At 48.5% G+C, this 1,153,433-nt stretch overlaps 1 protein-coding gene across 1 annotated transcript; it reads left to right on the top strand.

Annotated features, from left to right (window-relative positions):
• The first annotated feature begins 85,614 nt into the window (after window positions 1-85,614).
• ASXL1 (ASXL transcriptional regulator 1) lies at window positions 85,615-944,141 on the top strand. The gene is made up of 10 exons (XM_069651016.1): window positions 85,615-85,996; window positions 256,852-256,975; window positions 257,268-257,365; window positions 361,377-361,470; window positions 455,366-455,500; window positions 681,479-681,642; window positions 681,721-681,817; window positions 771,952-772,057; window positions 875,291-875,891; window positions 940,240-944,141. The coding sequence occupies exons 1-10, from the start codon at window positions 85,943-85,945 to the stop codon at window positions 943,006-943,008; spliced, it is 4,242 nt and encodes a 1,413-aa protein (XP_069507117.1). The 5' UTR covers window positions 85,615-85,942; the 3' UTR covers window positions 943,009-944,141.
• Window positions 944,142-1,153,433: the final 209,292 nt, after the last annotated feature.

Consider the following 1,153,433-nt stretch of genomic DNA (forward strand, 5'->3'; position numbering starts at 1 on the left):
TTGCGTCCTAGTAGGACGGGAGGAGGAAGGTTTGAGGATGGTTTCTGATAGATAGGACGGGGCGGGGAGAGAGAGGCATTTGTGAGTGAGGGTGAGGATTTTGATAGTGATCTGTTCTTTGACCGGGAGCCATTGGGCTGAGTGCCTGGCCTGTGTGATATGCTCTCTTCTTGGGATACTAAGAGCGGCCCGAAGAGCATTGTTCTGCGTGACTTGTAGTCTGTTTATGTTTTTGGCAGATGTGCCGGCTAGGAGTGCATTGCAGTAGTCCAATTTGGCTCCAATGGTTGCTCTAGCTACAGAGAGGCAATTAGGTTTGGAGAGGTAGGGCTTGATGGCATTTATGAGCTTGATGGTGTGTGCGGAAGCAGAAGTGATTGCGCTGACTTGTCTGGTCATGGATAGAGAGGAGTCAAGGTATACTCCCAAGGTCTTTACGGCTGTGGATACGGGGATGATGGAGTTGTCAATGGAGAAGTTGGCGTATAGTTTGTCAAGTTTGTCTAGGGTGTTCTGTTGACCTAGTATCATGATTTCAGTCTTGTCACCATTGAGGCAGAGGCCATTGATTGCCATCCATGCCTTTATAACGGAGTAGATTGTGTGGAGTGCCTTTGCGTCTTCGTTGTATGATCCTGAGAGGGGTAGAAGTACTTGTGTGTCGTCCGCGTAGTTCGTGTATGTAATGCCGTATGAGTCAAGTTTGTCAAAGAGGGGCTTGGTGAACAAGTTATAGAGTGTGGGTGCAGTGCAGGATCCTTGAGGGACCCCACAGTGTATTGTCGTGGGAGTGGCGTTGGCGATGCCTGAGAAGACTTTCATGGCTCTTCCTTCTAGGAAGGAAGAGATCCAGAGGGCTGCTTCTTTGGAGAAGTTGGCTGAGTGTGTGAGGTGTGAGGTGAGGGTCTTGTGATCAACCGGATCGAAAGCGGCTGAGAGATCTAAAAGGAGCAGAAGAGCAGGCTTGCCTTTGTCCATGATTTGGGTGATCTGATTCTTCAGATCTACCACGGCTGTTTCTGTGCCATGTCCTTTCCGGAAGCCTGATTGCCTAGTCCCGAGGATGGAGTGGGTTTCCAGAAAGTGTTGGATTTGGCAGTGTGCCGCTTTGTCCAGTAATTGAAGCAAAAAAGGCACTGTGATTATTGGTCTGTAGTTGTTAGGTTGTAGGGGGTCGAGAGTAGGTTTTTTTAGGAGAGGCCGGACCCATGCCTCTTTGAGGTTAGCTGGGATGATGCCTGTTTTAAAGGACGCATTGATGAATGCCGTGAAGAGCGGCGCAAAGCAGCCTGCGCAGTCCTTGACTAGTTTGGGTGGGCAGATGTCACCTTTACAGGGGGAGGGTTTGAGGTTTTTTAGTAGGTTAATAACTTCTGATTCAGTGATGTCTCTGAAGGAGAAATCAGGTATGGTGCGCTTGGAAGAGGTGGGTGGGGTGTTGCTAGGTTTAGATCCTGTCTGTTGAGGAAGTGCTTTGCAGTGGTCTTTGATTTTTTTTTGGAGAAGGTCAATTTTGTGTAGCATGGCAGCTTGAATGCTGGTACACCAAGCTTCATTTTTGATTATTTCGTCCGGTGTATTAGGGGGGGAGATGAGCTCATTAAAAATGGCAAAGATCTCTTTGGAGTGTGATTTGGCATTGGAGATTCGTGTGTTGAAAGCTTTGGCTTTTGCATCAGTGATAGCTGTCTTGTATTGGCGGGAGATTAAATTGAATTTGTTTTTGGTATTGGTGCAGGGGTCAGATTGCCAGTTTTTTAGTGCTGCTCTTTTGTGGGACCGCATAAAATGCAGCTCTTCTGTAAACCATGAGTTGGTGTGTAGGGATTTCTTCTCTTTTTTCCATTCAAGTGGTGCTATTTCATTGATAGCTTTGGTGAGGACATCTTTGTAGATGTCTGCTAGGATGTTGGGGTCATTAGCGAAAGGAGGAGCTAACTCAGGGGTATTGAGGTATGGGCGCAGGTTCTCCTCTATGAATTTTTTAGAGCTTCTGACTTGTGCAACATTAGCAGGGGTCACAGTTTTGTGGTTTTTGGTGATAGGAATAGAGAACTCGATGCAGTTGTGGTCCGTCCAAGGCAGTGAGAAGTTGGAGGTGATAGTGGAGAGGCAGTTAAGGTCTGCAATCCAGTCAAGGATGCGGCCTTTGATGTGAGTAGGACTTTCTATTTTTTGGGTGAAACCCAGGTCAATGAGTTCCTTGGTGAGGGAGGCTGCCGATTTGTCCTTGGAGTCGTTGAGACCGAGATTGAAGTCACCTAGTAGAAGGGTTTTGGTGGAGCTTTTGATATTGTTGCTGATGATGTGAATGATGTTGTCCTGGGAGTCTAGGATGTTGCCTGGGGGGTGGTATAGTAGGTGAATGTTGATGGTGCTGTTGGGTGACAGTGTGAGTTTGGCCGATAAGAGGTCAGAGTTATTGGTCGGGGGGTGACTGACAGGTCGGAGCTGGAGGTTCTCTTTGTAGATGAGTGCTACTCCGCCTCCTGTTCGATCTGGCCTATCCTGTCTGAGTATGGAGAAGCCAGGTGGTAGTGCAAGTGTAACGGCTGGGCCTGATGCTTCATGTAACCATGTTTCAGTGATGGCTAATAGTTCAATGTTATTGTTGGTTATGAGGTCATGAATATCAGATGCATGAGCTGGGAGTGATCGGACATTGAGGAGTGCACATTTGATGTGGGGTGTGTGTGGCTTGTTTGTGGAAGTGCGAGTGGTGGTCGTATCTGATATGTTATGTGAGGTGGAATTGCGGGGTGTGGCAAGGTTAGTGGGTGGTGGACTGTGAGAGAGTGGGTATCCTGTGTGGGGGCGACGTGTTGAGGTGGTGCGGTAGCTCAGTCTGTAGTTTCTGAGTTCTGTGGGAAGGGGTAGTGTGCTACGTTCTGTGGTCCGTGTGCGGGCTCTAAGTCTTTCTAGTCTATGCATACTTACGACACAAGGTGTACGATTTGGCATGGTTAGTGTGGAGTCCGTGGTAGCGAGATGCTTGTGGTAGGGGAGTGGGCTAGGTGATGTGGGGAAGAGAGGATGGATAGGAATAAAGAGTTTGAGAGCAGTGAGAGTAGCGATGAGAGTGAGCAGCGTGGTGGTGGCAGCGGTGAGCTTGCAGGACGCTATGGGCATGATTGTATGGAGGGCGGGGCTGTGTGTTGGGGAGGATACAGTCAGATAGGGTGGATCTAGCCTAAGGTAGGCAGGAGTGGATAGGTTCAGAGTGGGCTGAAAAGCATCCTAGGTACTAGGAGGTATCAATGTGGCCTGGTCGGATCGCTGGTGTGTTTGGGCGACCATAAGGCACAACACAATTGAGAAGGGGTCTGTAGGCGACCATAAGGCACAACACAATTAAAAAGGGTCTGTAGGTGACCATAAGGCACAACACAATTTAAATGGGGTCTGCAGGCGACCATAAGGCACAACACAATTTAAATGGGGTCTGTAGGCGACCATAAGGCACAACACAATTTAAATGGGGTCTGTAGGCGACCATAAGGCACAACACAATTAAAAAGGGGTCTGTAGGCGACCATAAGGCACAACACAATTTAAATGGGGTCTGTAGGCGACCATAAGGCACAACACAATTTAAATGGGGTCTGTAGGCGACCATAAGGCAGAACACAATTTAAATGGGGTCTATGGGCGACCATGAGGCACTAGATTCAATATAGCACCGGCTTGCAGAATAGCACCTGGCTCAAGATATGGACAATGTGGTAACTGGCTGATGGGCGGCATGCGTGGAGTGCATGTATAGTACTAGGACGTGCAAGCCAAGTGGCAGTATAGTAAGGCAGTGTGTGGGCAGTACAGGTAATGCAGTAGGCAGTTTCAGACGTCGGTAATCACTGGCTGTTGGATGGGGCTGGGTATAATGCAGAAAAGCTGCAGACACTAACCGAGCAGAGAATGAGTAGGGGCTAAGATGTTACAGGGTATCAAATACTGTGCGCACTTGGGTCATGACGGTGAAATGTAGCGAAGGGTACTACCGATGCACTTGGTGGCAGCACGCTTACCTAGGCAATGATGGTGGAGCGGATGTTGGTGTAGAGGGAGAAAGGGGCTCCTGCTCATCTACACACGACTGTAGACGTAGAATGTTAAGGTGAAGGTATGCGGAGCAAAGTCCAGCGCCGTGCCGCAGGTGCGGACAGGTGCAGACAGGCATGTGCCTTGGAGTAGGTGTGCCTTAGAGGAGGTGGGCCGGCTTCCGCCTCCGGCTTGCCTCCGGGCCTATGGGCACACGTGTAATCAGGTTGCCTAGCAACCAAAGTAAACAAAAAGGTGCGCTTACAGTGCGGCGGCCATTTTAGAGGCACATAACGTTGCGCCTTCGGCAGCGGTCGCTCGTGGGTCTGTGGGGCAACTGCCCTGGGGAAGAAGCCACGAGGCAGTGCGGCAAAAGTATGCCAAATGCAGGATGCTTACTTGATGAGGTGCGCAGGCACGGTAGCTGGTGCAGCGGGGCTCCAGCCCAGCTGGTGGTTGGGAGTAGGCTGAGGGGCAGACAGGCAGGTGCCTTGGAGATGGTCGGAGAGGGAGCTAGACCTTCACATTAATTGGCTGGAATTGTTGGCGCGTGTGAAAGACCAGTGGGGGGGTCTGTACTTGAGCTCTCTATTTGGTAGAGGAGAGGCACAGAGGACCCCTGCCAAGATTCTCAATAAGGTAGCAATGGACAAGCAATCAAGGCCTAGCTTCTCAGGAGGTGATGCGGGCTGGTTCTTACGTGCAGTGTAGTCCCCAAGCACCTACAAAGGAATGTCTGCACACTGTATCGGTTAAAACACAGTCTTTATATAATGAATAGTCACGGTTATATACAATATCACGATAACACACTTTGTACTCGGTTATCTATAATGGCAAATATACAGTTCTACGTGGTACCACAATTACTATTAGATCTCTTTAAAGTGCATCAACTGTACGGTTAAACGGCACACAAATCAGTTCGTAAAGGAAACCAGCAATAGAGGTAAGAGGAAAGCAGTTGGTAAGGACAATTGGCAGAAATACTGGTCACTACCGTTAAACACAGTTCTGTGTGGAGATCCCCCCACCTGGGCAACCTGAAGATACAAGCCCTGTCCATATATTGTTCACAAGAGACTTCCCAATAGTTCTGCAACCCCAAAGTACCTGGCGTTGTAGCGGTCCTCGTCGGGGAATCGACGGCCCTTCTTGAGTGCCCTCCCTTTAAGGCAGGAGTCACAGGTCATTGAACATCCGACAGAGAACAGGGTGAGCTACGACAGTGAAGTGGCAGCTTTGTTCCTAGCGGTGCTCGTTGATGGGGAAGCGTAAACGTCCTGCAAGGAAGAGGCATGCGGGGCACCTCGATGTCGATGGTTCTGGACCGCAAAGATTTTGAAGAACTGTGGCCCAGCAAGGGCGTCGAGTTGTCGGCATCTTTGTGGTCTTTGGGTGGCGGGAAACCCACCGGTGGATACACCTCAGCGCATCGACGGTCAGGCCTTCTCCAGCGGGATAAAGCGGTGACAATGCAGACGAGAGCGTCCTTGGATTCGAAAGTTCTTAGGCAAACGCGAGCACGGCGGCTCCAGTCGGCGACGGCCATCATCAACAGTGGTGGACAACAGTCCGGGCGCTTATCCTTGGGATTCCACGGCAGTCCCCATTTCGGGTCGGCAGCCTGGCGAAGGTCTATCTACCAGGGAGCTTTGGCAAATATCAGCTGGTGCACGATGGTCCCTCGTAGCTCGGTAAGAGGGCACCTTACCAGGTCCTCTCTGGGTCAGTCCTTGGTGACACGGCAGCTTTCAGATTGTGAAGGAGAGCAACAGCAATTCTTCTCGTCCAGCAGGGCTTCAAGGTTAAGCTTCAGGTTTACTCCAGTTACTCGTCGTAGTGGACTTCAGCTTCTGAACACAATTCCGAGCAGTGAGAGGTCCCCAGATATACTGTTGATCTCCCATTCATTCCACTGGGTCATACTCAAGCATCCAATCACGGCGAAGGGCATTCATGCAGGCAGGCAGCCAATCAGGCACGCGGTGCATTCAGGCCATTCACTTCTCTCCAGACACTCACAACAAGTTATGTGTATTGGGACAAGTACCCAGCCATTCAACACTCCACACTGCATTCATAACAGTTTTGGGCAGGGCTGTCTCAGTCATTGTGTCAAACACCAGATACTAGACACCCTCGACACAGAATGCGTATTCGTCACACACTCCTTTCACCCAGGTCCCACCCACAGGCGTACCCACAACATACGGTCATTGGGAAGGCTCCAGCCAGTCTGGCCAGCACTTCCCCACACTACCATATATGGAACTTCCACCCAACAACCAGTCAGGGAGAAGGTACAGAGTCAGGGCTTCCCGGGACTTGGGGAAGATCAAGGTAACAGGCGATGGAAGGCAAGAGGCCACGGGGCCATCTTGTCTCCGCCAGGAATCTACCGATTCCAATGACAGGGCCTGGGCATCCCAAAAGGGAGGACGTTCAGGGCACCAGTCAATTCATCACAGAGCTGCCACCAGCCCGTACCCTGCTCTGTGGGCCACACACAGGTGCCCAAAAAAACATACACTAGGGGCAAGGGTTGTACCCCTACCCATGGGTGCCATAAGGGTATCCCATGGGTCTGTTCACCAAAACCAAAAGAGAGCTGCACCGCCAGGAGTCCCACATGAACTCCTGTGCGGAAAACACGTCAGAACACATGATAAAAGGCAGTAAAGGACAAGGATACGGTGGCCCTGTCCCTCCAATGCATTTCCAGCATCACAGCGGGGTACTTTGCAGTGAAATGCTGGACTCAGGAGAGAGCACAATGCTGCGTGTTGCTAAAGATGGACAACGTATCTGCAGTAAGATATATCAATCAACTGGGTGGGACGAAGTCCTGGATGCTAGCAGAGCTAGCAAAAGCGTGTTGGCACTTATGTCTACAGAACAATGTCAGTGGAACAGCAGAACACCTCCCAGCACTGCAGAATCAGATAGACTGTAATTTGAGGTATCCGAGAGACGTGAGCGACTCGCAATTAGATAAGACAATGTTTCACACATTGATGACGCATCAGGGTCCATGCAGGACAGACTTGTTTGCATCGAGACTGAACAGGCAGCTGTCATGCTTCTTCAGCTAGAGACTGGATGCAGAAGCGGCAGCAACTGACATTTTCCTGCAGATATGAGGTCTAGAAAGCAAATATGCATTCCCACAATTGGCCATGATCCTGAGGACTCTAGCACAGGTGCTGGGACAGAGGTTGGCGCTAGTACTGGTGATGTCAGACTGGAAGAGCCAAGCCTGGCTCCCAGACTTACTGGAGATGTCATACGAAAAGCCGATACTACTCCTTCAGCACCAGGCGATACTGTCATGTTGTACAGACCCTGGTCACTCTGGCCGTCATGGAAACTCCACCTGTGTCTTGCGTGCACCATTTTTCCTCCAAATATGGCAGAGCGCTCTACTGTGTAGCTGCTTTCAGACCACTCTAGTATTTTTTTTCAGGTCCGAGCTTTGCTTCCGCTTGCCACACAATAACACAGGACGCTAGATTTTTTCACGTCTCAACGCTCAGTATGTGGTTTTGCCCTATCTTGCTCAGCGCTTTGAATTCTCTGTGTTCATCCTTCTTTGTGTCCTTGCCCTTCCGTGTTTCTACCCGACCCTTTTTCCCCAGCATTCTGTCATTCCTGGCATGTCCTTTCGCGTTGTTCTCCTGATCTTTTCTTTCCTGGCTCTTTGCTGAACCTATTCCTTAATTGGACCGGTTTTCCTTTTGGGGTTTGTTACCAGCTCTGGTCCGCTTCTTCTGGAATTGTTATTTTGCCAGTCGGTCTCCTGGTCAACAGCAGATCAAAAACAGCAGATCAAAAACCCTACAGAAAACCTTGCTGCACTGTTTTTTTCTTCTTATTGGAAGGTTTTTTCTCCTGCTTTGGCTTTCTGCTCCGAACCCTACCTCTCCTGGTTATACCACCATCGGGCAATGTGGCGTCTGAAGAGGCTCGTTCCCATAGACACGACACCCGCACCAGACAGAAGATACATCAGGGATCGCCTGCACTCAAGACAACACACATGCCGAATGGGGGAGTTTAACCCATTGGTGCGAGAGGTGTACTTGAGGTTAATGGCATGGGCGATTACCAGAGAGCCTGGTGCATGCAAGAGCTTTTGGGAGAGGCTGAATGAATCGTGGAGGAAAAATGGGCCCCAGGAACCAGGAAAGCATACAAGGACGCTTGGACAAAGTGGCATAGCTGGTGTCTGGTGAGGGACGTTCATCCCACGGGAGCAGATGCAACCCACGTGATAAATTTCCCAGCGGCTTTAGCAGCTCAAGGGAAAGCATACAGAACGATTAATACTTGTCGGTCTGCAATATCAGCAGGCCATCCTAATGTGGAAGCCCGCCCGATAGGCGAACATCTTTTAGTTTGTAGACTCCTCAGAGGAATATGAATTCAACATCCACCAGCGCCCAAATATAATCGCATGTAGGATGTGAACTAGGTTTTGAGATTATTTCAAAGTTGGCCAGATAATGAGTAGAGGAAAGCAAAATCAACCAAGCTAACATTGCTGCTCCGTTTCATCTCTTGCAAAAGAGTATCAGACGTCTTGGTGTTGGAGGTTGATCAGAAATCTTTTTCCCCCGTCAGGGGTCACGGTTTACATCAGTAGGACGATCAAGACAGGAATCAAATCAGTAACTTATAGAGCGTTTCCAGAACAACCAAAATTGGGTCCAGTGAGATGTCTGGCAGCATATGAAGCCATGACAGACCAAATTAGACAAGCGGGGGTATCCCAACTACTTTTAGCGCTGCAGAGACCCTTTGGAGCAGTAGCGCCATCAACCTTAGCCAGGTGGGTAAGATGAGGCATGCAGGCATTAATATCGGAGCATACGGAGCTCATTCTGTCAGGAGTGCGATGGCATCTAAAGCATATATCGTCGGGGCTCGACTGGAGGATATCCTGAAGGCAGCAGACTGGTCAAATGAGTCAACGTTTTAAATGTTTATATTAGACCACGTATCTTCGTTGGTGGAAAGCTTTAAACAAGCATAATCCGAGCATACGGTCTTGACATAGAATACTAGCATTCTAGAAAGTCATGATTCTATTATCGGCATTGAGGCGAAGGATTATCCTACCCTTAAAATCGCTATTTTAAGAGAGGGTGCACTTGGAGACTGAAGTTATATGAATTATATAATATGTTTAAAGTTAAAAATGCGATTCCCCTCACTATCAATGGTTAGTCTCAGTGTTGGTCTTTCCGTGTTCCAGTAGGTACAGAAACCAAACCAGCAAGATATTGGGAAGATCTGAGAAGGGGATATTCAAGTTTCAGTGTTGACCGGTTGGGGCGCATAAGATACAGTTAAACAAGCACAGCAAAAGAAAAGGAGGAAATGAAGAAAGCAAAGGATGTTAGACTGTCAAGGGAATGCTTGTTCTGGATGTCACGTGAGAAAGTGTGCATCTTGTCAAACTACAAAAGACTGAAATTTCCAGGAAATGTTTTTTGCTTAAGTTTGTATCATTATAAATGTTGAAGATTCTGCTTGAGAAGTAAAGGAAAGAGTAAAGAATAATCCTTCGCCTGTATCTTTAATGGAATCATGACTTTCTATAAAGCTTCTATGGAAAATCTGTATTATAAACAAAATTAGCAATATTTAGTTAAATTGCTGTTTTTTTCCCGTTTTCTCTGACGTTAAAAATGTGTTGTCTAATTCAGATTTTCAATACTAAAGTTACAGAAATTATAATTCTATTAAAGACACGGAGGCAAAGGATTATGCATTTCTCTTCTTTACTTTCTCGAGCAGAAAAATATTTCAACAATAATCAATATAACAAAACAAACTACAATCCCCAACTTAGTTTGAGTCTTCGGTAGTATATAATATTATTGGTCCTTTTAAATACAAGTGACTTTTCTGACCAATCAGTCCCATAAACACCATCTTGACCCATCCTCTTTCTTTCGATGGTCTTCTCTAGAACTTTTTTATGTCCCAATGGGTAAACGCGACTGGAATTTAAACCTTCTAGCCAAGCGACTTTTCATGACCCTGTCGGCTTGCTATCTGCATTGGAGCCTACAAGATAGTCATATTTCATAAATCTGGTCTATACGGGTGGGAAATCATCACACAGCATCATTTACATACCACTAAATCATAAACATCATCAGTACATCTGAACATTATCATTCACGATTGTTAGGGTGGGATAATCCTTTGCATCTTTAATAGAACTTTCTGTAATTTTTTTTTAAACATTTTGTTGGTTTTTACAACAAACAAAGCATAACCAACACACCCGACATTCCAGGTTTCAAGCTCCTTGGCTTACTTTTACACAACATTCGTTGTTGTCTCCCCCCCCCCCACTTTTAACTCGAGCTTCCCCTTCAACACTTAGGACTTCTTGTCTCATGGGGTTATACCCTTCTATCTGCCTCTGGCGTGTCGTCTTCGCTGGAATCGTCACGGGAGGTTCCCGACAATGTGGTTACCATTTGTCTCCATTCTATCAGGGGCCCCACCTCGTTGTCCTCCCCTCTGTTGGCTGCCTCATACAATACTACCCTCTCGGCATTCGCCTATTTCAGGAGGTCGTTCCACCATGCCTCTAATCTGGTTCTACGGGCTGCTTTCCAGCTCATGGCGATTCTCCTTTTGGCCAGGATATAGGCCAGGTCCTTAGGTTTGCATATGTGTTTAGCTTTGCGTGGTCTGGCAAATCCCCCCAGCATTCATGCCCACATGGATTCCACATCTAGCTTAGTTCCCTTATCGGCTAGTCGTAACTTGACTTCCTCCCAGAATTTTGCCACTTCCGGGCACGCCCAAAACATGTGGGTCATCCCTGCATCCACCTCCCTGCACTTGGGGCATTTTGTTACTGCTGTGTTCCCAAATCTGGCTATCGTTCGGGGGGTCAAGTACGCCCTATGGGTGACATACAACTGGATCTGCTGCAGTCTCACGTTCCTGGACATCTTTTATGGTATCTCAGGGCTCTTTCCCACTGCCCATCTTGCATGGGTGTTCCCGCTTCTTCCTCCCAATCCCATCTCAGTTGGGGCGGCTCCTTACTTACTCCAGAAATCAGCAGTACGTAAATCCGAGATATTTCGTGCCCTCCCTCAGAGATGTCATACATTGATTCTATGGCCGTATCAGGTTGTTCTGCTATTGCTATTTCAGACCATATTTCCTTCACCCGTTTAGTTATCCTATTGTATGTAATATATTGTCCTGTATGTATCCCAGTTTCATCCACTATCGTTTGAAATTCCAATGCCTCCCCATCTTGCCATATATCCCCCAAGGTTGCTAGGCCTACCGGCTCCCAGTGTTTACGGATCCCTTTTCTTAATTGCTCATCCACCCCGTTCAGCGCTACAAGAGGCGCCTGCGGGGAGTATGGGGCCTGGTTTCTCAATGCGAGGCACGCCTTGCGCCATATCTTCCAGCCCAGTTCCAGCATTTTTGGTCGCCCTAGCATCTCCGATTTGGGTAGCCATATCAATTCTTTTAGGAAGTAGGGGTCGCATTCGCTCCTCAGCAATCTAGATCCGCTGTCTCGTCTTCCGACAACCACCTAGCCACATATTGCAGCTGCCCTGCCAAGTAGTACATCTCGAAGTTTGGTAGGTTTATGCCCCCTTTGTCATACATGTTTTTTAACTTCCATAGGGCCACTCTGTTTCTGGAGTTATGCCACAGGATGCCTCTGCATATACTCTGGAGACTAATAAAAAGTGCTTGGGCAACATGTGCGGGATGTTTACAAACAAATATAGTAACCTAGGCAGGACCACCATCTTGAGCATGGCTGCCCTCCCTACCATTGCCAGGGGGAGCTTCGCCCAAAACCCCATGCTGTTCTTAATTCCTTCTACCGCCCTTTCTGTGTTATGTTTGTGCTCGTCTATGGTCGTGTGGCAAATGTTAATTCCCAGGTATCTGAATGTTTTAGTCTGCCAGGCTATCTGCAGGATAGGTAAGTTCTCCCATGGGATTCCTCTATACCTTCCCAGGAGGAACATGCACAATTTTCTGGGGTTCACTGCTATACCTGAAAGAATTGCATAGCGCTCCATCACCTCCAAAATATACTGCAAATTCTCCTCTGGGTACCGTAAATATAGCAACATATCGTCCGAATTGTAAGGGAGAATTCTCTGTTTAGGCTGAATTTCCTAACCTAGTGAGTCCCCCAGCAGCTTTGCTGGATTTCTGGAGTTTGTTTTTTTCTCCTGTCAAGAGTGAGACTCTTTTTCTCCCACTCTTGGACATGATGTGTGGTGTTCCTTTGAATGTTAATGTGTTTCATGGGCTATGGGGTCTTTTACTCCATAGGGTGTCATATGTTTTTTTCTATGTGTGTTACACCGCACCCTCCGTGCAGTAACACCGGGGTGTCATAGTGACCCCCCACCATAGACTCCATACCCTGGGACTGACTACTGTCTCCTAGGGCATGTAAAGTCACCATTGGCTTTACTAGTCCCAAATTACTAACAGAACCAGTACAAACGATCATATTGTGGACGTACTGGTAGGGGCAATTCGATTGCCCCTGGGTCTGTTGTTTGTGGGGGTACTGTCCCGTCCCCCCTCGTCGAGTTTTGGCTGGTGGCAGTGGATACTACTTTTTATATTCAACCGCAAATATATCTCTATGGGATTTTCCCATTGTTCGAGGCTAATACTTTTTTAACATAGCCTCTAACATACCGCCGGTTTATTTATTTAATATTAATTCACCGGTTGGTATTTTCTGCCAGAACTTGGTTTTAAAATGGCGTTTGTGTTCGCCTCTGTAACTCCAAACCAAAGGTCGAGCCCTTTGTTCCACGTTTGGCAGGCTTCTACACAGAAGCCCTCCAAAGTGGTGCCACTCTGTCTGGGTACCACAGGGGGTGTGGGAGGGGGTTTAGGCACCCTGGACTGAGTTGCCTTGGCAACTCAAGTCACACTCTTGTGTGATTGGCCCAAGTGGTGAGCCGGCTGGCTCACCACTTTGCATGTTTGATTGACAGCTAGGCTGAATGAATGGGGGTTTCTTGCATAAAAGCAGGGCTTTTGGGACTGGAACTTCAGAAGTCGCCACAGGACCTGAAAATCCGACGAGGGAAAGCTGAGCCGACCTGCTACGATGACACCACTGGTGGAGCTCTGCTGAACCGACTCACCACTTCCCGACGACAGAGGAGATCTCCCGGCTGGAGAGTCTTCTTCCCTTGACTGGTGGGCACAACCAGTTTACCTTCTTTGCTCACATCCCAGGACGTCTTGTGGTCGAATTGCCCGTGCCAAGCACCTCGGCAACCGGATAGCCACTTACCACTGGACCGCGAATAAAAGGACCGCTCCTTTTAATTGAGAACTCCGCGGCTGGTTTCTTCCCTGGCAGTGCAACGGACTCCTGTTTTCCTCCACGACGAGATCCTCTCTTCCCGCGGACGAAGCACCGACTTGCACCCGCTGCCAGGAACAACTGCCCCGCTGGAGCGTTCTCACCATTTTTAAGGTACCGTGTCCGCCAGGCCTCCCTTTCTAAAGATTGCTACAAGGTAACAATAATCCCTTAACCTTCTGGACTGGGCTGGCCGCCTTGACATCTAACTGGTCCCTTTCTATTGGTCCAACTCTTTCTGAAACCCTTGCGAGACGTTTGGGCACTTTCAACTGTGTGACCTTGGACACATTTCGTCCGGAGCCTCTTAAAGTGGGTCCGGCCTTGTTAACTTTGACTTTATGGTTTTAATCTGCCTTCTTCTCCTACTGTGTTCTTCTGAAAGTGTTGGGATCTGTTTCTATCTTTGCTCTGCCTTTCTCTCCCTTTTTAACCGATTGATTAGAGTGCCATCTTCGTTAAGCGCTCACCGTTGTCTGAAAATAAGTGATGCTTTACTTAAGACTTGTCTATAATCGTTGAAGGGGGTGTATATCTTTTAGTGACCGTGTTTTTGAACTGCATAAAATTGATGCCAGTGTGTTTAACTAGATGTGTTTTTTAAATAAATAATTATATTTCTTTTACACCAAGCTCTGGTCAGTGTTTGCTTGTTCTACGGTGTTCTTTTGACCTATTGTGAATACTCTGTATACTGCCTAACTCTTCTTGAGAGATGTCTGACTGTTCAGCCACAGCTACCAGGTAAATATGGGTGGTACAGACTGCTACCAATTGGGTTTACTGCCGACCACCTGTAGTCTTAAATCTTTTGCAGTGGTCCCAGAGGGAACTGCACATGTTTCTGCCCAACACTGGTGTACAGCAGTGGGATTTGTACTGAGTATACACTTTAGTGTGCTTTTTGAATATTTTAGGACAACTTACCACAAAACTTAGCACTAAAAAAGCTGATTTTCTAACTATGTCTGCTATGGAGAGTTATACCCTAGAATCATTGTCTGCCAACACTGCTGATTGCTTAAAAGTGTTGTGTAGACATAAGAATCTCTCTGAGAAGGGCAGGAAAATGGAACTTGTAGAAAGATTGTTAGAAAACCAAAGTCTGGGTGGTACAGAGGAATCTACCCCCCCCAGCAAATGTAGAAAAAAGTGATGGTATTGATCTGAATCAAAGCCTTGATAATGAGTCAGAAGAGTAAAGTGAACCTAATGAAGTTAGCCACTCTGAGCCTCTGTCTGCCTTACCTACTGTACCTACTGGGCCTATACCAGGTCCTACATGTAATCCTGCTTATTTTGAACTTGAAAAAATGAAGCTTGAATTAGAGTAAAAACTTTTATTGCTCAATCTGAATGAAACCAAGAGGTAGAGTTCAGAAGAATGAATGCCCAGGCTGAGCAGAAGCAAGCTGAGTTGCGACTCAGATAAATAGAGCTTAATCATGAACTAGAAATGAAAAAGTTGTCTGTGGAAAATGCTTCTCTCCCCTCTGGTTCCTCTAGGAGTTCCACTCCCAAAAGACCCCGGATGCCTAAGAAATTAGTGGGTATGTATGAACCTAAGTTGGATGTGTTGGATTGGTTAAAAATGTTTGAGTATAATGATGGGCTCCAGGACATCACAGGGAATGAGTTACTTCCCTGGTTGTTCTCTAGGCTTCCCCCTGTTGCAACTGATGTGGTAATGGAGTTGGGGGAGGTGGATAACAAGGATTATGAATGTGTGAAACTAGCTTTAATAGCTAGATTTGGGAAGACCCCTTCCCAGTACCTTAAGAGGTTTAGGACCCTCAAAAAGCATGATGGTACCCCTTGGGCTACCTGGGTGAGTGAACGTTTGAAAAACTTAGAGGGATGGATTAAGGGTTACAGGGTTAACACTTATGAAGGAATGAAGAATCTTGTAATGTTGGAGTCAATTTATGATGCCTGCTCTCCTGAGCTCAGGCAGCACTTGGCTGATTCAAAGGAATTGGATTCCAGGAAGTTAGCTAAGGCTGCTGACTTGTGGGTTGCCAACAGGGCCACTCACAAGGATTCCGGGGCTACTCAGAAAAAGGATGAGGGAAAACAGCCAAAAAAGGACTCCAAAGAGAATTCTAATAATTCCAATTCCAAAGAGGGCCCCAAACAAAACCATAAGGGTAAGCCACAAGGGAAACCGAATCAGGCTAGTGTACCTTCTGGTGCCAAACCAGAAGGAGGTCAGAACAAGCCACCATTCCAGAAAGCATTTGGTAAATGCTTTGTTTGTGGCTCTACTGACCATGTGAAAGGAGATCCCAGATGTAAGGGTAAACCTTCAGGGGTCTTTAGACCTTAGCCTTTGCTCCAGAGAAGGGAGTACAAATGGCAAGTGGAAACGTTCTATTACTGGCTGATGAACCCATTGGAGTCTCAGCCAGTGTTTCTTTAGTGTCTCTGGGTTTGTGGGAACAACAGAACTTAGATGTCTATAATTCTAGCCCAGATAATACTAAAGAGTATTATAAGGACAGTGTCCAGGTGAATGGTCAGGAGACTCCTGCCATTAGGGACACTGGGGCCAGCATAACTGTGGTGGACAAATCATTTTTTCAGGCTGAGGATGTTGCTAAGGCACCCAAACGCCTCACCAGGTTAGCTGGAGGGCCTGTGCAGATGCTTCCCCAACTACCAGTTCTCATCCAGTGTAATGACATGACTGTGAAAATACCTGTCGGCATACAAAGTGAGGTGCCAGGAAGGGTTCTGCTGGGTAATGACTTGACAACTCTTGGAGTAGTGTCACATACCCCCAGACCTCCTAGTAAAAGGTTACAGGAGCTCACCAGACCTGCAAGGGAGAGAACCATGAGAGGTGCTCCCAAGGAGATGATGAAGAAAGAGATCACTCCTGCTCCACTGGAGATGTCAGCTGCTGTATCTAAGAAACTAGAAGAAAAAGGGAAACCTAAAACTTCTAAAAAGAACCCCACAGCCAGCACTCCAGTGCAGCCAACAAGGACTTCCCCTCGGTTGTCCAAAGTTACACCAGTAACTCCCCCTCAAGCTGAGGCTGAGAGGGAGGTACAACCCTGTGTGGTTGAACTAGACTCTGAGGAAGAGCTAGTGGAAGGCCAGGAACTCATTGGAGACCTGGATCCTGTTGACCATCCTGAGCTTCAGTCTTTACTGGCAGAAGGTGGACCCAACAGGGCAGACTTCAGTGAGGGACAGAGAGAATGTCCAACTCTGGAAGGTCTTCGCCACCAGGCAGATGCTCAGGCTGAAGGGCAAGAGCCTGGGAAATATAGCTTACACTGGGAAGATGGCCTCTTCTACAGTGAACCAAAGGAGTCTGCACCTGGGGACAACAAACGACTTGTAGTACCCCAAGAGAACAGACCACAGTTCTTGCAGTTAGCCCATGAGATTCCTTTGGCTGGTCACCTGAGTTTCAAGAAGACTAAGGAAAGGCTCTCACTCTACTTTAATTGGCCAAAGATGGGGGCTGAAGTAGATAAGTACTGCAGGAGCTGCCACACCTGCCAGACTTATGGTAAGGTTGGCTCCAAGAATGTGGCACCTTTAGTGCCTCTCCCAGTTGTGGGAGTCCCATTTGAGAGAGTAGGGATTGACATAGTTGGTCCCCTTGATCCTCCAACCTCCTCAGGCAACAGGTTTATACTTGTTGTAGTAGACCATGCTACTAGGTACCCTGAGGCAATTCCTATGAGGACTGTTACAGCACCGGCTGTGGCTAAGGCCCTCCTTGGTATTTTTACCAGGGTTGGGTTTCCTAAGGAAGTAATCTCTGACATGGGGTCGAATTTTATGTCCCACTACATGAAAGCCATGTGGAAAACCTGCAGAGTTACTTACAAGTTCTCAACAGCATACCACCCTCAGACAAATGGATTGGTTGAAAGGTTCAACAGAACCATGAAGAGCATGATAGGTGCTTTAGAAGACCCCCTTAAAAGAAAGTGGGACCTTCTACTGCCATGCCTTCTCTTTGCTTATAGAGAAGTCCCTCAGGAGGGAGTAGGTTATTCTCCCTTTGAACTTCTGTATGGTCATCCGGTCAGAGGCCCCTTGGCCCTGATCAAGGAGGGGTTGGAGAGTGCTCCTTCCCCCAAGCCAGTCAGAGTGACTGACTATGTGATAGGTCTCCGAAGGAGAATGTCGCACATGATGGCAGAAGCAAGTGACAACTTGAAAGCTGGACAAGCATTGGTCAAGCACTGGCATGATCAAAAGGCTAACATGGTTGAGTTTACTCAAGACCAGCTAGTTCTCGTTATGATTCCAACAAGGCAGAGGGCCTTGCAAGACAAATGGATGGGACCCTTCAAAGTTGTGGGTAAACTTGGAGAGGTCAACTATCTGGTGGACTTGGGCAATCCCAAGGAGGCTCCAACAGTTTTCCACACCAACAGACTAAAAGCGTATGTCTCCAGACCTGATGTAGGAGCTTTGCTTCTAGCATCATCAGAGGAAGAAGAAGAAGAGTGAAGCTCTTCCGATCTCCTCAGAGGCTTACCTTTAGACGAAAAGATTGAAGGAGTAAATCTCTCTTCAAATCTGACACCTGAGCAACAGGAAGAGTGCAAATCTATGTTAAATCAGTTTGCCTCTCTGTTCTCACTTTCACCAGGCTTGGCCCCTTGGGGACAGCATGACATACTCACTGGTGACTGTCTGCCAGTCAAAAGTAGAGGATATCGAATGTCAGAGAATGTAAGAACCCACATCAAAGGTGAGGTCAGCAAGATGCTTGATCTCGGGGTAATAGATCCCTCTACTAGTCCATGGTCTAGCCCAGTTGTGTTAGTACCAAAAGGCAGGATCGAAAGAACTTGGATTCTGTGTGGATTACAGAGCTCTTAATGCAGTCACGAAGACTGATGCCCACCCTTTGCCAAGGACAGATGAGTTGGTGGATAGACTTGGTGCAGCCAAGTTCCTCAGCACATTTGACTTGACGTCAGGCTATTGGCAAATAGCCCTGACAGACCATGCCAAGGAGAAAACTGCATTTTCTACCCCAGTTGGCTTATACCAGTTTAAGGTTATGCCTTTTGGATTGAAAAACGCACCTGCTACATTTCAAAGGATGGTAAACCAGGTTCTGAATTGGATGGAGGACTTCTGCATGGCATACTTGGATGACATAGCAGTGTTCAGCAATTCCTGGGAAGAACATGTGGACCACTTGAGATATGTTTTGCAGGCTCTTGCAAAGGCCAATCTGACCATAAAGGCGAGTAAATGCCAGATTGGGCAGAGTAAAGTGGTCTACCTTGGACATGAGGTAGGAGGTGGAGAAATAAGGCCTTTGCCCAGTAAGATTGAAGCTGTGCACAATTGGACAACACCTACTACTCAGACCCAGGTGAGAGCCTTCTTAGGCCTCACTGGGTACTACAGGAATTTCATAGAGAACTATGGAACCATAGCTTCTCCACTGAATGTCATCTCCTCTCCTAAATTCCCAAAAGAGGTTAGAGGGAATGAGGAATGCAATCAGGCCTTTGAAACCCTGAAAAAGGCTCTTTGCCAAGCCCCAGTACTCAGAGCTCCTGACTACCACCAAACTTTCATTGTGCAGACAGATACTTAAAATGTAGGAATAGGTGCAGTCCTCAGTCAACTGGATGGGAAAGGTAGGGAGCACCCCATTTGTTTCATCAGTAGAAAACTGAAGGATCCTGAAACAAGGTGGGCAACCATTGAACGAGAGTGTTTTGCTATTGTGTGGGCTCTGAAGAAGTGTAGGCCATACTTGTATGGTTCTACTTTTGTCATTCAGACTGACCACCAACCCTTGAGATGGTTAATGCAAATGAAAGGGGAAAACCCAAAACTATTGAGATGGTCAATCTGCCTGCAAGGGTTTGATTTCACCATTGAGCACAGGTCAGTGTGTCGCCACCAAAATGCTGATGGTCTCTCTAGGATGTATGTCATCGACTAGAGGTATGAGATTCATCCAGGAGTGGATTAAATCCTCGTGTCCCTTAGTCTGGGGTGGGGGGGCGAGTGTTAGGGAGAATTCTCTGTTTAGGCTGAATTTCCTAACCTAGTGAGTCCCCCAGCAGCTTTGCTGGATTTCTGGAGTTTGTTTTTGTCTCCTGCCAAGAGTGAGACTCTTTTTCTCCCACTCTTGGACATGATGTGTGGTGTTCCTTTGAATGTTAATGTGTTTCATGGGCTATGGGGTCTTTTACTCCATAGGGTCTCATATGTTTTTTTCTATGGGCCTCATCACGACTTGGGTGGTAACGGTAACGCTATTAGCGCGGGCGGTATTAGCCCTACCGCCAAACTCCCCGGCGCTAATAGCGCCGGATCACGAGTTTGGCGGTAATGCAAGTCCCCATTCCCTACTGAGCCCATTCGGGAATGCCCCATTCCCCATTGGGCTCAATGGGGAATCTTCGCGCTAATACCGCCGGCGGATTTACCGCTGGCGGTAATAGCGCAAATTTCCCCCGAGCTCAGAGCTGGGGCAAAATCCGCCGAAGCCCTGATCCGGCGGACCCTTCAATCCGGCGGTAATAGCGCTACCACCGGATTTAAGGGTTACCGCCGAAGTCGTGATGAGGTCCTATGTGTGTTACACCGCACCCTCCGTGCAGTAACACTGGGGTGTCATAGTGACCGGCCACCATAGACTCCATACCCTGGGACTGACTACTGTCTCCCAGGACATGTAAAGTCACCATTGGCTTAACTAGTCCCAAATTACTAGCAGAACCAGTACAAACCACAATATTGTGGACGTACTGGCAGGGGCAATTCGATTGCGCCTGGGTCTGTTGTTCGAGGGGGTACTGTCCCGTCCCCCCCGTCGAGTTTTGGCTGGTGGCAGTGGATACTACTTTTTATATTCAACCGCAAATATATCTATGGGATTTTCCCATTGTTCGAGGCTAATACTTTTTTAACATAGCCTCTAACATACCGCCGGTTTATTTATTTAATATTAATTCACCTGTTGGTATTTTCTGCCAGAACTTGGTTTTAAAATGGCGTTTGTGTTCGCCTCTGTAACTCCAAACCAAAGGCCGAGCCCTTTGTTCCACTTTTGACAGGCTTCTACACAGAAGCCCTCCAAAGTGGTGCCACTCTGTCTGGGTACCACAGGGGGTGTGGGGGGGGGGGGGGTTAGGCACCCTGGACTTAGTTGCCTTGGCAACTCAAGTCACACTCTTGTGTGATTGGCCCAAGTGGTGAGCCAGCCGGCTCACCACTTAGCATGTTTGATTGACAGCTAGGCTGAATGAATGGGGGTTTCTTGCAGAAAAGCAGGGCTTTTGGGACTGGAACTTCCGAAGTCGCCACAGGACCTGAAAATCCGACGAGGGAGAAGTTGAGCCGACCTGCTACGACGACACCACCGGTGGAGCCCTGCTGGACCGACTCACCACTTCCCGACGACAATTGGGTTTACTGCCGACCACCTGTAGTCTTAAATCTTTTGCAGTGGTCCCAGAGGGAACTGCACAGGTTTATGCCTAACACGCATACAATGATATTAAGTGAGGACCTTCCCTGGTGTAGACCCCTATTTCTTCATGCTGCTGTCTCAGGCAGATCGCTAGTGGTTTGAGTGCTAGGATGTACAGTATCGGGGACCAGGGGCAACCCTTCCTTGTTCCCCTGCTGAGATGCCATTTGTCTGAAATTATTGCTCCCGTTTTAACCCCGTCTATTGGGGAGCTATACACCCTTCTCACCCACCTCAGGTACCCCGGCCCCATTCCGTATTCCTTCAAGGCCGCCATCATCCAAGGCCACTTCACAGAATCGAAGGCTTTAACTGCGTCTAGCGAGACTATTGCTATTTCACTTAGGTCAACCTCTGCCTGTTCTATGGCGTGGTGGAGTCTCCTATGATTATCGGATATGCTTCTGCCAGGGACATATTCGGTTTGGTCGGGATGTACGAGTTTATTTATTACCTGTTTGAGTCCATTTGCCAGCACAGACGCGAGGATCTTTCTGTCTTGGTTTAGCATGGATAGAGGTCTATATGACGCGCAGTCTGTGCTTGGCTTGTCAGGTTTGAGGAGTGGGACAATAATTGCCTCTCTCAAGGATTCCGGCAGCCTCCCTTTCTCATAGGCCTCGTTTAGCATTGCCAGGAGCGGGGGGGAGCACTTCTTGCCTGTACGTTTTATAAAATTTGCTGGGGAGCCCGTCTGGCCCGGGGGCTTTGTTTGTAGGCAAGTGTATAACCACTATCTCCAATTCCTCTATTGTGATTGGGGCGTCCAGGCTTTCCCTGTCTTCCTCGCTCAGTTTAGGTAATCCTATGTCTTGCAGTGTCTCATGCTCAGCTATCTCTCCATCATCTTCATAGAGGTGTTTGTAGAATCTAAGGAAACCCTCATTCACTCCCTCCTGAGTATTCCAAACTTGGCCCGCTTCTCGTACTAACTCTCTGATTGCCGATCTGGGTGTTTCATTTTTGTATAGCCATGCGAGCAGCCTTCCTGGTTTGTCTCCCCCAGCATGTTGTCTTTCAATGTATTTTTATAATTCAGATTGCATAGCCTCTCCCATAGCCCATCGCATGCCAGTTGTAATTGGCTCGCCCGTTCAGCGCCCTCCTGTGAGGTGCCCCCCTTGTTCATAAGAGCCTCCAGTTTCTTTTCAGTCTCCTGTAACTATAGCTCTATTCCCCGTTGGAGCCCTCTGGATTTAGATATGGCCGCCCCCCTCACTACCACCTTAAAGGCCTCCCAGATGGTGCCCTCTGACCCCACACTTCCAGTGTTGTTTTCGAAGTACCCATTTATCTCCTCGCTTATATCTTCCCGGAATGCTGTGTACTTCAGTGCCTCAGCTCTAAGCCTCCATGTCCGTATCCTGGCCCTGGGGAGCTGATGTCGCCATGTCAGGACCTGGGGGGAGTGGTCCGATAATATTCTTGCCTTATATAGTATAAGGATGGAACCGGTGAACTGATGTAGAACGGGTGAAGTGGGTGGAACAGGTGAAATGGTAGCACGGATGAAGTAGGTGAATGAACAGGTGATGTGCTTGGAACCGGCGAAGTGGGCGGAACTAGTGAAGTGGATGAAACGAGTGAAATGGGTGGAATCAGTTAAGTGAATGGAACGTGTGAAGATGACCTATGTGGATGGATGATGCATGGAGTAAGGATAACGTGGGTAGAACGAATGAAAGGAACAGTGTGAAGATGACGTATGTGTATGGATGATGCACGGAGTAAGGATAACGTGGCTAGTACGAATGAAAGGAGTAGTGCATAAAATGGTGGAGTGCATAAAATGGTTGAAGTACATGGAACGGATGGTAGCGCATGGAAGGGATGGGAGCGCATGGAACGGATGGGAGCGCACAGAATGGCGCGATGTACATGGAATGGTTTGGAGGGCAAGGAACGTCTGAAAGAGCATTGAAAGGAACGGTCTGAGTGCTTGAAACGGTCGTAATGCACAGAACAGTCAGAGTACATGGAACGGATGAAGTTCATGGAACTATTGGAGTGGACGCGATCTCAAGCACCTAAAGTAAACCACCATATTCACATCTGCACGCTTACTCTCTTCTTTACACCACCACTCAAATAGAACACAGCAATACTATGACACCATTCAGTATCGCTGTTTTCAATCCAACATCTGCCTCATACTCCCCATCACTAACTAAACACTGCTGGTTACACACTCCCCAGCCAGGCGTTCTCCTCAGGCCTAACACAGCCACAATCGATCTGGATAAATCCTGCCAGAACGAACACATGCTCTTGACCTCTCATCCACCACACCTACCGCTAAGAAGCAGCTATTACACGAATGCCACACCAGCTGCACACATATCCAGTGCTCACACGCACCTTTGACTCTCTCTACTGACTTGAACTTCGGTTCCCAAGGGCGTTCAACCTACCAGCGCCTTCAGACCATACCAATGGTACATAAGGCGCTATATAAATGCAAAGTAACATAACATAACATAACATATAATCTGAGCCCGTTATCTCTCCTGCAAGTTCTGGGGTGACGAACATGTAGTCCAGTCTTGTGAATAGGTTATGTGGGGTGCCATAATGCGAGTAGTTCCTATCATTCGGATGTTGCTGTCTCCATATGTCTACGAGCCCAAAGTCTCTCAGCAGGGCTTGTAGCGCTTTTGCAGCAGGGGTGGGCTCATCTAGTTTCACGTCTGATCTGTCCAGTTTGGGGTCCAGCGTGCAGTTGAAGTCCCCTCCCCAGATGGCCGCACCCCCCCATGTGGGGACTTATTTTGCTATATAATGTCTTGAAGTAGGCAACCATGTCTTGGTTAGGGGGCATATGTGTTTATGATGCTCAATTCTCTATTCTCTAGCAGCCCCCAGATCATTGCCATCCTCCCGTCCGACTCCACCGCAACCTGCAGCATCTGGAAGGGTACATGTGGTGCCACCCAGATAATTACTCCCCTGGCGTATGCAGAGTACGTAGCTGCTATAGTGGTCCCTTTCCACTTTTTTTAAAACTAGCTCTTGCTTCTCTTTAGTGAGGTGGGTTTCTTGTAGTAAAGCTATATCTACTTTCTGCCTTCTCAGGTACATCAATACCTTATTCCTTTTCAGGTAGCTATTGAGTCCCCTGACGTTCCAGGTTATTATTTTAAGGTCTCCCATTGTCTTCCATTACCCGTCTCTTCTCCATCTTTCTTCGTCCATTACCCCAGGTGTATTTAACTCGGATCAAGCACAAAGACGCTTGGGTGCAAGCTCGTTCCCTAACAACTATCACAACAATATGTCCTGTCTCAGGAGGTTTACGTCTGTTTGTACTGCATCTATTTTGAAATCCAGCGTCTCTTTGAGTGCAGTCAAAGCGGCCTCCAATTCGTTTCCCACGCCACTTTGAGGTCGGCGATGGCTTCCAGCATCTGCCGGTCACCCCGCCCTGGGGAGGCATCGCTTTGGGCATTTCTTCCTTTCCTCCTGGCTCCCTCCGATGGTTGCAGAGTTTTCGTGAAATCCTCCATCGTAGACGGTTTCCCCTTCGTCTTGGTCTGTTTGGAGGCCATTCCGGTGTGTTCCAGGGTAGCAGTAATGGTAGAATGTGGCCACGCGTCTAGTTATGACTGTGCGCTTCTGATCGGCGCCGGGTCAGTGCGGGGGAGCTGTCCCCTGTGTTGCGTCCGTGGGGGGAGTAAGGTTCACGGGGGGCCTTTTTAAGTCTGTTGGATCTCACTTGGGTGTTGCCTTGGCTTCTCTGTCCCTCTTCAACAGTGTTAGGCGCGTCTCAGGCTCTTCCTTTTGAGGATGGTGTTCAATTCTGCTTCCTATGGGTCGTGCGGGCTTCCGTCTCGGTTACTGGTCCTCCGCATTTTGGTACCCATCAACTTCCAGCCCTTCAGTTTGGGCACCCTCCATGCCGTTTCCAGGTGTTTTGGCTGCTTTGTTCTCCCCCTTGGGTGGTGGGCCCCTTTGATCGCTGTCTGAGTAGCGCTGCCGGGGTCCGGCTGACCTGTCTGTGGCTTGCACTATGGGTGGCCTTGGCCAGTATCGCGCGTACCTGCGCCTCCTCTTTGGCCAGTTTCTTCTCAGGCGCAGCTCTGATGGGGGTGCCTCACTGTGGGACAGTAGTGTGTGTCCCTCCTGAGTGGGTGGCAATGCGCTCGCTAGGGTGTGCTGCGTCTTGGCTGGCCATCCTCCTTACGTGCCCTCCAGGGTGTGTTTATGACCAATGGTCCCCCTTGTCTGACTGTTGGAGCTGCGGCCCCGCTGTCGCCCGGCGTAGCTTCACTCACGGCCCAGCGCATATGTCGTTTGTATTCCTGGGATCTGACTGGCCCCGGCGATGAATGGCCCTTATGTGTCACTGCCCAGTGCCCCCTTGTTTCTGTGCCCTGTAGGTAGTGTGCCCTTATTCACGGGTCTTTGTCCTCTGTGGTAGCATACATTTATGAGTTGTCAGCTTGCTGTAGTAGAGTGTTGGGGTTTGCCTTCTCAGGGTGCCTCTGCAAGCTTTGTAAATGCACCCGGTTCATGTATCAAGGGACGTCAACATTGCAGTCCATGCTTCCATTCCGGCTGCCTTCTGGTTACAATGTGGCCGTGTGCCTCGTGCCTCGTGCCGGCGGACCACACTGGGTCGAGTATGGGCCATCGGGGGGGGGGGGCTTTATGATTCAGGATGTGCTGTACAGCCCGGGGCTGTACTGTGGAGGCGTCCTGTTACACAGTGCCTCCGTGCAAGCGGCCCTCAGCGGTCCGCCCGGCCCCTCCTTGCCAAGGAGTGCCTTCCGTTTTCTGCCCCCTCCGGAGCCTCCTATCTCCGTGCCGTCCGTCCAGATGATGCTGGCCGCACGCCTCAGGCGCCCCCCCACCTCTCGGTTCTGGCCACTACCCGCGCCAAAACCCGGGGGCCCCGCTCAGCCCTCTGGTGTCGTCCAGCCCCCAGATGCGTGTCAGCCCTAATGTGTCGCTCCTACGGCAGCACCACGCCGATCCTCATACATGTGCACGGCTGTGTCGCACTGACCCGCAAGGTGTGCTTTTTCCTCCTGTGCGCTTCCAGTCCCGCCAACGAGCTCTCCCTAGAGCCTGTTCTGCTGGCTTACGCTGCAGGACCCCTCTTCCTCACTATCGCAGCATACTGTCCCCAAGTCCTTTGTTCTGTGGGAAGGCGGCCATTTTGGTGAAAGTCCTCCGGGGCGCCACTTTCCTTTCGTTCCGTGTAACTTCTTCAAAGTAGATCGGATTCTGCTCCGGTTTGCAGGTTACCCGCCGTGTGTGTTCCCATGCCGATGCTTGTGTTTTTGGGTTAGGATGGTGCAGTTTATGGAGCTGATTTCCTCCAGATCGTTGTCGGATTTCCGGGAGCTCCAGATCAACCCGGCCTTCTACATGGCTGGTTAGCCACACACCCCCCCCCAGGAACTTTCTGTAACATTAGTATTGAAAATCTGAATTCTATGTCAAGACACAGAGGCTCGGAGTATGCTTGTTCAAATCTTACCCATCACCAACGTTGCAAACCTCTCAAATAATTTCAAATAAAATGGGCCTCATTACGAGTCCAGTGGTAACTGAGCTGGAAAAACCGGCAGGTTACCGCCGGACTGTTATTATCATTCCGCCTCCGTGATTCCCGGAATTACCGGGGCATTACAACCCCGGTGACCCGGGAATTCCGGAGGCAGAATTCTGTAAGTCCCCATTCCCATGGAGTCCCATAGGACTCCATGGTGATGGGGACAATGGAAAAACTGTCTATGACAGAGCCGGTGTTTCCATGTCCACCTGCAGGCGGGTGGTGTTAAACCCACCAGGTCAGACCTGGCGGGAGTGGCACCTCCCACCTGCAGGACTCTTAATCAGCCGGTCCGGAAAGAATGGTGGTGGCGGTTTTACCACCACCATTCTTTCCGGGCCGGCTGACTTGTAATGAGGCCCAATGTCTTAAAAGTAAACTAATTTCACTAATCCGTCACCTTCATAATATCCTTCAATCGAGCCCCTACGTTGTATGCTTTGGAGGCCATTGCCCCTCTTACTGAATGTGTGCAATAGCTTTCAATATCGATGCATGCCTGCCTGCTGTAGCAATCATCTCACCATGGGTTACCATCCTATAGGGTTTTCGTAACACTATGAGCAATTGTGGAACTACTGTGGGTCGCAGCTCTTTTGTCACGTTTTCGTACGTTGTTAAGCATCAAACTGGACATAGTTTAGGTTGATTCGGAATGAGTCTTGAGATACTGTCCTCAAACCCATCTTTGTTCTCTTTATGATAAAGAACATCACTCCTGTTGGAGATACAGATTTCCTGGTAACTTCCAATTCTCTCACATCAGATACTCTCTTGCACGATATGAGACGTAGAAACATTGTCACTTTGTCAGTGCCTTTCTGGATAAATCCATGTTGTCAGGCCACTCTGAAAATAACCTTAACACCCTATTGACGTCTCCCATTTGTGGGTACTTTGCCATAGGTGGCTTGGGCATTTTTATGCCACTCAACAATCGGCCGCTGCAATCTCAGCGGGTGGGCCGCTGAGATTGCAGAGCACGCTGTATTAATGGTCCTGTACGCCCTCCCTTACACCGCCATTTGTGCTAGGTAATTTGTTACATGCACCACATCTGTTACAGAGAAATGTATGTTCGTCTCCATACACCAACTATGCCACTTTACCCAAGCTGATCCATAGGCTTTCCTAGTCCCTGGAGCCCAGGATTCTTCGATATTGTGTTCAGCCTCGCCTGATAATCCGGCCTAGCCCAGGATCCCCTGAGATGCCGAATCTTCCACCTCTGCAGAGCCTGCACAGCCCTTTAATGGAGTGGCCCAAGGAATATCACCTGAATAGATGATGCCAAGTGCCCCACCAGTCTGGCTATTTCCCGTAATTACATACTCTCTCGCGTTAGCGTTCCTGATCTCTTTTTTGATGCTCAAAAGATAAGCTTTGGGTGCCATGGTTCATGTCTACTACGAATCCCAGAAACTCCATGTCTGCTCCTGCTGCAGTTGGGATCTCTCCCAATTCACTTAACAGCCTAGTTATTGCAGTAGATCTATCGTGACTTTCACCTGATCTCTGATCAAATTCCTGTCCTCACACATTATGCATATGTCGTCCAGGTATATGATCAAGCGGATAACTTGTTCTCTCAGATGGCTCACCACAGGCTTCATCAACTTGGTAAAGCACCATGGGTCTGATGTTAGCTTGAACTGTACAAATGTGAACTCCCATATCCGGTCCCTCCATCGGAACCATAGAACTCTCTGGTGTCCTGACGCAAGGGCAACCATTAGGTAGGCGTCCCCGAGATCTATTCTGGTCAACCAGTCCCCTTGCTATAAAATGTCTCTCAGGAGGTGAATACCCTCCATTTTGAAGTGTCTGTATACTATGAAGCTGTTCAAACATCTTAGATTGATAACTGGCATTGGCTTGTGTTTCACTTTTACCAGAAACATATTGCTTATAAAGCAGTCTGCTTCGTCTGCTACTTGAACAATGGCTGCTTTCTGCTCCCATATCTCTGTGTCTAGTAACTGGTGGTCTTCTTCGCTTGGTTCTAAAGGTCTCAGTAACCTTGCTTGCACTGGTAGGGTATAAAAATCTAGGTGAAACCCTTGGACCGTGTATAGCACCCACGTATCTCTGGATATGAGACTCCAGTTTGTGCTAGCCTACTGCCTGCTGTGGGTATGCCTTCACTCATTTTTCGCGCTTGCTGCTTTCAGTTTGCGCTATGCTGTTGTCACTCTGCGTGCCGCCAGCCCCTTCCTTTGCCTCTTCCCCTCAAGGGGAAGAACGCGCTCAGCTTACAGTGATCCTGTTCCTTCAAGTGGCTCCTGTCGCTGTTGGACCTGCCATATGCATACCGGCTGGCAGAGCGACCCCTGCCAGCCTGCCTGAAAACCTGCTTGCCAAAGACTCTCTTCAGCAAGCAAGTGCCTTATCTAATGCAGCATAAGTATTAGCAAACTTATTTAGTCCCTCAATGAACGAGGTCCCGAAAGGTTTGCCTTTGGCTGCAGCCTCTGAAGTGGCCGGTTCGCTTAGCTTCAGGTCAATCTTAACTAGGAGTGAACTCTGCCTTTCAGCAGTGAACGCACTGTTGGCATTCGCCAACAGGTAGATGGTGCTCTGAGACCACCCCGTCAACAGCACAGGATCAATGTTTTCATTCTTCTCCTTCGCTTCTTTTGCCATCAGCAGGATTTTCGTAATCTGACCCACAACATCCAGCATTTTATCCTGGCATGAGCGTCACACATTCTGTCACGCACTCTCACCCCACACATACCCCCGTTAGTGTACCCACAGCACAATTATCTTTGTTGCACTTTAGTCAGATGGGATAAGACTCACTTGTACAGGTTGGCCCTCAGGGTCGAGCGCAGCATGCCACGTATAACATGCATACCCGTTACATCCTTTTCTGCATTGGCAGTTGCCTTGGCGCCTGCGTGCCAGAGTGATCAGACCGACACTTCCGTGTCGCGTGACCGCTCTCCTCCACTCATGTGACTTGTTACCTCACTCACGTGATGTGGATGCGCGTCCCGTGATCCGGAAGAGGCCGGTACTAAAAGGCTGATTTGCGGAGTACTCGTCGCTTCACAGCTGTTTTCCGGACACTGTTTGGCGGTTTGTACCTGCTATCGACATCGGAATTCTTATCTCGGATATTGCTTCCTGGACTCCCTTGGATTACCCTATTGAATTGTTGCTTGGAACCGTTTATTCATTAACAATCTCAGACTGCTTCTCGGACTGCATTGGACATCCCATTCTGGTACTTTGTTGTCGGTTCTTGTTAAGCAACTCAAGCCTTCCTGAAACAACTCTACGTGACCCGGACTTCAGCACAGGTGGTCTTCCTTGCCTGCAAATGCTCGCAGAGCGGGTACTTGCAAACGTGGGACTGCACGTGAGTCTCGGAACCCTTCCCCCACCTTCTAGGTTACCCGTTGTACATCAATAGGTAAGACTCTCCAGATTCTCTGTATATCAAGTTACTGTCATTGCCTGGTACTTAATATTGTTTCCTTTTCAGCGGCTTCGGGTCTCCAGCGTTCCGTGGGTCCAGGCTTCAACACCTTCCACCTGTGGCCTCAAGGGTTGCACAGAGAGTGGCTTTTGGGTTCCCTCTGTGCGGCAATTGGGGACGGAGGTATCTCCGGTCTACACGACACTCAAGTCACAACACTATCTAGACCTTTCTTTACGTCTTTAACCTCTCTGCCCATATAGATGACCATTCGCTCATCGATCTCTGGGTTTTCAGCAATCCCATATGGCAGATGTGGTCTGGGACACACTGCCCTAAGCTTATTTCTAGCCTCCTTTGATAGACGTGTCCTGTGCTGCTTCTTCAGATATGCTGCAATTTTTTCGGGCGGCTCCCACTCAGATGACCGTGGATGAATAAGGGAATCCGGATAAAAGTCATCACTGTACCCTTCTCATTATCTGTGTTTTTTCTTTTCTTGGGAGCTTTCCTGTGACCTCCCTCACTGGAAGATGATATTGTCTCCACCTCATCCTCGATGGATTGGTACTGGCAGTCCTCGTCCTCCTGCTCATCCTGGCTGCTCAAGGATAAATCGTGCCACATGCTTTCCTTAACCCTCGGCCTCACTGCCTTTCTTTTGCCACCTTTCACCTTCCATGATGTGCCTGGGGGGTCTGGGCCTCTTGCCCTACCGACTTTTTTTCCTTCCCCTTTCACTATCCCAGGCTCACCTGCTCCCTGGAGCTCCTCCATACCTCGAGAGAATTTCAGCCAGTCCTCCATAAGGGATAATGGACGAGACCCCTGTCCCAGACTGGCCCCCATTGCCTTAATAATAAAGTATTAGATGTAGGCAGTAATTTATGAGATTGGGTCAGGCTATTGCTGAACTCTCAGCAGTCAGGTTTTACTGGGGACTGAGCCTGTCACAGTGCTTGAGGCACTGTGCACTTACTGCCAGCAGGAGCCGCGCAATGCTTCTGGTAGTCTTTTTCAGTTGAATTAATGATCCTCTCACGAAGCGCGTGTGATCACTGGTGCAAACCGATATTATCTTTTGCCCACATTCGCCGTAACTCTCCTCTGGATTCTGGCCATGCACAGCAATGGTAACGGATGTGTGATCACAAGTGCCAGAACTGCGAAGCCTTGTCACGCTGTGATCACCTTCCGTGATCGTTGTGCCCCCTGTCCGCCAGCCTGTGATAGTGTGGTTGATTGCGTGATAGCCCCGTCGCGACCGCACTAACTACCTGCCGATATGCTCTGTCTTACTCTAACAGCCCACAGCGCTGGCACTGCTAATGACTGCCTAAAGTGAGCGCGGCACATTTAAATCATAAAAAACAATGCGATGTATGTTTTGTTTGTTTTTGTTTTGTTTATTTGATAATGTGCACCAAACCCACAGGTAGCCGGGCGCAACGGTACAAGAATATTTAAGCTTAGTTGCAGTACATGATTATTACAGAGGACACAAATGGCAGTAAAACATCTCTGATAAAAGCATATGTACAAGGTAGAGAGGATGCAGAACATATATACATGGGTGCAAGGGTACATAAAAAATAGTGGAGGGTGGTCATCTAAAATACAGTTTCCTGAAGATCAGGCTAATTAGAACAGAAGTCAGGGATTCATTGGGGATGCAGTTACTCTGAATCTTTAGTTCGGAGCCAAGATATCACGTTACCTCTGAATCTAGCGTAAGGCTGGTCCTCTCTTTAGGCAGTAGGTAGGGCGTTCCAAGCGTGTGCAGCTCTGACTGGGAAACTGGCACTACCTGCTGTAGATAATCTAAATCTGGGGATTTCTAGTGCGAGATGGTTAGAGGCTTTGGTGTGGTGAATGGTGGTTCTTCTAGTCAGTCTGGCAGAGATATATGGGGGTGCGGTATTGTCGAGTCCTTTGTATGTAAGGGATACCGTTTTGAGGAGTATTCTGGCGCTGATTTTTAACCAGTGGTGGGCTCTCCTGATATTAGATATATGCTCTCTGCGGGGGATGTTCAGGGCAGCTCGGAGGGCGTTATTTTGCAATATTTGCATTTTGTTTATGATGTTTTTGTTGGCGCCTGCATAAAGGGCATTATAATAGTCAAGCTTAGACATTATTAGTGCATTGGCTAGTGTGGTACAGTTGGTTTTGGAAAGGTAAGGTCTGCAGGCCCTGATCAGTTTACAAATGTAGGCTGTAGAGCAAACCATGGAGTGGACTTGTTTTTTGAGGGATAGTGTAGAATCAAGGTAGAAACCAAGTGTTTTGACCTCAGTAAATACTTTAATTATATTGCCATCTATTTTGAAGCCAGAATAGCTGGGACTAAGTTTTTTGAGGTTGGAGTCGTACCCCGAATCAGGATCTCTGTTTTTTCGTCATTCAGGTAGAGGCCGCGAGAGGCCATCCATGCCTGAATGATGAGGTACATCTTATTTACCATGGCCGTGTATTCGACAAAGTTGCCAGAAAGGGGCATAAGGATTTGGGTGTCGTCCGCATAGTTTGTATACGTGACCCCCAGTCTGTCAAGTTTGTCAAATAGAGGCTTCGTAAAGATATTGTACATTGTGGGGGAGACACATGAGCCTTGTTGGACGCCACAAGTAATTTGAATTGAATCCGCTGAAGCTAAGGGGGAGAACACTCTCATCGTACAGTTTGCTAGGAAGGATTGTACCCAGGCTATAGCTTTGCTTGAGAAATGGGCGGCTGACGCTAGATGTTTGCATAACACTGCATGGACCACCAGGTCAAAGGCTGCCGATAGGTCAAGGAGGAGGAGCATAGCTGTTTTACCTTTATCCTTCAACTCGTCGATTTGTGTCTTGAGGTCAATTAGAGCCGTTTCAGTACCATGTTGTGGTCTGAATCCAGATTGGCGTGATCCTAATAGTTGGTTCTCTTCGGATAGTGTTGGATCTGGAGGTAGGCTACTCTTTCGATGATTTTGAGGAGGAAAGGGACCGTAGTACTGGGCCTGTAATTAGTGGGTATAGTTGGGTCGAGAGTCTGTTTCTTGAGGAGTGGTAGTACCCAGGACTCTTCAAGGTTAGTCGGGACGATGTGTCAGGTTTCAGGAGCTGTGGTTGACTGTGGGGAAGTACATGTGTGTTTAATATGCTAAATGGTTTGGGCCTTAACCTTGAAGTACAGAATGTGGAGAAATTCCCAAGCCAAGATGGTGATTTCAAGCAACATTCCCGATTGGTCAGCAGTTCAGAAAAGGCATTGTCAGAACATTCTAAACTGCCTTTCATTGTCAGCAGCCCAGCAGGAAGGACCTATGTATGAAGAGCTGGTACATTTTGAGACTAATTATTGGGCCTTACTAAGAAAAAGAATCATCTGGACTTTGGAGTTTGGTTGGAGAGTATTGGAATCAATCCCAAGATCATCTTAAGAAAACAGAAGCAAGCTAAGTGACTTTATTTTTTACATCAGTTCATTTCTCTGAAAAGCTTATAAACTCCTGTATTTCAGTTTATGGTTATTATTCAATATCTATTTTTAGAGGAGTACAAGTGTTTTTGAGAGCGTTCACCTTTTAGATAATCTTTCCTTTATTAATTGCATTGCATGAAGTACTTGTGCCGTTAATACGTGCTAGCGTTCATTTCTTTTACTGCTTATGGGGTTTTCGTTAACGTCACGCGAGCGCTTGTGTTAGTTTAACATATTTTGGATAGTTTTGAGCGCAGTGTTTATTAGTGCTCCTTCCTGTTCGGTTTAGTAGTGTTACGCTGTCTGCGCAAGTGACAGTGTGTTAGGTATCATTGGAGTCTCATCCGGAAAACATTTTGTTCGTTACGTTTTACTAACATCTAACTTACGCGTGTGTTCTTCTCTAAAGAGGAAGCCTCTGCTGCAGTCGGAGTTCAGTATTTTTATACACGCCCGTGTGATTTATCTAAAAACACTTCCCTCAAGGGTACGGACTCACGCACGTTCAATCACTAAAGGAAAGGTTTATTTGCTGAAGAAAACAATATTCTATCGCGCATGCGCATTAATCCACTACGTTTTCTCAGCAAGACTATTTTTACGCAGGCGCAATACAAAAGTAAACATCTTAATACTTGAAACAGTGTTCTGTCGCGCATGCTCATTAATTCCACGACGTTTCCTGGCAAGACTATTATACACGCTCCGCTAAGACTAAAGGAAACCTAGTAATACAGAAAAACAGTATTCAGCCACGCATGCGCATTAAATTAAAGAGGTTTCCCGGCAAAGTCTATTGATTCCACATGTGCATACTTCTTATAAGGAAGAAACTAGTAATTGTACATGCGCTGAAGAGAGTTTTTTGTCGGATATAATTTTTGAGTAAAAGAAAAGCATTTAGCTTTCTTTTTTTATTTATAACAAGTTTGAAGAACATTTTTAAAGTATTTTAAGAAAGTATCAATCTGAACTTTTCTTCTTTTGGAATTGAACTGCATATAATTGTTTACTCAGAAGGAGTTTATATTTGATTTGACTACTTCAGGAATATTGTTCAGCAGTCTTCCAGTAACAAGATTTAAAACAGGAGACACACTTTTGTGACATTCTGAAAATTCCACAGTAAGAAATATAATCCTCTAGTATTGAGAAGAGGATATCAGGTATGGTGGAGTGTTTCTTCTTTTAATCTGAGATATAATTTTGGAGGGGAAGTAGAGTTTGGGACAACTAAAGGTTAGTAAACAAAATGTTATGTTATTTTGTTTTTCCCTAAATAGGTTGAGTGGCTACCAGAAGCAGAACGAGACCTGGAGTTTGTTATTTTGTCCCATTTCCCCCCTTTCCCTCGGGAATGCTAACAGCTAAACTGTTTATAATCAGTAGAGAGGTCAGCATTCATAGGGGACTGTGGGGGTTCAGCAGCTTCCGTGGACAAAAAATAAGTATTTGAAAAAAGCCTGACACGATGCTAGAGTTAAAGAAGGCGTTGATTAGCTTAGAGGGTGCTAGGTCTCTAGCTGTGTCCTTGATGACTTGAGGCGGGCAACTATCACTCTGGCAATTAGAAGGTTTCAGGGATAATAGAACCTTTTCTGTTTCCAGTATGGAGATATTAGTGAACCTGAAGGGTTTGTCAATGCTCGGCGGGTCTTCCAAAGGGGAGGAGTGAGTTCCTGAAGAATGCAGGGATGCTTTTTTGTTTGCTATTTTAGTTTGCAAGGTTATTATTTTGTTTGCTAAGGCGTTTTGGATGCTGGTGCACCACTGTTTATCTTTCGGGGCGTTATCGGTGGGAGCAATAGGATTTTCCATTTCCCGGAGAATAGTGAAGAGCTCTTTGGAATTGGAGTTGGCCTTGCTGATTCTATCGTTAAATGTGTTCTTTTTAGTTTGGAATATTTCTTTCTTGTATTTATTAGCAAAATTGGCGAGTAGTGTTTTGTTCTCAGCCGTTGGTGAGTGTCTCCAGAGAGCTTGGAGTTTTCTTTTTTTTTGATCCGTAGTTCTTTGACATGGGGAGTGAACCATGAATTGAGGTGGAACTTTTGTTTGCCTTTATGTAATTTGATTGGGGCAATGGCGTCCAGAGCCTTGGACATGGTGTTATTGAAAATCTCAACTAGTGTATTAGGGTCAGAATTATTAGAGCTAACAGAGAGAGCTGGTAGGAGGAGTGGGAGTAGTTTTTCCGCAGTCATTTCTTTTTTACTTATGGTTAGGAATGGTGGTGCTTTTTCACAGATAACCGCCTCTAGGGGTTCTATAGAGGATGAGAAGCCAATAAGGTGGTGGTCAGACCAGGCTTGTGGAGTAATATTGGTAATGGTGATGGAGCAGTTCAGGTTAGCTATCCAGTCTAGAGTACGTCCTTTTATGTGCGTGGGAGCTCGGACTGTTTGGGACAGGCCATGTTCAGCTAATATGGTTTCAATAGATTGGGCCGGTTTGTTTTTGGGATCATTAAAGCCCAGGTTGAAGTCACCTAATAGTAAGAGCTGAGTAGAGTTCTTTATGTTGTTAGTGAGGAGACAAGATAGGTCTTCCTCGAAGGTACCTAGCGGTCCCGGTGGTCTGTACACTAGAAGAATGGTTAGTGTACTATTATTGGAGATGGGAAGTTTAGCTGAAAGTAGTTCACACAATGTGATTTCAGGGGGTGAGGTAAGTCTGAGTGCTAATTTGTAAAACCACAATGAATAAACATATTAAATGGCTGTACTTAACTGGCTGGCTGAGCGGCAAAAACGAGGATGGGTCAGGATGGTGTTCAGTGCTTATGGGACCGATTGGTCAGAAAGGTCACGTTTTTTTAAAAGGAACAATAATACAAACTACCAAAGACTCAAACTAAGTTGGAGATTGTACTTTATGCTTTTTTGTTATTTTAATTATTGTTGAAATATTTTGCTGCTCGAGAAAGGTGTGAGGAACCCGAGGGCATCCTCCCAGCTACTCCCATCGAGTCTTCCTCTCAGGGGGCAGGGAAGGGACATCACTCTTGGATCCCGACCCTGGAGGTGGAGATGCGAGGGAGGGTCACCTGGGTGGAAGGTCCTTGGGGAGTGGAGGAAAGGTGCCTTTAGGTGAGTCATGGTATACCCTTTTCCCCTTATCAGACTACATCCTACCCTCCCTCTACCTGTGTAGGTTTTCATCAGTCTTCCCCATTGTCATACACTTCAAATGCCTCATATGCATATCCATTTAAGACTGGGACGAAGAAGAGGCCACTAGGAGTGATGCACACTACCCTCTGTGCACACCATTTTGGTACTGGGACAAAGAATAGTACCGTAGAACACCACTATGATAGTCAGGCATGTCCCAAACACAGAAGTACAGGACTTGCACCTGCAGCAAATTAGTGGTTCACAGTTGCATATAAAGAGAGGCCAGAGAGAAGCATAGCGATAAAGCAGGGCATGAGAGTGCAGCAATCTGAGGTGGAGCCGGCAGAAGATGGGTCAGTGAAAAGGGTGCCGAGTACTGCAGGGAGGGAAGCAAGAAAGACGCAGAGGCCAGAGCGGGCCGCAAGAGGGTCAAGAGATCTGTGTAGCTCTGTGCTCCCCATTGCGAGTGGGGAACATAGAAGTCTCCCATGCGCGACTGATAGCTGCAGGAAGCGAACGCTGCTCGCTGGAGCTCCCAGAGAAAAGTGGAGCGAGCCAGAACCAGAGAGGAAAACCAAAGCACCCAGAGGTGCGGCCGCACACGAAAACTCAGAAAGATCACTCAGGTCAGGGCGTTCCAGGGGCATGGGGTGTGTAACGGAAGATGCCAGTGAAGTAAAAGTATGTGCAAGGTGGTTCTGGAGACCAAATGTGAAATATTGAAACATGAACGACAATGTTTTTACTGAGCTATTGAATCCTGAACTAATGAAAGAAATGTACAATGTATATGAAATACTGCATGAGTGAAAGGAAAGTTATGAAAAGTTCCGAACACATTGAAAAGAAAAAAAGCAGTTTTAAATTGAGTGAAAGTGCAAATCAACTTTAAGCTATTAATGAAAGCCTGAGAGGTGACTGTACAGCATTTGAGAAATACTTTTTAACATCTATCTTGCTCCACTTGCACACCTAATTTCCAGTTTCTCCCTTTACTTCGAGTGTTTTGCAGGTAACACACAACTCTTCTTCAAACTTTCTTCTGATCCTCTCCTTACTTGCTCTATCATTCCTGACTGTCCACCTGCCATGCAGTCCTGGTGTGCTTCCAATGATCTCTGCCTCAACGCCAGCAAGACCGAGATCCTTCCTGTTGGGACTCCTGCTCCCTCTTTCTTCCCTTCACTCTGGCCACCCTCTGTGGGCTCTCCCCCTGCTCCTTCATCTGAAGCCAGAAACCTTGGACTCATCTTCGACTCCTCTCTTTCCTTCCTCCCTCACATCCAGGGCCTTGCTGAGAAGGCCTCTTTTCAACTCCACCTTCCCAAAGAAATCCTTCCTTTCCTCACTCCCCCTCCCCAGAAGCTCAATGTCTCTAGATCTCTGGTACTCTCTAGGCTGGACTATTGCAATAGCCTCTCCCTTAATCTACCCTCTTTCTCTACATCCCCTCCAGCTTATCCAGAATAGGACTGCAAGATTAATCCTTGGCCTCAAGCCCAGGGACCGCATCTCTCCAGCTATAAATCTCTCCACTGGCTCCTAGTTGCTGCAAGGATTAAATTCAAATCCCTCTGCATCATCCTTAAGGCTGTCTGGGGCCGGAGACCACGCTATCTACAGCTGGCTCTCACCAAATACTTTCCCTCCAGATCTTTATGCTCCTCCGGTGCCAACTCTCTGTGTGTCAACGTGTCAAGTGCTTCACTAAACAGCGAGCTGGTGGCCGAGCTCTTTCCTTTGATGGCTCCCTCCTCTAGAACAGCCTCCCCCTTCCTCTCCGTCTTGAGCTTGATCTTCTCAAATTCCAGAAGCTCCTCAAGACTGTCCTTCCCCCTCTGCCTCCCTTGCTACACCCCACAGTCACTGAGATTGGTGATCAGGGCCCTTATGGGTTCTGCCCCCCTCCCCCGCTCCAACCGCCTTCAGCATCCACCCACTCTCAGAACTTGCCTTTGGGTGCCTACTGGCCTGTGCCGTCTCACAGGCCTGCACTTATTGTATTGGCAGTTGACCAATCTTACCAAGTGACCTTTGCCACGTACTTAACAGCTGCTGGCCACTTACTCCCTGGCACTTCCCTCAGTGGAGCTCTGAGCACTTACTCCCTCCCTCATCCCTTCTCTACCTCTGCACTTGCACGTTCTGAATGCTCACAGGGCCTAGTAGGACTGCCTCTTTCTTTCTCTCCATTGTTATTATATCTGCCTTTTGTTCCCATGTTCCCTCCCTGTTGCCCTGTGGACACTGAAACACAATTTACTTAATGTATAATTGCCTTACAAATGCACAAAGAAATAAAATAAATATGGAATAGTGGGAAAGGAAGGTGGTGACGGGGAGAAACAAGTCACATGTTGGCAGAGTCAAACTGTAATACAAAGGTGTATATGGACTAATGACACAGGTCTAAAGAAGGGCTACTGGAGGATCAACCCTATTCTGCCCAGGAGGGCTCAGTTTATAAAATACAAATGAATGGGTCGAGAAAAACAATGGAGAGCTTCACCCCTTACTGTTCATTCAACCTTTCGCACATTCGAGTGCAAAAAAACTACACCTTAATTTCGAAAAAACGTATTTTTATATAGTTTTTAGGTATCTACTTTCTTCGTGGTTTAGGTATGGTACTGAACATCATTAATTACAAAATACAAGCAATCACAGTTTGCACAATAAAAACGAAAGCAAGTGTCATGCGCACGGGCGCATGGAAGAAGTGGCAGCGGTTTCGATGGAGCGGCCATTAGAATTCCAGCACGCTTCTTTACTATTGCACGGGTGACGGTCTAGTCTTTTTACGTTTTCTACTTTGCGGCCGTGGATAGCGGGGATGTATTTACTTCCGGTCTTCCCAGCTACCTGCGCGTTGCAAGGTCTAAGCTATCGCTTTCGCTTACCTGGTTGTCACAACGCTGTTATTCTCTTTCTTCCTGTGCTGTTTCTTTCTTCTCTCTCCTCCGCTCCGAGTTCCTGCTTCTTCTTCCCTTCCGCCCGCAACGTGGTTTTCGGTCCACCTTCCCGGCTCCCGTTGGTCTCTCTCCGCTCTGTTGCCGATTCCTCCAGTCTTTCCCTGAGTTTTCCAGTTGAATCATTCTTCCCTTCCCTTTTTCCTTTTACCCATCTCCTTCTGTTTCTCTGCCTACCGGATCAGCCATTTCCATCGCTGCAGCTTCCAGCTCCTCCTGGAATTCGTAGGGAGGCTACCTTGTGACTGACTCCACGAATGTTCCATCAATCAGATCTCAATCTGAAAAGAGGTTTTTTTTACGCCAGCAGCTTTTTCCCCTCTTTGCCTGTCTTTGGTGACGGGGCCGCAGTGGCCACAGCTTACAGGTGGTCGCTGTGGCTTCACACCGAGGAGGGACTACTGCATCTACCACTTGCCAATACCGGGAGACCCCAAGATACGCCACAGATTCCAGTTCTACAGGTGAGGAGTCGGAGGAGGGAAGTGGGTCGGACGGAACAGACACGTATTGTGACAGTTTGCAACGCGCTCCATCCATGGCTACACCGGAACAAATACAAGAGTTAGTAAGGGCAATACAGAAACTTAAGAAGTTCAAACATTGAAGGTTGAAAATCAGACTCTCCAACAGATTTCCCAAGAAGTCCAGACCCTGAAGGCAGAAAACGTTGTTCTCAAACAACTCATGACCACGAGGGAAAATCCACCTAATCCGGAGTTGCCACCTATGCTTTTATCTTCCGGTAAGTTTGATGGATCCTCCAGGAAGGTGAAGGAATTACAGGATGCTTGTAAACTATACTTCATGTATAGACCAATCCTATTTGCCACCAGCAAGGCAAGGGCAGGTTTCATGGTCTCTAATATGATGGGCAATGCTTTGCCATGGCTCTCTCCTCTAGTGACAGGAGAAGATCCAACTCTTCAAGTCTATGACAGGTTCTGTACTCTAATCAAACAGACCATTGAACGTCCGGAACCACTTTTTCGGCATGCGAAGATCTATTGGATGCCCATCGGGCTCCAAGCTTCAAGGCATTAGCGGTTCAGGCAGGCTGGCCTGAGCAAGCGCAATACGCAATCTTTCGAAGAGGTCTGAAAGAAGATATCAAGGATGAGCTTGTCCGGATGCCAAGGCCTCCCTCTTTTTCGGATCTACTCTGCTCAGTTCTTCAAATTGAACACCGTCTGACTGAAAGAAAGAATGAGCGTCGTAGGTTCAGAAACCGATAATTTTTTGGTGGTTCTTCCCAGGCGGCCCCTACCTCTCCCTCCTCCCTCCAAAAAGAAGAACCTATGCAGATAGGAATAACGTGTGGCCCACTCACAATGGAAGAGCGACGACGACACAGAGAAAAGGGATTGTGTGCCTATTGTGCATCAGAAAAACATTCCATCAACAATTGTGAAGAGCTTTCATCACGTCGTCCGGAAAGGGTCTTCCTCTGAGTTAAAAGGGATGAACTGCCGAGGAACCCTATTCCCTTCCAGTCCCTATGTTTCTTTATCGGTCTCTTCTTCTTCACAAGCTAACACTGAAGATTCCCGACTAATGGTGATCATTGTCCTGCTTAAAATCAAAGGCGAATGGATTGAGTCCTTGGCTTTACTAGACTGCGGTGCAGCAGGAAATTTTGTTGATACTCACTGGGCAGCCAAGATGGGTATCAACCGGATCGAGAAACTTGAAGATCAGAAGGTGGAAGGCGTAGATGGTACACCTTTGTCTTCGGGGCCGATCACGCATTTGACTGAAAAACACCAACTCAAGATTTTCAAACACTCAGAGACGATATCCTTCGACATCATAAGAGCTGCTCATTTCCCTATCATCCTTGGGATTTTTTGGCTCCGTCGGCATAATCCCTGCGTAAACTGGACTCAAAATCAGTTGGCCTTCGAATCTGAATACTGCAAAAAACACTAATCTGCTGACGTGCTCAGTGCAGATCCAGGCTATCAACCCTACATCAAGTCTTTCCATCAGTATCCATTCATTACTGGCAGAGTATGTCCAATTCAAACAGGTCTTCACCGACCAGGCTACATTGGAACTACCCCCTCACAGACCTGAGGATTGTGCCATAGAGCTGACTCCAGGGGCTTTGGTGCCGTTCGGGCGCATGTTCTCCCTATCACAGGCCGAGAAGCGAGCTCTCCGGTGCTATTTGGATAGTAACTTACAAAACGGCCTGGTGCAACCTTCTAAGTCCCCCGCAGGGGCTCCCTCTTCTTTATTCCTAAGAGGGATTCGACTGAGCTGAGACCTTGTATTGATTTCTGGGGGTTAAACAAGGTCACCATCAGAGACAGGTATCCGATGCCACTCGTATCGGACATCTTGGAAGCAGTGCAAGGGGCCAGAATATTCACGAAGCTAGACCTGCGTAGTGCTTATCATCTCCTTCGCATTTGAAAAGGGGATGAATGGAAGATGGCTTTTCTTACCCCTTTTGGTCTCTGTGAATACAGGGTTATGCCCTTTGGATTGGTGAATGCTCCAGCAGTATTCCAAAGATGTATGGACCGCCTGTTTTCCGATCTGATGTTTATCACCGTCATCATATATTTAGATGACATACTGATTTTTTCCAAAGATCCAAGGCAACATATTCACCATGTCTCTGAAGTACTAAACCGTCTCCAAGAAAATCATCTCCTCGTCAAACTTGAAAAATGTATTTTTGGGGTAACCTCAATATCCTATTTAGGGTTCATTCTATCCCAAGTAGGCGTATCTATGGATGAACGGAAGTTCGCTGCTATTTTGGACTGGCCTTCTCCCAAATCACTGAAGGAGGTCCAAAGATTCCTGGGTCTAGCGAATTACTATCGTAGGGTCATTCACAATTTTTCGAATGAGGTTCCTCCCATCACTTCACTCTTAAAGAAGAGTTTGCTTCCATTTCAATGGACCAGCGAGGCCGAAAGGAGCTTTCAGCACCTAAAGTCTCTTTTGCTCTGCCCAGATACTCTGGCATCCTGATCAATCTCTGCCCTTTACCATCGAGACTGATGCCCCTGCAGCAGCTGTTGGGGCAGTACTGCTCCAGACGTTTGATGGGATAGAACATCCCATTGCTTATCTCTCTAAGACTTTATCATCCAGTCAAAAGAATTATTCAGTTTTGGAGAAAGAATTATTGGCAATGAAACAGGCATGCGAGACCTGGAGACATTTACTCCAAGGAGGGGCTCAACCTTTTACGATTTGCACAGATCACCTTTGCCCAGTATGACTTTCACATTACTTACCACCCTGGAAATCAAAATGTACTGGCAGATGCTCTGTCCAGGAAGAGTTTCAGAGATGATACTTCCTCCTGCCCAGAACGAATGTTCCCAATAACCTCCACATTGCAGTGGTAATTACATTCCTACAGCAAGTCAAACAAGCTACGGAACAAATACAACCACTCACGTCTACTGGTCTCACCGAAAGGGACGGACTCTGGTTTAGGGATCAGCAGCTCTACCTTCCCACAGAAGAACTCAGAATGAAGGTGATCTGATTATGTCGCGACAATCTCACTGCCGGCCATCGGGGAGTAACTGGAACTATGGATCTCGTCCAGCGTTCATATTTTTGGTCCCAGATGCGCAAGGATGTGACCAAATACGTTCGGAATTGTTCGGTATGTGCTAAAGCCAAATATCATTCTGGCAAACCCATAGGTCTACTAGAGCAGTCTGCCCTTCCCACTCGTCCATGGGGTACCGCTACCACGGATTTCATTGTTAATTTGCCACCTTCAGGCACTTGCACTTGTATTATGGTAACGATAGACACTTTCACCAAGATGGCTCACTTCTTCCCGTTACCGAAGATACCATCAGCCGAGGAAATGTCCCAGGTCTTTCTTCGCAACATCTTCCGCCTGCATGGGATGCCTGATATGATCATCTCTGATCAAGGGACAATACACGTCGACATTCAGGAAGGCAATGTGTCGGCATATAGGCATTGAAAGGGCATTCTCTTCCGGATTTCATCCCCAGACCAATGGTCAGACAGAGAGTGAATGCCACCTTAGAACAATACCTCTGCTGCTACTGTAATCAGCAACAGGACAATTGGGTGGCACTTCTTCCCACAGCAAAATTTGCTTATAATAATGTCAGGCACTCTGCCATCAACATGTCCCCGTTCTACTGCACTTACGGACTACACCCAAAGAGTATCCATCCAGTGTCAGTGGGTCAATCCCAAATACCAGCCATTGAAACCAGTCTTAATGCAATTAAAGAGGCTCAATTGAACGCTTCTTCCAGTCTCAAGGATACAGCCGGTACAACAAAAGGCAGGCGGATTCACACCGTCAGCAAGGACATGATTGGAATATAGGGTCGAAGGTATGGTTATCCACCAAATACCTTCCCCGGTGGGCTCATCCGTCCAAACTATCTCCCCGTTACCTAGGCCCTTTTTCTATCCTTGCTAAGATCAACCCTGTATCTTGTAAACTTCGTCTTCCTCCGAATCTTAAACGCATTTATCCGGTGTTTCATGCTTCTTTACTCAAACCATTTTCTCGGTCTCATGGTTGCTGCAATTCGAACTATGCACATCTTAGGGCTGACACTGAGGAAGAAGAGTACGAGGTGTCCCACATTTACGATTCCAGATACCACAAGGGCCGACAAGAGTATCTGATTGGATGGAAGGGGTATCCCAGATCGGAGGACTCATGGGAACCCCTGGCTCACATCCATGGCCCTAGGTTACTCAGAAGGTTCCATAAATTCCATCCTGGTAAACCAGGGGGGGGGGGCCTCAGACGGGGGCATACTGTCATGCGCACGGGCGCATGGAAGAAGTGGTAGCAGTTTTGATGGAGCGCCATTAGAGTTCCAGCACGCTTCTTTACTATTGCACAAGTGACGGTCTAGTCTTTTTACATTTTGTACGTTGCGGCCGCGGATAACGGGGAAGTATTTACTTCCGGTCTTAGCCACAACGCTGTTATTTCCTTTCTTCCGGTGCTGTTTCTTTCCTCTCTCTCCTCCGCTCCGAGTTCTCGCTTCTTCTTCCCTTCCGCCCGCAACGTGGGTTTTGGTCTACCTTCCCGGCTCCTGTTGGTCTCTCTCTCCGCTCTGTTGCTGATTCCTCCGGTCTTTTCCTGAGTTTTCCGGTTGAATCATACTTCCCTTCCCTTTTTCCTTTTACCCTTCTCCTTCCGTTTCTCTGCCTACCGGATCAGCCATTCCCATTGCTGTGGCTTCCAGCGCCTCCTGGAATTCGTACGGAGGCTACCTTGTGTCTCTGACTCCACGGACGTTCCACCATTCAGATCTCAATCTGAAAAGAGGGGTTTTTTATGCCAGCGGCTTTTTCCCGTTTGCCTGTCTTCGGTGACGGGGCCGCAGTGGCCATAGTTTACAGGTGGCCGCTGTGGCTTCACACCGAGGAGGGACTATTGCATCTGCCACTTGCCAATACCGGGAGACCCCAAGATACGCCACAGATTCCAGTTCTACAGGTGAGGAGTCGGAGGAGGGAAGTGGGTCGGACGGAACAGACACGTATTGTGACAGCAAGTTAGTTTTCTTGCACATAGCTCTATACAATGGACACGATACCTCAAAGGAACGACCGGGGTCAAAATCCGATAAACAAGTGAAAAAACAAGTATACAATACATATAAGTGTACATGCACTCAGTTGTCATAAAATCAGAGAGATGAGACTATTCAAGAGCATAATTCTCCTGGGTAGGACAATACTCATTTTGATCCAGTGTTTATCCTGAAATACTTCAATCATCATTCATGTACTGTGACTGAGACCAAAAATTTGGGAAAAAAGTTTTTAATCATTTTGTACTCATTTATGTTTAGCTAAACCGAATGTGTAAGAGACAACCGATGGGCTAACCCTTTCTTGGACACACACCACGACCTGCCCCAATGATGTCACATGGTATACAATTCAGGCAACAGGGGTACATATGCCCCGACATCATCTAAGCACCATATCTGAGTTCTGGACACATCAAAGTGTTTTCACACACGAGATGTGGTCTTTTATGCCGTTTTGCTCCCATGGCAAACGTTCCTAGTACATGTGCACCAGTACTCAAAACATTAAACTAGCCTCTATACTAACATATCTCTAACGTTCATTGACCCATCCAAAATGGCTGCTGCCACTTGCAACAGCTACACATGGCTACGGTGTCCCGATTGCTGTACAACTGTATGTGCCAGTATTCCACCGCAGATTATGACCATTTAAAGTATATTTAGAGAGGCGTTTTGCCCCCCCCCCCCCATTTTGCTCTGTTACCATGGCAACCGGTGTAAACATGTGGCCCAAATTGCACTACAATTAAATAACCCATAGTAGTTCTCCCAACAATTCTTTAACATCTGTATAATCAAACTGCAGACTCTGTTTTTGACAAAAGGATCCAACCAGAAGCCGCCGACACCATTCTAAAATGGCTGCTGCTATATGTAACAGTGGTGCCTAGCAACGGCGTCCTCATTGCTGGGTTACTGTGCTAGTTAGCGGAGCTGTCGACAATTCGCCTCCCGTGTCCGCACCAGATCGCTGTGGCACACTCTCGTCGATCTGCTCAGCTGTAGGGGCGCACATATGATTGCCACAATAAGGTATGTGACCAGTGCCCACACTTTCACATACAAGCTTTTTTCGCTTATACGAGCCGATGCCCACGCACTTAACAACATGGAGCCTGACTTGTGCCTTTGTGTGCTTTTTTACCCAGGGCATGTCTTCGAATTATTGCTGAAGCCCATGATTAATTTCTGCTGAAGCTTATGATTAATTCCATCTCACGGCTACCACAGTATAGGTAAGCCCACACTTTTTAAGTTGTGTAATGGTATTTTTTCCCGATCCGGACAAAGTGATAGATTCAGTACTCCTAGTTGATCAGTGCATACACCGACATTAGCTTTTCTTTCACACAAACTAATGCCCGAAACATAACAGCATACATCCTGACGCCGTTTTGTTTTTTATGCTCTTTACCTAGGGTACATCTATGAAAATTACGGTGAAGCATACGATTAAGTCTACTTCGCAGCTACCTTAGTATAGGTAAGTCTGCACCTTTTGTGTTGCACAATATGTACCAATTGCTATGCTCCACCCTGGACTAAGTTGACTAATACACTTAGCATCCCTCCCCTTTTTTTGAATTAGGTGTCCACTGTGACAACTACCCAAGAGCACTACCGGCCTCAGGACCACTGTCTATCTTTGCGCCTTTGGTTTTACTCACTTTTCCACCGGTAAGTGATGTCCACCAACTACATGAAAGACATAAAGTGATTTAATCTTTGTTCTCGCTACTATGCCTGGAGCTTCCCCTCACTATGCTTCATTCATTTTACAGCACCATCTGAACATCCAGGCCACATAGTCCTCCTCTGTCCTGACGAAGGCCCTAGGAAGAAACTGGCTCACACAGCCCTGACATAGGGCCGAAACACCGGGTGTAGACTAATTTTCACTCCAAACACAGTGTCATCAATGTTTACTGTCTCACATCAATATATGTATTGTGTACTTGTTTATTGGATTTTGAACCCTTTTATTCCTTTGAGGTATCGACAGTAGAAACTGTATCATGTCCACTGTATAGAGCTATGTGCAAGAGAACTAACTTGCTTTTGTTTTATTGTGCAAACTGCGGTTGCTTGTCTTTTGTAATTAATGATGTTCAGTACTATACCTAAACCACGAAGAAAGTAGATACCTAAAAACTATATAAAAATACATTTTTGGGAAATGTAGGTGTGGTTTTTTTGCACTCCAATGCGCGAATGGTTGAATGAACAGTAAGGGGTGAAGCTCTCCACAGTTGCAGAAGGGAAATCTGTGTTGGCAAGGAAAGTCGTTGAACATTACAAAGTGCGTGGTTGCGTGACCTTTGATGGGTGGACAGTGTGGTCTGACAACTGCGCCTACAACAAATAACCCCTACTTGGAGTGAACCAAGGAAAGCCAAGAGGTTGAAGCGGTTATGCCTAATAAATGATCTAGAGACTAAAAGGAAGGTGAATAAAGAGAACTGATGAAAAGCCTGAAAGGTTATCAAGTACATTTGCTAAGAAAGTTGAATTGAAAAATCAAGAGAACTGTGTAATCCTTGACAAAAGGGAACCCCAAGGATATTTTGCGGAATTGTGCTGAACTTGGGGAAGGGGATCCCGAGGACATTTTGTGGAACTGTTTTGAACCCGAGAAAGGGGAAGCTGAAAGCAAGCTGGAAGAAGCGCAGAACACTATTTTGAACACAGTTTCTTTGGTTGCTGGCATTCCTATACGTTGTTTATCTTTAGTTGTGAGGGCAAGTATAGAACTTACTAACACAGACTATCCTTAGTCCTTACAACATCCTGACATTTAAGAAATAAACCTATGCTTTTAGAAAAAGTGAATCTGTTCTGTTGTCTGTGTCCTTCTTCATGATGCCTTCACAAAGTAAAGAGAACAGCATAATCAGAGCCTCTGGGTCTTGACATATAATTAATATACATGCACACAAATAAACACACCGTTTTTTTACCCTCGGATGAAGCAATGGTAGAATTTAAAATAGTTCTGAGAGGTGATACGTGCCCACTTCGAACACCAGACATCTCAGGGTTTGGGATTTTCAAACGTAGGCATGTCTTTGCGGGTGGGTGGAGGCACTGTGAAAAGTTGTCACTAATGACCAAATGGAGTGGGCCATTTCAGCACGGTAGCGACTAGTTCCCATCCGAGAAAAGGACCATAGCAACGGCCCGCCCACTCTTCCTCACGTGGTCTCTGATGTCATCACTGTGATTTCCGCCGGAGCAATGAAGCGGTTCCAGCTTCCGGTGCACTGTCAGTGCTCGACATGCAGCGGGATTCGGAAGCGGGAAGGCTGCGGCTGCCGGTGCAAGTGCGCTGAATGCCTTTGGCTTGTAGTGGTTGGGGTGGGCATTTTATTTTTAATACCGGGAACGTTTCTTCGAGATCCTGAAGGTCAAACTTCGTCTTGTTTGGGAGAGGCTCTGGCTGCCAGGCTGCAGGAGCAGCTGCAATCAGTGTGCTCTTGGCTGGCTGCAAATACAATTAGCATTTTCTTCCGAGATACCTTGAACGTTCCTGCAAACCACCAGATTTCCATAGGGAAGCGGGAAATTACATTTATTTTAAAAATCACGTACAGCTATTCGTCATGAAAGGTATGGAGGGCTAAGAAAAGGAACAGGCAGACTGTGGATGGTGGTGTTTAACTGATCAAAGGGGGCTAATAGAGTAATTTCATCTTTCATGAGGGTGTGTTTAGGATGGGTGGTTTTATAGGGGGTTGGCTGGGGCTATCTGCGTGTGTTTCAGGATCGGCACATGGGCATCTGTTGCAAGGGAAAGGGGCACCTTGCTATGTGTGGGGAGGATGGGGCATTATGGTATTGGTATAGAGCAGGGGTGCACAACTGATTTTGACAGAGGGCCGAAAGTACCCTACATGATGGCTATAGTGGGCCGAAAAGTAAATGTGGGTGGGGCGGTTGCTGTGGCGGGAGGCTTTTTCAACCCCTAATTTTTATTAAACACTATGCCCCATGGCCCCCACCCCTCATGCAAACACTATGCGCCAAGACACCCACCCCTCAAGCCATCACTGTGCCCCATAGCCTCCACTCCCCAACCAAACACTATACCCCATGACACCCACCCCTCATGCAAACACTATGCCCCAAGACACCCACCCCTCATGCAAACACTATGCCCCAAGACACCCACCCCTCATGAAAACACTATGCCCCAAGACACCCACCCCTCATGCAAACACTATGCCCCAAGACACCCACCTCTCATGCAAACACTATGCCCCAAGACACCCACCCCTCGTGCAAACACTATGCCCCAAGACACCCATCCCTCAAGCAAACACTATGCCCCAAAGCCCCCACTCCCCGACCAAACACTATGCCCCAAGACACCCACCCCTCATGCAAACACTATGCCCCAAGACACCCACCCCTCATGCAAACACTATGCCCCAAGACACCCACCCCTCATGCAAACACTATGCCCCAAGACACCCACCCCTCATGCAAACACTATGCCCCATGACACCCACCCCTCATGCAAACACTATGCCCCAAGACACCCACCCCTCATGCAAACACTATGCCCCAAGACACTCACTCCCCTACCAAACACTATGCCCCAAGACACCCACCCCTCAAGCAAACACTATGCCCCATAGCCCCCACTCCCTGACCAAACACTATGCCCCATGACACCCACCCCTCATGCAAACACTATGCCCCATAGCCCCCACTCCCCGACCAAACACTATGCCCCAAGACACCCACCCCTCATGCAAACACTATGCCCCAAGACACCCACCCCTCATGCAAACACTATGCCCCAAGACACCCACCCCTCATGCAAACACTATGCCCCAAGACACCCACCCCTCATGCAAACACTATGCCCCATGACACCCACCCCTCATGCAAACACTATGCCCCAAGACACCCACCCCTCATGCAAACACTATGCCCCAAGGCACCCACTGCCCGACCAAACACTATGCCCCATGACACCCACCCCTCATGCAAACACTATGCCCAAGACACCCACCCCTCATGCAAACACTATGCCCCAAGACACCCACTCCCCGACCAAACACTATGCCCCATGACACCCACCCCTCATGCAAACACTATGCCCAAGACACCCACCCCTCATGCAAACACTATGCCCCAAGACACTCACTCCCCGACCAAACACTATGCCCCAAGACACCCACCCCTCGTGCAAACACTATGCCCCATAGCCCCCACTCCCTGACCAAACACTATGCCCCAAGACACCCACCCCTCAAGCAAACACTATGCCCCATAGCCCCCACTCCCTGACCAAACACTATACCCCATGGCCCCCACCCCTCATGCAAACACTATGTCCCATGGCCCCCACTCCCCAACCAAACACTATGCCCCATGACACCCACCCCTCATGCAAACACTATGCGCCAAGACACCCACCCCTCAAGCAAACACTGTGCCCCATAGCCTCCACTCCCCAACCAAACACTATACCCCATGACACCCACCCCTCATGCAAACACTATGCCCCATAGCCCCCACTCCCTGACCAAACACTATGCCCAATGACACCCACCCCTCATGCAAACACTATGCCCCAAGACACCCACCCCTCATGCAAACACTATGCCCCAAGACACCCACCCCTCATGCAAACACTATGCCCCAAGACACCCACCCCTCATGCAACCACTGCCCCAAGACACCCACCTCTCATGCAAACACTATGCCCCAAGACACCCACCCCTCGTGCAAACACTATGCCCCAAGACACCCATCCCTCAAGCAAACACTATGCCCCATAGCCCCCACTCCCCGACCAAACACTATGCCCCAAGACACCCACCCCTCATGCAAACACTATGCCCCAAGACACCCACCCCTCATGCAAACACTATGCCCCAAGACACCCACCCCTCATGCAAACACTATGCCCCAAGACACCCACCCCTCATGCAAACACTATGCCCCATGACACCCACCCCTCATGCAAACACTGTGCCCCAAGACACCCACCCCTCATGCAAACACTATGCCCCAAGACACTCACTCCCCGACCAAACACTATGCCCCAAGACACCCACCCCTCGTGCAAACACTATGCCCCATAGCCCCCACTCCCTGACCAAACACTATGCCCCAAGACACCCACCCCTCAAGCAAACACTATGCCCCATAGCCCCCACTCCCTGACCAAACACTATGCCCCATGACACCCACCCCTCATGCAAACACTATGCCCCATAGCCCCCACTCCCTGACCAAACACTATGCCCAATGACACCCACCCCTCATGCAAACACTATGCCCCAAGACACCCACCCCTCATGCAAGCACTATGCCCCAAGACACCCACCGCTCATGCAAACACTATGCCCCAAGACACCCACCCCTCATGCAAATACTATGCCCCATGACACCCACCCCTCATGCAAAAACTATGCCCCAAGACACCCACCCCTCATGCAAACACTATGCCCCAAGACACTCACTCCCCGACCAAACACTATGCCCCAAGACACCCACCCCTCGTGCAAACACTATGCCCCATAGCCCCCACTCCCTGACCAAACACTATGCCCCAAGACACCCACCCCTCAAGCAAACACTATGCCCCATAGCCCCCACTCCCTGACCAAACACTGCCCCATGACACCCACCCCTCATGCAAACACTATGCCCCATAGCCCCCACTCCCCGACCAAACACTATGCCCCAAGACACCCACCCCTCATGCAAACACTATGCCCCAAGACACCCACCCCTCATGCAAACACTATGCCCCATGACACCCACCCCTCATGCAAACACTATGCCCCAAGACACCCACCCCTCATGCAAACACTATGCCCCAAGACACCCACCCCTCATGCAAACACTATGCCCCAAGACACCCACTCCCCGACCAAACACTATGCCCCATGACACCCACCCCTCATGCAAACACTATGCCCCAAGACACCCACCCCTCATGCAAACACTATGCCCCAAGACACTCACTCCCCGACCAAACACTATGCCCCAAGACACCCACCCCTCGTGCAAACACTATGCCCCATAGCCCCCACTCCCTGACCAAACACTATGCCCCAAGACACCCACCCCTCAAGCAAACACTATGCCCCATGCCACCAAGCATGCACCATGCATACATACTCCTAAATAACCCAACCCCCCACCCCTGCATACAAACTAACAAGCATACACCATGCACCCATACAGACCCCAACCCCCAACTCATCACACAAACCCACAAGCGTACACCATGCACCCATACAGACCCGAACCCCCCACCCCCAACTTAGCACACAAACCCACAAGCATACACCATGCACCCATACAGACCCGAACCCCCCACCCCCAACTCGGCACACAAACCCACAAGCATACACCATGCACCCATAAAGACCCGAACCCCCCACCCCCAACTCAGCACACAAACCCACAAGCCTACACCATGCACCCATACAGACTCGAACCCCCCACCCCCAACTGACCAAACAAACTCACAAGCATGCACGCATACAGACCCGGACCCCCCACCCCGACATTTCAACATACACTGAACGTGCACACAACAACAACAAACATTCAGGCAGACCCGACCCCTCCAACCTCCCCTTCCCCCCAGCATCTCAACATACACTTCACTTGCACACAAACACATTCAGGCAGACCCGACACACCCCCCACCCCCGCATCTCAACACACACTGCACTTGCACACCAACACATTCAAGCAGACCCGACACACCCCTCCACGCCCGCATCTCAACATACATACAGAAACAAAAAACACAGGACGGACCCGAGACAGACACACACACACAAACATACAGCCCCCCCCCCCAACCATGTACTTACCCAGACGTCTTGGAATGCTGGCGAGGTCTCTGTTACTACGGCTGGCGTGGCAAGCAAGGGTGAAATGCCTTCCGGCATCAAGCCTAACTCGCCACGCCAGCCGTAGTGCTGGGACTCCATTGGTGCAGCACACACGCACTACGTGGCTCGTAGGAGCTGCGTGTTTCGTGTGCACTGAACCAATGAGGGCCAGTGTTTTGTCCGGCCCGTAAGACAACAAAGACTTTCCTAATGGAGGGCGGCCGATGCTGCTTGCGGGCCGCCCTCCATTAGGAAAGTCTTTGTGCCTTGTGGGCCGGACAAGACGGCATGGCGGGCCGCAACTGGCCCGCGGGCCATATGTTGTGCACCCATGGTATAGAGGGAGGGATGGGGCATCTTGGGGTCTGAATGGATGGATAGGGGCACGCTGGTGTGGGTCTGGCGGAAGTGGCACATTGGTGTCGGTCTGGAGGGAGGGATGGGAACATGGTGTGGGTCTGAGCGGAGGGATAGGGACAGTAGTGGGTTTGGGGTTCGTTGGTGTGGGTCTGTGGGAGGGATGGGGACATGGGTGTGGGTCTGGAGGGAGAAATGGGGCTCAGTGTGTCTGGAGGATGTCATGGGTCATATAGGTTTGGGTTGGGGGGTGGGATGGGGCATCCTGGTGTGGCTCTGGAGGGAGTTGGTGGGGGCACATTCGTGTGGGTTTGATGGGAGGGCTGGGACACATGGGCGTGTTTCCGGAGGGAGAGATGGGCACAGTGGGTCTGGAGGGTGGAATGGGTCATCTAGGTGTGGGTTGGGAGGGTAGGATGGGGCATATTGATGTGGCTCTGGAGGGAGTTGGTGGGGGCACATTCGTGTGGGTTTGATGGGAGGGCTGGGACACATGGGCGTGTTTCCGGAGGGAGAGATGGGCACAGTGGGTCTGGAGGGTGGAATGGGTCATCTAGGTGAGGGTTGGGAGGGTGGGATGGGGCATCTTGGTGTGGCTCTGGAGAGAGGGGGTGAGGGCACATTGGTGTGGGTTTAGGGGGCGGGATGGGGCATGTGGGCGTGTTTCCGGAGGGAGAGATGGGGCACAGTGATTCTGGAGGGTGGCATGGGTCATCTAGGTGTGGGTTGGGAGGGTTGGTTGGGGCATCTTGTTGTGGCTCTGGAGGGAGGGGGTGGGACCACATTGGTGTGGGTTTAGGGGGAGGGATGTGCCACACGGGTGTGTTTCCGGAGGGAGATATGGGGCACAGTGAGTCTGGAGGGTGGCATGGGTCACCTTGGGGTGGGACGGGGCATCTTGGTGTGGCTTTGGAGGGAGGTGATGGGGGCACATTGTGGGACTGGGGGAGGGATGGTTCATCTAGGTGTGGGTCTGGAGGGCGGAATGGGGGCATCTTGAGGGATGGTGGCATCTTGGTGGGGTCTGCAATGCATAGAGGCACGTTGGTGTTGGTCTGGGGGCACATTGGTGTGGTTTGATATGGGGTGGGGCACATTGGTGTGGGTTTGATGGGAGGGATGAGGCACATTGGTGTGGGTCTGGGGGAGGGATGTGGCACATGGGTGTATTTCCTGAGGGAGAGATGGGGCACAGTGGGTCTGGAGGGTGGCCATGTGTAATCTAGGTGTGGATTGGGAGGGTGGGATGGGGCATCTTGATGTGGCTCTGGAAGGAGGAGATGGAGCACATTGATGTGTCTGGGGGAGGGAATGGGGCACATTGTGGGACTGCGGGAGGGGTGGTTCATCTAGGTGTGGGCCTGTAGGGCAGGATGGAGGCATCTTTCTGTGTGGATGAAGGGATGGTGGCATCTTGGGGTCTGCAATGGATAGGGGCACATTGGTGTCGGTCTGGGGGCACTTTGGTGTGAGTTTGATGTGGGGGTGGGGCACATTGGTGTGGGTTAGGGAGGGACAGGGACATTGGTCTTGGGAGGGATGGCTGCATATTGGTGTGGGTCTGGAAGGAGGGGATGTGGCACATTGATGTCTGTCTGGGGGGATGGGGCATACTAGGATGTGTGGTTTTAGAGGGGGTTGGCTGGCTATCTGCGTGTGATTCAGGATCAGCACATGGGTATCTGTTGCAAGGGGAAGGGGCATCTTGCTATGTGAAAGGAGGATGGGGCATTGTATTGGTCTAGGGAGAGGGATGGGGCATCTTGGTGGGGTCTGAATGGATGGATAGGGGCACGCTGGTGTGGGTATGGCGGGATGGGGCACATTGGTGTGGGTGGGGGAGGGATGGGGACACAGTGGTGCGGGTCTGGTGGGAGGGATAGGGACATGGTGTGTATCTGGAGGGAGGGATGGGGCATATGGGTGTGGGTCGTGAGGAATGAGGACCTTGTTGTGGGTGTGACGGGCGGCATAGGACACATTGGTGTGGGTCTAGAGGGAGGGATGGGTGCTCATTGATCAGGGGAGGGATGGGGCATCTTGCTGTTAGGAGGGAGGTTGAGGCATCATTGTATGGGTCTTGAAGGGATTCAGTATCTTGGAGTCTGGATCGGAAGGGGGCATTGTTGATCTGGAATGGCGGGACAGGGCATAGGATGGGGGCATGTCAGGGAATGATGGAGCATTTGGGTCTGAGTGAGGTCTGGAGCACTCTGTTGGGAAGGAAGGGGGCATCTGGGTTTGAATGGAGGGATGTGGTATGTATGTCTAGATTGAAGGTTGTTGGCTTATGGGAGGGGTGGCAGCATGTATATGTTGAAGGGATGGGGTAATCGGGTGTGGGTATAGAGAGAGGGTGGATGGTGCCATCTGAGTGTGAGTCTGGAGGTAGAGGGTGAAGCATATGGGTGTGGCTCTGAGAGGTGGAGCTTCTTGGTGTAGGTATGGAGGGACGGATGTTGGTGTCTTTGTGTGGGTTCGTAGGGAGGGATGGTGGCATGTGGGTAAGGAGAGAGGTGGCATTTAAATCTTAAAAATTGTTTGGAAGGGGAAATGGGGCATTTGAGTGTGAATTGGGACATGTAGGGCTGGGGTATCTGCTTGTGAGTGGGGGCATGAAGGAACATGAACAGCGGAGCAGCCGGAGCGAGAGCCGCGTCCCCACCTCGGTTGCATCCCAGACGTGCACTCACACAGCCCGGGGCACCTCTCGCAGAGAGGTCCGGGGTGCGTGGGCCTACCAGGCGCCGGCGAGCGGGGATTCCGTTCCACCATTGGGGGGACCGCAACCCAGCAGATGGATGGGGACACCTGGCAGGGTTGGGTTAACCTGCTGGGGATGTCCCCAACCATGCACCGGAAAGGAAGCTGTGTGCGGCCCCCTCTCGTCACCAAGCAGGCCGCTGCGCTGGCCGGGGCCATGTGCTCCACTTTCTGACCCGCCAGTGGGTGGGCATTGGTGGGTGCACCCCGGTCAGCAGGGAAGCCCCGAATGGGGGCAGCCGGGAGCCGAGGGAAACCTGACTTCTCTCGAAGGGCGCTTCCCCAGGCAGACAGGGGCCCAGCATGCCAGGCGTGAGCCCTGGGCCATGGCGCAGCAGGTTTACACAACAGGCATCGAGGTTAAACCACAATGGTCTCGGCTGAGCTGGACAGGGCGTTGGGCTGTCTTGCCACAGACTGCCTCTCCTGCACCAGTCCATGCTGTGTGTGGCTGTCTTTGGTGTCCAGCGACTACCGGCGCAGGATGGCCATGGAGCACGGGCCTTGCGACCATGTGGGCTTCGGCCGCAGTTCGGGACAGCGCACACTCTCCTGCGCCAGAGGCACAGGGCTGGGGAACACCCCCCCCCCCCCGTACAGGCCTGAGGCCAGCTGCCCTGAGCTTTGTGCTCCCCGAGACTATGGCCTCAGATCAGATGTGGTGACCCGCTGAATTTATTACTAAGTGGAGGAAAAGAAACTAACCAGGATTCCCTCAGTAATGGCCAGTGAAAAGGGAAGACCCCAGCGCCGAATCCCCGTTCAACGGCAGTTGTGGGAAATGTGGCGTACAGAAGATCGACTCCCCGGCATCGCTCAGGGGACTCGAGTCCTTCTGATCGAGTCTCACCCCGCGGACGGTGTTAGGCCGGTAGCTGACTTTGGCACGCCGGGATCAGGTCTTTTTGGAGTCAGGTTGCTTGGAAATGCATCGCAAAGCCTGTGGTAAACTCCATCTAAGGCTAAACGCATGCGCGAGACAGATGGTTAACAAGTACCGCAAGGGAAAATTGATAAGAACTTTGAAGAGAGAGTTCAAGAGGGCGTGAAACCGTAGAGGGGTAAACTGGTGGGGTCTGTGCAGTCCACCCACAGGATTCAACATGGCAGGCAGGTCGGTCGCCTGAAACGGCGGATGCCATTGCGGGACTGTGGCCCGGGCAGACCCGGCCCCTGCAGAGCGCATTTCCTCTGTGGCAGTGCACTGCGGCGGGCTGGGAAGGCCCCAGGGGGCAGGTGGCTCTCTGCTCCGGCAGAGAGTGTTACAGCCCCCTGACAGCAGTTTTGCTGTGTCTGCTGGGCCGAGGGAGATTGACTGCTGCCATGCCCTTCTCTGGCAACCGTCCTGGCCCCTCTTGGGGGTCGCTGGTGCGGCGACGGGAAACAGGGCTCCCGATGTGACTGTGGTGGTCTGTCCTCAGTGCGCCCCGACCACGTTGTGCCGCTGAGTCAGTAGCGCCACAAAGGGTGCCAGGGGTCTGAGGAGTCTTAACATGTGCACAAGTTGGAGGGCCGAATGAAACCCTGCAGTGCAAATAAGGTGATGGCCAGCACGTGCCGATTGCAGTGGGATCCTGTCGCGGTGGGCGCACCACTGACCCGTCTCGCCTGCTCTCAGGGAGTTGGAACATGACTGTCTGTGATAGGACCCGAAAGATGGTGATCTAGGCCTGGTGGAGGTCCGTGGCGGTCCTGATGTGTAAGTCGGTCATCTGAACTGGGTATAGGGGCAAAAGACTAATCGAACTATCTAGTAGCTGGTTCCCTCTGGAGTTTCCCATTAGGATAGCTGGCACACGGAAACCACCGTTTTATCTGGTAAAGGGAATGATTAGAGCTCTTGGGGCAAAAATAATTTCAACCTAATGTGTATGAAGCCCGTATCGCTGGCGTGGAGCCAGGCATTGAATGCAAGTGCCCAGTAGGCAACTTTGTTAAGCAGAACTGGTGCTGCAGGTTGAACCGAATGCCGAGTTAAGGCGCCCAATGCCGATGCTCATCAGACCCCAGTAAAGGTGTTGTTTGATATATGGAAGTCGGAATCCGTTAAGGAGGTGTGATAAAAATGGGATACATTGTACAAAAAGGATACCAGCTGGCTCAGGCTCTGTCAATACCAGGAAGAAAGACCATATGAAGGGTTAATTATTCTGTCAGACGGAAAAGAGTAATTGACAAGTCATTGAACTGATCAGAGAATAGCTTTTATGGAAATGAACGTCTGTGTCAACAAATGATGGTCTTGTTTGTTTTTACTGTGTTGCCAGGAGACAGAAGAGGATTTGAAGTGTGACAGTTATGAGTGGGCTTATTGAACGTACTCCAGGGGAAAAAAGCCTTTCCGGACTTTGAAAGAAGTAATGTTATGCCGTTGCACTAAGTTAAGTGCTAGCTTATAAGTTATTACGAGCGATCGTTTTAAATCGTTACACAGTTCGTTGTTTGATGTTGAGAAGCCTGAAGGGAGCGAGTCCTATTACGAAATGAAGTCAAGACTCGAGTAACGGTATCCGAGGGAGAAGTCTTTGAGCGCTCCGACCGTGAAGAAAGGGTCGTATCAGAGTATACAGACGCCCAAATCGTCTTTGGAAGGTAACGCAATGCAGGCGTAGGAGTTCAACGCTCAGAAGCCGCGTTGAAGCGAGCAGCTGATCGTGGCAGGAGAGCGTCGAGGGGCGGAGTTTGTGCCGATCAGAGCTGCGACGCGTCGCTGTGAAATAAATGTGAGGAGCCACGTTGGGGCGAACAGCTGATCAGAGCTGCGGAGCGCCGAAGCCGTTCAAAGCCGAGCGCTGATTAGAATAACGCCTGAAAAGAAAACAAAGGTACGTGTTTGTGAGAGAAAGTGAAGAGAAAGTGAAAGAAGGGACATAAGAGACCGCATAAGGGCTAACCTACGAATACTATAAAACAGAGAGAAGATTAATTGAGGAAGTTTTGTGGGCACTGTTTGTGTGAATGAGAAAGAAAGAAAGGCTGTAAAGACATGTCCTAAGGAGAAGTGAGGAGAGATATGTTAAAATAGCCTACAAAGAAAGAGACTCACTTAGAGAAAGAATGGGCAACATAAAAAAACCCTAAATACTATCTGAAACCGTTTAAGAGAGACAAAGACTTCCTATTCTATTGTTAAGAGGAAACAAGAACAAAGTATAAAGAGTGTTAGGTTGCGGTTTCAAGAAGAGAAGAATTTAATAACAATAAAAGTATAGAACTTGAATGGAACAGTTTCCATCAGTAAAGACTAAACAGAAATAAAAGCTATAAAGAAAGGAAGAACCGGAGTTGAATAAAGACTTACCTGAAGAGATCTTCTCAGACTCACTCGAAGATTTCCCTCACACCAAGAATCTTTTTCAAGAGTCTCCACGTATCCTTTTTTTTCTGAAAGAAACCGAAAGAAAAGAAAGTTAGAATGTTAATAAAAGTTGCTTCGGAAGCAAGTTAACACCAACTTACAGTCTCACTGTGTTTATTTACGATCCCAGCGAGAGAATATCACAGGCGGGTTCTCTTTTCTTTGTGAAGGGCAGGGCACCCTGGAATGGGTACGCCCTGAGAGGGGGGCCCTGAGCCTTGGAAAGCATTGCGGTTCCGGCGGCATGCGGTGGGCTCTCGCTGGTCCTTGAAAATCCGGGGGAGATGTTGTAAATCTTGTGCTGGGCCGTACCCATATCCGCAGCAGGTCTCCATGGTGAACAGCCCCTGGCATGTTGGAGCAATGTAGGTAAGGGAATTCGGCAAGTCAGATCTGTAACTTCGGGATAAGGATTGGCTCTGAGGGCTGGGTCGGTCGGGCTGGGTCAGTCGGGCTGGGTAGCGGGGCAGGCCGTACGCCACGGCTGGAGGAGGCGTCTCATTCCCCTCTGCCCTGCTGGCGGTGCCGACTCTGGTTGCGAGCCAGGCCCTGCCTGTGCATCGCCACAGCTGCAGTGGTCGCCTCTCCGTACCCCTCCCAGGGTCTGGGCCTGACGTTCTGCCTAGGCTGATGCCTAGCAGCTGACTTAGAACTGGTGTGGAGCAGGAGAATCCGACTGTTTATTTAAAATGAAGCATTGCGAAGGCCTGAGGTGGGTTTTGATGCAATGTGATGTCTGCCCAGTGCTCTGAATGTCAAAGTGAAGAAATTCAATGAAGCGCAGGTAAAGGCGAGAGTAACTATGACTCTCTTAAGGTAGCCAAATGCCTTGTCATCTAATAAGTGACGCGCATGAATGGATGAACTAGATTCCCACTGTCCCTACCTAGAAACCACAGCCATGGGTCAAGTCCCAAGACGGGGTGCCTTTAGCAGGTCCCTTTCCTCCATGTTGGGGTAAATGCACTCACAATTGCTGGCCTTGAGTTCCAAAGTGTGTGTGGGATAGTCCCAGAGGGAAAGGCTCTAATGGGGTGGGAGAAGCTCCAAGGGGGGGCCTGGCCAGAGCTCCGGGAGAGTGCTGCCCCCCCGGACTTGGGCGCCTGTTCCACGTGTGGGTCACCGGAGGGATAAACTCCAAGGCGGGCGAGAAACCTCTTATGTGGGGGGCTCTAAGGTGTCCTGGCCAGGCCTCGAGGATGACCATTGGTGCTGGCCCATGCCCTTGGGGACCTGCCGATCCTTTGTCAGGCGGGGGGCCAAAGGCCCTTCCCATCCAGGCCCATTGGAATACATTGCCCTACCAGATGGCTGCTCTCCTAGCCCGGCCATCTGGTCATTGGCAATAGAAATGACTGCAAGGATAAGATGGCGGGCTGCTCTGGAAGTCCTGATGGAGGTCAATTTAAAAATGTTCTCCAGTTGGGTCTATAAAGAGCCCGGATGCTTTTGCCGAGAGGTCCCACTCTGTGACTCTGGGTACACAGATTACAAGAAAGCGTAGTCACCTTACTCCGGATTACGAATAGACTGGGTCAGGGGGACCTGTCTGTGCTCCTCTTCGTTCTCGCTGCCCGACCCAGGGTCTGTGGCAAAACTACTGCACCTCCAGCAGAATCTGTCCTACTGGGGACACTCTTCTGAGCACTCCATTGGATCGATTTTGTGCACTTGGTCCGTCTAGGGTTGGACTGCTTGGCCAGCCTCGGCTGTTTCAAGCAATTCGCTTCCACCTGCCTTAGAACCATGGCAATGGTATGCCCCCCTCGGGGAGGGCCCCATCGTGTGGGCAGCTCTCCCCACTGAGCAAAGCAGCTCAGCAGCTCAGCAGCTCCCCAGTGGTCAGAGCAGCCTGGCATCTCCCAAGTGGTCAAATCAGAGTGGATGGGGTCCCCCTGCAAGCCACGACGCGGCCCCTCCTCCAAGCATGTTTCTCCAGCAGTTCGGAATGCACCTTCTGTGGGGTGCTGACCCCTCGCTGAGCCCCCTACCGCTTCAAGTTGTGCCTGAGCCTGGCCTCGCCGTCCCACCTACCACGTCGCAGAGCAGGCCGTGCCGCCGGCACCCATGTGACTGACCTGTCCACCCGACCCGCACGTGTTGTGGGTCGCTCTTTGACGCTCTGGTCCTGCATATAGACCCAGAGGGTGCAAAGGTCGGCTCTGAGGCGGGCGTGCGCGCCCCCCCCCCCATTGCCACTCTCCAGCAGGTGCAGCTACCTGGTTGATCCTGCCAGTAGCATATGCTTGTCTCAAAGATTAAGCCATGCACGTGTAAGTACGCACGGCCGGTACAGTGAAACTGCGAATGGCTCATTAAATCAGTTATGGTTCCTTTGATCGCCCCATCTGTTACTTGGATAACTGTGGTAATTCTAAAGCTAATAAATGCAGACGAGCGCAGACCTTCCAGGATGCGTGCATTTATCAGACCGGCTTGCCAGCCCCTTTGGTGACGGTAGATAACCTTGGGCTGATCGCACGTCCCCATGACGACGACGATGCATTTGGATGTGTGCCCTGTCAACTTTCGATGGTAATTCTGTGCCTACCATGGTGACCACGGGTAATGGAGAATCAGTGTTCGATACTGGAGAGGGAGCCTGAGAAACGGAAGGCAGCAGGCGCGCAAATTACCCACACTCGACTCCGGGAGGTAGTGACGAAAAATAACAATACAGGACTCTTTCAAGGCACTGTAATTGGAATGAGTACACTTTAAATCCTTTAACGAGTACCCATTGGAGGGCAAGTCTGATGCCAGTGCCACGATAATTCCAGCTCCAATAGCGTATATTAAAGTTGCTGCAGTTAAAAAACTCATAGTTGAATCTTGGGATCCAGCTGGCGGTCCGCTGCGAAGTGAGCTACCGCCTGTCCCAGCCCCTGCCCCTTGGTGCCCCCATGAAGCTCTTGCCTGAGTGTCCTGGGGATTCCGAAGCATTTACTTAGAAATAATGTGAGTGTTCAAAGCAGGCTGGCCGCCTGAATACTTGAGACGGCCAGGGGCACTCGTATTGTGCCACTACAGGTGAAATTCTTGGACCGGCGCAAGACGAACCAAAGCGAAATCATTAGCCAAGAATATTTTAATTAATCAAGAACGAAAGTCTGAGGTTCGAAGATCCATTGTAGCTCCGACCATAAACTATGCAGACTAGCAATCTGGCTGCATTTTTCCTATGACCTGCTGAGCAGCTTCTTTGGGTTCCGGGAGAGTATGGTTGCAAAGCTGAAATTTAAAGGAATTGATGAAAGGGCACCACCAGGAAACCTCACCCGGACCGGACACGGAAAGGATTGACAGATTGATAGTTCTTTCTCGATTCTGTGGGTGGTGGTGCATGGCCGTTCTAAGCTGGTGGAGCGATTTGTCTGGTTAATTCTGATAACGAACGAGACTCCTCCATGCTAACTAGTTATGCGATCCCCCACCTCTCCCCCCCAGCAGTCAGCGTTCAACTTCTTAGAGGGAGTAGTGGCATTTCACACTAGATTGATCAATAACAGGTCTGTGATGCCCTTAGATGTCCGGGGCTGCACGCGCGCTACACTGAACAGATCATCGTTGGGATTGGGATTGAAATGATTTCCCATGAACAAGGAATTTCCAGTAAGTGCGGGTCATAAACTTGCGTTAAGTCCCTGCCCTTTGTACACACTGCCCGTCGCTACTACCGATTGGATGGTTTAGTGAGGTCCTTGGATCGGCACGCCGGGGTTGGCAACAGCCCTGGTGCAGTGGCGAGAAGACTATCAAATTAGACTATCTAGAGGAAGTAAAAGCCGTATGGGTTGGGTTAGCCTCCCGGGGACGTCCCCCCACCGGAGAGAGGCAGTCCTTAGCGGCTCCTCACCGAGCTGGACCCTGAGCCGCAGTGCCAGGCAGGGGCACACTCCTCCATCTGCGCGTTGGTGAGCGCATCCCGGTCGGCAGCGAAGTCACAATTGGGAGCAGCCGGGAGCAGAGGGATGCCCGGCCGCCCTCACGGGACGCCACCCCAGGTGGACAGGGGCCCGGCACGCCCGGCGAGCCCTGAGCCATGGTGCATGTGGGCTTTGAGGTTCCGGCCCCCCCATGTCCGTGGGCGAGCAATGGCCAGGCCTGCCGGCACAGCGGGTGACCTTCCCTGTTGCCCAGGTACCTGGAGATCAGCCCCATGCGGCCGGGCTGGGGTTTGAAGACTATAGCGATTACCCCACTCCCCTGCATGTGATGTCTCTGGCCCGCCTCTCCGTCCGGCCCCTGAAAGGGGAGCAGAGGAGGGGGGCGGGGAAGGATGAGCGGGATCGGGCCGGGTGGGCCGGCGGCCTGCTTCTGTCCCCATGGGAAGCCGTGCTGCTGCAGGCGGCGGGCAGGCTTCCTAGGCTGAGATCTTGGATTTTTATTTTTTTTTTAAAAACCCTGATGGTCTCGGCTGACTCCCAAGTGGAAAAGCTAGACGGGGCGCTGAGCTGTCTCGCCGCGGACAGGACAGGTGGCACTGCCTCCTCCCTGGCCTCTTGTCCTAGCAAATTTTCATCCCATTTTGCTTCTTCAATTTCATATGAAGTTTTTTTTTACATTATTTGTATTGCCATTTCAAAGTTTTTAACATTAACAATCCCCTTCCCGACGACCTCCCCTGTCCCCATCCCCCCTTTCCCTCTAGATCACTGTGCTGCATATCTTCTGAGGTGAATGTACAGGGAATAACGGGCCGTAGTCTATAGTATATCTAATAGTCTTACTCTCTGAGGACACCATTGTTCACGGTAGTCTTTGTGCAGGAAGTTCAGGACAGTGTCCCACTCGTTCTTGAATTTACCGTAATCCCCCTTTCTAGTGTACGTTACCCATTCCAGTGAAGTGGAATGTCACATTTTTGTTATCGATTCCTGTTCGCTGGGGATCGTGGTTTGTTTCCACTTTTGCACAATTAGGGAGAGGGCTACCAGCTAGGACCATATGCTTTCCTCTGTGGTTTAGTCAGGAGTGTGTTCAGCACGTCACTCGGGCTCAGCATAGCTTCTCCATGTTCTCTCCATATTTGGGGACCAAAATGTCTTTGTTGACCACTTCCCAGAACAGTTTAAGGATGGGGCAGGACCACCAGACATGGAGCCACATGCCTACTTCTTTGCAGCCATGCCAACACATCTGTGATACTGAGGGGTATATTTTATGTAGCTTCTTCGGTATTAGGTGCCACTGCACCAGTATCCTGGTCTACATTTCACTGATCTGCATCCCTCTCATCAATTTGGGAATTCGCTGCCACACTTCCCACCACTGTTCTTCATAGGGGCAGCGTGTCTGCCCATTGTTTCATATAGGGCAACTGGACCTGTGCCTCTGGCATTGTGAATAATTTATACATTTTACTAATTATTTGTCTATCACCAAAATGTGTTAGCATGTACCTTTCTAGGAGAGTGAATTCTCTGGTAGTGGATTGTTTCCTATCTCGAGAAGAGAGCCAGTGCCGCAGTTGAGCATAGCAGTCCCTATTCTCCCGCAAACACATGGTTTGTTTACAGAGCTGGAATGACTTAACCTCCTGTCCCTCCATTATGTCCCTTGCACGAATGCTGCCTGCTTTTTCCCACCTGGCTTATGCTCCTTTTTCTAGCCCTGCTGTAAACTGTGGGTTGCGGAATAGGAGAGTGAACGTAGATGGGTAGGACATGATCTTTGCTTTTTTAACCATCACATCCTATGTATCCCAACCAGGGCTGTAATTCGGCTTCTGTACATGTTGGGGGGGCCTGTCCGCTCTTGGGCACCATAGGACCTCATCTATGGGCCTTTCCCACCAGTGCCCTATCATCCGTCGCCAGATGCTGTCGGGATTCCCATTGAACCAGTTTCGGATGACCCTCAATTGAGCAGCTCGTTGGTAGTCCATTTGAAATTTCGGAACTCCCATTTCCCATGCCCCCGTGGGAGTGACCATGACCCTCAAGGCCACCCTCTGTCTTTTCTCTTGCCAGATGTAGTTGCGTACTAGTTTATTCAGGGTTTTGAAGATTTTTTTGGGGGGGACCGCCAGGGTGGAGAGCCTGAAAGTAATATAGCGCTCTAGGGAAAATTATCATTTTAATGACATGCGGCCCATACATGATATGTTAAGGAGCCTCCTCTCTCCCAGCCAGGTCTTGATAGTTTGCTTGCTACATATCCTCTAGGGTACTGGTTATTGTCACCCCCAGGTATCGAAGGGATCCCTCTGCTTGTGCAAATTGCCCTGTATCTGATGTTTCTGATGGCATGTCCCTTCTTGTAGCACCATTAGTTCAGATTTTTGGTTGTTGGTCTTCAGGTCTGCCACTCTGCCAAATACCCCTAGGAGTGCCGTTAACCTCCAGAGGGAAGTGTCCATGTCTGTTAGCACGACCAGGAGGTTGTCGGCAAAGGCCATTGCCTTATGTTCTTCCCACCGAACGTAATCCCTTTTATTCCCTCTCCTGTCTAATTCTAGCTAGGAAGGGTTTGAGAATGTTTGCGTACAGGAATGGTGACATGGGCAGCCCTGCTTAGTACCCCTAAGATTCTTGAATTTCTTCCTGGGGTGCCCCCGGGCTCCCACCGCTCCTGAGCCTCTAAGTACGCTCTTGCCCCCTTGGAGGTTCCTTCTTGGTTAATATTGCATGGCAGGGCTAGTTTTCATAAGGCTGGGCGGTGGAGTGAAGCAGCGCTCTGCTGCAGTCAAATGCTGGGGGTTGGGAGCATGCGCCTCCCACCCCTCCCCCGGGTTGCTTCCCTGCCCGTTAGCGGGGGGTGCTGCAGGAGACTTAGTGCTGTCACCCTTCTATTACTGCAGTTTGCCTCTGATGTTGCTGAATGGTATGGGCTTGGGCCTTTGCCTCGATCCGGGTATGCTGAGGGTCTCATGCCGTAGTGGGTCCCCTTCCAAGTGTAGGTTATGGTACGCTGGGGCAGATGCTTACATAAACCTCCATGTCCGTTGTTTGGGAGGGGGTTGTCTTGCGTGTGCCTGCTTCATGGCTGCCAACTCCCTCAATTATGCCTGCTTACCCTCCGACAGCTGGGGCGCATCACAGCTCATGGGGGCCCTGTGCCGCGTGGCTTGTGGAGGCCCTGTGCCGCGTGGAGCCGGGCTTGCTGTATGGGGCAGAGGCAGGCACAGGATTTCAGGGGAATACTAACCACTCCCTCGCATTTGTAGCTGGGTGTCCATGCCACGCTGTCTCTGCTGGATTTCCGCACTGCAGTGCTTGCGCCATTGCGTCCCGGCGGGCGTGCTGGTCCGGCAGCTTTGTCTCCCCCAGGTCGGCCGCTGGGGATCCGCGGTGGTCCGCTCACACTCCCAGACTCACCTATGTTGCTGTGACTGAATGGGCACCCTGCGTCTTCTGCACCACCCACGTGGGTTCTCTCTGATCTCCTCTGGCTCGACTGCCAGTCCCCACACAGGCATCGCTGCTGGCGGCCTCAGGTCTGCCCACTCTGCCACCAAACGCTCCAGTTGGAGTTTTCTTGGGGACCACTCGGTTCGCGGGTCGTCCCTTTTGCTTTTGCTGCCCTGGGGTCTTGTTTTTAACGCTGATTATTGCTCCTTTTTCGGGTGGCCGGGGAGGAGCGCGCTCCTCATGGTGAAGTGGTCACGGGGGGCCATCTTGGAATCTTATGAAGCTTTTTGAAGCCTTCGTCTGCCCTTTCTTGAGTAATCTTTCTTCTTCCTCACTTCTCAATCAATTTTTCATCCTGGACATGGCACAGAGGGGGTGCTGGTCTCCAACGTTGACAATGTGGCTTGGTTGCACAACGTGGGCAGCGTCAGTGCTTATTACTTGACTTATCTGCCGTCTTTGATACTGTTGACCATGGTCATCTGGGCAAGCCTTTCTGGTGCTGTTATTTCCTGGTTTTCTTTGTTTCTCTATAACCGAATGGTCGATTTCCATCCCCCCTTTTCACTCTGTGCAGTCTGCCTTGAGATGTGGAGTCCCTCAGGTTTCCTCCTTCTTCCAGGTTTTGTTTAACATGTACATGAAACCTCTTACCAAGCTTATCTGCTCTCACGGCTTCCAATGTTAGTCTTAACAGATGACACAGATCCTGGTCCATTTAGATCTCTCTTGTCGAGACATCAACCAGGTCTAGGGCATGTCTCGAGGCTGTGGGTGCATGGATGTGTAATAGCTGGTTCAGGGGAAACAGTTGAGGTGTTGATGTTGGGCCCTCCTTCCTATGCCTTTTGGACATCCTCTTTTTGGCCATCTTTAGGGGTAAATATATTGTCTTTTCTGTCTGTGGTATCTCTGATAAGTCCAGTATGTCAAAGGGGATATCTTCAACTGAAAACCCCATAGTAAGGTTCTTTGTTTACTCCTTTCTCAGTTATGTGCCCTCTGTGGTGTCCTTATTTGTTATGTCCTCCATGGACCAATGCAACACCCTATTTCTGGCACAAACCCTCTACTTCTTATGGCACCTTCCGGTCCTGCAGAACTCTGCAGCCAGAGTAGCCACTTGCACACCTAGTTGTGCTCACATTACTCCATTTATGCACCATCTTCATTGGCTACCAATGGCTAAGCCCATTTCGGGCAAGGCCTAATGTCTAGTTCATCATGCCTTTTATGGAACGGGGGCAGAATATCTACAGGCCAAATTCTGTTTGTACATTCCTGCTCGGCCACACCGCTTGGTAAATGCCTGATGTTAAATACTGACAAAACTGCCTTGTACATATAAATCCATTATACATCCATATAAAAGTGTTGTGTGCAAAATGCATCATAAAGTCAAAGCAGAACCATATTACTTCAAGGCAAATCGTAACTATTGGAAATGCCAGACTAAAGTGCAAAGAGTATAACATTCAAAAATTGCCAGGTGTGCTTGAGAAAAGTGTCAAGTGTTTCTGAGTTCATTCCAGTCTAATCTCATTTTTAATTTTAGGCAGTTGCTTTTCATGTTATTTTAACTCACTGTCCTAAAATCCATATTTTTTGTGACATTGTTAGCTTGGAAATGTTCTTTCTGAGATCTTTAGTTATCTAGAGTTTGCCTGTACTTGTTCACGCTACAGCACCATTATGAAAAGCAAATAATGTTATAGATCGATAATTGCGTCACAAACCTCCGGCACTGGCATGCCCCTGCTGAAGGTGTGAAGTCGTGATATCTGTTGAGCCCTTACAGGAAATATTGTGACAAAAGATTGTGAACATTTACAATAATAAAGTTTACTTTTTCTGTTGTCCAATTCTTGCATGTGCAGTTATGAGAACTGTTTTTCCAAAAATGTTTCACTGTTCGGCTTCTTTTTCTTCCAATCCCCCCGGTAAAGCAGGTTCACTCCATATGGCTCCACCAATTTGATCTTTGGTTTACACGTGTATATGTATTATTTGTTGCTTTAACAGTGTAAGCACTTGGAATAATAAAAACACTCCAATTACCCAATTGTCTATTTATTTCTTTAAGCTAATGTGTTTTGTTTTTAACCCCTTAACTGCCAATGCCCCTCCCCATGCCAAGCCCTTTTTTGGTGGTTTCAGTATGTCGCCATTCAATTCCTTGTAAATTTTTATTTTATGTGATATCTCACCCACATTTGGCCCCCTTTCTTCCCACATGTAGGTGGTCGTAACGCCACCTAGGAATCCTAGTTTGCTGTAATGGGGTGAGAGAAAATAACCAAAAAGGGAGCAAATTTTGTGTTTTTTCAGAAAATCCCAATAAAATGATGTACAAAGAAGCCTGTGGTTGTTCCCTTGTAAGAGCTAGGAAGAAATGGTTTGCCGTGCTGAATTTGCCATTTTCCAGGCTTTCAGTAGCAGATTGAGTGGAAACCAAAGAAAAACAAACAATTTTTATAAAGTTACCATCTGAGAGCTATGCAAGTTTACCCCATTTTTCCCCCCAATAGTCCATGTGTGGATGGAATGGAAGAGGAGGGTAGGAAAGCTGAAAGGGAAGACCAAGGCATACATTTCTGAAAAGAAGACCAAATTCCAAGTTTAGGAAAGGGTGATTTGTGCAGGTCAGGCTACATCTATGTAGGGAAAATGCCCATAGTTTGGGGAAAGATTTAAAAACTAACAGTTAAAAAAAGGTATGTGCTGGACATTGTTGGACCTGTAAGGTAATGGCTTCTGTGAATATTGAGGAAAGCAATGCCCTGCTACATTCCCCTGACTTTTCCAGTTAGGAAATTGCATGTTTTTTGTATTGTTTCACAAAACATCAATACTACAAGCCACAAACTGAGCCATAGTACACTGGACGTTTATGCTGACGGCCTAAACAGACATACCTAGCATGTGTAAATACGGAAAATAAATGTGAGGAAAGTCAAGCATACAATTTTTGATAGAGCACAGGCAGACCTTATGAAGGGTAGGTGACTTGAGCAGGTTACAAAAGCATACAGTGCCTAAATCAGCAAATACATGTCGTTAACATTTGGGAAATGAAAGGGTTGTTTAACAAAGTGCATTAACAAATGTATGAAAATGTTATGAAAACCAAGAGAAAACAACAAATGTTCTAGATCCCCACATGTGTCCCGGTGAAAACTGTACCTAATGTGTGGGTGCACCTACCTGGGTGCAAATGGAAAAGGCTAAACCACTGGTAACCCAAGTGTTTCTGGAGAGCAGACTCCCGTAGGAACTCACAGAGGTCTGAATTGCGCAAATTACCCTAGAGTTTATTACCCAAAAGCCTGGCAAAGTCTGAAATTCAGGGGGGAAAAAACACAATTTTCAGAGTTTCCAACCTGGAAACTACTGAAACATACCGCCAACAACACATGTCCTACCTTCCCACAGGTGTCTGGATGAAAACAGTACCTCATGTGTGGGTGTACTTACCTGGGTGAAAAAGAAAGTGTTGACCGTACCCAAGTCCAACGGCAGTATCAAGGAGCACCAGCAGGGTCTCCATCTGTTCCCTGAGGGGGAATTATGTAATGCTGCCTAGCCAGAGCTCCAGGATGGTCGGGGGTGATTGGCCTTGGACGACTCTACCAGGTGGGTCCACCATCTCCAAGCGCAGCTGCACTCCCAGGGAGCCGCGGTAGGGTCTCCGACCTTTCCTGGAGGGAGAAGCTGTAACAGGCCAGCCAGAGCTCCTGGATAGTTGGGGGGTAATGTTCTTGGCCTTGGGCAGCTGTCTCCCATATGGAGTGACCATCTCCAAAGTGCAGCGGCTGTCCCAGGGAACCCTGACAGGGTCCCCTTCCCTAAGGGAGTGGGACTCTTCCTGGAACCGCTGCTGAACTGCGGGTCGTTCAACCCACATGGGAGACAGCTGCCCAAGGCCGGTTACATCACCTCCAACAATCTTGGAGCTCTGGCTGACCTCTGTTACGGCTTTCCCCCACCAGAGAGCCCTGGCAGTGTGCGAATATCTCCATGAAAGGAAAAGCTGTAATGCAGCTCAGTCAAAACTTCAGGACGGCTGGAGGTGATGTCCCCGGCCTTCGGCATCTGTCTCGCATGTGAGTCCACCATCCCCAAGTGCAGTGGCAGCCGAAGGGGGCCCGGCAGGGTGCCCTTCACAGAGAGAAATTGTATAATGCAGGTCATACCATAGCTCCAGGATGGTCAGGGGTGCTGTCCCGGGCTTTGGGTGGCTGTCCCTCGTGTGGTTTGACTGTCCACTAACTCAGCAGGGGTTCCAGGGAGCCTCGGCAGGGTCCATGTCCTTCCCAGAGGGTGAAGCTGTAACGAAACCCAGCCAGAGCTCCAGCACGGTTGGGGGTGCTGTCCCTGGCCTTAGGCATTCGTTTCCCATGTGGGTCTACCGTACTCGAGCACAGCGGCTGTCCCAGGGATCCCTGGCAGGGTCCCTTTCCTTTCCCGGAGGGAGAAGTTGTAATGCAGGTCAGCTAGAGCTCCAGGAAGGTGGGGGTGATGCCCCTGGCCTTGGGTGGCTGTCTCCCATGTGGGTTGACTGTCCCCAATTCCAGCTGTAGTTCTGGGGAGCCCTGGCAGGGTCTCCATTCCTCCCCGGAGGCGAAATCTGTAACGCAGCACAGCCAGAGGTGCAGCCTGGGCTTGCAGACAGTTAACCCACATGGGAGACAGCCGCTCCCAGGGAAACACCAATGTTTTGCTGGCATGGGGGGAATTTGTGGCCTGACCCTGCATTTGTGTCCCAGCCCACCGAAATACCTCCCAGACTGCCCAATCACGTAGAATAAAAAAAACTACTCGCATAACGTTGGAGCTCCTTACGTAAAGAAACCTGCAAACAAAACAAAAAACATTAATTACCTATGTTCAGCCCAGCAAAAACAAATCATAACTATCACGCTCTGATCACCGCCCCCTTTCAAGCCATCCCTGGTGGTCTAGTGACCCTCACACCCCAGTAAAAACACATTTGCCCCTTCCTAGGGGCCGATTTTTATTAAGACTATTAGTGACCATAACACAATTTAACTGTATAATTATAGGTTTATGGATTTTGGTCGACTGTCCCCCACGCCGCCTCCCAACTGGTTGAAAATCCCCTGCCCTTTCCCCTCATTTTCTTTACATTTTTTAAACCACCGAAGGTAGATGGTGGGTTGGGGTCAGGCCATATTGGATTGTGTAAAATGGTGGCGGGGCGACCTACCCCAAAATCTGACATTAAAAAAACTTTGGTACAAAACATTTGGAAAAAATTCAACTATTTCAGGTTCAATTTGAACACATAGATCCATAATTATGCCAACGGCTATGATCACTTTGGTCCAATTAAATGGCTATAATGGTATTAATTCGTTAATAATGGTATCAGTTCATGGTATTAAACCATGAACTGATAGCTCTAGTAATATAATAAATGAAAATAAGGCCTACTTTAACAATATAAATACTTTCATGGAATATACATGAAAATATGAAACTGTCAAAATAATTACATATTGAGTACAACAATGAGCTGAGTGACGGCATAAAAAAAAGGAGAGAACTTTGACCATGTTTCTAGGTGGACACATAGGAATGGAGCTACGAGACCGTGGGGGGAGCTGTACCTTCAGAAAGATAATAGCCAGCATATAAGGTATTCCCAAGGCGTCTACCCTATCCACTTTATCCTTTGCCAGGTACCAGTCTGTAATTCAAGACCTGGTAGAGTTTTGAAGAATGAACAACTCTGCATTAGAAGGCCAAAAGATCTGAGGGTATTGTCTTTGATACCAATAAAAGTACATTTGAATACACAGTCTGCACGATGGACTGTGGAAAAGACCTACTTGAGCTTGGGTGTGCAATGAAGTTGGCAGATGAGGTTCAAGGTTGGCACAGTTATTGTGCAGCTGCCTGCAGGAGGCACCATGGTGGGGGTCATGCAGCTACCATGGCAGCGCTGCTTGACTTCAAGTTGGCAGCTGACAATTTATAACTGATACAAATCGCTAGATCTGAACATGGTGAGTTACTCATAAGAGCCAATCACTTTGTCACGTACAAACAAGGACTTGGGCACATTCATTAACACCCTTCCTTTTCCAGTATCAAAAGGGGCAGGACTATACAGGAAGGCTTTGGTAGAAGGCCTAGTATGGGAGTTTGCAAACAAGTGTTGCAGTAAAGAGAGGAGTAAAAGAGGAAGAAGGAAGGCGAAGGGGGTGGAAGGAGAGTAAGACTTGGGGTGGATGGGAGAGGATGGTGAAGATGTGTCAAAAGAAGGGAAAGGGGAGAGCAGTGTGAAGAGGGGAAAACTAGCAAGGGGGAAAAGGAGAGATGGAAGGTGAGACACAAGAGAAAGGAGGAAACTACTTGGAGAACAGTTTAAAAGGTACAGACAAAATCGGTGTAGTAAGATGAGGGCCACTGATGGCAGGGTCGGACTTGGACATGAAATAGGCCCGGACACCCCAAAAAAACTGGCCCACCCCTCGCTTCAAAAAAGTGGCCCTCAAACCATCATCTGTGATTCATGTCAATTCACGACTTTACAGAAAATGCTACGTATGGAGGGTTCATGTGTCTGTTGCAAATTATGTTTTGTGTAAACGCTTGAGAAAGTGATAACGTTCCTTTTTGTTTTTATTGAAAAACAACAGCATCACATAGCTGAATATTTATTTTGCAGAACCAGACTCAAGGGATGTCTACTCGTTGCTACCAGTAATGAAAATAGAGTTGCATTTAATAAGCAGTACAGCCAAATGATGACCCCGGAAAGTAACTTGCCAGTTGTATTTATGCTCAAATATTACATTGCAACACAACTCATAAAATAACATAACTTTGCATACTATAGTTCTGTGACAGGGTCCACAGCTCCGAGGCGCAGGAGTGGCATGAACCAACCTCCCCCACCGTAGTTATGGGACCTGCTGCAAGTCGATGCTTATACAGGGCTCCGCAACCCCGGCAGGGAAAGAGGGTTAGGGTGACGATGGGTGGATAGGAAGGGGGGGGAAGTAGGGAAACCGGAATGAGGTACAGGGAGAGGTTATGGATAGGTTGGGGATGTTAGGGTAAGTTCCTGACCACTGCACACGCTTCCAGCGAGCTGTTACACTCATAGAGCCCATGCATAACCAATACAGGCTATTACTTCTATGTATGCAAGTATGTTTGTAGGTAGTAACAAAATGACATGCTATTCCCATCTGTGTATGTTCCAATTTAACTGTAAAGTATGTATCCTTCTACGTGGCTTCTGGCTTGAATGATGATGCTCTTTCACCCAATCATGTAACAGTAAGCATGCAACACCCTTCCCACACAGCTCAGTACTCACTGCCCCTGTGCAGTGTCCTCCATGGCAGAACCAAAAACACAAAATGCTGGTGTGGGCCAGTTTATTTGGTCAAAGTGGGACACTTCTTGGCCAGTGTGGGTCAGTTTGCTAAGCTACTTCACTATGGGGTTAGTAGTTTTCACCGGTGTTGCTGAATAAATATTCTTTAAAATGCGCAATTTGCATGACACTTTATCAACCCCCCCTTGGTTACTATTCAAACAGTGTCACAAAAGGAATGAATATCCATTTGCAACTGTGAGCCACTTTTGTATGGTGTGTGTCATGGCGCTTTCACCAGATTAACCTCATCACCGCCAGACGAGAGGACCATTTTGCCTTTCAAGGTCGGAGGGCCGTTTCTCTAATGGGAAATAGCTGATTCAGTGCGAGTGGGCTAGTTCCCATTAGACGAGAGAACCTTTCTGCCTTTCCAGGTCAGAGGGCCGTTTCTCTAATGGGAAATAGCTGCTTCAGTGTGTATGGGCTAGTTCCCATTAGACGAGAAGACCTTTCTGCCTCTGCAAGTCGGAGGGCCGCTTCTCTAATGGGAAATAGCTGCTTCAGTGTGAATGGGCTAGTTCCCATTAGACGAGAGGACCTTTTTGCCTTTCCAGGTCGGAGGGCCATTTCTCTAATGGGAAATAGCTGCTTCAGTGTGAATGGGCTAGTTCCCATTAGACGAGAGGACCTTTCTGTCTCTGCAGGTCGGGGGCTGCTTCTCTAATGGGAAAGAGCTGCTTCAGTGTGAATGGGCTAGTTCCCATTAGATGAGAGGACCTTTTTGCCTTTGCAGGTCGGAGGGCCATTTCTCTAATGGGAAATAGCTGTTTCAGTGTGAGTGGGCTAGTTCCCATTAGACGAGAGGACCTTTCTGCCTTTCCAGGTCAGAGGGCCATTTCTCTAATGGGAAATAGCTGCTTCAGTGTGAATGGGCTAGATCCCATTAGAAGAGAGGACTATTTTGCCTTTCCAGGTCGGAGGGTCGTTTCTCTAATGGAAAATAGCTTCTTCAGTGTGAATGGGCTAGTTCCCATTAGTCGAGAGGACCTTTCTGCCTCTGCATGTTGGAGGGCCGCTTCTCTAATGGGAAATAGCTGCTTCAGTGTGAATGAGCTAGTTCCAATTAGACGAGAGGACCTTTTTGCCTTTCCAGGTCGGAGGGCCGTTTCTCTAATGGGAAATAGCTGTTTCAGTGTGAGTGGGCTAGTTCCCATTAGACGAGAGGACCTTTCTGCCTTTCCAGATCAGAGGGCCGTTTCTCTAATGGGAAATAGCTGCTTCAGTGTGAATGGGCTAGATCCCATTAGAAGAGAGGACCATTTTGCCTTTCCAGGTCGGAGGGTCGTTTCTCTAATGGAAAATAGCTTCTTCAGTGTGAATGGGCTAGTTCCCATTAGTCGAGAGGACCTTTCTGCCTCTGCATGTTGGAGGGTCGCTTCTCTAATGGGAAATAGCTGCTTCAGTGTGAATGAGCTAGTTCCAATTAGACGAGAGGACCTTTTTGCCTTTCCAGGTCGGAGGGCCGTTTCTCTAATGGGAAATAGCTGCTTCAGTGTGAGTGGGCTAGTTCCCATTAGACGAGAGGACCTTTCTGCCTTTCCAGGTCAGAGGGCCATTTCTCTAATGGGAAATAGCTGCTTGGGCTAGTTCCCATTAGACAAGAGGACCTTTTTGCCTTTCCAGGTCGGAGGGCCGTTTCTCTAATGGGAAATAGCTGCTTCAGTGTGAATGGGCTCGTTCCCATTAGACGAGAGGACCTTTCTGCCTCTGCAGGTCGGAGGGCCGCTTCTCTAATGGGAAATAGCTGCTTCAGTGTGAGTGGGCTCGTTCTCATTAGACGAGAGGACCTTTCTGCCTTTCCAGGTCAGAGGGCCGTTTCTCTAATGGGAAATAGCTGCTTCACTGTGAATGGACTAGTTCTCATTAGACGAGAGGACCTTTTTGCCTTTCCAGGTCGGAGGGCCGTTTCTCTAATGGGAAATAGCTGCTTCAGTGTGAGTGGGCTAGTTCCCATTAGACGAGAGGACCTTTCTGCCTTTCCAGGTCAGAGGGCCGTTTCTCTAATGGGAAATAGCTGCTTGGGCTAGTTCCCATTAGACAAGAGGACCTTTTTGCCTTTCCAGGTCGGAGGGCCCTTTCTCTAATGGGAAATAGCTGCTTCAGTGTGAATGAGCTAGTTCCCATTAGACGAGAGGAACTTTTTGTCTTTCCAGGTCGGAGGGCCGCTTCTCTAATGGGAAATAGCTGCTTCAGTGTGAATGGGCTCGTTCCCATTAGACGAGAGGACCTTTCTGCCTCTGCAGGTCGGAGGGCCGCTTCTCTAATGGGAAATAGCTGCTTCAGTGTGAGTGGGCTAGTTCTCATTAGACGAGAGGACCTTTCTGCCTTTCCAGGTCGGAGGGCCGTTTCTCTAATGGGAAGTAGCTGCTTCAGTGTGAATGGACTAGTTCTCATTAGACGAGAGGACCTTTTTGCCTTTCCTGGTCGGAGGGCCGTTTCTCTAATGGGAAATAGCTGCTTCAGTGTGAGTGGGCTAGTTCCCATTAGACGAGAGGACCTTTCTGCCTTTCCAGGTCGGAGGGCCGTTTCTCTAATGGGAAATAGCTGCTTCAGTGTGAATGAGCTAGTTCCCATTAGACGAGAGGAACTTTTTGTCTTTCCAGGTCGGAGGGCCGCTTCTCTAATGGGAAATAGCTGCTTCAGTGTGAATGGGCTCGTTCCCATTAGACGAGAGGACCTTTCTGCCTCTGCAGGTCGGAGGGCCGCTTCTCTAATGGGAAATAGCTGCTTCAGTGTGAATGGGCTAGTTCCCATTAGACGAGAAGACCTTTTTGCCTTTCCAGGTCGGAGGGCCGTTTCTCTAATGGGAAATAGCTGCTTCAGTGTGAATGGGCTAGTTCCCATTAGATGAGAGGACCGTTCTGCCTTTCCAGGTCGGAGGGCCGTTTCTCTAATGGGAAATAGCTGCTTCAGTGTGAATGAGCTAGTTCCCATTAGACGAGAGGAACTTTTTGTCTTTCCAGGTCGGAGGGCCGCTTCTCTAATGGGAAATAGCTGCTTCAGTGTGAATGGGCTTGTTCACATTAGACGAGAGGACCTTTCTGCCTCTGCAGGTCGGAGGGCCGCTTCTCTAATGGGAAATAGCTGCTTCAGTGTGAGTGGGCTAGTTCCCATTTGACAAGAGGACCTTTCTGCCTCTGCAGGTCGGGGGGCGCTTCTCTAATAGGAAATAGCTGCTTCAGTGTGAATGGGCTAGTTCCCATTTGACAAGAGGACCTTTCTGCCTCTGCAGGTCGGGGGGCGCTTCTCTAATAGGAAATAGCTGCTTCAGTGTGAATGGGCTAGTTCCCATTAGACGAGAGGACCTTCTTGCCTTTCCAGGCCGGAGGGCCGTTTCTCTAATGGGAAATAGCTGCTTCAGTGTAAATGGGCTAGTTCCCATTAGACGAGAGGACCTTTTTGCCTTTCCAGGTCGCAGGGTCGTTTGTCTAATGGGAAATAGCTGCTTCAGTGTGAATGGGCTAGTTCCCATTAGACAAGAGGACCTTTTTGCCTTTCCAGGTCGGAGGGCCGTTTCTCTAATGGGAAATAGCTGCTTCAGTGTGAATGAGCTAGTTCCCATTAGACGAGAGGAACTTTTTGTCTTTCCAGGTCGGAGGGCCGCTTCTCTAATGGGAAATAGCTGCTTCAGTGTGAATGGGCTCGTTCCCATTAGACGAGAGGACCTTTCTGCCTCTGCAGGTCGGAGGGCCGCTTCTCTAATGGGAAATAGCTGCTTCAGTGTGAGTGGGCTAGTTCTCATTAGACGAGAGGACCTTTCTGCCTTTCCAGGTCAGAGGGCCGTTTCTCTAATGGGAAATAGCTGCTTCAGTGTGAATGGACTAGTTCTCATTAGACGAGAGGACCTTTTTGCCTTTCCAGGTCGGAGGGCCGTTTCTCTAATGGGAAATAGCTGCTTCAGTGTGAGTGGGCTAGTTCCCATTAGACGAGAGGACCTTTCTGCCTTTCCAGGTCAGAGGGCCGTTTCTCTAATGGGAAATAGCTGCTTGGGCTAGTTCCCATTAGACAAGAGGACCTTTTTGCCTTTCCAGGTCGGAGGGCCCTTTCTCTAATGGGAAATAGCTGCTTTAGTGTGAATGAGCTAGTTCCCATTAGACGAGAGGAACTTTTTGTCTTTCCAGGTCGGAGGGCCGCTTCTCTAATGGGAAATAGCTGCTTCAGTGTGAATGGGCTCGTTCCCATTAGACGAGAGGACCTTTCTGCCTCTGCAGGTCGGAGGGCCGCTTCTCTAATGGGAAATAGCTGCTTCAGTGTGAGTGGGCTAGTTCTCATTAGACGAGAGGACCTTTCTGCCTTTCCAGGTCGGAGGGCCGTTTCTCTAATGGGAAGTAGCTGCTTCAGTGTGAATGGACTAGTTCTCATTAGACGAGAGGACCTTTTTGCCTTTCCTGGTCGGAGGGCCGTTTCTCTAATGGGAAATAGCTGCTTCAGTGTGAGTGGGCTAGTTCCCATTAGACGAGAGGACCTTTCTGCCTTTCCAGGTCGGAGGGCCGTTTCTCTAATGGGAAATAGCTGCTTCAGTGTGAATGAGCTAGTTCCCATTAGACGAGAGGACCTTTTTGCCTTTCCAGGTCGGAGGGCCGTTTCTCTAATGGGAAATAGCTGCTTCAGTGTGAATGGGCTAGTTCCCATTAGACGAGAGGACCGTTCTGCCTTTCCAGGTCGGAGGGCCGTTTCTCTAATGGGAAATAGCTGCTTCAGTGTGAATGAGCTAGTTCCCATTAGACGAGAGGAACTTTTTGTCTTTCCAGGTCGGAGGGCCGCTTCTCTAATGGGAAATAGCTGCTTCAGTGTGAATGGGCTTGTTCACATTAGACGAGAGGACCTTTCTGCCTCTGCAGGTCGGAGGGCCGCTTCTCTAATGGGAAATAGCTGCTTCAGTGTGAGTGGGCTAGTTCCCATTTGACAAGAGGACCTTTCTGCCTCTGCAGGTCGGGGGGCGCTTCTCTAATAGGAAATAGCTGCTTCAGTGTGAATGGGCTAGTTCCCATTTGACAAGAGGACCTTTCTGCCTCTGCAGGTCGGGGGGGCGCTTCTCTAATAGGAAATAGCTGCTTCAGTGTGAATGGGCTAGTTCCCATTAGACGAGAGGACCTTCTTGCCTTTCCAGGCCGGAGGGCCGTTTCTCTAATGGGAAATAGCTGCTTCAGTGTGAATGGGCTAGTTCCCATTAAACGAGAGGACCTTTTTGCCTTTCCAGGTCGCAGGGTCGTTTCTCTAATGGGAAATAGCTGCTTCAGTGTGAATGGGCTAGTTCCCATTAGACAAGAGGACCTTTTTGCCTTTCCAGGTCGGAGGGCCGTTTCTCTAATGGGAAATAGCTGCTTCAGTGTGAATGGGCTAGTTCCCATTAGACGAGAGGACCTTTCTGCCTCTGCATGTTGGAGGGCCGCTTCTCTAATGGGAAATAGCTGCTTCAGTGTGAATGGGCTAGTTCCCATTAGACGAGAGGACCTTCTTGCCTTTCCAGGCCGGAGGGCCGTTTCTCTAATGGGAAATAGCTGCTTCAGTGTGAATGGGCTAGTGCCCATTAGACGAGAGGACCTTTTTGCCTTTCCAGGTCGGAGGGCCGTTTCTCTAATGGGAAATAGCTGCTTCAGTGTGAATGGGCTAGTTCCCATTAGACAAGAGGACCTTTTTGCCTTTCCAGGTCGGAGGGCCGTTTCTCTAATGGGAAATAGCTGCTTCAGTGTGAATGGGCTAGTTCCCATTAGACGAGAGGACCTTTCTGCCTCTGCATGTTGGAGGGCCGCTTCTCTAATGGGAAATAGCTGCTTCAGTGTGAATGGGCTAGTTCCCATTAGACGAGAAGACCTTTTTTCCTTTCCAGGTCGGAGGGCCGTTTCTCTAATGGGAAATAGCTGTTTCAGTGTGAGTGGGCTAGTTCCCATTAGACGAGAGGACCTTTCTGCCTTTCCAGATCAGAGGGCCGTTTCTCTAATGGGAAATAGCTGCTTCAGTGTGAATGGGCTAGATCCCATTAGAAGAGAGGACTATTTTGCCTTTCCAGGTCGGAGGGTCGTTTCTCTAATGGAAAATAGCTTCTTCAGTGTGAATGGGCTAGTTCCCATTAGTCGAGAGGACCTTTCTGCCTCTGCATGTTGGAGGGCCGCTTCTCTAATGGGAAATAGCTGCTTCAGTGTGAATGAGCTAGTTCCAATTAGACGAGAGGACCTTTTTGCCTTTCCAGGTCGGAGGGCCGTTTCTCTAATGGGAAATAGCTGCTTCAGTGTGAGTGGGCTAGTTCCCATTAGACGAGAGGACCTTTCTGCCTTTCCAGGTCAGAGGGCCATTTCTCTAATGGGAAATAGCTGCTTGGGCTAGTTCCCATTAGACAAGAGGACCTTTTTGCCTTTCCAGGTCGGAGGGCCGTTTCTCTAATGGGAAATAGCTGCTTCAGTGTGAATGGGCTAGTTCTCATTAGACGAGAGGACCTTTCTGCCTTTCCAGGTCAGAGGGCCGTTTCTCTAATGGGAAATAGCTGCTTCAGTGTGAATGAACTAGTTCTCATTAGACGAGAGGACCTTTTTGCCTTTCCAAGTCGGAGGGCCGTTTCTCTAATGGGAAATAGCTCCTTCAGTGTGAATGGACTAGTTCCCATTAGACGAGAGGACCTTTTTGCCTTTCCAGGTCGGAGGGCCGTTTCTCTAATGGGAAATAGCTGCTTCAGTGTGAGTGGGCTAGTTCCCATTAGCCGAGAGGACCTTTCTGCCTTTCCAGGTCGGAGGGCCGCTTCTCTAATGGGAAATAGCTGCTTCAGTCTGAGTGGGCTAGTTCCCATTAGCCGAGAGGACCTTTCTGCCTCTGCAGGTCGGAGGGCCGCTTCTCTAATGGGAAATAGCTGCTTCAGTGTGAGTGGCCTAGTTCCCATTAGACGAGAGGACCTTTCTGCCTCTGCAGGTCGGAGGGCCGCTTCTCTAATGGGAAATAGCTGCTTCAGTGTGAGTGGGCTAGTTCCCATTAGCCGAGAGGACCTTTTTGCCTTTCCAGGTCGGAGGGCCCTTTCTCTAATGGGAAATAGCTGCTTCAGTGTGAGTGGGCTAGTTCCCATTAGCCGAGAGGACCTTTCTGCCTTTCCAGGTCGGAGGGCCGTTTCTCTAATGGGAAATAGCTGCTTCAGTGTGAGTGGGCTAGTTCCCATTAGCCGAGAGGACCTTTCTGCCTTTCCAGGTCGGAGGGCCGTTTCTCTAATGGGAAATAGCTGCTTCAGTGTGAGTGGGCTAGTTCCCATTAGCCGAGAGGCCCTTTCTGCCTTTCCAGGTCGGAGGGCCGTTTCTCTAATGGGAAATAGCTGCTTCAGTGTGAGTGGGCTAGTTCCCATTAGCCGAGAGGACCTTTCTGCCTTTCCAGGTCGGAGGGCCGTTTCTCTAATGGGAAATAGCTGCTTCAGTGTGAGTGGGCTAGTTCCCATTAGACGAGAGGACCTTTCTGCCTTTCCAGGTCGGAGGGCCGTTTCTCTAATGGGAAATAGCTGCTTCAGTCTGAGTGGGCTAGTTCCCATTAGCCGAGAGGACCTTTCTGCCTTTCCAGGTCGGAGGGCCGTTTCTCTAATGGGAAATAGCTGCTTCAGTCTGAGTGGGCTAGTTCCCATTAGCCGAGAGGACCTTTCTGCCTTTCCAGGTCGGAGGGCCCTTTCTCTAATGGGAAATAGCTGCTTCAGTCTGAGTGGGCTAGTTCCCATTAGACGAGAGGACCTTTCTGCCTCTGCAGGTCGGAGGGACGCTTCTCTAATGGGAAATAGCTGCTTCAGTGTGCGTGGCCTAGTTCCCATTAGACGAGAGGACCTTTCTGCCTCTGCAGGTCGGAGGGCCGCTTCTCTAATGGGAAATAGCTGCTTCAGTGTGAGTGGGCTAGTTCCCATTAGCCGAGAGGACCTTTTTGCCTTTCCAGGTCGGAGGGCCCTTTCTCTAATGGGAAATAGCTGCTTCAGTGTGAGTGGGCTAGTTCCCATTAGCCGAGAGGACCTTTCTGCCTTTCCAGGTCGGAGGGCCGTTTCTCTAATGGGAAATAGCTGCTTCAGTGTGAGTGGGCTAGTTCCCATTAGCCGAGAGGACCTTTCTGCCTTTCCAGGTCGGAGGGCCGTTTCTCTAATGGGAAATAGCTGCTTCAGTGTGAGTGGGCTAGTTCCCATTAGACGAGAGGACCTTTCTGCCTTTCCAGGTCGGAGGGCCGTTTCTCTAATGGGAAATAGCTGCTTCAGTCTGAGTGGGCTAGTTCCCATTAGCCGAGAGGACCTTTCTGCCTTTCCAGGTCGGAGGGCCGTTTCTCTAATGGGAAATAGCTGCTTCAGTCTGAGTGGGCTAGTTCCCATTAGCCGAGAGGACCTTTCTGCCTTTCCAGGTCGGAGGGCCCTTTCTCTAATGGGAAATAGCTGCTTCAGTCTGAGTGGGCTAGTTCCCATTAGACGAGAGGACCTTTCTGCCTCTGCAGGTCGGAGGGCCGCTTCTCTAATGGGAAATAGCTGCTTCAGTGTGAGTGGGCTAGTTCCCATTAGCCGAGAGGACCTTTCTGCCTTTCCAGGTCGGAGGGCCGTTTCTCTAATGGGAAATAGCTGCTTCAGTGTGAGTGGGCTAGTTCCCATTAGACGAGAGGACCTTTTTGCCTTTCCAGGTCGGAGGGCCGTTTCTCTAATGGGAAATAGCTGCTTCAGTGTGAGTGGGCTAGTTCCCATTAGACGAGAGGACCTTTTTGCCTTTCCAGGTCGGAGGGCCGTTTCTCTAATGGGAAATAGCTGCTTCAGTGTGAATGGGCTAGTTCCCATTAGACGAGAGGACCTTTTTGCCTTTCCAGGTCGGAGGGCCCTTTCTCTAATGGGAAATAGCTGCTTCAGTCTGAGTGGGCTAGTTCCCATTAGACGAGAGGACCTTTCTGCCTCTGCAGGTCGGAGGGCCGCTTCTCTAATGGGAAATAGCTGCTTCAGTGTGAGTGGGCTAGTTCCCATTAGACGAGAGGACCTTTTTGCCTTTCCAGGTCGGAGGGCCCTTTCTCTAATGGGAAATAGCTGCTTCAGTCTGAGTGGGCTAGTTCCCATTAGACGAGAGGACCTTTCTGCCTCTGCAGGTCGGAGGGCCGCTTCTGTAATGGGGAAATAGCTGCTTCAGTGTGAATGGGCTAGTTCCCATTAGACGAGAGGACCTTTTTGCCTTTCCAGGTCGGAGGGCCCTTTCTCTAATGGGAAATAGCTGCTTCAGTCTGAGTGGGCTAGTTCCCATTAGACGAGAGGACCTTTCTGCCTCTGCAGGTCGGAGGGCCGCTTCTCTAATGGGAAATAGCTGCTTCAGTGTGAGTGGGCTAGTTCCCATTAGCCGAGAGGACCTTTCTGCCTTTCCAGGTCGGAGGGCCCTTTCTCTAATGGGAAATAGCTGCTTCAGTCTGAGTGGGCTAGTTACCATTAGCCGAGAGGACCTTTCTGCCTCTGCAGGTCGGAGGGCCGCTTCTCTAATGGGAAATAGCTGCTTCAGTGTGAGTGGCCTAGTTCCCATTAGACGAGAGGACCTTTCTGCCTCTGCAGGTCGGAGGGCCGCTTCTCTAATGGGAAATAGCTGCTTCAGTGTGAGTGGGCTAGTTCCCATTAGCCGAGAGGACCTTTTTGCCTTTCCAGGTCGGAGGGCCCTTTCTCTAATGGGAAATAGCTGCTTCAGTGTGAGTGGGCTTGTTCCCATTAGACGAGAGGACCTTTCTGCCTTTCCAGGTCGGAGGGCCGTTTCTCTAATGGGAAATAGCTGCTTCAGTGTGAGTGGGCTAGTTCCCATTAGCCGAGAGGACCTTTCTGCCTTTCCAGGTCAGAGGGCCGTTTCTCTAATGGGAAATAGCTGCTTCAGTCTGAGTGGGCTAGTTCCCATTAGACGAGAGGACCTTTCTGCCTCTGCAGGTCGGAGGGCCGCTTCTCTAATGGGAAATAGCTGCTTCAGTGTGAATGGGCTAGTTCCCATTAGCCAAGAGGACCTTTCTGCCTTTCCAGGTCGGAGGGCCGTTTCTCTAATGGGAAATAGCTGCTTCAGTGTGAGTGGGCTAGTTCCCATTAGCCGAGAGGACCTTTCTGCCTTTCCAGGTCGGAGGGCCCTTTCTCTAATGGGAAATAGCTGCTTCAGTGTGAGTGGGCTAGTTCCCATTAGACGAGAGGACCTTTCTGCCTTTCCAGGTCGGAGGGCACTTTCTCTAATGGGAAATAGCTGCTTCAGTGTGAGTGGGCTAGTTCCCACTATTATGCAGGACTTGGCCAATAGGGGCAAAAAGGGCCATTTTTCTAATGGGAACTAGCCTTCTCAGTGTGAGTAGGCTAGTTCCCATTATTATGCAGGACTTGGCCACTAGGGCCAAAAAAGGGCCACTTCTCTAATGGGAAATAGCAGGACTTGGCCACTAGGGGCAAAAAGGGCCATTTCTCTAATGGGAACTAGCCTTCTCTGTGTGAGTGGGCTAGTTCCCATTATTATGCAGGACTTGGCCACTAGGGGAGCAAAAAGGGCCATTTGTCTAATGGGAACTAGCCTTCTCTGTGTGAGTGGGCTAGTTCCCATTATTATGCAGAACTTGGCCACTAGGGGCAAAAAGGGCCATTTCTCTAATGGGAACTAGCCTTCTCAGTGTGAGTAGGCTAGTTCGCATTAGTATGCAGGACTTGGCCACTAGGGGAGCAAAAAGGGCCATTTGTCTAATGGGAACTAGCCTTCTCTGTGTGAGTGGGCTAGTTCCCATTATTATGCAGGACTTAGCCACTAGGGGGCAAAAAAGGGCCATTTCTCTAATGGGAACTAGCTCACTCACACTGAAGCAGCTATTTCCCATCTGAGAAATGGCCCTAACAACCGATGGTCCGTTTCTCGGATGGGAACTAGTATCAACCATTTCAGCACATTGGTAACCATCACGAGACTGATATTATCAATGAAGAAAAATTGGGTCCATATTTTGTTCCCCTCGTTCCATTTTACTGGTCAAGTGCAAAATGGCCACCGAAATTACACGTCTCCATAGCGGTCGAAGACTACACTGGTCAGTATTTTCCCCAGTTAGGACTTGCTTTTTAATATATTGTACTACCCTGAATCAAGAGTCGTACCACAGCCTGAAGACATCTGAAACACAGTCACAACAGTCAGAGTTCATAACAAGCAAACGTCACACGTTTGAACGTTCTCGCCTACCCAATGCCTGCACCGTAAAAAGTAGCATAGATTGCCTGATACTAACATGGCAGCCAAAGTGACGATGCGGATTTATCCGCAAGTAATGAGACACCAGGAGCTGTTTATGGTCTTTTCTTTCTTGGAATGGTGAAGCGCGCCTTCGCTGCTGACACGAGCTTGGATGGCTCCAATACTTTCTGCTCTGAACTGGGTGGGCGTGGATTTTATGCCCGACTTAAAAATGGCCGAAATGGAGGCACGGACCCGCCCACGTTTGCAGCATGTTTATTGACAGTCTAGAGCGACGAACTACAATACCCACAAACCTTGCATTTTGTTTTCGTTCAAAAAAAAAAAATCCCGGTTGGAAAGTAGCAACGGCGGCGGAAGGAAAGCAGCAATACAACAGAGACCCGTCGTCATTAACGCAGATATTGTAACGAGCGGAGCGTTTGTGGCTGACCTTTGAACCCGCCGTGGTCCTCGAGTGCGCGGTGCTGCTGGTGGTTCACGGTCTTGCGCCCTCTACCGAGATTTTCTCGTGCTGACTCCACCACCATTTACCACGGCCGTTGCGTCTCACGCTACCCCGTCACCGTCCCCAGTGGCGGGCGAAGAGATCTTTTCGACCTCCCAGCCCCTCACCCGCCTACGCTCTCAGAACATGAAGGACAAGAGGAAACGGCGGGAGCGCACGTGGAGCGAAGTGACCAAGATGGTAAGGACCCCCCCCCGTGTCAAGGCAAGGAGAGCGCGGGGTGGTTTATAGGATATAAATGGAATGCGGGGTCTGTGACGAGTTCGAGGGGAGGGGCGTTATCGGACACAGCTGTGGGTTGTCTGACAGCTCACCGTGGCACCTAACGTTTTCAAGTTGTAATGATGATTTCTTCTAACGAAACGCGTAAACATTTCGTTGATCTGCATTGGCGTCGATCTTTCATTTTTTTTAGTAATCTCTGCAGGGGGGAGTTGCAATAGATGGAGGGGATACCTAGAGGGAAGTGTGCGGGCTGTGTGTTGAATGAGGATGTGTTATACACAAGTGGATATTAAAAGGTAGGCGGGCCATGTAGGAAGGGGAATTGTGGCTCTGGTGTGACGGTGTACTGTGATATGTTAGGTGTTGTTTAAGAAGTTGTCACCAAAGCCAGGCTTAGTGGCCGCGGCGCCCTGGCCGGCACAACAAAAACACCCCCCCCCCCCCTCATGTAGATGACTGGGGAGGAGGCGTCAAAGTTTTCAATAGGTGCTGATCAGATACGTATTATTAAAGGCGCTCCGCTATCTGAGAGCGCATTTAATTTCAACAGGGCGCCTGCCACACCTTCTCCAACCATGCCAGCTCAGGGGAGACTATGGAAGCCGCGGGGGGGGGGGGGGGGGGGAGTGTGGAAGGGGGCTAATGGCAGGTTGCCCCGGGCAGCCCGCCCCTAAGGCCTGCTCTGGTTGTCACGTACGTGCGACGAGAAATTGTGCCTACAGAATGGTGAGAGTATGGATTATACACGTGTGCACACGCAAATGAATAGTGTATCTGGGGTCTACGCGCATGTTTTAGTCTGTCCACCTCCTTTTAGAAAACCATTTGATTTGTTTTCAGTGCAGCATCCGACTTGTTTCACTGATCAGGATCAGAATCTTGTTCTTGAGATTTTTCAACATGACGCACATTTTATCTCAGTTCTAGGCTCACCTCTTCTGTCCTAAGACTGGACACCTTATCAGCAGCAGAATCAATTGCCAGGCAGAACCTGAAATGATCTCTTCAAGTAGATGTACCAGCAACTCGTTAAATGTCAACAACACAACCCTCTGGTTTTCATACGAATACCAAATAGTACGTTTAGAAAGCTTGTGAGCTCAACGTTTTGCCAACAAATGTCTGCGTGTGCTGAAACCGTTTCCCGGTAGCAGTACATATCACAGGACTAAAGCTATGAACCAGATTTTCTTGAGTTGCTTTCCAAAACATTGGTGTTCAGGTTGACGGGGGTCACTTCGTTAAATTCATTTTTGCATTTCATTCTATTCCAATAAAGAACCATGACGCTTAATTTTCATGGGAAAACATTTTTTGCCTGCAGCTCGATTTTAAATAGTACGCTAACAGTCGGTCAGTACTTTATTCATATATACTTATCCATAAAAGTAACAATTACAAAATATTAAACACAAATGGCTTCAAATCAGACATGTGAAAACATGTCCGAACCCCCTCAAAGTGGGGCCATAAAATAGAACTAACTCCCGGCAACACATTAGTTCATTACTAACAGGCATCTTTTTCCTATAATATCCTCTGATGCATTTTCAAAGCCCTACCTCAGTTGACAGGGCCCTTCCGCCTTCAACCGAAAGAGAAGCGAGGCATCTTTTTCCTATAATATCCTCTGATGCATTTTCAAAGCCCTACCTCAGCTGACAGTGCCCAGGCTGTCTGGGGCGCTTCTGCCTTCAACCGAAAGAGAAGCGTTGGGCCATGCTGAGTGAAACTTTGCTCTAAAAACAGGGACCACCTCCTTAGCATAACTTGGGTAAAACAGCAGAAAGTGTGCCAGGTCCTCAAAAACTTGCCCCACAAACGGGACAACCAGCTTGTATATTCAGCCTGTTTTGCTATTCTTTACCCCACTGTTAAGCAATTAAAACATGCTTTTGTAATATGACATCTATGGGGTGTTTTATGGGACCAGTCCAAATCCTCCTTAATTTCATTTGTTGCCAATAACATGAGTCATCTATTTGAAGGTTTTGCAATCTCTAGGGTTTCCCTTTCATCAAAATTTCAAGCTGTCGCTCTTTCCGAACACGGCTCATCGCCCTGCCCAATAAGCTTGGCTCATCAAATGCTTACCCAGATGTATGTTCTGTAACATTTTGTTTTATATAAGAAAGCCATTGATGTGCTTCCCGTCATACCTTTTTTATAATGTTTCTTATTAAATGCTGAGATAAGGAAGCATTAGGATTTGCCCAAACCCTGATCCATATTAAAATCAGTTCTCTCGCTATCTCATCTGCAAAATAAGTCAGACTAACCTCGTTATGGGCAGCAAAGTTCAAGGCCGATGATGGTAGTGCCACCAGCTTTTTCAATATTGAATAACCTTTTGGTTCTCATAGCCCCAAATAGAGCACCATATTTTACTATTCCTCTAGTGCTAGCCAGATAGATCGTTATTATCTTTAATGGCTGCTGCCCCATGAAGTGAAAAATCCTCCCTACATTCTGCTTTACAACATAGAGGGTTCAAAAACGATTAGCTGACTGGGATTATTTAACTAACCCTGTGAGGCTATGTTATTGGCATATGCTGTCCTTACTTGTTTTGCTGCCTAAGCAGCAAGGCGATGTTTACCACCAGTCACTTTTGACAGAACAAATGTGACCTAATGTTGGACAGGTGGTCCTTGTGTGCAGCACGTTAGCCTTGTACCTTCAACAGGAACGACCCCATGGCATTCAGTTTCAAAATCTACCACGCTCTTCTATAGAATCCCACAATTGATCAATTCATTTTCCCCCGAATTTGGCTACTTTCTTGTTGTAAAGGGCCATCAGTCAGTGAAACCTGGGGATTACTTTGGGAAGGCCAATCTGTCTTTATATCGTCAATCATGATTCTGACCACAGATGACCCCCCTGCTCCATGTCTTAATCTCTAATCCTATGGTGAACTAAAGTTTTATGGCGCTGTCAAGCCAAATTTACCAAGTAATCTGATATATTTTGTATGACTGCCCTTGCGTGGTATCAGTGCGCATTATAAATCAACATAGCATAGCCTAGGCTTTTCATACAATCTTTATTAATACGTGTCAAATTATCCCAAATATATCCATAATTTATTTGCTGTGAGCGCATAATGGGCTAGTGGCATGCAGTTGGTACATTGGTTAAATGCCACTAGTCCATTATGCCTTCAAGTTTCTTGTAGCTGTTGGTATCCCATCTCTCATTACCTGCTACAATTGCGGCGACCCCTTAAGAAACAAGCTGCCAAATGATGATGGGCTGAGGCCACCACTTGCCAATGTTAACTTCGTTACTGCATAGAATTAACACCTGCTGATAGGGAACATCCTTGCTGAACCAGTATTGGTAGATTCCATTTTAGGAGATTTCATCAAATTCGATTCCATTGTTTTTTGACGCAGATGTTTGGGGGGGATATGGGAGGGTGGCGGGGTGGGGGGGGGGGGTTTCCCCCGCAAATATTTGCAGCAAAATCTATAAAAAAAAATCTTTCGTTGGGATCAAAGGAAATGGATATCCTGGGACTTTGCACACGTCTTCAATGTACCCCAGTCAAACCCAACATCCTTAGCCTGTCTGGTGAGTTGTGGAACTTCTAATCTCACTCAGTCCTTTTTTGTCGTGTTCTGCACCAGGCATACATCTACACCATCGCTTTTAGTATTTACAAATAATTACATGGCCAACCAAGCAGTCTCACAATGCAGAGACAGATGTTTTTAAACAATAGGAGTTCACTCTTTAGTTTACTTCTTTTGGAGTATGCTGTCTCTAAGCTTAGTAGAAAAAATATAAGACTGACACCGAAGTCGAGTTGAAAGATACTTGTTTTATTAGGCAAGGATGGACAAAAGGCAATACGCTGAACCAGCAGCTCACTCTTGTGTTTTTTTTTTTTTTTATTTGGGTTTTTTATATAGCATGAACCTAGCTAGGAAGTGAAGGAGCGCTATGTGTATTTTGTAGAGGGTAACCTATGAGGTAAAGATATTTGGGGGATTAGATGTGCCATGGGATGTTCCAGCTGTGGGATGGGATGTGGAAATGTAAGGAATCTAGGTGGCACCTACGCATTAACTGAACTGTACTCTCTTGCTGTCCTTCCTGAACTGCAAGAGCATTGGCGCAGTCTGGACTGCTGCTGCTGTTTTGCCCTAAGCCATGGCCTGACTCCTGGAGGAGTGCTTCCAACCCAAGCCACAAAACATTGCAGGCAGGTAAGCAGGTGTACGAGCAGCGATTGTTGCAAAGACTTGCAAGAGTGGGAGGCAAGGAGGACTGAGTTAATCACATCCGATACTTTCCTTAAGATGCATGTTGGCTGTGTAGCCCAGCCCCTGTGCTTTTATCTGTATTTTGGTAGCACAACTGAGCTATGTTACTTTGCCGAGCTGTTGGCTGCTGTTTGGCGGTTGAAGTTGCTGACTTTCCAACACTGTTCCAGGACTAATTGAGGCCTGTTTGACGGCACATTCAAGCTTAATCGCTCAGATTCTGCAGAGAAATGAAGCCCAGTGTGGGTGGCAGCAGAAATATGCATAGTAGTTTGCGGAACAGGATGGTTCCCTCTCATAAGAAAGAGCATGTTTTAAAGGGAGAAGCATAACTTGAACAGCGATTGTGGAGAGAAAAGGGTGTAAAAGGACCTGGTGAGGAGACTTAAAGGGGAAGTTCGCTCAAAAACGGTTTTGTCCCGATTGGGCATGTATTTTTGAGTATACTGTAATCTATCTTTAAAAAATTTCCTGTGCATCTTACCTTCGTTTTTACTCACTTTCACACATGTGAAAACAATGGGTTGGTCACCGCCCTCTTGTGCTAATCTTGTCTGTTGATGCATCGTCCCTTGTTCAAGTGCACTCACAGCAAGAATACAGAAAGCCCACCCCTCAAACTGACATGGCTAGTCCAAACAATATGCTCCATCTATTTTCATGACGTTCGTGGCCACCGTAGCAAAATGTGCCCGGTCATCACCCACGCTATAGCTTTACTGAACGCAGAACCAGGAAGATAAACGCACACATCCTCTCACAGCGTGTAACTTCTTTCTGGTCCCAAAAAGGAGATCAAAACATTTATTTTTAAGAAAACATCAATAGTCTGCAATGGAACAATTGCTTTTATTTTGCAAAGAACGCTCACAATAGAAGTCCACAGAATGAACAATATCTTTTTGCAGTACAAGTTACAGCTAGCAAACATCTCAATGCTTTGAATGTTGTTTATAACTTCCTCATAGTAACCCGATTGCGATCAATGATCGATCAATCCCTGTACTCCAATTCATCATAAATGCTGACCGGTTGCTCCTTATTGCTGGTACCCCCAAAGGGCAGATTGGTCCCCGTCGGCCGTCCCACATAAGTTATCAAATAAGCACCGTTGATGATTATCCGCCAATGTTGATTGAAGAATCCATCCGACGGTAGCTGGAAAATATGGCATGCACAGAACGGTACAATATAGCTGTGTAGATAAGAGAATAAAAGAATACATTTTAGTAGCTGTTCTATAATCGAATATAACCAGTTACCATATAATTCAGAACCAGATGAAACCTAATCATGAACACAAATCACACAGTGAACATAGAAATGACAACATGGGGGAGTAGTTTAGACCACGACGTACATGATAGGATATGATGATTTATTTATATCGCACTCGTACACAGGTGTTTCAGAGCGCGACCAGGCAAAGGGAGGGGAACAGGGGAGAAAACAAAAACGACGATCTTACTAGACCCAGTGAAATTGAGAATGCACAGGTGCATGGGGTGGGAAAGGGAGCAAAGTGCATGGGAGGTGGAGAAGGAAAGCGCAGAGCATAAGAGAGGACAAGATGAATAATAAGTAAATAAATACAGTGATTCAAAACAGTGGAAGTGCAGCCTGTGGGTGGCCAAGTGCAAGGTTAGTCATATAGGGAGTATCTGATAAGTCGAGAAAAAGAGTGGGGGGGGCTGTATGGGGATAGATACAGGACCCAGTGCGAGGGGTGGCCAGGAATCGGTGCAGGAGGGTGGCTGGGTGAACAGGTACCTGGGCCCGAAGGGCAGAAGGTGGCCAGATGCAGCATTGCTGAGCGAGAAAGCAGATCAGCAGGGGAGAAGAGGGGCAAAGGCAGAGGCGAAGAGGAAGGTCTTGAGGAGTTTAGGGAACCGTAGATGGTTCTCCTCAAGTTTCAAGGTGGCAGGTAGGCAGTTCCAGTGGGAGGCCCCCGCAGAAGATAAGGATCTACCACAAGCTTGTTTCTTTGAAAAAAGGCTGACCCTGAGAGAGTTTGAGGTCGAGGAACGAAGGGCTCTCGAGTGGAGGTATTTACGGAGGGATAGTTGAAGGTAGCTAGGACCCAGGCCCCAGAAAGCCTTGTGGACAATGCAAAGGGTTTTAAATGTAATCCTTGCAACCACAGGGAGCCAATGAAGGGATTCCAGAGCTGGGGAGATACGATCCCAGGGCTTGAGGCCCAGGACAAGTCTCGCAGTCCTGTTCTGGATTAGTTGTAAAGGGCGTAGTGTGAAGGAAGGTAGATTTAGAAAGAGACTGTTGCAGTAGTCCAACCTAGAGAGAATCGGAGCTTGGGAGACCAGGAGCTTCTGTGGGAAGGAGAGGAAAGGAAGCGGGCCTTTAAGGAGGTGCAGTAAGAAGTTTGACTTTTTGGAGACACCAGAGATGTGTGCAGAGAAGGTAAGTGTGGAGTCAAATATGACCCTGAGGTCCTTAGCTTCGCCGGTAGCAACCGGAGGAGAGCCAAGGGAGGCCGGCCAGAGAGTGAGGGGAAAGGATTGAGTGGGTGTACCAATGAGGATCTCAGTCGTGTTGGCGTTTAAACAAAGATCATTTGCGGCACACCAAATTTGAATGGTGATTAGGCAGTCGGAGATGAGGGAAGGAGAGGAGGTGGCTGAGGGAAGCCTGAAAATGAGTTGGGTGTCGTCAGCATAGCACTGGAAATTTGAGCAAAAAATGGAAATTCAGTAGGCGAGATTTGCCAGGTATTGATTGAATAGCCATGAAAGGTTAGTGCTGTGACGTAGGTGTAGCTCCTAATGGGGTGCAGAATCGAATACTCCCGCATAAGGACAGAGCTAGTAAGGTTTTCTGTTGAGCCATAGACAGATGGCATTATAATGCGAGTGGTAAGATTAGTGATCGAAAAGAGAACCACGTGCCCATGGAAAAGGTTCAGCCCTGCCCCCCAAGCCCTACTTTATGATGCAACAGTGACAGCACACCAGGATATCCCACAGGACAAAGCAGTGTAGATATCATTAGCCTGCATACAGGTTGTAGTTGCGCATCTTTGAGGAATAATCCTCACAATATGGTCCATCTATCGACCCATAACTCTGCACGGAATATATTGGTGTGCAAGGCCAGTAAGCAATACGTCCAAAAAAGTAATACACAAATCACAATCCTTACTAGACAAATACAAACCGTGAGTTACACACTATTTTTTTTTTTTTTATAGTGCACAGTATAAATATCATTCAACATAACGTACTGTCAATTCTTTTGGTCAAATCGCACTCACATTAGTCATTATGTATACAGCACACATGCCGTTGTTAATCACACAAATATTATGTAGGGTTGAGTTTACATAATTTCAGGAAGTTCATTCTCTCGCTGTCACAGTGAGTAACCTCTCCAAACAGATCACAGAAATGGAAACATTTTTGTATGTCCACTTTCAATATAGTAAATGTTATAATTTATTTTGTGGGTATTCAACACATTGTGTCCTTCGAACAGTTGCTGACTTTCACTCAAGGCCAAATAACAATAGCCTGTTTTCAGTGATTGAAGCCAGAGACGGGTAGGTTTCGATTTTGGAAAAGAATGCCACAAAAATAAACTACACAAGACGCTGCTTCGGGCAAGTGGTTCAGGAAACCAAGGACGGGTACAAACAACTATGCAAAATGTTTCGCGACAGGAACGCAAGAACAATCCCGAAAATGATGTGATGCTGTTACCTCCGGATATATCATCTCTGTAAGAAAATTAAATCGAACCCCCCCCCCCCACCTCTCCCAGCACTGCTTCCTTGCACAAAGCATTCCCCTGCTCCTGGTGTGCTATATACCAACCGCCCATCATTACTATGACCCTGTTACTATGACACGGCTCTTAATATAATTCATGCATGTCTGTTCATGCTCCTTTGCGCACATGAAGCAGCCCTCTCGACTATCGTGCGAGATAGGGCGTCATTGCATGCTCATACTAAATACGTCTCCAATGTGTTCATTACCATGTCAAGTTGCCACATGATGCACAAGGTGAATATTTGTACAGCGCATTCTACAACAAAATTCTATTTCGAAGCGCCACAAGCCGAAATGGGAACGCAGGTTGGTGAAAAATCATTCTGAAACGGTAAGTTACATTCATGCGCCGACTAGGCCTTGTGCCAGTCGCCCATGCTAGTGCATAGGGGATGGAAGAAGGAGATTATGGGTGTAGAAGTGCTGGAGGAGGGTGATGAGATGGATTTCTAAATTCTGACCTGATGGGCAGAAGTTTAGGAGGCCCCCCCCCCCCCTCGGTTTAGTGAAACAGGAACTTTCTGGACAAACCAGACAAATCTAGGTAGCTTGGCAGGTGGTCAAAATTAACTGTCAGGAGGGGTCGGAGTGATTGCAAGCCCACAATGAGCACACAAAGCAATGAACCACAAATTACTCTTAGAAAAGTGTATATGAAAGCTATCTATACATTTATTGTCGACCGGACAAATGGACACAAGTAAACTTTAGTTATGTGAAAACAGTTACCACACACAGTACTATACTACACAGCATCTATACAATATCTTTCCTAATATCGCAAATGAGGAAAACACAGCCACAATCTGTGAAGAGAAGCGTTGCTTAACACACTAGGAGTATTATTCTTCAGAGTTGTTCCCTAACTTTCTAGTCAAGCCCTAAGAAGTGGGGAGCCTTGCGCTTCAACAGTAGTTGTGCGTAAAAGCGCACAATCGTGCAGGTGAAGCAAAAAGTGGGTCTTCTTGGGAACGCTGTAGCAAGTCGGGAAGGGGCTTGAGGTGATGAAGAATTGGTTCCCACTATTCGAGTAGGATCTGCCCTCGGCAGCAGAACAGTTTTTTTCATAAGGTGAGAATAGCTAGGTAGCGCAGGGTAACCCAGTCAAGATTGAATACCTTTAGGGGATATTTGTGCGTAAAAAGGGATTGGTTGTGTCCGGTGGAAACCAGTAAGTGATGCAAGTATTCACTGACCCTCGGCACAGTGACTCAGCGGATGGGCCAGGGAATCTGTAGTAATCCTGAGGATCAGACCAGCGGTAACTGCAGCAGTTGGGTCATTTCCAGTGAAGGGGAAAGCGGTGTAGACGGGTACCATTTTTACCAGTTTGCGGAACTGTAAAGGGACCTGCAGAAGTCTAACCGGGGCATGGATCCTGTTGGGAAGACAAGCACCTGCGAAAGAGAGACCTGCCACCCACTCTCAGATTGGAGAAGTATTTGACTTTTATGGGGTTGGAATTAGAGGAGCGTACGGCTGTATGGTGATACTATTTAGGAAAGGAAAGTAGGAGCTTGCGTGGTCTCGGGCCCCAGACCGGTTTGTGATTGTTGCTGATGTTCTTGAATTTGATCCATGTAGCCAGCAGGTGCCATAGGATAGATTTCATGTCTGCAATGACATCCTTTTTACCCCTTTGCATTGCCCTTTCAGCAAACTTGTGTCAACAGGACACACCTCCGCTTCGTCCATATTACAATTGTTTATTTGTGAAGCGCTTTTACACAAGTGAAGTGCTTCAAAGCGGTGAGGGAATAAGGGATTACAGTTGTCCTTCTTAGGCCTTGAAGATTCAGAATGATGTAACAACAATAACTAGCGTACTATGCTAGAGGCATATCTACTAGTGTAGTGCGTGGCAAAGAGTGAGGGGAGAAGAGGGAAATGGGGTGGAGAGGGAAATGAACATGCAGTACAATGAACTAGGCTTGGTGGTTGGTAATGCAATGCGCCTATGCATGAGTATTTCAAGCGTAACCAAGCTAGGGAGAGGAGACAAAGGGAGGACCGGATAGGTAGACTTGCTAGCCCTAGTACATACAAGGTCGTGCTAGAGCGCAAAGACAGGACGTGCGAGGGAGGAGGAGGGGCCAGGGTTAAGTGTTGAGTGGTTACCCCTCTCATGCTGCATATTGCAGTAGTGCCAAGCGGTGCTTTAAGTGGGCCGGGGCCTGCCGGGACTGGGCCCCAGCAGTCTCCAGAAAGTGGTGCTGAGCCGGAGCCCCCGTCCTACACATTGGTGGGACGCATCATCCCGTCGCGGACGTAGCCGCGACGGGAGATGCGCCCGCCATTATGTCAGGCAAGCTGAGAGAAGTGCCAGCCAGCCACAGCGACACTGAGGCTGGAGGCACTTCTGTCAGTCAGTGTAACTTCCTTTGATGACCCCTCATCAGGGTCATCAGAGGAATTTGCTGTCCCTTTGTTTGCCCTCCCCAGGTCACTGACCCTCGCGAACCCACGGGCTCTGTGATCTAATATGCAGATTAGATCAGGGATCCCACGGGTTCGTAGAGGGTGAAGGACGCCTCGGGCTCAGTGATCTCTGCTCAGAGCCGATAGATTACAGAGCCCTGAGGCATCTATCTCCGTCGACAAAGCTTTATAAAAGATGCTTTGAATTGTGTACATTTCAAGCCATCTTTTATAAACGTAGAAATATTTCTATGTTTATAAAAGACGGCTTGAAACGTGCACAATTCAAGGCATCTTTTATAAAGCTTTGTCGACGGACAAAGCCACCTTGGGTTTTGTCTGTCATCAACGCTTTATAAAAGATGCCTTGAATTGTTTGCGTGTCAAGCCATCTTTTAGAAACATGTTGCAAATGTCTGTTTTATAAAAGGTGGCTTGAAAAGTACACAAACCATAGTAAGGTAAGCACACAAGTGTGCGTAACTTACTATGGTTTGTGCACTTTTCAAGCCACCTTTTATAAACATAGAAATATGTAACATTGCTACGTTTATAAAAGATGGCTTGAAAAGTATACAAACATATAAATGATCACATACATTTATATATTTGCGCACCTTACTATAATTTGTGCACTTTTAGGCCACGCCCACAATGGAAGCCACACCACCAAATGAGGGCCCTCCTCAACTTCTTACCCCACTTAAAGCACTGGTGCCAAACAAAGTGCAGAAGCCCGGAGGCAAGTGCAGGACTGGCGAAGGAGCCTGAGACCTGTAGGGCTCTGGATGTGCACCAGTCGGTGAGCTGAGCGGGTTGGGGAAGAGAAAGGAGAGAGGAGGTTAGCCGGGGAGAGAGGAAATGAAAATAAAGGCCTTAAGGAGTTTCCAGAACTTAAGAAGGTCCGGCTCAAGACGGAGATATAAATAAAATCCCTTATTGGAATGATCTATTGTGTCTGCTAAGGGGAGGCCATCAGCGGAAGTGCCATGGATTGCATGGGGTTTGGGTCTAGCAAAGGGTTTGACAGACACCAAGCTTCAGTGTGCCTGTCACAGAGGGGAAATATCCATTTGCATATCGGTCTTGCAGTCCAGCACCAAAATGCTGGACGAAAGACGCATGTCTTCTAGACAGAGGCTAAGCAATATAAATGAAGGAAAGGTAAAGGAAATACATTGATGCATCAGAAACCCGATATAAAATCGGTGTAAATACATTCTTTTGAATACATTAACATTGAAATTGCAAACGTAATACCATTAAATTGTACTGAAACAATGTCCAAATATTGGGGAACATATCGAAAATGTTATTGTGAGCAGATTTTGAAGACCGCTACAAATCATTTAAATCTGGAAGTCAACCTTTCAACAAGTTCCCATTTTGGAGGACAAGGCTCGTTTGCAGTGTTCTGTGGCATTGTATGTGACAATCGGGAGCCATTCCACGAGTATGCATGTCCAACACAGTCAATGTCGGTTCTTTCACAAATTCAAAATCCATTTCCTGGTATATTGGCTTGGACACCATGAGGTAACGAAGCATCCCGAAAGGTCCTGCAGTTTTCCCACTCAACGTTCTTGTGCGCAAGTACAGCCAGTCTTGTTCTGGCCTCCATACCGTCTATACCGAAATGCAACCTTTTTTGGCCTGTTCTTTAGGCCCATATTATGGAACACCTCCAAATCTCCAGTATGGCAGAATTCAGTGAGTCCCTTTTAAGTCTCTTGAATGTATTTTATCGTACATGATCTTCTCAAGTGCTGTGTGTGGAGGAGAACATGGCACCAACCGCTTCTTGCGTTTCTGCTCCTTTGATAAAAGTCCATGTGCACATTCGTGGAAGTTTTTGTACATGAGTGTTTGTTGGAACAATGATGCATCAATGAATGCTGTTTTTTTAAGTAGAATGTCTACAGACCCATCACAAGTTTTGGAGCTCCACTAAAGTTGGTTGCTGATACACTGAGACCACTTTAAAAGTTTTCTCGAACCCTTTTTGTTTTTTAACCAGCATCTGAAATGTTTTTATTGATTGAGTTTGGCAATGTGCCATAGATCCAATTGATGCTGAATGTGTGGAAACTTCTCTCGCATGACCTCAGCCACTAACCGGCACGTAGGAATGGCAATCGGGTCTATTTTCATTCCCCTGGATTCCAGCTGTTCGATGAATTTAATGAAACCATGTTTCTCCATGGCCACAGACGATGCACGATGAACAACTGAAATATTTTTTTTACTTTCTATGTCTTGAAAGTGGTAAGTACAGTACTTTGTGGAAAACCCTGGACTGTCGCACTGTACGTCGCCAGCTAGCCTAACACTTTTGTCAGAGAATGTACTGTCCATTGACATCTGTTCGAGTTTTCTGGCCTGACTAATAGCGAGGAATAAGAATTCCCTCTGATATTTGTAGTACTGTGTTTTAGCAAATAAATCGTCCCACAAATTGACAGAACCTGGAAATCTTACTGAAAGTCAATCCACTGAACAGTAAAGCTGCTGAACAAAGTACATTTCCAGCAGGCACTTTGCTGAGCATCGTTTGAGCAGACCATGCAAATTTGTTTTGGAGGTGGACACAGCTGGCCTGGATTTTCAGGTTGGTGCCTTGTAAAACACAAGAGAAATTCACCAATGGCTCCCCGCATATACTCCCACTTAATTTAATCATTTGTACAATCTCTAGCAGGCAGCAGTCGAATGCAATGTTTTTTTTGCTCTTTTAATAGCCAATCGTTCTGCAGTACTGTGTTTTGCGACTTGACGATTCCCCCAGAAGTCGCGATCTTGAGCAAATTCGTCAATCAATTGCGTTGATGCCTCAGCCTCTGTTAGTTCAGGCTGTGATATTTCTGTATGAATTGGAGAAACGGGTGACATTGAATGTTGGGTGGATCATTTTTAGAGGGTGTAGACTGTGCCAAAGGGTCTGCAAGCAATTGTAATGCATTTTCATTGTCTTTGGTTTCATCTGGCCGATGTAGTAATTTTTTTTTTCTTTCTACGAGGTAGCAATGGTCCATGGTAACTTTGTATGGTTCGCAGGTGAGATTCCATTAGTTTTCCGACCACTGGACATGTGCATCACTAGTCTGAATATTGACTGGACCACGCTGTGCCTCAAATAGTAGTTGCTCCATTGTGAAATCCGTTTGGCAAACAATATCTTTGGTTTCATTTGTTGTCTGATTCTTTATACTCCTCTTCCTTCCTGGCCTCTAACAGATTTATAGAAAAACATGCTCATATGTAGCAGGATTTTTCCAACGCGGGAAGAGGTGTGTTTGTGCTTCCTATTAGACCTCTGAGGCCCTTATTAGTTGTTTCACCAGCATTTTCCAGCCCCTGGGCCCGCAGCACTCCACAGCTGCTCCCTCTCCTTATTCCGTGTTTCCTCCCGCTAGCCTGGATTGGCTGCCTGCCCCACAACACGGGCTCTGATTGAGGGGCCCCCCCATAAACACAGCTGGGCCTACTGATCCGCTGAGTTCGCTCTCCGCATTTCCAACGCAGGAAGAGTTTCATGTGTTTCCTATTGGCCCTCTGAGGTCCTGATTAGTTGTTTTTCACTGGCATTTTGCAGCCCCTGGGCCTGCAGCACTCCACAGCTGCTCCTTCCGTGCTCCCTCCCGCCTCCGGCTAGCCCGGATTGGGTGCCTGCCCCACAACACAGGCTATGATCAACACAGCTGGGCCTACTGACCCCACCTACCATCCCTGGTTGGACCGCCAGACGGCCATTGGTGGGCCTTCGGGGCAGCCCTCTGACCGGCAGCCCCTACGGCTGGGGGCCCCGAGGCAAGGGGCAGCTCTAGCAGAGGCGGCTCAGGAGTGTTGTTGTGTCTGCAGGGGGAGGGTGGGTGGTGGTGGCGGCCAGCTGTCAACCAGCAGCGACAAGGACCAGTAAGGTGGGAGTGGCCTAGATGGGGAGTGTAGCAGTAGCTCTACCCTCGAAGCCTAACCACTTATCAAATCTATCTAAAATACTGTTTACTGTTTTCTGTATCCCTTCAGTCCCCCTACCAGCACTTACGTCTGCACTTCCTTGCACTGGCCACTAGCTGGCTGTTTTTTGTGTCTTCTTATTCTACTTCCCATGTACTGCACTTTTCTTCCTTTCTCCCCCTTCCCTTGCACTTGCGCGATCTGAATGACACCTGGCCTAGTAGGATCATTGCCTGTCCTCCCTTCGTCTACCCCCCCTTGCCTCGTCGCGCCTTGAAACACTTGTGTATAGGTGCGTTATACCATATCATTTGATATATCATCCTTAATAATCATTCCCTCGGCTGCCTTCCTCAACTTCACACTAAAACATAATTGTGTTTATGTTGGGCGTGGGCCTCTCTCCCACTGTGCAGGTCTCTCGGGTCTAGCTGTGTTTGGGATTGTGATCTTTTGATCTGTTAGGCATAGGCCTCTCTCCCACTATACAGGACTCTCAAATCTAGCTGTGTTTATTTATAGTAATTCTGTGGTCAATTGTGTCTCAAACCTAACTGTATTTCGCACTGCACCCATTTGACCTGTCGGACGTGGGCCTCTCTCCCACGGTGCAGGACTCTTGGGTCTGGCTGTGTTTAGGATTGTAATCTTTTGGTCACCTGTGTCTCAAACATAGCTGTGTTTAGTACTGTAATCCCTAGTTCACTTGTTTCTCAAACCTAACTGTGTTTAGCACTGCACCCATTTGATCTGTCAGGCATAGGCATCTCTCCCAATATATGGGACGCCCAAATCTAGCGTGCCCTATTTCAAATTGCATTGCTGATTTCAGGCATCTCTCCCACTATACAGGGCGCTCATATGTGACTGACCAACTTGCATCTAGAGAGCGTCGCTGTGGAGGGAGACAGATCATTGGCTGATTTATTGTGGAGTGATACTGTGATTAGGGCTCAAGCCTCATAAGATGACGCAGTCATTGTTTGTTACGCCCATTAGGACAATTCTGTAGTTACTAACTATCCTTCCTAACCCCACATAGTTGACTCACTGCAGTGAACCTCATCCAGAGACACACATATTAAGGACAGCCAACGTTAATCCAACAATATAACTCTAGCAAACCGCTGACCAAACCACTTACAGACAGTGCCCAATCTTGTAGCGGACAATTCCCTACACCCAGTACTACACCACAAGACATCTGGACCAAAGCAAAAAAAAAAAAAAAAAATCAACTCGCCATCAACAAACAAAATAAAGACCAAAAAGGCTCGCAACCTCAAAATGCCGCGCTAACAACCTATACCGAGGGAAAGAAAAAGAGCAGAAACCACAAACAAATCGGAACAGCAACAAAGACTCACAACTGCAGAACACACTCCCACAGACAGGAATGACAACCTTACTAACGCTGACAGAAGAGACAAATAACTCTACTTAACTCCATACCTTGCAAACAACCGGTCACCAGAACTAACCAACCCAACGCTAGAATCGGCAACAGCAGACAACCAAACACAACCACGCAGAAGAATGGACAGCGCTAGAAATAACACAAACATAATGGACGCAATAACACTTGCATCACCAAAACAAGAGTAACTTCCACTCGACAAAACCCAAGACTGAACCGAGAAGAACTTTTTGACGGCACAGGCGCACCTGTATCAACACCTCAACTAGAGATCGACCTGAAAGGAAACCTCAACATCGATCAGAAGATGACCCTAACAATAAAGCCCAAACCAAACAATGCCTCTAAACTCCACTGCAATCTAATAAATGCCAGATCCATGTCAAAACAATCAACGGAGATCTTTGATCTTCTCTATGACAACAGCATTGACATCCTATAAACATGGCTGGACGACAACTACAAAATCAAACTCCAAAGCTGCCTCCCAACCAACTTCAAATGCCTTCAAGTAAACGGGAAAAATAAAAAAAGGAGGCCTCGCTATAGCATTCAAAGGAACACCTGAAAATAAAAACCGACAAATCTCTCAACATTATCAATTGCGAAACCATGGTCGTACACTTATCAGTGAACCCAAAAACCAACATCACGGTCATCCTGGTATACAGACCACGCACATACGATGCAACCTTCTTCAATAACTTCATAGAAGCCATCACCAACATGGCCATCAAGCATGAACATCTAATTATCCTGGGGGACTTAAACATCTGGTTTGAAGCAAGTCACGCCTACTCCCAAAACTCACTGATTGGACAGCTTGCAACCATGAAACTATGACAGCTGGTCAAAGGGGCAACCCACTCGGCAGGACACACCCTTGACGCAATCTTCGCCAAGGAAAAACATATCACCATAGCACCACCGATACAAATACTGTCGAGCGACCATCTCCTCATCCCATCCGTGATCGGACAACCAACTCAACTCATCCAAATCCCCAAACTCGCAACCACCACAGAAAAACCTGGATATCCGTCAAAGCAAGCAAACAGTTCGAAAAACTGGAGAGGACCAAACCCTCAATTACAGAACTAGAGCTGGCGGGCCTAGACGGGAAAGCGGAGCTACTTATGGATCGCTGATACAATTTGAAAAGAAGGACAATGGCAAAATGGTTCACCCCACTAAGCCAATTTACCAACATCAGGGTAAGTTCAAAGACAAAAGGAAAGATGAGTACTTTCCCTAACCGTTAAAATAAGTAAAGTTTTAACACAAAAGCAGCGGTTCATCAGGAGAAACATTATACAGTCACAGTACGCGTACCAATCGTAAATAGACACTAGGGTGAACAAACGGTGCACTTGCTGCCCCTAACGGAAGAACAACCTGTCCCTGACAAGCGTGCCTGGCCCTAGGTGGCGTGTGTTGGACCACCTCTCTATTAGGGATAGTTTAAGGAATCTGTCCCTCAACGCTACCAATTGGGACATACAAGTATGTTTCGAGGAACACACATAACACTAAAAAGTGGACACCCCATAGACTTTGTTTTAGTTCACACTCGCATGGAGCTCTTTAGCAGATGGACTTTACAAGCCCATTTTTTTTAAATTTAAAGATCGATTGAGTGGACCACAGTGATCGTACCTAGGGATCATAAAACCTATGGGTGGATTAAAATATACAATCTACTAGGTGACAAGTAGCTGTTACAGCATTAGATCTACTGTCGTCTGGCAGATTCTAATATCCACTTCTGCGAGAACATTAACAGTTGATCATTAGTGGCCCTGTCCTGTTTGAATGTTGTGTGTTCCTTGAAACATACTTGTATGTCACAATTGGTAGCGTTGAGGGACAGATTCCTTAAACTATCCCTGTTAGATAGGCGGTCCAACACACGCCACATAGGGCCAGACACGCTCACCCAACTAAGCACCATGAAAAAGGACAACAAGAAGATGGAGCCGGAATGGGGGAAAGAATATAATCCAGAAACAAATGCGCGCATACAAGAAGAAATGCAAAAGGCAACGAGAAGGCGTTGCGATGACAGAATTACAAATGTGACCAACACGCAAAAGGAAATGTTCAACATCATTAAAGAAATGAGAAACCCACCAGGCTGCGATTAACTCCCCAACCCCCTCAGAGAAACTTGCAACGACCTGGTAGACCATTTCAAGAACAAAATCAACGACATCTGAAAAATCATACAAAATAGACCAACCAGAACATTCAACCAACCGGACCTAACGAGCCACAGCACAAACGCCAAAACTTTCCCGAAATTTCAGCAGAGGCTTTCGTCTTGCTGGTAAAACGCAGCAAGAAAGCAGGGTCACCCATGGACCCCTGCCCTCCGGACATCTACAAATCAATCCACGCACAAGGAACGCCTTCAAAATATTACAGAAACCTCGTAAATGTCTCACTAGCAACAGGAACTGTACCAAGAACCTTCAAATCTGCATATATCAAACCACTTTTAAAAAACACAAGTGGCTCCCTAGAAGCCCTTACCAACTACAGGCCAATCTCTCTCAAACATTCCCTACCCAGCAAAACTCCTGGAAACCTACGTATACAAATTAACCCAAGAACACGTAGAAAAACACCACCTGCTAGACCAAGCACAAATCGGTTTCAGGCCCACAAGAGGAACAGAAACCACACTACTATCCATCTGGGACGACCTAAAAATGAACGCGGACTCCGACACAACCTCGTACCAGATCTTGCTCGACCTCTCTGGAGCCTTCGAAACAGGCATGACACCCTAACCAAAAGACATAGTCATAACGGACATGGCACTATTCTGGATTAAATCATTCCTAGCAGACAGAACAGAAACCGTATGGATAAAACCCTTCAAATCCACCCCACAAGTTTAAGACTGTGGAGTACCATATGGATCCTCACTTAAATCAAATCTACAAAATCGGAGACATTCAAGCCGATCACTGAACCCTATTCGAGTGTCTAAAAAGTCTTTAACTGGATAAACGCCAACAACTTGAAAATCAACGCAGGAAAGACAAATCATGATTATATCCAAAAATCAAGGGAACACCTATATTCCATGGCCAACAGAAATGGGAAACGCACCAACACCATCTAAGGTAGTAAAAAAAATCTGGGAGTCTTGATGTAAAAACACCCTAACCTTAGAACCACAAATAAATGCAATAATCAAGAAATGCTTCTTCCTACTTCACACAGCAAGAAGAATCTTACTTTTCCTCTCTTTCACCCCCAAAACACTCTCAATCGAATTTACTATGCAAACAGACTCTATCTCGGGATACCAGAATACCTCCTGAAGAAACTACAATGGATTCAAAATACAGCAGCAAGACTGCTCCTCAAACTATCCAGAAGAGATCACATCACACCAGCCCTAAACACTGCATTGGCTCCCAGTCAAACATCGCACCACCTTCCAAACAATGTGCATAACACACAGGGCAATCAGCAGACAAGGAGCTGACTTTCTACAAAAGAAAATAACAATCTACAAGCCAACGAAACTCCTCAGATCAAGCAATGAAATCCGCCTGGAAAAAAACCATACCTTAGGAAAAAAGGGGGGGGGGGGCTCCTCCTTCTCCCACTTAGCCGCAAAAACCTGGAACAACATTCCGAAAGAAATAAGAAACACAGAAGATCACCTACAATTCAGAAAATTACTAAAAACCTGGCTCTTCAACATCACAGATTAAAACTGGAAAAAGCGAACACCGAACGGGAAACACGAAGAACATGATGACAAATTTGGGATGACCCTGACAACATCTGGAACTGACGAGAGACGATGCTAAGTCGAGTATGACACAAGCGACACCCATGAGGACAGAATTCGGCATCCCTAGCCAATTGCTTAAAGGGGTAGTCCAGCTAAAAATTTGATTTAAAAAAATAGATGGGCAACATTAAAAAAAAAAAAAAAAAAAAAACTAGCACTTTTTTTTTCTTTTTTTTTGTTAAACTTCCTAATGTAAAATTTTGAGCTATTGAAGCTTGAAATTCGCAAAAGCAAGCACATGGGCGCATCCATTTTGTGAAATGGATGCCCGCTTTTGCGGCACTAATGAAGGAAAAGCCAGCCAGCTGTAGTAAACAAAAGCTACCGCTGGGTGGCTTTTCCTTCATTGGTGCTGTACGCGGAAGACGGGGACCGGAGACCAGAGCTGGAAAGCTGCAGCTGAATCTCGGTAAGTGCTATTTATTTTTTTTTTTTAAATGAGCACTAGCTGTGGGTTTTTTTTCTACGTTTTCCGGGCTGGAGGAGCCCGGAAAACTTAGAAATAAAACCGCAGCTTTAAAAACGTTGTATTTATGTTTGTGGTCGCTTTTGAAGCTACCGCACACATAAATACAACGTTATTGTGTTTGAAACCGCTGCGGTTTTTCTTTCCAAGTTTCTCAGGCTCCTCCAATTCGGACCTGCCGAGCCGAGCACATCACTACTCTATTGCACTTTTCCAGCTTATTCCCACTAATGCACCCCCCCCCCCCACACCCCTTATTTTCCCTTTTTCAGAGCCGCCAGGGACCACTCCAGTGGTGATAGTGCACAGTACACATATCCTGTAACATAACACATACAGAAGATATGATTTTCCCAACAAAAAACATAATGACTAAAATATCTGCTTAAAAAACGTCTCGAACAGTTTGTTCTTTACCCTTGCTTTAATTTGCTTCAAAACCGTGACTTTGCTTTTGCGACCGCAATATCAAACTGAAAAAATTGCATTTTGTATATGGTTTAAATCAAGCAAATTTATTTTCGACATATGTACATATCTACCAACTTGACGGACTTCAAAACATTACAACATTATAAAAATGTAATCCCAATCCAATGTGATGCTAAATTATATTTCATATTAGGTTATGTATACCTCTGGTCCATGTCCCTCTTCCAATTCAACATTTTCAGTACATTTCTTGGAGAGAAGAACCATTAATAAAAGTTAAAACTTAAATGTAAAATCTTTCATTGCACAGAGGACTTCCTCACAAAGTAGTTTAAAATTATTGCAAACCTAATACTATAAGGTTTGCTGTTGCAACACAAATGGGAACATTCGCATGAACATACCCTCAAACTGGTTTGGTCATAATATACATTTCAGATTTCACCTGATAACCTTCCGAGATGACACATGGACTTGATCTGAGATCAGTCTGCAAAACCGTGATTATAATGTTGCCTTCAAAAGTAGTTTGCTTTGTTATGTTTCCTTTTGGATCTATTTTGCATTAGGGAGGAAGTGTAATGTTAGAACCAAAATCAGAAAAGGTTGATGCGGTGCAAGGTTACATCCATTTCCGTCTCAAAGTATATACTTTGTAGGATTTACTTTCATTGAAGCAAGGAAACTGTAAGTATGCATACCTTCTAGACTGGACCTGTTGCAAACGAGGAAGTGATTGTAGCATCCCCCTATAACATAGTACTTGTTTTTAACATAGTACCTGTTTTTAATATGGATGTAAAAGCAAAATTAAACTGAAAACATGAGATGCAGACGATGGTACATATCGAGAGACACCCATGCATGCCACTTTGTATAAATCACCAATACTATACATAATAATTTTCAATATGTTTAAATTCCAAGCATAACGGTGCATGTATTGTTCATTCGCATATAAAGTACTATTGCAATATAATTACTTGATAAGCAATTGAGGTTGCTGTTGACGCTGGAAAAGTAATTGATGAAGAATCTTGCTCCTACATTTTCAGTACCTTGTCAGAAAAGAGTGCAATGGAAAAGGTACATTAGTATTAGAAATGTGGCCACATCCAACGCTCTAAAATATCACTTTGTGCATGTTGGTTGGGCTCACCTTTGGGATACTAGAGGTGTCAGTGGTTTTGTCACTGGTGAGGGTCTGTGTTTCGGGTCTGTGCTTCCATCAGTGAGCGCTACGTAAAGGACAGGTCAACTACATATTTCGAAAACATTAGGCGACTTTTAAAGGGCACTAAGTAAAAACTTCCAAAGGGTCACCTTTCACTGATTTATTGGTGACCTGAAAGCGCGGATGGAGGAAGTAGTCTAAAGTGAAAGTTGGGTAATTCTGGTAACTAGGGAAACCTTGAGTAATACAACATTGATGGAAATAAACACCAAAAACTATAAACCTTTCATGAAGTTACCTTTTCAATACACTATTTTAAATTAATCGAGAGATCATTGAGAAGACATATTTATACAGACCACTGTCCTACATATCAACAAACACAACAAATTCATCGTCCGCTACTTACCTGAGCCAGCGTGTGCAGAAATTGAGCCAGAATTGAAGCAATTTACGAAGAATTCTGGTTCAATGCTTTTTTGTGTACTTTGATTGTTGATACATCTCGTCGGTGAAGTGCAGATGCGGAATCGATTGGGCCTCACGTCTCCCAACTTTTAACCTCATCCACTAGAAATCGCAATTTGTAATCCATCTTCTTATTAAATCGATATCCTTTAGAAATATATGCAGGTCTGTGCCCAGAGTTTTGACATGGCTCACAGGCCAACCGAAAACGATACATGAAGGCATTCTTGAAAAGTCTATAAGATCTGTAGAATAAATATGATGAACTGTTACAATTTATGAATGTGTATAAAGCCACTTTTACACAGCTTTATTTTTTTTGTTTTTTTAAATAAAGAAAACCTAGTTTTAACACAGCAATCACTTTTGCCAGAACCGATTGTTATACTGGAAATTGTAAGGTATTACTGGTCCATTGAATGAACTTTCAAGCACCAAAATGGACCAGGAAACATTCCATTCTGTTACAATGCACAGTGATGCAATGTGCTATTCACCGAGAACAAAATACATCAGACCATCGATAATGGTAAAGTCTTTGAGATGAATAAAATTTAGAATACTGTGTACATTAGGTGGGAATCAATTGAAACTTTCAGAGCAGCTATCGATGAACATAGGGAACTAAATGGGCAACCTACCCTTACTTGGACAAACAAATGAGCTGATTCAGCAAGCTTGGGATTAAGTAGCTGTGGAACGGAACAGGTAGCCCTATGACAATATACCTTGTCAATTTCAGGGATGTTCTCCTGGTAAATGTCAAGGTTTTTAAAAAGCCTCAGTGAGTGTGAATGTGTGTGTTCATTGACGCCCACGCATCCTTGATGCCAATGTTTCACATCTGCCATACCCACCCACCTAGCCCCCTTTGTCAGCACACAGGCATAGGCCTGCTCGTACTGCCTTTAGCGCAATAGAGCCACGGCTGAACCACAAAGCCAAAATGCTTGGGTGGGCCATTTTTAAAAATGTTTTTTTTTAATCAAAGTGGCCCACTATTTCGGCCAATGTGTGGCAGTTTGGCATTGCTTCAATATGCAGCTAGTAGTAAACACTTGCTGAATAAATATTTTTTTAAATGCACAATTTGCATCACCATTTATTCAAACAGTGTTTGAAAAGGACTGAAGAGCGACTTCCAACTGTGGGCTGTGTTTTCTTTGGTTTCCCATGACAATCCTGTGGCCCAGTTCAACCCTGTTCATATGTGCCAACTGCCATTGTACTGGAGGGGGGGATGGACGGGCATGAGGCAAGCACAAATGGCCGGAACAATGTTCAAGGGACACCAACCTATGTTGATTGCAGGGACGGGGTCTTGGAGAGGGGAGTCTGGAGACACTGGGTCTGGGGTGGACAATGGTCACCGTGCAGAAGATCCCTTTGAAGTGTACATGGTGTTTTGGCACCTTGAGCGTTTCCATCCTCCCAGCCCCCTTGTGAGCGCACGGCCACAGGTGCGAACTGCCATTGATAATGGAGGGGCAAGGCGCGAATGGAAATGAAGCGAGTGCAAAAGGGCACCAACCATTCTTTCATGTCCTTCATGTAGTATTGGGCGTGTTCTTGAATCACTGAAAAATTAACTATTCGTTTTTGCTCATTTGTATTTTTTTAGTTTGGTGATGTTGATGGCACAAACAAGTTAAAATTGTACACATGATTTTGCGGCACAGTGTTTAGAAATCACCTGTACTGTTTGCTGTCACTGGGAAATTGGGCGCAAATGGCTCAAACGTCACAGGCGGGTATTACTCGTCGAACGTGGAATTGAAGCCTTTCATGCATCCACCATTTAAACGAAACCATAGGCCACCAGCCTGTACCACCTGTGAAAGAGAAACAGAAATATTTTAATTGAATGAACCAGTTAAGTGTACCACTTTACTTGAAAATGCATCCTACATTTTATGGCATAGTTGCCCCTAGAAAAGCAGCTTTCTGAAAAATGTACACCCACTCAAGCCCGAATGGCTTGGGCCATAGAGGAACAATATTTTTTTAGTCTAAAGTGAAAGACATGTAAACTGATTTGTAATAAGGGTGAGAAATGTATTCAATGTACAGACTAAATTAATTCGTCAGTGATCAAAGTTACGAAAACGTAGAAGACCAACATGAAATATTAGTCTTCTAAGTGGTCAAAATCACATCACATCTAGAGTATACTTACTCGGATTTCGAGGGCGAACTGTTAGACGAAGTTTGTGCATAAGCACCATCATAATCCGGACCTTGTGAGGCAGGCTGCCCTGAAGTCATACAGCTCAGTAACTCATTGCGGGTGTGTGTGTGTGCCTGCCTCCTTCGGCAATGTAGGCCAAGCATCCAGAGTTTTCTTGGCAGCAGCAGTGCTCCACCTCGGTTGGCATGACCTCGCAATGATTGCAGGTACACCAGTTTGAAACGTCTTCCATGCAACTATGCTCAGGCTCCGGTGATTCATCTTCCCAACTATCTTCCGATTCCCCAGAGTTTCCGCTTTTTTTTTTCTTCTTCAATCAGTTCCTCTTCAGAATATTCAGGCTCATACTAGTAGGGCTGTATTCTTGCCATAGTTCCTGAAAATTGAATACGTACAAAAGCCAGTTTTTGTTTTTTTTGTTTTTTTTTTTGTATTTAGCAACTCCTGGTAAAGGAGAAGAAAATGCATTGCAATGTTAAAAATACCCATAGAGCAAATAAAAGCACAATCGAAACAAACTATGACAGTATCTGAATTAAATAAGGTTTGGTGAACACATTGGTACATTATATGACAAATATTTAAATAAAACACAAGTACTGAGTTAAATCAGTTCTGCTAGTGTAAGTACCTGGGCATAGAATGGGGCTCTGGGTAGAACACTATGGCTGGAGTTCTGGTTTGTTGGAGGAAGGAAGGAAGCTAGCTTGCTGTGGGCTGATGTAGATGGTGTACCTCCTGTGTAGAGTGTTCTAGCCAGGTTATGCTGGGGTGCAGAACTATGAATGCATCTATTTTTCTGACATGCATGTGTCTGGGCTTATGTATGTTAAAGGTTTGGGAGATTTGTTTCATGGCACATTAGTTTATAACCCTGCCTCTGGTTGTAGAAGCCTACTGTGTATCTGTGTGCTGGCTCTATAATGTCGTTCAGCATTCTATTGTGGATAATTACTCTTGATCCTCTCATGGCATTTGTATCTGTACCTCTACTTGTGCAATAGGTGCCGCTTCTTCTATTTTCTTTTTTTTCCCATTAAAAATGGTTGTCAATTATGATCCATTTTCGCATCTGTCATTCCATGGTTTATATGTTAATATCAACTAAATACATTTTTAAGTCAGTTATAAGCAATATTGTGTTTAAGAAATTATCATAGGTTAGCATTAGCCAATTTCTTAAACTTTTTTGTTCTCCATAATGCTTAGTCCACTCTACCAGATCTATCACAGACATCCATGGTGAATGGGCTCTCCTGCAGTTGTGTGTTTGTTAAATTGCGTGACGTGTTGCATATAGGAGTAAGCGCTCAATAGTGACGTGGGGAATACTGTTACAGGCAATTTTTTTTTTTTTTTTTTTTTTTACTACGATCTAATTAGAGGAGTTGAAACTTGAAAGAAGCCTAAAAACTATATACTAATTTGCTGCATTTGCCAAAATATTTATTCACCAAAGATACCTATGATTCTAAAACATTTGGGCATGTGAGGAGAGTGTAGCCCAAGAGGTATTGGGCCCATGCTACTAAGAAAAGTAACCTGTGAGGGAAGTCACTAGATATGTAATTGATTCCCATGTCCTCCGATCTCATAGTTGCTAAATCAGAGCGGTAGGATGGCGGGCCAGTCGATTTCCATCTGGAAGCAATGATCTTGAGGTGCTACCGATTCAAGAATCTCTATTCTCCAGTCATGAAAGGCCATGACCTGTAACTTGTCTCTTCTGGGGCCCAATACGAGGATTACTGGGTCATTTGGGATTGGACATCCCAGTATATTCTTAATGATGCCTAGCACCTCTTTCCAATACCCGTTTAACTTGGGGCATGACAGATGTGTAAGGAAACTCCCTTCGGGCCACAGCCCTTCCAACAGTTATCCAACATTACAGGATACATTTTGTGGAACTTAGTACAACAGAAGCCGGATATTTGTAAATGGCCTCCGGGTTCGAAATTGCTGGGAGCGATTTGTCTCCTGATTCTACCCAAGTTTAGCTTAAAACCATTTGTTACCAGGAGCTACGCTTGGCTCGCCAGGCAACCCAGTGCTGCACAAACATGCATGTGTGACATTAACTTTTTAAGGATTTAAGAATATATATATTAAGACCGATCTAGGGCGCACTTAAATATAATGGATCATGCATCGTGGACAAAATGTTAGATTTGCAGTGTGCTGTGTACTTGCCCTTAGTTCCTCCGCAGTAGCTCATGCCTACTGGGTGGTGCCTGAAGCTGGTTTTGGCTCCTGCACATCTTTTTGAACCCTGCGTCCCTGTGATGGGTAGAGCAACAAAAACATTGTTGATCTTTCCAAAGTTCTGTCCAAGTCTCAATTGGAATGGCCACCTTTAATCTCGTCTTCCTCCCTATAGATCTTATTTTAGATTGGATATCTTTAAGTATTTTGAGGGGTCAGTAATGCAAGGCGCACAACTACTTTTGTTTTTATCCAAATTAAACATTGTCAAAAGTGCAAATTAATCTTCAGTAAACCTATTGAACCTGTAGGCCCTTTAAGACGAGCTAACAATATTCGAGATAGATGGGGATACAGATCTTACTCGTACATCAATAATCAGACCAACTCAGGAAGTTGGCAAAACGTAATTGTTTTAATTGCAATTGTCTAAAACTGGGAGTACAATGGACATCTATGGAAGCCGCACAGTGGTCTCAATCAAGAGTCTCCAAACATTTCATAAACCTTTATACAGTGCAAATTTGTCATCACTGACGTCATACTATGTGGCAAAATAATAAAACCTACTTGGGGATGTGCTAGGCTTAAAAGGAACATCTAAGTATACTTTCTATGGGGGACTGGACTGGGATTGGGTCTCTAGGGTCAGGTGGACAACTATGCCCACCCCTAGTGCAAGTCATCTTCCGCGTCATAAAAATACATGTCTTATTGACTCTCAAACTATAGGGCTCTCTGCTACGTGGCCCTCTACAATTGGTTGGCACGCTTTTACCCTTCTGGAATATTCCACTCGCTAGCGGCACGCAAGCTGGTACCCCAGGTGCTGGAGGTGTTGGCTTGACCAAGCCTCCCCACCCAGTTAGCCCAACGTTCATTATCATTCCTGCTGTCTGCCATTCAATTAGTCCTTTGAACTCGGCCTTGCAAGTATCACTGCGCCTGAGAATAAAAGGGAGTGCAAGCATGGCCTTATCTTCTGGTCTTGGTGCTGCTGGCCCCAAGTCTCATATTGACCGTGTGACAGGAGACTTGTGTTTTTGAGCTCCTTTGTTGTATTTTATGCTATGCTATAAAGCCCGGTCCTTCTAGGCTTTTTCCATTGCACCTCAACAGGGGCACGTCTTGCTTCTCACGTTCTTGTATCTTCTCGAACATTGGGCCAGACAAGCCTTCTCAAATGTTCCTTCGCCGTCAGCCATTTATTCAACTGCGCCACACTTTCAGCCTTTCTGTTCACAGGGTCCAAGTTTGCTGAAATGCGTCGTGGAGCATCCAGATTCTATACACTCATTGGCGGCACCGCCTACAGTCTGTTCACTACATATAGCCATCCTTATGATAACTTCATCTACTTTCGTCACTGCATCTTTACAATTATAAAACGACTTTGCATTTTCTTCAGTGCTTCCCGCACATGCAATCTTAATTCTGCTCACAAATGTTGCTCAATTCTTTACTTTGCCATCAGGTTCTATACAGTCTATGCACCTTCTTTATTGGCATCTCTTCTAGGTGCATCATTTTTGCTTCATGTGACTTCAGTCTCTTTCATACATCTTCACACTTCTTCTGGAACTTCCTTCAGAAGACTGTGATTTCTAAGCGGATACATCATATAGGGTTTTCTCAATGGATACCTTGTTTCAAGGACTTTTCGCTGTTTAGGTAAACTCACTGGTATTGTGCATGTCGCAATCTCCGGTTCCCATCATATATGCAACATGGGACGGGACTTCCAGTAGAGGCACTTGGCTCCTCTAATACCGATCCCCCAACCCCCCCCCCCCCCCCCCCCACCACCCCCTGGTTGATTCATCGACCACTCTCCCATCAATCTTCACATTTAGACATCCTCATCTGAAAGTGCTTCTTTGGAGTCCATATGTTTATTATTCCTTTCAGGGATCCTGCCGATTTCACATGTTCATCAACACTCCAGGACATAAGACTGCATTGTCTATTCGGGCTGCAGTAGATCCATCCTCCTCCATATCTCTTTTGGTTTCTTGGATGCAGGAACTTCGTTCCCTCAGGTGCATGAATACTGGCCTTTATATTTCTTCATCTGTCAGCTCTTTGGGTCAAACCCAGACTCGACATCAATCATGATCTTCATCCCTGTTGCTTTCTTTGCTGTCTTCTTGCACTGTGTGATTATTATTTTGACCACACAGAATCCAAACATGATCCTCTCCAACAAGGCTCCAAGGAACTTGAAGATATTCGCCATCCATTGTGGAACCCATGAGAAGATCGGCGCAAACCAGGTGTCATCTGCAATATCGTCCACTTCATCTTCTGTCTATACATGCAAGTTCGTCTCCAATTTTGGCACAAACGCCTCCATATGTGACTGTAATCCTATCCAAGACATATCTGTTCTGGAGAGTCATCAATCTTCTGGCTGTCAGCTCTTCTTTGATAGCATTCAATCACTTTATGGTAGTGTTGATCTTCAGCAAGGAACTCCCATCTGGTTATCTGTAACCATTTGGAATTTGCCATCGTCTGGATGCTTGGTATGAAGATTGTCGCGAATACTGCTGAAGTCTGACTGAACAACCAGTGTTCATACGGAATAGAGTTAAAGGCTTCTATCGATTTTAGCTGAGAAATAGTTCTCCCTCTTTGTTCGATTGAGGAACACAACTGATCTCTTTTTCAAGTGAACATCTGCTTTTGGAAACTCAACAATGTTCAGGTCACTCTTCGGAATCACCATTGCTGGAGCATGAACAAGTACTATAGAACCGAGTCCTCGCCAATCTTTTGTCTGCTTCATGTATGCTCTGGATCCCATCCTTTATTCCTGGAACATCAAGGATTCGACCGATTTGCTGATTTTCGCCCACATTTCTTGTGCCATTGTTTCTGAAGCACAGCTCTGCACTAGGGGTGTCGCGGTATTGGTTTTATGTCGGTATGATAACCTTCTTGCCAAATGACTGTATATCATGGTTCATCGCGGTATAGCAGGTGGAGTTAACTAATCTTAACAAATATATTTTCTTAAAGGTCATAAATGTCAGCATTTTGAAACTTGTCTCTGCACATTTTTAGCTGATCCTCCAGGAATCTAAGGCAGCTGCAGATTTGGTCTTTCATGGCGCTCATTCGTTGATCGCCTTGAATGAAAGAGTGACTAGTGGAAGTGTTACAATGCACATTTTGAGCAGTGAGTTTGCTGCTCAGTCACAGGTCATCGCTTTGAAAATCGGCCTCGATCTGCATTATTTTGGAACTGCATGGGCATCATGACCCCTTGCTGTGATCAGTCAAATGTTTGTTTTGATAACGCTATATCCCATTAAAGGGAGAAAAGTCACTCATGTGAGGTCTGAAAGCCCATGTCATTGTGTTTTTGTCAAAATCTCATAGCCAACACACACTCACCGAAAGGTTGCATGTTGATCAAATCACTATAGCTTGTTTACCATCTGCCTGGTGTATTATAAAGGTCTGATGTTGGAGTCACCACTGACCATGTCATCCTAACAGGACAGTGTTCAGTGTTGATTTCCTTCTTGATTCTTGCAATACATGTTCATTTACCTTTAAAGATAGTGGCACAAAAAAGTTTTGAAAATGACAAAGTTAAAATACATATCAGCACAAATATGGCCTAGACCACCACATCACCACAGCCCATCATTACCATTTTCCCCAGTTCTGTACGCATTAGGACTCTTGTCATGTGAGTTGAAACGGAGGAATGCTTTCATGGATGGTGTCACAAATCGAGGATAAACCTAAATATCTCACCCCCATTGCTGGATACTTCAAATTGAATGTATAATCTGTCCTGCCTGCTTGAGTCCAGTGCCATATGCAGAAGGTAGGTGAAGGATAAAGTGAAGCAACAACTCTAGTGCCAATGTGTAAATCTACATGGAGAAAAGTGTGGGGGGGGTAGTTTTATATACTAGCACTGATAGGCCCAGTGTTCACACAGTCTACAGAGCTAACATTTTTTGTGGACGTGCATCAGAAGGGCATCCATTTCATCCCCCCCCCTTTTTAGAATTCTGGAATGTGTAGTTCCCCCATCTTTCAAATTGGTGGGAAAACTACAAATCTGCTGATCTTTAACCCAACTCTACTGATTACAGAGAAAGAGCGGTCACAGCATCAAAGCTGCATTTACTAATGTGGCCTCACTTTCCCTGTGCTCTTGTCTGCCAAACGCCACATCCCCCATTGCAAGATCAAGAATGCACAGTGCTTGTTTACTGCAGCCTTTCCAAATCAGATTGAAAAGATCACTTAATAGCTGCGGGCCCTAAAAAAGATATACCGGTATAAACAACGTGATGGTTATTCTAGTTCAATTAAGCTGTTCACAGTAGCTCTAACGTTATACCGTTAGTGCCCCTGGCTAGTGCAGAGTAGGGTGTATCTGCAACAGGCCGCCTTTGTCTTCAACCCATGTCAGCAATTTTGCAAGCTTCGGCCAGTGAGGTTTGCATCTTTTTTCCACACAATCTATAACTGGTTTGTGATGTCCTGTTACTGCCACTGCTCTGCATACAACTATGCCTTCTTTCCATTCATCCGGAGAAAGTACTGTGCCCCAGATTTGCATCTGGCCTCTCTCCTCTTCATAGTTCCTCATCAGTGTTTCCTTGGCAGTCGCGCTTCTTGTTTATTTCCCCATCTGATTCCTGCTCCCTTCATTCCAGGCTGTTCGTATCTTATCACATGATCTCTGGTATGTGGTCTCTCTCTTGTCTTTAAATCTTGGACGTAATCATCGTCATCATCTTCTGGAGCTGACCATTCTGTCTCCCATACCAAGGATGCTGTTTGACCCTGGCACTGACCTCTTGTATGACAGGGTGCAAGATGAGTCAAGCAATGAGCTGTCTGAACTGCTATTCATAGCTTGGATTTCCCCAAAGCCTAAGGTAGGGGAGCACAAACAAAGCAACTCTCCTCAGAGGTTCTTTTTCCCACCTCTTTTATGTGCTGATACCACATGTCCACCCAAATGTGCTGTACTGTCTAGATATTATTCAATTCATAATCCTTTCCTTGAGTTTCTCTTGGGTCTCTTTCTTGCTAAATGAGTTTGTACATAATGATCATGAAGTATATCAAAATCGGTCGTTCCTACAGGGGGAATCAAAGGAACACTTGTCAGAGAAATGGGTGACCGTACTTGCGTTACGGGTGTAGGGATAATCACATATGGCCTTGGTCTCTTTGCAAGAGAGAATTCTGTATTAAGTCACTGGATTAGGAAGTATCAAAGGGACCCCTACCTTTTTGGGACCAATGAAGTAGGCAGTATGGATTAGCAAAATCAGAAAAACAATAGTAAATGCTGAGCACTGATATATTATGCACCAATACATAAGACCCAACCATTGGCGTTTCTCCACACTTCGAGTTTGCTCCTTTTCTGAAACTGCATTATTCTCAACTGTCCACATTGTGCCTGTGTTCTACTTTAAGGAAGGAAACTACCTTTTAAATCGGGCAGCCTCGTTAAATGCTCAAGTAGCAGCCGGATCTGCTCAATTATCTCCATAAGTAACCTTCTAATTGCAGGACGATTCTTAGGATCTTGCAGAAACCCACAAATATTAGTGTTAGGCCAAACAAGATAAAGATGATAAAGATGAACTTGAAGTAGGTATACAAAGATAGCGATAAGTAGCTGATGGGTATCGACATTTGATAGAGCCATGAGTCTAAACCAAAGAGAAATTCAGTGAGGAACGATCAGGGAACTGCTCCCTTTTCCAATTGTTAAATTCACAATCGAGATCTGGTATTTCTAGTACATTGACACTTTCTAAAGTTCAGTTCAAAGATTCCTGCGGCTCAAGAACTTTTTCTGAAGCACTCCTGCTAAAATATCTATAAAGAGTGTCCGGGGTGAGCCACAGTCCAAATGCACACCTGCATTTATTTAATCGGCAATCTTAGTATCCTCCTTCCTTGTCTATCGAGTCTGCACGTGCTGTACTACTTGTCTTGCTTATAAATCTGTGGGGGGGTGCATCGGTCTCATCAGCATATGGTTTCATGTCGCCCAGGTGGATCCAGGCACGCCTTTCTTGGACTTTTACTGCTGAGGGGATAATGTTCTCAACAATAAACGATCCGCTAAAACGGGGCTCATGCCACTTCCTTGTGAAGTTGCGCACTAGGACGTCATCTCCCCAAACAATTTTGGTACTGATAAAGGATCTCGGTCTTGGGTTGCTGAATGGTCTTCATCTGTGTCCTGAGACAGACAACCCTTGCGCTTCAGTTGATCTGAAATGAGATACTAGCAGTCATATACATGTCAAATATGCATGTAACTAATTTCCTAACAATTCTGCAATCGTCTGGGCATCACTTTTACTCCTTAATGGAGGAGACCAGGGCAATTTTAACTTGTTGAGTCTCTTACATATCCCATTCGCTTGAGGGTGATGAGCAGAAGAATATGTATGTTTTATACTAAGCAATAGACTAATCTGTTCAATACTTCATTAACAAAATGGGGCCCATTGTCGGATCTCAGCACCTCACGTACTTCCCATCTGGGAAATACTTCCCGGACTAAAAACTTTGCAGCGCAAGTGGCATCAGGGTGTGTACATGGACCTGCTTCCATCCATCTTGAAAAGGGGCACACCACCACTATCGTAGACCTGTATATCGTTCCATTTCTTTTCTATCTTGTTCGTCTTGCTGTTCCTTTTGCCTGACTTCCTCAATACTTTTCCCATCGAGTTTAACCAACATCTGGCCACCCATCCATTCGTTCTGTATGAGCGTTACCTTGTCAGCTTTATCCTTTTCTCCATTCCATCTCTTAATCTCTCGTCTACTGATAGTCGGTTGTTCACTTCTTTCCTCTCTCCTGTAAGAACTTAAAGATCATGTCCTTTCCTTTAGACTTTTCTGGGCTATCGTCGCTACTATAAGCAGGCGGTTCATTTATCGGATAACTATATCCTGTCGCGCTTTTAGTTCCCTTAACTGGGACAATGCTTTATCTTTTGTACTATCGCCATTTACTTCGGGCAAGCTAAGGGAAGCGGAAAGCTCCTCACCTTCCTCACTGCACTGATTAAGCATTCAGTCCTCGGGAGGCGTGTCTTCCCGTACCTCCTGCTACATCTTCCAGAACTCTAAAATAGCTAACCTCTTTTCCAATTTTTTCCCTGTGTATGCAGCGTGCAAGTATGTAGTCATGTGTTGCAAAACCGCTTTTGACAGTGATTTCTAATCCCCTCCCACCGCCCATGTGGCCATGGCATGAACATCTTGACTGCTGTGCTCGTGACCCATTCCACACTATACTGTTTAACCTTGGGTGCGTGTTCTGGCAGTGTCTTGCACAGGTGTATCAGTGGAGTAACATCTCTCAGCAAGTCTCAATTGACTGCCAATACTCTACCCATTGGTCACACACATACATTTCAGAAAAATAACAAATATGACCGCAATCCAACACTCGCCGCTCAACACCTCTACTTCTCTATTTCAATCTACCTATTCAGTCGCGCCGACAATGACTAAAAAATTGATAACTTTGATCTCTTCTTTAACCTCCGTTTTCTCTTGTCGCTTTTCGACACCTCCTTTCAACTTCAAAATACACGAACCGACAAACTAGTCGACTTTACATATCTCATCATGATACTCACTTTCTCTTAGCCCCTACAATACTCTGATTGGAGTTTTCCCCATCATAAACCTTGTTTATGTGCCGCCCAATTACCCACTTGTGTTTTGAAATGACTCCTTCTAAAGCTCCTTGAACTAGCAAACCGGGTTCTGCAGAATGCTCCTCGTTCAAACACTTATATATTAAACACCCCCCCCTTACTTTCCTACATTACCACAATCCCCATTCCCTTATTTTGCCAGTCCCCTCAATCTACTCGCCATTCGCTTTTCATCTCAAGATCCTTGCTGTCGACCCCTCCATCGGACACTGTCCCCTTCAGTCTGCTCAGCACCTGTGGAAACCAGGAGGGATTTTCTGAAAGAGGGACCTGTCCCACCTGTATCGTTTTTCTTGCAAGAATTCTCATCGGCCGCTCTCCACAGGAAACCTTGCGATCCTCCTGCTGGATGGCAGAGGGTGTCCGATTGTCTGAAAATAAAGTCCCACTAACCGACGGGTCTGAACCATCCTCTTTCTGCTACCAAGTGAACCCTTAGGCCCTTTAAGACGAGGTAACAGTATTCAAGATGGATGGGGATGCAGATCTTACGCATACATCAATCAGACCAACTCAGGAAGTTGACAAAACGTATTTGTTTTAATTGCAATTGTGAAACGGGTAGTACAATTGGCATTTACGGAGGCCGCGCAGTAGTCTCAATGAAGAGTCTCCAATCATTTCATAAACATTTATATAGCAACAATTCGTCATCACTGACTTACGTGGCAAAACCTACTTGGGGATGTGATGGGCTTAAAAAAGGAACATCCAAGTAAACTTTCTATGGGGGACTGAATTGTCATTAGGTCTCTACGTCGGGTGGACAACTATGCCCACCCCTAGTGCAGGTCATCTTCTGTGTCCTCAAAATACACAATGTCTTATTGGCTTTCAAACTATAGGGCTCTCTGCTAAGTGGCCCTCTACAATTGGTTATACCAAACGGATGGGTGTCCCCTTCATAATGGACTGGGGGGGGGGGGGGGGGGGAAGCAAATTGAACAATAAACCAGGGTGTCTCGCGGAACAACTAGAAATACAATTTATAAACAGACTCCCACTAGTAAAGAGAGTAAGCTTGGTCAGGAAGTATCATAATCAATACATACTCAAATTGTATTCATATAATTCACACAACCATAAAACTTGACCAAATATTCATTCTATTACTTATACAAACATCTGGTATTTCTAAAAACATTCCTGTTTGACATAAAACCGGTAAAAACTATCGTCTCTAAAAATAATATTTTGTTATTTTTGTGCAAAAAGCTATCTCTATAATAGATACTATATGTCGGAGGCAAATGCTTTCCCATGTTTGTCTTGTTTTTCATATGGGGCATGGATGTAGTCCTCTAACTCTAATGTATCTTATAAAGTGCTAGAAGTTAAAGTGCTGAGGGTCAACTACAGGTATCTTAGACAAATGGATATTGATCATACCACCAAAAATCCTGTTATCGTAGTTTCGACAATTATTACATCTAGTTATGCAATCATAAACTGATATTCGTTTTCCTCAGGACAAAACACAAAGGGCATATATCACCAGTATACATTCAAAAACGTATGTTATGCTGAGAAGGTATCCAGACTTGTTCTTGTTCATCAATATTATTGTAACACTGCCCTCAGATGAATTTAACCAATATTTTCTGCAAAAATAATTTAAAAAACTAAATTAAAACCTGACTACTCAATTTTACCAGAAAGAGTTCCATGTTTTTAAATAAGAACAATAGGTACCCTTTTTTTCCAATATAAGGGCAAAGGGCAATTACTTCATACTTCAGCCCAATAAAATATTAGGTGACAAATAATTTATCTGTGGCGACACAAACAACAAAACAGAACTGGGATTAGAACAATCCCTAGTTCAAATACCTACAATATTCTACAATTGGTTGGCACGCTTGTACCCTTGTAGAATATTCCACTCGTTAGCAGCATGCAAGCTGCTACCCCAGGTGCTCGAGGGGTTGGCTTGACCAAGCCTCTCCACCCAATTAGCCCAACATCCATCATCACTCCTGCTGTCTGCCAATCAATTAGTCCTCTGAACTCAGCCTTGCAAGTATCACTACGACTACGCCTGAGAATAAAAGGGGGTATGAGCACGGCCTTATCTTATGGTCTCTATGCTGCTCACCCCAAGTCTATTCTCATCTTGAGCATGTGACAGGAGACCGTGTTTTGAGGTCCTTCGTTGTATTTTATACTGAATAAAACCTGGCACTTCTAAGGTTTTTCCATTACACCTCAACCAGAGCACGTCTTGCTTCTCACGTTCATTTTATTTTCTCGAGTAGAGGTTCTAGTTGGGCCCAACTCTTGACACTGGGCCAGACAAGCCTTCTCGAATCTTCCTTCACCGTCAGCCGTTTATTCAACTGCTCCACACTTTCAGCCTTTCTGTTCACGAGGACAAGTTTTCTGAAATGCGTCATGGAATATCCAGATTCTATACACACTTATTGGCGCCACCGCCTGCAGTCTCTTCACTACGTATAGCCAGCCTTATGATTATTTCATCTACTTGTGTTACTGCATCTGTACAATTATAAAACACATTTTCTTCAGTGCTTTCCGCACATGCAATCTTCACGAATGTTGCTCAATTCTTCACTTTGCCATCAGATTCTATACGGTCTATTCACCTTCTTTATTGGCATCTCTTCTGGGTTCGTCATTTCTGTTTCATGTGACGTCACCAGTCTTCTTTTTCATTCGTCTTTACACTTCTTCCGGAACTTCCTTTAGAAGACCGTCATTTCTTTTCAGGTACATCATATAGGGTTTTCTCAATGGATACCTTGTTTCAAGGACTTTTCGCGGTATAGGTACCTTCACTGGTATTGCGCATGTCACAATTTCCGGTTACCAACTAATAGGCAACATGGGCGCAGGACTTCCGGTAGAGGCAGTTGGCTACTCCTCTACACTACTCTAATGAGGAGTTCTCTACCTAGTCTAAGGGGGGTTACAACTAGCATCCACAAAACTGGCCCTTAAGCTAAACAACAAAACAGTCGAAGTAAAACATAAACCATATAAATAAGAAAATAACCAACAACCAGTTATTTGGATGACCTTCACCTGTCCCGGGTAGCTTCCTTCCCCCCGGGATTGCTCAAAGTCAATTTCTCCCAAATGTTCAAAAAGTAAAGACTTGAATTAGTTTTTGTAAGTTCCAAATGTGGTCACAATTCTTTAGCTTTCTGTTGAAAAGTTCCCCTTCCAACTCCAGGCAAGAAAACGGCACCAATGGTAATTCTGGATAATTTCCTACCAGGATTGTTTTGCCACAACATTAGCGTCAACAACTCCCTTTGTATTTCTGACCTCTTCAGTGTCTTTAGCATAATTGTCAGGATGCCTTTTTCTTAGTGTTGCTTTCCTCTTGACAACCCCCTTCTACTGTTACTGTGTGCCACTTCTTCAACCAGCTTTGGGGTGAGCTGCATTTACCGTATTATATACAACCACAGTTCTGGTAGTTCTACTTTAACTTGAATTGTTAGCGATTTAAAGACAAGGTAGGCAAGGCACAGTTCTTTTCTAGGCTATAAGGGGCAGCATCTTTGCCTCTTCTGTCTCTTATTGCCACCAATATAACCTGCCTCTGCCTCCACGCTGCTCCTCTTTAAATGTCAAAAATCTCAGTATTACAGATTGACTTCATCCTCTTAAAAGCACCCAGCTCCCTTCCCCAGCTTTATTCGCACCTTCGTGGTTACAGTAGCGACCCTGCAGCTGTATTGCCACACTTACAACTTTTGTCACTTGTATCAGAGGACACTGGACCTCAACAACTTTAACAACCTCAGAATGTGGGTGAATAGATCCCAACATGGCTGGTTTAACCATAGAAAGGATTCACCCACTGGCTTGGGCATTGCTTGTTCTCATCAGTTCAACTTCCTCACTTATAGAAGACTAGTTCTGGATGTTGGAAGGAACAATCTTAAAAATAGAAACCGTTTTAGGTACACGCGACCACTCTTTTAGGAGGAGCCTTTAACTTTAAGGACCCATTAAGAATTGTATCCACCCTTTATATCACTTCAGGAGTTGGCATGGGTGAAACACGTCTCTACCCTTTATGGACCATTGGATAACACAACGGCTCCCAGTGTAGACAAAGGTAGATGGGTCCTAAATATTACTCTCGACTTGGTAAAGGAAGCTATAAAGAACTCCTCGTGATCTAGGGCTTCTGGGCCAAATGGGCTCACAAATCAGATCTTTAAATCGGATATCATCTTCTGGTCCAATATCTTATATAATCTCTTCCAGGAGATAATCGGCTCATGGATCTTGCCAGAATCGTGAAGGGAAGCTGTTGTGATACCCTAACTCTAAGAAGGGGGACCGGCCAAATCCGATGAATGACCGCCCGATCTCCCTTCTTGATGCCGACAGCAAAATATTTGCAGGGTTGGTTCTGAAAGACCTGGAATGCTGGGTAAAAAAAGTATGGAATCCTCCTGAAGAATCAAATGGGGTTCCGTAAGGAGGACCATGTCTGTTTGGCTGAGGTCGAGGCCTTCGACACAGCTAATAGAGCAAGACTCTGGCAGAAACTGAGTCAGTAGGGATTCCCTGAACCACATCTAGCTATAATAATTGAACTCCACAGGCGGTCCTTTCTGAGGATAATGCTGGATGGAAGAGGCAATCTATCACGTTTGGACACAAGTGGGTGAGAAAGGGGTACATAGTTGCCCCCTGTCCCCTAAATCTGAATATGGCTGATCTTGCCAAAAGTGTGCGGGTGTGTGGCCTCTTGAGCCCTATAGTGGGCTTGGAGAGGCTGAGTTGGTTAGCATACACAGATGACATTGTGATGCAATACTATACCGCCGTAGGGCTGCATCGTTTATTGGAAGCTTTGGGTGAGTATGCTTTGATTAACAACCTCAGTATAAATTCTGTAAAATCCAATAGTTGCCTTTTTAACGCCCCTTGAAAAAAGAACCCAGTTTTACCTGGATGCTGTCCAACCAAGTTGTACCAATTGGCAAGGAGTTCCTATACTTGGGATTTAATGTTCGTCCCTTTCCTTCAAAGGGTACCTAGAGGGTATCAAACCCTTTATTGCAACCCAGATGGATCTTTAAAGTCACAAAAATTACAACATGACATAACAGATCGTTTTTCTGTTCAAAAGGAACAGTACCATTTAAAATGTGTTAAAACGTTAAAATGTAAAAAGGCCCTATTAAGGGTCCAATACCAAAGGATCTTTCACTGGTAAAGCTAAAAATGCAGATTTCTTTTTCCAAGCTCGCAACAAGAAGGTCCCAGTACAATAATGTGATAGTTCACTTTCTCCCACCAGGCAAAGACACAAAGCCACTTTAACCGTTCTCACATACAATTGTTTAAAAACTGGTATCAACCAGTTTCTCCTGATGTTGGCATAGGCTGAACAGAACAGGCCAAAGTGAACAGTGCTCTCTTTTTCCTTGGGACAGAAGGAACAAACTGCTGGATTACTTGTGTTCCAGATTTACTCTAGACTAGCCAAGGATAGATAATATACCAATACGCAATGTCTATGTATTGGGCCTTCATCAACTTCCCCTGCATACTATCCTGATAATTTTCAAAGCCAGGGGCAATTTTCCTGGATAGATGGGGGGGGGGGGTCACACTTGCTGAGTATATCAGTTTCGCGCAGGACTCGCCCTCTCCCATCTAACTACATTTACCTTTTTGAATAACACTTTGAAATTAGTTGGAATCAGTTGGGGCTGCATCCAGTAGCCCTCCATCGCCATTGCAACCAGCTCCTTTCTCATGGCTCGAACCCAGGGTACTTCACGCCCTCCCGGCTGAGTCAAAACCTCGCTAATAGCCCTTCTGTACGGATCCAGATTACCATTTCACCATACTCTGGCCCATAGGTATACTGGCCTGATTGACGGACAAAGACAATGCCTTGTAAGCCCAATTACCACAAAACCGGGATAGTGGGTGCATTGGCCGACTGCCCTAATATGGACTTAAAAAATGTCAATCCCGCCACTCGGAGCATGCCTAGATTGCACATGTCCCAGACCTCGGCCTGATCAAGGGCTGCCTGCCATACCTGTCTCATATAAATGTGTAAAATGACACTAACTGGACCTGCCCAATTGGCCTGGGTAAATCTGAGTACAGCTGCACCACACTTAGTCAATGTTAGCCCTGCCCACCATACCTGGTTACTCCAGGCACAGTTGGCCATTACTCTGACCCCCAGATAGTCATAGCTCATTACCTGCTCGATAATGCCACCTTACAGGCAGACTTTTAGCCCAGGATTTTCCTGGTTCTCTATTTGCTGAACACTATTGACACTGTTTTCTGCATGTTTATTGCAAGCCCATTTTCCTCGCAAAAACTTTCAAAGGTTGCCAGTTGTCTTTGACGACCCTTAGGAGTCGCTGAGACGAGAACCGCATCCTGCTCAAATGGGAGGATGGGTATTTGCTTGCTTGCATGCATGCAATGGGGCATCATTCTGCTCGCCCACCAGTTGATCGATAACCGTTAATAAAGAGGCAAAACAGGATGGGTGCAGGGCACAGCCCCCTGCCTGACGCCCACCTATTTTTTGATTTTTAAAAACATTTTTTATAACGCTATTCATTAACAAATGCATATTGACTTTAAACAACCAACAGGGTCACATGTCATGGGTCCTAAATACAGCATTTCAAACCATGAAGCATTTCCGAACTAGCCTGAGGGCATCACGGGGAGGTCCTGGGGGACTTGAGTCGGAGTCTGGGTCGGTTAGTACATCAAGGAACCTCATAGGCCACCGGGGCTTTCAGTTGCAAGGAATCCCTAAGTGCCCTCCCACTTCCCCCAGACCTTCTGAAACTTCCTGGGGCACGATCTAGCTTTGTAGATACGTCTTTCGAGGGATGCGCATCTGTCTACTTTGTTGGACCTTCTGTACATACTCCAGTTTGTCAGCCGAGCCCCAGGTTGCAGCAGTTTGCCTCTTCCCCGCTCCCAATGCAACCGGCAAGAATGTCTTCTCATATTTAGTGAAGTCCGTCTCACCCCCATATACCCAGCAGTATCAGTTTCGGGTCTTGTGGAAACGGGGACCCCCAAAATGACAGATCTTGCTAACACATTTCCTCCAGATGTTTTGCAGTATCAGAGCCCCGCGACATATGGAAGAAGGTGCCCTCCGCTTTTTTGCATCTCAGACACTCCCCACTATCTGCCACCCCCATCGTGCCATCGCAGTTCAGGAATAATATGATTGGTATAGTATTTTCAGTTGAATCCGTCTGAGTTTAGCATCAATACCAATATCCCTTGGAAACGCCAGTGCCTCCACCCATTCCTCTGCTTCCAGTGGGCCCAGGTCCCTTTCCCACTTTCCATTTGTCCTTCAGCCTAGCCAGTTCTTGTGTTCCGAAGGAGTTGAGGACCTGATATAGCGTGGTGGTGACCTTGGTCGGAATTCATTCTGAGAAGACTTTAGTCTTGAGGGGAGGGGGGGGCATTTGGGGATCTCTCCCAGGTTGGGGAATTGGGTGTTAATAGCATGCGTTAGTTTCATGTGCCTATAGTAATTGCTGGGTTGGGTCCTGAATTTCCTTTGCAGAGCCTCGAAGACTATGAGGTGTCCCTCTTGCACTACGTCTGCGAGTATGCGTATCCCTGCCCCTCTCAGGTCATAAATTGCCCCATTTTCTGGATTTTGGGGAGGTGTTTCTTATGCCACAAGGGTTGCTTGAGTGATGGTCTCACCTTCCACCTAATATGTTGGTGAGCCTCTCCCAAAATCTGGCGAATGTGTAGTGTAATCCTTGACATTCCCACCACTCTTATCTTCAGCGTACAATATCTGAAGGAGGTGATTGTGCCTGTTTTTCCTATCTCAGCCCCGATGTGTGGAAGCTCATTAGTGTTTGGGGGGGGGCTGCCAGTAGGACACATGTACAGATTCACAGCCGATCACAGGCTGTAAGTTGGAGAAAGTCCTCCAAAGCTGGACCAATGTGCATGCAAAGATAGGTGAAGCCTAGGATCGAGACCGCGTATGGGCAGTGTTCGGGGATTGCAGCGTCTCACCGAATTACCCCCCCACCCCCCTCGACCCCCCGGAGTGGGAAAAAGATTTGTGTTTTGCTTGTTCACTTGAAGCCCCCCGAATATTTGATATTCCGAAAGACACCACCAGACCAGAGATCACTTGGTTGCTAAGATGTATGAGGAGGTCGTCTGCTCTTAGAGTATTATTGCTAGCGGTTCAATATCAAGGAGAAACAATAAAGGGGGTGGGGGGAGGAGGACAGCCCTGTCTGGTCCCACGGCCCAGTGCCAATGCTCTAGAGGACCTGCCATTCACCCTCAGGAACGCTTACGGGGAGTCATAGAGCAATTTCACTAAGGACATGAAACCTTGTCCGAATCCCACCTGTCGCATAATATCCCACCCCTCAGAATCCAAAGCTTTCTCGTCCACAGCCAAGATTGCTAGCGGGTCAGAGATTGCTGTGCCTGTTAAGTAGCAAGTTGTACCCTGCGCAGGGCCATCCGGGTAGAACTACCGGGCATGAACCCACACTAGTCCGGGTGGACTAGGATCCTAGCAGCCAGGATCTGTGCAAGAATCCTGGCTTCTCCATTTATCAATGATATGGGCCTGTAGGACGCACAAGATCCTGGGGGCTTTCAGGATTTGGGAATCACTACTATGCATGTGCTCCTGAGGTCTAACGGAAGTGGCCTCTTTTCCCTACTTTGTATGAACATGCGATGCATGTGTCCTATCACTACGCCCCCGAGTCGCTTCCAGGTTTCTACCGGGAAGCCATTTTGGAGTTGCGACAGTGCAGTCTCGACTTCTTCCTCAGTGATCTCGGAATCAAGTTCTCCAGCCTGTTGCTCCGAGAGACGGGGGAGTTCAATCGAGTCTAGGAAGTTTGGGCAGTCTGTCTCAACCGCCCTCTCTGGATGGGGGCTGGGGCGTTTCATAGAAAGTGGCGAATGCCTCACCTATGTCGGGGTCTGCAGTTAATAGTTCCCCCTCCTTCCGCTAATATAACCGGTACCTGCCTTTTGCTGCTTGTCTCTGGAGAAATTTAGATCAAGATCAGAGACGGGTCTCTGTGTGAGCATGCCCAGCCCCCCAATACAGAAACCTCTTTAGGGAAAGATATCTGCAGACAGTAAAGCATACCGTACAAGAGATGCCCAATAAACCATGCACAAAAGGGATACACAGACAACTGGATTGTACTTCTTACAAAATTTAGCCTGACAAGTAATAAGATGATGAAGCTTTTTAAACAAAACCGGCTTCTAATGCATGGTAAAGGGTCCACATTTCTTCAGCCACTAGGGTGATTTCTGAAAAGAAGAGCAGGCCCATGCTTTAACAGAGCTGACATCGGCATCTTATTAGTGCTGGCCTGTGGCTAATGAAAATCCTGGTGTGGTAGTTGTGATGAATCCAATGGAGCCATCGTGGATTCCCTGGCTGTGAACTCCTCCCATCCCATCACCCTGGTACTGAGACGAGGAGGATGAAGGAGTTTGTACAAGATATCAAGAGCTCAAAGTACAACATGCAACCTAGTTGTTTTTCCGAATTACCTGTGCGCGGGATATTTAAAGATGGCAAACGCATTATAAAGTGCAAGAGAAGAAGTCTGATCCAATGAGAAGGCTTTAGAGTGCTGGAGACCCGTACCAGTGTGGTGAAGCTGAAGCATCCGCAGAAGGAGAAATGCAGCGCGAGAGAAGGAAGTGCCATGGAGACTCTGCAAGAGTTGCTGGGCGCTAGGCAGCTAGAAGAAGCAGTGTTCTCTAGACCAGGATCTGAAGGGAAGCCGGTGTGTGACTGGAGCCGCAAGGGCTGCCAGAAGGGCGTCTTCAGCACTCTATAAATAAAACAGCAAAATGTGCAAGGAAATGTCTTGATATTGTCAAGTGTTCGCAACTAAACAAATGGCTCCAAATGGTCTCCAAGGTGGAAGACCTTGGATCCAGAGCGTGTTTCCTTTCCCCTAGATTCTTATTTGTATTTATTTGTTTATATAGCGCTTTACGCCAAAGCACTGCACAATTGAACGACTTGGTACAAAAAACAAACAATATAACGGTAGAAGCAAATTACAGTATTAATCAATCGACAAACAGTAAGAAGAGCAATTAAACTGGAGGGAATAGGGAGAGAAAAGCAGTGGGATTGTGAGGGAGAGGAGAGGAGGTGAGAAGGAGGATAGAGGGGGGGAAGGTGAGAGTGAGGTAGTAGGGAGTGGAGGTAATCAAGGGAAGGAGAAAGAAAGGAGGGGAAGCAAGAAGGGGAGGGAGTTTCAAGGCGGGGGGTGGAGAAGGAGAGATTTAAGGGACGTACGAAATGAGGAGAAAGTAGGAATAGAACGAATTGAGAGAGGTAGGGAGTTCCAATGCAGGGGAGCTAGGAGCGGGAAGGAGCAGAAACGGGAGGGGGCACAAGGGGACGGAGGCACAGTCAGAAGGAAGTGATCAGCTGAGCAAAGGGAGTGTAGAAAGAGAGGAGGGAGGAGAGGTGGGGGGGGAGCGAGTCCATGGAGAGATTTGAAGAAAAGGCAGAGAAAGTGTAATTTAAGTTGAGAGTGAAATGGAAGCCATCCAAGGGAGGAGAGGGAAGCGGAGACAGTCGCGGGAGTTAAGGAGACAGAGGGTACGCATAGCAGAGTGGTAGATAGACTTTAGGGGATCGAGATGAGAAGTAGGTAGGCCAAAGAGTAAGGAGGAGCAGTAGAAGAGGCGAGAGAAGATAAGAGGAGATTAGAAGTTTAGTGGCATGAAAGGTGAGAGAAAGGCGGATTTTGCAAATATTGAAGAGGCGGTAGTGACGGGCACAAGAAGTGAGAGAGATGTGGTGGGAGAAAGAGAGGAGTCGAAGTGAACGCGTAAGTTACGAGCATGCAGAGAGATAGGCAGATTAGTGGGAGGGAAGTGAATTAAAGGTGGAGGGGAATAAGAGTTGGAGGGGAAAAAGACAACTTCAGTCTTGTCGGTGTTGAGGGAGAGAAAGCGGGAAGACATCCAGTTCTTTATGGCAGTAAGGCAGGAAGAGAGTTTCAGGTGGAGGTCGGATGAGAAGGAAGAGAAAGAAAGGAAGAGTTGAGTGTCGTCGGCATAGAAATGGTGGGAAATGCCAAACGATCAGATAACTGGGGCAAGGAGGGAGGTGTAGAGTGAGAAAAGGAAAGGACCAAGCACTGAACCCTGAGGTACACTGTACTCAAGAGGTTGGGATGTAGAGGACCGCCCCCCCCCAGGAAACAGTGAAAGAGCGGGAGGAGAGGTACGAGGATAGCCAGTTAAGGACAGAGCCTGTGAATCCAAAGGAGGAGGCAACTTTCTCTTTTACTAACCGGTCCTTTTTGTCTCCTTGATTCACAAGGTGCCTGTTTAGGCAACAAGTTCTGTAATAGTCTATCTTTAACACAAGTTTCTTTTGTGACTGACTTTCTTGCTTAAATGCAAGTTTCTCCTCTGTTTAGAAAAAAATGTTCTTTACTATTTCTGGCTTTGCAAATCACCTGGTATACTCCCCTGCCAGGAATCTTTATTAAATTCCAACTGCCTGGTATACTCCCCTGCGCTGACTTCTTATGTGTTTCAGGTGCCTGGTATCCCTCTGTTGCCGGGACTACTTGTACAAGGCCTGAGGATAGCTATCATTCCCACCTATAGTGTCTCTTCTCTATAATAATGGTTTCCACTGGTGTGGGTCTTGTGGGCTATAATTCAAGGTCGTGTAAATTACAATAGGACCCCATATGCTCCTATACTTGATTAACGAGTCAGTGTGGTGGTAACCTTCTCCATGGCACAAATATACCAGATTCTGACCCACCAAATATTAAGGGAGGGAGCCCCTATCTTTCTCCAATATTGGTCCATAGTTGGCTTAGCTGCTGTGAGTGTATATTACTGAATGAATGGGGGGAGGCAATGGTGAAGACTTCTTGATCATCCACGTCTTCTGACGGGACCATAGAGGACGCTGAACACCCACAATTTGTTGGATTACGGTGATGACCGCTGCCCAGGAGGGTTTGATAATGGGGCAATGCCAACAGACATGAGCCATGGATCCAGCCTCCACACACCCTCTAAAGCAATGAGGGGGGAAACAAGTGGCTACATAACATGTAAGCTATCGGGTGTGAGATAACAATGATGGAGAACCTTACAAGTATTTTCTAATATGGTGGTACACCTAGATGCCCTCCTCCAAATAGTTTCCCATGATGTAGAAATCGTGCGACCCAAATATTTCTCCCAGCTTATCATAGATGCCTCTGTCTCCTCCCCTGCATTCTCGACCAGAAGCTTGTGTGTATATATAGGAGACCTTATGTTAGGTTACTTTGCACTTATATAGCGTCTTCTATACCATTGGTATGGTCTGAAGGCACTGGAAGTTTGAACACCCTCGGGAGCTGAAGTTCAGGTCAACAGAGAGTAGAGAGATTCATGGTGCATGTGAGCACCGGATATGTGTGCAGCTGGTGTGGTATTAGGGTAATAGCTGCTTCTTAGCGGTAGGTGTGGTGGTTGAGAGGTCAGGAGTATGTGTTCATTCTGGCAGGATTTATCCAGATCGAATGTGGCTGCGTTAGGCCTGAAGAGAACGCCTGGCTGGGGGTGGGTAACCAGCAGTGTTTATTTAGAGTGATGGGCAGTATGAGGTAGAATGTTGGTATGAGAAGTTATACCGAATGGTGTCATAGTATCTCTGTGTTCTAATTGAGTGATGGTGTAAGGAGAGAGTAAGCGTGGTGGTGTGTTATGATGTGATATAAGCTTTTTGAACATTCTCTGCATTTCAGACCATACTATATATGTCACGCATTTCTATCACCTTCATGCACCCCAGATGGTTCCATACACTCTGCTCGCTCGAGCAACGTTTAACATTTGTTCTATCCATATAGACTCCATCTATATTCTTCTTTCATTCTGTCTGCGTTATTTATTCAGCATCTCTACGCACTCAACCCCTCCTCTCCCATGCACCCCTACTCTCCCCGCACTCATCTGCTTTATGCACGCTTGATTTCACTCATTCAACAGCAATAAGGTGATTCGCTGATATGCAGTAATCCTGTTCTATATATTCATCTGCTCTCTACCCTCACCTGCCCCATACCCTCACCCGCCCATGACAGGAGAGATTAAGAGACCAACTTCTCAAAAGGCATTTGGTCCCTACCTCCCCATTCCCTAGTCTCAGGATGGGACACAGAATGTCTGAGCTGAGCATAATGGAATCGCTCAGAATCTGGTAAAGTAAAAGCCGCCTTAGACAGCTCGAAGGTGGGGGTGGGGGAATCCACCCTCGTATAGTTGACCCAGGTCCTGTAATACACCCTTCCTGCCGTTTAAGGAAATCTCTGCTGATCAAATTCTGGGTGAACAGAGGATTATGAAAGACCGGTGTCAGTGAAGGATGGGTGGTGAATCGATATTTATGATTTGCCGTGTCCAATTAGGTTAACGTGGTCCGTGTGGAGGATGGAAAGTAGTGTCGAGGGGGTGGGGGTGGCACTTGGATGAGAGCCAGGGCAGAGAGGCTAAAGGAACGCCAGGAAATGCCTGCTCACATTCCACCCTGCGCTTAGTTAGCTGAGCATCGCAAAAGCCAAGTATAACGGATATTTGGGCCACCAATAGTTACTGATGTATGCATCTCGGGGAAACTTCCACCGCACCAGGTCTTGGTACAGCTCACAGATGTGAAAAACCTGAGGGTGTTTCACAACCTAGTCCCCAAGGATTCCGTACTCTGGTGGCCAGGGAAAGGCCATTGCTTTTGGATCCCGCCCCTGGGGGTGAACAAGCGAAGGAAGGATCACCTGGCTAGGGGGTCCTCTGGGAGAGGGGAAGAAGCACCTGATGGTGAGACATGGTATTCCCCTTTTTCCACAACCCATCTAACCCTTATCCCTGCTTATTTTATGGGAAACTACAGCTCTCATAATGCCTCCCCACTTCACATTGACGGCACTACTGAGCCGAGGAAGATGAGGAATGAGGCCAGGAAGAATAGCTCTACTGACTTCAATGGCTCTGTCCCTTTCATGAGACCCGGCAGAGGCAGGCAAGTAATCCTAACTATAAACACCTGCCGCTTGTTAACATTCCCTGTCAGGGTGGCGCGCACAGGCACACTCTTGAGTGAGCCTGGGTATGAGAAGAAGCAGCTCTTTTGGGGCTGATTCGAACCAGGCTATGGAAGTTGGAAGGCCAAGGGGCTGATCAGCAGAGGCGAAGAACGAGAGAAAGCCAGGTCAGAATGCCACACTTTTGGTAAAACGTAAGCATTCAAAGACTGAAATCGAGTGAGCGGAAAGGAGAAACCTTCAAGATGCTTCAAAGGGGCCCGCTACTCTCCCTGGTCAACGACCGAGTTGGGGGCGGTGAGAGGAGGCATTGGTAACAACCTTGACTGTTACATGAAAGGCGGTGAAGAAAGGAGCCCAATTAAAACAACCAGTGAGTTATCGAAGGCAACAAAAGTTTGGTTTGTGTTAAAAGCAAGAGTAACTGTAACCAAAAGTTGCGGGTGTGCCGGTGAAACGCGTAATGGGAACAATTGTTGGATTGTGAAGAAAGTATACAAAGTAACAGTCGTCCTGCGAGGCGGAATCGCACATTCGAAAGTCTCTGTGAAATGTTCTGAGTTGAAGTGTATTCAAACAGGAACCAATGGCAAGAAAGTAACCATGATCCCGAACGAAAGTTGAATAAGTAAAGCAACGTATGTGAACTCTGGATCTGCTAAGAGGGCAAAGTTAAGAGAATAGGAAATTACAAGTACCAAGAGGCATTGCTGTTGGAGATGAGGAAGATTGATTGTTGAATTGTTTAGAGGTCGAAGTGGTCATGGAGAGGGCTACCTAAAATTCTAGCAGTTTCAAAAGCCTTCGACAGTAAAAATATTTTGTTAATCTGCTTAGAATCACATGCTGTGCATAGGTCCGACATCCAGTGGTCACTGCAGAGTATTGCATTTTGTTTTTCGTAGTGGAAAAGAGACGTCGACAAGGCGTGTCTGAAATACTATCCCTATAGTGACGTGCGTTGTACCCACAATCCCTCACGCGTCGAGGTCCCTCAGATTGTTTTTTTTCCGCCCAGCTACTGGTCGCCTTTACCCGGAGCTCCTCGAGACATTGCAGTTTCCATCTCCTCGACCTTTGGTCGTTTTCATATTTAATATATAACATATCGATCCCTCCCTCGACGCAGTTGTGAAGCTGTCTCCGCCGAGCAAGATCTTCGACGGAGGGGACGAGCGGAGGAGATCCTTCGGCGTTGCCGAACATGTGGCCTGGCCTCGCAGGCCAAATACAGTAGGGAGAGTGGGGTCGTGGGACATCTCTGGTTCTTTTCTAAGAATGCCTTTCCTTTTCCCCTTCCTTTCCCTTGGGGTCGTTATCACGATTTATTGCCTCGGCTATGGAGAGGACACCCTTTAGGTTTTGCCCACTTTGCAAGGGCAAGATTACTTGGAAGGACAAGCATTCACGGTGTAACCGCTGCTTGCCCCTCGATCACAAAGAGGAGGGTTGCACGGCTTGTCGGCTTCTTAAGCCAAAGACTCTAAAAGACCGTAGGGTCAAGAGGTGGGCGGCCTACGCTATGTCGAAGGCCGATTCTTCACCCGCCGCTGCTACCATCGACAGTGACGAGGAACGTGATAACACTACCTCCGCTACGAAAGTCGTACACCTCTCTAAAGAGCGCTCGCGCTCTTTGTCGTCTGTCCCCGGCCCCGACGGGCTCGGCTCACGCCCTGCTTATGGGGATGAACACCCCGGCGCCACTGACGCACACGATACCACACATAAGCACACAACACCACACATAAGCACACAACACCACACATAAGCACACAACCCATGGCTCTTCTTCGTCGAAGACGAAGAAAGCATCAGCGACCAAGGAGACACAGATTTCACCGGCGGCCTCCTCGGACCGTTCAGGTTCGAAGCCGCGACCAGCGACTGGGCTTTCGGCAAATAAGGGCGCCGCCCCCAAACCATTGGCCGGCGCGCACCAACAGAGAGCGCACGCCGCCGTAGAACGATCGACACCCGTAACGTCGAAACCACAGCCCTCCGCTGACAAACGAGTCGCAGAGAGCTTGTCGAGGATCGTTGTAGCCGACGCCTAGAAGCATACGCCGAAAGATACGTCGAGCGCTACGCAGAGGTCGAAAGACACGCCGAAAAAGCCCGAAGAAAGACAGGGACTACCCCCTTCAGTCGGAGGGACCCCCAGCACACCGGAAGGCTTTTCGGAAGGCGACGGGACACTTTCCTCGACGTTATGGGAGAGGTCGAGCCGTTTTCACCTACATGACACTAATTTACCCCCGCTAGACCACACAGGGGTACCCCATGAAACCATGGAAAGGCTCCATCTCTGCATGGAGAGGTTTATGAAGACCCAGAACACTCCCACTCCCAAGAGAACAAGAGAAGGGCCTCAGGAGGACCCCAGGGCCAAATATCCGAGACTAGTCAATCCACAGCAGGACACAGCCTAGACGTCCATAATGTGTATGACCTCACTGGTGAGGAACAATACTTGGAGGAGGAGGATGATTTTGTGGACGATGAAGAGGGACAGAACCAGGAGGAAGGTCTGGAAGACAGCCCAGACATGGTAGGAGAAGGCTTCGGAGAAAATCCAGAAGAAGGACCTTCTCATCCCTGGCAATCCCCATCAGTATATTCGGACACTGATGTCCTGAACCTAAATCCTCCTGACAATTCACCTGTTAGAAACACGTCTCCCATTGACGATCAGCCCACATTCAATGCCCTGTTGCGCAGAGCAGCAGCACATTTCGAACTGGACACTGGGGAGATCTCTCCTGAAATAGACTTTGTGGAAAGAGTAATTAAGGAGAAACCCCCAGTCAGCCAGACCATTCCCCTCCTCGCTTCAGTGAAGAGAAGAATCATCCCTTCGCTGTCCACACCCGCACTAATCAGAGGAGTTAATCCAAGAATTGAAAAACTTTTCACTCCTTCACCCTCAGACCCGCTGTACATCAGGGGAAATTCCATTCCGGATTCCCTTGTAGTAACTAATACAAGGAAGAGGGCAGGGGTGCCGCTGTCCACCAGCGAGGCACCACCTGACAAGGAGGGCAAGAGGTTATATGCCCTTGCAAAGAGAGTCACATCCTCGGCTGCCTTTTCGGCAAGAATTGCGAACAACAATTCTTTGCTAGCTAGCTACGCGGACGCGCAGTGGGCCAAACTGCGCAAAGACGCCAAAGAGCGCCGGAACCACTACGTACACGCCTGCTATCAACTATTGGCGAAGGAACCCAGGTCAACCAGAGTATTGTAAAGAACTCTCTGGATGCTGCAGAGACAGCGGGACGTTCCCTGGTTCAGGGAATACTCCTAAAACGCCATGTATGGCTGCGCAACTCGGGGTTCAAACCGGAGACACAGGCGTCTTTAATAAATAAACCTGTTGAAGACTCAAACCTCTTCGGGAAAGCGCTGGATGAGGCTCTGGAGATGGCTAAAAAAGAGTTCGATACTATCAAAACTCTTGACCAGATCTCTAAGCCCACTACCAGACACGGCTATGGCAACAAACGCTTTTTTCGTGGCCAACGCCAACAGCAGAATCAGCAGCAACAGTACCCTGCCACCAATTACCAGACCAATAGTGGGCAGTACAGCCAAAGAGGCCAGCGCCGGGGCAAAGGGAGAGGTCGAGGGTCCACCCCCAGAGGCTCCCAAGCCCCCAACAACACCAAGTGACGCGAAGATTCGCGTCCCCTCCCATGCAACACCGGTCGGGGGCCGGGTAACATCCTTTCTTCCAGCATGGGAGGGAATAACGTCAGACCGATGGGTACTTTCCACCGTAGCCCACGGATACTGCATCAAATTCAACAGTTCCCCAACATACAGACCCCCGAGGGGACGACGCATGACACCGGAACACCTTGCCATCCTTCTCCAAGAAGTACAACAACTGTTGGAAAAAGGAGCCATAGAGGTCGTGCCTCTATCTCAGGTAACGGAAGGTATTTATTCAGTGTACTTCCTTGTACCCAAAAAGGATCTAACCATGCGCCCTGTATTAGATCTGCGCCCAGTGAACAAGTTTATCAAACCCCAGAAGTTTCGTATGGTGACCTTACAGCAAGTGATCCCACTGCTATTACAGGGAGATTACATGACAACATTGGACATGAAAGATGCATACTTTCATATTTTAATGTTGCCAGCGCACAGAAGATACCTCAGGTTCATGATAGAGGGCAAACACTACCAGTTCAGAGTGCTACCCTTCGGCAGAGCATCAGCACCAAGGGTATTCACGAAGGCAGTGGCAGCGGCCCACCTGCGCAGGTTGTCCATCCCAGTTTACCCTTACCTCGACGACTGGCTCATAACAGGGGATTCTTACGAAACATGCTTCCCCAATACCCAAAAGACTGTGGACCTTTTGTTCCAGTTGGGCTTCTCCATCAACGAAAAGAAGTCCAGCCTAGACGCCAGCCAAATCAAACAATTCCTAGGGGCTCTAATTCAAACAAAGGACGGCCTCGTCTTCCCCTCCAACGAGAGGGTCCAAAACATGCTGTTTCAGATCCCTCAATATGTGACCGGTCGAGAGGTGACGGTACGCAAAGCAATGCGTGATGGCGTTGTGTATTTATTTGGTACCTCACGCGCGCCTGCGCATGCGCCCTATGCAAGAGTGGCTCAACAGCCAGTGGTGTCAGGCCAGCGGACTATGGGACGATCTAGTGGTGGTCTTGCAGGCCTTGGTTCTCTCGCTACGGTGGTGGACAAAGGAAAACCTGGAAAGAGGGAAACCCTTTGCCACACCCGCGGCGGAAGCCAATCTAACCACAGACGCATCCCTCACAGGATGGGGGGGCTCACCTATCCCATCAGACTGCTCACGGAGTGTGGACTCCGAACGTAGCATCCAAACACATAAATCTACTGGAGCTACTAGCTGTATTCAAGGCGCTAAAAGCCTTCCAGGAACACCTACAAGGCAAGACTGTGTTGGTCCTTACAGACAGCACCACAGCCAGGTACTACATCAACAAGCAGGGGGGCACCCACTCTCCAGGACTGTCCAAACTGGCCCAAAATATATGGAAGTGGGCTCTCAAACAAAACATGTTCCTACTGTCACAACATGTACCAGGGGAACTCAATCTGCTGGCAGACAAACTCAGCAGAGATTTCCCCCTGCCCGAAGAGTGCGAATGGCGACTGCACGAAGACATAGTCTTCGACGTCTTTACACAATGGGGATTCCCAGAAATAGACCTATTCGCAACCCTGGAGAACTCACAATGCCTAAGTTACGCCTCCAGGTACCCCCAGAACCAATCCAAGGGGAACGGAAATGGTCAGGAAAATTTGTTTACGCTTTTCCCCCCCGACTGCCCTTCTCAACAAGGTGGTGCACAAGATGCACCAGGAACAAGTGACCATGATACTGGTGGCCCCAATGTGGGCCCGACAGCCATTGTTCGCTCACTTAATGGAGATGTCTCTATCTCCCCCAGTGAAACTCCCCTGCCCGTAAAACATGCTGTCACAAGACAAGGGCAGGACTCTGCATCCATGCCCCCAGAACATGAATTTAGCAGCTTGGCTCCTGAGATCATAAAATTCGGACATCTACAGCTCCCGCAGAGATGCATGGACATCCTCAGGGAAGCCAGAAAACCTAACACTCGCCACTGCTATTCTAGCAAGTGGAAGAGATTTGTCATCTGGTGCAGAGGGAAAAGCATCAACCCGATTGACTGCTCTCCCACACATATTGTTCTATACCTGACCCACTTATTGGATTCAGGTCTAGTGTTCAATTCCATTAAAGTCCACCTAGCGGCACTTTCTGCATACACCACTTCCCAACTCAAGGTGTCGTGGTGGAAGATCCCTGTTATAAAGGCCTTCATGGAGGGAGTAAAGAGAATACACCCCCCCGATAACTGACCCAGCTCCCGGATGGGACCTTAACGTGGTACTTACCAGACTCATGGGCTCACCATTCGAACCCATGCACAAAGCATCTCTTAAAGACCTCACTCTTGAGACTGCTTTTTTAATAGCTATCACCTCCATCAGGAGAGTAAGTGAACTACAGGCTCTTTCTGTTCTAGACCCCTTCGTTACAGTTCAGAGATAAGGTGGTTCTACGCATGCACCCAAGGTTTGCTCCGAAATTCATCTCGAAATTCCACGTAAACCAGTCTATAGAACTGCCAACGTTCTTTCAAAATCCTTCCAACTTGGGAGAAAAAACTCTGCACACACTAGATGTGCGCAGAGCGGTCATGTTCTACATGGAAAGAACCAGACAACTGAGGAAGACTAATCAGTTCTTCGTCTTGGTGGCAGCAGGAAGAGAAGGGGATGCAGTTTCAAAGTCCACTATTTCTAGATGGATTGTTCAATGCATCACTCTCTGCTATACTCTTGCTAAGAGAGAACTGCCCTTTAAGCCAAGAGCACACACTACTCGAGGCACGGGGGCGTCCATAGCATTCATTGCAAATGTTCCCCTTGAGTCCATCTGCAAAGCGGCTACCTGGAGTTCTGTGCACACCTTTACAAAACACTACTGTCTAGATGCACACTCTAGATCCGACTCCCAGGTGGGACAGGCAGTATTAAGACATCTTTTCTCTACTGTTCCTTCTCATAACCCACCGCCAACTCCGGGTACTGCTCGCTAGTCTATGCACAGCATGTGATTCTAAGCAGATTAACACACATCAGAAGACAATGCATTACTTACCGTAAAAGCATTTCTGATGGTTGTATCTGCTTAGATTCACATGCGCCCACCCTTCCTCCCCGCTCGGATGGAAGGAACATAGACTTCCTTTTATATCTCTCTTTTCTGTACTCACTCACGTCTAGAAGGCTCCCTCAGGGCAGAAAAATACAAACAGAGGGACCTCGACGCGTGAGGGATTGTGGGTACAACGCACGTCACTATAGGGATAGTATTTCAGACACACCTTGTCGACGTCCCTTTTCGACTACGAAAAACAAAATGCAATACTCTGCAGTGACCACTGGATGTCGGACCTATGCACAGCATGTGAATCTAAGCAGATACAACCATCAGAAATGCTTTTACGGTAAGGAATGCATTGTCATAAAGACAAAACATGGGGAAGGGAACCCTTACAAGGAGAAAGATAGGCTGGAGCCCGCACGCAGGGAAGCCTGTGCTGAACAGTGATAAAGTGAAAAGGTGAATGTGGAAAGAGGGACATGCTGGATCCCAACGAAGGAAAGCCTGTGTTGAATTGTGGCAAAGTAATAGTCTAGAGTAGAACTGTGTATTTGTGACAAGTCGGACGAAGCCTAAGGAATTGATTACTTTATCTTCCTGCCTCTACTCTCCGTCCTCTACAACTTATCCAGAATAGGACTGCAAGACTTCTCCTTGGCTTCAAGCGCAGGGATCGTATTTCTCCAGCACTGTAATCTTTTCATTGGCTCCCAGTGGCGGCAAGGATAAAGTTCTAGAACCTCTTGATCGTCCAGAAGGCTTTCTGGTGCCTGAGACCGCACTAACTCAACTCACTTCCTAAACAACCCCCTTCACGAGCCCTGCACTCATCCACCTCCAACTCTGAGGGTCAGTCCCTTTTCCAAGCAGAGAGTTGGGGGCAGATCTCGATTTTGGCTGGGGCCTCCCTCTGGATCAGCCTCCCTGCCTCTCTCAAACTTGAGTAGATCCACCTCCGGTTCCGGAAGCAACTCGAGACCTTCCTCTTCGCTTCCACTTTCTCTATCCCTCTCCCCTGCTGATGTCCCGTATACCCCACACACTGGTCACCTGGCCACCCTCTCAACCTGCACCCAGGTCCCTGCATGTCCAGCTGCAACCTGCACTGTCTTTTTGCTCCCCCAGCAATTGTGGGCTGTATCTGTAACCCTACAGTACCTCTCCGCACTTATGAGCCACCCGTTGGCTGCACCTTCTGATTTACCTGCACTGAGCCACCCTCTGGCTGTACTTTTGAGTTACCTGCACATCTTATTCAACCCCCCCCTCCCCACCCCCTGGCCCCCACTGCCACTCAGCACTTCTCCCCTTTCACTTCCCTGCACTTGCACAATCTGGATGACGCAAGGCCTCGTAAGATCGTTGTGGTGGTTTGTCCTCGCTCTGTTCACCCCTCCTTACCTTGTCGCGCCTAGAAACTCTGTGTACAGGCGCGTTATAAATGCCTTATCGTATATCATTGATACTGCTAAAAGCTTGAAGCCTGAACTGTTGAATTGTACCAGTAAGCCGAAGTGTGAAAAACTGATACAAACTCTCGACACCCTGTGCTGCTGAAAGTAGAGAAGGGAGTTGTTACATAAGCCATTCTGACATTTCTTTTGGGACCCTGTTTTTTTTGTTTTCTTTTGTGTTCCCTTAACACGTTTGTCATTTGAGAAGGAGGGCAATGTTAGGTTTTATTAGTATGGGCCTTTTTATTTTGATTAGACTGACTTGGACTTGTTTTGTTAATTGTTTAATGGTCAAGACTTCTCCCCATTATATAGTTGGGGCCAGTTAGGAATTCTACCAACCCAACCAAAATAGCAAAATAAAGGTTTTCGAAAATTGCATTTATTGTGTTTGTGTCTATTGATACCATGCCTTCCTTACACGGATGAGAGCCAGACAATTGTGATTTTAAAAAAAAAGGGTATCATGAGAACGGGTAAGGTAAACTCCCAAGTAGTTAAGTTCATCTTCCTTCCATCTGAACGGATAGGCACTTTGTAAGGGAAGGAGATCTGCTCGGGGCATGGAAATATTAAGAGCGTACGATTTTTGTATAGTATGGCATATCCGGAGACCACTCGAAAAATCATCCAGTTCTGCGGTACACTGGGTTAGTCCTCATGAAGATGATATCTGCGTAAAGAACTCATTTATGTGTTGTCCCCTCAGTATCTAACCAGCAATTAACAGATTACTTTGCAAATTTTTAGCCAAGGGTTTGAGCGCCAAGGCAAAAAGAAGTGGAGACGGTGGGCAACCCTGGCATGTTGCTCAATGAATCGGGACAGGGAGTCTATAATTCATTTTTGATTGACACAGATGGACAAGCACAATTTGCCAGGATCAATTTAACGAAATTGGAGTCAAAACAAAAAGCCTTTAAACCTATGGCTAGGTTGGACCAGCTAATGCTATTGAAAGCCTTAATCGCGTCCAGCGACAGGACAGCCATTGGAATCTTCTTCTTAGTACACCAATCCACGGCATTAATTAGTTGGCGGTCCAGGACAAAGCCTTATTGGTTCTGGCCCACCAGCTTGGGTTCCCAAGGGGCAAGGCGGCAAGGTAAAAATTTAGAATAAATGCGTGCATCGTAGTTCGGAACAGCTATGAGGCGGTACGCCAAATAGTCTTGCGGATCCTTTCCAGGCTTAAGCAACAGTGAGATGAGATCCCGCCATAGGAGAGGACACAGATACAGGCACCAGCAATTGTTGAATAGCCATGTGAGCGGTGGCACCAACTGAGCTGCAAATTACTTATAAAAAGCTATAGAGAACCCATCCGTACCCAATGATTTATCCAAAGGGAGGGCCCGGATAGCCAGCCCTCAATCGTGCACCCAACCTGTTGCTTGTTTTCCTCTGTAAGAACTGGGAGACACAAACATTGTAAATATTGCTGTTGTTGTTTGGCAATTAGCAATTAGTCCCGACTTGAAAAAGGGTAGTATAATAGTTGGTTAGGATATTCAACTTGGTACCCTCCTCGGAGCGCGCCTTGATCTGATATGTCTAGTTTGGAGACAGCGCAGTTTCCACGCTAACACTCTATTGGCCTTATTACTCGTTGAGTAATCAAATTGTTTAGTGTGCAAAATGGACTTGGTTGCTTTCCCCTGTAAACCAAGTGTGCAACTCACCTCTAGTGTTCCTCAGCTGAGTTTGTGCACCTGTCTGCTTATGTTGTTGCTCCAAAGCCTGAACCCGTGTCTCAAGAGCAGAAATCTGTGTGTAATGACTTAAGATGTGCTGCAGATAAACCGATAAATTCGCCCCTAATTACGGTTTTGCATGCTTCCCACACCAATCCCAGGGAAACCTCCCATATATAATTCAGCTGAAAATACTGAATAATATGGTCTCACCTTCTCAATAAGAGGATCTCGCAACAGAACATTGTATTCGTTTATTTGCAGAGCGCATTAACAATGTGCCAGAACGGGGATGGGAGGGGGGGGGCTGTTGAACCTGTTCCACCAAGACTGTAAGTGTAAGTAAAGCATGGTCTGAGTGACTTTTGCTCCCAATGGGAGCCTCGAGGACAGTGTCTAGTATGGAGATGGGCGGTAGGGGGGGGAGAAACATGCCAATCCTTGAATGGCAATTATGTATGTGGGAATACATGTATAGCCACTGTTGCCTTGATGTAAATGGAATCCTCCAAACTCCAATCTTGAACCGCCTGGGAAAGAGAAGCCACCAAATGGATGCACTCAGAGGATGCTGGTGAGATGCGAGTCCCTCACCGGGTCCATTGCAGCATTGAAATCTCCCCCAAGAAATGATGCACCATCCGCAAACTGGGCTATGGTGTGAAAAAGGCCGTTAAAAAAAAAAAAGGAACACTGGGGCCATAGAATGAAAAAAGGGTGAATGGGGTTCCTGACCACCCCACATATCGCCCTTCCTTATCAGCAAGCACCCACCTCGTAGAAATTATGTTTTTGCATTAAGCAATATTGCAACGCCCCTCTGTTTAGTGCCCCAGTAGCAAAGCATTGGCTGGGAAACCTGCGGTAGGCTAAACGCTTCATCCACCTTCTTCAAATGGGTCTCCTTTAAGATGACCACCATTGGGATCACAGTGAGCAAGGTGATGAAGGAGCGCTTTCCTCTTAAAAGGAGAATTAAGCCCCTGCGTACTCAAGGGAACAGTTGTCACATGGTGCCAGGGGGATTTGTAAGTAATTACCTCTAAACAACATATTGAACAGCATAGCTACCCCATACAATAAGCATTCCCCAGCCCCAATGTTGCATGTTAACATCTTTTCCTCTTCCAAACGGAACATGAACTGTTGAAATAGTAGGACTGAAAAAGAGAAAAACCATGGTGAACCCATGGAAAAAGCCAACCCGGCTAATGCGGCCCCAGAAGGGACCAAAACACTTTGGTGAACAAAAACCAAAGTGAAAAATTTAGCTTATGTGGGTCAAGGGGGTGCGGGGGGTGTAGCTCCTGGAGTAAAAAAGGGGGAGGACCTGGCATTCAGCAAATGGCAGATCATTTGCAAATGGGAGGGTATTACCCATCAAAGATAAAATGGCAAACCATACCGGGGCCCCTCCAATGTCCTAGCACAGATAATGAAAGCCACAATTGAGGCACAGCTACAGCTGGATGTGCCAACAAAAGGGAGGCGCCGCAGGGCATCTAGGATGAACTCTCTGCCCAGCGTCGCTTAAGGGATTTGTTGCCTTTTGTCTTTCTGGGCCTGTAGGCTTGCATGTCCATAGAGGGTGATCTGTTGAAAATACCCCCCCCCCCCCCGGCCCCCCGCTTGGTCCGGGCCATTCTCCTAAGTTGAGGCGGTACCAAGTAGAGTTGAAGCATCTTCCAGGGACAAGACTTGACATGGAGCATTTTGGTAGTCCAAGAGGAGTTTAAAGGGAAACCTGCATCTTTATGTGATAATGATCACGCAACCAAGCGTTGATGGGTTGCAACTCTCGCCTCTTCTGCAAAGTGAGTTAAGCGAAGTCCTGGAAAATGTGAATCTTGACGCCCCAAAAGAGGTATTCCGGGGAAACTCTAGCTTTCTTAATATCTTCCTTCACGTTAAAGTGAACTCTGGTGAGGACATCTGGAAGGTATCCCTTGCTTTTCTGGAATGAGAAGACCCGGTGAGTACTATCAAGGATCACGTCTGTGTCAGCTGAAGGACCCAAAATCTCCTGGGGATATATTGCTGAATCCACTGCAGCTGTATGTTATTTCACCTTGACCTGTTCTCCCCATCCTCCGCAACATGAACACTTGTTGCTCCTCAAGGAGGATAAGATGCTGCTCCATGCCCGATTGGTCTTTTAAAGTGGTCCATGACCGAGCTTTCCATGTCTGTCAGCCTAGCCCCCATCGACTCCACGCTTTTGCAGACATCCGATATGGCTTGAATCAAATCTGCGTTGCATTCTAAGATGTCCTGTGTCTAACATATCGCTCTTCAGAGCCTAAAGTAGGGAAGCAATATCTGCCTTTGTGGCCGGAGCTAGGGTTCCCTCCTCGTCTGCCACATCCTGGGAGCCCCTCGAAGAGACCCGTTGTGTCTGCTTGTGTTGGCACAGAGTGGTCAGGAAATCTTTAATGGCAGGGGACTTGGGCTTCTTGGACTTACTAGAGAACATGATGAAGCCGGGAGAAGGGGCGGGGCAGGGAGAAGAGGGGAGGAGACCAGCCCCCCAACCCTGGGTAGTATTGGGCCAATTGATCAGGCAGCTCTGCATTTAGATGATGCTGGAGGGGATTATCCGCCACATAAAGAATGCCTCCACAGAGAGCAGCACCCCAGAGGCATAGGGAGACACAATTCCAGCAAGTCGAAGATGTAAAAGCGGGGACCACCATTATAGAATGGGTGCAGAATGATTGCTCCAATTAATGTCAAAGAAGACCACCAGCGCACTCGGCAGGGTCACGTGTAGTCCACTGAGGAGGCACAAAACATCCAATAGGTGGGGCAATGCTAACTGCCTATTTGATACTCGTGTTTTTAAACGAGAAGCCGCAGGGGTTTCAACTAAGCAGCAACACTGGGGTGAGGGCAAACCCTGCTATAGAGATTCATGACTGTAGAGGCAGTTGCTATTGAAATCTTAAATGTTTAGGCCAGCAGCTCCTGCCACATCATGGGCAATCATCGCCCAGCTTCACCCAAACTGGTGCTCCAGAATGTGCAGATGAGTTGCAGCAAAAAAACCAACAATGGGGGCCCGCTCCTCCAGCGAAACGAGCTTCAATAAAACATGAGCGGGTGCTCCCCCGTGGTGCGTTGCAGCGGTAGCAGTCTCGGCGCTCTGGTTCCCCCGCTCACTACTGACTGTGCTCCCAAGCCATGGAAAAGGAGCGGACTGTGGGCGGGGTGGGAACCGCTGAGCTGCTCCTCCCTCCTGCGTTCACTACCGCTCTGATGGCTTTGGCCCGTCAGCGGCACCCTGGTCAGCTCTGGGGCAGTGAGGCATCCATCACAAGCCTTAACAGCCCCGCCACCTTACTACTCTGCCCGGCACAACAATCCGCTGTGTGCTCCAGGTGGCGCCATCTTCCAGCAGGCAACAAAAGCGGAATCCATGTCGGTGGGGGAACAACACGCCCTCGAAAGCGCCATCCAGCACCAGATTCACACACATGGCACAATGGGGTCCCCCATCCAGCAGCATAAACCCCCTTGTACTTTCTGTATCAGTACTTTCAAATTGTCGTTGGCACGGTCACCTGAACGCCCCAGGGTACCCATTTCCTCGGGCTAACTCACTGGTTCTCATCAGCGTCTCCAATCCTGCTCATGTTTCTGTGGTGTGGCTCTGACGCTAGTTTCCCACTATTCAGTGCTGCAGACGTTCTTGCTGCTTTTCTCGATTCCGCTGTCACACGCCTGCTTCCCTTCAGTTCCCGGTCTGGAGAATGCTGCTTCTTCGAGCTGCAAGCGCTGAGGAACTCTCTCGTGGCTCCTGGCTTTGCCACAGCACTTTATGCTCTCACTGAGTTTTTTCCTTCTGCTTCTGGGGATGCCTCTGCTCCGCCACACCGGTACATGTCTCCCGCACTCGAAAGCCTTCTCATTGGAGCCAAAATCTTCTCCTGCACTGTCACACTCAATAATGCGGTTGCTATCTTTAAATATCCTGCGCACAGGTAATTTGGATAAAACTAGACTGCATGTTGTACTACAAGCTCTTTATACCTTGTACAAACTCCTTCATCCTCCTCGTCTTATTCCCCGGGTGATTCTGGGAGTGGAGTCCATGGGTGCTATTGTACACATGGCGTTTCTTCTTAGTGATTTTAGATACGGTTACCTAGAAGCAAAAACTGTTTTGATCTTTGTGTGTAGGTCATAGATGGGGGCTTGACCATAAAAGGATGAAGTAGTTTCTTTACCTCTTCTAAATGGGGGAGCCAATACCCGGAAATATGCCATTAAGGCTTTGGGCATTAGAGGGTCATCCTTGTGGGAAAGGGTAGATACTTTGTCGCGTCCAATTAAGGCATGACATCTCCAGTTGTCTCCTCCCCAAGTGATCCTCCCTCATATACGCACCCTCTGAGTCAGGATCAGGTAGTGGCTGCCGTCCCCTGGCCACATGGGAGTAGGCCACTATTGAGGAATCCGTAATGACTCCACTGGATTCATCACAGTCTGGATAGGAAGTTTTGAACACAAGGACGGCTTTTCAGTTATTGACCTCCTGGCACAAAGATGCTTCGTTTTGTTTAGGTAGGGAAACCCATCTTTGGGGTGGGTCAGAGGCATTTTCTCAACCCATTTTCATTTAATCAAACTCTCATTGCAGACTCATCACACAGTGTAGGAGCAGCGTTTTGCCTAGTGGATGTACACTTTGTGGCATCTTCTTTGATTGCTTTGTGTTTAAGTGTAGGCACAGTATGACACACTAGTCAGAGCCACATACACAAAACATTCCAGTGTGCGATTATGTGTCCATTGGACACATCTGACAAAAGCAGGCATGTGTCATGTTACATAGAGCATCAAATAGACGCCCTTAACCAACAGGGTGAAGACTTGTGCAGCGCACAAATCATTGCTGTACACCCATCACTGCATTGATTTGCCATGGACTACTCTGCATGGTGACACGCAGCCCTACAGATAAGGGCTGTATCGGCTACTTTTACTCCTTTAAAAATAGGCAAATACTCCCCAAAAATAAAAATGGTGAGTAACAATACTCCCGAACAGAAACGGGAAAAAGACACGTAGAACCTTGTGCCCTGCTCTCATCCACACAGCTCCAAGAATATGTTTGGACCAGTAGTGCACATAGTACCACAGAAAGTAATTGCTATTATGAATGCCTTATTGTAAGAAGTAAACCTGCATCTTTTAATGTGCATGGTTAACTAGGTACAATGAAATCAATATTACAAAAAAATCTGTTTTCCACTTGCAACATAATTTTACTTGCTTATAAAATACTCCCGTTGGGAATTGGACTTACTTTTTAACTCACTAAAAATAATTTTACTCAAAACTTGAAAACATAGGGAGTACAATACTCCCACTTCCAAATCTTATCTGGAACACTGGTGACACACAATGAATCCGGGTGCCAAGTCACATTGAGGTGCCATCTAGTGTGCGCTAGGCAGTGGTTGGCTTGTTAAGAAAATGAAGACCTTTGATGCTCAGCAGATGCATTTAGTCCATGTCCCAAAGCAGCTACTAGAATACGTAAGCAAGAAAACAACAATTAACCTTCCCAGACATGTCACATATATAACCAAAAATATACCAAAAACATTTGGGTGTGTAAAATAAAGGCATGAAAATAAAGAACATAACTTAAAACTTTTCCTGTGTGGCACGTTCATTCTCTTGGAAGCATGGATAGATTTGGTCAGCTAACTGCTGCTTTGTGCTGGCCTTAAGAATAGAAATGCCCCATGTTCCGTTCTTAACACTGAAATGTTAAGCACATACTGTTTAAAAACCATGGCTTGTTAAATGAGCCATCACATATAAATTGCCCCCACTTGAAAGGCTGTCAACAGAGTGAGGGGCACAGGGTGGGTCTCTCCAGAGCATCGCAGAGGCTGGTTCGGAATATGCATTCCTATGTTTTTAACAAAAAAATGCTTAACATTTTCTCCTGCGAGCTCCGACGGCTGTCTGGGTAGGCTGCTTCTTGCGCCCCCACCCAGAGCTATTTGGCTCTACTACCTGGGTAGTCAACTGGTTTGCATGCCCCAAGAAACTGGTCTGTTGTGCGTTTTGTGATCTGCAGACTGCACGTGTGAATCCAAGCAAGGCTAGCACAACCCTTCATCCTTCTGAGAGCTTTATAAATGAATACCAACTTTTGTTAGTGTTGTATGTAAAAATGTTCTATGTACTGCTCTTTGGCAAAAGTGCTAAATAACAGATCATACGAATTCCCCCGGGCTGTGACGATTGTTGTTTTTACAAATGCTGTCGTTTTCTTCCTGTCCACCTTGCAACCCCAACCCGTTACTGATAAATTGGTGCCATTGTGTTCCTTGGTCTATTATTTGGGCACATGTATTAATTTTCTGGCTGATTTGCCTGTACCATGTAACTGTGCATTGGATGGAGGAGGGCTTTGTGCTGGCAGGCAAATGGACCAGTGGTTTCTAGTCTTTTCCCGTGTTATGTTGGCTCTGAAATTGCGGGCTGCTTGTATTTATTTTTGGTAACATTTCAGAATCGTTTGAGAGTTCAGACGTACTCTGGAGTCGGGGTTACTTATATTCTGTATGAGTTTTATTTATTTTACTTTTTCTTTAGGCTCTGTATTGCCCATCCCTGTGTCACCTGCAGTGCCTTATAGTGTAGAGTTGGGAAGTTTGCTCATTCACAAAGGCTTAGTAACACATGCATGTTTTGGCTGTTGAAATAGCCATGTATCCCAACTTTTTCCCTCCAATCCTGGAATGTTGGGAGCTTTTCTAAGGAGTACAGATCTCCAATTGTTACTATACCTTTGTCCTCACAGTTCATTCTACTTTGTGCTAAATGTTCTCCAGTATCTCTGTATGTGGCTGCCAGACGGATCTGGGGGCAGTAGGGTTCTTTGAGTTTTAGTACCGCCTTGGTTCTGGACCATAGCCGCTTACCCAACTGCAGGAGACCTAGGGGGTCCTTAATCCTCATGTTTCTGAGCCACAACACCTCTTTTAGGAAGAGCGGGTCTATACCTGGGCTCATCAAGGTGTGATCGCCTGTTTCTGAGTCTGCTAGCCATCCTGCTACATGGCTGTCCTGCTAGGTAGTAGAGTTCAAAGTGCGGGTGACACAGCCCTCCCTCTACATATTCCCTACGCAAGACGTTCAGAGCTACCCTTATGTCACATCCCCATATGAAGCTGCCTATCATCGAGGTTGGGTCCTTAAGAGGTATGGAATATTAACAAAGTTGTACAGCAGGCGGGGGGGCGGGAGGGCACCATCTTTAAGAGTGCTATTCTGCCGATCACTGAGTGGGTCAGCCTTCCCCAATATTTGATAGTGGCTTCTAACCCAGACTTCACCTTCAGTGTATTATGTTGATGTGTGTGTCTTGTGTCATGGTAAATATCAATTCCTAGGTACCTGAAGGTCTGCACCTTCCATTGTAGCACCAGGCATGGGAGTCATTCCTCATCCATCCCACTAGTGGAAATAGGCATGATTTTGTCTTGCTAATCGAGATCTCGAGCACCTCTAGATAAGACCACAGGTTGTCCTCTGGGTGTTTTATGTATAGTAACAGATCTGTATATAGGGATATCACATGATAATTGACTGTTTTCCTCATGAATATTGCTAGGGGTTCAAGCGCCAGAATATACAGCAAGGTGGATAAGGGACAACCCTATCTCGTCCCTCTTAGGCACTGTTCTGATGTGTATCTGCCAGTGCGTACTTTCGCAGTCTGGCTTGAGTAGAGCATTTGGACCCACTTCAAGAAGTTGTCTCCCAATGCAGAAGTTTCCTAGGGATGCGAACAGCCATTCCCATCTGACTGAGTCAAACGCTTTGATGGCATCTAGTGCCACTACTAAGCAGCCCTCTGGCCATTTCCGTGTTCTTTCTATTACAGCATCGAACCTTCTTAGATTTTCTGTTGTTGCTCTGCCCGGGACATAACCCGTTTTGTCCGGGTGTATTGGTGTTGTAATCACTCTTTTCAATCGCTCGGCTAACACTGCTGTGAGGATTTTGGTGTCTTGATTAGTGATGACAGACGGTAGGCTTCACAAAATTTGCCATCCTTGCCAGGCTTCAAAATCGGGAGTATTGCGTATTCTTCCCTACTATTGGGTAGTTTCCTTGTCTCATGTGCCCCTTGAAGGTTCAGGAGTAATTTTGGGGCCACTACGTCTCCAAATTCCCTTCCCCCCTCCCCCCCTCTCACCCAACCCCCAGAGTTTTGCCTGTTGGGAGCATGGCTATCACCTCCTTTAGCTTTTCTGCTGTGAGTGGTGCGTTCAGCATTTACCTCTGCTCTGCATTCAGTGTGGGCAGGCCAATATCTGTCATGGTCTCTGCTATTTCCCTTGCTTTGGTGTCTCACGAATCCTCAGGTAAAAGGTCAAAGTTCACATTTGTTTCTTTTTGTGACCTCCAACTTTCCCCGTATTAATCTGTTAACATGACAATCCCTTCTTGAGCTCCTGTGTCTCTAGTTGACCAAGCCAGCAACCAACATTGCATATCCCCTTGCTTGTGCAATTTTCAGAATACTTGGCGTAGCTGTATCTCCCCAACCTTTTCCAGTACTCAAGGCATTCCTGTCTTGAGTTCAATAAGTCCTCCTTTTGATTCCACCGTCTTGAGCTTGGATCCCTGCATCCTCTTAATCTTAGCCTGTGTCTGCCAGTTGTTTGAGTTTTTTCTGCTTATCCTCGCCCTCCCCTCTGTGTCCTCAGGACTCTTGCCTTCAAATCGTTAACTGTTTCTTGCAATTCCTTTGTGGAGACTGAGACGTCCTCCAGTTTCTTTTCCATTTGATCCACTCTGCCGGCTAGGTTGCCGACGTCTTGACGCAGGAGGTTCACATCGCTTTTCACTTCTCCTATGTGGGTCTCCGTGGACTCTTGTAGAGCCTCAATCGCCTCAAGGATTCTGTTGTCCGTGTTGAGGTTCCTGGTCTTTTCCCTGCAAACGTTCACCCGAGGCTTTGGAGTCCAGTGTCTGGTCGTTTTTTTTTTTGTTTGCAAATAATTCCATCGTGGTTTGTTTCGGCTATGCAGCCATCTTCCTTTTTTTTTTTTTTTTTTTCCTCTCCTTCCTTCTGGCATCGGACTCACTTGTGTTTTTTCAGTGCGTCTGTGATCAATTCGGATGGAGGTATTTCTCCCCTAAGTACCTGGGCAATCTTGCCACTTAGACCAGCTTCCTCCTGGCTCTGCTGTCTGCTCTGTACATGGTGTGCTGATACAATGGTTCCAGGTGGAATCTTCATTGAGTCCGTGCCCTTATTAAATGTTGTAATAGGCCCCCCTCGGTTGTGGTGTTGAGGCAGCTTCTGTGTGTCTTGGAACAGCTCACTGTTACACTCAATGGTGCCTGCATGAATTTAGCTGTGCTCTTGCTGTCCCGCTGCTTTTCCTTTTTCTCTGACGTGTCTGACCCCATCTACTGATTATTGGGGCTTTATTTGAAAATGTTTCTCTAAGGGGTGTCTTGCACTGGAGGACCGTAACATGCATTACAGCTCTTGCTGGTTCACTGTTCTCCCTGTTCCCAGGGTGCTCTGGGGAGGCAGCTCTAAACCGCTGCTGCTCTCTGTGGTCCGGTCCCTGGAGTGCTGCTGGTGTCTGAGAAGAGCAAGTCTCTGGCGGCTCATCCTGCTCTGGGCTGCTCTCTGCAAGCAGATCACTCGATAGATGTTAGTGCCTGGGCACGGGGTGTTCGCTGTTTGTGGTCTCTCACCTCCACTGCACTCTCGTTCTCACTTTTCGCCTCGCAGTCCAGGGCCTGGGCTTCCCTTTCGCATCGGTGTCACTGGCGATTTCTGTTGTCCCCGATCCGTCCTGCTTCGCTCTGGGAGGCTTCCTGCGGGGTGCAGTTCTCTTTTGAAGGGCTTTTTTACAGCTCTCTCCTCCTACAGGGTCACTCCTGCCATTTTGGTGGTGGCCTTCCACGACCTGACTGCTGATTTCTTCTCTCCTGGGCGGCTATTTCCTCCAGACATTGATGCAGAGTGCTGCTGCAGTTGCGCAATCTAGCTGTACAATTTAGGGGTTCTGCATTCTATTTGGAGCACAGAAGTATCTGGATTAGCAGAATCAGGTGGGGTGCTCACACAGAAGAAGTCTCGATCACATTGCGGCTAGCCACGCCCCATTGGCTGTTTCTGAGATTGACGTTGTGGAGACGGATCACTGGTCACCATTGCTTGCTTTCATTGTAAAGGAACAGATGCATCTTTGGTGTTGATTTCGGTTATGGGCTTTCTCTCGCATTACAGCTGTGCTCCACAACTAGTTTTCCACTAGTACGACGCCCCAATGTTTGGTGCTCCACCACCACCACCGCTGTGCTTCGAATCCAGGGGTTTCTATGGAGAATCTACTAAAAACTCACCCTTCCGCATACACCTCTCAAACTCTGAACTAAAGAAACTGCACACACTACACTAACGAAACAAACCATATATAGCCTCCTCGCCCAACAGCACATGGTGGCTACCAACTGAAAAACACACCTCGCCCGGTGAACACTGTCAGTTGAACTGAAGCTGCAAACAGCACATCATAGCTCTTACTCTTTTCTCCCAGTCAGTCCTCCTAACTTGCATCCCCCCACCCTCCTGGCTTTATAGAGCCACCAGAGAGCCAAGCAACCATGCAGGTGGCAACAGTGTGCGGTATAAGAACCATTAACATATCGCCATACAGCCATTCCGGGTAAATCTGTCAAGATTTGTTTCGGCTCTCCATGCTCCATGGGTCCAAAATAACTTCAGCTATCCCTCTGCAAATACCTCCCCTCTCGAGCTCTTTGCTCCTCTACCTCTAACTCCCTCAGGGTGTCATGATCTCTGCTTCCAAAAGGTCAGGGTTTTCCCAACTCCCTTGGAAGCAGATCCATAACCCAGGTTCTGAGTGCCAACCAGTCCCAATTGGGACCTTTTGGACCCAGTCCTGGCGCCAGTGGCACCAGGCTCATAAATATGCCCAGTCCCAGCGCTGGAAGCGCCGGGCTCATAATGCTTGGGTGGACTTACCTGCAGCAAACCATGCTGCTTACTTGCCTGCCAGTTGAGCCTCTGATCCTCTTCTGTTTGGAACTACTTTTCCTATTGGGTGGGGCAGGAGCCACTCCCTAGATTCAGAACACTGGAACTCTTCTGGAAAGCAGGAACTCTTTTCTTACCTAGGCGTGGCTGTGGAAGGAGACACCTAAGCACTACAGGAGGCTATTTAAACCACACCCGATGGATGAATCTTGCTTTGCGTTATTCTGCATCCTCTGCAGCAGGAACGCTCATCGTGTCTTCTGCATCTGATCCTGGGCCTAAGGAAAAAGGCTTACCATCCTGAATCCAGTCTTCAGCAACACCTATAAAGACAAGAAAGAACAGGTTAGCATTACGGTCTTCAGTGACAGCTCTTCACTTACCTGGTCCATCGGCTGTCACCAACGCCTCGCGCTGCATTCCGGCATCTGAAAGACAAAGGCTTACCTACTCTTCGTGCGCTCCGGAGGCCTTCGGCGCTGCATCCCGCATCTGAAAGACAAAACAAGGTGCGTTTAAAGACATTGGGGAACTTTAATACTCACGTGCCATTACTCCTTTCCACATCTAACCCAGTGGGTATTCCGGCACCCTGCAGCCGCTCCGAACTTGTACCTGCAAAATAAAAAGACAGTTAGAGCGCATCGTGAAGCAGGCAACAAGCGCTTACTTACGTGCTTCCAGGCGCTTCTATTCATCACACGGGCTCCATCTTCAACTCACTTCAGCCCGTCATCCGCCATCGCCGGAACCCTGCAAAACAAACCTCATTACTAAAGACTTTAAAGACATTAGAATTACTCGAAACTTACTGTTCGTGCAGTAAACGACGGACAGCAGTCCTCTGAAGTCAAGAGGCCTGCTCCCCTTATCCAGTGAAGAAACTGGTTACAGCACCCTGCCCCGAGGCAGATGGAGAGCACAGCGTTCACTTACCTAAGGTGAGAGCGTTAACCTTTGGGGTTCTACAGGAGAAGAGAAAGGGAAGAAGAGAGAGACATTCAATAACCCAGTTCCTTAATCCCATATTTTCTATCTGCAGACATCTTACCCTTCGAGTCAGACATACAGTGCACAGAGGTCCAGCCCAAAGAGCCAGCCGTGTGTTACACATCACCTTTGAAGATACGGTATACGCCCAGTCAAGACCGGCGCCTCTACGGGAATCAGGTGAGCGTTACACAGGGTCAGTCTTTTTAAAAAAGAAACGAGCTGGGGCTAGATCTGTCTTCGTCTGGGGCCTCCCTCTGGAACAGCCTCCCTGCCACTCTAAAATGTGACGAGAACCATTCTGGTTCCGGAACCACCTCAAGACCTTCCTCTTTGCTTCTGCCGTCGCTCCCCCCCCCCCCCCCCAGACCTGTTCTCTTGGCACCGTGCACCTGGCCACCCTCTGTCCTCCGGGCCCATGTACCTGCTCACCCTGCCACCTTCCCGCACTGTCTTCGGGCCACCTATTGCACTGGGGGTCTGTATCTGTAACCATACAGCCCTCCCACCCCCGTTTTTCTTCCTGCTCTTATCAGACCTACCCTGTCTGCTGCCTTAAACCCAGCACTAGCTAATTGCTGGCTGCACTACCACTGTTTGTTGCCTTTATTATTTATCTGTTTCTCTTTTGCTCCACACTTTCCACTTCTCCAGCCTTCCATGCACCCCCACCCCCCCCCCCCCACCCTCCCATGCACTTGCGCATTCTCATTGTCACTGGGCCTAGTAAGATCGTTGTTTTTGTTCTTCCCTGTTCCCCTCCCTTGCATTGTCGCGCTCTGAAACACTTGTCTACGAGCGCGATAGAAATAAAATATCAATATCAATGCTGCAAGTCTGCAAAGCAGTTTACCAGATGAGATCAACATTATGGACACCAAAGGAAGAGATCTCCCCCACCGCCCCCTTTTCTGTAAAAGAAATACAGAATGGCAGCATTGTTTTACTTTTCTTTTTATATGTAGTATGTATAATCTGAAAACGCGGAGCCTTACATAGAATACGCTAACTATTTGCGGTTTTGCCATTTCTAAAACAATGTATAGAGGAGTCCTGTCACTACTGAAGCTGGCAGCACCATAACTGCAGAGCTTCCATTACCTCTGCACCAATTACTAAAGATCAAAATACCTGAGATTTACATTTTCCACCATCGCCGCCGAGCTGCAGACACTATCAGGGTCTCCGGGTACTTCCCAATGGACCAAGAGGAGAAAAGGGTATTCTATTCCAAGGTGGAAGACTGGAGGATAAGATTTACTCTTTTATGCCCAAGGTGTCTGACTAAATTAAGTGCGTTGAAGATGACACCAGCAGTGGGGGTTTGCGTTGATTAATTATTTTGCTGAATTGGATGAGTCTTCATTACCCTCCTCTTGAACAAGTTAAAAGAATTTTCTAGGAGAGGTAGTGTACTCCAGTGGCCTAAGAAAGGTAACCTGGTGGAATTTTTCCAGAGGATCCTTCCAATAATAATTTGTGGGTTCCTCATAGAGGAGAGAGCGTCATGTGGATCCTGATCCTTAATCTGGAACATGGCGTTTTCGACCTACAAACCCCCACTGAGGGACCATGCCAATCGGGCAGGTGCACCAATCTGTAAAGCTAGTTGGCAACCACCAGAAACCTACCAGGTTTGTGCACAGTGGAAAAATCACACCGCTGCAGGGTGAGGAACCATCGCAGGACCGGATGGTTCGAGTCCTGAAGTGCTAGCTACTGAAGAGGAGCATGGTCAGTAAACCTTGTAAAATGTTGGCCCAACAGGTAATACCGCAGTCTGTATTGCCAAAATTCCTTCTCTATAGTCTAATATGGCAACTCGTGTGGTGACCTTTTTTCAACTGATAAAGGCCATGGGTCTAAGGTCATCCTCCACACCCTGGGATAAGACCGCCCCCAAGCCGCAACCTGAAGCCTCTGTCTGCATAAAGAAAGACCTGGAAAAGTTGGCGCTGTGTAGGACAGGGTGGCAAGAGATGGCATCGACCAGTTTTCTGAAGGCCGGCACAGTCCTTCCCTAGAGTCCCATGGTGGCTGTTTCAGAGAGCATCTGTTTGCTGAGGTAATTGTAGAGAAATCTGGAATAAATCGGCGATGGTAACCCATGAAGCAAAGGAATGCTCTTATTTCCTTTTTCGTTCTAGGAACCTGCAATTCCTGGATGGCCTGAATCTCATCGGATTGAGGTGATATTGCCATGACCCACTGTATAACCTATATATTAAGTCCTGTCGGCGGCCAGTTTCGACTTCAGATTTGTGTAGGCCATCGTCTTTCAGGGCTGTGACCACCTGCAGAAGATGACTGAGGTGGTCTTCCCAGGATTTTCTGTAGACTACAATGTCATCAATGTGGGCAGCTGCATAGGCCCGATGTGGGGGGTGGGGTTTAGGATCTTGCCCATTAGCAATTGAAATGTAACGGGTGCCCTGTGTAATCAGAAAGAGAGGACAGTGAATTGGAATGGCCCATTAGGGGTGGCAAATGCCATCTTTTCTTGGTTTTCGGGTTTTGGGGGAAATCTGCCAATATTCCTCTGTTAGTGCTATTGTACTAAGGAATAGGGCAGAACCTTGTTTTTTTTTTTCTCCAAGATTTCGACACTTGGCATGGGGAAGGCTTTGTAGCTGCATATGACATTCAGCTGGCTAAAGTCCACAAAGAACCTAGTCGTGCCATCAGGTTAAGGAACCAATACGACTAGGGAACACCAGGCACTTTTACAAGGTACTGTAATGCCCAATTCAAGCATCTCGTCGATTTCCTTGGACATCTCGGCCCTCTTAGCCTCAGGAATATGCTATGGTCTGATGATCTTACTAGGTTCTGTTTTTAATGGCATGTTCCACTTGATTGGTTCTGCTGGGCAAGTTGGAAAATGTGGACGATGCCTGTTCCAGGACCCGTAACACTGCGTCCTGGTCTGTAGTGGACAGTTGTTGCACCCATTGTACGTCCTTGATGCCAGTGGTTCTCTTAGAAATTAACTGCTCGGGCAGAGATGGGTCTGAATCGGTGATAATCGCCACAGGGTCTCTTCCTTCTAGTACTCCTACTTCAGCAAGTTAACGAGATGGCTTTGTGGTCTCTTTTTCCGATCCGGTTGTTCGACCTCATAATACACTGGCCCTAACAACTTGGTTACTACGTATGCCCTCTCCATTAGGCTAACATCTTGTTCTCACTTGTCAGGAGAAGGATTAACACCTTGTCAACACTGAAGGTACGCATATGGGTGCCCTTGTTATATTGTTCCTCTTGTTATAGTTGTGCCCGACCCAGGTTCTCTCAGGCAAATTCCCCCAGGTGACCCAGATGGTCCCAGAGATTGCATACATAGTCCGTCAAATTGGTTTCTTTTTGTGCTTCCCAGGCTTCTTTTACAGTGTCCTGGATCGTTCTGGGGTGTCTCCCAAACAGTATCTCAAAGGGTGAGAACCCTGTTGACGTTTGAGGGTGATCTCCAAGAACCATCAGAACCCAGGTTCGATCTGCAACATCCGGTGGGTCCGTCGCCCTTTCAAGCATTTGTTTTATAGTCTGAGGGTGGTAAATGGCAGTCTTTAGATGATGTATCTTCAGGGTGCTGCTTACCTGTTTCATTGTGGTCGACATGAAATTACTACCCTGGTCTGTGACTTCCCTTGGTATGCCTACTCTTGCAAAATGGGGCATTGGTACATCAGAGACTTGTCTAGCAGATGTGCCCTTAAGGGGAAATGCCTCGATGTATCTAGTGGCGTTGTTGATCACGACTAGGAGGTATCGATATTCGTGGCTGCTGGGCTCAAGAGGCTTTACGATATCCATACCGATTCTCTGAAAGGGCTCCCTTAGGGGCATCTTTTGTAAGGGTACTTTCGAGGGTAGATGCTGGCTGGTCTTTTGACATGTCGGGCAGTTCTGGCAATACCAGGTCACTTCAGCGTAGATGCCCAGCTAGAAGAATCCTTGCAACAGTCTTTTCGAATGGATTGTGTCCTCCAACGTATTCCTCATCTTAGATGTATTCTTCCAGCCTTAGCTGCTTCAGACATTTTTCTCAGCAGAGGGCGCCGTGCATCGATGGTGATGTCATTGGGTATATAAGTAGCCTGCATGGCGCCCGTTGGCCTCAGTTCTGTTTTTCCCCAGTACGTGTTGCTTCGGAGACTCGGCGCGCCTCGATAGTTCTTTGACCGTTATTGTGAAGAAGATATTCGAGATGTCCTCATCGTTGACCCAGACTACCCTGCTTTCAGGGTTAAAAAAAATGTAAAACCTGCGGTTCCAAAATGTCGATCACAGATCCGCACCGAGAATGTCTGGTGCCTCAGTGAAAACTACGACATGGAGGCCAGTACGAAGTGTCAGGCAATGCCGGGCAAGGCCATGCGAGAGAGGAAGGGAAAGCTACAGGTAGGTCGAAAAACCCAAAAAGCATCAAGTGTCGAATCGAGATCCCATGAGGAGAAATCTCCTCGATGCGAAAGGCGAAAACATAGGTCTAGGTCCCGTGGTTCCCACCACTTCATCTTTGACGAAAGTCTAAAAAGAGACGTCACCGGACCCCTTCCACCTCGTTTTCTGACGAATCCCCCACGAAAATGAAATGCCCCACAAAACATTCTTCCTCCGAAGAATGGGAAGCATTTCGAGGTAAAATGATAGAGGTTTTTGAAAAGGCTAAGCCTTGGTCCGCACCTTCCTAGGAAGCCGGCCGAGAGCGTTAACGTTCCGACACTTGCGCGCCCTCGAAGGAGGAAAGATCTGGAACCTTCCAGGACCCCGAGTGATATGTTCACCAGTGTCATGGTCATGAGCCAGCTGTATGAGCCCCTTTATGTAGGAGCTGGGTATCAAAAGATGTTCCCTTTTGATGTTGTTGGACACCTTGGTTATTCTATAATATAACTCCTTCCGCTCCTTGAAACATGGAAGGTTATGATTGCCTGTCGTTGTGGTACTTGCTTGTTCCCTAGCTCTTTTAAGGGTTTCGTCTGTCAAGCTTTGTCTTGATGGAGAGTAGGTGCTCATCAAGTTTCAAATCGGTTGGAATGACAGTCCGATAAGTTGTCTTCCAATACTCTTTTGAGCGGTCTCCTGGCACAGCAGGTTTTTCGGGCCTTGGTCTTGGGGATACTAATTTTGATCTCATAGAAGGGGGGCGGTCATAAACCAGTCCTGAATCGTCAGGAGGTCTGAGAACTGAGGTACGTCTGTAACCATCAAAACCAGAGCAGGAGTCTAGGTATAGTAGCAGCCCTTACTAGGGATTTAGGGAGTCCCAAAAACGGGAAGGATAGGTTTTAATATCCATGTGAACACATTTAATAGGTATGGTAACATAGGGGTTTTCCTTTCACTTACTTGTGGGGGACGAGGGGGAACGGTACAGCGGTTTGTCGGCTGCCACTATCCACCATGTCTTGTGTAGGTCTTCCATCCACTGTAACTTCGATTGCGTAGGGAAGTCGCTTTCGTCGGTATTTGAGTATATAGGGCACCGACTTCCATTGGTTCAGGCTTGTTTCTCTTTGTACACAAAAAACTGGCGATGTGCCCCCGTTCGTTGCATTCAAAACATTGCGGTTGTCTCCTAGTGATACCGCTCGGAACTCCTGGGGTCCAACTTAGGTCTAAGTTCCGGCTGTGTCCAGTGAGGGGGCGGGGGTCCTGTCTTAACTGGATGAGGTTCATGGAGGGTTTTGCCCTGTATCCTAGAGATGGGGTGTGGATAGGCTGTCCTTCTGGTATGCTGTGGCAAAGTCCATCGCTTCCTGTATCTAATGCAGATGGTGTTGTCGGACCCATCGTTGTATTGGTGCAGGGAGATCTTCTACAAATTGTCCAAGTAGGATCTTGGCTCTTATTTGTGGGATGGTGGCGGTATAGGCCTAAAGATTTTCTGCCAAGGTTTCACCTGGTTTTAGCCAAGTCTCGTGATACTGTAGCCGATGGGACTCATCTGTGCCCAGTCTTTCAGTATGGTTTTATTAAAATCCGCGTATGGGGCATCTCCTGCTGGGTTGACGGCCTGGTACTCTCCCTGCATTGCCCCAGTAAGATGGGGTGCAAGGTAAAAACCCCAACGGTATGCCGGCCATTGAGCAGCCCTAGCGATCCGTTCAAAATTGCCAAAGAAACTTGGGTCGTTGCCTGCTTGGACCTTCCGTAAAATCGCTGGCAGTAAAACCAGGTGGGTTTCGGTCCCAGCTACTGCTTCCTCCAACTGCCGTAGGGCTTCCCTGTTCTGGTCTTGTGCTGCTCCTTGCACCTGAAGGGTGTGTTGCAGTGCTTGCCAGACTGGTTGTGCTTGATGTCCTTGCACTTGCAACAGTTGCTGGAGCTCAGCCAGCGTCTTGAGATTCTCCATACCAGGCATTCCTCGATAATCTCACTGCTGCCACCACTGTAAGAACCTAGAGTCGGACACTTGTATGCTTAAAGTAAACAGTCCTTTATTCAGGAGAAGGCAAAAAAGAAATAACAAAAGTTTGCAAGGGATCACTCTTCCCTCCTGGTCGTGCTTTTTCGGTAAGGGTGTCTCCTTACGCTTTGGCTGTCGAGGCGTCTAACGGGCCCAATAGTAACTGCTACTTTCTTGCTCAGCACCGTCACGTTCCTTGTAAAACGAGAACACAACAATGTATAGGCCCTGTTGCTTAAAAAAACGCTTCCTTTCCTTGAGAGCCAATTGGGTACAATGCTACATGCTGTTGAACGTGGAGTCGACCATCTGACCAGGTCACCACCCCCAGGGGTGTGTCCTCCCGTGAGCCGAAAGGACCTGCATGGATAGTGCTCTGGTTCTGAGTGGTGCCTGTCAGTGTCGTTGAAAGAAATGAATCTGTGTTAATGTAGGGTGAGTGCATGTTATCCCGTATTTGTCTTGAACCAGGAGGGGTATGCAGTCCTTTTTGTCCACCTCGATCGGACAACTTCTGCCCCCTGTCTTTTATGAGGCATCTTGTATCCAGGTGCATCGGGAGGGTGGTTCACAATAGAGGAGAGGGTGTCACGTGGATCCTGATCCTTCATAAGTAACATGGCTTTGTTGATCTCCCTACAGTCATTCTGAAGCTACTATGCCAAGAGGTTTACGAGGCAAGTTTCTAGCTCTTTATCAGTGGTGTAGATCAAAATGAAAATTAGTAGTTTGCCTTGCAACTGTGAACCAATGTGATTTTGCCACCATATTTAATATTTTGAAAGCATTGCACCAGGATGACAAAGCGGAAAGATACTTTGGCAATAGAAATTAAAATTACAGACGTGCAATATCACTTCGTCTGGTTGTGGAGGGTTGGGAGTATCCCCCGTTGCAGTGATGTTGCATTAAAGCCAAATGAGTGACTAAAGCACCCTTTCCAGTTGCATTATAATCAAAGAAAATAATTGCATCTGAGTACGTGCAAGGGCAATGACTAAAGTAGCATTTCGGTTTTCTCCTGTGCTTGTTTGGACCAAAGCTTCAGATACGATTTGGAAGCTATTTTACGCTATAATTTGAAGATGCGAGAACAAATCTAATTCAGATTCCCTTTGGGTATATTTTCAGGCAAGTAAGAAATATAACATTTTTTTAAAATCAATACTTTCATTTGGTAATTACTACAAATGAAAATAGCACTTTTTAACCTTTTTAGTTCCTCTTGAAATCGGGCAGTAATGTTGAAGATCCTACCTGTTGCACTGTTCTGCTAGCACCACTGAGGAACATATTCGTGCAGCTGTGTAGAAGCATAGTGCATGAGCCTATATTACAATTTATCCTTGTTTTGTTGGAATTATTTTGGGGTTTTAAAGTGGCTGGTAGACTGCCTATCTGTATGGCTGGTTTGGACCCTTGAGGGGTCGAAAATTAAGATTCCATAAGCAGGAGCTATAACTAGCTTCTGGGTGTCGGGCGCATCACCCAGTGGGCAGGAGCTACTGCTGGGGAACCAGGAGCGAATACACAGCTCACTGCAAAACACCCTTCCACGTGAGATGTACACGTTTTGCCCGTTATGTATGTTCCATTAATTTTAAATGTGTACTAGTTGTGTCCGAATTATTCTTTATCTTCTCAAGCATTCTAAGTTAATGTCACATATGCATGTTTGTAAGGCACCAGTTGGCCTGTGAATCCAAAAGTAGCCCCTGGTAGCTGTTCTTTTCAACCTAACCAGGCTCTTGTAGAGTACAAGCAAGAGCTAAATAGCTTACAGCAATTTCGAACCCTGCCCTTAATATATTTGATCTGCGCAATACGTTATTGTAATGCTGGCTCGATAATTGTTTGAAAGTGACCAGCTGACTCGGCGACCTTACAGAAAAAGCATATCGTAGTGGGGCATTTGTATACATTTAGCATTAAGGAAAAGGCGCTATGATGCAGGAGCAAGTTGAATTTGAGCAGGGACTGAAGGGGAAAGCTGCAGGAGAGACGTGTCCCCCTTTGTATGCAAAGCTTTGTATGAAAAAAGATTTAAATCGAAATGGTGTGCTTTAAAGGCAGCATGATTTTGGGTTAAGGGGCTCGTCGCAAGCAGACTGGACTATTGGACTATTGTCATGTTAATGTGATCGATTTTGAAGATTGACAAGGCGGTCTGCTGTTTTTTGTTTATTACTAAGATTATGGTTTAGAAAAAGGGAATAGATTTGCACACTATCACTTTTATGTGAGGAACACTTTACGATCTTGCATACAGGCCCATACTGTTACGAGCTTATTAGGCGCTACTTGGAGAAGTTCTTTTAGCAAGAGTTAAAAGCATAACTTAAGTGTGTTTTAATAGTAGGTTAAGAAATGTTTGAAGTGCAGAGGTTATGATAACTGAGGGCCAAACCATTATAATTACTATTGTTTATAGGCAGATGGATGCCATTGAAGATGTCCATTTTACAGATTGATGTTTATTTTGTGAAGCATGTTTATAGGAATTGTTTTTCTATTTATGAAAACAATATAAAACCAACCTGTTCTATGCTTCATAACTTTTAATACCATTATGTGCTAGATGTTAGGCAAGATCTTCTTTTTGCTGCTTTCCTCCCATAAACCTCTATGGGACACCTTTTTCATTTTGCTTGTTTTGAACCTTGACCTGACTTTTTGAAGGCAAGTAAAGCTTTCTGCTTTACTTCCCTTGCCCACTTGCTTATGTTATGGGGAAAACTGATAGTAATGTTACAATTGACACATCACCTTAGAGTGAAGTGCAATTGGGATACTTATTCTTTTCTTTGTATGTAATGGCTTTTTGGTTACTTTTACACTGTGCCTAAGACTAGCTGGTGGCAGCAGTGATCTTTTTGCGCGTTTTGAACCCTTTTACTCATGCACTATGGCCTTTACCGCAAATTGGTACTAACGGTGGCTGTGCCTTGAGAATTTTTGTTCTTTGGCCTCCTTCCTGCCTTTTCGGGTCAGTAAATGTCTTATTCGGAATGCCATTTGGCCACGAAAGCCAATGCTTTCCCCAGTTAAGTGTGAGTGTGTCTGTGTGTCCATGTCCAGAGGAGGGGGCTTGGACTCTTGTCCCAATACATACCCCTCGTGCCTAGCTGTCTTTTGCTGGGAAGATGTTGGGGCCAGTGGCTATCCAGTATTGGATAACCACTGCCTGTACATATCCTTACCATTGGTGGAGTTGGGCTTGCTCCCAGCCAAATCTTGGATACAAGTAGTTCTCCTGCAACTATTCAACAGATCGTTTGAGCCAAGACCTCTACGCAGCAGTCCAATCTGCTGACACCCCAAGGATGACTTCTGAAGCTGACCACCATTGACGGCAGTGCTGTCCCAGTGAAGACCTGACACTCTGTCCTGACCTCAAGAACGTTCTTGCCGGTTCTTTGACCCATGGATCGGTGGGCACTACCAGTCTCGACCCCTGCTCAAGGATCTTGAACATTCAGAAGTGTCCCTGGACCAAACGGTGGACTGACCAGCTCTCTCCTGGGCTATTTTGTAGCAGTAGATGCAGTTAAGAGTACATTCATGGAACTTGAAGGATCTTCAACATGTGTAGCAAGATGCAAGCTCCAGCTTTTTCGGTGGCCTTACCTGAATGGAACCCATGTTGGGCCTGCTCCTTTGTTAGTCTATTGAAAATTGCCTGTTGCCGCTTGACTGTAGTGGCTCCCATTGCAACACTCCTTCAATCCCTGGAGGTGGTATTCATCTTTCCCCTGTTTGTGGCTGACTAAAATCTTATCCCACTTTCCGAGTGACCTCTGCACCTGCAGTGGTCTCTGGGGGAAATTGAGTCGTGGGGGTTTGTAAGTTACCTATCTGCTGCTCTGCCCCAATCTCTCCCACCCCCAGCCCGTCCTCCATAGGTTTACATAGGCATAAAGTCATGTCCCAAAACTGGTCAACGGCCCCTTCCTTGGACTACCCTAAGGACCGGGATTGAGTAATTTCTTTTATTTTTTTAAAACCTAATGTGATGAATCCTGTGGAGTCTTCACTGATTACGCCCCCAGCCAAAGACCTCCCATGTGGCCAGGGGATGGCGGCCACTACCGGATCCTGGGGGGGGGCTGGTATTATGTGGGACGATCACATGGGAGGAGACTGCTGTCTGGTAACGGTAGTGGCCTCATCAGGAGAGATGCCATATACTTCTTCATAATGAAGAAGACTTCATCATTCCTGAATTCAAGATGGCTTGTCACTTTACCAATTCCTCTAATTATAAAACCCCCTTCCTGCAAAACAATCTGAGCAGAAAAGCATTCATACCTCGTATACACATTTAACATCAACTGTCTCTCCTTTTTGTTAACAAAAATCCAAAACAATACAAATTTAAAGGGTCTAAAAATCATATGGACTCAACTCCCATAAAGCCTCAAGTACTGAGAAGGAAGGAGGAGTTAATGTGGATTAAAGGAAACCCCAAGCTAAACGTGCAAACTAGTTGTAATGTAGATCAGCTGCGTGGGACACTTAAACATGGTGGACACCTTCAATTGGAGAGTGAAGTAGGAGAAGAGGGATGCAGAGTGGTCGAAGCGGGAAGCAGAACCCAAGGAAGAAGCAGATGCACAGGAGTGGACCGTGCTTATCGTAGAGGTGCGAGACTGAGAGAAGTACAGTGGATGCCGTAGGAGGACCTCCGAGAGGCCGACAAGCAGCAGCGAAGCTGTCGGAGACGTTCTCACAGCAGCAGTTCTACCGGCAAGTGAACGCAGAGCCATCGGGAGAACTGAAAGGTCTGCAGAGCGAGGGGACGCCTTACCAACATGCCACGGGTCATAAACATTATCAAACACTGGTGAGTTTGCACAAAGATATTTGGGACCCCGGGGGCATGCCTACAGGCATATGAACAATTGAAAACCTATTTTGAATACCAACCAAGTAAGAGACAGAACTTACACAAACCCTTGTATAAAGGGAGATCAATATGGGGAAGGTTTAGTAAATGTTATCACAAGCAGATAACCTTAATGAAGAAGATGAAAGGGCACGATCTCTACAAGTCTCCATATGAGATATATGGGGGACAATTGAAACTACTATTGCCACAAGTAAATCAATAATAATGAAGTTACCAGACAGAACCTGAACAAGAGTAATTAATCAAGAGGACTAAAATAGACTTGCCTTGCTGACTGTAATCCAGAATCATCCTGCAAGGAAACCACTTTGCAATCCGTTTTTGGCGTACAACGGCTTTTCATCAATGTAAAACTACTCACTGAGAACCAACTAGCCCCTGTTTCAGGTGCTTTTGTGGAGGGATTTGTGTGGTTTTGCAACTGTTTGCTGCCTCATTTGTTTTCTGTGGGGTTTATCTTGTGGTTTTTTTTTATTTTTTATTCTAATTTATTTTGTGGACTCCTACCCCGTTTTCTGGTCTGCATCTAGGTTGTGCAGTCTGTGGTCTGGCGCTTTGTTTCTGGCTTTCTTACTGCCCCCAGCCCCACTCCTTTGCACTAGGCTGAAACCAGTGTGGTGTCTCTCTGCCTGTTTGAATCTCATTGGTCCGTGCCACAGCTGTATTTCAAAGCCCTGCCAGGGCAGCCCTTGGCTAAGGGACACAAGTCAAAGGGCAGCTCCTACAGAAGCACCTCCAAATAGTGTCGGCCCGGGAAGCCTGCAGCCGTCAACCTGCTTTGACTGACAGTGTGGTGTGGACAGGGGGGCAGCAATCACTGCACTCCACCAAACTGACCCACCTCTATTGGTACTCTCATCTCTTACTTCACTACCCACAAGCCTACAATAAAATGCATGCACCCACAACAATCATGACAACCACAATCATGACAACCACAATCATGACAACCACACTTCTCATACAGACCATATGTGTTCGTTTCGCACACCTAGGCGATTTTTACGGTTTATTAATTTCTCACACCATAGTTAAGTCTGTTGCTTAGAATACTCTCAAATCTACGTGAATTGTATTGCTTAGCAACTTCTCACATCTAGGTGAATGGCCTCACCTAGACTATTCTCACATCTAGATGAACTGTGTTGCTTGAACTGCTCTCACATCTAGTCAAATTGTTTGGTAAACCATTTTACAAATCATGGTGAACGGTCGGGGGCCGGATTTGGGATTTGTTGATTAGTAGCAAAATGCAGCTCCTGTTTTTCAGGCATAACCCATGAAGCAGGAGATACGCCGGGGGCACCAGGAGCTAGTACTTGGTGCACAGAAAATGTAACTTTTGTATAAGATGCTAACTACTATCCAACATGCTTAAAATATCCCTTCAGTGTTCTCTTATACACACAACCTACATAGTGGATATAGCTATGTTTGTATGGCATCAATTGCCTGCACAGTCGGAGTAGCTCCGGGTAGCTCTTGGTCCCAAGGTAACCATGCTCTCCTTAGCTATAACCAGGAACTAAATCGCTCCCAGCAATTTCGAACTATGTTGCTTAAACCCGTCCCACTCGACCTACGCTCACAGCTAGGCATATTGTTTGCTCAGCAGTTTCTCCCCAATCCACCCCAAAAACCAAGAAGACAGAGCCCTCCATATAAAGGCTAGCAGACAACTACTCCAACAAAAGAATCGGCCCTCCTCGCCCCATCCAGCCTAACTACCCATCTGCCCTCCCCCCGCCCCTGCCAGTAAACCATCGGGCCCGGCTTACCTAAACCCCAACAAACAATCAGACTACAACCAACCAACCACCGGACTAAGACTCCTGATACACCACAGCTCGACCACTAAAAGAAACCATGCAAGGAAACAACCACTCAAAGGAACCTAACTCCAAGCCATAGAGTAGAACAATCGCAGAGCAGACAAACACAAAACAACAACTCAGGAGGGCAATCACTCCTGCAACCCTTGCAAACACCAACCATGGGAAGCGATTTGCTACCGTGAGGCAAACCACCACTACCCGCTGAAAGCCATTTGCAGCTGTGAGGCAAACCAACATTGAATCGCAAGAAGCCATTCACAACCATGAGACAATCTGATAACCTGAAGAGCAGACAATGCCACGTCAAAGAACCAGCAGACTCCAGAGAAAGAAAAACAACCGCAAGGGAACCACGCCACAGACCTCCACGCCGCTGAACTACAGAACACCAACAGAACGCACACACTGCACTAGAATAAGAACAGCCCCCTAAAAAAAGACAAGAATCACTCTACCTTACACCCTACCTCGCAACAGATGGTCTACCAGAACAAACAACCATACACGACTAGAAGATTGGTGATGTACGGGGTGAGGGTGTACTCCCCCCCCCCCCCCCCCCCCCCAAACATCAAAGGGACCGACGCCAACACCGTCCTGAATCGGAGGAAGAACCAGAGCAGGCCATAACCCAATAAGAACACTAACCAATCTGTTGAACGACGAAACTAGAACAATTGAGCTCGCTCAAAAACCCACACACGGCAGGGAGAACCATCAACAAAACCACCCCAAGACACAAGCCATAACAAAACAACCTTAAAGAGGAAACTACACTGCAACCACATTGATGTCCAAACACGCAACCGAGATCTACAACCTACTCTGCACTGGGGCAATTGACATCCTATTCATCACAGAAACCTGGCTAGTGTGGTTCTTCACAGCTGCCTACCCAACAACTTCAAATGCAAACAAGCAAACAGGAAAGGGAAAAGAGAAAAAGGAAAACAGAGGAGGACTTGCAGTAGCCTACAAAGAACACCTAATTATAAAAGTCAACTCTTTTTTTTAAAAAAAATCCCTAACTGCGAGTCCCTCCGTCAACTTACCACAGACCCATAATCAAACCTCACATTCATTCTAATATACAGGCCTCCAACCTACAAGTTGACCAACGCAGACCACTTCATAGAAGCAGTTACAAATCTAGCCATACAGCATGAACATCTGGTTATTCACAGAGATTTAAACATATACAATGTATATGGCTGGAACTTCCCCTTGGGTTTTTGGGGCCCTTCATAGCAAGAGGGTGCAGGCCTTTGTCCTTACTTTCTTAGGATTTACTCTTTTCAACCCCCTTTTCTTATTTGAATGCGGTAACCGCAGCCTTTTTCTGGACACGAGTAGACTCAAACCAATTCGCCGCCTTTGCAAGCTCCCTGGGTCTGTGATACTTTTGTCCACTAAATGCTTTTGCAACTACATCTCACTTTGTTTTAGGATGCTCTCACGTGAGATCAGATTAAATCCTGCTGGCGATTTCATGCTCCAATTCAGCCAGGATAGGATGGTCCGCCTACTCTACCGTGGCGCCAACACTGTGGAACTCACGGTCTCCCTACATTTGACGCAACCAAGACTACGTGGCCTTCCATAAAGCACTGAAAACCTGGCTTTTTCCCTAAACCATGTAAGGGACTGCCTATACTCTGTCTCTGGCGGGAAACTACAAACGCACTTAGCGCTTGCAAGGGACAATGATGCAGTGTGAGTTCACTATTTAAGCCATTAACTAGGACAGGAATATCCTAACCCCCGCTGTACACAACACCCAGGACCCAGAAAATGGGCCAGTTGACACCTAGCGTTAGAGCTACAGACATGCTCAGAAAACAGTACTGAGCTGGCACTTGACTGAGAGACTCTAGGAGCACCAAGCACACATCTGCTATAATGAGGAGCAAAGTTAATTCGGCGGGGACAGGAAGGTAATCGTGGACAGGGACCTCTTTCAACGGCACAGATACTTGCACATGCCTACCAATATGCAAACTCTCATTTCATCAACAGCAGTACAATGCGGCTATACTCCACAATCAAATTGGCCTAGCTGCACACATTTGCACACCACGACGCACAACTCAAATGTTTAGGACTCAGCCATCAACCACAAAATAATCAGCATAGCTACACACATAATTGCAAGCACAACCTACGCTAGAATGCAGCTACCCACACTTCGGTCTAGCTGCACACACACTATTTACCTTCTTACACTATCTACTGACCTGGACTATGGTCCCAGAGGGCGTTCAACCCACATTTGTTTGTGATGATACCAATGGTAAAAGGTGCTATACACATGCCCAGTTAAATTACATGAAATAACTTCTGGAGCTTGTGGATCTGCTTTGATCACATGCTCTGCATAGTCCGACATATACTGGTAGTCGCGCAGTATTACAAGATCCGTTTTTGAAACTCAAACAGACTTTGACGGTGCGTGTTAGTAATACTATCCCTAGTGTGACGTGCACTGTACCCATGGTCCTTCACGTGTCAAGGTCCCCCGTGGTTTTTTTTTTTTTTCCCCCATCCAATTTGGTCGCAAATGTGAACTTCACTTCCAGGCTGAAACCTTTTTAATTAGTTGAAAGTCTTATTGTTCGCTTTTGCCGCACGGCCAACAGACTGCTCGACAGCTTTCGATGGACTACCTCATCGTTGACTGCTTGGCTGATCGACTAGACGCGGCCTACACAAGCCTCTACGGGCTCCAGCCCTTACACTAGGAAGAGACCTCTTTAGAGAATGCATATTCTGCCATCCCCTTTCCCTTTTTCTCGCCAGTCTTCCTTTGTAATAAATAATAATCCTTTTTAAATTTTGCTCTACCTGCCACTGAAAATTCCTGCTCGAAGGATACGCACTGAGTGTGCAATTACTGTCTCCCGAGGGATCACCCCGAAAAAGTTTGAAAACCTTTTCGACCGAAAAATCAAAAGGATTGGTGCAACAAACGCTGGGCCGCTCACGCAATTCAGGCCTCGGCCTCCATCGACGTGACAGAAGACTCCAGTGAGGGCAGTGTCTGGGTCCTTAGTGACGGCAAAGGCGAGCAGGGCTAGTCAGAACCCCATGTGCGGGCCCCCGACTCCAATAAGCAGGCCGTCTGCTCTGTGATGTAGAAGACACCCGGCTGCCAGAGCGCACAAGCCCAAGAACACTAGACCCATACTGAACAGCTGACTTTCGACAACACAGTTGAGCGTCTAAGCCCACGCTGTATCCTCAGAGAAAGACTGGTTCTTCCCTGTCCTCTGGTCCATCTCGTACGTTTTCGCCTCCCGAAACCGTACCCCAAGGTCTGTTTGGACATTGCACACAAAGGCCCCCCTTTCGCGTGCTGAAATATAGCGAAAGGCGCTTCGGCATTCCCCCCCAAGCAAACACTGAAGATACAAGAGCTAATAATTCGCTGCTACCGTACTTAAAGCTAGGTCACCGAAAAAAATTTGCCTTTTGACCGCCAAAAGCAAACCGTCTGTATATTCTCACTCTCCTCACCCCCTTTCCCCATAGACGCTCTCTCAGGGACTATGCACCCAAAAAAACAAACTCCTCCCAGGCCACCCCTATCATGTCTGGTTTCCCAACTTCATGTGATTATACTCCTGAAGAGCTTAACATTTTAAGGAGGATTCCAAGTTTTGTGGACTTTATGGACGGACACCCAGATCAACTATCCTCCCTTAGAGATGCTTCACAGCCAGGGGCCTCAGCACACCAGCCCCCTGCCAAAAAGCATAGTCTTGAGCCACAGCCTAGCACCCAGGCCTTGACCCAAGGTGACCTTTGTAATCTAGACCAATTCTATGACGATATCTACGTAATCCAGTTGCCATACCACCAGGACCAGCCGGTATAGCAGATAAACCTGTTGATAACCCACTACACTACACTACAATGAACTGCTACTAAAGGCTGCACAACACTTTAACATGGACACTCAGGACGCACATGTCAACAAAGACTTTGTGGAAGACATTCTGGGAGACAAAAGGTCTGCCACCCAGTTGATTCTGCTCTTGCCGTCTGTACAAAGACTCATCCAGCCCTCCCTACTTGCGCCTAGTCTCACAAGGGCAGTCAACTCAGAATAGAAAAATTATTCAGACCAGCGCCCACTGAGACTCTGTATATTTTATTTTTCAACATGAACTTTTTATTGTGCTTTATAACAGTTATAACATAAGAGCATTTCAGAGCAAAGCCTAGGGAGGCAAACAAATGTGCAGAAATGAGGACACACATGACACAGTACACTTTAGACCAAGGGGAAGCATGTGCCAATAGTTTGACTGGCAGGCTTTGTCAACAAAGCGATAGTTAGCGTGCCTCCTAGTGACCCGAAAACCACCTGAGTGTTGGTGGCTTGCCTACCATTCCTGGGAATCGGCTGGTGCAATCAAAGAAGGGAGACCAGGTACGCTGAATTTCCCCCACGTTCCCAGCCGGGAAGCAGTAAACTCCCAGCCCTTCGTCCACCATAGTGAGATCGCCGGGCCGCCCAGAGATTTCCAAAGGCGGGCCAGAGATATCTTGGCTGCCGTGAGGAGATTTTGTGTTTTATGTTATGTTACTTTGCATTTATATAGCGGCGTATGTACCATTGGTATGATCTCAAGGCTCTGATAGGTTGAACGCCCTCGGGATCCGTAGTTCAAGTCAGTAGAGGGAGAGAGTCAAAAGGTGCGTGTGAGCACTGGATATGTGTGCAGCAGGTGTGGTATTCGTATGATAACTGCTTCTTAGCGGTAGGTGTGGTGGTTTTGCGATCATGAGTATGTTTGTTCTGGCACAGTGTTATCCAGACCGATTCTGGCTGCGTTAGGCCTGAGGAGAAAGCCTAGGCTGGCCGGTGTGTAGTCAGCTGTGTTTAATTGGGATGATGGAGAGTATGAGGCAGGTTTTGGTATGGGAACAGCTATACCAAATGTGTCATAGTATCGCTGTGTTCTATTTGAGTGGTGGTGTATAGAAGAGTAAGCGTGGAGATGTGATATGGTGGTTTACATTAGGTGCTTGTGATCGAGTGCACTCCAACCGTTCCATGCGCTCCAGCCGTTCATGCACTCCAATAATTTTTGTACAGTGTCCATTCCATGCTCTCAATCTGCTCTATGCTTTCTATCCGTTGCACGTACTCCATCAGTTCTATGCATTCTTATCTGTTCAATCAGTTCCATGTATTCCTTTTCATGTACTTCATCCGATCTGTGCATGTCACGCCCTCATCATCCGGTCCACCCACTTAGTCCGTTTGACCCATTTCATCCATTCTAACCACCTTATTTGGTCTATAAGCATCATCTGTTTCGCCCACTTTGTCCGCACCCTCTTCGTTCGCGCCCACGCACCTATCCGCCCCATTCAATTCATCCTTTCAACCCACATCATTCGTCGCACGCTCCGTTCCATACACTGTCATCCTTAACATGTATTCATCTTTTCCATCCTTTCGTCCACTTTGTTCCATTTTTTCTACTTTACTCGTTCTATTCAGTTTCTGTTTTAATTTACATTAGTAGTTATTAGTTTTCGATTTCTTGTTCGGATCTTGATGCTAGATTGTTATTTAGGATATAGCAGTTTTGGGTTAAGGTCATTGAATTGCTGTTATCCGATTTGAGTTAAGAGTCGATTTTAGGGGAAGAGCCATGTTTTGAGTAATTTGCGGAAAGACATGAGGTCCTCTGTGAGTCGGTTGTGGGTGGGAGTGCATTCCACAGAGTGGGGGCCAGGGCCGGGAAAGATGATCCACCTAACCTGACTGAGTTTGTTTTTGGTATGACTAGGAGGCCAGCAGAGCTTGATCTTAGAGTATCTGCAGGATGATGGGCGTTTGAGGTCCGTTTTTTTGCTCTGTGAGATGCATAAGGTTTTGAAGGTCACCCTTTGGGCAACCAGAAGCCAGTGTAGAGTTTTGAGGGCTGGGGAGATATGATCTCTTGGGCCAAGCGCTAGTAGCAGTTGGGTTCGCAGCGTTTTGTGCTCTTTGTATTTTAGTCAGTTGGTACGCGTGGACTCCGAGGTAGAGGGGGTTAGCATAGTCCAGTCTTGACATAACAATTTATTGGACCGCGGAGAGTCTGTTGGGAAAGGAGAGGTATGGAAAAATGTGCCTCAGTTTTAAGGTGATAGTGGCAGGACTTTGAGACGTTGTTGACTTGCCGTGAGAGGGTTAGGTCTGATTCTAAGGTGCATCCAAGGTTTTTTTACTGAATTAGAGGGCGTTGGTGAGTTGCCCATTGCAGATGGCCAGGGTAGTGGGTGAGGAAGAAGTTCGGTGTTGCCGCATACCATGATTTCAGTTTTGGAGGGGTTTAGCAAAAGGTGGTTTGTAGTCATCCATCGATATGTCGAGGAGGTCGGGTTGGCAGTTGGGATTTGGATTCGGGAGTTTTAGAATTAGTTGAGTGTCAACAGCGTAATTGTAGCACAGGATAGTGTGTGAACGGATTATTTGTGGGACGGTAGCCATATAAAGGTTAAATGGGAGGGCTTACTGGCATGCTCCTTGTGGAACTCGTGTTGACTGGTCGGGCTTATGATATGATGGGTTATTTATAACGCGCTTAATACCCAGAGGTTTCTAAGCGCGGACCCGGGGATCGAACCTGTGTTGCTCCGTGACGTCTTGCTTCCAAGGCGAGCACGTTGCCCCTAAGCTATCCTCCCGGGCTTGGGAATAATAGGCAGAAAGTATGGTTATTTGGTTCCTATTATTGAGGAAGGATGCTATCCATTTGAGAGCGTTTCCAGGGATTCCCAGGGAATAGAGGCTGTCAAGGAGGATTGAGTGGTTGATGGTGTCAAAGGTGGCTAATAGGTCAAGAAGGATTAGTGCGGCGCATCCCGCAGAGTCTGCAGTGTTTATGGTCATCCCAAATTGAGGTTAGGGTGGCTTTGGTTCTGTGTCGGGCTCTGAAGCTTGATTGAGCGGGGTCCAGGAGGTTGTTGGCTTCAACAAAGGCATTTAGTTGGGAGTAGGCAGTGCGGTCAATGAGTTTGGCAAGGAACCTGGTGTTTGAGATGGGGCGGTAGTTTTTGGGCTCGAGAGGATTGAGTGAAGGTTTTTTTTAGAAGAGGTTTGACATGAACCGTTTTGAATGCGTCGGGTTAAATTCCTGAGGCAAGGGAGTAGTTTATTATGGTTCTTGCATGTTCTCCTGTGCAGGTAGATGTGAACATTTCTTTGAGAGTTGTGGAAGGGCAAGGGTCCAGCAGGGAGCCGGATGGTTTGCGGGCAGAGAGAAGCTTGAGAAATTGGTCGGTTGGACTGAAGGAGTCGAACGTCTGTTGGGTAGTGGTCGCAGGCGGTGGGATGGCCTGTATGGTGGGTGGGTTGCCAGGTGGGTGTAGGAGAGCTAGTTTGTTGGTTAGAGCATTTGTTCTTTCGAGAGCTGTGGTATAAAAATGGAGAGTGAGTCAGTCGCACAGTGATTGTGAGGGGGGTCGGAAGGGTGGTGGTACAGGATGGTTTGGTGAATTCAGCGATGATTTTGTGAAGTTCTTTGCTGGGATCTTTACAGTTTAGGATTCAAGATTTGTAATAGGCTTTTTTTGCTTTCTGGATTTCAGCCTTGTACAGGTGATGGTGCCGGGCCAAGGTGGATCTGCTCATGGGTGTTTTGTGCAAGGTCAGTTGTATGTCCGGTTAGGGGGGAATGTCCCCTTGCCATTGTCCCCCAATAGAACTATTCCTGGGTCCCAAGGGATTGTCAAGCCTGTGATCTGTTTAAGTTGAAGCAAAATCTCCCACCAAAACCTAGCTGATGGAGCACATGACCACTACGTATGGAAAAATGATCCCAGAGCACATGACCACCACATATGGAAGAATGATCTCAGACTCGCAGCCCCGACAGCAGTGTGGTGAGCTGGTTGGATCACTTTCGTTTCACTCTTCTGGGGTGAGGTACCATCGGTAGCAAACCTTGATTGCTCCCTTCCTATTCGTAATGCATCTATAGCTACTGTGTGTGGATCCAGATGCGGTACCAATCCTCTACGTCTATCTCTGCCGAGGTCTCTTTCCCACTTGAGCATGTATTTCTCCTTCCCTGAGGGGTCCGACCTGTGAAGGAGCTAGTAGAGGAGCACCACCCTGCCTTTGAGAACTGCTGAGGTTAGCCTCCATTCTAATGCATGGAGTTCTCTGCCCCCTCGCGCTTTGGTTGCAGGTTGGGGCATCCAGTGCCTCAGCTGCGCATACATAAACCTCTCCCCTTCATCAATGTGGAATTTTGCTTTGCATTCTTGGACGGTTAGGGGGATACTGTTGTTGAAGTGTTTTATCCAACCTCTTACTCTTACGTCCCGTCCCCTTTCCTCCATACTGTATGGGCGTCCCTTCCTAGGGACGTGAGAGAGAACCTTTATCACCAGAAACCTTCCCCTTTAATTTTAGAGGGGTGTGGCCCTGGGAGCATGCACTACCCTGACTCCGCCCACCAGCGCCACTCCTAGGCCCCTTTTCCGCGTTGAAGGGAACGGGCCGGTTTCACCAGCGCTCCTGGGTTTGGCCTTGCCATGTAATTCCACGCACTCTTCCCCAGCTTTTTTGTTTGTCATCTAGGTATTGCGCGCTCCTCCTCGACACAGGTTGACTTCAGTGGGTTTCAGCAGGTGTCCAGCCTGCGAGGGACTCTTTCCCACATCTGACCCCCACGCTCTTTGCCTCTGCTGCCTTGGCCCTGACCACGGCTGGGAGGGTTGCACCGCGTGTGACTCGGACTCCACGCGCACTGAAGAACCGGCCAGCCAGGTGGAGAGAACTCTACGAAGCGTCGCCTCCAGAGGACTTGAAGATGTTTGTCCAGCATAGATCGAGGCCCAAGGGAGGGCCGTTATTTTCCATCGCACCCTGCAAGGGAGACTCCTTACCAAGGAAACGCCCGAACAGGAGGAACCGCTCGGGTTTTTACCAGCACACGCACCAAGGCTAACCCAGCTACCGGCCTTTCGGCCGAGGGGTCTCCAGACCCTACTGGTATCAGTGCTGAGGGACCGCAAGGTTCTTCTACTGTGGCTACACCCTAGAACCGGCTCCATGTCAGAGGGGGCATCTGCATGCAGCACTACCGGTGACAATGCTGAGGGTGATACGCCTTTCAGGCCTAGACCTGCGGTACGGGACAGGCCTGATGCTCCAAAACCAAGAGTCTTGGGCGAGGCTATGTCCGGAGGGCCATGCACCCACGCCTCTGGCACACAGCCCGACAAAATGGCCGCCGCCCCAGACAACATGACCGCTCCTCCGATGCCACTCCTAGGAACAGAGCAAGCGGGTGAACGATTGTCAAGGGTGGGACTGGTGTCAACCAGGTATGTGGCCTACAGTCTATCCATCTGTAGCGCAGCGCAGGGCAGGGCAGGTTCCCCCTGCAGCCCAGAGTGGGTGTGCTCCGGCCCCAGCAGCCCCCAGCCACTCCGTCAGTATCCCCTGCCTCCTCTTCTGCTTCTGAGGACAGGTTTTTGGGGCTGATGTGAACCCTCCCAGATGGGGGCCATCGTAAGGGATGCAGTCGGGGACTTGTTCCTCCGGTCACTCCACCGGTGCCCATAGTCATTCCTCCCATGGCTCTGGCACCACAGGCCCCAGCGCAGCCCCCGCTGCCGGCTCCTTCAAATCCGCCCCCAATGCAGCCTGTTCCGAACCAACCTCCGGCTCCGGTCCCCACACTGCAACCCACGGCACCCAACACCCCTCCTCCCGCGGCGGACCAGTCTGACACCTAGGTAGATACAGTGGAGGACCCTGACACGCCGTCTTCAGCGAAGGCCTTTCACGACAGACTTGCAGGTTTGGCAGAATATCTGGGCCTTCCTCATCCGGAGGTAGAGCAATCCGAGGAGGGGGTCTTGGCAGAGGTCCTCTCCGAGACCACCTACCCAAACGGGTGTCCCGATGCAGAAGGACATTAGTGCTGTGGCCAAGAAGGGTTGGCTCAAGCCACACTCAGCCCAACCTGTCAATCGGCACATCGATGCCAAGTTTAGACAGATGGAGGGCGGATACACTCTTGCTCTCAACGCGCTCCCAGCTGCACTCATTGGTGATCGCTGCAGCGTCACTCTACTTTAATCCTCAGTCTTCCTCGGCTACCTCATCCTCTGCACTGCTAGGCAAGGAGAAGATCTGGAGGTGTACGGAAAAAAGCTGTACTCCAACACCTCTCTGCACCTGCGTCAAGCCAACACTGATGCCATGCAGTGGCTAACCGGAGGTTGTAGCAGGAAATATTGGACTTCCTTCTGGAACTCCCGGTGCAGAGCTAGGCACGCTTTAAGGCAGGTCTAAGAGAAGCCGAGCTGGTAGCGCAGGACATCCTGGAGTCCGCAGTGGCCCGCTGTCACGATGCCCGCTCCCGGGGAGCCGGCACAGGCCCTGCGTCCCCGAAAGCGGACAGCAAGTCCCCGGGTAAGGTCCCAGCAACCCCTTATAGGGGGCCCTTTGGACAGCGTCCTGGCGCCTATGGCGCCAGGCTCATAGAAAAGGTCAGTCCTGGTGGCATAGGCGCCAGGCTCATTATGAAAGTGTTTGGGTGCACTTACCTGATGCAGACCATGCTGCAGAACCCCGACCTCCTTGAGGCCTGAAAGGAACTACTTTACCTGTGGGACTCATTTACCACCCGGGCGTGGTTGGGGAAGGATACATACCTGATTGGAGGAAGGACACATTCTAGGAACTTCTTCCAAGGCTATTTAAACCACACCCGATCAGCCACACGTGCTTTGCGTTGTTCTGCATCTAGCAGCTGGACGCTCACCGTGTCTGCTCCTGCATCTTGACGTCTGCCACTCCTGCCAGCATCCTGAATCACCTGCAAAGGAAGGGAACAAGAGAACAGAAGGAGGAAAAGGCCTCACCTGCTAAATCTGCATCCCAGAGACATTTCGCCGACAATCCTGAAAAGGAAGAAATTTATTTTTAAAAGCACATTGCATCGATCGCTGCAGCGCCGCATTCTACTCACCTTTACAGGGCGCCTCCATGTTCAGCAGCGACCATCCGGATTCGCAGTCGCGCCCCCGCGCCTAGGGAGAAAAAGACCAGAACAAAGGTGAGAGAAAGAAGGGAAAAGGGAAGCTAAAACTCCATGTCAAGACTTACCTGTTGGGTCATTCCCTTTTCATTTCGGGTCCGCGCCGCATCCAGGCATTTTCGGACCCCGGCCCCCTAAGGGGAAAAAGACATCAGCGTTAATGAGTGAATGAAAAGACATTACCAAAACACTCATTAAAGACTTACCTGATTTCCACAAGGATTTCACTGCTCACCTCGGGTCGGTGCCTGTTCCCTGGCATTCCGTACCCCGGCCCCTATGGGGAAAAAGACACTAGCATTAGAACATTAATGCATGGACACAAGGGGAACCACTTATAGAAAAACTTATCTGGAAGCCAAGCAAGTTTGGTTCTCACCCATCCGAAAATCCAGTGACGTAACTGGATACCAACGCGCCCCTCCATCAGAAGCAGGATGGAGAGTTCGTCCTTCCAGACCCTAAGGTGAGACGCTACGGGGAAGCACAGAAGGGTTTTGAGGAGGGTGAGAGGGGTAAGTGGGAGGCCGATTGCATTACCCCGCAGACAGTTAACCCCCTATTCTCACCTACAGAAGGATACTTCTGCGAGTCAGACCAGCCAGATCTGGGGCCCGGTCCAGTCCGTCTTCCGAACCCTGCGCATCACCTTAGATGAGGTCACAGCAGCGCGAACCAGGCCAGCGCCCCCGTGGGAGTCAGGTGAGCGTTACACCTACATAGACACCTTGCCGTGCTATCTGCATCGCCGCGGACATGAGAAGGACGGCCTGGCTCCAGGCTTCAAAGTTCAACCCGACGTCAAGGATAGCATATTGAACCTTCCTTTCCAGGGAAGGGACCGCTTCTGCTTTACCACACAAGGAATTTGATAAGAACAGCCCGCAAACCGCAACGTCTTTATTTATTCTTATGACAGCCACGGCCAAGGAGTACACCCAGTTGCATCAACCCTCCCAAAAGGGGCAGTCAATTGGCAGGTTCCAGGGATTCCAGAAACGAAGGTCGAGACAACCTGCCGCTCGCCAAGTCCGCACCGGCGCAAGCAACAAAAAAAAGGGTGGTGGGAGCAAGGGCTTCTTCCAGTCCCCCCTCAGCAGCAGCCTCGGAGAACAAAAAGGCATGACGCTTCCCTCCGGGCCCACGTGTCTCCAGTGGAGGGCAGGCTAGCCTCTCGCGTGCATTTTTTCCTCTCCGTAGTATCCACGGGTTACCACCTACCTATACCTCGCTCTCCTCCTTCCTCCCCTCCTACAGATTGTGACAGCAGCTCTGTTGGCAGAGATCCAGTCGCTCGTCGAGAGCCAGCCAGTCGAAGAGGTACCAGCCTCCTAGAGAGGATTAGGCTTCTATTCCAGGATTTTCACCATACAAAAAAGAACCAGGCTGGCCTGAGAGTTATTGGACCTCTCCATCCTCAACCTCTCCCTCCGGCTTCAAAAATGCAAGATGGTTATGCCATCACTCATTGCAGAGACATTAGAGAAGGGAGATTGGATGTGCTCCCTGGATCTGAAGGACGCTTACCTACACGTCCCGATTTGGCAGCCGTATCGCTCCTTCCTGCGCTTCAGGATCATGGGTTGTCATTTCCAGTACAAGGTGCTAGCCTTTGGCCTCAATTCAGCCCCCAGGGTATTTACCAGACTCATGAATGCAGTGGCAGCCCTCCTCAGGGCCCAGGGACACCATGTCTACCCATACCTGGACGACTGGCTCGTCAGGGCGAGATCCCCGGAGTGGGTGGTCAACATCTCCTCCGCGCTTATGAGTACATGCCACGACCTGGGGTTTACCATCAACGTCAAGAAGTCTCAGCTGCAGCCCACGCAGAGCCTCATCTGTGATACGAGCTCCGAGAAGGTATTTCCCTCGGAGGACAAGATTACGGCCATCAAGAGGGCCACTACGTACTTCCTTACCAGCCCAGTGACTTCGGCTTAGTGGTACCAGCACCTACTGGGTATCATGGCAGCGGTCCTCCTGGCCGTGCCACACACGAGGCTCCGTATGAGGAGAGTGCAGCTGCACTTCGTAGCCTCATGGAATCAGAAGGGCTCCCAAGCGGAGCTGGTCAGCATACCGCCTTCTCTCCACGCGGACCTCACGTGGTGGTCCAAGGACTGCAATCTGCAGACTTGAAGGCCCTTCCGGCAGCCGACTCTCAGGTCACCATGACTACGACTCCTCCGTACAGGGCTGGGAAGTGACTCTGGACAGCCACAGCGTCCATGGAGTCTGGACCCGACAGGAGCAGGAGTCTCATATCAATTGGCTAGAGCTCAGGGCCATTTGGCTAGCCCTCAGGGCCTTCCTTCTGCTCATCATGGGCAGGACCATCCTGATCCAGACCGACAACTCCACCAGCATGTACTATGTCAACAAGCGGGGGGGATGTGGGTACCGGGTCCCCTCCATTGTGCAACCTAGCGGTCCGCATGTGGGAAGGGGCCTTGGAAAATATCTACCTCAGGGCTGTCCACCTCCCGGGGCCAACTTGGAAGCGGACAGACTCGGCAGGCTGGGAGTGGACAATTAAACAAGCGGCAATTGAACGACCAGGTGCTCTTCAACACATGGGCCATCCTCAGGTGGATCTATTTGCCTCTTCGAGGAACTGCAAGTGCCATCAGTTTACGTCTTTGGTGGGACTAGGCCCTGGCTCCCTTGGCGACGCCATGCAGATTTGATGGGAGGGCATGACCGCCTATGCGCTTCCGCCTACTCCCCTGATCCCCAGGGTACTCTGCAAGATAAATGATGCTGAGGTGACGAGCCTCCTAGTGATGGTGCCTTGGTAGCTGGCGAGACTGTGGTTCTCTGCCCCAGCCAAGCAAAAAGCCAGATGCTGGCTTACAGAACAGTATTCGTAAATCCTCCACCCGCCAATCCTCACTGCCTGTACTTATCTTCCCACTCTACTTCCCTCACCTGGCCTCGCCAGGCCAAGCTGTTTTCGGCTCTACACATTTAATTTCTCCTGTAATTTTTCTAATTATGTAAATATTGAAATGTATACTGATCTATGGCTGCATGTCGCCATGTTTCTGTAACCTTGTTTCTGAGGCTTGTGGAATCTGCTTAGATTACATACTGTGCATAGGCCGACATCTAGTGGAAGCTGCGGAGTATTAGTTTGTTTTTCGAAACTTGAAAAGGGGTGTCGAACTAAGGCGTGCCAGTAATACTATCCCTAGTGTGACGTCCGCTGTACCCATGATCCCTCACGCGTGTAGAACCCTCAGATTGTTTTTTTCCGCCATACCAGTCTGACACATATTGTGGAGTTCCCTTGGCGTTAGCCAATTATACTAATGTTGTTAAAATTCCCCGTTCTTTCCACCCTAGGCCGAAGATCGTAGCCGGTGAAGATCGAGGACACCAGCCGTCGAAACTCCACGACGGACTTTGGGCCTCGGAAGGCCTCTGGCCTCGGCCCTGTACAAGTAGGGAGAGTGGGTGGTGGTCATACAGGCTCCCACATTTATTCCTACATATACTCTCCTGCTGCCAAATTAATACATCATGAGAGTACTCCGGGCAGAATTTGAAAGAAGTGTAACAGGAAGTTCCCCTGGGTAGATGAGCACAATACGTGCAATTTGTGTCTTCCACAAGACCATCCCGAGGCTACCTGTCGTGCTTGTAAGCTCTTCAAGCCGAAAACACTGCTCCACTAAATGCTGGGCCCACTACACCAGGCAACGAGAGGCCATGGATGCCGAGGGGGCCTTTAGCGATGGCAGCAACGCTGACGTATCAGACGGCGAGGCAAGAAGGGTGACTTCAGACACCCACGCTCAAGCCCCTGACCTCGGAGGGCTGGCCAGCGGTCCAGTTATGGGGACAACACCCGGCGGCAAAAGCGCAACCCACACCACTCCCACTAAGCACATCAGCCCCAGCCGTGCCTCTACACACGTGTCGAGCGATCAGCAACAGATGGCATCAAGAGCGGTCTAACGATTGTGTCCTCTGGGTGTTCCCCGTTCACGATTTCCACATGGCAAAGACCAACCGTCCGCGGTTGGAAAAGGTGCTGCACTACCAATAGTTGTAGAGGCTCTGTCATCAGACGATTCCAACCTCTATGCTCTCAAGTCTAAGCGTCTACTCCCGAGATTCGACACCCCCTCTATCACCTCCGAATCTCGACGCAAAGCGTCGAAACTCTCGGATACCCCTAAAACCTCCGGAAAACTTTCCTCTACTCACGGGAAGGGGGATAAACCGCACAAGAGACCTTCAGAACACTGTAAAGATAAACCGAAGGCCCCTAAAGTGATAGAAAAGTCCAAGGTCCCTGACACTACTCCTAAGGGGTAAAATTGTCCCTCCCCACTCCTAATGATATGGGCATGGATGAGGTACCAGAGTAGGAAAGGTTTATTCCCAGTTCCAGGGAATGGAACTCGGCCGATATTGATAGGGTAATGAGAAGGATGTCTTTTTTTTTTTTTTTTTTTTGTAGACTTCTATGAGAAAGACCCGAATTATTTCCAGAGTTATGCCAACACACCAGCTACCTCTGCCCCTTCGCAATCCAAGGACTCTCAACCCCTTACTAAGAGGCTCCGGCGCAGGGATTGGTTTCAGACCCTTTGCTAATTTAACCTTACCATCCAGAATCATATGCTGAAGACAAGACAGGGGTTGCTTATTATGGGGATGATGAGGACCAGGAAGAGGAAGATGAGGCAGAAGCCTACAATCTTGACTCCCCTAGTCCTAAGGACCCCCCGGTGCATGACTCACTGATAATCAGCCACTCTTCAATGAGGTACTGGCTAAAGCAGCAGCTCATTTTCAAATAGATACACAGGGTGTCCAAGAAGATAGGGATTTCGCGGAAGAAATAGGGGACAAGAGAGCCATTACCCAAGCCATCCCAATATTAAAATCAATCCAGCGTAGAATTGATCCCTCGTTGGTAACCACAAATCTTACTCGTTCAGTTAATCCACGAGTGGAAAAATTATCCCGGGCTGCACTCTCCGATCCCATGTACATAAGGGGTCAATTAAAACCCGACTGACTGGTAGTAACAACCACCAGAAAGAGGACAGGAACACCACTAGCTTCTTCAGAAGCACCTACCGATAAGGAGTGCAAGAGGAGATATGCTCTGGGTAGGAAAGTTGCATCCACGTCAGCCTATCGGGCACGTCTTGCTAACAGTGACACTCTTTTAGCAAGCTATAATTGCCACCAGTGGAAACAAGTAGCTGCTCTAGTAGCCTCTGCAACTAAACCACTAAAAGGCCAGTTGGCCCAAATTGCAGCAGACGGAAGGTCTGTGTTTGGATGCATCCTTGAATGCAGGACGATTAATAGCCGAAGGCACAATAATAAAGCACCACGCTTGGCTAAGGCAGTCAGGGTTTAAACCCGAGACCCAAGCCACGCTTATAATGGACATTCCGGTAGAGCCGAACCTTCTATTCAGCAAGGCAGTGGAAGCGGCACTAAAGACAGCTAAAGATGAGTACGAGGCCCTAAAATCTCTCGGCCAACTCCCAAATTGACCCCAGGTCAAAGGGGAAATAAGTTTTTGTCGCTTTCGCAGCCAAAGCTCCCAGAGGGGTTCCAACTACTACCAAAATCAAGGAACCTCATGGGGCAACAATCGGTTCCAAACATCACAGGGATTCACCAGAGGCCAGTGCAGGGGCCGCACTAGGGGTAGAGGCAGTCCCGCCAGAGGTGGCACGCCATCTAGTAAACAGTGACTTTCCGCATAGGGCCCCCTCCCATGCATCCCCAGTAGGGGGGCGCATTTCCACCTTCACCCACGCATGGGAGGGGATCACTTCGGACAGATGGGTGCTGTCCAGTGTCCACAGGATACTGTATAGAACTATTAGCGCGCCCCCACGACCATCCTCCAAGACAGAAGGTACACTCGTTGGAGCAGCAGAATTTCCTTCTCAAGGAAATCGCCACTCTACTTGCAAAGGACGCCATAGAACTCGTCCCGGGCAAACAGGTAAACGGGTATGTATTCAACCTGCTTCCTTGTGCCAAAGAAAGATCTAACCATGCGCCCAGTATTAGATTTGCTCCCTGCAAACAAGTATGTCAAGCCACAAAAATTCTGCATGACTACACTGCAAGACGTAATCCCCCTACTAAAAAAGGGTATTACATGGCAACATTGGGTATGAAAGATGCCTATTTTCATATTTCAATGTTCCCAGCGCACAGAATATTCTTGCGTTTCAAAATAGACAACCAGCACTACCAGTTCAAGGTGCTGCCCTTTGGTATAGCCTCGGCTCCAAGGGTATTCACCAAGGTACTGGCGGTGGTGGCGGCCCACGTACGCAGGGAGGCAATCCCAGTGTACCCTTACCTGGACGATTGGCTCATCCCAGGGGAAAAACCCCTATAATTTGCAGATTAAACATTCAAAGAACAATCGACCTCTTCAAATTTGGGCTTCTCAATCAACGAGAAAAAAAATCAAGCCTAGTGCCAAGCACCTCAAAACAGTTCCTAGGAGCTGTCCTAAACACCCAAGAGGGGCTGGCCTTTTCATCAGAGGAAAGAATTCGAAATCTGTTGCTGCAAATACCTCAATATCAGTCCGGTCGCCAAATAAAGGTGCGCAAAGCGATGTTTGCTAAGCATGGTGGCATCTTGCATTTTGCCACGCGCGCTTGCGACCCATGCAGCAATGGTTGGCGAAACAGTGGCCTCAAGCAAGTGGTCAGTGGGACAATCTAGTGGTAGTTTCGCCAATACTAGTGCAAAGTCTTCGCTGGTGGACAAGAGAGAATCGTACGAAGGGGAAACCCTGCTATGATCCAGAGATACAGGCCGTCGTCGCAACAGACGCCTCCCTGGCAGGGTGGGGAGCTCACTACCTTCACCACACAGTTCAGGGTCTCTGTTCTCATGCAGTGGCTCAGACCCACCTCATTCTGCTAGAACTTCTGGCAGTCTTCAGAGCGCTTTGGGCATTCAAACCCCTCCTATCCAACCTGTCATTGCAGATCCTAACAGACAGTCCGTCAGCGATGTTTTACTTAAACAAACAAGGGGGCACTCGTTCGCCAAATCTGTCCAAGCTTGCCCAGAGAATTCGGAAATGGGCACTCAAAACGGAATATTTACCTGTCATCCCAACATGTTCCAGGGGATCTCAACTCGCTAGCAGATGCTTTGAGCAGGGAGCCCCTTCCAGAAGAACACAAGTGCACACTGCACGAAGATGTCGTAGGAGACCTCTTTTCTCAGTGGGGTTTCCCCACTATAGACCTATTCACCACAAGCGAAAAGAGGCAATGCCCAGACTTCAAATCCAGGTTGCCCCAGCCAGGCTCCAAGGGGAACGCCCTATGGATGAAATGGTCAGGGATGTTTGCCTATGCTTTTCCACCAACCCCTCTGAGAAAGGTGGTGACCAAGATCCACAGGGAACCGATGACGCTCATCCTAGTTGCTCCTTTGTGGGCCAGACAACCATGGTATCCACACCTACGCAAACTGGCGGTGTGTGACCCCATCAAACTCCCGAGCTGGTACAACCTACTCTCCCAGCACGAGGGGCTAACCGTGCATCCTCTGCCCAACTCGAACTTGGCAGCATGGCTCCGGAAGTCATAGTTCAGACATCTCAATTTACCCCAGAGATGTATGGATATCTTGAAGGAGTCAAGAAATCCTAACACAAGGCACTGTTACTATGATAAATGGAAACAGTTTGTTATTTGGTGCCAGATTAAACAGATCAACCCAGTTGATTGTACTCCTTCTAATGTTCTCACCAAATGCTCCACCTATTGGCTGCAGGGTTAGTGTTTAACTCCCTTAAAGTGCACCTGGCAGCTTTATCAGCCTACACCACTTCCTATAACAAGGTGTCGTGGTGGAAAGTGCAGGTTGTCGAAGCATTTATGGAAGGGTTAAAGAGACTCCACCCTCCAATGTCTAACCCACTACCAGGTTGGGACCTTAATGTGGTACTTGCTAAGCTCATGGGGACCCCCCTTTTGAGCCCATGCTCAAATCTAGTCTCAAACACTTGACTTATAAAACTGCCTTCTTAGTAGTCATCACATCCATAAGAACGGTCAGTGAAATTCAAGCTCTTTCAGTGCAATCACATCCATAAGAAGGGTCACTGAAATTCAAGCTTTCAGTGCAGGATCCTTTCTTACTGTTCATAAGGATAAACTGGTTTTACGCGCTCACCCTAGGTTCTCACCGAAGTTCATTTCCAAATTCCATGTTAACCAGTCTATTGAGCTACCGTCCTTCTTCCAGGAACCCAAAAGCTCTGCTGAGGTGAAACTCTACAGTAGATGTGAGGAGGGCGGTCCTCTACTATGTAGACAAAACCAAGCCGCTTAGAAAGACAGATCAACTGTTTGTCTCCATAGCTCCTGGCAGAGAGGGAGATTGCGTCTTTAAGAATGACATCTCTAGGTGGATGGTCTGATGTATCATACTGTGCTATTCCTTTTCAGATAACACTGCCTTTTACGTAGAGGGCCCCACTCTACAAGAGGTACTGGAGCCACTCTGGCTTTCATTGCAAATGTACCCCTTGATACCATTTGCAAAGCGGCTTCATGGAGCTCTAATCACACCTTTACTCAGCACTAGTGCATTGACCGCCCATTCCAAGACAGATACTCAAGTGGGACAAGCGGTTCTAAGACTTTAATTTGCTCATGACCCATCTCAGGTCCCTCCTCCTCTTCCTCCTCCTCCTGCTCCTCCTCCTCCTCCTAACACTGCTCTCTAATCTATGCACAGCATGTGATCTAAGCAGATTCCACAAGCCTCAGAAGAGATACATTACTCACCGTAATTGTATTTCTGATGCTTGTATCTGCTTAGATTCCCATGCGCCGCCCTTCCTCCCCTCTGAGAGAAGGCGCATGGATGCTTGTAGTCTTATCTATCTTATCTGCTTGGATACTCTGTACTTGCGCTGCTCCTCATGTCAGAAAAAATACAATCTGAGGGCCCTACATGCGTGAGGGATCATGGGTTCAGTGGACGTCACAATAGGGGTTGTATTACTGGCACGCCCTAGTTCGAAGCCCCTTTTTCGAGTTTCGAAAATTGAATACTCTGTAGCTTCCACTGGATGTCGGCCTATGTACAGCATGTGAATCTAAGCAGATACAAGTATCAGAAATACGATTATGGTGAGTAATGTATCCAATATTTTTCCTTGTTCTCTGTAGGTATATATAGATAACCCTGTATATTACTCCTGGTTTCCTGTACAATATGTTTCTGTACATATATAAATATTTAAACAAAATCCAAATACCCATTCACCTTCCGCTGGGCCCAGCACCTTTTCTGTCCCAGCAGGGTTCTCCATCCCGCTCCTCGTAAGCTAGCCCTCGCAGCGTGGTTCCTGAGCAGATCACGCTCAAGCACCTGAACCTATTGGGCTAACCTGGAGATAATACAGGGTGCTAGGAGCAAGGCCAATAGGATCCAATACAGGAGTAAATGGAGCAGGTTCTGTTACTTGGTAGATTCTAAGGAAATAACTCCCTGACGTGCACACCTGACGATGTGCTCTTTCTCGACACACCTTGCCCACTCTGGCTTACAGGTGGACACATGTCGCACTTATCTCGCAGCCATAGGGGCTTACAGAAATTCAGAGGAGGAGGAGGTATTTTCTTCTTCCAACCCAATAGTCTGGAAACATCTGGCGGGCTTGTCCAGGCTTTACCTACCCATCAAAATGTGGTGTTGGGCGCCTTGGTGCACAAACCCTTTGAGCCAATGGCGTCCGCGGACATCAGGCTGTTCCCCATCAAGACAGTTCAGTAAGCTCTGCTCAGTCAGCGAGATCCAGGCTCTGGTGGCTTCAGAACCCTATACCACTTTCCACAGGTAATAAGGTGGTCCTGCGGACTCGCCTGGAGTTACTACCTAAGGTACCCTGCATGTTCCTTCTAAACCAGGAAATTGTCCTACCTACATTCTTCGCTGGCCCCACGAGGCTGAGTCTTGCACTGTCTGGATGTCGGATGCACTCTGAAATTCTATCTGGATAGGACCAAGGACTTCTGCAAGTCGGACGCACTTTGTCACCTTTGGGGGCTCCAAACCTGGCTATGAGGCACCCAAGGCCTCCATAGCAAGGTGGATGGCTGCGGCCATCAGAGGCCTAGGAGTGGGCAGCGCAAGCGGCTGCCAGCCAACATGCACTCCCATGCCGTCAGGGCAATGGCCACGGCCATCGCATTCCAGCGGCAGGTTCCATGGCAGGTCATAAGCAGGGCCACCCTTTCAGCTTTCTGTAAGCATTAGTGTTTAGTCGCCAGCTCTAAGTCAGACGCAGGCTTCAGACAGGCGGTTCTAAGTAAATTGTTTGCTTAAAGAGGGTCTCCTCTACACCCTGGGGCTACATTTTTTGTAATCCCCAATACAGTATGGAGGAAAGGGGACAGGACATAAGAGTAATTTAGTTAGTCACCGTAGTGACTAATGTACTCTTAGTGCTTAGTCCCCTTTCCTCCATACGTCCCCCACCATCCTTCCCTGCCTAATACTGGTGTCATTAGGCAATAATTGTTGACGCGTCGATGGGGACTGAGGAGCGGCGCCGGTGGGTGGAGTCAGGGTAGCACATGCTCCCAGGGCCGCACCCCTGCGCGCCTCTAAATTTAAAGGGAAAGGTTTTTCTGGTGAAAAATGTTCCGTCCCTAGGAAGGGACACCTATACAGCATGGAGGAAAGGGTACTAAGGCCTAACTTTGGTGAGTAACTTGTAATTTCCAACTAGCAAACCTCAGTGGGTTCAGGCCTGGAGAGAAGTCCGGGTTAGTCCATACTGGGGGGAGGGGGCCCAGTGGTCCACTGACCACCCCCACCCACGCAGCGATGAAGTGACCTTCTACAGCTGTAAATGGTGTTCTTGGTGGAAAATAGTTGGCCCCCAGCCCCACCCCCGAAAGTCCTACTCTAAGTGTGGTAGGGTGGCAAGAGGGACCAGGCACCACACCTCCTCAGTCTGTTTTCAACGTGTGGCTCCACCCCCCTCCTGCAATGTGAATGCATGAGATAGCGGTGCTGCCAAGTAGTATATAAAGATATCTGTGACACGGAGGCCCCCTGTTTGTGTGCTTCTCAGCATGACCCTCCTGGCGACCCGGGGCTTTTTCCTCCCCCAGGCGAATTTTAGCATACCCCTTTGTGGATTCTCTAGGTCCCTGCCGGGAATCTCTACCGGTAACGATAGGCCGAAGTTAAGGAACCTGCTGATTAAGTTCATTTTAAGGGCTGTAGCCCTCCCCAATCGGGATATTTCCTGCTTATGCCAACTGGCCATGTCTTCCTCTAGCTCCCTCAATAACTGGGGAAAGTTGTCTGTATATATTTTATTGATGGGAGGGGATGCAAACTCCTCCCACGGAACCGGCCCTTCCTTGGTGAGGGAAATTCTGTGCCTGTCCGAGATGTTCATCTCCATGGCTGTGGATTTAGAGTTATTGACTGTGAACCCAGAGAACTTGCTGAATTTTGCAACTGCCACCCATAGCTCCTTCAAGGATGTGCTCGGTCGGGTAAGGGAGAGAAGGACATTGTCCACATACAAGGAGTTTGTAGCTTTCCGCCCCCACTCACAGCCCCCTTTAAAGCTGGGTTGGAGCGCAGCTTGATGGCGTAGGGTTCCATGCCAGGGCGAATATTAGCAGTGAAAGATGCCAGTCTTGGCGGGTGCCCCTCGATATCATTAGCTTCTGGGAGCGATGCCCATTAATCCATAGAAAAGTGTGTGGGCATTGGTAGTTGACTAGAACCCATTTAACATAGTGGGGGCCATAGCCGAAGGCCATTGGCATTTTGGGAATATAATTTTTCAGGTGGTCAAACGCTTTGTGAGCACCTAAAGAAACAATCGCTGGCACAACCCCTGTTCTCGAGGCGCATTCGACTAGGTTAAGGATACGCCGCACGTTGTCATGAACCCAGTTTGGTCCAGCTTTGGTATTACTTTTGCCAGTCTGGGTGCCAATAGTTTTAAGATTTTCCCATCATTATTTATTAGGGCACTAGGTCTGTAGGAGCAGCAGAGCTTGGGTCTTTTTCTGGTTTCGGAATCAGTTCCTCCTCCATTGAGGGGGTGACCCGGCATGTGGTTAAGAATGAGTTGTATAGTGGGGCTAGGATGTGGGTATGTGGGTATGGGCTTTATAGAAATGAGCTGGGAAGCCGCTTCAGCCCAGCGCTGAGTCTATAGTCTCTGCGATCTCCTCTGTGGAGATGGGGGGAGGGCCCTCTAGGGGAGCCAACCGGTCCTGAGCCACGTCAGTTGAGAGGATTGAGGACAGGTAATCATCCTGCAGTGCCTCCGCAATATAGGTCCTGGTAACGACCTCTTTATGGTGGGCTGACATTGCCTGAATTTTATCGCTCTCTGAGAGAAATAGCACCCCGTTATCATCTCTTAATCGGATATTATTGCGTGTGTGCACTTTCCTCAACTTGAAGATCAGGAGCTTATTTGCTTTGTTGCTGTTCGTGTAATAGAATTGTTTGGTGAACGTAAGAGCTTTGGCCGAGTTGTCGACCAGGTGCTTCTAGAGTTGTGGTTTCGCTTTTTTTTTTGGTTATTTTTTTTTTTTTAGGTTATCCAAGCCTTTCCCGGGTGGGAGGACTTGTGTATGTTCTCTAGGTCCCCACATATTCCCCCAGCTTTATTTGTTGTGAGGAGCTCAGCATTCGGCGCTTTCACCATTCGCTCCCCTCTTAACCGCCTTCGAGTCCCAGATGGGGGGGGGGGGTCTCTTTTTAAAGGCGTTTTCTCTGAAATTGGCTTGCCGGGTCTGTGCAATGTCGCCTCCAATTACTGCGTCCAGTAGAAGAGTTGTAGCTTTCAGGTCCCAGGGGATCAAGCCGGGAAGCCGGAAGTCCGGATACGAGCGAGGTCTGAGATGACCCTAGGCAATATCGTGACCACTTGCAGGCATGAGTAGAGCTCACCTGAGGGGGGTGGGAGGGGAGTAGGTCCATTCCCAGTAGACCCTTATGAGCATGTGAATAAAATTAATAGTCCTTGGTGCCTGGGTTATGTAGCCATCAGGAGTCCACTACACCAAATTCCATGAGAAACCATGCGAAATCCACTGCCTTTTGCATCGTCTTCCCTGGTTGGCTGTAGGGATTTGTTGTTGTCTGGGTCCGGCACTAGGTTAAAGTCATCCCCAACTATGAGCTTCCCCTCTGCAAAGGATGTGATCTTTGGGTCAGTAGAGTGGAGAAATTGAACTTGTGAGGAGTTTGGGGCATAGATGGAAATAAGGGTGAGCGCCCTTTTACTATAATATAGCGGCCCAGTGGGTCGCGAAGCGCCTTGATCTCAGTGAGCAGTATCTCCTTGCTAAGCAAGATTGCCACCCCCTTTTCTTTTCCCCTGCCGTGGCGAAGAAACCTTTTTTTGAATCGGGGGCATCTTACCCTACGTTAGTCAGCAGGTAATAGATGTCTCTGCTTCCAGTTCCGACAGCCTTCGAGCCACGGATTTGCGTTTGCCTGGGAAATTAAGGCCCTGTAAGTTCCAGGTGACTAACGCTAGTTCCCCTTCAGCCTCGTGTGTCATGTATAATTTTTGGGGTAGTGGGGGCAGGGGAGAAAAGGCTTGATCCCATGCCCTCTCACCTTTTATTTGGCCAGTGCTCATATCTAGCGTCACCCTCCTCCTCTTGGGGCCATTTTGTGTGTTGATGGTGCCCTGTATGGTCTGGGAACTGCTCCCTCCATACTGAACCCTCTGCCTCTCCACCTTGGCCGAGTTAAAATGCTCTTGAGCCTTTGTTCCCCTTCCCAGCCTCCCTCCCCACCGCCCCCCATTCAACTGAAACAAACTTGTGAGCAAACCTCATGGCAAATGGCGCTTCCACACCCTTCGCCCTGCGACAGACCTCTGCTATCCTATGTCCACCTATACCCCAAGTCAAGAGTCAGTGTCACCTGTTCCGTTCTCGTGGGTTGAGATCTCTTGTGCTGCTGGGCCAGGCTTCTTCGAAGAAACGTGTTGATTTTCTGTGTCAGGCCAAGCTGATCTAGATCGTCTTTTAGGCATATAGTCTCCGAATCCCTGGAGGGGAAGCAGTCCGAACAAGACGGTGAAGGCATACGTTTCGGGTGGCTTCCTCTCAGTTGCTCTTCTGTGCTGGAGCATTGGGTCTTCTCTTCCTGCTAACTGTGTGCTATGTTCCCCAGGGTCTTTTGGACATCTGGTGGTCAGCGGGGTGTCGTCCTCTTGATTGGCGCCCGCTGGGCTGAAGAGCTTCTCTGCTTTCATTTTTCGGATCCTCCACTGCTTCCCTTCTACTGTGAATTGTAGTGCTGTTGGGAAATTCCATTGGTATGCTATATTCATTTCCTGAAGCCACTTCGTCATTTCCGGAGACTGAGCGGAAGAGGTCCCTTGCGAACTCAGGACCGAGGATGGGACTCCCTGTATGCGGATGTTGCGGCGAGATCGGTTTTCACTATCTTTTGTTTTATGTTCAGGGCTTTGCATCTTGCCTCAAGTGCCGTTAGCCTGTCGGACCGCTCGCCCACCTCGAAGTTTTGCTTTCCAAGGGTTGCCTGCATATTCGCTATTCTGTTTGTGTGTGTGTGTGTGTGTGTGTGTCTGAGTCTCATCAGTGATTTAGTGCCCCTCTGACATTCCCTGGTCATGGCAGCGAGCAGCTCCTTTAAGTCGGACTTGATCACTGATTGTGTTTGGGAGTCTCCCCTTGAATTCAGATCCGCCGCATGGATCATGACTTCAATATGGTCGCCTCTTAGCTTTGTCTGCTGTCCCCACGGCCAGCAGGGTGGAGATAATTTTACTGGATTTGGCCATACTGTGTTCTTCCCGCTGCTTCATGCCCTTTAGATGCAAAGGTATGACCGCTGCCCATCCACAGGGGTGGCACTGGTGGTTATTGGTGTTGGATTGCGCCTTTGCGGGGCTGTAGGCTATGCAGGTTGCATGAGGGGGAAGAGGAGGGGGCTTGGCTGCGATTGCTTGTGTGCTGAAATGCTGGGTGGGACGATCCTCACTGAGTGCTGTGCCTGGGTAATTGGCGTGTCCCCAGGCCCCCCCCCTCCCAAAAAAGGTGGTCTAGCGACCTTGTAGCAATCAGATGGGTAGAGGTGCGGGAGTTGCAGTAACTCCTCACCTCTTAGCAGCTGTCGTCCCTGCGAGGCGTCCCGTTCTCTCATGGACCCTCTCCAGCTTGCTGAACTGTCCTGGCGTCGTCCCCTTGTAGGACTAGCAGCCCCTTTTTCACAATGATCCGGGACGCTCCAGCAAGCACCCGGGCTGACAGGCTATGAAGGCTGACTGTCATGACTTCAAGGGGAGCTCTGGTCCCCAGCCAAGCCTCCCAACTCCTTCGCTAAGGCGGGGCAGGCGCGCAGAGCCTCAGGACTAGGTAGATCGGTTCATCAGCCCCCTCAACTTCAGGTCTCGCAAGGGGCATGCAGTCGGGCGGTCTCCTTCTACCGCCCTCACGAGCGGCCGGATCCGGCCCGCGCCACCATTTTGAGCCCACGGCTCACTGCCATGGTCCTGCCAGCTATCTCAGCGTGCGATGAACCGGGCGCTCCCCATTGCTCCCGTCAGTGCACGGAGCGTTCCGGCATACGCTCCCCAAGAATGGGACAGAAATGGCATGTGTAGGCACCCTGTATGTGTCTGCCACCGGGCTAGGGCCGGGAGCCTTCAATGAGCCATGTTACGCGCTCCAGCTCCAGGCCACACCGTGACCCTCTGTATAGCTTAAACCTGATTCATTAGTGGTCACCACTACCAGGAAGAGGTCAGGCAATCCCCTGGCGTCAGCCGAGGCCCCGCCAGACTAAGACAAATCTATACTTTCAGCAGAAAGGTTGCCTCCTCGGTGGCATACCAAACCCGAATCGGCAGCAACGTTACACTTCTAGCTAGTTACGGCTGCCACAAAAGGATAACCTGGAACGCCAAGTCAAAGCTGTCCCGGAACCCCTCAAGTCTCAATTGTTTAAATACTATTGCAGAGGGCAAGCTGATAGCAAACTGCATCCTGAAAAATAACCTTGATGCAGCAGATAATGCCGGACACATCATAGCTGGTACTCTAATTGAGCGCCACGCGTGGCTCAGACAATTAAGGTTTAAGTTAGAAACTCAAGCCACCCTCCTAAACATGCCGGTGGAGCCTGATGTACTGTACGGGAAGGCCGTTGAAGACCACCTTAAGCGTGTTTAGGAGGAATATGACGCTGTCAAATCCCTTGGCCAGTTAACAAACCAGCCCTATGTTCAACGGGTTCCTCAAACAAGACGGTTTCGGGGTCAAGGTGCTCAACGTTCCTCATGCTATACTCTGGGCAAACAATCCTCATCGTGGGGCCCATCCCAAGGACAAACTTCCTCTTCTAGTTTTCAAAGAGGAAATAAAAGGGCTAGAGAAAGAGGCAGAACCTCACCTGCGAGGGTCTCCACCCTTCCCAAACAATGACTCACCGCTACAGGTCCCCTCCCATGCCAATCCAGTAGGAGGCAGAATTTTCACACTTCAACCATGCATGGTAGGGGATAACGTCAGACAAGTGGGTGTTGTCCACCGTGGCAGGCGGGTATTGTATCGAGCTGTTAAAAATAAAACCCCCTACCGAGATGAAGTAAAGGTACTGCTGGAAAAGGACGCCATATAGATCGTCCCAGCAAATCTGGTAAACAAGGGTATTTTTCAACATACTACTTTGTGCCAATGAAAAACCTTTCCATATGCCCAGTACTAGATCTGCACGCTGCAAACAAATATGTCAAACCCAAAATGTTTTGCATAACCACGTTCCAAGAAGTAATCCCACTCCTAAAACTGGGGGGACTACATGGCCCTGAAAATATCTGCGTTTCAAGATAGCAGGAGTTAACTAACCGTTCAAGGTACTCCCCTTAGTCATCAAGAGTATTCACAAAAGTACTCGCAGTTGTGGCAGCACACCTGCGCCGAAGGTCCATCCCAGTATACGCTTATCTGGATGACTGGCTAATTACCGGGGGAATTTCCTCAAATTTGTAAACAAAATACTCAAGACAGTAGACCTTCTTTTCAATGTGGGCTTCTGCATCAACGAAAAGAAATCAAGCCTAGTCCCCAGCCAAATCAATTTCTAGGGGCTATTCTAGAAACAGAGGAGGAGCTGGCTTTCACCTCCAAAAAATGCTATTGGTAGTACCTCACTACAAGATTGACCGCCAGATAACTGTGCGCAAAGCAATGCGCTTGTTCGGGATGACGGCCTCATGCATTCACCTGGTTCCACATGTGCGCATGCGTCGATGCAGGAATGGTTAGCAAAACAATGGTCTCAGGCAAGCGGTCAGTGGGACGATCTAGTGGTTGTTTCGCTAACCCTGGTACAGGCTCTTAGCAGGTGGTCCAGGGACAATCTGCCAAGAGGAAAACCCTTCTGCGTTCCACAAGCATAGGCGATCCAAACTCCAGACTTCTCACTCGCCGGGGGGGGGGGGGGGGTGGTTGCTCACTTCCTTCACCACACAGCCCACGGCCAGTGGACACATGCTACTGCCCAAAGACATAAACTTCCTAGAATTCTTGGCAGTCCTCAAGGCTCTTCAGGACTTTCAGCAACATCTTACAGGTCAAACAGTGTAGTTCCTCACAAGACAGCACCACGGCCATGTTCTACCTGAACAAGCAAGCAGGCACCACACACCCTGTCTGTTCATGCTATCCGAAAGAATTTGGAAGTGGGCATGCAAGCGGAATATGTTCCTAACCTCTCAACATGTTCCAAGGGAACTCCATTCTCTGTCAGACACTCTAAGCAGATACCTTCTACCAGAAGAACACGAGTGGCAACTCGACAGATATCCCAGACAGAATATTCTCACAGTGGGATCATCCTCCATTAGACTTGTTCTCGTGAAGCCTAAACACACAATGCCCAGACTGTGCCCAGGTTTCTCCAACCATGGTCCAAGGGGAATGCCCTGTGGATGAACTGGTTTGGGAAATTTTCTTGCGCCCCCCCCCCAATTGCCCCCCAACACCACTCCTGTGCACAAGATGCTCCAGGGACAAGTAACTCTAATTCTGGTGCTCCTATGTGGGTGGGACAACCTTGGTTTCCACGCCTGCTCAAACTGGCGATGTGTGACCCAATCAAGCTCCCGTGCCCACACAACATGCCAACACCACAGGGGAACTATGAACTTCGCAGCATGGCTCCTGAAGTCATAGGATTTTGCCAGTTGAATCTTCCACAAAGGTGTATGGATATCTTAAAAGGGGCACTAAAACCCAACACCAGACACTGCTATTTGAATAAGTGGAAGAGATGTGTGATCTGGTGCACGTCACAAACACTAAACCCAACAGTATGTTCCCCAGCTGACATTCTACATTACATGCTTTACCCACTAGACTCCAGCCTAGTATTCAACTCCATAAAAGTGCATCTGGCGGCCTTACGACCTTACACCACTTCACAAAACAAGGTGTCCTGGTGGACAGTTCCTGTAAGTAAAGCATTCATGGAAGGGGTAAAGAGGCTATACCCCTCGATTTGTTGTGCTCTCCAAGCTCAGGAGTCCACCCTCTGAGCCTATGCACAAGGCCAGCCTAAAACATCGGACTTAAAAACTGCGTTCTTAGTAGCTATCGCCTCTATAAAACGAGTCAGTGAGCTATAGGCTTTGGACGTACAAGACCCTTTCTTCATAATAAACAAGGTCAAGCTTGTCTCAGAACTCATCATAGGTTCTCACCTAAATTAATTTCAAAGTTCCATGTTACTCAATCCATAGAACTTCCTACCTTCTTTCAAAGTCCATGCAACGCTGCAGAAAGTAGCCTCCGTACACTTGATGTATGGAGGGCGGTCTTGTAATATGTGAACAAAACTAAACCTTTAAGGAAAATAGACCAACTCTTTGTTTCCATAGCACCTGAAAGGGAAGGCGATCACATATGAAAGAAAGCCATCTCTTGAAAGCCAGGGGAAGGGAACCTCTTTGTTGTAAAGTGAACTATTTGAATCATGGGGGAACTATTTTTATCATGGGGGAACTATTTTTATCATGGGGGAACTATTTGAATCATGGGGGAACTATTTGAATCATGGGGAAGGGAAAACGCTTTTCCACTTAAGAGCTGGAGGAAGCACGAAACTATTATTTGGAACACTTATCATTTGGCAGCCGACCTCCCTACACATAGGGCCTCATTACAAGCCGGTCCGGAGGCCACGGTGGCGATAAATCCACCACCACCGTTGTTTCCGGACCAGCTGATTCCAAGTCCTGTAGGCGGGAGGTCTGACCTGGCGGAAGTAACACTACCCGCCTGCAGGCGGACATGGAAACACTGGCTCTATCATAGACGGAACCAGTGTTTCCATGGTCCCCATCCCCATTAAGTCCTATGGGACCCAATGGGAATGGGAATGGGATTTACTGAATTCTCCCTCCAGAATTACTGGGTCACTGGGGTTGTAATGCCCCGGTGATTCCGGCAATCACAGAGGCAGAATGGTATTACTGGTCCCGCGGCAGCATGCCTGTTTTTCCGGCATGGCTACCGCCGGACTCGTAATGAGGCCCATTGTATTCAGTTAGATGTGAGGGCAAGTATAGAGTTTGGACACAGAACGATATTTGCTTTGAATTTCCTGACGCAGACTATCCTTTCATTTAGGCAGGGAAATCCCACCTTGGCTTAGGGCAAGTTGAGCATTTTCCCAACCCTCCTTTTTTAGTTAATACATTCACAATGCCTTCACATCATAATGAATCATGGTTTGAAAAATATTCCTTTTACCTTCCTTAAAGGGTTGTGTGAATGAGACAATAGTTTGATACACCACTTCCTTAAGGGTGTCAACATTTTTTTTTTTCCCAAAGACATTTCTGCTGTTAAGGAACTATTGTTTGAAATGGACAATTTTGCTATCCTACCTGCGATGGTCCAGGGGAAGCGAACCACCACCCCTGGATCCAAGGATTATTTTGTTGGATTTTATGTATTTGGTTTTGCAAACTTCTAACTGATTCAAAAGTAACATTTATCTTACACATTTGGTTGTTTGTGCTTAGTGGCTTAGTGTGAGGGTCCGATATGTTTTGGACACAAGGACAGGTTGCATAATTTTGACGACGAGATACTGACCTTTAGTATTAGTTGCCTAGGGATGGGAACACAAAAGCCTTTATCCAACCCTATAATTTTAGTAAAGATGGGTAATGTTGAAAACATTACAACTTTGTGTCCACCTCTCTTCCGACACCTCAATACCTGAACTTTATCTAACCTTTTTGACTTATAATCCTAGTACTTGTGGAGTGGATATACTTTGGAATTGGTGACCTTTATTTTGGAATTGATAAGAGCTAGGGAAGCTTGTCTATGCTTTTTTTTTTTTTTTTTTTTAAACCGTTTTTATTGCATTTTCAACAAACAAAACCAATACAAACCAAATGCACAGTGCAGATATCAATAGTACAATTTTGTCATTGTTCATTACTCAGTTTTAGTCACTGCTCCCCTTAACCCACCCCCCCCTTACAAGCCTGTTAATTCTATTCACTCTGTATCCGCACCGCGTGGTGGGTTTTGATTTTCAGTGGATTCTGTCAGATCTGTTATCGTTCCAAACAGTTCCGCTATCAACAACTTCCATGCCATCAGGGTTCCCACCTCTTCCTCTCCCCGTGTGTTAACTGCACACCATAGTCTCCGCCTCCGCCCACTTCTGCAACTCATTCCACCACATCTCCACACGTGGCCTGTGACAAGCCTTCCATCCCATGGCTATCCTCCTTTTTGCAAGCACACTTGCTAAATCCTTCAGTTTGTTGACATGCTTCAGTTTCTGCGACCTGGGGAACCCTCCAAGCAAGCAGGCCCAGGCTGAGTCTATGACAATGGTGACCCCCTTTTCCGCTAGTTTCCCCGCTACTTCGCTCCAAAAGCGCTCAATCACCAGGCAGGACCAGAACATATCAGCCTTTTCCTCATCACATTTGGGGCATACTTGTCTACCTGCATTTTCAAACCTCGATATTCTCAGGGGTGTCATATAAGCCTTGTGCGTAATATATAATTGTATCTGTTTCAATCTAGAATTTCTTGACACCTTTTTATGATACCCCAGGGCACGCTCCCACATCCTGTCCTCCATTGGGGCTCCCACCTCCCATTTCCCAATCTAGCCTCAATTGCGTTAGTTCTTTCCCAACCTTGGACATCATCATTTCGTACAATCTAGAAATTCATGCCCTCCCTCTGCTATATCATATATCATGTCTACGGTTACATCTGGCTCTTCCTCTTGTACTGTCTCAGGCCAAATTTTCTTGATTTCCTGCACCAGTGTATGGTATGTTATATACTGACCTACGTGCAACCCCACTTCCTCGCCAAGCTCTTCGAAATTTACGATGGTCCCCTCCTGCCAGACATCTCCCATTGTTACCAACCCCACCGGTTCCCAGTGGTGCCTTATTATCATTCGTAGCTGCTCTTCCCCTCCAGCCAGCGCCACCAGCGGTATCTGCTGGGAGCACGGGACTGGGTTTTCCATCATCCGGCATGCTCGGCGCCAGATCCTCCACCCGAGCACCATCATCCCAGGACGTGCTATCATTTCTGACTTGGGCAGCCAAATCATCTCTTAAGTAAAATGGGGCACAGTCTGCTCCAAACAACCTGGATTCAGTGGTTTCCTCGTCTGAGAGCCATTTAGCGATGTATTGCAGTTGCCCCGCTAGATAATAGACCTCATAGTTGGGAAGCCTTATTCCTCCTTTTTCGTAAAAGTTCTGCATCTTCCATAGTGCCACCCTATTCCTGGTACCCTGCCACAGAAAATCCCTGCACATACCGTTCAGCATGGTGAAAAACCTCCTAGGTATGAGGTATGGGATGTTCCCAAAATAATGTAAAAGCCTGGGCAAGACCACCATCTTGAGCATTGCACTTTGCCCCAATTTCATACTCTTTTCAATTTTCGCTATGGCTACCTCAGTATTATTCCTATGTTCTTTTTCCACCGTGTGGTACACATCTATCCCTAGGTACCGAAAGGTACCCACAGCCCAAGGAGCTTGCAACACCGGCAACTGCCCGATAGGGGTCCCCTTATAGCTGCCCAGTGGGAAAATAATAGACTTCTGAGGATTCACCGCTATGCCAGACAGCCCTGCATACCTTTCCATAACCTCCAGGATGTACTGGAGATTCTCCTCCGGGTACTTCAGGTACAACAGCAAATCATCCGCTTACAAGGAGATCAGATGTCGCTTTCCTCCCACCTCAATGCCTATAGTATCATACCGTAGTCTAAGGTATATAGCCAAAGGCTCTAGAGCTAATATGTACAACATAGGGGACCATGGGCACCCTTGTCTGGTACCTCTACCTAGTTGCCATCTCTCAGAAATCACGGCTCCCGTTTTAACTCTGGCCAACGGTTCACTATATAGCATCTTTACCCATTTTATGTATCTAGGCCCCATCCCAGAGCCCGCCAGGGCCGCCAGCAGCCATTTGACCGAATCGAAGGCCTTCACCGCATCTAGGGACACTATCGCCATTTCACCCTCGTTTTTGCTCGCCCATTCGACAACCCGATGGAGTCGCCTGTGATTATGAGTTATGTTCCTATTCGGAACATAGCCTGTCTGATCGGGGTGTATTAGTTTGCCAATGACTCTTCGCAGCCTGCTTGCCAAGACAGCTGTCAGTATCTTGCTGTCCTGATTTGGCATTGATAGTGGTCTGTAGGAGCTACAGCTATGTCCAGGCTTGTTAGGCTTAGGAAGCGGTATTATGATTGCCTCTCTAAGCGACTCTGGCAGCCGTCCCATCTCAAACGCTTCGTTTAGCATATCTAACATCGGGGGGAGCACTTCCGCTTTATACACTTTATAAAACTCACTTGGAAAGTCGTCTGCTCCTGGGGTCTTACTAGTAGGTAGCTGTCTCACTACTTCTAACTCCTCTAAGGTAATCGGTGCATCCCGCTCCTCTTTCTTCAGCACTTATTGTGGGCAGACATATGTCTTCTAGTGTTTCTTTTATTTCCTCATAACTGCTTCTCCAAATCCCCGCAGAGTTCTCTATAGTAATTTGCAAACTCCTGATTAACTCCCTCCTGGGTGTCAGCTACACTGCCATCTTCTCTTGTTATTGTCCTAATGGTGGGTCTAGGGGTTTCGCTCTTGCATAACCATGCCAGAAGCCTTCCTGGGTTATCTCCTCATGCATGCTGTCTCTCTATATATTTCTTATAATTAAGGTTACACAGCCTATCCCATTGCTCCGCACATTTCTGTTGCAATTTAAGTATCGGCTCCGTGTCTATTCCAGTATCATCATTCCCTCTTTGTGCTTTTTCCAGCTCCCTTTCTGCTTCATGTAAATCGATCAGGATTCCTCCCTGCAGGCTCTTAGATTTTGCTATAGCTACGCCCCGCAACACCACCTTAAAAGCTTCCCATAGCGTGCTTGCTGAGTCCACGCTACCCGTGTTCACCTCAGAGTAGTTTATGATCTCATCCCTTATATCTTCCCTAAAAAGGGGATCTTTAAGCGCCTCTGCCCGGAGCCGCCATGTTGGGATCCTCGCCCTTGGGGGGGGGGGGGGTATTGCCAACCAACAACTAGAGGCGAGTGGTCTGACAAGACCCTCGCTTTATATTCTACCTGCACCGTTTCCATCATTATTTCTGACGTGGCAAAGACATAGTCCAGCCTTGTGTACAACTGTTGTGGGGCAGAATAATGCGAGTACTGTCTTTCCTGGGGTGCTTCATTCTCCACACGTCTGCTAGACCAAAGTCGTCTAGCAGTGTCTGCAACGCTCTTGCTGCTGGGGCAGGTCTATCCAATTTCCGATCTGATCTGTCTACCCTGGGGATTAGTACACAGTTAAAATCCCCACCCCAGATCACCGCACTTCCCATACAAATGCTAAGATTGGTGCTCAAGGTTCTAAAGTATGTAGCCGTATTCTGATTGTGTGCGTATGTGTTCACTATACTTATCTCCCTGTTCTCCACCAATCCCCTTAGTATGACCATTCTCCCATCCGCTTCCGCAGTTACCTGCAACAAGTGAAAAGGGACCTGCGGTTGCACCCAGATAAGCACTCCTCTAGCTTAGGCAGAGTATGTCGAGCCCGCCACGACCCCTTTCCATTTTTTAATAACCGTTCCCAGCTTTTCCTGTGTCAGATGAGTCTCTTGTAGCAGCGCAATATCTATCTTTTGTCTATGCAGGTATAACATAACCTTGTTTCTTTTTAAATAGCTGTTGAAGCCCCTGACATTCCATGTGATTATCTTAAGGTCTCCCATGGCTTGTTATAGTCCCTCCCCCCCCCCCTCAGTGCAGTCCAGTTCTTGTTTCTGTTCCCATCTATATAGGTTCGTACCCCGATTCAAACTTCCCTTATCTACAAACACCTCAAACACCCCTCCCTCCCACCACCCTTCCCTTCCCCAACTTGCCCAACTCCCCATTCTCCTCCCCCATCCCCAACATCACCCCCATTAACTGTTGCCCAGCTCCATCCCTGGATCTCAGGCACCCTCGCATCTAGCTCTTTCTGGCTCCCGTCTGTACTCGAAGCTTTGCAGGGTGAGGTTGCCCTAGTGGCTAACCTGCTACTATTCTACTATTACTCGGGGGGGGGGGGGGGGGGGGGTGGGTAGGGTGCTTGTGTCCTGCCGCTCCTATTTAGTATAGTTCAAACGCATTTTGCTGTACACTTTGCGCATATATACTCGTTTCTATAATCAAGTCTTTTGAGATCGATACAGTCAATGGTGTCCCCGCTAAATATCAACTTTACCCGGTTGCATCCCATACTCATAATCACGATCATTATTTCTGCTGAGGTATCCGCTTTGCGTCACATCAATATACCTGCAATGTCCCCATCACTTATCGTGCTCCTCTCGAGCTTGCTCCGCATCTGGTTCTGGACAGCCCTGAAGGTTTAGCCATGTCATCGCTTCTTCGGGGGTGTGAAAAAAAAAATCTTGCTTTTGTACAGCACTTTCAATTTCGCAGGATACAGAAGCATGTATTTTATTCCCGCCATGCGTAACCTCCTTTTGATTGACACATAATTATACCGCTGTCTCTGGACCAACAATGTTTAGTCCGGATACGCTGTGATGGTGCATGAAGCCCTTTCAATCGTTCCTCCTTTATCCTCTTGCGATCCTTGTAGTTCAGTATTTTAGCGATTGCTCAGGGGGCAGGGGGGCAGGCCTCGGCTTCCTCATAAGGGCTCAGTGTGCACGCTCCACTGCAAAACCTTTTTCGGCCCCTATTTCTTGTAAAAGTAGGTTTTCAACATAGTTTGTAGGGTCTTGGCCTTCCTCCCCCTCCGGCAGGCCAACCACGCGGATGTTATTCCTCCTTGCTCTTCCTTCCGCTTCCTCCGCACGATTCTCCAGGTTAGCTACCTGCTGCTTCAGTACATGAACCTCTTTTGCATTGTTGGCGCTGGTATCCGAGTTGGTCTTCACTGCACTCTCCAAGCTGCTTGTTCTCTCTGCCAGCGCTCTAACATCTTGTCGTAGCAGGGCTACATCAATTCCTACTGCGTCTATCTTGGCCTCCAGGGAGGTGCGCAGGTCCGCCATCGCTGCCCCCCATGAGTCTCTCAGCTCCGTGATAGCAGCCAGAATCTGATGGTTTTCCGTTGCTACGGTGTTCTCTGTCCGTGCTGTCGCGTCCTTAGTCGCCGTGGTCACTGGAGATAGTTGCGTCTTGGCAAATGATTCCATTGTAGATTGCTTGTTCTTGTTCCTACTTATGGCCCCTCGCCCTTGCAGCCGCAGTTTGTGCCGGAGGTTATTTGGTCTCAGATGTATCGATCTTGCTCCCCTGATTTGATGTGGCCCCAATGCAGTATTTCGGGCCTGGGTCAATTTTTCAGGAAAGCCTCTATTTACGCTTGTTTGCTGGGTTAGTTCTCGAGTGGGTTGTGACCTCCCACGTTTGTCTGTTTTATTGCGTCACGGAAAGCACTCCTTTTTTTTTTTTTTTTTGTTCATTTTTTTTTTTTTCCTTTCCGTCCTGTTCACCTGGCTCTTTGTTGTGCACAGCTGCCTGTATCCTTAGTAGTCTTCTTCCCTTCAATTGTTTTAGCTTTTAGTATGCCTACTGTGCAGGAATAATACCCAGCAATCTGTGCAGCTCCTTTGTTCTGTTCGAATTAACACCCAATAAATTGCTTGGCTCAGCGGGCCACAATACTGCAGTTATGCCCGCACAGGTGTCCCCATGTATTACTGGAGTGCCTGACGCTCCTGTTCGGAACCGGCGTTACTCCCGGGAGCTCTTCTGGCCATCCGCCGCACCTCCGCTGTTATTATGCAGCCCCAGCGCATTCAACCTGTCTTTACACACGGGCGGCAGGGAGCCGCTCGCACAATGATTTCTTGTGACTGAGGGGGCCGCGCACGCTCCAGACGCCGGTCCCCCACCTTTGTCAACGTGCGGCTCCTGCACCCAAAACCTGGGTCCGCCCGTTGCTTGTGCTTGACATGGTAGCGCGCGATCTTGCTACCAGTCGCCGCTCACCATTCTGAGAGCAAAGGTCCACACGACCTATAGGATACAATGTCTCCGCATTCACCTCACGCTCGGGTCTCATTCAGCTGATCTAGCCATTGCGGTCGTCCGTCCTTTGTTCACCGCCATCTTGGATACTTTGTTTCCCTGATGCCGACAGCTTCGGTGTCAATTTTACCTCTCCTGCTCACCCGATCAGCTCAGTTTTTCTAGTGGTGGCGAAGCATCTGTTTACACGCTCGTGTTTTCATTTTTGGAATAGGCTGTTCATTTGAAATGCATGTTCTTGCGGATCGATGTCAGATCGCTGGAGCAGCTCTTCCAAGCACGTCCTTATACATGGCTGGTTAGCCACGCCCGCCAAGCTTGTCTATGCTTATCCTAAAATGTTTTCTATTTCGAATGCATCAGAGTATTTACCTGTGTTTCACTGGTTAGTGAATCAAATTCTATTATAATTCTCCTAATGGCGATTTTAATATCTGTTTTATTAGTGTTGATGTGAAAATATTTGACTTGAGGTTTTTCTTGCTTGGTGTGGATTTTAAAAGCCTAATAATAACCTTTTTATATTTGTATACTTGTGTAACTAGAATGATTGGTGTTGCTCTGTGTAGACTCATTGAAGCGCTTGAGACTAAGCCTTGCCGCTCTGCTACCTTACTGTGATTGGGTTTTGCTAAACTCTCTGTCTTCTGTGATGAATCGCGAGTATTCGCCCCTTCTCCCAAAGGGAGGAGCCACCCCCTTTGAGGATAGGGAGGTGACGCAGCTACACGAGAACATCCCTAGGGGTCTGGGCAAGTGGGACCTCACTATGAGAGATTCCCTCTTAGGGCACGACGACTCCCATTCCCACAAAGAACTCACTATGCAGGACATTTTATCTGCATATGTGGGACTGCCCTCCCTCAAAAACACTCTTTGGCATTAGGCAATGTTGAATCCAGCACACCATCTGAAGGAAAAGGAATACCCCTTTAAAAAGAAACTCTTATGAAAGTGGGACCAGTATACCAGAAGGGAAGGGAAGGGGTTGGGGGAGGGACGGTGTGCAGGGGAAACCCCCTGACATCAGAACACTATGAAGAGGCAGAATGGAACCGAACCGCAGAACTGCGAGAAGCTGAGAACGCCAAGTGCAGTCGCTGGAGGCCCGGCGAAGCAGTAATCCGACTGAGGTCCAGAAATCGTCCAGCATGGTGGCATGACCATGGAAGCATTGTGGAGGCCCAGGCACCTGTCTAACAACACAGAAACATGGAAGACCGGGAGTGTTGGCAGCTCCCATCTGCCCCTGAGCGCAGCCAGATGCAGACACGCCAAGACCAGTATGCATGTGAAGCCCAAACAGAAAAAGCGAGGGAGCAAAACAACGTACCCGATCGCATGCTGAGCATCGCAAGTCACCCAGGCAAACAAAGGTACAGAGGTGAACGGCAGAAGCGGTAGGCTGCCCTGGAAAGACTTAAGAAAGAGATGGGACTATGATTGCGATGAGGGCAATAATGGAATATTGAAATAGTATCATTTGTTATCTGACTAACTATTTGAAAACCTGAAGCATAACCATGATTGTGAATCACTAAGAAGGTGGAATCAAATATATTGGGCAAGACTGATAATTCCACAAGAGCTAATTCCACAAGAGATAATTAATGAGTGAGGTGACCACTTAATGAGAAACTGTCAAACATGTTATGAGTTGTGAGAAACCTGAGGGGTATTCTTCCAAGTCTATCCCGGGAATCCCTTCTTCTGGTGGCCAGAGAGGAACTGGCCCTCTTATCCTAATCCTAGGAGTAGACTAGTGGGGGAAGGACCACCTGTGTAGGGGAACCCGGGTTTGTGCCCAGGGGAATACTACAGGTTGGACGCTGTATTATACCGATGGAGAGGACGAGATCCCGGAGACCTTTGTAGGTTGTACTACATCTGCCTCCCTTCCTCCTAATGAAGCTCCCTTACTAGAATCCCACCACTCCTACAGAGTTTACCAGAGGGTAAAAAAAATAAAAGCCCAAACCCCTTTACAGTAGGAAACGACCTCTCTCAGAATCCTTGTTTTCATGTTGTCCTCCAAAATACTCCCGGTCATTCTTTTTCATGTCCCCTCCTGATCGCACTCCCAATCTGCTCAGACAAAACACTACCGTTCCCACAATTCCCTTCATCATTTTATGATAATAATCCCGGTCATTCCCGTTTGTTTCACAAACCCTACTAATCTCACCCGTCTGGATTTACCAAACCCCCTAGGAGGATGATTCGTTCCTCATGTCACCCCGCACCTGTTCTGTCACCAAGAACCACACACCTGATGGACCGAAGGGGTGACAGGAGAGAAGCGAATTTGCCCTTTTCTGGCCCAGACCCGCAAAGCCTCCATGCAAGGAATCTTAAGACCGTGAACCATAGCCAGAGTGTGTTGCAGCAGATGTCAACGGTACACACAGCATGCCTACGCTGAGAAGCAGGCCAGAGAAAAATGCCTGCTTCCGTGGTACCGTCATTGACTCCAGATATGAGGAAAGCCAAGCGGCTCATCACAGCCGATGAGTCGAGGGGAGAACTGATAAGAACCCAAACTGTGTTGAATGAAAGTCGCATATTAAGGAAAGTTCAATGAACTGTTAAGGGGAAAACCAGCTCCAAAGGGGTCCGGCACCATGTGGGTGCTCATTCAAGAGGCTCGGGTTGATCCCACGTTTGTTGAAACTACTGGTGCCAGAAGGCCCTAGGAGAGCCATAAAGAAAAGGTCAAAGTGGTCATACACGGGTCTGATCTTGTCTGAATGCCAGCAAGACAGAGCTCCTCCTCATCTACACACCTTCACCATCCTGTCCCCTCACTTTCTGGCCGGCCTCTCTTGGCCCTCCTCCTACCCCCACCTGCGAGGCTAAGTACCTCGGGGTAATCTTTGAGTCCACATTTTCCTTCTCCGCCCACAACTCTGATGTCTCTGACTTTAGTCAAACTTCCTACTGCACCTCCTCAGAGGTACTCTGCCTCTCCTTCCCCAGAAGCTCGCTGTCTCCCAAACTCGGGTTCTCTCTAGGTTGGACTATTGTAACAGCCTCTTTCTAATGGATTTTGTCCTCCAACGTATTCCTCCTTTTTGATATTCGCATTCAGCTTCAGCTGCTTTGAGAAAAAAAATTCTCGCCAGAGTGTGCGGTGCGTCGATGGTGTTGAGTCATCCCTCGAAGGCCTCCGTCGAAGTTGACGTCATCGGGTGTACAAGTGGCACGCGCAGCGCCTGTTGGCCTCAGTTCAGTTTTTCCACAGAACGGGTTTCTTCTGTGACTCGGCGCGCCTCATTAGTATTTCTACTACGTAGTTCGTTCTTCGACGGAAAATCATCGAAGAGGTCTTAATCCTCAACCCTGACTACCCCTCGCTCAGGTTTCAAGAAGTGCAAGGAATGCACTTCAAAAATTTCGATAACGGACCCACATCGATCGTGCCTGTGGTGTTTGGGAGAAGGCCACGACATGGAGGCCTGCTCGAAGTGCCAGGCGATGACGGGTAAAGCCCTGCGAGAGAGGAAAGGGATTACAGGTGGGTTGTAAAACCAAAACTGACCGAACCTTGATCGTCTGAGTTTATTTTCCTCGGCGCAAAAGTGAGGAAAAGAGGTTGAGATCCCGATCTGGCTCCCGTCACTCATAGTCTTTGTCAAAGCGATCGAAGAAGCGACGCCCCTGGTTGCCTTATTCATCATCAGACGAATCCCCCAGGAAATTAAGTGTCCCACCAAGCATTCTTCTGCAGAGTGGGAGGCATTTCGCCTAAAAATGCTTGAAGTGTTTGAGAAGGCCAAGTCTCTGTCCTCGCCTTCTATGGAAGCCGGCCGAAAGCGTTCTCGTTCTGACACTTGCACGCCCTCGAGCCTGGGTGATCGAAGAAAAACCCATCAAGATCCTTCGAGGTCTCTGATCGAGTCGTGAATAGCGCTCGAGGTCTTCAACGCTGTCCAAAGCTTGTCATACTCCGAAGGTGAAATCTTCGAAGGTAGTTGTCGAAGTCTATACGCCCTTGTCGACATTGCAGAAGATTTCTAATGTTTCAGTTCAGCCCTCTGAGCATGTTGCAGCAAAAGAAAGAGCTGCTAAACCAAAGCCTTCCACAAAACTGCCACCTCCTGAAAAAACGTACTCCTTTACCCAGGAAGGAATATTTTAAATCTTAGTTAGTCTTCAATATTTGAAGAGGAGGTTCCTTTTGGTCTAGGGTCTGGTATTCCCAATGTGCCAGAGTGTTTACTCTCTGAAGAAAGTAGAATGAGAAGACCTTATTGACACACTGCACAATGCCAGTGGTGTGGATATATCGCCAGAGACTGAATTTGGCAAACCAGAGCCAGGCGAACACGCGGACCCTTCTTATCGACACCTAATGTCAAGAGTATTTTAGGCAGGGCCAAACCACCAGCTCAGTTTATTCAGGATGATCTTAGACATTCTAGACCAAGGTCCACCTACAGACGCAATTTTACCCTTCCATGTGGCCTTACAAAATAGGGTGGCCAAGAATTGGGAGTCCCCGGATTCTATCCCTGCTATGGATAAATCCCTCACTAGAAAATACCACCCTTTCATTAGCGACCATGGCTATCTGTCCAAACACCCCACTCCTGAGAGTCTGGTGGTCCAAGCAGCCAAGGCTGCATCTAACAAGGCGGCGTACCCTACAATCCCTCCGGATAGGGACGACAAGCGTGTAGATGGATGGGCATGCAAGGTATTTTCAGATGGCAGTATGGCCTTAAAGTCGGCCAACTCCAGTTGTGCTTTAGCCAAGTTTTCATACACTCTGTGGGAGTGCATCTCCATGGCGGCAGGGTTCATACCAGAAGGGGACGAAAGGGAGGGTTTCCTAGCTATTGTTAGAGATGGAAAGGAGGCCATGCAAGAATCCCTTTAGTATGGATTGGACACTGCAGATAACGGCAGCAGGTCCATGGCTACTAGCACGGTTATGCACAGGTTAGCGTGGTTGCGGAAGTCTGGTCTCGCACCAGATGTGTAGTCCTGTCTTCTGAACATACCATCTGACTGGTCTCATCTTTTTGGCAACAACAAGGCTGATGCAAGTCTTGAGAGGTTGCAGACTTCGAAAGCGACTGCCTAATTTTTAGGGGCCACTGTTAGGCAACATCAGCCTTTTTGTTCATCAGGACAATCTTGGAGGGGCGATCCTATCGTTCCTACTCTTCGTATGGAAAGGCTAGAGGAATGGCCAGTCAGAGGCCAAAGGAGAAACCCTTGTGGTGGGCGAGGAAAAAGTGTAAAGCCAGCTCCAGCTTCTTTGCCATTAGCAGCTGCAGCAACCACCTCAAAACAGCTTTTAGAGCTTGCGTCACAAAACACCAGTGGGGGGCAGACTATCTCAATCTCTGCAAGAATGGCGAGACATCAGATGCCTGGGCTCTGGAAACAATAAATAGCCCAGGGTTACTGCCTTCCATTCTTCACGCAGCCTCACAACAATCCACCGGGGAAAACACTCTTTGAGGATTCCAGATCCGCTCCTTGTGTAGGAAATATTAACCCTGCTAGAGAAAGGTGCTATAGAACCGGTACCTGTAGCGGTGAGGAACAAGGGTTGGTATTCCCCATATTTTTTGATTCCCCATGAAGGACTGAGACCCATCTTAGACTTGAGATACGTGAACAAGCTCCTCGGGAAGGACACATTGAAGATGGTTACTCTTTTTCAGATTCTCCAGGCAATCCAACTTCAGGATTTGTTGGTGTCATTTGACCTTCAGGATGCTTATTTTCATGTGCCGATCCATCTCGAGCACAGAAAATACCTGAGGTTTGCCGTTGGCGGCTTGCACTATTATTTTCGAGTCCTGCCATTTGGATTGACATGTGCCCGAGGATCTTCACCAAACTGATGGTTGTGGTGGCAGCATATCTGGATCATCTCAAGGTCACCTGCCACTCCCTTCACAGTCTGGGCTTCTCCCTCTATTTAAAGAAGTCACAGACCTTCGCAACGGCTCTAATACATCAGAGCTGTATTGGACACATCCTTGGGAAAGAGCTCGCCACCCAAGACAAGGGCTCCAGAAATTCTTCAGATGGTTTCCAAATTTCAAAGTGCCCAAAATCTCCTGGCTTACGATTTCTTCAGGTTGCTCGGCCTCATGGCATCCTGCATTTTTCTGGTGCCAGAAGCCCGCCCGAGAATGAGATCCCTTCAATGGGCTCTGAGAACTCCATGGTCACAATTCTCAGGAAGGGTGACGGACCTGCTCCAAGTTCCAAGCAGGGTTGCTCAGGATCTCCTGTGGTGGGCCTGCAAGGACAATATTCTGAAAGGTTAACTTTTTTGTCAACCGTGGCTGGAGATTACAGTAGTGACGGATGACTCACTCATGGGGTGGGGAGCCCACGCCAACAATCTGACAGTCCACGGTTGTTGGAGTCCAAACTACACATCAACCTTTTGGAGCTGAGGGCAATCCGACTAGCGCTGAAAGCCTTCCTTCCATATGTACGGGGAAAGAATGTCCTGATAATGACGGACAACACAGTGGGCATGCATTATCTCAACAAAAGAGGTGGTGTAGGGTCACTACCACTGTGCAGAGAGGCAATGCAGCTCTGGTTCAGGAAGGAATCTCCTGATCGGTAGTTAACCTGGCTGGAGAGGAGAACACGACAGCGGACACTCTGAACAGGTAGGGTGCAGTGTCCCATGAGTGGGAACTAGCTCAGGAAGTCCTTCAAGAGATCTTCACCCTTTGGGGAACGCCTCAAGTAGACCCGTTTGTGACCGGAAGTGCGAAGGGTACTGCTCAAGGGAATTTCCTCGGAGAGGAGCTCTAGGAGATGCGTTCGTGGTGGATTGGGACTTCCCACTACTATATGCTTTCCCTCCGATCCCCGTCATTCATCAAATAATCAGGAGATTGAGACAGTTTGGAAACTGCATGATCCTAATTGCCCCGGATTGGGCCAAGTGAACGTGGTACCCGGATCTTCTCTCACAAAGGGGGGGGGACAGGTTCTCCATCTAGAGGTCACCACTCTCCACCTTCACGCTTGGTTTCTGAAAGGCTGAGATTCAAGGATTGGGTCCTCCCGGATGACGTCATGTAGGTGTTCTTTCGGCAAGAAGGCCAGCAACAAAGTCTCTGTACCGTTGCTGTTGGAACAAGTTTTGCGTCTGGTGCAGGGAAAGGAATGTTGATCCTTTTCTATGTGTTATTCCAGAGGTGTTATCTTTCCTCTTATTGGCATATAAAGGTCTCAATGTTGGGACCATTAAAGGTTACCTGGCAGCGCTTTCCATCTTCAAGCGCTGTTTGGTAGAGTGCTCCTATTTTAAAATTCCCTTGGTGATTCAATTCTTAAAAGGGCTCACAAAAGTGTACCCACCTTCTTTTCAAGTCCCAGTTTGGGACCTTAATGTGGTTCTAAAGTTTTTAAATGTGTGCCCCATTCGAACACTTGCACACATGCCCATTGAGGTTGCTAACATTTATAACCATATTATTGGTTGCATTAACATCTGCACGTAGAGTGAGCGAGTTGCAGGCACTTTCTTCCAGGCCATGTTTCATAAGGACAAGGTTGTGTTGTGGGTAAGACCATCCCTTCCCTAACGTTGTATCTGATTTCCATCTGAATCAGAAAATTGTTCTGCTGGCGTTCTACCCCCCCCGCCGCATCCCGGTAAAGAAGAGGAAAGGCTCCACAGGTTGGACCCTAAAAGAGCTTTACGTTTTTATATTTCTAGGTTCTCCAGACTCAGAGTGGATGACCTACTGTTTATTGGGTATTCAGGAAGAAAATTGGGTCAGGCTGTTTCAAAACAGACCTTATCAAGGTGGATTATACTTGGCATCTTGGAATGTTACAAATTGGCGGGCAAGGACCCTCCAGAAAGCTTGAGGGCTCATTCCACCAGAGGTATAGCCTCTTCGGCAGCCCTTCAAAGGGGTGTTCCTATCAAATCAATCTGTGATGCAGCAACTTGGTCTTCACTGCATACATTTACAAAGTATTACTGTCTAGATGCTTCCCACTCTCAGGATTTTGCCTTTGGTAAGGCAGTACTTTATTCGGCCATATAAATACTGACAACTTCAAATTCTACTCCCTCCTCCAAATTCTGCAATAGTGCTTTGTGAGTCTATCAAAGATGAGGAAAACGTTGGAGGACACAATCCATTCGAAGAACAAGTTACTTACCAACTGGTAACGTTCTTTTCGATTGGATGTTCCTCCAACTTATTCCTCATCGCCCTCCCATCCTACCCCTCTGTAGAATTTCCTATGCTGTTAAAACTTCAGCTCTCGCAGGGCTGTCTGTCTGCCTACACTGATAATCGACACGAACGAGAGGGAAAAACAGAACTGAGGCCAATGAGCGCCGCACGTGCTACTTGTACACCCGATGACGTCACCCACAATGGAGCCCTTTGAGGGACATCGACTCGACGCACAGCACCCTCTACCGAGAATTTTTGCTGAAGTTGGACGTGAATATCAAAAATGAGGAATACGTTGGAGGAACATCCAATCGAAAGAATGTTACCAGTTGGAACTTGTTCTTCTAAATCTACCTGTCTCTACGCCCTCTGCAACTAATCCAGAACTGCGACACTTGTCCTTGGCCTCAAGCCCTGGGATCGTATCTCTCCAGCGCTGAAATTTCTCCATTGGCTCCCACTGGATGCAAGGATTAAATTCAAAACTCTCTGCATTGTCCACAAGGTTTTCTGGGGCCTGGGTCCAAAATACCTTCTGCTAGCCCTGGCAAATACCTCCTTCCTTGCGCTCTTTGCTCCTCTACCTCCAACTCCCTCCGGGTCGGTCGTTTTTCAAAGAAGCGAACTGGGGGTAGATCTGTCTTCGGCTTGGGCCTCCCTCTGGAACAGCCTCCCTGCCACTCAAACTTGAGGAGAACCATCTCCGGTTCCGGAAGCACCTCAAGACCTTCCTCTTTACTTCTGCCTTCGCTCCCCCTGTTGATCTGTTCTCTCTTGGCACTGTTCACCTGGCCACCCTCTGTCCTCCGGGCCCAGGTACCCGCTCACAATCCTGCACTGCCTCCGGGCCATCCCTTGCACTGGGTTCTGTATCTGTACCCATACAGTTCACCCCCCACCCACCTTTTTCTTCCTGCACTTATCAGACCTACCCTGTCTGCTGCCTTAAACCCAGCTCTTGCCACTTGCTGGCTGGATGCACTACCACTGTTGTCTTTATTATTTATTAATCTGTTTTTCCTTTGCTCCGCACTTTCCACTTCTCTTCTCCCCCTGCATGCACTTTTTCCCTCCCCCGCGCACTTGCGCGTTCTCGGTGTCACTGGGCCTAGTAAGATCGTTGTTTTGTTATCCCCTGTTCTCCTCCCTTGCCATGTCGCGCTCTGAAACACTTGTGTACGAGCACAAAATAAATAAAATATCAATTCTATAGCAAAATCATCCCTGTAGAGTCTAAAGTCTTTGACCGACAAACCATTGAAAATGCAAAGAAAGTGATTCCTACATTGAGAGAGAGTAAAAGGAATCGCAAACTTGCAAGTGTGAAACCGATGGAGAAATGACAATAAAGAGGGACAAAGTCTAAAGTCACAAAAGTGAACCCGACAGGGGCATGTCCAGTGAACAGTTTAAAAAGACATTAAGATTTGTGAATGCCAAGGTGAAAATATCTTTGCAAAAGTCAGTGAACCTGACGGAGTGAGGCAGAGGTTTGAAAAGGGACTAAGCCCTTTAGGAGGATCCCGAGGTGAGAAGCCATCACCCCAATGACAAGTGAATGCAATCGAGAAATCATTTTCAATAGAAGCCACAGTGAACCCGATGGGAGGGAGGCTGATATTCGGGAGGATCTGAGCTCGTAAGAGAACGACCCAGGGGTGAGGAATCATCACCTCCAGTGCAATCCGAAAGTAACTTTTTGTTTTGTTGTTTTTGAATTTATCGGGCCATCAGAAGCAAGAAATCTAACCTCAACGGTCCTGATATCACCAAGAACTGTTTGGGGATCTGAAGAGGTGGCACCAGGGGTGAAAAGTAATCATCCAACGTGTAGACGGACAGGAACATTGTTTTTCTGATCACATCGGGCCCTCGGGGGCAAGAGACTTTTGTAGAAAAGAGACTTAACCACCGAAGGTCCTGATAGCTGAAGCTGGAACTTTCGTCTCGTGTTGAGAAAGCTTGAGCATGTGCTGTGCTCAAGAGTCGCACCTTGTCCTGTGCTTAAAACGTCGGGAAGGGAGACCCTGCGGCTACCACATTCTGACTTAACATTTGTGAACACTTCTTTCTCCAGCATTGGATCTTTTATGGATTCACATGTTGTGAATATTCCCTGTCGTCAGGCTGGGAACCTCGGTCATTTTCACTCCGTGTTTTCCTATGGAAAACTTTGACACTTTAGTGTCCTATCAACGTCCTTTTTGGGTGCTTTAGGCCCCCCCAATAGGACGTAGGGTATAAATAGCCCCGCCCCCGCGGCTTCCCTTCAGATTTCAACCGTTTCCAAAGTGTTGGGATCACCTCGTGTTTGTTTTTTGCACATGTTTGTACTACGGTGGTTGGTGATCTTTTCTGGTCCGAGTCTCTGTTCCAGCCCTGTGCGACTTGTGGGCTGAAGAAAGTGTATGAGGGGGACGGGCATATGGACTGCATTTATTGCCTCTACTCTCATCACTGTTGACTCTTGCGAGATTTGTAGAGGATTTTCGCAGAAGACCGTTAAGGACAGCAACCAGTGGTTGATTTGTTGGCGTAATGATGGTACCTACGCTGCTTCCGAGGTGAGTTTGGTGAGGAACTTGTCATCTGAGCGGCCTGTACAGATGGTGGATCATTGCCGGGCGGTGTCGGCTGAGCCTCCGGCAAAGAAATCTCGGCCGGCTCCTTGGTTGGAGGCCGGAAAGAGTGGTGGGGCCTCTGAGTAAGCACCTGTCGAAGGGGTCTGCTTCGTCCAAACATGGTCAGTCGGACCATTCCCGGGGATCTGGAGGTAGGCCTGAGAAATCGAGCACCAGTAAAGGGGCGGCTCAGGAGACGGCAAAGAAAGACATGTCGAAGTGCTCCTCTTTGGGGGACCAGCAGAGGTTTTCCCCTAGCCGAGACTGCTCGAAGCACCGGTCCAGCGTGCCTAAGCACACTGGTTTGCCTGGGAAATCTGTACCGCAGGTGGCGGTTCCGACGACGGCCTCGTTGACGGGAGTTTCGTCGACGGTACCTCTCATCTACAGTACCGTCGTCGACGGTTGTGTCATGGGCTCCCGCGATGGCCAGGGTTTGCTAAAGGGCCGATGCTGTTCTCATCGTCGAGGGAGGATATTGAGGATTTGGCACTGACAAGTGGCGCGTAGCAGGCTTCCGCCTTTGACTCGCTGATGCCGGACACCATTTTACATCCAGAGGCGGCTACTTTTTCGGTGTCCTCGGAGGTGGACGACAATCGGGAGCAGGTCTTGAGGCTGCAGTGTGTTGGACCTTCGACGTCGGGGGCCGTGGGGGCTGGCCCTGCTAATTACCCGCTGGTGAACCAGCAGGCTATGTTGTTGCTCCAGGTTCTGTCCACATTGCAATCCTTGTTGGGCCAGCTGGATTCGAGGTTACCCCATCTGCCTGTGGTTCCGGTGGGGCCCGTCATCGACGAGGCTGGTGTTCCGCCACGTTTGTCGGCTACGGCAGGGTTGTGGGGGGGCCCTCTGCTGGTGAGTGAAGATTGTCCTCGTTCCTAACCTGAGGAGGGTGAGCTGCTGGAGTCGGCCAGTGTGCCTCGTGAGTCCATGTCTACTGGCTCTTCGTCACCGACGAAGGACGCAATGTGGGATTCAGACAGGGAGGTGGAACAGCCTTGTAGTCCCGCACAACCTTTCCCTCCCGATGTGGGGGTGTTCCACACCATGATGGCTAAGGCATGTGTGGAAGTTGGTTGGGCTCCTGAGGAAGAGCGTAAGGAGTGCTTCCAGTTCGACCACATGGGCAAGAGACGGAAAGCTGTATTCTCTGTGCCTTTCCTGGACCACGTGTGGCAGGAGGGCCTGCGCACGATACGACATCCCTTCTCAGAACTGGCTGTTAAAGGGAGGCTGTAGAAGTTTAAGGCCCTAGACTCCACTCTGAAGTGCGTAGTCTCAACCCACTCCTGAGTCGGTGGTTTCGGCGGCATCCAGTCTTAAAGCCCGGAGTCAGCACAAGTGTGTTACCCCTCCGGACAGTGACACCAGGAGACAGGATGCCTTCGGGAAGGTGGTTTTGACTGTTGGGCCGATGACGATGAAAGCGGCCAACTCCCTGGCGATCATGGCACGCTATGATCGTGAGATGTGGCATCGGGTGGCACCTATTTTGGAACATCTGCCGGAGGAGCATCGCAAGGCCGCCATGCTTTTAGTGTTTGAGGGGGAGCAAGCTTCCAATCACAGTATTAATATAGCCGTGGACGTAGCAGAGTCCGGCTTTAAGCAGATTAACAACGGCGTTGTGCTGCGTCGCCAAGCCTGGCTTAAGTGCACAGACTTTCGCCCTGAGGTGCATTATAAGGTCCTGGACATGCCTTGTGAAGAAGCAGTTGTCTGGAGACAAAATTGATGAGGCCTTCAAAGGTATGAAGGAAGACACTGAAACTGCTAAATCGTTGGGAGCTTTGCAGAGTGGGCGCTCCTTTCGTCCGTTCCGAGGGGCTTTGGGACATTCCCGGTTTACTTTCAAGAGGGACCAAGGTCACAGTCGATATGGGTATTCCTCCCAGGGGTATAGGAGGTCAGAGCAGAAGAGTCGGGACTTTCAGACCTTGAGGAAAAGAGTGGCACAGTCCTTCTCTAAAGGGAGACAGGCTAAGCCACACCAATGACTGTCTTCAGGGAAACCTGCTTGGGGGGGGAGGGTAGGGTGGCGCTGCACATGGAGAATGGTGCAAGATTATGTCGGACCGTTGGGTGTTGGACACAGTGCGTCTGGGTCACTCACTGGGTTTGAAGTGTTCCCCGGTGTTAGGCAGAAGCCTGTGCAGTTCCCTCTGGGACCACTACAAAAGATTTAAGACTACAGGCGTTTGGCAGTAAACCCACTTGGTAGCAGTCTGTACCACACAGATTCTCTTGGTAGCTGTGGCTGAGCAGTCAGACTTCCCTCAAGAAGAGTTGGGCAGTATACAGAGTATTCACAATCGGTCAAAAGAACACAGTAGAACAAGTAAACACTGACCAGAGCTTGGTGTAAAAGAGATATAATTATTTATTTAAAACCACATCTAGTAAAACACAGGCACTAATGTTAAGCAGTTCAAAAACACGGTCACTAAAAGATATACACTCCCTTAAAAGAATATTAGACAATTCTTAAGTAAAGCCCCACTTATTTTCAGACAGCGGTGAGCGCTTAACGCAGATGGCACTCTAATAATTCGTTTTAAAAAGGGAGAGAAAAGCAGAGTATAATTTGAAACCGATCCCAACACTTTCACAAGAACACAACAAGAGAGGAAGGCAAAGTAAAACCGTTAAGTTAGAGTTCAGAAGGCCGGATCCGCTTTAAGAGGATCAGAACGAAATGTGTCCAAGGTCACACGGTTGAAGTGCACAAAAGTCTTGCGAAGGTTCAGAAAGAGTTGGACCAAAGAAAGGGACCAGTTAGATAGTCAAGGCGGCCAGCCCAGTCCAGAAGGTTAAGGGATTATTATTACCGTGTAGCAATCTTTAGAAAGGGAGGCCTGGCGGACACGGTACCTTAAAGTGGTGAGAATACTCCAGCGGGGGCAGTTGTTCCTGGCAGCGGATGCAAGTCGGTGCTTCATCCGGGGGAAGAGAGAATCTTGTCGGGGAGAAAGACAGGAGTCCGTTGCACTGCCAGGGAAGAAACCAGCCGCAGAGTTCTCAGGTAAAAGGAGCGGTCCTTTTATTCGCGGTCCAGTGGTAAGTGGCTATCTGGTTGCCGGGGTGCTTGGCACGGGCAATTCGACCACAAGACGTCCTGGGGATGCGAGGAAAAGAAGGTGAACTGGTTGTGCCCACAAGTCAGGGGAAGAAGCATCTCCAGCAGGGAGATCTTCTCTGTTGTCGGGAAGTGGTGAGTCGGTTCCGCAGGCCTCCACCGGTGGTGTCGTGGTAGGTCGGCTCAGCTTCTCCCTCGTCGGATTCTCAGGTCCTGTGGCGACTTCTGAAGTTCCAGTCCCCAAAGCCCTGCTTTTATGCAGCACACCCCCATTCACTCAGCCTAGCTGTCAATCAAACTTGCTAAGTGGTGAGCCGGCCGGCTCACCACTTGAGCCAATCACACAAGAGTGCGACTTGAGTTGCTAAGGTAACTCATTCCAGGGTGCCTAAACCCCCTCCCACACCGTCTGTGGTACCCAGACAGAGTGGCACCACTTTTGCAGGCTTCTGTGGAGAAGCCTGCCAAAAAGTGGAATAAAAGGCTCGACTTGGGTTGGAGTCACAGAAGAGGACACAAACGCCATTTTAGAATCGAGTCCTGGCAAAAAATACCAACCGGCGAATTAATATTAAATAAATAAACCGGCAGTATGTTCGAGGCTATGAGAATTAAATAATTAAAGTTGGTAGTCTCGAACAATGGGAAAATCCCATAGGGGATATATTCGTGCTCGAATATAAATAGTATCCACTGCCACCAGCCAAAACTCGATCAGGGGGGACGGAGACGTGCCCCCGCGATTAACAGACCCCAGGGCAATCGAATTGCCCCGACTAGTACGTGCACAATATGATGGTTTGTACTGGTTTCTGTTCATAATTTGGGACTAGTAAAGCCAATGGTGACTTTACATACCCTGGGAGACCGTAGTCAGTCCCAGGGTATGGAGTCTATGGTGGGGTGTCACTATGACACCCCGGTGTCACTGCACGGAGGGTGCTGTGTAACACGCATAGTAAAAACATATGAGGCCCTATGGGGTACAGGACCCCATAGCCCATAAAACACATTAGCTGTCAAAGGAACACCATAAATCATGTCCAAGAGTGGGAGAAAGAGTCTCACTCTTGGCAGGAGAAAAAAAACAAACTCCAGAAATCCAGCAAAGCTGCTGGGGGTCTCACTAGGTTAGGAAATTCAGCCTAAAGAGAGAATTCTCCCTAACACCCAGTTTCCATTCCTCCAGTGGATACCGTGCAGCCTCATCTTCACATCCTACTGCAGGAGGTTATACTTATGCTGCAGAAAAGGGCTATAGAATGGGTTCCGGTGGCCAAGAAAGGTCAAGGGGTTTATTGCCGTTACTTTGTCGTGAAGAAACCCAACGGCAAGTGGCGGCCCATTCTCAATCTTCGGGCGTTGAACAAGACCCTGCAACGCCTGAAGTTCAAGATGCTCACTCTTCAGGAAGTCATTCGGTCAGTGCAGCCGGACGAGTTTCTGCCGTTGTTGGACCTACAGGACACATACTTACACATCCCCATGTGTTGACGGCACCGCAAGTTCCTGTGGTTTGTCGTAGGAGAAGATCATTACCAGTTTCGGGTACTCCCGTTTGGTTTACAGTTGTCTCCCCGGACGTTTACAAAATGTTTGGCGGCGTGGCTCCGCCGGGAGAGGCATCACGTATACCCGTACCTGGACGACTGGCTGGTGCGGGGTTCGTCGCCAGTGGAAGCGCAGGAAAGTCTCGGAGCTACCATGCAGCTGTTGCAACGGCAGGGCTTCGCCGTAAACTTTGAGAAGTCTCTTCTGTCGCCTTCCAGGGACTTGGTGTTTCTGGGGTCAGAGTTTCAGACATGTCTGGGTCTTGTGAAGCCTTCGGGCGAGAGAGTGTTGAAGCTCTGGCAGCGGAGTGGAAGATTGTTTCAAGGGTGTTGGTCCAGACCTGCATGTTGCTGTTGGGGGCCATGGCGTTGTGCATTCCACTAGTGCCGAACTGTCGTCTCTACATGCGGCCAGTGCAGGAGTTCCTTGTGGACTGGTGGGCTCAGTCGAGGCTCATGGTCAGACAAGGTGGTGATCGACAGTCTGGTGGACGCTCTTCGCTGGTGGCAGTGCTCAGAAAAGCTGGTTCGGGGCATGCTGTTGATGGAACCGGAGTGCCAATTCACGACTGTGGCGGATGCCTCTCAGACAGGATGGGGGGGGGCACATCTCAGCGGCTCACAGTTGCAAGCCCTGTGGTCTCGATTCCACATAAATGTGCTTGAGTTGTGAGCGGTACATTGGGCCCTGAAATAGTTTCTGCCCTGCATACACAACTCGGTGGTGAGGGTGTTGACAGACAATAGCACACAATGTTTTATCTCAGAAAGCAGGGGGGTACGCATTCCAGGATGCTGTCGAAAAAAGCGCAGGATCTTTGGCATTGGGCTCTGTTGCACGACATTGACATTGTGGCGTTTCATCTGCCGGGAGTGCTGAATGTGCAGGCGGACGCGCTCAGCAGGGATGTCTGTCCGCTCCACCAATGGCAACTGTAGGAGCAACAGGTGTCCATGACCTTCTGGAAATGGGGCCATCCTCCATTGGATCTGTTCGCTACGAGGGAAAACAAACAGTGCAGGGAGTGGCAGGCTTACCCTGAGTCTCTAGGGGATGCGTTCTTGTGGACAGGCCGGTTCGCTTATGCCTTTCCTCTGTTTCCGCTCATTCGACGGACCCTCCAGTGGATTTGGAGATACCCAGGCCGTGTGATTCTGGTGGCTGCGTTCTGGGCCAGGCAGCCGTGGTTCTCGGATCTCCTTCATCTGTCTGTAGCAGAGCTGATTCGGTTGGAAGCAATGCTGGACCTTCCGTCTCAGGACGAGGGTGCTGTGTGGCACCACAATCCTGGATCTCTCAGCCTGACGGCTTGGCTCCTGACTTCTCAGAGTTTGGCCTGCTAAGGCTGTCCAGTGACTGTCGACGAGTTTTTGGAGGCAGCAAGAGCACGGTCCACGAATGTCTCCTATTCATGTAAATGTGGAAAAGGTTTTGTGTGTGGTGTAAGGACCAGCCGGGGGTGTACCCTTTGAACATTTCACCTGAGCAAGTTCTTCCCTACCTGTTTATGTTGGCGAAAAGGAGCCTGGCGCTCTCATCCATAAAAGTTCACTTGGCAGCGATTTCGAGATTTACTCGGAGGAGACATGCGCTCCTCTGTTTAGTGATCGTCTGGTCAAACATTTCTTGAAGGGGTTGTTCGTACTTTTCCCCAGTGAAGAAATTTCTTCCAGTGTGGAGCCTTAATGTGGTTCTGTCCGGTTTGATGAGACCACCGTTTGAACTGATGTTGACGACTCCTTTGCAGTTTTTGTCCTGGAAGGAGGCTTTTCTGGTGGCTATTTCTTCGGCTAGAAGGATGTCTGAGTTGCAGGCGTTGGTTGTGGACCCTCCATACATGCGGTTCTTGGACAAGGTGGTGTAGGCTAGTAATCCGCACTTTATCCCAAATGTGCCGACGGCTTTTCATAAACTCTCTTCTATTGTGTTGCCTTAGTTTTTTGCTTCAGCCTCCACGCCTGCAGAACGGGCTTTGCATTTGCTGGATGTGAGGAGAGCGTTGAAGTTTTATTTGAATTATACTTGCGATTTCAGACAATCTAGGCAGCTGTTTGTGGCGGAAGGCCCATCTCCAAACAAGGACTTTCTCGTTTGGCGTCCTCTGCTATTTCGTTCTGTCACATTAAAGCTGGAAAGCCTTTGGAAAGGACTCTAAGGGCACATTCAACGAGGTCTACGGCTTCGTCGGTGGCATTATCGTTAGGGATTCTGCTGGCGGACATTTGCCAGGCGGCATCCTGGGCAGTGTCACATACCATTACCGGGCATTACTGTCTGGAGCGGCAGCATGGTGAGGATGTGCAGGTGGGACGGGCGGTCCTACGCCTGCTTCAGTAAGGTAAGCCCCGCCATGCATGATTGGTACTGCTATGTAATCTATTTGCAGCATGTGAAGCCATAAAAGAGCCAATGCTGGGTAAGGGAGTAGTTTCTTACCTGTAACTCTATTTCTCCACCGTTGGTATCTTTCATGGATTCACATGCGCCCACTGGCCGCCCCTGCAGGCAAACCTGGTTCGGGTTTCCTCTACTTTGGAGGTTAAAATCTGAAGGGAAGACACGGGGGCGGGGCTATTTATACCCTATGTCCTATTGGTGGGGCCTAAAGCACCCAAAAAGGATGTTGATAGGACACTAAAGTGTTACCGTTTTCCATAGCTAAGTTAAAATGACTGAGGTTCCCAGCCTGACGACTGGGAATATCCACAGCATGTGAATCCATGAAAGATGCCAACGCTGGAGAAATGGAGTTACGGGTAAGAAACTACTCCCTTCTTGTGAATCCTATCCCACACACTTATGTATTTAGTTGTAAGGACTGGCAATAGGTTTTTCTTAGTATATTTGACAAGATGCCACTAGGATTGTCTTAATAATATTTGATGGTTGTAGCTTGCTCCCATCTCAGTTTTAGGTTTAGATTAGGTGTTTTTCCAACCCTCATATACAGTTGAATAAACAGCCTTGGATACCATGCCTTCCTTACAGAACTAAAAGCACTGAGTGAACCAAACTAGGAGGGGGAGTCGATTTAAGACACTAACAGTGGGGGCACTCTCAACTACCATAAAACAAGGGGATAAAATAAAAATATAAGGAAGGTATCTAAGAGAATATCTGAGAACAATTCTAAAGGTCATATTGTTAAGAAGACAATATTTTGCAACAGTTGGGAAGAGTTACAAGAGTTTGTGAATAAAGCGTGAGGAATGTTAGAAGAAATTATTCGAATGGATTGTGCCCTCCCACATATTACTCATCTATATCGTGGCAAATTCTTCCAGCAGGGGGAGCTGCGTGTTGATGCCTGCGGACTCGATGTCCCTCGAGGGCCTCCTTCTCGATGTCATCTCTGGTATATAGCTTGCACAGCAACCGTTGGCTTCAGTTATGTTTTTCCGCGATAGCCATCGCTTTGGAAGATCGCCACGCTTCGGTTCCTTCAAGAAACCTATCGAATTTAGTTAAATGGCATCGTCGTTCGCATCGTTAACTCTGAGCTCAGGGGTCAAAAAATGCCACGACTGCAGGGCAAATATTTCCCTTATGGACCCCTATCGGGTGTGTCTATGGTGCTTGGCATCCACTCTTATGACATTGGAATGTGGGTCCTGCCTATCGATGACGCAGTAAGAGCGTAGAGGGGAGGTTAGCTGCAGCTATGTTGCATAAATTCCCTTCGACAACTGTCGGGAGTCGAGAGGCGACTCTCCTTGTCGGAAGAAAGCTAAAAGGTCCCGATCCTGGAGTGGTTATCACCACTTGTCATTGTCTTTGCGGCGTTCAAAGTAAAGGCATTGAAGATTGCTGACTTTGTTTTCGAGTTCCTCCCGGAATGGGTCACTTGCCTGACCAATTTGGCCTCATCGGCTGAACATGAAGAGATTGAGACTGAAAATGCTCAAAGTATTCGAGAATGCGGCTTCAACCCCTCAAAGAAAAGTAAGAGCCATGCCGATGTCGACAAACCCGACGGAGAAGGGAAAGGACAAAACTGTGCGCCCTTGTGCCCAGATGTCCAGGGAATTCCTCTGGAGCCTTCCAAGGTTCCTTCGAGTAGAGAAAAAAACTCCTTCGAATAAGTCTTCGCTGAAAGATTCAACATCGCGGTCTAAGAAACCTTTCGGCACCTCAACCTTCGAAGCCCTCAACGTCGACAGCAGCGAAGACTTTGATGCCGTTGTTGACGCACACCTGAATCCTTGAACGAGGTTGAAAAAACATAAACCCCATTACCAAGGAAAAACTTTAAGTCACTTTCCTCCAATTTATGAAAATGAGCCATTTTCGGGTGAATCGCTTCCTTTTGGGTTCCAGTGTGGGACACAAGGTGTTCCAGAGGCCTTAACACCAGAATACTCCAGGATAAAAATCTACATGAGATTCTGCCAACTGCAGGTGGGAATAGACCCTTCTCCCGAAATTTAGTTTGGAAGGCCAGCTCTCTGACCATGCTGATGGGTCGTACAGACAACTGATGTCTAGGGTCATTGAATATGTGGGATGGAATAGACCTGCACCACTTTTTGAGCAGAATGAGCTCCCAGATATTTTAGATAAAGGACCTTAGGAGGACCCTATTCTTCCTTTTCATGTAGCCCTACAAAGGAGAGTTAATGCTAACTGGGAAACAGAATTAGTTCCAGCAGTAAATAATTGACAAGCCGGTACAGAGCGTGAAGCAGTGACCCCGTTATTGAACAAAGAATCCTACTCCAGAAAGTTTGGTGGTTCAGACCTCCACATCCAAACAGAATACCCAGCAATTCCCCCTGACCGAGATGACTAACGCTATGATGCTTTGACAAAGAAAGGAATATGGCCCTTAAGTTGGCAAATGCCATGTGTGCACTGGCTAAATTCACTTTCACCCTAATGGGATTGCATATCGATTGGGGCTGGACATCTCCCCGAAGGGGAAGGAAGAGACTTGTTTTAAAAAATATATATATTTTTAAAGATGGGAAGGATGCAATTTTTCTCAGCTCTGTAATTTGGGGGGGGGGAACGAGAACCGACTAAGCCCGGTAAGCAGAAACCAGCATCCTTTGGAAGTGGTCTCTGACGGCACCGAGGGGCCCTGCCTCAAAGCGGCAAAGGTCTACAAACGCCAGCGAGTTCCCGTGTCCCACTGAGGACTTCAGAACCTTGGAAGATGATCCACTTTTAGTTGGTCTTTCATACAAGTCAATCTTCCTCTTTGCCTATTTTCTCATAAAATGTTTTTCTCAATACCAGATCACGCCAAGGGTCCGCTTTGCTTTCCCTCCTTTCCTTGAATCAAAAAGGGACAAAACCCTTAAATCCCCTTCAAAAGGGACTCTAACGGAACCAAACCATGCGAGAGGAAACTGAATAAGAGGCATTCAAATCAAAGTCTAACGCACAATCTAGGAGAAAGGGAGGCATTCTACTGACCATAGATATTTCGAGGCTTTCTACTGACCATAGATATTTCGAGGCATTCTCCTGGGATGTAGTTGTGTTGATTTTGGATTTTTGTGTTCAGTAGTAGGGGTAGTTTATATGTTTGGACCAGGATACTTAATTTCTATTTGGACATCACAGCCTTCCTGACAGACCAGTGTTAGTTTTGTTGAGGTAGGGAAAACAACCTCTAGAGATTGGAAAAGATAGGATTTTGAAATACCCAATAAAGGTTTACAAATGAAACTTAAGATCCTGGTCCGACTTCTCGTTCTATGTCACCACAGAGGCCCGAGAAGTCTACCTTGTGGTGCGTAAGGTCGTGGAGGTAAATCTACCCTCGCAGCCTCTGCCTCTTTGCCATCCGCTGCAGCACCAAAACCGCTTTAAGTCCTTGGTCCACAAGACAGTGGTGGGAGCCAGATTAACCTAGCATCTCGAAGAATGGCAGAGACTTAATTCAGATGCTCGGGCACTACAAACAGTAGCCCATAGTTACTGTCTACCATTCATAAAAAGGCATCTGGCTTGCCACCCAAACAGTCAATCTTTCCGGGAACCAGATCTGCTCCTTCTGCAGGAGATTCCCTGCTGGAGAAGGGTGCGATAGAAAGGGTACTTTAGGGGAGAGGAACCAGGGGTGGTGGTGCTCTTTATTTTCTAATTCCCAAGAAAGACTCAGGACTGCAACCCATCTTGGACCCGAGATTCTTGAACAAGTTCCCCAGGAAGGACAGATTCGAGATGGTCACTCTTTCTCAGATCCTCCCGTCCCTTCATCTCCAGCATTGGTTGGTGTCACTCGATCGCCATTGCAGTTCTAATTTTCTGTTTCAGGTACTGCGTTTCTTGCTCATCTCAAACTGGAGTGTCTTTTCCAAGCTGAAAGCAGTAGTGGCCGCGAATCTGAGTAGAGGATGCGATGGGATGGGATGGGATGGGATTGGATGGGAGCGGAGGGGAGGGATCCACATCTTTCCCTACCTAGATGATTGGCTGATCAGAGCTCGTTCCTCTGAACATGCTCTGGATCATCTCTTCAGCACCTGCCACTCTCTCCACAAGCTGGGCTTCTCCCTCACTTTCAAGTCCCACATAACCCCTTGTAAAAAAGCTTCCGTTTATTGGAGCAGCCCCTCAAGATCAGGGTTCAGTATATTGTGCAGACGATGAAAACGTTTCAGAATTCCCAACATCTACCGGCCTTCGATTTTCTGAGGTTGCCTGGCCTCATGCTCATGGCTGGTGCCATAGGTTAATCTGAGAATAAGGTACCTCTAGCGAGCTCCGAGATCCCAATGTTCACAATTCTCCAGCAGGATGACGGAGCTTGTTCAGGTTCCGAGTAAGGTTGCACAGGATCTCCTGTGGTGGGCCTGCAAGGAGAGTTTAGAAGGGGAACCTTTTTACGCTGGAGACCATAGTCACAGACTCCTCTCTCACAAGATGGCAAGCTCACTTGAACAATCTAATGATCAACGGTAGTTGGTCTCCAGCGCAGTGCAAACGACTCATAAACCAGCAGACTACCGCTGATGGCCTTTTTGCTGTCCGTGCAGGGGAAGACTGTCCTGATAATGACAACACAGTGGCCATGAATTAACTCCACAAAAGAGGTGTTGTAGGGTCACTATCACTGTGCAGGGAGGGAATGCAGCTCTGGTTTTGGGCTCTTAAACATGGAATTTCTCGATTGGCTGTTCATCTAACTGTAGAGGAGAACACAACGGCAGACACTCTGAGCAGGCAGAACAGTCTCCCATGAGTGGGAGATATCTCAGGAAGTCCTTCTAGAGATCATCCCCTCTGGGGAACCCCTTAAGTGGATCTGTTTGTGTCCAGTATGAACAGGAAATGCAACCTTTTCTGCACCAGGGAATTTCCTCAGAGAAGCTTTGCGGGACGTGTTTGTGGTGGGCTGGGAATTTCCACTCCTGTACGCGTGTCCACCATTCCCTGTAATTTCTCCTGTCATCAGAAGGTTGGGAAAGTTTGGGAAATCCATGATCCTGATCGCTCTGGATTGGGCCAGGGCGACATGGTACATGGAACTTCTGGATATGTCCATCTGCCCTCCAATTAGTCTTCCCCAGAGAGCGGATCTGCTCTCCCAAGAGGGAGGACGTTTCTATATTCAGAAATCAGGACTCTGAATCTTCATGCATGATTTCTGAAAAGTTTACATACAAGGACTGGGAATATCCGGAAGACGTCCTGAAGGCAGTGCTTTTGGCTAGGAGGCCAGCAACAAAAGCTCTTTACCTCTGTCGTTGGAACACATTTTGCAGCTGGTGAAGAGCTAAAGATATTGATTGTTTTAATTGTGACACTCCCACTGTATTGTCCTTTCGGTTAGACCTGGCCCACCAGAGGCTTCATATGTCTACTGCTAAAGGTTACCTGGCTGCGCTGTCTATATTCAAGCACATGCCTGAGCAGGGGTCTTATTTTATGGTCCCTATTGTTATTCAGTTCCTGAAGGGGCTTACGAATCTCTTCCCTCAGGTTCCATACATTGTTCTGGGTTTGGGACGTTAATTTGGTTTTGAATTTCCTGATGGAAGATCCTTTAGCCCCTCTCCATTCTTGTCCACTTAGCCACCAGAAAAATGGTAAAGACAAAAAAGTCTACCACTTCTTGCAGAGTGAGCGAGCGAGCTCCAGGCTTTGTCATGTAAATCGCCCTTCACCTTATTTAATGAGAAGGTAATTCTGAGGGTTCACCCCCTCCTTCATTCCCTCCCAAAGTGGTGTCAATGTTTCACCTGGTGCAAATGATAGGTCTGCCTACTCCTTTACCCGCCACCTCGAAGGATGAGGAGAGGTTACACTGATTAGATCCAAAAAGGGCATTCAACTTCTATATTATCAGAATGGCTAATATCAGACAGGACGACAAATTTTTCATTGGCTATACTTGCATAGATTAAGGCAGGCTGTTAATAAACAGACCTTCTCATAGGATCATTCTGTGTATTTCTGAATGTTACACTTACCTGGCAACGATGTGTACCTGAAAATCCTAAGGGCACATTCCACAAGAGGGGGTGGATACCACTTAAGCCCTGCAAAGAGGTGTACCAGTACAGGATGTATGTAATGCCGCAACCTGGTCTTCGTTGCACGCCTTCACTAAGCATTACTGCCTGGATTCCTTGTGAACAAGAAGCTAGATTTGAAAAAGCTGTCCTTCACAGCATTAATGAATGACAACATTCTGTAGTCCCACATCCATTACATACTGCCATGGGAGTCTATCAAAGATGAGAAATCCCTGGGAGGACAAATTATCCCTGGTTATGTTCCTTCATCGCGCCTCTAGGCTGCCCCTCTAACTAGGGTGAATTTGTGTTGATTTTAAACCTTCCTCTGTTTTAACTTCTAAGTGGTTATTTGATCCTCACGGAGACAACGGGCGCAGTGCTTGCTGTTTATACCAACTTCGATATCGCAGCCGAGAGCAGGATGGAAGCCGCTGAGAGACCTCGAGTGGATGGGGTATGGTGCCCTCTTCTGTCAAAGTTTCCTAAGCTTGCAAGGAGGATTTAGAGTACATCAAAGATGAGGAATCTGTGGGAGGAACAACCATCAGAAAGACCATTACCAGGGGAAAGTCATTTGGTAATCTAGGGTCTTATTTCAAAAGAAGCTTTAACTAACTTTGTACAATTCTGGTGTGGCAAATGCTAAAGCTGCATTAACCAATTCACGCAGCAATGAAATTCTAATGTGGTGCGACCTACACTGCAGCAATCATCGGCTGTGATTCAACCGAAGCTGTGGCAAAAGGCAAATTTGGTGTAAGCCCAACAGTATCAAAATTCTAGAATGGGGACACCCAGCAGCAAAATTCAAAATGTGGTGCACTACATTTGGGTAACTCTGGGAGGCAAAATGCAAGTGTGGGAAACCTAGACGGTGATGAGGTTTAAAGCAGAAATAGAATGGGAAACCTAGTGCAGCGTATTTGCAAGTTTGGCAAAAATCAACAGACAGCGAGATTTAATGTGCAGTCCCCAAGTTGGAACACCTTGGTAACCACTATGAAGGTGTGGCAGAATACAGTAGTTGTAAGATTCAGTGAAGATGTCCCTTACATGGATGTAGCTGTAGATGGGGAGCGTGGTGCCCTGCAGGGCTGGGGCGCCAGGCAAACCGTGATGGGTGTCACCTTAAGGAGGTGCCCTTAGCCTGTACCCTTCACTGACTTCCCAGGCAAGGCTGCCTTGGGAGTAGTGCTTAAGAAATGGAGTGGGAGGCGAGAGTTAAATGGACAGAAAGAAAGGATTAGGGCACAGAGGCAGTGCCCTCTAAAGGCAATCCAGCACAAAAACTGATTGGAAATCGTACTAAAAACACAGATGGATCACTCAAAAAAGACACTAAATCGGTTGTATTCTCCTTACCAAGTGCTATAAATTACTTTTCAGCCTTCCTTGAATGTAGAACACACTTGAGATGAATCTTTTTTCCAAAAGAATCAACCAACTTGTCCTCTTTGGAAAGACATGACGCTGCTGATGACACAGAAGAGGATGTTCCGCAGACGGCTTGGAATAGAGGTGTGCCGCTGCTACCAGTGTGGAATGTGGTTGTGGACGTGATGACAAAACCATTCTCTCACCTTCCATCTGTCTGAACCTGGCATCTAGTCGTTTGTTGATAGATTGGGTAGAGTGTGGATTGAGCCATTATATTTTGGTCACCTCTAAAATATCATTTGGAAAGGAATGTCAGAGTGGTTTGACACTCTGAAGGCTAATGCCTCTGCCAACATTTGCTGAGGTACTGGAACACCTAGGAAATCTGCCAATCCTTCAGGTCGATCATGAAATGCACAAGCCGAATATATTCATTTGCACGCCTGCCCACACACGTGTACAGCAACTTGAATCTGACAGCACGCTCGGCAGAGGTAAGCCTCCGTCTCGTCTGCTCACACATAATGCCGATACGTACGCATTGCGTTGCTAGCTGATCCCGATTCTCGATTTCTCGTAGATGCGCCCCACCACTAGTTTCATGTCATTCTGATTGGCACGCAGAATAGCGCTGGACATTGACGCACAGAATAGCTCTGAACATTAGAGGAAACTGACAACTAACTTTGCTACAGGTACTTTACCATTGCACCGCCTCACTAGTTTCCCCAGATGCTCTATACTACAACCTAATGACGCATCACTCTGACTTGGTATTTCAGCCTCGAGTAGCTCTACTCATCTTTACAACAGAGAGCTCCTTAAATAACCTGAACTTTTGGCTTGCATATACCCTGCCTACAGATTGATTTAACAAAGTCCTCTCGACTATACTTGGCCTCTAACATGCGGTAGTTCATAATGTCAGATATGTCATGGGCTTGCAACATCTGCTATCAATAGTTTCAAATAATCACAAAACATGTTTTGGTTCTTTCCCCTGTTCTCATGTATCCCTTACAGATTAGGGACCCACAAGGATTGGAGTCTGGGGTATCGTGTTCCCACTCTCTTCTACCCCTTTGAGGCCAGCCTGCTTTTAAGTCCTGATGCTGGGTAAGCTTTTATAGCTCTCCAAGAGGTGAAATTATTATAGCTAATCTGTATAGTATGCTTGTCACTAAAATGACAAATGTCTTTAAATTGCAGGGTTCTGTACTCATCCCTAATGAAGGCGGATAGCTAACTTTACATCTGCCGAAATGTGGAAAGTTTGGTTATTCCTCATAATTTTCAAGGTCTACTAATGCACGATCATGACTCCATGCCACGTCCACATGCAAAAGACCAGCATCTATGTAATGTCGGGAATCCACAGACCAGCATATATTTCCTGTGTAGACACAGTACCAAATGTTTAGAAGGATTCTTCAACCTCTAGACACCATTTGTTGAGCAGGATTTATTTGCTTCTGGAAAACGCTCCACTGACTGAGTTTGTATTTGTTACATATTTGTTATATTTTGGAAAATGGGAACAACATGAATTAATGTGTTGCTCATCAATTTGAAACCTTAGAATGCGTGTCTTGTGAATCAATGTATTTTCTTGGGATCAATTCATTTCAGATGAAACCATTGTCAGAATTGATTCCTTGACAACTTGAGTGGTAATTTACCAGTATTTTGGTAACCTTTCTTTTGCTTTACAAATCAAAGATTGTAATAAATACTTGCTAACTTTTTTAGGGTTTTCCATTCGCTTAGGGTTTTCTTAACCCTTGAGGGTATTCTTCTTTTTTCCTGTTATCAATTTTCTCATGCTTTATAAGCTGAATTTGTTAGTAATCTTTTACATTTTTAAATTGCTATATTAAACTTGATTGTTTTAAAAACCAAACTGTGGTCAATTTGCACTACTTGTCCTCCTCGTACTATACAGGTTGTCACAGGGTTACTCGAACCACAAGCCCCATTGGCCAATGCACATGACTCGGAGTGCGTACTATGTTTCTTGTGGAATCTTTTTGTTGTTTTTCTAGTATTCTCCATGAATCTACAGCCCCCTACAGAGAAGTCTACCTTTCAATAATTTTGAAATGGCCCTTTATGTGCTGTCTGATTTGACCCAGCTCTGCTAAGGTCGATCAGCAAGTTCAGATCTCTGCCACTATCCATTCTCATTCTCCAAACTCTTGTACAACCTTCAAAACATCCTTAATAACATTATCCTGCCCTTAATTCAGTGCATAGAGAAATCAGTGTAGGCGTCTGCCCACTGAGTGACACCTCAACCATCAGATACCTACCCCTGGGATCTCTTAACTGTGATTACCATTGGAGTCCTTCCGGAGAAGAATAGCCACACTTGCTCTTTTTACCTCTGTATCCACATGAAGTTATGAGTGTCTAGTCCCTGCACTGTATCTTCCAACAGCCAATCTCTTTAGATGGGGACTCCTGGCAACAAACCAATTCTGGTGCATGCTGTCCGTTCCTGCAGAATCCCCATTCTTTTAGTTGGCAAGGTCAACCCCCAGATGTTCCATACCTATACAATTGTCTTCATGCCAAACCTCCAGCAGAAGGAAAATATTTGCCCTTTGCGTCTGTTATGCCCCAATCGTCAAGCGCAACCTGCAAAGTTGAACCACCATTATCTATTACTCCTAGTGCTCTCACACCATCTTCAGGAGAATTTCTCGGGCTCCAGAACGTGACTCCTTAACCCTTAGAGTAACAACCTCGACCCCATCACTTATTCCACACCCTCAAGTCACCCCCCCCCGGACACCTCTCACAAACACTGCATTCCAGCTCCTCCACAGTGACTAGACCAACATACGAATAACCCCAACAAACTAGTCTTTGCCTTTCTCCCATCATTCTGATTCATTGAGGTGACATCCATTTCTTAATCCATACTCCTTCTTTTTACTGTTCCATTGCTGCTTGTCGTTGCAACAACAACCCTGGCACCTTCCAGAGAGTTGCGTCAGATCTTTTGGAATCCAGGTTCAAGCCTAGTGATCTGTTACCATCATCCACTATTGAAATTGTGTTCTCATTATTATTGATACTTACATGTTACTTCATTGGGAACCACCATCTGTACTGCACCTTTGTCTGGACTGCCTCCTCAGTAATTGGTTTCAACAGTCTTCCTTTCGCAAAGGTAGAAGGGTGCCATGTCATGGAATAAATGCACGTTTCATTGTTTGAAGCTACTTTTCCCTAGTCTCCCAGACGATTGCGTGAATTTCCATCTTGATCTTTAAATTGTGTATTTTAACCAGAATGTCACACAAGTCTTGCTCAAAGTTAATCACTTGGGTTTCCAACTCCGCACTAGTTATTTTAAGTTGCCTACCTTCTATGGCCTGTATGTTGTGAAGGCATCATGAAGCAAGATGCAGACGATGGATTCAAAGTTCAAACTGAATTGCTTTATTAACTCGGATGTCAGGATGGATGAAGGCCAATTTGCCCTATACTAAGGTGGTATTTCCCTACCTTAACGAAATTAAGGAAAGTCTAAGTCATAAAGTTCAAGTTAAGTCCTTGCAAAAACATTTAAAAACGTGGCTCTTCACCCAAGATCTCATCTAAATTGAGACTCCCAGGCTCATAGGCAGCCAACTGTTGTTCCCGATGCATGCCTGTCTGTACCTTCCGCAATCTAGAAGTTATTCTTCCCTAATCAAACGGTGTCTGGAACCAATTACTGCTCAAAATGTCCAGTTAACAAGCATTCTCCAGCATGGGGTCTGGCATGGATTCACATGCTCATGAATATGCCCCGTCGTCAGGCTGGGAATCCTCGGTAAAGAAAAAAAATCAGTATCGGTTTCGTTTCTGATCTGTCTTTCTTAATAGTAACCAATCACTGGTCTCTGGGTCATACTGCCCCCAGCCAATGACTGCCCTCTCCCTAAGCCCCGCCCCTGGCAGCCATCCTCAGATTTTTACCGCATGCTCAAGTGTTGGGAGTCCTCGTGCTATAGCTCTTGAACCTTTACTGCGTTTTGCGCTTTTTCAAAGAGATTTCTCATTTTTCGGTTTAATCGAGCCTCAAGCTCCACAGTTTCTACTTCCGATCAACGGGGACCCGTTTCGGATTTATCTACGCCCCTCAAGGGTGAAGTTGTCCACGAGTTACGCTTCTTTGAAGATTCCAGAAGTTTCTGAGGCCTACCTCGTAAACGAGAAGAACATGGCCCAGGAGAAGGGAAGCTCGACTCCCGGCAAACTGTTCAGGATCTGCACTGGATACAACCTACAAAATGTGTTCAAGGAGGACGAGCATTTGAAATGCCTTTACTGCGTCCACGAGGACAAAATGCACGTGGAGAAGGACTGTGCATTTTGCTTTAACATGTTGGATCGGACGATGAGGGATCGCCGGACCCGTCTCCAACTGGCTGGAAGGCAAGAGCCCAGCAGGTGAGAAGAAGTCTGAGCAGTCTTCGAAGTCCTGTGAGGGCGCCCCGGCGACAGGGGCCCAACAGAAGGCAAAGCACTGCGAGTCCGCGGGCACCGGCAGCGCCGAACAGTCTGGCTCCTCAGCTACCACGCAGGGTGCGCCTTCACCGACGCCATTAAACGTGAGCTAACGCTCTGGCTCGGGGAAGAGGAAATCCGAGAACCCGGCTAAGCTTCTGGAGAGGCCCCGGTCGATCTCAGGAAACGGCCGAGGGGGGAGCGAGGCGGTGACCCTCACCCTAAGATGAAGGCCTCAAGAGCGCCCAAGGTGGTGAAGGCCTTGATTCACCCGGCTAAGGCCTTTATCGAGGGAGTTGCTGCGGCCCTGGCGAAGCCTGTGGAGGCTATCCCAGTGGAGGCGACCTCGGGGCCCAGAGTTTCCCCTGCCTCCGCGGAGGGAATCCTTTTTTAAGCCCATCGAGAAGACCCCCGCGAAGACCCCAGTGGAAAAGGGTGGGGCGGTGGCCGTTACAGACACTGACACAACCTCCGAGGAGGAACTGACTGAGAATTTGGAAGAGGCCCTGCCCCATGGGAGGAATCCTGAGGAGGGGGACGACGAGAGCGAGGGTGGCAATGACAACGAGGTTCCCGTGGGGGACCAACCATTGCTCCCGGCACGCCCGTCGCAACCCGAGCCTCAGGACAACTCGGCGGCCATTTTGACAGCAATCCAAGCCTTATGCACGGAGATAAGGATGAGACTGCACCTACCCCCGACGGACGACCCAGCTGTACCGGGTCAGTCGAGAAGCCCTCCGAACAGGAGGAGAAGAATTCATCCAGTGCCCCTTCAGCCCTCATGGCCTTCTCAGCCTTTGTCGCATTCCCTGATCCCGAGGGACGACACGGGAACGGACACGACGGGGACGGATGACGATGGCGGTGACGACGGGACTGGCCTCCCGTCTCCGATTCCTCGGGCGTCTCCGCCCAACGAGATTGGCTCCTTCCACGCCATGATTTCCAGGGCATCCGAGCTTTTTCAACTCTGCCCTGAGGAGGAGAAGGAAGGCTTCCTCTACCAACGGCGCGAGGCCAAAAGGAAGACGGTCCTCGCGGTGCCGTTGCTGGATGACATCTGGGACGAGGGACTTGCCCTCCTCAAGAACCCGTCCACGACACCTGCCAAGAGGGACCGGTACGAGAAGTAGTACTGGGTCCCCGACGCCGCCCTGTTGTGCCTCAGGATGCAGCCGACCTCGGATTCTGTCGTCTCAGCGGTGGCCAAGAAGAAAGCGGGGGGTGGCAGGGCGCATCGGCTTCATCCTCTACTTCCCCACCGGACAGCGAGGGAAAGAAGCTGGACGCCATGGGACGACGAGTAATCTCATCGGCAACGACGATTAAGGCGGCCAACGCCCTAGCGATGGTGGCCCGCTACGACAGGGAATTGTTGTACAAGATTGCCCCCCTGTTGGACTTCCTCCCGGACGAACGAGGGCAGAGGCCCTGGCTATCCTACAGGAGGGTGAGGTGGCATCGGACCACGCCATAACTAAGGCCGCGGATATTGGCGACAGTGGCTTCCGCCAGTTGGGCAACAGCGCTTGCCTTCGACGGGGGTGTCTCAAGGCGATGGATTTCCGCCAGGACGTGCAAGCCAAGGTTTTGGACATGCCCTTCGACGGGAACAATCTGTTTTGAAAGACTGGATGAGTCGCTGCAGGCCATCAAGAACGAGACAGAGACGGCTCAGGCCTTGGCAGTTCTGCATCAACGGCGGCCACCCTTTTGGAACTCCGGAGGCAAGCAAGGTGCCTCCAAAGAATTCGGCGGCGGCTCCTCGACCTACCGTCAAGCGGCCCGCTCCTCGTCGCAAGAAGCCTACAGGGGACGAGGTAAGTCTGGTGGATCTCGCCGTTGTCGCCAGGGAGGCCAGGGCGGCAAGGCCGCTTCCAAGCAAGCTGAACCGGCCGTCGCGTCTGGCCCCCACCGAAGCACCCCAGTGGGAGGCCGGCTGACGAGGTTCATCAGCGTGTGGAAGTCCATCTCCACCGACCGTTGGGTGCTGGATGCCCTGGCCCACGGGCACACTCTGGAATTTCTAAAGAAGTGCCCCTGAATTCCGCCCGTGGCCAGGAAGGAAAACCACGTCCCTCAACTGCTGTCAAAGGCAAGGGCGATGCTCAAAGGAGCCATCAAGCTCATCCCAAAGAGGCTCTGGGGCTCCGGAGTATACTCAAGATACTTCCTCGTCAGAAAGAAGACAGGAGGTTGGCGTCCCATCCTGGACTTGCGTCGGCTAAACAAATACATCAAGGCACAGAAGTTCTGGATGGTCACCCTCCAGCACGTGCTGGGCCAGCTTGAGGAAGGCAACTTCCTATCCTCGTTGGATCTGGAGGATGCGTACTTTTACATCCCCATCCTAAAAGGACACCGAATGTTTCTCTGGTTCGTAATCCAAGCGCGGCGCTACCAGTTCAAGGCCCTCCCATTCGGATGGTCGGTGCCCAGGGTGTTCACCAAGTGCCTAGCACCAGTGGCGGCGCGGCTGCGCCTGCAGGGGATCCACGTCTACCCCTACCTGGACGACTGGCTCATCCGAGCAGGGACAAGGGAACTGGCCGTCGAACACACAGCAAAGACCGTCCGGCTGCTCACGGACCTGGGATTCATCCCATCAAGTTCCCCAAATCCCACCTGGTTCTGTCGCAGGTCGCGCTGTTTCTGGGAGCCAAGCTCGATACAGTAGCGCAGTTGGCCTTTCCGTCGGAGGAAAGCATGCAGGCCATCCTGGGCAAGGTACAGCGTCTGCTGGCCACGGATGTGGCCAGACTGAGGTCCATCAAGTACCTTCTCGGGATGATGTCATCTAGCATTTATCTGGTGCGCCTGTGCAGGCTTCGGATGCGTCCTCTGCAGGAGTTCCTCGACGCCTGTTGGACGCAAGCGACGGGCAGCTCCGAGGACAAGATCGCGCTCAACGAAGTATTCTGCCAAGCAATTCGATGGTGGGGTACCTACGCGCATCTCGCCACGGGCACGGACTTTCAGACCCTAGCATACTAGGTGACGGTGACGACGGATGCCTCCCTGGAGGGGTGGGGAGCGCACACCCGAGATCTTCATGCGAGAGGCCTGTGGCTCCCGGAGGAGAGGCCGCTCCACATCAACATACTGCAGCTCTGAGCAGTGTTCTGGGCCCTCAAATCATTCCTCCCGTCCCTCAAGGACAAGGTGGTGAGGATCTTGACCGACAACACCACCATGTTCTACATCCGGAAGCAGGGAGGAACCAGATCCCCAGCTCTGTCCAAGGAAGCCCAGTATCTGTGGCACTGGGCCGTTGCCCAGGGGATGTTTCTGGTGCCTTTTTCATCTAGCAGGGATAAAAAACAACATTGCCGACTCACTCAGCAGGGATATGCGCTCGTGCCACGAGTGGGAACTGCGCCAGGATCAAGTGGATCAACTCTTCCTGCGATGGGGCAAGTCCCAAATCGACCTGTTCGCGACAGCGATGAATTCCAAATGCCAGAGGTTCGCCAGCAGGTTCCCCCCAGCCGAGGAGCATGGGCGATGCTTTCTCGTTCCCCTGGGACAGCCTGTGCCTGTATGCGTTCCCGCCGTTGCTGCTCAGGCTCATCAACCAACTCAAGAGGTCCCGGTGCAGGATGATCCTCGTCGCACTGGGGTGGCCGAGACAGATATGCTTCCCGGACCTTCTGGACTTGTCAGCGTCCCCACCAGTCAAACTGTCGACGGACGCAGATCTTTTCTCCAGTTTTTGGCCGTTTACAAGCTACGTGAGGACACCACTTTCGAATCGAGTTTAGTCGCACAGTTGGTTTGATCATAAGTTAGGTGACAGTTTCGGTCGTGGTAGTGCGCTCAGGCAGACAGACAACAAAAGTTGAAATGTCAGCCTTTGCGTTTGCTTTTTTTAGGGCCACTGACAGAAATTTGGCCCTCGTCCTGGACCATCTGACGGCTTCGCCTGCTATCCGACGGGACCAACAAGTTTCTTCGTCTAGTGTCGTTGCCTGCGAAGTAAGTGGTGTCATGTATGCTTGCTTTTCGTGTGATAATGCTGGGCAGGACATGAGCAGATGGCGCACAGATTCTACTTCATCTGGAACTCCACACAGACGGCAGTCTGGAACTGGAGAAAGAGCTCTAGTATTCAAAATTTCCCTGGTCGGAAGGAGATTTAGTCGAGCACGCATAAATGTTTTCCTTAGTTCTTTTGCAGGAAATTTCTCACAATATTTGAGAGGGACCTTCAGCTGGTTGTATGATGGTGGGAGGTACTTTAAAGATTTGTAAAGCTGAATTTTTTCGTTTGTTAATCCTATCTTGTTGCTCGAGTTTGGTCTTTACTCGTCTTGGGTTTGAAATCAGGGTTTCTTCATTGCATGCTACTTCTTCGAGTTTGGCTTGGATTTTGGTAACCCAATCAGTTAAAGGTTTGCAAGATCCCGTGTTGATTTCAGAGGCTACCACCTGGAAAATTGGAAGTGAGCTGGGCATCAAGATTTTTCTGTAGAGCTGTGTGGCGCTTTGCGTCACCACCTGGCTAAAGATGGCAAGCCCAGATCTCTGCGGATCGCTGGCATAGGGGCTGACTTGGGCAGGCCCAGCACTGATTTCCAAAGGAATCCCTCTAACTGGGTCCAATACTCCGCTGGGAGGGTTGGGTTGGCCGCCATTCCGTAGGTTATAGCCGGAACTACTTTTGATTTGTTGAACTGGAGAGCGGGAAACCACGAGAACTTCCCGAACCTTTTATCCACTGCACGTGTTTGTGCAGTTAGATTTCTCATTTTTCCCCAGAGTGAGTTTTGAAGAGAGTTTTCTTAGAGTATTGTCAATCTGAATTCCCAAATATTTGTATTCGCTGACCTGTTCGATTTTGGTCTTTTCGAGATGCCAGGAGCTGTTTGCCTGTTGTTTCTTTGATGTTTTTGAGAATATCAGAATTAAGGTTTTGGATTTGTTGATCTTTAGGTTATTGCTTTCCATGTATGCCGCTAGGTTTGTAAGTTGCCTTTGTAGGCCTATTGCAGTCTGATCCATGAGAATCAGGTCGTCGGTGTACCACAATCTTGACATCATATAGGTGCCAACTTTGGGTGGAAAAGATCACACTTTTTTTTCTGATTCTTGAAAATCACTGATGAAAGCTGTGAACAGCGCAGGGGCCAGTGGACAGCCCTGTTTGACCCCTCGTTCTGTGTTGTTCTGGTCTGAGAGGGTACCTTGACGACTGAGGCACACCCGTAGAGATGTTGATGTAGGGCCATTATTGGCTCTAGCACAGGACCCGGGCAATTCCAAGCTGTTAACTTTGCCCATAGTTTGTTTCAATCCACCATTTCGAAGGCTTGAGATAGATCTACCATCGCCATGTAGACCTTGGGCGCCCCTCTCTTTACTTTCGCTTCGATGTTGAGAATTAGCAGATTTATTGTTGTGCCAGCGCCCTTTTGGAAGCCAGTTTGAAAAATGTCAGCTGAGGGTGAGTTTTAGACGGCAATTGTTCTGGAGATGGCTTTCACATTGTCCAATTTGATCCATGGGTCCGTGGTCGTGGGAGGGATCGTTTTAGCTGAGGTTTGAGGAGAATGGTAAAGATCTGTGAAGTGTGCGATCCAGTTTTGTTCAGGTACGGAGTTTGAGATCAGTGGAGCGGTCTGGCCGTTTACGCTCTTAAGGTGCGTCCAGAAGTCTGATGTTTCTGGATACCCAGGTACGTAGCATGGCTTCCGCCTCATTCTGGTACATGGTCTGCCGTTGTTGCTTTAGCCAAGTTTTGTAGGACCTGACTGACATGTAGGATGTAGTCCAAGCGTCTCTGGTTTCTGTTTTCACTGCTAGTTTTTTTAACTTTCTCACCTCTAATCGCTTTCCAGCGACCTCATTGTTGAACGTGTGGATGTGGGTAGGATGGTTTCGTGTTTTGCCAGTAAAACTGACTTTGTGGGCAGCTAATAGAGACGTGTACTCGGGTCTCGCTTCTTCTGAGCTGTTTTGACCAGGTTTCTTGCTTCGGTTGGCCTGGAAGGATCTTATGTTTTCCGATGTTAGTCGGAGTTGATTTTGTTGCTTGTTTGATTCTATGTCTGGTGAGTACTGAGGTCTTTTCAGATTCTATGTCGGGTGAGTACTGAGGTCTTTTCAGTAACGCTCCATCCCAAGACATCTGCAGGAGATTGTAGTCACTTTCGATTGTTTTTATGACTGTGCAGTCCACAAAGTATGGGATCAGGCCTTCTGTGATGAAGATGTAATCTAGGGTAGCAACGGATTCTGCCCTTTCCCAGGTTGGTACTTGGGTACCACTGTCTCGTATAGCTGCTGCGTTGTGGAATTTTCTTGATTTCATTAAATTAGACCATGCGCAGCCTCCTTTGTCGGCCAGCGATTGTGGCTTGTGTGCTTTGCCCTTCCTAGTATCTGCCTCACAATTGGCGTTCAGGTCTCCGCATATTATGATGTTTGGAACCTTCCAGTCGATTGTAATTTCGTCGATAATATTTGCTGTCGAGTTGCAGAAATCTTTCGTGGTTGTTCTCGCCGGGTTCCAGTATGTTGATTATGGCTAAATCGGTGTTTACCCAGGAGTCTCGGCCATGGTCGTGTTGAAGCCATGTGGATAGTAGAGCAAGCATGCCGTAGCCCTCTGCGATTTTACCCTTTGGGGCGATCCCTGAACCCACACGGATGGCAGTCAGCAGGCCCGCTGATGGTCGGCCCGCCATGGAACTTGTAGCTGGTGAGACTTCAATTTCAAACCCATCCAAGGCAGGTTTGTCCAGGAGCCAAGTTTCTTGCAAACAGATCAAGTCGAATGCGCCCAGACTTATGTCACTTGGTCTGGTTAGGTGGCGGTATCCTCTGGTGTTCCATGATGCCATTGTGAGGGCACTTTCTTTGAGCTGGGTCGTTCAGTTCTCAGACAGCCTATTGGTATCAGTGGAACACAACAGTCGCTGCTATTTCCTTTGATTTCGTGAGAAAGTGTCAGCAATCCACTTCCATGGATTTGAGGCAGATGTCTCTATCGACTCCCTCTTCAGCGGGGTCACCTTTGCTTCTGTCCGATGTGTCTCCTGGGTGCTCTCAGCCAGTCTGTGAGAGGAGGTGGATGATGCATAATTTTCATGATTCCACTTTTTTAAGCGATCGTCATGGAGTTTGACCCCCTCCTCTTCCTGTCTTTCTGGCGTCTGTCCGTCTGTAGTCTCCTGATGGGGGGGGGGGGGAGGCGATGCGATTATCACGGCGATGGCTTGAGGGCCCCCTCCTTGCCCTGTCGCTGCCCATCTGGACTGTTTTGGGCTTCTGCAGTTGTATTTTTAGACCTATGCAGTGAAGGTCTTTCGTTACTTTGGAGGTGATTTCACTTAACGCCTTGTTTCTTATGTGGAGCTATGCTTTTGCTTTGTGCTCCCGATGATGAGGCTTGATAAGTATGAAGTCGTCAGAAGTTATGTGTTTGAGCTTGTCGATTTTTCCTAGTATTCTTAATACTGTTCTTCGATTTAGTACCAGGTAGCTGTCTTTAGCTGAGGTTTGTTCCAATTTGAAAAGCGACGAGTCAGCCAGTTTGGAGTTTATTTTGACTTCCGCCTCACTAGTTCTCATGTACTTCTTGAAAGAGTGGACTCAGATACAATCGTGTCAATGGTTTTGTCCTAATCTCGTTTCGAGTTTCCGATCAGGTCTGTGATTATTGGTTTTCTTTAGGTTTTTGAGGGCTTCTAAAGCAGTGCTTAGAAAGTTTGAGCGCGGCCTTTGAGTGCGAGCCACCGACTTTTCGACTGTTCGTTTTTCTTCGTCCCGAGGGGTAGGTGCCACTTGTTCCTTGCCAAGATCAGGGAGTGTCTTAGTTACTATCACTGGATTTGTCGATGGAGCAGGAGTAGATTCTTCGGCATCTAGGTGCTGGGTTGTTTCCACCAGGTCCAAGGAAAGGTCATGGTCATCGTTTGTTATCAGGACGACCGCGGGGCCTACCTTGATTTGGGATTTTGCTGTTTTGGGACTGTTATTCCCCCTTTGATTATGAGGCGTGTAGACTTTAGGGTTGGGGCCCTGCGGCGGCTTTTCTTCTGTCGACTTAACTTGTGTGCATAGAGTGTTTGAAAGGTTCCTCTCCTTTATTTGATTTGCGCTTCTTGCTGACTGGACTGCGGGGTCCGCTGGTGATATTAGTGAAGAGTGCTTTGTCGAGATTTTTGTAAAAATCGGGGCCAGTTCCTTGAACTTCTCGCTGTCTAAAGTCTGGGTAGATTTTGATTGACATGGTTTGGGGGTTTGCCCCAAGATTCTGTTCTTACACAGTTCCTCGCCCAGTTTGTCTATTTTTTTGCCCAAGATTTTTTCCGTACTGTTAGAGTTTCGCCTATGAAGGACAGTTTGTCTTTCATGGTGCTTGTCATTGCAGTGTTATCTGTGAGGGCCTCGTGGATTGATTCATAGAGCTTGCCAAATGGATTTAGGGCCATCGTGAATGCCGACATGATGGATAGAAGATCTATTTTTTTTTATGGTGTCTCCTTGTCTGCCGTAAGTGGAATTTCACTTGAGCTACGTGGTTTTGTTGGAGTTTTTAGGCCTCTGTCTGTAGAAGGCTGGGACAATCATTCCGAGGATCTTTTTTCTGCTGGTGTTTCTCCTTGGATGATGAGGAATTCTCCCGAGAGTCTGCTAGGGTTTCCCTGAATGTGTGGCCGAGTCCATGCGTAGTGGTCCACGGTCTGGCGAGTTCTAGGATCTGGAATACACCGGTCTCTTGTCGGGGTATCTGGAGTGTGATTCTTCAACTTCCGGCGCTTTCAGTGTGATGGTTCAGTGTTTTGAGATCCAATGTCTGTTCTGTTTTGGCCGCTCTCGGTTTTTTTATGTTTTCTGTTTGTGGCGCTAAGCTATCAGTCACCACGATCCTGTCCGTAGTTGGGCCACGTTGTGGTTGAGGTTTAAGCTTAACCGCGAGTCCGGCGGGGTCAGATCCGTTTTTCGTGCTTTGGATCTTTGGGGCGAGTCTTGGATAGCCTCCAGGATTTCTGCATTGGACAACTCAGGGTCTTGGTCTAGTTTTCTTTTGTGTTGTGTTATGAAGTATTCTTTTAGAGATGCAGATATCAGGGGAGCTGGTAGACATTTTGAGCCCCCCCTGAGTTTTGGGACTAGTTTCCGATGTTTCTTGGTGAATATTTTTTCGGACGTAGATCTTGTTTTTGTGGTCACTTTTGTGAACAAAGTCTTTGAGGCCTGGTTTGGGTGTCCTGGCGCTCTAGTTTGGGGGCCCAGAAGCGTCGACTGAGTCTCACCTAAGGCTGGAGGGAGATCCACAGCCAAGGCGGAGTTTGGGCTTTGTGTAGAGGTGGCGTGCGGTGGGCACACACCGGACTTTGGGACTTTCCCAGGCGAATTTTGGCCTGTCGGCTCATTTGCTTCAGCGGCCGCCATCTGATGGAAGGAGGATGACCCGTGAGATACTTCGAACACTGAGCCGTTTGGCGAATGGGTTTGCTCCTCGTTTTCCGTATCTCATGAGTCGTTGGAAATGTTTCTCTTAGGGGTAGCTTGTGGATTTAACTGCTTGCTTTGGCCGCTTTTGCTGCTTTCCAGGTGTGAATTTACTTTGGTGAATTTGGGCTGTAGTCACTTTCCCTTCGGCTGGCAGGGCTGGCGGCTGAGTGCTTGCGCTTACGTTACTTGAAATGTTCTCCCGGGTTACTGCATGGAAGCGCAGTGCTGCTAAGGGAGGCCTGAGAGGCGTAGCATCAGCGGTGGGTCGAGTCGTGCGCGCCGCACCCAGCCGTTCAGAGCCCAGCCGCGACTGTCCTCCGACAGTCTCCGGCAAGGACTCACTCTTCAAGATGGTGGGACTGCCGGGTGCTTTGCGCGAAGGTGATCCTAATGGACTTAAAGATACAACTGCTAGGGTGAGCTTCTTTCTAACGGCCTCTTGCAAGTTTTCTACCCCCGCCGCCTCAGACCCAGGCAACGCTGGAGGGGGCTCGATGGTGGTTAAGTTCTTCCACTCGAATACCACAATGGCCTCAACGTCCGCTTGCGGATGTGAGTTTAAGGGCTGGGAGAACTCTTTCAGAAGTTGCGGCAACTTTGTGAGAGCAGAGGGGATGGGGTTTTTGATGTTTTCAGTTGGGGTCGACGTTGACGGCACAGAGGAACCTTTTCCTGTTTTGCGACTTTTTCCCTCCCTCGGTTTCCTAGGATTCTAGATGTCTTGTGGTTCTATCTGTTCTTGGGATGATTTGCTGCTCAGCAGACGGCATGTGTCGTCTCTGGTTGGTGAAAGAGGCGCCATGAGGAAAGGCTTGACTGTGACTTGACTGTAAGTGGAATTGCCGTAAGAGTCAGAGTGGATTCTTGAGGTTGAACGCACGGCCCTTGCCGCGAAGGGCTGCTTACCTCGTGACCGGACACACTGCTTCGCACACCGCTCCACGCCCGCGCTGTGTTTAAGTAGGAAGTCCTTTCTGGTTCTGTAGAAATCAGTAGGGATCGAAAGAGGACTGCAGAGTGAATCGTGTTTTCAGCAGCGGTCTGTCCTCACGACTCGCACCAGACACACTGCTTCGCACACCGCCATTCTTCATCACGACACGTAGTCGCATAACTTGCAGGCCTGGCTCCTGCAGCACTAGAGTTTGGAGGGTACGATATCGCAGCTGACTGCAGAGAGGTTCTTGCAAAAGCCAGGGCGTCCTCAACTCTCAAGTGCTACAGACAAAAGTGGAAGAGGTTCTCTGTCTGGTGCCGTGCACAGAAGATTAACCCTAAACCGATTACAGCCCCTCAAGTGCTACCGTACTTACTGTCGCTGGCCAAAGCTGGACTAGCTCACGTTTCCATCACGATACATCTGGCAGCGATTTCCCGATACACCAGAACTGCAGGACGGTCGTCCCTGTGGTCTCATCGCCTGATGAAGGAGTTTATGAAAGGACTGTTCCGATCGTTCCGCCGGTGAAGGCTCCGGCCCCGGCCCCGGCGTGGGAGCTCAACGTGGTGCTGACCAGGCTCATGGGCCCGCCATTTGAGCCTTTGCATTTGGCTCCGTTGAAGTTCCTGTCGTGGAAGACAGCGTTCCTTGTGGCCATCACCTCACCCCTCCTTCATGTCCAAGGTGCCGTCGGACTTCCATCTCAGCGAGCCCTTGGTGTCTTTTTCGCCGGCCGAGAGGACTTTTCACTCGCTGGATGTCGCTAGAGCGCTGAAGTTCTAAGTGGACCGAACGAAAAGTTTTCGGAAGACATCACAGCTGTTTGTGAACTTTGGACCTGTGAACCAAGGGAAGGCTCTCTCGGAGGCTTCCATTTCCAGATGGCTCTCCGGCTGCATCATGCACTGTCATCGGTTGGCAAACCGACTGTTGCCCGGCCGTCCGAGAGCCCAATCGACCAGAGCGATTGCTACTACCACGGCTTTCTTGTCTGGTGTGCCCCTGCTGGACATCTGCAGGGCTGCTACGTGGAGGTCGACGCACACCTTCACGAGATTCTACTGAGATTCTACTGCATCGACCGGGATTCCAGGGACGAGTCCGGAGTCGGCCAGGCAGTGCCGCGCAACCTGTTCGCTTAAGGTGAGCCTGGTGAGAGGTAAGAGTTGCTTAATGTTGTTTTATGTAATGCTTAATGTTGAGCCTTGCCACCTCCCGTGGTTGTGCATGTGTGTACTGCTATGTATTCTTACATTCATGAGCATGTGAATCCATGCCAGACCCCATGCTGGAGAAGGAACAAGTTTCTTACCTGTAACTGTTCTCCAGCATGGGTCTGGTATGGATTCACATGCAAACCCTCTCTCCTACCCCTCTGCGGCTCTTCACTTGGTCATACTGCCACTTTACGTGCTACCAAATCTGAGGATGGCTGCCAGGGGCGGGGTTTAGGGAGAGGCCAGTCATTGGCTGGGGGCAGTATGATCCAGAGACCAGTGATTGGTTACTACTAAGAAAGACGGATCAGAAACGAAACTGATACTGATTTTTTTATTTACCGAGGATTCCCAGCTTGGCGGGGAATATTCATGAGCATGTGAATCCATGCTGGAGAACAACAGTTACAGGTAAGTAACTTGTTCCTAACTCTGTACTCTGACACCCTGTGATCTTCCCATGTAATGATTGTAACATACTGCCTTAAGTTTCTAATGTAACCTAATTCTTAAGTTAAAAGTGCCTAGATGCCTATGGGCTATGTGCGCTATTAAATAAAGTATGTTTTTTTCCAAAGCCTATCCTTGCCCTCAAAAGGAAAGCTAAACATTGTGTAGGCATGTCGGCAATAAAAGAAATGGTGATTTTAATAAAGTTTGGAGCTGCTTCTAGCTCCTACCTTACTTTTCAGCTCCCCTTTGCCAAGTTCAAGAAAGTTCCACAAATGTCTTGCGATTAATCTTCCCAAGTTCAAAACAGTTCTACAAATCCTCTGGGTTCCCTTCCCAAGTTCAAGGCAACGTGGTTCCAAAAAAAGGGTCTGAGGTTCCAGTCCTCAAGACAGCACCAAAGTTCATCAAGTCTGTGGTTTCCCTTCCCCAAGACTTCAACTTGCCAATTTATACTTGGTCTCAGTCTCTCAATGTTCAAAACCACTCCTTCTGGATTAAATTAACAGTTCAATCGGATTACGCCTTCTCAGTTCACTTCAACAGTGTCTTTGGCTTTCATAATTGAGGTCTCCTGGTCTAGTTGTAGTTGTCGGACCACGCGGTCCACCCATTACATGTTGCGCAACCGTGAACCTTAGGCTTTCTAGCCCACACAAGTTGTTCTGTATCTGCCCCTTTGTGCATGTTCAGTCACTTGACTTCTCCTTGTCAGCCTCTTGGCTTTGCCACATATCCTTTGCCAGTCTTTTGCCTTGCCACACTGTATTAATGCGCAAAGTTCACTGTGTGGGATTTTTATTCCTTCACCGCCTTGCTTGTCATGCTTCTCGCAATCGTCCACACTTGCTCTCTTGCCTCATGCTTTGCTTTTAAATAAGCAATATCTGAATTCCACATTAATTTGTCATCAGGTTGTAGCTTTGTTTATTCAGTTTGGTATTAAGTTTTGGCGATTGTTTACTTTGCTGCTTACATATTACATGGTCCTTAATCGTCTCCCAACCCGTGGCTTTGGGTTTGTTTCATTCTCCAGCATGGGGTCTGGCATGGATTCACATGCCCATGAATATTCCCCTTCAGGCTGGGAATCCTCTGTAAAGAAAAAGGTAAAGAAAAAATCAGTATCAGTATCAGTTTCGTTTCTGATCTGTCTTTCTTAGTAGTAACCAATCGCTGATATCTGGGTCATACTGCCCCCAGCCAATGACTGCCCTCTCCCTAAGCCCCGCCTCCGGCAGCCATCCTCAGATTTTTACCGCACGTTCAAGTGTTGGGAGTCCTCGTGCTTCGCTCTCGAGTTTTTTTGCTGCTTTTTCGCGCTTTTTCAGGAGCTTTTCTCATTTTTCGGTTTAATCGAGCCTCAAGCTCCACCATTTCTACTTCCGATAACGGGGACCCGTTTCGGAATTCTTCTACGCCCCTCAAGGGTGAAGTTTTCGTTGAGTTTACGCTTCTTGGAGGATTCCGGAAGATCTGCGGCCTACCTCAACGGACATGGCCCAGGACAAGGGAAGCTCGACTGCCGGATCCAAGCTGTTCAGGTGCTGCTCTGGATGTGGACTACAAAATGTTTCCAAGGAGGACGAGCATTCGCCATGTCTATACTGCCTTCATGAGGACAAGACGCACGTGGAGAAGGACTGTGCGTTCTGCAAGAACCTTTCGGAATGGACCAAACAAGATCGTCGTTCCCACCTCGCCGCCTGGCTGGAGAAGGGCACAGCAGGTGAGAAGGCGAAGAAAAAGTCTGAGCAGGCTTCTAAGTCCTCTGAGGGCGACCCGGCGACTGGGGCCCAACAGAACGCCAAGCACCGCGAGTCTGCGGGCACCAGGAGCGCCGAAAGGTCGGGCTCTTTGGCTGCCAGGCAGGGCACGACTTCCCCGGCACGTTCAACCACGAGCCAGCGCTCTGGTTCGGGGAAGAGTAAGTCCGAGAACCCGGGTAAGCTGCTGGAGCGGCCCCGGTCGCTCTCAAAGGCTCCCGAGGGGGAGCGAGGCGCTGACCCCCCAACCCCCCCCCCCCAAGGCGAAGGCCCAGGACGCAGCTAAGGTGGTGAGGGCTTTGATCCATCCGACAAAGGCCTCTATCGAAGTGGTCGCTGCGACCCTGGCGAAGCCGGCTGAGACTACGCCAGTGGAAACGGCCTCTGGGCCCAGAGTATCCCTGCCACCGCGGAGGGAATCCTCTTTCCAGCCCATCGTTAAGACCCCTGTGAAGACCCTGGTGGAAAAAGAGGGGGGGGGGCGGTGGCCATTACAGACTCGGAATCAGCCTCGGAGGAGGATCTGATGGAAACCGGGAAGGGCCTCAACAAGAGGTTCATAGGCCTCAACGAGAAGTTCGAGAAGGTTCGATCCCAGGGGACGGTTCCCGCTGATGTGATCGAAGATAGCAACGAAGAGGGCCCAGTGGGACAGCCATCCCGTCCGTCGCAGCCATTACCCGAGCCCCAGGATAGCTTGGCGACCATTTTGTTGGCGATTCAGTCCTTATGTACTGAGATAAGGACGAGGTTACCACAGACCCCGACGGAGGATCCAGAACCAGGCCCGTCGGGAAGCCCTCTGAACAAGCGGAGGAGAGTCACCCCGCTCCTCCCTTCGTGCCCGCGAGGCCTGTGGACCCCTCATCCCCCTCGCCGGACCGTATAGAGGATACGGCGACGGATACAGCGACAGGGACGGACGACGATGGCGGCGATGACACAACAGACATCCCGTCTTCACCCCCCCTCCCCCCCCATGTCTTTGTAACCACCCACCGGCCTCTGTGCTTGCCCCCCCCTCTTCCACCTCCCACTCCCCCCCCCCCCCCCACACCCCACACACCCGGTTGTTCCTGGTCTCCTAGCGCTTTCAAAAACAATACTGTGAAGAAAATAATACAGGGCTCATCATTCCCGTTCATCAGACGTACCCATATCTCCCCCCTCTCCCAGGCTAGCACAGTTTCCAGCAGAACTCGCGACACTCGATCGCATAACTGACAAAGCTTCACACTCTATCAATAAGTGCTTTGCAGTTTCCAGCTCCCGATTTCCACACAGGCGACAAGTTCTTTTGCCATGTGGGATGTTGGTCCATGCGGGATGTTGGTCCATGCCCCAGTGATTTCTACTGTGTGAACTGCGTTTGTTTTTAGTTTGAGGTAGTTCCAGGGCAGCTGGTTTCTCCCAAACTGCTCGATGTAAGCTGGAGCCCCTGTTCTATTAGCAATATATTGTACAAAGTGAAGGCTATGACTCATAGTTCGGAGTTTGCTTTTAAGGAGCTCTTGGTGAAATCTTAGATTTCATTTCCTGCTTATTGCGTATATATGTCGGGGGATTCACCGGGTATCTGGGATAGTGAATGATTGCAGCCGTACTCCTGCTGAGAACAGCGGCAGCAGTCGTCGCACATCTCCGACATGGACGCCTGCTTCAATTCCGCTCACTCTGACGTGGAGTGGGATTTTCCGGGACGCTCTCCGGGTAAGCAATGTAAGACGCTGGTGCACAAGTGGTAGGCAAGCACCAGGTGGTAGGGAATCGTACAAAAATTTCGACCTTCGAATTGAGACGGGTGAAAATGCCGACTTTTTTTTAACCCCCCTTACACCACATGTGTGGGGGTTTAGAGTATAATATTAATATGGGGGTGGGGCTGTGGGGGTCGCCCCTTGCATATATATGTGGTGTAAAGGGTTAAAAAAAACTCGGCATTTTCAGCTGTCGCAATAATCACATAGATCCAGTGGTAGGGGAAAAAGGGAACGGGAAAAGCAAGGGCTGCAATATAATGGATGGTGGGGGCTCGTAGATGGTCACTAGCACAGGTCCATGCAAATAAATGAAGCAGCAGTGCAATACAGGCCGGCAGCACAGAACTTACTTTGTGCTGGTAAGCTAGACTATAGTAACAGGCAGTCAGTGTTCACAGACCGTCACAAGCAGTCTGGCAGTGAAATCTCTGTAACTGCACATATCTTGTCGGGGTCCTGATTTTATACTGGGCACGCCTCCAAGTTTAAAACGGCAGTGAAAACTGCAATGGACTCTGTCCAGGACTCCAGGCTCTTCTCAGGCTCTATGAAACTGCACACAGCCACAGCAAACATTTGGCATCCACTGTTTCAGCATACAGGGGCAGCAACATTAGCTTGGATGGGGGGGGGGGGGCTGGTCACACGAAAAACGAAACCGAGTGGGGAGTGGAGTTCTGAATGCTACAAATAAAGCCTGATACACTGAATGCTACAAATAAAGCTTAGAGTGGACCCTATCTTATCTAGCATATTTTCTTTGAGGTGCGCCTGAATTATAGTGCACTCCTTTGTCACGAACGCGAAGATGGCTGGAGGACACCCAACAAAACTACAGCCACGTTTTACGGGAGCATGGGGTTAAATTGTATTTGACTTGGAGGAATAACGTTGGGTGATCCGGAGCTTTTTCATAAAGATGGGTTATTTTTATCAGAAAGGGGCATAGTTATTTGCCACAAACATTCTCAATGCCATAGCAGGCAGGGGATGCATCTAAAGGTACTTTTAGGGTGGGGGCCCTCAGCAGCCGTGTACCCACATGAGCGTGGTGGCGTGCCGGGCAGAAGGCTGCCCGCAACCGGCGGCGCCACTTAGGATGACGGGTCTATCTTTCACGGACCTGGGAATAGGACGGGTCTCATGAGCAAGGCCCTGGGGGGAAAAGACAAGGACAGTTCCCAAATCACTAGTCCCATCGACCCAAGAGCAATATTGGTTTCCTTTGTATAGATCTGGCGATGACGGGCATCCTTATTTTCTGACCCTGAGGTGCCCAAAAGAGTCTTTGGACACATTTTATATGTTGTAAAATAATAAAGCCTGCAGCCTATAATTTGCCACAAATCTTTGGTAGCTTTGTACATTGTTTTGTGATTTGTGTATTGCCATAGGCTCCTCCACATCTTATGCCTGGTGCTGCTGAATGACACTAGACCTGGGGTTGGGGTGGCGGGGGCTGGGGGGGGGGTTGTCCCGGTATTAAGATAAAAGCAGCACAGCGTAGGGGGGAGGCTGGAAAAAAGATGGCGACTACCAGGTGCTAACCCCACAGTGAAAGGACAAGAAAAAAACAAGGTGCAAATGTCAACTTGTTTTATGAAGAAAAGATGCACGTGCCTCTCCCTTCAAAGGGAAGAGGGTGCGGAAATCGGGCCAGCCAACTGGTCTGGGCGGTCAAAACCGGTCACTTTGATCGGGCCGACTGCTGCCAGGGAGGGCTCATGGCCTTAGGACAACTCTGCCCCATAAATTCGAGGGGGTGGGGGACACAGGAACATTCTTCCTGCATCGCGCTCGTCACGCTTGCGAAGCCTGTGAAGAATAAATGTTTTGCCACCCAGCCCACTCTAGTTATGTTGTGAAGGGGGAATAAACGGAGGGCAGTGGTCCTTTACAAGGTTTCAAAGCGGAAAAAATTCTTGATGACCAAGAAATATTGTGAACGCCTTGGGTGAAAAGCGGGGGCAGGTGTCGGGTGGAAGGCTGCCTGCAACCGCAAAGGGTGCCACCAGTTACAAGGATGACCAGTCCAACTTTCACGGACCTGGGAATATAATAATGTAAGGTCCCATGCACAGAGACCTGGGGGAAAAGAGGAGTACGACTGACTGGTCCCACGTCACACAGACTTGAGAGCAGTATTGGTTTTCCTTTGTTATTTTGGCGATGAAGGGCATCCTTCTTTTCTGGCCCTGAGGTGCCGAAAAGGACCCCCGGAGTCTTTGGACAAATACTATGTTTTAAAATTAATTAGCCTCCAGCCTATAATTTGCCACAAATCATTGGTCTTGTGCATTGTTTAATGTCTCCTACAGCGTCCTGTCTTTCTCCCAACTGCAGGCGGTCCAAAATAAGTGGACGGTTGGCGTGGGCACCACGCCAGAATTTTACTCCCTGCACCTGTGAGTTCACCTTCCTTCAGGGCCAGGTTGCTCTGTAGGAATGCCACCCACCTCCTCCCTCCTATCCATCACTGGATAGAGGCCCCCTCAAGTCTCCCACGTTGCTGCCAGAAGCGCTCATTTTCTGCCCATACTAGCACCCTAAAAGATTTGTCTGCCCCTACTCGCTCTCCAGAACCTGGACACACAGATGGACAGATAACTGCCCTCTTCGACCAGTTTGTTGCTTCTCCCCCAGCTGTGAAGGCAAGGCCCTACTCTCACCGCCAGGTCTGGGGCAATACGCAACCCTGTCACCAACACCTGAAGTGTCAATCTGTGGAGCACCCAACAGCATCTTTCAGTCAACCTGTGGGCCACACTAGTCCTTCCTGCCCGGCAACTCTGCTCCATGGTATCTGGCTCCTCCGTTTCCCTCTGTTGATTAACGTGCTGGCAAAAGGCCCTGTCTCAGTCATGTGCTGCCGCTATTTCAGACACTTGGGGGGGGGGGCAGGGGACACTTGTTACTCTACCGGGATAGGAGAGGAGCTTCTCGGGTGGCACTCATAGACTTGGAAAGAAATGCTGGGAGCAGGGATGTCGCATCTGCTCCGAGAGAAATCTCTGCCACACACCCAAATTGAATCTTGTTTTGTGTGCATGGTAGCAAAGGATATTCAAGAGGGAGATGGGACATTGTCAAACCTCTACACATTTAACTAAAAATAGTCTGCCTCTCATTGTTGCCATGTTTCTTTTACCCACTTTGATGGAAACCATTCTATTGATCTAGCAATGAATTCCAGGTTACAAGTAGATTTTTGCTGTTTAGCTCACTGAATTATTCAGGTCATGTTAGAGCTCATCACTGAGATCGTCTTTGTTCAGCTTGAATTAATTTGGAATTGGGAGAAAGAACTGTAAGTGCTGTAGCATCTTATCCTTTTATGGATTTCCTGTATGTAGTCCCTAGATGGTGAGGGAGATGTGCTATGGTGCTGCACCTGTACAGGGGAGGAGACTGTTGGCAATTATGTTTTATATCGGAAACCACAAGGTTTATGTCTGACGTGCCTTCACTTTAAGATTTACGTAACTCCCCAAGCATTCCTTTTGCAAGAGAGTGACTTTAATTGGCACTCACACAATGTTTATCTTCAAAACCTTTTCTTATTACTTATTTTAATTGTTTTACAACCATTAACAAGTTGAAGAATTACTCGCCACTATATACACACTTTTTTTTTAAACAAGCCCAGGACCTCTGGATACCTCTCACACACCCTTAAGTAGCTCAGATTACTCTTGTGTTATGTCCAAAGGAAGACGCTGAGACAGGTAACCAGCTCAGGAACTTTATTCACAAATATAATCAAGAGGCCGCCGTGCAACGTCAATCCAGACAACTGAGACTGGTTCCTTGATGGATCTTTTATACTCTGATAGAACCTTGATCAGACATGCCATAACCACAGCAACCCCAACCAACATTCTAGGCTGCCTGGGCAACCTGATATAGCCTTCTGCAAGGAAATCAAAATACGCCTGTTTATCTGAACACTCCAACACTTACTCAATCCTACGACTTTACCCTTACTATTGTTGAACATCTATGTACCCTGTATCCTCATGTAATTGCCCACAACATTGAATTGATATTTTATTTCTATCACGGTCGTACACCAGTGTTTCAGAGCGCAACAAGGCAAGGGTGCGGAACAGGGGAGAACAAAACAATCTAGCCCAGTGACATTGAGAACACGCACGTGCATGGGAGAGGGGGAGGGGAAAAGTGCATGGAAGGGGGAGAAGTGGAAAGTGCAGAGCTAAGCACTTTATTTCGTGTAGATGCATTTTCAAGTTAGTTTTCTTTTTCTTTATCTTTCCACCACAGAAAGATACTGTACAGTGGTCTCAAAGCATTTCTTTACTGGAGAAGGAGGAACAGAATGATTCGGCAGATGGGGAAAGCTCTGAATCCAATGATGCCAGCACTCTTAGTGGTGCTGATATTGATGGTGAGTATACATTGTCCTTGGTGCACTGGATCTGAGTTTTTATTGAGCACAGTAGGCCTTTAATTGCCAGAATGGTAATGACTTCAATGAGCATGGAATCTTGTGTACCTTTACCATAACATTTAGGGATTTGATTCACTCTCTTGGGAGGTATTGTAAAGCTGCATTGTTAGGTGTGCATTTCGGCACATTTAGCAAACACCAGATTGCACCTTACATTTTCCTTCACTTTGTGGTATGCACTATATAAAAAGACTTTGCCTTGGAGCCTAACATTTTGTTTATTTTGCAGGCTCTCCTGAGGAAACCTCTTCAAATGCCTCCTACTCAAATGAGTCTCAAAACAAACTGGTACCTGTTTCTAGAGAGAGCTGCAGGATTTCCCTGGAGGTAAAGCCTAGGGTGGGAATTGATGGCGGGGGGCTGGATGAATTTCACCTGACCTCCCACTTCCTTGAAACACTTTTGGGGAATTTGATGCAGGTCTGGATATCGGAAGGGAAGGTCACTCCCCTGTAACAGTTCTTGCATGAGGGTGCCTTCTCTGAATGCATCAGCATTTGAATATGCCCCACAGTAAGGCTTTACCACTTAACACTGTTTTCTCCTTCATTTGAAGAAATAAAGGAGACTGGCACTTTTCCTTACAGCAGCAAATGGACTAACCACTTGAAATGTAAAAGCAATTGGCCTTGGCCTCTGAGAGTCTTCAAAACAGAGCCCAGTTATTTGGATCAATGTAACTGCTCTTCTAGTTTCCTTTTCCAGCAGAGCGCTGGAGGGTCGCTTGTGGATCTGCAGAACTATTGTTAATAGTAAAGTAACTTATTTTCTCATAAACTGAGTAGATTATCACCATGTACTCAGTGGGAGGAGTGTTATATTTTTAGTTTGAAGGTTGCCTTCATCTATTTCTTAAGGTGTTCTCCTAACTATTGTATGTATATACAGACTCTAATGCCTAAAGAAAAAATATAGGGCTGGATCCTTTTTGCTACCTTCCACATATCTGCCAAAAGAACATTCCTCTATAAAGTTGTGGTTGTAATTTTGCCCTGGGTCGATTTGTACGAAGGGCTTCCTGGCACTTCTCGGTTGGTTTTCTGATAGCATGCTGGGAGTGTATTCTGTACCAGACGATCACTAGCTTGCCCAAATATTGGGGGCATAGAAAACCAAACCCGTTCTGTCCCGGTGTTAGGAGAATTCTCAGAAATGTGCAAATTCACTTGTACCTTAGAGACCCCCAGCTCTTTTGCTTGACTTTAGGACTTTTTTTGTCTAACCTGGAGAGGGTGAGAACGTTTTTCCCACTCTCGTATTTTTCTGTGATTTGGACTCTGTTTCTTTTGACTTTATAGTCTGACAAACTCCATAGGCATCATCTTTACATTGTGACACAAAGCACCTTCAGTGCAGTGACACAGGGAAGTCTTAGATTTCCCAAAAGCATGAATACCTTGGTGAAATTACTGTTTCCAAGAGCAGTGAAGTGAAATTGACTTTACTTACATTTTGTAACTTTCTAGATGCAGCACACACTCATCTTACCATAGGGTGCTGGGGGGTTACTTGGTATCCCCTAGTTTCTCAAGTAGCATTTTTATGTTACCCTTTCTACAAATAATGGCTGGTGGCAGTGGTTTACTTTTTACAACCATTGTGTGTGTTTTTACCGCAGGCTGCTTTCACAGCTGCAGTAAAGCACCCATGGGCGCCCATTTTGTCAAAATGGCCCTGGTCTTGTTTTTTTTGCCATTTCTTGCTGGAAAGGTCCTTCTTGAGATTTGCTCTGCATGCCAAACAAGATCTGGTCCCTTTGTTTGTTTTGTCTTTGGCAGGATTCACAAGTGAAGCCCGCCTCTGGCTCTAGTATGTCTGGCAGGGGCAGGAAGGGAGGCAGGTGCCCAAAACTCCCTGTGATTAATCCCCTTGAGTACAGGAATGCACCCTAAGGTGATTGGCCGGCTGAATGTCCGGCAAGGACAGCCACCCTGCTGGGTGACTGACAGCTAGGCTGGATTGAATGGAAGAAACTGCATAAAAGGCTAGACTTTTTGGCTTGGAAGGCAGAGTTGACCACTGGACGAAGGAATCTGAATAACCTGGAAGGGATGCCTCCTGTAACTCCTGGACTGTTGTTTTTGTCCGGTGAATCCCTGCTTCTGTGCTGAAGCTCGGCATTCGTTTCGACTAGAGGAGCCCTGCAAGGACGACTTCTCCCTTTGGGTTGGTGGGACCAATCAACCCCAAAATGAACTTGTTTGAACATCCTCTTGGAGCTGGCTGTACTTGTGCTGGAACCAATGTGCCAGGGTGAGGAATACCAAATCGAGTGGATCGCTTTTAATTCGGACGCGAGCACCAGGAAGATCCTCCGGACTTCCCTGAAGCAGGACTGACCAAGCCTGAGCCACCTCAACAGAGTGCTGGACCCCAAATGCGAGGAAAGTCTGAAGTGCTATTCGAGAACTGCAGTGTTGCTATTTGCTGTCAGATGTGAGGAGCTGAAACTGCGAAGTGCCACTGAATTGAAGTTTGCCCATTGCTTCTGCCACCCTTCCCATTGTGTTGCAGGAGTCCCCAGTAGTCCTCCCTCTTGTCCCCACTACTGAGGCACAGGAACAACAGGATCTGCAGAGCCACACAGGAACAGAAGCCAGCTGGAACCATTTCTTCTTACCAAAGGTACTGCAACCGTAAGAGGATTTGCCTCTTGTTGTGTAGCCTTACTTGTTCAGTTGAGACTTGTCTTGGTTGCCCTTGCAGAGTTGCTTACCAGTCTGACTATTTGTTAACATTTGTTGTATTCCCCGATCTAAACCTTTGCACCCAAACTCAGTATTGCTCTAAATGTACCAGTGATAAATCAATGTCCACAGTGTTCTAGCTATTTAAGTCACCGGAGGGTGTAGGAAGTCTGTGTGCCATCCCCAATGGGTGTCATCTGTTTTAGAGAAATTTAATGTTTTTGAAGTGTATTCTAATTGTTAAATATATTGCTCCCTTCTGATGAAGGCATATAAAACTGACTGTTAAATAATTTAATAATTGTTTAGAGTAAGTGTTAATTTGAATAATTGGCACTGTGAAACTGTTACAACCCTACTGCTCACATTGACCCCTCTTGAGATGAGCCTGGCTGCTCAGCCACACTAACAACTTGTGTAGTACAGACTTGTACCAAAGGTTGGGTTCCCAATTGTTAGGAGGTCAAGGTTGCTGTAGTCTTCCAAAGGATACTGCACCCAATCCAACATTGGTGGCAGGCGATGAGGATCTATTGTAGAGTTGTTACATTGAGTGTTTGCTTTACTTTTGTTCAACTAAAAACCTTCACAAGACTAAGCTTCACTAGAAATGGCAATTGTAACATGCCTAGTTTGGATAACTTCAAGCAGGAAGCCCTGCTCATTCCAACAGTAGAACTGAAGGACATGTGTAAAGTCAGGAATCTCCCTGTTAAAGGAAAGACAAATTGATTACAAGGTTGTTAGATCACTAAAGGGTGGTTAGTAGGCCTGTCACTCCTACTATCCAGAACATGTGGAAATTGATAATGAGGATAATTCAGAGTCTAACTCTGTCTTAGAGTCAGAGGAGGGAGAGGAGTCCCAGGATAGGAATCCTCGTTGCCTCAGCAGGCCCTTTGCCTCAACCTTTATCCACTGGGACCCCACAAGGTCCATCACTGAGTCTAGAATCTGTCTCTTGAGAAAATTAGACTTGAATTGGAATTTAAAAATTTGCAAGATGAAGCCAAACATCAGTACGTAAAACTCAGGGAATTGGAAATGCAACATGCTCTTGAAATGAAAAGATTCTCTTGAAAATATTTCCCTCCGAGTCCTCTAGGTCTTCCAGTCCCAAGAGGCCTCGCCTGCCCAAAGAAGCAGTGAGTATGTATGATGTGAAGCTTCATATTTTGGATTGGTTGGGTGCTTTTGAATAGAATCATGGGATTCAGGGTCTCGCAGGGAATCAGTTTTTCTAGGATGTTCCAGGTTGCAACTGATGCTGTAATGGAGGTTGGGGAACTTGAAAGATTAGAGTATGAGAATGTGAAGCTGGATTTGATAGCCAGATTTGGGAAAACTCCTTCCCAGTACCTTAGGAGGTTTGAAAAACTTAGATGGTTGGGTTAAGGGTTACAGAGTGAACTCCTTTTGATGGAATGAGAAATCTGTTTTTGTTGGAATCTGTTTGATGCCTGCTCTCCTGAGCTGAGACAGCACTTTGCTGACTCCAAAGAAAGTGATCCCAAGAAGCTAGCAAAGGCTGCTTACTAGTGGGTTGCCAACAGGGCCACTCACTAGGATTCTGGGGCCACTCACAAAAGGATAAGGGGAAGCAGCACAAGAAAGAAGACAGATAATTCTAAATCCAACCACCCAAAAAAAGGTCCACAAACATAAGAAGGGTACGCTATTTGGGAAACCAGGTCCATCTAGTGAAACCTCTGGCTCTAAACCAGAGGGAGGTCAGCAGAAGCCCCATTCCATAAAACATTTGGTAAATGTTATGTTTGTGGGTCGACCATGTGAAAGGGGATCCCAGATGCAAGGGTAAACCTTTAGGGGTCTACACTGCCTCCTTAATCTTCATCCCTGAGGGAGAAGTTCATATGGCAAGTTGACACTTTAGTCTATTGGCTGAAGACCCCATTGGAGACTCAACCAGTGTTTCTTAAGTGTCCCTGGGTCTGGGAACAGCAGAATGTAGATATGTATAACTCTATTCCAGATAACACAAAAAAATATTACGAGGACTGTGTACTTGTGAATGGTCAGACCCCTGCCATTAGAGACACTGGGACAAGCATAACAGTGGTGGCTGAAACCTTTTTGAAACCGGAGGATGTTGCTAAGGCACCCAAAGGCCTGACTAACCTTGCTGGAGGCCCTCGCCAGATGGTTCCAATACTACCAGCTCTCATCCAGTGAAACAATATGACTGTAAGAATACCTGTCAGTGTACAAAATGAGGTGCCTGGGAGAGTCCTGTTGGGGAAGGATTTAAAAGCACTTGTGGTTGTATCAAGCACCCCCGGGCCTCCCAGTAAAAAGGAGCAGACTAGACTGGCCAGAGAAGCAACTTTAGATGACTCAGTGGGTAGTTCCAGAAGTACCTATACCTCCCAGTCCACAGGAAGGGCACCCTTCTAATGCTGAGACAAAGGGGAAACCCAAGGTCTCAGAAAAGAAGAAAGGTATTGCCCCTGTACATAGGACAAGGACATCCCTGAGAGGGCAGCACAAGGTGACACCCGTGACCCCTCCACCAGCTGAGGCTGAGTGGGAGGACCAACCAGAGGATGGTGAACCAGCTACTGATGAAACGGAGCTGGAAGAAGCCCTGCCCCCTGTTGGAGATCTGTATATTAAAGACCATCCTGAGCTGCAGACTTTGCTTGCAGTAGGTGGCCCCTGTAGGGCAGACTTCAGCAGAGGTCAAAGAGTGTCCTACTCTTGAAGGACGTTGCCAACAGGCATCTTCCCAGCTGGATGGGCATGAGCAGGGGAAGCACAGGCTGTACTGGGAGGATGGCCTCCTTTGCAGTGATCCTATAAAATCTTCCCCTGGGGACTACAGAAGAAGACCAAAGAAAGGATTTCTCTATTTCTACTGGCCTAAGATGAGGTCTAATGTAGATAAATTCTGTAGAAGCGATCACATTTGTCAGACTTCTGGTAAGAGTGGAGCCAAGAATGTGGCACCTTTTTGGTGCCTCTCCCAGTGGTGGGAGTTACTTTTGAGAGGGTAAGGATTGACCTTTTTGGTCCCCTAGACCCTCCCACATCTTCAGGCAACCGATTTTTATATTGGTTGTGGTAGACCCTGCTACCAGGTATCCCGAAGCTACACCTATGAGAACTTTTACTGCTCAGGCAGTGGCTAAGGACCTCCTTGGTATTTTTACTACAGTTGGTTTTCCTAAGGAGGTTATCTCAGACAGGGCGGCCAATTTTGAGGTCTCACTACATGCAAGCCATGTGGAAAAATTGTGGTGACCTACAAGTTCTTAACAGCCTACCCTCCCCCAAACCAATGGATTGGTGGAGAGGTTTAATAGAACTATGAAGAGCATGATAGGTGCTTTAGAAGAAAATGGGAACTTGCTTAGAGAAGTCCCTCCAGAAGGGGTTGGCTTCAGTCGCTTTGAACTCCTCTATGGTCATCCGGTTAGAGGTCCATTGACCCTAATCAAAGACGGGTTGGATAGTGCTACTTTCCACAAGCCAGTAAGAGTCACTGACTGTTAGGTCTCTGAAGGAGAATGACACACCTGATGACAGAAGCTTCTGATAACTTGAAAGCCGGTCAGGTTCTGGTTAAACATTGGCATGAGCAGAAGGCCAACATGGTTGAGTTTACTCAAGGCCAGCTAGTTCTAGTTATGGTACCTACAAGGCAGAGGGCCTTACAGGACAAATGCATTGGATCCTTCAAGATTGTGGGCAAAATTGGAGAGGTCAATTATTTGGTGGACTTGGGCAATCCCAAGGAGGCCCCCAGGGTCTTTCAAACCAACCGCCTAAAGGCACATGTATCCAGACCAGACATAGGAGCTTTGCTCTTCGCATCTGATCAGGAGGAGGAGGAGGAGGAGGAGGAGGAGGAGGAGGAGGAGGAACCTCTACCTGACCTTCTCAGGGGACAGCCTTTAGAGGGGGAAAATAGGAGTTAATTTCTCTTCTGATCTGACTCTGAACCAACAGGAGGAGTGCAAAGTTCTGTTAAATCAGTTTGCCTCCCTGTTTTCACTGACACCAGACTTGACCCCTTGGGGCCAGCATGATATTCTCACTGCGGACTGTCTACAAGTCAAAAGCAGGGGTTACAGAATGTCAGACAATGTAAGAACCCACATAAAGGAAGAGGTCAAGAAGATGCTTGATCTTGGGATAATAGATAATAAACAGAGCCATCTACAAGTCCATGGGCAAGTCCAGTTGTACTAGTACCAAAGGCAGGATCCAAGGAGTTGAGTCTGTGTGGACTATAGAGCTCTTAATGCAGTCACCACGACTGATGCCCATCCTTTACCTAGGACAGATGAACTGTTGGATAAACTTGGTTTAGCCAAGTACCTCAGTACATTTCATGTAACCTCAGGCTATTGGCAAATGGCTCTGACAGACCATGCCAAGGAGAAAACTGTATTTTCCACCCAGGGGGCTTCTAATAGTTTAAGGTAATGCCTTTTGGACTGAAGAATGCACCTGCTACATTCCAAAGCATGGTAAATCATGTTCTGAATGAGAGGACTTCTGTATGGAATACTTGGATGGCATTGAAGTGTTCAGCCCAACTTGGGAAGAGCATATTGACCACCTAGGATATGTATTGCAGGCCCATCTGACCATAAAGGCAAGTAACTGTCAAATTGATCATGATATGGGTGGAGGTGAAATAAGGCCATTGCTTAGCAAGGTACAAGCTGTACAAGACTGGGCCACCTCGAACCCAGGTGAGAGCCTTTTTAGGTCTCGCTGGTTACTATATGATCTTCATGGAGAACTATGGGTCTATAGCTTCTCCCGTGAATGTGATCTCCTCACCCAAATTCCTCAAGAAGGTCAGGTGGAATGAGGAGTGCACTAAGGCATTTGAAGGATTAAAAGCCCTTTGTCAAGCTCCAGTCTTAAGAGCTCCTTATTACAACCAATCCTTTATGTACAAACTGATGCCTCATATACAGGAATAGGTGCAGTTCTGAGTCAATTGAATGAGAACGGCAGGGATAACCCTATTTGCTTCATCAGTAGGAAACTGAAGGACAGAGGAAAAAAGGTGGGCAACCACAGAATGTGAATGTTCTGCCATTGTGTGGTCTTTAAAGAAGGTTAGACCATGCTTGTATGGATCTACTTTTGCAATTCAAACAGACCACCAACCCTTGAGATGGTTAATGCAGGTGAAGGGGGGGGGGATCCTAAATTGTTAAGCTGGTCATTCAGCCTTCAGGGGTTTGATTTCACCATAGAACACAGGTCAGGGTGTAAATCACCAAAATGCTGATGGTCTCTCAGAATGAGTTACCGACTGGAGTAAGGAGATTCATCCAGGCGTGGATTAAAACCTCCAACCCCTTCATCTCGGGTGGAAGAATGTTAGGGCGAATTCTCAGAAATGTGCTAATTCCCTTCTACCTTAGAGACCCCTAGCTCTTTTGCTGGACTTGAGTACTTTTTATTTCTAACCCGGAGACAGTGAGCCCTTTTTTTCTCACACACTCGTTTTTTTAGTGTGATTTGGACCCTGTGTTTCTTTTAACTTTGGAGTCTTGACAACGACTGGTCTTTCCACCGATGACTCTAGGGGTGACTCTTCCCTGTTGGAGGGAGTCCAGGGGATTCCAGTCCCAGAGTGGTTCTCGCCACTCGTCCTCGTCGAGGCACTCCCGGAAGCGGCGTCGCCTTCCCTGTCCTCATTGGATGATGGCACTGCAAGGAAAGTGGCTTGCCCCACTAAATTCTCTACTCCAGAGGAATGGGAGGCATTCAGGGAGAAAATGCTGGAGATTTTTCAATCTCGGGGCACTGTTCCGTCCACGCCTTCAGTTGAAGCCGGCAGGGAACGGTCTCGGTCCGACGCCTGCGTGCCTTCGGTCCCGGGCAGTCGGTGCGATAAACATCTGGAGCTGTCGAGGTCCCGTTCGGTCAAGGCTCTGGTAGATCGCCAGGGACGATCCAGATCCAGGTTGCGGTCTTCGTCCCTGACGAAACAGTCAATCTGGGAAGGTGACGAAGGCATCGACTGTTCATAGAGTGCGGCTGTTGAGGGGGGGATGAGGGGGTCTTGTCCTCGGTCAGGCCCTCAGAGCCCTTGACATCGACAGCCGAAGCCGTCGGCGCCCTCCACGCCATCCGGGCCTACAGGCCAACATTTGCCAGTGGAGGCCCCTGGGGCTGTGGATCCTCTGAGAAAGGCTCTGTCTAAGACTGTGGGGCCTATTGACTCCAGGTCTGCTCCTGTTCCTAGGAAGGAGTTATTTCGTTCTCTACAGAACATATGAGGATGAAGAGATGTCTAATGTGGAGTTGGAGCCTTTTGATCGATCTTCTTGGTGAAGCTCCTGACATGCTCCTTTTTTTTTTTTTTTTTTTAGGACATACAGATGGAGGATCTGCGTCAGTCTTTACATGATGGCAGTGGCCTGGACACATCTCCTGAAATGGAGTTTGGTAGGCCAGAGCCTGGGGCTCGTGCTGAATTCTCCTATAGGAGGTGATGACCTGACCTGACATTTTATATCAGGGTCCGTCCACTAATCCAATGTTGCCTTTTCACGTGGCATTACAGAAAAGGGTGGCTGCTAACACCCCGGAGTCTCTTCCGGCAGTCAACAAGTTGTTGACTAACAAATACCACCCATCCAGTAGCGACCCCAGCTATCTATCCACACACCCCACTCCTGAGAGCTTGGTGGTTTAGGCGGCCATTGCCACCTCGAGGCAGGCGGCGTACCCTACCACCCCTCGAGATGGGTCAACGAGTGCTTCGATGGATGGGCACGCAAGGTATTTTCGGCTGGGAGTATGGCACTGAAATCGGCCAACGCCACGTGTGCCTTAACAAAATTTTCGCACACTGTGGAAATTCTCTCTGGTGGCTGAGCATGTTCCCGCAGGGGAAGAAAGGGATGGGTTTCTTGCTATTGTGCAGGATGGCAAGGCTGGCATATGTGAATCCCTTTTAATCTGGGTTGGGCATGGCTGATAGTGTCGCTGGTCCATGGCTGCGAGCACCGTGAAATGCAGGTTTGCGTGGTTGCAGAAGTCAGTGTTTGCACCGGATGTGCAGGCCCTTCTTCTCAACATGCCTTTGATGGTTCTCATTTGTTTGGCAGGAAGACTGATGAGAGCCTTGAGTGGTTGTAGACCTCCAAAGCAGCTGCTAAATATTTGGGCGCGGTTGTGCGTCAACTCTGCCTTTTCATCCTAGGGGACAGCAGTGGAGGGGTGCTTCCTTTCGTTACTACTCCTCTTTTGGTAGAGTGAGGGGAGCGGCCAGTCAAAGGGGCCACTGTACAGTTCCTCGTGGTGGACGGGGAAGAGGCCTAAAGCCGCTCAAGCAGCTGCCTCTTTGCCTTCAGGCGCTGCCGCAGCTGCTTCAAGACAGCTATGAAGCCAGGTCTCATTGTTCGCCGTTTGGGGGCAGACTGTCTCAGCATCTCGAAGAGTGGCGAGCCATTACTTCAGATGCATGGGTTCTGGAAACAATAGCCCACGGCTACTGCCTACCATTCCTAAATCGGCCTCGCAACAATCCACTGGGGAAACTCTTTGAAGATTCCGGATCCGCTCCTTGTGCAGGAAATCTTGACCCTCCTGGAGAAAGGTGCTATGGAACTAGTGCGTGCGGCAAAGAGGAACAAGGGCTGGTATTCCCCATATTTTTTGATTCCCAATAAAGACTGAGGATTGAGACCCATCTTGGACTTGGGTTGCTTGAACAAGTTCCTCAGTTAGGACAAGTTCAAGATGGTCCCTCTTTCTCAGGTCCTTCAGGCTCTTCGACTTCAGGATTGGTTGGTGTCATTGGTCCTACAGGATGCTTATTTTCATGTGCCGATCCATCCAAAGCACAGAAAATACCGGAGTTTCGCGGTTGGTAGCTCTTGCTTTCAGGTTTGGGTCCTGCCATTCGGGTTGACCTCCGTCCGAGGGTGTTCACCAAGCTCATGATGGTGGTGGCAGCGTATCTCAGGAGAGGGGAGGGGGGGTCATTTCTACCCCTACCTGGAGACATCTGCCTGATCGGAGAGTGTTCTCCCAAACAAGCTTTGGATCATCTCGCCCTCACTTGCCACTCCTTTCACAAGCTGGGCTTCTCCCTCAATTTCAGGGAGTCGCGTATGATACCTTAGCAATAGCTCCAGTACATCAGGGCTGTGTTGAACACATCCTTGGATGTGCTCGCCACCCAAGGTGAGGGCTCTTCACATTGTCCGGGTGGTCAACAAATTTCAACATGCCCAGAGTCTCCCGGCTTTCGAATTCTTAAGGTTGATCGGCCTCCTGGCATCCTGCATTTTTCTGATGCCAGACTGAGGATGAGATCCCTTCAATGGGCTCTCAGGACGCAGTGGTCGTCATTCTCGGGCAAAATGTCAGATTCCACGCACGGTCTGACAGGATCTTCTGTGGTGAGCCAGCAAGGGGAATCTGATGATGGGAGAGCCTTTTTGGCAGCCATGGCTGGAGGTGATGGTAGTGACTGATGCTTCCCTCACAGGATGGGGTGCTCACGCCAGCGAGCTGACCACCAGCGGTCGTTGCTCTGTCAGTCCAAACTCCACATAAATCGTTTGGAGCTGAAGGCCATCGGGCTAGCCATGAAGGCTTTTCTGACGTTTGTGCGCAGGAAGAGTGTCCTGATCATGACGGACAACACAGTGACCATGCATTTCCTCAACAAAAAGGGGGGTGTAGGGTCACTCGGGCTGTGCAGGGAGGCGATGCAGCTCTGGTTCTGGGCGATACCACAAGGAATCTCACTCTCGGCAGTTCATCTGGCCGGAGAGGAGAATGCGGCGGCGGATGCTCTGAGCAGGCAGAGCATGGTCTCCCACGAGTGGGAGTTGGCTCAGGAAGTCCTTCAGGAGATCATCGCCCTTTGGGGAATCCCTCAAGTGGATCTGTTCGTGACTGATGCCAACCAGAGGTGCAAGACATATTGCTCAAGGGAATTTCCTCTGAGGAGCTTTAGGGGACGGGTTTCTCGTGGATTGGTCATTCCCACTTCTGTTCCCGATTCCTCCGGTCTCTGTCATTCCTCAGGTTCTAAGGAGGCTGCGCAGGTTCGGGTCCCACATGATCCTTATTGCTGCGGATTGGGCCAGGAGACTGGTACACGGACCTTCTAGAAATGTCCATCTGTCCTCCACGCCGTCTTCCCCACAGAGAGGATTCTGTCTCTCTCTGTCTCTCTGTCTCTCCGGGGGAACAGCACGGCGCGTGTGGGGAGTTGGGTTCTCCATCCAGAGGTCAAGACTCTCAACCTTCACGCTTGGTTTCTGAAAGGTTGAGAGAAGGATTGGTTTCTTTGGCCCACAAGGGTCTTCAAGTGCGTACCATCATTAAGGGGATACCTGGCGGCGCTGTCTATTTTCAAGCACTCGTCTGAAGAATGTTCTTATTTTAAAATTCCTTTGATTGGGCAGTTTCTAAAAGAGCTCTCAAATGTGTTCCCACCATCCCCTTTTCAGGTGCCGGTTTGGGACCTGACTTTAGACTTGAAATTCTTGATGGATGCTCCGTTTGAGACTTTGCACTCTTGTCTTTTGAGACTGACCTTCAAGACTGTTTTCTTGATTGCAGTTACATCTGCTCGCAGTGTGGGTGAGTTGCAGGCACTCTCATCTAAGCCACCCTTTACTTTGTTCCACAAGGATAGGGTTGTACTGAGGGTACGTCCATCCTTCCTATCTAAGGTAGTGTCTGATTTTCATTTGAGCCAGAAGGTGGTACTTCTCCAGCATTGGATCTTTCATGGATTCACATGCTTAGAATATTCTCCGTCGTCAGGCTGGGAATCCTCGGTAAATTATATAGACCTCTTCCATAGGAAAATGTTGACACTTTTGTGTCCTATCTACGTTGTTTTGGGCCGTGCACGCCTGCGCCACTAGGACGTAGAGGTATAAGTAGCCCCGCCCCCGCGGCTCCCTCAGATTTCAACCGTCTTCCAAAGTAGTTGGATTACCTTGAGTATCTACTATTTTATTAGGTTGTGCGTTCTTCTTCGACTGTTTTTTTTTTTTCTTCAAAGAATGTATGGAAAGGCGTTATTTTGTCCGTGTGCTACATGCGGTCTTAAGAAAGTATATGAAAGAGACGGGTATATGGACTGTATTTACCGCCTTCATCCTCATCATACGGCGGACATGTGTGAGATCTGTGAAGGCTTCTCGCAAAAGACCCTAAAAGGCCGCAACAGACGCTTGGTTACTTGGCTCAATGACAGAGCGGGTACGTACCCGGCATCGGAGGTAGGCTCTACAGCCTCGAGATCTAAGTCTCCTGTCTCTCCCCCCCCCCCCCCTCGTCGATCAGGGTCGGCGGAGCCTCCGGCGAAGAAATCGCACTCATCTGAAAAACGCCCCTCGGAGAAACATCCTGTGAAGTCCTCCTCTTCACATATGGCTTCGTCTTCCTCCTCATCTAAAAAGGAGAGAAAAGACTCCCTCCTCAGGAGACCGTCATAAGTCTACCTCGAGTCGAGAGTCCTCGTCCCACAAGACGAGGTCAAAAACGGCGGGAACGCCTCAAGGCCCTGCTCCACAGACTTCGACAACAATCCGGTCGTCGACGCCTGTTTTGTCTTCGGCGACGGCTCTTCCAACTGCTATTTCGTCAGGTCAAACGGCGCCTATGGAAAAGATGTCATCGTCGACGGTGGCCCCGTCGGTGGGATGGCAACCAGAGGTTTTTGACCCAATCCCGCCTGAGGCCTTGCTGCAACCAGAAGCGGCTTTCTCCATCTCGTCGGCGGAGGATGACCATGATCCGGTCGCACATCCAACCGATCTGGGATTACAACCAACTGGTTCGGGGTCGCTCTTTAGTGGAAGTGCCATTCCAGTTACCTCTTCCTTACTGAATCCCCAGGCGGTTCTGTCCCTGGAGGTGTTGAACACATTACAGAAGCTGTTGGAGCGGTTGGACACTCGGTTACCTCAGCTTGCCCCGACAGTGTTACAGGCCTCGCCAGTCGTCGACGAGCCAGGCCCGGCTCCTCGCCCTCCATCCAGAATTCCTACTGCGTACCCGGTTGAGGAAGATCGTTCTCGTCCACAGACAGAAGAACTGTCAGGGTCGGAACGTGAAGGGTCGGGTTCAGACATCTCGTTATCCCCCTGAAGGGACCCTACATGGGACTCTGAAGCGGAGATGGAAACTCCGAAGAGTCCAGCGCAGCCATCACCACCTGATGATGTGGGTGCTTTCCATGCCATGATGGGTAAGGCACGTGCAGAGTTTGGCCTAGTCCCAGAAGAAGAGAAAAAAGATTTTCTGTTCGATCATATGGGCAAGAGAAGAAAGGCGATATTTTCTATCCCCATTTGAGACCATGTCTGGCAGGAGGGACTAAAAACCATGCGTCATCCTTTTTCAGAACCGGCAGTAAAAGGTCGATTGGAAAAGAAATTCAAGGCTCCGGAATCGACTCCCAAGTGCTTGACGTCTCAACCTTCGCCGGAATCGGTGGTATCCACCGCGGCGGCCAGAAAGGCAAGGTCGCAACACAAATGCACGACCCCGCCAGATAAAGAAGTCAGGAGACAAGATGCTTTTGGGAAGAAAGTGCTATCGGTTGGAGCGACTACAGTTAAAGCAGCAAACTCCCTGGCTATTATGGCCAGGTATGATAGGGAGATGTGGCATCGACTAGCTCCTATCTTGGACCATCTGCCCGAGGAACACAGGAAGTCTGCTATGCTGCTCGTACGTGAGGGAGAAGAGGCCTCCAATCGTTCCATTAACATTGCTGTCGAACTGGCGGAATCAGGCTTTAAGCAAATCAACAATGGTGTAGTGTTACGAAGGCAAGCCTGGCTTAAGTGCACGACATTCAGACCAGAGTTACAATATAAGGTAATGGATATGCCGTGCGAAGGAGAACAGCTGTTTGGGAAGAAAGTGGATGAAGCCTTGAATGGCATGAAAGAAGATTCTGACACGGCTTGTTCCCTTGGAGCCCTCCAGAGTGGTAGGAATTTTCGTTCCTTTCGTCCCTTCAGAGGAGCATCGGGTAACTCGCGGTTTGGATCATCTAGAGACCGAGGTTTCAGCAGGCCCTCCTACTCTTCCCAAGGCTACAGGCACGCAGCCCAAGCTACTCGAAAAGGCAGAGATTACCAAACCTCCAGACGACGAGGCACCTACTCCTCGTCGATGAAGGATAAACGGGCCAAAAGCCAGCAATGACAACTTACAGAGCTTCCTGGGGGGCAGAGTGTCTTGTCACGTCGACGAGTGGGCGCGCATAACAGACCAATGGGTTGTGGACACGATACATCTGGGCCATTCTCTACAGTTCAAGGGCAAGCCACCACGCATTCCACCGCTGTTCTCCACGCAGCCCCACCTTCAAATACTAATGCAAGAGGTGACGCTTATGCTGCAGAAAGGGGCTATAGAACTGGTCCCGGTTGCAGAAAGAGGACAGGGAGTGTACTCCCGTTACTTTGTCGTCAAGAAACCCAATGGAAAATGGTGTCCCATTCTAGATCTACGAGCTCTCAACAAACTGCTCAAGAATCTAAAATTCAAGATGCTTACACTCCAAGAAGTGATCCGTTCGATACAACCGGGAGATTATTTGTCGTCGCTAGACCTTCAGGACGCATACTTCCATATCCCGATGCGTCGACGACACAAAAGATTTCTACGGTTCGTCGTCGGACGAACCCACTATCAGTTCAAGGTCCTCCCATTCGGACTAAAATTGTCTCCCAGGACGTTCACGAAATGTCTGGCTCCAGTAGCAGCCTGGTTAAGGAAAGGTGGTCATCATGTGTACCCTTATCTGGACGATTGGCTAGTGAGGGGATTGTCTCCGGAAAGGGCACAGGAAAGTCTGAATGCCACCATGTGCCTCCTACAAAGTTTGGCCTTCACAATAAACTTCGAAAAGTCCTCCTTATTGCCATCAAGGACCTTGGTCTTTCTGGGGGCGGAGTTCCAGACGCAGTCAGGACTGGTAAAGCCATCCGTCGAAAGTGTTCGGAAACTGCAGCAAAAAGCATCGGATTGGAACACCAGAGTGTCAGTGCGAAGGTACATGTCACTACTGGGGACCATGTCGTCCTGCATACCCTTAATCAACAATTGTCGTCTCTTCATGAGACCGATTCAGGAATTCTTGGCAGATCGATGGGCACAGAGTCAAGGGCGTTGGTCGGACAAATTGACCATCAACAGCAAACTCGTGCAGGCGCTTCAATGGTGGAGAGTTTCCATAAATATGACAAAGGGAATGCCCTTGCTGGAACCGGTGTTCCAGATGACATTGGTGATGGATGCTTCCCTAACTGGATGGGGAGCTCATCTGGATTCCCTACAGGTTCAGGGGCGTTGGTCATCGGAGGAGTCCGGCCTTCATATCAATGTGCTGGAATTAAGGGCGGTGCGTTGGGCCCTGAAATCCTTTCTTCCACGGATAAAGGGATCAGTTGTATGGATTATGACGGACAACACAACGTTTTATCTAAGGAAACCGGGAGGAACTCGCTCCAGAACTCTGTCGACCGAAGCCCAGGGGATCTGGCATTGGGCCCTTCAGCAGAAGATATATCTATTGGTGTTCCATTTGCCAGGTGTCAACGTGCAAGCAGACTCTCTCAGCAGGGAGATGAATCGACTACACGAATGGGAACTGAACGACCAACAACTACACCGTATCTTCTAGAAATGGGGTCGTCCGGCCCTCGATCTCTTTGCAACGAGAGACAACAAGAAATGCCCACAATACGCGAGCAGGTGGCCAGAGCAAGGCTCACTAGGGGAAGCGTTCTCTTACCCGTGGACGGACAAGTTTCTGTATGCCTTTCCCCCCGTTTCCGCTCATACGTTGGACGCTGCAATGGATCCACAGATATCCATGTCGGGTGATCCTGGTGGCCCCGTACTGGGCCAGACAAGTGTGGTTCTCCGATCTACTCCATCTTTCAGCGGCAGAACCAATGAGGTTCCAGAAAATCCCGAACCTTCTGTCTCAGGAGAAAGGGGTTGTTTGGCATCACGACCCCGACAGCCTCAGTCTGACAGCCTGGCTCCTGATTTCTCTGAGTTTGGTACGTTAGAGATTCCAGCGGACTGTCGCATTTTGCAAGCGGCGAGGGCGCTGTCCACGAACGCTTCATATTCATACAAATGGAAGAGATTCTGCATATGGTGCGCAGGTTAACCAGGTCTGGTCCCGCTTGATATCACACCGGAACAGCTTCTACCATACTTGCTACTCCTAGCTCAAAAAGGCTTGTCTGTTTCATCCATAAAAGTGCATCTGGCTGCCATTTCGAGATTTACTCGGAAGAGACATTCAACTCCGTTATTTAGTGACCGGCTGATTAAACATTTCCTTAAAGGATTGTTCCAAACCTTTCATCCCGTGAAAAAGTTTCCTCCAAGCTGGAGTCTTAACCTGGTTCTGGCAGCGCTGATGAAGCCCCCTTTTGAGCCGATGTCATCGTCGTCATTGAATTTTTGTCGTGGAAATTGGCTTTTCTGGTGGCTATTACTTCGGCTCGACGACTGTCAGAAATACAAGCTTTAATGATCGATCCACCGTACTTGAGATTTTTCAGTAATAAAGTTGTGTTGGCTACTAATCCTCATTTCATTCCTAAAGTTCCTACCATGTTCCATAAGCACTCTTCTATAGTGCTACCGACGTTTTTTCCAACACCTTCGTCGGTTGCGGAGAAGACTCTCCATACATTGGACGTGAAAAGAGCTTTAAAATTTTACCTCCATCGCACTCAAAGCTTCAGAGACACAAGACAGCTATTTGTGGCTTATGGCCCTTCGGCTAAAGGTAAACCGATCTCGAAACAAGGACTAGCCCGATGGGTGTCGTCTACTATTTCCTTTTGTCACTCAAAAGCGGGAAAACCGCTGGAGAAGCGTCCAAGGGCCCATTCGACGAGATCCACTTGTTCGTCGACGGCATTGTGGTCCGGAATTCCGCTGGGAGACATCTGTCAGGCGGCTTCCTGGTCGGTACCACACACGTTTACCTGGCATTATTGCCTCAAACAGCAACATGCTGAGGATACACAGATGGGTCGTGCAGTCTTACGGCACCTGTTTCAATAAGGTAAGCCCCAATTAAGGGGTCACATCCTTCAGCTAATGTACTTTGAAGTGAGGTTTTCACTGTTAACATACTATAAGGTGATGTTTTGCCACGATCAATATGCATTATGGTTGGGGTGATATTGGTTTGCATACACACCTCCATCTATGGGGGATACTGCTGTACAATGTATTCTAAGCATGCGAATCCATGAAAGATCCAATGCTGGAGAAGGGAATAGTTTCTTACCTGTAACACCATTTCTCCAGCATTGGTATCTTTCATGGATTCACATGCGCCCGCCGGCCTACCCTGGCATGCAAACCCGATGTCCCCCATACTACTTTGGGGGTCGAAATCTGAGGGAGCCGCGGGGGCGGGGCTACTTATACCTCTACGTACTAGTGGCGCAGGCGTGCGCGGCTCAAAACGATGTAGATAGGACACAAGTGTCAATTTCCCCATGGAGTATGTCTATATAATTTACCGAGGATTCCCAGCCTGACGACTGGATATTCTAAGCATGTGAATCCATGAAAGATACCAATGCTGGAGAAATGGAGTTACAGGTAAGAAACTATTCCCTTCCTGCTTTCTATCCTCCTCCTCATCCTGGTAAGGCAGAGGAGAGACTCCATAGGTTGGACCCTATGAGAGCTTTGGGCTTTTATATTGCTACGATGTCCAGGGTCAGAGCGGACAACCCACTTTTTGTGGGGTACACCGGACACCGATTGGGCCAGGCTGTTACCAAACAGACCTTGTCCAGGTGGATTATCTTCCTCATTAGTGAATGTTAGATTGGCTGGCAAGGACCCTCCTGAGGGTTTGCGAGCTCACTTCACTAGGGGCGTAGCTGCATCCACAGTCCTCCCAAATATTCCTGTTAGGAATATTTGGGAGGCTGCAACATGGTCTTCCATCCACACCTTTGTCAAGCGTTACTCCCTGGATACTTTCCATGGTCAAGATATGGCCTTTGGTAAAGCAGTGCTTTATTCTGCCATCTAATTGGCTATATCTAAATTTTTCTCCCACCTGCAATCATTGATACTGCTTTGGGAGTCTGTTAAAGATGTGGAATACGTTGGAGGACACAATCCATTCGAAGAACAATTTACTTACCAAATGGCAACGTTCTTTCGACTAGATGTTCCTCCAACGTATTCCTCATCAAGGGATTGTGTGGCGTTTTCACGCATGAATTGTATTAACGATTGGAGGGTGTGCACTTATATACGGATAACTGCTGTTTTGTACGCCCTCTGCTTTCTCAAACAGCCCTAATACAAAGGTTGTTTTCGTCTTGACCTCTCCTTGCTATACTCTGCCCAGTTTTCCAGCGACTTAAGCTTCCTGGATACCGACTCTTAATTATTTTACCTTCATAGCACACTCGGTCAGTGCTCCAGATAGTATTTTGAGGTGGTAGTATTTTACGCACAACAAAGGTTATGCCTCTTGACTTACTCCTTGCTGCTTGTTAAATATATCTTCACATGAACTCCTCCAGTATTAAAGACTTGTCTGTACCTTCCCCCATCTTCTACTTCCATCCGAGGTGAGCCGTCTTGATTGACCGATAGTCAAGGATCTGCATCTCTGGCATATCTAGGAGGAAACCTAACACCCATCTCCGTCAATTCAGCCTGTGATCGCGAATCACATCAGGGGGATGCAAGCAGTGGTGGAAGTGGAAAAAAGGAACTAGTGGTACTCTGGCTGCATCCTAAAAGGAGTGAGTGGGATGGCCGGACAGATTCGGAGGGTAGGAGAGGGGGCAGAGGCGAGTGCAGGGACAGGGGACCATGATCACAAACCTTGGCTGAATGGTAAAGTAGGGATTTTAATCTACTCTGCAAATTTAACCACATACCTTCCAAGCTTTACTCGGTACAAATAGTTTGGATTTCAAGGCCTACAGTAATAATTAATATTTTGTTTCGTGCTCGTATGCAAGTGTTAATTATGTCTCATAGAGTTTACTTACAAAAAACACAAATTGCATAATAATGCCACATGGCAACATATATAAATCCTTACATTAACATGTTATATCAAAAGAATATTGTGGCTTTAATTTTCACTTCTCCAGCATGGGGTCTGGCATGGATTCACATACTCATGAATATTCCCCGTCAGACTGGGTATCCTCAGTAAAGAAAAAATCTGTTTCAGTTTCACTTCTGAACCGTATTTCTCCTAACAACCATCACTGGTCCCTCTATTCACCAACAGCATACCTGCCGGATGGCTGCACTAGCCATGAATTCCAACTAGACCCGACCTTGATTTACTTGCCATACGGCTTCAATTGAACAACTTCTGTGGCAACAAACCCCTCGATCACACGTTTGTATGCAGTACCTTTTGGCACCACTACACACAACTAGGACTACAGGTGTAAGAAAAAACAACCTTTGGTATACGTCTGTGCTACAGTTTTGTGGTAGCATTGCTGAGCAGCCAGGCTCATCTCAAGAGGGCATGTGAGCTGTACGGATGTTACACAGAGGTCTATATTTACATGTATTCAAATACTCTTATACCCAAGGTTTCTTGGTAAAACACTTAATTTATTTCACTGTCAGTTATAGAACATTCACTAGAAAGAGGCAATCTATCTCACACAAAAATATACTTCAGTACTTCACTATCAGGTTCTGAGGCATTTAGACTACTTTGAAGGAGGAGCAAAATGGCATTCAGAGCATTTGAAGTAGGAGCAAAAAGGCATAAGTTAATAAAACGAATATTAGTCACTCTTAAACAGTGCAAATTGTTTGCGTTCCCCAGAGGAGTTGATTCAATGCAATAGGTTAGGCCAAAGTCAATGGACTAGTCTTGTATAGGATAAAGCATTTCTGGAAGTTAAAAAGTCTTTGCCAAAGTTCTCAGAAGTAGTTAGTAAAGGAAAGATTCATATGTTGGGTCACAAACTGACTAGGCCTGCAGGTTGCCAATGTTTCAAGCACTTTCCCAGCGAGAGGTACGTTCTCTCGATCGGGTATTCATAGTACCTTACAATGAAGAAAAAGATGCAGCTGAAGATGTCTGTTCCTGGCAGTTCATGCAGATCTCGCTGTTCCTGAGCCTCAGTCGGAGGCACAACAGGGAGGACGTCTGGGGACTCCAAAAAGCTGGCAAAGGCAAATCTTCAATTCCGGTAGCTGTAGCCAAGCATACAAACTGGTGTCCTTCTCCCTGGCTATTCGGTTTCCTGCAGCACTCTGAGGAAAATACAACCAGCTCCGAGAATGGTATCCAGGTGGCTTACGAGTTACGAGTTGATTGGTCCCACCAGTCCTGGAGCCTGCCAAAGGCGTAGGAAGAAAGGGACCAAACCTGGTTTGGCGCCCAGAGACAAACTCTAGAAGGACCTTTCCAAAAAGAAATGGCAAAAGACCGGGTAATGAAGGAGGCTCAGACGACATCTTGAAAAACATGGCTCCCGCGTTCTGACACTACCGGTGTTCGCGGTCGGGGAAAAATCATGGTAGTTCGTTGTAAAACCACCCCCACCAGCCATTTCGAGAGGAAAGGGTAGCATTTGACTGCTACATGAGTTTCTAGACACAAGGGGATACTAGATAACCCCTCCAGCACTCTATAGTAATATGGTGTGTGCTGGGTCTAGGAATTTGGAAAGCCTGGTAAAGTCAATTTCACTTTACTTTCTCTGGGAAACAGTAGTTTATCCCAGAGAAGGTATTTAAACATTGGGAACGCCTAAAAGGCTTCCCTGTGTCACTACACTGAGGGTGCTGTGTGACACACATGAAAAGATGATGCCCATGGATTTGTCTAAAACTCCACAACCAAAGAAAACACGAGTAAAACGCACAGAATTAAAAAGTTCAAAATCTCAAAGCTTAGCAAAAGAGCTGGAGGGCTCGAAGGTGGGAAGAATTGGCACATTTGAGTTCTTCCTAACAATCACCATTATTTAACTTGCCTTGAGAGGGACCCTCCGGGCTCGAAACACGTGTCTGTTGACCACTCTTTAGACCAGGTGTCTACTACACTACGGAGGATAAAGAAACACACCTTGAAACACTGCACCAAGCGTGATAATCTTTTTAATTATAAGATTCACCAAATACCTTCTTTTGCAAGGTAACCAGGAATCTCCACAAATTAAATAGGTAGGACACTGTGGGCATTGATTTATCACTTGTACATTTAGAGCAATACTCTGTTTGGTGTAAAAGATGGAGAGGAATACAACAAAGGTTAACAAATAATTCACAATCAGGAAAGTACTTTAATAAAAACTTGCAATGGCAAATAAGTTTAACCCTTTCCTGAGGAAAAGATAAAGCACAGAGTCAGAGGTGAAAAGGGTGTCTCAGGTCGCCAGGACAGCCAATATTAATTGCACAATGTCAAGGGGAGCTGAAGATCTACTTTGCAGGTAAGTAAAGTCTTGCATAATGTTTTTAGAAATATTTGTAGAAAATAGAACACTTGATGGGCCACAAACTGGGAGGCTTATGAGGGGCAAAGCTATAGCAACTCTGCAAGGTAACCAAGACGGCTCTTAACTGAGAGCAAGTAAGGCTACACAACAAGAGGTAAGTTCTTAGTCTTTACAGTACTTCTGATTAGAAGAAATGGTTCCTACTGTCTTCTGTTCCTCTACAGCTCTGCAGATCCTGTCGTTCCTGAGCCTCAGTCCTGGGGACAAGAGGGAGGATGTCTGGGGACTCTTGCTCTGCAATGGGAGCAAGCTCCTCTCGTCTGACAGCAAATAGCAACACCACGGTTCTCGGGATACCACTTTGGACTTTCCTCACATCTGGGGTCCATCACTCTGAAGTGGCTGAGGGTTGGTCAGTCCTGCTTCAGGGAAGTCTGGAGGATCTTCCTGGCGATCGGGTCCGACTTAATAGCAACACACAATCTGGTGTTCCTCTCCCTGGCACTTCGGTTCCAGCAGCAGCAGTGGAAGTACATCCATGTCTGACAGGATGTCCAGATGGGCTTACTTTGGAGTTGATTGGTGCCACCAACGCAAAGGGAGAAGTCGTCCTTGCAGCGCTTCTCCAGTCAAGGCGACTTCAGATCTTCAGCACAGCAGCCGGGATTCATCGGGCAAACCAACGGTCCAGGAGTTGCAGCAGGCGTCTCTTCCAAGTTCTTCAGATTCCTTTGTCCTTCATCCAGTGGTCGACTCTGCCTTCCAAGCCAAAAAGCTTCACCTTTCATGCAGGTTTCTCCCATTTAATTCCAGCCTAGCTGTCAATCGCACAGCAGGGTGGCTGTCCTTACCGGACAGCCAGCCGGCATATCACCTTTGGGTGCATTCCTTTAACCAAGGGGATTAAGCACAGGGAGTTTCGGGAACCGCTCTCACTTCCTGCCCCTGTCAGACATACTGGAACCAGGAGGCGGGCTTCATGTGTGAATCCTGCCAAAGACAAAACGAACAAAGGGACCAGATCTGGTTTGGTGCGCAGAGTGAATCTCAAGAAGGAGCTTTCCAGCCAGAAATGGCGAAAAACGAATACCGGGCCATTTTGACAAAATGGGCACCCAGGGGTGCCTTACTCTGGCTGCGAACGCAGCCCAGGGTAAAAACACACAATGGTAGTAAACCACCAGCCATTAATTGTAGAAGGGGTAACCTAAAAATGTTACATGAGAAACTAGTCCGAGGGGATACTAAGTAACCCCTTCAGCACCCTATTGTAATAGTTTGTGCTGGGTCTAGGAAGTTACAAAATGTAAGTGAAGTCAGTTTCACTTTACTGCTCTTGGAAACAGTAGTTTCACCAAGAGAAGGTATTTAAACCTTTGGAAATCTAAGACTTCCCTGTGCCACTGCACTGAAGGTGCTGTGTGTCACAATGTAAAAGATTAATCCTATTGAGTTTGTCAGACCCCAAAGTTAAAAAACACAGGGGCCAAATCACATTAAAAATACAGGAGACTGAGAGAAATAAGGGCTCACGCTCCCCAGGTTAGAAATAGTCCTGAAGTACTGCAAAAGAGCTGGGGTTCTCTAAGGTAGAAGGGAATTGGCGCATGTTTGAGAATTCTCCCTGATACTCGGGAGTAGGAAAGTGTTCAAACGGAGCAGCAAAAGTGCAGGATGCTCAACTGGCTGGTGTCTCTTGGCGTCGACGCCACTGTGGCGTTTGGCCTCCTGTCACCGCTGTGAGCCCAGGGCTACTCTTCCTCAGAGTATGCAGCAGTACTGTTGCGTGAAGGACAGTGGACACGTGCGCAGGAAACTTCTCGCGGAGGTGGCGATGGTGATCCCTAGATACAAGTCTCTGAGAGAGACTTGGAAGGTAAGGGGCGGGCGGGGCAGCGCAATGCACTTTTTATGCCACATGCTGCACGTGCATCAGCTCTGCAGGAAGGCCTGAGGCGTGTAGACAGTTCATAACTTGACACAGCATTATTGGTAATGAGCGTGGTTTCACCTTGTACTTAAGGTCATTAATTGTGCGAGGTGTAAAGTCGGGCGTCTCACGGATGGGTGTTTGTCTCTTTGGCTTCCCTTCCCTGTGGTTGTCCAGACTGCTATTCACTGTTCACACTGCTATTTAATGTTTGCCTCCACGTCCCTTACTAACTCTGGCCATTTGAATCAATAAAGGCCTCCTCCAGCCCTCGACCAAGCTAAGACATTACTGACCCATAAATGCCCTCCCCACAGTCGATTACTACTCTTATAGAATTGGTCAATCCTTTGTTTCTGTTTTTCTAGGTTTCACTCCTCTCATGCACAGCTCCCAGCCCCCATGGGTATCTTCCCAGAAGGCCGGGAAGGCAGCTAAACAGTCCCTGGAGACATTCCCTGGAGGATGCCTATGGTCTGCATTTCATTCTATAGGGGCCTGCGTTCCATAAATTCCAAGACACAACACAGTGCACCAACATTTTCAAGGATCTGGCCAACCTTGCTGCAGTCTCTACCTCCCTGTCACCCCCAGGCCCTTTGCACGGCCCTGGCCTCTCATTTCATCTAAAAAACCCAGGACATCTTGTCCACCCTCTCGTCATCACCCCCCACATCCTTCTCTCTGATACCTCTAGCCCCTCTGCAGCTGCCTCTCTTCCATCCTTCGCATCATTTCCTCTATTCTCCCTGATGAGATTTCCAGACCAGTCCGATCTATGGAAGTCTTGTCAAAACAGCTTCTTCCCTGTTCGTCCAAAACCAACAAGGACCACTTTGACACGCTTGCTCTGGTCGACCTTCTGTTACCATTCCTTCTCCTCTGGAGCACTCCCTTGTGCACCCTCTTCTCAAAAAAACCCACAGCCGAGATTTCTATCACTTCTTTCCTGGGCAAACTCTTGGAAAAGTTGGCCATCTTGCAGCTTAATCTGCACACCGACTCCAACTGTTGGTTGTCTCCATGACCATTAGTCTGGCTTCAGAGCTGCCAAATGCACGGAACCTGCTCTCCTGAACATCAGTGAAGTCCTGCTCTCCAACTTTGACTCTAACATCCCTTCTATCTTCATCCTACTCAACCTCTCTTCTGAATTTGACACGGTCAACCATGCCATCCTGATCAACTCTCTCCGTGATAACCTGGGTATGACCGATCAGGCCCGGGCTTGGCTGACCTCTTTTCTCTCTGATCGACCCTCCCAGGTCCAACTTGGGTCCTTCCTTTCCTCCATCTCACTCTCTCTACGTGTGGTGTTTCCCAGGGGTTCTAACCTCTCTCTAGCTGTTCAACCAATACCTGGCACCCCTTGCCCGCTGCATTGCCGCTCTCTGCTCCAACTTTTAGTGCTATGCGGATGACACTTGGCTCATTTTCAGGCTTCCCTCAGCCACCTCTTCTCACTCCCTCATCTCTGTCCATCTGCCAGGAGTGGTGTGCCACAAATAATCTTTGCCTTAATGCCAGTAAGAAAAACGAAACTGAAACTGAAAAACGAAACTGATTTTTTATTTTTTATTTTTATTTTGTTTCCCCTTTACCGAGGATTCCCAGCCTGACTGGGAATATTCATGAGCATGTGAATTCATGCTAGACCCATGCTGGAGAACAGTTGCAGGCAAGTAACTTGTTCCTTCCCCTCCTTCCCCCAGAAGCTTACTGTCTCTAGAGCTCTGGTTTTCTCTTGGCTAGACTACTGCAACAGCCTCTTTCTAAATCTGCTTGCTTCTACTCTCCTCCCTCTGCAACTCCTCCAGAACAGGACTGCGTGACTTGTCCTTGGCCTCAAGCCCTGGGATTGTAGCTCTCAGCCCTGAAATCTCTTCATTGGCTGCAAGGGTTAAATTGAAGACCCTCTGTATTGTTCACAAGGCTTTCTGGGGCCTGGGACCAAAATACCTTCAGCTCTCCTTCCATAAATACCTTCCCTCTCGAGCGCTTCGCTCCTCTACCTCCAACTCTCTCGGGCTCATTCGCTTCTCCAAGCAACTAGTTGGGGGTAGATATCTTTCCTCGGCCAGGGCCTCCCCCTGGAGCAGCCTCCCTGCCACTCTGAAACTTGAGGAGAACGATCTCCGGTTCCTGAAGTACCTCAAGATATTCCTCTTTGCTTCTGCCTTCGCTCTGCCTCTCCCTTGTTGACCTGTCTGCTTCTGCTTCGGCTCCGTGCACCTGGCTACCTTCTGATTTTGGGCCCATGTCCCTGCCCACCCAGCCACACACCTGCACTGCCTCCTGGCAACCCTTGCACTTGGGTCTGTATCTGTAACCCTACAGTCCACTCACCTGCACTTCAGGCACCCCTTGTCTGCGCTTTAAACCTTGCACTTGCCACCTTGCTCGCTGCCCTTTCAGGTGTTATTTTTATCCCTTGCTCAGCACTTTCCACCTCTTCCCCTCTGCCTTGCACTTTCCCCCCTTGCCTCTCCCCTGCACTTGCACGTTCTCAATGTCACTGGGCCTAGTAAAATCATTGTTTGTCCTCCTTTGCCTCGTTGCGCTCTGAAACACATGTATGAGTGCGATACAAATAAAATATCAATAACATTTCACTGGTGCAGATCCAAGACTCCTTTTGCAATGTATTGCCATCTAGTGCAGGAATGTGTGCTTTTTAACAAAAATGGAGCATAAACAGTACTCATAAAATGAAATGCTCCGTAATAGCTATAATTACATGTGTAAAAAGGCAAAATATACACCTTATCTGGAGGGCTGTCCTCTGTATCCGATATTCATTTTTCACCCACCCCACCTAATCGAGGGTAACTTGGGAGTCTTGATGCAAAAAGACTTCTGAGGACAACCCATCAATCTTCTCCACTGAAGATCAATACTCTGCAATTTCCCCCATAATGTGCCTAAGCGAGATTGGAAGGATACTGGTTAGTGGCCCTGACAATAAGGGATGCTCTGTGTAGAAGGCTGCAAAGATGGAAGACCATTTACTGCAAACTGGTCTATTTTACTCTGTTGTGACGATTTCTAGCCTTTGTCATTTTGCAGGAGAGAGCCCTCACAGTGAAGGCGATTCCATCACCCTGTGTCGTCCCATAGCAGAACGTCACTGGAGCCCCTGTTAGGCAGAATCCTGTGCAGTTCCCTTGGGGAGCACTACAGAAGATTAGGACTACAGGTGAGAGCATTAAATCCCCTTTGGTATTGGTCTGTACCACAAAGATTTAGTTGGTAGTTGTGGCTGAGCAGTCAGATTTATCTCAAGAGGGAGATGAGCAGTATTCAGGGTTTACACAATAGGCCTTCAGTACTATGGAACAAGGAAACACTGACCAAATGTCGTGAATCAACCCTATTTAAAGTCACAAAGACTTGCGATTGCCCCTCCAATCACTTGGAAGATTCCTTGGCGCTTGGCTCAACGCCAAAAACATGGCAGTTCTGTGTGGACTGCAGCATCCAGCATTCCGTGTTAGTACTCGAGTCAGGCGCTACGGTCACGTGATACGCACAGACCATCATTCACTTCTGTATGCGAGTACTACTTATTCTTGCTGCGCACACAGAAAGGTGCTCCTTAACTCAGTTCTACAGCCAGTTTTGTAGTGTGTTTTCTGCAATCTTGTTTCTTGAACCTGTTTTGACTCCTTGGCCTGTTATTACGGATTGCCCATTTTGAACTGCCCCTGATTTCTGGTATTCGGCTCCTTCGGATTGATTCCTGTTACCCCTGACACGGCATACGTTACCTGGATTCCCACTGCCTACCGTTTTGTTGCGTCGTGACCCCGGAACTCTGCAACTCGGCGTTATCGCTTCTGAAACCTGGTCAAGAACCTCCCGCTCCCGCTTTGACCCGCTGCTTTCCTGTATTTTCCTATTTCATTTCCTTTCCTTTACTCATTCTATCCTTGTTTATGCTCCCTCCTCCATACAAGGACTCATTTACCTGCACCCTGGGACGCTCTGCTGAACCACGAGGATTCTTTCATTTCGGCACAAGAGTGACTGTTGTGGACGCTCTCCCATTTTCTTCTTTGGTCACACTTTTCACTAAATACCGCTCTGCAGTACGACACAAACGGTTGTCAATCCTTTTCTGTTGGGATTACGGGGCTTCTCCTGGACCTTCTTTATCTGGTTCTTCATTCCATTTCCTCCGTTGTGGCCAAGTAGGTTTCGGGTCATGTTCTTCACGGAGCAGGTAAGAGTGGGAAATAGGGGGTTGTCTGGTTTTGACAGATTAAGGAGCCTCTATTATCCTGTGAAATGTATCTGGGGCCAGATCCAGTACAGGCGCTCATGCAAGCCTTGTCAGCCTTGCGTGCAGATATGGCATCGGCCCATACGACTTTAAACCAATATATGGACGTGTTACAGAGCTTTGTACAACCGTTACCTCCCGATGAGGAATTTGGTGAGGCTGCAGCAGTTGCAGGCCCCCCCTCCCCCCGACAACCCCAGTTGTCCCTCCTGCTCCGACTCCAGTGGTATAGCCCGGGCCTTTTCCTCTTGCTCCACCAGAACGTTTTATGGGAGACCCTAAAACGTATCGCACTTTCGTAAACCAGTGCCGTTTGCATTTTCTCTGCTGACCCCTGGCGTTTCCAGATGCCACAACGAAAGCTGTCTTTGTTCTGTCCCATTTGGGTGGGACGGCAGCTGCCTGGGCTAACCCTCTTTTAGAGGGGGATGACCCGGTGTTGTATAACTTTGACAGTCTCATCCAAGCTATGGATGCAGTGTTTGACATGAGACACAAGGCGCAAGCCTCTGATCTTGAATTTCTGGCCATCACTCAGGGAAGAACGGACCTTGTGACCTATCTTGCTCGCTTTAACCAGCTAGCGGTTGAAACCTCGTTGCCAGAACAAAAAATAAGCCGCTGTCTTTTATAAGGGCCTTTCCGACGAACGTAAAGATGCCCTAGCAGTAGTACTAGCAGTAGTACTAGCAGTACCGTCTGTTTTTTCAGAACTGGTTGACCTAGTCTTACAAGTTGATGCCAGACAGCGGCAGAGACTGGGAGAACAGACACCTGGCAAACCAGACACGGGTACTGCCAGCACTTCAAGTGAAGCCGAGCCCATGCAAATAGGGGCTATCAGAGGGCCTTTGTCCAAGACGGAACGGGAAAGACGCGTGCTTCACAACCTTTGTTTTTGTTGTGGCCAGGCACATTCGTGTCTGTCCCAAAAGACCAGCTAAGTTGGCGGGAAACGCCAAGACTCGTCCTTAACTCGAGCCTGCAGGATGAGTCGGCAGATACAAGGCTCGGGGGCAGTTGTTCTCCCTGTCACATATACCTTCATATGTCCTTTTCTGCTCCTGGTTTGGTGGCATTTTCCATCCTTGTCATGATCGATTCCGGCGCAAGTGGGAATTACATGGACGTCCAGCTGGCTAATCGCCATTGATTATCCATTATAATCAAAGAGATCCCCGGAAAAAGTACATGCCGTTGATGGTTACTGTCTGATATCAGGTTAGATAACGGAACAGATGTGGCCTCTTCGGATGTCAACTGCTGAAGGTCACTCGGAGTACATTATGTTTGACCTTATTTCATCTCCACAATTCGGGATTATTCTCGGCCTTTCTTGGTTGCAAACACATAATCCTGTTATTGATTGGTTTGGGCAAACAGTGCAATTCTCTTCCGAACATTGCCGCAAGCAATTTCTGGACTCTCCGGTTATTCCAGAGCTCTCGCCTTGCTTGGCGATGGTCACAAATGTGTCCTTGGTTCATGCCACGACGCAAACACCTACCCCGGAGTTACCTGTGATATACAGGCAGCATGTCGATGTCTTTGACAAGAAGTTATCTGAAAAGCTTCCTCCACACCGAAGTTATGATTGCCCAATTGATTTGGTCCCTCGGGCAGTGATGCAACATGGCAGGGTTTACTCCCTGACACAAAAGGAGGAGGACCATCTACAAGAATACGTAGACAATGCCCTACGGCTGGGGCATATCAGGCCATCTCGCTCTCCTGCAGCGTCCACCATCTTTTTTTGTGCCCAGAAAAGAGGGGGATTTACGTCCTTGCGTGGACTATAAAGCTCTAAACAAAATCACTGTAAAAAATCAGTATCCACTGCCTTTGATATCCGAACTGCTCGACAAGATGACCTCCTCCACCATTTTTCCCAAGTTGGATTTAAGAGGGGCTTACAATTTGGTCAGGATGCGAAAGGGGGACGAGTGGAAGACCGCGTTTAAAACCAAGTTCGGTCTATATGAATACTGTGTGATGCCCTTCGGCCTTTGTAACGCCCCAGCCACCTTCCAGCATTTTGTCAACGATATTTTCAGGGACATGCTGGATTGTTAAGTAGTGGTATACCTGGACGATATCTTGATTTTATCTGATAATTTGTCTCAACACGTTCAGCATGTTTGCTCTGTTTTGCAACATTTACAAGAAAACTCCTTATACGCAAAAGTGCGTTTTCATGCATCCTCAGTTGAATTTTTAGGGTTCCAAATATCAGCAGAAGGAGTCCATATGTGTGCTTCCAAAGTCCAGGTAGTGCTCAAGTGGCCTGTCCCTACTTCTGTAAAAGCCTTACAATCCTTCTTGGGCTTTGCGAACTTGAAGATTCATGGTTTCCTTTTCAGAAATCGTAGCTCCCCTTACACGCCTTACCAGCCCTACCATTACTTTTGTATGGAACTCTGATGCACAGTTTGCCTTTCAACCTTTGAAAGAGGCCTTTACAACAGCGCCTGTTCTACAACATCCAAACCCATCTCTCCCGTTTATTGTAGAAGCTGATGCCTCTGCTGTTGCTTTAGGAGCTAGCCTTTCGCAAATCTGCCCTTCTACGCAACAGCTTCACCCTGTGGCATTTTTCTCCCTGAAGTTGTCCCCTGCTGAACGCAATTATACAATAATGGACAAAGTTTTTGGCCATACGGGCTGCGTTTAAGGAATGGAGGCATCATCTCTTGGGTGCCCGACATCCGGTAACCGTTTATACCGATCATAGGAACTTGCAAGCTCTGTCACAGGCCAAGTGTACCAATGCTCGACAAATACGCTGGCACCTTTTCTTCACAATGTTCGATTTCACTGTGACATATCGTCCTGGCCCCCTACATGGGAAGGCAGACGATTTGTCCCGGATTGGCACCGATTGTACTCCCAACAAACCGGTAACACGGATGTTGCCAACTGGATCAGTAGTCTGTGTTTGTGCAGCCTCTCCATCGCTGTTGGATCTGGTCCGGCGATGGGCCAAGGATCATGTCTCCTCTCTTGAAGAATTGGGGGCTACACTGGTGTCGGGTCTTCCTTATGTTCATGGCCTCTTATATTTGCAAGACAAGGAGAATGGCTCTTGAATGGTCCCACGATTCCAAACTGGTAGCACATCCAGGCCGGACCAAAACTCATGAGTTATTAAGCCGATGGTGTTGGTGGCCCAGGATGAAAAAAGAAGTCGATCTATATGTTGCCACGTGTGCCGTCTGTACCCAATGCAAGCGCCAACCAGGTAAACCAGTTGGTCTTCTGATGAATGTGCCATTGCCTCTGCACCCATGGTACATGGTTACGCTTGATTTTGTAGTGAATCTTCCTATGGTTCAGCAATCCTAGTAGTGGTGGACAAGTTTACCAAGATGGCTCGATTTATTCCGTGTCCAGGTATCCCATCTGCCTCCCTTTTGGCCTCTGTTCTTCGACAATATAGTCCGCTTTTTTGGACTTCCCACAGTGGTGATATCCGATAGGGGATCGCAATTTATGTCACGATTCTGGCGTGCATTAACCACTGCTCTGGGCATCGATGCTCGTCTGTCTTCAGCATATCATCCACAGACAGACGGTCAAATGGAGAGTATTAATGCTACCATGGAACAGTACCTTCGCTGTCTGTCTACAACATCAGTCAGATTGGTTGTCTGTGTTGGGGATCGCTGAATTCGCCTACAATTATTCCCGACATTCATCGGTGGGGTGTTCTCCGTTTTCCGCCTTGTATGGCCTGCACCCGAGGACTCTTCCTGCCGTCCTTCCTTCTTTAGACCGGGTTCCTTGTGCTAAGAAAATGAGGAATTCACTGCTCTCTATACGTACCTCTGTTCTTTGCCACCTCCAAGCCGCCCAGCATCGCACTAAGGAACAAGCGGATAAACATCGCTCTCCAGCCCCTGTTTCCACTCCAGGTGACCGGGTATGGTTATCAACCAAACACCTTACTCTTCGGGGCAAGAAGAAGCTTCTGCCATGCTATCTAGGCCCCTATGAGGTTTCGCATTGCATCAATCCAGCTGCCGTGCGTCTACGAATCCCTTCCACTTGGCGTGTACACCCTGTGTTTCATTCTTCCTTACTCCTTCCATATGTTTCTGGCACTCTTCTCCCTGTATCCCCAGCTCCACTGAAAGTGCAGGGTGAAGAAGAATGAGGTTAATGCAATTTTGGACACCCGAGTGAGGAATGGGGTGCGCTCATATTTGATCGATTGGACAGGCTATGGTCCGGAAGAAAGGACTTGGGAACCGGCTTCCAATCTACATGCTCCTCGACTTTTGCGCTCCTTTTGGCAAACACGCCTGCGAGATTCCAGGGAGTGCTGCCCTTTGCGGGGGGTACTCTCGTGAATCGACCCTATTTAAAGTCACGAAGACTTGCGATTGTCCCGCCAATCACTTGGAAGATTCTGTGGCGTTTGGCTCAACGCCGAAAACACAGCGGTTCTGTGTGGACTGCAGCATCCAGCATTCCGTGTTAGTACTCGAGTCAGGCGCTACGGTCACGTGATACGCACGGACCATCATTCACGTCTGTATGGGAGTACTACTTATTCTTGCTGCGCACTCGGAGCAGTGCTCCTTAACTGAGTTCTACAGCCAGTTTTGTAGTGTCCGTTTTCTGCAATCTTGTTTCTTGAACCTGTTTTGACTCCATGGCATGTTATTACGGATTGCCCATTCTGATTTACCTTGATTTCTGGTATTCGGATCCTTCGGATTGATTCCTGTTACCCCTGACATGGCATACGTTACCTGGATTCTCACTGCCTTCCGTTTTGTTACGTCGTGACCCTGGAACTCTGCAACTCAGCGTTATCGCTTCTGAAACCTGGTCAAGTACCTCCCGCTTGGACCTGCTGCTTACCTGTATTTTCCTCTTTTATTTCCATTCCCCATTCCTTTACTCCTTCTATCCTTGTTTATTTTGCTTCCTCCTCCATACACGGACTCATTTACCTGCACCCTGGGACGCTCTGCTGAACCACGAGGATTGTTTCATTTGGACACGAGTGACTGTTGTGGACGCTCTCCTGTTTTCTTCTTTGGTCACTCTTTTCACTAAATACCAGGATGCTCTGCAGTACGACACGAACTGTTGTCAATCCTATTCTGTTGGGATTACAGGGCTTCTCCTGGACCTTCTTTATCTGGTTCTTCATTCCATTTTCTCCGTTGTGGCCAAGTAGGTTTCGGGTTTTGTTCTTCATGGAGCAGGTAAGAGTGGGAAATGGGGGTGGTGTCGGATACGGTTGGTACTTTTGATCAAAGTAGTAAACAGCTGTTATTGTTTCCTCTAGCTCTGTTGCTGCTGCTCCTGCCTTTTCACTCAAGCCCCTAGTCTGTTAGGTGCTTTCTCATACTCCTACAGACTGTGCTCTTGTGAGGAAAGTTTGGCTGCAAATTGGCTTCAGGCAAAGAGGGGGATGTGATAAAGATTGTCTTGTTTTGACACCAAAGCTTTGTAGTAAAAGAATGTATATTTTTATACACTTCTAGAAAAACACATCTATCACAGTTCTTAAAGTAAGTTTAAATTTGGTCAAAGAAAGTATACACAACTCCGTAGTTAAATTGTAGCCAAGTTTGAGCAAGATTGAAAACTGAGCAAAACGGCACAGTGCAACCCAAACACAAATGGCACTCTAGGAATTTCACACAAGGCAGGGAAAGCACAAGTTGTACAGAAATTCTTTCTTACACACCCTAGCAACACTTCCCATAAGTTTGTGAACCAGTTTAAGCAAGACAGTGCATCAGTAAAAACAAAATACTTAAATGAAAACTGAGCAAAATGGCATTTCACAAGATTTAAAAGGGGGAAGGAAAGGCTGGTTATAAGAAGTAGGTGCACCAACACATTTCTAGTTGAGAAGCAATCTAGAGAAGGTAGTTCTAACAAGTTTATCCAGAGTCAGTAGGCCTGTGCCAGAGTCAGTGGTACAGGGCAAGGGCCCAGGAGCAAAATGTTCTTGTAGCTGCAGTCAAGTCTTTGGTTAACGATTCGAAAATGTGGATGCAGAAGGTGAAAATAAATGTTCAGAGGGGCGGCCAACCCAACAGGTAGGTAAAGGATTTAAAACGCCTTTAGCACTACCACGCAGAAAGGGCGGCCTGGCAGAACAATGTACCTTATAAATGAAGAAGTGGCTCCTGCGGTGGCGGTTGTTCCTGGTAGTTCCTGCAGTTCGGGGGATCCAACAGAGGAAGAGAGGCTCTCGTCGTGGAGGAAGGTTAGAGTTACTGCACTACCCAGGGGTGGAACCAGCCGCACTGCTGCCCGACGAATAAAAGGTACGCTCCTTTAAATCGCGGTCCGGGTGGACTGGTGCCTAGCTATCCAGTCTCCTTGTACGGGGTACTGGCGATTCGACCAAGGCAGGTCCGGGAAGGCGATTGGCAAACTGGTTGGCCCCAACAGCTCAAGGGAAGAAGGCTCTTGCAGATGAAGATCTTCTCTCGTTGTGTGGAGAAAAGTGGTGAGACACTGCAGCAGGGCTTCACCGGTGGTTCAGTCGTTGCAGGTGTCTTTGGCTTCTCTCCTCTTCGGCTTCTTAGTTCCAGTGGCGACGTCTTGCTTTTCCAGTCCTCAGGACCCTGCTTTTATGCAAAAAGATCCCCATTCATACAGCCTAGCTGTCACTCACATAGTGGAGTGGTCATCTTGGCGGGATTCCCTCCAGCCTATCAGGATAGAGTGCGACATGGGTTGCTGAGGCAACCCTGTCCAGGGGGCCTACTCCCCCCTCCCACACAATGGACCCAGCCCAGACTCCGTGGCGCCGAACGGAGAGCTTCTCGGCAGAAGCCCACCAAAAGGACGATCAAAGGATCCCCGACCTGGGTTAGGATTTCAGAGAAAGACACGAGAAAGAAGTTAAAGTTCTGGCAAATAAAACCTACCAGAGTAAAGTTAATATTAAAATACACCGGCGGTATGTTACAGGCTGTCAGAAAATGTGGTAGCCTCGAACAATGGGAAAATCCCATAGGAAAATATTTGCGGTTGAATATTTACAGTAGTAACCACTGCCACCAGCCAGAATCTTTTGAGAGAGTGACTGTACGGTACCCTCTCGTAAATGAACATAAGTGAAAAACTATTAACCCTTCCCAGTACTTCCATAGTAAGATGGGTCGTTTTGGTTTAGTTCACAAAAATTGACTAGTAAAGTCAATGGGGACTTTACATGCCCTAGGAGACAGTCGGTCCCAGGGTATGGAGTCTGTTTGGGGGTCGCTACGACACCCCTGTGTCACTGCACAGAGGGTGCTGTGTAACACATGTGAATAAAGATGGTTCCTATGCAGGTGAGAGAAACCCCATAGACATTAAACACAAAAATAGCCTAGAACACACATAGCAAAAATGCCTAAGAGGGGGGAAAAGTCTCACTCTTAGCAGGAGAAAAAAACAAACCCTTCAAATCCAGCATAACTGCTGGGGGACTCTATATGTAATGGAAATTAGCCATAAGATGAGAATTCTCCCGAACAGCCCCTCAGTACTGGTGTGGCTCTAGCACTCCGCTCTCTGCGGCCCAAGCAGGCTGCATTGGAACGCACCTCATAGGCACTGCACACTCTGCCCCTTCCAGACTTTAGGATGCAAGTAGCAATCTCAATCCCCTTATAAATTGAAGAAATTGTACCTATAGAGAACCAACTCTGGCAGAAGGGTCTGAATTTCTGATGCCTGTAAAGGACTCTGAATGATGGCTCGGAAATGCACATTGTGCTCCGATATAAGTTGTTGAGAAACCTAGCCAAATAAATCCTTAAAAAGACATCTGGTGAAAACCTTAAAGTAAATATTGTCAGGCTGATGTAAAATGGGACCAGGAATCCTGCAGATCCTGAAACCAGGGAGAACTCTTCATGGATGTTGTGAAAGCAAGACGACTGAAGAGTCCAGTCTGGAGGTAACTGGAAAATGTTTCCTGAGAACATTTCTGTTTAGCTGTTCTAGATTGAGATCTGCTGGACATTTGAAAGTAGGATTTGTGAACTCTTCAGTTGGCTTTCCTTCAAACTTTATTAGAGGCTAGGAGGGTGGCCAGGAGGGATGAGTAGTGACTAAAGCGTCTCCTCAGCCCTACACTATTAACTACTAAACCAGCAGTGATCTCCCTCATAAAGGTGAAACAGCCCAACGGTTCTACCACCTTTGCGTCTTTTAGCAATGTAGGCAGAGGAAAGGCTATACTCTTAAGTGTTTTGTGAGCTGGCACAGATGTAATGCAAACAAAAGTACGAAAGGATAAAATGAATGAATGTCCAATCGGGGTCCTATAAAATATGATGGTAAGTTAACACAAATGAGAAGAGCACTGAGGACTGCACACAATGAATAAATCAACTAGCTCAATAAAAAAATTGTTGAATTTTGTTTAAGAAAATCTTAAATCCAGGTGCAATGTTGGAATGGGTCGGCCCTTGGACCCTAATACAAACTACAAATCTGTTCAGGCACATTTTCTTTTATTTTTGGCCAGAAGCCAACTTGATTAAAACAGTTTGTATTTACATTTTTAAATCCAACCAAGTGTAGTCACAGGTCATACATAACAATATTATTGATCGCATAGATCAATAATATTATTTCAGATGGTTGTGAATCTGCTTAGAATTACGTGCTGTGCATATATTCCAACATCTAGTGGAAATCGTGGAGTGTTGCATCTTTTTTTCGAAGATTGGAAGGGATGTCGACCTAGGCATGACTGAAGCACTATCCCTAATATAACCTGACGTGTAGTGTACCCAAAATCCTTAGCGCAGCGAGGTCCCTTAGATTGTTTTTTCCACCAACCTAGCTTGTCGCCTATGCAGAGCTTGCAAGAGTAAATATTGGTAACTTTGTCCCCACGGTCGCCAGTCTCCCGACTAATCTTCTTGACAACTGCCTCATGGGCTTCCTGCTGCCAAAGACATCCACAACTCCCAGCCCTTCGAGTAGAGCGAGTGAGGCCCTTGGTTTATTCCTCTCGAAGAGTGTTTTTCCTTTTCCCCTGTTTCTCTTCTTGGTCTGGCTGCCATTACCCTCTGCTATGGAGACGACACCTTTTAAATGTTGCATGTCGTGTAACGGCAAGTTTCATTGGAATAACACCCATCGCCTTTGCAATCGGTGTCTTCCTAGAGACCATGACAAACTAGTAATGTCCTGTAAGCTCTTTTGGCCGAAAATGTTGACAGGCAGACTAAACGGTGGGTGGCCTACGCTATGCAGGCCGAACGCTTTTCCCCCGTTGGCGCCATTGCTTCCGTCGAGGAATCTATGGGCAGCCATGGCTCCGAATTGGAAGCCATCGACCTTACGGCGGAGCCTTCAGGCTCCCAAATGCCTGTCCCCGACATACAGGCCACTTGCTCTGTTATGGGGAGTTCACACCCCTAAGGCCTCTTTCACACCCTGGCGACAAGGGCACCCACGCACCAGAAATACAAAATCACACAACCCATAAGGCCTCTGTCATGATGCCTACCCCCGGACATCCAGACCAAGTCCATCAACCCCGGAAGCAGGCATTATGTTACCTGGAGCAAACCCAGCAACCCCTGTTAGAGGCTATCTGGGTACAGTCCTGGCGCCTATGGCACCAGGCTCATATGGGACATCAGTCCTAGCGCCATAGGCGCCAGACTCATATGTTAAAACTTACCTGATGCAGACCATGCTGCAAGGGATCCAAGCCCATGTGAGGCTTGAAGGGACTATTTTATCTTAGGAACTATTTTGTTACTCGGGTGTTGCTGTGGAGGAATACTTACCTGGGACTATTTTAAAGGCTATTTAAACCATGCCCGAAGAGCAGCACATGCTTCGCGTTATTCTGCATCCAGCAGCGTAACGCTCACCGTGTCTGCAGTCCGCATCCTGCCACGCCCGCCTCGAGTCCAGAGCGCCTAGAAACAAGGGAAAGAAGAAAAAAGGTTAGAACAAGAACTTTACTGGATTTCTTACCTGATTTCGGCTTCGGCGCATCTTCGAACCAGAAACAACTTCATTTTAAACGCATCGCCAACAGCAGCACCGCGGCATACTCGCCGTTCCTCGCAGCATCTCTACGATCCGGTTCTGTCTCTATCACCTGGTTGCCGCATTCCAGCACCTAAGGGGGACAAGAAAACCACACTGTGAGCCAAGGGAACAAACGAGGACAATCTCTTGCCACCATATGCTTACCTGATTATCCACCAGGACGCCAAATCTTCCTACGCTGCACCTGCAAGAAAAGAGAAAGCAGCGAGTTAAACCTTGGCATCAATTACCGGACAGTGTTACAAAACAGTCTCTTATCTGAACCCTTTCAGCTGCCACAAGACGATCATCTTTTGGGTCTAAGCTGCAAAAGAAACAAGGAATTGGACAAGAGTGATTAATCGGACATTTTGAACTCATTAGAACTATATACTTACGGCCTTTCGCCCGGAGGTTTGGAGCCAAGATTTGTCCAGAACTCTTCCAATATCCTCAAGCCAGTGAAGTAACTGGCCATCAACGCGCCCCTGCATTCTTCAAAGGATGGAGAGCTCTTCATACAAAACTATAAGGAGACTACTTCTACGGGTCAAGCAGACGAAGCTAGGTGGGCCAGTCCAGTCAGTCATCTCTGCACTACGCATCACGTTGGTGGAGACCGTGGCTGTCCAGTTCCGCTCGACACCCCTGTGGGATCCAGGTGAGCGTAACAGCCTCTTCGACAGAGTCGTCGAAGCACACTACGCCAACAGGGCCGCCGAAAACATTTGGCACCCTCCAAGCAACCGCCTTTGTGGCATGCGACTGGGCATCCCTCTGGAAAGGGCATTCACCCTAAAACATAGTCGTCGACACACCGTCGAAGGGTGCACAAGCACCTAAGGCCTCGGTGGAGTCACCGGCTGCGACGGCATCGAGACCTTCGATTCAACCGCTGAAAGTCCGCGAAAGCCTTGTGGCTATCATTACAGCAGCCACAGAGCACAAGGGCACACCTCATCGAGAGGAGTATTCCAAAGCCTTCCCAGCCTCTCTCTGAGGCCTTATTAGGAAAGTCTCTCCCTTCTGGGCAACCTTTTCCACCTCCAGACCTTAATCTTCCTTATAGACTAGGGAGAGATTTGAACAGTATATGGATATAACTGGCCAATTTAGTGACTTGCTCCCAAAAGACCCAGGGAAGAGGACTCCTGCCCCATTACTTATGAACTGCAGAAATTCCCCATCTCTGCACAGGGACACCAGGAGGATATCTTGGTTGGCCCAGAGGACCCAAAACAGGAGCAGACCTATGAGGAGATTTATCCCTTTGCACAGGCACAGCTGATCAAGACTGGGATCAAGATCAGTCAGTGATCAGGGCCCTTGGCTATCACAAACACATACCCCTGACCCGGACCTCGTTTGTCTAGATCCCCTTTCTTTGCCTTCACAGAGGGATTTGTCAACTGTGGATGTCCAGATGTTGTTCAATGCTGTATTAAAAAGAGCATCTGATCATTTCCAGATTGCACCATACGAGGCAGCTACAGACACAGACTTGGTTGAGGATATCCTCAAGGAGAAGCCGCCGACAAGTCAAGCCATCCCCTTACTCGACTCTATAAAAAGGCACCTAGCCCTTTCCTTACTGTCACCGTCTCTCACACGGGCGGTCAACCCATATTATTCCACCCATCACCTTCTGTTAATGTTAAAGGACATTTGTACCGCGCACTATCGCCACCGTAGTGGTCCCTTGGCGCTCTGGCGGCTCTGAAAAGGGAGAGGGGGGGGTTGAGTTAGTGGGAGGAAGCAGGAAAAATGCAAGAGAGCAGTGATGTGCTGTTGGCAGCCTCATCCCGGTGGGTCCGTTGGCTGGGCCTGGGGTGTTTGCGGCCGGTAGTCGTGGTGTACTGTTGTGCAAGGCTATGTGTGTTTTGTTTTGTTGTTGCAATGTAGTGAAGTTTGTGCGGTTTGTTGTGCTGTAGGTTTTGGTTGTTTGGTTTTGAGTTTGAGAGGTGTATGCAGAAAGGGAAAATTCTGTCCCAATTTTCATAAGGGGTCCTGCTACACCGGACTCCATGGTGGTTACTACCACTCGGAAAAAGGTGGGGGTTCCACTGTCCAAGGCAGAATCCCCTCCGGATAAAGAATGTAAAAGGCTTTATGCTCTGGGTAAACTGCTCACTGCCTCTGCGGCCTACTCTACTAGGATCACAAACAATACCACTCTCTTGGCAAGCTACAGCGATGTCCAATGGGGCGTAGTCAAGGATGGCCTTCAAGATGTCCAAACCCACCCTATCACGGCTGCTGGCGGTCGTGGCTGAAGGCAGACAGGTTACTCACATCATATTGAAGAACACTCTGGACTCTGCTGAGAACGCTGGACGCACCCTAGCCCAGGAGACTTTACTTAAAAGGAGAAATAATGGGTGAGTCCAGAATTTTTTGTTTTAGATGGATTGAACGGTATAGGGACCACTTATACAGTATATAGAACAGAACAAACTGCTCAATTACCCCTCTCCTAGTCTACCCTTAAGGATGGTCAGGGGAAAATATGGGTTAGGATAAATTATCTTTCATGTATCCAAAGTTACGTATGAACCTCAATATTTATGCCAGTAAAGTAAACAAAGTAAAAACACATTTTAATCAAAATATTCAATACATAACCATGTAATTGGTGCTTTCCGCAAGGCACTGTATACATACAAATTAATATTTAAAATTTGGAAGAAAAAAAAGTGGTGGCCCTATACACCAGCATTCCTCAACTGGAATGCCTACATGTCCTGGAACAATACCTGAACCAACCCAATATCAACACCAAAACTGTCCCTACCATTTTCATCCTGGAATGCGCAAGACTGGCATTAATGGAAAAATATTTTCTCTGCAAAGACGTTTTTTTTACAACCAAAGACACGGGACCGGTATGGGCGCGACCTTCGCCCCGGATATTGCCAATTTGTATATGGACTATGTAGAAAACCATCTACCACAACAACAATCCCTATAAAACAAACATTCGAGCCTGACATAGGTATATTTTTTGGTCTGGAGAGGCACAATCGCCCAACTCAGCGAATTTCATCAGTGGTTGAATCAATGCAACATCAATATTAACTTCACAATGTCTCACCACCGAAACCATCCCTTTTTTTAGCCCTGCCGCCAGCGTGAAGGCTCTAACTCACGCTGGTCCTTTCATGGGCAATCTTTTTCCCGCTGTCCGCATGGAAAATACAGCTCGGTGTATTCCTGGCTCTCTGGCCAAGACTCTTCTAGAAAGAACCAATATCAACAAAGATGCCTTCGTAGAGGCAAGGGCAGAGGCAGAAACTACTCCTAGAGGCTCCCGGCATCCACCTCAAAGTGACTTGCCGTTTCGGCTCCCCTCCCAAGCTTCCCAGATCGGGGGTCGCTTGTCATTCATTCTCCAGCATGGGGTCTGGCATGGATTCACATGCTCATGAATATTCCCCGTCGTCAGGCTGGGAATCCTCGGTAAAGAAAAAACCAGTATCAGTTTCGTTTCTGATCTGTCTTTCGTAGTAACAACCAATCACTGGTCTCTGCGTCATACTGACCACAGCCAATGACTGCCCTCTACCTAAGCACCGCCTCTGGCAGCCATCTTCAGATTTTTACCGCACGTTCATGTGTTGGGATCCTCGTGCTATTGCTCTCGAGCGTTAGTGCTATTTTTCGCGCTTTTTCACAAAAAACTTCGATTCTTTCGGTCAAAAGAGCCTCAAGCTCCACCGATCCTACATCCGATCAACGGGGACCCGTGTCGGATTCATCTGTGCCCCTCAAGGGTGAAGATTTCGTCGAGCTACGCTTCGGAGGACTCCAGAAGCTTCTCAGGCCCGGTCTCGGAGATGGCCCAGGAGAAGGGAAGCTCGACGCCCGGAAAGCTGTTCAGGGTCTGCCCTGGATGCCAGCTGCAGAACGTCTTCAAGGAGGACGAACACTCTTTATGCCTTTACTGCCTTTATGAGGACAAGACGCACGTGGAGAAGGACTGTGCGTTTTGCGGCAACATGTCGGAACGGACCATGAAGGACCGCCATCAACGTCTCGCCAACTGGTTGGAGGGTAAGAGCCCGTCTGGCGAGAAGAAGAAGAAATCCGAGCGGTCTTCTAAGACCTTTGAGGGTGCCCCGGCGACGGGGGCCCAACATAAGGCCAAGCACCGCGAGTCCGCTGGCACCGGGAGCGCCGAACGGTCGGGCTCTACGGGCGCCAGGCAGGGCGCACCCTCCCCGGCACCATCAACCACGAGCCAACGCTCTGGGTCGGGTAAGAGGAAGGCCGAGCACCCGGCGAAGCTCCTGGAGAGGCCCCGGTCGAGCTCTAAGGCAGAGGAGGAGCGTGGCAGTGCCCCCTCCCTCAAGGATAAGGCGGTGAGCGCACCTAAGGTGGTGAAGGCCTTGATCCATCCGACCAAGCCCTCTATCGAAACGGTCGCGGCGGCCCTGGCTCAGCCTGTGGTGGCTACACCAGTGGTGGCGACCTCAGGGCCCAGAATCTCCCTGCCTCCGCGGAGGGAGTCTTCCTTTGTGCCCATCGATAGGACCCCCGTGAAACCCTCCGTGGGGAAGAAGGGGGGGGCAGGGCGTCGTCGTAGATTCGGCCTCAACCTCAGAAGAGGAGCTGATCGAGGTCTTAAGCCACGGCCTAGGCGTGGAAGAAGGCCAGCCCGTCGGAATGGACCCCGACGCAGGTGACGACGACGACATCGTCGAGGATACCGACGGGGCCCCTGCTCGCCCGTCGGATTCCCCTCTGCCAGCGCCGCAAGACAACTCGGCGGCCATTTTGTTGGCCATACAGTCCTTATGCTCCGAGATAAGGACGAGGCTACCGTTACCGACGGAGGAACCTCTCCCGTCGGGGGATCCAGAACCAGGACCTTCTGGTGTTCCCCCCCACCAAGAAAAGAAGGATCCATCCACCACCTCCTTTTCAACCGTCGCGCCCCGTCCAGCCCTCCTCCCCGTCCACCCGAGGGGATGATACGGGGACTGACACGGCAGCGACGGGTACGGACGACGAGGCATACGACGAGGATTTTCCGTCGTCGCCCCCCACCAGGGCTTCTCCGCCCGACGAGATCGGATCTTTCCACTCCATGATCTCCAGGGCTTCCGAGCTTTTCCAACTCTGCCCTGAGGAGAAGAAAAAGGAAGGCTTCCTTTATCAGCGGCGCGAGGCCAAGAGGAAGACGGTCCTCGCAGTGCCTCTGTTGGACGACATTTGGGATGAGGGCCTTTCCCTCCTCAAGAACCCTTCCACGACGCCAGCTAGAAGAGACCGGTACGAGAAAAAGTACCGGGTCCCGGACACGGCCCCCCTATGCCTCCGGGCGCAGCCTACCCCGGACTCCGTCGTCTCCGCGGCAGCCAGGAAGAAAGCGGGGGGGGGTGCGGCCTCCACATCAACCTCCCCGCCGGACGGCGAGGGAAAGAAATTGGATGCTATGGGACGTAGAGTCATCTCGTCGGCAGCGACGACGATTAAAGCGGCCAACGCCTTGGCTATCGTGGCCCGCTACGACAGGGAGCTCTGGTACAAGATAGCTCCCCTGCTGGATTTTCTGCCGGACGACAAGAGGGCGGAGGCCCTTGAGATCCTGCAGGAAGGTGAGGTGGCGTCGGACCACGCCATCACCGTGGCGACGGACATCGCCGACGCTGGGTTCCGCCAGCTGGGCAACGGCGTTTGCCTTCGACGTCGTGGATGGCTCAAAGCTACAGACTTTCGGCAGGACGTCCAGACCAGAGTCCTGGACATGCCCTTCGACGGGAACAACCTGTTTGGGAAGACAGTGGACGATTCCCTTCAGGCCATCAAGGCGGATACTGAGACGGCCAGGGCCCTTGGAGTCCTGCAGCAACGACGAACGCCCTTTCGGAGCGGCGGAGGCAAGGGCGCCTCCAAAGGTTCCGGCGGCGGTTTCGCTTCCTACCGTCAAGCGGCCCGCTCGTCGTCGCAAGAGGCCTACAGAGGACGAGGCAAGTCTAGCGGACCCCGCCGTCGTCGCCAAGGAGGTCAAGGCGGCAAGGCCGCGTCCAAGCAGGATTGAACCGGCCGTGGGGTCGGGCCCCCACCGAAGCACCCCGGTGGGAGGCCGGCTGGCGGGCTTCGTCAGCGTGTGGGAGTCCATCTCCACCGACCGTTGGGTGCTGGACGCCCTGGCCCGGGGCCACGCGCTCGAGTTTCAAAGAAGGTGCCCGCGTGTCCCCCCCGTGGCCAGGAAAGAACTTCATGTCCCTCAACTTCTCCTGGAGGTAAAGGCGATGCTCAGAAAGGGCGCCATCGAACTCGTCCCAAAGAGGCTTCGGGGCTCCGGAGTCTACTCGCGATATTTCCTCGTGAAGAAGAAGACGGGAGGATGGCGCCCCATCCTAGACCTGCGACGTCTGAACAAGTTCATCAAGGCGCAGAAGTTCCGGATGGTCACCCTCCAGCACGTCCTGGGTCAGCTGGAGGAAGGAGACTTCCTATCGTCGTTGGATTTGGAGGATGCCTACTTCCACATTCCCATCCTAGAGGGGCACCGAAAATTCCTCAGATTCGTGGTCCAAGGGCGTCATTACCAGTTCAAAGCCCTCCCCTTCGGACTACGGTCGGCACCCAGGGTATTCACCAAGTGCCTCGCACCGGTGGCGGCGCAGCTGCGCCGCGAGGGGATTCACGTCTACCCCTACCTGGACGACTGGCTCATCCGCGCCAAGACGAGGGAGCTCGCCGTGGTCCACACGGCAAGGACCGTCCAACTCCTCACGGACCTGGGATTCTCCGTGAACTACGCCAAATCCCACCTGGTGCCCGCGCAAGTCGCACTGTTTCTGGGAGCGAGGCTCGACACAGTGTCCCTTCTGGCCTCCCCGTCGGAGGAGAGGACCAGGACCATCTTGGGCAAGGTGCAACGGATGTTGGTGGCCGACGCGGCCAAGGTGAGGTCCATCAAGTCCCTCCTCGGGATGATGTCTTCTTGCATCTACCTCATTCCCATGTGCAGGCTCCGGATGCGCCCGTTGCAAGAATTCCTGGATGCGCGCTGGATCCAGACGACGGGCAGCTTCGAGGAAAGGATCAAGCTCGACGAGAGTTTCCGACGAGCGATACGGTGGTGGGGCACCCGCGCGCATCTGACGGCGGGCATGGACTTCCAGACCCCAGCCCACCAGGAGACTGTGACCACGGATGCCTCCCTGGAAGGGTGGGGAGCGCACACCGAAAATCTGCACGCAAGGGGACTCTGGCTCCCGACGGAGAAGTCCCTGCATATCAACGTCCTGGAGCTACGTGCAGTGTTTTGGGCCCTCAGGTCCTTCCTTCCGTCCCTCAAGGGCAAGGTGGTGAGGATCTTCACCGACAACACCACCACCATGTTTTACATCAGGAAACAGGGCGGAACCAGGTCCCCAGCGCTGTCCAAGGAGGCGCAGGACCTGTGGCATTGGGCCGTCGCCCAAGGGATTTTTCTGGTACCGTTTCATCTGGCAGGGATAAAAAACACCATCGCCGACTCACTCAGCAGGGAGCTGCGCTCGTGCCACGAGTGGGAACTACGGCAGGATCTGGTGGATCGCCTCTTCCGACGGTGGGGCACACCCCAGATCGACCTGTTCGCGACGGCAACGAACACCAAGTGCCGGAGGTTCGCCAGCAGGTTTCCCCAGACGAGGAGCATGGGCGATGCTTTCTCGTTCCCCTGGGAGGGCCTGTTCCTCTACGCGTTCCCTCCCTTGCCTCTGCTAATCCGGCTCGTCAACCAGCTCAAGAGGTCACGGTGCAGGATGATCTTCGTCGCACCTGCGTGGCCGAGGCAGATATGGTTCCCGGACCTTCTGGACTTGTCAGCGTCCCCGCCGATCAAGCTGCCGGCGGACGCGGATCTACTCTCCAGGGAAGGAGGCGCCATCCTCCACCACGACCCGAAGTCGCTGAACTTGCAGGCCTGGCTCCTGCAGCGCTAGAGTTTGGAGGATACGACATACCGGCCGATTGCAGAGAGGTTCTTGCAAAGGCCAGGGCGTCCTCGACTCTTAAATGCTACGGACACAAATGGAAGAGGTTCTCTGTCTGGTGCCACGCACAGAAGATTAACCCTCTACGGATTACGGCTCCCCAAGTACTGCCGTACCTGCTGACGCTGGCCAAAGCTGGTCTGGCACACGCGTCCATCAAGATTCATCTTGCTGCGATCTCCCGATACACCAGAGCCACGGGGCGGACGTCCTTGTGGTCTCATCGTCTGGTGAAAGAGTTCATGAAGGGACTGTTCAGATCGTTCCCGCCGGTGAAGGCTCCGGCCCCGGCGTGGGAGCTCAACGTGGTGCTGACCAAGCTCATGGGACCTCCGTTCGAGCCTCTGCACTCGGCCCCGTTGAAGTTTCTATCGTGGAAAACAGCTTTTCTTGTGGCCATCACCTCCGCACGACGAGTGGGAGGGATCCAGGCCCTTTCCTGCAAGGCCCCGTACTTGACTTTCCACGACACGAGGGTAGTGCTCAGGACGCACCCCTCCTTCATGCCCAAGGTGCCGTCGGACTTCCATCTCAACGAACCCTTGGTGTTGCCTGTGTTCTTCCCGTCGCCTTCGTCGCCGGCTGAGAGGACTTTGCACTCGCTGGATGTGGCTAGAGCGCTGAAGTTCTACGTAGACCGCACGAAGTGTTTTCGGAAGACGTCACAACTCTTTGTGAACTTTGGACCTGTCAATCAGGGGAAGGCTCTCTCGAAGGCTTCCATTTCCAGATGGCTCTCCGGCTGTATCATGTACTGTCATCGGTTGGCAAACCGACCGCTGCCTGGCCGTCCGAGAGCCCATTCCACCAGAGCGATCGCAGCTACCACGGCGTTCCTATCTGGTGTGCCCCTGCTGGACATATGCAGGGCTGCTACGTGGAGGTCGACGCACACCTTCACGAAATTCTACTGCGTCGACCGGGATTCCAGGGAGGAGTCCAGGGTCGGCCAAGCAGTGCTGCGCAACCTTTTCGCCTGAGGTGAGCCTGGTGAGGAGGTAAGATGCTTAATGTTGAGTTTATGTGATGCTTAATGTTGAGCCTTTGCCACCTCCCGTGGTTGTGCATGTGTGTACTGCTATGTATTCTTTATTCATGAGCATGTGAATCCATGCCAGACCCCATGCTGGAGAAGGAACAAGTTACTTACCTGTAACTGTTGTTCTCCAGCATGGGTCTGGCATGGATTCACATGCGAACCCTCCCGCCTACCCCTCTGCGGCTCTTCACTTGGTCATACTGCCACTTCACATGCTTCCAAATCTGAAGATGGCTGCCAGAGGCGGTGCTTAGGTAGAGGGCAGTCATTGGCTGTGGTCAGTATGACGCAGAGACCAGTGATTGGTTGTTACTACGAAAGACAGATCAGAAACGAAACTGATACTGGTTTTTTCTTTACCGAGGATTCCCAGCCTGACGACGGGGAATATTCATGAGCATGTGAATCCATGCCAGACCCATGCTGGAGAACAACAGTTACAGGTAAGTAACTTGTTCCTTCATTCACGCCTGGGGATGGGGGGACAAAATCTGACCAGTGGGTGTTGAAGACCGTTACCCACGGCTACTGCATCGAGTTTCACCGGCCACCTTGATGCAATCCACCGAAGAGCAGACGTCTGTCGCCAGAACACCTGCGCATCCTGCTGGTAGAGATTCAGGTCCTTCTGGAAAAGGCGTCATGGAAGTCGTCCCCATTCACCAGGTAAACCAGGGTATATATACAGTATACTTCCTTGTACCCAAAAAGGATCTCACCATGCGCCCTGTGTTTAGACCTGTGCCCAGCAAACAAGTATATCAAACCTCAGAAATTCAGGATGACAACACTGCAGGAAGTAACCCACTGATGCAGCAGGGGCATTACATGACCACATTGGACATGAAAGATGCATACTTTTATTTCAATGTTGCCAGCGCACAGAAAGTACCTCAGGTTCTTGATGGAGGACACCCACTATCAGTTCAAGGTTCTCCCCTTCGGCATTGCCTCAGCGCCAGGGGTATTCGCAAAGGTACTGGCGATAGTAGCTGCTCACCTGTGCAGGCAGTCCATCCTTACCTCGACAACTGGCTCATAACAGGGGATTTGTACGGAACATGCCAAACAAATACCCAGAAGACGGTAGACCTTCTCTTCAACCTAGGTTTCTCTATCAATCACAAAAAATCCAGTCTAAACCCCAATCAAGTCGAAGTTTCTGGGGGCTCTAATTTGGACCAAAAATGCCCTAGTCTTTCCCTCAGAGGGTTCAAAACCTGCTGTTCCAGATCCCTCACTAAGTAGCCAGTCACCAGGTGACTGTAAACAAGGCAATGCGACTGTTGGGGATGATGGCTTCCTCTGTTTAACTAGTTCCTCACGCTCGTCTGCAAATGCACCCCATGCTAGAGTGACTCTCGAGCCAATGATGTCAGGCCACAGCCAGTGGCACGATCTAGTGGTTGTCTCGGCAGCCGTTGTTCAGTCTCTAAAGTGGTGGTCAAGGCAAAACCTTCACCACCCCCGCAGTAGAAGCCACTCACCACAGACCCATCTGACGGGGTGGTGGACCCTCACCTCCTTAAGCAGACTGCGCACATCATGTGGTCCCCAGCAGTAGCATTGCATTGCATCAACCTGTTGGAACTGCTAGCAGTGTCCAAGGCCTTGAAGCCTTCCAAACACACCCTCTGGGGAAGACAGTTCTAGTCCTCATGGACAGTATTAAGGCCATGTATTACTTAAACAAGGGGGCACTCAATCTCTAGGGCTGTCCAAACTATCCCAGAACATATGGAAGTGAGCTCTCGAACACAAAATGTTCCTTCTTACATGTTCCAGGGAAACCCGGGTATCTTCTGGCGGACGTACTCCGCAGAGACGCCCCCCCCCGTAGAGCTCAAGTGGCGGCTACAGGAGGACATTGTATTCAATGTCTTCGCAGAAAGGGGCTTCCCAGATGACGACTTGCTTTCCACTCTGGAGAATGCCCAGTGCCCAGATTACGTCTCCAGGTACCCTCAGAACTGCTCCAAGGAGAACAGTCTTTGGATAACATGGGGGGGGGGGCGGGGAAGTGGGAGAACACTACATCCATGCCCTAAAACTCAACTTCTCAATTTAGCAGCCTGGCTCCTGAGGTCCTAGAGTTCGATCTCCTCCAGCTCCCTCGAAGATGCATGGACATACTCGGAGAACCATGGAAACCCACCACCAGGCATTGCTACTCCTGCAAATGGAGGCACTTTGTCATCTGGTGTAACTGCAAGGGCATCAATCCTATTGAATGCTCACCTAAAGCGATCGTCCTGTACCTAACCCACCTGTTCGAGTCAGGCCTGGTTTTCAATTCCCTTAAGGTCCACCTTGCCACGCTTTCGGCGTACAACACATCCCAGAGCAAGATTTCAATGTGGAAAATTCCTATAATTAAAGCCTTTATGGAAGGGGTAAAGAGACTTCATCCCCCTATTTCCAACCCAGCTCCTGGATGGCACCTAAATTTTGTTCTTACCAGACTAATGGGGCCTCCCTTTGAACCAATGCACAAGGCTAGCGTTAAAGCACTCGCCTACAAGACTGCCTTCCTGGTGGCGATCACCTCAATAATGAGAGTTGGTGAACTGCAGGCCCTTTCAGTTCAGGACCCATTCGTCACGATTCACAAAGACAAGGTGGTTTTGCACACACATCCTCGCTTTGCGCCTAAATATAATCTCAAAGTTCCATGTAAACCAGTCCTTAGAACTACCCACCTTTTTACAGCACCCCACTAACGTGGTGGAAGCCTCCCCACACCGGATGTAAGGAGAGAAGTGATCTACTATCTGGAAAAGACAAAGCCCCTAAGAAAAACCAACCAGTTCTTCGTTTCAGTGGCAGCTTGTATAAAAGGGGACCCTGTCTCCAACTGGATTGTAAACTGCATCAGTGTTTCTCTCTTGCCAAGAGATCTACCCTTCACGCCTAGAGCAAAGTCTACTCTGGGCACAGGGGCTACCATAGCATTCATTGCAAATGTTCCTCTTAAGTCCATTTGCAAAGCAGCAACCTGGAGTTCTGTACACACCTCTACACAAAACTATTGCCTAGATAAACACTGTAGATCTGATTCTCAGGTGGGACAAGCAGTGCTAAGACATCTTTGCTACTGTTCCTTTACATATCCCACCATCATCTCTGGGAACTGCTTGCTAGTCTATGCACAACATGTGAGTCTAAGCAGATTCACAATCAGAAGACGTGCATTACTCCCCGTAATGGCATTTCTGATGATTGTATCTGCTTAAATTCATATGCGCCAACCCTTCCTCCCCTCGTGGAGTAGAAGGAACATAGACCTCTTACACCTTCTCTCTACTGTATTTGCTCACGCCGAGTATAATGCTCCCCACGGCAAAAAAAACACAACCAGATGGACCTCGACGCGTGAGGGATTTTGGGTACACAACATGTCAAAGATGCAATACTCTGCAATTTCCACTAGATGTCGGACTATATGCACAGCATGTGAATCTAAGCAAATACAATCAACAGAAATGCTATTACGGTGAGTATTACATGTCTTTCTGTCTGAACAACTGACCAACCACAGTACTAAAGCACATTTTACCTCAAAAGAAAATAACAACATTAATACCAACATAAGAATTAAACACTGGAAGGATGCTCACGCTCAATACACCCCTGTACTTAGTAAAAATGCAGTAGTATCAACAGGTATCACTGTAAAGATCAAAATTAATTTATTCTTCAAGTTGCCGACACGTGTTTCGACCCCCTGGTCTTAATGATACTGTAACAAGTCCCTTCTAAGGCCAAGAGACCGGAATTGCTGGTACTTTCTGTTGGCCTTGAGAGCGACCAGGGGGTCGAAACACGTGTTGGCTGTCGGCAACTTGAATAAATTCATTTTGATCTTTACAGTGATACCTGTTGATACTAGTGCATTTTTACTAACTACAGGGCTGTATTGAGTGCAAGCATACTTCCTGTGTTTAATTCCTTTAATTTATCTCAAACTTTGTGGGACGTTGACACTCACTGCCACCTTGAACATATTCTACTCTTTCCTTTTAACAGAAATTTGATAGCTTTGAAAAATGTTTTGCTTACAAGTCGACAGTGGTAACTAGCGCACACACTAAGATCGATCCCACATTAGCAATTGGTTTCATTAATACCAACATAGTTCACAAATAGTTGCAACCCTATATATAGGGCATGGAAAAAGAAGACCCTACTAATGAGGGCCAAAGTAACTGTTTTGTGACATAATTCCCTTCTTCAGGGGTAAATCCTTGAAGTATGCGTACAAAATAAATTAGATGGTATACAATAAAATCAATGTTTAAACATTCTGTATCTTAGAAACATATTAACCCCCCCCCCCCCCCCCCCCTCATTGAATCCAGCCTCAACTATTACTAAGCGGATGCATTCAGGCTGTCACAAATTGGATACATTTTGCATTCTGATCAGTCAGCGTTACTAATAGCAGAGTTTTTAATATACAAAAAGCAGCTTATTTATTGTGCATTTATTGGGCGCTTATACAACATGTAAATTGTGTTTCAAAGCGCCCACCAGGCAACAGGGAGGAAACCTGGGATTGAAAAATAATATTTACACTGGAGGATAAAGACAAACTTACTATGCCTTGAGTGTTCAGAACGTGGAAGTGCAGGGAGAAGATGGAATGGGGGTAGGGGCTGGAGTGTCTGTGCTTGCGGGTGAGCAGCAGATGTGAGTGTTGGGGAGCTTTGAGCTGCAATAAGTGGGTAAATGGCAGTCTACAAGAGGCAAGTGCTGTTTGTAAGCAGAGGCTGAGGCGATTGGGCATGGGTGGCCAGGCCCCCGAAGACACAAGGGCCCTGGTCACCAATCACAGTGAATGTGAGGTTAGCAATGGAGGGGAGAAGGGAAGTAGGAAATGAAAAGGAAAGTATTGAGGAGATTTTGGAATTTAAAGAGGTCCGCCTCAAGATGAAGAGGAAAGAGCCACAAGAGAGCCAACAGAAGCAAGAGATCGGCCTCCAGAGGTGTAGTCGGAGAGCGGTTGGACCAAGAGTTGTGACCATAGACTGGGAGGAAGGGGGGGAGATGGGTCCGAATGTTCAGAGTGTGTTCATCCGAGAAGTGCAAAGGTAAAGGAAGAGAGTGCATGCTGTAACGGGGAGTCCAGTCTAATTTTATGCTGAAATCGGCCAAAGGAGGAGAATGGGGGTGGTTGAGAAGAGAGAGGAACAGAAATCAACCCATTCAGAGAGGAACAGGGTGGTGGTGCTGGGGGGCATGTTTGATGGTGGCAGTGGTCCGAGAGGAGGAGGTAGAAATGACCAACTTGCAGACCAGGCTCTCGGAGGAGGAGTAGAGCTGGGTGGGTATGTTGGAGGAAGGAACCCACTCATGGGAGATTAAAACAACCCCACGGCCAGCACAGTGAGTTAGTGGCTTGGAGATGATCTTGAAGCCATCTGGGGAGGAGGGAGTCAAAAGCAGTGACTGAGCTGGCATTGAACCATGTCTTGGTAAGGGTGAGAAGGTTGAGGTCAGTGTCTTCAAGAAGGAGGCAGATGTCGGCAGAGTGTTTGTTGGCTGAGCGAGCATTAAGAGTAGCCAGGTGAAGGAGCTCTCCAGTGTGGGGTGTGGTTTGTTTGTTTATTGTTTATTCATTTGTTATGCGCACCAGACTAGTAAGTAAAAGGGCGCAGCAGTATGGAAATGCATTGCTTACAAGTTGTGAAATGTGGACGGGATACAATATTTACATAATTACAAAATATACAAATGTACCAAAATAGGGCAGAGACTAAAAATGGCCTATATGCTTGATAAACAATAAACACTGTACATATATAATTTCTGAGGCTTGTGGAATCTGCTTAGATCACATGCTGTGCATAGGCCGATATCTAGTGGAAGCTGCGGAGTATTAGTTTGTTTTTTGAAACTCGGGTGTCGACACAGGGCGTGCCAGTAATACTATCCCTAGTGTGACGTCCACTGTACCCATGATCCCTCACGCATCTAGGACCCTCAGGTTGTTTTTTTTCCACCATACTGGTCAGAAGCATCCCGCGGAGTTCCCTGGCTTTACCCATAATTTTGCTAAAAAATCTATTTCCCCATTTTCTTCATTAACCACGTCGCGTCATCGGAATCAGAAGCTCGACGCCGGACTGGAGAAGAAAATGACTGTCGAGCTACACGACAGACTTTGGGCCTTGGAAGGTCTCTGCCTCGGCCCTGTACAAGTAGGGAGAGTGGGGGGGTGGTATATACTCTTCACTCACATATATTTTCATATATATATTCCTACACACTAGCCCTCTGCCGCAGGGTGTGTATGGAAGGTACCCCTTTCCAAATTTTCCCCAAGTGCAACCGCAAGTACCCTTAGGTTGACAGACACGCCACTTGTAACCTCTGCTTGCCGAGGGACCACCCCGAGGCGAATTGCCGAGCGTGTAGCCGGTTCAAGGCTAAGACTCTAAAGGACTGTTCGATCAAACGTTGGCCCCCCCACACCAGGCAGCGAGAGGCCATGGAAGCGGAGAGCGCCTTCAGTGATGGCAGCGACGCCATACTTTTGGACGGCGAGGGCAACGTGGCGTCGAAAGACAGCCAAGCGCAAGTCCCCGACCTCGGAAGGTTGTCCGGCAGGGCAGCTATGGGCAAAACACCCAGCGACACGAGCGCTACCCACACCACTTCCATTAAACACTCAGCCCAACCGAGACTCGACGCGCACGTCGAATTCTCGGAAAGAGGCACGCAGAGAACGGTCCACCGAATCGGTGTCCTCTGGGCATTCTCGATCGCCGCATGACTCCTGGCAGACATCCACTGTTGCCAAGAGTGTCTCGCTCCCTAAGGTAACGGAGGTTCGATCGTTGGAAGACAAAGCCGACCTATCCCCAGGCCGCCCTCCAGGAGTCAGCGTCAGCAGACCGCTTACCAGCTGTTCCCGAGTCCCAACCTCCACACTCTAGAGATAGGGACACTACCCCTGAACCTCGACGCCAGACGTCGAAAGGCTCCGAAGGGGCGAATAAACAGGGAAAACACTCTTCCACCCACGGGCAGGGGGGAAAACAACAAAAGAAGCATTCTCTACCTTCTTCCACACCTCAGAAGCAGTCAGACAGGCAAAAACAGATGGACAAGTCTGTCTTCTGTCATTTTAAAGACCCCTGCACTAACACAGAGGTCCCGTCAGGACAAGACAGGGAAAAACTCCCAGGAAAGAGTCATTCCCAGCTCAAAGGAATGGTCTAGTGACGACATAGACAGAGTTATGTCTTGGATGTCGTCTTTGGCAGACTTCTATGCCAAGAATCCTGAACACTTCCTCTCATATACCCCTGATGGGGCTTCACCCTCAGGTTCTAGGGACCCAATACCCCCAAGTAAGAAGTCCCGGGTTGAAGCACCAACACGGTCTTTGGACCCTTTCTGTATACACCCCTACTCTCAGTATAATGAGGATCCACACTTTGAGGATCCTGATTTGGGCATGTTGGGAGAACAATCTGGGATAGACTACTATGGGGATGATGAGGACCAAGAGGAGGAAGTGAACGACCCAGAAACCTACAGGGTAGATTCCCCAGTAGACCAAGATCCCCCGGTTACCGACTCCCCGGTCGACAACCAACCTCTCCTGAATGAAGTTCTGTCCAGAGCGGCAGAACACTTCCATATTGACACCCAGGGAGCACAGGAAGAGAGGGACTTTGCCGAGGAATTAGTGGGAGAAAGGAGACCTGTTGCCCAGGCCATCCCTATCCTTAAATTGATACAAAGGAGGATAGACCCTTCCCTTGTAAAGCCCAACCTCACCAGGGCGGTAAACCCCAGGATAGAGAAACTTTTCAGGGCAGCCCAATCAGACCTGCTGTACATAAGGGGGCAACTGAAGCCGGACTCCCTGGTAGTTAGGAACACACGAAAGAGGGCGGGAACACCCCTTTCATCGTCCGAAGCTCCTCCCGACAAGGAGGGCAAAAAGATTTATGGCTTGGGTAGGAAAGTAGCCTCCACTTCCGCCTACCAGGCAAGGATCGCCAACTCCACCACCCTACTGGCGAGTTACAACTGCCACCAGTGGGAGGAAGTCGCGGCACTCATAGACTCCGCCCCAGAACCCTTAAAAGGCCAATTGGCACGGGTTGCGTCAGAGGGAAGAGCCATGTCCGGTTGCATCTTAAAAGCAACCTTTGATGCCGCGGATAACGCTGGCAGATTGATAGCAGAAAGCACTGTTATCAAAAGACATGCTTGGTTACGCCAGTCTGGGTTGAAACCCGAAAAACAACCATCATTAATAGACAAACCGGTGGAATCAGATCTACTGTTTGGGAAGGCGGTAGAGGACGCCCTGAAAAAAGCCAAGGATGAGTACGAGACTCTCAAATCCCTAGGCCAATTAACCAACAAACCCCCGAATCAAAGAGGGAATGGCAATTTTCGTCGCCCACACGGACAAAATTCTCAGAGAGGAACAAACTATTCCCAGGGGCAGGGTACACCATGGAACAACAACCAGCAGTCTACCCAGAGTTATGGCAGGTGTAATAAGAGAGGACGTGGTAAGGGTAGAGGCAGCCCCAGTAGGGGCGGCGGCACGCCTCCACCAAAACAGTGACGTTCCGTTCAGGGGAACGCTCTGTGGATGAACTGGTCAGGGATGTTTGCGTACGCTTTTCCACCAACGCCTCTCATCAGGAAGGTGGCCAACAAGATGAATAGAGAATCGATGACGCTCGTCCTGGTTGCTCCCATGTGGGCGAGACAACCGTGGTTCCCACACTTATGCAGACTAGCGGTGTGCGAACCCATCAAACTCCCGGGCTGGTACAACCTACTGTCCCAGCACCAGGGTCAGAAAGTGCATCCTCAACCCAACTCCATGAACCTGGCAGCATGGCTCCTGAGGTCATAGAGTTTGGACATCTCAATTTGCCGCAGAGATGTATGGACATCCTAAGAGTCTAGGAAGCCAAACACGAGGCACTGCTACTTTGACAAATGTAGAAGATTCGTTATCTGGTGCCTGAATAAGCAAATCAACCCTGTTGATTGCACTCCTTCCACAATTGTCATAATGCTCCACCTGCTGGACGCAGGGTTGATTTTTAACTCGCTAAAGGTACACCTGGCAGCTGTCGGCATACACCACCTCCCATAACAAGGTGTCGTGGTGGAAAGTACCAGTGGTTAAAGCCTTCATGGAAGGAGTAAAGAGACTTCACCCTCCAATTTCTAACCCACCACCAGGATGGGACCTTAAAGTGGTGCTAGCTAAACTCACGGGCCCCCCATTCGAACCCATGCATAAAAGCAGTCTCAAACACCGGACTTGTAAGACAGCCTTCTTAGTATCAATTACATCGATAAGAAGGGTCAGTGAAATTCAGGCTCTGTGAGTGCAGGATCATAAAGATAAAATGGTTTTACGTACACAAAATTCCACGTGAACCAGTCCATCGAGCTTCCGGCTTTCTTCCAAGACCCACAAAGCTCGGCTGAGGTGAAACTACACACTCTAGATGTGCGAGGGCGGTCCTATACTATGTAAACAAAACCAGACCGCTAAGGAAAACAGACCAACTGTTTGTCTCCGTAGCTACAGGCAAAGAGGGAGATCGTGTCTCTAAAGGTGCCATCTCTAAGTGGATTGTTAACTGTATCCCACTGTGTTACTCCCTTTCTGAAAAAACTTTGCCTTTCACGCCAAGAGCCCACTCTACAAGAGGCATTTGGGCCGCTGTGGCTTTCATTGCAAATGTACCCCTTAACACCATTTGCAAAGCAGCTACTTGGAGCTCTATTCACACCTTTACTCAGCACTACTGCATTGACACCCATTTCAAGACAGATACTCAAGTGGGACAAGCGGTTCTAAGACATTTATTTGCTCATGATCCTTCTCACATCCCACCTCCTTCTTCTAAAACTGCTCGCTAATCTATGCACAGCATGTGAGCTGAGCAGATTCCACAAGCCTCAGAAGGGATACATTACTCACCGTAATCGTATTTCTGATGCTTGTATCTGCTTAGATTCACATGCGCCCGTCCCCCCACCCCCTTCCTCCCCTCTGAGAGAAGGTGCATGGATGCTTGTAGTCTTATCTATCTGCTTGGATTATCTGTACTCGCGCTGCTCCTCATGCGACCTCATGTCAGAAAAAATACAATCTGAGGGTCCTAGATGCGTGAGTGATCATGGGTACAGTGGACGTCGCACTAGGGATAGTATTACTGGCACACCCTGCGTCGACGCCCATTTTTGAGTTTTGAAAAACAAACTGTAGTACTCCGCAGCTTCCACTAGATGTCGGCCTATGCACAGCATGTGAATCCAAGCAGATACAAGCATCAGAAATAAGATTACAGGGAGGGGGAGGGTGGGGGGGGGGGGGGGGGGGTGGTGGTGGTGGTGGTGGTGGTGGTGGTGGGTGTGTGTGTGTGTGTGTGTCGGTGTGTGTGTGTGTGTCGGTGTGTCGGTGTGTCTGTGTGTGTGTGTCGGTGTGTGTGTGTGTGTGTGTGTGTGTGTCGGTGTGTGTGTGTGTGTGTGTCGGTGTGTGTGTGTGTGTGTGTGTGTGTGTGTCGTAAAACACCTAGGCCCACCAATGGACTAGATTCCACAGGGTCTGCAAGTGTTGGCGCACTATCGCTCTCTTAATACAGGTGAGAGTCTAAGGAAAGGTCTCTTCAGATGTGGGCAGGACCACAACGGGTACTGGGAAACTAGGCGTCAGTAGCGATAATGTATTGTATTACATTTTTTCTGAAATGTAGGTAAGGTTGGTCTGCTCTCAGATCTTGGGGCAGTGAGTTCCAGAATTTAGCTGGCTTTACAGTAAAGCTATTACCAGCAATAGTGGTGAGCTTATATTGAGGTATGGTCAGACAGTTAGCATACCCTGTTCTGGTGGGTCTGAAAGAAGTTTTTCTCTGGAGTTTATCTATAAGGTAGCTAGGGGCTGTGTTATTGAGTGCTTTGTAGGTCAAGAAGAGTGTTTTTAGTTGCATTTTATTCGATGTGGATAACCATTTAGCTATTGTCTTAAGGAGGAAATGTGAGTTTTTTTTATTTATGCCTAAAGCTGCTCTTAGGGCATTATTCTGGAGAGTTTGGAGCTTTTGAATGGTAGACTTATTAGCACTACATAGGCCGTTGCAGTAGTCAATTCTGGAGAGTATTAAGGCTCTGGCCAAGATCAGGCAGCTCTGGTCAGAAAGGAACGGTTTACCAGCTCGGAGTAACTTACAAGCGTAAGCTGTGGAGAAGGTAAGGGATCTGACCTGTTTATCAAAGGACAATGTGGCGTCAAGGTAGAAGCCAAGGGTTTTTACCTCCTTGGAGACCTTGATGGTGTTCCCGTCAATGTTGAATGATGTAAATTCTTGGCCTAGTTTTTTAATGTTGGCCTGTGAGCCTAGAATTATTGACTCGGTCTTATCGTTCAAGCACAAGCCATGAGTGGCCATCCATGCTTGTATGATAAGGTATACCTTGTTCACTAATCCAGTGTCTGCTCTATAATCCCCAGAAAGTGGAAGGAGAATCTGAGTATCATCTGCGTAGTTAGTGTAGGTGATACCCAGATGGTCCAGATCGTCAAACAGTGGTTTAGTGAAGATATTATCAAGGGTTGGCGAGACGCATGAGCCTTGGGGAACACCGCATAGGATAGTTGTTTGGTCGGCGGCTGCCAAGGGGGAGAAGGCTCTCGTAGTTCTCTCACTCAGGAAGGACTCAATCCATTTGATGGCTCCTGTGGAGAAGTGGGCCGTAGAATCAAGGTGTTGGCATAGGACCTTGTGATTAACCAGATCAAATGCGGCAGAGAGATCAAGTAGGAGCAGGAGTACTGTCCTGCCCTTATCTCTCTGCTCGTCTATTTGGGACTTTGTCAATTAAGGCTGTCTCTGTTCCGTGTAGTGGTTGGAAACCAGATTGTCTATTACCTAGGAGTTTGTGTAGTTCAAGGTGTTTTTGAATTTGGCTATAGGCACTTTTATGGGGATAATTCTCTGGCAGCATCTTTTCTTGTGCTGGGCAAATCTCACCTTTACAGTTTGAAGGCTTCAGTGACGGGATAATTTTTTCTACCTCCAGGATAGACATTTTAGAGAAATGGAAAGTAGTATTGTGTGCCAGTGGAGAGACATTAGGCACAGGGGTTTTAGGGGAGTGCTGTAGGTTCAGTACTTTTTTTGTTGAATTTTGTTTTGGAGCGTGTTAATTTTGTTAGCTAGGCATGTTGGATATCTGTACCCCAGGATTTGTCCTTAGTACAGACATCGGGTATAGCAATTGGGGACTCTAGTTCTTTGAGTATGATAAGAGTTCTTTCATACTGGAATTAGAGTTAGCAATACGCTCATCATAGGAATTACATTTTGCACGGCAGATTTCCTTCTTATAGTGTGGGGAAAGTGCAGTTAATTTAACTTTGTTCTCACTGGAAGGGCAAAGTCTCCAATTGGTTAGATAGTAGCCGAGCAGTTAAAAGTCCACAATCAAGCCCAGTATCCTCCCTTTTAGGTGGGTAGGTACTTTGACTTTTTGTGAGAGGGCTAGTGCGTTGATTATGCTGACTATAGCTGCTGCATTTTTGTCCATTTGGTCATTGAAACCTAAGTTAGTCTCCTAGTAAGAGTAGTTGCCAATGTAGGTTTAAGGTTATTCATGATTGTTATGCAGATCATCCTCAAAGGTACCAAGAGGACCAGGCGGTCTATATATTAAGTGAATAGTGAGTGATTGTGAGTGGTTTATCTGAACTTTGGCCGTAAGAACTTCACATGATTATGACATGTGGGTTAGGGGCTAGTCTAAAGTCGAGCCCAATTTGGTACTCCAGTCAGAGGGAGGGGGATGGGGGGGAGAGTGAGCGGTAGGGGGAGGCAGGTGAAGGACAGAAGTTAATGAGGGACAGCAGACGCCTGTCAAAGATGAGGAGGTTGGGTTGAGGACCTTCAACCAAGATAGTGCCTGTGTGGTAGGCATGACACCCACTGGGACGAGGAGGTGGTGCAGAACCATGAAGAATGCTGCAAGAACCATAGGTGAGCATTCTAGTGGTTCAGAGGTCAAGTGGAGAAAGTGAAATAAAAACCAACTAGGGAATAACGAGATTAAGCCAGCCCTTGAGCAGCAGCAGGCATGGAAACTGCAAGGTGTAGGAGCAGAGAGACTGAGAGCAGAAGAAGCTGTCGAGTTGCAGAACGCCGTTCTCCTGGACCTGACGTTGGTCGGTCCTTTGACTGTGAGGCCAGTCAAAGTTAAACGCTCTGTAAGAAGGTGGACTGCAGGGTCCCAGAGCCATCCTTACACTGCCGGCAGCCGCAGGTCACAGAAGCAGACTTCAGAAGCCGGCGACCACAGAGTAGGAATGGAAGGCCAACTTCAGTCCCCAGAAGAGCCACTGCTGTGCACAGGAGTCCCTGGAGGTAACTGGTGCAACGGACAGACCGCTGGGATGGAGAGAGTTGTCCACCCCCACCCCCACCACTCCCCTAGAGCTTATGTGTTTAGTGAAGTGTCTTTAGAGGAGGGAGACATCCTACTGATATTGAGCCAGGAGAAGGGAGGCAGTCTCTCTGGCAATTGGGACTCTATCTTGAGATACAAATGGTTAGAAGACTGGAAGTCTTCGAGTCCGGGGAAGGGAGACATTCCCCCTGACTCCAAGTAAAGATTTTTGCAGGACTTTGTTGCAGGAAACTGCAACCAGGGGAAGGGAGTCATTCCTTCTGGAATAATTAATGTGAACTGTAGTGTTGCACTGTATCCACAGAGCCAGGAGAAAGGAGCCATTCTCCTGGACAAAGAACATTTGTCTTTAGTTTTAGTGTAAGGTTGAGCGCTACGATTATGACACTGGACTTCCTTATTTTGACGGGCATTCCGACACCCAATTAAGATCTTTATTTGAGACATAGAAACCCCTCTTAGAAGTGTGTGTATATATATGTATGTATATATATATATATATATATATATATATATATATATATATATATATATATATATAGTTTTCTTTCTTTGTTTCTCACACAATAAAACCCTACAGCAACCAGTATGCCACATGTCTGTTTTCTCCTTCTGCATCCTTAGAATATGCTTTCCGAATCTGAAACTGCTTTATAAAGGAAAAAAAGAAACGTGGGGCGAATCAGAGTCCCCACATTGTAAGACACCCGCGCGGTGCCAACATGTCCAAGGTAAGAGGTTACCCTGCTTGTAGAGGAACATAACATGTCTTCCTGTATTATCATAATCTCGAACACTAAAAGCTGAACCAGAAAACCACTATAGACACTGTGACGAATCCCAGGGTATTGTCACTGCTCCCATGGGGGGAGCCCCTTCCCATGAGGGTAGGGAGGTGAGGCCGCTACCCAATAGTTCCCCTGGAGGTGGTACCCGGCTGGTGGATTTTATGGGGAGGAAAACCCTACATGGGACCAGGGATGTTAGCCGAGGCACAGCGGGGTATTCCCCCCCCCCCTCCTGTCCTCCCCGTTATTGTCCTTTCACCCCACTCAGTCCTCTTGGATTCCTCACACCTCTGTGTATTTCAGTAGAGTAGAGGCATTCATTAATAATACTGGGATGACTAAGAGCAAGGCGTACTAGAGTAGAATACAAATAGTCACTGACACGAAGATTGGGCCAGGAGGCGAAAGCCCACTGTGGAACCAAGATACGTGGTACAGCTTACTAGAAAAAGCCTCCATGGTCCTGTAGCGTGTTGTCCAACAAAGGATGCCCGAAGATCGGGGGAGCCGTGGCGTGGCGTCAGGGGGCCTATTCGACCCACTTGTATCAATTTGAGCAACCATCCCTGACTTATCTACTTTCCACACCATGTATATCACGCCGGCAATGGACTGCTGGGCTCCTATCCTTCTTACTTCTCCTTTACCTTCACAAAGCTTTCTGGTGTTCACCCACCCTAAGCGAAAAATATTGAATGGGAAAAGGAAAATGCTGGTGCCCCACCCTCTTCGGTGCTGAACGATAGCCCTGATATGCTCTCATGTAATGCCCATCAGCTGATAAGTGATTAACCATTTCCTGAGGCGCACTTCAGACATTGTGGGCCGTATGGCCACTGACACGCATGAAGAGGACAATTTGTACTATCACGAAGGCTCTGGCTTGTGGAGGAGGCCCTGAATCCTGTAAGGTTATTCTAGGGGGGGGCACAAGCCATCTACTCTTAGCCCTACAGCCATAGCATTCAAGCCTGACATTGCCATAGAACCAGACACCGCTGTAGCTCGAAACCCTTGAATTTGGGGATGAAAGGGTGGCCAATGGAATACTGAGAATGGCCATGAGACGATGCCCGTCACGACGCAGCTTGATTGCCATCTCTGCCTTCCATCCCAAACAAATGTTCTTCTACAGGGTCTATGCCCCTTTGCTTTCTTGAGAAAACGTAGTCCCATTGGGGAAGAATCTTTGGGGGCTAACAATGAGAGGGGTGATAACCCATATGGCCAATGGATTGGCTTGCTTTGAAGAAATGTGTCGCTGATTTAAGATCATGCCTGGGGTTCATCCTTATTTAACCACATTGCTTTTTTGCAGCAGGGAAGCGGGATGACCGCTCCATTTATTGCTAATGTTTTGAGTAATGCATTTTGTGTTTGTTGTACTTTGATGGCCTCAACGGTTGAATGAAGTTGATCGAAAAGCAAGAAAGGACTGCATGCATCGTCAAGCCAGCCCTGGAGGAGCGAGAAACCAGACGCCGGTTCTGTTCGAGGAACCCGAAGATAAGCTGAGACGCTGTCAAGAAGCGGCAAGTCTCTCTACGAGGTCCATGCAACTGGGACCTGGCCAGTGGTGGAGAAAAGAAGCAAAGCAAGAAGAATGTGTGCAGCTGAAGACGCAAGTGGGAGCCTAATGCTGCAGAGTCCTGCTCTCTGCCCAGGACAGTAGGTAAAGAGTTGGGCCGGCTACTGGGGCACAAAGGGAGCTAAGTGAATTACAAAGGCACAGTAATACATCCCGAGAAGTGAAAAGGGATAATGGAAGAGTTATGCAGTTTAAGACTAACTTTGTCAATAAACCTATGTGGAGCAGTACCCTGCAGGAGAGTACGCCAGATCTGTTAAATTGAACATTAGGCGCTACAGGGACAGAAATCCCATAGAAGCAGAACACCAGGGTCTGGGACCCATATGAAAACTGGGAAGCCCTGCCAGTGCATATCGGGGTCTGGGACCCATACGGAAGCAGGCACAGCCTGCAAGACAAGTCTATGGGGTGAAGAACCCACACAAGCATGAGGAAGTACATAACCAATGGGCTGGGGCCCAGTCTACGTTGGGGAGACGGCGAGAGCATGGAGTGGTCTGGAACCCAGAGGAAGGAGAAACAAGCTACAGAACAAATCAGGGAGACCCCAAAACAAACAACCCAGAGGGATCTGGGGCCAAAGAAACTAAGGATGGGTGGTGCAAGAAACCAGAACAAGGCGCCTGGGACCCTTTGCCAAAGACACACATTTTGAAACTCTTAAATATAAAATAAAGTCTGGGAGGATAGTGCACAAGATTTGACACGACATTGGTGGCCTCGAGATATTTTGTAAATTGTTTGCTGAATAAAGTCTACATTCAGGTCGGGCAGGATAGTGAATCAGATCTGACACTAAGTTGATGAATTGAAGAAAAGACCGGGGAAGATGCTCCCACTAGATGTGCGAGAACCTGTTTTGTATACATTTGAAGGAGCATTTAATCCCTTAAGTGCCAATGACGAGGTATCTCATCCTTGACATTACCTTTGCAGTGCCAAGCACGAGATATCTCGCCCTTTAGTGCACTTCACTTTGTGCGCGATCGCTGCAAAGCAGCGATCGCACAAAAGTGTAATCCAACCCCCGGGCTATGTGAGAAGGAGGTTCCTCCTCACGGCCCGGGGGTTGGATTTCCTTCAGTTTCACGTCAGCGTGCGTAATGCACGCTGACATGAAAACAAAGTAAATATCACGGCAGCAGCCATTTTCGGCTGCAGCAGTGAAAAGAGGCGAGTTCCCTTCTCCCTCGATCTCTGGCATTATTGTGCCGTAGAGATCAAGGGAGGTGTGTCATTGGAAAGGGGAGACTTTCGCCTTACCAACGCCACTTTCTTTGAATCCTTGCTGGGCGCGGATCACTCGATCCGCACCCAGCAATGCCACTAGACAACCAGGGATCTGTTTTTTGAAGTGGCTGTGTGAGGCAGTTGCTTACTATGTAAAGGCTGTAACACAGCCCAGCCAGAGCTCCAGGATGGTCAGGGATGATGTTCCTGGCCTTGGGCACGCTCTCCCATGTGGGTCGACCATCCCCAAGCCCAGCCTGGAGCGCTGGGTGTGCTGCATTACAGAATTTCCCTTGGGGGAGGGAAAAGACCCTGCCGGGGCCCCCTAGAGCTGCTGCTATGCTTTGGACGGTACACCCACATGGAAAACAGATGCCCAAGGCTGGGGATGTCACCTCCAACCGTCCTAGAGTTCTGGCTGGGCTGCATAACCGCTTTTCCCTTCAGGGAGGTATTGGTACTCTGCCGGGACTCCCTGATGGGGGGGAAAAGCTGTAACACAGACCAGCCAAAACTGCAGGATGGTTGGAGGTGATGTCCCCGGCCTTGGACATCCGTTTACCATGTGGGTGTACTGTCCCCAAGCACAGCGGCAGCTCCAGGGAACCGCGGCAGGTTCCCCTCCCCTCCCCTGAGGGGAATTCTGTAACACAGCCCAGCCAGTGCTCCAGGATAGTCGGTGGTATACGGGGCGTAATATGCCTGGCCTTGGGTAGCTGTCCCTCATGTGGGTTGACCAGCCACAATCCCAGCAGCGGCTACCAGGGAGCCTCGGCAAGGTCCTGGTCCTTTCCCGGAGGGAGAAGCTGTAATGCAACCCAGCCAGAGCTCCAGGGTGATAGGGGGGTCATATCCCTGGCCTTGGGTGGTTGACTCCCATGTGGGTTGAACATCCCCAAGCCCAGCTGTGGTTCCATGGAGGCCCTGGATATTCCCCGTCCTTTCCCGGAGGTCAATTCTGTAATGCAGTCCAGCCAGACCCCCAGGATGGTCGGGGTGATGTCCCTGGCCTTGGGCACCCGTCTGCCATGTGGGTCGACCATCCCCAAGCCCAGCCTGGAGCTCCATTGTTCCCTCCAGGGAAGAATGGGGACCCTGCCGGAACTGCCATTGGACTTCGGGACGGGCGACCCACATGGGAGACAACCACTTAAGCCAGGGACATCACCCCAGACAAATCCTGGAGCTCTGGCTCGGCTGCGTTACAGAAGTTCCCTCGGGGAAGGTATGGGGACACTGCTGGGGCCTTTTCCTCACTCATGTTTTGACATGGTTTGGATTCTGTGTCCAGTGTTTTTGGGGTCTGACAAACTCAATGGGCACTAATTTTTGTATGGTGACGCACACCACCTTCAGTGCAGTGTCACAGAGAAATCCTTTTTATTTCTCATAAGGTTTAAATACCTTTTCTTGGGTGAACTACAGTTCCCAAGAATAGTAAAGTGAAATTGAGTTTACCTTTTCTCCTTGTAGGTCCAGCACACCCAATCTTATGTGGAGTGCTGGTGAGTTGCCTGGTAGCCCCTTAACCTACATTCTCATGTAAAAAAATGTTATGTTGCCCTCACGACTTTAAAATAGCTGGTGGGAAACGAGGCATGGCACTCCCACACTTCTGGAAATACTACGAGGCTGCCCAACTGTGGGTCTTGAAAGAATGGATCCCCCAACACATCAGAGAAGATATGGGCGGCACAAGACGGGGCGGTGGCAAGGAAAAGCCTCCAACATCTCCTGTGGACCAGCCCCGAACCTAGGCACCCAAAACTCAGGATCGGCGAGATCACGAGTGCAGTCCTGAATCTGGAACAGGGCGACCAAACAAACGCTGACAATTAATTCGGCTCCCTTCATGCCGATGTGTTAGAACCCAGAATTCAAACCGGGCACAGAGAAAGAGAAGTTAAAAAAAATGGCTAGATTCCGAATGCACAAAAGTGGGGCACATGTATGAAGGCCAACAGATTAGAACATTCACGGAATGCTGCACACTCCTCGGCCTCACAGAAAGACAGATTCCAATACGAACAAATTCATCACTGGATCTCCACTCCAAGTATTATGCAGGTGGCAACAAGAGATCCAACCCCATTAGAGTCATAAATCATGTCACATACAAGAGACAAAAAATGTGTTTCAACATTGTACAAATTCATAGATGTCCAAGCGGAAGACACAAAATGGCAATATATGAAGGGATGGGAAAAATCACTGGGGAGAGAGATCACGAGAGACCAATGGGAATACGTCTGGCAAATCATCCCCAAATGGACACAGGCGTTCCAGCAAAGAGAAGTTTGGACAAAGATAATGATCCAGTGGCATTACACCCCAGAAAGACTAGACCGAATGTACAACACGAAACAAAACACATACTGGCGAGGCTGCGAAGAGGAGGGCACATGGAGACATATCTGGTGGGGCTGCCCGAAACTGCAAGGCTTCTGGTCGGAGATAAAAACCCAAATGCAAGAGATGTTTAAAGGGCCAGAATCCATAAAAGAAGGTGTGGATGGGTGGCTTTTGGGACCCCCTAGACAGGACGATGACTAAGAAGAAAAACGTTATGGGCCTCCTGATTGCCGCCTGGCTAACAATAGCCCAAAGATGGAGACAGAAATCACTGCCATCTATGATAGAATGGCTGGAGAGAGTCTGGCAACTCACAGCAATTACGTATAACATGCAAGGGCCGTCAAAACTTACAAACAGACTGGGGGCCGATGCTAGAATACCTTCAAAGTGACTGTATGCTGCAATGGTTACCAACACAACATCAGAATCCTGGACATGTTCATATGAGGGAACAATCACAAAGGACCTACCAAGAATAGGATAAACAGCCGGTGGGGGGGGAGGGGTGGTTGAGGGGAAGGATGTAGGGGAGAGGGACAATGTTAAAGTCCCACAGTTTGTCCTCATGTGTTACTTTTCATAAAATGCAATAAAAACCTGTTTTTAAAAAAAATAGCTGGTGACAGTGGTTTTAATTTTCCTACCATTGTGCTTTTCTACCGCAGGCTGAATCCTCTGCTGCAATATAGCACCAATAGGTGACCATTTCATCAAAATGGCCCTGCTCGTCTTTTTTTTTTCTCGCAATTTTCTGTTTGTGAGGTCTTTCTTGGGTTTTACTCTGTGCGTTTAGCCAGGTTTGAGCCCTTTGTTCATTTTACCTTTGCCGGGCTTCAGCCCTGAAGCCCGCCTCTGGCTTCAGTATGACAGGCAGGATGTGAGGGTGGTTCCCGAAACTCCCCTGTCCTTTGTCTCTAGGAGTGCCTGAATGCAGCCACCCTGCTTTGTGATTGACAGTCTAGGCTGTGCATGAAGGGGAGAAACCTGCTTAAAAGACTAGGGTTTTGGGACTAGAGGCAGAGTCGACCACTGGGAGAAACAACCGAGGAAGAAACCATGAACGAAGCTTGCTGCATCCTCCTGGACCTTTGAATTGCCTGGTGTATCCCTGCTGCTGTGTTGAAACTCCTTTTTAAATTCAACAGAGAAGCTCCGTAAGGGGCGACTTCTTCCCTTGGGTTGGTGGGACCAATTAACCCTGAGACCAAACTCCACTGGACCACCTTGCCTGACTGGCTGCACTTCTTCGCTGCTCCAAGAACCGAGTGCAGGGGTCAAGAAATCGTGGTCGAGTGCAACGTCTGAAATCCGGCCTGAAGCTCCAGGAGTCTCCTAAGGATCCTCCAGAAGGACGACCACAGCTCCAGTCCCTTGACCAGAATGCAGGACCCAAGGAGTGAAGGAAGCCCAACCGAGATCCGTGACGGTGCAGTTTACTAAGCGCTGAAACCGTGAATTGCCGCTGAACCGAAAAGAGCCCGTAGCTGCTGATGACCTCCAAAGTGCCGCCGCAGGAGCCCCCCTTTTGTCCCCACGACTGAGGCTCAGGAACCCAGGGTCTGCATCGCTGCAACAGGACAGAATCCAGCTGGACCACTGTTCTTACCAGCGGTACTGTTTAGATTTGGGGTACTTACCCACTGTCTTTCTTTTAGCTGTGCTTTTCTCAGATGGGAATTGCATTGGCTTACCTTTTCGAGGCAATTCCAACTCTTTGCATAGGCTAAACAGCTTGTGACCCTACAGGTGATTTCTACAAACTCTCAAACTTTGCAAGACTTTTTATCTAAGAAGTACCTGCACCCCATAGACTGTTTCCAATTGACTTTCGCCGTCCTGGCTACCTGCAGGCTCTTCTAGCGTGTTGACTTTGATATTGTTTTCCCTCATAGGTGGTAATTTGTTTTAGACTGTTATTGCTGGGAAAGGCTTTTCTGGATTTAATTTGAAGATGCAAGTGCCCTCACATACACTGAGAACCTGTTTAACCTTTTTCTTTCTCTAAAACCATTCCTTTCTGCAACCTCCAGAATCTGCCAAGTATAACCAGTGTGATACATGCATTCCATTACTGTCCTTGAAGTCACCTCCAGATGTAGGAATTGTGTATGAAGCATATGCAAAGATTATTGTTCTGATTCTGAAAAGTATTTTTAAAGTATATTTACATTGTTACACGAATTGCCTTTTTAACTCTAAGTGCCATGGGATTTTCCCCACAGTGCCAAGGCTTTTTTTGGTGATTTTGGTATGTTGCCATTCAATGCCTTGTAACCTTTTTGTTACATGAGATATCTTGTCCCAATTCGACCCCTTTTTTCCCCACATGTAGGCGGTTATAACGCCACCCAGGAATCTTAGGTTGCTGTAGGGGGGTGAGAGAAAATAACCAAAAAGGGTGAAAGGTTTGTGTTTTTTCAAAAAAATGTCAATAAAATGATGTACAAAGAAGCCTGTGGTTTGTTCCTTGCAAGAGCTAGGAACAAATGGTTTGTTGTGCTGAATTCCCCAATTTCCTGGCTTTGAAGAACTGATTGAGTGGAAACGAAAAAAAATATTTTGATGTGGTTATCAGCCGTTTTGTGAGAGGTAGGCGATTTTGGCCATTTTTGCCAATTGGACATGAGTCGACGGAATGGAAGAAAGGGTTAGGAAAGCCGAATTGGAGGACAGAAAGGCATACACTTCTGAAAAGTAGACACAATTTCCAGTTTAGGAAGGGTTGATTTGCGTGGGTCGGACAACTAGATGGGTGGGGGGGGAAATGCCATAGTTTGGGGAAAAATACAGAAAAAAAGGTTTGTTGTGGACAGGGTTGGCTTGGTACGGCAATGACTTCTATGAATTTCGAGAAACTATGCACCGCTGCATTCCCCCCGACTCTTGCAGTTAGGAAATCACACATTTTTTGTAGTGTTTCATAAAACGAGCAACACCTCAAGCCAAACACTGAGCCACGGTACACAGGATTTTTATGCTTACGGCCTGAACGGATGTACTTGGCATGTGTAAATCGGGGAAAACCAATGTGGTGAGGAACGGCAAGCATACATTTTTTGAAAGAGCACAGCAGACCTTTTCAAGGGTAGGTGACTTGTGCAGGTTACAAAAGTGTATGGTGCCTAAAGCAGCGACTAAATGTAGGGCACATTTGGGAAATGAAAGGGTTGTGTGACAAAGGGCACCAGCAAATGGGTCGAAACATTATGAAAACCACGAAAACGCAACAAATGTCATACCTTCCCACGTTCCCACACGTGTCCTGATGAAAACGGTACCTCACATGTGTGGGTGTACCTACCTGGGCGCCAAGGGGAAAGCTGAAAACACCCATATACCAAAGTCTTTTCCGACAACCGAATTTCATGATTTTTCCAGACGGGCACACCATACAGATATGGGCTTCGGGTGTCCAAGCCACCAACGAAAACAGAGAATCCCATGCATTTCTGAAAAGAGGACACCCGTGGGAATCCGCAGAGGTCTGACTTGTGCAAATCGGCCCAGAATGTATTACCCAGAAACCCTGGCAAAGTCCGAAATGTGGCGCAAAAAACCCAATTTTCCGCACATTTCACTCAGCTCACCCACCGAAACATGTCGCAACAACTCATGGCCTACCGTCCTGCGTTCCCACAGGTGTCCCGATGAAAACGGTACCTCACATGTGTGGGTGCACCTACCTGGGCTCCAAGGGGAAAGCCTAAAACACTGGTAACCCCAACTCTTTTTGCACAGCGGGGTTGCAGGATTCTGACTGGGCCTAGGGTGTCCAAGCCACCAAGGAAAACTCAGAACCCCATGCATTTCTGAAAAGAAGATACCCGTGGAAATCCAAAGATGTCTGACTTGCGCAAATCTCCCCAGAATGTATTACCCACATGCCCCGCCAAAGATATGTTTTATTTATTTCTTTGCCCCAGGGGCCTCCATACATGTGGCCTAGTAAGCAGCTCCTCCCCCTGCTCCCCACTTTCAAAAGACATCCCTGCGCCCGATCCGAGAGCAGCAATGCTTACACAAATGGCGTTGTTGGAAAGGGGCTAATCTCTCCTTTCCAACGACACCATCCCAAAAAAATAATCCCTGGTGTCTGGCTACTCAGTCACACTACCAACTTTTGTAGTTCAGACGTATACCAAAAGGTGGGTTACCTAATACTAAGCAGATCAGTTTTGTGTCGTCTCACACCGTGCGACAGCATCACTGCTTACCCAACACCCTTCACAGCTCTGAAGATTTGTAGAGGGCACTTGCCGGGGTTCTGTCGCCTCCAGCGGCACAATCCTGGATACCAGTGACTCATTTGCAGTAGTAGGCGTTCTCACAGCAGTTTCTCCCAAAATGTGCCCTTGGGGTTCATAAGTAGAAGAGGTTTCCTCTTTCTTGGAACTTTGTCTTCACATCTTTGGCAATGGATATTGGAATGGACTATTCTCAACATTGTTCTAGGGGGATACTTTTCTTGATGTCCAAGAATGACCCCCACCCACTTCTTAGGCAACATGCTACAGTGGATTGGTCCAGAGCATTCCTGTTGTAAAGGGTCCAATCCAAGCTGCTGTAATAAGTGTCCTTTGCCTGATGTCATACCCAGAGTGCCTTGTCTGCAAGAAATGGGGAGGAGGCAGGACTTTTGGAGATCCCAAGTAAAATCCACGATGGTGGAACCCAATCCCTCTTGGAACTAAACATCTTGTTTTGGCTACTCCTAACTACAACAATGTATTACCATGCCTGCCTACTTTAAAAAGGACTCTAGTAATCAGTCCTGACAGCAGGAAAAAGCCCCCCCGCCCCCTCACACTAAAGTGCTGTCTTTGAAGCACCAGTTGCTAGGGGACTTTGGGACAGCAGTTCGATCTCGTGGAGGAAGGTTACAACTCTTGGAGAGAATTCTCATAAATGTGCTAATTCCATTCACCTTAGAGACCCTGAGCAACTTTGCTGGATTGTGAGGACTTCATTTTTTTATTTGGAAAGAGTGTGAGCCTTTTTTCCCACTCATGTATTTTGATGTGTGTTTTATTCTTGTGTTCTTTGATTATGGAGTTTTTGATAACTCCATAGGCATCATCTTTTCATGTGTGTTACACAGCACCCTCAGTGCGTGACACAGGGATATCTTTTTAGACTTCCAAAAGGTTTAAATACCTTCTCTGGGATGAACTACTATGTTTCCCAGAGAATGTAAGGTGAAATTGACTTTATTAGTCTTTTTAAATTCCTAGACCCAGCACACACTATCTTCCTATAGAGGCTTCGAGGGGTTACCTAGTATCCCCTTTGTCTAGAAACTCATGTAGCAGTCAAATGCTACCCTTTACTATCGAAATGGCGGGTGGCAGTGGTTTTACAACAAACTACCATGATTTTTCCTGACCGCGAACACCAGTAGCTAAAAATCGCATGAGCCGTGTTTTTCAAGATGGCGCCTTAAGCCCCTTTGTTTAAACAGGTCCCGGTCTGCTTTTTTTTGCCATTTCTTTTTTAAAAGGTCCTTCTAGAGTTTGTCTCTGCGCGCCAAACCATGTTTGGTCCCTTTGTTCTTATGCCTTTGGTGGGCTTCAGGATTGAAGACTGCCTCTGGCGCGTGAGTGTCTGGGGTGGGCAGGAAGTGACGGAGGTGCCCGAAATTCCCTGTGCTTAGTCTCCTAGGAGACCCAAATGCACTCTGGCGTGATTGGTTGGCTGACTGCCCGGCAAGGACAACCACCCTGCTGGGTGAGTGACAGCTAGGCTGGAATGAAAGGGAGAAAACAGTTTAAAAGGTGAGTCTTGGCTTGCAAGGCAGAGTCGACCACTGGAACGAAAGAACCAAATGCGAGCTGGAAGAGGGTGGCTGCTGCTACTCCTGGACCGTTGGTTTGCCCGGTGAAGTCCTGTTGCTTCCTTTGGCGATTTCCTCAGCGATCATGTGGTATATTTCGAGGCTCTCTGGGTGTTGGATTTTTCGGAAGAGTTGGATGGTACTCTGGGCCACAACTGCCTCTAGGGAAAGTAAACCTAATCCCTGTCTTATTGCTGCGGAGGCTGTAGATTTATGGGGTCCTAATACTGCTCTCCAAATAAAACCTTCCAATTTAGTCCACAGCGTGGACGGAATTGCGGGTGTTGCGTCCATGCCGTAGATTAATGACTGGATTACTTTTGTTTTAAAGAACTGAATGGCCGGTAGTAGGCTATATTTGCCATATTTCCTGTCAACTGCACGTAGTTAGGAGGTTAGGTTTTTGGTTAGGCTAATTTTCAATCTCAGAGACACAGCCTAAATGACTGTTTGGTCCGGCGCCCTATTCATCCAGTCGGTGGAAGGATCTCCCTGAATTTGTTGTCCCGATATGCCATATCAGATGTCTGGGTCCTCTATGGCAAAATGGGTATATCAACCACCTGGTGCCCCATGTGTGACACTATTACCTTTTACTTTTTAGAACCACAAAACCCAGAAAACCTTGCAGTAAGGATGAAACGCCTGACCCACAAGAGCGGAATCCAGGAATGCAGAGTCAGCAGAATATTGCACATTACCGACCATCAGCAAAAACGCTCTCAGACAAAAATAACTGTGAGAACCACAATGATAACACTGAGCAGACATCACAAACCATCTGAGGACAGTGTTGAGAACGTGGGCAGGGATGGAGAGGCATTTTGTAACCTCAAACCTGAGTAACCTGGCCCCGTCCGGATTCGAATTTGTGGGGAGCTGGGAGCTATTTAGCTCCTGCTTGTTGCCTAGAAGAGTCTGGTTAGTGTGATGCCAACAGCTACCTGGAGCTACTTTTGGCTCCATAGGCAAACTGATGGTCAAACAAACACACCTATGTGAATAGAACTCTGCATTTGGGTCAATCTGTAAAGGAACATTCAGACAAATCTATACATTTGCAGCATAAAGGGTCATATATAATAAGCAAAATGATGTTTGCATTTTATAAGGAAGTTTGATTTGAGGAACACTATGTAGTAGCTCCTTGTTCCCCATTGGTAGCGCCTGTTCACTGGCTAACACTGGATACTGTGAGAAACCTGAAGGTCTCCCTGGCTAGTCCACAGGGATCTGTCATCCAGGTGTCAAGGACACCGCCATCAGTGTTCGATTCAGTTCCTGGGGTTGGACCAGTGAGGGAGGATCACCTGGTGGGGTGTCCTCAGAGAGTGGAAATGGGACACTGATGGGTGACACGCAGTATACCCCTTCTTCTAAAACCTTTTCGGCATTCTGTTATATAGGGTACTCAAAATCTACCCAGGACCCTCTTTTGCAATACAAACCCTTTCACACACTGAGAGACGGCGACCAAACACCAATGCCGTTTACCTGACATGTTCCAACACAAGGGTTAGGCAATTGACTAAGATCACACACACACCTGAGGGCCCTTTCCCTTCCCCACAGGGATGAAAGGTGTAGTACGAGAGCACAATACAAGGAAGGCAGACCGCACGAGATAGCTATCCAAGCACAGCAGTAAAAGTGTAGGAGAAAGGTGGTGAGAAGCGAAAGACTGACAAGTAGAGAAGCAACCTTGCCCTTTCTTACCCAGACCCGCAAGACCCCTATAGAAGGAATCGTAAAACTGCGAACAATAGCTCAAGTGTTGTGCAGTAAGATGTCAACGGTACACAGAGCATACATACGCTGATAGCAGGCTTCTCCCTCGGTCCTGCGTACTGTGGTGCTGGCCTTGACTCCAGATATACTGAAAAGCCAACGGGTTCATCACAGCCAGTGAGTCGAGTGGGAACCGATAAAGAAACCGAACTGTGTTGAATGAATGAAAGTTGCAAAAAGGCAAATAAGGAAAAGTTAAGAGCTATAAACATTAGGGGAAAATCAGCTGCAGAGGGCTCCACCACCACGTCGGTGCTCATTTGAGAGACTCTGTTAATCCCACGTTTTGTAGAAACTACTGATACCAGAAGGCCATAGGAGAAGCGCGTAGAGAGGTCAAAGTGGTCATCCAGGGTCTTGCAAAATCCTCTGTACAATCGAAAGGAGGAAGGCTGATATTCGTGAAGGCTCTGAGCCTGGAAGAGGGGGACCCAGGGGTGAACTCCTCAACCACTGTACATTTGAAAGGAACTTCTTGATTGTTCTTTTTGGAGCCTATCCGGTCCTCGTAGGCAAGAGTTTCTGTATAAAAGAGACTTATCCACAGATGGCCCTGATACCTAAAGCAGAACAAGCAGAACTGTCTTGTGCTGGGAAAGCTTGAGCGTGTGCTGTGCTCAGGAGTTCCACCTTGTCCCATGCTCAAAATGTGGGGAAGGGAGACCCCTGGCTACCACATCCTGACTTATTTGTGAAAATGTCTTTGTTTCCCACTATTTTTGGTTTTTAGTTGTAAGGATTGGCAAAAGGTAGTATAGGCCCTTTTATTTTGACAAGTCGCCACTAGGACTGCCTTATGATGTGATGGTCGTAGCTTGCTCCCATCTTGGATTTAGGTTTGGATTAGATGTTTCCCAATTTAACTATACAGTTTAATAAACACCCTTGAACTGTGATCACTTATGTCGGTCTATTTTTTGATACCATGACTTCCTTACAATACCCAGGAGCTACTTTTAGCTCCTGCTTATCCAATTGGAATCCCTGTTCTTTGAGAAAGTCTGCTAAAGACTGGCATGGGGAATCAGGTGAGCATGGCCGCCAAAGGAAGGGGGAGAAAAAGCCACACAAAAGGCAGCCTGTAAAGGAATGATTGAACTGGCAATTGTGATTTGCTCAGGATAGATAGAGGAGACAGGCCAAGATTACAGGCAGAGGAAAAAGTGATAAGTCGGAATCGGGACTCTGACAGCTAGGCTTTGTTTTATTTTTGTCAAGTTCACCTGATCATTCCCTAAATCTAGAAGCTGCTGTCCTAAACGGGGCTTGTTCATCTCACTTGTCCACCTCACTTCAGAAATTATGCAGGCAATGCAGACAACCTGCTATCTATTGCTGAGCAACACTCCTCATTCGACTGGTGGTCCTAAAGGTTTCTGGGCTTTTGTGTGCAATCCGTATCGCATGCCTGTCAAAATGAGGGAAGTTCAAATCTATTTTGTAAGCTTATTTATGCAAGCGGCCCATCCTCAATCTAGATTACTGCACCAGAACACCCACCCCAACACTCCTGCTTACACAGGACTTTAAGGGTTGGGTGGGAGTGGTAATAAGTGTGGAGGCAAAAAGCCCACAAACTACAAGTGTTCCTTTTTTGGTGTACTGTCACCAGAATCTGCTGCTGGAGTGGGGATCCACCTTTGTGCACCTCATGTCAGGGTAAATGTAATGGACACAATTTAATATCTTGAACCTATACCCAAAGTGTTCAGCTACCTTACTGTATTAATTTGTCTCCCTCCCCCTGCCTAAATAGAAACAATGTGGTATAGTGGGGCTTGAGCAAGAGAAAACAATGGATTGCTGCGCTGATCTGGTGTTCTTGATATGGTTACTTCACGCTGCCTGATTGACGGTTCCCCATAGGCGTTGCTCAAGGCGCCCTATGTATGAAACGATTTGAAAATGGGGGTATTGGGAACTGTCTGTCCTGGCGCTAGATTAAGATGAGATTCATTAGGCTGTCATGTGCGGCGTATTCAATTGATAAGTTTTGCCAGCAATATCTATATTGCAGTGGTATTTTTTTATTATTTCATACATCTGGAAACGCTAGTTTTGAAGGGAATGTGTCCTCCGACGTATTCCTTATCTTTGATAATTCGTCTCCAGCTTGCTGGCCTTGGAAATTTATTTCAGCAGAGGGCGCTGCGCATCGACGTCTTTCGAGTTGGTGTCCCTCGACAGCCACCGTATCGGCACCGACGTCGCCATGCCCATAAATAGCCACGCGTAGCGTCCGTTGCTCAGTTCTGTTTTTCAGCGCTTCGTGGGGCCTCGGAATATCGTTGCTCAGTTCTTCAGTCAAATATACTTCATTATTCCTCGTGAATACCGACTCGTACTCAATGACTTCCTCATCCGAACCGACGATTCCACGGTCTGCCTTCAAAAAATGTCGAGACTGTGGAAAGAAAATGTCGTTGGCGGATCCTCACAGGATCTGTTTGTGAGGCATGGGAGTCGAGCACCATTGTTCGGAGTGCAAGGACTGCATGTCCATGACGGCGAAAGCCTTGAAGGAGCGTAAGGGGAAGCTCGAGAGAGATAAGGCAGTTAAAACTTCTTCAAAAGTTTCCTCGGCGGAGTCGAGACATTCGTCTCCTCGCATCACAAAAGACATTCTCGTTCTAGATCTCGAAGCAGTTCCCATCACTCTTCGAGATCTAAGCATTCAAAAAAGAGATGTCGAAGATCCCCTTCCTCGTCTTCCGTTTCCCCGAAAAGGGTCTCCTGCCCCACAAAACATAGCTCTCAGGCTGAGTGGGAGGAATTCAGGAAAAAGATGCTTGGCGTCTTCGAGAAAGCGGCCTCGACCCCCTCGAAGACTGCTGAGGGTGATACCCTGGGTGAAAGACCCGAAAGATCAAAACGGCGCGAGTCGCAGCACCCGGCGAAAGAAGCTATTCGAGAGCGTCATGAACCCTCGAGTAAAGGCAAGGTCGCATCTTCGGCACTGTCGTCGAAGATCCCTTCGACGCATAGATCTGCGTCTTTGATGCCATTATCGAAGGGTTCTTCGATGCACAGGTCAGTCGATTCGACGCCGTCTTCGATGCCGAGAAAGGACAAACCCACGGCCACCTCACAGCCAGTGGCCATACCCAGAGCCTCGATCACGAGAATGTCGTCGACGACCTCGAGTAGAATTCTGATACTCTTGAGTTCCTCGAGGCCTCTACCAACTTTCTCGACTCCTTTTTCAATGGCTTCGAAGCCTTTAACGTCCGCGTCCACGACGTCGACATTTTCTCAGCCAATTATGACGAATTTGACCCCTTCTGCTCTGGAAATGAGATTTATACCATTTCCAAGATCTGATCATTCCAGAGCCTTAGCGTCTATGAGGAAGGGGAGAATTCGGATCAGGAGAGGCCTTTTGAGTTGCAGGGATCTGCAACTCCTGTACCAGAGGAATTTACCTCTGAGGAAGGTAGGTTTAAGGACCTCCAAGAATCCTTACATGAAGCAAGTGGGTTGGAAACTTCCTCAGAAGTGGAATTTGCCAAACCAGACCCAGGCGAACATGCTGAAACCCCTTATAGAACCTTGATGGCAAGGATAATAGAGTTTATGGGGTGGTCTACACCTTCACCTGCTTTTCAGCAAGACAACATCAGACATTTTGGTTAAAGGTCCACAGGAGGATCCTGTGGTGCCATTTCATGCGGCATTACAAAGGAAAAAATTGGCAAACTGGGAAACCCCTGAGGTTATCCCGGCGGTTAACAAAAAATTATCAGCCAAGTATAGGGTGTCTACTGCTGACCCTGAATATTTATCCAAACACCCAACTCCGAAGAGTCTGGTTGTTCAGGCAGCAACTTCATCAGGTAGTAAATCGGCTTACCCTACTGTTCCACAGGACAGGGATGACAAGAGAGATGTTTCTATGGCCAAAAAAGTCTTTTCTGCATGTAGCATGGCGTTGAATTCCATCAATGCTACTTGTACGCTCGCAAGGTTCAGCCACACACTTTGGGAGTGTGCTTCATCAGTGGCTGACGGCCTCCCAAGGGAGAAGAAAGGGAAGCGTTTCTCAACATCAAGGATGGTAAGGATGCAATGTGCGAATCCCTTTAGACTGGCATTGATTCTGCTGACCGCATCAGCAGGGCCATGGCGGCAAGTACAACACCCCAGAGATTTGCTTGGTTGCGGAAGTCTGGTTTTGCTCCAGATGTGCAAAGCAGACTCTTGAATATGCCCTTTGACAGCTCGGATGACAGTTTAGAAAAGCTTCAAACATCAAAGGCAGCAGCAAAATCCCTGGGAGCTGCAATCCGTCAGACACCATATCGCCCCTCAGGGACCTCTTGAAGAGGTAAGTCCTTTCGCTTCTATTCTGCATTCGGAAGAGGCACAGGACAGCCGGTTCAAAGGGGTCCGAAAAAATTCACCCGAGGTGGCCCGGTTAAAAATACAAAAGCCGCAGCAGCAGGTACCTCTTTACCCTCGGCATCTGAATCAGCCGTCTCCAAACCGCTCTGAGGACTCTCCTCACAAGACAGCAGTAGGGGGCAGGTTAACTCCACATCTGACGGAATGGCAGGCTATTACGTCAGATGCTTGGGCATTGGAGACAGTTGCCCAAGGTTACTGCCTGCCTTTTCTACGCATCCCTCAGTCATCCACCGGGGAACAGCTCTCTGAAAGTTACAGATCCGCTCCTCTTGCAGGAAATTGTAGACCTGCTAGAGAAAGGTGCCATAGAACCGGTACCTGTAGCGGAGAGGAACAAGGGCTGGTACCCCCCCCTACTTTCTCATCCCGAATAAAGACCGAGGACTGAGACCTATCTTGGACTTACGAAAATTGAACAAGTTCCTCAGGAAGAACAAGTTCAAGATGGTAACTCTCTCTCAGATCCTTCAGGCCCTCCAGCTCCAGGACTGGCTGGTATCTCTGGACCTCCGGGATGCTTATTTCCATGTGCCAATCCATCTCAAACACAGGAAATACCTGAGGTTCGCAATTGGCGGCTCTCATTATCAATTTCGAATTCTGCCATTTGGGCTGACCTCCGCCCGAGGGTCTTCACCAAGCTAATGTCAGTAGTGGCGGCAAGTCTAAGGAAGGGAGGGATTCACGTCTACCTCTACCTGGACAATTGGCTGATCAGGGCTGTATCTTCGGAACAAGATCAGATCCAGCTAGATTATGTCTGCCACTTCCTTCACAAACTGGGCTTCTCCCTCAATTTATAGAAGTCACAGATAATACCATCACAGAGGCTCCAGTTCATCGGTGTGGTCCTGGACACTTCTCTTGGAAAAGCCTTGCCACCAGAGGTGAGGGCTCAAGATATTCTGCAGATGGTCACCAAGTTTCAAAATGCCCAACATCTCCCAGCCTTCGACTTTTTGAGGTTGCTAGGCCTCATGGCATCCTGCATCTTCCTTGTGCCAGAGGCTCGCCTGAGAATGAGATCTCTCCAGTGGGCACTAAGAACCCAGTGGTCGCAGTTCTCAGGAAAAATGACAGATCTCCTTCGGATTCCGGACAAGGTAGCCCAAGACCTTCAATGGTGGGCTTATTGAGAGAACATTTTGAAAGGAGAACTGTTTTGGCAACCATGGCCGGAAATAACAGTAGTCACTGACGCCTCACTCACGGGGTGGGGAGCCCATGCCAACGACTTGACCATCAGCGGTCGTTGGTCTCCATCGGAGTCCAGACTACACATCAACCCTACAGCAGAAAAACAGTACTATGGACACACAGAATTCCCAGCTTGTACCATCAAAGATGCTTTAAACAAAAATAACTCTAGCAGTTCAATTTGAGTACTGTTATTGCCATAATGCGCATTGCTTCACTTTAAATAGGACACTAAATACATTTATGTGATGCAACTGTGAATTGCCTACACGTTTTAAATGCACTCTGTGGCAATGAGTGTTTCGAATGGATTGTGTCCTCCCACATAGTCCTCATCTTTAGATATCTTCCCTTCTTGCGTCTCCAGCTTCAGAAAACAAAATTTGTCAAAGTGCTGTGTCGTCGTGGCCTACTCCATGTCCCTCGAGGGCCTCCATCCCTAGGTTCACGTCATCGAAGGTATAAATGGCACACACTCTCCCTGTTATTCAGTTCTGTTTTTCTGCGATAGCTTGCTCTTCTGATGTGGCACGCTTTTGGTTTCTCATGAAACCGCGATATAACAGAGAATGGCTTCATCTGCTTCATCAACCCTGAAGACCGGATTTAAGAAGTGTATCGATTGCGGCGCCAAGATGTCGATAGACCCGATGTGGATCATTTGTTTGTGGTGTCTTGGCGTTGGCCACAGAACGGTAGACTGTGGATCATGCCAGTCCATGACTGCTTAGTCGGAGAAGGAACGCAGCGGGTAGGCCGCCTATGAAATTCCCGTCCACAACTCTGTTGAAAAGGTTTTCTTCGGATGAGTCGAGAGGCGACTCTCCACAGAGGAAGTGGTCGAAACGCTCATTCACAAAGTGGTTTGCACCACTCCTCATCTTCGGCTAAAAAATGATGAAAAAGACGCCATAGATCACTTTGCTCATCTTCTCACTCCTTGCTTGAACGCAAAATAGCCTGCCCAAGTAAGTGGCGACTCCTGCCAAATTGGAGGGTTTTAAGCAGGAGATGCTAAGTCTTCCAGAAGAAGGCCCGGCCCCCTTGTGGGAAAAGACTAAAAGCCATGTCCCTGTTGCACCTCCTAAAGCCGACAAGGAAAAGAAAAAGGTGAAATCCTGCACGCCTTCGTGCCTAGGAGAGAAGCCTCTGACCCCTCGAACCTTCGAGGTCTCGAGTTGACGTCAGTCCCTGTCCTCGTCCATCAAACTCCATTGAGTCACGGGTCTAGTCCTTCGATAACGCCATTGACGCCAGTAGCGTCGAAGTCTGATGCCGAAAGCATTGAAACCTTTGATGCCAGTAGCAACAAAACCCCAGATTACGTCAAGGGAAATTGAAAAAACATTTAAGCCACTCCCTAAAAACGATTTCTTTAAGTCCTTTTCTTTCCTAAGAGCCTGAGCCATCGGATCAAGATATTCTGCCCTTTGGGCTTGAATATGCCACCCCTAATGTTCCTGAGGCCCTCTTATCAGAGTAATCTTGAATGATGGACCCGTATGAAAACCTGCAAGTGGCATTGCTACTTCACCAGAATTGGAGTTTGGGAAGCCAGATCCAGCAGAACATGCTGATGCATCCTGTAGACAGTTAATGTCTAAGGTAACAGAAGGGATGGGGTATGGCATCTCCACCTTTTGTGCAAGATAATCTCACTAACATCTTGGATAACAGCCCACAAAAGGACCCTGTTGCCATTCCATATAGCCCTTCAGAAGATGGTAAAGGCAAATAGGGACGTGCCGGAAACCAGCCCGGCTGTTGTAAAAAACTTACTAAAAAATACAGGCCTTCCAGTAGTGACCTCGAGTATCTATCCAGACACCAGTCACCGGAAAATTTGGTGGTCCAGGCTGTAACTTCCATGTCAAAGCAAGCGGCGTACCCCACAATACCGCTGCATGTGGATGACAAGCGTTTCAACATAATGGCATAAAAGGTATTCTCAGCCGGGAGTATGGCTTTGAAATCAGTCAGTGCCACCTTTGAACTTGAAAAGCTTTCCTTGTCATTGTGGGATTGTATTTCCATGGCGGCTGAACATATTCCGGAAGGAGAGGCGAGAGATGGCTTTCTGAACATTGTGAGAGATGGAAAGGAAGCAATGTGTGAGTCTCTCCATTCAGGGTTGGACTCTGCAGACTGCATTAGCAGAGCCATGGCAGCAAGCGTGGTCCTACGCAGGTTTGTGTGGTTGAGGAAGTCGGGGTTTGTCCCGGAGGTGCAGTCCAGACTTCTCAACATGCCCTTGACGACTCGTGAGAAGCTGTAGACCTCAAAATTGGCAGCCAAATCATTCAGCAATGCCATCAGACAACCACAATCTTCCATCCCCAGTGCACCAGCTTAGAGGTGAAGGGCCTTTGAATACTACTCATGTTGAAGAGCGTGAGGACTGGCCGGTCAAAGAAAGTTCCCTTGTGGTGGACGACATAGAGGTGACAAGCCCGCCCAAGCAGCAGCTTCTTTACCTTAAACCGCTGCTTCAGCCACCTCACAACCTCTCCAATGCCTTAACCCATACAACCCTGGTGGAAGGCAGACTAATTCAGCATCTGCAAAAATGGCAGGGCATTGCATCAGATGCTTGGGCATTGCAAACAGTAGCCCAGGGTTACCGTCTCCCCCTTTTTTAAGAAGGCCTTGGGATCATCCACTGGGGAGCTACTCGTTCAAAGTTCCGGATACGTTCCTTTTGCAGGAAATGTTGAGCCTGCTAGAGAGGTGCTATACAAACCAGTACCTGTGATGGAGAGATACAAAGGGTGGTACTCTCCCCATTTCCTGATCCCCCAAGAAGTATTGAGACCAATTTTGGACTTAAGATGCTTGAACAAGTTCCTCAGGTAGGTCAAGTTTCAGATGGTTACCCTTTCTCAGATCTTTCAGACCCCACAGCTTCAGAATTGGATGGTGTCATTGGACTTTCAGGATGCATACTTTCATGTGCCTATCCATCCCAAGCACAGAAAGTACCTGAGGTACTCCTACGTCCCGTCCCCTTTCCTCCATACTTATGGGACATTCCTTCCTCCTGTGGGACGGGACCGGAGCACTTTGTAACAAGCATAACGTTTTTCAAAAATGTGTCCTTCCTCTCTTTTTACGCGAGGTACCGCACACGGCCATAAAACCGCCCTTCTTAGCTCTGCCCAGCGCATCGCCCATCAGTCCTTTTCTCCGCTTGCTTGGGACTGGACGCACTTGCATCTTCCGAAGATTTTTTTCCTTCCAGTTCCTCCTCTTGCTCTGGCTTAGCGGTCGCGTGGTAGTTAGTCTGTCGTTTCAGCTAGACTTTCCTAATTGTTCTTGTCAGCGATGCTTCGCTAGGGCGGAACCCCATCCTCTGTGCTTAGTGTTAGGGTCCGGACCACCGGTGGGACTCATGCTTTTATTGCGACTCCCTTTCGGTCCAGGCGCTTCAATGTCGTTTGGAGCAGTGGGAGGAGGTGTTTCATCGTACTCCCCGGCGCACTTTCAAACTTTCGACAGAAAAAAAGAAACGCCCGGTGAGTTCTTTACTTTTTAGGGCACCCCGGCTGGGGGACTCCTTCCCGGGGTCTTCCCGGTCCGGGAGGAGCATCAAAATCTCCATTACCAGGGCTAGCCCTGAGGTGCCTTCCAGGCCTAAGAATTCTACCAGTTTTCTCCGAGGGCATCCGTAAGGGGCCTATTGATACCGGATTACATTCAGAGGCCCCTCCTGTGGGGGCTGTTTGTGGGCCTAGTTTGACTGAGGCATCGGGTACCGGAGCTTGCTTCGAGGTCTGCTTACTTGGAGCTTCCTGTAAAATCACCAGGGTACGCCCTGAGACCTCAGTTGAGGTTGTTGACACTGAACAAAAGTTTGAGGTCCGTCATTTAGAGGCTAAGGTGACCAACAGTTCGGAGAGACCGGTTAAGCCAAGGTCTTGCAGGTGAGGTGTGTTACTCCTCGTTCCTGCTCTTGCAGAGACCCCAGTTCTGTTGAGGGGGCACGGAGTGAGGTCTTAGACCGTAATCCCTCCGTTACCAGCAGTGCCGAGGTCCTTCCTTTGAAGGCTAGTTTGGATGTAACTAGGTCACAGAAACATTCTCGGCCACACAGTACCGGCTCGGCCGAGGTTCCTTCTGTTAAGGCTAAAATGAAGACCCCTGACCCACCTTTGGGGACCCCTGCTTCACTTCCACACATGTCGCAGTTCTCCTCAGGTGCCGACAAAATGGCAACCTTTCCTGCTAAGACCACAGGGGCCATTTTGGATACAACCCTTACAACTACGCCATCGGCCCTAGGTGTAGGGGGTACTTTTTCAGGTGAACATCGGTTTCCTTGTGCACATCCGTTTTTGTCCAGTTTATGACTGGAACGCTCCTGCCGGCGGAATCAGCACCCTTGATTTATGTAGACAACAGTGGGGAAGGGCCCACTTGGCAACCCTCTCCCTTACGCCCCTGGAATTACTTCCCTCATGAGAGGCCGCCTCCTGTCGCGCCCAAGTCCTCGGCGGAGGATGCCTTTTTCAGCAAGTTTAAAAAACTGATGCGTTCCGACCCCATGAAGGAGTACTTTCGAGGCTTGTTCAGGGAGCTATGCCCGCCTGCACCGACGGTCCCGGCTGCGGTTCCTGTGTCTCCGCTGGCGCCGACCGTCTGGGCCTCCCCCTACTCTTCCACCCCCGCCTTCGTTGTCCCCAGTGGACAAGGCTGTTGTGGAGCCTGATGTGACTCAACCTGATCCGGACCTGTCAGACGATCTACTGGGAGATCAGGACTGCGAAGACCAGCTCCGCTCTGTTGGAGCTTTTCATGACTTGGTGCTGGACATGTGTCTGTTAGATGTTCCAGTACCTGAGGCACCCGCTGCGCAGGAGGTCGTGCTTTCGGGGGCATTCACCTTATCTCCTTCGGAGCGTACCGGCTTGTTCTTGCAGAAGGACGTTTTGGCCGAGGTCCGTAAAGTTTGGGAGAAGCCACACTCTGGACTCTTTGTCAACAAGAAGATTGACACGCGCTACAGGCTCCATTCTTCAGAAGTGGCCTTGGTGGTGTGTCTCCCCCCCCCCCCCTCGTCCACGGTATTGGCGGTAGCCACTTTGCAATCCAGACCTGCGTCATCCTCTTCGACAGCTACACAGGTTCTGGCCAAGCAAGATAAGCTCCTTGATTCCCTTGGGAGGAAGATTTTCGCTAACTCAGCTCTGCAGCTGCGTCAAGCCAATGCAGAACTGGTTTTAGCGGGGGCGAATCTGAAAATGTGTAAAGGTCTGTCAGAGTTTGAGGAGTTTATTCCTGCTGAAAAGTTGGAAGATTTCAAAGCGGGGCCGTCAGATGCCAGAGTCTTGGCGCAGGATCTCCTGGAGGCTGCGGCGCACCATATCGACACCTCAGCCCGAGGCCTAATGCTTGGTGTGGATACCTCTCGTCAAGCTTGGTTGCATGCCACCAAGTTCTCGAAGGAGGTGCAGGATAAGGTTTTGGACCTGCCTTTCGATGGGAAGGAGCTCTTTCACTCTTCAACAGATGTGGAGCTGACCAAAACTAAGGACAGCACTCAGACCGCCAAGTCCTTGTCTGTCCTGGTTAAACCTCCTTTCAGGACACCAAGGTCGTTGTCAAACCCTTGGCCTTCCTCTGGTTTCAGGGGTTTTTTAGATCGGAAATCCCGCAGGGTTGACGCTCCTTCAGGAAATTCTCGCCAGAGGCAGCAGCAGAGTCGGTTTTCTTCCCGCTCCTCAGCCTCCTTCTCAGGTTCAGGTGGTGCTGCCACCGACAAACAAGCAAAATTAGGGTGTTCTGCGCTCGCACGAGACCCCTGTGGGAGAACGCATTGCGTGTCATTGGGAGGCGTGGCAAACCATCACAGAGGACCGGTGGGTCTTGTCAGTCGCTCAGGCGTGCTTCCGCATACCCCTTCCAGCTACCCCACCTTTCAATCCTCCCTTCCAGAAGTCGGGATCACCCTCCCTCAGAGCCGAGATTCAGAAGTTGCTGGATCGCAGGGCGGTGGAACCCGTTCCTCTAGGGGAGCAAGGGGAGGGCTTCTATTCCCAACAGTTTACAGTGCCCATACCCAACCAGGCTGGCCTGCGCACCATCCTAGACCTTTCCCAGTTCAATCTCTCTCTACCCCAAGAGAAAAAAAGATGATCACGCCTGGTCAGATAAAGTACTGTTTACAGAAGGGCGACTGGCTCAGTGTGGTGGACCTCCAGGATGCGTATATGCATATCCTGATCTGGAATCCGCATCGGAGATATCTACGGTTTTCTGTGGGGGCGGAGCACTTCCAGTTCAGAGTGCTCCCTTTTGGCCTCCGCTCGGCACCGTGTGTCTTTACGAAGATGACGGTTATCGCAGCTTATCTTCGGATACATAGTATGCATGTGTGTCCGTATTCCTTGTCCGCTGAAAGCCTTGAGCAATCTTCAGTCTCTCCTCTAGCTCCTGTTTCGCCTTGGGCTGTCTGTGAACTGGCGGAAATCTTCCATGATGGTCTCTCAGGATCTGACTTTCCTGGGTTTTCGTTGGAACACGATCGACTGCAGAGTTAACCTGACTGGGGACAGAATGGCGGATCTGTTGGCCACGTGTCAGATGTTTGCGCAGTCGCAGAGCATGTCGGCCTGGTGGTTCCAGAGGATTCTGGGCCTCATAGCCTCGTGTGTTTCTTTGTTTCTTTATTTGTAATGCGCTCCATACCCAAAGGCAGCAGGGCGCAGCAGGAAAGAAAATGCGAAGCTTACAATGTTACAGAATTATACACTTATGCATAAAAATGCATGTACAAAAATTACAGAAGTATACAATATGCAGTATCCTGTACAGTATAGCAGTTGATACGGGAGCAAAGTGCAATGAGATATACAGCAAGGATCTATGTGTTTCAATAAGAGCAGAGATGTGTGTTAATATGAATAACTTGGATATCAAGTACAAAGTTGTTAATTAATCTTTACATACATTTAATGCTAAGGGTTGTTGGCATTCAAGTGTTTGATGAGGTTCCTTCTAAAGTGTAAAAAGGGTTGGCCAGCTCTTAAGTTATGTGGTAAGGAATTCCAGAGGGTGGCAGCTTTCACAGGGAAGCTATTGCCTCCTATAGTAGAGAGTTTAAATCTTGGGATTACCAGACAATTGGAATTCACGGTTCTGGTCTGTCTGATGGCTGGTTTCCTCTTGAGTTTGTCCATTAGGTTGCTGGGTGCAGCATTATTAAGGGCTTTGTATGTTAGTGAGGCCATTTTTAGTTGGATTTTATTCTCAGTGGAGAGCCATTTATGTTGGCGTCTGGTGGCAGTGATATGTTCTTTTATTTATGCCGAGCGCAGCTCTGAGGGCATTGTTCTGTAGGATCTGCAATCTTTGGGTAATGGCTTTATTGGCGCCGCTATAAAGAGCATTGCAGTAATCGAGTCTGGAGAGTATGACGGCTCTCGCCAGGATCAGACAACTATCTTTGGAGAGGAATGGTGTACGCGGTGGTGGATGCTAATGAGTTGACCTGTTTATTGAATGACATAGTACGATCCAGATAGAATCCGAGAGTTGTGTATTGGCTCTTCCCCCTTGCTCGACTCAAGATGAGGCGGACGCAGATGGCTCTTCGGAGTTATTGGCGTCAGGCTGTGGCTCCGGACTCCAAGATAATATTGATTCCGCCTTTCATGAGAGCGGACCTGGTGTGGTGATTGTCTCTTAGCAACCTATCGGTGAGGGCGGGTTTCCAGGACCCCGCTCCGATGGTGACTATCACGACGGACTCCTCCCTTTTGGGGTGGGGTGTGATGTTGGATCTTCAAGTCTCCAACCTCTGGTCGCCACAAGACAAGTTCCTTCATATAAATCTGGAGCTTCTGGCGATTTTTCTGTCACTCGAGGCCTTCAGGCCAGTCATTGCCAACAAAGTGGTTTGTGTCCGCACGGACAATGTGGTGTCCATGTTTTACATCAACAAGCAGGGGGCACCAAGTCTCCTCCTCTTGTGGATCTGGCCATTCAAGTTTGGGAATGGGCGGTTCAGCATGGTGTCTGGCTGGTGGCAGTGCACATCCCGGGCCAGCTGAACGTCATGGCAGATGCCCTCAGCTGTCAAACAATAGTCAGCTACGAGTGGGAATTGAAAGCACAGGTCCTCTTGCAGATATTCCTGTGTTGGGGCACTCCGCAAGTGGACCTCTTCGTGACATCGGCAAACAAACTTCCTCCGTATGCCTCCAGAAACGGGCTGGGAGCTTCCTCTCTGGGGATGCTCCCGAGATGCCATGGCACAACATGAGTGCCTATGCTTTCCCGCCTCTGCCTCTGATTCATCGGACGATTTGCAAGTTGAAGAACACAGTGAATTGTTCTCTTCTGCTCATAGCTCCCTGGTGGCCGGCCAGGTTCTGGTTTTCAGAGCTTCAACATCTGTCGGTGTGTGCACCAATCAGGCTTCTGCTAGTTCCCGATCTGCTTCACCAGAGATCGACAGCTGTGGCACCCCTCCCCACAATCGTTCAGCTTGGCAGTATGGTGCCTGAGTTGAGATCTCTAGGACATCTCAACCTGTCTGCTGACAACATGCGCATAATCCAGACAGCCAGGAAGCCTTCGACGTCACAGTATAAGAGCAAATGGCTTCGGTTCTGTCACTGGTGCTTAGCCAAACAGCTGGACCCCAGGGTGGCTACGATCTACACGGTGTTGTCCTTCGTCTCTCATCTTGCAGAGTCGGGCATTCATGTTCTGTCATGCAGGACTTATCTTTTGGCTGTGGCCGCCTACCTATCCATGGGCCAGTGCTCTTTCTCACTGTCAAACCCAGTGATTAAATGGCACTTTGCGGGTCTTGTGCATCTTTTTTCCTCCTGGTCACAAACCATATCCGACGTGAGATCTGAACATGGTTCTTGCGCCCTTGTGCCATAAGCCTTTTGAACCAATGGCTACGGTAGATCTTAAGTACCTTTCACGAAAGGTGGCTTTCTAGGTCGTCGTGACCTCGGCAAGGCGAGTGAGTGATCTCCAGTCGGTGGAGCATCCCTTCTTGGTTTTCCACAAGGATAAGGTTGTCCTTAGGACGAATCCTTTCTTGCCAAAGGTGGTTTCTGATTTCCATCTAAATCAATCTCGCTGCCTGTCTTCTTTCCAAACCCGGCTTCGGAAGCGGAGAGGGTTTTGAATTGCCTGGATGTTAGAAGAGCTCTTAAGTTCTATCTAGACAGAACTTCTGAACTTAGGAGTTCCTCTCAACTTTTGGTAACCTTTGGTAACCCGCAGGTTAAGCAGGCCACCAAGCTACTATCTCAAGATGGATTGCTGCCTGTATTACGGAGTCTTACACTGTCCACGGTCTACAGGCTCCTAAAGGGATTCATGCTCATCTGGTACGGGGCAAGGTAGCTGCTGTTGCCTGTCAAAAGTATGTCCCCTGGGAGACCATTGCGAAAGCGGCTACTTGGGCCTCCCCATCGGCTTTTTGTAAACATTACTGCTTGGACTTGAGCTCCAGATCTGATGCTCAGTTTGGGCAGGCTGTGCTGAAAAACCTTTTTTCAGTAAGGGGGTTTCCATCCACCCGTAGTTCCTGTGAGGAGTGCTTGGGAATCTCGCATAAGTATGGAGGAAAGGGGACGGGACGTAGGAGTATTACCAGGTTACTCACTGTAGTGACCACCTTACTCCTAGTCAATAGTCCCCTTTCCTCCATATGCTCGCCCGCCGTCCCCTCTAATAAGGTTCCTCTATTATTGCTTAAAGGTCTCTGACCTGGCGATAGAAAAGGACTGATGGGCGATGCGCTGGGCGGAGCTAAGAAGGGCGGGGTTACCGCCACGTGCAGTACCCCGCGTAAAGAGGAAGGACACATTTTTGAAAAATGTGATGCTTTTTACATAGTGATGCGGTCCCGTCCCACAGGACGGAGGAATGTCCCATAAGTATTGAAAGGGGACTATGGACTAGGAGTAAGGTGGTCACTACGGTGAGTAACATGGTAGTCCACCATTGGTGGTTTCCATGGTCTGGTTTGGGTTCTGCCGTTAGGTCTGACCTCCGCCTCAAGGGTTTTCACCAAATTGATGGCAGTGGTGTCAGCGAGTCTCAGGAGAGGGGGTGAGATTCACATATACTGTGAGGAATCTGAGGGCGTCCGCCCTACTTTCCCCAATATATCCTCCCAGGTGGCCAAGGAAAGGCTCTTTTGGATCAAGGGAGTGGATATGCGAGGAAGGATCACCTGAGTGGAGGAGACTTGGCGGAGTGGGGGGGTGAGGCATCCTTGGGTGCGACACATTATCCCCCATTTCCATTTTGTAAGCAAGGCCACCCAGGCTTCTATAGGGTGTTAGCAATCTCTTCTCTATTGCTCTAGAAAACTCTCACAATGCCCATCACTCTGGTCCTGGGACGAGGAAGAGACAATCCGGAGTCAGACATCCTCCTTTATTAACACAGACATACACAAACCCGACTTTAGTACTGGGACGAGGAAGAAGAATGCAGAGTGCCAAGACCCTTACTTAGTAAAGGAACATTGTCAGCACGGGAGACAGTATAAGTAGAGTATAAATGGTGAGGCTAAATTGATTGCCTGGGAGATCGTCGGAGAGATTGCCTGTGGAACGCTGGCAGGAGAAGCCAGAGGTGAGACCAGGGACACACATGCTCGAATTGCCCAGGAGCTGCAGAGTTGTTGCCGCGGAAGCAGATTATGGTAGGAGCCTTCGGAAAGTCTCAGAGCAGAGCTGGTCTGCAGACATCCTGGAGTGGGAGGGACTCCTCTGTACAACTGAGGCAGCTGAGATCCTGGAACAGAGGTGTGCGATCGGGGGATCAGTGACGGCCACAGAGAGCCTGCTGACGCGTAGTGCAGCACCCAGAGACAGCGTTCCCGGTGAGTCAAAGGAGTCTGACTCTGGGACGCTGTGGTAGTGACTCTGGGACATGTAGTTTCTGCAGGTCGGACTGCTCGTGGGTGAGCGAAAGACTGGTTAGGCAGTGTCAAGCCCGGACCAGTTTGAATTAAAGATTTTTAAAAGTACGATCAGCGAAAGGCTGAGCAAACTGAATGAATTTATTTGTTGTGGGTGTGAATAAGACAAAATTGAAAAGGCCAAGAGAGGGCCATGGAAAACAGAAGTTTGGAACTTGTGAAAACGTCCATGAGCAGGGTGCAAATTCCCAGCATGAGAGTGAACTGGGAATTTGATGATGTATTTAAAGTGACTGAAATGAATGAAATTAAACCTGATGTTTTGAAAACCGAAAGACCGCAAGTGCTATTGAATACCAATTGGATTGCAAGCAGTTTGTGATATTCCCTGATACAAAGGAACTGTGAATTGTGTACACTGATGGAAAACGAGCATTGGCAAGTGCCATACTTGTATAAAGAACTGTGTGTGAAAGAATAAGCAGTGGCAAAAGCTTTGAGAACATTTGAAAGTGTAACAAGTGAATGATGGCAAACCAAGTATTGAGGCTGCTCCAAGAGGATAAATCCATTACCACTGGGAAGATGAAACAGTGGCAGCGGAACTGTTAAGAAGCAGCAAATAAGGTGTTGGTTGCGTGACTTGTAATAGGTGGACCGTGTGGTCCAACAACTGCACCGATTATTTGTAAATGTATAGCAGCACGCATCCCCCAAGGGCATGTAGGCGCTAGTTACATTGTAATAGTAGTGCTGCAATAGTAAAAAAATAGGGTGCGGGCGGGGGGGAAAAACGTTGGTTGGATAGAGAAGTCTTGAGATGCGTTTTAAGAGGGATTGTCTTTCAGATGGGGATGGGAGAGGTAACTTGTTCCATAGTGTCGGTGAATGGACCGGGAAGCTAGAGCCCCCTGCTCTGGACCACTTGAACCTAGGCATAATTAGGCAATGTTTGTAGGAGGATCTTGTATGCCTGGCTGGGGTGTGTTTTTTGGGTTTATCCTCTAGGTAGAGTGGTGCATCACTCGAAAGACATTGGTGGGTGAGGGACAGAATCTTACATTCGATTCTGTCCTTGACTGGGAGCCAGTGGGCAGCTTTTCAAGCCTCTGAGATGTTGAGTGCCATCCTGAGGGGGTTGTTTGTAGTTTGCGCAGGTTCTTTTCCGAGGTGCTGCAAAGCAAGGAGTTACAGTAGTATAGGTTCTGATGTTTGTTAATCGGCTTTGAATCACATGCTGTGCATATAGTCCGACATCCAGTGGTAACCGCGGAGTATTGCATCTTGTCTTTCGGGGACCGAAAGGGGACGTCTGCATAGGCGTGTCTGTAACACTGTTCCGCGGGACACCCCATCTACTACATTGTCGTAGCTGACGAGAGGGACGCAGAGGTGGAGCAGCCCTGTAGTCCGGCTCAACCATCGCCTCCGGATGATATTGGGGCGTTCCACGCCATGATGTCGAAAGCAGGTCTGGAGTTTGGGCTGGCACCTGAAGAGGAAAGTAAGGACTGCTTGCCGTTCGACCCTATGGGCAAACGGAGGAAGGTGGTCGTTTCAGTGCCGATTCTCAACCACTTGTGGCAGGAGGGCCTGCGTACGATGTGCCACCCATTTTCAGAACCGGCTGTGAAGGGTCGCCTTGAAAAGAAATTCAAGGCTCCGGAGTCTACCCCTAAATGCCTGATGTCGCAGCCCACGTCTGAGGCGGTGGTGTCGGCGGCTGCCAGCTGTAAGACCAGGAGCCAACATAAATGTGTTACACCTCCGGACAGTGAGGCCACAAAGCAGGACGCTTTTGGAAAGAATGGTTGACTGTAGGGGCTACGACTGTGAATGCTGCAAATTCCTTGGCAATCCTGGCCAGATATGATCGTGAAATGTGGCATCGGCTGGCCCCGATTCTTGAATATCTGCCGTAGCAACACCGAAAGGAAGCAATGCTGTTGGTGCCTGAGCGGGAGGAGTCCTCCAACCACAGCATAAATATTGCTGTGGACCTGGCGCAGTCAGGTTTTAAACAGATTAACAATGGAGAAGTGCTCCAGTGGCAGGCCTGTTTGAAGTGCACTCACTCTCGCTCGGAGGTCCAATATAAGGTGATCGACATGCCCTGTGAGGATGAACACTTGTTCGGCAAGAAAATTGATGAGGCCCTGAAAGGGATGAAAGAGGATATGGAAACTGCTAAATCCTTGGGTTCCTTGCAGAGTCGGTGCTCTTTTTGCTTCTTTCGAGCTTTCCGTGGAGCCTCTGGAAATGCCTGGTTTGCTTCCACCAGAGATCGGGGTTACGGGCGCTCCAGCTACTCATGTCGGGGGTATCAGTGATCTCTGCAGTCGGCGCAGAAAGGCCGGAACTTCCAGGCTCAGCGAAAGAAGAGTTTGCAGTCCTCGGCGGCTAAGGGGCGGCAAGCTAAAACTCAACCATGACTGCCATATGGACAATATGCTGGATGGCAGGGTGCCATCCACGTCGACAAGTGGCGAAAATAAACATTAGATCGCTGGGCGCTAGACACGGTGCGTCTTGGCCACTTGTGGAGTTCCGGCATCCTTTGGTCCCTATTCCGCCGGTGCATGTACTGCAGCCGCCTCTTACAATCCTGCGGCAGGAGGTGGTTCTCACGCTAGAAAATTGGGCGATAGAACCAGTTCCGGTTGCGGAATGGGGCCACAGGGTTTACTCCCGGTACTTCGTCCTGAAAAAGTGAGTTGAACAAGAATCTGCAGCGCCTGAAGTTAAAGATGCTCACCCTTCAAGATGTCATCCATTCAGTGCAGCCAGGCGAGTACTTGGTGTCGTTGAATCTGCAGGATGCCTATTTTCACCACAGGTTCCTGTGTTTTGTGGTCAAATTGGAACTCTCAGTTTTGGGTCCTCCCGTTTGGCTTGAAGTAGTCACCCCGCGTCCCCCCAATACCCCCCCGGACGTTCACAAAGTGTCTGGCGCCGGTGGCGGCCTTCCTCTGGAGGGAGAGTCATCAGATGTACCCCTACCTGGACGATTGGTTGGTGAGGTGTTCGTTGCAGGGAAGGATTGTGGTCAGACAAGTTGGTGGTCGGCAAAAGCCTGGTGGACGCCCTTTTACTGGTGGACATGCGCGACCAATCATGTAAGGGGGATGCCCTTTCTGGAGCCAGAGTTCCAGTTTACGATTGTGGCGGACGCCTCCCAGGTAGGGTCGGGGGGGGGGGGCGGCACACCTCGACGGCTCACAGGTGCAGGGCCTGTGGTCTCGGGTGGAGACTGTTACACATCAATGTGCTCGAGTTGAGGGCGGTGCACTGAGGTCCTAAAGTAGTTTCTTCAGCGGATCGGTGGTGAGGGTGTTAATGGACATTACCGCCGCAATGTTTGATTTAAGGAAACTGGGAGCACACATTCCAGAGTCCTGTCGAAGGAGGCGCAGGACGTTTGGCATTGGGCTCTAGCTCAAGGGATCAGCATTGTCACTTTTCTTCTGCCAAGAGTTCTGAATGTTCAAGCAGACGTGCTCCGCAGGGATGCCAGTCAGCTGCACGACTGGAGGCTGAAGGAGCAGCGGTTGTCCAGGATCTTCTGGCGATGGGGGCATCCTCTATTGGATCTTTTTGCAACGAGGGAAAACAAGCAGAGTCTGGAGTACGCCAGCAATATGCTCATCCCGAGTCATTGGGGTACGCGTTTTCGTTCCCGTGGTCGGGTCTCTTCTCGTATGCTTTTGCTCCCATTCGGAGGACCATCCAGTGGATTCGGAAGTACCAGTGCCGAGCGATTCTGGTGGCCCCATTCTGGCCCAGGCAGATGTGGTTCTCAGATCTCCTTCATCTTGCGGTGGAAGAGCTGATTCGGTTGGGAGTGGATCTGGATCTCCTGTCTCTGGACTGCAGGGTGTGGCATGACGATCCCGTGTCTCTCAGCCTGGTGGCTTGGCTCCTGACCACGAGTTTGGTCATTTAGGAATATCCGGAGAGTCAGTGAATTTTGGAGGCAGCGAGGGCACCTTCCACGAATGTCTCGTATGGTCATAAATGGACGAGATTCTTGACTGGTGTAAGGGTCATCAGCGTTTAACCTTTGACCGTTTCTCCAGCGCAGGTTCTCCGGTACCTGTTACACTTGGCGCAAAGGGGCCTGGCTTTGTCATCCATTAAGGTGCATTTGGCGGCGATTTCTAGGTTCATGAAAGCACCATGCTGCTCCTCTGTTTGCTGAAACTTGTTTCGGACATTTCCTCCGGTTAAGAATTTTGCCCGGTGTGGAGCGTTATTGAGGTCCTATTCGGCTTTGATGAAATATCCTTTTGAACCCATGTCGACGGCTCACTTGAAGTTCCTCTCATGGAAGGTGGCTTTTCTAGTGGTGATTACCTCGGCCAGGCGGGTGTCTGAATTCCAAGCACTGGTCATTGACCCGCCTTACCTAAGATTTATGAAGGACAAGGTTCTCCTGGCCGCTAACCTGCACTTATCCCTAAAGTGCCATCAGCATTTCACAAACTTGCCTCTATTGCTTTACCCTCGTTTTTTGCCAATGCATCCACGCCAGCAGAAAGGGACCTGCATTCTCTGGATGTTAAGAGGGCCCTAAAGTTTTATCTAAATCGCACACAGGACTTCAGGAAGTCACGGCAGCTGTTGTGGCGTATGGGCTGTCCACCAAGGGGCAGGCCATCTCCAAGCAAGGACTTACCGGCTGGGTTTCATCTACAATTTTGTTTTGTCATACAAGCTGGCAAGCCTTTCAGGGGTGCTCCGAAGGCTCATTCTACGCGGTCCACAGCGTCGTCGTCGGCATTGTGGTCTGGGATACCGCTGGTGGACATTTGTCAGGCAGCCTCCTGGACGGTGCGCATACAGTCACCAGGCATTACTGTCTGGGGCAGGAACATGTGGAAGACGTGCAGGTGGGGCGTGCGGTACTCTAACGCCTATTTCAATAAGGTAGGGCCCACAGCTTCAGGGTTTTTGTATGTGCTTTATCACTTGAGGGATTGTTTGTCTCATGTATGTGTTACTGCGGTTTCCCGGCCTGACTGGGAAATGTTCACAGCATGTGAATCCATGAAAGATAACAGCACTGGAGAAATGGAGTTGCAGGTAAGAAACGACTCCCTTATTGTCTTATTTATTTGTTATCCTATGTACTGCACTGCCCCCTCCCCTGCACTTGCGCGATCTGAATGTCACCTCGTCTAGTAAGATCGTTGACCGCCTTCCCTCTGTTCCCCCTCCCTTACCTCGTCACGCCCTGAAACACTTGTGTATAGGCGCGATATAAATGCCATATCATGTCAAGTATGAATTGGAATCCACATTTTACAGAACCAGCCGTGTCGCATGTCTACAATATTTTGGAAATATTAAATAAGGGTGAGTTTTCTCTTGGAGTGACAATTTGTTAAGCAAACCAATAGGACTTTTTAACAAATCTGAAATGTCAAATGAGGTTCTATGGGAAAATGTAGAGCGTTTAAGTTCAAACCCACTGAAAATGTTTTTTTTATGATGTGTTAAGGTATGTGCACTTTTATGACTTGCTTTTTGAAATAAAGCTTACAAAGTACAAGAAAATGGAGAGCTCTGGTAATTAAGAATGTCTGCAGATGGGGGGGGGGGGTGGGGTCATTCTGCCTGAATACTTGACTGCTAGAATGGGATAATTCATTGAGATGGGAGGGACTCACCATGGGCCTTGTCCAAGAGGAAGCCTGAAACAGGCTATCTACGGTAGACCTGCTTCCCTGATTGTAGCAGAAACCAGTGGGCCTAGCCGACTGGTGAACGTACCTGGCAGCTGTGAGGGCCCCTGCTGATTCTGTGCTCTCAAAGAAAAATCCAGTAGGGAGTTTAAAAGCCCAAATTCAAACTTTGCCCATGAGCAATCTGTGGCCGGTCAGCAAATGATGGTTCAAATCCCCAACGAAGGTTACTCACGATGATGGATGTTCTACAAGGGGTTCAGTAGGTCACGGGGGTATAGAGGTGATGCTATGGAGATTTATTTGTGTTCAGACCCCAGGCCCTATCATCGTTTGCAAATTCATAGCCGTGAGAGGACTTGCCTAGCACTTCAATGAACAACCTCCAGCAAGCATCACTGGAATAGTCTTGGTTGGTATGGTGTTATATCGGCATGTGTTTTTTCGAAGTCATTTTTGACAAAAACATTGCTTTGAAAACACTCCTATATATTGGAGGTGGGGGTAAGGGATTAAAAGGGGTAGGAGTTGGTGTAGGGAAAATAATAAAGGGAAGGTGGGGGGACTTGGCAAGGGGGTCCTCCCAAATATGAAAAGAAATATTTTTGAAAAAAGTTATTTCTTCAATGAAACCGTTGTCGATGTAGAGACATAGCATTGTCTTGGTTACTCTTGCCAATCGGCAGACTTTGTCCAACTACAAAAATCCAGAGCAGGTCTTAGGGGAAAGCTTTCCCACAGTGCAGTCAACCAGAAGAGCAGCATGCAATTCTAACTTCGGTCAAGGCACAACAGATAGCCCCTTGGAGTGGAGTATGAGTAGCACTCTGTACTAGGAGATTCAGGTCAGCCACAGCAAGCTGTAGAGTTTGCACTACTCTGCAGGAAGCTGTGCTGGCAATTACATGTCCTAATAGGCAGGCAATCATTTGCAAACCTTACTAGTCCTCTCTACTTCATCAGTATCAAGTCCAGTGGTCAACCAAAAAATATCTTCAAATACCCCACCAGATCTACAAATCTGCAGGGCTGGGGGTTAACTCTGTGCTCCAATCACTGGCCTTGCAACACTCAAAGAATTGGAAGCCATACAATCCTGGATGTCCTGCCACCTTCCTCTCATTACATTGCATGCACTGTAATGTGGATTAGGTGATCCAGAAGACCCCCTCTCCCTGTCCAACCTAAATTGGTTTCCATATTAGAGACAGATCCGGACAGCCCCAGCTGATATACATAAACTACACAGGGGTTGATTCCCTCATATTGTACTGTCATTTCATGCATAAAGTCTATGTGAATTTTTTTGTTGCATTGTAACCATCAGTCAAATGTTTTTTTTTTTTAAATGTGGTTTGTTAATTTAGCATGCATTTGTGTGTTCTGCAGAGCTACCAAAAGACAATGACAGTATGTGGGCATTTCTGACTACAAACTTCAGAAGACTAACAAAGCTAGTGGTCTGAGTTGCAGGGTTTACAATCAAGGCATTCATTTTGGCTAATGCGCAGCTCAAATGTTAACTTGTTGTAAAAATGAATGGTAATCAGAGTTTCCATGTAAAAAAAAAAAAATCTCTAGCCTCTGCCAACACACTCCCTTGGTGTGTGGACTTGCACACATGTAGAAAAGTTGGGTTCAAGAGCACACCTTGTCCTAGTAGCCATAGGGACTGCCAGTTTTCCTATTGAGAAAATGAGTTGGTGGTAAGTGAGGTTTAAAGCAAGAGCCTCATTTACTCAAGTCAGAACCACTAAACTAGAAAATAAGAATGGGGTCTCGAATATTGAAGATAAAATAGAAAATCATCCTCAACACTGTTAATCTACTGATAACATCTGTAACTCCCTTTGCGAATAGAAGTTTTGTCACTTGAAATGGTTATACATGAGTATGAAGGAGCACAATAAGGTCCCCGGTAGGAGCCGTCCTGATAATTGGCGGATATATAATTTCTCCAGCATGAGTTCTGGCATGGATTCACATGCTCATGAATATTCCCCATCAGGCTGTGAATCCTCAGTAAAGATAAAATCAGTTTCAGTTTAGTTTCTGAACTGTCTTTCGCCTATTAACCAATCACTTGTCTCTGGGTCATCCTGCCCCCAACCAATAACTGCCCTCTAACTAAGCCCCTCTGGCAGCCATCTTCAGATTTTTACCGCATGTTCAAGTGTTGGGAGTCCTCGTGCTATAGCTCTCGAGCTTTTACTGTGTATTGAGTTGTTTCAAGAGTTTACTCTATTTTTCTCGGTCATTTGAGCCTCAAGCTCCGCTGATTGATCTGATTAACGGGGACCCGTTTTCGGAAGCTGATTTTCGTCAAACTTCACTTCTTGGAGGATTCCAGAAGATTCATGAGGTCTACCCCGTGTGGACATGGCCGAAGACAAGGGAGACTCGACGTCTCTGTTCAGGATCTGCCTGGGATGTGGACTACGGAACATTTTCCTGGAGGATGGGCACTCCTGGTGCCTTTACTGCCTATACTCCGACAAGTCGCATGTGGAAGAGGTCTGTGCATTCTGCAAGGACAGGTTCTCCCGCAGCATGAAGGACAGTCGCAAGCGGCTTGCTGAGTGGCTGAAGACTAAGATTGTGACGGCAGGTGAGCCTAGCAGCATACTTCTCCCAAGAGGAAATCTGAGTGGTCTAAGACCTTTGAGGGCGCTCCAGCGACTGGGGCCCAACAGACGGCAAAGAACCGCGAGTCCGCAGGCACCGGGAGTGCCGTTGGTACGGGCTCCAGCAGCCAGGCTGGGCGCAGCATCGCCAACGCGCCGGCTCGGCGAAGAAAAGGAAGTCGGAACACCCGGGTAATCTTCTGGAGAAGGCCCGATCGACTCCGACGGAGAAAGCCAATGGGGAGCGAGGCGCTTACCCTTCCACCCCCCATGGTGAAGGCCTCAGATGCGCCCAAGGTCGTGAAGGCTCAGGTTCACTAGGCGAAGGCGTCTATTGAGGGAGTGGTGGCGTCCCTAGCGAAGGCCGTGGATGTGGGTTCCCATGAGACATCCCCCAAGACGAGAGGTTCCCTGCCTGCCCGGAAGGAATCGTCCTTTCTGCCCATTGATGAGACTCCTGTGAGGATGATGCCGACCATGTCCCCGAGACCGTTGCCCCTGGCTTAGAAGGGGAGGGGGGGTGCGCAGTGGTCGACTTGGACTCGGTCTCTTCCGAGGAGAAGCTTTCAAACCTGACAAGTGTCTGAGAAGAAGGGCGTCGAGGCCAGGTCCTACGGGAAGGACCCCCGATGAGGCAGACGTGGAGAGCGACGAGGGAACAGACTAGGAATGGCAGGGCGGTAGGAACCGGACACCACGCCACTTCAAATGCTACCGTCGTAACCGCCTCCACCACCGACAAACAGGTCGGCGGACATCCTACAAGCTCTGCACACCCTGTGCACTGAGATACAGACAAGGTTGCCCACGCCTCCCACGGGCGATCCGGCACCTGGACTTTCAGAGGATCCCCCAGCTAAGAGGAGACTAGTCCATCCTCTTCCACCGTACCGCCACTCCCCTCCATCTCCTCCGCCGAGGGATGCGAGGGAGCCGGATACAGCGACGACGGGTACGGACAATGACGGAGCATATCTCCCGTCACTGCTACTCAGGGCTTCTCCCCCCGATGAGATCGGCTCCTTTCACACCATGATCTCCGCGGCCTCTGAGCCTTTTCAGCTCAAGGCCACCAACTTCTGTCAGACGTCCAGACGAGGGTATTGGACTTGCCTTTCGACAGGGACAACTTGTTCGACAAGACAGTGGACGAATCGCTACAGGCAATCAAGGCAGATACCGAGACGGGCCGCAGTGACGGCCGTCCTTTTGAGCTTCCGGAAGGAAGTCAAAGGGTGCCTCCAAAGGATTCGGTGGCAGCTTTTCTTCCTTCCGTCAAGCAGCCCGTTCGTCCTCCCAGCAAGCCTACAGGGGCTGCAGCAATGCCAGAGGAAATAGTTGTCGTCGCCAAGGGGCCCAAGGTGGTACAGCCTCGGCGAAATGGGACTGAATCGGCCTTGATGTCAGGCCCACACACGAGCACCCCGGTGGAAGGCCGGCTGCCGAACTTAGTCGGTGTGTGGAAGTCCATATCCACTGACCGTTGCGTGCTGGACGCCCTTGCCCATGGACACACCATGGAGTTGCAAAGGAAGTGTCAGTTTTCCACCTGTGACCTTCTAGAGGTACGAGCGATGCTGAAAAAGGGCACAATGAGGCTCCGGGGTATACTCGCGGTACTTCCTCATCCAAAAGAAGACCGGCGGTTGGCGACCCATTCTGGATCTCCACCGCCTCAACAAATACATCAATTCCCAGAAATCCTGGATGGTCACCCTTCAGCACGTGCTGGGACAGCTGTAGGAAGATTTCTGGTCTTCGCTGGACTTGGAGGATGATTATTTCCACATCCCCATATCCCAATCCACAAGGGCCATAGAAAGTGTCTGCGTTTCGTGGTCCAAGGACGGCACTATCAATTCAAGGCCCTTCCCTTCGGTTTGAAGTGGGCTCCAAGGGTCTTCAAGTGCCTGGCACCGGTGGCAGCGCAGCTGCGCCTGCAAGGGGTCCACGTCTACCCCTATCTGAACAATTTGCTCATCCGAGCGAAGTCAAGGGAACACCATCGTACACACAGCGAGGACCGTCCGCCTGCTCACGGAACTGGGTTTCTCGGTAAACTATGCAAAGTCCTGCTTGGCGCCATCGCAGAACGCTCTGTTCCTGGATTCCAGGCTCATCACGGTGGCCCGCCTGGCCACACTGTCAGAGGACAGGATAAAGGCCATCCTGGGCAAGGTACAACGGCTGTTGACCATGGAAGTTGCCAGGGTGAGGTCCATCAAGTCGCTGTTCGGCCTGATGTCATCGTGTATCTACCTCGTTCGACTGTGCAGGCTGCGGATGCGGCCACATTCCGTCGAGCGACTCAGTGGTGGGGCGTCCGCGCGCATCTAGCGGCAGGCACGGACATTCAGACCCCAGCACATTAGGAGACGGTGATGATGGACGCCTCCCTGGAGGGATGGGGCGCGCGCACCGGAGATCTCCATGTAAGAGGCCTTTGGCTACCGGAGAAGTCGTTGTACATCAACGTTCTGGAACTCTGGGGTGTGTTTTGGGCTCTCAGATCATTCCTCCCGTCCCTCAAGGGCAAGGTGGTATGGGTGGGTATTCACCGACAACACCACCATGATGTTCTACATTCGGAAGCAAGGGGGCACCAGATCTCCGGCTCTCTCCAAGGAAGCGCAGGATCTGTGGCACTGGGCCGTCGCCCAGGGGATGTTCCTGGTACCTTTTCATCTGGCAGGAGTGAAGAACACCGACTCGCTCAGCAGGGAGCTGCGCTCTTGACATGAGTGGGAGCTTCGGCAGGGTCAAGTGGATCTTCTCTTTGGACTATGGGGCAATCCCCAGATCGGTCGGTGTGCAATGGCGACGAACACCAAGTGCCAGAGGTTCGCTAGCAGGTTTCCCCAGCCGCGAAGCATGGGGGGGATGCATTCTCCTTCCCCTGGGATGGCCTGTTTCTCTATGCCTTCCCACCATTGCTTCTGCGACTCATCAGTCAACTCAGACTGTCCCAGTGCAGAATGATACTCGTCGCACCAGCGTGGCTGAGGCAGATATGGTTCCCAGGCCTTTTTGACATGTCAGCTTCCCATCCAGTCAAGCTTCTGGCAGATGCAGATCTTCTCGCCAGGGAAGGAGGTGCAATTCTGCACCACAATCCAGGGTCGCTGAACCTGCAGGCCTGGCTCCTGCAGCACTAGCGTTCGGAGGGTACGAGGTCCCGGCAGACTGCAAAGAGGTAATTGCCAAGGCCAGGGCTTCTTCGACTCTTGAGTGCTACGGACATAAATGGAAGAGGTTCACCGTCTGGTGCCGTGCACAGAAGATAAACCCTCTACGGATTACGGCCCCTCAAGTGCTTCTGTACTTGCTGTCGCTGGTGGGGCTGGCGCACGCCTCCATCAAAATTCATCTGGCGGCTATCTCCCGCTATATCAGAACTCCGGGGCGGTCGTCGCTGTGGTCTCATCACCTGGTTAAGGAGTTCATGAAAGGAGTTTTCCGCTCGTTCCTGCCGGTGAAGGCTCCGGCCCCGGCGTGGGAAATCAATGTGGGGCTGACTAGGCTCATGAGTTCCCCGTTCGAGCCTCTGCACTCTGCACCTCTGAAATTCCTATTGTGGAAGACAGCGTTTCTTGTGGCCATCACCTCCGCACGACGAATGGGAGAGATCCAGGCCCTCTCCTGTAAGCCGCCGTACTTGATATTCCACGAAACGAGGGCCGTGTTGAGTACGCACCCCTCCTTCATGCCCAAGGTGCCGTCGGATTTCCATCTCAACAAGCTCTTGGTGTGTGTTCCCGTTGCCAGCTGAGAGGACTTTGCACTCTCTGGATGTGGGTAGAGCGCTGAAGTTCTACGTGGACCGCACAAAGAGTTTTCGGAAGTTATCACAGCTGTTTGTGAACTTTGGCCCTGTGAACCAAGCGAAGGCCCTCTCCAAGGCTTCCATTTCTAGGTGGTTCTCCGGCTACATCACTCATCTTCGGTTGACAAACCTACCGTTGCCCGGCCGTCCGAGACCCCATTCAACCGGAGCGATCGCTGCAACTATGGTGTTCATGTCTGGTGTGCCCCTGCTGGACATCTACAGGGCTGCAACTTGGAGGTCGACGCACACCTTCACGAGATTCTACTGCGTCGACTGGGATTCCAGGGAGGAGTCCAGAGTCGACCAAGCAGTGCTGCGTAACTTGTTCGCTTGAAGGTGAGCCTGGTGAGGAGGTAAGAGATGCTTAATGTAGAGATGTTGAAATGCTTAATGTTGAGCCTTGCCACTTCCTGTGGTTGTGCGTGTGTACTGTCATGTATTCTTTATTCATGAGTATGTGATTCCATGCCAGACCCCAAGCTGGAGAAGGAACAAGTTACTTACCTGTAACTGTTGTTCTCCAGCATGGGTCTGTCATGGATTCACATGCGAACTCTCCCGCCTACCCCTCTGCGGCTCTTCTCTTGGTCCTACTGCCACTTTACGTGCTACCAAATCTGAAGATGGCTGCCAGAGGAAGGGGCTTAGATAGAGGGCAGTCATTGGCTGGGGGCAATATGACCCAGAGACCAGTGATTGGTTATTAGGCGAAAAACTGTTCAGAAACGAAACTGAAACTGATTTTTTTCTTTACTGAGGATTCCCAGCCTGACGACTGAATATTCATGAACATGTGAATCCATGCCAGACCCATGCTGGAGAACAGTTGCAGGTAAGTAACTTGTTCCTTCCAATACTTCCATGAATTTTCTGATTACTGGCACTTTGCTCCACAATGTAACTAATGTGAGCTGAAAAGTGTCATTGTTGGCAAGTAACAATGGCCTAGATTTCAGGGTTCTTCTCTAGCCCACTGCCATGGTGTTGCTGTACTGCGAGTAATTCTTAATTATAGTAGGCCTATATTTTGTTAACATTTAGTACACCTGCTCTAGATTTGGTTGTTGACACAGGTTATTTGCATGAAAGGGATTTGTACATGGCAAATACTGATCTGTCTGCCCTTTTCAGTTACTGCAGTTAAGCATGTTCACTGTTTCGTAGTATGTTGAGCATTTTTTGAGTGCTGCTTCATTAAAACTCTTGACTCCTGTAAAGTATGGTTTGCTTTTATTTTAGGAAGCTAAACACAAGAAAAGAGCAGGTGTGCTACTTCCTCGAGTTGTATTGACACCTCTTAAAGTGAATGGCGCACACCTGGAGTCGGCATCTGGTGAGTGTTTCACCTTTCTTGCACTGCCCATGATGCAAGACACTCCTCTAGCCCCAACACGTGTACGTTTAGTAGCATTTGGCACACTTAACCATCACTCTCTTGCTTGTTTTCTCGCACCTGTCTCCAAGACACTGCAGTTGCTTTGATTGCTTCCTCCTCGGACAGTTCATTCTCCCTCTTTTGCAGTACAACCTTCTTGGATTCCTTTAAGCTCCAGCTTTTCCTACCACCTATTCGCTGGTGATAACCCGATCATTTTCTCTTTTCCCATCTTTGCCATTGACCGCTGTTCTAGCTCAAATTGTCTTTTGGCCCTCTAGCACCTGAGGGCACTTTGTCTTATTCAAAACTGCTCTGACCAAAGTTCTAACCGTCCCGGCACACCATAACACCATGCTCCAAATCTCTATTTAACCCACCTCTCACCATCACCCAAGGCTTCCAAACCGGTTTACTCTTCAGCAGAAATCTCAAAATCACTCAATTTTTCAACTACTGTTAGAACACTCAACAGCTGGGAAATGGGCCCCTCCTCCCTTGCCACTCCATTACCGTTTTCCACTCCATACTTTTACTTGGTCTAATAGGCCTTCCACTATCCTTTTTACATGCTTAACAAATGTGTACATTTTCTGTGCATCATCCCCGTCCTTTTCTGATGACTGCCTCTGTCAGTTGACTTGTTATGAATCGTGGATCCTGCTTTGAATACCTTCTACTAAAAATCATGGCTTTAATTAGCTGTATTTTAGGGGGGGGGGGAGTGGTAGCCACTCCCAACCTTTATAACATTTGGTTTCAGCACCCTGCTCAATCTGTTCACTGCCCGCATGTACTGCTTCTCACATCTGTTCTTTCTCTCCTTGCCCTGCTCCACAGGACCATACTTCCCCGATATCTGGAAACCTTATTAGGACAGTTTAGATGAGATTTAAGTGGGAGTGTTTTACTGCCTATTTTGAAGTTGGGGTAAAATGATTTTTAGGCAGTAAAAGGGATTCCCCATTCCGAATGAGGACTTTCAGAGGAAAGTTAAAAAAACAATATTTAAGTTATCTATTTTTCATTGCAGGGAATCCATGTAAATTAAATGATGCATGGCTCCCTTAAACTTTGTCTAGTGAAGTGGGACATCTATAACTAGAGTTCTGCTGGTAACAGTGATCTAAACCCATCTGTGGATCTTTGCGGGTGTAATGTGGCTCCTGTGTCCATTTCATTTTTTGTGCGAGTTCTTGGGAGAAAAAAGTGTCTGGTAAACCACTTATCTATGGGGAAGGTCACCAGCTGCCTTCATATTTGCTCTTATCCTCCATCACCTCTCCCTGGAAGGGCACCCATCCCTAACATGGTAATTGCCACCATTTTCCCTCACCAACCCTCCCTTGTACACACTGTTTATCCAGCTATCTTGCTTTGTATTAACTATCTGTATATATTCTACATAAATTATGTTGTCAGTCTGTGTGCTCACTAGAATCTTCCATACACCACCGCCTGGATCAGTTAAGTGATTTTTAATGCTGACATTACATCTACGTGCAACTGCCATCTAGTGGACCTTTTAATAATTAGAATACTGGTTTTGTGGTTTTTAAATGTCTTTTGACTAGCCTTTCACTTTTACCATATTACTTTATACCTACTTTTTCCTTACTAATACCCTTTACGGGGGGCTCCCCTTGAAACTGTGTCCACTTGCACCTGTCTTTCGTGTCCACTTATACCGGTCTTTCCTTTTTCATCCTGGCACTGTTTCTTACCCTCCTTTTTTGTCATGTATTTCCACCCCTTCATTTATTGTCTCTATTTTTCCCTGCAATGTAATCGCTGATTACCCCTGGATCATTAACTGCTCAGCTGTTACTTTGACCTTTTTCTAGAGCGCTCAGCATAGGGGTTGTTGTACAGTTTTTGTCGTTAATTTGTGATTAAGAAGCTTACTTCCTTCAGTAATGTTGAGTTGTTTGAACGCCCCGTCTGCTTATGTGTGGGGGAGGAGGGGTTTACCATTAGGTACTGTGTTGGTCTGGACGCTACACCATGTGCCTCCCAGGGCTGAAAGAGTGGGATCCTGTAGCGTCGCCACCCCAACCAATTAATTGTATTGCATCCTCAAGAATGTTGAACTCCCAGTCACAGGCACGCAGACACCTTTTTTCAAGGATTACTATAAATCCTCCTTTTCTAAACCCTTGCCTGCATTCTTTTATGGCAAAAGTGTCTCTCTAAAGGCTTCCCCAAGTTCCCCAGCGAGAACTTGCTGCGCCACTCTGTCTCAAGGCACTGTCAGCCCGGCACTGTATCAATGCAAATGCCCCAAGTCTGAGGTTGTTGAAGAAAGAAGTTCTCCAACCCCACCGTACAAGTGAGTGGAGGAACCTCGAATCCTGCAGTTGTAAAGTGACTCCATATACTACTTCATCCCTTTCCAACAGTTATAAAATGCCACGAACGGATGACCACTCGCAGAAAGACTTTAAGGTGACGGCAACATCCTGAACCACGTATAAAGAAGCAGAACGCACAGATGAGGAATCGCATAATTTCCCAATGGGGTGAAACTTATTTAGGCAAATTTTAAAATCTTCTTAGTCCCAATGAGGAAGCCAATCCAAAATCCTCAGACAAGCAGTGGCCCCAGCCAATCTCATGAACCAGCATAATTCTCAAAACCCGGAGCGAGTATAAGAGAAGGCGTATGAACCGTTAGAGGGCAGAAGAGTGCCAGGAAGCAGATTTACTTTCCGATGTGCCAGAGGGAAACTACATCGGACGAGGTAGTTCACATTTTAGCAGCAGCAGTACAGAAGTTACTCTGGAAAATGGTAGTCCAGAGACCAAATCCACAAGCGGGTATGCTGAATGGACGGCCTAGGGATGTTTCCCACAGCCAATCTGTGAAACCAGAAAGAGGCCTGAAGGGTAAGGGACTTACTGAAACCTCTAAAACTAATCAGTGTTGGCAGTAGGATAAATACAGTCTGTCTGAAAAGGACCCTGAATGAGGCATGGGAGAAATATCCATTGTTGACAAAGTGAATGCTGAGAAACCCATTATCTGGGAGAGACCTTGTGACTGCAAATTCTGGTAAGGAGTATTGCAGGCAAACCAAGTGCATATGAAGTACCAAAGACACTGGTGATGCACAAAAAGAGAATCTCCAATCCTGGCAGGTGTATTAAGAGTTATGTTGAAAGCAGACTGAAGAAGTGTCCAAACTGTGGGCAATTCCTGGAAGAGCCTTCCCAGGAGAAGCTTTTGTTATGTTGTACTAGACTATGGCTCGACTCTTAAAAGTTGGATTTGTGAACCTTTTGTTGGCCGCGTCTTGGAACATTTTGTGTTGTAGCTTAGGGTAGACCAGACCACAAAGATGTGGCCAGCAGAAAGTTCAAACCTTAGATGTTCTCAGCTTCCTGTTATGAATTACGGAGGGACCAGGACTTATTAGAATACGGAGGTTATCATGTATGATTTGGACATGTTCCACAGGCGATAGGGGGGGTGTTGGAAAGACGATACTTTCCGTTGGACCTTTCCTGACACGGTTTACATTTAGATATCCCTGTTTAGTTGTAGAGATTTCGCTAGCATATATAGGCATTTGATCCAACCCCTACATTGAAAATCATGTCAATAAACAAGTTGTCCGAAGCGTAAGAGTTCCTGAATCCTCTTCCCACCCCATTTCCACAGGGTACCTCAACCCTGCCCCGCTACCTCTTTCTGTACCTGTAGTCACCAACTGCCCTAAAACCCTTTTAAATTTGATATTTAACGGCAAAGGAGTATGCTTTTGCTTAATGGTGATTCACCATTCTCCATGGAGAGTGGACAGACTTATCCCGCCCACTGAAAGTCCATTCTACCACTATCTTGGCTCACACGAAGAGGGGAGCAGCCTACGCCTCGCAGGCACAGTGCATTGGGAATTGCCAAGTCTGGGGTAAAGTACTCTTCTCATCCTGCACTGTACAGAGAATTTGTTGGCAAGATGGAGTATTGCAAAATTATAATTTGTGGCCGTGAAGATGTAAGCAATATTCTGCTTAAAACGTTTTAGCACTGCTTAGGTTTTTATTCTTTTAATGTATTTTTTAGTTTTTCACCAACAATTACTGGCCACCTTTGCAGAGGCATGTATGAGTCTTACCAAAGACCCTGGCTAAAATACTTTCTTACATAAGGCATACAGCAAATTTTACATAATCTATATTATACAAGGGTCACTGTTGACAACTTTAATGTTTCAGGCTGGAGAGTTGAGGGTAAATTCTGTGTTCTAGGCTGAGACTCAGTAGATTAACATGAGTAGTGTGCTGTAAGTTTGTTTGCTGCTGTTTACAAACAAAATATCAGTGCAATATCTGGCACGGTCTCTAAATTGTTTTAAGGACTTGCAGGTGATAATAGAAATATAGCCTTCTTGCATGGTATTCGTTCCTGAAGACCGAAATAAGAATTCTCCTGCATGGGGTCTGGCATGGATTCAGATGCTCATGAATATTCCCCGTCGTCAAGCTGGGAATCCTCTGTAAATAAAAAAAAAAAAAAAAAAATCAGATTAACTTCTGAACGGTCTTTCTCCTAACAACCAATCGCTGGTCTCGGGGTCATACATCCCCAGCCAATGACTGCCCTCTACCTAAGCCCCTCCTCTAGCAACCATCTTCAGATTTTTACCACACGTTCAAGGGTTGGGAGTCCTCGTGCTATAGCTCTCGAGCTTTTACTGCGTTTGCGATTGTTTTCTTAGTGTGTTCCAATTTTTTCGGTCAGTCGAGCCTCGCGCTCCATCGATTCATCACCCGAATAACGGGGACCTGTTTTTCGGAAGTTTCTACGCCCCTCAACGCCCCTCAAGGGCTTTTTTTTATTTATTTTTTTTTTCTCCATTGAGTTCCCTTCTTGGAGGATTCCAGAAGAATCTTGGAGGCCTACGCCGCTTGGACACGGCTGAAGATAGAGGAGACTTGGCACCTCTGTTCAGGATTTGCCCGGGATGCAGACTATGGAACATTTTCCTGGACGATGGGCACGCCCTGTGCCTCTACTGCCTGCATACCGACCAGACTCACGTGGAGGAGGCCTGTGCGTTCTGCAGAGATATGGTGCCCCGCACCATGAAAGACCGTTGCGAGCGGTTTAACAAGTGGCTCCAGTCGGGTGAGCCCCGGTCACCCAGCCGAAAGAAGAAATCCGAGCAGTCTTTTAAGACCTTTGAGAGCGCCCCGAAGCCGGGAGCCCAAAAGAAGGCAAAGCACCGTGAGTCCGCAGGCACCGGGAGCGCCGTTGGGATGGGCTCCTCGGCGGCCATGGCGAGCGCAGCATTTCCGGCACCTTTGACCACAAGCCAATGGTCCGGCTCGGCGAAGAGTAGTCGGAGCACCCGGGTAAACTTCTGGGGAAGTCCCAGTCGGCTCTGACAGTGAAGGCATGGATATCTCTGAGGAAGAGCTTGCTGTTCTTAAGACCGGTTTGGATGAAAGGTCAGTCGAGGCCAGGTCCTACGGGAGGGATCCCGACGAGGCAGATGTGGAGAGTGGCGAAGATACCGAGGAAGAGTGGGCGGCCAGGAGCCGGAGGATGCTACGCCACTGTCCCCGTCCCCTCCGTTGCAGAAGCCACCTCCTCCGGCAGACATTTCGGTGGACATCCTTCAGGCTTTGCACAGCTTGTGCTCAGATTCGGACAAGGATGCCCCTGTCGCCGGCAGGAGACCTCACGGCACCTGGGCCATCAGATGAACCACCACACAAGAAGATGGTTCACCCTCCACCTCCTTACCTCCCTCCCACCGAGGGACGAGACGGAACCGGACACGGCAATGACAGGTACGGGTATGGACTATGACGGCGTTGTGGATCTCCCGTCCTCGCTGCCCGATGAGATTGGCTTGTTTCACGCCATGATCTCGAGGGCCTCGGAGTTGTTCCAACTGGCTCCCGAGGAGGAGGGCGGCTTCCTGTACCAGCGCAGAGAAGCCAAGAGGAAGACTGTGCTGTCTAACCCGCTGTTGGACGACATTTTTGATAAGGGTCTGTCCTTCATGAAGAACCCGTCCTCGGACAAGAGGGAGCGCTACGAGAAAAATTACAGGGTGCCGGACTCTGCACCCGAGTGCTTGAGATCACAGCTGCCCCCGGATTTGGTGGTCTCAGCGGCGGCTAGGAAGATGTCCGCGGGTTCGTCTGCGTCTATGTACTCTACACATCCCTCCCACCTCGTCCACCCCACACGGACAGCGAGGTAAAGAAGCTGGACTCCATTGGACAACCGTCAAGGAAGGCGAGGTGGTATCAGACCATGCCATCACGGTGGCCACAGACCTAGCCGGCACAGGGTTCTGCCAGATGGGCAACAGCGTTTGCCTTCGTCAGCGGGGTTGGTTGAAGGCCACCAACTTCTGCCAGTATTTTGTAGTCGAGGTTGTCGGACATGCCCTTCGACAGGGATAACTTGTTTGGCAAGACTGTGGATGTCTCTTCAGGCCATCAAGGTGGATACCGTGAGGGCGCGCGCTTTGGGCACACTTCAGCAGTGACGGCCGTCCTTGTGGTCCTCTGGAGGAAAAACCCAGGGTTCCTCCAAAAGCTTCGGTGGATTCGTGTCATCCTACCGTCCTGCTCTTCGACCCAGGCGGCAAGCCCGGAGGTCGTCGCAAGGTCCGCAAGGCGGTTCCTCCACGTCGAAGCAGGACTGAACCGGCCGGGACGTCGGGCCCATGCACCCCAGTGGGAGGCAGGCTGGCAAACTTCGTCTGCGTGTGGAAGACTATCTCCACCGACCGTTTGGTGCTGGACATGCTGGCCCACAGGCACACTCGAATTCCGGCGGAAGTGTCCTTGTATACCACCCGTGGCCAGACAGGAAAACCACATCCCTCCGCTTCTGCTAGAGGTGTGGGCCATGCTGAGGAAGGGTGCAATAGACCTTGTCCCGAAGAGGCTCCGGGGCTCACTCGGTACTTCCTCGTCAAGAAGAAGACTGGCTGTTGGAGACCCATCCTGGGCCTCCGCCGCATGAAAAAGTACATCAGATCCCAGAAGTTCCAGATGGTCACCCTTCAGCGCGTGCTAGGACAGCTGGAAGAATGGGATTTCCTGTCGTCGTTGGACTTGGAGGATGCTTACTTGCCACATCCCCAAGGGACACCGCAAGTGCCTCCGCTTTGTGGTTCAAGGGCAGCACTATCAGTTCAAGGCCCTTCCCTTCGGACTAAAGTCAGCGCCAAGGGTCTTCACCAAGTGTCCGGTGGTGGCGCAACTGCACCTACGAGGGATCCATGCTTAGCCCTACCTGGTCGACTGGCTCATCCGAGCGAAATAAAGGGATATCGCTGTCGCTCACACAACGGAAACCGTCCAACTGCTGACGGAGCTAGGGTTCTCGGTGAACTATGCAAAGTCTTGCTTGGTATCATCGCAAGAAGCCCTGTTTCTGGGGTCTTGACTCAAGTGTTGTGCCTAGCGTCTCCGTCGGAAAGGATAGCGGCCATCCTGGGCAAGGTGTAACAGTTGTTGACCTTGAAGATCGCAAGGGTGTGGTACATAAAATCGCTTCTCGGCATGATGTTGTCATGACGTATACCTCGTTCGTCTGTGCAGGCTGCGGATGCACCCACTGCTAGAGTACCTCGACGCCCGCTGGATCCAGCTATCTCGAAGCTTTGAGGACAAGATCTCTCTCGACGAGATGTTCCGTCGAGCAATACGGGTGGGGGAGGGGTTCAGGCGCATCTGTCGGCGGGCATGGACTTCCAGACCCCACCTCATCAGACGGTCACGACGGACGCCTCCCTGGAAGGATGGGGCACGCGCACACCGGAGGTCTCCACGCAAGAGGCCTGTGGCTGCCAGAGAAGTCATTGCATATCAACATTCTGGAGCTACTGGCAGTATTTTGGACCCTCAACTCCTTCATTCCGTCCCTCAAGGGCAAGGTGGTTTGGGTCTTCACGGACAACACCACCGCGATGTTCTACATCCAGAAGCAGGGGGGGGGCACCAGATCCCCAGCACTCTACAGAGAGGCACAGGACCTATGGCAGTGGGCCAATTCCCAGGGGATATTCCTCGTCCTGTTTCATCTGGCGGGAGTGAAGAACATCATCGCTGAATCCCTCTGCAGGGAGCTGCTCTCGTGCCATGAGTGGGACCTTTGGCAGGATCAAGTGGATCTTCTGTTCTGACGATGGGGAAATCCCCACATCGAGCTATTTGCTTTGCTGGATTTTAAGGGTTTATTTTTTTCTCCTGCTAAGAGTGACACTCTTTTTCCCACTCTTAGACATGTTGCTGATGTGTGTTTTAGGCTATCTTGTGTGCTTATGGTCTATAGGGTGTTTCTCACCCTCATAGGTATCATCTTTTTACATGTGTAACACAGCACCCCCAGTGCGGTGACACAGGGGTGTCATAGTGACCCCCAAACCTAGACTCCATACCCTGGGACTGACTACTGTCTCCCAGGGCATGTAAAGTCCCCATTGACTTTACTAGTCAATTATGAACAAAACCAGTACAATCCATCTTACTATGGAAGTGCTGGAAAAGGTTAATAGTTTTTCCCTGGTGTTCATTTTCGAGAGGGCACCGTCCAGTCCCTCTCTCCAAAGTTTCTGGCTGGTGGCAGTGGTTACTACTGTAAATATTCGACTGCGAATATTTTCCTATGGGATTTTCCCGTTGTTCGAGGCTACCACTTTTACTGACAGCCTCTAACATACCGCCGGTATATTTTAATATTAACTTCACTCCGGTAGGTTTTTATTGCCAGATCTTTGATAATATTTCTTGTGTCTTTCTCTGAAATCCTAACCCAGGTCGGGGATCCTTTGTTTGTCCTTTTGGCAGGCTTCTGCACAGAAGCCCTCCTTTCGGTGCCACGGAGTCTGGGGTAGACAAGATGTGTTGGAGGGATGGGGGGGAGGGGGTAGGCACCCTGGAAAGGGTTACCTAGGCAACTCAAGTCGCACTCTGTACTGATAGGCTGGGGGGGGGTTATCCCGCCAGGATAGCCACCCCACTGTGTGAGTGACAGCTAGGCTGTATGATTGGGGGTTTTTCTGCATAAAAGCAGGGCTCTGACGACTGGAGGACAAGACGTCGCCACTGGAACTAAGCAACCCGAAGAGGGGAGAAGCTGAAGACCTCTGCAACGACTGAACCACTGGTGAAGCCCTGCCGCAGATCCTCGCCACTTTTCTCCAACGACTCGAGTATCTTCACCTGTAAGTCTTCTTCCCTTGAGCTGGTGGGGCCAACCAGTTTGCCAATCGCCTTCCAGGACCTGCCTTGGTCAAATCACCAGTGCCCAGCACTACGAGACCGGATAGCCAGGCACCCGTCCACCATGACCGCGATTTAAAGGAGCGTAGCTTTTTTATTTTCATTTTGGCATCACCGCGGCTGGCTTCATCCCTGGGCAGTGCAGTAACTCGAACCTTACTCCACGACGAGCATCTCTCTTCCGCTGCAGGAACTGCCAGGAACTAGCGCCACCGCAGGAGCCTCTTCCACTTTCAAGGTACATTGTTCCGGCAGGCCTCCCGTTTCTTTGGGTACTGCTAAAAGTGTCTTAAATCCTTTACTTACCTTCTTTCTTGGCCCCCCTTTTCGTCTAACATTATCTTTTTATATCTGCAACCATCTTTTCAACTTGTTAAACAAAGACTTGATTGCAGCTACTAGAACAGTTTGATCTTGGGCACTTGCCTTGTACTACTGACTCTGGCACAGGCCTCTTGACTCTGGCTAAATCTGTTACAACTGCCTTCTCTAGATTGCTTTTCACTAAGAAATGTGTTGGTGCACCTAAACTCTTATAACCACCTTTCTTTCCCTTTTCTATATTGCTTAAGTGCCATTTTGCTTGTTTTTTATCAAAGTATTGCTTATACTAAAGTATTGTCTTGCCTAACTTCACAATCTAATTGGGAAGTGTTGCTGGTGTATTTAAGAGTCTAACCCTGTATGACTTGTCCTTTTCCCTCCCTCTGAATAAATTGTTAGTGCCATTTCTGCTTAGTTTACACTGTGCCGTTTTGCTCATTTTTCACTCTTGCTCAAACTTGTCTACAATTTTAAATAGGGAGTGTGTATACTTTTCTTGACTGTTTAACTTTAAGGATAATGATTTGTGTGTGAAATTAAGAGTGCGTAAAATAAATATATATATTCTTTTTGATACAAAGCTTTGGTCAGTGTTTCCTTGTTCCATAGTACTGAGGCCCTAATGTGTAAACCCTGAATACTGCTCATCGCCCTCTTGAGATAAGTCTGACTGCTTAGCCACAGCTACCAACTAAATCTTTGTGGTACAGACTGATACCAAAGGGGATTTATTGCATATGCCTGTAGTCTTAATCTTCTGTAGTGCTCCCTTAGGGAACTGCATAGGATTCTGCTTAACACAGCACTAGAGTTTGGAGGATTCGAGATCCCAACGGACTGCAAGGAGGTACTCTCCAAGGCCAAAGCGTTCTCTACACTGAAGTGTTAGTCATAAATGAAAGCGGTTCACCGTCTGGTGCCGTGCAGGGCTGAGGACTGGAGGACAAGACGTCACAACTGGAACTAAGCAATCCGGATTACGGCCCCTCGTGTGCTGCCGTACTTGTTGTCGCTGGCCAAAGCGGGGCTGGCGCACGCTTCCATCGAGATTCATCTGGCGGCTATCTCCCGCTATACCAGAACTCTGTGGTGGTCGTCGCACCGCCTGGTGAAGGGGTTCATGAAAGGACTTTTCCGTTTGTTCCAGCCAGTGAAGGCTCTGGCCCTGGCGTGGTAGCTCAAAGTGGTGCTGACCAGGCTCGTGGGTCTTCCGTTCGAGCCTATGCATTCGGCGCCACTGAAATTCTTATAGTTTAAGACAGCTTTTCTTGTGGCCATCACCTCCGCACGACGAGTGTGAGATCCAGGCCCTATCCTGCAAACCTCTGTACTTCACTTTTCACGAAACGAGGGTGGTGCTACGGACACACCCCTCCATGTCCAAGGTGCCGTCAGACTCATCTAAACAAGCCCTTGGTGCTACCTGTTTTCTTCCCGACGTCTTCATCGCTGACTGAGAGGACTTTTCATTCGCTGGATGTGGCTAGAGCGCTGAAGTTCTACGTGGACTGCACTATTGGAAGACGCCACAGATGTTTGTGAACTTTGGCCCTGTGAATCAAGGGGAGGCCCTCTCCATGGTTTCCATTTCCAGGTGGCTCTCTGCCTGCTTCACCCATTGTCACCGGTTGGCAAACCGACCGTTGCCTGGCCGTCAGAGCCCTTTCGACCACAGCAAACGCTGCAACTATGGCGTTCCTGTCTGGTGTGCCCCTGCTGGACATCTGCAGGGCTGCTACATGTAGGTCGACGCACACATTCACGAGATTCTACTGCGGAGTCCAGAGTCGGCCAAGCAGTGCTGCGCGACCTGTTCACTTGAAGGTGAGCCTGGTGAGGAGTTAAGAAGTGCTTGATATCGAGATGCTTAATGTTGAGCTTTGCCACCTCCCCTGGTTGTGCATGTGTGTACTGCTATGTATTCTTTATTCATGAGCATGTGAATCCATGCCAGACCCCATGCTGGAGAAGGAACAAGTTACTTAACTGTAACTGTTGTTCTCCAGCATGGGTCTGGCATGGATTCACATGCGAACCCTCCCGCCTACCCCTCTGCGGCTCTTCTCTTGGTCCTACTGCCACTTTACGTGCTACCAAATCTGAAGATGGCTGCTAGAGCAGGGGCTTAAGTAGAGGGCAGTCATTGGCTGGGGTCAGTATGACCCAGAGACCAGTGATTGGTTGTTAGGAGAAAGACAGTTCAGAAGTGAAACTGATTTTTTTCTTTTTCGAGGATTCCCAGCTGATGGCAGGGAATATTCATGAACATGTGAATCCATGCTGGAGAACAGTTACAGGTAAGTAAAGTGTTCCTTCAATAATTCAAAATGGAGAGCGGCCAGATGAAGTCAAAGTTCCTTAGAAAGATAGAACACTTTGAATGAGCTGATCCTTGAGGCAAACATAAGTAGACCATTGAGTTGAGAAGGTGTGTTTGGATGTTTAATGTAGAATTAATAGATATACTAGCATCTAAGTTATTAAGAATGTAAGTATGTGCAGTCCACACTGACACCCTAGTACTGTCTGCGCCCTATTCCGCTTCAGATGTTTGGACTACAAATCCCATAATCCCTCACTATTGACTATTCTGGCTACGACTGGAAACGGTAGTAGTCCAAAAGATCTGGAGAGCCAAAGGTGGCAGTCCTTTGTTCTATGTGATTAGATGAGAAGCACTTTCAGTCTATGCTTATGTCATCAGGTGGTCGATATGTTGAATATCTTCTGCTAGGTGGTTGCATAGTTCACCAGCCAGGCCTTGATCATGGCTGTAACGTGTTTGAATCTTTAGTTCGTAATCATATTTCTGGCACTTGTGAATCTACCTGGATTCCCCTGCTTTTCATAATTCACCATCTAGTGGTTGGCGCAGGGTATGACTTTTTTTTTTTTTAAATCGAAAAATAGGGCATTGATGGTATGTCACTGTCACTCTATCCCTATCCTACATATGTAGGTACCCATCATCCGTCACTCTTTGTCCGGAAAGTCAGACAAAAGAATGTCTTGATTCAACACTACCTCAACTTAATGAGGTGTACAGTAGGGAGAGTGGGGAGGATAACCGATTCATGCTTTTGTCCACTTTTACAGACCCACAGAATGTCTTTGCCCTTTTTTCATTACTTTCACATGGCAACATCTATTCCCCCTAGTCTCACATGGAAAATGCACCATTTAAATTCTGCCCAAGGTCTAATTTAAATTTCCCTGGAGATCCATAAAATATGTCCAGTAGTTGTCTCCCAAGGGACCAAGCGAAGACCGATGCCGGGTGTGCCTAAAATTTAAGCCGAAGACACCTCGGGTATGCAGTCAAAAGAACTGGGCCTCATATGCCATGAACATGGAATCTGAAGCGAGTCTGATATCCAGACGCCTGAACACCAGGTCTGGGTATCAGAAGCAGGGGTTGGGGACTTACCTCCTAGCAGCCTAACATTGAGGTGCCTTTGAGAAAACCTTTCTGCAGATCCCCAGCTTTGACATCTGAACCTCTGGGTGGGTTATGGAGAAGTTCCCTGGTGACCGAGAAGCTGCTAAAATACTTAAACTTGGACCTCAACACGAGGGTGGTCGAGATGAACGAGGGTTTGACCTGAATGCAGAAAGCAAGATCCCCTGCCCCCGGCATTGAGCGCAGGCTCTGCTGACAAAGGGACAGAGGAGTGGGGACACACTCTGGCCAAACATACACAGAAGTTCTTTTTTATTTTATTGTGTTTCTTTAAATCCTGTCACATTTCACACTAATGGCCATCGATTTGACGCCAAACGAGAGAACGCTCACTTCAGCCATGAAAAGGAAGGGGACGATATGGCAGATGACTAGGTTGCCAACATTTTAGTTGCAACAACAACAAGCAGACGACTGATGCAATAATCCCCTACATCACCAAAGCAAGAAGAGCTTCCAATTAACCACAACTCCTGGAAGACGAACCCGAGGAAAAAACAAAAAACCCAAGACAAAACCTAGAAGAACTCTTCGAAGACGCTGACACCCCGAATCCCACAGCCCAACAAGTGACCGACCAGGAAGGCAACCTCAACACCGAGCAGAAGTCGACCTCGACAAAGCCCAAACCAAACATCTCCAAACTTCACAGCAATCTAATAAACTCAAGATCCATGTCAAAACACTCAACCGAGATCTTCGAACTACTCGACGACGACGGCATTGACATCCTGTTCATCACAGAAACATGGCTGGACGACAACTACAAAATCACACTCCAAAACTGCCTTCCGACCGACTTCAAATGCCTACAAATAAACAGGAAAAAACAGAAAAGGAGGAGGCATCGCTATAGCATTCAAAGAACGCCTGAAAATAAAAACTGACGAACCACTCAACATCCTCAACTGCAAAACCATGGTAATACACCTAACCGCAAGCCCAAAAACCAACATCACATTCTTCCTGGTATACAGACCGCCCACATACGATGCAACATTCGTCGATAACTTCATAGAAGCCATCACCAACTTGGCCATCAACCACGAACACCTAATCATCCTGGGGGACTTCGACATCTGGTTTGAAGACCGCCACGCCAACTCCCAAAACTCAATAATTGAACAACTCTGCACCATGAAACTACGACAACTAGTCAAAGGAGCAACGCACTTGGCAGGACACACCCTAGACGTAATATTCGCCAAAGAAAAACTCATCACCACGGCACCTCCGATACAAATACTGAGGAGCGACCATCTCATCATTCATTCGTGATCACTCTGCCTACCCAAGCCTAAATCCAACATCCGAAAATCACAACCACCACCAAAAGAAACTGAATAGGTTGCTTTCTCTGACATGTTTCCAAACAGGAATTAACTAAACCCTCAACGACGGAACTGGAGCAAGCTGACCTTGACGGGAAAGCCGAGATACTGCACAAATGGATCGCAGATACAATAGACAAGATCGCCCCAGAAAAACTGTTCACCCCATCAAAAAAGACCAATGGCAAAATGGTTCACCCCACTATTAAACGACATGAAAAAGGAAAACAAAAAGATGGAATTGGACTGGAGGAAAGAATACAACCCAGGGAAAAAACACTGTACCAGAAACAAATCCACGCATACAAGAAGGAAATTCAAAAGGCAAAGCAAAGTCATTACGATGACAGAATCAATAATGCCACCAACACACAAAAAATGTTTAGCATCATAGAAGAAATGAGAAACCCACCAGGCTGCGATAACACCCCAACCCCCTCAACGACCTGGCAGACCACTTAAAAAAAAAAAAAAATCGTCATCCGACAAACAATACAAAAGCGACCAACCAACCACAACATACAACCCAACGAACCTAACACGGACCCACAGCACAAACTCAAAAGCTTTCCTGAAATATCAGCAGAGGCATTCGCAGTGCTGGTAAAACGAAGCAAGAAAGCGGGATCACCCATGGACCCCTGTCCCCCAGACATCTACAAATCAATCCTCGCGCAAGGATCGCCAGCAGAACACTACAGAAACCTTCTAAATCTATCACTATCAACAGGGACTGTACCGAAGATCTTCAAATCAGCATACATCAAGCCACTCTTGAAAAACACAAGTGGTGATGTAGATGACCTTTCCAACTACAGGCCGATCTCTTAACATCCCCTACGCAGCAAAAATTCTAGAAACCTACGTATGTAAACTAACCCAAGAACACGTAGAAAAACACCACCTGCTGGACCAAGCTCAAATCGGTTTCAGACCAGCGAGAGGAACGGAAACGGCACTACTATCCATCTGGGACAACCTCAAAACTAACGCAGACTCAAACACTACCTCAGCCCTTGTTCTGCTTGACCTCTCCGCAGCCTTTGACACAGTTAGCCACGACACCCTGACCAAAAGACTAGAAGACATGGACATAACAGACGCAGCACTACGCTGGACCAAATCATTCCTAGCAGGCAGAACAGAAACCGTATGGATAAAACCTTTCAAATCCACTCCACGAATTAACGACTGTGGAGTGCCACAAGGATCCTCACTATCTCCACTATATTTCAGCATCTATCAGACTCCGGTCATCAGAATCTTCCAAAAATACAACATATGTTACAACTACGCAGATGACACTCAGATCTACAAAATCAAAGACAACCATGCCGACCATTCAACCCTAACCGACTGTCTAAAAGAAGTCTTCAACTGGATGGATGCCAACAACCTGAAAATCAACCAAGGAAAGACCGAAATCATGATCGTATCCAAAGACCAAGAGAACGAAACCACCATCCCATGGCCTACGGAAATGGGGAAACGCACCAACACCATCAAAGGTAGTAAAAAATCTGGGAGTCCTAATGGACAACTCCCTAACCCTGGAACCACAGATAAATGCAACGGTGAAGAAATGCTTTTTCCTCCTCCACGCGGCATGAATTCTACCTTTCCTCTCTTCATACACAAAACACTCACCATCGTCGCCCTAATCATGTCAAAAATCGACTATGCAAACAGCCTCTACCTCGGAATACCACCTGAAGAAACTGCAATGGATCCAAAATGCAGCAGCAAGACTACTCCTCAAACTATCCAGAAGAGACCACATCACTCCGGCCCTAAAAATACTACACTGGCTCCCAGTAAAACATCACATCACCTTCAAAACAATGTGCATAACACACAGGGCAATCGGCGGACAAGGAGCAGGATTCCTATAAAAGAATATTAGTCTACAAACCAACGAGACCCCTCTGATCAAGCACCGAAATCCGCCTGGAACTCAAACCATACCGTAAGAAATAACTTGGAGGCACCTCCTTCTACCACTTAGCTGCGAAAACCTGGAACAACATCCCAAAAGAAATAAGAAACACTGAAGATCACCTAAAATTCAGGAAATCACTAAAAACCTGGCTCTTCAACACCACAGACTAAATCTGGAAACCAAAACTGGAAAAAGGAGGACTAAACCGGAAAGGACACGGACATCCCCGACCCGAGAGGGTAACTCACACAGCTCCTCGACAGATGACAACGGATAGACTGGAACACAGGCGGCGCGCACGTAGACTGAGTCAACTACCCCAGACAATCCCACCAACACTTCCGCCCACCCCTTAGTTACCGCCAGGTATCACAGTGATGTGGAATTGTCGAGATATTGGCAATCACCACACTACCTGAGAGGTTGACACTGGCAGATGCACTGGCCACAGGAGTATGAAGGGAGGATAAGGGGAGCTATAAGAGAACATGTTAGAGCTGGGGGCCAGAGGAGTAAGGAACCTGTATGCCAGTCGGACCCAGATCAGGACAGAGCCACATCAGGGGAGACTACGCAAGCCGAGCGCCTCAATTCAGGATAGAGACGCAAACTAACCAACCCTACTAACAATTTCCCTTTCTGCTTATACCTCTGAAACTCGAAACCAAACACAACCAAAACCTACAGCACAACAAACAGCACAAACTTCACAAAATTGCAACAACAAAACAAAAAACACACATGGTCTTGAACAACAGGTATCGGGTATTAATATCGCCACATATATGGTCGCCGTAAATAATATCACCGGGAAAATGTCGTGGCGATATGATTTGGGTGACCATATATGTGGCGATGGGGGCAAAAAAAAATTATTTAATAAAAAAAAAATGCGGGGGCTGCGGGGTTGTCCCCCGCATGTTCCATGCAATAATGTCGCCAAAAAAACGACCATTTTTCAGCGATATTTTTGCATGGCGATATTTTTGTGGCGACATTATTACATGGAACCGCAAAACAGTACACGACGACTACCGGCCGCAAACGCCCCAGGCCCAGCCAACGGACCCATTGGGCTGAGGCCGCCAACAGCACTCTTGCACTTTTCCTGCTTCCTCCCACTAACTCAACCTCCCCTCTTTCAGAGCCGCCAGAGCGCCAGGGGACCACTCCGATGGTGATAGTGCGCGGTACAAATGTCCTTTAACATTAACCCTGATCCATAGTTTGATCACCTCAGAGTCCACACCTTGATGCCCAAGTGCGGTCGATTCAGGAAAATATAGTAACCATGTCAATACTGGTCTTTCACGGAAAAACACGAGGAGCCTTCCAAAAGAAAGAAGCTCCACAGCTAGTGAGCCCCGTAAAATGATTGGGTCTCATGCAGATAGTCATGCACTCCTACCCATTCTCTGACCATATGGAAGTCACAAGTGCATGAAACCCAAGTGTTCTCTTCTAATGGATTGTGTCCTCCAACATATTCCACATCTTTGACATTACATGTCAAAGATGTGGAATACATTGGAGGAACATCCAGTCGAAAGAACGTTACCAATTGGTAAGCAAAATGTTCTTCTCTGCTGCCCAGGCCCTGAGGTGTGTCGATTCCGATTATTATTGCGCACAAATAAACTCCCGGTAAGAATGATTCGGGGCGGGTAATGGAGGAGTCAAAGAGATTGTAGATTTTGTTGAATCTTCAAGATATCGCGTGTATGGGAACGGCCAGACACATGTTAACCAAATAGGCCACATATACATGACTGTCGTGGGTAATTTAACGCATGACTACAACTCTATAAAAACCTGTAGAGTTTTGGACATACTGTTTGAATACAGAATGCGAAGCGATTCATATTGCCTTATATAACGTTTGGTATCTAGTAGAGCGTCAATTAAGTGAAACTCGGTGAAGGCTCTCCTTTTAACAATAGGGCATGACCCTATTCTCGGGGCAGTAACAGAGTGTTCTATTTTTTAACCCTATTATGGCGTTTATGATGTTAGATGGTTTTGAAATATTAAGTTGGGGAGAATTGAATTAAAATTGAACCAGTGATGCTAGTTTTATAAATATTCACCTGTATATCAACTGTCACAGGGTGATTTGAGATCTTGGCAGGTTAGCATGAAATGTGAATACTGTATACTTATAGGTGTTTTATGATTTTATTGTGATGAATGTTTGTTTGAATGCAGTGTTTTTCTATGAAGTGTGAATTTATTGATTTTGTAAAAGTTCTTTTGAACTAAATACAAATATATAAATATGGAATTTGAGGACATTGGTGATGGATTCACATCCAGGATTACCAGGTCATTGACCCAGATGACTATAATAATGCCTGCTCTAGATGAGGTTGACCCCGGTCTCCATCCCCAATGAAAGATCATTTCTAATACTCAGACCTTCTATAGAGGGCAGTTGAATGCTTTGGTATCTTTATCCTAATTTTTTTCCCCTTTAAACATTTTGTAGATGACATCTTGGAGGAGAAAAAACTGGTATCCTACTGCTTTAACCCTGAGAGGATAACCCTGTCATTCGCTAAACCCATTAAGTCAACGGTGGATAAAAAAATATAAACCCCCAAATTCAGACTCCATGTACATCAGAGGGCAACTTGCCTTAGACTCATTTAACACCACGGCCAGAAAGAGGGCAAACACACTCATCTCTGCCACAGAGTATGCCCCGACGAGGATAGCAGATGATGTGCACTTTTGCACACAAAGCTGCAACTTGTGCGCAATGTAGCATGAGGTTTGCTAATGCTGCATTTCTAATGTTCAGGTACAATCGAGCACAGTGGGACGACATGGAGGAGCTAGAGAAGGATATCCCAATGGAATTCCAGGCATCATTCTGTTAAATCATGTTGGGGGGGGGGGAGATTACTGATTCCATAATCAAGAATAGGCTACACATGGAAGAACGAGCGGTACAGCAAGTCAGTGGCGACTGTTGTACAACATCATGCATGGCTAAGGGGTTAATACTCCCAACCAGCAGCTCAGTTCCAACAGGCTCAGGGCAGTAGCTGATATATGGGCAATTGGCAACAACACACCTAGTAATGCCCCGCTCCCCTCCCCCCCCTTGCAGCTTAGGGGAAAGCCCAGGGAAAGAGGATAAACCTCTCAGAGAAGCGTCCTCTCTGAACGGACTCAAACATTCAGGTCCCCTCCAAAGTCACCGCTGTGGTGGTGATCACATAACCCCATTCACCCATGCATGGTGGGGATTACTTCAGACCACTGGATGTTAGGCAGTTACAACAGGATATTGTGTAGTTATTGGGAGTTATTGGGAGCCTACCACACCTAATGGAACCCTGCTTCAGTACCACCAGGAGCTCCGCAAATAGTTTGAGGCTGTACTACAAAGGGTACAGAAGGGTGCCTTTTTAGCAAGGCCTTCCAATCAAGGTAAACTGGGGACATTTACTCCGCTTCTCCAACATTGGATCTTTCCTAGGTTCACATGCTGAGAATATTCCCAGTTGTCGGGCTGGAGATCCTGTAACATAGAGCAGTTTAAACATCAATTGTAAAATTTGTCACTCTTTTCCTCTAGTACAGTAATTTTGGTTCATACTACCCACAGCCAATAGGAACACCTCCCTTAACTCCTCCCCTGTCAGCCATCTTCAGAATGTTTACTGTACGTTGGTGTAAGTAGTCTTTAAATGTTCTCTTCAATTTAATCTTCAAGTTCTTTAAACATAATTTTGAGGAAAGATTCATCTTTTTTAACGTCTTCTCAATGACTGGTGTTGGTGGCGGAGGTGCTAGATCCGTGGACTGTTCTCCCCGCCGGTAATCTTCGAAGCTTCGTCTAACTAGTTGGGCGTTTCTCATGGCCGAATCCATGAGGAAGAGCTTGTTGAAGCCCTGTGCCCTCAGCGGATTGAAAAATGTCTACGTGGAAGATCAGCACGACTGCTTTCATCCTCATCTCACGTCCTCAAGGTTTGCGAAAACTGCCAGTTGTTTTCCAACAAGATGGTGAGGGATCATCGCCTCGTTGCATGGCTTGAGGATGCCGGCGGGGCCTCTGAGACTGCGTCTGTACAGAGCCATGCCTCTCTACGACAGGGCAGTACAGCCTAGCGAACCACCTCTAGTAAGAGGTCTAGGTCACATGAGGTCCACGCCACCAGCAAGAGGAAGCCTAAAGAAACCTGTGAACATGATCCCACATCCTCGTACAAGGACCAGTCTTCACCAAAGGTCAGTACCCAGGGGTTGTCTGCAGGGAAGGAGATCCAAGGCTTTTTCCATTGCCCGAAAGAAGCGATTCCATCTGATTCCCTCGTCGACAGGAAAACGTGGATTTTCCCATAGAATTGTTACCACTGCCATCGTGACGAACCTGACACCCAGACCAGCACAGTGTCTGCATTGACGGCTCGTCCATGGGCATCGTCCCTGAACCTTGGGGTGGTCGTCCTACCAGGGGGTACTATCGTACCGGAGCCTAGTCTTTCCATGTCGCAGGGTGTAAAGGAACCTGAGGAAGAGGCCATTATGTCACAGCCGTCTTCGTCATCACCCAGGACATCGCTTCCCATAAGGCAATCTAGTTCCCGCGGGGTGAGGCAAGCCTGATCAGACTGCGACGTTTACCTCCTCTGCACAGGACAATTTGCCTTTAATCCAGCCCGCTCCTTTGCTGCCTCCTCAAAGGGACAGGTCACTAGACATTTGATTTTCTTTCACCACAGTGGTAGAAATCTTGCAACAAAGGCTGCCTGCACTAGCCCTGGTTCCGGTACCTCCTAGATGGCCTTGGGTAGATGCCGCTGGTCCCTCCAGGGAAGAGGGTGACATCCCACCCCCCGCCCCTGAAGGGGTGAACACTTGTCAAGGCCACAGCAGATGTCCGACACAGATCCTGACCAGCTGGAGGATGTGATTTCCACACATTCGTCCCACACTGACAAATTTGAGGATTTTGTTGCAGATGACGGGGAACCGGATGATATTCCTATCAGGGACTCTTCCCCTTGATGAGGTAGGGACCTTCCACATGCTTATGTCCAGGGCAGCCAAGATTTCCGGCCTTACGCCATAGGAGCAGCGAAAGGACAGTGTGCTGTACCACCGCAGAGAGCAGCACAGGAAATCTGTTGTCCATCCCGCTGTCGGAATACGCCTGGGAGGATGGCCTGGTCACTTTGGTGCATCCCGCTACTGCTCCAGCAAAAAAGGACCGGTTTGACAAAGTACAGGGCCCCGGAGAGTGCTTCCGCCAGCCTCCGCACTCAACCGACGCCAGCCTCTGTTGTCTCTGCTGCTACCAGATAAAGTTTGGCTAATCCATTGTCCTCTTGCTCTGTCCCTCCAGACAAGGAGGGCACATTTCTTGACACCTTCGGGAAGAAGGTTATCACCACAACTATCAAGGTGGCAAATGCAATGGCCATAATCGCATGTTATGATCGTTGTGGTAAAAGATGGGTCCCTTGCTAGAGGTTCTGCCGGATGTCAAGAAACGGGAGGCCATGGACATCTTCCATGAAGGCGAATTGGCATCGAACCATGCCATCACGGTCTCAGTGGACATCGCTGATACTAATTTTCGCCAGCTTGGAAATGGAGTGTTTTTGCGCAGGCAAGGTTGGCTCAACGCCATCTATGTTCAACCCGATGTCCAGTCCATGGTCGTTGATATGCCCTTTGACGAACTGACCTATTTGGGCTGAAAGTGGATGATTTAAAGTCCATCAAAACGGACACAGAAACCACTCGCTCTCTGCAGCAAAGGCACCAGTCCTTTTGCTCTGAAAAAGGGTGTTGTGGCAGGACTTAGCTGGATAACCACTCCACATACCAGTCTTCCTCTTATAAGACCCCATACTCATCGGGGGACCAGTCTAGAAAGCAGTCCCACTCCTACAGGGGCATGCAGTGCTGTCGTTGCTCCTCCCATCCTAGGGGCCAGTCCAGCAAACCACCCTTACCAGCCTAGGACCTGGTCCTCCCTCTTCAGCATCCTGGTGGGAGACCAACTGTCAAAGTTTGTCAAAGAATGGGGGAACATCACAACCGACGAATGGGTGCTATCCTTCCTCCACCAGGGCCTCCCGCTGGAGTTTGTAGACTTGTCCAGCATTGGATCTTTGATGGATTCACATGCTGTGAATATGCTGTGAATATTCCCCATTGTCAGGCTGGGAATCCTCCAAGAATTTTTCTGATTTCCCTTGCCCTATGCAAGAAGTACTTGCATTTTGTAGCCTAACAACCTTGTTATGGGTGTTTTTGTTCCCAACCAATGAAACATTGAGTTGCCCTAGACTAGACTCCTCTTCCTATTCCCCTCAGATTCTAACTGCATGTTCAGCTGAGGGATTCCTCTGGTTTTCCTGTCAGAATTTTAGGTGAAACTCTTCAAAAACAATTCAAGAAAACTTTCTCTACCATATCTGGTGGTTTTCTTAAGGTGAGGTTGTTTCAGGAGCTGGAGGGCAGAAGGAGACCCCTTTTTTAAGCCCTGTACCACTTGTGGCATCAATGTGTATGAAGGAGATCAGCACTCCGATTGCATATACTGCCTTTACCCTCACTATCTGTCGAGGTCCGAGCTCCAAGACTCTCAAAGATGGAAATGGAAGGCTTGCCTGCTGGCTCAATGAGGGGAATTAACCCGAATATCCCTCCAACGTCAAATCGACCAAAGGCATGGCTGCTCCCTCTGGAAAAAGACTGCAGTCGAGGGAGTGGGGCAGATCGGAGGAATGGCCAATAAGGAAGACCAAGCATAGGATTGCCCATGGCTATGAGCCGTCGTTGTCCGAAAAGCCGGAGGAGTTTGCAGGCTGCTGTCACCCGCAAACTCGCCGCTGGGGCGAATGTCAGCAGCAGAGGGTGGCAAATTAACAGAATGATGAAAGATGGTGAGGCCCCTTCCATGTCACGGAGCCTGGAAGGGGGGGCCACAATGATCACCCAGGACGCACAAGGACTGGAGGCATAAGTAACTCATTGTCCGATGCATGGGGCAACGAAAGCCATCGAGGTGCGGGAGGCACACAAGCACCCCCCCCCCCGACCATGGAGAAGGAGCGGCAGAAGTCCCAAAGTCAGTCTGAAGACACCAACGGTGATGAAGCACCAGTGCCTGACCTTTCCACAGCGCTGCATAAAGATACTTTGTCATCGACACCATGTCCAGTTTGTCCATGAAGCCCAGCTGGTCGACGGCACAAACCACCTCATCAACATCTGACAAAACCGCTTCATCCACGAAGTTCAGATCGTTGATGGCGCTACACAAAAATAGCTTGTCTACATTGCACGGACTAGTCAACAAAAAAATCCATGGACAACAGTCCCTACAGCCCCAACAGCGGGGAAAGGGACACCCCCCAGGCTCCAAGAAGCCAATGAAAGAGGGCCTATCGACGGCAGCCCCGTCGAAGGAAAGTCAGGAACCTCCACAGGAGGTATATCCTCTTCAACTAGCCGAGCCCACACAAGTCGTCCAGGTATCGCCTATCCAATACTTGACGGAATGCTGAAGGAGATATTGCATTTCGAGGTGGATACTGATGTCAATGCATTAACAGTCTGACTCGGAACAGTCAGTGATTTTTATCGATGAGACTCCAGGTAGACCAACACCAGGGAGTCCTATCCGGGAAGGGAGCCTAACGGGTGGACAGCCACAAGAGAAGGCAGGCCCCACACTTCGACAGCCGCAAGGGGTAGGCCCAGCTCTGCCTACTGCTCCAACACGCCTACAAATACAACATAGTGAATTAAAGGCACTGTTATCCAACCCACAGACCCTACTATCCATGCAGGTGCTCTCATCCTTGCAGAGAGTCATCACTCAACTTGATGCAGCTCTAATGAGACTGGTGATGCTGACCTTCCCACCACCTCAACCGGTGGTACCACACCAGGTCCCAGTCAGGTCCAGGTGCACTTCACGGGGTAGATCGGTGCGCTCCACCCCTTCTCGACCCAGGTCTACTTTGTGCGGTAGATCAACAAGTTCCTCCTGGGGGATGCTTGCAATCCTGGTCAATTTCTTCCCCTCACTCGACCACCCTCTACCCCCCAGTAGCCCCTGCTCTTCGACCAAAACGCAGGGGCAGGGGCAAGTCGCCAACAGTAAGCTCCATGTAAGAAGACCCCTACCATTTCACCACAAGCACGGTCCGTAGCAGATACAGAGGCAGACAAACACTGCAATACCACTTCCTTTAGGTTTTCCCTGTTTTCCTTGCTGGCTTTGACACCCTAGGTCCAAATCTGTAGGTTGCCCACACGAACAAAATGTGCTGTGCCGAAAGGCTTGCGGTTACCAGTGGGTGTTACCCTTTTCCTTTTGCGCCCCGGTAGGTGCACCCACACATGTGAGGTACCGTTTTCGTCGGGACACCTGTGGGAACGTGGGAAGGTATGAAATCTGTTGGTCACGTGTTTCGGTGAGTGGACAGAGAGCAATGTCTCTGAATATGTCTGGATCTTAAGACAATTCTCAGACATTTCGCTCTGGCCACCCACCGAAACACACTGCCAACAAAACATGACCTACCTTCCTGCATCTCCACATGTGTATTGATGAAAACGGTACTGCACATGTGTGGGTGCACCTACCTGGGGAGCAAAAGGAAAAGGGTAACCCACAGGTAACCCCAAGCCTTTCGGCACAGCACATTTTGTTCATGTGGGCAACCTATAGATTTGGGCCTAAGGTGTCGAAGACAGCAAGGAAAATGGGGGAACCCCATGCATTTCCGAAAGAGGACACCCGTGGGAATTCACAACCAGTCAACCTGTTCTTGAAAGCCAGGAAATCAGGGGGGGAATTCAGCACGGCAAACCATTTGTTCCTTGCTCCTCTTACAAGGAAAAAACCACAGGCTTCTTTGTACATCATTTTATTGCAATTTAAAAAAAAAAACATTTTCGCCCCTTTTTTTATTTTCTCACCCCCCTACAGCAACCTCGGATTCCTGGGTGGTGTTACGACTGCCTACATGTGTGGGAAAAAAGGGGCCAAATTTGGCCGAGATATTTCATGTAACAAAAAAATTACAAGGCATTGAATGGCGACATACCGAAATCACCAAAAAGCCTTGGCACTGGGGGTATGGGGGGGGAGAACCCATGACACTTAAAGGGTTAAATGATGAGCCACCTGTGAACCATAGTGTTTATTAGTAATATGGACTCCTGCATGTCTGCAGCTGAAGACCATAGGAATTTGGTGGTTTGTCTCAGTCCCTTCCCTCTGCAACAGGCACATGGATTCTCCCTTGCAGCTCATCTTAAGGAAGACCAAGGAGAGATTATCCATGTACTTCTACTTGTCCAAGCTTGGTGTCCATTTAGAAAACCACACGGAGTCCAGTACACCAAGATGGAGAACTAGTCACAGCCCTATGAAGGAAACCGACTACAATAGGCCGCCACAACGCTGCTACCATCACACAAACTGACACCCTGTCAACAAAGGTCACATTAGAACACCATGACCTAATACTCAAGGAACAAAACAATGTACCCAAATAACACAACACCTTCCAAATAGGGCTCCCATTCCATACTGGCACAGCCACTCCAGAGCTGCTGCCACCACCAGAGAATATTGGATTCATAATGGAATGGGAACACGAAACAAATCTACAAGACAATGTAAACACTGCCACTGAAAAACCTTGTTGGTTAGGTTCTTTGGCCAGATATGTTGGACTAACAACCTCACTTTTCACAGAACTCACTCACCATATGCTTACTAAATTGCTGAGACAATCTGCTGAAACAAAACCCTCAGCCGACCACAACATAGGCACAACTCTATACCTCTCTAATCAACTGCTTAATCCATGCACAGGACAAAACGTGCAGATCATTGCCAGGTCGCCCATTTCTGCCATCAGGAAAAACCTATACCTCTGGTTGAAATATCACAATCCACGTAGAGAACCCAGCCACACATACGCTAGTTGCTCATGGTTCTATGTGTGTCAACAATTGTACATAATTTCTTGTCTCTTCTCGCTACTCCCTAACCACCCCCCACTTTAATTTCAGATTCACGTGAGTGCCGGATACCTTACAAATAGCTGCCGTAACGGAACAAATCCCTACTGCATAACCTAACAAGAGAGAAGAAAATTTTAAAGCGCAGAATGGTTCCAAGGTAGAACATTTCTGCGTATGTTTTGGGACCCCAGCAACAATCAGTACAGTTAGTTCAGCCCCCCCCTCCCCAATCATCAAACCGCGTCGCACCAACATTCCTTTTATGTTCAATATAGCCCTGTGTGTGATTCACAGGTCTCCTCACCTTTTAGCAATAGGTAAGCCAAGAACCAGGCTGGCGCATAGAAAGAATATTTCTCCAGCATGGGGTCTGGCATGGATTCACATGCTCATGAATATTCTCCGTCGTCAGGCCGGGAATCCTCGGTATAGAGAAAAAAATCAGTATCAGTTTTGTTTCTGATCTGTCTTTCTTAGTAGTAACCAATCACTGGTCTCTGCGTCATACTGCCCCCAGCCAATGACTGCCGTCTCCCTAAGCCCCGCCTCCGGCAGCCATCCTCAGATTTTTACCGCACGTTCAAGTGTTGGGAGTCCTCGTGCTGTAGCTCTCGAGCTTTTGCTGAGTTTTCGCACTTTTTCAGGAGATTTTTCTCATTTTTCGGTTAAATAGAGCCTCAAGCTCCACCGTTTCTACATCCGATCAACAGGGATCCGTTTCGGAGTTTTCTACGCCCCTCAAGGGTGAAGATTTCGTCGAGTTAAGCTTTTGGAGGATTCCAGAAGTTCCGAGGCCTACCCCGGACATGGCCCAGGAGAAAGGAAGATCGATGTCCGGGAAGCTGTAAAGGACCTGCCCTGGATGCCAGCTTCAGAATGTTTTCAAGGAGGACGAGCATTCGTCATGCCTCTACTGTCTCCATGAGGACAAGACGCACAAGGAGGAGGACTGTGCGTTTTGTGGGAAAATGTCGGAGCGGACCATGAAGGATCGCCACCTCCGTCTAGCCAACTGGCTGGAAGGGAAGAGCCCTTCAGGCGAGAAGAAGAAAAAGAAGTCAGAGCGGTCTTCTAAGTCCTGTGAGGGTGCCCCGGTGACGGGGGCTCAACAAAAGGCTAAGCACCGCGAGTCCGCGGGCACCGGGAGCGCGAAACGGTCGGGCTACTTGGCTGCCAGGAAGGGCACATCCTCCCCGGTGCCATCAACCACGAGCCAACACTCTGGCTCGGGTAAGAGGAAGTCCGAGAACCCGGCGAAGCTTCTGGAGAGGCCCCGGTCGATCTCGAAGATTCCGGCAGAGGGGGAGCGAGGCTCGGACCCTCCCCCCAAGGTGAAGGCCCCAGGCGTCCAGAAGGTGACGATGGCCTTAATTCACCCTGTCAAGACCTCGATTGAGGATGTCGCCGCAGCCCTGGCTCAGCCTGTGGAGGCTACACCAGTGGAGGCGCCCTCAGGACCCAGAGTCTCCCTGCCAACGCGGAGGGAGGAGTCTTTCAGGCCCATTGAGAAGACCCCTACGAAGTCCACGTTGGAAAAGGTGGGGGAGGGGCTGGTGGCCATCGTGGATACGGACACGACCTCTGAAGAAAAGCTCATCGAAGTCGTGGAAGAGGCCCAGCCCATCGGGAGGGATCCCGACGAGGGTGACAACGAGAGCGACAGTGTCGCCGACAAGGCTCCTCAAGAGCCCTCGTGCCTGTCGTTTCTGGCGCCGCAGGACACCTCGGCTGCCATTTTGTCAGCGATTCAGTCCTTATGCTCGGAGTTAAGGACAAGGTTGCCCCTTTCCCCGACGGAGGTACCTGAGCCAGACCCGACGGGGGAACCAGAGCCAGGACCTTCGGAGAGTCCACCGCATAGGAGGAGGAGGACGCATCCTACGCCACCTGTCCCACCTCTGCGGCCTGCTCTGCCTTCCCCCGGTCTATTACCCACGGGGATGATACAGGCACGGACACGGCTACGACAGGTGCAGATGACGACGGTGGCGACTACGGGACGTGTCCCCCGTCGCCCCCTGCTCGGGTGTCACCGCCCGACGAAATTGGATCCTTTCATGCCATGATTTCCAGGGCATCTGAGCTTTTCCAGCTCTGCCCAGAATAAAAGAAGAAAGAAGGGTTCCTTTACCAACGGCGCGAGGCTAAAAGGAACACGGTCCTCGCCGTATCGCTTCTTGATGACATTTGGGATGAGGGGCTCGCCCTCCTCAAGAACCCTGCCACTGCGCCGGCATAGAGGGTCCGGTATGAGAAAGTACCGGGTCCCCACCGCTGCCCCCTTGTGCCTTCGGGCACAACTTGCCCCGGATTCGGTCGTCTCGGCGGCGGCAATGAAGAAAGCTGGGGGGGGGGGGGGCATCGGCCTCGACATCAACTTCCCCGCCGGACGGCGAGGGCAGGAAGTTGGACACGATGGGACGACGGATCATCTCATCCACAGCGAGGACTATCAAGGCGGCCAACGCCCTGGCTATCGTAGCCCGCTACGACAGGGAGTTGTGGTTCAAAATCGCCCCTCTGTTAGACTTCCTTCCGGACGCCAAAAGGGCTGAGGCCTTTGAAATCCTACAGGAGGGGGAGATTGCTTCGGACCACGCCATCACGGTGGCAACTGACATCGCCGACAACGGTTTCCGTCAGTTGGGCAACGGCGTTTGCTTGAGACGACGAGGATGGCTCAAGGCCACGGATTTCCGCCAGGACGTACAAACCAAGGTTTTGGACATGCCCTTCGACGGGAACAACCTGTTTGGGAAGGCGGTTGATGAGTCCTTTCAGGCCATCAAGACAGACACAGAGACTGCCCGGGCACTGGGAGTGCTCCAACAACGACGGCCGTCCTTTCGGAGCTCCGGAGGCAGACAAGGTGCCTCCAAGGGATCCGGTAGTGGCTCCTCCACTTACCGCCAAGCGGCAAGATCTTCGTCCCAGGAAGCCTACAATGGACGCGGCAAGTCAGGTGGTGCCCGTCGTTGTCGACCAGGAGGTCAAGGAGGCAAGGCGGCCTCCAAACAAGATTGAACTGACCGTGGGGTCGGGCCCCTGCCGAAGCACCCCGGTGGGAGGCCGGCTGGCGAGGTTCATCAGCGTGTGGGAGTCCATCTCCACCGACCGTTGGGTGCTGGACGCCCTGGCCCAAGGGCACGCCCTCGAGTTTCAGAAGTGCCCTCGCGTTCCACCCATGGCCAGGAAGGAAAATCACGTTCCTCAACTACTGTTGGAAGTAAGGGCGATGCTCAAGAAGGGTGCCATCGAGCTCGTCCCTAAGAGGCTTCGGGCCTCCGGAGTTTACTCAAGGTACTTCCTCGTAAAAAAGAAGACGGGAGGATGGCGCCCCATCCTGGACCTACGACGACTGAATGAGTACATCAAGGCACAGAAGTTCCGTATGGTCACCCTCCAGCATGTGCTGGGACAGCTGGAGGAGGGCGATTTCCTGTCGTCGTTGGACTTGGAGGATGCGTACTTCCACATCCCCATTCTAAAAAGACACCGAAAGTTCCTCAGGTTCGTGATCCAAGGGCGGTACTACCAGTTCAAGGCCCTCTCCTTTGGATTGAAGTCGGCACCCAGGGTGTTCACCAATTGCCTCGCACCGGTGGCGCGAGGCTGCGCCTACAGGGGATCCACGTCTACCCCTACCTGGACGACTGGCTCATCCGGGCAAGGACAAGGGAGCTTGCCGTGGAGCACACTGCGAAGGCCGTCCAGCTGCTCACAGACCTGGGATTCTCCATCAACTTTCCAAAATCCCACCTGGTTCCGTCGCAAGTCGCCCTGTTTCTGGGAGCCAAGCTCGACATAGTGGTGCGGCTGGCCTCGCCGTCGGAGGAAAGGACCAGGACCATTCTGGGCAAGGTGCAGCGTCTGCTGGCCACGGACATGGTCGAGGTAAGATTCATCATGTCCCTCCTCGGGATGATGTCCTCCTGCATTTTTCTGGTGCGCATTTGCAGGCTTCGGATGAGACCCTTATAGGAGTTCCTCGACACCCGCTGGATCCAGTCGACGGGCAGCTTCGAGGACAGGATCCCTCAACGAGACGTTCCGTCAGGCGGTGGTGGAGTACCCGCTCCCATCTGTCGGCGGGCACGACTTTCAGACCCCAGCTCACCAGGTGACGGTGACGACAAACGCCTCCCTGGAAGGTTGGGGAGCACACTCTGGAGATCTTCACGCGAGAGGCCTTTGGCTCCCGGAGGAGAAGTCTCTCCACATCAACATCTTGGAGCTCCGCGCGGTGTTGTGGGCCCTCAGGTCCTTTCTTCCGTCCCTCAAGGGCAAGGTGTTGAGGATCTTCACCGACAACACCACCACGATGTTCTACATCCGGAAGCAGTGCGGAACCAGGTCCCCGGCCCTATCCAAGGAAGCCCAGGATCTGTGGCATTGGGCCGTCGCCCAAGGGATGTTTCTGGTGCCTCTTCATCTAGCAGGAATAAAAAAACATGATCGCCGACTCACTCAGCAGGGAGCTGCGCTGGTCCCACGAGTGGGAACTATGCCAGGATCAAGTGGATTGACTCTTCCGACGATGTGGCGAACCCCAAATCAATCTCTTCGCGACGGCGACGAATTCCAAGTGCCGGAGGTTCGCTAGCAGGTTCCCCCAGCCGAGGAGCATGGGCGATACTTTCTCGTTCCCCTGGGACAGCCTATTTCTTTATGCGTTCCCTCCGCTGCCGTTGCTGCTCCGGCTCATCAACCAGCTCAAGAGGTCCCGGTGCAGGATGAGCGTCGTCGCACCGGCGTGGCCGAGGAGGATCTGGTTGCCAGACCTTCTGGACTTGTCAACGTCCCCACCAGTCAAGCTGCCGACGGACACAGACCTTCTCTCCAGAGAAGGAGATGCCATTCTTCACCACAACACGGAGTCGCTGAACTTGCAGGCCTGGCTCCTGCAGCACTAGAGTTTGGAGGGTACCACATCCCGGCCGACTGCAGAGAGGTTCTTGCAAAGGCCAGGGCGTCCTCAACTCTCAAGTGCTACGGACATAAATGGAAGAGGTTCTCTGTCTGGTGCTGTGCACAGAAGATTAACCCTCCTGCGGATTACGGCCCCTCAAGTACTGCCGTACCTACTGTCGCTGGCCAAAGCTGGACTGGCTCACGCCTCCATCAAAATACATCTGGCTGCAATCTCCCGATATACCAGGACGACGGGACGGGGCGTCCCTGTGGTCTCATCGCCTGGTGAAAGTATTCATGAAGGGACTATTCCGATCATTCCCGCCGGCGAAGGCTCCTGCCTTGGCGTGGGAGCTTAATGTGGTGCTGACCAAGCTCATGGGGGCCCCATTCGACCCTATGCATTCGGCGCCTTTTGAAGTTCCTGTCGTGGAAGACCGCTTTCCTTGTGGCCATCACCTCCGCACGGCGAGTGGGAGAGATCCAGGCCCCATCTTGCAAGTCTCCATACTTGACTTTTCATGACACGAGGGTGGTGCTGAGGACACACCCATCCTTTATGCCCAAGGTGCCGTCAGACTTCCACCTCAACGAGCCCTTGGTGTTGCCAGTTTTCTTCCCGTCGCCTTCGCCGCCGGCTGAGAGGACTTTGCACTCGCTGGATGTAGCTAGAGCGCTGAAGTTCTACGTGGACCGCACGAAGAGTTTTCGGAAGACGTCACAGCTGTTTGTTAACTTTGGGACTGTGAATCAAGGAAAGGCTCTCTCGAAGGCTTCCATTTCCAGATGGCTCTCTGGCTGCATCATGCACTGTCACCGGTTGGCAAACCGGCAGCTGCCCGGCCGTCCGAGGGCCCATTCGACCAGAGCGATCGCTGCTACCACGGCGTTCCTTTCTGGTGTGCCCCTGCTGGACATCTGCAGGGCTGCAACGTGGATGTCGACGCACACCTTCACAAGATTCTACTGCGTCGATCGGGACTCCAGGGAGGAGTCCAGGGTCGGCCAAGCAGTGCTGCGCAACCTGTTCGCCTAAGGTGAGCCTGGTGAGGAGGTAAGAGTTGCTTAATGTTGAGTTGTTGTATTGCTTAATGTTGAGCCTGTTGCCACCTCCCGTGGTTGTGCATGTGTGTACTGCTATGTATTCTCTTATTCATGAGCATGTGAATCCATGCCAGACCCCATGCTGGAGATGGAACAAGTTACTTACCTGTAACTGTTCTCCAGCATGGGTCTGGCATGGATTTACATGCAAACCCTCCCGCCTACCCCTCTGCGGCTCTTCACTTGGTCATACTGCCACTTTACGTGCTACCAAATCTGAGGATGGCTGCCAGAGGTGGGGCTTAGGGAGAGGGCAGTCATTGGGTGCGGGGAAGTATGACCCAGAGACCAGTGATTGGTTACTACTAAAAGACAGATTAGAAACGAAACTGATACTGATTTTTTTTTTCTCTATACCGAGGATTCCCGGCCTGACGACGGGGAATATTCATGAGCATGTGAATCCATGCCAGACCCATGTTGGAGAACAACAGTTACAGGTAAGTAACTTGTTCCATACATCACGCTACCTCACTCAGTGTTCCAAATGCTTTTATTTCCTAACGATTTTCTTTTTACGCAAATTGAAAACATGAGTTGTTTCAGGATAACGAGGATGACTCTTTAACCCCACAATATGTACAGTCAAAACCCTTTGCATGCGCTTCACTTTTAATAACATTAGCACCTTGAGACATGACTGCATCATACACTTGGCAATACTCTTTACGTGAAGTTTAATTTAAATAACATGCAATACTTTCCTATTGGCAAAAAAAAAAAAGTCACACATGCAGCGCTTTGTATTTATCTCTTTGCACACTTGGAAATGCTAGCAGTGTTGGAGAACGACAGACTTTTAAAAACAAAACACTTTTTATATATTATGAGTAGCCAGAAATGAGACGTGTACACACAACTGGTTTTGGTTATTCACTTTAATTCAAAATAATTATTGGTCGGAAAATGCCACACTATCCCTAAACTAGGAGGTATATTCCATGCCCTAACTCAGAACTAAGGCGTTTGTTCTTTGTCAGGATGTCTAGAGTAAAAATATGTCCTGTGTCAGAAATCCGACTTGGCCCTCACACTCTAAAAACTAACTCTAAAGTGCAAAGGATATGGTCTCTGGATCTCAAGGTGCACAAACCTGAAGATGGAACTCCAACCAAAAAGTTCCAAGTGGAGTTGTCTGAAGAGGTGTCTGCTTTCCTGCTTACCTGAAGTCTGTTTTTTCATGTTGGTTACTCTGGAGGAGGAGCAACTGCAACAAACTCCCTTGCCTGACTCGGAACGTCCACGGAGTTGTCTGAGGTGTCTGCCTTCCGTTTGCCTTTGGATGCGAAAGATCGAAGGACTGTAATTGCCAGTTAAATATACTCGGGTACACTTCTAACTGGGAGCGCTGCAGCTTTTACACGAGCTCGAAGACCTTTTTGGTGCTGTGCCAACCGGTGAGGAGCTGCTTCTCACGCCTCCCGAGCGGCACATGTGAACAAAAGCAGCTTGTCTAATTTGTGCAGGCGACTGCGGGAAGATGGCTTCTCTCTTTGAGCCGCGCACCATTTGAATCTTCTTTTCAATCATTTAACTGGAGTCCGCTTTATGGGCGGATAAACATTTTATGGAATTCCAGACCTACCGACCCTCTACACGTTGCCTTACTGGAACTACGGGGGGCTCATCCCCTTAGAGTATTGACATCTTTGAATGCTTGGTTTGAATTTACGGTTTATCGTGCCAGTGACTGTGGTTGGTTTAGTATTCCCTTTAGCCGTGCATGGTTAATTGGTCCTAGCAGACCTCTAAACCTGCTTTTAGCATTGAGTTTGGTCTGTGCTGGTGACTGCGGGAAGTTACTGTGTTTTTGCTCCCTTTGAACCGCACAGAGTATATACACTCTGTTATTCATTTAGTGGCTTGAGACTCTGCCAGTTGAAGGTTCTGATTGCTGTGCTCCATAATTCTGTTGAGCATTTTCTTTGAATTCTGCAGTGCAGTAAATACAATGTCTCTTTTTACAGGTTTGCGCAGTCAACCTCAACCAGTTACTATACTCGAGACTCTGCAGAAATTGATCCCTGTGTGATTCAAAATACGAGTGGTTCAGCTGGAAATTATGTGGCTCATGATGGTGACCTGCGATGTAACAATGAAGCAGACCTTGTAGCACTATTGAGTCACAATTTAGGTTTCCCCAAATTCTCTTGCCTGCTTAAATGTAACACAAACAGCTTGTGTCGAAGCCCAAGCAGAAGAGTCTTATTAAGCATTGCCCAAAATCCACCTCTGCGGGCTATGTTGTCACACCCCCAGCAAGGCCTCCTATTGCGGGTCAATGTATAATGGATTACTTACAGAAACGAACTCTAAGAAAGGTGAGCACGCCGGTGCTATAGAGAAGCACCCGGCTTAATGCTTGCTCAAGATCCATAGATACGATCACCACCCTACACCCCTGTTTGTTCTACGAGCTCCTCGTCTGCTTCTAAAATGGCTGCCTATCCGTTTCCATTGCGACTTTGCTTTTTTACAGCGCATATCTGCTGGCAGGTGTAAGCCTGCCCATTCTGATAAGGCCCGATAGGACAAGGCCCTGTTTGCGCTTGTTCGTGCTTCGAAGCACTTGGCTCTGGCCTATCCTTCTGTCCGGCGCACACAAGTTAGGACCCTGTGGTCACCCTGTTTCTTGATTATTATCCTCATTTTGTCTGTTTGGCATAGCACTTCTGCCACTGAGCGGCGCAGTATCACAACCACACCCATCTCCCACTAGAATTCCGGTCATCAAAGGAACTTAACCGCTTCATTGCTCCCAGACACAAAGCAACACTCAACAAATGAGCGCCCCCCCCCCCCTCTGTCACTTTTGACCATCTACTTGCACCGTGCACCACATATCGGCGCTGACTCATACACCCTCCTATCCAATGGCGTCCTAATCCATGAACTACAGTCTGCCCCATGCTGAACTCTCTTTAGCAACTCCCATCGCTCCAGGCACATAACTGTGCCACAGTTAACTTACCTATGCGCCCAGCCTGGGTCTATCTGACTGGACAGCATACCCATCCGGCTGTGCTTTGCAACAACCTATTGCAACTTTGTGTACCCATGGACCCCATCCTCCTGCAAAATGATGCCATATAGCTGTTGCTGCTTGCGCCACCTATTCTGACCAGCCCACGGCAGAACATTGTAGCCTACTACATCTAGCCAATTGAACATTAGCGGTGCCCGCTGCCTATTGCCTGCTGTATATCACTATTGCAGACTGCCTGCTGCAATCACTGTTGTATATTGCCTGCTGCCTAACACTATTGGATATTGCCTGCTGCAATCATTGTTGGTCGGATATTGATTGCTGCCTAACACTATTGGATATTGCCTGCTGCCTAACACTATTGGATATTGCCTGCTGCAATCCTTGTTGGATGGATATTACCTGCTGCCCAACACCATCGGATATTGCTTGCTGCAACCATAGTTGGATATTGCCTGATGCATAACACTTTTGATTGCACCTATCTGCTGCACTTAGCCTGCTCTCATAGAACTCTATTTGACCCACGTCGCAACAGAGTTGTCTGCCATAACTAGCTTCAGCACTCGCTGCAGAGCTACCCGACTGTGGCCTCGCCACCATTACCCAGTGAATCCCATCTGCTCTCCAGCAATCGCAGCATCCAAGCCATGAATAGCACACCCAACAACTTGCAGCACCTCACCACACTTATTTTTTACTTTATTTTTTATTGGCATTTATGCGTTATACATTACATACTATTCAACCATGATAGTCTTTGCAATGCCATCATATAATAGAATTTCAGCAGAAAAAAGAAAAAAAAATACTAACAAACAGTAACTGTCTTCTTTTACTATCAGAGCTATTTGTTTATGCTGACGTTACGGGGGTGCAATTCCAGTCAATCTTTGATATGTTTGAGGGTGAGAACTTAGTCGGGCTAGTGTCCCATTCATGTCTTTGTGATAGCTAGTGTATGCCTTATTTACATCTGGGTCTTCAGGGGGGCACATCATCTGATGGAAGGAACATGTCCCTGATCAGGACTTTCCATGCTTCTAATGCAACAGCAATGTCTTCAGTGTTAACAAAAATCCCCGCATCCCAAGCCTCTGTTTCCGCTGCGGCCCGTCTTTCCATCTCTCTTCCACCTAGCATATTGCGGGCCTGCCTTCGATTTCCACGCCATTGCTATTGCCCTCTTTGCTAATATGCACGTCATAACCATATGTTGCCTTGGCCCAGACCACGGTTGGCAAGCTTGTACAGCGTGTGGCTTGCTGTCATCAAAATCGCTGAAGAACAGACTAGCCGGTGGAGGGAGCTCTTCCAGAGGACCTCAAGAACTTCGTGAAACACTGATTCTGACCCAAGGTAGGACCACTATTTTCCATTGCAACCCCGCAAAGGAGACTCCTTCCCAAGGACTCTCCCTCACGGCAGGGACCGTTATGGTCCTTGTTAGGGAGAATTCTCTGTTTAGGCTGAATTTCCCAACCTAGTGAGTCCCCCAGCAGCTTTGCTGGATTTTTGGGGTTTATTTTTTTCTCCTGCCAAGAGTGAGACTCTTTTACCCTCACTCTTGGACATGACTTGAGTGTTTCTGTGACTTGCTATGTGCTTATGGGCTATGGGGTATTTTTCCCCATAGGCTATCAGTGGTTTTTGAATGTGTTACACAGCACCCTCAGTGCAGTAACACAGGGGTGTCATAGAGACCCCCAAACATAGACTCCACACCCTGGGACTGACTACTGTCTCCCTGGGTCTGTAAAGTCACCATTGACTTTACTAGTCTTAACTTAGGAACTTAACCAGTACAAACCATCATACTGTGGAAGTATGGTAGGGGCAATTAGATTGCCCCTGGGTCTGTTGTCGAGGGGGTACTGTCCCGTCCCCCCTCGCCGAGTTTCTGGCTGGTGGCAGTGGATACCATGGAAATATTCCACCGGAATATTTCCCAATGGGATTTCCCGTTGATTTTAATGCACCACTTTTTGGTGCAATGTTAAAGATACCGCCGGTTTATTTATTTAATATAAATTCACCGGTTGGGATTTTTTGCCAGAACTCGCTGCCAAAATGGCGTCTAGGTTCACTTCAGTAACCCTGAACCCGAGTCGAGCCTTTGTTCCACTTTTGGCGGGCTTCTGCACAGAAGCCCTCCAAAGTGGTGCCATTCTGTCTGGGTACCACAGGGGGTGTGGGAGGGGGTTTAGGCACCCTGGACTGAGTTGCCTTGCCAACTCATGTCGCACTCTGGTGTGATTGGCCCAAGTGGTGAGCCACCCCGCTCACCACTTAGCATGTTTGAGTGACAGCTAGGCTGTATGAATGGGGGTTTGCTGCATAAAAGCAGGGTTTTTGGGACTGGTTCTTCAGAAGTCGCCACAGGACCTAAGAAGCCGAAGAGGGAGAAGCCGAGCCGACCTGCCAAGACGCCACCACCGGTGGAGCCCTGCGGAACCGTCTCACCACTTTTCCCAACAACAGAGATCATCTCCCGCCTGGAGAGTCTCCTTCCCTTGACTGGTGGGGACAACCAGTTTCTGCCTTCTTTTCGCCGCCCTGAAGCATCTTGTGGCCGCCTTGCCTGTGCCAAGCACCCTGGCAACCGGGATACCACTTTTTACCTCACCGCGAAAGAGGGGTAACATCCTTTTTACCGGAAAAACTCCACGGCTGGTTTCTTCCCTGGTAGTGCAACGACCTCCAGCTTTCCTCCACGACGAGATCTTCTCCTCCTCTGGACGACGCCGCAACTTGCACCCACTACCAGGAACAACTGCCACCGCTGGAGGATCCTTTCCATTTTAAAGGTACCGTGTTCCGCCCGGCTTCCCTTGCCACCGATTGTACGGGGTAGATTTAGCCCTCGGCTCTCGACCCTGGGTAAGCCTGGGACACCCTAACTAAACTTTTCTAAACTTGGTAAAACCTTTTCTACTCACCTGTAAAGACTTGTGACATTGTGTGATCTTGGGCATCTTTTCGCCTGGCTTTCCCTAGAGTGGGCCTGGCAACCGAACTTCCTTGCTCCTCAATAGACTGCCTTTCTAAACTCACTGTGAATCTCTGAAAAGTGTTTTGCCTCGCTAATTTCATTACTTTTGCCTTTTCCCTCCCTTTTTAACTAACTTGTTGGAGTGCCATCTAACGTTAAGCGCTCACATCTGTTTGGAAATAAGTGGTGTTAACTTAGACTTGTCCAACAAATAACTAGGGATGTACATATAAGTAATAGTGACTGTGTTTTGACTTACTTTCCTTTTCTGTGCTAGTGTAATTTATGAGTGTGTCTTTTAAATAAATAATTATATACTTTTACACCTAGTTCTGGTCAGTGTTTGCTTGTACTACTGTGCCTCTGTACCTATTATGTATGCTCTGTATATTGCCTAACTCTTCTTGAGGGAAGTCTGACTGCTCAGCCACAGCTACCAGGTAAATCTGGGTGGTACAGACTGCTACCAAGTGGGTTTACTGCCAAACACCTGTAGTCTTAACTCTTTTGCAGTGGTCCCAGAGGGAACTGCACAGGTTTCTGCCTAACAGTCCTTGTACCAGCACATGCACCGAGGCTGCTGCAGCTACCGTCCTTGGGGCAGAGGGATCCTTGGAGCCTCCTGGTGGCGGTGTTGACGGACCGGAAGGTTCTTGTAGCGGATTGTTATCCGAGGGGCTCAGCCCTTGTACAAGCAATATGGCTGATGGGCTACGCCCTAGTACCGGAAATACATCCAAGGGGGCGCCTAAACGCAGCTCTACCGACCTCCGGTTTGAGGGTGTCACACCTACCGGGTCTAGGCCTGAGGGGCAGGGTAGGCCACACGCAAGAGTCTTGGAGGAGGCTGGGGCCAGCGAGCTGAGAAACATATGGCGCAGCCGCTGCCTCTGGCTCTCCAGCCGATTCCTCAGGCGAGTCCGTACCAGCCTCTGCCTCCTCCTCAGCCTCCGGCCGCGGTTACTGTACCTCAGCCTCCGGCTCCAGCTACTCCTCCACCTACACAGGATCCTCCTGATCCACAGGATACAGATGTGGAGGAGGATCCGGACACACCATCCTCAGCTAGGGCCTTCCACAAACATCTTGCAGGGCTGGCGGAGTACCTAGGCCTACCCCAAACTGAGGTTGCACAGTTGGCCGAGGGGTTACTGGCTGTAGTCCTCACGCTACGCCCCTCTGCCAAAACGGGGAATCCACGGCAAACCGACGTAGTCTCCCTGGTCAAGAAGTGTTGGCTCAAGCCCCATTCGGCCAAGCCGATTAATCGAAGCCTGGATGCCAAGTACAGGCAGATGGCAGGGGATGCACACTAGCTATCAGCCCATCCTCGGCAACACGCCTCTGTGATCGTTGCGGCATCACTATACTCCAAGCCTCAGTCATCATCAACCTCCACAGCAGCAACGCTACTAGGCAAGAAGAAGATCTTGGAGGCGTACGGGAAGAAGCTGGATTCCAACGCGTTCTTGCATCTTCGTCAGGCCATCGCCGATGCCATGCTGGCTGCCGCTAACCAAAGGTTATGGCAGGAAATTGCAGACTTCCTCCCGTAACTCCCTACACAGAGCCAATCACGTTTTAATGTGGGACTGGCCAAGGCCAAGCTGGTGGCGCAGTACCTCATGGAATCCACCATGGCCCGTATTGACACCTCTGGCCGTGCCATGCGTATCGCCACGGACATGAGGACAGCCTGGCTCCGGGCAACGAAATTGAACCCGGACGTCCAGGAATGCATATTATTTCTCACAATCGCCAGGGCAATAATTGGCTCCAGATTGGACTATTGCAATACCCTTCTAATGGGGACGTCGGGTCAAAACCTTGCTAAACTTCAATTAGTCCAAAACAATGCCCTTGGGGCCGCCACTGGACTATCACGTAGGGACCACATCTCTGACCTTAGGCATCAGGTCCACTGGCTACCGGTTGTTGAAAGAATCATCTTCAAAACTCTTGCCCTCACGCACAAATGTCTCCACGATCAGGCCCCCCAGTATCTCGTCCAGAGATTCTCTAAACCCTGTGCATCTAGGCCACAGCGCCTCAATGCCCGCCGGCTGCAGTGCGCTTTACAAATGTAAAAAATAAGTCCATATCTGCCGTTCGAGGGGGGGGGGCCTCTTCCACTCCTCCACTCCTCCACTGACGAGGAGCTGGACAAGAAGAAAACAGTTCACAAATGACAAACGGCCAAGTCTTTATCCATTTTCACAAAGACTTATGCCCAAGTCGTACACCCAGTCACAGCAGTGCTCCAACAGGGGATGTATGTACGGAGGGTTCCACGGCTTCCAGGAATGGAGATCCAGGCAGCCTGACCGCTGCCATCTCGGAACCGGCACAAGCTACAAAAAAAGGGGGTGGGGGTGAGTAAGGGCTTTTTCCAGTCCCCCTCCGCAACAGCCTCCGAGGGAAAGAACGCTTGACACGTCCCTCCCAGTCTACGTGTCTCCAGTTGGGGGCAGGCTTGCTCTCCATGCACATTTCTGGCGCCAGAATTTCACGGACCCCTGGATCCTCTCCGTAGATCTCATCCCAGCCTCTCCTCCCCTCCCTCAAGTTGGGACAGCAACTCTTCTGGCAGAGATCCTCTCGCTCGTTGAGAGTCAGGCAGTGGAGGAAGTCCCAGCCTCCCAGCAAGGCTTGGGGTTTTACTCCAGGATTTTCACTATTCAGAAGAAAAACCAAGCGGGCCTGAGAGTTGTGCTGGACCTTTCCACCCTCAACCTCTCCTTACCCCTGCAGAAATTCAAGATGGTTACGCCATCTTTTATAGCTCAGACATTGTGGAAGGGAGACTGGATGTGCTCCCTGGATCTAAAGGATGTGTATCTACACGTCCCGATTTGGCAGTCCCTTAGTTCTTTCCTTCGGTTCTGTATCATGGGCTACCATTTTCAATACAAGGTCCTTCCTTTTGGCCTCAAACCAGCCCCTAGAGTCTTTACCAGGCTCATGAATACCGTGGCTGCCCTCCTCAGAGCGCAGGGCCTCCACATCTACCATACCTCGATGACTGGCTCGCCAGGGCTAAATCTCCAGAAGCGATTCACCACTCTTCCCATGCCCTTATGAACACGCTGCACGATCTTGAGATTGAGTGAGAAACCCAGAAGTTGCAGCTGCAGCCCAAGCAGACTGACATTCTTGGGCCTCATCTGGGACACATGCTCCGAGGAGGTATTTCCGTCGGTGAACAAGATCTTGGCCATCAAGCGGGCCTCCGCCCACTTCCTCAGCAGAGAGGTGGCCTCGGCTTGGAGGTACCAGCATCTCCTGGGTCTCCTGGTGGCGGTCCTATTAGCCGTCCCACACACGAGACTGAGGATTCAGCTGCACTTCGTGGCCTCATGGAACCAGGAGCGGGGCTCTCAATCCGAGAGCATCAAAGTTCCTCCATCTCTCCACCTGGACCGAACATGATGGTCCAGGGACTGCAACCTACGGATGGGCAAGCCCTTTCGGGCTACCACTCTGCAGGCCACCATCACCGCAGACTTCCCCACTCGAGGGCTGGGGAGCCACCCTGAACAATCTCTCGGTCCACGGCACCTGGACTCGACAGGAGCAGGAATACCACATCAGTTGGTTAGAGCTGAACACCATCTGGCTAGCGCTCGGAGCATTCCTACCACTTATCAGGGGCAAGATTGTCCTCATCCATACAGACAACTCGACCAGCATGTACCACGTCAAAAAGCAGGGAGGCACCAGACCCCACCCCGCCCTCCCCCCTTCTGTGCAGACTGGTAATCTGCATGTGGGAGTGGGCCCTGGAAAACATCTACCTCACAGCAGTCCACCTCCTTAGGGAAGCCAACCTGGAGGTGGACATGCTAAGCAAGTTGGGAGCAGACAATTAGGAGTGGCAGCTAAACAACCTCATTATTCAGGAGATCTTCAACAGGTGGGGTCATCCCCAGGTGGATCTTTGCCACCTGGCACTACAAGATGTGCCCTCAGTCGCCTCCTGGCAGGGACTCTTCCTGGGCTATTCATTGCGGCTTCAGTGGAACGGCATGAAGGTTTGCGCTTTCATGCCCACTCTGCTGATTTATAGTGTGATTTGCAAGATCAAGGAGTCTCTCCAACTCAACATCATTCTAAAAGCACAATGGTGGCCTGCCAGGCCACGGTTTTCGGAGCTGCTCTCCCTCTTTGAGGTGCTTCCGATTCACCTCCCGACGGGCCCTGCACTTCTGGCACAGCAGGGGGGCAGGGTCATACACCCCGTGCCACAGAAACTAGCCCTTGCAGCTTGGTACCTAAGCAGGGAACGCTGGGGCACCTCAGCCTCTCATGTTAATTTGGAAATCATACAGGACGCAAGGAGCAAGGCTACCAGGGCCCCAGTATAAGAGTAAATGGACCAGATTCTGCCACTAGGCTGACTCCAAGGAAATCGACCGCCAACTACCCCCCCCCCCCCTTCGGAATGTTGTTTGGGGATCTTCTCCTCTAATCCTATCGTCAAGAGGCATTTCACAGGGCTTGCAAGGGTCTACCCTCAAGAGGATGCACCCATTGTGGGACCTCAACATAGTCTTGGGCGCCCTGGCGCACAAACCATTTGAACCAATGGCGTCCGCGGACGTCAGGCTGGTCACCATCAAGACGGGCTTGCTAGTCGGCCTCACCTCGGCTCTTAGAGTCATCAAAATACAGACGCTGGTTGCCTTGGAACCTTATACTAACTTTCACAGGGACAAAGTAGTCCTGCGGACACACCCGGCATTTCTGCCCAAGGTGCCGTCTGCTTGCCACTTGAGCGATTAAATAGTCCTTCCTACATTCTTTGCCGATCCCAAGGGCTAAGCACAGAGGGTGCTGCACTGCCTGGTCGTCGGGTGTGCCCTGAAAATTTACTTGGACAGGACCAATGGCCTCAGCAAAGTTCGGAGATCCCGTTTGTCACTTTCGGAGGCACAGCACCAAGGTATTGGGCCTCCAAGGCCTGCATATCCCTCTGGATGGTCTCAGCCACCAAGGAAGTGTACAAAGGCTAGCACAAGCCGCTTCCGGCCAACATGCACGCCCACGCAGTCGGGCCCAAGGCAACAGCCATCGCATTCCAGTGCCATGTCCCTTGGCAGGTCATACTGTTTGGATGCCAGCTCTTAATCTGATGCGGCTTTCGGACAGGCTGTTCCCAGGACCCATTTGCTTAAGGAGATTCTCCTCTCCACCCTGTGGCTACATTCAGTTGTAATCGCCCATGCAGTATGGAGGAAAGGGGACTGGACGTAAGAGTAATTCTAATTCGAGGGGATTGGCTCCTCTGACGTATTCCATATCTGACATGTAATCACCACAGCTGTGCTGCTTCGGAACATTTTCGGCACCTGCGTCCTGTGTCGATGACATCGATACGCTGTCTTCGAGGGCCTCCGTTGAGCCAATGTCACCGGATGTTATAAGTAGGACGCACAACGCCCGTAGCCTCAGTTCCGTTTTTTCTGCGAACGTGTTCACTTAAGAGATCTCGGCGCACCTCGGTTCTTCCGAGTTCTATTCTTTCAGTTCTTCGAACCTGTTTGTTTGCGAAGATTTCCATGATGTCTTTGTCTTCTACCCCGCGTCTGGGTTTCAAGAAGTGTCAGGACTGCGGTTCCAAGATGTCGCTGACGGACCCGCACAACGCCTGCCTCTGGTGCCTCAGTGAGGACCACGCCACGGACGATTGTGACGAGTGCCAGTTGTTAACATCGAAGGCCTTGCGGGAGCCTAAGAAGCTTTCTGTCGGTAAGGTGTCCAAGCCCTGTAAGTCGGAATCCACTGGGCTTTCGACTGACGATTCGAGGGGCGACTCTCAGCATCGTTGGCGTAAGTCCAGGTGGTCTAGGTCCCGGAGTGGGTCCCGCCATTCCTCTGCCTCTTCGAGGCACTCACGGAAGCACCGTCACCGGTCGCCTTCCCCGTCCTCGTCCGAGGACTCCGCTCGTCGGCGGGTTGCTTGTCCCAACAAGCATTTCACTCCTGCGGAATGGGATTCATTTCGTAAGGAGGTGATGGCGATTTTTCAGTTGCAGGGCCCCGTTCCATCTTTGCCGTCAAAAGATGCCGGCAGGGAACGTGCTAAAGACACCGTTCGCACGCCTTCGGGCTCGAGCAGTCGTCGCGATCACTGGGCACCTTTTGTGGTCCCGTTCGGACAAGGTGGTTCGCTCTAGCCATGCCCGCTCCAGGTCCCGGTCCTCGGCGCCCTTGAGACCGTCGGATGCCTCTGAGGTCTTCGAAGAAGACATAGACGTCGTCAGCGCCGCTTCTGTCGACGCCTTTCGAGGAAGCTTTATCGGAGGTGCCCCGGAAACCGGTGGAAACTCCGAGAAAGGCTCTGCAGAAGTCAGTGAGGCCTGTATTTGAGCCTTTTTCTGTGCCCTCATCCAGGGATTTATTCCAGCCTCTGGATTACATCTCTGAGGTGGATGAAGGGTCTGATGAAGGTATGGTTCCTGAAGAGGTTCCTGATGAACTCCTGTCTGGGCATAGCCAGCTAGAAGACCTGTGTCAGTCCTTGCACGACACCAGTGGTCTGAGTTCGGTAGGCCTGAGCCTGGCACGCACGCCGAGTCCCCGTACCGGCGCCTTATTTCAAGGGTGACGGAATACTTGGGGTGGTCTGCACCACCAGTGGATTTTCTGCAGGATGACCTGACGGTTATCCTTGACCAAGGTCCACCAACTGACCCGGTACTGCCATTCCATATGGCCTTGCAAAGAAGGGTGGCAGCAGCTTGGACTGCTCCGGAGAGTCTCCCGGCAGTGAGCAAGTCTTTGCCGAAGAAATACCATCCAGCCAGTAGCGTCCCCAGCTACTTGACTACTCACCCCACTCGGGAGAGTTTGGAGGTGCAGGCGGCTATGGCCCCAGCAAAACGGGTGTCGTACCCTACCATCCCTCCTGATGGGGACGACAAACGTTTTAATGGCTGGGTGAAGAAAGTGTTTTCTTCAGGGGGTATGGCTTTACAGGCAGCCAACTCCGTGTGTGTTTCACTCATACTCTGTGGAATTGTTTCTCTTTGGCGGCTGAACATATTCCCGAAGGGGAGGAACGGGATGGCTTTCTTGCTCTTGTTCAGGATGGCAAGGATGCCATGTGTGAATCCGTTCAGTTGGGTCTGGACATGGCAGATTGTGTCAGCTGGTCCATGGCGGCGAGCACCGTAATGCCCAGATTTGCGTGGTTAGGGAAGTCGGGGTTTGTGTCATGATGCCTACCCCCGGGCATCCGGATCGAGTCCATCAGCCCCGGGAGCAGGCATCCAGATACTCATTAAAACCCCAACAGCCCAGGCTGGGGGCTGTTTGGATTCAGTCCTGGCAACATAGGCGCCAGGCTCATAGACTTTACTTGCCTTATGCAGACCATGCTGCAAATGAGTCCAAGCCAACGTGAGGCCTGGATGGGACCATTTTATTACAGGGACTATTTTTTTTACTCTGGTGTGGTTCTGGGGAACTTCTTACCTGCGACTACTTTGCAGGCGATTTAAACCACGCCCGAACAGCAGCTCATGCTTCGTGTTATTCTGCATCCAGCAGCGTAACGCTCAGTGTCTGCAAGTTAGCATCCAGTCTTCTGTCACTCCCGCCTCGAATCCGGAGCGCCTAGACAAAAGGAAAAGAAAGGAGAATAGGTTAGATCACGGACATTATTTGATTCCTTACCTGATTCTGGACCCAGCACATCTCCGAGCCTGGGAAGGACATTATTTCAGCACGCGTCGCTTCGCCAGCAGCAGCGCCGCCTTATACTCACCAGTCCACCGCATCTTTCAACTCGGCGCTGCCTCCATCATTTTCTTCGTCGAAACCCAGCACCTGTGGGGGAAAACAAAAGGAATAACAAGGTGAGCCAATAAAACCGACAAAGACAATCTCTTTGCCACCGTAGTCTTACCTGCTTTACCACCGGAGGTATTATTCTTTAATTCGCTGCATCTTTCTATGCCGCACCTATAAAGGGAGAGAAAACAGCAAGTTAAACTCGTGCAACTTTTACCGGACAGTGTTTGGTAATACAGACTCTTACCTGAACGCCATCAGCTGCCTCCAGGCAATATTCTTTTGGTCCCAGCTGCAACCTAACGAGGGAATGGAACAAGAGTTAACATCGGACATATTAAACTCTTTGAACTTTATAGACACTGGAGTCAATATTCCTCCGGAACTCCTCCAGTACCTTCAAACCAGTGAAGTAACTGGTATCTACGCGCCCCTGCATGCCATGCAGGATGGAGAGCTCATTTAAAAACATAAGGTGAGGGGATATCGGAGGTGATTGGTGGGGAGAACGAGAACAGTTGGGGGTTGGGTGGGTATCACTAAAGTCCACGGATGGCTAAATCCCTTTCTCCACTTGCAGGAGAATACTTCTACGAGTCCAGCAGACAAGATTAGGCGGGCCAGTCCAGACTGTCATCTCTTCACTACGCATCACGTTGGTCCGATCGACGCCCCTGTGGGAACCAGGTGAGCGTAACAGTTTGCTCCTGATGTACAAGCCCGGCTTCTCAACATGCCTTCTGATGGTGAACATCTTTTGACAGCTGACGAGAGCCTTGAGCGGTTGCAGACCTCCAAAGCTGCAGCGAAGTCGTTGAGCGCTGCAGTTCGCCAACCTCTGCCTTTTCGTCCTAGGGGACAGCAATGGAGGGGGGGGGTTCCTTTCGATATTACTCATCCTTTGGTAGATCGAGAGGAGCTGCAAGTCAAAGGGGCCACCCAGGAGTACCACAGGTGGAAAACAAGGTACTCGAGGTGCCAAGGCCACTCGGGCAGTTGTCTCTTTACCCTCAGGCACTGCCGCAGCCGCCTCAGCTCAGTCATGAGGCCATGTCCCAAGGTTCGCCGGTTGGGGAAAGGCTGGCGCAGCATCTTGTAGAATGACGTGCCATTACTTCAGATGTGTGGATTCTGGAGATCATAGCCCATTGCTACTGTCTTCCTTTCTGGCAGAGGCGTCATGACAATCCACAAGGGAATCTCTCTTTGAAGAGTCCGGATCTGCTCCTTGCACAGGAAATCAAATCCCTGCTGGGAAAAAGGCGCCATAGAACGGGTGCCTGTAGCGGAGAGGGAACAAGGGATGGTAGTCCCCTTATTTTTTGATTTCGAAGAAAGACTCAGGATTGAGACCCATCATGGACTTGCATGGTTTGGACAAGCTCCTCAGGAACGACAAGTTCAAGATGGTTACTCTCTCTCAAGTCCTCCAGGCCCTTCAACTTCAGGACTGTTTGGTGTCTCGACCTCAAGGACACTTACTTTCATGTGGCGATCCATCCCAAGCACAAGAAGTACCTGAGGTTCGCGGTTGGCGACTCGCACTTTGTTTTAGGTTGACCTCCGCCCGAGGGTTTTCACCAAGCTCATGGTGGTGGTGGCAGCGTATCTCAGGAAAGGGGGGGGGGATTCACGTCTACCCCTACCTGGACGATTGGTTGATCAGGGCGTGCTCTGCCGAGGAAGTCCTGGCTCATCTGTCAGTCACCTGCCACTCCCTTCACAAGCTGGGCTTCTCCCTCAACTTGAAGTCCCATTTGACGCCAACGCAGCGGCTCCAATACATCGGAGCAGTGCTCGACACGTCCCTGGGGCAGTGTTTCCTCCCCAGGCGAGGGCTTATCACATTCAGCAGATGGTGCACAAGTTTCAACATGCCCAGAGTCTCCCGGCGTTCGAGTTCTTGAGGTTGCTCGGCCTCATGGCATTCTGCATTCTTCTGGTGCCAGAGGCCAGGTTGCGGATGAGATCTCTGCAATGGGCTCTCAAGATGCAGCAGTCAGTCCTCCGGCAGGATGTCGGACCCCGTTCAGGTGCCGCTCTCGGTCGCCCAGGATCTTCTGTGGTGGGCCGTCGAAGGTAATCTGATGAGGGGGGGGGTCTACATTTTGGCTACCCTGGCCAGAGGTGACTATTGTTACGGACGCATCCCTCACGGGATGGGGAGCTCATGCCAACGAGTTGACAGTCAGCGATCGTTGGTCTCCGTCGGAGTCCATACTCCATATCAATCTGTTGGAGCTGAGGGCCGTCGGGCTTGCCCTGAAGGCTTTTCTGCCGACTGTGCGAGGAAAGAATGTCCTGATTATGACGGACAGTGGCCATGCACTACCTCAACAAAAGGGGGGGGGCAGGGTCACTTCCTCTGTGCAGGGAGGCGAAGCAGCTCTGGTTCTGGGCCATCCAGCAGGAAATTTTGATCTCGGTAGTTCATCTGGCTGGAGAAGAAAACGAGATGGCAGACGCTCTGAGCAGGCAGAGCGCGATCTCTCACGAGTGGGAGCTAGCTCAGGAGATTCTCCTGGAGATCTTCGCCCTTTGGGGGACTCCACAAGTGGATTTCTTCGCCTCCACTGTCACCCGGAAGTGCGAAAGGTTCTGCTTGTGGGAATTTCCTCCAGGAGGAGCCTTAGGAGACGCGTTCGTGGTGGAGTGGTCCTTCCCACTGCTGGACGCGTTTCCTCCAGTCCCCGTCATTCCGCAAGTGCTACGGAGGTTACGGAGGTTCGGTTCCCGGATGATCCTCATTGCTCCGGCATGGGCCCGGAGAGCGTGGTACCTGGACCTTTTCGACTTGTCCATCTGCCCTCCACGCTGTCCTCCCTACCGAGACAATCTGCTCTCATGGGAGGAGGGGTCAGGTTCTCCATCCAGAGGTCAGATACCTCAACCTTCACGCTTGTCTTCTGAAAGGTTGAGGTTCAAGGGTTAGGACCTCCCTGAAAACGTGATGGAGGTGTTGCTTTTCGGCCAGACGGCCGGCAACTAAGTCCCTGTACCGTTGCTGTTGGAGAAAGTTCTGCGACTGGTGCAGGGTTAAGAATGTGGATCCTTTTTCATGTGACATTCCTGTGGTTCTGTCTTTTTTGCTTTCGTTAGCCCACAAGGGCCTGCAAGTGGCTACCATTTAAGGTTACCTGGCGGCGCTATCCATATTTAAGCGCTCGTCTGAGGAGTGTTCTTATTTTAAAATTCCTTTTAATTTCTCCGTTTCTGAAAGGGCTCACTAATGTGTTTCCACCGTCACCTTTCTAGGTGCCCGGTTGGGATTTGAACTTGGTTCTAAAATTCCTAATGGGTGCTCCATTTGAGCCTTTACATTCTTGTCCTTTGAGACTGTTACCCCTTAAAACTGTATTTTTAGTTGCGGATACTTCCGCTCGCGCAGTGAGTGTGTTGCAGGCACTTTCTGTTAATCCACCCTTCACAGTGTTTCATAAGGACAGGGTTGTCCTTAGGGTTCGTTCTTCCGAAAGTGGTGTCGGAATTTCATTTAAGCCAGAAGGTCATTCTTCTGGCATTTTATCCTCCTCTGCATCCTGGTAAGGAAGAGGAGAGGCTCCATAGGTTGGATCCTAGGAGAGCTTTAAGTTTCTACATTTCACGCATGTCCCAGGTCAGAGTGGACGATCAGCTCTTTATAGGTTACGCTGGAAGGCGATTGGGACAAGCTGTTAGTAAGCAGACTTAGTCTAGATGGATTATCTAGGCAATTTCTGAATGTTACAGCTTGGCAGGTAATGACCATCCGGTAGGCTTACGGGCCCATTCTACTAGGGGTATGGCTGCCTCTACTGCCCTGCAGAGGGGTGTTCCTATTCGTAACATCTGTGAAGCAGCCACATGGACTTTAGTCCATACTTTTGTAAGACACTACTCCCTAGATTCTATCCATGGGCAGGATCTGGCCTTTGGCAAGGCGGTCCTTTACTCAATTTGATTGGCCATTCTAAATTTCTATATTCTAAATTCTTTTCCCTCCTCCATACGTTGGTTCTGCTTTGGGAGTCTGCCATAGATATGGAATACGTCAGAGGACCCAATCCCCTCTGACGACGTATTCCATGTCGCTCCCTCCGTACCTGCCCTGCTACAGAATTTTTTATGCGATTGCAGCTTACGTTTCCGCAAGGCTTTCTGTGGTCATACTGGCAGTAGATTGGTGCCACGCGTTCTGGGGGAAAAAACTACAACTGAGGCTACGGGCGTCGTACGTCCTACTTATAAACATCCAGTGATGCCGGCTCGACGGAGGCCCTTGAGGACCGCGTAACGACATCGACGCAGGACGCAGAGGCAGAAAAAGTTCTGAAGCAGCACAGCTGTGGTGATTACCTGTCATAGATATGGAATACGTCGTCGGACCATCCTATCGAAAGAACGTTACCAGGTAAGAGCGTGACTTGTTCGTTACTCACCGTAGTGACTAACCTATTCTTAATCCTTAGTCCCCTTTCCTCCATACGTCCCACCATCCTCCCCCCACCCTCCCTAATAATACTGGTGTCATTAGGCAATGTTACATCTATTGTCGACGCGTCAGTGAGGACTGAGGTGTGGTGCCAGAGGGCGGAGTACCTCTAAATTTAAAGGGGAAGAAGGTTTTTTTCTGGTGAAAAAGGTTCTGTCTCCCGTCCCTTTGAAGGGACGCACATGCAGTATGGAGGAAAGGAAAGGGGACTAGTACATTAGTCACTACGGTGAGTAATTTATAATTTATCTTTCTGCATCAAATGAGTATGTAAAACCAATAAAATGCATTTATTTCCAAACCTTTTGGCGTGCACAAGATTTTCAAAATGTGGTGTGCACAAGATCAATCTCACTTAGTGCTAAAACATGGGAATCTGTAATATAAGCACACACATCCATACACTTGCAGTTTGGGAAACGAACACTATTTTTATTTTTTTATTTTTTATTACTTGTCCTTTAACCATTTAAAAGGTTTTTGCAAGTGGTCTTTTTGTAGTTTTGTTTTTTTCTTAATAAGTGACGGGGTTCAAAGGTCATTAATTGCTTTTACTTCCTTCCCCGCTGGCAACAGGTAGGACTCTGAAAGTTAATTAAAAGTTTGGTGTTCTTGCAGCAACCATGCTGTAATACCACACACTTCACCCCCTGCCACTGCTAGGTCATAGCCTGGGGCTATTTTGCCTGGAGAGGACCTTAGGCCTTACTCCATACTCCCCAAATTGCATGCATTGGCTATAACAAGTAGTCCACCTGCTCCCTAAGTGGACACTTTGCAACTCCCTCCTAAACCACCCAAAGGGGCCACTCTGCCCCAGGTACAGTGGCGTGGGGGCCCTACGCCGCAAATTCCAATGCTGTTAATGCTCTAGACATTGCAAAGCCCTAGGAAGCAGCTATTGGGCTACCTTCTGAGCTCAAAGTGGATGCGGTTTGCGGACCCTTCTAATTGGTACGTGGGTCCCTACAGCCAAACAGAATTTGTTTGGGACATGTTATACCCCATGGGAACAAGCTAGCTCTCCATTGAGTCGGGATGGCAACTCCCTCAGATGATGTTCGACTGGTCACCAACCAGATTGGTGCTTTCAGAGTCATGCTGGTTTTCTTTTCAGAGTCACCATAAGGGGAATTGTAGACTCATGTGACCAATGGGGTGACCAAAGTGATATATTCTGCAAAAGAATAATAAACTAACAGCCTGATTCATGGAATTATTTGCGTGAAAAATGCAGATTTGCGTGCCTTTCTGCCTGGAAATCCCTGTTTGAAGTATGGGGATTTTCAGGCAGAAAGGCGCGCAAATCTGCAGTTTTCACGCAAATAATTCCATGAATCGGGCAGTAAGTCTCAGCTCAAGTCTATTATAAACGGTTGTTAGATAGAATTTCCTTTTTGGGTGTAATTTTCCCCACTTTAGAGTCCCCCAGCACTTTTTGCTGCACTCATGGATTTTGTTTTATACCAGTTCTCCTGAATGAGTGGTAACTTTTTTTTCACACTCATTCAGTCTTTTACTCTACCTTTGGGAACCTTTTCAACCCTTTTGGTTGCCTCTTTTTTTGTAGTCCTGTTTTTCCTCCTACTTTCAATGCATCTGCAATTTATCATTGTAGGACATAGCACTTTCTCTGCAGTGTTGCTGGGGGCTCCTTGAGATGCCCTTTTTATTTTCCTTGTGATGATAAACATTAGGAAGGACGGGGGGATACTTTTTATCCTACTTGACTTGTGTATTGCGGAATCAGTACACCCCACCTTATCTGGAGTGCTGAGGGGACACAATGTATCACTTTTTCTACTTCTCCTGTAACTGTCTAGTTACAGTGACAAGTCTGAGTGGCTTGTGGCAGTGGATGATTTTCTGAAACTTGCATCACATGCTGTATTCTGAGCTGCAGTAAGGGACACATGGGGCACCCTTGTTCCAAAATGGTGCCCATCTTCCTTTTTCATCAACTCACCAACTTCTCCTTTCTTGAGCTTTCTTCTGCCGACCTAGGTGGGGGAAGTCGCACTCATTCCTTGGTATTCGCCAGGCTCCCGTTGGGAAGCCTGCCCAAAGGTGCCTTTGTGTTTGGGAGGACATGAAACTGGGAGCTCATCCAAACTCCCCAGGTCTTTGTGTTCTGGTGTATCTGCTTGGATCAGTTCTGACTGGGTGCCTGGCTGTCCCCTAGGGCAGCCATCACCCAAAGCTTCAATTTAGCATGCATACTGATTGGCTGGGTTCCTGCATAAAAGGTGAGTGTCTTGGTGCAGAAGCCAGAGTTGGCCACTGGATGCCTATAGCCACCTCCAGCGACCGCCAAAGCAGACTGAGTGGTGCTGTAGCGCCAGCCCTTTCTTTTGTGTAACGGGGAAGAACCAGACTGGACCACTTTCTCCCTTGGACTGGTAGGCCTAACTAGTCTCGAGACCAGCTACAGTTTGAACCATCCCATGACTAGCTGCAACCTTCTAGGCTTGCAATATCCAAATACCCTGGGACCTCTGGCACTGGTGCGGTGCATCGTCGTGTGGAGTGCAGTTCTGGCTGCAAACTTGTGGGCATCTGTCTTGTTCTATGGAGACTCCAGCCCGATCATAGAAGTCCCCTCTGCGAAGTCGTGGACCAAGAGAAGGAACAAAGTCTGTCGGGTGACCACTGTCGCTGCTACAAAGCCTGTGTTGAGGCTCCACAACCAAGTGTTGCAAAGCTAGTCTGCTGGGCGCTATTTGCTAACCTAAAGCTACTCTTTGATATTTGCCTGTTTCTCATCTTAAGGTCTGCTATTGAACAGAGTATTGCTGCAGAATATGTCCTACTGCATATATGTGTGAAACTTTACTTACCCGAATTGTATTTTGAGTTTAACATTGCCCCAGTGTATATAATAAATCCTATTTTCTCCAGCATGGGGTCTGGCATGGATTCACATGCTCATGAATATTCCCCGTCGTCAGGCTGGGAATCCTCGGTAAAGAAAAAACCAGTATCAGTTTCTGATCTGTCTTTCGTAGTAATAACCAATCACTGGTCTCTGCGTCATACTGACCACAGCCAATGACTGCCCTCTACCTAAGCACCGCCTCTGGCAGCCATCTTCAGATTTTTACCGCACGTTCATGTGTTGGGATCCTCGTGCTATTGCTCTCGAGCGTTAGTGCTTTTTTTTGCGCTTTTTCACAAAAAACTTCAATTCTTTCGGTCAAAAGAGCCTCAAGCTCCACTGATCCTACATCCGATCAACGGGGACCCGTGTCGGATTCATCTGTGCCCCTCAAGGGTGAAGATTTCGTCGAGCTACACTTCGGAGGACTCCAGAAGCTTCTCAGGCCCGGTCTCGGAGATGGCCCAGGAGAAGGGAAGCTCGACGCCCGGAAAGCTGTTCAGGGTCTGCCCTGGATGCCAGCTGCAGAACGTCTTTAAGGAAGACGAACACTCTTTCTGCCTTTACTGCCTTCATGAGGACAAAACGCATGTGGAGAAGGACTGTGCGTTTTGCGGCAACATGTCGGAACGGACCATGAAGGACCGTCATCAACGTCTCGCCAACTGGCTGGAGGGTAAGAGCCCGTCTGGCGAGAAGAAGAAGAAATCCGAGCGGTCTTCTAAGACCTTTGAGGGCGCCCCGGCGACGGGGGCCCAACATAAGGCCAAGCACCGCGAGTCCGCTGGCACCGGGAGCGCCGAACGGTCGGGCTCTACGGGCGCCAGGCAGGGCGCACCCTCCCCGGCACCATCAACCACGAGCCAACGCTCTGGGTCGGGTAAGAGGAAGGCCGAGCACCCGGCGAAGCTCCTGGAGAGGCCCCGGTCGAGCTATAAGGCAGAGGAGGAGCGTGGCAGTGCCCCCTCCCTCAAGGATAAGGCGGTGAGCGCACCTAAGGTGGTGAAGGCCTTGATCCATCCGACCAAGCCCTCTATCGAAACGGTCGCGGCGGCCCTGGCTCAGCCTGTGGAGGCTGCGCCAGTGGTGGCGACCTCAGGGCCCAGAATCTCCCTGCCTCCTCGGAGGGAGTCTTCTTTTGTGCCCATCGATAGGACCCCCGTGAAACCCTCCGTGGGGAAGAAGGGGGGGCAGGGCGTCGTCGTAGATTCGGCCTCAACCTCAGAAGAGGAGCTGATCGAGGTCTTAAGCCACGGCCTAGGCGTGGAACAAGGCCAGCCCGTCGGAATGGACCCCGACGCGGGTGACGACGACGACATCGTCGAGGATACCGACGGGGGCCCCTGCTCGCCCGTCGGATTCCCCTCTGCCAGCGCCGCGAGACAACTCGGCGGCCATTTTGTTGGCCATACAGTCCTTATGCACCGAGATAAGGACGAGGCTACCGTTACCGACGGAGGAACCTCTCCCGTCGGGGGATCCAGAACCGGGACCTTCTGGTGTTCCCCCTACCAAGAAAAGAAGGATCCATCCACCACCTCCTTTTCAACCGTCGCGCCCCGTCCAGCCCTCCTCCCCGTCCACCCGAGGGGATGATACGGGGACTGACACGGCAGCGACGGGTACGGACGACGAGGCATACGACGAGGATTTTCCGTCGTCGCCCCCCACCAGGGCTTCTCCGCCCGACGAGATCGGATCTTTCCACTCCATGATCTCCAGGGCTTCCGAGCTTTTCCAACTCTGCCCTGAGGAGAAGAAAAAGGAAGGCTTCCTTTATCAGCGGCGCGAGGCCAAGAGGAAGACGGTCCTCGCAGTGCCTCTGTTGGACGACATTTGGGATGAGGGCCTTTCCCTCCTCAAGAACCCTTCCACTACGCCAGCTAGAAGAGACCGGTACGAGAAAAAGTACCGGGTCCCGGACACGGCCCCCCTATGCCTCCGGGCGCAGCCTACCCCGGACTCCGTCGTCTCCGCGGCAGCCAGGAAGAAAGCGGGGGGGGGGTGCGGCCTCCACATCGACTTCCCCGCCGGACGGCGAGGGAAAGAAATTGGATGCTATGGGACGTAGAGTCATCTCGTCGGCAGCGACGACGATTAAAGCGGCCAACGCCTTGGCTATCGTGGCCCGCTACGACAGGGAGCTCTGGTACAAGATAGCTCCCCTGCTGGATTTTCTGCCGGACGACAAGAGGGCGGAGGCCCTGGAGATCCTCCAGGAAGGTGAAGTGGCTTCGGACCACGCCATCACCGTGGCGACGGACATCGCCGACACTGGGTTCCGCCAGCTGGGCAACGGCGTTTGCCTTCGACGTCGTGGATGGCTCAAAGCTACGGACTTTCGGCAGGACGTCCAGACCAGAGTCCTGGACATGCCCTTCGACGGGAACAACCTGTTTGGGAAGACAGTGGACGATTCCCTTCAGGCCATCAAGGCGGATACTGAGACGGCCCGGGCCCTTGGAGTCCTGCAGCAACGACGGACGCCCTTTCGGAGCGGCGGAGGCAAGGGCGCCTCCAAAGGTTCCGGCGGCGGTTTCGCTTCCTACCGTCAAGCGGCCCGCTCGTCGTCGCAAGAGGCCTACAGAGGACGAGGCAAGTCTAGCGGACCCCGCCGTCGTCGCCAAGGAGGTCAAGGCGGCAAGGCCGCGTCCAAGCAGGATTGAACCGGCCGTGGGGTCGGGCCCCCACCGAAGCACCCCGGTGGGAGGCCGGCTGGCGGGCTTCGTCAGCGTGTGGGAGTCCATCTCCACCGACCGTTGGGTGCTGGACGCCCTGGCCCGGGGCCACGCGCTCGAGTTTCAAAGAAGGTGCCCGCGCGTCCCCCCCGTGGTCAGGAAAGAACTTCACGTCCCTCAACTTCTCCTGGAGGTAAAGGCGATGCTCAGAAAGGGCGCCATCGAACTCGTCCCAAAGAGGCTTTGGGGCTCCGGAGTCTACTCGCGATACTTCCTCGTGAAGAAGAAGACGGGAGGATGGCGCCCCATCCTGGACCTGCGACGGCTGAACAAATTCATCAAGGCGCAGAAGTTCCGGATGGTCACCCTCCAGCACGTCCTGGGTCAACTGGAGGAAGGAGACTTCCTATCGTCGTTGGATTTGGAGGATGCCTACTTCCACATTCCCATCCTAAAGGGGCACCGAAAATTCCTCAGGTTCGTGGTCCAAGGGCGTCATTACCAGTTCAAAGCCCTTCCCTTCGGACTACGGTCGGCACCCAGGGTATTCACCAAGTGCCTCGCACCGGTGGCGGCGCAGCTGCGCCGCGAGGGGATTCACGTCTACCCCTACCTGGACGACTGGCTCATCCGCGCCAAGACGAAGGAGCTCGCCGTGGTCCACACGGCAAGGACCGTCCAACTCCTCACGGACCTGGGATTCTCCGTGAACTACGCCAAATCCCACCTGGTGCCCGCGCAAGTCGCACTGTTTCTGGGAGCGAGGCTCGACACAGTGTCCCTTCTGGCCTCCCCGTCGGAGGAGAGGACCAGGACCATCTTGGGCAAGGTGCAACGGATGTTGGTGGCCGACGCGGCCAAAGTGAGATCCATCAAGTCCCTCCTCGGGATGATGTCTTCCTGCATCTACCTCATTCCCATGTGCAGGCTCCGGATGCGCCCGTTGCAAGAATTCCTGGATGCGCGCTGGATCCAGACGACGGGCAGCTTCGAGGAAAGGATCAAGCTCGACGAGAATTTCCGACGAGCGATACGGTGGTGGGGCACCCGCGCGCATCTGACGGCGGGCATGGACTTCCAGACCCCAGCCCACCAGGAGACTGTGACCACGGATGCCTCCCTGGAAGGGTGGGGAGCGCACACCGAAAATCTGCACGCAAGGGGACTCTGGCTCCCGACGGAGAAGTCCCTGCATATCAACGTCCTGGAGCTCCGTGCAGTGTTTTGGGCCCTCAGGTCCTTCCTTCCGTCCCTCAAGGGCAAGGTGGTGAGGATCTTCACCGACAACACCACCACCATGTTTTACATCAGGAAACAGGGCGGAACCAGGTCCCCAGCGCTGTCCAAGGAGGCGCAGGACCTGTGGCATTGGGCCGTCGCCCAAGGGATTTTTCTGGTGCCGTTTCATCTGGCAGGGATAAAAAACACCATCGCCGACTCACTCAGCAGGGAGCTGCGCTCGTGCCACGAGTGGGAACTACGGCAGGATCTGGTGGATCGCCTCTTCCGACGGTGGGGCACATCCCAGATCGACCTGTTCGCGACGGCGACGAACACCAAGTGCCGGAGGTTCGCCAGCAGGTTTCCCCAGACGAGGAGCATGGGCGATGCTTTCTCGTTCCCCTGGGAGGGCCTGTTCCTCTACGCGTTCCCTCCCTTGCCTCTGCTAATCCGGCTCGTCAACCAGCTCAAGAGGTCACGGTGCAGGATGATCCTCGTCGCACCTGCGTGGCCGAGGCAGATATGGTTCCCGGACCTTCTGGACTTGTCAGCGTCCCCGCCGATCAAGCTGCCGGCGGACGCGGATCTACTCTCCAGGGAAGGAGGCGCCATCCTCCACCACGACCCGAAGTCGCTGACCTTGCAGGCCTGGCTCCTGCAGCGCTAGAGTTTGGAGGATACGACATACCGGCCGATTGCAGAGAGGTTCTTGCAAAGGCCAGGGCGTCCTCGACTCTTAAATGCTACGGACACAAATGGAAGAGGTTCTCTGTCTGGTGCCACGCACAGAAGATTAACCCTCTACGGATTACGGCTCCCCAAGTACTGCCGTACCTGCTGACGCTGGCCAAGGCTGGTTTGGCACACGCGTCCATCAAGATTCATCTTGCTGCGATCTCCCGATACACCAGAACCACGGGGCGGACGTCCTTGTGGTCTCATCGTCTGGTGAAAGAGTTCATGAAGGGACTGTTCAGATCGTTCCCGCCGGTGAAGGCTCCGGCCCCGGCGTGGGAGCTCAACGTGGTGCTGACCAAGCTCATGGGACCTCCGTTCGAGCCTCTGCACTCGGCCCCGTTGAAGTTTCTATCGTGGAAAACAGCTTTTCTTGTGGCCATCACCTCCGCACAACGAGTGGGAGAGATCCAGGCCCTTTCCTGCAAGGCCCCGTACTTGACTTTCCACGACACGAGGGTAGTGCTCAGGACGCACCCCTCCTTCATGCCCAAGGTACCGTCGGACTTCCATCTCAACGAACCCTTGGTGTTGCCTGTGTTCTTCCCGTCGCCTTCGTCGCCGGCTGAGAGGACTTTGCACTCGCTGGATGTAGCTAGAGCGCTGAAGTTCTACGTGGACCGCACGAAGGGTTTTCGGAAGACGTCACAACTCTTTGTGAACTTTGGACCTGTCAATCAGGGGAAGGCTATCTCGAAGGCTTCCATCTCCAGATGGCTCTCCGGCTGTATCATGTACTGTCACCGGTTGGCAAACCGACCGCTGCCTGGCCGTCCGAGAGCCCATTCCACCAGAGCGATCGCAGCTACCACGGCGTTCCTATCTGGTGTGCCCCTGCTGGACATATGCAGGGCTGCTACGTGGAGGTCGACGCACACCTTCACGAAATTCTACTGCGTCGACCGGGATTCCAGGGAGGAGTCCAGGGTCGGCCAAGCAGTGCTGCGCAACCTGTTCGCCTGAGGTGAGCCTGGTGAGGAGGTAAGATGCTTAATGTTGAGTTGATGTGATGCTTAATGTTGAGCCTTTGCCACCTCCCGTGGTTGTGCATGTGTACTGCTATGTATTCTTTATTCATGAGCATGCGAATCCATGCCAGACCCCATGCTGGAGAAGGAACAAGTTACTTACCTGTAACTGTTGTTCTCCAGCATGGGTCTGGCATGGATTCACATGCGAACCCTCCCGCCTACCCCTCTGCGGCTCTTCACTTGGTCATACTGCCACTTCACGTGCTTCCAAATCTGAAGATGGCTGCCAGAGGCGGTGCTTAGGTAGAGGGCAGTCATTGGCTGTGGTCAGTATGACGCAGAGACCAGTGATTGGTTATTACTACGAAAGACAGATCAGAAACGAAACTGATACTGGTTTTTTCTTTACCGAGGATTCCCAGCCTGACGACGGGGAATATTCATGAGCATGTGAATCCATGCCAGACCCATGCTGGAGAACAACAGTTACAGGTAAGTAACTTGTTCCTTATGTATCTACAATGTGTGCTTCCTTAACTATTCGTGTACTCCAAAGTCTTTGTACTCACCTTCAGCTCTCCCCCCTCCTAGACTAAGCCTAGCTGCTCGACAATAGCTACCAAACCTTTTGGGTAGTTCAGACCAGACCCAAGAGTTGGAGCCCTGTACATCTAAGAGCGACTCTACTACATTCCTACCACAAGTGGCTTTTAGTAAAACTCTACAACAATGGTTGACAGTCTGCATTGCCATTGGTGGGTTTTATTATTGAACGGTGGTAAAACACATCAGTGTACAACCTGTATAACATTTCAGGAGGCAATACATATATGTACACGGTTTATTGGATCCGATTAGTTTTGGATTTTTCTCCTTCGCCTCTGCATCTCCTCCATCTCACCTAATAGTGTGAATTTAGGTCAACTACTGGCCCCTGGGAGACCCATGCCTTTAGTAGCCCTGCCTAACCCCTGTATCTCCCCCTAACAGAACACTGCTTGTGGCCACTTCTAGGTGTGCAAAGCAATTTTAATTGGAATGGATTGTGTCCTCCCACATATTCCTCATCTTAGATATATCCTTACCAGCAGCAATGCTGAAGGTAAGGATATATCTAAGATGAAGAATACGTGGGAGGAACATCCAATCGAAAGAACGTAACAGTTGGTAAGTAACTTGTTCTTCTCACTAGTACGCATCACCCTGGAATCCCAAAGTTTTCAGTCACCCACCACTCCTCAACCATCAACCCTGAGGACAGGCCTGGATGTGTGCTCTGGTATAATTATATTCATATGTGTATTCCCTTCCTTTTAAGGACATGAAAGCTAGAGCAAAGAATCCCAGATGTATATGGGGCAACTCAGTCAAACGTAAAAACACCTGTGACCCAATGGCTTGCAGCCACCACTTACCACTACTTCTTGCACACACTTTCCAGTCAGACATGTAAGTAGCGGAAAACCAGCTTTCCCTTCTCTGTGCAGGGTGTATGCAGGGTGTATGCACCCCACCACTGTGACTCTATACTCCTTACACAGAAACGGTTAATGAAGCTTGCGAAGTCAGCAGGTCTGTTTTCATAATTAGTTTGTCAATTCCTCTCCTGGGTCCCTCACTCATGCCTGAATTCTCCTGGGTGCCTCACTCATAGCCTCTCTCCAGGGACCTTAGTGACTAGCCATTGACCCACATAATGCTAGTTTTCCTTTGATTGTAATTGGAGTCTACCACTCGCCAATGGAGGTGGGGGGATTCTTAGGGGATCCTAACTGGTAGCCTTATGACATAGGCTGTATATTACGACACTGAACAGAAAAAAAGTCTACCTCTCTCAGCCAAATCGCTAACTGACCACAGAAAGCTCCAACTTCCCTATCCATTTACAAGTCCCAAGTCATTGGCTGCAGTTTGTCACCCAGTTTCTAAGTAATAGCTACTCCCAGTCTCCTAGGGGACACCAGACTGCCCTCTGCAGACCAACACCCCTCGCCACAGTTCAGGACAAGTCAACCAATAAGCAGTCAGCTGGACCTCACACCAGGAACTATGAAGTTGAGAGTTGAAAAGACAATTGTAAACGTCGCTGTTGGTCGCTCCAACTACTGATAATGGAACATGCATTGGCGTACAAACTGAATCTTCTCCCACATTCCACTGTCTTAACAAGCCTGTTAAGATGAAGGGGATGATTTTGGGAGGGCCCCTATTATGATGAACAGGGAAGACCGAGTTTAACCAATCCCAATCAATCAAGGTAAGGTAGCAGAACGGCAGACTTGGTCTCAGGAAGGGTGTGCGAGTGGTCTAAGGCTACAGTGAGTCCACACTGAGCAATACTCAGTTCAGACACGCAAGTATAAACATCTACAGTAGTTTTAGGCCTTTAAAATACAAACTAAGCAAGCAAAATCTCGAACACCAAGAAAACAGATATATTCTTGTTAGGGGAGCTTTCCTAAAGTCCTACTTGTAGTAAGACTTTAGTAAGCTATCCCAGTGGTTTGTAGATCTCCAACTCTTTAGTATCAGTCTACTAACGGAGGACCTTGGTAGAGTGGCAGAGCAGTCAGGCCTATTTTAAGAGGAAGATGTGAGCTGTAGATAAGTACACAGAACCTTAGCTAGACATGCCCATCAAAAAAACTCTTACACTTATAATGTATATAAAATTATAGATTTATTATATATACACACACCAGAATCACTTTAAATACTTTAGACGTTTACACTAGAACACCTCGGAATACTTGATGATACACTTCGGACACTTTCACTTTTGTGTTTGTTTGCGGTAACATTTGTAGCAACGTTAGAAAGTGAAAAGACAATGTTATTGTATTATCGCTTATTACACGCACCTGCAGTTTTTAACAGTTCATATGGTAATACATTTACTGTGCAAACACATATAGTAAAGTCACTTTAAGGGAGGAAAATGGTTAGTGTGACATTAGCTTGGTTCCAGGTTCTAGAGAGGGTTGTTTTGCACAGCAAGAAACCCAACCCTGCTAAAGGCAGTACGGAAAGGGCTCAGTCTTAACAAGCAGCGGAATATGAAGAGTTCTAGAGGATTTCTTCCAGTCTGTAGTGTTACAGAAGCAGCAAGTTAAAAACAAATGAGGGAGACCTGTAAAAGGACTTGACGAAGGGACACTAGCAGCGGCTTGAGTCTGAGGTAAGTTGCGGTGCCCCTGGACACCACTAGGTGCACTCAACACTCTGGAGCGACTTCTTGTATCAGGTAAGCAATACCTTTTTCCCCACAGTACCTTAGGTTTGAAGTAAATGTTTGTGCTGGATATTCCAGCTCTGGACCCGACCTACGGATTCCTTATTCTGATGACTGAAGGCAGGACAATGGACGGAATCTCTCAGAAGCAGTGTCGAGGGAGGACCTGTGGCACGACTGTCGGCAACTTCTTGGTTCACTCTGCGGTTTTGGCACCTTTTCTGCAGCACCAACAGAGGACACAGATCGTCAGGTCAATCTTCCTGCAGTCTTGCACTCTGGTGAAGGGGTCTGGGCGAGTTGGATCGGATCTCTGGAGTTTCCTTATGGGTTCAGCAAAGATTTGGATGGATTTGGCCTTTCCACGACGATGCACTTGAAATGGGCAGCAGGTCTCCTGGTATTGGGGCTCCACAGCTCTGGAAACTCCTAGGACCTTGGGAGATGGCTCAATTCAAAGTTCGTCTTGGAACTGGTTGTTGCCTTCACACAAAGAATAATGTTCTTGTTGTAATTGAAGCACTTTTAAAAGTGTTTTCAAAACCCGACGCTTGTAGAGCGAGCATCAGAATTTTCAGGCGGGATTGAGCCCAAGACTAAAAGTGCTTCATTTACAACAAGAACATTATTCTTTGTGTGAACCATAATGACACATTAAAGGCACGGATTTGAAAAAGGCGCAGGTTGTACGCCGAAACACGTGTCATCCAAGAGGGGCTGAAAATTCTAAATAAAAAACTTTATAAAATACAACAGAACTTTTGGATTTGTCATTCATAGCAAAAGAAATACACCAGTAATTTATCTTGGCGCAAATAAGTACAGGCACAGTTGGAACTTTTCCTACTGTTTACAAACGGAGTAGAAGAACTCAGTGTCTCCGTAGTGACCTACACTCATGCGACAAAGAACCAACCACAAAAGACAAAAACCCTAAAAAGGCTAATAATCACCAAGTAACGCCGATTTGGTTGCGAAGGTACAGGCCTATATCTCAAAGTTCCTCAATGTTAGAAAACTGTTTCATAAATGAACTTTAAAGACTTTTATCTCAACAGCAAGACTTGGTAAAAATGTTTCTTTTAAGAATTCACTGACACCTTGGGGACAAAGATGGGAGAATATGGCGGATTACAGGAACAGCCTCCATGTTGCAAATGCAAATTCTTGTACATGCATCCCTGATGATCATCCACATCCATGTATTAAGTTATTGAATTGTGAGTAATATGAATCCCATTGAAAAGCGTGAAAAACTGGTAGGCCGAAACAAGGTCTAATGTACTGGAGGATCGGACTGCAATGTGCTGCACAAAATATGTAATCTGTGTATATAATTTGCTAAGATTGCAATTGTATAAATGTATGTTGGTGGCAAAATCGGATTTTGACTAAAATAACTGTGGGAGATTTTTGGACATTGTTAAACTCGCACCATAAATCTGACATAATTTTTCTGAAATCCAACCGAGAGCGAGGCGGGAACTATCACCCTTGTCCAATCTTGTTGTTAGAGGCAGGTTTAGTTAAGCCTGCCCCAGTCATATACTGTGATGTCATTAGGCATTATAAATAAGAGTCCCTGACAAGACTCTAGCGACAGGCACAGACAGACCCTCTTCCTGATTTTCCTGCGCCGGCCTCCTGTTCCATCCATCCAGACTCCAGATCCCAACTGCAAGGCCAAAACATTGCTAATCCTGCTTCAGCAAGCCCTAAATTCTGAAAACCACTAAAATTCCCAAATAACCAAGGGGAAAGCTGTGGTGTTTTTGGGAAGCATCCTGATGTCACAACTCGAGATCCATGTAGACTAAGAATACCTCCGTCCCCAAGCACCGGTCAGAGAGATATTGTATACTCCCTGATCAGTTAATAGGGCCACAGATGACGGAACAGGAAGCACCAGAATTCCACGTGGCTGCAAGGAAAAAGGCAGGTGAATGAATATATATATATATATTTCTGAGGCTTGTGGAATCTGCTTAGATCACATGCTGTGCATAGGCCGACATCTAGTGGAAGCTGCAGAGTATTACAGTTTGTTTTTCGAAACTCGAAAATGGAAAATGGGCGTCGACACAGGCATGCCAGTAATACTATCCCTAGTGTGACGTCCACTGTACCCAAGATCCCTCACGCGTCTGGATCCTCAGATTGTTTTTTTCCGCCATACTGGTCGGAAGCATCTTGCGGAGTCCCCTGGCCTTAGCCATACTTTTGCTTATTATTGAAGTTTAAAATTATTTATTAACATCCTTCCCCACCCCAACGTCGACACTCGACGACGGCTGGAGAAGACATCGACCGTCGGCTGCTGCACAACGGATCTGGGCCTCGGAAGGCCGCTGGCCTCGGCCCGGGCCTAGTAGGCCGCTGGCCTCGGCCCTGCAAGTAGGGAGAGTGGGGGGTGGTACATACTCTTCACTCTTGGTATATAGGTACACCGTATAGGTACACCTTATATATTTCCTACACTTACCAGCCCGCTGCCTCAAGGTGCGTATGGAGGGTACCCCTTTCCAATTCTGCCCCAAGTGCAACCGCAAATACCCTTGGGTCGATAGGCACGCCACGTGCAATCTCTGCTTGCCGAGGGACCACCCCGAAGCGAACTGCAGAGCGTGTAGTAGGTTTAAGACTAAGACACTTAAGGACCGTTCGACAAAGCGTTGGGCCCACCACGCCAGGCAGGCGGCCATGGCAGCGGAGGGCGCCTTCAGTGATGGCAGCGACGCCGTACTTTCGGACGGCGAGGGCATTACGGCGTCGAAAGACTGCCGAGCGCAGGTCCCCGACCTCGGAAGGTTGTCCGGCAGGGCGGCTATGGGGGAAGACCCCCGGCGACGCAAGCGCTACACACCCTACACACACTAAGCACACTAAGTCAGACCGAATCTCGACGACGTCGACTTCTCGGAAAGAGGCACAGATAGAACGGTCCGACTCGGTGTTCTCTGGGCGCTCTCGATCGAGATCGCCTCATGACGCAAGGCAATCATCAACTCTTGCCAAGAGTGCCTCGCTCCCTAGATTAACGGAAGTTCGATCGTCGGGAGACGAAGACGACTTCCACCCCCAGGCCGCGCTCCAGGAGACCGAGGCCGCAGTTAACACCAGCAAGGCCCCACGCTTGAAACACACAGATACCTCCCCAGACCCTCGACGACAGCCGTCGAAAGTCTCTGGGGCCTCCAAGGGGCAGGGAAAACCTTTTTCCACGCATGGGGAGGGGGGGAAACAGCGGAAAGCACAGCCTTCCACTCCTGTAAGACCATCCTTCCACCCTAAGCAGACAGACAAACACAAATCTACTGGGACATCAACATCCAGCAAGGGTACCCCTAAGTTGCCTACTAAAGTCACTACTAAAGTCATACCCTGTTCCAAAGAATGGTCCAGTGAAGACATAGACAGGGTCATGTCAAGGATGTCTTCCTTAGCTGATTTTTATGAAAAAAACCCAGAACATTTCCTTTCGTATGACCCTCAAGGGGCCACACCCTCAGGCTCCCCTGATCCTATTCCCCTAAGTAAAAAGGCCCGGTTCGAAAGACCTGAACCCTTCGAGGTGCAGCCTTACTCTACTCCATACTCTACTCCACACCAGGAGTTTGAAATTATGGAGGAACAAACCGGGACTGAATACTATGCGGATGATGAGGACCTGGAGGAGATAGAAGATGAGCAGGAAATTTACAGAGTAGATTCCCCGGTAGAGAGCGAAGCCCCAGTTACCGACTCGCCAGTTGATAACCAGCCCCTCCTTAATGAAGTTCTCGCTCGCGCAGCAGAACATTTTCACATCGACAACCACGGTGTACAGGAGGAAAGGGACTTCGCAGAAGAGTTGGTGGGAGAGAGGAGGCCGGTCGCTCAGACCATCCCTATCCTTAAATCCATCCAACGTAGAATAGATCCATCCCTGGTGAATCCTAACCTCACCAGAGCCGTCAACCCCAGAGTCGAAAAACTTTTTCGGGCAGCCCAGTCTGACCCTCTTTATATAAGAGGACATCTCAAACCAGACTCCCTAGTGGTTACCAACACTCGGAAGAGGGCTGGGACACCCTTATCGTCGTCAGAAGCTCCTCCCGACAAGGAGAGCAAAAAACTGTACGGGTTTGGCAGGAAGGTAGCCTCAACGTCCGCCTACCAAGCAAGGATTGCAAACTCCACCACCCTGTTGGCAAGTTACAACTGCCATCAATGGGAAGAGGTGGCGGCGCTCATAGCCTCTGCTCCGGAACCGTTAAAGGGCCAGTTGGCTCGGATCTCGGCAGAAGGGAGAGCCGTGTCTGGTTGCATATTAAAAGCAACTTTCAACGCCGCGGACAACGCAGGAAGATTGATAGCAGAAGGTACTGTTATCAAGAGACATGCGTGGTTACGGCAGTCGGGGTTCAAAACAGAAACCCAGGCTTCATTAATAGACAAGCCGGTGGAACCCGATCTATTGTTTGGGAAAGCGGTCGAAGACGCACTTAAGAATGCCAAGGACGAATACGAGACTCTCAAATCCCTTGGCCAGCTTACCAACAAACCCCCTAACCAGAGGGGGAACAGTAATTTTCGTCGCCCAAGCGGCCAAAATTCACAAAGAGGCAACTATGCCCAAGGACAGGGTACACAATGGAACAACAACCAGCAGTCTACCCAAAGTTACGGCAGGGGTAACAAGAGAGGTCGTGGAAGAGGCAGAGGCAGCCCCAACAAGGGAGGTGGCACGCCTCCACCAAAGCAGTGACGCTCAGTTCAGGGTCCCTTCTCACGCAACCCCAGTAGGGGGACGCATTTCCAACTTCACCCAGGCTTGGGAAGGGATCACCTCAGACAGATGGGTGCTGTCAACAGTGTCCACAGGATATTGTATAGAATTACTGCAGCGTCCCCGGAACCCCGGAACCACCAGGACACCAGGTAAACAAGGGTATCTATTCAACTTACTTCCTTGTGCCAAAGAAAGATTTGACAATGCGCCCAGTATTGGACTTGCGGCCTGCCAACAAGTATGTCAAGCCCCAAAAATTCCGTATGACCACGCTACAAGAGGTAATCCCCCTCCTAAAAAAGGGGGATTACATGGCAACCTTGGATATGAAAGATGCTTATTTTCATATTTCCATGCTCCCAGCGCACAGAAAATACTTGCGCTTCAAGGTGGACAGTCTCCACTACCAATTCAAGGTACTGCCCTTCGGGATAGCTTCAGCACCAAGGGTATTCACCAAGGTACTGGCGGTGGCAGCTGCACACCTACGCAGGGAGGCAATCCCAGTGTACCCTTATCTGGACGACTGGCTCATAACGGGGGAAACCCCAGGAATTTGCAGATCAAACATTCAGAGGACTATCAACCTCCTCCACGAATTAGGCTTCTCTATCAACGAGAAGAAGTCAAGTCTGGTGCCAAGCACCTCAAAACAGTTCCTAGGAGCAATCCTAGATACTCAGAAAGGGTTGACCTTCCCTTCGGAAGAGAGAATTCGGAATATACTACTGCAAATTCCACATTATCAGTCCGGTCAACAAATAACGGTACGCAAAGCAATGCGGTTACTGGGCATGATGGCGTCATGCATTTACCTGGTCCCCCATGCGCGTCTGCGCATGCGTCCCATGCAGGAATGGTTGGCGAAACAGTGGTCTCAGGCAAGTGGTCAGTGGGACGATCTAGTGGTCGTTTCGCCAACACTCGTACAGAGCTTACACTGGTGGACAAGAGAGAATCTCGCAAGGGGAAAACCCTTTTACGATCCAGAAGTGCAGGCAGTGGTGACTACAGATGCATGCCTGACTGGGTGGGGAGCTCACCATCTCCACCACACAGCTCCGGGTCTCTGGTCTCACTCAGTAGCCAAGAACCACATCAATCTGCTAGAGCTTCTGGCAGTATTCCGAGTGCTTCGGGCATTCGAGCCCCATCTGCTAAACTTGTCGGTGCAGATCCGGACGGACAGCACGACAGCCATGTTCTATTCACACTTTTACTCAGCATTACTGCATTGACACTCATTCCAAGACAGATACACAAGTGGGACAAGCGGTTCTAAGACACCTGTTTGCTCATGACCCTTCTCACATCCCACCTCCTTCTGGTACTGCTCGCTAATCTATGCACAGCATGTGATCTAAGCAGATTCCACAAGCCTCAGAAGGGATACATTACTCACCGTAATCGTATTTCTGATGCTTGTATCTGCTTAGATTCACATGCGACCCACCCTTCCTCCCCTCCGAGAGAAGGCGCATGATTGCTTGTAGTCTTACCTTTCTGTCTATCTGCTTGGATTATCTGTACTCGCGCTACTCCTCATGCTTCCTCATGTCAGAAAAAATACAATCTGAGGATCCTAGACGCGTGAGGGATCTTGGGTACAGTGGACGTCCCACTAGGGATAGTATTACTGGCACGCCTGTGTCGACGCCCATTTTCGAGTTTCGAAAAACAAACTGTAATACTCCGCAGCTTCCACTAGATGTCGGCCTATGCACAGCATGTGAATCTAAGCAGATACAAGCATCAGAAATACGATTACGGTGAGTAATGTATCCCATATATCTCTATATATATATATATATATATATATATATCTCTCTCAAAAAACTCAGTGTACAAGCAAGGAATATAGAGATGGCAATACAGCACCTACCCGTGGGTTGACTGGTACATGTATACCTGAAGGGTGATGTATTGTTAGATATCCCTCTTACTTGGTGCTGGCATGTCCCCCTTAGGATGGTGTAGCAGTGTGCGGAAGGACACAAGTTTGGCAGGAGGCTAAAGGCACTGCAGGCGGGGGTCACCCATAGGCAAAGTCCTATACTTTGTTTGGTCGTATAGGATTGACCTCGAGTCCTCCCTTGAAGCAGGTAATCACTCAGAACATGAAGCGGACACTATGAGCAATTGTTCATAGCTGAGAGAGAGCAAGGTAACCAAATGGGTAGGTAGAAGTCTGTTATGGAAGTGCCGAGGTCTGTATCCGTGCGAGCAAGACAGCGAGGTGTAGAAATCCAACAAGGGTAATCCAAAAAGAAGTCCGAAGTCCGTAAGAAAAGTTCCTGATAATCCCGGGAACCAAACCAGAAGAAACACAGCACGCTGGAAACAGCTGAGAAGCGTTGAATGTGGCACAAGGGCGTTGTTTATACTGTTGCCATGGAAGCACGTTGACGCAGTTGAATCAGTGCTGACGTCCTATGCGAGCGTAGCTGTGTCGTGGAGGAGCGCTCTGATTCTCAAAGGTAAACGCCAAAGCGGACCCAGTCGCCATGACCACCGCTTGTGAACGGATCGCGGAGTACACAAGTCCTGGTGTGCCTGTCCACCAACTTGTTTGTCCTTGTTGGTGTGCCTAAGCTTAAAGTGAGGATTGGGTGAGTGTATGGACGTGTTCCTGATCTCGGTGCGCTGTGTGAATATGGCTCAGGCCAGTAGGCTGAAAATGCGTGACAGAGCCCCCCCTCTGCTCCCCCAAAGGCCCACGACCCCATGGGCAAAGAGGATAAGCCCGATGAAAATGGGATACCAGGATCGGGGCATGCACATTAGAAGCTGGCTCCCAGGACCTCTCCTCAGGACCAAAGCCCATCCAGTCAATCAGATAATGCAAACGCCCCCTGATGAAACGAGACCCGAGGATCTCATTGACTTAGTATTCATCAGGGGAACTACTCACAATGGGAGCAGGCGGCAAAACGATCCGGGTGGAGGTATGAAACACGGGATGGATATGCCAAGAACTTGGTAAGGACAAGCGATGGGTAACGGCATTGATCACTCTGGACACCCTATAAGGACTCACAAAACGGGGCAACAACTTCCTACAACCAGGGATACAGAGGTGTCGGGTGGAGAGGCAAACCCTATCCCCGAAAGCATGAGGGGGTGCTGTAGCGCGTTTCCTGTCAGCAGCCAGGCGCATAGCTGTCTGGGCTTCACAGAGGTGAGTGATAGTTTGCCCATGGATCTGGCGTAAATCCCTAAAACAGGAATTGGTTGCAGGTGTAGATGATGCAGGTAAAGCAGGGAAGGGCAGGACCCGGGGATGTTGACCATAGAGGACATAGAATGGGAAAACCCAGTCGAGGCATGGGGAGCGTTGGAAGAAAATTCCACAAGATGAAGGAACTTAACCCAGGAGTGTTGGTGTTGGAGCGGTAGACATAGATTGTACCGCTCGAGAGTCTGGTTCACACGCTCGATCTGACTATCTGTTTCAGGGTGGTATGCAGAGGAGAACCGAGCGTCAGTCCCTAAAAGAGTTGTGAGGGAACGCCAGAACTTAGAGGTGAATTGAGAACCCCAGTCCAAAATGTGAACAGTGGGGAGGCCAAAAAGACAGAGAACAGCACGGAATAACAGGGATGCCAAAGCAGAGGAAGAAGGTATACCGAAGCACGGTATGAAACGGGCCATTTTGGAGAAAGAGTCCACCACCACCCATATGGTGTCGAATCCCTGGATCCATGGTAACCGTGTGCCAGGGTCTGGGAGGAATGTGTAGGAGCTGGAGTAAACCTAAAGGACAGCCTTTGTGGGTCTTGCATTGAGCACAAATTGACCAATTACTAACATAATTGAAAACATCTCTGCGCATGGAAGGCCACCAACACCACCTTTGGAGCAACAATGAGGTTCTCTGTTGGCCTGGGTGGCCATGGATAGGGGCAGCATGTGACCATTCCATAGCACGCGCCTGGATGTCATTTGTGGGCAGGTATAGTTTGTCCTGAACAAAGTTCAGACCATCATGGAAGACCGGGTCCCAATCACATACTTGTTCCTGATGTAAAGATGCCCATTCTCCTATTTCGGTCAACATACACGTAGGGGGAGTGCATGAACATAGCACGTGATTCCTCCCGAGTATGATTATGGGAAGAGATCCCCCCCCCCCCAGGAATATGAGAAAGGGCATCAGGTTTACCATGGGTCTTCTCTGGACAATGCTGAATGACAGTCATACGAGGAGAAGAAAAGATGCCAACAAACCTGTCTACTATTTGCGCATTTCAAAGAGGCCAGATCTGGAGGTTACGATGATCTGAGAACACCGTAACCTGGTGTTTTGCCCCCAATAAGTGGTGCCTCCAGGTCTGGAACACATCCTTGACTGCAAGCAATTCTTTTTCTGTGACAGTGTAGTGAGCCTCTGTGGGGGTGAACTTGCGAGAGTGGTATGCTATGCTACGGGATAAAGGAGACCAGTGGTAGGACATACTTGGGACAGTACAGCACACAGTCCGAATGAGGCGGCATCTGCATGAACTATGAATGGTTGCTTCTTATCTGGATGCTGGAGGACTGGGGCAGACGTAAATGCTGTCTTTAGAGCCTCAAATGCTTCTTCTTCAGAAGACCAAAGAAAAGTGAAATGAGGGCTGGTAAGTTTAGTCAATGGTGTGACAACGGCAGAGAAACCAGGAATGAACCTCCGATAAAAAATTAGTGAATCCAAGAAATGACTGTAGGGCTTTCAAGGACATAGGAACGGGCCATTCCAGTGTAGAACGGACCTTGCTTTCATGCATGGAAAGCTCCCCCCAGAGGTGATATGGAAACCTAAGAAAACGGCACAGACATGGAACAGGCATTTTCCAGGCTTGAAGAGTTACTTTTCAAACGAGACAATACCTGTCTGACATGGGTAATATGTGACTGTAAATCTGGTGATAAGATTAGCATATCATGAAGCTATACAACCAGGTAAACATCTATGATGTCATGAAAAAGGTCGTTCATGTATCTCTGAAAAGTGGCAGGGGCGTTGCATAGACCAAATGGCATTACAGTATAATTGTATAAACCGTGACAAGCGCAAAAAGCCGTTTTCTATTCGTCGCCCCTACTGACACGGACTGATTATAAGCCCAGCGCAGGTCCAATTTAGTAAAGATAACTGCGTGGGCTAGACCATCCAATAATGGATTGATGAGAGGTATTGGATACTTGTTCTTTATAGTGATTTGGTTAAGCCGTTTGTAATCTACACAGGGGCGTAGATCACCCTCCTTCCTGGGGACAAAAAAGATGGGGCTGGCTGCTGGAGACTCTGAAGGACGGATGTGATCTAATTTAAGTGAGGTCTGTAAATATTCCTTCAACACAAGATCTTCTGCAGGTGATGGAGCGTAAACATGACCATTGGTTATCTCTACTCCAGGAACTGAATCTATGGGGCAGTCATAGGGCCGATGTGGTGGGAGATGGTCAGCACACCCCTTAATGAATACTTCAGCAAAGTCATGGTATTCCTCGGGGATACTAGTAGAGACCGCCCCAATGACATGTCCTGTGGAATCAAGATCCATGCACTGTGGTTCATCAATAGACGTGTGCAAGGGAACCTAGAATTTGTGAGGGTGAACTACCGCCCCCCCGGGGGAGGGGCCAGGCAGTGATTTTGGCAATAAAAGGATTCGAATAACACACTGCCTCGAGCCCAGTCTATAACAGGATTGTGTGACCTGAGCCAGGGTATCCCAAGAATGAGGCCACATTGTGGTGTAGTAATTGGATCAAAAGAAAACTTTTTTGTGTGGGCGTCTAACATGGTAAAGGTCAGGGGTGTAGTCTGCTGCCTTATAGGTCCAGACAGTAATGAAGAGCCGTCAACGGCCTGTACGGGTTCAGGGTGTAATTTGTTGTGTAGAGGTAAATCGAGGGTGGCAGCTAAAAAGATATCAATATAGTTGCCCGTAGCCCCAGAGTCTATCACTAATTGGACATTATGTTTCACCCTGTCTGAAAAACTCAGAGGCCTTGACTTCCATAGGTCTAGTAAGACTTGTGAGCAATGTAGGGGAGGCTGTGTTTACGCTCGTCCGTGCCGCCTGTTCTATGGACGAGCCTTCTGAAAACCCGTAGATTTGAACTTGGGGCGTCAGGTGCATTATTTTACTTAGTGACCATTTAACCCACAATAGAAACGGGCGTTCAACACCCTCCTTCGTTCTTTCAGTAGGTGTGATTGGGGTACGTACCCCTCCGATTTGCATGGGTTCCCCCGGTGCATCTGGAAAAGGGGTGCCAAAGAACCCAGAGTATCTGGGATTTTTTCCTGTGTCAAATTTACATTCTGAGCTTTGGGCATCCACTTGAAGAGCTAGGTCGATCAACTCAGGGTATTGGGTGGGCAAAGCAGGGACCACTGCTAGTGCATCTTTCAAAAACACCCCTGTAGAAAACTGCCTTCTTGTTATCGGGCCATGCTGTCTCTTCTGCCAGTTGATTGAAATGGGCGATGTAGTCAACTAGAGAGTTTGTACCCTGTGTTAAATCTAGTAGTTCAAGATCTCGAGTTTGGGCCTTATGCCAAGTGTCAAAAACCCTGGTCGTTTCTGCCACCTGATCGAAGTCGTAGAGTACAGGGCTATCGCCCTCTAAGAGCGGATTGGCCCAGACGGCGGCAATGCTGCTTAAGTGGGATCGGATGAAGGCTGCCTCGGTGGTAGAATCGGGGAAAGCTTGAGGGCGACACAAAGTGTAGTTTACACTGATTCAGGAAAGTCCTAAATTTCCGGGGTTCACCTTGAAATTTCTCCGGGGCTGCCAACGGGAAAGGAGTAGGGACGTAAACCGGGTTGGGGGTATTGCCGAGGGGTTTGGTGGAGGTTGGGGGGGGGTCCCCGAATTCAGGATCTGCCGGTAGTGCATGACGCTCGCTCTGGATTGTGTCCAGGTTGTGTGGCAGTCGTAGCAGCGGCCATGTTGGTTCTCAATACCGTTATGGCTTGTACTAAAGCAGCCACGGGATCACATGCGGAGGCATCCATAGTCCAGTGGAGGGTGGTCCTCAGTAAGTCACGACTCGAGATCCACGTAGACTAAGAATACCTCCGTCCCCAAGCACCGGTCAGAGAGATATTGTATTCTTGCTGACCAGTTATTAGGGCCAAAGGTGACCGGAACAGGAAGCACCAGAATTCCATGTGGCTGCATGGAAAAAGGCAGGTGATGTTATTTATATGCAGTGGCAAAAAACGTACAAGCAAGGAATATAGAGATAGCAATACAGCACCTACCCGTGGGTTGACTGGTACTTGTATACCTGAGGGGTGATGTATTGTTAGATATCCCTCTTACTTGGTGCTGGTCTGTCCCCCTTAGGATGGTGTAGCAGTGCGTGTAAGAACACAAGTTTGGCAGGAGGGTGAAAGGCACTGCAAGCGGGGTCACACGTAGGGAAAGTCCTATACATTGATGTTTGGTCGTACAGGGTAGACCTTGAGTCCTCCCTTGAAGCAGGTAATCAATCAGAACATGAAGCAGACGCTATGAGCAATTGTTCGTAGCTGAGAGAGAGCAAGGTTAGCAAATGGGTAGGCAGAAGAAGTCTGTTATGGAAGTGCCGAGGTCCGTATCCGTGTGAGCAAGCCAGCAAGGCGTGGAAATCCAACAAGGGTAATCCAAAAAGAAGTCTGAAGTCCGTAAGCAAAGTTCCTGATGATCCCGGGAATCAAACAAGAAGAAACCCCACTCGCTGCAAACAGCTGAGAAGCGTTGAATGCGTTGTGAGAGCGTTGTTTATACTGTTGCCATGGAAGCACGTTGACGCGGATGCGTCAGTGCCGACGTCCTATGCGAGCGGAGCCGCATCATGGAGGAGCGTTCCGATTCTCCAAGGTGAACGCCAAAGCGGACCCAGTCGCCATGACAACCGATTGCGAACGGATCGCAGAGTACACAAGTCCTGGTGTGCCTGTCCACCAACTTGTTTGTCCTTGTTGGTGTGCCTAAGCTTAAAGTGAGGATTGGGTGAATGTGTATGGACGTGTTCCTGATCTCGGTGCCCTGTGTGAATATGGCTGAGGCCAGTAGGCTGCGAATGTGTGACTCCTGATCCCACTGACTGCATCCAGAGGTGCCTCTGCCATCCAGCTGACCTGTAGTATCGCGTGACCAGAATTGCCAGTCCAGAAGTGCTACCCGGTAACCAGAACTGCCCAGCTGTTTGCCAGGCGCCCTGGCCTGCTGTGTAGTGACCAGAACCCTTGACGGTCCAAAATCGAAACTAAAAGTGGACTGTAAGTATCATCCTTCTCCAGCATGGGGTCTGGCACGGATTCACATGCTCATGAATATTCCCCGTCAGGCTGGGAATCCTCTGTAAAGAGAAAATCAGTATCCGTTTCGTTTCTGATCTGTCTTTCATAGTAGTAACCAATCACTGATCTCTGCGTCATACTGACCACAGCCAATGACTGCCCTCTACCTAAGCCCCGCCTCTGGCAGCCATCTTCAGATTTTTACTGCACGTTCAAGTGTTGGGATCCTTGTGCTATTGCTCTTGAGCGTTAGTGCTTTTTTTCACGTTTTTTCTCAGGAAAATGTCTTTTTTTTTTGGTGAAAAGAGCCTCAAGCTCCACCGTTTCTTCATCTGATTAACGGGGACCCGTGTCGGATTCGTCTACGCCCCTCAAGGATGAAGATTTCATCGAGCCACGCGTTTGGAGGACTCAAGAAGTTTCTCAGGCCCATCTCGGACATGGCCCAGGAGAAGGGAAGCTCGACGCCCGGAAAGCTGTTCAGGGTCTGCCCTGGATGCCAGCTTCAGAATGTCTTTAAGGAGGACGAACACTTCCTTTGCCTTTACTGCCTACATGAGGACAAGACGCACGTGGAGAAGGACTGTGCGTTTTGCGGCAATATGTCGGAGCGGACCATGAAGGACCGCCATCAACGTCTCGCCAACTGGCTGGAAGGAAAGAGTCCGTCAGGTGAGAAGAAGAAGTCCGAGCGGTCTTCGAAGACCTTTGAGGGTGCCCCGGCGACGGGGGTCCAACAGAAGGCCAAGCACCGCGAGTCCGCTGGCACCAGGAGCGCCGAACGGTCGGGCTCTACGGGCGCCAGCAGGGCGCATCCTCCCCGGCGCCATCAACCACGAGCCAACTCTCTGGCTCGGGTAAGAGGAAGGCCGAGCACCCGGCGAAGCTCCTGGAGAGACCCCGGTCGAGCTCGAAGGCCCCATCGGAGGGGGGGCGAGGCGGTGACCCCCCCCCCCAAGGAGAAGGCGGTGAGCGCACCTAAGGTGGTGAAAGCCTTAATCTACCCGGCCAAGGCCTCTATCGAGACAGTCGCGGCGGCCCTGGCTCAGCCTGTGGAGGCTACACCAGTGGTGGTGACCTCGGGGCCCAGAGTCTCCCTGCCACCGCGGAGGGAGTCCTCTTTCATGCCCATCGACGGGACCCCCGTGAAACCTCCGACAGATCGCCAGGGCATCCAAGCTTTTCCAGCTCTGCCCGAAAGAGAAGAAGGAAGGTTTCCTTTATCAACGGCGCGAGACCAAGAGGAAGGCGGTCCTCGCTGTACCTCTACTAGACGATATTTGGGATGAGGGCCTCGCCCTCCTCAAGAACCCATCCACGACGCCGGCTAGAAGAGATCGGTACGAGAAGAAGTAGCGGGTCCCGGACGCGGTCCCCTTGTGCCTTCGGGCACAGCCGACCCCGGACTCGGTCGTCTCTGCGGCAGCCAGGAAGAAAGCAGGGGGGGGCGCGGCCTCTACGTCGACCTCCCCGCCGGACGGCGAGGGAAAGAAATTAGACACGATGGGACGCAGAGTCATCTCGTCGGCAGCGACGACGATTTAGGCGGCCAACGCCTTGGCTATCGTAGCCCGCTACGACAGGGAGTTGTGGTACAAACTGGCCCCCCTGCTGGACTTCCTACCAGACAAGAGGGCGGAAGCCCTAGAGATCTTGCAGGAAGGAGAGGTGGCGTCGGACCACGCCATTACGATTGCGACGGACATCGCTGACACTGGATTTCGCCAGTTGGGCAACGGCGTGTGCCTTAGGCGGCGTGGACGGCTGAAGGCTACTGACTTCCGTCAGGACGTGCAGACCAGAGTCTTGGACATGCCGTTCGACGGAAACAACCTGTTTGGGAAAACAGTGGACGATTCCCTTCAAGCCATCAAGGCGGAGACGGCCTGGGCTCTTGGGGTTCTCCAGCAACGGCGGCCGCCCTTTCGGAGCCTCCAAAGGTTCCAGCGGCGGATTTTCCACCTACCGTCAAGCGGCCCGTTCGTCGTCACAGGAAGCTTACAGGGGCTGAGGCAAGTCAGGCGGACCCCGCCGTAGTCGCCAAGGAGGACAAGGCGGCAAAGCCTCGTCGAAACAGGATTGAACCGGCCGTGGGGTCGGGCCCCCACCGAAGCACCCCGGTGGGAGGCCGGCTGGCGAGCTTAGTCAGCGTGTGGGAGTCCATCTCCACCGACCGTTGGGTGCTGGACGCCCTAGCTCAGGGTCACGCGCTCGAGTTTCTAAAGAGGTGCCTGCGCGTCCCCCCTGTGGCAAGGAAAGAACATCACATCCCTCAACTTCTCTTGGAGGTAAGGGCGATGCTCAGGAAGGGCGCCATCGAGCTCGTCCCAAAGAGGCTTCGGGGCTCCGGAGTTTACTCAAGATACTTCCTCGTGAAGAAGACGGGAGGATGGCGTCCCATCCTGGACCTACGACTGAACAAATTCATCAAGGCACAGAAGTTCCAGATGGTCACCCTCCAACACGTCCTGGGTCAACTGGAGGAGGGCGATTTCCTGTCGTCGTTGGATTTGGAGGATGCCTACTTCCATATTCCCATCCTAAAGGGACACCAAAAGTTTCTCAGGTTTGTGGTCCAAGGGCGTCACTACCAGTTCAAAGCCCTTCCCTTCGGATTGAGGTCGGCACCCAGGGTGTTCACCAAGTGCCTCGCACCGGTGGCGGCGCAGCTGTGCCGAGAGGGGATCCACGTCTACCCCTACCTGGACGACTGGCTCATCCGAGCAAAGACGAAGGAGCTCGCCGTGAAGCACACGGCAAGGACCGTCCAACTACTCACGAACCTGGGATTCTCCATAAACTACGCCAAGTCGCACCTGGTGCCCGCGCAAGACGCACTGTTTCTGGGAGCGAAGCTCGACACAGTGTCGCTTCTGGCCTCTCCGTCGGAAAGGACGAGGGCCATCTTGGGCAAGGTGCAGCGGATAATGGCTGCGGAGGCGGCCAGGGTGAGGTCCATCAAGTCCCTCCTCGGAATTATGTCTTCTTGCATTTATCTCATCCCCCTGTGCAGGCTCTGGATGCGCCCGTTGCAGGAGTTCCTGGACGCGCGTTGGATCCAGACGACGGGCAGCTTCGAGGAGAGGATCACACTCGACGAGAGATTCCGACGAGCGATCCGGTGGTGGGGCACCCGCGCGCATCTGATGGCGGGCATGGACTTCCAGACCCCTGGCCACCAGGAGACAGTGACCACGGATGCCTCCCTGGAAGGGTGGGGAGCGCACACCGAAAATCTGCACGCGAGAGGCCTTTGGCTTCTGACGGAGAAGTCCCTCCATATCAACGTCCTGGAGCTCTGTGCAGTATTTTGGGCCCTCAGGCCCTTTCTTCCGTCCCTCAGGGGCAAGGTGGTGAGGATCTTCACCGACAACACCACCACCATGTTCTACATCAGGAAGCAGGGCGGTACCAGATCCCCAGCCCTGTCCAAGGAGGCGCAGGATCTGTGGCATTGGGCCGTCGCCCAAGGGATGTTTCTGGTGCCGTTTCATCTGGCAGGGATAAAAAACACCATCGCCGACTCGCTCAGCAGAGAGCTGCGCTCGTGCCATGAGTGGGAACTACGACAGGATCTAGTGGACCGCCTCTTCCGACGGTGGGGCACACCCCAGATCAATCTGTTTGCGACGGCGACGAACTCCAAGTGCCGGAGGTTCGCCAGCAGGTTTCCCCAGCCGAGGAGCATGGGCGATGCTTTCTCGTTCCCCTGGGAGGGCCTGTTTCTATACGCGTTCCCTCCATTGCCATTGCTGATCCAGCTCATCAACCAGCTCAAGAGGTCACGGTGCAGGATGATCCTCGTCGCACCTGCGTGGCCGAGGCAGATATGGTTCCCGGACCTTCTGGACTTGTCAGCGTCCCCGTCAATCAAGCTGCCAGTGGACGCGGATCTTCTCTCCAGGGAAGGAGGCGCCATCCTCCATCACGACCCGAAGTTGCTGAACTTGCAGGTCTGGCTCCTGCAGCGTTCGAGTTTGGAGGATACGACATACCGGCCGACTGCAGAGAGGTTCTTGCAAAGGCCAGGGCGTCCTCAACTCTTAAATGCTATGGACACAAATGGAAGAGGTTCTCTGTCTGGTGCCACGCACAGAAGATTAACCCTCTACGGATTACTCCTCCTCCACAGGATCCCCCAGATCCTCAGGATACGGATGATGATGATGATGATGATGATGAGGAGGAGGAGGATCTGGACACGCCATCTTCAGCCAGGGCTTTCTACGAATGTCTTGCTGGGCTTGCAGTGTATCTGGGCCTACCCCAACCTGAGGTCGAGCAGCCGGCAGAGGTGGTTCTGGCGAAAGTCCTCACACGACGCCCCTCTGCCAAATCGTGGATTCCTATGTAGACCAATGTAGTCTCCCTGGCCAGGAAGGTCTGGCTCAAACCACACACAGCCCAGCCAGTCAATCGACACCTGGACGCCAAGTAAAGGCAGACTGAGGGGGATACACTCTTGCTCTTGGGCCATCCGCAGCCACACTCCTCAGTGATCGCTGCAGCATCACTATACTCCAAGCCTCGGCAGCCTCCTCTGCGGTGCTGGTAGGCAAGGAGGAGAAGATCTTGGAGGCGTGTGGCAATAAACTCTTTTCCTTACATCTTCGTCAGGCCAACGCAGATGCAGTGCTAGCTGCCGTGAATCAAAGATTATGGCGGGAAATTGCGGACTTCCTCCCTCAACTCCCCACCCAGAGCCAATCACGCTTTAGATGGGGCTAGCCGAGGCCAAGCTGGTGGCGCATGAGCTCAAGGAATCCACTGCGGACCATATTGACACCTCTGGCCGTGGCAATACAGATGGCACGGCCAGGACATGAGCCTGGCTCCGGGCAACAAATTTCAACCTGGATGTCCAGGAACGTATATTAGATCTACCGCTCGAAGGGGGATGGGGGAGGTCTTTTGCACTCCTCCACAGACAAAGAACTGGACAAGAAGAAAAACGGCTCACAACGGCCAGGTCTTTATCCATCCTTACAAAGACCACGCCCAAATCGTACACCCAATCTCAGCAGCGCTCTGAGAGGGGTCGTACGTACGGAGAGTTCCGAGGCTTCCAGGAGCATAGATCCAGGCAGTGCGACAGCTTGCCATCTCAGCTGGCGCGAGCAACAAAAAAGGGGGAGGGGAGAGTAGGGGCTTTTTCCAGTCCCCTCCTCTGCGACAGCCTTAGAGGGAGGAAAGCAGGCTTGACACGCCCCTTCGGGTCCACGTGTCTCCGGTGGGGGGACAGGCTTGCTCTCCATGCACATTTCTGGCACCAGAATTTCACGGACCCCTGGATCCTCTCTGTAGTATCCACGGGGTACTGCCTCCCTATCGCGGCCTCTCCTCGACTCCCACAGGTTGGGACAGCAACTCTTTTGGTGGAGATCCAGTCGCTCGTAGCGAGCCAGGCAGTGGAGGAAGTCCCAGCAAGGCTTTGCCTTTTACTCCAGGATTTTCGCTATTCAGATGAACACCCAGGCGGGCCTGAGAGTTGTGCTGGACCTTTTCACCCTCAACCTGCCCATACCCCTGCAAAAATTCAAGATGGTTACGCCAGCTTTTATAGCAGAGACATTGGACAAGGGAGACTGGATGTGCTCCCTGGACCTGAAGGATGCGTACCTTCATGTCCCTATTTGGTAGCCCCATCGTTCTTTCCTTCGGTTCAGGATCATGGGCTACCATTTTCCGTACAAGGTCTTTCCGTTTGGCCTCAACTCGGACCACAGGGTCTTCACCAGGCTCATGAATGCAGTGGCGGCCCTCCACAGAGCGCAGGGCCTCCACATCTACCCATACCTCAACGACTGGCTTGTCAGGGCTACATCTCCGGAAGCGATTCACCACTCTTCCCATGCCCTTATGAACACTTTGCACGATCTGAGCTTTTCACTCAATCTCAAGATGTAGCAGCTGCAGCCCACGCAGACTGACATTTTTGGGCCTCATCTGGGACACGTGCTCCCAGAAGGTATTTCCTTCCGAGGACAAACTCTCGGCTATCAAGAGGGCCACCACCCACTTCCTCAACAGAGAAGTCACCTCGGCATGGTGGTACCAACATCTGCTGGGTCTAATGGCAGCGGTCCTATTAGCTGTCCCGCACACGAGACTAAGGATGAGGAGGATTCAGCTGCACTTCGCGGCCTCATGGATCCAGGAGGGGGGCTCTCAATCCGAGATGATCAATGTTCCTCCATCTCTCCAACCGGACCTAACTTGGCGGTCCAGAGACTGCAACCTACGGATGGGCAAGCACTTCCGACCGCCCACTCCGCAGGCCACCGTCACCACGGATTCCTCTTCCGAGGGTTGGGGAGCCACCCTGGATGATCTCTCGGTCCACGGCACCTGAACTCGACAGGAGCAGGAATACCACTTCAATTGACTAGCGCTCACGGCAGTCCACCTCCCGGGGGAATCCAACCTGGAAGCGGACAGGCTTAGCAGGCCGGGAGCGGTCAATTACAAGTAGCAGCTAAACAAGCTCTTTATTAAGGAGATCTTCAACAGGTGGGGTCACCCCCAGGTGGATATCTTTGCCACCTGGCACAACAAGAAGTGTCCCCAGTTTGCATCCTGGCACGGTCAGAGCACCCGGCTCGCTGGTCGCCGCATTTCACCTCCAGTGGACTGGCATGAAAGCCTACGTCTTTCCGCCCAGGCCCCAGATTCCCAGAGTAATTTGCAAAATCAAGGAGTCTCGCCAACTCCTCATCATTCTAATAGCTCCATGGTGGCCGGCCAGGCCATGGTTTTCGGAGCTGCTCAGTCTCTCGGAAGTGCCCCCGATTCACCTCCGACGGGCCCAGCACATCTTCTGGCACAGCAGGGGGGCAGAGTCATCCACCCTGCGCCAGGGAAAGTAGCCCTCACAGCTTGGCACCTGAGCATGTAATGCTGTGGCATCTTAGCCTCTCACAGGCAATCTGGAAATCATACAGGGTACCAGGAGCAAGGCCACCAGGGCACAGTACAAAAGCGAATGGACCAGATTCTGCCACTGGGCAGACTCCAAGGGAATCGACCCCCCCCCCCCCCTCCCTGGCATGCACCTTGGACGACGTGCTCTCCTTCTCGGCGCACCTCGCCCACTCAGGCGTGCAGGTGGACACCTGCCGCACATACCTTGCAGCATTGGGGCTTACAGGAACTCTGAGGAAGGTATCTTCTTCTCTTCCAATCCTATCGTCCAGAAACATCTCACAGGACTCGGAAGGCTCTACCCGCCCGTCAAGAGACCGCACCCAGTGTGGGACCTTAACATGGTCTTGTTAAGGTCGGGCCAATGGCGTCCGTGGACATCGGGCTGGTCACCATCAAGACGGCCTTACTAGTCGGCCTCACAGTCGGCTCGTAGAGTCGGCAAAATCCAGGCACTGGTCGCTTCAGAACCATATACTACCTTTCACAAGGACAAGATAGTCCTGCGGACACACCTGGTATTTCTGCCCAAGGTTCCGTCTGCTTTCCACTTGAACGGGGAAATAGTCCTTCGTTTTTTACCGATCTCCACTGCCTGGATGTCGGCAAGCCCTGAAATTCTACTCGGACAGGAACAAGGGCTTCCGCAAATCTGACGCCCGGTTTGTCACTTTCGGAGGCTCAAGACCACGCCATCAGGCCTCTAAGGCTTCCACATCCTACTGGATTGTCTCTGCCATCAAAGAAGCGTATGAGGGCCAGCACCATGCAGTCGGGGCTAAGGTAACGGCCATCTCATTCCAGCGCTATGTCTCTTGGCGAATCATAAGTAGGGCGGCCACTTGGGCCTCTCCCTCGGCTTTCTGCAAGCATTACTGTTTGGAAGCCAGCTCTAAATCTGATGTGGCTTTTGGACAGGCGGTTCTCATGAACCTATTTGCTTAAGGAGGGTCTCCTCTCCACCCTGGGCCTACAATCTGTTGTAATCGCCCAGGCAGTATGGAGGAAAGGGGACAGGACGTAAGAATAATTGTAAGTTCTCCAGCATGGGGTCTGGCATGGATTCACATGCTCATGAATATTCCCCGTCGTCAGGCTGGGAATCCTCGGTAAAGAAAAAACCAGTATCAGTTTCGTTTCTGATCTGTCTTTCGTAGTAATAACCAATCACTGGTCTCTGCGTCATACTGACCACAGCCAATGACTGCCCTCTACCTAAGCACCGCCTCTGGCAGCCATCTTCAGATTTTTACCGCACGTTCGTGTGTTGGGATCCTCGTGCTATTGCTCTCGAGCGTTAGTGCTATTTTTCGCGCTTTTTCACAAAAAACTTCGATTCTTTCGGTCAAGAGAGCCTCAAGCTCCACCGATCCTACATCCGATCAACGGGGACCCGTGTCGGATTCATCTGTGCCCCTCAAGGGTGAAGATTTCGTCGAGCTACACTTCGGAGGACTCCAGAAGCTTCTCAGGCCCGGTCTCGGAGATGGCCCAGGAGAAGGGAAGCTCGACGCCCGGAAAGCTGTTCAGGGTCTGCCCTGGATGCCAGCTGCAGAACGTCTTTAAGGAGGACGAACACTCTTTCTGCCTTTACTGCCTTCATGAGGACAAGACGCACGTGGAGAAGGCATGTCATCAACGTCTCGCCAACTGGCTGGAGGGTAAGAGCCCGTCTGGCGAGAAGAAGAAGAAATCCGAGCGGTCTTCTAAGACCTTTGAGGGCGCCCCGGCGACGGGGGCCCAACATAAGGCCAAGCACCGCGAGTCCGCTGGCACCGGGAGCGCCGAACGGTCCGGCTCTACGGGCGCCAGGCAGGGCGCACCCTCCCCGGCACCATCAACCACGAGCCAACGCTCTGGGTCGGGTAGGAGGAAGGCCGAGCACCCGGCGAAGCTCCTGGAGAGGCCCCGGTCGAGTTCTAAGGCAGAGGAGGAGCGTGGCAGTGCCCCCTCCCTCAAGGATAAGGCGGTGAGCGCACCTAAGGTGGTGAAGGCCTTGATCCATCCGACCAAGCCCTCTATCGAAACGGTCGCGGCGGCCCTGGCTCAGCCTGTGGTGGCTGCACCAGTGGTGGCGACCTCAGGGCCCAGAATCTCCCTGCCTCCTCGGAGGGAGTCTTCTTTTGTGCCCATCGATAGGACCCCCGTGAAACCCTCCGTGGGGAAGAAGGGGGGGGCAGGGCGTCGTCGTAGATTCGGCCTCAACCTCAGAAGAGGAGCTGATCGAGGTCTTAAGCCACGGCCTAGGCGTGGAAGAAGGCCAGCCCGTCGGAATGGACCCCGACGCAGGTGACGACGACATCGTCGAGGATACCGACGGGGCCCCTGCTCGCCCGTCGGACTCCCCTCTGCCAGCGCCGCAAGACAACTCGGCGGCCATTTTGTTGGCCATACAGTCCTTATGCTCCGAGATAAGGACGAGGCTACCGTTACCGACGGAGGAACCTCTCCCGTCGGGGGATCCAGAACCGGGACCTTCTGGTGTTCCCCCTACCAAGAAAAGAAGGATCCATCCACCACCTCCTTTTCAACCGTCGCGCCCCGTCCAGCCCTCCACCCCGTCCACCCGAGGGGATGATACGGGGACTGACACGGCAGCGACGGGTACGGACGACGAGGCATACGACGAGGATTTTCCGTCGTCGCCTCCCACCAGGGCTTCTCCGCCCGACGAGATCGGATCTTTCCACTCCATGATCTCCAGGGCTTCCGAGCTTTTCCAACTCTGCCCTGAGGAGAAGAAAAAGGAAGGCTTCCTTTATCAGCGGCGCGAGGCCAAGAGGAAGACGGTCCTCGCAGTGCCTCTGTTGGACGACATTTGGGATGAGGGCCTTTCCCTCCTCAAGAACCCTTCCACGACGCCAGCTAGAAGAGACCGGTACGAGAAGAAGTACCGGGTCCCGGACACGGCCCCCCTATGCCTCCGGGCGCAACCTACCCCGATTCCGTCGTCTCCGCGGCAGCCAGGAAGAAAGCGGGGGGGGCCTCCACATCGACTTCCCCGCCGGACGGCGAGGGAAAGAAATTGGATGCTATGGGACGTAGAGTCATCTCGTCGGCAGCGACGACGATTAAAGCGGCCAACGCCTTGGCTATCGTGGCCCGCTACGACAGGGAGCTCTGGTACAAGATAGCTCCCCTGCTGGATTTTCTGCTGGACGACAAGAGGGCGGAGGCCCTGGAGATCCTGCAGGAAGGTGAGGTGGCCTCGGACCACGCCATCACCGTGGCGACGGACATCGCCGACACTGGGTTCCGCCAGCTGGGCAACGGCGTTTGCCTTCGACGTCGTGGATGGCTCAAAGCTACGGACTTCCGGCAGGACGTCCAGACCAGAGTCCTGGACATGCCCTTCGACGGAAACAACCTGTTTGGGAAGACAGTGGACGATTCCCTTCAGGCCATCAAGGCGGATACTGAGACGGCCCGGGCCCTTGGAGTCCTGCAGCAACGACGGATGCCCTTTCGGAGCGGCGGAGGCAAGGGCGCCTCCAAAGGTTCCGGCGGTGGTTTCGCTTCCTACCGTCAAGCGGCCCGCTCGTCGTCGCAAGAGGCCTACAGAGGACGAGGCAAGTCTAGCGGACCCCGCCGTCGTCGCCAAGGAGGTCAAGGCGGCAAGGCCGCGTCCAAGCAGGATTGAACCGGCCGTGGGGTCGGGCCCCCACCGAAGCACCCCGGTGGGAGGCCGGCTGGCGGGCTTCGTCAGCGTGTGGGAGTCCATCTCCACCGACCGTTGGGTGCTGGACGCCCTGGCCCGGGGCCACGCGCTCGAGTTTCAAAGAAGGTGCCCGCGCGTCCCCCCCGTGGCCAGGAAAGAACTTCACGTCCCTCAACTTCTCCTGGAGGTAAAGGCGATGCTCAGAAAGGGCGCCATCGAACTCGTCCCAAAGAGGCTTCGGGGCTCCGGAGTCTACTCGAGATACTTCCTCGTGAAGAAGAAGACTGGAGGATGGCGCCCCATCCTAGACCTGCGGCGTCTGAACAAGTTCATCAAGGCGCAGAAGTTCCGGATGGTCACCCTCCAGCACGTCCTGGGTCAGCTGGAGGAAGGAGACTTCCTATCGTCGTTGGATTTGGAGGATGCCTACTTCCACATTCCCATCCTAAAGGGGCACCGAAAATTCCTCAGGTTCGTGGTCCAAGGGCGTCATTACCAGTTCAAAGCCCTTCCCTTCGGACTACGGTCGGCACCCAGGGTATTCACCAAGTGCCTCGCACCGGTGGCGGCGCAGCTGCGCCGCGAGGGGATTCACGTCTACCCCTACCTGGACGACTGGCTCATCCGCGCCAAGACGAGGGAGCTCGCCGTGGTCCACACGGCAAGGACCGTCCAACTCCTCACGGACCTGGGATTCGCCGTGAACTACGCCAAATCCCACCTGGTGCCCGCGCAAGTCGCACTGTTTCTGGGAGCGAGGCTCGACACAGTGTCCCTTCTGGCCTCCCCGTCGGAGGAGAGGACCAGGACCATCTTGGGCAAGGTGCAACGGATGTTGGTGGCCGACGCGGCCAAAGTGAGGTCCATCAAGTCCCTCCTCGGGATGATGTCTTCCTGCATCTACCTCATTCCCATGTGCAGGCTCCGGATGCGCCCGTTGCAAGAATTCCTGGATGCGCGCTGGATCCAGACGACGGGCAGCTTCGAGGAAAGGATCAAGCTCGACGAGAGCTTCCGACGAGCGATACGGTGGTGGGGCACCCGCGCGCATCTGACGGCGGGCATGGACTTCCAGACCCCAGCCCACCAGGAGACTGTGACCACGGATGCCTCCCTGGAAGGGTGGGGAGCGCACACCGAAAATCTGCACGCAAGGGGACTCTGGCTCCCGACGGAGAAGTCCCTGCATATCAACGTCCTGGAGCTCCGTGCAGTGTTTTGGGCCCTCAGGTCCTTCCTTCCGTCCCTCAAGGGCAAGGTGGTGAGGATCTTCACCGACAACACCACCACCATGTTTTACATCAGGAAACAGGGCGGAACCAGGTCCCCAGCGCTGTCCAAGGAGGCGCAGGACCTGTGGCATTGGGCCGTCGCCCAAGGGATTTTTCTGGTGCCGTTTCATCTGGCAGGGATAAAAAACACCATCGCCGACTCACTCAGCAGGGAGCTGCGCTCGTGCCACGAGTGGGAACTACGGCAGGATCTGGTGGATCGCCTCTTCCGACGGTGGGGCACACCCCAGATCGACCTGTTCGCGACGGCGACGAACACCAAGTGCCGGAGGTTCGCCAGCAGGTTTCCCCAGATGAGGAGCATGGGCGATGCTTTCTCGTTCCCCTGGGAGGGCCTGTTCCTCTACGCGTTCCCTCCCTTGCCTCTGCTAATCCGGCTCGTCAACCAGCTCAAGAGGTCACTGTGCAGGATGATCCTCGTCGCACCTGCGTGGCCGAGGCAGATATGGTTCCCGGACTTGCTGGACTTGTCCGCGTCCCCGCCGATCAAGCTGCCGGCGGACGCGGATCTACTCTCCAGGGAAGGAGGCGCCATCCTCCACCACGACCCGAAGTCGCTGAACTTGCAGGCCTGGCTCCTGCAGCGCTAGAGTTTGGAGGATACGACATACCGGCCGATTGCAGAGAGGTTCTTGCAAAGGCCAGGGCGTCCTCGACTCTTAAATGCTACGGACACAAATGGAAGAGGTTCTCTGTCTGGTGCCACGCACAGAAGATTAACCCTCTACGGATTACGGCTCCCCAAGTACTGCCGTACCTGCTGACGCTGGCCAAAGCTGGTCTGGCACACGCGTCCATCAAGATTCATCTTGCTGCGATCTCCCGATACACCAGAACCACGGGGCGGACGTCCTTGTGGTCTCATCGTCTGGTGAAGGAGTTCATGAAGGGACTGTTCAGATCGTTCCCGCCGGTGAAGGCTCCGGCCCCGGCGTGGGAGCTCAACGTGGTGCTGACCAAGCTCATGGGACCTCCGTTCGAGCCTCTGCACTCGGCCCCGTTGAAGTTTCTATCGTGGAAAACAGCTTTTCTTGTGGCCATCACCTCCGCACGACGAGTGGGAGAGATCCAGGCCCTTTCCTGCAAGGCCCCGTACTTGACTTTCCACGACACGAGGGTAGTGCTCAGGACGCACCCCTCCTTCATGCCCAAGGTACCGTCGGACTTCCATCTCAACGAACCCTTGGTGTTACCTGTGTTCTTCCCGTCGCCTTCGTCGCCGGCTGAGAGGACTTTGCACTCGCTGGATGTAGCTATAGCGCTGAAGTTCTACGTGGACCGCACGAAGGGTTTTCGGAAGACGTCACAACTCTTTGTGAACTTTGGACCTGTCAATCAGGGGAAGGCTCTCTCGAAGGCTTCCATCTCCAGATGGCTCTCCGGCTGTATCATGTGCTGTCACCGGTTGGTAAACCGACCGCTGCCTGGCCGTCCGAGAGCCCATTCCACCAGAGCGATCGCAGCTACCACGGCGTTCCTATCTGGTGTGCCCCTGCTGGACATATGCAGGGCTGCTACGTGGAGGTCGACGCACACCTTCACGAAATTCTACTGCGTCGACCGGGATTCCAGGGAGGAGTCCAGGGTCGGCCAAGCAGTGCTGCGCAACCTGTTCGCCTGAGGTGAGCCTGGTGAGGAGGTAAGATGCTTAATGTTGAGTTGATGTGATGCTTAATGTTGAGCCTTTGCCACCTCCCGTGGTTGTGCATGTGTGTACTGCTATGTATTCTTTATTCATGAGCATGTGAATCCATGCCAGACCCCATGCTGGAGAAGGAACAAGTTACTTACCTGTAACTGTTGTTCTCCAGCATGGGTCTGGCATGGATTCACATGCGAACCCTCCCGCCTACCCCTCTGCGGCTCTTCACTTGGTCATACTGCCACTTCACGTGCTTCCAAATCTGAAGATGGCTGCCAGAGGCGGTGCTTAGGTAGAGGGCAGTCATTGGCTGTGGTCAGTATGACGCAGAGACCAGTGATTGGTTATTACTACGAAAGACAGATCAGAAACGAAACTGATACTGGTTTTTTCTTTACCGAGGATTCCCAGCCTGACGACGGGGAATATTCATGAGCATGTGAATCCATGCCAGACCCATGCTGGAGAACAACAGTTACAGGTAAGTAACTTGTTCCTTACTCACCGTAGTGACTGACATACTCTTAGTCCATAGCCCCCTTTCCCCCATAAATCCCACCAACCTCCCCCCTAATAATACTGGTGTCATTAGGAAATGTTAAATCTATTGTCGGCGCGTCAATGGGGACTGAGGGGTGTAGCTGGAGGGCTGAGTCAGAGCAGCACATGCTCCATGGGCCGCACCCCTTCGCGCCTCTAAATTTAAAGGAGAAGGTTTTTTCTGGTGAAAAAAGTTCAGTGTTCCGTCCCTTGGAAGGGGCGCCCATACAGTATGGAGGAAAGGGGACTATGGACGAAGAGTACGTTAGTCACTAGAGTGAGTAACTTATAATTTCAGGCACCAGTGATGTGGACTGGGACCAGTAGGTCCCAGCCCCTCCTCTGGCCACACACACACCATTCTAAGCCACAGCTTTTCACACGAAAGTGCATTCAATAGAAGACCGTTCCTGACCAGAGAAGGCAGGAATAAGGCCAAAGAACAAGCGAAAAACCCTGTGGCATGCCCATTTTAGGGTGCTAACCACCTTTATTCTACATTTTACTTGTGCACTTTTGCATTCATCACAAATGGTTCAAAAATGGTAAAAATCACTGCTGCCACCACCTCGTCTTAGGCGCATTGTAAAAGTAACCGAAAAGTCATTGGTTAAAAAGCTGCAAAGTATTCAACTGCACTTCACTGTAAGGATATGTGTCCAATTGTAACAATACAAAGAAATTCAGAGACATACGCTCATTACTTATAATCGTAGGGACTAATCAGTTTCCCCATAAGAATGAGCAAACCGGCAAAGGAAGTAAGCAGACGGCTTTACCTCCAAAATGTCAGAACATGGTCTAAAACAAGCAAAATGAAAAGGTGTCCCATAGAAGTCTATGGGAGGAAAGCAGCAAAAAGAAAATCTTTCCTAACCAAGCACATCTGTAAAACCTTTCTCTGCTGTTATTTCAGATCAAGCTTTGTATCTTTTTAGATCTTTTGGACAGTGTTGGGAAAGATTTTTCATTTTGCTCCATTCCCTCTATAGATTCCTCTTGTACCCTCATTCTCTGTGCTTGTTTTTAACCGGATCCTGCTCTTTTGGAGGCTAGTAAAGCCTTGTTGTACTTCACTTGCCTGTTTTGCTCATTCTTATGGGGAATCAGACTAGTCCCCAAGACTCGATACTGAGAGACTGTCTCTTTATGAATGCTTGTATTTTTAGTTTGAGCGATTAGGTGGTGCTTTAGCAACACCTATATGCCAAATTGATTGCATTAGAGTACAGATGGGGAGACATGGCATAAGAGGAGGGACACGAAGGTTGTAGGTGTTTGGCTATTTGCCCAGCTATTGACTACCCATTGCCTTGCTAATTCCTCTCACCATTCCCACCCAGTTCCTGCCCCTCCCAAAACACCATCTCATGGAAACTCTGAGGTCAGTTTACTCGAGCCTTACCAGCAAACTTTGCACGCAATGTGCTTGCCAGCGTTTTTCATAGCAGTCTTTTGAGGGTGAATTGGTGTTGTCCATGCACTACTGGTGTAATAAAAATGTCTTTATCAGGTCTGGCTTCATCCACTCTTTTTAAAAGTACTATGCTAAGTCCTGTTAAAAAAGAGCATTGGCAAAGCCAAGAGTTTTAGGCATTTTCCAGGCACTATTAGATGCCCATGTATTTGCACCATTGTGCACCTGCTACCATTTATAGCCAGTTAATACCACTATGCCAGTTGCCCGGCAAGTGATATTCCTATGCCTACACAAAAGCCCAAACTGTTGGCATGATTGTTATAATTGGACACATCAATTTAAAGTGAAGTGTAGTTAGGGTACTTCGTATCCATATACATTTTTATATAATGGATTTTTGAGTACTTTGACAATGTACCCAAGATAAGTTGGTGGCAGCTGTGTGATTTTTACCATTTTGTGATAATTTACTTTATGCACTTCTACGTTTTTTGCAGGTGACCAAGGTGGCCATGCCACAAGATTCTTTTGTTTTATGGCCATGTTATTTTCCGCCTTGCTGCCGTTGTCACTCTGAGCAGAGCCTTAGAATTTTCCATATCTTCAGCTAGACCCAAGTCGCCTGCACCTGCATTTTCAACTGTCTCCAAGGTAGTTTGTGCTGAGGCTGCTCCTGTATTCGCCGCTGTATTATTGCACCCGTCTCTGCCTGACCATGGTGATTTTTGTTAGATCTTTTATTAGTGTCCTCGGGGGATTTCTGTGTCCATCTCTTCTGCAGATGTCATACTTTCTTTGGGTCTTCAACTGGAAGCTATCCGGAGCAGATTCCTGTGCACTGCTACCGACCAAAACTAAATCCCAAGAAACAAAAGTATCCTTTTGTCTAGATGACCCTTGTGGTGGGAACAAGAACCGAACAAAGAGCCTAGAACAAAGTCTTACACAAGTGGAATCTGCAATATCCCAAGCCAGGGGAATAAGTCTATTTACTTGTTGCTTTCTCCCCGTCTCTCTGATAGAGTGCCCTGAGAGTAATGTCCTACCTCTCTGATCTGACCTTTGGTGGTGGAACCTGGGTGAAGGATCATTCCCGAGGCATATCCAAGTGTTTTGGATTGAGTATAGGACCCTATCTGAACTTTACTGAAACGTTACCTAACCTTTGAACACTTTTGAAGTACCACTATTGACCCCACTGCAGTCTTTTGAAAACGTACCTGAACTGGTGACATTTGGACACAAGGCACCATATCATCCTAGGGGTGGACTTAATAGGATTGAGGGATTTTGTCCGTTGGCTTTTTAAAGAATTCTGTATATTTTCGTACAATTGACTGCTCACCTGTATTCGTTTGGTAATTCATATGCAATTTCTATTCTCCTACTTTGCAATGTTTATATATGTTTATAAGGTTGTGTGACAATACTTACCTGTGATTTCTATAGTGTGTAACTGAAGGCCTAATAAATATTTGATATGCTTTGTCTTACTGGAATTATTGTTGGTTTGTATGGACTCATTGTAGCCATAGACGACTTGACTGCTCGGCTCCCTTACCTTGACTAGGTTTTGGCTAACTTCTTTCCATGTTTACCACAAAAAAGTAGCCTCCCAAAATCCTACCATCAAGGCTGATTGGTAAATCCATCGCAACAAACATGAAGAGGGATGAAGTAATTGGTCCATTTGCTTCCTCCTATGGAAGAAATCTGAAGGCACAAGATTATAATTGTAGTAAGACTACAGTGTATAAGCACAGATCGTATGCATGTCCATTATCAAAAGTATAGTGCTAAACCCACGAGTGTGACTTGATGTGTTCCTTAGATCTAAAATATGCAGAATGCCACCCTCCCCCAACCCCCATACACAGGATATTGCTTCTACCTGAGCTCTTTTGTTGAAGACAATTTTCAGTTTTGCAGATCTGCCTTCTGTCCAAGATCAGGGTCTCAAGTTTTCATCAACTTTTTTGCTCCAATGTGCACCAGTCCAACATAGCATACATTAGGGGGCAGAATGAATTTCAAGTTACTAGCCAACCGTGAAGTCAACCCTGCTGTACGTCTACTCCTACTGGAAGAACTGGTCATACAAGCATCCTGTCAGCATAAAGATAATCATTCATGCAATATGCCTTTAACGTTTAGGGTAGCTGGATTTGATGATGAAATTTCAAAAATGGACGTTCCATTCCAATAACCTAGCTAAGGGCACAGTGTGACTCTGGCTACAACTTTCTATAATTGGAGTAGAGTCCAATCACTCTGTTCCATGTCCCTTAACTCTGTGGACAGAGTTCTACCATTGTCAACAGGTCTATTGGACTGCAGGTTCTGATGTCTGAATGAATCTTGATGATTTTATTATGCAGATTAGGAAAGGGACACCTAAAAGAGCTTCAATTCAAGTGGTTGCAAGTGGCATGAAAATGGAAATATATTGTGTAAAGACAGAACAGGTGAACAGCGCTCTCCTAGTTTGCACTACAGAATGTGTATCCTACTCCAGAAATTACTGTGGTTACTGATGCCTCACTGGTTTGGGATGGGGTGGTTGGGGGCGGGGGGCTTTAAGGAGTGCCAGCCATACTACTAACTCATGTAGCCAGACCAGCTATGTTGCATTATCCTGCTGCCGTTGAGTGTGAAAGTGGAGTGGGGTGGTACCTACATGTATACTCTTTATTAGCAAATTAACCTAAGCTTTCCCCTTGCCTGCCGTGTACTGAGGCTGCTGTCCACAACATGCAGCACTTTACAAAGAGTTCTAAAATAGAGGTTTGCTGCTTCCAATTTGTTAGTTTCTTCTGTGGATCTGTTTTTTAAATGTACTTCAGTAATTCTCTGCAGCTGCAGCCTCTGATTACTGCACAGTCTTCCAATGTGTCTACTCCTCCTTGGCTGATTTGTACCATTTCAGAGGCTGCATGATTCAGTTTCCTATGCAAAATGTTATACTTGTGTGTATTAGTGTTTTTGTTTTTCTTTCTGCTTTTCATAACATTTATCTGTCTGAATAATTTCCATTCAGGTTTCACAGGCCGGTTTGACGGTGAAACGAGCAGTTCCTCGAGCAGCTGCTCTTTAACCCTCTCTGGTTCAAGCAAGATGGAACCCAGCAGAAATTCAGAACAACGCTTGGAGAGCATAAGGAAATTTGTTCCAGGTGCGTTTCTGAGTTTGGAAAAACCAAACACACTCTTTGCATCCCCTCAAGTAAAATGTTTAGTATTTACCATAAGAACATGTTTGTTCAGTTTTTGCATTGTTAGCCTGAGAAGAGGACAACATTGGACAGCATTTCATTGCATGGGCGCATGCTTAGCGGAATTATCCTATGAGGGGATGCCATAACTTCTGCAACCCAAGGGTTGCTGTCCAAAGCTGCAACATTGAACTGAAGCAAACGAGACGCATGTCTACTCACCTGTCTCCCGCTCTTCCCTAAACCGGTTAGGTTTAGATTTTAACACCCCTCTCCCCAGCCCCTCTTCCAAACTTCCTTGAGCTTTACAAGCCTTGAGCCAAGCTACAGTCTTTGTGGCTTACATGTTAAGTAGGACCAAATTCTTAAATTTCAATTTCTGCTTTTTTCCCTTTTTGTCTTTTCTTAGTTCATATTTTCTTCAATGAGTACCTTCCAAAGTGAGGCTGCCCTATGGCATAACTGAAAAGGCTCAAGGATTAAGAAGGAAATTAATTGAGTAGCTTTCCCTTTACTTGACATAAATTCAACTCTGTTTTACTTAATGCTTAGCTTGTTCATATTTAGAGCTGACAAATATGTACGTCTGGAGATTTGGAGGACATCTGTTCCATAAGTCCCCCTGCACTTAGGAAGGAGAAGTCCATCACAGTATTCCGCAAGGCACTGAAAATGCAACTTTCACTAGCCCTGCCACCCCCTCCTCCTGCAACTGCCTGAACCCTGCACCGCCTCCATGCACCATTGCATGATATGACTGCCTTACCACTGTGTCACAATATGATATGTTTGCCACACCCTCGATGCAATTTTCGCCAAGGTAAAACTCATCACCAAAGCACCACCGATACAAATACTGTGGAGCGACCATCTCATCTTCCCATTCGTGATCACTCTACCTACTCAAGTCTGCATACAACCTCCTAAACTCACAACCACCACAAAAAGAAACGGGAAACGCATCAAAGAAAGCAACCTATTCTAACAACTGGAATTAATCAAACCCTCAACTACAGAATTAGAGCTAGCTGACACAGATGGGAAAGCAGAGCTACTACACAAATGGATTACAGATACAATTGGCAAGAACGCCCCAGAAAAAACATTCACCCCATCAAAAAAGAGCAATGGCAAAACGGTTCACCCCACTATTAACCGCTATGAAAAAGGAAAACTAAAAGATGGAGCTGGAATGGAGGAAAGAATACAACCCAGTCAAAAAAAACAGTTCCAGAAACATCAGTGCATACAAGAAGGAAATTCAAAAGGCGAAGAGAAGGCATTATGATGACAGAATCACTAATGCCACCAACACACACAAAAATGTTTATCATTAAAGAGATGAGAAACCCACCAGGCTTTGACAACACCCCAAACTCCTCGGATAAACTATGCAACGACCTGGCAGACCAAGAAAAAAAAAATCCATGCCATCCGACAAACCATACAAAACAGGCCAACCAACCACAACATACAACCAAACTAACCTAACACAGAACCACAGCACAAACCCAAACTTTACTGAAAAATCAGCAGAGGCATTCGCCTTGCTGGTAAAACACAGCAAGGAAGCAGGATCGCCTATGGATCCTTGTCCCCCGGACATCTGCAAATCAATCCTCGTGCAAGGATCGCCAGCAGAATTACAGAAACCTTCTGAATCTATCACTAGCAACAGGAACTGTAGTGAGGACCTTCAAATCAGCATATAATCAAACCACTTCTGAAAAACACAAGTGGGGACGTAGAAGACCTTCAACCACAAGCCGATTTCAAACATCGCCTACCCGGCAAAACTCCTGGAACCCTACGTATATAAACTAACCCAAGAACACGTAGAAAAACACCACCTGCTAGACCAACCTCAAGTCGGGCTCAGACCTGCAAGAGGAACGGAAACCGCACTACTATCCATCTGGGAAGACCTAAAAATTAACACAGACTCAAACACAACCTCGGCCCTTATTCTGCTAGACCTCTCCGCAGCCTTCGACAAAGTTAGCCATGACACCCTAACCAAAAGACTGGAAGACATAGGCACAACAGACACAGGACTACTCTGGACTAAATCTTTCCTAGCAGACAGAATAGAAACCGTATGGATTAAACCCTTCAAATCCACTCCATGAGTTAACGACTGGAGTAACGCAAGGATCCTCACTGTCACCACTGTACTTCAACAGATCACCTAAAATTCAAGAAATAACTAAAAACCTGGCACTTCAACACCACAGACCCAAACTGGAAACCGAAACAACAGAAAGGAAAAAGGATGACTAAACTTAAGAGGACACTGACAAATCCCACAACAGACAAAAACTCCCACAACACCTAGACAGGTGACGCCAACGAAAATAGAACACAAGCGACACCCATAAAGACAAAATCAACAACCCCAGCCAATCCCGCCCAACTTCCTCACTCGCCACAATGTTATAGAATTGTCAAATATTAGCAATCACCACACTGAGTTGTGGACATTAGCAGGTACACTGGCCATATGAGTGGGAAAGGGAGGCAGGTAAGGTTAAGAAGGAAGTTGATGGAAGGGGAGGTCTGATGTGAAAGGGACTGTGAATACCTTACAAGCCCAGATCAGGACAGAGGCGCAGAAATGCTCCCACACCCCATCTGGGGAGATCACACAAACCCAGCACCTCAATCCAAAATAGAAATACCAACTAATCAATTCCACTAACAGTTGCCCCTTTGCATACACCTCTCAAACTCCAAACCAAACACAAACACAAACCAACAGCACAAGAAACTTCACTACATTGCAACAACAACAAAACACACAGATTCCCACAACAGTACACGACGACTACCGGCCGAAAACACCCCAGGCCCAGCCGACGGAACCACTGGGCTGAGGCCACCAACAGCACATCACGGCTTTCTTGCACTTTTTCCGGCTTCCCCTCACTAACTCACCCTCCCCTCCTCTTTCAGAGACGCTAGAACGCCAGGGGACCACTCCGGTGGTGATAGTGCGCGGTACAAATATCCATTAACATTACTGTATCACAATATGATTGCCTAACTGTTGTATATGATTGCCTCACCACTGCATGTAAACTGTTGTACACCTAAGAAGTATTCTGTAACAGCGCCACGATGCCCCAGGGCCGATGAGCGCTTTATAAATTCAAATAAATAAAAATAAATAAGTCAGGTACAGTAATAGGTATTGAAAGTTAAGTCTGTATGTTGGTGCTAGTGCTTAAACCATGGCTTACAGAGAAGACCAGAAACTAAAGAACCATGCAAATACCATCCATGAACGTATGGGACAGCTAATGCAATTAAAAAATGTGTATATGTTCAGTAATTTGAGATGAAACTCGCACTTTTGCATATAGCAGATGTCCTAATGTGGAAAGATGAGGCATGTATTGTGTTTTGTATTGTGTTCTGGGAAAGGTGCTCAGTCCCTTCTTTGCCTACTCTAGGAAGGAGGGGTTCTCTTAGGGTGTTAGTTGTGGGTTATCTTCTGGCACCAAAGGATGGTTTTGTGATACTGCACCGAGATGTGCATTCCCGTTTGTATGGGCCTCCTCAGTATGGCAATCAGATTTACATTTAGAGTACATATCCAACTTCATTGCATGGGATCACTTGTAGTAGAGTTGCAATTGTAAGCATAAAATGACGAGGCTTTAACATTATATTTCTTCTGGCTCTTGGATGGTGATCATTGTGCAATCATGTTACTATCTGCCCACCAGGAAGCTAGCAGTACTTGTGTTCACTTAATCCTCACTATATTTGGTCATGTGTTCCTTCCCCCTTAAGCAATCATACCAGGCTGTCTACACACCCAGGCATCCATGGTAAAGGGAAGTAGAACAGTACAGTCCCTTAGACAGACCTGAGGCAGTCCAGTTCGATAGTTTCACTCACACCAGTCCCCAGGATAGGAGATACGGGTGACGTATCCATGAGGAAAAGTATTGATTTGGTTTTGAATGAGTTGGCCTGGCATGAACGTGAGTCCTACAGCCACAGTAGACCAGAACATGCCTTCAAGAATGAGGTGGGGGTTGCCAAAAGAACATTCTAATTTACGGAAGAATACGTTGTTCCAGTAAGGAGCCTGTAAAGCAGAGCCTTTTGAACATTGGTGATGTAGTTGGGAGCCAGATGGTCAAATTCAGCAGTTAGAGCCCGACTCTGGGGTACTGCCCCCAAAAGCTCAGTTGAAGTCAGACTGACCACTTAAAGGGCAGGTGAAGAAATGGCAACTCAGCGACTGGAGAATCGAACAATCGTGACCGGAGTCACAGGTTGCAGTTTGGAAAAAGTGCAGTAGGAAAAGACACTGGTGTGGGGGGTGGGGGCTGGGATGCTACTATATCTGGGTCCCACTCCAGTTATGGTTACTCATGTTGCCCTCCATATGTTCTGGACTTAAACACCCATGATACTTATCCAGTGTAGTCAATTGTGAAGTCTCACAAGAGTTGTTGCCCATAACATCTGGAGGGCCACATAATGAGTAACCATGCATTACACTAATGAATTGTGAAGTTACTGTCCAGGAGGCAACATCCATGCTAAGATTAACGTGATGCGGTACTCGAGTTAAAGCAGCAGAGGTGAGTCCCACGACTTGGAATCATAAAAATGCCTCTTGATTAAAAGGATATAGCCATCTCTGCTGAATCTGAGGAAATGTGAACCAGACAGTTCTTGCTGATAAGCGGAGAAACAGGACTTCACAGACTGTTAGTCACCAAAACATGATGGTACAGAAATTCCGTTGTCAACCTCTGGTCAGTCTTCCCTGGAAACGTCACAGTCAAATCCTAGAAGTTGACCAGTTTCCTGGTGCAAGTGTTAGCTTCTATGTCAAACCAGAGGATAAAGGGAAACCTTAATCACCAGTCATGCAGAAAAATGCATTATTTGAACATTTGGTAGGAAGCACTCGCCACTACTTGTACATTTTCATGCATTCCCCTGGCAAACTCCAGATTCCAGAGTAATTTGAAACCTATAACTCCTGAAATGTCTCCCAGGTAACCCCACATATTTTTCCGTGAGCACACCCCATAAAAAAGCATAAATGGGCATTTCTGGTCTCCATCCAATCACACACCAGGGCAACGAAATACAGCTGCTGTTAGGTAGAATTCTCAAAAATGTGCTAACTCCCTATACCTTAGAGACCCCCAGCAACTTTGTTGGATTTTGAGGACTTGATTTTTTTCAACCTGGAAAGAGTGTGAGCCTTTTTCCCCACTCTCCTATTTTTGTGTGAATTTTACTTGTGTGTCTTTTTGGTTAGGGAGTAACAAACGCCATAAGCATAATCCTTTTCAGTTGTGTTACACAGCACCTTCAGTGCAGTGACACAGGGAAGTCTTCGGTTTCCCAAGGTTTAAATACGTTCTCTGGGATCAACTACTGTTTCCCAGAGCGGTAGAGTGAAATTGACTCTACTTGGCATTGTACTTGCTAGACCCAGCACACCCCACCTTACAATAGAGTGCTGGAGGGGTTACTTGGTATCCTGTGTCTAGATGCTCATGTAACATCTTTTGTTACCCTTTCCTCAATTGACTGGCTGGTGGCAGTGGTTTCGTTTTGAACTACCAAGGTTTGCATTTACCTCGACTGTTTGCGGACCCGGTGACGTTAACCGCGGGGGCCATCTTTTTAAAAATGGCATCCAGCCATCCTTGTTAAAGTGGAGCCCGGTCTTCTTTTTTTGTGGAAAGGTCCTTCTAGAGTTTTTCTGTGTCTCAAACCATGTTGGGTCTTTGTTCATTCACCTTTGGTGGGCTTTAGGAGTGAAACCAGCATCTGGCTCTAGAGTGTCTAGGGTAGGCAGGAAGTGAGGGAGGTGCCCGAAACTCCCTGTGTTAATTCTCCTAGGAGACCCAAATGCACTCTGTGGTGATTGGCTGGCTGTCTTCTCCCTTTTAGTTGGTGCGACCAATCAATTCCCAAGTAAGCCACCTGGACACCCATCTCGGAGCTGGTTGAATTTCCTCAGTTGCTGCAGGAAACCGTAGAGCCAGGGAGAGGGACACCAGATTGTGTGTTGCTTGTAAGCTGGCCTAAACCTTTTGGAAGATCCTCCGGACTCCCATAAAGCAGGACTGACCAAGCCTGACCCCCTTCAGTTGAGCGCGGGACCTCAGATGTGAGTAAAGTCCACCTTGACAGCCAGGAACCGAGCTTATTGAGATTAGCTGTACTGCAAGGAGCTGAAACTCAAAATAGCCACTGATAGTAAAGTTTGCCAGTTGTCAGCTTTGATGGTGCCAATACAGTGCAGGAGTCCCCCGACGTCCTCACTCTTGTGCCCTGGACTGAGGCCCAGGAAGTTATCAGCTGCATCTTTTTCTTCTTTACTAAGGTACTGTAAAACTAGTCTAAGAGAACGTACCTCTTACTGTGAAAGTGCTTGTAACTTCTGAAACTCACAAGTGTAATCAGCTTGTGGCCTTATATTTTGCTCTTCTTTTTTATCAAAGACTCCTAAGAACTTGTGCAAAGACTTTTCCATTTACTTACCTGAAGTGCTGCATAATATACAAAGACTTTTTCCCATTGACTTTGGTTTAGCCTATTGAATTGAATGACTCTTCTCTTACTATCTAGTACTTGCCCTGCTTAAGAATATTTGTATTTCTTCTGTTCTAATAGCCTTTGCCTTTTACAAACTATTGAGAGTATTCTGTATACTAACAGTAAGGTATTAATGTCCCCAGCACTCTTGTTACTGAAGTCACCTGTGGGTGTAGGTTGTGTCTGTGGGCCATCCCAAAAGGGCCTTGTCTGATCCAGAAACTCAGTGTACAGTATGGAAGTATATTTGTGTGTTACTATTCTATTGCTCCCTTCTGAAGAAGGCTTTATAACTGACTGATAAATGAATAATTGTTTATGCAAGAAACCTTGAGTGTAAGAGTTATTTGAATACCTGTAACTGTGAATCTTTGTGTAACTCCACTATAGCTCGCATTTGCCCTCTTGAGATAAGCCTGGCTGCTCAACACGCTACCAAAACGGTGTAGTACAAGCTTGTACAAAAGGTTGGGTTGCCTATACCTGTAGTCATAGTTGTTTGTAGTGTTCCCAGAGGGTACTGCATACAAACTTTGCCTAACAGCTGCCTAGTTACTGAATTTCACAATCTGGGGCTCCATTTTAGAAGCCTTCAGGAACAGTCTTCCTGCAAGCCAAAGTTGCTACAACTTGTGCATCCACTATATTAGAGTACATGGTCGCCAACCAGAACCCGTACCAATGTCTCAGCGAGGATGTTGTCCCAGGGAGATGAAGGGGAAGTTTGGCGACAGCCCCATACCTTTGTGATTAAATGGATCTACAAAGGGCCACGGAAACTACTCTCATCCCCGGTGTCATCTGGATGGGACTTGTGGTGAGGGAGAGTCAGGGCACCATAAAAGATTAGCAAAAGAGAAAGGCATTCCTAAAGTGAGCAAAAGAAGACTTTGTCCCTTTATAAGCACTCTTTGGCCTTAATACACAGAACATCAGTAACTAGTCATTGAACTCGGGCACATCCAATGCAGCACACACAACCTGACTTTGTAGAAACTGTCAAACGCCTACTGCCATATCCATCTGGTAGCATCACACAGTAGCTACCTCTGCTGAAGACTCTGCAGCTTACCTACTCGCAGTAAGATGTTTGACTTTTAACTGGTAGTTGTGGGCATCATCATACGATCTGCATTGCAAAATGGACAAATGTCACTTGTATAGCTGTCTTATGAAACAAAAAGCCCCTACCAAGTAAATGCTTACTGTTGATTCCAGCACAACTCATTTGACTGATGGTGATTCTTTGTCAAACATCTGCATGAATGGACTAACCAAAAGAGACTGCAAGAACAAACAAAAAATACTTTGTTTTTTAAAATAAATGTTCGGCCATGAATGTAATAAATCTAGGCAATGAATCACCAAAACGACCTCCTATAAACTTTCAAATGTATGGTTTCAAACAAAAACCTGCTCTGTTCTTGATCCTGTCCTGACTTTCTGAAGGGAAGTAACACCTTCAGCTTCACCACGTCTTTTGCTCATTTGGTATGGGAAAATTGACTAGTCCTTCGGACTATCAGTACTGGCGAACTTTGTTTCCCTTTTGAATTCTTGTATTTTTATTTTGCACACAGTACCTTATGGTGTAGTGCAATGGAGATACTTTTGTATCATCCTAGCTTTTTACACATGGGATTTTTGGTTGCTTTAATGTGCCTGAAAACAAGCTGGTGGCAGTTACATGTTTTCATTATTTTTATTTTGCACATTCACATTTAACGCCTATGGCTGCTAAATGTGGCTAGTGCCCTTTCGCTTGTTCTTTAGCCAGTATTGTAGTATGGCCTTCTTCCTTTTTTTTACGGTCAGGAAAGTCCTTATAAGGTTATGCACTTGGCTGGGGAAAGCTGCCGCTTTTGCGGACTAGTGATGTTTTTATGTGGCCTGGGACTGGCTAGTACCAGTCAATATCACTGGTGCCAGAAACTCTGCTACTTGTGTGAAACCAGTAGTTGTCCCTGATTCTAAAACTACTGGCTGTTTGGTGCAGATCCTTACCATTGGTGGGCTTGGACTTGCTTCAGATCTAAGTTGCAGCCAAGAATCATTTGATGAAGAGCAGCCTGTTGAAGACCCGAAGACGACTTCTGCAGTGGGCCAGCAACCTCTCCAGTGACAGGCCCTGGGAAGCCCTGCTCCTCTGCCTGATCTCCAAAGATCCTTCTCAGTGCTTCAGCCCTTGGACTAGTGGGACCAACTAGTCTTGATGCCTTCCAGAAGATCCAGCCCCTCTGAGTTTTCAGGAGTGTCCCTGGACTGCCTGGCAGATTACCCAGCTTTCTCGTGGGCCACCCCGCCAAAACCATCGCCGTTCCGAGTTCAAGCCCGGGAATTTTGGTGGTCACCAGCTTCAAGGGCACCTGTCTTGGAGCATCTTATGTGACCACGACTGGAAGGATGCCTGTCGCCTGCAAATGGTGATAAGTCCATGAAAACTCTTCTTCCTCTGAAGTGCCCTGAAGTGGTCTGCCTCTTTGGAATCTGCATTTCATCATCAACAGGGATTGAATTTTGCAGTTGCCCCCACCTGAAGGAATCCTTGAACCTGCAACCCCTGGGTACCTCTCTGGAACAAAGGTCAGAAGGCCGCGCTCCTAGCGATTCATCTGCCCGTCCCCTTATGGAACCCATCATGATCCCTAGCAACAACTGAATCGAGTCAGGGGTATAAGTAAGTATACCTGAACTAACTTCCTTCATACTTGCTGTTGCCATAGCTCTACTGGATTACAAGGTTGTAGAAAAACAGCATATTTAGGGGGCCTCTTTTACCTCTAACAGGAAACAACCACATACATGTTATTCGATCTTTAAAGATTATGAATACTCCTGGCCCTAATGCAAGCAGAGCTCACCTCTTTGATCTCTCCCATTGGTCAGATCTTGACTTGCTGTAGATGGCGAATAGTTTGAAACACCACCCTAAAACACCAACTACTTCTATATTAACAGCTCTTCATTTGGTAGTAGAATCACGTGCTAAACATTTTGAAGAACTAAAGAGGCAAGTGAAACAGGAGACTGTTAACACAATGTGTACTCCGTTACCTCATGGGCTGGACATTGGCGCTAATAATAAATGAGTTATCCTGTTCATGATATCAGGAATAATTTGATGTTAGTCGGATCCCTAGCGTGATCACCTTTCTACTAGCCCAATAACATATTTTGGGGTCATTAGTTTCATAGTTTTGTCGGCTCCACATGAGGCAAGTGTGCCTAGCTATTCTGCTGAAATACTGACTAATCGGCGACAAAAGAAACTAAGACCAATAGGGAACAAATACAAAGAGGAAAATTAGCAAATTAAAAGAAGGGGTAAAAGCTGAAAAAGGCAACAATATAGTGCATCTATGACATTGCGACAGGAGCAAAGTAACTGTCTTGAAATAACGTCAGCACATTACTTTGATAGCTTCATTCCAGAAGAGCTGCTTACAAGTATTGCTAAACCAAAGCAGAAAAATACAACCAAGAAAACGGGCATAGCACAGACTGTGATTTAAGGATTATCTGGGCTCTTTGAAGGCATTATGAATGAGACACAGACAATGAGATGGAAGTTTAACGTATACACTTTTATTAACTAAAAAGGAGGGTTGGGGAAAATGCCTAACTTGCCCTAAGATAAGGTGGGATTTCCCTACCTAAATGAAACTGATAGTCTGTGCCGGGAAGTCCAAAGCAAATCAAATGTCTGTGTCCAAAACCTATACTTGCCCTCAAATGTGTAAGGATGTCTGCGTCCAATAGAAAGTGTTCCAAATAATAATTCAGAGCTTTCTTCCAGCTTTTAATTGGAAAAGGGTTTTCCCTTCCTCACGATTCATATAGTTCACTTTACAATAAAGGTATTCCCTTCCCCTGGCTTTCAAGTCTTTCAATGTCTCAAAACAACACAATTACTTGGGATAGTTAATGTTCCAACATAACACAGTTCCTTGGGATACTTCCCCAGCTCTTCGAGTTTGGTTACTTGTCAACAAAAAAGTTCAGCTGATCAATCTCAGTTCACATAGGCTTCTTTTATTCAATCAGTGTGGCTTTTCCTTAGGTGGGTGTTTTTCGGTCTAGGCACAGTTGTCTGACCATACGGTCCACCCATTACAGCTCACATACCCGCCACACCTTACTTGGTTCTCTTTCATAGGTTGCTTGCCACATTTTCAGCTTCACAATGAGGTTTGACTTAATTTCCTTTCAACTGCCTTTGAAGCTTTGTTATCACAGATTTTGTTACCATTCACTTTTCCAGTATTTTTCACTTGCAAAACCAACAGGAGCTTCCCAGTACTCTCTCGTGCTAAGAATCTTATTCTCCTGCAAGCGGCTTTTTTACTATTTTAGTTCTCTTGCTTAATTATTCTTGGTTGTTGGCAATGCTAGATTATTGAACTCTTAACAATGTTAGCTTAGTTGACTCTTAGTAAGGCTGGCATATTTGACTCTCGGCAATGCTCGCTTTTCACTCAGTTTCTCCTTTTATTCCATTCAAGTATTCAAAACCAACTGTCTCTGGCCTCAAAGCCGTCCATCCACCCTGCCCATGCACCCTTCTCACCCATGCAGACTCACCTACTTAATTACGGTCAAATTTCTCCTTTTGGCAGCTTTTTGGGGACTTTTCTCCGTTCACGGTCTGCTTGCACTGGTTCCCTCTGGTGTTCGGTGTCCTCCGCGGCTTCCTCGCTTCCCAGCTGCTTACTGTGTCGCTCGGTCAGCTGCAGTCAGCGGTCCTGCGCCGGTGAGCATCCAGGAGCCTCCAACGCTCCTGGTACCTTTGCTCAGTGCCGCACTGCTTTCTCCACTTTGCCCCGAACTGCCAACAAGCCCCTCTCGCTCGTTGGACGGGATCGTGCTCCATAAACGTCCCAGCTTCTCAGGAAGGTGCATGCTCGCCGCCACAGCTTCTGCCCTGGAATTCTCCTTCACGCTTGCTGTGCTTCTCCTGAAAACTTTCAGCTGACTCTGTTTTAAAATTCCCTGCTCCATGGTAATGAGCCCAACAAGTAGACCACTCCTGTTTCTTCTTCCAGTCTTTGCTCTGGTTCAATGGTGACCTCCTCATCACAGTACCGAAGTGGTGTGTGTTGTGAGAAGGTTGTCTGGGAAAATAGGGAAGGGATTGATAATCTCCTACCAAGACCTGGGTAGTAATAGACTCCTACTCCCACCTGGGGGAGGATATATTGGGGAAAGAAGTGAGAAAGCCCTCATATTCCTCACAGGTCTCCAATTTAAAGAGCCTGCGCTAAAAGCTAGAGAGACATCAGTTGTAACTTTTAGATGCTGTAATAAGAACACCACACGTAGAAGAAACAGATAATCTAGTACCTTCAGCCTTGGAGATGGATCGAAGCCTGAAAAATATGCCAACAAAAGCATTCAGGACGACGCAACTTGACAATGCAAGTTCAATGACCAGAGATTTTAACAAATGTGAACAGACCAACACTGTCACTGGAGGAGAACTGTGTAAAAGGTATCACCTTGCAATTGTATATGGTGCATATTTTCCAGGAGACATCCCTACAGCTGAACACCTGTAGAATATTGGACATTTTTAAATCTATTACAATGTTGCGTTTTGATTTGAACAGTCCTTGCGCAGGTGGAGTATCATCATGATCTTCACTTGGTTATGATCTATTTTTACCTCAGGCCTTGTTACTGGGACGTTGATAGAAAACCTTGTAAGCCTGCACTCCATGGATTTGATCTTGCCTCATCCAAACAACGTAAAGAATCAAGAGGTTTAAGAACCTCCCATAATGATACAAAATGTGCAAATCACCTGCTCCACTCACAGCAAAGGGGGAACATATCAGTGAAGTCTACATTGGTGCTCCCTTTATAAACATTAAGGCTACATTTGATTGGAGCTGGATACCAGAAGCTTTAGTTCGTTAGTCAGAAATCTCTTGCTGATGGCTGGAAAAACTGCTGTTTCTGACATGGAATTTGCAAGGTCACTCACTTGTTGACAAACATCTGTTAACAATTAATATCTCATGACATTTTTTTAAGAGTCATGGCTTGGCTATCATATGGTGTGATGGCTATCCTGTTTTCTGTAATCGACTGAAAGGTGGTTTGCAAATTGGAGAAAACAATTTAAAATCAGCTGTCTATATAGAAAACACATGGGATAAAAATATACCTATTTATACAATGCTTTAATACCAAAGATACACTGGAATATAGGTCTCCTCATAAATGCGTGTGTTCCATCTAGTTTAATAGACGAAAGGGTCTAAATGAAAACATTGGATAAGATCATTGAAGCCTGGGCACGGAGGTAGTCGCGCCCGCTAATTGTGTGGTGGTCAAGACTTGCTGATTCTTTGGGGATTTCAATGTTGTTTGTACTGGAAATTTTTCCTATGACTGCTCTGTTGTGGGAGTTCCAGATTCTGTTATGCTGCAGATAGAGGGGAATCGATTAGGAAACAATGGTTGTCTCCGACCCCCACACAAACTGGCATATTTTATTCAATGACCACGCGCTTCTATCGCCGACCATGGGAGTGTACATTGACTTAAAGGATAACTGTTTTGGGTGGGTTAATCTGAAATGCACAGTGTAATATTTCTCAATGCTTGTGAATCTGCTTAGAATCGCATGCTGTGCATATAGTCCAACATCTAGTGGTAATCGCAGAGTATTGCATCTTGCCTTTCGAGGATCAAAAGGGGACGTTGACATGGGCTTGCCTGTAACACTATCCCTAACGTGACGTGTAGTGTATCCAAAAACCCTCATGCGTTAAGGTCCCTCAGATTGTTTTTTTCCACCCAGCTAGCTGGTCGCCTTATGCGAAGCTCGTAAAACTTGCTAATTAATATCTTTGTCCACGACCTCTGGTTGTTTATATATACGTCCCTTCGACGACTACTTATCCACCACCGCCGAAGACCACTGAAGGCAACTCAAGACTCTGACAACTGGTGCTCCGGTCGACGCTGTCTACTGCGTGGCCTTGGCCCTCTGGTCGGGCCTGTAGGGAGAGTGGGGTCCGGGTCTCCATTTCTTTACAAGAATGTATTTCCTTCTCCCCTCTTTTCCCTTCTGGTTTTGCTGTCGCTATAAACCTGAGCTATGGACAGGGCACCTTTTAAAAATGCTGCCTTTGTTGTAAAGGCAAGCATCCCTGGAAGGACACGCACCAGAGGTACAATAAGTGTCTACCTCGATCACCACGAGGAGTCCTGTTAGTCTTGCTAGCTCTTTCGTCCTAAGGCTAAAGAACAGTGAGTTAAACGGTGGGCGGCCTATGCCATGATGCAGGCCGAGGGTAGCTCCCCTGCTGCCACAGGCGCCAAGAGTGACTAGGAATTGAGCAACAGCCGAGGCTATGACACAGATGCCATCGACCTATCTTCGGAGCGGCCACGCTCCAAGTCGTCTGGCCCCAGCAGGCAGGCCACTGGTTCTGTTATGTGGAGTGCATACCCCGGCGACAGGGATGCACACGCTACTTACAAAGGTAAACACACAACCCCCTGAACTGACTCGACGGACTTGTTTGGACGGTCAAATAAGCCAACGGGTACGTCTATTTCTTCAACGGAACCCACCGATCCACAATTTCGGCCACCCTCCCTGCAACCGCCTATGCGGCATACATCCGGGGCATTGTACTGACAAGGGCGTTGGCACCAAGATTCATAAGCGCATCGAGAAGCCTCTTAAAAGCGCGCCGACGCAGAAGGTTCCGGCAACGTCAAACTAAGGCGAAGCAGCTAGAAAAGTCAAAATCTCTCCCGGATACAACGAACCTCTGCGAGAGCCTCATAAATATCGTTTCAGCGGCTAATAGTCCTAAAGAAAGGTCGAGGGACACGTCCACATGCCGAAAAAGGCAGACTATTCTGAAGGTCTGCCTCCACTGGCTAAGACTTTTTCAGATAAATCTCAACGTACTAAGCACTCAGACCCCCAATAAGAGCCCTTGACCCTTCTGGCTCATCTTTATGGACCAGAGACGGGTTTGAGGGGTGTATGAATAAACTTGCAAGGACTTTTCAGAAAAGTTTACCACACCAGAGGAGGACCTATGCCCTACTGTATCTAAATTTCAAAGGACCGCCTGCCCTCTTCATGTGGTGGTCTTTGACCTGACTGGACCATAGAAGGTTCCTCAGGACCCGTAAGTTCAGGAAGAGGATCCCTTTGAGCACCCTATTGACCAGGCCCCAGATTTGGGGGAGATGAGCAGCCAGTGGATAATGCACCATGGCTGTCACTGACCAATACACCTGATCTAGACACATTGTGCATGGATCCTCCCCAATCTCCTCCTATAAGACCTGCATCTCCCATAGATGACCAGATGGCATACAATGCAATTCTGAAAAAAGCTGCAGAACATTTTCAGATTGCCACGTAAGAAGCAGTGCAAGACACCGACTTCATGGAAGATATTTGAAGGATAAACCACCTGTAAGCCAGATTATACCCTTACTGAACTCCATTAAACAGTGTATCGCTCCTTCTTTGTTGAAGCCATCGCAAACAAGAGCTGTCAACCCATGGGTCGAGAAGCTTTTTCGCCCCTCACCTACAGAACCTCTCTACATTCGGGGACATGCCAAACCAGATTCCCTAGTGGTGACTACAACTAGGAAAAGAGCAGGAGTACCCTTATCCACAGGCGAAGCAGCACCGGACAAGGACTGCAAGAAGTTGTATGCCCCGGGGAAGCGTGTTACAACTGCAGGATTCTATTGCAACAGAATTGCCAACAATTCTACGTTGTTGACCAGCTACAGCGACGTTCAGTGAAATCTGCTCCAAGAATGTCTGCAAGAGGTGGCTGAACCAACACGGTCACGCCTGCTGGCAATTTGTGTCAGAAGGGAGGCAGGTGAATCGTAATATTCTTAAGAATGCCCTAGATGCTTCAGAGACGGCAGGGAGAACACTGGCTAAAGGTACCCCATTGAAGAGGCACGCATGGTTGAAAAATGTGGGTGTCAAACTAGAAACACAGGCGTGTCCCTCATTAACAAACCAGTGGAGGAATCTAAACTGTTTGGGAAGGTGGAGGATGAGGCTCTAGAGATTTCGAAAAAAGGAACATGAGACCATGAAGTCATTAAATCCGATAACTTGGTGACCTTACCAGCAGCGAGGGGTTAATTCTCGCTGCTCCTTTCACTGACAATCTTTCCCAGGTTATCCACACAATCCGTATGGAATGGGAAATGCATGGTCCTCAGGACAGGGGGCAGCTGCCTCTAACCAATATCAACAAAGAGGACAGCGCTGTGGCAAAGGAAGCGGTAGAAGCACCACCGCTAGAGGCTCCCTGGCCTCTAATAAAAAACGACTTACCAATCAGGGCCCCCTCCCATGCTTCCCTGGTCGGGGGACGGATAACATAATTCTTCCATGCATGGGAGGTAATTACTGCAGACCAGTGGGTGCTCAAGACCGTCACCCATGGTTATTGTATCGAGTTCAGCCGACCACCTCGATACTGGCCACCAACGTCCAGGTGAATGAAGCCAGCACATCTGAAGATACTACTACAAGATTTCAAAAAAGGTAGCAGGCTTTTTGCTCACTGTACCTTTCACAGATTGGAAATATCCATTTGCATATGTCTTTGTCCCGCCCACATGGGCAGTCCAGTACCAAAATGCTATTGCAATTCCTCTCTGAACAAGAGTACCAACAGCAATCACATACACGTGTTTTAGCCTTGTTGGGCCTCATCAGTGAGCTGAAGCTGTGCCTCTCTGAGCACAGTGAGCAGGGAGTCCACGTGTGCTGCAAACTCTCATCTCAGAACAGGGTATCATGCCATGTTCTTTCTGGAGAGGAGCGCCTGCTACCTTTTTTGAAATATTTGTACTACTGCAAGAAAAGGGCACAATCGAAGTCGTCCCCGTTCTACAGGTAAACAATGGTATTTATTCAGTGGACTTCCTTGTATCCAAAAAGGATCGCACCATGCGCCCTGTGCCAGGCTTGCACCCAGCGAACAAATTTGGCAAACCACAAAGGTTTCGTATGACAATACTGCAAGAGGTAATCCCTCTACTAAAACAGGGGCATTACATAGCAATATTGAACATGAAAGATGCATGCTTTCATATTTCAATGCTGCCAGCGCACAGAAAATACCTAGAGTTCATGATAGAGGACAAACGCTCTTAGTTCAAGGTCCTTCCCTTCGGCATTGCCTCAACCCCAAGGGTATTTACAATGGTACTGGCGGTAGTAGCGCCTCACCTGCCTAGGTAGTCCATTCCAGTCTATCCTTTCCTCGACGACTGGCTAATAACTGGGGATTTGCATGGAACATGCCTATCAAACACCCAAAAGATAGTAGATTTACTCTTCAGTCTGGGATGCTCAATAAACTAGAATAAATCCAGCCTAGACCCAAGTAAAGTCAAACAATTTCTGGGAGCTCCAATTTCAGACAGAAGACGGCCTCGTCTTCCCCTCCAAGAGGGTTCAAAACATGCTGCTCCAGATCCCTCACTATGTAGCAGGTCGCGAGGTGACTGTACGCAAGGCCATACGACTGTTAGGGATGATGGCTTCCTGCATTTACATAGTCCCACATGCACGTTTGCACATGTGCCCCATGCAAGAGTGGCTCTACAGCCAGTGGTGTCAGGCCAGCGGACAATCGGATGATCTAGTGGTTGTCTCGGCAGCCCTCGTTCTCTCGCCAGTGGTGGTTGAGGGAAAACCCCTTGGAGGGGAAGACCTTCACCACCCCTGCAGTAGAAGCCACTCTCACTACGGACGCATCTGACTGGGTGGGGGTGCTCGCCTCCATCGCACGGCGCACAGCGTTTGGTCCCAGCACTAGTGTCCAACCACATAAACCTGTTATTATTGGGGGTGTTCAAAGCCCTAAAAGCTTTTCAGACGCAACTTCAGGGGAAGACGGTACTGGTCCTCACGGACAGCACCACAGCCATGTATTGCCTGAACAAACAGTGGGCAAACTCTCCGGGGCTATCCAAACTGTCCCAGAACATTTGGAAGTGGGCTCTCAAACACTGGCTGTTCCTCCTGTCTCAACACGTTCCAGGGGAACTCCTTCTTCTGGCAGACGTGCTCAGCAGAGACTTCCCTCTACCCAGAGTACGAATGGCAGCTATACAAAGACATCATCTCCAACATCTTTGCAGAATGGGGCTTCCAGAGATCGATTTGTTCGCAACTCTGGAGAACTCTGAATGCCAAGATTACGCCTCCAGGTACCCCCAGAACCGCTCCAAGGTGTCATGATTCCTGCCCCTTCTGTCCCCAGCCCTCCAAGATTTCAGGCTGGAGCCAGGCCACGATCACCTACACGGCCCTCAAGGGCCTCTCCATCCCTCCAAAGACCCACTTGGAGTCAGACTTGGCGCTTGTGGCATCAGACTCACTCAGTCCCATAGGATAACATTGGGGATTGGACTTCTAGTACATTGATGGGGACATGATGGATGCCCCCACATTACCCAGATCCTCATACCGCTTACCGGAGAGTATGACCAGGACATGACACTAGTAAATAAAATTTACCTAATCATCCAGGCTTGGATGGCCACACACGGCATATGCTTGAATGATGATAAAACTGAGCACTTGGTGCTTGGTACCACAGCCAACCTTAAACTTAGTATTAAATACAACGCCTTCAACATCGATGAGAACAAAATAACATCTCAAAGCTTGGTTATTCAACCAATACTAATATAAGGAGCCATACTCTTATGCCCCATCCACTTTCCTCCATACTGCATGGGCGTGCCTTCCAAGGGACGGGAGACTGAACCTTTTTTACCAGAAAAACCTTTTCCCTTTTAAATTTAGAGGCATGCGGGGGCGCTGCCCAGGGAGCATGCGCTGCCCTGACTCCGCTCTCCGGCGCCACACCTCAGTCCCCTTTTCTGCGTCTACGGGAACGGGCCAAATTCACCAGCGCTCCTGGGTTTGGCTTCAGCCATGTAATTCCACGCACGTATACTACTTTGTCTTTTTTGTCTTTTCTATCATTCAGGTACTCGGTCCTCAGGCGTCGCGCTCCTCCCCGGTGCTTGTCGACTGCTACAGGGTTCAGCAGGTGTCCATTCTGCAACGGGCACTTCCCAACTTCAGACCCCCACGCCCTCTGCCTACGTTCCCTTGGCCCAGACCACAGTTGGCAATCGTGTTCGGCGTGTGACTCGCTGTCCTAAAAGGCGCTGAAGAACAGACTAGCTAGGTGGAGGGAGCTCTTCCAGAAGTCGCCTCCTAGAGGATATCAAGAACTTTGTGAAGCATCGTACCAGGTCCAAGGTAGGGCCGATATTTTCCAGCGCACTCCGCAAGGGACACTGCTTCCTAGGGACTTTCCCGCATGGGAGGGGCCGGCCAGGTCCTTCCACCGGCATGTGCACTGAGGCTGCTACAGCTACCGGTCCTCAGGTCAAGGGATCCTCTGATCCTCCCGGACGCAGTGTCGGGGGACCGAAGGGTTCTTGTCATGGGCCTACAACCAAAGGGCTCTGCCCTTTTACCGTCACAATGGCTGAGGGGCTACGCCCTAACACCAGCAATGCATCCGAGAGGCTACACCCCAATACCAGCAATACGTCCAAGGGGGTGCCTAAACATAGCTCTACAGACCATCGGGCCAAGGGTGTCATACCTACCGGGACGAGACCCGAGGAGCAGGGTAGGCCCAGTGATCCACATGCAAGAGTCTTGGACGAGGCCGGACCCAGCGGGCTGGGCAACATGTTGCAGGCACGTGGCAGGCAGCTCGACAAAATGTCCGCCGTGCCAGACAGGAACACCAACGCCATTCCATGAATTTGGCGAAGAACGAGTGTCAACGTGGGACTGGTCGCAACCAGGTACGTGGCCTACAGTCTACCCTTCATATGCGCAGGGCAACTTTCCCATGCGTCCATATGGACTGGGTACGCAGCGGCTCCAGCAGTCCCCCTGCTCCACCGTTGTACCCCCTAACACCTCTTCGGCCAGCGAGGAGGTGCTCTTTGACAAATTCCTCGGCCTCATGAGGTCTCCCCAGGTGGGGGCTATCATCAAGGATGCAGTCAGGGAAGTCCTCCCCGCCATGCTAACGGCACTACAGACTCCTCCATCGGGCTCGCTGACCCCGGTGCCGCTGCCTCCTCCGGCTCCACAACCAACTCCGCTGTCACCTCTTCAGCCTCCAGCTGTGGTTTCTGTACCCCGGCCTCCGGCGTCATCTACCCCTCCTCCTTCGCATGATCCTCCAGATACGCAGGACATGGACGAGGAGGAGCACCCGGACACACCATCCTCAGCTAGGGCCTTGCATGAACGTCTTGCTGGCCCAGCGAAGTACCTGGACCTCCCTCAAACAGAGGTCGAACAGCCGGCAGAGGGGGTTATGGCTGAAGTCCTCACTAGACGCCCCTCTGCCAACACGGGGATTCCACTGCAAACCGATGTAGTCTCCCTGGCCAAGAAGGGTTGGCTCAAGCCCCACTCTATCCAGCCGGTCAACCGACGCCTGGATGCCAAGTACAGGCAGATGGAGGACACACTCTTGCTCTTGACCCATCCTCAGCCACACTCCTCGGTGATTGCTGCGGCATCACTTTCCTCCAAGCCTCAGTCGTCCTCTGCCGCCTCCTCTGCGGCGCTGTTCGGCAAGGAGAATATCTTGGAGGCTTACGGGAAGAAGATCTACTCCAACGCCTTCTTGCACTTGAGTCAGGCCAACGCAGATGCCATGCTGGCTGCCGCCAAGCAACGGTTATGGCAGGAAATTGCGGACCTCCTCCCGGAACTCCCCTCCCAATGCCAATTGCGCTTTAAGGCGGGGCTAGCAGAGGCCAGTCTCGTGGCGTATGACCTTATTGACTTCAGTGGCGCATATCGATACCTCAGGCCATGCCATCTGCATTGCCACAAACATGAGGCGCACGGCCTGGCTCCGGGCGTCGAAGTTCAATCCGGACGTCCAGGAGCGCATTCTAGATCTGCCGTTCGAAGTGGTGGGGGGGGGGCACCTCTTCCACTCCTCAACGGATGAAGAGCTGGACAAAAAGAACAGCTCACAAACGGCAACGTCTTTATCCATCCTTACAAAGACCACACCCAAATCTTACACCCAATCTCAGCAGCGTTCGGAGAAGGGTCGTATATATGGATGGTTCTGTGGCTTCCTGGAACGCAGATCCAGGCAGCCGGACCGCTCGCCATCTCAGTACCGGCACAAACAAAAGGGGGGGGGGTAAGGGCTTTATCCAGTCCCCCCTCCTCAGCCTCTGAGGGAAAGACTGCATGACACGCCCCTTCCTCTTTGCCTCCGCCTTCTCTCCCCCTCTCCCCTGCTAAACTTACTGAAACTGCACTGAATCTGCAACTGGGCCACTCACCGCTCTCGGTCCTTGGCCCAGCCACTCTCCCCTGCACTGCCTCCCTGGCAACCCCCTGCACTGCGGGACTGTCTGTATCCCTACAGCCCCCCTACCCAGCACTTTTCTGCACTTATCTCGCACTTGCCACTATCTGGCCCTTGTTATTTATCCTGTATGCTCTTAACCCTGTATTGCACTCTCCCCTCTCCACCTCCCTTTTGCACTTTCCCTTCCCCTCTACCCTTGCACTTGTGCGATCTGAATGACACCTGGCCTAGTATGATCGTTGTCTGTCTCCCCTTGTCCCCCCCCCCCGCCTCGTCGCACCTTGAAACACTTGTGTATAGGTGCGTTACAAATGCCATATCATATCATCATATCATAGATCATATCATATCACGTGTCTCCTGAGGGGTGCAGGCTTGCCTTCCATGCACATTTCTGGCGCCAGAATTTTGTGGACCCCTGCATCCTCTCAGTAGTATCCACAGGGTACCGCCTACCCATCCCAGCCTCTCCTCCCCTCCACTCCCACAGTTTGGGACAGCAATTCCTTTGGCAGAGATCCGGTCGCTCGTAGAGAACCAGGCAGTGGAGGGAGTGCCAACCTCCCAGCGAGGCTTTGGCTTCTACTCCAGGATTTTCGCCATTCAGAACAACAACCAGGTGGGCCTGAGAGTTGTGCTGGACCTTTCCACCCTCAACCTCTCCTTACCCCTGCAAAAATTCAAAATGGCTATGCCAGCTTTTATAGCGTAGCAGAGATTTTGGACAAGGGAGACTGGATGTGCTCCCTAGACCTGGAGGACTCGTACCTACACATCCCGATTTGGCACCCCCATCGTTCTTTCCTACGGTTCAGGATCATGGGCTACCATTTCCAATACAAGGTCCTTCCGTTTGGCCTCAACTCGGCCCCCAGGGTCTTTACCAGACTCATGAACGCGGTAGCGGCCCTCCTCAGAGAGAAGGGCCTCCACATCTACCCATACCTCGACGACTGGCTCATCAGTGCTACATCTCCGGAGGCGGGTCACCACTCCTGCCCTTATGAACACACTGCACGACCTGGGCTTCTCGTGCAACCTCAAGAAGTCACAGCTGCTCCCTACGCAGACTGACTTTCCTGAGACTCGTTTGGGACACGTGCTCCGAGAAGGTCTTCCCGTCGGAAGACAAGCCATCAAGAGGGCCACAGTCCACTTCCTCAGCAGAGAGGTGACCTCGGCTTGGTGGTATCAACATCTCCTGGGTCTACTAACGGCAGTTTTGCTAGCCGTCCCGCACACAAGACTAAGGATGAGAAGGATTCAGCTGTACTTCGCAGCCTCATGGAGTCAGGAGCGTGGCTCCCAATCCGAAAGGATCCGGACCTAACTCGATGGTCCAGGGACTGCAAACTACGAATGCGCAAGCCCTTCCGGCCACCATCTCCGCAGGCCACCATCACCACAGACTCCTTGCTCGAGGGCTGGGGAGCCACCCTGGACAATCTCTCGGTCCATGGCACCTGGACTCGACAGGAGCAGGAATACCACGTCAATTGGTTGGCGCTGAACGCCATCTGGTTAGCGCTCAGAGCATTCCTGCCCCTTCTTAAGGGCGATTTTGTTCTCATCTAGACGGACAACTCGACCAGCATGTACGACGTCAACAAGCAGGGAGGCACCAGATCCCCTCCTCTGTGCAGGCTGGCTATCAGCATGTGGGAATGGGCATTCGGAAACGAAATTTTCCTCTCGGCAGTCCACCTCCCGTGGGAATCCAACCTGGAGGCTGACAGGCTCAGCATCCTGGGAGCAGACAATTACGAGTGGCAACTAAACCTCGTTATTCAGGAGATCTTCAACAAGTGGGATCTCCCCTAAGTGGATTTCTTTGCCACCTGGCACAAAAAGAAGCACCCCCAATTTGCATCCTGGCAGGGTCTGGGCCACAGCTCTCTGGGCAACGCATTTCACCTCCAGTGGACCGGCATGAAGGCCTACGCCTTTCCGCCCACTCCCCTGATCCACAGGGTAATTTGCAAGATCAAGGAGTCGCACCGACTCCGCATCATTCTGATTGCTCCATGGTGGCCAGCCAGACCATGGTTTTCGGAGCTGCTCAGCCTCTCGGACGTGCCTCTGATACACCTCCCGACGGGTCCAGCACATCTTCTGGCACAGCAGGGGGGCAGGATCATCCACCCGCGCCAAGGAAACTAGCCCTCACAGCATGGTACCTGAGCAGGTAACGCTCCTGGCACCTGAGCCTTTCGCAGGCCAATCTGGTAATCATACAGGGTGCCAGGAGTAAAGCCACCAGGGCTCAGTACAAGAGCAAATGGACCAGGTTCTACCACTGGGCAGACTCCAAGGGAATTGACCCCTTGGCCTGCAATTTGGACGACATGCTCTCCTTTTCGGCACACCTTGCTCATTCGGGTGTACAGGTCGACACCTGCCGTACATACCTCGCAGCCAATGGGGCTTACAGGAACTCGGAGGAGGGCATCATTTCCTCCTCCAATCCTATCAAGAAACTCCTGACTGGTCTCGCTAGGCTCTACCCGCCCGTCAAGAGACCGCACCCGCTGTGGGATCTTAATATAGTCTTGGGCGCCTTGGCGCACAAGCCATTCTAGGCAATGGCGTCCGTGGACATTAGGCCGGTCACCAAGACAGCCTTGCTATTTTGGCCTTACCTCGGCTTGCAGAATCAGCGAGATTCAGGCGCTGGTCCCCTCTGAACCATATACCACCTTTCACAAGGACAAGGTGGTCATGCGGACGCACCCGGCATTTCTGCCCAAGGTTCCATCTGCATTTCACTTGAACGAGGAAATAGTCCTTCCGACATTTTTTTTCCCGATCCCAAGGACAAAGCACAGAGTGTGCTACACTGCCTGGATGTCAGGCATGCCCTAAAATTCTACTTGGACAGGACCAAGGGCTTCAAGTCGGACGTCCTGTTTGTCTCTTTTGGCGGCTCGAGGCCAGGCTAACCGGCCTCTAAGGCTTCCATATCCCGCTGGGTGGTCTATGCCATCAAAGAAGTGTATCGGGGCCAGCACAAGCCGCTCCTGGCCAACATGCATGCCCACACAGTCGGGGCCAAGGCAACGGCCATCGCATTTCAGTGCCATTTCTCTTGGCAAGTCATAAGCTGGGCGGCCACTTGGGCCGCTCCCTTGGCCTTCTGCAAGCATACTGTTTGGATGCCAGCTCTAGATCTGATACGGCTCTCGGACAGGCGGTTCTCAGGAACCCTTTTGCTTAAGGAGGGTCTCCTCTCCAGCCTGGGGCTACATTCGGTTGTAATCACCCATGCAGTATGGAAGAAAGGGGACGGGACATAAGAGTAATTATAAGTTACTCACCGTAGTGACTAACGTACTCTTAGTCCACAGTCCCCTTTCCTCCATACATCCCAAAAACCCCCACCCCTAATAATACTGGTGTTATTAGGCAATGTTAAATCTATTGTCGACACGTCAATGGGGACAAAGGTGTGGTGCCGGAGGGCAGAGTCAGGGCAGCGCATGCTCCCTGGGCCGCACCCCGTGCGCCTCTAAATTTAAAGGGGAAGAAGGTTTTTTTGGAGAAAAAGGTTCTGTCTCTTGTCCCTTGGAATGGACGCCCATGCAGTATGGAGGAAAGGGGACTATGGACTAAGAGAACGTTGGTCACTACGGTGAGTAACTTATAATATATTTTACCTGCCAGATCTACCTCACTGTGAATCTTGTACATAATCAATGTATATGCTGTATAATGTGTAATATCCTGTTAATTATTTCTATGTACTGCAACCTTGTATGACTTTTTCCCAAAACTGTCTATAACCTCACCATGATACCCAAGGGTCTGGGCATGTAGCAAATAAAATGAAAGTGTTAAAAAAAGTAAAAACCTTTGTTTTTTTACCTCAGTTCAGCCCTTACACGAACTAAGCAAGTCAATTCCATGGCTTCCTCTACAGCATACACTTGTAAATTGATCAGACCCTGCAAACCCAAAGTTGTACAATCCTAGCTAGAGCCTCATCTTCTCTAAGATGGATTATTGCAATGCATTGTACCTGGACGTGAGCAAGTACATTGTTAACAAAATCAAAATTCTTCAAAACCGTACGCTCCGAACAGCCCTTGGCATACCAAGGAGAGAGCATATTTCGGAGCTGAGGAGACCGAACAAATGGGTTTCCACCAAGGACAAAATTATGTTGAAAACTGTACATTAACACATAAATGTCTTAATCAAACGGCCCTCCTCTATCTATGACAGAATCATCAAAAAATCCACCTCACGACCTACAAGGACAGTCCATTCATTCTGTCTCGTTCCTAGATTCAAACAAAAAAAAAAGCATGGGGGAGCAGTTTCCCTGTTATGGCAGCGCATGCCAGGAATGCACTCCCTCCCTCCCTCCATCTCTCCTTGAGAGGTGACCAACCCTTTCATAGCTTTGGGCGAAACACCATTAATTGGCTTGTAGCTAATGACCACTGACACAACTGTATAGTACAAGCTTTGCTTATGGGTGGTCATTTGACTCCCCTGGCATTGTAACCACTGCCATTGACGGCCAATGTTTTTTCTTCTGCACCTGTACTTCATGTATATACTGGTTTATTGAGCATAATCAATTGTAAATATTGTAACTTATTGTACATATTGTAACTCATGCCGAAAGTATGCTTGTAATACTATGCAAAAGCACCCAGATACCTTCGGGTTTGGTGCGCCATATAAATCAATAAACCTATCAAACTAACAAACTACTGCCTAGATACTCACTCTAGGACTGATTCTCAGGTGGGACAAGCGGTACTAAGACTTCTTTTTACTATTGTTCATTCTCGCACCCCACCTCCAACATTGGTACTGCTCTCTAGTCTATGAACAGCATTTGACTCTAAGAAGATTCACAAGCATCAGAAGACATGCATTACTCACTGTAATAGTATTTCTGATGATTGTATCTGCTTAGATTCACATGTGCCCACCCTTCCTCCCTAAAAGGAACTTAGACTTCTCACTACTTCTCTCTCTATCTGTATTCACTCAAGTTGGTCATAAGGCTCCCTCATGGCAGAAAAAATACAATAGGAGGGACCTAGACGCGTGAAGGATTTTGGGTACACTACACGTCACGTTGGGGATAGTGTTACAAGCACGCCCATGCCGACGCCTTCTTTCGATCCTCGAAAGACAAGATGCAATACTCCGTGATTACCACTACATGTCGGACTATATGCAGAGCATGTGAATCTAAGCAGATACAATCTTCAGAAATGCTATTACGGTGAGTAATGCATGTTATATATAGTTTAATTTTAACCAAATTAAACCTAATAAAAAGCAAAAATAAGCAGGCCAACCTATTATGGTGAACAGGAAAGGCACTAATGTCTAGCAGCCAAACCCAGACTAGGTAGTGTAGGAGAGAAATAAAGCTTCGACTCGGGTGGGGGGGGCCAAGGGGTGGTGTGGGGGTGGATGTTTGTATAGGCTAGGGCTACAATGTGACGACACACAGCACCCAAATAATTCATGTTAGACCGAAAAAAGAGTGCAAAAATATAGGTATTCATTATATCCTTAAAGTACTCTAAGAAATGTATATATTTTCACTATTGTGGGTTCTACTAATAGAACACCAACGCTTTTCTTTAGAAACAGTTATGTAATAGCCGAGTTAGAAATTGCACTGTGAATAACTTTGTGGGAAGTAAAGTGAAAATCATAAAAACAATAAATGTAAAACTAGTAATGACCGGCAAGTAAACAAAAAAGTGAAGAACACCTTTTAGGTCAATTTAGGACAAGCTCTCTATCATTTAATAAGTCCAGCCCAAAGTCACCAGTTCTGCAAGTTGCACTGTACATGTGGGTTTACTATTGGGATAAGAGTATAGCTACCCCAATAAGCACAGGCTGCAGGTAAGTGTTCCAAAGTCGAGTAAAGTTCTGAAAGTTTTCTCTCGCACTCTCGTGAAGGCCCAGGGGGGGGGAATCCTTTACCAAACCACCACTGATCTTAGTCCGGCAAGGGAGAGATGTTGAGGACTTGAAGCCCATTCAACTCTATGGCAGGGGGTGGGGGCAAGAATTCTTACTCAAGATTTTCCAGGGCTCCACGTTTGGGGCTTGTGGCTGTGCTGGGCCCACTTACTACTTTGCTGTGTCCGCTCTAGGGAGGTCCCGAGGATGTGGGTGCAGAGGTCCCTTTCGGCATCTGGATTCAGTCTGGCTAGTATGCGATTCAGACTCGGCTGATAGGGTTTTTAAGACTGAAGGTCTACTGGATACCCTTTGCACGATAGGCTGCAGACCCCTACAGAACCGGAGACCTCCAGGACACAGACGTGAGTCTCCACGCTCGGGCGGCGACAGGTTATCGTCGTATGACGATCAAAAAAACAGGCCCTGCCCAGCTACTCTTGGGTCTGGGAGACTGAAACTGCAGGAGCAGGTGCCTTGTTACACAAACTGAAATATATGAAATTCCAAAGATGCACTTGAAACGGCGACTGCTGCTGTGATGCGGCACAAGCGAGAGCATTTCAGTCCCACTGAGTGAACCAGAGACACTTAAAGGTTCAGCAGGCGCAGACCCTTGAACAGGGATTAGGACATGTGTTGGGAAAGATGTTTGTTTTGCTGCTTTCCTCCCTTAGACTTCTATGGGACACCCGTTGTTTTAACTTATTTTTTAACCCTCTCCTGACTTTTTGGAGTAAACCCTTTTGCTTTATTCTCACATCTGGCCGCACACACAGCCCACCTCTTTGCCCAGGAAATGACTTTTCATATGACCAATTTGGACCCAACAGGGCAGGAAGAATGCAAAAATAAAAAAGCCCAAGAGGCGAGAATCTTGTGTGGCAGCTATTTTGGAGTATATTTTACTCCTTATGGAATTATGCAGTAACATGCAAATGTGCACCATTTAAAAGTCAAACATGGTTGAAAAATATCTGCTGCCATGAGCCCACCCTGGACATATTGTCATTGTAACTACAAAGTATATACAAGGATATGACATGTCCCACTTTGCCCCCCCCTGTGAGAGAACGGATCTCAACGACCGGTGGGGGGTGTCTGTACTTCCGCTCCCTATATGGTGGAGGGGAGGCACAGGAGACCCCAGCCAAGATTCTCTATTCGGTAGCAATGGTCGAGCAATCAAGGCCTAGCTTCTCAGGAGGTGATGCAGGCTGGTTCTTAAGTACAGTGTATCCCCAAACCCCCACAAAGGAATATCCACACTCTGTATTGGTTAGAACACAGTCTTTATGTAATCAAAAGTTAAGGTTATGTACATTTATCATGATAACTCACTTTGTACTCTGGCAAAATCTACAATGACAAATATTTACAATTCTAAAGTGGTACCACCCTAGATCTCATTGAAGTGCATGAACAATACTGTACAATATCACACAGACCAATAGAGTGAAACCAGCAATAGAGAGAGGAGAGAAAACAAGATGGTTGAGCAATAGGCAGAATACTGACCCCTACCACTAGGCACAGTTCTGTGTGGAGATCCCCCCCCCACCTGGGCAACCTGTAAAGAAAGATATAGCACAAGCCCAGTCCATATATTGCTCTGCAAGTCTTATTTTCCCCTATAATGTTTTTACCCCCCCAATGTACCTGGTGGTGTCGAGTTCCTCGAAAAGGCGTCGACAAACGTCGAGGGACTCGCTGTTCGGCGACGGGGAATCGACGGCCCTTCTTGAATGCCTTCCCTTTCAAGCGGGAGGCACGGGGCGTCGAACGTCCGTCGACAAACGAGGTAGAACGATGTCGAAGAGGCGGCAGCTTCGTCCGAGCGGTGCTCGTCGGCGTCGGCGTCCTGCAAGGCGGAGGTGTGCGGGGCACCTCGATGACAATAGTTCTGGGCCGCAAAGATTGTAGAGACGGGAGCCCAGCAAGGGCGTCGAGTCGTCCGAGTCTTTGAGGTCGTCGGGTGGCGGGAAACCCACCGGCAGGTTTCTCCTCGGCGCGTTGGTCGTCCTCGACTTTCTCCGGCAGGATAAGAGGTCGACGAAGCGGTCGAGAGAGTCCTTCGATTGAATGTTCTTAGGCAAAGGAGCGGACGGCTCCGGTCGTCGGCGGCACGGCGTCAAGTGGTTCCCACGGCTGGGCAACACAACTTCGACGGGCCTCCAGCGGTTCCACAAACCTGCGAACCCTGGTCGACGGCAATGGACTTCGACGGCGTCGATGTCCGGGTGCTTCACTTCGATCTCCTCGGCGGTCCTGTCTCGGGTCGACAGCCTTTCGAGGATCTGTCTTCCAGGGCGCTTCGGCGAAGATGGAGCGGTGCTCGATGGTCCCTCGGAGCACAGGAAGAGGGCGCCTTACCAGGTCCTCTCTCGGGTCAGCCCTCGACGATCTCGTCAGCCTTCGGATCGGTCGAAGCAAATGCCACAGCAAGTCTTCTTCTTTCAGCTGGACGTCGAGGATCAGCAGTTCCAGTTACTCGTAGAGTGGAGACTCAGCTCCCTGGCTGCTTTAGGAGCACAATGGTCGCTTCTCAACCAAAGGTCCCTTCTGAACTCTTTTCCAGTGGTGAGAGGTCCCCAGATATACTATCCTCTCTCTCATCCACGCTGCTGGCACACACTCAGCAGCCAATCATACTGCAGGCCATTCATGCAGTCAGTCAGCCAATCAGGCACACAGTGCATTCAGGCCACACTCCTCCCTTCCAGACACTCACAACAAGGAATGTGGATTGGGACAAGTACCCAGCCATTCAACACTACACACTGCATTCAGGCCAGTTTCGGGCAGGGCTGTCTCAGTCTTTGTCTCACATGCCAGAAACCAGACAACCACAACAAGGAGTGCATATTGGTCACCCACTCCATTCACCCAGGTCCCACCCACAGGAGGTACCCACAACATAGTCAATGGGAAGGCTCCAGTCAGTCTAGCTGGGCCTTCACAACAACACCATATATGGAACTTCCACCCAACAGCCAGTCAGGGGGAAGGGACAGAGTCAGGGCTTCCCAGGACTTTGGGAAAAACAAGACAACAGGCAATAGAAAGCAAGAGGCCACAGGGGCCATCTTGTTTCTATCAGGAATCAACTGATCCCAATGGCAGGGCCTGGGTGTCCCAAAATGGAGGACACTCAGAGCACCTGGCAGATTCAGCATGGAGCTGCCACCAGCCCATACCCTGCTCTGTGGGCCACCCACAGGTGCCCAAAAACATACACTAGGGGCACAGGGTTGTACCCCTACCCATGGGTGCCATAAGGGTATCCCATGGGTCTGTTCACCAAACCAAAAGAGAGAGCTGCACTGCCAGGAGTCCCACATGGACTCCTGGGCAGAAAACATGACAGAACACACGGTAGAAACAGAAAAAGGACAAGGATTCAGAGGCCCTGTCCCTCAGATGCATTTCCAGCATCACACCCCCCCCCCAGCCCTCTCCATGAGGGTGAAAAACCTTTACATCAGTATACATCAAATTAGGACAGTCAATCTTGATGTGCTATGTTACGTTGAAAATGTTGTTCCTTGTCACTGATGGAGCTTGCTTCGAGTTGCTCTGTAGTGTCCCAATCTTGGCTTGACCTCTTTCCAGGAGTGGTCCCAGATAGTGTAATGGCCCCATTTGGATTATAGTTGCTGACGTACCTCTACTCAAACGCATTTAGCGGTTGATGCTGGCCATTTAACTTGTTTTGCATTTAATGTATCTCTCCCCTTCTCCTCTTCCTCTGTCCCCTTCGCTCCCTTTTTTCATGTTCAGCACTTGTGCGTTCAAAATCCTCCCATGACCTAGTCGGAACACTTTTCTTCCCTTCCACTCACTTCCTGCACTTCCCCTCCTCAGCTCTTCTCTCATGCTATAGCACTTGCACGTTCCGAATGTTTCAAGACCTTTTAAGAATGTTTTTGTTTTATACCCTCTTCCTCCTCCCTATACCCCCCCCTTGTCTTGATGCACCTTGAAACAAAATTGAGCTCTATAGTGCGCATTACAAATAACCAATGAAAATAAAAAAGATACAAATGATAACCACACTTAACTTTAAGGTAATGTATTCAGCTTTAAAAATACAAGAAATCCGCTATGGGGGAATAGGGGAGTGGGGGCATAGACTCCCTGTACTGATATTATGGACTGATAAATTTCCCCATAAGCGTGAGCAAAAAGTAGGGACTTCCCTTCAAGGTCAGCAAGCGAACACTAGCAAAAAGATCAGGTGGCTCCTAGGAGTCTGGAAGGAAAGCAGCAAAAACTATCTTTCGAAGGGATTGTCCTCCGACGTATTCCTTATCTTAGATATCTCTTTCCAGCTTTGCTGGCCTCGGAAAATTTTTTCTCTAGAGGGCGCTACGCGTCGACGTCCGCCGAGTCGATGTCCCTCGACAGCCGTCGTGTCGACGTCATCCTTCCTATAAAGGCCGCGCGCAGCGTCCGTTGCTCAGTTCCGTTTTTCCGCGCTTACTCAGTGCCTCGGAATATTGTTGCTCAGTTTTCGTAGAGAATTAATCCAATTCCCTCGAGATATTCGATCCATACTCGATGGCTTCCTCGTCGGAACCGACGACCCCTCGGTCCGGCTTTAAAAAATGCCGAGACTGTGGGAAAAAGATGTCGCTGACTGAACCTCACAGAGTTTGTGGTGTTTGGGAGCTGAACACCATTGTTCGGAGTGCGAGGACTGTATGTCCATGACAGCTAAGGCCCTGAAGGAGCGTAGGGGGAAGCTGGAAAAAGGTAAGACTTCTAATGCTTCTTCTTCCTCGACGAAGTCGAGACATTCGTCTCCTCGTCACCATTCGCGCTCCAGGTCTCGAAGCGGGTCCCATCACTCCTCGAGATCGAAGCACTCGAAGAGGAGACATCGAAGATCCCCTTCTTCGTCGTCCTCTTCCTCTGTTTCACCTAAGAGAATCCCTTGCCCCACGAAACATAGTTCCCGGGCTGGATGCGAGGAATTCCGCAAAAATATGATGAGCGTCTTCGAGAAAGTGGCCTCGACCCCCTCGAAGACTGCCGAGAGCGATGCTCTGGTCGAAAGACCCGAAGGTCCAAAACACCGCGAATCGCAGTACCCGGCGAAGGAAGCTTCTCGAGCGCGTCATGAACCCTGGAGTAAAGCTATGACCTTGAATCCTTCTTCGAAGGTTCCGTCGACGCCGAGGTCGGTGTCTTCGACGCCGTTGTCGAAGGGACCTTCGACACACTGGTCTGTCGACTCGACACCATCTTCGACACCGGCGTCGACGCCAAGGAAAGTCACGGTTGCGGCGCACCCAGTGGCTATCCCCAGGTCTTCGATGACGATGTCGTCGAGATTGTCGACATCCTCAAGCGGAATCCCAATTCTATCGAGGACCTCGAGGCCCCCGCCTTTGTTTCCGACGCCACGTTCGAAGCCTTCGGCGTCGGCGTGGACGACATCGACGTTTTCGAGGCCGATTACAACAAGTTTGGCACCCTCTGCCTTGGAGATGGGTTTCACACCCTTTGTGACTTCAGACCAATTGAGAACTATGTCCTCAATTATGGAAGAGGGAGAACTATCTGATCAAGAAGAGACATTTGAGTTGCAGTTCAAGAGGAGTTATCCTCAGAGGAACGCAGATTAAAGGAACTGGTTTAGACACTTCCCCTGAGGTGGAGTTCGCTAGGCCAGACAAGGGGGAGCATGCTAAAACCCCCTATAGAGCCTTAATGGCCAGGATCACAGAATTTATGGGGTGGTCAACACCTTCACAGGCTTTTCAACAAGATGACCTCACGGATATTCTTGACAAAGGTCCACAGGAGGATCCTGTAGTGCCTTTTCATAAAGCTCTTCAAAGGAAAATCATGACGAACTGGGAAACCCCAGATGTCGTCCCGGCAGGTAATAAACTGTAATAAATACAGGGTATCTTCTGCAGACCCGGAGTTTGTCCAAACACCCATCCCCAGAAATTCTGGTGGTACAGGCAGCATCTTCTACTGACATCAAGACTGCTTACCCTACCGTCCTACAGGACAGGGACGATACAAAATATGATGCTATGGCTAAGAAAGTTTTTTCGGCATGTAGCATGGCGTTAAAATCTATTAATGCTACTTGCACCCTTGCTAGATTCAGCCATACACTTTGGGAGTCTGCTTCTACAGCGGCTGACTGTATCCCGGAGGGAGAAGAAAGGGAGGCGTTCCTAAATATCATACAGGACGGTAAAGACGCTATGTGCGAATCCCTCCAGACTGACATTGATTCGGCTGACAGTATCAGCAGAGCAATGGCAGCAAGTACAACAACCAGGAGATTCGCTTGGTTGAGAAAGTCTGGTTTTGCCCCAGATGTGCAAGCCAGGCTCTTGAACATGCCATTCGATGGCTCTTCTTTGTTTGGGGAAAAAGGCGGATGACAGTTTAGAAAAACTGCAAACATCAAAGGCAGCAGCAAAATCCCTATGCGCTGCAATCCGTCAGACACCTTTTCGTTCCACAGGATCCTCTGCGAGAGGCAAGTCCTTTCGCTTCTACTCCGCATTCGGAAGAGGTAGAGGACGACCGGCTCAAAGGGGACAAAGAACTACCCGAGGTGGACTGGGTAGATATTCAAAAGCCGCAGCAACAGCAGGTGCCCCTTTACCATCGGCATCTGCATCAGCCGCCCCAAAACCACTCTGAGGACTTCCCTCACAAGACACGTAGGAGGCAGGTTAACTCAACATCTGGTGGAATGGCAGGCTATCACGTCAGATGCTTGGGCATTGGAGACAGTTGCACAAGGTTACTGCCTGCCTCTTCTACGCATACCTCAGTCATCCACCGGGGATCAGCTCTCAAAAAGCTCCAGATCCGCTCCTCTTGCAGGAAATTTTAGACCTGCTAGAGAAAGGTGCCATAGTACCGGTACCTGTAGCGGAGAGGAACATGGGCTGGTACTCCCCTTACTTTCTCATTCCAAGGAAAGACTGAGGACTGAGACCCATCTTGGACTTGCGAGAATTGAACAAATTCCTCAGGAAAGACAAATTCAAGATGGTAACTCTTTCTCAGATCCTTCAGGCCCTTCAGTTCCAGGACTGGTTGGTATCTCTGGACCTTCAGGGCGCTTATTTCCATGTGCCAATCCATCTCAAACACAGGAAATACCTGAGGTTCGCAATTGGCAACTCTCATTATCAATTTCGAGTGCTGCCATTTGGGCTGACCTCCGCCCCGAGGGTCTTCACCACGTTAATGTCGGTAGTGGCTGCAAGTCTAAGGAGGGAAGGGATTCACGTCTACCCCTACCTGGACGATTGGTTGATCAGGGCTGTATCTTCGGAACATGCTCAGATCCAGCTAAATCATGTTTGCCAGGTTTCTCCCTCAATTTAAAGAAGTCACAAATGATACCATTGCAGAGACTCCAGTTCATCGGAGCGATCCTGGACACTTCCCTGGGAAAAGCCTCGCCACCAGAGGTGAGGGCTCAAGATATTCTACAGATGGTTACCAAGTTCCAAAATGCCCAACGTCTCCCAGCCTTCGACTTTTTGAGGTTGCTAGGCCTCATGGCATCCTGCATTTTCCTAGTGCCAGAGGATCGCCTGAGAATGAGATCCCTCCAGTGGGCACTGAGAACTCAGTGGTCACAATTCTCAGGGAGAATGTCAGATCTTCTTCAGGTTCCCGACAGGGTGGCTTGAGACCTTCAGTGGTGGGCCTGTCAGGAGAACATTCTGAAAGAACAGTTTTGGCAACCCTGGCCGGAGATAACAGTAGTCACGGATGCCTCACTCACGGGGTGGGGAGCCCACGCCAACGACTTGACCATCAGCGGTCGTTGGTCTCCATCGGAGTCCAGACTACTTATCAACCTGTTAGAGCTGAGGGCCATCAGACTTGCGCTGAAGGCTTTTCTGCAATCTGTACAAGGAAAGAATGTCCTAATAATGACAAACAACACAGTGGCCATTCATTACCTCAACAAAAGAGGAGGCGTAGGATCACTACCTCTGTGCAGAGAGGCGATGCAGCTCTGGTTTTGGGCAATCCAAGAAGGAATCTCTCTATCGGCATTTCACCTAGTCGGAGAGAAGAACTTGACAGCGGACGCTCTGAGCAGGCAGAGCAGTCTCCCACAAGTGGGAACTAGCTCAGGCAGTCCTTCAAGAAATCTTCCCCCTTTGGGGAACCCCTCACGTGGATCTGTTCGCCACCAGTGTCAACAGGAAGTGCGATCTGTTCTGTTCAAGGGAATTTCCCCCGAGAGGAGCTCTGGGAGACGCATTCATAGTGGACTGGGAGTTTCCGCTTCTGTACGCGTTTCCACCGGTCCCTGTCATTCCTCAAATGATCAGGAGGTTAAGAAGATTCCGGAAAACCATGAGCCTAATTGCCCCGGATTGGGCCAGGAGAACGTGGTACCCGGACCTTCTAGACTTGTCCATCTGCCCTCCAATTCGACTTCCACTCAGAGAGAATCTGCTCTCACAGAAGGGAAGTCAGGTTCTCTATCCAGACATCAAAACCCTCAACCTTCACGCTTGGCTTCTGAAAGGCTGAGGTACAAGGATTGAGACCTCCCTGATGATGTTATGGAGGTGTTGCTTTCGGCAAGGAGGCCAGCAACAAAATCTTTATACCGCTGCCGTTGGAACAGATTTTGCAGCTGGTGTAGAGAAAAGAATATCGACCCCTTTTCATGTGGTACACCAATGGTTTTGTCCTTCCTACTCTATTTAGCAAATTCAGGTCTTCAAGTTGGCACCATCAAGGGCTATCTCGCAGGGCTATCCATCTTTAAGCGCACTGCAGAAGAACCATCCTATTTCAAGTTACCCTTGGTAATACAGTTTCTAAAGGGGTTAACTAACGTTTATCCCCCAAGACCATTCCAGGTTCCCCTATGGGATTTAAACTTAGTCCTAACTTTCCTGATGGGCACACCTTTCGAACCACTCCACTCTTGTTCGTTAAGATTTCTTACCCTTAAGACTGTTTTATTAATAGCACTTACATCTGCTAGAAGGGTGAGCGAGTTACAAGCTCTTTCTTGTAAACCCCCTCATATAATCTTTCACAAAGACAAAGTTGTTCGGCAAGTGAAGCCTAATTTCCTCCCGAAGGTGGTTTCTGAATTTCATATCACTCAGAAGATTACCCTTCCATCTTTCTATCCTACTCCTCATCCGGGAAAGAGGAAGAGAGGTTACACAGGCTGGACCCAAGAAGGGCTTTAAGTTTTTACATCAGTAGACTGGCTAGGATAAGACAAGCAGACCAGCTGTTTGTAGGCTACGCAGGTCACAAGCTGGGGTTACCGATAACTAAGCAGACCATTTCCAGATGGATCATTCTAGCCATTTTGGAATGTTATAAACTGGCAGGAAAAGAGCCCCCTCAAAATCTTAGGGCTCATTCGACCAGAGGTATTGCAGCTTCATCGGCCCTCAAAAGAGGAGTGCCAGTTAGAGACATATGTGCGGCTGCCACATGGTCGTCCGTCCATACCTTTACACTGTTTTACAACTTGGATTCCTCTTCCAGTCAAGAGACTAGGTTTGGAAGGGCAGTATTGCACTCTATTCATCAATAAGAGGAAGCATGAAGTCAGTACTCCCACCTCCAATAACAGAATACTGCTATGGGAGCTTATCTAAGATAAGGAATACGTCGGAGGACACAATCCCTTTGAAGAACAAGTTACTTCTTACCTTGTAACGTTCTTTCGATGGGATGTTCCTCCGACGTATTCCTTATCGACCCTCCCATCTATCCCCGCAGTACTACTTCCCTTGTTGTTGCAGTTTACGCTCCTTTAGGGTGATTAGTCTAGTCCAGAAAGAATTATTGTGGGCTACAAAACGGAACTGAGCAACGGACGCTGCGTGCAGCCTTTATAGGCAGGATGACATCGACTCGGCGGAGGTCGACGCGCAGCGCCCTCTAGAGAAAATTTTTTTCGAGGCCAACAAAGCTGGAAAGAGATATCTAAGATAAGAAATACGTCGGAGAAACATCCCATCGAAAGAACGTTACAAGGTAAGAAGTAACTTGTTCTTCCTGACAGGTACCCTGATCTGATATCCTCTTCAGGAGGGGACACTGGTCCTGGGAGAGACGTGCCCTTCATGGGGACTAAGCTGGATACTGGCGGAAGCTCAGAGGTTCCTCGCTAAGGAGCTAATGATACCCAGTTTGTCCCTGATGATCCACGTACTAGGGACAAAGTGAGAACCAGCATGGCAGAGGATCCCTAATCAGGGTCTAAAAGTACCAGAAAGCCCTTATCGGTTTCCAGCCTATGGGCTATGCTGAATATCAGCAGCTCTGCGTTTCCCTCAGTGGTTCTGAATGCTCCATGCCCCCACCCCTGCCAGCTTATCATGGAGGGGCTAAACACTAGAACAGCATGACGGATGTTCCCGCAAAAAGGGTTCAATTTAAGGACGCTAAATCCAAAACAGCAGCAAATATGTTTGGCATGGCAAAATCAACTGGTGAAACCCCCAGGTCTACCTTCGGTCAGGGGACCATGTGCTGTAGCTGAGGCCTGTTGTGACGCAGGCTAAATGACCACTTCACAAAATGGAAGCCTTGTGTGAAGTTACTGAGGAAAACATTGTGGAATCGTCAGGAATTTCCTTTGACAGAGCCACAACCCAGATGAACCCTTGGCACATTGTTGTACAAGGACCTCTCTGCACCTTGGGTAGAATGTTGTACAAGGACCTCTCTGCACCTTGGGTAGAATGTTGTACAAGGACCTCTCTGCACCTTGGGTAGAATGGTCGGCCTCGAAAAAAAGTTGCCCCTCATCTTCTCTCGCATCCACCTTGTTCCTTCGATACTGTCTGGCCCCCTCGATGGAGAGGCGGATGTGGTAGCCAACTTCTGTGGATTTCTGGGCCAGGCCTGTGCCATTGCAGAGACCTGTTCCTTAGCTGTAAGGTTGGACCACTGAAGCAGCTGAAGGTTCTTCTTTGTGATAATTTTAGATGCTAATGCACTCTGAGCCTATGAAAGTCTGCTTCAGAGACTTGTTTCAGGAGTTGCTTCACCAATCAGGAGCCAGTGAAGGCTCCCGAATTGCCAGCAGCTCCACACCTGTGGAACCTCCCTCCCATAGACTCACAGCTGGCTCCATCAGACCCTAATCCTCAAAACGCACTCTTAATATCCCTTGGGGGACTCTCTAATTTTGATGCCGCACAATGCAGGAAGTGGGATGAGAAAATCGTTTCTTGGGCACAGGGTTATGACAATATATTGGATCTCCTGGGATTTCTGGAAATACCCTTTCCCAAACCTCCACGTCCGAGGCAGGTGCGTTGGCTGGAGCTTTTTCCCTCAAAGCATCGGAAAACTCAGGCTGGTGTCTCCAAAAAGATGTGCTGGACAAGCAACAAAAGGAAATATTTTTACTACAGACTTCAACAGACGTCTCCCTGTAATCTTGCCCACAACATCCTCTTTCATTATGATGCTGCTTTGACAATGTGCTCTTAACCTTCTTCCTAGTAGTCCTCCACATCAGAATTGCTCAATAATGAAAAATAGGGTTTCTTTTCCCGTTCAGTTGACAAGACCTGTAAGTGGTGGCCTGGTGCAGTACCACACCCACAGCACTCTTTATGGGGGGGGGGGGCAGCGGCTTTCTTCACATAGAGGGTTGGAGAACCATCACTTCATACACATGGGTTTTTTCAGAGGAATGCAGATGCTTTCGGTAGCCTCTGCCTCTCCCCTTTCCCATCCTCCCTTGCTGCAGATTGCCTCCTCCCTACAGAACAAAATCACAAAACTCTTAAAAATCGGAGCTGTAGAGGAAGTTCCATTGGCAGAGAGCAAATGGTTATTACTCTAGTCTATTTCTGGTGCCAGAAGTTTGCCCCATTTAAATTTGGCAAACTTCAATCTACCATCACCAATAGAAAGATTCCAGATCATCATTTGGCACATATCTGGTCTGTTCAACACAGATACTGGATCTATGTTTTGGATCTCAAGAATGCATACCTGCACATTCCACTTTGGGCAATCCTCAGAAAAGTATTGCTTTTCTGTTGGGGACTCCCACTTTCAGTACTGATTCCTTATATTCGGCATGAATGTACAAAGGTGATTGTAGCATTTACAGCTTTTCTCCGCCTCCATGGTATCCACCTATACCCTTACTTGGATGACTGGCTGGTGAGGGTTCATTCCACCTGTATGACTTAGACCTGTTGATGATCTAGGTGAAGTCTGCCTTAATGGGTTGTTAATCCCTCCACTTTTTTCCCTGTTGTGTTTTTTGGTTCCATGATCTTTTTTTTTTGTTGGCCAAACTGACTTCTCCCGGGGGCCCCCTGCCATTTCATCCATTTACCCTCTATAATGTATTTGGTTTCCCCAAAGGGGTCCAGTACCAGGGGTGCCTCTTGGGTGCTCCATTCTTGCCCTAGGGTGATTTTATCACCTTACAGATTTTAGGGAGTAGGCTGATGACGACTATACTTTAGTTTTGGCTTCACATGGGTTGCAAGCTATTTTACTGCATTGGTAGCCCAATGTACCTTTTTAAATCTTGTGCTCCTATCATGTGTTTTAGGGTTTTTCTATTGTCTAGGTGACCATGAATGGCCTCAACACAGCAGTTCAGCCCACGTGGGCTCTTTGTTAGCCTGTTGGGAAAGATTTCTGTTTTGCAACTTTCCTCCCATAGATTTGGATGGGATACCCTTTCTTTTTGTTTTGGAGGAAAGTAAGGCCTTAGGTTTTACTTCCCTTGCCTGTTTTTCCCATTCATATGGGGAACTGACTGGCCCAGAATACAGTCAGTACTGACACTGACTCTTTATGAATGCCTATATTGTTACAATTGCACACATCACCTTACAGTGAATTCCAGTTAGGATAGTTTGCATCCATATGTCTTTTTATATAATGGCATTTTGGTTACTTTTACAATGTGCCGAAGAAAAGCTGGTCGAAGCTGTGATATTCCTACCATTTTTGTTTTATGTACACTTTTGCATTTACCGCAAATAGCTACAAATGTGGCTAGCACTAAGATAGATCACCGGCACACATTACCCAGGGAGGGAGGGAGGGACCAACTGACCCATAAACAGAACACTCAGCACAGCCTTCTCTCACTCATACATCAACATTCCACTTGGTACTTGCATGACATCACAGTACCAAGTGGCTAGCTCAGCTGGCTCAGGCAGTGCCTGAAGAGTGTGACATAACACATCTCCCTCCTTACCGAAACGTCTACACAAACAATAAGCACTTTACATGTAGGCAAGTCAAATCACCATCCACCATACAGCTTCACAAGAAATCCCACAGCTATGCAAACTTCACCTACATATCCAGGCCACCCTCAATACCAACACAAATCACCTTCTGTCTATCCCTGCCACTGATAAACTCTAGACTCTCACCCTAGACACATACCAGCCTATACACCAGGCTAAAGCTACCCTACAAACCAAACACTCCCTAACATAACATATATCCTTCTGCCCGCCCCTGCCACAGGCGAGCCTCCAGGCTGCCACCCTGAAGCATGGCTTGTGATCCTGGCGCAATACTAGACATCCAGGAAAACAACAGAATCACCATACCTATTGAGAGAATTCATAAAACCGCGAAACACTGCTGAAATATCACCATTATGCCTACATCACGAATATACAAACAAATACAACAAAAGGACTAGGCCAGAAGAGCCCAACTCAACCACACCAAGATAAACAGATCCTACAACAACTCGAAGATACTGGCCAGGCATCTCCAAGACCACCAACAAAACAGTGGGTTGGACTAAAAGCTCAACTCAATGGCAGCACTGACGAGTCCCATAATCTTGACCTTGGGGTACCTTGGCCTGGATTTACATATAAAACAAAAAGAAAACTACAAGGCAACTCTTCATCTTGGACAACGTATTTCCGTTTAGCCAATGTTACCACCAGAGGGCGTCCCCAACCAGTACAACAGCTAATTCTAAGATAAACACTACCACATCTTCATCCAACAAAACCACCTGTCCATTTCAGAAAAGAGTTGACTTCTTCTAACGGTGCACTACTACCTTTCCTAAAAGCTTCCTAAAATCACCCGACCACAACTTCCACTCGCCTTAGTGCACTTCTCCACTTACTCACTCCTGCACCTGAAAGAGCGCTACCCCCAGGATTTACCTCACACGTCCCCATAACCAAAAGAGGACTTTACTCACCATGCTTAAGTAAACAAAGGCGCTACCTCCGTATACAATGTACCAAAATCCACAACTACCATGGATCCTACCTCCCAGCAACACTTAGTCATCTTAAAACAAGTGTCCCTTGCCAACCAATTGACACCTAAATGAGGCGCTACCTCAATACCGTCAATTTAAATAAAAGCACTTCCTCCATTTCATGGGGCGCTACCTAATACACACATTTAAGCAAAAGCGCTACCCCATCTCAACACAGATGGACGGTAATCCTAACTGTCCTAACTTCTAACCTACCAAACAGATTAATGACCCAAAGTCATTTGAACATGAACCAAGCTCACATCATTCATAACCAGATACATATCCATCAGGTTTACTTATTCACAGTTAACCTTATGTACAATGTATGAACCACAAACGACATTTCTTTAGGCTTGGTGATTTAACATAAACATTTCCTACATAGTTCTTTTGCTTATCCATGTTTTTCATCAATCCTAAATGCACAATATTTCCTACATAGTTCTTTTGCTCGTCCATGTCCTGCATTAATTCTAAATGCCTAAAAGTCCAAAAGTCTATAAAACTTTTTGAACCTAAAAATCCTCAATAAGTTACACTAGCTCATTCACACACAAAGAGCTCCACACGGTATCACATTGCATTTAATTATGCACCTTTCAGTAAACTGTGTAAAAAGTCCATAAACCTGCAAATCTTAAAGAAATGGTTAAATTCTAACTGCACTGACTTAACCCATTCCACCAGACCAGCATTTCTCATACAACAGTTTTCACCAAAGCTCACACTAATACTCAGTACAACAACAACCAACATTGCATTAATTAAGTTCTTAACTTAAATCCTAAATGCAAAACGAAATGAACTCCATCTCAACATGCATTTAAGCATTATACAGTCTCATACAAGTAGCATTGTACAACAATTTTACCAACATGTTGGCTGCTGCATAGCGCCTCAGTAGTGAGGCGGAGCAGCGTTACCTGCACCTGACCTCATGAGCAAAGGATGCCTTACACAGTACTTCGCCACGTCGCCCGCTACATCGTACCCCTCACGGGCGGAGGTTGTTTGCTGCATACCGAGCAGTACAGCGTTCCTCCCCACACAGTAAAATTAGAGCGCGTTCCCGAAACGCAAGATCGCTTCTCCCTTCCTAATCTCCGTTCCATCCAAATCCAATTTAAACTTCTGTGCTCCTCCTGTGCTCTCTAGTAGACCAACGGTCCGCTGAGCTCCTGAGCTTTCTGCTCTACGCGCTGTTTCTTCACGCACCACTGAAAAGAGATCCGCTCAAACTCCCCAAGCACTGATCATCCGTGCACTGAACAGTCTCAGGAAACATACTTGGCACATATATATTACGTCCATTGTCCTTCCGTTATGAAGCACATAAAGAAGCAATTATCCTTCCTTTACTTCATTTCTGTTTATGGGACCCTTCACTGCGTGCACACAAAGGAAAGGCTTCACTTCAAATTAAAAGGGACCCTTCCATTTTATTGGCGAGCCTTTCATCACTTCTGCAGTCCCTTTAAGTTCTTTATGGCTCTAGACACAGCACTCCCTTGGATAGCAGGCTGCTGGTCCGTCCAAATTAGTCCAGGAGCACTTTTACTAAAGCGGATCAACAAATCTTCTTATTCTAACTCCCCGAGCACTGATCATGCGTGCACTAAACAATCCCAGGAACCATACTTCATGCATATATATCACGTCCATTTAAGTCCAATATGAAGGGTATAAAACGTTTATCCTTTCTTTACTTCAGCCTTCCATCATATTGAGGAGCCTTTCACCACTCCTGCAGTCCCATTATGTTCCTTATGGCTACAGACACTTCACTCCTGTAGAAAACAGGCTGCTGGTCTGTTCATATAAGTCCAGAGGCACTTTTCTTAAATGGACCACCTCTTCTTTTGTCCCACAATCGACCATTCTAGGGCCACCCTTGTTGCATGGACCCCTTAGACTTCTCATGCCCCGGGACCCTTCACTCCCAAGGCAATGGGCTGAAGGACCAGCACTCCCAATGCAACGGGCTGCTGATCCAATCTGCTATGGTCCTCCTCCTCCCTCTCCTCCCTTGTCCGCCCTGGGTGATGAGTATGCTTACTTGGGGGCGGTGATGTCTTCTTCTTTCCTTGGTCCTGTTGATTCCTGCACCCCCCACAGCAGGTCTCTGCAGTCACCTTCCTTTCCAGCTTTCCTTTCACCAAGGTTCTTCTTCCAGAGATCCCATCCTCGTCGCCATTGTAGTAGAGCAATGTCCATACTTGAGTTAGGTTGCTTATAAGTAGGTTTACTTCCAGTTCTTCAGCTACATGTTACAGGACATAAAGACATAAGGTATAAGACATAAGATAGATGGATACTAAGATAGATCACCGGCACCCATCACCCAGGGAGGGAGGGACCAACTGACACATAACCAGAACACTCAGCACAGCCTTCTCTCACTCATACATCAACATTCCACTTGGTACTTGCATGACATCACAGTACCAAGTGGCTAGCTCAGCTGGCTCAGGCAGTGCCTGAAGAGTGTGACAAAACAGGACCACTACACAGAATTAATACTACAAGTGGAAATACAAGTTCACCTTTGGTACAAGCCTGTACTACACAGTTAAAGTGGTAGCAGTAGCGGAGGAGCCAGACTTATCTCAAGAGCAAATGAGCAGTAGTAGAGATTACACAAAGGACCACAATTACTGTGACTCGAGCAAACACTGACTCAAGGTTTTTGGTTGAAAAGTAAAAGTACATTTCTGATGTTTGTTAATCTGCTTAGAATCACATGCTGTGCATGGGTCCGACATCCAGTGGTCACTGCGGAGTATTGCATTTTGTTTTTCGTAGTCGAAAAGGGGACGTCGACAAGGCGTGTCTGTAACACTATCCCTATAATGACGTGTGTTGTACCCACAATCCCTCACGCGTCGAGGTCCCTCAGATTGTTTTTTTCCGCCCAGCTACTGGTCGCCTTTACGCGGAGCTCCTCGAGAGACATTGCAGATTTCATCTCCTCGACCTTTGGTCGTTTTCCTATATTAATATAGAACATATCGATCCCCCCTCGACGCTGTTGTGAAGCTGTCTCCGCCAAGCAAGATCTTCGACGGAGGGGACGAGCGGAGGAGATCCTTCGGCGTTGCCGAACACGTGGCCTGGCCTCGCAGTCCAAATACAGTAGGGAGAGTGGGGGTCGTGGGACATCTCTAATTCTTTTCTGAGAATGCCTTTCCTTTTCCCCTTGGGGTGGTTATCACGTTTTATTGCCTCGGCTATGGAGAGGACACCCTTTAGGTTTTGCCCGCTTTGCAAGGGCAAGTTTACTTGGAAGGACAAGCATTCACGGTGTAACCGCTGCTTGCCCCTCGATCACAAGGAGGAAGGTTGCACGGCTTGTCGGCTTCTTAAGCCGAAGACTCTAAAAGACCGTAGGGTCAAAAGGTGGGCGGCCTACGCTATGTCGAAGGCCGATGCTCCACCCACCGTCGCTACCTCCGACAGTAACGAGGAACGTGATACCACGACCTCCGCTACGGAAGTCGTAAACCCGCCTAGAGAGCAAGAGAGCATCAGCGCCCAAGAAGACGCAGGTTTCACCGGCGGCCTCCTCGGACCGTTCGGGTTCGAAGCCCCTCTCGCAGCCGCGACCAGCGACTGGGCTTTCGGCAAATAAGGGCGCCGCCCCCAAATCATCGGCCGCAGCGCATCAGCAGAAAGCGCATGCCGCCGTAGAGCGTTCGACACCCATAACGTCGAAACCACAGCTCTCCGCTGACAAACAAGTCGCTGAGAGCTTGGCGAGGATCGTGGTAGCCGACGCCCACAAGCGTACGCCGAAAGACACGTCGAGCGCTACGCAAAGGTCGAAAGACACGCCGAAAACACAGGGACGATCTCCTTCAGTCGAAGGGATTCCCAGCACACCTGAAGGCTTTTCGGAAGGCGACGGGACACTTTCCTCGACGTTATGGGAGAGGTCGAGCCGTTCTCCAGCATGGGGTCTGGCATGGATTCACATGCTCATGAATATTCCCCGTCGTCAGGCTGGGAATCCTCGGTAAAGAAAAAACCAGTATCAGTTTCGTTTCTGATCTGTCTTTCGTAGCAATAACCAATCACTGGTCTCTGCGTCATACTGACCACAGCCAATGACTGCCCTCTACCTAAGCACCGCCTCTGGCAGCCATCTTCAGATTTTTACCGCACGTTCATGTGTTGGGATCCTCGTGCTATTGCTCTCGAGCGTTAGTGCTATTTTTTCGCGCTTTTTTCACAAAAACTTCGATTCTTCGGTCAAAGAGCCTCAAGCTCCACCGATACTACATCCGATCTACGGGGACCCGTGTCGGATTCATCTGTGCCCCTCAAGGGTGAAGATTTCGTCGAGCTACGCTTCGGAGGACTCCAGAAGCTTCTCAGGCCCGGTCTCGGAGATGGCCCAGGAGAAGGGAAGCTCGACGCCCGGAAAGCTGTTCAGGGTCTGCCCTGGATGCCAGCTGCAGAACGTCTTTAAGGAGGACGAACACTCTTTCTGCCTTTACTGCCTTCATGAGGACAAAACGCACGTGGAGAAGGACTGTGCGTTTTGCGGCGACATGTCGGAACGGACCATGAAGGACCGTCATCAACGTCTCGCCAACTGGCTGCAGGGTAAGAGCCCGTCTGGCGAGAAGAAGAAGAAATCCGAGCGGTCTTCTAAGACCTTTGAGGGCGCCCCGGCGACGGGGGCCCAACATAAGGCCAAGCACCGCGAGTCCGCTGGCACCGGGAGCGCCGAACGGTCGGGCTCTACGGGCGCCAGGCAGGGCGCACCCTCCCCGGCACCATCAACCACGAGCCAACGCTCTGGGTCGGGTAAGAGGAAGGCCGAGCACCCGGCGAAGCTCCTGGAGAGGCCCCGGTCGAGCTCGAAGGCAGAGGAGGAGCGTGGCAGTGCCCCCTCCCTCAAGGACAAGGCGGTGAGCGCACCTAGGGTGGTGAAGGCCTTGATCCATCCGACCAAGCCCTCTATCGAAACGGTCGCGGCGGCCCTGGCCCAGCCTGTGGAGGCTACTCCAGTGGTGGCGACCTCAGGGCCCAGAATCTCCCTGCCTCCTCGGAGGGAGTCTTCTTTTATGCCCATCGATAGGACCCCCGTGAAAACCTCCGTGGAGAAGAAGGGGGGGCAGGGCGTCGTCGTAGATTCGGCCTCAACCTCAGAAGAAGAGCTGGTCGAGGTCTTAAGCCACGGCCTAGGCGTGGAACAAGACCAGCCCGTCGGAATGGGTGCCGACGCAGGCGACGACGACGACATCGTCGAGGATGCCGACGGGGCCCCTGCTCGCCCGTCGGATTCCCCTCTGCCAGCGCCGCGAGACAACTCGGCGGCCATTTTGTTGGCCATACAGTCCTTATGCACTGAGATAAGGACGAGGCTACCGTTACCGACGGAGGAACCTCTCCCGTCGGGGGATCCAGAACCGGGACCTTCTGGTGTTCCCCCTGCCAAGAAAAGAAGGATCCATCCTCCACCTCCTTTTCAACCGTCGCGCCCCGTCCAGCCCTCCTCCCCGTCCACCCGAGGGGATGATACGGGGACTGACACGGCAGCGACGGGTACGGACGACGAGGCATACGACGAGGATTTTCCGTCGTCGCCCCCCACCAGGGCTTCTCCGCCCGACGAGATCGGATCCTTCCATTCCATGATCTCCAGGGCTTCCGAGCTTTTTCAACTCTGCCCCGAGGAGAAGAAAAAGGAAGGCTTCCTTTATCAGCGGCGCGAGGCCAAGAGGAAGACGGTCCTCGCAGTGCCTCTGTTGGACGACATTTGGGATGAGGGTCTTTCCCTCCTCAAGAACCCTTCCACGACGCCAGCTAGAAGAGACCGGTACGAGAAGAAGTACCGGGTCCCGGACACGGCCCCCCTATGCCTCCGGGCGCAGCCTACCCCGGACTCCGTCGTCTCCGCGGCGGCCAGGAAGAAAGCGGGGGGGGGTGCGGCCTCCACATCGACTTCCCCGCCGGACGGCGAGGGAAAGAAATTGGATGCTATGGGACGTAGAGTCATCTCGTCGGCAGCGACGACGATTAAAGCGGCCAACGCCTTGGCTATCGTGGCCCGCTACGACAGGGAGCTCTGGTACAAGATGGCTCCCCTGCTGGATTTTCTGCCGGACGACAAGAGGGCTGAGGCCCTTGAGATCCTCCAGGAAGGTGAAGTGGCTTCGGACCACGCCATCACCGTGGCGACGGACATCGCCGACGCGGGGTTCCGCCAGCTAGGCAACGGCGTTTGCCTTCGACGTCGTGGATGGCTCAAAGCTACGGATTTTCGGCAGGACGTCCAGACCAGAGTCCTGGACATGCCCTTCGACGGGAACAACCTGTTTGGGAAGACGGTGGACGATTCCCTCCAGGCCATCAAGGCGGATACTGAGACGGCCCGGGCCCTGGGAGTCCTGCAGCAACGACGGACGCCCTTTCGGAGCGGCGGAGGCAAGGGCGCCTCCAAAGGCTCCGGTGGCGGTTTCGCTTCCTACCGTCAAGCGGCCCGCTCGTCGTCGCAAGAGGCCTACAGAGGACGAGGCAAGTCTAGCGGACCCCGCCGTCGTCGCCAAGGAGGTCAAGGCGGCAAGGCCGCGTCCAAGCAGGATTGAACCGGCCGTGGGGTCGGGCCCCCACCGAAGCACCCCGGTGGGAGGCCGGCTGGCGGGCTTCGTCAGCGTGTGGGAGTCCATCTCCACCGACCGTTGGGTGCTGGATGCCCTGGCCCGGGGCCACGCGCTCGAGTTTCAAAGAAGGTGCCCGCGCGTCCCCCCCGTGGCCAGGAGAGAACTTCACGTCCCTCAACTTCTCCTGGAGGTAAAGGCGATGCTCAGAAAGGGCGCCATCGAACTCGTCCCAAAGAGGCTTCGGGGCTCCGGAGTCTACTCGCGATACTTCCTCGTGAAGAAGAAGACGGGAGGATGGCGCCCCATCCTAGACCTGCGACGGCTGAACAAGTTCATCAAGGCGCAGAAGTTCAGGATGGTCACCTTACAGCACGTCCTGGGTCAACTGGAGGAAGGAGACTTCCTGTCGTCGTTGGATTTGGAGGATGCCTACTTCCACATTCCAATCCTAAAGGGGCACCGAAAATTCCTCAGGTTCGTGGTCCAAGGGCGGCATTACCAGTTCAAAGCCCTTCCCTTCGGACTGCGGTCGGCACCCAGGGTATTCACCAAGTGCCTCGCACCGGTGGCGGCGCAGCTGCGCCGCGAGGGGATTCACGTCTACCCCTACCTGGACGACTGGCTCATCCGCGCCAAGACGAAGGAGCTCGCCGTGGTCCACACGGCAAGGACCGTCCAACTCCTCACGGACCTGGGATTCTCCGTGAACTACACCAAATCCCACCTGGTGCCCGCGCAAGTCGCACTGTTTCTGGGAGCGAGGCTCGACACAGTGTCCCTTCTGGCCTCCCCGTCGGAGGAGAGGACCAGGACCATCTTGGGCAAGGTGCAACGGATGCTGGTGGCCGACGCGGCCAAAGTGAGATCCATCAAGTCCCTCCTCGGGATGATGTCTTCCTGCATCTACCTCATTCCCATGTGCAGGCTCCGGATGCGCCCGTTGCAAGAATTCCTGGATGCGCGCTGGATCCAGACGACGGGCAGCTTCGAGGAAAGGATCAAGCTCGACGAGAGTTTCCGGCGAGCGATACGGTGGTGGGGCACCCGCGCGCATCTGACGGCGGGCATGGACTTCCAGACCCCAGCCCACCAGGAGACTGTGACCACGGATGCCTCCCTGGAAGGGTGGGGAGCGCACACCGAAAATCTGCACGCGAGGGGACTCTGGCTCCCGACGGAGAAGTCCCTGCATATCAACGTCCTGGAGCTCCGTGCAGTGTTTTGGGCCCTCAGGTCCTTCCTTCCGTCCCTGAAGGGCAAGGTGGTGAGGATCTTCACCGACAACACCACCACCATGTTTTACATCAGGAAACATGGCGGAACCAGGTCCCCAGCGCTGTCCAAGGAGGCGCAGGACCTGTGGCATTGGGCCGTCGCCCAAGGGATTTTTCTGGTGCCGTTTCATCTGGCAGGGATAAAAAACACCATCGCCGACTCACTCAGCAGGGAGCTGCGCTCGTGCCACGAGTGGGAACTACGGCAGGATCTAGTGGATCGCCTCTTCCGACGGTGGGGCACACCCCAGATCGACCTGTTCGCGACGGCGACGAACACCAAGTGCCGGAGGTTCGCCAGCAGGTTTCCCCAGACGAGGAGCATGGGCGATGCTTTCTCGTTCCCCTGGGAGGGCCTGTTCCTCTACGCGTTCCCTCCCTTGCCTCTGCTAATCCGGCTCGTCAACCAGCTCAAGAGGTCACGGTGCAGGATGATCCTCGTCGCACCTGCGTGGCCGAGGCAGATATGGTTCCCGGACCTTCTGGACTTGTCAGCGTCCCCGCCGATCAAGCTGCCGGCGGACGCAGACCTACTCTCCAGGGAAGGAGGCGCCATCCTCCACCACGACCCGAAGTCGCTGAACTTGCAGGCCTGGCTCCTGCAGCGCTAGAGTTTGGAGGATACGACATACCGGCCGATTGCAGAGAGGTTCTTGCAAAGGCCAGGGCGTCCTCGACTCTTAAATGCTACGGACACAAATGGAAGAGGTTCTCTGTCTGGTGCCACGCACAGAAGATTAACCCTCTACGGATTACGGCTCCCCAAGTACTGCCGTACCTGCTGACGCTGGCCAAAGCTGGACTGGCACACGCGTCCATCAAGATTCATCTTGCTGCGATCTCCCGATACACCAGAACCACGGGGCGGACGTCCTTGTGGTCTCATCGTCTGGTGAAAGAGTTCATGAAGGGACTATTCAGATCGTTCCCGCCGGTGAAGGCTCCGGCCCCGGCGTGGGAGCTCAACGTGGTGCTGACCAAGCTCATGGGACCTCCGTTCGAGCCTCTGCACTCGGCCCCGTTGAAGTTTCTATCGTGGAAGACAGCTTTTCTCGTGGCCATCACCTCCGCACGACGAGTGGGTGAGATCCAGGCCCTTTCCTGCAAGGCCCCGTACTTGACTTTCCACGACACGAGGGTAGTGCTCAGGACGCACCCCTCCTTCATGCCCAAGGTACCGTCGGACTTCCATCTCAACGAACCCTTGGTGTTACCTGTGTTCTTCCCGTCGCCTTCGTCGCCGGCTGAGAGGACTTTGCACTCGCTGGATGTAGCTAGAGCGCTGAAGTTCTACGTGGATCGCACGAAGGGTTTTCGGAAGACGTCACAACTCTTTGTGAACTTTGGACCTGTCAATCAGGGGAAGGCTCTCTCGAAGGCTTCCATCTCCAGATGGCTCTCCGGCTGTATCATGTACTGTCACCGGTTGGCAAACCGACCGCTGCCTGGCCGTCCGAGAGCCCATTCCACCAGAGCGATCGCAGCTACCACGGCGTTCCTATCTGGTGTGCCCCTGCTGGACATATGCAGGGCTGCTACGTGGAGGTCGACGCACACCTTCACGAAATTCTACTGCGTCGACCGGGATTCCAGGGAGGAGTCCAGGGTCGGCCAAGCAGTGCTGCGCAACCTGTTCGCCTGAGGTGAGCCTGGTGAGGAGGTAAGATGCTTAATGTTGAGTTGATGTGATGCTTAATGTTGAGCCTTTGCCACCTCCCGTGGTTGTGCATGTGTGTACTGCTATGTATTCCTTATTCATGAGCATGTGAATCCATGCCAGACCCCATGCTGGAGAAGGAACAAGTTACTTACCTGTAACTGTTGTTCTCCAGCATGGGTCTGGCATGGATTCACATGCGAACCCTCCCGCCTACCCCTCTGCGGCTCTTCACTTGGTCATACTGCCACTTCACGTGCTTCCAAATCTGAAGATGGCTGCCAGAGGCGGTGCTTAGGTAGAGGGCAGTCATTGGCTGTGGTCAGTATGACGCAGAGACCAGTGATTGGTTATTGCTACGAAAGACAGATCAGAAACGAAACTGATACTGGTTTTTTCTTTACCGAGGATTCCCAGCCTGACGACGGGGAATATTCATGAGCATGTGAATCCATGCCAGACCCATGCTGGAGAACAACAGTTACAGGTAAGTAACTTGTTCCTTTTCAGCTACAAGACACCAATTTTCCCCCGCTAGACCGCTCAGGGGTACCCCATGAAACCATGGAAAGGCTCCATCTCTGCATGGAAAGAATGGAGAGGTTTATGAATGCCCAAAACCCTCCCACTCCAAAGAAAATAAGAGAAGGGCCTCAGGAGGACCCCAGGGCCAAAATTCCAAGATTAGTCAATCCCCACCAGGACAGAGCCTCAGACTTCCACAGTGTGTATGACCTCACTGGGGAAGAACATTATTTTGAGGAAGAGGATGATTTTATGGACGAGGAAGACGGACGGAACCAGGAGGAAGGTCTGGAAGACAGCCCAGACTTGGTAGGAGAAGGCTTCGGAGAAAATCCAGAAGAAGGACCTTCTCACCCCTGGCAATCACCATCAATATATTCCGACACTGATGTCCTGAACCTAAATCCTCCTGACATTTCACCTGTTAGAAACACGTCTCCCATTGACGATCAACCCACATTTAATGCCCTGTTGCGCAGAGCAGCAGCACACTTCGAACTGGACACTGGGGAGCTCTCCCCTGAATTAGACTTTGTAGAAAGGGTAATTAAGGAGAAACCCCCGGTCAGTCAGACAATTCCCCTCCTCGCTACAGTGAAGAGAAGAATCATCCCTTCGCTGTCCACACCCGCACTAATCAGAGGGGTCAATCCTAGAATTGAAAAACTTTTCACTCCTTCACCCTCAGACCCGCTGTACATCAGGGGACATTCCATTCCGGATTCCTTGGTAGTAACCAACACAAGAAAGAGGGCAGGGGTACCACTTTCCACCAGTGAGGCACCACCTGACAAGGAGGGCAAGCGGTTATATGCCCTTGCAAAAAGAATTACATCCTCGGCCGCCTTTTCGGCAAGAATTGCCAACAACAATTCTTTGCTCGCTAGCTATGCGGACGCGCAGTGGGCCAAACTGCGCAAAGACGCCGAAGAAGCGCCGGAACCATTACGTACACGCCTGCTTTCAACTATTGGCGAAGGAACCCAGGTCAACCAGAGTATTGTAAAGAGCTCTCTGGATGCGGCAGAAACTGCGGGACGTTCCCTAGTTCAGGGAATAGTCCTAAAACGACACGTATGGCTGCGCAACTCAGGGTTCAAACCGGAGACACAGGCGTCTTTAATAAATTAACCTGTTGAAGACTCAAACCTCTTCGGGAAAGCAGTGGATGAGGCTCTGGAGATGGCTAAAAAAGAGTTCGATACGATCAAAACTCTTGATCAAATCTCTAAGCCCGCTACCAGGCGCGGCTATGGCAATAAACGCTTTTTTCGTGGCCAACGCCAACAACAAAACCAGCAGCAACAGTACCCTGCCACCAATTTCCAGACCAATAGTGGCCAGTACAGCCAAAGAGGACAGCGCCGGGGCAAAGGAAGAGGGCGAGGGTCCACCCCCAGAGGTTCCCAAGCCCCTAACAACACCAAGTGACGCGAAGATTCGCATCCCCTCACATGCAACACCGGTCGGGGGCCGGATAACATCCTTTCTTCCAGCATGGGAGGGTAGAACGTCAGACCGCTGGGTACTTTCCACCGTAGCCCACGGATACTGCATCGAATTCAACAGTTCCCCAACATACAAACCCCCGAGGGGACGACGCATGTCACCGGAACATCTTGCCATCCTTCTACAAGAAGTACAGCAACTGCTGGAAAAAGGAGCCATAGAGGTCGTGCCTCTATCTCAGGTAACGGAAGGTATTTATTCAGTGTACTTCCTTGTACCCAAAAAGGATCTAACCATGCGCCCTGTATTAGATCTGTGCCCAGCGAACAAGTTTATCAAACCCCAGAAGTTTCGTATGGTGACCTTACAGCAAGTGATCCCACTGCTATCACAGGGAGATTACATGACAACATTGGACATGAAAGATGCATACTTTCATATTTTAATGTTGCCAGAGCACAGAAAATATCTCCGGTTCATGATAGAGGGCAAACACTACCAGTTCAGAGTGCTACCCTTCGGCATAGCATCAGCACCAAGAGTATTCACGAAGGTACTGGCAGTGGCAGCGGGCCACCTGCGCAGGTTGTCCATCCCAGTTTACCCTTACCTCGACGACTGGCTCATAACAGGGGATTCTTACGAAACATGCTCCTCCAATACCCAAAAGACTGTAGACCTTTTGTTCCAGTTGGGCTTCTCCATCAACGAAAAGAAGTCCAGCCTAGACCCCAGCCAAATCAAACAATTCCTAGGGGCTCTAATTCAAACAAAGGACGGCCTCGTCTTCCCCTCCAAAGAGAGGGTCCAAAACATGTTTCAGATCCCTCAATATGTGTCCTGTCGAGAGGTGACGGTACGCAAAGCAATGCGCTTGCTAGGCATGATGGCGTCGTGTATTTATTTGGTACCTCACGCGCGCCTGCGCAAGTGCCCAATACAGGAGTGGCTCAACAGCCAGTGGTGTCAGGCCAGCGGACTATGGGACGACCTAGTGGTGGTCTCGCAGGCCTTAGTTCTCTCGCTACGGTGGTGGACAAAAGAAAACCTAGAAAAAGGGAAACCCTTTGCCACACCCGCGGCGGAAGCCACTCTAACCACAGACGCATCCCTCACAGGATGGGGGGCTCACCTATCCCATCAAACTGCTCACTGAGAGTGGACTCCGAACGTAGCATCCAAACACATCAATCTTCTGGAGCTGCTAGCGGTGTTCAAGGCGCTAAAAGCCTTCAAGGAACACCTACAAGGCAGGACAGTGATGGTCCTTACAGACAGCACCACAGCCATGTATTACATCAACAAACAGGGGGAACCCACTCTCCAGGACTGTCCAAACTGGCCCAAAACATATGGAAGTGGGCTCTCAAACAGAATATGTTCCTTCTGTCACAACATGTACCAGGGGAACTCAATCTGCTGGCAGACAAACTCAGCAGAGATTTCCCCCTGCCCGAAGAGTACGAATGGCGACTGCACGAAGACATCGTCTTCGACGTCTTCACGCAATGGGGGTTCCCAGAAATAGACCTGTTCGCAACCCTGGAGAACTCACAATGCCAAAGTTACGCCTCCAGGTACCCCCAGAACCAATCCAAGGGGAACGGTCTGTCGATTCAATGGTCAGGGAGATTTGTTTACGCTTTTCCCCCCCGACTCCCCTTCTCAACAAGGTAGTGCACAAGATGCACCAGGAACAAGTAACCATGATACTGGTGGCTCCAATGTGGGCCCGACAGCCATGGTTCGCTCACTTGATGGAGATGTCTCTATCTCCCCCAGTGAAACTCCCCTGCCCGCACAACATGCTGTCACAAGACAAGGGCAGGACTCTGCATCCATGCCCCCAGAACATGAACTTAGCAGCCTAGCTCCTGAGATCATAGAATTTGGACATCTACAGCTCCCACAGAGATGCATGGACATCCTCAGGGAAGCCAGAAAACCTAACACTCGCCACTGCTATTCTAGCAAATGGAAGAGATTTGTCATTTGGTGCAGAGGAAAGAGCATCAACCCAATTGACTGCTCTCCCACACATATTATTCTATACCTAACCCATTTATTGGATTCAGGTCTAGTGTTCAATTCCATTAAAGTCCACCTAGCGGCACTTTCTGCATACACCACTTCCCAACTCAAGGTGTCGTGGTGGAAGATCCCTGTTATAAAGGCCTTCATGGAGGGAGTAAAGAGAATACACCCCCCGATAGCTGACCCAGCTCCCGGATGGGACCTTAACGTGGTACTTACCAAACTCATGGGCTCACCATTTGAACCCATGCACAAAGCAACTCTTAGAGACCTCACTCTTAAGACTGCTTTTCTAATAGCTATCACCTCCATCAGGAGAGTAAGTGAACTACAGGCTCTTTCTGTTCTAGACCCCTTTGTTACAGTTCACAAAGATAAAGTGGTTCTACGCACTCACCCAAGGTTTGTTCCAAAATTCATCTCAAAATTCCATGTAAACCAGTCTATAGAACTACCAGCGTTCTTTCAAAATCCTTCCAACTTGGGAGAAAGGACTCTGCACACACTAGATGTGCGCAGAGCGGTCATGTTCTACATGGAAAGAACCAGACCACTGAGGAAGACTAATCAGTTCTTCGTCTCGGTGGCAGCAGGAAGAGAAGGGGATGCAGTTTCAAAGTCCACTATTTCTAGATGGATTGTTCAATGCATCACTCTCTGCTATACTCTTGCTAAGAGAGAACTGCCCTTTAGGCCAAGAGCACATTCTACTCGAGGCACGGGGGCGTCCATAGCATTCATTGCAAATGTTCCCCTTGAGTCCATCTGCAAAGCGGCTACCTGGAGTTCTGTGCACACCTTTACAAAACACTACTGTCTAGATGCACACTCTAGATCTGACTCCCAGGTGGGACAGGCAGTATTAAGACATCTTTTCTCTACTGTTCCTTCTCATAACCCACAGCCAACTCCGGGTACTGCTCGCTAGTCTATGCACAGCATGTGATTCTAAGCAGATTAACAAACATCAGACAATGCATTACTTACCGTAAAAGCATTTCTGATGGTTGTATCTGCTTAGAGTCACATGCGCCCACCCTTCCTCCCCGCTTGGATGGAAGGAACATAGACATCTTTCTATATTTCTCTCTTTTCTGTACTCACTCACGTCTAGAAGGCTCCCTCAGGGCAGAAAAATACAAACAGAGGGACCTCGACGCGTGAGGGATTGTGGGTACAACACACGTCACTATAGGGATAGTGTTACAGACACGCCTTGTCGACGTCCCCTTTTCGACTACGAAAAACAAAATGCAATACTCCGCAGTGACCACTGGATGTCGGACCTATGCACAGAATGTGAATCTAAGTAGATACAACCATCAGAAATGCTTTTACGGTAAGTAATGCATTGTCTTATTTCTAGACCATCTGTTTGCAAAACACTTCACTTCTATTAAAGTAAAACCACACGTAAAATACACTACACACAACCAATTCTCTTTGTGCAGAACAACTCAAGGAAAGTACCCTATGATTTGACAGACCGGTGTCATGAAACGAAAGGTGTTACCGGGAACACATATGCGATCACTTTTTGACAGTAATGACAGTTTGGTCTTACTAAAGATACGCGTATCCGTGGGAAGAAATGTTACCGGCGTTAAAACACACTTAGCACCTGAGTTAACAAAAGAGTTGGGGACAAAAATCATAGGCAATACTTTTGTCAAGGCAGACAGAATCAGAGAACACTTTCTGACAAGAAGATAAGTCAATAGGCCTGCACCAGTGTCAAGTGGTACCGGGTTCCTTTTGTCGAGGATCACAGTCGGATAGTTCATGATTTGAGATTGCCAGGAGTACTTGGATATTGTCAACAGAGGAAGCAAAAGTTATAAGAGGGAAGGAAGACGAGAGCAAGCCTTGGTTGAGGAGTAAAGGGTTCACCCTAGTTCCTCGAAGTTGAACACAGTACGTTTATTCTTTGAAGAAGCTGGTGCTATGGCAGTTGTTCCTGGTAGTTTCCTGCAGACTCATGGTTCCTGGAGCTTCAGTCCTGGAGACAAGGACGACGGCTGGAGTGATCTGCACTACCCAGGGATGAGGCCAGCAGCAGCGACGGTGAATAAAAGGTGCGCTCCTTAAAAACAGGAAAAGCTCTACAGATGGCTATCCGGACCACTACAGCAGTCTGCAGCGATTTCAACCATGAAGAGGATCCTCTGGCTGTGAAAGATGGGTTGGTTGATCCCACCTGGCTCAAGGGAAGAGGACTCCGGACTGGATCTTCTCTTGCCATTTAAGGATAGATAGTTCAGTACTGCAGCAGGGCTTCACTGGGACTCGGTAGTTGCAGCAGCCGTCGTCTTCTCCGCTTCTCTTCGGTTCCTTGCAGTTCCAGTGGCAACTCTGACTTCTAGCCCAAGAGTCCTGCCTTTTTATGCGAAAATCCCCCATTCACACAGCCTGGCCGTCAATCATACAGCAGGGGGGCTGTCCGGCCCGGACAGCCACCTTAGCCAATCATGCCAAAATGCGACTTGGGTTTCCAAGGATACCCTGTGCAGGGGGTGACTATACCCCTCCCTCACAAATAGCCCACCTAGACACCCAGGCGCCAAGAGGAGGGCTTCTTGGAAGAAGCCCGCCAAAAGGTGGTGAACAAAGGAGGCAAACCTGGTTTGCCGCGCAAAGTAAAACACAAGAAGGACTTTAACAAAAAGAAATGGCGAATAAACCCGACCGGAGCCAAAAGAAAGAGCATTTGGTCAAGCAGGTTTATGTTCGAAGCTACTAGGATAGCCTGGAACAGTACCACGTTTATATAATATAATCGCGGTATGAAAGTTAGGGTAGATGCCACTGCCACCAGCCAAGTCTGAATGTTAAGAGCAAAATAAGGCTCAGAGAGGCACAGACAAAAAGGGATACGAGTTAACCCTTTCCAGTACTCCATGTAAGATGGGGTGTACTGGGTCTGTAGTTTTAAATGACTACGTAAAGTAAATGGCAACTTTACCTGTTTTCTGGGGGACAGTAGTCGGCCCCAGAAAAATGGAGTCAGGGGGAAGTCTCAAAGACAACCCGGTGTTCTCCAGCATGGGGTCTGGCATGGATTCACATGCTCATGAATATTCCCCGTCGTCAGGCTGGGAATCCTCGGTAAAGAAAAAACCAGTATCAGTTTCGTTTCTGATCTGTCTTTCGTAGCAATAACCAATCACTGGTCTCTGCGTCATACTGACCACAGCCAATGACTGCCCTCTACCTAAGCACCGCCTCTGGCAGCCATCTTCAGATTTTTACCGCACGTTCATGTGTTGGGATCCTCGTGCTATTGCTCTCGAGCGTTAGTGCTATTTTTTCGCGCTTTGTTCACAAAAACTTCGATTCTTCGGTCAAAGAGCCTCAAGCTCCACCGATACTACATCCGATCTACGGGGACCCGTGTCGGATTCATCTGTGCCCCTCAAGGGTGAAGATTTCGTCGAGCTACGCTTCGGAGGACTCCAGAAGCTTCTCAGGCCCGGTCTCGGAGATGGCCCAGGAGAAGGGAAGCTCGACGCCCGGAAAGCTGTTCAGGGTCTGCCCTGGATGCCAGCTGCAGAACGTCTTTAAGGAGGACGAACACTCTTTCTGCCTTTACTGCCTTCATGAGGACAAAACGCACGTGGAGAAGGACTGTGCGTTTTGCGGCGACATGTCGGAACGGACCATGAAGGACCGTCATCAACGTCTCGCCAACTGGCTGCAGGGTAAGAGCCCGTCTGGCGAGAAGAAGAAGAAATCCGAGCGGTCTTCTAAGACCTTTGAGGGCGCCCCGGCGACGGGGGCCCGACATAAGGCCAAGCACCGCGAGTCCGCTGGCACCGGGAGCGCCGAACGGTCGGGCTCTACGGGCGCCAGGCAGGGCGCACCCTCCCCGGTACCATCAACCACGAGCCAACGCTCTGGGTCGGGTAAGAGGAAGGCCGAGCACCCGGCGAAGCTCCTGGAGAGGCCCCGGTCGAGCTCGAAGGCAGAGGAGGAGCGTGGCAGTGCCCCCTCCCTCAAGGACAAGGCGGTGAGCGCACCTAGGGTGGTGAAGGCCTTGATCCATCCGACCAAGCCCTCTATCGAAACGGTCGCGGCGGCCCTGGCCCAGCCTGTGGAGGCTACTCCAGTGGTGGCGACCTCAGGGCCCAGAATCTCCCTGCCTCCTCGGAGGGAGTCTTCTTTTATGCCCATCGATAGGACCCCCGTGAAAACCTCCGTGGAGAAGAAGGGGGGGCAGGGCGTCGTCGTAGATTCGGCCTCAACCTCAGAAGAAGAGCTGGTCGAGGTCTTAAGCCACGGCCTAGGCGTGGAACAAGACCAGCCCGTCGGAATGGGTGCCGACGCAGGCGACGACGACGACATCGTCGAGGATGCCGACGGGGCCCCTGCTCGCCCGTCGGATTCCCCTCTGCCAGCGCCGCGAGACAACTCGGCGGCCATTTTGTTGGCCATACAGTCCTTATGCACTGAGATAAGGACGAGGCTACCGTTACCGACGGAGGAACCTCTCCCGTCGGGGGATCCAGAACCGGGACCTTCTGGTGTTCCCCCTGCCAAGAAAAGAAGGATCCATCCTCCACCTCCTTTTCAACCGTCGCGCCCCGTCCAGCCCTCCTCCCCGTCCACCCGAGGGGATGATACGGGGACTGACACGGCAGCGACGGGTACGGACGACGAGGCATACGACGAGGATTTTCCGTCGTCGCCCCCCACCAGGGCTTCTCCGCCCGACGAGATCGGATCCTTCCATTCCATGATCTCCAGGGCTTCCGAGCTTTTTCAACTCTGCCCCGAGGAGAAGAAAAAGGAAGGCTTCCTTTATCAGCAGCGCGAGGCCAAGAGGAAGACGGTCCTCGCAGTGCCTCTGTTGGACGACATTTGGGATGAGGGTCTTTCCCTCCTCAAGAACCCTTCCACGACGCCAGCTAGAAGAGACCGGTACGAGAAGAAGTACCGGGTCCCGGACACGGCCCCCCTATGCCTCCGGGCGCAGCCTACCCCGGACTCCGTCGTCTCCGCGGCGGCCAGGAAGAAAGCGGGGGGGGGTGCGGCCTCCACATCGACTTCCCCGCCGGACGGCGAGGGAAAGAAATTGGATGCTATGGGACGTAGAGTCATCTCGTCGGCAGCGACGACGATTAAAGCGGCCAACGCCTTGGCTATCGTGGCCCGCTACGACAGGGAGCTCTGGTACAAGATGGCTCCCCTGCTGGATTTTCTGCCGGACGACAAGAGGGCTGAGGCCCTTGAGATCCTCCAGGAAGGTGAAGTGGCTTCGGACCACGCCATCACCGTGGCGACGGACATCGCCGACGCGGGGTTCCGCCAGCTAGGCAACGGCGTTTGCCTTCGACGTCGTGGATGGCTCAAAGCTACGGATTTTCGGCAGGACGTCCAGACCAGAGTCCTGGACATGCCCTTCGACGGGAACAACTTGTTTGGGAAGACGGTGGACGATTCCCTCCAGGCCATCAAGGCGGATACTGAGACGGCCCGGGCCCTGGGAGTCCTGCAGCAACGACGGACGCCCTTTCGGAGCGGCGGAGGCAAGGGCGCCTCCAAAGGTTCCGGTGGCGGTTTCGCTTCCTACCGTCAAGCGGCCCGCTCGTCGTCGCAAGAGGCCTACAGAGGACGAGGCAAGTCTAGCGGACCCCGCCGTCGTCGCCAAGGAGGTCAAGGCGGCAAGGCCGCGTCCAAGCAGGATTGAACCGGCCGTGGGGTCGGGCCCCCACCGAAGCACCCCGGTGGGAGGCCGGCTGGCGGGCTTCGTCAGCGTGTGGGAGTCCATCTCCACCGACCGTTGGGTGCTGGATGCCCTGGCCCGGGGCCACGCGCTCGAGTTTCAAAGAAGGTGCCCGCGCGTCCCCCCCGTGGCCAGGAGAGAACTTCACGTCCCTCAACTTCTCCTGGAGGTAAAGGCGATGCTCAGAAAGGGCGCCATCGAACTCGTCCCAAAGAGGCTTCGGGGCTCCGGAGTCTACTCGCGATACTTCCTCGTGAAGAAGAAGACGGGAGGATGGCGCCCCATCCTAGACCTGCGACGGCTGAACAAGTTCATCAAGGCGCAGAAGTTCAGGATGGTCACCTTACAGCACGTCCTGGGTCAACTGGAGGAAGGAGACTTCCTGTCGTCGTTGGATTTGGAGGATGCCTACTTCCACATTCCAATCCTAAAGGGGCACCGAAAATTCCTCAGGTTCGTGGTCCAAGGGCGGCATTACCAGTTCAAAGCCCTTCCCTTCGGACTGCGGTCGGCACCCAGGGTATTCACCAAGTGCCTCGCACCGGTGGCGGCGCAGCTGCGCCGCGAGGGGATTCACGTCTACCCCTACCTGGACGACTGGCTCATCCGCGCCAAGACGAAGGAGCTCGCCACGGTCCACACGGCAAGGACCGTCCAACTCCTCACGGACCTGGGATTCTCCGTGAACTACACCAAATCCCACCTGGTGCCCGCGCAAGTCGCACTGTTTCTGGGAGCGAGGCTCGACACAGTGTCCCTTCTGGCCTCCCCGTCGGAGGAGAGGACCAGGACCATCTTGGGCAAGGTGCAACGGATGCTGGTGGCCGACGCGGCCAAAGTGAGATCCATCAAGTCCCTCCTCGGGATGATGTCTTCCTGCATCTACCTCATTCCCATGTGCAGGCTCCGGATGCGCCCGTTGCAAGAATTCCTGGATGCGCGCTGGATCCAGACGACGGGCAGCTTCGAGGAAAGGATCAAGCTCGACGAGAGTTTCCGGCGAGCGATACGGTGGTGGGGCACCCGCGCGCATCTGACGGCGGGCATGGACTTCCAGACCCCAGCCCACCAGGAGACTGTGACCACGGATGCCTCCCTGGAAGGGTGGGGAGCGCACACCGAAAATCTGCACGCGAGGGGACTCTGGCTCCCGACGGAGAAGTCCCTGCATATCAACGTCCTGGAGCTCCGTGCAGTGTTTTGGGCCCTCAGGTCCTTCCTTCCGTCCCTGAAGGGCAAGGTGGTGAGGATCTTCACCGACAACACCACCACCATGTTTTACATCAGGAAACAGGGCGGAACCAGGTCCCCAGCGCTGTCCAAGGAGGCGCAGGACCTGTGGCATTGGGCCGTCGCCCAAGGGATTTTTCTGGTGCCGTTTCATCTGGCAGGGATAAAAAACACCATTGCCGACTCACTCAGCAGGGAGCTGCGCTCGTGCCACGAGTGGGAACTACGGCAGGATCTAGTGGATCGCCTCTTCCGACGGTGGGGCACACCCCAGATCGACCTGTTCGCGACGGCGACGAACACCAAGTGCCGGAGGTTCGCCAGCAGGTTTCCCCAGACGAGGAGCATGGGCGATGCTTTCTCGTTCCCCTGGGAGGGCCTGTTCCTCTACGCGTTCCCTCCCTTGCCTCTGCTAATCCGGCTCGTCAACCAGCTCAAGAGGTCACGGTGCAGGATGATCCTCGTCGCACCTGCGTGGCCGAGGCAGATATGGTTCCCGGACCTTCTGGACTTGTCAGCGTCCCCGCCGATCAAGCTGCCGGCGGACGCAGACCTACTCTCCAGGGAAGGAGGCGCCATCCTCCACCACGACCCGAAGTCGCTGAACTTGCAGGCCTGGCTCCTGCAGCGCTAGAGTTTGGAGGATACGACATACCGGCCGATTGCAGAGAGGTTCTTGCAAAGGCCAGGGCGTCCTCGACTCTTAAATGCTACGGACACAAATGGAAGAGGTTCTCTGTCTGGTGCCACGCACAGAAGATTAACCCTCTACGGATTACGGCTCCCCAAGTACTGCCGTACCTGCTGACGCTGGCCAAAGCTGGACTGGCACACGCGTCCATCAAGATTCATCTTGCTGCGATCTCCCGATACACCAGAACCACGGGGCGGACGTCCTTGTGGTCTCATCGTCTGGTGAAAGAGTTCATGAAGGGACTATTCAGATCGTTCCCGCCGGTGAAGGCTCCGGCCCCGGCGTGGGAGCTCAACGTGGTGCTGACCAAGCTCATGGGACCTCCGTTCGAGCCTCTGCACTCGGCCCCGTTGAAGTTTCTATCGTGGAAGACAGCTTTTCTCGTGGCCATCACCTCCGCACGACGAGTGGGTGAGATCCAGGCCCTTTCCTGCAAGGCCCCGTACTTGACTTTCCACGACACGAGGGTAGTGCTCAGGACGCACCCCTCCTTCATGCCCAAGGTACCGTCGGACTTCCATCTCAACGAACCCTTGGTGTTACCTGTGTTCTTCCCGTCGCCTTCGTCGCCGGCTGAGAGGACTTTGCACTCGCTGGATGTAGCTAGAGCGCTGAAGTTCTACGTGGATCGCACGAAGGGTTTTCGGAAGACGTCACAACTCTTTGTGAACTTTGGACCTGTCAATCAGGGGAAGGCTCTCTCGAAGGCTTCCATCTCCAGATGGCTCTCCGGCTGTATCATGTACTGTCACCGGTTGGCAAACCGACCGCTGCCTGGCCGTCCGAGAGCCCATTCCACCAGAGCGATCGCAGCTACCACGGCGTTCCTATCTGGTGTGCCCCTGCTGGACATATGCAGGGCTGCTACGTGGAGGTCGACGCACACCTTCACGAAATTCTACTGCGTCGACCGGGATTCCAGGGAGGAGTCCAGGGTCGGCCAAGCAGTGCTGCGCAACCTGTTCGCCTGAGGTGAGCCTGGTGAGGAGGTAAGATGCTTAATGTTGAGTTGATGTGATGCTTAATGTTGAGCCTTTGCCACCTCCCGTGGTTGTGCATGTGTGTACTGCTATGTATTCTTTATTCATGAGCATGTGAATCCATGCCAGACCCCATGCTGGAGAAGGAACAAGTTACTTACCTGTAACTGTTGTTCTCCAGCATGGGTCTGGCATGGATTCACATGCGAACCCTCCCGCCTACCCCTCTGCGGCTCTTCACTTGGTCATACTGCCACTTCACGTGCTTCCAAATCTGAAGATGGCTGCCAGAGGCGGTGCTTAGGTAGAGGGCAGTCATTGGCTGTGGTCAGTATGACGCAGAGACCAGTGATTGGTTATTGCTACGAAAGACAGATCAGAAACGAAACTGATACTGGTTTTTTCTTTACCGAGGATTCCCAGCCTGACGACGGGGAATATTCATGAGCATGTGAATCCATGCCAGACCCATGCTGGAGAACAACAGTTACAGGTAAGTAACTTGTTCCTTACTGCACGGAAGATGCTATGTGTAACACACATGAAAAGTGGGGTTCATGGAATGGTGTCCTCCAGAGCCCACGATTACACAAACAGTAAAAAATACACAAGGCAAAACACATGTAAGAGTGGGAAAAAGAATCACACTCTTACCAAGTGGAAAAATAAACTCCAGAAATCCAGCAAAGCTGCTGGGGGACTCAGTAGGTGAGGGAAACTAGCCATAGAATTGGAATTCTCCCTAACAGGCTGACATCTCTCCTGGGCTGCCTAGTTGCTGCTGCCGTCACTGTTGCGATTAGAGCCTTGGAACTTTGCTGTTCTTAAGCTTTTGCCAAAAGACGCCTGCACGTGCTTTTTCTTGTTAGCTGCTGTAAGATTGCCTGTTGCTGCATGACTGGTGACACTCATTGCAACACTTTCAATCCTGTGAGATGCCCTGAGATGGTCTGCTCTGTAAAAGTCTTCATCTTTTCTCATTTGGGTCTTCTACTGGAAGCTGTCTGCAACAGATTCCTGTGCACCGCGACCGACAAACTAAATACAGACGCAGAAAGCGCCCGCTGTCCATCCTCCATAGGGTATAATGGGCGTAATGCCTGGCCCTAGCTCACTTTTAGATGACTTTTGGTGGAGGAACCTGGGTTAAGGATCCATTCCCGAGGCCTATCCCAGTGATTTTGGAACTCTTGATTAATCAGAACTGGCACTGCAAAGGTCTATTAAAGCATACCTGATGAAGTATGGAAGTATATGCTTTGGAACCGTTGACGTTTGGGCACAAGGCCACAAACTCTCTTGGAGTGAACTTCATAAGAAGTAGGGGAGCTGTTTTGTGTCGAGTTCTTTTTATCCTTATGCATCTGATCTACTTACCTGTGTTATAAGGGTATTGTGCTGCAATATTTGCCTAGTGTTTTATTTCTTTTTAGTGTGTAAACTAAAAGCCTAAGAAATCATTGCATTTTCATGTACGTCCCCAACTGAAATTACTGGTGTTCCTCTGTGTGGCCTCAGTGTAGCCCTTGACCACTTTCATAACCTTCCTGAGACTATAATCTTTGCTGCTATGCTACGTTACCTTGATTGGGTTTGGCTAACCTCTGTGTCTTCCGTGATCACCGTAATAAGGTGGCCGCCCAAAATCCTCCACCGGGGCTGATTTTTTTATAATCGATCTTAACATAGCCTATCATGGCAGCCTTCATATTAGCCCTAATTGGTGTAGGCCATTATAAGTCCCTGGACTATCCCTCTCACTTCCTGTGGGGGTAGGCAAGGCTAAGGTGCAGTTCCACTGACATACTAATATGGTAGATGCCCTGGGAAGAGCCTTTTATTCCCCTTAATCGCTGGGTTCTTTGTTAGGTTTGGGTGCAAGTCCGAGTGAACCGATTCCTGATAATCGCACCTGTGTGATGAAGAGCTGCTGACTCACCGGGTTGTTTCTCGTTGCTGGAGCAGTTTTTCCACCAAAGCCACCAATATGAGTACTTAGCTTAGTGTACTGGCATGGCTAATTATTCGTGATACTCTCCCTCCGATGTCCCCCCCCTGGTCTGTGGTAGAGATCTCTTGGTGGCATGTCTTTACCTAAATTATTGCAGGTCCACATATGTAGGGAAGATCAGACTTACCATTAATTCCAGGGGCTCTGAGAACTTACCTCGAGCGCTCCTAAAATTGACTTTGAGGTACTTGACTGCTCCTGGACATTTTTGTTGTATCTGCTAGGGGTTCTGTGAGCTATGGACCAAGTTTCATATTTTAAGTATCCTACCCCAAAAGGGGCGATTGTACTTTAAACACAAACTATTTCAGGGAACAATGAGATTGTTTTTTTGTTTACTTTTCTTTTGTTTTTCCCCTGAAACGTTTAAAGAAGGTAACTTACTAAAAGGTTTTATTGCTTTTTATTGCTTCTTGGAAGCCTTTGTCTATGGTTTACAACAGGTTCATTTTCATGTGGCTACATTATTTAACTCTGCATAAGTACCCCTATAATACCCTTGGTGTCCAAGTGATTGTGGATTAATGTTATATGCTTTAGGGATTTTTTTTACATATTTTTCCCTTTTCCCCTGCCCCATCATGTGTTGGGTGCTGACCATCGGGTCTAGAGTCTTCCACATATACTAGGGCTTGGCTGCCTTTATGAAACTCTGCATTAGTGTGCAACATGCTTGCTCGGTTTATGGTTCCCTTGTTCTCCCCAAACCTTCTTTGTTTTATGTTTGGTCACCTCTGGTGAGGGGGGTGGGGCACATATAGACACTAGAGTTCGGAGAGTCCTTTTAGAGAATTTACTGGGTGGGGGGCGGGGTCAGTGTGTGGTTTAAACTAATATTCTTGGTGTATATCAAGTATTATTACCTGAGTAATTACTTGACGTGAGTTTTTTGTGTTTACTTAAAGTATATATTTTTCAGTACATTAGTGTGGATTATTTTCTATGGAACCGTGTGTGAACTTATTATACTTATTTTTATTTTTTTATTTTTTCAGCCTTCTATCCCTACTTCAGTCAAGTCTTGTCGTTCTGACCAAATTTACACTGGGGATTTGTGTGGAGCCAATACCAGAGGGAAACCCTCTATGCCTTAGTATAGAAAGCAATATTCTGCCGAATATTTAGATTAAGTCAGTGCACATACGTGCACACCATTTTGCCTCAATTTTATATAAGCAAAAAGGGCAGAATGAAATTAAAATAAATTCACAACAGAGGGCGATGTGCTCAATGTTGCGCCGTCTGTCCCTCGAGGGTTGCCGTCTGATGTCGACGTCATCAGCAGTACATATAGCTAGAGCCGCGTCCGTCAGTTCTGTTTTTCTGAAAGCTTTGCTTCGAGTGTTGAACAGCATGCTTCAGTCTTGTCAAGAAATGCGCTTCAGTCTCGTCAAGAAATGTCATCTTCCAACCCTTCGACCCAAGGTCTGGTTTTAAAAAATGCCATGACTTCAGGGCACTGTGTCTGCCTGTGGTGCCTGGGTTCCGAACCGATGACTGGGGGGTCCTGTGAGGCCATGACAGGAAAAGCTCTCGGGGAGCACTGAGGTAAACTGGCGGCGGGGAGGGCAGCTTTGAAGTAATCTTCGAAGAGTGATAAAAAGTCTGGGGAGTCTAGGGACTCATCCCGGCACAAAAAGTCAAAGAAGTCTCAGTCGGGGAGTTGGTCGGGAAGTCGGTCGAGGAGACAGTCGAGACATTCTTCGCCGAAGAAGAGACGCCATAGGTCTTCGTCTGATTCCTCTACCGAGGTTATCAGGTGCCCAACCAAAAATGATTCCCCTAGAAAATGGGATGCTTTCAAGAGTGAAATGTTGCATATATTCGAGAATGCAGCCTCAACCCCCTCGAAGGAATCGTGCAAAGGCCATGCCCCGGTCACTCCTTCGGGTTACTTGGGGGGGTCAAAGACTACCCTACCCAACTGGTGCCTTCCTGGTTGCCACTCTTTTCCCTACTTGGGGAGCCCTCCAGCCTCTCTTCCTTTGCTGATGAGAAGCAGGTGCAAGTGGATCTAGGTCACCTGGCCTAAGCACCACCCACCTTTTTAGCCCTGCCTCTTCCTTCCTGCTCTTAACTCTTAGATCAAGGGCGTCCGAAGCAAAGGGCAGACGAAGAAAAGGGCAATTCCTGTTCGTACAAGGAGGACCCAGGGCCCGGCCCCCTGCTCAGACAGCAGGTAAGCATTCACCAACATGTGTTTACTCCCTCTGTCCCCACATGCCATCCCGACCCCCTCTGGTCCTATGTGATGTTCTGTGTGCCCCAACCCCCTTTGAGCAGACAGGTGTTGCCTGTTTTGCTTGATTCATCTACCCTGCACCCCCCCCCGACCCCCACTCTTGCTACCTTCTGCAGGAGTTTGTCCTGATACATTCTGGTTTCACCATCACCGTATTGTGGCCAATGCTCGAGTTGACTTTTATGGACTTCATTGATGCACAGCGTGTCACCCTTTCTCAACTCGCATGCTGGACTTCCTTTGCATCTTTTACTCATGGTTGCCCTGAATCATGCTGCTCCCATCTTCATTTTTTATCCTGGCTTGCAACATTGTGTTACTACTGACTTCTGCAATTGTATTCGCTCTCCCCCTCTTGCTTCTCCACTCCTTTAGACTGCTTACTCTGTTCTCTCCTCCTCCCTTTTCCGATCTCCTTCCTCCTCCCCTTACTTTCTTCTATGCACTTACTCTATCCGAATTGTCCCTGTACCTAGTATGATAGCAACCTAGTCTGTCTCTTCCCCTCTCCCCTTACTTGTTCCCCCCACACACCCTCCAGCATTATCTGAAATGTCATCAGGCCTAGTATGATACACACTTGTTTTATTCCTCCCCTCCCTTTCTGCACCCCTCTCCCTCACCTTCTGTTTTCTCCAGCTCTACCAGAAATGTCGTCAGGCCTAGTACGGTAGTCACCTGTCTGTTTCCATTTCCTTCCCACTCTCCCTCTCACTTCCTTATCTATGTTTTAGCTCTTTCACTATCTGAAATGACGTCAGGCCGAGTAAGATAGTTAATTTCGAATGGATTGTGTCCTCAAACTTATTCCACATCTTTGGCATGTAATGTCCACAGCTGTGCAATTCGGAAACTTTTTCAGCAGAGGTTGTCCTGTGTCAATGGCGTCGGGTCGCTGTCCCTTGAAGGCCTCCGTCGAGGGCAACGTTACCAGATGTTATAAATGGGACGCACAGCGCCCGCAGCCTAAGGTCCATTTAACTTGGCACGCTGTAACGCTCACCTGGTATCCACGGGGACGTCACTCAGCCTGTTCTGACCTCTTACGACCTTGAACCCTTTCCTGGAGGCTATTCGACTGGAGACAGGGCCTGAAACACAGGATTGGTAGAGTTTAACTCCCTATTGTCTGTGTGCTTGAACCCCTTCCTCCCCGGGGTCCAACCCTTCCCTTTGATCCAGAGCTCACCTTGTTTTCTTGGATAGTGTGCTCTCCGTCCTGCTTTCAGCGCAGGGGCGTGTTGATTGATGCAGGCTCGTTGCTGCCTAGTAACTTCACTGGCAAGAGTCCGACAGGTAGGGAAAATGAGTCTTTTGAACGTTCTCTAACTTCGTTCCTTTCCTTCCTTAGTTGATGGCCAGGGTCCAGGGATGGTGGCGTGCTGCTCAGATGAGTAGCGCTGAAGGTGAGTGAGAGCGCGATGCACCCCTTTCGTATTTGCATTGAACAGAGTTCTTTTTCTGTTTTCTAGGTGGGCGCAACGTTTTCAGCGTGGATGCCGGTTATGAAGAACAAATGCGGTGGGTAAGCGTGGTATGCAGCGCCTCTAGATGTTTCCACGCTAACCTGGAGTGTCTCTTCCCTCTTGCAGATGGATGAGAAGTTCTGGAGACAGTTCCCCTAGAGCGGCTGGGATTCAGGTAAGCGTTTGAAGCTCGTACAGTATTTAAAAATAAGCAAAGATTTGCTGAACGCTTACTAATGCCTTTTTTCTGTTCTTTTCTCTTTTTCGTAGGAAGCGGCGTGCCGGGATGGGAATGACACAGCCGAAGATGCCTGCAGAACAGAAGGAGCGATGAATGATGGGCAGAAGCGCCGCAGGTCAGGCTGTTCCTAACGGTGTTCTTGTTCTTGCAGGAGCTGAGCGCAGAAGAAAGATGCAGGCCTACTGGAGACCGATCCGAACACGGTGAGTGTCATGCTGCAGGTGCAGAAAACGCAAAGCATGTTTCTCAGCCTGGGTGTGGCTTAAATAGTCTCTGGGTATCCCAGGTGTCACTGGGCTGAACCACACCCAAAAGACTAGACCGCACATGCAGTTCTGGGAACTGAAATATGCGGGGGCATCCATCTTGTCCCCATCAATGCACTAGAAGTCCAATCCCCAATGTTATCCTATGGGAGTGAGTGAGTCTGGTGCCACAAGCGCCAAGTCTGACTCCAAGTGGGTCTTTGGAGGGATAGAGAGGCCCCTGAGGGCCATGTAGGTGATCGTGGCCTGGCTCCAGCCTGACATCTTGGAGGGCTGGGGACATGAGGGGCAGGAATCATGACGCACGCCTCGTATGTTCATCGTTGAGATGTCTTTTTTTCTTGGACCCCTCCGACTCTGCGGTCTGGCTCCAAGACTTGCCGGGACTGCAAGTCGAAAATGTCTATTACCGACCTGCATCGCATTTGTTTGTGGTGCTTGGATGAGTCGCACGACACTGACGACTGTTCGAAATGCCAGTTGCTGACTGCCAAGGCCTTGTGGGAGTGGAAGGGGACGTTCCAGGTAGGTAGGGGTTCTAAGCCCAGTAAGTCCTGAAAATCCAAGTCAAAGTCCAAAGGGGTGCCCACCGACGACTCGGGGGTTCTCAGTCCCGGAGTGGTTCTGGCCATTCCACGACGTCAGCGGTCGCCTTCCCCGTCCCCCTCGAAGGAGGGAGCCGTGAGGAAAGTGGTTTGCCCGACAAAGTCCTCGACTCCGGGGGAATGGGCTGCCTTTAAGGTGCAAATGTTAGCAATCTTTATCACAGGGCACGGGTCCAGTCGCGCCTTCTAACAAAGCCAGCCTGGATCGGTCTCGTACTGTGGCTCGCACACCTTTTGGGCTCGGGTCCGCGTCTCGCATAGGGAACCTTCGAGGTCCCGTTCAGACTAGGCTTCGAAAAGTCAAGAGACCTGCTTCTAGGTCTCGGTCCTCGTCCCCAGCCAGACCAATGCAACCTACTAATGGCTCAATGTCGACTTGGTCGGTGCCGTGTCCGTCCGACTCGGCCGTCAACGCTTTGCCATCTTATCAGCCCACGGCGCCGTCAGCACCAGTGTGGACGCCGAAGCCTTTGCCGCTCACAACGTCGAGGTTGTTGAGGCTTTTGGTGCCTTTGGGATTTTTGCCCAAAATTTGCCATTGGACTACCCCGATGTGGTGGATCCTCCTAGGAAGGCCACGGCGAAGTCTGTGTGGGCAGTTTTGGACTCCAGGCCCTCTTCTGTCACCAGGCCCGGGTTTCAACTCCCTCTGAATGATATATATGAAGAGGAAGAAAGGTCTTATTTTGAGGCCCCTGGTGAACTTGATGTGGCTCCAATTGTTTCTGGAGACAGAGGAGTTGAGGCAGACCCTTCATGATGTTAGTGGGTTGGACATTTCTCATGAAATGGAATCTGGTAGGCCTGAGCCTGGGGCTCATGCAGAGTCTTCATACAGGAGGCTCATGGCAAGGGTCTCGGAGTATCTGAGCAGGTCCAGTCCTCCTGAAGACTTTGTGCAGGATGATCTAACGGACATCTTAGATCAAGGTCCGTCCTCTGACCCGGGTTTTACCATTTCATCTCACCTTACAGAAAAGGGTGGCAGCTGCTTGGCAGTCACCGGAATCTCTTCTGGCTGTTAATAAATCTTTGACAAAAAAGTAGCGCCCTTCTGTTAGCGACCCCAGCTATTTATGCACTCGCCCCACTCCCGAGAGTTTGGTGGTTCAGGTGGCCCCGGCCACCTTGAAGCAGGCGGTGTACCCTACCATCCCTTCTGATGGGGACGACAAACGCTTCGACGGTTGGGCTTGGAAGGTATTTTATGCGTGGAGCATGGCATTGAAATTGGCCAACTCCCCTTGTGCCTTAACAAGGTTCTCTCACACTCTGTGGAAATGTGTTTCTTTAGCGGCTGAGCACATTCCCGAGGGGTAAGAAAGGGATGGCTTCCTGGCCCTCATGCAAGACAGCAAGGATGCCATGTGCGAATCTCTTCGGTCTGGTTTGGATACGGCCGACAGTGTTAGTTGATCCATGGCTGCGAGCACTGTTATACGCAGATTTGCGTGGTTGCTGAGGTCTGGTTTTGCTCCGGATGTGCAGGCCCGTCTTTTGAACATGCCCTTTGATGGCACACATTTGTTTGGCAGCAAGGTTGACGAGGGCCTTCAGAGGTTGCAGACCTTGAAACCTGCTGCTAAATCTTTAAGCGCAGCTCTGCTTCAACCTCCGCCTTTTCGTCCTAGGGGACAGCAATGGAGGGGAGGTTCTTTTCGTTACTACTCCTCCTTTGGTAGAACAAGAGGGGCCGCCAGTAAAGGGGGACAGCGAAAAAGTACCTGTGGTGGTCGGGGAAATTGTGGTGCCAAAGACGCTCTGGCAGCTGCCTTTTTGCCTTCAGGCACTGCTGCAGCCGCTTCCAAACAGTCATGAGGCCATGTCCCATGGTTCGCCGGTTAGGGTAGACTGTTTCAGCATCTCGAAGAGTGGCGAGCCATTACTTCAGATGCGTGGGTTCTGGATACCATAGCCCACGGCTACTGCCTTCCCTTCCTTCAGCGGCCTCACGACAATCCACTGGGGAAACTTTGAAGCTTCCGGATCCGCTCCTTGCGCTGGAAATCCTTACCCTGCTGGAGAAAGGCGCTGTAGAACTGATGCCTGTAGCGGAGAAGAACAAGGGATGGTATCCCCCTTATTTTTTGATCCCAAAGAAAGACTGGGAATTAGACCCATCATGGACTTGCGTTGGTTGAACAAACTTCTCAGGAAGGACAAGTTCAAGATGGTTACTTGTTCTCAAGTCCTCCAGGCCCTTCAACTTCAGGATTAGTTGGTGTCTCTGGACCTACATGATGCTTACTTTCATGTGCCGATGCATCCCAAGCACAGAAAGTACTTGAGGTTTGCTGCTGGCGCCTCGCACTTTGAGATTTCGGGTTACGCCATTCGGATTGACCTCCGCCCGAGGGTCTTCACCAAACGAATGGTAGTGGTGGCAGCGTATCTCAGGCGAGGGGGTGGAGGGGGATTCACGTGTACCCCTACCTGGACTGGCTGATGCGGGCACGCTCTTCCGAGCAAGCGTTGGATCACCTCGGTCTCACCTGCCGCACCCTCCACGGGCTGGGCTTCTTCCTGAATTTCAAGAAGTCTCATCGGGGCTGTGTTAGATACGTCGCTGGGGAAGTGCTCTCCTCCCAAGGTGAGGGCTCATCACATTGTGCGGATGGTGGACTAGTTTCAACATGCCCAAGTCTCCCGGCTTTTGAATTCGGAAGGTTGCCCGGCCTCCTGGCATCCTGCATTTTTCTGGTGCCATAAGCCAGGCTGCGGATGAAATCCCTGCAATAGGTCCTCAAGACGCAGTGGTCACAGTTCTCAGACAAGATGTTGAATCCCGTTCAGATTCCACTGTCTCCCAGGATCTTTTGTGGTGGGCCAACGTAGGGAACCTGATGAGGGGGGAACCGTTTTGGCAACCGTGGCCAGTGGTGACTGTAGTGACGGATGCTTCCCTCACCAGATGGGGCGCTCATGCCAACGACTTGACCACCAGCGGTCGTTCATCTTTGTCGAGTCCAAACTCCACACCAATCTGTTAGAGCTGAGGGCCAACAGGCTAGCACTGAAGGCTTTTCTGATGTCTGTATGTACGGGGGAAGAGTGTCCTGATCACGATGGACAACAGTGGCCACGCATTACCGGAACAAAAAAGGGGGGGGGGTAGGGTCATGCCAGTTGTGCAAACAGGCAATTTAGCTCTGGTTCTGGGCCATCCAGCAGGGAATTTCGATCTCAGCAGTTCTTCTGGCTGGAGATGAAAATGCGGCGGACGCTCTGAGCAGGCAGTGCACAATCTCTCACGAGTGGGAGGTGGCTCAGGAAGTCCTTCAGGAGATCTTTGCCCTTTGGGGAACCCCGCGAGTGGACCTCTTCGCTACCAGTGTCAACCGGACGTGCGAGAGAGTCTGCTCAAGGGAATTTCCTCCAAGAGGAGCCTTAGGAGACACGTTCGTGGTGGATTGGTCATTCCCGCTTCTGTACGCGTTTCCTCCGGTCCCTGTCATTACTAAAGTGTTGCAGAGGTTACAGAGGTTCGGTTCCCACATGATCCTCATTGCTCCGGATTGGGCCAGGAGAGCGTGGTACCCGGACCTTCTAGAAATGTCCATCTGCCCTCCACAACGTCTTCCCTACCTCCATCCAGAGGTCAAGACTCTCAACCTTCACCCTTGGTATCTGAAAGGTTGAGGTATAAGGATTGGGACCTCCCGGATGACGTGATGGAGGTGTTGCTTTCGGCCAGGCGGCCTGCAACCAAATCCCTGCACCGTTGGCGCAAGTTCTGCGACTGATGCAGGGGGTCACAATGTTGATCCTTTTCATTGCTCTGTTCCTATGGTGTTGTCTTGCTTACTTTCTTTGACCCACAGGGGCCTTCAAGTGGGTGCCATTAAGGGTTACCTGACGGTGTTGTCTTATCTTTAAGCGCTCGTCTGAAGAATGTTCTTACTTTAAGATTCCTTTGATTTCTTAAAGGACTGACTAATGTGTTCCCACCGTCCCCTTTCCAGGTACCGGCCTGGGATTTGAATTTGGTTTAGAAATTTCTCATGGTTGCTCAGTTTGAACCTTTGCACTCTTGTCCTTTGAGATTACTGTCCTTCAAGTCTGTTCTTCGTTGCGGTTACTTCCGCTCGCAGAGTGAGTGAATTGCAGGCAGTTTCATCTAAGCCACCCTTTACTGTGTTTCACAAGGACACGGTTGTACTGCAGGTACGTCCCTCCTTTCTACCTAAGGTAGTATCTGAATATCATTTGAGTCAGAAGGTGGTTCTTCCATCTTTCTACCCTCCTCATTCTGGTAAGAAAGAGGAGCAACGCCATTGGTTGTATCCTAGGAGAGCTCTGAGCGTTTACATTTCTAGGATGCCCATGGTCAGCGTGGACGATCAACTCTTTGTAGGATTTGCTGGACACGGATTGGGCCAGGCTGTTACTAAACAGACCTTGTCCAGGTAGATTATCCTCACCATTACGGAGTGTTACTGATTGGCGGGTAAGGACCCTCCTGAAGGGTTGCAAGCTCATTCCAATAGGGGCTTGGCTACTTCCACTGCCCTCCAGTGGGGGGGGTTCCTATTAGGAATATTTGTGATGGAGCCACATGGGCTTCAATCCACACCTTTTGTTAAACATTACTCCCTGGATACAATCCATGGTCAGGATATGTCCTTTGGAAAGGCGGTTCTTTATTCTGCAATCTGATTGGGTACTCTAAATGATTTTCCCTCCTCCATTTACTGGTACTGCTTTGGGAGTCTGCCAAAGATGTGGAATACGTTGGAGGACATAATCCATTCGAAGAACAAGTTCTCCAGCATGGGGTCTGCCATAGATGCACATGCTCATGAATATTCCCCGTCGTCAGGCTGGGAATACTCAGTAAAGAAAAAACAGTTTCAGTTTAGTTACTGAACTGTCTTTCTCCTAATAACCAATCACTGGTCTCTGGGTCATACTGCCCCAGCCAATGACTGCCCTCTACCTAAGCCCCTCCTCTGGCAGCCATCTTCAGATTTTTACCGCACGTTCAAGTGTTGGGAGTCTTTGTGCTTAGCTCTCGTGCTTTCACTGCGTATGGCGTTTTTTCAAAGAGTTCACTCTTTTTGCGGTTAAATTGAGCCTCAAGCTCCACTGATTCATCCTCCGATTAACGGGGACCCGTTTTGGAACTCTCTACGCCACTCCAGGGCGAATTTTCATCAAATTCCACTTCTTGGAGGATTCCAGAAGATCTTTGAGGCCTACCCCTCGTGGTCATGGCCGAAGACCGAGGAGACTCAGCGCCTCTGTTTAGGATCTGCCCAGGATGTGTACTACAGAAAATTTTCAAGGAGGATGGGCACTCCCGGTGCCTCTACTGCCTGCATTCAGACAAATCGCACGTGGAGGAGGCCTGTGCGTTCTGCAGGGACATGTCCTCCCATACCATGAAGGACTGTCGCAAGCGACTCGCTGACTGGCTGGAGACGAAGAGCCCGGCGGCAGGTGAGCTACTGCAACGTACTTCTCCCAAGAGAAAATCTGAGCGGTCTTCTAAGACCTTTTGAGGGCGCTATGGCAACGGGGGCCCAACATAAGGCAAAGTACCGTGAGTCTGCGGGCACAGCGAGCACCGTTAGTACGGGCTCCACGGCTGCCAGGCCGGGCACAGAATCGCTGATGCAGTCAACCACAGCCAATACTCTAGCTCGACAAAAAGGAAGTCTGACAACCCGGGTAAGCTTCTGGAGAAGTCCCAGTCTGTTCCGATGGAGAAAGCCAAGGGGGAGAGAGCCGTTGACCCTCCTGTGATGGTGAAGGTCTCAGATGCGCCTAAGGCTGTGAAGGCCCAGATTCACCCAGTTAAGGCTTCGATTGAGGGAGTGGTAACATCTCTGGCAAAAAGCACAGAGGCGGCACCAGTGGAGATGTCCCCCAAGCCAAGAGTTTCCCTGCCCACCCGGAGGGAATCCTCTTTCCTGCCTATCGATAAGACGCCTGTGAAGACCCAAGCTGAGAAGAGGGGGGCGCACGATAGTCCTACTGGACTCTATCGCCTCTGAGGACGAGCTTTCGGGCCATTCTTGACAAAAGGTTTGTCGAGGTCGGGTCCGACAGGAAGGACCCCGACAAGGCGGACGTGTAGAGCAAAGAGGGTGCTGATGAGGAACCGGAGGACACCACGCCGCTGTTGATGCTCCCGTCGCATCCACTACCACCGACGGACAGGTCAGAGGACAACTGACTATCACTGCCCACCCTGTGTTTAGAAATGAGGACAAGGATACCCTTACCTAAGACGGACGATCCAGCGGCACCAGGACCATCGGGGAGCCCTGCATCCAAGCAGAGGCGAGTCCACCCACCCTCCCATCCTTCACCTCCTTCTCTGCCGAGGTACGAGACGGAGATGTCGACAACTGGGACGGACGACCACGGCGACGGTACAGATCTCCCGTAGCCTCCACCCCGGGCTTCAGCTCCCGACGACATTGGCTTGTTTCATGCCATGATCACTAGCGCCTCAGAGCTTTGTCAGCTGCGCCCCGAAGAGCAGGAGGGATTGCTTTATCAGCAACGAGAGGCCAAGAGGAAGACCGTGCTCTTGGTCCCGCTGTTGGATGACATCTGGGACGATGGGCTGTCCCTCCTGAAGAATCCATCCTCGGCCCCGGCGAAGAGGGACCGGTACGAGAAGAAGTAACAGGTCCCAGCACCGATGTGCCTCAGAGCTCAGCCAGCCCCAGACTCTTTCCTGCGGCGGCAAAGAAGAAATCGGCAGGGGCAACGGCATAGACTTCCACTTCCCCGCTGGACAACGAGGGGAAGAAGCTGGACGTCGGGGTCATCTCGGCGGCGACGACCATTAAGGTGGCCAACACTCTCGCTATCGTGGCCCGCTACGATATGGAGCTGTGGTTTAAAATCACCCCCCCTCCTGGACGACAAGAGGGTGGAGGCCCTTGAAATACTGCAAGAAGGCGAGGTGGCTTCGGACCACGCCATCATGCTGGCCACGGACATCGCCGACACCGGCTTCCGCCAGATGGGCAATGGTTTTTGCCTTCGCTGACGTGGCTGGCTCACGGCCACCGACTTCCGTCAAGACGTACAGGCGAGGGTACTGGACATGCCCTTCAATGGGGACAACCTTTTCGGCAAGGCAGTGAAGAGTCACTGCAGGCCATCAAGGCAGACACTGAGACGGCCCGTGCTTTAGGCACGCTCCAACGACGCCAGCCGTCTTTTCGGTCCTCCGGAGGCTAGCAGGGTGCCTCCAAAGGATTCCGTGGCAGTTCTTCATACTGTCAAGTGGCCCGTTCCTCGTCCAAGGAGGCCTACAGAGGCCGCAGCAAGGCCGGAGGACATAGTCGTCGCCATGGCGGCCAGTCCCAGGTGAAGCAGGACTGAACCGGCCGTGACGTCGGGGGGAGGGGTGACCCCACCCAAGCACCCCGGTGGGAAGCCGGCTAGCGAACTCCGGCGTGTGGAAGTCCATCTCCACCGACTGTTGGGTGCTGGATGCCCTGGTCCACGGACACACCCTGGAGTTCCAAAGGAAGTGTCCCAGTTTTCCGCTGGTGGCCAGAAAAGAAAACCACATTCCACAACTACTTCTGGGGGTACGAGCAATGCTGAAAAAGGGCGTGATGGAACTAGTCCCGAAGAGGCTCCGAAGTATACTCACAGTACTTCCTCGTCTGAAAGAAGACCGGCGGCTGGCGGCCCATTCTAGATCTCCGCCGCCTCAACAAATACATAAAATCCCAGAAATTCCAGATGGTCACCCTTCGGCACGTGCTGGGACAGCTGGAAGAAGAGGACTTCCTGTCGTCACTGGTCCTGGAGGATGCCTACTTCCACATCCCCATACACAAGGGGCATCGAAGGTTTCTGCGCTTCATGGTCCTAGGGCCTACCAATTCAAGGCCCTTCCCTTTCGGTTTGAAGTCTGCCCCAAGGGTCTTCACCAAGTGCCTGGCACTGGTGGCAGTGGCTGCGCCTGCAGGGGGATCCGCGTCTACCCCTACCTGGACGATAGGCTCAGTCGAGCGAAGTCCAGGGAACTTGCTGTCGAACACACAGCGAGGACCGTCCACCTGCTCACGGAACTGGGGTTCTTGATGAACTATGTAAAGTCCTGCTTGGTGCCATCGCAGGGTACTCTGTTCCTGGGAGCCAGGCTCAACACAGTGCCGCGACTGGCTTCACTGTCAGAGGAGAAGATCAAAGCCTTCCTGGGCAAGCTACAACGGCTGTTGACCATGGAAGTTGCCAAGGTGAGGTCCATGAAGTCCCTGCTCGGCATGATGTTGTCATGCATCTACCTCGTTCGACTGTGCAGGTTGCGAATGCGAACGCTGCAGGAGTTCCTCAACGCCCGTTGGATACAAGTGGCGGGGAGCTTCGAAGACCAGATCGACCTCAACGAGACATTCTGTCGAGCGATCCGGTGGTGGGGCACCCGCGCGCATCTCGCGGCGGGCATGGACTTTCAGAGCCCAGCTCATCTGGAGACGGGGATGGCGCGCACGCACACTGGAGATCTCCACGCAAGAGGCCTCTGGCTCCTGGAGGTGAAGTCGCTGCACAACAACGTCCTGGAGCTTCGGGCTGTATTTTGGGCCCTCAGGTCGGTCCTTCCGTTCCTCAAGGGCAAGGTGGTGCAGGTCTTCACTGACAACACCACCACGATATTCTACATTTGGAAGCAGGGGGGGCACCAGATCCCCGGCTCTCTCCAAGGAAGCGCAGGATCTGTAGCACTAGGCCGTCACCCAAGGGATGTTCCTGGTACCCTTTCACCTGGCAGGAGTGAAGAACACCGTCGCTGACTCACTCAGCAGGGAGCTGCGCTCTGGCCACGAGTGGGAGCTTCGGTGGGATCAAGTGGATCTTTTATTCAGACAATGGGGCAATCTCCAGATCGATCTGTTTGCGACAGCGACGAACACCAAGTGCCTGAGGTTCGCAAGCAGGTTTCCCAGCCGGGGAGCATGGGGAATGCATTTTCCTTCCCCTGGGACGGCCTGTTCCTTTATGCATTCCCACAGTTGCCGTTGCTCCTATGACTCTTCAGTCAACTCGGACGGTCCCGGTGGAGGCTTATCCTCGTCGCACCAGCGTGGCTGAAGCAGATATGGTACCTGGACCTTCTGGACATGTCGGCGTCCCCTCCAGTCAAGCTTCCGGTGAAAGCAGATCTTCTCGCCAGTGAAGGAGGCGGGATCCTGCACCACGACCCAGGGTCGCTGAACCTGCAGCACTAGAGTTCAGAGGCTATGAGATACCGGTGGACTGCAAGGAGATACTTGCCAAGGCCAGGGTTTCCTCGACTCTTAAGTGCTATGGACATAAATGGAAGAGGTTCACCGTCTGGTGCTGCGCACAGAAGATAAACCCTCTACGAATTGCGGCCCCTCAGGTGCTGCTGTACGTGCTGGTGCACACCTCCATTAAAATTCATCTGGCGGCTATCTCCCGCTATACCGGAAGTCCGGGGCGGTCGTCGCTATGGTCTCATCGCCTGGTGAAGGATTTTATGAAAAGACTGTTCCGTTCGTTTCTGCCGGTGAGGTCTCCGGCCCATGCGTGGGAGCACAATGTGGTGCTGACTAGGCTCATGGGTCCACCATTTGAGCCTCTGCATTCGGCACCCCTAAAATTCCTGTCGTGGAAGGCAGCATTTATTGTGGCCATCACCTCCGCACGACGAGTGGGAGAGATGAAGGCCATCTCCTGTAAGCTTCCGTACCTGACATTCCACGAGACGAGGGTCGTGCTGAGGACGCACCCCTCCTTCATGCCCAAGGTGCCGTCGGACTTCCATCTCAACGAGCCCTTGATTTTACCTGTTTTCTTCCTGTCGCCTACGTCCCCGGCTGAGAGGACTTTGCACTCGCTGGATGTGGCTAGAGCGCTGAAGTTCTATGTGAACCGAACGAAGGATTTTGGAAGACATCACAGCAGTTTGTGAACTTTGGCCCTGTGAACCAAGGGAGGGCCCTCTCAAAGGCTTCCATTTCCAGGTGGCTCTCGGCTGCATCACCCATTGCCACCGGTTGGCAAACCTACCGTTGCCTGGCCGTCCGCGAGCCCACTCGATCAGAGCGATTGCTGCAACTACGGCGTTCCTGTCTGGTGTGTCACTGCTGGACATCTGCAGGGCTGCTATGTGGAGGTCGACACACCTTCACGAGATTCTACTGCGTCGACCGGGATTCCAGGGAGGAGTCCAGAGTAGGACAAGCAGTGCTGCACAACCGGTTCTCTTGAAGGTGAGCCTGGTGAGGAGGTAAAAGAAGCTAAATGTTGAGTTGTTGAATTGCTTAATGTTGAGCCTTGCCACCTCCCATGGTTGTGCAAGTGTGTACTGCTATGTATTCCTGTATTCATGAGCATGTGAATCCATGCCAGACCCCATGCCTGAGAAGGAACAAGTTACTTACTTGCAACTGTTCTCCAGAATGGGTCTGGCATTGATTTGCATGCAAACCCTCCCGCCTACCCCTCTGCGGGTCTTCTCTTGGTCCTGCTGCCACTTTACGTGCTACCAAATCTGAAGATGGCTGCCGGAGGAGGGGCTTAGATGGAGGACAGTCATTGGCTGGGCAGTATGACCCAGAGACCAGTGATTGGTTTTTAGGATAAAGACTGTTCAGAAACAAAACTGATTTTTTTTCTTTACCGACGATTCCCAGCCTGACGGGTAATGTTCATGAGCATGTGAATCCATGCCAGACCCATGCTAGAGAACAGTTACAGGTAAGTAACTTGTTCCTTACTTACCAACTGTAACGTTCTTTCGACTGGATGTTCCTCCAACGTATTCCACATCGCCTTCCTAGCCTACCCCTCTGGAGAATTTCCTATGCAATTGCAGCTTACGTTTCCGCAAGGCTATGTGCAGTCAAGCAGGCATGAGATTGGTGCCACGTTTTCTGAGGGAAAAAATTTAAACTGAGGCTGCGGGCGCCGTGCGTCCTAGTCATAACATCAGTTGACATCGCCCTCGACTGAGGCCTTCGAGGGACATCGACTCGACGCAGGACGCCCTCTGCTGAAAAAGTTTCCAAAGTGCACAGCTGTGGACATTACATGTCAAAGATGTGTAATATGTTGGAGGAACATCTAGTCGAAAGGACGATACCAGTTGTTGAGTAACTTGTTCTTCACATCCTTACTATTCATGACCTGTAAGAATGTCATTGTATTTTCCCCTGTTCCCTCCCTTGCCTTGAAGTGTTATGAAAAACATTGTGTATAGGCGCTTTATAAATAAACTATCATATCATTGCAAAGTCGAGTGTCAAACCGGCGAGTCGCTCTAAGTCTGATGAGAAAAATCGTCGAGGGTATCATCTCGAACATAGTCCTTCTCTGAAACCTCAGGAGCAAATCGTCGAGAGTCAAGCCTGTCGACACATAAGTCGAAGACTACGCCGCGTAAAACGCAGTTATTGGCGAAACCTTTGTTGACACGGTTGTCGAAGGTTTCATCAACTCCATTGTCAATCAACGCCATTGTCTAAGTCAATGTCGATGCCATTAGCATCATCGACCCCATTGTCGAAACCTGTGTCAGAACCTTTGACTGTCACTTCCACCATTTCGAGGCTTCTGCCCAGTCCGGAGAAGATTTATAAACTTACACTGAAGAAAGACTTTCAAGTCTATGGCCTCAATTTATGAGGACGTGCAAGCCTCTGAAGAGAACTCTCCCCCCTTTTGGTTTGCGTTATGGCACGCAGAATTCCCCTGAGGAGCTTATTAATCAGGATTCCAAGATAACTGATCTTTACGATTTCCTCCAGTCGGCTAGTAGTGTAGACACTTCACCAGAGCTGGAATTACACCTGATCCGGCTGAACATGACGATTCTGCATACAGTTCCCTCATGAATAGGGTAATTGAGTACATGGCCTGGAGCAGGAATTCTCCTGCCTATGAGCAAGACGATATGACGGATATCCTGAATCAAGGCCCCCCGAAGGACCCAGTATTGCCTTTTCATGCAGCCCTTGAGAGGAAGGTCATGGCAAACTGGGAAACTCCACAATCTGGACTTGCTGTAAACAGGAACTTTGCCAGAAAATATAGGCCTTCTAGTATTTAACCGGACTATTTGACAAAGCACCCTACACCTGAAAGCTTGGTGGTTCAGACAGCCACATCGACCAGGCAGTCTGCTTATCCCTCTATTCACCCGGATAGACGACTAGAGGGTTCATGCCTAGGCTCGTAAGATTTTCACATCGGGCAGTATGGCCTTGAAGTTTGCTCATGTTGCTTGTACCCTTTCAAGATTTACCTACACCCTGTGGGACTGTATTAGTATGGTGGCTAAGCACATTCTGGAAGGCGAGGAAAGAGACGGCTTCCTGGCTATAGTGAATGGAAAGGAGGCAATGTGGGAGGGTCTCCAGTCAGGACTGGACACTGCTGACAGTATCAGCAGGTCCATGCCTTCTAGCACCGTACTGCGCAGGTTTGCGTGGTTGGGAAAGTCGAGCTTTGCACCGGATGTGCAGACCAATCTACTCAATATGCCCTTTGACGGTTTGAGGCGGTTCGGCTGCAAGGCGAATGAGTCTGGGGAAGCTGCAGACCTCCAAGGCGGCGGTTAAATCACTTGGCGCCTCCATACGACAGCCTCAACAACAACCCTATTCAGTCTCATCTTCCTGGAGGGGTCATCCTTTTCGTTTCTATTCCTCATTTGGAAAGGGAAGTGGACAGGCTAAAAAAGGGGACGGAAAAGATTCCCTCATGGTGAAATGGGTGTTAAATCATCCCCATCATCTGCATCTTTACCCTCAGCCGCTGCTGCAGCCACCTCTAAGCCACTCTGAGGCCTTGACCCACAAGACCCCAGTGGGAGGTAGAATCTCTCCGCATCTGAACGAATGGCAGGGCATTACTTCAGATGCTTGGGCACTGGAAACAGTAGCCCAAGGTTAAGGCCTTCCTTTTCAAAAAAGGCCTAGAGATCAGCCACAGGGATACAACTCTGTCAAAATTCTGGATCCGCTCCTTGTGCAGGAAATTTTAACCCTGCTAGAGAAAGGTGCAATAGAACATGTACCTGTAGCAGAGAGGAACAAGGGTTGGTATTTCCCCAACTTTCTCATTCCCAAGAACGATGGAGGATTGAGACCCATCTTGGACTTAAGAAATTTGAACAAATTCCTCAGGAAGGACAAGTTCAAGATGGCAACCCTTTCTCAGATCCTTCAGGCTCTCCAGCTCCAAGAATGGTTGGTATCATTGGACCTTCAGGATGCTTACTTTCATGTGCCAATCCATCTCAAGCACAAAGTACCTGAGGTTTGCGGTTGGCAGTTCTCATTATCGGGTTTTATGTTCTCCCATTCGAGCTAACCTCTGCCCCGAAGGTAACTGATGGCGATTGTGGAAGTGAGTCTCAGTAGGGGGATTCACATCTATCCCCTACCTGGACGATTGGTTGATGAGGGCTCGTTCACGCGAACCGGCCCAGGAACATATTAGAATCACCTGCCACTCCCTACACAGACTGGGCTTCTCCCGCAATTACAAGAAGTCCCATATGATACCTTGCCAAAGACTCCCAATTCATCGGAGCTGTCCTGGATACGTCCTCTGGGAAAGCCTTGACTCCCGAGGTGAGAGCTCAACACATTCTGGAGATGGTAACAAAGTTCCAAATTGCCCAGCATCTGCCGGATTTTCTGAGGTTGATCGACCTCATGGCATCCTGCATTTTTCTTGTGCCAGAAGCCCGATTCGAGAATGAGATCCCTGTTAATTGGCCCTCAGGACTCGGTGGTCCAGATTTTCAGGGAATACGTCAGATCCTACTACAAGTTCCGAGCAGAGTTGCTCAGGACCTTCTATGCTGGGTTTGCAGGGACATTATTCTCAAGGGAGAATCTTTTAGGTAACCATGGCCATAGATGATGGTAGCGACAGACTCCTCACTCACTGGGTGGGGAGCCCACACACAACGAACTGACAATCAGTGGTTGTTGGTCTCCATCGGAGTCCAAACTACACATCAACCTTTGGAGCTGAGGGCAATCAGACTAGCGATGAAGGCCTTTCTGCCCTTTGTATGGGGAAATAATGTCTGATAATGACAGACAACACATTGGCCATGTACTACCCCAACAAGAGGTGGTGTAGGGTCACTACCACTGTGCAGAGAGGCAATGCAGCGCTGGTTCTGGGCAATTCAAGAAGGAATCTCTCTATCGGTTGTTCACCTATCCGGAGAGCAGAACACGGTGGCGGACACTCTGAGCAGACAGAGCACAGTCTCCCAGGAGTGGGGAACTAGCTCAGGAAGTCCTTCAATAGAGCCTTCACCCTCTGGGGAACCCCTCAAGTGAATCTGTTCACGACCAAGGTCAATTGGAAGTGTGAACAGTATTGCTCAAGGGAATTTCCTCCAAGAAGAGCTTTAAGGGACGCGTTGGTAATGGACTGCGAGTTTACGCTTCTGTATGAATTTCCTCCAGTCCCGGTCATTCCTTACGTGATCAGGAGGTTGAGAAAGTTTGGGAAATCCATGATCCTAATTGCTCTGGATTGGGCCAGGAGGACGTGGTACGCCGACCTGCTGGACATGTCCATCTGCCCTCCACATTTTTAAAGCGCACAAATCGGCCCTCAGGCATTGTGGCACTGTTAAAGTAGGCTTACATAGTTTCAAGAGGAATACAGCATATGGATAATGACAAACAATCATGGTTAAAAACTACAGTGAAAGTTACAATTACATGGTGGGGTTAGCCATCTGTTCCTTGGTTACAATGGAACCAGTTCGTAATGGCTTATGAAGTGGGGAAGACTTCAATGAAAGGGGAGAAACTGAGAAAACCAAAGACATTTGAATTAGTGACAGTAGTACAATGTCTGGCATAAAGGTTCTGTGGTTACAGGGGAACCAAGTCATCCACACAGGCAATTAAAGATATATGCAAAACTACATTTCAGGTGGATTGCTGATGGGTCTGGTGATGGACTAGCGCGAAAGTGTTTATTTGTATAGCGCTCCAAACCCAGAGGTAGAAGGGCGCATAAAGAGGATGGTTACAAAGTGTGACAAAAGCAAATTCAATATACAGCAGTTAGAGTATACCAACATAGTTAAGCAATGAGGGTACTACACTTTCAAAGTAAAACAGTTTATAGAGTTCACAGACATAATTGCGCAGAGGGAGGTGTGCCCACCTATCTGTAGTGCTATTCTTTGTTTAGGAGCCAACCTATAACGTGCTTCCTGAAGATCTGCAAGGATTCAATGCTTTTAATGTTGAGAGGTAGGGTGTTCCAGAGTTGGGAGGCAAGTACTGTGAAGCTCGTCGCTCCCACTCTTTTAGAGAAAATCTGGGCACTGTCCGGCATAAGGTGTTGGAGGATCTTGTGGTTCTGGTGGCAGGTTTCATGGTAAACTTATTGGTGAGATATGGTGGGGCTAAGTGGTTTAATGCCTTATATGTGAGGCAAAAGGGTTTCGGGTCAGTTTTTTTGTCGTATGGAGAGCCATTTGCACGATTTCCTTGCAGTGGAGATGTGCTCTCGCCTGGGGATGTTAAGCGCTGTGCGTAGTGTGTTATTTTGAAGTACCTGTAGTTTGTTAATTATAGATTGGTTAGCACCTAGGTACAGGCTATTGCAGTGGTCCAGTTTGGATTGAATGAGGGCTCTAGCAAGAGTGAGGCAGCTATTAAAATATAGGAAGGGTCTACTGGCCCTAATAAGCTTGCCGGTGTAGGCAGAGGCTGAGGCGATCATGTTAGTTTGTTTGGTGAGGTTAGAGTTGGCACCAAGGTAAAAACCAAGTTTTTTCACGCTTTTGGCAATAGGGATGGTGCGACCATCGATAATGTTGTTATAGTTAGGATTAAGTTTAGCTAGGTTGCTGGGGGAGCCAAAAAGGAGGAGCTCTGTCTTCTCATCATTCAGGCAGAGGCCGTGAGAGGCCATCCATGCCTGAATGATGGAGAATATTTCGTTAATCCGGGTGACGTCTGCGTGGTAGTTGCCTGTGATGGTGAGGAGTATCTGGGTGTCGTCTGCGTAATTCATGTAGATGACACCCAGACAGTCCAGTTGGTCAAATAGTGGCTTTGTAAATATGTTTTACAAAGTGGGGGGAGACGCAGGAGCCTTGAGAGACCCCGCATGAGGTGGGAATGGGGTCTGCTGCAGCTGTTGTAGAGAAAACCCGCATGGTTCTGTTTGCCAGAAAGGATTGCATCCATGTGACGGCCGAGGGGGAGAAGTGAGCTGCGGTGGCTAAGTGGCTACAGAGGATATTATGGTCGACCAGGTCGAAGGCTGCTGAGAGGTCTAAAAGGAGTAGGATTGCGGCATTGCCTGTCTTTGATTTCATCAATCTGACTTTTGAGATCAACAAGGGCAGTTCCTGTTCCATGTTGAGGTCTGAAGCCAGATTGACATATTCCTAGCAGTTGTTTGGATTCCAGATATTCCTGAATTTGGAGGTAGGCGACTTTACCCAGGATTTTTAACAGAAATGCGACAGTGGTGATGGGTCTGTAATTAGTGGGTATGGCTGGATCTAGTGATTGTTTTTTCAGGAGTGGGAGAACCCATGATTGTTTTAGGTTGCTGGGCACTGAGTTATTGGTGAATGATAGGTTAATAAGTTTAGTGATGAATGGGGATAGGTCTCTAGCTGAGTCTTTTATGATCTGGGCAGGACGGCTGTCCCCTTTGCAGTTCGAGGGTTTTAGGGAGGTGATAGTTTTTTGAACTTCTGCCGTAGATACTTTTTTTGAATGTGAAGCCCGATTTAGTAGGGAGGGGCGTTGGTGAGCTAGGGTAGGTGGGCTTGTTGTTGGAAAGTTGTTGGCATTTGTCTTCAATTTTAGATTGGAGACCTGTGATTTTGTTGTTGAGGGCGTTTTGGATGCTGGTGCACCAAGGGTTGTCTTTTAGGCAGGTGTCTGTAGGTGGGCTGGGATTTTCGAGTTCTTTTAGAATTTTAAATAATTCTTTAGTGGAGGACCCTGCCTGATCAATCCTGACGACGTATGCATCTTTTTTGGTGCGAATTAGCTCACTTTTTATAAAGGGAGGATATAATCGTAAGATTTGATTTATTTTCCACTGAGGGATTGGTTTTCCATGTGAGTTGTGCCTTAGCTTTCTTTTTCCTAAGTAACTTGAGTTCAGGGGTGTACCACGAGTTCAGATGAGCTCTTGGTTTATCTTTACACAATTTCAGAGGGGCAATGGTATCCATCGCCTTGGCCATGGAGTCATTGAAGGTGTCAATCATTAGGTTAAGATCAGCATTGGCTGGAAGTGCGTTGATGGTAGGTAGGACCAGGGGTAGTAGGGCCTCAGCAGTGATGTTGTATTTGTTTCTGGTAGGGCAGGTTGGTGCCATGGGGCACTTTTTGGGTGCTACATGATTAGTGTTAATCTCCAGAAGGATAAGGTAGTGATCCGTCCATGCCAGAGGTTGGGGGTCCTTGCAGATTGTGTTGCAGTAGTAGGTCGTCACCCATTCGATAATTCTGCCCTTCTGGTGGGTGGGGAGGATATTGAGTTGTGCAAAACCATGTTCTGTTAGGCCATTAGCTAGGGATGCAGCAGGTGCGTCATCGGGGTCGCGGTAACCATGGTTAAGTTCTCAGAGGATACATTTTTGTGCTGATGGCTTGAGGTTTTCGGCAATGAGAGATGTGATGTCTTCTTCAAAGACCCCAGTGGGGCCTGGTGGTCTATTTATGAGGTGAAAGGTGATCGTACTTGTGGGGGAGGTTTGCAACTTGATAGTAAGTAGCTCGCAGGATGTGAATGACGCTGATGGGACTGATCTGAAGCCTAGGGAAGATTTAGAGATGATAGACCCAACGCCAGGGGAGGAGGTGTAGCTATCAGCTCTGAGGATAGGGTATTTGTCAGGGATGGCTAGCGATAAGTAGGGCCCGGACGCTTCATGGAGCCAGGTTTCTGTTAAGGCTAGGAAGTCTAGATCATTGGTGAGAATGATGTCGGCGATTTCTGTGGGGTGGGCAGCGAGGGATCTGACATTAAGTAAGGCTCCTTTTAATGGGAGAGGTTTGGCCTTGAGGGGTGCCTTGTGTTTCTTGATTGTTTTAGTGTTGGAATTTGCAGTGGGCTTGTTAGTTGTGACTGGGAGCCTGGTGCCTAGTCTAATGTTGCGGGTTGGGAGTGATAGAGGGGGGGTCGGTCGAGGAATCTTGGGTGGGGCAGGAGGCTTAGTGTTTAGTATGGTGGGGGTTGGGTTTGGTAGGGGGTGGGGTGCTACCTAGATCACTTGGTCTGAGGTGGCTGTGGGTTATATCAACGTTGGCTGGGAGGTCAGTGTTTATAGGGGAGGTAGAGGGCGAGTGGTGAGTGGGTGGGAAGGGGGGCAGCGGTGGTAGGAAGGGAGTGGGGCAGGGTATGGGGTAGTGTCTAGGACATCCAAATTTGGCTAGGCCATCCTTGTAGATCATGTAACTATTGCCACTACAAGGGACGTCGTCCAGTGTGATACAGAAGGGGAACATGAGAAGAGCGAGCCAGGTGATCATGGTCTGGCTATGAGGGTGTGCAGTGCTGGTGGTCTGGATAGAGGGGCTGGTTGGATGAGCATTATAGGCTGTGGCTTACCGGTAACTAGTTTGATCTGGGTGGAGGCAGGCCTAAGGGCAGCACCTAGAAACAGATGATCTACTTAGGCTAGAATGCAGTGGGGCAACACCTAGATTCAGAATAGTACAATTGGGCAAAGGGCAATGGGGCATTTAAATGTACATTTCAGCGTGGCAGATCACAGGTAAAGCATGTGACATATAAGCAGTATTAAAGTTTGCTATGAGGAGTAAGCGTCGGCGCTAGTGTGCTGCAGATAGTGTCTGAGCTGTAGCTGGTGTCAAGGTTTAGTGTTAAGGTAAGAGCATGGAGTACAATGGGAGTTGGAGGAAGGTTTAGAACCCCGGCTACAAAGGAGGGCTGTATGAGAGTTAAGAGCAGCGCGCTTACCCTTCTTAGTGAAAGGACGTCCTGTGAGAGACAGGGTTTGTGGCCCTAGGCTCGACGGACAGGCTAGAGACAGGCACAGTGCCTTTGTATGTCCCTTGGTAGTGGGCTGGCTCCAAGCCTGCCAGCTTGTGGTTGGCTCACAAGTAGGGGAGAGAAGCCAATCGCAATGCTCGCAGTGCTGTGGCGCCAAGTAAGTTGATGAGGTGACGGTTGGCCATCTTGGAATGGTGGAGACCTTGTGGGTCCGGATGGTGGCTGAATGCACTCCGAGTGCAAAATAGGGCAAATCCTGCAGAAAATGGGGCCACTGGGCAATGCCAGGTGCGGTGCGGATATTAATAAATAATCCGCCGTGGCTGCCTAGAAAAGCATGTTTGCGCTGCCGTTTTCCAAAATGCAGCTTGTTAGGCAAAATCCTATGCAGTTCCCTTGGGGACCACTGCAAGAAGATTAAGACTACAGGAGTAAGCAGTAAACCCAATTGGTAGCAGAGTGTACCACCCAGATTTACCTGGTAGCTGTGGCTGAGCAGTCAGACCTCTTTCAAGAAGAGTAGGGCAGTATACAGAGGATACACAATAGGGCTAAAAACACATTTAGAGAAAGCAAACACTGACCAGAGCTTGGTATCAAAAGTATATAATTATTTATTTAACACACACTTAAGGCAATACACTAGCACTATAAATCAAAGCAAGTTCAAACACAATCACAAAAGTATACACACCTCCCTTAAGAATTATTAGGCAAGTCTAAGTCAAAACACCACAATTGGTAAAAACAGATGCGTGCACGTTACTTATATGGCACTCCAATATTTAAATAAAAGGGAGGGGAAAAAGGCAGGTCATGAAAATAAAACAATTCCCAACACTTTTCTAAGACCAAAACAAGTTGGTGAAGGCAGAGTCTACTGTAGAGCCAAAGTTCATAGGCCAGGCCCACTTTAAATGGGGCAAGGTGAAATGTGCCCAAGATCACACAGTTTAGAAATGCATTCATGTCTTTGTAAAAATGTTCAAAAGAGGTTGGGTTGATTCCAAAGGTAAAGTTAGGTCTAGGGGTCAACCCAGTTGGAAAGCCAAGGATTTAAGGGTCACCTTTAGCAAACCGTAGAAGGGGAGGCCAGATGGAACACAGAACTTTAAAGTTGAGGAAGCTCCAGCGGTGGCAGTTGTTCCTGGCAGCGGGTGCAGTTCATAGTTTCGACCAGGGGAAGAGAAGATCCTATCGAGGAGGAAACTTGGAGTCGTTGCACTGCCCAGGGAAGAGACCAGCCGCAGAGTTTGTCCGTTAAAAGGTGCATTCCTGTTATTTGCAGTCACAGTGGTGAAGCTTGGCTATCCGGCCGCCGGGGTGCTTGGCACGGGCGATTCGACCAAGAGACGTCCTGGAAGGCGAGATGGCGAACTGGTTGATCCCACCAGCTCAAGAGGAAGAAGACTCTTTCAGCAGAAGATCTTCTCTTGTCGTCGGGAAAGTGGTGAGGTCGTTGCAGCAGGGCTCCACCGGTAGTGTCGTCGTTGCAGATGGCTCAGCTTCTCCCCTCTTCGGATTTCTTAGGTCCTGTGGCGACTTCTGAAGTTCCAGTCCCAAAAGCCTTGCTTTTATGCAGAAAAACCCCCATTCAACAGCCTAGCTGTCACTCATACGTGCTAAGTGGTGAGCCAGGCGGCTCACCACTGGGCCAATCAGAACAGAGTGCGACTTGAGTTGCTAAGGCAACGCAGTCCATGGTGCCAATTCCCCCACCCACACATCCTGTGGAACCCAGACAGAGTGCCACCAGTTGAAGGGCTTCTGTGGAGAGGCCCGCCAAAAAGTGGAACAAAGGGCCCGACCTTGGTTGGAGTTACAGAGACGGACAAGAAATCCATTTTAGAAAAAAGTTCTGGCGAAAAGACCCAACCGGTGAGTTTATATTAAATAAATAAACCAGCGGCATCTTTAACATTGCACCAAAAAGTGGTGCGTTTAAAATCAATGGGAAAATCCCATAGGAAATATTCTGGTGGAATATTTTCCGTGGTAACCACTGCCACCAGCCAGAAACTCGACAAGGGGGAACTGGACAGTGCCCCCTTGGAAACAGACCTAGGGGCAATCTAATTAACCCCTTCCAGTACTTACACAATATGATGGTTTGTACTGGTTCTGTTCACAATTTTGCACTAGTAAAGTCAATGGTGACTTTACATGCCCCGGGAGACAGTAGTCGGTCCCAGGGTATGGAGTCTATGTTTGGGGGTCACTATGACACCCCTGTGTTACTGCACTGAGGCTGCTGTGTAACACATACACTAAAACAGATGATTCCCTATGGAGTAAAAGACCCCATAGCCCATAAGCACACAAAGTCAAAGACATACCTCAAATCATGCCTAAGAGTGGGAGGAAAAGAGTCTCCCTCTTAGCAGGAGAAAAAACAAACCCCAAAAATCCAGCAAAGCTGCTATGAGACTCACTAGGTTTGGGAAATTAGCCTTGTAAGAGAATTCTCCCTAGCACATCTGAGGGAGGCTCATGGCCTACCGTGAGTCAGGCAGAGCTTGGGGGCATCGGTGATGGGCTGGCTACTGCTCCAGCAGTAGATGGAGGGAGCTCCTGCTCCTCCAGGCTTAGCAGAGATTCAGAGTTGAATAGTATGGTCTTGAGAGCTTTACGGAATACTGTGTATGAGGCTTCATTTCTGAGTGATGTAGGCAGGCCATTCCAATTTTTTGGTGCTGGATGTTGGAAGCTGGTGCCTTCCGCTTTAACTCGTTTGAATGTGGGGACGTAGATCTGGTTGGAGTGGTGAGCTCGAATGGACCTGGAGGAGATGAAGGAAATAATTTTTTCCGATAAGTAGGGGGAAGTGGGGGGGGGGGTCAGTGCGCGAGAGGCACTTATGTGTGATGGCCAAGGTTTTAAACATAATGCGTTCTTTAACTGGCAACCAGTGCACATCTCTTCTAGCCTGCGAGAGATGTTCCCTTTTTGGAATGCTCAGCGCACTTCTGAGGGCGTTATTTTGAGTAGCTTGTAACCTGTTGAGGTTTTTGACGGATGAGCCCATGAAGAGGACGTTACACTAGTCCAGTTTGGCTCCAATGGTAGCCCTAGCCATTGGGGGGCAGTTTTTTTGTTGACGGGTATGGTTTCACCACATTAATGATTTTGGTGGCGAGTGCTGCAGAGGAAGCAATAGCACTGACTTGGCGCATCATGGATTCAGAGGAGTCACTGAAGACCCCTAGCGTTTTGACTGCTGGTGACAGTGATAACCGTATTAATGTTAAAGGTCCTGTATAGAGGGTCAAGCTTGTTGAGTGTCTTTTCTGCCTACCAGGAGGATCTCCGTTTTTTCTCTGAGACATGGACCATTAGCTGTCATCCATGCCTGTTTGGCTGCGTATATGTTGGTCAGTGTAGCTGCGTCCTGTTCATAGGAGCCTGTGATGTGGAGTAAGACTTGGGAGTGTCGTCGCCATAGTTTGTGTAAGCTATGCTGCTATCATCCAAGTCATTGAAGAGAGGTAGGGTAAAGATGTAGAGTGGATGCAGTGTAAAATCCTTGAGGGACACCACAGTGGATGGTGGTGGGTGCTGCGCATGCTTGGTCCGAGAAGACTCTCAGAAGTCTCCCCTTCAGGAAGGAGGAGATCCATGATGTGGCATCTGGTTGAATGAGGCATTAATGAAAGCTGTCAAAGGGGCTAAGATATCTGCACACTGATTAATAAGGTTGGCTGGGCAGACATCGCGCTTACAGTAGGGCGGTTTGATTAGCCGCATGATATCAAGTACTTCGGTCTAAGTTACTTGCCTGACAGAGAAAAGTGTTTTCTCTTTGGTTTCTGTGCTGATCATATTGAACACAGGCATGTTGTCTTTGGATAGGGCCTGGTGGTGGGAGTTTATAATCTTCTGTAGGAGATCATTTTTTTAATCCTGGCTGTTTTTTTTGGGAGGTTGGAGTTGTAGAGCTCAGCCAGCTCCGAAGGGTCTGGAGAGAATTGGGGGTTTGAGAGCTGGAGTCTCTAAGAAAGGAAGAATCCTGTCTTTCGTTAGGTTTCGTGCGCATCTCGCTGAAGCGGGTGGGACAGACATGAATGATTTTGCAATATAGCTACTAGCAGTTATGTAGACATGAATAAGGCGATGGTCGGTCCATGGGGATGGAGTATTGGAGCTGATGTCCTCACCACAGTTCTTACAAGAGGAAGGTCTGGTTCTCCATCCAGAAGTCGAGACACTCCGCCTTCACGCATGGTTTCTGATGGGCTGAGGTATAAGGGTTGGGATATCCCGGACGACGCGATGGAGATTTTGCTTTCGACCAGAAGGCTAGCAACCAATTCTTTTTACTGGTGTCGTTGGAATAAGTTCAGTAATTGGTGCAAGGATAAGAATGTGGATCCTTTCCTATGTGGCACACCCATGGTGCTTTCTTTCCTGTTGCATTTCGCCAATCCGGGGTTCCAGATTGGAACAATAAAAGGATACCTAGCTGCGCTTTCCATTTTTAAGCGCTCCTCTGAAGAGGTCTCGTATTTCCAGATACCCTTGATTGTGCATTTTTTAAAGGGTCTCACTAAAGTGTATCCTCCAGTTCCATTTCATGTGCCTGTTTGGGATTTAAATTTGGTATTGAAATTTCTCACATGCATTCCATTTGATCCATTACAATCATGTTCTCTAAGGCTCCTTACATTAAAAACAGTCCTACTAGTGGCTTTAACATCAGCCCGCAGGGTGAGGGAGTTACAGGCTTTCTTCTAAGCCTCCTTACACCGTTTTCCACTCAGTCAAACCATCATTCCTGCCTAAGGTAGTCTGACTTCCATTTGTCGCAGAAGAGAACACTACCAACCTTTTATCCTCCCCCTCATGCAGGTAAGGAGGAAGAAAGGCTTCACAGGCTAGACCCAAAAAGGGCTCTAAGCGTTTATATTTCAAGACTTGCTAAATTTCGACAAGCTGATCAACTCTTCATTCGGTGTACTGGCCATAAATTGGGCCTGGCAGTAACCAAACGGACTATATCCAGATGGATAATTTTAGCAATTGGAGAATGTTAGACTATCACGTATAGAACCACTGGATGGGCTATGGGCTCATTCCGCTAGGGGCATGGCAACTTCTGCGGCTCTGCAAAGGGGTGTCCCGGTAAATATCTGTGCAGCGGCCACCTAGTCGTCTATGCATACATTCGTAAAGCACTACTGTTTAGACTCGACCTCGTCTCGAGGTCTTTTTCCAAAGGCCGTTCTTCATACGGTCCATGACTAAATTAATTTGGACTCCCTCCAAATTGTCACTGCTTTGTGAGTCTCTCAAAGATGAGGAATACATGGGCGGACACAAGCCATTCGAAAAACAAGTGACTTGGCCCTGGTAAAGTTCTTTCGACTGGGTTTTCCGCCCATGTATCCCTCATTGCCCCTCCCAGCCTACCCCGTTGTACAATTTACGTGTTTTAACTCTGCGCTTTGAGAGCTTGCGGTCTTGGGTTATGGCTGGTCAATTTCTCGATTGATGGGAACAAAAAAAGAGAACTGAAGCAAACGGGCGCAGATCGTGCTATTTGTACTGCTGATGACATCGACACTGACTTCAACCCTCGAGGGGCATAGATGCCACGACATCGAGCACAGTGCCCTCTGGTGTGAATTTTTTTCCAAAGCAGCAAAGCTGACGATACGAATATAAAAGATGAGGAATACGTGGGAGGAACATCCAGTTGAAAGAACGTTACCAGGGGGTAAGCAACTTGTTCATCTCACTTAGTATCAATGTCCCAAGTGTTTTCAGTTTATGTGGGGACTGATAATGATGTAGTGGGAACTTTAAGTCTGCGTGGTGTTGCTGCTGACTATGACCCGCAGGACCAATGGTGTTCTCTTGTCACTGGGAGAGGCCTACAAAAGAAGAAAATCTTACCTGGAGATGAGCCGTGTCTGTGTGTGAGCCAGCCCGAGCAATGCTGTGCACAGCTGGAGCCTAGGCTGCAGCGCGGAGCCCAGAAAGCCTGGAGGAGAGAAACACATTGCATATGTGGTGGGTAGAGACCCCGCCGAACGCCACCAAGCCCAGGAGGTCTGAGTCGCAAGCTCAGAGGTGTCTGGTGGAGACAGAACAGTCACTGATGTGGTACCTGGGCTCAACCGGAGAAGGAGCAGCAACAAAACACTGACATATGAAGGGTGATTCTGGCCCAAACCAAGCAGCCACCAGCCTGAACACTGCAAAGGCACGCAGTTCACGCCAAGGAGAGTGAGAAGGGCGACCGAGCTTTGAGGCATTCCAAAAGGAGATAATGACACAATGTTGAGGAAAAAAACAAAAGGCCCTGAAGAGGATAGCAGCTAACTGAGAAAAATGTTCCCAAACGGGACAAGCAAGATTGTAATGCCCTATAAGAGTTTAAGAAACAAACAGAACCTAAAGGGATTACCCAATAAAAACAAGCACCATACTCTAGAAGTGGCAACAGGACACCTGAAGAGAAATGAAACGCCCACAGAGGGTGAGTGGGAAAAGAACACCACAAGAGGGGTTATTAGAAAATAGAAGGCAACTTAAAAACACTGTGAGGGTTCAGAACGAAGGAGAAATACTGCTGAGAGCCAAGGGCCCCAGCAGGGCAGCACAACAAAGCCATTCAGAGAGGGTGACCCACAAGAGCAAAGGAGACCCCCAAATAAAGTCTGCTGCTCCATACTGGACCCCGAAAACAGATCACCTGCAGGAATTTGGAGATACCCTGGAGTGGTGGTTAAGAGACATGTGGCCTCTTGAAAAGCATGCAACTCTAAGCTGATCCAATGATGGTGTTTTTGAACTGTTGCAGTTATCCATATTTCGTGGATTCATTCTTTTTGTTTATATTGAAAACTAAGGAACTTATTATTTGAGTTATAAGAGCAGGCCAAAGCTGGAACCCTTGAACATTTAAAGACAAATTGTGGGAGGTGGGGGGAGTTCGGGGGCGAGGTGGGTGTCATGCGCTCAACCAAAGACTGGGGATTTGAGAAACATCTAAGTTAAGTTTTGTGTTTTCGTCTTTGGTAGTGCAAGTTAGTACCATAGGATATGTCTGAACAAAGGACCAGGTTTTGATTTGTATAAGACATTGACTGGGACCTTTTTCTGTTATTTTTCTAAAATGTTGAAGGCATTTTAGCAATAGGGCTAAGAGAAGCTTTTTCTTTACATTAAAGTGAAACCGTTTGAACCGTGTCCAGTTGTCCGTCTTCTGTCTGACCTACTGCATTCGCCTTAACATTTGGGGCTCTACACTCCCCTCTGAGTGCTAAAGCTTCTTTTCTCACTTTTAAAGACCTGACCCTGGGACTCAACGGCCGGGACAGCCTTTTCGCCTACCCCTTCTGCTTTTTTGAAGACACTGTCTAGATGTGGGCTTGAGGGCTGACACTCAGTTCGACAAGCTGCCCCTTTAAACTCTTCAGCGAAGCATGAAATCGGACCAACCTCTCCATGCAGGTCTGTACTTGGTAATCTCCCAGACGTATGAAGGAATGGGAGGTGGGGTGTAGGAGTAAGAAAGATACTTACTATAGTGACTAATCTACTAGCTCAGAATCCCCTTTACTGCGTATCCCTGTCCACCTTCCCTTCTGGAAAAAGAGTTGCTTAGCCAACCGTCATGGACTGACCTTCGGTTTTAAAAGTACAGAAGGGCAAAGCCAAGGTTGGACCACACATGCACCCAGCTTCGCATAAAAATAGACATCTTTTGGTGCTGCAGAATGTCCCAGCAGTATGAAGGCAAGGGGACTCTGGGCTAGGAGTAAAGTAGTCAAAATGGTATGACTTTCTTTTCCATTTTTGAGACATCAAAAGCAGGCAATGCAACAGCAGTTTTTTCTGCAGCGAACCAGAGACTATGGAAGGATCTGGTGAAATTTGAGTACATACTTCAGAGCATTTGGAAAGGTGGGGGGGTGGGGACCTGGCTGATGCCGGAATGAACGCTCAGGATCTTCTGAGGCAGCTGCCCATCATGTTGACACTTCAACATGGGGTCCTATCGGAGTGTATACATGCAGCCAGGCATGGCTTCACATCACCAAGTTTACGAAGGAGGTCCAGCATAAGGTGTTGGACCTCCCATTTGATGCCAAAGATCTTTTCCATAGCTCGACAGATGAGGAGCTGGCCAAGAAGGCGGCGAGCATGCTTACAGCTAAAACATTGTCTGACTTACCCGAGCCATCAACTGCTAATGGAGTGTAATCTCGGTCCATATCTTTCTGGAGTTTCTGAGGCTTACCAGAGCGCAAAGCAAGGCAGCAGGACAGGTCGCCCAGCACTCAACAGAAGATACAGCAGATCTTGTGCAGGTTTTTTTTCCACCCTCCGTGCCTCGTCAACTGGCACTTTCTCTGTCTAAGTCGTTGCCAGTCCCACATAACTCTGCTGGGGGCAGAATCTCCCTTCACTGGAGTGCCTGAACCTCGGACTCTTGAGCTGTTGGTAACCAGCAGGGAATACAGACTTATTTTACCTCTCTTCCCTCCTGTTAACCAGGTTGGGTCTTCCAGTCCAAGGTGAGAAATCATGAACTCTTGCAGATGAAAGCGATAGAGGAGGTGTCAAAGTCAGAATCCGGCCAGGGTTTTTACTCTTGCCTGTTTACGGTGCCAAAGTTGAACCAGGCAGGGCCTGAGCACCATCCTGGATTTGGTGGATTTCAATCTTTGCCTTCCAATTTCACAAATTCATGATGATCATGCCGGCTCAGATTGGGTCTGCTGCACAGCAGGGAGAGTGGATCTATGCAGTGCATCTGAAGGATGCGTACTTGCACATCCCTATCTGGCCCCCTCATCAGAGGTTTCTCAGGTTTTTGGTGCATCGGTTCCACAACCAGTACCAGGTTGTCCCCATCGGCTTTAACGCTGCACCTAGAGTCTTTACGAAAATGATTACATCTGTCGCCTTCTTTCTCCACCTTCAAGGCATCCATGTTTATCCATACTTGGATGACTGGCTGGTAAGGGCTTGCTTCCCAGAGACTTTAGAGGCGTAACTCTATCTACTGGACTTGCCTTTTGACCTTGGCCTGTCTGTGAACTGGAAGAAGTCTCATTCAACAGCATCTCAGTGCCTGACCTTCATAGGCTTCCTGTGGGACACCCAGCTGGCCAAGGTTTTTCTGACATCGGAGAGAGTGATAGATATTCAAAACACCTGCTTGCTGTTCATTACCACAAACCTTATCAGTGCTTGGTATCATGTGTTCAGGTGGTTCCTCTCGACATATTGAAGATGTGTAGAGCTCAGTGTACGCTCCAAAGTTCATGGTCTCAAGCGTGGGACCAGCATTCATGCCTTATACCGAACCCTCAAGAATTGATTCAGGTTTTGATGTGGTGGTCTGATCCTTAATCTGTTGCATGGAGTTCCCTTTCCGAGACCCCACTCCACAGGCGATTATTGCCACAGATTCTTCCCTGCTGGGGTGGTGGGGCTGCAATGAACCATCTTCAGATTTTTAACCGGTGGTTGGGGGAAGACCGAGCTCAGCATATCAACTATCTGGAGGTGAAAGCCATCTGCCTAGCATTCCAAGCTTTTCTCCCCAATATCCAGGGCAAGATAGTGTCCATCAGAATAGACCATTCCATCAATGTTTTACATTAATAGGAGTGGACCAAATCCCCTCCACTGGTACTTTTGACCCTGCAGATGTTAAAGGGATGTGGCTTTAAACCCTTCACCTGCCGGGAGTTGCGAATGTGGAAGCGAGTCAGCTGAACTGTCTGGCAGAGGCCAACCATGAGTACAAGCTTCACCCATAGTTGGTCAAGAACCTTTTCTCACAGTGGGGGATTCCCCATGTGGACTTTTGTCATCAATCTCAACAAACACTGTCCCATGTATGCATCCACAGGGGGACGGGGAGTGGATTCCCTCAGGGATGCACTGGAAATTCTGTGGGATTGCATGACATTGTATGCTTTGCCCCTGTTACTTTTACTGCATTGGGCTCTCTGCATGTTTCAGGAAGCACCATTCTGTTCTGGTCATCATTGCGCCATGGAAACCAGCCAGATTCTGGTACTCTGAGCTGGTGACCCTTGCCAAGAGGATTGGTTTGTCCAGACCTGCTGTCTCTGCAGGAGGGGAGGATCCTCCTCCCTTCCCCACAGTCGTTGAGCTTGGCAGCTTGGTTTCTGAGGTCACGGCCCTAGGTCATCTGGGCCTCTCTGAAGAGAAAGCAGCCTGGAAAGACTACAAGGCTGAAGTACAAAGGTAAGTGGATCAGATGTTGCCACTGGTGTCTTGACGGGCAAAATAATCCATTGTCTGCATTTTTGGATGATGTCCTTTCGTTTATTTCTGTCCTTGCGGCTTTTTTAATGATTTGCACATTACAGGAAGAAAACTACCTATACCAGATCCCTCAACCTCTGCCCCCCTCACCGGGGAGGGGGGGGGGCGCAGAGGCTGTTCTACATCATTAACTTTGGTACAAATTTGTTCAAATTTGTTCATAACATGTCCAGTATCCTGATCCTATGTGGGCAGCATATAGTCACTTTGCAAATACAAAAGTACCGAACCCCAGTCTTGTTTAAAGATATTCTGATTCCCCTGGATCTTATGTTACACATTCCAATGAAACACAACTTCAAACTTTCTATAGCCAATGCTGGGTTGTGGGTATCTGTTGCTGCTTCCAGTGCTGTGCTATTACCAGCCATGCATCTATTAAAAGGGTCATAAATTCTTTGTTTCTGATGTTTGTGAATCTGCTTAGAATCACATGCTGTGCATATAGTCCGACATCTAGTGGTAACCGCAGAGTATTGCATCTTGTCTTTAGAGGATCGAAAGGGGACGTTGACATGGGCGTGCCTGTAACACTATCCCTAACGTGATGTGTAGTGTACCCAAAATCCCTCACGCGTCGCGGTCCCTCAGATTGTTTTTTTCTGCCCAGCTAGCTGGTTGCCTTATGCAGAGCTCTTACTTATTGCAAACTCGTTATACTTCCGAACTCCGGTCGTTTGTTGTTCGTCCCCTCTTCGGTTACTTCCTAACCACCGCCGAAGACAGCGAAAGAACAGACTTTGACGGCTAGTACTTCGGTAGGATCTGCCGACTGCGTGGCCGAGCCTTCTGGCTGGCCTATACAGTAGGGAGAGTGGAGCCTGGGGGTTTCTATTCTTTACAAGAATGTCTTTTCGTCTCTCCTCTTTGCCCTTTTGGTTTTGCCATTGCTGTCGCACACCCGAGCTATGGACAGGAAATGTTGCCACTCCTGTAAGGGAAAATACCCCTGGAAAGACCAGTACCGGCAGTGCAATAAGTGTCTCTCTCTCCCCCACCCCCCTTAATCACGACGAGGCATCCTGTCGATACTGCCAAATCCTACGTCCTAAGCCGATCAAGGAGCGTCGAGTGAAGAAGTGGGCGGCCTACGCCATGTCACAGGCAGAGGGTAGTGCCCCCGCAGCCGCCAAAGTGACGAGGATCTAAGCGACGACCATGGCTCCGATCTGGCTGCTGTTGAAGTCACATCAGAGCGCTCACGCTCCACGTCTGTCCCCGACCCCACCAGGAACTACGATAGTCCTGCTATGAAGAATGCACACGATACCCATAGACACAAGCATACAACCCCCGGTACTGCCTCGGCGGATCGAAGCGGGCCAAGATGCCAACGGGTACCTAGAGTTCTCCAGCATGGGGTCTGGCATGGATTCACATGCTCATGAATATTCCCCGTCGTCAGGCTGGGAATCCTCGGTAAAGAAAAAACCAGTATCAGTTTCGTTTCTGATCTGTCTTTCGTAGTAATAACCAATCACTGGTCTCTGCGTCATACTGACCACAGCCAATGACTGCCCTCTACCTAAGCACCGCCTCTGGCAGCAATCTTCAGATTTTTACCGCACGTTCATGTGTTGGGATCCTCGTGCTATTGCTCTCGAGCGTTAGTGCTATTTTTTCGCGCTTTTTACAAAAACTTCGATTCTTTCGGTCAAAAGAGCCTCAAGCTCCACCGATCCTACATCCGATCAACGGGGACCCGTGTCGGATTCATCTGTGCCCCTCAAGGGTGAAGATTTCGTCGAGCTACACTTCGGAGGACTCCAGAAGCTTCTCAGGCCCTGTCTCGGAGATGGCCCAGGAGAAGGGAAGCTCGACTCCCGGAAAGCTGTTCAGGGTCTGCCCTGGATGCCAGCTGCAGAACGTCTTCAAGGAGGACGAACACTCTTTCTGCCTTTACTGCCTTCATGAGGACAAGACGCACGTGGAGAAGGACTGTGCGTTTTGCGGCAACATGTCGGAACGGACCATGAAGGACCGCCATCAACGTCTCGCCAACTGGCTGGAGGGTAAGAGCCCGTCTGGCGAGAAGAAGAAATCCGAGCGGTCTTCTAAGACCTTTGAGGGCGCCCCGGCGACGGGGGCCCAACATAAGGCCAAGCACCGCGAGTCCGCTGGCACCGGGAGCGCCGAACGGTCGGGCTCTACGGGCGCCAGGCAGGGCGCACCCTCCCCGGCACCATCAACCACGAGCCAACGCTCTGGGTCGGGTAAGAGGAAGGCCGAGCACCCGGCGAAGCTCCTGGAGAGGCCCCGGTCGAGCTCTAAGGCAGAGGAGGAGCGTGGCAGTGCCCCCTCCCTCAAGGATAAGGCGGTGAGCGCACCTAAGGTGGTGAAGGCCTTGATCCATCCGACCAAGCCCTCTATCGAAACGGTCGCGGCGGCCCTGGCTCAGCCTGTGGTGGCTGCACCAGTGGTGGCGGCCTCAGGGCCCAGAATCTCCCTGCCTCCTCGGAGGGAGTCTTCCTTTGTGCCCATCGATAGGACCCCCGTGAAACCCTCCGTGGGGAAGAAGAAGGGGGGGCAGGGCGTTGTCGTAGAGTCGGCCTCAACCTCAGAAGAAGAACTGATCGAGGTCTTAAGCCACGGCCTAGGCGTGGAAGAAGGCCAGCCCGTCGGAATGGACCCCGACGCAGGTGACGACGACGACATCGTCGAGGATACCGACGGGGCCCCTGCTCGCCCGTCGGATTCCCCTCTGCCAGCGCCGCAAGACAACTCGGCGGCCATTTTGTTGGCCATACAGTCCTTATGCTCCGAGATAAGGACGAGGCTACCGTTACCGACGGAGGAACCTCTCCCGTCGGGGGATCCAGAACCGGGACCTTCTGGTGTTCCCCCTACCAAGAAAAGAAGGATCCATCCACCACCTCCTTTTCAACCGTCGCGCCCCTTCCAGCCCTCCTCCCCGTCCACCCGAGGGGATGATACGGGGACTGACACGGCAGCGACGGGTACGGACGACGAGGCATACGACGAGGATTTTCCGTCGTCGCCTCCCACCAGGGCCTCTCCGCCCGACGAGATCGGATCTTTCCACTCCATGATCTCCAGGGCTTCCGAGCTTTTCCAACTCTGCCCTGAGGAGAAGAAAAAGGAAGGCTTCCTTTATCAGCGGCGCGAGGCCAAGAGGAAGACGGTCCTCGCAGTGCCTCTGTTGGACGACATTTGGGATGAGGGCCTTTCCCTCCTCAAGAACCCTTCCACGACGCCAGCTAGAAGAGACCGGTACGAGAAAAAGTACCGGGTCCCGGACACGGCCCCCCTATGCCTCCGGGCGCAGCCTACCCCGGACTCCGTCGTCTCCGCGGCAGCCAGGAAGAAAGCGGGGGGGGGGGGGTGCGGCCTCCACATCGACTTCCCCGCCGGACGGCGAGGGAAAGAAATTGGATACTATGGGGCGTAGAGTCATCTCGTCGGCAGCGACGACGATTAAAGCGGCCAACGCCTTGGCTATCGTGGCCCGCTACGACAGGGAGCTCTGGTACAAGATGGCTCCTCTGCTGGATTTTCTGCCGGACGACAAGAGGGCGGAGGCCCTTGAGATCCTGCAGGAAGGTGAGGTGGCCTCGGACCACGCCATCACCGTGGCGACGGACATCGCCGACACTGGATTCCGCCAGCTGGGCAACGGTGTTTGCCTTCGACGTCGTGGATGGCTCAAAGCTACGGACTTCCGGCAGGACGTCCAGACCAGAGTCCTGGACATGCCCTTCGACGGGAACAACCTGTTTGGGAAGACAGTGGACGATTCCCTTCAGGCCATCAAGGCGGATACTGAGACGGCCCGGGCCCTTGGAGTCCTGCAACGACGGACGCCCTTTCGGAGCGGCGGAGGCAAGGGCGCCTCCAAAGGTTCCGGCGGCGGTTTCGCTTCCTACCGTCAAGCGGCCCGCTCGTCGTCGCAAGAGGCCTACAGAGGACGAGGCAAGTCTAGCGGACCCCGCCGTCGTCGCCAAGGAGGTCAAGGCGGCAAGGCCGCGTCCAAGCAGGATTGAACCGGCCTTGGGGTTGGGCCCCCACCGAAGCACCCCGGTGGGAGGCCGGCTGGCGGGCTTCGTCAGCGTGTGGGAGCCCATCTCCACCGACCGTTGGGTGCTGGACGCCCTGGCCCGGGGCCACGCGCTCGAGTTTCAAAGAAGGTGCCCGCGCGTCCCCCCCGTGGCCAGAAAAGAACTTCACGTCCCTCAACTTCTCCTGGAGGTAAAGGCGATGCTCAGAAAGGGCGCCATCGAACTCGTCCCAAAGAGGCTTCGGGGCTCCGGAGTCTACTCGAGATACTTCCTCGTGAAGAAGAAGACGGGAGGATGGCGCCCCATCCTGGACCTGCGACGTCTGAACAAGTTCATCAAGGCGCAGAAGTTCCGGATGGTCACCCTCCAGCACGTCCTGGGTCAGCTGGAGGAAGGAGACTTCCTATCGTCATTGGATTTGGAGGATGCCTACTTCCACATTCCCATCCTAAAGGGGCACCGAAAATTCCTCAGATTCGTGGTCCAAGGGCGTCATTACCAGTTCAAAGCCCTTCCCTTCGGACTACGGTCGGCACCCAGGGTATTCACCAAGTGCCTCGCACCGGTGGCGGCGCAGCTGCGCCGCGAGGGGATTCACGTCTACCCCTACCTGGACGACTGGCTCATCCGCGCCAAGACGAGGGAGCTCGCCGTGGTCCACACGGAAGGACCGTCCAACTCCTCACGGACCTGGGATTCTCCGTGAACTACGCCAAATCCCACCTAGTGCCCGCGCAAGTCGCACTGTTTCTGGGAGCGAGGCTCGACACAGTGTCTCTTCTGGCCTCCCCGTCGGAGGAGAGGACCAGGACCATCTTGGGCAAGGTGCAACGGATGTTGGTGGCCGACGCGGCCAAAGTGAGGTCCATCAAGTCCCTCCTCGGGATGATGTCTTCCTGCATCTACCTCATTCCCATGTGCAGGCTCCGGATGCGCCCGTTGCAAGAATTCCTGGATGCGCGCTGGATCCAGACGACGGGCAGCTTCGAGGAAAGGATCAAGCTCGACGAGAGTTTCCGACGAGCGATACGGTGGTGGGGCACCCGCGCGCATCTGACGGCGGGCATGGACTTCCAGACCCCAGCCCACCAGGAGACTGTGACCACGGATGCCTCCCTGGAAGGGTGGGGAGCGCACACCGAAAATTTGCACGCAAGGGGACTATGGCTCCCGACGGAGAAGTCCCTGCATATCAACGTCCTGGAGCTCCGTGCAGTGTTTTGGGCCCTCAGGTCCTTCCTTCCGTCCCTCAAGGGCAAGGTGGTGAGGATCTTCACCGACAACACCACCACCATGTTTTACATCAGGAAACAGGGCGGAACCAGGTCCCCAGTGCTGTCCAAGGAGGCTCAGGACCTGTGGCATTGGGCCGTCGCCCAAGGGATTTTTCTGGTGCCGTTTCATCTGGCAGGGAAAAAAAACACCATCGCCGACTCACTCAGCAGGGAGCTACGCTCGTGCCACGAGTGGGAACTACGGCAGGATCTGGTGGATCGCCTCTTCCGACGGTGGGGCACACCCCAGATCGACCTGTTCGCGACGGCGACGAACACCAAGTGCCGGAGGTTCGCCAGCAGGTTTCCCCAGACGAGGAGCATGGGCGATGCTTTCTCGTTCCCCTGGGAGGGCCTGTTCCTCTACGCGTTCCCTCCATTGCCTCTGCTAATCCGGCTCGTCAACCAGCTCAAGAGGTCACGGTGCAGGATGATCCTCGTCGCACCTGCGTGGCCGAGGCAGATATGGTTCCCGGACCTTCTGGACTTGTCAGCGTCCCCGCCGATCAAGCTGCCGGCGGACGCGGATCTACTCTCCAGGGTAGGAGGCGCCATCCTCCACCACGACCCGAAGTCGCTGAACTTGCAGGCCTGGCTCCTGCAGCGCTAGAGTTTGGAGGATACGACATACCGGCCGATTGCAGAGAGGTTCTTGCAAAGGCCAGGGCGTCCTCGACTCTTAAATGCTACGGACACAAATGGAAGAGGTTCTCTGTCTGGTGCCACGCACAGAAGATTAACCCTCTACGGATTACGGCTCCCCAAGTACTGCCGTACCTGCTGACGCTGGCCAAGGCTGGTCTGGCACACGCGTCCATCAAGATTCATCTTGCTGCGATCTCCCGATACACCAGAACCACGGGGCGGACGTCCTTGTGGTCTCATCGTCTGGTGAAAGAGTTCATGAAGGGACTGTTCAGATCGTTCCCGCCGGTGAAGGCTCCGGCCCCGGCGTGGGAGCTCAACGTGGTGCTGACCAAGCTCATGGGACCTCCGTTCGAGCCTCTGCACTCGGCCCCGTTGAAGTTTCTATCGTGGAAAACAGCTTTTCTTGTGGCCATCACCTCCGCACGACGAGTGGGAGAGATCCAGGCCCTTTCCTGCAAGGCCCCGTACTTGACTTTCCACGACACGAGGGTAGTGCTCAGGACGCACCCCTCCTTCATGCCCAAGGTACCGTCGGACTTCCATCTCAACGAACCCTTGGTGTTACCTGTGTTCTTCCCGTCGCCTTCGTCGCCGGCTGAGAGGACTTTGCACTCGCTGGATGTAGCTAGAGCGCTGAAGTTCTACGTGGACCGCACGAAGGGTTTTCGGAAGACGTCACACCTCTTTGTGAACTTTGGACCTGTCAATCAGGGGAAGGCTCTCTCGAAGGCTTCCATCTCCAGATGGCTCTCCGGCTGTATCATGTACTGTCACCGGTTGGCAAACCGACCGCTGCCTGGCCGTCCGAGAGCCCATTCCACCAGAGCGATCGCAGCTACCACGGCGTTCCTATCTGGTGTGCCCCTGCTGGACATATGCAGGGCTGCTACGTGGAGGTCGACGCACACCTTCACGAAATTCTACTGCGTCGACCGGGATTCCAGGGAGGAGTCCAGGGTCGGCCAAGCAGTGCTGCGCAACCTGTTCGCCTGAGGTGAGCCTGGTGAGGAGGTAAGATGCTTAATGTTGAGTTGATGTGATGCTTAATGTTGAGCCTTTGCCACCTCCCGTGGTTGTGCATGTGTGTACTGCTATGTATTCTTTATTCATGAGCATGTGAATCCATGCCAGACCCCATGCTGGAGAAGGAACAAGTTACTTACCTGTAACTGTTGTTCTCCAGCATGGGTCTGGCATGGATTCACATGCGAACCCTCCCGCCTACCCCTCTGCGGCTCTTCACTTGGTCATACTGCCACTTCACGTGCTTCCAAATCTGAAGATGGCTGCCAGAGGCGGTGCTTAGGTAGAGGGCAGTCATTGGCTGTGGTCAGTATGACGCAGAGACCAGTGATTGGTTATTACTACGAAAGACAGATCAGAAACGAAACTGATACTGGTTTTTTCTTTACCGAGGATTCCCAGCCTGACGACGGGGAATATTCATGAGCATGTGAATCCATGCCAGACCCATGCTGGAGAACAACAGTTACAGGTAAGTAACTTGTTCCTTACTTGACGGTACCCGCTGATTCACGTGATCGGCAGCCCTCCCCGCAACTGCATCAGCAGCATGGGTCCGGGCATTCTACAAGTAAGGGCGCCAGCACCAAAACTCACAAGGCAGTTGAGACGCCTTCTAAGAGCACGCTGATGCATAAAGCTCCAGTTGCGTCAAAGTCTAAGGCGCAACCGCCTACTGGTGACGCCGAACATCAGCGAGAGTCTCGATAAGATTGTTTCAGCGGACAGCAAACAAAGGGACAAGTCTAAGGATGTGTCGAAAGACACGTCTAAACGCCCAGAAGAGCGGGAGGGTTATTCTGAAAGTTCCCTGGTCCTTATCTATGACCCTCCTTGACAAATCTCGGTGTCCTATGCAGGAAAGTCCCCAGGAGGAGCCCTTCACCCCCCCCCCCCCCCCTCTGGTTCATCGCCATGGACCAGAGAAAAATGTGAAGGCTGTATGGACAGGCTGGCTAAATTTGTGGACTTTTCTGAGAGATTCACTCCTAAAATGCCTAGTGAAGACTACCTTTATCCTGCAGTGGCCAAATTCCAGAAAACATCTTGCCCACTTCATGAGGAGGTCTTTGACCTTACAGATCAAGAAGAGCCTCCAGGTTGATAACCCGCCTTGGCTGTCCCCTACCCATACCCCACACCCTGATACCATATGTTGGACCCTCCTCCACACCTCTGCGTCAGGCTTCGCCTGTAGATGACCAGATGGTGTTTAACGCCATTCTGAAAAAGGCAGCCAAACTTTTCCAAATAGCCACGCAAGAGGCAGTGCTAGATTCAGATTTTGTGAAGGACATTTTAAAGAAGAAGCCTCCTGCCAGCAAGGCTATCCCTTTACTTAATTCCATCAAAAGGCGCATCGCCCCTTCCTTATTAACACCTTCTCAAACCAGGGCTCTTTACCCACTGGTGGAAAAACATTTTTGCCCCTCACCTTCTGACCCCCCCTATATTAGGGTTCCTGCCACCCCAGATTCTCGAGTGGGCTTGACGACAAAGAAAAGGGCAGGGGTCCCCTTGTCCACAGGCGAGGCACAACCGTACAAAGAATGTAAAAAAATGGTATGCTCTTGGGAAGAGAATCACTACTGAGGCAGCATATTCCACCCAGATAGCCAACAAAACCATGCTGTTGGCTAGTTATTCTGATGTCCAATGGAACCAGCTGCAGGAGGGCCTACAGGATGTCCCTGAGCCAGTTCATTCTCGCCTGCTTACAATTGTATCAGAGGCTAAGCAAGTTAACCATAACATCCTCAAACACCTTGGATGCTGCTGAGACAGCAGGGAGGACTTTAGCCCAGGGTACCCTTTTGAAACGTCACGCCTGGTTAAAGAACTCTGGGTTCAGCCAGAAACATAATCGTCGCTAATCAACAACACGGTGGAAGACTCTAACCTGTTTGGCAAGGCCGTTGCTGAAGCGCTGGAGATGGCCAAGAAGGAACAGGAGACTTTGAATCAAATCGCTGAAAGACCCTTTCAACTGAGAGGGGCAAGTGTCTTGCCACTCCTTTCGTGTGCAGTCCTATTCTCGTTCCCCACACAACCAATATGGCTCTGGTAACAATTGGTACAATCGGCCTCCTCAAACCCATATCCACCCAGAGGACAATGCTGTGGGGAAGGGAGGTCGCAATGCCACCCCAAGAGGCTTCCCAGCCTTCAATCAGAAATAACTCTTAAATCTGGGTCCCCTCTCATGCCTCCCCGGTCAGGGGGACGTATAACATCATTCCTGCATGCACGGGAGGGTATTGCCAAAGACCAGTGGGTGCTTGAGTCCGTCACCCACGGTTATGCATGGAGTACAGTCGGCCGCTTCCATTCAGACTTCCAAAGTCTAGGCGCCTCACACCAGAACACCTGTAGATCCTGCTACAAGAGGTCGAAATCCTGCAGGAAAAAGGTACAATCAAAGTCGTCATCGTTCTACAGGTAAACAAGGGTATTTATTCAGTGTACTTCCTTGTACCCAAAAAGGATCTCACCATGCGCCCTGTGGTAGACTTGCGCCCAGCGAACAAATTTGTCAAACCCCTAAAGTTTCGCATGTTAACGCTGCAAGAGGTAATTCCTCTACGGACGCTGGGGGATTACATGGCAACATTGGACATGAAAGATGCATACTTTCATATTTCAATGTTGCCGGCATACAGGAAATACCGAAGGTTCATGATAGAGGACAAACCCTATCAGTTCAAGGTCCTTCCCTTTGGCATTGCCTCAACCCCAAGGGGGTACAAAGGTACTGGCAGTTCCAACAGCACTCCTGCGCAGGCAATCCATCCCAGTTTATCCTTACCTCGACGACTGGCTCATAACAGGGGACTCCTACGGAACATGCATGTCGAACACTCAAAAGACGACAGACCTCTTCTTCAGTCTGGGATTCTCCATAAACGAGAAGAAATCCAGCTTAGACCTCAGCCAAGTCAAGCAATTTCTGGGGGCTCTAATTCGGACAGAAGACTGCCTTGTCTTCCCCTCCAAAGAGAGGGTTCAAAACATGCTCTTCGAGATCTCTCAGTATGTAGCCAGTCGAGAGGTGACAGTATGCAAGGCCGTGCGACTGTTGGGGATGATGGCATCCTGCATTTACTTGGTTCCTCACGCACGTTTGCGCCGCATGCAAGAGTGGCTCAACAGCCAGTGGTGTCAGACCAGTGGACAATGGGACGAGTTAGTGGTTGTCTCGGCAGCCCTCATTCTCTCTCTGCAGTGGTGGTTGAGGGAAAACCTCTTGAAGGGGGAAGACCTTCACCACCCCCGCAGTAGAAGCCACTCTCACGATGGATGCATCCCTCTAGGTGGCGGGCTCACCTCCTTCAACAGACTGCGTACAGCGTTTGGTCCCCAACAGTAGCATCCAACCACATAAACCTGTTGGAGCTGTTAGCGGTATTCAAAGCACTGAAGGCCTTTCAGACACAGTTGCAGGGAAAGACAGTACTGATCCTCACAGACGGCACCATGGCCATGTACTACCTGAACAAGCAAGTGGGCACTCACTCTCCAGGGCTGTCCAAACTGTCACAGGATGTTTCTATTGTCTCAACACGTTTCAGGGGGATGCAATCTTCTGGCAGACGTGCTCAGTAGAGACTTCCCACTGCCCTTAGAGTACGAATAGCGACTACATGAAGACATCGTCTCCAACGTTTTTGCAGAATGTGGCTTCCCAGAGATCGATTTGTTCGCAACACTGGAGAACTCACAATGCCCAGATTACACCTCCAGGTACCCTCAGAACCGATCCAAGGGGAACGTTCTCTCGATAACATGGTCAGAGAAATTTGGTTACTCAGCCCCCACCCCCCCCCCAACTCCCCTACTCAACAAGATTGTGCACAAGATGCACGAGGAACCATTGACCATGATATTGGTGGGCACGCCAACCCTGGTTCTCCCATCTGATGGAGATGTCTGTCTCTCTCCTCCGATGAAACTACCTTGCCCATACAACATGCTATTTTAGGACAAGGGGGAAACACTTCATGCATTCCCACAGACTCTCAACCTAGCGGCCTGTCTCCTGAGATCATAGAGTTCAGACATCTCCAACTTCCTCACAGATGCATGGATATACTTGGAGAAGCAAGAAAGCCCAACACCAGACATTGCTACTCCAGTAAATGGAAACGCTTCGTCATCTGGTGAAATTCCAAGAGCATCAATCCCATTGACTGCTCTCCTACACATATTGTGTCATACCTGACACACTTACTAGACTTAGGCCTGGTTTTTAATGCCATGAAGGTTCACGTAGCTGCACTCTCAGCCTATACCACTTCCCAACGTAAAGTGTTGTGGTAGAAGCTCCCAGTTATTAAAGCTTTCATGGAAGGGGTTAATAGAATTCACCCCCCCATTTCTAACCCGGTTCCCGGATGGGACCTATATGTGGTATTAACCAGACTTATGGGGTCTCCCTTTGAACCCATGCATAAGACAAGTCTCAAAGCTCTTTCTTACAAGACCGCCTTCCTAGTGACAGTCACTTCGAGAAGGAGATGTTAGGGAGAATTCTCTGTTTAGGCTGAATTTCCTAACCTAGTGAGTCCCCCAGCAGCTTTGCTGGATTTTTGGGGTTTATTTTTTTCTCCTGCCAAGAGTGAGACTCTTTTACCTTGGGCATGATTTGAGTGTGTTTCTTTGAATCTAGATGTGTTTAATGGGCTATGGGCTCTTTTACCCCATAGGGCTTCATGTGTTTTTGTGATGTGTGTTACACAGCACCCTCAGTGCAGTGACACAGGGGTGTCATAGTGACCCCCCAGTATAGACTCCATACCCTGGGACTGACTACTGTCTCCCAGGGCATGTAAAGTCACCATTGACTTTACTAGTCTTAAATTCTGAACAGAACCAGTACAAACCATCATATTGTGGACGTACTGGCTGGGGCAATTCAATTGCCCCTAGGTCTGTTAGTCGAGGGGGCACGTCTCCGTCCCCCCTGATGATCGAGTTTTGGCTGGTGGCAGTGGATACTACTTTTTATATTCTACCGCAAATATTTTCCTATGGGATTTCCCATTGTTTTAGGCTACTACTTTTATTTAATTATTTGAGGTAGCCTCGAACATACCGCCGGGTTATTTAATTAATGTTAATTCTCCGGTTGGTATTTTTTGCCAAAACTTGATTCTAAAATGGCGTTTGTGTTCTCTTCTGTGACTCCAACCCAAGTCGAGCCCTTTGTTCCACTTTTTGGCGGGCTTCTCCACAGAAGCCCTCCAAAGTGGTGCCACTCTGTCTGGGGTACTTAGGAGGGGTGGAGGGAAATTTAGGCACCCTGGACTGAGTTGCCTAGGCAACTCAAGTCGCACTCCATCCTGATTGGCCCAAGTGGTGAGCCAGCCGGCTCACCACTTAGCATGTTTGAGTGACAGCTAGGCTGAGTGAATGGGGGTTTGCTGCATAAAAGCAGGGCTTTGGGGACTGGAACTTCAGAAGTCGCCACAGGACCTAAGGATCCGACGAGGGAGAAGCTGAGCCGACCTGCCACGACACCAGCACCGGTGGAGCCCTGCTGGACTGCTTCACCACTTTTCCCAACGACAGAGATCTCCCGCCGGAGAGTCTTCTTCCTTTGACTGGTGGGGATAACCAGTTTCACCGTCTTTTCGCCTTCCCGACGTACCTCGTGGCCGCCTTGCCTGTGCCAAGCACCTCGGCAACCGGGATACCATGTTTTACCACGACTGCGAAACAAAGGTACCACCTTTTAACCGGAAGACTCCTTCCCTGGTAGTCCAACGACCTTCATCTTTCCTCTAAGTCGAGATCGTCTCTTCCCCTGGACGACGACGTAACTTGCACCCACTACCAGGAACAACTGCCACCGCTGGAGGATCCTTCCCACTTAAGGTACCGTGTCCCATCTGGCTTCCCTTGCTACCGACTGTATGGGGTAGATTTAGCCCCCGGCTTTCGAACCTGGGTTAGTCTGGGACACCCTGGCTAAACTTTCTTCAAGCCTCTCTAAACTCATTTTGAACCCTCTGCAAGACTTTCTAAGCCTAGTGTAACTGTGTGATCTTGGGCGCATTTGTGCTCTGCTCTCTCTAAGAGTGGGCCCAGCCTTTGGACTTTGGCTCACCAGTGACTTTTGCTCTTCTGCCTTGCTAAGTGTTCCTGAATCTTAGAGTGGTGTACCTTTCCATATTCTGTCTTTCCCCCCCCCCTTTCTCACAAACTTATCAGAGTGCAATCTAGTTAAGCGCTCACCTCTGTATGAAAATAAGTGCTGTCTTACTGTGATTTATCTGATAGGAAACAAAGGGGTGTGTATATTACAATAGTAACTGTGTTTAGAATATTTTACAATAAGAGTGCTGGAGTGTTTCAAACTGTGCGTTTTTAAATAAATAATTATATACTTTGATACCAAAGCTCTGGTCAGTGTTTGCTTGTATTGTTGTATCTGAGTACCTATTGTGTATACTTTGCATACTGCCTAACTCTTCTTGAGGGAAGTCTGACTGCTCAGCCACAGCTACCAGGTAAATCTGGGTGGTACAGACTGCTACCAAGCGGGTTTACTGCCAACACCTATAGTCTTAAATCTTTTGCAGTGGTCCCTAAGGGAACTGCACAGGTTTCTGCCTAACAGGAGAGTCCGTGAACTACAGGCCCTTTCACTTCTAGACCCCTTTGTTACAATTCAGAGATGGTGGTTCTGCACACTCGCCCTCGATTTGCCCCTGAATTTATTTCTAAGAACCAATCAATGGAACTACCTACTTTCTTCCAGAACACCACTAACACGGCAGAAAGAAGCCTATACACACACTGGATGTGTGCAGGGCAATGATGTTTTACCTGGAAAGAACTAAACCACTAAGGAAGACAAACCAGTTTTACGTTTCAGTGGCAGCTGGTAGAGAAGGGGATCCGGTCTCTAAATCGGCCATCTCTAGGTGGATTGTCAATTGCATCACACTCTGCTACACTCTTGCCAAGAGAGATCTGCTCTTCAAGCCTAGCGCACACTCTACGCGAGGCACTGGGGCTTCCATAGCATTAATTGCAAATGTTCCTCTCGAGTCCATTTGCAAAGTGGCAACCTGGAGTTCTGTACACACCTTTACAAAACACTATTGTCCAGACACTCACTTTAGGTCTGATTCTCAGGTGGGACAAGCAGTACTAAGACATCTTTTCACTACTGTTCCTTCTCACATCCCACCTCCAACTCTGGGTACTGCTTGCTAGTCTATGCACAGCATGTGATTGTAAGCAGATTCACAAGCATCAGAAGACATGCATTACTTACCGTAATAGCATTTCTGATTGTAGCTGCTTAGATTCACATGCGCCCACCCTTCCTCCCCGCTCGTATGGACGGAACATAGACCTCTTAGTACTTCTCTCTTTCTGTACTCGCTCACGATAGTCATAAGGCTCCCATCTAAGCAGAAAAAATACAATCGGAGGGACCTCGACGCATGAGGGATTTTGGGTAGACGCCACGTCACGTTGGGGATAGTGTTACAGGCACGCCCATGTCGACGTTGCCTTTCGATCCTCGAAAGACAAGATGCAATGCGCTGCGGTCACCACTAGATGACTAGATGTCAAAGGTGTCCAGTCATAATTTCGAAAACATAATTTCGAAAGTCAAAAAAGTCGAAAAAAAAAATGTCGGAAATAAAAAATGTCGAATTGTTTTTTTTTTTGATATTTTTTTTGGGCTCTAGTTTCTGTGAAAAAAATAGGTAAAAATAAAATAAAGGGGGGGGGGGGTTGGGGAGGGAACCCCCCCATTTCGAAAAAAAAAGTAATTTAAAAAAATTCGACTTCGACTTTTTTTTGACTTTTTGACTTTCGAATATTTTGTATTCGAAATTATGTCTATGAACCGATGTCGGACTATATGCACATCATGTGAATCTAAGCAGATACAATCAGAAATGCTATTACAGTAAGTAATGTGCGTTGTACGCTCTTGACTCTGGGTCCCACATACCACACATACAGAGCATCTTTCCCAACTGCTCTACCCCCTGGAACATGTTTTGTATCTGCAGTTTCAAGTGGTTAAAACACCAGGCAGTCCCACCAGATTTGTGTCCAATACCAAACCAGCGTACATCCCCTCGAAGATTGATTGATCTGATATCGAGGGATACATTGTATGCAGTCTTTCGTGCGTGTAGTGCCATTGTAGCAGCACTTGGAACCACATCTCCCTCACTTGAATGGAACGTGTTAATTTCGGGATAGATCCCCACAGGATCCCAAAATGTTTCCCTGGAATGGCCTCCCCAACTGTTCTTTCCCATTCTTTCATGCATCTCCATTGTACTGAATCTTCATGGTCATTGAGATACCCATAAAGATTCGACACCAATTTCCTTGAGCCCATGTGGGTCAAAATATACCCCTCAAATGGGGTTAGCTGTCTTGTAGCTGTTGCTTTAAAAGTTGGGTCGGTTAGCTAATATTTCAGCTGATTGTACTTAAACCTATCCCTCTCAGTTAGCCCTATATTCCTAATGCAACCCTCAAAGGTCCTAAGGGTCTGTCCCTGGTACATATCCGGAATGCCCTCCTTAATTTGTTATTCAGGTTTTTAGATGGTTCCCCTTTTACGTCTCTCAGCTTCCCTTCTAACTCTTCCTCCCACTGCTGCCGCTGTTAAACCCTCCCTGCCTTGATTGCTATCGGGTCTCCCCTCAGTACCTCCTTAAATACAACCCAGACCAAATCCGGGGATGCATCCAATGTTTCATTTTCTTCAAGTACTGCTTTATCGTAACTCTGATTAACCCGGCTTGTACCCCATCATGTAGAAGTTTTGTGGGAAACTTCCAGAGCCTCCAACCTCTGTGTGTTAGCCAATTTGACGTTCATCGAAAGTGGGTTGTGATCTGACAGTTAAACCCCACTTCTATATCCTTTACCTTCCCCACTAATCCTGAGGAGGCCCGAGAGGAGTAAGTAAATCCCTGCTCTGGCCCTTTTACCTTTGTTTGACTCCCTAGCTAGAATTAGATCCCCTTCAGCAAAGTCTTACAGCCTCAACAGCACCCCCTCAAGAACCCATCTTGTCCTGTATTTGGGGCATATACTGTGGCCAATGTCACCTTATACCAAGAGTGCACAACATACGGGCCAGACACGGCCCTTCATATCATGATTTATGGCCCTCCAGGCCAGAGGAGTTAAAGTATAATGCGCACACTTTTCCTGTAATTTCCTCTCTAAAAGTTAGAGCGCAAACACAGCAACACAGAAATGTGAGCCTCTGACAACTTCATCCTCGTTTATTTAAATACATACAAGTCAAAGCAAAATCAAGCCACTTTCATTCAGTGTTTAACCTCTAAGCACACAACCAAACACATGAAAAGAGGTACAATTAATCACATTTTCCAGCGAGAATACTAATTGGCATCGAAAAAAAACGCAAAGCATTCGTCTTAAAAAAAGACATTTGCATTTCATTAAAGTGAATAGCAGGATAAATACAGTACTACTCAACGTTCCATAAAAGTTAAATTAAATATGTCACAAATGTACTAAAGCCATAAAGGTATGTAAGGAGATAAATCTTAACTGCCTTGTGCTGAAAAGGCAAGGGGGCGATACTGGTATTTTATGGGAAAGTAACAATCTAAAGTGCACATGTCATGTACATCACCACTTGCCGGACCTTTGAGACCCGGCCAACTCCAATTCTTTTTCTTACCAGCCATGCTCTGTGTAAATAACATGCGGTTGCAAAAAGTACATGTAGTGCCAAAGAGTATATAGGAACGCTCATTTCCTCATGTGCATTGCGCACCCCATTAGTCCTAACAATTGGTCTTAGATGGAATCATCTCAATTTAATGGTCATGGCACATATACAAAAAGTGAATCACCGTTTTCGCTTTCAGCCCCACAGAAGGTACAATTTGCCTTCCACAAAGTTCTCCCAAGGGGAAAGGAAGGTACGGGCAAGATCCTAGCCTAAAGTGAACAAACATTCACCTTGCGAATGGTAGTACGATAATGACGAGATGTTTTTTGAAACCACAACTCATTTAATAAAAAATTTATGCTGGGCCTACTTTCAACCTAGATGGCTTTTTTTCCAATAGGTTGTTTGATCGAATACTTACCTTTTTGTTTTAACTCATTAAGAGCCTGGCCATCTAAGTTTATTGGATCAGCCCATTGTCCACCTTCGTTGAGAGCAATGACCACTTCGTTGAGTGTGTTCTTCTCATGTGCCACTTATCTAAGGCTTTTGCCTCCCTCCAGGGTCAACAGGTGTGACAGAGCCTTGTGATATTTTCCCAGACCCTCTCTGCGCCATGATCTAATGCATTAATAAACTGGCTTCATGGCCACTAGATCTCCTACAGGGAGCATGCCAAGCTCAAAGTTAACTAAAGTGCTTGGTGAACTCTGAGGGAGAATTATCAAGTTTTTTCAAAACTTAAATGGCAAGGACACTTGTGCTATCGCTGCCCTGGATTTCTGCACCATAAATTGATGGTGGGAAAGCCTGCTTTCTGTATAGGTCAAATGCTGGGGCGATGGCACGACTTCCGTGTTTGTGAAAAAATGACTTGGTAGACCCACTATATTTTCCCAGTGTAATGCTCGCCTTTGTGATCTGGGCAGATGAGCACCCATTCTCCTGAATTGTAACCCCCATATAATCAAATGATTTCAGTCTGCACTGAATGTTCTGAGGTTGCCTAGATCTACCTTTGGACCATTTCTGACTTGGGCCTCTATTTTCTGGCTTCTCTGCAAGCACCATCATACCAGCAGCCTTTTTGTAATATCCTTGTCTTTATTTTGCCCGTGTCAGTTGATCTAAATGGGACCAGATTCTGGTTCAGGCATTCAAACCCTTGCATGGTATCCAGGCTGGTGGTCCCCTCGGGGGTGCCTTCCCCATAAATTGCACCAAAATTGTCCTCAATTGCACCATAAATAGCTGGTTTGGCTGCATTTTCAATTATTTTAGCCCATTTAAGAGTCTTGCTGGCATGTCCCGAGAGCGAGATTATTTGTAAATTCACCAAACAAAGTGAAGGAAAAATATGTAGGCATTGCTTAATTTGTACCGTGAAAAAGAAATGAGGTCCTGCATTTTGGACAAAAAGTGAATGGCAAAAGGCTGCAAGCTTGATTTATGTAAATTGCCAACTTAAACGTCTGTGCTTTTGAATATTTTAAACATGTTTATGAAAAAGCCACTAACATTTTTTTTAAGTGGACAGCATCTGAAACTCAAGTGTTTTTTCTTCAGATAATAGTATTTCATTTTTGATATTGTAGTTGTGATACAGCACAGCAGTTGACATGGAACTTGGTATTGGCATAAGTGAAGCTGTCATTTTTTCTTCAAAAGTCCTACTAAAAGAAAACACAATCACAGTTGGGCAAACAGTACAACTCCGGCTTCGGGTTATATTGTCAGCATCCTTGACAGGGGCAACACGTTTGTCTTGGAAGCAAGACAATGCATAGCAACACAGGTTTGAATACAGGGCTCGTGCTTAGAAACTGGCCCCTGGTATTAAGTGCATTATAAAAAGAACAATTCTAATTATAACCCACAGGTATTTTCCTCTAACAAACATTGTTTCATAATGTTCCATTGTAATATTAGTGTTTTCCCAGAAAATTAAGAAATGGGAGAATAATAAGGTCAATAAGTGAATTTCAGAATGCACCTATTCTCTTTGAATTTTGAAATTTTTCTGGCACGAGGGCTGCACCACCACCCCTTTTAGACGGTCCAGCCCACCACAGAAGACTTGTACATTACATCCAGCCCTCCAGCAAAGCCAGTTGTGCACCACTGCCTTATACCCTCCCAGGGTAACATTTTATCGCTACCTGATCTGACTGGGTCTCAACACCCGCATTCCCACCCTATTGTGGAGTGCTATCAATACAACCGCCTGTCCCTCTTAAAATCCCAGAGATGATTTGTCAGAAATGCTATACGCCACTAATGAATTCCTATTCACCCAGCCCTAACCCTGTACCCCATGGGTCATAAGCTTCATTAAAACGTGTATGTAGCTTACCCCTCTTTGGGGTTCCATGTTCATCCGCTTCCACTCTTTCCCACCCCCTTTATAGGGATTGTCCAACATACTAGTTCCGCCGTTCAGCCTAATGTTTGTTTATTAAGTTGATAATGCGCACCAAGCCCTTGGGCAGCTGGGTGCAGCAGTACAAGAATTCTCAAAGCTTAGTTACATTGCCTGTCAGGCTTGTGCATACATGTGGATACAATGTGTAGTACAGTAAGTGAAATAGTACAGGCATTTGTCATACGTGAATACAGATGATTGCAATATGATAGTCGATGAAGTAGTATAAACATTTCCATTCGTGGAACATGGAAAGATATAGCTAGTTAGATACAGGACACTCTCTCCCACTTGTTCTTTCCTTGGAATAGTCCTCCATTCCCAAGGTTTCCTGCGCCCTCTTTCTCCTCTTGGTTGACCTGATCGACCCTCCAGCTTCAGAATCGGTTTCCCTTCATTGCAAGATGTGATCCTATGTTACCATCCTTCCCATGAACATAGAAGGCCAAATGGGAATGTCCACTTATACCTGATCTGTTTCTGCGCTAGAAATTTCACCACTGGGCCCATCGTCCTCCTTTTTGTAGAGTGGATTGGTCCAAGCCTTGGTACATCTGCACTTCGTGGATTCTCATCCAGCCCGAAGACCATGCCATCCTCAATCTGTCCTTTCTGGCTATACAATGTCAGTGCCACCAAAATCCCTTGGTCACGATCCCGGTTCCATGGCCCTCCGCGGGCCACCCTGTGTATGTGGTCAATCTGAACTCCCTCTTCTGCACCACTTGACAATATGTCTGCAAACAGCTGCTGGGCTGTATCTTTCAAGTCTTTGTCCGCCACTGTTTCCAAAAGATTCTTGTTCCTAATGTTGGATCTCCATGACCGGTTTTCCAGGTCCTCGCACTAGAGTTCCAAATGATGATAGATGTGGGATAGGTGTTCCAGAGTTTCGTCGCTATTCTGCGTACCATCCTCCATGTTCTGGGCCACCCTTTCCAAAGTGTGTTCTTTCCTCCAGTTTTGCCACATCCAATTTTATTTCCTGCACGATTTCTTCATTTAGCTTCTCAAATTCAGTTTGGAAGGATGCCATGAACTGATCTTGAAACTCTTTAAACCAGCACTGCATATATTCTTTACACAAAGCCATAGTCACTTCTTCCTGGAATCCTTGCTTCTGCTCTTCCCAACTATGTGACTTTTCTTGTTTTGGGGTGGCGGGGGACAGTCTCTGAGCCCCACAAGTGCTTAATATTAACTTCTTAGTGGGCCTGGGGGGGTTTTCTGTTCTGCTGGCGCCACTTTCCCTTTGTTTTTGGACATATGGGCGGTGCAGGGTGGGCCCTCCTGCTGCGCTAACGCAGATTACAGGGTCTCCCTTGTTCCAGTGCACCCCTGGCCCTATGTGTTAGTTGCTGGGCCCCCTCGCTGTCCATTATGCTGTGGGGCCCAGCAACTAAATGGGGCTGTGTGTGGGGGGGGCTCCTTGCGAGTCTAACCACCCTGTCCTGGGTGGAGGGGCCGTCTTATTCTTCTTGTGTGACCCAAGCTCGCTATCTTCCCCCACTGCTTCCTTCTTCACCTGGTGCCCCTTAACGTAGCTCCACCCTGATTTCCTTGTTGCTCCTCCATTGCTGGTCACGGGCACTACCACACCCTGGCTCCATTTCTCAAGGCACCACTTCTTCCGCCGCCTCGGTCCCTGCAACCTTGGCAGTCCGCTCCGTCTCCCTGGCTTACTTTGCTGTCACTGGCTTACCCTCGGTTCTCACTGCTGAATTACAGAGATCGGAGAGCTTGCCTGCCCGATCTCGGCGGCATGCTCCTCCCGGTTCTCAGATGTCTTCAAAACTATACCCGTCCGGGGGTGTCTTGTTGTTCCTCCATACTTTGTTCGAAGTTGTGGATCTCCAATGCTCTGATCCTCAACCATGTTGCTTCATTGATTGCTTTGTGTGCGGCCCAGTGGGGAAGCAGACGTTTACACACTTCCTCCACTGGCTGCCATCTTGGAACCCCTATCAAGCGACATTTTGATGGTCTGTCATCTGTTCCCCCTTTCAATCCTCCATAATCCCAAATTCGAAGGGATTGTGTTCTCCGACGTATTCCTTATCTTTGATCGATCATCTCCCAGCTTGCTGGCCTCGGAAAAAAACGTTCAGTAGAGGACGCTGCGCGTCAACGTCCCTCGAGCCGATGTCTCTCGACGGCCTCCGTATCGGCGCCGACGTCACCACGTGTATAAGTAGCGCAGCGTCCTTTGCTCAGTTCCGTTTTTCCGCGCTTCGCGGGGCCTCAGAATATCGTTGCTCAGTTCTTCAGTCAAATATATCAATATTTCTGATGTTTGTTAATCTGCTAAGAATCACATGCTGTGCATAGTCTGACATCCAGTGGTCACCGCGGAGTATTGCATTTTGTTTTTCGTAGTCAAAGGGGACGTCGACAAGGCGTGTTTGCAACACTATCCCTATAGTGACGTGCGTTGTACCCACAATCCCTCACGCGTCGAGGTCACTCAGATTGTTTTTTTCCGCCCAGTTATTGGTCGCCTCTATGCGGAGCTCCTCAAGAGACATTGCGAAATCATTTCTTCGACCCTTGGTAGTTTATTATTATTATTAATATCTAACATATAGATCCCTCCCTCGACAAAGCTGCAAGCTGTTTCTCCGCCGAGCAAGATCTTCGACGGAAGGACGAGCGGAGGAGATCCTTCGGCGTCGCCGAACACGTGGCCTGGCCTCGCTGGCCTTACACAGTAGGGAGAGTGGGGTTGTGTGGTCTTTTCTTTTCTCTCTGAGAATGCCTTTCTCTTTCCCCTCCCTCTCTTTAGAGGTCGTAATCACACTTCTTGCCCTCAGCTATGGATAGGACGCCCTTTAGGTTTTGCCCACTTTGCAAAGGCAAATATACCTGGAAGGACAAGCACAAACGGTGCAACCATTGCTTGCCCCTCGATCACAAGGAGGACGGCTGTGCGGCCTGTAAGTTACTTAAGCCCAAAACGATAAAGGACCGTAGGGTTAAAAGGTGGGCGGCTTACGCCATGTCTAGGTCAGATTCCTCACCCGCTGACGCAGAATGTGACGAGGACATTGATTACACGGCCTCTGTAACGGAGGTTGTAGACCTCTCGAGGGAGCGTTCGCGCTCCTCTTCGTCCGTCCCCGGCCCGACAAGCCCGGCTCGCGCCCATCTTATGGGGATGAACACCCCGGCGACAAGGACGCACACAAGAAATCTCAAAAACACAAACCCCACGGCACGCATTCGTCGAAGACGAAGGCAGCCAGAGCGCCAACGGAGGCGCCGGGCCCACCGGCGTCTTCCGCCGACCGCAAGGGTCGACAGCCCTCCCTGCGACAGGCGACCGGGCACTCTGGAAATAAGGGTGCTAACTCCAAACCCTCAGGCGGCGACAAGCCTCGTAAGAGTGGACATGTTGCCAGTAAAAACTCGACGGTACCTAGCACGCACGTTGCCAGTAAAGACTCGACGGTACCTAGCGCGACGGCGAGCGATCCCTCGGCAGACAGAATGATCGCCGAAAGCCTCGCGTGTATATCTTCTAAGGACGGCCAGAGACGGACGTCAAGTGACACGCCAAAAACCGCACACAAGGCCAAAGTAACGCCGAAGGCGCCGGAAAGTAGGCAGGGACAGCTCCCGCCGTCGACGGAAAGCCCTAGCCTGCCAGAACACTTCTCAGAAGACAAAGGCACCTTATCTTCGACGCTATGGGACAGATCTAGAATAATACAAGGAGAAGACTCTTTTTTCACTCCCAGACGGCTCTGGCCTACCTCAGTGGACCTTAGAGAAGTTCCAGTCCTGTATGGACAAGTTACACAGATTCATGGCCATTCCAGAAAATAGGACACCTAAAAGACCTAGGGAGGTACTCCTAGAAAGTCCAAGGGCTAAATACCCGAAGTTGTTCTATAACCCCTTTCAGGAGGATATGAACTCTTACGACCTCACCGAAGAGGACACTCACTTCCAGGAGGAGGTCATTAATGTTGAAAACCAACAAGAGGCAGAAGGCTTCCATGAGGACTCTAACATAAGTGAGGAAGGGTACGAAGAAGACCCAGGTGAGGGTGACCCAAATCCCTGCCAGTCACCATCAGGGTCTACAGAGCCAGACATTATAGACATCAGGTCTCCACAAACCACACCAGTCAGGAACCCTTCGCCTGTTGACGACCAGCCCACCTTTAATGTGCTGCTGAGGAAAGCAGCAGCACATTTTGAGGTCGAAACTGGGGAGGTCACCCCAGACACTGACTTCGTGGAAAGGATTATCAAAGAAAACCCCCCCTCCCACCAGCCAAACAATTCCAATACTCGCCTCTGTTAAGAGACGAATCAACCCTTCACTGGCCACCCCTGCACTAGTAAGAGGGGTTAATCCAAGAATCGAAAAATTGTTCTCACCCTCTCAATCAGACCCACTATATATTAAGGGTCACTCAATCCCGGACTCCTTAGTGGTGACTAACACTAGGAAAAGGGCTGGGGTTCCACTGTCTACCAGCGAGGCACCCCCGGATAAAGAGGGGAAAAAACTTTATGCCCTAGCCAAAAGAATTACCACCTCGGCAGCGTTCTCAACTAGAATTGCCAATAATAACACATTGCTGGCAAGCTATGCTGATGCGCAATGGGGAAAGCTTAAGCAAGACATCGAGGAAGTTCCTGAACCCCTAAAAACTAGATTGCTGGCTACAGTTAATGAAGGGTCTCTGGTCAACCAATGCATCGTTAAGAATACCCTCGATGCAGCGGAAACAGCTAGCCGCTCTTTGGTACAGGGAATTCTGCTGAAGCGCCACATCTGGCTTCGCAATTCCGGGTTTAAGGCGGAAACACAAGCGGCACTCATTAACAAGCCTATTGAAGAGTCTAACCTCTTTGGAAAGGCAGTGGACGACGCACTGGAAAATGCGAAAAAAGAATTTGATACCATAAAGACCTTGGACCAAATCTCAAATCCCCCTAACGGGTGGGGATTTGGCAACAAGCGTTCTTTTCGTGGCCAACGCCATCAACAGAATCAACAACTCCAATATTCTGCTAACAACTACCAAAGTAATAGTGGCCAGTACAATCAGAGAGGTCAACGCCGTGGCAAGGGGAGAGGCCGGGGTTCCACCCCTAGAGGCTCCCAAGCCACCAACACCAAGTGACGCGAAGATTCGGGTCCCCTCCCATGCATCGCCGGTCGGGGGCCGGTTGACATCCTTTCTTCCAGCATGGGAGGGAAGAACATCAGACCGCTGGGTACTATCCACCGTAGCCCGCGGCTACTGTATAGAGTTCAACAGTTCCCCAACATACAGACCCCCAAGGGGACGACGCATGACACCAGAGCACCTCGCCATCCTTCTCCAAGAAGTGGACCAGCTACTAGAAAAAGGAGCTATAGAGGTCGTGCCTCTATCTCAGGTAACGGAAGGTATTTATTCAGCGTACTTCCTTGTACCCAAAAAGGATCTAACCATGCGCCCTGTATTAGATCTGCGCCCAGCGAACAAGTTTGCGAAACCCCAAAAGTTTTGTATGGTGACCTTACAGGAAGTAATCCCACTGCTATCACAGGGAGATTACATGACAACACTGGACATGAAAGATGCATACTTTCATATTTTAATGTTGCCAGCGCACAGAAAATACCTCAGGTTCATGATAGAGGGCAAACACTACCAGTTCAGAGTGCTACCTTTCGGCAAAGCATCTGCACCAAGGGTATTCACGAAAGTACTGGCAGTGGCAGCGGCCCACCTGCGCAGGTTATCCATCCCAGTATACCCTTACCTCGACGACTGGCTCATAACAGGGGATTCTTACGAGACATGCTTCTCAAACACCCAAAAGACTGTAGACCTTTTGTTCCAACTGGGCTTCTCCATCAACGAGAAGAAGTCCAGCTTAGACCCCAGCCAAGTCAAACAATTCCTAGGGGGTCTAATTCGAACAAAGGACGGCCTCGTCTTCCCCTCTGAGAGGGTCCAAAACATGCTGTTTCAGATCCCCCAATATGTGGCAGGTCGGGAGGTGATGGTGCGCAAAGCGATGCGCTTGCTAGGAATGATGGCGTCATGTATTTATTTGGTACATCGCGCGCCTGCGCCCAATGCAAGAGTGGCTCAACAGCCAGTGGTGTCAGACCAGCGGACAATGGGACGATCTAGTGGTGGTCTTGCAGGCCTTGGTTCTCTCGCTACGGTGGTGGACAAGGGAAAACCTGGTAAGAGGGAAACCCTTTGCCACACCCGCAGTGGAAGCCACTCTAACCACAGACGCATCCCTCCCAGGATGGGGGGGCTCACCTATCCCATCAGACTGCTCACGGAGTGTGGACTCCGAGCATAGCATCCAAGCACATAAACCTACTGGAGCTACTGGCCGTGTTCAAGGTACTATAAGCCTTCCAGGAACACCTACAAGGGAAGACAGTGATGGTCCTTACGGACAGCACCACAGCCATGTACTACCTCAACAAGCAAGGGGGCACCCACTCTCCAGGACTGTCCAAGCTGGCCCAGAATATATGGAAGTGGACTCTCAAACACATGTTCCTACTGTCGCAACATATACCAGGGGAACTCAATCTGCTAGCATACAAACTCAGCAGAGACTTCTCTCTGCCCTCAGAGTACGAATGGCAGTTGCACGAAGACATCGTCTTCGACGTCTTCACACAATGGGGATTCCCAGAAATAGACCTGTTCGCAACTCTGGAGGACTCACAATGCCAAGATTACGCCTCCAGGTACCCCCAGAACCAATCCAAGGGGAACGGTCTATCGATTCCATGGTCAGGGAAATTTGCTTACGCCTTCCCCCCCGACTCCCCTTCTCAACAAGATTGTGCACAAGATGCACCAGGAACAAGTTACCATGATACTAGTGGCCCCTATGTGAGCCCGGCAGCCGTGGTTCGCTCACCTGATGGAGATGTCCCTATCTCCCCCAGTGAAACTTCCCTGCCCACACAACATGCTGTCACAGGACAAAGACAGGACACTGCATCCATGCCCTCAGACCATGAACTTAGCAGCCTGGCTCCTGAGATCATAGAATTTGGACACTTGCAACTCCTGCAGAGATGCATGGACATCCTCAGGGAGGATAGAGAGCCTAACACTCGTCACTGTTATTCTAGCAAATGGAAGAGATTTGTCATCTGGTGTAGAGGAAGAAGCATCGGCCCAGTTGACTGCTCCCCCACGCGCATTGTCCTGTACCTGACCCATTTACTGGACTCGGGTCTAGTGTTCAATTCCATTAAAGTCCACCTAGCGGCACTTTCTGCATACACCACTTCCCAGCTTAAAGTGTCGTGGTGGAAAGTCCCAGTTATCAAAGCCTTCATGGAGGGAGTTAAGAGAATACACCCTCCGATAGCAAACCCAGCTCCCGGCTGGGATCTGAATGTGGTACTTATCAGACTCATGGGCTCACCCTTTGAACCCATGCACAAAGCAACTCTTAAATACCTTACCCTTAAGACCGCTTTCCTAATAGCTATCACCTCCATTAGGAGAGTAAGTGAACTACAGGCTCTTTCTGTTTTAGACCCCTTTGTAGCAGTTCACAAAGATAAAGTGGTTCTACGCACGCACCCAAGGTTTGCACCGAAATTCATCTCAAAATTCCATGTAAACCAGTCAATAGAAATACCAACGTTCTTTCAAAACCCTTCCAATTCGGGAGAAAAAAGTCTGCATACACTTGATGTGCGCAGAGCTGTCATGTTCTACATGGAAAGAACCAGACCACTGAGAAAGACTAATCCGTTCTTTTTCTCGGTGGCAGCAGGAAGAGAAGGAGATGCACTATCAAAGTCCACTATATCTAGATGGATTGTTCAATGCATCACTCTGTTTCTCTCTTGCTAAGAGAGAACTACCCTTCAAGCCAAGAGCACATTCTACTCGAAGGCACTGGGGCATCCATAGCATTCATTGCAAATGTTCCCCTTGAGTCCATCTGCAAAGCGGCAACCTGGAGTTCTGTGCCAGCAACAAAGTCTTTATACCGCTGCCGTTTGAACCAGTTTTGCAGCTGGTGTAGAGAAGAGAATATGGACCCCTTTTCATGTGGTACACCAATGGTGTTATCCTTTCTAGCCTACTTGGCAAATTCAGGCCTTCAAGTTGGAACTATCAAGGGCTATCTCGCAGCGCTATCAATCTTCAAGCGCACTGCGGAGGAGCCTTCGTATTTCAAATTACCCTTAGTAATACAATTTCTAAAGGGATTAATTAATGTCTACCCTCAAGACCTTTCTAGGTTCCTTTATGGGACTTAAATTTAGTCTTAAATTTCCTGATGGGTACTCCTTTCGAACCACTCCACTCTTGTTCGCTAAGATTTCTCACCCTTAAAACTGTCTTATTAGTGGCACTAACAAGGATGAGCGAATTACAAGCTCGTTCTTGTAAACCCCCTCATACAATCTTTCATAAAGACAAGGTTGTCCTACAGGTGAAGCCTAACTTCCTCCCAAAGGTGGTTTCTGAATTCCACATCACTCAAAATTACTTTACCTTCATTCTATCCGCCTCCCCATCCGGGGAAAGAGGAAGAATGGCTACATAGGCTGGACCCAAGGCAGGGGCTTTAAGCTTTTACATTAGCAGACTTGCTAGGATTAGGCAAGCAGACCAACTGTTCGTGGGTTACTCAGGGCACAAGTTGGGACTACCGAAAACAAACCATTTCCAGATGGATTATTTTGCCCATCCTGGAATGGTACAAACTGGCAGGGAAAGAGCCTCCTCAAAATCTTAGGGCTCATTCAACCAGGGGTTTCGCAGCCTCCTCGGCCCTCCAAAAAGGGGTTCCGGTTCGAGACATATGTGCAGATGCCACATGGTCATCCGCACATACCTTCACAAGATTTTACAACCTGGATTCCTCCTCTAGTCAAGAGACTAGGTTTGGCAAAGCCGTATTACATTCGGTTGATTCCTGAAAGGAAACATGGCGTTTTACTCCCACCTCCAATTTCACACCACTGCTATGGGAGTCTATCAAAAATAAGGAATACGTCGGAGGACACAATCCCTTCGAAGACCAAGTTACTTCTTACCTTGTAACGTTCTTTTGATGGGATGTTCCTCCGACGTATTCCTTATCGACCCCCCATCCATCCCCGCAGTAATACTTCCCTTGTGGTTGCAGCTTACGCTCCTTCAAGGTCAATAACCAATTCATGTAAAACAACTTAACGTCAAAACGGAACTGAGCAACGGACGCTGCGCGAGTCTATACGCGTGGTGACGTCGGCGCCGATACGGAGGCCGTCGAGGGACATCGGCTCGAGGGACGTCGACGCGCAGCGCCCTCTACTGAAAGAAAAATTCCGAAGCCAGCAAGCTGGGAAATGATCTATCAAAGATGAGGAATACGTCGGAGGAACGTCCCATCGAAAGAACATTACAAGGTAAGAAGTAACTTGTTCTTTGATCTGAATGTTGTTCTTGCAGGCTTGTAACCTAAACCATTTGAGCCGATGGCTATGGCGGTTATAAAAATGGTTACTTGGACACTGCGTTTCTGGTTGTGGTCACGTCGGCCAGATGAATAGGCTAGACACATGCTGTTGCCACTGAAGAGACGTTTGCCATTTTCCACTGAGATGGAGTGGTTCTGCGCACTCATCCAGGGTCTTGAGTTCCACATCAACCAAGAGATATCACTTTGTGTACTTTACAAACCTTGACTATGAACCGGACGGAGTCCTTCATGCCTTGGACGTCAGGAGGGCTACAATCTCCAGATGAGTAGTGGTAGCTATCTTGGAAAGCTACTCTACAAATTTGTCCCAACCTAAGGGGGGCTTCATCCTCATCTAGTCGGAGGCAAAGCAGCTTCAGTGGCCATCCAAAGGCACGTCCCTTGGGACACCATCGCCAAAGCAGCGACTTGGCCACCCCCTAACGCCTCCCCCATTCACCACCCCATATCTTTGCAAGCCCTGCTGTCTTGACATGTGTTTGAAGGCAGACGCTCAATTTGGACAGGCAGTACTCGAGAACCTTGTTAACTACATTGGGAATAGGACCTTACACCCATTGGGAGAGAAGGGCTTGTTAATCTCCCACAAGTATGAAGAAAAAGGGTTGGCACATAGGAGTAAAGAAAGGTTACTCACCATAGTCACTAATGTACTCCTAGTCCATGTTCACCTTTCCTCCTTCTCCCTAAAATGCCCTAGTTTCAGTAAGTAGCCGACCTAGATGGGTTGAAAAGTATTGAGGCTCGGAGGCGGGGCTTGGAGGCAGAGCCTGTGTCTGCACATACAACAGGCCTGCATAAAACTGGAAATGACTGACTTTTTTTGTATGGTGCTACAAAAGCTCTGGTCTTGTCCTGTGGGGTAGAATGTCCCACAAGTATGGAGGAAAGGAGACTATAGACTAGGAGTACAGTAGTCACTAGGGTGAGTAACTTTTCTTTTCCCTCCTGCCATCCTTAAATATACAAGTATGAGGCTAATCCTAATCATGCCAACATGCATGCGATAGGTGAAGTAGCCCCCCAATGCATTCTTAAACAGAGCACTTGCTGGCCCATTTTAATCCTCAAACTCAACGTGGCAGTTTGGCTTCTGAGTTTGGACCCTTAAATCCGAAATTTCAAGGTGCATGGATATACTCTGGAAGGCACACAATTCAAACACTCCCACATATTACTTTAACACATGGAAAAGGTTTGATCAATCCTGTGCATTACGCACCTAGACCTACTGTTACATACTTGCTTTACTTTCTAAAATATAGGTTGATTTTCAATTCTCTAAAAGTTCATATAGCAGCCTTTGCAGCATACATTACATCTCAACATAGTTTCATGGTGCAAAGTACCAGTGTTGGATCCTTCATGGAAGTAATTGATTGTTTACACCAGCCAGTTGTTCAACTGGTTCCCAGCCGGGATTTAAACACTCTTGTACAGACTAATGCTCCCTCCATTTTAACCTATCAATAAGTGTTTCCAGTAGCACACATACAAGGTCGCTTTTCTGGTTGCTGTCACATTCATATCAAGAGTAAGTAAATTGCAAGCAGCTTAGTGGATGAGCCGTTCGTCGTTTTACAGATGTAATGCAAGTTTTGTATAGCGCCCGTCTGCCACTATTGGTGACCTCGCTGTGGGAAACGCAGATGTGAAACCTGTTGTCTTGATGGGTGCCAATCTGCTTTCTATGGGTTTGGCAGAGAAACCTGGGAGTATGTTATCGATGGAGAAAAACCCAAGATCTAATGGACTACATCGCTTTGGGTCTGGTTAGCTGCTGATGAGGGAGAGTGCGACCGGGCTAAAGAGAAGAGCTTAGTTATGGCTGGGTTAGTGGCTTAGTCCACTTACTGACCCAGCCACACTGCTTTCTTCCAAAGACCGTTGTCTTGTGCAGAAACATCCTTATGTGTGTTGGATATTCCTAGAGTTGTGAAGTTGAACAAGCCAGAACAAAATAAATACTTCAGACTAGTAAGCTCGTAGTTGTCCAGGTCGAGAGGGTAGCCTAGTAAATACATCCAGCATTACTAGATGGATGGTACATTGTTTTCAGGAGTGGTATAAACTGGCACAAATTAAACTCCCAGTAAACCCTGCACGCTTAATCCACCAAGAATGCAGGATCCACACTTGTATTCCTGGCTGGTGTTCCACACAACAGTATCTGCAAGATGGCAACATGGAGATTGGTGTACATTTTTACACAACAGATCTGCAAAATGGAGACGATCCGCAGTTGATTCAAGTGGTACTTTGTAACTTTTCTGCCATGGCTTCTGCTTCCACAACTCGCCACACATGCACACACTGTTAGTCTATTCACAGCATGAGTCTAAACAGAGTCACAAGCCCCAGAACACAGATGTTACTTAACCAGTAATAGTATTACTCTCCCGTTCCCCTTTACTCCATACTTTTGGGACATAGTTGTATGGGACGGGACCGCAGCATATTTGTTTTTTTTTTGAAGCATCAAAAATATTATTGTCCGGCTTTTATTACATGTGGCTGTAGCTCCGCCTTCCTGAGCCCTGCCCAGCGGATTACCCTTCAGTCCTTTCCTCTGCACGGTCGCACTTGCATCGTTGGGATTTTAGTTTTTTTCCATCTTGTCCTTCAAACTTCCTACTCCAGTTCTGCGGTCATCTTTGAATGCCGGAGCGACAAGTTTTCATGTCCTGTTCTTCTTGCGAGGGCGATGCTGGGAGGGGCCTTAACGGCTCTAGCCTTACCAGGGTTAGCCCTTGGATAAATCTGAATGGGATCTAAGCTGGATACCCGAGTAGCTTCTGAGGTTTCCCTGCATGGGGCTAAGTGTACCATGGTCACCCCAGAGGTTCCCCGTTCCGGGGCTAATTCTACCTGGATAACTCCCGAGGATCCCCAGTCAGGGACTAAACGTTACAGGATTTTTCTTGAGCTTCCCCGAAAAGGGGCTCCCTAGAATCCACAAATAGGTGCTAAAAGGAAACCCGCAGTACTGAGGGTCCCCATTCTGGGGATCTCTACATCGGGTGTCAGCCTGAGTTTCCCCACAAAGGGGCTAAATGCTATACCTTCTGAAACACTTGTGTATAGGCTTATTATAAATGCCATATTCGAGGGGATTGGGTCCTCCGACGTATTCCATATCTATGACATGTAATCACCACAGCTGTGCTGCTTCGGAAACTTTTTTCGGCGTCTGCGTCCTGCGTCGATGCGCCGTCGTCGAGGGCCTCCTCCGACGTCATCCGATGTGATAAGTAGGACGCACGACGCCCGTAGCCTCAGTTCCGTTTTTTCCGCGAACGTGTTGCTTCGTGATTCTCGGTTCACGCCTCGACTCTTTGGAGTTCGGTTCTTCGAACCTGTTCGTTTTGTGCAAATCCTTTGTGTGAAGATGTCTTCTACTTTGTCTTCGACCCCGCGTCCGGGTTTCAAGAAGTGCGGGGAGTGTGGGTCCAAGATGTCGGTGACGGACTCGCACGGCGCCTGCCTCTGGTGCCTCAGGGAGGCCCACGACACGGATGACTGTATCGACTGCCAGTCGCTCACGTCCAAAGCCTTACGCAAACGTAAGAGGAAGTTGTCGGTAGGTCGGGTGTCCAAGCCCAGGAAGTCGAAGTCTGCGGGGTTTTCGACGGATGATTCGAGGGGTGACTCTCCGCGTCATCATCGGAAGTCTCGTGGGTCTCCTAGGAGTCGGTCTCGCCACTCCTCAGCCTCTTCGAGGCGTTCTCGGAAGCGCCGACACCGGTCGTCTTCCAGGTCCTCCTCGGAGAACTCTGCCCGGCACGTCGCTTACCCCACCAGCCGTGCGACGCCGGAGGAATGGGCTTCCTTCGGGAAGAAAATGCTGGCGATTCTTGAGTCGCAGGGTACTAAGCCGTCCGCGCCCCCGAGTGGGGTCGGTCGTGTGAGGTCGAGAGACACCGCTCGCATGAGTGGTCGGCACGAGTCACGGGAGAGGTCCCGTTCGGACATGGAGACTCGTTCTCGCCGTACCCGTTCCAGGTCCCGGTCCTCGACGCGTTCGAGACCGTGTGCACCTGTGAAGTCTTCGAGGAAGACATCGACGTCTGAGGCGTCGAGGGCGTCGACAGGCTTTCTCGAGGCTCCGGCTTCGAGGAAGTCGTCGAGGCCGTCGACGCTCGGGTCGTCGAGGGACGCGCTAGGGGCTCCGGCCTCGAGGGCTGTGTCGACGCCGCCGATGCTGGAGGCGCTGCGTCTGACATCGACGCCGATTTCCTCGGCGCCGATGCCGGTTCTCTCGACGCTGGCGCCCATTCGCTCGACGCCATTGACGCCTTTCGTGTTGGAGGTACCCCGTGGCACGGGAGAACCCCCTAGGAAGGCTCTGGTTAAGAGCAAACACTCTCGGGTGCCTTCTGTTCGCCACCTGGACTATATTTCAGAGGTGGATGAGGATTCTGATGGCCTGGTTCCTAGTCCAATTCCAGATGAAATTGTCTCGGGCCATAGTCAGTTTGACGAATTGAGACAGTCACTGCATGATGCCAGTGGACTGGACACCTCTCCGGAGGTGGAGTTTTGTAGGCCTGAGCCTGGCTCTCATGCCGATTCCTCGTACCGGCGCCTTATGGCTAGGGTTTCTGAGTACTTGGGCTGGTCTGCTCCCCCAGGGGAGTTTGTGCAGGATGATCTGACGGACATCCTTGATGTTGGTCCCCCAACTGACCCGGTACTGCCGTTCCATATGGCTTTACAGAGAAGGGTGGCGGCGGCTTGGACTGCTCCTGAGAGTCTCCCGGCGGCGGGCAGATCCTTGTCGCGAAAATACCGTCCAGCCAGTAGCGACCCCTGCTACTTGACCAGGCACCCCACTCCGGAGAGTTTGGTGGTGCAGGCGTCCACGGCCCCGGCAAAGCAGGCGTCGTACCCTACCATCCCTCCTGATAGGGACGACAAAAGTTTTGATGGCTGGGCGAAGAAAGTGTTTTCTTCTGGTGGTATGGCGCTTCAGGCGGCCAACTCCATTTGTGCCTTGTCTCGTTTCTCACACACTCTGTGGAACTGTGCTGCGTTGGCGGCTGAATATATTCCCGAAGGGGACGAATGGGATGGATTCCTTGCTATGGTCCAGGATGGTAAGGATGCCATGTGTGAATCCGTTCAGTCGGGTTTGGATTTAGCTGAATGCGTCAGTAGGTCCATGGTGGCGAGCACTGTGATACGCAGGTTTGCGTGGTTGCGGAAGTCGGGTTTTGCTCCTGATGTGCAGTCCCGGCTCCTCAACATGCCCTTTGACGGTGAACACCTTTGTGGCAGCAAGGCTGACGAGAGCCTTGAGAGGTTGCAGACCTCAAAAGCTGCAGCAAAGTCGTTGGGCGCTGCAGTTCGCCAACCTCCGCCTTTTCGTCCTAGGGGACAGCAGTGGAGGGGTGGTTCCTTTCGCTATTACTCATCCTTCAGTAAAGCGAGAGGAGTTAAAGAGGCCACCGCAGGGGCACCAGAGGTGGACGACAGGGTACCCGTGGTGCCAAGGCCGCTCGGGCAGTTGCCTCTTTGCCCTCAGGTAACGCCGCAGCCGCTCCCACTCAGTCGTGAGGCCATGCCCCATGGTTCGCTGGTTGGGGGAAGGCTGGCGCAGCATCTTGTAGAGTGGCAAGCCATTACTTCAGATGTGTGGGTTCTGGAGATCATAACCCACGGCTACTGTCTTCCTTTTCGGCACAGGCCTCGCGACAATCCACCGGGGAACCTCTCTTTGCAGAGTCCGGATCCGCTCCTTGCGCAGGAAATTCAAGCCCTGCTGGAGAAAGGCGCCATAGAACTGGTGCCTGTAGCGGAGAGGAACAAGGGATGGTATTCCCCTTATTTTTTGATTTCGAAGAAAGACGGGGGATTGAGACCCATTATGGACTTGCGCGGTTTGAACAAACTCCTCAGGAAGGACAAGTTCAAGATGGTTACTCTCTCTCAAGTCCTCCAGGCCCTTCAGCTTCGGGACTGGTTGGTGTCACTCGACCTCAAGGATGCTTACTTCCATGTGCCGATCCATCCCAAGCACAAGAAGTACCTGAGGTTCGCGGTTGGCGACTCGCACTTTCTGTTTCGAGTCCTGCCGTTCGGATTGACCTCCGCCCCGAGGGTTTTCACCAAGCTCATGGTGGTGGTGGCAGCGCATCTCAGGCAAGGGGGGATTCACGTCTACCCCTACCTGGACGATTGGTTGATCAGGGGGAGCTCTCCCGAGCAAGTCCTGGATCATCTGTCCGTCACCTGCCGCTCCCTTCACAGGCTGGGCTTCTCCCTCAATTTAAAGAAGTCCCATTTGACGCCAACACAGCGGCTCCAGTACATCGGAGCAGTGCTCGACACTTCCCTGGGGCAGTGTTTTCCTCCCCAGGTGAGGGCTCTTCACATTCAGCAGATGGTGCACAAGTTTCAGCATGCCCAGACGCTCCCTGCGTTCGAGTTCTTGAGGTTGCTTGGCCTCATGGCATCCTGCATTCTTCTGGTGCCAGAGGCTCGTCTGCGGATGAGATCTTTGCAGTGGGCACTCAAGATGCAATGGTCGCAGTCCTCCGGCAGGATGTCGGACCCGGTTCAGGTGCCGCCCTCGGTCGCCCGGGATCTTCTGTGGTGGGCCGTCGAAGGCAACTTGATGAGGGGGCTCCATTTTGGCTTCCCTGGCCGGAGGTGACGATCGTGACGGATGCATCCCTCACGGGATGGGGAGCTCATGCCAACGGGCTGACAGTCAGCGGTCGTTGGTCTCCGTCGGAGTCCAGACTCCATATCAATCTTTTGGAGCTGAGGGCCATCAGGCTAGCCCTGAAGGCTTTTCTGCCGACTGTGCGAGGAAAGAGTGTCCTGATCCTGACGGACAATACAGTGGCCATGCACTACCTCAACAAAAAAGGGGGGGCAGGGTCACTTCCTCTGTGCAGGGAGGCGATGCAGCTCGAGTTCTGGGCCATCTAGCAGGAAGTTTCGATCTCGGCAGTTCATCTGGCCGGAGTCTAGAACATGACGGCGGACGCTCTGAGCAGGCAGTGCGCAATCTCTCATGAGTGGGAGGTGGCTCAGGAGATTCTCCAGATTCTCCTGGAGATCTTCGCCCTTTGGGGGACCCCTCAAGTGGATCTCTTTGCCTCCAGTATCAACCGGAAGTGCGAAAGGTTTTGCTCGCGTGAATTTCCTCCAAAAGGAGCCTTAGGAGACGCGTTCGTGGTGGAGTGGTCATTCCCGCTGCTGTACGCGTTTCCTCCAGTCCCCGTCATCCCGCAAGTGCTGCGGAGGTTACGGAAGTTCGGTTCCCGGATGATCCTCATTGCCCCGGCGTGGGCTCGGAGGACGTGGTACCCGAACCTTCTCGACTTATCCATCTGCCCTCCACGTCGTCTTCCCTACCGAGACGATCTGCTCTCACGGGAGGGGGGGGTCAGGTTCTCCATCCAGAGGTCAGATCCCTCAACCTTCACGCTTGGCTTTTGAAAGGTTGAGGTATAAGGATTGGGACCTCCCTGAGGACGTGATGGAGGTGTTGCTTTCGGCCTGAAGGCCAGCAACCAAGTCTCTGTACCGTTGGCGTAAGTTCTGCGACTGGTGCAGAGTTCAGAATGTGGATCCTTTTGCATGTGACATCCCCATTGTTCTGTCCTTTTTACTTTCTTTGGCCCACAGGGGCTTGCAAGTGGGTACCGTTAAAGGTTATCTGGCGGCGCTGTCCAACTTTAAGCGCTCGTCTGAAGAGTGTTCTTACTTTAAAATCCCTTTGATTTCACAGTTTCTGAAAGGGCTCACTAATGTGTTCCCTCCGTCACCTTTCCTGGTGCCCGGTTGGGATTTAACCCTTGTTCTTAAGTTTCTTATGGGTGCTCCGTTTGAGCCTTTACATTCTTGCCCTTTGAGGCTGTTGACTCTGAAAACTGTGTTTTTAGTTGCGGTTACTTCCGCTCGCAGTGTGAGTGAGTTACAGGCACTTTCCGTTAAGCCTCCCTTCACTGTATTTCACAAGGACAGGTTTGTCCTTAGAGTTCGTCCTTCTTTTCTTCCGAAGGTAGTGACGGAATTTCATTTGGCCCAGAAGGTTGTTCTTCCGGCATTCTTTCCTCCTCCGCATCCTGGTAAGGAAGAGGAGAGGCTCCATAGGCTTGATCCTAGGAGAGCTTTAAGCTTTTATGTTTCACGCATGTCCCGGGTCAGAGTGGACGATCAACTCTTTATTGGTTACGCTGGAAAGCGTTTGGGGCAAGCTGTGACGAAACAGACTTTGTCTCGCTGGATTATTTTGGCCATCTCGGAGTGCTACCGCTTGGCGGGTAAGGACCCACCGGCTGGCTTGCGGGCCCATTCTACCAGGGGTATGGCTGCGTCTACTGCCCTGCAGAGGGGTGTTCCTATTCGCAACATCTGTGATGCAGCCACCTGGGCTTCAGTACATACATTTGTACGTCACTATTCCCTCGATTCCATCCGAGCACAGGATCTGACCTTTGGCAAGGCGGTCCTTTGCTCTGCTATTTGATTGGCTATTCTAAATCTTGATTGTAAATTCTTTCCCTCCTCCTTGCTCTGGTACTGCTTTGGGAGTCTGTCATAGATATGGAATACGTCGGAGGACCCAATCCCCTCGAGAACAAGTTACTTTCTTACCTGGTAACGTTCTTTCGATGGAATGGTCTGACGACGTATTCCATATTGCTCCCGCCCTGCCTTCCCCGCTGCAGAATTTCTTTTGCGATTGCAGCTTACGTTCCGCAAGGCTTTGTGTCTGACTGGCAGTTGACTAGTGTCACACGTTCTGGGGGAAAAAAACTACAACTGAGGCTACGGGCGTCGTGCGTCCTACTTATCACATCGGATGACGTCGGACGTCGGAGGAGGCCCTCGACGACGGCGCATCGACGTCATCGACGCAGGACGCAGACGCCGAAAAAAGTTTCCGAAGCAGCACAGCTGTGGTGATTACATGTCATAGATATGGAATACGTCGTCGGACCATCCCATCGAAAGAACATTACCAGGTAAGAAAGTAACTTGTTCTCCTATCATACCGGTCCAGCTGAGGGAGCAAAAAAGGTGGGCCAAAGTTCAGTCTTCCAGTACTGGCTCTGCTGAGGTTTCCTTACAGAGGGCTAAAATTGATTCCAAAGCTCCTATAAATCCTGTGGTGACCATGGCTTCACATAGGCCTGTGACGCAGATGTCTTCAGAGTGACAAAATGATGTCTCAACATATACGGTCAGAGGCGTTCATTTTGTCGGGTCCCTCCAAATCAACAGTTTCAATGACCTTGTCAGGCGGACCCGGGATATGGGCTGAGACACTCTTTTCATTGGCCAGTCTGGATAAGCGAAATCAATTTCAGCCAGCAATCGACTGGAGTTCGTTCTGCAAACAGTTACGCTCCCGCCAACGTCTGCTTCTCTGCATTATGTTGGTCCAGTCAGGGGCCGACCATTGTGGCAGCCTATCTAAAGGAAGTTGTGGGGATACGGTCTGTTAGATCAGCCATTACCCACTCTTCAACTTAGGCCTTCCCTGGAGGAAGTCTTTCTTTGGCAAGTTCCAGGTCCTCATGCACTCGGACCCGAAGAAGGAGTTATTTAGGGATCTCTTCAAAGATATGTACCAATAGTCTCTTGTACCTCCGCCGGCTCCTCCACTGCCACAGCAGACATCGGAATTGTCTCTTCCGCTTCCAGCAGGGCCTCCTCCTCCAGTGCCTCCTTTGCCTCCATTGCTTCCACTTTCTCCGGTGCGGCCAACTCTGGTTGTGCAGACCCCCGAGCTAAAGGGGCCTGATGTAATGAAGACACGCCCCCCTGTATCAGAGCGTATCATGATAGGGTGTTGGATCTGATGGCGTTGCTAGAAATTCCAACTTGGTGTCCCCCTACCCTGCAGGAGGGAGCTCTCTCAGGTGCCCTCACCTTAAATTCACATGAGCGCTCAGGTTTTTTTTCTTCAAAAAAGATGTGCTCGCAGAAGACTGCAAAATTACCGGGCATCACATTAACAAAAAAAAGTACTCTTCTTAGAGGTTCCGCTCATTAGAAGACCTCCTTTAGCTTCCTGTGCGCTTTTTTCCTCTACAGTAGTGACAGCGGCTACCCTTCAATCTAAGCCGCCTTCCTCCTCCTCCTCCACTGCCACGTCACATGTATTGTCTAAATAAGACGAGGTCCATGACGGTATTGGGAAGAATGTTTTTGCTAATGCAGGGCTTCAGTCACATGGGGCAAACATGCAGGTCCTATTTGCGGCAGCTAACCTCAAGTCATGGATGGAATTATCAATTTCAGGACTGTATTCCTCTAGACCAGTTGGAGGACTTCAAAGAAGGCCTGTCTGAGGCCAGAGTGCTGGCTCAAGATCTGCTCAAGGCAGCGGCCCATCATGTGAAAACTTCAGCCCGAGGCCTTATGATCAGGGTCGATGTTTTCCGCCAGGGGTGGCTCCATGCTACTAAGTTTTCAAGGGAGGTCCAAGAAAAGGTGCTTGACCTGCCCTTTGAGGGGAAAAGAACTTTTCCACTATGCTGACGAGGAACTAAATAAAACAAGTGTGTATGCTAAAAATCAAGTCCTTTTCTATTTTACCAAAACCTGCTCATTCTAAACTGTCCTATACTCACAAATCAGAATCCCGATCAAGATCTTTTTCGGGTTTGAGGTTTTCAGGCCCAAAGAGCATGCCAGGCAGATCGTTCCTCCAGTGGGCCTCGGCACAAACCGAGACTAGGCGACCGGTTTTTCTCCTGGTCCTCCGCCTCTTCGTCTGCTGCAGGTGCCCTTGCCTCTGATAAATCTGCAAAATAGTTTTTCATCGGTCCCGTGGCTCTCTGGTGGGAGGAAGGATCTCTTCCCATCTGGAGGCGTGGAGGACCATTACTGACGACCCGTGGTTTTTGTCCGTTGCCCGATCAGGTTTTCAGCTATCCCTCTCAGACACACCACCTTCTCATCCTCCCTTACAACAGACAGGGTCTCCCTCTCTCTGGGCTAAGGTACAGAAGCTGCTAGACCTCAGAGCAGTGCCGCGTGTCCCCCTATCTCAACAGGGGGAGGGATTTTTATTCCAGTCTATTCAGTGCCCAAACCCAACAGGCTGGCCTGTGCGCTATCCTAGATCTGTCCTACTTCAACCTTTCCCTTCCCCAAGAGAAATTAAAGATGATCACGCCCAATCCGATCCTTTCTTCTGAAAGACGATTGGCTCAGCGTGGTAGATCTCCACTAAGCCTTCGGGCTGTTGCGCGCTCTACAAATATGAATGAATAAAATAAATATTATAATATGGCCTCAACACTGCAAATTCCTTTGCTTCTCGGTAGGGACAGAACATTTCCAATATAGTCCTCCCCACTGGTCTCAGTTAAACATCATGGGTCTTTACGAAAATGATGGTGGTCATTGCAGCGTTCCTCAGGCTCCAATGAATCCATGTCTATCTACATTGTGACGACTGGCTACTTGCAGCAAACAATCTTCAGTTCCTTCTCCAACTACTGTTCCGACTTGGACTGTCAGTAAACTGGCAAAAGTCGTCTGACGGTTTCTCAGGACCTGATTTTCTTGGGTTATAGCTGTGATACTGTCAAAGCAAGATCTTTCTAACCTAGAACAGATTGCAGACTTGTCAGTCACTTGTCTGTTTCTCAATTCGTCCCACTGGTCAGCCTGGTGGTTTCCAAGGCTTCTGGGCCTCGTGTGTTCTGGGTCGTCTGGCGAGGCTGAAGATGAGGAGCACCCAACTAGCGATGCAGAGCAATTGGTCTCAAGATTCAGGCCCAGACTCCCAAACGATAACTATCCCGTCATCTTTGGTGGTGGATCTCCAGTGTTGGTCGACTTCCACCAACCTCTCAGTGGGAGACTCCTTTCTGGAGCCTTCACATCAAGTAACAATAACAGACTCCTCCTTTCTGGACCGGGAGCTACGTTGAATCATGTGGAGGTTTTTGACCTATGGACACCCGAGGACAGAATGTCTCATCCATTACCTCTTGGCAGAGTTTCTGGCATGGAAAGCCTTTCGGCCTTCCATTTTACGCATAGACAATTAATTGGCTATGTTCTATGTGAAAAAACAGGGAGGTACCAGGGCTCTGCCACTTGTGGACCTGCCCATCCAGGTTTGGGAATGGGCAGTGCAGAACAATATCCGTCTACAGGCAGTGCACATTCCAGGGCAGAACAATATTGTAGAATTTCTCCCAGCTGTCAGTCTGTGTTGAACCACGCGTTGGAGAGCAACGAGAATTTTTTTTTTCACCTTTTCTTGCAGTGGGGCACTCCAATAATGGACCTGATCGCGACATCAGCTTGGCTTACCATAACTGGTGTATTTCTGGGGTTTTTCGGTATTACTTGTAACCATAATATGGATAGGTTGTTATTAGTGCAAAGTAAGTATAGTGGTCCTTTCATGTACTTGTTGCACTGAATTTGTTAGGGCAACTGAACCATAACGTCCCTGTAACAACGTTGTTTGTCAGTGAAAGGGATAGGTGTTTAGTAGGGCACTGTAACCATAACTGTCCTTTAGCATCGTTTTTTCAGTAAAGGGGCTAGGTTTTTAGTAGCACAACTTAACCATAACGTCTCTTTAACAAGGTTAAGTTGCTCACACATAGGAAGAGCACTTTTTCGGCGGCTTATAACTTCGCTCCCCTTGGACGTATCCTCACCAAACTTTGCAGAAAAAGTATATGGATGGCTCTGAATTTTTTCACCAAGTTGGGCGAGGCTTCGTGAACGTTTTTTTCCCATAGACTGAATGGGGAAAAACTTTGCGCATGGCTCAGGTCAAACGGCTGGACGGATTTTCACCAAGTATGCGCCAGGAGCGGGGGCTCGGTCCAGAAAGCGTGCTTTTTGTGTTCGGTGGAAATCCGGACTTGTGCATTTGTAACACAACACTGAAATGTACGTCCCAAAAAATGTGATATCGGGGTCTGCGCTGTGGACCCATTTCCCTGTTCGCTATGGGGACAGAAGTGTCATTGGATCGCGGTACGGTGTCATGTCAGAAGTTTGGACACGGCTGGTGGTTACCTGGAGGGGAACGTGCTGTGCGTCAACATTTTTTGGGAAAGCCGCCATGGTGCATTGGAGGACAGTGCGGCGGTGGCAGGGTCTGGAAAATGTACCTTACGCATTGTCGGCGGCCATAAAGAAATTAATGGCTGGGGGAGTGAAGTGGTTCATGTGACGTACGTAGGCTAGTATTTTATGTGGTGATTGACGCAACTGCCGTAATGGTCCCTTAGTTTCTGCCGCAACCTGTTTGCAGCTAACTCTTTTCGTGGCGAGTGATTGCAGGTCATTTGCAGATGGGGAGTGAACTGCACATGAGAAGTTGGGTGGGAGCGCAGGTGGTTGTGCGCTGCGGATGGAATGCAGTAGTTGACCACATAACGGCATGCACGGGTGAATGAAGGTGCAGTGGGTCTGTGGAAGGATTACTCTATTGGGTGCATGGCCGAAACTGTAGGCTGTAGGGCATGCACTGAGGAGCGTAGGGCTGCAACATACACACCACAGGAAGGCATGTTTCAGTCTGCATCTGGTACAGGGTGGTGCTTGCAAAGCGTGGTGTGTGCCAATTGGTTTCAGTAGCGTTAATGCTGCAAACTGAATGTGGGTAGGTTGGCAGTGCCACAGTACTTTGTGAATGGGAGTGGGTATGCCTATAGTATGTCAATGAAAGTGTATAGGGGTGCAGAGAAAGAGTGTTTTCTTTCCACATTGTGTTACCTATTGCAATATGTTGCTGCATATCAACGTGGTGGTGCGCAGGTTGGGTAGGGGTGCTGGTGGCAGTGATGTGTAAATCGATGGCCGTAGTTGGTGAAATGCATGGCGGCATTACGTTGCTGTAGGTGTGTTCAAGGCCTATGCTGAGTGCAGAATTGCGGAAGTATGCCGATTGTTGTGGTTAGTGACACAATACTTTGTGAATGGCTGTTGTTGGAGGTGGTGGAGGATGTGGTATGTTTGTGCATTCTGGTAAGTGTGACCTGTGTTTGTGATTGGGTGTTTTATGTTTTGGGGGAGTTGGAGTGAAGTGCTATTACCTACGTGTGGCACTTTTGTGCAAAATGGTAGCTGCCCACCTGGCCATCATGTTAACTGTTGGCATTTGCTGCTGCGTAGCGCCATGGCGGTGTACAGGTTGGGTAGAAGTGTTGGTGGCAGTGGTGTCTATGTGGATTGTCTCAGAAGCTGACATGGAGACAAGCATGGTGGCATTATGTTGCCATGAGTGTGTGCAAGGCCTAGACTATTGGATGCATGGCCATAGGCCATGCCTTCAAGAGCCTAAGCATTGAGGACATGTAGGCCAGTAATGCATTTTTCAATGTGCATGAGTTAGAGGCTGGAGACATGTAAGGAATGGGTGTGTAGCCCATTTCAGGCGTTACATGCCACTGTTGCAAATAGATTGTGGGTAGGTTGGCAGTGGCACAATACTTGGTGAATGGTAGTGGCTACGCACATAGTATGTGATTAGTGCACAGGGATGCAGGAGAGTGTATTGTTTGTACATTGTGGAAACTGTTGCAATTTGTTACTGCATACCTCCATGGCGGTGCTCTGTGTTTGGAGTTGCTGCAGAGAAAAGGCACGCTGTGTGGGCACTGTGTGCAATACTTGTATACTGTCAGTATGTTACAGGCTATGGTTGAAGGGCAGCTTATACGTGCTTGGCTAGTGTGCTGTGTGCACAATGCATGCACTATGGGCAATGTTCTAAACATGTGTTTTATGTTGCCAGTGAAACCATCCATTCTGAGTGGAAGTGGGTAAGAGAATAGTATGTGAATGAAAGGGCGTAGGGGTGACGTAGACAGTGTAATGTTCATACATTATGGTAAAAGTTATACGTAATGTGTATGTCCATTGCGGTGTCGAGGTTGGTTAGGAGTGCTGGTGCTTGTGGTGCATTTGTCCGTAGTGGTAGTTGGCGATATGCTGACATGTATTGTTCAATTACGGTGGGGGGAATGTGTGCAAGGAGCAGACCCACTGGAGCAATGCAGGTTTGGCAGTGTATGCGGCACAGGGTGGTGATCTTTGGGGAATGCGTGTCGAGCACATTGTCGGCGTGCTACAGCAGGACAAATAAGTTGCAAAGCGTGAACTGTGCATTCTATAGTTGTGGTGATAGATGGAATATGGCACAGTATTTGGTGTACGGCAGGAGATGGTGCAGTGAGAAGTTGGGTAGTGTGGCCACAAGGTGCAGTGCGTACGTAATGCGAGTATGAAAGTGGGTATGGTTGAAGGGCAGCTTATGTGGTTGGTTACTGTGCTGTGTGCACATTTATTGAAGTAGGCCCAATGTTGTGAAGGTGGTGTGCATAGGTTGGCAGTGATACAATAGCGTGTGAATGGTAGTGCATAGGGGTGGTGCTGGCTGCGCTATGGTTGTGGCTTCTGCTAAGTGCGACACGTTTTCGTGAATGGGTGTTTTATGGTTTGGGGGAGATGGGTAGAACTGGCGCTGCATATTTAACGTTTGTGCATAATGTTAGGTGCCCACATGGTCGCTTGCTTGGATGTGTAGTGTTGCAGTGGGTGTGGAAAGGGTTGCCTTGTTGTGTGCAATACCTAAAGGTGTGCTGGGGGCGTGTTAGGATCTTTGTGGATCCTGCAATAGTGCCTTCTTTAGCAGAATTTCTGGTGGAGGGGATTTGCAAACAAACGGAACGTGTACTGAGAGTGTTTAACTGTAAAAAAGGAGTGGTGTATAGAAGTGTGCAATGCAGAGGTTTTGTATGCGATTGGTGAATGCGTGTTTTGAAATGTGACAGCACCAAATTTGGGGAGTGCTGCAAAAAGTGACCGTCCAAAGAGAAGAAGTATTGTCATAGCTGTATTGGGCTATGGGCCTCACTGTAGATGGGAAAGTGCACATGCACATCCTCCCATTGTTAGCAGGGGGAAATGGAATTGTGGGAAATTGACAATTAGGAGTTTAGGGCATGGTTCATGGGAAGGGGCGTTGCCATTTCGTCACAATATTGTGTCGTGAGGGTGGTCGACATGGAGAGACGCACCGTGCTTATAGTCGGTGATATCTTTGTGTGCCATCTGCACAGGTGTTGTGTGCAAAGAGGCGTTGCTGGTAATTTCGGGTTGGAAGGAGTGGACGCTTTCTGGGACTGTCGGGGTGAATACAGTTTCGGCAGGATGGTTCGCCTTTGCAGATACGTGGCATCCGTCACGAACATGGACTGTCGTGGTGCACTATGGAAGTGCACATTTGGGTTACATGTCGTGTAGACAATCCGTCTACTGATGAGGTTGCTGACCGCAGTGATGCATAGTTCCGCTACTGCCAAGATCGTTTTCTCATGCATAACACCAAGAGCAGTGTGGGTCCATGACGGTGTAATTTGTCCCCAGCCAGTGGTCGGAAGGTGTGTTATAAACTGATTTATGCGTCGGTTTATGCAGACTTGCTGCCATGTTCTCCACCAACCATGAGATCATGAGGTCGCAAAATATACAGTGGTTCCGTAGAAATGGCATTTATTTGAGCGCCATTGGCAATGCCGTTTTCTTTCATACTGTGCAAGAAGCATTGACCGGAATGCTGTAAAAATGTGAGGACAGGCAAACAAACGCATACAAAGAGAAAATAAAAAATAATTTGCATGCACGGAAAAAATAAAAAAATAAAACCTTCATACATATATGGTGGAAGACTGAATCCCCTGCCTAGTTTCATATTATTTACCACCCCTACCCCTCCAACCACCTTCACTATCATAAAAAGGTAGTGGATTACGCTGTAATTTCAGGATGGCACGTGCCGCATCCTGGGTGGCCATGTGGCTGTATGCGGATGGAGAAATCGTGCACACTTTCATTGAACTTTGTAGTGGACATGCTTCGAAATGGCACGACATTTGTACTGTGAATGTGTAACGGTACATTTCAAGTGTTGCACAGCAGTGACAGTGTTCGATGATGGCAGCTTTAATGCGATTGGTGGATGCTGTGTGCCTATTTACCAGTAACCTAATGAAGTAGAGCTGCAGAGAAGATAGTGCAAAGGAAGGGAAGCACAGTTCCAGTTTTACAGAGGTGCAGCCCATGTGCTACTTTGGGAGGCGCACGTCGCAAAATCTGCCCTTTACACCACCTTTCCCAATTGCCATGGTAGTATGGGGATTAGCCAATCGGGTAGTGTGGGTGTGGTTAACAGGAAAGGGAGGTTAAACGTTTACACATTATACTCTGCGTACTGAGGGTGGCTGACATGGTGAAACGTATTGTTTTGCCTGTAGGTGCTCCCTTTGTAATAGATGTGCACAACTGTGCTCTGCAAAGAAACGTTGACGGCAATTTTGGTTAGGAAGGAGTGGACACATTGTTGAACGCTGTGAATGAGTGCTTTTTCGTCGATATGCATGCACTTTGCAAAGACCCTGCCACGTTTCCAGTAGTAGACGTTATCGTAATTTATTATGGCGGCATGCATATAGGTTACCTGCCTTGCTTACATTTGTCCTGTAGACTGGGGAGGTTGCTGGGCGTCGTGAGGACGCTTTTTCCAGCCTCCAAGTTGCTTCTCTCATCTACAATACTGCGAAGAGTATGGCCTACTGCTCATGGATGATGTTCTGAGCCAGACGAAGAAAGGTGTCATCAACAGAAGCATGTACACTTTTTTGTCCGCTCGTGGAATGTTCTTCTGCAACAATGACATTACTTGTGGACATGCAGAGTGTTTCCAAGAAAATGGCATTTTGTTGTCCTCCATTGGCAAAGTAGTTTTGTTTGCTAGTTTACCGGATGCAGTGAAGAGTTTACTGAACTAATGTGCGTAGAAGAAAACACAAAAGCTACTAAAAACAGACAAGTGTTTTTGTAGCAGGATCTACACCAAAAAAAAACTTTTTAGAGTCGCCCCTTACTACGAACTCCCCCTGCTTGCAAGTTATTCCTGCACACAAGACGAAGATCACATGCAGGGATTTTGCGGGTGGCGGCCATGAAAATGGAACTGTGGGGGATTGGCCAATGAGTTGCTAAGGATGGGCGGCAATCGGATGAGGGACTCCTGCTGCACTGGGGACCTGCCCTCAACTTACTTGGGGACCCGCATGTGCCACATTCAACGCTCCTCACCATGCTGTCCTATGGAAATGGTACTGTAGCGATTGCCCTATCATGTGCTGCTCAGGGTGTGCGTCAGAGGAAAGCACGCCAATAGCAAGAAGGCCTCCTCTGGCTTTACTGGGGCGCGGCCCTGGTGGTACTTGGAGAAAGGCACGTGCCACATTCTGCGTTTGTGAGCGTGCTGGCCAATAGAAATGGGACTATGCCTTTTGGCCAATGAGGTGGTCAGGGTGTACGTTACAGAAAAGAGCACCAATCGGAGAAAGGATTCCTGCTTCACCGGCACGCCTCCCTCAAAGTGATTGGGGAAAGGCACATGCCACATTTTGCCCTTCTCACCATGTTGGCCAATGGAAATGGGACTATGGCCTTTGGCCAATCAGGTGTTCTGGGTGTGCGTCGCAGGAAAGGGAGGCATTCACTTTTCCAGAACTTTGTGTACTGCGGCTGGCAAACATGGCAAGGCGCACAGTTTTTGTCATGGGTGATTACTTTGTGGAATATCTGTGCTTGTATGCCCTCCAAGAAGACTTGTCTAGCAATTTAGGTTTGGAAGGAGTGGACATTTTGTTGGAGTAGTATGGAATTGTGTTGTGTCGGCGGATTGCTTCTAGAATGTCGAAGCGTGGGCTCTTTGGCAACTGTACATGTTGTGATCGTGCACTTTGGAGGCTTATTTTTGGGTTTCATGCCTTGTTACTGTGTGTTCAGTCAACTGAAGATGTTGATGAAAGCAGTTGCATTTTTCCTATTGCCAAGATGCTTTTCTCATGTATACTGCCGAGAATTGCGTGGCATTATTCCAATGATTCCTGTTGCCAGCCAGAGGTCAGAAGGGGTCTCATCAATAGAAGCATGTGACTTCTTGGGTGCTGCTGGGATGTTCTCCTGTGAGAATGAAAACATTGGTTCCCGATGCATACAACATTTCAAGGGAAAATGGCATGTCTTTGTCGGCCAGTGGCAATGAAATGTTCGTGGACAATCTACAGACTGCACTGAAGACCCTACTGTAACATTGTGAGCTGCAGTTCAAAATACACATTCACGTATGAAAACCGCAAAGAAAGTGTTTTTTAGGGAAGCACCTTTATAAAAAAAAAAAAAAGTTTTTTAAAGAGCCACCACAACAAACGACGTGCGCTTCCCTGGTACAAAGTTATTCCCACACTCCCGTGCACGTGCAGCATGAAAAGTCAGCAAATATTGCGATAGTTGCAGGGTGGCACGTGGTACATATGCCCCTTTTGCAGATCACGCCCATAGAAATGGGCCTGCACAGGCTACGGGATTGGGGAATGAAGTGTGGGTGTGGTGTGTACGGACCGACAGAGCTGCACTCTGTAATTCTTCACAGAAATGCAAAGGGTGCTGTTATGGGTGTGTGTTTTACGAGGCAGAGCGTGCGGATTTTAGGCTATGCCGAAATACATTCAATGAAAGTGAATGCAAAACACTGCACTCGCTACTCATTTACCAAGGCATAAATTGGTTTTCAAAAGTTAATTAGCAGAATTTGCTAATTAAAAGATTTTTGATTAGCAATTTTGTACTCCTATTTTAAATGTCACCAGAAGTTAGTTTTACCCCAAGACATACAATTGGCAAGAATACAGCATTTCTATGTACCTCTGAAGTAATACATTAGTGCAGTGAGTGTAAAATGTAAAGGTTTACTGCATGAATGGACTACATCAATAGATATGATTAAAAAAAAGCTATGAAAACATTTTTCATTTCAAGACTCTGTGCAGCTGGGTCATGCAGCAGTCAGTACTGCATAGTACAGTGTCCATCTCAACAAGCCATCCATAATGCAATTGTGCATGTGACCTTTTCATTTTATTATCAAGTTTCATTTAACTAGTGTTTGGCATAAAACAGTCACAAGCAACTTCCCAAGATGAAGACAGCAGCTACAATGAGTTTGACAAATTGGGGACATAAGTTATCTTATTCTGCAGAACCAAATGGCTAGATGCCAGTCTTTTGGTCTGCCCAGGTCATTGCGGCCCTGATGCAGCACCTACCAGTTACTAGGGCCATAAAGTTTCATCTGCGAGACAAATCGGCCCAGCACATTAACATGTAATCACCCATTTGTGGTCTGGCTTATTGCAAGACGGCAAAAACTGACATGATTTAAAAGATCAAAATAAATGATCTAAAGAGGGAGTGTCCAAGACACCTAAAAGCCACAGAAAAATCATCAGGGTGCCCAAGAGGTCGGAAATCTCTTATCTAAACCTATGGCGCACAGGCACCACACTTTGTGACTCCACAGCATTGTTTGAAGTAATGAGTGGCAAGTTAGCAGCAAATTGTGTAATGTAATGCCCATCAGGCCACCAACAATGCCTAAGGATAAATAATGCACATTTCTGTTCTTACCAGCCCACTGGTGTGGCTGGGTTGGGTCAAATGATTTGGCCAGGATCACCGTTTGGTTAAGCAGTGAAGCCAGAATTTGCCAGTAACTTGCCACATACCTTCCAAGCTCTAATTAGTACACATTTGTTTTGTGTTTCAAGAACCACAAAATGGTTGTTTATTTGCAAAGAACACAAATCAATTGAAGCAACCACCTTTGGGGAAGTATTTGCACCACCCTGAATATAAGACTACAAGTGGCAGCCCCATAACACAACCTGCTTGCAAAATGCCTTTTAAATATTGTTCCATTCTTGTAAGGCGCTGCCTATGGCACTAACAAAAAAGATGTGTTTTTAGTATAAAAAGATGGGCTACGCTTTTCTTACCTCTCTGGTGACTCTTCGTTTGTTGTCAAAGTCAGTGTGAAGGCTTACTCTTTCCTGTTAACGTCCTCTGGAGACACATTCCAATGTCTACAAAACAGACAAAGAGCAACGGATTACCCACAGCAATGTGCTCAAGTGGCTGGAAATATTTGTCCCATCGGAACAGGGAGGAGAAATATTGCTGCCAGCCACTTGCTAACAATGAGCCCTGCAATCAGGGACAGCATCCGGGCCTTTCAACCTTTTCAGTTAAGGACCATGGGATGTCCACAGCAACTACCCCATGCTGCCAGTTTGCAGTGTTGTATAATAACACAGCAATTTCTTTATCTGTATTTGCTTTTGTTCTGGGGCTTAATGCCGTAGCTGCATTTGCGGGAGCCTTTTCCGGCCGTCACTTCCCTTGGGGTATACAGAAGTGTTATCACCTCGTTTCCTTTTCTCACAGGTTCCTCCTCATCAGGCATTTGCTGACATAGGCTTTATAGCTTTTCAGTGGGTATTATTGTTTCAACTTCCTGCTGCCTGGCAGTTTAGTGATAATCGGCGGCTGTTAACCCCCAGATTATTTCTGTCATTTCTTTGGGTAAAATTGATGTGACATCTACTGTGATGTCGTCATATGCTACTTACTATTTTTGAAACGGGTCCGAGAATGTTGGCATTTCAGCTTTCTATCAGATTATCTAGATGGATAGCAGTGTGCTTTAAAACTGCAGTTATCTAACATACAAAGACGTTCCAAAATGGATCAGGTTTCACTGGAACCCTGGCTTTCAGTCTTGTGATTAAATGCTCGTGGCACCTTAATCACGAGACTGAAGGAATATTTAAAGGCCTTCTGCAGCACTGTGCTGTTAGTGCAGGCCTGGGTGCTTAAAAAGTGGCAATTATTTCCACCCACTTTTTAAGCACCAAGGCCCTGCAATTACAACAGCATGGTGCTGCAGAGGGCCTTTAGATATTCGTTCAGTCTCGTGATTAAGGTGCCACAAGCATTTAACCACAAGCACTTTAATCACGAGACTGAAAGACAGGGTTCCAGTGCACCCTGATCCATAATGGAACGTGTCTGTAATATCCATCAGGCCACCATAGGGTGACCAAATTAAAAAAGTAAAACACTGGGACATGGCAACTAACATAAAAGTAGGACTAACTCTTGAAAGTGGCTGTCAAGGCACTACACTTCAGTAGCGTTTGGAGGAGAAGGGGGGTTTTAAGAGTTGCTGTTCAAAGAAACACATATTATAATACATTTATTACAAACTAGCACTATCTTCATTGTAAAATAAAGCATTTCTTCTGTGCAAGATTGTGCATTCATGGCTGCAAGCTATAAAGACCTACTTCAAAAAACCGAGACCGCTGCAGTTTCCAATGGGAACATAATCTTGAGAAAGGGGACAGAGCACCAAATATGGGGACAGTCCAGGCAAAACAGGGAAGTCTGGTCACCCAGCCCAACAACATAGCCTGCTTGCAGAGGGCATTTTAAATATTCTTTCAGTCTCGTGATTGAAAGCGCTTGTGGCACCTTTAAGCACTAGACTGAAAGAAAATGCATAGTGCCTTCTGTAGCAGGCTATGTTATTAGTGTGGGCCTGGGTGCTTAGAAAGTGGCAGAAATATTTCTCCCGTCCGTTCTGGCGGGAGAAATATTATTTCCAGCCGCTTTCAAAGCACCCAGGCCTGCAGTAATAACATAGCTTGCTTGCAGAGGGCATTTCAAATATTCCTTCCTAATCGCAAGAAGGAAAGAATATTTGAAAGGCCATCTGTCAGCATGCCATTTTACTGTGGGGCTGGGTACTAGCTAGTGGCTGAAATTAAGATTTCTCCCACCCAAACGGGCAGGCAAAATATTTTTTCCTAGCCGCAGCCATTTGCTAACACCCAGCCCCGCAGACAAGGGGCTTGTAGAAGGCCCGCACTCTCCTCCCCCACCCTCCCTAAGCACCCAGAGAGTCTGGGGTGCTTCTGCTGCAGTCTTCTTCACGTGACTTTGACGACGCCCCCGGGCTGAGCTCATACATTGATGCAATGTATTTAGCCCAGCCCGGGAGCTTCGGCCTGCTGCCTGCACACTGTCAGTGCAGCAAGCGCAGAGTTTAAATAAAAAGGCACAGTAATCTGTGCCTTAAGCTCTGCGCCTGGTGCCATAAATCATATGCATACCGCTTATTTTATGCCTTGTTTACCAATATATGAAGTACATGTGTAGTGCTATGGACAAGGTACAATGAAGTGCCCGATTTTGGTTTGTGTTTGTGATACGCAATCATGATGACATTGTTGTTCATTGTGCAGGGAACATTTCACAGCATGTTACACGAGTTTCTGTGCCGTTTGCGATGTAGGAGTTCATGCTTTTCTTTCCGATCTCTTGCACAACTTTGATGTCATGGGTGTTAGTCCTTGCAGTGTACAGTGGTAGCGTGAGTTATGGTTGTGTACCTTACCATAACCGGCGAATTTCTGGGGTTTTTAGGTTTTACCTGTAACCATAACGTCCCTGTAGCAAGGATTTTCCATTCAATTTCATAGGTTGTTTTAGTAGTGAAACTTCACCATAACGTCAGAGTATTAGTTTGTTTTTCGAAACTCGAAAAGGGGTGTCGAACTAGGTCGTGCCAGTAATACTATCCCTAGTGTGACGTCCACCGTACCCATGATCCCGCACGCGTGTAGGACCCTCAGATTGTTTTTTTCCGCCATACTTGTCGGAAGCATAATCGCGGTGTTCCCTGGCTTTTAGCCATTTATCATATAATTAACAAAAATCCCTGTTCTCCAACCCTACGTCGAAGATCGCCGAAGATTGACGGCGGTACTCGAGACCGAGGAAGAACAGCCGTCGGGACTACACGACGGACTTTGGGCCTTGGAAGGCCTCTGGCCTTGGAAGGCCTCTGGCCTTGGCCGTGTGCAAGTAGGAAGAGTGGGGGGTGGATATACACACACACACACACACTCGTTTCCTACATACACCCGCCCGCTGCCCAATATTGACATGTGGAGAGTACTCCCTTTAAATTATGTCCGAAGTGCAACCGTAAGTTTCCCTGGGTAGACCAACATAATACATGTAACCTGTGTCTTCCAAGGGACCACCCCAAGGCAAATTGTAGAGCTTGTAAGCTCTTCAAAGCCAAGACACGACACTCAAGGACCGCTCAACCAAGCATTGGGCCCACTACGCCAGGCAACTCGAGGCCATGGACGCAGTGGGTTCCTTCAGCTATGGCGGCAACGCTGCCGTATCGGACGGCGAGGGCACAGGGGTGTCGTCGGGCACCAACGCGCATGCCCCTGACCTCGGTGGACTGACCGGCGGTTCAGTTATGGGGACAACACCCGGCGGCAAGAGCGCTACCCTCACCTCTTCCACCAAACACACTAACCCCGCCCGAGATTCGACACGTGTGTCGAGTGATCGGCATAAGGCACAAAGAGCGGTTCGATGATTCAGTGTCCTCTGGGCGTTCCAGGTCAAGGTCGCCTCATGATACACAGCAACCGTCCGCGATTGCTAAAAGTGCCACATTACCTTAAGTCACTGAGGTATTGTCGTCAGAAGACGAATCCGACCTCTACCCCCCAGGCAGCACGTTGGACGGCTACTCCTGTAGTTTGTTCGACGTCTGCTTCCGAGATTCAACACCCCTCTTCCAAGACTCCTGAATCTCGTGATCCCTCCTCCGATTCTCAACGCCAAGCGTCAAAGGATTCAGGAAATGCCAAAGGGTCCGGAAAGCATTCCTGTACACATGGGAAAGGGGAAAAACAACATAAGAAGGCCTCTGAACACCAGGTTCAGAAGAGAAAAACTGTTTGAAGCCGCTCCCTCTGACCCACTGTACATAAGGGGTCAGCTAAAACCTGACTCATTAGTGGTTCCAACCACCAGAAAGAGGGTGGGAACACCACTAGCATCTTTAGATGCACCCCCAGACAAGGAGAGCAAGAGAATATATGCTCTAGGGAGGAAAGTGGCATCCACGTCGGCATACCAAGCATGTATTGCCAATACCACCACACTGCTAGCAAACTACAATTGTCATCAATGGGAACAGGCAGCTGCCCTCTTTGCTTCCACACCAAAACCTCTAAAGAGCCAGTTGGCCCAAATTGCATCGGACAGTAGATCAGTGTCCGGATATATTCTCAAAGCTAACTTCGATGCAGCAGACAATGCAGGAAGGCTGATGGCAGAAGGCACAGTGATTAAACGACACGCTTGGCTAAGGCAGTCGGGGTTTAAACCCGAGACCCAAGCCATCCTCATAGACATGCCGGTAGAACCAAATGTCCTGTTTCGGAAAGCAGTGAAGGAAGTGCTGAAGACGGCTAAAGACGAATATGACACCTTAAAGTCCCTTGGCCAACTAACAAATAAGCCCCAAAACCAGCAAGGAAATAATCATTTTCGTCGCTTTCGCGGCCAAAATTCCGAGAGAGGGTCCAATTACTAGCAGAACCAAGAAACCTCGTAGGGTGGCAACCAACAGGCTACCCAAGGTTTCTCCAGAGGTCAAAAGAGGGGCTGTGGTAAGGGGAGAAGCAGCTCAGGTAGAGGCGCTACGCCTCCCAATAAACAGCAGTGACGTTCCGCTCTGGGTCCCTTCCCATGCGTCCCTAGTAGGGGGGGCGCATTTCCATTTTCACCCACACATGGGGAGGGATCACTTCGGACAGATCGGTGCTGTGTCCGCGGGATACTGTATAGAGCTACTGGAACGCCCCCCGCAACCATCCTCCGAGACAGAAGATGCACTCCTTGGAGCACCAAAGAATCCTCCTCGAAGATATCGTCATTCTTCTTGCAAAGGACGCAATAGAACTCGTCCCGGGCAACCAAGTCAAAAAGGGCATCTATTCAACTTACTTCCTTGTGCCAAAAAAAGATCTAACAATGCGCCCAGTATTAGACTTGCGCCCTGCAAACAAGTATGTCCAGCCACAATAATTCTGCATGACTACACCAAGAGGTAATCCCCCTACTAAAAAAGGGGGATTACATGGCAACATTGGATATGAAAGATGATCATTTTCATATTTCCATGTTCCCAGCGCACAGAATATTCTTGCGTTTCAAGGTAGACAGCCAGCACTACCAGTTCAAGGTGCTGCCCTTCGGTATAGCCTCGGCTTCAAGGGTATTCAGCAAGGTACTGGCGGTGGTGGCGGCGGCGCACCTACGCAGGAAGGCAATCCCAGTATACCCTTACCTGGACGACTGGCTCATCACAAGGGAAACCCCCGCAATTTGCAGATCCAACATTCAAAGAACAATCGACCACCTCTTCCAATTGGGCTTCTCAATCAACGAGAAAAAAATCAAGCCTGGTGCCAAGCACCTCCAAACAGTTCCTAGGAGCTATCCTAGACACCCAAGAGGGGTGACCATTCGATCAGACGAAAGAATTCGGAATCTGTTGCTGCAAATTCCTCTATCAGTCCGGTCACCAGATAAGGTTGTGCAAAGCGATAGGTTTGCTAGGCATGATGGCATCATGCATTTGCCTGGTTCCCCACGCGTGCCTGCGCATGCGACCCATGCAGGAATGGTTGGCGAAACAGTGGTCTCAGGCAAGTGGTCAGTGGGACGATCTAGTGGTCGTTTCGCCAACACTAGTACAGAGTTTTCGCTGGTGGACCAGAGAGAATCTTTCAAAGGGGAAACCCTTCTATGATCCAGAAATACAGGCCGTTTCACAACAGGTGCCTCCCTGGCAGGGTGGGGAGCTCACTACCTTCACCACACAGCTCAGGGTCTCTCGTCTCAGACAGTGGCTCAGAATCGCATCAATCTGCTGGAACTTCTGGCAGCCTTCAGAGTGCTTTGGGCATTCAAACCCCTCCTATCCAACCTGTCAGTGCAAATCCTAACAGACAGCACAATGGCGATGTTTTACTTAAACAAACAAGGGGGCACTCGTTCGCCAAATCTGTCCAAGCTTGCCCAGAAAATTTGGAAATGGGCACTCAGACTGAAGATTTACCTGTCATCCCAACATGTTCCAGGGGATCTTAATTCACTAGCAGACGCACTGAGCAGGGAGCCCCTTCCAGAAGAACACGAGTGCACACTCCACGAAGTCGTAGGAGACCTCTTTTCTCAGTGGGGTTGCCCCACTATAGACCTATTCGCCACAAGCGAAAAGAGGCAATGCCCAGACTTCACATCCAGGTTCCCCCAGCCAGGCTCCAAGGGGAACGCCCTATGGATGAATTGGTCAGGGATGTTTGCATATGCTTTTCCATCAACCCCTCTGATGAGGAAGATGGTCAACAAAATACACAGGGAATCGCTGACACTCATACTAGTTGCTCCTATTTGGGCGAGACAACCATGGTTTCCACACCTACGCAAACAGGTGGTGCGTGACCCCATCAGACTCCCGTGCTGGTACAACCTACTCTCCCAGCAAGAAGGACAGACCGTGCCTCCTCAACCCAACTCGTTGAACTTGGCAGCATGGCTCCTGAAGTCACAGAGTTCGGCCATCTCAATTTACCCCAGAGATGTATGGCTATCTTTAAAAGAAACAAGGGGGCACTCCTTCCAATGTTGTCACCTACATGCTCCACTTACTGGATGCAGGGTTGGTATTTAATTCACTCAAGGTACACCTGGCGGCGCTGTCAGCCTACACCACCTCCCATAACAAGGTGTCATGGTGGAAGGTGCCAGTCAAAGCCTTTATGGAAGGGGTGAAGAGACTCCACCCTCCAATTTCTAACCCACCACCAGGGTGGGACCTTAATGTGGTGCTTGCTAAACTCATGGAACTCCCCCCGCTCCCCTCCTTTTTAAACCCATGCATAAAGCTAGTCTCAAACAACTGACTTATAAAACTGCCTTCTTATTAGCCATTACATCCATAAGGGTCAGTGAAATTGAAGCTCTGTCAGTGCAGGATCCTTTCTTTACTGTGCATAAGGATAAACTGGTTTTACGCACTCCTCCTAGGTCCTCACCTAAGTTCATTTCATAATTCCATATTAACCAGCCCATTGAGCTACCGGCCTTTTTCCAAGAACCCAAAAGCTCTGCTGAGGTGAAACTCCACACACTAGATGTGTGGAGAGCGGTCCTCTACTACATAGACAAGACCAGACCGCTAAGAAAAACAGATGAACTGTTCGTCTCCGTAGCTATAGGCAGGTAAGGAGATCGCGTCTCTAGAGGTGCCATCTCTAAATGGATAGTCAAATGTATCCAGCTGTGTTACTCCCTTTCAGAAAAGACACTGCCGTTTACGCCAAGGGCCCACTCTACAAGAGGTACTGGGGCCACTCTGGCTTTCATTGCAAATGTACCCCTTGACACCATTTGCAAAGCAGCTACATGGAGCTCTATTCACACCTTTACTCAGCACTAATGAATTGACACTCCTTCCAAGACAGATACTGAAGTGGGACAAGCGGTTCTAAGACATTTGTTTGCTCATGGCCCTTCTCACAACCCACCTCGTTCTTCTAACACTGCTCGCTAATCTATGCACAGCATGTGATCTAAGCAGATTCCACAAGCCTCAGAAGGGATACATTACTCACCGTAATCGTATTTCGAGGGGATTGGGTCCTCCGACGTATTCCATATCTATGACAGGTAATCACCACAGCTGTGCTGCTTCGGAAACTTTTCCGGCGTCTGCGTCCTGCGTCGATGACGTCGATGCGCCGACGTCGAGGACCTCCTCCGACGTCATCCGATGTGATAAGTAGGACGCACGACGCCTGTAGCCTCAGTTCCGTGTTTTCCGCGAACGTGTTGCTTCGTGTTTCTCGGTTCTAAGCCTCGACTCTTTGGAGTTCTGTTCTTTCTGGTTCTTCGAACCTGTTCGTTTGTGTATTTCTTCGACGGTGTCTTCCACTGCGTCGTAAACCCCGCGTCCGGGCTTTAAGAAGTGCGGGGAGTGCGGGTCCAAGATGTCGGTGACTGACTCGCACGACGCCTGCCTCTGGTGCCTCGGGGAGGCCCACGACACGGATGACTGTATCGACTGAAGAAATTGTCGGTAGGTCGGGTGTCCAAGCCCCGGAAGTTGAAGTCGGCGGGGCTTTCGACGGATGATTCGAGGGGTGACTCTCCGCGTCATCGTCGGAAGTCTCGTCGGTCTTCTTCTAGGAGTCGGTCTCGCCACTCCTCCGCCTCTTGGAGGCATTCTCGGAAGCGCCGACACCGGTCGCCTTCCAGGTCCTCTTCGGAAGACTCTGCCCGGCCCGTCGGGTACCCCTCTAGCCGTGCGACGCCGGAGGAATGGGCTTCCTTCGGGAAGAAGATGTTGGCGATTCTTGAGTCGCAGGGTACTCAACCGTCCGCGCCCCCGAGTGGGGTCGGCCGTGTGAGGTCGAGAGCCACCGCTCGCAAGAGTGGTCGGCGCGAGTCACGGGAGAGGTCCCGTTCGGACAAGGAGGCTCGTTCTCGCCGTACCCGTTCCAGGTCCCGGTCCTCGACGCGATCGAGACCGTGTGCACCTGTGATGTCTTCGAGGAAGACATCGACGCCTGTGGCGTCGAGGGCGTCGACAGGCTTTCTCGAGGCTCCGGCTCCGAGGAAGTAGTCGAAGCCGTCGACGTTCAGGTCGTCGATGGACACGCTCGGGGCTCCGGCTTCGAGGGCTGTGTCGACGCCACCGATACTGGAGGCGCTGCATCTGACGTCGACGCCGATTTCCTCGACGTCGACGCCGATCCTCTCGGCGCCGTTGCCGGTTTTCTCGACGGCGGCGCCGATTCGCTCGACGCCATCGACGCCTTTTGTGTCGGAGGTGCCCCGTGTCTCGGGTGTACCCCCTAGGAAGGCTCTGGCTAAGAGCAAGCACTCTCGGGTGCCTTCTTTTCGCCACCTGGAATATATTTCAGAGGCGGATGAGGATTCTGATGGCCTGGTTCCTCGTCAGGTGCCAGATGACATTGTCTCGGGCCATAGTCAGTTTGACGATTTGAGGGCAGTCTCTGCATGATGCCAGTGGACTGGACACCTCTCCGGAGGTGGAATTTTGTCGGCCTGAGCCTGGCTCCCATGCCGATTCCTCTTACCGGCGCCTTATGGCTAGGGTTTCTGAGTATCTGGGATGGTCTGCTCCCCCAGGGGAGTTTGTGCAGGATGACCTGACGGACATCCTTGATGTTGGTCCCCCAACTGACCCGGTACTGCCGTTCCATATGGCTTTACAGAGAAGGGTGGCGGCGGCTTGGACTGCTCCGGAGAGTCTCCCGGCGGTGGGCAAGTCCTTGTCGCGTAAATACCGTCCAGCAAGTAGCGACCCCTGCTACTTGACCAGGCACCCCACTCCTGAAAGTTTGGTGGTGCAGGCGGCCACGGCCCCGGCAAAACAGGCGTCGTACCCTACCATCCCTCCTGATGGGGACGACAAGCGTTTTGATGGCTGGGCGAAGAAAGTGTTTTCTTCTGGTGGTATGGCGCTTCAGGCGGCCAACTCCATTTGTGCCTTGTCACGTTTCGCGCACACTCTGTGGAACTGTGTTGCGTTGGCGGCTGAACATATTCCCGAAGGGGTTGAACGGGATGGTTTCCTTGCTATGGTCCAGGATGGTAAGGATGCCATGTGTGAGTCCGTTCAGTCGGGTCTGGACTTGGCTGATTGCGTCAGTAGGTCCATGGCGGCGAGCACCGTGATACGCAGGTTTGCGTGGTTGCGGAAGTCGGGGTTTGCTCCTGATGTGCAATCCCGGCTCCTCAACATGCCCTTTGACGGTGAACACCTTTTTGGCAGTAAGGCTGACGAGAGCCTTGAGAGGTTGCAGACCTCAAAAGCTGCAGCGAAGTCGTTGGGCGCTGCAGTTCGCCAACCTCCGCCTTTTCGTCCTAGGGGACAGCAGTGGAGGGGTGGTTCCTTTCGCTATTACTCGTCCTTCAGTAAAGCGAGAGGGGCTGGCAGTCAAAGAGGCCAGCGCAGGGGTACCAGAGGTGGACGACAGGGTACCCGTGGTGCCAAGGCCGCTCGGGCAGTTGCCTCTTTGCCCTCCGGTAACGCCGCAGCCGCTCCTACTCAGTCATGAGGCCATGTCCCATGGTTCGCCGGTTGGGGGAAGGCTGGCGCAGCATCTTGTAGAGTGGCAAGCCATTACTTCAGATGTGTGGGTTCTGGAGATCATAGCCCACGGCTACTGTCTTACCTTTCAGCACAGGCCTCGCGACAATCCACCAGGGAACCTCTTTGAAGTGTCCGGATCCGCTCCTTGCGCAGGAAATTCAAGCCCTGCTGGTGAAAGGTGCTATAGAACTGGTGCCTGTAGCGGAAAGGAACAAGGGATGGTATTCCCCTAATTTTTTGATTTCCAAGAAAGACGGGGGATTGAGACCCATCATGGACTTGCGCGGTTTGAACAAACTCCTCAGGAAGGACAAGTTCAAGATGGTTACTCTCTCTCAAGTCCTCCAGGCCCTTCAGCTTCAGGACTGGTTGGTGTCACTCGACCTCAAGGATGCTTACTTCCATGTGCCGATCCATCCCAAGCACAAGAAGTACCTGAGGTTCGCGGTTGGCGACTTGCACTTTCAGTTTCGGGTCCTGCCGTTCGGATTGACCTCCGCCCCGAGGGTCTTCACCAAGCTCATGGTGGTGGTGGCAGCGCATCTCAGGCAAGGGGGGATTCACGTCTACCCCTACCTGGACGATTGGTTGATCAGGGGGAGCTCTCCCGAGCAAGTCCTGGATCATCTGTCCGTCACCTGCCACTCCCTTCACAGGCTGGGCTTCTCCCTCAATTTAAAGAAGTCCCATTTGACGCCAACGCAGAGGCTCCAGTACATCGGAGCTTTGCTCGACACTTCCCTGGGGCAGTGTTTTCCTCCCCAGGTGAGGGCTCTTCACATTCAGCAGATGGTGCACAAGTTTCAGCATGCCCAGACGCTCCCAGTGTTCGAGTTCTTGAGGTTGCTCGGCCTCATGGCATCCTGCATTCTTCTGGTGCCAGAGGCTCGCCTGCGCATGAGATCTTTGCAGTGGGCACTCAAGATGCAATGGTCGCAGTCCTCCGGCAGGATGTCGGACCCTATTCAGGTGCCACCCTCGGTCGCCCAGGACCTTCTGTGGTGGGCCGTCAAAGGCAACTTGATGAAGGGGGCTCCGTTTTGGCTTCCCTGGCCGGAGGTGACGATCGTGACGGATGCATCCCTCACGGGATGGGGAGCTTATGCCAGCGGGCTGACAGTCAGCGGTCGTTGGTCTCCGTCGGAGTCCAGACTCCATATCAATCTGTTGGAGCTGAGGGCCGTCAGGCTAGCCCTGAAGGCTTTTCTGCCGACTGTGCGAGGGAGGAATGTCCTGATCCTGACGGACAACACGGTGGCCATGCACTACCTCAACAAAAAAGGGGGGGCAGGGTCACTTCCTCTGTGCAGGGAGGCGATGCAGCTCGAGTTCTGGGCCATCCAGCAGGAAGTTTCGGTCTCGGCAGTTCATCTGGCCGGAGTCGAAAACGTGACGGCGGACGCTCTGAGCAGGCAGAGCGCGATCTCTCACGAGTGGGAGTTGGCTCAGGAGATTCTCCTGGAGATCTTCGCCCTTTGGGGGACCCCTCAAGTGGATCTCTTCGCCTCCAGTGTCAACCGGAAGTGCGAGAGGTTCTGCTCGCGGGAATTTCCTCCAAAAGGAGCCTTAGGAGACGCGTTCGTGGTGGATTGGTCGTTCCCGCTGCTGTACGCATTTCCTCCAGTCCCCGTCATCCCGCAAGTGCTGCGGAGGTTACGGAAGTTCGGTTCCCGGATGATCCTCATTGCTCCGGCGTGGGCTCGGAGGACGTGGTACCCGGACCTTCTCGACTTGTCCATCTGCCCTCCACGTCGTCTTCCCTACCGAGACGATCTGCTCTCACGGGAGGGGGGTCTGGTTCTCCATCCAGAGGTCAGATCCCTCAACCTTCACGCTTGGCTTCTGAAAGGTTGAGGTATAGGGATTGGGACCTCCCTGAAGACGTGATGGAGGTGTTGCTTTCGGCCCGAAGGCCAGCAACTAAGTCTCTGTACCGTTGCCGTTGGCGTAAGTTCTGCGACTGGTGCAGAGTTCGGAATGTGGATCCTTTTGCATGTGACATCCCCATGGTTCTGTCCTTTTTGCTTTCTTTGGCCCACAGGGGCTTGCAAGTGGGTACCATTAAAGGTTACCTGGCAGCGCTGTCCATCTTTAAGCGCTCGTCTGATGAGTGTTCTTACTTTAAGATCCCTTTAATTTCACAGTTTCTGAAAGGGCTCACTAATGTGTTCCCTCCGTCACCTTTCCTGGTGCCTGGTTGGGATTTAAACCTTGTTCTTAGGTTTCTTATGGGTGCTCCGTTTGAGCCTTTACATTCTTGCCCTTTGAGGCCGTTAACTCTGAAAACTGTGTTTTTAGTTGCGGTTACTTCCGCTCGCAGAGTGAGTGAGTTACAGGCACTTTCAGTTAAGCCACCCTTCACTGTTTTCCACAAGGACAGGGTTGTCCTTCGTGTTCGTCCTTCTTTTCTTCCGAAGGTAGTGACGGAATTTCATTTGGCCCAGAAGGTTGTTCTTCCGGCATTCTATCCTCCTCCGCATCCTGGTAAGGAAGAGGAGAGGCTCCATAGGCTTGATCCTAGGAGAGCTTTAAGCTTTTGTGTTTCACGCATGTCCCGGGTCAGAGTGGACGATCAACTCTTTATTGGTTACGCTGGTAAGCGTTTGGGGCAAGCTGTGACGCAACAGACTTTGTCCCGCTGGATTATTTTGGCCATCTCGGAGTGTTACCGCTTGGCGGGTAAGGACCCACTGGCTGGCTTGCGTGCCCATTCTACCAGGGGTATGGCTGCGTCTACTGCCCTGCAGAGGGGTGTTCCTATTCACAACATCTGTGATGCAGCCACCTGCGCTTCAGTACATACATTTGTACGGCATTATTCCCTCGATTCCATCAGTGGGCAGGATCTGGCCTTTGGCAAGGCGGTCCTTTGCTCTGCTATTTGATTGGCTATTATAAATTTTGTTTATAAATTCTTTCCCTCCTCCTTGCTCTGGTACTGCTTTGGGAGTCTGTCATAGATATGGAATACGTCGGAGGACCCAATCCCCTCGAAGAACAAGTTACTTTCTTACCTGGTAACGTTCTTTCGATGGGATGGTCCGACGACGTATTCCATATCGCTCCCGCCCTGCCTTCCCCGCTGCAGAATTTCTTTTGTGATTGCAACTTACGTTCCGCAAGGCTTTGTGTCTGACTGGCAGTTGACTTATGTCACACGTTCTGGGGGAAAAAACTACAACTGAGGCTACAGGCGTCGTGCGTCGTCCTTATCACATCGGATGACGTCGGACGTCGGAGGAGGTCCTCGACGTCGGCGCATCGACGCAGGACTCAGACGCCGGAAAAGTTTCCGAAGCAGCACAGCTGTGGTGATTACCTGTCATAGATATGGAATACGTCGTCGGACCATCCCATCGAAAGAACGTTACCAGGTAAGAAAGTAACTTGTTCTTCTGATGCTTGTATCTGCTTAGATTCAAATGCGCCCGCCCTTCCTCCCCTCTGAGACAAGGCACATGGATGGTTGTAGTCTTATCTATCTTATCTGCTTGGATACTCTGTACTCGCGCTACTCCTCATGCTACCTCATGTCAGAAAAAAATACTATCTAAGGGTCCTATGCGTTAGAGGGATCATGGGTACAGTGGACGTCACACTAGGGATAGTATCACTGGGACGCTCTAGTTCGACGCCCCTTTTCGAGTTTCGAAAAACAAACTGTAATACTCCGCAGAGTCCACTAGATGTCAGCCTATGCACAGCATGTGAATCTAAGCAGATACAAGCATCAGAAATATGATTACGGTGAGTAATGTATTATAAAATTCCTCCCCCATGGGTGAAAAATATCATACAATATGCTTTATTTTTTTATTTTTTTCAACTAACAAATTTACCAGAGCCGCTAAGTGAGATCAATGAACATATAGAGATACTGTAGGGTCTCCGGTTTCATTCAAGGAAGATAAGCTTCTTAACAATTCAGTGCCCCAATGATTACTCATATGGTACAGGAGATATTACCATATAGATGGGCACCAAAAGCAATAAAATAACTAGGTATTGATCTGACCATTAAGGGTCGCTCCTTTTATGGGGCAAACTTCCCCGTCCTTATGCTATAGATTAAACAAGATCTTTAACACTCATGGCTAAGAGTATAGCAGTGATCAAAATAAGCATCCAAACTCTTCTTTATCCAGGCCCTTCTAGTCATAGTACCCCAGAGAGAGCTTAAGGATGTACAAAACCTATTTAGTTTCATCTGGAGAGGAACGATACCTATAGTAAATATGAAATTCGAATGGTTTGTGTCCTCCCACGGATTCCTCATCTTATAAATATATCTCTACAGCTTTGCTGCCTCAAGTTCTTTTTTTTGACAGAGGGCGCTGTATTCAGTGTCGAGTCGATGTCCATCGAGGGCCTCCGTTCGACGTCATCAGTATAAATGGCTCATGCAGCACCCTTTGGCTTCAGTTCCGTTTTTCCGATCTAAAGCTTCGAGTGAATTACAGCGCGCTTCAGTGATACATTTTCGTGAGAATATTTCTACTTCAACTCCATCGACATACAAGTCAGGTTTAAAAAAATGCCAGGACTGCAGGTCGAAAATTTTGATTACCGACCCTCACCATGTCATCCTGTGGTGTCCGGGCTCCGGACACCATACCACCGACTGTGGATCCTGTCAGGCGATGACCGAGAAGGCTCTTGGGGAGCTTAGAGGTAAACTGGCGGTGGGGAGGTTAGCGCTGAAGTCACTGTGGAAGAGGGAGAAAAAGACTCATGAGTCGAGGGATGCTTCTCAATGCAAAAAATCAAAGGTCCTGATCGAGGAGTTCATGGCGCCACTCTTCGTCTTCCTCTAAGAAGGCAAATAGACGCCATAGGTCACCTTCGACCTCTAGTGAGTCCTCCATGGAGGTATTCAGCATTTCGTAGTGAGATGAAGCGTATCTTTGAGAATGCAGCCTCCACCCCCTTGAATGAAAAGCAAGAGAGCCATGCCCCAGTCGCTCTGAGTAAGAACGACGGGGGTAAGTCAAAGACTAAATCTTTGAAGCCGAGCTTAAAGTCGGTATCACATCGTGAAAGTTCTCGATCTGAGAACCGAGTCCAAATATGTTTCCATCGAAGAAGCACAAAGGGTCGAAGGCTTACACGTCTGCCGACCCCGTCGGAGTCTGAGCCATAGACACTGAAATGGAAGTCGATGCCGACTAAACTGGTACCATTTTCGAAGCCGTCTTCGATAGCTACTTCGACATAATCGAAGCCGTTGACAGTACAGGACACGGTTTATGAGCTTTTAAAAAGACTGTTTTAAGTCTCTCTCAGCGATATGAGGAAGACCAATCCTCTGACAATTCACCACGTTTTGGTCTACAGTTTGGCATCCCAATGTGATATGATATGGCATTTATAACGCGCCTATACACAAGTGTTTCAAGGCGCGACGAGGCAAGGGAGGGGGAAACCGGGGAAGGACAAGGATCCTTCTAGGCCAGGTGTCATTCAGATTGTGCAAGGGAGGGGAAGGAGAAGTGCGGGGGGAAATGGAAGAGGAAAGTGCAGTACATGGGATAGTGAACAAAAAGAAAAAATAACAATAAGTAAACAAAAATGAAGTGCTGCCAGCAGGTGGCAAGTGAAAGAGGTAAGTGCAGACGTCAATGTCAAGTGCAGGTAGTGGGACCGTAGGGATACAGAAAACAGTCACCAAGTGCAGGGATTGTCAGGAACCGACTAGCGGGGGAGGGATCAGGCCCGAGAATTGTAGGTGGCCAGGTAACCAGTGCAGTTCCCGTGATGGCCAGGGAATCAGCAGGGGGGAGAAGAGGAGAAAAAGCGGACGAGAAGAGAAACGGTTTGAGGTGCTTGCGGAACCAAAGATGATTCTCCTCAAGTTTCAGGGAGGCTGCTCCAGAGGGAGGCACCAGCCGAAGAGAGAGATCTACCAACAGCTCGTTGCTTGGAGAAGCAACTGACCCTGAGGGAATTGGAGGCAGATGAGCGAAGAGCTCGAGTAGGAAGAGATAGTTGAAGGTATTGAGGCCCCAGGCCCCAGAAGGCCTTGTGGACGATGCAGAGGGTTTTGAACTGTATCCTCGCAGCCACTGGGAACCAGTGCAGAGATTTCAGTCCCGGAGAGATACGATCCCTGGGCTTGAGGCCAAGGACAAGTCTTGCAGTTCTGTTTTGGATAAGTTGCAAAGGGTGTAGAGTAGAAGCGGGCAGATTTAGAAAGAGGCTGTTACAATAGTCCAGCATGGAAACAACCAGAGCTCTGGAGACAGTGCGCTTCTGGGGGAAGGGAAGGAAAGGAAAGGCAGAATACCTCTGAGGAGGTGTAGCTTGTAGTGCGACTTCTTAGAGATGTCAGAGATATGAGGAGAGAAGGAGAGTGTAGAGTTGAAGATGACTCCGTGATTTTTAGCCTTGCAGATGGGAGCAGGAAGGGGGCCAAGAGAGGCTGGCCAGAGAGATACAGGAAAGGAGGGAGTGGGTGTGCAGATGAGAATCTCAGTCTTACTGGCATTCAAGCAGAGGTCATTGGCGGCGCACCACTCGTGGATAGCAGACGGTCTGAGATGAGGGAAGTAGAGGAGGAGGCCAAGGGTAGCCTGAAAATGAGCTTTGTGTCATCTGCGTAGCACTGAAAGTTGGGGCAGAGAGCAGCTATGCGGTGGGCCAGGAGTGCCAGGTATTGGTTGAAAAGCCAGGGAGAGAGGTTAGACCCCTGGGGGACACCACAAGTAGAGAAAAAGATAGCAGAGAGGAAAGACCCAAGTGGAACCTGGGCCGGTCGGTTGGAGAGGAAGAGGTCAGCCACGCCAGAGCCTGAACGGTGATGCCCAGGTTATCACAGAGACGGTTGAGCAGGATGTGCCAGAGGAACTCATTTCTGACGAGTCCAGACTAAGATTTGTGTGATAATCTCCAGTTAGCTAGCTGTTTAGATACCTCGCCAGAGCTAGTTTGGCAGGCCTGACCCCTCTGAGCATGCTCATCGTACTGAAAACAGATGGGGATGGTTCTTGGATTTATGGGATGTAGTAGGCCTACTCCATTGCTCGAACAAGATGATATGACTGACATACTGGACCAGGGTTCTCAGAAAGACACAATTTTACCTTTCAACAAGGCACTACAGAAAAAAGTCTCTGCTAATTGGGAGACCCCGGAAACTGCAGCTGCAGTTAATAAAAACTTTGCAAGGAGGTACAGACCTTCCAGCGGTGACCCGGAATATCTTACCAAGCATCCCACTCATGAAAGCTTGGTGTTTCCGGTGGCTATGTCTACCAGGCAATCAGCTTATCCATCCAACCCCCCTGACGGGGATTGACAAGAGGGTGGATTCCTGGGCACAAAATGTTTTCACTGCGGGTAGTATGGCTTTGAAATCTACTGATGTGACTTGCACATTGTCTAGATTTACATTTACCCTTTGGGACTGTTGCTATGGCGGCTGAAGACATTCCGGAAGGCGAAGAAAGAGACGGCTTCCTGGCGATCATTATAGATGGTAAGGAGGCAATGAGTGAATCTCTCCAGTCAGGTTTGGATACTTCAGACTGCATCAGCAGATCCATGGCTGCTAGCACGGTACTACGCAGATTTGCGTGGTTGAGGTAGTCTGAGTTTGCACCTGATGTGCAGGCAAGACTACTTAACATGCCCTTTGACGGCTCGAGGTTGTTCGAAGCTGCAGACCTCAATGGCGGCGGCTAAATCCCTTAGCGCTGCCATTAGACAACCTCAACAACCCTATTCAGGCTAAATTATTTTTGGAGGGGTAAGTCCTTTCGATTCTACTCCTCAATTGGAAGAGGACAAGCTGGTCAAAGGGGGTCCGAAAAGATTCCCTCGTGGTGGACGAGGGAGAGGTGTTACATCAGCCCTCGCAGTGGCAACTCTACCCTCAGCCGCTGCTTCAGCCGCCTCTAAACCACTCTGGGACCTTAACCCACAAGACCCCGGTGGGAGGCAGACTTTCCCAGTATCTGAACGTCTGAACGAATGGCGGGTTTACTTCAGATGCTTGGGCATTGGAAACAGTGGCCCATGGTTGCTGCCTTCCTTTTGAAAAAAGGCCTCCGAATCATCCACCAGGATACAACTGTCAAAATTCCAGATCCGCGCCTTGTGCAGGAAATCTTGAACCTTCTAGAGAAAGGTGCACTAGAACATGTACCTGTAGCAGAGAGAGACAAGGGTTTGTACTACCCGTATTTTCGAATCCTGAATAATGACGGAGGATTGAGACCCATCTTGAACTTAAGAAACTTGAACAAGTTTCTCAGGAAGGACAAGTTCATGATGGTTACCCTTTTTTAGATCCTTAAGGCTCTCCAACTCCAAGACTGGTTGTTATCATTGGACCTCTGGGATGCTTACTTTCATGTGCCAATACATCTCAAGCACAGAGTACCTGAGGTCTGTGGTTCTCATTATCCATTTTGAGTTCAGCCTTTCGGGCTGACCCCTGTCCCGAAGGGTTTTCACCAAGTTTATGGCAATGAGTCTCAGGAGAGGAGGGATTTACGTCTACCCCTGCCTGGACGATTGGCTGAACAGGGCTCATTCAACCGTGCAAGACCGGGAACACCTCAGCGTAACCTGCCACTCGCTCCACAGACTGGGCTTTCCAACAATTACAAGAAGTCCCACATGATACAATCCCAAAGACTCCAATTTATTGGAGCAGTCCTAGATACTTACTCGGGGAAAGCCTCACCATCTGAGGTGAGAGCTCAGCACATTCTGCAGATGGTTACCAAATTCCAGAGCTCTCGTCATCTTCCGGCCTTCCATTTTCTGAGGTTGCTCGGTCTCGTGGCATTCTGCATTTTCCAGGTGTCGGAGGCTCGCTTGAGAATGAGATCCCTTCAATGGGCTCTCAGGACTCAGTGGTCCCAGTTCTCAGGCAAGATTTATTTCGGACCACCCGAGTTGCTCAGGACCTTCTGTGGTGGGCTTGCAAAGATAACATTCTCCAGGGAGAATCTTTTTGGCAACCATGGCCGGAGATAACTGTAGTGACGGATGCCTCACTCGCGGGGTGGGGCGCCCACACAAACGATCTGGCAATCTCCATCGGAGTTCAAACTACACATCAACCTCTTGGAGCTGTGCGTGATCAGACAAGCGCTGAAGGCCTTCCTGCCCTCTGTACGGGGAAAGAATGTCCTGATAATGACGGACAACACAGTGGCCGTGTACTATCTCAACAAGAGAGGTGGTGTAGGGTCACTACCACTGTGCAGAGAGGCAATGCAGCTCTGGTTCTGGGTAATACAAGAAGGAATCTATGTCAGCAGTTCACCTAGCCGAAGAGCAGGACACGGCGGCAGATGCTCTGAGCAGGCAGAGCAGAGTCTCCCACTAGTGCGAACTAGCTCAGGAAGTCCTTCAAGAGATCTTCACCCTTTGGGGAACCCCTCTGGTGGATCTGTTTGCGACCAGTGTCAACCGGAAGTGCGACCATTACTGCTCTGGGGAATTTTCACCAAGAGGCTCTCTAGGAGACGCGCTCATAGAGGACTGGGAATTTCCACTCTTGTATGCTTTTCCTCGTCATTCCTCCTGTGATCAGGAGATTGAGAAAGTTCGAGAAATGCGTGATCCTGATTGCCTCGGATTGGGCCAGGCGGACATGGCACCTGGACCTTCTTGACATGTCAATCTGCCCTCCAATACATCTTCCACGAGAGGATCTTCTCGCAAAAAGGTTGGGTTCTCCACCCAGAGGTCAAGACACTCAGGCTTCCCGCATGGTTTATGAAAGGTTGAGATGCAAGGATTGTGACCTTTCGGATGACGAAATGGAGATTTTGCTTTCGGCCAGAAGGCCAACAACTAAATCTTTGTGCCGTTGGAATAGGTTCAGCAGCTGGTGCAGGGATAAAAATGTGGATCTATTGCTATATGACACACCTACGATGCTCTTCTTTCTGTAACATTTAGCTAATCTAGGGCTCCATATTGGAACCATTAAAGGTTACCTAGTAGCGCGCTCCATTTTCAAGCGCTTCTCGGAAGAGGATTCATATGTTACGATCCCTCAGATTGTCCAATTCTTGAAGGGCCTTACTAATGTATGCCCACCAGTTCCATTCATTGTACTTGTATGGGACCTCAATCTTGTGTTAACGTTTTTAACATGTATTCTCTTTGAGCCCCTACACTCATGTCCTTTGCCTCTTGACATTAAAAACCATTTTGCTTATTGCTAGAACATCAGCCCGCAGGGTAAGCGGGTTGCAGGCTCTTTCTTGCAAACCTCCTCATACGGTAATCCATAAAGACAAGGTCACTCTCGGGGTAAAACATTCTTTTTTACCGAAGGTAGTCAGACTTCCACTTGTTACAAGAAATTACCGTAGCAACATTCTATCCACCTCATCGACGAAAGGAGGAGGCGGAGAGACTAATGGACTGGACCCAAAAAGGGGTTTCAGTTTTTATATATCCAGAATGGCTAAATTTCGCCAAGTTGATGAACTTTTTATTGGATATACTGGTCCCAAATTGAGCCTTGCGGTTACCAAACAAACACTATTCAGATTGATTATCCTGACTATTGGCAAATGCCAGATGCTACAGACTAGCAGGCAAGGACCCACGGGAACGCCTAAGCTCATTCCACAAGGGGCATGGCAACCTCTGCGGCTATTCAAAGTGTTGTCCCAATGAATGAAATGTGTTCATCGGCCACTTGGTTGTGTCGTGATACATTTGTAAAACATTACTGTCTGGATTCTTCCTGCAGTCAGGGAGGACTTTTTGTAAAAGCAGTCCTCCATTCGATCCATGATTAGATCTAAATTTAATTGGTCCTCCCACCTCCAAATTATTACTGCTTTAGGAGTCTATCATAGGATGAGGAATATGTGGGGGGGACACAGTCCATTCGAAGAACAAGTTACTTACCCCTGATAACGTTCTTTCAATTGGATGTTCCGCCAAGTATTCCTCATCGCCCCTCCCAGCCCACCCTGCTGCGCAATTTACATGTTATTACAACTCTACGCTTTTTGTGAGCCTGGTAATTCCTCTTCATCCAGGGGTTTGGGGGAAACAGAAGTGAAGCCAATGGACGCTGCATGCACTATTTATGCTGATGATGTCGAACGCAGGCCCTCGAGGGACATCGACTCGACGAACCTGCATACAGCGACCCTCTGTCGAAAAGAATTTCTGAAGCAGCGAAGCTGGAGTTATTTATCATAAGATGCGGAATACATGGGAGGAACATCCAATAGAAATAACGTTACCTGGGGTAAGGAACTAAGGAAATGGGTATGAGACGGCTGGACATTTGGGAAGAGGGGAAAGTCAAGAGACTACTTGAAGAATGAACTGTGGAGGCAGATAAACTACTTAAAAGGACTATTTACGTATAGGACCATGAGAAGGTGGGAAGGGAAAAATCTTTTAGAATTCATAATATGCCTTCCTGTTCATGAGGTTTATTATTTGCAGTCCTATGTGATGATTCAGTTGATCAAATGGTATGTTTATTTTTGTAAGCAATGATTGACATTGAACTACATTGTTTTTTTTTTTTTAACAATTTTTATTATTTTAAACAAACACTCCAAACATTACAACCTTTTAGGACGTACGGGATCAGTCATTACATTATTTAATGTTCTCTTCCGTCCTCCCCCCTCTCTCCCCAATAACCTGAGCCGTTGTATCCGTGCCATCTACCTGAGCATCTTCAGGTGTCTCAATTATCGTCAACTCATCCCGGTCTTCCGTTTCATGATTGATCTGGTGGGGGTTTGCCATCGAGGTCACCAGTTGTCTCCAGGCTATCAGGGGGCCTACCTCTTCCTCCCCCCCTCTACTGACTGCTTCATACCAGGCCCCAGTTTCTGCTTCCGCCCCTTTCAGGAGGTCTGCCCACCACATCTCCACTCTAGGCGGTGGGCCGCTTTCCAGCACATTGCAATTCTGCGCTTGGCCAAGATATAGGCCAGGGCTTTCATCTTGCTAATAGGTTTTAGATTACGTGGCCAAGGGAAACTCCCATGCATGCATGCCCAGGCAGACCCCACGTCAAGCACCACCCCCAACTGGCCATTTTCATCTTCAGTTCTACCCAGAATCTCTTCACCTCTGGGCAAGCCCAGAACATATGCAACAGTCCAGCCTCCTCCTCCCCGCACCTGGGGCATTTCTGTATAGCCGAGCCACCAAACCTGGCTATTCTGCCGTGGGTCAAGTAAGCTCTGGGTGACGTATAGCTGGATCTGCTGGAGTCTTGCATTCCGGACACCTTCTTATGGTACCTTTTGGGCTCTACCCCATTGTCCCTCTGTCATGGGTTCACCCACCTCCCCCTCCCAGTCAAGCCTCAGTTGGAGCAGCTCCTTCCCCGCCTTTGCACTCAAGAGCTCATATATCCGAGATATTTTGTGCCCGCCCTCCGAGACATCGTACATCATTTCTAAGGTGGCATCGGGTTCTTCTGCAAGTACTGTTTCAGGCCATAATCCTGGTGTAAGTGATATATTGGCCCTTATGCACCCCTGTCTCCTCCCGCAACCTCTGATATTCCAATGCCTTCCCCTCCTGCCATGTCTCCAAGGGTGGCCAGGCCCACCGGTTCCCAGTATCTGCGGACCCCTTTGATCAGTTGGGAGTCTTCCCCCATATAACACCACCAGCGGGACCTTCTGAGAGAGCGGGTCTGGGTCCCCTACAGTTCTCCATGCCCTGCGCCAGTCCTCCCAGCCCAGCACCAACAGTCTCCCCATCTCCGCCACTTTTGTTTTATGCAGCCACACTGTCTCTTTTAGGTATGGGGAAGAGTCACGCTTTAAAAGCCTGGCTTCTGCAGAGTCCTCTGCGGACAACCACCTGGCTACATATAATAGCTGTCCCGCCAAGTAATACAATTCAAAATTCGGCAGATTTATGCCCCCCTTATCACACGAGTTTTGTAGTTTCCACAGGGCCACCCTGTTCCTAGAATTGTGCCACATGAAGCCCGTGCAAAGGCGATGCAGTCCAACAAAGGAGCGTCGGGGGATCAAGAACGGGACATTTACAAAAAAGTGCAACAGTCTGGGTAAAACCACCATTTTGAGCAGCGCTGCTCTTCCCATCATGGCAAGGGGTACACTTGCCATGATGGGCAAGTGTACACTTACCTCCTGTATAGATATTGACCTTTTATGTATGAAGATCTGTATACATTTCCATACCTGCTATTCCTATAATCCTGAATATTTTTTCTCAGGAGTACCCGCCTCTAACAGCCCTGTACATATTTGTATATTTGTATATTTACCCCTGCATAGATATTGACTTTGTATGTATGAAGACTTGTACATTTCTTATTCTGTAATTATGATTTTCTCTTTCACTACCTCAAAGTGTATTTTCTGCAACATTGTAAGCTTCGAATTATCTTCTGCCTGCGCCCTGTTGCCCCTGGGTAAGGTGCGCCATACAAATAAATAAACAAACAAACAAAACAAACAAGGGGTAATCTGGACCAAAACACCATGCTATTTTTTTATACCTTCAACAGCTTTCTCCGTGTTGTGTTTGTGCTCTACCTCTTTCTTGTGGTATATGTTTATGCCGAGATATCTAAACGTCTCGGTCTGCCAGGGTATCTGCAGAATGGGCAGTTATTCCAGTGGAATATCTTTGTATCTTCCCCAAGGGGAACACGCTGGACTTCCCAGGGTTTACCGATATGCCCGAGAGGACGGCATAGCGGTTCATCACTTCCAGCACATGTTGCAGATTCTCTTCCGGGAAGCGCAGATGGAGAAGTATGTCATCTGCGTACAGTGATATCAAGTGCGTATTTCCTGTTGTTCGTATCCCCACCTCTCCGTATTGCTGCCTAAGGCAAATTGGCAACGGCTCCAACGCAAGAATGTATAACATGGGCGACCAGGGGCATCACTGTTTAGTCCCCCTACTGAGTTGCCACTTGTCTGAAATTATAGTGCCTGTTTTGACCCTCGCAATCGGGGAGCTGTATAGCATCTTGACCTATCTAATATACTCCGGCCCTATCCCATACTCTTTCACGGTCGCCATCAACCATGGCCACCTCACTGAGTCGAAGGCTTTGACCGTGTCCTGCGAAACAATGGCCAGCTCACCCGGGTCTTTCTCAGTTTGATCAATAATATGGTGTAGCCTCCTATGGTTGTCTGTAATGTTTCTGCCGGGTACATAGCCCGTTTGGTCCAGGTGTATCAATTTGCCAATTACTCGCTTAAGCCTATTGGCAAGCACCACCGTGAGTATTTTGCTATCTTGATTGAGCATCAATAAGTGCCTATAGGACCCACAGTCCACATTCGGCCTACCCGGTTTCAGGAGCGGATTGATCATTGCCTCACGGAGGGATTCCGGCAGCTCTCCTTGTTCGTAGGCCTCATTGAACATGGCTAGCAGTGGCTGTAGTAGCTCCTGCTTCTACGCTTTATAGAATTCGCTGGGTAACCTATCCGACCCGGGTGCTTTACACGTGGGCAGGTGTTGGATCACTGCCTCCAGTTCGTCTGAGGTGATTGGGGCCTCCAGATCCGCTCGTTCTAAGTTGTCTAAGGTGGGCAGCCCCATATCTTCTATTGTAACCCGAATTTCTTGACCCACATCTCCGCCTGCGTCCTCATACAAGCATTTATAATATGTGAGGAACTCCTCGTTTACTCCTTCCTGGTTGTTACGGATCTGGCCTTCCGCATCCCTGACTTCTCTGATCACTGGCTGGGGTGTCTCATTTTTGTATAACCAGACCAGTAGTCTGCCCGGCTTGTCTCCCCCCGCATGTTGCCTCTCTGTGTATTTCTTATAATTTAGCTTGCATAGTCTGTCCCAGAGTTCGCTGCTGGCCCTTTGTAAATCTCTTATTTTAGCGCTGACCTCACGGGTGGTCCCCCCCTTCGCATCACGTCCTCTAACTGTTTCCTGCAATTCTCGTTCTATGCCCCCTTGGATTTTGATATGGCCACCCCACGCACCACCACCTCTGAATACCTCCCATACTGTTCCCATGGATCGTACGCTGCCAGTATTAATGTCAAAATATTCTTCGATGGCCTCCCTCATTGAACTACATTGGTGTTACAACAGTGAGTCAGATAAATAAACATTGGGGGAAAAACAGGGGACAGGGTCCCCTTTTTCTTATAACATCTAGGTATGGCAAGTATGTGGCCAAGAAATTAATTGCCGTTTAAATCGGGCGGAAAGAACACCACTTGCCAAAAAGAGTCAGGAAACCCCAAAAGAGAGAGCAGATATGCTGAGGGTGTTTGAGAAGCAGGGTAAAAAGCTGCAAAAAGGAAACACTTACTGTTGGGTAGGAATTGATGCAGCCACACTGTGTGAGACTACACAACACTGATCTGCTTGGTATTAGGTAACCCACCTTTTGGTATAGGTCTGTACTACACAAGTTGGTAGTGTGACTGATCAGCCAGGCCTATCTCAAGAGGGGTACATGTGAGCTGTAGAGTTGTACCAATGAAATCCACAAATACAAGTAGCCACGTAATGCCCTCAAGGTTTCAGTTTTAAATAGTTATTTATTTAATTATCACATTATATATACGCGTTCTTTAAAAAGGCAATTCATGTAACAATGTAAATATATTTTAAAATTACTTTTCAGAATCAGAACAAATTGGTGGATAATCTTTGGATATGTTTCCTACACACTTCCTACACCCTGAGGTGACTTCAATCACAAGGACAGTAATGGCTTTTATATATCACACTAGTGCTACTTTGCAGATTGAGGTTGCAGAAAGGGAAGTTTTAGGGAAGGAAAAGGTGAAACAGGTTATCAGTAAATGTGAGGACAACTAAATCTTACAATGAAATCAAGACAAGTCTTTCCCAGCAGTAACAGTCTACAACAAGTTACCACCTGTGAGGTACAAACCATATCCAAGTCAATGGACAAGAAGAGTCTTCGGGGAGCCAGGACCGCCAATGTCAATTGGAACACAGTCTATGAAGCTGAGGCACTTCTTTGATCAGAAAAAGTATTGTACAAAGTTAGTTTGTAGACAATCACTTGTAGGGTCACAAGCTGTTAAGTCTGTGAGAAAAAGAGTTGGACTCAAGTAACCTAATGCAAATCCCAACTGAGAAAAGCACAGCTAAAAAGGCGATGAGCTAAGTACCCAAGACTAAAACAGTACCTCTGGTTTGAAGACGAGTGGGCCAGCTGGATTCTTTCTTGCTACAGTGGTGCAGACCCTTGTTCCTGAGCCTCAGTCGTCTGGACAAGAGGGAGGACGTCTGGAGGGCTCCTGCGGCGGTACTTGGGAGGTCGTCAGCAGCTACGGGCTCTTTGCGAAGTGCAGCTGAACTGAATTTTCAGCGTTTAGCAAACCGCACCATCTTGGATCTCTGATACCGGTTGGGCTTCCATCACTCCTTGGGTCCTGCACTCTGATAAGGAGGCTCGGGATTTGGTCGACCTGCTTCTGGAAGGTCCTTGGGAGACTCCTGGAGCTTCTAGCTGGATTTGTTTCTGCGTCAGCTGTTTCACTAGTCTATGGATTACTGGACCCCTGGCATTTGGTTCCTGGTAGGAAAATTTAAACCACTGCCACCAGCCGTTTTACATAGTGAGGGTAACATAAAAATGTTACATGAGAATGTAGGATAAGGGGCTACTAGGTAACCCCCCATCACTCCATATATGATGGTATGTGCTGGACCTGCAAAGAGAAAAGGTAAGTCAAGTCAATTTCACTTTACTATTCTTGGGAACTGTAGTTCATGCAAGAAAAGGTATTTAAACCTTGTGAGAAATCTAAAGGGATTTCTCTGTGACACTGCACTGATGGTGCTGTGTGTCACCAAACAAAAAGTAGATGCCTGTGGAGTTTCAGACTCCAAAAACAGTAGAAACACATAATCCAAATCGGGTAAAAACGCATGAGAGAGTGAGAAAAAGGTCTCGCTCCAGGGTTAAAATTAAAAAGGCCCAAGTCCAGCAAAAGAGCTGGGGGTCTCTACAGTTGAGGGGGATTAGCACAGAAATGAGAATTCTCCATAACACTTACCCAACACTGCTCTTCAAATACCTGGCATGAAAAATCTTTAATTGAACAAGCCCCCCCCCCTGTCTATTTTCATTGCCGTACCCCTTCCCCTGTTGTCCTTTTCACGGTAGGTTAGGAAAGTCCATTCATTGTGCTCTGTTTTTGATCCTGTCATAACTTTTTGAAGGGAAGTAAGCCTTTGGCCTCATTTCCCTTGCCTTTTGCTCACATTTTTTGGGGATACTGATCAGTCCTACAGACTATCGGCATTCTTGTATTTGCTTATGTAGTTATGTTTAAGTTGCTAAACCCATAGGAAGACCACTTTTTCGGCGGCTTATAACTCCCCTCACCACCCCCCCCCCCCCCCTGCCGCTCTTTGGAGGAATCGTCACCAAACATTGCAAAAAAGTATACGGCCCGCTCTGAATTGTTTCAAGTTTGGTGAGGTTTCGTGCATGGCATCAAAGTCATGGGGGGGGAAATCTTTGTGCACTGCCACAGCCCGAACGGATGGATGGATTTTAACCAAATTTGCGGCAGGAGTGGGGGCTTGGTTCCGAAAGCGTACTTTTGTGTGTTTGGTGGAAATCCGACCACTACTTTTGTTGCAAAGAACTGAAATGTACGTCTCACAAAAACCATGGACCCGTTTCCTTGTTCGCTCCGCGGACAAAGGTCTCATTGGCTTGAAGTATGCTGTGATATCCGCTAACATTGGATGCAGCCGGTGGTTGGCTGGAGGGAAGCGTGCTGTGTCAAATGTTTTTGGGAAACGCTGCCATGCTGTATCCGAGGACAGTGTGGCGCCAAAAGGGACTGACAAACAATGTATGGCATGTGGTGGTGGGAAGAAGAGTTGGAAAGGGTGGGGGAGAGAAGTGGTTCATCTGAAATGTGATTATTAGGTGGATGAAGACAGTGGTGTGCCTGCAGTATCCGTGCGTACTGCTCCATTTCGCCAGTCCCTGCACAGGCGAGAACCATGTGTGGTGAATGCAGGTAGCCTTCGTTATGGCACAATGGCTTGTGCCGCGACCTCTTACCTTGGTGACTGGTGGGAGCTGATTTGCAGAAGCGGAGTGCATTGCAAAACATATATTACCCCAAGGGGTGGTGGGAAGAAGGGATAGAAAGGGTGGCGGAGTCAGAAGTGGTTCTTCTGAGATGTCAATACGTGGACGAAGACATTGATGTGCTTGCAGTATGCGTGCGTCCAGTGCCAATTTGCGGGTCTCTGCACAGGCGATGACCATGTGTGCTGAATGCAGGCAGGCTTCGTTACGGCATAACTGCTGCAGAGACACCTTTCCGTGGTGACTGGTGGGAGCTCGATTGCAGAACTGGAGTGCATTGGACATGACATGCACATCGTAAGATAGTGTGTACTCCAGTGTTTTGCATGTGTTAAGCCCGTAGGCCATTCGATGCGTGGATGCAGGCCTTGCACCACCAATTATGTGCCATGGTAGCAATTAGGATTGACATTGTTGCCTTCTGTGTGTGGTTCGTCAGCATTGCATACCTTGTTCATTCCATGGGTTTGGTGTTTGGTAGCACATCCTACAGTGTTTATTCCATGGTTGCAGCTAATGGAGTGAACAGTTCTGCAGTGTGTGCACTGAGTGCAGTGTTGCAATTCCGTCATTATAGAAGAAGGTAGGCTTGAAGTGCATCTTCTATCTTCTTGGATACTGCAGTGTATGAAGTGGGTGCAATATTTAAATGGTGTGTGCATAGAATTGGATAGGGATGATCTGCCTATTTCATAGGATTGTGTAGTGTCCATTGCACAGAGTGCTGACTATTGTACTGCACTATGCAGCATTGCTTTTGTGTACTGAATAGAGTGCCGGGAGCAGGGCCAATGTTGCGAGAAAATATAATTTGGTTTGGTTGGCAGTAACATCATACTATGTGAATGAAAGTGGGTAGGGGTGCCGGAGGCTGTATTATGTTTGTTGATTCTGCTTACTGTTGCATGTTGCCATGCATAGCTGTATTACGGTGCAGAGGTTGGGTAGGAGTGCTGGTGGCTGTGGTACATTTGGATTGTGGTTTTTGGTGACATGTTTCAGTGAATGGCTGGATTACATTGCAGTGGGTGTGGCCAAGGCTTAGACTATTGGGTGCATGGCCAAAGGCCGTAGGCCATGCACCTAATAGGCTAGGCCTTGCCCATACCAGGCGCAGTAATGCAGTTTTGACTGCATCTCTGAGGGTGGTCAGCTTTACAGAAAGGTTGTGGAGCACATTTTATTCTTCATAGCGCACCAGAAGTGCGCTGACATGCTTCTATTGTTGTTTCCATGGGTGCGGTCATTGTTGGAACATCCTACAGTTTTCGGTGTATAGCTGGAGATTGTGCAGTAAAACGTCCTGCAGTGTGCCCACTGGGTGCAGTGTTGGAACACTGTCGGCATAAAAGAGTGTGGGGTTGAAATGAATCTTCTATGTGCTTGGATATTCTGGTTTGTGTAGCTTCCTAGGAGTAGGCCCAATGTTGTGAAGATTGTGTGGCTTGGTTGGCAGTGACACAATACTTTGTGAATGGAAGTTGGTAGGGCTGGTGTAGGCAGTGGAATCTGTTAACTGTTACATGTTTCCATGCATCGCTGCGTTATGGTACTGGGGTTGGGTAGAAGTGCTGCTGGCTATGTTACGTTTGTTGATTGTGGTTTCTGGCCACAGATTTGCATGCATGGCTTCATTATGTTGTGTTGGGTGTGGGCAAGCAGTAGACTCTTGTGGGCATGGTCGAAGGCGTGATGGGTGCCGCTCTGGATGATTTTGGATGCTGAAATCGTGGATTTCTTTTCCTGTACTTTGTACTGAAGGTGCTTTGGAAGCACACGTGACGTGTACTCAGTGTTCAACAGTAAATATGAGTGCTGTACAGACATTATAGTGTTGGATGCAGAGTTCTTGGCTGTGATTGCTGCATGCATGAATATTTCACAATACTCGGTGAGGGAGTGCTGGAAGAACAGTGGAGAGGGGGAGAAGCACTGTCCCTGCTTTACTAGGGTGTAGCCCTCGCTGTAGTTGGGAAAGCACAAGTGCCACATCCTGCCATTCTGAGCACGGTGGGCATGCAAATGGAACTGTGGGGTCTATGGAATCAGGTGTCAAGGGTGTGGTTCACAGGAAGGGGCAGTACTCCTTCTTCCCATTACTATGTGTAATGAGGTTGGTAGTGTTGATACATTTGTACAAGATCTGCACAGGTATGCCGTGCAAAGAGGTGTAGGTGCTAATTTAGGGTTGGAAGGAGTGGACTCTTTGTGGGCCTGTCTCTATGCATGCAGTTTCGCCGAGATGTTTCGCCTTTGCAGATATGTGGCCTCTACCGTTACTGTTCAAGTTGTCGTAGTGCATTATGGAGGTCTACATTTGGGTTACATGTTGTGGACGTTTGGTCCATCACCTGAAGAAGTTGATGAATGCAGTGATGCAGATTTTTCCCACTGCAAAGGTAATTTTCTCAACCATTCCACCAAGAGGAGTATGGGACCATGCCGGTGTAAATTGTCCCCCGCCAGAGCTCGGAAGGTGTCTTATAAACAGAAGCATGTTTGCTTTTATGTGCACTAATGGGATGTTCTCCGCCCACTATGAAAGCATGAAGTTGCAAAATATACACTGCTTTTCTTGGAATGCCATTGGCAATACTATTTTCTTTTACACTGTGCAAGAAGCGCTGACCATTAATCAGAAGGAGAAGCAAACAAACTCATAGAAAGAGAAACAAACAAAAAGAAAAAATGTTTGCAAGCACGTAAAAACAAAAACACGAGAAAATACTTTTCAGACAGACCACTAAAGACCCAACCCCCTACCATGTTTCACCCCCCACATCCCGGGCCCCCCCCTTCCTAGCACGAAAACTCTGCGGAAGTTTCAGGATTACACGTGCTACATCCGGCCATTTTCAGGATGGGAGCCATAGAAATGGGACTGTGGAGGTAAGGCATTGCTCAATAAGGTTTGTGGTGTGTATGCAAAATTTCTGTCAGAAGGTCTTTCTCCAGCCTGGGCTCTGGCATGGATTCACATGCTCATGAATATTCCCCGTCAGGCTGGGAATCCTCGGTAAGGAAAAAATCAGTTTCAGTTTAGTTTCTGAACTGTCTTTCTCCTAATAACCAATCACTGGTCTCTGGGTCATACTGCCCCCAGCCAATGACTGCCCTCTACCTAAGCCCCTCCACTGGCAGCCATCTTCAGATTTTTACTGCACGTTCAAGTGTTGGGAGTCCTCGTGCTATAGCGCTCGAGCTTTTACTGTGTATTGTGTTTTTTCAAAGAGTTTACTCTATTTTTCTCGGTCAATTGAGCCTCAAGCTCCACTGATTAATCATCCGATTAACAGGGACCTGTTTTCGGAAGCTTCTACGCCCCTCAAGGGCAGTTTTCTTCGAACTTCACTTCTTGGAGGATTCCAGAAGATTCTTGAGGCTTACCCTTCGTGGACATGGCCAAAGACCAGGGAGACTCAACCCCTCTGTTCAGGATCTGCCCAGGATGTGGACTACAGAACATTTTCCTGGGGGAAGGGCACTCCTGGTGCCTTTACTGCCTACACTCAGACAAGGTGCACGTGGAGGTGGCCTGTGCGTTATGCAAGGACATGTCGTCCTGCACCATGAAGGACCGTCGTAAGCGGCTCGCTGAGTGGCTGGAGACGAAGAACCTGGCGGCAGGTGAGTCCCGGCATCATACTTCTTCGAAGAGGAAATCTGAGCGGCCTTCTAAGACCTTTGAGTGCGCTCTGACGACAGATGCCCAATAGAAGGCAAAGAACCGTGAGTCTGCACACACCAGGAGTGCCGTTTGTATGGGCTCTGCGGCAGCCAGGTGCAGCATCACTGACAGTCAACCATGAGCCAACGCTCTGGCTCGGCAAAGAAGAGTCGGAACACCCGGGAAAGCTTCTGGAGAAGGCCCAATTGACTCAGACGGAGAAAGCCATGGGGGAGTGAGGTGCTGACCCTCCCACCGCAGTGAAGGCCTCAGACGCGCCTAAGGTCGTGAAGGCCCAGGTTCACCAGGCGAAGGCGTCTATTGAGGTAGTGGTGGCGTCCCTAGCGAAGGCCGTGGATGCGGGTTCCCAGGAGACATCCACCAAGACGAGAGTTTCCCTGCTCGCCCGGAGGGAATCGTCCTTTCTGCCCATTGATAAGACTCCTGTGAAGACGATGCCGACCATCACCCCGAGACCGTCACCCCTGGCCGAGAAGAGGGGGGGGGTGCAGTGGTCCAGCTGGACTCGGTCTCTTCCGAGGATGAGCTTTCAAGGGATTCCTTTATCAATGACGAGAGGCCAAGAGGAAGACTGTGCTCTCGATCCTGCTGTTGGACGACATTGGGGACGAAGGGCTGTCCTTCCTGAAGAACCCTTCCTCGGCCCCGGCGAAGAGAGACCGGTACAAGAAGAAATACTGGGTTCCAGACTCTGCACCGAAGTGACTCAGATCGCAGCCGTCGCCGGACTCTGTGGTCTTGGCGGCGGCCAGGAGGAAATCTGCAGTGTCGGTGGCATCGACTTCCACTTCCCCACCAGACCGCGAGGGAAAGAAGCTTGACACCATGGACAGGTCGTCGTCGGCAACTATCATTAAGGCGGCCAACGCTCTCGCCATCGTGGCCCGCTATGACAGGGAGCTTTGGTTTAAAATGGCCCCTCTCCTGGACTTCCTCCCAGATGACAAGAGGGCGGAGGCCTTTGAAATCCTGCAAGAAACCGAGGTGGCATCGGACCATGCCATCATGGTGGCCACGGACATCGCTGACATCGGGTTCCACCAGATGGGCAACAGCGTTTGCCTTCGTCAGCGTGGCTGGCTCAAGGCCACCAACTTCCATCAGGACGTCCCGACGAGGGTATTGGACATGCCTTTCGACAGGGACAACTTGTTCGGCAAGACAGTGGACTAATCGCTGCCGGCCATCAAGGCGGATACCAAGACGGCCCATGCCTTGGGCACACGCCAGCAGCGACGGCCGTCCTTTCGAGCTTCCAGAGGCAAGTCACAGGGTGCGTCCAAAGGATTCGGTGGCAGCTTTTCTTCGTACCGTCAAGCGGCACGTTCGTCATCCCAGGAAGCCTACAGGAAAACATCGTCGCGAAGGGGCCCACGGTGGTACGGCCTCGGCGAAACCGCGCTGTGACATTGGGCGCCCACACGAGGACCCCGGTGGGAGGCCGGCTGGCGAACTTTGTCGGTGTGTGGAAGTCTATCTCCACCGACCGTTGAGTTGAGGACGCCCTGGCCTTTGCCAGAACCTCTCTGCAGTCTGCCGGGATATCGTACCCTCCAAACTCTAGTGCTGCAGGAGCCAGGCCTGCAAGTTCAGCAACTCCAGGTCGTGATGAAGAATGGCGCCTCCTTTTCTGGAGAGATCTGCGTCCGTCGACAGTTTGACTGGTGGGGACGCTTACAAGTCCCGAAGGTCCGGGAACCATATCGGTCTCTGCCACCTCCGGTGCGACGAGGATCATCCTGCACCGGGACCTCTTGAGTTGGTTGAGCCCGAGCAGAAACGGCAGGAACGCATACAGCAACAGGCCGTCCCAGGGGAATGAGAAAGCATCGCCCATGCTCCTCGGCTGGGGGAACCTGCTGGCGAACCTCTGGCACCTGGAGTTCGTCGCTGTTGCGAACAGGTCGATTTGGGGTTTGCCCCATCCCCGGAAGAGATGAACCATTTGATCCTGGCGTAGTTCCCACTCGTGGCACGAGCGCAGCTCCCTGCTGAGTGAGTCGGCGATGGTGTATTTTATCCCTGCTAGATGAAAAGGTACCAGAAACATCCCCTGGGCAACGGCCCAGTGCCACAGATCCTGGGCTTCCTTGGACAGGGCTGGGGATCTGGTTCCTCCCTGCTTCCAGATGTAGAACATCGTGGTGGTGTCGTCGGTGAAGATCCTCACCCCCTTGCCCTTGAGGGACGGGAGGAATGACTTGAGGGCCCAGAACACTGCTCGGAGCTCCAGTACGTTGATGTGGAGCGGCCTCTCCTCCGGAAGCCACAGGCCTCTCACGTGAAGATCTCTGGTGTGCGCTCCGCACCCCTCCAGGGAGGCATCTGTTGTCACCATCACCTGGTATGCTGGGGTCTGAAAGTCCGTGCCCGCGGCGATATGCGCACGGGTGCCCCACCATCGGATTGCTTGACGGAATACTTCGTTGAGCGAGATCTTGTCCTCGAAGCTGCCCGTCGCTTGCGTCCAACGGGCGTCGAGGAACTCATGCAGAGGATGCATCCGAAGCTTGCACGGGCACATCAGATAGATGCAAGAGGACATTCCGAGAAGGGACTTGATGGACCTTACTCTGGCCACGTCCGTGGCCAGCAGACGCTGTTCCTTGCCCAGGATGGCCTGCTGTTCTATCCTCCGACGGCGAGGCCAACTGCGCTACTGTATCGAGCTTGGCTCCCAGAAACAGCGCGACCTGTGACGGAACCAGGTGGGATTTGGGGAATTTGATGGAGAATTCCAGGTCCGTGAGCAGCCCGACAGTCTTTGATGTGTGTTTGACGGCGAGTTCCCTTGTCCCTGCTCAGATGAGCCAGTCGTCCAGGTAGGGGTAGACGTGGATCCCCTGCAGGCACAGCTGGGCCGCCACTAGTGCTGGGCACTTGATGAACACCCTGGGTGCCGACTTCAATCCGAATGGGAGGGCCTTGAACTGGTAGTGCCGCCCTTGGACTACGAACCTGAGAAACCTTTGGTGTCCTTTTAGTATGGGGATGTGAAAGTACGCATCCTCCAGATCCAACGACGATAGGAAGTCTCCTTCCTCCAGCTGGCCCAGCACGTGTTGGAGGGTGACCATCCGGAACTTCTGTGCCTTGATGTATTTGTTTAGCCGACGCAAGTCCAGGATGGGACGCCAACCTCCTGTCTTCTTTCTGATGAGGAAGTATCTTGAGTATACTCCGGAGCCCCGGGGCCTCTTTGGGACGAGCTTGATGACCCCTTTCTTGAGCATCGCCCTTACCTCTAACAGCAGTTGAGGGACGTGGTTTTCCTTCCTGGCCACTGGAGGAATTCTGGGGCACTTCTTTAGGAATTCCAGAGTGTGCCCGTGGGCTAGGGCATCCAGCACCCAACGGTCGGGGAGATGGACTCCCACATGCTGACGAACTTCGCCAGCCGGCCTCCCACCAGTGTGCTTCGGTGGGGGCCCGACGCAACGGCCGGTTCAGTCTTGTTTTTAAGCAGCCTTTCCTCCTTGGCCTCCCTGGCGACGACGGCGATATCCACCTGACATGCCTCATCCCTTGTAGGCTTCTTGCGACGAGGAACGGGCAGCTTGACGGTAGGTCGAGGAGCTGCCACTGAATCCTTTGGAGGCACCTTGCTTGCCTCAGGAATTCCAAAAGGGCGGCCGCCGTTGCTGCAGAACTCCCAAGGCCCGAGCCGTCTCAGAGTCGGTCTTGATGGCCTGCAGCGACTCATCCACTGTCTTTCAAAACAGATTGTTCCCGTCGAAGGGCATGTCCAAAACCTTGGCTTGCACGTCCTGGTGGAAATCCGTCGCCTTGAGCCACCCCCGCCGTCAAAGGCAAATGCTGTTGCCCAACTGGCAGAAACCGGTGTCAGCAATGTCCGTGGCCATAGTTATGGCGTGGTCGGACGCCACCTCACCCTCCTGTAGGATTGCCAGGGCCCCTGCCCTCGTCATCCGGGAGGAAGTCCAAAGTGCTACGGACACATGTGGAAGATGTTCTCTGTCTGGTGCCGTGCACAGAAGATTAACCCTCTATTGATTGCAGCCCCTCAAGTACTACCGTACTTACTGTCACTGACCAAAGCTGGACTAGCTCACGCTTCCATCAAGATGCATCTGGCGGCGATTTCCCGATACACCAGAACTGCAGGACGGTCGACCCTGTGGTCTCATCGACTGGTGAAGGAGTTTATGAAAGGACTGTTCCGTTTGTTCCGCCGGTGAAGGCTCCAGCCCGGCGTGGGAGCTCAACGTGGTGCTGACCAGGCTCATGGGCCTGCCATTCGAGCCTTTGCATTCGGCTCCGTTGAAGTTTGTCGTGGAAGACAGCGTTCCTTGTGGCCATCACCTCTGCACGACGCGTGGGAGAGATTCAAGCCCTTTCCTGCATGCCTCCATACTTGACTTTCCACGAGACGAGGATGGTGCTGAGGACTCGCCCCTGCTTCATGCCCAAGGTGCTGTTGGACTTCCATCTCAACGAGCCCTTGGTGTTACCAGTCTTTTTCCCGTCGCCTTTGTCGCCGGCCGAGAGGACTTTGCACTCCCTGGATGTAGCTAGAGCGCTGAAGTTCTACGTGGACCGAACGAAGAGTTTTTGGAAGACATCACAGCTGTTTGTGAACTTTGGACCTGTGAACCAAGGGAAGGCTCTCTCGAAGGCTTCCATTTCCAGATGGCTCTCCGGCTGCATCATGCACTGTCATCTGTTGGCAAACCGACCGTTGCCCGGACGTCCGAGAGCCCATTCGACCAGAGCGATCGCTGCTACCACAGCATTCTTGTCTGGTGTGCCCCTGCTGGACATCTGCAGGGCTGCTACGTGGAGGTAGACGCACACCTTCACGAGATTCTACTGTGTCGACTGGGATTCCAGGGAGGAGTCCAGAGACGGCCAGGCAGTGCTGCGCAACCTGTTTGCTTAAGGTGAGGAGGTAAGAGTTGCTTAATGTTGTTTTATGTAATGCTTAATGTTGAGCCTTGCCACCTCCCGTGGTTGTGCATGTGTGTACTGCTATGTATTCTTTTATTCATGAGCATGTGAATCCATGCCAGACCCCATGCTGGAGAAGGCACAAGTTACTTACCTGTAACTGTTCTCCAGCATGGGTCTGGCATAGATTCACATGCAAACCCTCCCTCCTTCCCCTCTGCGGCTCTTGACTTGGTCATACTGCCACTTTGCGTGCTACCAAATCTCAGGATGGCTGCCAGGGGCGGGGCTTAGGGAGAGGGCAGTCATTGGCTGGGGGCAGTATGACCCAGAGACCAGTGATTGGTTACTACTAAGAAAGACAGATCAGAAACGAAACTGATGCTGCTTTTTTTTTTCTTTACCGAGGATTCCCAGCCTGACGACTGGGAATATTCATGAGCATGTGAATCCATGCCAGACCCATGGAGAACACGTGACAGGTATGTAACTTGTTCCTTCACCGACAACACCACCACGATGTTCTACATTCGGATGCAAGGGGGCACCAGATCCCCGGCCCTCTCCGGAAGTGCAGGGTATTTTCCTGGGACCTTTTTCATCTGGCAGGAGTGACAGTGACGAACACTTCGCTGACTCGCTTAGCAGAGAGCTGCGCTCTTGCCACGAGTGGGAGCTTTGGCAGGATCAGGTGTATATTCTCTTCCGACGATGGGGCAATCCCCAAATCGATCTGTTTGCGACGACGACAAACGCCAAGTGCCGGAGGTTCGGCAGCAGGTTTCCCCAGTCGGGGAGCATGGAGGATGCATTGTCCTTCCACATGGACGGCCTGTTTCTCTATGCGTTTCCGCCGTTGCCGTTGCTTCTGCAACTCATCAGTCAACTGAGACGTTCCCGGTGCAGGATGATCCTCGTCGCACCAGCGTGGCCGAGGCAGATATGTTTCCCGGACCTTCTGCACATGTCAGTGTCCCTTCCAGTCAAGCTTCCGGTGGACCCAGATATTCTCGCCAGGGAAGGAGGCGCGATTCTGCCCGACGACCCAGGGTCGCTGAACCTGCAGGCCTGGCTCCTGCAGTACTAGAGTTAGGAGGCTGAGATCCCGGCGGACTGCAAGGAGGTACTTGCCAAGGCCAGGGCTTCTTGGACTCTTAAGTGCTACGGACATAAATGGAAGAGGTTCACAATCTGGTGCCGTGCACAGAAGATGAACCCTCTACGGATTACGGCTCCTCAAGTGCTGCCGTACTTGCTGTCACTGGCGAAGGCGGGGCTGAAACACGCCTCCATCAAAATTCATCTGGCGGCTATCTCCCGCTATACCAGAACTCTGGGACGTTCATCGCTGTGGTCTCATCGCCTGGTTAAGGAGTTCATGAAAGGTCTTTTCCGCTTGCTCCCGCCGGTGAAGGCTCTGCCTCCAGTGTGGAAGCTCAATGTGGTGGTGACTAGGCTCATGGGTCCTTCGTTCGAGCCTCTGCATTCGGCACCTCTGAAATTCCTATTGTGGAAGACAGCGTTTCTTGTGGCCATCACTTCCGCACGACGAGTGGAAGAGATCCAGGCCCTTTCCTGTAAGCCGCCGTACTTGACATTCCACGAAACGAGGACGCACACCTCCTTCATGCCCAAGATGCCGTCTGACTTCCATCTCAATGAGCCCTTGTTGTTATCTGTTTTCTTCCCGTCGCCTTTGTCGTCAGCTGAGAGGACTTTACACTCGCTGGATGTGGCTAGAGCCCTGAAGTTGTACGTGATGTCGTTCCGAGTTTTCAGAAGACATCACAACTGTTTGTGAAGTTTGGCCCTGTGAACCAAGGGAAGGCCCTCTCCAAAGCTTCCATTTCCAAGTGGGTCTACGGCTGAATCACCCATTGTCACCTGTTGGCAAACCGCCCATTGCCCGGCCGTCCGAGAGCCCCATTCGACCAGAGGGATCGATGCAACTACGGCATTCCTGTCTGGTGTGCACCTGCTGGACATGTGCAGGACTACTACATGGAGGTCGACGCACACCGTCACAAGATTCTTCTGCGTCAAACGGGATTCCAGAGAGGAGTCCAGAGTCGGCCAAGTAGTACTGTGCAACCTGTTCTCTTGAAGGTGAGCCTGGTGAGGAGGTAAGAGATGCTTAATGTTGAAATGCTTAATGTTGAGCCTTGCCACCTCCCGTGGTTGTGCATGTGTGTACTGCTATGTATTCTTTATTCATGAATATGTGAATCCATTCCAGACCCCATGCTGGAGAAGGAACAAATTACTTGCCTGTAACTGTTGTTCTCCAGCATGGGTATTGCATGGATTCACATGCGAACCCTCCCGCCTACCCCTCTGCGGCTCTTCACTTGGTCCTACTGCCACTTTACGTGCTACAAAAACTGAAGATGGCTGCCAGATGAGGGGCCTAGGTAGAGGGCAGTCATTTGCTGGGGGCAGTATGACCCACAGACCAGTTATTGGTTATTAGGACAGTTTAGAAACTAAACTGAAACTGATTTTTTCTTTACCGATGATTCCCAGCCTGACGACTGGGAATATTCATGAGCATATGAATCCATGCCAGACCCATGCTGGTGAACAACAGTTACAGGTAAGTAACTTGTTCCTTGTACAAAGAAGTGCAGAAGCCTATGGTGGAAGTGTGCAAGGCAAGGGGCAGGCATCCAGTTTGTATGCATGCACTGTATGTTCTTGTTTGAAGTTGGTAACATGCATTCAGTGCTGCTTTTGTGCGATCATTTTTGAAAAGTTAGTAAGTGGGGTACTGTGGAAAAAGAAACGTGTGCAGTGTACAAGATGTGGCAGGAATCCTGTTATGAATGCAATGTTTGTATATCATATGATGCGAAATTGTATGATATGGCATTCATAATGCGTCTATACACAAGTTTTGCAAGAGTTGGCAAGGGAGGGGGAACAGAGGGGAGACAGACAACGAACCTACTAGGCCAGATGTCACTCAGATTGCCCAATTGCACGGGATGGGGAAAGTGCAGTACATGGGAAGAAGAACAAATGACCATAAGTAAAAAATAAAATATGGCCTGATTGTGCCAAGTGCAGAGATAAGTGCAGACATCAGGTGGTAGTGGAACTGTTGGGGATACAGAAAATGGTCCCCAAGTGCGGGGTTCGCCAGAAAGGCAGTGCAGGGGTGCGACTGGCGGGGGGAGGTGGCCTATTTCCGACATCAGAAAGTGGCCAGGTAACCAGTGCAGAATCAGTTTCAGCCAGGAAGTCAGTCGGGAGAGGAGGAGAAAAAACAGACGCAAAGAGAGAGGCTTTGAGGTGCTTCCGGAACCGGCGATGGTTCTGAAGTGTCAGCGAGGCTGTTGCAGAGGGAGGCCCCAGCCGAAGGAGATCTACCACCAACTTCTTGCTTGCAGAAGTTGGAGGCGGATGACGGAAGAGCTTGAGCAGAGAGATGTATAGGAAGTGAGAGTTGATGGTGTTGAGGTCCCAGGGCCCAGAAGGCCTTGTGCATAATGCAGAGGGTTTCATTTTATTCCTCGCAGCCACTGGGAGCTATTGCAGACATTTCAGTCCAGGAGAGATACAATCCCTGGGCCTGAGGCCATGGACAAGTTGCGCAGGGCTCTTCTGGATGAATTGCAGAAGGCAGAGAGTAGAAGCAGGCAGATTTAAAAAGCGTCTGTTGCAATAGTGCAGCCTAGAGAGAACCACAGTTGTGCAGACAGTGACCTTTTGGGAACTTGCTTTAGGTTGGTAAGATACATTCAGTGCTGGTTTAGGTGCCATATTTTTACCATTTATGTAGGAGAAGGGTTAGTGGTAAAACAATTCGTAGCATTGTCCGAAGGAAAGAAGAGTTCCTGTTTCGATATTACAATGTATGATATGGGTAAATGAAAACGTTGCAAGCACATACCGTTGAAGTGCCACTTGATGGTAGGGGATGGGAGAAAAAAACTATGCATTTTAAGAACGTAATGGACGCACAGTGGTAGATACCGTGCACAGAGGTACTTGTAACAGACTTGTAAACATACTGCAGAAAAAGTATTCAGACCTCCATTTTGTGGTGATGGGTACTCATGTGGATGAATACTGAATACACTGAACTTTCTATTGGATGTGCTTTCCAATAGCAGGACACTTGTAGGCTGAATTTGTAACGGTACATATGAAGTGTTGTGCAGCACTGACAGTGTTGGATGGTAACGTCTTGATGGCATTGGTGGATGAGTGTGTGATTTAGCAGTACCCAATGAGTTAGTGGTGGACCAAAAATAGTGGAAAGTGAAGGACTGCTCCTGCTTTACTGGCGCACGGGCCTCACAGTACTCTGGGAAGCACACATGCCACATTCTGCCCTTCTCACCATACTGGCCAATGGAAATGGGACTGTGCAGGATTAGCCAATCGGGCACGGATGGTGTGGTTCACAGGAAGGGGTGGTCATACTGTTTTTACATAACTGCGTAGTGAGGCTAGCTGACATGGAGAAACACATTGTGTTGACTTTGGGTGATGCTTTTGTGATAGATCTGCACAAATATGCCATGGAAAGACACTTTGATGGTAATTTTGGTTTGGAAGGAGTGGATGCATTGTGGAGTGCTGTCTATGACCGCAGTTTGGCCGATATGCATGCACTTTGCAGAGGCCTGGCCACTTCGGCTCATGTTGATGTTGTCGTCTTGCACTACTGGGGCATGCATTTGGGTTACATGGCTTGTTTAGGTTTGTTCAGTCTGAAGAGGTTGCTGAATGTAATGAAGAGGCGTTTTCCCACTGCCCAGGTGCTTTTCTCATCCATAACACCAAGTAGAGTATGGGACAATGCTAATGTATGTTCCGAGCCAGAAGTTGGAAGGTGTCTCCACCAGAAGCATGCTTTTTTGTTTTGTTTTTATGTCCGCTCGTGGGATGTTCTTCTGCAACAATTACCTCATTAGTTGTGGAAATGCGGAGTTTTTCCATGCAATTGGCATTTCGTTGTCGCCCATTGGTAATGCTGTTTTGTTTGCCCATCTACAGGAAGCTTTGAAGAGTTAACTTTAACAATGTGAGCACAAGAACACACAAAAACAAATAAAAGAAAAAAGGTGTTTCTCTAGAAGCACCTTTTTAAAAAATAAAAATAAATAAAAGCTCTTTTCAGAGCTGCCACTAAAAACAAACTCCCCTGCCCTGGTTGCAATTTATTCCAGCACGCAGCAAGAAATACACATCCGGGGATTTTGAGGATGGCCATAGAAATGGGACTGTGGAGGATGAGGTATTGCGCAAAAACGTTTCTGGGTGTGGTGTGTACGCTGTGTACGCTGAGGACTGTTGTACAGAACTGATACTGTTATATTGAGAGCTCTTCAATGTGATTGGTGGATGCATGTGAAACATTTTACCAGTACCCAATGATGGTGTGCTAGAAAGAAGAAAGTGGAAAGGGAAGAAGGAATATTTTTGCTTTATTGGGGCATGGCCCTCGCCATACTTCGGGAAATGCACGTGCTACATACTACCGTTTTCAGCATGCTACCCATGGGACTGGGACAGTGGGGACTATTGCAACTGAGGGTGTGGGTCAGTGGAAGGGCCTTTAATACTTTTCCCCATTACTGTTCGTACTGAGCCGGGCTGACCTGGTTGCCAGTACTTGCAAAGGCAATGTAGCACAGCAGATTTGATGCAACATCACTTACAGGGCAAACCAATGTGGCCTGCTTCTCTGTGCTAAAAAGCTACTAACAGATTGTAGAGCAGCTCTGGGGTGTGGCCTTGTAGAGCTGCTGTGGAGAACCTGCAACCGCCAACACAGGCCTACATTGTTCAAAAACATATTTCTGATGCTTGTGGTATCTGCTTAGATCACATGCTGTGCGTAGGCCGGCATTTAGTGGAAGCTGCAGAGTATTACAGTTTACGAAATTCAAAAAGGTACTTCGACATGGCGTGCCAGTAATACCATCTATAGTGTGACGTCCACTGTACCCATGATCCCTCACGCATCGAGGTCCCTCAGATTGTTTTTTTCCGCCATGCTAGACGGACACGTATAGCAGAGTTCCTTTCGGCGATAAGCCTTTGACTTTTAAACAATTACAATAGTTTTTCTTTCTATCCTTTCATCGACTGCCGAAACATCACGCTGGTGAAGAAAGAAAACTGCCCGTCGCAGACAACCACGATGGACCGTTCGGCCTTGGAAGACTGCCCAGGGCCTCGGCGAGGCAGGGGGAGGCCATTTTAGAATGCATATTCTCCCCTTCCTACACTTGGTTCACCCAGCTGCCATTTCCATAACCCATAATTATGGAAATTACACCATTTAAATTTTGCCCTAAGTGTAACCATAAATTCCCCTGGGTCGACAAACACTTAGTTTGTAATTTGTGTCTCCCAAGAGACCACGTTGAACCGTCTTGTCGAGCGTGCAGGCTCTTCAAGCCTAAGACGTTAAAGGATCGCTCCACGAAACGGTGGGTCCACTACGCCAGGCAACTCGAGGCCATGGAGGTAGAGGGAGCCTTTAGCGATGGCAGCGACGCTGTACTTTCGGACAGCGAGGGCGTCTGAGTAGCCATGTTGTGGGGACTATATCCAGCGGCGGCAGCGCTACAAAAGCACACACCACCAAGCACATAAGCCCCATTCGACAGATGAGCCGAATACTCAACAACGTTCGACACCCCGAGAAAGGTCCACCGAGTCCCGGTCCTCTGGGCAATCTCTATCAAGATTGCCACACGACCGTGTTCAACCGTCGAACGACGGCAAGGGTGTTGCTCAAAAAACCCCTTCCAAAGGCCGATCGTCCGTGGACAAAGCCTCGGCTCCCACACCTGAAGTTCGACGTTCATCGTCTGATAAAGCAGCAGGCCCCAAGAAGTCTGTGAGACACTCCACTGGGCCCCAGGGTGGGGAAAAAAATCAAGTCCTCTAAGACCCCTCATAAGGACAAAAGCCTTTTAGGGAGAAGATGCCAAAAAAGGGAATACTATCCAAGCCCATAGAGAAACCTAAGGACTCTAGACCTACACCTCCCACTGATCAGGACTTAGGTATTTCTCCTCAGTCTATTGTGATCCCAAGTTCAAAGGAATGGTCTTGGCAAGATATTGATAGGGTTATGCGAAGAATGACCTTCATGGCTAATTTTTATGCTAAAAACCCGGTTTACTTTCAAAGTTTACACTCCACTCCTGCCACCTAATCCCCTTCCGGTTCTCAAGCTTCTGTCTTACCCACTCAACCCCCTTCTAAGAGGTCTCACTCTAATGTCCACTTACAAAGTGCGGTTATAGACCTATATGACCCCAAATTAGAACCAGAAGACCAGGAGGATCTCTTTTGTGGACACATCTGACCCTCAATTTAATAAAGAGGATACAGATGAACTTTATTATGGGGATGATGAGGACCCAGAGGCAGACCAGGAGGCTAACATGTACTCCATAGATTTCCTATCTTAATCAGGACACTTCAGTCGTCGATACCCCTGTCGATAATCGACTCCTACTCAATGAAGTCTTAGCCAAAGTGGCGGAACACTTCCAAATTGACACGCAGGAGGTACAGGAGGATAGAGACTTCGCTGAACAAATACTGGGGTACAAAAAGACAGTAGGTCAGTTTATCCCACTACTAAAATCGGTCCAACGCAGAATGCAGCCTTCCTTGGAAGCACTCAATCTCACACGGCCCGGTAACTTGCGTGTGGATAAACTATTCAGGCCTGCACCATCGGACCCCATATATATAGGAGGCCAATTGAAACCAGACTCATTGGTCGTTACCACAACAAGAAAGGGAACAGGCACACCCCTTGCTTCCTCCGAGGCACCACCGGATAAGGAAAGCAAAAACAAAAAAATGTATGCCATGGGCAGAAAGGTTGCTTCATCTGCAGCCTATCAAACTAGAATAGCCAACAACGCAACACTTCAGGGAAGTTATAATTGCCATAAGTGGGAGGAAATTTCTGCGTTACTTTCATCCACCCCAGAGCCACTTAAATCTCAACTGGCTCAAGTGGTAGCAATCGGAAGGGCCATATCTACCTGTCTTCTCAAATCAAATTTCAATGCAGCTGACCATGCCGGAAGAGTCATTGCAGGGGGGGCTATTATATAAAGGCATGCATGGCTTTGCCAGTCAGGCTTTAGGCCAGAAACACAAGCCACTCTAATAAACATGCCAGTGGAACCTAATGTGCTCTTTGGCAAGGCGGTGAAAGATGCACTTAAGACCGCAAAGGATGAGTATGACACTCTAAAATCTTTAGGTCCGCTCACAAACAAACCTATTGGTCAAAGGGGTAACAATAATTTTTGCCGTTTTCTGGGCCAAAATTCACAAAGAGGATCTGGCTACAATCAAGGCCAAGGTTCCTATGGGAATAATCAAAGACCAGCCTTCCAAGGCTATCCCTGAGGACAACACAGAGGTTGTGGTGTTCCGGGCAGAGGCCCAGCTCGAGGTGGCACCCCACCTCAGATTAAGTGACATTCTGCTCCAGGTACCCTCCCATGCATGTCCAGCAGGACGCATTTCCAACTTCACCCACGCATGGGAGGGTATCACCTCAGACAGATGGGTGCTGTCCATGGTAGCAGGGGGCTACTGCATAGAACTACTTCAGCGTCCTCACGACCACCCCCCACGACAGTAAATCCACTCAGAAGAACATCAGCGGATCCTTCTAGAAGAAATAACAACGCTTCTATTAAAGGACGCCATAGAAGTGGTCCCAACCAACCAGGTAAACAAGGGTATTCAACTTACTTCCTTGTGCCAAAGAAAATATGTCAAGCCACAAAAGTTCTGCATCCCTACGCTACAAGAGGTAATCCCGCTACTAAAAAAGGGGATTTCATGGCAACGCTGGATATGAAAGATGCCTATTTTCATATTTCAATGTTCCCAGCGCACAGAAGATTCTTGCGTTTCAAGATAGCGAACAAGCACTACCATTTCAAAGTGCTGCCCTTTCGAATAGGTTCGGCTTCAAGGGTATTCACAAAGGTACTGGTGGTAGTGGCAGCGCACCTACGCAGGGGAGCAATCCCGGTGTACCCTTACCTGTACGACTGGATCATAACGGGGGAATCACCTAATTTGCAGACAAAACATCCAAACATCGATCAACCTCCTCTTTCAATTGGGCTTCTCAATCAAGGAGAAAAAAATCAAGCCTAGTGCCAAGCATTTCCAAACAGTTCCTCGGAGCTATCCTAAACACAAATGAGGGATTGTTCTTTCCTTCAGAGGAAAGACTAAAAATGTTACTGCAAATACCACATTATCAGGCTGGCCGCCAGATAAAGGTGCGCAAAGCAATGTGTTTAATAGGCATGATGGCATCTTGCATATACCTGGTTGCATGTGCCTGCGCATGCATCACATACAGGAGTGGTTGGCGAAACAGTGGTCTCAGGCAAGCGGTCAATGGGACGATCTAGTGGTTGTTTCGCCAACACTTGTACAAAATCTTCGCTGATGGACGAGAGAACCTAACGAGAGGGGAAACCCTTCTACGACCCACAGATACAGGCAGTGGTCACAACGGACGCCTCATTGGCAGGGTCGGGGTCTCACTACCTTCACCACACAGCTCAGGGTCTGTGGTCTCATACTGCAGCTCAGAACCACATCAATGTGCTGGAACCTGGCAGTATTCAAGGCCCTTCAGGCATTCAAACCCCATTTAATAAACCTGTTGGTGCAGATCCTAACAGACAGCACCACAGCAATGTTTTATATCAACAAATGGGGGTACACGTTCTCCAAATCTATCCAGACTTGCACAGAAAATCTGGAAATGGGCACTCGGACGGAAAATGTTCCTGTCATCACAACTTGTTCCAGGGGAAATCCACACCCTAGCAGACTCGTTAAGCAGAGATCCCCTACCAGAGGAACACAGGTGGCGTCTACACGAAGAAGTCGTAGAACACCTTCTCTCAATGGGGTTTTCCAACTTTAGACTTATTCGCCACAAGTGAAAATCGGCAATGCCCAGACTTCGTGTTCAGGTTCCTCCAGCCAGACTCCAAGGGGAACGCCCTATGGAAGGACTAGTTGGGGAAATTTGCTTACGTTTTTCCTCCAACTCCTCATGAGGAAGGTGGTGAACAAGTTCCACAAGGAACCAATGACGCTCATCCTAGTTGCTCCTATGTGGGAAAGACAACCGTGGTATCCACATCTGCGCAAGCTGGCGAGGTGCGATTCCATGAAGCTCCTGTGCCAGTACAACCTACTCACCCAGCACAAGGGACTCACAATGCACCCACAACCACACTAAAACTTGGCAGCATGGCTCCTGAAGTGTATCTCAATCTACCGCAAAGATGCATGGATGTCTTGAAAGAATCAAAAAAAAAAACACTGGGCACCGTTATTATGACAAATGGAGACGATTTGTAATCTAGTGCCAGACTAAACAGATCAACCCCATAGATTGTACTCCATCTAACATTCTAACCTATGTGCCCCACTTGCTAGATGCAGGGTTAGTATTCAACTCCCTAAAAGTCCACCTGGCGGTATTGTCAGCCTACACCACTTCCCATAATAAGGTCTGATGGTGGAAGGTACCGGTCATCAAAGCATTTATGGAAGGGGTAAAGAGACTCTACCCTCCAATTTCTAACCCACCGCCAGGTTGGGACCTCAATGTGGTACTCGCTAAGCTCATAGGACCCCCATTCGAGCCTATGCACAAGTCTAGTCTCAAACACCTGACTTATAAAACTGCCTTCTTAGTAGCCATCACTTAGAAGAAGGGTTAGTGAAATCCAAGCATTGTCAGTTTAGGATCCTTTCTTTACTATACATAAGGACAAACCGGTTTTATGTACTCACCCTAGGTTCACCCCTAAATTCATCTCAATTTTTGATATTGATATTTCATTTCTAGCGTGCTCGTACACAAGGGTTTCAGAGCGCGACAAGGCAAGGGAGGAGAACGGGAGAACAAAACGGCAATCTTACTAGGCCCAGTGACATTGAGAACGCACAAGTGCATGGGAAAGGGGGAGGGGAAAAGTGCATGGAAGGGGGGAGAAGTGGAAAGTGCGAAGCAGAGGAGAAACAGATAAATAACAATAAATAAATAATAAAGGCAACAAACAGTAATAGTGCAGCCAGCAATTTGCAAGTGCTAGGTTTAAAGCAGCAGACAGGGTAGGTCTGATAAGTGCAGGAAGAAAAAAGGGGGGGCTGTAATGGGTACAGTTACAGACCCCAGTGCAAGGGGTGGCCCGGAGACAGCACGGGAGGGTGGCAGGGTGAGCAGTTACCTGGGTCCGGAGGACAGAGGTTGGCCAGGTGCATGGTGCCAAGAGAGAACAGATCAGCAGGAGGGGGGGGAGCGAAGGCAGAAGAAAAGAGGAAGGTCTTGAGGTGCTTCCAGAACCAGAGATGGTTCTCCTCAACTTTTAGTGGCAGGGAGGCTGTTCCAGAGGGATGCCCCACCCGAAGACAGAGATCTACCCCCAGCTTTATTTAAAAAAAAAACTGACCCCGAGGGAGTTGGAGGTAGAGGGGCAAAGAGCTCGAGAGGGGAGGTATTTGCGGAGGGATAGTTGAAGGTATTTTGGACCCAGGCCCAGAAAGCCTTGTGGACAATGCAGAGGGTTTTGAATTTAATCCTTGCATCCACTGGGAGCCAATGGAGAGATTTCAGAGCTGGAGAGATAGGATCCCAGGGCTTGAGGCCAAGGACAAGTCTCGCATTCCTGTTCTGGATTAGTTGCAGAGGGCTGAGAGTAGAGGCTGGTAGATTTCGAAAGAGGCTGTTAAAATAGTCCAAGCTAGAGAGAACCGGAGCTTGGGATACCATGAGATTCTGGGGGAAGGAGAGGAAAGGCGGAGTACCTCTGAGGAGGTGCAGTAGGAAATTTGGCTGCTTAGAGACCCCAGAGATGTGGGCGGAGAAGGAAAGAGTTAAATTTCATGTAAACCAGTTTATTGAGCTACCAGCTTTCTTCCGGGAGCCCAAAAGCTCTGCTGAGGTAAAACTAGATGTGAGGAGAGCGGTCCTCAACTACGTAGACAAGACCAGACCGCTAAGAAAAACAGATCAACTGTTTGTCTCCATAGCGCCAGGCAGAGAAGGTGACGGCATCTCGAAGAATGCCATCTCTAGGTGGGTAGTCGGATGTATCCAACTGTGCTATTCCCTATCAGATAAGACACTGCCTCTTACGCCAAAGGCCCACTCCACAAGAGGTACTGGAGCCACTCTGGCTTTCATTGCAAATGTCCCCTTAGACAGTATTTGCAAAGCAGCTACCTGGAGTTCAATACACACTTTCACTCAGCACTACTGCATTGACACTCATTCCAAGACAGATACACAGGTGGGACAAGCAGTTCTAAGACATCTGTTTGCCCATGAACCTTGTCACATCCCACAACCTTCTTCTAACACTGCTCGCTAATCTATGCACAGCATGTGATCTAGGCAGATTCCACAAGCCTCAGAAGGGATACATTACTCACTGCAATCGTATTTCTGATGCTTGTATCTGCTTAGATTCACAAGCGACCCACCCTTCCTCCCCTCGGAGAGAAGGCGCATGGATGCATATGAGCTTGTCTGATGCGTATCTGCTTGTATACAACTGTACTCCTGCTACACTGCATGTCAGAAAAATAACAATCTGAGGGACCTCGACGTGTGAGGGATCATGGGTACACTGGACGTCACACTAGGGATAGCATTACTGGCACGCCCTGTCGACATCCCTTTTCGAGTTTCGAAAACAACTTTAATACTCCGCAGCTTCCACTAGATGTCGGCCTATGCACAGCATGTGATCTAAGCAGATAGAAGCATCAGAAATAGGGTTCTCTGAAAGTCCTCCTTAATGGGGGAGAGGGGTAAGTAGAGGTAACAGTAGAAACAGCATAACTATTGTGAATGTACTAACTGTTGGCCACCAAGAGCGTATGGGGAGGGGTGATATACAGGTGGGATTCCCACTTTGTCTATTTCCAAACTCTGAGACCCTAATACCCATATTTCTTTGCCTCACTATCAACCAATGCATACTTTGGGGAAAAGGGGACATTTAGCTCCGTCCCACCAAACCTCTTTTAAATAACAGTCCACTGGTCTCAAGTTGATGTGAGTCTTAGTTGGCCCTGGGCACAGATTTCTCAGGGATGGGTTTTAGCAGGTCTTTGGCCGTCTGTGTCCCAAAAAATGTCTGTTTCGCCATTGGGGATATTTGGGAGTTTTGCTGATCAAAGCAGTTTTCTGCTTCAAGGTGGGGTTCTAGATTCCAATTGCGCCACCTTCTCGCTCATTTTGCCAACTTACTTTCCAACCTTGATACAGATGTCTCACTGCGCCCAAGTGCAGCCAACACCAGATCCCATGGGGGTGAAGTGAGTTGAGACTCTGAACAGACCCGTCTACCACGAGGAGCAAAGAAGTTGGCATCCAATCCTTTATTCTTTTTCTTAGCCTTCCCAGATGCCGTTCGGACCCTCTCTCCGACCAAGTTAGAAGGCACACAAAATTGGAGATATGTGTAGATCCCAGCCTTTCAAGGGGATAAACAATTCTTTAAAAGTCCCCCGTTGTTACTCATTGCCTCTGTTTGTACTTTTAATTGGGGCATACCGGTACCCCTGGACCCTGGAAAACTGCATTGGTTTGTGGCACCTGTTCCATACAATGTTGAGCACAAGTGCCCTCACCAAAAGTGTCGGCTTCCCTTGCAGCTTCCTCGTGCATGTTAAAACAAGGGCTTCTGCTCACAACAAAGATGGCCGATATCTCCCCATGTCACCTGGAACAGCGAGCAAATCGAAGGTAGGCCGGGGGAGGAAGGGAGTGGGTACCCAGACTTCCCCCACTTAGCTCCGTGAGCCAGTTCACCTTCTCACTTCTTGATCCTCCTCTGCCGCCAGCCTCCTCGCTCCCCTCTCCAGGCCCCGGGACCCAGATCACATTCGCTCTGGCCATGGAGGCACAGACCTCCTGCAAGGCTCAGCACCATCGGCGAAAGGCGTTCCATAAATTCAATAAAATGAAAATGAAATGAAGTCTATCCGCTCTCTATCCTGTTGGCAGAGCACCAGCTCTCAACGCTTCTGCATGCAATTCCACCCGTCGAATCTCGGGGACTGGTGCAATCGCTGCCGAGCTCTGATCGCTCGGCTCCCTCGCACCCAGCCGGCAATCCCTCGCCTCGGCTGTGCGCACGGGGACACCGATATGCCTTTGGCGTCCAAAGCAGTTCCTGCCGCTCACTCCCTGGTAGTGTATTATTCGCTCAAATCATTTGACATATTTATCATGCATGTTGGCACTTGATCGCGGAACCCCTCAGATATTCAACCATTTTCTTTCTGCGATTGTCCACAGCCCCCGAATTCTTGTATTTTTAAATTCTTACAATGCAGTCCAATGGGGATACTTTCGTATCGCTCTAGCTTTTAACAGGGTTTTTTCAGTTACTTTTAGGTGCGCCTATAGATCGGCTGGGGACAGCAGGTACATTTTTACAGTTTTTGCAATACTTTTGGTGTGCTCATTCACGTTTACCACATATGGCTACTAAATGTGGCTAGTGCCCTAAAATGGCTGTGCCACAAGTAGGTTTGGACTTGCTTCCAACTCAGATTTTGGACCTCTGCAGCTATTCTTCAGATCTGCATTAGAGCCAAGAATCCCTCAAAGAAGAGCAGCCAGCTGAAGATCTGAAGATTACTTCTGAAGTGACCCAGCATCGCTTCCTGTGTCCGGCCTCACGAAGCCCTGTTCCTATGCTTGATCTCTGAATATCCCAAGCGGTGCTTCTCAATGTCTTCTCAAGGATCCAGCTTTTCAGAAGTTTTCCTGGACTGCCTAGTGGACTGAACAGCTCTCTCGTGGGTTACCTCGCCAGAACCATTGAAGCCCAGATATTTAGTAGACAGCTTGTGCCACAATATGCCTTCTGCTGAATTTCAGCTTCCCACCATCAAGGGAACCTGTCCTGGAGCAGCTGCTGTGACCGCAACTGGAAGGATGCCTGTCTTTGCTGGAACACGCCTTCCTCCAACCTTAGTGTCCCAAGGAGGCCTGCATCGTTGGATTCTGCATTTCTTTTCCGGACCATTATTGCATTTCCATTCAGCATCAAGAACCCTCGAACCCGTAATTCTTGGACACTTTTTCACTGGTGCCAACAGCAGATGATTGAGCCCCCATCGATCTTCAGATGATCCACATATGGGACAATCTGAGTCGCTGTGTTAAATAAGCATTAGCATGCCTGTTCTCCCCCAGCCCCCTCCATAGGATAACATTGAGACAGCATTGAGTAGGCTGCTGGTCACGTGACCAGGCCCTGTCACTCAGTTGCTCCGCCCACCACATATTTCATCAGTCAACCTTGGGCGTCCTGATCGCCGGCGTCCTCATCCGTCCTGGGCAAAGGATGGGCGAAGTTGAGGACCACACCTGTTGTGCCTGATGGGGCCAAAGGCCAGACCTGCTATCCTGCATTTTACCTGCAAATTACTACTGCTACCTAACAAATGATATCACCATGTATATCCTCCCTCCACACCCCATTCCCACTCACTAGTGTCCAAATGGCCAAGTGCCCTAGGAAGCCCCGGCAAGCTACCCTAGCAAACCTAATCAATATCGCCCTTGCCCCCATCCAACACGCCCACACCCTCTTGTGTTGATCAGTGCTCGCTCAGCAGTTGCTCACACTGCAAAGATCGCTGACCTCATCTTGTACAACAACCTTGATGCCCTTTTCATCACTGAAACATGGTTTACCCCTTCCTCCCCACATGTTTTCGACATCCTCCTACACCAAGGCTACTGCATCCAACATGCCGGCCAGGTAGGGCAGGAGGCAGAATGGCAATCCTTCACAGGAGCGATTTGTCATGCGCCATCACCCCTGCTCCAGAACAAGCTAATTTGTATCACTCGCCTGCCGGTTCCCTCTATCACACAAGGAATCCATCACCTTCCACCTCATCTACAGACCACCTCACAGGAGCGACTTTCATTGCAGACATCCAACGTACTCTCCTCTGCCAAATTAGCACACTCCAATAATGTCTCTGATTTTAATGTCCCTGAGTCACAGGTTGGCAACCACTCAAAGCAGGCTTTTTGCATTAACTTCGTCCATGGAACTTAAGCAAATGGTGCAACACCCTAGATTTAGTCTTCACATCCTCCGCCCACATCACCTGTGCAGACCCTATGCCACTTGACTGGTCTGACCACGTTGCCATTCCATTATCAGTCACTCACTCGCCTAAGGCCCACAGAGTTCAGTCTAAACGCTCCCTCACTCGGCGCCGCTCATTCACAACCTTCCCACTCAATGAGCTAGAAGCAAACGTAGACTTCCCCACGACAGGGAATGCCTTGGGCCTCCTGGAGTTATTCAACAACTTGACTATGAAACTGGTGGGCTGTCATGCCCCCCTAAAATCCAGCCGGGCTGAGACCAAACAACCCCCCCCTGTGATCCCCCCATGGTACACACCCGATCCAGCCTCCAATAAATGCTCAATCGGAGCCCTAGAGAAAGGGGTGGCACAAAAACTATAACCTGGAAGACCTCACAACCTCAAATTTCTCAGAAAGAATCAACAAACTTTTTTATTAAAAAAAAATAGACCCATTCCAAGAGACCGTCGAAACAATCTTTCACAGCATTAGCGTCGCTTGCACCCTGCAATTTACACTGCTCATCTGGGCCGAATTCTCTCCTCTTTCCCAGGTCTCCTAAAAATGATTGCCTCCCTCAAACCGACTTCCCAAACTCCATCATTAAACAATTGGTGTGCCCAGCGCTCAATGCGCTCCTCAGCATTATCAATGCCTCCCTCACTGACAGGTAATTCCCGGACATCCTCAAGACTGGTGTCCTGCAATCTTTAATTTTTTTATTTATTTTTATTTTTTAAACACATTCAACCAATAGCACTATTAGATCCTCTGGGTAAAGTATTTACCTCTCGTGTTCCAGAAACCTGTAAACTGGGCAAAAGAAAAGGGAAGACTAGATAATAGACAGGTTTTACTAAAAATGCGGTGACGAACATCAATCTGCTAATGTTAAATCTTCTGAAACTAGAAGCAATCGGAGAAAAGACAACGACATTAGCTATATTTGTCGATCTTGAACTGGCTTTTGATTCAATTAATAGATCCAAATTATGGAACAAATTAACAGCCTGGGACTGCCCCAATGACATCCTACAACCAATTCTTGTATTATATACCAATACATCTATTAAGGTGCGAACTTCACAAAGAGGACATCTGACTGCCAGAATATTGACCAAGTGGATTAGAGCAAGGATGCCCACTTGTAGCAACATTATTTAGCCTATATATCAGACTTGCCCGAACATCAAATCACAATTGTAACAAACCCTCCTAGATTAAATCAAACAAAAGTCATGCATATTATATACGCTAATGACCTAGTATGCTTTGAGAAAACAAAAGTAGGATTTCAGGGGACCATAAATAATTTTATGGACTATGCAAAGAAATATTACCTTAAAATCAATGGGAAAAAACAAAAATGATGTCGCTAACACAGAAATATAATTCAATGTCCTTTTTTTTGGATGGTAATCAACTAGAAACAGTGATAAATCTAAAATACTTGGTTTGTTAGTAAATCGATCCGAAACTGAAAAACAGTGGGTGGAAAAAACCAAGGAAAAAGCCATAATGCTTACCATGACAAGGCAAGATGTTAGACGGCAAATACGGGACATACTCACTGCAACCAGTAATAACATTTCGAGGGGATTGGGTCCTCCGACGTTTTCCATATCTATGACATGTAATCACCACAGCTGTGCTGCTTCGGAAACTTTTTTCGGCGTCTGCGTCGATGCGCCGTCGTCGAGGGCCTCCTCCGACGTCATCCGATGTGATAAGTAGGACGCACGACGCCCGTAGCCTCAGTTCCGTTTTTTCTGCGAACGTGTTGCTTCGTGAATCTTGGTTAACGCCTGGACTCTTTGGAGTTCTGTTCTTCTCGGTTCTTCGAACCTGTTCGTTTTGTGAAAATCCTTCGTGTGAAGATGTCTTCTACTTTGTCTTCGACCCCGCGTCCGGGTTTCAAGAAGTGCGGGGAGTGTGGGTCCAAGATGTCGGTGATGGACTCGCACGACGCCTGCCTCTGGTGCCTCGGGGAGGCCCACGACACGGATGACTGTATCGACTGCCAGTCGCTCACGTCCAAAGCCTTACGCGAACGTAAGAAGAAGTTGTCGGGTATCCAAGCCCAGGAAGTCGAAGTCTGCGGGGCTTTCGACGGATGATTCGAGGGGTGACTCTCCGCGTCATCGTCGGAAGTCTCGTGGGTCTCCTTCTAGGGGTCGGTCTCGCCACTCCTCAGCCTCTTCGAGGCGTTCTCGGAAGCGCTGACACCGGTCGTCTTCCAGGTCCTCTTCGGAGGACTCTGCCCAGCACGTCGCTTACCCCACCAGCCGTGCGACGCCGGAGGAATGGGCTTCCTTCGGGAAGAAAATGCTGGCGATTCTTGAGTCGCAGGGTACTAAGCCGTCCGCGCCCCCGAGTGGGGTCGGTCGTGAGAGGTTGAGAGACACCGCTCGCAAGAGTGGTCGGCACGAGTCACGGGAGAGGTCCCGTTCGGACAAGGAGACTCGTTCTCGACGTACCCGTTCCAGGTCCCGGTCCTCGACGCGTTCGAGACCGTGTGCACCTGTGAGGTCTTCGAGGAAGACTTCGACGTCTGGGGCGTCGAGGGCGTCGACAGGCTTTCTCGAGGCTCCGGCTCCGAGGAAGTCGTCGAAGCCGTCGACGCTCAGGTCGTCGAGGGACACGCTCGGGGCTCCGGCCTCGAGGGCTGTCGACGCCGCCGATGCTGGAGGCGCTGCGTCTGACGTCGACGCCGATTTCCTCGACGCCAATCCTCTCGGCGCCGGTTCTCTCGACGCCGGCGCCGATTCGCTCGATGCCATCGACGCCTTTTGTGTCGGAGGTACCCCGTGGCACGGGAGAACCCCCTAGGAAGGCTCTGGTTAAGAGCAAGCACTCTCGGGTGCCTTCTTTTCGCCACCTGGACTATATTTCAGAGGCGGATGAGGATTCGGATCGCCTGGTTCCTAGTCAGGTTCCAGATGAAATTGTCTCAGGCCATAGTCAGTTTGACGATTTGAGACAGTCACTGCATGATGCCAGTGGACTGGACACCTCTCCGGAGGTGGAGTTTTGTAGGCCTGAGCCTGGCTCTCATGCCGATTCCTCGTACCGGCGCCTTATGGCTAGGGTTTCTGAGTACTTGGGATGGTCTGCTCTCCCAGGGGAGTTTGTGCAGGATGATCTGACGGACATCCTTGATGTTGGTCCCCCAACTGATCCGGTACTGCCGTTTCATATGGCTTTATAGAGAAGGGTGGCGGCGGCTTGGACTGCTCCGGAGAGTGTCCCGGCGGTGGGCAGATCCTTGTCGCGAAAATACCGTCCAGCCAGTAGCGACCCCTGCTACTTGACCAGGCACCCCACTCCGGAGAGTTTGGTGGTGCAGGCGGCCACGGCCCCGGCAAAGCAGGCGTCGTACCCTACCATCCCTCCTGATAGGGACGACAAACGTTTTCATGGCTGGGCGAAGAAAGTGTTTTCTTCTCGTGGTATGGCGCTTCAGGCGGCCAACTCCATTTGTGCCTTGCCTCGTTTCACACACACTCTGTGGAACTGTGTTGCGTTAGCGGCTGAACATATTCCCGAAGGGGACGAACGGGATGGTTACCTTGCTATGGTCCAGGATGGTAAGGATGCCATGTGTGAGTCCGTTCAGTCGGGTTTGGACTTAGCTGAATGCGTCAGTAGGTCCATGGCGGCGAGCACCGTGATACGCAGGTTTGCGTGGTTGCGGAAGTCGGGGTTTGCTCCTGATGTGCAGTCTCGGCTCCTCAACATGCCCTTTGACGGTGAACACCTTTTTGGCAGCAAGGCTGACGAGAGCCTTGAGAGGTTGCAGACCTCGAAAGCTGCAGCGAAGTCGTTGGGCGCTGCAGTTCGACAACCTCTGCCTTTTCGTCCTAGGGGACAGCAGTGGAGGGGTGGTTCCTTTCGCTATTACTCGTCCTTCAGTAAAGCGAGAGGAGCTGGCAGTCAAAGAGGCCAACGCAGGGGTACCAGAGGTGGACGACAGGGTACCCGTGGTGCCAAGGCCGCTCGGGCAGTTGCCTCTTTGCCCTCAGGTAACGCCACAGCCGCTCCCATTCAGTCATGAGGCCTTGTCCCATGGTTCGCCGGTTGGGGGAAGGCTGGCGCAGCATCTTGTAGAGTGGCAAGCCATTACTTCAGATGTGTGGGTTCTGAGATCGTAACCCACGGCTACTGTCTTCCCTTTCGGCACAGGCCTCGCGACAATCCACCGGGGAACCTCTCTTTGCAGAGTCCGGATCTGCTCCTTGCACAGGAAATTCAAGCCCTGCTGGAGAAAGGCGCCATAGAACTGGTGCCTGTAGCGGAGAGGAACAAGGGATGGTATTCCCCTTATTTTTTGATTTCGAAGAAAGACGGGGGATTGAGACCCATCATGGACTTGCGCGGTTTGAACAAACTCCTCAGGAAGGACAAGTTCAAGATGGTTACTCTCTCTCAAGTCCTCCAGGCCCTTCAGCTTCAGGACTGGTTGATGTCACTCGACCTCAAGGAACCTTACTTCCATGTGCCGATCCATCCCAAGCACAAGAAGTACCTGAGGTTCGCGGTTGGCGACGCGCACTTTCAGTTTCGGGTCCTGCTGTTCAGATTGACCTCCGCCCCGAGGGTTTTCACCAAGCTCATGGTGGTGGTGGCAGCGCATCTCAGGCAAGGGGGGGATTCACGTCTACCCCTACCTGGACGATTGGTTGATCAGGGGGAGCTCTCCCGAGCAAGTCCTGGATCATCTGTCCGTCACCTGCCACTCCCTTCACAGGCTGGGCTTCTCCCTCAATTTAAAGAAGTCCCATTTGACGCCAACACAGCGGCTCCAGTACATCGGAGCAGTGCTCGACACTTCCCTGGGGCAGTGTTTTCCTCCCCAGGTGAGGGCTCTTCACATTCAGCAGATGGTGCACAAGTTTCAGCATGCCCAGACGCTCCCAGCCTTCGAGTTCTTGAGGTTGCTCGGCCTCATGGCATCCTGCATTCTTCTGGTGCCAGAGGCTCGCCTGCGGATGAGATCTTTGCAGTGGGCGCTCAAGACGCTATGGTCGCAGTCCTCCGGCAGGATGTCGGACCCGGTTCAGGTGCTGCCCTCGGTCGCCCGGGACCTTCTGTGGTGGGCCGTCGAAGGCAACTTGATGAAGGGGGCTCCATTTTGGCTTCCCTGGCCGGAGGTGACGATTGTGACGGATGCATCCCTCACGGGTTGGGGAGCTCATGCCAACGGGCTGACAGTCAGCGGTCGTTGGTCTCCGTCGGAGTCCAGACTCCATAACAATCTGTTGGAGCTGAGGGCCGTCAGGCTAGCCCTGAAGGCTTTTCTGCCGACTGTGCGAGGAAAGAGTGTCCTGATCCTGACGGACAACACAGTGGCCATGCACTACCTCAACAAAAAGGGGGGGGGGGGTGGGCAGGGTCACTTCCTCTGTGCAGGGAGGCGATGCAGCTCGAGTTCTGGGCCATCCAGCAGGAAGTTTCGATCTCAGCAGTTCATCTGGCCGGAGACGAAAACGTGACGGCGGACGCTCTGAGCAGGCAGAGCACGATCTCTCACGAGTGGGTGTTGGCTCAGGAGATTCTCCTGGAGATCTTTGCCCTTTGGGGGGCCCCTCAAGTGGATCTCTTCGCCTCCAGTGTCAGCCGGAAGTGCGAAAGGTTTTGCTCGTGGGAATTTCCTCCAAAAGGAGCCTTAGGAGACGCGTTCGTGGTGGAGTGGCCATTCCCGCTGCTGTACGCGTTTCCTCCAGTCCCCGTCATCCCGCAAGTGCTGCGGAGGTTACGGAAGTTCGGTTCCCGGATGATCCTCATTGCTCCGGTGTGGGCTTGGAGGATGTGGTACCCGGACCTTCTCGACTTGTCCATCTGCCCTCCGCGTCGTCTTCCCTACCGAGACGATCTGCTCTCACGGGAGGGGGGTCAGGTTCTCCATCCAGAGGTCAGATCCCTCAACCTTCACGCTTGGCTTCTGAAAGGTTGAGGTATAGGGATTGGGACCTCCCTGAAGACGTGATGGAGGTGTTGCTTTCGGGCCGAAGGCCAGCAACGAAGTCTCTGTACCGTTGGCGTAAGTTCTGCGACTGGTGCGGAGTTCAGAATGTGGATCCTTTTGCATGTGACATCCCCATGGTTCTGTCCTTTTTACTTTCTTTGGCCCACAGGGGCTTGCAAGTGGGTACCATTAAAAGTTACCTGGCGGCGCTGTCCATCTTTAAGCGCTCGTCTGAAGAGTGTTCTTACTTTAAAATCCCTTAAATTTCACAGTTTCTGAAAGGGCTCACTAATGTGTTCCCTCCGTCACCTTTCCTGGTGCCCGGTTGGGATTTGAACCTTGTTCTTAAGTTTCTTGTGGGTGCTCCGTTTGAGCCTTTACATTCTTGCCCTTTGAGGCTGTTAACTCTGAAAACTGTGTTTTTAGTTGCGGTTACTTCCGCTCGCAGAGTGAGTGAGTTACAGGCACTTTCAGTTAATCCACCCTTCACTGTATTTCACAAGGACAGGGTTGTCCTTAGAGTTCGTCCTTCTTTTCTTCCGAAGGTAGTGACGGAATTTCATTTGGCCCAGAAGGTTGTTCTTCCGGCATTCTATCCTCCTCCGCATCCTGGTAAGGAAGAGGAGAGGCTCCATAGGCTTGATCCTAGGAGAGCTTTAAGCTTTTATGTTTCACGCATGTCCCGGGTCAGAGTGGACGATCAACTCTTTATTGGTTACGCTGGAAAGCGTTTGGGGCAAGCTGTGACGAAACAGACTTTGTCTCGCTGGATTATTTTGGCCATCTCGGAGTGCTACCGCTTGGCGGGTAAGGACCCACCGGCTGGCTTGCGGGCCCATTCTACCAGGGGTATGGCTGTGTCTACTGCCCTGCAGAGGGGTGTTCCTATTCGCAACATCTGTGATGCAGCCACCTGGGCTTCAGTACATACATTTGTACGTCACTATTCCCTCGATTCCATCCGAGCACAGGATCTGGCCTTTGGCAAAGCGGTCCTTTGCTCTGCTATTTGATTGGCTATTCTAAATTTTGATTCTAAATTCTTTCCCTCCTCCTTGCTCTGGTACTGCTTTGAGAGTCTGTCATAGATATGGAATACGTCGGAGGACCCAATCCCCTCGAAGAACAAGTTACTTTCTTACCTGGTAACGTTCTTTCGATGGGATGGTCCGACGACGTATTCCATATCGCTCCCGCCCTGCCTTCCCCGCTGCAGAATTTCTTTTGCGATTGCAGCTTACGTTCCGCAAGGCTTTGTGTCTGACTGGCAGTTCACTAGTGTCACACGTTCTGGGGGAAAAAACTACAACTGAGGCTACGGGCGTCGTGCGTCCTACTTATCACATCGGATGACGTCGGACGTCGGAGGAGGCCCTCGACGACGGCGCATCGACGTCATCGACGCAGGACGCAGACGCCTAAAAATGTTTCCGAAGCAGCACAGCTGTGGTGATTACATGTCAGATATGGAATACGTCGTCGGACCATCCCATCGAAAGAACGTTACCAGGTAAGAAAGTAACTTGTTCTTTACACACAACAAGTAATGGCAATTTTAACATATGGAGCTACAACTTTAATGCACCGCAAGTTCTCTGGAATAAGCTAGAGGGAACAATATGGCGTAAAATCCTCACATTACCTCCCTCTTTTCCAGTGCCTCGAATACGCCATGAATTGGGCCTACAATCCCTCAAAGCTGTTATAAATTGGAATTCCCTTACGCTGTTCAGAAAAACTAAAATAATGGAAAAATACCAGCGATAGACATCTTACGAGATAGAAATCTTGCAACAAATGCAACTGTACTGAAACAATGGAAACAAGCTGGCAATAAACTCCTAGAACGAGATGATATACAACTTGAAATGCTGATGAATCGGTCACAGAAAGCTAAATTGGCACTCCAAAGAAATGATTGGATTAAAACAATGACACTAAATGCAACATATAAATTCTCCTTAACAAACAATATTGACGCAAGACCACTTCATCTGCCGGGGTATCAATATATTCCTTTTACACATGATTTCCTTGGTGTGCCATAGGTTAAATCTAAAGCGCATAAAGTCTACACGATGCTGTTATTGCATATTTCTTCATTGTAAAAAGATTTTAACTAAAATTTGTTTACATCATGTATTGCTCCCTAGTCTTGATCCAGTCGCACTCCCATGGTTTTTCTTTTTGCCTTCTCTGGATTAGTTGTTAAAAGGTTGATTCTAATATCTGCAACATGTAAGACTTTCTGTACCTTCAATCTCCAAGCTCAACAAAGTAGTCATTCGATGTTTGTAAATAATTCGATAATGTGAACAATCCATTTTTGCCATCTGCCATTACACATTTACGAAATAATGAAAAGTTCCATTTATATATTGCGTGAAGTGATATCAAGCCCAATTCATCTTACTAAAGCGATTGAGTCAGACATAGGTAAATGCAAGGCTTTTTTCCAATACATGCCTTCAATTGTTGACCAATATATGTAGGGCTTCCACCCCTTGGTTTCCGCTCCATATAATAAAATAGGTGTTACTTTTTGTTTATAATATATCATCATTGGCCCAATCCAGAATTTTCAATATTTGGCACTAATTCGGGCTTGCAAGGTAGCTGTAGGTATCTTGCTTTTTATATTTTCATCATACGGCTTGTCAGCTGGACGGTTTTTCACATTAACTCCAAGATATGTATAACTTGCCACTACTTGGAGATTCACATCCGGTAGTTGCTAAGAGCCATATCTGGTTTGTTGTTTTAGATTTACAAATTGAACCATTTGAGTTTTTGTTGTGTTATTGTAATAGGATTGTTCTGTGCTTACTTATCTAAAGCTTTCATTAACATTCTCAAACCTTTTGGAGTTTTTGAAATGAGAATACAATGGCCATTTTATTGGTAATCCATTTAGCCTCGGTGAATCGGTCACCAAGCCATCAAAGCATGTACTCATGTCGGCAATATAAAAGTTGAAGAGGGCTAAAGCAATGAGAGAACCTTGCTTCAGTCCTCGTTCAGTCTGAATAGGAGCCGACAATAAGCCATCTTGACTCAAGCGTATTTCTATACTAGTTCCTGAATGAAACTCGATAAGCCACTTCAGGATGTACCATGGACTTTTCAAGTCTATCAACTTCTTAATGAGTAGTTCTCTGGGTACCGAGTCGAATGCATTGCGAAAATCTATGAATGTTACATAGTGGTTGTTTTCTGTTTTTCATGTTCTATAATTGAATTTAATGTGATTAAATTAATGGCTGTTACCAAGCCTGGTATAAAACCTGTTTGGAACGGAGCTCGCAAGTTTGTTATTGTTAGCCATTGGTTAAATTCTCTTAAAACTAAGCGGGCAAAAATCTTTCTGGGTCAATCCTACAATTCAATAGGTCGATATGATTTTGGATCAGTTCTATCTTCTTTCTTGAATATTGGCAAGATAAACAAGGTTTTCCATTAGTGTGGAATTTTTTCCAGCCCTCATTACTTGATTGAAAATTAGGTATAGGATTGATGCCCTGGCCTGAGGACTTTGTTTTAACATACAATTAGTCAAGCCATCTGGCCCGGCAGATCGTGAGAGGCTAAGATTTGTAATGCAATTTAGAATGTCTTCTTTATCAAATAGGAAGCTATGGTCATATTTATCACGTTGACATTTACATCACAATCTTGAAAAGGTGTTTGATATACAGTGCCATCAAAATGTCTACAGACATTTATTTGAACCAAAGCCTGATATTTCATGGCATTTATTTGAACCAAAGCCTGATATTTATGGAGGGCTTCGTTCAATAATGCCCATATTCCTGCCGATGTTTTTGTTGTAATTTGAGTTAACATTTGTTCTCCATCACTTTGGTATTGAATTGCCTTTCTATCTCGTACCCAATTTTTATATACTGATTCAAGATGCTTTATTTGTATTCTTTCTGTTATTGGTACATTTTTAAGATTTAGTATATTTTGCCTTAATAAAGCATTCTTTTCTTTTAGTATCTGATAGAAGGCATGGCGATGTTTATGATTACATCACCTTAGTCTGAGTGTATTTTTGCATAGCCATAACCTAACATCCTTCTTCAAAATGATCTAGTCCCTGGCATACCTTTGCAAGGGATTGTTCTTAGTGCACTAATTTCATGTCTGTCCATTTTTATCAATTTCTTGCATCATTAACAGAGCTATGGGCCTTTATAAATGTTTAACAGTTTTTCAAGTTGATGTAATCTCCAGGTCCATGTGAGGCAAAGTTGATTATGATCACTTTGACCACTCAACTTAATGATCAATGTGTCAGCTATATCTAAAAATGTCCTATCGCTATAGATGTAATCTATCATGGCTTTTTGATAACCTCTATGCCATGTATTTTGCGGTTGGATATCACCCTGAATGGTCCCATTCAAAATTACATAGGGCCTCTCTGCCATTAGTTTATTCCATCGCGTTTCATAGTTGGTTCTATGCTGTTCATTTTCCAGTAATAAATGGAGATTTAAATCTCCCATGATTTAAAGTATAACAAATATATTCAAGGATCAAATCATCTAGGATTGTTTCCACATAGTCCACATAGTCCAAAATTAATTCAGATGATAATTGTACCCCAATAAATGTTGATAATAGCAACAGTGTAAACCTCTTTCTCAAGTTTAACTATTTGAATATAGGGTATGGGTGACGAATAGAAGGTACATCAGTTACATAGACAGGTACATAAGTTAACAAGTAGTGCAGCAGTTGCAAAGGTACAGTAAGCGCCTGGCCCAGAGGCCACTGGGCACAATTCTTGAGTAGGTGCATACATTTACAAATAAAGGTACATAAGTTACAAGCAGTGCAACAGTTACAAGGTACAATGAAATGAGGTATTTGCAGAATACCATGTGTCAGTAGGTAGGATCACGACGGGGTACATTAAAAAATGTTTCGCTAGAATAGATACGCACTAGAAAAAAGGTACATGAGTTTTACAGAGTACAGCAGCTAAATGGTATAGTAGACATTGTACTGGCCATGCAGATAGGCACTAGATAAGGCACAAATTGCTGTGATCAGGCGAGATTAGAGATACAGGAGTGACAGTAGAGGTGAAAATGTGTAAAGGTAGAAGCCAGGAGGAGGAAGGTGAGGCAATAAGATTATAAATCCTAGCTGGGGTAAGGGTGAAGTTTACATGTGCATGAAGCAACACGGTCCTGCTCGGAGAGCCAGAGTTTGACTTTATTCTTAAAAGAATAATAAGATTGTTCAGATCCGAGTGTAGATGGTAGTGTTAGTTTAGCTGCACGCACTGGGAAGCTGGATCCCCCAGCCTTCTGAAGCTTGAATCTGGATATCGATAGTGAGTGGGCTTGTGCAGATCTCAATGGTCTTGTGGAAGTGTGGGCAGTGAAGCGGTTAGCAAGGTATACAGGGGCAAGGTTGGCCTGGGACTTATGAGTCAAGGCAAGGGTTTTGAGTGATATTCTGTGGACAACAGTGAGCCAGTGTAGGCTTCGTCGAGTGTCCGATATATGAAGTTTCCTAGGAACGTTGAGGGAATTCCTGATTACATTGTTGTGGGTTACCTGAAGCTTGTTGATGTTTCTTTGGCTAGTCCCTAATTAGAGGGTGTTGCAATAGTACATTTTAGCCATAACAAGGGTTCTAGCAAGGATAATGCAGTTAGTGGCAGTGAGAAAAGGTCTGCATGCCGTTATAAGTTTGCATGTATACGGCTGAGGCAGACACCACAGCATTAGTTTGTCTTGTGAGTGACAGGGTGGAATCAAGGTAAATGCTTAGAGTTTTTGTATAATTTGAAACCTTGATGGTGTTCCCATCGATAATGAAAGATTTGAAGGCAGGGTCCAATCTGATGTGCGAGCCTAGAATAAGTAACTCAGTTCTTTCATCATTTAAGCAAAGCCCATGATGTGCCATCCAGGCCTGGATGACTGTGTAAATATCATTGATTGCTTTTGAATCCGTTGCGTAGTCACCAGTGATGGGGATGAGGATCTGGCTGTCGTCTGCATAGTTGGTGTAGGTGACACCCAGATAGTCAAGAATAGAGAGGCTTCGTAAACACATTATACAGCGTGGGGGAGACACAGGACCCTTGCGGGACCCCACAGGGGACTGGTGATGGTTCAGTAGAAGGCGAAAAGACCCCCATGGTTCTGTTTGCCAAGAAGGGTCTAATCCACGAGGTGACTTCGTCTGAGAAGTGGGCAGCTGTTTTAAGGTGATGGCAGAGAATTTGGTGGTTCACAAGATCAAAAGCTGCTAAGTCGAGCAGTAGTAGAAGGGCCAGTTTGCCCTCTTCTTTTAAGTCCTCAATTTGTTTTTTTTAAATCAATTTGTCTTTTTAAATCAATAAGGCCAGTTTCTGTTCCATGTCTAGGACGGAAGCCTGATTGTTGAAGGCCCAAAGGTTTATTAGACTCTAGATAGGCCTGAATTTGAAGGTAGGCTGCCCGATCCAACATTTGTAATAGGAAAGATCGAGGGTAGGTTTTCTGATTAAGGTGATGACCCATGCATCCTTGAGGTAATCAGGGACGGTCCTTGATTTAAAGGAGGCATTTATGAAGGTGGTAATGAAAGGAGCAAGGTCATGGGTGGCCTCCTTAACAGGTGCAGGGCAGGAGTCGTCTTGACAATTGAAGGGTTTAAGCTTTTTGATATTGTTTTCCACTTCCCATGTAGAAAGGGGTGAGAAGCGGAATGGTTTAAAAGATTATGATGTTGCTGGGATGTTGTATGCGGGAGAGTTGGATGCTGGATCTGGGAATAGGCTGCATTTTTTGGTATTAATTTTAGTTTGCAGTGTGGAGATTTTATCAAGGAGAGCTTTATGGATGTTAGTGCTCCACAAGGTATCAGTGTTGCACTGGTCCAAGGGAGCTATGGGAGACTCAAGTTCTTTGAGGATCTTGAAGAGCTCTTTGGTGTTAGATTCAGCCTGCAAGACACGTTTATTATAGGCATCTTTTTGCTAGGAATATAGCTTCTTTATAGTTGGAAGAGGCAGTAGTCAAGGTGCTTTTATTGACGACTGATGGGATACTTTACCAGTGCGCCTCTGCATTCCCTTTTGCTTTGCGGAGATCTCTAAGATGTAGTGCAAACCAAGAGTTGAGATGAGGACATGGTTTTGGTTTACGCAATTTAGAGGGGCTATAAAGTTTAGTGCTTTCAGGATAGTATGATTATAAGTGTCCACTAGGACTATAGGGTCAGAACTGGATGGTGAGATGTTATTGAGAAGGGGAAGGATTAAAGGGAAAAGTTTCTCCTTTGTGATGTCCTTGTTGCGGATGTGAATGGACAGAGCAATGTACGATTTGGTACTTTGGGCGGTGGATTTAATGCAATGGTTATTTTGTGATAATCAGACCAGATGCACGGTGTGACCTACATCAGGTTAATCGTACAGTTCAAATCAGCAAGCCAATCAAGGGTTCTCACTTTGATATGTGAAGGCTCCTGGATGAGGTGGGTGAATCCTAGATCTGTTAGTGTACTGGCTAGGTCAAGGGCTTTGGTATCATTTGAGTCTTGGAAGCCAAGATTGAAATCTCCAAGTAGTATAATTTGAGAGTTGTGCTTGGTATTGGCGGCGAGGAGGGAGGAGATATCCTCGGCGAAGGTGGAGATGGGTCCTGGCGGCCAGTAGATGAGGTGCACTGCGGCTGTTTGATTAGGTGAAATGGGCAGTTTGATAGTTCAGCAGAGGGGATCTGAAGGTTCGGAATAGGTCTGAGTTCAAGGGAACTCTTGAAGATGATGGCCATTCCGCCACCTTTTAATTGCTTTGTGTTCCTGTCACATCTGATGATGGCATAGTTATCTGGTATTGGCAAGGACAGTGCTGGGCCAACTGCAGCATGTAGCCAGGTTTCTGTAATGGCAAGGAAGTGAAGGTCTTCAGTTGAGATGAAGTCTGCGATGTCAAGCGCATGAGCTGGGGGGGATCTGGTGTTAAGGGCACCTTTGATCAGTCTTTAGTACTAGAAGGGCTGTTATCCGAAAGGCTTGAGGCATTTTTATGGACAGAGGTCAGAGTGCCAGTATGATTAATAGCCGTTGTGGAATTATCCTGGTGCGAGGATAGTTTGCTGTTGTTGCGAGGGTGTGGGCAATACGTTTTTTTGGCAAAATCAAGAGCCTAGTCTCTGATTTGCGGTGGGTAGCGCAGGTTTGGTTAGGCGTAGGTTTGGTTGAGAAGTGTTGTAGCCAGAGGGCTGGGGAGTTCAGATAGGGGTTGGTGCCGGGCATGGTGTCCATGGGCACAGAGGTGTGCAAGCGCGAGGTGAGAGTGGTTGGTGATAGCAGAGGACAATACTGAGAAGATAAGAAGTTGCGAGTGTGATTCGATCTAGCAGAGTTATGTATTATTTGTTGCATCTGATCTGTATAGGTGTACAGTAGGTCGATGCTGGGAGTAGTCCAGGAGATTAGGGTTGTATTGTGGAGCAGCAAACAAGTGTGATATGTCCAATGGAGCCAGTGCATTGTGACATGTGAGGGCAAGACAAATGGCTAAAGGGCGTAAGCGTTGGTTTAACTAAAGAGAAGGCTCATGCATCGTATTGTTGGATTTGACATTCTGGTAACTTTGGTGGGTATTTACATACACTATTGATGGTCTATATAACAAGGGTCGATCATCATTCATCTCAATCGGGCAAAAATCTTGACTCGGAATAAATCCTAAATCATATAATGCTGCTCTTGCTCCCCACAGGGTGTTTAAAATTAGCCCAGACCGGATCAAGATCCTTGCTTCAGTTAAATCTGTCATTGGTGAATTCTACTATGTCGCTATCTGATGATGCTAGATCTTCCAAACTCTCTACTTCCATGCAGATATGCAATATGCTTGTTCTATTCAAGTCGTATTTCACATGTGGATGTTCTCTTCACTTTGTCAGGAGACGACGATTTTTATACATTGGTGCTTATCTAAAGAATTTAAAGGAGGTGTTCCAGTCATCTGAGTAGGCAGGCTATTTTGTGAATTATAGCTCAACGTCCTGGTTGCCATTGCTGTTCTAGATTGCATTGGTTCTTTAATTACTATAGCTTTAGCTAGAGATGGCCCTTTCAAAGTTGGAACATAGGTTGGTGCAGCAATGTGGCCAAATGATTATTATAATTATCATCATGTAGGATCTGACCATGCGAGATCTATTGTGCTATAGATTTCTGTATTTCATCCCGCATCTGTTCAATTGTTGGATGAGATGTTAGATAGATATCGTTATGGAGTCTGATTGGTTTAATAGAGCTGTATTAACCTGATCTCGTATGGTTTTACCACTTGTCGACAAGGCTACCAGATCGTCCAAAGGTTTATATTTCAAAGATTTTGACACCAGTATTGTTAGCCCGATACGCTCATGTAGATCTTTTTCATTCACTTTCTCAACATTAGCTAGCATATTGTTTCCTTTTTGTTTTTGCTGGGGTTGTCAAGGCTTTAATAAATCTCCTTGGTTTTGTTCTTAATTTCCCCATTTGTGGAGCTTTAGAGGTCAATTTTTACACTTTGCTTCCTTCGCTGTGTTTCTTATAGACCTCTCCAGTGAGTGATTTGATTTGTTGAACATGTTTATTAACATGTTTATTGAACATGGTAAATGGATTACACACCTTAATAGTTTGTTGTTTGACAGAACTAACAAATTGTATATATTTTGTATGGGGCTTTATAATTTCACCTGGCAGGGTAATCGATTTTTCAGCATTTGTACCATTAGTCGATACCTCTCTATTAGCAGGTTGTTGCATTGTAGCTTCATTCTTTTTTCATATTGAGGTCGTCGCTGGCTGCATCAAAATACATTCAGGACTGTTTTACACAGGTTGATGCTTCCCAATTATCAATTTGTATACCTAAGTTTACTGTGTCTTTAACCGGATTAACTTCAAGAGGATCTGATAATATTTGTAACTTGTGATGGATCTGTCAGAATGTTATTAACCAATTGGGTCAATATGTCATTCTGTTTGGTCACCTTCTGATGTAGCACTCCATATAATCTTGCAATTGACAATAGTGCTGTGTTCATGGCAGCAAACGTATTATTAAGAGCGGGAGCTGTGGCGTCCGTGCAATGAAAGATAATTAATGAACTGAGGAGTGATTTACAGATCTGTCAAACATGACAGGAGATTTCGATAATACATAAATGGTTTGGAGTCATTGATTTTATCAATTTTTTTTTAAACAATTTTAATTTATTTTTTATTTCATCGAATTCATCATTTAACTAAATTTAAGTCACCCGTGTGTGAACATATGTATAAAATAACCTGTGAATCAGGGCAAGTGTTATTTTCCATATTTATGAAATCGAAAGCTTCAGCATCAACTTGACCCGTTAAAGTCAGCCTATTACAGGCTTCCCATAATTTATGCTGTGCTTTAGTTGTGCATATAGCTGGAGCCTTCGGTGACAGCACATTATCAACTGTAAATGTTTGAGCACACTTGTCGGAAGTATCTATTTCTATGTGTGCAGGTAGAAGCTCGCCATTCTGCTAGGCTGACTCCATTGGCTAGTCTGTAATTTCAAGGCCCAATTCCGGAATGTTAGACTTTATTTGGGGAAATGTTAGACTGTGGGAGCATATCCTCTGTTTTTTTGTAAGACCGGGAGACCAGGTTCAGTTGAATGACTCAGTTGCGTGATTATGATTTGTTTCCCCTCAGTAGTTAGTTTAGATTTGTTTGTATAATATGAACATATATCGGGTGTGGCAGTGTGTGAGCGCTGCAGCATTTTTAGAATACGTGCTTTACAGGCTGCTGTTAATATCTTTCTTCAGAGGCAAAAACAGTGGTAGCTTCATTGGCTGTTTTAAACAATGGCATATACGTTTTTAGAGTACACATTGGTGGACATGTCGTAAGCTCTTAATTAAGCAACAAGTACAGATCAATTTGATACTTTGGTACAGCTCAACTTGTTCATTCTTATTTACAGACTTCAGTCATTCACCAATTATGTACCTTGCCTTCGAGTCAGTGCAGCGTGGCTTCACTAGCACATTAACTCAACGGCTCCCATCAGGCCTCCTGCTTTCCTGCTAGAGAGCAATACACTTGGCAATTCACTTGCCAAAAGCACGCGCACAAATGCGCAAATTGTCTGCCTTACTAAGGTTGCTGGAAAAGGAGGCAGGGCATTCACTACGGTAAAACAGAGAAAATAAGAGTGAATATTAGTTTACTCGTCCAGAAATTTCCTTATCAGTCCAGATACTTAAAATACTTTTGTGTCCATACCAATCCAACAGAAAAAGCTGTGTGGTCCAGGAGCATGATCAGCAGTGAAAGTCACTGGAGCAGGGATTCCAGGCAGAGGACAGCGAGACAGCAATAAGCTAGATTCATTTTTCAGTGTTTTAAAGGCCTTAATCAACTATTTTTATAACTGTCTAAATTAAATTGTGTATTCTATTGTGTGGACTAATTGGTGCCCTGTGGCTCCACTCTCTCACGAGAATAAGCTGTGACTGCTCACATACCTTGATTGGGTTTACGCTATGCTCTAAGATCTCCCTGTTTAGCATAACTAGGGTGGCCTCTTAAAATCTGTCCACCAAACCAGATTCTAGAAATCCATCTTGACGAGTACAGCACTCTGCTGCTCCAGCGGGAGGTTTGTGCTTTCTAAATCACTAATTTAGCATAACTGCCAGTATCAGTTTTCATTGGACTTCAGGATGTTCCGAAGCCAAATGTGGAGTAAAATCTTAAACCCAGAAGTGAAGGGGTTGCGAGTTGGGAGGTTAGTACCCTGTGAGTGGATATGTCTCCACTAACTCGCCCCCTTTGTTGGCTTGTTAACTATGCAGTTGAAAGGCTAGTAGATCCAGGGATACAGATCTGAACTGGTCAGGTTCCTTGTACTGCCCAATCTCCAAAAAGACCCAGGTTCCAGTACCACATTTGAAAGCACGACTCCAATGCCCTCTGCTACCAGCCACTACAGGACCAACCATCCATGCCTCAAACATTCGCTAGAGGTCTGTCACAGCATTTGCTCCACCCGTCTTGAAAGTCTGCCATAAAAACAGAGGTCCCAATTTGGTGACGCCATGCATCAAATCTAAAACAAGCCCCACAGAAATACTACACAGCCCAATGGGAGGTGCATTTAGAACATGGCAGTGCAATCTACGGTTCTGCAGATGTTTTGGACTAGGACTTCCGTTAAGATGGATTTCCAAAATCGGTCCTGGTGCGAGGATTTTGCGAGGCCATCCTGTAATGGTGAACTGGGAAAACACTGAGAGGTTAGCCAAAACCCAATCAAGGTAAGGTAGCCAAGCAGTCTAGGCTTAGTCGAAGTGAGAGTGGTCATGGGCGACAATGAGTATTTCAAAATACAATTTGGCATTTAGGTAAACATTAAGCATATCAAAATGACAGGTAAGTATTCTCACATAAAGCCTCATCTAACATTTACACATCACCATTAGGAAAAAAAGAACTGATTCATATGCAATTACCAGTGCAATATGGTTGAGTAGTTGGATTCAAGGAAAATGGGCAAACGCATTAGAATCCATTCAGAAACCACTTCCCTCAATCTTATTAAGTCTAGTTGTAAGATGGTGTAGGGCCTTGTTCCTGTGGCGAATTTGGGGTATCAATCATCTCCCCTACGGGGAGCCAGCCCCTTTAAGGCTATGGAGTTCAGCCTGCTGACAAAACCCTCCTTGGGGGTTTGATGGAAGTGGGACCTCACTGGGAGAGGCTACCCGCCAGTGGACAAGTTCTCCCATGCTCATGGAGAACTCCCTGTACATGACATATTATCTGCCTACATGGATGGTAGTCAGTAATACTGATAATCCATCTGTATGTGGCTCATGATAATACAGATAATATTGCTATGTGCTGAGCTCAAGGTAATAATTAACTTTACACCTGCTTGACAACCTGTGGTGAATTTTGCGCTAGCTTTCATTACAGGACTGAGAATAAAGGGCCAATGACCCTTGAGTGGACGAGGCGAAACCGCTCGTAGAGGCGGGGCGTTGTCGTGGGTACTCCTGTAAGGGGCCAGAGCCCTGCTGCACAGCGGAGCCGGCTATGGCACGGAGAGAGACGAACTCCAACGGGAGAAGACACCGTCCCGATCGTAAGGCATACTGGGGCTGAGAAGCCAACTCCAACCAAAGTGAAACTTCCCTGGAGGTGCGACTACGCTGAGGACTTCGTGGGCCGGTACTGGCGAGCCAGCGCCAAAACCAGGTACAAAGGGATGAGTGAATTCTCAGCTCCCAACGAGGGAGCAGAGGGGCAGAAAAATGCCACAATGAGTTGAGTCTGAAGATTGCTTTTATCGAGTCCGGAAGACCGGCAGGTGGGGAGTAGTGCTGAGGAAGAAACTCCCTCACTGGAACGTACCATGCAGCACAGAAGGTACATGGGTTACCTAGGTCTAGGGAGAATTGGGTGAGCTGAGCTATGTACATGGTCACAGAGGCCCTGAGAGAAAGACAGAAAGGGCACCTGTTGGGTAGAATTTCCTTTTTGTGTGTAATTCTCCCCGCTTGCGAGTCCTTTAGTACTTTTTGCTGGACTGTTGGATTTTTTACCTTTTCCTCCTGAGTTGGAACCTTTTTCCACACTCACTTTCTTTTTCTCCTTCTTTGGGAACATTTTTCAAACCTTTTGGTTGTATCTTTTTGGAGTCATGCTTTCCTCCAACTTTAAGGGCATCTCCAATTATTGTAGCACACTGCACTTTCTGTGCAATGTTGCTGGGAGCTCATTAAGCTGCCCTTTTTTCTTTGTGGCAATTCGTTGCCAAGAACAGGGGAACACTTCATCCTACCTGACCTGTATTTTGTGGAGTGCTGAGGGAGACAATGTATCCCTTTTTCCACTTCGCCTTTAACTTTGTGACAAGTTAATCTTGAGTGGCTAGAGGTTGTGGATGATTTCTACTGACTTTTTGCGAACTTTACATGCAGGCTGCTTTTGCTATTGCAACTGCTAAAAGGGACACATGGTTCACCACTGACCAAAAATGGTGGCTGTACTTTTTGTTTAGCCAACTCTTGATGACTTATCCTTTCTTGGGCCTCTGTATAACTACTTGGGTGTGGGAGGTCCTGCTAGCTCTTGTCTTTTGGCGGGCATCCCTGCGAAAGCCTGCCCAGGCTCGCTGAGTGCCTGAAAAGACAGGAAATGGGGGAGGTGACAAACTCCCCTCGTCTTTTTCCTGCAGTGTCTGCCTGGATCCAGTTTGAACTGGGAGGTTGGCTGTCCTTTTGAACAAGCCAGCCCCCTGATTTGCATGAAGGGTTTGTTGGTGATTGGTGAATCCAGACAGTTTTCCTACATAAAAGGCGAGGGTCCGGGAGCAGAAGGCAGTCAACCAATGGAAAGAATAATCCGATGGACGTCAGCAGCCACTTGCAGCGACTGCCGTTGCCTTCTGAGGAACTGTTACTCTAACCTCCTCTTCTGCTTGGCTAGGAAGATCCAGACCATACGACAAACTGCATTTTGATCCGTCCATTGAAGTGCTGCGACCGTCCTGGCTGCGATCTCCAAATAGCCTGGGACCTGGACCATTTTGTTGTGCATTGTCTCCAGAAGAACTGTTTCGGATTGGAAACTTGGGGGCATCCTTTTGTCTCCCTCTCTCTCTTTCCCTCCCTCTCTCTCCCCCTCCCTCCCTCCCTCTCTCTCACACTTTCTCCCTCTCCCTCTCTCTCTCCCTCTCTCTCCAAGAAACTGAGGCAAGTCTGGCGAGTGACAGCAGTTGCTGCTCCAAACACTGTGCCGAATACCAACAAGCCAGTACTGTGAAGATAGGCTGCTGGGCGTCCCATCCGAAAGAAGTTGACCATCCTGCTAAGAGTTCTTTCTTTGGCTTCCAAGCCAAGAATCCAAACGGGAGCGTCTGTCGTCTTTCCTTGGGAGCCCGACGGTGACATTGTTCTTCATCAGAAAAGGTCCTCTCCGACTCCTAGGTGCTCACTTGGGTGCTTGCTGTATTGATCTGTGCGCTTCCTGAGACACTTTGGGGTAGACAACCCTATAGTGTTCTCCCAGAAACCAGGTCTTTTGGGCTACAATCTTCCAGGGTGTGGGTCTGGTCTATCTAACCTCCCTGAACCTTTTAGATACTGAACATTGTACCTACCTGCAATATTTAAGAATCCTGCTAAATATTTAACTTTGACAGCGTATGCCTTCCCTGTTCTTCCACCCACGGCCTCTGGTGTCCCAACTGACTTTGAGATTCTCATCCTCCGATATAGGGCTGGATTTGCTAAAGTGTAGGCTGCATAGAAGTTAATTACCAGTGTCCTTATTGTGTTGCATTCAGTGTTAGTTGAATTGATTTCATAACTTGAATGCTACTCTAACTACTTACCTGTATATCATCTAGGGTCTACCGGTGAATTGAGTAATGCAAATATCTTACTGTATATATATATATGTGAATGTTTACTTACCTGAAATTCTAGTATTGTTTGTTTGCCTTAGTGTTTATAAAAAAATAACCATATTTTTATAAAACTACAGTGTATAATTATAATCTTGACTAGAAGTGTGCTCTGAGGTCTTTGTTCTTACCTACCACCCTTATCCCTCCTAGACTAAGCCTGGCTGCTCGACCATAGCTACCAAAACTTTTGGGTAGTTAACCTTTTGCATAGTTCAGGCCAAACCTACGAGTTGGAGCCCTGTACTCTTAGAGAGTCTTCTACAGTCCTACCACAGGTGGACTTTAGTAAAACTCCCTACCAGTACCGAAGCCTGAGAAAACGGGAAGATAAACCTGCTGAAGGGTTTGCAAAATCCCACAAGAGCTGAGACAACCACAAGTAGAAGTTGTGGGGTCGGGGGGTTACAAGCTAAGGGAAGTATTGGGTCAAAGAGAGCCAGAGAAGCCCATTAAAGAAAGTGAAACACAGACACGAGGGGAGCTCGGAGGCACCCAAAATCTGAATCTAATGGGAGAGAACAACACAAGTGGCAGAGAGTGATGAGGGGGAATATGGGAAACATACCCCCATTTAAAGAAATGTGGACATTGTTTTTGTTCTGGAATTGAAGACTTTTGTTGATCTTGGGAATGTTGAGGAACTTTAATAAACTGCCAGAAACTCTAAAATAAGGAGAACCATTAAATTAAGCAATGCTGGAACAAGGAGAGATTCCTGAAAGCCCTCGAAATTTTTTGTGCTATTGATGGAGCACCTTAGTTTAGTTTGATAGGAAGTGAAACTCCCCTCTAACATTAGTGAGGCGTTTCCCTTATAAGTTGAATAAAGATAGACGAATGCAGTTGGCTTTGGTGGTGATTATGGAAAGTTCCCAGTTTAGATAAAAGTTCAAGTAGAGTTCAGATCACGGGTACCACAGTTGTAGGTTCCAGATTTTATTCTGTGGTTGTTTTTATGTTCTTCCTATCACGAAGGTAGTCTAGACTGAAGGATGCTTTGTTTCATAGGATTTATTTTCTGTCGGTCGTGGTGCACAGGAATCTTTTCTGGACCCCTTCCAGTTGAAGATCCAAACGAAGACCGTGAAAACGTCTGTGGGAGAGATGGCCATGGGACACAAAGACGAGATGATAAAATGGTCACCACTTGAAGTGGGAACACAGGAGCAACCCAAGCAAAGCTTCCCTTGGAGTAAAACTGTTGAAAATGCAGGTGCATGCGACTTGTGGCACAAGCTGGAGATCTGGCAAGTTGCACGACTCTAGTCTGAACTAAGACTGCAGCGATGTCACCCAGGAGAGAGCTGGTAAGTCTGCCGGTTGGTCCAGGGACACTTTCGAAAGGCTCAGCAGGCACAGATCCTTGAGCGGGGCTCGAGACTGATTGTTCCCATCGGATCAGGTGTTGAAGCACCAACAAAGGCCTTCTTGAGATCAGAACAGCAGAATAGGGCTTCACCAGGTAAACACTGGAGTCAATGCTGACCAGCTGCAGAGCTGGTTTTCTTGTCATCAGCGTGCTGCTCTTTGAACAAGTCTTGGTTCCGACGATGATCTGCCAAATAACATTTGCAGGAGTCTTTATATCCAAGATTCAGGCTGTGAGCAAGTCTAAGCCCACCAATGGTAAGGATCTGTACCATTCAAACAGCCAGTGGTTGTCCAACCAGGACAGGACAACCACTGTTAATCACATCTGCCCAGCAACATACTCTCTGACACCAGATTTTGCGACTAGAATGTCCTCTGGCTCACGTAGACAATGCTCCTTAGTCTGGCAAGGCTACCTGTGTTGCCGGGAAAAGGGATTTCCATAGAAGGTATTTCCTAACCTGAGAAGGCAAGAAGGCAGCCAAACAACAAGCGAAAAACCTTGTGACATGGACATCTCAGGGTGCTAGCCACAGTTAGATTATTTTACTTGCGCAAGTTTGCATTAACCGTGAATGGCTACTTACAGTAAAGATTTCACAGCTGCCACCAGCTTGTGTTGGGCGCACATTAAAAGTAACCAAAATGCCATTATGTAAAAAGTTATAAGGAGCAAAGTATCCAAACTGCCCTTCCCTATGAGGTGAGTTGTGCAATTGTACCAATACAAGAATTCATAGAGACAGTCTCTCGGTACAAGCAGTCCTAGGGACTAGTTGGTTTCCCCATAATAATGAGCAAAATGTGAAAGCGAAATAAAGCAGAAGGCTTTACTCGCCTCCAAAAAGTCAGGGCAGGGTTCAAAATAAACAAAACGAATGGGGGGAAAAGGGGGCTCCCATAGAATTCTATAGAGGGAAAGGTGCCAAAAGAAACCCTCAACATTTGCTATACTATCTAGGACTGATGGGAGTTGAAGCCCAAAACATCCTGAGCCAAATGTTGCAAGCCCCTGGTCTACGACAACACATTAGAATGCTACAGATCATATTCTTGACACTTAAGATTTTTCAGAATACTGCATTGTCAGAAATGCTCTCCAAAAACCAACCAATTCACTCAAGCTGGAACTAGATCCAACCCTGCTGTCCCCCAGAAAGTCTTTAACTGCTTTGTCAAGTATTCCAATTATAAACCATATCTGGGAAAATTAGGATGCTTTCTGTGGAGTCATGTGTATCAATACTAGATTGTTTGCTCAGTATTGCTGCCATTTTGAACAATCTTTTTTTTAATTTTTTACTTTTTTCCCTGACTGGCAGATCCAGTGAAACGAAACAGAGCTGAAGAGATAGATTGTGAGACACCTGGCTCTATTCTTGTAAACACAAATCTTCGTGCCTTGATCAATCTGCGAACTTTCAATGCCCTCCCGCTTCACTTCCAACAGAAGCTTTTATCCCTTCTACCAGAAGTGGACAGGCAGGTAAAAATAATGGCTGAAACTCTGATTGAGAACTCTGTTGTTTAGAAACCTTCTCATGTCTTCTTTTGTTATGTCTAGATTGGAACGGATGGGCAGCTGCGTCTTAGTAGCAGTGCCTTGAACAATGAGTTTTTTGCCCATGCTGCCCAGAGCTGGCGTGAGCGTTTGGCAGATGGTATGTATATTTCCATCACTTTGAGACTTGTTTGAATTGCCAAAGCATTGAACATATGTGCTGTATTCTTTGTTTAGGGCACACAATGTGATCTAGATTGCCTGTTGGATGAGATACTGTGATGCATAATTAGGACTAATCCTCTACCTTGATGCATTAAGTGTTTGCTGAGATTGTTGGTTTACAGTCGCACATTCGAATTCTGGGCAGAGATAACTGTTGGGCATTTTGTTCTTAAGTGGTCTGGTGCAGGGTTCAGTAAGACAAACCTTTACTGTATGCCGGACTTTAACCAAGTTAGTCCAATCTTCTCTGTGTTAAATGTGGCTGAATTGCCTGGCTTTACTCTCAGTATGGGCGGGGAGTGGTATGAAGTAATAACATACAAAGCAACACCAAATAAGATTGGGCACTTACTGCAGTATATACTACTTGGAAAAATTGATCTTGCAAGACTCTTCTGAACAATAGTAACAGAGTTGCAATTGCTAATAGAATGGTAACCGCAAGTTGGTTTTTAAGGGGAGAACATGCTAGTAAAACATAAACGCAACAGGAAAAAAATAAAATGTATGTTTTGTAAATGTGCATTAAGGTCCCTAAAGTCCAACTCAGTTACCTAAGCAAGTGTTGAAAATATCACAGGTCAGTTTAGGCAGTTTGAAAGAGTAAAGTTGTGTCCCTAGAGATGAATGTGATAAACCCAATAGGCAGTGTCAGGTTGTGAAACAGAAGATGAATTCCAGCAACAGGAGCTATAAAAACCACGAATTACCCAACTGGAGAGTCGGGAGGAGAAGCAGACTCTGATTTGACAGAGGCATGCTGAAGAATGGTTGCACAGTTGGATCAGCAGCCCACTGAAAAGCAAGTTTTGGCCATGGGGCCTTTTAAGATGAACTGAACACTTAGCAGAGAAACCTACAAGACCAATGAAGTGATCGGAATCCAAAGGACCAGAGGAGAATATGTACATGCTGAGGGATGCTGTAGAGAAGGTACATTGGATTTGGCCACATATGTTATTTTCAGTGTTTGGGTCTGACCAGTGGTCTATTTTTGTCTCCTGGTTTTGAGGCGCCTGAGGTGGCGACTGGGCCGATGCAACAGGATTTGCGATAATGGCCGAATGCCTACAGCTACCATATGAGAGAAGGGCACCACTGCAGCAGAAATCCTTTTAAGCAAGTCTCTGGCAAATCTGGTGAAGCCAAACAGTCCCCTAGTCATCCGGTTCTATCCAATGACTAGGAACCACTGTATTAGTGAGTATAGACCTCACGTGATGTGAGTGAACACATCTCAAGTCTATGTGAGAAGGAGTGTCCTCTCTGCACAAATGGATCATCGTCCAAGAAGTTTGTGGTGCCTAAGCAAGCTATGGAGCCATTTGGGTGAATAGGGAGGCTAGCAGCACAGCAGCCTCCAAGTCTTCAGCATCCTTCAGATGCAGTCCAGTGGTTGACTGATGAACGGCTCCAAATACCTACCGGATGTACAGATCTACAAGACTGGGGTGTTACCCCAGCCTTCTGGTCACTGGCCTTGCAACATTCAAAGAATTGGCTGCCATCCAATCCTGCATGGCAACCTACCTCTTGATATCACACTCCCAACGGTGTGGATTAATCTCAGGCAGACCTCTACCCAGCTCAAACTGGCTCCCATTAATTAATCCTCCTTTCTGGGATCTGTGCAGAAGCCAATAGCCATACATGGTGATTCCAGGCAACATGAGGCACATGACCGGTGGTTTGATTTGCAGTGCTTAAAATCAAGATAGCCATTTTTTGCTACTACAAAGGAGGCTCCCTTGCGGAAAACATTGTGCACAGTTATATTGCTATATAGAAAAGTAAAACACTGTCTCTGTGGCTGGTAGAGGACTCAACTAGGGATTTGGCCATGAGGTAAATATTTACCCCTCTGCCCTTATATCCATGGGGACTACCAGAGTTTACAAAAGACAAGTGAAAGTGGGAAGTGAGGTTTGAAAATAACTTCAGTTAAATCAAAATAAAATGTAAAGATGCAAAGATTGTGGATCTCACAAAGTGAGGCTGAAAAGCTGCAAAAAGCAATATCTTCCCTAACATTAAGGCACCAGACATCCCCTGATTTTTGTGGGATGGGTATTTAGGTGAGTGGATATTGAGCTTTCATAGTTTCATCCACTGGGGCTTGCGGGGGGAGTGGTCACAGATGAAGTACTTGATTTCCTGGTTGGTTTCCTCTGTGATGGTTTTCCTGCCTTTCCGGTTGGGGAGTTATAAGGTGTCTCTTCCTGTTGGAACCCTTTCTTGTTTTGACTGAGATGGTCTTTCCAGGTCACTGCAATATTGCTGTCCCTCTTGAAATAGTCTTGTTTATTCCAAGGTGCTGTTGTCAGGGGGAGAGCAGCAGTGCAGTATACCCATCAGTGTTAAGCACAGATTGCTGGGGATGTGTACAGGGGGGGTCCTCAGAAGGGAGAGCCTGGATTTTGGTTTAAATGGAGATCTGGGGGGGGGGGGGTCACATTATGGGAATGCTAGGTCAGAGAAGTAGCAGCAGCTCAGACCATGTAGCTGATGCTGGGGGGTGGGCGTCTATGGAGTGAGTGGTTTGGGGTGGGTAGCGGTGGAGGGGGGCAGTGAATCGTTGGGATGATTAGGGACTGAGGCGGTGGCATAGGATCAGAGGAAGGGGCAGGAGGGGGACTAGAACAAGCAATGCCTTCCATGGGGAATTGAAGTGGGCTAGAACCATAGTGGTTGAAAAGCCTTTGTTAAGACTTGGGACCCACTTCCTCCAAATGGCAACGTTTGTGACTCACTAAGGGGAGACTGCCATTTTTAATTGGTGGAATAGGAGACCTGCTATGCCGTGGTGTTTTACATGGTTTAATTGCCCAAAATGTACACCTGACATGTTCTACTTGAAAAACACATTGTTGCAAGTTTCATCATGGGTGACCTTACTTCTCCAGCATGGGGTCTAGCATGGATTCACATGCTCATGAATATTCCCCGTCGTCAGGCTGGGAATACTCGGTAAAGGATTCACATGCTCATGAACATTCCCCGTTGTCGCGCTGGGAATACTCGGTAAAGAAAAAATCAGTATCAGTTTTGTTTCTGATCTGTCTTTCTTAGTAGTAACCAATCACTGGTCTCTGGGTCATACTGCCCCCAGCCAATGACTGCCCTCTCCCTAAGACCCGCCCCTGGCAGCCATCCTCAGATTTTTACCACACGTTCAAGTGTTGGGAATCCTCGTGCTATAGCTCTCGAGCTTTTACTGCATTTTGTGCTTTTTCAAAGAGATTTATCACATTTCTTCGGTTAATCGAGCCTCAAGCTCCACCGTTTCTACTTCTGATCAACAGGGACCCGTTTCGGATTTACCTACTCCCCTTAAGGGTGAAGTTTTTGTCGAGTTACGCTTCTTGGAGGATTCCAGAAGTTTCTGAGGCCTACCTCGTGGACGAGCAGAACATGGCCCAGTAGAAGGCAAACTCGACTCCCGGCAAACTGTTCAGGATCTGCCCTGGATGCAACCTACAAAATGTGTTCAAGGAGGACGGGCATTCGAAATGCTTTTACTGCCTCCACGAGGACAAAACGCACGTGGAGAAGGACTGTGCGTTTTGCTTTAACATGACGGATTGGACGATGAGGGATTGCCGGACCCGTCTTTCCAACTGGCTGGAAGGCAAGAGCCCAGCAGGTGAGAAGAAAAAAGTCAGAGTGGTCTTCTAAGACCTGTGAGGGCAAAGCACTGCGAGTCTGCGGGCACCGGGAGCGCCGAACAGTCGGCTGCCAGGCAGGGTGCACCTTCACCAACGCAATCAACCACGAGCCAACGCTCTGGCTCGGGGAAGAGGAAATCCGAGAACCCCTGGCTAAGCTTCTGGCGAGGCCCTGGCCGATCTCAGAGGAACCGGCCGAGGGGGAGCGAGACAGTGACCCTCCCCCTAAAATGAAGGCCTCAAGTGCGCCCAAGGCGGCGAAGGCCTTGATCCACCCGGCTAAGGCCTCTATCGAGGGAGTCGCTGCAGCCCTGGCAAAGCCTGTGGAGGCTATCCCAGTGGAGGCGACCTCGGGGCCTAGTTTCCCTGCCTCCGCGGAGGGAATCCTCTTTTAAGCCCATCGAGAAGACCCCCGTGAAGACCCCGGTGGAAAAAGAGGGGTGGGGGCCGGTGGCCATTACCGACACAGACACAACCTCTGAGGAGGAACTAAACGAGAATTTGGAAGAGGCCTGGCCCCACGGGAGGAAAGCCGACGAGAGCGAGGGTGGCAACGACGAGGTTCCCGTGGATGAGGAGCAACCGTCGTGACCGTCACGCCTGTCGCAGCCCGAGCCGCAGGACAACTCGGCGGCCATTTTAACAGCAATCCAAGCCTTATGCAAGGAGATAAGGACGAGAATGCCCCTACCCCCGACGGACGACCCGGCTGAACCGGGTCCGTGGGGAAGCCCTCCAAACAAGAGGAGAATTCATCCAGTGCCCCTTCAACCCTCACGACCTTCTCAGCCTTTGTCGCCTTCCCCGATCCCGAGGGACGACACGGGAACAGACATGGGCGCGACGGGGACAGATGACGACGGCAGTGATGATGGGACTGACCTTCCGTCTCCGATCCCTCGGGCGTCCCCGCCCAACGAGATTGGCTCTTCCAGGCCATGATTGCCAGGGTATCCAAGCTTTTTCAGCTCTGCCCCGAAGAGAAGGAAGGAAGGCTTCCTCTACCAGAGGCGCGAGGCCAAGAGGAAGACGGTCCTCGCGGTGCCGTTGCTGGATGACATCTGCGACGAGGGACTTGCCCTTCTCAAGAACCCGTCCACGACACCTGCCAAGAGGGATCGGTACGAGAAGAAGTACCAGGTCCCCGACGCCGCCCCGTTGTGCCTTGGGGCACAGCCGACCCCGGACATGGTCGTCTCTGCAGCGGCCAAGAAGAAAGCAGGGGGGCCATCGGCTTCATCTTCAACTTCCCCACCAGACGGCGAGGGAAAGAAGCTGGACGCCATGGGACGAGTCATCTCGTCGGCAGCGACGACGATTATGGCGGCCAACGCCTTAGCGATTGTGCCCGCTACGACAGGGAATTGTGGTACAAGATCGCCCCCCTGTTGGACTTCCTCCCGGACGACAAGAGGGCAGAGGCCCTGGCAATCCTACAGGAGGGTGAGGTGGCGTAGGACCACGCCATAACTGTGGCCACGGACATTGCCGACACCGGTTTCTGCTAGTTGGGCAGTGGCGTTTGCCATCGACGGCGGGGGTGGCTCAAGGCGACGGATTTCTGCAAGGACGCGCAAGCCAAGGTTTTGGACATGCCCTTCGACGGGAACAACCTGTTTGGAAAGACAGTGGATGAGTCTCTGCAGGCCATCAAGTCCGACACGGAGACGGCCCGGGCCTTGGGAGTTCTGCAGCAACGGCGGACGCCCTTTCGGGACTCTGGAGGCAAGCAAGGTGCCTCCAAAGGATTCGACGGCGGCTCCTTGACCTACCGTCAAGCGGCCCGTTCCTCGTCGCAAGAAGCCTACAGGGGACGAGGCAAGTCAGGTGGATCTCGCCGTCGTCGCCAGGGAGGCCGAGGAGACCACGTTGCTTCCAAATAAGACTAAACCGGCCGTTGCGTCGGGTCCACACTGAAGCACCCCGGTGGGAAGCCAGCTGGCGAAGTTCGTCAGCGTGTGGGAGTCCATCTACACCGACCGTTGGGTGCTGGATGCCCTGGCACACGGGCACACTCTGGAATTCCTAAAAAAAAAAAAAAGTCCCCCCGAATTCCTCCAGTGGCCAGGAAGGAAAACCACGTCCCCTAACTGCTGTTAGAGGTAAGGGCGATGCTCAAGAAAGGAGCCATCCAGCTTGTCCCAAAGAGGCTCCGGGGCTCCTGAGTATACTCAAGATACTTCCTCGTCAGAAAGAAGACAGGCGGTTGGCGTCCCATCCTGGACTTACGTCGGCTAAACAAATGCATCAAGGCACAGAAGTTCCGGATATTCACCCTCCAGCACGTGCTGAGCCAGCTGCAGAAAGGAGACTACCTATCGCCGTTGGATCTGGAGGATGCGTACTTTCACATCCCCATCCTAAAAGGATACCAAAAGTTTCTCTGGTTCGTAGTCCAAGGGCGGCACTACAGTTCAAGACCCTCCCATTCGGATTGAAGTCAGCGCCCCGGGTGTTCACCAAGCGGCTAGCACCAGGGGCTGCGCGGCTGTGCCTGCAGGGGATCCACGTCTACCCATACCTGGACGACTGGCTCATCCGAGCAGGGACAAGGGAACTCGCTGCCGAACACACAGCAAAGACCGTCCGGCTGCTCACGGACTTGGGATTCTCCATCAACTTCCCCAAATCCCACCTGGGTCCGTCACAGGTCGTGCTGTTTCTGAGAGCCAAGCTCGATACAGTAGAGCAGTTGGCCTCGCCGTCGGAGGAAAGAACACAGGCCATCCTGGGCAAGGTACAGCGTCTGCTGGCCACGGACGTGGCCAGAATGAGGTCCATCAAGTCCCTTCTCGGGATGATGTCCTCTTGCATCTATCTGGTGCGCCTGTGCAGGCTTTGGATGCGTCCTCTGCAGGAGGAGTATTCCGCCAAGCAATTCGATGGTGGGGCACCCGCGCGCATCTCGCGGCAGGCACAGACTTTCAGACGCCAGCATACCAGGTGACTGTGACGACGGATGCCTCCCTGGAGGGGTGGGGAGCGCACACCGCAGATCTTCACGCAAGAGGCCTGTGGCTCCCGGAGGAGAGGCCGCTCCACGTCAACTTACTGGAGCTCCGAGCAGTGTTCTCGGCCCTCAAGTCATTCCTCCCGTCCCTCAAGGGCAAGGTGGTGAGGATCTTCACCGACAACGCCACCACGATGTTCTACATCCGAAAGCAGGGAGGAACCAGATCCCGAGCCCTGTCCAAGGAAGCCCAGGATCTGTGGCACTGGGCCGTTGCCCAGGGGATGTTTCTGGTACCTTTTCATCTAGCAGGGATAAAAAACACCATCGCCGACTCACTCAGCAGCGAGCTGCGCTCGTGCCACGAGTGGGAACTGCGCCAGGATCAAGTGGAGCAACTCTTCCGGCGATGGGGCAAACCCCAAATTGACCTGTTCGCGACGGCGACGAACTCCAAGTGCCAGAGGTTCGCCACCAGGTTCCCCCAGCCGAGGAGCATAGGCGATGCTTTCTCATTCCCCTGGGATGGCCTGTTCCTGTATGCGTACCCACCGTTGCTGCTCAGGCTCATCAACTCAAGAGGTCCCAGTGCAGGATGATCCTCGTCGCACTGAGGTGGCCGAGACAGATATGGTTCCCGGACCTTCTCGACTTGTCAGCGTCCCTGTCGACGGACGCAGATCTTCTCTCCAGAGAAGGAGGCGCCATTCTTCATCACGACCCGGAGTCGCTGAACTTGCAGGCCTGGCTACTGCAGCACTAGAGTTTGGGGGGGTACGATATCCCGGCTGACTGCAGAGAGGTTCTTGCAAAGGCCAGGGCGTCCACCACTCTCGTGCTACGGACACAAGTGGAAGAGGTTCTCTGTCTGGTGCTGTGCACAGAAGATTAACCCTCTACGGATTACAGCCCCTCAAGTGCTACCGTACTTGCCGTCACTGGCCAAAGCTGCACTAGCTCACGCTTCCATCAAGATGCATCTGGCGGCGATTTCCCGATACACCAGAACTGCAGGACGGTCGTCCCTGTAGTCTGATCGCCTGGTGAAGGAGTTTATGAAAGGACTGTTCCGTTCGTTCCCGCCGGTGAAGGCTCCAGCCCCGGCATGGGAGCTCAACGTGGTGCTGACCAGGCTCATGGGCCCGCCATTCGAGCCTTTGCATTCGGCTCCGTTGAAGTTCCTGTCGTGGAAGACGGCGTTCCTTGTTGCCATCACCTCTGCACGACGCGTGGGAGAGATTCAGGCCCTTTCCTGCAAGCCTCCATACTTGACTTTCCATGAGACAAGGGTGGTGCTGAGGACGCACCCCTCCTTCATGCCCAAGGTGCCGTCTGACTTCCATCTCCACAAGCCCTTGGTGTTACCAGTCTTTTTCCCGTCGCCTTCGTCGCCGGCCGAGAGGACTTTGCACTCGCTGGATGTAGCTAGAGCGCTGAAGTTCTACGTGGACCGAACGAAGAGTTTTTGGAAGACATCACAGCTGTTCGTGAACTTTGGACCTGTGAACCAAGGGAAGGCTCTCTCGAAGGCTTCCATTTCCAGATGGCTCTCCGGCTGCATCATGCACTGTCATCGGTTGGCAAACCGACCATTGCCCGGACGTCCGAGAGCCCATTCGACCAGAGCCATCGCTGCTACCACAGCGTTCTTGTTTGGTGTGCCCCTGCTGGACATCTGCAGGGCTGCTACATGGAGGTCGACGCACACCTTCATGAGATTCTACTGTGTCGCCCGGGATTCCAGGCAGGAGTCCAGAGTCGGCCAGGCAGTGCTGCTCAACCTGTTCGCTTACGGTGAGCTTGGTGAGGAGGTAAGAGTTGCTTAATGTTGTTTTATGTAATGCTTAATGTTGAGCCTTGCCACCTCCCGTGGTTGTGCATGTGTTTACTGCTATGTATTCTTATATTCATGAGCATGTGAATCCATGCCAGACCCCATGCTGGAGAAGGAACAAGCTACTTACCTATAACTGTTCTCCAGGTTGGGTCTGGCATGGATTCACATGCGAACCCTCCCTCCCCTCTGCGGCTCTTCACTTGGTCATACTGCCACTTTGCGTACTGCCAAATCTGAGGATGGCTGCCAGGGTCGGGGCTTAGGTAGCGGGCAGTCATTGGCTGGGGGCAGTATGACCCAGAGACCAGTGATTGGTTACTACTAAGAAAGACAGATCAGAAACGAAACTGATACTGATTTTTTTTCTTTACCGAGGATTCCCAGCCTAATGACGGGGAATATTCATGAGCATGTGAATCCATGCCAGACCCATGCTGGAGAACAACAGCTACAGGTAAGTAACTTGTTCCTACTCTGTGACTAAATCAGGGTTCGAAATTGAGGGGTACTGGGAGCTATTTAGCTCGTGCTTATATTCTAGAAGAGCCTGGTTAGCTTAAAACCAACAGTTACCAGGAGCTACGTTTGTCTCCTCAGGCTGACTGATGTCGACCAAACACTACTATGTGAATTTAACTCTGTGTGTTTGGGACAATCTATCAATACAGATTAGGACACATCTACATGACATTTGAAGCATAGTGGGTTATAAAAATTGGATACAGTTATATGTTTGCATTTTTGGTGGAAGTTAGATTTGCATAATGCTATGTAGTAGCACTTCATTCTGCAGTGATATCTCCTGGTGAATGGTTACTGCTGGATACCCAGGAGTTGGTAGGTGCTCCTGCTGATCCAATCTTAATTTCGAGCCTTGCTAAATGTATGTATGTTTGCGTGTACTGTATTTTTGTCTAAAGCCTTTAAATCCAGACATTCACTTTTAAGCCATTCACCCAGCGGTCCTTGATACCCCTTTGTAATTAACAGAGGTCTCCCAATACTCCCCTGTCAACCCCTCATTGTGCAGGCACATTCCCTTCTTTCAGTGTACTTTTTCATGCATTCTAAAAAATCCTGCAATATTTGGCCTAGAACAGTGCACTTACTATTTGATTCGCCTTATTTCCTATGGCAGGTAGGCACTTTAAAACTGCCCTAAGCAAATTGAAACATGATTTATTTTGTGAACCTTGATATAAACACTTGTTTAGGTAGTTGTGATGAACCTTGAGACCCTGCATTGAATTTTACAATTTTTAAGGTTGTGTTTTGAGATGACATTCAATTCCACTTTAACACAAACTTGTGCTTGATGTTAAATTTCTGCATATGTGTTCCTGCTGTTAGTGTTTTTACAGGTCCACTTTGTACCTCACTACTCAGTTTAATGTATGTTCAATAGTTTAGTGTTTTTTGTAGAAAGTTTTTTTATGCATACATTGTTTACTTGCCTTTTGTGATCTGTACTCTGTACTAGCTTCCAGTCTTCCTCCCCTTTCCCCTCCCTCAAAAGGTAAAGGGAACTGCTGTGACATTTACTAGTGAGTGTTTGAGCTAACTTTCCTTTACACAAACTACAGGTTGCTCTCTGATTTCCCCCCGCCACCCCCCCATGCGAGAGGCAGTCTGAAAAACCAAGCACCTGCTCTGCTCCCAACATGTGGGCTGGTAGAGCAGAAGACACCACCATACTTCAGAGAGAAGGGCATGCTGTCCAAAAAGTATAATTTGCCAATTATAGCGCCTACAAGCAGTTAAGGGAAAGATAAATGGTCCAGCCAAAGTGGTAGGAGCGTAATATATTGAAATGCAATTTCATGGTATGGGTAGCTCCAAGGAAAGAGTGGGATTCAAAAATATAGAAAACCTGGCTCCGGTAGAGTCTACAATGAGCAGACTAGCTTTCTGCCATTAGCTTCTGACACCTCTCTACGTTCTTCCCGCAACAACTTTCAGCAAGTCTGGGGAGGTCCAGAAGCTATTGTAATGGAACATGCATTCACAGAAGGGTTGTTTGGGCTTCCATGGAATGTTTTTTACTCATGTTTGTTTGAGATGCTGAAGCTAGATGGGTCTGCATGTGATATTGGAGCTATTGGGATTAAACTAATGCCTTCCAGAAGTAATTCAAGAAGGTAGCCGTTGGGGCAAAATTCTATTTTTGGGATTTCTGCTGTCCCATTTTGCGGGACGCCTACACTTGCTTTTACCCCTTTGCTTACAGAGGATCTGACTTTTATAGTTAAAAGGGCTTCTACTGAAGTTCCCCTCCACTACAACACTTTTTTACTGTATGTTGCTATCGTAGTCCATGCGCTCAAAGGACCGGTCCTTGGGTAATTAAACCGGGTGCAAAATGTGCCTTTGCCACTAGCCATTGGCTAGTGATAATTGACTCTCAGCGAGTAGTACATTTGAGCTGTTCCTCTGTATAACTGAGATGTTGAGTGACTTTTTATGGCTGGCTAGTAGCTTACAACTTGCCATTTTTATCCCGGATTACTTCACCCTACAGTGTCTTCATGGAGTGTGCTTTGTGAAGAATCCAGTGACTAGGAGGTAAGCTTGCTAATCTTAACACCCCATAGTGGACGAAGCAAGCGGGATCCCACAGGGGGTGATGCCCATGCCCAACATCAGAGGACAGGGAATCCCTAGATAGGGGTTATTTTATCCTCCCTTGTATCAAGAAACTCATAGGTTTGTTGACTATATGGAAATTGACACTGTAATGAGTTACAAGTGCATATATTTAAGGTCGGTATGGTGCTTGACACTCTTCAGGCACCATGCTCAAATCAATCTGGAGAATGAGATACAAGCCCTTCCTTGCTTTTGGAGAAGCACCCATCCGTTCGAACAGTGCCCAGACCGTTCAGGACAGAAAGGATTATTTTGAAAGAAAGAAACCAATCCTTCAAAATGCCATGTTCCCTGATTGACTTGCCAGAAGTGGAATGCGACCACCTGTTGGGACCCATGCTAGTGAGATAACTTAAGCCTGGCGGCCGAATCCACGAGCGGCAACACAATCTGTTGGGTTCAACCTGTTTGGTCTCAGAGGTAGAATGACCCAAATGGGTATTTCAAATGGATTGTGTCCTCCCACGTATTCCGCATCTTATGATAATTATCTTTCCAGCTTCAGCTGCTTCAGAAATGTTATTAGACAGCGGGTGCTGTGAGCCATCTTGTTAATTCCTCTGTTCGACTTTAGATGTCATCAGTATAAGTAATGCATGCAGCCCCTGTTGGCTTCAGTGCTGTTTTTCCGAGCCAACGCTTCGAAGAATTGCAGCGCGCTTTGTTTCTTCTGTGAACTTCGATAGTTTTTTTTTGTTTCGAAAATGTCTTTCCCCCACCCCCCTCCCCCCGTCAGCTTCATCAATGCCCAAGACGGGCTTTATGAGGTGCCAAGACTGTGGATCGAAGATGTCGATAACCGACCCCCACCGCATATGTCTGTGGTGTTTTGGTACCGGTAATCATACCTCCAACTGTGGCTCCTCTCAGGTGATGACCGAAAAGCCTCTTCGGTAGCGTAAAGGTAAATTGGCGGTGGGGAGGTTGCCTTCGAAGTCCCCTTCGAAGAGTTCAAAAAGAAAGACCGATGAGCCGAGGGATTCTTCACAACGTAAACAATCTAAACAGTCTTGATCGATAATTTGATCACGGCATTCTTCGTTGTCTTCTTTGAAGAAGTCGTAGTTGAGAAAGTCTCGGTTTGCACCAGATGTGCAAGCTAGACTACGCAACATGCTTGTTTGGCAGCAAGGCGTATGAGAGTTTGGAAAGTCTACAGACCTCGAAGGCGGCGGCTAAATCCCTTAGCGCTGCCATTAGACAGCCTCAACCCCCCTACTCTGGCTCATATTCCTTGAAAGGTAAGTCCTTTCGATTCTACTCCTCATTTGGAAGAGGATAAGCCGATCAACGAGGTCAGAGAAGATTCCCTCGTGGTGGACGAGGGAGAGGTGCAAAGCCAACCCAAGCAGCAGCAGTTTTACCATCAGCTTCCTCCATAACCTCTGAGGCCTTGATTCACAAGACCCCCGTGGCAGGCAGACGTATTCAGCAGCTGAAAGAATGCTGAGGCATTACTTCAGATGCTTGGGCAATGGAAACTGTAGATCAAGGTTACTGTGTCTGTTTCCAAAAAAGGCCTCGATCATCCACCAGGGAACAACTTTCAAAATTCCAGATCCACTCCTTGTGAAGGAAATGTTTACCCTGCTAGAGAAAGGTGCAATAGAACATATACCTGTAGCGGACAGGAAAAAGGGTTGGTATTCCCCATACATTTAGTCGCAAAAGGACAGAGGATTGAGACCTATCTTGGACTTAAAAAAAACTTGAACAAGTTCCTCAGGAAGGACAAGTTCATGATGGTTACCGTTTCCCAAATCCTTCAGGATCTCCGATTTAAGACTGGATGGTGTCATTGGACCTTCAGGATGCTTACTTTCATGTGCCGATTCTTCTCAAGAAACGAAGGTACCTGAGGTTCGCGGTTCTCATTATCTGTTTCGAGTTCTGCCATTCAGGCTGACCTCCGCCCGAGGGTTTTCAACAAATTGATTGTGGTGGTGGCAGTGAGTCTCAGAAGAGGGGGCATTCATGTCTACCCCTACGTAGACGATTGGCTGATAGGGGCTTGTTCACCTGAAGAAGCCCAGGGGCATCTCAGCATAACCTCCCACTCTTCACAAACTTTGCTTCTCCCTCAATTACAAGAAGTCCCACCTGATACCATCTCAGAGACTCCAATTCATTGGAGCAGTCCTGGATGCTTCCTCTGGAAAAGCCTCGCCACCCGAGGTGAGAGATCAACACATGCTGCAGGTGGTCACAAAGTTTCAGAGTGCTCAGCATCTTCCGGCCTTCCATTTTCTTTTTTTTGAGGTTGCTCAGTCTCATGGTATCCTGCATTTTTCTGGTGCCAGAGGCTCGTCTGACAATGAGATCCCTTGAATGGGCGTCTCGGGACTCAATGGTCCCAGTTTTCAGGCAGAATGTCAGACCACCTGAAAGTTCTGAGCAGTCAAAGGAGAATCTTTTTGGCAGCCATTGCCGGAGATAACAATAGTGACGGACGCCTCACTCATGGCGTGAGGAGCCCACGCCAACGATCTGACAATCAACAGTCTTTGTCCAAACTAAATCAACCTTTTGGAGCTGAGGGCAATCAGACTCGTGCTGAAGGCCTTTCTGCCCTCTGTACGGGGAAAGAATATCCTGATAATGACGGAAAACACAGTGACCATGTACTACCTCAACAAGGGAGGAGGTATTGGGTCATTACCTCTGTGCAGAGAAGCAATGTAACTCTGGTTCTGGGCAAATCAAGAAATACTCTACCGGCAGCTCACCTAGCTGGAGAGGAGAACACGGCGGCTGATGCTCTGAGCAGGCAGAGCAGTCTCCCACGAGTGGGCCCTAGCTCAGGAAGTCCTTCAAGAGAGCTTCACCCTTGGGGGACCCCTCAAAGGGATCTGTTTGTGACAGTGTCAACTGGAAGTGCGAGTTATTCTGCTCCAGGGAATTACCCCAAGAGGAGTTTACGGGACGCGTTCGTAGTGGACTCCTGTACGTGTTTCCTCCAGTCCCTGTCATTCCTCATGTGTTCAGGAGGTTGAGAAAGTTCAGGAAACCCATGATCCTAATTGCCCCAGATTGGGCCAGGAGGACTTGGTACCCGGACCTTCTGGACATTTCCATCTACCCCTCCAGTACGTCTTCTACAAAGAAGATCTTCTCTCATGAGAGTAACGTCTGGTTCTCCATCCAGAGATCAAGACACTCAACCTTCATGCATGTTTTCTGAGAGGTTGAGATGCAAGGATTTGGGACCTGCCGGATGACATAATGGAGATCTTGCTTTTGTACCGCTGCCGTTGGAACAAGTTCAGCAGCTGGGGCAGGGATAAGAAGGTAGATCCCTTTCTATGTAACACACCTATGGTGCTTTCCTATTTGTTACATTTGGCAAACCTGGGGCTCCAGATCATTTAAAGGTTACCTGGTGGCGCTATCTATTAAGTGCTCTTCATGGGAGGATTCATATTTTAAGATCCCTCTGATTGTTCAATTCCTAAAAGGTCTTACTAATGTATTTTTGTAAGTTCATTTCAATCCCTGTATGGATATAGATCCCTGTATGGGATCTCAATCTGGTGTTAAGATTGCTAACCTGCATTCCTTTTGAGCCTTTACACTCATGCCCATTAAGATTCTTAACATTCAAAACTGTTTTGCTTATTGCAATGTCAGCCCGCAGGTTCAGCGAGGTGCAGGTTCTTTCCTGTAAACCTTCACACTGTCGGTTTTCCATAAAGACAGGGTTGTTTTCAAGGTAGAACCTCCTTTTTTACCTAAGGTAGTCTCTGACTTCCACTTGTCGCGAGAAGTCATTTTGCCAACTTTCTGTCCACCTCCCCATCCGGGAAAGGAGAAGGAAGGATTACATAGACTGGACCCAAAAAGGGCTCTTAGTTTTTACATATCTAGAATGGCAAAATTTCACCAAAATGACCAATTATTCATTGGCTATACTGGCTCTAAATTGGGTTTAGTGGTTACAAACCATATCCAGATGGATCATCCTGACTATTGGTGAATGTTACAGATTAGCGGGCAAGGATATGCCTGAGGGCCTAAGAGCACGTTCCACAAGGGGCATGGCAACCTCTGCTGCTCTTCAGAGGTGTCCCAATCAGACATTTGTTCAGCGGCCACTTGGTCGACTGTTTACACTTTTGTGAGACATTACTGCCTGGATTCATCTTGCAGTCCAGGAGGACAATTTGCAAAAGCAGTCCTTCATTCGTTCCATGATTCGAACAAAATGTAATTCGTACTCCCACCACCAAATTATTACTGCTTTGGGAGTCTATCACAAGATGAGGAATACGTTGGAGGACACAATCCATTCGAAGAACAAGTTACTTACCACCCCTCCCACCCTACCCCACCATACAATGTACGTGTTCTTAAACTTTACGCTTTCTTTGAGCCTACGGTCTATGGTACGCCTGGTAATTCCTCTACAGGAGGGGGAAAAACAGAATTGACGCCAACGGGCGCTGCATACCCTACTGATACTGATGCCGTCAACAGTTGGAGAGGCCCTCGAGGGACATCGACTCGACGAGACGGCACACAGTGCCCCCTGTCCAAAAATAAAATCATAATCGCAAAGCAGCTGAAGCTGGAAGGATAATCGCAAGATGAGGAACATCCAATCGAAAGAATGTTAACAGGGTTAAGTAACTTGTTCTACTATCTCCCCACACCAAAGCAGTTATCGAAGGTTAGCTACCAAATCAGGGTTCACATGGAGGTATTCTCTTAATGTCACAGTAGGAGGCATTGATCCAGACTGTTGGGGGAGAAATCCAAGTGAGGATCAAGGTTTGCTACTGCATGCAGGGACCCAAAAATGACAAGTTGCGAGGGAAGCAATCGCTCGGGGAATCCTCGAACCATTTAAAAAAAAAATGTTTTAATTTTATCAAAAAGCATTTTAAGTATACATTTGTATGACATATGTATGGGCTAGAGAGAAAGAGTACTTAGCCTAATTAATTGGCCACTTAACATGGAGATTATTTTCATTTGAAGGTTTGCCAAGTGCCAAGGTATGTTTTACAGGAGAGTATCTGAAGCTTCTGTTTGAGAGGGTGTAGACCGTAGATGATAGGCCTGCTCGTACATGGACTTGGCATGTATTGCAGACTGTCATTATACTGCAATGTATATTCAAAAAGGACTTAACCATAGCAAAGGTTTGGCAAGTTTGCAATCAATGGATGACTAAGATCAGTGCCCAGTGATGTTGCGAACAAGTTTGGGCTTTTAATTATGGTCCTGCCGTATAAAAACAAAATGCAGCCAGTTTCACTAAAAAGGCAAGTGTTTCTGTCTTGAAGTCTCATGTTGGTTGAAAACTAGGTACTATAACTTCCGAGATATGCTTACTGCATACTCGCCTGTGCATTTGCGGTGAAGGGTCAGCGAGCCTTAGCAGGTGATGTGTACCAGGTAGATGACGCTAGTTGTTGTTAGGGAGAATTCTAAAAAAGTGCTAATTCCCTTCACTTTAGAGACCCCCAGCAACTTTGCTGGATTTTGAGGACTTTATTTTTTTACTATGTATTTTGATGTATGTTTTACACTGATGTTCTTTGATTATGGAGTTTTAAGATAGCTCCATAGGCATCTATTCATGTGTGTTACGCAGCACCCTCAGTGCAGTGACACTGGCATGTCTTTTTGGACTTCCCAAAGGTTTAAATACCTTCTCTTGGATAAACTACTGTTTCCTATAGAATGTAAGGTTAATTTGAATTCCTAGACCCATCACACACTATCTTCCTATATATATATATATCTCTATCATGCCTTTGGCGGGCTTCAGGACTGAAGACCGCCTCTGGCTCCAGGGTGTCTGGGGTGGGCAGGAAGCGAGGGAGGTGCCCGAAACTCCCTCTGCTTAGTCTCCTAGGATACCCAAATTCACTCTGGCGTGATTGGCTGGTTGACTGTCCGGCAAGGACAGCCACCCTGCTGGGAAAGTGGCAGCTAGGCTGGAATGAATGGGAGAAAACTATTTAAAAGGCGAGTCTCCTGGACTGAAAGGCATAGTCGACCACTGGAACGAAAGAACCGAAGACGAGCTGGAAGAGAACGGCTACTGCAACTCCTGCACCGTTGGTTTGCCTGGTGAAGCCCTGCTGCAAGTCCGAATTGCCATGTTCATCTCGACTTCTCCCTTTGCGTTGGTGGGTCCAATCTACTCGTTAGCCACCTGGATACCATTCTCGAAGCTGGTCAGGATTAACAAGGGAGGTGGGGGGGAGGACACCAGCTTTTGTGCTTGAACAGCTACTCGAACTGAAGTGACTCCATTTTGTCAGCATTTTCCGACGATCCCGTCAGTGCAGGAGTCCCCCGATGTCATCCTTCTTGTCACCACAATTGAGGCTCAGGAACCGTGAAATCGGCAGGAACTGCCAGTAACCATCATCTTCAGCTTCATCTTTTGCTTCATACTAAGGTACTGTGCCAACCCGATTGAGAGCGTACAGACTACTTTTGAGAACTTTGGCAAAGACTTTACCGTTTACTTCAAGAACTGCTTTTTCCTATCCAAGACACTAGTCCATTGACTTTGGCCTATGCCTATTGAACTGAATAGAGTTCTCTAGTGAACTTTAACTATTTGCACTGCCTAAGAAAGTATTTATCTATTCGGCTAACTTTTGCCTTTTTGCTCCCATTGAAAGTAACTTTAATGCCATTTTGCTCCTTTTTCAGGGGAGCCTAATTTGTTCAGAAACGTGTTGGTTTGCTATTGAAGTGCGTTTGTGTATAATATTAAGTTGCCTCCTTTTAGTGAATGTTTTGTAAATGATTGTGTAATATTAAGTGTTTTACCAAGAAACCTTGAGTAAGTGTCTACTTGAACCACTGTGATTGTAAGACCTCTGTGTAACTTCTTATACTGCTAACATTCCCTCTTGAGATGAGCCTGGCTACTCAGCTCTCTACCACAAAACTGTGTGGTACAGACTTATACCAAAGTTTGTTTTTTGGTTACGCCTGTAGCCCTAATTGTATGTGGTGGTCCCAGAGGGTAATGTATGCAATTCTGCCTTAACAGTTGTAGCACTTGTAAGGGTTAGAGATGACTATTTAGCAACCTATGGAAAAGGGTCCAAACATGGTGGCAATCTTAGCACATTGTAGGTTTTAGAGTTAATCTTGGTGTCATGTTCAGAGTTGGTGGTCACCTATACATTTCTTGATACACAACGTGATAAAGGCACGTTGGTACATGATTTAAACTAAATGTTAAAATGAAAGCCCATTTGATTAGAGGGTGCATGTCTCAACTCCGGACTGTAAAAAAGTACCTGCTGTGTTGGGTTAAACACGTATATACAAGTCCTTTAATCACTGGAGTATCACAACCCACAAACTTACAGGGGCACGCTTAAGTTTTGGGCAAGCTGATAAGAACTTGAACCCCTCCCCCATGAGCAACTGGGTAGAGATCCCTACCTTGCCAAACTTATCAATAGAGAAATTAACAAAATTTGGTGGAAGGTTTCAAGAGGACATCCCTGAAGACAATGACCTGAAACCGGGTGGGCCCTTATTTGTTAAAAAAAACGAAAAGGGCCTACTAAATCGGGGATACCTTGGGAAAGACGGGACCTGCAGAAATCAACTAGTCATCCATAGGAGCCAATGGAGGGTAGTAATTGAACTGGCACGCTCCCACCTAACCTCATGGCACCAGGGAATAGCAAAGACGTAAGATGAAGTTGTTGGCAATCGTTACTGCCCCATTGTTTACGCCGAAGTTAAGAGCTACGTGGCCAATTGTGAATTATGCCAAAAAACCTCAAATACCCGGAGCTCCCATACAGCCATTGCCTATCAGTGAGATTCAATTTTCCAGGAAAACCATGGACATAGTAGGAACCCTTGAACCATCCAAAGTGGGCAGTCAGTATAGTCTTGTTATGGTGGACTATGCTACATGCTATGCAGATGCTGCCGTAATAACTGCACACGACTCAAAATTCTGATTTAATGAGCTGTAGCGAAAACCAGCTCTTGGGTATCGGGCAACACCCAATAGGCAGGAGTTACCACTGGTCGAACCTGCAACGAGTACACAACACACCCCAAACCTATCTTTCAAATGCGATGGACACTTTAACTTTTTGCTCATTGCCTATGATCCGTTACGTTTGCTTCTTAGATGTGTCCCAATACTTCCTTATTTGCATTCTAAAATACCCTAGGTTAATGTCACATATGCATGTTTGTAAGGAATCTGTTGGCCTGGGCAGCCAAAAGTAACTTCTGGTAAATTAGTTTTAAGCTAACCTGGCTGTCCTAGAGTAGAAGCAGGGGCGAAATAGCTCCCAGCAATTTCAAACCCTACCATACGGCATCTCCTCAAATATCGTATTCCCTTACTGTCTTGAGTAGGGTTACCAAGAGAACTACGAACAGACAAGGGCCACCTTGCGGTCCTGTCTGATGCTAACTATTAAAACCTTTTGGACTTTCATATACCACCTGCAGATGGATGGGTTGGTAGAGCGTTTTAACCAAACCCTAAAACGCATACTCTAAAAGTTAGTGGAGATAGATACCATGGGCCTTGTTTGCGGTCTTGAAAACCCCATAATCCTCTGCGGGCTTCTCCCCGTTTGAACTACTCTAGAGGCGAAAACCGAGGGATGTTCTGAATATGCTTAGAGAAACATGGGAGGAGAGAGAAGAGATCCCCCACCCCCCCAACCAATATCGCATGCGGCTACCAAATGGAAATCTCATATGAAGGCTGTGAGGGAGATAGTTAATGGTCCTCTCACCCTAGCCAAGGAACACCAAAAAGAGAATTATCCAATCACTGTGGCTCGCTCCCCCTGTGGGGAATCCAGTGTTGGTTTTGTTACCGACCTCTGAAAATATGATCTCGAGGTGGTATGCGCCATATAGTCATTGAAAGGAAGGGTCCCCTGAATTTGATTTTTCGAACAGAGAGATGGCAAGGGGGCCTTGGGCCAAAATACCTTCAACTCTCGCTTCCTAAATATCTCCCTGCTCGAGCTCTTCGCTCATCCGCCTCCAACTCCCTCAGGGTCAGTCTCTTCTCCAAACAACGAGTTGGGGGCAGATCTCTCTCCGCTGCAGGGGCCTCCTTATGGAACATCCTTTCTGCCTCCCTAAAACTTGAGGAGAACCATCTCCGGTTCCGGAAGCACCTCAAAACCTTCCTCTTTGCCTCCGCTTTCTCTCCCCCTCTCCCCTGCTAATACTACTGAAACTGCACTGAATCTGCAATCTGCAACTGGGCCACTCACCGTTCTCGGTCCTTGGCCCAGCCACTCTCCCCTGCACTGCCTCCCTGGCAACCCCTGCACTGCGGGACTGTCTGTATCCCTACAGCCCTCCTTCCGAGCACTTGTCTGCACTTACCTCGCACTTGCCACCAGCTGGCCCTTGTTACTTATCCTGTATGCTGTATGCTAATAACCCTGTACTGCACTTTCCCCTCTCCCTTTCCCCATGCACTTTTCCCTTCCCTTTTACCCTTGCATTTGCACGATCTGAATGACACCTGGCCTAGTAGGATTGTTGTCCGTCTCCCCTTGTTCCCCCCTCCTGCCTCGTTGCGCCTTGAAACACTTGTGTATAGGCGCGTTACACATGCCATATCATATCAAAACACCTAGCTCTATCATATAGCCCTGCTGAAGGTTTGGAGGGCCGACCCCATATATTAAAGTACAGTCACTTTGGCAACCCTTGTGATAGAAAAAAAACAATCCTGCCTAATCCCAGAAAATGTTCGGCAAAAGCAGCAGATGGACCTTTAGAACATGTTGGTGCAATTCCCCTAAGTGTTCTATGAACATAGAAGGGTGTAACATTTCGCACACAGGGCTGTCGGTCAACTTAAAGCCATATCGCATCCATGAGGTTTGAAGGAACATTCTATCTAAAGAGATAACTAAAATAATAAAGATAAGGGTAATATAACCTTTGGAGAGTCTTTGGTGCTCCCCAGTAGTCTAGTTTTTGAGCCTGATAACCCGTTCATATTTTGCATTGATTTCGGAAGGCTAAATTCCATCTCAGCCTTGGATAACTACACGATGCCACAAATCAGTGAACTGATCGAAAGGCTGTGAAACTCCAAACTTATTTCCACCCAAGATTTAACAAAAGGATATTGGCTAGTGGCACTCATTCCTGCAGATAAGATTGCCTTTATCACAACCCAGGGCTTACATCAATTTACAGTCCTTCCTTTGGGCTGCACAGAGCCCCTTGCAACTGCAGATGGGCAAGGTCCTGATTCATCGTTTGCAGGGGCTTACCTCAATAACCTCATGATCCATAGTCCTAGTTTGGAGGAACATCTTCAGCACCTGTTGAGATGGATTTCCAAAATCAGCACTGGTGGGAGGATTTTGGGAAGCTACCCTATTCTGGTGAACAGAGAAGACACAGAGGTTAGCTAAACACAATCAAGGTGAGGTAGAGTGACGAGGCTTGGTCTCAGGTTGGATGAGAGTGGTCTAAAGTTCACATAGAGCAACACCCTAGATGGGTAGTTATATAAAAATACAATGATCTATCAGGCCTTTAATTTAGACACTAAGCAGATACAAATACCAGCCCAACATTGACACACAAAACCCTTATAAAACATTTATATACACCCTTAGGGGAGAGAGATTAGCAGATCAGATGCATAAGGATAGAAGGAATTCTTAGACTCGACCCAAAACCGCTTGCATACTTATGAAGTCCGACCTGGTTCGGGGTCTTTGTGCACTGATGTCATCAGTTCCAAAGCATATACTTCCTTGGGTAGTTTTATAGAGATCTGAAGTGCCAGTGGTTATGATTAATGGGGTTCCAAAGTTAGATGAAAGTTAGTGAAGATCAGGGACGTCCTCACTCCATCCAGCCCACGAGAATAGGCCTAGGCAAAGATCCTTAACCGAGGTTACAATACCAAAAGTCAAGTAATCGTGACTTAGGGCCAGGACATAACACCTTGTAAACCTATGGGTTTTCTGATTTCGTGGGTTGATGCCTTGGGAGAGCCATTAGTCTTGCTGGAGTTACACCGTTATGGCAAATTCTAAGGCTAAGAAAAGCCTTTTTAAGGTGTGCTCCATCTGCCATTAAAAGAAAATGTCTACATTGAGGACTCTACATAGCCCTCTACATAGGCAGTAACAAATACATCACCTCCAAAATTCAGACATTTCAAAATAATGCCCTGAGAGCCGCCCTAAACTTCCCTAAAAATGCCCACATATCAGACCTTAGGAGATCTACCAACTGGCTTTCCACTAAAGACAAAATCCTCCTCAAAACGGCCTCCCTTACACACAAATGCCTCAACCATGCAGCCCCGCAATACCTTATGGACAGATTCACCAGACAAACAGCCTCTCGCCCCTTACGAAAAGCTAACTCTAACCTTTTGTTAGTACCCAGATTCAAACTTACTGGCGGGAATAGCTTCGCTCTTAAAGCGGCACAACTGTTCAACTCCCTTCCAACTGCTCTAAGGGAAGATCTCCCTTACCAGCAATTCAGATCCAATCTGATCCAATGGCTAAAAGATCATGATGCCTAACTTTGCCCTACTGTCATTTGGGATCTCATGTATATTTTGTATATTTGCTCTGCTCTATTTATCTGTCACATCTGCATTCTTGTTAACTCAATGTACATACTTGTGTGATTTTTTTTGACACCACATGTCTACAGCATTTTAACCGTAGCTGTACCCCTGTTTATTTGTAACATGTAACTAAGTTGAACAACCCTCTTTCTGCCTTCGAGCCCGAATACCCTTGGGTCTGGTGCGCAATATAAACAAACAAACTAGCAATCTGACTGCCTGTCTTTACCCAGACAATGACATCAACGCATGATTCATATACCCAACATTCGAAGGGATTGTGTCCTCCGACGTATTCCTTCTCTTTGATGGATCATCTCCCAGCTTGCTGGCCTCAGAACATTTTTTCAGTAGAGGGTGCTGCGCGTCGATGTCCCTCGAGCCGATGTCCCTTGACAGCCTCTGTATCGGCACCAACGTCATCACGCGTATAAATAGACTCGCGCAGCGTCTGTTGCTCAGTTCCGTTTTTCCGAGCTTCGTGGGGCCTCGGCATATCGTTGCTCAGTTCTTAAGTCAAATATACTTCATTATTCCTCGTGAATAACGACTCTTACTCGATGGCTTCCTCACTCGAACCGACGACTCCACGGTCCGGCTTCAAACAATGTCGAGACTGTGTTGTTGACGGATCCTCACAGGATCTGTTTGTGGTGCCTGGGAATCGAGCACCATTGTTCGGAGTGCGAGGACTGCATGTCCATGACGGCGAAAGCCTTGATGGAGCGTAAGGGGAAGCTCGAGAGAGGTAAGGAAGTTAAAACATCTTCGAAAGTTTCCTCGGTGGAGTCGAGACATTTGTCTCCTCGCCATCACAAGACATTCTCGTTCTAGGTCCCGAAGCAGTTCCCATCACTCTTCGAGATCTAAGCATTCTAAAAAGAGACATTGAAGATCCCCTTCCTCGTCTTCCGTTTCCCCAAAAAGGGTCTCCTGCCCCACAAAACATAGCTCTCAGGCTAAGTGGGAGGAATTCAGGAAAAAGATGCTGAGCATCTTCGAGAAAGCGGCCTCGACCCCCTCGAAACTGCTGAGGGTGATAACCTGGGTGAAAGACCCAAAAAATCAAAACGCCGCGAGTCGCAGCACCTGGCGAAAGAAGCCACTCGAGCGTCACAAACCCGCGAGTAAATGCAAAGTCGCGTCTTCGACACAGTCGTCGAGGATCCCTTCGACGCATAGATCTGTGTCTTCGACTCCGTTATAGAAGGGTTCTTCGACGCACAGGTCAGTCGAGTTGACGCTGTCTTCGACGCCGAGGAAAGGACAAACCCACGGCCACCTCACAGCCAGTGACCATACCCAGAGCCTCGATCACGAGAATGTCGTCTACAACCTCGAGTAGAATTCCGATACTCTCGAGTTCATGGAGGCCTCTACCACCTTTCTCTACGCCTTTTTCGGTGGCTTTGAAGCCTTTAACGTCCGCGTGGACGACGTCGACGTTTTCTCAGCCAATCATGACGGATTTGGCCCCTTCTGCTCTGGAAATGGGATTTATACCATTTCCCAGACCTGATCACTCCAGAGTCTTATCTATTTATGAAGAAGGGGAGGATTCGGTTCAGGAAAGACCTTTTGAGTTGCAGGGATCTGCAACTCCTGTACCAGAGGAATTTACCTCTGAGGAACGTAGGTTTAAAGACCTCCAAGAATCCTTACAGGAAACAAGTGGGTTGGACACTTACCAGAAGTGGAAATTTGCCAGACCAGACCCAGGGGAACATGCTGAAACCCCTTATAGAACCTTGATGACAAGGATAATAGAGTTTATGGGGTGGTCCACACCCTCACCTGCTTTTCAGCAAGACAACCTCACAGACATCTTGGTCAAAGGTCCACAGGAGGATCCTGTGGTGCCGTTTCATGCGGCATTACAAAGGAGAATATTGGCAAACTGGGAAACACCTGAGGTAATCCCGGCGGTTAGCAAAAAATTATCAGCTAAATATAGGGTGTCTTCTGCTGACCCTGAATATTTATCCAAACGCCCAACTCCGGAGAGTCTGGCTGTTCAGGCAGCTACTTCATCAGGTAGTAAATCTGCTTACCCTACTGTTCCACAGGACATGGGTGATGAGAGATATGAGACTATGGCCAAAAAAGTCTTTTCTGCATGTAGCATGGCGTTGAAATCCATCAATGCTACATGTACGCTCGCAAGGTTCAGCCACACACTTTGGTAGTGTGCTTCATCAGCGGCTGACTGCCTCTCGGAGGGAGGAGAAAGAGAAGCGTTCCTAAACATCAAGGATGGTAAAGACGCTATGTACGAATCCCTTCAAACTGGCATCGATTCTTCTGACCGCATCAGCAGGGCCATGGCAGCAAGCACAACAACCAGGAGATGTGCTTGGTTGCAGAAGTCTGATTTTGCTCCAGATGTGCAAAGCAGACACTTGAATATACCCTTTGACGGCTCTTCTTTGTTTGGTAAGAAGGCGGATGACAGTTTAGAAAAGCTTCAAACATCAAAGGCAGCAGCAAAATCCCTGGGAGCTGCAATCCGTCAGACACCATTTCGCCCCTCAGGGACCTCTTGGAGAGGTAAGTCCTTTCACTTCTATTCCGCATTCGGAAGAGGCAGAGGACGGTCGGTTCAAAGGGGTCCGAAAAAATTCACCCGAGGTGGACGGGGTAAAAATAAAAAAGCTGCACCAGCAGCAGGTGCCTCTTTACCCTCGGCATCTGCATCAGCCGCCTCCAAACCGCTCTGAGGACTCTCCTCACAAGACACCAGTAGGGGGCAGGTTAACTCAACATCTGACGGAATGACAGGCTAGTACGTTAGATGCTTGGGCATTGGAGACAGTTGCCCAAGGTTACTGCCTGCCTTTTCTACGCATCCCTCAGAGTCATCCACCGGGGAACAGCTCTCTGAAAGTTCCAGATCCGCTCCTCTTGCAGGAAATTGTAGACCTGCTAGAGAAAGGTGCCATAGAACCGGTACCTGTAGCGGAGTGGAACAAGGGCTGGTACTCCCCCCCCCCCCCCCCCACCTCATATCCGCCCCCCCCATCCCCCCCTACTTTCTCATACCGAAGAAAGACCGAGGACTGAAAACTATCTAGGATTTACGAGAATTGAACAGGTTCATCAGGCAGGACAAATTCAAGATGGTAACTCACTCAGATCCTTCAGGCCCTCCAGCTCCAGGACTGGCTGGTATCTCTGAACCTCCAGGATGCTTATTTCCATGTGCCAATCCATCTCAAACACAGGAAATAACTGAGGTTCGCTATTGGCGGCTCTCATTATCAATTTCGAGTTCTGCCCTTTGGGCTGACCTCCGACCCGAGGGTCTTCACCAAGCTAATGTTGGTAGTGGCTGCAAGTCTAAGGAGGGAAGGGATTCACGTCTACCCATACCTGGACATTTGGCTGATCAGAGCTGTATCCCCGGAACAAGCTCAGATTCAGCTAGATTATGTCTGCCACTTCCTTCACAAACTGGGCTTCTCCCTCAATTTAAAGAAGTCACAGATGATGCCATCACAGAGACTCCAGTTCATTGGAGCGGTCCTGGACACTTCCCTGGGAAAAGTCTTGCCACCAGAGGTGAGGGCTCAAGATATTCTGCAGATGGTCACCAAGTTTCAAAATGCCCAACGTCTCCCAGCCTTCGACTTTTTGAGGTTGCTAGACCTCGTGACCTCTTGCATCTTCCTTGTGCCAAAGGCTCGCCTGAGAATGAGATCTCTTCAGTGGGCACTGAGAACTAAATGGTCGCAATTCTCAGGGAGAATGACAGACCTCCTTCAGGTTCCGGACAAGGTGGCTCGAGACCTTCAGTGGTGGGTCTGCCAGAAAAACATCTTGAGGGGAGAACTGTTTTGGCAACCATGGCCAGAGATAACGGTAGTCAGATGCCTCACTCACGGGGTGGGGAGCCCATACCAACGACTTGACCATCAGCGGTCGTTGGTCTCCGTCGGAGTCCAGACTACATATCAACCTGTTAGAGCTGAGAGCAATCAGACTAGCGCTGAAGGCTTTTCTGCCATTTGAGGAGGCGTAGGGTCACTGCCACTGTGCAGAGAGGCAATGCAGTTCTGGTTTTGGGCAATTCAAGAAGGAAACTCTATCGGCAGTTCATCTAGCCGGAGAGAACTTGACAGCGGACGCTCTGAGCAGGCAGGGCACAGTCTCCCACGAGTGGGAACTAGCTCAGGAAGTCCTTCTGGGGATCTTCGCCCTTTGGGGAACCCCTCAAGTGGATCGGTTCGCCCCAGTACCAACAGGAAGTGCGAACTGTTTTGTTCAAGGGAATTTCCCCTGAGAGGAGCTCTAGGGGATGCGTTCGTAGTGGACTGGGAGTTTCCACTCCTGTACGAGTTTCCACCAGTCCCTGTCATGCCTCAAATTATCAGGAGGTTGAGAAGATTCCGGAGGACCATGATCCTAATTGCCCCAGACTGGGCCAGGAGAACGTGGTACCCGGACCTTCTGGACATGTCCATCTGCCCTCCAATACGTCTTCCACTCAAGGAGAATCTTCTCTCACAGAAGGGAGGTCAGGTTCTCCATCCAGACATCAGAACCCTGAACCATCACGCCTGGCTTCTGAAAGGTTGAGATACAAGGATTGGGACCTCCCTTATGACATCATGGAAGTGTTGCTTTCGGCCAGAAGGCCAGCAACAAAGTTTTTATACCGCTGCCGTTGGAACAAATTTTGCAGCTGGTGTAGAGAAGAGAATATTGCCCCCTTTTCTTGTGGTGCACCAACAGTGTTATCCTTTCTACTCTACTTGGACAAATTCAGGCCTTCAAGTTGGCACTATCAAGGGCTATCTCGCAGCGCTATCGATTTTCAAGCGCACTGCAGAGGAGCCATTGTATTTCAAATTACCCTTAGTAATACAATTTCTAAATGGATTAACTAATGTCTATCCTCCAAGGCCATTCCAAGTTTCCTTATAGGACTTAAATTTAGTCTTAAATTTCCTGATGGGTACTCCTTTCGGACCACTCCACTCTTGTTCGCTAAGATTTCTCACCCTTAAAACTGTCTTGTTAGTGGCTTTAACATCTGCTAGAAGGGTGAGCAAATTACAAGCTCTATCTTGTAAACCCCCTCATACAATCTTTCATAAAGACAAAGTTGTCCTACAGGTGAAGCCTAATTTCCTCCCAAAGGTGGTTTCTGAATTCCACATCTCAGAAAATTACCTTACCTTAGTTCTATCCGCCTCCCCATGTGGGGAAAGAGGAAGAAAGGCTACATAGGCTGGACCCAAGGCGGGCTTTCAGCTTTTACATCAGCAGACTTGCTAGGATTAGGCAAGCAGACCTGCTGTTCGTAGGTTACTCGGGGCACAAATTAGGACTACCGATAACAAAACAAACCATTTCCAGATGGATTATTTTGGCCATTTTGGAATGTTACAAACTAGCAGGGAAAGAGCCTCCTCAAAATCTTAGGGCTCATTCAACCAGTGGTATCGCAGCCTCCTCGGCCCTCCAAAGAGGGGTTCCGGTTCGAGACATATGTGCGGCTGCCACATGGTCGTCCGCACATACCTTCACAAGATTTTACACCTTGGGCGCGCTTGAGGCCCTTCACCTTAGGGGGAGGGTCACCGCCTCGCTCCCCTTCGGCCTGATCCTTCGAGATCAACCGGGGCCTCTCCAGAAGCTTAGCCGGGTTCTCAGATTTTCTCTTCCCCGAGCCAGAGCGTTGGCTCGCGGTTGATGGCGTCGGTGAAGGTGCGTCCTGCTTGGCAGCCGAGGAGCCCGACCGTTCAGCGCTCCCGGTGCCCGCGGACTCGTGGTGCTTTGCCTTTTGTTGGGCCCCCGTCGCGCCCTCACAGGATTTAGAAGACAGCTCGGACTTCTTCTTCTCACCTGCTGGGCTCTTGCCATCTAGCCGGTTGGAGAGACAGGTCCGACGATCCCTTATAGTCCGATCCGACATGCTCCTGCAAAATGCACAGTCCTTCTCCACGTGCGTTTTGTCCTCGTGGAGGCAGTAAAGGCATTTCGAATGCTCGTCCTCCTTGAACACATTTTGTAGGTTGCATCCAGGGCAGATCCTGAACAGTTTGCCGGGAGTCGAGCTTCCCTTCTCCTGGGTCATGTTCTTCTCATCCGGGAGGTAGGCCTCAGAAACTTCTGGAATCCTCCAAGAAGCATAACTTGACGAAAACTTCACCCTTGAGGGGCGTAGATAAATCCGAAACTGGTCCCCGCTGATCGGAAGTAGAAACGGTGGAGCTCGAGGCTCGATTAAAACGAAAAATGATAAATCTCTTTGAAAAAGCGCAAAACGCAGTAAAAGCTTGAGAGCTATAGCACAAGGACTCCCAACACTTGACCGTGCGCTAAATTTCTGAGGATGGGTGCCAGGGGCGGGGCTTAGGGAGAGGGCAGTCATTGGCTGGGGACAGTATGACCCAGAGACCTGTGATTGGTTACTACTAAGAAAGACAGATCAGAAACGAAATTGATAATGATTTTTTCTTTACCGAGGTTTCCCAGCCTGACAGGGAATATTCATGAGCATGTGAATCCATGCCAGACCCATGCTGGAGAACAACAGTTACAGGTAAGTAACTTGTTCCGTTTTTCACTGCATGTCCCTTGATTGCAGACTCAGCTGTAGTTCAGTTGTCATAGTGCTCCAACACCTACGCCTCCACTGACGGCTACAAGGGGAATTCCCAGACTTACTGTTTCAACCAGTGCTGCTGAGGTTCCTCTCATGGCAGAGGTTAACCTAACAGAGGCTTCGCCCCTTCACTTCCACAGCCCAGTGGGAGGTTGTCTCTAGTTTCATCAAAGAGTGGCTCAATATCACCACAGACTAATGGGTGTTTTCATTGATTCGACACGGGCACAAGTTAGAATTATTTCAGCAGCTGCCCAATATTCCTCCTTCCACAATGGTGGGAATGCATCTTTTGCTACTCCTGCGCGAAGCCTGGTACCTCCTTACCAAAAGAGCTCTAGAGTATGTCCCTTGCAGCCAACATGGGCAAGGTGTTTACTCGAGATATTTTCTAATACGAAACCAGTCAGGCGGTTGGAGACCTATATTGGACCTTTGTCTACTCAACAAATTATTTCGGTCCCAAAACCTTGAGGATGGTTGCACAACACATCTTAGGCCAGCTGCAGAAATGGACTTGGTAGACTTATATTTTCACGTGCCTAATCATCGCCACAGACAGTTTCTTCGGTTTACCGTCGTGGGTATATATTACCAGTTCAAAGCCTTGCCCTTTGGCTTCAGGTCTGCGCCAAGGATATTCAATGCCTCACCCCTTTCAGATGTCATTATTAAATTTGGAATTTTCGGTAACAACCCTCACACAAACTTATCAACAATCTCTTCCTGGGTTCAGTACTCAAGTCTTGACCACTAAAATCTGCAAATACTTTTTCAAATTGATTCAAATAATCACACTCCTTCTTTGCCCTGTAAACAAGCAGTCAATTTATCCCAAACTATTCTCTTCTCGGGTACCAATTTTTTCAATTTCTCTACTGTTCGCGATGGTAAAGCCAACATAACTTGCAGCGGTTTTTCTCCAGCCTTTCTCTCACCATCAATTCTAATCAAATTCTCCCATGTTTCACCTAATATTGGCACGTCATTTATATTTCTAACCTATTTCCATATATCTACAGGAAGAATCACGGGAAACAAATCGATGTTACTCAATGTAAAAACAGATGAATTCAAAACAGATTCAATTTCTTTATAGAATCCGGACAGGTTTTTCCTAATATCAGGGATCGTCTGCCTGATATTATCTACCTATTGCCTAGAGAAAGGGACATGTACAAACTGTGCAGTATAATGGGCTTCTATAGTTCGTGCTAGAGTCGTTGCAGTGGCAGCAACTTCTACTTTCAGACAAACGTGGGAGGCACTTCCCTCGTGGATAATTGCAAACTGTGTTTCTACATTTGTTTGTTTATTAAGCAACAAAGCTAAATCGAGAGAAAAAGCAGTCGTTCCAGTTTCAGGTGAAAATGCTCTTTTGTGAATAGTCATTAAATCTGCGGGACAACATGTCTTATTCTTCATACATTCATCTTGCAAATACTCTACCATGACCTGTAATACCTTTCTCTGCATTTCTGGTGTATACTGACTGAACGTATCATGCACTTTCATTGGAGAAATGGGGGCATCTGTTCTCCATCTAAGCGCGTCTCGCGTACAAATTCTCATCTCTTCACTAACAGGTTTCAACGGCGGAAAAAATCTTTGCTGGTCATATGACACATGCGGTTTATCTTTCTTCATTGAATCTTTATACAATCGATCAAGCTAGTGCTTAAACACAAATATTCGGCCTACATGTTCTCGTACTTTCGTTGAATTATCTCACAAATGAGAAAGAACAACCAAATCGTGCAACTTTGGCGGTGCCAATGTGTCAGTCAAATCACTCCATATTTTCACAAGATAATTCCCCATGCATTCTAACAGTACCTGCTGTTCACTAAGGCCTCTATTATCAGATATGGAACTTTGCACAGCTGCTTCATCGCCACCTTCAACATACGTTTCTGCCCAATCTCTGTGCTTCTTGCCTGTCTTTGCTAACCGTACTACGAGTCACTCTGTTTCCTTGCACAGGCCCCATCTCTGTAGAACTGCCTACTAAAGCGGCTAACTCATGCTCTGAAGTGGTTGGAGGAAATGTCACAAGCACAGGGGGAGAGGAACTTGCTACTGGTGCAGTTGGAACAACAGGAATGGGAGGTACATAAGGAGGAGGTGCAACTAGGTCAGTACTTTGATGTTTGTTTCATCGCTCATTCAATATTTTGTTTATTAGCTCATCTGATGTATGCAAATCTTGCTGCGGATATATTTTCTGTACACCTAATTGGAAAGCCCTGTCCATGTTCCTAAGGGCCTCTGTCTGTTGATGCTGATCATGCTCTAGCGCTGTCTCTGCATTCATTTTATGTCTGCGCATGTGTTTCTCTCTACTTCTCAAACGGAGATTAGCTTCCTTCCTCCAGTCTTTCAACGTCGAATGCCACTGATCTGGCCTTCTAACGTAGCAATACTGATTTCTAGATGTTCTATACGTGCTAATTCAAAGCTCCCATCATTAGGCCACTGTGTCTGATACATGTCTGGTCTGCCTATGCCAAATCGCATTAAACACTATTGCCCATATACTGTATTTTACGTACATGTCAAATGCCGGCGACCCTGCGGGTGGCTCGACCTGGCCAGTTTCCAAAGATTGTCTTCCGCAGTGGAAAAATCCCACTAAGCAGGAAGACTATTTCCCAGGCATGGTTAATCCTTACCCTTCTCTTACCCTGGGCTTTTGATCTTGCAAGAGTAACTCTCGACCAATATCTGGATGTTTAAGAATCGGGGCACGACTCACCTGATCTATCAATTCGTCACTCAGGACGCAATTCGTCCGTATACAGACGCAACCAAGAATCGTGTCTGGCTCAATCTGCCTCGTTCCAGGACCCTTGCCGATGCTCTCTGGATGCTGCTCCTCGATCAGCGATCGGTTGTGTACAGATCTGCAAAGAAGTCCCATCACTGCTACAGGGGCGCCCTGAACACCTTTCGATCCCAGCTCGACAGCTTCGTCCTCGACTCGTTTTTGCCTTCTTCAAACTCCACGTATACGATGGAGCAAAAGGGAGAGGGTCCCTATTTGGGCGCCATATTTGCTAGGCCATAAAAACCGCATATGGAAACTAAGGCACAATAACCATGTACACTAGTGACACGACAGACACTAGGTTCGATTTCCAAACAAGTCTGTTATATTTCAAAGTATTCTCAGTCGGCTGACTGGGTCTCTACGTCTCGCAACGTGTGTTCCCAGAACTTGTGAGACGCAAGAGAGCGAGCAACGCTCAAGCAACAATATATATACATAACATGCAATCTTTTGAAGGCAATTCAATCCGCCCATAAATGTATCGTTCAGGCTAGGGTTCCGTGATTGACAATCATGACACGTTATGACAAATCTCTATTCAGTCTAAATATAGTTATTCTAGTAATAGTAGCAGAGACAGCTTTCTGTTATGGGGAACATAGAGCTCTTAGTTCGGCAAGGATATCATGTTCGTAGGAGAGAAACATTCCTTAGCACGTTATCTATCTGTTTCGATTCCTGAATTTAGGGTCCGACAGTTCTGAAGCAGAAAATACCAGTCTCCGTAAAGGAGTACCGCTAAAAGAATATTATTCATGCTTTAACTGCCTTTTACTACAGTGTGTGCAAGACAGGCCGGCACCTGATCTGCTGGTTAGATGCGGCTTCGGCTCGCCTTTCAGGACTTCATGAGTGAGGAACAATGTATTTCTGTATCGTTCGACATTCCTGTCTGTGTTAGTCTTTCAGCATTCAGGCCGTGGCCTTGCACCGTGTGCGAGTGCGAAGCATAGAATACATTTTGCAAAGCGTTCTGACAGAAAGGAAAAAAGCAAATGGCTGACATTTCACAAAATAGACACCCTCTGGTTACATTGACGATTCTGCAATTGCAATGTTTGTCACATGATGCGATTGGTTTTTGGCCAACATAATATACATACTTATACATACTATAGGGTCGTTTCTGGTCTAACAAGCAGCGTCTCACTTCTGTTGTTCACGGATTCACATTTACCCGTATCTCGACAACTGGTTAGTCACAGCCCCGTCTCTCCCTGTAGCCATCAAGCACACAGACTAACATTTTATGTTTGTCCTCATTGGGCTTCTCTGTCAATTATGCGGAGTCCTGTTTATTCCTGCATTCCCCCGATGCAGCACTGTCTGCTTCAGATGGGCGCATCCAGGAATTTCTCGACACCCATTGGGAACCGGTGGTTGGGACGAGATTCTCCTCACACTGCCCTTCCTCGGTGCGCAGCGTTGGTGGTTGGTGCATCCTAACATCACTTGGGGGAACCCATCCAACTCTTGACCCATCAAGCCACTCGCAACCGATGCATACCAGTAGGATGGGGCTGCACACTGAGGTGTGTGTGTGTGTGTGTGTGTGTGTGTGTATATATATTTCTGAGGCTTGTGGAATCTGCTTAGATCACATGCTGTGCATAGGCTGACATCTAGTGGAAGCTGCAGAGTATTAGTTTGTTTTACGAAACTCGAAAATGGGCGTCGACCCAGGGTGTGCCAGTAATACTATCCCTAGCATGACGTCCACTGTACCCATGATCCCTCATGCATCTAGGACCCTCAGATTGTTTTTTTCCGCCATACTGGTCGGAGGCATAGTTGCAGAGTTCCCTGGCTTTTCAGCATTTTTGTCATTATTCATCTAATATTCCACGTTCTTTAAATCCCACGTTGAGATTCCAAAGATCGACGCCGGTCCGAAGAACGAACAGCCGTCGAGACTGCACGACGGACTTTGGGCCTCGGAAGGCCCCTGGCCTCGGCCCTGCAAGTAGGGAGAGTGGAGGGTGGCCATACTCACTTATTTATTTTCTACATACTCGCCCGCTGCAATAGGATAACATATGGAGTGTACTCCATTTAAATTCTGCCCCAAGTGCAACCGCAAGTTCCCTTGGGTGGATAAGCATAACACTTGTAATCGCTGTCTGCCTTGGGATCACCCTGAAGCTAACTGCAGAGCATGTAAGGCTAAAACACTAAAGGACCGCTCCGCTAAACGTTGGGCCCACTATGCAAGCAGCTCGAGGCCATGGAGGCGGTGGGTTCGTTCAGCAACGCCGCCGTATTGGACGGTAAGGGGACAGGGGCCTCAATAGACACCCAAGCGCGAGTCTGCGGCCTCAGAGGATTGTCCGGCAGGGCAGTTATGGGGACCACACCCTGCGACATGAGCACTACACACAATACTGCACATAAGCACACTAACCCCAGCCGAGTGTCAACACGCGTGTCGAGTGATCGGAGGAAAGCGGCACAAAGAGAGTGGTCCACAGAAACTGTGTCCTCTGGGCGTTCCAGGTCGAGATCGCCTCACGACACAAGGCAACCGTCCACAATTGCCAAGGGTGCCTCGCTGTCATGATTCCTGCCCCTCATATCCCCAGCCCTGCAAGATGTCAGGCTGGAGCCAGGCCACGATCACTGTCAAGGGCCTCTCCATCCCTCCAAAGAACCACTTGGAGTCAGACTTGGCGCTTGTGGCACCAGACTCACTCATCCCATAGGATAACATTGGGGATTGGACTTGTAGTGCTTTGATGGGGACAAGATGGATGTCCCCACATATTTCGGTTCCCAGAACTGCATGTGGAGTCTAGTCTTTTGGGTGTGGTTCAGCCCAGAGACACTTGGGATACCCAGAGACTATTTAAGCCACGCCCAGGCTGAGAAACATGCTTTGTGTTTTCTGCACCTGCAGCGTGACACTCGCCGTGTTCGGATCGGTCTCCAGTAGGCCTGCATCTTTCTTCTGCGCTCAGAACACCGTTAGGAACAGCCTTACCTTGCGGCGCTTCTGCCCATCATTCATCGCTTCTTCTGTTCTGCGGGCATCTTCGGCAGTGTCATTCCCATCCCGGCACGCCGCTTCCTAAGGAAAAGGGAAAAGAACAGAAAAAAGGCGTTAGTAAGCATTCACCAAATTTTCGCTTACTTTTAAAGACTGTATGACCTTCAAACGCTTACCTGAATCCCAGCCGCTCTGGGGGAACTCAGTCTCTGGAACTTCTCAGCCATCTGCAAGAGGGAAAAGACACTCCAGGTTAGCGTGGAAACATCTAGAGGCGCTGCATACCGCGCTTACTCACCGCATTTCTTCATAATCGGCATCCACGCTGAAAACGTCGCGGCACCTAAAAGACACAGAAAAAGAACTCTGTTCAATACAAATACGAAAGGGTCGCATCACGCTCTCCCTCACCTTCAGCGCTACTCATCCCAGTTGCACGTCGCCATCCCCGGACGCCGGCCATCATCTAAGGAAGGAAACGAACGAAGTTGGAGAACTGTTCAAAAGACTCATTATCCTTGCCTGTCGGACTCTTGCCAGTGAAGTAACTAGGCAGCAGCGAGCCCACATCAATCAACTAGCCCCTGCGCTGAAAGCTGGACGGAGAGCACACTTTCCAAGAAAACAAGGTGAGCTGTGGATCAAAGGGAAGGGTTGGACCCGGGCGAAGGGGTGAAAGCACACAGACAAATGGGGAGTTGCACGCTATCAATCCTGTGTTTTATGCCCAGTCTCCAGTCGAGTAGACTCCAGGGAAGGGTTTGAGGTCGTAAGATGTCAGAACAGGCTGAGTGACGTCCCCGCGGATACCAGGTGAGCGTTACACTCGCTCCCCAAAGTTGCAGAGGTATGGTCGTCAGATGACGAAACTGACCTCTATCCCCAAGCAGCACGCTTAAAATCCACTCCGGCAGTTAGTTCCATGTCTGCCTCAGAGTCTCGATGCTTGCCCTCGAAAGCTTCAGAACCTTCCCAACACACAAAATCTCGGCACCAGGCGTCAAAAGATTCTGAGAAGGCCAAACAATCAAGGAAACATTCCTCTACTCATCGGAAAGGGGACAAACAGCAGAAAAAGTCATCAGAGAAAACATCTGTACCCCAGGTCCAGAAGGACAAGCATAGATCTTCAGATAAGGTTAAATCGAAAACTCCTGACCCTGTCACTAGACCTAAAGTTATCCCTCGCACTCCACATGACATGGGAGAAGGGGAACCTCAACAAGAAGTGGTCATCCCCAGTTCCAGGAAATGGAGCTCCGATGACATTGACGGGGTGATGACAAGAATGTCGTCTTTGGCGAATTTCTATGAGAAAAACCCTGATTATTTTCTGAGCTATCAGAATACCCCGGACACCTCTACTCCTTCAGGATCCGAGGACCCTCAGCCTCCTAGTAAGAGACCTCACAATGAGACTCCAGCTCAGGGCCTAATTTCAGACCCACTCTCTATTCTACCTTACCATCAGTATGCTGAAGATCCAAACATACAGATACTTAAAGACCAAGCAGGGGTTCGATTATTATGGAGACAACGAGGACCAGAATGTGGAGGAGGAAGAGGCAGGGGCATATAATGTAGACTCCCCTATCCCCAAAGAGCCACAGGTAAATGACTCACCTGTGGATAATCAGCCACTACTGAATGAGGTCTTAGAGCTGCAGAACACTTTCAGATTGACACTCAAGGGGCTCAAGAGGAAAGGGACTTTGCAGAGGAAATCAGGGGTGACAAGAAGTCCATTGCCCAAGCCATAGCAATTCTGAAGTCTATCCAACGCAGAATTGACCCCTCCCTCCTCACCCCTAATCTCACCCGGGCAGTCAACCACAGAATTGAAAAAATATTCAGGGCCGCCCCTTCCGACCCACTTTACATAAGGGGTCTGCTTAAGCCCAACTCATTGGTAGTTACTACCACCAGGAAAAGAGCGGGGACTCCTTTAGCATCATCTGAAGCTCCCCCAGACAAGGAGAGCAAGAGGATATATGGTCTAGGAAGGAAAGTGGCTTCCACTTCCGCTTACCAAGCAAGAATCGCAAATTCCACCACTCTGCTGGCAAGTTATAATTGTCACCAATGGGAGCAGGTAGCTGCCCTCGTTGCCTCCCCACCAGAACCAGTAAAGGGCCAGTTAGCCCAGATTGCGTCGGAGGGTAGATCGGTGTTCGGGTGCATTCTGAAAGCGACCTTTTGACAGCAGCTCATTGCAGAGATCACTGTCATCAAGAGACGCGCTTGGCTCAGACAGTCGGGGTTCAAACCCAAGACCCAGGCTACTCTTATCGACATGCCGGTGGAACCGAATGTCTTGTTTGGGAAAGCGGTAGAGGAGGCACTCAAAACTGCCAAAGAAGAATACAATACCCTAAGGTCCCTGGGACAATAAACTAACTAACCCACGAATCAAAGAGGGAATAATAATTTGCGTCGCTCGCACGGCCAAAATTCCCAGTGGGGTTCTAATTACTCACAGGGGCAGGGTACATCGTGGGGTGGAAACCAAAAGACTACCCAAAGTTACACCAGAGGTAACAAGAGGGGCCGTGGTAGAGGCAGCCCAGGTAGAGGCGGTACGCCTCCCAGCAAACAGTGACGCTCCACTCAGGGTCCCTTCCCATGCATCCCCAGTAGGGAAGCGCATTTCCACCTTCACCCAGGCATGGGAAGGGATCACCTCAGACAGATGGGTGCTGTCCACAGTGTCCGCGGGATACTGCATCGAACTGTTGGAGCATCCCTGCAACCACCCTCCAAGACAAAAAATACACTCCCTGGACAATGCGCCCAGTCTTAGACTTGCGCCCTGCAAACAAGTATGTCAAGCCCCATACATTTCACATGCCTACACTCCAAGAGGTAATCCCCCTCCTAAAAAGAGATTACATGGCAACATTGGACATGAAAGATGCCTATTTTCATATTTCCATGTTCCCAGCGCACAGAAGATTCTTGCGCTTCAAGGTGGACAGTCAGCACTACCAGTTCAAGGTGCTGCCCTTCGGTATAGCCTCGGCTCCAAGGGTATTCACCAAGATACTGGCAGTGGTGGTGGCACACCTACGCAGGGAGGCAATCCCAGTGTACCCTTACCTGGACGACTGGCTCATCACGGGGGAGACCCCAGTAATTTGCAGACCCAACATCCAAAGAACGATCAACCTCTTCGAATTGGGTTTCTCAATCAATGAGAAAAAATCAAGCCTGGTGCCAAGCACCTCCAAACAGTTCCTAGGAGCTATCTTAAACACTCAAGAGGGGTTGGCCTTCCCATCAGAGGAAAGAATTCGGAATTTCTGATGTTTGTTAATCTGCTTAGAATCACATGCTGTGCATAGGCCGACATATAGTGGTCACTGCAGAGTATTGCATTTTGTTTTTCGTAGTCGAAAAGGGGACGTCGACAAGGCGTCTCTGTAACACTATCCCTAAAGTGACGTGCATTGTACCCACAATTCCTCACGCGTCGGGTTCCCTCAGATTGTTTTTTTCTGCCCAGATATTGGTCGCCTTTACGCAGAGCTCCTCGAGAGAAATTGCAAAAACATTTACTCAACCCTTTGGTCGTTATTTAAGAACATATACATTAGAACACTCCTTTGACGTCCTAGCTGAAAAGCTGTTTCACTTCGGCGGTGACTTCGACGGAGGAGATCCTTCGGCGCTGCCGAACACGTGGCCTGGCCTCGCCGTCCTAAGACAGTAGGGAGAGTGGGGTTGTGGGACATTTCTTGTTCTTTCTGAGAATGCCTTTCTCTTTACACTCGCTTTCCTTCGGGGTCGTTATCATGTTTAACTGTATCCTCAGCTATGGAGAGGACTCCCTTTAGATTTTGCCCGCGCTGCAAGGGCAAATTCACTTGGAAAGACGAGCACAAACGGTGTAACCGTTGCTTGCCCCTCGACCACAAAGAGGACGGCTGTGCGGCCTGTAAGCTTCTTAAGCCTAAGACTTTAAAGGACCGCAGGGTCAAAAGGTGGGCAGCCTACGCTATGTCTAGGTCTGATTCCTCACCCCCGCCGAATGTGACGAGGATAGTGATGACCCTACCTCTACGTCGGAGGTTGTAGACCTCTCTAGGGAGCGTACCCGCTCCTCGTCTGTCCCCAGCCCCGACAAGCTCGGCTCACGCCCTGCTTATGGGGATGAACACCCCGGCGACACTGGCGAACACAGAAAACACAAACATAAGTACACAACCCATGGCCACTGAGATGCCGGGCCTACCCGCGACATCCACCGACCGGAAGGGCCGCAAGCCCTCCCCGCAACCGCGACTGGGCTACCCGCAGACAAGGGTGCTACTACCAAAACATCAGGCGACGCGCTGCGTAAGAGCGCTATCGTCGCCGAAAAAGACTCGGCACCGCCCAGCACGACGCCAGACGAACCCTCGACGGAGAAACTAATCGTTGAGAGCTTGGCGCGTATAGTTTCCAAGGACGGCCAGAAACGGACGGCGAGTGACACGCCAAAAACCGCTCACAGGGCCAGGGAAGCGCAGAGGATGCCGGAAGGAAGGCAGGGACCGCTCCCGCCGTCGAAAGAAGGCCCTAGCCTGCGAGAAGGTTTCTCAGAAGGCGAAGGGACCTTATCCTCGTCGTTATGGGACAGACCTAGATGGATAGAGGCAGAGGAGGGACCTCCTTTTTCGCCTCCAGACAGTTCTGGTTTACCATACTGGACTGTTGAGAGATTCCAGTCATGTATGGACAAGCTGGACAGATTTATGTCCACTCCTGAAAATAAAACACCTAAGAGACCAAGGGAGGCGCTTCAGGAGGACCCTAGGGCTAAATATCCTAGATTATTTAGCCCCCTCCAAAAGGACATGAATACTTATGACCTCACTGAAGAAAACTCCCACTTACAGGCAGATGAGTTCTTAAATAGTGAAGACCAACGAAACCTAGGAACAGGAGAAGGTTTTGAGGAAAACACTGACATGGGTGGGGGGGCTTGAGGAAGACCCAGATGAAGGTGGCTCACAACCCTGGCAGTCGCCAACAGAGTCTACAGACCCTGACATCCTAAACCTTACCTCTCCTCAGACCACACCGGTCAGGAATCCATCACCAATAGATGATCAACCCACCTTTAATGCGCTACTTGGAAAGGCAGCAGCGCATTTTGAGATTGAAACTGGCGAAATTACCCCTGATACTGATTTTGTGGAAAAGATCATTAAAGAATAACCTCCCACTAGTCAAACCATTCCCCTCCTTGCCTCAGTTAAGAGACAAATTACTCCATCGCTGTCCACACCTGCACTGCTAAGAGGGGTCAATCCCAGAATTTAAAAACTGTTTACTCCCTCTGTCAGACCCATTATACATTAGGGGTCACTCAATTCTGGACTCCTTGGTGGTAACTACCACAAGGAAAAGGGCGGGGGTTCCGCTGTCGACCAGCTTCGCACCCCCAGACAAGGAAGGAAAGAAGCTCTATGCCCTGGGTAAAAGAATTATAGCCTTGGCAGCTTTTTCAACCAGAATTGCCAATAATAATACACTAGGCAAGTTATGCTGATGCCCAATGGGGAAAATTACGGCAGGACCTTGAGGAAGTTCCTGAGCCCTTAAGAACTTGCTTATTAACCACAGTAACAGAAGGAACTCTGGTTAACCAGAGCATCATTAAAAACACTCTTGATACTGCAGAAACGGCTGGCCGTTCGTTAGTGCAGGGAATTCTTCTGAAGCGTCATGTCTGGCTCTGCAATTCCGGTTTTAAGCCAGAGACACAGGCGTCACTCATTAACAAACCAATAGAGGAGTCTAACCTCTTTGGGAAGGCAGTGGACGATGCACTGGAGACTGGAAAGAAAGAGTTCAACAACCTCAAGACCTTAGCCCAAATCTCAAGGCCTCCCAATAAGCGAGGATTTGGCAACAAACACTTTTTTTCGAGGGCAATGCCAACAACAACAGCAGCAACAACAGCAGTACACTACCGGCAACTGGTCCTCTACTCAAGGAACCAGTGGCCAGTACATGCAAAGAGGACCGCGCTGTGGCAAGGGCAGAGGTCGGGGCCCAACTCCCAGAGGTTCCCCGGGTACCAACACCAAATGACCTGAAGATCCGGGTCCCCTCCCATGCATCACCGGTCGGGGGCCGGTTAACCTCTTTCCTACCAGCATGGGAGGGAATAACATCAGACCGATGGGTATTGTCAACTATAGCCCACGGGTACTGTATAGAATTCAGTCGGTCCCCCAAGTACAGACCCCCAAAGGGTCGACGCCAGTCATCGGAACACCTCGCCATTCTTCTTCAAGAAGTGGAACTACTGCTACTAAAAGGAGCAATAGAGGTCGTGCCTCTATCACAGCTAACGGAAGGTATTTATTCAGTGTACTTCCTTGTACCCAAAAAGGACTTAACCATGCGCCCTCTACTAGATCTGCGCCCAGCGAACAAATTTGTCAAACCTCAAATAATTTCGCATGGTGACCCTACAGGAAGTAATCCCCCTACTTTCGCAGGGAGATTACATGACAACACTGGACATGAAAGATGCATACTTTCATATTTTAATGTTGCCAGCGCACAGAAAATACCTCAGGTTCATGATCGAGGGCAAACACTACCAGTTCAGAGTGCTACTCTTCGGCATAGCGCCAGCACCGAGGGTATTAACAAAAGTACTGGCAGCGGCCCACCTGCGCAGGTTGTCCATCTCCGTATACCCTTACCTCGACGATTGGCTCATAACGGGGGATTCTTACGAAAAAAGCTTCTCAAATACCCAAAAGACTGTAGACCTTTTGTTCCGGCTGGACTTCTATTTGATTCTATTTGATGGGCTTCTCCATCAAATAGAAGTCCAGCCTAGACCCCAGCCAGATCAAACAATTCCTATGGGCTCTAATTTGAACAAAGGACGGCCTCGTCTTCCCCTCCAACGAGAGGGTGCAAAATATGCTGTTTCAGATCCCTCAATATGTGGCCGGTCGAGAGGTGACGATGCGCAAAGAAATGCGTTTGCTAGGAATGATGGTGTCATGTATATATTTGGTACCTCACGCGTGACTGCGCCCAATGCAAGAGTGGCTCAGCAGCCAGTGGTGTCAGGCCAGCGGACAATGGGACGATCTAGTGGTGGTCTCACAGGCCTTAGTTCTCTCGCTACGGTGGTGGTCGAAGGAAAACCTTATAATAGGGAAACCATTCACCACCCCCGCAGTGGAGGCCACTCTAACCACAGAGGCATCCCTCACAGGATGGGAGGCTTACCTATCCCATCAGACTGCACACAGAGTTTGGACTCTGAGCGTAGCGTCCAAACACATAAACTTGCTGGAACTGCTAGCGGTCTTCAAAGCACTGAAGGCTTTCCAGGCACACCTGCAAGGGAAGACGGTGATGGTCCTCACAGACAGCACCACAGCCATGTACTATCTGAACAAGCAAGGGGGCACTCGCTCTCCAGGACTGTCCAAGCTGTCTCAGAACATCTGGAATTGGGCTCTCAAACACATGTTCCTGTTGTCACAACTTGTACCAGGGGAACTCAATCTGCTGGCAGACTAACTCAGCAGAGACTTCCCTCTGCCCGCAGAGTAGGAATGGCGGTTGCAAGAAGACCTCGTCTTCGACGTCTTCACACAATGGGGATTCCCAGAAATAGATCTGTTCGCAACTCTGGAGAACTCCCAATGCCAAGATTACGCCTCCAGGTACCCCCAGAACCAATCCAAGGGGAACGGTCTATCGATACCATGGTCAGGGAAATTTGTTTACGCTCAACGCCCCCGCCCCCCCCCCCCCCCACCCCCACCCGACTCCCTTTCTCAACAAGATAGTGCACAAGATGCACCTCGAACCAGTTACCATGATACTAGTGGCCCCTATGTGGGCCCGGCAGTCATGGTTCGCTCAATTGATGGAAATGTCTCTATCTCCTCAAGTGAAACTTCCCTGCCCGTACAACATGCTGTCAAAGGACAAGGGCAGAACACTACACCCATGCCCACAGACCCTGAACTTGGCAGCCTGGCTCCTGAGGTCATAGAATTTGGACATTTAAAACTCCCTCAAAGATGCATGGACATTCTTAAGGAGGCTAGAAAACGTAACTCGTTACTGCTATTCCAGCAAATGGAAAAGATTTGTCATCTGGTGTAGAGATAAGAACATCAACACAGTTGACTGCTCTCCCACACAGATTGTTCTTTACCTGATTCACTTATTAGACTCAGGTCTGGTCTTTAATTCCATTAAAGTTAATCTAGCTGCACTTTCCGCATGCACCACTTCTCAACACAGTGTCATGGTGGAAAGTCCCAGTTATTAAGGCCTTCATGGAGGGAGTAAAGAGAATACACTCTCCTATAGTTAACCCAGCTCCCGGGTGGGACCTAAAGGTGGTACTTACCAGGCTTATGGGCTCACCCTTTGAACCCATGCACAAAGCATCCCTTAAGAACCTCATTCTTAAAACTGCTTTCTTAATAGCTATCACCTCCATTAGGAGAGTGAGTGAACTACAAGCGCTCTCCATACTAGACCCCTTTGTAACAGTTCACAAGGATAAGGTGGTTCTACGCACACATCCTAGGTTTGCACCAAAATTAATTTCTAAATTCCATGTCAACCAATCAATAGAACTACCAACATTCTTTCAGAACCCTTCAAGTTTGGGAGAAAAGAGCCTACATAAACTAGATGTATGCAGGGCTGTCATGTTTTACATGGAAAGAACTAGACCTCTGAGAAAGACTAATCAGTTCTTTGTCTCTGTGGCAGCAGGAAGAGAAGGAGATGCAGTCTCAAAGTCCACTATATCTAGATGGATTGGTCAATGCATCACTCTGTTTCTCTCTTGCTAAGAGAGAACTACCCTTCAAGCCAAGAGCACATTCTACTCGAGGCACTGGGGCTTCCCTAGCTTTCATTGCAAATGTCCCTCTGCAGTCCATTTGCAAAGCAGCAACCTGGAGTTCTGTACACACGTTTACAAAACACTACTGTCTAGATGCCCACTCTAGAGCTGATTCCCAGGTGGGGCAAGCAGTGTTAGAACATCTATTTTCTATTGTTCCTTCTCACAACCCACCTCCAACTCCGGGTACTGCTCGCTGGTCTATGCACAGCATGTGATTCTAAGCAGATTAACAAACATCAGAAGACAATGCATTACTTACCATAAAAGCATTTCTGATGTTTGTATCTGCTTAGATTCACATGCACCCACCCTTCCTCCCCGCTCGGATGGAAGGAACATAGACATCCTTACCTTTCTCTCTTTTCTGTACTCTCTCATGTCTAATAGGCTCCCTCAGGGCAGAAAAAATACAAACAGAGGGACCTCGACGCGTGAGGGATTTTGGGTACACTGCATGTCAATATAGGGATAATGTTACAGACACACCTTATCGACGTCCCCTTTTCGACTACAAAAAACTAAATGCAATACTCCGCAGTGACCATTGTATGTCGGACTATGCACAGCATGTGAATCTAAGCAGATACAACCATCAGAAATGCTTTTACGGTAAGTAATGCATTGTCATATTTTTGAGGCTTGTGGATCTGCTTAGAATCACATACTTTGCATAGGCTGACATCTAGTGCTAGGCAAGAGTATTGCACATGTTTTCGAAGTTCGAAAGGGGACGTCGACGGTGCGGGTTTGTAATATCCCTAGTGTGACGTCTACTGTAACCATGATCCCTCATGCGTCGAGGTCCCTCAGATTATTTCTTTCCGCCAGTCACGAAGTCTGTAGAAAAGCACTTTTCAAAGTTATTTCTTTCGACGGTCACTGGTCGGACCTCTCGGCAAACAACTTGAAGACTGGCCATTTAATCTGACGGGCGATCCAGCGACAGGCTTTGGCCTAGCAGTAGGTGAGTGTGAAGACTGATTACATTACCTTATCAGAATGCATACCTCCACTACGTGCATATACTGCACTTGTCTAGCTGCCTTTTATAATTCTCATTCTCCATGGAGAAAACTCCCTTTACGTTTTATCCAAGCTGCAACAGAAAATCTCTCTGGAAGGACAATCACTGAGTCTGTAACCACTTCCTTCCCTGAAACCACCCAGGGGGGCGTTGTGCGTCTTGTAAGTTATTTAGGCCTAAAGCCCTAAAAGAACGATGCACCAAATGGTGGACGCCCATGCGATGATTGCAGAATCCTAAACCCCTACTGCAACCTTTGAGTCGGACCCGGAAGTGCCAAGGCAGCGATGGCTTCGTTTTGGAGGCTGAAGACCGGGAACCTTACTGCTCCCACGCGTCAGTCCCCAGCCCCGAAAGGCAGTCGCATTGCGCTGCTATGGGAAAAATTCCTGCCGACAGATGCATACACACGCAAACTTAAGCAGCACACAACCCCGAGCCGCACTGTGATGGATTCGTCGAAAGGCTGCACGCAGGCGTAAGGCACCTCCCAGCCTACCGATCATGCGCTGTGGGGAACCTGAGGGCGTCCTCACTTCTTTTCCCCCGGTATCCTTTTCTTGGGTGGCCAGGGAAATGCCATTGCTTTTGGATCCTGACCCTGGGCTATGCGAGGGAGAATCATCTGGGTGGAGGAGACTTGGGGAGTGGGAAGAGGAAGTCCTTAGGCGAGACATGGTATCCCCCATACTCTTACGTCCCGTCCCCTTTCCTCCATACTGTATGGGCGTCCCTCGCGAGGGACGGGAGACGGAACCTTTTTTTCACCAGAAAAAACATCTTCCCCTTTTAAAGTTAGAGGCGCGCAGGTGCGCAGCCCTGGGAGCATGTGCTCTCCTGACTCTGCCCACCAGCTCCACTCCCAGTCCTCTTTTCCGCATCGACGAGGTGCTCTTCGCTACATCCGATCCCCACGCTCTTTGCCTCTGTTGCTTTGGCCCCGAGCACAGCTGGGAAGCTTGTTCCGCGTTCGACGCACTGACCCCACGTGCACTGAAGGAACAGGCTAGCTCGGTGGAGGGAGCTCTTCCAGAAGTCACTTCCAAAGCACCTAAAGGACTTCGTCAAACATCGCTCAAGGCCAAAGGCAAGGCACCCACATGGGCGACTCCTTTCCAAGGAAGTGCCCATGTGGGTGGAACCTCTCGGGTTCTCGCACAAGCACACGTGTCGAGGCTAGTCCAGCTACCGGCCGAGGGGGTCTCGGGATCCTTCTGGTGTCAGTGCTGAGGGGACTGCAAGGTTCTTTTACCAGGGTTACTCCCGAGGGGCAACGCCCTAGTACCGGCATCATGTCCTAGGGGGCAGCTTCACACAGCACTACCGGCAGCTCTGCCAAGGGCAATACGCCTTCCAGGTCCCGGCCTGAGGTGCGGGATAGTCCTTATGTTCCAACACCAAACGTCTTGGACGAGGCTGGGTCCAGTGAGCCAGGCACCACGTCTTCACCATGTGGCACAGCGCTCAAAAAAAATGCCTGCTGTGCCAAATAAGATGGTCGTTCATCCGATACCTCCCCTAGGAACTGAGTGGGTAGAGGAACGAGTTACAAGGTGGGACTGGTGTCAACCAGGTACATGGCTTACAACTTATCCGTTAGCAGCGCAGCGCAGGGCAGGTTTCCCCTGCACCAGTGTGCCCCGGCCCCAGCAGCCTCTAGCCACTCCGTCAATATCACCTGCCACCTCTTCAGCCTCCGAAGACGGGTTCTTCGGAAGGTTCCTAGCGCTGATGAGAACTCCCCAGATGGGGGCCATCCTTCGGGATATTATCAGGGATATGCTCCCTCCGATCACTCCACTGGCACCCATAGTCATTCCTCCTATGACTCAGTCGCCACAGGCCCCAGCGCAGCACCCGCTGTCTCAGCCTGCTCCTTCGATTCCGGCTTCCCTGACTCCCACAGTACAGACGGTTCCACACCAGCCTCCGCAGCAGCCACCGGGTCCGGTTTCCACACCACAGCCCACGGCACTCAGCACTCCACCTCCCGCTCCAGACACTGTGAGCGGCCTGGTGGACACTGACGAGAAGGTGGACCCCAACACGCCATCTTCATCCAGGCCCTTCCACGAACATCTTGCAGGTTTGGCCTTCCTCAGCCCGAGTTAGAGCAGCCCGAGGAAGGGGGTCTTGGCAGAAGTCCTCACCCAAAGAACTGCCGCCCCCCCACCCCTACCAAAACGGGGATCCCAATGCAGAAAGATGTTGTTGCCCTGGCCAAGAAGGGGTGGCTCAAGCCGCACTGGGCCCAACCTGTCAATTGACGCCTCGACGCCAAGTATAGGCAGATGGAGAGGGGATACACTCTTGCTTTTTGCGCATCCGCAACCGCACTCTTCCGTGATCGCTGCAGCATCACTCTACTCTAAGCCTCGGTCTTACTCGGCCACCTCGTCCTCGACGCTGCTAGGCAAGGAGGAAAAGATCTTGGAGGCGTATGGGAAAAATCTGTACTCCAATGCCTCCTTGCACCTGCATCAAGCCAAAGCGGATGTCATGCTGGCAGCCGTTAACCAAAGGCTCTGGCGGGAAATTGCAGACTTCCTCCCGGAACTTCCTGCACATAGCCAAGCACGCTTCAAGGCCACCCTAGGAGAAGTCAGGCTGGTAGCGCAGGACATCATGGAGTCCGCCGTGGCTCTTATCGATACCTCTGGCCGAGCCATCTGCATCACCACGAATATGAGGACTGCCTGGCTCCGGTCTACTAAGTTTAACCCCGACGTCCAGGAATGCATATTGGACCTTCATTTCGAGGGTAGTGACCTCTTCCACTCCACCACGAATGAGGAATTCGATAAAAAGAACCGCTCGCAAACTGCAAAGTCTTTATTATTATAAAGTCCATCCCCAAGACGTGCACCCAGTTACATCAGCGCTCTGACAAGGGGCAGGCGGTTGTTTGGTTCCGAGGCTTTCAAGAACGGAGTTTCAGGCAACCTGACCGTTCTGAGTCAGCACCAGAGGAAACAACAAAAGGGGGGGGGGCAAGGTTTTTTTCCCCCCAATTCCTCCTCCTCCGCAACAGTCTCAGAGGGAAAGAAGGCATGACGCTCCCCTTCGGTTCCATGTGTCTCCGGTGCCAGAACTTTTCGGACCCCTGGATCCTATGCGATGTCTCCATGGGTAACCGCCTACCGGTCCCTTCCTCTCCTGCCCTCCAACAGATTGGGACAGCAGTTCTATTGGCGGAGATCCGGTCGCTCCTCGAGAGCCAGGCTGTGGAAGAAGTCCCAACCTCCCAGCGAGGATTGGGCTTTTATTCCAGGATTTTCGCGATAGAGAAGAACCACCAGGCTGGCCTGAGAGTTGTTGGACCTGTCCACCCTCAACCTCTCCCTTCCTCTGCAAAAATTCAAGATGGTTATGCCAGCACTTATTGTGGAAACACTGGACAGGGGAGACTGGATGTGCTCCCTGGATCTGAAGGACGCGTCTCTACACGTCCCGATTTGGCAGCCGCATCGTTCCTTACTGCGGTTCAGGTTCATGGGCTGCCATTTCCAATACAAGGTGCTACCCTTTGGCGTCAACTCGGCTACCAGGGGATTTACCATGTTAATGAATGCAGTGGCAGCCCTCCCCAGGGCCACCATGTCTACCCATACCTTGACGTCTGCCTCGTCTGGACTACATCTCTGGAGGCGGTTCACCATACCTCCTCCGCACTGATGAATACACTTCACGACCTGGGGTTCACTATCAATCTCAAGTCTCTGCTGCAACCCACGCAGACCCTGACCTTCCCGGGCCTCATCTGGGAAACAAGCTCAGAGTCTTTCCCTCGGAGGACAAGATTGCGGCCATCAAGAGAGCCACTTCTCACTTCCTCAACAGGGCAGTGGCTTCTGTCTGGTGCTACCAACACCTGTTTGGTATAATGGAGTCGGTCCTGTTGGCCGTACCCCACACAAGACTCCTCCCTTTCTCCAGTCAGACCTCATGTAGTGGTCTGCGGACTGCAACCTGGGGAAGGACAAGACCTCCCGCCAACCGGCCCCCCAGGTCACCGTTAGTACGGACTCCTTCCTAGAGGGCTGGGGAGCCACTCTGGACAGCCACAGCATCCATGGAGTCCCACAACAATGGGCTGGAATTGAAGGCCATATGGCTGGCTCTCAGCCTTAATCCTTCTTATAGAGGACAACAGGAAATGCCAGCAGTTTGCCTCCTAGCAGGGCTCCAGCACGCTGGGCGATGCATTCCAGATGCGGTGGAACGACATGACGGCATACACCTTCCCGCCCACACCCCTTGTCCACAGGGTGATCTGCAAGATAAAGGAATCTTGTCACTTGGCTCTCAGAGCTACTCAGCCTATTGGACAGGTCACCAATTCACCTACCGCTGGGCAAAGCAGGGGGGCACGGTACTGCACTCCACAAACTAGCCCTCGCAGCGTGGTTCCTGAGCAGGTCACGCTGAAATACTTGTGCATCTCTCAGGCTAACCTAGAGATCATTCAGGGCGCTAGAAGCAGGCCTACTAGGAGTGAATATAAGAGTAAATTGAGCTCAATCTAAGGAGATCGACCCTCTTAAGTGCACCTTGGACAACGTGCTCCTTCTCGGCGCACCTTGCCCACTTCGAGCTACAGGTGGACACAAGCCGCACCCATCTTACAGGAACTATGAGGGCCTCTTCTCCTCCTCCAACCCGGTGGTCAAGCTACATCTGGCTGGCCTCCACAGGCTCTACCCGCCTATAAAGAAACCACACCCGGTGTGGGACCTTAATGTGTAGTTGGGTACTTTGGCACACAAACCGTTCGAGCCAATGGTGTCTGCGGACATCAGGCTGGTCACCATAAAGACAGCTCTGCTCATGGGCCTCACCCCTGCATGCAGAGTCAGCGAGATCCAGGCTCTAGTGGCATCAGAGCCCTGCAATACCTTTCACAAGGACAAGGTGGTCCTGCGAACACACCCTGCGTTCCTATCCAAGGTGACCTCCTCCTATCTCAATGAGGAGATAATCTTACCCACTTTCTTCGCCGACCCCCAAGGATGAGCCTCAGAGGGTCTTGCACTCTCTGGATGTCCGACACGCTCTGAAAAACTACCTGGACATGACCAAGGACTTCCGCAAGTCGGACGCCCTGTTTGTCACCTTCGTTGGGTTAAAGCCAGGTTATCGGGTTTCCAAGGCCTCCATAGCAAGGTGGATGGTCGCGGCCATCAAGGAGGCCTATGAGGAGCAGCACAAGCCAGTTCCAGCTAACTTGCATGCCCATGTGGTCAGAGCCAAGGCCACTGCCGTCGCATTCCAAGCGTCGCGCTCCTCCCTGGCGCATGTCGACTACCACAGGGTTCAGCAGGTGTCCATCCTGCAACAGGCTCTTTCCAACTTCAGACCCCCACGCCCTCTGCCTATGGTGCCTTGGCCCGGACCATGGTTGGCAAGCTTGTACAGCGTGCAACGCCCTGTCATCGATATTGCTGAAGGACAGACTAGCCAGGTGGAGGGAGCTCTTCCAGAAGTCGCCTCCAGAGTACCTAAAGAACTTTGTGAAACATCTAGCCAGGCCCAAGGTAGGGCCTCCATTTTCCATCGCACCCTGCAAGGGAGACTCCTTCCCAAGGAATCACCCGCGCTCGTCTAGCTGCCGGCCTACTGGCCGAGGGATTCTCGAATCCTCCCGGTGACAGTGCTGAGGGACCCGAAGGTACTTTGAACGGGTCTCCACTACCGAGGGGACACCTAAACGCAGCTCTACCGGCCCATGGGCCGAGGGTGTCACACCCACCGGGCCAAGGAGCAGGGTAGGCCTCACGATCCACACGCAAGCGTCTTGGAGGAGGCTGGGCCCCACAAGCCAAGCAACACGATACAGGCACGTGGCAGGCAGCTCGACAAAATGGCCACCGTGCCAGACATCGGCACCAGTCCAACGCCATTCCAGGAGTTCAGCGAAAAACAAGTGTCAATGTGGGACTGGCCCTAAACCGGGTATGTGGCCTACAGCCTATCGCAGAACCAATCACGTTTCAGGGTGGGACTGGCTGAGGCCAAGCTGGTGGCGCAGGACCTCATGGAATCCACCGTGGCCCATATTGACACCTCTGGCCGTGCCATCTGTATCGCCACGGAAATGAGAAAGACACCCTGGCTCGGGCACCGAAATTAAACCCAGATGTCCAGGAACACATACTAGATCTGCTGTTCGAGGGGGATGGGGGACCTCTTCCACTCCACCACGGACCAGGAGCTGGGCAAAATGAAAAACCACTCACAAATGGCCAAGTCTTTATCGATCTTGATAAAGACCATGCCCAAGTCGTACACCGAGTCACAGCAACCCTCCGACAGGGGGCATACTTACAAGGGTTCTGCAGCTTCCAGGAACAGAAATCTAGGCAGCCTGACAGCTCACTGTCTCAAAACCGGTGCAAGCAACAAAAAGGGGGTGGATAAGGGTTTTTCCCAATCCCCCTCCTCCGCTACAGACTACGAGGGAAAGAAGGCATGACAAGCCCCTCCGGGTCCACGTGTCTCCAGAGGGGGGCAGGCTTGCTCTCCATGCACATTTCTGTCACCAGAATTCCACGGCCCCCGAGATCCTCTCCGTAGTATCCACGGGGTACCGCCTACCCATCCCAGCCTCTCCTCCCTCCCCTCCACTCCCTCAAGTTGGGACAGCAACTCTTCTTGTGGAGATCTGGTCGCTCGTAAAGAGCCAGGCAGTGGAGGAAGTCCCAGCCCCCAAGCGAGGCTTGGGCTTTTACTCCAGGATTTTCGCCATTCAGAAGAACAGCCAGGTGGGCCTGGGAGTTGTGCTGGACCTTTACACCCTCAACCTCTCCTTACCTCTATAAAAATTAAAGATGGTTACGCCAGCTTTTATAGCGGAGACATTGTGCAAGAGAGACTGGATGTGCTCCCTGGATCTGAAGGACGCGTACCTACATGTCCCGATTTGGCAGCCCCATCGTTCTTTCCTATGGTTCATGATCAGTGGCTACCATTTGCAATACAAGGTCCTCCGTTTTGGCCTCAACTCTGCCCCCAGGGTCTTTACCAGGCTCATGAATATGGTGGCTGCCCTCCTCAGAGCGCAGGGCCTCCACATCTACCATTACTCGCCTGGCTCGTCAGAGCTACATCTCCATAAGTGGTTCGCCACTCTTCCCATGCCCTTATGAACACACTGCACGATCTGGGCTTCTTGCTCAATCTCAAGAAGTCGCAGCTGCAGCACACGCAGACTGACATTTTTGGGCCTCATCTGGGACACGTGCTCAGAGAAGGTATTTCCGTCGGAGGACAAGATCTCGGCCATCACGAGGGCCACCACCCACTTCCTCGGCAGAGAGGTCACCTCAGCATGGTGGTACCAGCATCTCCTTGGTCTCTTGGTGGTGGTCCTATTAGCCGTCCCCCACACGAGATTGTGGATGAGGAGGATTCAGCTGCACTTCGCGGCCTAATGGAACCAGGAGCGGGGCTCTCAATCCGAGATGATCAGCATTCCTCCATCTCTCCACCCGGACCTAACATGGTGGTCCAGGGACTGCAACCTATGGACGAGCAAGCCCTTTCAGCCACCCATCCCGCAGGCCACCATCACCACAGACTCCTCGCTGGGGAGCCACCCTGGACGATCTCTCGGTCCACAGCACTTGGACTCGACAGGAGCAGGAATACCACATCAATTGGTTAGAGCTGAACGCCATCTGCCTAGCGCTCAGGGCAGTCCTACCACTTCTCAGGGCCAAGGTTGTCCTCATCCAAACAGACAACTCGAAAAGCATGCACTACGTCAACAAGCAGGGAGACACCAGATCCCCTCCTCTTTGCAGATTGGCAATCAGCATGTGGGAGTGGGCCCTGGAAAACGACATATACCTCACGGCAGTCCATCTCCTGGGGGAATCCAACCTGGAGGCGGACAGGTTCAGCAGGTTGGGAGCGGACAATTACGAGTGGCAGCTAAACAACCTTGTTATTCAGGAGATCTTCAACAGGTGGGGTCATCCCTTGGTGGATCTCTTTGCCACCTGGTACACCAAGAAGTGCCCTCAGTTCGCCTCCTGGCAGGGACGGGGCCCCGTCTCCCTGGGCGACGCATTTTGGCTTCAGTGGAATTGCATGGCGGCTTACGCCTTCCCGCCCACTCCGCGGATTCAGAGAGTGATTTGCAAGATCAAGGAGTCTTGCCAGCTCAACATCATTCTAATAGCTCCATGGTGGCTGACCAGGCCATGGTTTTCGGAGCTGCTCACCTCTCAGAGATGCCTCCGATTCACCTCCCGATGGGCCCAGCACGTCTTCTGGCGCAGCAGGGTGGCAGGGTCATCCACCCCGCGCCTCAGAATCTAGCCCTCACAGCGTGGTACCTGAGAAGGTAACGCTGCGGCACCTCAGCCTCTCCCAAGCTAATCTGGAAATCCTACAGGGCGCAAGGAGCAAGGCTACCAGGGACCAGTATAAAAGTAAACGGACCAGGTTCTGAAACTGGGCAGACTCCAATGAAATTGACCCCCTGGTATGTACTTTGGATGACGTGCTCTCCTTTTCGGCACACCTTGCCCACTCTGGTGTGCACGTGGACATCGCAGCCATCAGGGCTTACAAGAACTCGTCGGAGGGGGATCTTCTCCTCCTCCAATCCTATGGTCAAACATTTGACGTTGCTCGCAAGGCTCTACCCGCCCATCAAGAGGCTGCACCCCATGTGGGGCCTTAACATAGCGCAGAAACCGTTTGAGCCAATGGCGTCTGCGGACATCAGGCTGGTCACCATCAAGACGGCCTTACTAGTAGGCCTTACCTCGGCTCGTAGAGTCAGCAAAATCCAGGCGCTGGTCACCTCAGCATTTCTGCCCAAGGTGCCGTCTGTTTTCCACTTGAACGAGGAAATAGTCCTTCCTACTTTCTTTTACGATCCTAAAGAGTGCTGCACTGCCTGGATGTCAGGCATGCCCTGAAATTCTACTTGGACAGGACAAAGGGCTTCTGCAAATAGGATGCCCTGTTTGTCACTTTCAGAGGCTCCAGACCAGGCTATCCCGATCGATGGACTCGGCCATCAAAGAAGCGTACGAAGTCCAGCACAAGCCGCTTTCGGTCAACATGCACGCCCACGCAGTCAGGGCCAAGGCAACGGCCATCGCATTCCAGCGCTGTGTCCCTTGGCAAGTCATAAGCAGGGCGGCCACTCCCTAGGCTCTCTGCAAGTATTACTGTTTGGATGCCGGCTCTAGATCTGATGCAACTTTTGGACAAGCAGTTCTCTGGAACCTATTTGCTTAAGGAGGGTCTCCTCTCCACCCTGGGGCTACATTCAGTTGTAATCGCCCATGCAGTATGGAGGAAAGAGGACGGGGCGTAAGAGTAATTATAAAGTTACTCACTTTTTTGGTTTACATTTTTGTCAATGTACTTCAATGGCCACCATGGGAAGGGAGAAGGGACTACGCGTACTTCTGCCCTTCCATGGCCGCCATTTTCTTTGTTTACTATGGCTGCTATGGAAAGGTAAAACGGACTAAGTTTTCTGACCACGGCGGCCATTTCTTTTTAACTTAACTTATTTTTTTTTTCTTTCCGGTTGTGAAATGCGACGTGTCTCGCAGCCGGAAAAAAACACCATTAGTACCCTAGTCTAATGGGCCAGGGTACTAATGGCAATAAGCCCTGAGACAGCGGGCCATTACTGCATAAGGTAATGCCCCCGGGGTCTTCGTTAAGGGCCTCTCTACGCTCGGGCCTGTAACTATGGGCCCCGGGGCATTACCTTATGTGGTAATGGTCCGCTGTCTCTGGGCTTATTGTCTAATCATACACTGGATATTTCCCTAAAGGAGGTGGAGGAGGCAGTTCTTACACAAAAGGGCAAAGCGCTGGGGTTGGATACAGTACCAGTAGAGCTTTTTAGTTCAGAAGTGGGGATTTGGCATCCTGTTTTATGACGTGTGTTCAAGTATTGAGTCCTCACCTTGTCCCAGAGACATGGTGATGCGCAATAATAGTACCTGTTTTTAAAAAGTGGGAAAAGGGTGATGCACAAAATTGTCGACCCATTTCTTTAATTGATGTGGCCTTTAAAATATATGGGAAAATATTAGTGATAAGATGGAGGGGACTGCTTTTCAAAAAATAAAGTGCTCTGATTTTCTGGCAGATTTTAGGGAGGGTATATAGGTCCAGTGTATCAGGTATTAGGCTGTGTTTGCTTTGTGATGAATATGAGACTGAGAAACCAAAGGCTTTGCTTAGTGTTCATTGATTTGCGTACAGCGTTTGATTTACTACCTAGAACACAGTTATTGGCATATTTATTTCAATTGAGGATTCCATTCATTAAACCTTTTAGCAGCCATTTCTGGTCTGTATACGGATGCTTATGCCCAGATGTGAATACCAAATAGAGAAGGCATGGTTCAGAAGGGAGTGAGGCAGGGTTGTGTTACTGCCCCCGCACTCTTTAGCTTCTTCATAAATCAAATTGCTGAAGAAATTAGGTGCAATATGAATGCCTCCCTACTGGGGATGAGGGGAGAAAACGGGAATCCTTTTAGCTGATGAGCAAGTAAAATAAGAGTGGGTATCCAAAAGGCGCTGAACCTGTTTGAAACCCTGTCACTGAAGTTGGGGCTCGTTATCAATTCCAAAACTAAAGCGGTGCTTCTTTCTCAGCAGCGTGAAGGACAAATTCCACCCATTTTGTTTTGGTACTAGTAATATTGAGTGGGTGGGCTTTTTTGATTATTTGGGGATAGTTTTAGAGCAAAGAGGTTGGTGGGTGAAACACATTGATAAATCCCTACTTAATTATGCGAGGCAACGAGCAGCTGGGCAGGGTTTTATGCAACATTGTGGTGGCAGCTACTCAAGGATTAGAGGCATTGAGGTCCTGTGCCAATTCCTCAGCGTTGTATGCTGTTGATATTTGAGGCTGTTCCTACCTTAGGAAGATGGAAAAGAAATAAATAGGTTTTTATGAAGAAGCTCTTTTCTCTGACAAAGTCTACCCCGTCCCTCCCTTTAAAATTGGAATTAGGAGTGGACGGAGTTGCGTATGATGCTAAGCCACGCCACTTATATTTTTTATAAACTGTGTACAGGGTCGTCCCTTGCCATATGCAAAGCAGCTCTCCTTGATGTCCTTGGTCAGGACGGTACAAGGACGTAACTGATCGGAGTGCAAAATTGGGCCTTCCCTCTAATTCCCCTGTTGTGCATCGCAAAACTTTGATTACAAGAGAGTACATCAAGCACGAATGCAGGGATTGGTACTATAAATTAAGGTTCTCAGAGATCGCTCAGTGGGTATAAAGGTGGTGTATCTCCAGTTCAAACTCCTTTGGCCAAGAAAAATAGTTGACACTCATTGAAGATAAGGAGGCACAAACTTTGTTTTTGAAATCAAGACAGGGTATTCTTCCACTTGCATTGGTCACACGCTCCATGGGCAGAGGTGATGGGTCAGTGTAAAATGTGTGGGAATGGGGTTGAAGATATTGAGCACTTTCTGTTCCTCCGTCCTCTGTTTAGGAGCATACGGCTTAAATTACTGGTCCCTCTTTATAAGAAGCATGGTTTAAACAAGTGTGCTGGGGCCCTAGAGTTCTTTTTATGTAATCAAAACAAAGCAGAGTTTTGGATCCAATCACCATATTTAAAAATGACCTGGCACTTGGGAATGAAATAGTCTATTAACCTTGTTGCTGACTGATTATAACCACACTGTTTTAAATGCATCCATCAATGTTTTTTTATCATTGACAATTGGGAATGTTCTGACTTGGGTCTGATAGTTGTCTGATTTTTATTATACATTGGGGTTTAAGGTTGTTTTTACATTGCTTTTAGATGGGTGATTTTCGTCTTTCTTCTTTTAAGTATGTAATGTTTGACTGATATTATTTTGTTGTTTTATGGCTATGTGCTGAAATACAGTTTATTACTACTACAAGTTGTGGGGAGTCAGGACAGGCCGCCTGGACTAGGGTGGAGGGAGCCCCGTGGAGGTTGAGGAAAGTCTTGGGATACTCCTTAGTCCAGAACCCCCACCATCTTTCTGCGATTCATTTATAAATAGTAATACATTTTGAGAACCTATACAACCGTTTCATTTTTTTCAGCCATCTTTGGTGAGTAGCAGTGGAGATCATGCGCATCCAATAGACCCTCTTACCCGCTCGGAGCATTCCACCTGAATGCTCCTTTACCAACCGCTCACTCTATGCAGGTAGTGACTAGAGCTTCTGCATCACAACTGCGCTTATACGTGTATACATTGCCTGTACCTTTTACTTTTTTCAAGTTTTTTTTTTCCATCTTCTTTTGAGACACTTGCATTTAGCCCCAAGGATACCAGCTTTAAACAATGCCTTTTGTGGCTGCTGTTTCTGTGGCAGACGCACATGATTTGTTTTTGAAGTGTTTCGGTGTGGCTCAAGTAAGTGCCCACTGTACCACTTATTCGTTTATGGAGCTCCTGGTTCGGGAGGTCCAACGGCATTCAAAAACTTGATGAGCTCAAAATGCAAGGTATGGCTGGTATTTTCAAAGGCATCCCAGCCAGGGAAAACTGTCCCTAGGTCAGGAGGGGCTCTTTCAACAGTTTCCTTGGCTGCCAGGCCTGACCTAGCAGACCAGGCTCTGAGGCCCTCTTGGAGACTTGTGGCAGTTGTAGGAATTTTGGGACCAGAGTACTGTCAAGAGCCCCTTGAGGGGATCAGGTCGAGCACAACTTCTCCCACGGAGCTCCTGCCTGATGCCACACACACTGTTTTCATCATGCCAGATACATCACAGGAGGTTTATCTGGCATCCCAGACAAGCACCAAACCACACCATACTGTTTTGCCAGGAGAGGTCCTCCAAGGCCTTCTCTCGATTGACAGACTACACACACCCAGTTTACACCCAAGTACTGTGTGGAGAATCGTGGGTTACAGCAGCTACTGAGCATCTTGATAGAGAACCTTGGGAGCAGAGCTAGAATGTCTCAGCCTGACCCTCACAAGTGAAGGGGTAGACTTCTCTGTGAATCTGACAGATAATGTACCAGCAATTGAGAGGAGGAAGATGCAGGGAGCAGTAGAGATTACTCCCAATAGTATGTTGGTCACTGAGACGAGAAAGAGGAGGAGTGAAGACGACTAAGACTGGAAAACCAACACTACGGTCTAGTCTTTGGAAATTGTTCGTACATGCTAGGAGATTTAAATCTGGCAAAGCTGACAAGGCAAGGAAGTGCAAAGGTGGTTTGCTGGCCTCTGCAAACGCCGATCCGGATGCTGAAGACAAGCTGGCCGTAGGAAGCGGGGAGATGGCCAATCACGTTGCTGGGAGAAACTGGGCTGCAGTAAGCCCGCCGCCTGAGACCGAGAGGCAGCAGGGATTGCACACACCAAAATTGGTGAAGGTGAAGATGCAGCAGCGAACCGGACGCACGCCGCCTTAACCACCTGAAGCAAAGTGGAGAAGCGCGAGAACACTACATAGTACCCGGTAAGCCCATGCAGGATAGATGGGCTACCGGGTTACCTAGAAGTGTATGCCGCGTTATAAAAACAAAGCGAGAGACGCAAAATGAAGCCTATGGAAAAGTAGCGTTAATGTGAGTTCCAGTACGACCGGGTCGCTGAACCAATACATAAAGGATAATATTTGAATGGTCCTGTGAAAGGGGCAGAGACCCAAAGCAGTAAAGTGAATATTGAAAAAGACTTTTGCAAACAAGACTAGATAAACCAACTTTTGTTAAATAACTTTGTATGGATGAATGAGAGGCTTTTTCATGCAATTTCTGGCAGGAGATTTTACCAGGGAAAGCAGAGTATTTGAAAGGAATTATAAATCAAACATTTGAAAAACTGCATTAAAGTCCCGGCAGGAGAATACAACCGGAAAAGCCAAGTGTTTGAAAGCAAGTTATTGAGAGATCGCATAGAAGTCCAGGCAGGGGATTATACTAGGCAAGGCCAAGAGGCTCAAAGACTGTGAGTGAAGTGAAAGTTCTGGCAGGAGAGTATACCAGGACAGGTCATGTGTATGTAACATACCTCAGTAAAGTAGAGAATCTCAAGAAGATCCATGCCCTTGAATTTGTGAATCATGGTGAAAGTAAAAAAAGAACCTGGTAGGGGAGTATACTGGGTAAACCTGCAAGTCTGGGACTCGCACTTAAATGGTGATGTTGTGATGGAGAATCTCAGGAGGATTTATGCCCTTAGGATTGTTGAACTGTTTTCAAAGTGGTAAAGTGGAAACCATGGGAAGGGTGCTGTTTTCCCCAGAACTGAGTTGCCCTCTTGGGTTATAAGTCACTTAATTATTCTTTGCTGAAATTTTTGTTACGGTAAAGGGAAACCTGGGGAATGGAGCCATTCCCTGGAACTGTGAATCTCATTCAGATGGAACTTTTACTTGGATTTTACAAGGCAGGAATAGGATTTAGGACACAGGATATATTTTTACTTGAGACATCTTGACAAAGGGCATGACTATTAGTTTTGGTTGAGGTAGGGAAACGCCTCCTAGATGAGGGATAGTGAGGTGTTTTCCAACCCCTTTTTATTTAATAAAAATGTATAATCCAAAGCATGAGTCCTGTGTCCACCTCCCATTCCTGGCTCCTTACAGGATCCACATGCTCTGTTCTGCTCCCTAGGGGATCATTCTGACCCAGATTAGGATGTTGGCAGAGTGGTTACTGTAAACCTGCTTGTACAGAATGTCTATTTTTGTGAGATCTGCTCTTTCCTCTGCACAGGGTCCTGCTGTTCCGGGTGGCATACTTTACGCACATCTCTGTAAGATGGCTCCTTCATTCAAAAGCCTCACCCACTGGGCCTGTACCATGAGATTACTTTCAGGATGAACCTCTCAAGGTGAGACTCAAACTTCTTATGACTTCCCCCATCATAAGGTCACTTCATAGAATTGATCAGAGAGGTGGTCCTTCAGCGCACCCTACTCCCGTGGAGTTTCCATGACCACATATGGATCCAGCATTATTGGTAGTTTCTAGCTTTATTCTGGTGGCTCCCCTGGATGTTCTGGCGCCTCTTCCTGTGCCCAAACAGACTACACATCTACGAAATGGGGTCTTTAGATCATCTATGCCATGCTGGTGGCTTGGAAGATGCAGAGCACCAAGAAGATCTGCCTTCATAGCTTTTAACGAGGGGCTTCTCTAGATCATGCACATTTTAGGTTTACCACTTAACAAGGATTCTCTGGCAGCCGGGGTTTGCTGAACAAGACATGCATTGCTCTGCAACCAGATTACCCATTCCCCCGGGACCCACTCAGCAACTCCAACAAACTAGTCTGGTGGCCAAATGCCACCTGTTTGTCAAAATTGTGGGAGCCCCTCTACTGAAAACAAATACAGTGAATTAACTTGTTTGCTCAGTTGTGTGGCGAGTTATGCAAATTCCTGATGTAAATATGTGAGTGAGGTGAGCCACTAGGCACTGGGTTAGTCCGACCACTATGCAATGTATCTCGGACCAGCTGAAAAGAGTTTGATCCAACAGGCTTGCACCACACAAACGGTTCAGTATTATGTTTCAGACCCCGTTTCCTAAAACACTCAAACACTCGCATCTCTTCAAACCTCGGTACTGGAAAGTCCTACTTGCACGAACCATCCCAATTCATGAAAAATACCCTACTGCACCACATTGAGTGATTCCCCAGAGTAAAATATCTACTGGCCGGTCTTATCAGCAGAGCATTTCGAAATGCTAGTACGGAGTGTGCGTAATGTAATCTGAGGAGTTGCAAATGTAACAAATGAAGGGTTCAGATAACCAACATACTTGCGGTTGTAGAGAAACCTCAAGGCACAACAGGCAACCATTCTGAAGACTCATGATGCTATAGGCATGCATAACCAAAGGCTTCCAAGATCCCGACTGTTAGGGAGAATTCTCAGAAATGTGCTAATTCCCTTCATCTGACCCCCAGCAACTTTGCTGGATTTTGAAGACTTGATTTTTTTTTTTTACTTGGAGAGAGTGACCATTTTTCCCCACTCATGTGTTTTGAAATGGGTTTTACTCTTGTGTTTTCTTCAGTAATGGAGTTTTAGACAACTCCATAGGCATAATCTTTTCATGTGTCACACAGCACCCTCAGTGCAGTGCCACAGGGAAACCTTTATAAGCTTTCCCAAGGTTTAAATAACTTCTCTGAGATAAACTACTGTTTCCCAGATTAAGTAAAGTGAACTTGACTCGCACACTGAGCAAGTCCCTCTTTGCCTCGGACGCTTCTCAAACGCTCCTGGAACGCTTCATGTGTTTACTGTGCAAGACTCGCTTCCACAGAGCTACGAACGTTGAACTAACGTGTAAGTCACGCCCACTTGCACTCGTGTCCTTAAAGGAAGCAGCCCGCGTGCACATCGAGCAAGTCCCTCTTTGCCTCGGACGCTTCTCGAATGCTCCTGGAACGCTTCCTGTGTTTACTGTGCAAGACTCTCTTCTACAGAGCTACGGTATTGAATTGCTTCAGAACTCTTACAAGGAGCTCGGCTTCTACATCAAATATTGCATTTGACCCCTATTTTTCCTCTGTTTATTTAGAACGTTGAACTAACGTGTAAGCCACGCCCACTTGCACACGTGTCCTTAAAGGAAGCAGCCCGTGCGCACCGAGCAAGTCCTGTCAAGTCCCTCTTTGTCTCGTCGTCATGGACGAGTGGGCTTCTGGACTTGCTCGGGGACACGATCTGCTGCGCATTTATGGGAACCTCCCTCAAATCAGGCATGCCACAAGGCCTGCTTCCCATGAAACAGCCCGCAGCTGTTAGGGCAGCAGTTATCAATACTAAGAACTGTATTCTTAATGATACTTCCACTCCAAAGGCTGTGCGGAAGGCGGCGACATTAAAAGCCAGCACCAAGGACTTTATGGACATCAGGAAGTTTTGCAAAGATCCATAGATTGTGACAAATGCTGCTTTTGTGAGTAATGCAGCGAGTACGTCCAGACATGCTGCCTTTGCTCCCCTTGTTAAAGCGGATTTGCTAGTTATGCCCCAAAATACGGACAATGTGCTAATCAAACAGTTAAAATGCTCTGAACAGCAAGCACAAGTAATTTCACCTTTTGAGTTAGCTTCACGTATGGAGCCTCTGAAAATTAACATATTCCATACCTTTCACAGCTCCAGTTGAAGTAAATAAGGCACCCGCTGAGGGGGCGGTGTCTGATGTGGTAATAATCGATTTGAATTCATCTAACTCCTGTTTTTCTCCACAGCTTCTCCCTGATAATGTGTCTAAATCACCAGTTATGTTCTCTAGCATTAACCTGTATAATTCTAGTGCTCATGTTTCATTTTGTGTACCAACGCCGTATCGAGCTTGTGCTCCGCCGGCGTTCACATTTAACGAAGTCACGGTGAATTCGGCAGAAGTGCCTCTGCCGAACTCACCCACCACCTCCTTGGTGCCTCCCCGGAATGCGGATGTTGTCAACTCCGCATTAAGCAGTCATGCCTTGGTGGAAATTGCGTTAAAAGCCACGCAACTTTCCTGATTACCTTGCTCAGGTTATGATACTCTCACCGGCAAGGTACATAACCAAGCAATTCAAATTGAAAAATTGCTTCATTAGCAACAGAAAGCCACGCGCAGATTGCAAGACAGACGTTCTACTCAGCCAGTTGTGGCTTTGGTTCCGTCCACCTGTACGATGGCAACGAGCATGGTGACTGATGTTCTTCAGTCGCCACCCTCTGCTGGATCTTGGCCTCCAGAGGGTGAACCTGTCTCCAATACAATCCCACATGTTGGTAAAATTATTGGTGATGTTGATAACCAATGGTGACACGTTACACTCTCACAATGGTCCAAATATCCCTTTGCAGAGTAAATAAAACGTGTTGAGTACCACTCCCGTGGAGTCGACAAAGCCTTTAAAAGCTGCGTACACTGTTTTCAATAAATCCTAAACACAGCGCAAACATCTGCTGTACCTCAAACTAAGCTATCAAAAAATGAGCCCAATATAAAAAATAACAAAGGTGCAAAGATGCGAACATTCAAAAGGTTGAATTTACCGACCAAAATTTCAATATCAACTGCTCAGGCCATATTAAAAAAATATCAGTTGATGAACTGCAACAAAGTGAGCAGAAGGTGTGTCCCTGAATCTGCCCGAGTCGTATGCTCCATTGGACGCACTAGTCAACGAGGCTGCCCTGCAACGCTTGCAAGAAAGCTCTAAGGAGGGAAAACGTATATCTGCTGTACCCACCGAACTCCCTACAACCAAAGATTCCAACTCTGTTTTTAACATCAGGGATTTCCATCGCCAAGAGTTAAGGAAAGCAGTTGACGCTTATATGAGCAGTCAATCTGCTACAATATCATCCAATGATATCCACATTACTCCCAGGATGAATGTTAATAGTGTTTGCTTCAAAGATAAAAAGAGAAATTACACCTTGTTGCCGGGGGTGGTGGTCAACAAGACGACATCTGTGACTAATACAGATCAAAATATAGAAAAAACAACTAGAAAGGTGCAACTTGATTTGGTATCTAACCAACTGTCGCATGATTCCATCTCGCATAAAGAGAAAGATACTCCGACTCCATTAAACAGTCAAAATGGTCTTGTTATCGCTTGTACATGGATTCAAGGCATGCCCTTTGTGATTACACATGTTTCGACATCTGCGTCTTTTTCAAATCGGGGCTAATCATGTTCCATTAACAAAATTGTCATTGTCATTACAAAAACGAAAAAATGAATGAACAATAGTTGTATACACATTCCAAATAAAACATAACAATTGCATGCATGTTAAAGGAAGGCCGTTGAGGGAGGGGAAAAGGTAGGATTATTAGGGATGGTTGACAAAGAGAGAATGCAACAGATAATGAAAATAAAAGCGAAAAAAGAAAAATATGAGAAAGTAATTAGTTAATGAATAATGCCCCGTTGCACTTTTCAAAAATGTCCAATACTTAATCAACCAAAAAAAAGGGGTGGTGTTTCTTCTTACCTAGTACGGTTGATTCAAGGTTCATGAGTTGGTAGTTTAGGTTAGATAGTCGTGGGTTACATCCCTAAAATAAAAACATCATGTGGCCCATTAATGAGCTACCTTGCTTACAATTAGTGAAGCGCACTTTACCAGTGAATAGAGCGAGCCATAGATTGTTTAAAGAATATATAGTTTCCCGGGTGACTTTAATTTTGAACTCAACGTTGTGAACTTACAAAATGGGCTAATCCGCTGGAGTTTGTGAAAAAGAGCGTTAGACCAGGTCTTCGTATAAATCAACCATGGTCATACAAATTGTGTTTGCACGCCATGTGTGCGAGTGTTAGACATAGTTACTTGAAACTAACGATGCGCTAGCACTCGTGCTTATCGGTCTTGAACATTAAACAATATCGATCGTGCCAGCACGTGTTTACCACGTGTGGTTGCATTATGTGAATAAGCCCCCCTGCGGGAGCCCCTCCAGCACGCTTACCTGTGTCAGCGTGTTCCGTATCAGAGTCCCCGTTCGCTCTGTGCCGTGTTACTGTTATTATTGTGGCCATGGTAACTGGTCGGCTGAGTCCTACTTTTGTTTTCACTACGTTCGTCTAGTTTGTTTATTTTTAGTATAAGAATGCTAGTTTGTTTATTTTTAGTATAAGATTGCTAATATTACATATGTGGTTAAGGGCTTCCTTATGTGTTAGATGAATTTAGAAAATTAGATAGCAATTTTAAATTGCTGTCTGGATCGAATCACAATTTGTTAACGTTTCCAATTAAATTACATATTCGGACACTACAATTTTTCTTGAACTACAAGTATATATTTCATGTTCTATGTTACCAATTTTGGTAATAAATGTTAAAAATACAAATTTCAAAGTGGATGCCTGAGCATCTCTGGTAGTCCTTTTATAGTTTCTAATGTCACAGCCATATTTTGGGAAAAACATGATTGTACAACGTAGGAGTCGCGCTCCCTTAATGTGTTTTACGGCGGAATGCCAATCTAAAAATGTAGTAGCTTGAATGGAGTGGGCATACGTTTTTTAGGGGTTTTAACGCAGGGAGGGTTTCTTCATTAACCTGTGTTTAGTGTTACAAAGAAAAGTAAAGTGTGAAAAAAAAATGTATTCAAATATTTAAGTTCATGGAACCCATTCGGGTGATCAGGACGAATACAAGTTGGAATACAAGAGGCTTCTCTCATCTGATCAATAATAACAGTAATTTGGCTCAATATAACATACTCGTGCTCCAAGAGACTTGGTTCGTGTCAACTCCGGTATGGGACAATTAAGACCTATTCTTGAATCCAGCAGGCAAGGATTCTCACGGCAGGCCATCATCGGGCCTGCTAATAGCCGTCAAAATAGAACCAGGTATTTGTGTACAAGCATGGGCAATGCCAAATGAGTTCATGCAATTGATCAAAATGAAAGTTCACAATGATACTTACGGTATAATTAATGTGTACTGGAATCCTGTGGGAATATCGGATGGCAGCTTCATTAAAACTCTTGGTGAATTACTTAACCTTATTGCAATAGACGGAACAATCTCTCGAATCATAATCGCAGGAGATTTCCATCTTGCATGCACAATTGAACATCCTTCTAAATTTAAGCCCAGATTGGCAAAATGGACAGCATTTGTGTCTACCCACAATCTGATTGGATTAAATGGAGCCTTTCCGACTGATATTCCCCCGCGTCCTACATGGCATCGTGGTTGCAGCGGTTTCACGATTGACTTCATATAGGTGAACACAAATATGTTCCAAAGCATAACAAAGTTTTGTATCGTGGAAAACATGTATAGTGATCACAATCAACTTGTAACTCATTGGCTGAGTGCACAATCCTTGTCAGCTATTCAGACAAACCACTCATGTGATAACTTAATGGTAAACAACAGTGGCAATCGACTACGATGGTCTGTCAAATCCTTAACTTGGTTGAATGATCAGCTAGCTTTACAATGTTGCAATCCTCGAGCGGTTGCTGATGAAATATAGCCTGCTTATTCAGACATTTTACAACACTTCCAAAGTTCAAGCAAAAGTAAAGGTGTAAGTAGTTGTCAAATGTTGCGACCGAAGTTGCATGTGTATGATGCGGCCACGCGAGCTAGGATGGTAGAATTTCGTCGGCAAAAAAGAGAAGCCTCTAAAATGTCACCAAAAGAGCTCCATTCTTGGCACATATTAAGACTACATACAAAAACTGGCTCAGAGCAACTAGGGCCAAAAGACGTCAGCTCGATGGAGAACACATGTTGTCAGCAGTCCAATCCAAGAGCATAGCTGTGACTTGGTCACTTTTAAATCAAGACAAAGCATTACTCCAAGCCATTACACAAGCTAACAACGTCACTGAGCAGGCTTGGAGCTCTCCCTTTTTGGACCTCTGTACGGCTCCTCCAAATAATGTTGTCAATCCAACACAATGTCTGGGGCATTTTCATCAAAAGTTTGATTTATAGGATATTCAATTCTATATACATAAGATCAGCAAGTCAGGGGCGTGTGGCCCCGATGGTCTATCCAATAGGACTTTCAAAAATCATCCTGAACTATGGTCTAAGATATCATTTAACATATTCACATTAATTAATACAACTCAAATTCTTCCGGCATCTTGGAAACATTCAATTATTGTCCCGATTTATGAAAAGGGGGACCGGACTCTTCCATTTAGCTATAGACCCATAGAATCATTCTGGTGAATATTTTTCCCAGAGCATCTAGTAAAGCTAAGGGACTTTAATGAATGGACCACTGCAAATCTATTACGCAACCCTTCTTCAAACGGGTTTTATAGCAGGTTTGGGTACCAGTCCGAATCTGATGGTATTGAATATGTTAAAATCGAAATATGCGACCAAAAATCAAGTTCTTTATATAGCGTATATAGATTTTCGATCTGCCTTTGACTCAATTGATTGTCAAATGTTGTATCGTAAACTTACTCAGCTCAATTGTCCTTTCTCCATACTATGACCGATTATGAGATTTCATACAAATACATCAGTACAAGTTAGGTTAACATTAGCAGGAAAACTAACTGCAAGACTTCACACGTATCGAGGGGTAAAGCAAGGATGCATATTAGCATCATCAATTTTCAACTTCTTTCTGCTTGACCTAGGTGAAGAATTACGGTCTGGGCACTGTGATCCCCCTAAATTGGGGAAATACAAAATTTCTCATCTTTTATATGCTGATGATCTCATTCTTATATCCCAAACTCCAACAGGTTTGCAGTCATTGCTAAATAAGCTGGATCAGTATGTGTCAATGAACAACTTAATTATTAACCTGAGCACCCAGCAAGTCCCCAGAAGTCCTGCTTTGCCGCGGGAGACTCTGCTTCATTGCCGCTTTGAAAAACCTTTGGAAAGCACTACGACGTCCAGAAGGCTCTGCAGTTCAGAATTCGAGGTGGACCTATTTAAGAGAAGCTGCGTGCGCACCGCGCGGGAGCACCCAGCAAGTCCCCAGAAGTCCCGCTTTGCCGCTTGGCCGTGGGGCCCGTGGGTACTTGCTTGGTTGTTATTTTTTTAAAATTAATTGCAGAATGTTTCCCACACTCAGAACCGACATGCCCAAGGGTTTATTGATCAATTTTGGGGTAACCACACCGAAGGACTCACCGAAACTGCTTGCAAATTACACTTCTCCCGTCAAGCCCTTGCACATCCTATGAGTCCTCCTTCCATCCCACAAGCCCAAATCTCTGCAATTACGGTCCGTGACTTGCATTTCCCTCTTGTCGCTTCGGCGGGCAAATGTCAGGTTGATCAGAATGCTATTACTGACTGTAGCATTCTTGAAAACGTGCCTCCCACTGCAGAGCTTCTCCATAATCTTTTGCCCACAGCGTCACATACATCAGACGTTGCAATAATTGTTCTCAATCCGTCCAATTCTGCATTTTCTCCTCAACTCATGTCCGACAATCTATCCAAATATCCTATAATGTTCTCCACCTGTGGCTCTTCCATTTCAAAGATTTCCTTTTGTGCCCCCACTCCTCGAAGAACAGCAGTCCCTACTGAAATTGCCAATGCCATTCTGAGCACATCGCCTGCCATCAGTTGTATTCAAATCTCACCTCCAGAATGTTTGTGTAAAAAGCAAACCCCTAAAATTGTACCCCCTCTAGCGAACCACACTGAATGCAATTCGGCTCTCACAGTTTGCCCTAAATGCTCTCCATGTCACTCTTACAACTTTAACCAAGTTGTATGACACCTTGGAAGCAAAGTTGCAAACCCACACGGTGTTGCTGGAAAAAACCGAGTGGTCTCTTGAGCATCCAAAATCAGTTTTGCCCACTTCCCTGAATACAGTTCCACCTGGCCCACATCCATTGAATTCAAACTCCGTGGCCCCTCGATCTGACCGTGTTCGCTCTGACTCACATTTCAAATTTGATGATTGCCCTCCAGATCTTGAATGTTTACTAATTTCTTCTGTTCCTACCCTCCATGCCCTGGATGAACTACCGGATCAGGCGTTGCACTTTATTGAACAAATTATTCGTCCTTTTGAAGCGTCAGTGGAGTTTGTGTGTCCTGCTACGGGTCTGAACATCGATCCAAACGCAATCTCTGTTCAAAACAATTGCTCGAAAACAGACCAGATTCCCTCTTGTCCTCCCAAACAAAAGCAAAAACGTCTTCCAACAAAAATCAATTTGAAACCCGACCTGGTACCAAACGTGTTGCAAAAGAATCAGTCTGCTTAAACCCCAAGTGCAGCAGACGTCCCCCATGAAAGAAACTTACACTATTTTTTCCAAAGATAAGAAAAACCATCCCAGTGCTGTCAAACTTCTGAAAAATGTCTCCGGAAAGAACAAAATCAATACTGCCAAATCTAAAACTTTCATCAAAAATTTGAACTTGCCCAAACAAACCATATGCAATGCTGCACGATCTGTCACAAACAAATATCTTGCAATGAAACAAGCAATAGCGTTAAGTACTGAGACAGTTTTGTCTCAACTTCCTACATCCTATGCTCCTTTAGATCAACTAGTAGAGATTGCCATACAGCAACTTGAGCCCACATTCAATAAATCCCCCACTGCAAAAGTTGTAACGATAGAGGCCCCAAGTGACAGAATGAGTTCTGATTCAAATTCAAACCTTGATGTACATCGGGACGAGAGTAAGAAAGCAGTTGACGTCTACATGTCCTCCATATCATATGGGCCAATCGTTCCCAAACCTGCTAGTAGTGCTACACCTTCAAATATGCCTCAAATTATACACAATAGTCTCCCTGACACCCCATCCCAAAGACCTATAAACAATGTGTCCCATCTCCTTGTTGCTAATTCTGATCTGGCTGTCACCCCAGACCCATATGCGCAGCTGGTGAAAATGGCCCCAGAAATGATTGGCATGCTACAGTCGCTTACCAAATCGAGACAAACATCTGTTGCTTCTCGTGTGAATCCAGCCAATATTCCCCCTTCCCACTGAAACACTTTACCTCGAAAACCCGTTGGCAAACCCCCAGCCAATTACTCGCTATTACTGGCATGCAAACCCAGTCCTTCCCCACAATACATCTTGAACCGAAGTTCCCTTCTGGCCATATTTTCAGACATTCGTTTACTTGAAGATATTGGTTCATCTGACATCACATTGGTAGAATTGGCACCTCAGCAAAACACCAACTCTGTTAGAATGTGGATTCACTCACGAGCCATCCAGAATTTAATTTGGATGGCCAGAGCTGAATTACTTTCTTTGGGTTTTGTCCTCTCAATCGACACCGTTAATACGTTAGCTCTGAACCAAACCATTCACTCATCAGCCAACTTTCAGCATGCCCCTTATGGGCATCCAACTAATCAGGCCTTTACTCCAAGTGCTTCTCATTCTTTAGGCCTGCATTAAAATTAAAATGCCATTAAAGCTCTGAAAATTCAGATGTACCAACATGACGGGGAAGCTATGCTTTCTTCCTTCCAAACGAAATCTGCTATTGGTGTGTGGTCCCTACTAAATAAATCTACTCGTCCTCCACAAGTTGTTTTGCAATCCAATCCGGTATCTGAACTAGAGTGGATTAAGCATTTCACAGCGTTGTATGCATGTCCGTTTCATTCTCCTAGCTTGTTGGAATTTGATACACGGAGCTCTTTTCATCTAATCTTCGACCTAGATGACATTACATTTTTTATTTCAAAAATTAGCAACTCCGGTGCTTGTGGCCCAGACGGTCTCTCAAATCATATGTTCAAAATGCATCCTGAACAATGGGCCGTGATTCTTCACAAGATCTTCACCACCATTAACACCACACAATCGTTACCTCCCTCCTGGACACACTCAATAATAGTCCCTATTTATAAAAAAGGCGACTGCTCTGTTCCGGCCAGCTATAGGCCCATAGCGTTATTAGACGCACCCGGTAAAATCTTTGCTAGAATTGTTCTTAGGGACTTCAATTCCTGGACCCTTCGTAACAATCTAAGGGACACTTTTCAGACGGGTTTTGTTGCCGGCCTTGGAACCTTTCCCAAACTTCTAACTCTTAACGTTCTTAGATCTAAATATGCGAACAAGAACCAAGTGTTATACCTAGCATACATAGACTTCAAAGCGGCATTTGATTCCATCGATAGAGTAATCTTACAACAAAAACTTATTTTCCATAAGTGTCCCATCTCACTTTTAACTCTAGTAATGCTGCTCCACACCAACACAATGGTACAGATCAGATTATCCATGGCAGGAAAACTCTCATCCATTATTTCGACTGAGAGAGGTCTCAAGCAGGGATCCATTCTTGCGTCCTCCATATTCTATTTCTTTCTGTTCGATCTTGGAATTAGTCTACGAGCCACTAATAGTGACTCCCCCAAACTTGGGTCCCACACCATAACTCATTTGGTTTATGCGGATGATCTGATCCTCATTTCACAGACGCCCTCTGGGCTACAAAAGTTATTGGATTGCTTGGCCACATATGTCTCAAGCAACAATCTCGTAATCAACAGCCATAAAACACAAACCATGATATGCAAGCTGCATGGTAAATCAAAGGCAAAGCGCCACTGTTGGCACCTACACAACGCCCCTCTGTCCCAAGTTTCTTTCTACAAATATCTTGGGGTCATCATCCAGGCCTCCATCTCCTCACAGGAGTGGGAACAGGACATACAATTGAAACTCTGTATGTTAATTACCTAGGCAAAAGTTTTAAAGAAGAAATATGGTAAATTCACGCTCAAAAATATTCTTAGGTAATTCCCAACTTGTGCTATGGTTCGGAAACCATGCTGCTTAGGAAATCTAGCTGGAGGCAAATTCTAGAGGCACGCTTTTGGAAACAGATTCTTCAGTTGCCAAAGTGTATGCCCCTACCGCTGATACGGCACGAATTAGGAATTCCCTCCCTGAAATCACACAATGAATGGAGGATGTGTGCTCTATTTAGAAAATGTATATTAGGTCTCACATCTGACAGACTTCTTGGCATTCTAGCACAACATCTTCTAGTTCAGAATCATGCCTTCACCAAGAGTTGGTGTAATAGTGTTTTCCATACTCTAGCCGACGCTTCCATTACTCTAGACTTAATTATACAGAATCCGAGACAAGCTAAAAAAAAAAATATTTTTATATGACTGGATAAAAACTTGCAGTCTATGTTTGAAGTACAAGGATTTTGACACTTGTGTCTTTGCTATTAAAGCTTTGCACACAACGGAACTTTATCTTTTGAAATGACAGAGTTCCCACATTAGACAACAGTTTCTCAGATTTCGTTTAAACCTGTGGCCAACCACAGATTTGTTGGCGAAAAGAAATCTGATTCCAAAAGATCAGGCTCATTGTCGCTTTTGCCTAGACAAATCACAAAGAGAGACCCTGGAACATTGCATTTTATTTTGTCCAATGCTAACCAGCCAAAGGATAATCCACTTCACAAAATGCAGCTTAAGTAAATATAATTTTATGTCAATGGACACCATTTGGTCCTATATAACCAATAACCCAGACTTGGGAATGAGAGTGGCGATTATTCATTACTTAGAGGCCATCTTTCCCAGAATTTATTCTGAAGGTTAAGTTTATGTATCTTAAACTGATCACTTTTCAGTGCATTGCATTTAGTGATTTTATTAATTTGCTATTGAGCTTTTATCAATCTTGTTCCAACTCTCCTAGTGAAATATGTATTCTAATTATTTTTGTAAATTGTATTGTTGTGTAAACTGTAAACAATTTTGTATTGCTTCATTTGTACATAGCAAAAGGAATTTGAAAGGAAATTATCCATATCAAATTAAAAAAAAACCTGAAAAAACCCAGATAATGGTGTGTCTACCTCAAACAAATACTAAAACAAAGGGTTACAACTGGCATCTTCAAAAAGAATGTCTAACGAAAGTTCATCAGTATAAATATTTGGGAGTAAGCATTGTAGATTCCTTGTCCAGTACAATTACAGAACTTGACAGGTGTAATGAACTTCAAACATTAAAATGCCACGCAAAAATAATAAAGGGCAAATTTGGAAGTTTACTTTAACTCACATTATGACCTTTTATTAACAAAAAGTTATTCCTACCTTATTGTATGGGACTGATACCCTCCTGCCTTCAAACACTCATTAGCCAAAACCAGAATCAGTTTTTGGAAAAAACTACTTACCATACCCTCTACTGTGCCTTTACCGCTAATTAGGCACGAATTAGGCTTACTATCACTCAAAGTACAAGTACAATGGAAAATGGCTGCCTTTTTGAGGAAATGCATTCTTGGCTTATCTTGTAATCTACTGGGAATTATGGCTGAACATCTCTTGGCGCGGGATCAGATTTTTACCAAATTGTGGTGTGACTACACGCTACAAGCACTAGCTGATGCATCCATAACTTTAGATTTACTCTTGAACAATCCTGAACGCGCCAAATTCAAATTGTATCAGCACGACTGGATAGTGAACTGTCATTTGTGCCTAGGGTATAAAGACTTTAGGTCAAATCCATTCATACACAAGCGCTTCCGAATTATGGCAGACTACCTCATTAAATGCCCTGGTCCTCGACTGCGCAATTTATATCTTAGGTTCAGGTAGAATCTGTGGCCGACTAGGGAGCTCTTGGTCAGAAGGCGAGAAATACCAAAAGAACTAAATTGTCGCTTTTGTGAAAATAAGGTCTCAAAAGAAACGCTAGAGCACTGTTTAACGGTTTGTCCTAAATTATTTAATCTTAGGAGAATACACTTTAAGAAAGAAGGGGCAGCTTTGTACAGCAACATGGAAACAAATGTGACATGGCAACATTTATTTAACAATCCCAAACAAACAGTTTGTATAGCGATTGTGCACTTTTTGTCGGCCATTTTTCCTCATATGTATGAAATGGAAAAATCACTTCATATATAGATGGTTATTTATTAACTTGTTGTTTGATTCTTTGAATGTATGAAATGAAATGTAAAATATTGTAAACAATTTGAAAAGATGATTTTATTATCCAATACAAAGAAAAACATTTTTTTTACTTTACTAGTCTTTTTAAATTCCTAGACCCAGCACACCATCTTACAATAGAGTGCATGGCTGGTGGCAGTGGTTTTGCAACAAACTATCATGATTTTTCCCGACCGCGAACACTGGTAGTGTTAAATTATGGGAGCTATGTTTTTCAAGTTGGTGTCTGAGCCTCCTCTGTAAGAACAGGTCCCGGTCTTCTTTTTTCTGCGTTTGTTTGTGGAAAGGTCCTTCTAGAGTTTTGCTCTGTGCGCCATACCAGGTTTGGTCCCTTTGTTCCATCGCCTTTGGCGGGCTTCAGGACTGAAGACTGCCTCTGGCGCCTAAGTGTCTGGGGTGGGCAGGAAGTGAGGGAGGTGTCCGAAACTCTGTGTGCCAATCTCCTAGGAGACCCAAATTTCCCTCTGGCGTGATTGGCTGGCTGACTGTCCGGCAAGAACAGCCACCCTGCTGGGTGAATGGCAGCTAGGCTGGAATGGATGGGAGGAAACCGGATAAAAGGCAAGTCTCTTGGCTTGGAAGGCATTCGGCACTGGAACGAAAGAACCAAAGACTAACTTGAAGAAGACGGCTGCTGCAACTCCTGGACCGTTGGTTTGCCCGGTGAAGCCCTGCTGCAGATCCAAATCGCTAAGTTCATCTCGACAGAGAAGCCCTGCAAGGATGACTTCTCCCTTTGAGTTGGTGGGACCAATCAACTCGAACCGTAAGCCATCTGGATTCCATTCTCGGAGCTGGTTGTATTTTCCTCAGAGTGCTGCAGGAAACCGAGTAACCAGGGAGAGGGACACCAGTTTGTGTGCTTTATTTATTACAGCTACCGGAATCGAAGATTTGCCAAGTACCAGCTTCTCGACCAGTCCTTGTGCAGTGCAGGAGTCCCCCGACGTCCTCCCTCTTGTCCCCACGATTGAGGCTCAGGAACTGCGAGATCTGCAGGAACAGAAGTCTTCAGCTGCATCTTTTTCTTCATTTGTATGGTACTGTGAACCGAGACTGAGATTACTTACCTCTTGCGGGGAAAGTGCTTGAAACTTTTGCAACTAGCAGGCCTAATCAGCTTGGGACCCAAAATATAATTCTTTGGTTTCAAACTATTTCTGAGAACTTCTACAGAGACTTTACAGTTGACTTACCAAAACCGTTTTATCCTATCCAAGACTTTAGCCCATTGACTTTGGCCTAGCCAATTGAATTGAATTGACTCTTCTGGTGAACTCAAAGTATCTGCACTGTCTAAGAAATTGAGATCCTTTTATGTTCTGAACCTATTCCTTTTTTTGCTCCTACGTCAAAGTATTCTGAATGCCCTTTTGCTCCTCCTTCAAAGTAGTCTGAATGCCTCAAACTTGGTGTATAGTACTGAAGTATATTTGTGTATGATATTTAACTGCCTCCTTCTAGTGAATGTTTTATAACAGACTGGTGAATAAATTAATACGTGTTCAACCAAGAAACCTTGAGTGTACGTTTATTTGAATACCTGTTTGTTGACCTCTGTGTAATATCATTACAGCTCACATTCCCTCTTGAGATAAGCCTGGCTACTCGGCTCTGCTACCAAAAAACTGTGTAGTACAGACTTATACCAAAGGTTGGTTTTGCTTACACCTGTAGTCATAGTTGTGTGTAGTGATCCCAAAGGGTACTACTGCATACAAACTCTGCCTAACATCGGCGATGTTGTGCACAGCGTTTAAAGATGCAGAATTACAGGAGAGGAAAATCACCTGATTGCCCAATGTCTGGAAAACCAAAAAGAGGGTTTTGAAAGTCTGTTTGAGGAAATCGAAAATGGAACCCAATCCAAATCCCTGAAACAAACCTATAACTGCCCAAGTCAATCCCAACTTCCAAAACATGTGCCAAAGCATACAGGAGGTATAAAAGAAGGGCTTTTAAGTGGAATAAGCTTGGGCTTTGAAAGACGAAACCATGCTCCAAAACAGAACCTGGGTACACAGGAATCTGCTTCCTTGAAATGGGTAGTTTAAGCCTTGGACATCCTACAACAGTTTCTTTGGAGAGGGCTAACCCAGACATAGAGACTCTCAGGGCAACTGACTGCCATTAGAAAGGCAGATCCAGATAGTTGTCCAGTGCATTGCCGGAGACCACCTGAACATGGACTCCTGCCTTTATAGGAGCGACTTGTGGTGGGATATTGTCTGCCTGAAGAGGACCCTGAATGAGGGGGAAAGCACCTATTGTGCTTGAGAGACTTTGTTAATGAGTGTTAGGCAAAGTTTGTATGCAGTACCATGTGGAACCACTACATACAACTGACTGCAGGTATAGGAAACCAAACCTTTGGTATAAACTTGTACTACACAGTTTTGGTAGCATGTTGAGCAGCCAGGTTTATCTCAAGAGGGGTCATTGTGAGCTGTAGTGGAGTTGCACAGACATTTACAGTTACAGGTATTCAAATGAATTCTTACACTCAAGGTTTCTTGCATAAACAATTATTCATTTATCAGTCAGCTGGAATAAGCCTTCTTCAGAATAGAGCAATATAATATTAACACACAAACTTCAATACTGTACACTCTTAGTTTCTAAATCAGTAAAGGCCCTTTTGGGATGGCCCACAGACACAACCTACACCCAGAGATGTCCTCAGTAACTAGGGTGCTGGTGACATTAATATTTTACTGTTGGCATTTATAATACTCTTAGAAGTTAGGGAAAGGTTGTTACAACAAGAGACCACAAATATTCCTAGGCAGGCAAATACTTTTGGATCCTCCAAGAAGAGTCATACAATTCGATAGGCTAAGCCAAAGTCAATGGGCAAAAGTCTTGTATAGGATGAAGCACTTCTGGTAAGTAAATGGGAAAGCCTTTGCGCAAATTCCTAGGAGTCTTTGATGAAAAGAAGAATCAAATGTAGTTGTAGAAGTTGTAAGCACTCTAGAGTAAGATGTAAGTTCTCTCAGACTTTTTACAGTACTTTACAAATGAAGAGAAAGATGCAGCTGATGACTTCTGTTTCTGTGCAGCTCTACAGATCTCGCTGTTCCTGAGCCTCAGTCGTGGGGACAAGAGGGAGTATGTCGGGGAACTCCTTCTATACACTGGGACTAAAACTTGCAACCAGCAAACTTCACTTTCCTTGGCTGTTCAGTGTTTCAGCTCCTGTTGTCTACCGCAAATGGCAACACTGTGATTCCTGGCTGTTGAGATGGACTTTCCTTTGTTCTGGGGTCCCGCATTCTGTTGAGGTTCCTCAGACTCAGTCAGTCTTGCTTCTTGGGAGTCCAGAGGATCTTCCAAAAGCTCTAGGCCGGCTTAAAAGCAACGCACACAATCTGGCTATATGGTTTCCCGCAGCCACTCTGTGGAAATTCAACCAGCTCCGAGATGGATGTGCAGGTGGCTTGCTTTGAAGTTGATTGGTCCCACCAACTCCAGGGGAGAAGTCGTCCGTGCAGGGGCTTCTCTGTCGATGCAAACTTGGCGTTTCGCCACTGCAGCAGGGCTTCACCGGGCAAACCAACGGTCCAGGAGTTGCAGCAGGCGTCCTCTTCAAGCTCTTCTTCGGTTCCTTCGTCCAGTGGTCGACTCTGCCTTCCAAGCCAAAAGACTTGCCTTTTATTCAGTTCTCTCGTATTCATTGCAGCCTAGCTGTCAGTCACCCAGCAGGGTGGCTGTCCTTGCCGGACAGTGAGCCGGCCAATCACCACAGAGTGAATTTGGGTCTCCTAGGAGACTAAGCACAGGGAGTTTTGGGCACCTCCCTCACTTCCTGCCTACCCCGGACACTCTGGAGCTAGAGGCGGGCTTCACTCGTGAATCCCGCCAAAGGTAAAATGAACAAAGAGACCAAACCTGGTTTGGCGTGCAGAGTACATCTCAAGAAGGACCTTTCCACAAAGAAATGGCGAAAAAGAAGGCCATTTTGACAAAGATGGCTCCCGTGGGTGCTTTACTGTAGCTGCGAACACAGCCTGCTGTAAATACACACCATGGTAGTTAAAACGAACCCACTGCCACCGGTCATTCAGTGAGAACAAGGTAACATAAAAAATTGTACGTGAGAAGCTAGACAAAGGGGATACCAGGTAACCCCTCCAGCACTCCATTGTAAAATGGTGTGTGCTGGGTCTAGAAAGTTACAATGGTTAGTAAAGTCAAATTTCACTTTACTGCTCTGGGCAAGAATAGTTTAGTCCCAGAGAAGGTAGTTAAACCTTTGGGAAATCTAGAAGACTTCCCTGTGTCACTGCACTGAAGGTGCTGTGTGACAGAATGTAAAAGATGATGCCTATGGAGTTTGTCTGACTCCACAACCAAAAGAAACATAGTGTACAAAATCACATTAAAATACATGAGCGAGTGGGGGGAAAAAAGGGTCACACTTTCTCCAGGTTAAAAAAAAATCAAGTCCTCAAAAACCAGCAAAGTTGCGGGGGTCTCTAAGGTGAAGGGAATTAGCACATTTCTGAGAATTCTCCCTAACAACGAGAAATCCATGGTTTAGGGAGACTTGATGTGAAACTCTTGGTCTAGGTGGAGACCTCGTTTGTTTCTGCAAGCAGAGTTGCAAGAAATAAAGTAAATCTCGAAGAAACTAAAAGGCTGCTGAAAATCCTGAAAAAATAATCCAGAGGAAATCTACTAGAGAACCAGACATCTGGGAGAGGTGTTCACATAGTAAAAGGAGGAAGACCGAAGAGTGGTCCGGGCTGTGAGTAAATCCTGAAAGAGCCTTTTCAGGAGAATTCATCCATTTGCCGTTTTAGTTTGGGGTTGAGCATTTTGAAATTAGTATTTGTGAACTCTTTTGCTAGCCGAACTTGGCTCTAGAAATAACTTTGAAGTTAGAGCAATTTTATAAAATAGGAGGCAAAGCGTCCCGACTTGACAATTCTGGGATAAATATCCTCTCCACGTCCCCCATGGCAGACTTGATCTTCCTAGATTCTGGTCGCACTTATTAGTCTGTGATTGGCACATACCTTGTCCAACCCAACTGATACTCTTTAATGGTCTCCTTGGGGAATTAATGGTGCTGTCCTCACTCACCCGTAAGCAGTTTGATCCATTGGCATTGGTTTATACTCACTTAGTCTCCTTGAGGACCATATTTCGGGGATCTGTCATATGAGTGAAGTATTGGAACACTCAAGCTCTCTATGCCTCAAAGCCTTACCTAAATGTCCTCAAACTGGCTAACTACGCATTTTCCTTTCCTTAGTGACTAAAGTTGTGCCCTTCCATCTATTTTGTGGGATGGGTTTTGTGTGTTTTCCCAGACCCCACCTCAGAGGGTGAACGTACACATTCCAGTTTAAATGTGGCTAGAGCGCTCACATTTTATTTGCAGTCAAGGACTTCTTTTTTTTAAATTATTTTTTAGGATTTTTGAACCACTTCCCTTTAGGGTTAAGTGCTCTGCAATCTCCCATGAGTGTTAGAGGAAAGGGGATTGAACATAAAAGGCAAGTTGCTCGTCATAGTAGCTACTATACTCTTAGACCTTGGTTCCCTTTCCTCCAGACACGCCTCTTTGCTAATAAGAGGTTAGTCTTCACCTGTGGCTTGAAGGACTGATGGGTGGGTAGCATGCCCTTGGGCAGTGGTCGGAATGCTTTTCGTTTTGACTCTCAATGCTGCTGCACAGCATGTTTTGGTCCCATCACTGGTCTGGATGACATCGCCATCAGTATGGTGAAATGGGGTTTATGGAGTAAGAGTACAGCACTCGCTACAGTGGTACTGCAGATTTTTATTTTATTCACTATGCCAGAAATCCTTTGATCTCTAACAGAGTTTACTCCCACTATTTCATCCTAGACAATGTGCTTCCTCTGCAGAGGTTTTACCTTGCCTGCATGACTTGAGAACCTTCACTTGGCTATCTGTAAACTTTCCTTGGCTCACCTAGTAGTAGCTGTAGGCTACCAAGGGCAACTCTCGGCAGGTAGTCTGGTAAACAGGTTTCTGATGTTTGTTAATCTGCTTAGAATCACATGCTGTGCATAGGTCCGACATCCAGTGGTCACTGCGGAGTATTACATTTTGTTTTTCGTAGTCGAAAAGGGGACGTCGACAAGGCGTGTCTGTAACACTATCCCTATAGTGACGTGCGTTGTACCCACAATCCCTCACACGTCGAGGTCCCTCAGATTGTTTTTTTCCGCCCAGCTACTGGTCGCCTCTATGCGGAGCTCCTCGAGAGACATTGCCAAATATTTTCTTCGACCTTTGGTAGTTAGTTATTAATATCAATAACGTAGATCCCTCCCTCGACGCAGAGCTGTTTCTCCGCCGAGCAAGATCTTCGACGGAAGGACGAGCGGAGGGGATCCTTCGGCGCTGCCGAACACGTGGCCTGGCCTCGCCGGCCATACACAGGAGGGAGAGTGGGGTTTTATGGTCTTTCTTTCTTCTCTTTAAGAATGCCTTTCTCTTTCCCCTCCCTCTCTTTCGAGGTCGTAGTCACACTTATTACCCTCAGCTATGGAGAGGACGCCATTTAGGTTTTGCCCGCTTTGCAAGGGTAAAAATACCTGGAAGGATAAGCACAAACGGTGCAACCGTTGCTTACCCCTCGATCACCAGGAGGACGGCTTTGCGGCCTGTAAATTACTTAAAGCCCAAAACTCTAAAAGACCGCAGGGTCAAAAGGTGGGCGGCCTATGCCATGCCTAGGCCTGACTCCTCGCCCGCTGCCGCCGCCGCCGAGTGTGATGAGGACAGTGATTACACCGCCCCCGTAACGGAGGCTGTAGACCTCTCAAAGGAGCGTTCACGCTCCTCGTCGTCCGTCCCCGGCAAGCCCGGCTCACGCCCAGCTTATGGGGATGAACACCCCGGCGACAAGGACGCACACGGAAAAACACCAAAGCACATACCCCCCGGCACGCATTCTTCGAATACGAAGGCAGCCATAGCGGCAACGGGGACGCCGGGCCCACCGGCGTCTTCCGCCGACCGTAAGGGTCATCAGCCCTCCCCGCCACCGCTTCCGCGACAGGCAACTGGGCATTCTAAAAATAAGGGCGCTAACACCAAAACCTCCGGCGACGCGCATCGCAAGAGCGGTCACGTTGCCAACAAGGACTCGACGGGCAAGGACTCGACGGGCAAAGGCTCGACGTTACATAGCGCGACGGCGACCGATCCCTCGGAAGAGAGAATGATCGCCAAAAGCCTTGCGTGCATAGCATCTAAGGACGGCCAGAGACGTACGGCGAGTGAGACGCCGAAAACCGCGCACAAGGCCAAAGATATGCCGGACAACAGGTCAGGTCAGTTCCTGACGCCGACAGAAGGCCCTAGCCAGCAAGAAGGCTACTCAGAAGGCGAAGGCTCACTTTCTTCGACGTTATGGGACAGAACCAGACAATTACAGGAGGAAGAAACTCCTGTTTCTTTCCCAGACCGTCCTGGCCGACCTCAGTGGACCTTTGAAAGGTTCCAGACCTGTATGGACAAACTAGACAGGTTCATGTCCACTCAAGAGACCAAGGGAGGCACCCCTGGAGAGTCCAAGGGCTAAATTCCAGAAGTTTTATAACCCCATACAGGAGCACATATACTCTTACAATCCCACTGAGGAAGACGCCTTCTTCCAGGAGGAAGATGAGTTCACCTATGTTGAAGACCAACAAGAAGAGGAAGGTTTTCACGAGGAAACTAACCTATGTGAGGAGGGATTCCATGATGACACAGGCGAGGGCGACCCAAATCCCTGGCAGTCACCGGCTAGGTCGACTGACACAGGCAGTAGCAGTATTGTCATCAGGTCTACTGAAACTACACCAGTCAGGAACCCTTCGCCTGTCGATGACCAACCCACCTTCAATGCACTGCTGAAGAAGGCAGCAGCACATTTCGAAATCGAAACTGGGGAGGTCACCCCAGACACCGATTTTGTGGAGAGGATTATCAAAGAAAAACCCCCCACTAGCCAAATTATACCCATCCTCGCCTCAGTTAAGAGACTTATTACACCTTCTCTTTCCACTCCTGCATTGGTGAGAGGGGTCAATCCGAGGATTGAAAAACTGTTCTCTCCCTCTCAAGCAGACCCATTATATAATAAGGGTCACTCAATCCCGGACTCCCTGGTCGTGACCAACACCAGGAAAAGGGCAGGGGTCCCACTATCTACCAGCGAGGCACCCCCAGATAAGGAGGGGAAGAAGCTGTATGCCCTAGCCAAGAGAATCACCACCTCTGCAGCATTCTCTACCATAATCGCCAATAAGAATACCCTATTGGCAAGCTATGCCGATGCTCAATGGGCTAAGCTCAAACAGGACATCGAAGAAGCTCCCGAACCCCTAAGGACTCGTTTACTGGCTACAGTTAACGAGGGCTCTCTGGTCAATCAAAGCATCGTCAAGAATACCCTCGATGCAGCAGAGACGGCTGGCCGCACTTTGGTACAAGGAAGTTTACTGAAGCGTCACGTCTGGCTTCGCAATTCCGGATTTAAGGCGGAAACACAAGCGTCCCTTATTAATAAACCCATAGAGGAGTCCAACCTCTTTGGAAGAGCAGTGGATGACGCGCTGGAGAACGCGAAGAAAGAATTTGATACAATAAAGACCTTAGACCAAATTTCAAAACCACCCAACAGGCGGGGATTTGGTAATAAGCGCTTTTTTCGTGGACAACGCCAGCAACAAAACCAACAACAGTATTCTGCCAGCAAATACCAGGGTAATAGCGGCCAGTACAATAAGAGGGGTCAACGCCGTGGCAAGGAAAGAGGCTGGGGTTCCCAATGCAAGAGTGGCTCAACAGCCAGTGGTGTCAGGCCAACGGACAATGGGACAATCTAGTGGTGGTCTCGCAGGCCTTGGTTCTCTCGCTACGGTGGTGGACAAAGGAAAACCTGATAATAGGAAAACCCTTTGCCACACCCGCGGTGGAGGCCACTCTAACCACAGACGCATCCCTCACAGGATTGGGGGCTCACCTATCCCATCAGACTGCTCACGGAGTGTGGACTCCGAGCGTAGCATCCAAGCACATAAACCTACTGGAGCTACTGGCGGTGTTCAAAGCACTAAAAGCCTTCCAGGAACACCTACAAGGGAAGACAGTGATGGTCCTTACAGATAGCACCACAGCCATGTACTACATCAACAAGCAGGGGGGCACCCACTCTCCACGACTGTCCAAGCTGTCCCAGAATATATGGAAGTGGGCTCTCAAACACAAGATGTTCCTACTGTGGCAACACGTACCAGGGGAACTCAATCTGCTAGCAGACGAACTCAGCAGAGACTTCCCCCTGCCCGAAGAGTACGAATGGCGATTGCACGAGGACATCGTCTTAGATGTCTTCACGCAATGGGGATTCCCGGAAATAGACATGTTCGCAACTCTGGAGAACTCACAATGCCAAAGTTACGCCTCCAGGTACCCCCAGAACCAGTCCAAGGGGAACGGTCTGTCGATTCAATGGTCAGGGAAATATGTTTACGCCGTTCCCCCCGACTCCCCTTCTCAACAAAGTTGTGCACAAGATGCACCAGGAACAAGTCACCATGATACTAGTGGCCCCAATGTGGGCCCGGCAGCCATGGTTCGCTCACTTGATGGAGATGTCCCTATCTCCCCCAGTGAAACTTCCCTGCCCGTACAACATGCTGTCACAGGACAAGGGCAGGACACTGCATCCATGCCCTCAGACCATGAACTTAGCAGCCTGGCTCCTGAGATCATAGAATTTGGACATCTACAACTTCCGCAGAGATGTATGGACATCCTCAGGGAAGCCAGAAAACCTAATACTCGCCACTGCTATTCTAGCAAGTGGAGAAGATTTGTCATCTGGTGTAGAGGTAAGAGCATCAACCCGGTTGACTGCTCTCCCACACACATTGTTCTGTACTTGACCCATTCACTGGATTCAGGTCTAGTGTTCAATTCCATTAAAGTCCACCTGGCGGCACTTTCTGCATACACCACTTCCCAACTTAGTGTCGTGGTGGAATATACCAGTTATCAAGGCCTTCATGGAGGGGGTAAAGAGAATACACCCTCAGATAGCTAACCTAGCTCCCGGATGGGACTTAAATGTGGTACTTTCCAGACTCATGCGCTCGCCATTTGAACCCATGCACAAAGCAACTCTTAAAGACCTCACTCTTAAGACTGCTTTCCTAATAGCTATCACCTCCATTAGGAGAGTAAGTGAACTATAGGCTCTTTCTGTTCTAGACCCCTTCATAACAGTTCACAAGGTTTGGTGGTTCTACGCACACACACCCAAGGTTTGCACCGAAATTCATCTCGAAATTCCATGTCAAGTCAATAGAACTACCAACGTTCTTTCAAAACCCTTCCAAGTTGGGAGAAAAAAGTCTGCATACACTGGATGTACGCAGAGCTGTCATGTTCTACATGGAAAGAACCAGACCACTGAGAAAGACTAATCAGTTCTTTGTCTCGGTGGCAGCAGGAAGAGAAGGAGATGCAGTCTCAAAGTTCACTATATCTAGATGGATTGTTCAATGCATCACTCTCTTACACTCTTGCTAAGAGAGAACTACCCTTCAAGCCAAGAGCACATTCTACTCGAGGCACTGGGGCTTCCATAGCGTTCATTGCAAATATTCCCCTTGAGTCCATCTGCAAAGCGGCTACCTGGAGTTCTGTGCACACCTTTACAAAACACTACTGTCTAGATGCACACTCTAGATCTGACTCCCAGGTGGGACAGGCAGTATTAAGACATCTTTTCTCTACTGTTCCTTCTCATAACCCACCGCCAACTCCGGGTACTGCTCGCTAGTCTATGCACAGCATGTGATTCTAAGCAGATTAACAAACATCAGAAGACAATGCATTACTTACCGTAAAAGCATTTCTGATGGTTGTATCTGCTTAGATTCAAATGCGCCCACCCTTCCTCCCCGCTCGGATGGAAGGAACATAGACACCTTTCTACATCTCTCTCTCTTTTCTGTACTCACTCACGTATAGAAGGCTCCCTCAGGGCAGAAAAAATACAAACAGAGGGACCTCGACGCGTGAGGGATTGTGGGTACAACGCACGTCACTATAGGGATAGTGTTACAGACACGCCTTGTCGACGTCCCCTTTTCGACTGCAAAAAACAAAATGCAATACTCCGCAGTGACCACTGGATGTAGGACCTATGCACAGCATGTGAATCTAAGCAGATACAACCATCAGAAATGCTTTTACGGTAAGTAATGCATTGTCATACTTGATTTAAAAGAAAGGTTTTAGTGAATGAAGGAATTGCAACAGTTTTTCTTTGTCTCATTGATGTGAAGTAAGTTGTTAAGAATGTCTAGTCACCTTCATAAGTCGTGACCTTCTTTGTTACTGTCAACAGCAAAGTCAAAGGATATCTTTGACAAAGTTGGCTATGTTGTATTCTTGTTGCACCTTAACTTGTATTGGCCCAACTGCGGTATAGGCGCTCCTAGGAAATGGGACATGGCTATGTCTCACAAAGAATCCACTCCGTCGCCTCTGCAAGACCAACAAGATCACCCTACACCAACATGCTCTCTGTGCCACTAGTAAAAAGATCCAGAGCAGGTGGATCCAGCTTCCCCTATCTCGCACCCACTCACTGGAATGCCCTACCTCCCACCATCCGCAGTGAGCCCTCCCTCCTAGCCTTCCGCAAAGCATTGAAAACCACCCTCTTCTCATAAGGTCCCTCGCAGCAGCATGAATACCAACCATAGGACCCACTGCTTAAGTTGTATTGACCAACCGCATAAGCTGTAATGATAACCTTGCTTGTTCCTATCTGTAATATGCCTCTTTCTGATACCATGCCTGTAACTAAGCTCATGCAAGTAACAGCGCCTCAATGCCCCTGGGCTGCTTGCGCGCTATACAAATTTAAATAAATAAAATATGATTGCATTTGGTTGAGCAGTTTGCTGAACCTGATGCTGTACCCCCCTGACCGCTGCTGCAATTTGAAGTTTAGGACTGAATGTTAATGCCAATCCGAGATATTGGATTTCATTTCAAGACTAGAGTACCATTGAGAAAGCAAGCTGAGTGGTAAGAACCTTGGTGTCTTTGACGTTTCCGGAACATTCCAGTGAAAACTCTAGGCCCTGCAAGGTGTGAAATTAAACAGTGATGGCTCATGTGGCTCACTGACAGCACTAGTGTGGCTGAAGAACTTCACACAAGAACTGGTGTGAACACATGACGATGACGATGATGATGATGCTGCTGCTGTTGTTGTTGCTGTGGTGGTGTGAAATGCTGGGATGCAGTGAATCCGTTTCAGTCCAGATTTTAGTTTCTTCCAGATTGTAGCTTTTGCCTCTGTTCTCTCGGTTTATGGTGTGCTCATTGACTTATGCATTGACTTCTTTATATCGGGTCCACGTAGGAACAGGTCTGCAGGGCTTCCTGGGCGCAGGGTACTAGTAAGGGCTTGCAACTATGCTGGTCCCAAACCAGTAGGGTAAAGGGGATTGACATTTGGTAGCTTGGTCAACATGCTCGCCTTGGAGGCTAGACAACACGGAGCACCACAGGTTCGATCCCCAGGTCCACGCTTAGAAACCTCTGGGTATTAAGCGCATTATAAATAACCTATCATATCATGGATGCCTGCCACACATAGATAACTGGTAGGATTGTGTGGTAAGTTCTTTAAAGAATTCACCAACCTGCGGAGCTTACCCATGATTACCCATTAGCTAGGAGTCCTCTGTTCGGTAAAGGCAGGCATGTCCTGTTCGACAAGGTAATGCTGCATAGCTTCTATTTTATTTGATAGAATGAGGCAAAGGAGGTAACCCTGCTCCCAATCACATGGTTACACTTTTGAAAACTTTTGGCGGCCACTCAATCATTGGGCGGCCAGTCACTTGTTTGGCCATTCTTCTAGGCCTTTTCTATAGTGTAATCGCACTGTAATCCTAGACCCCATTAAGAAATACGTAAGATAGCTCAGTGGGTTGAGCGCTCACATCTACAACCCGTGTGAGATCTGCAGGTTTGAATCCGGCAAGGCCAACTCAGCCTTTCATCCTTCTGGGGTCGATAAACGAGTACCAACTTCGGTTGGGTGATATTGTATGCAAGTATGTTCTATGTAAATCACTTTGGTGAAAGCACTATTTAAATAACACATTATTAAACGGGTAAGAGCTGGTCCTTTCAATCGGAGTTTGTTCTGTCTGATAGTATCCAAGAGCATATATGGCCACATCCCAATCAATATTGCACAGGAACAATGTCTTGTTGATTTGGTATAGGATTTACGCTGGGGCTTTCCAAAAGACCACTCTAAAGAAAACTGAATCCCACCTAAATTATGCCGCAGTTGCCACTAATCACGGCACTCGCACATTACAGGAGGGGGCTTTCACTCTAAATGGGTCAATCTTTAGGCCTCGGATGAGACCTCATCTGGGAGAACTTTCTCACAAGTGGATCCTAACTCCATACCTCGTGCTTGGAAGAATTCCAGTGCCTTAAAGGCTTCTCGCACATTCCACCTGAGCAAAGGCAGCATTAGGGTCTTTTCAGAGACCATTTGGTAATCCTGTATGGTTGTCGTGTTGGCTACCCTCTCCTGCTTTATGCAAGTATTGTTACTTCGATGCTTCTCCTAGGAAGGATTTTAAAAATGTTTAAAGGGTCTAATTGCTGTACAACTTTTTGCCTGAACCTTGTCAACACATGCGTTCACTCAGAGCATAGCTTAAATATTTTTATTCTGATAGCGAAACAGTTGGAAAGGAGGAAATGCAGGATAACCAAAAAAGGATACATTATTTATATCACAATTCCCCTTAGCCATGGTGTGCTTGCCCTTACCTTCACCACCTACCACTGAATCTCAGTGCGCATATTCTGTGCTGAAGCTTTACGAGTACAGGGCCAGAGAAACCTAAGGAGCAATAAGTGGTATTTGCACTCCATGAACAGGTTTCCAGATGGTATTTTTAGGGGTATTTTAATCGTTTTCCAGAAAGAAAAAAATAGCTTTCTTTAAGCAAGTTAAAATAAGTTTGAATTTTGTGAAGTATGGATATTCTAATTGTAACATGCTTTCTTTGTGTTGGGTAATTTCTGCAAATTAAAAGCTCTTTTGGGGCATTGTCAAACCAGATAGCACAATGGAGTTCCTACTCATCTGTGGCATGTCCTGCAGATGCTGCTGTTCTGGATAAATCTACATGGAAGTATAAGTGGCAACAAGGCTCCCCGGGCCCAGCCTCCTTAATTTCTTACAAAAACCTTGTAAAGGATTACAAATGTGCCATCATGGAAGCAAAAAGGAACTTCCATGATATCAGAAATGCTAGTGCTCAGTCGAACATAAAGGAAATGTTTAAAATCCTAAAAGAGCAGGTGGTAGTCCCACCTCCAGCTGACAACTAGTGTTAAGTGATGCTATGTGGTGTCAGCAAATACAGGATGGTTTGCAAAAAAACTTTTGGGCATTAGAACAGAGATGTTGGGGTGAGGTGGGGGGAGTGGGAGAAAGTGTTTCCTTTGAGGGAGAATAGTGGTTTTCAGAAGCCCTCCATGTGCACTTCGACTGTAGCACAATTACATTTTCAACCAATATCAGAAGAGGCACTGAAGAAAGTTATTGAACAGCTTAAGCCAACTCGCTGTAGAGGGTACTCCTGCTCCTCCCTGATTATGAAAACATGCCCTCCCTCCCTTTTAAAAGCAATCTGCATGTTTGGAATACCTCATTGCGTGAGGATAGGTCCCAGATGACCTTAAACTATGGTCGCTCCTATTCTGAAAAAAACAAAAACAGGGAACGCAATGGATAGCTCCCTGAACTATCGCCCGATCTCCAATACCCCTTTTTTGCTAAAAAAAATACTAGATAGGGTTGCATATGGTCAGATTTCGGAGCACCTTAATCTGTATCCGGTCTTGAATTCTCATCCATCTGTATTCAGGCAAAACTTTGGTACAGAGACCTTTCTCCTCGAGTTGAAGTCTAGATTATTAGATCGGATTGATATGGGTTTGCTTTCTCTCTTAATATCTTTAGACCGGTCAGCTGCATTAGACTTAGTCGAACACTCCATCCTGACTTCCAGACAGCTAGAGGTTGCTAACTTCTCTCCCTCGGCTGTCTCTTGGATTGCTTCTTTTCTGGAAAATAGATATAGCAGAGTCTGCTCGGAGGTCGCAGAGGCCTCTCTAATCCCTGTTCTCTTTGGGGTAGCACAGGGGGCAGTACGTCCCCGTGCTTGTATAACATATTCATTGCCCCTTTCTTCTCTGTTTTAGAGTTAGAAGGGGTCAGGTTCTCGATTTATGCTGACGATACTCAGTGTGTCGTCCCGCTTTCAGATTGTCACTCGCTAAACGCACAAGAATTGACCTTGTTGAGAATTGGATGATTTATAACAACCTTGCATTGAATAAAGGGAAGGCGGAACTGATGATAGTGGGCAGCCCAGCCTCCCTGCTCAAGCTGGTCAGGGCTTTCAGCTCTTTTAGGTTAGGGGTGGATAATATTACCCCCTTCTAAAAATAAAGATCTTGGGGGTGATTCTTGACAAGTCACTTTCCATGAGACCCCATGTAACCAGTGTGGTTTCCGCCTCGGTTTACTGCGTTTAATTGCTATTGCATTTTAGACCCCTTATTACTCAGGCAAACGCGGAAACTATTGCCAGAGCAATAATAGGGGCTAAGATTAACTATTGTAGTAGTGTCCTGGTCGGACTCTGTAAGAATGATGTTCATAGGCTTCAGATAGCTTAAAACTGGGTAGTCGGAGTAGTGATGGGTCTGTCACGCCGAGATCATGTCTCGGAGGCTTGGCGCTCCCTCCATTGGCTACCGATGGGCACGTGCTACGTTTAGGTTACTAGTTATAACCTATAAGTGCAGGCTTGGCCTTATGCCATCCTACTTGCAGGCTTCTATCATTGACAAAGTAAATGGCACGGCTTTGAGGTCTTGTGGACAGAACTATTTGTTCCTCCCTAGGAGTAGAAAATCGAAAGCTGAGAATGGCCCATTCTTTCTGGTGGCCCTCAAGCTCTGGAATCAGCTCCCGGCTGCATTAAGATGCCAAAGGTATTTGCCTGTATTTAAGAAAGAGTTGAAAACGTTGTTATCCTCTTAATTTCAGATCTGGACTTCCCTCACCTTCTGCTTTTGACCCCTGGTTTCTAACCTGTTTTTATGTTTTGTGTTCGTTTTGCTCAATTGTCTGCACCTTTATGCCTTAGGGTCCATAGTGTGCATTACAAATAACATAATGAAATGTAATGATACTTGCTTGCCAGCTTAATTTTTTTTTCAGAGCATTTGCTTAATATTGGGGAGTAACGCTGCTTATCTGGGGGGTTGTTGGTAGGTTGGCTGGCGTATGGGGTTCCCAGTCTCAAGGTTTTTAAAGTGACAGCAATATTTTTAGGAATGCTTTTCATGCAACTCTAAAGGTTTGCAATTACCAAGGGGGTGGAAGGAGAGAAAGAAAGAACAAACATTAAGAGAATGGAATCACTAGCAACTGAAATAGATGAGTTATTGGGTCCTGTTGCTTTGGCTTGTATGTTTGACATTAGATTTGTTTCCTGGCAGGTGAGTTCACTAATGAAATGCAGTCTCGAATAAGGCAGGAAATGGAGAAGGAGAAGAAGGTGGAACTGTGGAAAGAGAATTTCTTCGAGGATTATTATGGACAAAGGTCAGGAAGTAACAGCTATATTCTCCTTTTAAGTGCAAAACTAATGTGGATTTTGGATTGATGTTATTTAAATAGGCAATTGTCAAATATGGTTTCTTAACATTAGTGCCGCATTGGCATGCGGGTATTGCTTCTCTTGGCGAGAATGTGCGAAATGAGTAGTCCTCCCCTCAAGCAAAAGAAGCGGTTTGGCTGTTTTTTTCACTTAAGTTATTCCTGTTGCACTAACAAGGCAGCTGCCTTCACATTGTGTCCTTTCCCTTGTTATGTTACTGTAGCTTTACTCACCTGACCCCTTTTTGCTAGTGTTTTCAGTTGCCATCCTGCTATCCTTGAGCCTAGCGTTTACCATTTGCCTTTGTACTCCTTGCTCATTATTGCTGCTGCTAGGCTAGCTACTGTTATTTGCTTTTAGCCTTGTTCTCTTCCCATTCATGTTTGCTCTGTCACACTTATCCCTTGTGTTCCGCTTTTCTCTTGGGTCCCTTTTTTCCTTTGTGTCCTATGTAGGGTGTGAATTTTCACTCTTTTCTTTCTGTGTTGGGGTGCCTTTGATCTATGCCATGAATAACTGTGAAGTGTGCTTTGAATATTTTTCTCTTTCCAACCCACCTTTTGCAGAGAATCGATTTCAAATTTTGCCTAACTCTGTCATGTAGTCGTTTGCATCAGAAGCCACATCTTGTAGGTTTTCCTTGTGGGTATTGACCAGCAGCTGGTGTGGAATCTTTTCTGCCATTGGATTGCATTGGCAGAAGCATGGTGTGCAAAAAGAATATTGGAGGAAACGAAAGAAAACTCATCCCTTGGGGAGCTAAGACGCGTAACTTTAGCTTCCATTGAAAACAAATCCTAGATGTTAGGGAAACCATATTTTTAAAGATCGAGGAAGTGTTGAAAGACATCAATTCTTTATTTCCAAACAGGTCTCCTACTTATTAACTATGAAAAATACTCCAGTTTAAAATGTAGTACAATAAAATGTAACTGTGGCTAGACAGACCTAGGCGGGTATAACATTTTCAAAGGGAGGCTTTTCCACAGCCCTCAGGTGAATGATGTGCAAAGACTTTGCTTTAAAAAAAAAATCATAACAAAAAGCATTTATTATATTAGCAAAAGCATAAGAACCGTTAATAAACAAACAGGTTGTTTTAAAAGGATACAAAAAGCAAAGGGCATTCAGTCCCTTCCCCAGGTCTCTCCACCCCGTTCTATCTGGCCACTCCTAGGACCAACACCCATCCCCAATACTTCAGACACCTGGTTACCTCCCTTTCTTCTGCCTGCATCTTCACCCATGAACACACACCCATCTTAGGCCTCGGGGACATTCTTTTCGTATGATCCATTTCCCCTAAACGTTCAAGTGCTTGCTGGGGCACCCCCATGTTCTTATAAACCAATTTCTCTAGTTACATACTTTTGTCCACCCACCTTTCCCAATTGAGCAATGAAGGGATTCTCTACTCCTCATACCACCGCAATACCCCTCTTGGCCAAGGCAAGACTGGTCAGGGACTGTTTGTGCGCCATAAGGGGTGAATCTCCCCACAGCCCCAACCAACGCATTAAGGGGTCCATCTCCTGTTCATCTTCAATTATTTTATAGTTAATTTTGTCTGACACTCCTTTCCAGTAGGTTTGAATTCTGGGGCATGACCAAATCATTTGGTAGAATGTCACTGACTGTTGATTGGAAGAACCAGCAGGCCAGCAAGAGCTGGTTGGAAGGGGGAGCACAAGGTCCACTCCAGACAATAGGATTAAACGGTTGAACCCACTACTCTTGGACACAGAGTACCTCAGCAGAAGGATTCAATGATTGAAACAGGGCCACAGGAGCAGACGCCCACGGTGCTGGTTGCGAAGAAATCCTTCCGGGAATGGCGTGTGCATTGGTGAGTTTGGGTGTTTGGTTTAGGTTTGACTAGCCACAATTGGGGACGTTGAGTAAAGGGGACTTGAACATATAATTTGGCAAGGATCCAGATGACCAAAGAAACCACCAACAGGACATGTTGGAGGATGACTTGTGAGGCAGATCAAGGTTCCAGGTTAGCTTGGTTAAGGAGGAAGGAGCAGTCAGCCAGCTAAGAATGGTCTTGTGACCGGAGCAATGACCGGAGGGTTGCCAAGGAGGGTGTAAGGGCTGTCTACGGCTGGGAACGCTGCTCTACTTTGCTTCTGCTATGACTTAGTCGACGGATTTGTGTTACAAACTGTTACTTTTGGAGATGCTGTCTGAAAAGTGCTAGAAAGACTTTCTAAAAGACTGAACTATTTGTCGATTTGGCTAATTTCCATTTCTCTCAGTTACTCTTTAGAAAACTTTGGACATTTTCGAAGTCCCTTTGTCTCCGTCCTCATTTCCCAGAAACCATTTAGAACAGGAATTCTGTGCTTCATGCGCACGCGCTTCCTGTGGAAGGGCTGTTGCGTAAGGGCTATCTTTGGCTGACTGGGGCTGCAGGGGGTCCCCTTTTCTTTAAAAAATTGCGTTGGAATATGCAAAAAATTAGCACGCTGTTGCTACTAAATACTGCCAACGATTTTACTCTGTTTTCCTTTGTTTTCATTTCAATTTGCTTGCATCTGATTTAAGTGGCAAGTTAATTTGAATCCATTCCCTTTTGAAGTAAATAAGCATTGTGTGACATTTTGTGATTTTATTACCACAAATAACTGTTGCCACATGAAATCGACTGTGATGTATACACTAAAAACTGACATGCCAGCCTCTCAAAACACCCCAAAAGGAACTTATCACAACTCCCTTGTCTGTAAGACGTGTTTCAAAAAAAGCAATTACCCTAACACCAGTAAATACCAAGTCAACAACTACATCAGACATCCGAGAGTACTGCATTAATCACAGTCCGTGTAAAATTACCCTCCAGCCGATTACCAACGCGAATGCAATGGCTGATAACTTGCGGTCTGAACTGACCTCTAATGAAATTCAAGCTCCAGTACCTGACGTTCCAACACTCAACAGCGATCTAGAAATGTTCAATCCCAAACGAGCGCAAGATCAAATGGGACCTAAACCCACAATACCTCATATAAGAACTGGAGGAGAAAAATGCAAACGTCCACAAATGGAAAACACTGCCATTTCAATAGAGGAATCGTTTTCTGTGAATGAGAGTATGGAGTTCTCCACACCCATGACTAATGATGTGCCTGCTATGATAGATTTAGCACACTTTTCTTCTCCTGATCTATCAATTCATGCAAGCTTTTCAGAATCTGCCAACACTCAAAATCTATCATGTTCTCCGCCTCTCAACAAGAAGCATGTGAGTCACCCACAGTGTCAATTTCATTTGTTGCTCCCACACCAAAAAGACCAACTTTATTACCTCCCTCTAAGAAGGACATTAAACAACAACCTTTGCTGGAAATCACTTTGACGTTAATTAATGTGGCGCTAACTAGTTTGGGGCGTCTATTTGAAACATTAGATTAAAAAATCACGCTGCAATCTATTCAAATAAAACAAATAACGAACTGGATTTCTAGAGGAGAATGTTTGAAAAGTGAAGCTCAAATGGTGTTAAAAGACACAATCAATTTGAATATTTCTGCCCAAGTCGAGCCTAAACAATCGATGCCCACAGAACAGTCTTTAACTTCTGTGTTACCGGCCTTTGCCAAGGTGATCCGTCCAATTACGTTGAGGCTTCACCTAAAGAAAACTCTTGACTGATATTGCTACAAAACCGCATACATGATATTTTCCAACCAGATCGCCAAAAAAAATCATCTCTTGAAAATACAAGAGAGAAAATGATGACAAACATAGGTGTGAACGAAAGAAAGAAAACCAAAAATATTAACTCTACTGGTATCGAATCCAAATACTCCTCTAGACAATTCATTAAGAAAAATACTGCTGCACAAAAAACAAAATGCTAGTCTTGCAGTAATCAACAAATACAAAAATAAATAAGGCATTGCACCATGATGGATGTGCAATCATACTAGATCATCCTCCTTTAGATTAACTAATTTCCGAGATAACGAACCAAAAAAGTCATCAGGCACAGATCAAAATAATCCATCTTTACAAATGGCACCAATTAGACTGAAACAAAAAGGGATACAAACCAACAACAATTGCAGTGATAATGATGATTCACTGGCAAGAGAAGCACACAGTAAAGAAATCATAGAAGCGGTTGATGCATATTTGGCTTCACAAACCAATGAAATGCCTTTTCAAATAACAAAGTTCAAGTTGGACACAGATCCTAAAAGAGATATAAATACCTTGACCACCAACTGCGGATGTAATCACCAAATGGCTACAAATGCCTTGCCTTGTAATTCTCAACAAACAAATGAAGGCACTTATGAATCAGTAGTGACAAAAAGCCAACTCACCAAAAAGCAAAACACAATAATAATGCCTACAAGCAATGATGGAAGTACAAAACAAGATAATAACAGAACTAAAATAGTACATCACACTGTAATAATGGAGTGTCGCCCGGCCCCGTTCAAGCAATTTACCTTATGCCGGGCTAACATCCTAAGTTTCTTTAAAGATACCACAGTATTCGGCGACGTCACAACATTTGATATAGCCCGAGTGGAATTTCTCAACGTTTATGAGCCAGAGACGGTTAGAATATGCATCCCCTCAGGTCTGTTGTCAAATGCTATTTGGATGGCTAAAGTTGAATTATTTAACTTAGGGTTCATTATTCAACAAGATCCTATGAACACCTCTGCAGGCAAGATAAGTAAACCTACAATAGAAAAATACATCCCGATCTGTCACAACTCAGTTCCACAATTGTCTGGTCTAGCTTATCAGGCATGACTACCTGGTCCTGCTGATCTGTTAAAAGTTCAAAAGCCCGAAACATCAAGTCACATTAAATTTGCCAGTTGGAATACCCGCGGACATGCCCACCTCACGAGCTCACTTGAAAATCGACTGAATGAATGTGACATACTTGCATTCCAGGAGACTTGGTTACTAGATACCTCTACATGGAGCGATCATAGTATACTGTTACTTCCCGCAATTGCTGCGGTGAAGGGTCGCCCTATGTCTGGCCTTATGGTGGCTGTAAGAATAAGTACGGGCTTTACCATGCAATCGTGGGCAGAACCAAATCATTTCCTGAAGCTCGTTAGGATTCATCAATACAAGCATGTATTAGCACTAATAAACTTCTACAGAAATCCTATCGGCATATATGATGTCAAATTTTATCCAGATCTTAAACACACTGGACTTAGTAGCTCTAGACTCTCAAGTTACCAATATAATTTTAGCAGGAGATCTGAACCTACGCTGTCTCGATGAAACATCAAATCACAGAAAAAATCTTTTAAGTGGAAATCTGTGATGACAAAGAGGCTTTGTTATGACAAATGGATCACTGCCTGGCGATCTACCACCACAAGCTACATGGTCAAGAGGATCTTCACAAAGCATAATTGACTTTATATATGTAGATCAAAATCTACATAAGTAGATTTGAGGCGGTTGACCAAATGTACAGTGATCAAAAAATATTAATGCTAGCTTGGAATTGGGACTCTGGAGGTGCAATGAATGCAAGACAACACTATACATCCAACTTAATTGTCAATAATGGGAAATCACGATTTCAATGGAATGAGCAGCGCTTATTTCTTTTAGATAACATCTTGCTAAATAACCTTGCGATTTATGGAGACAGCCGATCTGCAACGGCCCTCACACCATTTAAGATAAATATCAAACTAATCATCAAACAATTGCAAATGACCCACACTGTAGACTTCTATCAAAAAATGAAGAAGGTGGAACTATGACGCAACAAAAAAGCAACCCAACTATTGCCCGAACCAGAAAGAACAGCTGTATTACGATCAATAAAGTGTTAATATAGGAACTGGACTAGTGGTGGACAAGCCATAAGGTACCAACGTGATGGCGAAAATGTGCTAAAAGCTTTAAATTCCAAGAGTACAGCCAGTATCTGGCCAATGCTAAACAAAACTGCAGGTAATACTCAATCATCAGCCCAAACAAATGGAGTCTCTGAACAAGAATGGCTACAGCATTTCAAGAATCTGGATCATACAATTGAAACAAATAAAATACCAACGGTACCCACATCATGCCCATTGTGGCAAATACAGATGCCAATAGAACACATTGAATACTTCATCAGAAAATCAAGTGGAGCGTGAGCGCCTGGAGCCGACGGCCAAAGCAATGCCACGCTAAAGGCCCATCCAAATATTTGGTCCATAAGTTTATATAACATCATTTCGAATATCATTGAGAATAGATGCATTCCCAAATCTTGGAGATCGGTGGTTGTACCTATTTACAAACGTGGAGATCGTTCTGTACCTCAAAACTATAGACCAATCTCATTACTGGATGTAATGTGCAAAATCTTCGCAGCGTTCGTGTTGCGAGAGTTTAGCTCATGGACCAAACAGAAATCGAAGCGAGACCCACATCAGACGGGTTTTGTTGCCGGAATGGGCACCTCAATCAATCTCATGTCTTAAATGATATTAAACATCAATATTACATCTCAAAACTGTAATATCTGGCTTACATTGATATACATGCCGCCTTTGACTCTGTTTCACAAGAGCGCTTGATTAGTAAGCTACAAAAAGCAGAATGCCCTGAAACCATTGTGGACATTATACATGAACTGCATACTAACACCATAATGCAGGTCAGATTGAATACCGAAGGATTGCTCTCATGCCCATACATGTCGCCAGGGGTCTGAGGCAAGGTTGCATCCTTGCCTCGGCACTTTTAAACTTTTTTTTGCATGATGTACCTGCGATTTATTTTTATTTTTTTGGAATATAAACTCTGATGTGCCAGTATTGGGATGAGAAAGTGCCGGCGTTATTATATGACGATGATTTAATCCTAATCTCCAAAACTCTGATTGGTTTACAAAACTCTTTGATTTTCATATACATCGACAAGGCATGCAATCAGCTCACAATTAAAATCTCAAAAACTAAGATCATGATCTGTAATGCGCCCAAAAAGAGGGTGAATAGACACAAGTGGAAATTACAAGATTCAGAGCTTGAAGTGGTGTCACCGTACACTTAACTGGGCATGCAAATCGATAATAGACAACTCAATGGTGCACATTTAGAAGTTCTGGAGTCACGCTTAACAGCTATTTCTCAAACTAAATTCACAAACTCCTAATCAACCTGGACCTCGACATCCTAGCCATCATGAAGACCTGGCTTCATAGCGCTGCAGGGCCCGCCCTCAACCTTGCCATCCCACAGGGCTACTCCATCAGGCAAGACCGCCTTTCCTCAGTAGGAGGTGGGGTAGCACTCGTCTTGAAAGATCACCTAGAGGTCAGACAAATCGCATCTAACCTGGGTGATAACACAGACTCCCTTGCCATAAAAATCGCCCTCTCCCCCAAGTCCACCATCAACCTTGTTTACCGCCCACCTGGACCACTATTGGAGTTCCAGGAGAACCTCCTACACTGCCTTACAGAAAACCTAAAAATCACCTCGAAAAGCATCCTTTTAGGTGATCTCAACCTCTGTTTCAATGACAAAAAGGACAAACCAGCCAAATCTCTCACACTAGCTCTAAAGGAATTGGGCTTTGACCAAAAAATAATCTCACCCACATACAACAAAGGCTGCGACCACAACTGTGAGGTTGACATTAGCTCCATCACCCCCGCTCCCTGGTCAGACCATCACCTCATTCATTTCCTCATCCCCACTGCCTCCAAGGCCAAAAAGCCTACCCCAATTCCCCCAGCCCTGGCACGATGTGCCAAAAATCTTACCAAAGACAAGATCATACCACACCTCAGCACCCTCACAACAGATCTCAAGTCCTCCGACCCATCAGTGCTAGCAGATATTTACAAACGCACCAAAAGCACTGCTATAGATATCATTGCCCCTCTACAGAACAAAAAGCTAAAACTGTGAAACATTCACACACCTGGTTCTCCTCGGAACTAAAAGAGCTCCGTTCTCAGAAAAGAAAAGCGCTAATCGCCTGGCAAAAACTACCCCTCCCCGAACACGCTATCCTCCTATAAAAAAAAAACACCTCTCGATACAAAAAAGCTATAATCACAGCCAAGTCAGCATCCTACAATGAAAGAATTACAAATGCTAGCTCCGAATCCAAAGAACGCTTCGCCATTTTCAAAGAACTCAGCTGCCAAATCACAAGATATTGTCAAAGACCAAAGTTGGTGTAACTCTATACAATCTGCCCTATTGAATAAAATTGAACTCCTACAAGAAAAAATTAAGGACCATCACAAGAATCTGTCACAACACATCAAATCAACCAACAGCACTGACCACCTGCCCACCTCCAGCACAGTGCACCCGTCCGCCGAAGCCCCCATAACTCAGTTGAATTTCAGGGAAGTAACTGAACATGAAGTCATTGAGATAATGAACAAGATCAAACCATCCAACTGCAAAGGGGGACCCCTGCCCAACTAGTCTTATCAAAGACTGCACTGAAACACTCGCCCCATTTCTCAAATCCTTCATCAACGCCTGCTTCAACTCCAACACAGTTCTAGACAGTCTAAAAGAAGCTTGGGTACGTTCCCTTCTAAACCTACTCTCGACCCAGAAATTGCTAATAACTATAGGCCCATCGCCACCTTGCCATTCTTGCTCAAGATCCTGGACAAAGTTGCCTACATGCAAATCCAGGAATATCTAGAAACCAACCACATCCTAGGCAAAAGACAGTCGGGCTTCTGACCAGGACACGGGACTGAGTCAGCCCTACTCGACTTAAAAATACACTTGGGAACATCATGGACAAAGGCACACCGGCACTTCTTCTCCTACTAGATTTGTCTGCCACCTTTGACCTAGTCAACCATGATATCTTATGCATGCACCTAAAAAATTAAGCTCACTTCTCCCCAGAAGCTATCGGCTGGGTGGCCTCCTTTCTAAATGGAAGACTCATGAAGGTCTTCTCAGACACAGCTTCGGCATCTCCTACCATCATCCACTGCGGCGTTCCTCAGGGTTCCTGCACCGCCCCCATACTCTACAATATATTCACCCTTCCGTTCCTCAAAGATCTCGACTGTCGCAACATAGTGTACACCAACTACACTGACGACATGCCGGTACTACTCCCACTAACTGGGACCTATGAAGAAGATGCAACAGCCCTAACAAAAATGTACACAGCTATCCAAACCTGGATGGCTGCCAACGGCCTCTGCCTAAACGGGGACAAAACTGAGATCCTCCTAGTAGGTACTAGCGAAACACTCGAACTCCCACCGCAATATAAAGCCTTCAACATTGACAACTCCACCATCAGTCTCCAAGACTGTCAAAACCCTAGGTGTCCACCTAGACGCCTCATCCATGTCCCGCCAGGTCAACGCCATAGCCTCCTCCACAACGCTCACGACCAAGGTGATCAATGCAGTCAAAACTGCCTATCCATCGCCAGTGCCACAGTAGGCACTAAATTGGACTACTGTAATGCCCTATTCCTAGGCACCTCTCATCAATCTAAAAAAACTCCAAATCACGCAAAACGCGCTCCGGGCAGCCCTGACCATTCCCAAAAGGGAACACATCTCTCAAGCAAGGAAAGAGGCCCATTGGCTACTTGTAAAGGAACATATACTCTTTAAAGCCATGGCCATCACACACAGATGTCTTTCATCAGATGCCCCACCCTACCTCTCGGAAAGAATCACCCTCAATCCCTCTAACAGACCTACTAGATCCCACCGCGCCAATCAGATTTATGTACCGACGTTCAAAAGAACCAAAGCCGGAGGGTCTAGCTTCCAACACCTCGCACCCAAAAACTGGAATGCCTTGCCAACCTCATTAAGGAATGAAAAATCATACACCACCTTCCGCAAAAACCTAAAAACCTTACTGTTAAGCTAATGTATAAAACCAGCCTGCATAGTTATGCTGCTGCACTGTAACCATAGCAAAGCATAATGTTTGACCCGCATCTTTCTCCTACAACTTGGCTTTCCTGTCTTTACTACTGCACTCAAAGTATTTAAATCCTATGTATATTACTGCAACCAACTGTTTCTTTTACCTATGTTAAGTTCCAGCTCGCTGTAACAGCGCCACGATGCCCTATGGCTGTTTTGTGCGCTTTATAAATGCCAATAAATAAATAAATATTACACAAGTGGCAAATTCTCATTATCTTCGGCTATAACATATTTCAACCAGAAAACTACCCCGGTAATCCTCTATGGCTTGGAAACATGGCTCAACTTAGAAAATAACATCTTACAAAGACTCGAGGGGAAATACTGGAGATCAGTCTTAAATCTACCACAATGTCTACCGATTGCGTTGATACGCTATGAGATTGGCCTATCAATATCAATGGCGCCAGTGTGCCCTATTGAAAAAATGCATCTTGGCAAATACTCCAAACACTTTGCTCTTGTCCCTCTCTTGCTACATCTTAAAATCTAATCGTGCATTTGCAATCAAATGGAAAAATGCAGTTTTTAAGATAATGGCCTTGGCAGATCTTCCACTACATGTCCTATTGGAGGATCCAGAGAGAGCTAAGAAAAAACTATCTGTACGACTGGATTTAAAACACGAGATCAATGTTGCCTGTATAAAGATTTTAGAGGGAACCCCTTTTCGAGAAAAAAGATTTGAGGTATGTGAACCTTACTTGAATTGTTACCCTTCAGTAGCACTTTGCGCAGCCTTTCTACGCTTCAGATATAACCTATGGCCTACTAGAGCAGTAATGGTTAAATGCAAATTGCTTAGTAATTCACTTGAATTTTGTCGTTTTTGTAAAAATGAAGATCATAGAGAAACTCTACGACATATTATCTTAGAGTGTCCCAAAGTTGTTGAGAAAAGAGAATTGTATCGGACTAAATATTATATATACCTTAATACCATTGATGATGATGAAAGATGGAACTTACTTTTCTCAACTAATCGCATGGCAATCAGAATTGCAATTAAGAATTATTTGGAAGTGATATTTGGAGTGTAATCGGCTCTGTTAATATTGCACTAAAACTTAATAAGAACATGCTGAGAAATCTTGGGAAACTGGTTTGACCTTTTAGTTAACTAATCTGAAAATTGTTGTTTTGAACACTGCTAATAACGCTATTTTTTTTATTTTAATTTGTGTAAAAACTTGGAAAATGGAAATTATTGTAAAGTTGATTTATCAGCTAAGAACAATAAAAAAAAAACAAGTCTGTATTATAAAGTGTTCAAAATAAAGGGCTATACAGCCATACACAGTTAACATCCCATTGAATAAGGGCTGCTAGGAGCTTTCCAGTGGAACTGAGAGGGCACTGGTGATTCTAGAGGAGAAAAGCCTACCCTCTGAATTTAGGGTTGTTTTTAACTGCTGTATGCCCTGCCTCGCGATGTTTTGACACCTATTGATAGCTTGGTATCAAAGCAATTGTTAACTATCAGTCTTGGAGGATTGTCCCTTCGTTTTAATCCATTTTTTTTTATTTTTAAAAAGGGTTATGCCCCTAGCTCTACCGGTTACTAGCTCCGATTGACAGGTGCTTCAGTCTGTTCATGGGTGTGTGTGGCAAGCAGAAAGGCCTCTTCTGGGAACATAGGGGTCTTGTCCTCCCTTGCTCCTGCCTGTTAGAGGGATGGAAGCTCTGGCGACAGCTCCTTCACCTTGCCAAGAAGATTGAAATGCACCCATAAAATGAGTGCTTTGATTTCTGTGATCTTGGGCAGAATACTATCTGTAGAGCAATCTACTTGGTTCTGTTTATTTTTTAGTTGCTTCTTAGTGCTCATACTAGCAATTGACAAATGTTTAGCTGTGGGTTCCCCGTTCTTATAAGAACTTTGGAAACTCATTGTGAACTCTGCTTACAAACACAATCCTGCATTCTTTCAAACGTTGGGACACCCCAAACCATTTTGGGTTGCCACATACACTTGCATGGTCTGGTATCGACTTCCCCTGTCTCAGGCGTCCTGTGCTCCAAGTAGCCATGGCAATTTATGGACTTAGCCTTTTACACAAAATAGTTTAGCTGTGAAACTCCTTCAGCTTTCAAAGCAAAGAGCACCACGTGGTGGCTCAAATGCTCTTACCAAACTATTCACTTGGAAGTGCCTGGGCAGCTTGCAACAGTATCCGAGCCACCACTCTCTGGTGCTCAGTCTTCTCAGTGTCAGGAGGGGATCTCCTTGGGGTTGCATTCAAGCTCCAAGATCACTGTCCTGATCTAGCTAAGCTGTGGAATCCTTCAGATGTTTTGTAGATCATTGTAGCAGTGATCTAGCAGCCAAGCCACACCACTCTTATGCTGGAAGTGGGGCAACGGTAATACGGTCTATTAATATTGTGTCAAAGTACTGGTCATTTGTTAATAACGGGTACTTTATTGTGCGATAATAGGTTGGTTTATATGCAATTTTACTGCACTTAGTAGGTTAATCACTTTAAGAAGTCTCCAGTGAGGGTTTCAAAGGTTATTAGTGTCCTAAGGATTACTGACCTTCTTTTAAGAGCCTTGCTCTTGGTGCTTGGCATTTGTGGTGGTTCGGTTGTTAAATATGGCACCAATGCTTTCCTATGGGCCTGTGGGGAATCCGCCATGACATTTCTCGTAAGTTATGTTACTTTCTGCAGTTTACATCGGTGGCCACTCTACAGACACCCATGTTATCCAATGGGCCAAAGGTGTATTCCAAAGCTCCCAGACTAATCAACGATGGACTCACTTTTTCTGCTTCCTCCGTGAGAGTTTAGTCTTTTTACACCTAGGTATTTATTGGTTTCCAGAAGGCAGGTGCTGAGGTTTTCTGATGGCTTGGGGAGATCTTGGCAGCAGACAACATCTTGGGCTGGAGATAGCTCAATAACCATAGGAGGAAGGCCCACAGAATGAAAAATAAAAATGAAGGCTGGAGCAGTCGGCTACTGCTAGAGAGCATTGGGACCACTGCTGTCAAAGATAATCATCCCAGTGATTGAGCTGCTGCACTTCTGGTCCCACAGATACAGGAGCTAGGCAGGCGTATCTCTCGAGATACCAATGTTCCTTTCCTTGGTCATTGTTTTAGTTTTGTTATAGTAACTCCAGACATGTTTATCTGTCTGGTTACTCTTGCTCCGTGTCCTTGCGTCCGTGTCTTGTTTTGAGGGCCAAGGAAACAATTGACTGCACAGAGCGTAATAAGCAATCACATGGCTGGCCCCACCAGAGATGGGAACAAGGCACCACTTTGGGGTCCTTGTTGGCTTCCGAAATGAGGTTTCAACTTCCAGCAGGTCTCCTCCAAGGGTCTTGGACAGAACTGCACCCAAGCACAGCTTCCAGATGATTATTTTCTTCTGCCTTCGGGGACTTATCCAAGAGTTGAACAAAGTAATGGAGCAAACCTGCTCTAGTAATTGGAGATTGGTGACTAAGAGGACATCTTGGTCACTGTTAAGCCAGAATTCACATTCATGAAATTCTAGGAACACTTTTTGGGGCACCTCAAAATTCAGCTTCTTCCGGCCAGTCTTTTTGGTTCCTTGATATTTTTGATGTCCAGGGGAATTTCTCTTGAAGCACCATTATGTTCCTTTTTACCTTCTATTTGGCATTGGGTTGCCCCTAAGACATCAGTACCATGGGTCACTGTCGGCTGCTCGTTTTTGCCCTAGTGATTTTATCACCATACTCCAGTGTTAAGACTGATTTTCTGTACTCTGGCTTGGTGGACAGATGTATAGAAGGCCAACCTATATTGTGACAGGTGCAACACTGGGAGCTGTACCCAAACCAGTTCAAGGTAGCAGTGACGAGCGGTCTAGGCTAAGTCTCAAGAGGTGGTGAGCTTCTAAAGGGTCCACAATGAGTTCACACAATTGAAATCATAAATTACACGTAGGCAGTATGTATAAAATTAGTTATTTATTTATGGCCAAACACTATGAAAAATGTCTACTAACCGGTAGAAGTATCACACAACACTAATAATAGATTACATAAATTCTGTCACTAGAGTAGGGCATAATACAAATCCATGTAAAAGAAAATACAGATTAGTTTATGCACTACAAGTCCACAGAGAATCAACCCTAACTTCAAAAGTCCTTAAGTTGTCTGGGGCCTTATGCACAAAAGTTCAGGAAAGGTTCTGACATAGTTTGTAACGCTGGAAAAAATGAACGTAGGGTCTCTGGGGTCCAGTGAACAGTTCCAAGGGTTAGTGGACAAATTATTCTAACTAACCAAAGTGTCCCCAACCTTCGGCGCGAGCAAGCAATGGCAAAGCCAAAGTATTGTAAACATTTTAGAAAAGTTAGCAAAACTTTTAAAGGGAGTTTAGGTGCAGGTAAGAATCACTGTTACTCACCCCCGTACTTCGATTCTTCACAGGACATGGCAGGTCAATGGAAGAAGGTCGATGGTCATTTTTCCCACCGTCAGTCTTGGTCCTTGATTCGCAGAAGTTGCAGGTTCGAGCAGCTCTCTGGTCAGCGTCTTTAGCTGGTGCAAGAACTCTCGGATGAAGAATGCAGAAACGTGATGTAGTACCAGTCTCAGAACTGGACTCGAGACGGTGGCCACCGCAGCACAGAGACGCAAAGGGACTCCCTTGTTGCGGTCAGACTTTCCCTCCTATCTCTGGTCCCCTTGACGCTAGGACTCCGAAATTCCGCGGAGGTAAGTCTTAGCCTCAACGCAGAACGGCGACGTCGGCAGCACAGTAGCCAAAAGTCAGAGCTGGTCAGCCACAGGGCAGTCCCGGGACACTTCTGAAGGCTCTTCTTCGCAGGGTACTGAGCAGACGTCAGGAATGGATGTTCCCTCCACTCCGCAGGTCCTGGAGATCGACAGCAAGACTGGGCTCCTCCAGGACAGCAGCAGAGGTTGGTCGCCAGGCCTCCTTCAAGCGGGTCTCTGGTCTCTTCACGGGTCTCACAGCTGGACAGGAGTCTTGGCTCCTTCGGGTTACTCCAAGATCTCTCTAGGGTGGGTGCAGGGGGTCCTCTTACCCAAAAAGCCAGGTAATAGCGGAAAACTCCCAATAGCAGAACCAGCCCCACACACACCCTAGCAGTGGTCCAATCGGGACCACCGGCGGGAACACTCCTGCAGCACACTCAGACACACTGAAACCAGTTTGTGGATTGGGACCAGACAGTCCCATCCTGCCATCAAGCGCACATAGGCCTCCAGTAGCCTGCTAAAAGTCTCTGCGTTCCTGGGCACTAGAAGTCCATATAAGGATTTTCCTGGCCTAAAAGGCCAGGAAGAAGGCCCAAAAACAAGATGACCAAATGACTAGAGAAAACCTTGTTGCATGGCCATGTTTGGTCACTGCTGCCACCAGCTTGTCCATTTAGCACACCTAGAGTAACCAACGATCCTTTGAGTGTTAGTCTGGAGCAAAAACAAGTGTACCCCATTCTACTGCATTGTAAAATGAATCGTACAATGATAAGTTACTACAAGTGATAACAAGGTACAAAAAAGTAGTAACAAAGTAACAAGACTAAGGGAAACAATGTTTCCTGGTACTGACGTCCTTAAGAACATGTAATTTTCACCATAATAGATGAGCAAAAGACAGTGGAGTGTAAAGTACAGGATAGGATCAGAAATAAAAGAAAAATGTTTGTGGGTCCATAAAATGGAAGGAAAGGTGCAGTAAAGGGAAATCTTTCCTAACGGACAGTTTTAGAGTACATGGTTAGCAGCTATATTTGGGTTTGGGCTTCGCCAAGGGTCCAATCCGTTTCACTGGATTGGTAGACCATTGTACCTTTTGGGTAGCCATTGGGGTACCAATGTGTTTTTTATTGTTTTTAATTTTGCTCTCGGCCATTTTGTTTTATTTAAGGTTTCCTTTTGTTGTAGGTGACCATGAGGTGGCCTCGAAATGTCAGTTAAAACAGTGTGGGCTCTTTGTGCCTCATCATGGCAGACTCTGTATTGGTCCTAACTGGTTCAGGCCAGTATATATCTGTGGACTGTCCTGCTCACTTCCTTTTGGGTGGCTAAGGCAGTGTGGCAGTCCTATTGACCAACCAATATGGTTGGTCGGGTGACCATTCACCCCTAGACCCTTTTAGTTGGCTGGCCTTTGGAATATGTGCATATCCGGGCTTTGTCCTGCCCCTGTTGAACTCTTGGTTTCCTGTTCTGCAATGAGGAAGTGAATATGTTGACCTGCTGGAGCTTTTCATCATCATCCCTTCCGTTTTTGCACCTTCCCAGGCAATACTGGCTAGATGGTGGTTTCGGCATATTCTGGTTTGGGTTTGTTAGCTTTTGGGGTCGGTCCAAGACCCCTGAAGTCACCTGCAGTCTCACCATATCTGCTGGGTTGAGCACTCCACACCAGGGCCATTGTCTGGGTCGTTGTCTACTGCTAGCATCTTCTGATTAGCTGTGGCTCACTGCTGAAGTCCATAAAGTGGTTGAGGTCTCTTAATGCCTACTGAAAGTTGTCTTACGATGTCCAAAGGTGCCACCAGCGGTTGTGCCCCTCCTTGGGCCGCCCTCCTTCTTGAACGTTCTTGGAGACGTTTCTACAGGGTCCTTGTCCTGCCTGGGTCATCTTAAAAATCAATGCAGGCTTGAGGGTAGATTTCATAGGAAGGCCCTTAGTTTCTTTGCTGGGTTACCAGGGCCTTTTCTGGCCCAGGATTCAAGTTCTAGAGAACTGTTAGGGAGATTTCTCTCTTTAGGCTGAATTTCCTAACCTAGTGAGCCCCCAGGAGCTTTGCTGGATTTCTGGAGTTTGTTTTTTTCTCCCGCCAAGAGTGAGACTCTTTTTCTCCCACTCTTCGACATGATTTATGGTGTTCCTTTGACTGTTAATGTGTTTTATGGACTATGGGGTCCTTTACTCCATAGGGTCTCATGTGTTTTTACTATGTGTGTTGCACAGCACCCTCCGTGCAGTAACACAGGGGTGTCATAGTGACACCCCACCATAGACTCCATACCCTGGGACTGACTACTGTCTCCCAGGGCATGTAAAGTCACCATTGGCTTTACTATTCCCAAATTATTAACAGAAACCAGTACAAACCATCATATTGTGGACATACTGGTCGGGGCAATTCGATTGCCCCGGGGTCTGTTAGTCGAGGGGGCACGTCTCCGTCCCCCCTGATCAAGTTTTGGCTAGTGGCAGTGGATACTTTTTATATTCGACTGCAAATATTTCCCTATGGGATTTTCCCATTGTTCGAGGCTACCAACTTTAATTATTTAATTCTCATAGCCTCAAACATATCGCCGGTTTATTTAATTAATTCGCCGGTTGGTATTTTTTGCCAGGACTCTATTCTAAAATGGCGTTTGTGTTCTCTTCTGTGACTCCAACCCAAGTCGAGCCTTTGTTCCACTTTTTGGCGGGCTTCTCCACAGAAGCCTCCAAAAGGGGTGCCACTCTGTCTGGGTACCACAGGGGGTGTGGGAGGGGGGTTTAGGCACCCTGGACTGAGTTGCCTCGGCAACTCAAGTCGCACTCTTGTGTGATTGGCCCAGTGGTGAGCTGCCCGGCTCACCACTTAGCATGTTTGATTGACAGCTAGGCTGCGTGAATGGGGGGGTATGCTGCATAAAAGGGCTTTTGGGACTGGAACTTCAGAAGTCGCCACAGGACCTGAGAATCTGACGAGGGAGAAGCTGAGCCGACCTACCATGACGACACCACCGGTGGAGCCCTGCGGAACTGACTCGCCACTTCCAGCTGGAGAGGCTTCTTCCCCTGACTGGTGGGCACAACCAGTTTACTTTCTCTTTGCACCCCAGACCGGTTTGTGGTCGAACTGCCTGTGCCAAGCACCCCGGCAGCCGGATAGCCACTTACCACTGAACCGCGAATCAACGGACCGCTCCTTGTACGTGAGAAACTCTGCGGCTGGTTTCTTCCCTGGCAGTGCAACTTACTCCTGTCTTCCTCCCCGACGAGATCCTCTCTTCCCCCAGACGAAGCCCCGACTTGCATCCACTGCCGGGAACAACTGCCCCTGCTGGAGTGTTCTCACCACCTTAAGGTACCGTGTCCGCCAGGCCTCCCTTTCTAAAGATTGCTACAAGGTAATAATAACCCCTTAACCTTCTGGACTGGGCTGGCTGCCTTGACCCTCTAACTGGTCCCTTTCTTTGGTCCAACTCCTTTTTGAACCGTTACAAGACTTTTGTGCACTGCAACCGTGTGACCTTGGACACATATAGTTTTGGTCCTCTTAAAGCGGATCCGGCCTACTGACTCTGAATTCACGGTGTTACTTTGCCTTCCTCTCTTGTTGTGTTCGTGAAAAAGTGTTGGGATCTGTTTCAATTTATTCTCTGCTTTTCTCTCCCCTTTTAAAACGAATTATTAGAGTGCCATCTACGTTAAGCGCTCACCGCGGTCAGAAAATAAGTGGGGCTTTACTTAAGACTTGTCTATTCTTTTAAGGGAGTGTATATCTTTTAGTGACCATATTTTTGAATTGCTTACTATTAGTGCCTGTGTGTTTTTCTAGATGTGGTTTTAAATAAATAATTATCTCTTTTACACCAAGCCCTGGTCAGTGTGTACTTGTTCTATTGTGTTCTCTTGACCTATTTTAAATACCCTGTATACTGCCTAACTCTTCTTGAGGGAAGTCTGACTGCTCAGCCACAGCTACCAAGTGAATCTGTGTTGTACAGACTGCTACCAAGTGGGTTTACTGACAAACACCTGTAGTCTGAAATCTTTTGCAGTGGTCCCAGAGGGAACTGCACAGGTTTCTGCCTAACAAGAACCGAATCCTAGAAGCCGCACATGTGGGAAAGAATGGTTTATTTACTGGGTTGTTTTGCGCTTCTGGAGCAGTTTTTCTTTGGGGTCTCCTGTGGCCTTCCTTTGGGCTGCCAGTCCCAGGAGCCGCACCGGAAGTTAGGGGTCAAACAGATTTGCCTCCCTAAAGCGTATGGCTCGTTCACAGTTCCATTTGTATGAATGGGAGAAAGTTAACTTACAAGGTTCTCCAGCATGGGGTCTGGCATGGATTCACATGCTCATGAATATTCCCCGTCGTCAGGCTGGGAATCCTCGGTAAAGATAAAAATCAGTATCATTTTAGTTTCTGATCTGTCTTTCTTAGTAACCAATCACTGGTCTCTGGGTCATACTGTCCCCAGCCAATGACTGCCCTCTCCCTAAGCCCCGCCCCTGGCAGCCATCCTCAGATTTTTACTGCACGCTCAAGTGTTGGGAGTCCTCGTGCTATAGCTCTCGAGCTTTTACTGCGTTTTGCGCTTTTTCAAAGAGTTTTATCCAATTTTTTGGTTTAATCGAACCTCAAGCTCCACCGTTTCTACTTCCGATCAACGGGGACCAGTTTCGGATTTATCTACGCCCCTCCAGGGTGTAGTTTTCGTCCAGTTACGCTTCTTGGAGGATTCCAGAAGTTTCTGAGGCCTACCTCGTGGACGAGAAGAACATGGCCCAGGAGAAGGGAAGCTCGACTCCCGGCAAACTGTTCAGGATCTGCCCTGGATGCAATCTACAAAATCAAGGAGGACGAGCAATCGAAGTACCTTCACTGCCTCCACGAAAACGCACGTGGAGAAATGGACTGTGCGTTTTGCTTTAACATGTCAGATTGGACGATGAGGGATCACCGGACCAGTTTCTCCAACTGGCTGGAAGGCAAGAGCGCAGCAGGTGAGAAGAAATAGTCAGAGTGGTCTCATAAGTCCTGAGGCAAAGCACCGCGAGTCCGCGGGCACCGGGAGTGCCGAACGGTCGGGCTCCTCGGCTGCCAGGCAAGGCGCACCTTCACCGACACCATAAACCGTGAGCCAACGCTCTGGCAAGAGAAAATCAGAGAACCCTTCTAAGCTTCTGGAGAGGAACCGGCCGAGGGGGAGCGAGGCGGTGACCCTCCCCCTAAGGTGAAGGCCTCAAGCGCCCCCAAGGTGGTGAAGGCCTTGATTCACCCGGCTAAGGCCTCTATCGAGAGAGTCGCTGCGGCCCTGGCGAAGCCTGTGGAGGCTATCCCAGTGGAGGCGACCTCGGGGCCCAGAGTTTCCCAGCCTCCGCAGAGGGAATCCTCTTTTATGCCCATCGAGAAGACCCCCGTGGAAAAAGGGGGGGGGGGGGAACTGACCGAGAATTTGGAAGAGGCCCAGCCCCACAGGAGGAATCCCGAGGAGGGGGACGACGAGAGCGAGGGTGGCAACGACGAGGTTCCCGTGGAGGAACAACCGTCGCTCCCGGCACGCCTGTCGCAACCCGAGCCTCGGGACAACTCAGTGGCCATTTTGACGGCAATCCAAGCCTTATGCACTGAGATAAGGACGAGACTGCCTCTACCCCCGACGGACGACCCAGCTGTACCGGGTCCGTCAGGAAGGCCTCCGAACAAGAGGAGGAGAATTCATCCAGTGCCCCTTCAGCCCTCACGGCCTTCTCAGCCTTTGTCGCCTTCGCCGATCCCGAGGGACGACACAGTGACGGATGACGACGGCAGTGATGACGGGACTGGCCTCCCGTCCCCGATTCCTCGGGCATTCCCGCCCGACGAGATTGGCTCCTTCCATTGCCAGGGCATCCAAGCTTTTTCAACTCTGCCCTGAGGAGAAGGAAGGCTTCCTCTACCAACAGAGCGAGGCCAAAAGGAAGACGGTCCTCGCGGTGCTGTTGCTGGATGACATCTGGGACAAGGGACTTGCCCGCCTCAAGAACCCGTCCACGACACCTGCCAAGAGGGACTGGTAGGAGAAGTAGTACTGGGTCCCCGATGCCGCCCCGTTGTGTCTTGGGGCGCAGCCGACACCGGATTCGGTCGTCTCAGCGGCGGCCAAGAAGAAAGCGGGGGGGCATCGGCTTCATCCTCAACTTCCCCACCGGACGGCGAAGGAAAGAAGCTGGACGCTGTGGGACGACGAGTCATCTCGTCGGCGGCGACGACGATTAAGTCGGCCCACGCCCTAGCGATTGTGGCCCACTACGACAGGGAATTGTGGTACAAGATCGCCCCTCTGTTGGACTTCCTCCCGGGCAACAAGAGCGCAGAGGCCCTGGCGATCCTACAGGAGGGTGAAGTGGCGTCGGACCATGCCATAACTGTGGCCACGGACATTGCCGACACCAGTTTCCGCCAGTTGGGCAACCGCGTTTGCCTTCGACGGCGGGGGTGGCTCAAGGCGACGGATTTCCGCCAGGACGTGCAAGCCAAGGTTTTGGACATGCCCTTCGACAGGAACAATCTGTTTGGAAAGACTGTGGGCGAGTCGCTGCAGGCCATCAAGACCGACATGGAGACCGCTCGGGCCTTGGGAGTTCTGCAGCAGCGGCGGCCGCCCTTTCGGAACTCCGGAGGCAAGCAAGGTGCCGCCAAAGGATTCGGCGGCAGCTCCTCGACCTACCGTCAGGCAGCCCGCTCCTCGTCGCAAGAAGCCTACAGGGGACGAGGCAAGTCCGGTGGATCTCGACGTCGTTGCCAGGGAGGCCAGGGCGGCAAGGCTGCTTCCAAGCAAGACTGAACTGCCCGTCGTGTCAGGCCCCCACCGAAGCACCCCGGTGGGAGGCCGGCCGACAAGGTTCGTCAGCGTGTGGAAGTCCATCTCCACCGACCGTTGGGTGCTGGCGGCCCTGGCCCACAGGCACACTCTGGAATTTCTAAAGAAGTGCCCCCAAATTCCTCCTGTGGCCAGAAAGGAAAACCACTTCCCTCAACTACTGTTAGAGGTAAGGGTGATGCTCAAGAAAGGAGCCATCCAGCTCGTCCCAAAGAGGCTCCGGGGTATACTCAAGATACTTCCTCGTCAGAAAGAAGACAGGAAGCTGGCGTCCCATCCTAGATTTGCGTCGGCTGAACAAATAGATCAAGGCACAGAAGTTCCGGATGGTCACCCTCCAGCACGTGCTGGGCCAGCTGGAGGAAGGTGACTTCCTATCGTCGTTGGATTCGGAGGATGCATGCTTTCACATCCCCATCCTAAAAGGACACCGAAAGGTTCTCAGGTTCGTAGTCCAGGGGTGGCACTACCAGTTCAAGGCCCTCCCATTTTGGATTGAAGTCGGCGCCCAGGGTGTTCACCAAGTGCCTAGCACCAGTAGCGCAGTTGGCCTCGCCGTCGGAGGCAAGAACGCAGGCCATCCTGGGCAAGGTACGGCGTCTGCTGGCCACGGACGTGGCCAGAGTGAGGTCCATCAAGTCCCTTCTCGGGATGATGTCCTCTTGCATCTATCTGGTGCGCCTGTGCAGGCTTCGGATGCGTCCTCTGCGGGAGTTCCTCGACATCCGATGGACGCAAGCGGCGGACAGCTTAGAGGACAAGATCTCGCTCAACGAAGCATTCCGCCATGCAATTCGATGGTGGGGGCACCCACACGCATCTCGCCGCGGGTACAGACTTTCAGACTCCAGCATACTAGGTGACGACGGATGCCTCCCTGAAGGGGTGGGGAGCGCACACACGAGATCTTCACGCGAGAGGCCTGTGGCTCCCGGAGGAGAGACCGGTCCACATCAAAATACTGGATCTCCGAGCAGTGTTCTGGGCCCTCAAGTCATTCCTCCTGCCCCTCAAGGGCAAGGTGGTGAGGATCTTCACCGACAACACCACCACGATGTTCTACATCCGGAAGCAGGGAGGAACCAGATCCCCCCAGCCCTGTCCAAGGAAGCCCAGGATCTGTGGCACTGGGCCGTTGCCCAGGGGATGTTTCTGGTGCCTTTTCATCTAGCAGTGATAAACCCCATCGCCGACTCACTCAGCAGGGAGCTGCGCTCGTGCCACGAGTGGGAACTACGCCAGGATCAAGTGGTTCATTTCTTCCGGGGATGGGGCAAACCCCAAATCGACCGGTTTGCGACAGCGATGAACTCCAAGTGCCAGAGGTTCGCCAGCAGGTTCCCCCAGCCGAGGAGCATGGGCGATGCTTTCTCGTTCCCCTGGGACGGCCTGTTCCTGTATGCGTTCCCGTTGCTGCTCAGGCTCATCAACCAACTCAAGAGGTCCCGGTGCAGGATGATCCTCGTCGCACCGAGGTGGCCGAGACAGATATGGTTCCCGGGCCTTCTGGACTTGTCAGCGTCCCCACCAGTCAAACTGTCGACGGACGCAGATCTTCTCTCCAGAGAAGGAGGCGCCATTCTTCATCATGACCTGGAGTCGCTGAACTTGCAGGCCTGGCTCCTGCAGCACTAGAGTTTGGGGGGGGGTACGATATCCCGGCTGACTGCAGAGAGGTTCTTGCAAAGGCCAGGGCATCCTCAACTCTCAAGTGCTACGGACACAAGTGGAAGAGGGTCTCTGTCTGGTGCCATGCACAGAAGATTAACCCTCTATGGATTACAGCCCCTCAACTGGTACCGTACTTACTGTCGCTGGCCAAAGCTGGACTAGCTCATGCTTCCATCAAGATACATCTGGCAACGATTTCCCGATACACCATAACTGCAGGACGATCGTCCCTGTGGTCTCATCGCCTGGTGAAGGAGGTTATGAAAGGACTGTTCCGTTCGTTCCCGCCGGTGAAGGCTCCAGCCCCGGCGTGGGAGCTCAACGTGGTGCTGACCAGGCTCATGGGCCCGCCATTCGAGACCTTGCATTCGGCACCCCTGAAATTCCTACCGTGGAAGACGGCGTTTCTTGTGGGAATCACTTCCGCACAACGAATTGGAGAGATCCAGGCCCTCTCCTGTAAACCACCAGACCTGACTTTCCACCAGACTAGGGTAGTGCTGAAGACGCACCCCTCCTTCATGCCCAAGGTGCCGTCGGACTTCCATCTCAACAAGCCCTTGGTGCTACCTGTATCTTCCCGTCGCCGGCTGAGAGGACTTTGCACTCGCTGGATGTGGCTAGAGCGCTGAAGCTCTACGTGGACCGCACTAAGAGTTTTCAGAAGACGTCACAGCTGTTTGTAAACCTTGGCCCTGTCAATCAGGGGAAGGCCCTCTCCAAGGCCTCCATTTCCAGGTGGCTCTCTGGCTGCATCACAGAGTTACCGGTTGGCAAACGGACCATTGCCTGGCCGTCCGAGAGCACATTCGACCAGAGGGATTTCTGCAACTACTGCGTTCCTGTCTGGCATGCCGCTGCTGGACATCTGCAGGGCTGCTACATGGAGGTTGACACTCCTTCACAAGATTCTACTGTGTCGACCGGGATTCCAGTGAGGAGTCCAGAGTGGGCTAAGCAGTGCTGAGTAACCTGTTTGCTTGAAAGTGAGCCTAGTGAGGAGGTAAGAGATGCTTAATGTTGAACCTTGCCACCTCCCGTGGTTGTGCATGTGTGTACTGCTATGTATTCTTTATTCATGAATATGTGAATCCATCCCAGACCCCATGCTGGAGAAGGAACAAGTTACTTACTTATAACTGTTGTTCTCCAGCATGGGTCTGTCATGGATCCACATGTGAACCCTCCCGCCTACCCCTCTGCGGCTCTTCTCTTGGTCCTACTGCCACTTTATGTGCTACCAAATCTGAAGATGGCTGCCTGAGGAGAGGCTTAGGTAGAGGGCAGTCATTGGATGGGGGCAATATGACCCAGAGACCATTTTTTATTAGGAGAAAGACAGTTCTGAAACTGATTTTTTTTTCTTTTACCGAGGGTTTCCAGCCTGACGACAGGGAATATTCATGAGCATGTGAATCCATGCCAAACCCATGCTGGAGAACAACAGTAACAAGTAAGTAACTTGTTCCATATAGGAAAGTCCATTTGAGACAAATCACACATTCCACAACGCCACCTGGTACCCATTGCTGATTGCTGGAAGTTCACCTCCAGTTCTGAGCCACAGCAGCAAGGCATTGTGGGTTTGCAAATTAGCTCAAATGCAAACATTTTTGTCCACGAAATCCTCTTTGTCTAAGAGGGCAGTGCTACTTTATACATAGCTTAATCAACCCAAGACAGACAATTGCAAGGCTTCCAGGACATTCCAGGACATACCTATATATATTTCTGAGGCTTGTGGAATCTGCTTGGATCACATGCTCTGCATAGGCAGACATCTAGTGGAAGCTGCAGAGTATTAGTAGTTGTTTTCAAAATTCGAAAAGGGATGTCAACAGGGAGTGCCAGTAATACTATCCCTAGTGTGACGTCCGCTGTACCCATGGTCCTTCGTGTCGAGGTCCCTCAGATTTGTTTTTTTCCACCATACTAGACTGATGCTATTTCGCAGAGTTCACCTTTCGGCTTACCGCCATTGATTATATACTAGTTTCCTATTACTATCCTTTATATCACAATTACACTGACTATCTAGTTCTCCGACCGCAGTGAAGAGACGGTCGAAGACTCCTGGCTACACAGTAGGGCAAGAGGGGGAGGAAATTTTAGAATGTATTTGCCCCTTTTCGCACACTATACACACCTAGCTGTCGTGTTATTCCGTTATGGATAGGACGCCGTTTAAACTTTGTCCCAAGTGTAACAAGAAATTCCCGTGGGTTGACAAACACCTTGTGTGCAACCTTTGTCTCTCTCGGGATCACGTCGAAGGGACCTGTCGGGTGTGTAAGCTCTTAAACCCAAGACTCTAAAAGACCACTTAACTAAACGCTGAGCCCACCACTCCATGTAGGTCGAGTCCACCATGGACGTGGAGGGGACCTTCAGTGACGGTATCCGACAGCGAAGGCCGACGGGGCTACTCTGCTTTCACAAGCGCAGGCCTCAGACCCCAACAGACAGGCCAGCTGCCGTGTTAGGGGGACGACACCCGGCTGCAGATGCGCTCTCACAACCCCTTCCACCATGCACACAGCCCACAGCCGAGACTCGACACATGTGTCGAGCAAACGGCAACGCACTACGGAGAGGTCTATGGAGAGGTCAGTTGAATCATTGTCCTCTGGGCACTCCAGATCGAGATTGCCACATGACAGGCCCCGGCTGTTGAAAGACAGAATAGACATTGTGGATAAAAACATTCCCGAATGTCGCATGTCAGCTGGCGTGACTTCGGATCTGTCCATAGCCGAGATTCGACGTTCTGTGTCGATATCTGTAAAAAAAATGAAAATAAATACAGGCAGGACTAGCCAATTTAGTAAAAAAGCATGTACCAGAAGGCCTTCTTAAATCAAGTGAGTCTAAGACGAGTTCTTCTAAGACCCCTCATAGTGATGAGTCCCAGAAGGATAGGTCCCCTCTCAAGAGTAAGGAACCTCAAAAACAGGATTCCCCGTCTTCAGCCTTAAAGAAAAAGGCTATGCCTTCTACTGTAGTCCCACCCACTCCAGAAGATGTAGGTCCCCCATCTCAAGCAGTGGTCATTCCTAGCTCTGCCCAGTGGTCAGCTGAAAATATCGATAGGGTCATGAAAAGAATTTCCTTCATGGCACATTTATGAGAAAGAACCTGAATACTTCAAGCTTTCACTCCACCTCCTGCACCCCCCAACAGCACCCTGTTCAACCCCCTGATAAAAGTTCTTGCCCCGATGAGTTAGTGCAAGATCCCACTATCATTGACCTATACGACACAGATCACGAAGACCTCTATGTCCAAGAGGCCGCAGACCATTATTATGGGGATAATGAGGGTGATCCAGAGACAGATATGGACTCCCCAGTTAATCAAGATCCCCCCTCCGCCGTGTTGTGGACTCACCTATAGATAATCAGCCTCTTCTGAACGAAGTGCTCATCATGGCAACTGAGCATTTCCAAATATCTTCTCAAGAGGATCAACAGCACAAGGATTTTGTTATCGAACTCTTGGGAGATAAAGGTTGTTACTCAATTTATTCCCCTACTAAGGTCTGTTCAGCAAAAGATACAACCCTTGCTTTAAACACCCCTTCAGACGCGGGCGGTGCACCCCCGCATAGAAAAACTTTGCAGACCTGCACCATCCGACACGCTATACATCAGGGGGCAGCTGAAGCCTGACTAACTTGTTCTTACTACAACACTGAAAAGAGCTTGTACTCCCCTAGCCTCCTCTGAGGCTCCTCCAGACAAGGAAAGTAAAAGGCTGTACACAATGGGCAGGAAGGTGGCCTCTTCGGCTTTGTTCCAGACCAGGATCGCTAATGCCTCTACAACTGCCATAAATGGGATGAGGTCTCAGCTTTACTCTAATCAGCCCCGGAACCCCTCAAGACACAATTAGCACTGGTGGCTGCAGAAGGCAGTGCAGTTTCAAGCTGCTTGCTAAAGAGTAAATTGGACGCCGCAGACAAGGCCGGCAGAATCATAGCTCAGGGAACCATTATTAAGCATGACGCTTGGTTAGGCCAATCCGATTTTAAGCCAGAGACGCAGGCCACTCTCATTAACATACCCGTCGAGCCCAATGTACTCTTTGGTAAGGCCGTTGAGCATGCCTTGAAGACTGCCAAGGAAGAATATGATGCACTAAAATCATTGGGCTGGCTGACCAATAAACCTTCTGGCCAGATGGGAAACAGCAGTTTTCGTCACGCAGACAAAATTGGTAGAGGGGTTCCAGCTATAATCAAAATCAGGGAACAGCCTAGGGATACAATCAAGGCCAGAACTCTCAGAATTACCAGAGGACTGTGCAGATCACGCGGTTGGGGAATGTGTTCCTCCTCCAGAGGTGGTTTCCCACCTCAGAAACGGTGACAACCCCCTTCAGGTGACCTCCCATGCCTCTCCAGTAGGAGGGCACATTTCCAACTTCACCTGTGCATGGGAGGGTATCACCTCAGACAGATGGGTGCTGTCCACCGTAGCGGGGGAGTACTTTGTAGAGCTCCTCGAGCAACCTCGGAACCATCCTCTACGACAGAAAACCCACTCCAAAGAAGACAAACCCATCCTTCTCGAGCAAATCGCCACGCTGCTCCTAAAGGACGCTATAGAAATCGGCCCGGCCAACCAGGTAAACAAGGTATTTATTGAACCTACTTCCTTGTGCCAAAGAAAGATCTAACAATGCGCCCAGTATTAGACTTATGCCCTGCAAACAAGTATGTCAAGCCATAAAAGTTCCGCATGACTACGCTACAAGAAGTAATCCCTCTGCTAAAGCAGGGGGGGGGGGGGCTACATGGCAACACTGCATATGAAGATGCCTATTTTCATATTTCAATGTTCTCAGCGCACAGAAGATTCTTGCGTTTTCAAGATAGCGAACCAGCACTACCAGTTCAAAGTGCTGCCCTTCGGGATAGCATCTGCTCAAAGGGTATTCACAAAGATAAGGAAGGTGGTAGCAGCACACCTGCGCAGGGAGGCAATCCTGATGTACCCTTACCTGGACGACTGGCTGATTATAGGAGAGACTCCCCTAATTTGCACGCAAAACATTCAAAGAACTATCAACCTTCTATTTCAATTGGGCTTCTCCATAAACGAGAAAAAATCGAGCCTAGTGCCAGCACAACCAAACAGTTCCTAGGAGCCGTCATAAACTCAGAAGAGGGGCTGGTCTTTCATCAGAGGAAAGAGTCCAAAACATGTTACTGCAAATACCTCATTATCAGGCAGGCCGCCAGATAAGCTTACGCAAAGCAACGCGCTTGCTAGGCATGATGGCATCTTACATTTACCTGGTACCGCACATGCGACCCATGCAGGAGTGGTTGGCGAAACAATGGTCTCAGGCAAGTGGTCAGTTTTGTACACTAGTACAAAACCTTCAATGGTGGGCAGGAGGAAACCTATTCAAAGGAAAACCCTTCCACGATCCAGAAGTGCAGGCGGTTGTCACAAGACGCCTCACTCCCCCTCACTGGTGGGGGGCTCATTACCTTCATCACACAGCTCAACGTCTGTGGACTTGTGCTACAGCGCAGAACCACATCAATCTGCTGTAACTACTGGCAATGTTCAAGGCCCTTCAGACATTCCAGATACTCCTAGCAAACCAGTCAGTGCAGGTCTTCACCGACAGCACCACAGCAATGTTTTACATCAACAAACAGGGGTCCGGGGTGGGGGCACGTTCTCCAAATCTGTCCAAGCTAGCGCAACGAATTTGGAAATGGGCACTCAAACAGAAGATATTCCTATTGTCACAGCATATTCCAAGGGAACTCCACTCAGACTCATTGAGCGGTTACCCCACAATAGACTTGTTCGCTACAAGCGAAAACGGACAATGCCCAGACTTCTCGTCCAGGTTCCCCTAGCCAGGCTCCCGCGGGTAACGCCCTATGGAGAAATCCCCACCAACCCCCCCCCTCCCCCACCGACGCCTCTCATGAACAAAGTGGTCAACAAGATCCACAAGGATCAAGTGACACTCATCCTAGTTGCTCCTATGTGGGCGAGACAGCCCTGGTATCCACATCTGCGCAAACTGCCGTTGTGCGATTCCTATCCAACTCCCGTACCTGTCCAAACTACTCTCTATACGGGGGATTAACAGTGCACCATCAGCCTCAATCTATGAACTTGGAAGCATGGCTCCTGAAGTCCTAGAGTTCGGACATCTCAACCTACCACAGAGGTGTATGGATATCCTTAAGGAGGTGCAAAAACCGAACACTAGACACTGTTATTTTGACAAGTGTAAGAGATTTGTAATTTAGTGCCAGTCTAAACAAATTAACCTCATTGAATGTACCCCAATCCACATTCTAAATTGTATGCTCCACTTGCTAGATTCAGGGTTAGTATTCAACTAGATTAAGGTCCACCTGGCGGCCCTGTTGGCTTAAAGTATTGTGGTGGAAAGTGCCAGTCACCAAGGCATTCATGGAAGGAGGAAAGAGACTACACCCTCCAATTTCAAACCCGCCACCAGGTTGGGATCTCAATGTAGTACTCGCTAAGCTCATGGGACCCCCTTTTGAACCTATGCACAAGTCAAGTCTTAAACACCTGACTTACAAAACTACCTTCTTAGTGGCCATCACTTTCATAAGAAGGGTTAGTGAAATACAAGCTTAGTCAGTGCAGGATCCTTTCTTTGTCATACACAAGGATAAGCTGGTTTTACGGACACATCCTAGGTTCTACCCCAAGTTCATCTCAAAATGTCATGTAAACCAGTATATTGAGCATCTGGCTTTCTTCCAGAACTCCCAAAGCTCAGCTGAGGTAAAGCTCCAAACACTAGATGTAAGGAGGGCGGTTCTTTACTATGTAAACAAGACCTGACCGCCAAGGAAAACAGATCAACTGTTTGTCTCTGTAGCCCCAGGCAGGGAAGGGATCGCATTTCCAAGAATGCCAACTCCAGATGGATAGTCGGATGCATACAACTGTTCTTGTGAGCTTGTCTATGCATATCTGCTTGGATACATCTGTACTTGCGCTATACTTAATGCTAACTCATGTCAGAAAAATAACAATCTAAGGGACCTCGACACGTGAAGGGCCATGGGTACAGCGGACGTCCCATTAGGGATAGTATTACTGGCCCACCCTGTAAGTATCTCAAAGTAAAGTATCATGGTGGAAGATTCCAGTCATTAAAGCTCTCAAGGAGGGATTAAAAAGACTACACCCTCCAATTTCTAACCCACCGCCAGGATGGGATCTCAAAGTAGTACTTGCAAAGCTCATCGGGCCCCCATTAGATCCTATGCATAAATCAAGTCTTAAACACCTGTTACAAGACTGCCTTCTTCCTTGGCTATTACTTCCATAGGAAGAGTTGGTGAATTACGAGCATTGTCGGTGCAAGCCCCTTTCTTTATCATCCATAAAGACAAATTGGTTTTACGTACACATCCAAGGTTCTCTCCTAAATTCATTTCCAAATTCCATGTGAACCAATCCATAGAGCTACCGGCTTTCTTTCAGAATCCAACTTGCCCAGCTGAGGTGAAACTCTACACGCTGGATCTGAGGAGGGCAGCCCTTTACTACGTAAACAAGACCAGACCGCTTAGGAAAACAGGCCAACTGTCGTAACACCAGGCAGAGAAGGAGACCGCATTTCCAAGAATGCCATCTCTAGATGGATAGTCAGATGCATACAGCTGTGCTATTCATTATCAAATAAGGCGCTGCCTTTCACACCAAGAGCTCACTCCACAAGGAGCACGGGAGCTACTCTGGCTTATCGCAAATGTCCCCTTAGACAGCATTTGCAAAGCAGCTACATGGAGCTCAGTGCAAACTTTCACTCAGCACTACTGCATCGACGCCCATTCCCAAGCAGATGCACAGGTGGGACAGGCGGTTCTAAAACATCCATTTGCCGCTGCTCCTTCTCACAACCCACCACCTTCTAACACTGCTTGCTAATCTATGCAGAGCATGTGATCTAAGCAGATTCCACAATCCTCAGAAGGGATATATTACTCACCATAATCGTATTTCGAATGGATTGTGTCCTCCAACGTATTCCTCATCTTAGATGATGTACTCGCCCAGCTTTAGCTGCTTCGGAATTTTTTTCTAGGCACAGGGTGCCGTGCGTCGATGCCATCGAGTCGAAGGCCTCCATCGAGGGTGACGTCATCGGTTATACAAGTAGCATGCACGGCGCCCGTTGGCCAGAGTTCCGTTTTTCTGCAGTACGTGTTGCTTTGGAGACTCGGCACGCCTCGATAGTTTTATGACGCAGTTATTGTGAAGAAGATATTCGAGATGTCCTCATAGTCGACCCAGACTACCCCACGTTCGGGGTTCAAAAAATGTAAAACCTGCAGTTCAAAAATGTCGATCACGGATCCGCACCGAGAATGTCTGTGGTGCCTCAGTGAAAACCACGACACAGAGGCCTGTAAGAAGTGTTAGGCAATGACGGGCAAGGCCTTACAAGAGAGGAAGGGAAAACTGCAGGTAGGTCGAAAATCTGACCGAAAAGCCTCAAGCATCGAGTCGAGATCCCATGAGGAGAAATCTCCTCGACGCGAAAGGAGAAAACATAGGTCTAGGTCCCGAAGTGGTTCACACCACTCTGTCTTTGACAAATGTTTAAAAAAGAGACGCCACCGGTCCCCTTCCACCTTGTCTTCGGACAAATCCCCCAAGAAAATGAAATGGCCCACAAAACATTCTTCCTCCGAAGAATGGGAAGCATTTAGAGTTAAAATGATAGAGATTTTTGAAAAGGCTAAGCATTGGTCCGCGCCTTCCTCGGAAGCTGGCCGAGAGCGTTACCGTTCCAACACTCGCGTGCCCTCTAGCCCGGGTGATCGAAGGAGGAAAGATTGGGAACCTTCCATGACCCGAATCATAAAGATCGCTCGAGTTCGAGTCAACCGTTCGAGGTCATCGCCATCCGGAACCCGACACACCTCGAAGGGCGAGCCTTTGAAGATAGTCTCGAAGCCATCTCCGTCGACGACTGGTATTTCATAGACGTCGACCCCGAAGCCTTTGGTGCCAAAAGTTTCAAAGGCTCCAGTTAAGCCAGAAACTGACAAAATAGCAGCAAAAGAAAGCTGCAAAGACTACAAAACCTTCAGCCTCCACTGTCGGCTCCTCCAGAAAACATTTATAAACCTCTGCAAAGGAAGGAATATTTTAAATCCTTGACTTCAATTTTTGAAGAACAAGAAAGCTCTTAGGAGGAGGAGGATGTTCGTTTTGACCTAGAGTATGGCACCCCTAATGTCTCAGAATGTCTAATTTCTGAGGAAAGCAGAATGAAGGATTTAGTGTAAATCTTGCATAACGCAAGTTGAATTGACGCATCACCGGAGACAGATTTTGGCAGACCAGAACGAGGGGAACATGCCAATCCCTCATACAGGCATCTGATGACAAAGGTGGTGGATTATTTAGGATGCGCTAGACCACCAACTCAGTTCATCCAGGATGACCTGACTGATATATTGGATCATGGCCCAACTGAAGATCCGATTTTACCCTTCCATGTAGCCTTACAAAATAGGGTGGGCAAAAATTGGGAGACCCCGGGCTCGATTGATCCTGTGAATAAGTCCCTCACTCCAAAATAGCCACCTTCCAGTAGCGACCCTGGCTATTTGTCCAAGCACCCTACTCCTGAGAGTCTGGTGGTCCAGGCAGCCACAGCTTCTAATAAGGTGGCATACCCTTCCATCCCTCTGGATAGGGACGACAAGCGTGTGGATGGTTGGGCATGCAAGTTATTTTCAGCTGGGAGTATGGCATTAAAATCGGGCAACTCTACATGTGCCTTGGCAACATTTTCGTACTCTGTGTGGGAGTGCATTGCAATTGTGGCAGAGCACCTACTAGAAGGGAAAGAAAGGGAAGGATTCCTAGCCATCGTTGGAGATGGAAAGGAAGCCATGCAAGAATCCCTTCAGTCTGGATTGGACGCTGCAGATAGCGTAAGCAGATCCATGGCCTCTAGCACAGTGATACACAGGTTTGCGTGGTTGCAAAAGTCTGGTTTCGCACCAGACGTGCAAAACCGTCTTTTGAACATGCCTTTTGACGGGTCTCACCTTTTCGGCAACAAGGCTGACGAGAGCCTTAAGAGTTTGCAGACCTCAAAAGCAGCAGCCAAATCTTTAGGTGCTGCTATTGGGCATCCTCAGCCTTTTCGTGCATCAGGACAATCTTGGCAGGAACAATCCTATCGTTATTACTCCTCCTATGGAAAGGCGAGAGGAATGGCCAGTCAAAGAGGCCAGAGAAAAAACACTTGTTGTGGACGAGGCAAACGTGCTAAGCCAGCCCCAGCTGCAGCCTCTTTGCCATCAGCAGCTGCAACAACCGCCACAAAACCACTTTGAGGACTTGCATCACAAGACACCTGTAGGAGGCAGGCTGTCACAGCATCTGCAAGAATGGCGAGCCATTACTTCAGCTGCTTGAGCTCTAGAAATAATAGCCCAAGGTTACTGCCTTCCTTTCCTAACGCAACCTCAAAGCAATCCACCGGGGAGACACTCTTTGAAGCTTCCAGACCCACTCCTACAGCAGGAAGTTTTTTAACCCTGCTAGAGAAAGGTGCTATAGAACCACTACCTGTAGCGGAGAGGAACAAGGGATGGTACTCCACATATTTTTTGATCCCCAAAAAGGACTGAGGACTGAGATCCATCTTGGACTTGAGAGGCTTGAACAAGCTTCTTTGGAATGACAAGTTCAAGATGGTTACTCTTTCTCAGATCCTTCTGGCCCTTCAACTTCAGGATTGGTTGGTGTCATTGGAACTTCAGGATGCTTATTTACATGTGCCAATCCATCTCAAGCACAGAAAATAGTTGAGGTTCGCGGTTGCCGACTCGCATATCAGTTTCGAGCCCTACCATTCAGGTTGACCTCCGCCGGAGGGTCTTAACCAAGTTAATGGCAGTGGTGGCAGCGCATTTCAGGAGAGGGCGATTGGTTGAGGCCTACCAGGACGATTGGTTGATCAGGCGTTCTGCCGAGCAAGCCCTGAATCATCTGAAAGTCACCTGCCACTTCCTCCACAGATGGGGCTTCTCCCTCAATTTCAAGAAGTCACAAATGACACCTTCCCAACATTCCACAGAGCCCGCCTGAACGTTCTCAAAACAAATGGGATCCTGGCTATTCAGAGCCAATCAACTGTCAATTTCTGTTGTTACTGCAAAATTGAGAATCAAACAATACGACATCTTACTATTATGTCCCGGCACAACAAAACCCAGAGTCGCCTATTTGAAACATCACTGGGAGACGGCGCACATACTGGAGGAGGAAGTTTGGTGGACCAGAATGATAAAGGACACTGACATTCCTTTAGCCATAGCCACGGCTAAGATCCTCCATGTCGGCCTGGAACAAGAAACCGAGACTAACGTTGTATGAAGTATTATCTGAGAACGGGGTGAAGCACACTACACTTGGAAATAAAAAATTAAAAAGCTAAACGAAACGAGAAGAATGCAAAACATCCGCATTAACTCAAAGAATTAATCCTGCAGAACTTTGTAAAAATTGTCAATGAAACAATTAAATTCAAATAAAAAAGAACATAATAGTATGTGACTCTTCCACTCATGGTAGTCCCAAAATCATTTTGATCGCCTTTATGCTTTGAGCAAATGGCTCCATGGAGTGCAGGAACAGCGAGAGAGGAGGCAGCCCTGCTGATTCCCTCTGGAAATTTCGATAGTTTCTCTGACTTCTCCATTGAGTTTGATTGGGGTGGAGGGATGTTGAAAATTAGCAAGCACTATTTTGAGAGCCCTACATGAATTGGAGAGAAGTTGTGTTTGTGTACATAATCACAGAATACATGAGCAAAATATCTGTTGGCGTCTAGTGCCAGGATAGAGCATGAAGTCCCTAACCTTTTGTTTTAATCTTTTAGATTGATGGCCCTTCTTTTATGAGGATACCCACTCTTCTACTTCCCCGTCCGCCCCTCCCCCGCCCCCCCCATGAAATCAATTTGATAGGCTTCTATTAGAGATTTTAGCATCAACATTAGTAATGTATGGTGTGGTAGGGCCTGCTTTCTGCAGCATCTTACCTGGTTTAAGAAGTAGGGTAGTAGCCGAATCGGCCATTGTGCAGGTGACTTCTCCATATTGGACAATATGATAAGAGATCTGTGAGTGGGTTTAGAAGGGATGTTTGAAATATTTTATAAAAGAGCTGGGAAGTTGTCCGGGCTTGGGGCTTTATTAGTTTAAAGCAAAGAAGTTGCTTCATCAATCTCCTTTATGACATAGGTTGGCCTAGTATTTGCCTCTGTTGGTCTGATAATTGATTAAGGTTCACTGGGTTCATGTAGAATTGTTGGTTTGGGGGATGGGAGGGGGTCTAGTGTCCCAGGTCATAAGGGAGCCAAACTGAAATGTTCAATGCCTTCCTTTTTCTTTCCACCTTGTTCAGTGACGTGCACAGAGCTTTTTGTGTTTTAGACCAGTCATTGGATTTCTGGTTTTGGTTTCACGCAGCTTAGAAGCCCATAGCCTGTTCACCCGATTTCCCCATGTATAGAATTCCTGCTTAATATGCAGAAGGGTCTTGACTGTGTGCTCAATTAAGTGGACTTCAAGATTAGGTCTGGCTCTGTCTGATTCCCAGTGCTTTTATCGAGCCCTTTTTGTATATGTGTATTTTTCACTCTAGCCTCCAGCTACATCTGGAGTTTCCTTTGCCTTTACATGCGCAGATGCTCAGCTCATAAATTCCCCCTCAAGATGCCTTCAGTGTGTCCCACACTGTTCTAAGGAGAATATCAATTAATATGCTTTCAGCTATATGATCGGAGATTCCTGCAATGTGATCGATAATCGCCAGTTCTCTTGGGGGAAGGGGCGGGGCCACCATGCAAACTGAAGTGGGATAGCGTGTGGTCTGATCAGTGTTAACATCTGGGAGTGTTGACATCAGGGAGTGATCAGAGACTGCGCTATTGTCCATCTGTACCTCTTCTATGCAGGAAGCCGAAGAGGAGGCTATAGACACCAAGTTGATTCTTGAAGCAAAGGAAGAAATGCATATAATCTTTCTCAGTGGGAATAACACAATCCCCATTCCCCAATCAAGCTGGCATCCTGCAGGATTTACACAAATGTGGCATTCTTGTGATCTACAGTAGCCGGGGCTTCGCAGTGGTTCTAGCGATGTGTTGGAAGTCTCCTCCAATAATGCAGTGACTAGTTACAAATTATGCTAACGGGGGGTACTTTTTAAAGAATAATTGAAATGGATTGTGTCCTCTCACGTATTCCTCATCTTAGATATATTATCTCCCAGCTTTGCTGCTTCAGATTTTTTCACCAGAGGGTGCTGTGCTCAAAGCCGCAGAGTCGTCTCTCGAGGGCCGCCATCTAGCGCCAACGCCATCCGCAGTATAAATTGCTGGAGCCGCGCCCATTAGCTCAGTTCCGTTTATCCGAGCACTGCTTCGTGTCACAAAACGGCACATCAGTTTTTTCGACCAAATGTCCTCTTCGAATCCATCCACACTCAAGACGGGTTTTAAAAAGTGTGGAAAAAAGATGTCAATTACCGACCCCCATTGTAATTGCCTTTGGTGTTTGGGCCCTGACCATCGGGTCGACGAATGTGGTTCTTGTCAGGCTATGACCAATAAGGCTATTAAGGAATGGAAAGGTAAACTGGCGGTGGGGGGAGGAATCTTATAAGTCTCCAAAAAGACAGAGATTCAGGAGGGTCGAGCGGAAAATCTCGATACTGGTCTAAGAGTTGCTCGAGGAAATCCTCCTCCTCTTCGTCCAAAAAAGCGAAGACATAGATCTTCTTCCTCTTCCTCCTCATCTGACAGAAGGGTTGTATCCTACACTTCAAAGCACTATTCCCCTGAAAAATGGGAGGCCTTCAGGGCTTCTATCAACATTTTCAAGGATGCGGCCCAGACCCCCTCAAAAAAGCTGTGTGAAAATCATGCCCCTGCCCACTCCAAGAGTGACGGAGGGAGATCAAAGACCAGGCACGCGAGATCTGACAAAGTCGAGGGTGTCATCGGGGGGGGGGGGGAAAGCTCTCCGACACCTCATGAAAAAAGAGTGAAGCCACCGGTGCATAAATCTGGGGTGACGGCTGACAAAATGGCGTTGAAGTTGAATTTCGACTCGACGCAGCCTTGGACGGTGTCGAGGCCTCCCCCGACGATGTCCAAGCCTCCTTCGCGACTGTCGTAGCCAGCGTCTACATCAACGCCTTTGTCGAGGCATTCTTTAATTTCGATGCCAAAATTGAGGCCTTTGTCAAAGCCTAGGTCAATGCCACCCTTTTCACCATAGGATCTTCCAATCACAACCTAGGCAACAATCTTTTAGATCTATGTCCTCTAATTACAAGGAGCAAGCCTCTGAAGAGGATATTACTTCAGCTGGGGTTAGATTTGGAACAAAAGAGGTTCCTGAGGCGTTGATAGACCCAAACTCTAAGATGGCTCATTTTTATGGTTGCCTTCAGACAGCCAGTGGCCTAGATGCTTCCCGTGAAGTAGAGTTTGAGAAGCATGACCCTGCAGATCATGCAGACTCTGGGTATAGAAACCTAATGGGAAGAGTCATTGACTTCATGGAATAGAAAACAGCTTCCCCAAGGTTTGACCAAGACGATATGACAGACATCCTTAATGAGGGACCTCAAAGGGACACTGTCCTCCCTTTCCGTAAGGCATTGCAAAAAAGGGTGATGGTGACTTGGGATAACCCAGACTCTGGACCTGCAGTAAATAAAAGGTTTATAGGGAAGTACAGACCATCCTCATCAGATCCTGAGTACCTGTCAAAGCATCCCTCACCAGAAAGCTTGGTGGTACAAGCTGCAACCTCCACTAGACAGTCAGCTTACCCTTTAATACCACCTGATGGGATGACAAAAATGTTGATGCTTGGGCCCGGAAAGTCTTCTCTTCAGACAGCATGGCCCTTAAATCTACGCATGTGACTTGCACTCTGGCAAGGTTTACATACACCCTGTGGGACTGTATGACTTCAGCGGCTGAACACATCCCAGAGGGTGAGGAACAGGATGGTTTCCTTGCAATAGTAAGATGCAAAGGAGGCTATAGAGGAATGCCTCCAGTCAGGATTGTACACTGCTGATGGTTTAAGCAGGTCCATGGCATCTAGCACAGTCCTACCCATATATTCATGGCTGAGGAAATCTGGTTTTGCACCCGACGTGCAATCCAGGTTACTCAATATGCCCTTTGATGGCTTGAGGCTGTTTGGCAGCAAGGCGGATGAAAGCTTGGAGAAGCTGCAGACCTCTAAAGCGGCAGCTAAATCACTCAGCGCTGCTATAAGGCAGCCTCTGCAACACTCCTACGCAGGGCCTTCTTCCTGGAGGAGTCGCCCCTTTCGTTTCTACTCCTCATTTGGAAGAGGGAAGGAACAGGCCAGTCAAAGAGGCCAACAGAGAAAACGTCTTTGTGGTGGAAGAGGGAAAGGTGCTAGATCAGTCCCAGCAGCGGCTACTACCCCCTCAGCCACTGCTGCAGCCGCTGCAAAGCCACTCTGAGGTCTTGACCCACAAGACCCCAATGGGAGGCAGGATCACTGGGTATCCGAGCGAATGGCGGGGCATTACGTCATTTGCCTAAGAGATGGTCACCCATGCTTACTGTCTTCATTTTCTTTTTTTTTTAATTGTTATTAGCTTATTCAATTGCACTCCATATAACCGGCCAAGCGCAAACAAATAGAACATGGAAAAACACTTAACAATCCCCCCCCCAACCAATCCCTTCCAGATTATGTATTCGTGCAACAATGACGCGTCTGAGTACCCCTGACACAATAGAAGACACTTGGCCTCCAAGGCCCTAATACTATAAAGAGTAAAACACCAAAATGAACCCACACCAAGGCAAAGACTCTAGCTAGACTGTGGGGCCGATCACCCCTTTCATGCCACAGAAGAGACCTCAACATTGTCTTGTGATGATGAAAAGCTCTCACAGTTCGATTCACGAGATATGTAGCTCCTAAAGGCCAGCCATTATTCCTTGGGTCTGCTGTTGAAGAGGAGAGTTTGGTTGTACTGCGTCTCCCTCCGGTCACACATCAACATAGAGTTCACCCATTGATGTAATGAAGGAGCACTGACCGCCCCCACATGTGCGTGCCACCAATGATCTAGCGACTACAGAGGCCATGCCGACCAGGCGTTTATCACTATATTCTTGCAGTTCCACCCATGCCAACACCCACATTTCTGGTGTGAATCGGGGCCTCCACCACCTGCTCCATAACTTCTGCAACAGCCACCCAAAAGGTTTGAATATGAGAACAAGGCCAGGCCACATGGTAAAAATCGGCTGGGTTGTGTTGACCTCTTACAGTTCGGAGACCTGAGTGGGAGCAGTTTTTGTAGAGAAAGAGGACAATAGTACAATTGATGTAGAAATTCAAAATGGATCAGGCGGAATCTATTATTGATGGAGATCGATTTGTTCTGAGCTAGTATAAATCCCCATTGGGCCTCGGACAATGAACGTGCCATTCTGTCTTCCCACTTGACTGTATATGAGGATGAGGGAAGAGACCCAAGCATACGAGCCAGACCATACAAGGATGAAATCCCCTTTCTAGGAGAGGTTGGGCTATAACGTACTCCAATATTGGGGAAGCCTCAGGAGCATTTGGGCAATCGGGCCACCTCGATTTCAATACCTCCCAGAGGTGAGAATACAGCAATGGGGTGACCAGAGTCCAGTCACCCCTGACCTTAAGTTCCTCCCAAGTTATACATTTACCTTGTAGTGCCACATCTCCTAGGGTGTAGATTTGCAGATTCTGAAAATGTCGAATAAAGATGTGCTCATATGTAAGAGGAATCCCTTGGACCCTATATATAGCCATCATAGGTGAGTACCACGGTCCCAACCCGGCCCACTTTGCTAATTGATCCCAGGCCTTGAGCGTAATCTCCAGGGGTTGGACCTCCGCCCTCAGGTGACGCTCCCGGGTGGCCCATAGGAAGCCTCTGAGATCATCAGTCTGGACGATTGATCTCTCAAGATGCGAATGTGGAGAATTATTAGTCGGGGACCACCACCAGGTTGAATATTGTATCTGAGCAACTAAATAGTAAAGAAAAAGATTGGGGACCTCCAGACCCCCATGACCATATGGGCTGCACAATGTACGCAAGGAGATGCAGGTTCGCTTCCCCGCCTAGATCAACCTAGACCTCATAGACTTTATGCTGCTCCAACAGGATGCAGGGGGGATACCGGGTTATTAAAGATGTATAGAAGATTTGTAGGATAACCATTTTGGATAGAGATCCGGGCCGTCTGGTAAATAGGGAGCCGTGTACATGTGTCCACTCTGTTCCAGGTGTTGCAGGGCGGCAACATAGTTCTCCTCATACAGTAGTGTAGTGTAGTGTAGTGAAAGTGGACACTCTTATACCCAGATAGTGAATTCCCTGTGGACGCCAAGCGAGGGGCAACCCCTGATGTGAGCGGAAGCACCTTAGATTTAGACCAGTTTATTTGTAAATCGGGCAAAGTACCAAATGTAGATATCTCCTCCATCATGGGCCGTCAGTTAGTCTGGGGTGTTTTATGTATAACAGCATATCGTCCGCTTAGAGGGAGATAATAGATACATGTGAGCGAATAGTTACTCCGCGGTGGGAGTGAAACACTCTCAGGGCGCAAATCGGCTCAATGGCCAAGGCAAACAAGAGGGAGAAAAGCGGCAACCCTGCCTAGTGCCCCGAGTTGGATAAATGGGAGCGGATTTAATTCCATTTGTGTATACCAGCGCTCGTGGGGCTGAGTAAAGATGCCGGATCCAATGGAGAAACGGGGTACCAACGCCTGTACGGCAGAGGACCTTGAACCGGAAAGGCCATTCAACCGCATCGAACGCCTTCTCCGCATCCAAGGCCACCACCGCGATAGTGACATCCGGGTTCACATTATGTATTAAAATGAATAATATTTGCAGATTATTCTGAGTAGATCGCCCCGGAATAAATCCTGCCTGATCTGGGAGGATCAGAGCGGGCATGTGGGGAAGGAGCTGATCCGCAAGTAACTTCACGAAGATTTTATTGTCTGTTTTTATCAGTGACAGGGGGCGGTAAGATTAGCATTTTTTAGGGTCTTTGTTAGGCTTTAATAGCACCGTGACCAGAGCAGTCCGGGTGGATTCCGGAAGCACTCCAGAGGACGCCGCTTCCTCAAACATATTGCATAGATGGGGGGGGGGGATAAGCAGATCGGGGAAGGCCTAGTATAAATCGGCCGTTATCCTGTCTGTTCCCGGGACCTTACCATTTGGGAGCGACTATCACATTACGGAATTCATCTTCTGTTGGGGGGGGGGGGGAATCATTAAGGAGCACTCAGATCTCCGAGTCAAACCAGCCCAGGGCAACCCTATCGAGGTTTTTGGTAATGTCCTTGTGCCCAGCGGTGCTATGGGCAGTATACAACTGCCCATAATATCGGAGGAATATCTCATTTATCGCCACTGCATCCCTGGTAGGCTCTCCAACAGAGGGTTCCACTTCTAGTATGGTTTCCAAGCGATTCTCCTGTCTAATGGCCCAGCCAAGGGTTCTACTCGGGCAATCTCCATCCCCGTATCTCGCTGTTGCGACAGGGTCGCCTAAAATACGTTCTTCCCCATCAATTAGAGAATGAATTTCCTCTCTTTTCGCGCGCAAGGTCGGCCCGAAGAGCGTGGGAGTTCACCTTCTCTTGAAGGAGCTTCATATTTTTAATTTCTTTCTCTTTAAGAGCAATCACTGTGCGGATACTTTTCAGGGACCCCCCTGTCCCCCACCTCCCCTGCTGCGATATGCACCAACCCTGCAAAAACACCTTAAAAGGTTCCCATACAACACTTGGGCTAGGGACGGATGCCACATTCAGCAGGAAACATTCGGCAATGGCCTGGTGCAGATCTTCCCTGAATGCCAGGTCTTCCAGAGCCTGAGCCCGAAACCTCCATCAAAGTTGCTTGGAGCGAGATGGAGGGCCCTTGAATTTCACAAGCACCGGGGAGTGATCGGATAGGGTACGGGAGAGAATCACCGCCCCATCCGCCACACGAGACCACTCTAGAAACATATAGATATAATCGATCCTGAAATAGCTCCCATGCACACTAGAGTGAAACGTGAATTCCTGAGCATCAGGGTGGTGCCATCGCCAAATATCAAACGGGGAATCTGACGCAATGGATTGCCATTTTTGTGCTGCACAGGGAAGCGGCCTCTGGGCCGATGTAGATTATTCCAATGTTGAGGAGATGGCTAAGTTAAAACCCCCCCACCCAAACCACCTCATATCCCAGGAAAGTTTGTAGGTATTCCGAGCATGCTTTGAAGATTTCGGGAGATTAGTAATTGGGGCCATAAACATTGATGAATAGGACAGACCAAGTTGCGATCTCCCCAGCCACCAATAAGAACCGTCCTTCACTGTTCAACACCTGTTTGGGAAGTTTAAATTCCAGAGAGCAATATATGTATTTTGAAACACCACGGGAGTGTGTAGAATAGGAGGACCCATACGTGTAGATACCCCAGTCTGACAGGGCAGGGAGCTTGTGATCTTTCCCTAAATGTGTCTCTTGTATACATAGGACATTAACCTGGTGGTTTCTCACATAGTTGAAAATGAGATGTCTTTTTTTGCGTTAGTGAAGCTCTGAATGTTCCATGTAAGCAAAATTATGTCAGAGTTAACAGGGGCATGTAGCCCCAGCGAGACAGGCACGTTATGGCTGGGTTGGCATTACTTGAAAGGACTGATGCCACGGAGGTATCATTTGGTGTAAGGCTGTAAGAGTATCTTACCGAATCGTGACGCGTATAGAGCATTATAAACCCATAAGGGAAAACCCTCCCACCCCGTCCCCTTGACCTAAATACAACAATACAACACAAACATAACTGACCCTTTTTCTGCCCTCACACCCCACCCACGCCAGAAACAACCTCCTACTGGCCCCCATAACCCACCCCCAACCTACAAACACACTTTAACCCAATAGAGTGCCGCTGGGCAATGGGGGGGAGCCGGCGGTCGCTGTGCCTCCCAATGGCGAGAGGCTTGAGTACCATATGTATTATTTGGCTTGATGCAACTGCTCGTGCCAAGGAATTGGACCATATCTGAGTGCGACGAGTTCACGTAGCTGGCGATCTGGGACCTGACCACGAAAGTAAAGGGTGCACAAGCCCCTCAAGTTCGGTTGGGAGAGTGGCCAGCTGGGATCTCCAGGGCAAACCTCTGCTGACTCAGAAGACGTGAAGAATATGGTTTTCCCCTCATGTTCCACCCTGAGTTTAGCAGGATACATCATTGAATACCGTACGTTTTTCTTTCTCAGGGTGTTTTTTGCTGCTTGAAAAGGTTTCCGTAGCTCCTGTACTTGTTGACGGAAATCCGTAAATTATCTGATAGTTGCTGAGCCCCACCTCAGGGACCCCTTAGCACGTGCAGCCCGAAGCAGCGTGTCTCGGTCACAATATTTAAAGATGCAAGCAATTATAGCCTTCTCAGGGGCCCCAGGAGGTGGTCTAACCGCCAAGGATCTGTGGACACCCTCCACCATGAACATGTCTGTGACCGGCGGGTTATCCAGGATCTCTCTAAGTAGTTTTTCCCCAAACACCTCCATGTTGTCTATTGGAGTGGATTCCGCAACCAGGTAATCCTAATGTTATTGTTTCTCGACCTTCCCTCCAGGTAATCGTTCTTGGCGACCACCTTTTTGACCGTTTGCTGCAAAGAGGCCACCTCTCGCTGTAATTCCGCAATCTTGTCCTCAGCAGACCCAATACGATGCTCTGCCTCAGACATCCTGCTGCACAGTTTATCAATTTGAATTGCTGAGACATCCACTTTACAAGTAAGTGCGTCTATTTTTGCACCTAGGCTGTCCGTGCTACTTTTAAGCTCCAGCAGTGTTTAAGCGTAGAAAGGTCCAGTTGAGAGGAACCAGGGTCATCACCTTGCTGCGGAGGGCCCTGGGCGGGCATATTGATCCATCTTTGACTGTTTCTTCTGGTTCCCCATACCTCGAGTGCCTCCACAGAGTATTTGTGTATTAAATGCAGATGACCCCACAGGCACTCGAGAGGAGAAGGAGAGGGGGAGGTTACAGAGCCCAGCATAGAGGACCGGAAAACCCAGGTGCAGTCGAGCTTCTGAGTGATAGCCCAGTCGAGACGTTGGTGTCCTCCACGTCCTATGAAGCTTACAATGATGCGAGGGTCAAGGGGAGGACCGCCCGCGTCAGTAGCACACCGGCCACGCTGTGTGCAGATAGTATCCCTCGGCCATGACAGTCAAGCGCCACTGCCATTGAACAGCCTCTGTGGAGTATAGGGGCGCTCCACCACTCACATCATCCCCATGGTAGCCGTCACAAGACAGTTGTCCAGGGCGTAGTCTGTAGACCAGGAGACAGGAATTAGGAATCAGCAGAACACCAGGCGAGCGATGAGGAAACCAAATGTCCAGACCAGGGGAGGCACTTCGCTACTGTTAGTGAGCAACCAGAATGGGATATAAGGCGTCCCACTGCTCACATCGCCAGATTGTTATCCGTCTTAAAGCTGTTATCCAGATGATGCCCTGGAAGCAGATGTTGGGGGGGATAGACCGAGTTCTGAGCACCCCCCTCGCAACAGTGCCCCAAAAGTCCTGGGTCAGCTAGATCCACAATGAGGCTGACAGAGCTGTGAGTAGCCCCAGCACCAAAGGCGGAACACCTCGTTTCGCTGTGCACAGGTAGGGTGGGGGGTCGAGGGAAGCCGGGGTTGCCAGGTATTTCATGGGGGGGGGGCCCTCAACCACTTGGGGGCGGGGGTCAGCATGAGCTGTTGTTGCACCCCATGGGCCCCCAACTCACTGCTGGGTGTTGATGAAGCGGCACCCCTGCTTCGTGTCACATTCACCGTCCACGGCCACAATGGGAACCCGAGCCAGGCTGGGGCCGTCGCCGTCCAGAAGATTAAGGCTCTGTGCAGTCCAGCACACCAGGCGGCCGAAGTTCGCCCTCTGCCGTACGGCTGCCGAGACTGGAGCCCGAAGTGGAAGCGAGCTCCCTGTGCGCCAATGCGTGCTCCGCCGACCACAGCCCCCAAGGGGCAACGTGGCGGGCGGCACAGGAGCCCAGCAGCAGGCGGACCCCAGAAGGCACTCTGGCCCCATGATCGGCCCAGGATGATGCAGCGGGTCTTTGTCTCCGGCGGGAATGGCGGCCGATGTGGTGGGAGGGGTCAGGCCGCCACAATAATGTTAAAAAACTATTTTTCGATCACCTCCAACTCCCTGTGCCTCAAATTCTCAGCAATATGTGTGGCAGGCTCTCCAACGTTTGCTTCCTTGCTCCACATGACCAGCAACACGGCCAAATCGTAGGATTGTGTTATTTCCCCGAGCCTCTGCCGGAGCACTCTCAAGCTGCGGCCATTTCGCGAGCCGCGCAACAGCCCTCTCCCCCGCTACTGCCTTCCTTTTCGACAAAGACCTCAAGATCGTCTACTAAAAACCAATTCTGTCAAAACTTCAGACCCACTCCTTGTGCAGGAGATTTTAGTGCTGCTAGAGAAAGGTGCAATAGAACATGTACTTGTAGCGGAGATGAACAAGGGTTGGTACTCCCCTTATTTTCTTATTCCCAAGAAGTGTTAGGGAGAATTCTCTGTTTAGGCTGAGTCCCCCAGCAGCTTTGCTGGATTTTTGGGGTTTATATTTTTCTCCTGCCAAAAGTGAGACTCTTTTACCCTCACTCTTGGGCATGATTTGAGTGTGTTTCTTTGAATCTAGATGTGTTTAATGGGCTATGGAGTCTTTTACTCCATAGGACTTCATGTGTTTTTGTGATGTGTGTTACACAGCACCCTCAGTGCAGTGACACAGGGGTGTCATAGTGACCCCCCAGTATAAACTCCATACCCTGGGACTGACTACTGTCTCCCAGGGCATGTAAAGTCACCATTGACTTTACTAGTCTTAAATTCTGAACAGAACCAGTACAAACCATCAAATTGTGGACGTACTGGCTGGGGCAATTCAATTGCCCCGGGGTCTGTTAGTCGAGGGGGCATGTCTCCGTCCCCCCTGATAGAGTTTTGGCTGGTGGCAGTGGATACTACTTTTTATATTCAACCGCAAATATTTTTCTATGGGATTTCCCATTGTTTTAGGCTACTACCTTTTATTTAATTATTTACGGTAGCCTCGAACATACAGCCGGTTTATTTAATTAATATTAATTCTCCGGTTGGTATTTTTTGCCGAAACTTGATTCTAAAATGGCGTTTGTTTTCTCTTCTGTGACTCCAACCCAAGTCGAGCCCTTTGTTCCACTTTTTGGCGGGCTTTTCCACAGAAGCCCTCCAAAGTGGTGCCACTCTGTCTGGGGTACTTAGGAGGGGTGGAGGGGAATTTAGGCACCCTGGACTGAGTTGCCTAGGCAACTCAAGTCGCCCTCCGTCCTGATTGGCACAAGTGGTGAGCCGGCCGGTTCACCACTTAGCATGTTTGAGTGACAGCTAGGCTGAGTGGGGGTTTTCTGCATAAAAGCAGGGCTTTGGGGACTGGAACTTCAGAAGTCGCCACAGGACCTAAGAATCCGACGAGGGAGAAGCTGAGCCAACCTGCCACGACACCACCACCGGTGGAGCCCTGCTGGACCGTCTCACCACTTTTCCCAACGACAGAGGAGATCTCCTGCTGGAGAGTCTTCTTCCTTTGACTGGTGGGGATAACCAGTTTCACCGTCTTTTCGCTTTCCCGACGTGCCTCGTGCCAAGCACCCCGGCAACCGGGACACCACGTTTTACCACGACCGCGAAACAAAGGTACCACCTTTAACTTGAAAACTCTGCGGCTGGTTTCTTCCCTGGTAGTGCAACGACCTTCATCTTTCCTCCAAGTCGAGATCTTCTCTTCCCCTGGAGTACGACGCGACTTGCACCCACTGCCAGGAACAACTTCCACCGCTGGAGGATCCTTCCCACTTAAGGTACCGTGTCCCGCCTGGCTTCCCTTGCTACCGACTGTACGGGGTAGATTTAGCCCCCGGCTTTCGAACCTGGGTTAGCCTGAGACACCCTGGCTAAACTTTCCTAAGTCTCTCTAAGCTCTTTTTGGAACTCTCTGCAAGACTTTCTAAGCCTAGTGTAACTGTGTGATCTTGGCCGCATTTGTGCTCTGCTCTCTCTAAGAGTGGGCCCAGCCTTTGGACATTGGCTCACCAGCGACTTTTGCTCTTCTGCCTTGCTAACAGTGTTCCTGAACCTTAGAGTGGTATATCTTTCCATATTCTGTCTTTTTCCCTCCCTTTCTCACAAACATATTGGAATGCCATCTAGTTAAGCGCTCACCTCTGTATGCAAATAAGTGGTGTTTTACTGTGACTTATCTGATAAGGAAAAAGGGGTGTATATATTACAATAGTAACTGTGTTTAGAATATTTTACAATAAGAGTGCTGGAGTGTTTCAAACAGTGTGTTTTTAAATAAATAATTATATACTTTGATACCAAAGCTCTGGTCAGTGTTTTCTTGTATTGGTGTGTCTGAGTGCCTATTGTGTATACTCTGCATAATGCCTAACTCTTCTTGAGGGCGGTCTGACTGCTCAGCCACAGCTACCAGGTAAATCTGGGTGGTGCGGACTGCTACCAAGTGGGTTTACTGCCAACACCTGTAGTCTTAAATCTTTTGCAGTGTTCCCTAAGGGAACTGCACAGGTTTCTGCCTAACAAGGAGGACGGAGGATTGAGAGCAATCTTGGATTTAAGAAATGTGAACAAATTCCTCAGGAAGAACAAGTTGGAGACCCTTGCTCAGATCCTTCAGGCTCTTCAACTTCAGGACTGGCAGGTTTCATTGGACCTTCAGGATGCTTACTTTCATGTGCCAATCCATCTCAAGCACAGAGTACCTATCAGTTTCAAGTCCTGCCATTTGTGCTGACCTCCGCCCGAGAGTTTTCTCCAAGCTGATGGCTGTGGTGGCAGCGAATCTCAGGAGAGGGAGGATTGACGTCTACCCTTAACTGGACTATTGGCTAATCCGGGCAAGTTCACCTAAACGAGCCCAGGAACATCTGACCATGACCTGCCACTATTTGCACAGGCTGGCTTCTCCCTCAATTACAAGAAGTCACAAATGATTCCACTCCAAAAGCTCCAATTGATTGGATACTTCCTCGGGCAAAGCCTCACCTCCCGTGGAGAGAGCTGACCACATTCTGCAGATGGTAACAAGGTTTCAAAATGCCCAACATCTGCCGGCCTTCGATTTTCTGAGGTTGCTTGGCTACATGGCATTCTGCATTTTCTGTTGCCAGATTGAGAATGAGATCCCTTCAATGGGCCCTCAGGACTCAATGGTCCCAATTTTCAGGGGATATGTCAGATCTTCTGCAAGTCCCAGCCGGAGTGGCTCAAGATCTTCTATGGTGGGCTTACAAGGAAAATATCCTCAAGGGAGAATCTTTTTGGCAACCATGGCCGGAGATAACAGTAGTGACGGACGCCTCACCCACGGGGTGGGGAGCTCATACCAACGATCTGACAATCAGTGGTCGTTGGTCTCTATCGGAGTCCAAACTACACATCAACCCTTTGGAGCTGAGGGCAATCAGACTAACGCTGACGGCCTTTCTGCCCTCTGTACGGGGAAAGAATGTCCTGATAATGACGGACAACACAGTGGCCATGTACTACCTCAACAAGAGGAGGCGGCGTAGGGTCACTACCACTGTGCAGAGGCAGTGCAGCTCTGGTTCTGGGCAATGCAAGAAGGAATCTCTCTGGCGGCAGTTCACCTAGCCGGAGAGCAGAACACGGCAGCGGATACTCTGAGCAGGCAGAGCACTAATTCTCACGAATGGGAACTAGCTCAGGAAGAGGCTTGGAGACTGCATTTTGGCAGTCTTATTCTCTTTGTGGTCTCTCAAATGTGCTGTGTGGATTAGACTGAACCAACATTATTCTAACTTTTCCCACTAAACCCCTGGCCATAACACCCTGTTCTCACTGGACCTTTGTTAGCCCGAGTTTATTATTTATATAGCGCTTGTCAGGCAAGATTGTGTGCAGTACCCTTTGGGAGACTACATGAACCTTGACGTCCTGGCAATAGGAACCCAACCTTTGGTGTAAGTCTGTACTACAGAGGTTGGTAGTGTGGCCGAGCAGCCAGGCTTATCTCAAGAGGGGTCAATGCCAGCAGTAGAGTCTTACACTCAAGGTTTCTTAGGTTTCTTGATTAAACAATGTTTAATTTATTTAACAGTCAGTTGAATAAGCCTTCTACAGAAGGAAGCAATATATAAGCAACACACAAATACACTCACTTCAAAATACACACTTAGTTTCTCTAAATCAGCAAGTACCCATTTGGGATGGCACAGATGTTTCCTACACCCTGAAGTGACTTAAATAGCTAGGACACTGTGGACATTAATATATCGCTGGTACATTTAGAGCAATACTTAGTTGGTTCTAAAGAAAAGGGGTTGGGAATAAAACAAAGGTTAAGCAAATATTCTGAAGCAGGTAAGTACCTTTGAACCCCCAATGCAAAGTAAATTAACCCTTTCCTGGAGGAGAGGTAAAGCACAAAGTCAGAGGTAAGAAGTCTCTTTCAGGGGACCATGCCAGCCAATATTAATTTGGCAAAAGTCTAGGTGAGCTGAAGCACTTCTCGCAGGTAAGTAAAAGTCTTGCACAATGTTTTAGACGTTTTTGTAGAAAAAATAGAATCACTGTATGGCCACAAGCTGGGAGGCTTGCGAGGGGCAAAGCTGCAAGCAACTCTGCAAAAGCAGCCAAGATAAGTCTCAACTGAGAACAAGCAAGGCTACACAACAAGAGGTAACTCCCCTTAGTTTTACACTACCTTTGGTTAGAAGAAATGGTTCCAGCTGGCTTGTGTTCTTGTGTAGGTCTGCAGATCCTGTTGTTCCTGGGCATCAGTCGTGGGGACAAGAGGGAGGATGTCTGGGGACATCAATGGGAAGGTCGGCGGCAGCAAAGGGCACACTTTAATTCAGCAGCAATTTGCGGTTTCAGCTCCTCGCGTCTATAGCCAACAGCACCACCGCAGTCTCGCAGATACCACTCTGGACTTTCCTCACATCTGGGGTCCAGCACTCTGTTGAGGTGGCTCAGGCCTGGTCAGTCTTGCTTCCTGGGAGTACGCAGGATCTTCCTGGAGCTCGGGGTCCAACTTAAAGACACTCACTCGATTCTGGCATTTCTCTCCCTGGCACTTCGGTTCTTGCAGCAGCAATGGAAGTACAGCCAGCTTCGAGAGGGTTTCCAGAGGAGCTCGTCTTGGGGTTGATTGGTTCCACCAACCCAAGTGGAGAAGTTGTCCTTTGCGGGTCTTCTCTAGTCGAGGCAAATTTGTTGTTTCAGCACAGCAGCAGGGCTTCACCGGGCAAACAAACGGTCCAGGAGTTGCAGCAGCCATCTCTTCCAAGTTCTTTATGCAGGTTTTCTCCCATTCATTCACAGCCTAGCTCTCAGCCACACAGCAGAGTGGCTGTCCTTTGAGAACAGCCCTCCAGCCAATCACACTTGGGTGCATTCCTGTAACCAAGGAGACTAAGCACAGGGAGTTTCGGGCACCTCCCTCACTCACTTCCTGCCCCTGCCAGACACGCTGGAGCCATAGGTGGGCTTCATTCATGAATCCCGCCAAAGACGAGACGAACAAAGGGGCCAAACCTGGGTTGGCACGCAGTGTAAATGTCAAGAAGGACCATTGCAACAGAAAATGGCGAAAAAAAACAAGACCGGGGCCATTTTGACAAAAGGGGCACCCATGGGTGCCTGATTGCAGCCCGCGGTAAAAACGCACAATGGTAGTAAAAAGTAGACCACTGCCACCAGCCATTAACTGTAGAAAGGGTAACATAAAAATGTTACATGAGAAACTAGACAAAGGGGTTTCTATGTAACCCCTCCAGCACCCTATTGTAAGATAGTGTGCTGGGTCTAGGAAGTTACAAAATGTAAATAGTCAATTTCACTTTACTGCTCCTGGAAACAGTGGTTTCGCCACGAGAAGGTATTTAAACCTTTGGGAAATCTAAGACTTCCCTGTGTCACTGCACTGACGGTGCTTTGTGTCTCAATGTAAAGATGATACCTATGTAGTTTGTCACAAGAAACCGGAGTCCAAATCACAGAAAAATACATGAGATGGGGAAAAAGGTCTCACTCGCTCCAGGTTAGAAATTAAAAGTCCTAAAGTCCAGCAAAATGAGCTGGGGGGGTCTCTAAGGTAGAAGGGAATTAGCACATTTCTGAGAATTCTCCCTAAAGCGTTTATACACGAAATCCTTCAAGGCGGGATGGGGACAAGGGAATGCTGTAATCTTTCTTAGGCTTGAAGATTCCGAATGATCTAAACAGAAAACTAGCATACTAGGCCTGACGATCTAGAACACAAAGAAAACCAACTCTATAGGAAGAGGATTTTGTGCAGGCATTTTGACCCCGCTACACGTACCATCTGCCCTCCAGTTCCTCAGTGGATTTTGGGAGTCTGCACCTCTGTTAAACCAGGCCTGATGCAGGCTACTTGATTGCCCCGCCCATCATCCGCTGCCCACTCACACTGCCGGTGTGGGTTATGTGACTGAGTCACATCTCCCCTCCTATATTTTCAGTCTCTAGATGAGGACACCCTATGGTGTCTGATCCTAGGACTGCTGCTCTCCTGTGGGACAATATCCCTTCCCTTTCTACATTCAAGGCGTATCTTCCATTGTAGCCTTAAAGTGCTCTCTCATTCCACCTCCCCAGGGCACAGCAAGCCTTCTGGCTTGTCTGCCTGTTTTCATCAGGCAGCTTGTTTTACCTTATTTTCCCAAGTTGTTCTCTATTACTTTTCCCTTTCATACTCGTGCCTGCTCCTATTCCAACACACTACTCTTACCCACTAAATATATACAAATCACAGTTAAGTATTGTCACAAAAACATTCTTATCAAACACTAGATGTAAAACTGTGGCTACCCTTAAGATTCTACACAGTGGCAAAATGCAATTAAAAGTGCAGCTGGATGTAAAATAGTGGCTACACTCAACCAGCAACTAGATTAGATATAGTGGCAAAATTAAATTAAGAGACGGAACTAGATGTAAAACATTGGCTACACTAAGAATTCAACTAGATTTAAAATGTGGCGCACGCACAGTGGCAACATTTAAATTGAAGGTGCAGCTAGATGTACAGTATTCGCTGCATACAAAATGCAACTAGGTTCGACAGAGGTGAAAATGAAAAATGTCCAGTTGGATTTAAAACCGTGGCAAAAAACACGAGGCGCAGCTAGTGTAAAACCGTGGCTACACACAAAATGGAACTAAATTCAGCACAGTGGTGAAATTAGAAAGCGCAGTTGGATTTAAAAACTGTGGTTACATTCAAGAAGAGACTAGATTCAACACAATGGCAAAATTACGTTAAAAGTACAGCTAGATGGAAAACAGTGCCTACACGCAAAATGCGGCTAGATTCAGTGCAATGGTAAGATTTACAAGTGAGGCTAAGAAGACAGTGGTAAAAACCGGATTCTAGTAAAAAGACCGTGTGGGGTCAGAAAAAAAGCACTGCCATGCACCCAAATCCCCACACCTGACCCGATAGTTGCAGCAGGCAGGTTTTGGCTTTGCAGGGCAAACGGGCGATGGAGGTGCCCTTTGCCTTCTGCGCTTAGCTGTATCTGGCTTTATCCCTGCCCTGCTTCATCATTTCAAATTCCTTCTTCTTAGAAAGGGCTTGCGCACTAGATAATAGAAAACTAAGACTTGCGACGGACTACAAGGACAGGTTCACACAGGTGCTCACCGGCACACACACAAACCCAGTTGGTTAAAACAGGAAGAATTCTCTGTTTAACACACACTTGGGAAGGTGTTTTTAGGTTTCACATACAAGCGGCACTACAAAAGAAAACCTTTTTTATGGTTTTCTTGTTTGTGGGCTAAACGAAAGTTAACAGAAGATAATGGAAAAAGTTACACAAGGACTTGGGCGCAAACACAGCTGAATGGGATTGGGGCTACAAAAGGGACAGTTAATTCTTTTCCCTTTTTGTGTCACCCCAAAAGTTTAAAAATGCAAAGTACTGGGAAAAGGACTTTGGACAGTCATCAAAGGGGGCCTAATCAACGCACAAACATACCAGACCAAATGCAACAAATAGAGAACAAAAATCACTCCGATATAATGCAGTGTCAAGAATGAGCACTCAAGGGGAGGGGGGGGGGGGCTGTTGCGCATGCCGCAAGATGGCCGCTGCCTGAAAGTGCTCCAGCAGAGGCTCTAATAAATGGACAAAATCCTGCGGCTCAGTGGCATGCTGCGGCGGGATTTCGCTTGCTGACGCTTTGGTGCCTGTGGGGCGTCTGGTATTGCTGCTTCCTGCTGCTATGAATCCGTGGAGCGCAAGTTGTGGCTGATCTAGAGCTGCTGCAGCGCGGCTGGTTTTGGCAGGATGCCTCTCCTCGGACCCCGGTGTTGCGGTGTGGTGTAGCCTGGAGGCGCTGGCCGCAGTGGCACGGTGGCCCCGCTAGTGCTCCTGGAGGCTGCTGGCTCCCAAGGTATTGACGCGGTGGACCCCGCCGGTGACCCCTGTGGCGTGCGGGTCTCGGCTCGGCGGTGGTTCCTGCCTGTGGACTGTGGCTGCTTGAGGGGGCGGTCTCCCTCTTCCTGCGGGCAGCGCAGGCTGGGCCTCCCTGTGCTGGTGACCCCTTGCTGTTGCAGGTGTGGCCGGGCCTTGCTGACACGGCATTGATTGGGTCTCTGGAGAGACCTTCCCTCGACGGCCCGCGGGACCAGTTGCACCCTCCTTCCCCACCCGGCCCCGCTGGCCTGACAGCTATTTCGCGGTGAGTCGGGCGGCGGGGAGAGGAGCTTTTGGTGGTTGTTCCAGCTGCGGGGCGGGGTGGCAGTAAAGACTAAGGACTGGCCTCTGGTTGTATAACCGTAACCCGTCTTGGCCCCGGCCCCCTCCCCGACCCCTTTTTTTTTTTTTTATAACCCCAGCACAGTAGTCTGGCCCTGTGTAGAGGCTCCCTGCGCTTCTGGTGCTGATTGACATTGGTGCGGAGGAGCTCTGGCCCCTGCTTGGAACTGTGGTCACATATACTATCCTCAAACGGGCTCTTTGCTGGGGCCATCTGTATTCTAGCCTGCAGTTTTGGGGCCCTGGAGGCGTGCCTGATCGGGGGCCACTGTTCTGCCTTTCTGTTCCTACTAGTTGGTGGTCCTCAACTGGGTACCCCTCCTCGGTCGCCTCCCCCTCGCACCCCCCACACCCCCCTCCCCAGCGACCCTCCTGTCCACTTTGCGCTACGTTTTACAACTCTGGGTCCCAATTACGCGAAATCGAGTTCATAGCCTACCCCCTGGAATCGGAAGAAGCAGGCGAAGATGGATCAATGTGCCAGGTCGGAGGCTTCACAGCAGGAACCTGAGCCAGGCACGTCCCAATTTGATTTTGTGGCTCTCAACCAGACCCTGCTAGTGCTGAAAAGTAGCGCAGACAATTTGGGTGCAAAAATTGACGCTCTCACAAGTAGATGTGTCCGCAGTACAAATCGAAAAACTATGTGGCAGAATGTCAGAGGCGGAGCACCGGATCGGAGAGGGAGAGGACAAGATTGCAGTGCTCAAGCGCGAGGTGGCATCCCTACAGCAGACGGTGGCAAAAGTGGTTGCTAAGAACGATGACTTGGAGGGTCGGTCCAGAAGAAACAATATAAGGATCACAGGTGTTGCGGAATCCACCCCCATTGACAATATGGAAATATTCGAGGAGAAGCTACTTAGGGAGATCCTTGACGACCCTCCTGTCACAAACATGTTTATGGTGGAGTGGGCTCATCGTTCCCTGGTGACGAGGCCCCCTGCGGGGGCACCGGAAAGAGCCATCATTGCCCGTATATTTAACTATCGGGACCGAGATACCATACTTCGCATTACCAGGGGGAAAAAAAATCTCTTCGGTGGGGCTCTGCTACAATTAGACTTTTTCTGGACTTTAGTCAGCAGGTACAGGACCTGAGGTAGCCCTTTCAGGCGGTGAAAAACACTTTGCGGAAGAAAAACATATGCTACTCCACGATGTACCCTGCCAAACTTAGCGTCATCTACCAAGGGAAAACACTATTCTTTACAACTTCGGAGTCAGCGGAGCGATTTGCCTCTGATCTTCCAAGTGTGGGGGCCTCCCCCGGACAGTCCTCCTAGTTTCTATAGTTGTTACTGGTTGGTGCTATGGGTTCTCCAGTTCCTGGTTTCAAGGGGTTTGGAGGGTGGGTTCGCTCTTCCACGTCTAGTATGCTCTTTGTAGGTCATGTTTCCGAACTGTGCTCCAGCAATCCGTCACTGGAGACCCTGCAGGGGTATCTGGTTTCTTTATTCCGTCCCAAGATACACTTAGCTTGACTACTTCACAGGGGCCTCTGAGGGTGTTCTTCTCACTTGGAATATTCGGGGCTTCACCAATGCAAAAAAAAACGCCTTATCTCCAACTATGTGCGAAATAACCATGTCAATGTTCTATGCTTGCAGGAGACCATTTAGGGAAGGAACACAGGCTTCCGGCTCTGGCGGGGTAGGGGGTTCATAGGTACGGCTCCTCCTACTCCACATATTCCTGGGGGGGGTTGCAATTCATATAACCGATCACTGGAGTTTAGGTTGCACAGACAGGTGGTGGATGGCGAAGGCCGGTTTATATTGGTGGCTGAGATTGCGGCCTGGTCCGTTTTATTAATAAACACATATGGTCCAAATTATGACTCTCCCGAGTTCTTCCAGACATGCTTGGAGCACCTCCGAACTTTTCCAGGGTATGAGGTGGTTTGGGTGGGGGACTTTAATTTAGCTCTCTACTACACTGGACCGGTCTGCAGCGGTCTCTAGGCCACTTACACGAGCTGCTCAAAAATGGCACTCCATCGCAGCAGACTACTCATTGGTTGATATTCGGCATTGGCATCACCCAGACACACAGGAATTCACTTACCATTCCAGTGTACATGGGAGCTCCTCTAGAATAGATTGTATCCACCTGTCCCTAGACCTGTCACGGGCGGTCGAGGGTGCGGCGATTCTCCCTCGCACCTTGTCGGACCACTCCCCAGTGCTGGTGAAGTTCAAAGGCCCGTCATCCCCTCCTAGGCAACTCCGATGGAGGTTCCGGGCTCACGCCCTGGAGGATGGCGCTTTTCGTGACGATTTGCGCCTGTCCAATTGCAGAATTTTTTCAGCATAATGTGGGATCGGTAGCCAGCCCCGGTGTTATATGGGAGACCTTTTAAGGTCTATTTACGGGGATTGTGCATGTCGCAAGAGGGCGGAGGGGGGTCCTGAGGAGCATTTGTGGATCAATCGGCCGCATGGAAGAATACATCAAAAACTCCTTCAAGTTAAATAGTTTCCCCTCGCTTCAGGCTGAATTGCCGGCAAAAAGGCGAGAAATCCGCTCAATGGACGGTGAGGAGAGGTTCTTGGGGGATGCGGTGCTAGCAGCGAGATATGAGGAGGGAGACTGCCCAAGTAGAGCCCTCGCCTGCACTATAAGGCAGGAGAACCGCCTGGAACCTATACTAAAAGTAGAATCTTCTGAGGGTGAGTCTATTAAGGACGTGGTTGGGATAAAAAATGGGGTATTTTGTCCGTTTTACGAACCGCTGTACACTGCCCATATTTCGGTTGGACACAACATCATTACCCAGTATGTGGATAGGGTCACCTTGGGCTGGCTCGACTCGGAGGTTGGGGCGCTTCTCAACGATCCCCTCCCACAGCGGAAAAAATCCACAGCGTGATAGTCGCTCCCGGTCGGTAAAGCCCCCGGAACAGACGGGATTACAGCTGAGCTATACAAAGCTTTCCCGGACTTGCTTATCCCCCATTTGTCATATGTTTGAAGCGGCGGCCTCCACCGGGATTCTCCCCGAGTCCACGCGTACTGCCTTGATAAAAGTCCTGCTTAAACCTAACAAAGACTCTAGGCAATGCTCATCCTATCGTCCCTTGTCTTTGATAAACACAGACAATAACATTTTGGCAAAACTGCTTGCGGACCGGCTTCTCCCCCACATGCCCGCCCTTGTCCTCCCAGATCAGGCGGGATTTTATCCCTGGCCGATCAACGCAGAACAATAGGCACAGATTATTCACCTTAATGCATAATGTGAACCCGGACATCCCTATTGCGGTGGTGACCTTGGACGCGGAAAAGTAATTCGACTCTGTTGAATGGCCTTTTCTGTTCGAAGTCCTTCGAACAGGCGCAGGTACCACGTTTCTCCAATGGGTGAAGCTCCTCTACTCAGCCCCGCGCGCCCTGGTATATACAAATGGCATTCACTCCGCGCCTATCTATCCCACCCGAGGCACTAGGCAGGGGTGCCCCTTTTCCCCCCTGTTTGCCTTGGCCATCGAGCCATTGGCTTGCGCCCTGTGGGAGTTTCACTCTCACCGTGGTGTGACTATTCGGTCATGTGTATCCATTGTCTTCCTCTACGCGGATTACATGTTACACATAAAACACCCTCGGACTAATTTCAGCCTGTTATGGAGGAAATATCCGCTTTTGGTGCCATCTCCGGTCTACAAATTAATTGGTCCAAATCCGAAGTTCTTCCACTCACAGATGGGGTCCTACCACAAGATGTTGGGGGGCTTTTGCCTGGTGCCCACAGGGAATTCGATATCTGGGGATCAGAGTGTCCACTTCCCCTGTTGATCTCTTGGCAGAGAATTACACCGCTGCCCTGCACCATTTGGAGCATAGGGTGGATACCTGGATACGACTCCCTCTATCCCAAGCGGCTTGCATCTCACTATCTAAAATGGTCATCCTTCCGAAACTACTTTATATTTTTAATAACATCCCAATATGGCCCCCTACATAATTTGGAAGCGTGTACGGGCACTATTGTCAAAACTAATTTGGGCGGGGAAACCTCCCCGTATATTCCTACATACATTGTGCTGGTCATATGCGCAGGGAGGGCTGGAGGTCCCCAATCCTTTCCTTTTTCTTATAGCCCAGATCTAGTACTCAATTTGGTGGTGGTCCCCCACGAAGAACTGTCCCCATTCTCAACTTGAGAGGGCAATCGCTCAGACTGACGACCTGAGGGGCCTCCTCTGGGCCACCCGGGAACACCATGTGAGGCCGGAGGTTCAACCCTTGGAGGTCACATTGAAGGCTTGGGATCAGTTGGCGAAATGGGCGGGGTTGGGACCATGGTACTCTCCCATGTTGGCCATATTCAGGGTCCGGGGGATTCCCCTCTCTTTTGAGAACACTTTCATTCAGCCTTTTCAGGCCCTGCAGTTCTACAAGTTGGGGGATGTTATGCCACATGGCAAATTTATAACCTTGGAGGAACTTAAGTCTAGGGGCAACTGGTCTCCGATTACTATGTTATTGTACTTCTGCCTTCGGGAAGTGTTGAGATCGAGATGGCACCAATTTCCTATGGCCCCTGCGATTTCTCCAATTTTGGAATAAGTTTAAAATCCGACGTCCACTAGCAGAGTGGTTTCTCACTTGTACGGTTTGACTTGATCGCTGGTCTCTCTCCCAACATCCCAATATAAGGCTAAATGGGAGGGCAATCTAGCATGTTCTCTATCAGAGGCACAGCGGGGCTTTGTATTTACCCAGTCTAAATCTATCTCCACCAATAACAGGCATCGCTTAATCCATTATAAGTTTCTGTACCCGGTGTATTATTCCCCCCTATCGCTGCATAAACTATTCCCACACAGGTTCCCGAGCTGCAGGAGATGTCATCAGACCCCGGCTGACTTTTTCCATGTGGTTTGGCTTTGCCCTCATATTCAAATTTTCTGGAGGGCCGTGGCGGGGGTCATGGAGCAATTGGTAGATGTTTCGATACCTTTCACTCCTGCAACTTGGTTGTTGGCGTTGGTGGACATGCAGTCTGGCGGTGACAAACGTTTGCTTGGTATGGCCTCGGTGGCCGCAAGATCTTTGGTGGCTCGCTCGTGGGGGTCTGCCACAGCCCCTACCTTACAACAGTGGGTGAATTACATGTCGATGTGTGAACGGAGAGAGACTCAGTATAATCAGATGCACCCTCTCAATAGTAGGCCCAGAGACTACTGGATGGCTTTTAGGAGCTATGTATCGAACAAACAGAACTGTGTAACTCCTTCTTTGCTCCGGGGAGCTCTGGAGAATGCCCCAACATTGCTTTAAAGTGCTTTAAAGGGACTTGACCTCCGAGGCAGAGCATTTATTGTTTTTTTTTTTTTTTTTTTTTTTTTTTTAAATTTATGTGGTGTTGCCCGGGGTTACTGTACATTGTACAATGTAATTTTTTTTTTTCTTGTTGGACTTACTACTATTAAATACACCAATACTGATACTTCATGATGATATGTACGCATGACTCGGAAGGGATTGGGGTGGGGGCTGTTTGGCCCCTTGAGGGGACTGTGTTGCATTACTTGGTTTTCTATGTTGTACAATTCAATAAAAACAGTTTAAAAAAAAAAAAAAAAGAATGAGCACTCAACTAAATCTACCAAAACGCCCATTTAAAAAAAAAAAAAAAAACACTTTGTGGCTTTTGTCCACTTAACCTTCTGTTCCAACAGCTTAACGAAACCAACAAAGAGGGTGAAAATAACTCCTCTAAAAACACAAGTTGTAGGCTTGCACTGTAAACGGAACTGAATCATGAGATTTTAAAACTACTGACACTGTTCTGGGAAACCCTTCTGACTGTAGTTTTTCATCCTACTAATCCATTAGATAAAGAAAAAAGTCAACTGCAAATCAGGATCGGTCCCACCCTGAAAGGGGGGCAGTCCAGCCTGAACTATTAGGCCACATCCCTTCTGCTCAAGACCATATGCAACCCAAGACATGTTTCAGGTGCATTGGCCATCATCAGTGAGGTGTATCTTAAGTCTTCAGGCCCAGCATGCTAGTGACCCAGACATGGGCATACCTGTCCCACTCTTCGTGACTTTATATAGAATTAGAGGATGGTGGCTGGGATGTTCAGAATTAATCATACCCCCGGACCTGCCTCTTGACACCCCTCTATTGTTACCATGGTGCAGGCACTTTGGGAGATCTTGCCTTTATACGAGTGAAAAGTGTTAACAAATTATTTCACTAACCAGACCCAGAAAGTGAAGGAAGAAATGGGGTCACAGACTTCTCTCCAAATACCAAAAATCTCAAGGAGCCACAGACTCTACAAGACCACTAGCCTAGAAATAGAATTTCAGACCACTCCAACAAACACTAGGTTGGCCAGGAAGCTGCTCACTACTTCAAAGCCACTAGGCCAGTCATAATGTCAGTTGTCTACTACAGTGCCAGGCTTGTGATCAAATTGCGTACTTCTAACAAAATGGCAGGCCAGTTATGAACGTGTAATATGCCTGTCATGGAGTAAGTCTTCTACTACAGTGCCAGGCTACTGATGGAATCACACATTTCTACCAAAATACCAGGATAGTCGGAGTCAGAAACGTCTCTTAAAAATAGGCAGTCACAGTCCTCTATTAAAATACCAGGCCGTTCATGCGCTCACAGATGTCCCTCACAACCAGGCCAGTGGTAATGTCATAGACTTTAAAATAGCTAGCCAGATGTGAGGTTATAAATGGTTTTAAAAGATCATGTAAGTCATGACGTTCGATACCTCACTAACTGCCAATGTCCCAAAACTTCCATAAAATACCAGATCATTTATGATGTTGAATGCGCCTTTAAAATGACCAGACAAGTTGTACAGTTAGACTGCTCTTAAAATACCAAACTACTTATGAAATCACAGATCTCTGTTAAAATACTGGGCAGGTCATGGAACCAGATTTCTCTTTCGCAATGTCACTGATCTTGAAATACCAAGCCTGTCACGTGTCGCTGCTTTCCAGTCCGAAATGTAGCCATTTGTAATATCATAGCCGAACTATGAAACACCAGGCCAGTTATGAAGTCACATGTGTAAAGCAGCAAAGTCTTGCAGTCGCCTGCCTCTCTTTAAATGGGCGTTTGTGTGTAGGCGATCCTGTTCCCCCCGTGACTGCGGAAGAGCAGGTAATGCAAATGGAGTATCATCCACTGTGTTCATTTTCTAAAAAGATTAAGAGATGTTAATCCATTTTCATTACTTTCTTTCATTCCTGGCTTGTCATGTGTTGTGTTTTGCGGGGAGGGCCTGGGGGTATTGATATTTTATTTCTATCAGGTTCATACACAAGTGTTATAGAGCGCGGCAAGGGAGGGGAACAGGGGAGAACAAAACGCCGATCTTACTAGGCCCAGTGACATTGAAAACGCGCAAGTGCATCAGAGAGGTGAAAAGTGGATGGAAGGGGGGGAGAAGTGGAAAGTGCGAAGCAGAGGAGAAATGGATAAATAATAAAGGCAACAAACAGTGGTAATGCAGCCAGCAATTTGCAAGTGCTAGGTTTAAGGCAGCAGACAGGGTAGGTCTGATAAGTGCAGGAAGAAAAAGGGGCTGTATGGGTACAGATACAGACCCCAGTGCAAGGGGTGGCCCGGAGGCAGTGCCGGAGGGTGGCAGGGTGAGCAGGTACCAGGGCCCGGAGGACAGAGGGTCGCCAGGTGTACCGTGCCGAGAGAAAATAGATCAGCAGGGGATAGGGGGAGCGAAGGCAGGTGCTTTCAGAACTAGAGATGGTTCTCAAGTTTTAGAGTGGCAGAGAGGCTGTTCCAGAGGGAGGCCCCAGCCGAAGACCGAGATCTACCCCCAGCTCGTTTCTTTGAAAAACGACTGACCCTGAGGGAGTTGGAGGTAGAGGAGCGAAGAGCTTGAGAGGGAAGGTATTTTGGACCAAGGCCCCAGAAAGCCGTGTGGACAATGCAGAGGGTTTTGAATTTAATCCTTGCATCCACTGGGAGCCAATGGAGAGATTTCAGAGCTGGAGAGCTACGATTCCAGGGCTTGAGGCTGAGGACAAGTCTCGCAGTCCTGTTCTGGATTAGTTGCAGAGGGCGGAGACTAGAGGCAGGTAGATTTAGAAAGCGGCTGTTACAATAGTCCAACCTAGAGAGAACCAGAGCTTGGAATACCATGAGCTTCTGGGGCAAGGAGAGGAAAGGCAGAGTACCTTTTGAGGAGACTTTTTAGAGACCTCAGAGATGTGGGTAGGGGGAGGGCCAAGGGAAGCCAGCCAGAGAGTGAGGGGAAAGGATGGTGAAGGTGTGCCAATGAGGAGGATCTCTGTCTTGCTTTCATTCAAACAAAGATCATTCGCAGCACACCAATCTTGAATGGAAGTTAGGCAATCGGAGATGAGAGAGGAGGTGGCCGAGGGGAGCCTGAAAATGAGTTGTGTTGTCAGCGTAGCAATGGAAATTTGAGCAGAAAATGGCAATGCCGTGGGCGAGAGTTGCCAGGTATTGGTTGAAAAGCCAGGGCGAGAGTTTAGACCCCCCCCCCCCCCCCCCCCCCGGGGAACACCACAGGTAGAGAGGAAGATAGATGATAGGATGGGCCCAAGTTGGACCTGGGAGGGTCGATCACAGAGGAAAGAGGTCAGCCAGGCCAGAACCTGATCAGTGATACCCAGGTTTTCACGGAGACGGTTGAGCAGGATGGTATGGTTAACCGTGTTGAAGGCAGAAGAGAGATCGAGGAGGATGAGGATGTCATGGTTTTTTTAATGAAGTTGGAGGCAAGGGCATTGCAAAGAGCCTGGGAGGCAATAGGAGGGGTAGAGACTGCAGCAGTGTTGGCCAGCTCCTTGCAGATTTTAAAAAACTCTTTTTATTGGTTGCAACACAGGAATACATAGCACCTCATCGTCTACAGCATACATTTTCAGAGCAAATTATTGGCATCATGGTTATAACATTTGCACAGAATTACATAGATTCGTCATCAGAGGACAGGTTGCATGGGTAAGTTCTGAAAGGGCACCATATATCTTTAGGTCTGCAGGCTGTGGGTCGGGTCATTACATACTGTTCTTCTTATTCATTTACATATGTCAGTTCACAAAGAAATTGGTTCATATTGAGTGGGCACGCATTTTTCCACTTCAGCAGCACTTCAGCACTTTTAGCAATTGCACACGCAACATTAAACAGTCTTCTAGTTTTCTCGGAGCATTTGCCTATGTCGTCAAATAAGTATTTTTGGGGTTTCAGATCTGGGGGTATCTGTGTGATTTCCTCCAGCATTTCAGCAACTTCTTTCCAGAAGTTCATCACCACCCGACACTCCCAGTACATATGAAAGTCTCCTGCCTGTGGCATATTACATTTGGGGCATGCATCAGACGCAGTAGGGGTAAATTTCGCTATTTTGATTGGGGTGTAATGTAGCCTGTTAAGTATCTTGAATTGGATTAACCTCAGGCCAGCATTCAGAGAGACCCTCTTAGTCCAGGAACAGTATCTATGCCATTTCTCGTCTTCAATGGGTATCTGTAGGTCTCTTTCCCATTTTTTTTACCTGTTTTATCGTGGGGGTATGGGCTTGAACCTCTGTGTATAGCCTAGATATTCCCAGGCCACCCGCAGCGGTCACCATTTGTACACATGGGTGTGGCTGGGGTTCGTCCGGGAATAGTGGCCACTTTTTTTGAAATGCCGACCGCATGCGGTAATATTGAAGTATCCTGAGTGGCCCACCCCCAAATGCTCCTGTTATTTCCCCCAGGGTCGCAAATTTGCCATTTATGAACATATCACCATTTTTCATTTCCATATTGGGGTCCCAGGATTCTTGTATTGTGCTGTCATGTGTGGAGAGGTATCTCTCGATTATATTGTGTTTCTATCTGTAATCTTCTATATATGGCTTCCCATGCTTTAAAGGATAGTTCCGGGACTTTTTTTTTATTGTCCCTACGGTTCGGCCATGTGTTTTTAAGCATAACTCGGTAGATCGTAGAAAACTTTCCTATGGACCTTACCCGACTTTTCGTCCATTAACGCACTCGAAATCAGCCGCCATTTTCTGATAATCCTATCATTTCCCCCCATCGCCCTGGCTCACCTGCTTTTGCGGCACTAAATCAAATCCCCCGCCCCTGAAACAGACTTTATCAAAACATTCATATTCCCCGCCTCTATCCGTGACGTGACTGAGCTGCATAGGCAAACGCGCCCAGGCGTCTTCTACGCGACTCCACACAAAACCCGGAAATCAACACAGATGAGCTCACACAACACAGCGCGCCACAATTGGGAATATGAAACTGTACTTTTAAATTAAACCGCAAGATTGTAAATTTGGTAAAGTACATTTATTTGACATCAAATGTTTTGAGAATATTCAGCGATTTTCATTTTTATTTGCTCACGTTCCAAAAAGTTCGTTTTGAGGCACGCGATGTTCCTTTGCTGTACACAGGGTTTTAGATCATCTCACAATACAGCGCCACAATTCGGAATATGAAACTGTGGTTTAAAAGCAAACGGCAAGATTGTACATTTGGCAAAGTACATTTATTTGACATCAAATGTTTTGAGAATATTCAGCGATTTGCATTTTTCTTTGCTCTCGATCCAAAATAGTTCGTCTTGAGGCAAGCGATGTTCGTGTGCAGTACACAGGGTGTTGGTTTACGATAAAATAAGCTCTTCGGTCGCACTGATAATCGCATGGCTGTTCCAACAACGAGGCACTAGGCCACCACAACGGTCTGTATGTTGCATCTAGCCGTTAGTACCGCGTAAGGGCATACTTGTACTTGGCGATCGTCCCATAAAATGGTCAGGGTGGTAACGTTGTTCACGCGGAGAAGCAACTGGCGGTTATAAAAGCCATCCGCCGGTGTCTGGTACTCGTGACACATACAATAATGAAGGATGTACCTGTTTTAAAAACATAAAAAATGAAATTAGTCTCACCATCAGATCTTTATTAAAATTATTCATTTTATATATTAGGTCGGGAAATTATTTCATAGCTAGGACAGTGCAACTGGGTATTATACGTCAAGGGGGGGCTGTAGGATACTGAGACAGTCCCCCAGTGCAGGGGTTGACAGGGAGGCAGTGCAGGTGGAGAGTGGAAGGGCCCAGGACTGAGGTCGCAGACAGTGGACCAGTTGTAGCAGGGGAGAGGGAGAGAGAAAGCAGAAGCAAAGAGGAAGGTTTTGAGGTGCTTCCGTAAAAGGAGATGGTTCTCCTCAAGATAGTGCGCGGTACAAAACAATATGCCACATAGAACGAACAAGTACAACTTAACCCGTCTTTAAAGCTACTGTATAGTAATTAAATTGCGGTATAAACTCATCTAAAGAGTTACTTACATTATATTTGCATTTTCCATTGTGTCTGTGCGTAGGGCAGCCCCGAAATGCCAATCCTTCTATGCCGACGTTATTTCTTCTAATGAACGAACATTAAATGGCTTTCGTTTCTGAAATTATATTCATTATCGTTTCTTACGTTATTGCCCCACACCCCCAAAAAGAAGTCTTTCGGGATGTCCCGGCCTGTCAAGGTCAAATAACAATAGACCCTTATACTGAGTCGTGGGCCATTCCGGCACCCGAGCAAAAAATCAAAGCAGCTGACCTTCACTTTGAACAAGCACACATTCCTAGTTAGCTACATTCAGTGTAAAGCCATCTCACAGGACTTGAAATTTACACTCCATCTTTGCATTTTGTCTGCGTGCATTTGCAGCCCCAGAGAACCATAAATACGGAGACATTCTATATTTTTTGAAAAATTATTTATATTACTGTTTGGTTTAATTTAATGCGCAAATGAACAAGGTTGGATAGACACATTGCATGTACATTGAGCAATCACTTTTATTTACACAATACATAGTTACACATATTCAATGGGCCTGCAACATGAGGAGACTCCAGAGCAAAGTCACAGGTGACACCCGGGTGGTTCGCACAACTGCACGGTGAAGGGAGGGGCAACGGTGGAGAGACACATTGCATGTACACTGAGCAATCACTTTTATTTACACATTACATAGATACACATATTCAATGGGCCTGCGACATGAGGAGACTCGAGAGAACAGACAATCAAATTACAATCATTTAAACCGTGATGTGTATTTCTCAATGAGCTCTTCTTTAGGTGGACATGGAACAGAGGCAATGTTGGGTGGCAATGCAGTTGTCCCCTGCACAGGTTTGTTCACAACTCCATGTATGTGCCTATCTAGGACATCAACAATAAGTCTCTCAATAAAGTCATATTGCATATCCTCAAACACTGGTTTGATAACCCATTGTTTACTTCTTTTAGTGAAGGCCTTATTGTAGCGAAGCGTCCCTAAAGTTCCGGTCGTCCTACTTTGTTGACGGCCAACATTATGGTTATGTGCCAAGACCGCTAGAAGAGTCCGATTTATCATGCCCTCCATGCCAAAATGCAATCGTTTTGGCCTGTACTTTAGGCACATATTGTGGAACACCTCCAAATCTCCTGTGTGGCAGAATTCCGTGAGTCCCCTCAAATCTCTTGTTATAGTTTTATCAAATACAATCTTTTCAATGGCTTTGTGAGTGGGTGATGAAGGAATCAACCACTTCTTCTTCCGTGCCTCCTCTGTGGACAAATGGTCATGTTCACAATTGTGGAAATGTTGGTTTGTGTTCCAGCGGTGAACGTTGCTACAGTGTAGCATTACTGACCGCCATTTTTCCAGTAGAATTTCCAACGACCCTCCACATGTTTTTGAGCTCCACCAAAGATGGTTGCTGATTGACTTGGACCACTGTGAAATACCTTGCATATCTTTTTTTTTTTACCTGCAGCCGACATTTTTTTATTGATTGTTTTTGCAAGATGCCAAACGTCAAATTGGTGATTTATATTTTTGTACTCTTCTCTCATTGTCTTGGCAATTGAAACGTGTCTGTCCGTGGCTATCAGGTCGATCACCATTCCCCGCGATTGTAGTTCTTAGTGATGCTACAAAGCCAACTTTCTCCATGGCCACCGAGGATGTACTTTGTGACACCTGCACGACCACCGAACTCACAATTTTCTTACTTTCCATGTCCTGAAAGTGGTAGGTGCAGTACTTGGCTGAAAATCCTGGGCTGTCGCACTGTCCATCACCGGCTAGCCTGAACCGTTTGCCTGCGAATGTACTATCAATAGACATTTTTTCCATTCTCCAAGCTTCGCTAATGGCTGGAAATAGATAATCGGTTTGGTATTTGTAGAACTGAGTTTTCGCAATGAAATCGATTCCCACAAACTGAAAGAAAGACTATAACTTTTTAAAACTTGAACCACTAAAAAGTGCAGCCGCTCCACAAAGTAGATTGCCTGCTGGCAGTTGCCCCAGCATGGGTTGTGCAGACCATGAGAAAGGATGATATTTTGTACAGGTGGCATGTATTTTAAGGTTAGTGCCTCGAATTGCACGAGTCACATTAATCAATGGCTCCCCACATACTTCCCCACGAACCGAATGCCCACATTTCATCTGAATAATAATATCAATCAAACAACTATCGAATACAATGAATTTGGCCTCTTTCCTTATACTGTCACTCTGCATCCCAGCTGGTTCGGCCTGTAACGTTGAGGACATGTCACTCACATGAAAGGTAGAATCTCTATCGTCTTCCGCTATGTTCAGTGATATTGATGGTGTTTCATTGTCGTCCACTTCATTCTCTTCCATTGCAACATCTGTTCCTTCTCCGGCGATGGGTGAATAAAACAATTTCTTCAACTTTCTCGCGGTCTTAGTTTTTGCGGGTGTGGATTCTGTGAATTGATCTCCGACTGCATCCGAACTACCAGGAGGACATTCACTATCAATGGTTGGATGTGGTATAGCTCCGTTGTCAATAGCTTCATATTCTTACCATTGGCACGATGCATCTCCAGTCTCAAGTCCCTGCCAAAAGGTTTGACAAGCAACATCTCTCGTTCGCTTTACTGTCTGTGTAGATCTAGTTTGTACACCCACTCGCAACTAGAGGACAGATTGGAAAAGGGATGTTCAGTTTAAACACAACTTACAGTATTGAACTATTAACAGTGAAAAACAACATAATATAGTGACCAGGACACTAACCTGCTTTTGCTTTCTATTCTTTGAAACTTTCTTGCCTCGAACTTCAACATCAGGACGCTGTTGCTCCGACTCGTGTGTGCATGTCTCCACTTCCTCTTGCGCTGCAACGACTATATTTTCATGATAAGCACATGCATCACGCACTGACGCTCCATCGACTCCCTGAAACATAGAACTTTCATTAGTGTGTATAATAATATCGAAAACACAAAATGTACTTGGGGACCAATACCCACGTGCATCTCAATAGCAAAACACGAATGAACGCTTTGTGTAGAACATTCAAACGACAATTATTCACGCATTGTTGATCTAGTTAGATGGAACTGTCAAGATCCATACCTCGGGCTCCTCATAGACTTCCATTGATGATATTATTGAAGATGATGCTTCAGTAACTCCCTGAAACACAGTAATTGCATTAGTATGGTTTTCTATTTTGTTAAAAAGAACATAAACTTTGTGCAGGCGTCAACGGCTCATCTAAATAGACCTGCACAAATGATCAGTTGTCTAAAATAAATAATGGATATGTAAATATGATTCGATTTGCTCGATCGTTGGAAGTGTCGCCACCCAGAGATCTACATCAACTACTAGGGGTAATGTTCTTGTAGAAGAAGCTCCGTCATCTCCCTGAAACATAGTACTTGCGTTAATAAAGAAGGAAGTATAGCGGGTGTAATCACGTCATATGATTTCGCTTGATCGAACTGTCAGTATCCATACCTTGAAATGCATAAGAACATCAAGGGACGATGTAACTGCGGTGCACACTTCTGCAAGCTGTTGCGCCGACCCGTAACTGCATGCTCCCCTTTCTTCTTGGACTAATGCTCCATCGACTCCCTGAAACATAGGACTTTCATTAGTAATGAACACAATATTGAAAAAAGAAGACACATAGGAGGGCGACGACAGAAGGACATATCAATGGCTAAAAACGAAAGAAACATTGTGTGTAACAATCACGCTACAAGAATGCAAGATCTGATGATCTCCATTGATGGAACTGTCCGGAAACGTACCTCGAGCATCTGAGTGACATCAACGGTTGTCGTCAATACGTTGGACTCCTCAGCATCTCCCTGAAAGACAGTACTTGCATTATTTTGGATAACAATAATTATAACTGAAAACAAAGACTAGAGGACGAGTACAAGGGTGTACCATTAGGTAAAATAATTACACGATAAATTAAAACTATTGATTTACATGCCTAAAACAAGTCAGTGGCAGAATAGCTAAGTAAGATTACCCGATAGGCGCTTGAAGTGGCTGATGACTGCAATAACGACACGGATGGAGAATCTTCCGCCTTCATATTGAGTGGATACATAAATGGGGAAATTATTGTTAGCTAATGCTACACACTACCGCAAGGCCGAGAGATAAATACGTAAACTTGACTCAACAGTGGAGGGATGTGGACGAATAGAGTGGGAATAGCGGTTGAGAGCAATTTTCGCCTCGCTCGCGGTGTGTTCTTCTTTATTAGCAATGATGTGGAGTACATGTCTGAGCTAAAGTGCCTGCCGCAGATGCGGTATCGATCACCCCTCTTGTCCGCAAAGACTTCAAGGACTCTACTTTCAAGCTCAGACGGTGGATATCCGCAATATCGGACCCATTCTCTTATCTGATCTATTGTCTTAGGGAAAACATGCATTATAGTACCTTCAGATTTATTATGGGTCTTCGAAGGGCAACCGCCAATGGAACAGGCAGGCATTGTGTAAAGTTCTGAAAAGTAAAGATCAACAATTCTCTATGAATACCAATGTAAACTCAGAACATGTGACTAGTTCCTTGCATGTACTGTCTTGAACGAAAAGAAATTGGACGCAAAATGATTATGGTACATGGCCTTACCTTGACGAACAAACAGATGCAGGGATCAGAGTAGTTTCTTGTCGTAGAACAGGGAGCAGTTCACAGGTTGCAAACTGACGAGTTTCCTCGAAGTGGTCACGGAAGTTCACAGAGACGAAGAGCAGATAACCAGCACCTTCACGGGTTGACTAGCAAAGCGCAAAGAAGTTCTCATTAGAAATATGAAGTGGGTTATAAAGAATTCGAAACGGGGGTGTGTTTGTGAATGAATGACGTGCATATGTTGTGGCATTATGCGGTTTGCAGGGGGCCGTCCAGCGTGAAGGGGGATGCTTGGCAGGAGACACAGGGTCTGGAGGTAGACATGGGAACAACAACCCATGCTCTATAGACCACTTTGAAGTGTACGTGGTCTTTGGCACCTCTTGGCCTTTATCGCTCCCTGACAGCTCCACTTGGCAGCACAAGTACCCCGGTGCGAACTGCCTTTGATAGGGCGGGGGGTGGATTGGGGCGGTGGTCGTGCAGACAAGACACAGGAAGACTCGTGAATGGAGACACACTTATGTGGATTGCAGGGGGCCGTCCAGCGTGAGGGGGGATGCTTGGCAGGAGACACGGGGTCTGGAGGTAGACATGGGAACAACAACCCATGCTCTATAGACCACTTTGAAGTGTACATGGTCTTTGGCACCTCTTGGCCTTTATCGCTCCCTGACAGCTCCACTTGGCAGCACAAGTACCCCGGTGCGAACTGCCTTTGATAGGGCGGGGGGGGGGTGGATTAGGGCGGTGGTCGTGCAGACAAGACTCGTTTGCCGCAGGGCCTCACCAAGGAGAGGCCATCTAACTGCATGTAAGAGGCAGGCTGCAGGATCTAGTACATGGAAGGCAGGGGGGTGAGTTTATAAATACCTCACCCTCCCAGGAGAATATAGGGGTGCAGTTCACCCTGGAGACCCTGGATGCCTAGGCAGTTAGTCAGCAGCAGGCTGGCCTGTGGTGGCAAGGCGGCACGGGCCAGAGGGGGTCATCTCTGTACCCGGTGCCCAAAAGGATGATTTATTATGATCAACCATATTGATTATTTACCTATAACCATGTTTTGTATCAATAAAATCCAACGGCCTTCCTTTTATTGCCAACGCTTGAACAAAGTGGTGTGGTAAGTATTTTTGGGGGAGGAGGCAAGGCCGGGAGGCTTGATGCCAACCCGCAAAATAACATATGTATGCCTGCTGCATATGGGTTCAACGGTTATGTGGATTGAAGGTGGGCGGCCAGCGTGAGGGAGGATGCTGGCCGGAGACATGTGGTGTGACAAGACAAGGCACAGGAAGACTATTCAATGGAGACACACTAGATTCATTTAAAAAATCAAAACAACCATTGTTAAAATATATGTTGGGTTTTATTTTAGATCTTTATTTCAATTGAACATAAAAACAAACATTACACATTGTAAAGTTCCGGTTGCAGCACATCCAGGGAAAATCCGTGGTATTGTCCACTGTCGCTGGGGAAATGTTGTCTAATGGCAAGTACCGCACAGGCAGGTATTACTCTCCGAACGCGGTGTCCGAGCCTCCCGTGAAGCCACCAAGTGAAGCAACGATAGGCCACCAGCCTGTACCACCTGTGAAAACGAAAGATGCAAACTGTATTAAAATGACAAAACTTTCTGATCACTGTCGATTCAGGTAAAAAATGTCATTCTGCTTTGAAAAAAAATCTATCTAGAAAATGCACAATATGGAACCAATTTACATGCATTCGAATGATATGTAGATGTCATTTTATGTGGGAGACGACCATGACGTAGTGGCATCACTGACATCAAAACCAGAGTATACTTACTCGTTACTCGGATTACGCGGACGAACAGTGCCGCGAAGTTCGTGCATAAGCACCATCATCATCCTCAACACGGTCCGTGAGAGGCAGGCTTCCCTGAACTCTGGCAGCTCGGTGATGCATTGAGGACTTGGCTCGCCTTCCGAAATGTAGGCCAAGCACCCGGAATTTTCACGGCAGCAGCAGTTCTCCTCCTCAGTTGGCATTAGCTCGCACCGATTGCACGTGCACCAGGTGGAGACGCCGTCCATGCGACATGGTCCAGGCTCTTCATCCGTTGACTGGTCCTCACAACTGCCGTCCGAATCCCCATCGTTTTCGCGTGCTTGCCTTTCCAGTAGTTCTTGCTCGGTGTACTCGGGCTCGTACATATACGGCATTATTGTAGCCATTGTGTGGTAAAGAAAGTAAAATAATTTACAGAGATGGTACAGGTGTTCACAAGGCCTAGAAGCGGCGAAGGTAGATGACCAGAGCACAGAAACGAGTCACAGAATACTCAAAGTAACACAGAGAGAGTAATGGAATCGAAAATCTGCTGCTGTGTGTTGTGAAACGGTGTGTTTATACTTATTGAGGAAAGAGGCGTCCTGCCATTTCCATGGCGACACTTCATTAGCTGAGGCGCATCGATTGTTGACACGAAACGTGCTTTGGCGTTGGGAAATGGGCGGTACGCGTCTGCTGATGTCAGGCTCAGGGGCGGGGGATTTGATTTAGTGCCGCAAAAGCAGGTGAGCCAGGGCGATGGGGGGAAATGATAGGATTATCAGAAAATGGCGGCTGATTTCGAGTGCGTTAATGGATGAAAAGTCAGGTAAGGTCCATAGGAAAGTTTTCTACGATCTACCGAGTTATGCTTAAAAACACATGGCCGAACCGTAGGGACAATAAAAAAAAGTCCCGGAACTATCCTTTAACCGTAAAGCTAACTGGGTTGTATTCGCAAGTGTCTTTGTATTGTGTATCGAATATGACTGATTGGATTTTCGTGGGGTGTGTGGTATATTCCTCTATTAGTGCATGAGGTGTCTCCTGTGCAGTATCATACCAATGCTTTGCAAATTGTGCTTGGGCCACATGATAATAGAGCTCAAGGTCAGGGACCCGCTACACCTCCCGTGGACTATGACTTGGTCATCTTCTCCCTGCTAATCCTGGCAGTCTTCCCACTCCAAAGGAACGTCACTACCATGGAACGAAGCCTGGCAAAGAAGGTTCTGCCCGGCCATATAGGGTTGTTGACAGAGCAGCTTAGGAAGGATTATCATTTTAAGGACCGCAACTCTGCCATGTAGAGACATCGGCAAGCACCCCCATATCTGTAGCTTTGTGGTGATGGACTGCAGAGTAGCCACACGATTGTCCAGGTATAGTGTGGTCCTATCTCTAGACACCAGGATCCCCAGATATCTGAAATGTTCCGACCATTTGAGACCTTGTAACGCCTCAGGGCACTTAGTGGATGGTGTGAGTGGAAATATTTCAGACTTGGCTCTGTTATCTGTGTACCCCGAGAAGTCAGCAAAATTTTGTATTTCCGCCATTGTGGGTACTATATTTGTGTTAGGCTCACGGATATATAATAAGGTGTCATCTGCGTATAGCGAAATCATTTGAACGGATCCCTTTATGTTTATACCTTTATCAGTGTGTCTCAGTCTCACCGCAGCAGCCATCGGCTCTATAGTTAATGCAAACAGCAGGGGCGAAAACGGACAGCCCTGCCTGGTGCCTCTGCACAACAAGAAGAGTTCAGAGATGGACCTATTGGTCAGGACACAAGCTCCCGGCTCAGTATATAATAGCTTAACATACCTGATGAAGTTAGGACCTACCCCAAATGCCTCCAGCACCTTTAGGAGATGGACCCAGGAAACCGAATCGAAAGCTTTCTCAGCATCTAAGGATATTGCGGCGGCGCTTCTCTTGGAGTCTATCTGTGCCATTAGCCTAAAGAGCCTGCAGAGATTCAGGGCTGTGGACCTAGCGGGAATAAACCCGTTTTGATCGGGGTGGACCAGCACGGGAACCGCCGGTAAGAGTCTATTGGCCATTACTTTTGTGAATATTTTAGCATCAGTGTTTGAGTGAGAGGGACCTGTAGGGAGACGCATCTTGTGGCGGCCGTCTCAGCTTGGGGATCACTGTGCTCACCGCCTCCCTCATAGTATGTTGCATGCAAGGGATTCCTCCCACACTCGGAGGAGTATCGGGACAAGTTCTTCACAGAATTCTTTATAAAATTCTGCCCCTATCCCATCAGACCCTGGTGCCTTACCCGATGATGATGCTTTGACAGCTTCTACGACCTCTTCTGCCGATATCGGCTGATCTAGCGCTAAGCGATCTGGCCCTGAGAGTTGGGGTAGATTGAGAGCTGCAAGATAATTCTCAATGTCTGTGGGCGATTTATCTTGGTTCGAGTATCGTTTGGTATAAAATGTGACAAATTCGTGGTTTATCTGCTCTTCCCCTAAGAGTACCTCCCCCCGTGCTGTATGTATACTGGTTATTTGGTGCGGTTTCTTATCGTGTTTGAGATTAGAGTGTCCTGCCGGCCTTATTACCTCCTCCGTACCTACGTGCACGCATGGGGGCAGCCATGTAATGCACTTCTCTAGCGGCCAGTTTGTCGAATTTCTGTAAGTGTGTATGTATATCCGCAAGCAGTTCCCTACCTGTGTTCGAGTAGATCTTCCCTCTAATACCTCCAGTTTACTTTCAATGTCCGCCAGTTCAGCGCGAATGCTTTTCAGCATGCCAACCGACTTGGACAGCAGCACCCCCCTGGTCCACACTTTAAATGATTCCCACACAGTGGAGTATCTGGTTACCATTCCCACATTAGTCATGAAGTATTCAGCTATCTCAACATGTAGTGTTTCCACCACCCGGGGGTCGCCCAACATACCACTCGGCATTCTCCATTTTCTAGCGGGACAAGGGGTGTCCTGGATCTTAAATTCTATCATCACTGGGGAGTGGTCAGAGAACGTACAGGGCAAGATTTCACAGCTCTGCAGCGCAGAGGACATGTTCGATGCAACAACCCAGTAGTCGATCCTGGACTCGGAGTCATGCACCGAGGAACAATAAGTGTATTTCTTGTCTCTAGGGTGTATCATACGCCAGGCATCTGCCATCGACCACTGTGAAAGAATGCCAATCAGGGTGGAGGCTGTTTTACTAGGGACTCTAGTAACCTTGGTGGGCCTATCCAGGAGAGGGTGAAGTGCCACATTAAAGTCCCCACCCCATATGACATTAGAAAGACCATAGGCAGTGATTAGTTGGTAAATATTCACATAAAACGCAGGGTCGTCTATATTGGGCCCATATGTATTAACTAGAAGCATTTGCTGTCCATCGAGTCTGCCCCACACGACCACATATCTTCCTTGCTGATCCACCTTATGCCCCTCAAGACCGAACCCCAAGCTTGGATGAATAAGGGTAATTACCCCTCTGGCCTGCGTGGAGTAGTCTGTGTAGAAACGCTGACTTCCCCATTTGGGCATTGTGTGTAAATTGCTGTTCCCCATCGTATGTGTCTCTTGCAGCATTAGTATCCAAGGGTCATGTCTAGTAACATAATTAGCAATTTTCTTGACCTTCACCTGGTTATTCAGACCCCCTCACATTGTAAGCAGTTTTTATTCTTAACCCATCATCAGTAATGTGTAATAGCACATCTTTCCAAATCCATGACCATTAGTCGTGCCGTATGTACCAGCCGACCGGCGCCGTTCCCAATGCAACCACTTTTTAACATTAAACAAACTGATAACCATAGTCAAACTATAAACTTGGTCACTTTTTTCGCCAAATGACCAAAACCTCTGCCTTCAACAAAATCTTCTCTGCCAAAAATCGACCAACTCCCCCTTCCTCCCCTTGCCCACCCACCCTCATCAACCCCAACTCGACAATGTACCCAAAGTAACTTTTGGATCATTCCAGGGGTAGCCGTGTTGCGTCACATGGCCGCCAAATCGTTTCCACATCTCCGTCGACCATCTGAAGTGGAGCCGCCATAATCAAGGAACCGCTAGGACTATAGCCCTAGTGGTGTAGCAGTGCAGACAGCGTTTGGCTAGAAAAGTACCTTAATCTTCTGGTCTGGGCCTGTTGTTCTGAGCAGGTTTGTCTCCCCTGGGTGGGAGGGGTATAGAAGCCTCCATGTATTGCGTGGCCTCAGCTGGGGACTCGAAAAAATGTGCGCTGCCCGCATGTTGAATCCTCATCTTGGCGGGAACATTAGAGCATATGGTATTTGCCGATCTCTTAGGAGTCTTTTAACTGGTTTGTAGGATCTTCTACTTGCTTGGACACTGGCCGAAAAGTCTGGGTATGTGTATCCGGTTTCCGTCGTGTTGTATTGTTCCAGCCTCTCTAGCCATACGCAGGATCAAATCTCTATCTCTATAATTAAGGAGCCTGGCAATTATGGTGCGTGGCGGTGCCCCTGGCTTGGGGACCGGGGCCAGCGTGGGATGCGCCCTCTCAATCAAGAAATGTTCAGAAAATGTTTCCTGGCCAAACATCGTTTTAAGGAGCAGTTCGAGTTGTTTTTCCATTTGGCCTTTTCCGAATGTTTCCGCAACGCCCACCACCCGTATGTTGTTGCGTCTAGATCTGGATTCAAAATCTTCACATTTTCGCTGCATTTTGGACATAGGCTCCTTAAGTTGGGTGATATCCTGACTATGGTGTGCAATCTTATCTTCCTTGGTGCTTATTCTGTGTTCTACTTCAGTTACTTGTGCACTCTTTGTCCACCCTGGCCTTCAGGGAGCCAATGGTGGACACTATGTCATCCAACTTAGTATTGACTGCCCTTGCACTATTGTTGTTAGTCTGTCCTCTTTCTCACTATTCTCCGGGTTCTGAGCCTCATTGTTATCTATGGGTAGATCTGCAATGCTAGATTGTGTTTGGCTGGCAGTGTATATGTCCATAGGGCCCTTCTTGTTGCTGGGGGTCTTGGCCACTCTACCCGATTTTTGGGGTTCCCCCATGCCTCTGGCCGTAGTATGCTGTGCTATATGTTTTTCCTGGCCGTAGCCAGTGTTAAACCTCTCTAAGTTCCAGCACAGCGTTTCGCCGTATCACCTGGCTTTTGGCGTATCAGCTCTGGTGGACTGTGTCCTCCCACGTATTAAACAAAACTCTCAATAGTGTGGCTCTGAGGAGTGTCTCCAATGTCCAGGGCAGCCAATTCACCGGAGAGGGGTCTCTGTCTGCCTTGTCCTTATCTGCAGAGCTGTGTCCTGACCAGGGGGTACTTCTTGAGAAGTCAGTAGAGGACAGTGGGGTGTGCAACTTGGGAAGGACCGGCACAGCCCGCACCCCAATCGCAGTCCAGGTTAGTGGGCAGCCCCCTTGTTAAGCCGGGGACATAACCTCCTCCCTTCCCGCCGCCCACCACACCAACCTCTGTCTCCCGTCGTATGCAGGCCGGGCGTGGGTCACAGGCCCAGTTCCAAGCGTGGGTTCAGCACCCGCTCAGTGTCCGCCAAGGCGTGTACAATTATGTGGGGTTCCGGGCCGCAGGATTGTTAGTCAGGTCGCCTGCAGTTGCTGACAATGATTACCGCCTGCGACGCCACCCCAACGTTCGGGTGAGCAAGGGAGGCAGGAGGCTCGTAACACTGATATCTCGGGGTGGGGGGGTCGCAACCCTCACGGATCACAACCAGCGCCACCCCACAGCAGTTCGAGTGAGTTGTGTAGGCGAGCGGCGAGCTGCCGGGTCTTCTCACCAGCTGCCGGGTCTTCTCACCCGCTGCCGTTGTCGTAGTTCTCCGTCCTCAAGTGCGCCGCAGGCCGCCTCCCCACTCCACCCGGTCCAAGTGCTCTGTGCGGGGCCGCTGCTGTGTCGCTCTTCACCGGGGTGTCATAGGGCGATTAGAGCCCTCGGGGCTCTGCTGCAGTAGCGCCGGTTAGTATCAGCACTGTCTCTTCCTCACGGCCCGGGCGCCTTCCAGGATTCTGTATCCGGCATCAGGGCACGGGCCGCATCCACAGGCTCCGCCCCCTCTGGCCAAGCGGTAGGCTGCGAACGGAGCTATCAAGCGGATTGCGCCTGCACCAGAGGCCGGTCAAACTACTGGTCCACTCAGCTCGAATATTCCTCACCACAGCTTCCCAGGATTTGCAGGGCCCGAGGACGGGACTGTAGCGCATATATGCCTCTGTTTTGTAGTGTAGCGGCGACTCCGAAAAGAATTAATCACAGGATTTTGAGACGGAGCGGGAGTACACAGATCAGGCAGCCATCTTTACAGTGCGCACAGCTCCTTGCAGATTTTAAAGAGTTTGGCCGAGTTGTTAGATGCCGCAGAGACATGAGTTTGAATGTGGACTCTCTCTTCTTGGTGAGGACTGAGTCTGTATTGCCTTTTTAGCAGGCGACAGGCCAGTTCATCAGAGGATGAACAGGAAGCCCTCCATTTCCTCTCAGCCGCCCTACATTTACATTTAAGTGTAGCTAGGTCAGAGTCATACCAGGAATTGTACTTGGCTTTGGACTTCAAACGGATCCTCATTACAGGGGAAGAGCATCAAGAGTATCAGAAATTGAAGAGTAGAGCAGAGACAGTCTGCATCATCTATCCCCGGCCCCGATGAGCATGGCATAAGCTCTGCTATGGGGAAGTCACCCCCCGGCGACAAACACGTGCATGACACTAAGCACACCGCCCCTAGCCTTACTTCGACTACATTGAAAGCCTGGCGCCAACGGGAGCACCGGTAATTCCGGCGATACCCGCCAAATCGAAGAGATCGGCAGCCCTCCCCGCAGCCGCATGCACGCCTAACAACTGTGCAATCCAAGACGAAGTGCGCTACCCCCAAAACACATAGTTCCGTTGACACGCATCACAGGAAAGCGTATGGCAACGACAAAGGACTCAAGACAAGGCCTTACCGATGCCGAAAGTTACGGCACTGCCGGAAAAGGTGGCTGATGGGGGTAAGGCCCTGATTCCACCGAAACAGACTCCCTTACAACCGTCAAATGTACCTATGCGCCTCCCTACTGGTGAGGACGTCGAGGTCAGTCTGGCTAGAATTGTGGCTGCTGATTCCCCTAAACGGCAGGCTCTCTGAAAGTCTCAGAAAGAGATCTCCGCCGAGATCTAAGGATAGCGTTCAGAAGTCGAGGGAAGGGCACAGGTATACCCCACCTTCATCGATCCCACCAGAGGACTTCTCTGAGGGAGGGGAAGGACTTTCTTTGACGCTAAAGCACAGAGCTCTACGTTTTTCGACGGAAGAGAGTGCTAGGGACCCTTTTTCGATGGAAAACTAGGAGAGCCACCTTTCCACCCCTAGAACGTTCTAGATCATCAGTCTGGACTAAGGAAACATTTGAGGACTGCATGGAAATGCTTGACAGGTTTTTCATGTGCAGAAAAACCTACACCAAGAAGGCCAAGGGAGGAAAGCCCTGCTAACCGTAGATCTAATTCCCATGGCTTTTTGACCCCTCTTTAGAAGAGGACATATATAATTATGACCTTACTGAAGAAGACATTCTACCAGTAAAGGTACAGGAGAATCCTTTCTATAACGAGGGGGGACATAAGCCCATTGGAGATTAGCCCATTGAAGATGAACCTATGGAAGGCTGGGGAGAGGACCCAGATGTGGGTGACCCTCAACCATGGCAGTCCCCAGAGCCACAAGATCCAGACCCAGATATTCTGGCCTTTGACTCTTCCCAGAACACCCCTACAAGAAATCCTTCTCCTATTGATGATCAACTAACATTTAATGTAATGTTATGTAAAGCAGCTGATCACTTTAAAATTGCCACTGAAGAGGCAGCACCTGAAGCCGACTAAGTTGAGAATATACTCAGAGAAGCCACCAACCAGCCAAGCCATCCCTCTACTCAATTCGATTAAAAAACGCCTTGCTCCATCTTTGTCTACACCGGCTCTTACGAGAGGTGTAAACCCAAGAATTGAAAAACTCTTCCGCCCTTCTCCATCAGACCCTCTATATATTAGACTGTAATGTGGAGGAACTTTTTGGTATGGAGATATCTTTGAGGTGTACCTTCGCGACCTGTTTCTGATTGCTATTTTGGTCCAATTATGTCTTCTTTCTATAATATTTGCTTATTTTTTCATCCTTTAATGTTGGGTTGTCGCATGGGTGTACGTCAACACAGAGACACCGAGTTCCCCAACTCCATTTGAGAAATATGAGAAAAAGACAGTTTGTGCCTGCACTTCTTTGCGCCAATTATAACACGCAGTATGAAGTCACAAAAGTCGGTTCACTTGAAAAAGTTTTTCTCAATTTATTTGACTTGTCGTTTAGCCCTTGTTGGATGACACGTGTTTCGGCGTGTATCTCGCGCTTTTTTCAAATCCGGGCTGTTTATATAAGTAAAAAGTAAAACCAAACCAAATACAGTTTTTGAGTGATTTGTTGAGTAACATTTTCTTCAATTCCTTTTAACATTGTACAAATGGTGACTATCATTGGTGCCGCAAAACCCTCTATAGCAATTGGCCAAAAAAGTTAAAGCAAAAGAACAAGTTACTTTCTTACCTGGTAACGTTCTTTCGATGGGATGGTCCGACGTATTCCATATCTATGACATATAATCACCACAGCTGTGCTGCTTCGGAAACTTGTTTCTGCGTCGATGCGCCGTCGTCGAGGACCTCCCCTGACGTCCGACGTCATCCGATGTGATAAGTAGGACGCACGACGCCCGTAGCCTCAGTTGTAGTTTTTTCCCCCAGAACGTGTGACATTAGTCAACTGCCAGTCAGACACAAAGCCTTGCGGAACGTAAGCTTCAATCGCAAAAGAAATTCTGCAGCGGGGAATGCAGGGCGGGAGCGATATGGAATACGTCGTCGGACCATCCCATCGAAAGAACGTTACCGGGTAAGAAAGTAACTTGTTCTTCGAGGGGATTGGGTCCTCCGACGTATTCCATATCTATGACAGACTCCCAAAGCAGTACCAGAGCAAGGAGGAGGGAAAGAATTTAGAATCAAAATTTAGAATAGCCAATCAAATAGCAGAGCAAAGGACCGCCTTGCCAAAGGCCAGATCCTGTCCTCGGATGGAATCGAGGGAATAGTGACGTACAAATGTATGTACTGAAGCCCAGGTGGCTGCATCACAGATGTTGCGAATAGGAACACCCCTCTGCAGGGCAGTAGATGCAGCCATACCCCTGGTAGAATGGGCCCGCAAGCCAGCCGGTGGGTCCTTACCCGCCAATCGGTAACACTCCGAGATGGCCAAAATAATCCAACGAGACAGTCTGTTTCGTCACAGCTTGCCCCAAACGCTTTCCAGCGTAACCAATAGTTGATCGTCCACTCTGACCCGGGACATGCGTGAAACATAAAAGCTTAAAGCTCTCCTAGGATCAAGCCTATGGAGCCTCTCCTCTTCCTTACCAGGATGCGGAGGAGGATAAAATGCCGGAAGAACAACCTTCTGGGCCAAATGAAATTCCGTCACTACCTTCGGAAGAAAAGAAGGACGAACTCTAAGGACAACCCTGTCCTTGTGAAATACAGTGACGGGTGGCTTAACTGAAAGTGCCTGTAACTAACTCACTCACTCTGCGAGCGGAATTAACCGCAACTAAAAACAGTTTTCATAGTTAACAGCCTCAAAGGGCAAGAATGTAAAGGCTCAAACGGAGCACCCATAAGAAACTTAAGGACAAGTTTCAAATCCCAACTGGGCACCAGAAAAGTGAGCCCTTTCAGAAACTGTGAAATTAAAGGGATTTTAAAGTAAGAACACTCTTCAGACGAGTGTTTAAAGATGGACAGCGCCGCCAGGTAACCTTTAATGGTACCCACTTGCAAGCCCCTGTGGGCCAAAGAAAGTAAAAAGGGCAGAACCATGGGGATGTCACATGCAAAAGGACCCACATTGTGAACTCTGCACCAGTCGCAGAAGTTACGGCAACGGTACAGAGACTTTGTTGCTGGCCTTCGGGCCGAAAGCAACACCTCCATCACGTCTTCAGGGAGGTCCCTGTTAGGCAGAAACCTGTGCAGTTCCCTTGGGGAACACTGCAAAAGATTTAAGACTACAGGTATAGCAGTAAACCCACTTGGTAGCAGTCTGTACCACCCAGATTTACCTGGTAGCTGTGGCTGAGCAGTCAGACTTCCCTCAAGAAGAGTTAGGCAGTATGTAAAGTATACACAATAGGTACTCAAATACAATAGCACAAGCAAACACTGACCAGAGCTTGGTTTCAAAAGTATATAGTTATTTATTTATAAAACACACATAAGTTGAAATCACTCTAGCAAAATATAGTAAAAACACTTCAAACACAGTTATAATGAAAGCAGTTCCAACCCTTACTCCTATCTAGACAACTCTAAGTTAACACCACATAATTAAAACAGAGGTGAGCGCTTAACGTTAGATGACACTCTAGTAGGTTCAAGAAAGGGATAAAAAGAAACAGAAATGGGTTAAACACACCACTCTAAGGTCCAGAACACTTGCAATAGGCTCAAAGAAGCACAAAGTCACAGGTGAGCAAAAGTCACTAGGCAGGGCCCACTCTTAGAGTAGCCGGAGCGAGAAGGTGCCCAAGATCACACTGTTAGGAGGGATTCAGAGTCTTGCAAAGAGTTAGAAAGAGTTTAGAGTGGCTTAGAAAGTTTAGCCAGGGTGTCCCAGGCACTCCCAGGTTCGAAAGCCGGGGGCTAAATCTACCCCGTACAGTCGGTGGCAAGGGAAGCCAGGCGGAACACGGTACCTTAAGTGGAAAGGATCCTCCAGCGGTGGCAGTTGTTCCAGGCAGTGGCAGCAAGGCTCGACGTCGGTCAGGGGAGAAGAAGTTCTCACTGAAGAGCAGAAGAAGAAGGTCGTTGCACTGCCCGGGAAGAAACCAGCCGCGGAGTCCTCCGGTTAAAGGGTTGTACCGACTTTCGCGGATAGGGGTAAAGTGTGGTATTCCGGTTGCCGGGGTGCTTGGCACGGGCAAGGCGGCCACGAGATACCTCGAGAAGCGAAAAGAAGGTGAAAACTGGTTGTCCCCACCAGTCAAGGGAAGGAGCCACTCCGTTAAGAGTTCTCCTCGGTCGTCGGAAAAAGTGGTGAGACGGTTCAGCAGGGCTCCACCGGGTGGTGTCGTCGAAGCAGGTCGGCTCAGCTCTTCCCTCATCGGATTCTTGGTCCTGTGGCGACTTCTGAAGTTCCAGTCCCCAAAGCCCTGCTTTTATGCAGCAAACCCCCATTCACCCAGCCTAGCTGTCACTCAAACATGCTAAGTGGTGAGCCGGCCGGCTCACCACTTGGGCCAATCAGGACGGAGTGCGACTTGAGTTACCAAGGTAACTCAGTCCAGGGTGCCTAAATCCCCCTCCACCCCTCCTAAGTACCCCAGACAGAGTGGCACCACTTTGGAGGGCTTCTGTGGAGAAGCCCGCCAAAAGTGGAACAAAGGGCTCCACTTTGGGTCAGAGTTACAGAGGCGAACGCCAACGCCATTTTAGAATCAAGTTTTGGCAAAAAGTCCCAACCGGAGTTATAATAATAAATATATAAACCGGCGGTATGTTTAAGGCTACCGTAAATAAATAATTAAATGTGTTAGCCTAAAACAATGGGAAATCCCATAGGGAAATATTCGCGGTCGAATATAAAAAGTAGTTTCCACTGCCACCAGCCAAAACTCGATCAGGGGGGACGGAGACGTGCCCCCTCGACTAACAGACCCTGGGGCAATCGAATTGCCCCAGCCAGTACGTCCACAATATGATGGTTTGTACTGGTTCTGTTCAGGATTCAAGACTAGCAAAGTCTTTGGTGACTTTACATGCCCTGGGAGACAGTAGTCAGTCCCAGGGTATGGAGTCTATGTTGGGGAGTCCCTAGGACACCCCTGGGTCACGGCACAGAGGGTGCTGTGTAACCCACATCACAAAATTACATGAGGCCCTATGGAGTAAAAGACCCCATAGCCCATTCAACACAAGGTTTAACCAAGAAAACACACTTCAACATGTCCAAGAGTGAGGGTAAAGGAGTCTCACTCTTGGCAGGAGAAAAAAAGAAACCCCAGAAATCCAGCAAAGCTGCTGGGGGACTCACTAGGTAGGGAAATTCAGCCTAAACAGAGAATTCTCCCTAACACTCGCCCCCCCCAGACTAAGGGACAGGAGGATTTAATCCACTCCTGGATGAACCTCATACCTCTAGTCGATGATATACATCCTAGAGAGTCCATCAGCATTTTGATGGTGACACCCTGACCTGTGCTCAATGGTGAAATCAAACCCTTGCAGGCAGATTGACCATCTCAATAGTTTTGGATTTTCCCCTTTCATTTGCATTAACCATCTCAAGGGTTGGTGGTCAGTCTGAATAACAAAAGTAGAACCATACAAGTATGGCCTAAACTTCTTCAGTGCCCACACAATAGCAAAGCATTCTCTTTCGATAGTTGCCCACCTTGTCTCAGGATCCTTCAGTTTTCTACTGTTGAAGCAAATGGGGTGCTCCCTACCCTTCTCATCCAGTTGGCTTAGAACTGCACCTATGCCTACATTGGAAGCATCAGTTTGTACAATGAAAGGTTGGTGGTAGTCAGGAGCTCTCAAGACTGGAGCTTGGCAAAGAGCTCTCTTCAGTTTTTCAAAGGCCTGATTGCACTCCTCATTCCATTTTACCTTTTTAGGGAATTTGGGAGAGGAGATTACATTCAGTGGAGAAGCTATGGTCCCATAGTTCTCAATGAAATTCCTGTAATATCCAGTGAGGCCTAGAAAAGCTCTCACTTGGGTTTGAGTAGTTGGTGTTGTCCAGTTTTGCACAGCTTCAATCTTGCTGGGCAAAGGCCTTATTTCTCCACCTCCTACCTCATGTCCAAGGTAGACCACTTTACTTTGACCAATCTGGCACTTACTGGCTTTGATTGTCAAATGGGCCTGTTCCAGAGCCTGCAACACATGTCCTAGGTGGGTCACATGTTCTTCCCAGGAGTGGCTGAAGACTGCAATGTCATCCAAGTATGCCATGCAGAAGTCTTCCATCCCAGCCAGAACTTGGTTCACCATCCTTTGGAATGTGGCAGGTGCATTTTTTAGTCCAAAAGGCATGACCTTAAACTGGTACAAGCCAACTGGGGTTGAAAATGCAGTTTTCTCCTTGGCATGGTCTGTCAGGGCTATTTGCCAATAGCCTGACGTCAGGTCAAATGTGCTGAGGTACTTGGCTGCACCAAGTTTATCCACCAACTCATCTGTCCTGGGCAAAGGGTGGGCATCAGTCTTGGTGACTGCATTTAGAGCTCTATAGTCCACACAGAATCTCAAGTCTTTGGATCCTGCCTTTGGTACTAACACAACTGGGCTAGACCATGGACTAGTAGAGGGCTCTATTACCCCGAGATCAAGCATCTTCTTGACCTCTCCTTTGATGTGGGTTCTGACATGTTCTGACATTCTGTATCCTCTGCTTTTGACTGGCAGACAGTCACCAGTGAGTATCTCATGCTGACCCCAAGGGGTCAAGCCTGGTGACAGTGAGAACAGGGAGGCAAACTGATTTAACATAGATTTGCACTCCTCTTGTTGCTCAGGTGTCAGGTCTGAAGAGAGATTGACTCCTTCAACTTTTTCATCTAAAGGCACACCTCTGAGGAGATCAGGGAGAGATTCACTCTCTTCTTCCTCTGCAGCTGAAGCTAGAAGCAAGGCTCCTACATCAGGTCTGGAGATGTATGCTTTTAGTCGGTTGGTGTGGAAGACTCTAGGAGCTTCCCTGGGTCTGCCCAGATCCACCAGATAGTTGACCTCTCCAAGTTTTCCCACAATCTTGAAGGGTCCCATCCATTTGTCTTGCAAGGCCCTCTGCCTTGTTGGGAGCATAACTAGAACTAGCTGGTCTTGAGTAAACTCAACCATGTTAGCCTTCTGGTCGTGCCAATGTTTGACCAGAGCTTGACCAGCTTTCAAGTTGTCACTTGCTTCTGCCATCATGTGTGACATTCTCCTCCGGAGACCTATCACATAGTCAGTCACTCTGACTGGCTTGAGGGGAGGAGCACCTTCCAATCCCTCCTTAATCAGGGCCAATGGACCTCTGACTGGATGGCCATAGAGAAGCTCAAAGGGAGAATAACCTACTCCCTCCTGAGGGACTTCTCTATAAGCAAAGAGAAGGCATGGCAGTAGAAGGTCCCACTTTTTCTTAAGGGGTTCTTCTAAAGCACCTATCATGCTCTTCATGGTTCTGTTAAACCTTTCAACCAACCCGTTTGTCTGAGGGTGGTAAGCGGTTGAGAACTTGTAGGTAACTCCACAGGTTTTCCACATGGCTTTCATGTAGTGGGACATAAAGTTTGACCCCCTGTCAGAGATTACCTCCTTAGGAAACCCAACCCTGGTAAAAATACCGAGGAGGGCCTTAGCCACAGCCGGAGCTGTAACAGTCCTCATAGGAATTGCCTCAGGGTACCTAGTAGCATGGTCTACTACAACAAGGATAAACCTGTTGCCTGAGGAGGTTGGGGGATCAAGGGGACCAACAATGTCAATCCCTACCCTCTCAAATGGGACTCCCACAACCGGGAGAGGCACTAAAGGTGCCACATTCTTGGAACCAACCTTACCAGAAGTCTGGCAGGTGTGGCAGCTCTTACAATATCTGTCTACTTCAGCCCCCATCTTTGGCCAATAAAAGTAGAGTGAGAGCCTTTCCTTGGTCTTCTTGAAACTCAAGTGACCAGCCAAAGGTATCTCATGAGCTAGTTGTAAGAACTGTTGTCTGTTCTCTTGTGGGACTACAAGACGTTTGTAGTCTCCAGGTTCAGACTCAGTGGGTTCACTGTAGAAGAGGCCATCTTCCCAGTGTAACCTATACTTCCCAGGCTCTTGCCCATCAGCCTGAGAAGCTGCCTGGTGGCGGAGACCTTCCAGAGTTGGACATTCTCTTTGCCCCTTACGAAAAGCTGCCCTGCTAGGCCCACCTTCTGCCAGTAAAGACTGCAGCTCAGGATGGTCCTCAGGGTCCAAATCTCCAATAAGGTTGGGGCCTCCTTCTAGCTCTTCCTCAGAGTCTAGCTCAACCACACAGGGTTGTACCTCCCTCTCAGCCTCAGCTGGAGGTGGAGTTACAGGTGTAACTTTGGACAACCTGGGGGAAGTCCTTGTTGGAAGCACTGGGGTGCTTGCTGCTGGCTTTTTCCTAGGAGTCTTGGGTTGCCCCTTTGCTCCTGATCTGGTAGTTACTGCAGTAAGTTGCTCCAGTGGGAGAGGAGTGATTTCTGTCATCTCCTGAGATAACCCTCTCAGGGTTTTCTCTCTTGCAGGTTTTGTGAGTTCCTGTAACCTTTTGCTAGGGGGTCTGGGGGTATGAGATACAACTCCAAGAGCTTTGAGGTCATTACCCAACAGAACCCTACCTGGCACTTCACATTGTACACTGACAGGTATTTTTACAGCCATATCATTACATTGGATGAGAACTGGTAACTGGGGACACATCTGCACAGGCCCACCAGCTAACTTGGTGAGGCATTTGGGTGCCTTAGCAACATCCTCTGCCTTGAAAAATGATTCATCCACCACAGTTATGCTGGCTCCAGTGTCCCTAATGGCAGGAGTCTCCTGACCATTCACCTGGACACTGTCCTTATAATACTCTTTAGTATTATCTGGGATAGAGTTATAGACATCTAAATTCTGTTGTTCCCACAACCCCAGAGAGACTAAAGAAACACTAGCTGAGACTCCAGTGGGTTCATCAGCTAGTAATAGAAAGTTTCCACTTGCCATATGTACTTCCTCTTCTGGAGCGAAGGCTAAGGAGGCAAGCTGGACCCCTGAAGGTTTACCCTTACATCTGGGATCTCCTTTCACATGGTCAGTAGCCTTACAAACAAAGCATGAGCCAAAGGCTCGCTGGAATGGAGGCTTGTTCTGACCTCCTTCTGGTCTGGGACCAGGAGGTATACTAGCCTGATTTGGTTTCCCTGGTGGCTTACCCTTATAGTTTTGTTTGGGGCCCTCTTTGGAATTTGTAGTATTAGAATTCTCTTTGGAGTCCTTTTTAGGCTGTTTCTCCCCATCCTTCTTCTGAGTGACCCCAGAATCCTTGTGAGTGGCCCTGTTGGCAACCCACAAGTCAGCAGCCTTAGCTAGTTTCCGGGAATCTAATTCCCTGGAATCAGCCAAGTGTTGTCTGAGCTCAGGAGAGCAGGCATCATAAATAGTCTCCAACATAAACAAATTCTTCATACCTTCATAAGTGTTCACCTTGTAACCCTTAATCCATCCCTCTAAGTTTTTCAAACATTCATTCACCCAGGTAGCCCAAGGGGTACCATCATGCTTTTTGAGGCTCCTAAACCTCTTAAGATACTGGGAAGGGGTCTTCCCAAACCTAGCTATCAAAGCTAGTTTCACACATTCATAGTCCTTCCTATCCTCCTCCCCCATCTCCATTACCACATCAGTTGCAACAGGGGGAAGCCTAGAGAACAACCAGGTGAGTAAGTCATTTCCTGTGATGTTCTGGAGCCCATGATTATATTCAAACAGAGACAACCAATCCAACACATCCAACTTAGGCTCATACATACCAACCAATTCTTTAGGCATCCGGGGTCTTTTAGGACTGGAACTTCTAGAGGAGCCAGAGAGAGAAACATTCTCAACAGATAATTTCTTCATTTCTAAGTCATACTTGAGCTCCATTTCCCTTAGCCTTAGTTCTTTGTCAGTTTGAGCATTAAGTTTCTTATACTCCAATTCTAGTTTCATTTTCTCCAGTTCAAAGTACTGAGGACTAAATGTGGGACCTGGTAAAGGTCCAGTAGGTACAGCAGGTAGAGCAGGCAGAGGCCCAGGGGGGACAGTCACAACAGCCTCACCCTCCTCTTCTGACTCTTCCTCAGAATCATCAACATTTTGCTCCATGTTAATTTCAATACTGTCATCTACAGTTGCTGGAGTGGTAGGTTCCTCTGAACCATCACCCAGACTTTGGTTAGCTAACAATCTTTCAATCAGCTCCATTTTCTTGCCCTTAGTCAGGAGATCCTTATGTTTACAGAGCACTCTTAAACAATCAGCAGTTTTGGCTGCAAGGGACTCTTGACTATAGCTTTCTATAACTGACATGTTAGAGGATTACTTTTACAGTGCTAAGCTTTGTGGTTAGTTGCACTAAGGTATCTAGAGCACAATAAAATGTATACTCAATACAAATCCCACCGCTGTACACCAGTGTTAGGCAGAAACCTGTGCAGTTCCCTTGGGGAACACTGCAAAAGATTTAAGACTACAGGTATAGCAGTAAACCCACTTGGTAGCAGTCTGTACCACCCAGATTTACCTGGTAGCTGTGGCTGAGCAGTCAGACTTCCCTCAAGAAGAGTTAGGCAGTATGTAAAGTATACACAATAGGTACTCAAATACAATAGCACAAGCAAACACTGACCAGAGCTTGGTTTCAAAAGTATATAGTTATTTATTTATAAAACACACATAAGTTGAAATCACTCTAGCAAAATATAGTAAAAACACTTCAAACACAGTTATAATGAAAGCAGTTCCAACCCTTACTCCTATCTAGACAACTCTAAGTTAACACCACATAATTAAAACAGAGGTGAGCGCTTAACGTTAGATGACACTCTAGTAGGTTCAAGAAAGGGATAAAAAGAAACAGAAATGGGTTAAACACACCACTCTAAGGTCCAGAACACTTGCAATAGGCTCAAAGAAGCACAAAGTCACAGGTGAGCAAAAGTCACTAGGCAGGGCCCACTCTTAGAGTAGCCGGAGCGAAAAGGTGCCCAAGATCACACTGTTAGGAGGGATTCAGAGTCTTGCAAAGAGTTAGAAAGAGTTTAGAGTGGCTTAGAAAGTTTAGCCAGGGTGTCCCAGGCACTCCCAGGTTCGAAAGCCGGGGGCTAAATCTACCCCGTACAGTCGGTGGCAAGGGAAGCCAGGCGGAACACGGTACCTTAAGTGGAAAGGATCCTCCAGCGGTGGCAGTTGTTCCAGGCAGTGGCAGCAAGGCTCGACGTCGGTCAGGGGAGAAGAAGTTCTCACTGAAGAGCAGAAGAAGAAGGTCGTTGCACTGCCCGGGAAGAAACCAGCCGCGGAGTCCTCCGGTTAAAGGGTTGTACCGACTTTCGCGGATAGGGGTAAAGTGTGGTATTCCGGTTGCCGGGGTGCTTGGCACGGGCAAGGCGGCCACGAGATACCTCGAGAAGCGAAAAGAAGGTGAAAACTGGTTGTCCCCACCAGTCAAGGGAAGGAGCCACTCCGTTAAGAGTTCTCCTCGGTCGTCGGAAAAAGTGGTGAGACGGTTCAGCAGGGCTCCACCGGGTGGTGTCGTCGAAGCAGGTCGGCTCAGCTCTTCCCTCGTCGGATTCTTGGTCCTGTGGCGACTTCTGAAGTTCCAGTCCCCAAAGCCCTGCTTTTATGCAGCAAACCCCCATTCACCCAGCCTAGCTGTCACTCAAACATGCTAAGTGGTGAGCCGGCCGGCTCACCACTTGGGCCAATCAGGACGGAGTGCGACTTGAGTTACCAAGGTAACTCAGTCCAGGGTGCCTAAATCCCCCTCCACCCCTCCTAAGTACCCCAGACAGAGTGGCACCACTTTGGAGGGCTTCTGTGGAGAAGCCCGCCAAAAGTGGAACAAAGGGCTCCACTTTGGGTCAGAGTTACAGAGGCGAACGCCAACGCCATTTTAGAATCAAGTTTTGGCAAAAAGTCCCAACCGGAGTTATAATAATAAATATATAAACCGGCGGTATGTTTAAGGCTACCGTAAATAAATAATTAAATGTGTTAGCCTAAAACAATGGGAAATCCCATAGGGAAATATTCGCGGTCGAATATAAAAAGTAGTTTCCACTGCCACCAGCCAAAACTCGATCAGGGGGGACGGAGACGTGCCCCCTCGACTAACAGACCCTGGGGCAATCGAATTGCCCCAGCCAGTACGTCCACAATATGATGGTTTGTACTGGTTCTGTTCAGGATTCAAGACTAGCAAAGTCTTTGGTGACTTTACATGCCCTGGGAGACAGTAGTCAGTCCCAGGGTATGGAGTCTATGTTGGGGAGTCCCTAGGACACCCCTGGGTCACGGCACAGAGGGTGCTGTGTAACCCACATCACAAAATTACATGAGGCCCTATGGAGTAAAAGACCCCATAGCCCATTCAACACAAGGTTTAACCAAGAAAACACACTTCAACATGTCCAAGAGTGAGGGTAAAGGAGTCTCACTCTTGGCAGGAGAAAAAAAGAAACCCCAGAAATCCAGCAAAGCTGCTGGGGGACTCACTAGGTAGGGAAATTCAGCCTAAACAGAGAATTCTCCCTAACAGTCCCAATCCTTATACCTCAACCTTTCAGAAGCCAAGCGTGAAGGTTGAGGGATCTGACCTCTGAATGGAGAACCTGACCCCCCTCCCGTGAGAGCAGATCGTCTCGGTAGGGAAGACGATGTGGAGGGCAGATGGACAAATCGAGAAGGTCCGGGTACCACGTCCTCAGAGCCCACGCCGGGGCAATGAGGATCATCCGGGAACCGAACTTCCGTAACCTCCGCAGCACTTGCGGGATGACCGGGACTGGAGGAAACGCGTACAGCAGTGGGAACGACCACTCCACCACGAACGCGTCTCCTAAGGCTCCTTTTGGAGGAAATTCCCGCAAGCAAAACCTTTCGCACTTCCGGTTGACACTGGAGGCGAAGAGATCCACTTGAGGGGTCCTCCAAAGGGCGAAGATCTCCAGGAGAATCTCCTGAGCCAACTCCCACTCGTGAGAGATCGCACTCTGCCTGCTCAGAGTGACCGCCGTCACGTTTTCGTCTCCGGCCAGATGAACTGCTGAGATCGAAACTTCCTGCTGGATGGCCTAGAACTCGAGCTGCATAGCCTCCCTGCACAGAGGAAGCAACCCTGCCCCCCCCCCTTTTTGTTGAGGTAGTGCATGGCCACTGTGTTGTCCGTCAGGATCAGGACACTCTTTCCTCGCACAGTCGGCAGAAAAGCCTTCAGGGCTAGCCTGACGGCCCTCAGCTCCAACAGATTGATATGGAGTCTGGACTCCGACGGAGACCAACGACTGCTGACTGTCAGCCCGTTGGCATGAGCTCCCCATCCCGTGAGGGATGCATCCGTCAGGATCGTCACCTCCGGCCAGGGAAGCCAAAATGGAGCCCCCTTCATCAAGTTGCCTTCGACGGCCCACCACAGAAGGTCCCGGGCGACCAAGGGCGGCACCTGAACCGGGTCCGACATCCTGCCGGAGGACTGCGACCATTGCGTCTTGAGTGCCCACTGCAAAGATCTCATCCGCAGGCGAGCCTCTGGCACTAGAAGAATGCAGGATGCCATGAGGCCGAGCAACCTCAAGAACTCGAACGCTGGGAGCGTCTGGGCATGCTGAAACTTGTGCACCATCTGCTGAATGTGAAGAGCCCTCACCTGGGGAGGAAAACACTGCCCCAGGTAAGTGTCGAGCACTGCTCTGATGTACTGGAGCCGCTGTGTTGGCGTCAAATGGGACTTCTTTAAATTGAGGGAGAAGCCCAGCCTGTGAAGGGAGTGGCAGGTGATGGACAGATGATCCAGGACTTGCTCGGGAGAGCTCCCCCTGATCAACCAATCGTCCAGGTAGGGGTAGACGTGAATCCCCCCTTGCCTGAGATGGGCTGCCACCACCACCATGAGCTTGGTAAAAGCCCTCGGGGTGGTGGTCTATCCGAACGGCAGGACCCGAAACTGAAAGTGCGAGTCGCCAACCGCGAACCTCAGGTACTTCTTGTGCTTGGGATGGATCGGCACATGGAAGTAAGCATCCTTGAGGTCGAGTGACACCAACCAGTCCTGAAGCTGAAGGGCCTGGAGGACTTGAGAGAGAGAGAGTAACCATCTTGAACTTGTCCTTCCTGAGGAGTTTGTCCAAACCGCGCAAGTCCATGATGGGTCTCAATCCCCTGTCTTTTTTCGAAATCAAAAAATAAGGGGAATACCATCCCTTGTTCCTCTCTGCTACAGGCACCAGTTCTATGGCGCCTTTCTCCAGCAGGGCTTGAATTTCCTGCGCAAGGAGCGGGTCCGGACTCTGCAAAGAGAGGTTCCCCAGTGGATTGTTGCGAGGCCTGTGCCGAAAGGGAAGACAGTAGCCGTGGGTTATGATCTCCAGAACCCACACATCTGAAGTAATGGCTTGCCACTCTACAAGATGCTGCGCCAGCCTTCCCCCAACCGGCGAACCATGGGACATGGCCTCATGACTGAGTGGGAGCGGCTGCGGCGTTACCTGAGGGCAAAGAGGCAACTGCCCGAGCGGCCTTGGCACCACGGGTACCCTGTCGTCCATCTGTGGTACCCCTGCGTTGGCCGCTTTGACTGCCAGCTCCTCTCGCTTTACTGAAGGACGAGTAATAGCGAAAGGAACCACCCCTCCACTGCTGTCCCCTAGGACGAAAAGGCAGAGGTTGGCGACCTGCAGCGCCCAAAGACTTCACTGCAGCTTTTGAGGTCTGCAACCTCTCAAGGCTCTCGTCAGCCTTGCTACCAAAAAGGTGTTCAACGTCAAAGGGCATGTTGAGGAGCCAGGACTGCACATCAGGAGCAATCCCCGACTTCCGCAACCACGCAAACCTGCGTATCACGGTGCTCGCCGCCATGGACCTACTGATGCATTCAGCTAAGTCCAAACCCGACTGAACGGACTCACACATGGCATCCTTACCGTCCTGGACCATAGCAAGGAAACCATCCCGTTCGTCCCCTTCGAGAATATGTTCAGCCGCTAACGCAACACAGTACCACAGAGTGTGTGTGAAACGAGACAAGGCACAAATGGAGTTGGCCGCCTGAAGCGCCATACCACCACAAGAAAACACTTTCTTCACCCAGCCATCAAAACGTTTGTCGTCCCTATCAGGAGGGATGGTAGGGTACAACGCCTGCTTTGCCGGGGCCGTGGCCGCCTGCACCACCAAACTCTCCGGTCAAGTAGCAGGGGTCAAGTAGCAGGGGTCGCTACTGGCTGGACGGTATTTTCGCGACACGGATCTGCCCACCGCCGGGAGACTCTCAGGAGCATTCCAAGCCGCCGCCACCCTTCTCTGTAAAGCCATATGAAATGGCAGTACCGGGTCAGTTGGGGGACCAACATCAAGGATGTCCGTTAGATCAAGTACTCAGAAACCCTAGCCATAAGGCGCCGGTGCGAGGAATCTGCATGAGAGCCAGGCTCAGGCCTACAAAACTCCACCTCCGGAGAGGTGTCCAGTCCACTGGCATCATGCAGTGACTGCTTCAAATCGTCAAACTGACTATGGCCTGAGACAATTTCATCTGGAACCTGACTAGGAACCAGGCCATCAGAATCCTCATCCGCCTCTGAAATATATTCCAGGTGGCGAAAAGAAGGCACCCGCAAGTGCTTGCTCTTAACCAGAGCCTTCCTAGGGGGTTCCTAGGGGTACCTCCGACACAAAAGGCGTCGATGGCGTCGAGCGCATCGGCGCCAAGAGGGTCAACGTCGAGGAAATCGACGTCAGATGCAGCGCCGTCAGCATCGGCGGCGTCGACACAGCCCTCGGAGCCCCGAGCGTGTCCTTCGACGACCTGAGCGTCGACGGCTTCGATGACTTCCTCGGAGCCGGAGCCTCGAGAAAGCCTGTCGACGCCTCAGATGTCGATGTCTTCCTCGAAGACCTCACGGGTGCACACGGTCTCGAACGCGTCGAGGACCGGGACCTGGAACGGTTACGTCGAGAACGAGTCTCCTTGTCCGAACGGGACCTCTCCCGTGACTTGTGCCGACCACTCTTGCGAGCGGTGTCCCTCGACCTCTCACGACCGACCCCACTCGGGGGCGCGGACGGCTTAGTACCCTGCGACTCAAGAATCGCCAGCATTTTCTTCCCGAAGGAAGCCCATTCCTCCGGCGTCGCACGGCTGGTGGGGTAAGCGGCGTGCCGGGCCGAGTCCTCCGAAGAGGACCTGGAAGACGACCGGTGTCGGCGCTTCCGAGAATGCCTTGAAGAGGCTGAGGAGTGGCGAGACCGACTCCTAGAAGGAGACCCACGAGACTTCCGACGATGACGCGGATAGTCACCCCTCGAATCATCAGTCGAAAGCCCCGCAGACTTCGACTTCCGGGGCTTGGACACCCGACCTATCAACAACTTCTTCTTACGTTCGCGTAAGGCTTTGGACGTGAGCGACTGGCAGTCGATACAGTCATCCGTGTCGTGGGCCTCCCCGAGACACCAGAGGCAGGCGTCGTGCGAGTCCGTCACCGACATCTTGGACCCACACTCCCCGCGCTTCTTGAAGCCCGGACGCGGGGTCGAAGACAGTAGAAGACCTCTTCACACGAAGGATTTTCACAAAAACGAACCGGTTCGAAGAACCGAGAAGAACAGAACTCCAAAGAGTCGAGGCGTTAACCGAGATTCACGAAGCAACACGTTCGTGGAAAAAACGGAACTGAGGCTATGGGCGTCGTGCGTCCTACTTATCACATCGGAGGACGTCGGGGGAGGTCCTCGACGACGGCGCATCGATGTCATCGACGCAGGACGCAGATGCCGAAAAAAGTTTCCGAAGCAGCACAGCTGTGGTGATTACATGGCATAGATATGGAATACGTCGGAGGACCCAATCCCCTCGAATGATACCTTTGCCATTCACCTCGTGCATTCCTGTGTGTACTAATCAAAATAGATAAAATGAAAATGTTTGAATAGATTATATCCGTTACAGAGAAAAAGGAGGATAAGTAAGATTTATATTAAATCTTGTTGGCTGAGCCAGTCCTTACCCTTTCTATTTCTGTTTTAATTCCCCCTCTGGGATAAGTCTCTCATAATTGATCAATTAACCGAAGTCTTAGGGCTCAATCCCTCCTAAACACAAATTGGTATAATGTTGTCAGTTTGTGCTTGTCATTACATAGTATCCAATATTTTTGTACTGAGTCCCAATTCATTAATGTTATCATTGAGTCCATGATTAATCTTTCATGCATTCCCTACTTTGCTTAATTATCTAAAGTCACTCATAACAATCCCTCTATCATTTGTTTGTATATTTCATATTATTCCCGTAATTGAGGCTTGGTTTAGATTACCCACTTCATCATAAGGACTCTGTGTGGTACAATATGATGTTTCTCCCCACTGCTCCGGGAGAAATAAACATGCTGAGCACGCGTATTTAAACGTTTGCCTCATTCGCGACTTCATTTTCTCCCGTACTTTGAGGCTTGGTTAAATTACCCATTTAGTTATAGGGACTCTGTGTGATACGGAAAACATGGTGTTTCTCCCCACTGATCCGGGAGAAATAAGCATGCTGTTAACGCGTACTGCCAACATTAGCCTCCTTCGCGACTTTGTTTAACCCAATAACAAATTCATTGAAGCACGTCTGAGAACGTGCACGCTTGTTTAAGGTAGGCTTCCCACCCAGATTTAGGGCTTACCTGAAAACTATAGTGCTCACGCCTCACGCGTCGGGGGTCCCATCTTACCAGAAATGGACTCCTTGTTAATATGGAGTCTTTTCCTCTAGTCCCTCTTCACTCTCAATCCACGTTTTTTGGCGGCCATGTTTTGGGATACCTGCCTGTATTTCCTTATATTTCACGTTACGCATACTTCTATTTACTCCTGTTAGTTCCTATTTTGAGTCCGTGTGTTTTAAAGTTGGTTTACTGAATTGCAGTGATATTGTGTTTACAAATTTTTTATTTTGACGTTTTGGAAGATGCCCCACGTGAGATAAACTCCACATTGGGTGTGGAGGATTCTGGTTATAGTAGTCCCATTATATATTGCGTATTAAGGGGGACTTCTCATTTATAAGTTGCCTTACGTCAATACACCTCCACGTTGGGTGTAGAGGTTTCTAGTTATGGTAGTCCATTGCTACGAATAACTAACAGCCAATCCTACATCGAAGATAACACAAGAACTAACAAGCTACACAGATGCATGGCATCGCCAAGGACTAATTTCAGATGAAGAGAGAGTGCACTTACGTGTAACCAAACCAACAATTCCAACCATATATTTTCTGCCAAAGGTGCATAAGAACTATGAGACTATCCCAGAAGGGAGACCAATAGTAAGTGGTATAGGATGGGCGACGGAACCTTTGGCACAATACATTGACAATGTCATAAGACCTGAAGTAATCAAAATCAAAGCATATCTAAAAGATACTACAGCTGTTATAAAAATTGCAGAGGAACTCCAGTGGCAAGATACCTATCTGCTGGCAACTTGGGATGTGAAAGCCTTATATCCATCTATTGAATATATCAGTGGGGAGAAACACCATGTTTTCCGTATCACACAGAGTCCCTATAACTAAATGGGTAATTTAACCAAGCCTCATAAAGTGCGGGAGAAAATGAAGTCGCGAATGAGGCAAACGTTTAAATACGCGTGCTCAGCATTTTTATTTCTCCCGGAGCAGTGGGGAGAAACATCATATTGTACCACACGGAGTCCTTATGATGAAGTGGGTAATCTAAATCAAGCCTCAATTACGGGAATAATATGAAATATACAAACAAATGATAGAGGGATTGTTATGAGTGACTTTAGATAATTAAGCAAAGTAGGGAATGCATGAAAGATTAATCATGGACTCAATGATAACATTAATGAATTGGGACTCAGTACAAAAATATTGGATACTATGTAATGACAAGCACAAACTGACAACATTATACCAATTTGTGCTTAGGAGGGATTGAGCCCTAAGACTTCGGTTAATTGATCAATTATGAGAGACTTATCCCAGAGTGGGAATTAAAACCGAAATAGAAAGGGTAAAGACTGGCTCAGCCAACAAGATTTAATATAAATCTTACTTATCCTCCTTTTTCTCTGTAACGGATATAATCTATTCAAACATTTTCATTTTATCTATTTTGATTAGTACACACAGGAATGCACGAGGTGAATGGCAAAGGTATCATTCGAGGGGATTGGGTCCTCCGACGTATTCCATTTTGCTTTAACTTTTTTGGGCAATTGCTATAGAGGGTTTTGCGGCACCAATGAGTCACCATTTGTACAATGTTAAAAGGAATTGAAGAAAATGTTACTCAACAAATCACTCAAACTGTATTTGGTTTTGTTTTACTTATGTAAACAGCCCGGATTTGAAAAAGGCACGAGATACACGCCGAAACACGTGTCATCCAACAAGGGCTAAACGACAAGTCAAATAAATTAAGAAAAACTTTCAAGTGAACCGACTTTTGTGACTTCTTACTACGTGTTATAATTGGCGCAAAGAGGTGCAGGCACAAACTGTCTTTTTCTCATATTCCTCTATATATTAGAAGTCATTCCACCCCAGATTCTTTGGTAGTCACTACCACAAAGAAAAGAGCAGGGGTTCCTTTATCAACATTCGAGGCTCCCCCTGACAAAGAAGGGAAAAGGATTTATGCCCTGGGTAAGAAGGTTACCACAGCAGCAGCGTACTCCACCCGTATCGCCAATAACACTACTCAATTGGCCAGTTACGCACTTGCGCAATGGGCTTTAATACAAGATGGCCTACAAGAGTCTCCAGAACCCCTACGGACCCGCCTACTTAGCGCAGTCTCTGAAGGTAGGCAAGTTAACCAAAGTATTTTTAAGTATCTTTGGATTCTTCCGAGACAGCCAGCTGAGCCCTCACTCAGGGCATTCTCCTCAAGACACGTGTGGCTTCGAAATTCAGGGTTTAAACCTGAAACGCAAGCGTCTCTTATAAACAAACCTGTGGAGGAATCCAACTTGTTTGGAAAGACGGTCAATGAGGCCTTAGAGACCGCGAAAAAAAACCATGAAACCCTAAAGAGTTTGGACCAAATTACTCAGACCTTCCACAAGGCGAGGATTTGGAAACAGGTTTTTCCGTAATCAACGCTCCACTCACCAACAATACCCTTCAGGAAACAACTGGAACTCTCCACAGGGAACCATTACTTACAATACCCCGTGCCCCCAAAGGGGACAGCGGCGTGGTAAGGGAAGAGGTAGGAACCAGACCCCCAGAGGTTCTCCTGCCTCAGGCTCCAAATGACTTGAAGATTTGGGTCCCCTCCATACCTCTGCGGTCAGGGCCCAGCTGACATCATTCCTGAAAGCATGGAAGGGAATAACCACAAACCAGTAGGTGCTAAAAACCATAGCCCACGGGTACTGTGTAGAGTTCAACCAATCCCCAAAATACAGACCTCCACGTCAACTAAGACTAACACCAGAACATCTTTGCATACTACTTCAAAAAGTCGAGATACTGGAACAAAAAGGAGCCATATAGATTGTACCTCTATCACAGGCAAAGGAGGGTATTTATTCAGTGTACTTCCTTGTACCCAAAAAGGATCTAACCATGCGTCCTGTTCTAGATCTGCGCCCAGCGAACAAATTTGTAAAACATAAATTTCGCTTGGTCACCTTGCAGGAAGGAATTCCTCTGCTCACACAGGAGGAATTACATGGCTACTCTGGATATGAGAGATGCATACTTTCATATTTCGATGTTACCAGCGCACAAAGTACTTCCAGGTTTATGATACAAAACAAACATTATCAGTTCAAGGTACTGCCCTGCGGCATAGCATCTGCACCAAGGGTATTTACGAAGGTACTAGCAGTAGCGGCAGCACTCCTGCGCAGGCTATCCATTCCAGTTTATCCTTTCCTCGACGACTGGCTCATAACGGGGGACTCCTACGAAACATGGCTGTCAAATACCCAAAAGATGATAGATCTTTTATTCAGCCTGGGTTTCTCTATCAACGAGAAAAAACCCAGCTTAGACCCCAGTCAAGTCAAACAGTTCCTAGGGGCTCTAATTCGAACAAAGGACGGCCTTGTCTTCTCGAACGGGAGGGTTCAAAACATGTTATTTCAAATCCCTCACTATGTAGCCAGTTGAGAGGTAACAGTACGCAAGGCTACGTGTCTGCTAGGAATGATGGCGTCATGTATCTACTTAGTTCCCCACGCACGCCTCTGCCCAATGCAAGAGTGGCTAAGCAACCAGTGGTCTGGGACGATTTAGTAGTGGTCTCGCCGGCCCTAGTTCTCTCGCTGTGGTGGTGGTCGAGGAAAAACCTCTTGAAAGGGGGATCCTTCACCACCCCCGCAGGGGAAGCCACTCTAACTACGGATGCCTCGCTTACAGGGTGGGGAGCCCACCTGCTTCATCAGACAGCAAGCAGAGTTTTGTCGACGGACATAGCGTCCAACCAAATAAACCTGCTGGAACTGCTGGCAGTGTTCAAAGCACTGAAGGCGTTTGAAACGCAACTACAGGGAAAGACTATCCTAATTCTCACAGAAGCACCACGGCCATGTACTATCTGAACAAACCGGGAGGCACTCATTCTCCAGGGCTGTCTCAAATGTTCTGAGACACTTTGAAGTGAGCTCTCAAACGCAACATGTTCCTGTTATTACAACATGTTCCAGGGGAACTCAGTCTTCTGGCCGACGTACTCAGCAGAGACTTTCCGTTGCCCATGGAGCACGAATGGCAAGTACACGGAGACCAACGTTTTCGCACAATGGGGTTTTCCAGAGATCGATCTGTTCGCGACCCTGGCAAACGTCCAATGCCAAGATTACACCTCCAGCTACCCCCAGAACCGATCCAAGGGGAACCGACTCTGGATAACATGGTCAGGGAAATTTGTCTGCTTCCCCCTCCCCCCGACTCCCCTTCTCAAAAAGATTGTGCACAAAATGCACCAGGAACCAGTCATGATGATATTGGTGGCCCCCATGTCGGCCCGCCAACCCTGGTTCGCTCATCTGATGGAGATGTCCGTATCTCCTCCAGTCAAACTGCCTTGCCCGTACAACATGTCGCAAGACAAAGGGAAGACGCTTCACCCATCCCCGCAGACATTGAACTTAGCGGCCTGGCTCCTGAGGTCATAGAATTCGGACACTTGTAGCTCCCTGAAAGATGTATGGGCATCCTCAGGGAGGCAAGGAAACCCAACACTAGATATTGCTATTCTAGTAAATGGAAACGGTTTGTCATCTGGTGTAACTCGAAGAGCATCAACCCAATTGACTGCACTCCCACTCACATTGTCCTATACCTAACTCAATTACTTGGTTCGAGCCTAGTCTTCGACTCAATAAAGGCGCACCTAGCGGCACTTTCAGCATATACAACATCACAACAGAAGGTGTCGTGGTGGAGGATACCAGTGATTAAGGCTTTCATGGAAGGGGTAAAAAGAATTCACCCTTCCATTTCTAACCCGGCTCCCGGATGGGACCTAAATGTGGTGTTAACTAGACTTATGGGAGCTCCTTTCGAGCCCATGCACAAAGCAAGTCTTAAGAACCTAACCCCTGCTTTTTTAATAGAAATCCCCTCCATTAGAAGGGTAAGTGCACTGCAGGCACTCTCTATTTTAGATCCCTTTGTAACAGTTCACAAAGACGAGGTGGATTTGCGCACTCACCCTAGATTTGCACCTAAATTAATTTCCAAGTTCCATGGGAACCAGTCAATGGAGCTACTAACGTTCTTTCAAAATCCCTCAAGCCTGTGGGAAAGAACCCTGCACACACTGTATTTACGCAGAGCTGTCATGTTCTATATGGAAAAGAACTTGTCCACTAAGGAAGACTAATCAGTTTTTCATGTCTGTGGCCACAGGAAAAGGAGGAGATGCAGTCTCCAAATCCACTATTTCTAGATGGATTGTCAATTGCATTACACTCTGCTACTATCTTGCTAAGAGAGAACTGCTCTTCAAGCCTAGAGCACATTCCACTCGAGGCACTGAGGCGTCTATAGCATTCATTGCAAATGTTCCCCTTGAGAGTATTTGCAAAGCAGCAACCTGGAGTTCTGTACACACCTTTACAAAACACTATTGCTTAGACACTCATTCTAGGTCTGATTCTCAGGTGGGACAGGCAGTACTAAGACATCTTTTCACTACAGTTCCTTCTCACAATCCACCTCCAACATCCGGGTACTGCTCACTAGTCTATGCAGAGCATGTGATTCTAAGCAGATTGACAAACATCAGAAGACATGCATTACTTACTGTAAAAGCACATTTCTGATGGTTATTTCTGCTTAGATTCACATGCGCCCACCCTTCCTCCCCGCTCGGATGGAAGGAACGTAGACATCTTACTACTTTCTCTTTTCTGTACTCACGATAGTCATAAGACTCCCTCTTGGCAGAAAAAAATACAATCGGTGGGACCTCGAAGAGGGATCTTGGGTACACTACACGTCACGTAGGGATAGTGTTACAGACACGCCCATGTCGACGCCCCCTTTCGATTCTCGAAAGACAAGATGCAATACTCCGCGGTTAGCACTGGATATCGGACTATGCACAGTATGTGAATCTAAGCAGATGCAACCATCAGAAATGTTTTTACGGTAAGTAATGCATGTCATTTTTTTTGGTACACTTTGGTGTATTTTCTGTGGATATCCATGCAGAATATTATGGGAATGGTGACTAACATTTTACCAGCGCCTGACTTCTCTGGTCGCCGGATTTGTTATAGCCCGGTGGCACCGGGCAGTCGGGCGCCAGTAAAATTATTTGGAATATTTGTACCTTTTGCATCTGCCTGCTTCCTCTTCCTGATGGTCTTCCTGATGGTTCAGACTGACTGCTCTGTCAAGTTACTTGCCTTTAAGGGGGGTTTGGTTTTCTTTTTGGTTGGATCCTTTTTCCCCCCTTGAGGGTGCTAGTAGTTTTACAAAATCTGCCTTATCAAGTTCTCTTTATAATCTTTCACAGGACGGGCGAGAACAGATATGTAACAGAAGTTATGTCAGACATATGACTCACCCTTGTCCCCTATCCACTGATTTCATTTATGGCCATAAAGTATCCCAGTTATGCCTGCAGCAGAAATATGAATTTAAAGGAGTGTTCTCATGGACATATAAGAATGATGCCTTTGGGTAGCCAGACATACTGTGCTTCATTTATAAACTCTTAAAGCAATTAGATACTTGATTCAATGCTGGTCCTAGATCAAATGTGTAATCCATATCACTGAACAGGGGTATACTTGGTATGCTTTTAGTTATTACTGTGAACCATGTTTAACTTTTTTCTTTGTCTGAAAGGATTGACAGTTCAAGACCGCTTAATTATAACCTGTTACCTGCTTGATTTTCAGGCTGGGGTTGAGACGAGAGGAGTCGCCACAAGCATCTGCTTTTGAGACAATTGAAAAAAGGCTTGAGCATCATGCCCCGTCGGAAGCAGTGCGGGCATCTAGAAGGTTGCAAGAGCTGCACTGCAAGAACTTTTTGCCAGAGCAAAAAAGCACGACAGACAGTGTTTGTAAAGGGACAAGTGAAGCAAATTCTGATACAGTTAAAGAAACGGAAGCTCTCATTTCTGACGCATCCATGGTCAGTCAGAGGAAAGTAGAGATTGGCCCAAAGGAAGTGAAAGGCTTGTGTCGACTACCTGCATCAGCAAGTGTTCAGTGTGAAGTGTTATCTCCATGCACAGCAAGAATTTCCAGTGTTGTGAAAATGTTGCCCTCCTCGAATGTATCGAATGAAAGGATTCCATACCTGCCTCAAGATGGCTTAAACCAAGAATCAAAGGACCAGAAGAGGAAAACCGTTGAGGCGGCCATGGCCTCCAACTCCTTTCCCGAAAAGAAGCCCCGTCTTGAAGATCGCCAGTCCTTTCGTAACACAATTGAGTGTGTTCACACAGAAAAGCCCCAGCCTACTAAAGAGGAACCCAAAGTCCCACCTATCCGGGTACGTAAACCTTACAGGGAAAACATTTTTTTTAATAGTTTTATGTCCAATATAAAAATTCAGGTTTGAACTGTCACACACCCACCTGTACTACTGACCACTTGGATTCTTCGTTCTAATACCATATTTTCTTTTAACATTATTTCCCACTTAACCAAAAGACTATACAGTTAAAGTTGGATTGTTTGTCCAGTCTGAGCATGGGTGTTAACTGACATCAACCAGCACAGTGGCCGGGGACTAGTAAAGAGGAAATGGTTGTGCTTCATTGGCCAAGAAACATTTGGGCGCCGTTTTAGGGATCATGAACCATGTACAGGCCAGTTTTAAGTTGTAGGCCTTCAGAGATTATCTGTTTAAATCCGAAGCCTCAAACAAGGTAAATGTGGACGTTTTTGCAGAATGTAGATCATTGGGCAGCAAGTGAAGATGGCCTGGTATGCAGTCAAATAATATTTTTTTTACAAACAGTTTCCCCCCATCTTACTCGGAGCCCTTTTCCGGAATCTAATCCTAAAGAACCGTAACACTCTTAACTGAAAATTTACTTATTTTCCTCCACTGACAATTTTGATGGGTTGCAGCAAGCCAGCTTGTACCTACTTTTTTTCTGAGGAAAATCTTTTTCTCAATTTTAATCACGTTTTGCTTCAGTTAGTGGCCAGCTCTAGGAAGAACTAGCTTAAGCTGGTTTCTTCCTCCTCCTTCAACCTAGCTGGTTATTCCCTTTACCAGAGACATGACCAGTAATTCTCTCTAAAAGATCACTGTTACTTTAAAACGTTTAATAATGGAGCTCCATGCAAAGGCCCAGCTCTTTATATAGTCTAATCGCCAACTACTGGGCCTGTTTTTCCACCTGGTTGGAGGCCAAGGAAGCAACAGTTTGCTGTCTCCCTGCCTTTTTTGTTATCTCCTGATGGACCATCATATTGCAGGGTTTGCCACATTTCTTGGTAATTGATTATTACTAAACCAATTTGAGCATCACCCTATTCCCATTGCTAGATGCCCTATAAAACCGTCTTCAAGAGACGGTGGTTGCAATAGTCATTTCTCCATAGCAGACCAGCACCAAGCCTTTGTGACATGCCTTGCGATATACCACCCATCAGCTAGATTTGCTTTATTTGCATGTTGATATCCAGGTCTGTGTGCCTGCAGCTGATGTCTAAGAAGGGAAAGTTGACAATCGCAACTGATGACCTGCATGGAGGATTGCAACCTTTTGGAAGTGCTGTACCAAAAGCCAGCAGAGTCCTTTGGTGCTAGTTTGGTTTGCGTGAGGAATTTAAGGGCGTCTCACTTCTTTCCCAAAATATCCTTCACCTCCAATCCCACCCCTAGGGAAAGGCCGTCGCTTTCGGATTCTGACCCTGGGGGTGGATATGCCAGGGAGGATCACCTGGGAGGAGGAGACTTGGGAAGTGGGGATGAGGCACCCTTAGGTAAGACGAAGTATCCTCCATTTCCCTTTCATCAAGAATCAAATGTTCCCCCAGGCTTTTTATGGGCTATTTCCAATCACTTCCCTATTGTGTTAGAAAACCATCTCCCAATGTGTACCATTATGGTACTGAGACGGGCAAGAGACCACATAGGAACTTGCATTTATTCTTTATTTACTCAGACATACACAAGCACCACTCTGGTACTGGGACGACAAAGAGGGATGCCGAGCACCAAGACGGTTGTGAAATCAATGTGAATGGCCTGCAACTGAAGCCAAAGGGGCAGAATAAATGGCTCTCTTGGGTGAGGCTAATGGAGGTAGTGAGGTGATCAAGATCACCTGTGTAGTGTTTGCAGATGGAGGTGAAGGCAGGGAGATGTGTGTGCGAAGCGCTGATGTGCTTCGGGGTCGCTACAGCGGAAGCAGAGTGTGGCTGGTGTTGTCGGAAGGCACCAGGTTGCAGGGTCAGACTGTCTATCTCCTGGAGTCAAGAGGACTCCCTCTCTGGTAGCCCGAGGTGTCGAAGATTCAAGAAAGAGGGGGGCTTGCAACGGTGTCAGCGCTTCAGATTCCCCATCCCATAGAGCCCTATTGGACTCTGTGGGAATGGGGACTAAGATTTTACTGGCGCCCGACTTCCCGAGCCGCCAGACTTGTAATATCCCAGTGGCACCGGGAAGCCAGGCACTAGTAAAATATTACGAGTCTGGCGGCAACCCGCCAGTAGCACCGTCAGGGTTACCGCCCGACTCATAATGAGGCCCGATGTATCAATAAAAGAGCATCTTGAAACATTTGAAAGCACAGAAAATATAATTTCTCGAACTGTGCCAAACGCATTCTTGAGCTGGTTCGCTGGCTTTAGACCTACTCAAAGTACACTCATTTCAATACCTTACATTACTTTGCTGTTAAACCCATGTATCTGTTTCGTACAACACTATGGGATGCGTTACCACACTGCAAAGGAGTGCTTATTCATAGTAAGATCGCCATGCTGTTTTTGGTGTAAACCACCTCAACAAGCTGTTTTAATTCCGAAAGGTAATGACCAGGGGCCTGTTGTGTTCAATGTATAGCAAATGTCCAATTTCTGGACTGATTTGTGTTCCAGATCAAGGACGGTCTTCAGAATCCAGAGGCACCAGATAACACTCCTCTTTCACATCTCAAATAGAATGGTCAGCTAGTTAAATTTCCTCCCTCCGATAATAGTGTACACAGATTCAATCAAGATTGCAAGAGGCACCCTTCAATGTGTGGTCTTTGACAAGGCCATGCAAGTGCTAGAATGTATAGCAAATGTCCAATTTCTGGACTGATTTGTGTTCCAGATCAAGGACGGTCTTCAGAATCCAGAGGCACCAGATAACACTCCTCTTTCACATCTCAAATAGAATGGTCAGCTAGTTAAATTTCCTCCCTCCGATAATAGTGTACACAGATTCAATCAAGATTGCAAGAGGCACCCTTCAATGTGTGGTCTTTGACAAGGCCATGCAAGTGCTAGATATTTTCTAACCTGAAGAAAACATTGTGGGCAAGAGATCTTTTATGCAATCTTCCGGCAGCTGTAAAGCCAGCTTTGAGCTTGGACCCTTCCTGCTGACTGTACATTTTCAATTCTCTTCAATATAATCGCCTGAAAGATATTTTTTTATTTGTTTTTAATCCAGTCGGATTTTTTTACAAAAAGCAACGGCTGCAAGTAGACAAAGAAGATGATCTTAGATTCTAAAATTAGTTCCCTGATGTGGTTGAAACAGTGTTCAAATCCTGAAGCGGAAGCATCACTTTGATGATGTGCTGTATGATGTTCACTGTTGCCAACAACCATGTCAGTTTGTCTCCTATCAATTTATACCAGCAGTTTTCCTCATCTTGGAGATTGAAAGATATTATTTTTAAATGTGTAAAGTGCCTAAGCCCAAGGGCATTTAGGCGCTGTTGTGAACCAGTTACAGATAGGATGCACAATGTTTTTGCAGCCATTTAATGGTTCTGTTGAGATTGTAAGCCCTATGTGTAGTGTGGCTCCTCGGACATGGTTGCCTCTCGTGCAGACTGGATAGGACTCCTGGGGGGGAAAATGGTCAAGCATCTCAAAAAACAGGAGCAGTTTCAGGGGTGCCGTAAACATAAGAACAAAGGGATTTATTTACCGACCATCCCACACCAGTGGATCCTCAAACCAACAGTAATCAAGATCTTCAATTACGTAGCTCTCCTGCATCCATCCATAGCAAACAATGTTGACATCCTTTTGAGTAAGGTCTTATGAGGAGATAAAGATGTTGGCAGTCAATGGTGATTCACTGCCTTTTATATCCAAATATATCTTGAATTTCATAGAAATAATAAAGCCACCTGGATAACAGATAAGCATTCAAATCAACTAAAGGGCAGTTTTATACCAGACTGTTGAACTCTTCGTATTGGTCCTTCCACATCCCATACCCCATCCTCCATACCTTTTGTGAGTTGGCCCTCCTTGGGATGAGACAAAAAAATGAAACCCTTACTTTGATTGGACCAAGCAATGTCCTCCATGCACCACCCCCTGTCCTTGCCCAGGCAGTGAATTTCTCAGCTGTAGACAGGTTGGAGCCTTCAGCGTGTGCGTGTCTTCATGCTTCTCTCCCTGCCTCCCATCCTTAATTTTTTTATCTTCCTTTTATATTGCTATCGCAGTTGGCTGTCTCACCTATGCCAGGTAAAATTGAGTTTTCGTTGTTGGCTTTCCATGAGGTAGACTCTGCTGCATACTTACACTCCTTGTGTTTGAAGTATCTCGGCCAGGTTTGTTTGTTTATTTATTTGGTAATGCGCACCAAGCCCTTAGGTAGACGGTCGCAACAGAAACAGGAAATCTTAAAGCTTTGTTACAGTACAAGGAAGCAATCCTTAGAGCAGGCAATTGCAATAGGAGCAAAGTACAAGAAAACAGATACATCAAGTGCATAGCAATAGTATTGGTGAGTCCGTAGGGCAGGTGATTGCAGGATACAACAAATACATAGCAGTAGTCTTGGTGAGTCAGGACACGTTAACATAAGTATATGTGTGTGCGTAAGTACATATGCACAGATGTATGTGCGGCCTTGCCTATCTGCGTCAATGTGTGTTCAAGGTACATACAAATATGACAAAGCAGACAACCATGAGTACACGGTTAATCAAAGTACAATGTGATTTGGCTAAAAAGCAGCGGTCGAGTAAGGGCCAGAGAGGTAGAGGTGCAAGTCGTCAGTTAGGTGTCGTTGGTGTGTAGCCAATTGAGTATCTTGTCTAAATTTAGGGTAGGGTTGTTCTAGTCTGAGGTTGATTGGTAATTTGTTCCAACATTGCGCAGCTTTGACTGGGAAGCTGGTTCTTCCTGCTGTCGAAGGTTTGAACGTAGGGATTTCTAACTGGGATGAATTAGCAGATCTCATGGGACGGGTAGCTGTTCTCCTATTAATTGTATCCATTAGGTATGGAGGAGCTAGGTTATTCAGGAATTTTGAGGTGAAGGATACTGTTTTGAGGAGGATTCTGCCCGTTATTTTCATCCAGTTAATCCCTTTCCTGAATTTGGTAATATGCTCTCTGTAAGGGATGTTCAATGCTGCCCTCAGGGCATTATTCTGCAGTCTTTGAATTTTGTCTGTAATATATTTATTGGCTCCTGAGTACAGGGCGTTACAGTAATCTAATCTTGACATAATAAGAGCATTGGCAAGTGTGGTGCAGCTAGCTCTCGAAGTATGGCCTAGACGCTCTGATGAGTTTGCAAGTATAAGTTGTGGATGAGGCGAGTGAGCGGAGTTGCTTTTTGAGAGTGAGAGGAGTCCAAGTAGAATCCTAAGGTTTTGGCTACAGACATCACCTTGATAGGGTTGTTATCAATGTGAAAGGTTGTGTAGTTTGGGCTGAGTTTTTGGATGTTGGCTTCAGAGCCTAACATTAGCAACTCTGTTTTTTCGTCGTTCAGGCAGAGGCCATGAGATGCCATCCATGCCTGAATAGGGGTGTATATCTTATTCACCATGGCTGAGTCCGCCTCAAAGTTGCCCGAAAGTGGTATGAGGATCTGTGTCATCTGCATAGTAAGTGTAGGTGACACCCAGGCTGTCCAACTTGTCAAAACAGAGGCTTGGTGAAGATATTATACATAGTAGGGGAAAAGCAAGAGCCTTGTGGGACCCCGCAGGTTATTTCGATGGGGTCGGCAGAGGCTGAAGAAGTGAAGACTCTCATGGTCCGGTTAGATAAGGATTGAACCCAAGCTATAGCCTCTTTAGAGAAGTTGGCGGCAGATTGGAGGTGGTTGCATAACACTGCATGATCCACCAAGTCGAACGCTGTCGACAAGTCTAGTAGGAGTAGCGGAGCCATTTTTCCATTATCCTTTAGTTCTTCCATTTGTGTCTTAAGGTCTAGCAGCGCTGTTTCAGTGCCATGGAGAGGGCGGAAGCCCGATTGTCGTGAGCCAAGTAGGTGGTTGGCTTCCAGATAGTCCTGGATTTGTATGTAAGCAACTCTATCTAAAATTTTAAGAAGAAGCGGCACAGTGGTAATGGGTCTGTAATTAGTGGGCATAGTGGGATCCAGCGTTTGTTTTTTGAGTAACGGGAGGACCCATGATTCTTTAAGATTGGCCGGTACTATATTAGCTTTAAATGAGGAGTTGATCAGTTTGGAGATAAAAGGGGCTAGGTCTCTAGCTGCATCCTTTATTATCTGTGCTGGGCATGTGTCACCTTTACAGTTAGGATTGAGGGAGGGTATTATTTTTTCTGTTTCGGTTATGGAGATAGTCTTGAATCTAAAAGGAGTGGTTGTCCTAGTCACCGAGGGTTGACTCGTTTGTTGATCAGTGGGTGCTAGTGAGGCCTTTTTTTTTTGTTGTTGCAATTTTGCATTGTAGGGACAAGATTTTGTTCGATAGAGCATTTTGTATGTTGGTACACCATGTTTTATCCTTTGGGGAATTGTCTACCGGTTGGATTGGGGATTCTAGTTCACGGAGGATGGAGAATAATTCTTTAGTATTGGATTTAGCTTTCTCAATCCTGTCATTGAAGGTGTTCTTTTTAGCTTTAGTTATTTCTTTTTTGTACATTTTTGCAAATTCCATTAGATTATTTTTGTTATTTTCAGAGGGGGGTGACGCCAAATTTGACTGGAGTTTCCTTTTTTGTGATCTTAAGTATTTGAGTTGGGGAGTGAACCAAGCATTCAGGTGCGCTACTTGCCTAGCTTTGCGCAGTTTAACAGGAGCGATCGTGTCCAGTGCCTTAGTCATAGCATTATTAAAGGTATTTACCAATGCATCAGGGTTGTTACTTTCCATTCCAGAAATGGCAGGGAGGAGAAGAGGGATACGTTTTTCAGATGTAATATCCTTCTTACTTCTGGTGGGGAGAGGCGGTGCCATGTTGTTGGGCTTAGGGCTAAGGAGGTCTAATGCGGCAGTGAAATTTATTAGGTGATGATCTGTCCAGGATTGTGGGGCAATATCGGTAATGTTGATGTCGCAGTTTAGTTCGGACACCCAGTCAAGGGTCCTTCCTTTGATGTGCGTTGGGGAGAGGACTTTTTGCGTAAGACCATAGTCATTTAGTAAGGCTGCAATAGATTCAACATGTTTATTGTCGGTATCATTAAAGCCTCGGTTAAAGTCTCCCAACAATAGTGTTTGAGAGAGATCTTTAGTGTTATCGGCTAGAAGGCTAGTTAGGTTGTCTTCGAAGGTGCCCAGAGGCCCAGGGGGTCTGTATATCAAGTGGATAGTTTGTGCGGTTATTGGAAAGGGGCAGTTTGGCAGTGAGTACTTCACAGGATGTGAGGGGAACTGCGGTGGCAAGTCTAATAGGGTGGGTTGTTTTAAAGATGATGGCTAGGCCACCGCCTCTGGCGTTCGGCCGGTCCACTCTGATGATTTGGTAGTTGTCCGGTACTGCTAGCATGAGAGTTGGTCCTGCGGCCTCATGTAGCCAGGTCTCAGTTATGGCCAGTAAATCGAAATTGTCATTGTTTAAGATGTCAGCAATTTCAGTAGCATGGGCTACCATAAATCTGGAGTTAATAAGGGACCCTGTTGGCATTAAGGTACTGTCAAGTCATCGAGATTTTGTGAGAGAGGGTATTTGGTGAGGGGTGATTTCTAGAAGGAGTTTGGTCAGTGGCATTAGTAGTTTGCTTTAGTGTGGAAGAGTGGTTCTTAGGCCGGGTAATAGTGCACCGGTGAGAGCATTGATGTTGCAACACCCTCCGTCTGCTCGCTCGGCAGGCTTCGCTAGTGCTGGTAAAAAATGTATTTTCCCTCCAGGACACCTCGCAGACTTCCCTGAGCAGAATAAATAGCAGATATTACTTGAATTTCCTTCTTTAGTTGGCACTCTGACCAGCTCTCCTTTCGAGGGCTAAATATGTGGTCAACCCGGCAACTTGTCCCCCCTTGCAAAAAACGGAAGACGCAGAGGTCCATGCTCAGTTGCTAAGCAAGGGGCTAAGTTGTCTAATGGCTCCTCAGAAGTCAAGATGCTGACACTGCATAGTGGTCTCACAGCCGCCAGCAGTGCTATATGTATTTCTTGTTCTGTCCAAGCCCTACTCTGTGTACAACGTGAAGGTGCTCAAGAAGATGATGCTGGTAGAGGTGGAATGGCCACCAGTGCAGACCCCGGAGATTACAGTACCAGAGGTACCCTTTACATAGTCTGTTGATTTAACAGAAGTCCGGAATCCCCATCCAAAAGGTGTGATGGCAAAGGCCTTCAAGCTATGGCAGAGACCTTATCCGACAACTGTGGTCAACAGACTGATTCATATAACAGACATCTTTCCTTCAGTGAAGGTGTACCTTTCCTCCCACCTGCGCTAAATGAATTGTAATGCTCAGACATCAGCCAAACAAAATTTCTGGGAAGAGTTGGCTGGCCTTGAGCACTACTTACCTTCAACCAAGCAGGACATTTTAGCAGTGAACCATGTGGCCCAGTATTGCTGCATTTGATCATATTGACAACTGCAAGCTGAATGTTTCTTTGGGTTTGTTTGCTGCAAGGTTTTCAAGAGTGCTGCGAAGTTCCCCGCTGATGTACAGGAGAGGATCTTGCCCAGCTTCCTTTGAGGAAGAGGTTCTTGGCACCCCTCAGACTGGCAAGTCTCCCGTAGTTCTCGCCAAGCTGCTGCAAAAGCCTTTGTCACCTCGGAGCAATTCAGATTCAAGGTCTTGATCTTTTGAGGGGATTGAAAGATTTCCAAGAGTGACGTGTCCTTCAGGGAGATCACTGTTCCTCTCAGAAGTGAAACAGAAAGCAGCAGATGAGGCCCAGGTGCTATTTCCAGCACCCACCAACCCTCACTCAGACCATTCCTCATTACAGGGTCTTCAACAGACCCATGACTATTTTAAGTTAAGAGGATTATTAGTGTGATGATGCTACAGTCTCCTGCATCTCTAGTCCCACAGTCCCCTCCAACTATGCCTACCATGACTACAGCAGCGTGCATGCTCCATCTGACCCTCTGACGATACTGGAGCCAACGTAACCACTGCCTCTCACATAGGTCCCACCACCTCATTGGCCATCGGCTCCAACCACCTAAGACAAGGATTGGTCAAGTGAAGGGGAGGTTGACGTGCTCATTCTGCAAAGGCTTTCCATGACCAGATGCTCAGCCTGGCTATATTCCTAGGCGTTTCTGGTCCTGAAGTCCCCCAACAAGTCGAATGTCCTCGCTGAGGTCCTGGCCCTCATCTTCTGGTAGATCCTTAGTACATATTGATGTGTGCGCTAAAGCTTGCGAGATCTGGTAGAAACTCCTCTCTGTGCAACCAGCAACAGGAGACTTCAGGCACCTCTAATAAATTGTGCCTCAATGCTCTCCCGCAATTGCACTTCACACTGGTAGCTTCTGCCTCACTTTACGCTAGCCTTCTACTTCAGTCAGTGCCTCGTCCTCTCCCTTATTCTGGAAGGATGACTAACTTCTGAAGACTTGAAGTCTCAAGATCTACACCACCGCCTTTTTGCAAATTGGTGACTTTCAATCTTTAATCCCCCCTGAGAAATAGCAAGCCTTTAAACCAAGCATGATGAAACGGAAGCTCATCACTCCGGACTTGCTTCAGACATCCCCCACATCGATGCATTCAGTAGAGGCATGACTTTGGGTGCCGACAAGCAAAGGTTGGAATTAATGCATGCAGCCAAGTTTGCTCAGGCGGTTCAAGGCTAGATAGTGGACCTGCCCTTCTCTTTCATCTATCCATGGACGAAGAGCTAAACAAAAAGGAAGAACTCAGCCCAAACTGCCAAGTCTATTACAGTCCTCTCTAAGCCCGGACATGGATCATGTTAGCAGCCCATCTCCAGGGATGCAAGCAGAGGTCCTTCAGTGGGGTTTGTTATCAAAAAAGAAAAGCCAGTAATCCCAAAAGGCCCCCCTAGCGGCCATAGAAGAAAGCAGCATTGCTCCTCTTCCAAAGGCCTTTGCTGAATTGTGTGCTACAGCTTCAGGAGATCCAGAATAAGCAGTGACTGGTCGATTCAGTTCCATATCACACCCATCGGCTGCAAGCCTTCCCTTTATCCCCCACCCCTTCACTTTCCTCACTGTGAGACCATTTCTGAGAACCCTTGGACACTCTCCAAAGTCTCATGGGCTACTGTTTTTCTGATCCTATGACCCTTCTTCCTCCTCATCGAGATGGGATCCATTCCGCTTCCGGGAGAGGTCAACAAGCTTCTCTCCATCGAGGCAATAGAAACCATTCCCTCAGACCAGAGGGATCAGGGCTTCTACTCCCGTAAGAGGCACCCACCTAGCCTCCCTGAACTCCTACTTATGCCATCTCCTTTTTTTGCTGTCCTGTCAGAAAAAGAAACCATCTGAGGATGTTGACACAAGAGGGATCATGGGTTACATTGCACGTGTGATTTGAATACTGGGGCATAAACGCCTCTGTCGATGCCCTTTTACTTTGTAATTAAAATGCATTTGTATTCATAACACACCACTAATAGATCAAAATGCATCAAGGTGCGACGAACGTTGAATGCAGTGTTTATTCTTAAATGATTTATATTTACTCAAGCCCAAACATTACCAATACAGCCAAGCCTTGATAGTTTTACAAATTGCAAAAATATCCTGACGGAGGAAATTCTAGATTCTTGGAGCAACTATGGAAACCTCTGTACTGAAACTTTGAAATGCAAATCGATAACCTCTTCTCTTTAGAGTATAGGGATTTGGAAGGAATATCTATGAATTTTATTTTGAAGGGAAGATGGGGCGAATCCATGAAGACATTTGCACCTTAGGCAGAGTATTCTTTTTTTTTTTTATATATATATTTTTTTGTCAAAATCTTTTTATTGAAACATTGAATTAGAGTGTCACTGCAAATTACATTAGTCTCATGAGCAGTGAATCAACATTTCATTTTAACTTTTGCCTTCATCCATTGTACCGACTTCATCAACATGCTCATAGAAAGGAGTCAAAATCATCGTTTATCACTGCAATTGCGACATTAGTCTGGTAAACAACGCATCAACATTTCATTTCAACACCTTTGTTATTTATTCAGTAACTATAATTTCACCAACATCCTCCGGGTCGAGGATAGCCCAACTTGAAATCCTATAGCGCTCTTAAATGAGAGAGAGAGAAAAAAAAATACTAAACAAAACTCACCACAGCTAGCAACAGTTCGCAACATTACCCTCTGAGGAGATATATCTCCCCCCAGACCGGATTTCAGTCTACCGGGTACACCAGCCACATCAGGAGCTTGTCAAGGTTGAAGAAGGTGCTTAACCAATCTAAGCTGAAAAAACATGTGTTCTTTTTCTGTGACATGATCCAAGAATGGGCCCCAGATACGAGAGAACTTGGATGTCTGCCCTTCTATTGCGGACGTTAGTTTGTCCACCCCAAGCAGTTCCTAAACCCTTACCTACCAGTACGCTATATGGGGGCCCTCTATTTCTTTCCAAAATCGGGCTCGTGTAAGACAGGTCGCCATAAGCAAATGAGTAATCGGGCTAGCTCTAGGGCCAGACCTGGGGTAAGAACCGTCATCCGGTACGTCACCTAGTAGCATTATCAACGGATCCATGGGGAGCAGGGTTCCGCATATATCTTTGACCTGATTTCTAGCCAGTAGGATTGGATGACCGGACAATGCCACCACAAGTGACCCAGGTCTCCCCTCCCCCCACAGCCGTGCCAACATGAGTCAGGGTAGTCTGGATTTATCGCGTGTAGCTTCTGTGGGGAGAAATACCATCGGAAGCAAATCTTAAGTGCGCATTCTCTGTCGTGCACCTGGAAGACCTATGAGCTCTATCCCAAATTCTCTGCTATGATTCCTGAGGTATCTCAATCCCCAGTTCTCTCCCATGCCAACATATAAGGGAGTTTCTCATCTTCGGGGACGCTTTCCTGGAGGCGATAGCAAGTCGCTAATTTGAGCACTCTGCCATCCAAGACCGTTATTTCTATGCCTGTCGGCAGCCTTGTGGCAGCCTTTTTAACGATCGGATTAGTGATCCAATGCCGAAGCTGTATATATCTAAATCTCTGTCTCCGGGAGGTTAAATTTCTCCTTGCATTGGGCGAAGGTCAGCCGAACATGTCTACATAGAGCTCCTGCAGTCTCAGGGGTCCCTCCCTTGACCAGAGTTGGTACGAGCTGGGTTGAAGGCCAGGAGTCGAGGCTGGATTCTGCGTGACCGGGGAGTGTGGACTTAAGCCCAAGGGGATTCCCCGTGGCTCACACTGCCTATCCCAACAAGGAAGAATGGAACCAGTAGTTGGAAGGAGGGGCCTCCTGAGAGCCGCAAGCCTCCCGCAGGAGGGAGGGGCGGTGAGAGAGAGGAACCCCAGAGAAGTGCTGCTCGATATCCCGCCATTTAGGGGGGGTCAGCTGGGTTAATCCAGCCCAGCATAGGGGCGATTTGGGTTGCTCGATTAGTATCTGAAGAAGTAGTAGTATCAGTAGAAGATACCATCTGAGCCCAAGGCCTCCCAGCTGCCTACCCCGAGTGAGAAGCTTGCGCTGAATTCTAGGTGTTTTCCGCTGCCAGATAAATCGGCTTATCTCCTTCTGCAGGTCTAACAAGTCTCGCTCCGGAATTAGAACAGGGAGAGCTTGAAACGTATAAAGAAGCCGAGGGAGTAAGGTCATTTTAACTGCGCTTATGCACCTCAGCCATGATCTCTCCTGAAAGGCCCACTTTTGTAGAGATTCCTTGGAATCTTTTAGCAAGGGAAGGATGTTGGCTTTCAGCAGGCCCGTGTAGGTAGGAGTCCGATGCACTCCGAGATACGTAATCTTGGAGTTCTTCCAGTTTAGGGAATGAGTGTTCCGCAAGGCACTTAACGTGTCCGGGGATTCAGACAGCTTCAAGCCTATCGATTTTGCCGTATTTATCATGAATCCCGAGATCAGTACGAAGTGGTCGAGCAGATCCATAAGCGGGGGGACCGAAGCCTGGGTCTCCCTTAAGAAACAGAGCACATCATCTGCGTATAGCGCAACTTTGTGGCACTGGTCTCCCATTTCAAACCCCTGAATTTTCGGGTGGAGATGGATATTTTGGCTGAGGGTTTCATCGCTAGTGCAAAAACTAGTAGGGACAGGGGGCACCCCTGCCTGGTCCCCCTACCAAGGGGTATATGGGGTGTCCATTGAGAATTCACTCGTATTCGGGTGGAGGGGATCTGGAAATTCGACAGGGCCAGTCTGAGGAATTTCGGGCCAAACCCAAAACCCTTTAAGACTAATTGCATGTAGTCCCAGGACCTGCTATCGAATGCCCTGTGGGCGTCCAAGGACAGGAGCAAGAGGCGGCCTGGAGTGGAGGGGGCGAGAGCTATTAGGTCTATTGCCCTGCAGATGTTGTGGGCGGACCGACCCTGAATAAAGCCAGTTTGATCCCGATCTATGATTGAAGGTAAGACCTCTCCCATCCGCCGTGCTATGACCCTGCTAAATAGTTTTGCATTTGAATTAAGCAAAGCTATAGGCCCGTAGGACAAACATTCCGCCCGGTCCTTCCCTGGTTTCAGAATTAGGGTTGTATTTGATTCTGCCATGGACTGTGTAACAGAGCCTGTTTCCCATAAGACATTAAATAACTTTGTGAGATGGGGTGTGAGCTCCTTGCAAAAGGTTTTATAAAACTTATTTGCAAACCCGTCTGGGCCCGGGGCTTTGCCAAGGGGGAGCGATTTGATAGCTGATTCGACTTCCTCTGCGGATATTGGGTCTTCTAACGTCTCCTGTAAAGCTAGTGGCAGCTGTGGGAGGTTTGCTTTGGTTATGAAATCATTGGCGATTTGTGGGTCCCCCCGATGCAGGGCTGCGTGTTCCCTAAAGAGATACTCAACAATACAGCGTTTACCCTCTTCGGAGGAGGTGCCTTTGCCTTTCTTCTCACGTAGGAAGTCTATCCTATTTTGTTTTGCCTGTTTCCCCAACTTGGCTGCTAAAAATGTATTAGCCTTGTTTCCCTTCGTGTAATAAAATTGCTTGGTACGCATCATGCAGTAGGCCTCCCTCCCCATATGATGTGCCTCAAGCGCTTTCGTAGCCATCCGCAGGTCTGTCATTGAGCGCCGTCAGAGTTTCTTCTTGTGTACCTCCTCCAATCAACGAGCTTCACTCTCCAAGTGTTCCTGCAATAATCTCCTAGCCCTCCCCCCTGTGCGGCCTGCTCCATAAAGTGCCCCCTGATTACTGCCTTACTTGCATCCCAGATTGTGCCCCAGCTCACATCCCCAGTGCCCCCCTGATTACTGCCTTACTTGCTTCCCAGATCGTGCCCCAGCTCACATCACCAGTATCATTCTCCTTGTAGTATAGTTCCATGGATTCTTTTATATGGGCACACATCACTTGGTCGTCTAGTAGGAAATCATTTAGTCTCCAAGGGGGTCTCAGAGGAGGGGTATCTCGAAGAGGGGCTATTGTCAATAAAACAGGGGAGTGGTGTGAGGGCGCCTCAGGGAGTATATCAACATCTAACACCATCTGGATGAACGAGTCTGAGATAAAAAAAACATATCCAGCCTTGAGAATCCCCCATGGGGCACGGATTAGAAGGGACCAGGAGGGCTGTGTGAGGGTTTATTTATATAAATCCACTTGGTAATGCAGGGGAACCACTGATGATGAGGGATTTCATATGTAGGAGGGATTTGCAGATATTGACTGTCACTCTTACCTCTTGACACTGTCGTGGTGGGGATGCCAGTTCTGACCAGTTTGAGTGGCGTGGCTATGTTATGTGGTGTATAAATCACATTAGATATGGGGGGTTCTTGTGCGCTGCTGTGGATATGAGACCCAATGGGGCTTGTGGGACAGAAGGGGTAAATACTGTGACATGGTTTTACTCAGTCCATGGGGTAATCTCGATGTATCATATTTAAGGGCAAAGTTGATGTTTGTATATACAATCGTATTTGGGTGGGGGTCTCCTATATTCACCTTAGTTTCATGGTATTGCTGTGGATGATGTGGATATCTTATAGGACGATGTGCTTCTCGGTTGATATTGGTGTATTCTCTGCAAGTTGGTGCGAGGAAACATGAAACATGTGAATGGTGTTGAAGCTTCATCATTTGTAGCTGGATTAAGATAGGATAATTTGTGTGAGGGATGGTACTGGGCTATCTTGACCATGAGGTACTGCACGCGATACTGGATTTGTTCCATTCCCTGGTGTGCTATTTCTTTCTTTTCCTGGGGGGATGTGATGTGGGGAGGTCCTGGGTTTCGCCACTGAATAGACCAAAATGCATACTTGGCTTTATTTTAATTGATGGAGGTGGTATTAGGATGTATGCTTTTTTTGGGGGATCCTACTTGCCGACCCAAGGGAGGGGGTGGGGCAGTCCCTTTCTGCGTGAAAGTGAAAGAAGTTCTGGAGGGTTGGGTGGTTCAGACCCAAGAAAGTTTTTATATTTTCTGTTTTTGTTTTTTATACTAGTTATAGGTTTGTTTATACTAGTTATAGGTTTAAGTTTTGTTGTGTTGTGTTATTTGAATTCATCACAAGGGATGTGAGACGGGATCTGCTCATTTCTTACTCTTATCAGAGGAGTTTGAGCGTGGTATCCTGGAATGTAAATGGTGTTCATTGTGCTAACATGAGGAAAGTGATTTTGATCAAACTGGAAGAAATGGGAGCAGATGTTGCATTGCTTCAGGAGACTCATCTGCTGGATACAGATATAGATAAATGGAAACGGGGATGGGTCAGCAATGCTTATTGCTCATCCTTCACTACTAGTTCTAGAGGTGTGTGTATTCTGTTTAAAAGAAATTTGCCAATCACAGAAATGAAATGTGAGAAAGATGCTGAAGGGAGGATTGTTCGTGTAACTGCAAAAATTCAAGATGTTCCATATTGTTTCTGCAACATATATGCTCCGAATGGGGGGAGATGGGAGTTTTTTCATCTCTCTAGCACAGTTTTTACAGAATATGCATGGCAGTAATGTTATTATTGGGGGGGGCTTTAATGTTGCTCTGGATCCTGAGTTAGATAAGTGGAGGGGAGCTATGGACAGTGCGAATGATCTGAAAAGAGTGGCATTAAAAAGACTAATGGATGAATGGAACTTCTCAGATGTATGAGATTGCAGAACCCTTCAGCGAGGCAATACACATTTTTCTCTGCCATACATAAAATATATTCAATGATAGACCGTTCATTACGGGACCGCCAGGGTCGTATTGAGGCCCCTAGACTCCTATTACATCTGTTATTGTAATGTAACGATAGAAGAAAAGTATCAGCCCTGTACTGTGAAGAGTAAGAACATAGAAGTGATACAAAATACCTGTCTGTCAATCACTGCGACGAAAATACCAAAAGAAGTTATGAAGAGTCCAGTTCAACACAAAGGACTATCTTGAGTAAGCCCCAGCATGGCATAATAAAAGGGGGCGGGCAAAGAGAACCAGGAAGGGAAACAGCGAGTTTGAAATTGACTGGCAGTGGGAAGCTGGTAATTCGGAGAACGCTGGTTTGTGCACTCCCTGAGAAGAGGCTGGAAAGAGGCTATCCAGAGCCTGCTGGTCCCTGGTGAGATGTTCGAATAGGAATAGAAAAGAGCCCTAACCTTGACGTGCTGGAAGTGAAGCACGCCGAGGATGGACCAAGGCAGGTCTGTGAACCCAAAAGAGAACAGGAAGGAACAGAGCACGAGATGTGGTGGAATGGAAGAGCAGAGTGAAGAACCCTTTCTTTGCTGATACCACAGATAGACACCGAAGCGTGTCAAGTGAAAAAAATGGAAGACCACAGAGAAGCCGTCCTGACTGTAAACAGAACAGAAACCAGGAAGAGCGCTCACCCGGTGACACAACCCCATTATACTAAAGGTAAAGAGGAGAGCAGGATACCCAGGCATATGGTCATGAAAGATAAATGGGCCAGTCATACTTGTGTGTTTCGCAAAACCGCATATAAAGATTGGAGTAATCTTACTCCTCCCAGTGAGTGGCAAGATCACAAGAAGAGCAATAGTCAGCCTACTTGTTTCAGTAAAAAAAAAGAGGACAGGGGGTTGTTCGGAGGACGGATTTGGTGTCTTAAGGAAGAAGGAAGGTAGACCAAGACAAGAATCTGAGAAAATCTAGACCGGAATAGGAAGAGCCAAGGAAACCAAAATACAAAAGCTTGGAAAAGCCCCTTTAAATAACTAAAGGACTTGTTACAAGAGATAGCAAGAGACTATCTGAAGAGTATGTATTAAGGAGAACTTTGTTGAAAAGCAATCCAGGAGAAGGGAGTCCTTCTCCTGGCCTTTAGTTTAGTATTGGTGGTAGGGTCCGGGCAGCTTAGGTTTGGATGGAGGACAGACCTTTAGACGAACACCCTAGTTTAGTTAAGTAGGGAAACCTTTAGGGAAAACATTTGAAAATGGCACCTATTGCTCTATCTCCTCGTTCCACATATCATAGATTAGCCTTCCTCATGGACTCCGCTCAACAGAGCCTACCGACAGCCGAAAAACGTACCTGCATCCAGCTCTGAGGTTTCAGAGGTTCGGAGTTAGGCGGCCTACGACTCTTCAGGCTTCGACCTACACAGTAGGAAAAGTGGGGGTGGGCACTTCTAATTGTACATTTAGAGAAGAATGTCTACATATATACTCCTACGTCCCTTCCCCTTTTCTCCATACTTTTGGGACATTCCATCCATCAGGACGGGACCGGAGCACTTTTGAAGCATCAACAATAATTTGTCCTTTTATTTTTTTACGTGATGCCACCGCACTTGACCGTAGCCCTGCCTTCCTGGCCTCCACCCTGCGCACCACCCTTCAGTCCTTTTTTCTGCGCAGTCGGGGTCTGATGCACTTGCATCGTGGGGAATGTTTTCTTTTTCCCACTGTTCCTTCTTGTTCAGGTACCACGGTCCTCTTCTCCTATGCCGGAGCGTCAGGGATTTGTGTCCTGTCTTTGTGCAAACATTGTTTCGCAAGGGCAGATCCTCATTCTCTGTCTGGAGTTCTGGGGCCCGGAACATCGGTGGGACTTTTGTCTCTACTGCGACTTTCTGTCAGGGAACTCCAGCATAGGCTCGTCAAGTGGGAGATGTTACAACGGCTTCCTCCTTCACCTTTGCAGCAGTTCATAGACAAAAAGGGAAAATGTCCGGTAAGTGCCTTCCTTTTTGGGACACCCCGGCCAGGGGACTTCTTCCTGGGGTCTTCTGGTTCCAGGAGGGGTTCAAGTGACTCTTGAACCAGGGTTCTGCCTGAGGTGTCCCGAAAGGGATCTAATCTGGATTCCAGAGTTTTCTCCAAGACACCCTGTCAAAGGGCTACAAAGACCGTTTCTTCCTCTGAGGTTCCCCATCTAGGGGCTAAGACTAAGCCTAACGCTTCTGGGGCTGCTGCAACCAGGATTATTCCCGAGGTTTCCCAGTCTGGGACTAAACGTACCAAGCCTAGTCTCAAGGTTTCCTGTCAAGTGACTAAAGGTACTGGGGTAAAACCAGAGGATCCCCAGTTAGGGCATTTTTCAAAGACCAGCAGGATCAAGGAGCTCCATTTAGGAGCTCTGGCTACCGGGCGTGACCCTAAGCTTCACCACAATCTTGTGGTTGTACCGGTCTTTCTGAGGGGGCAAAAGCCCTAAGTCTTCAAGTACCGGCACTGCCGAGGATCCCTCACTAAGGGCTAATTCTTCTGCAGAAACCAAAAGGGTTGAAAAGTGCTCCAGTTCTGCTAGGACCGACTCTGCAGAGGTGCCCTGTCGGAGGGCTAAAACTAGTACAAAAGCCCCTGCAATCCCTGTCATGACAATGGCCTTACTGAAACCTGTGGCACGGATCACTTCAGGCACAGGGACGTCATTTAGGGGTCACCAGAGGTCGCAAGAGCGACCTCTGCCGATTGGCTAGCGACCTTTTCCAATCTCTTGCCACGTCTGAGGGTGCGAGGCAAAGCGTGTGTGGGCTCCTACGTTTTGCGGCTTGCCTCGCAGCTTTAAAAGCTTGTATTTGGAGCAGAGTCCATTCCAGCCTGTAACTCTCTTCGAAGGGAAGCAGCTTCTGCTGTTTCAAAACTGGAGACGACAACAAAGCCCACGTTGCTGGCGCAGCCCAGGCCGCTTTGCCAATCAGTGAGTGCTCATTTGCCTTGGCTGCTGGCAGGTGGGGGGAGGGCTGGCGGCTGCAGTGCTAAAGCGAACCCCAGATTGTCTGCAGGCTATATTGACAGTGATCATCAGTCACCTGCCCAAGCTCCCTTCGGCCGCAAAGGCAGACCAAAGGTTGCACTGGGACACAGGCTTTGGAAAGGCACGAAAAGGCATGCACCTCCCAGCAGCGGGCCCGCTTCATCTGAGCACAAAGTCTGCCCCCGTGGGCCGTGAGGTTTGAAAACGTATACAAAGTCTCGGGAGAACTTGTTTAAATATGTAATATAGCTGCACAAAGGGAAAGCTCTGCTTGCAATTACTGCATTATTTAAAGGAATAGTGCGCTCAAATATTATTGGCAAAAAAGATGGCCAATAATCAAATATCTAAAATATTTTTTTTTAAAGTCCCTATGTAAAGTATTGAGCAAATGAAGCTCAAACTTTAAAATGGGAAGCACTAGGAGGCATCTATTTTTTGAAATGGATGCTGCCTGTGCTTGCCCTTGCAGCACTAATGAAGCAAAAGCCAGCCAGCTGTAGTTAACAAAAGCTACCACTGGGTGGCTTTTGCTTCATTGGTGCCGGAGGACGGAGACCAGAGACTGCAGGCAGGATAGCTGCATCTTGGTAAGTGCCAATTTCTTTTTTTTATTTTAAATTACCACTAGCTGCAGTTTTTTTCTAAGTTTTCCGAGCTGGAAGAGCTTTTAAAATGTTGTTGTATTTGTTTGTGGTAGCTTCAGCTTGGAGCCCACGTTGTTGTATTTGAAAACGCTGCAGGTTTCTTTCTAAGTTTCTCACGCTCGTCCGATATCGAACGCCAAGGTAAGCTAGCGCGCGGGGAAGAGTCCTTCAAGTCTGCAAAAAGACTAAAAGACTCTGGAGAATCGAGAAAAAAATCTCGTCATTAGTCGAGGCGATCGAGGTCGAAAAGGCGATCGAGGAAGTCCTCTTCATCGAAAAAATCAAAAAAGCAACGTCCTAGATCTTCGTCCTCTTCTTCTTCCTCGCCCGACAGAAGGTTAATTTCTTGTCCTTCTAAACATGATTCCCCCAAAAAATTGGAGACCTTTAGGGCTTCATTGTAAAAAAAATGTAGAGAAGGCGGCCCGACCCCCCTCAAAAAAGTTGCGTGAAGAGCATGCCCCTGTCCACTCTAAAAGTTACAGAGGGAAATCTAAAACGTCTCGCACTAGATCCGACAAGTCGAGGGCGTCCTCGGTCGATGATTCTCCAGCACCTCATGAGATTATACAAAAACCTCTGGTGCATAAATCGAGGTTGCCAGAGGACAAAAGGGCATCCTCATCGTCGGAAGTCAGCTATCGACTCGACGTGTCCTTCGGCGACTTCGTCAAAGCCAAGAATGGCGTTGATACCTTCGGCCTCGGCGTCAAAGCCTTACTCGACATCGGAGCCCTCCTCGATGACCTCAGGCATTCCTTCGAGCGGTTACCAGACATTTGGTCGAAAAAAAAAAATGGTCGAAACCATTTGGTCGAAAGACAAATGGTCGATTTGTTTTTTTTCCCTTTTTTTGGGGGGGGGTCCCCTCCAACCCCCTTTTTTTTCTAAAAAAAAAAACCTTTTTTTCCCTAAACTAAAACCTAAAAAATATATATATTTTAAAAAAAAAAATTCGACCATTTGGTTTTCGACCAAATTCCGTCAACCAAATGTCTTTCGACGAAATGTCCGGACACCCCTTTGAGCATATCGAAGCCATTGTCGATTCATTTGATGCCTTTGTCGGGGAAATCTTTTATACCATTTCAAAGACAACTATGGCTAAAACTAGGTCTAGTCAACCTTCACCAGACATTTCTTTTCCACCCTCAGCCCAGGCAGGAATTTTTTTAATTATATATCTGCTATTTTTGAGGAACAAACCTCTGAAGAGGAGATTACATCAGCTGGTGTTCAATTTGGGACAAGAGAGGTCCCTGAGGAACTAGTAGATCCTAATTCAACTATGACAGACCTTTATGACTGCCTACAACTCGGCTAATGGCCTAGATACCTCACCTGAGGTAGAATTTGAAAGACCTGACCATGCTGAACCGGGGTATAGGAATCTTGTGGGAAGAGCGATATATTTTATGGGGTGGAAGTTAGTGTCTCCAAGATATGACCAGGGTGACTTAACTGATATTATTGATGAAGGACCTCAAAGACCCAGTCCTTACTTTCCACAACTCTCTTCAACAGAGAGTTATGACAAATTGGGAGACCCCCGAGTCTTTACCAGCTGTAAACAAGAAATGTATAGGAAAGTATAGACCTGCTTCCTCGGATCCAGAGTATTTGTCAAAACACCCTTCACCTGAAAGTTGGTGATTCAAGCTGCGACTGCAAATAGACAATCGACTTCTCCAGCATTGGATCTTTCATGGATTCACATTCTTAGAATATTCCCCGTTGTCAGACTGGGATCCTCTGTACAGACTTTTCGGAGTTCGTGAGTTAGACGTTTCGGAGGATTGTCAAAAAATTCTGCAGGCGGCTCGAGCCCCTTCTACCAACAAATCTTACACCTATAAGTGACTGAGGTTCTGTGAATGGTGTCGAGGACAGCAAGGCCTACAACCGTTGACCCCGGAACAAGTTCTACCTTACCTGCTTCTCTTGGCGGAGAGGGGTTTATCCTTCACATCGAAAAAGGTGCACCTGGCGGCCATCTCGAGGTTCACGAGGAAGAGGCAGTCGTCTCCTCTATTCAGCGACAGACTTGTGAAACACTTCATGAGGGGTTTATTTCGAACTTTTCCCCCGGTAAAACGTTTCCCTCCAACTTGGAGTCTCAACACAGTGTTGACAGGGTTAATGAAACCACCCTTTGACCCTATGGCCACGTCGGACATGAAATTCATATCGTGGAAGTTGCATTCTTAATTGCTATCACATCAGCTAGGAGAATCTCGGAACTGCAAGCGCTGGTCGTAGACGCGCCATTCTTAACATTCTTTAAGGACAAGGTGGTCCTGGCAACTAATCCTACGTTCGTCCCAAAAGTTCCGACAGTGTATCACAAACACTCGTCCATTGTTCTCCCTACTTTCTTCACGACCCCATCATCAGCAGCAGAAAAAGCTCTTCATACCTTGGACGTTAAGAGGGCTCTGAAATTTTACCTACATCGTACACAGGAACCTAGGTCTACTCGACAACTGTTCATCGCATATGGTCCGTCGATGAGGGGAAAAGCAATCTCTAAACAAGGATTGGCTCGATGGGTCTCATCGACGATTGCGTTTTGCCACTCCAAGGCCGGAAGGCCGCTGCAAGGGCATCCTAGAGCCCAATCTACCAGATCAATGTCCTCGTCAGCAGCATTATGGGCAGGAATTCCGCTAACTGACATATGCCAGGCTGCGGCATGGTCAGTGCCCCACACGTTTTCCCGCCACTACTGCCTTGCCAGGCAGCATGCGGACGAAGTGCAGATGGGAAGAGCTGTCCTGCGCCATCTGTTTCAGTAAGGTAAGCTCCACGCTGTGGAGAGTCTGTTCTACCTTTTGATGACAGTATACTTTGTGGGTAAGGTTATATGAGTAAACTTATTCCTGCTGTACATATGCATTGTGTATTATGGTGAGGGTATATTACATTACATTCTCACCGCCGTGTCAGGTGTTACTGCTATACAATCTATTCTAAGCATGTGAATCCATGAAAGATCCAATGCTGGAGAAGGGAATAGTTTCTTACCTGTAACTCCATTTCTCCAGCATTGGTATCTTTCATGGATTCACATGCGCCCGCCAGCCTCCCCGGAATGCAATGTATTTGCTTGATAAGTTTAACCCTTCCTACTTTGGAGGGGCCGAAATCTGAAGGGGAGCTGCGGGGGTGGGCCTCTTATACTGGGACGGCCTACTGAGCATGCGTAGGCGGGTCCTAAAAGGACGTAGATAGGACACAAGTGTCGAAGTTTTTCCTATAGGAAAAGGCTATATATGTGTACCGAGGATCCCAGTCTGACGACGGGGAATATTCTAAGCATGTGAATCCATGAAAGATACCAATGCTGGAGAAATGGAGTTACAGGTAAACTATTCCCTTATCCCTCCATGCCACCTGACAGACGACAAAGATTGACGCCTGGGCGGGGAAAGCTTTTACTTCGGTAGTATGGCACTTAAATCTACTAATGTGACTTGTACATTAGCTAGGTTTACTTACACCCTGTGGAGCTGTTTAGATGCAGCGGCTGATCACATTCTGGAGGGTGAGGAGCGGGATGGTTTCCTGGCGATAGTAAATGATGGGAAGGAGGCTATGGAGGAATGCCTCAAGTCAGCACTGGATACTGCAGAGAGTATAAGCAGATCCATGGCATCTAGCGCAGTCTTGCGTAGATTCGCATGGCTAAGGAAATCTGGCTTTGCATCTGATGTACAGTCCAGATTACTTAACCTGCCCTTTGACGGCTTGAGGTTGTTTGGCAGCAAGGCGGACGAGAGTTTGAAGAAGCTGCAGACCTCGAAAGCGGCAGCAAGATCACTCTGCGCCGCTATAAGGCAACCTCAGCAACACTCTTACGCAGGCTCATCTTCCTAGAAGACTTCTATTCCTCTTTTGGAAAAGGGAGAGGGCAGGCCAGTCGGAGAGGACAACAAAGAAAACCCTTTCGTGGTGGAGAAGGGAGAGGCGCTAGATCAGTCACAGCAGCGGCTACTACCTCTTCAGTCACTGCTGCAGCCATTGCAATGCCACTTTGAGGTCTTAACCCACAAGACGCTGGTGAGAGGCAAAATCACTCAATATCTGGACGAATGGCGGGGCATTACGTCAGATGTCTGGGCACTAGAGATAGTGACCCATGGTTACTGTCTTCCTTGTCATCAAAGGCCTCAAGATCATCCACCGGGAGCCAACTCTGTAAAAATTCCAGACCTGCTCCTTCTGCAGGAGATTTTAACCCTGCTGGAGAAAGGTGCTATAGAACATGTACCTGTAGCGGAGAGGAACAAGGGTTGGTTCTCCCCTTATTTTCTCATTCCCAAAAAGGACGGAGATTGAGACCTATCTTGGACTTGAGAAATGTGAACAAATTCCTCAGGAAGGACAAGTTCAAGATGATGACCCTTTCTCAGATCCTTAAGGCTCTTCATCTTCAGGACTGGCTGGTTTCATTGGACCTTCAGGATGCTTACTTTCATGTGCCAATCCATCGCAAACACAGAGTACCTGAGGTTTGCAATTGGCGGATCTCATGATCAGTTTCGAATTCTAGCGTTTGGGCTGACCTCCGCCCTGAGGGTCTTCACCAAACTAATGGCAGTGGTGGCAGCGAGTCTCAGGAGGGAGGGGATTCACATTAACCCTTATCTGGACAATTGGCTAATCAGGGCAAGTTCAACCGAACTGGCCCAGGAACATCTAGCCATGACCTGTCACTGCCTACACAAACTGGGCTTCTCCCTCAATTACAAGAAGTCACAAATGATTCCGAGCCAAAGACTCCAATTCATCGGAGCGGTCCTGGACACCACCTCAGGGAAAGCCTGAGGAAAGAGCTTACCACATTCTGCAGATGGTAACAAAATTTCAGAATGCCAAATATCTACCGGCGTTCGACTTCCTAAGGTTGCTAGACCTCATGGCATCCTGCATTTATCTGGTGCCAGAGGCTCGACCGAGGATGAGATCCGTGCAATGGGCCCTCCGGGATTCAATGGTCCCAGTTTTGGGGGGAGATGTCAGATCTTCTACAAGTCCCATCCAAGGTGGCTCAAGATCTTCTATGGTGGGCTCGCAAGGAGAATATCCTCAGATTGGAACCTTTTTGGCAACCATTGCCTGAGATAACAGTAGTGACGGACGCCTCACTCACTGGGTGGGGAGCCCATACCAACGATTTAACCATCGCCGGTCGTTGGTGTCCATCGGAGTCCAAACTACACATCAACCTTTTGGAGCTGAGTGCAATCAGGCTAGCGCTGAAGGCCTTCCTTCCATCTGCACGGGGAAAGAATGTCCTGATAATGACGGACAACACAGTGGCCATGTACTACCTCAACCAGAGCGGTGTAGGGTCATTACCACTGTGCAGAGGGGCAATGCAGCTTTGGTTCTAGGCAATACAAGGAGGAATCTCAGCAGTTCCCATAGCCAAGAGAAGAACACTACGGCAGACGCTGTGAGCAGGCAGAGCAGTCTCCCATGTGTGGGAACTAGCTCAGGAAGTCCTTCAGGAGATCGTCACTCTTTGGGGAACCCCTAAAGTGGATCTGTTCGTGATCAGTGCCAACAGGAAGTGCAAAATGTACTACTACTCAAGGGAATTTTCCCAGAGCGGAGCTATAGGAGAAGCGTTCGTGGTGGACTGGGAGTTTCCACTTCTCTACGCGTTTCCTCCAATCCTTGTCATTCCTCATGTAATTAGGTTCAGGAAATCCATGATGCTAATTGCCCCAGACTGGGCCAGGAGGACATGGTACCCGGACCTTCTGGACATGTCCATCTGCCCTCCGATTCCTCATAGAGAGGACATTATCTCGCAAGAGGAGGGTCAGGTTCTCCATCCGTATATCAGGATTCTCAGCTTTCGCGCATGGGTTCTGAGAGGCTGAGATACAAAGATTGGGACCTCCGGGACGATGTAATGGAGGTTTTGCTTTGGGCCAGAAGGCCAGCAACCAAATCTGTATACCGCTCCTGATGGAATAAATTCTACAGCTGTGTAGAGATAAGAATGTTGATCCTTTCTCATGTAACACACCAATGGTGTTGTCTTTTCTATTACATCTAGCAAATCTGGGGCTCCAGATTGGTACCATCAAAGGATACCTGGCAGCGCTTTCTATTTTTAAGCGCACTTCAGAGGAAGTCTCCTATTTTAAGATTCCTCTTGTAATACAATTCTTAAAAAGATTAACTGTTTACCCTCCGACACCCTTTCAGGTCCCACTGTGGGATCTCAACTTGGTTTTAAACTTTCTGATTGGTGCTCCCTTTGAGCCTCTACATTCTTGTCCTTTAAGACTTCTTACGCTGAAAACCGTTTTCTTTGTGGCAATAACATCAACCCGAAGTTGAGTGAGCTACAGGCTTTATCCTGCGAGCCTCCTCATTCTGTTTTTCATAAAGACGGAGTGGTACTAAAGTTGAAGCCTACCTTTCTCCTTAAGGTTGTTTCTGAGTTTCATATTACTTAGAAGATAACATTACCATCTTTTTATCTTCCACCACATCCGGGGAAAGAGGAAGGAGGACTTCAGACTCGACCCTAGATGTGCACTTAGTTTTTATATTTCCAGATTGGGAAAATTGCGGCAGAATGACCAGTTATTTGTGGGCTATTCAGGTCACAAATGGGCTCTATCCATCACCAAACAAACTATCTCCAGATGGATTATTTTAACTATATCAGAATGTTAGACTTGCTGGTAAAAACCCTCCTTAAAGGGATGGTCTAGTAAAAATGTTTATTTAAAAAATAGATGGGCAACATAAAAAAAAATACTAGCATTCTCTGTTTTAAAAGTTCCTATGTAAAATTTTGAGCTATTCAAGCTCAAAATTCGCAAAAGCAAGCACATGGGCGCATCCATTTTGTGAAATGGAGGCCCTCCTGTGCTGGCTTTTGCGGCACTAATGAAGGTAAAGCCAGCCAGCTGTAGTAAACAAAGGCTACCGCTGGGTGGCTTTCCCTTCATTAGTGCTGTAGGCGGAGGACGGGGACCGGAGACCAGAGCAGGAAAGCTGCAGCTGAATCTCGGTAAGTGCTATTTATTTTTAAAAAAAAATAAGCACTAGCTGCATTTTTTTTCTAAGTTTTCCGGGCTGGAGGAGCCCGGAAAACTTAGAAATAAAACCGCAGCTTTAAAAACGTTGTATTTATGTTTGCGGTCGCTTTTGAAGCGACCGCAAACATAAATACAACGTTGTGTTGGAAAACGCTGCGGTTTTTCTTTCCAAGTTTCTCAGGCTCCTCTGGCTCGGAGGAGCCTGAGAAACTTGGAAAGAAAACCGCAGCGTTTTCCAACACAACCGCGTGTGTTTCTGCCTGCTGTGGCCATCACTTTGGGTCTCCGTTGCTCCCAGGGGAGCACCGGAGACCCAAAGTGAAAGCCAAGGCAGGCAGAAACACACGCGGTTATGTTTACATGCCGCGTAGTGTTTCTACCTGCAGCTGATTTCCCATTTGGGGCTCTCGGGCTCCCCAAGGGGAGCCCGAGAGACCCAAATAGGAAATGCTTAATGCTGCGTTGTCTGCCTGAATCTGCTTTCCCAAATGGGAAAGCAGATTCAGGTAGAAACAACGCGGTTGTTTTCCGCAATGCCGCGTTGTTTCTGCCTGAATCCGCTTTACCATTTGGGGCTCTCGGGCTCCCCGTGGGGAGCCCGAGAGCCCCAAATGGTAAAGCAGATTCAGGCAGAAACAACGCGGTTGTGTTGGAAAACGCTGCGGTTTTTCTTTCCGAGTTTCTCAGGCTCCTCCGTTTTCCAACACAACGTTGTATTTATGTTTGCGGTCGCTTCAAAAGCGACCGCAAACATAAATACAACGTTTTTAAAGCTGCAGTTTTATTTCTAAGTTTTCCGGGCTCCTCCAGCCCGGAAAACGTAGAAAAAAAACCGCAGCTAGTGCTTAGTTTTTAAAAAATAAATAAATGGCACTTACCGAGATTCAGCTGCAGCTTTCCTGCTCTGGTCTCCGGTCCCCGTCCTCCGCCTACAGCACTAATGAAGGGAAAGCCACCCAGCGGTAGCCTTTGTTTACTACAGCTGGCTGGCTTTTCCTTCATTAGTGCCGCAAAAGCCAGCACAGGAGGGCCTCCATTTCACAAAATGGATGCGCCCATGTGCTTGCTTTTGCGAATTTTGAGCTTGAATAGCTCAAAATTTTACATAGGAAGTTTTAAAACGGAGAATGCTAGTATTTTTTTTTTTTTATGTTGCCTATCTATTTTTTAAATAAACATTTTTACTGGACCATTCCTTTAACATCTAAGAGCTCATTCGACCAGGGGTGTTGCAACTTCGTCTGCTTTGCAGAGTTAAAGGATATATGTGCAGCTGCCACATGGTTGTCTGTGCATACCTTTACTAAATACTACAGTCTAGATGCCTCCATGAGCCAAGATGATTTTGGAAAAGCAGTATTGCACTCCCTCCTCCAAATAATGTAAACTATATCAAAGATGAGGAATACGTGGAGGACACAATCCATTTGAAGAACAAGTTACTTACCCAAGGTAACTTTCTTTCGTCTGGATGTTCGTACCACGTATTTCTCATCGCCTCTCCCAACCTACCCCACAGTAAAACTTCTCTTATAGTTGCAGACTAAGCTCTCTCAAGGGGAGTAACCATCGAACACAAGGCAGTGCTCCACTCGTCAAAACAGAACTGAGGCCAACGGGCTCTGCGCGTGCTACTTATACCTGCGTTGACGTCGACGTCAAGACTGAGGCCACCGAGGGACATCGTCTCGACCAGGCATCAACGAACAGCGCCCTCTACTGAAAAGAAAATTCAGAGGCAGCCAGTTGGATATTGGGAAATATATAGATAAGGAATATGTGGGAGGAACATCCAGTCGAAAGAACGTTACCATGGGTAAGTAACTTGTTCATCTTTTATATAAATATGTGCAAGTGCTTCTTTGCTTTGCCTGTCTAACTAAGATTCAGAGTACTTACCTACAGCTCACAACTTCCTCTTAATATAAGCCTGACTGCTCTGCAAGACTACCAGGGTCCTGAGCTAGTACAGACTGATACTAAGAGTTGAGGGATCTACAAACCACTTAGATAAATTAATAAAGTCTTATTTCCAGTAGGACTTTAGGAAAACTTCCCTAACAGGCAGTCCAGCACAATGTCTGGCTACAGGCCGTACACATTCCAGGTCAGATCAATGTTGCAGCAGATTCCCCGAGTGGTCAGTCTGTGGCAAATTAAGAGTTTGAAATGAACAGCAATGTTCTTCTCAAGCTTTTCCAGGAATGGGGTTCTCCAATGGTGGACCTTTTTGCGACTGCAACCAACGGGAGACTACCACTCTATGCTTCCAGGGACGGTGTCGGAGCATCTTCGTTGGGGGATGCGCTCAAGATCCTGTGGGACAACATGAAAGCTTATGCCTTCCCTCCTCTGCTGTTGATTCATCAGTCTCTCTGGAAGCTCAGGGGTGCCTCCAACTGCACTCTCCTGTTCATAGCTCCTTGGTGGCCAGCCAGGTTCCGGTTGTCGAAGCTTCAGCACCTATCAATATGCGACCCCATTAAGTTGCTGCAGATCCCAGATCTCCTGCACCAGAGCAATCACCAGGTGTAGCACCCCTCCCCAAAATCCCTTAACTTGATGGGCTGAGTTTAGGTCCTTGGCGCAGTTTAACCTTTCGGAGGATAATATGCACATAATCCAGGCTGCACGTAAGCCTTCTATGAGAGCACAGTACAAAAATAAATGGCTTTGTTTTTGTCATTGGTGTCTTGCGAAATTGCTTGATCCTCCACATGCTTCTATTGACTTTGTCTTGTCTTTCCTATCAGACCTTGCGGCCTCTGGTATTCACGTTTTATCATGCAGAACATCTGTCAGCCATTGCAGCTCATCTTTCTACAGATAGTTGCTCTTTCTCTGGCAAACCCGGTAATCCAGAGGCATTTCGCAGAGCTTCGTCACCTCTTTCTGCCGGTCAGGCCTCCTCACCCGGAATGGGATCGGAACGTGGTCCTTACCGCCTTGTCTCACAAGCCCTTTGAACCAATGGCCACTACTGAGCTCAAGTTTCTCTCCTGGAAAGTGGCTTACTTGATTGCAATAAGATCAGCGAGAAGAATAAGCGTGCTTCAAGCTCTCTGTCAAACATCTGTTCCTGACTTTCCACAAGGATAAGGTGGTGCTTTGCACTCATCCTCCTTTCCTTCCAAAAGTTGTCTCGGAGTTCCACATAAATCAGTCTATATCCCTACTGGTTTTCTTTCCAAACCCGGTCTCTGGTGCAGAAAAGGTTCTACATAACCTGGATGTCAGAAGTGCTCTGATGTTTTACCTTGACAGAACAAGCAAACTTAGAAGCTCCTCGCAACCCTTTGTTACTTTCTATGACCCAAAAGGAAACCGGTTTCAAAAGCATCCATCTCATGCTGGATCACTTCATGCATCTCAGTGGCATATACAATGCAAGGCCTTTGGCCCCCAAGGGGCGTTCATGCGCATTTGGTCTGTGGCAAAGTGGCTGCTGTTGGCTTCCAGAAATATGTTCCTTGGGAGTCCATACTGACCACAAAAGTGATGGGTGGAAGGTTTCAAATGAATCTAAACCACTGGCAATTGCTCTGGGCAACCTTCCACACCACCGTTTTTTAGCCCGTCTGCGCCATTGCAAAAGGGGAGCAGCCATGTGCAAATCAGTCAGCAGCTGCCGCCACCGAAGGTAGCAGCCCAGCCCGAACTGCTAGGTTTTGGCCTTGTTGGACCTCCTCAGTGAGGTGCAGCCTGGTTCCCTGTGGCGCAGCGAGAAAGGGACCCACGTCTGGGCATACCCTCTCACAAGGAGAAACGAACTGACCACAAAAGTTTTCTGTGCAGAGGGGACCTGGCTGGGCTGCTACCATTGGTGGTGGCAGCTGACTGATTTGCACATGGCTGGACCCCTTTTGCAATGGCGCAGACGGGTTAAAAAACGGTGGTGTGGAAAGTTGCCCAGAGAAATTGCCAGTGGTTCAGATTCATTCGAAACCTTCCACCCATCACTTTTGTGGTCACAGTTTGTCTCTCCATGTGAGAGGGTATGCCCAGACGTGGGTCCCTTGCTCGCTGCGCCTTAGGGAACCAGGCTGCACCTCACTGAGGAGGTCCAACAAGGCCGAAACATGTCTGGGGTTACTTGGTTTTCTGTGCAGAGGGGACCTGGCCTAGCAGTTCGGGCTGGGCTGCTACCATTGGTGGCAGCAGCTGACTGATTTGCACATGGCTGGACCCCTTTTGCAATGGCGCAGACGGGCTAAAAAACGGTGGTGTGGAAGGTTGCCCAGAGCAATTGCCAGTGGTTCAGATTCATTCGAAACCTTCCACCCATCACTTTTGTGGTCACACCTTGGGAGTCCATAGCCAAGGCTGCTACGTGGGCTTCTCCCTTGGCTTTTTGCAGACACTATTGTCTTGACCTGAGCTCCCGGGCTGATGCCCAGCTCGGCCAACCAGTTCTCAAGAACATTTTCCAGTAAGGGAAATTACCACCCTCACGTTTCTTTGGTCAGTGCTTGGGAATCTCTCAAAAGAATGGAGGAAAGGGGAGGGGACGTACAAATATAACAAAAGTTACTCACCATAGTGACTACCTTACTCCTAGTCCACGGTCCCCTTTCCTCCATACGCCCGGCCGCCGTCCCCTCTAAATAGTATCCTCTATTTTGCGAATGGTCCTTCGACTCTGTTGATGGAAAAGGAATGAAGGGCAATGCGCGGGACGGAGCTCAGGAAGACGGGGCTACGGTCACATGCGATGGCCCCACGTATAAATGAAAGGACAAAAAGTACTCCTACATCCCATCCCCTTTCCTCCATACTGTATGGGCGTGCCTCGCTATGTACGGGAGACAAAACCTTTTTCACCAGAAACAATCTTCTTCCCCTTTAAATTTAGAGGTGCGGTCCCCTGACTCCACCCACCGTGGGCACTCACCAGTCTCCTTTTCCGCGTCGACGGGAAGGGATAGCTTTCACCAGCGTGCCTGGGTTTGGCTTCCGCCTTGTAGTTCCACATGCTCTTCCCCAGATTCTCTCTTCTGTTTTGTGGTCTTAATCAGGTACTCGGTGCTCTGGCACCACGCTCCTCCCTGGCGCATGTCAAGGTCAGTGGGCTTCAGCAGGTGTCCAGCCTTCGCGCAGTATTGGCACGCAAGGACCCATGGATACTATCAGTGGTGTCCACGGGCTATCAGTTCCTACCACTCCCGCAGATATGGACAACAACTCTGCTGGCGGAAATTCGATCGCTCAGAGAGCCAGGCAGTGGAATAAGTCCCAGCCTCCCAGTGGGGCATGGGCTTCTACTCCAGGATCTTCGCCATACACAAGAACCAGGCTGGCCTGAGCATTGTCTTGGACCTTTCCACCTTTAACCTGTCCCTCCCTCTTCAGAGTTTCAAGATGGTTACCACAGCTCTGATTGCAGAGACACTGTGCAGGGGAGACTGGATGTGAAGGACGCTTACTTACACGTCCCAATTTGGCAGCCTCATCGGTCCTTCCTGAGGTTCAAGATCATGGGCTACCATTTCCAATGCAAGGTTATACCCTTGGACCTCAATTCAGCCCCTGGGTCTTTACCAGGCTTATGAATGCAGTGGCAGCCCTTCTCTGGTCTCAAGGTCACCATGTCTACCCGTACCTGGAAGACTGGCTCGTCAGGGCGAGATCCCCAGATGCAGTCCATCATACATCCTCCGCCCTCATGAATACACTCCACGAATTGGGATTTTCAATCAATCTCAAGTCACAGCTGCAGCCCATGCAGAGTCTAACTTTCCTGGGCCTCATCTGCGACACGAGCTCTGAGAGAGTTTTCCCCACGGAGGACAAGATTGCAGCCATCAAGAGGGCCACGGGGCATTTTCACAGCAGAACGCTGACCTCAGCTTGGTGGTACAAGCACCTCTTGGGTATCATGGCAGCATTTTTACTGGCGGTGCCTTGCACAAGGCTCAAAATTAAAATATTTCAGCTGCATGTCGCAGCCTCATGGAGTCAGGAGAGGGGTTCCCAACCGAAGCTTGTCAGTATTCCTCTCTCTCCACTATGACCTAGTCTGTTGGAGCACGGACTGCAACTTGCGGATAGGCAGGCCCTTCCGGCAGGCAGCGCCATAACTTACCATCCCCACGGATTCCTCCCTGGAGGGGGTGGGCTACCCTGGACAACTACAGCGTCCATGGATTTTGGGCCCTTCAGGAGCAGGAGGCCCATATCAACTGGCTAGAGCTGAAGGCTCTCAAAGCCTTCCTGTCACTTATCAGTGGCAAGACGATCCTCATTCAAACTGACCATTCCACCAGCATGTATTACATGAACAAGCAGGGTGGCACCTGGTCTCCTCCCCTATGCCGTCTAGCAGTCAGCATTTGGGAGTGGGCTCTGGAGAACAGCATTCACTTGAGCACAATCCACCTCCCTGGGGAGTCCAACCTGGAGGCGGACAGACTAGCAGTTTGGGTGTGGACAATTACAAATGTCAATTGAATGACCAGGTCCTTCAGGGGATCTTCAGCAGATGGGGGCAGCCCCAGGTGGATATTTTCGCCACCTGGTACAACAGGCTCCCTGGGCGACGCCTTAAATTTACAGCATGAACACATATGCATTTCCTCCCACTCCCCTGGTTCACAGTGTGGTCTGCAAGATTAGGGAATCTCATCACCTCCGCATCATTCTGATAGCTCCTTGGTGGCTCATCCTCTTGGACCAGCCTGCGATCCACCTTCCATTGGGCCCAGCTCATCTTCTATCACAGCAGGGAGGCAGTCATCCATCCCGCCCCTCAGAAGTTGCCCCTTGCAGCGTGGTTCCTGAGCAGGTCACACTAAGGCATCTGTCTCGGTTGCAGCCTAACCTAGACCTCATGCAGGGTGAGTAAAGCTACTAGGAGCCAGTACAAAAGCAAATGGACTAAGTTTTGCCACTGGGTAGATTCAAAGGAAGTTGATCCGCTTACTTGCACGTTGGATGACGTACTATCCTTCTCTGGTCACCTTGCGCACTTTGGTGTGCAAATAGACACATGCTGTGCCTATCTGGCGGCCATTGGGGCCTACCGGAACTCAGATGATGACGTTTTCTCATCCTCCAACCCTGTGGTTAAGACATCTGGCTGGCCTCACCAGGCTCTACCCGCCTATCAAGCAGTCACACCCTGTGTGAGACCTCAATGTAGTGTTGGGTGCCTTGGCACACAAACCTTTTGAGCCAATTGCGTCTGCGGGCATCAGGCTAATCACCATTAAGACAGCCCTCTTGGTGGGTCTTAAGTCTGCACGCAGGGTTAGCGAAATGCAAGCACTGGTGACTACAGAACCTTACACTACCTTTCATAGACATAAAATGGTCCTGAGAACGCATCCCACGTTTTTACCCAGAGTAGTCTCTGCTTTCCACCTAAACGAGGAAATGGTGTTGCCTACTTTTTTTGCAGACCTGAAGGACGGTGCGCAAAGGGTCTTGTGCTGCCTAGATGTCAGGTGCACTCTGAAATTCTATATGGATAGGACTAAGAGCTTCTGCAAGTCGGAGGCTCTGTCACCTTCGGGGGAGGGGCGGTCAAGGCTGGGATATCGGGCTTATTAGGCCTCCATAGCAAGGTGCATGGTTTCGGCCATTAAAGAGGTCTATGAGGGGAAGCACAAACCACTTTCGGGGAACATGCATGCCCATGCTATGTATGCTTTCCAGAAACCCGTTCTGTGGCAGGTCATCAGCAGGGCGGCCACGTGGGCCACTGCTTCAGCCTTCTGCAAGCACTACTGTTTGAATGCTGGCTCCAGGTCAGACACGACATTCGGACAGGCAGTATTGAGGAACTTGTATTCTTAAGGAAGGTCTCCTCACCACCCTGGGGCTATATTCATTTGTAATCACCCATACAGTATAGAGGAAAGGGGACAGGACGTAGGAGTAATTAGAAGTTACTCACCATATTGGCTGACGTACTCCTTTCCTCCATATCCCTACCCCTAATAAAACTGATGTCATTAGGGACAGAGGAGTGGTGCCGGTGGGCAGAGACGTGGGACTGCATGCTCCCAGGGCCGTGTGCCTCTAAATTTAAAGGGGAAGATTTTTTTCTGGTAAATAGGGTTGTCTCCCGTCCATAGCGAGGGACGTCCATAAAGTATTATGAAGCATAGGGGACTATGGACTAGGAGTACGTTAAAATGTATTTTTGATGCTTCAAAAGGCCTCCCGTCCCGATGGATGGAATGTCCCAAAAGTATGGAGAAAGGGGTCTATGGACTAGGATTAAGGTGCACACTGATGTGATTAACTTTATTTTCTCCCTTATATCTAAAGTATCTCTGTTCACTAGTGTTAATAATGGAGAATACTCCATTTGAATTTTGCCCCACATGCAACCGAAAATGTCCCTAAGGTTTGTAACTTCTTTCCCTCTGCCTGCAGAACCTTGGTAAATTCATTTCCCAGCCCCTGCAGTCTCCATCCATCCTTTGGCTCAATGAGCCTTTTTTTCACTTTAAAGTGAACATTTACGATTCAGTGCTCGTTTCGGCACTCCCCTTCCCCTCTTTCTGACCCACTCCCGCCCATGAACGCTGATTGGGACACCCTATCAAGGCAGTCTCTCTGGGCTCTGAGGCAAATGGCAGCTCCCAAAGACGCAGCTCCAGTCTGTGTTTGCCTGTGTTCGCCTGGGAAGCCAGCAGCCGTCAACTGACAGCTACTGATAAGGGAAGTGTGGTCGGTGGGCATAACATCAATTACTGTACTCCTTAAAACCCCCACCACTCTCATCTTGCATAACATAGCACATATGTTAGCCAACTAGTGAGTAGTTTTCAAATCACTCCGGTGTTCCAATTGTAGGTGGTTCTCCATTCAATGCTGTGACTCAAATTTGGGTGTTTTTCCCACTTGCCATCCATCTCAAATCTAAGTGTATTTTTTACTTGTTGATGTGTCTCAAATGTAGGCTTTTTCCCCACTTTCCAGAGAGACACTCCTGAGGAGTGGGGATTAGGGAGGACCAGAGTGGAGTGCAGGGAAGAAGAGGCGTCTCAATGGGAGGGGTGGTTCTTTGAGACCTAGGGTGTACCCCTCCCTATGTAGGGTCAAAGGGCAAACCCGGGAGGGAGATGGGTCCATGGATAGAGGTCCTAAAATGGAAACAAGGGGGAGGTATCCCAATCTCGGAACGGATGGACCGCAGGGAACACCTTTCCCTGGAGGAACCTGTCGGGGTGGTAATTGCTGCACACTAAAATTTACTAAAGTGATATGGGCTGCACTTAGTCTGAACACAGAGGGTTCAGAAGGTACTACCAATAAATGACCCAACTAAAAACCCACACTTCTGCACACACCATAGGGCTGGTAATGGCAGTACACCAGAATGTACGACAGGGGAAGGAATATGGGCCACAGTTAGTCAGAACAGCAGGGTTTTGAAAGGGGTACTGCCCCTAACCAACCCTACCCTTCTGCATACACCTCTCAAACTTTGAACTAAACACAACCATACCTCTACAGCACAACAAATCGCACGCACTTCAGTACATTGATGAAAAAAAACACACAGCCTCGCCAAACAGCACATGGAGGCTACCAGCCGAAAAGCACACCTATGCTCAGCGAACAGTATAAACCGAACTGAAGCTGCCAACCGCACATCACAGCCCTCTTGGTCTTTTCTCTCGCTCATTCCTAACTTACACTCTGCCCCTTTGCTTTACAGATCTGCCAGAGCACCAAGAAACCACGCTCGGGGCAACAGTGCACCTTATAAGTACTTTTAAAATAACAAGAGACCACCAGCATAGCAAATGTCGGGCGTGTAAGCTCAAACCAGAGATGCTTAAGAATCGACGGTAGAACAATGGACAGCCTTTGCGATGCAAGCGAAGCATCGTCAGAATACCCTGCCGGGTCGGAGCAAGACGGTCCTGGTTTCATTAGTGACACTGATGAGACTTCCAATAGGCAACCTGAAGATTCCCAAGTGCCAGTCCCCAGGTCCGAACAGCATGCATCATGCTTTGCTATGGAGGCTTCCCCTGGCGACAAGGCCAAACATAAACATATTCATGGGACAAACTCGGCACACACAGAGTTATGCCAGCAAAACCTAAGCATACGATTACACACAAACCATCAACTCCCACTCCTGCCGTTTCAATGCACTTGTCAAAAGAGACTAAGTTGTTGGTGGAACAGGCAACCTCAGCAAGTGGTTTGGGGAGTGAGAGGACCCCATGCTCCGAGTAGCTCTCTCTCAACGCATGTTCATAAAACATTGCAAATGCAGAGTAACCAGTTCTGCACCGAAAGCTACTACACATACAACAAAATGCAGGCACCGAAACATGTTATTTTGATGCCAGATGAAACGCAATAGCTGTGTTTATACAGGTAGTAGTCCCCATATCCCCCACACCCCCTTAATGGAAACGCACACAAAAAATGGTTCTTCAAAGTCAGGAGAGAGGTTGTTTTTTCCGTTGCAAGCTCCACCTTGCTAGTGGTGATGGGTCAAAAGAAAGATTTGAAAAGGTATTCAATAAAATGGCCTCATTTGTGGGGTTTTAGATAAGCACCCAATTAACGTAAACCTATTGTACAGGAGGAGGAGGTTCCCCTTAAAAAAACAGGGTAGAACCCCATTATGAAGAGCCCATAATTGAGCTATATTAAGAAGAGAAGTCAAATTGTGCTGAGGAAGAGCAAGGCACTGAGACTGATGAGTTTACTGTCCAACCCCCAGACATTATGGACCAGCCCATATAATCATCACCCATAGATTATCCTATCTTATATAACTACCTCCTTAAAATGGCAGGTGAATGTTTTAAAACTGAAACCCATGGAACAAATTGGACAGTATATTCCTTTGTTACAATCTGTCAAAATGAGACTGCCCCCGTCACCTCCAACCCCAACTAAAGCTGTTAATCATCACATTGAAAAGCGTTTAAAGCTGGCACTGACTGTTTATAAAGCAGCATCTTAAACCCAATTCACTAGTGGTCACTACTACACTTAAAAGGGCTGGAACATCCTTTTGCTTGTCAAAGGGCCTCCTGATAAGGAGAGTAAAAAATATTGTATGCACTATGGAAAAAAGTGGCAACATCAGCAGTTTATATAAGCTCTCATGGAAGATCTTGTTAATGGTGTTCATGAGCCCCTAAGGTCAGAAATGCTCAAAATGCTAACAGCAGACAAACAAGCCGCCAACACTGTTAGAAAAAATACACTTGATGCTGCTGCTGAAACTACAGGAAGAATAACTGCAGAAGGTACCCACGTGTAGCTGAGGAGTTCTAGTTTTAGACCAGAGACTCTGGCCACACTGCTTAACATGCTGGTAGAAGACAACATCTTATTCAGTAGCAGTAGACAATGTTCTAGAAGTGTCGAAAAAAGGAGCATGAAACATTGAATACATTAGGACAGATTACAATTAAACTTTACCAATGAGGTTCCTTTTCCAACAGCTGTAGTTTTCGTAGCCAAAGCTAGCCAAGATCATCCAGGCAGTCCGGCTACACCTCAGGTGCAGGTTCCAGTTCTTGGTTTACCAACCAACGCCTACAGTCAACATCAGTCCTCTTTTCCTAGACCATCAAGAAGTGGGTGTAGCATGCGTAGAGGCCAAGCCACTAACGTTTTGGCCACACCCACAAAACAATGACTCCCTGTTCCAGGCCCCCTCCTGGTAGTGGGTCGCATAACACTTGGCCACATATGGGAGGGGATTACATCAGACAAGTGGATGTTGTGTGGTGAACAGTTGAAGACTGATATTGCGTGCAATTTCCAAAGCAACCGCACACTCGTCTGCCATCACACAGGAGAGTACTGTTGGAACATCAACAGATTCTGCAAGCTGAAGTACAGACACTACTGAAAAAGGGAGCCACAGAACTCCTTGGCCTCCCCGGTCGGGTTTTTTTTTTTGTCATTCATTCAAGCCTGGGAGGGGATAACTTCAGACCAGTGGGTGTTAAAGACCGTCACCCACAGTTACTGCATCGAGTACCACGGCCACCTGTCCTGGGATGGAAAAGCAGAGCTCAGGCGAGAGTCCAAAACTGCTCCAATAAATAGAGGGACTGGGACAGGGAAAACCTAAGACTTCTTGAAGTTGATGGAGAAGCCCAACCTGTGCAATAGGCTGCACATTCTGTACAGGTGTGCCGATGTGAGGTCTGGGGAACAAGCTCAGACGAATCAGTCATCCAGACAGGGAAAGACATGCATATACCCTCCCTTTCTGAGGTGAGCCGGCGCCACTGGCAGCAGTTTAGTGAAAACGCTGGGTGCCGAAGGATAAACAAGGATCACTTTTAATACGACTCTTCTCACTAGTTATAGCGACGCATGCCTGGGTGAAGAACTCGGGTTTCTAATCAGAGACTCGGGCGCCTCTGATGAATAAACCTGTCGTAGACTCCAACTTATTTGGCAAGGCTGTTGATGACACCCTGGCGACTGCTAAGAAAGAACATGAGATATTGAAATCTCTCAGCCAGATCACAGCCAAACCTTTCTACCAGCTGGGAGGCTCAAATTCACGACGTTCCTTTCGTGGACAGTCTTTCTCTGGGTCTCCCCATGGGCAATATGGCTCTGAAAGTACCCCCAAGTCCTCCAGTCAGGGGTTCATCTGGTAACAGCCAGTACCAGCGGAGAGGTCCGCGTAGAGGCAAGAACTCTACTCCCAAGAGGCTCCCCAGCCTCCACCGCAAAATGACTCGCCAGTTCAGGTCCCCCTCCGAGGCCTCCCCGGTCAGGGGTTGTTTGTCATGATTCATTCAAACCTGGGAGGGGATATCTTCAGACCAGTGGGTGTTAAAGACCGTCACCCACAGTTACTGCATCAAGTTCCACGGCCACCTGTCCTGGGATGGAAAAGCCGAGCCCAGGCGAGAGTCAAAAACTGCTCCAATAAATTAGAGGGACTGAGACAGGGAAAACCTAAGACTATTTGAAGTTGAGGGAGAGGCCCAACCTGTGCAATAGGCTGCACATTCCGTACAGGTGTGCCGATGGGAAGTCTGGGGAACGAGCTCAGACGAGCCAGTCGTCCAGACAGGGAAAGACATGAATACCCTCCCTTTCTGAGGTGAGCCGCCACCACTGGCAGCAGTTTGGTGAAAACGATGGGTGCCGAAGGTCCAAACGGTGGGACCTTGAATTGGTAGTGAACGTTCCCCACCGTGAATCTCGGATACTTCCTGTGCCTCCTGTATATGGCCACATGAAAGTAAACATCCTGGAGATCCAATCTCCTTTCTGCCATACTGCATGGGTGTCCCTCACTAGGGACGGGAATGGAACCCTTTTTCATGTAAAAAAGCCTTTCCCCTTTAAATTTGGATGCGTGTGGCACCAGTAGCGTGTGCTCCACGGACTGCCCTTCGGCGCCTCACCTCGGTCCTCTTTTATGCAGCGACAGGAGCGGACCTACTTCACTGCACTAGTGGTTGAGGCAATTTTCCTCATAATCCAACGTGCCAGCTATTCCCCAGGAAACTTGGTTTTCCATATTTTTCTTCATTTATTTTTAAATTTTCACTGGTCTCTGGTGCCTTGCCTCCCGGTGCATGTCGGTCAAGGCGGGCTTCATTTGGTGCCCGTCCTATGACTGGTCTTTCCCGGCGTCGGATCTGCATGCTCCATGCCTCCTGTGCTTAGCTGAGGATCACCCCTGGGAAGGCTGCTCCGCTTGGGATACACTCACCCCTCTGTCATTGAATAATTGTCTCTCCAAGTGGAGGGAGCTTTTTTCAAGATCACTGCCGTAGCAGCTAAGAGATTATGTACATCGGAAGTCGAGGCCTAAAGTAAGTACCTTATTCACCAAGGCACCACACAAGGGCAATTCCTTTCTTGGGAATACCCCAAATGGAAGGGGATTGTACAGATCCTTGTACCAGTCAGGAGCAAGTCTCCACAAGCTTTCGGCTGTGGGGTCGCAGGATCCTTCTGGATCCCAGACTGAGGGACCCACTGGTTCTGGCACCAGGAATACTCCCTAGCGGCATTACTCTTAACACTGGGTCTAGGCCCGAGAGGGTGCATTATGCAAGAGCACTACTGGGCACAAGCTGATGGCAACAAGCCGCCTTGTTCCTTACCTGAGGTGCAAACTAGTACAGGGAAGCGGCTCGAGGGCAAATGGGCACCAGCTCATGCTGTTGAGTCGTTGGACCCAGAGTTCCCCTTGCTTTCCTGCTAAACCAGACAGTTGGCAGCTCCAGGGAATAAATGGTGCAATGTGAAGAAGCACTCCCATCACAAATACACAGGGTAGGAACACCCTTCACACTGAGGCAGGACTCACCCCTAGGGTTGAGTGGTCACCGATGCACACATCTCAGATATCTTTGTGTACTCCATATCCGGTACCTTCCTGATCGGTCCATTATACAGAATCAAGCTACAAGCAAGCCAGGCAGGTGACCAGAAGGACGCAGCCCACGGCACCCACAGCGCCAGACCGCTCTTCCTTGGTGTGCTAGGAGACATTTGTGACCCTCATGAAGTCCCACCAGATGGCTGGAATACTGAAAGGCCTCATTAAAGAGATGATGCCCACCCCGCTGACCACCCTGGTGCAACTACCGGCACTGATGCAAATTCAGCCGCCTCCGCTTCCAGGGCCTCCTTCAGCACCAGTACAGGTGCCTCAGCAGCCTCCCCCGGTGGCAGACCTGGTCCCGCAGCAGGTTCCGGAGGTCCTCCCTCCTGACCCACAAAAGGATAAGACATATCAAAGATCCAATCTTAAGGCTGGTTCTGAAACCCAAGGCATTGATCAGGGGGAGGCAGTTCCCGCCGATACGGATGAGGAGGATGAAACAGGCATCCACGTCCTTGCAAGCCTTCCATGACAGGCTGGCAGGTTTGGCTGAATACCTGGATATACCACAGGCGCAACCTGAGCCACGAGTCGTGGCATAGGTGTTAACGCGAAGAGCCTCAACCAGATAAAGCATACACCTTCAAAAAGACGTGTAGGCATTGGTGAAAAGGGTTTGGGTCGAGCCTCACACTACACAACCTACTAATAAGACTAGACGCCAAATATAGACTGGCAGAGGACGACTCTTTACTATTGTCTGCACACCCGCAGCCTCACTCCTCAGTAATAGCAGTAGCGTCTATGTACTGGAAGCCACAGGCCTCTACCTCCTCAAGCACCACTACATCCCTGTTGGCAAAAGAGGACAGGAAGTTGGAAGCCTTCAGAAAAAGGGTCTACCTAAATGCTGGACTGCATCTTAAGCAGGCTAATGCAGATGGCAGCAGCTAACCAGCTGTTTATGGAGAGAGATCTCTGATTTTCTACCGAGCTGCCCTCGCACAAACAGGCAGCATTTAAATCTGGGCTGGCGGAGGCCAAAAGGTCACTGTGGAAGCTGCAGTGGCACACATTGACACAGCTGGAAGGGCTGTCTGCATCGCCATGGACATGAGGCGTTCAGCCTGGATGAGGGCCACAAAGTTCAATCCTACGTTCAAAGGCAGATTCTAGACCTTCAGTTCGAGGGCATGGACTTGTTTCACTCCTCGACTGATGAGCTGAACAGAAAGGCCAGCTCACAAACGGCAAAGTCCTTAGCTATACTAGCCACGCCAGTGTCAACCTTTGGTCAGACTCAAGGAAGATCAGACTGAGGGAGAATTTATGGGGCTTTCAAGAGCGCAGGGCGCTCCAGCCTGATAGTTTGCCCAGCCTACATGGGCTCAAGCAACCGTGATCTTCAACTAAGGCTTTTTTCCAGTCCCCCTCTCAAGCACCAGCCTCAGACAGAAAAAAAAACAATGAGGAGGGCATCCAAGTTCACAGCTCTCCAGTGGCAGGCTAGCCTCTCATGTTCAGTTCTGATGTGTGCACTTTGTGGAACTGTGCATAATGTCTGTGGTCTCCATGGGGTACGGTCTCCATGGGGTACTGTCTCCCCTTACCCTATGTCCCTCTGCTCTCTCCTCTTACAGATTGGGACTCCTACTCTTCTAGTAGAGATCTCAGCTCTGATCAACAGAGCAGTGGAAGCGGTCCTTCCCTCTTGGAGAGGATCTGGCTTCTGCTCATGTATTTTCGCAATTCAAAAAAAGAAACTGTGCCTGAGGGTGGTTCTCGGTCTCTTACCTATACCTACCCCTTCAAAATGGTCATGCCAGCACTGATCGAGGAGACTGGGTGTGCTTCCTGGACCTTAAGGATGCCTACCTACACGTCGCGATTTTTCAGCCTCATTGATGTTATTTCAGGGCGCTATTTCCAATACTCTGGTTCAGATTGAATTTGGGCCCCTCAGGTTTTTAACCAAGCTAATGAATGCTGTAGCCTCCATTTCCGGGTCTGAAGGTCACCCTGATTACCGGTACCTGGACGACTGAATAATCATAGCGGCATCGCTAGGTGCGGTTCAATTTACAGTACAGCATCTCATGTTTTATTTATTTGGTAATGCGCACCAAACCCTTGGGTAGCCGGGCGCAAACAGTACAAGAAGTCTTATAGCTTGGTTACATAGCATAAACAGGTGCATACCAGTAAGTACAACAGGTGCATAAATACATATAATACAGAGGCGTAGCCTTGGAGGGCCAAGGAGACATTGACATGCAGATTTGTTTATAAATAATCGGCTATAGTACAGTATGACTCATCAGATGCAGGGGTCAGGTGCAAGCCAGGAGTGGTGGGAGTAAGGTAAATCAGGTTAGGTGTCGTTAGTGCGCAACCATTTAAGTACCTTATGTCTGAATGTGGGATAGGGTTGTTCTAGTCTGAGGTCCAGTGGTAGCTTATTCCAACATTGCACAGCTTTGACAGGGAAGCTAGTTCCTCCAGCATTCGAATGTTTAAACCTGGAAATCTCCAGCATAGATGTATTAGCAGGTCTAGCAGGACGGGTTGTTCTCCTGATGATTTATTCCGCTAAATAAGGAGGTGCTAGGTTGTTCAGGCATTTGGAAGTAAGAGAAGTTGTTTTAAGGAGGATTCTATCCGTTATTTTCAGCCAGTTAACCTCTTTCCTAAATTTGGTGATGTGCTCTCTTTAGGGGATATCCAACGCTGCTCTTAGGGCGTTATTCTGCAATCTTTCAATTTTATCTGTGATGTATTTGTTGGCTCCTGAGTACAGGGCATTGCAGTAATCAAGTCGCGGCATAAGAGCATTGGCTAGGGTGATACAGCTAGCATTGGAAAGATACGGTCTAGAAGCTCGGATTAGTTTGCAGGTATAGGTTGTAGTGGAGGCTAGGGAGTTGAATTGCTTTTTCAGTGTGAGAGGAGTCCAAGTAGAATCCTAGAGTTTTAACCACAGTTGAAGGATGTGTAGTTTGGGCCTAGCTTTTTGATGTTAGTTTCCGAACCTAGGATTAGTAACTCCGTTTTCTCATCGTTCAGGCAGAGGCCATTTGATGCCATCTATGCCTGAATGATGGAGTAGATTTTGTTCACCAAGGCTGAGTCGGCCTCAAAGTTGCCGAAAGGGGTATGAGGATCTGGGTGTCCTCTGCATAGTTAGTGTAGGTGACACCCAGTCTGTCCAACTTGTCAAACAAAGGTTTGGTGAAGATGTTGCACATACTCGGGGAGACACAAGATCCCTGTGGGACACCACAGGTTATTTTGATAGGGTCAGCGGAGGCTGAGGTGGAGAAGACTCATGGTGCAGTTGGCTAAGAAGGATTGGATCTAGGCTATAGCCTCTCCAGTGAAGTTGGCGGCTAATTTAAGGTGGTTGCATAAAACTGCATGATCTACCAAGTCAAAGGCTGCCGGCAAATCCGATAGGAGTAGCAGAGCTGTTTTTCCGTTGTCCTTTAGTTCTTCAATTTGTGTCTTAAGGTCTAGCAAAGCTGTTTCCGTGCCGTGAAGGGGGCGGAAGCCAGATTGCCGTGAACCTAGTAGGTGGTTGACTTCCAGGTAGTCTTGGATTTGTATGTAGGCCACTCTATCCAAGATTTTAAGTAAGAACGGCACGGTGGTGATAGGTCGATAGTTGGTGGGGATGGTGGGGACCAGTGTTTGTTTTTTGAGTAAGGGGAGGACCCAGTATTCTTTGAGGTTGGCAGGTACCGTATTTGGTTTAAAGGAGGAATTTATAAGCTTAGATATGAAAGGGGCTAGATCCCTAGCTGCAGCTCTTATTATTTGCGCTGGCCAAGTATCTTCCTTACAGTTTGAGGGTTTGAGGAATAATATTTTTTGTGTCAATTATGGAAATGGTCTTGAAACTAAAGGGTGTAGTTGTCCTGATCTCAAAGGGTTGAGTTGGTTGTATATCGGAGGGTGGCAGTGTAGCCTTTTTATTAGCAATTTTACATTGGAGAGAAGAGATTTTGTTGGATAGAGCATTTTGTATTTTAGTGCGCCATACCTTGTCCTTGGGAGCATTGTCTACCGGTTGGATTGGGGATTCCAATTCTCGGAGGATGGAGAAGAATTCTTTGGTATTGGAGTTGGCTTTGGCAATTCTGTCATTGAAGGTATCCTTTTTAGTTTTGGTTCTTTTTTCTACAGTTTGGCCAGTTCAGTTAGATTGTTTTTGTTGTTTTCGGTAGGGGAGTGACGCCAAATAGATTGGAGCTTTCTTTTTTGTTATCTTAAAGCTTTGAGTTGGGGAGTAAACCAAGCATTTAAATGTGCTTCTTGCCTAGCTTTGCGCAGTTTGACCGGGGCAGTCATGTCAAGTGCCTTGGTCATAGCATTATTGAAGGTGTTTACTAGTATGTCCGGGTTGGTGTTACTTTCCAATCCAGCAATGGCTGGAAGGAGGAGGGGTATAAGTTTGTCAGCAGTAATATCCTTACTTCTGGTCGGAAGAGGGGGTACCATATTGTTAGTCTTGGGGTTGAGAAGGTCTAGTGTGGCGGAGAAGGTTAAGTAATGATCTGTCCATGGTTGCGGGACAATATTGGTGATATTAATATTACAGTTTATTTCAGATACCCAGTCAAGGGTCCTTCCTTTAATGTGAGTTGGAGAGAGGACATTTTGAGTGAGACCATGATCACTTAACCGGGCTGCTATTGATTCAACATGTTTGTTATTTGTGTCATTGAAGCCAAGATTAAAGTCTCCCATCAGTAGCGTTTGAGAGTGGTCTTTTGTGTTGTTGGCTAGAAGACTGGTTAGGTCGTCTTCAAAGGTGCCTATTCGCCATGGTGGCCTGTATATCAAGTGGATTGTTAGTGGACGGTTGTTGGAAAGAGGCAGTTTGGCTGTGAGTATTTCACAGGATGAGTAGGGTGCTGACGTGGCAAGTCTAATAGGAAGGGTCATTTTGAAGATGATGGCTAGGCCACCACCTCTGGCATTAGGCCGGTCTGCTCTAAGCATCTGGTAATTATCAGGTACCGCTAGCATGAGTCGGTCCTGCAGCCTCATGTAACCAAGTCTCCGTTATGGCCAATAGGTCCATGTTCTCATTATTTAGGATGTCTGCAATTTCGGTGGCATGGGCTACCACTGATCTCGCGTTAATGAGGGACACTGTTAGCGTTTGAGTGCTATTAGCTTTAGATAGTAGTGAAGGTTTGGGTGAGGTGGTATTCTGGATCATATGAATCATGGTAGGAGTTCTAGCACAAGAGTTGGTAGTTTCCATTGATAGGGCCGAAGGATCTTGGGCTTGGAGATGGTCCGTCTGTTGGCGTTGTTTCTTTTAGGTTCGTAGATACAGGGAAGTCTAGACCTGAGTCTCAAGTTTCTATCCTGGGGGGTGCAGGGGGGTTTGTTTTAGTGGCAACGGCCATGATCGTAAGGTTAGCAGGGGTGAATATTAGGGTCTGAGTAGATTTAGTGGAACAGGCCATGGGCATCTTCAGGTTATGCCAGGAGCGTATTATTGTACTAGTATTTAAGTATTATTTTAGAAGGAGGGCAGAGTATACTTTCTTGCTATGCCTAGGAGATGCTACGTGCTAACATCTAGATTTGGTTTCATTGCAAGTGGCCAAAACACTCATGACTAAAGTGTGCTAAGTCTAACATTTGTATACAGTTTAAGAAGAAAGCAGAGAAAACTCTATCATGCTAAACCTGGGAAGTACAATGTGCTAGCATCTAAGTTCAATTTTGGTGCCAGAGGCCAAAAACACTTGTGACTAGAGTGTGCTAAAGGTTAACATCTAAGTACAGTAGCAGTTTAAGACGGAGGAAGAACTATCATGCTATAATGGGCAATGCTGTATGCTGAAAGTCAAATGCAGTTTTCATGGAGGAGACAGTAAACAATCTCCTACTATACCGTGGGGTATCATATGTGGGCACCCAAAGGTAGGCTAGAGTGGGTATATAGCAGTAAAGATCAAGTACATTTTCACTTCTTTTGGTAGTTGCAAAACATTCAAAAAAGGGTGCATAGTACAATCAGCGAGTAGCAGCACAAAGGAGTTGCTGTGTCGTTTTAGATTACATTTTTTGTGCGGGGCACTAGATATGCTACCAATGCGTACAGCGTGCAGGCATATGTGATGGGCAGGACTTATTAGCAAAAAGAGGCGGAGTAGCAGTTGTGTTGCTAATCAGCGTGGAGTACTGTGAGAGGCACATGCAGTGGATCAGGGCAAGTCAATGCAATTGACAACAGTGTCTCTGGATTGGCGGCACGAAGAAATACAGGTGTGCATGATCAGTGGGGATATAATAGTCTCACCTTGCAGTCGTTGAGGATGACCTGTGCAGAGGCAAGGTAAAATGACCTGGTGTAGCACGGCACGCTCGGTCAGCTCCGTCAGTAGGGAGCCTTCTTTCTAGGGCCGGCTCTCACCTGCCAGCGAAGCGTGATTGGCTTAGATAGGCAGTGGTAACCAATCAGCAGGTAGGTGCAAGGAAGTCAGGCAGGCAATATCAATATCAATGTCATGGACATTCTGTATGAGCTAGGGTTCTCTATCAATCAGCTGACTCCCATGCGGTGCCTGGTTTCTCTGGGCCTACTGTGTGACACGCAGCAACAAAAGATTTTTTCTACGCCGGAAAGGATCAAAAGCTTGAAGGCGGCTATTGGTCACTTCCTGAGCAGAGCAGCTAAGACTGCATGGTGGTTCCAACACTTGTTAGGGATCATGATGGTTTGCTTCCTAGCGGTCCCATTTACAAGGCTCGGGATGAAGAGAATTCGGTTGCGTCTTGGAAGCTGCTGGAACCAAGAGAAGGACTCAGTCCACCACGGTCACCATACTGGCAGATCTGCACCAGGATCTCATATGGTGGAAACAGGGTAGCCACCTCCATCGGTATGCCATTTCTTCTGCCAATGGCTTCCGTAACGAAAACAATCGATTCATCACTGGTGGGGGTGAGGGGTGCACTCTAGGCAGCCACTCAGTCCACGGCCTGTGGTCATGCAAAGATAAGGACAGCCATCTGAGCTGAGGGCAATACAACTAGTGCTAGAGCTCATGGCAATACAGCTAGTGCTGAGAGCTTCCTACTGCTGTTCGGGAGCAGGGGAGTCTGTATTCAAACGGATAGTTCCACATGTATGTACTACATAAACGAGCAGGGGGGGTGGCTGGGGCAGATCCCTGCCCATGTGCAGACTGACAATGGAAGTGTCGTCTCCCAAGTGGGTGCTGAGTGAAAACTGGGCCGAAAACGAAAAAGATTGATTTAGAATGACTGCTCAGTGACCGTACGCGGGTGGGGGGGGGGGTTATTTGGACTTGGTGTTGTGCTGGGAAAGGGGTGGTGGGTGCTGAAAGGAGTTTGGGGAAGCGTTCACCTTGCGGACGCTGGAGCATTTCCTAATGCCCCATTTTAAATCTGGCCAAAAGAATAGTCTTTTTTTTGTGCTCGGGTCTTTAAAATGCGTTGTTAGCACATAGAATCCCCAAGGGACAGCAATGTTGGGGCAGACAGGCTCAGCACGCTGGCAGAGGACAATCATGAATGAGAGATATGTCCCCAAGTAATGAGGGACATATTTGGAGCATGGGGTGATCCGAGGGTGGACCTATTTGCCACAGAAGCCAACAGAACATGTGATCACTTCGGGTCCTGGATGGGCAAGGGCCGTAGCCCACTGGGGGACGCTCTTCACCTGTCCTGGAGCAACCTTTGAGCCTATGCGTTCTGACAACTCCACTAATATATAGAAGGTAATGAGCAAGATCCGGAATTCGCAGGGCCTTTGCCTCCTTCTAGTGGTGCCTCAGTGGCCCGCCAGTCGGGTATTTGGATCTGGTGAGGCTGGCGTCTCGGGTGCCGATTCCTCTGCTTCTTACAGGAGCCGCACTCCTCACAGAGCAAGGGGAGGGCGGTGGTGCACCTAGCTCCAGAGAAACTAGCCCTAGCGGCTTGGTTCCTGAGAATGTGACCCGTCAACACTTACAATTATCTGAGGAGAATTTGTAGATCATCCAGAAGGCGAACAGGGGCACCACACAGTCAATATAAAAGCAAGTTGACATGGTTCTGTTTTTGGGCAAACAATAACTGGGTATACCCTATGACCTGTTCCCTGGACCATGTTCTGTCTTTCTCGGCTCACCTGCCGAGGTCCAGATTGCAGGGAGGCATGTGTCGCAGCTATAAGGGCTTACAAGAACTCAAGTGCGCAAGTGTGTTTGCGGCGTTCTGCTCGCTTTCCACAGTGCCGCTGCTAATGGGAGGACGACCAAAGTCTTTCATCCCGTCCCATTGCTGCAGTGTTTGCTTCCATTCAAAAACTCACTCCAGTCGCAGAGACACTGAGTGTGCAGGAGTGTTGGCTGTGTTGCCGGGGAGGCCTCAGAGACTTAGGGAGCCACTTGAAGATCCTGGGAGCACAGATTTTCTACATACTACACCATGGATGCTGTGTGTTTCTTTCTAATGCTAAGAACCAGGCAGCAACTGAAGTCTCAGGTGAGCCGGTTACCTGTTAACACTCTAAAAACCAAAAACGTTTGTTACCCCGTTCGCATTACCAGACACGTCTCAAAAACAGGGTTGCCACTGCCAATGAAGGATGCCATAACCTGGCTTCAGGATTCCAGTGGGAGTGAGGAATGCCTCAGATTAGCAAACGCTCTGAAGGGGAAGAAACTTCAAAAATTTTCAGCCGACGCCCCAAATGTTAAGGGTCTTGTGTCCTTGTCTCCATTGGGCAGAATGTGAAACGACTGGATGACTTGCCAGCTTCTAATTCTATGAAATTCCCCCTTGAGATTAGAAGTAATGTTCATGATCTCACAGACGTTGAGATTTTGCTAATTGAACCTGCCTTAGCCAGTTTTTTGACGAGCACAGTTGGGGGCTGTGAAAAATATAGGATCCATGGATGCTCCACAGCCGAGCTCGGTATGGAAGAGCACCCTGCTCACATTCTACAGGAGGGTTGTTCTCCTTTTCCCGCCAGCGGTTCGCACCAGAATACTTCTTTGCCGCTGAGCTACAAAGTTGACCAGGTCCCCATCTTCATATTTTTCCTAGTTTTTGATCCGAGTCTTTGACCAAGGCCCTGTTGAAAGGTACTGATCATGGGATTCTTTTAACTCTCCCTACAGAGAATGATGCGGTCTTAAGTCCAAAGTACATTGCCAACAAAGGGGAAAATTAACTGCTTCTTCCCCCGGTTGGCATACAAGAGATGTGTAATAAAATGACTGTAATTCGATCTCCCATGTCAACGTGTCTTTCGCCTCTTGTGACAAATAGCCCTAGCCCACAATTAAAGATGAGCCTCAAAACATCCAGCAAGGTAGTGCCTTCGGTATGCAATTTTTGCCGACAAGCACAAGGCAAGAAAGTAATGAGGCAAATGTTATGACGAATACCAGACCCTTAAGAAGTTTACAAGGTCCCATTGAAGGTTACATTTAACAGCGCTGATACTGATAAATGACTAATCTCTTTCACCAATGTCAGTTCAAGGAAAAATGTGTTCTGTTAGGAGTCGGGGTTTTTCTCAGTTTCATCACCAGACTTCCAGTGAACCACGAAATTGTTTATGGCGGATAGCCTTCCCGAATACAAGGGGCTCTTTGCACTTAACAAAGGTCATGGACATATGTTCTGGTGCCCTATATGTAATATGCTTGCAGGTAACTTGGCTTCTATTACCTCCTGTTTTAGACAGCTATACTTCCTTTCTTAACCCAGCCTATTGAGGTACTAGTGGGCGCCCTGCAGCGGGCTTGTTAACCCTTATAAAGACTGGAAATGGGATAACGGTGGAGGTAGTTGGAAGTCTGAATACCTTTCTACAAACCATCGGCATAAACATCAAAGAAAGCGTGGGCTATGAAGCTCGACCTGGTTTGATCCTCAATGTTTACTGGAATCTGGCTGCTATAACAACTGAGGTGTTTACAGTTGTGTATTGGATTGATGTATTGTTTTACAATTTAACCTGCATTTCACAATTGTGGGGGTTGTGAGGAAGGCATTGCATCAAAGTAAGACGAGAGTGACCACAATTTAAGGGTGTTTATTGACCTTTATCAAGCGTGTGAAAAACGCCTATCTAAACCTAAATCTAAGATGGGAGCAAGCTACGACCATCAAATAATAGTCCTAGTGGAGTCTTGTCAAATAAAACAGGCCTATACAAATAAAGCTATTGCCAATCCTTACCGCTAATCTACAAATAGTGTGGGGTAATGTTCACGAAAAAGAAGTGTGCACAAAATAAATCAAGATGCTCAGGCCATTGGCCTCCGTTCCCCATGTTTTTAGCACGGGGCAAGGTTGTTCACTTCAGCAATGCACACTCTTGGGCTTCTTTGGCACGAGGACACAGTTCATTTTTACCAACATCCGGACCTCCTATGCCCAAGTCTCTTAACATTCAAAGTCGAGCGATTCACTCTTCACCCTGGATCCCGCTCAGCCAGGCTCAGATCCTTTTTTTTTATATATACAATCAGCCTCCCTCAACCAGGTTCGCATTTGCCACAGCAATATCTTCTTGGGTGACTCACGGTTCATCCCGGATCCCCGTCTTCCGGGCTCGGAACAATTTCACTTCATATTGGCCATCAAAGACTTTCGAATGCGCCCGGAATTTAGCTTGACCCGGAATTTTGCAGGACCACTTCGAGTGAGCACGCATGTAGTGCCGGACCACTCTGTATCTGGTACCTATTTCGGTTTCATAAAGTTCAATCACATGCAAGTCACCTTTCCTCATACAATGTTGCTTGCAACCTTGAGCGTAACACAGTCCGGTCTGTTATCAGTCTCTCTGACTTCACTGGCTGTGCTGAATTCACATTTGTTGATTTGCTGTTGGAGACAAAGACAGTAACACAGCGGCAATCGCTTCTCCCCACCTTGGCTTTCAATGCAGGAGGGCCCTGTGTACCTTTGACACACACTACACCGTTCGTCAGCTGCAATTCCCGGTCTTATGTTTCTTTTCAAGAGGCCTCTTCAAAGTCGCGGTTTTTCCCCGAAAAGGTCAAGGGTAGTTCCCTCCTTGCAGCCCGCTCTCGTCTCACCGCCTTTCTCCTCAGTTTAAACTGCCATCTTGGAATTGCAGCTTCCTTTGGCGTTTTGCCTTGCTCAGAATGTGCTTTCGTGCTCCGCCTTTTATCTGTGTGCGGAAGTGTGATGGAAGTCAGGTGTGTGTAATTATCAGTAATTGCCTGGCTCTGCCTGACCCTTGTGTTGGGACATGTCGGGTATACGGCTCTGTTAATCTGTTGCCGTTCACAATGAACTGTCTGTGAGAAAGTGTTGCTGTCGGGAAAGGGGAGCAGTTGAGCTTCTAGGTATCCTACCTGGTAGGATGGGGAAAAGGTGTTACAGGGAAGGGGTTATCATGTCTCACCCTTCGGTATCCCACTCCCCAAAGACCCCTCATCCAGGTGATCCTCCCACACTGGACCACCCCCAGGAACTGGATCCAATAGCGATGACCGTGTCCTGGCCACCTGGATGACTAGTCCCCAGGGACCTGCGGCAGAGACACCTTCAGGTTTCTCGCAGGGGCTGTCTCAATTGTCCCTGTATTGCGAGCAGGGGCACTCGCCCTACCCCCCCGGGCCATGGATTACCAACGGACCGGAAACTTAGAGTAGCCGAATGGTTAGACCTGATGAATTCCAGAGACCTACACATTCTTAATGGGGACTGTCCTCCAGCTCCAACTTGGTCCAATGGTATTCCGTCTAGTATTTTGGATTACATCTTTGGCTCAAGTTCCTTGATTCAGGATATATGATAGTTTGAAATTATCCCAAAATTAACTAGCGACCACGCTATGTTAAAACTCACTTGGGGTGGGAACTACAAACCGAACCCAGATATCAGATATATTGGCATTGAACCCACACAGGGGGTTCTAAGGCTGAGACCAGGATATTGGTACATTTTCAAGAAAATGTGCCTCTCAGTTGGCACAAGGGGGAGATTTGAACTATGTCCCATTACTTCTGGAACTTAAGATCCAGTCTAAAAAGGATTCATCATTGACTTTCTCACAGATATAACTTTGATGAAAGAATCAAGCAGGAGAAGAACCTTTTAGGGAAAGATCAAAAACATATTAGCCACCTAAGACAGTCAGCATCTATTATGGGCGAAAAAGCAAAAATATAAATAGAAGAACTGGTTAGCTTTATATTAGGCCGAGATTCTACAGAAGGAGGCTGAACGTATGTTGGCTGCTCTTTAGAAAAGATGTAAGAGCCATTTCCTTGGCAAACGTGGTTTCAGAAGCAGCATGGATAAACGTCTATCAAAAATTATTTGATCTGAGGGATGGCTCAAAGTATTTTCGGCCTATTAAAATCAAGTCTAGATGGCCTTTCCCGCTGGACCAATTAGATGTTGAACTAATGAAGGAGGCTAATCGCTGTAGAACCCCACGACGGAATGGTATCACAAACTGATTAAGGAATCACCTGAAGCCTGGTCTCCTTTTATTTTCCAACTCTTCAAGCAGATCATGAAAACAGATGCCAAGTTGGTGGAGATCGTCGATAATCGTTGCCATCTATAAGCAGGTTAATAGGGTGGATCTGTCCATCTACTGCCCAATTACTCTCCTAGATTTGTTGGGCAAATTATTTGCAGCTTTCCTTCTGAAACAATAAAAGTGGATCGGGAATGTTGGAAGAGAGGATCCTAGACAGACAGATTTTGTTGAAGGTGTTGGTACAGATTTGAATCTGTTCTTGCTGAGTATTCTGAAAGGAACAGCCTTTAACCCTAATGCAAAAGTAGATTTGGCTTTTGTGGAACAAAGAAAGGCCTTTGACAGCATATACTGACAACTGCTGTGGTCCAAAATGGAGGCCTGGAAGTGTGCACCTGATCTATTGGCTGCTTATACAAATCTACCAATGTAAAAAAACCAGTCCAATTAACAATGGGTCTAAAACCGGGGTGTCCTTTGGCCCCAACCTTGTTTAGTTTATTTCCAATATTGGGGAGCCCTTGGACAAGATCCAAGCATTTCCACAAAAGATTGGTGAGCAAAAGCTGGCAAGGATGCTCTACGTGGATGACCTAGTCGTGGTCGACATGATGCTGATTGGGTTACAGCGTAGTTTGGAGGGCCTTAAAGGAAATAGGCCCACTAATGGTTTGATGAAGCCAGCAAAAACTAGGATTTTGGTATTGGGTAGCAAGGATCTCCCCTCAAGCCCTCTTTTAAATGTAATGTGGATCATGACCCGTTAGCCCAGATCAACCAGACAATATATTTGGGGGCACTCATTAATAACAGCAGAATTGATCTACCTTGAAAACCGGCTCGGAAAGCTAAACTGAAAATCCTGACCGATCAAGGTAGATTGGTTCAGAACAAATATGGCAAGTTTTCTATTCTTCCTGTCCTGTCTTTTCAAACGAAAGTTTATTCATTCGTCGAACACCTTTTGGGAATCATAGCTTTCACCGGAGGGCTGTTTTTGGAGAAATAGTGAAGCTTCCAGATCTAATTCCAACTGCAGTGATTAGATGGGAGCTGGATTTGATCTCTTTACAGGTGAAGACGATCTGGAAAACCCTGGCCCTGTCTGCAAATCTGTGATGCTGCATCCAGTTGGGCCCTATCAAATTTTGGAGCAAGATCTGAAGAATGGTAGAAATGTCTTCCTCCACCAATGGAGTAACGGTTGTCGACGATATTTGGATCATTTGCAAACTGATGTGGAAGTCCTGATAAATAACCAAGTGAAGGTTAAATGGGAAGTTGTGGCAGGATGGCTGGATCAAAACCCAAGAGGAAAAGAACTCTGGCAGCCTGTCAAACGCTTTGAGAAACGAAAATAAGGCTTAAGTTTCCCAATCTGTGGTTTAGAAATCAGTGTAAGCGTTTCAGACTGAATCGGTCTCCTACAAAACAAATTTTGCAGATCTACAACCAAGGCTTTACTATGGGATGCAGATGTGCTGAAAACGAGATGAAAGAGACACTTAAGCATATAACATTGGTTTGCCCTAGGCTGATTGAGTTTAGAACTAAGCACATGGGTACATTGATTGTGGACAATCTGGTCTTTTCTCCTTTCACAGCAACGTTCTGCCTCGTAACATTTTTGAAAGAAGTGTTTGAATTGAATGTGAAATGTATCTAACCTCATAGACCACCGAGTTTGATATTTCTTTCTTGCTTTGATATGAGATACGATTTAATTGAAACAAGGAAGATGAATTTATGATAAAGGTTTGTAATAAAACCAAGAATCGAATAAAACATATTTTTTGTTTAAACGGACTCTGTGTCCTTCCCCACGTCCCACCCAGTGGTTAAGAGACACCTCACTGGTCTAACAACTCTATTCCCTCCGGTCAAGCACTCGCACCCAGCTTGGGATCTAAATGTGGTACTAAGCGCATAAGCCTTTTGAACCCATGGCTACGACGGACGTCAAGCTGGTCACCATCAAAACAGTGCTACTGGTTGGGCGAACGTCAGTACTCAGTCCGTGAAATAAAAGCCCTAGTCGCGTCTGAACCTTACATCCACAGGGATATGGTGGTGCTTCACACCATCCATCATTTTTACCGAACATGGGCTTATCATTCCATTTGAACTAGGATATTGTGCTTCCAATGTTTTTCCCAATCCACAATCGGACGTGGAGAGGGTCCTACACCGTCTCGATGTCAGAAGGCCGCTGAAGTTCTACCTCGATAGATCAAAGGAGATTCGTAAGTCTGACGCCTTGTTTGTAAGCTTTGGGGGGTCACGGCCGGTTTATCAAGCCTCAAAAGCCTCCATAGCAAGATGGATGGTGGCAGCTATCTAGGAAGCTGATAAAGGGCATAACGAGTGTCCAGCAAACCTACAAGCCCATGCCACCAGGGCTAAGGCTACCGCAGTGGCGTTCCAAAGGCATTTACCTTGGCAGGTCATCAGCAGGGTAGCAACATGGGCTTCACCATCCGCTTTTTGCCAGCATTACTGTCTTAACAGTGCACGGTCAGATGCAGCATTTGGCCAAGCAGTGCTGAAGAATCTATTTGCGTAAGGCTATAGTCACCTCTCCTCTCTAAGATCTAATGGTCAGTTGTAATCGCCCATGTCGTATGGAGGAAAGGGGACAGGACATGGGAGTAATTACAAGTCACTCACCGTAGTGACCAACATACTCCTAGTCCATAGTCCCCTTTCCACAGTACAACCCTCCATCCTCCCCCCTAAAAGTAGTTAGTAGCTTAATCTGGCCGACGTGTAAAATGACAGAGGTGGGGGCAGTGGCTTGGGGCGCCGCGGATGAGCAAGCTCCTTTAATGGCCCATGTTGACCCTGTTCTTCATGCAGCAGAACTATATAAAATGTGGTAATTCTGTGAGCCCTAACAAAGGTGGCTTGAATGGTGGCGATCTATGGCCTCAGCCCGCTCCAAACTCATGGATTGCAGCGGATTTCGGACCCCTCGTCCTCCCGGCATATCTAAAATGGCGGACCTGCCTTGCGACATGGAGTGCGGGGGGGACACAGCCCTCGGCCCAGCTGATCGTACTTGAGGAGGCCCGGGGAGAGATCCTCACCAGTAAATCACCCTTCTGACTGCCTCAACATCTGCGCTGGGCCGGGGCCAACATCGTCCTCCGAAGAGAGCGTGCCGCGGACCGCGCCAGGGACCCTTTGCTTACCAGAGCGGAGTGACCCAGCACACGCACCCAACATCCTCAGAGTGCATCCTCCAGTCCTCCGACTTTGAGGAGCGCTCCCTGGGGGTGCCCTTTCTCTCCTGCAGATGCCGCAGAGTGCGTCGTTAAGACTCTGCGCAGCCTGGGGGCGGGCTGGTGCCTCCCCTGGACCCGTGCATCAAGCGGACCGCCTGCGGAATCTACACTTTGTGGCCCAAGTGTATCGGGGGCCGGGTCTCCTGCATCGGAGACCTCGGCCTCTGCTTCTTGCAAATGCAAAGAACATGGCGCGATCCTGGCCCCTGTGCGAATATTGCGCCGGAGCCACCGCGTAATACCTTGATGGAACGGAGTTCATCGTGCTCGGTCGCCTCTGTGGTGGCCCGGCTATGAAGGCCCCAGGAGTCCGGTGAGGAGATAGCCCTCACATACCTCTGCAAGCATACATGAGGTAAAGGATAATCCCGTTGCCCTACAGCCCAGAGCTACCATCCTGGGGACCAGGTTCACTGCCCTTCCTCTTTTACCTTAACACTCCGGAGGGCCACTACATCCTGGGGCGCCCCTGACCACCATCTACTGTGCCCACAGGCTGAGTTGTCTGCTGGGGTGGCCCTGTGGAGGGTCCACACAGCCCAATATATCGCTGGAGGGACTCAATTACTAATCACAGCTGAACTAATTCAATTGTCTAGCCCCTGGGCTCCCTCCCTGATGCCTGGAAAATTGGGCAGAGACCTGGGGCTTTGGATTCCCTCTGCTCTACTTGGCCTATAACACCTAGGTGATTAACCCACTCTCCTACAGCATAACTGCCATGCTTGCTGGACGGCTGCTTCAACTCTTCTGGCCAGGCGCAGTGACCCGTGCAGGACATTACTGCAGATCTTGAATGGAGGGAACCCACCAGGTACCGAGGCCCTATTCAACAGCGAGACATAAGCGTTGTAATTCCTCTTAATCTGCCAATCTTTGAGGACTCTGCAGTACTCCTTGGTCCCTGGCAGAGATGTCAAAACTCAGAGCGCAGACATTACCACCATGCTGCTCCCATCCGACAAAGGGAAAAAGACAGACACCCCAAAGTCCCTGCCACAAGCCCCATTAGATAGCGCGAGTCGGCTAGACACTAAGGGAGACATCCTGACTTTTATGCAGGACATTAAAGCTGAATTCCGGTCTTGTATGACGGAACTGACCGCTAAAGTGGAACAAACTGAGCAAAGAGTTGTGGCGTTGGAACAAAGAGTAGGAGAGGTGGAAGACCTGACCCGAGAACTTGCAGCCACGATTCTGGATATACAGCGCACGATGCAAGCCCTACTTGACAAACATTTGATCTTGGAGCACAAGCAGGAGGATTTGGAAAACAGAGCTTGGCGGAATAACCTTCGAATTCGGGGAGTCACCTCCTCGGTCCCGACCAGAAGGTGGCAGAATATGTGGATGACCTCTTTCATTCTCTTTTGCCTCACTTGGATAAGTCCCAAATCATACTGGACCGGACCCACAGACCCCCAACCCTGGTGAGGTGTATACTCTGATTTCCCCCCTCCCCCCTGGGTGCACTTTTACACAACCAAGGAGGGCTATCATGGCAATGGGGCGCTCTCAGGACGACCTGACCTTCCAGGGCTCCCCTCTCCAGATTTACCAGGGTCTAGCTATGGCAACTATCCAGAAACGGAGAGCTCTGAAGCCCTTGACATTATTTCTTCGGCACACACAGGTTTGTTACTGTTGGCTGGTCCCCACCGCGCCAGTTCTCCTATAAGAGGGTCCCCCGAATGATTAGCCATATAGAAGATGCTGACTCAATCTTGAGTCCTACCTCACCTGAAAAGGAATCTGGAACCCCCCTGGACTCCCGGAGGAGTGGCCCTGAAGGACTCCTTCCAAAACCAAAGCGGTCAACATGGACTAAGGTCCAGAAAGCGAAGTCTGGGCGTTGACCGTCCTGGGAATATATGAGCCACGTCTTGAGTGAAGACTACTGCTCGGCTCACCACTTTCAATACAATAATCCTGCATGTGGCGAACCTTGGAATAACGACATGCGTGAAGACGCAGTATAATAGCTAATTTGCAACGGTATTCGCGCGGCTCATGCCCGACTCCGAGGTGAATGTCACCTAGAAGCACTTGGAGTGCATCACAAACAATGTTAGCCCTGTTGGCTAAGGGAAAAGCCGACCAGAAAAACTCTGCTTCCCACAAGGTTGATGTTGTTATTGCTTCACGTTTGAAGCCCAAGTTAAAACCCTGGTTGTACTGTGCCTACAGGATGACTGAAGCCATCGCAGCCATTTCTCCCCGACTGGCCCCAGGATCACCCCCTCCCCCCACAGACCAGAAGCTGAACTTCATCTCGCTGAATACTAAAGGCCTGAACTCCCCCTCCAAACGAAAGTCTACCCTGAAGCGGCTTCAAGATATGGAGGGATTGGTGGTCTTTCTGCAAGAAACTCACCTGTTGCCCACCGATTTTACACGCCTCCGTGACAGACCTTTTCAGTTTCAATTCCTGGCGTCTAATGGTACGAAAAAAGAGGGTATGGCCATTCTCCACGCCAGGGCTACCCGACCCGAAATATTAGAAACCCTGCGGTGTTCGGTGGGATAAGTGGCTGTCAAAGGCCTTATGGACAGTTGTATTCTCTGGTAGCAGTTTATGCCCCTAATGATGGACAGGAGGCATTTTATGAGACACTGGGCAAGACCCTCCTCGCTTTTGTGGAAGGCCACATCGTCATAAGAGGTGATTTCAATGGGGTCCCAGCCAGACCCCGTTTGGGATAGATCACACCTGCCGGCCCCTAAAGAACTTTGCTCTGATCTTACTCCATTTGCTCCTAACTCTGGGAGTGGTGGATTCATGGAGAGTGCTTCACCCTGGCGAAAAAGACTTCACTGGCTTTTGTTGACGAAGTAAGTATTGGGTCAAATGTGCTTTCTGACCATGCCCCGATTACACTGACCCTTCATGCTCATGACCCCCCCAGCTCCACCCGGACATCATTGGAATCTATACGACCCACTCTTGAACGACTTCTCGCTTAGACTCCATAGCTCTGGTGATCAAGAACTTTTTCTGAGAAAACCCAACAGAAGATACTTCCCCGGCTATCACATGGGACGCTATGAAGGCAGTGGTGCGGGGAGAACTCATTGCACATGAAGCAGCGTTCCATAAGCATAAACAGACCCGCAGGAATCTCGAGGAAGCGGTTCAAACAGCCGAGGCCTACCATAAACAGAAAGGCTGGTCTCCGAAATCCCAACGAGCCCTGCTACTGGCCAGATGAAAGCTAGAGGCCCATCTAGCAGAGACCACTCACTTACTAACGAAAACCAAGCCAGGATATTATGCCAGGGACAATAATGCAAAAAAAAACTCCTGGTAGAGAAATTGGCGAAAGCACGGAGGATAAAATGATAGTGGGCCTGCGCGACCCCCAGGGCAAGACCAAATACGCAGAAAAAAACAAGCCACGAATAGCAGCGGCCCATCTTACGGGCACAATGTCAGCAACTCCCCGGGACACAGCAGAACAGCAGCCATACTTGTAGGGGCTGCCCTTCCGCAGCTTGAAGAGTCGGACAGGGAGAAAGTGGGCACCCGGATCACAGGTGAGGGTGTGGAGGTGGGCATTAAGTCCCTGAAACCGAGAGCACCGGACCCTGATGTTTTCACCACAAGATTTTACAAAATATTCCACCCTCAACTGGTTGCCCCGCTGAAAGTCCTCTATAATTAATTTGGGGCCTCTGGATCCATTAACCCAACTATGCACAAATCTATTACGGTGCTCCTGCTCAAGCCCGGTAAAGATCCTAAAGACGACAGCTCATACAGGCCTATTTCCTTATTGTAAAAAAGAGGGGGTGAACTGAACAACATTTTTCACTACAGCTACCATAATCCTTAGACTGCATTAGCAATTTAATTGGATTCACCTGAAAAGCAAGGCAACACAGCCTCCCTGAAGAGTGTTAGGACACGAAGCGCTAGGAGGAGGAGAACAGCAGCACACATGCAGCAGAAGGGATCCAACCCTGTGAACATTTTGGCAACAATTGAGATCTAACCCAGTGAATTGGACACTTTTGGGATTTAACCCAGTTATATATTTTTTCATTCTTCAGGTAGTATATTGGCCAGGAATTGGAGTGCGCGCCTCACCCCCCTTTTTTACATGCTATTTCCTTATTGAACATCGATGCGAACATTTACTCCAAAATCTTGGCGAATCGCCTAGCAAATGTCTTGCCCAACCTGATAGACCGATTACAAACAGGCTTTGTAACACACAGGTCTGCTGGGGATAATATCCGCAGGGCCCTAAATCTAGTGGACATCGCCTCCCAGGATTCACATAAACTGCCATTGCTGGCCTTGGACACCACCAAGGCCTTCGATAAGGTGGACTGGTCTTTTTTTTACAGCTCACATTGGAGGCCTTTCATTTTGGCCCAGGCTTCTGCAGCTTCATTTTGGCAAACTATCAGGCTCCCAAAGCTCTCCTCCAGGTCAACCACAACCTGTCTGATCCGATTTCCCTGACCTGTGGAACTAGGCAGGGATGCCCTCCCTCATCACCATTCTTTTTGCCCTGGTGATGGAGCCCCTGGTCCAGAGGGTTCGAATTAAAGGTATTAAAGGCCTTCCCGTCGGCATCTCCCAGCATAAGATTTCCCTTTATGCAGACAATGTGCTCCATAACAGACATTCGTTCCTCGCTAACCGTGGCGGCTCGTAGGGAGCCCCATAGATGTGGGAGGCTATTGGGCTTCGCTATTAATTTGGGGAAATCAGTGGTTCTGGGGGTGGGCCTGGATCCAGGGGAGCAAGCAACCTTAGAACCATTATTCGCGATCCAATGCAGTACGAAATCCATTCCCTACCTGGGTGTCCACATCCCATCTCGGCCCAGTGACATGTACTTATTAAACTACTTATTAAACTACCCCACACTTCAAGGAATTAAAATCAGATTTTGAACGCTGGCCAGTCCAGATGATTTCGCTCATCGGGGCAGATCACTGTTTGCAAAATGAACCTCCTTCCAAGGTTTCTTTATGCCTGATCCTCCCGTCCCACTTCAATCCCACAATCTCCTCTTACATAGGCAGAGAAAGATGCTTGCCTTGATTTGGAAGGGTAGGAAAGCGAGGATCTCCCAGAGGACCATGGCGGACTTGGAGGGGGGTAGTAATGGGCCTGGGGGTTCCCAACTTGCGCAGATACCACGTTGAGGCGTGGGTCATGGCCTCTGGGCGCCCAAAATGGGTAGAGTTAAAGCAGTCACGCCTCATGCTCCACCTTCGATTTTTTTATTTATTTTTTTTTCCCCCCTACATCCCGTCTATATTGCGACAGACGTGGGGTAGTGGGGGGGGGGGGTTCTTCCACTAAACACACCCTTAAAACGTGGGACTGGGCGCTGCAATATAAAGGCATTCCCTGTGGTTTGCGATTTTTTTTTTTTTTTTTTTTTTTTTTTTTTCCCCCCTGTCCCCCCACCCCCCTTCTCCAGTCTTCCACAACCCGGCCTTCTCTCTGGGCTTTCATCCGTCGAACTTCAAAAATTGGACTAATGGGGGAAGGGTTAGGAACTCTGGGACTGCTATTTGAGGGGGACCAGCATTGCTCCTTTGAACAATGTAGAGCAGCCTTCCAATTAACCGAGTGCAGCTCCTACATAGGTGCTCCCAGATCCAAACGCGGACCCCAGCCCCCACTTGAAGTTACTCTACTGGATCTACTGCAATGGGGGAAAATCTCCACACTCTATACCCTGCTGCAAGAAGACAAACTCCCTACTAGAGCCCCCTATATGACACAGTGGGAGACAGATTTGGGCCACCCCCTGGAGGACCAAACCGTGGTAGTCGTATGGTCTAGAACTCTCTCTTCCTTCTGCGTCACTAACCGGGAATGTGCCAACAAACTGCTACTGCGATGATGCTACCCTCTGGCCCGCCTCCATCGCTTTAATCAAGCCTTGACCCCCAGTGTTGGCATAACTGCAGACAGCGGGGCTTGTAGCTTGTACTTTCACATGTGGTGCTCCCGAAGGTCCCGGAAACCATTTTGCTTGTGGCACCAGGCGTCTATCAGAGATCACAGAAGACGGCTAAGCTACTCACGCAGCTTTTAATAGCCGTGAATATCACAATTGCACGCACCTGGAAGAAAACCTAGGGCCCATCATTGGTCCTCTAGTGGATTAAGCTTTGGGACATATTGGTCGCCGAGAAAGTCACAGCGGCCAAGGCAGGCCTTGTACATCGCTTTGCAGACTTTTGGGCCCCACTGCTAGACTATGATCGGAATTTCCCAGCAATGACTCATAAACCCCGGTCTGTCCAATGGGCATTGGTGCAAACACGGCACCAACAACAGAATAAGCCGTCCGACTGGGCCAAAGAGTGGTCTGAAGGGTAGGTGGGGGGTTGGAGGGGGTGTGGAGTGGCGGGAAAAGCTTGTTAACGGGGAGTCTGGCAGTGCCCGCCTCACTACGCGGAATTGGACTAGTAGTTCATCCAGTATCTGATATATGCTTGTAATGTTTTAGCTTGCAACCGGTTTAAAATAAGCATGTTAAAAAAAACTAAAAACGACTGAGGGCGGAGTGCATGCTCCTGGTAGCATGCCTCTGCGTATCTAAATTAAAAGGTGAAAAGCTTTTTTTTATGTGAAATTGTTCCGTTCCCGTGCCTAGCAAGGGACACCCATGGACGAAAGGGGACTAGGAGTACGTTAGTCACTAAGGCGAGTAATGTGTAATTTCTGATAATTGGCCTTCCCACAGATTCCTCACTGCACCCCCAACCTGCCGCTCTTGGTCGATGGCCAGTACACCTTGGTACTACGGTCCCTCTGCGTTGGAGTGCTAGGGAAAAGGGTGTAACTTAGATATCAAAGATGAGGAACGTCCATCAGAAAGCTTGTTACTGAAAATTAAGTTTTGTTCTTCCCAAATGTGGGAGAGTCCTCAGTATATTCCTTTTTAGGGTACCTTGGACACGTACTGGGGAAATGTATGAATAGGGACTCTTCAAAGGACCACACTTCGTCCAGCAAAATATTTTAGTTCTGGGATTGCTTTTTTAGCTTTTGTTTTTCTCTTACATTGATCTTAGTTTCCTATCTGATTACGCAAGTTTCATATTTGCTCAATATATTTTATGCACCTATCCCCATTAAATTCTTTTAAGCAGTTGGCTTGTACCATTTTATAACCTTCTTAGGAATAAACCCCAGTAGTGTGAAGATTCTTTTCTTTGGGAAAGTACTAGTTTGAGTACACAAATCAAGGGGTCAATGAAGCTGTTTTGTTTAATCTTCATGTGTAGCATGCATTAATTGCAGGGAAAATCCAATGTTGATTTGTCATTTGAATTGTAGTATTTGAGAGTGGACCTTTCTGGAATTTGATTAGTCATATTTGATTTTTTTTGTTTTCTTTTTGCAGATTCATCTTTCACGGATCAAACCCCCCTGGGTGGTTAACGGTCAGCCAGCATACAAGATTTGTTCCAAGAGTAACCCAACTTCTGACACTCCCAGGCGTGGAAGGGCTGCAATCAGGAACAATGCAAATGTTAAGACCAGTGCTTTTTATGCCCGTGCCCCGAGAGCGAATACTCGCACTGCCATCGGTGGTGGAGGTGGTCCCGGAGGGGGTAGAGGCCCCGACGATGAAGGGGGAGGCAGAGAATGCAGTTACCGTGCTAGAGCGTCGAGGCGAACTTGCAGAAAACGGATGTCAAATCCTCCTCGAACACAATTATTGCCGTCCAATGGGATAGATGTAAAGGATCTTGCTCATAAGCCCATTGAGATCAGTTTGTCAGCTCACGTAAATCGCAAATGTTCTAAACAAGAACTTTGCTCGACACAGAACCCAGTTTCAGAACTTGCTCCAGTAGTTTCTGGATCACCACTCAACTCAGCATGGGAACCTTTCTTGGTTTCTGAGGCCTCCAGCAACCAGTTACGTGATCCATCTTTCGAAGCGCCACTTCAACATACCAAAGTCACCCAGAAGCTTATTGGTCTTCAGGATAAATGTTTGTGTTTCCAAAGCTATAATTTGAAAGCCGATTGTCATAATTGCACTACCTCTCAGGACAATGAACAGAGACCTGTATTTTCCAAACCTGAAAACCTCGGATGCATGTTGAAAGGATCTGTTGGCAGCGTTGAAAATGCCCAAGCTGCTTCTGTCCACGTGGAAAAGATCTGCCACTCTTTTGGTATGGACAGTACTTACACCAGCTTTGCTCTCAATGCTGTGAACTCCCCATCTGCTGGTAAAGAGTATGAACAGTCACTTAATGAAGTAAGAGTTAAGGAGTCTTGCCAAACTGCCGGAATGTGTCGAACAATTTCAGAAGGGTCTAACAGTGGAGCAATCATTAAAAGATCCAAGGTTGCACTGGAAGAGTTGCTTGAATTGGACTGCACGGCACCTGAAAGGCATTGTGAGGTTCAACACAAGGACTGCTTGGGTGAATCCACAATAATAGAATCTCTGTCTCTACATGTCACGCTGGAAGGCCTTGGGCATCAAGACAATGCTTTGAAAGAGCTGAAGGCCTGCCAAGAAACTAAAAGGCAAGCTATAAGCCATGTCGAAAGCAATTATTGGTGTGGATCAAGAAACATGAATGAGGCCACATCTCGTGGCGAAACTAATATTCTGGTGGAAAGTGCAGAGAATAAATGCTCTGAACATAAAGGTGGTGATGATGAATCAGCAGTAAATATTCCTAAAACTGAGAAGCATGTAAAAACACAAAGAGGGTTTCAGTCCCGTCTTTTGCACAAGTCTGAGAAAAAAAGAATTGAAAGGGTTGACGAGTTTCAGAATTTGATGCAAGATATAGCTGTACCTTGCAACTTCTCAGAAGCTACTCTTCATACCACTTCTCTGAACCAAAATAGACGTACCCAGCATGTGAAGCCTATACAATTGGTTAAGGACACTAATCCGTTAATGATGCAGTTAGCGCAGAATGGCTGTCCTATGCCAAATATCTTATCCTCGCCTCAGACCAAGATTCTAGGATCTGCCGATTCATCTATACCCTTATGTGCACTTGCAGACAACTGCTCTGTTCCGGAGTCATTGAGGGTTATGAATCTGGATAGCCCATGTGAGAGTATCCAACTCTTCCCTGGACAGAAGGGGTCTAGTGATCAGCCTTGTATTTCAAGAGACAAATTTCAACATCTAATTGGTATTTCTTCACAGGACCTCTTGGGAAGAGGAGCAGTTGAAAGAAGAACCTGCAAAGACTCTGCCATTGCTGCATCATTTCTCTCTCCCTGTAGCCTTAAAGTTCAGAATGTGTCACCTTTCTCCCTTGAAACCCCTACAACACGCCCTTATGGTGCTTTAAAGAAGAAAGGCTTTAACTCTCACCAGTCCAAAACCATTGGACTTTCTACCCGAAACACTGCTTTTGTTCTAGATGCAGCCTCTGATGATGAAAGTTACCCAGATTTTCAAGGAATAAAAAGGATTGGCTCTGCCTTCTCATGCAATTTGCCCTCTACAAAGTGTCTCAGAAGTACTTCACACACTGTGCGGGAGAAAGTTGCATGTACTAGCACGCAAGTATTTCCAGTTCGTGGCAACCTAACTCATGTGGATGCTAATGGTGCAAGGGAACACTGGGTTAGAGGGGAGTATCAGCATGACTTTGTAAATATGAGAAACAAGAATAATCTGCCACTGCATGTAAGGGCACTCAGAAACAATGTAAAGAACAAGGAGGCTCCACTTCCCTCACTTGAATTTCTTGAGTTTCAAGGTGTTCCGCTAGTTATAGACCTGCCAATGCTTAAGTTTCCCAGGAGCTCTCGAAAACGCAGCCAGCAGCCACTGAAGCCTTCATCCCTTCCATCCCAGCTGAATATCAAGAGGTCTTTGTATGGGAAGCTCTCCAAGTTGCAGTTAAACTCTAGAACCTGTCCTTGTGCTGCAAGTGGTCCGCTTAAACAATTCACTAAGAGTTTTGCTCGGAAGGTTCTGCAACTTGGCAAAAAGGCAGATTCAAAAAGTGCTTCTCTTTCTTTTCAGATGTTTGCGGAGCATGCTGGTTTTGAACAGATATCCTTGCATTCTTCCTGTCGCCTTAAAGCCATGATTATGTGTAAAGGATGTGGGGCATTCTGCCACAATGACCGTATAGGACCATCAAAGCTCTGTGTACTCTGTCTTGTGGTCAGATAATAAATTATGACCAAGGGAAATGCTACATTTTAATGTGTGTATTTTGATCACATGTTTGCTCCTGGAAATCTGTTCATTCAGAGATTGTGTTGGCAGAGATAATACGCCTGCTTTGGGATCGTCTACTTAACAAAAGAAGCTTGTTGTGCAACAAAGTTATACAACTGTTTTTTCTTTTCTTGACAGAAAGGAAAATAAGCTTGGAGCAATGTTCAGGGAGCTGTATGGTATTGTAAATTGAGGCTTGCTCTTGGGGTAGCAAAGCAGTAGCTGAACTCCTAAGGCATATCGCCCTTAAAGAGTTTTTTATTTTTTTTCAGGGCGTCTGACATTTCATGAACCTCTTAAAAAGCCGATGTTTGGGTCCATTGTTCATGAGCCGATTAAAATAAACCTACTTATCTTCGTTTAAAGTGCTAGAAACATTGAAGCATGTTCAGAAAGACATACTGTGAGGTTTTTAACAGTTTTGTTTTTCCTGTTATAACATGGGGCACCGTGTTGGAACTATTAGCAAAAGGCAGTTGAGGGAAACACTTGAAATTGAACAGATGAGTGGGCAGGAGGAAATAAACTAGCAGCAAGACAAACTCCATAGAAACTGCGAATAACTGTTTTGTATTGCGGAGACCATGTTCTGTGGAATATTTAACCTTGTACTGAGTTTGTTTCCTAATATTTGAAGCTGCATTCTTACTGCAGTGGCTATAGTTAATGTCGCCAGAGTTACGGGTGTTAGCAGTTCAGTTTTAATTTAAAACAGTGGGCATGTCTGTAACAGATGCTGCTCTAGCACTGACATTCCAAAAGCCTCCTCAAAATGTCTGTTGGTGCCTTCCTTTGCCAAGGGACAGTGTGTTGAAGAGGAGTGGGGCTGTGCTGGCATTGCCTCCACAGGCACAAATCTTGAGGGTTTGTATGGTGCCAGAGCATGGTGTACAGGGAGGAAAGAGTTACTTGCAAGCAGGACACATTCAAGTTCTGTATCCAGAGTGTACAAAGTGAAATATTTGACTGCTCTTAACCTCTGCATCGCCAGTATTTTATCATTGTATTTATATGTTGCATACTGTATTGGACAATTCTATAAATGTATGGAATGTACAGATAATATAAAGTTTTGCTTCTTGTGACTTTTTGGTTTTTGTTTATTTTTTTGCTTGATTTTTAATTCTCTAGTTTTAGATTTTCTTTCCTTTTGACAAAGCCGTGTTCCTGAATTTCAAAGTTGCCCATGATTGGATGTCGCCATTTAGAAGAAAAAAATTACTGCATTTCCTGGTGCATGTTTGACACCCTTATGTTTAAAATATCTGGTTATGTGCTTTCTGTATACCTTGAAGGGTCACCATGCATGCATGTTCTCTTGCTGTCTGGGCTTACATAGTCTTGGGCAAAGATCAGGATTGCTGTATTGTCAACACAACCCACCCCTAATGATCAGGCCTGTGGTGACACAGAAATGTGTAACCTTGCATTCTGGCCCCTAGTAAGTGATGCTGCATAAGAAAGGCAAATGTATGTGAACAATATAAAGGGAAGATTTCCAAGAGCCTACCATGCTTCTAACCTTAGCCTTATTATCCCGATGGGTGCATCCTGAATGAAGATTCAACTTTAAAGGGGTAGTTTGATCAGAAATGTTATCCTTGTAGTCTCTGGTCCCCCAGGACAGCGAGGTAAGAAGTTGGACGCCATGGGGAGGAAGGTAATCTACACCGCAGCGTCCACCGTGGAGGCTGCCAACACACTGGCGATCCTAGCCAGGTACGACAGGGAGCTGTGGTACAAGCGGGGGCCTATTCTGGAGTTCCTCCCGGATGACAAGAGGATGGAGGTGATCACCCTCTTCCAGGATGGAGAGAGAGTGTCAGATCACACCATCACAGTGGCACTGGCTAGATGGGGAACAGTGTCTGCCTTTGTCTCCAAGGCTGTATGAAGGTCACACATTTCCGTCAGGAGAGCCAAACGAAGGTACTGGACATGCCTTTCTCGGCAGTGATAACCTTTTCGGAAAGGCAGTCGATGAGTCCCTACAGGCCATCAAGGCGGAGACGGCCCGTGCCCTGTGCACACTCCAACAGCACTGCTCTACCTTTCGTTCTTCCAGAGGAAAGTCAGGCAGGTCGTCAGCCTTCCAGATCCACGACCCAGGAACCCACAGAGGCTGTTCCCAGGCCTACAGAGGAGGAGGTTGTTGTCCCATGCACCCAGGTGTGAGGCCGGCTGACTAGGTTCGTCAGCAAGTGGGAAAAGATTGCCACTGACAGATGGGTGCTGGCTGCTCTCGCCAAACGACATTAACTGGAATTTCAGCACAGGTGTCTGTGGATCCTGCCAGTGGCACGTCCCTCAGCTCTTGGAGAATGTACAGACCATGCTATGAAAAGGGCAGATAGAGCTGGTTCCCAAGCGACTCTGGGGCTCCTGAGTCTACTCCAGATACTTCTTGGTAAGAAAGAAGACTTGGGGCTGGAGCTCCATTCTAGACCTGCAACGTCTAAAAAAGTAAGTCTCAGAAATTCAGGATGGTCACGTTGCAGCACCTGCTCAGCCAACTGGAAAGAGGGGATTTCTTGACGCCACTGGACCTGGAGGACGCCTACTTCCTCACAGGAAACACTGCCGTTTTTTTACGCTTCCTAGTGCAGGTATAGCACTACCAGTTCCAGGCCCTACTTTGGGGTTAAAATCGTCCCCCAGAGTGTTGACAAAGTGCCTGGCACCAGTGGCGGCCCACCTGTGTCTACGGGGCATTCAACCATCGCAGAACGCACTGATCCTGGGAGCCAGGCTTGATAGTGTCTTACCTAGCATCACCTTCGGAGGAGAGGGTTTGACCATTCCGGGGAAGGTGCAGCGACTGCTGCCCATGAAGATGGCGACAGTGCAGACCATCTAGTCGTTGCTCGACATGTTGCCCTGCATCTACCTCATCTGGCTTTGTAGGTTACAGATGTGACCTCGTGACCTCTTCAGTTGTTCCTGGACACTTGCTGGGTGCAGTTGTCCGGAAACTTCACAGACAAGATCACTCTGGACGACGAGTTCCGTAGGCGATAAGCTGGTGGGGCGACCGCTCCAACATTGCCCGTGGCACAGGGTTTCAGAACCCTCCATTCCAGGAGATGATCACGACGGATGCTTCCCTGGAACTCTGGGGGAATCCCATAGCGGACGTCTTCGCGCCAGAGGCCTGTGACTGCCGGAGAAGAAGGATCGCCATATAGCTTCGGGCAGTGCTCTGGGCCTTCAAGTCGTTCCTTCCTTCTCTGAAGGGCAAGGTGGTGAGGATCTTCATGAACAACACCTTCACAATGTTCTACATCAGGAAACAAGGGGGAACTCGCTCCTTGGCCCCCTCCAAGGAAGTGCAGGAACTGTGGGGTTGGGCCATCGGGCAAGCAATGTTCCTAGTACCCCTTCACCCAGCGGGAATCGAGAGCACCATTGCAGACTCCCTTAGCAGGGAGTTGTGCTCCTGCCACGAGTTGGCACTTCGGCAGTACCAAGTGGACCACATCTCCTCCTGCTATGAGTCATCAACACACTCTGTGTCAGTGCAGGATGCTACTCATTGCCCCAGCGTGGCCGAGGCAGATTTGGTACCCGGACCTTCTCAGCGTGTCAACGTCGCCACCAGTTAAGCTACCAGCCGTCCTGGATCTTCTCACCAGAGAATGAGGATCACTCAACCTGAGGGCTTGGCTCCTGCAGCCCTAGAGTTTGGAGGACTGCACGGAGGTCATTGCCAAGACAAGGCCATCGTCGACTCTGGAGTGCTACGTTCACAAATGGAAGTGTTTCGTTACATGGTGCTGATCTCAGAGGATTACCTGTCTGAGGGTCACGGCCCCACAGATCCTTCCATACTTGTTATCCTTGGCCAAGGCTGGACTGGCGCACGCCTCGATCAAAGTACATCTGGCGGCTACCTCCTGCTACACCAGGTCTCCAGTAAGGTCTTCACTTTGGTCTCATCGGGTCAATGAGTTCCTCAAAGGACTTTTTCGATCTTTCCCGCCGGTGAAGGCGCCTTCCCCGGTGTGGGAACTCAATGTGGTTCTGGCGAGGCTAATGGGAGGCCCCTTCGAGCCTAGGCATCATGCTCCTTTCAGGTTCCTCTCATGGAAAACGGCCTTCCTTGTGGCCATCACATCCGCCAGGAGGGTGGATGAGATACAGGCCCTGTCCTACAAACAGCCAGACCTGACTTTTCACAAATCGAGGGTAGTGTTGCAAAGCCACCCCTCTTTAATGGAGAAGCTTCCGTCAGAATTTCACATCAACAAACCTTTTAACTGTTTTTTTTCCGAAAACTTTCTCTGGCTGAGAGGGCCTTGCACTCACTGGACGTTTGCTCATGCCCTGAATTTCTACGTGGCACGCACAAAGAGTTTTCGGAAGACTTTACAGCTGTTCAACTTTGGTCCTGTGAACCATGGGATGGCTTTGTCCAAGGCTTCCGTTTCAATGTGGCTCTCGGCTGCATCATGCGCCGTCATCGGTTGGCGAACCCACCGCTGCCCGGCCATCCAAGAGCCCATTCCACCGGAGCCATCGCTGCAACAACGGCATTCCTGGCTGGTCTGCCCCTGCTGGACATCTGCAGGGCTGCTACGTGGAGGTCCATGCACACCTTCACGAAGTTCTACTGCGTCGACGGGGATTCCAGGGAGGAGTCTAGAGTCGGCCAAGCAATGTTACGCAACCTGTTTGCTTGAGGTGAGTGTCTTCCAGAGGTACAAGTGTATTGCTTTTGTTGTGCCTTAGCACATACTGTGGTTGTGTAATGTTATACTGCTGTGTATTCGTTATTCATGAGCATGTGAATCCATGCCAGACCCCATGCCGGAGAAGGAACAAGTTACATACCTGTAGCTATTGTTCACCAGCATGGGTTTGGCATGGATTTGCATGCAAACCCTCCCTCCTTGCCCTCTGCGGCTCTTCTTGGTCATACTGCCACTTTAAGTGCTTACCAAATCTGAAGATGTCTGCCAGAGGAGGGGCTTAGGGAAAGGCTGTCATTGGCAGGGGCAGTAGGACCCAGAGGACAGTGAATGGATTATGGGGGAAATACAGTTTTGTAAGTGAAAGTGATTATTTGCTTTTACCGAGAATTCCCAGCCTGACGGGGAATATTCATGAGCATGTAAATCCATGCCAGACCCCATGCTGGAGAGCAATAGTTACAGGTAAGTAACTTCTTCCTTATACAGCCAAAAATGAATGGACTCAGTAGTCTCTTTTCATTGCTTATATTATGGACAAATGTCTTTAGCAAACCATATTTAATCACTTAAGTGCTAAGGATGAGGTATCTCGTCCTCAGCACTACATTTGCAGTGCCAAGGATGAGATACCTCGTCCTTTTAAGCACTTGGATGTGTGTGATCGCGGCAGCGGGGCATTATAGTTTATTTGAAAGGGTGTGGCCCTCTCCCACTCCTACCCTAAATGGTGAGGGGGGTTGTGTGGTTCTCTTTGGGGGTAGATTGGCAGTGCAATCTGCCCCTAGGAAGGGGAGAATGCGTTTTTACTGCAGGGGGTGGTGGTCACTAGACCACCAGGGATGGCTTGTATGAAAGGGGTGGGGGTGACTCTCCCCCTCCTGCCCCAAATGGATGGGGCATGTATTGTAGCCCTCCCTGGGGGCAGATTGGCAGTGTAATCTGCCAATCTGCCCCTAGGACTAGGAAGGGTCAAATGTTTTTCTACTGGAGGGTGAGGGTCACTAGACCACCAGGGATGGCTTGAAAGGGGAGCCGTAATAGGAGCATGATCGCATTTGTTTTTGCTGGGCTGACAACAGATAATGAATGGATCAATCACCAGAGCCTGAACCCAGTCACATGGAAGAGGTTTCCACCTGATGTACCTGCCATTGTTTTGAGCGTATGCCTACTCTGGTGGAAAACTGCTGTTGCAGAGAAAACTCTGGCTGCTTGACGTACAATGCCAAACAAGACACACCACCACTATGCGTTACTGAGCTGCACGACTTCAGGGTCCGCCCACCTTACAAGATCTGTGTTACGAATGTTGGTCCTTATGCCCGAACTTCGAGCTATGGTTTGTCCTCGTAATCCAAGTAACAAGTAAGTACACTCTATATATGTTGTGTGTCTGAGGAACGAAACGGCTAACATAATAAGTTGTTCCCTTACATCAATATAACTTTGATGGATCACTGACGAAAGAATTGTTCTGTAAATTGAATAAATTACTCCTTCTAATCTGAAACCAAAGTGTTAATCTTTAGATTTATCATCCGAACAATTCAGTTTTTCACTTGGAAATGTCTCCCAAACTATTTTTGCTGGAATGTGCATTCACATTTCGAATTTATCCCTACTTGAAATCACAAGTACTGTCAGTAGTTTGCACGAAAAAGTATTTTCAAAGCATAACAATGCCTTAAACTTTACAAGGTAGTGCAAACAAAAAAATGCAGTCATTTGGTTCATTCAAGTAAACTATGTATCTTACACAGTTGGTAGACGTGTGGCATATCGTGCATTTACATGGTGGATTCATGGAAGACTGGAATTTCGCATTCAACAAGTAATACCTGCCTGTGTGGTTCGAGCCGTTTGTGATGAATTCCCCGGTGACCACGGACAATACAGTGGATTTATACAGACAGTGCCTCCAACCGCAGCAGTATAATTAGTAGTGTCATTGCCATCCACTTTACCAAACAAAATTAAAATTAATAAAGGAGTTAATCTGAACAGTTGTTAGACATTTTTTGTAAGTCCACAACACGTCCAAACATTTAAGAGTATTGCAAAAGATTGGTGTGCTTTAACAGGTTTATTAGCCTATAGTACCCCCACCCCCTCATCCATCCCCGCTCCGCTCCGCTTTAATAGCTGTTCGCACCTGTGGGTGTGCGCTTGTAAGGGGGCTGGGAGGATGGGAATGCTCAAGGTGGCAAATACCATGTACACCACAAGGGTTTTTTCGCATGGGCACCCATATCCACATGGCCATCCCAGACCCAGTGTCTCCAGACTACCCTTTGAAGACCCCGTCCCTGCAATCAACAGGTCTGTGTTCCAGGCCTATTATGCTCGCCTCATCCACATCCACGCCCCACCCCCTGCTATCAATGTCGGTTCACGTGTGGGCGTGCGCTCGCATGGGGTCTGCACTGGCGGGATTGAGGAGTTCAAACATTGCCATAGAGGCCTGGTGAGTGTGAATGAATACGTCAGACATTCACATACACACACACTTTAGTAATCCTTTTGTAAACCCCTGTGGGAGTTAACAAGTAAATATCTGCCTGTATAATATGCCTTACAAATGATCACTCAATATACTGAAATAGTCTGCGAACAGGTAACACAATGAACATTTTTTTCGGGAATATTAACATTGACATTTTATTACACACGTTTCCTTCATGACACGATGTACTGTGGTTTGTACATTTTGAACTTAAGCATATTTTGTAAATCTCTACTTTAGAAATGCTCTAGTAGTTCAGTGCCATGTGGCGGAAACGAACGGCGAGTGACACGCTGAAAACTGCTCACAAGGCCAGGGAAACGCAGAGGATGCCGGAAGGAAGGCAGGGACCGCTCCTGCCGTCGAAGGAAGGCCCTAGCCTGCGAGAAGGTTTCTCAGAAGGCGAAGGGACCTTATCCTCGACTTTATGGGACAGACCTAGATGGATAGAGGCAGAGGGAGAGGGAGCTCCTTTTTCGCCTCCAGACAGTTCTGGTTTACCATACTGGACTATTGAGAGATTCCAGTCATGTATGGACAAGCTGGACAGATTTATGTCCACTCCTGAAAATAAAACACCTAAGAGACCAAGGGAGGCACTTCAGGAGGAGCCTAGGGCTAAATATCCTAGATTTTTTAACCCCCTCCAAGAGGTCATGAATACTTATGACCTCACTGAAGAAGACTCTCACTTCCAGGAAGATGAGGAGTTCTTAAATAGTGAAGACCAACAAAACCTAGGAACAGAAGAAGGTTTTGAGGAAAACACTGACATGGGTGGGGGGGGGGTTTCTTCGAGGAAGACCCAGATGAAGGTGGCTCACAGCCCTGGCAGTCACCAACAGAGTCTACAGACCCTGACATCTTAAACCTTCCCTCTCCTCAGACCACACCGGTCAAGAATCCATCACCAATAGATGATCAACCCACCTTCAATGCGCTACTTCGAAAGGCAGCAGCACATTTTAAAATTGAAACTGGTGAAATTACCCCTGATAATGATTTTGTGGAAAAGATCATTAAAGAAAAACCTCCCACTAGTCAAACCATTTCCCTCCTCGCCTCAGTTAAGAGACGAATTACTCCATTGCTGTCCACACCTGCACTGGTAAGAGGGGTCAATCCCAGAATTGAAAAATTCTTTACTCCCTCTCAGTCAGACCCATTATACATTAGGGGTCACTCAATTCCGGACTCCTTGGTGGTAACTACCACAAGGAAAAGAGCGGGGGGTTCTGCTGTCAACCAGCGAAGCACCCCCAGACAAGGAAGGAAAGAAGCTCTATGCCCTGGGTAAAAGAATTACCTCGGCAGCTTTTTCAACCAGAATTGCCAATAATAATACACTAATGGCAAGTTATGCTGATGCCCAATGGTGAAAACTACGGCAAGATCTCGAAGAAGTTCCTGAGCCCTTAAGAACTCGCTTATTGGCAACAGTAACAGAAGGAACTCTGGTTAACCAGAGCATAATTAAAAACACTCTTGATGCTGCAGAAACAGCTGGTCGTTCTTTAGTGCAGGGAATTCTTCTGAAGAGTCATGTCTGGCTCCGCAATTCCGGTTTTAAGCCAAAACACAGGCGTCACTCATTAACAAACCAATAGAGGAGTCTAACCTCTTTGGGAAGGCAGTGAACGACGCACTGGAGACTGCAAAGAAAGAGTTCGACACCCTCAAGACCTTAGACCAAATCTCAAGGCCACCCAATAAGCGAGGATTTGTCAACAAAAGCTTTTTTCGAGGGCAACGCCAACAGCAGTACACTTCAGGCAACTGGTCCTCTACTCGGGGAACCAGTGGCCAGTACACACAGAGGCCAGCGCTGTGGCAAGGGTAGAGGTCGGGGCCCCACTCCCAGAGGTTCCCCGGGAACCAACACCAAATGACCCAAAGATCCGGGTCCCCTCCCATGCATCACCCGTCGGGGGCCGGTTAACATCCTTCCTACCAGCATGGGAGGGAATAACATCAGACCGATGGGTATTGTCAACTATAGCCCACGGGTACTGTGTAGAATTCAGTCGGTCCCCCAAGTACAGACCCCCAAGGGGACGACGCCTGTCATCGGAACACCTCACCATTCTTCTTCAAGAAGTGGAACTACTGCTACTAAAAGGAGCAATAGAGGTTGTGCCTCTATCACATGTAACGGAAGGTATTTATTCAGTGTACTTCCTTGTACCCAAAAAGGACTTAACCATGCGCCCTGTACTAGATCTGCGCCCAGCGAAAAAATTTGTCAAACCTCAAAAATTTCACATGGTGACCCTACAGGAAGTAATCCCCCTACTTTCGCCGGGAGATTGCATGACAACACTGGACATTAAAGATGCATACTTTCATATTTTAATGTTGCCAGCGCACAGGACATACCTCAGGTTCATGATAGAGGGCAAACACTACCAGTTCAGAGTGCTACCCTTCGGCATAGCGTCAGCACAAGGGTATTCACGAAAGTACTGGCAGTAGCAGCGGCCCACCTGCCCAGGTTGTCCATCCCAGTATACCCTTACCTCGACAATTGGCTCATAACGGGATTCTTGCGAAACATGCTTCACAAATAACCAAAAGACTGTAGACCTTTTGTTCCAACTGGGCTTCTCCATCAACGAGAAGAAGTCCAGCCTAGACCACAGCCAGATCAAACAATTCCTAGGGGCTCTAATTCGAACAAAGGACAGCCTCATCTTCCCCTCCATCGAGAGGGTGCAAAATATGCTGTTTCAGATCCCTCAATATGTGGCCGGTCGAGAGGTGACGGTGCGCAAAGCAATGCGTTTGCTAGGAATGATGGCGTCATGTATATATTTGGTACCTCACGCGTGACTGCGCCCAATGCAAGAGTGGCTCAGCAGCCAGTGGTGTCAGGCCAGCGGACAATGGGACGATCTAGTGGTGGTCTCGCAGGCCTTGGTTCTCTCGCTACGGTGGTGGGCGAAGGAAAACCTTGTAATAGGGAAACCATTCACCACTCCCGCAGTGGAGGCCACTCTAACCACAGACGCATCCCTCACAGGATGGGGGGCTCACCTATCCCATCAGACTGCACACAGAGTTTGGACTCCGAGCGTAGCGGCCAAACACATAAACTTGCTGGAACTGCTAGCGGTCTTCAAAGCACTGAAGGCTTTCCAGGCACACTTGCAAGGGAAGACAGTGATGGTCCTCACAGACAGCACCACAGCCATGTACTTTCTGAACAAGCAAGGGGGCACTCACTCTCCAGGACTGTCGAAGCTGTCCCAGAACATCTGGAAGTGGGCTCTCAAACACAGTGTTCCTGTTGTCACAACTTGTACCAGGGGAACTCAATCTGCTTGCAGACGAACTCAGCAGAGACTTCCCTCTACCCGAAGAGTACGAATGGCGGTTACAAGAAGACATCGTCTTCACACAATGGGGATTCCCAGAAATAGATCTGTTCGCAACTCTGGAGAACTCCCAATGCCAAGATTAAGCCTCTATCGATACCATGGTCAGGAAAATTTGTTTACGCTTAAAGCCGACCCCCCCCCCCCCCCCCCGACTCCGCTTCTCAACAAGATAGTGCACAAGATGCACCAGGAACCAGTTACCATGATACTAGTGGCCACTATGTGGGCCCGGCAGCCGTGGTTCGCTCACTTGATGGAAATGTCTCTATCTCCTCCAGTGAAACTTCCCTGCCCGTACGACATGCTGTCACAGGACAAGGGCAGGACACTACACTCCTGCCCACAGACCCTAAACTTAGCAGCCTGCCTCCTGAGGTCATAGAATTTGGACATTTTTTTTTTTTTAAATTTATTTTTATACGGTTTGTTCAACCTTTAAAAACACAGGACAGGAAAATCACACCCGATCAACAGTATCTCCTAGACCTTTTTTAAAGTCCATTGCCCTCGCCACCCTTCTACACCCAATTTCACAAGTTATATGAATCTTGGTGTCCAAGCCGTGTTCACTGCAGAGGTTCATTCGACTCTGGGCACTTGAGTTGGATCCTTCATGTCTAATCTTGTTTTTAAGACCTGTAGCAGCGTTATCAGATTAAACAATATAGTTCGGTTTGAGCCTTCGAAGAACATTTCCCACCATTTTTCCGAGCTCCTTGGGCTAATATTATGAATGATTGGCGAAAAAATCCGTCCTCTTTCTTTCTCAAAACTCGAGCATGACATGATCAAGTGCTTTAGAGATTCTATATCAAGATTGCAGAAGCGGCACCTTTGATCAATATTTGCATACTTAGGCCAAGAGCTTAAACGTTCTTTTGTATTTAGTGCGTTTAATCTGAATCTCATGTACAATGCTCTTGCGTGCTGATTTGGCAGATGCGTAAGGTAAGAGTGGCGTTGGTTGAAAGCTTTCGCCTCGCCTGGGACTTCGTGCAACTTGCACTTTGTTCTTTGATCACAGGTCTTAATCCAATCTAGCCGCCAAATCTTCATCTTTGCTGCATCCGGATTTTCCACTAGCAAAGCAGGAGTGATGTCGTACTCACCTAACAGATCTTGGCACAGCTGATTCCACTTGGCGAGTATTGTATAGTTCTTTGCACTGTCAGGCATATGAACAATTAGAAATTGGGGTGCCGGAGTCCTTAGCACCGTTTTACGATAAAGGCTTAGCAGGTTCCACAGAACTCTTGCATGTATTGAAATTAAGCCAAGCTCGTATCGTATACAAACAGTTGCGACCCCCCTCGGAAGGTGAAGTACACGAGACCAAAAGATGTTTTCTAGTGAGTTCCATAAGCCATTGGAGCAGCCGAAGGCATTTTCCCCTCCGTATATCAGACTCGGGACCACTTTCTGCTGATAAAATAAAATTGCCGGCTTCAGCGAAAATTTGCCATATTTGTTATTAAACATGCTTGGCTTGCTAATTGCCGACATTTACTTTTTACCACTTCTGTCCAAGGTGCATCGTTTCTGCTTGCGCTGATGGTCATACCTAGATATTTCGTACATTTTACTGTCTTGATGCGTTTGTTGTCAATATACCAATGATCTTTCGACCCCTTACCGAGGCCTCCTTGAAGGTTACCCATTATCAAATTTTCAGTTTTTAGTCTATTAATTTGCAATCCGTTTGATGTTATGTAGGTATTTATCAGATTCATTTTACGCTGAAGACCTATCGGCGTCTGGTCTATTAAGACAAGATCGTCAGCGTATAACAGGTAGTTGATGGGTACTCCGTGGATTTTTGGGGGGAACAGATTGTTACCACAAAAAATCTCGTTCACATCCGATATAAACAAGTCGAATAATGTTGCTGCCAGGGGGCAGCCCTGCTTCACACCCTTAAGTGTTTTGATTTTTGCAGACAGAGTGCCCTTCAAGTCCAACCGAATTCTAATAGTGTCTCCGAGTGTAGTTCCTGAATTGCACTCAATAAACTGGGCGGACAGTCCCATTTACTCAGTTTTTCCCACATCCTCTCTCTGTTGATACTATCAAACGCCTGCGGGAGGTCAATCGGAGCCAAATAAATGTTTGTATTAGTTCTGAGTGCTTCCATCTTTAGGAGATTTAATAGCAACAGGTTGAGGCCACAACCTACTCCTCTTACGAATCCAGCTTGTCTCTGATCTATGTGCTTAGATTCTTTTGCCCACCTCACAAGTTTGCGTTGAAGCAGCGTTGCATATATCTTCCCCACAACATCAAGAAGTGCTATTGGGCGATAGTTTTTAGGGTTGGTTCTATCACCTTTTTTAAAGATGGGCACCACAATAGCACTTTTCCATGAGTTAGGGGTAGATCCACTCATTGCAATGCGATTGAACAGTGTGACACAGAAGTCTGCCCACAGTTCTGGATTACGTTTGATTGTGTAATTAGTTAGTCCATCAGGACCTGGCGCTCTGGATTCACTCAATCCCTTGATTATTAAGAGAATTTCATCTCTTTCAAATTGCAAGTCCCATTTGGATTCGGGCAGGAATGTACTGGCGCTTGTTGGATCGTCTTTGCCGAATAATGTATAGTAGAATTCGACCCAGGCTTGCTCACTAACAGCGTTAGCCTGTAGAGCATATTGTGATGTTGCACTGTTGTTTATTAGACTCCAGAATTCAGCTGAATTGCGCCCCTCCATTTTTTCCATCATCTTCTCAGAGTCATTTTGTAATATAATGGCCGCGTGTGACTTAAGCCAATGTTTGTATTTCTGTTTGATCATTCTTCAAATTTGTTTTACGTTTATATTGGAGATGTTTTTGGTTTTCCTTAATTCTTGTCTCATCAGACGTTTATGCTGTAGCACACAAAGATCAAATTTGTGTTTACGGTGTAATTGAGCATGATTCATTTTAAATCTTCTTTCTTCGAATTGAACTAGTATATGTTGATATTCGAGAGCCTCAGTAGATCCTTTAAATTTTGATGTAATTGCCTCTACTTCAGTATCTAAAAGATTAAGTTGAATCCTGCTTGGGCCTGTTTTTACAGGCCCAAGCAGGCCATACTTGCAGCGGACAGGCACATTTTTTGTGAAGAGTCAGTTGTACCATTTCATGATCACTATGAGCCATTTTTTGAACGTTGAGTTGCAGAACTCTTAAGAAGATTTTCGGTTACGAAAATGTAATCAAGTACTGATGTTGATTCATCTCTTCTCCAAGTTGACTGTGCCGGAATATCGCCTATGGTGTTGCCGTTTAGCATGTGTATTGCACGAAGGTCCATTTCATCGCACCATTGAGCTGCTTTAGGTTCAAGTTGGAATTTCTCTTTCAAGCAGTCCATGTTCAAATCACCACAAACAATCAGATTCAGCGAGGCTTCTGTCTCAAGGAGGTCATCTATCGCAGTTGTCACAGTGTCAAGAAAAGAAGATGCAAGTTTGTTTCGATGGTTCCAATATACATTAAGAATATGTAGGCGGTCAATGTTCTTTTCGTTAGGTTGGGATCCGCCAATTGTTGAAAGTTGAATAAATGGAGACAGGTTCTGAGAGTCTAAAATCCTGAAACCCGCCGCCTTTCTCACTGCTGTCATCAATCCCGACATAGGTCTTCCTTTGGCTTGGCGAATCGCCGGGTTACAAACAATTTCAAAGCCTTCTAAAAGAAGACTGGTGCTTAGCCAAGTTTCTTGAAGGCACAGCAAGTCCAAATTAGATGCCCATGATGTTTGAAACAAGTGGCTTAAGCCTCTAGTATTCCAGGAAGCCAGTCGACAGACATTTTGCGTCTCCGACGTCTGGCGTTATTTATTATCACTCTTGTTTAACGAGCCTGCAAGCCAAGACCAATCAGATTCTACTTGAGTTAAAGCGGGCTCACTTGCACTTTCCGCAAATGTCTTAGAACTGCATATGGGTCTATTCACAGTGATTCGTATACTCTCCTGTCAGCATGTGTTTAGTTGATTTTGCCACAGAGATAGGCTTCAGTGCTGGGCTTTTTGACAATATAGCAGTTAATCGTGGTTCAGGCTGCTGTGTGTAGGCTCGACTCTTCCCATCTACTGTGCCACAAGGATCTCTTTTGTGAATTGGCAATTGCAAGCAGCCATCTGATCTTGATATATTGAACCCCAAGGACATTAGGACAGGCCCAGCATCAAGCAAAGCTTCAGCGATCAATTTTGATTGGAGATGTAAAATGACAGCATCATTTTTCTTCTCGTCATAGAATTCTACAATTCTAAGATCATCAGATTCAATTGCTCTTAGGCTAGGGATCAGGTGACACAACCAGAGTACGTTGTGCCGATTTAAGATTAGATCATCCGAAGATTCAATACGCTCGAGTAGCAAGCTTTGCAGACTGAGAATCTTGTTTCGCTGAGTACGATTCTCTTTCGTTATTGGGATTTTGTTTCATCTTTTACATTTACAATTCCCTCAAAGATGCATGGACATTCTTAAGAAGGCTAGAAAACCTAACACTCGTTACTGCTATTCCAGCAAATGGAAAAGATTTGTCATCTGGTGTAGAGATAAGAACATCAACCCAGTTGACTGCTCTACCACACAGATTGTTCTTTACCTGACTCACTTATTAGACTCAGGTCTGGTCTTTAATTCCATTAAAGTTCATCTAGCTGCACTTTCCGCATACACCACTTCTCAACACAGTGTCATGGTGGAAAGTCCCAGTTATTAAGGCCTTCATGGAGGGAGTAAAGAGAATACACTCTCCTATAGCTAACCCAGCTCCCGGATGGGATCTAAATGTGGTACTTACCAGGTTTATGGGCTCACCCTTTGAACCCATGCACAAAGCATCCCTTAAGAACCTCACTCTTAAAACTGCTTTCTTAATAGCGATCAACTCCATTAGGAGAGTGAGTGAACTACAAGCGCTCTCTATACTAGACCCCTTTGTAACAGTTCACAAGGATGAGGTGGTTCTACGCACACATCCTAGGTTTGCACCAAAATTCATTTCTAAATTCCATGTCAACCAATCAATAACTACCAAAGTTCTTTCAGAACCCTTCAAGTTTGGGAGAAAAGAGCCTGCATACACTAGATGTACGCAGGGCTGTCATGTGTTACATGGAAAGAACTAGACCTCTGAGAAAAACTAATCAGTTCTTTGTCTCGATGGCAGCAGGAAGAGAAGGAGATGCAGTTTCAAAATCCACTATTTCTAGATGGATTGTCCAATGCATCACTTTCTGTTTCTCTCTTGTTAAGAGAGAACTACCCTTCAAGCCAAGAGCACATTCTACTCGAGGCACTGGGGCTTCCATAGCATTTATTGCAAATGTCCCTCTGGAGTCCATTTGCAAAGCAGCAACCTGGAGTTCTGTACACACCTTTACAAAACAATACTGTCTAGATTCCCACTCTAGATCTGATTCCCAGGTGGGGCAAGCAGTGTTAAGACATCTATTTTCTACTGTTCCTTCTCACAACCCACCTCCACTCCGGGTACTGCTCGCTAGTCTATGCACAGCATGTGATTCTAAGCAGATTAGCAAACATCAGAAGACAATGCGTTACTTACCGTAAAATAATTTCTGATGGTTGTATCTGCTTAGATTCACGTGCGCCCACCCTTCCTCCCCGCTCGGATGGAAGGAACATAGACATCCATACCTTTCTCTCTTTTCTGTACTCACTCACGTCTAATAGGCTCCCTCAGGGCAGAAAAAATACAAACGGAGGGACCTCGACGCGTGAGATTGTGGGTTCAATGCACGTCACTTTAGGGATAGTGTTACAGACACGCCTTGTCGACGTCCGGTTTTCGACTACGAAAAACAAAATGCAATACTCCGCAGTGACCACTGGATGTCGGACTATGCACAGCATGTGAATCTAAGCAGATACAACCATCAGAAATGCTTTTACGGTAAGTAATGCATTGTCATATATCGATGTAAAGGACCGTGATGCTACATCGACCACTATTCCGGAGTCGACAGCAACCACACTTGCCTTTCAAGTAATTTCTTTAGCATATTCCTTCAGATATGACTACAAAATATGTATTTGTTCAAGTTCAACTTAAAACATTGATTAATGTTAAGTATAATAGCTTTTGATACAAACTTGCTTTTAGGCGGCTTTGTCAATATCGACCATCTTTTACGTGTAATTTTTTGTTGTTGATGTTACATCTTTATTATTAAAATTAGTGTTATACAGGCACAGCCTGGAACTTCAACATACTATTCTTCTACTGCACCCGGTATGGAGGATGAGGTATGAGGTGATCATTTGATTTGTTCTAATAGTTATTGATTTAAAATATCTTTTTACATTGATTTGATAATTTGCAATACTGTCCTTAGATCAGCAACCTTGATGTATCCATGGCCGAAACACTGCAACAATTAAAGTAAACCTTCAGAAAAGGGTACTTTGTCACTGAATAAATGCACAAATGTCAATACTAATTTAAAAATGTTAATCAGACGATTAACAATATCCTTTTACATAGTTTAACTGATATTGTAAGGTGGTCAATTATTAAATAAACTTAAAGTGGAAGAGCACATTTCAAAGTTTATACAATTTCAAAATGCTGTTTTTCAGCTTTGTCTGGTGGTCGGCAAATCCTATTTCATTGTTTCAAGGGGACAGAAAGGTTTTTAAATAAGTTATTGATCTAACTTTTTCATTTTATAATTCATATATTCTGTATGTGTGCTATAAATTAAGCATATATAAAGACTCTGACAACTACACAAAGGAATGATGTCACTTGCCAAACCGTTGTCACTTGGGTGCAGCTACATTCTGAGGCTCAGCATGGTCCTCACAAGATCAGTGTTGTGATGCAAATGTCCAGTGGCCGGAATTTTTATTGAATGTCAGCAGTGACCCATGGAAAGTAACCCTGGATCATTTTTTTTTATACATCACACAGCGTAACCAGAAGAAACGTTCAACACAGAAGATGTTTCAGAATTGCTTACAGAACCGCTCACACAATCCAGACCCTCTTAAAAAAAAAAAAAAAAAAATGCGATCTAAGAAACCGTCAATGTTCCCGGTTTACCCAATGCATGTGGACAAATCGGAAATATCGCACAAATAACCAGTGTCTTCGCTACTGATTGACAATTTTGCTCGTGATGTGGACTTCACTCTTCCTAGTGTTGAGGACTTATCCGCCACCATGGAATTGCAATCCACTATACTTTGGGACGATTGGCTGTTAAATGAACCAAAATACATTGTATTAGACTGCTGCCTGATCGAGATCATGAAAATGATTAAATGTTTGTTTGTTCATTTATATAGCGCTACGAACCCTCAGGTATCTGAGCGCTGCTTATTTCCCCACAGTGTGTGGTGCTCCTTTATCAACCTCGGAAGGATGAAGGGCTGAGTTTGGCCCTGCCGGGATTCGAAACTGTGTCAGCAGGCTCTGCACGGATGTCAAAGCGAGCGCTCTACTTGCTGTGCTATCTGACCGTGATCATAAAATGCACAGGAGGATTTGTGGGGAGCAATTGGTGAAGTCTACCAGTGTAACGGGGCATGGGATTCTATTCCAGAATATTCACCATTCAGAAAAAGAACTAGGCTGGCCTAAGAGTTGTACTGGACCTTTCTTCCTTGAACCTTTCCCTACCTCTTCAAATGTTCAAGATGGTTACTCCGGCTCTCATTTCTGAGACATTGTGTGGGGGAGACTGGAGGTGCTCACTGGATCTGAAGGATGCTTACCTGCACATCCCCCATTTGGGAGCCCCATCGTTCCTTCCTGAGCTTCAGGATCATGGGTTTTCATTTTCAGTACAAGGTCATCCCATTTGGCCTCAGCTCGGCCCCAACGGTTTTTACAAGGTCAATGAACTCAGTAATGGCCCTGCTCAGTGCGGACAGCCACCACCTATATCCATACCTTGACTGGCTAGTCTGCGTCGGCACTGATGCACATGCTATACAATCTGGGGTTCTCTGTCAACCTCAAGAAGTCGCAGTTATTCCCCAAACAGTTCTTAATATTCCTGGGTGTAATTTGGGATACAAGGGTGGAGAATATCCTCCCCTCGGCAGACAAGATCACAGCAATCAGGAAGGACACCAGGCACTTTGGCATAATGGTGGCTTGCCTCCTGGCTGTTCCGCACACAAGACTCAAAATGAGGCTGCAGCTGCATTTCTCAGCCTCTTGGAATCCAGAGACTGGCACCCAGTCAGCTCTTGTAAGCATACCACAGCACCTGCACTCAGACTTGGAGTGCAGAGACCAACCTGTTAATGGTCAGACCTTTCAGACAGTCCCTTCCGGAGATCACCATTACCACAGACCAGTCCCTAGAGGGATGGGGGGAGGCTACACTGGACATCCAGTGTCCATGGAGTATGGTCACGATAAGAACAGCTGAAACACATCAACTGGCTAGAGATGGCCATCTGTCTGGCCCTCAAGGCATTACTCCCCATCGTCCACAGCAGCGTGGTCTGCATCCAGACAGCTCCACTTGCATGTATTACATCAACAAGCAGGGAGGTACAAGGTCCCCTCCACTCTGCCGGCTGTCCATCGACATTTGGGAGTGGGCACTGTCAAACACCATTTACATTTTTTGTTCTTGATTTATGGTTTAAAAAAACCTTTAACAAGATAACAGTGAATTAAAATACGCTTTCAGAAACTAGATTCAGTGCAATTCATTAGTTCCTTTAAGAATAAAAAAAAAAGCATTTACTTAACAGTCCACCTGCTGGGGGAGTCCAACTTTGAGGCGGACAGGCTAAGTAGGCTGGGGATTGACAACTACGAATGGAGTGGCCATGAGGGGGATTTTTGGTAGGTGGGGCCACACTCAGGGAGACCTATACGCCACCATAAACAGGAAATCCTTTCAGTCTGCATCCTGACACGGGCAGGGGATCGCTGGGGGACGCATTGCAGATCATGTGGAATGTCATGAATGCATACAAGTTCCCCTTCACCCCACTGATTCAGAGTCATCTGCAATGTCGTAGTCGCAGAGCCTTCGACTCATCTTGATAGTGCCATGGTGGTCGGCAATACTGTGGTTTTCGGAGCTACTCAGATTGTTGGACCAGCCTCCAATGCTCCTCCGCTGGGCTGCCCACTTACTTTGCCAGCATGGGGAGGTACAGTAGTTCACCCCATTCCGCAGAAGTTAGCCCTGGCAGTGTGGTTCCTGAACAGGGCACCCTGAAGCATCTACACTGATCACAGGACAAACCTGGCCATCATGCAAGGGGCAAGAAGTCAGGAGCAGGTGGACCAGGTTCTGCCACTGGGCCAAGATTAACGAGGTGGATCCACTTGCTCACTGGACGATGTGTTCTACTTCTTGGCACATCTGGCCCACTCAGGTGTGCCGGTAGACACCTGCCGTACGTATCTTGGGGCCATAGGGGCCTATAAGAATTCCGGAGACATAGTCTCTTCTAATCCGGTGGTAAAAAGGCACTTGACAGGGCTGACCAAACTATATCCTCCAGTCAAACATCCACATCCAGTCTGGGACCTTAACGTGGTGTTGGGCACCCTGGCCCACAAACCTTTCGGACACCATGGAATCAGCGGACATCAGGCTGGTGACGATTAATACGGCTCTACTGGTTGACCTTCTTTCAGCACACTGGATCAGTGAAATTCAGGTTCTCTGGCATGGATTCACATGCTCATGAATATTCCCCGTCGTCGGGCCGGGAATCCACGGTATAGGAAAAATCAGTATCAGTTTCGTTTCTGATCGGTCTTTCTCAGTAGTAACTAATCACTGGTCTCTGGGTCATACTGCCCCCAGCCAATGACTGCCCTCTCCCTAAGCCCCACCCCATGCAGCCATCCTCAGATTTTTACTGCAGGTTCAAGCTTTGGGAGTCCTCGTGCTTAGCTCTCGAGCTTTTGCTGCATTTTCGCGCTTTTTTCAGGAGATTTTCTCCTTTTTCTGGTTAAAAGAGCCTCAAGCTCCACCGTTTCTACTTCCGATCAACGGGGATCCGTTTCAGAGTTTTCTACGCCCCTCAAGGGTGAAGATTTTGTCGAGTTACGCTTTTGGAGGATTCCAGAAGTTCCTAGGCCTACCCCAGACATGGCCCAGGAGAAAGGGAGCTCGACGCCCGGGAAGCTATTCAGGACCTGCCCTGGATGCCCGCTTCAGAAAGTTTTCAAGGAGGACGAGCATTCGTTATGCCTCTACTGTCTCCATGAGGACAAGACGCACAAGGAAAAGGACTGCGCGCTTTGTGGAAACATGTCGGAGCGGACCATGAAGGATCGCCACCTCCGTCTCGCCAACTGCCTGGAAGGTAAGAGCCCGCCAGGCGAGAAGAAGTCGTTGTCCGAGCGGTCTTCTAAGTCCTGTGAGGGTGCTCTGGCGACGGGGGCCCAACAAAAGGCTAAGCACCGCGAGTCCGCGGGCACCGGGAGCGCCGAACGGGGCTCCTTGACTGCCAGGCAGGGCGCACCCTCCCCGGCGCCATCGACCACGAGCCAACGCTCTGGCTCGGGAAAGAGGAAGTCCGAGAACCCGGCAAAGCTTCTGGAGAGGCCCCGGTCGATCTCGAAGACTCCGGCAGAGGGGGAACGAGGCTCGGACCCTCCCCCGAAGGTGAAGGCCCCAGGCGTACAGAAGGTGACGTTGGCCGTGATTCACCCTGCTAGGACCTCAATTGAGGATGTCACCGCGGCCCTGGCTCAGCCTGTAGAGGCTACACCAGTGGAGGCGCCCTCAGGTACCAGTCTCCCTGCCACCGCGGAGAGAGTCTTCTTTCAGGCCCATCGAGAAGACCCCCACGAAGTCCTCGTTGGAAAAGGGGGGGGGATGGGGTGGTGGCCGTCGTGGATACGGACACGACCTCTGAAGAGGAGCTCATCCAAGTCGTGGAAGAGACCCAGCCCATCGGGAGGGATCCAGACGAGGGCGACGGTGACGCAGACGAGGCTCCTCAAGAGCTCTCGCGCCCGTCGTTTCCGGCGCCGCAGGACACCTCGCGGCCATGCTCGAAGATAAGGACTAGGTTGGCCCCGACGGAGGAGCCTGAGCCAGGACCTTCGGGGAGCCCACCGCCTAAGAGGAGGACGACGCATCCTAGGCCTCCTCTCCCGTCTCTGCGGCCTTCTCTGCCTTCCCCCGGGTCCACTACCCACTGGGATGATACAGGCATGAACACGACTACAACGGGTAAGGATGACTGAGGCGACGACGGGACGTGCCCCCCGTCACCCCCTACCCGGGTGTCCCCACCCGACGAGATTGGATCCTTCCATGCAATGATCTCCAGGGCATCCGAGCTCTTCCAGCTCTGCCCCGAGGAAAATGAGGGGTTCCTTTACCAGCGGCGCGAGGCTAAAAGGAAGACGGTCCACACCGTACCGCTTCTTGATGGCATCTGGGATGAGGGGCTCGCCTTCCTCAAGAACCCTGCCACGGCTCCTGCGAAGAGGGACCAGTGCGAGAAGTAGTACCGGGTCCCCGACGCTGCCCCCTTGTGCCTTAGGGCACAACCTACCCCGGACTCGGTCGTTTCGGCGGCGGCCAAGAAAAAGGGGGGGGGGCATCGGCCTCGACTTCAACCTCCCCTCCGGATGGCGAGGGTAGGAAACTGGATGCGATGGGACGATGGGTCATCTCATCTGCAGCGACGACCATCAAGGCGGCCAACGCCCTGGCCATCGTAGCCCACTACGACAGGGAGTTGTGGTTCAAGATCACCCTGGAAATCTTGGAGGAAGGTGAGATTGCCTCGGACCACGCCATTACGGTGGCTACGGACACCGCCAACACCGGTTTCCGTCAGTTGGACAACAGCGTTTGCCTGAGACGACGAGGATGGCTCAGGGCGACGGATTTCCGCCAGGACGTTCAGACCAAGGTTTTGGACATGCCCTTCGATGTAAACAACCTTTTTGGCAAGGTGGTTGATGAATCCCTTCAGGCGATCAAGACGGACACGGAGACGGCCCGTGCACTGGGTGTGCTCCAACAGCGACGGCCGTCCTTTCGGAGCTCCGGAGGCAGACAGGGTGCCTCCAAGGGAGCCGGCAGCAGCTCCTCTACTTACCGTCAAGTGGCAAGGTCTTCGTCGCAGGAGGCCTACAGGGGACGCAGCAAGTCAGGTGGATCCCGCCGTCGTCACCAAGGTGGTCAAGGAGGCAAAGCGGCCTCCAAGCAAGATTGAACCGTCCGTCGGGTCGGGCCCCCGCCGAAGCACCCCGGTGGGAGGCCGGCTGACGAAGTTCGTCGGCGTGTGGGAGTCCATCTCCACCGACCGTTGGGTGCTGGACGCCCTGGCCCTGGGGCACGCCCTTGAGTTCCAGAAGAGGTGCCCCCGCATTCCTCCCGTGGCCAGGAAGGAAAATCACGTCCCTCAACTGCTGTTGGAAGTACGGGCGATGCTCAGGAAAGGTGCCATCGAGCTCGTCCCGAAGAGGCTTCGGGGCTCCGGAGTTTACTCAAGATACTTCCTTGTGATGAAGAAGACAGGAGGATGGCGTCCCATCCTTGACCTGCGACGACTAAACAAATACATCAAGGCACAAAAGTAAAAGTTCCGTATGGTCACCCTCCAGCACGTGCTGGGACAGCTGGAGGAGGGCGATTTCCTGTCGTCGTTGGACTTGGAGGATGCTTACTTCCACATCCCTATTCTAAAGAGACACCGAAAGTTCCTCAGGTTCGTGGTCAAAGGGCGGCACTACCAGTTCAAGGCCCTCCCTTTCGGATTAAAATCGGCACCCAGGGTGTTCACCAAGTGCCTAGCACCGGTGGCTGCGCCTGCAAGGGATCCACGTCTACCCCTACCTGGACGACTGGCTCATACGGGCAAGGACAAGGGAGCTTGCCGTGGAACACACTGCGAAGTCCGTCCAGCTGCTCACGGACCTGGGGTTCTCCATCAACTTTCCAAAATCCCACCTGGTCCCGTCGCAAGTCGCCCTGTTTCTGGGAGCACAGCTCGACGCAGTGGCTCGGCGGGCCCCACCGTCAGAGGAAAGGATAAGGACCATCCTAGGACAGGTGCAACATCTACTGGCCACGGACGTGGCCAGAGTGAGGTCTGTCAAGTCCCTCCTCGGAATGATGTCCTCCTGCATTTATCTGGTGCCCCATTGCAGACTTCGGATGCGGCCCTTGCAAGAATTCCTCGACGTCCACTGGATCCAGACGACGGGCAGCTTCGAGGACAGGATCTCGCTCGACGAAACGTTCCGTCAGGCGATACGATGGTGGGGTGTCCGCGCTCATTTGACAGCGGTAACAGGCTTCCTAGCCCCGGCCCACCAGGTGACGACGGATGCCTCCCTGGAAGGTTGGGGAGCGCACCCCGGGGGCCTCCACGCGAGAATCCTTTGGTACTCGGAGAACACTCTCCACATCAACATCTTGGAGCTCTGCGCAGTGTTCTGGGCCCTCGGGTCCTTCCTTCCGTCCCTCAAGGGCAAGGTGGTGAGGATCTTCACCGACAACACCACCACAATGTTTTACATTCGGAAGCAGGGCGGAACCAGATCCCCCTGCCCTGTCCAAGGAAGCCCAGGAGCGAACTCCAAGTGCCGGAGGTTCGCCAGCAGGTTTCCCCAACCGAGGAGCATGGGCGATGCTTTCTCGTTCCCCTGGGACGGCCTGTTCCTTGCCGTTGCTACTCCGGCTCCTCAACCAGCTCAAGAGGTCCCGGTGCAGGATGATCCTCGTCGCACCGGCGTGGCCGAGGCAGATCTGGTTCCCGGACCTTCTAGACTTGTCAGCGTCCACACCAGTCAAGCTGCCGACGGACGCAGATCTTCTCTCCAGAGAAGGAGGTGCCATTCTTCAACACGAACCAGAGTCGCTGAACTTGCAGGCCTGGCTCCGGCAGCACTAGAATTTGGAGGATACGACATCCCAGCCGTTTGCAGAGAGGTTCTTGCAAAGGCCAGGGCATCCTCAACTCTCAAGTGCTACGGACACAAATGGAAGAGGTTCTCTGTCTGGTGCCGGGCACAGAAGATTAACCCTCTGCTGATTACGGCCCCTCAAGTATTGCCGTACCTACTGTCTTTGGCCAAGGCTGGCCTGTCTCACGTTACACCAGAACTACAGGACGGGCGTCCTTGTGGTCTCATCGTCTGGTGAAGGAATTTATGAAAGGACTGTTCCGATCATTCCCTCCGGTGAAGGCCCCTACCCCGGCGTGGGAGCTCAAAGTGGTACTAACTAGGCTCATGGGGGGGGGGGGGCCCCATTCGAGCCTATGCATTCAGTGCCATTGAATTTTCTGTCGTAAAAGGCAGCATTCCTCGTGGCCATCACCTCTGCACGACGAGTGGGAGAGATCCAGGCCCTGTCTTGCAAGCCTCCATACTTGACTTTTCACGACACGAGGGTGGTGCTGAGGATGCACCCCTCCTTCATGCCCAAGGTGCCGTCAGACTTCCACCTCAACGAGCCCTTGGTGTTGCCAGTTTTCTTCCTGTCGCCTTCGTCTCCGGGTGAGAGGACTCTGCACTCGCTAGATGTAGCTAGAGCACTGAAGTTCTACGTGGATCGCACGAAGAGTTTCCGGAAGACATCACAGCTGTTTGTGAACTTTGGACCTGTGAATCGAGGGAAGGCTCTCTCGAAGACTACATCATGCACTGTCACCGGTTGGCAAACCGACCGCTGCCCGGCCGTCCGAGAGCCCATTTGACCAGAGTGATCGCTGCTACTACGGCATTCCTGTCTGGTGTGCCCCTGCTCGACATCTGCAGGGCTGCTACGTGGAGGTCGGCGCACACCTTCACGAGATTCTACTGCGTCGACTGGGATTCCAGGGAGGAGTCCAGAGTCGGCCAGGCAGTGCTGCGCAACCTGTTCGCCTAAGGTGAGCCTGGTGATGAGGTAAGAGTTGCTTAATGTTGAGTTGTTGTATTGCTTGATATTGAGCCTTGTGCCCCCTCCCGTGGTTGTGCTTGTGTATACTGCTATGTATTCTTATATTCATGAGCATGTGAATCCATGCCAGACCCCATGCTGGAGAAGGAACAAGTTACTTACCTGTAACTGTTGTTCTCCAGCATGGGTCTGGCATGGATTCACATGCGAACCCTCCCGCCTACCCCTCTGCGGCTCTTGACTTGGTCATACTGCCACTTCACATGCTACCAAATCTGAGGATGGCTGCCAGGGGTGGGGCTTAGGGAGAGGGCAGTCATTGGCTGGGGGCAGTATGACCCAAAGACCAGTGATTGCTTACGACTCAAAGTCAGATCAGAAACGAAACTGATACTGATTTTTTCTATACCGAGGATTCCCGGCCTGACGGGGAATATTCATGAGCATGTGAATCCATGCCAGACCCATGCTGGAGAACAACAGTTACAGGTAAGTAACTTGTTCCTTCTGGTGGCTTCAGAGCCTTATACCAAGTTTCACCGGGACAAGGACGCCTCCTGCCTTTCTCCCCAAGGTGGTTTCTTCCTTTGACATTAACGAGGAGCCAGTACTGCTAACTTTCTTTGCGGACCCAAAGGATGGGGCTCAGGAGATTTTGCATTGTCTGGATGTCGGGCATGATTTTATCTGGACAGGACAAAGAGCTTCTATAATTTGGATTCCTTGTTCATCACTTTTGGCTGATCAAAACCAGTTGGCCTCCAAGGCTTCCATAGCAAAGTAGATGGCCGTCAAGGGGGCGTATGAGGGGCAGCACAGGCCTTTACCAGAAAATATGCATGCCCACGCCATCAGAGCCAAGGCCACAGCTGTGGCTTTACAAAAACACGTTCCATGGCAGACGATCAGCAAGGCTTGGCTTCTTCTTGGGCTTCTCCATCAGCCTTTTGCAAACACTACTGCTTGGACGCCAGATTGGACGTGGCATTTGGTCAGGCAGTTTTGAATAACTTGTTTTCTTGGAGGGTCAACTCTCCTCCCCAGGGCTGCATTCACTTGTAATCGCCCATACAGTATGGAGGAAAGGGGGTGGGACATAGGAGCAATAGGTTACTCACTGTAGTGACTAATGTACTCAGTCCTTCCTCCATACGACACACCATCCTCCCCCATAACATCTCAAGTGTAATTTGACAATCAGTATTGTCGACAAGTCAAAGGGGACTGAGGAGTGGCGCAGAGTCGGGAGTGCATGCTCCCAGGGTCGCACCCTCGCACGTATCTAAATTTAAAGGGGAAGACAATTTCTTCTGGTGAAAAGGGTTCAGTTCCTGTCCCTAATGAGCCATGCCCATACAGTATGGAGGAAAGGGGACTTGGGACTAGGAGTAAGTCACTACGGTGAGTAACTGATCATTTTTAACATACACTCTGGGAAAGAAAACTAACATTTCCACGAATGTGCACATGGACAATGAGCAAAGAGCTGGAGCGTAAGAAAAGGTGTTTGTTTACAGGCTCCCCTCCTCACACAGCACTTGAGGAGATTGTGTACGGCAAAACGCTTTCAAGAGACATGAGGGGACTCTCAGAGTTCTGCCACATTGGAGATTTGGAGGTGTTTCATAATAATATACCCAAAGTACAGGCCTAAAAGGTTGCATTTTGGCATAGACAGTATGGAGGCCAGAACACCGTGGACATCCTTGCCCCTGTCATAATCGGGCTGAAGCCTACCTCCAAGTGCAACTTCTGGTATGGTTCTGACCTTGCCATCCCAAAACACAAGTGCAGGGAAGCTGAGAAGAAGTGGAGGGTTTAGGGCGCATGCTCTGACAAACTGGCCTGCCGCCTACTCCAAAGGCAATACACAGACTCTGTCCTGTCTGAGAAGAGAGCACACATACAAGCCAGCGTCTCTGCGGTCTCTAACACAGGCAAACTCTTTTAAAAATCTGCAAGGAACTGGCCAATCCTGTTGCAGTCTCCACCTCTCCTGTTCCCTCCCAGGCCCTCTGTACGGCTCCGGCCTCTCACTTCTCTGCTAAAACTCTCTTGGCCTCCCTTTGGCCATCGCTCCCTCTCCTCCTTTCTCTTCTTTCTCTCTGACAACACCCAACAAGGTTTCTACACCAGTCTGATCTATGAAAGTGTCAACCAAACCTGTGATTCATGCTCCTCCAGAACCATCAAGGACCATATTGACACCCTCGCTCCAGCCTTGGCTGATTTCTGTAATCACTCTTTCGCCACTGAAACTTCCCCTCTCCCCTTAAGCCCTCCTTTGTGCACCCCTCCTCAAGAAGCAGTCTGCTGATCCTATCTGCCCGGCAGTATAACGCCCAATCTCCATCACCCCTTTCCTGGGCAAAATCTTGGAAAATGGGACCATTTCCCAGCTTACTCTCCACACCGAATCTGTTGGTTGGCTCCATTACCATCAGTCTGGCTTCAGAGCTGCCAGGGGCATGGAAACTGCTCTCCTGAACACTCGTGAAGATCTGCTCTCGAACCTTGATTCCAGCATTCCTTCTGTCCTCATCTTCGTTTCTTCTGCTTTTGACACGGTCAACCATGCCATCCTGATCAATCGACTCAGTGAGAACCTGGGCATTACGGATCAGGCCCTGGAATAGCTGACCTCCTTCCTCTTGGACCGCCCTTCCCAGGTCCAACGTTGTCCCTTTCTCTCTGCCACCTCCCTACCTGTGGCGTTCCCCAGGGCTCTATCATCTCAGCCTTGTTTTTCAACCTCTATTGGACCATCTGATCTCTACCTTCTCTAACTTTGTGTTATGCGGATGACACTCAGCTTTCCTTCAGGATCCCCTCAGCCTCCTCTCTAGCTCTTTGCTGGCAGTCTATCTGCTATTCTGGATTGTGCGCCTCCAACAATCTCTGCTTTAACGCCAGTACGACGGAGATCCTTCTCACTGGGACCCCTGCCCCTGCTTTCCCTCTCACTCTGGCCGCCTGCCTTGGGCCCTCTTCCTTTGCCTTCCTGCGAGGCAAAAACCTTGGTGTCCTTTTCGACTCCACTGTCTCTCTCATGTAAGGAACTCATGGTGGCAACAGTAAAGACCGACACAAGTGATAACAGTTCAATGGTGTTTATTAAACTGTATAATGGGTGAGAAAAACACCTAATCTAAACCTAAATCTAAGATGGGAGCAAGCTGCAACCATCAAATAATAAGAAAGCAGCCCTAGTGGTGTCTTGTCAAATAAAGCCTATACTAAAAAAACTATTCCCAGTCCTTACAACTAAGTTACAAAAATAGCTTGGGATAATATTCTCAAGAAAAGAAAAGTGTTCACCACATAAGTCAGGATGGTATGGTTGGGTCTCCCTTCTCCACGATTTTAGCATGGGACAAGGCAGGACCTTTGAGCATAGCACACTCCGGGAACTTCCTGGGCCAAGTCTCTTGCATTAGAAGGCCGGCTGTACCAAAACAATAAACAAAAGTTCCTTTACCAATGTTTTCACTTCGGGCGACTGCTCCTCACTCCCTTGCATCCCTCTCAGCCGGGCTCTGATCCTTCTTGCAATGTCCGCCTCCCTCAATCGGGTTCACTACGGCCTTTCACTCAAAAACGTATCACTTGGGAGACCACCAGGGGGGGCGCAGACGTAATGGCTGCCTGAGCTGTCTCCCTCTCCCAGTGCAGATATATGGCGAGAAAATCCCACTTAAATGAACCTGCACGGCATTCTAAACACACAGAGGCTGAACAGCTGGAGCGCAAGGCAGCAATGCACAGAACAAAGTCGAATTTACATTTGCAACAAATTAAAGAAGCTTGAGTGATCTCCTACGACACTGAAGAGCCAAGATGGTGGGTGCTGGGTTGCGAGCGCCACAGTAGTCGAAGCGGCTGCTCCGGCACCAGACAACGCAGGGAAGAGCGCAGAGGCTTCCAAACCCTCCACGCGGAATGAACGTGCCCATTTGGTCGAGGCAGCGCCACATGAAAGAGGAACCGCGGTGAGCACACTGCGCCCAGTAAGCTGAGGTTGCCTGTAAGCGCAGTGTCTAATCGGAGCACTGTTCCATACCCTGTGGCTCCCCACGGGTGCTGACAGTGGAAGCGGTGTAAGAGAGGGTCTCCCCTCTCATTAATTGCAGAGAACGGCTACTCCTCTCTCCCTTTCAAGCCTCTGGACCGTAGAACAGGACTTGGAAGTCTGCTCGCCAAGTGGAAGCAACGCGGAAGAGCATGCAGAGGACAACACTTCTGACCACTGCAAGTAGTGGGGGGAAATCGGGGTCACACACAAACGATAATTTGATAGGTTCTGCCTATTTAAAGTGAAGAATTTTTACAAGAGCCCTGAAGCCCCAGGAACCACGTTTCTTCCCAGAGACGGGTAACCCATAAAGTCACACAGCACCTGCCTAAAGCAAACGGAAGAGTCAGATATAATGCAAGCAGCATTACTTAGCACATAAAAAAAAAACTTGCATGAGACCTCATCTGTAAAACACTGCTAGAGGGATGCCTGGGCTCGCTTTCACAATAAGCAGCACAAGAGGACATTGGGATAACAGGAAATACTGCCTGAAAAAACAGACACCAAGAGTCACGCTGGTTGAACAGCTTATTGCCTCCAACCCCAAAGACCGAGACCTCTGCTGAGTCCCATTAGAAAAACAACCACATATATTGCCCTCGGCTTAGACACTTACTGAACCCCGCGTCCACTGGAGCACTGGACCCACGCACTTTTCAAAGCTTAGGTCATGTAGTCATACCACAGGAGTCATGCAACAGGACGAGGTGCAAAGCTCTTGAGAAATACCGGGGAATGACCAAGACAACGCCACCAAGTCTGGCATCCGCCTTTTACTAGGTGAAATTTGCTCAATAAAGTCCAGTCTCGCGGAAACCGTGTCGGATTTGCAGGCGAGGATGGTAAAAGTTGAGGATCGAAGCAGGCACGTTAGGCACTGGGAGAGACCAATCACAGAAGCCTGTGGGCCCACTGAACAGGCCTACATCTTCGTCACCAAGGAGGGACCAGGCTCCTGGATCCAGAAAGTATAAATGTTACAACACTCCCTGGAAGTGGTTACCCTTGGAGAAACTCCAGGTTGGAAGTCCTCTCCTGGGGAGGCGTCATCGAGCTGGAGGTTGAGGCTCGCCGAATTACCGGGTACACGGCAGCCCGCATGTTGCCCAGAATGGATGACGGAAATAAACACTCGACTTGGGCTCAAAAGTTGTGAAATTTAGTTGCTGGATGGTTCCGCCATTGGTTGGGCGGGAGGGACACGCATCAAAAGGGAACACATCTGAATGTCACTAATGGCTCACTAGTTCGGTCATGCTCGCCTTGAAATTCGCAGCAGCGCGCCCATATGTCCAATGCTCATCCCCACGTCCAGCCACCTCGGCGGGGCCACTGTGTGTTATTTAAAACACCAGCATGGCATCACTTGAAAGCATAAAATTTGGGTCCCTCAACGTCAAAGTCCTTAACTCCCCGCAAAAGCGTTCTATGCTGGTTAAGGGAATTTAAACTCTCTAAGCTAGATGTGGTGTTTGTGCAAGAAACCAAGTTCACTCAGGGGAAAGAATTTAAAGTAGCCGGTCAAAACAGGGGGCGCTTTATGGTCATCAGGAAGTAATAAGCGGGGGAAATCGTATATAAGAAGTCTGAAGGCCTGCACATAGAACAAACACATCGGGATTTGGAGGGAAGGTTGCTACCTCTGAAAGGGAAGATAAGATTGCGCACAATTACTCTACTCTGCTTATGCCCCCAACTAGTATCAAACCCATTTTAGCGAATCCATCCTTGACTTTCTGGATGGCTGGAGGGAGGACACTCTGGTGTGTGGTGGGGATTTTTACATTATAACACACCCGAGCCTAGACTGGGATTCCATGCGACAGGGTGCACACCTGCCTAGCAGCCCCTCGGGGGAGTGATTTTTTTTTTTGCAAACTACATGCTAGCCACCTAATAGACACCTGCCGTACAATGCACCTAAACTAGAGGGCCTTTACTTTGCATTCCTCCCCCATCTTCCTTATTCGCGTATCGACTACTTGCTGGTTAGGTCTGAGAGTGAGGGCTCCATTTTACACATCCATTTAAATGGTGGCCTGGACAGATCATGACCTTTGTTCTCTTAAATTAGTCCTGAGACCACCCCCGTGTACGGAGCATCGATGGACATGTAATGACACCCTCTATAAGAACCCACTATTTAAAGAAACTCACGGACGCAATAAAAAATTACTTCACTGAGAATGATACAGGGGTTATGTCCTTAAACACGGTGTGGGAGGCAGCAAAGCCCACAATTTGGGAAGTCCTAATAGCAGAGCGTGCACACAAAAATAGGATCAGATTGAACAGGGAAAACCCTCTGAAATTGGAGATAACATGCAAAGAGCGAGATCTCCGAGCACACGCCGTTGGGAGGGAGGAAATTCTATCACAGATTAGCGAGCTCCGAGAGGAACTGAGGAATATTTGGCAAGATAAAGCACTGACGCACTTGCGATACTTACAGCAGACATTTTTTTTAAAGGGGGATAAGGCCCACACCATGCTAGCTAATTGCTTAAGGAAGCAAAGGGCAGACAGGATGATTCCCAAAATTAAGAGTGAACTGGGGTTAGATCTGTCAGACCCTTTGGAAATCACAGGGTGCTTCTCGAGATTCTATGCTTCCCTGTAAACCGCTGAAGGGGGGCGAGGGGGACACGGGGATAGACCGAGCAGTATTTGTCAAGATTCCACCGGGCGCCGTTGTCGCATGAACCCCCGGGTCATGCTCAACACCCCAATCACGACTGACTAAATTCATGAAGCCATCTCCAAGATGAAAGCCGACTCGGCGCCCGGGCAGGATGGATACACACCAGCCTTCTATAAAGCTAACTCCAATTCCCTGACCCCCCCCCCCCGTCCCCTCATTTACTGGATCCAGAATAGTAGTCTTACCTAAACAGGGTAAAGATCCCACAGAATGCGCATCAGATCGCCTTATCTAGCTTATAAATGTGGATGCTAAAATCTATGCAGGCATTCTAGCCAGCGGCCTAGCCCATGTCCTGCCTCAGGTTGGCTATGTGAGGGGGTAGACTGGGTGCGGACATGTCCGTAAAACCCTTGATCTGATGACGATCATCCAAAAAAGCGAGGATTGACCTATCTTGATGTCGATCGACGCAGAGAAGGCGTTCGACAGGGTCGAATTGCCCATCCTGCGGGCCGTCATGAGGTGGGCGGATCTGGGGGAATATTGGATATCAGGGGCATCGGCACTCTACCGCAATGCCTCAGCAAAAGTCCTTGTTAATGGAGTCACCTCAGAAATGTTTGACCTAATATGGGGTACGCGGCAGGGCTGCCCCTTGACACCCCTCTTGTATGCCCTTCTAGTAGAGCCCCTTGCACAGGCAGTTGGAGTCGACTCTTGCATCCACGGGATAGAGAGAGTGAGTAGAGAGTACACGTTGGTGCTATTTGCAGACGACATCTTGTCCTATATTTCGCAGCCACTAGAATCAGTACTGGCCTTGTTTGCAGCTCTGAGGGAATATGGGGTCCTGTCGGGCTTTCGAACAAATCTCAATAAAAAGGTAGCTCTAACGCTTCAACCGAATGCAGTCCTCCCGGCTCATCTCTTGGCAGAATGGAGTTTCGCAACTGCACACCACCGGGCTAAGGTACTTGGGTGGGGGGGCGGGGGGGGGATGTTAGAAATCACAAAGAATTTGGCCAACCTATTTGATGCAAATGATGGCCCTCTTTGCAACGCCGGCAAGACAGATCTGGAGAGGTGGTCTAAGTTAACGCTCTCCTGGGCCGCAAGGTTCACATCAATCAAAATTAATATTCTCCCCTGATTCTTGTTTCTCTTCCAGTCCCTCCTTGTGCCGCTCCCTGCGGCATTTTACACAAGTCAAGTGATCCCTTCTGGCCTACCTATAGGCAGACCTGAAACCCAGAGTCTCCTATACAACCTTAATTCCTAGGAAGGACGTGGGGGGGGCATGGGATATCCTGATCTTTATGAATACTTTATGGCCTCCCAGCTCCGCATCCTTGCAGACTTCCTGTGGGAAAACTCAGAGAAACAATGGGTGGTCCTGGAGAATGACCTATTTAAGCCAGTGACTCTTGGCAAATGGCTATGGGCCCCACTTCGAACCTTGCCACGCAGGTTCGGGAACACCCAATATTGGTAGTGTTGTGGTCACTGTGGTGTCCCACCCAAAGCATGAAGGGAATCACGTCCGGGCCCTCCCCCTTACCTGCATCTGGGCTCCGCCCATTCAAGACTACTTGGTTGATGTCCACCGCTTTCAGCCCCAATATGAAAATGGTCTGGTTAGAGCGGGGCAGATGTGGGAACCAGGTACCTATATCTCTATGGCGGAGCTAGAGGAGGCACAACATGGGACTGCAATAGCGCCACTGCCCTACCTACCTACAGATGTATAGTGTCCTGCAAGACCCGCATTGGGGAGACCTTTTGCCGAGAATCCTCACGACATTCAAGCGCATCCTGAGCGAGCGCCGGGGTACAAGGTGGCTGATAGCCCAAATATATAGTGCCCTGCTTACTAGGGGTCACCTTGCACAACCCACTAAGATTAAATGGGAGAAGTAGTTGGAGTTGCAGGACCGACCTGAGGTATGGGCAGTGTTGTATAGGGCTGTGTGGAACGCATCCCTATCCATGCAATACAAAATACATAATGGGAGGCTATTGATGAGATGGCATTTTACTCCACACCGGCTGTCAAAAATGTTTCCAGGGGTAACGCCATTCTGTTGGAGGGGCGGTGTCGAAATAAGCGATTACTGGCATCAGTGGTGGTGATGTGTGAAGTCTCAAGCCTTTTCGAAGGAGGTCCAGGGGTGGATTCACGAGATAGATGGGATTTCCAGGGGGCTCTTGCCATTGCTTGTACCGTTTGGGATTGAATCGAATCAGGATGACACAGATACTGTCTTATCTCGTATGCCAAGAAACTTGTTGCTTGCAGCCAGTGTGTGCCTGACAGGTGAAAAAGCAGTGCCTTGTTAACAAAAGGGGAATGGCTGTCGAAAGCATATTTATTTATTGCATTTGTTATACGCCCAGACCCTTGGGTATCACAGCGTAGTTACAGACCGCTTAAAAGTGGTTACAGACAATTATCAAGGATAGTTGCACAAAGACTTAAAGGAACAATACACAACCAACAGAGAAAAACATCAAATGTACAAACAGATAGTAATCGGTAATGCCAAGAAGTATGTTAGACTGTGTTAAATAGCCATGTTTTTAGTAGTTTCTTAAAGATGGGGAAGGAGGATTCATTTTTCAGATTAATGGGGAGGGTATTCCAGTGAGTGGGTGAGGGCTGGGAAGCCATTTCCTCCAGCTCTGCTACTCTTGTATTGTGGGATGGGCAGGAGAGATTTAGCATTTGATCTTAGTGCTCTATTAGCTACTTTTTTTGTGAATGATTTGTTCAGGTATCTGGGTGCTGTATTGTTTATACATTTATGTGTAATAGATAAGGCTTTAAAAGTGATTCTGGCTTTCATTGGCAACCAATGGACCTCTCTTCTGATGTGAGAGATATGGTCTGATTTTATTAGCCCTATGGGCTGTGTAAGAGGTGGATGAAGCAAGGGCATTTGTGTGCTTCGCCGTAGTAAGGTTGGCATCAAGGTAAACACCAAGTGTTTTGATTTGTTTAAGGATGGATATGGTGGTGCTATCTATTACGATTGAGTTGTAGTCAGAATGGAGGGTGTTGATTTTAATGGGGGAGCCCACAATGAGAATCTCAGCTTTCTCATCATTGAGCCAGAGGCTGTTTGGAGCCATCCAATTTTGTATGATTGCGTAAATGTTATTTATTAGGATGGTGTCTAACTCGTAGTTCCCAGAGAGTGGTATGAGTATTTGAGTGTCATCGGCAAAGTTGGTATAGATAACGGCCATATTATCAAATGCTGCGAATAAAAGTTTGGTGTAGGCGTTATATAGTGTGCGGGAGAGGCAGGAGCCTTGGGGGACGCCTATTGGAACTGGGATAGGGTTGGCTTCTTCTTTTCCTATGCAGATTCTGGAGGTGCGATTAGCTAGGAAGGATTTGATCCAGCATTTGGCATCATTGGAGAAAAAGAAGTCCTTGGCTAGAGTGGTACAGAGTTTGTCGTGATCCACAAGGCCAAATTCTGCCGATAAATCTAATCGCAGAAGCATACATAATTTCCCTGTGTCTCTGATCATGTACATCTGGATTTTGAGATCAAGGAGGGCTTTCTGTACTATGGTTTGAGCGGAATCCTGATTGCCTAGTGCCTAGAAGTTGGTTTTGTTCTAGATGGTCCTGAATTTGGGAATAGGCTATTGTGTCTATAATTTTTAACAGGAAGGGGACTGTAGTAATGGGACGGTAGTTAGTGGGGACAGTTGGGTCAAGGGTGTTTTTTTTAGTAGCGGGTTACCCAGGCTTCTGTGATGCTGGCTGGTACTAAGTTGGAGCTAAATGAGGCGTTGACGAAATCAGTGATAATGGGGGTGAGGGTAGGTGAGCAGAGTTTGACAACGTGGGCAGGGAATTGGTCACCTTTGCAGTTAGAGGCTTTTAGCTTAGTTCTCGTTTTTAGTACTTGGTCCTGGGTGACTGGTGTAAAGTCGAAGGGGGGGGTGGCATTAGAGATTGTCACTTTAGGGGTGTTGGTGGGGCTATTTTTATCTGATAGCAATTTCTGTTTGTTGATTTTAGTTTGGAGTAAGTCAATCTTAGAGGCTAGGGCGTTTTGGATTGTAGTGCACCAATCTTAGCTAGCATTGGATGGGGTGGAATTACGGCTAGGGTTCTCTAATTCTCCAAGTATGTTAGAGTTCTTTGGCATCGGAGTTAGCATTGGCAATACAGGTATTTGTAGGCATTTTTTTAAAAAAAGGTGTTCCAATGATCGTTTAGTGCGTCCGAGTACTAATAGGTCGTCATTGAACCAATAACGCTTGCTTTTTTCAGTTTTGCGAGTAATGGTGTTTATAGGTGCCACCATATCTATGGTGTTAGTGAGGCAGTTCTGGTATATATCTGCTAGCAGAGTGGGGTTTTTAGTGTTGACTATGATAGTTTTGAGATTATTATTGATAGGAGAGACAGTCATCTGTGAGTTTACAGGTGTTTCTCGTTTCATAGGTTGGCAAGTTATTCAGGGTCTTTTTTTTCTGCCCAAGCAGTTTGTGGTAAAATTGATACTGTGTTGATCTGACCACTCTAATGGGAGGATAGTCGGTGGTTATTGGCGTATTAACCGTGAGTACCCAGTCAAGGGTTCTTCCTTGAGTGTGAGTGGGGATGTTGCTGTGTTGGGTGAAATTAATGTCCGAGAGTGCTTCGTAGAAGGTAGCTGCTTTAGTGTCAGTTTGATCGTTGAATCCTAAGTTTAAGTCGCCAAGTACAATACATTTAGTATTGGGTTTGAGATGTGGCGTGAGGAGTAGCGGAATGTCAATGTCAGGGTTAGAGTTTTTGTTGGGAGATCTATAGATGAGCAGGATATTAATGGTGGTGTTTGGATTCGTTGTTATTTTGGCTAGAAGGAGTTTGTATCCATCTATTTGTTCCACAGGGCATGTTCTAACGTGGAGGTTATCTTTTGCTATGATAGCCACTCCACCTCGTTGAGAATTACATCTATCGGTCCTGTGGATGAGGAAGCTGGGAGGCAATGCTAGTGATAGCAGGGGGCCCGAAGCTGGTGTAACCAAGTTTCCGTTACTGCTAGGAGGACTCATTTAAGATCAATGATGTGGTCAAGAATCTCGATGGAATGAGCTCCCAGTGAGCATGCATTAATGAGCGCACATTTAATTAGGGCTGTGTTCTAAGGGAGATGGTTTACCGATGCTGGGTGGCTGTACAATTTGGATGGGGTTTTGTTTAGGGAGTATGCTATTTGGGTCTATGAGCAGTGTATGATGAGGCGGCTGGTTAGTATTGATAGTTAACAGACCTGTGGTAATTGGCTTAGTCCGTGATCTTAATCTCAATAGTCTAATTACACCTAGGATGGAGTTAGAGGAGATAGGAGCTGCAATTGAGAGGTCTTGGAGTCGAGTGATACTCAGGGTAGTCATGGGCTCTGATGTGGTAAGGCCTGAATGGTGTATTATCCATGGCTTGGTCTGTGATTGTAGTCTCTTTAATCGAGATACACCCAGAGTGGGTTTGGTAGCAAAAGGTTAAGTGTTCAAAAGATCATAAGGTATAGATAAACTATGGGTGAGCGTAGGTTCAGGAGTACTAGGGCTCTTAACAGTGGTTAAAGTACGACGGGGAGAATGTAAAAGCTGGAGTTGCAGTTAGGAATGGTGTTGGGCAGGGAACAGGGTGATGCATAGGACAGCCCAATTTAGTAAGACCATTGCCTAGGGGTACAAAGGCATTTCCAGTGCAGGGTGTACAATTGTTAATAATGCAATTGGGGAACATGATTAGGTATATTACAGTTAGCATAGTGAACAATATCCCATGATTTAACAGATGGTATACACATGAATATGTGCAGTTCATCACTAATAAACAAGGATACATTAGTAATGCAGATAGTATTACAAAGGTTAGCACTCGCTATAACACTCAGCGACCAGCTAGGTGCCTTGTGAAGCAGGAGATAGTTGGATGTTAAAAATCGGGTCTGCAATCAGATGTTTACAAAAAACAATGCAGTACGACACCCACGAGGCATGGACTAGAGTGGTGGTAGGGATTGAAACAGTGATTTTAGTCAAATACTGTTCGGAACAGATAATGTTAATCAAACCTTAACTGAGGCTTTTTCCAGTATTGCACAATGTTATCGTGCAGGTATGTTTTCTCTTTTCTTTCTCCCAGCTTGGCGTGTACTGGAAGTACCTTGCTCTTTCATTTGAATTGTGATGGTGCCCATTTATCCTACGGGTAGCACAGTGTCTCAAAAGAACAGTCGCCCTCCTTTGAGGAGACCCTGATTGGGTTCAAATTGTAAAAGTGAAAAAAAACATCCTGAATATCCCAGCCGGTACTCCTATCCAGGCGACCTGATTCCAGACAAGCGAGTTGTGACAGTCACAATGTTCAATGGTATATTACGAAATACCCTTAATTCGCAGGCATCCCTCTGTCGAGTTCACATTTGCCAGTTTCACAGTTCAGTTTTCTCTCTGAGGGGTTTTGCTGGACCCTCCTTAAACCACTTTGACACTTTACACTAGCCTCTCCTAAGGCCTCATGCTCTTTGTAGTTTCAACCAAACAACCTAAACGTAGAGTCCTTCGAATGAACGCCCCCGCAACGCCTGAATACTCTGCTTCCGAACCTTTTACTAGTGTTTCTTTAAAGTTCAATTACACAAATTCTTTGTTCAACAAGGTTGCCGGCTGCAACCTTGGACCCTGCAGTTTGGTTTCACTACCTGTCTTCTCTGACTCATCGACTGTGCTGAACGGAGTCTTTTGTCTCAGGAGTCAAGGACGACACCACAGTGGCAATCGCTTCTCCCTGCTTTGACTATCAGCGCGGGAGGGCCCTATGTGCCGTTGACACCTGTCACACCACAAGCCAGCTGGACTTCCCAGTCTTATTTCCCTTTCGGAGGCTTTGCGGGTCTGAGGTGAAAAGGGCTCTGCGCCTTTTTCCTCCGTTTGAACTGCCCGTCCGGAATAGCTGCTTCCTCGTGCGTTCGGCCTTGCTCGAAGTGTGCTTTCGTGATCCCTCTTTTATCCATGTGGGAGAAGAGGAAGGGCCATCAGGTGTGCATAGTTTTTATCAATTGCTTGACTCTGCCTGACCCTTGTGTTGGGACATGCCAGGTAAACGGCGCAGGTTTTTAGTCTGTTGTCTGTCTCAGTGTAGGAAAGTGTTTTTTGTTGAAAAAGGGGGGTAGAACTTCTGAATATCCTACGAGGTAGGATGGGGAAAAGGTGTTATAGGGAAGGTGGTATCTCGCCCATTGGTGTCCCACTTCCACTCCCTGAGGACCCCTCATCCAGGTGATCCTCCCGCACTGGTCCACCCCAGGAACTGGACTCCATAGCGATGGCAGAGTCCTGGCCACCTGGATGACAGATGCCCAGGGACTAGTGGGTGAGACAACTTCTGGTTTCTCACACTCCTCACTTCTCAGACATCGCCAAGAAGTCCCACTACCAGCTGCACCTCCTCAAAAGGGCCCTTCCCTTTCTCACTTCCCCCAGAAGCTCACGTCTCCAGAGCTCTGGTTCTCTCTAGGCTCAATCTGCCTTACTCTACTGTCTGCAACTAATTCAGAACAGGACTGCGAGACTTATCCTTGGCCTCAAGCCCAGGGACTGTATCTCTCCAGCCCTAAAATCTCTCCACTGGCTCCCGCTGGCTGCTAGGATCAAGTTGAAGACCCTTTAAATTGCCCACAAGGCTTTCTGGGGGCGACACTGGCACTAGATCCAACGCTCTTACAAAATACCTTCCTTCTCGATCCCTTCGCTCAGCTACCTCCAACTCTATAGGGGTTAGACTCCTCTCCTGTCAGAGATGGGGGGGGTAGATCTCTCTCCTCTGCAGGTGCCTCACTCTGAAATGGCCTCCCTGCCCCTCTCAAACTTGAGCCGGACCACCTGAAGTTTCGGAAGCAGCTTAAACCTTTCCTCTTCTCTGCTTTCTCTCTCTCCCCTGCTGACCTACATGTCTGCTGTACCGACTGGTTGCTTGGCTACTCTCAGTCTCACTGGGTACCAGGCTCGTTCTTGGTCAGTCACCCTTGTACTGCCTCTGGGCTTACCATGCACTTAGGGGCTGTAACTGTAACCCTACAGTCCTTTGTTCTCCTTGCACTACCCAGAGCCCCGCTGCCCTGGCTGCACTTAATCAGAGTATTGCTGCCCTGTTTCCCCTCCCCTCTCGTTTACACTCCCGCCCACTCCCTTTCCCCTTGCACTTTTCATTCTCGCACTTTCACAATCTGAATGACACAAGGCCTAGTAAGATTGTTTGTCTTGTCCTCCCTCTGTCTTCCCTCCCTTGTCATGCCTAGAAACACTTGTGTACAGGCACGTTATAAATGACGTATTGTATCATGACAAGATGGGCTGTACCTGAACACGAGAACGTTGTAAGGGAACTAGCAAAAACTGCAGGAATTTTCGATGTGCCCCATTACAAGGAGTTTACCAAAAGAAGCACACAGTGGGTGGCAAAGCAAATTTCAAGCAGATGGATTTTGAATTTGTGAAAGATCTGACATTGAATGTGCTGGCCATTCAAACGCATTGAATGGATCCAGTTTTTGTTTCCAGGGCCCAGTCTATGCCATGGAACATTGCAAAAGAGGATTGACCTCCCAAACTTGAACTTGTTGAAAGGTTGGCTTCAAGATTCAAATGTGTGGCTCTCCACAATGTGTTAAAGATTTTGTGGAGTGTTTGGAAACTGTTTTCATTGTACAACAAATAGAATAGTATGTCACCTGAGATGTAATTGTTAAATAATTTGTTTAATTACTGTTTGTGATGTAATGTCACTAAATTGCCCTTACAATTTCTATTTTTCTTTGATGTTTTGTTTTGTATTTATTACAATCAACATAATTGATTTATATTAAAACAATGAATGTCAACCTGGTTATTTCAAGTATGTAGCTCAAATCAAATGTAGAAGAGACTGGTGAGCTTAAAACCCACAGTTACCAGAAGCTACTTTTGGTTCCCCAGGCCAACTAATGTAACCCTATAAACTAGCTCCTTGTTCCCTAGTGTTAGCTCCTGGCGACCGGTTACTGCTGGATACCCAGGCACTGCTTGTAATTCCTGTTTATCCACTCCTAATTTCGAGCCCTGTTTGTAATGAAATCACAATAGTTGACTCTAAGAAGATAATTGGAGCAGCAGACCTAGAGAAACTCAATGTCTCCAGAGCTCTGGTCCTCTCCAGGCTGAATTACTACAACAGCCTCTTCCTCAATCTGCCCAAATCCTCCCATCAAATAATCCAGAATAGGACTGCAAGACTTACCCTTGGCCTCAAGCCCAGGGGTTGCATCTCTCAAGCCCAAAAATATCTCCACCTGCTCCCGTTGGGTGTGAGGATCAAGTTCAAGACCCCCCACATCTCATCCTCCAGACTTTCTGGGGCCAGGGACCCCACTACCTCGGACTCTTTTCCTAAATATATCCCTCTTCGAGACCTTCGGCCAGCTGCAATTCTCTGCAGATCAGACACTATTCCAAGCAAGAGTGTGGGGTAGATCTCTCCACGGCAGTAGCATCCATCTGTAATGTCCTCCCTGATCCTCTCAGGCTTCTGCCAGATCTCCTTAAGCTCTGGAAGATTCTCAAGACCCAACTTTTCTCTTATTCATTCCCCCTCCTGCGAATGCCCCCCTTTGTTGCATTGACTGGCTGCCTGGTCCCTTCTGAGCTCCACAGGGCACCAGGCTCTCCTCGACCAGTATATACAAGCACCCTGTCTTCCTGCCACACCCAGGATTCCCCCCCCTCCCAACCTGCACTTGCCCTTCTAGGCCCCTTTCCCATGGCCGGGTGTGCATCTGTAGTAAGCCTGGTCCACCCCTATCCTTGGGGTCTGCATGTGGTCCTCACTTCGCCTGGCACTTGCCCACCTGGCCTCCCCTTAGCACTTAACTAACCCCATTGACCCTCTACTTGCCCTCCTCCTCTTTCCTCTGCACTTTATCTCCCCTTGCCCCGCACCTCCCTCCCACCCTATCATTTTCCTCTCTGCCCCGTCCTACACCTCCCCCTCTCCACTTCCTCCCCACTGCACTTCTTGTTACTGCTCTTGCATGATCCGAATGACACAAGGCCTAATGGGACCGTTTTTATTTTTCTTCTTCCCTGCTCCTCCCTAGACCCCCCCTTTTTTGTCTTGTGGCACATTGAAAAACCATTTTTTTTCATTGATGTAGTTGAGTTTAATCAACTTTTCAATACAAAACTTGACAGTTTAAAAAGAGTCCTAATACAAAATACAAAGCAAATCTAGTGCAGTTAAAATTCAACAAACAATAGGATATTTCCAATTGCACAGTTAATAAAATGAGAATATTAATTGCAAAGAAGTTGAATCGGTTTACAAATTTGGAAATAATAAAAATAAAAGTTACAAGAACAAATACATAAACAGCTCAACAGGTGAGATTCACTGCATGAAGAAAATTAACTGTTGCAATTTGTAAAGAAACATTTGTTGTGCACAGCAATGTGGACCATTTCTCGACTGGGTCCATAATTCTCAAAGGATTACAGTGACCAGAAAAATATTTAAATCGCTCATGAATTAGGGCTGGGCATAGGGACACAATGTGTTCTAGAGTTTTAAGAGCCTTGGTATCCAGGCAGAATCGACAAAGGAGGACTTCAACTCGATGCACTTACGTTTGCACAAGAGTTCGCAAGTGTGCCACAAGTTGAACCGCAGCCTGAGGATTCTTGAGCGTGTTTTTTTACAGGGAAACATGAGAAGGTACGGTTCCGTAGATCCCAGGCTTTTGTGTTTAAATTTTTCAGGCATAGCAGTTTTATATTGGAGGTATCGAGATCTGGTCTTAATCCAATCACAACGGTAAATAAGATGTTTCACTTTATCGGGATTGGTTAGAAGCGTGTTAAGAGTGACGTCCGCTTGCACTAGGATGTTATAGACGGCACGTAACCAATATTTGACAAAGTGATGTTTCGTTTTGAAAATATAGTCGAACAGAAATTGCAAGAGATTGGTCTCCTTAGTTGACACTAAACATTTACGAAGGAGAGCACAGGCTTTCCACTGGTACTGCGCATGAAGGGAGGTTAGGCCTAGTTCAAAGCCCACCCAAACCACTGGAATGCATTGCGGAAGCTGAAGGATCGCTTTCCAGAATTTGCCTTCTATTTTATCTAGCACCGCAGGGGACCAGGGTGGTCGAGATTCCAGGCCACACAGTATACAACGGCTAGCGTTTTGTTTCCAATAGATCAGCGCTGGTTTCATGGTGAAAGTACCAAAACGATGCATTATAATTTTGGTTTGTGCAATAGCTGTATCTAACTTGTGCTGTACCGCATCTAAGTGACTGGCGACTGAGCCGCTACCATCAAACACCATTCCCAAATAGGTGTAGTTTGGAACCACTACCAAATTGATATGATTAATGGTCCATCAGAGTTTATGCTTAGCTGAGTTGGTGGGCCTATAGATAACAATCTACATGTTTGAAGTATTGGCCCGCAGTTCGTTTTGATCTATGTAGCAGTTGAAAGCATCAAGTAGACTTTGAAGGCCACTCAGGGTTTTTGAAATTAATACCAAATCATCGGCATGCATAAGTCTGGATCAAATGATTGTTTATTTTGGGTGAGTCAGATGGTATCGCCTCAAAGACCTGCCGGACGTCATGCATAAAATAATTGAAAATTGCAGGCACCAAAAGACAACCCTGCTTTAGGCTGCGGGTGGTTGGAATTGCAGCGGATATTAATCCTCCTAAAGTTAGCCTAATGCGAATTGAAGTTTCGCAATGTAACTAGTGGATAATTTGCTGTAATGTGGAAGGACATTTGTCTCTAGCAAGTTTGGCAAAAAGTAGGAGACGAGAAATGGCATCAAATATTGTGTGAAGATCTACGAAGGCAAAATAAATTGCCTGTTTGGCCGCTTGCGCTTGAAATTTGACCGCGTTGAGGCAGAGCATGTTAATATTCGTGCCCATGCCTGCAACAAACCCGTCTGGAAGGGGTCTCTAGTGTGGGTGGTTTTGGTCCAGAAGTTAATCCCAGAGTATGAGTTTGGAAAAGAGTTTCCCAGGCGCATCCAGTAATGCAATCGGCCTATAATTGCAAGGGAGGGTGCGGTCACCCTTTTTATGGATTGGTACTATGATGGAAGTTTTCCAAGAATAGGGAATGCAGCGAGAGACAATGATCTGTTGGAAAAGATTGTTTAAGATTTTTGACCACATAGGGGGATTAGATTTAAACATAAAATTACTAAAGCCATCAGGTCCCATGGCTCTCGAGGGGCTAATGTGCTTGATATAACCTTCAAGAATAGACTGAGAACATTCAAGAAACCAGGTTTGAAGATCTTCAGGTCGATAAGCAAGATTAGAGAAGGTCAGATCCGCATACAGATTTGTATAATGCTAGAACCACTGCACCTCTGTCACATTGAGAATTTGCATGACAGATTGGATCTGGTGAGCACACTGATTAAATATTGCCCAAGTTTCAGCTGTGTTTTTATTTGCTATTAGTTTGAACATGTGCTCGCCGTGCCGCTGCACAACATGAGCTTGATGTCGCATCCAGTTGCGATATCTGCATTTAGCAGATTTTAGCTGTTGGTTGCGGCTTGGCTCATTTAGTTTACAAATAAGTCTTCTTTCGCGTTGGTACTCAGTCTTTCTAGCTTTAACTAATGGATTAAAAGAATGTTTGAGGACTCATGAAGAACCACATTTTTCGTTGGTTTCTTGAATGTAGCTAGGATATTAGTATATTGGGTGGAGTGATGAGACTTATTGTTGCAGATAACTAGCGGTTGACAAGTTGGTATCACCATCGAAAATGAGATTTGGCATTATTAACAACCAAATTCTGCAAGAAAAAGGAGGTGTTGGGTGGTGCACAATTCCAGATTATTGTTAGTAAAAGCAAATGATGGTCGCTATGCGTCTGAGGAATAACTTGAAACATTTGTATCTGTCCATTTAAATTAGAATGGGTATACATGTAATCAATCAATAGTGGTGCTTGTGTTCTCTCTCTCTGCCATGTTGGGTGAGCTGGAATATCACCGCGAATTGAGCCATTAGTCATGTGAAAGTTGCGTTCCAGCATAAATGCAGACCACCACTTGACCTTTGCAATTGTTGTTTTCCCTTTGGGGTGCAGGCAGTCTAAATTAAGATCTCCCACGATAATTGTATCTGTAATCCCCGGGGTTAGGATTACCAGATCAAGGATACTAGTTAGGCCTGCATAGAAGGCAGAGTCAGTTAGCCCAAGAGGATTGTGATAAATGTTGATCAAGGCAATGGTGTGGGATGGACATGAAATTTTCACAAGCTGTATAAAAGCAGAGACTGCGGTCCATGACTGGACTTGCAGCTAGGGGGTTGTCCTACCCTCTGTAAGTCAAAGGAATGCAATATAATTCAAAAGCAAACAGGTTTTTTGACCTTGACGGGTGCCCATACAACTGGGGCAACCATTGTTAGAAACAACACTTATGCTGCTAATAAACACGTATCTCTTACTCATACAGAAATATCCGCTTTTTATTAGCAAGCTGGTGCTTTTTTCTTTTTTGCAAAATATTTGAGTATTAATATATACATGACAAAACATAATGGCCATTGTGGTAGACAGACACATGGTTATGTTGAAGGTTCATACAACATGTTTACAGATGTCCTAAGGTGTAAACCAACCACTTGTACATTGACAGACACCTTGTTAGTAAGTGGAATGTGCCTTGTAATTAGATGCCGAAAACACTAGATGAGAGTGTAGATAAAGGGAGACGTTGATTGTAGGTCTCCTATGCCTGGCTAAAGCTGACCTCATATGGTGTACGTCTGTGTAGAATGTTAGAAATATGGGTGCAGTGTTGGGTGCAGTGTTAGGTGCAGCCCATGGTAATTCTGGGTCTGTGTGCTGCTGACGTTTCGGCAATCCTAGCCAAGAAGGTCAGGCCACTCTATGTTGGGGAAAAAAAGAAAGTAGAGAAATGGAGTTAAAAACGCAGCAAGGTGCTGGATAAGGTCAGAGTAATGTAGTTAATACTAAAAACAAATCCTCTATCATTCCAAAAGAAGACTTCACTCACCACTGCACGTGCTGTGAGTAGGGGCGGGTGAACCAAATCAAGTTACATCACAGAACCGGCAGGCAAAGCCACAGAGGGCAGTGGTTATTGAGGCATTCGTGAAGAGCGCAGGGGGCCCGTTGGGAGCAGACGAGGGACCCCAGATGGTGGGACCGAGGTCCGACTGTATACACGGTGTTAAGGGCCTGGGATGCACACAGAAGTGAAGGGCACATGGATAATTTGTTGTCCATAGGGGCCATTCAAAAGCAAACAAAGTTGAAAATACTAAAAATAAACAAAGATCACATTGGGGTATTGAAAATACCTGGAAGGCACTTAGTGAGATGATCACAGTGCTGGATGGAAGCTGGACCGGATACTGAATGTGGCTGGATCAAGGGTGCATTATATCAGGGCTGCAAAGCCGGTGGATATGCCTTCGAGTTCACCCTGAGTAGATACAAGAGTGGGAGAAGGTCCGACTGTAAGAAGCCTGACAATCTGAGGGAGGCTGATAAGGAGAATGCCGTCCGGCAGGCGGGTGTGGAGGGAAAACTTACCTGCATGAGTCGAGGTGAACGGGAGAAGGAGGACCGGCGTCTCGAAATGGCGCCTGTGCTGGCTCTGAAACCGAGAGCTACATATATGCGCAGGCATACGAGAAACCACTGCGCATGCGCGAGTTGGTTGTGTCTCGTAGGCGCAGCATGGGGAGACTAGTGTCTCTGTGCATCACTGCGCAGGTTCATGGGATAAGGGGCGTGTGGCGGCTGTCTCTAGAACGCGCTCTGGGGCTGAGAGAATCGAGAGTGCATGTAGGCAACCAAGAGTGTCGTGCACTATGATGTCGGAAAGCATGCATGTCCATGACTGGACAGCAGAACCCCTTGCCATGTTCACCCCCACCAGAAGGCCCGAAGACGATCGACCCTTGAGGCCCGCAATAGCTGGAAGGAATACAACCTCATAGTTATTCCATGCAGGTGGATGCAAGAGCCAAGTTTCTTGCAACGCTATGATGTCATACTCGGAAACCAACAAGTGCGAGTGGCCTCGTGTGTTCCAACTAGCAATGGTGAAATGGCATTCAATAGGTTTAAGTGATGGTTATGACATATAAGGCTGTTTGCGATAGGCATTTTTCAGTGTTTCGTTCGAGTAGGAGTTGGGTAGCAGTTGTTTTGCATCATTTCCCACCGGTATGCGCGCAGTATCTTGCGCTATTAAGAAGCCCATGTTGAACAATTGCATTTTGGCTTTCATAACTGTGTTTAGTACAATGCCCGAGGGGATCCACAGGTGCACTATCGAGCAAGTGGACTCAGAAATGAATTCAATTTGTTCGATGTCGCTTGAACAAATATCTTCGAGTTCCACGAGCTCTGAGAAGATGTTTAACACACTACGTCTGTTAAGATCATATGTGTCAAAACTACCTCCTCGACATTTCAGAATTAGGGGATGACAATTCCGAGTGTCTAAAGAGAGCGGTCTGGTGGACATAGAATGAGCATCTTGTGGCTTGATATTTGTAGACAGGGCAACATCATTCAATTGCTGGGAAAAAGTTACTGTGGATCGTGGTGCCTGGGAATGAGTCATGCTGAGAGGTTGGAAGGAAGGGCGGAGAGTATCTGCGTCTGTGGAAGCAGTATTAGGGAGAAGCCATTGAAGCAGGTTGGAATTCAATTCTCGAGACTTTTGAATCGGAGTGGGTACAGAAGGCTAGATGCAGGAAGCTAGATAAGAGTCGACTGCCTCGTGTATTTGGTTCATTGCGAGTGCATCGGCCTCTTTTTCGCTCAGAGTTAACGGGAGGTATAGTTTTTGGTTGTACTACTTGACCTGAGAGACTTTAAATAGCAACAAAAGGTTGTTGGGTGTTCACTTGCTCTAGCTCTCGAATAAGGGCATCCAGTGGGGGGTAGGAGGTGGCTGCAGATGGAGTAGGCAAAGCAGACATCACAGGATTTTCGGGTCTAGAAATTGGGTATGGGGAAACCTGCTCCAATGGCATGGCAGTTGGATTCAAAGGTACTGCTAAACGGGCACTTGTGAGTTGTGTGTGGCTGGTAGAACAGATGGAGGTTCTACAATGAGCAGCACTGAAGGACACGTTATTGCTTCGACAGAGCCATGTGTCTGAGGAGTTGGTTTCAAAGTTTGGAAAAAGGATTTCATCGTTTGTTTGGGCAGTCATAGTGTGATATGCTTTGAATTCTTCTTGGGGGGGGGGGGGGAGGACGAGACACTCTTGGTATTGTTTTTTTCTTTCTGATAGCATTTGGAATGGACGTGGGATCCGCCTCTTTAGTAGGGCTCATGGCTGGTGGAGTTGGAATTGCCACTGTCTCAGAACTAACTGGCGAAGCCGGTAAGCTAACCCACGACACGTTGGGCGGAGCAGTGTAAACAGGAGGGCTAGTTCCAACCTCAGGGGTAATGATGTTAGCAATTGCTGGGAGTGCTGAAGCGAGCAGGGGACGCGGGCCTGAGGAACTAGCAGAGCCCACTGTGATGATGGAAATATCATCAGTTGTAACATCATTGGCATTCAAGGCTTGATGGGGAGTTGACTTGGAAGACTGCAAGTGTTTCTAATAAAGAAAACACGTGCTGAAATTGAGTAGATTGGTCCGAGATTTTTGCGTCTAAGCCCTCCATATAATTTGAAGAGGCTTTGTAGGTTTAGCTGTATAGCAGCTAAAGTAACACCAAGCATGGGGGGCAAGGAAGGTATGGCCGGGATGGTAGTATCCAGCCTGAGTGAACACGGCTGAATGTTCAATGAAATAGAATCTTGTTCCTGTGTTAGAGGAGAGGGGGGGAAGGGCAGCCAAAGCACGTGCTCTTCGTGGGGTGGGTACACGAAGGAGATGGTTGGGGAGCTCGTAGAAGATGTTGAGTCTGATGTAAGTTCCACAACACCATTGGGGCCAGGGAACATGGAGGTCGGTGACTCGCACTGGCTAGCATATCTGGAAAGGTCCGGGTCAGTACAAGGCGAGGTGGTTTGAGGCATTGCTATATTCACAGCTCCCTTCTTCGGGAGAGAGATGCGGTGGAGTGGTGTGCGAAGCATAGTATTGTCTGAAAGAGGGAGCACTGAAAAGTTTGAAGTAGGCTCCTGTTGGATGGGGGCTATTGGAGCACCTGGAAAAAATACTCGTGGAGTATGCATGGTCTCAGCGCTTATGAATGGCGGGCGGATAGGATCACTCCTTTTGTGATGACCGCCGCATTCACTGGGGACAAAGTGATGGTTTTATGGGGCAAGCATGAGGCTCGTGTGAGCAGGGTAGATGGGCCTTTCTGTTTCAATGAGACTGGCATGCCAGTTTTCAAGGAATAAGCCATGAAGCAACAAAGGATGTCAACAGAGAAGGCATGTAGGGAAGGCACGTCAAAGAAATTCAAATCAAAACAAATTAGTTCAAATTGTTAAATTTATAACTTTGTTCATTGTCCGAAGCACAAAGTAGACAAAAAATAAAAGAAAAATAAAGTCGGGAACTTGTTGAATGTTTCACCTTCTTAAAGGGTCCGCAGTGCAAATCGTGACCACAGAAAGGCAGCAGAGCAGATCACCGTAGCAGCAAAGTAGTACTTAGCCATTTTTTGTATGGGCGCATTACAAATAACCAATAAATAAAATAAATTAATTCTAACCTCGCTTTAAAGTAGGAATCATGATAAGTCACTGCAATGGACCAAAGGTTGATGCGCCAGTGTTAGTCAACATTGAAATAATGAGCAAAGGAATGGGTCTTGCCAATGTGCACTATGAACATGCGCCTGTGGCCTTTGAACATTTACATCTTATTGTGGAGGCTAACCAGGCATGCATACATCAACGCAGAAATCAATACGATTGCTGGAATAGATATACACAGAAGCCAGTAAGCCTTTCAAAACTGAACTCATTCAAGGCATGCTGGAATTTTAGTGATGCAAACTTTTTTTTTCTTTTTTTGTATTGCTCATTATACTGGCTGCAACAGTCCACCCAACCTAGTGCGAAATCGCTGCTTCCCCCGCCCCCTCCCTTCCCGGTTCGTCCATGGCATCGCTATATATTAGCCCACTGCTTTTGTAGTTGAATTCTGTTTATTTCAGAAAAGAAGTGGCCCACTTTGGCCCCAAAAACTGCCCCGCACTATTTTTTTTTTTTGGGCATTGCCCATTTGAAGTGTAGGGAAATCTGAGTCTGTTTGCACCTCGCCTAGGGTCATCTTTGAAAGAATACGTAAATGTTGTGGTACCAGGTGCATTGATACTGTTGAAATGGAAGTAAATATTTTCATATGTGGGATGCTTGAAATATTTCATTGTTTATCACTGCACAACTTGCCATTAATATTATTCAATTTTGTCGCATGCGTTCCCAAAACCAAACTCCCTTTGACACGCTGTGTATGCTGGATGAAGGGTCGCATTGTGTGTCCTTGAATCCACTGCACTTGCAATTTGAAGGCCAAAATGTGTTTAATATCTACATAGTGATACTTTATTGAAAGCTTACGTTGGATTGTTAAGTTTAGTTTCTATTCTCCAGAATGGGGTCTGGCATGGATTCACATGCTCATTAATATTACCCGTCATCGGGTGGGAATCCTCAGTAAAGAAAAAATCAGTTTCAGTTTCGTTTCTGAACTGTCTTTCTACTAGTAACCAATCACTGGTCTTTGGGTCATACTGCCCCAGCCAATGACTGCCCTCTACCTAAGCCCCTCCTCTGGCAACCATCTTCAGATTTTGACCGCACGTTCAAGTGTTAGGAGTCCTTGTGCTATAGCGCACAAGCTTTTACTGCGTTTTGCGTTTTTTTGAAGAGTTTACTCATATTGTCGGTCAATCGAGCCTCAAGCTCCACAGATTCTACTTCCGATCAACGGGGACCCATTTTTGGAACTTCTACGCCCCTCAAGGGCATCTTTTCGTTTAGTTTCCACTTCTCGGAAGATTCCAGACGATCTTTGAGGCCTACCCCACGTGGTCATGGCCCAGAACAAAGGAAGCATGACGCCTGCTGGACCCAAGCTGTTCAGGAGCTGCCCTGGATGCAGGCTACAGAACGTTTAGGAGGATGAGCACTTTCGGTGCCTCTACTGCCTTCACGACGACAAATCACACGTGAAGAAGCCCAGCAGCAGGTGAGAAGAGTAAGAAGTCCGAGCGGTCTGCTTAGAACTTTGTGGGCGCTCTGGGGACGGAGGCCCAACAAAAGGCAAAGCACTGTGAGTCCGCGGGCACCGGGAGCGGCGATCGGTTGGGCTCCTCGGCTGCCAGGCAGGGCGCCTTATCACTGATGCCATCAACCACGAGCCAACGCTCCCCCAACCCCTCCCCCCCCCAAGGTGAAGGCCCCGGGCGCGCCCAAAGTCATGAAGGCCCTGATTCACCCAGCTAAAACCTCAATTGTTGTGGCGGCCCTGGCGAAGCCTGTGGAGGCTATCCCAGTGGAGACGACCTCTGGGCCTAGAGTTTCTCTGCCAGCGCGGAGGGAATCCTCTTTTCAGCCTATCGATCAGACCCCCATGAAAACCCGGGCGGACAACGAGGGGGGGGGGGGCGGTAGCCATTACGGACACAGATACCACCTCTGAAGATGAGCTGGCTGGTGTCGCAAAGATCCTGGACAACAAGTTCGAGGAGGTCCGGTCCTACGGGAGGGATCCCGACGAGGCGGTTGAAGAAAGCGACGGTGCTGACAAGGAACCACGGGCCGTGGAGGGGACAGAGGATCCTACTCCCCAACCGTCGCAACCGGTGCCTATGCCACAAGTCAACTCATGAGTGATCTTGATGGATATTCAGGCCTTGTGTACGGCGATAAGGACAATGTTGCCCTTACCCCCAGCGGACAATCCAGCGGTTCCTGGACTGTCGGGAAGCCCACCGAGCAAGCAGAGGAGAACTCATCACCCTCCCCCTTTACAGCCTATACCTCCTTCCCCTCTTCCGAGGGATGAGACGGGAACAGAGACGGCGACGACGGTAACGGATGACGATGGTGGTGACGACGGAATGGACCTTCCATCCCCACCCGCTCGGGCCTCCCCTCCCGATGAAATTGGCTCCTTCCATGCCATGATCGCCAGGGCATCTGAGCTCTTCCAGCTCTGCCCCGAAGAGCAGAAGAAGGAAGGTTTCCTCTACCAACGGCGGGGACTGTCCTCTCAGTCCCGTTACTGGACAACATTTGGGACGAGAGGCTGGTGCTCCTGAAGAACCCGTCCACGGCCCCTGCTAAGAGAAACTGGTATGAGAAGTAGTACCGGGTCCTGGGCTCCGCCCCCATGTGCCTCAGGGCACAGCCGTCCCTGGATTCGGTCGCCTCCACGGCGGCCAAGAAGAAATCGGCGGGGGCGACTACTTCAACTGCGAGGGAAAGAAACTGGACACCATGGGACGGCGGGTCATCTCGTCGGCGGCAACGACTATTAAAGCGGCCAAGGCCCTCGCGATTGTGGCACGCTAAGACAGGGAGCTGTGGTTTAAGATCGCTCCCCTGCTGGACTTCTCCCGGACGACAAGAGGGCTGAGGCCCTAGAAATCCTACAGGAAGGCGAGGTGGCTTCGGACCACGCCATTACGGTGGCCACGGACATCGCTGACACCGGCTTTTGCCAGATGGGCAGCAGCGTTTGCCTTCGCCAGCGCGGCTGGCTCAAGGCCACTGACTTACACCAGGACGTGCAGACCAGGGTTCTGGACATGCCCTTCGACGGGAACAACCTGTTGGGCAAGACAGTGGACGAATAACTGCAGGCCATCAAGGCAGACACCGAGACTGCTCGGGCCTTGGGTGTTCTTCAACGACGACGGCCGTCCTTTCGGAACTCCGGAGGCAAGCAAAGTGCCTTCAAAGGATTCGGCGGCGGTTCCTCGTACTGTCATGAGGCCCGCTCCTCGTAGCAGGAAGCCTACAGAGGACGCGGCAAGACGGGAGGATCTTGTCGTCACCAAGGAAGCAAGACCGCAGCCAAGCAGGACTGAACCGGCCGTGGGGTCGGGCCACCACCCAAGCACCCCAGTGAGAGGCTGCCTGGTGAAATTCATCAGCGTGTGGGAGTCCATCTCCACCGACCGTTGGGTGTTAGATGCCCTGGCCCGCGGGCACACCCTGGAATTTCAGAGAAGGTGTCCCCGTATACCACCCGTGGCCAGAAAGGAAAACCACGTCCCACAACTTCTGGAGGTACAAGCGATGCTAAGGAAGGGAGCCATAGAACTCGTCCCAAAAAGGCTCCGGAGTGTACTTGCGGTACTTCCTTGTCAGAATGGACCAGGCCGCCAGTCAATGCAACAAAGGTGGGCATTCGCAGGATGGGGAATGAATAAGAGAAAAGTTGGGTCTTGAGAATCTTCCAGAGCTTCCTCATCCGGAAAAAGACTGGCGGTTGTCAACCCATCCTGTACGTCGTCTAAACACGTACATCAATTCTCAGAAATTCCAGATGGTCACCCTCCAGCACGCGATTCGTGGTCCAGGGGCGGCACTACCAGTTCAAAGCCCTTCCCTTCGGATTGAAGTCGGCACCCAGGGTATTCACCAAGTGCCTGGCGCCGGTGGCTGCGCAGCTGCGCCTGCAGGGGATTCACGTCTACCCCTACCTGGATGACTGGCTCATCCGATCAAAGTCCAAAGAACTCGCCATCGATCACACAGCAAAGGCCGTCCAACTGCTCACAGATCTGGGATTCTCTATCAACTTCGCGAAATCCCACTTGGTACTGTCGCAAGTCGCCCTGTTCCTGGCAGCCAGACTCGACACAGTGGCACGATTGGCCTCCCCATCGGAGGAAAGGACGAAGGCCATCCTGGGCAAGGTACAACAGCTGTTGACCATGGAGGTGGCCAGGGTGAGGTCCATCAAGTCCCTACTCGGCATGATGTCATTGTGCATCTACCTCGTGCGCCTTTGCAGGCTGCGACCACTGCAGGAGTTGCTCGACGCCCATTGGATGCAAGCGGCGGGCAGTTTCAAGGACAGGATCTCACTCGACAAGACTTTCCGCTAAGCGATCCGGTGGTGGGGCACCCGCGCGCATCTAGTGGCGGGCATGGACTTCCAGGCCCCGGCACATCAGGAAATGGTGACGACGGACACCTCCCTGGAGGGATGGGGAGTGCACACCGGAGATCTCCACGCAAGAGGCCTTTGGCTCCCGGAGGAGAGGTCTCTGCACATCAGTGTCCTGGAGCTCTGAGCCGTGTTTTGGGCCCTCGGGTCGTTCCTTCCGTCCCTCAAGGGCAAGGTAATAAGGATCTTCACCGACAACACCACCACAATGTTCTACATCCAAAAGCAGGGGGGCACCAGATCCCCAGCCTTATCCAAAGAAGCACTGGGCTGTCGCTCAAGGGATGTTTCTGGTTCCCTTCCATCTGGCAGGAATAAAGAACACCATCGCCGACTCACTCAGCAGGGAGCTGCGCTCGTACCACAAATGGGAGCTGCAGCAGGATCACTCCTATTCTGACGATGGGGCTATCCCCAGATCGACCTATATACGACGGCGACGAACGCCAAGTGCCGGAGGTTCTCCAGCAGTTTTGCCCAGCCGGGGAGCATGGGCGATGGCTTCTCATTCCCCTGGGATGGCCTATTCCTGTATGCGTTCCCGCCGTTGCTGCTGCGACTCATCAGTCAACTCTGACGGTCCCGGTGCAGGATGATCCTCGTCGCGGCCGAGGCAGATTTGGTTCCCAGACCTTCTGGACATGTCAGCGTCCCCACCCCCCCCCCCCAGTCAAACTGCCGACAGACGCGGATCTTCTCGCCAGAGAAGGAGGCACTATCCTCCACCACGACCCGGGGTCGCTGAACCTGCAGGCCTGGCTCCTGCAGCACTAGAGTTCAGAGGGTACGATATCCCGGCGGACTGCATGGAGGTGCTTGCAAAGGCCAGGGCGTCCTCGACTCTCAAGTGCTATGGACACAAATGGAAGAGGTTCTCTGTCTGGTGCTGTGCACAGAAGATTAACCTTCTGCGGATTACGACCCCTCAAGTGCTGCCGTACTTGCTATCGCTGGCCAAGGCGGGGCTGGCGCATGCCTCCATCAAGATCCATCTGGCAGCTATCTCCCGCTGCACCAGGACTCCAGGGCGCTCGTCGCTATGGTCCCATCGCCTGGTGAAGGAGTTCATGAAAGGACTGTTCCGATTGTTTCCGCTGGTGAAGGCCCCGGCCCCGGCGTGGGAGCTTAACGTGGTGCTGACCAGGCTCATGGGGCCGCCATTCGAGCCGCTGCATTGGGCACTGTTGAAGTTCCTGTCGTGGAAGACAGCGTTTCTTATGGCCATCACCTCCACACGACGAGTGGGAGAGATCCCGGCCCTCTCTTGTAAACCTCCATACCTGACATTCCACGAGACGAGGGTGGTGCTGAGGACGCACCCCACATTCATGCCCAAGGTGCTGTTGGACTTCAATCTCAACGAGCCGTTGGTGTTACTTGTTTTCTTCCCGTCGCCGGATCAGAGGACTTTGCACTCGCTGGATGTAGCTAAAGCGCTGAAGTTCTACGTGGACGGAAGACATCACAACTGTTTGTGAACTTTGGACCTGTGAACCAAGGGAAGGCCCTCTCGAAGGCTTCCATTTCCAGATGGCTCTCCGGCTGCATCATGCACTGTCACCGGTTGGCAAACCGACCCTTGCCCAGCCGTCCGAGAGCCCATTCGACCAGAGCGATCGCTGCTACCACGGTCTTCTTGTCTGGTGTGCCCCTGCTGGACATCTCCAGGGCTGCTACGTGGAGGTCGACGCACACCTTCACAAGATTCTACTGCGTCGATCAGGATTCCAGGGAGGAGTCCAGGGTCAGCCAGGCAGTGCTGTGCAACCTGTTCACCTGAAGGTGGGCCTGGTGAGGTAAGAGTTGCTTAATGTTGAGTTGATGAAATGCAAACCCTCCCTCCTACCCCTCTGCGGCCCTTCTCTTGGTCCTACTGCCACGTTATGTGCTACCAAATCTGAAGATGGCTGCCAGAGGAGGGGCTTAGGTAGAGGGCATTCATTGGCTGGGGGCAGTATGACCCAGAGACCAGTGATTGGTTACTAGTAGAAAGACAGTTCTGAAACTGATTTTTTCTTTACCGAGGTTTCCCAGTGAATCCATGCCAGTCCCAAGGTGGAGAACAACAGTTACAGGCAAGTAACTTGTTCCTTACTGAGATACGTCTTTCGAACCGGTTGGTTATCTGCCACAGAGGGAGAATGAAAACACAAGACACAATGTAAGCAAAGTTTTAAGTAATATTTATGTAAATGGGGATGGTAAGTGTGCTGTATGCTACATGATTAATGTGATGGATGAATGTTCAATTTGACGCAAATAATAGACATTGCACATGTTAATTGTAACTTAAATTGATAGTTAACATATGTACTGTGTATATACAATTATAAATTGGGTACTGAATATATTTTAGCATTTTCGATTTTACATAGTTATATTATACCTGTGTGTGCCTGTCATGGGTACCGTTTACCAGTCAACTGCGCCTTCAACCGCAATTAGACAATAATAATTAACAACGCATCTGTGATAACCATTATCTGAAACAATCGGCAGACAACAATCTGTCTTTTTGCGGTTGCAGTTATAAGGAGCAACATGGCAGCCTATAGGTTCTGTAAACGTGCAGATGTGAAGGTGTTGCATTCGGAATTTAAACCACCCATTTCTTCTCTGTAATGGAACGTGTTGATCAGAAATCTGTGATGGAAGATAACTCTGTGAAGAATGCAAAGACTGGGATTAATCAAATGGAATCTACATAATAAAATCACTGTTCAGTTAAAAAGAAAAGAGAACCATGCAATATTTGCTAGCTATAACCTAAATTGGAAAAGGTTAGCCATGTCTTTTGTGCACTTAATTACCTCTTTTCAGCGTTATGTCAAAATTAAAAGTACTGGTTACGCTCCCGGATGTTTTCTTCAAAATAAACCGTTTTAATAATAAAAACAAAGTTTTGCATCTGCTGTGGATGTTTGTGTTTTATGTTCCTGGTTTTGCGTTCAATAACACTATCACGTTGGTGATGACAGGGTACGTTTGGCTATGCTGCCCACCAACATTAAAATAGGTTGAGCACGTTGTGAGCATCTAGTGATATCAGCGTTGGGGGCGAGTGATCTGAATTAGTGCTGCGAGGGCATTTGACTTAAGGTGATGGATCAAGGGATAAGATTAGCACCTGATGGTGTTACCCAACCTGTTTTTTTTTTGTAACTGTTAAAGTGAGAAAAACTTGGGTAAATTGCACTGGATTTTTTTTTTTTTTTTAAAGAACGATCGATGTATCGATGTATGATCTAAAATACATGCCTGATTGATTGGGCCAATAACCTTTGTGACCAAACTACACCTAACAGCAAGGGCTCCTTGTGTTTAGTGAATGTGTGATGTCGGTACCAGGACCAGAGTTGGACCGCAGGAAAAGTCTTCACTACTATTCCTAAAATCCTACTTGGTAAATGAAAAAACTGTTCTGATGTCTTTTTCAGGCAGGAAGGGGGACTTGGACAGTAGCAGGATGAATCATGACTCGATTGCCTAGCCAGGCTTCTCGTTTAGGAAAGTTGATATTTGACAAACCAGCGACTGTGAACATGCCATGTATTTATTTTATTTTTTCCATTCATATAGCGCACAGACAGCCCAGGGACATTGTGGCGCTGTTACTTGTAGGAGACTTGGTTACAGTAAGTACACGTTCAAGGCATTAGATAGCATGGATGTTACACATATTATGCATAGAAGGCATACACAATTTGCAGTATCCCTGGAGAAGGGATGGAAGTCACATCAGAAGGTAAGGGTGATCAGGCAAACAAGGTGGTTTTCATGGCCTTACGGAAGGCAGTGAGTGATGGTTCGGCTCGCAGGGCAGTGGGGAGGGCGTTCCAGTGTAGGGAGGCAAGGTAGGGGAAGCTGGCGCCACATGCCCTAGCTCTTTTTACCCTGGGTACGGTGAGCATGTTGGCATTGGGGGTCCTAGACGGTCTTGTGGAGGAGGCAGGTGGATTCTTTGAGACAGGCTGGTTCGGAGGAGAGGTGGATGCATTTGTGGGTGAGGGTCAAGGCTTTGAAGATGATACTCTCCTTTATGGGGAGCCAGTTGGATGGTCTTCTGGCAGCAGTGATGTGCTCTCTTTTGGAGATGCTTTGTGCTGCACGTAGTGCGAGGTTTTGAATAACTTGCAGTTTCTCAAGGTTTTTTGTGGAGGACCCTAGGAAGAGAACATTGCAGTAATCCAGCTGGGATCCAGTGATGGCTCTAGCCATGTTTGTGCAGGTGTCCTTGGAGAGGAAGGGCCTGACTGCATTGAGACGTTTTGCATGGTAGGCAGCCGAGGAGGCGATAGCATTTACTTGCCTAGTCATGGATAGATTAGAGTCTAAGTAGACGCCTAGGGTTTTTACTAAATTGGATACTGGAATTTTGTTGGAGTCGAAGAAGTGGCTAAACTGGGCATCAAATTTTTAGAGGGTGTTGGGGGAACCTACAAGTAGGAGTTCGGTTTTGTCCAAATTGAGGCAGAGACTGTTGGCAGCCATCCATGTTTGGATGGTGGTGTAGATGTTGAGGGTCATGGGTCATAGTTCCCTGTAAGAAAGATCTGTGTGTCGTCCGCATAGTTGGTGTAGGCGATCCCCATTGTGTCAAGGATGAGAAAGATGTACCACCACCCAGGCACATTTGACTATGAACTCCGAACATAATTGCTCCAACATTGTGCCAGCAACATGAAGTATGCTGATGGTAAAGTAAAAAGGCATGGGAAGCCTGGTCTGTGCATGGCTTGACCTTCAATTGAAAGGTTTTGGAGAAGCCCGTCAATTACCCTCTTAATATTTTATTATATTCAAAGTACAAATCGGCAATCTCAATGACAAGAAAAGGCAAATACTGTGGCTAGAAAATGTAAATCTGACTGTTATAATAAGTATTGAATGGTGAATGAATAAGTCAATTGAGATTCATAAAGAAAGAGAAAAAAGGATAATCGTGATGTGAAGCGGTAAGAAAAAATAAATTCACATAGAATAACAGAAAATGTTGCTGATGTAATATATAACTGGATTAAACATTCATATTTAAATAGTTAAAGTATGGCCATTTGTTATGTTTAAAAGAGCAAAGGTAAGTTGGCATTAGTCCACCACCCTTTGACAGAGATAATTGAAAAATAATTCCAATTAGATGTAATTAAGCAATAATAAAAGATAGGGCGCTGTTGTGCAGCATGCTTGGAAGGACTGGAGGTTATCAGCTCCTGCACATCCGTCACAATCCTGCATAATATCCTGCTTCCCCCGTACCCAAACTTTTACCGCCCCACACGCACAGGTGTCGGAAGATTGGGGTCAGGTGCCAGCCCAACCTGGGTGAAAATCAGAGAATATCAACCCCTGCAAAACTTTCCGATTGGGACGGGTCCCAGACCAGCCACCATCTTGGACTGTGGGTATTGACCCGCATAACGGACCACATCCTGCGGGACACCCCTGTGGTGCAGGACTTGTCTCCCCCATGCAGGCTGTCGCAGGTAATCTTCCACTCCAGTGCCGGCTCCACTCGACAGACTGACTGGCGGGAAAACTTGGCAGAGGAGCCGGATGCATCCTCCTCCTCCTCTGCTGAGCACCGGAAAACTGGAGCGGCGCAGAGCCCATCTCCTCTCACGGTGCCGCTGAGAAAGTGGAACAATGGAGGTACCCAGCCACCTTCAGGCTGAACGGACCACAGCTCCCGTGTGACACTGAGGCACTGACACTCTGTGCCCCCGGCCCAAAGTGAAGACTGGGGCAATCTAGCCTAACCTGGGCTGTGATGTGCCGGGCTCTGGACTTGCCATCAACTTGGACGGTAAGTGCCACCCAGCAACGCAGCTGAACTGAATAACCTCAGCCCTTTAAGATGAGTAGCAATTACCCTGGAGATGGATGGGGGATGCAGACGTTACTCAGACATCAATAATCAAAATGACTCGGCTGGTTGGTAAAAAGGATAACTGTTTTATTTTCAATTGTCTTTAACAGGGAGCACAACGAGCATCAACAAATTCGCTCGATCTTCTTACTCAACGAGTTTCATAAAAAACAACTTGTGTATCAAAAACTCGTCACCATTGACGTTGACCTACGTCACTACCAACGTCATCCTACGTGGCAAACTATAAAAACTTAATAGCAACTGTAATAGGCTCTTAATGAACATTTAAGTATATGATCTATACTAGTATGGGCTAGTCAGTGAAAGTGATAGGTTTCTTAACATCAGGTGAGGCAACTAAGCCCTTCCCTCAAAATGGACACTATGAACGTCACTAAATACACAATGTCCCGCTGGCTACACAAACTATAGGACCCTTAATTACGCGGTCCCCTACAATTGGTTGTCACTCTAACCTACGTCAGTTCTTTTCCACCTACGTCTAGCAGAACTAACATATGACTTCCAGGTGCTGGTGAGCGTGTCTTAACCCCAGCTTTCCAACAATTAGCCTATCAATCTATCACCACCTCAGTGGTCAGTGTAGTCAATTAGGCTTTGAAGCTTGGCCTTGAGTTTGTTCTGTACTGTGGAGAATCGGGAGTGAAGGCACGCTCTGCCCTCATGCGTAGTTGTGAACATCCTGCTTGTCCAACTTCATCCTTCCACGTGACTGAGGACCATGATTTTGAGTTTTTACTGTTTTTAAAATACTATTTTTAATAGACCTGACAACTTCCTTTTTTGTTGGTGTCTTTTGAACAGGAGTTTTGTTCTTTCACACGATTTGTATCCAATGCTAGTTAACTTCATCCTGATAAGACCTTGGCTTCATGGCTCATCCAGCCTCGCCTTTTCGAGATTCACTTTTAATTCATGTGTTTTCTTACTGCGACACACTGAGAAGAGGTCTTTCTTTTTTAGTCCAATTTTGCTATAACACGTAGTGGAAACATCCATTGTTTCCTCTTGATGCATATATGTATATATTGGCACATGATGCAATCTATTCACTATAAAGCTAGCCTCAAGATTACTTTGTTTGCTTGGTTTTCTTTTGCATCTGTACATGCGTAAACTGATTTGATATATATATATTTTTTTAAACTTCTTTTTATTAAGTTTTCAGCATACTAGAGATGGAAGAAAAGAAAAACAACGCTCCCCAACCCCCCCCCCCCCCCCCCCCAGGAAGGCACCAGAAGTCCATTCATATCTCCATGGCTTCCTGATGCAGTCTCTTCAAGATTGTGCCGACAAACCCAACAGAACTGTACCCCCCCAACGATCCCCACTCCCCCCGGAATGGCTCCTCCTTCTCCACAATCCATTATCTTCATGGATCATTGCCAGCACTCAGCACAGGTCCAATAGTCGCAAGCGTTGAGGGCGCCACCCAATCAGGAAATCGTCTTTAAGAAAAGCCAAAGTTTCCTCCCAATCTCCAGCGAAGGACTGTAGTTTATTATCCTTCGCATATGTTGCGTAACAGGTCCTGCAATAAAGTGACCTCCTTACTCTTCCATCTTTGTGCCATTACCGTCATAGCTGCAATTGTAAGAATCGCCCTTGCTTTCCCTCTGGATTTAGGTTCCCCCGCACCACTGATCCACCCGAAACCCATAATAATCTCCTCAGGGGGTCTGCTACCCCCTGGACCGAAGGCCTGCTCCTGAGCTCTCTGAACCTCCAACCAAAAGGACCTTATTTTCGGGCATGTCCACCAAATATGCTGCATCGTGCCCTCCATCCCACAGCCACGCCAACAGATCCCAGGGGTTGTGGGGTAAATCTCCCGCAGTCGAGCTGGTGTATAATGCCACCCAAATAGGACCTTATACTACATCTAGTAGTTGGGATGCTCTAACCAACCTGGGGATCGTCCTCCATAATCTTTCCCACTCTTCACGCTCAATCCCCCTTCCCAAAATCCGTTCCCACCTTCCCATGTACGCCCTGGGGATTCTAACAGAGGCTTCTTCTAAAATCCTATAGAGATTAGATATGAGACCCTTGGAACCGTCGTTAGATAGAAGGAATCTCTCAAACCTTGTTTTCCCCCTTGTTGCAGCTTCTTTGTTCACTGGGTGAAGGGCCCAGTGGCGCAGTTGTGTGTATCTAAGTCTTTCTCCCTCCTTTACCCCCGCTTACACTCCTCAAAAGAAGGAATCTTCCCATCCCCAAACAGGTCACCCATCCTCCTACAACCCCCCTCTTGCCAGTGCTCAAATGCCCCTCCCTCCATCCCCGGAGTGAAGTCACCATTTCGAAACAAGGGCGTTAACAGGTGTCTACTGATTCATGCTTTTTTCCCTTCCCACAAGAAGTCACCCATCACAGACCTCAACGCTCGAAAGAAGCTCCCCAGTATGGCGTAGGGTATAGCCTGGAAGAGATATAACAATCGCGGGAGAATCACCATTTTAATTGTGGCCATTCTACCTAGCCACGATATCCGGAGGCCCTCCATTTGTGTAGGTCCCTTTTAATGTCCTTCAACAACGATGGATAGTTTGCTTGGTACCAGCCGCCCAAGGTTGCCGTGATTTTTACCCCTAGGTATTTAATCCCCCCAGGACTCCAGATGAAAGGGGTAGCTTTTCTCAATAATTCCCTATCTTCTACTCCTAGCGTTAGATTCAGGAGTTCCGATTTACTAAAATTAATTTTAAGACCAGAGACTTCCCCCCCAAAGTCTTCTAATAGCTTCCTGCTCAACCGAATAGATTCCAATGGTGACGTTAAGGCCAGTAACATAACATATATCGGCAAAAGCTGCCACTTTTTGTTCCACTCCCCAAAAGTAAATCCCTTTTATCCCCTCCACCTCCCTGATTGCCTGTAGTAACGGCTCAAGATAAATTGCAAAAAGCAGGGGGGATAGGGGACAGCCCTGTTTAGTATCCCTACTCACTTTGAAAGCTCTAGTCGTGGTTCCATTCACCGCAATTCTCATAGTAGGTGTTTGGTAATTAGCCTGTACCATGCGCAAAAAGTCCCCTTCGATGCCCATCTTCTGCATCACCTTAAACAGAAACGACCACTCCATACGGTCAAACGCCTTCTCCGCGTCCAACGATAAAAGGACAGCAGGAATGCCCGTTCTGTGAGTCTTTTCCACCAGGTGAGCCACCCTCCTGATATTGTCTGCTGTTTGCCTGCTCCTTATGAACCCCGCTTGGTTCGGATAAATTAGGTTTGGGAGAAGGCCCTCCAACCTATTCGCCCGGAGTTTTGTGAAAATCTTAGCATCAATATTAATCAATGCTATCGGTCTATAGGAGGACGGCTCCTCAGGATTCTTATTAGGTTTCAATATAAGGGTTAGTTTAGACTCTTCCATAGACTGAGATATTTTCCCGCCAGCCGAAATACATTAAAAAGGTCAGTTAAATGTGGGACTAATACCGCGGCAAAGGTTTTGTAAAAAGCTGCAGTGTATCCTTCAGGGCCTGGGGCTTTATTTAGAGGAAGCCCTTTGATCACCTTCGCCACTTCCTCTTCCATAATCTCCCGGATAGTTGGGCCAGCACCCCCTCCCCAATCCTTTCCAGCTCTCTTATCTAAAAACGCTGACTGCAAGCAATCTCGGGGGCCCTGTGATTTATGAAGAGACTCATAGAAGGATACCAGCAACTCCTGTACTTCCCCCTCATTCCGTTGCCCTTTCCCCAGTCTCCGTCAGTAAGGCTGTGATCGCATTCCTGGATTTCACTCCTCTTAGTAAGCGGGCAAGGAGAGCATCCGCTTTATTCGCTTTGGTGTAATAATGTTGTCGGACCCTTAAGAGAGCCCCTTCAGCTTTTTTTGTCCTAAGGATTTCCAACTGTCCCAGCGCCCCTCGATACTCCCTCATGGAAGCTCTCGTTGGGGCCGCCCCCACCTTGCGCCGTGCCCTTTCGACCTCCTCCTCGAGCTGGTTTTCCAGCTCCTTCAATTCTTTCTCCCTATGAGATGCTGCCGCAATTAGTTCTCCCCTTAGCGTGGCCTTAAAGGCATCCCACCTTATCTCTTCCTTCGTGTCTGTTTCCCTTGCGGTTGGTGGCAAAGAAGTCCCCGATTTTGTCTTCTATGTCCTGTCTAATGATCGGGTCCCTGAGAAGGTGTTCTGGGTACCTCCAGGTCCACCCCCTCCTATCCCTATGACCCAGGTCCATTTTCATTGATACCACTTTGTGATCCGCTATACCTATAGGACCCGTTGCCACTTCCCGAACCTGACCCACCAGATTCGAGGATACCCAAATATAGTCTATCCTAGATTGGGATCCATGGACCCCTGAGAGGAAAGTGTACCCTTCTTCCCTACCCCGGATCTCGCACCGCACATCTCTCAACCCTGCATCCCGTATTCTGTCCTTCAGGTCTTGCGACAGCAACGCTCCTCCCCCTCCCACCAGGTGCCCCGATCTATCCCGTTCCTTCTCCCATGCTATATTAAGGTTGCCTAGTAGAATGATTGGTCCTCGTGCCCTTTCCTCCAGAATCCCCAAAATGCGTGACAGAAATCGCTCCTGTCCTGCGTTTGGTGCATACACCACTGCCAAGGTGTACGGGTTGTTCTGATGCGCCCCGATGGCTGTTATGTAGCTGCCTTCCTTGTTCCTAATAATTTCCAACGTCCTAAAGCCCACTGAATTTTTAAGAGCCAAGGCTACCCCCGCTGGTCTACTCCCCCCTCCCCCAGATGCCAGTAATATCAGATCAAACCCCCTCAGCTTGAGACACCCCTGGTCTCTGGGCCGGAGGTGTGTTTCTTGCAGCCCCAAAATATCTGGATTCTCTCGCCTCGTAAATTGCTCTAGCTTTTTCCTCTTGAGGGGAGTGTTCAACCCCCTCACATTATGCGTTAGCCACTTTAGAGAGGATTAGTACAACTTCAGTGCTATAGCCCCTGACCTCCTCCCAGGACCCGCTCACATTTGAATGCCCCACCGCTGGAGCGAACCAGGAATCCCCTGTGACCCCTCCCTACTTCCTCTGATGCCGTGTAAAATCCCCGCCTTCCATACCCTGGGTCTTGCATGAAGCTTCTGCTGCCTGCCCCTCCCCCCTTCTCTCCCCCTCCCCTCCGAAGGGCGTGCCCTTCCCGCCTCCCACTCCCCCCACATCTCGGATATACCCATCCTTATTGATTCATAGAAGGGTGCTCACCTCCCTGCCAATTGTCTCCTTTAGTGGCCCACCACCCATATAAAGTTACTACTACTTTGAGGTCTACTCTTGTGCATCCCCTTCCGTCCCTCCGGGACCATCCATGTTTCTCCCACTGTTGTCCAGGCCCATTGCCTTGGTTGTTTCTCAACTGCTGCGACCTCCTTCCTAAATTTTTTAGGGGCGGCGTCATCCTGGTCCAGGCGTAAAATACCCACAGCCTCCTGTACTGTAGTTATGCGCCTCTGAACTCCCTCCCACTCGAACACCAATCCGAATGGGAAAGTCCACCTGTACTTGACCCCTCTCGCATTCAGAACCTGCAAGACGGGAGCCATCTGACCCCTCTTCGTTAGAGTGCTACTTGCCAAGTCCTGAAATAACGCTATGCGATGCTTGTGGTAGAAGATGGGCTCCTGTCTCCTCGCTTCCCGGAGGGTTTCCTCTTTTTGGACATACTTGGTGAAGGCCGCCAAAACATCTCTGGGCCTTGACTGCGCCCCCATGCCTCCCCGTCCCACTCTGTGAACTCGATCGAGCTCAATGCTTTCAAGGGGTGAGATTCCCGAAATCCCTGCAAAGACGGATTGTATCACCCCTTTTAAGTCCTTGTCCTGGACGGTTTCCGGTCGCATTTTGACCCTTATGTTACTTCGGCGGGATCTGTTTTCCATGTCCTCCATTTGAATGTCCAAATTACGTGTAGCCACGTCAAGTCTTTCAATTGCCTTGCTGTTAGCCGTCACCTCTTTGTCCAATTCTTGCATGCCCCTCTCCAACAAGTCTGCCCGCTCCCCTTGCTGTTGCAACTCCTGTTTAATTTCACCTAAGGTCGAGTTGAGGTCCACTCGAAGAATCTGGATTTGATCCTGGAACGTTTTTGCTAAATTGATCTGCAGGGTATGCATCTCCCCCCTGAGATCTTGTCGTGACATCGCAGCGTACACTCCCCGTCCGGGGGGGAGGCGCTTCCCTCCAGGTCCCTCTTCGCGGTCCCAGATGTTTCCCTCGCCTCCTGGGTCGGCCAGATGCTGGGAAGGGTACCTGGAGCCTCTCCCGGGGTCGACAATGTTTTCCCGCTCTTCCCCTTTACCTTCGTAGCCATGTCCGTATTCTGGAGATTTCACTCACCCCCACGGGGTCTCCGAAACCCCTTTCCACCTTGACTTCCTTTGGTGATCTTTGTCTCTGTTCGCTCCGGTTGTTGCTCAGCAGTCCATATCATACATACACTGCCCTCCGTATAAACACCTCTCCAAAGGGTGGGTGGGTGGGGGGGGGAGGGTGTGGAACGGCCCTCCCGCCTTTCTTCGGGGTAGGGACCCAGCAGTGCCACTCGGGTCCGGAGGGTAATACTATTTCTCCTCACCGCTCACTGAAAACCGGGCCGCCGACCAAAATCCTGCACTATGCCCCGGCTCAGTAATGACTTTAATCAGGCCTTTATGTTGCTCCTCTAGGCCCCTGGATGGTTACTGCCTCTGTCAGGGGGGCCTCCGCCAGCCCAACCCGAGTGGACCCAGTGAAGATGTTCCCTGCTGTTTTCAGTGGCTCCCGATGGAACCACCTTTCAGCTCTTCCTGCTCTGCTGGGGTCCGCTTCTTTGCACCCCTCTGCTCCTTCCCCCACCCGTGCGGGGGACAAACTTCCAATTTCACGTCCCACTCCTCAATGCTGGCGGGCGAGCGCTTCCCCCTCCAAAGTCTGGCCCCCACGGGGCCCATTCTAACAATCCAGGCGATGGGCCCTCCCTAGGTCCGTTGCGGCTCCCGATGGAGCCGCTCTCCCTCTGCCGGTGCTTGTTCCCCCGCCTCCAGCCCCACTCACCGCCACTGGGTCAGGGGGCCGGTCTCCAAATCCTCCCCTGGCTCCCTCAGGGGGAGCAACCTCTTTTTCCTTGGGGGCTGTGGGAGCTGCCCCTACGCTGGGCACTTCTCCTTCTATGTGTCGCGGCCGGCCAGCAATCTCCTGAGAGCCTCCTCCGGGGGCTGCGCGCCACTCTCTCTCTTGGCTCTTCCCAGGTCACTGGAGCAAGCGACCCCGCGCTCCGCTCCGCCAGCTCCCCCGGACAGGGTCGGTTCCTGACCCGCTCTTCCACCGTGGGTGCTCCCCTTCCTCCGCCTCCGCACCTCCTCTCCCGGCGCCCGCGTTCCTTGGGCCTCTGGGCTCCGATGCTCCACCAGCCGCCTCGGGCTCCGAGGCTCCGATCCGCCTCCACCTCACCAGCGACGTGGCTGCCCCCAAAATATGTCCCATATTACCGGGATGCAGACAGTGTCACTAAGCCTCGTATGCTGCCGAAACAACAGGGTGGTGGACTTTCCCCAGTGTTAGGGTTCGGAAGCTCCGCCGGCGCGTCTATCTGCAGCAGGCAGCCATCTTGAATCCCTGATTTGATATCTTCATCCATTTTATGGCATAAGCTTCTACACCTTGATCCCAAGATGTCACTTATCCTTGATACTTTCTTGATGCCTTATAAAATATCTGCATTCTCTAGTCTTTGCATCTCTTCTAGGCACGTCAGCTCAGCTCTGTGGGACGTCCCCATTTACTTTCTCTGCTTCGGGATTTCATTCAAACAGCCATAATTTTCTTGTATCCAGGCATGGTTTTCTCAATGGGAACCTTGCCTCCAGGACTCTCCTAGGTATCAGTATTTTCACTGCTACCACACGATTTTCACATCTGGGCTCCCAACATATAGGCAATATAGGTGAGGTGGTTGAGGTGGGGGTAAATGGGTCCTCCTCTACACAGCTGACACTGCCCACACTATGGGCCTTATCCTCTGCACATACCAATGATGTCCCCAATCTGGTGGGGTAAAAGAGTTGGAACCTTCCAACACAACACCTGCACACTTGTGCCTGGCCTGCAGAGACATTACCTATAAAAGAACTGGAGGGAGGAGTCCACCTGCTCCTCCCCCTCGGAGGAACACCAGTGACCCAGTGTTATTTGCAGCCTAGCCCCTCTCCTGGAGACGCTGAGGGAAAAGACATTTTAAACAAGGAATAGGCCCTGCCATCATAAGGTGAGCAAATCCCCCACTCCTGTGTGGTGCCACAGGGCACTGACTGCATGTGACAGACGATCTGTGATCCTCTTGCCCCGTGTGACAAACTGCCTCTCACCCCACTAGAGGCACTATCCTAGCAAGTAGTCCATTACCCGGGGGGGGGCCTCTGAGAGCAACTGGTGGCAAGGCTAAAAGACACTGCCACTGACTGGACAGGCACCCACATGCTGCAGGCAACAGTGGTGCACAAGAGTACACAAGTTGTAGTGGCGGTGTGGCCATCACCAAAGATAAGTGCAGCACCCAAAATGGTTAAAGACAAGTCCAAGAAGCCAGTACTACAAAGCAGGATCGACCAATTCACCATGGAAATGGTTGCCGGGGAGATGACGTGCAGAGTGCCCAGATCTCTCAGTGACATTATGACCGCCATTGGTGAATTCAGGTTGCCCATGGAAGAAAAGATAGATGGCCTCAATGGAAGTGTCCTTTTTGCAACAAGACCTCAAGAGTGGGTGAATCGGAGCAACAGATTTCAGACTCGGAAGATGCAATTAATCAACTGGAGAAACAATTATCAGTTATTTCCCAGAAACTCCCGCATCTCAAATAGGGCAGAAGACAACATGCACATCCTCTGAATGCTCGAGAAAGAATGAGGACCCTGCATGGAACTCTTCCTTGAACAATGGCTCACTGATCTATTTGCTCCAAAAAAAGCTGTCAAAGTTCTTTCAGTTGAACGCGCAAATAGGATCCCAGCGGGCAGGCCGGTCCCTGGTGCAACACCCTGGATGATCATTGCAAGTCTCCTAAACTACTGAGACTGTGATGCAGTGCTAGAGATTGGCCAGGCCACGGACCCCATTACATACAACAGCTACAACATCGGCTTCTTCCTGGACTACACCAGGGAGGTCCAAAAGGCACAGCAATCTTTCAACTCTGTGAAGAGGAAACTACACTCTCTCAACATAAAGTATGCATTTTTCTTCCCCAGCACAGCTTATGGTGCACCACGTGAGTCTTGCACCTTTTCCACAACCCTCGAGAAGCATGGACGTGGCTGGAAACCTAAATTCTATCTGGACCGGGATCACATCAGCAGGAGGGGTGCCCCATATGGAATCCTGAACACACCCCGTCCCCGGCCCGGTCAATCTCTGAACCGTCTTGCACCAGCTGAGAAAGGAAACAAACTGACGGACAACAGAAAGGGCTAGTAAGACCTCTGATCAGAACAGATCACTTGAGGGGGGACTGAGCAAATGCAGCCGTGACCCTTGGTTGCAGACCCACCATCGCAGCAAGAGTGGTACTCCTACGTCCCTTCCCCTTTCCTCCATACTGTATGAGTGTCCCTTGCTAGAGACTGGAGATGATACCTTTTTCACCAGAAAAATCATCTTCCCCTTTAAATTTAAATGTGCGCTGGGGCACGGCCCTGGGATCATGCGCTCTCCTGGCTCTGCCCACCGGCGCCACTCCTCGGTCCTTTTTTCCGCACCGACTGTAATGGACTGCTTTCACCAGCGCTCCTGGGTTACGCCTCTGCCCAAGTAATTCCACGTGTTCTTCCCCAGAGAAATACCTTAAGTCTTATTTCTCTTCTTTTTTTCAATCAGGTACCACTCTGTCCTCTGCCACCACGCTCCACCAAAGCGCATGTTGACGTTGTCGGGCTTCAGCAGGTGTCCAGCCTGCGAGGGTCTCTTCCCGACATCCAACTGACACGCCCAGGTTAGCCAGGTGGAGAGAGCTCTTTGGTAGATTGCATCCAGAGGACCTAAAGAATTTTGTGAAGCACAAGACCAGGCCCAAAGGTAGTTGCAATGTTCTCCTCCACACCCCACAAAAGCGACTCCTTCCCCAGGAAGTGCATGAGCAGGAGGGACCTAGCAGGTCCTAGTACCAGCACGAGTACCGAGGCTGCTTCAGCTACCGGCCTCCAGGCCGAGAGGTTGTGAGATCTTACTAGTGACTCTGCTGAGGGACCGCAAGATTCTGTTACTGTGCCTTGACCCGAGGGGCTATGCCCTAACACCATACTGATGTTTGAGGGGGTGCCTGTATGCAGCACTACCAGCACTACAGCAGAGGGCACTCTACCAGGCCCCGTCCTGAGGTGCAGGGTAGGCCTCAACCTCCAAAGCTCTGCGTACTGGAGGAAGCTGAGCCCATTGCAGTGAGTACCACGACGCAGGCACGTGGCATGCAGCAAGACCAGATGGCCACCGGGCTACACAAAATGGCGGCTAGCTCTACACCACCGCCATTCGGGGAACAGGTAGGGGAATGAGTCTCCAGGTGGGACTGGGCAACGTCTGGCACGTGGCCCACAGCATACCAGTCTACTTGTCAGGGCAGATACTCATTGCCCCATACAGCGAGACAGGGTGCACCTAGGCCACCACAACCTCTGGGCCCTGCACCCATGCTGGTTCCATCACAAACTCCTCCGGCCTGTGAATACAGGTTCTTTTAGACATTTCTCACGCTAATGAAGTCCCCACAGATGGGCACCATCCTTGGGGACGGTATCGGGGACATGCTCCCTCAGGTACAGCCACTAGAACCCATGTCCATGCAGCCTCTGGGGTCAGCGACGCTGGGTCCAGTGCAGCCTCAGTTGCCTGCGCCAGTCCCTACTACACCAGCTCCCATGCCAGTCACAGCAGCCCCTTCTCTGCTGCAGCAGCAGCCTCTGGCGCTGATCATCAGTACTACCCCAACGCTTCCTGCGCCCAGCCCTCCTCCGACAGCATCCGACCTGCAAGGCACACCAGTTGATTCAGATGAGGAGGACCACACTGACACTCAATCAGCCAAAGCCTTTCACGAATGGCTGGCAGGCCTGGCTGAGTATTTGGGGATCCCACAGCCACAGGTCTTGGCAGAGGTTCTCACTCTACGCCCCACGGCTATAACGGGAATCCCAATGCAAAAGGACGTGGTGGTGCATGCCAAAAAAGAATGGCTCAAGCCACACTATACCCAACCTACCAATCGGCGTCTCAACGCTAAATTTAGGCAAATGGAAGGGGACCCCCTCTTACTGTTGGCGCACCCCCAGCCACACTCCTCTGATTGCAGCAGCATCACTCTATTCTAAGTCTCAAATGTCCTTGGCTACATCAGCCGCTGCACTCCTGGGTAAGGGGGAAAAGATCCTGGAGGCGTACGGAAAGAAAATCTATTCCAAGGCTACACTCCATTTGTGCCAGTCCAATGCGGGTGCCATGCTGGAGGCTGTCAACCAGAGGCCATGGCGAGAGATTGCAGACTTCCTGCCGGAACTCCCTGTACAGAGCCAGGCTTGCGGAAGCCAAAATAGTGACACAGGATATAAGGGAGTCCACGGTGGCTCACATCGATACATCAGGTCATGCCATTTGCATTGCTACCGACATGAGGACGGTGGAAAATGCCAGCTCGTGAACTGTATTCATAAGGGCGGAGGCAGTGTGCTTGACTACCTCCGGAGACTTTGCCCTGACTGTGGACTGTAGGTAGGCATCCTTGCCCTTTACGCGGACTGCTGGCGGACAAGTTTCTTGGACACATGGATCCTCTCTGTAGTATCCACAAGCTTCCGGCTACCTGATATGATATGGCATTTGTAACACGCCTATACAGAAGTGTTTCAAGGCGCGACGAGGCAGGGAGGGGGGAACCAGGGGAAGACAGACAACGATCTTACTAGGCCAGGTGTCATTTAGATAGCGCAAGTTTAGGGGTAACGGGAAGGGAAAACGTGCAAGGGGAAGGGGAGGGGGGGAGTGCAGTACAAGGTAAGTAGAATAAAATAACATAGGGCCAGCTGGTGGCAAGTGCAAGGTAAGTGCAGACAAGTGCTGCGAGGGGGGGGCTGGAGTGATACAGAGACAGACCCGCCGGGCAGGGGTTGCCAGGGAGGCAGTGCAAGTGGAGAGTGGCTGGGCCCAGTACCGAGGTTGGTGAGAGTGGCCCAGTTGCAGATTCAGTGCAGTTTCAGTGAAGAATTTAGCAGGGGAGAGGGAGAGAGAAAGCAGAAGCAAAGAGGAAGGTTTTGAGGTGCTTCCGGAACTGGAGATGGTTCTCCTCAAGTTTCAGGGAGGCAGGAAGGCTGTTCCAGAGGGAGGCCCCTGCCGCGGAGAGAGATCTACCCCCAGCTCGTTGCTTCGAGAAGCGGCTGACACTGAGGGAGTTGGAGACGGATGAGCGAAGGGCTCGGGAAGGAAGATATTTAGGAAGAGAGAGTTGAAGGTATTCAGGCCCCAGGCCCCAGCAGGCCTTGTGGACAATGCAGAGGGTTTTGAACTTAATCCTCACAGCCACTGGGAGCCAGTGTAGAGATTTCAGTCCTGGAGAGATACGGTCCCTGGGCTTGAGGGCAAGGACAAGTCTCTCAGTCCTGTTCTGGATGAGTTGCAGAGGGCGGAGAGTGGATGCAGTCAGATTAAGATAGAGGCTGTTACAGTAGTCCAGCTTTGAGAGAACCAGTGCTCGGGAGACAGTGAGCTTCTGGGGGAAGGAGAGGAAGGGAAGAATACCTCTGAGGAGGTGTAGCTGGCAGTGTGACTTCTTAGAGACGTCAGATATATGAGGAGAGAAGGAGAGTGTGGAGTCGAAGATGACCCCGAGGTTTTTTGCCTTGCAGGTAGGAGCAGGAAGAGGGCCAAGAGAGGCTGGCCAGAGAGCTGCAGGGAAGGAGGGAGGGAGTGGGTGTGCCGATGAGTAGAATCTCAGTCTTACTGGCATTAAGGCAGAGGTCATTGGCGGCACACCATTCCTGGATAGCAGACAGACAGTCGGAGATGAGGGAAGGAGAGGGGGAGGCTGAGGGTAGCCTGAAAATGAACTGGGTATCGTCCGCATAGCACTGAAAGTTGGGGCAGAGAGTGGCGATGCGGTGGGCAAGAAGTGCCAGATACTGGTTGAACAGCCAGGGAGAGAGATTGGATCCCTGGGGGACCCCACAGGTGGAAAAAAAGATGTCAGATAGGAAGGACCCCAGTTGGACCTGGATGGGTCGATTGGAAAGGAAAGAGGTCAGCCACGCCAGAGCCTGACCAGTGATACCCAGGTTATCATGGAGACGGTTGAGCAGGATGGCATGGTTGACCGTGTCAAAGGCAGAAAAGAGATCGAGCAGAATGGGAACACACTGAGTGTTGGAGTCGAGGTTCAAGAGCAGGTCCTCACGGATGTTCAGGAGAGCAGTTTCCGTGCTTCTGGCAGCTCTGAATCCCGATTGATGGTCATGAAGACTACCAACAGATTCAGCATGGAGGTTAAGCTGGGAGATGGCCAGTTTGTCCAGGAGCTTGCCCAGGAAGGGAGTGATGGAGATTGGGCGATAGTTAGCCGGGCAGGAGGGGTCGGAAGAGGGTTTCTTAAGAAGAGGGTGCACATGGGAGTGCTTAAGGGGGGATGGGAAGACTCGAGAGGCGAAGGAGTGGTTGCAAAAGTCAGCCAGGGCAGGTGCCAGGGAGTCGATGTGGTCCTTGATAGTTTTGGAGGAACAGGGGTGAACCTGTTTGGACGAGACTTTCATGGATCGGACTTGTCTGGAAACCTCGTCAGCAGAGAAAAGGGGAAAGGCAGAGAAGGAGGGGGGGTGGCTGCAGAAGGGCCAGAGGAAGAGCAGGGAAGAGAGGGAGGGAGGTGATAGGAGGAGAGTGAGGACAGGATGTCCTGAGTTTTAGAGATGAAGTGAGAGGCCATTGCAGTGCAGAGGGCCTGGGAGGTGACAGGAGAGGTAGAGACTGCTGCAGGGTTGGCAAGCTCCTTGCAGATTTTAAAGAGTTCGGCCGAGTTCTTAGATGCCGCAGAGATGTGGGCTTGGATAAGGGCTCTCTTCTTGGTGAGAATGGAGAGACGGTATTGCCTTTGGAGCAGGCGGCAGGCCAGTTTGTCAGAGGATGAACATGAAGCACGCCATTTCCTCTCTGCCACCCTGCACTTGCGTTTTAGGGTGACAAGATCCGAGTCATACCAGGAGTTACATTTGGCTTTGGGCTTCAGGCGGATTCTCATGATGGGGGAAAGGATATCAAGAGTATCGGATATAGCAGAGTGGAGCATGGAGAGGGCTGTGTCAGGGTGGCAGTCAGCGGAAGGGGAAGGGGGGGGCGAGAAGGTGGCAGCGAAAGCCTCAACTGACACGCGCTTCATGGGTCGGATGACCGAGAAGGTGGGTGGCAGTGATGAGGGAGGCTTTGCCTGTGGGCTAGGGAGGGTGAGGTGGGAGGATAGGAGAAAGTGGTCACTCCAGGAGAGGGGAGTGGAGAGAGGGATGGAGAGGGGAAGGTCAGAAGAGATCAGAGCATCAAGAGTGTGCCCTGCAGAATGAGTAGGCCCAGACGGGAGAATAAAGAGTGAGAGAGAGTCGCAGAGGTCACGAAAGAGTCCAGAGGGGGGACAGGAGGCATCCAGGTGGATGTTGAAGGCACCAAGAAAGAGGAGTTGAGTGGTTGAGGACAGGAGGGAGGAGGAGAGGTCAGCCCACTGAGAGAGGAAGGAGGAAATTTGACCAGGTGGCAGATAGATAGTAGCCAAGGTAAGGGAATGGCTAGGAGAGAGAGAGAGAGAGAGAGAGAGAGAGAGAAAGTCGGCAGACAAGACATTCAAAAGAGGAGTAGGAGTGACAGTGGCAGGAATCCACTCAGGGAAGATAAGGGCTACACCCCTCCCCTGCACGGTTGGGCCTGGGCACGGCGAGGATCTTGTAACCGTCAGGTAGGAGTGTGTCAAAGCTGGTGACAGAGCTGGCCGTGAACCATGTCTCAGTGAGACCGAGGACGTCAAGGTCCAGTTTCTCAAGAAGGCGACAGATATCAGAGGAATGTTTGATGGCAGAGCGAGTGTTAAGAGTGGCAATGTGGAGAAGGTTGCCATCCTTGAAGGACTTCCGGGGAGGGGTACAGATCAGAGGGACGCCCTGCGGAGGTGAAGAAGGAGGTGTAGAAGGAGCACGAGAGGGGGTAGAGGCAAGGTAGCCTAGGACAGAGGAGGGGGGACAGCAGGAGAGGAAAGGAAGTTGATGAGGCGTGGGAAGCGTCTATCAAAGAGGTGAAGGTTGGCCTGAGGGCCTGGGACCAAGATGGTCCCATTAACGTAGACATTAATGATGGCCTTAGAGGAGTGGAAGGGGGCCTAGAGGACATCCCAACGGGTGCCACCATTAATGGGAGAAGAGGAGAAAGGAGAGAGCACAGAGACCATATGAAGGGTCCATAGGTCAGGCAAAGGGACGAAAAAGAGGATGTCAGTGAGAGTTTCCTTAGAGGAGGCACTAGTGTAGGTGTCCGCGATAGGGAGGCCTGGGTTGGAGACCAGGATGTCCTTTTTAAACATTTTCCTACCAGATTTAGTGAGGAGAGCAGGATAGTCAATAGAGAAGCAGTTAGAGAAGATAGGCGAGATAGAGAGCACCATGGAGTAGGAGGGAGTGGGGGGGAAGACAGACGAGATGAGAGCACGCAGACAGGAAGTGAGCGGCAAGCTCAAGTTTACCACATTCCAAAAAAACGACAGTAAATGCGTAATAGGTACAACAGTGGAGAGGCCACCTAAGTTTGTGAGTCCTGCGAGGGGAGAAAAACCCTAGTTTACCACATTTCAGAAACAACAGTAATGCGTATTAGGTACAGAGGCCACCTAGTTTGAGAGTCCTGCGAGGGAAGAAAAGCCCTAGTTTACCACATATCAGAAACAACAGTAATGCGTATTAGGTACAGAGGCCACCTAAGTTTGAGAGTCCTGCGAGGGGAGAAAAGCCCTAGTTTACCACATTTCAGAAACAACAGTAATGCCTATTAGGTACAGAGGCCACCTAAGTTTGAGAGTCCTGCGAGGGGAGAAAAGCCCTAGTTTACCACATTTCAGAAACAACAGTAATGCGTATTAGGTACAGAGGCCACCTAAGTTTGAGAGTCCTGCGAGGGGAGAAAAGCCCTAGTTTACCACAACTGTGGAACACAGTGAGCTGTAGACACCATGCGAATGATGTGATAAGGTGTAGGGGCCGGGAGAAGGTGGAGATGGCAGAGAGAATCTGGCACCTGGCGTCCCCTGCAGACACCTGCAGACACACAGGGAGCCGCAACCGTAGGAGCTGCCCTTTGCCTAAGTGGCCCTTAGCCTAAGTGGCCCTTAGCCGAAGGGGCTGCTGGGCAGGGGGCTGCCCTGGGGGGGTGGGATTTAAGGCAGGAGGAGAGGAAGGGAAGGGGAGGGTGGGGGTGGGCGGGCAGGAAGGCAGGAAGGGAGAGGGCAGAGGCGGATCAGGAAGTGTGGAGGAGGGAGGGGGCAGGGGGCAGCACAAGCGCGCACGGAGCGCCAACAACAAGACTGAAGCAAAAAGATTAAAAAACAATGCAAGCTTACTGAAGTCCAACGGGGCTTGGATGGCAGCAAACAGCAATCCACACAGGGCTACGGGCGACCGCTCGATCCCGCTCTGGCTCAACAAGCCAGCCTATCCCTCCTTCTCCTCTCCCCCGCAGATTGGTACAGCAACTCTGTTGGCAGAAATTTTCTTACTCGTAGAGAGTCGGGCAGTGGAAGAAGTCCCAGCCGGGTCTGAGCTTCTATTCATGGATTTTTGTCATGCACAAAAAGAACCAGGCTGGCCTGAGAGTTGTTGGACCTTTCCACCTTGAACCTTTTGCTTCCTCTCCATAAATTCAAGATGGTTACCCCAGTGCTAATAGCGGAGACTGGATGTGCTCCCTGGATCTGAAGGATGCCTACCTACACTTCCCGATCTGGCAACCCCATCGATCCTTTCTGCGATTCAGGGTCATGGGATTTCATTTACAAATGAAGTTTCTACCCTTTGGCCTGAATTCAGCTCCCATGGTCTTCACAAGACTGATGAACGCTGTTACAGCCCTACTCAGGGCGCAGGGGCATCACATCTACCCATATCTAGATGACTGGCTAGTCAGGGCAAGGTCTCCGGAGGGAGTCAAGCACACTGCCTCCGCCCTTATGAATACAGTACACGAGCTGGCATTTTCCTTCAATCTCAAGAAGTCACGGTTGGCACCCACGCAGAGTCTAACCTTCCTGGACCGTATCTGGAATACGAGCACCAAGAGGATTTTCCCCTCAGGAGACAAGATCGCAGCCATCAAGAAGGCCATGGGGCACTTTCACAGCAAAGCAGTGACCTTGGCATGGTGGTACCAGCACCTCCTGGGCATCATGGTGGCATGTCTCCTGGCAGTGCTGCATACAATGGTCAAAATGAGGCGTTTGCAGTTGCACATGGCACCCTCCTGGAGTCAGGAAAGGGGTTCCCAGGCAGAGCATGTCAGCATCCCATATCATCTCCACCCGGACCTTGTCAGATGGAGCACAGACAACACCCTGCGGGTAGGCAGGCCCTACCGTCAACCAGCACTTCAGGTCACCATTACCACGAACTCCTCCCTCGAGGGATGGGGAGCTACCTTGGGTAGCAACAGTGTCCATGGGGTATGGTCCCATCAGGAACCGGCAGCCCACATCAACTGGCTCGAGTTGATGGCCATCTGGATCGCTCGCAAAGCCTTCCTCCCAATGATCAACGGCAAGGCAATCCTCATTCAGATGGACAGCTCGACCAGCATGTATTACATCAACAAGCAGGGTGGCACCAGGTCTCCTCCCCTCTGCACTCTAGCAGTCAACATTTGGGAGTGGGCTCTGGTAAGCAACATGCACCTGGCAGCAGTCCACCTCCCGGGGGCGTCCAACCTAGAGGTGAACAGGCTCAGCAGACTTGGTGTGGACAACTACGAATGGCAGTTGGACGAACAGGTCCTTCAGGGGATTCAACAAGTCGGGGTCATCCTCGGGTGGATCTCTTTGCCACCTGGTCCAACAGGATGTGCCCCCAGTTCGAGTCCTGACAGGGCTGTGGCTTTCTGGGCGACGCAATGCAGATCCAGTGGAACAACATGAACGTGTATGCCTTCCCACCCACTCCCATGGTACACAGGGTAATCTGCAAGATCAGGGAGGCCCGGCACCTCTGTATCATCCTGATAGTTCTGTGGTGGCCAGCAAGGCAATGGTTCCCGGAACTACTCAGCCTGTCGGATCAGGTCCTGGGGCACCTTCCACTGGGCCCAGCACACTTACTCTCTCAGCAGGGATGCACAGTCATCCACTCCGCTCCCCCCACCCCTGCAGAGGTTAGCCCTCACAGCGTGGTTCCTGAACAAGACACACTGAGGCATCTGTCTCAAGCTAACCTAGACATCATACAAGGGGCTAGGAGCGATGCTACCAGGAGCCAGTACAAAAGCAAGTAGACCAGGTTTTGTCATTGGGTGGAATCAAAGAAGGTCGATCCATTGGCATGCCCTCTGGACGATGTGCTAGCCTTCTCTTCGCACCTCGCTCACTCGGGTTGCAGGTAAACACGTGCTGCACCGATCTGGCAGCCATTGGCGCCTATAGGATCTCGAAAGAGTAGGTATTTTCATTCTCTAATCCGGTGGTCAAAAGACACCTGGCGGGCCGGCCCGGCTTTACCCGCCTATCAAGAAACCACACCACAAAAAACCTTAAATTCCTCACATGGAATGTGAATGGCCTCGGCACTGGAATCGAGAGATGACTTGTCACGCAATTCCTCAACAGAAACTCCCCCGATATTTCCCTTTTAACTGAAATGCACCTAACGGGAACATCTTGCCCTCTCTTCCACAGAACAAACTACTGGACAGCAATATACGCAGGCTTCTCTATGGGATCTATGGGGGGGATCCTAATTCTAAAACAAACGCCTTCCCTTTGAACTAGCGCTGGTACGCCAAGACCAGAGAGGTATATTTGTGTTGCTGACGGGTAAAATATGGGGTGAGACCATTGGCGTTATAGCAGTACACCCCCCCTCCACTCACAGGGGACCTACTTGACGATGTTCTAGCCATGGTGGCAAACCACCGACCGGACCTGTGGATCCTGGGAGGGGACTTTAACAACGTCATACTAGACCGCACACAACTACGGAGACCACAACCAAACTAGCAGCTTTCGCCGCAGTGCTCGGCTTGAGCGATGTCTGGCGGGAACTTCTTCCACGAGAATGCGGATACTCCTTTCACTCGGGGGCACATGCCTCCCTTTCAAGGTTTGACTACTTCTTTCTCCCCAAACATGACACATACAGGGTCACTAATGCCAACTTCTTCACCACATAGGTCTCAGATCACTGACCACAAGAAATTGAGATCCGCACGAACAGGATCAAACCGAATCCCATATGGCGCCTAAACAAACTACTACCTGGGCTTTCCAGACTTTACGGATCACCTCCATAATTGCACTACAGATTACTTTGACCTCAATCAGGGCACGGTAGATAACTCTGCAACACTCCGGGAGGCCTATAAAGCAGTACCCTGGGGGGGAAATGCTCTCCTGGACCTTCTCAAAAAGAAAGGCACGCGTAACAGAGTCAGAAGTAGAAGCCAATGTACGTGAGGAAGAGTACCTGCTCACAAGTATGCCCAAACACCATCGGGCCCCATTGATGGCTAGGGAAAAACTCTGCAATGTCTCAATGGATAACGCCAAACAGGCCCACTGGGAGATGCGTACCCCCATATATGGAACCGGGGACAAGGCGGGCAAAATACTGGCCTGGCTTGAAAGATGAGATGAGGGACACCAATATGTCAAAGAAATCTGCAACAAACTGGGCGTCACAGTGCAAACAGATTGCACAATTGCTGAGGCCTTTGCAAATTTCTATGCCACACTCTGTGAGTCCAACACCAAACACAATACTAGACAACATTACATTCCTGAATCTATCGGAAGCCCAGCAAACACAACTAGACACTGAAAACTAACTAGCAGCCATTGTCCAACTCCACTCAGGGAAAATACCACGTCCCAACGGGCTCCCGATCGAGATGTGGAAATGAATAGCATAAGCGGTAGTAGCCCCAGACACAAAATGTTTAATCATTGCAAGGAACACGGCACACTCTCTCATGACCTGTGTAAAGCCAGTGTAGTAGTCCTATTCCTTCGTCCTGTCCCCTTTCCTCCATACTGTATGGGCGTCCCTTGCTAGGGATGGGTGACGGAACCTCTTTCACCAGAAAACATCTTCTTGCCCTTTAAAAATTTAGAAGCATGTGGGGGTGTGGCCCTGGGAGCATCCGATCCCCTGACTCTGCCCACCAGCGCCACTCTCCAGTCCCCTTTCCCATGTCGTCAGGAATGGACAGCTTTCACCAGCATTCCTGGGTTTGGCTTCAGCCTTGGAATTCCACGCGCTCTTCCCCAGATTCTGTCTTTTGTCTTCTGGTCTTAATCAGGTACTCGGTCCTCTGGTGCCATGCTCCTCCCCGGCGCATGTCGATATCAGGGTGCCCAGCCTGCGAGGGGCTCTTCCCTGCGTCTGACCCCCACGCTCTTTGCCTCTGTTGCCTCGGCCCCAACCATGGCTGGGAAAGTTGTTCCGTGTGTAATGTGCTTGCATCACGTGCTCTGGAGAACAGGCTAGCTCGGTGGAGGGAGCTCTTTGAGAATTAGCATCCAGAGGACTTGAAGAACTTAGTAGGACACTAGTCAAGGCCCAAGGTAGGGCCTCTTTTTTTCCATTGAACCCCACAAGGGCGACTCCTTCCCAAAGAAATGTCAGAGCGGGAGGTACCCTTCAGGTTCTCACACCAGCACAGGTACCGAGGCTGATTTAGCTACCGGCCGAGGGGACGCTAAATCCTTCCGGAGACAGTGCAGAGGGACCGCAAGGTTCTTCTACCAGGTGTCCACCCGAGGGGCTATGTCCTACTACTGGACAAATATCTGAGGGGGCGCCTGTACGCAGCACTACCAGCGTGTCAGCCGAGGGCACTACACTTACCAGACTTTATCCTGAGGTGCAGGGTAGGCCTCAAGCTCCACTGCCAAGAGTTTTGGAGGGGGCTGGGCCCAGTGAGGCAAGCACCACGACTCAGGCAAGTGGCATGCAGCCTGACAAAATGGCTGCCACGCCAGAGAAAATGGCCGCTCGTCTGATACCACCCCTGTTTGGGGAGCAGGTTGGAGATACTGTCTAGGTGGGACCTGTCTTATCCAGGTACGTGGCCTACAGCTTATCCTTCAGCGTTGCAGGGCAGATGCACCCCGCAACCAGCCAGGCAGAATATGCACATGCCCCAGCAGCCGCACGCTACGTCGTCAATACCACCTGCCACCCCATCAGCCTGCGAGTATAGGTTTTTTCAGAGGCTTCTCACGCTTATGAGGTCTCCTCAGATGAGTGCTATCCTTCAGGATGTGATCAGGGACATGCTGCCTCCAGTCTCGCCTCCTGTACCTATAGTCATTCCTTGTATGGCTCCAGCGCCTCAGGCCCCCGCGCAGCCCCAGCTGCTAATGCCAGGTCTTTCGATTCTGGCTTCCCTGCCTCCTACAGTTTAGGTGGTTCCACAGCAGCCTCTGGGCTACGGTCTCCTCACCTCAGCCTTCGGTGCCCAACACTCCTCCACCTGCTCCGGAACAGCCAGACACCCTAGTGGACACAGATGAGGAGGACCCCCCAGACACGCCATCTTCAGCCAAGGCCTTTCATGAACGGTTCACAGGCTTTGCTGAATACTTGGGCCTTCCGCAACCTGAGGTTGAACACCCAGAGGCGGGGGGTCCTGGCCTAGGTCCTCACTCTACGCCCTGCGGCAAGAACAGTGATTCCGATGCAAGACTACGTTATCACATTGGCCAAAAAGGGATGACTTAAGCACCTTTTGCCCCAGCCCACCAATCAGCGCCTCGACGCAAAGTACAGGCAGGGGATCCACTCTTGCTGTCGGCGCACCCTCAACCACACTAGTCGGTGATTGCCGTGGCCTCACTCTACTCCAAGCCTCAGTTGTCATCGGCCACCTTGTCTTTGCCGCCTCTAGGCAAGGAGAAGATTTTGGAGGCCTATGGCAAGAAGGTCTATTCCAACGCCTCGCTACACCTTCGTCAGTCTAATGCAGACGCCATGATCGCAGCCGTTAATCAGAGGCTTTGGTGGGAAATAGCTGACTTCCTCCCAGAACTTCTGTTGCAGAGTCAGGCACGTTTCAAGGCGGGGCTGGCAGAAGCAAAAATGGTGGCCCGAGACATCATGCCGGTCAAGTGGCACAGCAAGTAGAGCGCTCGCTTTGGCAGCCGTGCAGAGCTTGCTAACGCAGGTTTGAATCCCGGCAGGGCCAAACTCAGCCCTTCATCCTTCCGAGGTCGATAAATGAGCACCACACACTATGGGTAATAATAAGCAGCGCTCAGATACCTGAGGGTTCGTAGCGCTATATAAATGCGAAATTATTATTATTATGGAGTCCACCGTGGCGCATATAAGACACCTCAGGCTGTGCCATCCGCATCGCCACGGACATGAGAAGGTCGGCCTGGCTACGTAGGTCAACCCGGACGTCCAGGAACGCATATTGGACCTTGAATTCGAGGGTGGCTTTCATTCTTCCACCGATGAGGAACTTGATAAGAAGAACAGTTCCCAGAATGCTAAATCCTTCTATATCCTCACAAAGGCCACGCCCAAGACGTACAGCCAGACGGATCAGTGTTCCGACAAGCGGCGGACCTTCGGTGGGTTCCGGGGCTTCCAGGAACATAGGTCAAGACAGCCAAACTAGTCAGCACCACCACAAGCAAGACAAGGCGGGGAGCAAAGGCTTCTTTCAGTTCCCCTGCTCAGCCCCAGCCTCAGAGGGAAAGAAGGCATGACATGCTGCTTCGATTCCACGTGTCTCAGGTGGTGGGCAGGCCTGCCCTTCACGCACAGTATTGGCGCGTGAGGTTCGCAGACCAATGCATACCATCAGTGGTGTGCACGGGCTACTGCCTTCCAGTTCGTCCCTCTGCCCTCCTCCCATCCCACAGATGGGACAACTCTGCTGGTGGAAATTTGATCACTCGTAGAGAGCCAGGCAGTGGAAGTAGTCCCAGCCTCCCAGTGGGGCATGGGCTTCTACTCCAGGATTTGTGCCATATACAAGAAGAACCAGGCTGGCCTGAGAGTTGTGTTGGATCTTTCCACCTTGAACCTGTTCTTCCCTCTTCAAAAGTTCAAGATGGTTACCCCAGCGGTGATTTCAGAGACACTGTGCAGGTGAGACTTGATGTGCTCCCTGAATCTGAAGGACGCTTACCTACACGTCCCGATTTGGCAGTCGCATCAGTCCTTCCTGAGGTTCAGGTTCATGGGCTTCCATTTCCAATACAAGGTTCTACCCTTTGGCCTCAATTCAGCCCCCAGGGTCTTTACCAGGCTTATGAATGCAGTGGCAGCCCTTCTCCAGGCTCAAGGTGACCATATCTACCTGTACCTGGACGACTGGCTTTTCAGGGCAAGATCCCTGGGGGCGGTCCATGACACCTCCTCCACCCTCATGAATACTCCACGAAATGGGATTTTCAATCAATCTCAAGAAGTCACCGCTGCCCAAACTGTGCGAAAGCTATGATAGTGGTGGCCTTGCCGCCTCAGACTTCCCTGTATAGTACTATTCTGCATGAGGGGCGTGGCTGGCGCGCATGGCGTAAGGACGAGACTCACCAGCGCTCCTGCCCGGGATCCTTATACGGACCGAATGGTTCGATAAATACCCGACCAACGGCCATGAAAACTACAGCATCACGGAAAGGAACCGCTTCCCAACACCTGGTGCTGTTCCCATGAAAAATCGGACAACTGGAGCAGGCGGTTGAAGAAAGCAAAGCAGAGCCCCCCTGACCCGCAAGATGGCGACACCCGAGGCTCTGCTGTAGACTGCAGCGATGCGGAGCAGACAGCCCGCAGGGGGAAGGGAGTGCAGGCAGCTACCCTCAACTTACCCAACGAGGGCTCCCTGAGAGGCACCACCGACCACCGAGGGACACATTCGGGGACCCTGCACCCGGCCACACGGGCCGAACCGGAGACAGCTTCGAGGGGCGCGAAACCTAGAGGCGGAAGAAGGCGACATCGGTGAGCGGCTGCTGAGAACGGACGTCGCCCAGCGGAGCCCCCGCTGACGAGGCACGGGGAGAGAACCGGTGCTGCAAACGCCCGGAGTGGGCTGGAAGGAGAGTCCCGCTGGGACGACGGGCCCGACGGATCTACAGAAGCACCGGAACGGCCCACAGGGACTGCAGCCCAACACAAAACAGTGAGCCTGAGCGCGGCCGCATCCTACCGGGAAACGGGGAGCCCAGCAGAGTGAAGGGACGGAGAGAACCGGGCGCAGTCTGGAGAGGCTGGGGGGGCGCTGCCATAACAGCGCACGGGCATAAGGCAGGCCCCACGCGCGCACTAACCCGCATGCCGCATGAGCACCGGCAGCCCGCGCCCTAAACCCCAAGACCATGACCACCATCCAACGGGTGGCCCAGCGACACTAACGCTGCGAAGGCCTGGGAACAGGAAGGCACAGACATAGCACCTACCACCGGGGAGCAGAAAGAAAGAGACACCGCAGGGGGCAGGACACCGTGAAAGTAAAACCTCATCAGGGGTGGCACATCCCAGGCCCACAGCAACAAAGGGCCGAGACAGCAAGAGGCTGATGCCAAAACTGCACAGCTACAGAAAGTAAAATCGATTGCCGCCAACCCGGAGTAACCCCGGGCACGCATAATCGAGTACCCACTCACCGGACACTGAAACGACAGCTGCCGGGGCCATAACCGGCGGAAGGGCGAGCACCACCGACGCGAAGGGGCGGACTGAGTGCCAAGAGATAGGTGATGTCACCCCCCAAGGGCAAACCGAAAAATGCAACGATGGACTCCTACACAACCGTCAGACCCAAACTACAGCAGGAGGCTAGGGCTGCAGAGGAGCTACCGACCCAGGAAGGAGAACCTATGAATGCGCAGGTACTGCAGGCCATAGCAGCGTTATGCACCTCTATCGAAACAAAAATAGACGAAGTAAAATCGGACATACAGCTGATAAGGCAGGATGCTCGCAATCTCACTGAGAGAGTGACTACAGCAGAGGCTGCCCTACAGGACAATGTAGAAAGCACAACCGATCTCAAAACTAAGGTCCAAGACCTGGAACTAAAGGTAGCATGGCTGGAAGCGAGGTCGGAGGATGTGGAAGGGCGAGCCCGCCGCAACAACATCCGAATCCTGGGGGTCCCGGAGGGAATGGAGGGTCCGGACCCTATAGAATTCATTGAGACCATGTTACAACAAGAAATCGGGCCGGCAACCTGACCCAGGAATTCTCGATAGAGCGAGCCCACAGATCACTGCAAAAAAGACCCCCCACCGGGCTCGCACCCGCGCCCAAAATTTCTGCAACAGAGAGACAATATTGTGATTCTCGAGAGAAGGAGGGGAAATTAAGAGACAGGACGCCAAAATAGTCATGTATCCGGACTACACTCCCATAGTGCAAAGGGCAAGGAACTCATTCATCCCAGTGAAAGCAAGACTACTGGAGCTCAACCTCAAGTACATGCTGATGTACCCGTCGCGCCTCAAAGTAATACACAAAGGAAAAGCTATCTTTCTAGAAACGCCTGCGGCAGCGAATATGTGGCTCGAGCACAACAATCTTGCAGAAGACAATGAAGGGGCAACGAGGGAGATTACAGGCCACTGAACAATCAAAAGCAATAGGAAGTGGAAGATGCTCACACAACAAGGGGAAAAAAACCGCGGCACAGCACTAAGAACCACAGTAATACGAAAGCAACATCGGGCAGGAGCGCACTGGATCACACGAGCACCGATGATGTTGACACACCCATTCAGGAAACGTGGAGGCAGACCGCCAACACACAACCCGCACCGGGAGGCCTGGAAAGGCCCGAAAGGCTTGGGACCCCCTGAGCGCTGCAAGTTACAAGCAACTGCTGGGGGCAGTTCAAAGTTGCACAGTTTGTTGTTCTCATTCATCAGAATGAACGTTACTATAGTTGGTAAGTCTCCAGATGCACCGGGGGGAGGAGGGGACCTGGGCGGAGGATGGGGGGGACCTAGGCCTTAACCCTCACACAGGGGAGGCCCTCAACACCAGAGCTGCGATCACAAGCGAAGCAGAGGGGGAGGCAAGGCAAACGTAACAACCCTTTTGAACCACCATGACCACAACAGCACTCAAAATAATGACATGGAATGTGAGGGGTCTGAGAACATACCTTTGCAGAAACAGGATCAAGGCCTACTTACGCAGGAAAGGGGTGATGATAGCCCTGCTACAGGAGACCCATTGCACGGCAGACTCTGTGGCTAAACTCCATACTCACTGGGGGGGACAGGGATTTGGCACCACCTACTCCAAATATGCAAGAGGAGTTTACACTTGGATACATCCACAGCTCCCATTCCGCCTGACCAAATCAGAGATAGACCCGGAAGGCAGATACGTAATGCTATGGGGGCACATAGTAGAACAGACGGAATTATGCATCATGAACTCCTATTTCCCCAACAACAACATACCGGCCCACTTGAACTCACTGTATCCCATGATTACGCAACATAGAAGTGGTCTGTTCATTTGGGGGGGGGGAGATCTCAATTGTATACATGACCCAACACTGTATAGGTCCATACCCAATCCGAAAGGCCCATCAGCAGCAACAAAAGCACTGGCCACAATGATAGACAGACTGGACCTGGCAGATGCATGGCGAGAAACACACCCGGAAACGAGAGGTTACTCATACTACTCGACCCTGCATAATCTACACACAAGGCTAGATTACGTCCTTATAGGCAGGGAACACTTGCCCCAAGTGGGGGAAGCAGAGTACCTAGGGAGAACCATCTCTGACCACTCCCCACTTTTAGTGACATGGAACCACAGTGGCCTAAGACCCCCGATCCCCATGTGGAAAATGCCCATAGATGCCCTGAAGGACCCAGCCTTTAGAGAGGAACTACAAGAGTCTCTAGACAACCACATAGAAGCTAACACGGGCAGTGTGGAACACCGAAGCACAGAATGGGACGCCCTAAAAACAGTGATAAGAGGGGAAATCATTGCAAAGGCCGGAGGAATCAGGAAAACACTCAGGAGGGAACTAGAACAGATGGAGAAGGAGATTGAAAGGCTAGAGGCCGCCCCCACAGGCACCCAACAGAGAGAAATCGAACTCCAGAAACTCCGGGAGAAGAATGCAACCACTTGGAGCAGGCTAGAAAAGTTTGACTACACTGCCAAAACGAACAGATCACATGTAGAGGCAGACAGACCAGGCAGGCTATTGGCCTGGCTCTGCCAAAAGGAACATCCCAGACACTCTACCACCACACTGCAGGACGAGGAAGGGAACACGCATCACATACAGCAGGACATAAACAATACCTTTAAATGCCTCTACGAACGCCTATATTCCCATAATGAACAGGTTTCCCAGGAACAGATAATGGACACACTGGACGAGATAGAGCTCCCCAAGATGTCCCCGGAACAGGCCAACATACTAGAAACAGACATCACATCAGAAGACATAACAGAGGCTATTAGGTCCATGACCACGTGCAAGGCACCTGTCATCGATGGATTGCCCCCTGAATTTTATAAAACTTATGAGCCCTCCCTGACGCCCCTTTTACATGAGATATACCAGGAAGCATACGAGAGAGGGATACTACCTGAGAGCATGAGAGAAACACTGGTGGTCCCGATCCTAAAGCCCAACAAACCGGCGGACCGGTGTGACTCCTATCGCCCACTAGCGATGCTTAATTATGACGTAAAAATCTTAAGTACAATATTAGCTAAGCGGCTGTCCAGAATCATAGGAGACATAATACACACTGACCAGTGCGGTTTTATACCCGGCCGCAACACATCCATGAACTTGTGCAGGCTGCAACACATAGCGCACACCGACAATGATGGGGACCCGTATGCACTACTTTCCCTAGACGCCATAAAGGCATTTGATTCCATATATTAGGAGTGGCTGTACTCAAGGAATTTGGCTTTGGACCGGGGTTCATTAGATGGATCACAATATTATACGCTAAGCCTAGAGCTAGGGCGAAATCTGGGAAATACGTGTCAGAGGCCTGGGACATACAAAGGGGGACTAGGCAGGGATGCCCACTGTCCCCAATGCTGTACATACTGGGACTGGAGCCCTTGGCCATTTACTTTAGGAAGCAATTTTTCGATGCTGGTATAAGGCTGGGAGGAATAGATCACGTCATCTCACTCTACGCAGATGACGTACTAATATATGTCAGGAACCCACAACACAATGTGCCCACCATACTAGATATCTTGGATCATTACTCCAAGGTTTCAGGAATCCAATTCAGCAAGTCAAAATCCTGCCTGTTCCCCCTAGCGGCCCTAACACATGAGGACATGAAGACACTTCCAGCAGTAGGGATAAGATGGCAGACCACCTCGTTCCGATACCTCGGAATCCAAATAATGCACACCCCCGCACTGATACACGAGCACAACACAAAAGCAGCACTCCCAGCCCTGCGGAAATCAATGAACTTCTGGGCGAAATTCCCCCTGTCCATGGTGGGACGGGCCTCGATAGTCAAGATGATTGTACTGCCAAGGTTCTTGTATGGGTTCCAGAATGTGCATTACTACATTAACAAACCCTTCTTCCGACTGCTTGAGACATTAATGAAAGAGTTCCTATGGGGGAAAAACAGACACAGACTGGCGCTGTCGACATTAGCCCTACCATATAGTCAGGGAGGAATCCAGCTTCCTAACCTGGAAAAATACTACCTTGCAGCCCAGCTAAGCTTTGTGACCAAATGGCTAGCCGATGAGCCCACATCTGAAACCCCCCTGTTGCAGGCTATGGTCTTCCCGTACCAACTGAAAGAATTGGTCTGGATACCCTTACAACTTCTGAGAAACACCCCCCCCCCCCCAGCCACCCTGGGGAAAAAGATATGGCATAGAACGAAGATGCTCACCCATTCACGGAACTCCTATGCACCAGACGTACCACTGCTTGCAGACCTCTGTAAAACGGCCACAAATCTGAAACAAATTAGATTATGGGAAAGAGAGGGGGTCTACACCTGGGGAGACCTCTACGAAGAAGGCACCTTCAAAGAGTTTGCATCACTACAAGAAATAGAAGGCATCCCCCCAGGCCAGTTCCTATGGTATCAAAGGGTTCGCACCACTGCACGACGCAAATGGGACACGTGGCCTGAAGAACCGGACACAGACCCACTCTTAATGATGCTATACAACCTGGGGGAGGGCAGCAGACCAATGTCACAAATATATGGCCATCTAAGCGATATACCCAACCGCCGGAGTATGGAAATGAAAAACAAATGGGAAAGGGACATAGGCAGAGAAATGACGGAGGGGGAGTGGGGCAGGACGCTCACATTCCCCAAAGAAGTCTCAAGAAACCACAGATTCAGACAGATACAGATGAATGTACTGCACCGAACTTACTTGACCCCACACCGAATAGCCAAATTTAACAAGCAAGCTCAACAGAACTGCACCTGGTGTAAGGGGGAAAAGGCCGATCTGATACATATGCTGTGGGAATGCCCCAAGGCAAGCTTGCTGTGGGGCAAAGTAAAACAGAAATGCGAAAAAGCAGGCATGACCAGATACAAATGGACACCAGAGGAGTGCCTATTAGGAAGTTACCCCAGATTGGCCAAGCTTAAACACGCGGTACGACTCATGGACTTGGTATGCATACTGGCCAAAAGAACCATTGCCATGTCCTGGAAAAAAACAGCGGGACCTCAATACAAAATATGGCTCAGTGAAGCAGAGCGGTGGGTGCAGGCCGAGACCAAGGCTTGGGAGGATTGCGTCGCTAGATCCACTGATGAATCTAGCAGGGCGCTAGAGGCATAGAGAGAACTCACCAGACACATGTTCCACCCCTCTGATGATAAACCCCCATGAACTAAAAGCCTCAGGCTAAGCATTCTCGCAGTATAATCAGAAACGACACGGGCGAGACCACTGAAGATAAAGCTGGCCCTCTGAGGACACCCCCAACCCCCCTTTGGACCGTCTGACTGACCCCCTACCCACCTCTAGTATGGAAGGTACGAAATTGTAGGAACAGAACATGGAGACAGTTTTTGTTTACGATAATGTTTAATGTTAAGTTAAAAATATATTGCAATCATATATGTGCACGGCACTTTTGAATGTCATGTGATTGATATTGCTGAAAAATGCCAATAAACAAATTTTAAAATAAAATGGTACTATTCTGCACAAGCGCACTTCGCTAACTACTGGACTAACACTGCAGAACAATTTGCGCATATACACAAAGAAGAATTTGCAGCATCTCCCCTAAATCTCGAGAGCATGATATTCGCCAGAGCAACGAATGAGAAGATACTGGCTGATCCAATAGCGTTGACAGTGCGGGCATGGTCACCGATCCTCAAAAGGGTTGGATGCGATATGCCATATTGGCCACACCTACCCCTATGGCATTATCCGGACCTAGAACCCACTATGGATCGCATGTTACAAACGAAATGGGATCCCACAAAACAGGCCAGGATTGGAGACCTCTTCCTGGAGGGCCGATTTCTCACAGCTGCTGAGATCCAAAACAGGGGTGTAACAGGGCTATCCACAATACTTCATTACCAATGGCTAAAGGCAGCCTGCAAGAAAAAATGGCCATCCTTCCCGATGGCACCGCCAACTAACAAATTCCTCTCCGATATTCTGACGGAGGATGGCTTCGTAGGCAATGTCTCTATGCTCTACAGGACAGTACAGAATAATACCCCAACCAGGAATGGAATGAAAACCAAGTGGGAAAGAGATCTGAACATTGAGATCGATGAGCAACACTGGACAAACTACTGTAGATACACTAAAACTATCTCCCTCTGTACTCATTTCAGACTTATCCAAATCAAAATTCTGAACCATCTACATATTACTCCCAGCCAAATCTCCAAGTTTGACCCCTCCAAGCCAAATTCATACCCCAAATGTGGTACATCCACCGCAAACGCGATCCATATGTATTGGGAGTGCCCACCAATTCAGCAATTCTGGAAGGATGTGGCAAAAACTATGAACGTCATATTGAATAGGAGCCTCCCGGTCACACCGCTGAAATACTTACTAGGAGACATCAGGAAAACGTCCGTCAAGACCTGTAGACTGTTTGCAGTGGGAGGAGCCGTGGCCAAACGGAACATTTTCAGAAAATGGAAATCCAACCCCACCCTACACACACGATGGCTGTCTCTGAGACCTAATCACCACACAAGATTGTGAAGAGACCTACATAAGAGTGATCCAAACCACCTCTAGACCCAAAGACGTTTGGGGCCCCCTCAGAACATATCTACTGACTACGGGGGAGTCAATGAAGACAGCGGATACTGAACTATTACCCGAATGACCCCCTATTGCATACTTCTCTCTCCCCTTCTTCCCCCCCATACCGTGTCCAGCATATTGTACCCCATCCTAGGCCCACGCCATATTTACAAACCTTATTGTTTTTGATGGGAATGTGTCATCCACGTTGTATTGTTATGCCAGTACTAAAGTTTAAAAAAAAATAATCACAGCTGCAGCCCACGCAGAGTATAACTTTCCTGGGCCTCATCTGGGACACAAGCTCCAAGAGAGTTTTCCCCATGGAGGACAAGATCGCAGCCATCAAGAGGGCCACGGGGCATTTTCTCAGAAATGTGACCTCATCTTGGTGGGACCAGCACCTCTTAGGTATCATGGCGGCATTTTTACTGGCAGTGCCTTACACGAGGCTCAAAATTAGAAGATTTCAGCTGCACTTCACAGCCTCATGGAGTCAGGAGAGTGTTTCCCAAGCGGAGCTTGTCCGCATTTCTCTCTCTCTCTCCACCAGGACCTAGTCTGGTGGAGCACAGACTGCAACTTGCGGATAGGCAGGCCCTTCCCGCAGGCAGCACCACAACTTACTATCACCACGGATTACTCCCTGGAAAGCTGGGGGGGGGCTACCCTTGACAACCACAGCGTCCATGGAGTTTGGTTCCTTCAGGAGCAGGTGGCCCATATCAACTTGCTAGAGCTGAAGGCGATCTGGCTCGCTCTCAAAGCCTTCCTGCCATTTATCAGTGGCAAGACGACCCTCATCCACAGCCATTTCCACCAGCATGTGTTACATCAACAAGCAGGGTGGCACCAGGTCTCCTCCCATATGCAGTCTGGCAGTCAGCCTTTGGCAGTGGACGCTGGAGAGCAGCATTCACTTGAGCGCAATCCACTTCCTCGGGGGAGTCCAACCTGGAGGCGGACAGACTCAGCAGATTGGGTGCAGACCATTATGAATGGCAGTTGAATGACCAGTTCTTCAGGGGATCGTCAGCAGATGGGGGCAGGCCTAGGTTGATCTTTTTTCGCCACCTGGTACAACAGGAAGTGCCCTCAGTTCGCGTCCTGGCAGGGACAGGGCCTAGGCTCCCTGTGCGACGCCTTACAGTGGAAGAGCATGAACGCATATGCATTTCCTCCTACTCCCCTGGTTCACAGGGTGATATGCTAGATAAGGGTATCACGTCACCTCATCATTCTGATATCTCCTTGGTGGCCAGCGATAACATGGTTCTCGGAGCTGCTGAGCCTCTTGGACCAGGCTCCGATTCACCTCCCATTGGGCCCAGCTCATCATCTATCGCAGCAGGGAGGCAGGGTCATCCACCCCGCCCCACAGAAGTTGGCCCTTGCAGCGTGGTTTTTGAGCAGGTCACACTAAGGCATCTGCGTCTTTCGCAGTCTAACCTAGAAATCATGCAGGGCACTAGGAGCAATGCTACCAGGAGCCAGTACAAAAGCAAATGGACTAGGATTTCCCACTGGGCGGAGTCAAAGGAATTTCATCTGCTTACTTGCACTTTGGGTGACATACTATCCTTCTCGGCTCACCTTGCACACTCATGTGTGCAAATAGACACATGCCGTACCTATCGGGTGGCCATCGGGACCTACTGGAACTCGCAGGAGGACGTTTTCTCATCCTCCAACCTGGTGGTTAAGACATCTGGTGGGCCACACCCGGCTCTACCCGCCTATCAAGCAGCCACACTCCGCGTGGGACCTCAATGTAGTGTTGGGTGCCTTGGCGCACAAACCTTTTGTCAATGGCATCTGCGGTCATCAGGCTAGTCACCATTAAGGTGGCCCTCTTGGTGGGGCTTACGTCTGCGCGCAGGGTTGGCTAAATCCAAGCACTAGTGGCTTCAGAACCTTACACTACCTTTCATAGAGATAAGGTGGTTCTGAGAACGCATACTACGTTTTTATCTAAAGTAGTCTCTGCGTTCCACCCAAATGAGGAAATAGTGTTACCTACTTTTTATGCAAGGGGTCTTGCACTGCCTAGATACGCGCACTCCTGAAATTCTATCTGGACCAGACTAAGAGCTTCTGCAAAGCTCTCTGTCACCTTCGGGGAGTCATGACCGGTAAATTGGGCTTCTTAAGGGCTCCATAGCAAGGTGGATGGTTTCAGCCATTAAAGAGGCCTATTTGGTGCAGCACAAACCACTTCCAGCGAACATGCATGCCCACGCTATGAGAGCCGAGGCCATGGCTGTAGCGTTCCAGAGGCACATTTGCATGGCAGGTCATCAGCAGAGCAGCCACGTGGGCCACTCCTTTGGCCTTCTGCAAGCACTACTGTTCGGACACCGGCTCCAGGTCAGACGTGGCATTCGGGCAGGCACTATTAAGGAACTTGTTTTCTTAAAGAGTCTCCTCACCACACTGGGGCTACATTCAGTTGTAATCGCCCATACAGTATGGAGGAAAGGGGACAGGACATAGGAGTAATTACGAGTTACTCACTATAGTGACTAACATACTCGTAGTCCATACTCCCCTTCCCTCCATCCTCACCCCTAATAAAACTGGTGTCATTAGGCAATGTTAATATTGTCAGCGTGTCAATGGGGACTGAGGAGTGGCGCTGGTAGGCGGAGTCAGGGGAGCACATGCTCCCAGGGCCACACCCCTGTGCGCCTCTAAATGTAAAGGGCAAGACTATTTTTTTCTGGTGAAAAAGGTTCTGTCTCCCGTCCCTAGCGAGGGATGCCCATACAGTATGGAGGAAAGGTGACTAGACTAGGAGTATGTTAGTCACTACAGTGATTAATTTATCATTTCCCAAACCAGGCACACCTCCAGAACTCTGACTCTTACAGGCCCATCTCACTACTTAACGGCAAAACCAAAATACAGGCAAACAGGTTGCAGGCAGCAATCTCATCACTGATCCACCCAGACTAATGCAGCTTCATGCCAGATATGTCAACCTGCTTGAAAATCCATAGACTACACCTATCAACTGAACGAGCCCCTCTCATTAGAGAGCCTGTGCACTGTTGGCTATAGACTTTGAGAAAGTGTTTAACTCAGTGATCTTGGAGGCCCTCTGGGAGGCCCTCTGGTAAATTATGGAAAAAATGGGTTTTGGTACGAACGTTTTGAACTGGGTCCGATTAATGTACAAAGCCCACTTGCGGAAGTCAGGGTAAATGGCTGGTCATCCAGAACCTTCTGATGGGCAGAGGGATACAACAAGGCTGCCCTTTATCCCCACTACTTTTCGCAATCGCCATGGAATCCCTTGCCGCATGGCTTCACCAGGAGACCTTGTGGACGGGCTTTCGCTGGCCAGAGGGAGGGGAAGACAACATTTCCCTATACGCAGATGACCTTTTAATATACCTAAGCACCCCATCCCGCTCTTGCCTAACAGTTAGGTGAATGCTGAAAGACTACGGAACCTTCAGCGGCCTACGAGTAAACTGGGACTAGGCTATACGCATCCCAATCCAGGGGATGACACAAGCAATCCCCCCGGACGGCCCATACCGGGTCGAAAAGGAGCATTTTCGCAACTTGGGAGTTAGTCGAAGTGGACCTCTCTAGATATCTCGCCCATTCTTTACATCAGATTACAGAACGCTTTGCTTTAGAAGTCCGACACTGGAAGGCACTCCCGCTCACCCTGAAAATGCTTTCCCTACCATGCTTCCTCTATATCATACAAAACGCCCCTTTACAGATTCCAGACCCAAAATTCCATAGGATCGACAATATCCTTAGGGGCCTTCTCTGGGGAGTCGGATACCCAAGAATTGCCCTGGCCACATTGCAATGATCAATCTGGGAGGGTGGATTTGGCCTACCCCACATGAAATCTTTCTATTTGGTGTCCCAGTTGGTGGTTATCGGTGATGTACTGCACAGGAAACGGGACCTACCCCACATACGAGCAGAAATCATGGGAGTACAGGGCAGGACCCCAATTGAAAATCTATATCAAAATATGGGAAGGGGTCCTCCCAACACACTGGCACTCCACATGACACTCATGGCAAGATGCTCACAGACATATCGACGGGGACGGGACACTGGCTCTGGCACAGCCTTTATGGAAGAATGGGAATCTACCAGAAGTGAACAAAATGCAGATGTGGTCTGAATGGGTGGAGGTAGGCATCGGGAGAATAGAAGACCTGCTTACAGAAGGGTACCTTATCCCCTTTCTGGAACTCCGACCCGAATTCAGCCTACCAAACACGCAACACTATAATTTTCTGCAGATCACTCATGCCCTAGCCAAACATCTCCCATGCCCCTCAGACACGCCACACTGCACACCATTAGAGTGTAACGTCCTCCTAGAACCTATCACTACCAAGATTACATCTGCATTCTACCAAGCAATCACAGCCTTTGCATCCCTTGAACTATCCAACCTCAAAACAAAATGGTAAAGGGACGTGGCGCCCATTGACCCGGAAGAGTGGGTACTAGCCTGACGCACCCACGTGAAATCGCAATCTACTCTAGACTTTGCTGATACAACTTACGATTTTCCATAGAATATACTGCCCCAGAATCCTGCTGTTTCGCTGGAATAGAGTAACCAGCCCTAACTGCCTATGCTGTGGACCGGGTGAAGGCACATTCATCCATATTTTATGGGAATGCCCCCAGATCCGTACCTTCTGGCGGTCATGTTGCAATAAACTATCAGGAACACTAGGAGGGGACCTACCACCAAACCCTAAATTACTGCTATTGGGTATCTGGGGAGACGAAAACTTTGGGCGATATGAGAATTTTTTCCTGTCCACTGCAAATAGGCTTGATTAAACGAAACATCGCACAGAAGTGGGGGGCTGCAGATTGCCCCAGCTATGCACAATGGGTTTCTGATGTAGATAGCTGTGCGCTCATGGAATTCCGCATTTACACTGCTCTGGGATGCCCGGGGAAGGCTGCTAAGATATGGCATAAATGGGAAGAAGGGCACGGGTGAGCCACAGCAGGCCAAACTACGTATGCAAATTAAGGGATGCTAAAGAATGGACAAACTTTCAAACTGTTAGCACAGTCTCACAAGTGTTAGAGAGTAGCCCTATCACAGCATCTCTGATTAAGCAAAGTGATGAAGACAAACCGATGGAATGTTACTGATTAATTGTATGTTTTAAAACTCAATAATATGTTATTTTAAAAAAATAATAAGAAAAGATGTGTTCATTTTCCCACCATTGACTGCTGAACTTCCCAAAAGAATATTAGTTAAACTCAGAGGCCGATATTGATGGCAGTGTGGGATCCATCAGAGTATGGCACCCACTCAGCTTGGATTGTAATTGTTTATTTGTAAAGCGCTTATACACAAGTAAACTGCTTCAAAGCGCATCAAGGCCGGAAGGGAACAAGATAATACAGAGTCATTCTTAGGCCTTGAAGTTTCTGAATGATCTAACAAAAAAGACTAGCATACTAGGCCTGACGGCATTACTACTAGTGAAGTGCATGATCGGAAGGAAGGTGAAAAGGGGAGGAGAGGGGAAGAACATACAATCCATAAACTACTGTACTTGGCCAGCAAAGTTTCAGATAGTGCAAGTGCATGACAAAGAGTGATGTGATGAGGGTGGGAAGGGGAGAGGGGGAGAAGAACATACAGAAACAAAAAACTACCGTACTATGCCAGGCGAACTAGGCCTAGTGCATTCTAGGTAATGTAAGTGTGCAGACAGGAAGTGGGAGCGGGAGGGGAACAAGTGCGCACAGTCACGTAGTGCCCTGGATTAAGTGCAGAGAGATTACCCTTCTCATGGAACAAATTCCCGAAGTGCAGTAGTGTTGAGCAAGTGCACATGCCCAGGGAAAGTGCAAAGACTGCCGGGGCAGCCTGGGACCTGTGAGGCTCTGTAGGTGCACCAGGTGACCAGTCAGCAAAAACGGAGCAAAGTTGGGGAAGAAATGGAGGAGGGAATAGAGAGGAGGTCAGCAAGGTAGAGAGGAAGATAAGAGGAAGGTCTTCAGGAGTTTCCAGAACTTAAGGAGATCAAGCACAAGACTGAGAGGGGCGGGGAGGTTGTTCCAGAGGGAAGCACCTGCAGAGGATAAAGATCTACCCCCAAATCTCTGTTTGGAAAAAACGTCTCACCCACAGAGAGTTGGAAGAGGATGAGCAGAGGGCTCTAGAAGGAGAGTATTTAGGGAGAGAGAGTTGTAGATAGTGTGTGCCTCGGCCCCAGAAAGCCTTGTGGACTATGCAGAGGGTCTTGAACTTGACCCTTGCAGCCATGGGGAGCCAGTGGAGTGATTTCAGCGCCGGAGAGATGCAGTACCTAGGTTTGAGGCCAAGGATAAGTCTTGCAGTTCTGTTCTGGATGAGTTGTAGAGGTCGGAGAGTAGAAGTAGGCAGATTGAGAAAGAGACTGTTTCAGTAGTCCAGTCTGGAGAGGACCAGGGCTCTGGAGACAGCAAGCCTCTGGGGGAAAGTGAGAAAAGTTAGTATACCTCTGAGGAGGTGCAGCTAGTAGTGGGACCTTTTAAAGATGTCCGGATTGTGAGGGGGAGAAGGAGCGAGGAGTCGAAGATGACCCCCAGATTTTTTGCCTCACTACTGGTTGAGGGCCAAGGGAGGTCGGCCAGAGTGCGAGTGGGAAGGCGGGAGCAGGGATCCCAATGAGGATTATCTCTGTCTTGCTGTCATTAAGCCAGAGATCGCTCGAAGTACACCAAGACTGAATTGCAGACAGTCGGGAATGAGCGAGGAGGAAGGCAACGGCAGCCTGAAAGAGCTGTGTGTCATCCGCATAACACTGAAAGTTGGAGGTGAAGGCAGAGATCCTGTGGGCCAGAGGTGGCATGTAGACATTGAAGAACCAGGGGGATAGGTTTGATCCATGGGGGACACCACAGGTAGAGAGAGTGATAGTCAGAGAGAAAAGACCCAAGTTCCACCTGGGAAGGGTGGTCCGAGAGAAAGGAGGCAAACCACGCCATAGCCTGATCTGTGATGCCCAGGGTATCACAGAGACTGGAGATCAGGATGTTGTGGTTTAATGTATAGAAAGTTGAAGAGAGGTCAAGAAGAATGAGAACAGAAGGAGAGTTGGAGTCAAGATTTGAGAGCAGGTCTTCATGGGTGTTCAGAAGAGCAGTTTCCGTGCCTCTGGGTGCTCTAAACCAAGACTGATGGTCATGGAGACAACCAACAGATTCAGCGTGGAGGGTAAGCTGAGAGATAGCCAACTTCTCCAAAGATTTTCCCAGGAAAGGAGTAATGGAGATCGGGCGGTAGTTTGCCAGAATAAAAGGGTCGGTTGGAAGGTTTTTTGCGCATAGGGTGCTTGAGAGAAGTGAAGAAAACACCAGTGGCGAAGGAGAGGTTATAGAGGTCTGCCAAGGCTGGAGCAAGAGTGTCAATGTTGTCCTTGATGGTTTTGGAGGGGCATGGGACCACCTGTTTGGAAGAGGCTTTCATAGACTGGACTTGTCTAGAGACTGCTTCAGGTGTGACAGCAGAGAGGGAGGAGAGAGGAGGGGGAGAGGTGGGAGGAGCTGAGGGGGCCCCCAAGAGATGTTGGTGCCTGAGTGGGTACAGAGGCGAGGGAAGTGTGCAGCCAGGGCCGAGCAAAGGGCCTGCGTGGGTGCATTAGAGGATGATGCTGAAGTAGGGTTGGCCCGTTCCTTGCAGACTTTAAAAAGTGTGGCCGTGTTGTTGGATGCCGCAGAGATACAGACTTGAATATGGACTCTCTTCTTGGACCAGATGCAGAGTCTGTATTGCCTTTGAAGAAGGTGGCAGGCCAGCTTGTCAGAGGGTGTACCTGAAGATCCTCATATCCGTTCTGCTGCTCTGCACTTGTGTTTAAGGGCAGCCAGATCGGAATCTTACCAAGAGTTGCACTTCAGGCTTCAGTCGGACCCTCATTACAGGGGCAAGAATGTCGAGCATGTTGGAGATAGAAAGGTGAAAGTTAGAGAGGGCTGTGTTAGGTTGGGAGCCAGCCGCAAGATTCGAAAGAGGAAAGTAGGTGGAGGCAAAGGCAGCCACTGACACTCTTTTCATGGGTCGGAAGTCCTTGACAGCGGTTGGCAGTGCAAGGTGTGGCGGTGCTAAAGGAGAAGAGAGCTTCAAGCGTGATCGGTCCAGGAGAGTGAGGTAGTGAGAGGGATGTCTGTGGAGATGAGAGAATCCTAGGTATGGCCAGCGGTGTGTGTCAGACCCGAAGGTAGAATGGAGAGAGAAAGAGATTCACATAGGTTGCGGAAAGGTCCAGAAGAGTCAGGAGAATCAAGATGTATGTTAAGATCCCCCAGCAGAAGGTGTTTGGGAGAGGAGGAAAGGAGAGCAGAGGCCACATCTGCCTATTCCAAGAGCAAGAGGGTAGACTGGCCAGGTGGCCGATAGAAGGTGGCCATTGTAAGAGAGGAGACCGAAGAGAGAGAGAGAGAGAGCCTGCAGACCAGGCATTCAAAGGAGGAGTAGGCCTGAGTGGGAATAATGGAAACGGGGATCCACTCAGGAAAGATGAGGGCTACTCCACTCCTGGCACTTTTGGCCTGGGCTCTGAGAGGATCTTGTAGCCTTCAGGGAGAAGTGTCAAAACTTGTGACAGAGCTATCCTTAAACCATGTCTCAGTGAGAGCAAGTACATCAAGATCCAGGAGTTCAAGGAGGTGGCAGATGTCAGAGGAGTGCTTGAGAGCAGAGTGAGAGTTAAGTGTGGCAACATGGAGCAGGTTGCCATTTTTTAGAGACTTACGGGGGCCACAGGGCACAGAGGTCCCCTACGTAAGCGTCGAGAGTGCCTGAGAGATAGAGGTAGGAGGAGGCAGAGGACCGAAAGATGACAAGAATGTCAGTGAGGAGAGTGCAGGCAACAGAGCAGTGGTTAGAGGCCCGACAGTCTGGAGGAGGTGAAGGAGCCATGGAGGCAAGGGAGCCTGTGAGGAGAAAGGTGGAAAGCTGATGAGGCAAGGGAGGAACCTATCAAAATGTAGGAAGTTAGATTGGGGCCTTGGTGGTTCTGTTCCGATAGACCTTTATGATGACTCTAGAGGTGGAGAGGAAGGCAAGAAGGACGGATCTACATGTTCCGACATTGGCTGAATGTCCCGCGGCCAGAAAGTTCATATGAGAAAAGTGCAAACTTCCAAAGGTTTGCACCTTTCTCATGCGAACACACATACATACCCACACCCACAACACGCCCAGGACACACCCCCCACCCAATCAACACATCCCCACCCACAGCCCGAACATAAACAAATCCCACTTACCTTCTTCTTCACGCTGGGTCCCTGTGGTGCCAGTTCCCTTTCACTTCCGTGATCGGGAACCGGCGCTGCAGGGTCCTGTTCATTTTTTGTATTTTATAGAAGGCTGCAGGGGTTCCCTCCCCAACCCCCCCCCACCCCAACCCCTGCTCACTGTACTGTTTTTTTTTACAATGCTACCACCAAAAGATCGAACTTTCGGTGTTCAAACCTTTGGTGGTAGCATTATTAAAACTTTTGGTTCATGCGAACCATAGTAGGTAAAAAGGTACAAACCCAGAAGGACCTCCCAGCGGGTGCCACCATTAATGTGTGAGGAAGAGTATGGTGAGACCAGAGCAACCATATGAAGAGTCCATAGGTCGGGCAAAGGAACAACAAAGAGGATGTCAGTGAGAGTCTCTCTGGGGCGTCTTTGGCCCACAGAAAATGAAACCAGCTGTGGGCTGGAAGACTGATTGTTAGAAAAGATACATAAGGCAAGACCTGATCTAATATGGCATATTTCTTTTAGAGTTTGACGGCGGCCCTTTCAGATAGTTTGCTCTGGCATACTTTGGGGCATTCAGAGCAAGCTTATAGCCAGAAGCACAACAGTGGAGTATGGTTGGGCTATGGGGGATGTCAGCATGGTTAAAGAAACCATGGAAATAATGTTGAAATCTGAAATAGATCAACGGGGAAAGAAAGGCTTCTCAATTTATATTGCATCGACAATAACAATTGGCCGGTATGCACAAAAGGAGTTTCCTCAGTGTCCACCTGTCCTTGGGCGGGCAGCCCTTCATCCATAGTAATGGGAGAGCCCTCATCCGGTTAGAATTTCAGTCAGTACTTTTTCCAATCTATCGGAGGTTTCAGTCAGTACTTTTTCCAATCTGTCGGAGGATCCTTAACCACTTCTTGCTCATGACAACATTTTCTATGGTTGCACATTTTTTTTTCATATAACGTTGACGTCATTTGCTGCCTGCTTTCATCTTAGAACGTTTTTCTTAAATATGGAATGTTTTTTATTCCACATTAGCTATGGCTTGACATGAACATTAGACCACCATATTGTCACTCTTGGACAAATATGCAGCCTCTGAAGGCAAGAAGTCAAAACAAATGGCCATGCCTTCTGTTATGACTGCCTCACATATAGCCACAATTTGGAAAAATTCCCCATGTGTGCCTAAATGTCCTAGAGAAGAATGAAGGACAGAGATGGCATCAAGGTGAGGAAAAGCTCCACTTCAGGAAGAGGTGGCTCTCTCAGAAGCAGAATCTGCCCCCAAAAAGCCCAAAGACGAATTCCCAAACCATTCTACTGCATGTTCTGACACCCCTTGTGGGCCTTTGGGACAGCATCATCCCCACCGTTGGCCCCACTAAGTGTCTCAACGCAGTGGGCTTTGCCAGCGATTAAGCTTGCCACCGAGGGATGAATCAACATTCAGGTCTTTTTCAATGGTGAGCCCTTTGGTGCCTTGCGAGTCCTCAGGATTAGGCTTCGACATCAAGGTTTTACACTTTCCAATGTCTCATGTCTGTAACGAAAAGTGCCAGTAATCCTGGGTAAATTATATAACTGCTATGGAGAAGCCTACAAAGCCCACTTCAAGGCTTTTGGTACCACTTACTTCTGAAGGCATGAGCCTTGAGACCCAGAAGAAAGCTTCATCCGAATGCTCGAGCCAAGTCCTCCCAGAGATCCCTTACTTCCAAGAGTTATTTCACCACCACATATCAGCACGTCTTGTTCACATTGGCCAGATTATTCAGCCATCTCTTTAATGCCTCCACTTCCCAGAATGTCACCTACAGTTGACATGTTTTCCATTTACATGTACAAAAGAGGGCAGCTCTAAAATGAAACATCCCATGTTTGGTTGGACTCACTGCACCTAAAGGAGCCTCAAAGCCCACTGATTCCTCTTGTGCTCGCCTTACTAAAACCAATGATAACATCATTTGGATGCCATCAAATGTTGTACACAAGCACAGTGGGATAAATGTAGACCTCCAGTGTCCAAACCTTACTTGTAAGGAAAAGCTCTCCTCCAGACTTCACGATTGCAGCAGCAGCCAGGCAAAGATTCCTATTTTCATCCTTCAGCACCTCCAGATAGAACCACAGAGTGGACTCTGTGGCGAGAAAAAAAGGTCTGCTCCACTCTGAGCAACAACTATGTCAGCAAATTCTATAGCACTCCTGGGCAGCTTTGGTCCTTCACTATCTTGGCCTAAAGGTCGACTCTCACCAAAGTCATTGTCCTTTCTTTCTGTGGAAATCTCTTTGTTGCGCTTGCCAAATTATGTTTCCAGGGAAGACTGTGGCAGCTGGTAGTCTGGATCCCCAGAAGGAGTATATCATCCTTTTCCTGCTCCTTTAAGAAGACTAACTGCAAAGAAGTTCTTCCTCTTTTGGGCAACATCTGCACCAGCAGACTGCTAGAGTTCATTACTAGCTAAGCTATCAGTCAAAGGGGCTAAGGGGAAGACAGCAAATACCGGCAGTCATGGGATAGCCTGCTGCACCCCAGAAACTGACGGTGATGGACATTTCCCATTGTTGGGCATCCAAGTGAGGAGACTTTGTTCAGACATTTTTTATTTTTCTTTGGTAAAATATAACCAGCATTTGCAAACAGTTTGGGCTTTTTTGTAAGCAAGGAATACCATTTGCTAGTCATTGCCATAATAGCACTACCTAGCCATACGAAGGCACTGGCTGGAGAAAGCTGGGTTTTACTGGGTCTTTGATGGCAGTGCCTGGCAAAGGACCCTCAAATACTTAGAAACAAGCATTTCCAAAGCCAACAGTTTTGGCTTGTGTGTAATGGCACTTCAGTGCATGGAACACACACAAATGAAGTGCCACTAGCCAGGCTTGGTTTTTAAAAAAATGTATTTAATTATGGTTGCTTTATTACAATTTATCTCATAAATACATTTACACACAAACTCATAATACAGTCATGTTAACAATATAAAATCAAAGCGTCTAGTTGCTCGCTGCACGTTTTGGAGCTGGAAAGTGGGAGTAGAAGCCGAAGCGAGCACGGACTGGCTGTTACCTGAAGCTGATGACTTCGATCTGTGTTTTGAGGTCAATAAGGGCGGTCTCAATCCAGTGTCAGTGCCGGAAGCCAGATTGCCTTGAGTTTAGAAGATTGTTGACTTCCAAATAGTCCTGAATCTGGAGATATTACTGGAGAGTGACATGTCTGAACAGCAGGGCGTGGCTGGAGCTGGTATTCCTGTGAATGTCAGATAGCTGGATCAGATAGCTGAATCCAGGTGGTGTCCCATTACTTTGGCAGCCTGTCGGTGTTGATTAGATGACCTCATATGAACAGTACCTGCAGGATACTGTGTGCAGCGAGCTACAAGCGATGAGGACTTCCAGTCCACTTTCTTTGTTTTTTGATTCAAAAACACACCCAGACCGCAGAGTCGAGACGCTGAGTCTTTTGGTTTGCAGTACCTGCAGGATACTGTGTGCGACGAGCAACAAGGACTTCCAGTCCACTTTCTTTGTTTTTTGATTCGAAAGCACACCCAGACCGCGGAGTCGAGACGCTGAGTCTTTTGGTTTGCAGTACCTGCAGGATACTGTGTGCGACGAGCAACAAGGACTTCCAGTCCACTTTCTTTGTTTTTTTATTCAAAAACAAACCCAGACCGCGGAGTCGAGACGCTGAGTCTTTTGGTTTGCAGTACCTGCAGGATACTGTGTGCGACGAGCAACAAGGACTTCCAGTCCACTTTCTTTGTTTTTTGATTCGAAAGCACACCCAGACCGCGGAGCGGGCCGCGGAGTCGAGACGCTGAGTCTTTTGGTTTTTGGGTCCTTTGGGTTCTTGGGCCGGCGGTATACCTGCTGATCCCCCCCACGGCTGGACCTTGCCTCACGGCTGTAAGGGATGACTAGAACAGAAGCATCACTCCCATTCACGATCCCCTGCACGTTGCCGCGCCTGCCACCGCCATAGGAACTTGCGGTAGGGTATCTTTTCGAACTGCCTATATTTTGACATTTATCATCGACCATTAACCCTGAGGATTAGAATTATCGGGAGACTGCGGGGGCTCACCCCTTTGATCCTGATACCTGCCCCTGAAACCGTGGGCCGCCAGTGCTTTCCAGTACCTACCTGCTCTTAGCAAATATTCTGCGCATTTTTGTCTGATCACTAGCTCTGAGGACCAGAGCTACCAGGAGACTGCGGGGGTTCGCCCCTTTGATCCTGGTATCACTCCTGTTACCTCGAGCTGCCATGCCGTCCCTGGTGTCTTGTATTATATAAAACTGCTGCTCCGCCATACCATCACACACAGTACGGAAAACCTTGCAATCAGGTCACTGTATAACTTGCAGTAACTATATTTCCTCTCCTGAGCATGCAACCATCTTAGAAATGTCTTCCCGATTAAATACGTCTAGTGCTGGAGGAGATCAGTCCCAAACAGAGAAACCGGGTCCTCACACCAGGCTACGAGGAAAGCGTGATAAGAAACACCAGACTAATATGATGAATGATTCATCACAACCCTCAATAAAAGAAGTCCTACTTAAACAAGAAATTGCGAAGGCAACAATGCACCCATTCACTTACCAAGTGCCAAATAGAGACATACGTGGCGGACCTATCCAGACCATCGGTGCCAATTCGACAGCAGCCAACACACAGGAACCAGAGGTAATCTCCCGTACTCCATCTCAGAGAGAAACCCTGCTATCGCCAAAAGACAATCTGCAAGTAATGGCAGCATGTCACCCTCAACAATTCGTAGAAGGGCAGCTACTGATTTCTCCTCCTCGGGATAGCAGCACTGCCAGTCCAAGCTCAAACAAATCTCTGAGCCCGGACACTGAGACTACAGCCACCACTGTTTCAAATCTGGAAGCCCCTACTAAACTTCCATTAACTACGGTACCCTTGGTGCAAACCCCATTGCCGTGTGAAAAACCCTGTCTAAAAGGAGGAGAAACTCTAACAGACTCTCCGAATATGGCCAGTCAAGGAATTGGTAAAACAGATCAAACCATTGAGACAAATCTGGCCCTCCTATCAAAGACGACACAGCACCTTCAACTATTCTCCCCCGAGAGCGCATACAGAACCATGAAATACCTGACTCGTCAAAAAAAGAAAAAGCCAGGCAAGCCAAATTGAGATGGCTGAAATCTTATACTGCTAAGAGCCTTTCTCAAGCTGAAAGCTCTAAAGACACTCAACAGTCTAGAGCAAAAGTAGCCCGCCTGTCTTTAAACATCACTGAAATTGAATCACTGTTGACTAACATCAAAAAGAGGAAAGAAGTTTTCAGAGATACACAGGCAAAGCGGCTAAATGACTTACCAACCACATCAACTCCAACCCTGCCCACCAAATTGATGGCAGAGAACCTGATGCCAAAAAAACCTTCCAAATGAAAAAACCAACCGATAAAGAACCTAAAGCACGAATACGATGACATGGACTCCTCGTTCCCTTTCGGTTCAGGCACACAGAAGAAGAGTGACACCCCTCTTAACTATGAAGAAGAACAGGACGCTTCCATCAAAGCATTATCCCCCACCCTCGAAGACCAATCTCCTCAGAGGATCCCGACTACAATGCTCGATCTACAAAATATGCTCACAACTGTCACCACACAAGCCATGAGTCCGTTCTGTAAGCTGTACGAATCAATAAACGAAAGTACTAAAGATCAAGCTCTGCTTTTAGCGTTAATCCACACAAAGCAAATCCATCTAGAAGCCTTCATTACCAACATAGAAAAACGCTTAGACAGAGAAGGTGAACTCTCCCAATAAATTTCAAACAAGACTCCTCGAAATGGCTGCAGCTGAATGAGCTGAAAAAGTTATGCTATCTGACACAATGATTACCCTGATGAAGGCTCAGTCAGTGTCAACCTCCAAGGCTCCTCAAGATCCCCAAGCGGCACCTCCAAGCAGCACTACTCTACCAGACATCATGCAGAAGCCACCATGTTTATCAACCTCTAGGACAACCTCAGCCGTTGGCCCCCAGTCTGCTAACACAAACCCACCAGATACTTTAAGAGTACCGAAACCTCCAGATACTTTTCAGATATTTTCAAATAAGAAAACTTTCAAGGAGATGCAACAGGTGAAACAGACTCCAAAACCTCAAACCAAACGAACAAAGGGGAATAATCAAACAGGCTCCCGAGCCTTCTTAAGTAATATTCCGGGAGGCCCTGAGCTTAACAAACAGAACAACTGCACCCCTAGAAATTTGAAAAAAAATTGAGTAATGAGATTAGACCCAAAGGGTGACCACATGACATGCCCGAGACAAGGACCCTCCAACATCCCAGAAGCTGAAATAGAAGATCTCCTCAACCTCAGCACGTATTCAGCTCACCAAGAGTCCAATGAACAGTTAACAAAAATCAATGAATCGATACTCGTAATAATAGATGAATATGCAATTGACCTCACAAATTCACTAAATGAATCCAATCTGTCCTGTGAAACAATCTCAGATGCTTCTCTCCACCAATAAGGAGACCTCACAAACATATCAGATGACCCGTCAAACTATTCGAATGAAACAAGTTATCTGACTGACAAAACTACTGCGACCGAGGCATCTACATCAGCCTCAGCAATTGACTCTCCAGACATCCAGAGAAAAGACACAAGGAATCCTCACAAGACCGATACTTACATTCTACCACAATTTATAGATCCATGGAAGAAAAAGCAGAAATGTATTCTTCGACTAGCCTGTATTAATGAATCAAGTACATCCATCATACTCAACAGGACTAATGTACTAAGATTGCTTCATACAATCCCACAACAAATCCATGGACACAATTGACCATCATCAAAACTATGAATGAGACGACCCCAGAATGCCTACCTGAATCACAATTTAAGTCAATCAGAATGATTGCAGTCATCAACGTGTATTGGAATCCAGTTGCAATTAATGACAATTGCTTCTTGGATGGCGTATTTATAACAATGGACAGAATCAGTGGCAAATTACCAGATATAAACTTCATCATCTGTGGAGACCTAAATATTCATCTGTATGACACCAATGGACTCCTTAAGCAATCTGATGACCTTTCAACCAGAGCCCTCCGCTGGACTAAAGAGATCTCGATGAGAAATCTACAGCTAATAAATCAACCCCATCATGCCCAGAATCTGCTGATCCCGACCTGGATTGGTTGAAACGCTATCACCATCATCGACTACATATATTTATCACCAGCCATAACCAATATATTAGAGGAATTTCAAATAATATCTACTAATCAGAGTGATCACTCGATCCTCTCGCTATCAGTTGCGGGAGTGGATGAGCCCGCCCCCTGTCCTCCTCCTCCTCCTCGGATAGAAATTGTTGGAGGTAACACCAGATTAAGAATCAGCAAAGATCTGTTGGCCACCATCCCGCAGGTATTCCAACAAACACCACTGCCAGATGACCAGAAAATAAATTACGATTGGGTCCTTCTCCCTTTCCAAAAAAACAAGCCTGCTACAGAGAAACAGACCCACCAACATTACTACAACCAAGAAATAGTTAACAAAAGAAAATTGTTGCGCCAAAACCTGCGTAAATGGAGAAAAGATCCAAACTCTGGAAACCTGGAAAACATCCGGAAAGCAAAGCAAGCATACAAAAACTGGAACAAATCAAACGTGATGGCCCTGCAGCAAACGGATGCCGAATCTATGCTACAAACACTCAGAAATAAGAACTTGAGATCTCTATGGGATCTGCTAAATAATAATCACCAGCAGCAACAAGCGATGGTATCTAATGTCACCCAAAAGAATTGGATCGCACATTTTTCTAATCTCTACAAATCGCGGAATAGCAACAAAAATATGGAGATAGCGACAATCTCAAATCAATGGACCATCTCCTGGGAGAAGCACATATTTGCAGAAATGATTGGCAAACTAAATTCCTCCAGAGCACCCGGACCAGATGGGTTATCTAATGCTGCCCTGAAGCGTGATCCAGAGACATGGGCGAACCTAATGGATCTCATACTAACCTTAATAAATACAGTCTAGTTATTACCAACTACTTGGACCAAAGCGGTACTGATTCCAATTTATAAACAGGGCGACAGAGATAACCCGGCCAACTTCAGATCTATTGCCCTGCTAGATCCTTTGGGAAAATTGTTCGCCTCATATCTGCTACGAAACTTGACCATATGGGCGAAAGCTTCTAACCATTTGGATAGTCGACAAACCGGCTTCACCTCGAACGTAGGAACTAACGTAAACCTTCTAACTTTAAAACAACGTTCCCGTTTATGCAGCGTTCATACACTTAAACATGGCCTTCAATGCCATAAACAGGGCCACCCTGTGGAACAAACTTGCCAAATGGAATTGCCCACTTGAAATCAGTGAACCGATCAAACTATTATATTCTAACACTACAGTTTCCATCAGGCTAACAAAAGAAGGTACAACGACGGAGGCAATAAGAACCTGGAATTGCCTAAAACAGGGATGCCCCTTAGCAGCGACCCTGTATAATCTGTATACTGCTGATTACTCCACAAGCATCGACACTGCAAATCTCAATCCACCAAAGATAAATTCAATTCCGATTCCATACTTGATGTATGCTGACGACATTGTACTCCTAGACAAAACACCATCTGGACTACAGGAGAATCTACGTATGACAGAATCATACATGACCAATAACGAACTCCAGATAAATATTAAAGAAACCAAAATCATGGCATTAACCAACTATCATAAGTCGTCTTGCCAAAACAGACCAAATTTTGCCCTGGATAACAAAGTGCTGAATATGGTTACCTTGTTCAAATATCTTGGTGTGTTATTAAACCAACTTGAAACACTTGTGTATAGGCGCGTTACAAATGCCATATAATTTCAAAAGGAAGAAACAGCCTGGGGGACCAGTCTCGAAGGAAAAATCCAACTGCTGGCACGTCAAGGCGTGATGCTGCATAGACGCTATGGGAAATTCTCTGCAAAACCGATCATAGCGTTCTACCGCCAAAAGGTAATTCCGATCATCACTTATGGTAGCGACGCCATGATCATTGCTACTAGAATAAACTGCCAAAAGCTAGAGGCATCATTCTGGCATAAAATCTTACAGCTCCCAAGGAACTACCCTATTCCCAGAATACGTTTTGAGGTAGCCCTACAATCACTTGCCTCAATAGTACGCTGGAAGCAGTTTGATCTCCTTCGTAAGGTCATAAACGAAGATACAGTCCCAGCAATGCAAATCCTTAAAATCACGCCTCAAGCAATGCATAACACCAGCTTGAAAGCATGGAAGAACGAGCTGTTCAACCAAATGACAAAAAGAAGAAATTACGACGGAAATGTTGATAAACCGGCCACAGCGTGCAAAGATCAAACTTCAGTGTAATGACTGGTCTAGAACAATAGCAGAAAAGGCAGCATACACAATTACCTTACAATGCCCAATTGACACACAAGCTCTGAATGAACTCCCACATTATTTGGAACTTTTTCCGGACCCAGTCATTCGAGCAATCTTCATGAAACTACGACTAAATATCCTTCCTACCAGACAACGACTATCCCAATTTCGAAATATACCAAAGGAGGAAAATGTTTGCCGCTTCTGTAAGAATAAAGAAATAACAGAGTCTCTCATGCATCTAATCATGATATGCCCTGCACTAGCGGACAAGAGAATCCTCTTTGGAGACCTATTCAAGATCTCAGACCAACAAGGCGATTCAAGATGGCTAAAACTCCTTCAAGGCAAAAACAATAAGCTGATATACACAGTTGTACAATTCCTTGATAATATCTTGGAGCTTACACAAGTTGCCTAAAGTAACTCTTGTGTCTCTTGGTCCCCGTTTCTTTTCTTAAGGATGCGTCATAATGTTCTAATCTGTAAATAATGTAAAACATCTTATGCAATTTAAATGAAAAGTTTATGTATAAACTATATCATTTTAAATAAAAAAAAATGAAAGTTAAAAATCACAACATCCTTAATACAATTTAAAAATTACCAAAATCACTTTCACTCCAGAACGAGGTCCACAACTTCATCTAGAGTTCCAAAACTTCCTCCCTAAATGTCATCACCGCCAATATCATTGAACAGTTTTCCCCCATTAAAAACAGTCTCCACCATTCCTTCAAGGACAATGATTTATAACGTGTGGCCACCTTGCTCATATATTTCCACGTCGCTGTATCCAGCCCCTTGCATTCAGTTATCAAGTGTTGCGTCTATTTAATCTTTTCCCTCCTCTCACAGAATCTTCATGAGTGGTTCCCATCTGTGTATTGTCTCCTCATACTGAGGACCTCCCTAGTAGGTAGGATATTTAGTCTCAACCTCATAAAGAGATCTCGATATTTAGGGCTAGGGAATTTTGATAAATACCCTGGTAGTTAATTGACCTCCATTCATATGCTAGATCCAGGTGCAATTTATAGGACAACCTCCTTGTTTCGTATATTTATCCAATCTTGCCTCTCTAATTTAGTCTTGACCTTTCCAGGGTTCACCATTACATTATCTTCTTATAGGTCAAAATTGTTTAACCGGGCACTGCAGGTGCCCTTCCAAGCATCCAGCAGTCACTAATTTCCTTGGTTTTTCCTATTTTTCTGAATTTCAAAAGGGGGGAGGATGTCTTTCTCAGAGCAGCTACAGTAAAGGTACAGTGTTCTCTATCTAACCATCGAGTGCAAGGACTTCAACCCCAATTCAAATCCTATTAAAGTTATCGGAAGGCAACTTGGCAGACGGAGAACCTTCCACCAAAAGTATCCCTCCATCACATCACAAAATCCTGTTGGGAGTTTGAGTGGTTTCCACATCATAAACATGAATTGGAACAACCTCCTGTTTATAAAAAGTAGTAATCTAGATCTGGGTGAATTTTCCAAACCTTTTAAGAATCACTTTCGCTTGGGTAGTTAATCAAATGCGTTTTAATCGGATCCCCTCCATCCATATTTTCTCATTTATACTTCAGTTAATTTAAACACACAAATAGAGTTCACAACCTCCAGTGGTTCATCACCCAAAACCCAGGTAAATGTAGCCTTCTTTTTCCCTCACACGTCGGATAGTATCATTATTTTGGTTTCTTTTGGTGTTTATCCTTAAGTCATTAGCTTTTATATAGGACTACAGCTGAAATAATCTCCTCTTTAACCCTACTGGGGTTTCGGCGATCATGACCAAGTCATTTGCGTATAGCATCTATGGAATTCCTTGGTCATATATTTTAGGAGGAAAAGCCTGAACAGGCTTTTGATTTTGTTCTAAATCCGTTAAATATAGAATGAACAATGCTGGTGCCAAAGGGCAACCCTATTTCACACCTCTAAAGGTGTGTATTTCTTTAGTTGGGTCTCCTTTCGCAGTCATTCTGATCTGAATTGTAGTTGAGGAATATAATGCCTTAATAGCTGCCAGGAGATCTGTAGGACAAGACCAATTGGTCAACTTCTCCCAGAGTCTTTCCCTATTAATGCTATTGAAGGCTTGCTCCAAATCAATGAAAGCTAGGTAGACCACCTGCTTTGTTTTTATTGCCTTCTGCTTTAAAATCTTTAAATTAGTACCAATACCCTTTACAAATCCTGCTCGTCTTCGCCCAGTCCCTTACATGACGCAGAAGGATGGAAGTGAAGATCTTCCCCAGCATATCCAAGAGGGCGATTGGTCTATCATTTTTGTGGTTTTCCCCATTTCCATTCTTATATACCGGTATAATCGTGGCTGTCTACCTAGATTGCAGGACCTCCCTTGTTCATAGAATTTGGTTAAAGAGCACAAGGCAGAAATCTGCCCAATCTTCCGGGTTTTGTTTGAGAATGTTATTATTCAAACCATCTGGCCCAGCTGCTCTCGAAGGGTTTAGCCTCTTGATTAGAAGTAGTATGTCGTCTGTCGAAATTGAATGGACCATGGAGCCTGCATCTCATCTTGAGATTCCTGTATCACCTGGGTTGAACGGGCGACTAGTTTATTAAAGTAACCAATCCAAATGTTCTCAGATACAGCCGGGATTAGAGATCCTAACTGAAAGGTTGCATTATTAAGCAGAGCCCATAAGTCACGTGTTCTTATTAGATATAATCTTCATTATTACCTTAGCATCTGCTTGATAGCGTTGTGCTTTTGAGGCGAACAGCCAATTTCTACACTGCTGTTTCCTTCTCTTTTTTAGAGTCACTTTATCCCCTTCCTGTAATGGATCTATACTTCTGAGATCAGCTCTCAATATTTTCTTCATGTTTCTCACATTGTGATTAGGATAAAGCAGTCTTTTAAAATACTGTTTTGGATGTATTCTTGGCTTTAGTTGGAAATCTACTAGAACACTGATATAATCTGTTCCTTCATATCCTAAGTTTAAAGAGTTTTTATATTTGGTAGTGATATTTTGAACATGCCTAGCCAAAATTCAGAAACATTTTCCTCCTTGATTTAGCTCTATATTACCCGCCCTCACTTTATTACAAGGACATTTCAGATCTTTAAAGTTCCGACTCAATAGATGATCACTATTTTCCATACATGTTATAGCTATGATATTCAATAAACAACAGTCCAGGTGCTCCTCTGGATTACCACTAGACCAAGTAACACAACCCGGAATATCCCCTATCATCTGTCCATTCAATTTGGTAATATTCTTTTTATTTGTGGTTAGTGAGAATATGACTTTTCATAATACATAAAAAGAAGAAAAATTAAAACATTAATGCATCCACTTAATCACGTCCATCATCATCAGAATTAAAATATACATCTACAATCAGCCATTTTAAAAGCAAGAGAAAGGAAAAAACAAAGAATTATAAAAAAAAAAGACCACAAAAAAGGAAAGAAAAGGGATTTTAAGTGGCCCTCAGACCTTAATTGCTGGCTCAATTTTTCCCAAAAATCAGAGATCTTCCAAAGATCCAGTTCTTTTTTTGTGGACTGACGTTGCATTAGTATAGCCATAGCATTGTGTTTCAGTTCGCATAGGAGTGTATTGGTATTTCTTGCCATTTGCCCACCTATATCTTCATAAAGGGAATTGGTTACGGGGCCTATGATTGATCTGTATAACATGATCCTTCTCCATTCTACGTGGGATTTTAGGGATTGTGGGCCTAGTCATAGTGTAGCTTAGCCATTGGTAACAATCCTGGCAAATTAAATACTTGTTTCCAAATCGAAACCCTCTATTCTGATCCAGATAATCTTTAAGGCTGATTTCTCAATTTCTATTCCATACATGAGAATAGGAATCACCTTGCCGTTATAGAACTTCATTAGCGGCAGAAGGGTAAATCTGCAATAGGCAGAGAGAATGTGTTTGATTTGGCAAACAAGAAGTTACCTTTTTCCCTAAGTCAGCCACAAGGGCAAGCATGGAGGGAGTGGATCTTATCATAAAGCCCAGATACTTTAATTCCTTTACTACAGGTAGGGTCTGGTTAGCCACCTTCCATTTATCAGCACTTTTTTGTTTCTTCTTTGAGTGATTATAGGTCATAATGAGGGTTTTGATGTGATTTTTGGTAAGATCATTCAACCGTGCATACTTTTCAAAGGCTACAACCAGACGCTGGAGGCCTATCTGAGTACGATCCAGCAGAACCACATAGTCTGCATAGGCCATACAATTTATCTTGAGAATGTCAACCGTTGGTGCGGCAAGCAAATGTGTAGCTAGTTTGTTCCAGAGATCAGCCGAAAAGGTTAAAAAGACAGGGAGCCATAATGCATCCCAGTCGTAAACATTTAGAGGTGGCAATGTGTGAGGAGTGATGATCTTCGAGATCCAGTCTAACCTCAATCTCTGTTTTGCCATGCAAATGAATTGGAATGGCCAAGAGACCTGTGGGAATTCCCCATTCTTTTAGTTTGCACCATAGTTTCCCTCAGCTGATGGTATCAAAAGGCATTGAGAGATCTATTGTTTTTTTATTTTATGTTTTTATTGTATATGGTTTACAAAAAGAAACCTTTACAAATACATAAAGTAACAAACATTTCAATATATTAAAAAGATACTTAGAGACCCAATTATCCCTTTTTAAAAATGAGAAACACATAACAAATCATTTAAATAAAAGAATTCAGTGGAAGTTAAAATATGAAATGATTTTTCTGTTTCCCTTTACATAACATCATTCTTAAAGAAATAGCAGAGATTACAACAGTTTCATAAAACAGATTATCAGACAGTTAAATCAAAGGGCAGGCGCATACAAATCTAAAAATTTGATAAATCCAGCCACAGCAAGACCATCTTTAATATTAGAAATGGCAAGACACTTCTTCATATGGATAGATCTCCATATGGAGATCTATCCATGCCCCATAGAGACGTAGGTCTTTATGTTGGTTTGGGTTTAGCATATTGAGCACCAGGCCATTCAACATCGTAGACAGTTCCCTTCCGGAAACCAGTCTGGAATTTTGAGATGATGTTGGCCTGTGCTGCCCATTCCTCTAAGTCTTTTAAAATGAGACGTGCAAATATTTTGCTCTCTATATCCATAAGGGCAATAAGGCAATAGTTAGCTGGGTTTCCATGATAGCCTTTCTTATAAATGGGGATTATTTTTGCTGAAGTCCATGACTCTGGGCATTCTCGTGTTTTTATAATGTTGTTAAGCAGATTAAAGAGGATGGAGGTCCAAAGGCCCACAGCATATTGTTGCATGTTGTTAGTAAGACCATTCGGCCTGGTGGCCCTCAATCTTGACGAGCTGTGTATTAGGCCTTTGACCTCATTTACCCCAAATTTGAGTTCCCAATTCACTTTGGAGGTCTAGTCACGACCATTAGGGTTCCTTTCCTCAAAAATCTCAGTAAAATATTCTGTCCGTCGATTCCATAATACAATTCGACTGGACTGAAGCTTGCTGTTGTGGCTGTTGGTGAATAATGCCCCAAAAATTACAAGAATTACCTTCTATCACTGCTTTTAGCATGGATAATCCGCCTGGCACCTCTCAAACTTTTTGTTTCTCAACCAATTTCTGTATCAATTACATCATAACCTTTTTCCTCGACGGAATACTTCCAATTCAAGACCCTCACTTGCCAGCTTCCGAATGCTACTGCGCAAAGCTTTTTTGCGCGTCATAGTGTCTGAATCGTATCTATCGCGATGAATATTTCTTGTGGGACCTCGTTTAATGACTGGCCTATCAATGTCCCAAAGGAGGTCAAAGGATTTTGGGCATGTAGATCGTTTAGTACCCTGCAGCCTCCTAATAACCCTTCCAATTTGGAATTGAGATTATTCCCTCTACGCCTGTACATGACCAACCAGTTCCCACCCTGATTAACCAAAGAAATTGGAGTATATTTCGGCTCTGGGCAAGTGGAACTATATTGGGCAAAAATTACTGTTAGCAGTAAGTGATCCCTTGAGCCAATGTCAACGGCCCCGAAGTTCTGACACTCTTTGAAGAGGGCTTCAGATATTATTACATAATCGATAGGGCATGCAAAAACTCAACTTCTCCACATTTTTGCCACCATAATGTCACAGAGGATGGAGCCATAGGAGATATACAAATTCCACTCCTCAAAATAATAACACCATATTTTACCATTCACACATGACGTCCTACCACGGACCTTGCCAGATTTCACCCCCACAGAACTAGAATTCAGATCCCCGGCAACCAACATTTTGTCATCCCGAAAGGTTGTACTTTCACTCAATAATGTTTCTGATAGATTCTCATAGAAGACTTCCAAGTTGGAATGCGCTGGGCTCCAGTATAGGTTGATCAATGTCAAATATTTACACATAAATTGATCTATAAAACAGATCCTGACTGGCCGTCTTTTCGAAGGTAGTTGATCAATAGACTTAACCAAGATGTTATGAACTGCCACCACTAATCCACCTGAGGAACTGAGCTAACTGGTTTAATGTTGTAAAACCATCCCGTTTAAAGGGCTCCATCAACCATGTCTCACGTAGAAGGATCAGGTTGTGGTCTTGAAAGATGTATTTTCACATTGTTTCGGTTTTAAAGGACCTGGAGCCCCGCATGTTCCAACATAGAAGTTTTAAATTCCTTTCTGCTAAAGCAAATCTTCCACACCGTTCAACTTCTGGAAGATCTCAGTGAGGATTCCCAGCAGCAATGCCCAGATTTTATTTTTGTCACCTCCGTGTTGCTCCTCACACATCTGTCTGCCTCCCCCTTTATAGTTTCTATGCAACCTGCCTGTCTTTCTCTGTCCATGGATCCTCCTCTACCCTTAACTTTTTTTTCCAAAATTGATTTTATTGGTAAATCAACATGGTTAGCACACATCAATCTGCGGTTACATATTCACTAATTACGCTTTGTACCATGAGAGTTTTTTTACTTTTTCTGAAAAAACATAATCACCTCAACCACCCCCCTTGATTCTAAAACCCCTTCCACCCCACCCTCAAACCAGATGACTCTTCAGGTGTGACTAGCATTCAATTTGCTGGGGCATACCAACGTCAGGTCCCTGTATCGCCTCCTCCCTTCTTTTGTTCAGAGTCTATGCACATCAATCACTAGCATTTCCTTTCTTCCCAATCCAAGGTCTGCCGTGGGGTTTACCGGTTTCCACTTTATGCCCATTCTCCCCTCTCTCTTTTGTAGATCTATGTCCCTCCACCCTTCTCCTGTGTCCAGTCTCGCTCGTTATTCATTTCCCCCATCTAAGTTCCCCGGTGCTATTAATGATCTCCCGGTTGGGGCCTCTCTGGATCATATTTCCCCAAGAAGGGAGCCCATTTCATTTCCCTTGAAGGAGTTTGACCATGTATCTGTTTAGTGAGTTGTTCCATCCTGTATATGTCCAGGGCCTTGGCTGCCCATTGCCTTTCGCCGGGGAGTTCCACCCCCTTCCAACCACCTGCAATGCAAGCCCTGGCTGCCAGTAGCAGGAAGTGCGGCATATGCAAAACTTCATCCAGTCCTCTTCAACTACCTCTATTCCAAATAACACCAGGAGTTGGTCCAACCGTCTTTCTACCCCATCTAGATCCCTTATCCAGCCCAAGATTTCCTTCCAGTATCTCTGCACCCTGTCACAGGCCCACCACATATGCCAGTAGTCTGCCCTCAACCCGCATTTCCTCCAGCACTGGGGGCCTACCCCCGGGTACATCAGTGATAATCTTGCCGCTCCCACTGCCATCTATACAGGAGTTTTAACCTGTGAAGTTTATATTGGCAGGCCACTGAGCTGCGCTGGGCGTTCTCACATAATGTTTGCCACTGAGCATCCTCCAATACTGTCCCTACGTCCCTCTCCCATTTCTTCCTGTATACCTCTGTCTCCCCCCTGCGCTTCTAGTAGGGCCTGGTATAAACTGGAGATGAGCCCCTTCGTACCTTCCCCCGTATCCAACACCTTCTCTGTTCGTGTCAGTTCCATTTGCATGTCGTTCTTCCAGTCTTTCGACATCAGCTCCCCTTTGGGTTGTAAATGTTTGAATACCGAGATCTTTCCCCCTCCCAGTGTGTCTTCGAGTTCACTTAGCTCTATAAACACATCTTTTGGTCAGGCCTTGCCCCACCCTTTCCACAACCCCTTCGAACCAGTCTCTGAATCTCTCGTGTACGGGGATCCGGTCTCTTATGGGGGGTGCCCAAATGTGATTTAGGGGTGAAGGCCAGGTTGTTACCCCCGCCATTTCCCCTCTTACCTCTCCAGAGGGACCAGAGTGGGCCCAAGATCCTATGTCTCTGTACCTTTCTCGGGGTGGCTTCGCTCGGTGCCCACAACCACTCTCCATGCGTCACTGGGCAGAAAAGGTAGTTCTCAATATCCACCCATTGCTTCAGCTTATCCCCCCTCAGGTGGGGGATCAGAGCTCTAAACTGGGCTGCCCTATAATATGTAGACATTTCTGGGAGCCCGAACCCCCCCTTTTTCCTTGGGTTGTACCAGTAATCTATAGGCTACTCTGTGTTTTTTCCCTCGCCAGAGGAATCTTATCATTTTCCTTTTCAACTCTCCATAGTAATCATCCAGCAGTTCAATTGGGAGTGCCTGGTAAAGGTATAATAGGCCTGGGGAGGAGGACCATTTTGAGCGTGTTTAGGCGCCCTAACCATGAAATGGTTAATTTAGACCAATTGTCTAGGTCCCCAAAGAGCCGGTGTAGTAGGGGAGGGAAGGTTTCCTGGTATAAAGTATCCAGTTCTCTGGGGATCCTCACCCCAAGGTACTTTAGACTGCCTTCCTCTATCTGTATTCCCAGCCCTTCCCATCCTTCACTCTTTTGTTACTTCTCCTAGTGGGAGGAGGATTGATTTATTCATGTTTATCTTAAAACCCAATAGGCGTCCGTATTTATCTACCACCCGGAGTACTCTGAGCACCAACTCCGTAACCTCTGAAAGGTATATCATAATATCATCTGCATACATGCTTAATTTATGGGATATTTCTCCCACTCTCATATCCCTTAACTGTGCGTCTTTCCAAATTTCCTCACCCAGGGGTTCCATTCTGAAGGTGAAAATGAGTGGGGACAGCGGGCAGCCCTGGCTGGTGCCCCTGCTACGGTCGAATTCCCTGGACATTGCCCCATTTACCACTACCCTAGCCTTAGGACCGGAGTAGATGGCCTGTATAGCTCTACACATTTTATCTCCCACCCCAATTTTCCTCAGCAGTGCAAACAAAAACCCCCATTCTACCCGGTAGAATGCTTTTTCTGCATCTAGACTTAAGAGTGCATTGTCCCCCTGGCTTCTTCCCACATGTTCCATGAGATCTAGAGTCTTTCTGACCGCATCAGGACCCTGTCTTCCCGCTATAAACACCATTTGATCTGGGTGCACTATCTGTGGCAATTTTCCCCTCAAGGCGTGTTGCTAATATGCGTGTAAAGATCTTCTCATCGACATTCAATAGTGCAATGGGGCGGTGAGATACACATTGTGTGGGGTCCCTACCCTCTTTGGGGATCACTGATATCAGTGCTTTACTGGAGGTGTCCAGGGCCTCTCCCGTTTCATGAATGTGGTTGTACATCCGTGCCATATGCCGGGACAAGGTCCCTGAAAATTTCTTGTACAATCCTATAGTGTATCCATCCTCTCCCGGGGCTTTACCATTGGGGAGACAGGATATTGCCTCCTCTATCTCTTCTATTGTTATGGGACTCTCCAGATGTTCCATTTCTAAATTGGTGAGTGTGTTCATGTCTATCCTGTCTAGGTATTCCCTTATTGCTTTTTCGCCCTCCGGTACTTTGGTTTTGTAAAGGGTTTCATAGTACTGGGCAAAACCCTCTGCTACCTCTCTGGGTGAGTCCCTCACGTCCCCCCTGGAATTTGTAGGGGATTGTTAGGCAGAATCCTGTGCAGTTCCCTTAGGGAGCACTACAGAAGATTAGGACTACAGGTGAGCGCAATAAATCCCCTTTGGTATCAGTCTGTACCGCAAATATTTAGTTGGTAGCTGTGGCTGAGCAGTCAGACTTCTCTCAAGAAGGAGATGAGCAGTATTCAGGTTTACACAATGGGCCTTCAGTACTATGGAACAAGGAAACACTGACCAAAGCTTTGTAGTAAAAGAATATATATATTTATTTTAACACTTCTAGTTAAATACATCTATCACAGTTCTTAAAGCAAGTTAAATTCGGTCAAAGAAAGTATACACAACTCCCTAGTTAAATTGTAGACAAGTTTGAGCAAGAGTGAAAACTGAGCAAAACGGCATAGTGTAAACCAAACACAAATGGCACTCTAGCAATTTCTCACAAGGGAGGGAAAGCACAAGTTATGCAGACATATCTTTTTACTCACCCTAGCAACACTTCCCATAAGTTTGTGAACCAGATTAAGCAAGGCAGTGCATCAGTATAGAAATTACTTAAATGAAAACTGAGCAAAATGGCAATTCACAAGGTTTAAAAGTGGGAAGGAAAGGGTGGTTATAATAAGTAGGTGCACCAACACATTTCTAGTTGAAAAGCAATCTAGAGAATGCAGTTCTAACAAATTTAGCCAGAGTCGGTAGGCCTGTGCCAGAGTCGGTGGTACAGGGCAAGGGCCCAGGAGCAAAATGTCTTTGGTTAACGATTTTGAAAAGGTGGATGCAGAAGTTGAAAGACAATGTTAAAAGAAAAGGGCGGCCAAACCAACAGGGAGGTAAAGGATTTAAAACACCTTTAGCACTACCACGCAGAAAGGGCAGCCTGGTGGAACAATGTACCTTATAAATGAAGAAGTGGCTCCTGCGGTGGCGGTTGTTCCTGGTAGTTCCTGCAGTTCAGGGGTTCCAGCAGAGGAAGAGAGGCTCTCGTCGTGGAGGAAGGTTTGAGTTACTGCACTACCCAGGAATGAAACCAGCCGCGGTGCTGGCCGACGAATAAAAGGTACGCGCCTTTAAATCGTGGTCCGGGTGGACTGGTGCATGACTATCCGGTCTCCGAGTACAGGATACTGGCGATTCGACCAAGGCAGGTCCAGGATGGCGATTGGCAAAATGGTTGGCCCCACCAGCTCAAGGGAAGAAGGCTCTTGCAGGTGAGGATCTTCTCTCGTCGTGTGGAGAAAAGTGGTGAGGCGCTGCAGCAGGGCTTCACCGGGGGTTCAGTCATTGCAGATGTCTTTGGCTTCTCTCCTCTTCGGCTTCTTAGTTCCAGTGGCGACGTCTTGCTCTTCCAGTCCTCAGGCCCCTGCTTTTATGCAAAAGGATCCCCATTCATACAGCCTAGCTGTCACTCACACAGTGGAGTGGTCAGTGCGACATGGGTTGCTGAGGCAACCCTGTCCAGGGGTCCTACTCCCCCTCCCACACAATGGACCCACCCCATACTCTGTGGTGCCGAAAGGAGGGCTTCTCGGCAGAAGCCCGCCAAATGGACACACAAAGGATCCCCCACCTGGGGTAGGAGTTTATAGAAAAACTGGAGAAAGAAGTTATATATAAGTTCTGGCAAATAAAACCTACCGGAGTAAAGTTAATATTAAAATACACCGGCGGTATGTTAGAAGCTGTCAGAAAATGTGGTAGCCTCGAACAATGGGAAAATCCCATTGGAAAATATTTGCAGTCGAATATTTATGGTAGTAACCACTGCCACCAGCCAGAAACTTTCGAGAGAGGGACTGTACGGCACTCTCTCGAAAATGAACATAAGGGAAAAACTATTAACCCTTCCCAGTACCTCCATAGTAAGATGGGTTGTACTGGTTTAATTCACAAAAATTGACTAGTAAAGTCAATGGGGACTTTACATGCCCTGGGAGACAGTAGTCAGTCTCAGGGTATGGAGTCTATGTTTGGGGGTCTCTACAACACCCCTGTGTCACTGCACGGAGGGTGCTGTGTAACACATGTGAGTAAAGATGGTTCCTATGGAGGTGAGAGAAACCCCATAGACATTAAACACAAAAATAGCCTGGAACACACATAGCAAAAAAAGCCTAAGAGTAGGAAAAAGAGTCTGACTCTTAGCAGGAGAAAAAAACAAACCCTTCAAATCCAGCAAAGCTGCTGGGGGACTCTGTAGGTAAGGGAAATTAGCCATAAAATGAGAATTCTCCCTAACAGGGATGATACCCATCTCTCTGCGCTCGGAGCCTTGCTGCCAGCAGCATGTCCGCTTTGTCCCCTTTCTCATAGTATATCTGAGGTATCTCAGCTTCCACACTGTTTCCCCCATTCCTAGTGCCTTCAGTAGTGCTCTTTTGGAGTGTGTCAGTTCCCTGGCTTCCTCCAAGTCCCCCTCCATCGCGTGCATCCTCTCCTCCCCCTCCACTATCTCTCTCCTCAGCTTCTCCGCTCTGAGGTTCCTCCCCCTTTTACGTCTCGCCCCCTCTCTAATAAGTAGTCCCCTCCAGGTTGCCTTTCCTGCGTCCCAGAGCACCCCACTAGTCACTTCCCCGCTTATCGTTAAGTTTGAAGTATTCTGTAATCGCCTCTCCAAGTTGTTTAGTGAAGAGGGAATCTTTCCAAAGGGTTTCCTTACACCGACAGCTGTTGTCCGGCCTGTAGGACCGGTAACGTCCAGGGACATTAGGACCAAATCCAAGTCGGTCCATCCCACCAGCCTGATTTTACTATGGGTCAGTCTTGTCCCCTGGTCCCTATTAATGAGAAGATAGTCTATCCTAGTGTATGTATTGTGTGCGACCGAGTAAAATGTATATCCTTCGTCTCCCAGGTGTTGTTCCCGCCAAGCATCGACTAAGCCATGGGCCGCAATTATACGTCCCAGGTGTCCGGGTTTGGAGCCCGCTCCCCCCCGTCCTGTGTCCCCTGTGGTCCTCTTGTCCCTTGCTTCATCCGCCAAGGAGTTGAAGTCTCCCCCTATTATGTAGAGGTCTGCTTCCTGCTCCTGTATTGCATTGAGCGTGTTTGATATAAATTGTGCCTGCCCCTGGTTGGGGGTATATAGTGCCATCAGGAGTACCCTGGTCCCATCTAGGATCCCCTTGAGTATCAGTACTCTCCCCTCCAGAAAGTGGGTAGTCGTGCAATCTCATAGTCTGCATTGTTTGTGGTTCACTGTACCTACTCCCCCCTTTTTGACAATCCCCAATCCCCAGTGAAATTGACCAATCCCGCCCCCTCGTATCGTCCGGTCTTCTCCGTCTATTAGGCGTGTCTCCTACGGAAGAGTACGTCTAGATGTGCTTTGCGGATTTCTCTAGCAACTCTTGGTCAGAGAGTTGAGCCCTTTTACATTCAGTGTCCCCACCAACAGACCTCTCCCCTTCCCATCGCTAGCACTTATCAACTCGTCGTGTGACTTCATTTTCTCGTCATCATCCTTGACATGGGAGTATTGTTTCTCTCCAGTGCTGTCTTTGTCCAAAGAGCCGTAACATTTATATAAACCCCCATCCCCCAACAACATTTTAACTAAAAATAACTGTTGCTTAAGTTCAGACATGATCTTGGAGACACCCTCGTTCTCACGGACGGTCACCTTGGAGTGGAGCATCTTACCTCCCTCCGGCTGACCATTAGTCATCTTGCGAGTAGTCGCCGAACACTTATAGTACCATTCTATCCTTCATGTATTGCGTTCCCTGGGTTTCTGCAGAGGCCTATTGTCCCGTGCGGCGGGCTGCTTACGGGGCGATGGCCCATTAAGCCTCATGTACTTCCTTCGCAGTTGTCCTGTCCTTCTCCTTTGTAGGCGAGGGGCAGGTCTCGACCCCTCCCCCCTTGTGTATGGACCCTGTGGGTTCTCCGGCTCAGCTTCTGGGTCTGCTGTAAAATGGCCCAGGGCCTGTTCGGCTTCCTCTGCTGAGTTTAGGCGGTATTCCACCCTCTCCACATCAAACACCAGTGAGAAAGCGTAGCCCCATAGGTATCTAATCCCCTTATCTCGCAACCATCTTGTGAGGAGTCTACAGGCTCTGTGCCTGGCCATAGTGAGGTTCGAGAGATCCTGTTATATTGCAACTTTGGAGCCTTCAAATTCTATTTCTCTCAACTGGTTGACTCTATTCAAGACTTCAGATCTGTCAGTGTATCTTAGAAATTTGACCACTATAGAGCGAGGACCATTACCATATGGTCTGCCACCTCTGTGTGCTCTTTCGAGTTGCACTGTCTTGCCCCCTTCTGATTCGAAAAGCTGGTTCACTTGCGCCTGGACTTTTTCAGAAGCCTGCCTCAGGGGTTCCATCGCTGATTCCTTTAGTCCAAGTATACATAGGTTGTTACGCCTTTCCTTATTCTCCAAATCTGTTACGCTCACCTGGTCTCTGCGGGGGTGTTGGGGCACGGTTGGAGCCCTCGCTGTAGTTGACTCCCTCAGACAGCTTCTCTCCCCCCCACCCCCCAACAACTGCCACTTTGTGGGCCTGGAAGGCGGAACCTGTTCCGGCGTGAAGGTGAGAGACAATGAGGCTTGTGTGGTGGATTTGTGGTCTTCTTCCGCCCTTTCGTGCCAGAATACGGTGCACAGAAGTTTACCCATGCAGTCTCACCTGATAGTATGAAAGGGCAAGCTCTCTGTCCTGCTTTCCTTCAGCAGGGGTGCTGCGGAGGGACCTAGTTGCGTCACTGGTCCTGATTGCGGAGGTCCAGACTGGCTGCGACCATTCCGTCTTGAAGGTAAGTGTTCTTATGACTTTCGTATTGTCTGTGTCCTTGTAATGACACTTATTGTTCGTAAGGGTATGTTGTCCTTTCTTCCCTTTGTAGCAATGAAGATGACCCAGGAGCATGTGATGGCAAAAGGAAGCAGCTCTGGGAATTTCCACCACTGGTAGGTAAGCTGGGGATTTCTGAGATTGCACCAAGTTCGTAAGTTATGCCGCTTTAGCGGTTAAAGTCTGTGCTTTCGTTCACCTTATGTCTTTTAGTCTCTTTGCAGATGCGGCAGGTTGGCGATGGCTGGAAGCCGGTACCTGGCTCCTGATGGTGGTCAGAGACGTAGGATCGCGTGGAGACAGCACCCGAAGAAGGTCCTAGTCGATGGAATGCGGTACAGGTAAGTTGGTTGGAAGTACCTGTCGAGGACTCGGAGAAGGTGAGTATGAATGTGGCCGAGTCGGGAGCTGATGGCGAGACTTCCAGCGACGAAGCGATTACAGGTAAGGCTTATGCTTCGACCGCTGAGTGAAGGCGATCTCGGGTAAGGCGAGCGCAGCGACTGTAGAGAGGAAGCGAATGACAAGGCCTCCGGTGATGATGCTTTCCAGGTAAGATGGTCGAGGTGGCTGGATGTGCGCGCGTCGAGTCAGGTAGGTGGCAAAGGGCTCCGGAGACTGGGAGCGCACGTGCTGGATCTGGTAAGATGCTTCTGGTCTGTGGCGAGCGTTACGTTGCTGATAGCAAACTAACGCGAAGTGCCAGTTTTCGGGTGGGGCCAGCTTATATAGCCTGGCCCCAGCCACTCCCTGTAGGCTCCGCCTTGTGGCCCCACCTAGCTCCTCCTTCAATCTTCTGCAAGTGCCTTCTCAGTGGTAATCGGGCCCCGCCCGGCCTTGCTGCACATGCCCCTGATGTTCTGTGTGCTGAGCACACTTTGAAATGAGCTTGGTGCCATCAGCGCCAAGACTAGGTCCATTGGGACCTTGTTTGTGGTGGAGAACTAGGCTCTTGCCTAGTGACCATGACGAAATCATCCATTTTGAGCATCACCTCCTCTTCAGAGTTCTATTTCTGACATTCGGGCGTCCAATTTCATCTCAACCATATCAGCGTTCAGTTGGTTGTGTTCCAAGTTCTCGACTTTATTTTCAACTTCCCGTCAAGTCTGTTAAGGATTTCCTTTGCAGTGTCACCAACTTTCTTCGCCATCGTCCCTTGCCCACTGTGGGGGCTCACTGCTTATCTTCAAGCTTTAGTGTGACTCACTGCGCGTGTTGACCCTCTGATTTGTGCCACTGACCAGGCTCCCTATCACCTGGACAATGGGTCTCACTGTTGTACGACTGTTTTATTGCAGGTGGCTGGGATTGACGTGGTTTACTCTCTACTTAGCATTCTGCGAGGGTGGATCACCTCTGTAGCTCCCATGAGTCGTTTTCCTCTGTTCGGCCTTCCTTTCCCCTCCTCTCAAGGTGCGGTTGTGTCCACTGCCAGCCAGTGCTCTTGAGGGGGCTCTTCATTGTTCCCCCTGTACCCTACGGTGTTGGGGCCCTTGTCTTGTCCGTTGTGTCCCTTTTCTATGCCTCTCCTCCTTTGAGGTTTTGAGGGGGACTCTATGATCACTGTCGCCATGCACCCCAGCGTCTTTGTATGGCGCTTCACACTACTTGCACCTTCTTCGGGTGGGTGTCTCTGGGGCCTTTGCGGGCCCACTCAGATTGCTGCAGCGGCTTTTGAACTGCCTGGGGAAGGCCAGATTATGCGTGTGATCCTCTGCACATTATCCCTCCTCTGGGACCTTTGTTGCCTTGCTGGTCTCAAGTTCCTTGTCTGTTGTTTCCACCTGTGTAATCCGCGGGAACTGCTTCACTCCACTATCTGAGCCATTTCCCATGTCGTACAACAGTGGGATGCTGCGGGGCTCAAGAGGCACCGACTATCATGCTGCACTTTATATGGGTGCCCGGGCCTGTCCGCCCACCACGATTGTTAGTCGGCTTCTCTGGGTATAATGGCATTGTTGCAGGTCGGCGGTTCTTTAGCCACTCATCAGCGCTTCGTATGACATTGCATTCAATTCTGCTTCTGCAGCTGGGTTTTAGCCTGCATTCAAATGCGGCACTGGCTGCCAAGCGGTCACAACAAAGCCTGGCAATGTTCTGCAGTAATGCGGGGCAGCCAGGAGGTTGCTCGTCTCCACAGGCCCCAGAGGTGTGCAGTACTTCCTAGGATTTCAGGGCAGCTTAATTAAGAGGTTGTGTGCGAGGTGCCGGGAGAGTGCCAGGGGGATTCTAATGGTTTGGTGACCCCTTTCTATCGTTGGGGGTCAGCTCTTTCCCGCCTGATTTATTTTAGTTCCAAATGTCTGCCCCCCTGGCGCGGTTGCGCTCCCCCTTTGGGCTCTTTGTTCTCTTTGGGGGGACTCAACCCCTTCGGTGCGTTTGCTGCGTCTCTCGGGCCGCCCACGGATCCTCCCCGTGGCTCCGCCCCACCCTTCAGCTCCCCTCCACTCTGTGCCCCGTCTGGGACCTCGTTTCACTCTATTCACTGGACTGCGGGGGAGGGGGTGGGAACGGGCGTACCGGTCACTGGTGCTTCGGGCTGGGTGCCTCTCTCCTCCACCGGGTGCCTTATGCCATCCGTTTGAGCTCCCTCAAGCCGTGCTCCTCGCTGTAGGGAGGTAGAGGCAGTCCACTTCGTTTACCTGCATCTACTGGTGGGCCACTGTTCTGAATTCTCTCTGTCGCGACCTCCCGGGGCCTCTGCTCCTCTGAGGGTATGACTCGGTCCCCTCGCAGACTGGCTCCTCTCTTATTGTTGGGTACAGAAAACGGGCACGGCATGCTCATTCCGGGTCTCCTGGGCCTCTGGTCACCCGTCCTGCCGTGGTCCGTTTGTTTCTCCGTCTGCAGTCCACCGATCAGCGGGGCAACGGCCCTGTTTTCCCTCTGGTTGCAATACGCTGATGGTCCGCACCTTTCTCACTCCCTTGCTTGTTCCTCATGGCACCTTTTCATAACAGTCGTTCCCAGCAGCCTTCTACTCTCATTGGGAACCAATGATTTCAGTTATTTACGTGACTATCAAATAGATACAAAATATTATATGAAAACACATTGATTATCTACATTCAGTATGTGCATTTATACACTATTAGTGGGTGGTTTATAGTGATAATATCGAAAAAATAATGCCGAAAACAAAAAATGTCGAAAAGAAAATGTCGAATGTGAATATATCGAAATGACATGCATACAATGGGCAAAGTCATTTATTTAAATAAAAAAAATGTCGAAAACAATTTGAAAACGCAATGCTAAAATATCATTGTAAAAAGTCCAACACAGTAACATTGTTATGGCAGGGGGTTCTCCCCCAAACCTCCACCGAACTGTCACCCTCCACGATAAATGGGTATATATTACACATTATGAATGATGAAAAACACACAAAAGGACGATTACTAAGGGTTAAACAAATGAATGAAAACAAAGAGTAAAGAACCTTAAATGAACGCTGAGGAACAGATGACGGTTGCGACAAACTGTTATTACCTGACAGAACCTGAGGTCAGAGCAAACGGAACAACGTACACTGCAGCTACTTCACGTAAATACAGGTAATATTACATTAATATATACAAATCTATATAGGCAATTAGAAAAGTAAACTATACATAATGTATGACAGGAATAGTGAAACGTTGTTTTCGTTATTTTAGATATAAGATGAGCGAGAACGTGGACTATGTTACTTCTCAGAAGGGAGGAGAACAGCTGATTCATGAGGGATACGTGTATAATAAAGAATCCCAAAAAAAATGAAAGAACATATTGGAAGTGCACGGAATATACAAAAACAAACTGTACAGGAAGAGTAATAACGGAAAATACCATGGTAAAATTAAAAGGGGAACACAACCATCTGCCTGATAGAACCACTATAGTGATTAAAAAAACAATGAATGAACTGAAGAGAAAAGCAATAGAAAACCCTACTGAGGCCAGCGTGTCTGTGATTGCTAGGACGTGCAACAAAATTCCATTGCACGTATCGGCACAAATGCCCGCGGAAAAACACATGCAACGTACAATAAACAGAACAAAACAACAAAAAGAAAATCTGCCGCCAGCACCAAGAAATTACAACAAGATAAACATCTCTGATATATTTAAAATTACAGAAAAAGGTGAACATTTTCATCATGCAACATTAGAAGTAAAGGATGAAAAAAATATAATATTCTCAACAGACAGCAATTTAAGACAACTTGGTGAGTGTGAGATGTGGCAAAGGGACGCAACATTCAAAACATGCCCCCAACCTTTGCATCAGTTTTATAGTATACATGGATCCATCAATAATTATCTAATACCACTAATCTACATTTTGATGCCCAAAAAAACAGAAGAAATATACAAAATAGTGTTTCAGACAATTAAAGATCCCATTCCTGACAAAAAACCTGCCACTATCGTAATGGACTTTGAACTGGCACAAATAAAAGCATTCACATCAACATATAAAGAGACAAATATACAGGGATGTTTTTTCCATTTCACTCGGGCATTTTGGAGGAAACTACAGAAACTAGGGCTCCATACCAAATACATAGAGGATAGCACATACCAACACAATGTAAAAAAAACTATTTGCATTAGCCTTTGTGAAAGAAGACAGCGTTATTACATTTTACGAACATTTAATCGAAACTGAATATTTCAAAAACAATGAAGAACAGAACACAGAATTAATGGACTATATGGAAAGCACTTGGTTGGGACAATTGACGCGAAATGGCACAAGAAGAAGGCCTAAATATCAGTTTGCATGGTGGAATTGCTACAATGCAGTGATGGAAGGAAGGGCAAAAACAAACAATAGTTTGGAAGGGGTGGCACAACAGGATTAACAGGAACTTTAATACTAAGAACCCAACATTGTGGCATTTCTTAAAGGACTTAATATCGGAACAATCACATCAGGAATTTAGACTATCCCAAAGCATTTGACTTGAAAACACACATTTGAAAAAAAGGAAATATCGAGACTATGAACAAAGAATTCAACAAATAGTAAAACCTTTTGAACAAGAAGAAAGACACAACTACTTAGACTCAATTGCATATAATTTAAAAATCCAACATAACCAACAATGCCAATCCAATGTGCCCAACGATTCCAATCAGTCCAAACTAAAATCCAACCAAAAAGAAAAACAAAATCCATATTCCAATCCATGCTCAAAAAATGAAATCCAGTAAAGAAAAATCAAAATCCATATCCCAATCCACAGATGAAAAGTGAAATCCAGCGGGAAAAAAAAGTCAGAATCCATGCTCGAACAGTAAAATCCAGCCAAGGAAAAAAAACAAAATCCATATCCCAATCCACAGACGAAAAGCCAGATCCAGAGAAAAAAAGGTAAAAATCCATATTCCAATCCATGATCCAAAGGAAAAATCCATATGAAAAAAAACAATCCATCAGGTCCAGGAATTCCACGAAAAAAACATCCAAAAAACAAAAAATCCAAGAACCCGCAAGCAGGACACCCGACTGGAATGAAAGCGCGTAAGAAATGGACTTTAAAAATGGTGCTTACGTCGACGTAACACTTACGTACAGTTACATCAAGAACTTAAGAAATAACAATAATACATACATTGCAATTTCTTATACAATGGCACCATCTAGTGGTAAAAATAAATATGTTAATCCAAGTTGCAACTCACAAATACTAATGTTATGTAATAACATATTTATTATTTAATACAATATTATAGCTACAAATGTTATTATTTAATAAAATATGTATTTAATCAAAGTTACAATTTAATAAAGTATTTAATGAACCACTGTTACTTTTTAATATAATATAATTATAATATACCAGTTTTACTGTTTAATAAAATGTATACTATACTGCAACACTTACCTTGCATGTAAAATTATTTTGAAAAATTCTATTTGTTTATTCGACATTAATATTTTCGAAATAATATTTTCGACATTTTGACTTTCGAAATTATTACATTCAAAAATATAACTGGATACCTTAGTGGATACTCCTCTAAAAACAATACAGTAATAACATAGTACAAACCTTGTAATATAAAAAAAATGAAAATTGCAAGGTTGTAAAGTTTGTTTCATGAGATTCAGCAGATTTACAACAGTTATAGCTCACATAATAAGTAAAATGTTCACAAACAGATGACATTTGTAACATATATAACGATTATTAAATCATATTTTAAATTTCATAACAAAATTATGAGCCACCATCTCTGTTCTGTCTAGAACAAGTATGCCTTTCTGAGAGACACTCCACAATACAAACAGTTCGACCTTGAATGTGTCAATGCGCCAGTTTACAACTAAGTTGACGGTAGAGATAATGCGCCAATTCATAATCACCAACAATCATGGTCTTTGAATTCGCCAAAGATGGCATACAAATATAGATTTTGAACATGTTTTGCTTACTTGTCCCTATTGATTTTCATCAAATCAGTACATGCATATTCATCATTCATATACAGGGTGTTATTCACTATTTCCAACATCCAGATGTTTTTTGCAACCCTTGAATAGATATTATAATGATTACTATATGTTAGAGATAACAGACCCTAATAGGTCAATTTTCGAACATTAAAGAAGAACGAAAATGTATTGTTGCAATTCTAATGCTAGTAAATGGACTTGACAGAATTAATTGCCATCTTGTCTCTGCATTCAAAGACCCCAAGGACGCATTATGTTTTCCGAAGAATTTCTGTCTTGCAGCACTCAGCATTGGACTTTGGATTATCAAGTGCTTTAAAGTCTCCCTGAACTCTAAACGTTACAAAGGCGGCAGATATTCTTACAGACTTGTATTAATTTCTGTTCCACCAGAAGATCTCATGTGGGCCACAAGTTAAGCCTCATGCGTAAAATAGAAGATCTTATAGCAGGAGACGGTGATTGATGTAAGTACGATTCCATGGCACGATATTTTTTATGCAAGAATGGATTTTTGGCAAAATGTTTGTTAGACAGATTTTTCTCGTCTCTATCAATCTGCTTGATAGATTTTTAGCTCTGCGCGATCTGGGTTAGAGACAATAACTTCCACTGTCACATGAGCATCGGAAGTGTATGGTCTGATAGAAACATATAGTCTGAACGTCTTCTCAAAACAGTACCTGATTTCTGGTATACCAAACATTTTCTACACAAGGAGCAAAGGTACCAACAACACAGTGTATACAATGAGATCAATCCCAATTCATTGCGTAGCCATACTACTGGTATACACTGTGGCAATTGTAGAACCTTCTTCCAATGTTTGCCCTCAAATTTATCAAAAAAGATTTTTGGTAGAATACTACGAGACTCCAAGCCACATAAGAGGACTGGCGTTACTTTCTGTAGATAGTATGTCATAGCTGGACTCAAAGAGAACTTGCCATACTTGTGGATAATGATTTTGGTCTGTAATATCGCAGTTGTTAATTTACGTTCTAATACCTGTATGTGACCTTCATGCTTCATTTCGCAGTCAATGGTTATGCCCAAGTATATATAGTGAGATACTATGCCAAGACGCGTGTTGTTAATCGTCCACGACATTGCACCTTTAACAGATTTAATTGGAGTACAAACCATAACTTATGTTTTATGAGTATTGATAACGAAATGATTTATTTCGAGATAGTGGGCAAGTGCATTCATTAATCTCTGTAAACCCATCAGTATTTTCGAGATGAGAACTAAATCATCAGCGTAGAATAAGGCCTTAATCGAGACACCATTTAGTTTTGGAGAATCAGAAACTACATTTTCAAAAGCTTCTCCCACATTATGGATGAAAAAATTGAAGAGGGCTGAAGTAAGGATAAATCCCTGCTTCAGCCCTCTTAATGTTTGAATTGGAGATGTGAGCAATCCCTCAGTTGACATTCTTATCTGTACCGTTGTGTTCAAATGAAAGGCATATATATCACATCACAGAGGGTTGAAGGACACTCTGCCCTTAAAAGCTTTCACATAAAACAAACCAGTGAGACTGAGTCAAAGGCAGACTAGAGGTCAACAAATATGAGGTAAATCAGTTGTTTCATCAGGTTAACTTGCTCCCTAATGATATTGAGACATAACAGATTAATGCCAGTCCCCATACCTGCCACAAATCCGGTTTGATTTGGATCACGCTGATGTGCCTCGGTCCATGCATTGAAGTCTTGTAAGACTAAACGAGCAAAAACTTTACCCAGTGCATCCAACAGAGCTATTGGTCTATAATTGGAGGGTATTGATCGATCACCCTTTTTGAAGATTGGTACAATTAGCGATTTGCACCATGATGCTGGAAGAGTGCACTCCTTCACTATGTCCCGAAAAAGGTTGTGCAATATGATCGCCCAATTACAAGAATCAGCCTTAAACATGGCATTACTGAGCCCATCGGAGCCAGGGGCTCTGGAGCCACTTAATTTGGAAATCAGATCTTCAATGGTTTTAACCGTATGGAATATAGACCAGGTGTCTGTTAGATGATAACGATGTATCATATTATTACATTCCATATAAGCATACAGAGTAATATAATGTTGTATCCACTGATGTTCCATTACTCTGTTCATTTGGCTGTATATTTGAACATTGTGACTGGTATTATTTAATAGTTGCCATGTTTGTGCTGAATTCCTGTCATGTAGGGATTTGATCATTGCTGCACTATCGCATTGAAAAAGCCAGGCTCTTCTTCCTCTAATCCAGTTCTGCTATTTAAATTTGGCTGATCTAAGAGCTAATGACCTCTGCTCCACAGGCAATTTGGCAATGTCTCTCTTATCTCTTCTCCAGGACGCTTTTTTTGCCTTTATTTCTGGGTCATAACTGTGTTTATGTGAGAAGCCCTTAGATGTCATAATGGTCCTCTTGTATTCCTCCAAAATTTCTGTATATTGACCCATAATCAACGCCTGATAGTATTGTAATAGTTTAGTTTAGCTAGTTCTGGATAATTCATAACTGCTAAACGGGGAGGAACGACATTTCATAATCAGGGACTGTGCTTGTCGTTTGTTCTATTTATGGTCTGAGCAAGCCCGCTAGTTATTTTGTCTTTATTAGTTAATCTATTCATTTTGTTATTCAATGATAGACTATTTGTAGACAGAGCATGATCAGGTAGAGTCTGGAGCGAGGAATGCTCAACCATAGGGGCCTCATGTCCCTGCAATGCGGATTTCCTTAGGGGGTTTCCACAAAGAGAGCTCTCTATTGATGTTTTATCTTGTAAATTAGTGGTTTGTGTTTAAAGCAGTCAATCAAAAAAGCATCTACTGCTTTTTTGATTTCCAAGTTTCTTCCTTCGAGATTAGGTTCACGCTCTATTCGTGGTTTTAGTGTTTCCAATGTCGGGCAGTTCACTACTTGCGGTTGTGCAATATGTACAGATGTACTCAACCGATCTTGCTCTATGGCTGTTAACAAATCATTTAAATATGTCAGAGATTATTCTCCACTGTGATCCTGTTGCACCCCAGTAAGAGATGTATTTTTTACAATCACTGCATTACTCAATTGCTTTCTTGAGTCGTTCTTACCCGGGCTTTTCAATGCTCTACAGACTTCCCGAATAAATGGTTGACACTTCTTTTGCTAGTGGACTTAGGAGCACGCATGTTCTTTGTGTTTTTCTCTTTAGATATCTCTTGTTCAACCAATTTGGATTAAGCTTTCGGAATGATCGTCTCTGGGGTGCAATACCGTTTTTGGTGAAAATATCAAAAGGGTTAATTGTGGCATTAACTAGTTGAACAGAATCATTTTGTTCAACACTTACCCACGAATCATTCACCTGTACCACTTATGTGTCTAAATTCGATCTACCTATTGGTTTAATTATTTGATCAAATTGAGGTAATACAGAGGGCAATATACATCTTTCGGTTTGTATCACCTGCGAGTCGAGCAGAAACGGTGTTGGACATAATTTCGCTTTGTCAGCCAGTTGTATGTTACTGGTTCTGTTTAGCATTTCTTGTGCAATCCACTCAGGAATCAATTGAATTTGCGCTGATTGTTTAGACATTTTAGAGTCTAAAGATTCAAAGTGTTTGAACAAACTGGAAATGGTGGTGTTAACCGCTGACAGCATTACCTCCAACAATGTGTTCTTATTAGTTGGCATTTGAGGCGATTGTAATTGTGATAACATGCATCTACGAGGAGTTGGATGAGCGTATGTTACAGAGTGGGTTGATGAGTGCATTGAGCATTTATCATAGTAATCTGGTGAAAAGGACTGATTAGTATTGTGCGATAGGTTGCACACACTTGCATGTAATGAGATGTCTGACATCACATAGTTGGGGCTAGAGACCTCCTGCATTACTACTTCTAATATGGTTGCCACTATTGGCTCCCGCCGCAGAGATTGATCCGCTTCTAAAATGGCCGCGTCAGAGATCATATGTAAGCCTGTAGGGCTTTTACGTTTGTTAGAGCTAGCAAAACTACTAGCGTAACTCATGGCACTTGACAACTTTTTAAGCAGAGCTGTGGAAGCTGTAGAAACAGGTTCAGTCAATTGATTTACATGTGAAGCAGCCTTAGCGGCTGTTATAGGCAGGTGCTCAGATCGCATAGAGCAAAATGGCTGTATGTCCGTTTTGACAAGTGTGCGCCGGTTAAGAGACACTGGTGTCAAATTAATTGCCTTATGAGAGACCTTTCTACAAATAGGGGTGGTACCCACAGACGCTGCCATGGTAGTCGGCGCATTTAAGTGTTCAGGCATATTTGTTTTTAGGGAATATGTGTGGCTAGCATTTGATACTTCCAAACGGCGATAATAACTGCCGCCTTGGATCACTTATATCACCAGTTACAAAGTAATATAGTTCCTAATTTATACAAATAATAAAGGAGTTGCAAACTCACAAAAGCATTTCAAATTACCCTTTGTCAACAGTTAATCCCACAACTCAGGCACCTGTTCGGCGCTTCGTTGCTGCGGCAAAGTGGTGCTTCTCAGGTGCTTCACACAGGTTTGTTTGTTTTATTATTTATAATGCGCGATCATACCCTCAGGTAACAGGGCGCAGCAGTTACATGTATATGCGAAGCTTGGATACAACAGCAAGAATATATACATACAATTATAGCAAGATTATATACATCAAATACAAATATGGGTGCACTATATGTGAACATACAATTCAATTGATACATACAGGTCACTAACTAGCATTGGAAGTAGAAGCAATTAAGGGTTAGATACGTTGATTGCAGATAGGCATTCGGGAGGAGGAGTGGTGCTCCTTGCGGTAGGGCCTGGCCAGATGTTGCGTTAAGATCCTACATTTTCAGCCATATGACAACATTAGTCCTGAAGTTGTAGTAAGGCAAGTACTTTCTCAGGGTGGGAGGTAGGGAATTCCACAGTTTAGCTGTTTTCACCGGGAAGCTGTTGCCCCCTATTGTGGAGCGATTAAAGTTAGGGACAGAGAGGCAATCTTTGTATGCTGTTCTTATGGGTCTCAGGGACGTCTGTCTGTGGAATCTGTCGATCTGGTAGGTGGGAGCAGCGTTATTAAGGGATTTGTGCGTGAGTGATAAGGTTTTTAGGAAAATGTAGGTGCGCACGCATGCAGGTTTTTATGCGTTGTAGTAAAAAAGTCCAAATAGAAAGTGTTCCGCAAGCCTATAGAAGGAAAATCAACGATCTTTCTTGTTATAAACCGCTTGGAGTCCAAAGTCGAAGTTGCAGTAGTTGAAGAATACAATTACCAATTACTGATAAGTTTGGTATTTTCGGATCCGAATTCACAGGAGCAGTACGAGCAGCAAAGCAGTGCTTCTCAGGTACTTCACACAGGTGCGCGCGTGCAGGTTTTTATGCGTTGTAGTAAAAAAAGGGGTGGAGCCACTATTAGTAGTCCAAATAGAAAGTATTCCGCAAGCCAATTGCTGATGAGTTTGGTATTTTCGGATCTGAAGTCACAGGAGCAGTACGAGTGGCAAAGCGGTGCTTCACACAGGTGACTATCTTTTATCTCTTCAGCTTTTTGCCGGAGGGAGTGGTAGCTGCAAGGTTAAGCAGCCATCTTGTCCCACGCCCCATGGTGGTCCTGTACCCTTCATTTTGATGTTAGTGGACCGTGAGCTTTGGCTTCCTTCAAATTGAGACAGGGTGGCTGATATTTCCAGGTCTAGGTCTTTGAAGTCTTTTTCTCATTTCAACATGGCCCTCGCTCCCTTTTGGGATTTTATCACCACCTCTGTTACATTAGTAATTTGGTCATACAGGAAGCTAATATGGTCGATGTCATGTGAGGAAAGTAAGTAAAGATCCGGAATCCGCCTAGTTACAGCCAGGATGTTTCCCCTGTTCAGGCTAGCTTGTCCTTGAGATGGATCAAGTCACTTCAGCCAAATTCTGGGCATGTCAAAAGGACTGGGATCTTTCACAACCGATTGGTCTTCTCCCTCTGTCCGATGTTCTATCTGAGAGGGCAATACCAGCGACCCTTTGGAGTAGGGGTTTTCTTCCACCGTGGACTTAGGGCCACCCTCGTTTTTCCGATTTAAGGGATCTAGTACTTCTGAAGATGCTACAATGGAGTCAGAGCGGCTTTGATCCGTACTGCTCCGAACTTGTGCCTGCTTAGGTGTTGGTTTAAGAAAAATCGGGGTGAGTCATAAGGGGTCCTTCTTAGCTTCGCTTGGGTTTTCAGTTTGCAGACCGGCACTGATTTTAATAATTGAATAGCAAGTCTGATTTTTTTTGCCTTTGGAGTGGGTCACTTCCAGAGAGAGCGTCCAGACCCACATGATCTTCAATCATGTTCACTTGTTGTGCAAAAGATTCATTTAGTGCATCTGTGGTGACCCTGCTGGTAGCTGTATTCAGGGCATTAAATAATGCCTTTTACCTGAGGTGTTTTGACTTGTTTCTTTAATGTTCTTCGGCTTCAGGAGCTGAGGTTGGGGAATAGGCATGGGGACTTCTTTTCTTTGTTGAGCATCCTTGCTTTTCCTTACCTTGGTTTTCCTTCCCTTACCTTCCCCCCCGACCTTCCACTTTGATGACTGCTGGGTCATTCTGTGAGACCTCAGGATGAGGATGGACCACCAGAGGTGGATCAAGAGTAGTGATCTCTGCCACATCTACAGCCGGGTTGGGCCCCACGTCCTCAAGCCCAATTTCCAGCATTTCTGTGATGATCTCCCCTGACTGAGACAACCTTACAAATTATTCAAGTGTTGATTGTGACAGAGGGCTGTCGTCCAGTGGAATAGGTTCCAGAGACTCTGCCACATTGGGGGATCATTCATCCTGATCTCTCCCCATAGGATTTTTAGCTCCATGTTTGTTGATTGTAAATCCTGATTCAGCAATGTCAGGTGGGAGCAAATCTCCTTGCACATCAAAGATTGAGAGCAACTTTCTTCCTCAAAGAGCCCCAAGTCCTTACAAACCGATGAGTTTAATAAACATTTAAGACCAACCATTGTGGACTCACAAGCTCTCACCTCCTTGGTAAGTTCCAAAAGCGTACCAGACTGTATTTGGACTTCAGTTCGCAGCAATTCAAATAAGCTAACCAAGGAGTTGAGTACAAATGTTAAAGAGCTACGGAAGTAGCACGAAAGTAGCTGTTTGGCTTTTCGGCTGCTTACAGCCGAGTTGCCGGCCCACAGCTCTTCTTCTTTCCCCTTCCGTCTTCTCCATCTGCTTTTTAGGTACTTTGTCTCGAGTGTCTCATAGTTGGAACGCCAGAGTCACAGGCGTTATAGGAGCTTTTAGGACACCGGTCTGCTACATATATGGTAGCTTGATCGCTAATGTGCGTCTAACCCAGCGCCAACATTCTTAATGCCCAAATAATCCCTTAATTCCCCTCTGTCATATTCCTTCTCTCGACTTGTTGCCCGTCTGCATGCCCCCTCTGAGACACACGAGAGTCGACTGATGGACATAGCATTCAATATCCATCTGATGCAACAAGTAAGTTATTAGATTTTTAGAGTCTTCCTGCTTTTTATTTAATTCTTGATTCTTATTGTGCACGGCATATTGGATGTGTCATGTGTTGCTGAGTGTTGCTTAACTCTTAAGGCTCGCAGACCATAGGGTCATAGCGACGCACATAGTCATACAAATATTCACGAACATTGCGGCTCCCTTACACACGCTAGTGTTGGTGGAGAACATCCCATGATCACATATAGAAAAAACTGAATAATAGCCGCAAAATTGTTCCATGCCGATATAGACGCTTTTACAGTGTTTTCATCCCCTCTAATTGGGAAAACCTGCATGGTGCTCACAATTGGATTGCCAGCAGAGTAGTTGCCTGCTGGCCAGCTGCAAGCTTGTTCACATTGATCTTTCACTTCCTATTAATCTGATAGCTGTTCGCTGCTTATAGTGGTTACCTTCTGCCTTGGAAGCAGCTGTGTTCCTAAACTCCACGTAGCTTGCTTTTCAAATTGTATTGACTCATATTCTCTTGAATACGGCTGTACTGCTTAGAAATCGTATTTAATCTTTTTGCTTCTTAGGATCAGTTATACTTTTTTGTGATTCAGTTTCTTGCACTATGGCCAACCATGCTCACGAACTAGAATTGCATAAAACATTGAGGAATAGACGAATATGCATTCCTAAGGTTATTTCAAGAGTACCAGTTCAGGATAATCATATAACTGCCTATTTTGCAAAACATGTCTTAAAGGTGACTGATGAACAAACTGTTGAACCTTCACAACTGTTAATACCTGTGTCTGACAAGTTTTGTTCTGACATTTATTTATTTATTTGCATTTATCAAGCGCGCTTGCAGCCCATAAGGCATCGAGGCGCTGTTACAGATGATAAGCAGACTAGATTTAGAGGCGCGTGCCCAATGGGCTCATGGTTACACGGTAACGAACAAATATGCAGGGAATTGTTCAAACCAACTCATGATAGATATTCTGTTTAGACAAAGAGTCTAGTTTTAATAGACTTACGGAACGCTAGGTGTGATTCAATCAGTCTTAAGTGAGGTGGCAGGGCGTTCCAGTGTGTGGCTGCTTGGGTGGGGAAGCTGGAGCCTCCAGCACGCACCTTTCGTGAAGTGGGTGTGACAATCGTGTTGGCATAGCGTGATTTTAGGGGTCTGGTGGCCATGTGCCTGGTGATTCTGTCGGTCAGGTAAGGCGGGGCAAGCTCGTGGAGGCATTTGTGGGTGAGGGCAAGCGTTTTAAAGACAATTCTCTCTTTGACAGGGAGCCAGTGGGCTTGCCTTCTGATTTCAGAGATGTGGTCTCTTCTGGCGGTACCTGTGGCTGCCCTGAGCGCATTGTTTTGAGCTAGCTGCAATTTGCAACGTTTTTGCTGGAGGTCCCAGCGAGGAGGGCATTGCAATAGTCTAGCCTTGACCCGATACTTGCCCTGGCAATGGTGAGGCAATTGTGGCGGGCCAGGAAGGGCCTAGCAGCGTTGAGGATTTTAGAGTAATAGGCTGAGGAGGTGGCGATAGCATTGACCTCTCTGTCCATGGAGAGGTCGGAGTCAAGGTAGACTTTGAGGGTCTTAACATGGTTTGAGACCTTGATAGGAATGTTATTGATGGTGAAAGACGTCTCCAAGGTTGCCCAGTGTGTACGATGATCCTATGAGGAGGAGTTCCGTTTTTTCACTATTGAGGCAGAGCCCGTTTTCTGCCATCCAGGATTGGATGGTGGAGTAGATAGTGGTGAGGGTGTTAGTATCTGCTTGGTAGTCGCCCGAGAGTGGGATGAGTACCTGTGTGTCATCCGCGTAACTGGTGTAGGATATGCCAAGGGAATACAAGATGCTGAACAGGGGCCTTGTGAAAAGGTTGTAGAGCGTAGGTGCTATACTGGACCCCTGGGGAACACCGCAGGTGAGGAGGCTCGGGTTGGCGGATGCAGACTCCGAGAAGACTTTCATGGCCCTTTCTTGGAGGAAGGAGGTGATCTATTAACAGGCTTTCGGGGAGAAGTTGGCTTGGGTGGCTAGATGGTGGCACAAGGTGTTGTGGTCCACGAGATCAAAGGCCGCGGATAGATCAAGGAGCAGTAGGAGAGCAGGTTTGCCTGCATCTCTAAGATCGTCCATTTGATTCTTAAGGTCTAGGAGGGCTGTCTCGGTGCCGTGCCGCGGGCGGAATCCAGATTGCCGCAGGCCTAGGAGCCGGTTATCCTCTAAAAACTTCTGGACTTGCAGGTAAACTGCTTTGTCCAAAATTTTGAGCAGGAAGGGCACATTGGTAATAGGTCTGTAATTACCAGGGACTTTGGGGTCAAGTGAGGGTTTTTTAAGGAGTGGGCGCAACCAAGCTTCCTTGAGTCCGGACAGGACAATGCCTGACTGGAAGGAGGAGTTGATAAAAGCTGTAAGGAAGGGGGCTAGGATGGGTGCTGAGTCTTTGATGAGGCTAGCTTCGCAGGCATCGCCCTTGCAATTGGAGGGCTTGATGGAGTTGAGCAGGGTGAAGACATCTCGCTCAGTGACATCTTTGAATTCAAATAAAGGGGAGGCGCTGGTCTTGATGGGTGGCTCAGCGTGCAATTTGGCTATGATGTTGGAGAGGGCTTTTTGGTGGCTGCAGATTTTGGTTTGGAGGGTGTTGAGCTTGTCGAGCATGGCCGACGGAATGCTATTACACCACTTGTCATCTTTGATGATTGATGGGGGGTGGGGGGCAGATGGTTTTTCCAGTTCCCTAAAGATGGTGAATAGTTCCTTGGACCCTGACTTGGCTTCAGCGATCCTGGTGTTAAAGGAGGCGTCCTTCGCTAAGGTAATGTTAGTCTTGTAGGATTTGGAGATTGTTTTGAACTTCAATTTGGTGGCCTCAGAGGGGCTGGCTTTCCAGGCGGAGAGGGCCGTCCTTTTTTGCACACGTTGTTCAAGAAGTTCTTTGGAGAACCATGAGTTGGCATGTTTGGCTTTTTTTTGCATTTTTTAGGGTCAATGGAGCAATGGCATCAACGGCTGACGTGATGATATCCTTAAAGGTGTCAGCTAAGGTTTCGGGGTTGTTGGAGGAGGGGGCCTGTAGGGCAGGGTTGAGGAGGTAGGGTGCTAGATTCTCAGCTGTGAGAAGACGAGAGCTCCTGGCATAGGTTGCTGGGCACTGTGGGGGGGGGGGGTGAGGGCCACTTTCTTGGTTCCGAGGGTGAATTGGATGTAGTGGTGGTCCGACCAAGGGATGGGGGTGTTAGCAGTGATCTGAAGGGAGCAGTTGTGGTGACTGATCCAGTCAAGGGTGCGCCCTTTTATATGAGTGGGCTCGGAGATGGAGTGTGTGAAGCCGAGGTTGGACAGGGCTTTCTTGTTTTTTTGATGTTGTTGGACAGTGCGTGGATAAGGGTGTCATGGAAGTCAGAGGTTGAGCCTGGGGGTCTATATACAATGTGCAAGGTTATGGTGCAGTTGGGAGAAACGTCAATTTTTAGAGGGAGGTAGTCGCTGTTGGTGTCAAGCAGGCCTTCAACTTCTCTAATGTCAATGGCTTCCCTGGCTGATGAACTGATAAATTAAATATCTGGCGACCTTGGGTGTGTTCGTTCGAAACTTCTAAATGACATATTGGGCGGATCTGTTCATAATCCCACTCATGTATCTGAATTATTAGAGGTCACACTTCCGAAAATATACAAAGAGCCAAATTTTAACCCCGCCTTGTCTATCGTCGGTGTAAATCCCACTCCTGAGGTTAATCAGGAGCTGAAGACCGAAGTTGATCTCATAGCGTCTTCTGCTCCTCCTCCATCAGGTACTATAGATCTATCTGATTCAAAACTTGAAGAAATGGAATTGGAATATTTAGGTCATGAACTGGAATTGCCAATTGGAGAACCCTTAACTACCCCTGCATTCTTTACACCCCCTTCCAAACCCTTTACTCCTCTGTTCTACTTGAACATGCCCCTCCTAGCCTATATACTGCTACAATAAAGAATCATACTTCTATCGACCCTGCATTGAATAGCTTGTCATTATTCAAGTTTAAATTGGCTGGCACGACATCCAAACTTACTGACGATCCCTTCACAAAAGTGTGACCACTGAGTGTGGCCCTGGTAGTAATGATAGTGAGCATGATTCTAGCATGAATTCTGACGAAAAATGTGAAGCGCTTGAAAATCTTCTCACTAGTCTATTGGATAAATGTAATTTATTAGAAGCTAAAATCGACATCCAATCTCTGCTCGTTCATACGAGCCTGAGAAGAACTTGTCACTCAACCCATGGCAAAGCCACTGGTAACACTGCAAAATCATAGTGTTCCTATAAGAACGATCACACCATGCAAATCATTGCCTCTGCGCAACCATAGAAAGTCTAATCGTGTCTTTCAGGCATTTATGTATAGAAATAAAATCTCATACAATGCGCAAAAGTGTAAATCGAACGCCACTCGTTCAGGAAAGGCTACGATCATACTGTCCCCGCACACTAAAAAACACCAAAACACTACCTATGTTGACCCAATTGTGTCTATTGTCAATCCTTGTCAGCCCATGAAATTGTTATCTACACCCAAAAAGGGGCCTTACATAGTTGAGAAAAAAGGGAAATCAAAGAAACCTAACAGGAAGAAAATGTTATCATCTGTAGCAGAGCCCACTGTTGTGGAACGGCAAACAACCTTACAAAAAGGGTGGGTTGTAGACACTACTGGAAAGAATTAAATCTCCGTCCCAACATCCAACTCAAGTCAAGGTCCATCCAAGCATCCTTTATTGATGGCTGCTCTTCAACTCACTCAAACTGCTGCGGTCCAATCATATGTCCCTTTGAATAGAACCGCAATCTTGAAATTATTTCATGAATTAGTTCCACTTCACGTAATTACATCCAATGATATCTATCTTGTCGACCAAATTGAATTAGAAAACCATTATACATCTAATGTGTGCTTCAAAAAAGATGCCATTCTAACTTATGTACTTGGGTTTGAGGAAGATCTCCTTAAACTTGGCTATATTGCCCAATTGGTTGAGATCCCTGTAACCAAGCGACCAATTAGTAAAATGTGCTCTGATGTAAAACTTCCATCTAAGCAACATAAACCAGTTTCTGTGAACGCACCAAGAGGACCAAAACCTAATTGTCCAAGCATGATTCAAAAATCAGCAAATGTAAATTCAATTACCAAGCATTCCCTGTCCCCCGGAACTGTCCCTGAGGGCTATTGGCAATGGTTGCCATTGTCCTTCAGGGACCACTTCACTGGGACTAGAGAATGACCTATATCTTTTGCATTCCTCTGCTCTTGGAATACTCGAGGATACACTCACATGTTTGATATTGATAGACTTATAAGCAATATTGGCATGTTCCAAATGGTCGCTCTTCAAGAGACATGGCTGACTGGTGAGATCCAAATTGACAACCGTTGCACTATTCATGAACTGGCAACCAAAGGTCCTTTGGGGCGCCTGAAAGGTGGGCTGCTTATATCCGTATCGAGTCCCTGGACTATAGAAAAACTATGTACCTCAACCCCAAATATTTTACTAGCTATGATTAAAAATGAGGACACCACTTTCATCATAATTAATATTTATGACCCGCCCAAAATGTCCCTGAAATCAAAAAACTTGAAGGTTATTGAGGCTGGGTTAAAACAATACTCTCACGACTTTCCCATTTGGATTCTGGGGGACTTCAATGCAAAAATTGGTGTAATTACCCCAGTCGTTCAAATAGTCGATGGTGCCCAGAAGTCTAATCCTATAAAACAAGATTCCAACATTCAAGGAAAAAAGTGGCATAGACTATTTCAAACTTACAATATAACTCGCTTGATTTGTTCCACCATGAGTGATCCTCATATGGCTCCAACGCGCATAGAAGGCTCTTCTGCTAGCACCATCGATTATATTTTTTCCAATACTTTAGGACTACCTTCCATTAGAGATATGGGAGTGGTGTGTCGCGATGAGAGTGATCTGCCTCTATGTCTGCTACTAGATGTCAAGCAAACAAATTACACATTGCCATCTATTGATAAGAATGGTCAGATCCTTTTGAATGAAGGACAGAATCGTATTTTAAAGAAACGCCATAACGTAGTTTAAGCGAATATAATGGCTCAAACATTGCTACCTCCTTTTATCCACTTATATTCTTCTTGTTTGGACCTGCATTCCAAACTAATTGTGCACTACTCGGAAACCATGACCAATATTCAAAGCTCCACATTAGAGCAACGTTCATATAAATCAGTCATGGAGAGAGTTAATTTTGTGTGACCTGTACGTAATAATAACGACAAGGCCATTCAATTAGCAAAAAGGCAACTACGGGCCAATATTAAAATGGTGGTTCATCCTAATACTCAGATACTAAATGACCTATCCATTACTGAACAAATCCGCGAGCTAAGAAAATGCTATAAACGATGGTTAAAATCTCACAAAAAAGACCTTGAGATAAAACTCTGGCAAAATATTGCGAGACTATCCCTATTAGGCGATGGCAATGCGATATGGCACCTCCTTGCCAAAAACAAGCAAAGAGATCTGACAAATTGTATTAATGAAGAATCTTGGGCTGACCATATAGCTATGACCCTAGCCAGCACCGAGACTGTTGCTACGGCCCTTGCTATCCCGAACTCTATTTGGGAATAAAAGGCCTCTATATTAGACATTATCACCATTATTGAAAACTTAAAATCTTCTCGTGCTGTTGGCCCCGATGGGATATCTAATCTAGTATTAAAAAGTGATCCCCCATTATGGGGTGCCGCTTTGCATTTACTTTTTAACCCTATTGGTATTTACGGAACTCTCCCAAAATCTTGGAAAACTAGCAATATATTAACGGTTCACAAGAAGGTAGCATAGGATATTCCAGCCAACTTTAGAATGCTAGCAATGTTAGACCCAACATCCAAAGTTTTTACCAAAGTGTTACTCCACGAACTAAACGCTTGGATCGATAAACATAAGATCCTACCTTCCAACCAGATTGGTTTTAGATCGAAATCCAGCACCCTACACAATTTGCTTATATTAACCTCAGCAATTGAACACTCTTGAGCGTGGCGGAATTTGGATGTTTATTGTGCCTTCATAGATTTCTCCACAGCGTTTGACACAGTATGTAGGAATCATCTATGGCGCAAATTGGATGAATGGGGGCTCCCAAGTGGATTGCTTTGCATGTTAATGCTTCTTCATGCAGACACCTCAATCTGTATTCGATTAAATGCTATAGGCAAACTATTTAAATCATTCCCCACTATTTGCGGTGTAAAACAGGGCTGTATGGTAGCTGCAACACTCTTCAACCTCTATTTGGCTGATATGTTTGCCTCTTTTAACATTCATGCAGCTAATCCAATCAAAATAAAAAATGTAGCCCTGGGATGGCTTGCGTATGCCGACGACCTTTTACTCCTTGATTATACACCATCTGGTCTGCAACATATGCTAAATGCACTTGCCATATATGCATCTAACAATGGCCTCATCATCAATATTTCTAAAAGCAAAATTATGGTATTTACTCGGAAATCGATGTCAAAACGCATACACTGGTGTCTAGCTGACGTCCGTTTGGAGCAAGTCTCCCCTTACAAATATTTAGGCGTCATAGTTGACGATAAACTCAATTGGAAATCTCATTGGGCCGAAGCAAAAGTAAAGTGCGAGGCCTCGGTTAATCTCTTAAGTGCTCTCATAGGTCGCAACAATGGCTTCAGTGCATCGGCTGTTATAACTATCTACAATTCGAAAATAGCATCTATGCTCTCTTATGCCATATCCATATGGGGACATACATTTAAAAAAGCACTTGTCAGATTTGAAGCTAAACTCTTGAGGCGCTTGTTCCGCTTACCGAAATGCACAAGTGTTGAACACCTATACTTGGCGTTCGATATAAAAGGCATTTGGCTTTGTTACCTCTCACAATGTGTGATGTTCTTCCAGCAAGTGACGACCGTGCCTACCGATACGATTGTTACCCCATATATGCTGGCTTTCCTCAGTTTAGATGCCTCCATATCGTTAGGTACAATTGGTCTATTGAAACGCACTCATCATCAGTGTCTATATGAAGGCAGCAGCATATATGGGACGGGCAATATTAAATATTGGCTGAAACGTAAATTAAATGAATCTATATTCTCGCTTAATATTCTTCACCTAGAAAAATTGCCTTCTGCCACCGAATACTGTCATTATAGAAGGGATCGTAAACATACTCCACAATATATTCTGGCCTATCCGAATCCCCATATTTTTCGAGTTTATCTACTCCTCAAATTTAATATATCGGTAGCTCTATCGCCGACAAGTTGGAAGAACAAGAATGGCTATAATCACAAATTTTGTAGACTATGCGGTAACCTGTTGGAAGAAACTTTGTACCATCTGGTCGTTACATGTGAAAGTATGAACTATCTCTGAATGAAATACTTTAAATCATATAATAATGCTGTTACGATGCTTGAGATTCCTGGATTATGATTGAAATTCATACAAGGCAACGACATGAATTTAATCTATTTTATTGTTTGATTTTACATGCACTTATCTGAGATTTTTAACTGTTTAACATAATTTTCTCTGTGCAAAGTGTGGAAAAGATTTTAAATTATTTGTAACAAAATGTTTTTATCATTTGCCACTTGTATCTTGAATGATTTGTTTTTTCTAAATGTTTTATATGAAATGTTATACAAAGCTTTTGCTGTAAGTATATCAAAATAAACTTATAAAGCTGATAAAGTTGGTTTAGACAAGGAGTTAGAAGTTTCTTAGGTCTGATTTAAGTCTTCAATGCGATCTGCATTGGAGGGCCTGGACAAGAGGGTCTCCGCAGAGGTAGAAGGTAGGGCTCCACAAGCCTGGGAGTCGCATTCACCATTGATGTTTGTGGGCCTCAGGGCCTCTTCACGCATTGGAACACCATAATTTTCCGAGTACAATTGCAATTTGTCCGGTAGTCTTCCTTCACTAAGGATACTATCACTTTGTGATCTCCTTTTATTGGTCATCCCCTTAGTTATCGTGCCTAGAAACACTTGTGCACAGGTGCGTTATAAATGCCATATCATAATCGCATCATATCATTATTATAGGTTTCATTGAGGATGTAGAAATAGTATAATCCAAGTTGTTTCTTGCTAGTAAACCCAAGGGATGATTCCCAGGACGGTGACTGGAAGTCATGGATGTTTGGTAAGTACTCAGTTGATTCGCTACTTGAGATGGATAATCAAAAGATTGAGACATAAAGACCTCTTTGGCAATCACCTGCAACATGGTATTTGGAGCTTTTGAATCGTCCTTCCAACTCAAGGACCCGCTTCTTAAGTTGTACTGAGTGGGCATCGACTACTAAGGGAAATGTCAGCAGAGATCATTTAAAGCGGAATTGTCCTTTATTTCCTTAATACCATAGACATGCACCCAACCCATTAGAAAAGAGATGTAACCGGTTTTGTTGACGTATGTATTTTCAATGTCTCAGTTTGCGTGTTGAGCACCAGTAGAAGTGGGGGCCCTAATAAAACATCTGCATACTGGAATGTGAAGGAGTGTACACATCTTTTTAGGCTTATAGAATGTTTCTGAGATGTTACCTGGTGAGTATATCAGTGATCGTATTGGATGTAATAAATGTTCCCACATCAGGATTGGGGGTCTATAGTTGATACAGGCTCAACAAGTTTCTACTGCAGCACGCTCTTACTGCACTCACCTGAAGTCTTTCGGGCCGCAGTCTTCGGTCACCAGGTCCTTCCCATAGCAACACTGCCAACACTGATAACATTCTCTGTGTCGCTTATTTGAACAGTCCCTCCTCCAAAAAACAACAGAGGTAACAGACTCAGCAGGGTCTGTAGCAGCCGAGAAAGAGAGCCTCTGGCACTGGTAACACACTCCACAGCACTCTGCGACCGGAAAATTTATTTGAACAGTCCCTCCTCCAAAAAACAACAGAAGTACCAGAAAGACTCAGCAGGGTCTGTAGCAGCTGAAAAAAGAAAGCCTTTGGCACGGGTAACACACTCCGCTCAACTCCTGTTCTTCTAGTTCAGAGACCTAAAATGCCTATTTTTTTACATAGAAAACATAGGAAGAATTGTCCCGCTCTTATCCAAAACATAGGAAGAATTGTCCCGCTCTTATCCAAACAGCATATATTTAGATCCCCACAAATCAATATATTTAGGTCCTTCATTTCCACTCACATTTCATCAATTAAGGCTATAATGGAGTCCACAAAGACGTTGTCACCAATTCCCAAGGGATTCCAATGGAGGTTTAACAATATTATCACCCTCAGTGTCTTAAATAATGGCAACTCCCAGTTCAAGATCACCAACTGGGTATAAGGATTAGGGTTTCTCGTTTCCACAATTTGGAAGCTATGCCCCAACTTTACCAAGGTCAGAAGCCCCGAAAATGGTCTCCCCACTCATCTGGTTAGGGCCGGATTCAAACAAATTCCGTATCCCTCACAGAGCGATTTGAAGGTCAAGCATGTCTCCTGCAGACACAAGATATCATATGAGCTAAGGAACCCATCCTCTTCGTTAAAGAGCTGCCTGAAACCTCTGGTGTTCTAAGAACCCATACACAGAGGAGGATAGTCCTGGTATGCCAGATGTTATTTCTCAGATCTATTTGCAACGACCCAGCCAGCCAGGACCAGTCCCTAGCGGAAGCCGTGTTTTCATGCCGATCTTGATAAGCCTGAACATTTCTTCCTATGTCCGTTACACAATTAAATGTTACTTTAAAAGGTAGTATCTCTTTTTCTGTTGTGACTCAGCCCTTGGATTCATTGTTTAAACTTCTAGTGGCAGAGATCGTATCATTACAATGGGCCTCATTATAACCCTGGTGCTCCCGGATTGGAGGGGGCCGGTACGGGACCGATTATGAGCTTCCCATCGCAGGACCCGGATCGCATGCCTGGTAAAACCAGGCATGCTTTCCGGGTGCCGCGAGGGGAAGAGGTAGGCAATAACGGGTAAATTGTACTCTGCCCGTTATTACCTCCCTCCCCATTCCCATTGAGCCCTATGGGGGCTCGAATGGGGATGGGTTCCTGCATGGAGGACTTACCGGGTCCTCCTATCTCGGAGTAACCTGGTAAGTCCCCATTGCAGGACCCCCGTAATGGAACCCGGAACAGAGGCAGCCATGGAGCTAATAGCTCCATGGCTACCTCCATTCTCGTAATGAGGCCCAATATTTTGGGTCTTGATGACCCAATACTTTCCCGCCCAAAAGCCTTTTTAATTTGAAGGAAAAAGTAGGCCTAGGCTGTAAGGACATAAGCTGCATTCCCTCGGGTAAGTCAAAGGCTAAAGGCAGGAGGTCAATAGCAAGGTTTTCAACAATGTGGCATGAAGATGGAGAATTACCCAGTCCATCCGGGATTCATTTACAAATTCTACTATCTTATTTTCATCTAGACTGATAAATCTCCATTTAGGTGAACAATGCAACAACTTTAGAACATTTTTCCTGTTAATAATCAAGCCATCCGAGTTTGGAATCAGCCTTTCGATTACGACTTGGATTCTTGAAGAAGCGGTTTGTCTGAATAATTTCACACTATTGTTTTGATGTGACTGGTCTTTTCCAAGGACATGATTGGGGAGTGGAAAATCAACCACTTTTACTTTCTCCAACAATGAGTCTTTTTTTTGTTATAAAGTTTGAAAGGGTATTGACACTCTCTTCCCAAGTTGTCTCAATTGTTTAGGGGAAACAAGAAAAAAACCAGACAACACCTTGACATTCAATTTTGATGGAGTATTGCAGTCATCATCAGTCATCATTTACTTCGTACGTTAAGTCTACCTGATCCCCTTCATCTTCTTCCTCGTTCCTAATGGAGTACGTAGATAAATTAATTAAGAGGAGAGTATCCTCATCTATTGAATTCTCAAGTGTTGGATCCTGTTGACGCGGAGTGGGGGGAGCACAGCAATTTCTCTAGGTGGTTTAGAGGCCCCTTTTCCTGATTCGTTGGGCAAGGAAGAGTTAGCTTCCGAAAAAAGGCTCTTGACCCATTCATGTTAGGTTTCTTGGATGGCAATAGGTTTTGTGTTTTTCTTCTGGGTCACCATCTGATTTTTCCCTTGTTCGTAGCTACTTGTTTTTTCAAACATAGAGAACATTTTCGTAGTTGCTGTTTTAGGATGATAACAGAAATGTACTCGTACGGAGCCCTGGCTCACTGATGAGTCAGTGCTTCCCAGAGGCATGATCGAAGACCCAGGACAAGGACCTTGTTGTAGATCAGACTGGGGGGTCAGGCTCTGAGGCCCTTGCTCCGGTCAGTAGCCTGGTTATCTTCCCTCTGGGTGACACTTTGTTTTTCGATAAAGAGCTTTTGACTGATGGAAGTGGGGCACAAGTCCCCTTATTCGAATTATATGCAAGTCTAGTAGTAGTAGAAAAACAAGAGGGCATTGGGGCTCTGGACTCTGATTTATCGGAATAAAAGGTTTCTTTTGGGTATCTACCCCATTTTAGTATATCTAGGATGGCAGACATGGTTTTGTCTGACTCCACACCTCTTGCAAGGTCAAATAATCACGATTGCCACTGTGCTGTAAGCTTTGCTTCTCCAGCATGGGGTCTTGCATGGATTCACATGCTCATGAATATTCCCTGTCGTAAGGCTGGGAATCCTTGGTAAAAGAAAAAAGTTTCACTTTCACTTACAAACTGTATTTCTCCTTTAAACCAATCACTGTCCTCTGGGTCATACTGCCCCCATCCAATGACAGCCCTGTTTCTAAGCCCCTCCTCTGGCAGCCATCTTCAGATTTTTACCACACGCTTCAGTGTTTTTCCTCGAGTTTGCTCTGCAAGCTACTTCTATGTTTTTTTGTGTTTTCGACAGAAAAAGGTTCTCTTTTTGTTCTGAAAGCCTGTGTGCTCTCTTCTCCACCTGCAAACAGCAGGGATCCGTTGTCATTGAATTTCAGCACCCCTCAAGGGCGAAGATCGTCAAAGATTCCAGAAGGCCATCGGGCCTACTTCGCGCCCTCCGACGATGACAAAGGAGAAGGAGGGAAGGTCCCTCTTCAACCAAGTGCAGGCTACGGAATGTGCTTGTTGAAGAAAATCACTTGCAATTCCTATACTGCCTGCATTCAGAACACAAGGAAGGAGAGTGCGAGATATGCCTCGGTTTCTCCAAGAAGACGACGAAGGATAGGCAAAGTAGACTGTTGGCGTGGCTGAACACCAAGGCCTCTGCCCTGTGCTCCGAGCAGGGTCATGCCTCACCCAGGATGGGCTGGTCCGAGGAGGTGTCTTCTAAGTCCTTTGAGGGCACCTCATTTGTGGGGGCAGAAGACAAGACCAAGAACCGCAAGTCCGGGTCAACCGGGGTCGCCACGGAAGTGGGTCCCACGGTGTACAGGGCGCAATCGACATCACCCTCCGCCTCCATTACCAGACCGCAATTGAGCTCCTCATCGAAATTAAAATCCCCCAACCTGGCTAAACTGCGGGAGAAGCCCGAGAAGCTGCGGACGGAGGAGAAGGCCGAACTGCCCAAAAGGCCCAATCGGCACAGATGATAGAATTGGTGGCGGCTGCTCTCTCAAAGGCTAAGGGGGCTAACCTGGTGAAGATAGTCTCCGCAGCGCAGAAGGTATCCCTGCCCACGAGGCGCTAAACTGCTGCAGTGACTTTGGCAAAGTCTGCTGGCATGCCAGAAAAGGGGACACCGTCTCAGAACCCGGCTCCAGCCCACCAGGATGGAAAATGGGGGGGGGGGCAAGGAGGCCAAAGATCAGTCCCAGGCTGTGGCCCAAACAATGGATGTTTCAACCACGGACGAGCACCTGGAGTGTTTACACACGGTCCACAGGGGCATGGAAGAGGACAACAATGCGCTGTCTAGTGTTTCCGATCACGCCAGCTCAGCCGAGGGATGTGTCTCTGGACATCCTGTCGACCCTCCACACATTGGTGTCGGAGATCCAGAAGAGGATGCCACAAGGTCCGGTTCCAATGGTCCCCTAGACCTGTGATCAACCACCAGGGGAGAAGAGGAAGCTTCATCCGATGTCCCCATTTCAGCCTCCACATCTCCAGACACGGGGACGGATGCAGCCAGGACAACGACCAATGACAAGGATATCGTTGCGGTGGGTCTCCGCAGCCTAGGGCATCCTCACCGGATGAAATGGGTTGTTCCATTCCATGATCGCTAGAGCCTCCAAGCTATTTCAGCTTGTGCCTTAAGAAACCAGGAAGGAGGGTTTCTTGTACCAGAGGCGCAAGGCCAAAAGGAAGACAATTATGGCAGTGCACCTTCGGGACGGCATGTGGTAGGAGGGCCTGGCCCTCCTGAAGAACCCTTGCATGGCTCTGGCCAAACGGGACAGGCTGGAGAAAAAATACTGGGTGCCAGATTCGGTGCTTTCGGTGGCCGCGAGGAAACGGTCGGCCAACCTGTCCTCGTCTTCAGTCCCTCTGCACAGCGAGGAGAAGACGATGGACGCCATGGGAAGGAAGGTGATATACACCGCAGCGTCCAACATCAAGGCAGCCAACGCACTGGCAATCCTAGCCAGGTGTGACAGGTAGCTGTGGCACAAGCTCGGTCCGATTTTGGAGTTCCTCCCCGATGACAAGAAGATGGAGGCAATCGCTCTCTTCCAGGAAGTGGAGGTAGCGTTGGATCACTCCATCACAGTGGCGCTGGATGTTGCTTGTCACAGGGTTCCAGCAGATGGGGAACGGTGTATGCCTTCGTGGCCAAGGCTGGATGAAGGCCACGAATTTCCACCAGGAGGTCCAAGCGAAGGTACTGGGCATGCCTTTCAACAGAGATGACCTTTTTGGGAAGGTCGTCGACGAGTCCCTACAGGCCATCAAGGTGGGTACGGAGATGGCCCGCTCCCTCCAGAGGAAAGTCAAGCAGGTCTTCCAAGGGTTTCTCCTCATCCTACCGTCAGCCTTCCAGATCCACGACTCAGGAAGTCTACAGAGGCCGTTCCCAGGCCTATGGTGGCAGAGGACTGTGTCGATGTCGCCCGCAGGGCAGGGCGCCTGTGCTGAAGCAAGCCTGAACCGACCAAGACATTGGGCCGCCACCCGTGCACCCTGGTGCCGGCTGACGAGTTTTGTCAGCGAGTGGGAAAAGATCACCACTGACAAATGGGTGCTGGATGCTCTCGCCCAAGAACATACCCTGGAGTTTCAGCACAGGTGTCCGGGATCCCTCCGCTGGCCGGTCAGGAGCAGCACATACCTCAGCTCTTGGAGGCAGTACGGACCATGCTGCGAAAAGCGAGTTCCCCAGAGACTCTGAGGCTCCAGAGTCTATTCCAGATACATTTTGGTTAGAAAGAAGACATGGGGCTGGAGGCCCATTCTAGACCTATGACGTAAATTAAATGAATCTATATTCTCGCTTAATATTCTTCACCTCGAAAAAAATTGCCTTCTGCCACCGAATACTGTAATTATAGAAGGGATCGTAAACATACTCCACAATATATTCTGGCCTATCCAAATCCCCATATTTTTCGAGTTTATCTACTCCTCAAATTTAATATATCGGTAGCTCTATCGCCGACAAGTTGGAAGAACAAGAATGGCTATAATCACAAATTTTGTAGACTATGCGGTAACCTGTTGGAAGAAACTTTGTACCATCTGGTCGTTACATGTGAAAGTATGAACTATCTCTGAATGAAATACTTTAAATCATATAATAATGCTGTTACGATGCTTGAGATTCCTGGATTATGGTTGAAATTCATACAAGGCAATGACATGAATTTAATCTATTTTATTGTTTGATTTTACATGCACTTATCTGAGATTTTTAACTGTTTAACATAATTTTCTCTGTGCAAAGTGTGGAAAAGATTTTAAATTATTTGTAACAAAATGTTTTTATCATTTGCAGCTTGTATCTTGAATGATTTGTTTTTTTTAAATGTTTTATATGAAATGTTATACAAAGCTTTTGCTGTAAGTATATCAAAATAAACTTATAAAGCTGATAAAGTTGGTTTAGACAAGGAGTTAGAAGTTTCTTAGGTCTGATTTAAGTCTTCAATGCGATCTGCATTGGAGGGCCTGGACAAGAGGGTCTCCATAGAGGTAGAAGGTAGGGCTCCACAAGCCTGGGAGTCGCATTCACCATTGATGTTTGTGGGCCTCAGGGCCTCTTCACGCATTGGAACACCATAATTTTCCGAGTACAATTGCAATTTGTCCGGTAGCCTTCCTTCACTAAGGATACTATCACTTTGTGATCTCCTTTTATTGGTCATCCCCTTAGTTATCGTGCCTAGAAACACTTGTGCACAGGTGCGTTATAAATGCCATATCATAATCGCATCATATCATTATTATAGGTTTCATTGAGGATGTAGAAATAGTATAATCCAAGTTGTTTCTTGCTAGTAAACCCAAGGGATGATTCCCAGGACGGTGACTGGAAGTCATGGATGTTTGGTAAGTACTCAGTTGATTCGCTACTTGAGATGGATAATCAAAAGATTGAGACATAAAGACCTCTTTGGCAATCACCTGCAACATGGTATCTGGAGCTTTTAAATCGTCCTTCCAACTCAAGGACCCGCTTCTTAAGTTGTACTGAGTGGGCATCGACCTGCTAAGGGAAATGTCAGCAGAGATCATTTAAAGCGGAATTGTCCTTTAATTCTTTAATACCATAGACATGCACCCAACCCATTAGAAAAGAGATGTAACCGGTTTTGTTGACGTATGTATTTTCAATGTCTCAGTTTGCGTGTTGAGCACCAGTACAAGTGGGGGCCCTAATAAAACATCTGCATACTGGAAGGTGAAGGAGTGTACACATCTTTTTAGGCTTATAGAATGTTTCTGAGATGTTACCTGGTGAGTATATCAGTGATCGTATTGGATGTAATAAAAGTTCCCACATCAGGATTGGGGGTCTATAGTTGATACAGGCTCAACAAGTTTCTACTGCAGCACGCTCTTACTGCACTCATCTGAAGTCTTTCGGGCCGCAGTCTTCGGTCACTAGGTCCTTCCCATAGCAACACTGCCAACACTGATAACATTCTCTGTGTCGCTTATTTGAACAGTCCCTCCTCCAAAAAACAACAGAGGTAACAGACTCAGCAGGGTCTGTAGCAGCCGAGAAAGAGAGCCTCTGGCACTGGTAACACACTCCACAGCACTCTGCGACCGGAAAATTTATTTGAACAGTCCCTCCTCCAAAAAACAAACGAAGTACCAGAAAGACTCAGCAGGGTCTGTAGCAGCTGAAAAAACAAAGCCTTTTGGCACTGGTAACACACTCCGCTCAACTCCTGTTCTTCTAGTTCAGAGACCTAAAATGCCTATTTTTTTACATAGAAAACATAGGAAGAATTGTCCCGCTCTTATCCAAAACATAGGAAGAATTGTCCCGCTCTTATCCAAACAGCATATATTTAGATCCCCACAAATCAATATATTTAGGTCCTTCATTTCCACTCACATTTCATCAATTAAGGCTATAATGGAGTCCACAAAGACGTTGTCACCAATCCCCAAGGGATTCCAATAGAGGTTTAACAATATTATCACCCTCAGTGTCTTAAATAACGGCAACTCCCAGTTCAAGATCACCAACTGGGTATAAGGATTAGGGTTTCTCGTTTCCACAATTTGGAAGCTATGCCCCAACTTTACCAAGGTCAGAAGCCCCGAAAATGGTCTCCCCACTCATCTGGTTAGGGCCGGATTCAAACAAATTCCGTATCCCTCACAGAGCGATTTGAAGGTCAAGCATGTCTCCTGCAGACACAAGATATCATAGGAGCTAAGGAACCCATCCTCTTGGTTAAAGAGCTGCCTGAAACCTCTGGTGTTCTAAGAACCCATACACAGAGGAGGATAGTCCTGGTATGCCAGATGTTATTTCTCAGATCTATTTGCAACGACCCAGCCAGCCAGGACCAGTCCCTAGCGGAAGCCGTGTTTTCATGCCGATCTTGATAAGCCTGAACATTTCTTCCTATGTCCGTTACACAATTAAATGTTACTTTAAAAGGTAGTATCTCTTTTTCTGTTGTGACTCAGCCCTTGGATTCATTGTTTAAACTTCTAGTGGCAGAGATCGTATCATTACAATGGGCCTCATTATAACTCTGGTGCTCCCGGATTGAAGGGGGCCGGTACGGGACCGATTACAAGCTTCCCATCGCAGGACCCGGATCGCATGCCTGGTAAAACCAGGCATGCTTTCCGGGTGCCGCGAGGGGAAGAGGTAGGCAATAACGGGTAAATTGTACTCTGCCCGTTATTACCTCCCTCCCCATTCCCATTGAGCCCTATGGGGGCTCGAATGGGGATGGGTTCCTGCATGGAGGACTTACCGGGTCCTCCTATCTCGGAGTAACCCGGTAAGTCCCCATTGCAGGACCCCCGTAATGGAACCCGGAACAGAGGCAGCAATGGAGCTAATAGCTCCATGGCTACCTCCATTCTCGTAATGAGGCCCAATATTTTGGGTCTTGATGACCCAATACTTTCCCGCCCAAAGGCCTTTTTAATTTGAAGGAAAAAGTAGGCCTAGGCTGTAAGGACATAAGCTGCATTCCCTCGGGTACGTCAAAGGCTAAAGGCAGGAGGTCAATAGCAAGGTTTTCACCAATGTGGCATGAAGATGGAGAATTACCCAGTCCATCCGGGATTCATTTACAAATTCTACTATCTTATTTTCATCTAGACTGATAAATCTCCATTTAGGTGAACAATGCAACAACTTTAGAACATTTTTCCTGTTAATAATCAAGCCATCCGAGTCTGGGATCAGCCTTTCGATTACGACTTGGATTCTTGAAGAAGCGGTTTGTCTGAATAGTTTCACACTATTGTTTTGATGTGACTGGTCTTTTCCAAGGACATGATTGGGGAGTGGAAAATCAACCACTTTTACTTTCTCCAACAATGAGTCTTTTTTTGTTATAAAGTTTGAAAGGGTATTGACACTCTCTTCCCAAGTTGTCTCAATTGTTTAGGGGAAACAAGAAAAAAACCAGACAACACCTTGACATTCAATTTTGATGGAGTATTGCAGGCATCATCAGTCATCATTTACTTCGTATGTTAAGTCTACCTGATCCCCTTCATCTTCTTCCTCGTTCCTAATGGAGTACGTAGATAAATTCATTAAGAGGAGAGTATCCTCATCTATTGAATTCTCAAGTGTTGGATCCTGTTGACGAGGAGTGGGGGGAGCACAGCAATTTCTCTAGGTGGTTTAGAGGCCCCTTTTCCTGATTCGTTGGGCAAGGAAGAGTTAGCTTCCGAAAAAAGGCTCTTGACCCATTCATGTTAGGTTTCTTGGATGGCAATAGGTTTTGTGTTTTTCTTCTGGGTCACCATCTGATTTTTCCCTTGTTCGCAGCTACTTGTTTTTTCAAACATAGAGAACATTTTCGTAGTTGCTGTTTTAGGATGATAACAGAAATTTACTCGTACAGAGCCCTGGCTCACTGATGAGTCAGTGCTTCCCAGAGGCATGATCGAAGACCCAGGACAAGGACCTTGTTGTAGATCAGACTGGGGGGTCAGGCTATGAGGCCCTTGCTCCGGTCAGTAGCCTGGTTATCTTCCCTCTGGGTGACACTTTGTTTTTCGATAAAGAGCTTTTGACTGATGGAAGTGGGGCACAAGTCCCCTTATTCGAATTATATGCAAGTCTAGTAGTAGTAGAAAAACAAGAGGGCATTGGGGCTCTGGACTCTGATTTATCGGAATAAAAGGTTTCTTTTGGGTATCTACCCCATTTTAGTATATCTAGGATGGCAGACATAGTTTTGTCTGACTCCACACCTCTTGCAAGGTCAAATAATCACGATTGCCACTGTGCTGTAAGCTTTGCTTCTCCAGCATGGGGTCTTGCATGGATTCACATGCTCATGAATATTCCCTGTCGTAAGGCTGGGAATCCTTGGTAAAAGAAAAAAGTTTCACTTTCACTTACAAACTGTATTTCTCCTTTAAACCAATCACTGTCCTCTGGGTCATACTGCCCCCATCCAATGACAGCCCTGTTTCTAAGCCCCTCCTCTGGCAGCCATCTTCAGATTTTTACCACACGCTTCAGTGTTTTTCCTCGAGTTTGCTCTGCAAGCTACTTCTATGTTTTTTTGTGTTTTCGACAGAAAAAGGTTCTCTTTTTGTTCTGAAAGCCTGTGTGCTCTCTTCTCCACCTGCAAACAGCAGGGATCCGTTGTCATTGAATTTCAGCACCCTCAAGGGCGAAGATCGTCAAAGATTCCAGAAGGCCATCGGGCCTACTTCGCGCCCTCCGACGATGACAAAGGAGAAGGAGGGAAGGTCCCTCTTCAACCAAGTGCAGGCTACGGAATGTGCTTGTTGAAGAAAATCACTTGCAATTCCTATACTGCCTGCATTCAGAACACAAGGAAGGAGAGTGCGAGATATGCCTCGGTTTCTCCAAGAAGACGACGAAGGATAGGCAAAGTAGACTGGTGGCGTGGCTGAACACCAAGGCCTCTGCCCTGTGCTCCGAGCAGGGTCATGCCTCACCCAGGATGGGCTGGTCCGAGGAGGTGTCTTCTAAGTCCTTTGAGGGCACCTCATTTGTGGGGGCAGAAGACAAGACCAAGAACCGCAAGTCCGGGTCAACCAGGGTCGCCACGGAAGTGGGTCCCACGGTGTACAGGGCGCAATCGACATCACCCTCCGCCTCCATTACCAGACCGCAATTGAGCTCCTCATCGAAATTAAAATCCCCCAGCCTTGCTAAACTGCGGGAGAAGCCCGAGAAGCTGCGGACGGAGGAGAAGGCCGAACTGCCCAAAAGGCCCAATCGGCACAGATGATAGAATTGGTGGCGGCTGCTCTCTCAAAGGCTAAGGGGGCTAACCTGGTGAAGATAGTCTCCGCAGCGCAGAAGGTATCCCTGCCCACGAGGCGCTAAACTGCTGCAGTGACTTTGGCAAAGTCTGCTGGCATGCCAGAAAAGGGGACACCGTCTCAGAACCCGGCTCCAGCCCACCAGGATGGAAAATGGGGGGGGGGCAAGGAGGCCAAAGATCAGTCCCAGGCTGTGGCCCAAACAATGGATGTTTCAACCACGGACGAGGACCTGGAGTGTTTACACACGGTCCACAGGGGCATGGAAGAGGACAACAGTGCGCTGTCTAGTGTTTCCGATCACGCCAGCTCAGCCGAGGGATGTGTCTCTGGACATCCTGTCGACCCTCCACACATTGGTGTCGGAGATCCAGAAGAGGATGCCACAAGGCCCGGTTCCAATGGTCCCCTAGACCTGTGATCAACCACCAGGGCAGAAGAGGAAGCTTCATCCGATGTCCCCATTTCAGCCTCCACATCTCCAGACACGGGGACGGATGCAGCCAGGACAACGACCAATGATAAGGATATCGTTGCGGTGGGTCTCCGCAGCCTAGGGCATCCTCACCGGATGAAATGGGGTTGTTCCATTCCATGATCGCCAGAGCCTCCAAGCTATTTCAGCTTGTGCCTTAAGAAACCAGGAAGGAGGGTTTCTTGTACCAGAGGCGCAAGGCCAAAAGGAAGACAATTATGGCAGTGCACCTTCGGGACGGCATGTGGTAGGAGGGCCTGGCCCTCCTGAAGAACCCTTGCATGGCTCTGGCCAAACGGGACAGGCTGGAGAAAAAATACTGGGTGCCAGATTCGGTGCTTTCGGTGGCCGCGAGGAAACGGTCGGCCAACCTGTCCTCGTCTTCAGTCCCTCTGCACAGCGAGGAGAAGACGATGGACGCCATGGGAAGGAAGGTGATATACACCGCAGCGTCCAACATCAAGGCAGCCAACGCACTGGCAATCCTAGCCAGGTGTGACAGGTAGCTGTGGCACAAGCTCGGTCCGATTTTGGAGTTCCTCCCCGATGACAAGAAGATGGAGGCAATGGCTCTCTTCCAGGAAGTGGAGGTAGCGTTGGATCACTCCATCACAGTGGCGCTGGATGTTGCTGACACAGGGTTCCAGCAGATGGGGAACAGCGTATGCCTTCGTTGCCAAGGCTGGATGAAGGCCACGAATTTCCACCAGGAGGTCCAAGCGAAGGTACTGGGCATGCCTTTCAACAGAGATGACCTTTTTGGGAAGGTCGTCGACGAGTCCCTACAGGCCATCAAGGTCGGTACGGAGATGGCCTGCTCCCTCCAGAGGAAAGTCAAGCAGGTCTTCCAAGGGTTTCTCCTCATCCTACCGTCAGCCTTCCAGATCCATGACTCAGGAAGTCTACAGAGGCTGTTCCCAGGCCTATGGTGGCAGAGGACTGCGTCGATGTCGCCCGCAGGGCAGGGCGCCTGTGCTGAAGCAAGCCTGAACCGACCAAGACATTGGACCGCCACCCGTGCACCCTGGTGGAAGGCCGGCTGACGAGGTTTGTCAGCGAGTGGGAAAAGATCACCACTGACAAATGGGTGCTGGATGCTCTCGCCCAAGAACATACCCTGGAGTTTCAGCACAGGTGTCCGGGATCACTCCGCTGGCCTGTCAGGAGCAGCACATACCTCAGCTCTTGGAGGCAGTACGGACCATGCTGTGAAAAGCGAGTTCCCCAGAGACTCCGAGGCTCCAGAGTCTATTCCAGATACATTTTGGTTAGAAAGAAGACATGGGGCTGGAGGCCCATTCTAGACCTATGACGTCTGATCAAATAACTCAAGTCCCAAAAATTCAGGATGGTCACCTTATAACATGTGCTCAGCCAACTGGAAAAAGGAGACTTCTTGACGTCACTGTACCTGGAGGATGACTACTTCCACGTCCCCATTCACAGGAAAAACGGAGCGTTTCTACGCTTTGTAGTGCAGGGACAGCACTACCAGTCCAAGGCTCTACCTTTCAGCTTGATGTCGGCCCCAGAGTGTTCACGAAGTGCCTGGCACTGGTGCCGGCCCATCTGCGTATATGTGTACCTCAATGACTGGCTCATCCTGGCCCGCTCGCAAAATTTGGCCATCTGACACACACAGGTGACCGTCCAGCTGCTGACGGATCTCAGATTCTCCATCAACTATCCATAGTCCTGCTTAACACCATCGCAGAACGTGCTGTTCCTAGGAGCCAGACTCAATACGGTGTCCTGCCTGGTGTCACCCTTCGGAGGAGAGGGTAGAGGCCATTAAAGGGAAGATGCAGCAGCTGTTGTCGATGAAGACCACCACAGTGCGAACCATCAATTAGTTGCTCGGCATGTCATTCTGCATCATCCGGCTCTGCAGGTTACAGATGCAACCCCTTCGGGAGTTCCTGGACTCTTGCTGGATACAGGTGTCCGGAAGCTTCACGGACAATATCCCGCTCCACGAGAGGTTTAGTCGGGCAATAAGATGGTGGGACGTCTGCTACAACACCGCCTGGGGCACAGGGTTTCAAAACTCTCCGTACCACGAGACTGTCACCACTGACGCTTCCCTGGAAGACTGGGTAGCCCACATCGGACACCTGCACACCAGCGGCATGTGGTTGTCAGAGTAGAAGGATCGCCATATCAACATCCTGGAGCTATGGGCAGTGTTCTGGGCCCTCAAGTCATTCCTTCCAACTCTGAAGGGCAAGGTGGTGAGGATCTTCATGGACAACACCACCACAATGTTCTACATCAGGAAACAGGGGGGCACTCTATCCCGAGTGCTCTCCAAGGAAGCGCAGGACTTGTGGCGCTGGGCTGTCGGACAAGAGATGTTCCTCGTACCTTTTCACCTAGCGGGAGTCCAGAACAACATTGCAGCAGAGTTGTGCTCCTGCCAAGAGTGGGAACTTCAGCAGGACCGGGTGGACTGCATCTTCTTCAAGTGGGGCAGGCCCCAGATCGATCTGTTTCCGATGGCAGCAAACTACAAATGCCAGAAGTTTGCCAGCAGATTCCACCAACCAAGGAGCATGGGGGACGCGTTCTCCTTCCTCTGGGAAAGGATGTTTCAGAACAGGGTTTCTTGATGGCCTCTCTTGCTACAAGTCATCAACACACTCAGACAATGCCAATGCATGATGATACTCATCCCCCTGGTGCGGCCGAGGCAGATTTGGTATTCAGACCTTATCAGTCTGTCAGCGTCACCCCCAGGCAAGCTGCCGGTAGTTACAGATCTTCTCACCAGAGAAGGAGGCGCAATCCTGCATCACGACCCAGGGTCGCTGAATGTGAAGGTTGGGCTCCTGCAGCCCTAGAGTTTGGTGGATACGAGTTGCCTGCGACTGCAGAGAGATCCTCACCAAGGTCAGGGCGTCATCGACTTTGAAGTGCTACAGTCACAAGTGGAAGCGTTTTGCTACGTGGTGCCGGTCGTAGAAGATTACCCCGCTGAGGGTCACTGCCCCGCAAATTCTTCCATACTTGCTCTCCTTGGCCAAGGCCGGCCTGGCACACGCTTCTATAAAGGTACATCTGGCGGCTATCTCCTGCTACACCAGTTCTCCAGGAAGATATTCACTGTGTGGTGAAGGTTCCTGCCCCGGCGTAGGAACTCAATGTGATTCTGACGAGGTTCATGGGGGGTGACCCTTCGAGCTGATGCATCAGGCCCCTCTCAAGTTCCTCTCGTGGAAAACGGCTTTCCTTGTGGCCATCACCACTGCCAGGAGGGTGGGTGACATCCAGACCCTATCCTGCAAGCAGGCATACCTGACTTTCCACAAATCGAGGGTAGTGCTGCAGACGCACCCGTTTTTTATGCCGAAGGTTCTGTTGGAATTCCACCTCAACGAGCCTTTGGTGTTACCTGTTACTCCTACATCCCGTCCCCTTTCCTCCATACTGTATGGACGCCCCTCGCTAGGGACGGGAGAAAAGACCGTTTTCACCAGAAAAATCATCTTCCTCTTTAAATTTAGATGCGCAAAGGGGCCCGGCCCTGGCAGCATGCGCTTCCCTGAATCCGCCCACCGGCGCCACTCCCCAGTCCTCTTTTTTCCACGTCGATGGGAACGGACCGCTTTCACCAGCGTTCCTGGGTTAGGCCTCTGGCCTAGTAATTCCATGCACTCTTCCCCGGAGAAGTACTTTTGTTGTATTTTTCTTTTCCAATCCGGTACCACTCTGTCCTCAGGTGCCACGCTCCTCCCCGGTGCATGTTGACGACAGCAGGCTTCAGCAGGTGTCCAGCCTGTGATGGTCCCTTGCCGACGTCCGACCCCCACGCCTTCTGCCTTTGCTCTGACCACGGCTGGCAAGGCTGTACCGCGTGCGACGCGCTCACACTGTGAGCACTCAAGAAAAGATTAGCCAGGTGGAGGGAGTTCTTCAGTAGGTTGCCTCCAGACGACCTGAAAAAGTTTGTGAAGCAGAAGACCAGGCCCAAGGTAGGTGCACTGTTCTCCTCCGCACCCAGCAAGTGTGACTTATTCCCCAGGAAGCACACAAGCGGGAGGGGCCTAGCAGGTCTTAGCACCAGCATGAGTACCGAGGCGGCTTCAGCTACCGGCCACTAGGCCGAGGGGTCGAGAAATCCTACTGGTGCCTCTGCTGAGGGACCGTAAGGTTCTGTTACCGGGCCTCAACCCGAGATGCTACGCCCTAACACCGGACTGATGCCTGAGGGGGTGCCTGTATGCAGCACTACCGGTACTACATCCGAGGGCAATCCACCTTCCAGGCCCTGTCCTGAGGTGCAGGGTAGGCCTTAACCTCCACCGCCCCGCGTACTGGAGGAAGCCAGGCCCAGCGCAGCGAGTACCACAACACAGACATGTGACATGCAGCAAGACAAAATGGCTGCTTGGCCGGACAAAATGGTGGCTTGCCAGACACCATCCCCCTTCGGGGACCAGTTAGGGGAACAAGTCTCCAGGTGGGACTGGTCAATGCCTGGTACTTGGCCCACGGCATACCCATTTACTTCATAGGGCATAAAGCGAGACAGGGAGCGCTTAGCCCTCAGCAATCTCGGGTCCCTGCACCTATGCAGGTTCCATCAGTCACTCCTCCGGCCTGTGAAGACAGGTTCTTTGAGACATTTCTCATCAGGGATATGCTCACACCGGTACAGCCACTAGCACCCACGGCCATGCCACCTCTGAGGCCAGCTCCTCTGGGTCCAGCACAGCCTCAGCTGCCCGCACCAGTCCCTACTACACATGCTCCCATGCCCGTCCCAGTCACAGCATCGCCTTCTCCGTTGCCGCAGCAGCCTCCGGCGCTGATCATCAGTATGCCACAGCTTCCTGTGCTCAGTACTCCTTCGGCTACACCAGACCAGCAAGACACAACGGTTGATACAGATGAGGAGGTGGACCCTGACACTGCATCAGCCAAAGCCTTTCACGAACGTCTGGCAGGCCTGGCTGAGTATTTGGGGATCCCACAGCCACAGGTGGAACCACCAGAGGCAGGGGTATTGGTAGAGGTTCTCACTCTACGCCCCCTGGCTAGAACGGAAATCCCAATGCAAAAAGACATGATGGCGCTTGCCAAAAAAGGTTGGCGCAAGCCACACTCTACCCAGCCTACCAATCAGCGTCTCAATGCTAAATTTAGGTAAATGGAAGGGGACCCCCTCTTACTGTTGGTGCACTACCAGCCACACTCCTCTGTGATTGCAGCACCATCACTCAATTCTAATCCTCAATTGTCCTCGGCTACATCAGTCGCTGCACTCCTGGGTAAAGGAGAAAAAGATCCTGCAGGCGTATGAAAAGAAAATCTATTGCAACACTGCACTCTATATGCGCCAGTCCAATGCAGATGCCATGCTGGCATTGGCCAACCAGAGGCTCTGGTGACAGATTGCAGACTTCCTACCTGAACTCTCTGTACAAAGCCAGGCTAGCTTCAAGGCCGGGCTGGCAGAAGCCAAAATAGTGGCACAGGACATAATGGAGTCCACGGTGGCTCAGATTGATACAACGGGTCGTGCCATTTGCATTGCTTCCGACATGAGGACGTCTTGGCTCAGGACGACTAAGTTCAACCCTGATGTCCAGAAGCATATACTGTACCTTCTTTTCGAGGGGGCAGATCTGTTCCTTTCGACCGTGGACAGGGAACTCGATAAGAAGAAAAATAGTTGGGGCGTAGCTTGGAGGCCATGTAGAAGGATGTGAATCCACCGTGGCTCCTGCAGATCCTACAGAGATCCTGACAAAAGGCAACTTAATGCGGCCGTAGAACAGTACACTTGCACAAATGTGCTTGTAAAGTAAGTGGGTACAGCCGGAGGCACTTGGAGCTGGCCCCGTGCAACGATTCTGTGAGTTATTCACTGGAGAAGTTTGCATCAGAACGGATTGAATGGCCCCAAGATGGCCGCTAACCAGAACAAAGGAACCGGTCGCTGAAGGGGACATCGGACTGGGGATCATGCCCATATGACTATAACGTTGTAGCTGGCAGCATGAGAAAGAACGGTGCTGCACCCTCGGATGCAAAGGCTTAGTGACTGGGACATTATAGCCCCAACGTGTTGGGACGAAGAGCGTGTAACGAGAGCATCGACTTGCACCGCTGAGACACGCCCACAGACCGAACGTTCACACCGGGCTGCCCGGAACACGGAGGCCTGAGTCTTGCGGGTCTGCACTGCAGTAGGACATTGGCTTCCCTCAAGGAGGCCAGCCGTGACGCAGACACAAAGTAGCAGGGCCACTGTAACAGAGGGACACTGATGTGGCTTCTGCCTCGGCGGCCCGGCAGCAGTATGACTTTGTTCCCCGCGAAATATAACTGCGAGACGGCAACCGGATTAAAACACTGTTGCACCCGTGGGCTTTATCCAGACATACTAAGGAGCCCAACAGAGAGTAACAGATTTGAGAAACATGTATTGTAGCAGGAGTAGTAAGTGAACCACACGCACCGGACGGGTGCTGAGCCTGAGCGGGGGGAAGCAGAAGAAGACCAGCATGGCCTCAAACATAATGGCTGAAGAAACTGGACGAATCCCCAGGTCCTGCATATTATATAGTGCACACGTGCCGTGGGAATACTGCCTGCAGACGTCCGTATTGGGAGGCAGAACACTGGCCAGATACCGGTACCCTGATTAAATGAAAGGAGGGGCTGTTGATTTGCTTCTGATGTGACTTTGCTCATAACTAGTGGGTCCCGCAGTCACTGGGGGTAAAGAAACACTTGACCCCACTCACGATTGACCGGCGTGCGAGCACTAGTTGAGAGGTCCATGGAGGCAATAGAGATCACATGCATGTACGGAACAGCAAGATAACAAACATTTCGAGAGCACACCAGGAAACGACGCAGGAGAACCTGATTGCGGCTCATACAGATACTCAACAGATAGAAGTACTCTAGGGCAGGCACCGGCGCTCAGGTCTGTCGAGGTGGAAATGCCGTCCAAGCAGATGAAGACTAGGCCGCAGCAGGCATAGCTGGACATCTTTACGAGACTGATACGGGGCACAGACACCCCTTAAGCAAGTGGACTGTAGGCAAGTGGAGACCCAAGCCCGACCAGGGGTGATAAACAGATCCTAGAAGCTATGACACTGCAAGTGTCCTGGAAATCCAAATTATGTGCTGCCTTGACGGAGCCCCGAACATCCCTGGAGTTTAAGATTGACGCAGTCGGAGTGGAGGTCAACTTGCGACGACAGGATGCAAGGGCAGTGGCAGAGCGCACGGGAAGGCTGGAGGAGGAAGTCAAAGCCAATGCAAGCTCCTGTATAGATAACACCAAAAGCATCTCCATGTTACAACAGTCAGTGTGTAACCTGGAACACAGGGTAGAAGAGGCGGAAGGATGCGCCCGAGGGAATAACATACGGGTGGTGGGACTCCCCGAAGGTGAAGAAAATCCAGACCCAACAAATTATATTGAAAACATGCTGCTGCAGGAGCAAGGGGCAGAAACGCTGACCCAGGGATTCACAGTGTAAAGAGCACACAGGGCTCCAACAAGGAAACCACCACCCGGTGCACCTCCCAGACCAATCATCGTGAGAATCTTAAACTATAAAGATAGGGAGAAGATATGGGAACATTTTCGGAAGGGAGGAGTAATAAGCAGAGCATCGGCATCCATTGGCGTCCATCACGGCATCTCCGGACTACACCTTCCAGGTGCAAAAGCAACGCTTGAATTATGTGGCCACTAAACAGAGGTTGTGGCAGGCGGGGCTGAAATATATGCTTCTCTACCCGGCGAAGTTAAAGGTTTTATACAAAGGCAAGGCCCTTTTTTTCGAGACTCTGGAAGACGCAGCGAAATGGATGGACACAATGAACTGCCCAGCGGATGCGGAAAACCAAGACGAGAGGGATGAGGATAAGTGAACATGCGCTTTTTTCAACATGTACTTTGCAGAATGTGCAGTTGAGAACATATAGAGCTTACTTGAATGATCCACTGAACTATAGTTAAGGGCGGGTTGCCGGAATATAACTGTGTCAAGCTACATTTGGGCTATGTAGATTGCCTCTGCTCGGATATTGATTAGCAGGGGACACAGCGGTCGCTTAGTGGAAGCAACACCGTGGAACGTGTCAAACCCTGAGTAGTTTTAGTTAGTAGGATACTAGTAGGGTAGCATCCCCCTGCAGAGCCCCGAGTACCGGTAGCACCGGGAAAAGGTCTAGATGCGGGGTGGCCTGAGATCCAGGGATGGAGCTGGGCAACAGTTGATTATAGGGAAGGGTAGAAGTTGGAGAAGTTCAGTTTGGGAAGGGATTGAGGGGGTGGTGGGAAGAGTTGGGTGAGTTACATGGGAGTAATGGGAAGAGTCAGCAATCACAACCTGGACCACATAGGGGGAACGAGGGGGAAGAGACGGGAGGAGTAGGATACGGCTGATATGGGGGACCTGAAGATAGTGACCTGGAATGTGCGGGGGTTAAACAGTTATATCAAACGGACCAAGATCATGATGTACCTGAATAGGCAGAAAATAGATATAGCATTGATACAAGAAACCCACCTGACCAAAGATAAACTAGAAGTGATAAAGAGGAAATGGAAGGGGACCACAGTGGGAGCAACATATTCGGCGTACGCTAGAGGGGTTATCACATGGGTAGCACTTCACATCCCGTTCAAATTGTTACAACAAGAGGTAGAGACAGATGGCAGAATGGTATTATTGAAAGGGCTAGTGGGAAACAGAGAGGTGAATATAATTAACATGTATGCCCCAAACAATGACACAATGATATACTTCAGTATCCTGTATGCTAGGATCAGCTCATATATAGATGGAGCAGTTATAATGGGGGGGAAACTTCAACTGCACACTGGACCACAGGCTGGACAGATCTGATGAAAAAGTAACCAGGTCGAACCCAGCACTGAAAGCCCTAGATACACTTGCACAGGACTTTCACATGATTGAGATATGGAGGAGGCGTAACTCAAAAGACAGGTGGTACTCACATTATTCAGCCCCACATAATTTACACACCAGGTTGGACTACCTATTTGTGGCCAGCACACTAGTAGAGGAGATGAAAAGTACAGAGTACAAGGCAGCAGTCCTATCGGACCATGCACCGCTGGTCGTGAAATAGTGGGTGTCCCCGCCCAGGCAGAGGATACTGATGTGGAAGCTTAGAGCCGAAGCGCTGAAAGATACTATATTTAGAGAAGATTTGAAGAAGGTTATAAAGGAATACTTTGAGCTTAATACAGGCAGTGTGAGGTCGGCTGGCACGCTGTGGGAATCATTTAAGGTGGTAGTGAGAGGAGAAGCGATCTCAAAGTCGAAAGGACTGCAAGGAGGTATAATGAAAGATTTGCAAGACACTGAAAGGGAGATCGAGAACAAAATGCAAGGGGGCACGGATTCCCCAGGACAAGCTGAGGCCATACGCAAACTACAAGAGGAATGTAGAACCTATTGGAAAAGATTAAGCAACTTAAATTATAGAAGATATATAGAAAGACAGCATGCAGAAGGTGATAAACCAGGCAGGTTGCTGGCTTGGTTGTGTAAGAGTGGTGCTCCAAAAGAGGCGATTCAAGAAAAACACAGGATAGATGGCTTGGTAGAGGACACAAAAGAAGGGGTCAACGATTACTTCTATAGATGCTCTCAAGAGTTATACGCAGATAAGACAGAGGACGACGAAATTGATATATTGGAGACATTGGAAGAGATCAATCTCTCTAAGCTTGGGGAAATAGAGATTAGATACACTACTCGCATTGGAAGAACTACAAAATATAATCCAGACCCTAACCACTAATAAGGCTCCAGGTGCAGACGGCCTCCCGAGCGAGTTTTACAAAATGTATAAGACTGACCTACTCCCACCGATGCTGGCTATGCTGAACGAAGCGTTCGATAAAGGCAGGTTGCCAGAGACCCTCAGGGAGGCGATCATCATTCCGCTCCTCAAGCCAGACAAAGCGAGTACTGATTGCGTATCCTATAGACCGCTATGAATGCTGAACCAAGATCCTCCCGGCAGTGATGACAAACAGGCTGAAGCCGATGATAAACTTCTTAGTACGTCATGACCAAATGGGATATATCCCCCGAACGTGTATTTCTGATAATCTCAGGAGGCTACATCACATCACAGACCAGACAAAGGGGAGCTCCCAGGAAGTAGCGATAGTCTCACTAGATGCGGTAAAGGCCTTTGACTTGGTCAAATGGACATGGTTGATGGTGGTTTTGAAGGACTATGGGATGGGATCAGCATACCTGAAGTGGGCTAAATTACTGTACAGCGAACCGATGGCCCGCGTCCGGACAGGTCTGATTATTTCGGAACGTTGGACTCTTGGCAAAGGTACATGGCAAGGTCGCCCCTGGTCCCCGATGCTATTCATTTTAGCGTTGGAACCTTTGGCGATATACTTAAGGCATCACTATAACGAGGTAGGCATTAGCACGATAGGAGGACAGCACCTGATATCGCTATACACTGATTACATGTTGCTGTACCTGAAATACCCCGAAGAAAACCTGCAGTATATTCTGGAAGTAACGGAACGATATATGCAAAGTTGTCGGGTATAACGATTAACCCACGAAAGTCCACAATGTTCCCCCTAGGCACAGCACGAGTTACCATTATTACAGATTGGTTGGGCAATTGACACCTTTGGGTGCCTAGGGGTGGACATATATCACAGAATTGAGGATGAAGATGAGAACACCACAGAGAAGGCAGTAGAGAGGATTGAACGTAGTATAGTATTCTGGGCGCGGTTGCCTCTGACAATGATGGGTAGGGCTGCACTCCTTAAAATGATAGCATTACCCAGACTGCTGCACAATTACGCAAATGTCCCATATATGATACCTAAACAGTTTTTTTACCAGGGTGCAGAGCATATGTAGGGGGTTCATCTGGTACAATTCGAGAAATAGGATAGCCCTGTGGAAATTGCAGAACCCGTATGATCAAGCAGGGATCAGACTGCCCAATTTCGAGGTGTACTACCTGGCTGGCCAGCTCCAGTATGTAGCAAGATGGCTATCCGAGGACACCATAATGGAGTCCAGATTGTTAAGAGCAGAGTGTGCACCCTATTTTCTGAATGAGTAGATGTGGGTGGCTGATCCTCCGAAGGGAAGGAGGTCGGCACTGCTAGACCTGGGTAGGAAGATCTGGCATAGGGCCTGCTGAATAATGGGAAGCCTGCAGCCGTGCTCCCCGCAGGTGCCCTAAGTAGTGTTGATGGGCGTAGATGAACAATTGAGGAAGATCATTAGAGAACATTGGGAACCAGTAGGGATGACAACCATAGGAGATGTATGGCAAGAAGAGGGGAGGATAGAATTCAATATATTGAGAGAAGTCACAGGCTTGCATAGTGGACAATAGATCACGTATGCTAGGTTGATGACATTGGTGAAGAAGACGTGGTCAGAGGTAGAGCTGACCCAGCAGCCAGATGCTGCCATAGAAACGTTTCTGGCGGTGTCAGAAGGAGGCCATGAGATCTCCCGAATTTCCGAAATAATGATGTCTACGGTTGGAAAAAAAGTGATGCAGATGAGGCGAGACTCGGAAGAGGAAAGTGGGGAGACAATAAGTGAAGGGGTATGGGTGAAGATGCAGAGATAACATAAGAAAGTGTCAAGAAATGTAAGACTACAACAGATTCAGCTATACATTACACACAGGGCATATCTGACCCCCAAGAAAATTGCTAAGTTTACAAATGCCACTATCCAGAAATGCCCAAAATGTGGGGAGGTGGATTGTGGGATGGTACACATGTTCTGAGCATGCCCGGAGCTAGCTAAATACTGGGAGGAAGTAGCGCACCTCTTAGCTAACAAGGTGATAAAACTGGAAGTGGACTCTCTATGGGCGTGCATGGTAGGGGGATTCCCGAGGCAGCGCAAACTTAAGCATGTGAGCAAACTTAAAGATCTGGCTTACATCCTTGCCAAGTGCAGGATAGCAATGGGCTGGAAGGCAAGTGGGAGACCAAATGCGAAAGCCTGGTGGCGGGACCTCCTGAAATGGACGGATGCAGAAACTGGTATGGAGAGAAGTGGTGGGTAGAGGGGGGGAAGAAGAAGCAGAGACGCTTACAGCTTGGCAACATTTGGTTGCATCATGTCGGGCTCAGGACTGGAGGAACCCAAAACGGATAGCTCCTCAGATGGTGCGGGAGATGTGCCGGTCATAAGTTAGGAGAAGGATGTTGTACATTGCGAGACTCTAGATGGGGTGTGGGGGGTTAAGGGAGAGGGGTCAGTTGGGGATTTTTGTTTTGAGCACCGTGGTTTGGTGCACTGTATGTTGATTGTTTTGAAAACCAATACAAATATGAAAACAAAAAAAAAGACGAAAAATATTTCACAGATGGCAAAATCCTTATCGATCCTCACCAAGTCCACCTCCAAGGCATATAGCCAGGCGCACCAGCGCTCAGACAAGGGGTGGTCTTTTGGAGGCTTCAGGGGCTACCAAGAGAGATGGTACAGACAACTGGACAGATCCCGAGCCAGCACAGGTGCAAGCAGCACAAGGAACCAGGGCTTTTTTCAGTCCCCATTCTCAGCCCCAGCCACAGAGGGCAAGAAAGCATGACACATCCATCCAGATCCAAGAGTCTCCGGTGGGGTTCACTGACCCATGGATCCTCTCTGTAGTATCCATGGGCTATATATACACCTCCTTCTCCTCTCCCACAGATTGGTACAGCAACTCTGTTGGCGGAAATTTGCTCGCTCATAGGAAGTCCGGCAGTGGAGAAAGTCCTACCCACCCAACGAGGGCTGGGCTTCTATTCACAAATGTTTGCCATACACAAAAAGAACCAGGCTGGCCTATTAGTTGTGTTGGACCTTTCCATCTTGAACCTTTCCCTTCCTCTACAAAAGTTCAAGATGGTTACCCCAGCGCTTATAGCGGAGACATTGTGTGCGGGAGACTGGATGTGCTCCCTGGATCTGAAGGATGCCTACCAACACGTCCCGATCTGACAATCCCATCGGTCCTTTCTGAGGTTCAGGATCATGGGCTTTCATTACCAGTAGAAGGTTCTACCCTTTGGACTGAATTCGGCCCCCAGGGTCTTTACAAGACTGAAGACCGCAGTGGCAGCCATGCTCAGGGTATCACGACCCTCAGCCCTGATCCCCACTGGCAAGCCCATTGGCCAGGTGGAATCAGGGCTCGGATCACTAATAAGGCCTGGCATCCACTTCTCAGGCCCTCTTGGGGCCAGTCCTGGCGCCTTTGGCGCCAGGCTCATCAGTAGGGAAAGACATCTGCTTGAGGAACTACTTTATTTAGGCTTTCAGCCAACATGGAAGCATCCACATAGCTTGGTTCCTAGAACCAAGCTATGCGGTCTAGTGTTTTGGGTGTGATGGCCTAGGGACTACTTTACCTGGACTACTTTACAGTGGCTATTTAAACCACACCCGAACAAGACAACACGCTTCGCATAACTTTGCTTCTAGCAACGTGACGCTCACCGTGTCCAGCTTTCTCACGAGCCTGGTGAATTCCGGACCTGCTGAAAAACCAAGAACATCGTTAGCAGCAGAATCCTACCTGCATTCATCATCCTTCACTGCTCACAGCTCCTGGGCAGCTCTGTTGATGGAGTTCACCACCTGGATCGAAGGACCTGAGAAAAGGAGAAAGACATCATTAAAGGAGGTAGTGGAGACATTACAACCACAAAGCGCTTAAAGACTTACCTGGTTGGTTGCTTTTCGGCCGGCATAGCTCCGGAACTCCATCTGCGCTGGGAACTCACCGCGACCTACGAAAAGAGAAAAGCACAGGTCAGTGAGGACAAGACATCGCTGCGCTACGCAAAGCGCCTCCTTACCGCATCATAGCGCTATAGCGCGCCATCATCTCCCGGTGAGAACCAGCATATCCAGTTCTCCAAGCGGACACTCCGCGCCCTTAGGGAGATAAAAAAAGAGACATTTAGAACAGAGAAAAGGCATGCAAGAATTACGATGCCATCAATCGCAATAAGACCTACCTGAAAGACACTACAAGGGCAGCAGTCAGTGAAGAAACTGGACCGCCCGCGCCCACAAAAGACAACGCGCCCCTGCTCAGAGAGCAGGACAGAGATCCCACCGATTCCGACAACCAGGTGAGAAGAGAACCTGGAGGGGCTGGAAACACAAGGGAGGTGGGGGAAAACACACCTTGGTCGCCCAGTCCTAATATAGTCTTCATTTCCAGGTGGAATCCCATCGACACCGGGACCACACCAGGGAATCATTGGGAAGGGCACCAACGACCAACTGGCTGGGTGGCGTCCCTGTGGATACCAGGTGAGCGTGACAGAATGCAAAGCCTCACATAAATAATCCACCTGGGTGCCATGGAAACATCAGAAATCGACCAACTGGCCCAACTGTTGGGGGACCTTCGTGCTGAGGTTCATTCAGCCTGACAAGAGACTAATGCACTCCGGAGAGACCTAATAGTGACCAATGAGCGCACTGATGAAACCAGCAGACAATTCTTGCAATCGCAGGCATGGCAGACTCCTCTGCCTGGAGGAAATCCACTGATGCAAAATCCTATCTCACCATCTTATACCTCCACACCAGTACAGATCACGCTGCCTGGAACAGTTCCCCTGGCACAACCAGAAAGGTTTTCGGGTGACCCACGGAAGTATGCAGCATTCATAAATCAGTGTCGCCTTCACTTCCTTTGTCGCCCTGGGGCATTTCCAAATGACCAAGCTCGGGTAGCTTTCATCCTATCATACTTGAGTGGAAGTGCAGAGGATTGGTCGGTGCCGTTGGTGACCTATAATGATCTATTGTTACAGGACTATGGGGGGTTCCAGAGAGAAATGGAAGAACTGTTTGCTCGCCATACCCAGGAACAAGCAGTGGATAACAAACTTTTATCCCTCCGGCAGGGGAACCAAGACTTGTTAACATACATTGTGACTTTCAATAGACTGGTTGCTGAAGCCAGGTGGCCAGAAAACAAAAGAACCACGTTATTCCATCGAGGCTTACGAGGCGAATTAAAAGACATCTTGGCCCAGGTAGTTGATCCCCCCCAGAGACTGTACCGAATTCATAAATCTAGTCGTGCAGCTAGACCATCGGTTGCAGGACCGAAAAGCAGACCAGTCCAAAGCAGACTCTCGAGTAGTTTGTGTTCAGCCTAAAGACAATGCGCCACGGGGGCCAGACAATGCCGTAGAACCCATGCAGATCGGAGGGATACGACCTCCATTAACAAAACAAGAGCAGGATAAAAGAAGACAACAGCAACTTTGTTTGTATTGTGGAAAACCAGGACATTTTCTGAAAGACTGCCCAATAAAACCCCCAAGTAGGACAGTCGGGGCCACAGTTAAGGAATCGGAAAACTACCAAGCTCGGCAACCGTAGAGGTCAGTTTGTCGAGTGATGAGAAAGAGCCACTGATCTCACACTTTGCGATACCCGTGATCTTAATAAATACCCAACAATCGTCAAAGATGCATGCCGTAGAAGCGTACATCGACAGCGGAGCAGTTGGGAACTATACAGATCAAGAGTTGGCAGCAGAGATGGGGCTCCCTTTGTGTTATAAGTCTACCAGGGACAAGGTGACTACCGTGGATGGGACAGAAATCGCCTCCGGAACAGTAACCCAGTGCACAGCAGTAGTAACCTTGCTGTGCCAGGATGGACATCGGGAGTGTATTTCGTTCGATCTTATAAAGGCACCTCAGTTCAGGTTGATACTAGGGATGCCATGGTTGGTTTCTCACAACCCTTTGATAGACTGGCGGGCACGGAAATTAACCTTCTCCGGCAACTTCTCCCTGACTTGCTACTCTCCTGACCCGGAACCTGACTCCTGTGTCTCCAAGACTTCCAATACAAGAGCCTCTACTCTGGGAGTAACTAATACTTTGCCAGACGAATATCGTGACTTTCAGGACGTATTCCAAAAAGACCAGGCTAACACATTGCCGCCGCATAGGCCTTATGATTGTCAAATTGACTTTATTCCTGGGGCACAAATCCCTTGCGGCAGGATCTACACTCTTACCGAACCAGAAAACCTTCACCTGAAATCCTATTTGGAACAGTACCTTTCAGACGGATTTATCTGCCCATCTAAGTCCCCAGCAGCTAGTCCTTTGTTCTTCGTACCGAAAAAGGAAGGGGACTTGAGGACCTATATTGATTACCACGCAATAAACCAGATAACCGTGAAGAACCGCTAACCCTTCCCTCTTATTCCGGAAATGCTAGACCAAGTCAAAGATGCCCAGATCTATACCAAATTAGACCTTTGGGGAGCATACCACCTGGTCCGGGTCAGAAGCGGAGACGAGTGGAAAACCGCTTTCCGTACCAAATATGGCTCGTTTGAATATCAAGTCATGCCTTTTGGCTTATGTAATGCTCCTGCAGCGTTTCAATATTTCGTGAATGATGTCTTGAGAGAACTGATTGACGTTTGCGCCTTAGTGTACATTGATGACATATTGGTCTACTCCGCTTCAAAACAAGATCATATCAGGCATGTTCGTTCAGTCCGCACCAAGCTCCGCCAACATCGTTTGTATGCAAAGCTGGAGAAATGTTTTTTTCACGTCACCGAAGTAGAATTCCTTGGTTTCATCCTTTCACCGAAAGGCATCAGAATGGACGTACATAAGGTTAACGCTATTCTAAAATGCCATCACCAACATCTCTGAAGGGGATACAGAGTATGCTAGGCTTTGCAAACTTTTACTGCCGGTTTATCCCAGACTTCTCTCAGGTTGTGCACCCGATCACAGTACTGCTACTAAAAAGCAATAAAAAGTTTGCTTGGACTGAGGAAGCAGAAAGAGCATTTCAGGAACTGAAACAAAGGTTCACCTCCGCTCCAATCCTGCGGCACCCGCGTCCAGACCTCCCTTATGTCGTAGAAACAGATGCTTCCAGTATGGCAATGGGAGCGGTCCTTTCACAGAGGGACCCAGAAACTGGCCAGCTGCATCCTGTGGCCTTCTGGTCAAAAAAATTCTCACCCCCGGAAATTAATTACGCTATCACGGACAAAGAACTCCTAGCCATCAAGTCCGCTTTCAAGGCGTGGCGACACTATCTTCTGGGAGCTAGACACACCATTACAGTGATCACAGACCACCGGAACCTGCAATATCTCAAAACAGCCAAAGCCCAGTCTTCACGCCAGTTACGGTGGGCCCTCTTCTTCGCCGAATATGACTACGTGATCACCTTTCGACCAGGGGTCAAGAATGGGAAAGCTGACGCCTTATCTCGAATGGGCATCAATGAAACGGTATATACAACTCGAGACCCAGTACCCATCATACCTGAAGACAAACTCTTGGGTATCACAACAGCGTTATCACAGGCCGAATTATGAAACAAAATTCGACAGTCAATGAACCCGGATGCTTTCCTCGCATGGAAAACTCAAGGAGAACAATATTGCATCAAGGATCAGTTACCTTATTTTAGGGACCAGCTATATGTACCCGAGAAGGAGTTACAACAGCATATCATTTCAGGTTATCATGACTCTCTGATCGAAGGACACCCTGGAATCGCTAAAACTTTAGCCAAGGTAAAAAATAACTTTTGGTGGCCTACCTGGCGTAAGGACATTGTCCAGCATGTTCAGTCCTGCGGCGTCTGTGCACAAAATAAATCACAGAAACAGAAACCATCGGCTCTCCTACAACCACTGGATATCCCTCCCGCTCCATGGCACACTCTTTCCCTCGACTTTATCACTGATCTGCCACGAGTCAAGGATTTAACACCATTCTTGTAATAGTGGATTTGTTCTCAAAGATGGCACATTTCATTCCTCTCAAGGGCCTCCCGGACGCATCCACCCTAGTCAGAAGTATTTCTAGAAAACATTGTCAAGCTGCATGGCTTTCCATCAGTTCTGGTCTCTGATCGAGGCAGCCAATTTGTATCCAATTTTTGGAGAAAATGTTGCACAATGGCACAGATTGACGTTCGACTATCCACCAGTCACCACCCCCAGACAGACGGCCAAACCGAGAGGACCAACCAGACACTCGAGCAATATTTACGGTGCATGCTGCACCATGAATTGAGAGATTGGAAGGACTTAATGTGGATAGCCGAGTACGCATATAACAACTCCGTACATTCTAGCACGGGCCAAACACCTTTTTACACCTTATATGGCAGACATCCACGTACATCAGAACTTGACCTTCCTGCCAGCCTGGAAATGCGTGCAGTAAAGACTCTTCATACAACCATCACTCAGGCGTTCAGAAAGGCGAAGGAACATCTTATTCATGCTAAAGGAAAACAAAAGCACTTAGCCGACCAGCATCGGAAAAAGGCCCCAGACTATCTAGTAGGAGACCAGGTTTGGTTAGCCGCCAAATACGTACCCATCAAAGGGACCCGGACCTTCCATCCTCGATATTTGGGACCCTATACCATCAAGGCAATTATCAACCCAGCAGCCGTCAAATTGGACTTACCATCTAATCTACAAATCCATCCGGTATTCCATGTGTCCCTCTTAAAACCAATGCAACCCGGTACACGAATCAAGACACCACCTCAACCTATACTAATAGATGGAGAACCAGAATTCGAAGTCCAGGGCATCCTGGACTCTAAGTACTCTAGAGCCAAGTTGTACTATCTCGTTGACTGGAAGGGGTTTGGGCCTCAAAATACATCCTGGGAACCCAGTGAGAACATCCATGCACCACGTCTGATCAAGAAGTTTCATCAGAACTTCCCAACTAAACCTGGACCAGGCAGGAGACACACCTTGGGAGGGGCCTTGGGGGGGAGTGCTGTCACGACCCTCAGCCCTGATCCCCAATGGCAAGCCCATTGGCCAGGTGGAATCAGGGCTCGGATCACTAATAAGGCCTGGCATCCACTTCTCAGGCCCTCTTGGGGCCAGTCCTGGCGCCTTTGGCGCCAGGCTCATCAGTAAGGAAAGACATCTTTAAAGCAGGTAGTGGAGACATTAAAACCACAAAGCGCTTAAAGACTTACCTGGTTGGTTGCTTTTCGGCCGGCATAGCTCCGGAACTCCATCTGCGCTGGGAACTCACCGCGACCTACGAAAAGAGAAAAGCTCAGGTCAGTGAGGACAAGACATCATTGCGCTACGCAAAGCGCCTCCTTACCGCTACATAGCGCTATAGCGTGCCATCATCTCCCGGTGAGAACCAGTATATCCAGTTCTCCAAGCTGACACTCTGCGCTCCTAGGAAGATAAAAAAAGAGACATTTAGAACAGAGAAAAGGCATGCAAGAATTACGACACCATCAATCGCAATAAGACCTACCCGAAAGACACTACAAGGGCAGCAGTCAGTGAAGTAACTGGACCACCCGTGCCCACAAAAGACAACGCGCCCCTGCCCAGAGAGCAGGACGGAGAACCCACCGATTCCGACAACCAGGTGAGAAGAGAACCTGGAGGGGCTGGAAACACAAGGGAGGTGGGGGAAAACTTACCTTGGTCGCCCAGTCCTAATATAGTCTTCATTTCCAGGCGGAATCCCATCGACACCGAGACCACACCAGGGAATCATTGGGAAGGGCACCAACGACCAACTGCCTGGGTGGCGTCCCCGTGGATACCAGGTGAGCGTAACACAGGGTCACCATGTCTACCCGTATCTAGATGACTGGCTGGTCAGGGCCAGGTCTCTGGAGGCAGTCCAGCGCACTGCCTCCTCCCACAGGGGTACGCTACACAAGCTGGGATTTTCCATCAATCTCAAGAAATCACAGTTGACGCTCACGCAGAATTTAACCTTCCTGGGTCTTATCTGGAACACAAGCTCCAAGAGGCTTTTACCCTCAGAGGACAATATCTCAAGAGGGCCACAGGGTATTTTCTCAGCCGAGCAGTGATTTCGGCATGGTGGTACCAACACCTCTTGGGCATCATGGCGGCAGGTCTCCTGGCAGTACCGCAGACAAGGCTCAAAATGAGGCGACTGCAGTTGTACTTCACAGCCTCCTAGAGTTAGGAGAAGGGTTCCCAGGCGGAGCAGGTCAGCATCCCACATCCTCTCCACCAGGACCTAGTCTGGTGGAGCAAAGACAACCTGCGGATAGGCAGGACATTCCATCAACCAGTACCTGAGGTCACTATCACCCCGGATTCGTTCCCAGAGGGGTGGAGAGCTACCTTTGGGCAGCCACAATGTCCATGGGTATGGTCCCATCAGGAGCAGGCAGCCCACATCAACTGGCTAGAGTTGATGGCCATCTGGCTCGCTCTGAAAGCCTTCCTCCCGATGATCAGTGGCAAGCCGATCCTCATTCAAGCAGTCATCTCCACCAGCATGTATTACATCAACAAGCAGTGTGGCACCAGGTCTCCTCCGCTCTGCACTCTAGCAGTCAACATTTGGGAGTGGGTTCTGATAAACAACATACACTGGCAGCAATCCACCTCCCGGCGGAGTGCAACCTAGAGGCAGACAGGCTCAGCAGGTTGGGTGTTGACCACTATGAATGGCAGTTGGACGAACAGATCCTTCGGGGGAATCTTCAACAAGTGGGGTCATCCTCGGGTGGATCTCTTTGCCACCTGGTCCAACAGGAGGTGCCCCCAGTTCATGTCCTGGCAGGGACATGACTGGGACTCTCTGGGAGACGCGATATGAATCCAGTGGAACAACATGAACGCTTATGCCTTCCCTCGCACTCACCAGGTTCACAGGGTAATCTGCAAGATCAGGGAGGCCCGGCACCTCTGTATCATCCTGATAACTCTGTGGTGGCCAGCAAGGCTGTGGTTCTCGGAACTACTCAGCCTGTCGGAGCAGGCCCCGGTGCACCTTCCGCTGGGGCCAGAGCACACACTCTCTGAGCAGGGAGGCACGGTCATCCACCCACATACATGCCAACCCTCCCGATTTAGGCGGGAGACTCCCGACTTTTAAGTAAAAAATGCATCTATTTTTCACGTTCTCCCGCCTGTAATCAATCTAACCCCAATGTATTCCTATGGGAAAAAGTACATCTCCCGAATTCCCTGACAAAATCTCCCTACCAGGTGCGTCGGAATGTTGGCATGTATGCACCCAGCCCCCCAGAAGTTAGTCCTTGCAGCGTGGTTCCTGAACAGGTCACACTGAGGCATCTGCATCTGTCGCAGGCTAACCTAGATATTATACAAGGGGCTAGGAGTGATGCTACCAGGAGCCAGTACAAAAGCAAGTGGACCAGGTTTTGTCACTGGGTGGAAATCAAGGGAGGTCGATCCTTTGACCTGCAAATTAGATGACGTGCTATCCTCTGTGCACCTCGCAAACTCAGGGGTGCACATAGCCACATGTCGCATCTGACATTGATATACTCAAGAACAGACATCTTTGGTAGCCAGACCAATCTGTAATGTGTGGTGTAAGGTAAAATGATAGTTTTGATTAGGTTCATGTCCAGTGAAATATTGTTGTATTGTTGAGAGAATTATAAAATCACTAAGGAGGTTAATTTTCCTTGCAGGCATTACATTGAGTGTGAGGAAATTGATCACTAGAATGATGCTTCCGCAACAATTGGAGTTGCACTACTGTCTATCTAATGACGCAGAGATATGCAGGTACCCTATTTATAGGTTATTTGGTTATCCTTGGGGTTGGGGAGGGTGAAGGATTTTAGCTAGGCCTAATAATGGACCCATTATGCGCATAGATTGATATATGCTTTTTTAATTGCGTACCTATCTAAACAGGAAAGTTTGAAGAGTGATGCAAGGAATAACAGGAAGGAATTTTTTCGGCCACCTACAAGATACAGTTTTTGCCACACAATTGTTGCCCCTGAAGAATGTCCAGCTAGTATCAGCGATAAGGGATAGAAACTTATATATGTCGGGCTTTCTTTGACATAATGTGAAATTAGGTTGAGCAAACCATCACTGTGTCAGGTCCAGTCATTGGAACTGGTGTTTTTGTATCTTTTTTGGCACTGTATGAACAATTGTATGTGTATTTGTGTTTTGAATATTGATGTGATACAGCATTTATTCTTTGTATTTAGGGTTTTAATTAAATTTGTTTATTGTTATTATTTAGCAGGTGGTTCTACCTACATTCCAATGCATGAATAAAATTGTTTTTATATTAATGAACATCATTATTTGCATTTATCTCCATCTCCTTGTAATTGTTTAGAGGTTGATGGTTAGGTTTCCCTGTGTGTGTGAATAAGGGTACACCTATGTTTTACTTATATAAAGTGCTTGACTTTCCTTTTGTTTGATGACACACACGGCATCTATTTTGCGACCATTGGAGCCTACAGGAACTCTGAGAAGGAGGTATTTTCATCCTCTAATTCGATTGTTAAGATACTTGGCGGGCCTGACCAGGCTTTATCCGTCTATCAAGAAGCCACACCCAGTGTGGGACCTCAATGTGGTCTTGGGCGTTCTTGCGCATAAACCATTCGAACATATGGCGTCCGCGGACATCAGGCTAGTCACCATTAAGACGGCCCTCCTGGTGGGCCTTACCTCGGCACGCCGGATCAGTGAAATCCAGGCGCTGGTGGCCTCATAGCCTTATACTACTTTTCATAAGGACAAGGTGGTGCTTAGAACTCACCCCGCATTCTTACCTAAGGTGGTCTCCTCTTTTCATCTAAATGAGGAGATAGTGCTACCAACATTCTTTGCGGACCCTGGGGATGACGCTCAGAGGGTATTGCACTGTCTGGATGTGAGGCGTATGCTGAGATGCTACCTGGACAGAATCTGAAGCTTCCGCAAGTCAGGCGCCCTTTTTGTCACCTTCGGTGGGTGAAAGCCTGGCTGTCAAGCCTCCAAGGCTTCCATAGCAAAGTGGATGGTTACGGTCATCAAGGAGGCGTACGAAGGTCAGCACAAACCTCTGCCAGCAAATATGCATGCCCGCACAATTAGAGCTAAAGCCACGGCGGTGGCTTTCCAGAAGCACATCCTGTGTCAGGTTATCAGCAAGGCGGCTAAGTGGGCTACGCCCTGTGCCTTCTGCAAGCACTACTGCTTGGATGCTGACTCCAGGTCGGACGCAGTTCTTGGTCAGGCAGTGTTAAGGAACTTGTTTTCTTAAGACAGCACCTCTCCACCCTGGGGCTACACTCAGTTGTACTCGCACATACAGTATGGAGTAAAGGGGATGGGACGTAGGAGTAATTATAAGTTATTCACCATAGTGAGTAACGTACTCCTAGTACTCCTAGTCCATAGTCCCCTTTCCTCCATACGTCCCACAGTCCTCACCCCTAATAAAACTGGTGTCATTTGGACTGAGGAGTGGCCCTGGTGGGCGGAGTCAGGGGAGCGCATGCTCCAAGGGCCGCACCTATCTAAATTTAAAGGGGAAGATGATTTTTCTAGTGAAAAAGGCTCGGGCTCCTGTCCCTAGCAGGGGGTGCCCATACAGTATGGAGGAAACGAGGCTATGGACTAGGAGTACTTTAGTCACTATGGTGAGTAACTTATAATTCTTTTTCCGAAAACTTCGTCACCACCTGAAAGGGCCTTGTATTCACTGGACGTTGCTTGTTCCTTGGAGTTCTACGTGACATGCACGAAAGGTTTTTGGAAGACTTCACAACTGTTCGTGAACTTTGGTCCTGTGAACCATGGGAAGGCCATGTTCAATGCTTCCATTTCAAGGTGGCTCTCCGGCTGCATCATGCATTGTCGTCAGTTGGTGAACCGTGTGCTGCCCGGCTGCCCAAGAGCCCACTCCACCGGTGCGACGATGGCATTCCTGTCTGGTGTTCCCCTGCTGGACATCTGCAGGGATGCTACGTGGAGGTCCACGCACACCTTCATGAAGTTCTCCTGCATTGACAGGGGTTCCAGGGAGGAGTCCAGAGTCGGCCAAGGAGTGCTGCGCAACATGTTTGCTTGAAGTGAGTCTGTTCCGGAGGTAAGAGTTAATTGCTTCTGTTGAGCCTCGCTACCTACTGTGGTTGTGTAATGTTGTACTGCTATGTATTCGTTATTCATGAGCATGTGAATCCATGCCAGACCCATGCTGGAGAACAATAGTCACAGGTAAGTAACTTGTTCTTTCCTTGTCCAACCGTGACTATACCGAGCCCAAGTAGGATTTCAAGAATATAAGCTTAGTATGAATCATCACCAGTAGAGTAGCCTGGTCTCTAACAGTTTCCGTTATATTTTCATAGAATTTTATTAACGGGTTTATTGCAACTGTCGGGGAGGCCGTCATCATATTCTGGAGATGGGCATAGTCGACTGTTTGTACTGTCAGCCGTTGATAGTCCCTCGATAGGCCAATTCTCAATTTAGTTGAACCCAATCGGGAATCAACTGATGATAACGTTGAGGATGATTACGATTCTTGTGGATTTGCCTGATCATGGCGTGGGTCCTCCACTGTGGGAATTGGGTCCATTTGAGTTCGCTTTAAGGCCAGAGAGGCGACATCCACCTGAGGTTTTCAATCCACTACTCTTAATGGAGGTGATTTTACATCGAACATTGGGAATTTTGATTTAGATAGTTTCCCGTCAGATTTTTCCACAAGCAATAAGGTCGAGCAATTGATGCTACCATAATCACAGGCTTTCCTCTGCCTGGCCATGGTAGAGTTCAAATTGTCAGGCTTCCAGAGCAGAATGTTAGAGCTCTAGCATTTTAGTTTCCTAAGTTTCAAGCAACAAACAAGAAAGGGCATTATATGCAATCATTGTAGATATTTCTGAATGTTCAGAGATGGCATATTTTGGTGAATCTGGGCGAGTAAATACCTCTTCCAAGTATGCATAATCGTCCTCAAAGTCAATGTCAGCAGAAACAGAGTCACTCTCATGGCCACCAACCCGGGATGTTGAGTCTCTCAGTATTGTTTGCTAATCAGAAGAGATCATAGGAGACGTCACTGTTCCCCTGGAAATGACCACATGTTTCATTCCTGGGAGTGTGTGAGGCTGGACCGCACGAGTCCCGAGGGGATGGCCGGCCATTGCCATACAAAATGGGAAACCAACAAGAAAACTCACAGGAGCAGCAAAGGGAACGACTCAGGATGTGGACAGGGTAAGGGAGGGGTTGCTTGAGGGGAGGTGGAATGAATTGAGCACACCCGAAGATGGGAGGGAAGGAAGGGAGGTACCGTTAAAAGCGGCAACCAGGAACTCATTGTGTCTCCCGATACTTTCATCTAGGAATCGAGTATGAGTGCCGAAGAGTGGACCACGGACATCACTGGCTTCGAGTGGGCGTACTAGGTCGGTCTGCCACCGGGACCGAGGAGACCCCTACACCCGACCACAGAAACCAGGAAACAGGACCACAGCAGTGAACACAAAGACGGCTAGAACGGTGCTCTTGGTTTCCATGCCTTTTCTCGCTTCCACAGAACTGACAACGCCAATCTTCTGAGAAATAATTCTTTTGTTACAAATATGGCTCATGGAGTAAAGAAGCCGGCAGCAAGCAGGGGGTCCGGCTGTGAGTGATCTTGTGTGCAAATGAGACGCATGTCCGACAGATGGAGCAGTCTGTGATAAGGAACACTGTGAGTTTTTGTTTTCCTTCTCTACCATACGGAACCCCCCCCACCCCTTCCGCACAGGGGTGCATGAACATTTCAACTCAGGCATTTAGGTAGACGGCACCCTGAGGCGGGTATTTTGTTTTCTAAAAGCACAGTGCCATCGGGGAGCAGAGATTCTCAACATGAGCCTTTTATGAGTTACTAAAGCTGCACTTAAGTTTTGAATGCCAGAATAAAAACAATCTTTTGTTGAACCTGAATTACTGACTCCCGCCTGCTATTTAACAGTGGTGGCAGCGGTAGGATTAGGTAACGCCGAATTAATACATCCATCATGGAAGCCGTATTAAAGACATTGGTGGAGGGGCAACAACAATAAGAACAGCTAATTCAAGTGCAAGGCCACCAGGCGCAAGCTGACCGTCAGGAATTGCAACAAGCCATCCAGGTGCAGAGCGCCGCCCAGGACCGAGTGAGAGAGGCGCTAAGGATCCTGGGGGAGGCTGTAGCCGCGACCAGGACACAACCGGCTATACAACCTACTGTTCTACAAAAATACCAGACAGGGGACGACCCAAGTTTTTTCTTTGTTAACTTTGAGCGTATCGCAAGAGCAGCACAATGGACTCGAGGGATGGGCTTTCTTTCTGGCCCCTTTACTAACAGGAGTCATGCAAGGGGCCTACCAAGCCACAAACCCCACGTGTGATACCCTGTATGCCGAACTGAAAAAAAACAATCCTCAAAAGGCTTGTTATGGATGAAGAATCCTACAGGATTAAATACAGACAGACCCGATTAAAGCCTAGAGAAAGCCCAAAACAGCTGTTCAACAGGATACAAGACTTAGCTGAGAAATGGTTACAGCCCAGCACCACTACAGTAGGACAAATTAAAGACAAAATTATGCTGGAACAGTTTGTGGAGGCCTTACCTAGTCCAATCCAAAGATGGGTCAGACAGCATCACCACTTAACCCTGAGCAAGGCCAGGAATAGGTAGCGGCATCCAAAGAAATACAGGCCCACAGTGCTTCGAGTGTGGGGAGGGGGGACACATAGCAAGGTTCTGGTCCAAGAAATAAAAGCCAGAATCCATGGAAATCGGAACCCTTCAGCCGAAACAATTCAGAAGGAGGAAATTACCCTATGTGATAGAAGTCACTGTGGATGGGCACCCGGCACAGGCCATGCTGGACAAATGATGCAGGAATACAGCTATCCAGCCACATGTGAGTGATCTAGAAAAACCCTAGGTGAGAAACATAGCCCTGAAATGTGTGCATGGGGATGTTAAGGAGTATCCAACCAGGGACATTATCCTGGGTAGAAAAGGGGACAGGGTACCCATAAAAGCAGCAGGAATACTCTCCCTTTCAGCACCAGTCCTAATAGGCACTGACTTTCCAAGATTTGAAAAATGGTTAAAAGAAGCACCCTATTCCGAGACAGAACTAAGAGAATATCCACAAAGGGAACAGTTGTGCCGGGCACAGAAGAGGAAAATCAAGGCGGAGTGGAGTGGAGGGCAGAGACCCATGACATAGCCCTGATAGACTGGAGAGTGGAAAATCATATTCCCTCCTTCCGCACAGAAACAGAGAATGATGAATCCCTTAAAAGAGCCAGAGAGCAAGTCCAGGATATGAACCACAATAGTGGTTCCATGCTGTATTTCAATGAAAACCAAGGCTTCTACTCCCGGGTAACTAGAGGTTTAAACAACACAGAGAAAGAGCAGTTATTGGTACCTCAATCCTATTGCATAAATTTGGTGCAACTAGCACATGATCACAACACAGGGGGTCACTTGGCTGAAAACATGACTCTTAAGAGACTACTCCAGAATTACTATTGGCCTGGGATATATGCAGAGGTAGCTAAATATTGCCAGGAATATTCTACCTGTCAAAAGACCAGTGCCCATATTCCGCCTAGGGCCCCATTGCAGAGAATGCCTATCATCAGAGAGCCATTCCAAAGAATAGGGATGGACATTATAGAGCCTCTTGAACCAAGCAGTTGTGGATATACGTTCCTATTGGTAAATGTTGACTATGCCACCAGGTATCCAGAAGCCTTTCCTTTAAGAGGTACCTCAACAAAACAAGTATGCAATGTCTTGCTTCCATATTTCACCCGAGTGGGAGTACCCCAAGAAATAGTGACAGATCAAGGGAGTAACTTCATGTCATTAGTAATCAAAGAGGTATGCAAGACTTTGTGAATAACCCACCTCAAGACCTCGGTGTATCACCCACAAACAGATGGTCTCATGGAGAGATAGAATCAGACAATAAAACAAATGCTACGAAGAGCCACCAGCCCTACCGGGTTGGGCTGGCACAGAACCCTACCTTGGGTCTTGATGATCTTGCGCGACACCCCACAATCCTCTACAGGGTTTTCACCGTTCAAACTGTTATTTGGGAGGCAACCAAGGTCCATCTTAAATGTTTTAAGGAAAACATGGGAGTCCCAAGAGGAGACCAATCTATCGGATTATGTTAAAAATCCACAAGAACATCTTGGACCCCTACAGGACTTTGCCCAGGAGAAGTTAGCCAGAGCACAACTACAGCAAGAGAAGTATTATGATCAAGGGACCAGATTACGCACCTTTAAAACCGGAGACAAAGTGTTGGTGCTGCTACCCACCAGCTCCAATAAAATGTTGGCTCAATGGAAGGGTCCATATAAGATCACAAAGGTTTTGGGACCTGTAAACTATGAAGTGGAACAGCCAGACAGACAGACAAGTGAAGCAAAAGAACTATCATGTGAACCTGCTTAAATTATGGAAGGAACAGTCCCCTCAGGTATTATGTAACACCCTGTCAGAACTATCGGTAAAAGAATAAATGGTGCCCATAGTTAACAGTGGTTTACATGATGTATTGGTAGGAGAATAGCTGAGTAAAGAACAAACCACCAAATTGTTCAACCATCTGGAACCAGTTTCCAGCATCTTCTCTGGGCTTCCCCGGCGAACTAATATGGTGTCACACCACATAAACACAGAACCAGGAAAAATAGTTTGCCTCCATCCTTATCGTATACCTGAGGCGAAAAGGGAAGACATGAATAAAGAGATAAAATGAAATGCTGAGACTGGGGTTCATAATACCATCTAAAAGTGCATGGTGCTCCCCAATAGTATTGGTTCCCAAACCAGACGGAACCACACAAGTTTGCTTGGATTTTAGGCAATTAAATGCCATATATCACTATGAGGTGTACCCCACGCTCAGAATAGATGAGTTATTAGAAAAATTAGGGGCAGCCGCGTATCTAAGTACATTGGACTTAACCAAGGGGTACTGGCAGATTCCATTACATCCGAAGGACCAAGAAAAAACACCATTCGCAACTCCTCAAGGTCTCTTCCAGTTCACGGTGTTTCCCCTTGGGCTGCATGGGGCGCCAGCTATCTTCCAAGCCCTAATGGACCAGTTACTCAAACCACATGAAACCTATGCTGCAGCCTATTTGGACCGTATAGTCATTTTCGGCACATCCTGGGAAGAACACCTATCACATCTGGAAAAAGTGGTAATAGCTTTAGGAAAAGTGGGCCTACATATCAATCCAAAAAACTCCAAACTGGCAGCTGAAACCACCAAATATTTGGTATACACAGTAGGCGGCGGGGTACTAACACCCTTAGTAGATCAAGTCCAAACATTACAACATCTACAAATACCAAACAACCGGAAAGGAATTTTTGGGGTTTGTGGGATATTACCGGAGGTTAATTCCGCATTTCTCCACAATTGCTGCTCCCCTGACAGACGCCCTAAAAACTAACAAACTGCTGGTAATCACGGCGTACGTCATCAAAGCCTTTCATGCTCTTGTGGGCATGATTGCCAACAGACCAGTTCTACACTGCCCAGATTTTTCCCAACATTTTTATCTACAAGCAGATGCCTCAGGGTTGCGGTTTGGGGGCTGTTTTGTCACAAGGAACAGAGAATGACCTGTGTTCCATCGCCAGCAAACTGCTGCCACATGAACTTCCCTATTCAACCCTGGCCGTTGGAGTCTTTACGATAATACCTACTAGGAAGGAAGTTCACCATATTCACGGATCATGCCCCATTGCGTTGGCTGGCAACTCAAAAAGATTCAAATCATAGAGTATTGCGGTGGTTCTTCACGTTGCAGCCTTACAGCTTTGAGACGGTACACAAACCAGGAAAATACCAGTGCAATAATCTGTACAATGATCAACACGATTTAAAATTTAAATAAGTTTACAAATTGTTTAAAATTGTTTAAAACAAAGAAATGATACTAGTAGAAAGTGGCAAAGGGTCCGGACGTAGACAGGCTAAGGGCAGTATTACCAAAGGCAGTTGCTGTGCTATCCTGACAAAGGTATTCCATTCGAAGAACAAGTGTGATATGCTAAAACTTGCTTTGATCTTGAGGAAATCAATTGCTTTGGTTTATGAACTTTTGTTTTTTGAGGAAATTGTGGAGAACAACAATTGCTTTAAGTTTTGAACCAATGTTTATTAAGGAGAATTTTACTTTGCTAAGTGGAAAGTTGCATTGGAAGGAGAGGATATGTTGTGTTAAAGTAAAGAGAACTTTGTTGAATCAGAAATTTGTCAAGTATACTTCTGCATTGATCCAGGGGAAATGTACCCAATCCTGGTCTCAATGGGTACTTTCAAAAACATATCAGTTTCAACTTTTACACTGTTGTGTTGAATTGAGGACCACCATATGTTTCTTGTGTTATTTTTTTTATGTATTAGTATGGGGTTCAGAGACTTTTTGGACATTAGGTCATTTTTCTTTAGTTTGTTAGGTAGGGATATCCTCGTTAGGATAGGGAAGATGGGTGTTTTTCACACCCATTTTCATTTTTAATGAAAGGCAAACTTTGAGAAACTATACCTTTTGTGTCTGTCCCGCATTTCTGACACATCACAGTGCTCCGTTTGTCTGGCCAACAGACTGGGATTTTGGTACTGTAGAATGTAGGTTTAACCAAGTGAAAATTTGCTGCGCTACTTTGTTGCTATTGTTGTGCATGTGAGTGGTGAGAATGAAGTCTTGGCTGTGTCAGTAGCATGATTGTGGTTTGTTAGCATCCCGCTTTTGTCATCTTTCTCCAAACGGTCTATGATGAAGGTTAGTTTTGCACTTGTAGAGGTGCCATGTGCCATATTGGGGCACTCTGTGCTATGTGCTGGCACCTCAAGATCGACTAGTGTCAGTAGTGGATAGGAGGTGTTTGGTGTCATTTTGATGGTCTGGTGTGTAGCTTGCAGGCCCAATGTGGGGAAGGAGGTGTTTGAGCATGGCAGGCTTGACCCTGTGTTCTGTTCTGTTTTGGTGGTTATGTTGGTTGCAATGTTGGTGTGGTTATGCTGCCAGTGGTTTAGCTATGCCTTATTGGGTAACCTTATCTCTTGGTTTTTGGAGCGGATGTGCATGTGTCCAGTCAGAGTGTGGTGATGGTGTAAGCTTTGTTTTCTGCTGTTTAATGTGTCTGTTGTAGTGGTAGAATGGGAGGTGTGTTATGTCTGGTTTCCATGTGTTTTGTTTGACTTTCCTGCTGTGTGAAATTGTCTGTTGTATTGGAAGGGAGGTGTGTTACATCTGGTTCCCCTGTTTGTTACCTGGTACCTGAATACATGAGTGTGATGTCATGAGTGGAATACCCTGAGTGTTTGTCTGGAATATTTCGGGTTTAATGAAGGTTCCACCCAAGTATCTAGCCTGGGTGGTAGGAGCCAATCTGGCTCCTCTCTGATCTTTCTGATCTCCTTATGTACCTATGAACCTGATGACATCCGATCTTAGGCTGTAACTTATTAAAGAAGCTCAATCAACTCACCTGTGCCCTCCAGAGCATTTGCTGTGAATGTAACAAAAACCCTGGCATGAGAATATACAGGCAGATGCAGATTGCAAAAGTATTCATATATGAAAGTCCTGGTAAGGAAGCATATCAGGCAAGGTCAAGTTGAACAGTGTGTAAGGTACATCACCTAAGGATGTCCTGATAAGGATACAGCAGGCTGAGTTAAAACATGTCAAAGAGGAGAGAAGACCTGGCCGGAGAGTACACCAGGCATCCTATTAAGATGCAGATTAACAGCCAAGTTGTTTTGTATACCAATTGTGCTTCAAGCGAAAACTAAGGAACGGATATTCTTGAAAGTATAAAATAGAATGCAAAGAAATCCAGGGAAAGGAACCCCCCTCTTGAACAAGGAACTGTGTCCTTCTGGAACGTTTTGTGTTACACTTTTCCTTTTTGAACATTTGTAAACTACTGGAGGCCAAAGAAAAGTTTTCCTTTTCACAATAGAGTTTGATTTTTAGAATGTGAGGGCCAGAATAGTTATTTTCACAAAGATGTTTTTCTTTGGACATTTTGACATTAGACAGGCCCTTAGATTTGTTTTAGGCAGGGAAACACCTCTAACAATAGGGACAGAAAGGCATTTTCCAGCCCGTTTTCATTTACAATAAACGTTTATGGCCAAAACCATAAATCCTTGTGATCGTGTCTCATTCCTGGTTCCTCACACAGCCCTTACAACATGTCGCAGAACCAAAGGTCAAACCTTCATCAACATCCTCAGACAACCAACTTAGTAGCTTGGCTCCTGGAGTCATTCAGCCATCTCAGCTTACCTAGTAGATGTATGGAAATATTTAAGGAAGCATGTAAACCAACTAGACACTGCTACCTTATCAAATGGAAATGGAAGAAATGTCTAGTATGGTGTGGTAGAAATCTGAATGTAAATACCAAAGGCTGCTCATTTTCTAATATAGTGCATTATCTACTTCGCTTGTTGGACTCCGGTCTAGTATTCAACTCCTTATAAGTTAATTTAGCTGCACTTTCTGCATACACAAAATCACAAAGCGAGGCTTCATGGTGGAAAATTCCAGTTGAGAAAGCCTTCATGGAAGGGGTGAAAAGAATTTTTCCCCAAATTGCAAACCCATATCCTGGATGGGATTTAAACATTGTCTTAAGTAAGGTCATGGGTGCCCCCTTTGAACCTATGCATAAGGCAAGCCTCAGAGATCTCACTTACAAGACAGCTTTTCTGTTACGCTCACCAGGTCTCTGTGGAGGCGTTGGGGCACGGTTGCAGCCCTCCTGGAGGTGAGGTCGCTAGGGTCCGACTTCGCCCTATGCACTTATGTGGTGACTGGTGGTAATAGGTGATGCTGCTCGGGACTGCTCCTGCGTGGAGAATAGGGGGCGTGAGTATGCCAGCTTGTGCACCTGATTCCCTTCCAGACCCCTTCTCCCAAACCGTGGTACCCGTGGGATGCGCTGTCCCTGGAAAGCTCACCGATTGATTAGTTTTGGCGAGCACTCCGTCCTGCTGCTTCTGGCAGGGGTGCTTGTATGATCTGGACCGAGTTCCTTCACTGGTCCCTTGCATGTGGTAGTCCACTCCTGCTGCGACTAAGCCACTATACTTCAGGTAAGTGTCCCTGTTTGCCTTTGTCTTTCCTCTTCTGTTTTTGTTGTGTTGTAAAGGTTTGTTGTCTTGTATTGCTGTCCGTTCCACTTCTGATGTTTGCTCTTTTGCTTTCTTCCCTTGCAGGTGATGTTGCCAGCCCGGCAGAAGCTGTGGAGCTCGAGGCGGCAGCCGGAGGGAATGAGGAACGAAGCTGCAGTGGTACAGTAGCTGGTAAGTTGTTAACTAGGGGAGCGCAAGGTTCAAATGCGGCGTGGCCCTAGCATGGATGTTCTAACCTTGTCTTTCTTCTTCTTCATAGGGTCTGAGTTTGTGGATGCAGAGTGTGGTACTGCGGCATCAGGATCAAGATCACTGGATGTCAGGAGATGAGTCTGCAGATGAAGCGATGAAGCACCGGTTTCCTGGAGGGGAGTATGCAGGAGAACGCCTGGTTTCAAAGGTACGTAAACTGGTCCAAGTGGCGGTGAGCATCGCGTTGCACACAAGTGCACAGTAACGCGAAGCACCGGCCTTAAGCATGGAGCAGCTTATATAGCTGGGCTTCTGAAGCCACACCCACCAGGTTCACCCTACCTGCTACACCCTGCCACACCCGATGAGTCAGCACATGAAGACCAGGCCTAGGGAGCCACACCTGATGAGTCAGCACATGAGGATGTTCTCTGGAATAAAGGCTTTCAGCTCCTGGAAAGTTCTTGTAAAATAAAAGCATTACTGCACTGAAATAAAGTAAAAGCACTCCTGCACTGAAAAAAAGTGTTCCTGCTCACATCTCTGTATGAGCCTGGTGCCAAAGGCGCCAGCACTGAGTCCAGCCAGGGCCCCTGTGTTTATGAGTCCCAAAGGGACATAAGTGAGTCAAGTGACCCATTGCCCCCATAACTAGATGGTGTGGTTTTTGTGTTCTGGGACCTGTGGCCATGACATTTTCTTATAGCTGTCGCCCTATAAGAAGAGTAAGTGAGCTACACGCCGTCTCCATTTCAGAACCCTTTGTCACAATACATAAGAAAAAGGTGGTCCTAAGAACACACCCACGGTTTTCACCAAAGTTAATTTCCAGATTCCATGTCAAGCGATCTATTGTACTACCAGCGGTTTTTCAGGCCCCTCAAAACTTTGGAGAAAGACCTCCCCCGTACACTAGATGTTAGTGCATCATAGCTTTCCTATCTCAATAAAACAAAACTGATCAGAAAGACAGACCAGGTCTGGGAGGGAGGGGGAATCTTGTATACAAAGCCGCCATTTCTAAATGGATTGTAAAATGCGTTTAGCAATGTTACAAGTTATCCTACAAAGAACTACCATTTACGCCTAAAGCACACTCTACATTTGATACTGGTGCCGTTTACATATTCACCCAGCATTACTGTCTGTTTGCCTCTGTTCCTTCTAATAACCCACCTCCTTCTTTTGTTACTGGCTCACTAGTGTATGGATGCAGAGCACGTGATTCTTTGCAGATCCACAATCCTCAGAAGACAAACATTGCATACCTGTAATTGTCTTTCTGATGCTTGTATATGCTTAGATTCACGTGCACCCACTCATCCTCCCCTTGTTGAGAGTAGAAGGTAGATAGACAACAAACACAGCTTCATACTTTTTATCACTTTACTAGACACTTCATGCAACCTCAGGTCAGAAATAAAACAATGTGAGGACCTTGACGTGTGAAGGGCCATGGGTGCAGTATATCTCACAATAGGGATAGTATTACAAACACACCCTATCGACTTAGTAGTAATTGTCATTTGTATAGTGCCTTTCACCATTGGTTTGGTCCCAACACGTTGTAGGTTGAATGCCCTTGGGGGACAGAAGTCCGGGAGTGGGGGAAATTCGTCAGTTATAGAATGCGTGTGTACATTTTAGCCCCTATGTAAATAGATGAGGTGGCCAAGTTTGTGATAGTCACTCATGTCGAGCAGGCATGTGGATGGGTGCAGAGAGGTAGACTGTTGGGTATGCAAGAGTAGAAGCATTGTGTGTAGCTAGACCACATTTTATCGTTGTGGATAGCTGCATTCTTATGGCAGAGGTGTTATGCAATTTTTCTTAGAGTTGCGCATGATGGCAGATGTGTGTGGGTGGCCATACCTTTGGCTAGTATCCATAAGCATGAAGTGGGATAAGTACATGTGTGTCCTTGCTGGTTCTTAAATGAGTAGATGTAGTTGGATTTAGAAGGGGGTGAAATTAAAGCACAGCTAAATTCTGACCATAGGCTATATAGATGCACCAAGTATAATACAGTATTGCCTACCCTCAAAGATTCATCTAGGAGCCAATACATTGGTTGACCTCTAAATTCGTCTAAATGCAATAAATTGGCTACCCTCAAAAAATCATCTAGATGCAATACACTGGCTAGCTCGATAGCGCAACGAAATATCGAACCAGTGATAAGAATCGTATGGTAGTGAAAGGAAAATAAGGTAGTGACATGATTTAGGAGGCACAGACCCAGCTGTGCTCCCTGTTCCTGCCACCTTACCTGCCTGTAGCAGTAGACGGCGCACACGGCAAACAGGCAGTGGGGAGCTGCCCAAGGGAGCTGCCCTTGGGCAGCCTTGCAAAGGCAAGCCTGCCCTGGTAGGGCCTCGGAAGAGAGGCTCTGTCCGACACATGATGAGGGCCACGGACCAGGAGGGCAGGAAGATGGAGACGAGGGAGGAGGGTGTGGAAGAAAGGGTGATCACGGAGGAGTGGGGGGGGGGGGTGAAGAAAAGAAACCAGGAAGGAAACACACAGAAAATGGTAGAGGCACTTCCTGACTCATGATCAGGGCCACCAACCAATCTGGATGAGGAAGGCAGCCTGGGGAAATGGAAGGAGGAGGGTCTAGAAGGAAGGTGATCACTGGGGGGGGGGTGAAAGGAAAGAAAAGAAACCAGGATGGAGAAACAAAAATGTTAGATGGAGCCTCAGAAACATGGATGAAGACACATTGCAAAGCAAGGACACTAACTCACCAGTGATAGTTGTTCCAGCGTAGCAGGAATGCAAATGGGCCAGGGAGCAATGAGCCGACAGAAAATACTCTTCCAATGTTGCTTGGCTCTTCCTGACACATGATCAGGGCCATGGACCAATCCGGACAAGGACGGCAGGCAGGGCTCAAAGGGAGAGGGTCTAGAAGGAGAGGGGAGGGGTCAGCCGGCTGGGGTGGTGGAGGAGAAAAGAAACCCGGAAGGAAATGCACAGAAAATGGTAGATGGGGCCTCAGAAACATGGATGCACACATGTTGCAGACAAAGCAAGGCAACTAACTCACCAAGGATAGTTGTTACGCATTAGCAAGGCTGCGAAATGTAGAATAATTTGGTTCAACAACTAGAATATCCAAACCTAAACTAACTTTTTAGTAACAAACAATAGATCTGTGTCGAGCAGCCAGATGTACTAAACATTGGTAAGGAAATGGAGTTGTGAATACATATTTGGCTCTATTGGTAAAATGATGAAAACATGTTCAGATATTTGAGAAGATCTGTTCAAAGCAGTACAGTCATGCATAGAGGATAGCACTGTGTATGTGACTATGTAGGTAGCTAATGCCCCTTGTTCATAATCATTCTTATTAAAATCAGTGGGAAGAGTGATTATGCTCATACTAGTTTGGTAAGGAGTCGGGAACCATAACAAAATAAAGAATAGCCCTGAAGCAGTTTCATATTTACACAAGAAATCCCTCTGAAAAGCAAAAAAGTGCATAAAATCCAATGCCTCCATCTCATTCGGACTATGCAACCATTCGTATTGCGCTAATTTCTTCCGCGTTTAAGCACTGCCTAGAGTTCTCGCATTATAGACTAAACAATTCTCGCATCACAATGGCTGCACATTGAATTAAGCCAACCACATTTGTGGTACTGTGGTAGGTATTCTTGCTTATTCTACATTCTGCCCTCTTGTCTGCATTGTTCTTAAGATCTGTTCATAAGCATACCCCATGGTGACTATTGTCTCCACACACTGTCTCTTTGTACTAGACAGTGCCTGAAGCAAGTTGGAATGGTTTGTACCAGTGGACAATTTAGTGCAGCTGCAGTCATTGGGCACTTTGGACAAGGTGACATATGTGGCAGTAGTCGTTACACCTGATGTACCTTCTCAATTTAAAAAACAAGTCATGTAATACTCTGCAACAAGCACTAGATGTCTGCCTAAGCAAAGCATGTGAATCTAAGCAGAACTTCGATTACAGGCATGTAATGTTTGTGATATGTATAAAATGTGTAGATATGCTTCTGTACTCAGCTGATGCAGTTTCTCAGTGTTAGATTGCCCTCTGCTTTCCAAATGACAAAGTGCACCCACTTCAACAACAGCTATCATTTCAACATACGGATGCAGTTTCTCAGTGTTAGGTTGCACTCTGTCCAAAAGGCAAAGCACACCCACTTCAACAGCTACCATTTCAACAAACAGAAGGAGCACGGTTCTACGCGTGCACCTTTACCTTCCACTATCGCAAGCATTTGGAAGTTACTTCTTTCCACTCCCACTTCTCTTCACACCGGGCACGCCGGTTCCAGTGTCAATCACTGACTCAACGTTTCAGTCTCTAAAGAGTGAAACGCTGTAGGACAAATGCCTCCTCACAAGCTAAAATTGAAAGTTGGTGCTGTCATTATTTTAAAGGATATTATTATAAATTATTTTAAAGGATAACATAATAATATTTTATTATTGTAAAGATTGGATGTCATCCCACTTTCTTTCCCTCAATACTGACAAGACTGAGGTGCTTTTCTTCCCTCCTAACACTCTCTCCCCTTCTCCCCCCCCCTTCATCCACTTTCCACCTTCGAACCTCCCCATATCTTCCCATGCACGCAATCTCGGCCTCCACCTCGACTCCTCTCCTTCTCCAACCACATCTCTCTAACCTCTCAAGCCTGTCGCCACCACCTCTATAACATCTGCACGATCCGCTCCTCTCTCACATTCCATGCTTTCAAACTCCTAATCTCTTCCTTTATTTTCTCCCACCTCTTCTACTGCTCCTCTCTCCTCTTTGGACTCCCTGTCTCTCATCTAACTCCCCTAAAATCCATCTCCCACTCCTCTATCCGTACTCTGTTCCCTCGGCCCTCGAGACTCTATTTCTACCTCTCGCTCTCAACTTGACTGGGTCCCCTTCCTCTCACAACTGAAATTTAAATTCCTCTGTCTTGTCTACAAATCACTCCATGACCTGGTGCACCCCTACACTTCCTCCCTCCTCTCATTTTACTCCCCACACTCTCTCCGCTCAGCAAACCTCTACCTCCTCACTGTACCCCCAGCCCCATGTGCCTCCTCACGCTTCCGCTCCTTCCAACTCTTGGCCCCCCTACACTGGAACTCCCCCCGCTCTCCAGCCGCTCCCCCCCTACCTACTCATCCTTCCGCCTCTCCCTGAAAGCCCATCTTCTTCATTCCCCCGGACTTCGCTTCCCTACCCCTCCCTTCCTACCCTTGCCCCCCTCCTTTCCCCCCATCCTCTCCCCCTCCCCTCTGACCTTAAATTGGTAACAAATACTACTTAAGGGCAATGAGGACACCAGACCACTCCCCTTTCCCCCCCCCCTCCCTCCCTCTCCCCCTACCTCAAATCCTACACCGTAACTCCCTTCCCCTACCCCCTCCTCCACCCTCCCCCCAGCCGCTCCCCCCCTACCTACTCATCCTTCCGCCTCTCCCTGAAAGCCCATCTTCTTCATTCCCCCGGACTTCGCTTCCCTACCCCTCCCTTCCTACCCTTGCCCCCCTCCTTTCCCCCCATCCTCTCCCCCTCCCCTCTGACCTTAAATTGGTAACAAATACTACTTAAGGGCAATGAGGACACCAGACCACTGCCCTTTCCCCCCCTCCCTCCCTCTCCCCCTACCTCAAATCCTACACCGTAACTCCCTTCCCCTACCCCCTCCTCCACCCTCCCCCCACCCCCCCCCTTGTAAATAGTTCTACTTATTGTTCATGTTTGTAAATATGCTTCTCTCACTTTGTACCTGTTGTTATATTGTAAAGCGCTTTGGCTTAAAGCGCTATATAAATTCAATAAACATAAACATAAACATAATTATGCTACTACGTAATGTTATGCCATCACGGGGACTCTGCAATGAAAGAGTGTTGACAATTAAGCGTCTACAAAGACGCATCATAGAAGCCTGTGTGATCGATGGAACTTAGATACTGTTCTTATACTGTGCATACCTTTTATTCCATCTGATACGTTTAGCCTTTCAATGAACATTAATAAGTCACAGAGACCTACGCCCCCTTCCTTGAAGTGGTAATTGCGATATGTAAGAAGGAGGACAGAAGTGACCCTATGAAATACTGACTGATAATGACCTTTAAGATCTGCTAGAACGGCATAGGTTATGCCTGGAACAGCTAGAATATATATATATATATATATATATATATATATATATATATATATATATATATATATATATATATATATATTTCGGAGGCTTGTGGATCTTCTTAGAATCACATGAAACCCAGGTCAGCATGGTCTGCAAAAACAGTTATTTCAAACTTGGAGTACTTTGGAAGGTCCTTCCCTTCTTGCCAATGCATCTCCGTGTTTTCGTGATAACATCTTCCAACTTCGGAATGCTTGATTATTGCAACTCCTTGTACCTAGCTCAGCCACTCTAACATCTGAACAGGCTTCAGGTCTACAAAATTCTGCGGCCAGGACTGCAACTGTTACTCCTCTGCGTGTTTCCATACCACCAGTTTTTCGCCATCTGCACTGGCTTCCGGTAGCTCGCTGGATTGAGTTTAAGGCTCTCTGCATTATGCACCATGCCTGCTATTGAGTGGGTGCAGAGTTCCCTCAGGAGAAGTTCCGGCCTTATATACCCGCCAGTTCTTTAAGATCAGAGCACGCCTACCTCATTCGGGTGCCTAGGTTTAAGCGCTTGCAGGTGGGAGGTGGGGCCTTCTTTGTGGCTGCAGCAATGCTTTGGAACAATCTGCCACGCTCCTTTTGTGCGACTGATAACCATTTGTTGTTTCGTCGTCAACTCAAGACTCTTTTGTTCTGATTGTTCTTTGTGTTTCTTCAGTTGCTCTCCTCGCAGTTCACTAGTGCCATGATGCCTTTATTGGTGAAAGGTTGCGCTTTACAAGTTCAGAATAACGTAACATATTTTGCAAAGGCCGACATCTAGTGGTTGGTGCAGAGTATTGCATGACTTGTTTTTGAAATCGAAAAGAGATGTTCACAGGGTGTGTCTGTAATACTATCCCTACTGTGACATACACTGTACCCATTGTCCTTCACACATCGAGGTCCTCATTGTTTTTTTCTGCCATCGATGTTGCTTGCATTTCGGGGAGTTCCTCTCTATAGTGACTATTAGTCATTTAAAATAAAATATAGTTATTTCGATAGCACATTTTTGCTACTGCTACTTTCGATGCTCTCTATCAACAAATCCAGTGTGGCTTGACAAAGTTCCAGCTGTCCAGACTTCCTGATACTTCTTGAAAGCCTTCCTTCAGGCAAAGCCTACACAGTAGGGCGAGTGGACGGAATTGCATATTATATTTATACTTCTAGAAGGTCTCCATCCACTTTTCCCTTTCATCTTCACGTCTCGCTGTTCTTCTGCCTATATCCTGGAGAAAACTGAATTTAAGTTTTGCCCTTTCTGCATCCGCAAGTTTCCCTGGAAGGACACACACAACCATTGTCTCCCTCAGGACCACCAGGAAACTCTGTGTAAAGCGTGCAAGCTTTTTTGACCGAAGACCCTTAAAAACCGATGGTCGAAGCGTTGGGCAGCCTACGCAATGCAAGCGGAAGCATTGTCTGACTAACCGGCCGGTGCGGAGGAATCCGATGCAGAACAAGACAGCATCAGTTCTAGTAGTGACGCCAAAGACACTGTGTACAAGTCAGAATACTCGTGACTGCTCGTCCCTGGCTCCGAAAGGCAGACATCCCACACTATTATGGAGACCTCTTCTGGCGACAAGAGCACACACAAACATGGGGTGTCACACCACAAGACGCAAACACATATATTCCAAACAATGTACACCCTCCAGCCACAGTTTGGCGAACCTGCCAAAAAGTGAAACGTCTGTAGCAGAGCCTATCCTTTCAACAGGAGGATCGGTGCCAAAGAAAACCTCTGCACCTGTTGCTCAGCTTTCGGTGCATGTTTCAAACATTCAACAGATGCTGATCATTAGTAGTACTGCACAAACGTCTCTTATGCCTAAATCCACTCTAGCGCAACCACTGAAACGGCTGTTGAAGCAGGTAGTTGTACCAATCTTACCCCTATAAGGAGACAGTAATAACCCTGGATGAAGATGATGGGGAAGACGTCTTTTTAAATGCCGGTCCTGGGACAGACCCTCATACAATCCCCAGATATACCAGTTGAACCAGTAGCAAACTCCCCTGTTGATGAACAGCTTCTTCATAATTACCTTTGTAAAAGCGCTGTAGACCATTTTAAAATTGACCCACATGAGTCAGAGGAAGACGCTAACTTTGTCGACATTTTAAATGAGAAGAAACAAGTGGGGTAATGCATCCCACTGTTAGTCTATTAAAATACACCTTCTTCCATCGTTGTCTACTCCTGCCCTTACTAAACCTGTTAACCTGCGCAATGAAAAGCATTTAAAAACTGCACAAACAGGACCCCTCTTCATTAGAGGTCACCTGAATCCAGACTCTATAGTAGTCACAACTACACTCAAGAGGGTGGGCACTCCCTGGCCACTTCAGAAGCACCACCCGATAAAGAGAGTAAGAAAATCCACTATCTAGCCAGGAAAGTAGCTACTTGCTCTGCTTTCCAGATGTGAATGGCGATTAACACTACCCTAAATGGCTAGTTTCAACATGGCACAGTGGGACCAGGTGGAGGAACAAATTAATGGGGTACTGGAACCTTTACAGTCACAAATTCTTAAAACTCTAGTTGAAGGCAAGCTGACTGCTAATGCCATTATTAAGCCCTCGATTCAGCAGATACTGCAGGAAGGGTGGTTGTTGAGGGCACACTTATTAAATGCCATGCTTGGCTTAGAAACTCTGGCTTTAAACCTGGTGCAGGGGCTGTCTATTTAAGACAGACCACACAGATGTGAGTCACGCCAGGATGTGACGTACAAAAAGAAGGGGTTTGTGGGAAGTGAGAGGAAGCAATCGGCAGTTCCAGTTTGAATTAAATAAAGAAGGTTCTAAACTGTGATGCTAGTGTGTGCCTCCTTAATTTAAGAGGTTATAGCCTCTGAACAACTGGCGACGAGGCTCAATACGGCCCACCAGTGTCGTCCTGCTTTCCATGCGCATGCTGCACGCACATCCACTCATCTCTGTGATCCCACGGATCCGAAGCGCCGGGCGGTGCACCCGTGCCTCCACACGCAAGCGATCCCTCTGCGTGCTACATCCACCGAAAACCGCCGTTTTCCTCTGCCAGCGATCCCGCTGTACAAGTCATCCAGGAGCGGTAAGCCCCAATGTTCTCTATTGCATGCAAAACCTCCTGCAGCCAACGCGCAGCGATCCCGCCAGCAGTACATATGCCCTGCAGTCCCTTCGCGCGTGTTAAGACGCCCTGCCTAAACCCGCTCCGGAGACACATCCAGACCGCATATCTCCCAGCGGAAACCCTGAATGCTAAAACAGTGTGCCGCCTAACTGACCACGTACACACTACGGAGAACCCGGAGTAAGAGAAAGTACCAACCTCAATGGGCAACTTGAAGCGCCTGCCATACCAGATGGGTGCCCACATTATACCTGAAGCCACCCTAAGGCACATAACAGTGAGGGGAGTGGGGGAGGACCAAGGAAAAAGAAAACTCTGCACTTACCCCATGCACCAGGCACGCACAGCAGTGAAACACTGAAGACAGACAACAACCATACCACAAGAATCCAAGACAAGCTCCTCACACCATCGTCGACCCACGCATCATGAGCACATCCGCCGATCAAGCGGGACAGGTCCAGCAGCCCCCCATCAGTGTCCAGGTCAACTGCCACAGCATGGCGCATGCCCCTGCCTTTCTCCATGACACCACAAGCCGACAAGGGCCCTTGATGGATCGAATGGCTCGAGGACTTTAACAATTTCATTGCAGCTGCAGGAGAAGAAACCTCTCCGCGCCTACGCAGCATATTTATCAACACAGCTGGCACAGAAATAAAAACCTTAATTAAGACCATCCCACCAGCAGAACACACCGATTTCGCTGCACTAATCACCGCCCTAAACAAAAGGCTAGTCATAGAACCCAACAGGGACTATGAACGTTATATGTTTAACCAATGTAAACAACGCAATGATGAGACGGTGGATAAGTTCATCACCAGACTTCAAATCAAAGGGGCCCATTGTCAATTCCATGCTTTTTCTCTTGAGGAGGCAATCCGCCTAAGAGTTATAGAAGGGTGTCTATCGCCGACCCTGAAAAAGCAGTTACTCAAGAAACCCCTCACCATTGAGGAAGTAAGCGAAATGGCCAGGATCCTCGAAAGAGTTGATAAGCAAGCCATGCAGATGACCAGCACAATGACCCTCAAGCAAGAAAAACATGAAATGATAGCAGCGTTCCAAACCCCCAACATCAGACTGGGTCAGAGGCTGGACAACCCAAACTACTCATCAACCCCAAGTTTGCGAAGACAATATTATAGAATTGGAATGGCTTTCCTCCATGCAGGTTCATGCCCCGCACTCACCCAAAAGTGTGGGAACTGTGGTAGAGAAGGCCACTTTCAGTCTGTTTGCAGAGAAGGGAAACCTTTTCCAACACCACGACCAACCTCCTCCTCGCAATACAGATCATATCAAAGGCCCATATCAAATCAACCATATCAAGCACGCCCATACCAACAAGGGCCGAGAAGATACGTCAGGGTAGTGGAAGAACTATACCCTGAAGAGGAGATTCAAGACTATGAAATGCATGAACTCAGCTCACGGATCAAACCGTTCAGGACTTTGAAGGTGACCACTTCGACCTGTATGCACAAGACAAGTTTGTGAATCTCATCATGGATGAGGAGGAGGCACATGAAGCACCACACATACCTGTGGATATTTGCAACAAATGATTTTGCTTCCTTATCGACTCGGGACCCACAGTGAACATTATGGGAGGGAGAATTTCGTCAACTTCAAGAATCACCACCACTGATGCAGACGTCATCCCGCATATTTCAATGGGGTGTCAATGTCCCCCTACACCGTATCGGGTTGTTGAAACAACGACTCATGCACAGGGGCAAATCAACAACCACCGTAATTCACGTCATAATAAGCCCTACAAAAGGACTTTGCCTCCTGAGCTACAAAACGGCCTCCTCACTAGGTCTCATCAACATAAATGTGCTGGAAGGTGACATGATTAGCTCGACAGCGCCTACTAACGAACTCCAGAACCACGTTTACAACATGAGCCACATGCCACTGAGTGATCCAGTCATTACAAAGGATGACATCCTGAAAGAATTTCCGCAGCCGTGCCAAGGACTAGGCAAACTTAAAGGCCCACCGGTCAAGCTGCACATCGATCCAGCAATTCGGCCAGTCCCACAACCACCTACGCAGAGTGGGATTCTACCTTCAGGAGGCTATATCAAGGGAACTAAATCAACTCCCACACAATGACATCATAGAACCAGCCACTGGCCCAACCCCTTGGGTCTCCCCACTCGTAATTGTCCCAAAGGAGGGAGGTTGGTTGGAGCTATGTGTTGACATGAGGTTAGCCAATACAGCCATCCAAAGGGAACGCCACCCAGGGCCCAAGATCGAAGACATGATCATCCAATTGAACAAAGCAGTACTCTTCTCAAAGTTGGACTTAAATCAGGGGTACCATCAACTGGAACTCCATACAGAGTCGAGACCAATCACCACATTCGCATCCCATGATGGACAATTCCGTTACAAGAGGCTAAACTTTGGGATAACGTCAGCGGCAGAAATTTTTCATTAGACCATCAGACAAATCATTTGCCCCATAAAAGGAACCTTAAATTACAACAATGACATCTTTGTCTTTGGGAAGACCCGGAAGGAGCATGACGTGGCACTTTGTGCCGTATGTATGGCCGTGCAGAAAGTGGGTCTGACCTTGAACCTGGAGAAGTGTCGATTCAGCAAGTCCAAACTCAAATTCTTTGGGCACATTTTCTCAGCAGACGGAATGACTCCTGATCCAGACAAAGTCTCAACCATTTATCACCTGCAAAGGCCTGAACAAGCTGCTGACGTGAGGTCGTTCCTGGGGATGGCTGGCTATTGCGCCTGTTACGTACCCCACTTTGCCATGATTATCGAACCCCTTTGACGCCTACTGTAGAAGGATGTCCCGTTTGCATGGAGAGACTCGTGTCAAGCAGCATTTGACACCATTAAACAGGCCATTGCAGAAGCCAAAAAACTAGCCTACTGCGACTCTGACTGGCATACTGAAATTGTGGTGGATGCCAGTCCCGTAGGTTTGGGAGCGATTCTTGTACAAACGGCCAGCCCGGACACTCACCCAAGACATGTAGTTGCCTACGCCAGCAGGGCTCTGGCTCCACCTGAGTCTGCGTACTCCCAGGCAGAGAAAGAAAGTCTGGCAGCGGTATGGGCCTGTCAACATTTTCACAATTTCATAATTGGCAAGAGGTTCACACTCATTACGGACCATCAAGCCTTGCTGTCCCTCTTCGGGAACCCAAGAACAAAAATGCCCCCCAGAATTGAACGCTGGGGCATTCGCTTACAAGAATATGACTTTGAAATTATTCATCGACCCGGAGGCGAAAACAACCCTGCTGACTATTTGTCCAGGCACCCGACAGGAAAACCCATCCCGAGGACAGGAGATGCCGAATACTTGAGCTACGTCACTGCAAATGCGCTGCCCCCAGCCATCTCCATCAAAGCCTTTGCAGCTGCATCGGCAGCAGATCCCTCTATGGCTCTAGCAATAACCTTGACAGAGAACAACAAGTGAAAAGACTTTCGCCGAGCAGTTCAAAGACACCCTTGCACGTGCAGAGACGAACTTGAAAGACTTGCCAAAATACACCGAATTGGCTGTACAAGACAAGACAATCCTACTTCGAGGATGCCGAATAGTGATACCAGCAGCACTCAGGTCGGAGGTAATCAAGAAAGCACATGAGGGCCACAGAGGCGCAGATAACACCAAAAGGCAGCTCAGATGCCATGTCTGGTTCCCGTTCATGGACAATATGGTCGACAGGTGGGTGAAGAACTGCGCCGCCTGCCAGTGCACTGCAAAAGCAGAACCACCAGTGCAGCTCCCAGTGACCACCATCCCAGATCACCCGTGGGAAAGAGTCGCTGACGATTTCTATGGCCAACTCGAAACTGGTGAGTACCTGCTATTATTCATTGACGAACACTCCAGGTTCCCCATAGTGAAGAAAGTAAGGTCCACGGCATTTGCCCATGGAGCGACCACATTCGATGAATTTATCAGCGAGTGGGGGAACCCAATCACAATCAAATCAGACAATGGTCCGCCATTCAGCGGTCACGAGTTTGGGGTGTTTGTAAAGCAAATGGGGTTCAGACACCAAAAGATCACACCACTAATAAGTCCATGCAAAGAGCAAGAGTGGAAGGAACTGACCCACACCAAGCATTATGCAGAATGCTGAGAGACTATCGGAACACCCCCCACAAGGTCACCAACAAAACGCCAGCAGAACTCATGATGAAATATCAGGTCAGAACCAGACTCGTCAAAAACCCAGCAATACAGCCTGAACTAGACCATGAAGTCCTTAGCCGGGACGCTGAACGGAAAGAGAAAGCCAGGGTCCAGACAGATGGGAGGAGGAAAGCCCAACAAAAGGAGTTTCAAGAAGGTGACAAAGTCTGGGTCCAACAAAACACTGTTAAGAAAACAGACTCACTGTACGCGCCTCCACGTAATTGCAGTTAATGGGACAATGATAACTGCAGCAAGTGAGTCGAGAGAAGTAACCAGGAACTGCTTGCTGTTCAAGCATGTCTCGAGGGGCGAAGAAGAGAGGCTGCGGCCGGATGACCCGGACCCTAATCTGGACCGTCAATTTGATGACCCACAGGTTGAAGAGTGTATCCCTTTTGAACATCTGGTTCCGCGCCAGCTGTAACCTCAGGATCGGCCTGACGGTGACTCACACACAGGGTCACGGGGACGGGTCAAAGAGTCATTAAGAGACCACCACGACTTGTGGAGGAGTGTTTGAGCAAAGTTAAATGTTTCAGTTTGATATTTGTAAGGACATTCGTCTGGGGGTGTTGTTGCAGGAGCTGTCTCTTTAAGACAGACCCCAGAGGGGTTTGTGTGAGTGAGAGGAAGCAATCGGCAGTTCCAGTTTGAATTAAATAAAGAAGGTTCTAAACTCCGTTGCTGGTGTGTGCCTCATTAATTTAAGAGGTCATAGTCTCTTAACAAAACCTGAGACACAATCTACCCTCATAAATATGCTCATTGAATATAATGTGTTAATTGGGAAAGCTGTTGATGACACTCTTGACACAGCAAAGAGAACAAGACTCTTAAAAGGTTCGGACAGGGAGACCACTAGAGAGCGTGCAAAGATACCCACCTAGAGCAGAGCTGTTATTGTGGGCCCCCATGGTGGCTGTGGTGCAGCATAGTGGGCAGACTAAGACGAAACAGAGTCGGGAGCTTCCCTCCACCCCGTCAAGATCTAACAGACTGTGAGGTATTTACTCTAGAGGAGCATCCTGAGCCCTGAGACGCGGCCTTTGATAGCAAGACCCGTGTGGGGGAGCTGCCTCAATAGTTGTTGACGACTGGTTGGTGAGGGTTCCTGGCAGACCATTACATACTGCCTTGGAGGGTCGTGGTTTGGGTCTGCCGAACTGGTGACCCAGCGAGAGGAAGGAAGGCCTGTTGGTCCCCTCATGTAGGAGGCACTTGTGCTGCAAGATGGGGCACGTGGGACCCCCGTCCCCAGGCCACCTGAAAGCATTTCCAAGATGATGGAGTAGCCGGCTCTGAGCCGCTGTGACAGGTGAAACTAAGTTGGGAGTGAAGGACCATTGGCCCCCAGCAGAAAGAGGTTACAGTGCTCTGTGAATGCACCAGAAGAGGCACAGCCCTAGCCCTAGGGGCAGTGGGAATAATGTGCAGCAAGGAGGAATAGATGCCATAGAATTACCAAGGCAAGGCCATGACTGGGAATAATCAGGATATGCTTTAAGGTGTCCAGCCAGCTAGGGGGCCTGGTGGAGGTCACCGCAAGTGCCCAATTGGAGGACTGAGGGGCCTGGCAGTCAGGGAGCTATGAAGCGTGGCCGCATGGTGGCACAGCAGGAGAGGAGGTGACTGGAGGTCCTGTCATTGCACCATAGGGCGCTGTATTGATTGAAAGACTCCTGCTGGCCGAGGTATAAAGGGAACGACTAGAAGGTCCTTGCAGACAGGAGATCTGTTTCTGACTTGAAGGTGAAAAACCTACTGGAGTCGACCTGGAAGGAAGTGCGCAGGCCCGGCAGCAATTTTGCAGAAGTGACTGCCCGGAAAGAGGGAGGCAGCATGGCTCAGAAGGAAACCTAGAAAAGTGGCCCCTCTGGGGTGGGCACGAAGGATGACATAATGGGTATCCTTCAAGAAATCGGATTTACGGGTTAAGGTGGACTCGTTGAACATTATCGAATCAATGCAAAATAATAAATCACCGGTGACCTGCTCGAGATACATTATGATGCAAGATTGATTGTCCGATCTGGAGAGCAGAGAAGAGGATGTCAGTGTGAAAGGTGGTGGTAGGGGCCCAGGTCTGTGGTGGTCTGCTTTCAAAATGATGCGGAAAAGGCAGCGGTCCGGGACAGAGCAAAAAGACACCTGGTGCTTCAGTACGAAGGCGAATGGATCAATATATATCGGGATTTGTCAAGCCCCCCACTGACGAGGAGACAGGACACAATTAACGACCTGGCTGAATAATAAGGCTATCAGATACTGGTGGGCCTTCCCCTTTGCACTGGTCTTTGAAGATAAACACATGGCCTACATGATCATTTCGGGAATGGAGGTGGCGCAGGCACTCTGACAACTCAATGAAGGCACACATGAGGAGGGAACGGTGGCTCTGGACAGAGGCATATGGATTCACAGAAGGGACTAACTCATTGGAAACGGGCACCAGGAGGTCGTAAGTTTTGCAGACTGAGGACACCCTCCCTGGTGAAGTGAAGCATGAGGAGGGCCAATTGTCTTTTCGGACATGTTTGGGAAAGGTGGTGAGTGGGAGTTTTACATGTGCTTTTGTTGGGTTTAAAAGAGTGGGTGTTCAAAGCTGTATTTATTGGATATACAGGAAGAAGAGAAGCAGAGTTAAACTTACTCTAGTAGCCCATTGTGCTAATGGGCGTCTCAGGGGTATGGGTTTTTGGGGTGGGACAACCGGGGAAGAGGGTGGGAGGTGAATGCCGGTCACAGTTTATAGAAGGGTTCAGTGGAGGGTAAAGAAGGCCACCTAAGGGTGGACAACCAGAAACAATCGGTTTACCTAGAAAATCATCGCTGAGACCAGTAACGATTGGAGAATGGTTGTGGGTCCCGGATTACCATGAATTAATCGACTCAGAAATGTCCAAAGGATAAAAAAACGAAAGTTATTTTACTGAAAATTACTGTTTTCTCTCCCCCTGACCTTTTTGACAACCCGCATCCCCCCAACCCCCTTACTTACTTGTGGGCGGTACACCTTGTGTACTGCTGTCTCCTGCATCATTCTACAATGCTGGTTCCCTTCCCTCACATGGATGGGAACTAGTGCCGCAGGGTCCTCTTTTCTTTTTTTGTTTTTCTTTTTTTCATTCAAACGGGTGCGAGGCATACCCCCGCAACCCCAGTTGACATAGTGAACAAAGGTGCAGGGGACACCCCCACAT

The sequence above is a fragment of the Ambystoma mexicanum genome, chromosome 3p (assembly GCF_040938575.1).
Source record: "Ambystoma mexicanum isolate Mex_15411 chromosome 3p, UKY_AmexF1_1, whole genome shotgun sequence".
NCBI lineage: Eukaryota > Metazoa > Chordata > Amphibia > Caudata > Ambystomatidae > Ambystoma > Ambystoma mexicanum.

Coding starts and splice junctions, on each gene's coding strand:
- ASXL1 (XM_069651016.1), top strand. CDS start 85,943: ATGAAGGACAAGAGGAAACGGCGGGAGCGCACGTGGAGCGAAGTGACC. Junction 85,997..256,851: donor GGAGCGAAGTGACCAAGATG/GTAAGGACCCCC, acceptor TTTCCACCACAG/AAAGATACTGTACAGTGGTC. Junction 256,976..257,267: donor TAGTGGTGCTGATATTGATG/GTGAGTATACAT, acceptor TTTATTTTGCAG/GCTCTCCTGAGGAAACCTCT.